The sequence below is a fragment of the Symphalangus syndactylus genome, chromosome 2 (genome assembly GCF_028878055.3).
Source record: "Symphalangus syndactylus isolate Jambi chromosome 2, NHGRI_mSymSyn1-v2.1_pri, whole genome shotgun sequence".
In the NCBI taxonomy this organism is placed as follows: domain Eukaryota; kingdom Metazoa; phylum Chordata; class Mammalia; order Primates; family Hylobatidae; genus Symphalangus; species Symphalangus syndactylus.
This window is the reverse complement of record NC_072424.2, coordinates 108,629,513-109,782,945: the sequence shown is the minus strand read 5'-3', so window position 1 is coordinate 109,782,945 and position 1,153,433 is coordinate 108,629,513. Positions and strand designations below refer to the sequence as shown.

The window sequence follows — 1,153,433 nt, the reverse complement described above, 5'->3', positions numbered from 1 at the left end:
TCCACCTGTATTAAGGTCCTGGGTTATTTAAATCATAATGAACCTTTCTCTGCAACTTGAACTTTATAATCCACATGACAAGCAGAAATAATGATATTTTGCATTCTTAAATCATATTCTAAAATAGAGCAAAAATTTGTGCACATTCTGCTAACCTTTAAAATGACTTTTATTTTTTTTTCTATCAGGATGATTCTCAAAGCAGAAAAAAGAGCAACTAAGCTATGAGCTTCTTGGGGGAAGAAGCTGTGCTAGTCAACTGGCACATAATAGTCACGTAATAGATTTGTCCAGTGAATAAATCAGCTTTAATTTTATTTTAAAATAGAAACACTAAAACATGATTGTTGCAAAATAAAATTATCTTAGATAATGATTGCTACTAGAATATATTTCCAAATTGCCTGATAAAAATAAATAAAACATCCGGGCTAAAGCAAGAGGATCCCTTAAACCCAGGAGTTCAAGTCCAGCCTGGGGAACAGAGCTAGACACACCCTACCTGTAAAATTAAAAAAAAAATCAGATGGTGGCACTAATTGTTGAAATTTTGCCCTGGTTTAGTCACTCTACATTTGTTACTTTATTTAATCCTTACAAAAAGCCCACCAAGTCAGATACTATTAGTATCCAAATTTTACAGTTGAGAGAGAATGGAGGCTGAGCTACATGACTTGCCTAAGTCACCCAGCTACTAAATGACAGAGTAAGAATTTGAACTCAATCTATCTTCAAGGTTTATTCTTTTAACCAACATGCTTTCCTATCTTCAGTGTTTTTTTGTTTTGTTTTGTTTTGGTTTGGTTTGGTTTTTAAGATGAAATCTCGCTCTGTCACCCAGGCTGGAGTGCAGTGGCTCACTGCAGCTCACTGCAACCTCTGCCTCCCAGGTTCAAGCGATTCTCCTGCCTCAGCCTCCTGAGTAGCTAGAATTACAGGCACACACCACCATAGCTGGTTAATTTTTGTATTTTTAGTAGAGACAGGTTTCACCATGTTGGTCAGGCTGGTCTCAAACTCCTGACCTTGTGATCCGCCCAACTAGGCCTCCCAAAGTGCTGGGATTACAGACGTGAGCCACCGTGCCCGGCTCCTATCTTGAGTTTTTTAAAACTACTTTTCATTTACTGTGTGTAGTCTTTGAAAATCAGTAAGAGAAAAAAGGCAGTAGACAGACTCCTGCTTCCTAAAAGGAGATACTAGACATAATGAAAGTGCTTGTAATGGCACATATTTGGAGCCAAGATGGTGGTTTTCAATAAAACTGAGAAAGGGTGGATTGCTTTCCCACAGAAATTGTGGAAACATACATGCTATCCAACCTTAGAAATGTAAAATTGCTCATGTTTTTGATCTTAGGACCAAAGGAAAAACTACAAATTCCACTATTTGGAACATTTAATGGAAGAGTTTTAAAGGAAATCATTATTATAATCATGGTACCCACCAGCACTGTGAGAATCCAAGCTCTGTCAACATTTTCTTTATAAATTCACTGTTAGGACTTCCTAACTCATCAAGTATTATTCAGCTAGAGCTAAAAAATCTGAAATGTAAGATCTTAAATTGTGAGTGATATTATTCCAAGAATTAAGGAGGAAAATGGATATCATTTGATTCAGACACAATAGAAAAATGTTTGGCTTGTGCAGCATTTTAACAGGTATTAGCTGTCTGTTACTTTGTTTTTCTTGCTTTGGAGAAAGTTTTTGGGGTGGGGGGTTGACTTGGAATGGAAAGTTGTACTGTCAACTAACTATAAGCAACATTTTAAAAGTTAACATGTTATATACAGTTTGATAAACTCTTAAAAAAGAAACCTAGGTGTTGTCTTCACTTTCAGAGTCTGCACAAGGGCTTGGAATCTCATAAAGAGAGATTACTTTTAAGAATTCTGGCACTTTGCTTTTAGTCTAAACCATAAAAAACTGAAAGAACAGCCATTTCTAATCCTGCCCAGTACATTCCAGCTAAATGGAAGCAAGAAGACATGGAATAAAAAGAACTATTCAGTCATTTCAGAACTTCAACAAATATTGAGTTAAATATCTTTTCCAATAAGGGTTAAAGCTTAAAGGCTCTGATTCCTCTTAATATACTTCCTTTATCTCTATATTTTATACTCCTTGATATTACTTTTTTTCATCTTCCTTCTTTCAGATAACTTGCTTTTAATACAAAAATCAAAGATTAAAAAAAGTGTAACAAGTCATAGCTTATGAAGGCAACTAAACTCAATTTATTTAACAACTGTATCTGGAATTATAGTTATTTCACCACTTAACATGTTTGAAAACCATAAATGGTGTGTAGGATCACATTAGATAGCTACCACAAGAGAACAAATGAAATAATGTAATCCATTCAGTTCACTACGGCCAATCTACATAGTCACAAAATACGGGAGAGAACAAAAAGATTAAGTTCTTCACTGATGTTGGAAAATAACACAACAAATTGTCCAAAGCTACTCTACTTGCCTGGAATACAATTAATGTTACCTTATCTGGCTTCTCTGGCTAATGCAGTCAATTAGATTTTTACCTTGACGAATCTAAAAAATACACATAGTCTACATCAAGTTCTAAGTTTAAATTCCCTCTGTCTTCCAGGATTATTAAAAGTCAGCTGAATAATTTTTAGGATGCAATGTAATTTAAATTCATTTTTTGGTAAGTCCTGATATTCCCTACCAAAAGAGTCATCAGGCTATTTTACCTAACCCAGAATTTCTGTTTCTGGATTTATTTTAGATAGTAAATCTCTTCATCAAACATTCATTTAATGAGTAAAGCCTTATGATAACAGACTTGAATGTTTGTCCCTTCTGAAACTCATGTTGAAACCTAATTCCCAATGTAGCAGTATCAAAGGTAGGCCCTTTAATAAGAGATTGGCAGAGCTCTCATGAAGGGAGTTATCCATTCATGGACTAACAGATTAATGGGTTAGTAGACTAATGAGTTATCATGGGAGTGGGACTGTGCCTTTATGAGAAGAAGAAGAGATATCTGAGCTAGCACACTCAGCCCCTTTGCCATGGTGCCCTGTCCATCTCAGGATTCTGCAGTACAAAGAACCTAACCAGATATAGTCCCTTGACCTTAGATTTGTCAGCCTTCACAACTGTAAGAAATAAATTCTTTTTCTTTTTAAATTACCCAGTTTCAGATACTCTGTAATAAGCAACAGAAAATGGACTAAGACAAGACCCATTTTAAATAAACTATACAATAAATAAGTAAAGTCCTGAAACTATGAAAATCATGGCTCTTTCCACTATTAGGCATTCTTTCTTATGATTCACACAATTTTATGCATCTTTTTTGGCTACAAGTTCATCCTAATATTAAGTAAAAATGGTTTAAAAGTAAACTGATTGATGTGTCAGCATAATCCAAATACGGCTGACATCGTCGTATAAGTAAGAATTGTGCTAAAATCCTGAAGTTAGAAGGTTTACTGTAAGTAAGAAGCCAAAAGTTCAGACATTCAACCAAAGTTGATCCAAACCTTTTGGGTTGGAAATATTTCAAAATCGGGCTTTCCCACAAAATGGCCTGTATTTCCTGTTTTGGCTAAGCTGGAAATGCAACAGAAACAATACTTCTTATGGCATGTCATTGCTTCTACTTTTGGTCTGAAAACACCAAGCAGAGACTATGAGTGTGATGAATCAAAAGAATAAAAGTTGAGTGGAGAGATGTCCTGGGCTAAGAAAGAGAGTTAATGGGAACAAAATTTCCTAACTTGACCACCAGTTAACCATAGCTTGGATGCCCAGTGTGCTATGAGTCACTAGCAACTGGCTCCAAAATAACACAAGAATATCTTAGGCTAGCTCGTTACTGGAGTATATTGTTTAAAATATTTCCAGAAAAAAATTAAACAGAAACAGTTACTTAATGTATAAAATGGTATTCATGTTAATTCCTTTTTACAGAGTAATCTGGAAATGAGATGCACAAACAACTTGCTAGGGAGTCTGACAATGCTATTCATCACCTTCATTTAGAGATTTTAGGCAAAAATCACAGCCACATTCAACAGCGTTGATAATAATAACACTTCATGGAGAGAGTGTGGAATTGTTAAAAACAAAACACACTGAATTCTCAAAAGTTAAGTCTCAAAAGTTTTATAGATGGTGAATATAGGGATATATTCTGCATCTTCCAAAAGGCCACTTAATGCTTCCTCTAACTTAATTTCTTAAAAAAAGAGTCTTTAAACTTCTTACTTTATTAACTTAAACCACTACTGCTCAACCATTTGGTTAATATATTTATAGGATCTGTACAATATTGATTGTGCATACGCAAATAAGAAACCAAATTTGGGAGCTATTGTTCTTTTTTACTTGATTGCTCCATAATAAATGAGGATGGACAAGGCCCTTAACGTTGCAATATGGAAATGCCCTCTTCTGTAACCTGGAAATATTACTTGTCCCCTAATAAATAAGTCCCAAAGATAAAGTACACCTCCCAAAATAAATAAATAAACAAACACATGAGAAAAAGAAAAATGTTTCGGATTTGAGGCCAGGACAAGAGCCTTAATAGTATAATATATTGATACTAACCTATAAAGGAAATTTGTGAGTCCCTGCAAAGAAGAGTGAAAACTTAGAAAATAATGAAATGAGACAGCAGGACAGAGACACAGATCTAGGTGTCACTGGCCTTCTCATCCATCCCTTCCTGGAGGTCTGTCCGTCCTAGCAAAAGGAGCAGGCCCAGCAGCCTGGTGGTCAGAGCAGGGTCTTGGGGGTCTGAGGCATGGTGGTGCAGAGGTCTAGACAAGGCAAAGCAGAGGAGTGGAGGATTTGCAGCTCAGAACTAGCCCAAGGCAAGTTCTCCACCAAGATCACAGCAAGAAGCCAAGCAGGCCAAAAGTCAGTAAGTTCTAGAATAAGTGAAGAATGCCAGAATCAGAAAGATAACGAAGAGGCCTAGACCAAAGGTGGGAGTAATAATGACCGTTCTAGAATGTGCTTTAGGTGGGTGCAAAGAATGGAGAGGTGCCCTGTAGGCTGGGGCAAAAATCTGGCTGTGGTGTGCATTGTTTGGTTTCTTTGTTTTTCTTTTGCTGTTTTGGCAACCACCATTTTGCCACACTTCCTGCCTCTCCCTTGGTTTACACCCTTTATACTTCATCTGTGTGTTACTTAAGTATCCCCACGAGTTTGTACCCCAGGTCTGTACAACACTTGACATGAAAAGCAGATTAATCAAATGCACATATGCTATGTTTGTAATTCGTTTATATGGCTGAGTTGATAATTTAGTAATTTCAGCTAATGGTTTAGAAAAAAGATAAAGTCATAATGCGTTTCTTGTTCGGCAGCAGTCAGGCTTCCTTCCTGGAGCCACGCTGTTGGCAGACTGAAACAGGCATGAGCTATGCTATGAGACCACATTCAGTTGATGGTAAAGCCTAGAATAGCGTTATTGGACTTTAATCTAGCAAGCTATGTGTGTTTGTTTGTGAAACTTTGACTCCATGACAAAGACTGTATTTGATTTAGGCCTTGCTTCAGTGAGGCAATCCTGAGAAAACAAAACTCAAACTACACAGAAGCAAAATAAATACATAAAGAGTGGCTCTCCTAATTTATAAATTAAATGACAAGGAAACCTTTGTATAGTGAGCTATTTACTGGGGGCAAAGACCATGTCTTATTCATATTTTTTTTCCCAGCATCTAAGCATCGTGTCTGGCACATGGTAGGCACTCTATAAATGTTCACTGAACTGAACTGAATTGCATTGCTTCATATCCCTACTGCTGGCCCCCTTTCATCAGGTTAACAGCTGCACTTAACCTTGGCTCAGCCTTCACTACCTCAGAAAGACCCTCCCTGACCTCATGTATTTGATCAATTCCCACTAATATTCATAAATATAATATCATGCATTCTCCTTCAAAGCACCCATCACAGCTATAATTTTACACTTACAACCATGTGTCACATGAGTATGTTTTGATCAATGATAGACCATATATGTGACAGTGGTCTCATAAGATTATAGTGAAGCTTTTATACTGTATTTTTACTGTACCTTTTTATGTTTAGATACACAGATACTTATCATTGTATTAAAATTGCCTGCAGTATTCAATACAGTAACATGCTGTACAGGTTTACAGCCTAGGAGCAAAGGTTATACCATGTAGCTTAGGTGTGTAGTTGGCTATAGCATCTAGGTAAAAACATTATGATGTTCTCACAATGACAAAATTGCCTAATGATTCATTTCTCAGAATGTATCTCCCTTGTTAAAGTGATGCATGGCAGTACTCACAAAGCTATCTGATATAAGCAATACAAACCATAACAAATACATTCCAAGGAGGCAAGGGCTGTGTCTTTTGGTTTTTGTTCATGAGGTAGATATTGTTTTTGTTGGCACTCAGTAAATTTTTGTTAAAGCAATGAAACAAGAACCCATGGTTTCCTCTCATTCTAATAACACTCACAAAGCCTCAAAGAATATGAGATAAATTATCTAGCACATATGCACATTATAGTTGGAGCTAGGAAAGCAAGGTTTTGTGATGCAGACCATCCAGATGGGAAGAAATTGATAGAGAAATGGAAAAACACAAATATCATTCATTATGGTCAGACATTATTCTCCATCCTGGAGTGTATCATGGAAATGTTTGTAGAGAAATGTTTATTCTGCCAGGCACAGTGGCCTGTGCTTGTAATCACAGCACTTTGGGAGGGTGAGGTTGGAGGTTCACTTGAGGCCAGGAATATGAGACCAGCCTGGGCAACATAGCAAGACCCCATCTCTACAAAAAATAAAAATAAAAAATAGGCCAGTGTGCATGCCTGTAGTCTTAGCTACTCAAGAGGCTGAGGCAAGAGGATCACTTGTGCTCAGGAGGTCAAGGCTGCAGTGATCTATGATTGCACCACCGCACTCTAGCTGGGCAACAGAGCAAGACCCTGTCTCCAAAAAGAGAGAAATGTGTATTCTTTTGTAGACATTGTAGATGTTTTATTAAAACACACACACATGGCCGAGTGTGGTGGCTCATGCTTGTAATCCCAGCACTTTGGGAGGCCGAGGCAGGTGGATCACAAGGTCAGGAGTTAAAGACTAGCCTGGCCAATATGGTGAAACCCCGTCTCTACTAAAAATACAAAAATTAGCCGGGCATGGGGGCGGGCACCTATAGTCCCAGCTACTCGGGAGGCTGAGGCAGAAGAATCGCTTGAACCCGAGAGGCAGAGGTTGCAGTGAGCCAAGATCGTACGACTGCACACCAGCCTGGGTGACAGAGCGAGACTCCGTCTCAAGAAAAAAAAACACAAACACACACACACACACAATAATCCATTAAGTTTAACCTAAAGAATCTTTTGACTAAAGGTTAAAAACTTTCAAATATGAATTTCATACGGTTTGATGTAATATTTACTCACATGTAAGCAGTTTTTCTATCGCATTGCTCTCTGTAACTTGGGAGTGAAATAGAGAAATACAGATCTGAGTCCAAAACACAACACTAAAAATTATGATATCTGGGGATTAATTAGGCTATTTTTGGTTAAAGAAAAATAAAGAGCAGAAACCAAAAGTTAATCATGTTTAATCTAATACAGAAAACTTTATAATAAGCCAATATATCCAATTATTCCAGTCAACAAGCTTAATAAGCAAAATTCCAGAATGGTTAAGGAAAACCAAGAACATCCAAGAGAGCTGATGCTTTCATTTAATTTGACCCTTTTTATGAAGCAACTACCGTGTGTCAGGTAGCATACTTAGCACAAAGGCAGCAGCAGAGAAAGACACAGACACAGACATAACTTACAACAGTGAAACGTTCCTCAGCCTGTACCTTGCACCCTTCTTGGCTCTTCTGTCTTTTCCCAATCCCTGAGGTAAACATCTGGCCTCGGGCAGGGCCACGAGGAATGCTCTCCTTGCCCTAAAAGGAAGGAATTTTTAGAAACAGTGCTATTCACCATCAGGTTTTGATAAATATTTGTAGAACAAATGAAAGAATTAATTCATTAATCATCCAATTGCTCTGAGAGGGAGATCTGTGAATGAGGAGTTGAACCGAAATATCGATGGCTTGCTTTCAATAAAAGTTTGGTTTGTCCAGGTTAGCTCTGATTCTAAGCTTTCAAGTGTATTAGTTGATGACCCATCTGTATTCTGAAATAAAGAAGACATTTTTATGGTTGATTTAATTCAGATTTACCCAAAATAAAAACCTCCCTGTTCTTTTTTAATCATGTAATATGTTCAGCAGATTCCCCTGGCTCTTAGAAGGTGGTGGGATCTCAGTTCTGTCACTGAGTGACTTTGAGAAAATTACATAACCTCTCTGTGTCCCTTTATTTATCCAATAATGTTGATAATCACACAGTAATTTTGCAAGGATTATATGAGGCAGTACATTCAAAGCACTTGGCACAGTACCTGGTGTATAGTAAGCACCCAGACAATGTTGGTATTATGATTATTAGCATCGTGTTACTTGTAGCACTATTATTCCTGTTCCCATGTATTCTTATTGAGCTTTCAAAATTCTAGTTAGATTGAAGAGCTCTGCTGAAAGGTCCCCCGAAATACCTGGTACCTTCACTCAATCTTTCTAAGAATACTTTTTGAGCTTCTGCAAGGTATCAAGGTTGACCAGCTCCCCAATTCAAATGGGTGACTTACTGAGGGATCAGAAGGAAGAGGCAGAAGAATAAGTGAAGCACACATGTACAGGACAAAACTAAGCTACAAAACTTGGGAAGAGTAAACCTAAATAAGAAGTCTGATGGGATCAGGTACAGAAATAACATCAGAATCACTGGGCTGTGTAAAGTCTTAGAAAATCACCTTAACCTTTAACAAGAAGACAGCCTAAGCTTGGAGAACTTTCTTATCCATAATTGGCCTTAGTTAATCTATAATGCAAAAGAAAAATGCCCACTCTTCAATGACCATAAATCTCATCAGAGATGATTTGTTGTGCTATTGGTTCATTATAATAAAAAATTAAGAGACAACATGGTTACATTGGCAAGAATCATCATCCAAACATGACTGGAAGTCTATCCAGCAATGGAAGTTTAGCACTGGGTTAGGAATAAAAATTCAGCCTAGGGAGGAACAGTGAGAATAATTTCCAAATGTGCTGAGTAATAAAATGGAAAAGTAAAAGCAGCTCCTCATACTAAATACTTATATCCCACGTTGCTCATGGCTGATAAAGGAACCAAAGTCAGCAGTGGAGGATCCGTAATGAATTATCTGAAGGCTCCCAAATTGTCTGCAGTATCATTACTTGCAGACTGTTTTTCACCAACTACCTATCTAGTTTCCACAGACAAGGGCTGATTGTAAAATGTCAGAATTATCCTGCTAGAAATGCAAAAGACTCAGAAAACTTCATATGCATGGACTCTAAATGTTTTATGGGTTTTGTTTTTGTTTTTGTTTACATTAAGCTACAGATGGGGTGGAGAGATGCCCTGTGATCTGTCAGGAACTGCCTGCAAAAACTACTTGCCAGCTAATAATTAGCATGCTTTCATGGATGCTGGAAAAAGAAGTGACATTCCTGGGAGAAAGACCATTGACTTTATTACTCTTAACAACAGCAGTAGCTAGCATTTCAGCAGTTTCTTGCACCAGTTCGACTACCTGCACACATAGTAAGCATTATAGGAGAGAGACTCCAAGCTTACAGAACCTGAACTTTTTATGGTGAACAGCAAGCATGCCTGCCCTTTGCTCTAGAGACAGGCACTATCTCCATCTTCCAAGGCTGTTCACTGTACAAGCATTTTTGAAATGATAGAATGAAATAATGTCAGTTAGTTCCTCTGCTCATAAGACATGTATAAATGTGAGAAGCCCGTGGAGAATTGTCTACCAGCATGACCTTGACACTGAGCACTCACAGCAAACATGCTTCTATTGTGCTTGGCATCATGCTGCTAGATGGTTTAAATGACTCTGGATCTCCAAGGTCCTTATCTGGACAAACCACTATTGCACAGTCCAAAAATATTTTTCCGAGTTTCTCAAGCCATCTATAGGTATTCATTTCCTCTTTTTTAAGCTCAGCAAAATTTCTGAAACTTTTGTCTTTTACCATTTTCCAGAATAATTTGGGGATTCCCATTACAAAATACTTCTGCAACGTAGAACATCTCTATTTCACTAGCATTAAGATAGTATTCCAAAATATGGTCCATAACTATTATGGGTATGAGGTAGACATAGGCTTAGTGTAGACTACAAAAGCATTTCAATAATGATGCTTCCTGCATCTCCCTACCAGGCCACTCAAGTAAACATGTTAGCACTGACATGTTAACATGGTATGAATCCTAGCTTTAATGCTTACTAGTTTTTACTTGGATTAACTTCTTCCTCTACCTTAGTCTCCTCATTGTGAAATGGGATAATAATATTCACTCTTCCTACCTTACACAATTTTTGAGAAAGTCAAATGACATAACATTTATGAAAGCATTTTATAATCAAGAAAAGATCTTAAAGGTGTTTTAATGCTCTAATGTATCTCCTGCAGCTTGCTTGTGCCTCAGCGATGCCAAACCTAATCTTTTCATGCCCTCAGAAGCTGGGTTATTATAGTTTATCAGGCAGAGTTGTAGGGTAATCAGTTATTTGCAATTAGATTCATGTGTTATTGATGTCCAGGGGACATATATCTACCATCAGGGATTTAGGGGGAGGTTGTAAGGTAAAAAGAATAGAGGGATGGAGGGAATATGATGTTATTTCTAGGTCAGAAGCCATTTCTGGATATGTAAAATAGGCAATGTTTTATGATACCAAACACTGGTTTTTGGTTAAGTTTTAGTTGAGATTCAGTGAATAGGAAAGAGATAAAACATCCTTTTGTTACAGTCATCATAAATATGCATTATGCCATATTCTCATAGATTTCTTAAGGAAGCAATAAGGCTATTATCAGAATATATTATTTTTCCCCAGCAGTGTCAAGATGGGTCTACAATACACAAAAGTCTCAAAAAATAATTTAAGGCCTATAAAAGATGCACTGCGGCTGGTGAAAGGGTTCTCATGCTGCAAATTACAAAGACTGGTATCAAAAATTCTCGTTTCTGCCCAACTTCCCATCATGAAAAACCCTACAGACTTTTAATATAGTAAAATGGCAAGAAGCACAAACATCAACAGATGGAAAGCAAAAAAGACAGGAGAAGGGGAAGGGGGCCGGGATCTGTCACTGATCCAAATAGTTTTAAAATGAAAATGAAAACCAGAATAAGAATTTAAAATGAACTAAAACGTGGGAATACTAATATATTATTTTGACACTGTACCGTTTCCTTTAGGAAGAAAGCTTGATCCAGATTATGTCTACTCCTCAGAATCTTGTACTCAATTCTCTTTTCAGAAGTTGTCCAATTTTGGCAAAGATAGCATTTAGAGGAAACATATTTTTCCACTAAAATTAAAGTTTAAAAATAATATCTTTCAGTTCTCTAAGTTCCCTTGAAAACTCAAAGGCTTTGAATCAGCACAGAGATTAGATTTATCTAAGTATGTTCCTAATAGCACCAAAGGGTCTAGAAAGAAGGTGATCTTTAGAGCTAAATATGAAGTCTCTTTCCAAAGAAGAGTGAGTCCAGAAGTCAGTTTGTATACCACGTCTTTTATGCTTTATTCTGTTTTTACATCCAAAATTCTTAACATTGAATAATATATTTTTCTTTTCTTTTTTTTTTTTTTTTTTGAGATGGAGTCGCACTCTGTCGCCCAGGCTGGAGTGCAATGGCACAATCTTGACTCACTGCAGCCTCTGCCTCCCGGGTTCAAGCCATTCTCCTGCCTCAGCCTAGCCTCCCTAGTAGCTGGGATTACAGGCGTGTGCACCACGCCCGGCTAATTTTTGTATTATTAGTAGAGATGAGGTTTCACCATGTTGGCCAGGCTGGTCTCAAACTCCTGACCTCAGGTGATTCACCTGCCTCAGCCTCCCAAAGTGCCGGTATTACAGGCATGAGCCACTGCGCCCGGCCTAAATAATGTATTTTTCAATTCTAGGGTATCCATTTGATTATTTTATATAGATTCCAATTCTCTGTAGAAGTTCTCCATCTTTTCATCCATTTTGTCTATTATTTTCTCTATTTTCTTGATTACATTAATCATAGTTTTTTAAAATCCCTATTTAATAATTGCAATATCTAAATCTGTGTGTTTACTGTCTTTTTTTTTTTGTCTTGGATTTCAGTCATTTCTTCCTGTTTTATAGCATGCGTTGCAATTTTTTATTGAATGCTGAATATTATGGATGGAAAAATTGTGAGGCTCTGAATAATATCTTCCTTCAAAGAGGATTAAATTTTCTTCTGGAAGTCAGAAAACAATTACTGGTGGATCACCTTGATCCTGTCTAAGCCTGATTTAAAACTCTGTTAGGGCTTGTCTACTTCAGTTTTCCTACTAGAGTATGGTTCCTCCTCCTAGGGCTTGGCAGACAGGGTCTCCACTGAAAGCCTGAGGTTGTTTACCAATGCCCCCACTACCTTGGAAGCACTTGAATTCCTATGTCTCTCCCAGCACCATGAGGCTGCAAAATATCTGAGATAAGCTATTTGGCTGTCCAAATGTTCTTTTACCCTGGGTTTTTGGGGGTCTTGCTCATTTATATGCAGATATTTGGGCTACTTTTCTGAAGTTTCCACATCTCTAGAATTTTGCTCTTCTAGTCCTAGCCACTTCTGTTGTCCAAAATTCTGATTTCTTTCTCCTTAGTCCATTGTAATGTAAAGGAAAACTTTCACAATGTCTGGAGCTCTTGATATCCTGCAAATGAAGGAGGGGGATGTCCTCAAGTTTCTTGCAGCAGAGACTCAATTAGGTAGCACCAACCTTAACTTCCAATAACAGAATACCATCTTTTTCCTATACTTCATTCACCTGTGCTGTGATTTAGAAAATGCCCTCACAGAAGCAGCCAGAGAAAACATAGACTCACCTTTTGTGCTTCTCTTCTCTCAAAGATCATAATTATGCCCTAATAATGTTGGTTGTTCTCCAATGCCTTCAATTTATTGTTTTACATGTTCCGTACTGCTTTTATAATTGTTTGCTGTAGAGGAGTTTGTCCAAGTGACTCCATCGTGGAAACTGAAGTCTTCAATATAAACTTCATTACATAGAATGCTTAGAGGCTGAGTTGAGCTTTCATGCAGAAGCAAGCATAAATATATGTATCATGATACAGGCATCAAAAGAGAATCAGGTACCCTTGATACAAATTATCAAGTTAAATACCTCTTCCTAGTAGAAGCGGGGAAGAGCAAAAAAATCTGGATTGTTAAGGGCTCTAAATGATAGATTCTTTACTAGGAAGGGTATAGGATGCAATCAATAGGGCAGATGCAGCAGAGTATATTTATTCAATAACTTGCCCTTCCACTCTGTCTGTGGGTCTTTGAGCAAGGTACCCATTGCCTATGGAGTCAGCTTCCTCACCTATAAAAGCAAAGATGGGTTCCTTTCACTCTGTAGAGACTTGAGTCCTGCAGAAGTGGTGAGCCCAGCTCTAGTCCCCTCCCTTGCAACAACTAGAGCTCATGCAACAACTAGAGCTCTCTGTGCAAGTGTAGAAACTTGGAAAGCATAAGACTACATGATTCCAAAGATTTTTTTACAACTCTACAAGTCTCTACTTCTATGTATATGTTTAACTAGATAAGAAAAAAAGAAACTGTCAACTTTTATAACCAGAACCCAAAATGAAACCATTTTAATGGTGCTTAGTTTTTGCAGATTTCCTACACAGTTTTCAGTTTTTGATAAGGTATAAGCATTAAGAATTAGTCCATAACTCAAACGAGTATAAAATTGAAAGAAAAAGGGCCACTAATTTCAGTGAATTTTCACTTTGGTTTACTTTCAGTTTAATGTCCTAGTTTTTGTTTGTTTTAATACATTCACAAAACATTGACTCTGTATTTAGTTTTCCCCACTCATCTTCCAATTCAATTGTTAGTTCTGCTGCTTGTCTGATACAGCAATCCTTCACCTTCATAACATTTGGAGAGTTGCAAAATTCTCTACTTTGTAATGCTCTCAATGAAAGTGACTCCACTGCCTCTTTCCATATGTAAACACACCACACGAAAGACATTTACCTAAATGATTCTGCAGAATTTAAGAGCAGTGAAGCTCAAAGTTTATATTTATGCATAACTCCTAATATTCTAATTAGGAATAAAGGGAAGATAAATCTGAAAAGGATGCCTTATTGAGTCTGCAAAGTTCTGCTTTAATGCCCCACCATTTGCCACCCTTTGTGACTGAATTTCCAAGAGTTACATGGAGTAGGACATAATTCTACAAGTTAGAAAAAGGAATGCTATATCTCCATGCCTTTGAGGTACCAGTTGACTCAAGAGCAGCCTGACCCAAACAAGTTAAATTCAAGTCAGTTCATAGTTATAAATATGCAAAACACTCTACTACGCATATGGAGAAAATAAAGACAAGCACAAGCTGGGCCTGAGGAGTTTCTAGAGAAAATAATACACTTCATAAAATCTTCTTGTGACACAAAAATCCATTTGTGGTAAAAGTAATTAGTCTTCCCTCTCATTTTGTGTTTTATAACTTCTCTTCCAAATAGGGTTCTGAGAATGGAATATTATTGCTATTAATCAATCCAAGACAAATGAATTATCTCTAGCCTCTGACTGTATAAAGGATTTGTCCCACAGTAACTACTTTTGCCTTATATGTAAATTCTACATATTATTAGAACATTCTGGTGGGAATTGAAAACTCATAATCAAATAAATAAGGATTTGGTAATGGATCCCGTTGTATTTGTTACAAACAACATTGGTAAGTTTTTGAAAAATACTTCAAAACTAATCAGTCCCTATTTCTAACCTCAAGGTCACAATAATCAATTACTTAGTTCTAGGAATGCTAAAAAGAAGTTTTTTGAGTGTTAAGATGGGCATTTAAATGGATAGTTATTAACTTAAACTTTGAATGAACATCATGCCTTCACTAACATAATTTTTTTAATTCTACTTTAAGTTCTGGGATACATGTGCAGAACATGCAGGATTGTTACATAGGTATACATGTGCCATGGAACATAATTATTTTTAATTTGGCTTTTTAAATTTAGAGCCGAGGGTGTGACATGAAAGTAATATGATAGTAAGCCTTTATGCTGGTTTAAAGGAAAGTGTCATCAACATTTCACGACTTTCATAATTCCTTCCAAGTAGACAAGAAAAAATTGTAAGTCTTTCTTATTATGCAACCAAACAAAAAAAAGTACACTCTATTGATACAATGGTTACTAAAAAAATTAACAAAAAATCCTGAATTGAGCCTTTCCACTTCATATTTTCATGAAATTCTAACTTACTATAATGATCTTAAATCTCTGTTGTAATGAAGTATTTTTTTTCTTTTTAAGAATCACATACTCATTCATGTATTCATTTATCTAACGATAGGTAGGTCTTTAAGCACTTTAGAAAGCATGGTGCTTTGTTCCTTTTGATATATCATATTACTTGACAAATATGGATAGTTCACCATATCCTCTTAACTTTACAAAAGGCTGTGTGGTATCTGGAAAACCTATGGAATCTGGGGAGTTAGAGCTACCTGGCTTCACCACTTATTGGCTCTGTGATGTGGACGTGATACCTAACTAATCTTTGCAACCCTCATCCCCATCTATAAAAAGGAAGTAACCCTGAAGGGTTGTGTGAAGATGTGACTTAACCTATGTAATCAGTCCAACACAGGTCATCAATCAATGGTGCCGCTATTGTTATTATTCACATATGTGAGAGCTGCTCATGTAAATTCATGTAAGCGGGTAGACCTGTATTGCAGCAACTCCCTTCTTCCTCCAGAGCACATGGACGGCCAAAGGGAAACGGTGTGTATAAAAACAGAAGCCATCCACCAACCCCCAACAGCTGCTTCCTAGACTGTACATGATGGGTTGCTGGGAAAGTAGTATGGTATGCTGGAAAGTCTGCAGTCAGTTGGGCTCCTCTGCCCACTATGGCACATACAAGACTGTGTCACTGAAATCTGCCTGCCTTTGTGCACTCTAAAAATGAGTGGTTGTATTTCTTCAATTGACCAGTATTTGGACCAAATGATCTCTAGATTCCCCGCTGTCCTGCTGCTCTCACAGTCAGTGCACACCGAAAACGCTGCCTATAAAGTTTCAGCGAAAATATGAGACACACAGTAAAAGTCTGCCACAATAAAAAAAAAAAAAACCTATACAATAGGAATAGTTGATTGATGATAACGTACATGCTATCTTATATTATAATTTACATTGCATTTTGTGACTTTCAGTTTGTATTTCTTTTTAACTCATCTTTTGTCTCTAAACTGACATAATTCCAGTATTTATTTTTCGATTAATTTTCTGAACACAGTACTTAAAAGCCAAATTGCCAGTTTAAAGCCAGATATCTGACAACACCATCATTAGAGATTACATTTGTGCTACAAACACTCAACAAACTCTCAAGGGATAAGGCACTGAGGTTGGCACTGCAGACATGGAGATGAATGATTCAGTTCTGCTCTTGTGAAACTCCCATCTGGTAAGGTATACAGACAAATCCCCACACAGTCAGAGAAAGGCTGTGGAAGGATAAGCACCTAGCTGAGTCTGGAGAGCCACAAAAAGAAAGTGACATGGGTGCTGAGAGTTGATGAATGCGTAAAAGTTGGCCAGACTCTACAAAGATATAAAGACACGAAACTCTTTCTAAAAATCACCATTAGTGGGTGGCTGGGAGTAGATAAAGGCATTGGTTAATGAGCACAATCGTACAGTTAGGTAGAAGAAATACATTCTAGTGTATGATAGCAGAGCAGAGTGATTATAGTTAACAACAATGTAATATACATTTCAAAATAGGTACAAGACAGGACTTGAAATGTTTCCAAAATATAAAATGATAAATACTCTAGGTGACAGACACCCCAAGTGTTGGACATCACCTCGAGTATTGATCATTTTATATGTTAAATATTTACACAGTCTACACATGTAACAAAATATCACATGTACACCATAAATATTTGTATCAATTTAAAAAAATCACCATTAGTCTTCACATTAGCAGTGTCCAGTGAATGCACCTATTACTAAGTGAATGAATGAATGAATAAACAAATGATAAATTTGTGAGCTAGCCTCTCAAGTAACAGCTTTAGCTATGTTTTTTTCTCATCAATATAAATATTTCCACTACTTCATAGTGATTGGATGTCCACTGTATACCAAGTATCATTGTAGGAATTATGGAGAACCATAAAAGAGGGTCCCTGAAATCAGTACATATTTATTGTGCTTTGTATTTTTTCCATATGCCTGGCATTTTGCAGGTTGTGGAAATAAAAAAATACATACATACTGTTTATTAAAGAAAGAGGAGAAACAGAAGCCTAACAAAAATTAAAGTATTACTAATTCTTAGTTTTGAGGCTCTCTTCATTTTATCCTGTAAGTCAGTAAATGTCTTCTTAACATTCTCTAATCCCTGAATTAGTATAGAGCAATATGTTTGTTAGAGGTGTGTGTGTGTGTGTGTGTGCGCGCGTGTGCATTTCAAAAAACTAGAAGACCGGAAATGAAAGCAACGTATTCAACATTAGAATAAAAGAAAGAAGAAAAAATTCGCATTCTGGCTCTTACAACGCAGTCCCTTCCTTAATCTTTCAATCCCCCTGTTGACCCAGGTCAAAACGGCCCATTTACTCTCTTCCATGTGCCACAGCATCCCCAAAGTCAGGACTGTGGTCCCCACTACTAAGGTCTGAAATGCCCATGCTGCGCCTCTCTTCTTCATCCTTTGGCCCAGCTGTATCCATAAAAAACATCAGGCTGGGTTTTTTCAGGTTGGTTATTTCTTCCTTTGTGCAACACTTAGTGCTAAATCCTTCTATTTCCACTTAATGACCTCCGCTGACTCACTGACACTTGAGCAAGAGCTCTCAAGCTTCATGGCGTGTGGCTCTGTCATCATCTGTGCCTCAAAGTGCCTCAGAAATTCTAATTTCAGGGTCATGACATATTGTGTTACACCAATCCTTCAGAGTTTTCTGTGTCCTGTGGTTCTCAAGTTACACAATTGCGAGGACCACTGGTTGAACTTTTAGTCCACATATGTCTTGCTTCTGCAAATAGATCACAACCTCCTTGTAAGCAAGAACCAGGTATCTTTTTACATCTTGCTGTGTTTAACACAATGTTAGAAATAGACCAAATGCTCAAAATATTTGTGACTTATTTACTTCATTGAGAGGTAAACAACAATAAATGACTCACTGATTTTTAATTTGGGAAAGTTGAATACATTTATTAGTCTGGAAGCATTTCACACTAAGATCCTCTTATGCCTAAGGTTAGGCAACTTTGACAGCCACACTGATTTTTAAAATTCTATCAGCCAGTCAATCAGCAACTTTTCCTAAACACCTACTAGTGTTACTAGCCAATTTTCTAGAGAATTATTTACTTTAGTAAATTACAGTTAGAATAAAATAAACATGGTATTTCCTGATATTCTGAAGAATATAAACTTACCAGGTACGAATACATAAGCCTCAGAAATTTTATTTATATAATCAATAAATACAAAATATTTACCTATGAATTGATATAAATAACTATTTTATAAATTATCATAGTTCCTAAGACCTTAGTAATTATGCAATTTTAGCCAAATTACATAATATTTTAAAGTTCAAGCTAGTCCCCAAACTTTACATAAAAAATTCATTCAATGGTAGATCTGTTTGTACTAGATGCTATGTGAGAGTTATTCACAAATACTCAGAAGTCAACTTCCAAGAAAAACCTTAAATTACCTAAAAACTTAAGAAAAAAAATGGTAGCAATTTGCCAGTAAGCTCTCCTATGATCTTTGACATCTTTAAATCAAAAGAGTTTCTATACCCTTTCCCTTTCAGAATTTTAGAGGTTTTAGAAAGTCTTTGCCCCAAAATGTCATTAAAATGTTATCATTTTCCATATATTCCATTATGTTAAAAAAAGGTTGAAAAGCATTGCTCTACCCTAATACTATAATAGAATTAGAAAATTATATAAATAGTTACATCAGAAAATATCAATATGAAAATAAAATTAAGTCTGTCTCACACTGGTGAAGTCTGTATCAGCTAGGACATTTTATGGTACAATATCGAGAACTTTTTAAAATAGGGTTAGGGGAACATATTGGCTCATGAAATTGATAAATTGAGAGATGGAGTAACTTTAGACAAGGCTTGATTTAGTACCAAAAATAAGGTTTTCTTCTGTGCTTATGCTCTGTATTTCACTGCAGTACTTTCATTCTTAAACTCCACACATTCGTCTCCCAGCAACCACAGGTGCTCCCAGAATGTCCACAGCATCCCCAGACCTCACATCTTCACACTACCTCCCTCAACTGCTTATTCAGATAGTTTATGCTGATTGGTGTTCCAAGGATACACACACACACACACGTACACGTATATATAATAAATATATATAAATTTACATATATAATTTATATATATAAAGACATATATATCTTATTTTCAAGATGTCAATTAGACAGTAGAATAAACTCGGAGATGAAGACTGGAATTTTCTTTAAAATGAAATGGAACAGATTTTAAAATACCAAGGGCATCACATCCAGTAACGATAAAATTACAAAATTTTTGTTTCACTGTGAATGTGTATGTGTGAGTATACATTTACTGGACCAAACAGAAAAAAAGCTTCCTACTAGAGTCAAAAGTTTATTAGGGTTGGGCATGATGGCTCACGCCTGTAATCTCCACTCTTTTTGAGTCTGAGGCAGGAGGATCACTTGAGGCCAGGAATTTGAGACTAGCCTGGGCAACATAGCGAGACACCGTCTCTACAAAACGAAATTAAAAATTAGCCAGATGTGACTGTGCATGCCTGCAGTCCTAGCTACTTGGGAGGCTGAGATGGAAGAATTGCTTGAGCCCAGGAGGTCAAGGCTGCATGAGCCATAACCACTGCCCTCCAGCCTAGGCAACAGAGTGAGACCCTGTTTCAAAAAAAAATAGTTTATGTGATATGAACATACTTAGCCACTGCTCCAAGTGCTGGAGAGCAATCGTGAGCAACTTATAAAGCCATGAAACAGCATGATAAAATTTGTAAGTTATTCAAATGCACTGGTAAAACCAAAGAATAGGGCAAGAGCTGTGGAACTGATAGATAAGAATGGAGAACACAGAAGCCAGACAAAGGCGCTTATCTTAGAGGTAATGGGAGCCACATAAAGGTTTGGTTTTAAGCAAGTGAATAAGCACTACAGATTGATAGATTTCTCAGGCAGCAGTGGAGAGAATGAATTGGAGGGCAATAACGTGAGTCAAAAGACCAGTTAATAGCAGAAAGACTAATTCAGTGGTCCAAGCAAAAGATGTTGAGGGCATGATGTGTTAGGAAGTTATCATGAGAGGTAGAGTCCACAGAGCTTTATGAATCATCAAATATAGGGACTGAAAGTGAAAAAAGAATACAAGACAACATACAAGCCTCAGTATGGAGTGACTGGGAAGACAGTGTTCTAATCACTAAGATGGGGGCATATCTAAAGGCAAAAGATTTTGAAGTAGAGATGAGTAACAAATGTAGTTTTTACTATGCTTATTTTAATATCTGAATAGGACATTCAGATTAATGTGTTATCAATAGCACAAATGAGCTCAGAACCGAGTTTCTGGTTGGGATCCAGACAGCAGGCAACCATCAACAATGTGACAGGAGAAGAACACGTAAGAAGAGGACCAGGGACAAAAAACTACAGGTCACTCACATCATAGGTGTAGGCAGAGGGAAATGAGTCTGCAAAGGAGAGCAAAGGAAATGGTCAAAGAGCTGGAGAGAATGGGATTCAACTAAATACCTACAGAGGGATCAAATTGTATGACAGCTGAAAAGAAGCCACTGGATTTGGCAACAAAGAGGTTATTTGGTGATAATTTGCAGTGCCATGGTCAGGAGCTTTATTACAATGGGTTGAATGGTAACGAAGGTGCGTATTTGGAGACAATAAACACAGGGGATTTGTGTGTCGCTATGTGAGTATGTGTGTGTTTTAGGAGCTTCAGTGCAAAAACAAGCAATGAAAAGAGGATGTTAAGACAATGGGAGGGTTGTCTTATTTCATTTGTTTTGGGGTTTTTCTTTTTTATGTGAGAAAAATGTAGCCATGTTTATAGGTTGGGAAGAAGAAGCTGCTAGAGAAAAACAAATTGAAAGACAAGAGAAAATGAAAAGAAAAGAGAGCACATAGTTCCATAAGAGATGTAGTGCCACAGGTTCCAAAGAGCACATGGTTCCATAGGTGACATGGTTCCATAGATTCAAAGGAGCACATGGTTCCATAGGTGACATGGTTCCATAGGTTCCAAGGAGCACATGGTTCCATAGGTGACATGGTTCCATAGATTCAAAAGAGCACATGGTTCCATAGGTGACATGGTTCCACGGATTCCAAGGAGCACATGGTTCCATAGGAGACTTGTGCTTTTGGATCTAAAGCCCAAGTAGAGGTCTGTCTGAACCAGCACTATCCTGTGAAACTTTCTGCAAAGATAGAAAGATTCTCCATGTCATCCAAACAATAATCGTTAGCTGTACATGGCTACTGAGTACTTGAAATGCAACTAGTACAACTGAAAAACTGAATTTTAATATTGATTAATTTAAATGTAAATAGCCCTATGTGGCTAGTTGCTGTAGAACTGAACACTGCAGCCCAAACTAAAGAAGCAAATAGGAAGCTGAGAGCCCATCAATCCTGGAGACAAAGGCTGGAGTTTTTCATGCCTGAGTATCATGTAGAAAGGAAGGCTGATCAGCAGGGAGGCAGAGGAGGAGTGACAGGGTAGGACCCTGGAGGGAAGCAGTTAGGCTTGGAAGGGACATAAAGGAAAGGATGGCAAAGAACTGTCCAGAGCAACTAAAAGCACAACATAGTAGACCTGAGGACACATCTAAGACTAGAGACCACAAATGTATGGCAGACACTATAGGAACAACTAAAGCAGGCACTGGCTTGAAGAAAAGTCACGAGGACAAAGGCCAGAAGTGTAACAAGGGGCTGTTGACATAAAACAGTATGCCATGGAGAGAAAGGAAGCAAAACCGTGTGTCCAGGAAAAAAGGAAGGGGCAAGAGACCAAAGTCACAATCATGTCAAAACATTGACGTGAAGAATAAATGAGCAAGAGAGGCCGGGCGCGGTGGCTCACGCCTGTAATCCCAGCACTTTGGGAGACCGAGGCGGGCAGATCATGAGGTCAGGAGATTGAGACCATCCTGGCTAACACGGTGAAACCCCGTCTCTACTAAAAATACAAAAAAATTAGCCAGGCATGGTGGCGGGCGCCTGTGGTCCCAGCTACTCGGGAGGCTGAGGCAGAAGAATGGCGTGAACCCAGGAGGCTGAGCTTGCAGTGAGCCGAGATCGCCCAACTGCACTGCAGCCTGGGCGACAGAGCGAGACTCTGTCTCAAAAATAATATAATAATAATGATAATAATAAATGAGCAAGAGACAGCAGGAGAGGACGGAAATTAGGACTGTATTAGTCTGTACTCACATTGCTATAAAGAACTACGTGAGACTGGGTAATCTATAAAGAAGAGAGGTTTAATTGGCTCGTGGTTCTGCAGGCTGTACAGGACGCATGACTGGGGAGGCCTAGGGAAACTTGCAATCACAGTGGAAGGCAAAGAGGAAAGAGGCACGTCCTACATGGCTGGAGCAGGAGGAAAAGAATAAAGGGGGACACTTTTAAACAACCAGATTTCATGAGAACTCTGTCACGAGACAGCACCGGGGGATGGTGCTAAACCATCAGAAACCACCCCTGTGATCCAATCACCTCCCACCAGCCTAAACTCCAACATTGGGGATTACAATCTTACATGAGATTTGGTAGGGACACCGAGCCAAACCATATCAAGGACCCAAGGGGATTGCAGAAGTTCTATGAAATGGCAGGGTATATGGCAAATCCTGACTAGCTTAGAAGAGACAAGCAAAAGGAACTTAGAAGTGAGTTTGGATAGTGGTTTTGGTGGATATTGGGGTAACTTACGATGGTGGCAGGACTTTGAGTGTGAAAACCGGGCTATATATGTATATATATTTTATATATATATATATATGAGATACCATACACACACATTATATATACACACACATACATATATACAGTATATATTATAGGAAAGCTGATCAATTACCTGCAAAGATGATCCACTCCCAAAGGGAAGGGTCAGGTTGGTACCATGATCAAATTCCCCAGCTTTTAAGAGTGTTCATTTGGTTTCTCTAGGAACTTTTGTTGTATTTATTTTTCTTCAAAGGGGCACAGAAAATAACCATATTTTTGACTGTCAGTGTTATAAAATTAGGTCGCAGCTTTTGTAGCTATTAAATGCAAGTGTATTATCCAAAGGGACATTTCATTTTCCAGTTGCACAGTTCTCTCTATTTTGGAATTGTCTCCTCTAGTTATTGAACTTAATAAGCTTAAATGCCCCCATATGTACAGAAAGGGTTCAGTATTATCCATATTGTGAGGCCGTATGACATCATTGTATCCAAGCCCTTTCATGCTCATTTTACACAGACTAGCACTTTCTCACTTTCTTTCTCCCTCTCCCTCTCTCTTTCACTTCATGACTTTAATGGCAAAAACTAGAAACTTACATTTTCTCCCTTCTCCTACAGCATCAATATTGCCCACATGCATGTGCACGCCCACACATTCACCCATGGGGACGTTTTCCAGATACAGCTTTTGCAACTATCACAAAATTAACAAATCCTATATTAAACAGTGCCCAATTTTTTACTATAAATATTTCTACTTTCACATAGGTATTAATCTAATCTGTTTAGATGCTTTAGATATGGACATTTTTAATAATAATGATAACTGGTACCAAATTACTTAAACTGTATTTTTTGCCGCTTTCAAGAACTTATACTCCCCCCTGTGGCAATTTGGTGACAAAAACAAAAACAAATAAAACCGAAAAAAACAGGATCCTGAGGACAGAATCACAATTCATAAATCATTCACAAGTTCAAAATAATGGTATGTTTCTTGCTAGAAAAAGGCTGTCAGTACAAACTGTCACATTTTTTTTTAAGTGTAATCTGCATAATACATGACCGTGAAAACTACTGAGCTAAGTGCTAATACGTAGTAAAGTGCTAAGGCAGAAATTTAGTATCTAAAAACATTCAGAGATGAACTAAAAAGGTTTTATTTTACTTTAATGAACATTTATTGTTTAGTCTCTGACAAGCATTGTTCTAGATGTTTTAGGATTTTTTGGTATTTAATCTTTGCAAAATGTCCCAACAATTCTATGAAATCTTATGAAGTGGGTGCCATTATTATCTCCAGGTTAACAGAAGCAGAGACTTAGAGAGATTAAGTAGTTTGCTTAATGTCATGCATTAAGCCATATTAACATTTAATCATATTATTAAATAGAGAAATAGAGAAAAAAATCTCTCCTGAAATGGTGAAAAAGAGAAATACAAAGTACAGCAAATTTTATATTTAGATCAATTTGATGATATATCTATCTCTAAAACATTCTAAATTAAGATAAAAATTAGGTCTCAATCCAAAATGGTGACTAATTTTATGAAATGCTTTAAACTATAAAATTAGCTTATTTTAAGTGACAAAATTTCACACTAGAATGTCAAGCTACAATTGTTAAAAATCTTGTTTAATCAATTAAATATGAGCCAAGTTTATTTTGGCACGTTTTATTCTTACAATCTTGAAAACAAAGCATAAACACCAAAGTTTTTTTTTTAAATGATGTACTTGTGTCTTCCCCACCTCACTGCACCTTTGCTTTTCTAGGCCTAGCTTGGTGGAATATTGGACTGCCAGAAACAGTACAACAGGAGTATTTCCCTACCACCAGCAATGCCAGGAAAAATAAGGAAGTGCAAGTAAAATGACCCCCTGCAACACTTCAGTAAAGGATGCCAGGTGATGTAGCTATGACATAAACACATTTGGTGAGCTGCTTCTGCCTTGTGGTCTCCTGCCCTCACATACAGAGTCTAAGAATTCACCTCGTCCTTGGCACTTACGGTACACAAAAGGGCTTCCAGATGGCCGTTTCTGCTCAACATAAGGTCATTTTCCCTTCTTGGAAAGTTGGATATGATGCATGAGAAATACAGGAGTTTGGACTTCTTGAGTTCACTTTAGATGAAGGCCAGGCTTCAGTGTGTAAAACGAGAACACATGAGAGAAAAGTGGTAACACCACACTGTGGGCCCCCCCTCTGGGGGAGGCTTCAGAAGCTGGCCGGGAAAAACCAGCTTGACCCATGAGGGATGGGCCTGCCTCGAAAGCGATCAAAGCCAATCAGGGAGAATACATTTGACTGTGGCAGTGCCCAGCCCTACTGCAAAGCAACATGGGTTCAAAGTCCATCTGAAGCTGGACTCGAAGTTTGCTTGCATACCTTCTGAGCTGAAAGCAAATAGTAGGAGCCTCAGGAATCAGTCAAATACGGAAACAGCAGGGAAAACCACGATCAAGAAGAACCAACATAGAGACGTTAGAAATGATGAAAATGCCACAAAAGATTCAATTGGACAAAATAAGTTTTTATCATCTGTATGTGACAAATAGCTTAATAGTGATATTATTTCCAGACATTAGCAAGTCAATGGTTATATGAAATGTAATCCTGTAGTTGTTAACTTTCACACACATGTGCAGGTCAATAAGAAAATTCTCTCGTTATAACCCCACCATTCCTAGACAACCCTCTCTCTCTGCCATGTGTAGTTATGACAAATCGCATTCCATTAACAACATGAAACTAGATATGATTCAAATCAAATCCTTCCATGGTTAAAGGACAGAGGGAGAAAGCTGTAAACCTGAAAGGCAAAGCATATTCAGTTTGAGTAAAGTGCATTTTCAGTTAAGGCAAGTTCATAAAATAAATATCAATAACATGGCAGGACATGTTTATTAGGGGATACTCGTGAAAAACCTATGTTGATAGTAGACATTGCTTCAGTGCTGACGGTTTGTCCCAGACTCTGTCATGATCTTTATCCCTAAGGGTAGCTTATCAGTGAATGATACAATTATTCAAGAAGACCTTCATGATGTCTGTGGTTGGTCCCAGTCTCAGCCGAAACAAGACTGCATAGCGTTAGACTGAACACTTTCAGTGTGGGCTGAGGCTGACATCAGAGCAGAGCACACCCTGATATTAAGCCTCCCAAAGCATACCCATCATCTTATTCATTTTTTCATTTTTTAGCTGCATCAGTTAGTTAGTGGATAAGAAGAACATATCTGTCTACATAGCAGCATCACGAAAATCTTAATTGTTAAAAAAAAAAAAAAAAAAGGAAATCTAAGCCCAAGTTTCTCTACTAATACAGGTCAGTAAACATTTTCTTTACTTCATGTTTATCTCAGACCACAGCACAATACAATACTGACTTCCAGTTAGTCCACAGGTGTTTATATGCCTTCTAGGGTGTGTCCTTTAAGAGTTTAAGATCTGAGATAACTATCTTAGGGACACACAGTGTTCAGAGATCACCATATATAGAATGTAAAGAAAAGAAGCCATGAAGTTTGGAAGAAAAGGCAAGGGGTGTTCTCTTTAGAAGAACTGAATTCAAATTCACTTATCCCTTCTCCACCTCTAACCAGGCTTGTGTATGTTAGCATTACTGGACCTCAATTTCCTCACCTGCAATATGGGTAGAATAATACCTAATGGGATTGTTATGATAACGAAGTAAGACGGTAACCGTGAAAGGGCTTTGTAAATTAAAAATTTCTACATAAACAAAGAGAATGCAGTCAAAATTTTGAGTATCTATTTTAGGCACCCAGACAGAGTTCTAAGAAGCGTTCCTGCTAAATTGTTCAGATAAAATTGGCATCGTGCATTCTAACGTCAAATTAAACAATGCATTAGTTGACTTTTACTTCAAATCTGATGATGTCAGGATTTTAAATAGAATGTGGTTTTTCTTCATACGTGATGAAAGTTCTGACTTAGAAGATAAGATACCTTCTCAAAAAGCCTTATCCAGGTGCTCAGATTTTAATATATGATTCCCATAGGCATGGTTATTTAAAGATTTACACACAGGAAAATAGTTTAGAAACTCTTTGGATGATTTGAACAACTTGATTTTTAGCATTCTAGAACATACTGGCTACCAAGTTTGCTTTTAATTTGAAAACTTACTTGTCACCATCATGGTAGCACAGTTCACATTACAAAATGAAATGAAAGAAAACTGTCAACCCAAATACATGTAAAGTGTTAAAGTCTGTAGCATCACATTAAGTAAAATATCACCTTGGTTTCCAAGAAATACAAATCTAAAGAAAATGTGATGGACACAAGCAATCATAATTTTTTAGTTGTTTCTTTATCATTTGCATACCATATTCTTATTAGTGATAAGTTACACATTTTTCACTTAAGAAAGGAAGACTGTTAGGAACTCCCTAACTCTCCCCATCCTCCAAAAATGAATGAAAACTATGAACATATAATGGAGATGAAGGGAGTAGATACTATCAGGTGACAAAAATAAGCTGAGCATAGAATTTTGTTTTAGGTATCCTGTAAACTATGATTAAAATGCATGCCCACATTATCATCGAAGTGACAATATAAGGTATATAAGAAGCACAAGACAAATTTAAAAGTTTCATTTGTGGCCCGGTGCAAGGGCTCACGCCTATAATCCCAGCACTTTGGGAGGCTGAGATGGGCTGATCTCTTGAGCTCAGGAGTTCGAGACCAGCCTGGACAACATGGCAAAACCCCATCTCTACAAAAAAAAAAATTTTTTTTAATTAGCTGGACATGGTGGTGCACACCTGTAGTCCCAGCTATCCCAGCTACTCGGGAGGCTGAGGCAGGAAGATCACTTGAGCCCAGGAGGCAGAGGTTGCAGTGAGCCAAGATCATGGCACTACATTCCACCCTGGGAGACAGAGCCAGACCCTATTTCAAAAAGAAAAAAAGTTTTCATTTGTTAAATATCTCTATCAATCTTGAACATCTAATCTAATAAAATAAATAAATAAATAAGAGGTAGGATTTTATTTTCTCTGAGCTCTCACCTAGTTTTAACACTCTAAAACCCATGCAGAGTTGGACACTGTTATAAAATCAAACTGTGACGGGCTTTTACCGTCAATCTGAGTTGGGCTTAGTTTTAAGAGCAAGGAGGAGCCATTGAAGAATGGAAGGGAAGGGCAATTTTAAAACTCTAATACCTTTATGAAAGTGCTTTCATAAATATTGTCTCCTCGAGCTGCACATTAACTGTGAACAGGTGGGAAATTTCAGGCTCAGAGAGAGTAGGTGTCTTCCCTGAGGTCACTGGCAAGCAAATGGCAGGTATGGAGCTCACACCTTCACCTCCTAGCCAGTCCTGTAGGCTCTACCTAATGGTATTCCAGGGAATTTGAAGGTGTGAGAAGGGACCTCAGGCCTCTTGGCTAGAGGTGGGAGCACATTTCCAGGGATGAATGATGGGGTCTGGCTTAATCTGCACCCCTTTCCCACCCCGCAGCAGAATCCCTAGGAATACATTCATACATATTTCACACTAGTCCTTTCAAAATATTTATCTTTTCACTTACTTCTATTATTTGAGATAAGACAGCTAGTCCCAATTCTCTCTTCCTCCTAAACCTATTGATTAGGTGTCCCCAAATCACACATCTTAAGGAATGCTTATTTCCTCTGTTTTTCATTCCCACTCACTTAAATATCACCTTAAGTATCACCAAGGGGATGCTTCACATTCAGCCCTGATGAAGCAAGAGGCTGTAAATACTCCTGGTTGCGAAACGGTGATGAATTTGAGATTCTAACCTGTCGAGGAGAGTGTAAGAGACCACCAGGCTCATTCCTACCTAGCAGCATCCTCATCTGGCACTATCTTAGATTAACAAAAGCTGACTAGAGGCAACACAAGATTCTAAGTAAACTACTTTTTTTTTTTTAAAAAAAAGGGTCTAATTAACAAAATAAGTGAAACAAACAGTAAGTTGAAGGGATATCATCTTACAAAACAAAACTTCTTTTCCCTTCTCACCCCTCTGGCCTCCAACTCTATGGACAAGCGAGGCACAGGCAAACATAAAACACAAACCACATGCAACGGCCTTGACTGCCTTCTGACAAATACCCAAATACCTTTGCATTAGAAAATATACCAAGAAAGTCAGAGAACTAATTATAAGGAGGAAAAGGCATGAAGGTAATGAATGTAATTTAGATAGTAAACATCCACATTTGTCATCCCCCCCCCCATGAACTCCCAGTGAGTACGCCCTCTCCTTAACCTTCATCTTAAGCAAACAGGAGGTCATGTAAGCCAAACCAGGGCCCCTGAAGATTTCAGAATAATATTTATTACTATTTTACAAAAAGCTTCTGGGATACCATTTTTTTTTTTGGTAGAATTAATTTACGTGATTGAATTTGAGGCACGCTAGAAACATCAGAAACCTCCCCCTGACCCACCATAAGGACAAATCGCTCACTGTCCAGATGCCCATATACAGCCAAACTTCCTATAAGTCTGACAGCTCCGTGTATGCATTGCGTATGGGTCTTGGCTCTGAGTCACATTCCTCCGGTATGTTTCCCTGGGAGCTTTGATTTCCGCTTTGAGGGCTGGCACTGACTCCTACTTGCTCTTATAAGAAAACGTCTACAACTAAAAGTTGAAAATGTGCAAGATTCCTTCTTTAAGTACACAAACACTCCAACTCTGGCCACTTTTCTGTAGTCCTGCCAGGTTTTCTCTGTGTCTGATACCTGATCAAGAAACCTTTTTTTTTTTAGGGAGGAAAAAACAACAAAAAACATAAGGGAAGGAATGTAATACATCCACAGCTGAACATCTTACAAGACTTAACCAAACGACCAGTACAAATGATGCCCTAGTAGACACTGACACATACCTTATATAGCTTGGTAAACAGGACTCAGTGGCCAGCTTAGTTAATTCCTCATTTTACCACGAGGAAAAAATGCTCTCTAAAAAGCATTTGCTAGATAAATACTTGCTTACAAGTCAAAATTAGTGCATCTTAACCATTTTGCACACAAATTCAAAGACCTTTTTCTCCCAACTCCGACCTGCTGTCAATCAAAAGGGCTGGGGTAAGTCAAAGTTGGATGAAGTTATAAGAAGCCACTATTTCCCACTTTACCGCCCAGGCACACACAAACATTTGCTGAGTCATTTATAATAGTGCAAGAATTCAGATCCCATGGCATGAATTAAGGATGGAGTATCAGCCTTTCCCTTTGAGTTTCCTGGCATTTGATGGTCCATATCACAATAAAAACATACTTCCGAGTCTGTGAATGTCTTGGGTGTCTTCTCTCATTCTCTCTCTCTCTGGGTGTGTGTGCGTGTGTGTGTCTGTCTGTCTCTGTGTCACTCTCTTAATAACAGTCTTTTATTTTAACTCCTTCAAAAAGAGTTTTGATTATAAAGCCTCAACCTAACCTGATAATGCATAGAACCTTTTCCTATCCTGAGATTTCATATGTTCTATATATTTCAATGTGCTTATTTTCTCTTAAGCAACATTAAAATCATCTATTTGGAACTGACTATAGATTTTTTTGAGACTTCGAGGGACTATGAGAATTTTATAGTAAAATCAAATTCTTTCTCTTGACATTTTTAACAACAGAGCAGAATGGTAATATACTTATTATACACAGAGAATGAAAAAAAAAACAAGAAAGACTGAAAAAATAAAGCACCAATTCCCTGAGAATTTTCATCTACTCAGCCCTCACTGAACCCTATTAAATTAAAAAAATTATGATTACTTTCATTTTTTAAACAGAAATGGGAATATGGTTCCTACGTGTGACTTCCCTGAGATCTGTGAAAGGCAGTTCCAAGAATACAACCTAGGTCATCCAACTATAACCCAGTACAACAATTTATCCCCTCCATGAATGAGTCTCCCTGCTGCATGCATGAAGATGTTGGTGGTAGCTTTCAGACTCTCCTGAGGATTCAGAAATTCCCCAACCTACCTCACTCTGCAAGCTAGGAGAGCTCACCACCAAGCCCACATCCCACCTTAGGTGAGACTCGCACTGCACATCCCTACCCTGCCCCAGCCACCACACCTTTCCAACCATTAGTGGTAGATGTAATTGGGGGTTTAGGTCTTGAAAGGTTTCACTGTGGCTTCCCACATATTTTGGACTTTTAAAATCATCCACAAGGGAAGAAAAAGTTGAGGGCCAAGTTGCCTTTAATACACATGTGGCTATTAAGTTAACTTGGAATGTTCCTTCTTTAAATAGGAACTCTTAGGCCTCTTCTTTTTGAGGAATGCTTGGAAAGGACATTAAATAACAATGACGAAAATTCTTCCTGAGCTTCAGAGGGTGCCCCCACCCCTTTGCTGGCCATTCACACTATTGACATGCAACTACACTCTGTAACATGTGGCTGGCTTAACGAGGTAATCGTGCACAGATGATATGCTCTATGCTGAGGTTGGAGTGGTTATATTTCTTCTTGGCTATTTTTCAATAGAATGTACTGAAACTTTAAAAAGTTGATCAGTTTAAACAGGCTGTTTTCAAATGATAAATCTATAATCCATTGTTTCTAAAGCCGATCTTTGCACCAGAAACAGATATGCTTATCTTGAACCCATGCTCTGAAGCATCAACAACTTAAAGGAATCTACTCATTGGTAACACCAATGTCAAATGATGCGGCATTACAGAATACGAAAATGGCATGGCCCTAGAATCACTCTCTTTATATAAAATGGGAACTGGAGTTATTAACAAAAAAGCCACTAAACAACATAGATTCCAAATGAAAGCACAGTGAATTAATTGGCTCTTTAGTGAAGCTAAGTAGCACTATATTAAGAAATGGAGATATGCTTAGGTTTATTGGCTATATTTAACATCTACACACACCCAGGGAGAATAAAACCTATTCTTTCCTTGTCTTGACCTCACTCCCTCAGGCTGCATGCTCCTTGGGTATTGAGAAGTCACAATCACTATTAATACATGTGTGGGGAGTCACTAAAAATATATTCTTCACTGCCAATCTTAGTTCATATCCAGATACAATGGGGTACACTGCTCTTGTTATGGAATCAGACTTCTTATTTTAACAAGACAAACCAAATCCAATCCACATTTGAAGATTATAGGTTTTAATATAAGAAAATGCACTCATTTCTCAAAGACCCTAGTGAAGCTGTGTTTAAATGCTCCTAGGTGAACCCCCTTTGCATCCCAGTGTTCCCACCTTGACACCCAGAGCCCCTACCTACCCAACACAGAATCATTTGCTCTGATAAAACAATGGATCCATTTTTCTGGAAACATTGATGGCCACTCGTCCCTTGTCCTTCCTTATATAAAACTCCCACATATATTAAGAGAAAACTAAGCAAGAGTTCTGGAAATCTGCCCCAGGAGACTGCATCCTGAGTCAGACCCCTGGCTTTGTTCTCTTTCTTGTCCCAAAACCGTTACCTCGAGTGACAAAAGATCAAATCTCAAATATAGAATTCAGGGTTTTACAGGTAGGCATCTGGAGGATTTCAAATGGTTAAAAGCAGCTCACTCCTTTTCTGCTCTTTGGAGAGTTTCAAGAGCCTATAGCCTCTAAAAGAGAAATCATTGCTAAGGGTTGCAGGGAGAAACCTTTTCGAATTTTTTATGAATTCCTGCTGTTTGCCTCTTCAGCTACCTACTTCCTAAAAAGGATGTATGTCAGTGGATAGAACAGGGCAAACTTATTCGAAAAAGAAATAAGAAATAATTGCCAGTGTGTTTTTAAATGATATGAATCAGTAGTGGGGCAAAGAGGATAGGGAAAAAAAATTCTATTTGGTGCTGGAAATACTGCGCTTTTTTTTTTCCTTTTTTTTTTTTTTTCTGTGAGCTGGAGTGTGCCAGCTTTTTCAGACGGAGGAATGCTGAGTGTCAAGGGGTCAGGATCAATCCGGTGTGAGTTGATGAGGCAGGAAGGTGGGGAGGAATGCGAGGAATGTCCCTGTTTGTGTAGGACTCCATTCAGCTCATTGGCGAGCCGCGGCCGCCTGGAGCGTATAAAAGCCTCGGGCCGCCCGCCCCAGCCTCACACAACAACTCTTCCCCGCTGAGAGGAGGCAGCCAGTGCGACTCCACCCTCCAGCTCGACGGCAGCCGCCCCGGCCGACAGCCCCGAGACGACAGCCCGGCGCGTCCCGGTCCCCACCTCCGACCACCGCCAGCGCTCCAGGCCCCGCCGCTTCCCGCTCGCCGCCACCGCGCCCTCCGCTCCGCCCGCAGTGCCAACCATGACCGCCGCCAACGTGGGCCCCGTCCGCGTCGCCTTCGTGCTCCTCCTCGCCCTCTACAGCCGGGTAAGCGCCGGGAGCCTCCGCTGCGGCTGCGGCCGGCGGCTGCCAGGGAGGGACTCGGGGCCCGCCGGGGAGGGCGTGCGCGCCGACCGAGCGCAGCTGACCGCCCCGTCCTCCCCGCAGCCGGCCGTCGGCCAGAACTGCAGCGGACCGTGCCGGTGCCCGACCGAGCCGGCGCCGCGCTGCCCGGCGGGCGTGAGCCTCGTGCTGGACGGCTGCGGCTGCTGCCGCGTCTGCGCCAAGCAGCTGGGCGAGCTGTGCACCGAGCGCGACCCCTGCGACCCGCACAAGGGCCTCTTCTGTGACTTCGGCTCCCCCGCCAACCGAAAGATCGGCGTGTGCACCGGTAAGACCCGCAGCCCCCGCCGCTAGGTATCCGGCCGCCTCCTCCCTCACGCCCACCCGCCCGCTGGAAAAAGAAACCGCTCAGACTGAGTTTCTTTCTCCAGCTGCTGCCAGCCCGCCCCCTGCAGCCCAGATTCCGACTCGCATCCCTGACGCTCTGGATGTGAGAGCGCCCCAATGCCTGACCTCTGCATCCCCCACCCCTCTCTTCCCTTCCTCTTCTCCAGCCAAAGATGGTGCTCCCTGCATCTTCGGTGGTACGGTGTACCGCAGCGGAGAGTCCTTCCAGAGCAGCTGCAAGTACCAGTGCACGTGCCTGGACGGGGCGGTGGGCTGCATGCCCCTGTGCAGCATGGACGTTCGTCTGCCCAGCCCTGACTGCCCCTTCCCGAGGAGGGTCAAGCTGCCCGGGAAATGCTGCGAGGAGTGGGTGTGTGACGAGCCCAAGGACCAAACCGTGGTTGGGCCTGCCCTCGCGGGTGAGTCGAGTCTTCCTCTAAGTCAGGGTCGTGATTCTCTCCCAGGGAGGGTGTCCTAACTGTGCCAAGCGAACGGGGGAAATATCTTATCCAGGCGTTTTACATGGTGTTTGTGTGCCCTGCTCTCGCAGCTTACCGACTGGAAGACACGTTTGGCCCAGACCCAACTATGATTAGAGCCAACTGCCTGGTCCAGACCACAGAGTGGAGCGCCTGTTCCAAGACCTGTGGGATGGGCATCTCCACCCGGGTTACCAATGACAACGCCTCCTGCAGGCTAGAGAAGCAGAGCCGCCTGTGCATGGTCAGGCCTTGCGAAGCTGACCTGGAAGAGAACATTAAGGTACCTGTTCCGCTCCTATTAACTATTTTTCACAGGAAAAACAGTGGATAGGACCCAACTTAGAGCTCTTGCCACGCTTGTTAGTATAAGCCCGTTATCTCCAAAACTATCTAACCATTGAGCTGTTTTGCTGGAATGAGAGCTTGTGTAATAGCAACCACCAGTTTTCCACTACGAAATCTTCCACAGGGTTATTTAATTCAAGACATTCCAAGAGAGGCCCTGGCTATTTTTGGACATAGCAAATGAGACTCAAACTTCCTCCCCTCAAAATATAAACTGAAGTCAGACAACAGAAGACTAAAACACAGAGGGTTGAAGAAAGCCACTCCCCTTGTAGAGTCGTTGATTTTTTTTTTCCTCTCTCTTTTCCCTTGTCTTCCTTAGAAGGGCAAAAAGTGCATCCGTACCCCCAAAATCTCCAAGCCTATCAAGTTTGAGCTTTCTGGCTGCACCAGCATGAAGACATACCGCGCTAAATTCTGTGGAGTATGTACCGATGGCCGATGCTGCACCCCCCACAGAACGACCACCCTGCCGGTGGAGTTCAAGTGCCCTGACGGCGAGATCATGAAGAAGAACATGATGTTCATCAAGACCTGTGCCTGCCATTACAACTGTCCCGGAGACAATGACATCTTTGAGTCTCTGTACTACAGGAAGATGTACGGAGACATGGCATGAAGCCAGAGAGTGAGAGACATTAACTCATTAGACTGGAACTTGAACTGATTCACATCTCATTTTTACTTAAAAATGATTTCAGTAGCACAAGTTATTTAAATCTGTTTTTCTAACTGGGGGAAAAGATTCCTACCCAATTCAAAACATTGTGCCATGTCAAACAAATAGCCTATCAACCCCAGACACTGGTTTGAAGAATGTTAAGACTTGACAGTGGAACTGCATTAGTACACAGCACCAGAATGTATATTAAGGTGTGGCTTTAGGGGCAGTGGGAGGGTACCAGCAGAAAGGTTAGTATCATCAGATAGCATCTTATAAGAGTAATATGCCTGCTATTTGAAGTGTAATTGAGAAGGAAAATTTTAGCGTGCTCACTGACCTGCCTGTAGCCCCAGTGACAGCTAGGATGTGCATTCTCCAGCCATCAAGAGACTGAGTCAAGTTGTTCCTTAAGTCAGAACAGCAGACTCAGCTCTGACATTCTGATTCAAATGACACTGTTCAGGAATCGGAATCCTGTCGATTAGACTGGACAGCTTGTGGCAAGTGAATTTGCCTGTAACAAGCCAGATTTTTAAAAATTTATATTGTAAATATTGTGTGTGTGTGTATATATATACATATGTACAGTTATCTAAGTTAATTTAAAGTTGTTTGTGCCTTTTTATTTTTGTTTTTAATGCTTTGATATTTCAATGTTAGCCTCAATTTCTGAACACCATAGGTAGAATGTAAAGCTTGTCTGATCATCCAAAGCGTGAAATGGATACTTATATGGAAATTCTGCTCAGATAGAATGACAGTCCATCAAAACAGATTGTTTGCAAAGGTGAGGTATCAGTGGTCCTTGCCAGGCTGATTTCTAGGTAGGAAATGTGGTAGCCTCACTTTTAATGAACAAATGGCCTTTATTAAAAACTGAGTGACTCTATATAGCTGATCAGTTTTTTCACCTGGAAGCATTTGTTTCTACTTTGATATGACTGTTTTTCTGACAGTTTATTTTTTGAGAGTGTGACCAAAAGTTACATGTTTGCACCTTTCTAGTTGAAAATAAAGTGTATATTTTTTCTATAAAGGGCTTGGTTATTCATTTATCCTTCTAAACATTTCTGAGTTTTCTTGAACATAAATAGGAAGTTCTTATTAATCGTAAGATAATTCACCAATCATTTTCTAAATATCTTTTATTATTCTATATATTAATTGATTATTCCATAGAATTTTTATGTAAACATATTTCACACTGAATCAAGTATCACAGACTTGCAGGCATGCACACCACATTGACTACACAGCCATTTTTTTTGTTATCTTCACTGAACTTTATAGACACTTTAAATTCAATTCTCTCTAGATTACTTCAGTCTCCATTAACTCTGTTGTGTTACACTTGGTCCTTTTGGCATTTGTACCTCTCTGGCCATTATAGGTTAATTTCCAACCCTTCACATCACAAACTAGTCTATGTGCCTTGCACATGGAAAATATTTAAATTTTTTTAAAAATTTATGCTTTAGGTCTATTTCTGAACTTCATTACCTTGCTGTTAAATCTGAAAATTATGAAATGAAATCCTCATTTAAATGGAGCTATTTCATACGTCTTGTTTTGTATAATTCTGTTTTTGGTTGCCATGATAACCAATGACAAATAGATGGCATAAATAGAAAAGGGAGGATGAGCAAATCTTCCTTTCATTAACATTAATAGAAATTTGTTTTGAAAGTAATTCCTCCCTTTGCCCAAGTCTTTGGCTTTATCAGACTTCCAGATTAATGGATCCTACCTTACCAAGTGGTTTATACATGAGAAAATGGAATTGTTCAAGAAGCCTCGTGTGGAAACAATATTGTACCTACCCAGGTAGATTTTTACTAAAGAGTGAACCAAAGTGAATGGTAAACAAAAGAAATACACCAAAGGCAACTAGAACCTTCTCCACATGAGGATAGCTGAGGATTCTAGGGGAAAAAAAAATTGCAGACAGACTAACCTTTCCCAAGGTAATTAGCAACGTTGTAGTGCCAGTGTCATTTGGACAGACAAAAATATGCCTGAAAATAAAGACTAGCTCTACAAACAACCGTCCACACCACAAACCAAAGGGAAAACTTCCCGTGTTCAGAATGTGAAAATTTATGGTCCAAACACTGGGCTTTAAGGATACACCCGCATCTGTATATAGCAGTGCTGCTAGGAGCAGCAGCCCACCTCCAAATAAATGTGCATGTACACATACACATAGGCACGCACACAGAGTACACTGTTAGTTCACACCTCCTTTCTGTCAATTAATTCCTAACTGCAAAGATGAAGGGCCATGCAAGATAAATGAGCCTGACTGTACTGAATTAGAGCATTCTCGAAATATAGAAGTAGCAGGAAAAGCATAGATTTCACATTTTCCAAATACCCACAGAAAAAGAAAAGTCACTAGATTGCAAAACAAAAATCCCACAGGTAATATTTATATGAAAATTAGATGGCAATGCACACTTTCACCCCCCAAATATAGGAGGTAGGTGGTGCCAAATCATCAACCACTGTAAGATCTGCACTGTGTCAGCTCGTGTGTGAGAAAAGCAGAGAAATAACAAGGTATCTGATGCTTCTGAGAACATGAGAGCTCTCAGTCAGCAGGTAGTCACTAGATATATAGAAGGCCAGGCTGAGAGCAGCTGTTGAACCTAATAGGGGTTTGGCCTAGCACTCCAACAAAGCTTACAAGCCAGGGTTCCATCCCAGGAGAAGACCCTCACACTCTTGAAAGTGGAATCTAAACTGAGCAGGTCACCAGACAGATGTTTCTCAAAAGAAGACACACAAATGGCCAACAAGTATATGAAAAAATGCTCAGCATTACTAACCATCAGGGAAATGCAAATCAAAACCACAATGAGCTATCACTTCACACCTGTTAAAATGGCTACTATCGAAAAAACAAAAGATAACAAAACTGTCAGCAAAGATGTGGAGGAAAAAAAACCCTTGTGCATTGTTGGTGGGAATGTAAATTAGTACAGCCATTATGAAAAACAGAAAGTTCCACATTGGACACTATCTCTTACCCTAAACCATAATGATATATGTCTAATCAATAACTAATGTTACTTCTTTAAATAAATAAAAATTTCTGACAAATCTATCAGCCCACTCTCTGTCCCTTTGTTTTTGTCTTTACAACTCCTCTTGCAAATGCTGCTAACCAAGGTGTAGATTCCAGGCAACTTGAGTCTTTGCTCCCAGGTTATAATCCTTAAACTTCACCCAAATAAACTGTCTACTTACAAAAAAAAAAAAAAAAAAAAAGAAAAAAGAAAAACAGAAAGTTCCATAAAAAAATTAAGAATACAATTACTATATGATCTAGCAATCCCACTACTGGGTATACACACAATGAAAAAGAAGTCAGTATGTTGAAAAGATATCTGCACCTCCATGTTCATTGCAGCACTATCCACAATAGCTAAGTTGCAGAATCAACCTAAGTGGCCATCAAGAGATGGATGGATAAAGAAGATGAGGTATATATACACAATGGAGTACTATTCATTAAAAAAGAAGGGAATCCTGTCATTTGTGTCAACATGGATGAACCTAGAGTACATTACGTTAAGTGAAATAAGCCAGGTAACAGAAAGAGAAATATAACACTATCTCACTCATATGTGGAATCTAAAAGGTTGACCTCATAGAAGTAGAGAGTAGAATGATGGTTACTAGGGGATTGGGGTTAGGGAGGAAAGTTGGGGAGATGTTAGTCAAAAAATATAAAATTTCAATTAGGCAATAAGAATAAGTTCAAGAGTTCTGTTTTACAATGCGATGACTCTAGTTAATGACACATTGTATTCTTGAAAAATGCTAAGAGAATGGTTGTAAAGTGTTCTTAGCACAAAAAACGCTAACTATATGAGGTAATGCATACGTTAATTAGCTAGATTTAGTCATGCCACAATGTATATATACTTCAGAACATCATGTTTTACATGTAAGTTATGACTTTATCTGTCAGTATAAAATAAAACAAAATAAAAATTGAGTGGGGTCAGGGACAACAGAGACATTAAAGGATTTGGATTAAAATGAGGAGGGAAACAGAGGTTCAAAATCTCAGAAGGTAAACTGCAATATTTTTAATGCTGCATGAAAACAATAAAAGAGGGAGGTCTGTGAATTCAGAAAATTAAAGCAAACCTCCTTCCTGAGCAAACTTTAGTAAAACTAATTTTATATAAATGAAGAAAACAAAATTATTGAAGCCAAATCCCTACAAAGTTACTATATTTAAAAAAAGAAAATATAGAATAACTTTTCTGCAGATAATAAAAAAGGTGAGAAATACATATCTACAAAATATAGCAAAATTATAACCTACTATTTCAAAAGTTTAAGAAAATGATGTTGGATATAAATGATATTAATAGTAAGGAAATGACTAATGACATAAAATAGCAACATAAATCAGAATTAGTAAAACTTAAAAACATAGTTTCAGAAATCAACAGAGATTTAGAAATAAAGGAACTATATCAAACTAGAAGGAGCATAAGAGTGAATAAACTCTAACAGATAAGAAAAAAATGTTTAAATATAAAAGAAGAAATAAAAATGTTTCAATAAAAAGTAATAAATATTGTGGATAGGCAAAGAAAATCCAATATGTGGAGGGTAGAAATTCTTAAAGAGGAAAAAAAAATCCTAAAAGCTATAAGTCAAAAAAAAACTTTACAAGAATAAAAAAGTATTTGAAAGCACATGTTGAAAGAGTGTGCCATGTGCCTAAACAAATCAACCAACACCAAAACACATTCTAGTAAAACTGCTGGAGTTTAAAGAAAAGGGAAAAGCTATTTGAACATGAAGACAAAAAGAACATGAGCCTTATAAATAAAAAGAAAATTGGCTCATCATTAGATTTTTTTTACAGTAATACTTTATGACAGAAAAAAATGGAATAACTTATTTAAGATACTTAAGGAAAGAAAATGAGAGTCAAGAAACTTTTATCCTCTAAAACTGACTTTCAAGAATGACTTGATTCTTGAAATCAAACCTTGAATGACTAGGTTCATCCATGTTGTCACAAATGACAGGATTCCCCTCTTTTTTAATGAATAGTACTCCATTGTGTATATATACCTCATCTTCTTTACCCATCCATCTGTTGATGGACACTTAGGTTGATTCCGTAACTTAGCTATTGTGGATAGTGCCGCAATGAACATGAAAGACACAGACAAACTGTTAAAAACATACAAGAACTCAGGGCATGTTGTTCCTGTGAGCCCTTCCTGAGGAACCTACTAGCAAACAAGCTCAAACAACACAAACGTCTGAGAGATATTAACCTAAGGACTGTAGTGAGAATTGAATATAGCTCACCTTTAGAACTAAGACTGAGTGAAGGTTAAAAAGGAGAAAGTACCGTATACAGTGCAAAAAGTAGAACATTTCTGCATGTTTATTAGCATATATGTATTGGCATATATATTTATTTGCATATATATTCGATAATAAGGAAGTTAACAAATGCCATCAAGAGCAAATCAAAAGGATTAGGGAAACAAAGTGAAGCCAGGCACAAAAGCATACAGAGCAGGGATATCTGCTCTGACAGCATAGAGTACAACCATACAAAGTGGAAGAGAGAATGGAGATAGCATATGCCTTCCCCACCAAAAACAATTTAACTGCTTTTAGTGATAGTGGTGGTATTAATATTGTTATTCTGGGAATGTTAGATGTGGAATGTGTAAGAAAGCAAATTAGCCATCGTGAATAGTCTAACTCTATCCCCAGCATTCATGAGTACTGAAATTTTCAGTTAGAAAGTCAGAAATTAGAGATATAATGGAAAACTGCTAAGTAAACTTCTGTAGTCCAGAATTTGAACTGGAAATATAAGCATAAATTCATGAGGTATTTCCTCTTTTAAAACACACACACACACACACACACACACACACACACACACTTTTTTTTCCCCTACATCTGCCTACAGAAGAGGCTTAGTTAGAGTGACAACTCAAGACCAGTGAATATCCCTAGGCCCAGATTTTACTCTTGAAATATCACTTTCCACTAAAGACACTGGGACTTCTTAGAGAATGAGTGATTCCAAGTCTGGGGCAAGAAATGTGTAAGATAAATTCATTTATGTTTAGAATATCTTTTCACATTAAATAATAAGGACGTTAACAGATGCCATTAAGATCATATGAAAAAAAACTCTGGAGACAAATTGAAGAGACTCCTACTAAAGATGACACAATTGAGTTTTAATAAGAACGAGAAAGGCAGTACCTTAGGCCTATTGACTATGCTTACATTCATTAATTTATAATGATCGTTAAGGAAGAACAACTGGCCAGGTGTGGTGGCTCACACCTGTAATCCCAGCACTTTGGGAGGCCGAGGTGGGTGGATCACCTGAGGTCAGGAGTTCGAGACCAGCCTGGCCAACATGGCAAAACCCCGTCTCTACTAAAAATACAAAAATTAGCCGGGCGAGGTGGTACACGCCTGTAGACCCAGCTACTCGGGACACTGAGGCACGAGAATCGCTTAAACCGGGGTGGCAGAGGTTGCAGTAAGCCAAGATCAGGCCACTGCACTCCAGCCTGGGGGACAGAGCAAGACTCCATCTCAAAAATAATAATAACAATGAATAAAAAATAAAAAAGAAGAACTAATTGGTAACTTTCTGGGAGTGATAAGGAACTAATTCAGTATACACAAAATATAATTTTTTCTGATGACTTCAGTGTCATTTCGTGTGTGTTTGTATTACACATCTCTCAGTGCCTCAGAAAAGACAGGCTGAATCTCTACCAACCCCCAACATCACCTAAAGATGGCTTTTTCTTAAAAAAATAAATCTTTTAGTCAATAGTGCTCATCTCATGATGGTTAGTTTAAAGTAATTTTCTATTTCTTTTAATAATTTTTAAACTTTTTCAAATTTTTTGAAATGAACATACATTATAAGAAACAGATTTTTTAAAAAAACAAATATTCCATCTCACTAAAAAAACAGCAAGGAATATGTGAAAAAGTGTTCAAGTATTTTATGATTTTCATTTAGATGAAACAATACACAATACATAAATAAGTAAATAACTTAGCTATTCAAACCACTATATCTTAATTAGCCACGTGCCTAGGAGTACGTGCAACACACATCGAATCTCTAGGGAATGCACATATTCATTGTATATTCAGTGTTGTCTTTTACTCTATTTCTCTATACCATAAATAAAATGGTGAATGATTTTCCTCTGTATAACTACTCCTTACTCATGAATCATACTAATTATATATAGACTGTTTCTAAGACTAAGAACAAAATAAACAAATTAAAATGTATTCTTAAAATACTGCCAGATTCTAAACCTAAATATAGGATTTGAAGCAATAGACATGTAGACGCGTCTTCTATATTACATGTTTAAAAGATAGTCAAAGAAGAGTTAGTAAGAAATGAGGAGCATCACTGATTAATTAGAATTTGCATCGCAAGAATATAAAACATTTACATTAGGTCAACAAATTCTAACACAATTTTTGTCAGCAAGTTAACATGTATAATTTAGATAACTACAATAACTTTTAGTCTTTGGTATATATTCAAGAGAAGTGAGCAAAAGACATACAAAATTCTCAAAGCAGTTTCATCCATCCAAAAACTGAAAGTAAAAATCTGAATTCTGTAAACAGAAAAATTGATAGAGTATAGAATATTTTTATAATGGAACAATATACATCAATTAAAAAGTGCATTTCCCCAAAACATGTTTTTTTGCATATTTTGAAATGGCCCTGCAAAGTTCTTCTTTGTGGGGGAAAATTTGCACCTCTAAAGAATCTCTATTAATATAGCTAGATCTTTTTTTTCTTCCAGACTCTCCCAATCCTAAAGAGATGAACTAAGATCTGAATAGGAAACATTTGTCACTTCTTGTCTCTACGGGCAGCCACTATAAGACTTCAAAAGAACTTGGGTTTCCACAGTGTTTATCTTAACCTGAACATTCCCTTTCTATCTACCCCAGGTCTTTTTATTTCTTTTTTTTTTTTTGATACAAAGTCTCTCTCTGCCGCCCAGGCTGGAGTGCAGTGGCGCGATCTAGACTCACTGCAACCTCCGCCTCCCAGGTTAAAGTGATTCTCCTGCCTCAGCCTCCCGAGTAGCTGGGATTACAGGCATGCACTACCACACCACGCTAATTTTTTGTATTTTTAGTAGAGACGGGGTTTCACCATGTTGCCCAGGCTGGGCTTGAACCTCTGAGCTCCGGTGATCCGCCCGCCTCAGCCTCCCAAAGTGCTAGGGTTATAGGCGTGAGCCACCGCGCCCAGCCTCTATCCCAAGTCTTGAGACAAATTCAACCAACTGTTAACCAGAAAATGTTTAAATTCACCTATAACCTGGAAGCCTTCCCTTCCCCCCACCACCCACCCCACATCTAGACCAAACCAATGTATTTCTTAAATGGATTTGATTGATGTCTCATGCTTCTCTAAAATGTATAAAACCAAGCTGCACCCAGACCACCTTGGGCATATGTTCTCAGGACCTCCTGAGGGCTGTGTCATGGGCCATGGTCACTCATATTTGGCTCAAAATAAATCTCTTATATATATATAAAAAAGCACTATTATGGTGAGTGAAAGAAGTCAGGCACAAAAGCATACACACTGCATAATGTCATCTATATGAGATTCAAGAGCAAGCCAAACTAAATAGTGATAAAGGCAGGGTAGTGGTTACTTTGGAGGTGGGGGACACGAGAGAACTTGGCACACGTTATTAAATCTATATTATATTTCAATTAAAAAGTTTAAAAATTAAATATATTCAAGCACTTTTTTTTTTTACTTTAAGTTCTGGGATACACGTGCAGAATGTGCAGATTTGTTACTTAGATATTTGTGCCATAGTGGTTTGCTGCACTTATCAACCCGTCATCTAGATTTTAAGCCCTGCATACATTAGGTATTTGTCCTAATGTTTTCCCTTTCCTTGGCCCCCACCCCCGCAACAGGCCCCCATGTGTGATGTTCCCCTCCCTGTGTCCATGTGTTCTCATTGTTCAACCCCCACTTATGAATGAGAACATGTGGTGTTTGGTTTTCTGTTCCTGGGTTAGTTTGCTGAGAATGATGGCTTTCAGCTTCATCCATGTCCCTCCAAAAGACATGAACTCATTCTTTTTTATGGATGCATAGTATTCCATGATGTATATGTGCCACATTTTCTTTAGCACTTTTTAAAAAGGATTTTGCCAAAACATTAAAAGTGATTATCTAGGAGTTATCTTTTTCATCTTTATTATATTCCATACTTTCCAAATCATTTACAAAGAGTAGTTATTCCTTGTAATTAGAAAAAAACACCTTATTTTTAAATATTTAAGATGAGTTCCTGAAAAATAACACATAATGTTCATTACAAGTTTCATTGCATAGTTCTACAGCACCATATAAATGTGAGATTGGAAGGACTATTTAACGAGGATAGAAACTCAAAAATAGAAGTACCTATAAGAAGAAATTGCCTCAAAATGTACGAATGTCTGGGAGTCACTGAATTTCCCTTTTAACATCCAATGTGTACTCATGTCAATTTTCATTTAAATCTGAGAGGATGGCTTGCTGTCTTGCAACATTCATATTTTTATTAACTTATCAGCAAGTTTATTCATTAAGTCATAGGTCCAAAATAAAACTAATGAATAGAAACTGTTGAAACTATATATATATATATATATATATATATATATATATATATATGTAATGGGACTCAATCAACATCATTTAACTATAGAGCATGACAAGATTTTAAGGTTTCTGGAGTCCCATGAGGAAAATAACATCTCACTATGTATGTTCCACTTCAGCAATAAGGGTTATCAACACATTACATCATGTGTGCATGCACTACAGCAGGATATTGACAGGCAAATAAATAGAAAATACCACCTTTATGAAAAGCAAAAATTGCTCTTATTTACTCTGCCTTTACCTAGTTAAAAGAAAAATACAAAAACTAACAAAACCGAAAACTAGAGACACTAGTTCATGAAATATACTGGAACAGGGCAGGAGAAGCCAAAAGAAGGGAAGAGATAACACTTTCAGTCATTTTTACTCACATGTGAATAAATATTTTAAAGTAAATTCAGCTTTTTTTTTTTAAGTTACTCTGCATAGACTCACTTTCATACAAGAAACTAGGTTTGATGAATGTCACTTAGGGCATGAGGTCCCTTCCCTGCAAAAGCTGGGCTATAAATACTACAGTAATTACATTTTTAGTCCAAGATGCAATAAAGATGAAGAGAATCATAATAATAAGGCCCATGAATCTAACTGATTGAGGACCATTTTGTATTCATTGTCTTGTATTTTCAAATAACCTGCAGTCTATCATAATCTTTATAAAAACAATACACAAAAACGTGTAAAGTGTTCCAATATAACTGCTCCTGTGCTCCATGAAAAAGTTGGAATTTAGAAAATACAGACATGTAACACAAACCACATGTAATCCAAGAGTCAAAAAAGCAATTTGAATCAGGAAATTTTCATCAACATTTTGAACTTAAAAATCTTCATTCACCAACAATGTTGACTGTTCTCCATTTTTCAATCGAAATGTATACTTGGGATGGAAGCCCTTTAAAATAGAAATACTTATCATTAAAAAGGAAAAGATAAACTGCCATTCTTTTAGTCTTTTTAAAAATGTTCTTTTATGTCATTCCAGAGGGATTTATTTTTAAATGAGAATAGGCCCAACTCCTTATTTTTCTCCCCAATCTGAATTCCTCCCTAGCTAAATTCTTTCTGATCTGTGTCATCCTTGTTCAGTATTTGTTATACCCTCTCTAGGGAGGTATCATCAAACTCTAAAAATGACATTAAATCCAAGGGCTTAGGAAATATTTTCTGCAACATAAGACTGGTTTGTGTGTGATTTTTTTTTGCATTTTATTTATTTGTTTGTTTTTAACCTTTAACCATAATTTGGGCTGATGACTCCCACTGTGAAGATTATTTTATATCACTCATAATTTTAAACTCAGGATTATTAGGCAAGCTTGCATATTTATGTTAAGGAGCCCTGGGAGGTCTGGGCTATTTTCCAGGACTCTGTTTACATAGATGCCTCAATCTGAATATCCGGATGTGGTTAGAGAAAGGAGGCATGTGGAGCATTAGCCAATGCCATGCTTCCCTTGCTTTTGCTATTTGGGGGAAGAAGTTATGTGCTTTCTAGTGTGACCTTTGGAAGACAACTTATAGGGAGGACAGGAGCTCTGCCTGAGCACTGGGAATGTACGTTCCTGTGTTTGGCCTTGGTGAACGGCAAAAGAAAGTGGGAAAGACAACAAGAAATGGGACCCTGGATGATATGACACATATTCGTAGTTCACTCATAACATTCCTTGTTGGCGTTCATCCTTTTTAGTTTGAGTCTGTCAATTTTCTATCTGTGGTATTAGTCTTTCTGTTGTACTGACCCTAACATGGTAGTTTAGTGACCACCAATATGCAGAAGTTGCTCAGCTAACCGGAGTACATAGAGGACCTCCTTGATGAGAAAACACTCACCAATATTTCAAGCCTGAAGCCCGGAATGCCTGTCAATGGGACTTTTCTACCAGAGGTATGAATAGTAACCGATGGAGATAATAAAGGACTTTGAAAAAACAGTGTGGCATTCTAACTGATCCCCAGGGCTTCGTAAGGAGCCTATTGAGACCTGGCTTGAGGGTGCTGCTAGAAATCAAATGCTCCCTCTAGCTATTGAAGAAATCCAGACGTTTTGTAGAGAAGGTGTTTGGGATTGAGGTCCTTTAAAGTTGAACATTTTAGGATTCACTGAATGACATTCTAGGGGAATGGAAGTCATTAATCACTTGGAGCAGCATTCACCAGCAGGAAGATCTGCAGGGAGGTGCTGCTGGTGGTAAGGACCCAGGCCAATAGGAGTGGCTGCTAGAAGCTGCTGCTATGGAAACCCATGCTAATTACTGTTGGAAGGAGCAACCAATGGAACCTGCCATGGCCAGGAGCAACAGCCAAGAGACTCTACTGGGAGATGTTTGAAAGCACCATTGGGTGTATCTAAAAGAGCTCGGTCAGGGGATCATCTGCTTGAAGAATCTTTAGGGTGGAGGGTGTTGTTTTGGTTCTGTTGAAACATGCTTAGGTGAATCATCTTTGATTTTGGAGAAAAAGAAAAAGACTATTGGTCTTATTACCCTCCACACTAAGACAGCATCATAATTTCCCTCAAAACCAGCTTCTCTGTGATTCTGCATTTCTATTACCTGCAGTACTAATCTACTTGTTACCCAAATAGAAACACCCCATTGCCAATGAATCTTCCATTTCCCTTTTTCAGTTTTAATAAAAGTTAGATTTTATTTCATTACAAATCTATCTTGAGGAAAATATAAATTATAAAAGATCATAGACATTCTTTCAATAAAGGCAATTAACCAATTAATTCAAACACCTGTGGTATTGGGTTGCCATTAGTAGTAACAGTAGTCAAATTTTTTAAAAGCCAGATTAAAATAGAGATTTTATTCAAAAAGGCCACAGTTGGCCCTTGAAGAACATGGGTTTCAACTGCACAAATCCACTTATTCACGAATTTTTTTCAATAATAATTACGCCAAGGGACAGCAAGACCAACCCCTACTCTTTTCTCTTCTCCTCAGCCTGCCCATCATGAAGACAATGAGGATGAAGACCTTTATGATGATCTACTCCCATTTAATAAGTAATAAATATATTTTCTCTTCCATATAATGTTCTTAATAGCATTTTTCACTTTATTTTCTCTTACTTTACTATAAGAATTCAGTGTCAAATATATATAACACACAAAATATGTGTTAATCTATTGTTTGTGTTATTGGTAAAGCTTCCAGTCAACAGTTGGCTAGTAGTAGTTAAGTTTATGGTGAGTCAAAAATTTTATGTGAATTTTTAACTGTGCAAGGGGTCAGCACCCCTAACCCCTGTGTTTTTCAAGGATCAACTGCATTGCAATATGGGGAAGGGGACTTTGAAATAGGGAGAATACTCTATTGCAGAAGTGGTAAAGTCTAAATGTCGAACAAAAAAAGACCTTTCTTTTATAAGGAGAAGTAAATAGGGCTAGCAGGAAGTTTGTGAGAGAGTGGGACAAGCAAATGCAGGTAGGCAGATGGCAGAGAGTGGCTTTGACAGTAAATTTTTATTCTCTTTGGTCACCGGATTCTTGGAGTGAGCCATTGAGAAGATATTCTGTAACTTAGCACTTGCTGAAAAGCTTGGGAATAAGATAAAGTTCTGGGGCCTGTAGGGAGAAGCCTGACTAACATTTGGTCAAGCCAAGTCAATGGGTAAGTAATGAGCAATTGTGAGGGCTTGGGCATAGCACAACTCATGGTTTTAATGCCTGTATAGATATACACAGACATAAATATAGAATGGGTTTATATATGCACCTAGCTGTATGTGTATTTTCTGTCAAGTGAGCTGTGATCAATCCTAGGTCATGTGACACCCCAGAGCAATTAACATATGTAGAACCCAAATTTTAATAATGTCCAGTAAAAGGAACTAGGGCTTTCTGGAAAAATTGCTGATTTCACAGCTCAGGCAGAGAAAATACAAGATAAACCTGCAAAAACTTGTGGCACCAGCAAGTAAGAAATTGCTGAAAAAATGTTAGTTTCATACTGAAAAGACAACTTGAAGGAGCGCCCAATAATTAAACCCGAGACAATTTAAGCAAAAAAATATAATAATAATGAGTCACAAATATCAGAATAACTCCATTTCTTTTTCACCAACACTCAAATATTTGAACTTCAATTTAGAGATTCATTTATATAAAAAGTGGTCTCAGATACAGTCATGGGCCCTCTGTCCCTCCACCCACACATGTTTTGGGGAGTTTTATCTCCCAAAATATTGGAGAAAAATTTACTTGCTCTTCCAGCAGTGGGAGGAGGAAAGTAACCATTTTGAAATACATCTGAGTACTCTTCTTAGCAGGGCCCACCCTCGGGAGAAAGTATTTTACTAGAGCTTAACTTCTGGGTGTTTTGTCAGAGTCTAACCTATTTAACGTGGGTTTCTTACAGACAATAATTAGTTGGGTCTTGATGTTTTGTTTGTTTGTTTTTCTTTGAGACAGGGTCTCCCTATGTTGCACAGGCTGGTCATGAACTCCTAGGCTTAATATCCTCTGTGCAAAGTATCCCAAGTAGCTGGGGTTACACAAGTGCACCACCACGACTGGTATGTTTTTAATCTACTCTGACAAGCTCTGTCTTTTAATTGGCGTATTTAGACCACTGACATCTACAGTGATTATCGATATAGTTGGCTTAATATCTACCATATTTGTTACTGTTTTCTATGTGTTGCCCTTGTTCTTTGTTTCTTCTTGTGTTCCACAGGGCTTTTGTCTTTTGTGGCATTAATTGAGCATTTTACATGATTCCATTTTTTCTCCTTTCTTAGCATATCAATTCTACTTTTTTAAAAACTTTTTTTTAACGGTTGCCCTAGAATTTGCAATACACATTTACAACAAACCCAAGTTCACTTTCTTTCTTTCTTTTTTTTTTTTCTTGAGACAGAATCTCGCTCTGTCACCCAGGCTGGAGTGTGGTGGTGCAATCCCGGCTCACTGCGACCTCCGCCTCCCACATTCAAGCAATTCTCCTGCCTCAGCCTCCTGAGTAGCTGGGACTACAGGTACCTGCCACCACACCGTGCTAATTTTTGTATTTTTAGTAGAGATGGGGTTTCACTATATTGGCTAGGCTGGTCTCGAACTCCTGACCTTGTGATCCGCCCACCTCGGCCTCCCAAAGTGCTGGGATTACAGGCTTGAGCCACTGCACCCGGCCCAGCCAGGTTCACTTTCATATAACACTATACAGCTTCATGGATAGTACAAGTACTTTGCAACAACAAGTAATCTGAATTCCTCCCTCTTGTCCTTTGTATCATTGTTGTCATTCATTTCACTTATACATAAGCATGCATATATATATATATATATATCTACACAGAAAGATATACATAAATGTACATAACTGCCCTAAAATATAGGGTTTACTAGTTAAAAAGTAGTCTCAGGCTGTAGTACTAACAAAGCAACTGGTGGGAGGAAATGCAAACCATCTCTGGAGGAACACACCCTCATCTCATATCCCACCTCCTTCCTCTTGTACATCTAGTTCCTAAGGGTTGAAGGGAGCTCCTGGAGGGATGCAGAAGCAGGTTTCTCTTACGTATCCGGTCACATGTAACTGGGAAGGAAGTCATCCCTGGTTTCACTTGGGCTGATGCGGCTGCTGCTAATGGCTCCTACCAATGGGACTGTGAAAATGTTGGGCCTAGTTTCCTTGGGTTGGTGATCAACTTTCTTCCTGCCTCTTCAATCACTGGGAAACCTTTCCCAGAGGGACAGTCATGCCTCTCTTTAGCCCCACAATCTATCCAGACAGCCAAGTGTGGCTTCCTAAGGGGGGCTGATCACTGGCTAGTCCTATCACTCCTGCCCTTCTAACCCCTCATATGCTTCAGTTAGCAGTAGATACCAAAGTCTTCTTTCCTTTTTTCTCAGAGAGCTTCCTGAAAGTGAGACTGAGTTGGACTTTCCCCATCTTATTCCCAGGCACGAGGTCCCTTCTTGCCCTGATGGTGGAAGTTACCACTGCAGGCCATCCTTTCTTCAGAAATGTCTAGACAAAAAGCAATCGCCAATCTTTATTCACATATTCACATAATTCCAAACTCAGAAAATCTAAATCATCTCCAACTTTCCATTTCCATAATTCTCATTACAGGCCTCACTATTTTTGACAGCAAAGTGTGTATAAGTCGGTTTCATTAGTTTTCCTGTTCCACCCTCATTCTCCTTCTTAATTACTGATGCCAGATTAATATCTCTGGTCACATAAGTTTGTTGCTCAAAAAAAAAACTTAAATGGCTTCTTAACTATTATCAAGATAAATACTAACTTTTCTGTGTGGTATCGAAGACTTTCTGCAAAATAGCCTCGAAGGAACTACAAGAATCTCAAATTACTCTTGGACATACCTTTTATGCAAAAACCAAACTGGACTTACTCATATTTCCTAAATAGTTTCCACATGTAACTTCCCTTAATCTAGTCTCTCTGCCTGAAAAATTCTTTCCTTGATCTTTTCACAATGTATGTGTGTATATGTATATATATAAGCACATATACATTTATATCTAAGTCAACTTCACTCATCATTTAAAGCCCTTCCCAGAAGTCACTTCCATGATTTTTGAATACTACCCTGAATCCCATAACCTCCTAGCAGCCCTCTTTCCTTTAAGATGCCCTAACAAATACTGTTCATACTTTATTTTATCATTTATATCAGTTTTATCCATATTCTAGTTTTTTGCTGTCCATAGTAGCCGATAGACAAATGTGGCTATTACATTTAAATGAATTAAAATTAAGTACAGTGTAAAAGTCAGCCTCTCTGTCACAGTAGCAATATTTCAAACACTCAGTAGTGACATGTGGCTAGTGGCTTCCATACTAGACAGCACGGATATAGAACATTTCCATCATCACCAAAAGTGACATTTGAAAGCACTGTTCTGGTTGTTTATTGAAGTTACTTTATTCCTCCTCCTTTCAGCTCCAGTTAACAAGGAGAGAGTGTTAAGAGATGAGGCTGGGAGGGTTGAGGAAGTCTAGGTCATAGGGACCTTGTAAACTCTGCTGAGGTTTAGTTTTAAACATAAGGAAGCTGTGCATGGTGGCTCACGCCTGTAATCCCAGCACTTTGGGAGGCCGAGGAAGGCAGATCACCTGAGCTCAGGAGTTCGAGACCAGCCTGGCTGACATGGTAAAACTCCCTCTCTACTAAAAATACAAAAATTAGCCATGTGTGGAGATGCATGCCTATAGTCCCAGCTACTAGGGAGGCTGAGGCAGGAGAACTGCTTGAACCTGGGAGGCAGAGGTTGCAGTGGGCCGAAATCATGCCACTGCACTCCAGTCTGGGTGACAGAGGAAGACTCCATCTCAATAAATAAATAAATAACATAATGAGAGGTCACGGGAGGATTTAGATGTTAGAAAGATCATTCTGGCTGCTGAATTGAGAAAGGACAGTAGAGGAGCAAGAGGGAGGAGGGAGACTGGGGAGGCTACTGGCGAAGTCCAGGAGAGGCGCATGGTGACACAGGTAGGAGCTGTGTTGGTGGAGGTAGACAGAGTGGTCAGATTCCGTGCATATTCTGCACACGGGACTTGCTGATAGGTTGGCTGGAGGATATTAACAGGAAAAAAAGTATATCACCCCAGCTTTTTGCCTAAATGAATGGATAAACTGTGGTTCTGTTATCTGGCATTGGAAAGACTAGGGAAGAAGTAGATTAATTTTTCTGAGGAGAGAGGTTTTATATTTCAGCATGTGAAAGTGTTATATCTAGAAACAAATTATTTGATTCTGGGGCTGCTACTCTCTATAGGCTTGCTACCATGAAGGCTGTCACCTTTCCTCCTGGATCCCAAGCATTTGCAAAAGCCACCACCTTGACACTCAGTAGACCATTTTAATTTGAGGTCAGGTGAACTTTGGAAGAAAAAGAGCCTCCTAAAGTCATCAGTTCTGACTCTTATTACAAAGAGAGAGAAAAGCTAAAGACCCAGAGAAGCAGGAATATCTATATTATTCTATGCATGTTGTGGACATCTGTTGCTTGTTTTTATAACCTGACTTCCAGTCTGATAACTGTACTTAGCAGGGATTGGCAAACTATGGCCTGTCATCTGAATCTGGCCTGCTCTCTGATTTTGTAAATAAAGTTTTCTTGGTACACAGTCATGCCCTTTTTTTAAAAAAAATGTAGTATCCATGGCTGCTTTTGAGCTACAATGGCAGAATTGAGTGACAGATTGTATAGCCCACAAAGGCTAAAAATATTTACTATGGGGCCCTTTTCAGGACAAAAATTGCTGATCTTTGCTCTGGTGGAGCCGTTATTCCCCAAGTTTCAGCCCATGTGCTTTGGGTAAAGCTGACCCCACTCATGGCCTCTAAGGCTTGCCTGGGCTAAATCAGTCTACACATTCATTCCCACTGTCATGAGTGATGGGTTCAGAGGTAAGTGTTAGCCTCTGCTTGTCTAAACCATGAAAGCTCAAGAGTTTTGTTGGGACTTCTGTGACAAAGATTGCAGCTTTTTGTGCTGGTTCTGAATCCAGAAAATTCTAGCTCTGGAAGTGCCAATAGTCACCTTGGAACAGCTTATCTGAGGCTGAAGGTAACACAAAGGAGAAAGAAGAGTTATGCAGAGATACAGAAAGTACTAAATCCTGGTGATATGTCTTCAGCTTCTTTATCCATCTCTGTCACAGTAGCAATATTTCAAGCACTCAGTAGTGACATGTGGCTAGTGGCTTCCATACTAGACAGCACAAATATAGAACATTTTCAACACCAAAAGTGAGATTTGAAAGCCCTGTTCTGGTTGTTTATTTTATTATTACTTTTTTTTTTGAGACAGAGTCTAGCTCTGCTGCCCAGGCTGGAGTACAGTGGCATGATCTCAGCTCACTGCAACTTCCGCCTCCCGGGTTCAAGCAATTCTCATGCCTCAGCCTCCCCAGCAGCTAGGATTACAGGCGCCCGCCACCATGCCTGTAGTTATTACAACTAATTTTTGTATTTTTAGTAGAGATGGGGTTTCACCATGTTGGCCAGGCTGATCTCGAACTCCTGAGGTCAAATGATCAGCCTACCTTGGCCTCCCAAAGTGCTGGGATCACAGGAGTGAGCCACTGTGCCTGGCCTGTTCTGGTTGTTTATTGAAATTACTTTATGCCTCCTCCACATGGGATAATATGGAAATGTTCAGAATAGTGCAATAATCCCAAGCTTCCAAAGAAAGACAATCTCTCTGTTTAAAGTTTCATTGCCTGGTCAGATGGTTGCACTAAGAACACTTAAAAGTAGCATTCAATCAATCAATCAATCAGTCAATCAAAATAAACCAGAAACAACAACAGCAACAACAAAATCTTAGCAATTTCTACTTTTCTACAATTAATAAAAGGTTATGTTCTTCTGAGTCAAGTTACTTCATTTAAGCTCAAAGAAGAAAGAACAGATTCACACCATATGGAAATAAGCAGTGTGTTAAATGAAGCCTTTGGGAACTGAATTGATTTATTTTATGCTGATTTTCCATGAAGCGCAGAAAGTACCTTGCAAAGAATTCCTAACACTAGCAAAATTGGCAACAAGAATATTTCACACTTGTAATTGAAAAATGCAAATTGCCTACCTCAGTAAATCCCAGGAGGTGTCATTAGGGACAAATAAGTAACATTATTGGACACTCAAATACCTCTATGACTTCACTCCCAGCATCCTGACACGGAACCTTGTGACATCGTGACAAGGATTAACTTTATGTTAACTCTCTAATTCTGTTAAAGTGCTAGTTACTGTAAGGTATGCACAACACTATTCTAGGAGAGTGGAACATACTGGTTTTTGTTTTGTTTTGTTTTTTGCTGATTAATGCAAAAAGCCCCATTTTCAAATTGAATCAATAGAAGAACTACCAGGGAGCTTTCCTCCTGAACAACGCTATTAATCAGCGTTCCTGTAGAAACAAACAGCCCCCAAATCACAGTGGCTTGTAACAACGAATGTTTATTTTCTTGCACAATTACATGTTGGCAGTTGTACCTCTGTTGCTGTGGCTTTACTCTTTGCACCTTCTCATTCCAGGAACCAAGCTCAAAGAGTAGCCCCTAGTGGGGACATACCATCATTCTTGAGGCAGAGGGAAGAAAGTAAGACGCAGAGCCAAATCACACAACTCCCCTTCAAGCTGCTGCTTGGCTGTGGCATTGTACACTTCCAATGGCTGAAGCAAGTTACACGGCCAACCTGACCTGGTGCAGAAAGTGTATGCTGCCAAAGGGGGGTGCTCTGCAAGGAACATGGCAACGGGTGGAAATGCATGATTATCTCACAGGGCCGAGAATGAATCCTTGGAAGAGCAATGCAATCTACCACAAGACCAAATTTGTAAAACCACCTTAAGTGTATCCTTCCCCCAATAGACTATACCAAATTTCATCTTTTTAAATTTTAAATTGACACAGCGTTTTGCTACGTTGCCCAGGCTGGTATCAAACACCTGGGCTCAAGTAATCTTCCTGCCTTGGCCTCCCAGATTGCTGGATTACAAGGGTGAGCCACTGCTCCTGGCCACACCAAATTTTATAAGGATAAGTATTCGATCCTATGTTCAATTCTACTCTTATGTAGAATTGAACAGCCTATTCTTCCACCATGTACAAAGACTTAAACCATGTTCTCTTTTTTCCAGACTATAGGACCAACCCACTAGGTAGCATCATCTGTAATCCTCCCAGGAATATCTGCATATTCAAATAAATGAAAGAATGGAAAGGCTAATGAAGCTGCCAAAATTCTTATTTTTTTTTTAGGTGGAATTTTGCTCTTGTCCCCAGGCTGGAGTGCAATGGCACCGTCTCGGCTCACTGCAACCTCTGCCTCCCGGGCTCTAGCGATTCTCCTGCCTCAGCATCCTGAGTACCTGGGATTACAGGCATGCACCATGCCCGGCTAGTTTTTGTATTTTTAGTAGAGACAGGGTTTCACCATGTAGGCCAGGCTGGTCTTGAACTCCAGACCTCAAGTGATTTGTCTGCCTCGGCCTCCCAAAGTGCTGAGATTACACGAGTGAGCCACTGCACCCGGCGATGCCAAAATTCTTACTGCTAGAAATTCATATGTTCCACTGACTCTTTTTGACACACCATGCTAGCTACAATGTGCAATTGTCCTGTCCGGGAAATGGAACGGCCAGGTATGGTACGGTGGAAAGGGGTTTTCAGTGTCATTTTAAGGCCTTAATAAGCTCTGAGAATTCTTACTATGGAAGTTCCTCTCTACAGCATATTAATAAATCAAAACAAACCCCCATCCCACATTAAATATAATTCGACTGCAATTTTTTGAAAGGATGTTTATAATTTTGCTTTTGAAATTATTTGCCTACAAGTGGCATTTGATTTATGATTAGCTATGATTTGTTAGCTATCATCACCATGTATACTTAGGAATTCTTTCAAAGTAAGAAATCCCAACTTCCAAAATTATTTTTGAATATAATGAAATCAGTATGCATCCTAAATTTTACAATTAATACAGTTGACATAGTGTTATAGTCATAAGATTTTAATTTAACATTTATTACTTTCAATTTTCCCATTTCTGATATTATTTTGAGCCTACGCATTATTTTTTCAGGACTCAGTCATTTCATGGCCCTCTGAAAAGCCTCTGTGCCTATACTGCCCAAGGAATAAAATAGCCCCAAAGATGCATTATCCCAAAACTATTCTGGATGAGAAAAAATGCATCCCAAAAACGGATCTCAGAAATAGAACCTTAAGAAGAAACTAAAATAAAAAGTCATTTTGCAAAGGTCAAAGAATAGAAGCTATGTATGAGACAGCAGGACCAAAGCTAGAAACTTGAAATTAAAACTGAGGAACAGGAGTGAATGGGGAGAAAGCAAGTGAAAGGATGCTTAAGTAGTAAGCAGCAAACATTGCACCCCTGTGGCCTCATGGAAGTGGGGCCTGTTGAAGAGCTTGCTTTTAAGTATTACACATTTTTAACGTGATCTGGAGCCAAAAATATGCCTTCATTTTCTCGCTCCAAATAACTGCTCCCCCGACTCCAGCACTCTTGCCCTGACACCATTCTTTCTCTAGTTTTCCGAGAGGCCTCTTAGCTCCCAGTCCGGACTCCTTGCATGCTGCCTTCCCTGAGTGGGTCTTAGAGGTTCCTCCTTAGACAATGGGCTGTCCTGAACTGATCTATCAATTAAGAGTCTCTGACTCTTATCCCAGAAAAGCCTATATTTTTTCAGATGTGTTTCTCTCCTCTTGATTTGATTTGTCTAAAGCAAATTGTCACCCCAGTTGTTAAGGCAGATTCCTTCCTTAAGACAAGTTGCACTTCTGCTCCCAAGATTCAAAATGAAGTCTTGCTATCACTCTTTTATACTTATACTTCTAACCCCATTACCCTTAGAGTCAGGTGACCTCAGTGATTAAAGGATTTCTCTGACTGTGATGGAGCATCTCAGTCCTTTGACTTTTCCCATTTCCCACTGAATTCATGTTTTCAGTCTGAAGGCTACTAAGTTTTAAGTTTTGAAGCATAGACAATTGTTATATCATCAGTAAAATTATTTCCATAGGTTCTAATGATAAAATCAGATCTCTCTTCACTCAATCTCAGAAAGAGAAATTCTGGAATCTAATTACTGCTTTTTTTTGTAAGTTTCATTGTTGCTGTTGTTGTTTTTTTATTTTTAGTAATAATGGCCTGATAGATGAGAAGCAAAAGTGTAAGTCTGACCTTCAAGCCTAACCTCGTCCCATCTTCTTCACGGAATGAGCAGGCAAGACACAAGCAGTCTCTGATCATGGAGCCATTGAGGAGCTGCTCGTTCATGGTAAAGAGCTCTTGGGGAAAGAAGTATCACCAGCGGAGCCCTGGCTGCCCGCCACAATCTCGGGAGGGTTAGGAGAGAAGTTGAGGTGATTGAGCAGAACACATCACAAAAGAGGCTGATGGAGAAAGAGGCCTGTGGTTGAGTGTGCTGGATGCCCCAGCACACCTGCTCACTTCTGACCTGATGGTATCTGCTGGTAACAGTGCACGACAGTGCGAGTGCCATCCCTGGAATTACAGCGTGTGCCATATGTGTCATTGCTCACACGGGGCCTGACACAGGGAACTGAGCCTGATGACAGAAATGATGTTGAAAGCAAGACAAGCTGGCAGGAACCGGAAAAGCCATCCTCTAGGTCTATACGTGAAAATGCAATTTGAGATGCTACGGAAATCCTTTACCACTGCAATATCCAGAGCCGTTGCCACTAGCCACACATTGTTACTGAGCATTTGAAATGTGTCTAGTGCAACTAAGGAACTAACTTTTAAACTTTATTTAATTTGAATTTATTTAACTTTAAAAAGCAATACTCTGTTCAGTTATTGAAAAAGTTTAATATATGACTAGAATAATTTAAGTATATGACTATGTTTTCAGTCATAAATTTCATAAAATCTGTACACAAATCAGATATTTTCAATGGAAATTTAGTATCCGAGTTGAGATGTGCTTTCAAAGACTAAGTACAAAAAAGTGTAAAATATATCAATTTTATAATGATTATACATTGAAATAACAACATTGTATTGGGCTTAAATAAAATATATCACTTTTACTATGCAGCATTAACATATTATTAATACAGTACTAAAACATATTATTAATAGATTAATATATATTTAAATATAAATATACTGAACATTTGTATATCTTATGTAAAATATATAACTATATAAATGTATAAAGTAATATATTTAAGAATATATTAATGTATCATTGAAACGAATTTTACCTGTTTCATTTTAGTTTTTTAATGGGACTCCTGAAAAATTTTCAATTATATATATGACTCATGTATTTCTTCTTTTTTTTTTTTTTTTAAGACAGAGTTTTGCTCTTGTTGCCCAGGCTGGAGTACAATGGCATGATCTCGGCTCACCGCAACCTCCGCCTCCTGAGTTCACGCCATTCTCCTGCCTCAGCTTCCTGAGTAGCTGGGATTACAGGCGCCCGCCACCACACCTAGCTAATTTATTTTGTATTTTTAGTAGAGACGGGGTTTCACCATGTTGGCCAAGCTGGTCTTGAACTCTTGACCTCAGGTGATCTGCCTGCCTCGGCCTCCCCAAGCACTGGGATTACCGGAGTGAGCCACCGTGCCCAGCCTGACTCATGTATTTCTATTGAACAGCAGCACTCTATTACATGTTGGTGTATATATATACATTTAAATTGTTTAATAAATATAATTTTAATAGTTAAATACTGTACAAACTATTTGATAACCATTTTTTCCACTTCTCAATATGTCAAGAACATCTTGCCATAGCAATAGATAATCATCTACAACCTTGCAAAGACTAAAATGAATGAGAGATCCTTATTTGCCAGCATGAACTTATTGCTGAGCAAATTATTTGTGTTGGACCTCCATTCCTTAATTAGAACACCTCCTAAAATACTGAGGGCAGAGCAGAGAGGTAGCAGGTAGGGGAGCCCTGGACCATGCAATGAGATGTGTTTCCAATAATCTAAGTACAGACTTGGATGAAAGGAGTATTTAAGAGCTAAACTTTTCATATTACATCTGCCCTAGTTGTAGTAACAATAAGAGACAATCATCTGTCAATAGCTTCTGTGGGCTATTCTCTCATTCAGGCTTATGCTCAAGCAATAAATACCATTTTTAGGAGGTGACTGCATAGTTGACAAACCATACAGCATGCACAGACTGCCTCTAAGCAAGCAATACAAAACAGATTGATGAGACTTGCTGTACTTCAAGTCTTGTAAGAGAACAGGGAGTAATAAACTCTCAAAATAGATTCTCTAACAAAAATTTTTCCTTAAATGCCAACTTTTGAATTTCAGTTCAACTATAGCAAATCTGTATTTCTCATACTTAAAGAATAATTATTCTTAGATGGAAATATACTGTATTTGATATATTGAACATACTGACGCAAAAAGACTAAATTATTTCACAAATTTTCAGATCCCAAAGGAATAGTTAATGGCACCAATACTCCTTGCACAGTAAAAATTGTCTAGAGACAATATTCATCATCAACGCTACTTCTCAGAGATGCAGCATGGTATTGGGAAAAAATTACGGGTTTCTAGTGTTTCAACAACCTGCATTTAAATCCTGGATTCGCATTTACCAGTTGTGTGATCTCAGAATGTAATTTAACCTTCCTAAACCTTTCCCCATCTTAAAAGGAAGCAGTAATAAACGCCCTGTATGTCAATGTAAATATCAATATTTAGTATTTCATTCAATGGATCCTTTGAAGCATTTATTTTGTGCTAGGTACATAGTAGCTCATATATAAGTGCTAAGTAAAAATTCTTTTTCTTTTCCCCTTGATGTTACTTAAACATCTAACCCAGCTACATTGGAGAACACATAGGTAAAAAAGCAGAGATAGGAAGAAAATAAAAATAAAACATGACACCCTGCCATAAAAGACTAATGGGATTATATACAGTTTGGTTTTTTTTTCCTCCTCATTTCACTTGCCCCTAGTGATTTTGTTTCAAAAGACATCGCAATGGAAGTCCATTGCATAGAATCATTTGCTCTTTCTTTTGTATTACACTGACATCGTGTGGCCATCTGAAGACGTCTCTAGAAATTGACAACTGTCATTCCCAGATTTTTAACCTTCAGCTGCAGAAATGCCATACGAGTAGTTGAATCTCTACACTTAAGAACCAAATTACAAAACAAGTCCCTTTTAGAGGCTTAAAACATATTATATACATAGATAATTCTAAGAATACAGATTAGTTGAATAATTTGACATATTATTCTATTGTGGTTTAGATAGTTAATAAAATATTTATTTTTTGTTTGTTTGTTTTAGGGAGACAAGGTCTCACCCTGCCACCCAGACTGGAGTGCAATAGCGTGATCATAGGTCACCACAGCCCCAAATTCCTGGGCTTAAGCTATCCTCCTGCCTCAGCCTCTGAACTAGCTAGGACTATAGTTACATACCATCATGACTGGCTAATTTTTTTTTTTTGAGACAGGGTCTGCTATGTTGTCCTGGACTGGTCTCAAACTCCTGGCCTCAAGCAATCCTTGAGCCTCAGCCTCCCAAAGTGCTGGGATTATAGATGTGAGCCACTGCTGTCAGTCCATTAGTCTTGATTTACACTTTAGTAATTTTCTTTTGTGATTTGGAGACAAAACTTTACAAACATTTTTGTAGGCCTTTAAAACTTTATACCCATAAGCACTGTATCTGGAGTTCCTAATAGATGAAATATTGTTTTATGACAGGGCTTCCCAAATCATCAGAATCCTTGGCATAGGGTTTGTTAAAACAAAGATTGGTGGTCTCCATCCTCAGCGTTTTTGACTCTGTAGGTCTGAGGTGGGATCTGAAAATTTGCATTTTTAACAAATTTCCTGGTGATGCTGATATTCCTGGTCGCAGCACTACATTTGAGAACCACTGGTGTTGTGTTTGCAACTGCTAGGATTCAGAGCAGACCGTGAGTGGGGTGAATTCCACTTGAGGAGCAAGGGTATGTGCAGCTGTATAGGAGATATTTGATTTTTACCTCAAACTGCTTATCATGTGGCAAGAGGTACTGTCCGAAAGACATGGTGGTGGTGCAGCAGGCAGTAGAGTTCGTTTTTCTATTAATTTGTAGAAATCCCCTGGGAAGGTCATTGCCCCTCTCTGGGGTTCGGTGCTGCCTGCACAGAGTGGGTTTTGAGGATCAAAAATTTATGAGATAGCAGGGCACTGTATCCATGAGAGTTAATACTTTATCAGTATTAAATGAGAAGTGAAAATAATGTGGAAGCATAATATTCTTGAAATAAATATATGCAGTCTAAATACTAATGCAATGCAAGAGAACAGGAAAACCTAAGTGAGAAAGAAGTGGTTTGGCACACCATTAGCTAAGGCTAAAAGGCCCTCAGGACCAGCTACTCTCCCATAGCTTCACATTACAATTGCTAAAAACCTGGAGTGAACTTTTTTTTTTTTTAAGACTGTAACCTTATTTTACAAATAAAAGTACCAGCACGGATGAAATTGCAGTTACAAACAACTGGCATCTGAACCCAGCAAGACCCATGTCCAAAAGCGACACCTTGTGGCAATGACTTAGCTGCACTGAGGGACAACAGACTCCAATGCTCTCTGTCTGGGGCTTGGAAGAGGACCAACTCCCTTTATATTGAATAATCCTGAGGAGTTCTTCAATAATTTGGGGGAGAAAGTAAGACCTTAAAAGAGAGACACTGGATTCTTGCATAAAAAATAAAATCCAGGCATCTGGATTTTTTAAAATTACACAGAAAAATTGTGACCATATTTGTATATTAAAAATCAGTAATATGGGTCATGCATGTAATATAATATTTGTTTCTGCTGTGGGAGAGTCAAGCAGGACTCAGTCTTCTGTATCTAGATCTGTAAAGGGCTCCAATAATCAGAGAAGGAGCAGCTGTTACTGGTCCTACTCTGTTGTTAAATAGATCTATGGGTGCTAAGGACTGCGTGAATGAATAACCTCAGGTGTTAAGAATTTGCTAGATGGATTTATGTTTCTGAGCTGTGGATAAACTGAACATTCTCCCACTACAAACATAGAAACTGTGGGTAAAATATAGCCAACATTATTTTAAATGCATTGTTGAGCTCTCAAGAAAAAAGAGGAATTCTACAGGGCCTTCAAACAATAATAAATTTAAAACTATGACTATGAGTGCCAAATAACACGGAGGCCACCTTGGGAGGGAGGAGGGTTTCCAGTCCCAGTAACCAAAAGCCTGAAGTTTTAGCACCCATATGAGCACACAATGCAAAACACTGAACCCAGCTGATGAAGCTGAAACTACAACCATCACCCCATGACCATCCCCCAGTAAAGCCAGAACAGTTACTGAAGCAAAACCTCATTGAAGGGGTGGGTTAGAAAAAATCCACTCACTAGCACAAGGAGAAACAGTTTGATCTGTTTGGATAGGAAAACAATTTTCCCCACCATTTATATCTGTGAATCTTCCCATAAAACTGCTTGAGGTTTGAAACAGCACTACCTATATAGTCTGAGAACCCCCAAGCCGGGAGATTAATATAAAAGTTAGTCCCAACATACAAATATCTCTAGGGTGTCTGACTAAATCAAACTGGAAACCTCTTCAGAGGGGCATAGTTCCAAGTCAGGTCATAGAGGATTTCTACAGATGAAGCCTAAGATGAGTTTGCGATTCAAAATTACAAAACATAATTTAAAATGATCATCCATGAGAGAATGTTGGGATACAAAAGCAGGAATAGTAGACCACACCCCAAGAGTTAATAGAAAGGAGGAGCAGAACATCAGTTAGGGATGGGGATGGGATAAGGAATAGGTCTCCACTCCATGCAAGTAGAAATGACTGCTAGTGGCTCTCCAGAGCTCTATGTTGAGAATATTCTGAGGCCGTGTCCAGGCTCCATGGGAAAGCTTCATTGTCATATTTAGTGTTCTCTTCCTATTAGAAAAGTGTGTTTTTTTCTCCCTTTATTTGTCAATCTTCTCAGACAAATGAAAACAATTTACTTTACCCAAAGCACTAAAAAAAAAAAAAAATCGACACACATATTTATCTATGTGTCTTCCCTCCCTGCCCTCACCAGCACCTGTGACTGTTCTTGAAACATAGAAGGCGCTCGCCTGATTTTTATTTTTAATTTTTGTGGGTACATAGTAGATGTATATATTGATGAGGTACATGAGATGTTTTGGTACAGGCATTCAATGGTAACTAAGCACAGAATGGAGAATGGGTTATCCATCCCCTCAAGCATTTATCTATTGAGTTACAAATCATCCAATTACACTCTTTAAGCTATTTTAAAACATACAGTTATTATTGACTATAGTCACCCTGTTATGCTATCATATAGTAGGTCTTATTCATTCTTTCTTTCTATTTTTTTGTACCCATTAACCATCTCCACCTCCCCGCCAGCCCCCCACTACCGTTCCCAGCCTGTGGTAGCCATTCTTCTACTATCTATGTCCATGAGTTCAATTGTTTTTATTTTTAGATCCCACAAATAAATGAAAACATGCAATGTTTGTCTTTCTGTGCCTGACTTATTTCATGTAATATAATGATCTCCACTTTCATTCATGTTGTTTCAAACGACTGGATCTCATTCTTTTTTATGGCTAAATAGTATTCCCTTGTGTATCTGTACCACATTTTCTTTATCCATTCATCTGTTGATGGACACTTAGGTTGCTCTCAAATGTTAGCTATCGTAAACAGTGCTGCAACAAACATAGGAGTGCAAATATCTCTTCAATATACTGATTTCCTTTCTTTTGCATATATATCCAGCAAAAGTGGGATTGCTGGATCATATGGTAACTCAATTTCTAGTTTTTTGAGGAAACTGAAAACTGTTCTCCACACTGTTTGCACTAATTTACATTCCCATCAACAGTATACAATGGTTCCCTTTTCTCTACATCACCACCAGCATTTTTTATTGTCTGTCTTTTAGATATAGGCCATTTTAACGGGGCTGACATGATATCTGATTATAGTTTTGACTTGTATTTATCTGATGATTAATGTTGAGCACCTTTTCATACGCATGTTTGCCATTTATATGTCTTTTTATAACTTTTATTTTAAGTCCAAGGGTACATGTGTAGGTTTGTTACATAGGTAAACTTGTGTTATGGGGATTTATTGTACAGATTGTTTAGTCACTCAAGTATTAAACCTAGTACCCATTAGCTATTATTCCTGATGCTCTCCCTCCTCCTATCCCCTACCCTTCAACAGGCCCCAGTAAATGTTGTTCCTTCACATGTGTCCATGTGTTTTTGTCAGGTTTGTTGAAGATCAGATAGTTGTAGGTGTGTGTCATCATTTCTGGGTTCTCTATTCTCTTTCATTGGTCTATATGTCTGTTTTTGTACCAGTACCATGCTGTTTTGGTTACTGTAGTCCTGTAGTATAGTTTGAAGTTGGGTAGCATGATGCTTCCAGCTTTGTTCTTTTTGCTTAGGATTTCCTTGGCTATTCAGGCTCTTTTTTGGTTCCATATGAACTTTAAAATAGTTTTCTCTAGTTTTGTGAAGAATATCAATTGTAGTTTAATAGGAATAGCATTGAATCTATAAATTGCTTTGGGCAATATGGCCATTTTTATGATATTGATTCTTCCTATCCATGAGCATTGCATGCTCTTCCATTTGCTTGTATCATCTTTGATTATTTTGAGCAGTGTTTCGTAGTTCTTCTCATAGAGATCTTTCACCTCTATGCTGAAGACTGGGTGCAGGGTCCTGCTGGATGTGGTGTTGGCTTGGGGGCAGGGCACTGGCGTGAGCAGGTCTGGACACCTTCTCTGTGCCCCGCAAGCAGGAGTGATCACTCAGGGTGGGAGGAAGGTCCACTGTTCTCTGCACAGTGTTAGCACAAGGGCCAGGTGTTGAGGTGGGGGTAGGGGTGGAGCTGGCTGGCTCTGTGCCCACCAAAGCTCTGTCTTCAATGGCAGCCAGAAGGGGCAGGGAGGCAGACTACACTCCCATGCACTGGCAGGGCAAGGAAGGCAAAACCTGCCTGTGCAGACTTGTGCCGGCAAAGAGATGTGAGGAGTTTCCTGGGCCTAGGGAAGCTGCAGTGTGGGGAGGGGGTGGATGGGCTGGTGTGTGGCTTAAGGGCAAGCTTGCTGGAGCTCTCCACCAGTCGGATACCATCTGCCAGCACAGAAGCTATGGTGTGGCCTCCAGGGCACCCAAGACTGCCCTGCAAGCAGGTCTGGCCAGGCTGGGACCCCAGAAAGGCCAGCAGACCAAGGGGTGCTTGGGTCAAATCAGCCCTGTCTGATGGACAAGACCACCCTGCAGAGTTCAGGATGGACAGTTCTCCTAGGGCTAAAGTCTCCTATGGGAGCAAGTCAGGCCTGGGGAGATGGCCGTCCCTGGCTGTGCTCCACTGCAGGTGCTCCCACATCAAACCCTCCTGGCTCCACATCAGCTTGCTTGCCGTCCCACGACTTCTCTAAGGAGCTCTTCTTGCCAACTTGAGTGTCCATGGTGATCAAGAGATCTTCTCCTGCCGGGGTTCCAGAGGCCCGTGGAGAGAGCAGGTTGTTCCTTGCCAGTTCAGTTCACTCATTCTCCTGGAGCTGTTGTGGTCCAAAAAGCAGTCCCAGTGAGCAATATCCCCAGGCAGCGTTCCCAGGTTTCTTCCCCTCCAGCCCAGTTTCTGTGTCTTCCCTCCATCCACTCTCAGTGCCTTCCCTCTGAGGATCTGTTAGAAGCATGCCAGTTATCTGGGTCCCTCTGTGGGAGCTGCTCCACCTGGCTGTGTCTATCTGGCTATGTCTAGCCAGCTATATTGCATTCCCCCACTTGCCCCCATATCCGTATGTCTTCTTTTGAGAAATGTCTATTTAGATCCTTTGCCCTGTATTTTAATCAAATTATTAGATTTTTTCCTATAGAGTTGTTTGAGCTCCTTATATATTCTGGTTATTAATCCTTTGCCAGATGTTGATTGGTAGATCAGCTTTCATGAAACAAACCTTCTCTTCCTCTTTGCTAAGCTACCTGTCTTCCTGAAATCCTCAGCCTGAGTAGTGACACCAGCTGGTTAGAGGCATCAAAGGCAGCAATCAGCCCTCAGAGGACAGTCCCAGTGGGACACAGGAAGTCAGCTAATGAAAGGGCTGGCCACCGAACCTCCTCATATGCCACTTAAAAGCCACTATTTTTACTCTTTGCAAGATATTTTCCACTTCAAAGCTGCTGCCTTTCCTCCCTTGATATACCCTTACTTTCCAATTAAATTTCAGGCATGCTTTCTTCCAGTTTCAAGCCAAAATTCCCTCTGAAAAGCTATCTCTCCAAACATGGTTTTATGAGGAAAGCTAACAGACCTGAACTGTGGGGTATTGAGGGCACCTTTGATATGGCCCAGAGCACAGACAGCCCTGTCTCCTCCAGGGTGCACTGCCAAACAGACAACTACTTTAAATAGACAGAACTCCACCTCTGCCAGCCTTGCCCTCCTCCCCTTCGCAACCCACATCCGAAATCTCTATCATCCACACTCCTCTGTTTGGTCTGGACAAGGGAGTGACTTTGACAAGGCTCTCAGAATATTCTTCATGAACGCCAGCATTCCTCTTTGTGGTCTGGTTAACCACAGTAGATGAGTTTAGTTTCTCCTTTTCACAGAATTTTAGAAGTTAGTGGACATATGCAAGACTGTAGAGATCTGATTACTTAGAGGGGCAGAATCAAAAGGAAAAGGAGAAAACAGCTTCACAGAGAAAATGGCATTTGAGCAAGACCCTAAGGGCAACATGAAAGGCTGCCCATGAGGAGGCCATCACAAAGGAGGAGAGAGAAGATGTGAGGTGGATATGGGGCAAACCAAGGGCCACAGCTTGAGAAAAATCTAGCAATTACCATGAAGATGCATAATAAAAAAGTAATGTTAATAGGTTGGTTGGGGTCAGATCATGGAATAAAAAAGAATGGGAAAGTTATTCTGTGGTAAAAACAGAAACCACAACCATTTAATAAGCATCTATCTACCATGTGCCAAAATCTACCATAGCCACTGAGGTTACCATGAAGTCTCAGACACGGGCCTCAAAGTCCCCTCTAGGAACACAGAGGCTAATGTCTAGCCACTAGGTTCTTGAGAAACACATGTTATAAAATAAGAGTATTTTACCCTGTGACAGAAACAAAGTGCTTTAGGAAACCAGAGGCAAGGGAAGAAAAGGTGATGGTGGGAGAGTGGCCAAGTTCAGTGTCACTGCAGGGGAAGAACAATTTGGACTGAGCTTTGTAGAGGGAGATAATGAAAGGTTTGGGAATTGATGGTGTATTAGTCTGTTTTCATGTTGCTATAAATAACTACCTGAGACTGGGTAATTTATGAAGAAAAGAGGTTTAATTGACTCACAGTTCTGCAGACTTAACAGGAAACATGACTGAGAGGCCTCAGGAAACTTACTGTATTAGTCTCTTTTTGCACCACTAATAAAGACATACCCAAGATTGGGTAATTTATAAAGAAAGGAGGTTTAATTGGCTTATAGTTCCACGTGGCTGGAGAGGCCTCACAATCATGGCAGAAGGCAAAAAACACATCTTACATGGTGGTAGATAAGAGAGAATGAGAGCCAATCAAAAGTGGAAATCTCTTATAGAATCATCAGATCTCATGAGGCTTATTCACTACCTCAAGAACAGTAAGGAGGTAACCGCCCCATGATTCAGTTATCTCCCACTGGGTTCCTCCCACAACTTGTGGGAATTTTGGGAGCTACAATTCAAGATGAGATTTGGGTGAGGACATTGCCAAACCTAATCACTTACAGTCATGGCGGAAGGTGAAGGGGAAGCAAGCACCTCTTCACATGGTGGCATGAGAGAGCGAGAGAGCTAAGGGGGAAGTGCCACACACTTTTAAACCATCAGATCTCATGAGAACTCACTCAGTATGATGAGAACAGCAAGAGGGAAATCCACCCCATGCTCCAATCACCTACCACCAGGCCCCTCCTCCAAGTCGACATGAGATTTGGGCAGGGACACAAATCCAAACAGTACCAGATGGGATATATGGGCAGGAAAAGGGATGTTGTTCAGGGAGAAAGCAAGTGTGCTTAGATCAGTGTAATATTAATAAATACTGAATAAACAGCTGGAGGTGAGGGGAGATCTTCATTAGTAGAATTACACGACTTCTATTGTAAATGCTACCATTGTGGATAATTTCAAACTACCAATGTGAAGTTAACCAGCTTGCAAAACCTCTGACAATTTATCAATGGACTCTTCTAAGTAGGTGAAGGCTGGCCCCTGCACACCATTGCTTGGTTTGAATATGCTGAATATGCTGAATTCAAGGTGACTAGTAAGAATTACAGGTCTGTTGATCCACTGAGAAGCTGGGCCAAAGCAGGATCTTCAAAGACTCAATGGTCTGCTGTATTTGGGGAAGATGGCACTGAGTAGGTAGCCTCCAGGTCTTATGGCCCTATTCAACTGAAGCAGCTCTGCGTAAAATCTGTTTATGCTCAAACAGTATGCACCACTTCACCAGTTTAGAGGCACCCAATAAAACAGTATTACAGTTGATATCCAAATTGAAAGCTAAATTCAGATTCGCGGAATGCTGAAGAGTTAATCCTTCCAAGTAGCCCTGAGTATACTCAAGTCTCTTAGGCTGATGCTTGTTACCATATTTCTCGTAACCGCTTACTGCCACCTGCTGGGCAAAGAGATGTAGCACTCAAGGACAAATTGCATCTCAAGAACAAATTTAACCCTAAGCAGCTGTAACATCCAGTTCTTGGTCCTGCGGTGTCACTACAGTTGTTAAGACAGAAGCTGTTAAAAAATGACAGTCTAGACAGTTCAGAGAAATGTCCCCAGTGGCAGCTGCAGCCATTGCCAGTCATTCTGAGAGCTTCCACGTGACTGGTGAAGGTCCCATTGATTGGCCCAGACTTCAGTGATCCCTGAGGTACAAGGGAAGGCATTTCTCCCCATATGATGCTCCTCTCAGTGTTCAAAGATCCCAATGGATACTCCAACACCCAAGCCAACGTCTTGGTTCCCCAAAAATTCCCACGGCATCTGCATATCTAGTTCATGGGCACTCCTTACATCAAATACCCCTAACATTTCCTAAACTAAAAATATCCAAGGATGATACTTCACTGAGATCTAATATTTAAAAGACTTTGCATTGTCTATTATACAAAAACATAATTACAAGAGCTAAATATAGTTGCTGACTTACTTTTCTTACTTTACAAGGAAGAGGACTTCATTATGAGAAGAAAGAAAAAACACTCAGGGCCGGGCGCGGTGGCTCAAGCCTGTAATCCCAGCGCTTTGGGAGGCCGAGGCGGGCGGATCACGAGGTCAGGAGATCGAGACCATCCTGGCTAACACGGTGAAACCCCGTCTCTCCTAAAAATACAAAAAATTAGCCGGGCGAGGTGGCGGGCGCCTGTAGTCCCAGCTACGCGGGAGGCTGAGGCAGGAGAATGGCGTGAACCCTGGGGGGCGGAGCCTGCAGTGAGCCGAGATCGTGCCACTGCACTCCAGCCTGGATGAAAGAGCGAGACTCCTTCTCAAAAAAAAAAAAAAAAACACTCAAAAGAAGGCACAAAAGATATTTCAAAGTTATTGATGGACTAATTATTAATGTAATCACCACTTTTCATATGATTACAACAAGGTGAAATTTATAGCTATTTATGAATATGCTAATATGGGTATTAAAAATTTTTACCAGGAGTGAAATTTTTCTTTGTATTATTTATTATTTTTTCTAGGGGTGTGTGTGTGTGTTTTAATAACTACTATTTAGTATGAATCTTTTGTGAATCACCTGCTCAACATCACGTGTGCTATGGTTTAAATGTGTATCCCAAAACGCATGTATTAGAAACTTAATCCCTAATGCAACAGTGTTAAGAGGTGAGACCGTTAAAGAGGTAGTTAGGCCAGGAGGGCTCCACCTTCACGAGTGGATCAAGGCCATTATCTAGGGAGCTGGTTTGTTATAAAAGGACAAGGTTAGTTCAATTCTTCTCTCACTTGCCCTCTCTTGCCCTTTGCCTTCCTCTGTGGGATGACATAGCACAAAAGCCCTCATTAGCGTTGGCACCATGATATTGGACTTTTCAGCCTCCAGAAATGTGAGCCAATAAAAATTTCTGTTTTTTATTAAAAATTAAAATAAAATAACTATTATTTAATACAAAAATGGAAACTTCGTAAACATAACAACTAACATTCTGATTTAACTTGATTGAGAAAAATTAAATAAAGTGGAGTTTCTTGCACCTTACAGTGGTGGACAAATTCAGTTGTTATATTTGTTTCTAAAAACAGAGAATACTAATATCAACCCCCCCAAAAGAAAACCCTACAGCTAACATCATTCTTCAGGATGAAAGACACTACATTCTTGCTAGAATCAGGAACAAGGCAAAAATGTCCACTCAGCACCGCTTTTCAGCATGGTATTAGAAGTTCTAGCCAGTGCAATAAAGCAAGGAAAGGAAATAAATGGTATGCATATTGGAAAGAGAAAAATAAAACTGTCCCTTTTTGTAGAGAGCATGATTGTCTATCTACAAAAGTCCCAAGGAATCCACCAAAACACCCTCCTAGAACAAAAATTAATTGTATTTCTACATACTAGCAATGGAAATGTGGAAGGTAAAATTTTAGATACAGTAGCATTTACAATTGCTAAAAATATTCTTGAGTGTGAATCTAATAAAAACATGCCAAAAACTACAAAACAGCAATGAAAGAAATCAAAAATCTAAATGAATGGAGAGACATACTGTGGTCATGGATCAGACAACTCAACATTGTTAAGATGTCAGTTCTCCCAAAATTGATATATAGGTTTATTGCAATTACCAGCATAATCCCAGCAAGAATTTTGTTGACAAGGACAAAGACAAGATTATTCTAAAATTTGTATGGTGCTGGGCACAGTGGCTCTTGCTTGTAATCCCAACACTTTGGGAGACCAATCTGGGAGGATGCTTGAGCCCAGGAGTTCAAGACTAGCCTTGGCAAAGTAGGAAGACCCTGTTTATTTATTTATTTATTTATTTATTTATTTAGAGACAGAGTCTCACTGTCTCCCAGGCTGGAGTGCAGTGGCGCCATCTCGGCTTGCTACAATCTCCCACCTCCCAGGTTCAAGCAATTCTCCTGCCTCAGCCTCCCGAGTAGCTGGGACTACAGGTGCATGCCGCCATGCCCTATTAATTTTTTGTATTTTAGTAGAGACGGTGTTTCACCATGTTGCCCAGGCTGGTCTTGAACTCCTGAGTTCAGAAAATCCACCCGCCTTGGCCTCCCAAATTGCTAGGATTACAGGGAACTGCGCCCAGAGCAAGACCCTGTTTCTAAGAATTAAAAAAAAAAAAAAAAAATTAGCCGGGTGTGGTGGTCCACACCTGTGGTCCCAGTCACTCAGGAGACTGAGGCAGGAGAATCTCCTGATCCTGGGAGGCTGAGGCTGCAGTGAACAGTGATCATGCCACCACACTCCAGCCTGGGTGATAGAGTGAGAACTTGTTTCAAAAATAAAATAAGATAAAATGTATATGGAAAGGCAAAGGAACTAGAATAGCTAAAAACAATTTTGAAAAAGATGAATCAAGTGGGAAGACTCACTCTACCCAATTTCAAGACTTACTTTGCTGACACAATAAACAGGTTACATGGTATTGATGGAGGGACAGTGACATAAATCAATAGAACAGGATAAAGAACCCAGAAGTACACCCAGGGAAATACACTGAACTGAGTCTTACCAAAGGTCAAAAAGCATTGTAATGGAGGAAGGATAGCCTTTTCAATATATTGTCCTGCAGCTATTGTATATTCATAGGTAAAAATGTGAACCTTGACCTAAATCTCACACATTATATAAAAATTAACTCAAATTTTTGAATCATAGATTTTAAAGTAAAATGTAAACTATAAAACTTTAGAAGAAATCATAGGCAAACATTTTCAGGACCTGGGGTTTGATGAAGAGTTCTTAGACATGACACCAAAAGCATACTTCATAAAAGAAAAAAAAATAATAAATTAAACTTCATCCAAATTAAAAGTGTTTGTCCTGCAGAAGACCCAGTAAAGATGTGAAAATACAAGCTGCAGACTAAGAGGAAATATTTGCAAACCACATATCTGATAAAGGAGTCATGTCTAGAATTTATAAGCACTCTCAATTTGCAACAGTAAAAAGTTAAACTATTCACTTAGAAGATAGGCAAAAGAGGAAGTATTTCACCAGAAAGCATATATAAATGTCAAATAAGCACATGAAAACATATGCAACATCTAATCCAATTGTGAAATGCAAATTAGGATCACTATGAGCTATCACTGCATGCCTATCAAATCAAATCAATGAAAAATAATGACAATAATGTAAAATAATGCTGGTGAGAATATGGAAACACTAGATGTTTCACACATCGCGGATGGTGATGTTAAGTGTTATGGCCACTCTGAAAAATTGTTTGGCAGTTTCTCAAAAAGAACTAAACATTCACTTACTAATCAACCTAGCAATCATCCTCCTGGACATTTAACTCAGAGAAATGCAGCTTTAAGTCCATAAAAGAACCTGCATATAGTTGTTCTTAGCAGTGTCATATGTAACAGATAAGAACTGGAAATAACTGAAAATGTCCTACAATAGGTGAGTGATTCAACAAACTGTGTACCTCCAAACTAGAAATATAACTCGGCAGTAAAAAAGCAATAAACTATTGATACACGCAGCAACTTGGCTTGATTACAGGAAAGTGTACTAATTGGGGGGAATAAAGTCAATCTCAAAGGGTCACATACTGCATGATTTCATTTATATAACATTGAAGCTACAAGCTATTACAGGTACAAGCTTAGTTTATTCTCTGCATTAGATTTGCATGATTTACTTGTCTGTGTCTCTTTATTAGATGTCATCTCCAGTGCCAATGTCATCCTTTAATAGATGAACATTTGCCAGGGTTTAATGATGCTAGAGGGAGGAGGTTAGTAGTATTGTAAAGCGGTAGCCTTGGAAGATCCCTGTGGTAATGAAATAGTTATATATCTTGATTGAAGTGGTGCTTATCAAATCTAAACATATGGTAAAAGGACATAGAATTATGCATACACTTTTTATCATTGTCAATCAACTCCCTGGTTTTGATGATGTAATCACTGGGGAAACCAGGTAATGGATATACAGAACGTCTGTACTATCCATCTCTGCAATTTCCTGTGAATTTGTAATTATTTCAAAATGAAAGTCTTTTTTTAAAAAAATCCAACTAACAAAAATAGAGAGAGGATGCGCTTTGACAATTAATATATTTATGTGCTATGCATGATTGAATTACCTCTTCTTGGTAAATTCAAAGGGCAAGAAGGCCAGGCGTGGTGGTTCACGCCTGTAATCCCAGCACTTTGAGGAGCTGAGGCGGGTGGATCACCTGAGGTCAGGAGATTGAGACCAGCCTTGCCAACGTAGTGAAACCCCATCTCTACTAAAACCACAAAAATTAGCCGGGTGTGGTGGCAGGTGCCTGTAATCCCAGCTACTCAGGAGACTGAGGCAGGAGAATCGCTTGAACCCAGGAGGGGGAAGTTTGCAGTGACCCGACGTGCCACTGCACTCCAGCCTGGGCAACAGAGCGAGACTCAGTCTCAAAAAATAAAATAATTAAATTTTAAAAAAGACAGGAATCCATCATCATATTAATTATACTCCTGCTGAATCCCTTTACTGCTTCCTTTATGCCCCAATTCTTATACTCTAGTACATAGATGGTTTCTGTTACACTTACAACTCTTTACTACATTTGATTTAATGATTTACATGTCTATATCCCTCTGTCAGTTATTAAACCTGGGTCCGCACAAATGTCATCTTTGAAATCCCAGTGTTTAGCACAACAGTGCATATTAAGAGTTAAAAACAGGTTGGTGAATTAATGAGCTATAGTCAAATAAGTCGTACATTCATTTTAAGAAGTGGAAGAACTGGATTTAATCATTCCACAATGTATACACACATCAAAACTTTACATTGTACACCATAAATATATACAATCTGTCATTTGTCAATTAAAATATTTAAAAGAAATAAATGGAAGAATGTATAAGTGAATAACTTCAGATAATAGCTATGGGAGTTTGGTGTCTTTCTAGGAAATATTTTGATGAATGAAAGCACCTACATTTTAATGACAAGAGCATCTTACTGAGAACGTTCTCTCTCTAGCTGTCCTGGTTCCTTCCCCAAACTGAACAATTCCAAGACTTGCCAGCAGGGGGAGAGCAACTCTTTAGAGATGGCCTCTAACTGTATACTACTCTGCAGCTGTAGGAGTTTGCTATGTTCAATTTTGTCTGATATATAGAGTTAACAATGTTTCTAAAGTAACAATTGTATTTATTGCTGTTGTTTTTAGTATTGCTGTGAAACATAGTCATAACAAACTTGTAAATTCTCCATCTACAATCAGGATGTACCATTTATGCTGTCAACACATCCTCTTCTTCCTCCTCATTAAAAAAAAAATTGTGGTTAACCACAATTTTAAAAAAACCCACATAATATAAAATTTACCATGTTAAACACTTGTAATTATGTGGTTTAGTGGTGTTAACACTGTTGTGCAACAGATCCATAGAACTGTTTCATCTTTTAAAAGTGAAAATCTACAGCCATTAAACAACTCCCCATTCTCCCAGCTCCTCCTAAGCACCATTCTACTTTCCATTCTAGAAATTTGAGTTCTTTGGATGCCTTATGTAAGTGGAATCATACATTGTCTTTTTTGTGAATGGCTTATTTTACTTAGCATAATGTCCTCAAGGTTTATCTATGTTGTAGCATGTGTGAGATGTTCCTTCTTTTTTAAGGCTGAATAATATTCCATAAATATCCCACATTTTATGTATTCATTTATCTGTCAATGGCCACTTGGGGTTGTCTCCACTCCCTGGTTTCTGTGAACAATGCTGTGAACATGGGTGTGCATCTACTACGTCCTTTGAAGTATGGAATCAATATGCACACCCAAATGACCTTTGCCCCAATTCCTTTTTTTTTTTTTTTTTGAGACAGAGTTTCATTCTTTTTGCCCAGGCTGGAGTGCAGTGGTATGATCTTGTCTCACCGCAACTTCCTCCTCCCGAGTTCAAGCGATTCTCCTGCCTCAGCCTCCCAAGTAGTTGGGATTACAGGCATGTGCCACCACACTCGGCTAATTTTGTATTTTTAGTACAGATAGGGTTTCTCCATGTTGGTCAGGCTGGTCTCGAACTCCCAACCTCAGATGATCCACCCACCTCGGCCTCCCAAAGTGCTGGGATTACAGGCGAGAGCCACCATGCCCGACCTCCAATTCTTTATTTTATTTTTTTAAAACAGGGTCTCACTCTGTTGCCCAAACTGGAGTGCAGTGGTATGATCATGGCTCACTGCAGCCTCAAACTCCTGGGCTCAGGGGATCCTCCCACCTCAGCCTCCTGAGTAACTGGGACTACAGGTGCACACCACTATGTATGGCTAATTTGTTTTTGTATCTTTTGTAGACATGGAGTCTTGCTTTGGGGCTTAGGCTGTGTCTCAATTACTAACTTTACAAACAACTGATGGAAAGAAGTAAAACTGGACCTATTATTCTCTGAAATGTTAGATTTATGTCAATTGTATTTCTCAAAGTGTAGACCACTAGCCTCAGAATTACCTAGTGTGTATTTATAAGGAAGAGTACAGACTGTCGTGAGAGTGATGGGCAGGATTCTACCTGTCAGTAGGGTTTACTGAGTTTTATAGACAGTAAGGCTAGAGAACCACAGCCTCAAGCCAAGTTTCCCCAAGCAAACCATAATTAGGTTCATCCAATCCAAGGGAGAGAGGCCAAAGTGGGTTTAAAATGACACATTGTATTATAAGAATGAGCATAGCAGAAGAGTGGCTTATACTCCCTCTTAATTGAAGAAACATCTAAACCTCCTGAAATAAACAGGAGATTCTGAATGCGACAAGCAGAGCCAGAATTGGCTCTGAACTCTGCCCCCCAGCTTTTCAGAACCCTGATTTTTCTCACTAATTCCCTCAAAGATGAAGATAAGCAAATTGACTATATAGGTTTACCTATTCCTTTTCCTGACTACTTTGGGATGGAAATCAGTTGTCTTATTTAGCTAATGCTGCATAACAAATCATATGTTGATTTATTGGCTTTGCACAATTTCCTATTTTTCATGATTCTGTGGCTTGTCTGGGCTCATATAGGTTGTTCTTCTTACGGGCTTTTCTGGGGTTTCTTGTGCCGCAGCAGTCATCTGGCAGCTCTGTTGGGACTGGAGGGCATAAAATGGCCTTACTCTCTCATATGGGGCCTTGGTGCTGGCTGTGAGCCTGGACCTCTCTACTGGATAGTCTCTCATCATTCAAGTAGTTCAACCTGAGCTTTTTTTCATAGTGGTAGGAGCTCCATTTTTGGAACCTAAAGCAGAAGCTGCAAACCTCCTAAGGATGCCTTATAAAATGCAAAATGTCACTTCTGCCACATTCTATTGGCCAAAGCAAGTCCCAAGGCTAGCCTACATTCAGAGGATGCGGAAACAGGCTCTGCTTGTTGATAGGGGGAGCAGCAAAGTCACTTTGCAAAGGAGCATGCAGGATGGAAAGATAAAACAATCGCTACGGAAAATGGTAACTTGATGGGAAAACCGGTGAAACAAGGAAAGGGAAAACAAGGACAGGTACAGTGGCATGCACCTCTAGTCCCAGCTACTTGGGAGGCTGAAGGAGGAGGATTACTTGAGCAGAGGAAAAAAGTAATAGAAAACAGAGTTCACAGAGATGTGATATCTCCTGGGTAGGCGATAAATAAACGGGCCAAAGTATAAGAGCACTCAACACAGGAATTATTTATACCTCAAATGTAGAGGAACTTCCTATGAGACACAATTCCAGAAGAGGAAAACAGCTCAGATATCACAGAAAGTCTGAGGACAACCTCAATCCATCCTTTCTTCTACCCCCAACCTTCCTTTTGGCTTCAGAAAAGTTGATAAGCTACAAAATGTTCCTCCCTGACACTGTAGCTTAAAGAAAGAAACAAATAACTCAGACACAATTTGGAAGATGGTCACCTATCCATCTCAGAGTAAAATAGAATGTCGATTGTGAATAACATAAAAAGAAATGGCATTAAACTCGGTAAATATGCTACAGGGTTAAAACAAGGAAACAAAGGAAGAGAGGAAACAAGGAAGAATGGAATAAAAGAAGGAAGGAGGGAAGAAAGAAATGGAGGGAGAGAGGAAGGGAGAAAGGAAAGGCTCATTCCACCTGCTCCACTTAGAAGAAAATATAGGGGATAAAAAATGAGAATAAACATTGAAAAAATGTTTCATGTTATATAACCGGTTGATAGGAAGGAATACAAATCCAATAAATAAAAAGAAGCTCAAAGAAGAGACAATAAAACAATAGAAGGAGATTTTAAAACAGGGAATAGCAGGTCCCAAAAAATAAAAATATAGAAATAATAAACTACAAATAGCAGGTAATAAAATAAGCATTGATAAAAAATGAAATCAATGGGACATATAGGAATGTTTGAGATAATCACAGTGATGAAAAATATTTTTAAAAGAGATTAATGCAATAATCAAGAAGTTAACAAAGAAGGCAGAATGTTAACTGTCATGGGTTGCATGGATGCTTGTTATTTTCTTCCTTATACTTCACAGTATTTTTTTTTAAATTTTCAAAATAAAAATAAAATCTGTCCATTAGAAAATCTCTATTGTTTTTAAAAGGGAGGTTATGGGAGGTGGGGAGGTGTTGGGAGGTGGTCAGAAACTGACATATAAAAAAGGGAGAGCTTAGTAAGGAAATAAAGACAGAAAATATAAACCAAGTACTATTAGTCCTGTCCCACAGTAAAAAGAGAAGCCTGAGAGAGCCAGAGGGAACAAAAGGAATGGGGTAAAGACAATAGAAAAATGGAAGGACTAGAGCATATTCAAGAAGAGAGATGGAAGCAGTACAGAGGTGGGAATTACAGGTGTGGGTGTGTGTGTGGTGTGTGTGTGTGATTTGAGAAACAAAGCCTTGTGGGAAGTGAGGCGTCAGGTCTGAAAGAAAAAGAGTTACACTTCCTCTATGAGGGACTAGAAAGAATGTCAACTGGTGTGAACGCAGAAATGCTTGAAAGTGGAAAGGAAGATGATAAAAAAGCAAATGTCTTGTGCAGTGCAGCAGAATTCAAGCCAGAATAACTGGTTTATGTTAGGCAACAGGGGTACCTTAATGGCGCCGGGTTCTTCTCCCCTCCTTGACCGGGCACTGTCTGAACCCGCCAAAGGAGGGCCAATCAGAAAGAAGCATCTCCCGCCTTCCCTTGGGCCCGCCCCACGTAGGCCCAAGGGATATAAAACCCAGCACACCAGCAGCTCTCTCTCTCTCTCTCTTCTCTTCCTTCTCTGCTCGATACCTCCAATAAAGATCTCTTGACCGCCACGGGTGTAGTCTGATCCTTGCCCGGCCTCTTTCATTGGTGCCATGACTCGGATCGGGACTCCCCACTTCCTCTCAGTGGGACCGGTCCAGACCCCGGCCGGTCTTTGCCCATTTTCCTGTTCACCGACCTCTCCACCCAACACCGACCTCATCTCGGTAAGTCTCCCCTCCTGGTGTCCAACACCAGCCGACCAACTCCCGTCTCAGCCGCCCGCTCTCGGCCGCCGTAAATCTTACTCTAGACTCGGCCTGCAGGGAATGGAGTTTTCTCCCTCCCCTCCTCGCGTCTCCGGCCTGGGCCCCCCTTCCCTTTCTCGTCTCAAAAATCCTGGTACCAGGTGGCCCACGGTCCTCGGCCACAGTCGGCCCCTCAGTCCTTCCACTTTGGTGACGACTGAACCGGAAGCTCTGAGTCACATCACAGTGTTCCGCTATTAGCAGACGCCCTACTTAGCCCTCACTGCATATCCTCTTGTAGCCCCGCAATGGGAGGCTCCGCATCCCTGCCGGCCGACTCTCCCCTACTGTGCCTCCTAAACAATTTGTCAGCCCCAGGCTTAGCGGCCGACCTCAAACCAAAACATCTAATTAAATACTGCACACAAGACTGGCCCACTTACCCCTTAGATAACCAAAACAAGTGGCCCCCTTATGGATCCGTCTATCCTAGTATCCTCCAGGATCTCTATAACTATTGTGAGCAAACAGGAAAATGGGCAGAGATCCCATACCTCCACGGGTTTTTCCTCCTAAAGGCCCTCAAACTGTCACCCTCCCCGAACCCCCTCATTCCTTCCACTCCTGACTTTGATCCTGCTGATGAGCCCCCGCCATATCACCATCCACAGCCCTTCCCCCTGGCTGCCGCCCAGCCCGCAAGGGCCCCACCCCCGGCGGCAGCCTCACCTCCTTCCGCCAACCCCGGCCTTCCTTGCCCGTCCTCTCCAACCTCTCCTACTTCCTTTCCTCCACCTTTCAGCCCTCCTACTACTCCCTCCAGATCTCACCTCCCTGTCCTCACTCCTCTGCGAGAAGTAGCAGGGGCAGAAGGCATCGTTCGCATCCATGTCCCCTTTTCTATGGCTGATCTTTCACAAATCGAAAAATGCTTAGGCTCCTATACCTCCAACCCCGCTTCATATATCAAAGAATTCCAGTACCTTCTCCAAGCTTACAGCCTCACCTTTCACGATATTTACCTGGTCCTCTCTAACACCCTTCTCTCTGAGGAGCGCCGGCGAGTCTGGGAGCAAGCCCGCACTTATGCAGACCAGGTCCACCAAACAACCCCAGCCCTGCCCATAGGGGTGCAAGCAGTCCCCGAGCAAGAGCCTAACTGGGATTACAACACCCAAATTGGCGTCGCTGCCCGGGACCACTTCGCCACCTGTTTAATAACCGGGCTGCGTAAAGCAGCCCAAAAGGCAGTCAACTTTGAAAAACTTCATGAAATCGTACCAGAGAAACATGAAAACCCATCCGCCTTTCTTGACCGCCTTACACAGGCACTCCAACAATATACCAACATAGACCCAGAAGCCCCTGATGGCAGGCAGCTTCTCATGTCCCATTTTTTCACGCAAAGCTTCCCAGACATTAGAGCCAAATTAAAGAAGCTAGACAGAGGTCCCTTCACCCCGCAGACCGAGATTCTGGCCACCGCGTTCAAGGTATACCATAACCGTGACAAGCAGGCGAGGAGGCAAAAGTGTCAAATGCTGGCTCAAGCTCTCCAAGCCCCTCCTCAGCCAGCTATAAACACTGGTGACTGTAAGCCACCATTTGCCCACCGTCAGCCCCCTGGGCCCTGCTTCAAGTGTGGCAAAGAAGGGCATTGGGTCCGTGAGTGTCCCAATCCCAGGCCTCCACACAAGCCGTGTCCAAAATGCCACCAGCCCAGTCACTGGGCCGTCGACTGCCCCAACTCCTGAAGGGGGGTTGGGCCAGACCCCGCCCCAACTCCTGAAGGGGGGTTGGGCCAGACCCCGCCCCCGCCCACGACCTCTTAGGACTGGCCATTGATGATTGACGGAGCCCTGGGACTCCCCTCCACCGACGCACACTATCACTGCACAGGAGCCCAGGGTGCCTCTCACAATAGATGGGCGCCTCGTCACCTTCCTCCTCGATATAGGAGCTACTTTCTCGGTTCTGTGGGAATTTTGGGGTGTCACTTCCACTTCCAGCCCTCCTATAGTCGGGGTAGGAGGCCAAACCATGCGCCCAAGAACTACCCCACTTTTATCCTGCTCCTTCTCAGGTCACCTCTTCTCTCATAGGTTTTTAGTTATGCCCCAGTGCCCCCTTCCCCTATTAGGAAGAGATATCCTTTCCAAGTTTAGAGCAGCCATCACTTTTAATCCCATAGCTCTCCCAGACTCAGCCTCCCTCCTCACCCTAGTTGCCAACTCAACTGACCAACCCCACACTCCGTCTTCCTTGTCCCTATCTGTCAATCCCACAGTCTGGGACACTGCCACCCCCTCACTGGCTCACTGCCCTATCACCCACAATCTTCCGGAAAAGTCGAGTGGACCAACCGCACACTCAAAGAGACCCTCACCAAGCTATCCTTAGAACTGCATCTAGACTGGGTGAAATTACTCCCCACAGCCTTATTCAGGCTTCGAGTTCTCCCAAAGAAACCCACCCTCATGTCTCCTTTTGAAGTCATGTATGGTCATCCAGCACTTCCTCCTGGCGTTAATCCCACCTCCCCACTGATCCCATCACACATTAATTATCCCCCCTTGTCCTTCATCCATTGCCAGCTTTGGAAAAGGCAGGAAAGCCTCCAACCAGACACTAATAACATACAGACTACCTTCCCCCTCACGCCCGGTGGCTGGGTATTTTATTCACCACCCGGGCACACCGATTCAATAACTCTGGCCCCAAAATGGAAAGGGCCCCTCCAAATCATACTATGCACCCCCACTGCCGCTAGACTCCAGGAATCTCCAGGACAACTAAACCCCTGGCTTCATATTTCCAGGTTAAAGCCGGCCACCAACCCGGATCAGACAAGAAGCCCACTGGCCCCACACCATCCTACAAAATATACTTGCACACCTGTGCCAAACAGCCCACTCAAAATCTGCATCTCTAAAACACCTTCTCTTCCCCCCATTCCAGAAACATAGACTCTCCCCACAACCCTACTACCTGTTCACCATGAAAGAAACCTACACTACCAACAGGAGAACACACAAACCCCCTTCATATACTACACCACCAAAAACAATGCCTCGTCCCGGGCCATTCACATCTCCGACCCATCCAGTTCCATCTGGGGCCAGTCAGCCACAGGAGGTTTATACCCAAGCAATGCCTGGTCCTACCCAGCACAAACCCTAACCATCACCCGCACACTCAACACCATCTCCATACACTACTTCTCCTCTCAAGTTTCACTTCTATGTGCAAACCTTAACAGACCTCCTCTTACAGCCTCCCATATCTTTTCACCTTCCTCCACCAGCGAACCCCCTTCACAGCCCTATTACCTTTTCACAGTCAAAGCCCCCTCTTGCTGCCATCCCCTTATCAGAGTCAATGCCTGCCAATAACTCCTCTGCCCCCACTACTAACTTCATCGTTTCCATCTCTAACCAAACCTTAACCAGCTTCTCCTCAGAAATTACCAACTTTTAGCAACCTGTCAAGACGCAGAGGACTCCAGAGACAGCCTCACACCCTTCTAATACGTCAACGACCAATACGCCAGTCAGCCAACACCAGTCAGATAAGATCTACCATAACAACCCCTCATCCAACATCCCTCATCCAGCCATTACCAGGGTTGAGTCTGCCAAACACCCTAAATAACTATCATTCTCTTTTCCTTCTGGGCTAAACCTAGGTCCAACGCCCAATGTCTCAGTTCCACCAGTTCCTAGACAACCTCCTCACGGACAGCTGGCTCATTGCAGACCCTTCCCTGCCCCTTGGCTGGCTCACGGCTTTGGACGACCTATACCTACAAGGAACATTCATAGACTTCACACCCGAGGAAGTGTTCATATATAGCGCCCTACCTACTTGGCCTTATACTCCTACTGTGCCCTGTCCACAACCCTCACAGTCCTCCCATACCCCTCCCCCACAACACCCCTGTTCAGCAGGAAGTAGCCAGATGAACTACAATGCCCATTTCCCCACTTCTTAAAAAACAAAAAAGGGAGGAATGTTAGGCAACAAGGGTGCCTTAATGGCGCCGCTTCCGTGTTCTTCTCCCCTCCTTGACCAGGCACTGTCTGAACCCGCCAAAGGAGGGCCAATCAGAAAGAAGCATCTCCCGCCTTCCCTTGGGCCCGCCCCACGTAGGCCCAAGGGATATAAAACCCAGCACACCAGCGGCTCTCTCTCTCTCTCTCTCTCTCCTCTTCTCTTCCTTCTCCGCTCGATACCTCTAATAAAGATCTCTTGACCGCGACCAGTGTAGTCTGATCCTTGCCCGGCCTCTTTCAGTTTAGAATGCAACTACTGATGGAATAGAACTTAATGAAAGAACAGGAACATTTTCAATGTGCTTTCAGAGGAGACAATAAAACGTATTGTTTAAATATATGAGTTTTACCAAGTCCTGGGTTCAAATTCTTCCTTGGATAATGTAAATTATTTAGCACAATGTCTGGAACAAAACCCAGTAAATGATAGCTATGATTATTCTTATATTTGTATTTGATCTATTTCAGAGATGTCTTGGTTATCACAATATTGCTGATTCATTGGGTCTATGAAACTTTACGTTCCATATTTCAGTTTCACTGTCAACTATCCGTCAGACACCTGATGGATGGGATAATTTTGTTTACCTCTAATTCACTTCACTACTACCTTAGCCAATGCTAAACTCCATTGCCCTGAATTTCAAAGATAGGAGGGAGGGTGAGAAAATGTCTCTTCTTTGGTAAAGTGTGTGAAAGTTGCCCAAAATCTATTTGTTCCAGATGTCCCAGGGTGTTTGCTACTGGGGTAGTAAAACCAGTAGCACTGATGTGCTTTTCCTCACAGCAGAAGGTGTTACCTGGAGTTGAGGGATGGAGAACCAAGAGGCACTACCCTGCGTCTCCACCTTTGCCAGTGAATGTTTATGACAGCTTGTCGCTGGAGAAACACTATGTGCTTTGTAGAGAGGTTTTCATTTGAGATGTCAAAACTGAAAAGCTCGTGCTTTCCCTTCAGCTCACCAGGCAGCAGACTTTCCACAGGACAGATTAACTGAAACAATTGTGAATGGCTCTTGAAAAGTATTCTTATTCTTTTATTATTATTTTTAAAAATTCTGCTTTGTGCACTGGGAGGATATCTATAAATAAACTCTTTCAAAAAATATCCTATTGAAAGTGTCTTCTAGCACTTGAAAACTAGGGAGGCAAAGAATAATTACTGTGAAATTGTCCTCTGGTTGTATTTCTGTAACTTGTTATTCCTTAGCTGTCTTAAGTGGATGTTTGGCATGATTGTACCTTTGGTATTCATTCATCTGGACATTTTTTACTGAGCAACTCCAATGTGCCAGACATTATGCTAGAAATAACAGATGGTTTTGGAGACATGACTGATAGGGTTTGGATGTTTTTTTCCGCTCCAAATCTCATGTTGAAATGTGATATTCGATGCCAGAGTTGGGCCTGGTGGGAGGTGTTTTGGTCATGGGAGTGGATCCCTCATGAATGGCTCTGTCCTTGTGCTAATGAATTCTCACCTTATGAGTTCACACAAGACCTAGTGTTTAAAAGAGCCTGACACCTCCTCCCTCTCTCTCTTGCTCCACTCTCTTGCCATGTGACATGCTGGCTCACCCTTTGCCTTCTGCCATGATTGGAAGCTTTCTGGGGCTTCACAAGAAGCCAAGCAGATGCTGGTGCCATGCTTACATAGCCTGCAGAACTGTGAAGCAAATAAATCTCTTTTCTTTTCAGATTACCCAGTTGTGGGTATTCCTGTATAGCAATGCAAACAGACAAACACAATGACGATAAACATATGAAAAGGAAACTATCTCTGTAAGAAATATATGCCAACTTGGTTTGGGTCTGTGTCCCCACCCAATGCTCATGTCAAATTGTAATTGTCACTGTTAGAGGAGGGGCTGGAGGGGAGGTGACTGGATCATAGGGGCAGACTTCCCCTTCTTGTTCTCATGATAATAAGTGAGTTCTTATGAGATCTGGTTTGAAAGTATGTATCCCATCCCCTTATGCTCTTGCTCTCTCCTGCTGGCCATGTGAATACATGCTTCCTTCCCCTTCACCTTCTGCCATGATTGTAAGTTTCCTGAGGCCTCTCAAGAAGCAGAAGCCTGTGCAGCCTGCAGAACTGCGAGCCAATTAAACAACCTCTTTTCTTTATAAATTACCCAGTCTCAGGTATATCTTTATAGCAGTGTGAGAATGGACTAATACAGATGCTAAAATGCCAAATGAGAGTTACAGAGTTACAGTCACTGAAGAAAACAATCCCACAGTATTGAGCTGTCACCCGGTGAAACTGCCTTTGCAAAGATTATGACAGTGAGAGAAATCTAACGTGGCTGACTCTATCTTGCTTCTGGCCTCACAGGCTCGCTGTCTTCAACTCAATCCAGTGAAGCAAATTTGTGACTTCCTCAATTGTCCCTATAGATAATGTCACTATTGTAGAACCTAAGATTGATCTTTTGATACATTTTTCTGATTTTTGCATTCTGGCAACTGACTTCACCTGGATCCATGACTCATGACTTAACCAGTCCTGTGGTCTCCCACTCAGAGGTGGACTCATTGCATGAGGACTGTTTTCACACTCCTATAATTGCCTCCCCAACCAATCAGCAGTACCCATTCCCCAGTCCCATGCCTACCAAGCTATCCTTGAAAAACCCTATCCTCTGAGCCATGTAGCTGATTAACACTAACTAAATGCTTTCTTTACTACAATGTCACACAATCTCAGTGAATTGGTTTTGTCTAGTCAATGGGCAGGAAGAACCCATCAGGTGATTACACTTGTGAAACAGTACACTTGGGACACATAAATCTCATCAGGGTTACAGTTTTCAGGAATATGCTCAAAGTATACAGTCTAAGCAACTGTAACTGATGTTAACCTAAAAGAAGAAACTGAGGCAAACTTAACAGAAGCAGAGTTTATTTGGGCCAGTTTTGAAAATTGCAACCCAGAGGCATGGATTCAAGTTTGCCCTGAATGTGTGCTCCAATTAGCAGCAGTTACAAGTGAGTTTTTAAAGGAAAAAAGAGGCAGTTCCTAAATTGTTTACCAAGAAGTTACATCAACATAACATAAGCTTGCTATACATTGTTACAACATAACTTGCTATACATTGTTCTTTGCATCACAAACTCCAGGCATGTGAGGATAATGAGTGAGGCAGCTAATAAGGAATGAAATGACTTTAAACAACTGCCCCTAGGCATGGGGGAAGGTGGGTGGTAAGAATAAAGTCTCACACTCACATCTCTCTGGGCCTAATAAATTCTACATGCCTCACACAGCTCAGGCTGCCCTGAGCTATTTTTCTTTTCTCACAGGATCACAGGCTGGGAAATGTTTAGGTGGCGCAGCTTCTCTGGGCTTCCCAGTTTCCTTAAGAGGTTGGTGTTCTCTGTAGGATAAGATCCCACCAGGTCCCTGGAAACCCCAAGTGGAAGCTAACAATCCTCTTATACCTTTAACCACACCACCTTGAAATTATTTTATTTCATGTTAAGCTTGCAAAGACTGCTTTTAGCAAGTTGTGTATTTGGATTTGGAGTCTGGGTCCTGGGTAAAATTTCTTAATAGGCCACAGTGCCATCTAACAACACTGTGTATGGGTTATGGAATAATCAACTGCATTACACATCTGTAGTTGTATTGCAACCATAATACATAACTAGACTGAGGGCATGTACTGTCTGTTACCACCAATGTTGGGAAAGTCTGACCACAGAAACAATGGATCCTAAGGATATGGCTTTGGGCTGGACCTTGAAATAAAGGTAAAACATTGACAAGAGAGCACCAAGGGGGCAGGCATCCCATCTGCCCTGTTCTCCAACTTACCCCTAATGCCTGACACAGAGTAAGCTCAGCTTTGAAATCTACTGTCAACCCTGCGCTGGGCAAATCTATTCCAGTGCCAATGTCTTAAAGTGTGCTGTTGAGTAAACCTGCAGAGATAGCTTATGAACAAGTACACAGACAAAAGACCCATAGATTTACCATCTTGTTTCTGTTTGGACCTTAATACAAGTGGTTAACTCTCCAGACAGTGACATTGTGTCAAGATATAAAATATAACAGAGAATCCAAAATTGTAGGTGTCATCAGAAATTTTTTTTTTTTTTTTTTTTTTTTTTTAAGATGGAGTCTTGCTCTGTCACCCAGGCTGGAGTGCAGTGGCGCCATCTCGGCTCAGTGCAAGCTCCGCCTCCCAGATTCATGCCATTCTCCTGCCTCAGCCTCCCGAGCAGCTGGGACTACAGGCGCCCGGCTAATTTTGTGTGTGTGTGTGTGTGTGTGTGTTTTTAGTAGAGATGGGGTTTCACCGTGTTAGCCAGGATGGTCTTGATCTCCTGATCTGGTGATCCACCTCCCTTGGCCTCCCAAAGTGCTGGGATTACAGATGTGAGCCACCGCGCCCAGCCAGTGATTTTTTAAACTACAAAAATTTGAACAAGATCCATTCATTGGACTGAGAAAATTTCAGTCTAATTTAAAATCCTTTAGAATTTTTAGTTAAGTTATAAACTTTCGGTTCGGAGATGCCTGTTTTATTTCCTTTATGTCACAGCCAGCACAATGCCATCTAAGTAAATGCATACATTTTTTAACAGTAAAAAATATCTAAACATTGTGGGGCAAAATTATGAGACACTGTATGAGACACTGCAAAAAATTTATTTCCTATATATTTCTTCAATTATTTTGTATCTCTACTATGTGAAAGCCAAAGTATATTCCATTCTGAGTTCTGAATTTCTGATATATCATTTAAAATATGTCATTTTAATTAAAATCCTAAAACTATCCCTTGAATCGAGAATTTACAGGCAAGTAAAAAGTTAAATTTAAAACAACAGCATTGAGTAGGATGAAAGAGGCTTCTTTTATGTTCCTTCCTTTTGACATCCCATGAGTATAATGCCTCTTCCAAGGATTCTTCCATTTCTAGTAGATTAAAATGTATTTCACGTATCTATGTTTTCTGGTATGAATATGATTTCTAGTAAACATTTTTTTTTGTTCAGTCACTATAATGGAGAGGATAAATACAAAAATTTCACATTAAAAGAATCTATAGAAGTTCCAAGCCTGGTTCCAGACCATTCTAAATACTAAAGAATATATATGCCTGTTATTTGTTTTTCCCTGGAAGTATGATTAAATATAATTAAAATACCAAGAACAAGGATATAGGTCACAGATCAGAAGTGTTTACTCTATGAACCTGAAATGAACTTTGGATTTTTTTGCCTTTCAGCATTACAGCTGTGGTTAACTGTCAACAACCCTTGGACTCAGTTTCATGTCTGCAGAGAAGCACCATCGCCCATGATCCTACCCATCCTCCACACAGAAAGCCACAAAGGAAAGCAGCCAGAGTTCTGTACGTATGTTTTATTTGAACATCCACATTTCTTAGCTTAGAGACAATTATATTCTGTACACTTTTCTTCTCTCTCTCTTACAATATTTAGACTGGCCAAAAACCAGGGAAAATGGTCTTGGACTGCAGTCATTATAAAATTTTACTTAATGCTTATGAAAGCACTCATGTGATAAGCTTCAGCATGAAGTGTAATCACCACATTCAGTTTCAAAGTTCAAATGCCCATTCCTATGATGGGTAAACACCTACCATAGTGCAAAGAAGGAGAGTGATTGTGGGTAATGACAGAGGAGGAAAAGTGAAGGGGGTAACAGCTTCTCCCAGAGGAGGGGGTGGTCCCTGTTCCATGCCCATCTTGTCTCCTTCAACAGGAACGGCCAACAGGCCTAACAGTCCTTGTACTCTACACAGCTACTTCCCCTGCTGGAACATGAGCATCTGCCTTCTTCTCCCTAAGGTTTGTCCTCTTTCATCTGATTTTTGGAAACGTTTTTAAGTTCTGCCAGGTTCTTTGTTCTTTCATTAATGAACTGATGGAAATTTTCTATGGAAGTTACTTACCTCACTTAAGAAGTACACAGTGGCTCTCGCCTATAATCCTAGCGCTTTGGGAGGCCAAGGCAGGGGGATTGTCTGAGCTCAGATCAAGATCAGCCTGAGTAACACAGTGAAACGCCGTCTCTACTAAAATACAAAAAGCTGGGTGTGGCATGCGCCTATAATTCCAGCTACTCAGGAGGCTGAGGCAGGAGAATTGCTAGAACCCGGGAGGTGGAGGTTGCAGTGAGCCAAGATCGTGCCACTGCAGTCCAGCCTGGGACACAGAGCGAGACTCCGTCTCAAAAAAAAAAAAAAAGTACTGACGTGAGGCATGACAGTAGACATCAGGATAGGCTGGACGCAGTGGCTCAAGCCTGTAATCCCAGCACTTTGGGAGGCTGAGGAGGGCGGATCACGAGGTCAGGAGATCGAGACCATCCTGGCTAACACGGTGAAACCCCGTTCTCTACTAAAAATACAAAAAATTAGCCAGGCGTGATGGTGGGTGCCTGTAGTCCCAGCTACTCGGGAGGCTGAGCCAGGAGAATGGTGTGAACTTGGGAGGCGGTGCTTGCAGTGAGCCGAGATCTCGCCACTGCACTCCAGCCTGGGCGACAGAGCATCTCAAAAAAAAAAAGAAAAGAAAAAAGAAATCAGGATAAATAAAGGTTTCACTTTGCATTTGAAAAGCTAAGAACAGCCTTTACTGGAGAAAGTAGGATAAAGATATTTCCATATATGTTCATGGGAATTTACCATTCAAATTTACCATTCAAACTGAGGGAGTAGAGATCAGTCACTTTTGCCATCTTATCTATTTAAAACTCTTTCAAGAAAAGACAAGAAATGAGGAGTCTCTTTCAAGAAAAGAAAAAAAGGAATACTGTGTAAGAACCACAGAAAAAAAAGCTAAGTAGGAGCAGATGTGAGTGCTCTTTCCTTAACAGTCAGCATAGAATGTAGAGACTGACAGTTTCCTTAAGAACAGATTATTATAACAAAGCAAGAAAAAGTATGTGTACATAAGTTGGTCACAGTGACACTTGTAGAAAATATAAGTAGCTGTAAATGGGAAAATGTCAAGAATGTTCCATCCAAGGAATGTTAGAAGGTCCCTTCTTTGCCTTGCTCATCTGAAAAGTTCCAATTCACCCTACAAGCCTTAGCCCCAAGGCTGGGAAGCCACTGCCTCTACTACCAAGAAGCATCCAGTGTTTCTTTTGTGCTGCCTGGCACCCCTCCTGTGGCTTCATGATAACATCTATCACTCTTTAGGGATCATTTACACTTCTGCTGCCTCTTCTCCCTAAGACAGAGAAAATTGTCACTTGTTCTTTTTTGTATTCTTGGTGTCCTGCAAAGGGAACAGACATCTATCCATTTAATTAAGCTCTGCTAAGATGCTTTGAGTTAAATTGTGTATGTTTGTGTGCTGGAAAAATATATAAAAATCAGTGAGACACTTCTACAAAGACAGAGTAGATATCCTTCTGCTAAATGCATATAAAAATCCTGGATATTAAAACACAGCAAGACTCTGAATAGTAGACAGAAAACAGGCTAGGAACATTGGGGCCCAAGGAACAACACTGTGATGAGTTCCCTACATTTTCTTTTCAGCTCATATATTTCCAACTTGGAGCTGAAAAAGTCAGCAACCTGGAAATGTCAACAAATGCAGTGGGAAAAAAAGCCCTAAAAGAGTCCTGCTCTCTCCTACAAAGGACCAGAAAAGGGTAGCCAAGCAAAGGTAAAAAAGGCTGTACTGCAACCAAACACCATGGAAAAAACCATGGCCCCACCCACACCAGCAAATGCTGAGTGGGGAGTCCAGACTTACACTCTCACCAAGCTGTAAAGAGGTGCCCCAACTCCCCAACTTTTGTATTCTTGGTATCCAGCAAAGGGAACACGCATCTATCCATTTAATTAAGCTCTGCTAAGATGCTTTGAGTTAAATTGTGTATGTTTGTGTGCTGGAAGAATACAACTCCAGAGTGGTGTTGGAGAAGGCTGTGTAGGCTACTGGGAATTTCATTCCCACCTGGTGTAATGAAGCTCTTCCTGTTCACTCCTATCCCATAGCATTAGTGGAGATTCCTAGGGTACTGCAAAAGGTGCCCTGCACATCCCAGCCAGGGAGGAATCAATAAAGACCTAATGGGAAACTGAATTCTCACCTTGCCCATAGTAACAAGGGGACCCTGTCACTCAGTCTCAAGGGAGGCTGACTGAGGAACCTGGACTCCTAGCCACACCTGGTAATAATGAGGCAGTGCTCCTAATTCCCCTGCTGTGGTGGTATCAGAGAAAAGTTGGCTAAAGCAGAAGGTTTAAATAAGACCCACAGTCTCATAACATAATACCTAAAAATATCCAGGTTTCAATAAAAAATCATTCCACACACCAAGAAACAGGAAAATGTTTCTGAATGGAAAAAAGACCATCAGTAGATGCAAACAATGAGGTGACAGATGTTGGAATTATCTGATCAGGATTTTACAGCAGCCATCATAAAAATGCTTCAACAAGCAAGTATAAACACACTTGAAACAAATGAAAATGTAGAAAGTCTCAGCAAAGAGACAGAAATTCTCAGCAAATAGAAGATATAAAGAAAAACCAAATGGAAAATTTTAGAAATAAAACATACAATAACTAAAATATAATAATCAGGAATAAATGGGCTCAACAGCAGAACAGATTAGACAGAAGAATCAGTGAGCTTCGAGACAGAAGAATAGAAATTACCTAATCTCAACAACAGAGAGAAGCAGGCTGAAAAAAATATATACAGAGCTTCAGGAAACTGCAGGACTAAAAAAAAAGAAAAAAAAAAGAAACTTCCTAAATTATTAAAGAATTTTGAATTGCAAATTGTATTTTCCAAAAGTCTTTGCAGCTGGCCCTTAGGCTGTTAAAGAATGGTCATACGAAGGACATATAAAAATCTTTGGTATACTGATATTATACCTAAATTGGACCTACATAGCCTAAAACTTAATGCAGTCTTTGAAGGTTCACAGGTAGGGACAAAAAGGTACAGTCAAGGTAGTAATCAAGTTCATTGTGTCATTTATCATGTCCACCAAGAAGATGTGAGATGATTGGTGACATGTTCTCTTCAAACTATGGAACTTCAAAATGAACCACTCAATGGAAAACAGCTCTGCTGCCGGTAGGGTAAGTCTTCTGCACAGAAAGAAACATTCCAAGCATCTCAATAAAAAATGGCACCTTGCATGCACTGACTGGTGCTCTGAAGTTTCGCCAAGATAAGGTACAATTTTAACAGTCTAAAGGGCCACATTTGAAGGCATTTTAAACCTATGTTAATTACCAGTGAGCAGGATGGGAATATTTTTCTTTTTTTTTAATACAAATACAAAGTAAGATTTTATAATAGGTAAATATATTCAAAGATTGTCTCTCAAAGTTGAACTCGTTTGAACCATTAAATCTAAAGAAATCCAATTAAAAAATTAAAAAAACACACACAAGATTAATAATTTGGATTTTGAGGGGATATATGGCAAAGACTGAAACAAGGTCTCAGCAGTATTTTGGCTTCTGCTAATTTTTGTTTTTTGATTAAAATGAAAAGAAATGAAACTCCAAGTTAAAAGATATCCAGAACCACTTTAAAATTCTCGTAAAGACAGTCACATAACATGGGCTACCCCAATCCTACTATAAGTCTACTGTTTGCCCAATGCCATCAGGGTTTATTACCAATAGTAAGATTCAAATATCTGGTATCCAGACAATGTTCACAGCTACTTCTCCTTTAAGAGATGCAGAAAGGCAGTTTTAGGTATGGTCTGTCTTTACTCCCTCGAACTTGATCAATGTATACAATGCTTACACATTCAAATACGTGCAAGATTCAACAGGAACACTCTCCACTGCTGTGCTGAGTACGCAAGTTTCCCTGAGATGTCCGCATCACCGAGGGCTCCGTTCTAACTCTGGTCGACAGTTTCTGAACAATGCAATAGTGTAGATAGAGGACTATATAAAATATAAGGTTCTCTCAGAAAGATTCATGGTGTTTGGGGATAAAAAATATATCAGTCTTCTTGGCTAAAGGTTGGCAAATGTGTTTTCAACTTTAAAATGTCTGAAACTGGCTCTTTTCTTTGCTGATAGAAGCTGAGTCCGGTGATGTGCTCAACATCTGTGATCCGTGCTCTGTGTAACATTAACAATTCTTCAACCCATGAGGATTCAGGCTTCCCATGCTAGGAGAATAGGAAATATAAAAGAAAAGTTACCAAGAGAACACTCAGTTCACTTCTATAAGTGCTCCATCTCCCCAGTTTAATCATTTATGAGATTTCAGCTCTGAAGTGGAACATGCCACATGATTTGTTAGGCATCATCTCTCCTCTTGAGTAGCTTTCCTTCTAATACATATCATGCGTGTTTGTTTAATTAGATGCATCAAGTTTGGGAAAAAGAAACTATACCTGGAACAGATGGTCCTGCATTACACAGGTTTAAGAAACTTCAATGGTGTGGGGTTAAAAAAAATGGGAAAACAGAAATTACATGGCATGGGAAAGAATATGAGAATAATGTAAAGAATCTCACTCAGAATGCCTATTATTAAAAAGTCAAAAAACAACAGATGCTAGCAAGGTTGGGGAGAAAAAAGAACGCTTTTACACTGTTGGTGGGAGTGTAAATTAGTTCAACCACTGTGGAAGGCAGTGTGGCAATTCCTCAAAGACCTAGAGGCAGAAATACCATTTGATCTAGCAATCCCATTACTGGGTATATACCCATAGGAATATAAATCATTCTATTAAACAGATACATGCACACATATGTTCAGTGCAGCACTATTCACAATAGGAAAGACATGGAATCAACTTAAATGCCCATCAATGATAGACTGAATCAAGAAAATGTGGTACGCACACACCATGGAATACTATGGTGTATATGGTCAATGATAGACTAAATAAAGAAAATGTGGTACATGTATACCATGGAATACTATGCAGCCATAAAAGATCATGTCCTTTGCAGGGACATGGATGGAGCTGGAAGCCATTATCCTTAGCAAACTAATGGAGGAACAGAAAACCAAACCCTCATGTTCTCAATTATAAGAGGGAGCTGAAGGATGAGAACACACAGACACATGTGGGGGAACAACATACACTGGGGCCTGTTGGAGGGCAGGGGGTGGGAGGAGGGAGAACATCAGAAAGAATAGCTAATGGATGGTGGGCTTCATACCTGGGTGATGGGATGATCTGTGCAGCAAACAACCATGGCACACATTTACCCATGCAACAAATATGCACATCCTGCACATGTACCCCTGAACTTAAAAGTTGGAAATTTTTTAAAAAGAGGCTGGTTCTGTGACTAGCTTATCAGGTAAACTAAGCAAAGTTATTTAACATAAATCTTGATTCCTTTATCTGTATCCTCCTCATCGGGTTATTTTGAGGATCAAATATAATGATGTATGCAAATGTACTACACAAATACTAGTTTTTATGAGAATGTGTTACCTACAAAGATGCATGAAGAAGCCCACGTGGGCCAAAGCCACATGCTAAGAATGGTGGAGCAGAAAGAGGGAAAAGTTCTGGGTCCCTAATGGTACAGTTGACCCAAAGCGCCATCCCAGGACTGTGTGCAGCTGGACTTGCTCTTCCATGAGGAATCCCTGACTTGCTTAAGCCACTGCAAAGGGGTTTCTGTTATTTGCTGCAGAACCCTACTCTACTTGATACATTCAATGACAATATAATTGCTCAAAAGAAATAAAGTAATGAAGCAGGGAACAGCTGCATGTATCCAAGGATGCCCACAAAATTGACAACTTTCAGCAGTCAGATAATCATCAGGCAACCAACTAGTTAAAGTCTTGCTATTCTGTATTTAATTCTGAAGAATAAGGCAAAAAATAACTTAATGAGAAATGTGTTCTATAGGAACAAGTAATTCTGAAACTTTATCATAGAAACAATTAAGGAGAGACATATCTTCATGAATTTTAACAATATATAGAAAGACTACTACCATCAGGGATGGCAAATGGATCATTGTATTCCACTCTTGGGCCCAGAGAAGAGCTCACTATTTTGTTCACTGCTGTGTCCTCAGTACCTGGAGCACCTGATTATAAATATCAAAGGAATGAACGGCTGAATCAAAATAATAGTGAATGAATGTGTGAATACAGCACTCTTTCTTGCTGAGCTCATACTGGGTCTCAAGATCCTAACTCCAGGTACCTACCACCCATTCGCTGGGACTGGTATGAAAGCTACATCTTTTTGCAGATTCAGGTCTAAACTTACCTGGTGTCACTTCAATGGGAAAAAAAAAAAAAGGAAATGTGGGAAGTACTCTGAAAGAAAAATATTTTGGCTCACCATAAGGGAAAACTTAAAAATTGCTAAAATAGGCCGGGCGCAGTGGCCCATGACTGTAACCCCCGCACTTTGGGAGGCTAAGGCCGGCAGATCACCTGAGGTCAGGAGGTAGAGAACAGCCTGGCCAACACGGCGAAACCCCATCTCCACTAAAAATACAAAAATTAGCTGGGCATGGGTGGCAGGTGCCTGTAATCCCAGCTACTTGGGAGGCTGAGGCAGGAGAATCACTTGAGCCCGGGAAGCGGAGGTTGCAGTGAGCCGAGATCACGCCACTGCCCTCCAGCCTGGGCGACAGAGCAAGACTCCAAAAAAAAAAAAGGCCGGGCGCAGTGGCTCACGCCTGTAATCCCAGCACTTTGGAAGGACAAGGCAGGCGGATCATGAGGTCAGGAGATCGAGACCACCCTGGCTAACACGGTGAAACCCCGTCTCTACTAAAAAAAAAAATACAAAAATATTAGCCGGGTGTGGTGGCGGGCGCCTGTAGTCCCAGCTACTTGGGAGGCTGAGGCAGGAGAATGGTGTGAACCCGGGAGGCGGAGCTTGCAGTGAGCCAAGATCGCGCCACTGCACTCCAGCCTGGGAGCCAAAGTGAGACTCTGTCTCAAAAAAAAAAATAATTGCTAAAATGTTATGCAGTCTTCACGTCCCAATCTAAAATGTAGATTTTTAAAATTCTGAGCAAATAAGATAATATAAAACAATTATTCCCAAACACATTGGGATGACAATAGGATAAGAAAGGGAAAGATTTTTTATAATTAAGTGATACATAGAAAATTTGAAATGTTGTCTAACAACTTTAATTTATAACAGTGCTGACACTTTGAAATTATAAATCCAGTTTTGAAATAAGAGAAAATCCATACTTCAGATAAACCTAGACTTTAGTGGTTAAGCCATACAAAGTTTGATTCTGATCTGATTTTTAGTATCTTTACCAGACAAAGGGGCCAGGCAGGGTGGCTCACACCTATAATCTCAGCACTTTGGGAGGCCAAGACAGGAGGATCATTTAAGGGCAGGAGTTCAAGACCAGCCTGGGCAACATAGAAAGACCCTATCTCTAAAAAAAAAAAAAGAAAATGAAAAATAAAAGCAGAAAAGGGTAGTCTTTCCCAAAGATATGTCATCTTAAAAGATCAAATTTAAAAGCATCCTGTAATTTCAAAGTCCATGTGTATTCAAGAGTTGTGCTTTCTCTCACTGTAATGTCAGATGTGTGACACAAATAAATATGCATATGTCCAGATTTTCGACATGCAAAGTAAATATACAAAAGCTACTTACCACACAGCTCTCACTGTTATCAGTCCTGTGAGGCAAAATGAAAGCTAAGGTGTCTATGTTTTCACAGTGCAAAGGAGTCTGAGATGTATCTTTACAGCTCGTTAGCACAATAAAGAAGTGAGTTGGAATCAAAATTTCTTGGTTACGGATGACTCTTCTTTTTCTGTAAAATATGCCAATATTCATTTCAAGAAAGAAATAACTATCTTCCTTTTGATAAATATTTCAGTAGAGCATGCTTTTAATACACATAAAAATCAAATTCAAACAAATAATTAAATATAAGAAGCTAGTAATCACAATACCTCAACATACTCTGCCAGATTGAGAGTAATAATTAGAAGACAGGCAGATAAACACACTCCAAATAATTTTTATTTTCTGTAGAAATTTATTGACTTTTAGAATTCTTTTAGTTCTACCTAAAGACACTGAAATTGAAACACTAAAGAACAGAAAATGTCATTTTTGAACACCTACGACCAAGAGTGTAAACCATTACTGATAGTCTTAACTTCTAGGCCATTATAGACAAATAGTGGGCAGAGAAAGAACTGGTTAGGAATTTTCTATTCCAGCCCCTTCAGAGAGGACATGTTGTCATGACCTGTTTGTTCTAACTGGATTTTCTTCCTTAATAACTTAATTTTTAAACTGCAGTATATTACCAAAGATGTCCCAAACATCTTCACCTCATAGTCATTCTCCTATTTTAAGGCTGTGTTTGTTTTTTCAACATCTTTCAAAATTTAAGGCAGTGGAATCATTGTTTTCAAATATGACCTTATGTAGAAACATAATCTATAAAACAGATTTAAACAAAGGGCTCTGGGTGAAGCCGTGGGTAGGAAGCATATGCAGTTCTCTTCTTTATCCTCTCCAGTGCTACAGCTTCTAAGGCAGCTTTATGCCTCAAGGGAAAGTAAAAAACTGTAACTTTACAAACTGATGTGCTCTCCGATGTATTTTGTAAGTCACATATATCTCAGTCAGCCTGGGAGAGTAGGAAAGTTCTGAGAGGGGCTGAATCTCAGTGGAATCTCAGTCTTTTTCCTACGGACTTAACAGCAAAATTGCTTCCCAAACTATTGTAATTATTGTTTTAATAAAGATCAACCAGTTTCCAAAATGTTCTCTCCCTCTCTTTTTTTAAAAAAGCGCCACTGATGGTTTCCTTCAGACAGTTGCTTTTTATCATGCCCCTCCAGCCACAGTTGGGTAAAAGCCATAACATTCACCCAAGGCCACCAGACTCCAAGCACTACAGCTTTATAACCCTATTCATTCCCAGACTCAGGGTATCTGTAGCCACACCATAGAGTTCTTCATCTTCTGACTGAAAATATATTAAGATCATACCTTAACAATTACCCACACAGAGATCTTAAATGAGTTCAGCATTTAAACTGAGCTCAAAATCTAGAACTAGAGATACCATTTGACCCAGCCATCCCATTACTGGGTATATACCCAAAGGATTATAAATCATGCTGCTATAAAGACACATGCACACGTATGTTTACTGCAGCACTATTCACAATAACAAAGACTTGGAACCAACCCAAATGTCCAACAATGATAGACTGGATTAAGAAAATGTGGCACATATACACCATGGAATACTATGCAGCCATAAAAAAGGATGAGTTCATGTCCTTTGTAGGGACATGGATGAAGCTGGAAACCATCATTCTCAGCAAACTATCACAAGGATGAAAAACTAAACACCACATGTTCTCACTCATAGGTGGGAATTGAACAATGAGAACACTTGGACACAGGAAGGGGAACATCACACACCAGGGACTGTTGTGGGGTGGGGGGAGGAGGGAGGGATAGCATTAGGAGATATACCTAATGCTAAATGAGGAGTTAATGGGTGCAGCACACCAACATGGCACATGTATACATATGCAACAAACCTGCACGTTGTGCACATGTACCCTAAAACTTAAAGTATAATAATAATAAAATAAAATAAATTATTCAACTGAACTGAATGGGTGAGAAACACTACTTGTTTACCTAAAAATATTTTACTGAACATTGAGCAAAACATCAAAATTAATCAGATATTTCAAGAGGCTTCCTGTGTAGTCAGAGGTGTCATACACATAAACATATGACACTGGATAAAAAAAGGTTCTGTTGACTCAACTGGATGGTAATCCCATTTTTACTGGATGGTAATTCCTATTTTTAAGAGTAATGAAATACGTTCTTACTGCCTCAGAATCTCTAAGGAATCATAACGTCCATCATAATCAAAGTCAAACACAGGACCACTGACGACATTGACACCATTTCTTTCTTCAGCATACTTTCGCAGTAGGGTGTCATGAAAGTAGCGCCATATAACTGAAACAAGACAGAAGCCAGTGTAGTTTCAAAAGAAAAAGGTACCATGTTGACATGTGAAATAAATTAACACCATGATTCAAAATTAGCGTTTATAGTAAATAAAGATAAAGTCAAGTTTGGCTTCAGTCTTTGTTTTGTTTTGTTTTGTTTTTTTGTTTAGAGACAGAGTCTTACTATATCACCCAGGCTAGAGTGCAGTGGCACAATCATGGCTCACTGCAGCCTCAAACTCTTGGGATCAAGAGATGCTCCTGCCTCAGTCTCCAGAATAGCTAGGACTACAGGTGCACATCACCATGCCTCGCTAATTAAAATTTTTTGTAGAGACTAGAGACAAGGTCTCACTGTTTCCCAGGCTGATCTTGAACTCCTGGCCTCAAGCAGTCCTTCTGAGTTGGCCTCCCCAAAGTGCTGGGACTGCAAGCATGAGCCACCACACCCAGCCTTGGCTCTAACCTTAGTGTGAGGCCAAAAATTCATTGTTCAGCTTTGGCCTTTGAAAGGACTCACAGACAAACGTTGAACCCAGCTCTCTTTGAGGCATCCCTGAACAAGTACATCATGCTGAAATTGTGATCATGTCTTCATTAAGCATGGCAACATCGCAAACATAAACAAGGCATATAATTCAGATTTCCTATTAATATCTGAATATTAACTTTGAAATATTCACAAGTATTCTAGATATAGAGTAAAAACTCCTTATATGCTTATATTTTGATATTCTATACATCAATTTAAGTAACTATATTTTTATTCCTGTAAAAGTCAAATGCTGCAATAGTTAATGATGATGTAAAATCTATTCATTTGAAAACACAGACAATTATCAAGAACTTCCAAAAAGTCAAATAAGGAAGTCGAATGAAAGTTAATACAAGTGTTAGCAGACTGTATTAGCTGGATAACTTTAGGAAGCGCATCATACACTTTCTCACCAAAAATGTTTGCAAACAATTAAATACAAAGCAGAATGGATACTGGAATATCTGATAATTCTAATATTTGTAGAATTTTTGTGTACTAGTATTCTCAAAGTTAAACCTTTAAGAATGTATTTGGTATTAATTCATTTAATTTAGACCATAAGTCCTATTACATATGAATTATGCCTATATGTGCAGAAATTCATTAAAATCATCAAATATAGAGTTAACATTTTTTACCTTGAAAACTCTGGTACATTGGCACTATATTTGTAGTAAGCAAAGCTTCAGAATATATTCCACTTGAATTTTTATTTAGTTCTACAAAGAGAAAACAGGACAACTTTTTCATTCTTCACAAATAACATAGGAAATTATAGTTTCTCATGGTGAGGGGAGCATTTTTAAAAATTAGCTGAGTACCATCTTAAACCTGTAAAACTTTCCCAAGTACAGGGTCAAGGGAAAATGTAACGTGTTTGGTCAAGCCCTTTACAAAAATAAAATACTTAAGTCTTTTCAAGATGAGCATGTCAAAGAAACATAAACTTTAACAACAAGAGCCCGAAATTAAACATATTCAAACTTTATTGCCCTTATTTCAACTAAAAGGAATTGTGTTGACAATCTTCTTTCCTTACACTTTTTCACAGTGAAAAGAAAAAAGAGAACATCTGGCTCCAGAACAACACCTGCTACCCAGAAAAAACATCACAGGATGTCTGTCTCGAAACACCGTACAAGGCTTCTCTGTATGAATTTGAGGCTTGGACCTGGTCTATTTTTATAATGCAATAGCCAAGTTCTGACTTCAAACACATACTCTGGGAACTGAACTGGATGCTGATGGTAGTTGAGCACCTGGAGCTTTCTGATTTTTGCCTTTTAAGGCCGGCCCCAAAATGGCTTCTCATCAACATACAAATTTGCCATTTCAAAAAATAGAATACTTAGCTTCAAAAAAGCCATTCCCTAGAGGTTCTGATCAGTGAAAAAGCAAGCATATGTAAGCCTCTACCTTTACCTACTTCTCTGACAAACGCATTTTCTTTTTAAACAACAAAGTTAGATCTCCTTCCTAAGAACCTTGATATACTCTTCCAACTTGATATATATATTCCAACTTCACAATATTCTCTAATTGTTTAAAACAAATGCAGAAAGGAACCATGAAGTGTTCTGCTTACCATATCTGCACTAAATCAACTACCCTCCCAACAAAAAGAAAATTTTATAAAATTTAAATTTTAGATGATTAAAATTTTTCCCTTGGTAGTTATAGACCAAATCCACAATTTTTCACCAATAAATAAACAAAGCTATATACATGTATAGCTTTATATATATAATATATATTATGTATTATATATTATATATAATACATAATATATATTATATATAATACATAATATATATTATGTATTATATATAAAATATATAATATACATTATGTATTATATATTATATATTTTATATATAATACATATTATGTATTAATATATAATATATAATACATATTATGTATTAATATACATTATATATAATACATATTATGTATTAATATACATTATATATAATACATATTATGTATTAATATATATTATGTATTATATATATTATATATAATGTATGGTAGGATTTATAAACAAGAAAGAAAACAAAAAGGAGGAGAAGAGGATAAGAAAAGGGAAGGTCAGGAAAGGAAGAAACTTACGTGGTGGGGAGAGGAACCCGTAACTCACTTTGGTGTTATTTTTATAGAATGAACATTTATGGACAGGACTAAGAGAAATTCTAAAGTCCTGGTAGAGACAGTTGGAGAAGTCTTCCGTAGAGAAACCGTCCTGAAGAACGAAATGAAAAGAACTCTCAGATATCAGGCACAGAGAAGAAAATTGCTTTATTAATATTTAAAAGTGAACTACATCATAAAATTATGAAGCTCTAGCTGTCAGCTCATGTCCTTCCCTATTTTTCCATTTTCCCACTAGTATATTCATCTTTTTTCTAACTAAAGTGTAAAAATGCTTTACAATATTAAAGATACTAATTGTCATATTTGTGCAAATATTTTCAGATTCTGCTATGCTAATATGAAATAATGTTTAGAACGTTTTTATCTACACAATTTTAAACTTTTATTTATTTATTTATTTATTTATTTTTAAGATGGAGTCTCGCTCTGTCACCTAGGCTAGAGTGCAGTGGCGCAATCTTGGCTCACTACAACTCTGCCCCCCAGGTTCAAGCGATTCTCCTGCCTCAGCTTCCCGAGTAGCTGGGACTACAGGCATCTGCTACCACGCCTGGCTAATTTTTGTGGTTTTAGTAGAGATGGGGTTTCACCATGTTTTAAGGCTGGTCTTGAGCTCCTGACCTCAGGTGCTCCACCCGCCAGAGCCCCCTCAAAGTGCTGGGATTACAGGTGTGACCCACCACGCCTGTCTAATTTTTTGTATTTTTAGTACAGACAAGGTTTCACCATGTTAGTCAGGATGGTCTCGATCTCCTGACCTCATGATCCACCTACCTCAGCCTCCCAAAGTGCTGGGATTACAGGCATGACCCACCATGCCTGTCTAATTTTTTGTATTTTTAGTAGAGACGAGGTTTCACCATGTTAGTCCGGATGGTCTCAATCTCCTGACCTCGTGATCCGCCCACCTCAGCCTCCCAAAGTGCTGGGATTACAGGTGTGAGCCACTGCGCCTGGTCAATTTTAAGCTTTTATATAGTAAAATGTTGATTTTTAGAGATCTGAGTCTATCTTCCATAGCCAACCACACTGCCAAAAGTTGCTGGAGCAAAGGAGGACAGTCACTGAACAGCAATGTAAAAACCTCAAGCATTGCGATGACTGTAAAGTCATAATTTTAATTATACAAGAAAACTGAAAATGGAATCAAGGAACACCATAATTAAGGTATAAATATTAATAAATAGGACGGGGTGCCTATAAAAAATGGTGTAGACTGATCAGTTACAAAGTCAAAATTTTTTTTAAGTGTTTGGTGTTTGAGGACAGTATTGAAAAATTTTAAAAATCAAAGTTCAAGGAAGTTTATATAAATATATGTATTATATATTTGTAACATAGAAATTATATATAAACAGACATATCCCTATCGTTTTATTTGGCTGTCTCACTGATTAGTAAAAATAATTTTATTTTTTAAATGAAACCGCTGCCCTCCACTATGCTCTCTCAAACCCCTTTGTTGTTCCCTTAGGGCATCCTGTACCTTGCCAGTCACTTTCAGTTTCAGCCCAGTTTAAAATTTCAATTCCACATAAGATCAAAATCTCATCTTCCCCCTTCTCTCTTTCCAGCACCATCTCCTTCACCATTCCTCCTTCTACCAGAGCACCCAGGGCGCCATGAGTGAGGGGGAAGGCTGCTCTTATTCTGGGATATTTGCCCTCACTCCTTTCAAGGCCTAACTCCTCTGGCGTTGGTGGTGGGCAGGATTCTGGCCTCTCCCTGGTTTGGGCTCATGTCTTCCTATAGATAGTACATGCAATGATGTTACTGAGCTTTAATGGCTTTGCCAGTGAGGGCCCCCTTAGATTTGGACAGTTGAGGGAAATACTTGTTCTCACACAGCCATGTATTTAGAAATGGGTAACTGTGACTGATCCTAAGGCTGATTTCATGCAATTATAAATGGGAATAATAAATATTAAAACTGGGGTCGGGGAGGCAAAAGAGAATTCTTTTCTTTTTTCTTTTTTTTTTTGAGATGGAGTCTCACTCTGTCACCCAGGCTGGAGCCATCTTGGCTCACTGCAAGCTCTGCCTCCCAGGTGCACACCATTCTCCTGCCTCAGCCTCCTGAGTAGCTGGGGCTACAGGCGCCCGCCACCATGCCTGGCTAATTTTTTTGTATTTTTAGTAGAGATGGGGTTTCACTGTGTTAGCCAGGATGGTCTCGATTTCCTGACCTCGTGATCTGCCCGCCTCGGCCTCCCAAAGTGCTGGGATTACAGGTGTGAGCCACTGCGCCCGGCCCAAAAGAGAATTCTTTACTGCACAACCCTCATTTCATAGAAGAAATCTGGTCTGAATTCTCAAAGTCATGCACCTGCTCAGTGGCAGAGCCTGAACTGGAACTGAACTTTTCTGACTCCCTGTTCAGTGTTCCTCTAATGTGGGAACTGAGTATAAAACCAAGGTGAACAGTGAGAAACTATGCATTTAATGTTCTGCTTAATCATTAATTTGAAATAGCCACACATAAAGAGGTGACAAATACTTGCATTTCTGTCCACGGTATACGATGTCCAAAGGGGCATTAAGATGTCTTGGCTGTATCCGCTCATAAACTGGTGCTGGGAAAGAAGACAGATGGTGTTTTTCTTCTGGAGAACTCTGGGTCTTCCATAGGGTAAAGTTTCATGCTTAATAATCTTCTCTTGGGTCATAGGATGAAAATAAATGTAGTTAGTGTGCATTACATGATAATATATAGTGTGATACACTCATCTAATCCTTTCCTCTACTTAATCATATTGAAGATTTACTTTTAACTATTAAAAAAACTGATTACAAAGGGTAGAAGCATAAACAAGAAGAAAAGTGAGGTTCACTGTTATTTTTGCCTATAAAGAGTCTGAAATCAATGTAATATCAAGAAACCATGAGGACACTATATGAAATTGCTAAATATTCCAGTTAATTCAAAGTTATATTATCGAAACCTCTTAAGCACTATTTTAATTACTTATTCTTTAGGACACACTCTAGAAAGCAAATTTTTTTAATGATATGTGTACTTGGAAAGCAGAAGTTCAGAATTGAAATTATGAGACTAAACTAAATAAAACAGTAACAATATAGATATTATTTATTGCCCTTTTTCCAAATGTCAAGTGCTTGGTACACGTCATATAACTAATTTTTACATTTCCCTATGAATTAAGGTTATACACCGATTTTACAGATGAGGAAACAGCAGCTGACAGGGAATACTTTTTCCATGAACATATAGTACCTAAGCTATATTCAAACTTGGATCTCCTCAATTCTGAAAGTGCCATCATTCACCACAATACTTTGCCACCTTGGAGATATCAAAGATTTTCCTAACTCCAGCATTTACCTAGGGATTTTATAGAGACAAGCTTATATCAGAATTAATGCAGAATTTACTTCTTCTAGTAGAAAAAAATGTGTGCCAAGTAACTTAAGGCTGAGAGAGTGTATTATAGTTACTCCAAACATTCAAGTCATAAGTGAAAAATTTCATCAGTTGTCTGTATATCCTTGATTTTTGGTCAAAAGTGATGCAGAAATAACTTTAGATCAATAAATCAATATATAACCTTGTATGATTAACTAAGAACCAGGTGAGATAGAAACTTAGGTACTTCAAATGGGAATCTGAGTCTCTATTATCAACTTATAGAAATCATCAAAAATTTTAGAACACCTCCATCATGTTCATAAAGTGTGATTTGGCTTCCACTAAATACATTACATACAATATCCACTGCAAAATATCTCCTTTCCTTATGCCTGTCTAAACTATCAAACAAAGAAACCTCTATGTTTCATCAAGTGGTCCTTCAGAACTCCCTTTATTTTATTGGTTATTCTCAAATAATACCCCCAAGCCAGTTCTCTGCATTTCAGACTGATGAGAAAATGCTCGCTTCACATTCCGAGCTTGAGGGTAGCATGCCTTACCTTCTGCCACGGTCAGATTGAACTGTGTCTGAAAATCCTCAATTGGCAAAATCTAAAGAAGGTTATAAAACTATTTTTAAGGACTGAGAGACATGTTTTAAATTTTGTAACATAGAACCGCTATAGATTGATTATTCCAACATAGAACAAAGATCATCTACAATAGTCTTGTATTAGTGGGTTTTTTTTTTCCCTTTAAAGGCAAGAGTCTTGCTCTTTCACCCAGGCTGGTGTGCAGTGGTGCAATCATGACTCACTGCAGCCTTGGCCTACTGGGCTCAAGCAATCCTCCCACCTCAGGCTCCCAAGTAAATGGGACTCCAGGCGTATGCCACCAAGCCCAGCTAATTTTTTTAGTTTTTTGTACAGACAGGGTCTCACTATGTTGCCCAGTCTGGTCTTGAGCTCCTGGTCTCAAGCAATCCTCTCATCTCGGCCTCCCAAAGTACTGGGATTACAGGTGTGGTACACCATGCCTGGACAGAAGTCACATTTTTGATGAAAAGGACAGAAAGAGAGGAATGACAGTTGCAAAAGACAAAATTGTTAGTATAAGCATCACACCAGTAATTAAACAATAAGAATATGATTGCTGCTTTATAATTCTCATCTATATACCCCAACAGTCTTTCTTCTACTCTAACTCAAGTCTAAAACAAAATGTAAAGCATAAAATAAACTACTCTCCAAATTGCTATATATATATATATATATATATATACTTTTTTTTTTTTTTTTTTTTGAGACAGGGTCTCGCCCTGTTGCCCAGGCTGGAATGCAATGGTGAGATCTTGGCTCACTGCAACCTCCGCCTCCCGGGTTCAAATGATTCTCTTGCCTCAGCCTCCCGAGTAGCTGGGGGATTACAGGTGCCCTTATGGATGTTATCAATTTTGTTCATAACTTATCTAGTATTTTATCTTTTTATAATAATGATATATTAACATGGAAGTAAAAAAGGGCAGTGTAATATATTCATTTCATACCAAGAAATCTTTTTTCTCCCTACATTTAAACAACCTGAATTGTATTTTTAAAAAGGTACATTGTGATTGGTTTACTATGTGCTCATGACCTCACTGCTAGAGTTAACAGCACAGATTCCCTAATTCAGGATGCTCAAGAACTGAACTAGACTTCTCCACACCTGCACCCAAGTCAACTAACTAGACTTCACCACACCTGCACCCAAGTCAAGTCACAGCTCCAAGGAGTTAAAAATAGAGCGGAAAATGCAAAAGCTAGAAAGAGAAAAGATATATTACAAAAGATCTGCATGTGCCCCTAGAATTAAAACATATGTTTACCTACCCCCACTCCTAAATTCTAATTTGAATATTAAGTATTTTTACAGCACATGCTATGCAGAGGGTGCTATCAAAACATACATACTGGACCAAACTTCTTGACGATACTTACCGAAGGGTTACATGAGCAGCCAAGGTTATCTCTGGGGTTTCTTGTGAAGGGGCACTGTACCAGGGGGTGCACTTCTTTGGGATGCTTTGGCGTATAAACAGGATTCTTTAGAAGGTGGTTAAGACTTCCATGAGTTCCGTTATTAGGAGCCGGTGTCAAATTCAGTAAATCTGTATAATTTCAAGATGGTAGAGTTACTCAGATGTTTCAAATCAAACAAATAGTAGACTTGTGCTATGATCTTTACTTTTTTAAAACCAAATACATGAGTCCTTTACTCTTTAACTAAAATAAAAGTATAAAACTCTCTTGGGTTTTAGAGTATTTAAGACTAGGTTATTTTTAATAGAAATACTGATATGTATGCTGTATTTCACTACAAAATTTCTGATATTTAAAGCATACAACAACTACAGTCACCACCTGTTGAATGCATATTTTATGCCAATCATAGTGCTAACATATTTTCTTATTTATTCCCCAAAACAATTTTATAAGTTATCATCAATATTTGGTAGATGAGTAATCAAAGTGTTTTACCCAAGTCTCAAAGTTACTAACTAAATCATCTAGAATTCAAAACCAGTTTTGTCTGAGTCTAAGACTCATGCTCTTAAATGTAATAACAGCAAAACGTATGTAGTAAGCACTTACTATATGCCAGGTGCTGTTTTAAGTATTTTAGGATATATTAACTCATTTAAACTATATAGACTCCCACTAAAAGAATTATACTTAAGACATATTTAAGGTTTTGCAAATGCCTAGGACCATTATCAGAATAAGAAACTAATATTTAAAACACAATGCTTCACCATAAAAGGACTACTTCAGAAGGTACAAAGTAAACCAAGAATCTCCCTAATGGGTCCTCCTTCATTTCTACAACCTTGACATTGACCTACATTCAACCATTATGGATACCAGAAGTTCCACAAGTTTCGTCCACCTTTCACTGCCCTCAATCTCTTTTTTCTGGCTTCTATCACTGCTCTGAGTCAAGAATCAAATCACTAAGCTGAGGGCCTAGCAAAGTGCTGGGCACTGGGGGTGTGCAGACCACCTTGCTGCGAGTGGTGTACTTTAACCAGCAAGCAGCCTAGTGGAACAAACAGATAAGTAATAAGATGACATGTTCCCCACATTTCTTCAGTGCGTCTGAGTCAGGAAGAAGGTAAAAATCTGTCTTGCCTCACCATCATCTCCACAAAGTTGCCTACAATGTGACCTGCTTTTGATAATCCTATTTCAGGTCTATTTTCAGAAGGGAAAAAAGCCACCTGTTCACACTTACCACACATTAAGTTATAGACTTCAATGTTTTCAAAGGTGTCAACCTCAATGCCATGCTTGAATCCAGGTCCATAGCCAACAAAGAGGGCCTAGATGGCCAGAAAAGGAGGTTTATCAGTGCATGTCAGCTGTCTACAAGTTGGTCCAAAAAATTCTGTTATCCATATTGTATATATACAAACTGGTTATGATAACAGGAAAACTACCATGCTCAGTGGACTTTGTGGGAAATATAGTTTTAACCCTATCACACACATAATCTAAGGACATCTAGGATAGGTCTCTTAGTTTTATTACAATTCTTGATTTTGACAATCAGAACAGAATGAATGATAACATTTTTTTCATCTATGACATGCAATATAAACCTCACCCTGCCCACCTTACACAGTGCTGCAGGGATCAAATTAAATAATTATTGTAAGTTTATTTTGAAAATGTTAAAGTGCTGGGTAAATGTAAGATATTATCCTTCTCAGAACATAAGTATGATACTTTCTTATCTATTATATCACTGGCTTTCTTCAACTGTAAAGCAATATTCTCAACAGAGCACAAAAATATGAAAAATAATTATTAGAAATATAACAGGAGATATGTCATATGTTTATGAAACATGAATATAAAATTTTATTAATTTTTTAACTTTTATGAATTTAGGGGTATGAGTACAGTTATGTTACATGCATATATTGCATAGTGGTGAAGTCTGAGCTTTTAGTGTTACCCCTCACCAGAATAGTGTACATTGTACCTAATAAGTGGTATTTCATCCCTCACACTCCTCCCACCCTCCCACCTTTGGGGAGTCTCCAGTGTCTATTATTCCACTCTGTATGTCTGTGTTTGCCTACTGTTTAGCAAAAGTGAGAACATGTGGTTTTTAGCTTTTTGTTTGAGTTATTTCACTAAGGATAACGGCCTCCAATTCCATCCATGTTGCTGCAAAGGACATGATTTCAGTCCTTTTTATGGCTGAGTTGTATTCCATGGTGTGTGTGTGTATATATATCTCACATTTTTAATCCAATCATCCACTTATAAATATTTAGGTTGATTCCATGACTACTTCTGTGAATAGTGCTGTGATAAACATACGAGTGCACGTGTCTGTTTGATAAAATGATTATTTTTTTTCCTTTGGGTAGATACCCAGTAGTGGGATTGCTAAATTAGGGGTAGTTTCATTTTTATTTCTTTGAGAAATCTCTATACAGTGATCCATAGAGGTTGTACTAATTTACATTCCCTTCGACAGTGTATAAATGTTCCCTTTTCTCCACATCCTTACTACATCCATTTTTTGACTTTTTAGTAATAGCCAATGAATATAAAACTTTAACAAAATTCTTTAATGTTCAATGAAAAATAGCTTTATGAAAGTATGTTTCATTAATTCTCATTCAAGACATATAATCACAGTCTGTTTTCAAGTCTAAAACTTTGTATATCATTTTTTCTTTAGATTTAATCCAATTAAGTATAATAGGTTTACTCACTTGCATATTTGAAAATATATTGTCAGAGCCATGAAATCCACTTCCACAATATTTCCTTTCTGAAGGATTCCTAATGTTGACATATATGAATTAAAAATGTAAAGTCCTTTCATAAAACATAATTGATAATCATAACATTATTTTCATTGATAAAAAGTATGTAACTATTTTGTTAAACCAACACAACGGTAAATAAAACCACCTGCCTTTGAAAAGCATTAAGAAGTCACCTCTATCTTTTATTTCATGGACAAATAAACTATAAGCAATATAGTAGACAGAAGAAAAACCACTAGCATAAAGACAGAAGTGGTTTTGAACATTGGCTGTGTGATTAACTACCTGTGAGTTCACATAGATTTAACTATCTTCTTTGATTTCAATTTCTCATGTCAGTTATTTGTAAAAATTCAATGATGTAGCCTAAAGAAATGCTTGCAACATGGTGTTTAGATATTTACTAAATATTAGTTCTCTCATGAAGATAGGACCATTTCTCCTTTCGTATATTTTTTTTTGAAAACTAAAAGCCCAGCTCTCCAATAAGAGTGAAGACAGTATAATCCTGTTTACTGAATTTTGGTTCACTGCTTAGGTTTTGCTTGACAGGGGTATGTATCACGACTGGCTTCTTGGCAACCACCAAAACAGTTAATGAACAAGTTGTGAGATATTAACACTATTAACCATCCGAATAATCTGCCAAATACACCAATAAACTAAAGTTTATTGATGGATAAGTATAAGAAGAATGAAAAAACAACTGTGTATAATGAAGATAGTTACTCATTATTATAAAGTAAAGTGCTTTTACCAACTGTTGGCTGGGCTTTGGAGGCACAATTAGACATACTGTAATGTGCAGAAGACATGCAACGGCAAGTGGTAACAAATGTAGATTATAAGAAGTAATCAATATGGATATGAAAAGCCAGAACAATGGTTCTTAGCCAAGGATGGTCTGGGTGATCCTTCCTCCCCAGGGGACTTTTGGCAATGCTGAGGGACATTTTTGGTTGTCACATTAGAGAAGAAGTGCTACTTTCATCTAGTGGGGAGAAGTAAAGGATCCTTGTCAAATATCCCACAATGTGCAGGACAGCTCTCCACAACAAAGAATTATCTAACTCAAACATCCATAGGCCGACATTAGAAATTCTGGGTTAGAGTGAAGAGAATCATACTTATACAGTTTTCACATAACAATATTGTTAGAAAGGGCCCAATGGTTACCCTGAATCACTAACCGATCAGGCTAAGTTTACCTGGGAGACTGTCAGAACTTACAATGCAAGTTGCCACTGAGGGTCCAAATAGAATGTCAAGGGCTCAATTCTATCACTCTTAGCAAAGTGCAAACGCTTAGGTAAGAAATGTTTCAGGTAAGGTTTGAAGTGCTGGTTTGGTTCCCGGCACTGAAATTGCAAACAGCAAAGAAAAACTATTATTTCCCTAATATCTAAAGTGTCAACTTTTCTTGAAATTGCTTTCTAACTTCATATGAAAATTTTTTTCACAAACATTTCATCAGCCGGCCCAATAAGTCAGATGAAAAAAACAGCTAAAAGTTCTTACCACTTATATAATGTACAAGGTAAATCTTCCAAACTACTTGAAATATTTAGAGGAAATCATAATTATTACTGCATAAAAGCCCCAGAACTCAGTGTCACTAGATTATATTCAAGTTACCACTAATGGTTCTATTTTCAAACATCCTTGTAAGTGCAATTCTAAGAGTTTTCTTGCAGACTTAAAATGTATGAGTATAAAATGTAGTATAGATAATTCAGCACTAGCATAGAAACTTATTTTTCTAAGGCATAAAAAAAGACTGGAAGGAAATATATCATAATGCTAATGGTGTTTATGGTGGTACAGCTACAAGGTTTTTCCTTCTACTTTAAAAATTACTTCTTGTAAATAGTTTTAAAATTATTTCTTCTTCTCATATAAATTTTATAATGCCAATAGATAAATTCTTAAAAATTTTTCAAACCTGGATTATTGGGATACAACCTTAAAGATCTTTAAACTACACAGCATTTCCATGTTGGCCCAGATTACTAAAATATTCTAATCCTTCAATCCCAATAATAGATCCTGAAACTTTTCTCTCAATATGTATTATACAAAACTAAAAATATCCAGATAATGGAAAATAAAGATACTCACAGAAAGATTTCGGGCAATGCCTTCATAGTTAACTGGAGGGGAAAAAACATAAGAATTAATAGTTGATTGTACAATATAATTAAAACATATTACAAAAATATAGAATGTCAGATGCAAACTCTATATTTAAATACCAAGGCAGGTTTTAAAGAGTTCATTTAAGTCATTACATTATTGCCACTGAAAGGAATTAGACAGATCTTTAGGGATCACCCTATAATGACACCCATGATATAGTGTCATATTGTTAAAGGGAAAGACAAGTTACAGAACATCTACCTATCCATCCGTTAACCCACATATCCATTCATCCATCTAACTAACCATCCACCTGTCCAACCATCTTTCCATCCAGTTAGTAACCAATATCCATCCATCCCTCAAAGTATCTATCCATCTAGATCTGGTATGGTTTCACTGGGTAAAAATAAAAACTGTATGTGTTTTGTAAGGCTGTTTTGTACCTCTAGTTCCCTAGGAAATGCTCAACAACAAAAATAATTATTCAAATATCTCAATTATCCGGGAAGACATAATCCAAGCTTAACAACGGTTGTTTCTAGAGAGGGGAAATGAGTTGTCAAGTAGGAGGACTTCAGGTGGGAAGCTGTTTCTTTTTACTTTGTATACTTCAATATTCAACGATAGTTCTAGAATTTTCAAATAAGAGGGGTATAAGGAAACTTCAAAGAGAAGGCAAGTAGACTAATTTAAAAACTGCATTTGTATAGTATGCCCATGGATTTACTTAGGGTACTTTCTACTACAAATCAATAACTGTCTAGCTTCCTAAATTTTATTTTAGCCAAACATTACATAGATTTGAGAAAATTATCCAGACAAGAGTATACATTTTATATACATATATTTTATATATTTATGTAAAGTGACATACATATATAGTTTTTGCTTTAATTTGGGAAACTTGAGGGCCTGAGATAAGGGTATGGTACAGCTTAGCTATCCCATCCCAAACATCTCTGGAGACTGCTATTGCCTGTAGAGCTTTTTTTTTTTTTTTTTAGATGGAGTCTCTCTCTGTCACCAGGCTGGAGTGCAGTGGCACAATCTCAGCTCACTGCAACCTCTGCCTCCCAGGTTCAAGCGATTCTTCTGCCTCAGCCTCCCCAGTAGCTGAGACTACAGGCATATGCCACCACGCTCGGATAATTTTTGTATTTTTCATAGAGACAGGTTTCACCATGTTGGCCAGGATGGTCTTGATCTCTCAACCTTGTGATCCACCCGCCTCGGCCTCCCAAAGTGCTGGAATTACACGCGTGAGCCACCATCGCACCCAGTCTATCTGTATAGTTTTTATAACAGGTTTTATAACAGTCATGTACTACTTTTCTAAATTTAAAAAATACGAATTAAAACTTGATATTAGGCATACGCAGCCTGTGCTTTGTGACACTGTGTAAATATATCTGCATAACCATTTTCCTGCAGTGAAATCTATTTTCTTCATTAATAGTCAATAGTATCTATCTATTGAAACATATCTTACCAAATAGCCCAACCTAACCCAATTCCGGTAATTGTCAGAAAAGCTTATTTTCTTTCTGTTTCAAAGTTCACTAACTATATCAAAAAGACAAACAAAATTTGCTCTACACATCTGAAAGTTATAATGGATGGTAATCAAAATGAGAGGGAGGTAACAGAGGTGGAAACAGTTAAGAAATACACTTGACTGGCAAAAGAATAAATATTTTAAAATATCTTTTGGCAGTTTGTGTTCCACATGTGGTCAAGAGAAATGTGAAATTGATTCTTCCCTATGTAAAAGATACATTCTTTATTGTTTCTGAAATGGTTTAAGGGAGGACAGGAATCAATTGCCTATACAATTAATCATTTCTGTCAGCATTCCTCCTCACAACAGAATATTAATCCCAAACTAAGTAATTTTAATGGAGTGTCATTAATTAATTAAACTTGAATAAATGTAGTTGGATTTCTCTCTTAAACATTTTTTCTAGTATAATCTTTATCCTGACACACAAGTAAAACACACACTTCAACATAAAATTGCACTAAGCTCATCAAATATTATGCTAAGTCCATGAATAACCAATAGGTAAGTTGTGTTCTCGCATCCAGTCCCATAAAATCCATTTGTGTACAAAAGCTCTGCATTGGAGATTTAATCATAAAAAAATTAACTCTGATTCCCTTTAGTTTAGAGATATAATGATTTAAAGGAAGGTGTTCTTTTTTTTTTTTTTTTTTGACACCAAGTCTCACTTGGTTGCCCAGGCTGTAGTACAGTGGCATGATCTTAGCTCACTGCAACCTCCGCCTCCTGGGTTCAAGCGGTTCTTGTGCCTCAGCCTCCGGAGTAGCTGGGATTACAGGCAGCCGCCACCAAGCCAGGCTAATTTTTGTATTTTTAGTATAGATATAGTATAGTATCGTATATGTATTTTTAGGGTTCCACCATGTTGGCCAGGCTGGTCTCGAACTCCTGACCTCAGGTGATCCACCCACTTTGGCCTCCCAAAGTGCTGCGATTACAGGCGTGAGCCACTGTGCTCGGCCTAAAGGAAGGTATTCTTAATATGACCATATTCAAAGTTATCATAGAGATATACTTACATGAATAGTATTTATCTGGGACGTCAGAGGGTCTCAATCGAGCTGCAGGTCCATAGATAACTTTAATATTTTTAACATCCCCCAAATATTTATTCAGATATATGTATTTCTTACAACTGCCTTGTTCCATGCCTAGGAGAAAAAAAAAATCCCAAAACATGCTGTAACTTTAACAAAGAATTTAATATGCAGAGCAGAACTTCTTTCACTTCCAAGGTTAAATTTGTTAAACATGGGTGTAGCACTCATATTAGTTGAACATCTGATAGGTAAGACAGAATTTCAGCTGTACCTATCACTTCAGTTTTTTCAAAATCTTTTCCATCACCCAAATTTTGTTTAATGTTTCTTTTTATTTATATATTACAATATCATTATGTGAGCAAAGAAGAATGTCTTATCACATTTTTAGACTGAATGTGAAAGCCCAGTTACTTGCCCCAAACCACCTAGGATATTAACTGGGAGTGTATGTGTATGATTCACTCTCATTCCAAGACTGGAGCTTCTTTAGCATGTAACTTCTTAGGACTGCTTCTAAACACAGATTTCTATAATTATTTCTGAAGCAAAAAAACAAGAACAAAAACAAAAAGAACCTATTTTCTATTTTCTGTAGGCATGCTGCTCCTATAGTCCCCAAACTGTATACAAGCATGTTACAAAGATCACAGTAAGTAAAAGTGAAATTACAATATTATCAAAATTAATATATAATGCTTCTAAAGTCAGATTTGTCATGCTAAAGAAAATTGAAGGCTGGGCACGATGGCTAATGCCTGTAATCTCACCACTTTGGGAGGCAGCAGTGGGAGCTTGAGACCAAGAGTTTGAGACCAGCCTGCTCAACATAGCAAGATCCCATCTCTACCAAAAAAAATTGTTTTTAATTAGCCAGGTATGGTGGCACAGGAGGCTGAGGTAGGAGAATCATTTGAGCCCAGGAAGTTGAGGCTGCAGTGAGCTGTGATCATGCTACTGCATTCCAGCCTGGCTAACAGAGTGAGACTGTCTCAAAAAAAAAAAAAAGAAAAGAAAATTGAAGATATAATAATCAGTTCCAACCAAATCTAAAATTGTAGAGTTACACAAATTTAATGTTGAAAATATATATTTTTTAGCTATTCAAATTATTGGTGTATTGTGCTTGATAGGCACTTAGGTTTCTGTGAATTCTGTGTTTCACTTATATTTTATATTTAATGTATTTTTTTCCTAAAGACTTTCCATAAGAAACTACATTTTTAAAAAAGAATTAACTATAACATTCAGAAAAAATTGGGAACAATCAAGTAAACTTTCTTCAGCCCTTTATCCTGAAGAGTAAATAACGCAAATTCAGATTACCATGATCCGAAATAAGGATGAGGTTCAGGCATCTGTGCAAGTTCAGCTCTTTCAGACCATCCATCAGCATACCAACCATACTGTCAACCCTCTGCAAGGCTTTGATGACCTAAGAATGGGAAGTAATAACCTCATGTGATACCTCTCACACTAATGGCTATTTATACATAAAGATATCTCTGAAGAAAGAAAGAAAGAAAGAAAGAAAGAAAGAAAGAAAGAAAGAAAGGAAGGAAGGAAGGAAGGAAGGAAGGAAGGAAGGAAGGAAGGAAGGAAGGAAGGAAGGAAGGAAAAGAAAAGAAAAGAAAGAAAGAAAAAGGGCCAGTGGATGCAACTATGATGAGCTGATTCACATTAGACTAAGACAGGTCAGGGTCAGAGATACAAAGAACAGTAAATAACTGCAGATCATTAACAATGCAAGAGTCCTGTTCTATACATGTTCAATTTTAAGTTTTGGGAATGAGATTAGCTGATCTATTCCTGAGGTCAGAATGCTACTACTTAGATTAGACCCAACTTAAGTCAAAATAATAATAGCTCAAATCTACAGTGGCCAGAAACCGGTATGTTCTTAATTACCACTTCATTTTCCACAATTAATTTCTTCTTATACTTTCTGATCATTCAAATGGTCACTGTATAAATACGTTTCCTAATTTTCAAAAATGTTCAAATTATTCATGAAATGCTTTGTATAATTCAATATATTTAATTTTCTAAATTAGAACTCATAGGAATACAACCCATTATTTCCTTATAAACTGCATGTATTTTACATATGAATATCGCAAGAACAAAGAACGGCAAATGATATTGGCAAATTGCTTTCTGGCACTCATTTTATCCTCTCTCCTTGCAAAACCATTTGAGAAAAATTCTTGTGCAGTTTTGTGTGTTTTCTGTAATGTGTGGAATCAGCTTAATCGTCATTCATTGTCAGCATATTTCACTGTAATATGAGATAAGCTCTTTCACTGTAATATGAAACAAGACAAGGTCTTTCATTCAAAGATATCCAAGCAACATGAACTGGAATTTTTAAGTATTAGGATAAAGTGGGTTTTGGTGTGCCAGTAATGTTGGAGTTTACAGAGTTTGCAAATTGATGGATATGATTTGAAAAGTAATGGGCTCAACTTTAAATGAAGATGAGTCAGAAAAGCACGTGCTCTGGCACATTGTTAGTGAATTAGAAAAGGCAGCAATGATTTTAAAATGTATGTAACCTTATAAACAAGTATAAAATGATCCTTGGATTTTTCTGTAGCCAAATTGACCCAGACACAAGTCTTGGGTATCAGTGACTTTAGTGAAAGAGTAAAAATCACACTAGCATGTAGCCAATTGTTCAAATCAAGACAACAGCTACAAGAAACTTTTCCCTTTGACCAACTATGACACATCCACATTGCTGGCATGCATTTTCCTTATCCTCCCTCTAAGCAGGAGTATTTCTGCTAAGTTGAAGGACAGAATGAAAGGAAGGCACAATGGAGTTACTAACTACAGTGGAGCTGCTGGAGATGGATTTTGATGGAAAGAATACAAAGGGTAAAAACAGACCTAGATGAGGGTCAGCTTCTCTCTTCACTCTCTTTATCCAAGGTGATAGTGATCCAAGCAGTACCTACTTTTTAAGAGGGGCAAATCTAGGGCAGACCCAGGGAAAGGGAAATGAAGGGAAGATGGTTTAGGCAGCTGTTGTAAATTCCTCTGCTGTTGCTGAATTAGGCAAGCAGCACCCTCAGAAACAGGGATCATGATAGATATGTCAGGCCAGGCTTAGTCTGAACTCTGTGCTGAAGAGTCCTTAAGGCTCACCGACTATCCAACCTAGGCTACCTGGGCGGAAGAACTGATAGGAATTTGGGAGTGAAGCCCTAGAAATTAAGAAAGAGTGTTTTTTTAATAGTCTATGATCCCTTGGAATCACAGGGATCATAACTAGATCACAAGATATCTATGCAAGGATTCTGACAGGAGGGATACTGGCAAGACCTCTTTTCACTTTAATCATGACCCAAAATAGTCAAGATCCTTACTTTTTACTTCCTTTCATATCTTAGGTCACAGACAAAATAGATATCAGAAGGAAAGTCAACTTAGAGGTACAAGAAAATATACTCAAATCATTTTCTTTCTCTCTCTCTCTCTTTTTTTTTTTTTTGAGACAGAGTCCTGCCCTGTCACCCAGGCTGGAGTGCAGTGGTGCCATCTCGGCTCACTGCAACCTCCCCCTCCTGGGTTCAAGCAATTCTCTTGCCTCAGCCTCCTGAGTAGCTGGGATTATAGGCACACACCACCAGGCCCAGCTAATTTTTTTGTATTTTTAGTAGAGACAGGTGTTTTGCCATGTGGGCCAGGCTGGCCTCGAATTCCTGACCTCAGGTGATCCACCCGCCTCAGCCTCCCCAAGTGCTGGGATTACAGGCGTGAGCCACAGTGCCCGGCCTTCAGATCATCTTCTGTTCTAATGCTTCCTGTGTTCCAAAACACTAGGTTGTTGCGAAAGTCATTGTGTTTTTTTGCCATTAAAATGGTAACAAAAATGATATGGCCACGTAAAAACCAAAAGCAGTGTTTGCTGTTTTAAAGTGCTACACAGATTAAAAACAGCTAGGCGCTGGCTAAGTTCCTGAAAGGGTGTCAGGTCAAATGAGATGTTACACTGAAAGTGTTAGTCCATGAGCTGTTTCGTACCTCTAGTTTCCTAGGAAATACTCAACAAAAAATAATTATTCAAATATCGCTATACTTTTGATAAAATCTCCCAACCTTCTATGGGACCTGTGTTGTAAGCATGGTCTCAGGTGGCCAAAGACATATCTCCTAAGGAAGAGAGTTCACAGGAGGCTTCCTCGCTATTTCACTTATTACCCTGTATTTTCATACTGGAGGTTTAGCTGTTTACAACATTCTCAAAAAGCACTTAGTATTTAGGCCAAGGTAGGGGGTGATGGAGTGCATAAAGACTTTCAAATTGAAAATACAGAAGCTAATTCATCATCAGTTCAATTTAGCACTGTGGAAAACACAGGCTAAACAATTCTCCCAACTCTTATTTTGTTTAAAGTGCATCCTTTTATTTAGTAATATTGTGTATAATACTTGCTTTTTCCAGAACCATAGAATCTTACAGAATGGTCTAGCAGCCTCCTTCAAAGCGAGGTTCAGTTTGGTGACTGGGTTTAATGAAATAATCACTGATAAAAATGTACTTACTTCACTGCTGACTGGTCCATATGAATGACCTGAAGAATCTGGTTCTTCTAAATACAGAGTGTAAAAGTGTGGTCTAAATCAAACAGTATCAAAATGTAATATTTTACGAACACATTGAAAAACAGAATGGAAAAAATAATTCATCAATTGATAAGGATTAAATTTTATAACACTGGGGTAACAGTTCTACTGAGAAATCATTTACAGCTTTGAAATTCTTCAAAATGTGATATGATCATTTACTAAAGAATTTATTTCGATATAAAACATCATAGCAAATAGCAAAGTTTTGTTGTAGTCTATTTTAAAATAATATATCATTTCTACAAAATGAAGTATTTATAATAGAAATTAATTGCCTACAGACCTTTCATCTTTAGGAAGCTGCAGCCACTGAAGAACAGCTAAAATCCTTTCTTCAAATGGTACTGAACTAAAATTAAGAACAAACAAAAATAAAAGATGTCTGACAATCGTTTGGGTTTAAAATACAGGTTTTTTTTCATTGAAAATGTCATTAAGAGCTACTAAATGCTATTTCGCATCTATTGTGTTTGAAATCAAGGGTTTTATTTGAAAACTTAAATTTACTTTCCCAATGAAGGAATGAAAGTTAGGTTTTACATAGATAAAAGTTGCAATTGGATTGAAAACTTGGCTTGCTATCCTCTGCTTGAGGATAATATTCATGGGCCTGAAAACAGTAACTGCATACCACATGAATAACTCATGTGTTAATATACTTTGCAAAGCATACATCATGAAGCACTCACTCACTGATGACTCAGCACAGCTGTGAAGCAGGCACCCGAGGAGCAGATAGCAGTTCCCTATGCAGTATTTCCTGAGCAGAATTGAATATGCCTTCCTCTGGACACAGGCTTTGTTTACACACCTCTAATCAGAGTTCTTGCCCCACCCCAAGTACAATTAGTTGTGTACTCTACTAAACCTTAAAAAGCCAAGAGACCATATACTATTAATCTTTGAATCCCCCATGCTTAGTACACAAACTCTTTTTTTTTTTTTTGAGACGGAGTCTCACTCTGTCACCACGCTGGAGCGCAGTGGCGTGATCTCGGTTCACTGCAATCTCCGCCTCCTGGGTTTAAGCAATTCCCCTGCCTCAGCCTCCCCAGTAGCTGGGACTACAGGTGTGCACCACCACGCCTGGTTATTTATTTATTTATTTTTTTTGTATTTTAGTAGAGACAGGGTTTCACGTGTTAGACAGGTGATCTCCTGACCTTGTGATCCACCTGCCTCAGCCTCCCAAAGTGCTGGGATTACAGGCGTGAGCCACCACGCCCAGCCCATAAACTCTTAATTACTGTCCATGGAATAAAAACAGCAGCAAATAAGAAGGTGGAGAAGAGGCATTGCACTGTGCTCATGGAAACCATAAAGAACAAAAACTAGCATAAGATCACAAGGAAAATTGCTATACATTTCGTGTCTGGGATTTAAGATATTTTCTGTTCACCCTTCTAAATGCATTGTTGTATTCATTTTGTGACAGAAATTTTATAACTTAAAAATAAATAAAATTATTTCGGTAATCTTGCTCAAATCGGCCAAAGAGGTTCTTCCATCAAAAAGTTTTTGTTTTTTCTCAATGCATCATGGATTTCAAATATCATAGAGAGGTTATTCTAATCAGTTTCTTACATTAGAAAGCATATTTACTAATTTAGAAATGGAAATCCAGAGGTACCATTAATATCTTCTTTTTAATAATATTTCCAAACACAATAGATACTAAATAGCAGAGAATCATTCCTATCTGTGTCCTCTTTAATATACTCATCTTTTCCTTCTCTTCGTTCTGAAACCATCTTTGCAAAAATTGTAACTGAGGAAATTATGACAGTGAAAGAGATCACACCTAACCAATTCCCTCTTGCTTCTAACCTTTAAGGTGTCCTTGTTCATTCCTGGGCATAGGCTGAACTAACCTTGGGAAGGAATTTACTTGATAGTTTAACTCCAAAACAAAGTTGGTAACAGCCCTTCCCCCGCCCCGCCCCAAAAAAAAAAAAAAAAAAAACCACAGGAAAAAAAAAAACAAACGCTTCTTGCCTGAGGACTGGTCTACCTTTGTAGGACTAACAAATTAGCTACAAGATCAGAAATTACAGTTTAGGGGCCATGCAGCCTCCAGCTGTAAGAGTCTGAACCTCCCCAAATTGCTCCTGGGAATAACATCACTAGTGTAAAATCTCAGATAAGTGCTTGAGATATTTAGCAGACCCTGCCCTGCACTGCATATACCAGCTGACACCACCCAGCCTGGTCATCTGGCTCAACCAGTTTTGCAATCCCAGGAACAGGAGATAGCAAGAAAAACTCACTTGACCCCCTATGATTCCATCCCCAACCCAATGCATCAGCATTCCCCACTTCCCAAACTCCTATCTGGCAAATTATCCTTAAAAACTTGGATCCCAAAATGCTCGGGGAGACTGATTTGAGTAATAATAAAACTCCGGTCTCCCACACAGCTGGCTCTGCATGAATTACAATTTCTCCATTGCAATTCTCCTGTCTTGATAAACCCAATCTGTCTAGGAAGTGTGCAAGGTGAACCTGTGGGGCAGTTAACAGTTCTTTTTCTTTCTAGAGTTAAGATGTGCAGTACCCACCCCCCCACTCCCAGATCTCTACCTTCACCATGACCTCATTTTTCATGCCTGCCCAAAGATCTGAACTAAATACATTATCAGTGTTTCTAGAAAAGCTCTAGAAAACACTTGTCTAGTCTTTTTTTGTTTGTTGTTTTTTTTTTTGTTTTTGTTTTTTTTGATAGGGAGTTTCACTCTTGTCACCCAGGCTGGAGTGCAATGACGTGATCTCGGCTCACTGCAACCTCCGCCTCACAGGTTTAAGCGATTCTCCTGCCTCAGCCTTGTGAGTAGCTGGGATTAGAGGTGCCCGCCACCGCGCCTGGCTAATTTTTGTATTTTTAGTAGAGACGGGGTTTTACCACTTTGGTCAGGCTGGTCTCAAACTCCTGACCTCAGGTGACTCACTCGCCTCAGCCTCCCAAAGTGCTGGGATTACAGGCGTGAGCCACCGCGGCCAGCCCACTTGTCTAGTTTTACTGTCCATTTACCGTCTATCTAAACTCTTTGAGAAAGAGTTCTTCAGTTCTCATTTTTCAGCCAACATATCACTCAAATGCTAAAGCTTAGGATTCGATAAAAAGGAGATTACATAAGAATAAGCTGTTCTATGTTACAGATCCTAGAAAAAATTCGTCTCACATACCCATTATACATTTTATAGATGTCTGGGAAAATTCCGTTAATTTCCACATCTGATCCTGGCCAGAAAAATGTGCCAGACTTGAGGCCTTGATACTTAGCTGTGACCCAAATCTGGAGCAGATAATGAAGGAAAATTAAGAAATCATGCAAACATTCATCTCTTAGGAAAGTATGTATTCATGCAACACCAATGCATTCCTCTCTAGTGCTAGAATGTTTTTAAAGTCAACAAGCTTCAGCACTTAGATCACAATAATCACGTAATATGACTCTTAAGCAGCAACAAGATATTGAATAGTCAGAGATTAACTCCTGCAGCTTTTGGAGCTATTCCCCTAATTAACAGTTTTCTCTTAAAAGAAAAAAAAAATTCACAAATATACATGTCTTTAACTTGCTGAGATATCTGTGTATGTAACTAACATTTATTAAGCACTTATTATTGCCAATCATGGTTCTCAATAGTATTCCTACAAGCATGCTACATTATTAATTCACATAATCCTCACAATAATCCTACAAAGTAGTAAACAATATTATCTACAGTAGAGATATGATAAAACGGAGGCAGAAACAGAATGATTTGTCCAAAGTCACACAGCTTTAAATGTCAGAGCTAAAATTTGAATTCATAACCGGCAAACTAACTATTATGCTCTTTGCCCTTCTAAGAGGAATATCATGATTATTTAAATAGACCTTATATAATTATTGTGGCAATTTAAAAAAATTTTTTTTAAATTGTGGCAATTTTAAAAAGTAAATTGAAGAATTTTAAAAAGTAAAAAGGAGAACACAGCTTGGAAAGTAAATTGGAGATTACAATTGGAAAGAACCTCCCAAATTAGCACATGTAAATAAAACCAAGACTTTCAAAAACAACGCAGTTTTGCGTAGATCAAAGCTATTACCCCCATACTACTGCTATATGCTACTGGTAGAAGAAGAATTGATCAGAAAAGAAAAATTGCCCGGCACAACCCAAATCCACCTCTGAAATAAACTACTCTCCTTTTATGCAATTATACAAGTTATGTTTAGGATTATCAGCATTCATCTCCATTTACAAAAGAATGGCCACAGACACACTAAATGAAATCAGTTATTAAAAGCTCTAGAGAATCTGGTTATTTTACTCTGATTGAAATAGATGAGAATCATAAACTATTTTAAGTAGAAAAACAAAGAACTCACTGGTTCTCCTTTATACCACTCAGGATTAAATTTCTCTTTACTTTTTAGTGAAAAGGAAGCATTCATTTTGGGATCATACATTTTATTGTCGATTATGCCATGAGATTCTGGATACAATCCCTAAAAAAGATAAAAAACAGATTATATGCAAGTTGTGTTTACTTAATGTTAAATAAATTCACAGAAAAAAATCATCAAAAAGAAACCGATAACTGAAGCTACATGGAATTATAATAAGTTTAAGGAAAGAAAAACAAAAAAATCAGGTAATGGCAAAACACAACCACTTAAGATTTTATGTAGTATTTGTGATTTAAATTATGTAATAGGAGAAAATAAGTCAGTAATACTAAGGATAAAGATCTATATAAAAAAGGCAGCCTCGGCCGGGCCCAGTGGCTCATACTTATAATCTCAGCACTTTGGGAGGCTGAGGCAGGTGGATCACGAGGTCAAGAGATGGAGACCATTTGCCAACATGGTGAAACCCTGCAGGGAGCTGAAGGCCCGTGGGACGTGACCAACTCAGCATTCCATAGAGGCTATATGATCAAACAGCAAACTGTTTATCATGAATGCAGGATGTGGGCAAACTCACACTGCCCTGCCACCAAAAGGTCTGCTGAGGGCCTCACTCTCTGGCGCCAGGCTCCTTGAAGTTATCTACTGAGAAATCTAGCCTATTGTTCAAAGAATGTAGTCTCGCAAGCCTGCTGTGAACCAAAAGGCCAACTGACAATTAGCCGACAATCACCGCCCCCTACTCGCTATCTCTTTTGCCTAATAAATATGGAGGGCTGTGTAAAGCTCAGGGCCCTTGTCCACTAGAGGCAAGGTACCCCCTGACCCCTTCTTCCAAATACACTCTTTTGTCTTTGTCTTTTATTCCCACATTACCCCCCTCCACCACTTTGTTCAGTCCCCCTAGGTCCGTGCAGGCTACAAAACCCTGACTCTACTAAAAATACAAAAATTAGCCGGGTGTGGTGGTGTGCACCTGTAGTCCCAGCTACTTGGGAGGCTGAGGCAGGAGAATTACTTGAACCCAGGAGGTGAAGGTTGCAGTGAGCCAAGATCGCACCACTGCAGTCCAGTCTGGCGACAGCGCAAGAGTCCATCTCAAAAAAAAAAAAAAGGTAGCCTCTCAAATTTTGAAAACAATGCTGTTGTCTTTTTAAATTGCTGAGTAAGCATTTCTGCAGAACAAATTCCTAAATTCCTTTTTTGGCGAGGTCCCAGAGTAGCTTGGATCAATATAAGCTAACATACTAATTTTCTGGCTTCAATTCTAAAGCTTAGTGAGTTCTACTGTTTTATTTGACTCAAATTAAATCTGGAAACATTGAAACAAAAACAGGATTGTAATCCTATTTGGAGTCAGGCAAGGTGGCTTGCTTAAATTCATCATCAAGATGATTAGAAAGACAAGTTGTGAACGCAGGAGTTTGGGAGAGTTTTTTTTGGCTCAAATAAAGTTAAGCCTCAAAACTAGGATACAAGAATCAGAGAATATTAACACTGAAAGGAAACCAGGAAATCATTTCTTGAGGTCTTGAGTCATCTCTTTTCACAGATGAGAAAATGCAGATTCAGCCAGTAAAGTGACCTTTCCAAAGCCACAGCTAGTTCGTGGCAGACCGAAGATCAGAACCTGGGTTCCCTTACTTAACTACATATTGGAAAATAAGCTGTTTTTCTTTTATCTTAAATCTATTCCCTCAAAAAATGTTACAATCCCATCTCACTTCTGCAAACAGATAGAAGTTGAAATGCAGAGCTTACGGTGACAATGCTGTAGTGATTGGGAAAAGTTTTTGTTGGATATACCGGTCTCATGTTTTTAGTATATGTTCCACATTTTTCTAGAAGGGAAGAAAATAAACATTGTTATTAAATACATCTGACAATTGGCTTACCTCATTTAGCAGTGGTACCACAGCAGTCTAAATCACGTAAAAAAAATTAGCCCAGGAGGGATTTTAATCAGATAAAAATTCAGGATGAATTATAAAGCAACACTGTGGATACAAATCCAGTGTTAAAGATGACTTCATTTTTCTCTTAGTCAGAAAAACATTAAAATAATTAAGCCAATTACCCATAACATTACTTCATTCAAGATGAACAAGTTATAATAAAATGATGCTTGTAAGTTCTTTGATACTACTTAGTGGTCAAATACCTAAATCATAAGAGGTAGAATAAGAAAACTGAACTAAGTCTATAAATTAAAACAAGGGTGAAGGAGTAACTGGGAAGCCAGGGTCCCAGGCCATAGATCTAGAACCAGCTAACCGTGGACAAACTCAGCTGCTTTATAAAGACAAAAGGCATCTTGTGGCTTCAAGTCCAAGAAAGCGCATAAGTCCGACTATTCCTGATGCCCTGCTGATCTAGTTCTGGTGCCTCATTCTTTTTCTCCTGCCTCTACTATTGAGGAGGGAACACATAACTAATGATTCCAGCGTTCAATACTCCATTTGCCTAAAAATGTCCCTCAAATTGGCATGTGTCTCTATATCTTACTGCCTTCCATTAGTTCAGAATTACAGGCTACATTCCCTAATTATTCAAAGCTAGGGCTTGGGCTCATTGTTTAATGATTTATTTTAAACTTCATATACAGGTACCTCCACCTCTGAACTCTAAACTCACGATGCCACATCTGGCACCATGGAGACAAGCTCTCCTGATAATGGTAACAAAGGGCCGTATTTGAACTTCAAAGGCCACAGGCCTGCTAGGAAGAACACAGCTTTGTCCATGCAAAGCTAAAGACTTTTTATGCAAAATATTAAAACAAAACAAAACTATCTTCTTCCATGTAGAAATTAAAAACTAAAAATTTTTCAAACTCTCCCAAAATTATCTTGGCACTTCATAAGATAAGCATAATGATATATATATGAATTTACAAAGAGTGATGTTAATGTTTAAAGCACCTCACATACTCCAATCTGGTAAGTAAGATTTTAGAATTCCAGAAAAAAGCTAAAGTAATTGTATTTACTTACTTCTATTTTAGTCCAGTATTACACTGTAGCTGCTTAAAGGTTGTTAATGTGATTTAAAACTTTGGCATCAATATTAAGAAAACACCATTCTACTATTTTATGGGGAATTTATAGAAAAATCACTTAATTAAGGCCTGATTGAGATATAAAAAAAAAAAAAATTGGAAGAGTCCAATTCAGTCCGAAGGATAATACAGAATAACTGACAAATAGTCTATGTCTGTACTCGTAATATCTCAGAAATACCTTTAGTTTTTGAAATTCTATTTCTGAAATAAAATATCTGTAAAATAAGGCCAGGCGTGGTGGCTCACGCCTGTAATCCCAGCACTTTGGGAGGCCAAGGTGGGTGGATTGCTTGAACCCAGGAGTTAGACACCAGCCTGAGCAACATGGCAAAACCCTGTCTCTACTAAAAACACAAAAATTAGCCAGGCGTGGTGTCATGTGCTTGAAATCCCAGCTACTTGGGAGGCTGTGGCACGAGAATCACTTGAACCTGGGAGGCAGAGGTTGCAGTGAGCCAAGATCGTGCCACTGCACTCCAGCCTGGGCGACACAGTGAGACTCAGTCTCAAAAATAATAATAATAATATTTGTAAAATAAATAAACAAGGGACTTTTTCACAAGGAATTCAAAATTCTGAGAAAGAATAAATACATATAAAAATGGCCAAAGGTTAAAATTCGAAGATGACTGTATTAACTTATTTTTTTGAAGGGCAGCTTCAGAGTAATCATACTATTAAAGATAAGTGCCTTACACCAGGTTCAACTACTTTGCCATAAAAAAGTTTAGTGAAACAGTTAGGTTCTGCCGGTACTTTTCCAAGAAAGACTGCCTGCCTAGTCGATCTCACTGAAATCGTGATATTCCAGCAGTAAACTCTGAAGTTACTCACTTAGTTTGCTAATAACAGGAAGAAGTCCACCCCAAGTGTGTAAATATTCTGCCCTGAATCCATCCAAAGAAAATAAGAGGGTAGGAGGCGTTTCAAACCTGGGTAATGAAAAAGAAAAAAAAATGTTTAAAGAAGCAAAGACAAGACATATCCAATGAAGATGTACTCCCTTCTTGGCACAGGTCCAGTGAAGATTTTCCACTAAGGTCTGTGTGATCTTAAGAAAACTAACTAACAAAGTCAGCAAGCATACTTATAAAGTATATTTTACATTCATTTATGTTTATATACAAGCTCTATCATTTCATAATGCATATATATCATCAAATAGTATATATTAAGCATTCATATCATTTTGAGCCACCATACAGAAACACCATTCATGGTTCCTGCTGTTCCAAAAGCTAAACCAGTTGCTACTAAAATATAATATTGTTTTCCCAATTTGCAGGAAAATAAACAATAAAAAACAACAGCATATAGTATTTCCATAAATATTTTTCCTGAACCATCACTTTCTGATATGGACTCTTACTACAGTAAATAGTACTTCATATAGTATATATATTACACACTATTTTATTATTTAATTTATTTTATTATTTTATTTTTATTTTATTTTTGAGACAGGATCTCACTCTGTTGCTCAGGCTGCAGTGCAGTGGTGCTATCGCAGCCTCAACCTCCTGGGCTCAAATGATCCTTCTGCCTCACTCTCCCAAGTAGCTGGGACTACAAACATATACCACCATGCCTGGCTAATTTATTTATTTATTTATTTTTTGTAGAGATGAGGTCTCACTATGTTGCCCAGGCTGGTCTCGAACTCCTAGGCTCAAGCAATCTTCCCACCTCGGCCTCCCAAAGTGTTAGGATTACAGGTGTGAGCCACCCACCAAGCCTATATACTGTATTTAGTTTTTAGGCTTAATATATTTAAAAGATATAAATACTTAATACAAAAGTTTGAGAGATACTATATTTAAACATATAAACAACAAAGAAATAATTCAAAGCTGGGAATGATCAATGAGGTTTCAACAACACATACACACATATACAAAGAGTTAACGTGTAGTGTGGAAATTTCAAAAAGGAGGCCAAAAACCACAGAGGATGCTAATATATTTGACAAACGAGAATAGCTATGGATGATGGCCATGTGGCTACCCCAAAACGGCCATAGCTCAGAAATTTTGCAGCATCTAGTGACACATGGTAGGTGGTAGGGAACTTGTATAACACTGGATAACTGTGAGAAGACTTCCCACTGAAAGTTTACTCAGTAAATTTAAAATTTGACAGGAAATACCTTACCTTGCCTTTTTAACTCTGCCTCCTCCCACCTTACCCTCATACACAAACACAAAAGCAACCCCACAAGGAGAACATTTTTATACAGTTTTCACTAGCTACTATCTGTAACACAGCTCCATTGAGAGACTCTGTAGAACCAGTGTATACAGTGTTAACGGTCCATATAAAACTAGTTTTATTCAATCAACAGAAATCATAAAAGCAGGTTAGTGGGCCATCACATAAACATACTGGTAAATTATCCAGTGTAATAATAAGTGTCCTAAGTTACGATCTTCTTGTAAAGAAAGGGTTATGTTTTCCACTAAAAGATTCAATATTACAACTGAAAAATTATAAGCAATATTTAGAAGAAAAAGAAAGATTTGCAATTCACTAAGTCTAACATTCCCAGTATTCCTTGGAGTTAAAAGACAGTTTAGGGTACATGAAAAGTTTTCCTTAAAAAAAGGCTCTTCTGTTGAAATTATTTGGTTGAGGTTTAGTTTTGGCTGCTGTTGCTACTGCTTACTTAAATCAAAGTACTCTTCCTTCCAAAAGAAAAAAAAGAAGACATACAACAAAAATTAAATACATGAACAAAATGACCTAAAATACAGCTTAAAAATTTTAATAGTCTGGGAAAACTATCATTTTAAAGAGGTAAAAATACATTTCTGAAGATGAATAATTCAAATGTATGAGATGGTAGACCTCAAATGGAACAAAGATAAATACACCTAACACCTTTATAAAATCTTCACCCTTTAAATTCCACACATACTCTTTTTGATGGTGTCATATATCGAAGACCTTGTACAAAATATTTGAAGGACATAAAAACCAAATATGAATTATTTTAAAAAATGTATCATCTCTCACAAACAGGTTGTTATCCCAAAAATGTATAAATGGACCAAAATACAAAAAAAAAAGAAGCCAAATTTTCTACAAGTTTAGCAGCTCTCAAAACTCCAAATAAAAGTAAAGATCCTTCCTTCCTGAAAAGGAAAATGCAAATATTTTATCTAGCATTCTTCAACAGCAAAGACTAAATATTCATGGCCTCTCTTTTTTCTATAAACTTCCAGAATAGGGATAACTCCATAATCATCTCTGTTCCACCATTGCCAAACATAAGATCTGGCTAAAAATGCAGGTTGGGCATCCCAAATCTGAAAACCTGACATCTCAAATGCTTCAAAATCCAAAAGTTTTGAGTACTGACGTGCTGCTCAAAGGAAATGCTCACTGGAGCACTTGGGATTTTCAGATTTGAGATGCTCAAACTGGTATAATGCAAATATTCCAAAAACCAAAAAAATCCAAAATCCAAAACAGTTCTCATACCAAACATTTTGGATAAAGGATACTCAACCTGTAATGTTTAATAAACCAGTGATTTCATTATTTTTATCATCTTAATTTGGAAAGAAAAAAATGATGCTGTACTTCTAAAAAAGAAAAACTTAATACCTCAGAATATAATCTTACCCTGCTGGGCACTGTGGCTCATTAATGCTCTCACATGGTTCTTCTACCCAACTTTTCTCACCTAAAATATTTTCAAGAAAATAAAATGAATTGAACACGCTTAACAGTAATAAAAATTGTGATGCTTGTGAGACACATTAAGACAGATTCCAAAAACAAAGTATGTGAACAGATTGATAGATAACACAGGACATGACTCTGGAGGTGTATAATCAATAAAGAGAATTATTGTGCTTCAAAATAAGAGTTAGTTGATATCAGGAATTAAAAATGGATGCATAATTGTAAGACTAAAACATACTACTGTTTTTATAAGAACTTGAAGGTATCTCTTCCATTTTCAAATTCTTAATATTTTCAGCCCAAATTTACAACCCTCTCCTTCTATCCACTCATCAAAATCCTTGGTATTTTGGTGTCTTAGTTCTCTCTCATATAGAGTCAGGTTCTGTCAAGAAATTTGAAAAAAAAATAATAATAATACCTGGACAAGACATCATAATAGTGTCACCTTACAAAATGCCCTCAAATCTTTCTAAACAATTTCAGATCGACTCTCTCAATGCACAGCAGACAGTGTCCCCATTTACTAGGAGGGAAGCCGGGACATAAAAGTCAGCCAGGACTGTAAGAGGGATCTTTCCACAAATACAGCATCAAGTGTGCTGCTATTATCAAAACAACATGAGAGGGTGGTGTCAGGGGAATGAGTGGTTATAGATAAAATATGATTGGCCGTATGTACATAGTCATAATTATGAAGCTGGGTGATGGGTATAAAGTTCATTACATACTCTCTCTCCCTATGTGTATGTTTAAAAGTTTCTTTAATAAAAAGTTTTAAAATTATTTTTTTCAGCTAACATAGTTGGCCAATAGCCATGACTCCTAATATAAAAGATAACACCTATGTAAAGCCCAGCTAAGATGCTGGAAGATGCCAGGCTGCTGCAGAGCCCAACGAGCACCTGACCTTGACACACAGAACTGTAGTTGATGCAGCAGTCGCCCTGGTCCTTGCAGTCATCTGAACAGGCACAGAGGCTTCTGGTCAACCTTTTCTCACCACACCTGAATTTGTTGCAAGTCCATATATGTTCTAGAAACAAACATCAGCAAAATGTGTTTTATGTCTCAAATTCAACATGTCCAAAGGGATCACAGAATTGCTGTCTTCCTGAGTAAGATCCATGAGCAACAATGAACGATTTGACAGCTCTTAATCACTCACAGAATATGCCACTACCATGGCCACTCTGAACTAATGGGGTAAAATATGTAGGAACCAATTATTATTATTTCACTAAAACTCTAGAATTTTGTCATTTTCAAATTTAGATGCACCTTACCACTATGCAATTCATATGCAGACTTGGCTTCTTCTACCTGCTAAAATTTAATCTAAGTCTGACTCTCAGGCCAAGGTAAGAGGATTGCTTGAGGCCAGGAGTTTGAGATCAACCTGGGCAATGTAGTGAGACCTCATCTCTACAAACATTTTAAAAATTAGCTGGGCACAATGGTGTGAGCCTGTAGTTCCAGCTACTTGGGAGGCTGCGGCAGGAGGATCTCTTGAGCCCAGGAGTTCAAGGTTGCAATGAGCCATGGTCGAGCAACGGCTCTCCAGCCTGGGTGACAGAACAAGTCCCTGTCTTTAAAAAATAAACACTAATGAAAAATAAATAAATCTCTCTCATTTAAAAATTATTCCATGTCATATGCAGAGAATTCCACATCTAAGAAAATTTTCATATTCTGATAGTTTTATTTTTAAAAATATAGGTGGACATATAAGATCTCTTGCTGTCAAAGAACCATAATGAAAATATTTCTATATTTCAAGCAGGCTTTTAGAATTTGAATGCAAATTAGATTACAAAGGCTTTCAGCATACATTAAAAATAGACAAAGTTCTGCTATCCATAAAATGTTTAACAAAGAAATTCTGTAAATTTTTTTCTCTTAAGGAACTGTTGAAACAAAATATAAAAGCTAATGTCAAAATATGTATGTATGCTAAATTAAAAAAAATTCAAATGAATTAGGTACATCACATAACTGAAAGACACAGAGCTTTCCTTGATCTTTTCCTAATGACCATAACTCCATTTTTCCCTGCACATCCTTACCTGGTTCTATACACGTCTCCTGGTAATCTAAACAGCAGTTTCCAAGCTCAACACACGCAGCATCACAGCGACAGTTCCCAAATGTTCTCTCAAAACAGCGACCTTTGCAACTTTTAACTGAAAATATTGAACAATAAGTCAGATGTTTCTAATCATTATATAATTCAAAGTAAACATCAACGAATACAACTAAGTTAGGTGTACACTAGGTTCAAATACCACTTTAGAAAATACAGATGGGGTAATAAAGTAACTCAAAAATCTTTTCACAAATACACACAAAAAGTGATACAAACAGAAAGTAACCTTATGTACCTGGTTTGTGATTTTTATCTCCTGATGTAGGAAATAAAGATAACTTTATTATTATTATTATTATTATTACAAACCTTACTGGGTCTGACAAGACTTAAATGATCATGGTATGATAAAATAAAAGTCAGAATAAAGGCTTGTTCTGAATATTTCATGCTATGAAAAAGTTGGCTTAAGCAGGCATGGAGTTCCCTAAAATTTCAAAATGTGGGACAAAAATTTTTTAGAAGTGATTAAGAAAGGAAAAATTACCTAGCCTGCCTCATTCTCAATCCTGGTGTAAAGAAGTAATGGGTTTGTTCAGAACATGCTTCCTGGCATAGCTCTTCCCTCCCTGACCTGAAACACCCATTTCACCTTTAGATCCAGCCTGGCTCCCTCCAAAAAGCTTTCCTAACTCCCCAGCTAGGCCTGATTTCCATTTTTTTTAAGCTCATATAAAACCTTGTCCTTCCCCTCAATTACTTAATTCCACTTGTAACTAGGTTATTTGGTTAATATCCCAGTTAGACGGCAAACCAGGACCACATCTGGCTTTGCCCAGCATACTGTATCCCTAAAACCCAGCCAGGTGCATGCCATATAGTTGAGATTAGCATATTTTTGCTAAATGAATAAATGGTAGACATGGGAGAAAAGTACTTTTCATGACACACAACAATTTTACTGTTGAAGTTCATTACTAGATACCTTGAATAAGCCAGGTTTCATTGGAGAGCTAGAAAATTAGGACAATGGGAAAAAAAAGAAAAAAAGGAATGCATGGAAAATAATGGACATCCAACAACAACAAAAAAGAAATAATCTTAGTTCTTGACTTTAATGGTGTTCTGACCCAAAAAGACACTGCCATGGAATTTACCTCTCATTTGATATTGGGAAATCAGGCAATTTTAAGAAGATGAAGTAACGATAATAATTTCTAGTGTCAGAAATACGAACTTTCCTGACCTGGAGTGGGGGTCGGGGAAGTCTATTAGAATAATAGCTATTACTTGGAGCTCATTAATATGTACCTAATAATTTTTAAAAATACGATGCATACTATGTTGGGCTTGGATTAAAATTGCTATTTTTCAATTTGTATGTGTCAACTCAGGAGTGAATCACTTCATGCTAAAAAATGACATAGGTAAACACTAAACTCTGTAACTGTTTACTTCAGTTAAACTTAGATACATGTGTTCTGAATAGTTTACTGAATACATAAAATTACTACCTTTCAACAGTACATGATAGCTTAATAATCACTAACAATTTTTTAAATAATTAATATTATAATCACAGAATAGCCAAACAGAAGGACCTGTTCAATTTTCAAAGCTGAATTCTCTAGAATGACCATCAATGATTTTATTGTGAGGGGATGGGGGGGAACTACCTCAAAGACAAGATAACCACTACGATTTACTGTGATCCAGTTTAATCATTTATTGTAATCTTGTCAATGCTGGATAGATTTCTGCAACTGATGGAAAGAAAAAGTATATCTAGAAGTTTGAAAAATATCACTATGGCTTTGAAACAACCCATGTCTGCAATTTCAGAACCTTAAGAGCACATACTGACAAGTTTCTGATTGCCCAGGGATGGTAACTGTCACCTAGTAACCTACATGGCTGCTTCAGCAACTAACTCCTTAGGGGAAAAGAGCAGTAAAGAATGCCCTCCGAGTCCCTGGAGATAGTCAGGGAGCATGGGCTCCAGGACAACAGCATCAGAGCCCCCGGCCATGTTTTGTAAGTAGAACTTTACATGACTAATATAACACAAGAGCTTCAAGAAGAAGGCTCAAACCAGCGTTGAATTGACAGTATCTATGGAGTACCCATATGAATAGGAGATAATGTTTACCTCGGTCACATTCTTAATAAGGCTGTGCACACACATACACACACACACACACACACACACACACGACTAATTACCTTCTTTGGCACAGCTTGGTTTCAACCCAAATATACAACCAAGTATTGTTGTTAACACACATACTGACAATACCTGTAGGGAGAAAAGAGAAAATTATATGGTTTCTTTTTTAAAAAATATTTTATTTTATTTTTTATTTTTAGAGATAGTGTCTTACTCTGTTAGCCAGGCTAGGGTACAGTGGCATGATCATAGTTCACTGTAACCTCGAAATCCTGGCATCAAGGGATCCTCCTGCCTCAGCCTCCCAAAGTGCTGGGATTATAGGCAAGAGCCACTAGGCCTGGCCTTATATAGTTCCAAAATCCTTTTATTTCTCCAAATGTTTTATTGCTTTAAATGTTTCTAAACTTGTTGGTGCTGTTCTTTTTTCCAGTCTGGGGCTAGTCACGTAGACATGTTCACTTTTTGAAAATTCCAACTATACACTTGTGATTTGTATACATTTCTGTATTTTATACTTCAATAAGTTGACTCAAATGTCAACCGACCTTTCTATACCATCCAATGTTAATGTAATTAGAAACTCTCCCAGTTAGTATAAATGAATTAGTCATAAAAATTATAATTATTAAGGGAAAGAGAGAGAAAACTCTATTTAGAGTCTGGATTTCCTATGTATTAACCCATTAAAGGAAATATATGGAATATTATATGCCTATTTTAACAGTTCTACACAAACCCAAACCTAATATCCTCACATGTACTGTGGCACCTTGTGGGAATGAGCCCTGAAGAGGGATAGCTGACAACCTCCCAGACCAAGTGTTACCACAAACTAGTAGTGTGATTTCAGTCAGGTCACTTAAGCTTTCTAGATACCAGTTTAATCATCTATAAAATTTAAGGGTTGGACTACGTGATCTCTAAACATCTTTCCAGTGCTAACGCTTTGCCACTTTCCCATTCTCCACTCTTCTGGTCTTTTGACATTTTTAAAATAAGTTGACACAGCCTACAACCCCTAAGAATCATGACAGAACTTCTGTGAGTTAGAAGACAAAGGAGTAGAATAACCCACAAAACAATCTTCAATTTTTTTTGGTGGGACAAAATTTCCTTGAAAGCTCCTTGGAATATCAGATTACAGGGCACTCCAATAAAATATTAATCAAGTACCAATGATGCGCAAAGACTGTCATACACTGAAGGAAAAAATAAGAGATAGCTCAAGGAGTTTCTATTTGGGGAGAAGTTAAAAACAGCACATCAGTGGCCCGTATTTGGTAGGCCCTACAAACCGCCTGCAAAGTTCCACAGTTGTTTAAAGAAGGAGAAAGGTTGGGGTGGTTAGGGAGAGGGAGATCAGAAAGAGTTTCCCAGAGCAAGCCTTTGGCATGGCTCTGAGTGGGGGGAAATGATGGCATGATGTTGCCAGGCGGAACTGGAGGAAGGGAAGAGAGGACAGAACACAACAAACTTCTAGGAGAAAGGGCAGCATAAAGAAGGGTTCCAGGAAGGCAGGCACATGGAAGGTGGCAGATGAATAATGAACAGCCTATCTTAGCTGAAACCAAGAAAACACAAAGGGGAATGGCCAATGGTGGAGGTATGGAAAGATGGTGTAGTATTTCTGGAAAGCTAAGGTGAAGAGATAATAGAGACAGGAGGTATGGGTGAATAGGACCAAGTGGATGGTTGGTAGAGGCTTTTATGAATTCATTCCTTCAAATGAGGAGTATCGAGTACTGACTACGTACTGGATATTCAGTAATAAAACAGACATGACCTCTGCTCTCAAGGTGCCTACTGTCAAGAGACTGCAAAGACTTAAGAGGAAGTGAATGGTAAGGAAAGTGAGGCAGCAGGTCTTACTTCAAAATAAAATGGATAAAGGAAAGGAAGATTTTTTGCAAAGAGAGCAAAAGGTTAGCCTTCTTTAAGGATGCGAAAACGTGTGTTTTTCTTTGTGTGTGTGTGTACATTCATTAAAATAAGGAGGTATCAGAGGAAGAGCTTGAACAAGTAAGTCAACAAGGGCAAATAAGCAGAACAAGGTATCAGAAAAGAATAGTAATGGATTCTCCTAAACTTCTGATGGTGGTGTAAACTGACACAACTGTATGGAAAGATAATCTCTAAAAATATCTATCAAAAACATCGCAAACGGCCAGGCGTGGTGGCTCATGCCTGTAATCCCAGCACTTTGAGAGGCTGAGTTGGGGGTTCACTTGAGGCCAGGAGTTCGAGACCAGCCTGGTCAACATGGTGAAACCCCATCTCTACTAAAAATACAAAAAAATAGCCCAGCATGGTGGTGCACGCCTATAATCCCCGCTGCTCGGGAGCGCTGAGACAGGAGAATCACTTGAACCCGGGAGGCGGAGGTTGCAGTGAGTACAGATTGCACCACTGCACTCCAGCCTGGGTGACAGAGCAAGATGCTCAAGAAAAAAAAACCAAAACAAAACAACAAAAACTGTTTTACTGTCAATTATAAATGTATAAGAAAATAAAACATAGTAAAACATCTATATTTAGTGTATTATAATTTAAAACATTAAAAACATGAAGAATTGGCCAGGTGCGGTGGCTCATGCCTGTAATCCCAGCACTCTGGGAGGCCAAGGCGGGTGGATCACGAGGTCAGGAGTTAAAGACCAGCCTGGCCAAGATGGTGAAACCCCGTCTCTACCAAAAATACAAAAATTAGCCAGGGCAGTAATAGGCTCCTATAATCCCAGCTACTTGGGAGGCTGAGGTGGAGGTTGCAGTGAGCCAAGACCGTGCCACTGCACTCCAGCCTGGGCGACAGAGTGAGACTCTGTCTCAAGAAAAAAAAAAAAACATGAAGAATTGAAATTGTATTTATCTGTAAACTTATCTAGAATAGTCCAAACAGTACTTACCTTCTTCTCATCTATCACATAACTCACAATACAGGGTGAGAATATTTTCTATGCCTTGGAGAATTGTCATATTCCATATTCCTTTCTAAGTTTAGATCAGTTTCCAATGTTTTCACATAACCTTTGCACCTTAACATTATGAAATGTCTCCAAGAGGAAGTTTTGTGCAGTGTCACTCCCTCTGGGATATCTTCATTCTTTTTCTCACAACCACTCTCCTCATTTGTGTCAAAAAATTCAGCTTCACTAGACTCCTCTGGCTTCATATCTGGAGTCTATTGCACCATGGCAGTGTTAGCATTCCCATGGCTAGCTGTTTCTTCCATGACTCCATTTATTTTGACTTCCATTTCACTTCCAGCATTATTACCTCTTTTCTTTTCTTTACTTTCATTTTTCATCAGTTCATTCTCTTTTTCAATTATCCACTTTTTGAAAATGTAATACAGGTTTACTTCTGAGAGGTAAAGCAACAACACAACTACATGCTTTGCTGTCCGTGCATGAACTGACTAAAAGATGCCCATGGGCTAATCACTGAAAGATTTTGAAAGAAATGATGCAATTGGTCACTGACCATAATTTGCACTTGCTATTCGCACAGTGATTTGTGGATTGATGAGCTAGCAGCAAAGTTTGTACTTTATGCAATTACTCACAGTTAATATATCTTGGTAAATGAAATTAGAACTATGTTGTTGGGAGCTGGTTTTATTTAATTAAACTGTGGTAACTGAAATTGCGCATGTCAGAAATCATGCAAAGCTAGTACTAACTGTACTCTCACAAGTGGCCAAAATAGCTGTCCAAGGGTGTTTATTTCAAAACTGTATTCATAAAACAAACAAACAAAAAAACTGGGAAGAACCTAAGCTCATTTTAAGGAAGCTGGTTGAACAAGTCATATTTTACTTATACAATAAAATACCCTCAGGGGGTTAGCCTCAGAGATAGGCATGTCAGAAGGCTGAGAGGAAGATACACACACACAAAAAAAAAACATACATACACACACAAAACAAACTAAGGTATAGCAAAAGGAAGCTAGAAACAGCTGATGATGAACCTCTTCAATCTTCTTGACCAAGTAAGAAGCATCTGGGTGGGAGTGTGGAAGGAAGAGAGAGGGCTTAGGGCATCCCATGTGAAAGATGGCAACAAACCAGTGGGGACAACAAGGACTGTCAACAAGGGAAGAGTAAAAAGACCCTCAAGCTCTGGGAGCCCAGCTTAATCTGAAATCATGGAATATAACAAACTTGAATGGCCTGAAATTCTAGGAGTGGAAGTGGGAAAATGGGAAAAAAAAAGACGACATGCCCTGGGAGAGGGAAAGGTGGGGAAAGCAGAACACAAAAGAGGATAAGAGAATTAAGGCATGGGTGGAATGGCTGAAAGGGGCAGGACCAATTGGATATGGGTATTTGAGTAGAAGAACTAGATGGACAGGAAAACTACTATGGAAAGACTAGGTGGTAAGCAAGCATTTAAATAGTAACCATTGGTTTAAAATACACATGGTTTATATACAGCTCTTTATCCTATTGTTAAGTAGCTGAAGACACATGCTGACTTTTAAAAATCACCTCTTCATTGTCAAAAAGAAGTTCTTGATTTACCTTTTATAAGATGAGGCATAGCATAGAACTGAAACAAAAGTATGACAATAGAAACGATCATTTCTCATTTATGGTCACATCCAAAAAAGACGAAATTTAGAATATCTACTACTCTGTTACAAAACACCTAATCAGAATGATTGTTAGTAGGAAATTCCCCTTCAACAATTTTCAGAGCTGTGAAACCTAATTTAGTTTGAATTTTCTTGTCAAAGCAGTTTAACTCATCAATGTCATAATCTACCACCCATTTTAATCTCCATAACAATTAAGGTATTTTTCAAATTTTCATATTTTCTAAGAAACCATAGAAAAACATCTTATCTTAGAAAACCAGAAACTGGGAGACAGAAAGTAAAAGCAAAGTTCTTGGAATATTTGGGGTTTCCTGCTTCTTTAGTTAACTAAATCATTAGTTCTTAGACATTTAGTGAGTCAAAAGAAATACTAAAAAAAAAATTTTTTTTCCCTCACCGATTCCCTCAAATACAATGGCATTAATATCATGTGTATTATTCTTTCTGTACCAGGCATTCATTGAAATATGAGTGTCCACAATGTGCAGTCCCTGCACTAAAGACCAGAGATACAAAGAAAACAACTCCTACCCTTACAGAGAAACAAAGGAAGTTGGCCGGGGGAAGCATTAGAACGAATGATTGCAATGGACTTCAGTAGAAACATGTAAAAAATGCTAACACACTAACAACACAGTGGAGAGCAGAAAAGAAGAAAAGGGTTTCAAAAGGCTTTACAAAGAGAGATTTGGAGAAAAAGGGACCTCTCCCTCGGTCAGTAAACAAAGGTTTGAGTATCTGCAAGATGCAATGTATTTAGATTCTGTGGGGAAATACAAAAAAAAAAATTAATTTGTGGTGAAGTCCTAATGTCAGAGTTTATAAATCTAATAAAGGCAACAACAACTCTGGAATGATGCCATAGGCTGATAATAAAGATATGACATAGTTAGAAGCAACCTAAGAAATGACATAGTGGTGACCATATATACGCCACGGTGCTTCATGCAAAGCCACAGAGGTAGGGAAGACACCACCAGCCTGGGAAGCAGAAAATAACAGTAACAATCATGGCTGTCTAGTAATTTCTATGTGCTGGGCACTTTTCTAAGAGTTTTATATTAAATCATTTAATCCACACTATAACATCACAAGACAGATTATGATTAACACAGTTTAAGGAAGGTGAGCTACGGAGGTTAGTAACTTGCCAAGGACCGGGAGTTGATAAGCATCCACAGCAAGATTTGAACATAGGCAGGCAGAGTGTAAAGGAGGCAGGTAGGAGTGGGAAGGGAAGGGGCTGGAGGGAAAACAGAGGGAACAAAAGGGTCCTGAGGCAGCCTGGGGGTGGTCAGTGGAGTGTGTTCAGGCACTGCAATATGAAAGTGACAGGACTGGATTTACAAATCCCAGAATGATCCCTTGGGATCATTGTGGAAGGCTATGTTATGAGGCCGGTGGGAAATGAGGCCTTGGACTTGCTGGACCCTCTTCACCGAGGAGATGCTAGCACCATGTTTCTCTAGGTCTTTCCTCACCCCTAGTTACTGCAGCTCTTACCATGCTCCATAAGATTTGTCTGTCTCTGACTAGACTGTGAGTTCCCGAGAGGCATGGATTTATTTACTCAATCTTGTGTTTTCCACGTCTAGCATGGTGCCTTGCACAAAGTAAACATTCAACAAATAATCATTAAGCTGAACATCAGCAAGCTGTGATTTAATTAAACATAAATGGGGAGAAACCATAAATCCCCTAATTTTCCTCATCTAAGCTGACAAAGTCAGTTTGTTAAGTGACATTGTGTCTGCTTTACATAAAGGATACCTACAAAAAATATACACACAAAATTTTGTTTAGGAAATGGGAGATTGCTGGATGTGGTATTCCAATGTGACGGATGGTATAAAAATGCCATTTGAAATGTATCAGCTGACTACATTGCCTATCCGCCCTCTGATCTTTGACCAAAGTTGCGTGCTTTCTGAAAAAGAACTGTAAGGATTCAGACCAGCGTGGTGCTGGGAGTCTTCACGGGATTTTGTTTGCTGGAGGATGGGGATTCGATCCTATTGAGTAAATCCAGTGCCAAGAAACTTCTACAAGAGATTCAAAGGAAGACTCAAAGACAACACATTCCTGAAGAACTCTGGAGCATTACAAATGCTCAAAGCAGAAGTTAGAATCTCTTCTAAAAAAAGTTCCTAAGTCCACTCAAGCAGTTGTTCATGCATGCTTGGTCTCTTATGCACTCAGTATCATTTTAGTTACACTAGATTTATCTGAAGAAGATCCTCTCAAACTGCAGTGAAACTTGGTGTGAAGCCGTTTACATAACTAGTCACATGAAAATCAGGAAAGGAGACATCCAGCACTGAACAAGCACATCACATAGGAACAAATCTCACAATCTCTCAGTGAAACACGAAAACTGAAGAAATTGACATCTGCCTGGTAAAAAAGAGCTTCAAGTTCAAAATGACTTTTGTTCAAATCCCACCTTTCAATTCATTTATTCAGCATTGAACAAATATTTCTTGAGACCCTACTACATCTCAAGCACTGACCTAGTGTGGGAGAGACACCTGTGCACAAAACAACTGCAGTGGTCTCAGGCGGTTTGCATTCTTCTGATTTCTAGACAACCAGCAGCTGTGAAAGTAGGGAATATTTCAAATCCTCACTAAGCCTCATTTTTAAATCTATGAAGTGGTGATAATACCCACCTCATAAAGTTGGCAGGAGCCTTTGGCAGAATGTACAAAACATGCCTAAATTGGTGACAACGGCACAGGTTACTGAATAAATGGTAGTTCCTACTAGAAGTATCCAATCACTGAAAGGACTGCGTCCACTACAGATTCTTCCAAAGGGATAGTACAACTTTACCAATGTTTGTCAGCTGTAGGACAGCCTAGTTCCTATTTTCTTAAATGCCAGAGCATTAACATATTTCCTTTTTTTGTTTTAGTTCTACAGTCATCTGTTTTCAACAGTAGCTGACGACCATGCAGGAGCAAGGAATCTGAGAAGAAATACAGCATATTATTTTGCAGGAAATGATGGTACTAGACATTTTAGTTATAGGTATACAGTGGCCTTCCAGCCCATGCTACTGAAAAGGGAATCCATATAAACATGAATTTGTATTAATATATTAGAGATTTCTACAGATTCATATCTATCTGCACCTTTAATATATTGCAGCCCTAGACTGATCCAAGCATTTTGGATACAAGTAGCTGTGAAAAATCCTAAAACAAATGCCATAAAACATCTATATTATTTGTACTTCTGGGAGTTTATACTAAGGTTAAGAAAGTATGTACAAATATGTAGATGTAAATATATACATTACAGTACTATGTATAAGAAAAAATAGACATACACATAATGTCCAAGAGTAGGAAAATAGCTAAACAAATATAGACCATTTATATAACTGTTATACAGCCATTAACAGTGATGATTTAGAAGAATATTTAATTGACATGGAAAAATGACACATTATTGGGTACAAAGAACAGATTATAAAACAGAATGGGTAATATGGTCCCAATTTTTGGTTATACATAAATCTACAGATGATGGATGGGCTTACAAGTTATTTTGTCATCTTCTTGTGTTTATATTTATTTTCCAAAGTTTCTCCAATGGACCCATGTACTTCTGGATTCAGTACACAGGACAACCACAGGACTAGTGTGGGTATTAGTGACCCAGAGTAAACTCTTCCTCATTCTGGCATTTTAGGGGTTCTCAGCATAATAGTAAGCTCCTTCTCTGCCTATTTACCTTAAGCAAACTCCAGTAAACAAATTCTGCCTGAATACTCAAAGCTCCATGAAATCTACCTAATCTCTCATCCTTAAATATAAATGAATCACCACGATTCACCAGTCACTTGAGGTAAGCCTAAAACAAAAGTCTAAGATCAACACAGAAGGGTAAAGGGGAGAGGGGAAGAGAAAAAAAAATTAGAAATAAAAACACATCTTGTTAAGTATATTCAATGGGATTCAAAAAGACATATACAAAACTTCACATCAAAGAGTCCTAATATCAAGTATCCAAAATAATAAATCATAGAAGAAGGCTCATACCGATTCACATCATTGTAAAATTCCAGGACAACAACAGTAAAAAGATCTTCAAGTGAAAGGCCATGCTAACTTCATAAACTAGGCTGTAAGGACGGTAAGATTAGAGTTTATTTCTCCTTGGAGGTTTTGAAGAACTCAGTGGTGAAGGTATCCGGGCCTAGAAAAATCTGTGTAAGAAGTTTATTAATTTGTGGTTCAATCTCTTCATGGGTTACAGAATTACTTAGATTTTCTAATTGTTCTTGGGTCATTTTGATAAGTTGTATTTTTCCTGTAATTTTTCATTTCACCTACATTTTCAAACATATTGTTATAAAGTTGTTTATAATAACCCTTTGTTATACTTTCAATGTCTGCAGCATCTCTATTTGTGTTCTTTTTCATTCCTGATATGATTTGCACTGCTGCCCTTTTTTTGTCTGTTTGTTTTTTGCTTAATGAGGCCAACCAGGAGTAATCTTATCTTCTCTTTTGTATGATTATTGTTATTTTATTAATGTCTGGTCTTACTCTTATTTTTCTTTCTTTTCATATCTAGGCTTAATGTTCTGGGTTTCGCTTTTTTTTTTCTTACTGTTAATATGGATGCTTAGATTATAGTTTTTCAGACTTTTCTTTTAATATTACTATTATTCTAACTTGTAAACCCCTTAAGCCATCATTGTTTTATAAGTTCATTTAAACTTACCAAATATTTACCACTTTCTTTATGCATTTTTTCCTCTCAGCTTTCATCTGGAATCATCAGCCTAAAGTACATCTTTTAGATTTTTCCTGATAGCAGACTCTCTCAGTATTTGTTAGTCTGTACATGCCTTTGGTTTATTCTTGTTTTTGAAAGATATTTCTACTGGATATGCAAATTCCAGTTTGGCAATTATTTTCTTTTGGCACAGTGATGATATCATTACACTACCTTATGCTTTAATCATCACCACTGAGAATCCAGTCATCAGACTATCATCCTTTTGAAGTGAATCTGTCTTATTTTCTCCAATACCTTTAAACTTTTTTATTTTCAACTTTGTGTTCTACAATGTTATTCTGTTGTCAACATATATCTATTTTATCTATTCTACTTAAGATTCAATAAGCTACATGAATCTAAAGATTGGTGTCTTTCACTAGTTCTTGAATTGTCATTTCTTCAAATAGTGTTCAAAATTAGAAATAAGGTAAGATAGATAATAGTAACAGAAAACAGTATATTATTTTAAAAAGATCTAGAAAGCTAAAAAAAATAAAATTTCTAGAAATGAAAAATAAAATGAATAAAATTAACTCAATGATTTAAGAGCAAAAGAGACATGGTAGAAGACACTAAAGATTAAATATTAATGCCTGCCTATGTGATGCCTGGGAACATCTAATATGATAATTGCCTTAGAGCAGAATGCCCTACATCCTCATAATTATGTCAGCCTTGGCAATTATGGGAATAGTAATATTTATTATCTGATTAACAGGTCTCAAGATTCACAGAAATCATTATAGGAATATCTATCAACTTACAGCTGGCATAGGTTGAAAATGACAATGATAGAAGGAAGGGGAAGTAGTAAAGAAGTAATGGAAGAGTTATTTTATAAACTTTTGTTTGTTTGGTTGGTTGGTTGGGTGTTTTTTTTTTTTTTTTTTTGAGACAGAGTCTCCCACTGTCACCCAGGCTGGAGTACAGTGATGACAGCTCACTGCAACCTCCACCTCCCAGGTGCAAACGATTCTCCTGCTTCAGCCTCCTGAGTGGCTGGGACTACAGGCATGGGCCACCACACCCAGCTAAGTTTTGTATTTTTAGTAGAGACGGGGTTTCACCATGTTGGCCAGGATGGTCTCAAACTCCTGACCTCAGGCGATCTGCCCGCCTTGGCCTCCCAAAGTGCTGGGATTACAGGCATGAGCCACCATGTCTGGCCTTTATAAACTTTAAAGTAATTTATTAAACTACACACACACACACACAGACACACACACACACACACACAATGACAACAGGAACCCCAAATAAGCTAGAAAACTCACTCTTGTTCTTGGTGGGCAAGGTCATTTATTACCAAACCACTGCTTGTAAAGACTGACAAGAAGCAATCAGTAGGCTAATGGCAACGTAACAGAGGGGAACCCTACTGGTTTCCTTTGCCTCTGCACAGATCCGCACATAAGGTAGTCCTTGTCACTACCTGCTCAAGCCCAGCTGCTAAAGCACGTCTAGGACCTCTCTGCATGAGCTCTAAGCAAGCTAAGATCACAAGCACTTTCCCTAAAAAGGGATTCCTGCTTCTATGGATAAAAAGAATCTCTGCCCTACGGATGCCAGTACTGCACTTTCCACAAACATAAAAGGAAGGATATTGGCTTTAAAATGAGTAATGTTAAGACAGAAGTCCACAAAAACATGCTTCAAAGACTTATCACAACAATTCTGTTTGACTTTCCAAGAATCCACCATCAACCCTTTTTTTTTTACAATAATGATTAATGAAATTGCTGGACGTATGCCATCATGTCAAACAGTACTTGCTTCTAATTTGTGTCAGTGTCATGAATCTCATGCATTTAAAAAAACACCAACTTCTTTTATTATTTGGTAAGTGGGGGGAATTAGTAGCAGGCTGAGTTTAATAGATTTTATCTAAGTGGATTCTAATTGTGAATAAAGAGAACAATAAGATTTTGTCTAAGTGGATGCTAATTGTGAATAAAGAGAACAGTATTCATTAAAACACACACACACACACACACACACACACGGCTGGGCGTGGTGGCTCACGCCTGTAATCCCAGCATTTTGGGAGGCTGAGGCGGGCAGATCACCTGAGGTCAGGAGTTCAAGACCAGCCTGATCAACATGGTGAAACCCTGTCTCTACTAAAAATACAAAAAATTAGCCAGGTATGGCGGCGGGTGCCTGTAATCCCAGCTACTGGGGAGGCTGAGGCAGGAGAATCGCTTGAACCCAGGAGGCGGAGGTTGCAGTAAGCTGAGATCATGCCATTGCACTCCAGCCTGGGCAGCAAGAACAAAACTCCATCTCAAAAAAAAAAAAAGAAAACCTCACACTCTTTTTGGGGATCTTTTGTGCTTTCTGTCACATCTTTCTTTTAAAAGAACAGAAGACAAGAGAAATAAAGTCAGAGAAGTTTGAGAAGTTTTACGATTACGACATGAAATGGAAATCCTTAAGTGGTCCCCATATGTCACTTAGGGGATCTGGGCCTTTAACCTTTCTCTAAATGAAAAATTAAGATAATCACAAGTATAGTTTTTAACTTTCAAGTATGATATGATGTACATGAAAGAGAACACAATCCCCTAAATCTAATATAATGTTAGCAGTCACTGGTAATAGAAAATGCAGCTCAAAACAATTATTTTAAATGATGAGAACACATGGACACATGAGGGGGGAACAACACACACTGGGCCTGTCGGGTGCAGGGAGGGAAAGCATCAGGAAGAACAGCTAATGGATGCTGGGCTTAATACCTGGGTGATGGGATGATCTGTACGGCAAACCACCACGGCACATGTTCACCTATGAAACAAACCTGCACATTCTGCACATGTACCCCTGAATTTAAAATAGAAGTTGAAGAAAAAAATAATAAAAATAAAAATAAACAATTATTTTAGATAAACATAGTATAGACTTGGTTGCACTAGTATCTTGGACAAATAAAACTATCAGATTCTTCTCTAAACTAAAATTAGTAATCCAGAAAAAAGGCATTTTAGTACCTCTGATATTTAAGCAAATAATCATTACATCATTTCTCTTTTTAATTAATTATCCTGGTAAATAAGCATTTGAAGAACAGACTCAAAGAAAACTTCTATCAGTAACTCATGGGAGCTGGTAATGACAATTGACAAAATAATTTTTTTAGAAGGAAAGGTTAAAATGAAGTATCAAATTAAAAGACTGGCTTAAGAAAGCAGGAATGATTCATATTTTACCAGTTAAACTGTAAGTAAATTACACATTAAAATTCCAGTCATATTCAATTAAAAATATAAGTTTGGTGTAATTGTGACCATAATCACAAAGAGACCAGTAACTCTCAATGGTTTCATATCTGAATTAAGACATGTATTACTTTTGGAGCTTTGTGATCTTGAGAAAGTTACATTATTTATGTCCCTTTATCAATAAAAATAAAGATTGGCCTAAATATTTTCTATGGTACCTAATAAATGTAAAATGTCTACAAATTTACTTCTCTCTGGAAACTAATCATACCTTTATTTGAATAACCACTGACCCTATATCCTGTACCCTCTTCTCTTAAAGACTATTACCTCGGCTGGGCGCGGTGGCTAACGCCTGTAATCCCAGCTGTTTGGGAGGCCAAGGCAGGCAGATCACGAAGTCAGGAGTTCGAGACCAGCCTGGCCAACATGATGAAACCCCGTCTCTGCTAAAATGGTGAAACCCCGTCTCTACTAAAAATACAAAAAAAAAATTAGCCGGGCGTAGTGGCACACGCCTGTAATCCTAGCAACTCAGGGGCCTAAGGCAGGAGAACTGTTTGAACCCAGGAGGCGGAGGTTGCAGTGGGCTGAGATCACGCCACTGCACTCCAGCGTGGGCGACAGAGCGAGACTCCATCTCAGAAAAAAAAAACAAAACGACTATTACCTCAAATATGTACATACATAAGATTCTTGGTTGAACACAGGTTATTAGAATGAGAAGCTTGTCTTCAGAAGCTCCTGAAACACCAACCCAGGAGCCTCACTTCCCCAGGCAAAGCAGAAAAGGGGTCAGAAACTCACCTGCAGCAGGTCCTTTATATTTGAAATCTTTCCTGGGTTTCTGCAAGCCCTCCAGACAGCTGATATTTCTAGGGCAATTATTCTCCTCTCCTATTATGCTCTTTCATTTTTGTTTCAATAAGTATCAAACATTTTCGAAGAAAAAGATAACCAGCACCTATAACTTCTGCCTCAGTGGGCAAATCACTTCTTTACTAAGATCTCACCAAGTGCTTTCACAGGTCATTTCTCTCTGAAGTTAAAGGTCAAAGAATAAAACATCCATCTCATAGTATAAAGTAATGGTTTCGTTGAGCTTTGAGGTTCATCTTCACTCCATGACTTGTAGACCGTCATTGAATCTTGAGACACAAGCATTTCATCAATAAGGAGAGTGACAGAAAACACCTCAACTGCACAGCAGAATCACTCTTTAAAAGGCTAAAGGGTCCCTCCTCAGATGCAGACTCCAGCCACTGGAACTTCTATTTAGATTCGCAAATAGTTAACCCCCAGAAGTAATCACAGAATTATTAAACATCCACTCCTCTGTTCTTGGTCTGATGGTTTTAACTGTCTCCTGTCTTCAGTAGGACTATCACAGTAGCAAAATGCTGTTTTCGTGGCCTTTCTTTATCTATTGTACTGATTTACTTCAGCATCTTAAGAAAGGCAATCTATTGAGAAAAAAGATCTTGAGGAAAGTGCTTAGTAAACAAACTTTCTATCTCTTGCTTGACAACAAAATAAAATGGCAAATGGAGCAAATGTTTAAAGGTATAAAATAAAATCACCAGAAGAAAAGATGAGCAAATATTTTTACAATTTTGCTTTACAAGTATGACACAAAAATCCAAAAATTATAATGGAAAAGTTGATACATTTGAGTTTATAAAAATTGAAAATTCCTGTAAAGCCAAAAAAAAAAAAAAATCCACCACATTGGGATGGGGAACTAGGATAAGACATTTTTGGTATATGACAATAGATAATAGGGTATAAAAATCAAGTAGAAAAAAAAACCCAATTTTTAAAAATACCAAAAGTAATAAACCAACTATTTAAAGAAAATAGCTAATAAAAATATAAAACATTCACTTTCATTAAAAAAATCAAAGAACTACAAATCAATGAGTCCCTTTTCTACCCAACAAAATGAACAAACATTAAAAAGATTGATAATCACAAGCACTGACAAGCACCTGAGGAGAAATACTCTTTTGACACTGTCTTCACAAAGTGTTAAGTTCCTTCCTAAAAGGTCATTTCGATGAATCTACCTAAATTCAAAGTGTGCATATTTACCACTCTTGCAATTCCATTTCTATTATCTGCTAGAAATATTCACAAAAGCATACAAAGATATGCACACAGAGATATTTATTGTAGCAGTGTTTGGAATTGCAAAAACTTGCAAATAACCTAAATTTCTGTTTATAAATAATGGAGCAAATACAATAAAATTTGGTAAATCCAAACAACATAAAATCCTATCCAATTATTTTAAACTTATGTAGATCCATCACTGGAATACTTGCTCTTAAAGCCTTCAGCCTCCATGTAAGCAGTTACCCTTACACAGAGGTCACCATGCTGCGAGGAATCCCAACCATTCCGTGCACAGAGACCACCTGGGGAGGCCCTAAGACTGAATGAAGAGAGAGAAAGATGCCTGGCCAGCCCCTAAATGCCCCAGCCCTTGCTGTTCCAACTGTAAGTCACCATCTAACTGCAGCTGCATGACAGACCCTGATTCACAGAGGTCCAGTAAAGCCTTTCGTGGACTGCTGACACACCAAAAACTATGAGAGATTTTTGAGTTTACAGAGGTGATGACCAGGTGCTGAACAGAGATGAATTTATCAAGTTGATCACACAAACCAAGATGGCTCCCTGCCCACATGAGGAAGCATGCTTGCCTTTCTCCTTCTCCCCGATCTTATGCCTAAATCATTCCCAAGGTAAAGTGCACATCTGGCCAGCTTCATTCTGAGGTAATAACCTGGTTATTCATCACTTCATTGGAGAAAGGGAGATGTCTGAAAACTAATCCACACATATAGTGCAATGGAGGCATGGGTGGTGTGATGCCTACCTTTGGGAAATGCAGAGTTCAGGCACAAAGGTTTATGTAAGCCCACTCCTAATTTGCAGGGTGGAGAAACTGACTTTTGATTATACACACTAGTTTTACATTATATAATATCAAGAAATCTGTAAGGAAAAAAAAAACAAGTCAAGAGAACCTAAAAGCCTGGAACATCCTGTAGGGCCAGAAAGTAAGGAAGTGCTAAACATTTACAAACATACACACGTCAAAGGGTCACAGAAATTAACTGCCAAGTGGCCATGGCTGGAACAAGTTAAGCAAAAACATGAAAAACAGAGTACTGGGTTATAATTCAAAGTATAAAGTAGACATTAATGACTCCATACTGAAAAAGACTGAATAAATAAATATAAGGGGGAGAACAAATTTCCAATTCAGAAGAATTCCAAATAATTTATGCAGATACTCCACCATCATGGAGGTGGAATGTAACTCTCTACCAAAGGTACAGTATGGAAAGGGACAAAAAAAGAGTATCTTCATGGCAAAGAAACCTGAAAGAGACTACTTCAGCCAGGTAGTCAAGGTTAACATCATCAATGACAAGACCTATTAATAGCATTAATAGCAGAAACTCTTGAAATGATGTGTTAAGAATGGCACTTTACCATCTGTCATGTGCCTCCCAAAAATACGTCAGTCAAGTATAATCATGAGAAAAACATCAGACATATCCCAGTTGAAGGACATTCCACAAAATACATGACTCATACTCTTTAAAACCGTCAAGGTCATCAAAAACAAGGAAAGTCTGAGACGCTTCGCCAAGAAAAGCCTGAGGAGGCCTGACAACTCAGTGTAATGTGGTATTCCTGGATGGGGTACTGGAACAAAAAAACAAAAAAAGACATTAGGGAAAAAACAAGTAATTCTGAATAAAGTATGGACTTCAGTTAATAATCATGTATCACTGTTGATTCATGAGCTGTAACAAATGGACCTTACTAATGTAAGATGTTAATGACAGAGGAATTGGGCATGGAGTATATGGAACTCTGCACAAGCTTCACAGCTTTTCTATAAATCTAAAACTATTCTCAAACAGTATGTTTATTGAAAGGAAAAAGAAAAAAGAGAAAAGAGAAACAGGCATGAATCCATATTATTCTACCAAAAAAAATTCCATTTCATTTTTTAAAATTTTTGATCTATTTTCTTTTCTTTTTCTTTTTTTTTTTTTTTTTTTGAGAGATGGGCTGTCACACTGTTGTCCAGGCCGGAGTGCAGTGGCATGATCTTGGCTCACTGCAACCTCCACCTCCCAGGCTCAAGTGATCCTCCCATCTCAGCCTCTCGAGTAGCTGGGACTACAGGTACATGCCACCATGCCCAGCTAATTTTCTGTATTTTTGGTAGAGACAGTGGTTTCATCATGTTGCCAAGGCTGGTCTTGAACTCCTGAGCTCAAGCAATCCACCCACCTCGGCCTTCCAGCATGCTGGGATTACAGGCGTGAGCCACCCAGCCTGGCCCTATTTTTTTTATTATTGTTTTAAATGCATTTACACACTCAAACCCATATACGTATATAACTGACAAATGATTCGATATACAATTTTTGTTTCATCTTTTTGCATGTAATACTATTTTGTAAACATTTTCTTATCAATAAATCTTTTAAAATATACATATTTTAATTTAGGTAGATCTACAGCCTGGGACATGGAAATATGTAAATCATAAACAGAATTAAGTTAAAAAGGCAAACTGAACTTTCACTTTTTACATTTCATCAATGTATTATTTTTTTAAATCAACAATGTGCAGACAGTGCTTTCACATCCTTTCCCTGCCTGTGATGGACACTGTGGTCAGGTGCCTGGACTCCCCTTCAGAGATAAAGGCACCACTACTCCTCCAGCTGCTGGGAGTGGTCACCTATAGGGAGTGTCTCAGCTAAAGATAGCCACTTTGCCCAAAGTCTCTCCTCCTTCCTGGGGCAGGTTGCTCCCTCCTGGACCACTCTAGAGGGTCTCACACTAGTTTAAGAAGGTCCGTAGAGTGGGCATAGCCTCCAATGAGCATCACATCCACCGAGCGTTGCAGCTCACCTTCACCCTCTGCACAGCCCTACTTTCTTGCCTTGCCTTCCACAGGTGCACAGCCTCCAATGAGCATCACACCCAATGAGCACTGCAGCTCACATTAATCCTCTGTATGACCCCAATTCCTTGTCTTGCCTTCCACAGGTGCTGATCTCAAGAACATACTCTAATGAAATCCCAGGCATGCTCATTTCCATCTAACTGTCTGTTTCCCAAGAAACCCAAGTTGTGTTACTGCCTTTTCTTTTGATCTGCCAACTCAGAGAAATAACTTTGACTACTACATTTCCCAGGCTCCCAGACTCCAAGCATCAGACCAAGAGAGGCCAACAGGGAAGAGAACACTGGAGGGTGGGAGGAAAGGAGAAATCAGAATGTATCTACCTTGTCCTCCCTGCTCCGGGTGGGACCCCTGCAGTGGCTGCATCTGCCCAGGGTCCCAGCTGCTACAGCGAAGCCCTAGCTCCCAAGCTCTGGTTTCATCACCTTTTTCTTTTGCCCTTCCTGCTCTCCAGGTGGTAGCGGCTTCCTTCTGTTACTCTTCTCAGGGTTGCCTAAGGGTCCTACCACTCCCTGTTTGACCGTTAGCTCTTCTAACACTTTTGGTATTTGTTTCCTATATTAAATTCTTTTGATTAAGTTACTGAGTATGAGCTCTGTTTTTCTAATTGGACTCTAAAAGTAAATAATCAGACCAAGATAGATAAATACACGGATGGATGGATAGATAGACAGACAGACATCCCAAGGCACAATCTAAACTATCTAAACTAAATTTAATATAGGCAAAGAACTCCCCATTCTGAGGGTTATCTTGTTTTCTAATTTTCAAATCTCTTTGATGCAAAAACATATTTTAATTAGATCTTTCTTCAGTTGGTTTAAAAAAAAGAAAAATTATCCCCCAATCTTGAAAATAGTTGGTCTCTTTTGCAGCAACTATCGAGAAAGACATGTCGTTAAATAAAAGTAGTATTAAATTACTTTAGAAAAGAATTGTAAAGTTTAGTTCAGCTCATAAGATAGGAAAGGGAGGAAAGCAGTTTTATTAATGGTGCAGAACAGCTCTTTCTGCCCTCAGGCAGAGGACCCAACAGATGGACTGCAAGGAAAAGCCTCATGAATCTTATCCAAAAAACATAGCTTTTCCTGCCTAGGTAAGTATCTTGCCTACGCAGATAGTGGGTCAGAGACGAAAAACAAAGGGTGGAAAGAACATAATGTGCAGTTAAGTTTCTGTAATTTATTTGCTGTTTTTTTCTGAAATAATTTTTGAAACATACTCATTCGGGCACCTTGTGTTTATCCTTGAAAGATGGGCTCAGTAGAAACAAACAAAAAGACAACTAAACAGAGGATTTCTAGTAATTCTTCCTGTGGACGGGAAATGGGAGATACAAACCACCACTTAATTTCTGTAAAGGCCTAGTATTTATTCAATCACAATTACAGTGACAACTTATTTAAAATTGGTAATGGAGGGGAATGTGCGGGCCTGGGGCCCGGGGCTGGAGTCACACAGGGCTCTGGCTTGTTTTCCAGCTGCCTACTGTACCTCACTACCTGGATGGCCCACAGGTACTGAAAACGCCGTGTTTTCAATACCACACTCATTAGCCTCATCCACCATTGACCCTGTGGCCAAAGACAGGAAATTTTTCAATTTGAGACTAATTGCAGGGTTCCAGTTGGCCTGCATTCATAGGAATGAAGACAAACACAGAGATGGTATGTCTAAGAGACTTCAAAAGGTATAGATCACCTGATTGAAGCATTTCTGATTTATTTAATATTTTTTCATTATATTTCTGTCCTCCTACAAGGGAAAGTCATGATTACACTAACCGAGCCAAAATGTTTACTAGCAGACACCTTATCACATCTTAAAATCGTGGTAGGATGTCTTCTGGTATTACATCATGCTGATCATGTGGACATGCTGGCTGGAGCTCTCCAGCTGACACAGAGCAGGGTTCTGTGCTGTCTTCATACAAAGTGGAATTTGACAATCACTGCACCATGCCTTGGAACATCTGAAAGCCAGCATAAAAACATCCTCTAATCCCAGGACACCACTTTCCGCTCCCACTCGGAATCCAGAACGACCTCCACTGACAGCAGTACTCCTACATCAATGCTGTCTGTTACGAGAAACAGCTCCATTGGTTTGCAAAGTTCTTCCACTACCTGGTGCTCTTGCACACACTCTTCTTTGCAGCCTGCAGCAACTTATGGCTTCACTACCCCAGGTACCAGCTCCAAGCTTGAGCATTTTGTGGCCATCCTTTGTAAGTGCTTCAATTCTCCATGGACCACCTGCACCCTGTCAGAAACAGTGGCCGAGCAGTCAGTGAGGCCTCTGAAACTCTCCGAGTCCAAGATTTTGCTTTCGTCCTCAGGGTGTTCAACTGACATAGATTCCAGAAAGCAGTCACTGCCCCACCCACAGCCCGGTTTGGAGTCAGCTGGTATAGAAAGCCCAACTTCCAGTGGCCTGGACAAGAAGGAGGGGCAACAGGCCACAGCCATGTTTGAAAAAGTGAGAAGATTCCGCATGCACGTGGAGCAGAAGGACATCATTTATAGTGTGTATCTGAAGCAGATAATAGTCAAAGTCATTTTGTGCTCATCATAACTTATGTTCCATATTTTTTAACCTGCATCACTCTTTAAATTGACTGTTCAGTTGACATGTAGGCTTTTACAGGATATAAGCCTACCAGTGTGTCTATTCCTTCGCAGAAATCTTGAAGCTTCTGGCTTCATTTTATGCCATTTTGGATATACTCTACAGTCTGACCTCCTCCTACAGGCTGTGGTAGATGCTGAGGAGATCCCCGAAGCAATATTCCTTTGAGGTGTTAAGAGAAAAAAGCAACTACAGTGACATCCCTGATGTCAAGAATGACTTTACCTTCATCCTTCATCTGGCTAATCAGTATGATCCTTTTTATTCCAGACACTTCTCCATATTCCTATCAGAGGTCAGTGAGAACAAACTGAAACAGATCAACCTCAGTAACAAATGGACAGTTGAGAAAATGAAACGTTAGCTTGTGGAAAATGTCCAAGACAAGATAGAACTGCATCTTTTTATGCTCAACGGTCTTCCAGACAAATGTCTTTGAGTTCACTGAAATGGAGTTGCTAAGCCTGGAGCAGATCCCAGAGGTGAAGCTGTCCTCTGCCGTCTCACAGCTGGTCAACCTCAAGGATCTTCATGTGGACCATTCATCTCTGGTAGTAGACCATCCTGCACTGGCCTTTTGGAGCAGAATTTTAAAATCCTCTGCCTGAAGCATCCTGAAATGGGAAAAATCCCATGCTGGGTATTTCACCTGAAGAATCTGAAGGAACCTTATCTTTCCCCTGTGTGGGAACCTTTTCTGTCCCACACAGGGAGGCTGTGTTCTCCTTCAACAGTTCAGTACTGTGCAGTTAGAAGGCTTTCAGGACTTAAAAAATCCAAGGACCCTCTACTTGAAGAGCACTCTCTCCCAGATCCCACAAGTCATTGCAGACCTCTTGCCTTCACTGCAGAATTGTCCCTTGATAATGAGGGAAGCAAACCGGCTGTGCTGAACAACTTGAAAACGATGGTCAATAAGAAAAGCCTAGAACTGATCAGCTGTGACCTGGAATGCATTCCATACTCCATTTTCAGCCTGAATAATTTGCATGAGTTAGACCTAAAAGAAAATAACCTTAAAACTGTGAAAGAGATCATTAGCTGTCAGCATCTTCAGAATCTTTCCTGCTTGAAGTTATGGCACAATAACATTACTTATATTCCTGGATAAACTGGGGCATTATCTAACCTAGAGCAGCTCTTTTGGGGACTTATTAATATTGAGAATCTGCCCTTGCAGCTTTTCCTATGCAGCAAACTACATTATTTGAATCTAAGCTATAACCACTTGACCTTCATTCCAGAAGAAATCCAGTATCTGAGTAATTTGCAGTACTGAGCTGTGACCAACAACAATAGTGAGATGCTACCAGATGGGCTGTTTCAGTGCAAAAAGCTGCAATGTTTACCTCTGGGGAAAAGTAGCTTGATGAATTTGTCCCCCCATGTGGGTGAACTGTCAAAGCTTACTCATCTGGAGCTCATTGGAAATTAGCTGGAAACACTTCCTCCCGAACTGGAAGGATATCAGTCCCTAAAACAGAGCTGTCTGATTGTTGAAGAGAATTTGCTCAATACCCTTCCTCTTCCTGTAACATAATATTTATAGATGTACTTAGACAAATGTTGACCTAATGAAGAGACCCATGCTTCAAAATCATTTTTAAAAGTATGCTCCAGGGCTTTAAATAAGAAGTAAAATTTTCTAAGTTAATAAAGATGAAAAATGGATGACTATTATGAAAAAAATTAGTAATTAATATATGAGCTTATAATTAGAAAGGGAACACAATTTTAGAAATGTGTCACCTCTTCATGTATATATTTAGGCTGAAACCAACTTAATCATATTCAATAATCATTTGGATAAGGAATCTTAATATTTATAAGAACATTGATATCTTAACCCTTCTAATTTGTCTTCTAGTAAATGTTTCTTGAACAAGTACTATGTACATTTTCATCATTGTTAATTGGAGAACTATCAAGGTATTTTTTAAAAACTATAATATCACAATTTTTACATGCTATCCACGAGAAGTTTTTAAGATGCTAAAAATGTTCCACAGATCTGTATTGTCAATATGAAAGTGACTAGCCATGTGTCATTGCACAGCACTACGGATGTGGCAAGTGTGATTGAGGAAATAAACTTTTTGCTTCATTAAAGTTTAATTAAATGAAATTTTAATTTAAATAGCCACATGTAGCTAGTGGTTATCATCTTGGAGTGAACACATCTACGAACTCAAAATCTAGCAGGAAAAAAAAAATTTACGAAGTGGTCAATTAAGAAAACAAAACAAAAAAAAGACAGTGTGCTCTTTTTTTTTCAGGCTCCCTTTGATTTGTTAGTGCCACTAAAGCTATTATAGTTTTCAGGCTCCCATTGATTTGTTTGTGCCACTAAAGCTATTATAAAATGACTTTTCCAAAAGTAAATCAGACCTTGTCATTAAGAACAAAAATAACAAAGAAACCAAACAGAAAAATATTTCAGTGATTTACAATTGCCTTCAATTGCTTTTTTTTTTTTTTTTTTGAGACACAGTCTTGCTCTGTCACCCAGGCTGGAGTGCAGTGGCGCCATCTCGGCTCACTGCAACCTCCACCTCCCGGGTTCAAGCAATTCTGGTGCCTCAGCCTCCCAAGTAGCTGGGATTGTGTGTGTGCCACCACAACAGGCTAATTTTTGTATTTTTGGTAGACATGGGGTTTCACCATGTTGCCCAGGCTGGTCTTGAACTCTTGGCTCAAGTAATCTGCCCGCCTCAGCCTCCCAAAGTGCTGGGATTACAGGCGTGAGCCACTGCGCCTGGCCTCCAATTGCTCTTAAAACACAAACCAGCTGGGCGCGGTGGCTCACACTTGTAATCCCAGCACTCTGGGAGGCCGAGGTGGGTGAATCATGAAGTCAGGAGTTCAAGACCAGCCTGGCCAACACAGTGAAACCCCATCTCTACTAAAACTACAAAAAATTAGCTGGGCGTGGTGGCGGGTGCCTGTAATCCCAGCTACTCGGGAGGCTGAGGCAGGAGAATCACTTGAACCTGGGAGGCAGAGGTTGCAGTGAGCCAAGATGGCGCCACTCACTACAGCCTGGGTGACAGAGCCAGACTCCGTCTCAAAAAAAAAAAAAAAAAAAAAAACCAACAATAACAAAAACAACAACAAAAATCCTGCCTGGAGATGGCTCTGGCAACATTTCCCACCTCATCCCCATTACACTCCACTCAGTGCTGCACACCAGCCATCCTGGCCTCCTCCAAGCTCTGGGATGTGCCATGTCGTCTCCTCTCCCAGGGCCTTTTCCCTGCTGCTGCCTTTTCTCATAATCCTCTTCTGCTTGCCTGTCACTTCCTAAGAAATGCCTTCTCAGACCTCCTGGAGAAGGCTAATTCCCCCTCACTATTCCCTCTCTAACCCGTACACAGCTTCTGGGCTGCACTTATTTCAGCACCAACTTGAGATATTCTTGTGTAATTCTTTGATAAATATCTGGTCCCCTCAGATAAAACCCAAAAAACAGACAGTAAGTAAACTTTCCCTTTGACCATTTAGCCCCCAGCCTCTTGCACCAGACTGCCCACACAGTAGAAACTCTACATATTTGTTAAATAGTTACAAACCATAGCAATAACAATATTGAACCCTGATTGAGCATCTACTATCAGGCACTCTTCTCATTAGTTTATAAATATGAATCCATCTAACCCTCAAAACAAACCTATGAGGTACTATTATTATCCCCATTTAATAGGCAAGGAAGCTACAACACAGAGAAGAGACCTGCCCAAACACCCAAAGCAATTATTGGCAGAGATGCGATTTACACTCCAGCAATCTGGCTCCAGGGTCTGGCCCTTACTCACTAAGCTCTATGGCCTCAACAGGATTCAGTAGCAATTGAGTGGTTCTGGGACAGGGAGATGGGGCCAAAGAGCATCTAAAGAATGTTTCATTTGAGAGGACACATTGAGTTGGCTCTTGGTGGGTGCCTGATGTTGGGTGAGAAAAGGAGAGGTTAAAAAAATCACTATGGGGTAGAAAACAGATATAATCTGTACAAAGTGTATTTGGAGAACAGTACAAGGCTGAGCTGAATGTCACAGAAAGCGTGCTTCAGAGGTGTGGAATGCTGAAGAGAGATATGCATCTTCAGTCTTTTTTGACTCTCTAAATGGGCCAAGTGCCATCACAACAGCAGTTGACTGAAACATATCTGAGCCCTACAAACTCCTAAATACAAAGTATGCACATAATATTGCATGTACTATACAACATATAGGATACTGAGTCCCCCTGAGGTATGGGAGCTAGGCCAGACACTCCCAAGCCAACAGATTTGCTCCCTCCTACCTCAAAGAACCGTACCCATTAAAGGAGATAAGTCTTCAGCATAGGGCCGGACAAATAGTAAACACAAATAGGTATGTATGTATTTAACAAACACACATAGCACTTACTACCAGCAAGGGTCTACTCTAAGTGGTTGACAAATATTAACTCATAAATGACTGAACACATATGTCACAGACTTTCAGCACTGCTACGAATGGATGAAACTATTCATGGTGAGCCCTACAGTGATTAACGTCTCCTGTTACCCCCAGTGTGGGAAATAAAAACTAGTCTCAGCTTAGAAGTATGTATTTTCTCATTGTGTGCTGTGGCAGTCCCAGAAAAATTCTGAGCAGAAACATAATACAGAGAAGTTATTATTTTAGAAAAACTAGTAATTTAACCATGAGAAAGAGACATATGCAATAGAGATGGAGCTGAGGAATGAATAAAACAGAAAACAAACACATACCAAAAAGCTGGAGATTCTTGGGGACTGAGAATGTCTAAAGTACGCATAGAAATAGTTACAAAGATTACCTATTGAATTGAGGATACTAAAATAAAAGTCTCAAAATCCTACTTATGAAAAGTACATTAGAAAGCTGTCTATTAATGGTAAACTTTCATAATGGAATATAAATGAAAAAAGGCAACAGAATAATATGCACAAAGTGATCTCATCTTTGTTTTGTTTAAAAAAGTGATATGTACACATAGAAAAGTCCTGGAGGGTAAAAAACCCAAAAGCAATTTTCATTTTCTTCTTTATACTTTTTTATATTTTCTGAATTTTTTGCAATAGAAAGTATCTTTATAACAAGGAGGAAAATATTATAAGCTCTCAAAACAAATATTTTGGAACTAGAAGGAACCCATCTAATCCAACTCCTCATATTACGGTTAAGGAAACCAAAAGTCAAAGAAACAAAGTAATTGTTCAAAGGTCACATAGCAAATGATTCTTGTGATTCAAGTTTAGACCCTTTACATGATCCTTCTCTCTGAAGACCTTTGCTTGAATCATTCCATAATACTCAATATTCTTTTCTTTGAAAGTTTCTAAGAGATAACAAATGTATAAATACTTATATATGTCAATATTCTTCACATTTACCTCCTTTGTGCTGATTAGTAAGGTATTCAAATAAATCGTGTCCAAGCAGAGTTGTTTCCTGCTTATTTCCCCGACTAATCCAAAAGTAGATAAGACCAACAGAGTCTATTCATAACGCTCCTAAACCACACTGTTCCCACATGAATATTTCATTCACCTGTTTCCTAGTATCCCAGAGATTCTAATCGAAATGGTGCTGGGTGGCAGTTTATAGGAAGCTAGTGTGTTTGGATGATGAAGTATTATGGAATAAACTCTGAGCCAAGGACATTTAACCTGATTTTACATCACCTGAAAAAGCGTTGGTATAAGATTCCTTCGTTTTGGTTTTGTGTCAAGTATACTGTTGATTGTTGAGAGGGGACTGCAGTGGAAACTTGGAATTGGAGAGTTCCATTGATCGTGCGATGGAAAGCACCATCTACATGATATTTTGATAGATGGATGGCTGAATTGGAAAAACATCTGAATGTTATCAGGTAACAGCAAAGACAGAGGATTGGCAAAGCTAAGGGCAATAAAGAGTAATTAAAGGACAAGCCAGTGCAGAGTAAAAGAAGGCAATTAAATTATAAGCAACACACGAGAGCACAGGCAGGTTCCTGAAAGACAGATACGGCATATGCAAAGGGAGGAGACTATGCTGTGTTCTATATGTGCAAGAGCAATGGGGCTACTTGTATCCATGTGCCGCTGAGGTTCATGGAAGGAAAGGGGCCAAATGCAACCAGCAGTAGCACCAATTCAACCTAATGCAACCACAGTTGAGGTCATGGAGGCCCACTGAGTTTTTTCATTTTGTTTTAGGTTTCTAATCACAACATCATGTATGAAGTCAGTGGCAGAGCGAGGGTTAATTAGAATTCCCAGCTACGGAAATTCCAGATGTGGTGCCTTCTGTGCTGTCTCATAGCCTTATGGAGTGCTGATACTCAAACTTAATTGTTCAGACAAACCTCTGAGGATCTATGAAAATGCAGATCTTGGTTTGGTAGGTCTGGGGTGGGGCCCAAGATTCTGCATTTCTTACAAATTCTAAGATGATAATGCTGATATGTCAGTCTGCAGACCACACTTTGGGTAGTAAGGATGTAAAGTGCCTTCTGAGTAAGGAAAAATAAAAAATTCTCAGTCACATTGAAGCTTATCAACAATAACAAGAAAAAACCACTTATTCAGGGCATATTATGCACCATTTTGTACACATTACGTAATTTACTTCTCCTAACACACTCTAATATGATTTTGTCTCTATGCTACAGTTGTGGTACTATTTAGGAAACTTTTTTGTCTATATTCAAACAGCTAGTAACAGTACCAGGATTTAAACCTGATTTTGTCTGACTCCAAAACTATTCACCAATAAACTACAGAGATGAGATTAACAGAATTATTAATTTTGTGATCTTGGAAAGTCTCCAAACTTTCTCTGAGCCATGATTTTTTCATCTCTAACATGGGGACGGATAACAGCAGAGCTGTGGTTTGGACTAATGAGGTAGGAGATGTAGAAGTATTTTGAAATTTATAAAAGAATGTAAGGATACAATCATTGTAACTAGGTTAATTTTCACTCTCCTCTCCCTAGTTCTTCAGAGTTTGTTTGGAGGTTCTAGCAGGGGAGTGGACCTACTCATACACCCTTGACCAACGACTGGTTCTCGTCTATGGGAAATGGTCATCTTCTTCAACCGAGCACACATCTTCGGGAGGGACACACGTGGAGTAGTGAGGGAGGAAGGGGACACCCGCCTAGCCAGCCAGATAGCCAAATCAGCCCTGGTGATCAATGGGGTGATAGATGTCGCAGCCAGATCGCCCTCACATCCCCTAGTTCTTAAAAATATTACTGAAAATATTACTGAATGTACACCTATTTTTAAATATTTGTAAATATATTCACAAAATTTTTCTTATCAGGATCCCATTATACTTCTAAAAGTTACTAACAACCCTAAGATGCCTTTTCAGATGATTACGGGCATTATTCTTTAAAACCACACCAAAATTCTAAAAGTAGTAATTTCTTAAACTATGGCCAGTCACTCCAAAGCAGGGAAGGGGGGCAAAATGGTTTACATCTGGAATGGACAAGGGTTGGACAGCTGGAGTCAGTCTCCATGGAGATTATCTTTGATAACAGATTTCTTCTAGGGAATAGCTGAGTTTGTGGTTTTGCTTTTCAAAACTCTGCTTCAGCAAGATGTGAAAAAAAAAAAAAGAAGCTATGGATACTCATCTGATTCCAGATATGATGATGGAAGAGGGCCACTGGGAAACTCTCCCCAAAGAATGGGTCGAATCAATCATTTGCGTGGCCCCAGTCCTCCTCCAATGGCTGGTGGATGAGGAAGGTAAATGTCTGCTCTACGAAGCAGACAACTGGACATGCATATTCACAGCAGAAAGAAACCATCAAGAAGTGGGGGGCTGGCCATGCTGGAGCAGTAGACACATGTGTGTGTCTAAATAGGGACTGCTCTGTGTCCTCACAGATGCATGAGGTAATGCTGGGAATTCCCTCGCAGGGAACTGGCTGACTGACATGCAGTTCCACAAATGCACATTTGTCTCATTATCTTTTTTGTATAGTTTATTAAAGTATTAATATAGTTTCAATAAGTATTTTTAGGTTGCAAAATGAACCCCTCATCTTTATATTAAATTCACAAAAAAACTGAATCTGAAGAATATAAATAAAAGGCTGTGTATTTAACATTTAGTGTCACCTTTTCAACTTCTGAAATACTGTTCATTGGTAATTTGTTCTCATTTATAAATCACATTGTATTCATTTCGATAGTATGCATATATCTGTGCTCTTGAATTAATTTTTATCTTATAATATATTTGTCTTTTGAAAAAAGTAAATTATGGCACAAAAATGGAAAAGATATTACTGAACTTTTCATACTGTTACACTAAAATCCATTAGTCTATCTTGCACTTTGAATGGAAATTATACCAATGCATAATTTTGTAACATCATCCACTCGTCCTTTGGAAAATATTGGTTCACTAAGTTCTATCATTCTTCCAAATGTTAACACGTCATTAAACAACATTAAGAAAAAACCACATTCCTCGCTATCTTCATCAATTTTGTGTAAGGATCAGGAAGCTGTTACACTCAAATGGCAAATACAAGTTTTTCAAAATTCCAATTTTTGCTTGGAAGCTCAGATTTTATCATAGACAGCTGATAGCTTCATAGGTTTTCCTTGAAGGGACAAGCTAACATCACTCATTTTTGAGAAAATATGTCAAATAAATAAGTCTAAATAAAAAGCTTGTCAGTTCTTTCAAATAAAAATGGTGTTCTTTGAAAAAAATTAGTCCAGCTTGCAACTTAAACAACTGCACAGCTGCTTTTCCTCTAGAAAACAGTACTTCAATATGCAGCAGATATGCTACATGCATACTTCCAATTGTGTCACATAGAATATCAAAAAGACAGGTAATCTAGGTTTCAGATTATTAAATCTGCTTCATCAAGGACTTTTTTTTTTTTTTTTTGAGACAGAGTCTCACTCTGTCACCCAGGCTGGAGTGCAGTGGCACGATCTCGGCTCACTGCAACCTCCGCCTCCTGCGTGCATGCCATTCTCCTGCCTCAGCCTCCCAAGTAGCTGGGACTACAGGTGCCCACCACCACGCCCGGCTAATTTTTTTTGTATTTTTAGTAGAAATGGCGTTTCACCATGTTAGCCAGGATTGTCTCGATCTCCTAACCTCGTGATCCGCCCGCCTCGGCCTCCCAAAGTGCAAGGATTACAGGCGTGAGCCACCGCGCCCAGCCTTATCAAGGACGTTTTTATTGCTTCATCTAAGGTGTTCTTTTTAGCGAAATGGCTTTTTTTTTTTATTGCAAGTGCATGACTACTTGTACAATTGGTGTCATTGCAATGACTTCTGCTAAGGTGCCATCCCTCCTTTAATACCACGGTGTAAAAGTCAACACAGTGAAAGGGCAAATAATGTCTTAATCTACTGAGTTTCTTTTCAATTCTCTCTCTCTAACCATAAGAGATCATCAAGACCCCCCAGATGCTTGCTAATGTCAAAAAAAGCTTTCTAAGCGGGAAGGGGATCGGGAAACACACCTTTAGGAACAAGCTAGTTTCTCAAAAATATTCACCTGAAAACCAAGATAGTGATTTTTTTTAAGACTCTCAAGTCAGACCTGTTATAGGATGTTTGCCAGCTAAGTCTGTGCAAAGTCCTGAAATACAGTGAGAAAATGGTCAATCCATAAATGAGAAACACTTGTGACAATTCACTGTGACAATTTACTTCCTCCAAAACGATTTTCTTATGTATATTATACATATATATATAAAATATGGAGATATGTACATACACACGTGTGTGTGTGTATATATATATGGAGAGAGAGAAAGAAAGAGAGACAGAGATTGAGAGAGCGAGAGAGAGAGAGAGAGAGAGAGAGATGGGGTTTAATTATATTGCCCAGGCTGATCTTAAATTATGGCCTCAAGTGATTCTCCTGCCTTGGCCTCCTTTAGAGGCATGAGCCACCTCACACAGCCCCAAATCACTTTCTATCAAAACTCTCTATTTTTCTATTCTACTACATTTAAAAATAAGCCAAGAAGGAAACTCAAACTAAGAAGAAAAGCACAATTTCCCAAAAGTATACCTACTTTGGAAGCTCCCAGAAACAGTTGATTGTTGACTTCACACTAATCAAGTGCACTAATTTTGACTTCCACCCAGGAAAATCTAGTCATTGAACTACCAAAGACACATATATATCTCAATACAGAGGCAATCTTTAGCATCACCACACCAGAAATTTCTTAGGTTCTAATTACATATTGTTATACTGAACCGGGCAAAGGAGAGTTGGAAACCCAACGGCAGGCCAAGCTTAATGAATAGAATACAACATTTAGCAAATGAATGGGATGGCATTAGCTGTTAGTCCATGATAAAAATCTGTAGATAAAAGTCCTTCCAGTTCCCATCATAGTCTATTACTTACTAACGGTGTGGCTTTTGCCTATAAATTTAGCCCATTGTTGCTAGAAGTAGAGTAAATGAACCACCTACATCTGAATAACTTGAGGTGCTTGTTAAAAATTGTGGATTCTTTGGGTCCATTCCAAATCTAATAAATCATAATCGCTGAGATTGGAGCCTAGGAATCTGTCTTTAACACTTCCCAGGTGGTTTTTATGCACAATAATGTCTGCATGGAAACCTGACTGAATCCCTGAGTGAGCCTCCGAATCAATATTTGAGGATCAATATTGATCCTCAAAAAAAACTACCAAGTGCTACAAAAATGATTGCAACCATCTAAACTTCTACCACCTACATTTCTACCAACTCTTCTTCTAAAAACTAAAAGTAAAAAAAGGTAAAAATAATTTTTCAAAGACACTACAGATATTATCTTAATTGTAACTAAATCTCAGGTAACTAGAATACTCAGAAATATTCTCATTAATATTTAACTGAACATTCTGGTCACTCTTTTGAAAAACCTTAAATGTGTTACCACATTGTCTTTCCTTGGTGAATGCATAACTTAGTTTTTATCTGATGACAAGGGATTTTCGAGTTGGGTCAGAATTCTGAGTATCAGGTTTTGTTGCACAAGATTTATGCTTAGAAGAGTAATCTATGTTCGGCCCTGAGCTCATTTGCTAAAAGGTTTCTTGTTTATTTTTTTCTTGTTTGGGGGATATTTTATGGTTGATGGAGGCATGCTTATTTTAACCAAAAGCAGATCTCTAATTACAAGTTGTATTCCAAATGCTTATTTGTTCCTAAGTTGTCTGGAACTTAAATGCCTCTCCCCATAGCAAGAAAAAAAAAGAAGTTATAAATCACGATAAAGTTCTCTGGCTTGTACAAAAAGGCCACAATATAGATGAAATACATTTGCTGTATCTTAAATGTCACACAAATATTTTACAATGGTATTCATCAAACTTGAGAGCAAAATTGAATATGAAACTATTTTCATTTACCTTTAATATTACTACTTAAGATAAAAAGAGTCTTTTTATCTTAAGTAGTGTGGTGGCTCACGTCTGTAATCCCAGCACTTTGGGAGGCCGAGGCGGGCAGATCACTTGAGGTCAGGAGTTGGAGACCAGCCTGGCCAAAATGGCGAAACCCTGTCTCTACTAAAAGTACAAAAAAAAAAAAAAAATTAGCCAGGTGTGGTGGTGCGTGCCTGTAATCCCAGCTACTCAGGAGGCTGAGGCAGGATAATCACTTGAACCTGGGAGGCGGACAGAGGTTGCAGTGAGCCAAGTTCATTCCACTGCACTTCAGCCTGTGCGACAAAGTAAAACTCCGTCTCAAAAAAAAAAAGGCTGATAGATAAAAATTTCTGTAAATGCTCTAGAAAGGTTAATGGCCCCCAGTTCTTTATTATACAGAACACATAAGGTCTCTCAATGTGACCACCAGGGATTTTCTTCAGAGTCATGATTAGGATATGATGGGGGCAGGAGATGACAAAACTGAGTGTCCAAAGTTAACTAAACAAGTGAAATAGAAATTAGCAAAGTGTTTTTGAAACAGTAGCTGCGTATCCCTGAGAAAGAGACAACATGGAGTGGAAACAGCTGAGCTATAAATGGTGAGAAAGAAATACCAGAACAAGATTCAAGGCAGAAGAAAAGAAGAGACAGAAAGCAATGCTGAAGAGCGAAGAATCACAAACACTGAATTCAGGGTGTGGCAGCAAAGTTACCAAAACCAAAGAGGCCTTGGTGTAAGTGAAGGAGGCTCTCCTTCATACATGCCGACTGCCACACTTGGAGTGTTTGTACCTGAGAGAATGTTCACTGACTAGATTTCTGATTCTGAATCCAAGTTATCACAGAGGCCCCGTCTGCCTTCTTCTTAGGCACCCTCACCTTAGTTGTGTACTTCTGTTCCTTCACCACCTCCTCCATCTCCCTATACCCAAATAAAATTATATCCCAGTTTTAATCTTACCCCTGAATTTATACCCAAGTGTCATCTCTATGTGGATTCCTGACCATCACAGACCCTAATGGGTCCCTGCTTGTGTATTCAGTCTTCCCATCTTCCCCTTTTCCAAATCAAAATGTGGCTCAGTCTAACTAAAAATGCAGTACATTCATTCAAGCAATTAAAAGCTGACACTGAGTGTCAGGTACTATCCTCTGCCTAATAGTAAACACAACAGTCTTGGGTTCCTAGGAATCCTTTATGTATTTTATTAGAACATGTGAAACAAATACCATAAGGGACACAGAGAACACTTCTCTGGCCTCTTAAGATGCTGTGGTTATTATGAATTAAAATGTTCAACTATGGCTGGACAGACAACAAATTTTATAAACCAAAGGAGCAATGTCAACTCCAAGTCTGATTAAGAGCAGAGACTTGGCTTGAGCATTCTTCCTTCCATATTCTACAGTTAAGATAATCGATTATAACGGAAGGAAAAGGAAGCTAATTGAATTATAATTTTTACACCCAAATCTCAAATACTGCCAGCTTCTGCCTCTTATAAAGAACTGTTTCACAGCATATACTCAGGGCAACTTGAATCTACGCTCCTGGGTTGCATTCCTCAAACTTGGCCCAAATACAGCTCTATAATTATATTAATTTTGCCTTGGGTTTTTTTTTCTTTAGGTCAGCAGGATTCACAGTGACTTCCCACCACCACCTGGTGTTTTTCTCTAAAATCAGTGCTTGGTACCAGCATGAACTCATTGCATTCTCCATTTTTGGAAGTCCTACCACATGTTGTGGAGATGAGGTCTCACTATGTTGCCCAGGTAGGTCGTGAACTCTTGAGCTCAAGCAATCCTCCCACATCAGCCTCCCAAAGTTCTGGGATTTCAGGCATTAGCCTCTATGCTCCGCCAGATATCTTATCTTGTGTGGTTGAAGCTGATTGAGATTGGATGGATCAGCATTTCCATTGTGCAAACCACACTCAGTCTTCCAGAGTGGAAGAATAAATAAACGGAATCATGAAAAGTTAATTGGCAAAGCTTACAGAAAGCTTTAACCTTCCCTGGCCTAAGGCTCTTCCATTTGCTTAACTTACATTCTACCCTGCTTGGAAAACATCAGCTTTCTCCTTTTGAAATAAGAATGGAAAGATCCATGCACCTGGATGAAGGAGCCTATGAACCAGCTCTCCTGAAAAGTTGTAAACTAAAAATAAAATCCAAAGCCCTCGACCAACTGAGTGGACCCACTCTCGGCCAAGGAGACCCCAGAGAAACCTCAAAAAACTGAGTTCTCAGTCAAAATAGGAAGAGAGGTCAAACACGCCTCATTATACTCCCTCCCTTTTGGAGTTCCGGCGTAACAATTGACCAGCATTAATGTTACAATAGAAATAAGACCGCAAAAACAGTCTCTGTGGCAATAAGACATCTAGTTATAAACAAGACCTTAACGGTATGCAAGGAGACGGTTAAGTCATGTGTGTAAACCATCAATCTTGCTACATAGCATGCTTAACTTAAAACATCTCCTTTTTTTTTTTTTTTTTTTTTTGAGACAGAGTCTTGCTCTGTCACCTGGGCTGGAGTGCAGTGGTGCAATCTCGGCTCACTGCAACCTCTGCCTCCCCGGTTCAAGCGATTCTCCTGCCTCAGCCTCCCAAGTGGTTCAGACTGCAGGCACGTACTACCATGCCCTGCTAATTTTTTTGTATTTTTAGTAGAGAACGGGTTTCACCATGTTGGTCATTCTGGTCTTGAACTCCTGACCTCAAATGATCCCGCCTGCCTCAGCCTCCCAAAATGCTGGGATTACAGGTGTGATCCACCACACACGGCCACAACATCCCTTCCTGTTGATTCCAGTATTAGACAGAGCCTTCCTCCTTTAATCAACTGCAAATTAAAGAATCTCCGCCTCCCTAGGCAAGGTGGCTCACACCTGTAATCCCAGCACTTTGGGAGGCTGAGGTGGGTGGAACTCCTGAGCTCAGGAGTGCAAGACCAGCCCGAGCAACAAAGTGAAACCCCGTCTCTACTACAATACAAAAAAATTAGCCAGGAGTGGCAGCGTGCACCTGTAATCCCAGCTACTTGGGAGGCTGAGACAGGAGAATCGCTTGAACCCAGGAGCGGGAGGTTGCAGTGGGCCGAGATCGCGCTACTGCACTCTAGCCTGGGCGACAGAGCAAGACTGTCTCAAAAAAAAAAAAAATCTCTGAATATGCTGAATAAATAACCTGTAAGCCCTTGCTTTAAGATATCCCACTTTTTCATATGGAATCAATGTATACCTTTCATGTACTGATTTACGTCTTTGCCAGTAACTCCTGCCTCCCTGAAATATATAAAAACAAACAGTAATCCAACTGCCTCAGGTGTATGTTCTCAGGACTCCTTGAGAAAGTGTTTCCCTGAGCCACAGTCACTCATCTTGGCTCAGGATAAAGCTCTTTAAAATATTCTACAGAGTTTGGTTTTTCCATTAACAAGGTGATACTCTTCATTATTGTCAAGGCCTTATAAGTTTCTCACTGAAAATTCTAAACTAATTAAGGATTCTTTTAACAGCAAGCTCTTAGGAGACAAAAACATCAAAGATCACGGTCTCCAACCTGGAAGATTTTAATAGAAAATACCATCAAATAAAGGACTCCTAGCCACGTTAGAAGAGCCAATATCAGGCTGCCCTGCCTGAGTGGACACCTTCCTCAGTGGAGATCTTCAACATTTTGTTCTTTAGACCAGGACATGAAGTGGATTAAAATATTCATTTGGTTACCTTCAGGAATAGGAACAATCTTCATATTTGTATTTCAAGTTGCTTTGTTGATAATTGTCCTTATTTGTGTCATCTTTTTGATTCTTAAATTGATTGTGCTTTGTATTTCTAGATGTCTAAAGTCTACCACAAAATTTTATAACAAAAAACTCATCGTAATAGCTAGATGCTTAGAAATAACCCAACACACCTCAACTCCAGTATAAATGAATGACCTGAGATCCCGCTGCTCTGTCCCCTTATTTTTCAATCCAATCCCTGAATTGTTGCCTACCAATTCAGCCTTGGAACCTCACTAAGTTCTTAAGTTATGGTACTTCTGCCCATCTCATTCCCTCTGACATGGGACAAGATTATCCGGAAAGGAGCCTTCCCAGCAATGTGGGACAAACTTACATCCAAATGTTGATCTTCAGTATTTTAAGAAGAGAAAGATTTTATTAAAAGGAGGAAATGAGAAAGAAAAATTGCTCAGAGCAGTCTGAGATATACGAACTATGCAAAATTTATCAGGCCCAGAGTGACATGAGAATGGGACTTCAGTCACATCACTGCACCCATTCCCAGGGGCAATTCTTTAAAAGCATTTTGTTCCTGACAGCTGCCTCACCCACTATCTTCATGTTCCTGGAATGTGTGATACAAAGAACAATGTATAGCCAACCAATAGCTTGTTATTGTAACATAAATGCTTAATAAACAACTTAGGAACTGCCTCTTCCTTTTTCCTTTAAAAACCCATTTGTAACTGCTGCTAATAGCATATACTCAGGGCAACTTTTTTTTTTTTTAAAAGAACTCTTTCACTGAAACATGAAAGTAGTCTTCAGTGACCACCACCCATACGCAAGCCCTTTACACATAAACAGATACACAGATACATGTATTCATAAGTATAGCAGAAGAAAAAAATGCTTTTGAGGAGCTAACTGGAGAAACGTATTGCAATGCAGTTGAGAATTACATGACTGTAAAATCACACCAAGAAACAAGAGGGATATTTAAATACATCTCCAAGTCAATACATCTAGGTGGAAGTCTACACTTCAGTTCAAAACTTCATTTACAACCAAGGAAAGGCATCTAATATTTAACATACCTACTGACGCATGTAGAGAATAATACTTGTTTTTCCCTCTTACTGTTTTCCTCAGTTTGGCTTAGTACCTAGGCACAAGCATTCCAGGGCCCCGGGCCAAAAGCCTCTAACGCACAGCTTGGTGGCCCTCTCCTAAGATCAAACACTACAATGGGGAGAAGCCAGGGTAGGACAGAATCCTCACTTCTTCATCCATTCTCACACATCTACATCATTTTAGTTTATCTGAGAAAACTGCAGAATAATGTAAAAATTATATTGCCACTGCAACGTGACTGCCTCTGCAAGGCAAGGCAACTCTTCTATTTATCCTGCTAAATTAAAACAGTGTAGCTGAGGATCATAGTGGTGGGCCTCTCCTAATCCTAACCCCAGGGTGCAATCAGTTCAATCTGTTTCTGCAGCTTTATGAAAAGTGTGCTGAGGTTTAATCTGAAAAAAAAGGAATTCTATAATTGCAGCTCCTCTCTAGAAGACATATCCCAGAGCTCTTTGATGACAATTGTCAGGTTGCTTTTGGGGCCTTTTCCCTTTGGAAGCCCATTATTTGGGGAAGTTCTCGGGGGAGAGGGGGTTGGGGGAAAAAGGTATTGAAGTAGTGAAGGGAAAGAAGAACACGAGTTTGCACTTTCAGTTCAGTAGCTAAATAGCAATTTCAACAATAAAGGGTCTCACTGTGTCACCCAAGCTGAAGTGCAGTGGCATAATCACGGTTCACTGCAGCCTTAACTTTCCCTGGCTCAGCTGAACCTCCCATGTCAGCCTCCCAAGTAGCTGGGACATAGACGCATGCTACCATACCCAGCTAATTTTTGTATCTTTTGTAGAGATGGGGTTTCATCATGTTGCCCAGGCTGGTCTCAAACTCCTGGGCTCAAGCAATGGAACCGCCTCAGCTTCCCAAAGTGCTGGGATAATAGGTCTGAGTCACCGCACCAGGTCCGTTTGGTAACATTTGTATGTTAATGTCTCACAGTGTTCCATCAAAAGATATGAAGTAAGAATTTTTTCCAATTCAACAGATGCAAAAGACCCCAATTAATGAATTAAAAAGGTCCATAATAGTCCTACTTGTGGAAGTAAGTCCTAGGACCCTTCCATGTCAAATGCCCAGAGTAGCATCATCACACAGAATGCTGTTTGACCAGTTGACTGCAGCTCTCAAAGACTGGACGGCTTGTTCCAAAAGTAGACCTTTACTGATATCTGTTGTGGATGTATAAGTAAACGAGCAGGAAAAATTTAAAAACTGAATTTTGCAATTGGAAAACCTGTAAAGATTTATAGGCATGTAGAAATGGTTTTACACTAGAGTTACACAGATTCCATGTACAATTATCGACTACCTCATCGTGTGTGAAACACCTCAAGGTATTAATACTAAACAATTTAAGTGATCAGGTTGTAAAAGCTAAGGTCTTCCATTAACAAAATTTTAAAAAGGTGACTCAAGAGACTAAGTTCTCATCAATATTTTGTTATTATAGACTCAAACAGTGTTACAAGATGCAAAATTTTATCTTGAGATGCAAACAACATGTGGCTTGGGGTACTTATTCTTTGAACCTTAGGGTTCTTTTTAAGTACTAAGTATACGGCACCATCTCTTAAGTCTAGGAAGATTGATTCCTCAAAGTATAGCATCTCCATGATATCCCAAATACAGTGAAAATGGAAATGCACACAAAATGAAAGGAGACTTCAAAAATTAGAAATTTTTCTACAAAGCATTGTTCAATCATATGTAAGGGGATATATTTTAGGGTACACTATACATAGAAATCTGTAATTTTCATATAATACAATAAAAATGATTCTATTTCCTTGCTGTTTTCAATTTACTTCCCTACATACATTCTTCAGTTTGATTTTCACAATAATCCCATGCAATGCACAAGGGAGTTGATGATGTCCCATTTTCACACATTAGAAATTGAGGTTTGGGGACAGTTACGCAAGGCCTCAGCAATTAATAACAGCCAGGAATCCAGGCTTCTCTCAATCAGCACTTCCCACCATGAATTCAGAATAAAAACCAACCCCCACATTTCATAAAGTTGACTGTGGGTCCTGCAGCTGTCATAGCAGAATAGCAGAGGAGTAATAGGTAGCTTTTGTTAGCAACACAAACCGTGTAGCCTATGGTTAGAAGAGTGGGCAAAGAATCATAAAGGTTTCTTCAGTCACATAATTTGAATATCCATGGAATTTCTGAGGAACTGCAAGGAAATTCCAAAACGGAGCGAAAGGGAAAGTGTTCCCTAGAGTTCCTAATAAAACTTAAAGAGCTCTGCTAACTCTTCAACTGCAATCAGTTAACCCAAGTGAAGTCACGTATACTGCGCCCAGAGCCCCCCAAAGGAAGCAACACATTGATGCACCTTCTTAAGACCAACAACTTTCGCGTTTGACATTTTTCTCCTCTAAAAACCCGTAATCTCCTGGGGCAGGGGGTCGAGTATTTCTAAGGATGACCGTTTTGAACAGCCTGCTTTCACAGGCATCCGTAATTCAAGTGAGAGTGAACCATCCTGCCCTGCCAAGGTACCTGGCAGGGGCGGCGGTGTAGGGCACTTGCAAAGGCTGCGGAGGAGAGCGCGCGGGCGAAGAAGCACTCCCGGACCATGCCTCTCTCCGGTGCCCGGTGCTGACTGCGCTGCGAGCGCAGGAGCTCAGCGCCGCCCTCCCGGTCCTCCCAGCCCTCCCGGGCGCCGGGGCCTGGCCGCAGACCTACCAGCGAGAGTACTTTATAGGTGTTGGGGTCCTTGGCGGTGCGGGCGCGCGCCGCCTTCTCCAGCGGTTCCTCCCCCACGTCCATGGGGGCCAGCAAGGACGCGGCCGCCTGCCGGTCCCCGGGCGTCTCGGCAGCGTGGCTGCTGCCCCTATCGCGGCCGTTCCCCGCCGGGCCCTCCCGGGGAGCGCGCCCGCCCTCGCCGCCGCGGCTCCCGCCCCCCGCGCAGCCATCGCGCTCCATCGTGGCCCCGGGCGCTCCGGCCCCGCCGCCCGGCCGCGCCTTTAATAGGCCCCGCGCCGCCCGCCCCGCCCCTCCCCTCCCCGCCGCGCCCGCCCCTCGCGGTCAGACCTTCGGCTCCCCGCCCTACACCCGGCTCTCGCAGTCAGGGCAAAGCGACTCAACGCCCCGGATTATTTGGCTTCCTGTCTGATTTCGGGCACTCTGTGTGTGGGTTATTTTGGGTCCCTTACGTGGGCGTGTCTTAAACTTCCCCCCAAGCCGTCCGCTCCCCGCGCCCCGGCCACCCTCCCGACACTTGCAGGAATCGCCCTGCGTGGCCTCGCGGCGCGGGCTGGACTGGAATTGCAGCGTGTGGTCTGCAGAGGGCATGAGATCATGAGGCCCCAGAATAGAGCGGGGAGGAGGAGAAGGATGCAGCCTCTGATGCCGGTCCGGCTTCTCAAAGGCGGGAGAGAGTGGAGTCTTGGGGTCGACCTGTGAGTTTCTGGATGGAAATGCAAATGAACCATGGAGGAAAGCGACTTTCTGTTTCTGCCCCTCTGGGCCCTGTCCCCCACTACCTACGGTACTCAGAGAGAAATCGTCCACTTAAAATACGTGGGTTTACATACACTGAACACACATGTAAGGGATGTTTCGTTTCCCTCGGTTTTATGTGGTTTCTGGAGTTTTCTCGCTATTGTTTTTATGTATATTTGCTTATTTTTCTAGACTTTCTGTGTTGAAGGTTTCAGGAGTTGGTGTTGCCCTCTCCTGAGGTTGACACTGATACCTAGCAATACCAAAAGTGTTAATGCAATCTGCAATACTTTGATAAGCCTTATTTTTCAACTAGGACGCTAACAGTGAGCTGATTCTTGGTGGGTTTTGTTTTACCTTTGATTCTGGAACTTGTACATTTTCTGGCTCATCAGTTAGCAAAATCACCAGTGTGTAGTGAAGTGAGACAGAGGGAAACCAATGACTTTGAACTACTTTGCAATACCCAGGACTGACTTCACGTACCAAGGAAAACAATTAATTTTCGATACATTTTGAATACATGAATATATACAGATGTTTACAGATGAGAATGAATGTTTAACAGATATAAAATGCATGTTATCCCCTTCAAAATAGTCGACTTGGGATGCTCTTCGTTTATACTGACTCATCCATCCACCCATCCATTCATTCATCAAGTAATGAATCCTTCAACTCCATCTTTTGGCCTCCAACTATGCATACCATATAAAAAATGAATTAAAATGTATCTTTCCTCAAGTGTGGTGGAAGCGGGGGTGGGGGGGTAGGACCAACTTGTAAACAAAATAATTAAAACCTAAGTCATATATGCACAATAGAGTCACACATAGGCTATTGATACAGGAGATAGAAAGAAATTATTTAGGCAGATAGTGTGAGCAAAAGAGTCCTCGGCAGAACTTACCTTCTAACAAAAAGCAGCCCAAGAAATCACTTCCTTTCTAACAAAGAGCAACCTGGAAGATTGGGCTGCAAACGTAAGTAAGGAAACTGGAAGCTTGCACGGGAGATGCCGGCAGCGGCACAGACAGAAGGGGCTACTGGGGCCAGGCATGTCCACCATGGAGGTTCCACCTCCCCTCTTTTTTAGCACATGCACAGTAAGAAGGAAATAAGCAACATGGAGTAGCTACCTGCCTATATAGTAGAAGATTGGGGCCGGGGCTGCCAAAGATTTAACCCCTATGCAGATGACACACCTGGTCCTAACCTATTTTTCATGCCATATGCACAAAACCGGGTTTTCGCTCCTTATATAGATCAGACACCGCCTCCTTACTAGTTCATCTATAAAAACCCCTGCATTTCACCACGTATTGCAACCCATTTTTCCGGGACCCCTCTCTGTAGCAGAGAGCTATTCTCTTTCTTTTGCCTATTAAAAATTCTGCTCTAAACCTCACCCTTTGTGTGTGTCCACATATTTGATCTTTGTGGCTGTGAGACCAAGAACCCCGGATGTCACCACAGACAACAAAGCTGCTTCAATATTGTGAGAGCTTAGTAGAAAGGGCAGTTGACATCTGGAAGAAGTAAAAGCCTTCCCTCAAAGCATTATTGAACTTTTTAAAAAAGTTACCTTTGAGTCAGCTCACAAACCACCCAAGAGAAACAGGTTTTCACTATTTCATAATCACACAAATTTTTCTGCCCCAAACTTGGCTCCAAATTTTCCTTTGACTCTTTCCAAAAATCAGATTCAAGGACAAAGATTTGCTCCAATGAGACTGGTCAAATGAGTGTCAAAACCTCTAAAAGCAACTCAACAGAGACATTATCCAAAGTGACTTTGAACCTGACAAAACAAATGAAAGAAGTGTATTGTCTGCATCTCAAGGCAACGAACCACTTTAAAGACTTAGCATTTGGAAAACACAGTGTGCAGTCTCCAGGGTCACAAACATCTTAAGGCCTAGGGAAAACATTTTTCTGTGGCATTAATTTATTTTTAAGATTTTGTATGACATCCTGGTTTTTCTTTCTTTTTTTTGAAAGCACAATATGCCATGAACCGTATTTGACTGAGGCAGCCCTATACACACTGCAAAAGGCAAACCATGTGCCATGTTAAAGGTTGCAGCATCTATTCAACAGGATTGTGTGCCCAGTGTGGACAGATGGTCAGACTTTTCAAGAGAAGCAGGAAATTTAAACGTTTGTGTGAATTTTCCGGTTGCAAAATGTTGTCTACAAAATTCAGAGAAACAGTTTCTTCAAACAAACAAAATGTAGCACACTTAAAAGCCAAACAAAATGTAGCACATCTGCAGGACAGACCTGGCACACATGTCACCAGGATGTGGCCTCTGCCTAATGCTCATGCCTCATCTGTGCCAGCTGGGACTTAATATGGGTAATTACAAAAACCCAATTGGAAGTCTAAAATCGGAAGAATAAAAATAAGCCAAAGGCCAGGCACGGTGGCTCACGCCTGTAATCCCAGCATTTTGGGAGGCTGACGCGGGTGGTTCACTTGAGGTCAAGTGTCTGAGACCAACCTGGCCAACATGATGAAACCCCGTCTCCACTAAAAATACAAAAATTAGCAGGGCATGGTGGCACATGCCTGTAGTCCCAGCTACTCTGGAGGCTGAGGCAGGAGAATTGCTTGAACCTGGGAGGTGGAGGTTGCAGTGAGCCAAGATCATGCCACTGCACTCCAGCATGGGCAACAGAGCAAGACTCTGTCTCAAAAAAAAAGGGTCAGATATGCCATTTTCAGGTTTAGCTATAGACATTGCAATGCCTATAGTGAAATATTGCCTCAGTCTTCTTTATTCTAAATGGTCTGAGGGACAGCTTCACCATCACATTCCAAAGTACAATAAGGTCATGAGACATAAAGCCACAACACAACTTTTTGGGTTAATGCAAAGGTGAACAATGAATCTTTCATCCTTAATCCTAAATCACTCTGTTTTAGTGACTGCATACTCTAATCTGGAATAGCAGTAAAGATGATAATTTAAGATTTTGTGTAAGTTTTCTATCAAGTTTTATTGTAACACATAAATATTTAAACATTTCTGTCTTGGTGCTTGAAGCTTTGGTTGTAGATAAGGTCAAAACACCAAACGAAAACAATTTATCAATGTTTAATTATTACTTTGAGGTTGAGAAACAACTTTCCTTAGCGATTAAAAAATGAAATATGCTGTAGGGTAATTATTTTAGCAGCTGTTCCAGAGCTTTTCCAGCTTTCTTCTAATTCACCAGTAAAACAAGAAAGACATCTAGCCAAATCTAAACAGAAAAAAACCCCACAAGCCTCTTTAATCTTTGTGGGGCCTAGGGAAAACATTTTTCTGTGGCATTAATTTATTTTTAAGAATGTGTATGACATCCTGATTTTTCTTTCTTTTTTTGAAAGCACAAAAATATGTCCCCTGGAGCAAGAAGCTTGGATAACCATGTGACCTTGAGCAGATTATCAGAAGCCTCTGAGCCTTGGTTTCCTTATCTGTAAAATGCTCTTTCAGATAATATCTCTAAATGCCAACAAAATGTTTGACATTTCAACTTTACACAAACATTTAAATCTATCCTTTACATTTGTAAATCAACCACTCACTACCCCTAAGGGAGAGAATAAAAAGATTTAATTTTCTCCGATATTATGCATGGTTTATATATAATCTCTGGGAAGGTTTGAGACCTGTTACTGGGCCTGCGTCTACAAAGAGGGTAAGGAAAGGATTCTTGCTGCTCTGGGATGAAGGAGAGATGCCTACATGGATCAGTTAGGTAACAAAATAAATAGAGAGAATTCAGAAGTGTAAGATCCAAAGGAGAGTAATAGAAACTGGGAAAATGGAAAACGCATATACCATCCAAAGAGAGTGTGGGGTTCTAATTAGGGAAAAAGAGTCAGGATGGCAGGACCGAGGGAAAGCAAAAATATAAAGCAGATAAGCTGTAAGTCTGCCTTTCTTTGTGGTCCAGAACATGTAGCCCTCTTGCACAAATAACTCACAATCTTCCTGCACTCAGCAATCATCAGACCTTTGGGTGATTAAAAAAAAATGCAAGCTAATTCACTGCAACCTCAGTGTTACCAGTACTGCACAAAGCCCTCTTCAGCACACAGCACAAGCACCATTCTAGAACATCCCCAACAAGCCTTCGTTTCCTTGCAGTCAGCTCCTCTCTTGCTGGCCTGCCTGTTGTTCCTTGCAACACATTTTCATATGTGCTGTAATAAATATGACTTTCTTTACCTACAGGTATCTTCATAAATTCTTTTTACCCCCACACCACTGGCCCCAGATTGTCGCTGATTACCTACTACAGGAAGTTGCTGTCTAGTCCTTCACTTGTTGGTTGACTACAGTATCTGCCACTCCTTCATTATCTCTTACACCTCTATTTCAAACAAAATGTAGGGTTGCCAGGTAACCTGAATTTTAAGTTTGATTAAAGTACAATTTACCTATTACCATATCTACCCATCATATGCAAAATATGGGTTCAGTGATTTTTAATAATTTATGCGGTTGTGCGACTATTAATACAATCCAGTTTGGGAACAATTTCATCACTTCAAAAAGTTTGTTTCTGCACATGCGTAATCAAAAACTCCCACTCCAGTCCCAACCAAAGACTTCTCTGCTTTCTGTCTGTAGCTTTGCCTTTTCTAGAAAATTCATTTAAATGGTATTATACTAAGTTGTCTTTTGTGTCTGTCTTCTTTCACTTAGCATAATGTTTTGAAGTTCATCCATGCTGATGCAAATATCAGTAGTCTCTTTTTATACATAGTAGTAATTTATTGTTTGGATATATCATATTTTATCTTTTCACCAGTTGCTGGACGTTCATATTATTTCCAGCTTGAGCTATTATAAATAGTGCTTCTATGAACATTCATGTGCATGTCTTTGTGTGAATCTGCATTTTCATTTCCCTTGGGTAGATAACTGGGAGTTTAATTGTTAAGTCATATGCAAAGCATATATTTAAATTTTTGAGAAACAGAGAAACTGTTTCTCAATGTGGCTGTACCATTGTACATTCCTGCCAGCAACATGTAAGGAGTCCATATGCCCCTCCTACACTTACTATTCTCAGTATATCAGTGGGTAAGGAGTCCACATACTTTGCAATACTTCCTATTCTCAGTCTTTTATAATAGCCATTTGAATAGGTGTTTGGTGGTACCTCAAAGTGGCTTTTATTTGCATTTTCCTAATGACGAATGATGTTGAACACCTTTTCATGTGCTTATCTGCCATCTATATGTCTTCTTTGATGAAATGCCTACTCAAATCTCTTGCCCATTTTTATCAGATTTGTTTCTCATCTGATTATTAAGTTATAAAGTTCTTTATATATTCTGGACACAAGTCTTTTATCATATTTATGATTTGCAAATATTTTATCCAATTTCTTTTTCTTAATGTTGTCTTTTAAAAAACAAGTTTTTTAAATTATTTTTATAAAATCCAATTTATCAATATTTTCTCTTATGGAACCTGATTTTGGTGTCATATATAAGAAATCTCTGACTCAACCAAAGCCACAAAAGTTTCTCCTATGTTTTCTTCTAAAGTGTTGTAATTTTAGCCCTTATATTTGGGTCTAGGACCATTCTGAGTTAATTTTTGTGTAATGTGTGAGATAAGGGTCTAAATTCATTGTTGTACACATGGATACCCAATGGTTCCAGCACCAATTGTTGAAGACTGTCATTTCTCCATTGAATTACCTTGGCAGCTATGTCAAAATTTAATTTACCATAAATGTTGAAGTTCATTCCTATGATGATTGGCCCTATGATGAGCATTTCCCCAACCACACCACACCCTACACTAGCCCCTGGTTACCACCATTCTACTTTCTATGTCTGTAAGTTCAAATTTGTCCACATATAGGTGCAATCATATGGTATTTGTCTTTAGGACCTGTCTTATTTCACTTAACATTATCTCTGAACTCTGTTGTGTTTCATTAATTTATGTGTATATGCTTATGCAAATACCACATTTTTATTGCTGTGGCTTTATAGTGATTTTTGAAATAAGTTAGCATACCTCCAACTTTCTTTTCAAAATTATTTTAACGATTATAGGCCCTTGCATTTCCATATAATGTTAGAATTACATTGTCAATTTCTATTTTTAAAAAGTCTACATCTTTTCATAGGATTATGTTTAACCTATAAATCAAACTGAGAAGAATTGCCAGCTTGATAATATTTATTCTTATAATCTATGAATATGGGATATCACTTTATTTATTTAGATTGCCTTTAATTTTTTCAGCAGTGTGTATTCTCACCGTACAGGTCTTGGTTTCTTTTGTCTTATTTACTCCTAAGTATTTTATGTTTTTGATGATATTATGAATGGAATAATTTTCTTAATTTCATATTATTTGTTCCTTATCAATATACTGTAATACAATTAGTTTTTTGTATATTTATCTTGTATCCTGTGACCTTGCTAAACTTGCTTATTAGTTCTAGTAGTTTGGTTTGATTTGGTTTGGTAGATTCCTAAGAATTTTCCAAATGCAAGATCATGTCATCTGCAAATAATGACAGGTTTACTTTTTCCCTTCCAATCTATATTTCCTTGGTCTTTAGTTTCCTTTTATTATCATGTTTATTTGCCTTTTGTGTCAGCTATAATACTGACTATATAAAGTTAGCTCAGAAAGTGTTTCTTTTCCCTTGTCTACTTTCCAAAAGAGTTTGTGTAGGACTGGTAGTCAGTCTTCCTTAAGAGTTTGTTAGAATTATTGAGATGAAACCATTCAGGCCTGAGCTTTCCTTGTGGAAAGATTTTTAATTATAAAGCCAATTGTGGCAAGGCATGATGGCTCATGCCTGTAATCCCAGCAATTTGGGAGGCCAAGGCCAGTGAATTGCTTTAGCCTCAGAGTTCAAGACTAGCCTGGGCAACATGATGAAACCCTATCTCTACAGTAAAAACAAATAATTAGCTGGGTGTGCTGGTACTGCCTGTAGTCCCAGCTATTCAGGAGGCTGAGGTGGGAAAAATCGCCTGAGCCCAGGTGGTCAAGGCTACAGTGAGCTGAGATGACACCACTGCACTCCAGCCTGGGTAACAGAGGGAGACCCTGTCTCAAAAAAAAAAAAAAAAAAAGTTAATTGCTTTACTTGATATAGTATTTTTTTCCTAGGTCAGTTTTTTTGTAATTTCTAGGAATTTTTCCATTCCATCATTTTGTCCATAAAGTTGTTCATAATATTCTCTTATGACATTTTTAACTTCTATGATATATATACTTATGCCCCTTCCATTGTTTCTGGTTTTGATGGAGATTTCTGTCTTCTCTCTGGTAAAATATAGCAATTTTCGTGTAATACATATCCATTTATTCATCCCTCTTTTCTGTTATTACTGTCATATGTTAATCTATGTGTCTTGTAAAGTCAGTGTTGCAGTGTTACAATTGTAGCTTTAAATAATCTTACGCTTTTTAAAGAAATTAAGAGTAGGTACATATATGTACATATATACACACATGTAGGTATATATATGTATATATACACACGTAGGTATATATATGTATATATACACACATGTATGTATATATATATATCTGCATACACACACTAATTTTTTCCCTGTGTATGAGTCATAATATCTTCTTTGCATGATCTTGTAGTTTTAGTTGAAAACTTGACTTTTAAATGTATAACAACTCTGAATTCTGATTATTTTTCTGTTTTTTGTTTGTTTGTTTTTACCAGTGTTGTCACTTTTACAAAGCAGTGTTTTCACACTGCACTATGATTCTATCAAATTAAGTCTATCCCTTCAGTGGCTAAAAGCTACAAACTCCCACTGTTGTTATCTAAAGCTCCAGCAGTTTTTCAGGAGTAAAAAAGGCCCAGCTTGACTGCCTATGATCAATTTACAGAACCCTGAAATGGGTGTTGTTGAGAGTACTGTTCATTTTAATACTTGCATTTTGTGGAATAAATTTGCCACTCTTTTCACTTTCATATCTGGATTTTTAAATAAGTACTGGAAATTAGATTTTTTTCAATTTTTAAATATTGGCAAATGAATCAGTATTTTTAAAAACACCATGGAAGCCAAAAAAAAAAAAAAAAATGTACCTGTGAGACTGACTTATCCTTAGGCTTCTAATTTGCAAACTCTGTCCTAAAGGTGTACCAGTTATGTCTGCAAAGGATTAAAATTTTTCCTCAGCCTTCATTTGAACTGTAGGCTAGGAATTCCCTATCTATGCCAATGTCTACTCTATAAATACTAAATCACATTATCTCAATCCCAATCCTTTAGGATAACTCGGTGATTGGCGTAGTATGGAAAGAGCCAAAATGTGTTGAGCTGAGTTAAGGTTTAAGATGGTTAAGAAGGGGCTGGATCCTCAATGTATAATTGATATGTTGTTCCAAAAGAAAGGGAGTTTCGTGCTGGATAGCAAAGATAACAAATGTTCATCAGAATTTCACTGGTTCCTATTTATTGTTGAAATTCTCTAAAATTATGAAGTCTTCATGGGCAGTTTCCTCTGAGACAAACTGCTATAAAGGACCACTCCTTCTACTTATTGTGGGCATCGTGTCTGTTCTTTGGATATTAATCTGAATTTTAGGAAATGTATGGAAAAGACAAAAATCTACACATTTCTAGTCAGATGTGTATATATACAATGGTCTAGTGTCTTCCTAAGCCTTCATCCCACTGGGTAAGAAGGGATTGAGATGGTAGGGGTAGGGGAGGGGAAATGAGATTTTATCGTCGCAATACTTTTCAGTATCTTTGGGATAACTCAGTGTTTGGAGATAGATGTGTTCATTAATCCTGTTTTCTCTCCTGCCTTTAATCTTTCCCAGGATTGTGTCTAGATGTTTATTGGCAGGAGTTGGACAGGGTTGTTGTGACAGTGTGAGATGGGCCTTGCATTGGCTTGCTTCTCCTTGAGTTCTTCATTACGTCATTGCTGATCTATGTGCTCAGTGTCTGGTCTGATATGGTCCCTGGGAACTTTCCATTTGTATCCTCTGAGATGCTGCTGGCAAACTTCTGACTTGTTTTCTTAGCTTCATCAAAGCTCAGAAGTTTGTTATAGCTAAACTCTACCTCAGTTCATGGCACAGTGGCAGACACCTCTGAATACAGCCACATTCTCCACAAAGCCATGGTTTACGCTCTTTAATTTTGGCTCTCTGGGTTAGGATAACTTTATCTTTAACTGTGAGGTCCACAGTATTACTCCAGTGACTCTCAGCTCAGGTACCTAACATAGACCCAAATGTCATGGGGTAGCTTCTGGATTGCTCTCTTCCTACAGGAGAGTCAGTGAAGCTTCAAAGTGCTACCTTGGATTCTGCTTAGACACACTGTGCAGCTGTTTATTCCTGGAAGTAGCACCTGCGTATTGATGAGGGGAACATTCGTCCAACAGTCTCCTCCTCCATAAGGTCCAATCAAAATGCAGGGTACAAACATCTGTACTTCAGGCTTTCTACCAACCTTACGTAACACTTAGCCCCAAATCTAGGATTTCAGCTTACCATAAAGTAAAGGCATCATAAAGGTGTGTAATTGGGAGCTCCCTTAACTCTTTTCACTCTTTTTCCACACTCCACAGAGTCAAAAGAGTCAACTTTCTCTCATTCCAGGGTAGCAGAGACTTCCTGTACATCATCTCCTGACTTTTTGTAACCAGAGTTTATAGTAAACTGAATATTCAAGTCTTTCAGACCATACTCTTAATAATGCTTGTGGGAGTTGAAGAAGTTTAGAAATCATTTTCTCTCTTAACAGCACCTTGCTTTGCTGGGTAATAAAAGTTCTATTTTTGCAGCAGAAAGCTAACAATAATAATTTCTTTTTTTGTATAATTGGCATAATGAAGCCAAGCCTCCCTACCTTATCTCCCTCCCCATTCTCTGAGGCAAATGGATAATTCTGGTTGATTAGAGATCAAATCACACACACAGGAAAACAAAACCAAAGAAACTCTCATCATTCTTGTCAAAAATTATTACTCATTTATGCCCCTGCTAGTATACGACCATAACATGTATATATAAAAAATCTTGACAATTTAAAAAAATTCACTAATATGGGATGTCAATGTTTTTCTACTGATGTAATCATCAAAGCTGGTTATGTATGATCATGGGAAGCAGAGAGCTAAGCCAGAGGCAAGAACATGGCCATCCTGTTCACCTACCTAGGAGAATATTTGCTACAAAGAAACTGCAAAATAAGCACACAGAGAAAAATAAGACCAAAAAGAAATTAGCTGAGCATTAGGTACCTAAGGGACATCTAATTAGCATATGTGTATTAGGATTCTACAAAAAGAATGGCTAGAAACAATATCTGAAAGAATAATAGAATAACACTTTTCCATTTTGAAGAAAACTATGAACCGACAGATTCCAGAATTTTAACAAATGCCAAGCAGAATACACACCGAAAGACCACACCAAAGCATCTCATGGTCAAATTGCTGAAAAAGAGTATTTTTAAAAATCTTAAAAGCAGCTAGACAAAAAGATACATTGTATACAAAGGGTAAAAAGATAAGAATTATGGAAGGCTTCTTGTCTGAATGCATTTGAGCCAGAAGAAAATGGAGTGACAGCTTTAAAGTACAGAGAGAGAGAAAACATTTATCAAACTAATTCTTTACCTAGTGATGTAGTTTGGCTCTGTGTCTCCACCCAAATCTCATGTTGAATTGTAATTCCTAGTGTTGGGGAAGGGACCTGGTGAGAGGTGACTGAATCATGGGGACAGGTTTTCCCCCTTCCTGGTCTCATGATAGTGAGTTTTCATGAGAACTGATGGCTTAAAAGTGTGTGGCCCCCTCCCCCTTCTCTCTCTCTCTCCTGTCGCCATGTGAAGAAGGTGCTTGCTTCCCTTTTGCCCTTCAGCAATGATTGTAAGTTTCCTGAGGCCTGCCTGCTATGCTTCATGTATAGCCTGTGGAACTGAGAGTCAATTAAACCTCCTTTCTTCATAAATTACCTAGTTTCAGGTAGTTCTTTTTAGCAGTGTGAGAATGGACTTACACACCCAGTGAAAATGTCTTTAAAAAACAAAGATATAATAAAGACATATTCAGACCAACAAAACGGAGACTATATCCCCGAAATTGCACTAGGAAAAATATTAAAGGAGATTCTTCAGGCAGAAGGAAAATGATACCAGGCTGAAATTTAGATCCATAAAAAAGAATAAAGAGTAAGGAAATTATAAATGTTTGGATAAATATAATTTTTCTCATTTTTATCTCTTTAAAGTATAATTCAATTGAGCCAAATTAATGTGAATTTATCATGGGATTTGTAACATACACAGAAGTAAGACACACAGCATGAGAGGGTGAAATGGAATTAGAACTACTCCAGTTAAGCCAGGTGTGGTGACTCATGCTTGTAATCCCAGCACCTTGGGAGGCTGAGGCGGATGGATGGCTTGAGCCCCAGAGTTGAAGACCAGCCTGAGCAACATGGTGAAACCCTGTTTCTACTAAAAATACAAAAAAATTAGCTGGGCATGGTGGCACGTGCCTGTAGTTCCAGCTACTTGGGAGGCTGAGGTACAAGAATCACTTGGGTCCAGGAGGCCGAGGTTGCAGTGAGCAGAGATCGTGCCACTGCACTCAAGCCTGGGTGACAGAGCAAGACTCTGTCTCAAAAAAAAAAAGAGAGAAATGAACAAATTAAATTCAGATAAGCAAAGGGAAGAAAATTATACAAGAAAAGTGCAGAAATTAATGAAATTGAAAGCAAAAAACACCTAGAGAAATCAATAATATCAAAAGATTTGTGTTTGTTTGAGATAGGATCTTACTCTGTCACCCAGGCTGAAGTGCAGTGGACAGATCACGGCTGCAGCCTTGACTTCCTGGGCTCAAGCAATTCTCCCACCTCAGCCTCCCAAGTAGCTGGGACCAAAGGTGCTCACCACTATGCCCTGCTAATTAAAAAAAAAAAAAAAATCTGTAGAGGTTGGGTCCCACTATGTTGCCCAGGCTAATCACAAACTCATGGGCTCAAGTCATTCACCCACCTTGGCCTCTAAAGTGGTGGGATTATAGGCCTGAGCCCCTATGCCCAGCAAAACATGTTTCTTTGAAAAGCTTAATAAAATTGATAAACTTCTAATCATACCTATCAGGAAAAAAAGAAGTCACAAATTCCCAACGTTGTAAATGAAACAGGTGACACAAACATTAAAGATCCTACAGATTTGGGACTTCAACATAACTTTTTGGGAAACACAATTCAAACCACAAGTACTGAATGAGGTTAAGACATGATGGATGTGATAAACTGGGAGAAAAGAAAAGAGGTAATGTCAAAGAACAAGAGTAGTAGAAAGGAGGGTGGTTGAAGGAATAAGTGGCTCTAGTGAGAAACTGGAATATTGAATGCCTATATATAGGTCAATATCTGTTGAATAGTACACCTAAAATCAAAACATTTGGTGTATATAACATATACCTCACTAATGGAAAATTTTTAAAATAAAAAATGAATTAATACAAACAGGAACTTCTGGGAAAAGAGGATGGATCTACCATACACATTTATATTCACTTTCTTGATTTTTTTTTTTTTTTTAGAGACAGTATCTTTCTCTTGTCACCCAGACTCTTGAGTGCAGTGGTACAATCGTATCCTCACTACAGCCTTCAAATCCTGGGCTCAAGTGATGCTCCCACCCTAGCCTCCCAAGTAGTTGGAACTACAGGTGGAAGCCAATGCACCTGGTTAATTTTTTAATTTTTGGTAGAAACAGGGTTTTGCATTGTTGCCCTAGCTTCAAGCAATCCTCCTGCCTTGGCCTCCCAATGTGCTGGGATAACAGGTATGAGCCACCATGCCAGACTTGGTTTTTTTTAAAAGACATAAATCCATAAAGACAAAGAGGGTGATTAATAGAATATTAGATGGACAAACAAATGGACACTTGGTAATTGCTTTAGGAGACCCAGGAAAGTTTAACCTCAAAACAGAAGTGGAGACAGCCAAGATGCAACTAGGGGCCAGGCCCGGTGGCTCACGCCTGTAATCCCAGCACTTTGGGAAGCTGAGGCGGGCAAATCACAAGGTCAGGAGTTTGAGACCAGCCTGGCCAACATGGTGAAACCCTGTCGCTACTAAAAATACAAAAATTAGCTGGGTGTAGTGGCAGGTGCCTGTAATCCCAGCTACTCAGGAGGCTGAGGCAGGGGAATTGCTTCAACCTGGGGGGCAGAGGTTGCAGTGAGCCGAGATCGCGCCACTGCTCTCCTGCCTGGGTGACAGAGTGAGACTCCATCTCAAAAAAAAAAAAAAAAAAAAAAAAGAGATGCAACCAGGTTGAGCCGCACCAGGTAGTTCTGTTAGAGGATGAAGGTAGGACTAGAAAACAAGAGAGTTGGTTGACAGTCTGTTTAAGAAGCTGTTAGAAGGCCAGATTATTTTTCTGCCTCCATGCAGCTGGTAACTGTCTCTTCCCTTTTATCAAGAGAAAACTGGAGGTGAGGTCTAGTCTATGAAGAAAATAAAACCAGAGCTCTTGGACTCTACGATTCCAGAACAGAGAAGCAAAACATTACCATATTAATATATTTAATTAATTAACATATCATTACCATAACAATATGGAAAATCGATTGCAAATGTTTATACCTGCCCTTTGAACACACTGTATAACAAGGACTGTATTAGAAACAATAGGGATAAAGAAAAGAAAAAAAGAATGGCCCATTCTTACAAAAAACTTCTAGCCCAGTGGGGAAGACAGAGAAATATATTAACAGTTAATTGCAATTCGGTGTGTTGACAGCTATGAAAGAAAAGTACAATGTATTGGAGCCCGTCAGAAAGGTACCAATTCCAAATTGAGAGCTATAGTCCTTTTGACCATCATTGTTTACACCTATCCTGTAGTCCACTTTGGAAAAACCTATTCTCCTGACAGCCACTAGAAGGGGCAGCCCTACAGATCCTGGGACATGGCACTGCCCCATGACTAATTTGGACAGTGAGGGAGGCCTCACAGAAATCCAGCAACCCATTGACTCAGCTGGGACTGAGGTTTCCTTGACTTGGTTTGAGGTTTTCTGTTGCTTGAGAATTTTGCAGCAGACATAGCTGGAAGATCATGATGTATTAGGCTGGTACAAAAGTAACCATGGTTTTTACAGTTTAAAGTAATGACAAAAACCGCGATTACTTTTGCGCCAACCTAATAGAAAAAGGGGCTGAGGGAGACCATGCCGTGTCTTGTGCATGGTGAGTCAGCAGACGAATCTGCTATACACAGAAAGGCAAGCACGGAGCGAGCTCTTGGAAAGAAACGGAGACACGAGGGAACATGAAGTGACCTGATCGTCGGGCCCCAGCCCGACCTGGGTGGCTCTACTCTCCCTCACCTACTGTCTTTGCGTTTTAAGTATTTCTTTATTCTTAAAACAATGTCCCTCCTTTTTGTCATGATCTAATTTTAGTTGGTTTCTTTTATTACCCACAAAAAGTACTGGGCCATAGAAGGCTTCCTAAAGAAAATGATGCCTGAGCAAATCTTGAAGGACCAGCAAGATTTAGGCAAAGAATAAGAGAGAAGATAATATTTCAGGATGAAGAAGCCACGTACACAGATTCATAGGCATGACAGTGTTGCTTCTTCCAAGACCTGCAGTGCAAGCACTCGAATGCACTGAAGCTCATCACAGCTGGACAGAGAGAGGCCAGAAACGTGCGGCTGACATCTAGGCACTGAATGAATGAGGTGATTAAGTTAGCTCTTCGCCCATCCGTATCTTGGAAAATTCTTTTCTACAACTCAGAAAAAGATAAATAAGATTACTGGAAAGTTTGGCAAGCCGATTAAAGACAGGATGAGTTATGATACTTGGTTCCAAGAGAAAGATTTACAGGAATAATACTATGTGTAAATATTCTATGTACAAAATTATTCCAATGGGAGAAAACGGCTTCCAAAAGTATCTTCATTGTCTATGAACTATAAGTAAAATCATTTTAAGAAATTAATGTAAGATGAATGGAATGGTAATTATGTACAAGTTGCAAATTTTCCATGTAGATCTAAAATCAAGTAATTCTGAGAACTTGCTATCAACAAACTGAGGATCAAATATTAAGATTGACTTTATTATAGCATAAAAACATTAAATATAAAGAAATCTCCCTTATTATTTGGATTATACTTTTTCTTTTGAAAGTGTTTAAATTGCAGCCAGGCGCAGTGGCTCACACCTGTAATCCCAGCACTTTGGGAGGCTGAGGCGGGCGGATCACGAGGTCAGGAGATCGAGACCTTCCTAGCTAACACGGTGAAACCCCCTCTCTACTAAAAATACAAAAAAATTAGCTGGGTGTGGTGGCGGGCGCCTGTAGTCCCAACTGCTGGGGGGGCTGAGGCAGGAGAATGGTGTGAAACCGAGAGGCGGAGCTTGCAGTGAGCCAAGATGGCGCCACTGCACTCCAGCCTGGGTGATAGAGCAAGACTCTATCTCAAAAAAAAAAAAAAAAAGAAAAAAGAAAGTGTTTAAACTGCAATAATTTTATTAAAATATATTCAAATTAAAATGAAATTTGAAGATTGAAAAATGTTTCAATAACTTTGTTTACTATTGGTAATTTATTTCCTGACTAGGAAAAAAGTGAACATTAAAAATTAACTCTTTTAGTAAGATGATTTAGAAAATCAAGGCAAAAAAATATATATACGTATTTATACATTATACATATATACGTATATGTACACATATACGTATATATGTATATATGTGTATATATGTACATATATGTGTACATATGTGTATATATATGTGTACATATACATATATATGTACTGGAGTGTAGTGGTATAATCTCCACTCACTGCAACCTCTGTCTCCTGGGTTCAAGCAATTCTCCTGCCTCAGCCTTCTGAGTAGCTGGGATTATAGGCACGTGCCACCATGCTCAGCTAATTTTTGTATTTTTAGTAGAGACAGGGTTTCACCAGGTTGGCCAGGCTGGTCTCGAACTCCTGACCTCAGGTGATCCACCTGCCTCGGCCTCCCAAAGTGCCAGGATTACAGGCATGAGCCACTGTGCCTGGCCAACTTCCAGTTTCTGAAAACATAATCACATCTTCCACAAACTGAAACACTCAGCAAATTGATCTGATCAGGAATGGGAACTAACAATAATGATAGCTAGCATTTTATTAAGTGCCACCATGTGCTAATCATGGTGCTGGGAACTTTAGCCATTCATTTATTTTTCACCTCTTTGTTCACTGATTTTTTAAGAAAATTCATCTATTCACCAAATACTTACAGAGTTCTTACAATGAGGCCAGCATTATTCTAGGCGCAGTACCCAAGAGTAAGAGAACATCAGGCTCCTCAAGTTTAGTCTAGTGAAGAGACATAGATATGAATCAAATGAAGTGCAGAGAATTATAAATGTAAAAATTGTAATAAATACTCTGGTGAATAAGGACCAGGGGCAAGGAGAAGAACATATAACTGGATGTATGTAGCTGAACCAATCTGTAGCAGGAGTAGGATGTGGTCAAAGAAGGTTTCCCTGAGGAAGTGATGCTTGAACCAAGATTTGAGTGACAAGTAGGGCTTAGAACTAAAGGAAGTGGAAATAAGACCACAGACCTAGATGATTTTGAAACATGAATTTTGTTGGTTGTGTAAAATGTGTATATAGGAAGAAATGAGACAGATTGGCCATGAGTCACCAACTAGAGACTATTCATACATCAGTTCTTAAGCCACCAATTTTATGGGTTCCCTTTTATAGATGAGAATAATTCAAGGTCCCTCAACATTGCCAGATATAGTTTTATAAATCAGAGAGGAGGAAGGCATTTGAACTCATAAGTAAACCAACTTCAAAGGGCTAATAAATGAAAATATACACTTGAAAAGTGATTTGGGTATTTGCATTTGAAAATTAGGGAGAGAAGCAGTAAATTAAGTCATATATATTTGAAAATAGATTCAAATATACATTTTGAAAACAGTGGAAGTTGCAGCAAATTTTAAAAGTTATACAGTTGAAAGGAGATTGGAAAAGAAAGCAAGACACAGAATGATTTTGAGGAAGGAAGTCAGTAAAGATATTTTTTGTTTTGATTTAACTTAAGTTCTGAGATACTGTAAGTAGCAAGTATTCTATTGAGGGCTGTAATAGGGAAATGAATGTCTTTTGTTTTTTCTCCTCAAACATAAAAAGTTGAACTTGTGTAGACATTTCATAGGAATAAGTTCTGTGCAAATGGAAAAAGTGAAATATAAAGATGCATTTTGGTTATTTTTACACTTTCTTCAGAATGGAGACATTTGAACCTTGTGAATCACAAACTGTAAAATGCAGCAAGTTTTTATTTTAGTAAATTATTATGTATCTTTGAAAACAGGGATGGAGACTCTGTAGGTCACAATGTGAGGCCGTTATCAGTCTGTCCACAAGGAAGCAGTAGGCTCCTCAGCTCAGAGTTAAGGCTGCCACAAGAGATGAATGGGCAGCTTAGCTCTCCAGCAGTTGCTGTATTATAAACACAGTGAAATAATCTCAGAGACAAAAAGGACTTTAAGGATTCACTCGAGTATGCTCTTCAGCAGTAAGCCGTGATTAGGGCCCGCTGGGAAACAGCTGCTGATGACAGCCCAGTCTGGCAGCCACTGTGAGAGGTGGAGTTGCTTTTGTGGAGCAAATTTGGGCTTCAAGCTAACCATGATTCCAGTGGGCATTGAAACAATCATAGGCGCCTCATAGAGAGCCTTGTTGCCATGCGACTCTATTATGTCACGAAAATAAATAATGATAAATAATAAGATCATACCAGCTGCCACTTATTGGACATTTAAAATATGCTAGGCACTGAGCTATGTGACTGCAGATTGTCTCCACTTGGGACTACTTCACTTGTGCTGACAAAGCAGAACCACCTAGAGAGCTGTGCCTCTATCAGTCCTCTGCGTGAGGCAGGGATCACCATCTCTTTTCATGAGAAACCTAAAAGTTTTCCAGTCCTTTCGATACAGTCCATTTTATCAATGAACTACATTTTAAACCAATTCCCTCTGTATAGAGTTGGATATGAGGTTGTTTCCAATCTTGTAACTCCCAAGAATGTTACAAAGAATATCTTTGCACATACTGCATTTCCCAGTGTGACTACATCTGTAGGGTTCACACTTACAAGTGAAAATGCTGGGTCACTTTTTTAAGTCTCTAAAGATCCTTGCAAATAGTCCTCTATGTAGGGTGAATGGATTTACTCTCCCACAAGCAATGCATGACAGATCCTGTCCCACCCCCACAACTTCTCAATATATAATAATAACAATAATAGCAGCCACATGTTGGTATCTACTACATTCTAGGCACTATTCTAAATGATTTATATACATTAAGTCATTTAATCCTCACAGAACTCTAAGAGATAAGTACTGTTATTTCATTACCACTTTATAGATGAGGAAACTGAGGCAAATAGAGATGAACACATTTGCCCAAGGTGACACAACTAGTAACACAGGCAGGCTTTTAATTTAGGGTTTGTGCTTTTAAATCCATGGTTATACTGCTCAAGTTTTATTTTTGCAATCTGATGGATGAAAAGAGGGTACCTCATTGAGGGGTCTATTTGTATTTCTCAGATAATAAGATTGACATTCTTTATGTAATAATTTGCTTTGCCCTCTCCTGGGAATTGGCCATTCCTTTTTGTTTGTTCATTTTTCTACCAGGCTCCTGGGCTTTTACTTATTGACTCATCATACAGTCAAGACCTTTTGACTTTACTTATGACTTTTGCTCCTAAGTGTTTTTTTTTCTATGCAATATTTTGTTTTTATGTAGTCACATTTATTGATCTTTTATGGTTTCAGGTTTTTATGTCATACTTAAAATTCTTTCTTCTAAGTTGTTTGTCATTTTTAATTCTAGATATGGGTTTTATTTTACAAACAGCTACATATTTTTTCTAAAACCATCTATTGAATATCTTTTTCCTACCTGTTCCAGTCATCACAGCTGCATAACAAACCACCCCAAAATTAGTGGCATAACTGAAAAACCATTAGATAGTCACATGCCACATAATGGTGTTTTGGTGGATGATGGGCCACATATCCAACAGTTGTCATAGAAGAGTATAATGACCTGTTTTCACTGTACATTTTCTAAGTTTAGATACTCAAATATTTGCCATTATGTTACAGTTGCCTATAGTATTCTGTACACTAACATGCTGTACAGGTTTGTAGCCTAGGGGTGTAGTAGGTTTTACCATCTAGATTTGTGTAAGTACACTCTATGATGTTCGTGCAACAATGAAATCACCTAAAGACCCATTTCTCTGAATATCCCCATCATTAAACAGCACATGATTGTATTATGCTCACAAGTTCTGTGGGTCAGGAATTTAGAAATGTCACAGCAGGTAAGGCTGTCTCTACTCCATGATATTTGGAGTCCTCAACTGGGAATACTTGAGGGCTGGGGTGATGGGGAATGGAATTATCTGAAGACTTTCTCACTCATTGGTTGATACAGGCTATTATCTAAGACCTGAGCTGGGGCTATCAGCCACAATGCTTATTTGTGGTCTCTCTATGTGTCTGCTTGGACTTCCTCAAAACATGGTGGCTGGGTTCACTTCCCACAAGAGTCAAGTGATAGGTACCACATTTAGACCTAGCCTCTAAAGTCACATAGTGTCACCTCCACATTGGTCACAAAGCCCATGCAAACTCAAGAAAAGGAAACACGAAGTTAATTTGTAGGAGTGAGAAGTGTCAAAATCAGATCATAAGAAGAAAATTGCAAGCATCTTTGGAAAATAGTATATATTTCTTTTATCATATACTGAATTGTATTTGTACCGAAGACTATTTTGAGGTTCTCTACTGACATATTTATATAACTGAACCACATTGTTTAATTATTACAGCTTTGTAACATATTTAATGTATGCTACATCTAGTCTTCCTTCATTATGATTCTTTTCCTGAAGTTTTTCTAGCAAGTTTTACCTTTTTGTTTTTCCTTACAAACTTGGAATAAACTGACGTAATTAAAATATCATGCTAGTATTTTGATTTGGATCACCTTAAATCCATAAATTAACAAAACAATTTTTATCTTTTTGATTTATCACCTTTGGAACATGGTAAGAAACAAACTCATTCTGAGAATTGATACATAAATGGAATAAATAAAGCATTTATCTTATTCTTCCTATTTGAATAGTACCTCAGGATAACCAAATTATTGATGACAGACTATTATTCTTTGTATCAAAATTCAGTTAATAAATAACAAAAGAGTGATAGAATTGGAATACCATCTGTTTACAATCCCTAATGCAATAACAGATCTGGGCAATGATCATCTGTGACTGTTGAAACCGTTAGGTGAAAGCCTGATGCGTGACATTAAAATGGATGTGGATCAAGCTGTTAAGAGCTTTGTTGACTATTCCTTTTTCATACTCCTGAAATCCTTGGGTTATATCGTCCTTTCCTTCTTTCCTGATTATTCTCTTGTGTTCTTCTGATCACCACTGATTATTCACAGATATCACTTATATCTTGCCCACAGAATTTCTTCATACTCTAACTCCTACCATGATCATGGGCAATGCTAATGTTCATGGGCATGATGTTCCTTTACCTGCTAAATCTGATGATCTTTCTGCTCACCCTTCTCAGCAGGTCAGGGCTCCATTCTGGATCTAATATCAACCTGGAACTGCCTAGAAAATATAAACTTCAATACTCTAGTTGCTGACCAGAGCCACTTATTCTTTCAGCCAACCTGGATTTCCACTACTCCTATTCTTTAACATGGTCTTGAACTCTTTTCTTTTATCCCGGTCTATCACATCCAACATCCATCATATCTCTTTTTTTTAAGAGACAAGGATCTCCCTATATTGCCCAGGCTGGCCTCAAACTCCTGGCTCAACCAATCCTCCTGCCTCAGCCTCCCATGTAGCTGGGACAGGCATTCACTGCCATGCCCAGCTCCATCATGTTTTAACCTCATGACCTATGCAGTAGTTATGGTTTAAATTGTGTCCCCCAAAAAGGTGTGTTGAAATCCTAACCCCGAGTACATTTGAATAGGACCTTATTTGGAAATTGAATCTTTACAGATGGGATTAGTTAAGTTAATGAAGTCATGCTGTATTAGGGTGGGCTCTAATCCAGTGACTGCTGTCCTTATGAAAGAAGGGAAATTTGGACACAGTCACAAGTAGGACATGCACAGAGGGAAAATGATATGAAGACACAGAGGAAGAACTCCAAGTGCAGATGGAGGTTGGGACTATGCAGCTGCAAGCCAAGCCACACCAAGGATTGCTGGGAGCCACCAGAAACTAGGAACTAGCAGGGAAGAATTCTCCCCTAGAGCCTCCAGAGAGAGCATGGCCCTTCTGACAGCTTCATTTTGAACTTCTAGCACCCAAAACAGTGACAGAATAAACATCTATCATTTTACGATACTCAGTTTTTGGTACTTTGCTATCACAGCCCTAGAAAACTAATATAGCAGCCCAGACCCTCTATCTAGGCTTCTGAGCATGAAAACTCACATATTCCGACAATGGATGTCATCAGAATCCCATGGCCTTCAACTTAGCTGGATCTTTAATACCATTCAACTGTATTTGAAGATATTTCTGGTCTCTTCCATTTCTCTTTTTTGACTATAGCTGTGCTGATCTTTCTCAACTCCCTTCAAGGCACATTGATATGGTTTGGCTGTGTCCCCACCCAAATCTCATCTTGAAGTATAGTTCCCATAACCCCCATGTGTTGTGGGAGGGACCCGGTGGGAGGTGATTGAATCATGGGGGCAGTTACTCCCATACTGCTGCTGTCATGATGGTGAGTTCTCACAAGATCTGATGGTTTTATAAGGGGCTTTTCCCCCTTTGCTCAGCACTTCTCCTTCCTGCTGCCATGTGAAGAAGGACGTGTTTGCTTCCCCTTCCACCATGATTGTAAGTTTCCTGAGGCCTCCCCAGCCATGCTGAACTCTGAGTCAATTAAACCTCTTTCCTGTATAAATTATCCCAGCCTCAAGTATGTCTTCATTGGCAGTGCAAGAATGGGCTAATACACACATGAAGCTACTACTATCCACTCCCACATAAAAATCCCTGCTGCAATTGGGGCTACTGTCTGCCAAGGTCTGTCTGGTTTATGTAGGGGCCATGCATTTCATTTGCCAGTAAATTAAAGAACATAAAAGGGACTACCACCCAGGCACCCTTTGGATCTTTAAGGGTGGCACTAACTTCTGCAATTCCCTTGGTGTGTGAAATTGTTTTAGGTGTACTATATTGCTGGTGGAGGCAGTTTCAGAGATTTCCACTTGGCCTTCCCACTGTATGATAGCTTTTACTGCACAGGTCAAAAACTCCAAATGAGTATTCTGACAACTACTAAGTATGTCCACTCCAATCTTGCATTCAGAGACTGGGGAACTGAACACTTTGTTAATCCATGGGCTCCAGGTGAGTTGGACATGAACCAGGATTCCACCATTGCTTGGCCTCCCATATACCCCTACTCTGCTAGAGTGGCCATGATGGGGCTTCAGGTCTCTGGCTGTCAATATCAAGGTAGACCTTAGGTTCAACAGTTCTCAAAATGTCAAGGTATAGCCATTTCTTCAGAATATAGTTGCCTGTGTAAATGGCTGTAGATGCCTTTGAGAAGGAATGAGGAAGAATCATTAATATATCCACTTGCTGTGGTGTTATAGTGATTCATCCTTATGGGGACCAAGCCACTCCATTAGTCAATGAATTTTGGGTCTGAAAATTGGCTTAGTCTGGAATCTAAACTGGAGACTGTGACATTTTAATTTCTGTATTCAACCTCCTGATTATCCATTCTTGATTTCTTTTGTAGTTTAGATGGAATGATACCCTTATTGTCTGCCCACTTATCTTGCCCTGGGAATACCATGCGCTGTTAACCATGTTCATAGCTCTTGCTGGCTCAGGCTCTTATGATTGCCACTTCTACAGTGCAGTTCATTATCATAATTGCACCCACCTGGCTTCTGAAGCGTCAGTGCCACCACCTGGCTTCCATTATTACCATGGCTTTCTGGGAGCCCAGTTCTGTAAAGCTTCTCCTATCCTCGGCCCTGAACTCCAGAGAAGAACATCACTGAACTCCACAACAACTCTGGCTGGCATCCTCTCACTAGTATATTCCTTATGGGTCTGGCAAACTGCTTCCTTGGCATTCCCACAAAATATAGCCAGTTGGTGAACATTTTGGCCTTACATTGTATATCCTGCCACTGCAGCCTGCCTGCTACCATGAGCCTCTTGATCCCCCTTACTCAACTTTGTACCATGGAGTTGTGGAATTTCAAATAAAGTGAGTGTGAGCCATCATTTTCCCAAAGTTTTCAAAGCCAGCCTAGCAATGCATTACCATCATCTTCAGTGGATCCTGCCAGTGTTAAATCCTGTGTTAAGGAAGAGGGCTGCCATATTGATAAACTCTTTATTGTATTGAATATTGTCTATGATATTCAATTCCCCTTAGTTCAGCACACCCAGAATCCAGTTCCGTAATTTCTCCCCAGAGACTCTGGTATATGGGAACTGTATCCTGTGTCCCATTTGGTCTAAGTCCTTTTTCTCCCCTCGCAGGCCCGATGCTCACACAACTCAGCTGTATTGTCACTTGACCCTACTTATTGGTCTGGCTGACAGGGGACAGGGGAGCTACATCTAGAGGTGGGCATGTGTTGTTTTTTTTTTTTTTTTTAAGGTCTCAGCTCATCTTCAAGGTGGTGGTTACTAGTCTTGAAAAAGGAAGAGTGGGCCCAGTTCTGCAGGTTTGAAGTCCTGTTTTCTAGCAGAGAATAGGTAGTTTTTGAAGGGTATTCAAAAGCTGAGATATCTTTGTGTGAGATATAGGGCCTGGATCCATGGCAGAACAAGACATTGTGTGATACTTCATATGATAAGTAATTCCTTAATTCTTTGGTCATTTCTGGGAAGAGCGTGAAGCTATATTTTTGACCTTTTGAAGCAACAGCAGGGAAAGTTGTTGCTTGTATTCTGTTACGTTTTCAGTGTTTCACATCCCCTTTCATTGTTCTCATGATATCATTTCCTATCACATGCCAAATATATCCTAAGTACTTCTGTGTCCATCTGTTTCTGTGGAACCCCAGAGCAGTCATAAAACATATTTTAAAATACTTGTTTATTAGGCTCCAGCGTGTTTGGAAATCTGCTTCCTAAATATATTTACTCACACAAGTTCCTCCTTTGGTTACAGATATTTTATTAGATTTGTGTTTGAGGAGTGGGTGAAAAGAAGGGCAGTGGTAGCAGGAAAGAAGGAAAGAGTATGGTTAGGTTGTGCCCAGGATCCATGAATCCTAAATGGACTGCATCCAAAATGAATTATTTCAGGGGCTTCTGCAGCTGTTTGTAAATACAGGTAGTTAAGGAAGTAGCACAATATGATGGAAAAAGGATTTGGAATCAGAATGCCTTTATTGAAGTCCTAGTTTCTCTATGGAAAGTGGGATGACCGTAGTCAAGTCATTTGACTTCTTTCTGTTGTGGTTTCCACGTTTGAAAAAACGAGAATAATAATAGTACCTGCCATGCCAATTTCAAAAAGAGCTATTTGAAATATTAATTAAGATTCTAGACATGCCTTTCCTTCTGGTGGCAGCCATCAGGTAAGCCAAGGTGGGTGCATACAAGTACATCCAGGAGCTATGGAGAAAGAAGCAGTCTGATGTCATGCACTTTCTTCTAAGGGTCTGCTGCTGGTAGTACCACCAGCTCTCTGCTTTCCACAGGGCTCCCCACCCTACCTGGCCTGATAAAGCACGCCAACTAGGCTACAAGGACAAGCAAGATTATAGGATTCATGTTCGCCGTGGTGGCTGAAAACGTCCAGTTCCTAAGGGTGTAACTTACGGCAAGCCTGTCCATCATGGTGTTAACCAGCTAAAGTTTGCTCGAAGCCTTCAGTGCTTTGTAGAGGAGCGAGCTGGCCGCCACTTTGGGGCTCTAAGAATACTCAATTCTTACTGGGCTGGTGAAGATTCCACATACAAATTTTTTGAGGTTATCCTCATCGTTCCATTCCATAAAGCTTTCAGAAGAAATCCTGACACCCAATGGATCACCAAAAACTGGTCCACAAGCACAGGGAGACGCGTGGGCTGACATCTGCAGGCTGAAAGAGCCGGGTCTTGGAAGGGCCATAAGCTCCACTACACTATTGGTGGTTCTCACTGGGCAGCTACTCTCTGGGTCCACCGTTACCGTGAATACAAGTAAAGTTTGTACAATTCATACCTAATAAACAATTTAGGACAGGAAAAAAAAAGATTCTGGACACGAAACACTTTGTAAATTTTAAGAGACCATTTAGGTTGGTGATGATCTTCCTGTTGCAATTAGCATTGAATAGTTATAAACGAAAGGCAAACTATTCCTAAAGGGTGAATTTGCCACTTGAAGTGATGGTTTCTTTCCTATAAAATTTCTTGCATTTTATTTTGTAATATTTCAAAGTAAAATATTGTCTAATGAAACCTGGAAATATTTTATGTTTTAAATAAATAATCATTTCTAGTTTCATACCATGAATATTGAAAAAAAGTTTTTATATCCTCAAAAAAAAAAAAAAAATCTACAGGTTGTAACCACAGAGAAGGCAAACTGGTTTTTCCTATGCTCCTAAGCACATTCTACCCAGAGGGATAGCTGCATAAGTTTGTAGACATATCTGAGGATCCAAAGTAAACTTCTAAATATACAGAACTCCATGCAAGAAAATGATACTTTATTTTAAAGTAAAATTTGAGTTTAAAAATAAAAGTGTGTTTTAATAAGTTCTGTGCTGGGATAAACAGGCCTGCCCTCTCTCCATCTCTCCCCACTATAATTATCTTCGTTCCCCCAAAAATCACATAAGGTTTCTTTCTTGCTTAACATTACTTCTTTCTGCCTCATCCCGGCTTATTCTCACTTCCTTTGGGTCTGTTTCTCCCAGGTGACATGTAGAGTTTTCAGGTAATAAGCAATATTTAACTATCCTTTCTTAAGGAAGATTCTGGATATTCCTTGATTCCCTTTCCTCACTTTCAATATCTTCTGTATCTGTTTCTTTCTTTCCAAAAATGTATTATTATTATAATATAATATACATAAGGTAATTAGACCCAATAATACAGTTATTATTATTAGGAATAACTAAATATTTTGCCGATTTAAAATTACTCTTTAACTAACAGTAGAAAGAAATCCTTGAAAGATATTACCTCCTAAAGAAACAGCACATTGAAATGATTCTCTTGGATATATAACAAGCTTGCAATGAAAAACAATTAAGCTTATAAAAATATAATCCCTTGGCTTGCCTGGCATCCTACCTGCCCTGCCAAAGGAAAGAAAATGTGCTTATCAAATCAAATTATTCCAGTTGGTTGTTCTTCTTAATCAAATCACTGGCATAACTGCCAAATCCATTCCCTTGGGCGGCCTGCCACACACTCCTGATAGAACCAAATAGAACCAAAACACTAGGCAAGACAAAAAACCAAACACCGCATGTTCTCACTCATAGGTGGGAATTGAACAATGAGAACTCATGGACACAGGAAGGGGAACATCACACTCCGGGGACTGTTGTGGGGTGGGGGAAGTGGGGAGGGACAGCATTAGGAGATATACCTAATGCTAAATGATGAGTTAATGCGTGCAGCAAAACAACATGGCACATGGATACATACGTAACAAACCTGCACATTGTGCACATGTACCCTAAAACTTAAAGTATAATAATAAAATAATAATAATAATAAAAACAAAGGTGAAACCAAGACAGAGCGGGGAACTGGACAAGTCCATTGTTCCCCTAAGCCCAGGGGGAAGAGGGACCCTGCTGAGATCACCCACATTTCAGCCCTATGATCCTCTGTGGGGGATGTTAGACTTTCAAAGAGGCATGTGTTTTCCTTTTGTTTGTTTGTTTGCTTGCTTTTTTGAAACACAGTTTCGCTCTTATGATCCAGGCTGGAGTGCAGTGGCTCAATCTCGGCTTACTGCAAACTCCACCTCCTGGGTTCAAGCGATTCTCCCGCTTCAGTCTCCTAAGTAGCTGGTATTACAGGCACCAGCCACCATGCCTGACTATTTTTTTGTATTTTTAGTAGAGACAGGGTTTGACCATATTGACCAGGCTGGTCTTGAACTCCCAACCTCAGGGGATCTGCCCGCCTCGGCCTCCAAAACTGCTGGGATTACAGGTGTGAGCCACTGCGTCTGGCTGCATGTGTGTTTTGGAAACAAAACATATTCAATATTGTGATAAAAGTATATAGTTGGAAAGCCAAATAAAAGTGCTTATTTTGAAATTTCAAATCTTTTATTTTATTTTATTTTTTCCCAAGGAGGGCATGGATTTTGAAACATTGAGAAATGCTATCCAGATTTTTTTTTTGTCTTTCTGCTTCTTATGAGAACTTGCCTGATGTTCTGGCAGAGCTAAGGTCTGTATTGACAGTGTCAAAACCCATCAGAAAGTTAAAATCATGTATGCTACCAGCTTCACAGCGTTCAAGGGGGAGAAACCCAGCCTCCATAGGATCCATGGCCCAAGGCACAGAAGCTCATGGCATTTGCCTCCAGGCTTCTCGTCCTCAGTCTGTCTGTTTATGGAAACCGTAATCTCAATGCCCGTGGTGGCACATGAAGCTCAAGTCATGTGCCTAGAAGGAGCAGAGGGAGCTCTGGATAAGTCTGGATACAAGGAGAGTTGCCATCCCAGGACAGAGTGATTTTCCACACCAATTTCCTGAGAAAGAAGAAGGAAGGAGAGGGATGAAGGGGAAGGGAAACTTGGCCACATTTATCACTGTGGGCTTATTTAAGCCTTTTGCTAAGTAAACATAAAAAATACAGTGAAACCAGACTTCATTACTATACCCAGAAAGTATTTTACATGATTAACTGCTTTTTAGTCTCCAAATCCTGGAAGGCAGCTCTGCAGAATGCACTAATAGTTCTCAGAAAACCCGTAAGAAAGTTAAAAGTATGTATGTTAGTGGTGTCAGGAAATATTAATGCATACGTGTTGTAATGGTTTTTGTTGTTTTTGAAAAATATTTATTTATTTATTTGAGACAGAGTCTTGCTCTGTTGCCCAGGCTGGAATGCAGTGGCACAATCTTGGCTCACCACAACCTCCACCTCCCGGGTTCAAGCGATTATCCTACTTCAGCTTCCCTAGTAGCTGGGACTACAGGCATGCACCACCACACCCGGCTAATTTTTTATTTTTAGTAGAGACGGAGTTTTGCCGTGTTGGCCAGGCTGGTCTGGAACTCCTGACCTCAGGTGTTCCACCAGCCTTGGCCTTTCAAAGTGCTGGGATTACAGGTGTGAGCCACTGCACCTGGACAAAAATTCTTTATTTTAAATATTTGTAGGTACATCATGTTGTAATGTTGGTCATTCTATACAGAGGAATAAAGATGGAAGTCTTTACCATCTTTATCAGAGTAATCGTTTGGTAATTGACAAAAAGGATAAAGAATTGGCCAGTTTCTATACCTGAGATTTACTGAATATTTGAAGTTATTATTGGAATCAGTGGTGATTTCTGAGAAGTGAAGGCTAAAGATTTTATGGTCTCTGCATTCTCTACTCAAAAATGGAGCACTTACTCTACGTAGACTTGTCTTTCAAAGACCCTGAGGATCCCCAGCTTGAGAAAGTACAGATTTGAGGGCAGAAGTCTCCCTAGCTGAGGCCACATTCATCTCATCTATGCACACAGTAGCCTAGACTCTGATTTCAGAAACAAAGTTACTAGGTTCCACAATCCCACTATTAACCAGCAGATGCTGAAATTACATAATTACTATATTGGGAATGCCTTTGCTTGGCCTAACACTTTACTATAAAATGCAAATATACTTAAGAGGGATAATAGAATATATTTCATCTAGCATTTGTATTTTAATGGAGAGAAGTTTATGACAACTCAGGAGCCAGTTCTGATAAGTGCATGGATAGAGGATGAAGGCACTGAGCATCTGAAATGACTGTGACGAAAGAGGGCACACACAGAGGGCCCAGTGGACTATGGAATCATTTTGCTCATTTATTCCCCAGCCTCACTTTATTGCACTTTAGCCCTGACAGCATTCTCCTCTTGGGATAGCATGAGTTATCTGGATAAAAGAAAAAGACAGAAACTTGTAAAACAAAACAAAACAAAACAAAAGGTAAACCAAGACTCCTCATGTGATGAGGCAAGTGGAACAAGCTGGAACATCGCTTGGCCAATAGAGGATAAAGAAAACCCACAATAGGAAGGGTGTGGTGGCTCATGCCTGTAATCCCGACACATTGGTAGGCCAAGACGGGAGGATCACTTGAGACCAGGAATTCAAGTCATTTCAGATGCTCAGTGCCCTCATCCTCTCTCCTTGTGCTTATCAGAACTAGCTCCTGAGTTGTCATAAACTTCTCTCCATTAAAACACAAATACTAGATGAAATACATTCTATTGTCCCTCTTAAGATTATTTGCATTTTAAAGTGTTAAGCCCAGCATTCTCTCTGCCCCTACCCTCCTAAGCCTGTCTTGTCCACACCCTTCCACCACACAATGTGCTCTGTCCCAGTGACCCTTGTGTTCCTGGGCCGTCCTCCTGGGGCACTGTTTTCAGGAAACTGTGCTCTTACTTAGTATCAGCGGGGGGGTTACCCAGAAGACCTAACCAGGACTAACAGGTCAGAAATAGGCTGAATCTCACCAGGTCCTTCAAATTCTCACGGTTCTTCAATCTTCCCACCCCATGTCTACCAGCACCATCAAGGCTCCTATGCCCATTTCTTATGGGTGTCCGTCCATGACTTGGACAGAGAAATTGGGAGCCTACTACATGGCCAGCCCTGGGAATGTAGGTGGGACCAAACAAAACACAAACCCTTGTCTTCATGGTATTATAGTTTAGTGGGGGATACAGGCAGTAAGTAAGATAAATAGAACATAGTAAGCAGTAAGCTGTATGGAGAAACATTAAGCAGGGATGGGTAGAAGACATGTTAGGGGGAGGTGATTGCAATTTTTAATTACGATGGTTAGGGGAAGTCTCACGGAGAAGGTGACATTCCAGTAAAGACCTGAAGGAGGTGAGGAAGCATATCTGGGGGAGAGTGTTACAGGAAAAGGGACCAGCAAGTGCATAGCTGAGGCCAGAACATGCCTGGCCTGTCTGAAAAATGCCCAGAAAGTATATATGGTTGGAGCACAGTTAGTGGGGAGGAGATGAGAGCAGATGAGGTGAAAGAGGTAAAGTGGCTAGGCCACAGAGGCCATTGTGAGTGAGATAGGCGACAATTCTCACCATCATCTCCCTACTATTGCAAAACCCACAGATGCTGAAACACCACCGTAGGATGCTCCCGTGGGGAGCCAGGAGGACGATATATCCTTTCTTCCAGAAAGAAGTCAAAGGATTTACTATAGACACCTAGATGTTCTACCCTGTTTGGAGCCTTTGTCAGTTTCAGGCATCATCCTTATATGTTTCTTGATCCCCTAAATGGCGGTTACATATGTTTGTGTCAGGAATTGGGTTTGCTCTCAGCTGCTACAGAGATATATGTTTGTAGGGTTTCATTTGCTCTTGACTTTTCAGCCAATTAATTCAAGAGCAGAGGAAGTATACGGAAAAAATTTCCATGAGAGATATAGGCACTTTTGGCTGGGCGTGGTTACTCACACCTGTAATCCCAGCCTTTTGGGAGGCCAAGGTGGGCGGATCACTTGACGTCAGGAGTTCAAGACCAGCCTGGCCAACATGGTGAAACGCCGTCTCTATGAAATATACAAAAATTAGCCGGGCATGATGATGCATGCCTGTAATCCCAGCTACTTGGGAGGCTGAGGCAGGATAATTGCTTGAACCCAGGAGGCAGAGGTTGCAGTGAGCCGAGATCATGCCACTGCACTCCAGCCTGGGTGACAGAGTGAGACTCCATCTAAAAAAAAAAAAAAAGAGAGAGAGAGATAGGCAATAGGCATTTTTGCCTATCAGAGATATACCACTAAGAATATCAAGATAAGATAATGACCTGTGGAAGATAGGAGAGGAGATTATGAATTCAAAGGGAATACAATTCACCTGCGTCTGTCACAGGGCAACCCTGTGACTAGATCAGCTATATTTGTCTCCATACAGAAAAAATGTGTGCCTCTCGATGCAATAGTTATACTTAGATAGTTAAGACTTGCTACCTTTCAAACTATTTTAATCTATTTTATATTTCATAGTATCCAAATGTCATTGTACTATTTTAATGAAGAGAAGATTTTTAAGAATAGGTCAAAATCACACAGATTGAATTCAAGAGCAGAAAACATTCAGCAGAGACTGAAAATCAATGATTCTAACCCCACTCTACACTTTTCATGATGACAATGATGTTTCATACAATTTCTCTGTATTAAAAGCTACTACTTGGAACACTTATTCTATGCTGGATACTGTAGTAGGTATGTATTAACTCTTCACATGTATTAACTCATTACAAAATTTCTAAAATATTCTATTTTTATACCATTTTATAGATAAAAAAAAAATTGATGCTTAGAATGTTTAAGAAATTTGCCCAGGGCTCCCAAGCACTGCCTGGTGTTGCTATGTGTAGCTGCCGAAGGCACACGGTGTCACCTACTTTGCAGAGGGAGGCATGGAAAACACCACCAAAATATACTCAAATCTTAAGAAGCAATAAGCAGATGGATATCATTAGATCTGTCTGTCCTTTTTAATCTGGTTTATTCCCTGATGGATTTCTCTGATGAATGAGCGATGTGCTCTCTTTAGAGAGCCAGATGTAGGTTAGGCAAGCTGTAGGGAATCTTGGCTTGTTCAGATTTTCCAGGCCTGTCCATTGACCTGAAAATCTTGTAAAAATAGATACAGACACATGATTTCACTTTTTCCATATCCAAGTCCAGTTTCAACCAAGCAGTTCAAATTTTTGTGCTTAGGAGAACATCATGGACATAAGCCAAATGAACGGTGATACTCCCAGCTTGCACTGTTGGTCCTACTCGAATTTATGCAGCACTGCTCCTCTGAGATTTTGTTTTCTCTCCCTTATCTCAGAATGATATATGCAGAAAAATCTCCATAGTAATGAAGTAAGTAGAATATACACTAAAGGTCTTGGTCACTTCTTTCCTCAACCATAGCAGAGAGAACAGAAATGACCCCAGGGCTCCAGAAAAGTTCCCCACTGGGGACACTAATCAGTCCAAAGGCACATCGTTTACTTTCCTTGTGTTCTGGTCACTCAGGAGTATGAGAAACCTGCTTTGTAAAATTGTGACTGAGACAGTGAAAGAGATCTAACCTAACTGAGTCCATCCTGGTTGTAACCTTTCAGCTGTCTTTGTTCCTTCCTGGGCATAGACTGAGCTGACTTTGGGAGGAACTTAGTTTATAGTTTAAAACAAAGACAATAACAGCCCTTTCCCAAAACAAACCTCCTTCTTTTCTGGGGACTAGACTGCCTTTGTAGGACAGTCTACAAGATTAGAAATTATGGTTTAGGAATCATGCAGCTGGAGCCTACCAAATTCTGAACCTCCCTAAACTCCTCCTAAAATCAGTGCTTGAGATATTTTGCAGACCCTGCACTTGATGGATCAGCTGGCACCGACAGGTTGACAAACTCACTTATGTGGTTTTATGGCACCAACCAAGAACTGACTTAGCCCAAGAGGACAGCTTCAACTTTCCATGATTTCATGCTACCTAACCAACCAGCACTCCTGGCTCACTGGTTTCCCTCAACCCACTATCTTACCCTTAACAACTCTGATCCCTGAATGCTTGGGGAAGTTGACTTGAGTAATAATGCAACTCCAGTCTCCTGCAGAGCCAGCTCCGTGTGAATTACTCTTTCTCTATTGCAATTCCCCTGTCTTGATAAATTGGCTTTGTCTAGGCAGCAAGCAAGATGAACGCACTGAGCAGTTATACACACACAGGTGCCAAGTATCTCAAAATCCAACCTCCCTATGGTTTTGGTCACAAGATCCTTCACCTACTTTCCCCCCACCATTTCCGTACACTCTTGTTTCATTGCTGTCTACTTAAATCCATAGCATTTACAAAAAAGTGGCTCTCTCTTTACAAGTGTGTGGCATTCAAGGGAAGTTCTCTGTTACTGTGATTTTTATAAATCAAATAAATGCTCTTCCATTGATGTACATTGCTATTCCAAAAATGCCTGCCATGTGAAGGGGCCAATTTATACATTTGTATAAGTAGATAGGTGTAATATACATTTATTATCTTTACAAGATATCTTAAAAGTCACAAGCTTCAATCTTTTTGAAATCTCATATTTATGAAGAATATAATTTCTGACAAAATCCTTTTTTAATACTGAATTCAAGTTAGTGAAAACCTCTAGTGAAACAACGTGGTGATGAAATTTGAAGACCTCAAAAACATTTTTTTATTTCTAAGTATTTTCAGAGCAGCATTCCTCTTATAATAAAGTATTCATTTTTAAAACAGATATCTATTCATTTAACAAATATTTATTGAGTGGTTGGTATGTGCCTTGGGCACCTACTGCCTGCCAGACAGGATGCTAGGTGATAGAAGTACAATGACAAAATGAGCAACAACAAAGGCAACCCCTGCCTTCATGGAGTTTAGAGTCTAAAGAATGCTGTCATGTGGTAGATCAGAATCAAATAACCATGCTGACAAATACAATTATAGGCTAATAAAGACTACGAAAAATGTCCAATGCTCACCAATAATTCAAACCATTTAAATGTAAATAATTTGCATCAATAAACTATACTAGGATGCATATAAATTGATGGTAGTGTCCAACTGGTTATTCAGCAATTCCATTTAGATGTCTAATCAGCATCTAAACTTCAGTCAGTATGTCAAGCCAAGCTCCTTTTCTCCTATCCTTTTTATTTTTATTTTTACTTTAGTTTTTTAGAGACAGAGTCTCACTCTGTCACCCAGGCTAGAGTACAGTGGTATGATCACAGCTCACTGCAGCCTCAGACTCCTGGGCTCAAGGAATATTCCCACTTCAGCCTCCTGAGTAGCTGGGACTATAGGCACAAGTCCCAGCTACTCAGCCAAACTAATTTTGTGCTTTTTGTAGAGATGGGGTCTTTCTATGTTGCCCAGGCTGACCTCAAACTCCTGGGCTCAAGAAATCTTCCCTCCTCGGCCTCCCAAAATCTTAGGATTACAGGTGCAAGCCACCACACCCGGCCTTGTCCTGTCCTTTTCTGTTTTAGTTGTCAATTTTATCCTTTCGGTTGATTAGGACAAATTTCAGTATCATCTTCACTTCTCCTCCTCCTTCAATCCTTATATCCAACCCTTCAGCAAATCTGTGGCTCTGTCTTCAAAATACATGCAGAATCTGATCACCTGTCACTCCCACCACTGATACCACTGAGGTGTGGATTGTCAGAACATTAAATGGTATTACATCTTGCCTGGATTTTTGCAATAACCTCCTAAATGGCTTGCTTTCTTCTACATTTTCCCTCTTAACAGTCTATTCTCAATGTAGCTGATGCAGTGAGCCTGCTAAAAGCTAAGTCAGAGTGTGTCACTCCTCTGTTCAAGATGTTCCCACCTCCCTCCCTTCTGCCTCCTATTAAATTCAGAGTACAGTGGCCTGCGTGTCCCAAACAAGGCCTTATTTCCATTCTGACTTTACCTTCTGCTCCTCTGTCTCTCACTCCCTCTACATTACCATCCTGGCCTCCTTGCTGGTCCTGGGACTTGCCAAGTACATTCCTGCTTCAGAGCCTTTGCTCCCACTGTTCTACTTGCCTGGCAGAGCCAGAGATATGCTTGGCTCACTCCCTCCTCTCCTAAATGACCCCTTTTCAATGACATTCACCCTACATTTAATAGGATGACCTCTTTCCACCCTCACTGCTCAGTTTCCTGATTCCTCTTAATTTGCTCTCCTTTTCCTTTTTCCCCTGGCACTTGGCACCTGTTATTATGTACGTAAATTTATATAAAACTATATTGTTTATCTGTCTCTCTCTCCCACTAGAATCTAAGCCTCAAAAGGGTGGGAAACTTTGTCGTCATTCACCAACGTATCTTAGGCACTTAGAACAGTTCTTGACATATATTATGTGCTCAAGAAATATTTTTCAAATAGATGAATGAAAGTTGGCAGGCAGGGTAGTGGAGTGGAGAGTGCAGGCTTTGAGTAGGCAAACCTGAGTTTGAGTGCTTGCTTGGTACTCTCGAGTTGGGTGAGCTTAGGTGAGTTACTACATACTCTGAAGCCTCAGTTTCCCCAATGTAAAAATGTGAACAGTAGTGTTGTGAGAATTACACGTGAAGCACTTTGTGTGGCACAGGCTCTACAGGTGTAGTTATTATCTGTATCACAATATTTTATGTGAAATAGTTTTTAAAATGCTACATTATTCAAACAATATTCCAGAAATCATAAATATAGTTTTAATATTTAAAAATTATTGCTCACTTCGCCACCCCAGGTACTACTCAAAATGTTAAAGATCACTGACAGAATCGGTTCTTCTGGATTCTTCTGCAGGAACTTCAGCAGTTCAGTTAGTTACTAGAGTAGAAAGCACCCAGAGTCGAAACACACAATTCTCTAATAGCAGGGGCTCTTACATCATGAACACCTAAGGACAACAAAATGGTATCATTAATAGTAGTCAAAATTAGAAGAATAAGAGAGACAGGCCCATTTCTTGGGGGCAAATAGTATAATACTGGCAGACGACAGAGTGAAAACAGCAAAACATTCCATTTTGCTTTTTAGTTTTCTTTCAAGAAGAATGGACTTCAGATGAAGAGTGGCAGAACAAACATTGGTGAGAGGATAGAGAAGCGTTTGATGTGTGAGACTGTAGAGAGAAAGGGATGCTTCTCTGAACCTCATGACTCCCACAAGTTAAAGTGGTGGACACCCAGGGAAACTTCTCTTGCATCTTGAAGCCACCTCTAATTGCTTTTGAGAAGTGAATTGAGGCCGGGTGGCTCATGCCTGTAATCCGAGTAATTTGGGAGGCCTAGGTGGGCGGATCACTTGTAGCCAGGAGTTCAAGACCAGCCTGGACAACATGGTGAAACCCTCATATCTACTAAAAATACAAAAATTAGCCGGGCATGGTGGCGTGCGCCTGTAATCCCAGCTACTCAAGAGGCTGGGTTCAAGTAGTTCTCCTGCCTCAGCCTCCTGAGTAGCTGCGACTGCAGGAGAATTGCTTGAACCCTGGAGGCGGAGGTTGCAATGAGCCAAGATCACGCCATTGCACTCCAGCCTGGATGACAGAGCAAGACTCTGTCTCAAAAAAAAAGGAAGTCAATTGACATATATTTGCTAAGAGGCAGATGATAGTGGGGCAGCTACCATTAAAAGTTTCTAAAATAAATTGCACATGCTATAGGTTGGCTTTAAAACATGTTAAAACCACTCAGAGGGAGTAACAGGAACCCATGTAATTCATGAAGTTCAAGTTTATTCATTCATTCAAAAATCACTTACTGACTGACTACCATGTACCCAGCACTTAGTGGATGCCTTTTGAATGAAAAAAAAAAAAAAAACAAAAAAACTCCGCCCTTATGAAAAATAACTGTATTCATTTCTAGTAGCCAATAAATAAAGGCAATGCCCTAGCCAGAGTACAGCCGAATCTCCGACAGCATTTGACAAAGGCTTTTGAAAGACACTAATAAAGTGGGTGTCTTCACAACTGACTGAATGATAGGTCCCTGACCAATGCACGGTGAAACTTGTAGAAGACTCTTCTGGCTTATATATAGATCAAGAGATTCTCTCACCTCAGCTTCCTGAGTAGCTGGGATTACAGGCATGTGCCACCGTGCCTGGCTAATTTTGTATTTTTAATTGAGACAGGGTTTCTCCATGTTGGTCAGGCTGGTCTCGAACTCCCGACCTCAGGTGATCCACCTGCCTTTGCCTCCCAAAGTGCTGCCTCCCAAAGGGATTACAGGTGTGAGCCACTACGCCCAGCGGTGCTACACAGTTTTAAACAAAGTGTGATAAGACATAAATGGGTTATCTCGTGATAACTCACTCACTCACTATCAAGAGAACAGCAACAGGAAGATGGTGCTAAACCATTCATGAAGGACCACCCCCATGATCCAATCACCCTCAACAGGCCCCACCTCCAACAATGGGGATTACAATGCCAGGGGAGATTTGGGCAGGGACACAGATCCAAGCCATATCAGATAGGTAAGAGAAGTCCTATTCAGAGAGGATATAGAGGCCATTCCATTTGGTGGAGGTCTCCTCAACTGGAGTATTGAATTCAGCTCCTGGAACCACAATTGAGATGAAAAGGAGTATAGTTAGGTTGAAGACAATGACAAAAATGCTGGGGTGGGGTACAGAGACCGTCCTGGGAAGAGCAACTGAAAAGAAAACCCCAGGTGCTTGCCTGAGAGAAAAGATTTGGGGAGTACATAATGGCTGCCTCGGTCTTAGAAAGGGTGCTGTGGGGTGGAGTGGAATGGAAGGAAACAGCTGGACATTTATTGAACATCTCTGAGTCAGGAACTCCTTGAATGTATTATCTCATTTAATCCTCATATTAGGTTTCATTTGTTTGCTTGTTTTGTTTTTTTGAGATGGGGTTTCACTCTTTCGCCCAGTCTGGAGTGCAGTGGCGCAATCTCCACTCACTGCAACCTCCGCCTCCTGGGTTCAAGTGGTTCTCCTGCCTCAGCCTCCCGAGTAGCTGGGACTACAGGCATGTGCCACCACACCTGGCTGATTTTTGTATTTTTAGTATAGACAGGGTTTTGCTATGTTGGCCAGGCTTGTCTTGAACTTCTGACCTCAGGTGATCCACCCGTTTTGGCCTCCCAAAGTGCTGGGATTACAGGCGTGAGCCACCACGTCCTGCCATATTTAGCTTTTAAATGCATGGTCTCATGCACACAAACACAGAACATCTCTCCCCAAAGCATGCCAGAAACACTGGCTCTGAATTATCACTCTTGTATTAATCAATTTTTCTTGTTTGTAAAAGTAATGAGCAGTTAAGGTCAGTCATGATTCAGAAGAGAAAAAACAAATAAGTACTCTATTCTTAAGAGCAAAAGTTTAACTAAGAGGCAGAGATAGAGAGAAACCGCTCCCTGACATCACAGAGGACTTTGTCATCTGAAAGGACACATAGAGTACAGCCTAAAATGTCACTCGTAGCTACCCAATCTCATATAAAAGTATACTGATCACATAGTACCAGTCTGTGCAAAGGACATAGGAGCTGATTTCATAAATGGGACCTTAGGACTTTAAAATGTCTGGTTCATTTTGGAAATGAGAAAAATTGGTATGCCTATGTGGGAAAGTCAGCTCAATTACTCCAGTTCAGTAAACATTTCTGAATCGGGCTTCTATTCCTTTAAAAGCCGTGCTTACCTACAAATTAATTTTGGTTTATACAGGCCGTCCTTAATAGCAATGTTCATGAAGAAAGGAATCCTTTCAGAGAGACCTCAGAAAATATATAAAAAGGTTCTTTGAAAGCTATCACATTTTGAAACTGACTTTTAATGAGTTGCTGCCAGCTGCAGTGAGCAGTTTAAGTAGATTCGATGACTTTTCTTTAATTTTAGTATTTAATAGTTCACTTTTTCTAATTATCCTTAAATAAATATTCTGAGCTTTCTGGTGTTCCCTTTACAAGGAAACTGACAGCATAAGAGGCAGAATTCTTTTTGCCTGGTAGCTTTTTCAGCAGATTCTGCACATCTGACATTTTATGACTAAAGAGAGCCATAGATAAAAAAGTAAGAAGACAGACCAAGAAAAAAGATGTCAAAAACATCACTTTATTAAACAATTGTTTTAAATATCATGTTTTGATTCCTTGAGGGTGAATATAGTGATAAATAATAGAAAAAGAGTAAAAACAAACAAAAAATACCATTATGGAATAGAAAGGCACTGTGTTTTACTGAAAAAGTCACTGTCCAGATTACCCTGCTTTGGAGGTGGCTGGAAATGGAGAAGCACATTCCCAAAGCGATGGATTCCTGTCATGGATGATCCAACTTGTCCTCCCTCCAGCTCTCAAACTGGAGTCAGGTCAGTCCTTAACTTCCTCAAGACTGCTCTTTGCTAATGCTGCCTTTTATTAAATATTTATTATATGCCAGGCCTGGTTAAAGCACTTTAAGTTCAAGATTGACTCAATCCTCACCGTAGTCTTGCGAAGTGGATATTATTTTTATTCCCATTTTACAAAGGCAAAGACTGAGGCTTAGAAATTCTGCCTAAGCCTGGTAAGTGGTGACTCAGTCTCAGAGCCCTAGTTCGTCACTGTTACACCAAAATGTTTCTCTTCACCAAGGTCCTTCCACCGATGCCAGGTCCATGGATGCCTGAACTCAGTTAGTGATATTCTAACGAAAAGGAAAATGCCAGATAAGAAATGAATCAGTGGGCTCTGCAATGTCTGGTCACTAAACCAGAGGAAACCCCTGCCAGGGGTAATAATAAGCCACAGGTGTAAGATCAGGTCTTCCAGCTCATTCCCCGACAGCCAGGGCCGCAGGCTCAGCCTGGAAGAAGAGCTTCAGGCTGGCCGAGGAAGCACTGAGAGAGAGGAATCTTGTAGTTTTCTGTTATTTCCATTTGTATTTTTTCCGATTTCTGGGCTTTGAAAATCTGCCAGAAAAGCCTGAGAACAGGCTTAGGAGCCCTTTTGGCAGCACCCCTAGCAGTTGTTAGCCAAAAGCTCCAAACTGCTATCCTGATCACTGAGACTTGTCTGTTGGGAGTAGCTCAAAGATATTCTTTCAGCCAAGATAATTAGTTTAGCAAAAGAGAGCCATTGTGGTTTAGAGAGCTCACCATTGATTACTAGGTCGCGATAAGGGTTGCTCTCTCCTTTTCTCCCTCATGAGACCTTAGATAGTAGAGTACTTTCGACCTTGTGCAATAGATATCCTCTTTTCCATTGAGGATAATGTGGGCAGGAAGGGGAGGGAGGCAGGAAGAAGTAAATACACATTGTACCACTTTTCAGCACTCAAGTTTACACCATCAGCCTTCACATAAGCCACAGGCATTTGCCCTTCTGTAGAGTCAGCAGGAAAGCGTGATGTTCCTAAGGCGAGCTATGGCCCTCTTGGAATGCACAGACACTTTTTTGTCCAAATAATTTGATGACAAAAACTAGCCAAACCGATGAAGTTCCTTTTTAAGATATTTTTCTCCTTTCTTACCCTTAGGCATTCCATTCATAGTCATTGCAGGAAATTTAGAAAATACAGGTAGGCAAAAAGAACACAAGTACATTAAAACCACTCAAAATACCACTATGCAGAGGTCATTATCATTAATATTTTTGTACAGATTCTTCCAAACCTGTTCTATTCGAATATAAACAACCAAAAGTTACCTCTTTTTTAAAAAAATAAAATTGGATCAAATTCTACCTATGGCTTTGTGACTTGCTTTTTACTTAACAACATATCAAAAACAATTTTTCATATAAAAATAGAAATTTATCTTATTTTACTGCTCTATCAATTGCAATATATGATGTCATCATGTATTAATCAGCCCACTATGTCCAACATTTAGATCATTCCTCACTTTTCACTATTACTTTAAGCAACATCACAACAAGTATCATTCATGCGTTTTTGAGCATTTGCCAATTATTACTTAAATTGCCAAAGCTCAAGCCAGCTCATTATTAAGGCTTTGAAACACTGCCCTTGTGAAAGATTGTATTCAGTAACAGTTTCACCAGAGATGTCAAAAGCACCACAAAGCCCTTCTAGAGGAGCAGAGCAAACCAGTGAGCCCAAAAAGAATCTCAGGAGAAGGAAGCGGCAGTTTCATTGCTTTTCCAGGAGACCCCCACACTGGGACTTTTACAGTTCGTGGATGATGATGTCAACAATTGTTACTCTGTTGCCCCCACCCCAAACTTGTAAAAAGAGGCAGTAACAGAGGGATTATTATCACTGAAGAATGGAGAGTCCAGGGGTTTTCTGAGAACTCGTTGCTAGTGCTAAGGAAGCAGAGTAAAAGCCAGCCTTGGGTATAAAAGCTTACCCACAGTTGTCGGTAAACGCTGACACTTCGGAGATGCAGAATTTATTAATCTAACACTTAAATTGCTCTTATGTGCAAGCCACTCTCCTAAGTGCTTTATAAATTTTGGATTATTTAATTCTCATAATAATGCTATAATGAAGCAGATATCATTTTTATCTTCATTTTCACAAGAAAAGGTTAAGTTACTTGTTAGAGTTAGCTCTAGAGTCCATGTGTCTAACCACAAAGCAGCATTGCCCATCAGAGGATGTCCCTAATCTGACTAAGAGCATCCTCAACTACCCCTACATACATTGGGTAATAAGTATTCAAATTTCCAACCAAGCAGGAAGCACCACTGACCGGTGTTGCCATAGTAAACACAATGAAAACCAAACTTTGCACACAAGAAGTCACTTAATACCTGAAATACCTAGAATAAGTTTAGATAACAACATGTTCCCTATACCTGGTTTAGCTCTGGTTTCATTTGCCACTTGTTAATTTTAACTATTTATTTTCCTGAGAAGATCCAATTTTTTTCTCAATAAATCATAATTGGACTATTTAAGATCTTATACTTTTCAAAGCCCTTGACATCTCATTTAATTCCCCAAACAACCAGTTTGGAAGTTACTGAGGCTCAGAAAGGCTGAGTGTCTTGTTTGTGGTCACTTGGTTAGATAAATCACAGAGGCCAGATGTGAACACATGTCTTCTAACTGCTACTTCCCACTCCATCATAATCCACTTATCTCTGTCAGTTTGCAACAGGCAATGAAACCAAGCAGAATGTGAGAGAGTGTGCTGATATGTCAAAAGATATAGGTAGGTAGGTAGACACACCACACACACACACGCACACACACACACACACACCATAATATTGCATGTATTTGGAATTCAACTATCTGGTGAGCTCACCTTCTAGAATTCAAGACCATCTGATCTTTTTTTTCTCACTTCATTAATATTCTAAACACTTGTAGTATTTGACCACAACTCATTTTTACATGACTGTCTCCCTCTCTGAGACTGTAAGCTCCCCCAAGTGCTACACCAAGACCTCATTGAGCCATGTCTGGTTCAATGTCTGGTATGCAGAAAGGATTCAGTAAATATTCATTGATTGAGTAAATAATGGGATGAATGAATATTTGCGTCTAAGAAGGCAGCATAAAATGATTTGACATAGCCAGTGTTCACAGCATGAAGCTCATAGGAGCTCGCTGTAGATTTGTTCTTAAACTTTACAACCACAAGTCTATTTATAGATAGTTTTTATTGTATTAAGTAACCTGTTAGATGATTTCCAAATCAACCTGTGTTGGTTTGCTAGGGTTATTATAACAAAATATCACAGACTATGTGGCTTAAGCAGTAGAATTTTATTATCTCACACTTCTGGAGGCTAGAAGTCCAAAATCAAGGTGTAGCAGGGCTGGTTTCTTCAGGAAGGATCTGTCCCAGGCCTCTCTCTTGGGTTGTAGATGACAGTCTTCGCCTTGAGTCTTCAGGTCATCTTCCCTCTGTAATTGTGTCTGAATTCTCTCTTCTTATAAGGACACCAGTCATACAGGATTACAGCTATCCTAATGACCTCCTGTTAACTTAACTACCTCTGTAAAGACCCTGCATTCAAATACAGTCACATTCTGGGGTATTGGGGTGAGGACTTCAACATATGAATTTTGAGTGGAACACAAGTCAGCCCATAACACCATCTCTGTGATGCAAGTGAGAAAAGTGACAGGCAGAGCTGGTATAGGCAGTCACACAACAGCAAAGAGAGAAGTGACATCCAACAACCCAAAACCAGGAGAGAGAATGGGGCCGGGGCGGCGGGGCAGGGGTGACAGTGAGAACACAATAAAGACCAAGAACAAAATATTAAAAAAAAAAGACCAGGCCGGATGTGGTGGCTGATGCTTGTAATCCCAGCACTTTGGGAGGCCGAGGTGAGCTCATCAATTGAGGCCAGGAGTTCGAGGCCAGCCTGGCCCACATGGTGAAACCCCGTCTCTACTAAAAAAACACAGAAAAAATTAGCCAGGCGTGGTGGCATGGGCCTGTAGTCCCAGCTACTCAGGAGGGTGAGGCATGAGGATTGCTTGAACCCAAGAGAGAGAGGTTGCAGTGAGCCAAGACTGCACCATTGTACTTCAGCCTGAGCGACAGAGTCAGACTCTGTCTCAAAAAGAAAAAAAAGAAAGAGGCCAGGCGCGGTGGCTCACGCTTGTAATCCCAGCACTTTGGGAGGCTGAGGCGGGCGGATCACGAGGTCAGGAGATCAAGACCACGGTGAAACCCCGTCCCTACTAAAAATACAAAAAATTAGCCGGGCGTGGTGGCGGGCGCCTGTAGTTCCAGCTACTGGGAGAGGCTGAGGCAGGAGAATGGCGTGAACCCGGGAGGCGGAGCTTGCAGTGAGCCGAGATTTCGCCACTGCACTCCAGCCTGGGTGACAGAGCGAGACTCCGTCTCAAGAAAAAAAAAGAAAAAAAGAAAGGAAGAAAGAATGAAAGAGAGAGAGAGGGAGGGAGGAAAGAAGGAAGGAAGGAAGGAAGGAAGGAAGGAAGGAAGGAAAGGAAGGAAGTAAGTTAGAAGGAGGGAAGGAAGGATCTACTTAAAAAGACTGAATTCCTAATGGCTCCAATGGTCCTTCATAACACATCTCAAAGTGAATTACCACAAATCATAGATTTGAAAATGAAAAACTAAAATATCAGTCCAAAAAATAGGTGCAAATAGCAGAAATAGACATATTCTATTCTTTACTTTTGCCTGTTAGTTTTTCTTTGCCACCCACCTTCTAGGACAACTGCTTAAACATCCTGGAAGAATGAATCACCACGTGTAAGGAAACCCAGGAGTACTGGTTTCTTGGAAGTCTTGCAGGTGAGTCATATATCACAGATTTGCCTTTAACAATTTCGTTTGGAAAAAAGTTTTCACATTTCCCAAATCTACAGTATGTCTGTTAAGCAGACTTAAATTTAAACACGATGAAATAGTACATAGCTTGTTAAAGCTGGAAAGTGTTATATTGTGTGCTTTTCATAGCAAAAGATGTTTTCACTTCATCATGTTGCCTTTTCGTATTCTTTTTTGAAACCGTCACTATCATCAATCATTGTAGTAATTGGTAGTAATAATGCTAACTGCTCTAACAAATCTACCGAAGACAGGTAAAGTTCAAACACAGCCACATAGAGTATTTTGGTTGCGACAGGTTTGTTCTTCCCTTGGCAACCTTAACACTTTCATGTTTGGAAATTGACCAAGTATGAGGATACATTCTATTACATGCAGATAACTCTTTTTATGTTGGATACTTCCAAATTATTTCCTGAGTATATTAGGAGATTTGAGTTTGGTCAAGATTTCTTGATAGCTCTGAAACCTCTTCATGGGATTCTTCAAAGTAGGCCAGGGTCTGGATAGCTAAAGTTGTTCCAAAGGTTCAATTCTACCTGCTTTGAATTGCCAAGAGTTTCTACATCTGTAAAATAACATTTACCTCATAGTATAAAGGAAAGGTTAAATGAAATAATGTACGCAGAGCACTTGGTACAGTGCTTGGAAATAGGGGCAGATAATAATCAATACACAGACTATGACCCTATACAAGCAGTGCTAGAAGGATACACATCCTGATATTGGCAGTGCTAGAAGGATACACATCCTGATATTAGCGGTGTTAGAAGGATACACATCCTGATATTAGCGGTGATTTGTTCTGCTTGATGATACCATGAATGCTTATTTCTTTTGCCTATCAATATTTCTCTGTTTACAGTAAATATTTATAGCTTTGTAATAAGTAGAATTAAGAGGTTATTTTTAGTCCTTAGGATAATATTTTAAATTCAGTACAAGTGTTTAATTCATCTCTCTTTACCCCTGAGATTTTCCTGTTAACTGGATAGTCCAAAATATCCACTTATAAAATGTCCTAGTTTTCCACTGGAAATTTAACAAGTGCTTAAATTTTTGTTAGTGACATAAAAATATAATAATAAAGTACACGGGGAAGAAAATACTCACCTAGGAAAGTAGTCTTTTTTTTTTTTTTTTTTGCTTCAGCATTCTGAACTTAGAGGGAAAGTATTAACAACAGATAACCATGTACTCCTAGCAGCATTTTCCATTAAGAGGAAATGGATCACTGCCTGGAAGTCCAAGTGACCCATATGAGCCTGAAATCCCCTGGGAGTTTCTCTTCTCACCTTGTGCCCGTTCCGAGGCCAAACTCAGCATTTTGCCACATGCCCCAAATAGATCCAACACCACAGTGACTTGGTTAATAATATCAACTTTACTGAAAAGGAATTCTAGGGGAATTGAGGAAGAGAAATCACATCATCCACCACCCTGCAAAATTTAAAAAAGTGAAGCTTCAAGATTTCCCTCCAAATACCTTTCTCTCAAAAATCCTGTATATTGTGCTGACATTCAAATCCAGCCTTTGACTTGATTCCTCAGTTACTGAAAAAGAAACCCAGGCATGTAGCCAGCAATGCCCCCCACAGACAACATCCATCACCCCCACAGCAAAAACAGACCAGAAAACAGATCAATCACTATCTAGTGTTAGTCAAGTCTGACCCCTGAATGTTTTACCCTCCATCTAAAGCAATTTATCACAATATTTACAATATTTACCCAGCACAACTGTGTGTGTGTGTGTGTGTGTGTGTGTGTGTGTGTGAGGGTGGAAGGTGTGGTGGTGGTGAAATTCTGCAGCAAAGAGAATATAATTTTTACCAGATGGGTGAATATACAAAAGGGTTATATATCCATAAACACATAGGGATAGATATACAATATGAAAGTGACAGGGACTCTCTCAGTTCTGCTCTCAGCCTGTCTTTTCCCTGAGTTTTGGTTTCTGATGACAATGGTCTGGACAGCCCTGAAGTCCTAAGTGATGGAACTGGGATTTTTGACTTAAGTTCCCTCTGTGTGAGAGCCTTTACCTGTATGGCCTCTTAAAATTGAGGATTTTTATTAAAAGAGTAGATTTTAGATGCTCTAGCTACCAAGAAGAAAAAGGGCAACTATGTGAGATGATGGGTATGTTAATGTGCTTGACTTTATTAACCATTTCACTATGTATATGCATATCAAAATATCATGTTGTACACCTTAAATATATACAATCAAATAAAATAATTGTAAATGCCCATGACAGTAGTTTCTGCAAACACATGGACCTCCAATGCAAGTATTTTTTAAAAAAACTTTTTGAAAACTCTAAAAAAGCCTTTCCTGTATATACGTTTGTATAACACATTTGATTAATTAAGTTGAATTTTAATTGAAAATACAGAGACAATTTCTACTTCTTCTTCAACAGCAGTATGTTCTAATAGCATATAAAACTCTCTAGAACATGAGAATAAGACTTATCTGATAGCTGTCATGAATCCAAATTCAAGCTTTTTTCCAACTATTTACACCATCACTCAGCAACCATTTAGTAATTGTCCAGTTACTGTTTCCAACTATGTGGGCCTTGGCTTGTAAAGTCAAATTGGGGAAAGAGGAAAACCTGCCCTATGAAGTTTCCGTCAAATAAGTCTAAACTCCAGACAAGTCTTGAGTCACTCTGACTCTACTTGGTTATTGAATTATATGGAAACTTTTCTCTACTCATTGGCACTGCTAAAACCTCCAGACAACTGGTTTCCAGTCTTACAGTGTGGTGTGCTGTTTTTCTTTAATTGCCTTTTGAAACACAAGATAGTTTTATTTTCCACTTTCACCTTGCTGTTTTGGGGTTTCAAAATTTATATTTGCATATTATCTAGGTTATCCTTATTTTTAAATAAAGACAATGAAATTTCAGATTTTAATATTTGATCTCTTTTTTAGCCATTGTTTCTTAAAATATCAGCCATCCTGTCTGAGGCAGGCACATTCCATGGTTGTCCCAGACATAGCTAATGAATACAGCTCCCCTGCAGCAAATATGTGAGGGAGGAGAGAGTATTTGCCCTGGAGAGCTCCAGTCTGCCATTTTGCTGATCATTCCCCCATTATCAGCATCTTATCCTCAAAGCTTTACCCACAGCAGTTGTGCAAATACTCTCTCTCCATATCCCAGAAAAACAAAATTAAGAATTGAACGCATTAATCTCTTAGGAATATATATAATTCAAAAGAGGCATAAAGAATTGGAAGAATTTATCACCTCTCCTATGGGAATAGTTCAGGTCCCAGAAAAAAAAGTTTTCAGAAAGAGCCTTAAATCCAGTTGGTTTCACGCCATTGGCCATCCCATACTCTGCACGGACGGGGATGATACACTAGGCTAAAAACAATACTCTAAATTTTCTGAACCTCACTTGCTGCATCTGTACCTACTTTCAGAGTTGCTTAAAAAAAATTTGTTGTGTAAACTTTAAAAAGTAATATCTTATGAGCGCATGTAAAAACGGGTGGAATCTGAAAAAGGTCTGTAGACTTGTTAACAGTATTGTACCAGTGACGTGTCCTGGTTTTGATATTTTACCATAGCCATGTAACATGTTACTAGTGGGGGAAGCTAGCTAAAGGGTATACTGGGCTCTTTGTGCTATTTTTTTCAATTTTCTGTGAGTCTATAATAATTTCAAAAATAATAAATGTGATATATACACTTTAATTTTAAGAGCAACAGTGTCATCAGAAGTTCTGAGGTTAAGGTACAAAACATATGCAATTGACAGTATTCAAGAGTTTTGGACTTACAAAAATGACAATTTCATATGGTATCTTAATACTATAAAATGTGTAAAATGCAGTTATACTTGGGGTTATTGCCAGTAGACTTGTTTTTGCTAACTAGAAAACAAACAAAAAACCCCCACAAAATCTGAACACTTTTTTTAGTTGATTGTAATTTTAGAAAATAAATTCCCCTCTATCTAGTTTCTTACTCTTCTTTTTTTTTTTTTTTGAGACACAGTCTTCCTCTGTTCCTCTATTGCCCCAAGTTGGAGTGCAGTGGCAACATCTTGGCTCACTGAAACCTCTGCCTCCCGGGTTCAAACGATTCTAGTGCCTCAGCCTCCTGAGTAGCTGGGATTACAGGAGTGCGCCACCATGCCCAACGAATTTGTGTGTGTGTGTGAGTGTGCATATTTTTAGTAGAGATTGGTTTTGCCATGTTGCCCAGGCTGGTCTCAACTCCTGGCCTCAAGCGCTGCTCCTGCCTCCGTCTCCCAAAGTGCTGGGATTACAGGCATCAGCCACTGAACACAGCCTACTTTCTTATTCTTGAGATGGATCTTAGGAAATGGTTATAAGAGGTCTGAGAGGAAAAGAAATGTGTTCTAACAGCAGTGCCGGCTTCTACTGCTCCTTGAACACAGCGCATGTCCCTGTGTTGACTGCTTCCCCATATTATCGGCCTGGCTAACACTTTGCCTTCTCTAAATCTTTGCTCAGATTTCAGCATCTCAAAGAGGTCTCCCCTGACTGTTCTGCTTAATATTTCTTGCAACCTACACTTCACAACATCCCTACATTCAATTTTTCTTTCTTTCTTTCTTTGGATACAAGGTCTCGCTGTGGTACCCAGGGTGGAGTGCAGTGGCACAATCACACCACACAGCTGCCTAGACCTCTTGGGCTCAAGTGATCCTCCTACCTCAGCCTCTGGAGCAGCTGGGACTACACAGCTTCTTTTTACTCTTATTTACTTCTCCTTTTCTTTTCTGTGGCATTTATCACTTTTTGTTTGTTTGTTTTTGTTTTTGTTTTTTGAGACGGAGTCTCCCTCTGTCACCCAGGCTGGAGTGCAATGGCACAATCGCGGCTCACTACAACCTCCACCTCCTGGGTTCAAGTGATTCTCCTGTCTCAGCCTCCCGAGTAGCTGGGATTACAGGTGTACGCCACCACTCCTGTCTAATTTTTTTGTATTTTAGTAGAGACAGGGTTTCACCATCTTGTCCAGGCAGGTCTCGAACTTCTGAGCTCTGGCAATCCACCCGCCTTGGCCTCCCAAAGTGCTAGGATTACAGGTGTGAGCTACCACGCCTGGCCACATTTATCACTTTCTAACACACATAATTTAATTTTCTTATTTGCTGTACCTGTTGTTTACTGTGTGTTCCCTGCTAGAATATGAGGCCGTAAAGGGCAAGGATCTTTGTCGAGTTTGTTCCTTGATTATCCAAAGGCCCCTAGAACAGTGTCTGTAACATAAAACGAGCTCAATAAACATTCACTGAATAAATGGATTTAAGGAGACCTTGAATAGGCAAGACATGTCTAGTCTTGAAAGACCAGACATCTGAATGACTACAGAAGACAGTTGGTTCCAGATTCAGATATAGCAAGAGAGGAAGACCGTGAGTCGTTTGATGAACTCTCTTATATCAAAGTAATCAATTGAAGATTTGATTCTGAATTTCCGTTCTCAATTTGTGGAAAACTTTGCTTAAATGCTGTGAAAGGCTGATGTCAGAATCTGAGGTGAGGGTTGATGATGAAATCTCTGCAAACTAAGCCCGTTTTCTGAGATGAGATTTAGACAGATTTGGAGGATGTATCCACTACCATGGCCTGTTGATCTGAGCCACTGTGGCCAATCTGTTGCAGTTTTTTGTCAATATCCAGAAGTAACAATATTGACCATGCCATGGTTCCTTTTTTTTTTAAAATTGTTAATGTGGCCACAGGATAAAAATATCCTGGGACCTAACCAATAAATGTGGATTGTAATAGAGGCCGACCAAATTTAAAGATCAGGGCAACCACAAACCATGATGAAGGATGCTATTAATGTGACTAACTCATCTGGCAGGAAATATGGAAGTCAAACCTCCAAATCATAGGGCAAAGATCAAGCTGACACAATCCACAAATTTGAATCACTTGTGCATAAACCCAAGTGAAGCGGAATTGCCTGGTTAATTCAAAAAGTGTGCTTTATATATGCCTGAGAGAGGTTAATGCTACCACATGGCAGCCTCTGATGGACACAGTTTATATCTAGTAAGTTATCGAATCCTTGCAACAACTCTCTAAGGTAGGTATTAAATGATCCCCCTTTTGCAGAAGAGAAAACCAAATTGTAGAGTTTAAGGAACCTGTTCCAGATCACACAGCTAGGAAGATAGGATTTAAACCTTGGTGTCTATAACTTAGGAACCCATGCTCTTATCAATACTCTACTGCCTTCTAACACTCAAATGAGAGCAGATGATTCCTTAGGAGACTATTATAAACAAACTTTGTGGTTATCACGCTAAGAAGACAAGACAGGAGGAAGTCGTTGTGTTAATCATTACACATATTTTCTTAATTTCAGGAATACGAAAACTGTTGTAAAGTCTCGAGACTGACATTATAAACGTATGAACAATGTTAACAGAATGTTATTTATTTAGTCCTTAAGAAACAGACTTGCTGGCCTCTCCAGCTTTCTCCTAGACCTACGAATCTCTACACCTTAATAAACACGGTATGTTAGGATAACAGAACCAGCCTAGCTCTAAGTCCAGTGTTGCCCTTTGCTATGAGTTGTTATCCAGCTAAGTTTATCCTGTGGGTTTGGGATAATTCTGAATTGCATGGATTCTCTGTCATTGGAAGGCTGAAGTTTGTTCCTGTCTGGAAGTTTGTTCAAGTGTGAGTCCACTGATTGAGGGAGAGATTGTGGTCTGCCAGGGATGCTGTGTAAAGAGGAAGTCCTTTCTTCAAACAGCCTTGTTTGTGTTTTTGAAAACTGTTAGAGTTTATGTCCTGTTTCCATTCCCATGCCCAGCCCTCCCAAAGTAAACAAATGACAAGTGGTGGTGGGAGAGTAGTGGTGATACAGGAGTGGGGACGGGGCGGAGGAAGGAAAGAGATTTCCCTAGAGGAAGAGGATTTTCAAAGAACTCAAATATAATTTGGAAATAAACTCAAGTGCCAAAACCAGATGGAGTTTACATCAAGATCAGCCCAATTTGTAAGCATAAACACAGACTCGTAAAATCTTCATTTACTGGTTCTAAAATGACCAAACACTGATGGACTCTCTTAGACTAAATTCCAACTAAATTAGTGGCTAGAGGTGAATCCTTGGCCCATCAATAGGTGCACCTCTTTATCCAATTTATCCCCCTCTAGCTACCTGAACCTACCTACCAGCAGGGGAAGCAGTTTCCACTGGCCCAGAAAATTCATTTGCTAGTGACATTTTCTAGAAGAACAGACCCAGAGCCTTCTTAATTCTGACTATGGCACTAAATACCCTGAAAGGTCAAAAAATGCATAAAAATAAAATTTCAGAATTTAAACTACATCTGGAATATAAGCCAATGTTGAGAATTTCCCTTCTTTCCAAGTCTGTTCCCAAGATCTCAGCTGACTTCACTTGCATTAGAAAGTCCCCTTTCTACCAACAAGAATTCATTGTAATCCTTGATTCAGTAACATTGGAATTCACAAAAATATCACTCCTATATGCCTGTCTCTCAAAATACATACAACTGAAAATTGCAGTAATATGTGGTTCCCTCTATTCAAAAGCAAGCAATTCTGTTGTATTAAATGCTCATCTATATGAAAAGCACTTGTCAAAAATTTGGCTTATTACATATTTCATTGTCATCAGAATAAAAAGGAAAGGGAATTACATTGCTTGGGATAGTTGTATCACCTGAAAGTCAAAAAACAACTTGAGTCAGGTGATGACTGGTGATGGAAGCTGACGTTATGGATTATTAACGACACCTGCATGATTCTACATTAATTCTCAGCTACACATGTCTTGGGTAATTTGTAAAAAATTAAGGCATTTATTGAAATGTCAAGTAGTAATTTCCTTTTGCTCCGATAAGTTACGCTTTCCACAAGAATAATTTTCTAAATATCCAAGACACAAGTATTTTCTGAAAAATTTGAAATTCCCCTGAGGAAAAAAACACTGAATCAAAGTAACATGAATCGACATTTCCCCAAATCCCATATTAAAACACTACATATACCCAAGAGCCATATATTAATAGGGTTTAGTCATTGTAATAATTGCTTGTGGGATTATGTGTGATTTAAATATTTACATATATAAATATAGATATATATATGCATTTAGGATAGTCTTACAATGAATATGTATTACTTTTATAATTAAGAAAAATAAATTATTTTCAGTGAATTAAAATTTTAAATACACCAATTTAAGAATTACTGTTGTGCCAATATAGGACTTTTATTTTTTCTTTTTTTTTTTTCTTTTTTTTTATTAATTTTTTTTTGCACACAAAAACAATAAACATTTTCTAAAAAATACATACAAACAAAAAGATGCATATCAAACATATTAGGAAGGTTGCACATGGGAAGTCGGGGAATAGAAATGGGGGGTGGGAGTTAAAATAAATGACAGAGGGACTTTATATGGATCAGTGATAATAACTCAATCCTCTATTTGACAAAGAAGAGGGAGAAGGAAGAGGAAGAAAAAGAAAGTGAGATAAAGGATCAGAAAGAGGACTTTTATTTTTTCTAAAATGAAACCACAATATATGTTTACCCACTTCTAGGAACTTGCCCAGAAGATACACTTTCAATAATGCAAAACTGCATATATATAATACTATTCATTGCTGGATATTTGTAGTTACAAAATGTTGGAAACAACCTAAAAGCTTTTACATAGGAGACTGATGTAATGAAATGATACATCTACACAATGGAGTACTATGCAGCAATAAACTAGGATGAGGAAGACCTATATGTATGGAGTGACTTCTGGGATATACCGTCAAGTTTTTTAAAAAGTGCAAAAGAAACCCAGGCATGGTGTAATCGCAACACTTTGGGAGGCCGAGGCAGGAGAATTGCTTGAGCTCAGGGGAGTTTGAGATCAGCCTGGGCAACATGGTGAGGCTTTGTCTCGACAAAAAATTAAAAAAAAAAAAAAATTAGCCAAGTGTAATGGCACATGCCTGTGGTTCCAGCTACTCGGGGGGCTGAGGCAGGAAGATTGCTTGAGCCTAGGAGGTCGAGGCTGCAGTGAGTCCTATTTGAGCCACTGAACTCCAGGCTGGACAACAGAGCAAGACCCTGTCTCAAAAAAAAATAAAAATAAAAAATATATTTAAAAAAATAAAAAAGTTCAAAAGGAATATATAATATGCCTCTTTTGCATAAAAAAAGGAAAATAAGAAAAATATATCTATCTGCCTATTTTTGCAAAAACAAATACAGAAATGATTAACCAGAAACAAATGATGTTGGTCGTAAACACAGGGTGGATGGAAAAAGAAAGAGTGGAGGGAGGACACTTCTTCTGAGTGTCCCTTTTCATCTAATTTTGGCTTTTAAAATCGTGTTAATATTTTATACACTAAAACAAATAAACTTGACTCAACAAGGATGGGGAAACTCCTTAACAGAATATAAATAGAAACAAATGAGCAGTACTATATCTCAAATGAATAATGTAACTACACTGAAGGGGGAAAAACAAGTCCAAATAATTCTGGAACAATATTCTGACCAAGTTCTTAGCCTAGAAACACTTCTTGAATTCTACTTGGTAGATTTCCTTCTTTAAGTGGTGATAATCTGCAATTCTTACTCTCCATGTATTGGAGCATATGGATAAATATATTGACGATTTTGGGAACCAAATTTCTCACTATTGGAGAAGGAAGATAAAATTATAAAATAGAAAGTTGTTAGGAAAACTATGCAGTATTCGATAGTAATTGAATTCATGGCTTTTATTCATGTGGTGTTAACTTTAAAAAAATCACAAATCTGTGAGTTTGGAAAAGGAGGAGACTTTATTTTTTGTAAATGGTTACAGCCTGCAAAATGGTCACCCCACAGGATGGGAAGTATTCCTCCAGCTAAGACCAGACAAGCACTTCAAAGCAGGAAAGATTGGAGTGGCAGTTTTATGCTGAAGAGGCTGGCTAAAAATACATATTTAACAGGTTATGGGAGGAGCTATAAATATTCATGAAGGTGGTCCTGACACGTGTATTGAGCAAATCTGCACGTAACATATGACTCATGTTCACCTGTGGGTGGAGACTTAACATTCAAAAGTATCACAGTTATGTCTACTGCCATACCACTTTGAATGCACCTGTTCTTGTCAAATGTATTACAGTTGGGCCCTATACATCAAAAGATCTTTTCAGGTTACAAAATCACACAAGTGAGCAACCTCTGTAAACCAGTCAGAACCAGTCCGTGGTCGGTGGTCTCCCTATCAGAAGAAAGTTACTGAAATCAGGCTCTTGTCCAATCAAAGCTGTAGTTATATCTGGTATAACTGTGGTTCAGTTAGTCAACGTCAGTGAGATGAGTTGTAATTGTTTTAATATTGCTTATCTCAAAGCCAGTGCTTGAGAGAAAAAACAAAACAAACAAACCAAAAAAACCCTCGTGGCAGTTAGAACAGTTTATTCTAGGCCAGGCGCGGTGGCTCACGACAGTAATCCCAGCACTTTGGGAGGCCAAGGCGGGTGGATCACGAGGTCAGGAGCTCGAGACCAGCCTGGCCCACCATGGTGGAACCCTGTCTCTGCTAAAAATACAAAAATTAGCCAGGTGTAATGCCATGTGCCTGTAATCCCAGCTATTCAGGAGGCTGAGGCAGGAGAATTGCTTGAACCCAGGAGGCAGAGGTTGCTGTGAGCTGAGATCGCGCCACTGCCCTCCAGCCTAGGCGACAGAGAGAGACTCCATCTCTAAATAAATAAATAAATAAATAGAGCAGTTTATTCTTTTTTTTTTTTTTTTTTTTTTTTTTTGAGACGGAGTCTCGCTCTCTCACCCAGGCTGGAGTGCAGTGGCGCGATCTCGGCTCACTGCAAGCTCCGCCTCCCGGGTTCACGCCATTCTCCTGCCTCAGCCTCTCCGAGTAGCTGGGACTACAGGCGCCCGCCACCACGCCCGGCTAATTTTTTGTATTTTTAGTAGAGACAGGGTTTCACCGTGGTCTCGATCTCCTGACCTCATGATCCGCCCGCCTCGGCCTCCCAAAGTGCTGGGATTACAAGCGTGAGCCACCGCGCCCGGCCCAGTTTATTCTTTTAAGTGTAGGGTGCATGACTTCATCCTTGCCTGGCATGGCCTTTGGTCTTGTATATAATTTGGTATCTTATTGCCACAGAGTCTATTCTGTCAGTCTTACCATATCTATTTCAACATTAATGCTGGTCAATTGTGTCTAAACCACGAAAGAGAGTGGGTAGAACGAGGCATGTCTGACCTCCCCTCTCTCCTGGCCGTGGCCAGAAACTCAGTTTTAAGGTTTTTCTGGGGTCCTCTTGGCCACAAGACGGTCTGTTCTATCAGTGGAAGACTTAGGATTTTACTTTAAGTTTACAGTATTTATGAACAAAAAGATAGATATAGGCAAAGAGACATAGATATAGATTCCACTTTTGTTGACTGAAGATGCCTAGATGTTATGATACCCCAGAAGCAATTAGGGCACCAGTGCCCACTAAATGGAACCAGGGTGTTTTGGAGAAATAACTGATTCCAGAGTTAGTGCAGGGAAAGTACAAAATAATCCTGAATTTTTTTTTTTTGTACTAGAAAATAAGAAAGTCCTCAAAAAATAATGGGGTATATCCAAAGGACCCAGAACCCTACTTAAAGAAGCTCCTGTTGGCCAAATCTGGGACAATTTGAGTACTGACATAAGTAATGATCTTAATGTATTCTAATCTGTTGGAATAAAAAAAAATGAGTCTGTACAAACAATAATAAATAAATAAATAGAGAACATTTTTGCTTATAGTAGAATGCTAATAAACGTAAAATAATGGAGTTTTTAAGAATCACTCCCTTCACAACTACCATCGTAAAAATTGAATCAGGGTAAGATTATTAACGGATACTGAAGCTGTTGGGTAAAAATTTAATGAGAAACAGGATATGTGTATGGTCTCGATATCCTTCTACAAATAACTTATAAATTACTAAGGGAAAAATGCTGTCTTTACAGAAGAGAAACTTATGAACACTAACATCACCAAGTGATCAAATCTGGCATGGATTAATGATGGCACAAATGAACATCATGTGCTTCCAGATATGAAGCACTGAGGACGAATGTCACTAATGTAATGTCCCTGCCACAAATGCACTATTAATCCAGTCATCTGGAAATGCCAGACAAACACAGTTGAGGGACGGTCTACAAAATAAATGACCTGGACTCCTCAAAAGTATCAACATTATTTGTTAAATGCTGAGGAATTGTTGTACATTATAAGAGACCAAAGAGAAAAAAGTAATACAATGAATGATTCTCTTTCAGATCCTAGACCAAAAAAGAAAATATCATTAAAGAATTGTTGAAAATATGAAAAAAATTGATAGGTTCATAAATTAGATTATTTATAGCACTGTACCAACATTAAACTTACCGTGAGTTAATGTCCTTGATCTTCGCACACTAAAGTATTCAGGGTTAATGGGTATAATGACTACAATGTACTCTCAGAAGTACAGGGGGAAAAATAAAACTATATATAAATGTACATGCTGAGAATGTTAATTGATGCAGCTGGGTAAGGATTATAAAGAGTTCTTTATACTATTCTTTTTTTAATAGAAACAGGGTCTCACTGTGTTGCCCAGGCTGGTCTTGAACTCCTGATCTCAAGTAATTTGCCCACTTCAGCCTCCCAAAAGTGCTAGGATTACAGGTGTGAGCCACAGTGCCCGGCCTATACTATTCTTGCAAACTTTGTGTACATATAAAATCCTTTCTAAATGATATTTTAAAGTGTAACCAACTTTATTGTTTACATTTTCAGATTTTTAAAAATAAAACAAGTTCATTGTAAATATAGGCTACATACTAAAAGTTATTAAGTAGATAAACCAAATCCTCTATAATTTCATGATCCATTAAATCACTGGTATTCATTCATTCAAGATGGCTTTACATATACGTATTTCTTTTTTAATGGAATAATGAATATGCAAAAGGAAGGTATAATATTGCACAATCTCTGTGGAAAAAATGTAATTTTATTAGCTGGGCGTGGTGGCGGGGAACTGTAGTCCCAGCTACTAGGGAGGCTGAGGCAGGAGAATTGCTTGAACACGGGAGGTGGAGGTTGCAGTGAGCTGAGATTGTGCCACTGCACTCCAGCCTGGTGACAGAATGAAACTCCATCTCAAAAAAACAATGTAGTTTTAATTTTTCTCTTTTTATTTTTATGTCAAAAATTTAGCCACTTTCAGACCAACTCAGAAGTAATGAGGAAATCCAGGGTTATTAAACGCAGTTCAGGGTTGTAAATACCCACCATTTATCTTCCTGTTGTGAGTTCTAAATTCCAGGTGATCTTATTTAGTTTCCAGGCCATGGTGGGGCAGGAGAACATTGATTGGAAAAATTGTCTCTGTATGAAGAGTATTAACATTGTTGCTATGTATCGGGAAATAATTTCCTATTTGTGTCTTAAGTTGCAGCCTCTCTGTATTGCACATTTTGCACTGCATAAATTTTTTACCTAAATTCTACATGTGAAGAAACTATGTTAAAAAAAATCCAGTGAGAATAAACATTTTAATTGGTTGTAATTAATAACCATAATTCAGTTGAAATTCTAATAGAACGCAATTGAATTTGTTTTCCTTGAAGTTCAGGTCACAAGATTTTTCATTAGCTACAAAGCCTGTGTCCCTAGATGAACTTATCTTTATATCAGAGAAATATATGGAAAATTGCCAGTCTAGCAACCCCAAAATCTGACCAATAGTATTGACCCTGAAATAATTGCTGGGATCTCTTTGGGTCATAACTGTATTTTGAAAATTAAAGAAATACATATAGGAGTTAAAAAAAAAACTTTAGGCAGTACAAAGAGCAAAAAATAAAAATGTTATCTTTTTTCTATTAATTTCTGCTTCCCCCAGCCCAGATTTTATTATATAAAGCAGGGGCTGACAAACTACAGCCCAGGGACCCAATCTAGCCCTCCACTTGTTTTCGTAAATAAAGTTTTATTGGAACATAGGTGATATGGTTTGGATCTGTGTCCCCACCCGAATCTCATCTCGAATTGTAATCCCCACATGCCGAGGGAGGGAAGTGTTTGGATCATGCGGGCAGTTTTCCCCATGCTGTTCTCATAATAGTGAATGAGTTCTCATGAGATCTGATTGTTTTATAAGTGTCTGGCATTTTATCTGCTCACACTCACTCCGTCCTGCCTCTGCTTACACTCACTCCGTCCTGTCGCCTTGTGAAGAAAGTGCTTGCTTCCCCTTCTCCTTCTGCCATGATTGTAAGTTTCCTGAGGCTTCTCCAGCCATGCGAAACTGTGAATCAATTAAACCTCTTTTCTTTATAAACTACCCAGTCTCAGGTATTTCTTTATAGCCATGTGAAAGCAGACTAATAGAACAACCACTCTTACTCCTTTTTTATATTGTCTATGGCTGTTTTCTTGATGCCACAGAAGAGTAAGTAGTTTTAAGAGAGACTGTATGGCCTAAAAAATTTACCATCTAGTCCCTTATGGAAAAGTTTGCCGACCCCTGAAAAATGACAGTAGACTACACACATTGTTCTACCACTTGCTTTCTCACTTAATAATAGTGATACATTCAAGATATATATAGATCTACTTCTGTCTTTATAGAGATGGAACAATATTTGTTTAAACAAATTCCATAATTTGTTTAACCAGTCTTTTAGGTTGTTTTCTGGTTTTTGCTATCATAAAAGATGTCATTTTCATGCATTTGTACCAAGCACATCTGTTGGGACAGTTTTTACAGGTGAAATTACGGCATAAAAGTTCTGTGCATTTTTAATTTTAATCAGCGTTGCCAGTCAAATACAAAAAGTTTTGTGACAAAACTGATTTAGAGTTGATTCAGTTCCCAAGTGAGACATACTTCTTTTGTTCTCCCTTTTGTTTAGATAATTCTGGGCAGAAAAATACAGTCAAAGATTCTGAGTGAGATAAAACAAGTAATAAGGAAGGTATAATCTGTCATGAGATTAGAGTTTAAAAAACCAACAAAAAAGGGAAGGTGTAATATAGCATCATCTCTGTGTGAATAATATAACTTTAAAATAATATATATTCATAGAAATGAAAAAGAGAAAAGGGAATAAAAATTATGGCTTTTAGGGGACTTAAGGAAAAATAGAAAATTTTATTTTACAATTCTCCAGAAAAAAATCATTTATATTTTGCCAAAATTACTTTATATGGTAAATTATACATTAAGTAGACATTATTAAGTTAAATCATTGTTTCAAATGTTGGTAAATATGTCTTTAGTTGCAAAATTTCAGAGACAGGCTGCACTTTATCCTGGTAGAAGTCAAGCCCAGTGAGAAGTTCCACATCACGGACCCGGGCAATGTGAGCTGTAAATCTTTCTTCAACCCAAAGAGCTTCCGATTTACCTTCCTGAAAAAGAAAAGCACAACACTTTTTTTTTCACAAGGCAGTATTTTTCATGAACAGAAATATTTTTATTGCTTAGAAGTTGTCTTTTTGCCCATGATTTTTACCTCTTTAAATCTTAATTTGATACAGCTAAATTTAGTTTTTAAAAATAAAAATAAAACAAAAGTACAAAGTATACTATAACTAACATAGAACACTGTAGTCAAAATTTATCCATTTTTATGTTTACCTCAGATATAAATTTTTTAATGAAATTAAATATTGCAGACGAAGTTAAGTCCCCAGTGCTCCTCTGTTCAGAACTAAACATCTTTATATCAGGGTGAATCCAGTCTGTTTTTTCAAACTTTTACTGTACATCACTATACAATATGTAGTACTGATGAGTTTTTAAACTTATGTTAATATTATAAGTGGTATTCTACAATTTTTTTTCGTTCGATATTAATGTTTGTAATCTATAGTGATATATCTAGGTCTTGTTAAGTGACTTGTTCTTAGCTGTGGTTTGTGATATTTCCTTATTTAAATGCAGAACAATTAAATTTTTCATTACATATTGATAAAATTTTTGCTACTATAAATAATGCTATAATAAATAACTTGGTATATGCCTCCTGTGTTCAAGAGCATGAGTTTCTAGGATATATTAATAAAGTTGCTGGGCCATACAGTACATTCAATTTTTTTTTTTTTTTTGACATTGTCACTCTGTCACCCAGGCTGGAGTGCAATGGCGTGATCTTGGCTCACTGCAACCTCCACGTCCCGGGTTCAAGCAATTCTCCAGCCTCAGCCTCCCAAGTAGCTGGGATTACAGGCACCTGCCACCACACCCCACTAATTTTTAAATATTTTTAGTAGAGATGGGGTTTCGCCATGTTGGCCAGGCTGGTCTTAAACTCCTGATCTCAGGTGATCCACCCGCCTTGGCCTCCCCCAAAGTGCTGGGATTATAGGCATGAGCCACCGCACCCAGCCGAGTACATTCAATTTTAACTTTATCAGATATTAAACCTAGCAGTCCTCAAAGTCTTCATACCAATTTACAGTTCTATAGGCAGTGGAAGATAATCCCCGTTTCCCCACGTTTGCCAAACCATGGGTGTAAAATAGTGTTTTATGCCTGTTTATATTTTATTATGCTGACTATTGTTATATTTGTGCATCTTTTCAGTTATTTGTTGACCATTTTATTTTGGATTTTTTTTACAATATGAAAGTTCAATAATTTAGAAACATGGGTTTTTATGACATTTTTTATTCTTTATTATAAAGAATAATTTTCTGGTATTCATATGATATTGCTAAAGTTCAGTTAACTTTTCACATAATAAGAAAGTTTCAAAGTTTGTTTAATCAGATTACTGTGTTTTCATGATTCTCATTTGACTTCAACGCAGTGGTTTACTTAAGTATGCAGGCTTAATACAGATAGCCACTATCTGAGCCAGAGGAAGTGTAAGAGGAAATACTTTTTGTTCCTAACCTCTAAAGCACTTGTGTCAGATTCACAATGAGAGCTAATATTAAAAAAAAAAAAAAAAAATGCACTATGTTAGTTTGAGTTCTTTCTTTCAATGGGAATCTAATTCAAAGTCTTTCTATTCTGCCTTTACTATTGCACATTTCAGTAGCACCTAATATCTTTGATCACTTTTTTTCCATAACGTTTTCTCCCATTTGGTTTATATGACTCTACTCTCTCCTGACTTACTTGGCATCCATCCAACTAAATGTTTACCCAGCACCTGACAGGTTTCCCTCTTTTAAATTTGCAGGGAAATGACCACAAAGCATAACACAAAACTATATTTACGCAGAGACAATACTTAAGCTATTTAACCTGAGTAAGTCGCTGGCACCAACTAATCTGAATAGAAGCTAGCTGTAGACAACTGCTCTCGCTGCACCAGTCCATGCCAACAGAATAGGCTATACAGTTTTATGAGCTATATTTAAATATCCTTTGATATTTATATATGTGTGTGTGGGGTGTGCGTGTGTGTGTGTGTGTGTGTGTGTGTGTGTGTGTATAAATGACCTGTTACAGAATTAAGAGTATTGTATATCCCCAAAATACAACTCATTTTTTGAGACAATATTGATTTCTGGCCGGGCGCGGTGGCTCACGCTTGTAATCCCAGCACTTTGGGAGGCCGAGGCGGGCGGATCACGAGGTCAGGAGATCGAGACCACGGTGAAACCCCGTCTCTACCAAAAATACAAAAAATTAGCCGGGCGTGGTGGCGGGCGCCTGTAGTCCCAGCTACTCGGAGAGGCTGAGGCAGGAGAATGGCGTGAACCCGGGAGGCGGAGCTTGCAGTGAGCCGAGATTGCACCACTGCACTCCATCCTGGGCGACAGAGCGAGACTCCGTCAAAAAAAAAAAAAAAAAAAAAAAAAAAAAAAAAAAAAAAAATATTGATTTCTGCATTTTTCTGCCCTATCCACGTTCTCATCCTCTCTCCTCAGCCACTTACAGTCCGGTGATTGTTGCTATCATGCTAATGCAACTACTTTATCAATGATGACCTCACCGAATGGGTTGTTCTCAGACTTTTCAATTAGTCAACTACCCCAGGCTTCTGAAGTTCCTCCTTTGTTATCCATAGCTCTACTGTTGATAATACTTTGTTTCCTCAGATGACTAGATATTTTCCTCAATTTGATTTGGGATCTTTTCTTTCCACTTTCTCCCCTTTGGCAATTGTATTTCACACCCATGATTTAATCCCAAATCTAGATCTGCAGTTCTGATATCTCTTCCAAGTTCCATACCTATATTTTCCATATCTGCTGAGTAACTTACAATGAGTCACTTGGGCTCATGGCTACATTCTCATTTATCTGACAGAATTTTACAGTACAAAGACGACAGGAGGAGGGAAAACGAAAAAGGAGGGAAGAAAAGATGAAAGGAACAAGGAAAGGACAAAATAAATAAGGAAATATGATCTAATTCCTTACACCAAATGTGGGATAAAATTGTGAATCCAGAAGATGGCCGAATAGGAACAGCTCCGGTCTCCAGCTCCCAGCCCCAGCGACACAGAAGACGGGTGATTTCTGCATTTCTGCTTGAGGTACCGGTTTCATCTCACTAGGGAGTGCCTAACAGTGGGTGCAGGACAGTCGGTGAAGCGCACTGTGCGCGAGCCGAAGCAGGGCGAGGCATTGCCTCACTCGGGAAGCGCAAGGGGTCAGGGAGTTCCCTTTCCTAGTCAAAGAAAGGGGAAACAGACGGCACCTGGAATATCGGGTCAGTCCCGTCCTAATACTGCGCTTTTCCAACGGGCCTGGAAAACGGCACACTAGGAGATTGTGTCCCGCACCTGGCTCGGAGGGTCCTATGCCCACAGAGTCTTGCTGATTGCTAGCACAGCAGTCTGAGGTCACGCTGCAAGGCGGCAACGAGGCTGGGGGAGGGACGCCCGCCATTGCCCAGGCTTGCTTAGGTAAACAAAGCAGCCAGGAAGCTCGAACTGGGTGGAGCCCACCACAGCTCAAGGAGGCCTGCCTGCCTCTGTAGGCTCCACCTCTGGGGGCAGGGCACAGACAACCAAAAACTCAGCGAGGACCTCCACAGCCTTAAATGTCCCTGTCTGACTGACAGCTTTGAAGAGAGTAGTGGTTCTCCCAGCACGCAGCTGGAGATCTGAGAACGGACAGACTGCCTCCTAAAGTGGGTCCCTCACCCCTGAGCAGCCTAACTGGGAGGCACCCCCCCAGTAGGGACAGACTGACACCTCATTCAACCGGGTACTCCTCTGAGACAAAACTTTCAGAGGAACTATCAGACAGCTGAATTTGTGGTCTCACGAAAATCTGCTGTTCTGCAGCCACCGCTGCTGACACCCAGCCAAACAGGGTCTGGAGTGGACCTCTAGTAAACTCCAACAGACCTGCAGCTGAGGGTCTTGTCTGGTAGAAGGAAAATTAACAAACAGAAAGGACATCCACACCAAAAACCCATCTGTACATCACCATCATCGAAGACAAAAAGTAGACAAAACCACAAAGATGGGGAAAAAACAGACCAAAAAAACTGGAAACTCTAAAAAACAGAACACCTCTCCTCCTCCAAAGGAACGCAGTTCCTCACCAGCAACGGAACAAAGCTGGATAGAGGATGACTTTGATGAGTTGAGAGAAGAAGGCTTCAGACGATCAAACTACTCTGAGCTATGAGAGGAAATTCAAAACAATAGCAAAGAAGTTAAAAACTTTGAAAAAAAATTAGAAGAATGGATAACTAGAATAACCAATGGAGAGAAGGGCTTAAAGGAGATGATGGAGCTGAAAGCCAAGTTTCGAGAACTACGCGAAGAATGCAGAAGCCTCAGTAGCAGATGCGATCAACTGGAAGAAAGGGTATCGCTGATAGAAGATGAAATGAATGAAATGAAGAGAGAAGGGAAGTTTAGAGAAAAAAGAATAAAAAGAAATGAACAAAGCCTCCAAGAAATTTGGGACTATGTGAAAAGACCAAACCTACGTCTGATTGGTGTACCTGAAAATGATGGGGAGAATGGAACCAAGTTGGAAAACACTCTGCAAGATATTATCCAGGAGAACTTCCCCAATCTAGCAAGGCAGGCCAGCATTCAGATTCAGGAAATACAGAGAACGCCACAAAGATACTCCTCGAGAAGGGCAACTCCAAGACACATAATTGTCAGATTCACCAAAGTTGAAATGAAGGAAAAAATGTTAAGGGCAGCCAGAGAGAAAGGTCGGGTTACCCACAATGGGAAGCCCATCAGACTAACAGCTGATCTCTCAGCAGAAACTCTACAAGCCAGAAGAGAGTGGGGGCCGATATTCAACATTCTTAAAGAAAAGAATTTTCAACCCAGAATTTCCTATCCCGCCAAACTAAGCTTCATAAGTGAAGGAGAAATAAAATACTTTACAGACAAGCAAACGCTGAGTGATTTTGTCACCACCAGGCCTGCCCTAAAAGAGCTCCTGAAGGAAGCACTAAACATGGAAAGGAACAACCGGTACCAGCCACTGCAAAAACATGCCAAATTGTAAAGACCATCGAGGCTAGGAAGAAACTATAGCAACTAACGAGCAAAATAACCAACTAACATCATAATGACAGGATCAGATTCACACATAACAATATTCACGTTAAATGTAAATGGGCTAAATGCTCCAATCAAAAGACACAGACTGGCAAACTGGATAAGGAGTCAGGACCCATCAGTGTGCTGTATTCAGGAAACCCATCTCACGTGCAGAGACACACATAGACTCAAAATAAAGGGATGGAGGAAGATCTATCAAGCAACTGGAAAACAAAAAAAGGCAGGGGTTGCAATCCTAGTCTCTGATAAAATAGACTTTAAACCAACAAAGATCAAAAGAGACAAAGAAGGCCATTACATAATGGTAAAGGGATCAATTCAGCAAGAAGAGCTAACTATCCTAAATATATATGCACCCAACACAGGAGCACCCAGATTCATAAAGCAAGTCCTCAGTGACCTACAAATGGACTTAAACTCCCACACAATAATAATGGGAGATTTTAACACCCCACTGTCAGCATTAGACAGATCAACGAGACAGAAAGTTAACAAGGATATCCAGGAATTGAACTCAGCTCTACATAAAGTGGACCTAATAGACATCTACAGAACTCTCCACCCCAAATCAACAGAATATACATTTTTTTCAGCACCACACCACACCTATTCCAAAATTGACCACATAGTTGGAAGTAAAGCTCTTCTCAGCAAATGTAAAAGAACAGAGATTATAACAAACTGTCTCTCAGACCACAGTGCAATCAAACTAGAACTCAGGATTAAGAAACTCACTCAAAACCGCTCAACTACATGGAAACTGAACAACCTGCTCCTGAATGACTATTGGGTACATAATGAAATGAAGGCAGAAATAAAGATGTTCTTTGAAACCAACGAGAACAAAGACACAACATACCAGAATCTCTGGGACACGTTCAAAGCAGTGTGTAGAGGGAAATTTATAGCACTAAATGCCCACAAGAGAAAGCAGGAAAGATCCAAAATTGACACCCTAACATCACAATTAAAAGAACTAGAAAAGCAAGAGCAAACACATTCAAAAGCTAGCAGAAGCCTAGAAATAACTAAAATCAGAGCAGAACTGAAGGAAATAGAGACACAAAAAACCCTTCAAAAAATTAATGAATCCAGGAGCTGGTTTTTTGAAAAGATCAACAAAATTGATGGACCGCTAGCAAGACTAATAAAGAAGAAAAGAGAGAAGAATCAAATAGATGCAATAAAAAACGAAAAAGGGGATATCACCACCGATCCCACAGAAATACAATCTACCATCAGAGAATACTACAAACACCTCTATGCAAATAAACTAGAAAATCTAGAAGAAATGGATAAATTCCTCGACAAATACACCCTCCCAAGACTAAACCAGGAAGAAGTTGAATCTCTGAATAGACCAATAACAGGTTCTGAAATTGTGGCAATAATCAATAGCTTACCAACCAAAAAGAGTCCAGGACCTGATGGATTCACAGCTGAATTCTACCAGAGGTACAAGGAGGAACTGGTACCATTCCTTCTGAAACTATTCCAATCGATAGAAAAAGAGGGAATCCTCCCTAACACATTTTACGAAGTCAGCATCGTCCTGATACCAAAACCTGGCAGAGACATAACCAAAAAAGAGAATTTCAGACCAATATCCTTGATGAACATTGATGCAAAAATCCTCAATAAAATACTGGCAAACCGAATCCAGCAGCACATCAAAAAGCTTATCCACCATGATCAAGTGGGCTTCATCCCTGGGATGCAAGGCTGGTTCAACATACGCAAATCAATAAATGTAATCCAGCATATAAACAGAACCAAAGACAAAAACCACATGATTATCTCAATAGATGCAGAAAAGGCCTTTGACAAAATTCAACAACCCTTCATGCTAAAAACTCTCAATAAATTAGGTATTGATGGGACGTATCTCAGAATAATAAGAGCTATCTACAACAAACCCACAGCCAATATCATACTGAATGGGCAAAAACTGGAAGCATTCCCTCTGAAAACTGGCACAAGACAGGGATGCCCTCTCTCACCGCTCCTATTCAACATAGTGCTGGAAGTTCTGGCCAGAGCAATCAGGCAGGAGAAGGAAATAAAGGGTATTCAATTAGGAAAAGAGGAAGTCAAATTGTCCCTGTTTGCAGATGACATGATTGTATATCTAGAAAACCCCATTGTCTCAGCCCAAAATCTCCTTAAGCTGATTAGCAACTTCAGCAAAGTCTCAGGATACAAAATTAATGTACAAAAATCACAAGCATTCTTGTACACCAATAACAGACAAACAGAGAGCCAAATCATGAGTGAACTCCCATTCACAATTGCTTCAAAGAGAATAAAATACCTAGGAATCCAACTTACAAGGGATGTGAAGGACCTCTTCAAGGAGAACTACAAACCACTGCTCAATGAAATAAAAGAGGATACAAACAAATGGAAGAACATTCCATGCTCATGGGTTGGAAGAATCAATATCGTGAAAATGGCCATACTGCCCAAGGTAATTTATAGATTCAATGCCATCCCCATCAAGCTACCAATGACTTTCTTCACAGAATTGGAAAAAACTACTTTAAAGTTCATATGGAACCAAAAAAGAGCCCGCATCGCCAAGTCAATCCTAAGCCAAAAGAACAAAGCTGGAGGCATCACGCTACCTGACTTTAAACTCTACTACAAGGCTACAGTAACCAAAACAGCATGGTACTGGTACCACAACAGAGACATAGATCAATGGAACAGAACAGAGCCCTCAGAAATGATGCCGCATAGCTACAACTATCTGATCTTTGACAAACCTGACAAAAACAAGAAATGGGGAAAGGATTCCCTATTTAATAAATGGTGCTGGGAAAACTGGCTAGCCATATGTAGAAAGCTGCAACTGGATCCCTTCCTTACACCTTATACAAAAATTAATTCAAGATGGATTAAAGACTTATATGTTAGACCTAAAACCATTAAAATCCTACAAGAAAACCTAGGCAATACCATTCAGGACATAGGCGTGGGCAAGGACTTCATGTCTAAAACACCAAAAGCAATGGCAACAAAAGCCAAAATCGACAAATGGGATCTCATTAAACTAAAGAGCTTCTGCACAGCAAAAGAAACTATCACCAGAGTGAACAGGCAACCTACACAATGGGAGAAAATTTTGGCAACCTACTCATCTGACAAAGGGCTAATATCCAGAATCTACAATGAACTCAAACAAATTTACAAGAAAAAAACAAACAACCCCATCAAAAAGTGGGCAGAGGACATGAACAGACACTTCTCAAAAGAAGACATTTATGCAGCCAAAAAACACATGAAGAAATGCTCCTCATCACTGGCCATCAGAGAAATGCAAATCAAAACCACAGTGAGATACCATCTCACACCAGTTAGAATGGCCATCATTAAAAAATCAGGAAACAACAGGTGCTGGAGAGGATGTGGAGAAATAGGAACACTTTTACACTGTTGGTGGGACTGTAAACTAGTTCAACCATTGTGGAAGTCAGTGTGGCGATTCCTCAGGGATCTAGAACTAGAAATACCATTTGACCCAGCCATCCCATTACTGGGTATATACCCAAAGGACTATAAATCATGCTGCTATAAAGACACATGCACACGTATGTTTATTGCGGCACTATTCACAATAGCAAAGAGTTGGAACCAACCCAAATGTCCAACAACGATAGACTGGATTAAGAAAATGTGGCACATATACACCATGGAATACTATGCAGCCATAAAAAATGATGAGTTCGTGTCCTTTGTAGGGACATGGATGAAACTGGAAAACATCATTCTCAGTAAACTATCGCAAGGACAAAAAACCAAACATCGCATGTTCTCACTCATAGGTGGGAATTGAACAATGAGAACTCATGGACACAGGAAGGGGAACATCACGCTCCGGGGACTGTTGTGGGGTGGGGGGAGGGGGGAGGGACAGCATTAGGAGATACACCTAATGCTAAATGACGAGTTAATGGGTGCAGGAAATCAACATGGCACATGGATACATATGTAACAAACCTGCACATTGTGCACATGTACCCTAAAACCCTAAAGTATAATAAAAAAAAAAAAAAAAAGAAAATGTTAGCCGGGCATGGTGGCGGGTGCCTGTAGTCCCACCTACTCGGGAGGCTGAGGCAGAAGAATGGCGTGAACCCGGGAGGTGGAGCTTGCAGTGAGCAGGATCGCGCCACTGCACTCCAGCCTGGGTGACAGAGTGAGACTCTGTCTCAAAAAAAAAAGAAAGAAAGAAAGAAAATGTTCAGGGTAGATTAAAAGATTACTCTACATAGCCTAGAAAGAGAACCAGGAATCGATAATATCTAAATATTAGTGAGAATAGTATCTACTTGCATCAAACTATCTTTTGTAAAATTTAACCTTGCTTTAACTTCTACATAAATATTTAAATGTTGCATAAAAACTAGCTAGGTTTTCTCCTTAGCTTTGGTAGTAAAGTAGCATTTTACTAAAGAAAGAATAATTTAGTGCAAACAAAAAAAAAAAAAAAAAAAAAAAAAAAAAAATTGTGAATCCATCGGCCGGGCGCGGTGGCTCACGCTTGTAATCCCAGCACTTTGGGAGGCCGAGGCGGGCGGATCACGAGGTCAGGAGATCGAGACCACGGTGAAACCCCGTCTCTACTAAAAATACAAAAAAATTAGCTGGGCGTGGTGGCGGGCGCCTGTAGTCCCAGCTACTAGGAGAGGCTGAGGCAGGAGAATGGCGTGAACCCGGGAGGCAGAGCTTGCAGTGAGCCGAGATTGCACCACTGCACTCCAGCCTGGGCGACAGAGCGAGACTCTGTCTCAAAAAAAAAAAAAAACAAACAAAAAATTGTGAATCTATCATTCCTATAGCTTGATCTCAGTTCCCTCGAACCTCTTAATAGTAGGAGTACTTCTGTACATAGTGTAATTCAAATATTTAAAGTACAGAGTTTTCATACAATGCAATGCTGAAAGCATGCCATCTATTTTATCAGGTGCATCAAAGCACAATTACCTATCCAAATGCTATTGGAAATATTGGCTGGTTTAGACTTACTAAGAAACAGTTTGTGAATGTACTACACTTTCTGGATGATTTGTGTATAGGAGATTCAGTTTCACTCTCTATTGACATTTTTATTTCATTTCATTTCATTTTGAGACAGAGTCTTGTTCTGTTGCCCAGGCTGGAGTGCAGTGGCACAATCTCCACTCACTGCAACCTCTACTTCCCAGTTTCAAGAAATTATCCTGCCTCAGCCTCCCGAGTAGCTGGGATGACAGGCATGCACCATCACAACTGGCTAATTTTTGTATTTTTAGTAGAGACGGGGTCTAACCATGTTGGCCAGGCTGGTCTTGACCTCCTGACCTCAGATGATGTGCCTGCCTCAGCCTCCCAAAGTGCTGTGATTACAGGTGAGCCACTGCGCCTGGCCTCTGTTGACCTTAGAATGTAACTTCATCATGATATGATTCCTTTATAGTAGCCACCATTTTTTTATATTGGGAAGTCTTAGGGTTTTATATAGATTATTTTGTTCAATCTTTACAAACTTCATAAAAGGAGGTGAATATTTTATACTTATTAGATATAATAGATGAGGAAACTAACATATTTGCCCAAATAAACCAAGTCTTTCATTGAACCCAGGATGTCCAACTCCAAAATCCATGCATTTAAGTTCTATTTTATACTATTTCTCATATATCCTCCTAAATATTCAACTAGTCTGTCAAACTGAAGACCACCAAGAGCAAATCCATCCTTCTCAAAACAAAAGATTATCTATCGTATACATTTCCTGGTCAGTCATGCCCTGGATTTTTAGTCATATCTGCCTTTTTCTCATCTTGCCTTTCGCTTCCCCATATCTAATTGACAGCTACTCTTAATAACTTTGCAATCTCTTTTATAATCATAGCTTGGCCTAAGTTTGCTTTATACTCATTGCATTTTGTCTTATAATTATCTATATAGATGTCACATTCTTATTACAATACTGCAAATTCCTCAAAATCTTGGATATGTCCAATTTATTACTGATGATGTCCTATTCAATAGAGATGATGCTCTATTAACTTTGGAGAGATCACTTCTACTTTGAATAATCAAGGAAAGCTTCATATTATTTGCACTTTACCTTGACGCCCAGGTGGACTTTTTAGCAGATGGAAAAGAAGGGAATTCTAGAGGAGAGAAGAACATAGGCAACAGTGATGAGGTAAGCAAACTCAAGATGTGTTCAAGTAATTTCAAGGACTCCAATTGGCCTGGAACAGAAGCCTGTGAGGTCAACTGAGGGTAAATTGTGAAGAGACTTAAGTACAGGCTGGAAGTTGTTTTTGTTTGTTTCTTTGTATTTGTTGCTGTTGTTGTTGTTGTTCAGGATAATCAAAAGTTTTGGGGTGAGAGGCTATGACAAAATATAAACTCAATTTTAAGATGAGTAAGTTGGCAGTAGTGCACACTGACAGATCAGAAGAGGAGAGGAGATCACAAATCTACTTAAGATTCATTTTCAAGAGTCCTGATAGAAGGTCAAAAGGGCCCAGACCAGGGATAGCAAATATTTTTTTCTTTGTGTACTCATTGTAATTACTCCATCATATCTACCTAGAACCTCTGTAATAACGAACTGTTTAATCCAGATTTCATGGTAAAGAGTACCACACCGTATCAGTCATTGATTCTGTCATTGGAAAAGGAAAGAATAATGGCTTACCCTGTCTCAACCAAGTAAAATGCTGACAGGAAAAGTAGGAAGGGATTCAGTTCAACAACATCTCCTGATAGTTTCCTGTTTAGAAACTCTTCTTCCTCATTTTAAGAACAGTGAGTGGCTCACTAGTCAGCCTCTAAACTTGGCCACCTTCTTTGGACAATTTAAACACTCAAGTAAAATTGTATCTGCATGACCCAACTGAAGTGTCACCCTCCCTGTCAGGAAGTAATTCTCCTTTGAAATCCTATTACAGCAACTTATCTGTCCCTCTCTTACATCACTTATGGCTTTCTTCTAATATTTTACTGGATTTCTAATTGTGAGTACTTCCTATAGTGTACAGCATGGTGAAGGCACTCATGTGTCGAACACCTCAAAGAATATAGATGAATCCCAATCTGCCCTAGATCCCAAGCTTTAATTCTGAGGCTCTAATTGCCTATGGGACTTTCCACATCAATGCCCATTTCCACAAACTTAAAATGCCTATCCTTAGCCTATCCTATCTACCTGCCAAAAAGTTCTCATTCCTAACTTTCCTCTTTCTGCCTTTTTCCTAATTACCAACATTCAAATCTGATTCATCACTGAGTTTCCTTTTGGGGTGGGGGTTCCTGTATCCAATCAGTTACTAAATACTCTTCATTCTTCATACCCACCCTCCATGGAAGACTCTTCGTAGTCTTCTCAATATACTCAAATTCTATCCATCCTTCGGGTCACAGCCCTACTTACACCTTATTTTATGAAATCTTTATTGATCATTCCAGCCAAATGTGATTTTAATTTCAAATATTAAATCCTTTTAACATTGTCAATTGATCCCAACTTTGCAACCTCTTTTACTTTTTGGTTTTTAGAATAATTCTTGTATTATTGACTGACTAACTTGTGTGCCTATATCTCATATATAAATTGAAGTTGTATATGAACTCTTTAAAAGCAGGGACAATGTGTTCCTCCTTTGTGCATTCTAAAGAGTTTCTATCATGATACTGTGTGCTTAATAGGTACTCAATATATTTGTTGAATGACTTCAGTAAAACCTAAGTTCCAGGACACATATTTTTTCTATAAGCAATTTATATGCAAGTCAAATTAGCTACTTACATATAATCTTCCTTGATCCAAAAAGGATTTTGAGGTAGCCTAATGTTTAAAAAAAGAATGTTACTTGAACTGTGTGTGTGTGTGTGTGTGTGTGTGTGTGTGTGTGTGTATAATCAATTTCACACCTCATGGTTCAAGTTGATGGAATTTTTACATGTACATACTCATTCAGAAACATTAATTTAGTGCTAACATGGGGAAGAACTTTAAGATTTGTGGCCAGAATAAAAATAAGTTCTGGTGGTTCTATTACACAGTAGAGTGGCTGTAGTTAATAACAATGTATTGTATATTTCAAGTAGCTAGAAGAGAGGACTTTGAGTGTTATTACCACAAATAAATGATAAATGTTTAAAGTGGTAGATATGTTAATTATCCTGATTTGATCATTATACAAAGTATGCATGCATTCAAACATCACACTATCCTCATAAATACATACAATTGTCATGTTATAAATAAAAAAAGAAAAAAGAGATTAACAAGATTTCACCTCTTTCATTATTAGTGAATGTGAATAAAACATATATAAATAAAATACATGAGGTATACATATGTTCAACTATGCAGATATATGTTTAAATTGATATTAATTACATAAAGATCAATAAAGCCTAAAAATGAAGTCATTTGTATTACAACTTTTCCCATGAAACACCTAAAAAAATATGTTTTAGTCAGAGCCACTTTTATGAGAGCCCAAATGAGCTCTGACTCATTTTCTCGGGTCCTGGACCCTCCCAAAGCATACTCACAGGACAGCTCTCCAAGTTGGTAGGTCGGTGAGGGACGATAAAAGGTAGGACGTCCAGCCACCCAGGGCAGTTTTCCGGTGTGTGGCTCTTGTTTTTACAACTGGTCAGCACCACAAAGTAGTGCGTTGGGATGGGAACATCAGTGTTGGCTAAATGTCTTACAAACATAATTGAAAACATGTTTTGATGTTATTATACTTTTGCTTCTAAAGGTGATAAGTGTGTTTACATAGTTTTTCTCATATATATGTAAAATAATAATTCTTATAATTCTAAGTTTGACAGCATTTTACTATATGCTAGGTACTGTTTAAATAACTTACATACAAAGTTTTAAGTGCAAAATCTGACTCCACCAAAGGAATACAAGCTGGTATAAATAGAAATGTATTACTGTGATTTAGAACATGGTCTCAGAGCCAGGCTGTCTGGGTTCATGTGCTGGCTTTACCACTTATTAGTTGCAGAATTTAGATAAGTTGTTTAACCTCAGTTTCCTTAAATCTAACTGGGGGCTAATGGAACCTAACTAGTGTATCTTTGCAGTTTGACTGATGTATATGTGAGTTCTTTAAAAAGTACCTAGTATATAGTAAAATGCTGTCAAAGTTAGAATTATTAGAATTAATAAATTGTGAAAGGTAGAGTCAATAGTGAAATATTGATTCAGTATTCATTCAATACTGAAATAAGGACGTGGTGAACAAAATAGGAAAAGGCCACACACTTAGTAGTCATAAATGTTACTTTATCAGAAGGTATAGGTAGAAATCATTGCTTTACATAATCTAGGCTTAGACAGTACAATTGTTTAGTTTGGTCCTTCAGATGTTTTGATAATAAAGAGAAATGGTAGATGAAACTTCTCTAAAACTCTATTACTGTGCTCTGCATTCAAAACTAATTCTTAGCAACCTGTTATGACCAGGCTTAGTACTAAAATGTACAGTTTAGTTAGGACTAGTTCTCTGCATGAAATTTACCTACACTGTCTCCTGGGAAATGCTTTTATGAATTGTTCACTATTCTTGTGAAATTTACCTTAGCCTTTACTCGACTTTTTTTTCATTTATTGTTGGATTGGTCTTATATTCATTGATAGTACATCAAGTTTTGTCTACCTCCTTAGCCTTTACAAAATTTCATGTTATCTTTGCCCATTAATTCAGCAATTTTCCAAATAAAATTTTGCTAAACTTTTCCAGGAAGTGTTTTCTTTGCCCATTAGTTTAAATTTTTTGCAATATAAGTTTTTTCCTAAATATTTAGATAGACTAGATTGAAAATAGTCAACAATAACATTTGTCCATGAATGTATTATGTAATATTTAAAATACTGAGCTTTACTTAAAATATTGGAATTTCCCCTCATGAGACCCTATTGATAAATCAAAAAGTCGAATCACTTACTCAGTAATTTCATCTGGAGCATCAAAATGGCCATCATAATTATAATCAAATATTGGTCCACTAACCACATTTACTCCATTTCTTTCTGTGGCATGTTTTATAAGAAGAACACTGTGGAAGTAGTCCCACATTTCTAAAAATAAAATCGTAAAGTGTTTAAAATGTCCACCTCAGTCAAATATGACAATATTTTCTGTTATAGACAAGTACATTTAAATAGCATGAAATTCTGCTTTAGTAATTGCCAGTGATGATTGGGTAATTCTCCAGAATAGGCTTCACAGGCAAAAATAAACAGCCACATTGATGATAGCTTTTTGTTGTTGTAGTTATCATCTTGAAATTACAGTTAAATATGCCTCCAAATTTCTCCCTAGGGCTAAGTTGCTTATGGGACAGCGAGTGTTAAAAATGATCACAACACACATGTTGCCTTTTAATTATTACTCTGGGGATGAACATTTACCTTTCATTTACTTTTAGTGAGTGGCAGTAATCAAATTAAGCATTAAAAACAAATTATCAGAATTCTAGCAAGAAGTCATTCAAAGTCAAAGTAAGTTGAAAAGAAACTATGTGAGGGATCCTTCCTGTACCTATATTTAAACCATTAGAACAAAATGACTCTTAATATCAGGAACAAATTGCAATAAAAAAATATGTGTTTAGTTTGGAAGTTCAAGGAGTCACTTAACTATTTTAAAATTAATACTCTAAATTCATACTTACTTCTGAATTCTTCATACATAGGTACCAAATTGCTCGTAATTAAAGCATCATATTGGCTATCTGATGTTCTATTGCTGGCTGCAAAACAAATGGATCTTATTAGATCTAGCTATAAGAGAAAATATGACATACCACACAATAGGCCTATTACTATTATATATTAATATAAATTTATTAACAGTCAAAGCACAGAAATAGTACTTTCTAACAGAAATCATTAATAACGCAGGCAGTTTTATGCCTGTAGTGGGTTGAAGTGTGATCCAAAAAAGATACATCCAAGTCCTAACCATTCCTTTCATCCCTGTGAATATAAACTTATTTGGAAATAGGTCTTTGCAGATGTAGCTAGGAGTCTCTAGATGAGATTATACTGGATTTAGGGTGGACTGTAAATCCAGTGACTGGTGTCTTAATAAGGAGAAGGAGATTTGGGAAGAGGAGAAACACAGGGGAGAAGGTCTTGTGAAGATGGAGGCAGAGGTTTGAGTGACACCGGTACACGCCAAGCAATGCCTGGAGCCGCCAGAAGCTGGGAGAGACAAGGAAGGATTTTCCTCTAGAGCCTTCAAAAAGAGCATGGCTGTCAACACCTTGACTTTAGCCTTCTGACCTCCAGAGCTGTCAGATAATACATTTTTGTTTTAAGTTAACCTTTTTTGGTAATTTGTTCCAGCAGCCCTAGGAAACAAATAGAATGCCAGATATAAATGTGTAGTTATTGGATGTGCGCAAAATAACGATGTTAGTATAGATAGCTGTCTTCCAAAATAAAATTTTCTGAAGAAAATGGGTTTTTACTTGATAGAGACTGATATGGTTTGGCTGTGTCCCCCCCCAATCTCATCTTGAATTGTAGCTCCTATAATTCTCACGTGTTGTGGGAGGGACCCTGTGGGAGGTAATTGAATCATGGGGGCAGGTCTTTCCCATGCGGTTCTCCTGAGAGTGAATAAGTCTCACGAGATCTGATGGTTTTATAAAGAAGAGTTCCCCTGCACACGCGTCTCTTGCCTGCAGCCATGTAAGACATCTCTTTGCTCTTCCATTGTCTTCCCTAATGATTGTGAGGCATCGCCAGCCATGTGGAACTGTCAGTCCATTAAACCCCTTTTCTTTATAAGTTATGCAGTCTCGGGTATGCCTTTATTAGCAGTATGAGAACTGACTAATAGAGATTGCTGAAGGGAACACCACAAATCACGGGCTCTGAGGATTTATGGCTGTGCTGTCTAGCACAGTGAGTGTTCAGCGAGTGTGCTCTGGAAGCAGACAGCCCAGGTGGGAACCCCAGCTCCGCTGCTCACAGCTGCACTCCTCAGGCAAAGTGCTGCATCCCTCTGTGCTTCATTTGTCTCATGGCATCTATCTCATAGAATTATTGTGAGGATTAAAAGCTGCAAACCTATAAATGTTTATTCAAATCCTTTTTCATTTGATTTTATTTTGGTAAGAACACAACATGAGATCTACTCTGTTAACAATTTTTTAAGTATATAGTACAGTACTGTTGACTCTAGGTACAATACTGTACAGAAGATCCCCAGAGCTTATTTGTCTTGCTTAACTGAAACTTTATGCCCATTAATTAGGAACTCCCCATTTCTCCCTCCCCCAGGCCCGGCAACCACCATTTCACTCTCCAATTCTATGAATTTGACTATTTTAGATTCTGTAATATATAAGAACATGAATGAAACTTGAGGACATTGAGTGAAATAAGACAGTCACAGAAACACAAATAGTGCACAATTCCACTTACATGAAGTTTCTATTATAATACTTTTTATACTTAAACTGTACTTGGATATCTTAACTAATTCTTTTTTTAAATTACTACTGAGGCAGAGTCTTGCCGTTTTGCCCAGGCTGATCTCAAACTCCTGGACTCAAGCGATCCTCCTGCCTCAGCCTCCCAAGTAGGTGGGATTACAGGCATGCACCATCCTGCCTGGGTAACTAATTATTCAATGAGAGGCCAATAAGTAGGCACCAAAAGACAAGAAGAAACAAGTAGCTCTTTTTTCTTAAGATTTCACATGGTGTTTGTAGTTCTCAGACTCCACAAAAATCCTCTTCTACCTTTTTAACTAAGCCCTGAAAGTTGGAAAGTCAATGAACATAACATTACCTCTGTTTCAGAGGAAAATAAGAACCTGCTAGTAATAGAACTTCTATTTTTAACAAATAATTGGAATTTATACTGGAGAGTTAGAAGAGAGTTTCATTTTACACTTAATTTTTTTTTTTTTAACTGACAAGGTCTCACTATGTTGCCCAGGCTGGTCTCAAACTCCTGAGCCTGTGATCCTCCTGCCTCGACCTTTCAAAGTGCTGGGATTACGACCATGAGCCACCGTGTCTGGCCGTATCCTTAATTTTTTGACAAGTTGTTTAATTATTAATTTTATTCCTTGTCAGGCAAACATTGATGTATTAACTAATATCTTATGGCCTAACAGATACAATTTTCTACACCAATTTCAAATATTTTATTAATAAAATGTTGCAACTTTTTTTTTTTTTTTTGAGACAGAGTCTCACTCTGTCACCCAGGCTGGAGTCAGTGGCTCAATCTTGGCCCACTGCACCTTCGCCTACTGGGTTCAAGCCATTCTTATTCCTCAGCCTCCTGAATAGCTGGTATTACAGGTGCGTACCAGCAAACCCAGCTAATTTTTCTATTTTTAGTAGAGACGGGACAGGGTTTCACCACGTTGGCCAGGCTGGTCTTGAACTCCTGATCTCAGGTGATCCACTCACTTTGGCCTCCCAAAGTGCTGGGATTACAGGCATGAGCCACCGCACCCAGCCTGTTGCAAATTTTTAACGTTTATCACAGGGCTTACATAAATTTGGTACCCCTGATTGTATCTAGATACATAAAATTTATCAGTTTATTTATCCTAACTCAGGAGTTTTAAATTGATAACACTGCTTGCTTTCATTAAGCCTTTTTGCCCATTATAAATTTCAGAATCTTTAAATGACAAATCTCTAAGAAGGTGAAATTGTTGAAAATCTCATAGGCAAGTTAATAAAAATGACATTTCCTGTTGCACAGGGAAGTGGCTTGAGTTTTAGGAAAATCACACTAGCTTTGGCAGGTTCCCAAGAGAGATCCTTTCGGAAAACAACAACGACAAAAACTTAAATTTCATTTGGCTGCTTCACCTGCAGTTTAAAACTGTTAGCCCTATAGCATGAGTGACAGGCCAAAATTCCAGTCTGATTTTTTTTTATTTTATTTTATTTTATTAGGTGATCTTCTCTGTATCATTCCAATTTTAGTATATGTTCTGCCAAAGCGAGCACCCAGCCTGATTTCTTTCCACGGGCACAGCTGTATTCTCCAGGCAGACCTTAGCTTGGGGAGGAGCCAGAAGAAATGGGTTTTTAGATGTTTAGGTCCTTCTGCAAAGAATCTCCAGTTTTAAAATTAATCTTAAACCTGCCGAACTCTCTAAACATCTGGGCCAGATGAGAGCTGCTGTGTGGGTCCCACTGCAAAATGTCTTAGTCTTTATTACAGCCGCTGTGCTGCTCTGGCCAGCCACAACCACTGGAAACCTCTCAGGCAGCTAGCTTAGCCCAAGCAGGTAGTTTTGGTGGGGAGTATATGTTTAAGGCACATGCCCACATCCAGCTGATGAGAGCTTTCTAAGCTACTGCTCTAAAAAAGAGTTCTACTAACCAGGAGGATAGAGGAAGCCGTGGGTGATATTCTCGTCTGCTAAATAGAAGGAACATTTTTGGCTCTCAGAAGGAGGAACCCTGACATCAGCCCGCAGACAGTCTGGGACAGTGGGAGGAAGAGGCGATGTGTCTCCCTGTTGAAAGAGAGAGAGAAAAAAATTACGCCCACAATTGCGGCTCACCCATTGCCTTATATGGTTTGTCACTTCCCTAGAATGTTTTTCATTTAAGCTTTTCCTATTTTCTTAGTGAATCAGGTCTACGCAAGCAATGGGAATGGATGTCTTCAGCAGTGTTTTCTTCTGTGGTTCCCTTCTGGTTAAGGACATCGGGAGGGCAAATCAAATACACCTTGGAAAAAAATATTTGCACAGTGAAACCTGAATTGAGAGCAGAGGAATAATGGGAACTATTCCTAAAAACTAAAATCCTTTTCAAGATCTAACTTTTATGTAGTGATATATATTGTACTTGTAAATAAAAATTGAAAGTAAAATGTATTTACTTTTAAAATACTGACATAAACTAAGTATTCATATATTATTCTTCAGCTGTTCAAGAACTTTTTATCAACCTAAGATTAATTCAGAGAAGGTGTAGTTGTCTAAAAAATTAGTTTTGCCGAGATCGTGCCACTGCACTCTAGCCTGGGCGACAGAGCGAGACTCCGTCTCAAAAAAAAAAAAAAAAAAAAAAATTAGTTTTGAATATAAATAAATTTACAGCCATGCTTCATTCATCATGAAATATAAAAATTTTTAAAATAATTTCTTAGGCCAGGCTGGGTGCAGTGGCTCATGCCTGTAATCCCAGCACTTTGAGAGGCCGAGGCAGGCAGATCACGAGGTCAGCAGTTCAAGACCAGCCTAGCCAACAAGGTGAAACCCCGTCTCTACTAAAAATACAACAATTAGCCAGGTATGGTGGTGGGCGCCTATAATCCCAGCTACTCTGGAGGCTGAGGCAGGAGAATTGCTTGAACCGGGAGGTGGAGGTGAGCTGAGACCACACCATTGCACTCCAGCCTGGGCGACAGAGTGAGACTCCGTCTGAAAATAATAATAATAATAATAATAATAATAATAATAATAATAATAATGATGTCTTAGGCCAGGCTTGGTGGCTCACGCCAGTAATCCCAGCACTTTAGGAGGTTGAGGTGGGCGGATCACTGGAGGTCAAGAGTTCCAGGTTCAACACAGTGAAATCCTGTCTCTACTAAAAATACAAAAATCAGCTGGGTGTGGTGGTGGGGTGCCTGTAATCCCAGCTACTCGGGAGGCTGAGGCATGAGAATTGCTTGAACCTGGGATGTGGAGGTTGCAGTCAGCTGAGATCATGCCACTGTACTCCAGCCTGTGCAACAGAGCAAGACTCCGCCTTAAAAAATAATAATAATTTCTTTGTAGCCCTATTTAAAGACTAGTACAATAATTTATTTACCAAGAGGACATCCTATAAATGTGCTGCCTAACTCGAGTATTCAAGGTAATACTATATTATGTGGTCATCATATTTTGATTAGCATATGATCATGGGTAAGTGAACATTCTGCTATTTGTTTATTTTTCTCAGACATTTTCATTTGTATGCTCTCTACTGCCCATAATGGATATCTTTCTTTTTTTTTTATTTTATTATTCTACTTTAGGTTTTAGGGTACATGTGCACAATGTGCAGGTTTGTTACATATGTATCCATGTGCCATGTTGGTGTGCTGCACCCATTAACTCATCATTTAGCATTAGGTATATCTCCTAATGCTGTCCCTCCCCCATCTCCCCACCCCACAACCGTCCCCAGAGTGTGATGTTCCCCTTCCTGTGTCCATGAGTTCTCATTGTTCAATTCCCACCTATGAGTGAGAACATGCGGTGTTTGGTTTTTTGTCCTTGCAATAGTTTGCTGAGAATGATGTTTTCCAGTTTTATCCATGTCCCTACAAAGGACATGAACTCATCATTTTCTATGGCTGCATAGTATTCCATGGTGTATATGTGCCACATTTTTTTTTTTTTTTTTTTTTTTTTTTTTTTTTTTTTTTTTTGAGACCGAGTCTCGCTGTCGCCCAGGCTGGAGTGCAGTGGCGCGATCTCGGCTCACTGCAGGCTCCGCCCCCCGGGGTTCACGCCATTCTCCTGCCTCAGCCTCCCGAGTAGCTGGGACTACAGGCGCCCGCCATCTCGCCCGGCTAATTTTTTTGTATTTTTAGTAGAGACGGGGTTTCTCCAGTCTATCGTTGTTGGACATTTGGGTTGCTTCCAACTCTTTGCTATTGTGAATAGTGCCGCAATAAACATATGTGTGCATGTGTCTTTATAGCAGCATGATTTATAGTCCTTTGGGTATATACCCAGTAATGGGATGGCTGGGTCAAATGGTATTTCTAGTTCGAGATCCCTGAGGAATCACCACACTGACTTCCACAATGGTTGAACTAGTTTACAGTCCCACCAACAGTGTAAAAGTGTTCCTATTTCTCCACATCCTCTCCAGCACCTGTTGTTTCCTGACTTTTTAATGATGGCCATTCTAACTGGTGTGAGATGGTATCTCATTGTGGTTTTGATTTGCATTTCTCTGATGGCCAGAGATGATGAGCATTTTTTCATGTGTTTTTTGGCTGCATAAATGTCTTCTTTTGAGAAGTGTCTGTTCATGTCCTTTGCCCACTTTTTTTTTTTTTTTTTTTTTTTTGAGACAGAGTCTCGCTCTGTCGCCCAGGCTGGAGTGCAGTGGCGCAATCTCGGCTCACTGCAAGCTCCGCCTCCCGGGTTCACGCCATTCTCCTGCCTCAGCCTCTCCGAGTAGCTGGGACTACAGGCGCCCGCCACCACGCCCGGCTAATTTTTTTTTGTATTTTTAGTAGAGACGGGGTTTCACCGTGGTCTCGATCTCCTGACCTCGTGATCCGCCCACCTCGGCCTCCCAAAGTGCTGGGATTACAAGCGTGAGCCACCGCGCCCGGCCTCTTCACCCACTTTTTGATGGGGTTGTTTTTTTCTTGTAAATTTGTTTGAGTTCATTGTAGATTCTGGATATTAGCCCTTTGTCAGATGAGTAGGTTGCAAAAATTTTCTCCCATTCTGTAGGTTGCCTGTTCACTCTGATGGTAGTTTCTTTTGCTGTGCAGAAGCTCTTTAGTTTAATTAGATCCCATTTGTCAATTTTGGCTTTTGTTGCCATTGCTTTGGGTGTTTTAGGTATGAAGTCTTTGCCCACGCCTATGTCCTGAATGGTATTGCCTAGGTTTTCTTCTAGGGTTTTTATGGTTTTAGGTCTAACATATAAGTCTTTAATCCATCTTGAATTAATTTTTGTATAAGGTGTAAGGAAGGGATCCAGTTTCAGCTTTCTACATATGGCTAGCCAGTTTTCCCAGCACCATTTATTAAATAGGGAATCCTTTCCCCATTTCTTGTTTTTGTCAGGTTTGTCAAAGATCAGATAGTTGTAGATATGCAGCATCATTTCTGAGGGCTCTGTTCTGTTCCATTGATCTATGTCTCTGTTGTGGTACCAGTACCATGCTGTTTTGGTTACTGTAGCCTTGTAGTATAGTTTGAAGTCAGGTAGCGTGATGCCTCCAGCTTTGTTCTTTTGGCTTAGGATTGACTTGGCGATGCGGGCTCTTTTTTGGTTCCATATGAACTTTAAAGTAGTTTTTTCCAATTCTGTGAAGAAAGTCATTGGTAGCTTGACGGGGATGGCATTGAATCTATAAATTACCTTGGGCAGTATGGCCATTTTCACGATATTGATTCTTCCAACCCGTGAGCATGGAATGTTCTTCCATTTGTTTGTATCCTCTTTTATTTCATTGAGCAGTGGTTTGTAGTTCTCCTTGAAGAGGTCCTTCACATCCCTTGTAAGTTGGATTCCTAGGTATTTTATTCTCTTTGAAGCAATTGTGAATGGGAGTTCACTCATGATTTGGCTCTCTGTTTGTCTGTTATTGGTGTACAAGAATGCTTGTGATTTTTGTACATTGATTTTGTATCCTGAGACTTTGCTGAAGTTGCTAATCAGCTTAAGGAGATTTTGGGCTGAGACAATGGGGTTTTCTAGATATACAATCATGTCATCTGCAAACAGGGAGAATTTGACTTCCTCTTTTCCTAATTGAATACACTTTATTTCCTGGATATCTTTCTTAATAAAACTTGAAATAATTTATAAAAAATGAAGGTTAAGTTAAATTAGGATGACCTTCCTTTATTCACTGCATTGTGCTGAAAGCAAAATTAGCTATGTTGTCTAAAACCTCTGAGTTCAATTCACAAAGGAAGAGGCAACATACATACACTGTATGCTATCTTTGTAGCCAGGAGAGCACCATGCTGAGGTATAGAACAAGTGGGAGCTGAAGATGAGAAAAGTCCATAAAAAGCAAAGCAGAGACTGTACTCCCTAACATAATACAAAGCTCCAGCTAGAAAACTTCTCAAATTGATTGAACACATACATTTATCTTACTCCTTTCTTAAATTCCATTAAGAGGACAGTAATAATGAAAACACATAAGAGATGACAGGGAATATTCAAAAGTTGGAAATCAGATAAATAATAACCTGATTTAGTAGACCAGTAAACACTGACTACCAAGAGCTTATGTTTGGGGAAAGCACCAAGAAAGTCCTACTGTAGAACCCCAGAAGGGTAGAACTTGGAGTCCTAAAGACAAGAGTTTGCATAAGGCTTGAAATAGAGGATAGATTGAAAAAGTCTGCAAAAAGGGCTAGACGGTATGTTTACTCTCTGGAGAGTTTAAACCAGAGGGATGATCAGACTAAAAGACACAAGGCACAGCCAAGAGCAGGTGCACCATACTGAAAGCAATGAGATTAAATAAAACTCTATTGCTGAATGATAAGATTCTCCAATCTCTTTGCCCATTTAGCCTGAAAATTGTATATGCTGAGTCAGATTAGAAGTATCCTCTCTTTGGAAAACAACCAGCCTGAAAGGAAACTAGATACTGTCAGTATGGAGTCCTCAACAAAATGGCTGCTTCTCTTCCTGATCAACCTATAGTGAAGCTTATAGACTGGAAAGACCAGGCCATATAGTTTAGTGCCTAACTCTTAAAATAGAAGCTGACAGCCAAGGACCACTAGACACTGGGGAATAGGGGAGAAGAAAAACAGACAATGCGGAAGCCAGAAGAAAACTCTTTTCTCAGAGAGTTGAGAGTGTATATGGCATCCATAAAGAAGGAACAGAGGCATTGTTTAAAAAGGGAAAAGGTAACAGAAAGAGCTCTTGGGATTTCAAAATATGACAGCCAAAAGAAAACACTCAATAAGATCTAGAGGATAAAGTTGCAGACATGACTCAAAAGGTGGAATTAAAGAAAAAGAGATGGGAAAAATAGGAAAAATTCAAACACATTACAGAATCAGCCCAGGATGTCTAATTTTTTTTTTTTTTTGAGATGGAGTCTCACTCTGTGGCCCAGGCTGGAGTGCAATGGCACAATCTTGGCTCACTGCTACCTCTGTCTCCTGGGTTCAACTGATTCTCCTGCTTCAGCTTCCACCGATTCTCCTGCCTCAGCTTCTCAAGTAGCTGGGATTACAGGCATGTGCCACCACGCCCAGCTAATTTTTGTATTTTTAGTAGAAACAGGGTTTTGCCATGTTGGCCAGGCTGGTCTCAAACGCCTGACCTCAGGTGATCCATCTGCTCAGCGTCCCAAAGTGCTGGGATTACAGGCGTGAGCCACTGCGCTTGGCCCGTCTTAATAATTTTGACGAAAAATTATTTCTAAAATTCTGAAACCAGCTAAAACACCAATTAAGTGTATAGGCAGAGTAAAAACATGTTGAGACACAAAAACTCTCAAGAATGTATCTTCCCCTTTTTCTTTCTCAGGAAGCTCCTGAGTGATATAGTCCACCAAAACAAGAAGTAACCCAAGAAATACGAAGACGTTTGTGCTAAATGTGTTGGATGAGTTCTCACCATTTATTTCACTCTTCCTCAGGTGGCAGAGTCTGGAAAGCTAAAAGCATTTGTTTATATTCTTTCAAAAACATATCATAGTATACAGTTCTGAGTGACCAGATTTCTCCACTTGGTATAAGGACCACATAAGTATGTTGTAAAATTAGAGAATAAGGAATAGTGACTGCTGACCAAGTTGGCCCCATAGACCCCTGGTATATTGTGAGTTTGGTATTTCCTAACACACATCTTTATCGTTGTACTCAAACATTTCACATCAGTAAGTTTTACTTGAAGAAATATACAGTATATAAATGTAGCCCTAAATGCATTTTCCATAATGTAAGGCAATTGAGATGCTTATATTTAACAGTTAACATTATAAAAATGTTAATGAAGAAAGTTTATTGTAATTTTTAATGAGGCTGTGGCTGTAAAAGTTGTGCTTAAACAACTTAGTTGGTCAAAATATTTACCATGTTCTCAAAGTAGCTTAAACTTTGGGCTGAGGGAAATGAACTGGGATAGCTTCTGCCAGAAAGTACTAAAAAAAAGTCACATTTTCTGCTAACCGAAAATCTTGAGATTTATTTCTTACATACCAAACTTGAACCCTCAAATAAAAGTGCATCAATACTAGGAATGAGGATGTGGCCTCCTTTATCCAGGCGAGATTATGCAATAGGCAGCCCTTTAGAAGGATGGAGGGGAGGTACAGGAAGGTCCTTTCTATAATAAAGAAGGCTTTAGTGAACCACCATCACCACCACCCCACACACATAAACATCTTCAATCCTGCCATCCTATCAGAGTTCCCTGGAATTTTTGAAGCAACGGAATAGAAAGTCAGGAAAGCAATAAATAGAATTCAGACACTCAGATAAAATATGAACTTTTTAGCTCTCAAAATCTTTCTGGAGAAGTAAATGATGAGTATAGACAGGAACGTGAGCTGCTTGTACTTTTAGTCTGGCATTGAAACAAAGTAGAACTTGAACAGAGGATAAAATTATTTCTATTGAAGTTACAGATGCTTCTTACCTGTAGGCTGAATGTACAAGTTAAAACCTACTTGTTTGAAGATTAGATAGTTACAATTTTGCCTTACGGTAAGGATAATAACTATGTATGTTTTTAATTATTTTGTTGTATGATTAATTTTCTACAGGGAAAAATAATTTTTTCATAGTTCAAAAATGTTTGCAACATACAATAATGCCCCTGTTTTAAAGACTCACAAAATAATCTTTAGAAACAAGAAAAAAGGCTTTTTAACATGGAATGATATGTGTGTAGATTCACAGATAGATAGATATATAGCTATAGATAGGTAAATAGAGAGAGAGAGCGAGAGATACATAGATACATAGGGAGAGACAGAGGCATTTTTCAAAGTACACTAGATTTCTACTCTGAAAAGTTATTTGATTTCATATTAAATTCTGAAATACCTATTTTAAACAATAATCACAATTCTTGCTCTTATTTTCAATTTTTCACCTAGCAACAGAAATACTAGTGCATATCTTCCTTCTGAACAGGCCCAGAAGCAAAATCTATGTACAGCCTGACTAACCTTAATGGTTTTGAATCAGCTGTTCTAGGACCATGATTTCAAATCACAACTACTTCCCCAGAACTCTTCTGAGATAACAACAAAAATTACAAAACCCACCAAAACCACAGAAAAACAAAAGCTCCATAAATCTTAAAGGTTCAGGCCAATTGGGTCCATGTTCCGAAAAGTGCTTATTTAAAGCCTGATTTTTTGAAACACAGAGCTGATTTACAACATTTTTATGTGAATCCCAAAACATCCTGGTATGTAATTTTCTTGAACCACAACACACTAACAGAGTAATTTCTGAATTAGAAAGCAGAAAATTGCTAGAATTCCATCCTGTCACATGGAGGGAGAAATACACAAGTACTTCTGTGGGATCAGTGAAAGGACAGGAACTTTTGGTAACAAAGAAGCTAGTTTTAAAACAATAACAAAGAAGAATTGTATTAAACTCTTAGTCTGAGCCCACTTAGAATCTCTCTGCCTTTGGTTTCCGCCAAAGCTCATAAAAATTCAAGAATGCAAGACAGCAGGGGAAAAGTACTAAAAACATAAACATTCCCTTTAATGCCACACAACCCCTCATACCTGGAATTTTCAAAATAGAAAATTAAATAATAGGACTGACCCTGAGTATGCCACTCCTCTTGAAAACAATAACAAAATAGAAGTTATTTTAAGGAATGTTGTGTGTTGAAGAAAATCACGAACTGAACATTGTGCATATTAAGAAAGTAATGTTGCCACCAACCGTCCATATGAACTCAGGTAACTGTTGGTAAAATATTTGCCCACATTGGCAAACAAACATTAGTACTGTTACCAGTGACCACAATTGAACCATTGACAGCAACAGAGCCAGCCTTCAGAATATACAAAGTTTTAATTAGTAGTAGGAAAATATGCTTATTTTTCTCCAAAAATTTTGAATTGGAACAGGAAGAGTAGGTAAACCTATGCAATCAATTATTTCCTTTCCATAAAAGAGATGGTACTCTTAGCAAAAACATTAATAGCTATAAGTTTGTCATCAGTCTCTGGATCTAAAATACTAGATTTTCTCTACAAAAACAGCTCCCTGATTATTTACCCGTGTGGTGGGTGGTATAGCTTTGTCTTTAAAAGTCTAAAAATAATGGTTGTGGTTAATTCATTCAATGCATTTCATTCAATAAGCACTTACTGGGCAATTCTATTGTGCTGAGGATACGTTAAATAAAATCATCCCTGCCCCAGAGGAGTGTTTGGACTGACTTTTGGCATACTTTAAAATTTTGTTGCTGTTTTTTTTTTTTTTGAGATGGAGTTTCACTGTTGTTGCCCAGGCTGGAGTGTAATGGCGCAATCTTGGCTCACTGCAACCTCCACCTCCTGGGTTCAAGCGATTCTCCTGCCTCAGCCTCCCAAGTAGTTGGGATTGCAGGCATATGCCACCCCGCCTGCCTAATTTTGTGTTTTTAGTAGAGATGAGGTTTCACCATGTTGGTCAAGCTAGTCTCAAACTCTTGACCTCAGGTAATCCACCTGCCTCGGCCTCCCAAAGTGCTGGGATTACAGGCGTAAGCCGCTGCGCCTGGCCCTAAGTTTTGTTTTGATTTATATTTTCCTGATTGCTATTGCGATTCAATTGCTTGGCTCCTATCCTTTGTTCATATAGTAACTAAGATGCTTGTCATTCTGTTGTTGATTGGTGGAAATTTATTAGCTATTCTGAATCTAATTACTGTTCTGGATACTCATAACTTGTTTCTTATGTGCAATGCAAATATATTGTTCCATCTACAACTTTGTTATTTTGTCATACATTCATGTTTATGTAGTCTAATCATTTCCTCTGCATTTTTAATGTTGTTCTTCTTGTCTCCTGAGAAAGCCTTCTCTATCCCAAGATCATAACGATATGCACAAAGGGAATATGGACTTGCTGTTCCTATTTAGGTCTACAAATCCACCAGCAATTTAATTTTGTGCGTGGTATGAGGTAGGGATCTACTGTTTTCTTCCTGAAGGGTAGTCAACTGTCCTGGTACTACTTAGTACAAGAGAGTTTGCCAGACAGTGAAGAGGGAAGGGGCTTTAAACAAGTGGACTCAACCTCAGCCTGGACATCTGTGACATAATGCATTTGTCCATGTAAGTCTAGTCTGACTTACTAGAGTGCCAGATCCTTCAGAGAAGAACTATGCCTTATTCACCTTGTATATTTGGTGCCTACTATAACACACAACAAATAGTAAAGTACTTGTTAAATAATCAAATAAATACAAAGACCTTTATAATCTAGTTATCATCACCTTCTATGTGCACCCACGATTTACATGGGGAATGATAAATGAATAGTATTCCTCCATACTTCCTGTTGCTTCTGTTTAAAATGTCCTTTTCTACCTGCCTTACCAATTGGCCAATTGGCCTGTAAACGTTTTCCATTTTCTCCAGGTAAAACACAATGTGTTCCTCTTTTGCACCCATGTAGCACCTATAACAACCTTTATCTAATACTCGCACATTGTCTTGCAAGCTATAGGCCAGTGAGTTCCCTCCCTTTGAATCTCTACTGCAAAACAAAATTCAACTCTTAGAATATGAAAGGATTATAAATATTTCTTGCCTGCATGGATCAATGGACTCAGGAACTTACCAACTGAGGGACTGTGTATGAACTCCACATGGGCATCCTCATAGCTTTTCCAAATCCACTGACATATTCCCTGTGGTAAAGGAGACAGTGGTCCACGTTCTTCTGCAGTACTCTAGGCCTCCCAAATGGCAAATTTACTTTCACTGTTGCTGTTACTAAAATAAAAATAGCATAAAATAAAAAGATTCATGAAATTAGCAAATGCTTCTTTGCATGTAATAACTACCCATATAATAACTACCACTCTCTTATGGCTTGTTATATGACAAGTACTCTAACAAATATTTTACGTATTTAACCTCTTTCAATTTTACAACAATCCTATGTATAATTATTAAAAATAATAATAATAATATTGGTGTTATTACTCCATTTTACAGATTATAAAACTAAGGTTTACATAAGTAAGTTGGCCAAGCAAGAGCCTAAGCAAGGATCTGAAGCCTGCCCTCTGTGATTCCTTATATTTTACAGCTCAGAGGATGTACATGAAGAGGTAAAACCTTCAAAGTCAAAAGTACATACTTTGTAACAAAGATGACCTACTTTAGTAATTGTCATAGGGAAGATGTTGGAATTTTATAAACCTATGTCTTATAATCAGAATGTTTATGTCTCTCTAAAATGTATACGTTGAAATCCTAATCCCAAAGGTGATGGTATTAGGAGGTGGGACCTTTAGGAGGTGATTAAGTCATGAGATAAGACCCCCATGAGCAGGATTAGAGCTTTCATCAAAAAGACCCTAGGGACACCTTCACTCCTTCCACTATATGAGCTCAGAGTGAGAATAAGGCCCTTTATGAGGAATCAGGCCATCATCAGAAACCAAATCTGCTGGCAACTTGATCTTAGGCTTCCCAGCCTCCAGAACTATGAGAAGTAAATTTTTGTTGTTTATAAGCTACCCAGTCTATGGCATCTTGTTATATTAGTTTGGAGCAAAAGAAATTGTGGTTTTTGCCATTACTTTTGAGAACAAGTCTTGCTGTGTCACCCAAGCTGGAGTGGAGTGGCATGATCTCGGCTCACTGCAACCTCCATCTCCTGGGTTCAAGTGATTCTCCTACCTCAGCCTCCTCCTGAGTAACTGGGATTGCAAGGGTGCACCATCATGCCCAACTGATTTTTTTTTTTTTTTTTGTATTTTTAGTAGAGACTGGGTTTCACCATGTTGGCCAGGCTGGTCTCAAACTCCTCACCTCAAGTGATCTGTCTGCCTCAGCCTCCCAAAGTGCTGGGATTACAGGCATGAGCCACCATGCCCTGCTGTTTGTTGCCATTACTTTTAATAGAAAAAAACACAATTAATTTTGCACCAACCTAATAGCAATGGGAATGGACTAAAACAACATTCTAATGTATTTATTTACTTTCACTTGTATGCTTCTTAAAAATCTATCAATTAGTGATGGATAAAAAACCTGCAGGCTATTTATGCCACGGGATAACACTTGGCAGATTATAAGATTATCAAAACAACTAGTACATTTACTAAGCTCTTAACTGTAAACCAGGCACATATATTAACTCATGTAATCTTCATAGCAACTCTATAAAGTAAGTATCCCCTTATAAGCGATGAAACTGAAACAGAGTGAGTTTAATACAAGAATACTTAAAAGACAACAGGTAATAATAATATTGCTACAGGCCAGGCACAATTGTAAATTCTTTCCATGTATTAACTTTTTAAATTTTACAACTACATGAGGTGAGTACAGTTATTACAGATGAGAAGACTGAGGCACAGGGAGGCTAAGTGATTTGCCCCAGATCACACAGCCAGGAAGCACAGAAGTAGGACTCAAATCCAGGCAGCTCAGTCTGCTTACATCTAAGGAAAGGAAATAGAGGACTGCAGATGAGTCACAACCGCTTCAAGGAATTCATTTTGTTCCTGGAACCACTGGAACTACCCCATGCTTGTACTGTTGTCATTATATCTGTTGTGTTTTTTTTTCTTTTTTTGCCTTTTGTATATTGGCAATAAAATCTTTATGTTCAGGAACCTCTGTCAGCTTATTTTGGAGAGTCCTAAAAGGGCCACATTGTGTTTTGTTAGGTCTAAATATCAAAGACTTAACATGTTTTCTATTGACTTACTTTCTTCTTGGGTGAGATTTAGCATTTGATTCACTTGTTCCAGCTGAATACTCTGCAAGATAACGAGGGATGGGAAAGGGGAGGAAATACGTCAAAGTAACAATACATATTTTAAAGGGTAATCAAGATAATTTCTATAGTAATCAATTAAATGTTATACTGCCAATGATGCTAGCCTAACTTAAGATTCTGATTCTGCCACTATTCAGAAATACAGAGATACTACTGCTCCCTGCATTGTGTGTGTGTGTGTGTCTGTGTGTTTGTGCGTGTGTGTGTGTGTGTGTGTGTGAGAGAGAGAGAGAGAATTTGCAAAAAGATAATTGATAATGGGGCAAAGCATTCTGATCACTGCTGGAATCAATGACTAAGTTGGGTGAGAACATCCCAGTGCTCCTTAAGCTTTTAATATGCATACAATCATTTGAGGGTTTTGTTAAAATACGGATTCCGGTTCAGTAAACCTAGGGTAGGGCTTGAGATTCTGCATCTCTAACCAATTTGCAAGTGATGCAGATGGTGGTCCTGGGAGTGCACTCTGAATAGCAAGAGGCATTCTTTACATAGAACTTGGGGTTTGCAGTCAGATAGAACAAGCTTCTCTGGCCTCGGACAATTTATCTAACTTCTCTGAGCATGGTTTATCTCTAAAATGAGAAATAATATACCCACTAAGTAATGTTATTATTATTTTTTAATGGCAGTTTGAGGTTATCAGGAGCAGTCGGTAGGAAACCCACACCCCTACTCTGATCTTTGTTGTGGATTTGATCTTCATTGAGAAGTTTGCTAGGCTTTTGTCCCGTTGAGCCCCTTTGGTTGGTTATTTATTTCTGTGGTATAATGCTATTTTGAAGAATAGAGATTGTGACATCTTCACCTACTTCTGACTATAAGGAAAAATTCTTACCTGAGGCAGCAGGTGTTTTTATTTAGTTCTACAAACACATTTGGAACTTGGCATCAAATGACCCTTGACGTTAATTTTTGCTTGATGGACTCCTGATAACTGGGCTCCAATTTCACTCTGAAATCCCAAGCCCATCCAGGTGCTCTGATTCTCACAAGTAGGCTTGGTCCTTATATTTTGAGCTGCTGTTATGACTCCTTGCCCTTGGGGCCTCTCCTAGCACTAAAACCTCACCTTATTGAAAGTCTCCTGGGATCTGAAGTCCTGCTCTTGAACTCATCCAAGGGCCTAATTTACTAAAATGACCTTCCCAGTGTCAACTGTCAGCCACATTCTTCCCTGCTATGCAAAGGAATACCCCACAGCACCTACCCTAGTGGGTATGTCAAACAGCAGGCTACAATCCCTACACCCTCCTAGTTCTTTCTGCTCTAAATAACCAGGCATGAACATCTGATTCATAAACCGCAGGAAGAATGGTTTATAGGGAAAACTGGAGAGAGTTCGAAGATTACTATATTGAATGGTGAAGGACAGTTAGTTTATAATGACATTAACAATTACCAAATAGTGTTTTCCAGTTTACAAAGCATATTTCCATACTTAATCTTATAATGTATGCATTCTCACTTCTTGTTTCCAGATAAGGTTCAGAGAAGCCACATATATTTACTAAGTAAATATCCAAGGCAGAACACAAACCTGGTTGTTGCTACCCCAGTTGTCGGCTACCCAGGTTAAGAATAGCTTGCCCCTTTATATGCTTATGGATGCATGAAGTTGTTACTTACATTTTGTAGGTGAGGGCATGAACAGTCAAGAGACTCTGTGGGCAATGGATTAGCAAAGCCACAAACAGAAAACTTTGACACCTCCTCTGCATGGGATGGTTCATAAAAAGGCACCTTCAGAAGATGGTTTAAACTACCATGGGTTCCATTGTTTGGTGCTGGTTGAATGTGTAGAAGATCTGTTTTTTGAAAAAATAAGTTCAAAGTTGCTTTATACTGGAAAGCAACAACTCCTCTGTGGGAGGTGGGAAGAAACAAACACCTACTCTTTCACTCCCTTTAATAAATTCTGCTGTAATGAAGCTATGTACTCTATATGCCATTCAGTTTACTGACTTTCTTCTCCATGGTTTCAATCACTAGTCTTGCTAAAGAATAGAACTAGCCAGGTGCGGCAGTGCACCTGTAGTCCCAGCGACTCAAGAAGCTGAGGCAAGAGGTTTGCTTGAGCCTGGGAGTTTGAGGCCAGCTTAGGCGACATACTGAAACCCCATCTCTTGAAATAAATGAGGAATAGGAACAGTTGCTGCAGATGAGCCAGAGGAACTTTCATGAATGGTTTCTGTTTCTCCAAAGAAAAGCTTCCTTAAATCACCACTTTGTTTTGTAAGCATATTATGATTTTCTAGCATAAAAAGCTATATTCTTAATAAAAACAAGTTTAAATAAATTAAATAATTTATAATCTTCCCTGTAGTACATTTACTTAATTATATAAAAGTTCTCTAAAGGTAGACACTTTTAAAAAATGGAACTAGTGAATTTTGCTTAATATTCAAAGAGCTTTTTTTCATATTTTTCTATGAAAATACATAACACAAAATACATTTGTATGTTTCATAGAAACATACAATTTGCATGTTTGTATGTTTCTATGAGACATACAAATATTTCACCAACATAGCCTTTTAAGTAATTCCTACCAACTGCCTGCTACCTAACAGATCTCTCCTGGAACTGCAGTCCTATCTAGTTCCTTTTAACCAGTTCTGCAAAGGCCCAACAGTCCAGACCATAAACCTAGCTGTGTGGAAAAAGAATGTAAGTTGTTAAGGCTACAACACACCGTTTTAAAAACTGAATACCTTTTGGTTTCTAAGTCACATTCAATTACCACAAACCAGTAACAACATTAAGAGACAGTTGTAAGCATGTTTATGTCCAAATTTCTAAAGCTAACAGTGAAATTGCAGCTTACTCATTGCCTTGCTAGGTAAATAAATGATTTGTTAATACAATGGCCTGCAGCAAGCACGCAGGTAGGAAGGTAGGTTAGGCTTCCTAAAATCCTAATGCTTTAAGGTTTTTTAACATTGAGTATAATAACAAATGTCCATCCAGCTAGGACTTTATTCCCATGTTTTTATGCCAGAGAGCTTCTCTCTATAATTATAAGAAAATGTTTGTGTTTTTAGGTATGTTTGTCTTGCTTTGAAAAGTTGGAAGTATTATTTACCTAAGTTTTATTAAATTATCATCTAGTAACTAATTAATAGAAAAAGTTGGTCTTCTGAGATCTAAAGTTTATCATTACTGGCTGGGCATGGTGGCTCATGCCTGTAATCTTAGCACTTTGGGAGGCCAAGGTGGGCAGATCACTTGAGGTCAGGAGTTCGAGACCAGCCTGGCCAACATGGTGAAACACCATCTCTACAAAAAATACAAAAAAAAGGTAGCCGGACCTGGTGGTTCACGCCTGTAATCCCAGCTACTTGGGAAGCTGAGACAGGAGAATAACTTGAACCTAGGAGGTGGAGGTTGCAGTGAGCCATGATAACACCACTGCTCTCCAGCCTGGGTGACAGAGCAAGACTCCATCTCAAAAATAAAAATAAAGTTTATCATTACTAGTAAAACAAAAAGAATTCACTCTTATAGCTGAATAATTCTAAATAATGAATAATTCTTCCTCATCTTTTTTACTTTTCTGCCTTCTCACTACAGAGCATCCAGCCTCTGGGATTCAGTTTGCTACCAATTTCAAATTACATATATTTAAAACTACCCATATTTTGTTGGCAAACTTATTTAAATATACTTACCACACATGAGGTTATAGACTTCAATATTTTCAAATGGTTCAACTTCAGTCTTCTCTTTAAAACTGGGTCCATGTGCCAGAAAGATAGCCTAGGTGGTAATAGTCATATTATTATTAGATGTCATCTAAATTCAAAAACAAATATAGGAAGAGACAAAATTTTCCACTCTCCTATTTGTATTAGGCCTCTGTAAGGATTTTCTTTTTAGTTTTGAAAATGATTTTCAGATTTTTCCACCTGTATGTTGTACAAATCCCAATCAAATATAATCAATGCGGTATTTACTTCTATCTCTACCTACCTCCATAGCACCTCATGTGACAATAAAGTAGGAGAATACAAACAGCACACAACCAATGTCAGCATAATTCTGCTATATGTGCACAATATTTAGTAGAAATTTAATCATATAACATCATATTATCTTTTCATATTGTTTCGTATCATTAATCAAATATGTTGATACATGATACAAAAATGCTAACTTTTTTTTTTTAGATGAAATCTAACCTCCTGTTCGACTTATACTTCTCTCTTATACTTTTGGGATAAAAAGACCTAAATATTTTGGTTTACATTGAATTAATTAATGTTAACTTGATTATATTATTTATAACAGATCAAATTATTTTAGACTGTAAACAATTAGAAGAAAAATATCAAACATAGATAAGCAATTATGTTTTGGTAACAAGTGTGTGTTAAGATAATCATCAAAGAATTGGAAGCATAGATTTTTCTTGCAATAATTAAACTATTATATAGTACCCCAATTAATAGTAAAGCTCTTTCTCCAGAGATCGTTTTCAAATATTTACAAAAAGATATAACTCACCATGACAATGTTATAATAAAAGGAAACATATTCACAAAAGGCCTAACACATTTTTTTCTATTTGGAAAGGAGTGTGTGTGTGTGTGTGTGTGTGTGTGTGTGTGTGTGTTACAAATGGAAGTAGATGAGATAACCCAGTTGCAAAGCTTTACCTATGGGGGATTATCAGCTGCATTCTACTCATAGAATCAGGCACACTCCCAATTTTGGCCCTTTTCAGTGGCTGTTTCTTCTGCCTGGGACACTTGTCTCCTGAATATTTGAAAGGTGAATTCTTTTACCTTTTTCAAGTCTCTGCTCAATGTCAACTTAATGACTCTTACTCTTTCCACTCTATTTAAAGTTGCTTACTGCCCCCAGGATACCCCAAAATACTCCCAATTTCTCCCTTACTCTCATCTACTTTTTCTTTATTTCCCACAGCATTTACCATCTGACATAACAAATGATATATTATTTTATTATTCCTACTGTCTGTATCCCCCTCTTAGAATAAAAGCTTCATGAGGGCAGGATCTTAATCTGTTTTGTTCACAGATGTATTCAAGAGTCTTGAACATTGCCTATAATAAAATAGGTGTGCAATAAATATCTGTTTTAAAAAAGCAGTAACTAGGCTTAACACCTGAGTAATGAAATAATCTGTATGACAAACCCCCATGACAGATGTTTACCTATGTAACAAATCTGCACATTCTGCACATGTACCCCTGAACTTAAAATAAAAGTTAAAAAAAAAGCAGTAAGTTACCTCCATGCTCCTAAACTCATTGTTATAACCATGGTTGCCTCCTCCACAATTTGTATTTGATTTACTCCTATAAAGAAAAAATGTTATTACACACTGATCAATATATTGATATGAGACCATATTGTAAGCTTTGATGAATTTTATATAGTTTCTGTCAATTTTATAAGTAAATTTTTTATCAACAACAGAATAATATATTTTCTATCAACAACAGAATAAGTAAATTTTTATATCAACAACGAATAAATATATTTATTTTCTTGCTCAAATTCATAACCATAATGGAGCAAACAGAAGGGTACGAGAGAAGAAAGGAAAATTCCAGGATCTATAAATAGAATTCAAAAGTCTCTGACTGATAGATACTGACTAAAGGCTAGTAATAAAGGCACAGATTTTTAAAAAAATAAATTAGTCTTCAAGCTCATGGGTGTACCTTTACACATCAATGACCAAATGCTGAAGAATAGTTTGGTTAATATGTTATTTTAGCATTTCAGTGCTTTAGGAATAAATCTGTGCAACTGGGGAAAAATATCAATTTCTGTTTTCCAGTGAAGATGTCTAGAAAAATAATATGAAAGCATGAATAAAGAATAGGCAGGGCAAGTTAATTATAATCCAGTGATGCATTGCTTAAGGGCAGGACTATGTTCTGAGAAATGCATTCTTACGCAAGTTCATTATTGTGGAAACATCACAGAGTACACTTACACAAGCCTGGCTGGTACAGCCTTCTACACACCTGGGCTATGTGGCCTAACCTTTTGCTCCTAGCTACAAACCTGTACAGCATGCTACTGTACTGAATACCGTAGGCAGTTGTAACACAGTGGTAAGGATTTGTGTATCTAAGCACATGTAAACATAGAAAAGTTATAGTAGGAATACAGTATTATAATCTTATGGGACCACCATCACATAAGCAGTTCACTGTTGACCAAAGTATTGTTATACAACACATAACTGTACTTGGTAAAAAGAAGCTAGTATATTCTGTAAATTCAGGGATTATTATTATAATTATGTTTACCTTTGTGATTTTCTTCCATAGGCTGTTGCTTTATTATTTGAATAAGCTTTCAAATTTAATTAATTAGTTTTTGCCTACATTTTAATACTGTTTTGAATTGAGCAGTATTAACAATTTTATAAGTAGCTGTTTTTCATATTTGGAAAATAGTGATAAATGAACCTAGATCTTTTAAAGCAACAATGTTATACTGGGTCAAATTTGATCTCTGAAGGGAACAAAGGACTCCTATTTCCAAAGGCTGGCCCTGAAAGATTTCTCTCATTTGCTTCCCCACCCCCACCTCTCACCCCAAGGGCAAATACACACACACACACACACACACACACACCACGGGGTTTCTGTTTGTTTTTACAAACTCGACTCTAACAACAGGACAGTAATTTAGTGTCTTTAAAAAAATCAACTTTAAAAAAATTCATGACGGACTCCAATTCAGTTTAAACAGAAAATAAAAATAAATCACAAATTAAAAAATTAATCACAACCCTGACCAGGCCATACTCACTCAACTCTACCCAGTAGAGGGAAGAAAAGAGAGGCCAGGTAAGTACCTGGAATGGGGAATGGGGAAAGCAAGACAAGTCCCGCTTCATAAGGAAATTAAGTTTGATATCCTAAGGATGTCACTTCATGTCCTTATCTTAGTTAATTCCAATAAAATTGTTGGCATAAAACTATGACAACAATAGGATTTATTTATTTATTTACTTACTTATTTATTTTTGAGACTGAGTCTCACTCTGTCACCCAGGCTGGAGTGAAGTGGCATTATCTTGGCTCACTGCAACCTCCACCTCCTGGGTTCAAGCGATTCTCCTGCCTCAGCCTCCCGAGTAGCTGGGACTACAGGCATGTGCCATCACACCCAGCTAATATTTTTGTGTTTTTAGTAGAGACAGGGTTTTGCCATGTTGGCCAGGCTAGTCTGGAACTCCTAACCTCAAGTGTTCCACCCACCTCAGCCTCCCAAAGTGCTGGGATTATAGGTGTGAGCCACCATGCCCAGCCCAAACAATAGGTTTTAAAAAGTGTTTTTATTCTCAGCTGGGAATGGTGGCTCACACCTGTAATCCCAGCACTTCGGGAATCCAAGGTGGGTGGATTGCTTGAGCCTAAGAGCTGGAGACCAGCCTGGACAACATAGCAGGACTCCATCTCTCTTTTGTTTCTGAGACAGAGTTTCGCTCTTGTTGCCCAGGCTGGAGTGCAATGGTGTGATCTCGGCTCACTGCAACCTCCGCCTCCTGGGTTCAAGCAATTCTCCCGCCTCAGCCTCCTGAGTAGCTGCGACTACAGGCATGCACCACCACACCAAGCTAATTTTGTATTTTTAGTAGAGATGGAGTTGCTCCATGTTGGTCAGGCCGGTCTGGAACTCCCGACCTCAGGCGATCCGCCCCCCTCAGCCTCCCAAAGTGCTGGGATTACAGGCATGAGCCACCACGCCTGGCCTCTACTTTTTAAATTATAAATAAATAAATGTTTTTATTCTTACTGCATAGATATTTGGTTTCCCAATATTACTGGAAGTATTTAGTAGGAGGTAATTAAGTTTTAAATTCCGTGTGGAAAGCTAGAATGTTCATTAATGAAAGAAAGAAAAAGGTTTTTTGAACTAAGTTTTTTGGTAAATTTTCTAATGCTCGTACTATGGTTATTTTTCTATTTTCAGAAAAATCTAGTTTTTAAAAAATATTTCCATCTCCTAATCCAGCTCAATTTAAAAACCATAGTAAATATTGCAAAATTTCATTCAGAAGCAAAAGGTTAAAATATTGTTTGAAAAGCTCTATTTTCTATTTATTTCCAAGTAAAAACTTTGGAAATTTGCTCTCTACCTCCTCATGTTCATGTCTAATCATTAATTTAGCTTTGGAAGTTACATATGGAACAATGATAGCTGGCACTTGGAAAATGGGTTGATTTTATCTGTCATAAATTAACTCAACTTCCAAGTCCTATATGAAATATTTTGGAACAAATTCTCCATTATCTTCCCCATGTCTAATTAACACAGTTGAAATCAAGGCTGGGGTTCTCTACCACAGCTGGGTAATGACACAGGTGGGAGATGAGCAAGACTTCTCTCCTGAGCTAGATCAGTTGCCAAGTCCTGTCTTCCTGTGCAGTATCTCTTCTGTTTGTTCTTTCCTTTCCTCTTTAACTTCCACCATTCTTTCTTTCTTTTTTTTTTTTTTTGAGATGGAGTCTCACTGTGTCACCCAGCCTGGAGTGCAATGGTGTGATCTTGGCTCACTGCAACATCTGCCTCCCAGGTTCAAGCGATTCTCCTGCCTCAGCCTCCTAAGAAGTGGGATTACAGGTGCCTGCCACCACACCCGGCTAATTTCTGTATTTTTAGTAGAGACGGGGTTTCACCATGGTGGCCAGGCTGGTCTCAAACCCCTGACCTGGGGTGATCCACCCACCTCAGCTTCCCAAAGTGCTGGGATTACAGGCGTGAGCTACCATGCCTGGCCTACTGCCACCATTCTAAGCCAGATCCTCTGACCTGAACAATTTCCCGAATTGATCATCCTGCCTTTAGAACTTCTGAATCTTCCCTCTCAGACACACACACATGCACACACACCTACCCATACACGTACTCCTAATCTTATTTAATACTGCTGGAAATAAAAACCTGTGTTCTAATGAGAACAAACGTCAGACAGAATATGATAAAAGCAAGACTATCCTAGAAACTGTGGCTTCTAAGTTAACAATAATACCTTCACGGTGATGCACTATATACAGTTTCACCATCTCCATGGCTTCATGGGCTCCCTTGGGGCTGAATGGGCCACTACATACCTTTCTAACAGGCTTCCCTGTTTCACACTAGACTAGGGGTCCCCAACCCCTGGGCCATGGACCCACATCTGTCTGTGGCCTGTTAGGAACCAGCCCACACAGCAGGAGGTGAGTGGTGGGTCAGTGAGCATTACCGCCTGAGCTCCGCCTCCTGTTAGATCAGCAGTGGCATTAGATTCTCATAGGAGGGTGAATCCTATTGTGAACTGCCCATGCAAGGAATATAAGTTGTATGCTCCTTATGAAAATCTAACGCCTGATGATCTATCACTGTCTCCCATCGCCCCCAGATAGGACCATCTAGTTGCAAGAAAACAAGCTCAGGGCTCCCACTGATTCTACAGTATAACGAGTTGTATAATTATTTCATTATATATTACAGTGTAATAATAACTGAAATCAAGTGCACAATAAATGTCATGCGCTTGAATCATTCTGAAACCACCCCCCCTTCCCGCCCCCATCCTGGAAAAACTGTCTTCTATGAAACCTGTCCCTGGTGCCAAAAGGGTTGGGGACCACTGCGCTAGACCATCCTCATCCATGTAGCATCTCGAAGGAACTCTCCAAAAGCAAATATCCCTATATTCACCTCAAGCCACCTGTATCTACCAATGGCCTACTTTCTTCAAGATCAAAGTCTCACTTCTTAGTCATTTGAGATAAGGTCCTTTGTACACATGATGGCTTCATGCACTCAGTGCTCCAGCAATGCAGAACTACTTGCAACTGCTGGAATCTAGTTCTTCCATCTGGAAACCTGCCTCCTTCTCTTTACCCTTCCTTGCCCTAGAGCTACTGCTGGCTTTAAAAAGGTGCTCAGGCCGGCGCGATGGCTCACGCCTATAATCCCAGCACTGGGAGACCGAGGAGGTCAGGAGATTGAGACCATCCTGGCTAACATAGTGAAACCTCATCTCTACTAAAAATACAAAAAATTAGCTGGGCTTGGTGGTGGGTGCCTGTAGTCCGAGCTACTCGGGAGGCTGAGGCAGGAGAATGCCATGAACCTGGGAGGCGGAGCTTGCAATGAGCCGAGATCACGCCATTGCACTCCAGCCTGGGCGACAGAGCGAGACTCCATCTCAAAAAAAAAAAAACAAAAAAAACAAAACAACAACAACAAAAAGGTGCTCTGGGCAGATCATTGAGAGAAAAAAAGGTGCCTTTTGAAGGATGCGGCCTGGCAGTGTTCAAGGCTTGGCAAGCAGATGGCACTTTTGGCAAAAACAACAACAACAACAACAACAACAAAAGAAACCCCTTCCTCCTGCCAATGCAGCCCCCATTAAGGCTTGGTGAGCTGAGCAAAGATTCCATTTCCACTCCCACTCACCTTGTTGGCAGGATGCCACTGTACAACCCACAGACTGCACAGGGCAGACCTGCTGTATGGCAACATGTATCCTATCCCATCATAAGTCTTCCAAACCCGGATCAGCAACCACCCCTACCAGGAAGCATTCTCTGATGCTCCTTGACATTCACACCTGGGTCTGTAATTTTTGCTTCCTTGAGCGTTATACTTGGTTCTAGTGCAATAGTTATCCCACCTGATTATAGCTGTTATCTTCCTGCCTGGGCAAAGATCCTTTGGTCGGGTACTTTGTTGGTTATCTCTAGTTCTTAAAAAGGTGCCTGAAATTTATTTGTCAGTTGCTATTCCAAAATAAAAAGCTAATACTCATGTTCTTTTAAAAAAGCACTTTATTAATTCTCCTACTATATCAAAACATCAGGTTTCCCCAAATTAGTAAAATCTAACACATTTTAGGTAAAATAAAGATGATGATGATGAAAATAGATTATACAAACTGTTGAAATTTGCTATAATTTTGCAAAGGGGACCTAACCTAGTTATCAAATGATGCCCATTATTACTAAAGATGATGTACTTTCACTAGAAAATAAGTAGCAGGAGGCTTGTGTTTTAAGAGTTGGAGAGAGTAAACCCAGGATTTAATCAGATTAGATTTTTTTTTTTTTTTTTGAGACAGAGTCTTGCTCTGTCGCCCAGGCTGGAGTGCAGTGGTGCAATCTTGGCTCACTGCAACCTCTGCCTCCCGGGTTCGAGCAATTATCTTGCCTCAGCCTCCCAAGTAGCTGGGATTACAGGCACACGCCACCATGCCTGGCTAATTTTTGTATTTTTTAGTAGAGATGGGGTTTCACCATGTTGGCCAGGCTGGTCTCGAACTCCTGACCTTGTGATCTGCCCGCTTCAGCCTCCCAAAGAGCTGGGATTACAGGCGTGAGCCACCATGCCCAGCCCAGATTAGATTCTTCACTTGCTCTCTTGTTAAGGCTGTATTCAAAATTTCCTTTGATGCAAGTTAGTTTACTTTGTATGTTAATGGCAAGAAAATAATAAAACTAGGCTTATCTTGTGTTACAGATGAGAAAAATTAGACTGTAAGATATTAATTTTTCCAAGTTCCCACAACCTAGCTAGGTGGGGAGCCTGGCTGGGAACTCTTAGGTTGCAGTTCTTTTAACATTTCAGTGCTGGTTTTTAAAAGAATAAACAGCTCACCATTTGAGATTGGGTAGTAATGCATGATACCCAGAGGTATTTGGGTGGGCGAGCTCTCACTTTATAGCCCTTTCTCCTTCTGCACCAGTGACCTAACTTCTTTGGTGTTAGACTCTTAACAGTAAATATTTGGAGAACGTACCCCAACTTGGACATATATTTATTTATATATTACATACCTAAATTACCAACAATTGTATGTATTTAATATTAGTAGAGCTTAATTTTGTTCACATATTTAAGGAAAATACTTTCCAGAGAAAGTCCTGAGCCACAGTACAGCCACCCATCTACACAAAGGGCTAATAAATTTAGATCCCAAAGAGAGGGGTCAGCGCCATCTAGTGAACCAGTGTGAAACTGCACTCTCAGGCTGAACAGGGGTTTCCCGCTTATTTTGTAGCATCGGCTTAGCCAAATCCCCAGTTCCTGATCCTGAATGTTGGAGCCTAATTCCCTTGTCCCTTGTCCCTTGTCTTCTTTCATCTCCTTTTCCTTTCTTTTCTTTTTTTTTTGATGGAATCAAATAGTGATTTGATCTGTCGCCTAGGCTGGAGTGCAGTGGTGTGATCTTGGCTCACTGCAACCTCTACCTCCCAGGTTCAAGCAGTTCTCCTGCCTCAGCCTCTCAAGTAGCTTGGATTACAGGTGCTACCATGCCTAGCTAATTTTTGTATTTTTGTTAATTTTTTGTATTTTTCTTCATGTTGGCCAGGCTGGTCTCGAACTCCTGGCCTCAAGTGACCTGCCGGCATCAGCCTCCCAAAGTGTCATCTCCTTTTACTTTGTCAAACATGTCTCTTAGCCACTGTATTGCCATTGTCATTCTATCCCCCTGGCATTACATTCATACATATTAAATAGGCTAGAAAAATGCCATAAAGTCCAGATACTTTTTATATCCACTTATGCATAAGGAAAAAAGTGCTGGTATGAAATATAAAAATAGGAATTATCAGCTATCACAAAGCTTATATTTATTTGTTTACTGGCTTATTTTCAGTTTTCTCTACTACAGTACATGAGAGCAGGACACAGATCTGTATCTCAAATGCCTAGAACAGGGCCTGGCGCATACATGGCAAGCATACAATAAAACGTTGAATCAATGGATTAATTGGTTATTTAAGATGGAGTGAGTCATAATGTCTAATAATCACTTGAAATGCAGAACTGCTAAATAGCATGCACAAAGCCAAAAGTGGTTTTTGTTTTCTCTAAGCACATTTAAATTTTGCAAATGTTTCAATAATCAACATAAATTACCATTATAAATAGTAATAAGAAATAAATGTTACAACTAATTCATTAGCTTGGTCTTACAGCCCTATATGTGCTCTTTTATAAAAACCACAAAGATGACAAAGGTGTTAAAGAGTTGTGTAATCAATTACTCACTATCAGGCTGAAAGACAGCTGATATCATCTGTCTGCTGCCTTAATGGACAGCATAGTGGGGGTAAGAAGGTGCTGGCACTTACAGTCCCTGGGCATAGTCTTAGCCTTATTCCTCATTCTCATCTATATTCTGAAGATAAGGATGCTAAAATCAGCAATCTAATAACGATCACTTCAAATGCAGAACTGCTAAATAGCATACAAAAAGGCAAGAAAATGTCAATGCTCAGGAAAATTCACAGTGATGATAATAGCAGGGTAAGGTTAAGTAGATTTATAATGACAGATGGTTGTTAAAAGCATTATGAGATAAGTAAACAGATACACGAACCTAACAGCCAGCCACTGTCGATCCACAAAGAGATGAACTTTGTCGATTCTGATGTTCTTGGCATAGTGTAGTCGCTTTGGCAAATCAGGAGTCAAATAGGGTTTGAAATGCTGATCAGGTTTCTGACACTGAAAAGCAGGCAAATATTTCTTTATGATACATAAGATATGCAAATTAAATTTAAAAGTTCATCTTCTACATCAATTTATGAAGCACTTTTTAAAAGTAAGGGGATTTCAGCTTGGCTAATACAATAGGAATATTAAACCTATTATCAATGTAATCAGATTCCCTAGTTATTACTTTTGTCGTTGCAGTGATAATCAGGTTGCAATTAAAAATGTGATTTAACCCAGGAGGTGGAGGTTGCAGTGAGCCAAGATCACCCCATGGCACTCCAGCCTGGGCCATAGAGTGAGACTCTCTCAAAAAAATAAAAAATCTGATTTAAATTATGAGTTAATGTTTTCATTTTTTATTCCTCTGTGTGTGTGTGTGTGTGTGTGTATATAACCATATATATTATATATAATATATAACCATATATATTATATATAATATATAACCATATATATTATATATAATATATAACCATATATTATATATAATATATAACCGTATATATTATATATTATATAACCATATATAATATATTATATATAACCATATATATTATATATTATATATAACCATATATATTATATATAATATATAACCATATATATTATATATTATATATAACCATATATATTATATATAATATATAACCATATATATTATATATAATATATAACCATATATATTATATATTATATATAACCATATATATTATATATTATATATAACCATATATATTATATATAACCATATATAATATATAATATATAACCATATATAATATATAACCATATATAATATATAACCATATATTATATATAATATATAACCATATAACCATATATTATATATAATATATAACCATATATTATATATAATATATAACCATGTATATTACATATAACTATATATCACATATAATGTATAATATATATACATTGTAAAGGTAAAATAAATATAAATAAAGAAATAACAAAACTATTACAGAAGACCATTCCAGGCCTCTCCAGGAGTAGTGAATTATAGTTTCAAAAATATTGCTTTAAGATATCTGGAAGTTTCTCTACTCATTTACCTATAACTTGGGATGTGGGAACCAATCAAAAGCAGTTGCAATTATACTTAGTGAGTAAAGAGATTATCTTTTTGACTTGTAAAAAAAAGATCTGTAAGAGGTATAATTCACTATCCTCTTATATTAGTCACACAAAAAATGAGAAAGACAATGCTACCTGAAGCTCCCTAATGCAACCCTTTTGAATGGGACATCAGCCCTTTCATTACAAGCCAGAATTTAGTGCTACTATTACTGCAAGCTAATTTCTGTGGATGTGTCAGCTCCGCAATGAAAACAACTAAGATAAAAGCAACTAATATGCATATAAAATAATGTTGATGGAAGGTTTAAAAATAAATTCCAAGTAGCTTAGACTTAGAAATATACAATATGAATTTCTCAAAAACCCAGATTAAGGTCATTGCATTAACTTAAATATATGTATTAGAATATTGTATACTTACACTGAGGTTTCTAACAATTTCTTCAGAATTGACTGTTTCAAAAGAAAAAGAAATAAATGACATTACAATTGATAATGAACAAATGCAAAGAATGTGAACCACTCAGGTGAATTTGATACATTCATTTATTAATAACTATGATCTGGTAAAATTATATTAAAAATTATTTCAAGCAAATAATTATTTTGGCATTTAGAACTGAGTAGGATATATTTCAACCTAACAATATTAGATATTACCGTAGACTTTATAGACTGTACTTAAGCATGGGAATTTCCCACTTGTTTCTCTGTGGTCTTCTCAAGAAGTCAGTAGGGGTGTCTGATAATCCCAACTTCCTCTCAGAATTAGTGGACTATGGTTATTCATTTTCAGTTTTACCCTTTTTTTCATATAGGTGTCTTCATACTTACAACTAAAAAAGTCATGAGGTATATTAAGAGCTCGGATGCGGGGGGCAGGCCCTTCGTACATGTAGAAGTTTATTCTGGGAAAATAATCAGTCATGTATTCCATCTTGTCACAATAAGTCTGGTCCATTCCTGAATCAAAAAATAATCATAATAATCCACTGAACATATATAAATGGCAACGGTTGATTTCTGTTTTGTCAAATAGAAGACATTTTATGATACAGATCTCAAACTAAGCTTCACTGAGAATTTACACAATTCACCCTATTACTTTACTCTGGCAGAAAATTGTGGCAGTGGAGAAGGGTCGTGTTTGTGGGAAAAACAGATGGGTATTATAAACAGACCATTTGTTCAATGTATAATAGATTAATGGAAGTAACTTTTACCTTTAAAAGTATATTATGTAGGCTGTGCTCCATGGCTTACACCTGTAATCCTAACACTTTGGGAGGCCGAGGTGGGCGGCTCACTTGAGGCCAGGAGTTCAAGACCAGCCTAGCCAACATGATAAACCCCATCTCTACCAAAAAATACAAAAGTCAGCCAGGCATGGTGGCGTACCCCTATAGTCCCATCTACTCGAGAGGCTAAGGCACGAGAATCATTTGAACCTCAAAGGTGGCGGTTGCAGTGAGCCGAGATCGTGCCACTGCACTCCAGCCTAAGTGACAGAACAAAATTCTGTCTCAAAAACAAGTATAAAGTAATTTAAATTTATATAAAGAGTATGTGCTATAAAAAGATTTGGTAGTTAACCTTTTTTATTTGAAGACTTTTCAGACTGCATATGAATTTTTTTTTTCTTTTGAGACAGAGTCTTGCTCTGTTGCCCAGGCTATAGTGCAGTGGTGTGATCTCGCCTTGCTGCAGCCTCCGCTTCCTGGGTTCAAGTGATTCTCCTGTCTCAGCCTGCCAAGTAGCTGGGACTACAGGCGTATGCCACCACACCCGGCTAATTTTGTATTTTTAGTAGAGATGGGGTTTCACCATATTGGCCAGGCTGGTCTCGAACTCCTGACCTCAGGTGATCCACCCACCTTGGCCTCCCAAAGTGCAAGGATTACAGGCCTGGGCCAGGTGCCTGGCTTGCATATAAATTATTATTTTAATTAATTTCTTTTAACAAAATGTACATCAAAAGTTTCCGTTTAATTTTAGAACAATAAGGCAAAGTATTAGGGAACTACCTCAGAAATTTTAAAAATACATTACTATGTTTCCCATTATCTGGATGCTCTAACATACGAACAAAAGTTCTGCAGACACACTCTTTTTCCTCCTCATGCCCCATGGCTGGTCCCTTCACAGATATTGGGGCTTGACTTTAAATGTCCTCCTCAAGAAGACAGTTTGACCATCCTAGCTAGGAAGGATCTACTCCATATCCAGGAAAGTACCTATCACTGAGTAGGCACTTAAAAATATATCTGTAGAGGCCAGGCCCGGTGGCTCATGCCTGTAATCCCAGCACTTTGGGAGGCCGAGGTGGGCAGATCACAAAGTCAGGAGATCGAGACTAACCTAGCTAACACGGTGAAACCCCATCGCTACTAAAAATACAAAAAAATTAGCCGGGCATGGGGGTGGGCGCCTGTAACCCCAGCCACTCAGGAGCCTGAGGCAGGAGAATGGCATGAACTTGGGAGGCGGAGCTCGCAGTGAGCCAAGATCGGGCCACTGCACTCCAGCCTGGGTGACAGAGCGAGACTCCATCTCAAAAAAAAAAAAAAAAAACCTGTAGAATGAGTGCATATATACTTCAAAACTGTTTGAATGCATTTTTCGTGAGGTGGGAGAGGGTGTCTCCACTGTTTCACTTCCTTTAACATTCAGGTTAATCAAAATCAAGAGTTAACCTCCAGTAGAGAAATGTGAGGTGACAGTAACTTTAAAGATGAAAAGCTATGAATAAACACACATCTATTTACATAACTAAAAAAAAAATATGCACAGTGTGGCAAAACTTGCCAATTACAGCAAACTGCAGCCAATCTACATGAATGAATCATGGCTGGAAAGAAGGCCCCAAAGCACTTTTTAGATTGAATAAAAACCCAACCACATCCCTGTTAAATATCATTAACTCCACTTTTACAAAACATATTGTCTGTGGGTAGGTTTTCAGGGGTATTAGAATAATGAAACTAGAAAATTTAATGTAGTCCTCTTTTTATCACATTCTACCACAAGTCATTCCTTGCTTCTTCAAGAGACTTTAGGTCTAGAAGTAGAGATTTTAAAATATCACTATTATTTGTGTATGATTCCTGAAGTGATAAATTATAATCAATGATAAAATAAGAATGTTTTTTAAAAGCATACCATGGTCAGCCAGAAGGATGATATTGACGCAGTTGTGCAAATTCCGCTGCTTCAGGCCTTCCATCAACATCCCAAAAGCATGATCTACTACCTGTAAGGCTTTAATTACCTAAAAAATAATTTGGGGTTAAGATCGTCATAATGAATTGTCTTAATTAGCCAAACCGTTATCTAATCAAGTAAAAATTAAACACATCTCCGTCTCTGAAATTGCTGGTTTTGAAACAGAACATCAGAGCCCAGCACTAGCACCCATGCTACCATGTTCATCAAATACCAATTCCCTAAATTTCTATAAAGAAAAATCTAAACCATACTTCCTACAAAGGGAGATAGACTGCTGGCCAATAAATATGTGAAACCATGTTGAATGTCAACAAACACTATTCAACTGCAAAGATTTTCATAGTGCTTTGGGGCCTTCTTTCCAGCCGTGATTCATTCATGCAGATTGGTTGCAGTTTGCTGTAATTGGCAAGTTTTGCCACACCGTGTGTATTTTTTTTTAGTTATGTAAATAGATGTGTGTTTATTCATAACTTTTCAGATACTTCTAAGAGAGCCGAAAAGTCACACACATTCCAGAGGATCATGTGACAATAGGCTTCCAGAGAGTTAAAAAGAGCATCTGTAACTCAATAATTCTACTTCTGGGCATTTGTCCTAAGTCAACACTTGGAGTACAAATGGAGACTTGCACACAAACACAGTCATCACATTATTGATTTATAATTTAAATGCAAGGAAAAATTATTTATTTATTTATTTATTTATTTATTTATTTATTTATTTATTTTTAGGGACAGGGTCTTACTCATTGCCCAGGCTAGGGTACAGTGGCACAATCACAGCTCACTGCAGCTTTGATCTTATGGACTAAAGCAATCCTCCTGTCTCAGCCTCATGAGTAGCTAGCACCACAGGTGGACACCGTCATGCCTGGCTAATTCTTTAATTTTTTGTAGAGATTTGATCTCATTAAGTTTCCCAGGCTGTTCTCAAACTGCTGGGCTCAAGTGATCCTCCTGCCTCAGCCTCTCAAAGTGTTGGAATTACAAGTGTGAGCTAACACGCTTGGCCACAAGGAAAAATACATGATGACACATTCTTAAGAAGACTTACTGTATATCCGTGAAAAGATACTTTTAAAGAACAGTGGGGCAGGGTGTGGTGGCTCACGCCTGTAATCCTAACAGTTTGGGAGGCTGAGGCAGGTGGATCACCTGAAGTCAGGAGTTCGAGACAAGCCTGGCCAAAATGGTGAAACCCATCTCTACTAAAAATGCAAAAATTAGTTGGGCGTGCTGGTAGGCACCTATAATCCCAGCTACTTGGGAAGCTGAGGCAGGAGAATCACTTGAACCCTGGGAGGGCAGTGAGCCAAGACTGCACCACTTCACTCCAGTCTGGGTGAAAGAGCGAAACTCCCTTTCCCCAGCCCCTGCAAAAAAACAATGGCATAGGAAAATAGTCACAAAACAACGTTAAGCAATAAAAATGAAAACCAAACTGTATACATATTGCATAATATTGATTTTGTTTTGAAATATATTTAGCATTTCTTAGTAAACATGCATACACAGAAAACTAGAAGGAAATATATCAAAGTACTATTGACAGTGGTTGTCTCTAAATAGTAGAACTGGAGTTCATTTTTATTTTATTGTTTATACTCACCCCTTTGTGTTTTTTAATTTTCTACACTTTATGAATGTAATCATGGAACTGACATAAAGTTTAAGTAAATTTCACTAATGTAAATTTTCTGTGTTTTTTTTTTCCAGTGAATAAGAAAGAATAATAGCAATGGATTGGGGAAACAAATGTTTTATCTCTCAGAGTACTATTATAATAACGATTACCTCTTCTTTTTCTTTTTTTGAGAAGGAACTTTACAAGCCTGATAGAGTTAAGGTCTTTAGTGCACTGTCTCTTGAAATCCTCACAGTATATATTCATGGATAGTGCTACTGGAACAGCCTGTTGCAAAGGTCAGGAAATTTGAGGTTTAAAGAAGTTAAGTGGCATGTTCACAGTCCTTCAGTTAATAAGGGACAGAGCAGGACTTGAACACACAAGCCACTCTCTATCTACAGCTCAATCCATCATCAACTCCAAGATGCTTTCCTGGCCTTCAGTCTTAGGGTGACCTGCACTTTGGTTTGCCAGCGAGAGTTACCATTTCCACCTGTTGTCATGACATAACATTCCTTTTACGTAGTCATCTGACTCACTCCCCCAGCCACACCAAGAATCCCTCCTCTTCTGCCCTCTGCCAGCACCCTGGCATATGGCTGCCACTGGACTCTTTACAGTTTTGAAATCATCTGTGTACCTGTCTGCCTCTCAAGGAGAGCATGAGTTCTCACAGGGAAGGGATCGTGCAACCCAAATCATTACATATTTCTTGAACCCAGATTCTGTCATGAAGTCCACACTCCATAGAATGTGAAATGCCAGTTCCCAACTCTCACCCAACCAAAGGAAAGAAACAAGAAATTCCTATAATGGGCAACGATTGAGTAGCTTTGATAAGTTTGAGTGATAAGTTTTCCACTTAGTGAATGCGCCAAAATAAACTAAAATAGCCTTTTTACTGTCAATTTATAAGTCATATTAACTCTGAATAAAGGCATGTGATTAAAACTAACAATAATAATTAAGAAGTCACAAAACCTTCAACTTCCATTCATTTGCCTCTTCTTCTCAAGTTTTAAGTGACATTTGGTCCCAACCCTTCTATTTTCTCTCTTCGCTTTCTCCTTAGGCCATCTCCACTTCTGTGCACCATCTATATGCTGCTGATATCCCAGATCTTCACCTCTTTTGAGCTTTAAATCCACATTTATTTGCCTTCTGGACATCCTCATTTGGACATCACAGGCACCTGAATTGCAAAACAAGCATCTCCCCAAACTTACCCTCCTTTAGCAGTCTTATTAATATAAATGGGACCACCTGCTGGCACATAATAGAAACTAGGAAATCAATCTTGATCCCCCAACCCCCTCACCCAACTCACATTAAGCCATGTCAAGTATATCTCCTAAATGAATCTCAGTTATATCTTCTTCCATCCACAATGGTTGCCTCTACCTTAGTCCAAATCACTGTTATCTCTTTTCTGGAATGTTGGGAAAGCTAACCTGTCTCTCCCGACTTTCCCCTGCTTCCTCCAACCCATTCCTCTTACATAATAAAAGTGATCCCCAAATACACACAGATCTGGTCCTGTCTCCTCCTTTATTACAATGCTTCAATGCTTCTTATTGTACTTTTTCTAGCCTGCAAGGCCCTGCAATGCCCTGCAGGATTTGGTGCCTGACTCCTTCTCTGGGCTTCCTCTTAGCCCTCTTCCCTATTCCACAATGCTGCAGACATTGGTGGGAGATAATTCTCATAGCTTGTCCAACAGCTCTGGCACAGCAGAACACAAATAAGGGTGAGCTGCTACTATTATTCTTACCATGATCACGCTGTCTACTTGCTGAGCCATCTAGCCATTTGTTTGTCAGACCATTTGTTCATTTTATGTGTTCCTCCAATGTGCACAGCTCCTTCCTCAATAAGACCACTTGCAAATTCTGTTTCCTTTTGTCACTCAGAGGAGAGTCTCCTAACCAGCCCAAATTTGCACCCTACTCTAGACTAGATTGAGACTGCCTAGATAGATCTCTTGGGGGACCCCAATCTTTTCCTTTGCAGCACTTTTCAAAATTATACTTAGAATGTACTTGGGTTTTGAACTAGACCACTGAATGGAAAAAAAAAAAAGGACATGGTGCCTAATCTCAAGTCAGCTCCTAAGGTACAACGAATGCAAATAGAGTGTCCCTTCTCAAATGACAAATCATATCAAACATGGCTAACAGTTAAAATAGAAAAGAATGGCTGGGTGCAGTGGTTCATGCCTGTAATCCCAGCACTTAGGGAGTCTGAGGCAGGTGGATCACCTGAGGTCAGGAGTTCAAGACCATCCTGGCCAAAATGGTGAAACCTTGTCTCTAGTAAAAATACAAAAATTAGCCTAGCGTGGTGGCGCATGCCTGTAGTCCCAGCTACTCAAGAGGCTGAGACAGGAGAACTGCTTGAACCCGGGACATGGAGGTTGCAGAGAGCCGAGATTGCGCCACTGCACTCCAGCCTGGGTGACAGAGCAAGACTCCATCTGAAAAAAAGAAAGAAAGAAGGAAAGAAAGAAGGAAAGAAAGAAAGAAAGAAAGAAAGAAAGAAAGAAAGAAAGAAAGAAAGAAAGAAAGAAGGAAAGAAAGAAAGCAAGAAAGAGAAAGAAAGAAAGAAAGAAAGAAAGAAAGAAAGAAAGAAGAAAGAAAGAAAGAAAGAAAGAAAGAAAGAAAGAAAAGAAAGAAAAAGAAAGAAAGAAAGAAAGAAAGAAAGAAAGAAAGAAAGAAAGGGAAAAGAAGGCATGGTGAATATATTTTAGATAGTTCACGCTTAGAGTAACCTGAAAAGGCGTACAATTCTGTGATATAGTCTAGAGCTGTGCAGGAATACAACAGAGGCCCAAGGCTTAAAAGTCATGAGGCTTGAGTAAGTCCCTATATTAGGAATCATTTTGGCCTCATAGGAAGGAAGAAAAAAAAAAGGGTTTTCTGAGAAACTGCAAAGGCATGCTGCCAGAACGAATATGCTTGCATTCCAATTGAGGACAATTGTTCAACGAGTTTCCATGGGGTGGGGAAATGCCATATTCATGGCAGCCTTTGCAACTTTCCACTGTGCCCAAGACAACAGAGGCTTTAGTGGAGTTTAGAAGACAGAATGGCTTGTTTTGTTAAAAGCAATATTTAAGGACTATGTTTGTGTAGTAAGATCATAACAGAATGGCCTAGATAATGAATAAACTTATATTAGAGAGTCCACTTCAATGATAATGGGAGCCTAGAAGGGAAATAACTCTGCCTGAGGCAATAACATGTTAAATCCAATTATAAGGAACTTATAAATGAACTGTGGGGGAGTAGGCAGCTGGATATACCACAGTGGACTTGCAGGTGACTTAGCCTGAAATGCACCACATTAGTATGAATGGGCTTGTATAGTATTTAGCCTTGATGTTTTCATTATATGCAACAACAGTGCCACATCTAATATTCAATGAGGGCTTTTCAAATGATTCAATATATAGTTAATAAGGCAGTTGTCCTTTCTAGAATTTCAACTAGTTTATGGTTAAGTAGGCAGTTGAACCATGGCATCCCTTTTATACCATTAACTATTTTGATCTTCTTGTGTATGTATTAAATATATTTGTGCTCAGTAGAAGTTAAAGAATATTATTTTGTTTTGTGGGTTAGGGTTAGATGATTTTACATTTTTAAAAAAAAAACAACAACAACAACTTACTCTGGCACTGACTGGTCCACCTGCATGTCCAGAGGAATCAGGTTCTTCAAAATACATGGTAGAAAACCTGGGTCTAGGGGTAAAATTGAAACAGAAATATATTATCAATTTGCGATAAACTTACAGGCTGGGTTGGGGGATTTTGTAGATCTCGGGCTTGCTAGCCATTGCCTTTTCTTTCTCTCTAACCTCCTCCTCTTTGTTCAGACCCAGTAGTTCTACTTGGCTCCAGCAAGGACAGGTTTCCTAACAGGAAGTAAATAAGACCTTCCCAGATATAAGCAGTGGTGTGCCCCTGTTGTGAAACTGTTTTGTTCTTGCAGTTAAGACCACTTTTGGTGTGTCCCAGTCCTTTCTGTTTCCTGGTTTCTGACTTTTTGCTGATTCTTGGTTCTGTTACACAAAGTTCTTTCTTCTGGTGTCTGGTTTCTGATGCACTGTTTACCTGGAGCTCCTGATTAGCCTTCCCTCACTCCAATCTGTGGGTATGGGCTTGACGGAGCACCTCTTGCTCTTAGAGTCGGTCCTTATAACTGAGTGTCAGGCCTGCTCCCAGCTCTGCTCCATTCCATATCTGGCTCTGGTTCTGTGGTATTTGCCTCTGCTCTCTGGTGCTGGCTCTATCTCTGTTGTTCAATAATGTCAACCACATTTTCGAAAACAAAAAGTTACCAGCTCTCAGGAATAATTTCCTTTTTTTATTTTTGAGACAGAGTCTCACTGTGTCACCCAGGCTGGAGGGCAGTGGCATGATCATAGCTCACTGCAGCCTCAAACTTCTGGGCTCAAGTGATCATCCCGCCTCAGCCTCCCAAGTAGTTAGGACTACAACTGCATACCACCATGCCCAGCTAATTTCCTTGCATTTTTTTTAGAGACAGGGTCTCACTGTGTTGTCCAGGCTGGTCCAGGACTCCTGGGCTCAAGTGATCCTCCTGCTTCAACCTCCCAAAGTGCTGGGGTTACACGAGTAAGACCCCAACCAGGAATAATTCATGAAAAGTACCCATTAAAAGGCAATGCCACGTTGTTTCAAAAATAGTCAAAAATTGTAATTTAAAGTAAAGAAATAACTTCATTTTCTACCCATATATATGCCACTATGCCAGCACTTTTCTGACACTAGACATTACCTTTCAGCTTTGGGCAGGTCCAGCCATTTTAACAGTGTAGAAATCCTCTCTTCAAATGGGACACTTCTGAAAAAATAGGGTAGAAATAATTCTTTAAAACGAATCAAATCAAGAATAACTCCATTACATTCCTATTCAGAAAGGTTAATATCTTCAGCTACCCATTTTGTGTTCCTATATAATCACAATACTGGGAAGGTATTCAGTATTATTCAAAGGAATTTCTGTTTATAGATACACTTGCAGCACTATAAATGAAAGTAGATTGTTTTATTTCACCCCACCCTTCTCTCCTTCAGTTTCTCCTAACTTAAATAAAAGACAACTGATTACGATCCGTTCATTCAATTTTTAAAAGGGTATGCATATGCATATGTCGAACATCTGTTGCTGGATACTATTTGTTCATTCAAAACAGAATTTATCAGTGAGCAAATCAAAGATTACATTCTAGTGCAGGAAGACAAGTAACAAACAATAGACCTAATATAAAAATAAATTATATAGTGTATTAAAAGGTGATAAATGCTGTGGACAAAAAAAAAAAAGCTAGAGCAGAGTAACTGAGATGAAGGTGGTTTGAAATTTTAACCCTTAAGTATAACTGGGGTAAGACAATATTGAGAAGATAATTTTTCAACAGAGCCGGAAGGCAGGGAAAGAGTAGTCATTCGGATCCATGGAGCAAATCATCTCAGGGAGGGCAAACAGCCAGTGCAATGTCCTGCAGCAGAAGCAAGTCTAATATGTTGAAGTCCACCAAGGAGTTAAGAGCGAGCACCCGAGGGAGTAGCAGAAGGGGAGGTCTGAGAGGTAAGGGGACACCAGAGGTCATGCCACACAGGGCCTTGTAAGCTTTTACTCTGAGTGACACAGGGAGCCATTGAAGTTTTTGGTGCAAAATAATGCCATAATTGGACTTGCATTTTATTTTATTTTAATTTTATTATGTTATTTTATTCATTTGACATGGAATCTCGCTCTGTCGCCCAGGCTGGACTACACTGCAGGAGCCCCTGATCTCAGCTCACTGCAACCTCTGCCTCCTAGGTTCAAGCTATTCTCCCACCTCAGCCTCCAGAGTAGCCAGGATTACAGGTAATGCGCCACCATGCATGCTAATTTTTGTATTTTTTCTTCTAGTAGAGACAGGGTTTCACCATGTTGGCCAGGCTGGTCTTGAACTCCTGACCTCAGGTGATCAGCCCACTTCTGCCTCCCAAACTGTTGGGATTACAGGCATGAGCCACCGCAGCTGGCTGGACTTGCATTTTAAAGGAATCCCTCTGGTGGGTGGGATGAGACTAGATTATAAAGGATAAGAAGCAGAGAGATGAGTAAAGAGGCAACTGCAGTTAATACAGGCAAGAGATGACAGCTCAAACCAGAGTGGTAATGCTAGAGGTAATAAAAAGTTCTCAGGCTACATAGATTTTTAATTAGAGCCAAAAGCATTTACTGAGAGACTGCTTGAGTGACATAAAGGAAAGGAATCAATGGTGATTCCCAAGATTTTTGGCTTAAACTACTGATTAATAGAATTACTGCCAAGATTAAGACAAAAAACATCCTGATCATTTCTGCCTAGCTGGGAGAATATCTGAAAGTGCTTCACTACCCATTGTAAGGCATGTATATGGAAGGAAAGGAGCCATTTATAGCCGCTTCTGATCCAGGCCAAAAGTAGGTAGCGGCTTTTAAACCTTGATACATTGCTGTCAGCCACATCTGTAAGAAGAGAAAATTTAGGATAAGCGAAAGTCAATAATTACTTTGGGTAGAAATGGTGTACCTTACTAGAAACTAAACAAGATTAATAGTTGCAACATGTATTAAAATTGAAATTTTAATCTTTGTAGCAATTAAAAGATATAATTATCTAAGAATCTGCCTCAAAAATCAAAAACATAGCAAGCTACTGAGAAGCAAGATCATTTTTTTCAAACTGGTAAAATTGGACGGTTCCTCTCTCCCTTTAAAAGAATTACAACCTGTAATCCCAGCATTTTGGGAAGCCGAGGCAGGTGGATCTCGAGGTCAGGAGATCTAGATCATCCTGGCCAACATGGTGAAACCCCATCTCTACTAAAAATACAAAAAAATTAGCTGGGTGTGGTGGTGTGTGCCTGTAGTTCCAGCTACTTGGGAGGCTGAACCTGAGAAGCGGAGGTTACAGTAAACCAAGATCACACCACTGAGAAGCGGAGGTTACAGTAAGCCAAGATCACACCACTGCACTCCAGCCTGGCAACAGAGCAAGACTCTGTCTCAAAAAAAAAAAAAAAAAAAGAAAGAAAAAAAAGAATTACAAAACAAAATGAGGAAAAACATTAACAGATAATCTTTCTGAGTAACTTCCAGATAGATACATTTATAACCCAACACCCAAGTTTAAACATAGCTATTTGAGTTAACAACCATAAATGTTTTAAAAATTCAAGTTACAAATAGTGGTAAAACACCTTCCCGCCCTCAGCCCTTAGAAACTAGATGGGTGACATAGAACTTGCTCCACTGAGTGAGAAAAGTGACCTCCTGTCACACTGAGAAATGGAGGTTACTTCAGTTGCCACGTGTAGAATGCTACATACTGGTTGCCCATGCCACCAGGCTGGATTATTTTGTTCCTTTGAAGAAAGTGAAAAATTCTTGTCGAGATTTACATCATACATATTATTGTCAATGATGCCATGTGATTCCGGATACAAGCCCTAAAATGATAATTTCAAAAAAGATGTAAGATAAAATATTAGTAAAATAGAAATTAAAATAGCACACGATTTATTACTCATATCTAAGAAAGGTACTATATACCTTTCAATGTAAAACACTTGGACCTGAACTTAAATATCGGGAGATATCATCATCGCTTGGCTTTCATAGGGCATTAGTTCCATGACCTCCCTCAGGTACCAAAATCAGAAGATGTTTAAGTCACTGCTTGGGGTTTGCATATAACCTATGCATACCCTCTTGTATATTTTAATCATCTCCAGATTACTTATAATAGTTAATGCAATATACATGCTGTGTCAATCGTTGTATTCGTTAGGGAATAGTGACAAAAAAAGTCTGTACATGTTCAGTACAGACGCAATTTTTTCCCAAATATTTTCTTTCTTTCTTTCTCTTTCTTTCTTTCTTTCTTTCTTTCTTTCTTTCTTTCTTTCTTTCTTTCGTCTGTCTGTCTCTGTCTGTCTTTCTTTTCTTTCTTCCACTGTTATTTTAGGTTTGGGGGTACATGTGAAGGTTTGTTACCTAGGTAAACATGTGTCATAGGGGTTTGTTGTGCATATTATTTCATCACCCAGGTATTAAGCCAGTACTCAATAGTTACATTTTCTGCTCCTCTCCCTCCTCCCACCCTCCTGCCTCAAGCAGACCCCAGTGTCTGTTGTTTCCTCTTTGCGTTAATAAGTTCTTATCATTTAGCTCCCACTAATAAGTGAGAATGTGTGGTATTTAGTTTGCTAAGGATGATCGTCTCCAGCTCCATTTATGTTCCCACAAAAAACATGAAGTTGCTTTTTTATGGCTGCATAATATTCCATGGTGTATATGTACCACTTTCTTTATCTAGTCTGTCATTGATGGGCATTTAGGTTGATTCCACCCAAATATTTTCAATCCACAGTTAGTTGAATCCACGGATTCAGAACCCACACATATGGAGGGCCAAGAGTGTATATATATATATATATATTTTTTTTTTCTAGTTCTACCACAGTTTATAGCAGCAAATAAGTGACATTAGGCTGATGGCTTGTGCTGATGGTGTTAATATAACTTTTGTGTGCTTAATAACTGTTTAATTAACTGTTTGTTAAAGTTCTCCGTATTATAATAATGGTTAGCCACTGGTTATATTATCAATAACAGCAAGGAATTTACTAGATAGAAGCTTTCTATATATCAAATATCTTGGCTAAATTGAATTAAAGGGTGTTACCAGCATTTTAAAGGCAGCCTGCCAAGTCTTTATCATCTTCCCTGCCATCCACCCACCTATCCATCCAATCATTTATTTAATCCAATCCCACATATTTATTTAATCATTCCACACATTTTCATTAAATGCCTATAGATTTTAGGGTCATTATTTTAGAACATTGCTATGTATATGAATATGTATGCATATATATGTATAAAAATACATAAATAGTAAATTAATTGCATTTATGCATAATCCCTTATTTTATGTATACATATATGTATATATGGTATATATTTATGTATATATAGTCAATTATTATTATTCACGGTAGTTATATTCTATAAAGTTGTCATGAACACTAAATTAATGATTACTGAACCATTGCTCCTAGGAAAAATATAGAATTAGGTTCCTGAGAGCCTCTGATTACGACATTTTTGTCTTCTGATCAATACATAACCTTCTTTTATGAGTGTTTTTGTTTAAAGTCACATTATTTATGTATATTGTTGGTTCACTATCACTCATGCCTGAGCAAAGTTTACCTAACACACATATTAGGCAATTCATAGCCTTCTTGCTCTTAGGAACACCAGAAACCACATCAGCACTATGCAAGGGGACCATTTTAACCAGTGAAACCACCCCCAAAAAAAGCACCAGCATATAAAAAGTATGACATTCAATAGACAGTAAGATTGTGAAAATGGTACTTGTTTATAGTATGATAGCTAAAACAAGAAAGCAGAATGTCTCCTGGTTAGACCTTAGCTAGGAACATAGCATTGGGCAACTCAACTTTTTGTGCTTCTTCGTGATGGCTGCAAATGACCACAAATGCACTATACTTATTGATATGGGGATTACAAATAAATTTTAGAGAGTAAGCAAACACCCACAAATACAGAATCTGAAAGTAATGAGAATATATACATACATTTGTGTGGGGGTTAAAATTTAAATGTCATAGTTACTGTTCCATAGTAATAAAAGATTAAAACCCAAAGTAATAAAGACACAAATATCCTTTGAGGCAGCAGATGCCTTAAAATGTGTTATAAATCTATCTTAAATAATTTAGTTTTTATTTGAGCTCATTTAAATCGTTCTACCTACATCTTTTTATATACTTTTTATACATTCTACCTACATCTTTTTATATCACTTGCTTTTATTGCTTTATCTAAAGAGAGGTAGACAGTGTGAATTCATTTATGAAAAAGAAGTTCTATCAAGTTAATTGTAATGAAAAGACTAGGAAAGAACAAAATTTCCCACATCGAAGTAGTTGTCCCTATATATAGCCTACTGTTCCCAGTAGACCTTCAGATAAACAAAGGGCAATCGAAAGACCAGAGGAAAATGGTATTTCTCACATCAAAGGGTCTGTTTTGGGCTCGACACAGGTGAATTAACCTAATGCTGGACACTTATTCATAGTTCATGCCTCACAGCCCTAGATTGGCCTCATATTGTGCCATTCCTTCCCAGCCTGAATTCAGCCATGAACTATCCCCACATGTGCTCGAGAAGGGTAAGTCACAGAACTCGGTCAGTTCCTGCCCAAACATGTCTGTCTATGTGGTCAGTTCTGGTCTTTGGCCTGTCTTACCACTGGGTCAAGCACTTACCGTGACAATGGTGTAATGATTTGGGAAGGTTTTGGTAGGATACATGGCTCTCATGTATTTTGAATGAATTCCACATGTTTCTGCAACAGAATATGGTGAGAAATTAGGAAGTTATTTTTTCTTCAGTTTTTTGGATAACTAAAAATCTGAACATGAAAGTCTCTCAGAAAAATAAAAAACAAACTAAAAAGTGGATTAAAGATGGAAAGAGGTTGAAATTCTGGTCTCTAGGCTTCCTCCATTCCAGGGAATGTCAGACTTTTAGGAGAGGAGTGAGCTAAATCAAGGTGTATAGATTTTTTTCTGGAAGAGCCAGTGATACACATGTTACGCTTTGCAAGGCCATGTGGTCTTTGTTGAAACACCTCCCCTCTGCCGTTGAGGCCCCAAAGCATCCATAGACAATAAATAAACAAATGAACATGGTCATGTTCCAATAAAACTTTCTTTATGGACATTGAAATTTGAATTTCAGGTAATTTTTATATGTCACAAAATATTCTTACTTTCTTCCAACCATTTAAAAATGTAAAACAGACTAGGCCCAGTGGCTCACACCTGTAATTTCAGCACTTTGGGAGGCTGAGACGGCAGACCACTTGAGCTCAAGAGTTCGAGGCCAACCTGAGCAACACAGTGAAACCCCGTTTCTGTATAAAAATTAAAAATTAGCTGGGCATGGTGGCATACACCTGTGTAGTCCTAGCTACTTGGGAGGCTGAGGTGGGAGGATTGTTTGAGCACAGGAGATGGAGTCGGCAGTGAGCTGTCATCACACCACTGCACTTCAGTGTGGGTGACAGAGTGAAATCCTGTTTCAAATAAATAAATAAATAAATAATTTTTAAAATAAGTAAAACAATTCTCAGTATATATGACAGGCCATACACAAACGAGTAGAGTGAACCAGATTTGGCCTACGGGCCATAGCGTGTTGTCCCCTGAGCTAAATGTACTCTATATTATACACTGCCAGTTTGTTTGCTTTATATAGCATTGGCGTCTAGCTGATAGTTCTTACATGTAAAGTATCTAATATAACAAAAGTCAACACTACTGTCTAGACAAACGAAAAAGGATTTCACTTGTATAACTGCATAAGCCCATGTCATGTAGTACTGTTTACAAATTAAGCTAACTTTACTGCTTCTTACTTTTAGTACAGTTTCCATTAGACCAGGGAAGTTTCCTGTGATCTGTGTTTCACAAAGTATGACAGTAATTTAGCTTCATTGTTCTGTTGTTTTCAATCTGTGCAATAACCCTGTTTAAAGAGGTCAGAACCACTGGGGCACATTGCTATTTCCCCTGCAGCAGTGAAGTACAAGAAATTTTCCACAGCAAAATTGTGTTGCCTCTACTTCTAAAATAAAGCTTCACCATTATCGATTCTCTTTAGGTCAAAACAAAACATGAAATTGATTGTCGTCCAAAAAGTCACAAGCTTTGCTGCTGAACACAATGAGTGTTTTCTCAAATAGACATGGGGTTGGTCTCCTTCCCAGACTCTGATTCAGGAATTTCCTCCTTCAGAACTTTCTAGGGCCCCATATCAAGTCCACTACATAGGATTCTCTGATGGGGATTGGAAGGTAGGAGATGAAGGAAAGGGAGTTCAAAAAAATCTACTTTCTTTTCTTTCTTTCTTTCCTTTTTTTTTTTTTTTTGAGATGTAGTCTGTCTCTGTCACCCAGGCTAGAGTGCAGTGGTGCGATCTCGGCTCACTGCAACTTCCGCCTCCTGAATTCAACTCCTGCCTCAGCCTCCCAAGTAGCTGGGACTACAGGTGCCTGCCACCACACCCAGGTAATTTTTGTATTTTTTAGTAGAGATGGAGTTTTGTTATGTTGGCCAGGCTTGTCTCGATCTCCTGGCCTCAAGTGATCCACCTGCCTCACCCTCCCAAAGTGCTGGGATTATAGGCTTTAGCCCCTGTGCCTGGCTAAAAATTTACATTTTTAACAAGCACCCCAGGTCATCCTAATGTATTTAAGTTTGAGAACTGCTCCAGGACTTAATTTATAAAACATAAGATTAAAATAACGTTTATTTTTCTTACTTAATCAATACCACCAATAAGTAAATCTTGATCTCAATTAGGGAAAGATATTTAATATTGTTAAGAAGTCATATAACAAGAAAATAAAATGAGATCTAGTCCACTTACACAATTAAAATAATTTAAGTGGGAAAAAATTCATACAATGAACAGATACATAAAGTCAGTTTCTGCTTTAATATGCTTGAAACATGGGTGGCAAACTCAAATTCTTAAATGGGTAAAGCTAGAGGATAAAATAAAATGTAAATTAAGCTACTGGTATTGTAAAAGCATGGCACCCGCCCTAGTTATATGATGTCATAAACAAGACACATCTGCTGACTATAGACCCAAGCTACTGCTTTGTATCACCTGCCCTTGAACCACAGCTACTGAAGAAAGTCTACAGAAAGCACAGTCTTCTACCATGGTTTCTTCCAAATATGAATAATTTAAGTTATACTTGAACAGACTACTTCTGGAAAGACATGCAATAAACCAATGAGCAGTTGCTTTTGCAAAGGAACTAATACTGTATGATTCCACTTATATGAGGTTATCTAAAATAGTCAAAATCATAGAAGCAAAGAACAGGATGGTGGATTCCAGGGGCTGGGTAAGGGGGAAATGTGGAATCGTTAATCAATGGATATGAAATTTCAGTTTTATAAAATAAGTAAATTCTAGGGATCTGCTGTACAACGTTATGACTATAGATAATAATACTGCATTGTACACTGAAAAAAATCTGTTAAGAGGATAGATCTCATGTTATGCATTCTTAACAAAATTTAAAAAGCAGACAGCAAATGACATCTGCTATGGCCAATATAATAGCTCTGCTGTTCATGAATGCCAACCTTGCAAACTCTAATCTCTAAAACTCTGCATATGTCACCTGCTGGATCTCTGCTGTCTACCTGCTACTTCTAGTCTTATTTTATCCACAGTTTCCCATCTAACTTTTCAGGAAGGCTGTCTTCCAAATAGGCCAAATCACCTCTATCCCACTTGACAGTTTTCTGATCTTGGCCCTGGCCCTTCTTTGTCTGCTGCCACCTGCACTAAGACAAGACAATGTTCTTGCCTTACTAGAGTGTGATTCAGAGAGCCACTTCCTCATCCACTTAATAGTCACTAATATGACTCGCTGCTCTGTGATATTGTTTAGGCTCAGTTTACACGACCATGGTGGCCCGACTCAGGCAGCTTGATGAAACCCTAGAGATGGGGCCCTGGACTCCCTTAACAGCAAGGCCTGCTGTCACATACCTCACCTCAAGACTAACATAATCCTAATCCTATTTAACCACATCTATCCTTTTTCAATTTTCCCTCAAAACAGCCTCAGGAGGTCCTAAGAATATGTACCCCTACCTACCACATCTATTCTTAATCGGGCCTCCGAGAAACTAACAGCCCCATTTTGCCTAGGTAGGCCTAGCTGATCATAGCTTCACACACATTTGGGGATTAAGATGTTGTCTACACGACTAAAAAATATTTTAAATGTTTTAAAATATTTTAAACATCAAAAGCAGAAAGCTCTTAGTGGCTGAATATTTCATTGATGTCATTTCTAATTCTCAATGGAATGAGCAAATCAAGGAATTTCACTTTAGAAAAGGTTCAGTTCACCCTGGCTAGTCAAATTCCCTTTTGACACCAGATTTGATATCCAGTTTATCACGACAAATTTAGATAAGATAGAAACTGAGAAGTGTTAGTTAACTTTCTAGGATGAAATAACTCAGCAGAAAAATGACAGTTCCTGGATTTGGAAAACAATCTCTTTGCTAAAGATCTGCCTCAGGGAATGAGGGAGAAGCTGAAGAAACAATGTACCTTGAGTTGCAGGAAGTAGTGGTCTATCTTCCTACAACCATGGCATTTTAGGGCTGGAATTAACAGCAGAAATCATCAGATCTGGTCATTTCATTTTACAAATGAGGAAACTGAGGCCCAGAAAAGTCAATCAACTTACCCAGAGTCAAACAGCTATTTTTAATAACTTGAAGAAAAAGAAAAACAATAAACTGGTAAAAATGACATAAAATTTGAGAACTTTGGGGATATAAAACGGCCTCGGAGGAGGGAGAAGAAAGAGAGGAATTGCAGGGCAGTGAAGAGTGTGTGCCCTGGAGTTAGCTCTCTGGTTATAACTAACTATGCCACTTCTTAGCACTGTGTCCTTGGGTACTCAACTTCTTTTTTAAAAAAAAATTATTAAATAGAGACGAGGTCTCACCATGTTGCCCAGTCTGGTCTCAAACTTCTGAGCTCAAGGGATGCTCTAGCCTCCTCCTCCCAAAGTGCTAGGTTTACAGGCATGAGCTACCACATCCAGCCTCAACTTCTCTTTATTACTACCTTTATTAAATTGTGTGAAGGCCAAGTGTCCTAACACAGAAGTACAACATTATAATAAAGTTGATAATAAAAGAATTATAACTATAACTTAAAACCACCCATTGTGTGCCACATATCAAACAGCTATTTTTTGAATGCTACCTGTACATTCTCAGAGTAATCCTGTCAGGTGGGAAGTCACCATTTCACAGATGAAGAGACTGGGGCACTAAAAGGTGAAGGAAAGTTGTCTGAGACCTCACAGCTAGCAAGCAGTAGAGTCAGGTTGCAGGCAGTTTGATTCTAGAACTGGAAATAGATCCTGGACTTGACATCTGCTGAAATGGTGGGAGGTGCTGGATCTGACTAAGCCCACCAGGCTCCTTCAGGATCCGGTTCTTGTTATATTCACCTTGCTAAGGCCCAGAACCTAGGTCTGACAAACATCACTTTCAAGGCAGTACACACAAATAGATTTCCATAGGACAGAAGTTACATTCAAATATAAAACAAATCAAAATAAACAACCAAAGGCTGAACATGCTACCAAAATAAAGGTAGGAGAAGCCAGCAAGTGTGAAAATACACTTCCGACTGAAAGTAGATACCATGTGGTAAAGTCAGAGAGGATCTAGGCTAAGACAAACCACTAACGTTAAAAGTCAGAAAGAAAGTTGCATCATCTAGAGATTGACTGACTAGGTGTCGTTATCATTTGCATGCCACTACTTACAGAAGACTTACTCAGTTTATTGATATTTGGCATTAAAGTATCCCATGTGTATAAGTATTCAGCTCTAAATCCATCCATAGAAAACAAGATAAGTGGTGGCAGGTCAAACCTGAAAATGGAAAACAAAATTTGTCAATTGTTTTGGATAGTTATATTTACCTCAAAAGCATTGCAATCCTTTTTTAGACCTGTGTTTAAGGTAAAATAATTGGGTAACTTTTGGGCCATAGCCAAACACTGTCATTTTTTATGTTTTTCTTTGTTTTTTTTTTTGAGACACAGTTTTACTCTGTCACCCAAGCTGGAGTGCAGTGGAGCGATCTCAGCTCACTGCCACCTCCGCCTCCTGGGTTCAAGCGATTCTCATGCCTCAGCCTCAGAGTAGCTGGGATTACAGCCGCACGCCACCACAACCGGCTATATTTTAGTAGAGACGGGGTTTTACCATGTTGGCCAGGCTGGTCTCCCACTCCTGACCTCAAGTGATCTGCCTGCCTTGGCCTCCAAAGAGCTGGGATTACAGGCGTGAGTCACCGCGCCTGGCCTAAAATTTTACTTCTGTTATACACACACACATTTCACAGATGCATAGTTTGATAAATTTTCACTAACTGAACTCCACTGTGTAGTCATCACCCAGATGAAGAAACAGAATATTATCAGGACGCTTGTGCTTCCTGTGGTCACTAAACTCTCCAAACCACACCCCACCAAGGATGATCAGTATCTTGATTTCCAAGAGCATAGATTAGCTTTGTCTATTTTTGTACTTACATTTATATGCAAATAAAATCATATAGTATGCATTTTGTGGAGTCTCAATTCTTTTACTCGACATTATGTTTGAGATTCCTCCATATTGTTGCAAGTAATTATGGATCATTCATTCCCATAGCTATCTAATATTCCAGTGAATGAATAAACCAGAACTTATTCTACTGTCCATAGGCACTTGAGTACTTTCCAATTTGGAAAGTTATTAGGTTTCCGACCTAAGACAGCCTGTGGTTTAACTCCATTTACATAAAATTCTAAAACAGGAATGTATGTTGATAGAAATCAGAACAGTGATTGTCTCTGGGAAGTAAGCAATGGGAAGGGACATGAGGTATCTTTCTGGGATGGTGGAAATATTCTATATGTTGAAAATATTCTATATTGGTAAGTTACATAGCTTAGTGAATTTCCAAATTGCATCATATTATACACTTAAGATAGGACCATTTCATGTGTATGAACTATAGGATACCTCAATTTAAAAATAAAAATGGAAAACTGGGACAATTTGAACTGCAGTGTGCAGAAAATTCATGAAGAAATTAAAGTGGCCTACTGCAATTTGCATGAGAAAATACTTCTTTTTTTCATAAAGTCATTAACGTAACTCTGATTAAAAACTTTATATTCATAAATATGCCATTAAAATAACTTGGAAGATTAAAGACAGGGTCAACTGTCTGTGGGATCAAGAGTGGAATCCAAAGATCCAATGCACCCCTTTTTTAATGGCCCGCTTGCCTGTCCATGCTAACTAGAGAGTGCATTTTACATTCTGCTGACACGAACATTCTTGTAGCTAAAACACCCTTAATTATTTCCTAAAGATAAATACATAAAGATCACATTTCCTGGTCTTATGACGAACTTTCAAAGGAGACTAAAATATTGCCACAATTCATTCCCAACAGTAGATATTAACTTATACAGTACTTTCATAAACACGACAGGTAGCTGGGACTTTATATACACAAATCATGATGTATTGATTATTTCATGGAGTAAAAGTTGTATCTTCTTTTCATTTTTATTTCTCCGATTGCTAAAAAACTTGAACATTGCATCCATATTGTTTTTACTGCCTGTGATGAAGCTTGAGTAAGAGCTCACTACATGCCAAGAACTGTCATCTCAGATCTATTATTTCACCAGGATCAGGTAGTTTACCCAAGGTGTCCCACCGCCAGTAGGGGCAGAGCTAGGCTGTTGGCTCACATCTGTCTGATTTAAGAGTCTAAGCTCCTTACTATACTATGATCACTAGCAAAATAGTAAGGCAAACAAGCAAAGAGAATACTAGCATAAATGTCTGGCAAGAGGGTTTTATGTAATGTCTTCAGCCACTAAAATTTTTAGCAGCACATATTATTCATAGTGAGCAGAATTATCATGGTCCATTTTCCATGCAGGGATGGAAGGTATAGGTAGGAATGACTTCAATGGAATAAAGAGAATGAGGGGATTGTAAGCAATGGTCAGTGTCCTACCGACCACCACCACCACCCCTTTCCTCACCAGGTTCCTTTCTAGTCTTGCCTTGCATCAAGGTTGCCAAATCAGTCCTGTAATTTCTCTGGGATGCTGCTCCAGCTCTCAAATCCTCAGGTGGACAGTGATTTGCCAGTTTGGAGAAGGCCATTCTAAGTAATCATTTGGGCTTAGTCGTCTAGGTTTGTTGAGACTCTTTACAAAGACTTTAGTGAAAACCTTCCTGCTCACCTAATGTCTCTCTCCTCCCGGTTATCAACAGGTGAGGGAGTCTTGGTGCCTCAAACAATTCTTCCCCTTATTCAGCCCCTTACCCCTTCTTCTGATGAATTGCACAGCATCACAGGCTCAGCCTATGACTTGAGGGAGCGTTATGCCACGGAAACTCTGGATCCTTACTTCCTGGGTTTGCTTCCTGCTTCCAGCAATCACTAGCAATGCAGCACTGGGCAAGTGATTTCACAGCTTTTGCCTCCATTTCATTCTTTGTAAAATGAGGATGGAGATAATAGAGCCAGAGGGTTTTTATAAGGACTAATATGTAAGATGACTATTGTGTAAAGTACAAATTGGTAAATAGTAAGAACTATATGAATGTTAGCTGGTATTAGTATGCTTTTCAGAGATTAATTGACAGTGTAATCTGAACCATAAGAAAAGGCCATGGGCACACCTTAATAGATTCAAGTATCAGGTTCATCTAATAAAACAAGTGACTACAGAAAAATTTCACTAGAAAAATATTAACAATTTCTTGAGTACCTACTATGTACCATGCACTAGAACTAAAATTAACCTACTGTTTGATAACTCACCAAGCATATTCCCTTGCTTTAGGTCATTTAATTCTCACATGAAATCATCTGACCCTGGCATTGTTATTATTTCAGTTTCATAGATGAAGCTCAGAGAAGTGACTAGTGCAAAAGACCTACAGGCAAAATCAGACTCAAACTCCTCTCATTTTATTCTAATCCTTCACTCTCCCACCCACAAGGTGCGAAGAGAGCAGCTGAATCTGAGCTACAAACCAAAGCAGCATGGGACAAAAACAGGCACATTATCCATACTAATTTTTAAAATGAAATAACACTATTTAAAAATGCGTCCACTGGGCCAGACACAGCAGCTCATGCCTATAATCCCAGCACTTTGGGAGGCCAAGATGGCAGGATCACTTGGGCCCAGAAGTTCGAGGCCAGCCTGGGCAACATGGAAAAACACTGTCTCTACAAAAAATACATGAATTAGCTGAGAATGGTGGCACACGCTTGTAGTCCCACCTACTTGGGAGGCTGAGGTGAGGGAATTGTTTGAGGCTGGGAGGTGGCAGCTGCTATGAGTCATGATCACACCACTGCACTCCAACCTGGGCAACAGAATGAGATCCTGTCTTGAAATGAAAAATGCCTCCACTGTCCAGCACAGTAGTTCATGCCTGTTATCCCAGCATTTTGGGAGGCCAAGGCAGGAGGATCACTTCAGGAGTTCGAGTCCAGTCTGGGCAACATAGTGAGACCCTGTCTGTACAAAAAAATACAAAAACATTTTTAGCTGGGTGTGGTGGCCCATGCCTGTAGTCTCAAATACTTAGGAGGCCGAGATGGGCTGATAGCTTGAGCCCAGGAATTTGAGGCTGCAGTGAGCTATGATCGTGCCACTACACTCCAGCCTGGTGACAGAGTGAGACCCTATCTCATCATCATCATCATCATCATCATAATTATAAAACTTAAATTTAAAAACTGCCTCTACCAATTCCTCCTAAAGCCAGGTATTCCTTTCTTTTTCATCCACCCTTCCACCATTCTCCCATTACTTGGCCCAGAAAAGTGTGAAGGGCAGAGGGATGGATGGAGAAATGGGGAATCCATGCTGGCTTGAAGTGATGCACGTTTCCAGGCCCCGGCAGTCAGTGGAGCAGCCCTGATAAACATGTGGAAAAGATGCATGGGAGGGGTGGGGTAGGAGTGTCACCTCATGTGTTCATCACCTGTGCCCCCTGACAAAGCTCTCCTCATTCACCCTTCAAGGACCTCCTTTCATTTCAAGGCCTGCACAAACCTCTTTCCTTGCTCTCAACAAGAAGAAATTTGAGGCGCCAAGATGTTAAAAGAAAAGAGTTCTGGCCAGACATGGTGGCTCACGGCTGTAATCCCAACACTTTGGGAGGCCCAGGAGGGAGGATTGCTTGAGGCCAGGAGACCAAGATCAACCTAGCCAACATAGCGAGATCCTATCTTTATTTAAAAAAAGAAGACAGGAATTACGTTATTTAAAAAAGGAAAAGGAGTTCTGGCAGAAGTAATTTCAAGCTAAGTTTCAATCCTGACCATAAGACCTTTGGAGTATTACCTATTTAATATTCCAACCAATTTTTTAAAGTCATTACTGTGGCTGGGTAGAGTGGCTCACGCCTGCAATCCCAGCATTTTGGGATGCCAAGGCAAGTAGGTCACTTGAACTCAAGAGTTTGAGAGCAGTCTGGGCAATCTAGTGAAACCTCATCTATACAAAAAAAAAGAGAAAAATAAAAAATTAGCCAAGCATGGTGGTGTGCCTATAGTCCCAGCTACTTAGGAGGCTGAGATGGGGAGGATCACCTGTGTCTGGGAGGTCAAGGCTGCAGTGAGCTGTGATTGCACCACCGCACTCCAGCTTGGAAAACAGAGCAAGACCTTGTCTCAAAGACAAAAACAAAATAAAGTCATCGTTGTAAGACATGAATATAATAAATTAATATAAAAGGGCTTTGTAAAAAAATAAAGCAAACAAAAGTCCATTCGAACTTGGAAGCCACAAGAAATCTAACCTTTTGTGAACTATTCTGTTTTGAAATGTACATGAAGTGGGGGAAATTCCACTCTGTGTCTCAACTAACTGCATTCTTACGTGCACCTTTGTTTAAGGAGGATAAAAATCCCTGTATCAGTCATGCTCACCCTTCTGGACACTGAGACTGCTGGGCTGTGTCACAGTTTTCTTCCAGCCATGAGGTTTCTCCTGAAAAGCATAAGATCGAAATCTTGATACTTGCTGCACCACAGACAAGAAATGAGAAGCAAGTGTTCAATGGACATGATCTTTCCAAACTACTTAATTTCTGTTACTCCCATGACTAATTTCTTCCAAAACATGTAAAGTGCATTTTCACTTGTTGGCAAAGGCAGTGCCTCTAGTGACTTGCAGAGACCAGTAATCTGCACTAACTGAATACCTGGAAGTCTATCTTTACTAAGAGAAACAGAGGGGATTTATTTATTTATTTATTTAATTTATTTATTTTTTGAGAAGGACTTTCACTCTTGTTCCCCAGGCTGGAGTACAATGGTGTGATCTCAGCTCACTGCAACCTCCACCTCCTGGGTTCAATCGATTCTCCTGCTTCAGCCTCCCAAGTAACTGGGATTATAGACGTATGCCATCACACCCAGGTAATTTTGTATTTTTTGTAGAGACAGGGTTTCACCATGTTGGTCAGCCTGGTCTTGAACTCCTGACCTCAAGTGATCCACCCGCCTTGGCCTCCCAAAGTGCTGGGATTACAGATGTGAGCCACCACACCCGGCCCCAAAGGGGATTCTTTTAGATGAAAAAAAGATATTTCTTCTTCTTCTTGATAACTTTTTTTCCTCCTCTAGAACAATATTTTCGCAACTGCTAGAATAAATGGATTTAATAACTATAGACATACAGGCTAAAGAAGAGAAAAAGGAAAGTATCAAAAAAAGAAATAGCCAATGAGAATAACTGATACCAAATGGCAGAAATTTAACAAATGTTTAAAATCTTAACAAAAATCAGCAAAAACAAAAAATTTTGCTTCATGGATATTTCTCATTGTAGAACATTCTATCTAATTAGTGAAGTAGAAATGACAGACTATGACCGTCACCATCTACATCCCCTAGTGGATCTCGGCAATGCTTGTCAATGGCTAACATAGACCAAAACAGACACCTGCAGGCATGATGTGCCTTTCGATGGAAATTATCTTTATCTTTTTAGACACATACTTAAAATATGTAAATACATATTTCAGATGAACAATAGTTACTCTAGGTTTTGCTTTGAAACAATGTAAAATTATGGAAAAGAGGTTTGGTGCAACGATGAGTATATTTTGTTAAAGAAACAAATCTAAAACTTGGAAATAGGCAAGAGGACTGATCATTAGACTTCATTTTAATGTCATGCTGGGAATTATCTAAAAAATCCAACAATGTATTATCCAATTACCAACGGGTATGTATCTTTATCCAGCTTACTCTTTATTATTCATTTTACAAGTTGTTTATTCAAGAGTAATAGATAACTAATAGAAAACAAATAGCAATATAACTGATTCATGCCTGATAGCAAATAAATTGTCCTACAGAAATGCAATTCATTTATGTCCCACCAAAAGATATGGTTTTAGTGATCTTATTCCAACATTCTTTTAGTCTTATATACATATTTAGTAGCTTAGTTTCTTATTCTCTTTGAACCAGCTTTAATTCTAGTTGGTTATCTTATAAATGAGTTAGTAAATCTTTGACGTGTTCGTTTTATATTCAAAATTATACTTTGTCAATGTGAGACAAGATTGACCATGAATTGATAACTGCTGAAAATAGTTGATGGACTTAGAGATAAAACATCATAATATTCTCTCTACCTCTGTATGTGGTAGAAGTTTATCACAATATTTTTAGAAATTCTAAACTTAACAAAATATAAAAGTAATTAGCTGGTTTCTCACACAAAAATGATTCAAATCTCTCAAACTGCTCTCAGAAGATACAATTTTGACAAAAATTCTCAAACTACTCTTGAGAGATACAATTTTGACAAATATCATTTAGCTTTTTTTAATTCTGAAAGCTGGCAAGTACATTTAACATTTTATATTTTAAAATGTTAAATTCATTAGAATTCATTAAAATGTAGAATGTTCTACATTTTAAATATTTAAATAAAAATTAAATATTTAAAATGTTTAACATTCTAAAATATAAAATGTTAAATCCTCAGAGTGAGAAAACATTTATATCTATTTTTAAAAATAAACTGAAATGATTACATTAACTCCATCAGAGTAACCAGTGAATTCAGTAAAAAAAATTACTGCGTGGCCTAAGGATCCATTTTGAGATTAAAAAGTTAAAAGTTACCAAATTGGAGCAGAATAAGGGAGACTAAAGAGGTAAGAAGGGAATATGGTCAGTGAATTTATTAGAGAAAGAAGCAGACTAGAACCTATACTTGCTTTGTGAAATTAAAGAAATTTTTTAATGATGCAGTATTGAGTATTAAATATTGAGCAATTATTATTTTTAAAAAGGAGTGACCATTTCAGGCTTTTCTGATAACTCTTTTTCAGGTGATTTTTAATTATATTTTGTATAAAAACTGATTCATCCATTGGTACACAACTTATTTTCTAATAGTAGATTATAGTTAAGGTTTCCACTATAACGTTTTCCTCCTATTTCAGAAATCAGAATTCAACCTAATCTTTTTTGTGTCAAAAGTATTAAAATTGTCAGCTTAGTTTGGTGTGAGGTTATAAAAAGGGATTGATAGCTTGAAGAAATTTGGTTGACGTGTGTATATATGCATTTTTCATAAATTTCATCAGATGTTCAGAGGAATTCGTGATTTTTTTTTAAGTCACATCACTTATAAAGTGGGGAGTGGGTAAAATAAGGAGTTGAATAACCTGAATTCTAATCTCGACTCTACATTGACTCCTTGAGGATCATTAGCAATTTAAACCATTGAGAACACATTTGTTGTGGCAATAACAACATTGGCTTAACAAGATGATATCTGAGCTAGATAACCTCACTCTCTATATTTTAACTAGGATCTGCTATTCAGTGTCTGAAACTACAGCTGCATCTAGCAAGGTCATTGGATTGGAAAAGACTTTGCCTTACAGAGAAATAAGGAATTTTAAGATCTCTCTTCTATATCTATGCTGTGAGTTCTCCTCCTCTGTGGTTACAAACCGCATTTCATCCCACAGTAAATGCATTTGATCTTTTCTTCTACATGGAGTAACTAAAGATTCTCCGACGTGTTTTGATTTTTGCAGCCTAGCATAGTTCTAGGAAACTCATGGAGTTCCTCTAAATTTGCAGGGGCAAATGAGTCAACATCCTCCTGCTTACCTTGGCAAACACTCTTATAGTCAGCACAGCAATCCTTCCTCTGCAAACAGTCATCTGAACAAGAGCAAAGGCTGGCCTCTAATCTGGTCTCACCACAACGAAATTTATTGCACATCCATATTCGAGCTGTAAAACAATACAATTCAGTTCTGAGCATTTAAGCCTGCAATATAAAATATACAAATTTCATTTATTTATTCCTATATTATAATAATACAATCAAATTCTTGGTTTATCTGTATTAATAAATGAAAACACATAATGCCAAATGAGGGGCAAACCACCACTTTTCTTCATTAGCTAGGTGGCAGAGAGAAATGCAGCTTTATAAACCGCAACCCAGGTTTACTTAGCAGGTACACTGTGAGCTTGGAGAAGATCTGAATACGGCTCCTATTCCTACCCAAGAGCAGGAGCTCCCCAAGGTGAAGAATCACCAGCCCTGACTGATTATTGCCACCCAAGAGCAGCTTTGCCCAGCCCTGTCTAAGGACTAGCAGCAAGGAGGAAAAGGTGACAACAGAAGTAACAGGAGCACAGTCATGTCTTTGAGAATGTAGTCAGGTCAAGCTACGTCTCAGTGGAAAGTGACAGCAGTGACAGAGCAGCTCCCACTCATGCCTCAGGGGTTCTCCCAGGCTATGGACTTAGGATGAGAACAGTTTCAATAAATCCCACTGCTAAAAGCAGCAAGAAGCTGGAGGAAGGTGGCTTGGCACTGCCACCTGCTAGGAAACAGTGACTGAAATCAACGTCAGCCTTGTGCTGAGACAAACACTCTCAATAGGTAACTTTTGTCCACTTCAGTTATATATAGATTTCTTCCTTCCCCAGCATTTCTCATTTACATAGAAAGAAAAGATTTTTGGAGATTAAGTAAAGGGAACACAGATCTCTATCTATACTGGGTTATCCTCTCCCTCTTGCCCTTTTCAGGAAACATAATGGAAAGAACTCTACTCTTCTAATCTTCACTCTCCTCCAACTACCAGACACCCCCCACCACCACCTTCCCAGATTATTTAGGGAATTAAACATTGCAAGCTGTCTTTTCCACCTAGAGAACAGCATTTCTCAAATTGTGCCCTGTGGAATACTGGCATGAGAATGATCAAGAATCACCAGCTTTCCAACTGAGTTTTATTGCACCTCGAAGTTTGAGAACCACTGCAAATGAAACAAACAAGATGTTGAACTTAAGCCATAGTAAAACTCCATTGAAACGTATGTAATGATACAGCATTTCATTTACCATAGCCTGTTATTCCTCAACCTCAGTTAAATAAAGTGTGAATTCTGTATTTAGCATTGTTAAGGTGGAAATGATAATAAGACTGTGTATAGGTCTTATAGGTTGAATTGTGTCCCCTAAAAATATGTTGAAGTCCCACCCCCCATTACTTGTGAATGTGACCTTATTTAGAAATGGTTCCAAATGACTTGCCAAGGCTGGGTGGAGTGGCCCACACCTGTAATCCCAGCACTTTGGGATGCCGAGGTAGTGGGATCACTTGAGGCCAGAAGCTCAAGACCAGCCTGGCCAACATGGTGAAATCCCGTCTCTACCAAAAATACAAAAATTAGCTGGGCTTGGTAGTGCACTCCTGTAGTCCCAGCTACTTGGGAGGCTGAGGCAGGAGAATCACTTGAACCCAGGAGGTGGAGGTTGCAGTGAGCCAAGACTGTGCCACTGCAATCCAGCCTGGGCAAGAGAGTGAGACTTTGTTTAAAAAAAAAGTTACTCGTAAATAATCAAGTAAAATGAGGTCATTAGGGTGGACCTTAATCCAGTATGACTGGTGTTCTTATTAAAAGGGAAAATTTAAACATAGACACGGACAGAGGAAAGACTATGTGAGGAGACACAGATTATGTGAAGATGAAGGCCTGGAGCTGTGCTGCCACAGGCCAAAGACTGCCAGCACCCACCAGAAGCTAGGAGAGAGACATGGAGCAGATTCTCTTTTGGAGTCTTCAGGAGGACCCAACCATGTCAACACCTAGAAGTTGGACTTCCAGTCTCCAAAACTGTGAGAAAACAGACTTCTGCTGGCTAAGCCACCCAGTCTGTGGTACTTTGTCATGGCAGCCCTAGGAAACTAATACACAAGGTGTGTAGGTGAAAATTTGGACACAGCCCTGGCGTAGTGTTTCATGCCTATAATCCCAGCACTTCAGGAGGCCAAGGTGGGAGAATTGCTTGAGCCCAGGAGTTCAAGACCAGCCTAGGCAACATGGTGAGACCCTGTCTCTAAAAAAACATTAAAAACAATTAGCCAGGTGTGATGGTGCATGCCTGTAGTCCTAGCAACTCAGGAGGCTGAGATGGAAAGATCAGTTGGACCCAGGAGGTCAAGTCTGGAGTTGGCCATGATCATGCCACCGCACTCCAGCCTAGGCAACAGAGTGACACTCTGTCTCAAAAAAAGGAAATAAAAGAAAAAAATTTGACATATATTAATAGTAGCACAACCAACATGCTAATAAACTTATCCTCAGAACTCATACTTGATTCCACGCAGGTGTCTTCAAAATCCCAGCAGCAATCGCCTCGGTCTTTACATGCCACATCACACCGGCAGTTCTCCAGTCCTCTAAATGATGCATCAAAGCACTTCTTCCTGCAGCTGCCTGCAAAGTAAAGGAAATAGGGCCCGAACATTTAGGAGCTATCCAATATCTCACACCTAAGCAGTGGAAGCACACAGGAAGTACATAGCACAGACTATGACAGACAACTAGATGATTCTCATGGTGCTACAGGATCTGCCAATACAATGTAATAAATAATGGCAATGATATGTCCAGGTGCCATGGGTCATGCCTGTAATACCAACACTTTGTGAGGCCAAGGCAGAAGAATCACTTGAGCTCAGGAGTTTGAGGCCAGTCTGGCTAACATGGCAAAACCCTATCTCTACTAAAAACACAAAACTTAACCAGTCATGGTGGTGCACACCTGTGGTCCTAGCTACTTGGGAGACTGAGGCAGGAGAATTGCTTGAACCCAGGAGGCAGAGGTTGTAGTGAGCTGAGATTGTGCCACTGAACTCTAGCCTGGGCAACAAAGCAAGATTCTGTCTCAATAATAATAATAATGACATTGATATGTACGAGGAGTACATAGGAGCACATAGGGGTGGGACAAAAACTAGCAAGGGGATTCAAGGACACCACTGAGTCTTGGGAAAGGATCAAGATTTTAAAAATCAGTGAAGCTAAGGAAGGCATATTTGGAGAACAGCAGATGGGTTATGATGGCTAAGGGGTAGAGTTCAAAGGTAGAGGTGGACTAGAGTGAGGAAAGGTGCACATGCCATACTAAGAAGCTTGAAGCCCAACCTTTGGTAACAGGACGCCATTAACGAGTAGGCAGAGAGTAATGAATCGGATCTGTGTTTTAGAAAGTTACTCTGGAAAATAGGTGAGTAGGGTAGGGATGGAAACTCTTGAACTAAGCAAGAAATTTTAACCCAAACCAAAAATGATTAGGGCCTGAAGGAAGATAGTAGCAGTAGACATAAGGAAGATGTAAATAGAGCTAAGAGAAATTAAAGCATAATTAGTTTGAGTTCAGCTTTATATAAAGAGTGAAGAAGAGGAATGAGCCAAGGATGACTTCCAAAATGTAAGGCAAAGGCACTGCAAAAAGGGAAGTTCAGTTTTCCAGATATCTAAGCAAATACATATTTAGGAGGGGTCTGAATATTTGAGTCTGAAGCTCAGGAAAGAGAGACATAAACTAAAGATACTGACTTGGAGTCATCAGCATATTAGCCATAAGAAGCAATGGGAATTCTGTAGTTCTTATTGTGCAAGGAGTGTGTGCCCAGCTAACTATCATTTCTCCTTGCTATGCATTCCCATTGAAAATTATCTATAATTCCCTATGATACTTGCTTTCTGCTTTGCATCCTGAAGGAGTCATTTGAAGGCAAGGAGGGTATAATAGTATGTCTAGGAAAGTTCAACTATGCACAACTTGTTTCTATCCCTTGAAATCTACTGCATAGTTTTAAATTAATTCATTTACTTATTTATTCTATGAATATTTATTTTAGCATCATTATGTTTCAGGCACTGTGCTGGGAATTGCAGATTAAGTGATAAATAATGCAGATATAATTGTAGAGACTTTATATAATAAAAATTTCTAAGTGGTAACTACAAAGTAACAGTGAATAACACATAGTAATGGGACAATTGGCTAGCTATATAGGGTAAGGAGTCTCTTGATATTCTTGCCTCACGACATATAAAAAAAAATTTTAGGAGCTTATCAAAATAGAAATGTCTCAGGAGTGAAGTGGTTAAGGACAGTATTTTAGAATACTCATTTTCAAAATATGCAAGAAAGGTTAAGGACAATGAGGACTGACATAACAGGCACTAAAAGTAATAATTCTCAGAGCATTAGATCTCCTGAATTCATCCTACTATAGTTTGACCCAAAAAATCATCAAACAGAAGACTCAGATGATTTTCAAAGCACACTGTAAAAAGTTAGGGAACATAAGAAAAATATAATCATTTTTTACTAACAAATCAATGAGATATACAGTTGTTGGTAGTATAAATTCACAAAATCTTTCAGGAAGGTTATTTGACAGTATGAAACAAAAGCTGTAAAATGTGAATTTTAAGAAAAGAAAGATAAAGAAAGACAGAAAGGCAAAAGGAGTACATGAAAACACAAATACAAAGTTGCTGTTATAAATTTCTACAAGAATATACAATAATGTGATGATAATCTTAGATATTTCTGAGGAGGGAAACATGACAGCTATTATATGGCAGTGGAAGAAAACCTTTTAAATAAATAATGAGATTATATTACTCATGCAAAACTAATAATACTTTGAAAAGTCTATCTACAAAGTGGAGAACATTTTCTTTAAAATATTTATCTCCAATATTATGAAACATTAAAAAAATTTACCTTTTAGAAATACACAATGAAATGTTTATAGAAATGAAATGATGTCAAGTATTTCCTTCAAAATAATATGTAGAGAAGGTTATGGAGAAAGGTATAAATAAAACAGTATTGGTCATGAACTGATAGAGTGGGATGATGAATACATAGACATTTATTAAATTAGTATTCTTACTTTTGTATGTTTAAAATTTTTAATTAATTAAAAAATCTTTATATCCTTTGATTTCAGCAATTTCACTTCCAGACTTTATACTAAAGAAACATACAAAGATCTATGTTGAGAAATGTTCTCCATAGTGTTATACATAATTACAAAAATATTTTAACAACTGAAACACTCTTAATGTACATTAAAGGGAGGATTTATTAAATTATTGTATCTACATAAAATAACATTATAAGCATTTCTGGATGCCAGTAGAAGTTATTTTAAAACATTATTGTTCATGGCTTTAATGATTTTGAGAAATGCTTATGTTATTATTTGAAAAAAGCAAACTACAAAATAGAATACTTTTTCTCTTTAAAAGTAGCTGGTTGAGGCCTGGTGCAGTGGCTTATGCCTGTAATCCCAGCACTTTGGGAGGCTGAGGCAGGCAGATCACCTGAGCTCAGGAGTTTGAGACAAGCCTTGGCAATATGGCAAAACCCCGTCTCTACAAAGCATACAAAAATTAGCTGGGTGCAGTGGCATGTGCCTTTAGTCCTAGCTACTCAAGAGGCAAAAAAAAAAAAAGTACCTGGTTGGTAAAACTCATTTACCTCTTTCATCTCTTCAAATTCCACAAAATTTCACAAAAAGAAGAGGAAAACAGTTCATAAAACTATATGAATACTCTAAATCAAATCGAAGATAGAAGCAGAAAAAGAATTTTTGAAAGACAGAAATAGCAGAATGAAGGAAGCAACAACTAGGTGCCTAAGAGGAAGGAGTCCTGGAAAAGTTAAAAAAAAAAAAAAAAAAAGCCAAGGGCTTTCCCCTAGGACCCTAGAAGGGAGGTCCCAGGGTGTCATTAGGTAAGAGAAAAGGTCATTAAGAGAAACAGGGCGCCATTAGGTAAGAGAAGAGGGGAACAGGCACAAACTAAATATAGGAGAATTGGTAAAAGCTTGGATGTGGAGCAGTCACTACTCACCCTGCCTCCCACTCCAGACTAGGAGGCTCATAATCTGGGGGAATAAGGAGTGGCTTTCATCACAGAGACAACAGACATAGAGGAGGGTAACTATGATAAGAAAAAACAAGCCTTACTCTGAAAAGGAACAGATGGTCCCCAGACATTTGAGGATAGCAGGATAGCAACCTACATGAAAGATAAACACTGAACAAACAACATCAAAGAAAAACTTGATTGAAAAGGAAATAATGCAAGGAGCAAAAGAGTTAAAGTAACAACACACAAACACACACACACACACACACACAGAGAATTGAGATCCTCAGAAAAAAGAGAAGATACTGCGTCAACAAAATAAGAAAGAGAACTATAATTTTTTTAAAAAGACCCCACATTCGGGGTGGTCTTGGAAGTAAAAATATGAAGGAAGTAAAGAAAAATTCAGTACAGATATGGTAAGCAGAATTGTGGTCCACAAGAAGATTCCAAGTCTTAATTGCTGAGACTTCAAGTCTGTTGTCTTACATGACCAAGGAACTGTGCAGATGTAACTAAGTCTACTAATTAACTGATCTTAGAACAGGGAGGTAAGGCCTCAAAGTGAAAGACAAAATGGAGTTGATGTTACTAAAGAAATCATATTATAAAATTTCCCAGAATTGAAGAGCGTAAATTATTACACCATAGTTGTCCACCAAGTTTCCCAGGGCAAAACTCACACTAAGAGATCAACAGGATTAAGAGATGTTGAAAGCCTCCACAGAGAGATCATGAGCAGCCTCCAAAGGATCACTAATCAGAAATTTATTAAAATACCAAATGTATTAAAAGCAACACTGGATGCTATAAGACAGTAAAGTCATATCTTTAGATTTCTAGAAAAACAAAGTATTTCCATCTTAGAATTCAATACTTGGCCAAACTGTCAAGTGTTAGGTTAGAATGATGTGCCTTTATATAGACAAAGATTCAAGTTATCTCTCTCATGCATCCTATTTTAGGAAGCTATCAAGTTGTTCTTTAACAAAATGAGAAAATGAAACAAGGAGAAAGAGATTTTAAAATCATGGGATCCAACACAATAGATGGGCTAATGGAAATACCAACCATCCACCAGACCAAGAGAGCAACCAACATGGATTAGAGCAACAGGACAGAGAAATAGAAACCAAAATGAAAGACTTTATTCTATACCAAACTGCACACTGCCAAAAATTAGAGAACTGAATAATGGCAATGGCTGGTGGAGAGGTGAAATGAAGGAAGGTAGGGTAGGCTGAGGCAGCCATTCTAGGAAGCAACCTGGGACTACATACCTGAGTTAAGAAGATGAAAACCCTAACTTCCTGAAACTTCATTCCTTGGTCTATGGCAAAGCAGTTATCATGCAGGTTTATAAGGGAACCTGCAGTATTTGTGTGGTGGTGAGGAACTAAAGCCAATTTGGGTATTCAGCACCAAGAGAGGGCATAGGTTGGTTGGCAAGTTGGGTACATGCCAAAGAGTAGCACACAGTAGAAGCATAAGAACAGACATACGCATGGCAATTCTGATGGGTCTCAAAAAGTGCTCAATGAAAAACTAGAAAAAAAATGTGTAGATTTAGATACATCACAACCATTTACATAAATGGTCTTTATGTTTTTTCATACACTCTCCTCTTATGAAACCTTTCTGCACTTGGTTTCTACAACACAATAGTCACCTGGCTTTCCTCTCACATTCCTGGTTACTCCTTCCTAGTTTTCTTTGCTTTTCCGCTTCACCTCCCCAATTCTTTAAGGTTGTTCTACCCCAGTCTCATGGTTTAAATCCCACATATGCTGACAAGCACCACAGTACATGCCCAGGCAGGACTTCACCTCTAAAGCCAGCCTCATATGTTCAACTACATTCTTGACTTCTGCACTTAGACATCCAATAGAACTAGCAAATTTAACAGGTCCAAAACTGAGCTCCTGATTTTTCTCCCCAAACCAGCTCCTTCTACAATCTGCCCCAACTCAGTTATGGAAATTCATGTTTCCAGATGTTCATGGAAAAATTCTGGGGTCATTCTTGACTCCTCTTTCTTACTCCAAATCCAGTCTTTCAATAAAATCTATCTACCCCATCAAAATAGATCCAGAATCCAAATACTTCTTACCAGCTACAATGCTACTGCCCTGGTTTAAGACATAAGGCTTGCCCAGATTATTGGAATAATCTCCTGATTGGTCTCTCTACTTCTGCTCTCACTCTACTATCTATTCATAACACAGCAGCCCTAGGGATTCTATTAAAAAGCAAACCAGAGCATATCATTCCTCTGCCCAAATCCTGCAATCAGTTCTTGTAACACTCAGAATGAAAGTTGAAGACCAGGCTTTGACATACTAACCTTTACTTGATCGGGCTCCTCTTTATTTAGTAAATCTCATTTTATGACCACCTCCCTCTAGTCCTTTTAGTTCTAGTTCTTGGCCTCTTTGTTATTCCTTAAACGGAACATGCCAGGCAAGCTCCTGCCTTTGGCCTTTGCACTTGATAGTCCTTCTGACCTGGAATGTTCCTCCCCAACCTATCCCTATGTTTCTGTCTCACTTCCTTCAGTCATTACTCAAAAGTTATTTCACACACACACACACACACACACACACATGACCCTGATTCCTTCTTTTGGGCTTTACTTATTTCTTAGCACTTTATCTTATTATATATATTTTTTGTTTATTTATATTTTTATTGTCTGTCTTGCATGCTAAAATATAAACTCCTGGAAGGATTTTGTCTCTTGTCTTCACCACTTTATCTCCAGTAATTGTAATAATACCAAGCACATAATGTCCAATCAAAAAATATGTGTAGTCATGACAGTAAATCTGTAAGAACATGCACAAATTTTAAAACTCACACTAGAAAAAATACATATTGCCTATGGAAGGTGAGTTAACTGGAGTGGAAAATGGTGAAAATGACCCAGGATTGGGGTTTAGGAGAATAGATGCAGTGGAAAAATGAGTAATAAGGAGGATGACTATGTTAAGGATGCTGGCAAGAAGGGGCTGGAGTTAATTACCAATGCCCTGCCAGGGAGAGGGAAGAGAGTGCTGCCACATAGGGCTGGTCAACTCAGATGAAAGGAAGAAGACAAGGAAAAATGACTCTGGGAAGCCAGCCAATGGGTGTACTAAAGTGAATGAAAGAGCTGGAACAAAAGGACGTTTTGTTCAGACATTAGATATGCCTTCTGCAATCAATTTATTTGATTTAGAGGGTAAAATAGCCAAGAAATGATGCCCATTTGTGTGTACTAACATCAAAACAATGCCACTGAAATGGCCTGTCAACATTTCTTTGATCAAGGACTGGCACCATGATCCAGAAACACAACAGCCAAGTGACCAAGAGAAGATAGTAATCTTCCAGCAATTATTCAACTGTTCAGTTCTACTGTGCTCCTAGGTCATACTAGGGAAGCTGAGTGTTTCTCAAGTAGACACATGACTAGAAAATTATCAGTTAACATTACTGAGGCTTCCTAATGCTGCAGCAATGAGACTTACTTCACTAGAGTCACATTAGAAGGTTTTAGTCAAATTTAAAAATGGGGACAGAGCTTTGTGCATTGGCAGTATAGTAGCCAATGAGGCTTATTCGAGGTATGATTATTGCTCATAAAAATTTTAAGAAGACAAAAATGGGGTGAGGGTGCTGGGCACAGTGTCTCACACCAGCAATCCCAGTGCTTCAAGAAGCCAAGGCAGGAGTATCACTTGCATCCAGGAGTTCAAGACCAGCCTGGACAACATAGTGAGACCCCATGTCTACGTAAAATTAAAAAATTAACCAGGTGTGGTAATGCATGCCTGTATACCAGGTACTTGGGGGGCTGAGGTGGGAGGATCACTTGAGCCCAGGAGATCGAGGCTGCGGTAAGCTGTAATCACACCATTGCACTCAGTCTGAGCAACAAAGTGAGACCTTGTCCCAAAAAACAAACAACAAAAAGCGGGGGGACTGAATGATCTAGCAACTGGCCTCATACTTCACCTTAGTAAAAGTAACAAAACAATATGTAAAAAGATTATAGGTAATTCTTTTTATATTGTCATTTGTAAGTGGTGCATTTACTACTCATAATAATGAAATATAGCAAAAGGAATGTGAGTTATTTTTATATTTTGGGACATATTTCTCCTATTTTTCTTTGCTTCTTATAAGAAAAAATTTTTGAAGATATTATTATGCACTACTTTTCAAGAATTTGGCACTGCCCAATCAAGAACCAAGAGATTTTAGGGGTAGAACAACTCTAGCGTGGTGTCAAGGTACAGGGTGGTGGCAGGAGGTCATGGGAATGAAGCAACAAAGACTTTCAAGACTAAGTGGCTAGATACTTTGTCATCAGATGTTGACAATGACAGTGGGAGCAGAATGAAAAGCCTGTGATCCACTTACCAAAGTCCATTATAAAGATGAAGAAGGGCCAGGCGTGGCAACTCACACCTGTAATCCCAGCACTTTGGGAAGCTGAGGTGGGTGGATCACTTGAGCCCAGGAGTTCGAGACCACCCTGGGCAACATAGTGAAACCCCATCTCTAGTAAAACTGCAAAAATTAGCCAGGTGTGGTGGCATACACCTGTGGTCCCAGCTACTTAGGAGGCTCAAGTATGGGAGGATCACCCGAGGGCAGGGAGGAACTGCAGTGAGCAGAGATTGTGCTCCAGCCTGAGAGACAGAGTGAGACCTCGCCAAAAAAAAAAAAAAAAAAAAAAAAAAAAAAAAAAAAAAGGGTGGAGAAAGGTAAGAGAAAAACACTGGAATGATAATGAGTCTCAAATGAGCAGGGTGAAAAAGTAAAGTCCAGAAAGTACAGTGAGCAATGCCAACCGCAGATGTGGACTCCTGATAAGTAGAGTGGGGAGAGGGAGATGTCTAGGAGTAGAATGCTGTATGGAGGACAGAGGAGGCTTGGGATGGGAGATACATTTTAATGAATTAAGGTCAGAAGAAAGAAGAAATAAGGGAATGTTCTGAGAAAAGGCTGAGGGGTATACCTTGCTTTTCTGGTTTTCTGAGTCCAAGCCCCAGGCCTAATGCAAGTGACACAACCACCAACAAAGCAAGAAGAACCTATTGCAAAAAAGAAAAAGTAACTTTTATAATTTTTTAAAAAATTACAAAGATACAAATAACCACCCTTTCTCAATATTCTCTCTAAGTACCTGCAGCGTACTAGTTATGCCAGATACCAGATCCAGCAATGATCTGGTATCTGGCATAAATAGAGGTATAGTATTTTATTTAATGCTTGAAATTAAGAAAGAACATTTTGGAAGAATTTAAAGATACCATTTATTACAGATCTTCAAATTCAAACACATTTACCATTCAAATGCAATGAACTTAACTGCAAATTGAGTTAAAGTTAAGAACTAAAACCATAAAACCATTTTTCTGGGCCACTTTTTTTTAAACCAGGCACCCATTTGCAGATCATTTATTGAAAAGAAATCCTTAACTGCCTCATTCTAAGGGAGCAGTGCTTTTTTTTTCCTACTCTATCACAGGATGATGATAATATTTAACATACATAAAAATATATTGTCCAAATAGTTAACTGGCAAATGATATGCTTTAGTCTTCCACTCATACAAACCACTTAGGATAATTTGGAAACTGCCTGACCAAAGATTGTTTGTGTCATTCATTATCACTCTGCTGACAAAGCCCTTTGGTGTAATGAACTTTATGCTATGATTAGATTAAACTATGATATAATTAAGGAGAATAATTCTAGCTGCCTTCTTTCCTCTTCCATGAAGTCCAGAGATAAGCATGCTGGATGACAGGGCTTGAATACTGTATGTTGTCATAAAGAATGGCAAAAAGACACATAGTCAAATTACTTAGGAAAGTATTTTACAATAACCTTTGTTATAGTTTCAGACGCAAAAAATAACTTTCACAAAAGAAAAAAATCAGATTTTGCTTAGATAATTAAGAACTACATAAATTTTTTTTTTGAGAGTTGTTTTCATTCTGAAAGTCAACTGGAAAATTAACACATCTAATGTTAACAATGGAAGTGAATTCAACGACTGGGAAGCTATGTTAAAATACTAAGAAAACAATTCTTATATGAAGTCTCAAAGTTAGCCCAAGGGTCAGTGACATTTCAGTACATGTTCATTCAGTGGAGAGGATGGAGAGGAAAAAATGAACATAAACATTTACTAAATAACACCATTAGCAGTTCCTCCCTTGTCATGGTGCTTAGAAGACACAGGCGACTGAAACTAGAGTGACTACAAAGCAGAAAAACAACGTTGGGGAACTCCTTCTGGTAAACCTCACGCATCATAGACTTACAAATTAACATATTTTGCTTTACACCTTATCTGTGGTACTGTTGCTGTTCAAACTTGCTAGAAAAATCAACAACATCTAGCTGTTCTTAAGAACTTCACAATATTTAATGTTAGAATCTGTTTCTTCATGATTTTGTATTTGTTCCATATATTTGTGGCTTGTTTTCTACATTATTCTGTGAGCTCCTTGAGAGTAAAAGACTTATTTATTTATTATTATTATTATTATTTAGAGTTGGAGGTCTCACTATGTTGACCAGGCTGGTATGGAACTCCTGGCCTCAAGCGATCCTCTTATGCCTCCTAAAGTGCTGGGATTATAGGCACTAGCCACCGTGCCCCACCTAAGAAGCTTATTTTTAAGCCTTTATAGTCATTTACTATAAATATGTAATTCCAAAAAAGCTTCTTGATATTGGGGTGCACAGGTATCTTAAACTATGTTACGCTGTGCACAAAGTGTGGAGAATACTCTGAACGTCAAAAACCGCTGAGAACACATCATTTGGCTTTAACTGGGCTAAACAAAGAGTGCTAGAAACACAGCAGATGTTTCAGTGAAACTTTAGTAAAACTCAAACTCAAAATGTTTCAGTGAAACTTTATTAAAGTTCGAAGACATCAGGGTACTTTTGAAACAATGATTTAAAAATATTGAACTTCATTATATATACTCAAAAACCACTAGAAAGATACAAAGAAGGGAAATTAATGATGCACAAATTTTGCTGCGGAAGATTTTATAATTTCCTGAATTGATAAGCTAGGATAAATATAATAAACATTCTTGAAGTCCCAGCTACTCGGGAGGCTGAGATGGGAAGATAATTTGAGCCCAAGTTGGAGCCTGAGTTGCTGCAGTGAGCCATGATCATGCCACTGTCTTCCAGCCTAGGCAACAGAGTGAGAACATGTCTCCAAAAAAAAAGAGAAAAAAAAAAAAAAAAAAAAAAAATATATATATATATATATATATATATATTAGCATAAGAGCTATAAAGAGCACTCTGAAATTCAAATTCTCAGAAGGATAAAGAATAAATGGAATATATTGAGGATTTACTTTGTTACTAGGCTTAATATTTACACACATTATTTCACATTGTTTTATTTACTTCTTGAAACAATTCTGGAGAGACAGAGAATAGCGGTGACCTTAAAGTACAGGACATAGGGAAAAGCTGCTGCAAGATTGGTGTGAAAAAATAATGCAATTAGTTTTGGTGTAAGGTACTGAGTCAGGAGTCAGGAAGCAGGCATTTGAAACAGGCTAGTGCACTGGGGCACACACACAGTCCCCAGCAACTCAAGAGGCTGAGTGAGAGGATCGCTTGAGCCCAGGGTTCAGGACCAGCCTGGGCAACATAGCGAGACCCAGTCTCTAAAAATATACATATTACCAAAATAATAAAATAAAATAAAAAAGAAATTGTGTGACAGAGACTGGGCAAAAAGTCAGAGCTGGTGGATTACTTGGAATTCTTGGCTGAGGATATGACTCTTAAAAACACTAGAGGCCACGTGCAGTGGTTCATGCCTGTAGTCCCAGCACTTTGGGAGGCCAAGGCAGGTGGATCACTTGATCCAGGAGTTTGAGACCAGCCTGGGCAACATGGTGAAACCCAGTCTCTACAAAAAAAAGAAAAAGAAAGAAAAAAACTCACAAAAACTTAGCTGAGCCTTGTGGCATGTGCCTGCGGTCCAAGCTACTCAGGAGGCTGAGGCAGGAGGATCACTTGAGCCTGGGAAACAGAGGTTGCAGTGAGGTGAGATCCCAACGGAGGGAGACCCTGTCTCAAAAATAAAATGAAATTAAAAAATCTATTAGAGAACATGAGATTTCTTAAGAGATCTTAGATATGGTTGAGTGAAGCTTGTGTTGTAATTTGCATGAGAATAAAGATAAATTGTTGGCTAAGAATGCAGATAAGGAAAAAAGTCATAAAAATGAAAATGTCAATGTCATGGTGACATGACAAGGGGAGAGAATAATTCAGAATGAGAAAGTACCAGGCAGTTATTGTTGTTATGAACACTCAAGTGGACGAAGGACGAGGAGGACTGACTTTTGAGTTGGGGACTTAGTACAGTAGAAACAAAGCCGGAGCACAAAGGAATGGTTGGGGGCTGAGAAAACCGAAGCAATGAAATGAGCCCTCTTTTCCCCAAAAGTTTGATGGCAAAAGGAAAAGAGAGAGTAACAAAATCAAGGAAATGGATAAGCGTATTTCTGTAGCAAAAAGAAAAATATTTAAAATTAAGAAAAATAAAGAAAAAAGAAAAGAAAATCAAGGAAAAATTTTTTGGGGGGTGATGGGTGGTGGCAGGAGATCTTACCATACAAAACAACAAGAAAGAGAAAATAGGCAAAAGAGACTATCTCTAGGAGTGAAGTAAAATAGGATAAAATTGTTGGTTCAGCAAATAATAGGGTACAATGATTTTAATTTCTCACTTTCTTGTCTTAAAATACTCATGCAATAAAAAAGTGATGGAGAGGTAGTTATAATCATGCAAAAAATCAGTGCCACAAAGCGTTCTGTCATGGATTCCAACTTTTGAGTTTAATGTAATGTTAACTTGTTGTTACTCAAATTTCTTACTTGTAAAATATGATTTAAGATATTAATTTGCATTAGAGTTTTCATAAGGGACAATACTGAATACAGTTACTTAAAAGTTTACATTTTAATAGCAACACAGAGAAATGTAAATGGGAAATCATATACTTTTAACATTTGTCACAAAACTAGAAAGACTAAAAATAAGAATTGTACTTACAATACAAGCTATTTTATATTTCTTAAGAGTGTTCTTCTTAACAGGTTGTTCCATTGCTAAAGTCAACATAGATTCCATTGTCCTGGTAGCTGCATAGACCTGTTTTATCAGGATACAGTCGTGCTCCTTCTTTCGTCTAGTCTGGCAAAGAGAAACTGTATGAGTTACATAGCTGTGCCTGACTTTTAACTGTTTAGGAAGATCACAGCTCTTCAGTGATTGGGCAATCTGGACAGAGGAAAAATGTAATAACAATCATGTGAAAAGATTGAAGTTCATTTCTAGTATATTGCAGACAACTGCTCCTTTTTTCCTTATAACTTTTACGAAGTGCTAGTCAAGACATATATAACAAGAATAATACAATCATTAAATTTTAATACAATCCTATCTTCTGTTTTCTTTAAAAATAACCCCAAACAAAAAGCCTTGTCACAGAAATTTCAGACTTTCTGCTTTTCTATAAACTTCATAGCAGCTGAAAATCAACATAGCAAAACACGTGCTTTGACTACAGTAGAAATTCTGAAACTCTACTGAACCAATATAAAGTACTTAGTTCTGTGATAATTATGTCTTGGTTTTTACAGTGTTCACAATTTGTCAAGTTTTTATACACATTAGCTCAAGTCAAACTTAACAATATCCCTTATAAACATTTTATTCTTGTTTTTAGGTGAGCAAATTAAGGCTATGATTATTTAAATTAAGTTATTATATATGACTTATTGCTCAAAGTTATTTACTAGGTGCCAGAACTAGAACTGATACCCAAGACTTCTAACTCCCCAAATCTAAGCAATTTTCACTAATCAATTTAAATTCACTATTTTCTTCTTTATCTAGACTGGTGCATCCTAGCATGTGTACTCCATGCTAAAAAGGAGTTACAGTTTTGTGATGAAAGAAGCTAAATTAATAATAGTGTTGGTCAAAGAGAATTTTAGCAAATAGTGGATGCTAAGCTCTTCTAGTTTCGGTGACCCTAAGGCAGTGATTCTCAAAGTGTGGTTCCATGGAACATGAGTTCTATGACAACCCCCTTGGTTAAATACAGCTTGAATACTCCTCTGATGAAAAGATTATCAAAATCCTGTAGACTGCAGTACACCCTTTGGAAAACACTGCTCTAACTAACTAAACTCTTCCAACCCTAAAAGCAGTGAGAAAAAAATTATGAAAAGAATATATTCTAATATAAATACAATGGCTGCATCACTACTCTAACTAAACATGTCTAAATCATAGGATTTAGACACTATTTCTGAAAATCATGGGGAAGAGGATTGCTTGAGTCCAGGAATTTGAGACCAGCCAGGGCAACATATGGAGATTCTGTCTCTACAACAACAACAACAAAAATTAGCCAGGCATGGTGGCACATGCCAATAGTCCCAGCTACTGGAGAGGTTGAGGTGTGAGGATCCCTTGAGGCCAGAGTTTGAGGCTGCAGTGAGCCATGACAGATACACAAACAAGCAGAGACAGATTTCAGACAAAGAAAAGAGCGGGGGTACACTCGGGCAGAACAGACTCAAAACCCACTCAAAACCTGATCTTAACCAAATGCAAAGCGGGTGTATAAGCGAGCCCTATTGCTTCCCTGGCAGTACCAGGCAAATGGCTTAACAAGCCCAGATAGGAAAATACTAGGCTCCCGGCATAAATCTGGTTTTACCCTTTGAGCGCGTCCACCCAGATCTCTGTTATCCCCGGGTAAGGAGAGGGACGTATGGTTTTGCGCATGGGATAGCCCTCGGGAAAGTCTCCAGGAAAACCTCACCGGGCAGCTGCTGGGAATCTCCCAAAGACTGTCTTGTCACAAGGAGTCTGAGTATTCCTTCATTATCTTGTCACGCTTCAAGGCCCAGGAAGGCCTGGGCAAGAGTCTTGGTGGGCCTTTGCTACTCGTTCTGGCCTTTGTGTAAGGGCACTGGCTCTCTCAGCCTTTAATATTTAACCTAACCATTCAGTCAGTGCTGAAACAGTTGTTATGGAGGCCTGCCTGTTTGTGAGACCTGGCCCGCCACATGATCACGCCACTGCACTCCAGCCTGAGAGACAGAGCAAGGCCCTGTAACAAAAAATAAAAAATAGCCAGTCGTGGGCCGGGCGCGGTGGCTCACGCTTGTAATCCCAGCACTTTGGGAGGCCGAGGGGGCGGATCACGAGGTCAGGAGATCGAGACCACGGTGAAACCCCGTGTCTACTAAAAATACAAAAAAATTAGCCGGGCGTGGTGGCGAGCGCCTGTAGTCCCAGCTACTCGGAGAGGCTGAGGCAGGAGAATGGCGTGAACCCGGGAGGCGGAGCTTGCAGTGAGCCGAGATCGCGCCACTGCACTCCAGCCTGGGCGACGGAGCGAGACTCCGTCTCAAAAAAAAAAAAAAAAAAAAAAAAAATAGCCAGTTGTGGTAGCTCACACCTGTAATACCAACATGTTGGGTGTCTGAGGCTGGAGGACTGCTTGAGTCCAGGAGTTGGAGACCAGCCTGAGCAACAAGGCAAAACCCCGTCTCTATTTAAATATAAAAAATTGGCCAGGCGTGGTGGCACATGCCTGTAGTCCCAGCTACTTGGGAGGCTGAGGTGGGACGATCACTTGAGGCCGGGAGGTCGAGATCACGCCACTGCACTCCAGCCTGGGCAACAAGACTGAGATCCTGTCTCGAAAATATAAAAAAGTGAAAAAATAAAAATAAATAAAACATAAATCTGCAGCATGAGAGCCACGTTTCCTTTTCTGGCGTTATGGGTTTGTGGTCGTCTTTTCCATCACTCCCTTGGTCCAGTATACCCCCCACTTCACCAATTCCACCTATATCCCTAACCAGCAAAAGCATCAGCATTAGTTGTTGATACAGAAGGAATTCATTTTAGAACTAGAATATGCCATAAAGACAACCAAATCCAGGTTCTTCCAGATTTCTTTCCAGGAACCACATGGAGTATTATGTGCTTAAAAATCAGAATAAAAAAACGTATTTGAATAATTTGGGCACCTGACTCTCCACACTGGATGAACTTAGAAGTACTCAGAGAAGTTTTTTTTTTTGAAGCCCAGGCTCCACTTCAGTTTAATGATCTTCTGTAGTTTTGGCTAAGGCAGCAGTATTTTTAAAATATCCTGGCCGGGCTCGGTGGCTCACACCTGTAATCCCAGCACTTTGGAAGGCTTGGAAGGCTGAGACGGGCAGATCACCGGGGTCAGGAGTTCGAGACCAGCCTAGTCAACATGGTGAAACCCCACGTCTACCAAAAATACAAAAATTAGCCAGGCATGGTGGCTCACAACTATAACCCCAGAATTTAGAAGGCTGAGACAGGTGGATCACCTGGGGTCAGGAGTTCGAGACCAGCCTGGCCAACATGGTGAAACCCCCATCTCTACTAAAAATACAAAAATTAGCTGGGCATGGTGGCAGCTGCCTCTAATCCCAGGTACTTGGGAGGCTGAAGCTTGAGAATCGCTTGCACCTGGGAGGCAGAGGTTGTGGTGATCCAAGATCATGCCCCTGCATTCCAGCCTGGGCAACAAAGTGAGACTTCGTCTCAAAATAAATAAATAAACAAACAAACAAATAAATATCCCTCTTAGTTATTTGATATGCAGCCCAGAGCAGTCTAAGCACTTTACATTCAAATTCTTTTCTGCAAACATCCTGTAATTATTCTAATCAGACTTTTGGATTTTACAGATAAGGTCAGAGGACCACCAAAGGGACTTGGTCACTTACACATGATTCTTTTAGTGATATCTCAGAAATGAAATACCACCAGGTTGCTTCTTCAGAGTATTTTGCTGTTGAATCATTCTGATTTTTAAAAAACAAAGACCAAACCTATGTAATAATTTGTCTCAAATTTAGGGGATTCCTAGGATCTATGGCTTTTATCTAATCATTTGTTATGTGCCTTCCATTTTTATGGGTTTCTGGGTTCTGATTGCCTACTTGCACTCATGGCACTGCACTGACTCTGCCTTACCTCCAGTTGCTGGGGATCCTACTTTTCCTTCCTGCTATGATGATTAGTTGTGTGTGTCAATTTGGCTAGGCCATATTATCCTGTTATTTAATCAAACGCTAATCTAGGGTAATGTTGTGATGATATTTTGTAGATATGGTAACAACTACAATTAATTGACTTTAAAAAAGGAAATTGTCTTCAATAATGTGAGAGCACGCCTCATCCAATCAGTTGAAGTCCTTACGAGCAAAAACAGGCTTACCAGAGAAAAATTCATTCCCAAAACAGCAGCATTAGCCTGAGTTGCCAGCCTGCCCCGTCCTACATATTTTGGACATTCCCCGCTGCCACAATCAGGTGAGCCTGGGCTTCAGAATTAGAAAAATTAAAAATTAGTGCGGTATACCCCCAACTTCACGAATTCCACCTGCGGTATATCCCCAACTTCACGAATTCCACCTATAGGCCTAACCAGCGAAAGCATCAGCATTAGTTGTTGAGCTTAACCTCGTTCTTTCAATGTAGGCTAAAGTCCAATGCACTATCCATTGCGCCACGGAGCCTGCTCTTAACCTGGTTCTGACACTCCAATTGCCCTTTCAGATGCTTCTTCCTGGTATGCTTCTTCCCTTTCAGATGCTATTCTCCAAAATGTAACTTGATTCTATACCAGTTTTGTATACCAAGTATATTAGTCCATTTTCGCAGTGCTATAAAGAACTACCTGAGACTAGATAATTTATAAAGAAAAGAGCTTTAATTGACTCACAGTTCCACATGGCTGGGGAGGCCTCAGGAAACTTACAATCATGGTGAAAAGCAAAGGAGAAGTGAGAACCTTCTTCACATGGTGGCAGGAGAAAGAAGAGAATGTGTGTATAGGAGGTACTGTCAAACACTTATAAAACCATCAGATCTCGTGAAAATTCACTATCACGAGAACAGTATGGGGGACACCACCCCCAGAATCCAATCACTTCCCTCCCTCAACATGTGGAGACTACAATTCAAGATGAGATTTGGGTGGGGACACAAAGCCTAACCATATCACCAACGTACTACTGACTCTTACTCTGTATCTTTACTAAGTGATTCCTTATGTTCTACACTGTCAGAATTTCACTTCTCTCTTCCTTCATCCTCATCCCTCATCCCTTTTCTTATTTTTTTAATTAAAAAAAATTGTGGGTACACAGTAAATATATCCCCATCCCCTTTCAACCCTGAAAAACACACAAAAAAATCCTAGGTGGGGAAGTCAGGGGGCCTCTGATAAAGGCTTAGCTTGTAAGTGACTGTCTCTGTTACAAATTAAGTGATTCTGGACATTGAATTCTTCATTTTTAAGAATTATCAGAGATTAATAGATTATCTCTAAGTCACTAAATTTTGGATATGATAATAGGGACACATCCTAGTCCTTCAGGTCCTGAGATGAATAAACCTCAAGGAATCTACCTATATATAATACAAGCAGGTATAGTGAAGATGGCTGGCATTGCCAAGTCGCTAGCTATATTTTCGGCTATAACAATTTCTCTAACTGAACTCTAAACCCCAACCTCTTTTGAGTCTTTCTAGTTCTAGAAACTTATTCCTGGCTGGATGCAGTGGCTCACACCTGTAATCCCAGCACTTTGGGAGGCTGAGGCAGGAGGATCACTTATGCCAGTTTGAGACCCACCAAGGCAACATAGTGAGACCCTGCCTCTACAAAAAATGAAAAATAAAAAATTATCCAGGAGTTATGGTGCATGCCTGTAGTCCTAGCTACTCAGGAGGCTGAGGTGGGAGAATGCGGGGAGGATTGCTTGAGCCCAGGAGTTTGGGGCTGTAGTGAGCTATGATGGCACCACTGCATTCCAGCATGAGCAGCAGAGTAAGACCACCATCTCAAAAAAGAAAGAAAGAAAGAAAGAAACTTATTCCTAACAGTTCACTGATCCATAGACACAAGCCAAAACCACACCTTCCATGCAACTTAGACTTTGGAATAAACTGCCTATGTCACTTAGATCTAAACTTACACTTTCTAAGTTAACTGGACCTTGAAAGCTTGCCTATTCTTTTCTTCTTTAACTTCATAACAATCTGTACCTTCTCTTCTTTTCTTCTTCAACTTCAGAACAACCTGTACCTTCTTCGTTCTGAAAACTTTACTCTGAACATTTTAATGTTCAGAGTAATCTGTAAGTAAGTTAATGGCCTAGAACACTTGCATTCTGAGAGGCAGCTACCATTACATCACCAATCAATGTAAACCATAAACATTCCTCATGTTACAGAAGGTCCCAGTGTCCACAGAATTCTGGCAACAAATGGGTTGTTGTTGTCTCAGAAAAGCCCTAGGGGCCTGCCAACATCAACTTCTTTGTCTCAGGAACCTGCCCTTCCTGGTTCCAGTGCTAGATCTTGGGTGATAGGTGTACGAGCTAGACTGGGAGAGCCCAGAGAAACTAATCACACAGAGGAGGGTGGTAGAGGTGAGGCAGATGCTAGGCTCAGGTCCAACAGCAAAAAGAAGAAGGAGTCCACAAAGGAAGGGAGACTTCACATAATAACATGATGCCAGAGATAGATGGGCAGGTGACTAACTTCAGGGAGAGCCAGTCATGAGGAAAAAGCAGAAAAACCAATAAGGAGATTGACAAACCTACAAGGAGATTGACAAGCACACAAAGCAATCAGAAAGCTAACCAGGTAGGCAGTTGGTGTAGGAAGGACAGAAGCTAGTCCTCAGCAAGTGGAGATCCAACATCAAAGCTGAATTGAGAACTGGCTGTCTTGGTGAGACTGATGTTAGCAGTGCCAAACCAGGTCTGAGAGGCAATGGCACACACCAGCAGACAAAGCAAACACCTCGGCATGGAACAGAGAGCCCAGCTCTAGTCCTCCAAACAATGACTATGGCAAAATGGAATCAATGGTCACAGTTCGATACCACTGTTTGCCAGTACCCATGTGTGTGAAAAGAGATTTTCTGACTAAATAAGAATCTCATTACTGATCAGCACAGTGAACATCTATAATCAATTTGGAGATGAGGAACCTGATGTGATGACTCCTGTGGTGTAGCAGTTTTCTACTGAACGATCAGCATTCCTAAGGTTGTCTCTGGTTCATGGAAGACTGTTTCTCTTACTTTGCCTCAAGTACAGACATCTTCCCTAATAGTGTTAGATTTCTAGGAGCCCTCTCTTGTTCATTTTGAAACTCAGAAATCATTTGATTTCCAAACATTTTCCAGGTTTTCATAGGCTCTTCTCATTTTTAGTGTACTCATGAGGGCCTCATTTATGACTCAGATTCTAGAGATGTCTCCAGAAGAGACATTATAAAACAACCATGCTGCCTGGGCTCTCTGAGGTAGAGCTCAGTGTCACAGTGCTCCCACAGTGCCCGTCCGTGAAGCAGAAAGTACAGGCCACGTACTGTTTACGTCTCTGAAACCTGGCATGGACCAAGTTATTTCCCCAAACCTTTAAACTCCTCTCTGCCGTGTCAGCTCTGTGGTGGCAGGAACTAGGTCAGTTTGGGCTTGCAGTCTTGTTCTAGTGCCTAGCACAGTGGCCAACACCTAGAAGACATTCAATGAACACTTGCTGAATAAATTTTGTAATGGTTTCAGAAATAACATTAGAAGTATAAGCTACCACATACATAAATGTCGAGTGAACCCAATTGTTACAAATTATAATAACTTTACTAGGTATAACTTTTTAGGTGTTCCAAATCTTTCTCTACATCCAGCATTCCAGAAATATCTATTACCTCAAAGGAAGTCTTGTCCATAAAATAAAGGCACTTCAGATGTTTTTATTCTACCCAAAGTAACGAATAATGACTGAGCACCACCAAGTACCAGACTTTACGCCAGGTGTTAGGAAATGCAGGCATGTTTAATTTCTGTATCTACTCTAAAAGCTTTAGTCTAGTTGAAGAAGTAGACATTTTAAACCATAATATAGTATAATCTGTGCAATATTAGTAGTGCTAATAAAGTGCCAGGGGGAAAGAGAAAGAAATACAAATTTTTCTACAGAAAGGGATTTAGAAAGATGTCTACGTGAGTTTGCTCAGACTGCTGTGAATAGCATACTATAAACTGGGGTGATGCGAGTCTGAGCAAACTGAAAGCTGAGAACTCGGGCTTCTTGTTCCTTTTGGCTGCAAGAAGCTTGGCAGCCAGTCAGAATTTTACCCACTTGTAAGAGATTAGATGTATCTTCCTTGGTGACTCAGACCAGCCTAAGGGGAAAGACCTGATGATACCAACTTTGGGGATTCTCCAAGAAACAATGTCCCCAGAACACACTATAATGATGCTCAAAGTTGATAAGCCCTGCCCAGCTGCTCAGAGTTTCCAGTTGGCTCTTTAGTCCCCCACTCTAAATCACGATAGGACAAGGATGGAACAAGAAGCCTGAATTCTCAGCTTTCAGTTTGCTCAGACTCAAATTACCCCCCAGTTTATAGTATGCTGTTCACAGCAGTCTAAGCAAACTCACCTAGGTATCTTTCTAAATCCCTTTCTGCAGAAAAATTTGTATTTTCTCCTTTTCTCCCTGGTATTTTATTAGCATCACTAGTATTGCACATATCATACTATATGATGGTTTAAAATGTCTACGCCTTCAACTAAGCTAAAGCTCTTTAGAGTAGATGCATGGGCCCTAACCTGACTGGTGTCCTTCTAGGAAGAGAAAATTAGGACACAGACATGTACAAAGGGAAGACCATGTGAAGACACAAGGAGAAGAAGGTCATCTACAAGCCAAGGGCAGAGGCCTCTATAGAAAGTAACCCTACCAACCTCAGCCTCAGACTTCTAGCCTCCAGAACTACAAGAAAAGAAATTTCTGTTGTTTAAGCCACCCAGTCTGTGGTATTTTGTTATGGCAACCCTAGCAAACAATATACTAAGCCTAACTTTTCCAGTTTTTCTCCAGCCGGAAATCTGAATTCTTTCTTTTCAGCTTTTAGTAGCTATTGTGTGGACAACATGGTTGCATGTGCATATTAAAGTTGTTAGAAAACTAAATTTATGCCAGGTCAGAGACTTGTATAACAAAACCATGAATGGGGAGTCATCAGCTCATCACTTAGCAGCTGCAAAGGAGTAGTTCATGCTTAGCAGTTTGTGGCATTTCACAGCCGTCAAAGAAGTGAAAGGCCTCTGGATGTCTATGACTCTCATCAATAATTTTCTTTATGAGGTAAAGAAAGCTGATCATTTAAAAGACATAACAGATGTTTTAGGGGTTGGTGATGATGGTGGCATGTGAAGAAAAACACATACTCTCAACAATATAATAGCAAATAGAATCCAGCAATATATTAAAAAGGATAATATATTATGACCAAGTAGCATTTATACCATAGAAGCAAAATTGGTTTGGCATTCAAAAGTCAATCAACTACATTTGCACTGAGGTTATCATAGCTGAGAAGACACCGTCTCTGTGGCTTCAGCTCCTGGCTGCAGGCCGCTGATGGAGGTCCAGAAGGTCAGCTGCTCACAGACATCAACTGCGGCTCCAGCATTTTCCGCAGGCTGCAGCTTCTGGGTTCCAAGCTTTCCATTTCCCAGTCTGTAAACGGGTTAGCCCCGAACAGGAAGCAACTCCTTCTCCAGCCGGGAGGTGGCGGCCTGCGGTCGACGTTGCCTCAGGGGTCCTTGGGTTCAAGGTTCCGTTTGGGGGCGCTCTCGTCCGGCTTGTGGGCCGCCCTTCTCCACAGACGGAACCATCTGGCGGCGCCGCTGGTTTCCGCGGGGTTTGCAAACAGCCCGTACCGGGCCCTTCCCGTCTTCCGTACAGGTTCCTGCTGTTGGCTGAGCTCCGGAGGAAACGCTCCCGGTAAAGCGCTGGGGGAGGGAAGCGACGCCGGGGAGCTACGGTTTCCTCCGGAGGTCTCTGCCCCTCTGCCCCTATATTCCCAGAGCTCGAGTCTGATCCGGGCCTTGCCAGGCACCCTGGAAAGGCGGGGGTGACAGTACAGATGGAGACGCAACTGCAGAGCATTTTCGAAGAGGTGGTGGTGAGTGCAGCTGCCGGCCATCCAGGACTGCGGCTCGGGGACAGGGAGACGCGGGGGCAGCCGACCAAGGAAACTGGCATGGGCAACCTCCTCTCACGCCTCCCTTTTTATTCCCTTATTTTGACACCGAGGTTGTATGCGGGGAGGTTTAGTGATTCTCAAACTGCTGTCAAGTTCATTGTATCCTTTGAAATCGATACAGTAACAGGCCAGACAGGTATTGATAGTTTCAGAGCTGATTAAGGTGACTTGCCCTGTGTTACATTGTAATACTTGGCTAAGGGAGGTGCCTTTTTAAAATTAACATTGTTTACATTTTTTTACAGAAAACGGAAGTTATAGAAGAGGCTTTTCCTGGGTGAGTGTAAGCGTGGCAGACTTTTGTGTTTTTATGTGATTGTGTCTGTCAGATTTTACTTAGTTTCGTGTTGGAAGGTTATAAAATCCACTATTCTGATTGTGTGTAGTTACCTTTTTAAAACGAGTGACAAATAATGTAATTTTAATTTTTTTTAGCATGTTTATGGATACTCCTGAAGATGAGAAAACAAAACTAATTAGCTGTTTGGGGGCCTTCAGACAGTTTTGGGGCGGTCTTTCTCAGGTGAGCACTTCATTTTTAATACATTCAGCTGATGCTTTTTGGCCCCCCCTTTTTTTTTCTTTTAACATTTACTTTGATGTTGCTCTTAAGATCTTCCTGAGAAGGGAGAAATAAAACTGTCATCATTTTTTATTCTGGCTTCCATTTGTTTTAATTTGTATATTTCAGTGGAAAACCTATGTAGAGAAGTCAAGTTGATACTGCACAGTGTGAGATGTTTTAAAAAAAAACCTCCCCTATGTTAGATTAATTAAGATCATTTTCATCCTATTCGGATTTATTTGACACACTTGAAAACAGATATGTTAAGCTTTACTTGTCAAGGATACAAATTCTATTTTTTTGCTAAATAAAGGAATTGGCACAGCATTGATACAAAGATGCTACAATAGGAATACCAAGATTCTATAATAAGGATAGGAAAATATTATAGTAAAAATGAGGAAACAAACTGTAAAAGTAACAAAGAACAGCTACCAGAAAATGTATCCGTGAAAAAGACAAAATGTGGCATCCTCGAAGAGCTCACATTCCAGTAGTGCCTTACCTTCTCATGGTGCACTATAGGTTGGGAGATGAGAACTGTTTGCGTGTCAGCCACTGGTGATAAGATTTGCCACTCAGACATGGATCATATAATGCCAATACAGTCATGTTTTAACCTTTCATTTAATTATTTTCTAATAGGTAATACATTCATATGGTTCAAAATGCACAGGTATAAAAGGGTGGATCCGATAACTAGTCTCTTTCTCTTCTCTTACCTGTTCTTTTTTCTGTCTGTAGCCAATATCCTCAGGTTATGTTTTCTTCTAGAAGTATTTTATGCATATAGAAACACTTCTTCTAGAAGCATTTTATGCATATAGAAACACTTCTAGAAGTATTTTATGCAAATAGAAACACTTTTATAGCATGATCATATACCATGTGCACTATTCATTAATTAGCACTTTTTTTCTCCTAATAATAATCTAAAGGTAATTCCCTATCAGTCCAAGCATTACTTGTTCCTTCCTTTCTTACTTTTTTTTTAAAATAGCAGCATAATATTCCATTGTATGGCTGTACCTTCCTCCTTTTAGCCAATCTTCTACTGACTTCTAAGTTTCTTCTTACTTTTTCTAATCTAACCAATGCTGTGATGAATAATATTATGCATGAAAAATAGGATAAATTCCTAGAAATAGTATTGCTGAGTCAAAAGCCTTATCGGTTTGTAATTTTTATAGAAATTATTAAATTTTCCATAAGGGTTATACTAGTTTATACTTCTACCAGCATTGTTTGAGAGTATCTTTTTCTTTTTCTTTTTTTTTTTTTTTTTTGAGACAGAGTCTCACTCTGTCACCCAGGCTAGAGTGCAGTGGCATGATCTCAGCCCACTGCAAGCTCCGCCTCCCGGGTTCAGCCATTCTCCTGCCTCAGCCTCCCGAGTAGCTGGGACTGCAGGCATCTGCTACCATGCCCGGCTCATTTTTTGTATTTTTAGTAGAGACGGGGTTTCACCGTGTTAGCCAGGATGGTCTCGATCTCCCGACCTCATGATCCGCCCACCTCAGCCTCCCAAAGTGCTGGGATTACAGGTGTGAGCCGCCACGCCCAGCCGAGAGTATCTTTTTCTTATAACCTCACAATAGAGTGTTAAGCTTTTTGATCTTTGCCAGTCAAAAACATGAGAAATTTTATCTCAGTATAATTTTATTTTGCATTTCTCTCAGTGATGTTGAACATCTTTCCAAAATTTTTTTTAAAAATTAATTAAACACTTTATTAATTATGATGTGGCCCTCTAATGGAGAGACCAGGAAGAAAATAGGTATTTCCAAATCATTGTTATATGTGCCACAATAGAAGTATGTATGAGAACAGTGGTCGTGGAGAGAAGCAGAACATTATAGGCTCTTTTTGGAGATATCCTAGAAGACAAACTTTGATATGGGCACAACATTTTGACATCATATTTAAAGTTTTGCAAGTCTAGAAATGTGACATGTCATTGGATTCATAATGGGTTCTTGTTTGGGATCTTAGGGATTAGATTCACACCTAATTCTCCTAAGGCTGATACAAACTGATCCATAATGAATTTTACCCCCAGTGACAGTAATATTAAATATGCCATAAAAGGCACTGTTTACAGTGCCTTACAATGATCTGTGTTAAGAGTTTTCTATTGACCGTTAATATGTTAACTAATTAATTACTACTTTTGAAGTTCTCATGTAATAAAAATGGTAGCATTTTATCTATATAATTGCAAAATGTTAAGCTTAATGTGACAAATACTAAATCTGAATTTTTTAATTTTGCTTTTTTAAAAAATTATTTTCATCCGCAGATGCTCATAGTGAAGTATTTCATTCATGGTATTGGTATACTTCCAGTTGTAGTATTAGCTATTTGTTATAAAAATGTAACTTAAAACCCCAAGTAAAATCATTCTCTAATTTTCCAGGAGTCTCATGAACAGTGTATCCAGTGGATTGTTAAGTTTATTCATGGTCAGCATAGTCCTAAAAGAATTTCTTTTCTTTATGACTGCTTAGCAATGGCAGTTGAGACTGGTCTGCTTCCACCCAGGTATGTTTAATGGGTATGAGCAATCTGAAGAATTTTCTTTTCTATACGTGATTGGAAATTGGTTGAGGTTGTTGTTGTAAAAAGATAAAAGAATGAAGAAGAAAGTGAGGTTCATCAAGTAATCCTTTATATAATACCTCAGGTTTTAGTTTCTGGGAGTAATAGTCTGAATTATATAATGTTCGTGGGCTCAAAACCAGATGTTTCTGCCCAGGGGCTGAGATTAATCACTTTAATTAGTTTGTAACACTTTACTTTTGCTGCACAACCTCAACAACTCATGGCTTAAAACAGTAATACTCAGGTTTTAAAATTATTCATGGTTTTAGTGGTTGACTGGGCTTAGGAGGCACTTTTTCCTCAAGGTCGTAATGATTATGATCGATGTAGCTAGGGCTGGAGTATGGCAAAAGCTTCCCCACTCAGATATCTGGTGGTTGGTTCCTGGCTGTCATCTGGAACCTCAGCTGGGATTATTAGCCAGAACCTCCACAGGCCCTCGCCTTGTGGCCTATACTTTCTCACCTCATGGTGGAGCCTAACAGCAAGTGTTCAAAAGAGGGCTAGGCAGAAATTGTATCACCTTGTCTTGGAGGTCATACTGCATCCTTTTGGCCATAGTCTTAGGTCTGCCCAGATCTAAGGAGTGAGAACATAGACTTTCCCCCTACCTCTCCTTGGGAGAAATGTCAGTGTCACATTTCAGAAGAAAATGTGGGATCAAAAATCTTGTTGCCACCCTCTTGGAAAAATCCAGTGTACCACAAGGTAGATAGATGGTAAACATCTAACCGAAAGCTTTAGATAGACTTCTTTCTAGTAAAATATACCATAATGAATATTATTTCATTCTTACTGTGTTTTTGATCTTTCATACAAGTAAAAAATGTAAAATACTACACAGGTTTATAAGTGTGCTTAGTAATCACTTTTATGAAAGATACTTGTGAGGATAAATATAATACAGTCTGCAGACTATGGCTGTATTAGTCTGTCTCATGCTGCTAACAAAGATATACCCGAGACTGGGTAACTTATAAAGGAAAGAGGTTTAATTGACTCACAGTTTGGCATGGCTAGGGAGGCCTCAGGAAACTTAGAATAATGGCAAAAGGCACATCATCACAGGGTGGCAGGAGAGAGAATGAGTGCCCAGCGAAGGGAGAATCCCCATATAAAACCATTAGATCTTGTGAGAACTAACTCACTATCATGAGAACAGTATGGGGGAAACTGTCCCCCATGATTTAAATGGTTTTTCTCATGACACGTGGAGATTATGGGAACTACAATTCAAGATGAGATTTGTGTGAGTACACAGCCAGATCATATCGGTGGCTATTAGAGAACTTGGAAAATTCTGTCTTGTAACTGGAATGGCTGTTTGTTTTTTTATAGGCTGGTTTGTGAATCCCTGATAAACTCTGACACTCTTGAGTGGGAAAGAACACAGCTTTGGGCCTTAACATTTAAACTGGTTCGGAAAATAATTGGGGGAGTGGATTACAAGGTATATTTTTCTTATTATAAAAAGTGATTGCTTTCAGATATGATTGATTTTTCGGGGTGCATGTTTTACTTTCAGGTGAGAGAAATGATGTGGAAGCATTTACAAAATCTGTCTATTTCTTGTGGTATATTTCCTGAAGAGATTTAAAATTACTCAGTTGTTTCCCTGGCTCCTCTACTCCCCTCCCAACATTCTTATAAATACAGGTAGCTGATACATTTTTATGAAGAGTAGGGAAGTCACAAAGCAGAATCCGTGTTCCTTCATGCTGCAAGTATTAAGATCCCTTCAAATGAAAGCACAGAGCAGGGGTGTGTGGAACTGAGAAGGGATATAGGCATCACTGATGAAGGGAGCAAGACCTGCTTCACCTCCCTTGAACGTGGGTCTTACCTCAATTACCATCTTCAGCACTTTGGGCTCTTGACCAAAAACAACATACACTCTAATTTTGTCTCATAAAACGGCTTAGGGACTCCATGGCTACAAAAGCCATTCTGCACCTTCAGGAAACTTTTGTTATTGTCCTTTTCCCAGGAATTACCAGTGTCTGACCCTGTGCTTTATTTCTGCATTTTCTCTAATCTGAAATGATTTAACAGGTAATGACCTAACAGATAATTATTAGTTTAAATCATGATTTATCACACAGTTAACTCTAAGAAGCTTTTGCTAATTATTTTCTCTTTACCCAGACGTATGCAATTTTTGCCTTCTTATTTGTATGGTACTTCATAATTGTTCTTTTGTGTGTATGTTCTGTCTTTTACAAGCTTGGTTACATAGTTCATAGTCAATAAATGCATGTTGAATGAAATTTCTTCTTTATATATCAGATAATGTAACTGGTATTAGATATGTGGAAATGATTAACAGAATAGCCTTGGATATCCTTGAGAGATTAAGGTATGTGATGGATGACAAGGGAGAATAGGCCGGTCACAGTGGCTTACACCTATAATCCCAGCACAAAAGGGAGTGAGCAGAAACAGTCCTCTACCAAAAAGTTTGATAGTGTTACTCAAGTTTTCAGAGTGCTTTCAAGTCTTGTTACAATATATTTCTGTCTATATGTATAATTAAGGTTTTTGACCCTTGTAACAATGTAAACCCTTCTAATGTTATGAGGGCCAAAAAAGCTCGACAAACTGTATAATGACTTTCTTTGCTCATTGTATTGTAAGACAGTCTTTAGAATTCTGTTTTGGAACATGACTCTTCTCTTGGGTTAATGTTAGGGACTTAGATAGTAACTCTGATTCAGAAAATTTAAAGGTGTGACCTTGAAAGAATATATAACCCTGAAACCTTTGGATGTTTTAGCTAACACAGTAGACACTACTTAATTTTAACCCATGTCTTTTTTCTTATATCAGGGTGTTCGAGATCTCTTAAAAGTGATTTTGGAGAAGATTTTGACAATTCCTAATACAGTGAGCTCTGCTGTTGTACAGCAGCTTCTGGCAGCAAGAGAGGTAATTTAGACATGTCTGAAATTCGTGATCGTAACCTCAAAAAAGTCTAGCTTTGTTTAGGTCTGTGCGTTTAATACTTACGGTATTTTGTGAGATGCTCTATTTCTTCTACCAAAAAAAAATCACTTCTATTTTAAAAGATGCTAGTTCCCTTATATTTCAAAAGGACATTTTAAATTTTAATTCATGGTTTTAAATTATGAAAACAATGAAATAGAAATTAAAATAGCTTAAACATTACGAGACCTCAGCATATGGACCACTTAAAAGATCTTTGTACTTTGTAACTAGTATCGCAAGAATTGTTACGTTGGTCTGTTGCTCTCCTGTTTAAGTGTGCCAATATTTAAAGCATGTGCAAGGTTATTTACTAACCATGAACAATCCATTCCATTGTTTATTAATCTTTATTTTTAGATTTTTTTACATATAAATGTATTCTTTTATGCTACAGTTGAAACCCAATAAATCCATTAAATAATATCTCTATATTTTAATTGACAAGTAGCAGTTGTCTGTGTGTGTATATATATATTATATATACTTTTTTATAATGATAACACTTAAAATCTACTCTCTTAGCAATTTTGAAGTATACACTATATCATTATTAACCACAGTCACCATAATGTCCAGTAGGCCTCTTGAACTTATTCCTTTTGTCAAAGTGAAATTTTGTCCTTTGACCAACATCTCTCCAGAAAGTAACATCTCTACTTTTTAATATCTTTTTTGTTGTCATTGTCATTGTAGTGTTTAAAACGCTCACATGGGCCAGATGCAGTGGCACATGTCTATAATCCCAGTGCTTTGGGAGGCCGAGGCGGGAGGCTCATTTAAGCCCATTGTTAGAGACCAGCCAGGACATCCTGGGGAGACCCTGTCTTTACAAAAAATTAAAAAGTTAGCCGGGCCTGCTGGCATACACCTGTAGTCCCCAGCTACTCTGGAGGCTGAGGTGGGAACACCACTGGAGCCCCAAGAGGTCAAAGATGTAGTGAGCCATGATTACGCCACTGCACTCCAAGCCTGGGCAACAGAGCAAGACCCTGTCTCAAAAAAAAAAATAATAATGATAATCAATAAAATAAAGGGCTTATATGTGTGACTAGTCAAGAATGATGTGGCCTTTTTATTTTTCTTAGGTTATAGCATATATCTTGGAAAGAAATGCCTGCTTATTACCAGCCTATTTTGCAGTCACTGAGATCAGGAAACTGTATCCTGAAGGCAAACTTCCACACTGGGTAAATTTTATATTTCCTGAATTTTTAATATAAATTTTTGTCTGGGCTTGGTGGCTCACAGCACTTTTGGGAAGCAAAGGTGGGAAGATGATTTGAGGACAAGAGTTCAAGACCCAACCTGGGTAACATAACAAGACTCTGTCTCTACAAAACATTAAAAAACACACGCACACATATTAGTCAGGCATAGTAGCACGTGCCTATAGCCCCAGCTACTCAGGAGCTGAGGTGGGAGGATTACTTGAAACCAGGAGTTTGAGGCTGCAGTGAGCTGTGATCGCGCCACCGTACTCTAGATTCGGCAAAAGGACGAGACCCTGTCTCACACACAACAAAGGGTATTTTATAAAAAGCAGTTATATTAATGTTTTTTTTGTGTGCTTATTTTTTTAATGATGACTTTTATCCTCAGATAATATGTATATTTTTAATCATGATGTATTTCTTTCATTTCTTTGCATTTCCATTAAGACAATTTATATGCCGTGTGATAAAATATGATCAGCTTCATCAAATAGCTAAGGATATGGTGGTGTGACTTGGTTTAATTCAGGGACAGATGAACTGGTGATTTTTTAGAAGGAAGCAAAAGGGAGCTAACCTTTAAACAGTTATCATGTGCCAGGGCATTGTACTAAATCTTTACATATATTATCTCATTTTATGTAAATGTTCAGATATTTCAGGGGCAGTCCCAATTTTCCTTTTGTACGTATTTATTTGACTTCCCTCTTTCTTTCTCTCTTTAGTTACTTGGAAACCTAGTATCAGACTTTGTGGATACCTTCAGGCCCACAGCGAGGATAAACTCCATTTGTGGTAGGATTATAATTTTAAATATGCCAAATAGTACCTGATTTTTAGTAATCTAACTATGGAACAAAGCTGAGGGATGGTCTCTGAATGTGTGCCTTGGTGGCTTGTCATTTTGGTGACTCTCTAAGAGCTTAATATAATGCCTTTCACTTGTTTTCACTTACTCTGTGTGCCAAGTACAGGGAGGAAAAAGAAACTCTCTGGAATGGGTTTAAGCTTCATTTAAAACCATTCTAGAAGTGGGTTTCTTGGTGATTAGAGAGACATTTTAATACAGCTAGTAAAGCACCATGGAATTTCTAGGCAGCTGGAAGTCTCAACAGACCTATCCCTCTGTGGCTACAGAATGTGAAAGTGTCAGGCTCACTCAGCCCATTCTAATTCCCACTTTTGCTCTTCCTTTCGCATTTTCTCACGTTTTGTTAGAGTTTCTGAACTTTCTTTTAAAAATAACCATGTGATTTGGCAATTTTTGCAGTGCCCACATATCCTCTTTAATTATTTCTAGAAATCGTGGTGACCTCAGAACTGTGGAAATATAGATCATTGTTTATTAAGTGATCAAATATTGAGTACTTCCTATAAGCCAGGTGCTATTCTAGATACTGAAAATACAAATATAATCTAAATAGACACTAGACAGATAATTATCAGGTTTCTAGCTTTTGTAACTGAGTGGACATTGATATCATGTAGTGAATTATGGAAGCAAAGTAGGTTGGAGAAGGATGATGAATTTGAGACATGTTAAGCTTGAGGTGCTTGTAGGACATCCAAGTGACGATATTTGTTAGGCAGTTAGATGTATGAGCTGATAGTCATATGTGACATCTAAGGCCCTAGGAATATCATGCATAAAGTTTAATCATGTTGACACTGGACTAGTGGTCTTAAACTTTTTCCTGTAAAGGGCCATGTAGTAAATATTTTAAGCTTCGTAGGCTACAGAATCTGTTGCAGCTACTCAGCTCTGCCATTGGACTGCAAAAGCAGTTGTGTTCCAATAAAACTTTACAAAAACACGTGCCACGCTGGATTTGGCCCATGGATTATAGTTGGCTGATCCCTGCCCTACACATTTAGACAAAATGCAATATTTTCAACTTTGGAAAGCCTGTGCAAATTGATCTTCAACTATCTGAACTAAAAATAAAATTCCCAAACTTCAGTCTCATTGAAACATTTTTATAAGCCATTTTTAAACCAAACCAATGCCTATTTCAGCATATATGTTCATTAAATATTTGTGAAGTGAATGAAGTACTGCTGTGTTCACATTTACTTAAAAGTATTCTTGTAATACATACAGGTCGCTGTAGTCTTCTGCCAGTTGTAAATAACTCCGGTGCCATTTGTAATTCATGGAAACTGGATCCTGCTACTCTTCGTTTTCCTTTGAAAGGCCTTTTGCCATATGATAAGGTATGTTGCTAAACATAATGCCACTTTTAGTCCATCTGACAGTCTTCAACCTAGATTATAAGATATGTGATGCTAAATTGTTGCTTCATAATCTGAAAAAGTAAATATTTAAGGAAAGATAGTTTATAGTTTATCATGTTATTCTATTATCTAAATATAGCCTGTGGTTTATGCTATTGTGGGTGTTTATGCTCCGGTGGTCCACCTCTGGCAAAGTATTTGGAGGTGGGAAACTGAAATTTTAAATGGAAAACTGAAATTTTAAATTGATTCCTTGATTAAGTCCCCACATTTTAAAAGTAGTAGAGCTTTTTAAATGTGAACTCAGTCTAATTCCAGAATCTACACTCTTAACACCTGTGCTATCAAGTTATTTGTCCTTCCAAATTTGGAAATAGTGTTTTTGTTTACAGTTGTAAAACAGTATTTAGAAACTGTCTCCATTCTTCCTAGATTACATTTCTGAGCAGAAAATTACTTCCTTACAATGATATTTAAGACTAATGTGACTATATCTGAAGTCGCATTTCTAAGTTTAACCCTAAAGGGAAGGGGGTATGCTTTTTCAAATCACTGAAATTTTGATATACCCTTTAAGGGGCACCAGTCCTTCTAAACTGTTGCATTAGTGAGCAGTCTTGCTGACTGGACTGATAATTTTTTGGGCCTAGTTGCTCTTTTTACAACTGTATCTACATTGTCAACTCTTGCTATAAGAACGTCTTCGTAAAACAGTCACTTTGGTTATTCTGTTTTTAAATGCCTCAGGAATTCTTTAAAATTAGCACATTGAAGTGAATGCTTATGTACTCAGACCCCTTTCCCAGACATTTTACTGTTAAAATGAAGAAAGGAACAGTAAACAAAGACATTCTGGTAGATAGGGTGAATAGAGAGGGATTACAGGCTGATAGGAATGAATTTAAAAGAAAAAAAAAGGAAATTTAATGCTGTAACTGTTTCTAAGGTTTTTACATCATAGTTACAATAGCATAGTCTTTTAAAGATTATCTTAAAAATCGGTATATAGTGTTTTTTTTTCCTATCTATCCGTCCATCCACCTAAGGGGACATTTCAAAAAATCCAGCTAACATTATGCAAATAGTACTTGAGGTTGATAAGAAGAAAAACTTTCATTGACTCTATCAAAATGCTATGTCCCCAGCGACATAGGTAGAAATGAAAACGATGTGCTCTAGAAAGTCGTTAGATGACTCAGAAGCCATCTAGCATCATGGAAGAGTTAGAATAAACTAGAATGAAATCCTTCTAAATTAATATATTTAATAAATATAAATTAATATTTTAAATTAATATATTTTAAGTATGGGCAGGCAAAATTAACGAATATAAATAGGCTTATCACTGTTCCATCTACTTCTCAAAAAGTTGATATGCTTTAAGCTAAAGAGCTGTTTTTTGAATCTTATTAGGAAAATAGGGAGTTGATTGGTCTATATTCAAGAGATTGAATAAACATTCAGCCTGTCATTTGGAAAACTCTGAAAAAGATTTTGTTTTTAATGTCACTTTCTAGCATTATTTTTTGTTTGATTGTTTATTTCTTAAGTCAGGCTTTCACTCTGTCACCCAGGCTGGAGTGTAGTGGCACAATCACAGCTCACCACACCCTCAACCTTTGGGGCTCAGGTGACCCTCCCCACCTCAGCCTCCTGAGTAGCTGAGACTACAGGCATATGCCACCATGCCCGGCTAGTTTTTTGTATTTTTTGTAGAGATGGGGTTTTGCCATATTACCCAGGCTGGCCTCAAACTCATGGGATCAAGAGATCTTCCCATCTCAGCCTCCCAAAGTGCTGGGAATACAGGCATGAGCCACTGTGTCTGGCCTAGTACTATTTATTATAAACTGAATTTGGCTATCAGAAATTATATACTTACATGCCTAGAAAGACTTCTAGAAAATTGACTTAAAGTTTTAACAGAAAGGCAGCAAAGATATTATTAATGATGCTTCTTTATGTCTAGAAAACATGATCACCTAGGACAAAATCTATATAAATTGACATTAGTGAGATGCTAAAATTTAAAAAGTTTAAACCTTCTGCGTTTTCAGGGAAAGGACAGTAGAAAGTGCACTGGGGAAGGGGGAATTGGAAGGTCTGGTTCTAGTGTTATCTTTATTGTTACCCTCTGTATGACCTTGGGGCAAGCCACTTCATCTCAGGTGTCAAATGAGGCAAATGAGGGGTGGGAACAGATGAACTGTAAGCACTAAAATCCTATGATTTTTTTCCCACTAGATACTGCCTACTCTGTGAAGGTAACAAGTGCCTTTAGAAGATTTTTAAATCTCATTTCTAATAATTTGGATTAATGTTGACATTGATCTTGAAGCAATGATTTTCTTATTTTCTTTAAAGGATCTGTTTGAACCACAGACTGCTTTGTTGAGATATGTATTGGAGCAGCCTTATTCCAGGGATATGGTCTGCAATATGCTAGGTTTAAATAAGCAGGTACTGTACTATGCTGGAAACCTAGTAAATTCTGCCTAGAATCTGCCCTATTCTTTTCTCTTTTCTTTGCTATAGCTAACTGAGCAAAACAGTTAAGAACTATTTAGTGACTTTTAAAAATATACATGGTTTTTTAAACAATGTATTATTCCTATCATTTATATACTGCTTTAAGAATATTTAAATTTAAAAAGAAAAATTTTTAAAGTTGGTTTATTTTGCATTGCTTTTTTTTCTATAAGGCCAGTTTCAAGTATACCTTTTGCCAGAGAAACCTACACATGACTCAACCATAATTTTTGACTTTTTTTTGTTGTTTGGGTGTCTATTTTTATATAACCCTTGGTATCTTCAGTGTGGCCTTCTTGCTGATTTTTTTTTTTTTTTTTTTTTTTTGGTGTGTGTTTGCTTGTTTTTGGTGGTTTAACATGTGGGAGGGTTTGTGCTGACTCTGGGTTCCTTGAGGCTGGCCTCATAGTCACTGTTTTGTCTTTTCTTTTTTTCTTCCTTTATTTTTGTTCTGTCCTGTCTTGTCCTGCCCATCCTCCAATGCTCTAGACCTTGAACATTGCTCAGGTATGTTCACAACCTTACTGTTGTATTGTGACTAACGATACGCTGGCCGCTTTGTAGCCACTGATTCCATTTAGAGAATACGTGTATGGTCGGGGCTTGAAATTGGCAGGACCATGCTGAGACCAAGGCCACTAAAAAACGATTTCTTCTTGGGATATGAGAGTTATTTTTGGTGGATTGTTTTTGTTTTTGTTTTTTTGGTGTTTGTTTTTTTAATATTCTTTTTTCTTTTTTTTTTCTTTTTTTTTTTCTTTTTTTTTTTTTTTTTGGTAACAAAGAGACAACACCTGGCACTCAATGAAGCCTGTCACTTTTTGATGGTTTATTTTTCCTTCCCACTCCATTTACTTTTTCCTACTTTAGGGCTAAAGCTAGCCTGGTGGAATTTTCAGAGATGGAAAGATTTTTGGTGGCCTTTATCTTTCCAGACTACTAAAACAAATAAAGAAAAATAACAACAACAAAAATACTTATGTTGCTTTGCCTTAAAACAAAAACAAATTAAAAACAACACAAAAAAGAGAAAAAAGGCACTTTAATAGAGATATGCTGCTTTTAAAAGTTGGAGTGGTAAACTTGATACAGGAAAGGCTTTTTTGGAAACATGGGGATTGACTAAGAAATGTCAGACTCTTAGGTGACCCCACACCTGCTTGACAAACACCCTTCTTTGTCAGTCTTTGCCAGAAGTGCCTTCCTCCTAGAGTGAGCTCCTCTCAACTGGAGCTCACCTGTGGTGGGAGAAAAACACTATGGCCAAACTTTATAAATCAAACTCTTAACAGTCCCAAGTCTGTTCCAGGACTTTTCACCTTTGATATTTTAAACAAAATAGTGGTTCCAATGATTTTTGTTAAAAATTTTTGAGCCCAACATATTAAAATAGACCAGCTTTTTGATTTTAAAAAGACGTTCTTGTCTAGGTTATATAAAATAGCGTTACTGTTTGCAATACTATAGTGAAGGTTGTGCCAGTGCTTCCATTTATAAAGCCCTATTTTTAAGGACATATAGCTTGGCCATAAAACTTGCTCAGTGTTGAAACTTTGCATGCCAAACCTCACCCTAGTAGCAGTATCTCTTTTTATTATTTTAAGTTTTTTCTTCTGAAAAATTTGCCAAGTTTCCTTGTTTGGACAAGCTTTTGTACATGTGAAACTGAAACTGCTTCACACTAGAGTATCTGACAGTTACCTCATATAATCTGTCAATTTAACATCTTAAATACCAAGTCATTAATTCTGATCAACTTTCATTGAATTAGAGGTAAGTATTCAGTTAACTTTGAAAGAATGCTTCATGCTATGTTTTAAAACTAATTTTTACAGTGAACCTTAAGTCATACTGGACTCAATTTTTTTACAGTTTGGTGGATAAATGTACCCATGGTCATGTGAGCTGCAAATACCTTCCCCCAGATATCCTTAGCTATCCTAAGCTTTTTTCTCTTGGGGGTGGGCAGCTCTTCTCAAACTAGAAATTGACAAAACTATTGAGAGTATTTCTGATCTGATCATTTCGATAACAAGTTTCAACCTAAAAAAAGTTTATGACTAAGACATAAATCCATAAAAAATAAAGTTTATAATGGAAATGCTGACAGAACATTATTAGTATTGGTACCACTGTAGTGTAAACATTGTCAAAAATTCACAATTTGTCAGTAATCGTTTTCATAGAAAACTCTTTAGTTAGGGGATGTGTAAATAGAAGATAATATGCTCAGTTGACTTGATATTTTTACCTACTGGAAAGTAGACTAGAAAACGAGAACACACAGTATAAGAAGCATATGATTAAAGATAACCAAGTCATCTTATCACATCTTTTATCATTACAGAACTACATCCTACACTATACTTTCTTGTCCTTTCTCTAGCAATGTGATAATTTACTCACAGCTTTTGAAACCTTAAGAGCTGTTCATATTACATTTTCCAGTAGGAATTGGGTTATATTTTATGCCAATATTGGTTACATTCAGCAAGTCATAAATAGCCCAGTTTCATGACCTGCAAGGTGGAGCGTTAGACTTCAACTTACAGTGGAAAAATCTTGTTTTTTATGTGCTTACACGAGAGTTTGTATTCTTTCTGCCGAGTAAAAGCACTACAAAACAGATACACTCCTCAAGCTCTTACATGGTGGTGTGTGAACCTGGCTACTATGAGACAGTGAAGTATTCATCATTCATTTGATCTTATGTTAATCAGTAAGTTTCTCTTTGAAATTATTCTGATTATGGGTAACTTTCTTGGTTAAAGCAGAGAATATGATTTTGAAAGAGAAAATGACATTGAAAAGAATTTTTCTTCCCAACTTCTCCTGAATAGATATTATTTTAAAATTGATTTACATCACTGAAATAATTTAAAATTAAGCTCACCTAAGTACAATATGTTAACATTCTGCTGCAAAAGCATTATGAGAACTGTACATGAAAAGCATCAAGTACCACTCAATATATGATATGAGATGCTAAGACTGAAAAGCGCTATCATTTGCCATTTGAAATAGTGCTGGGAAGGAATCGGGCATAGGTCGAGGGTTAATATTAATGTTTCTATTAATGTCTTTTGCCTGATTTTTAGCTTTTATCAAAGCTGAATATATTAAATGAAGTTTCAGTATAGTTTGGGCTACTAGGTAGAAATAGAATTGTTAAAATATTGAATGTAAATATTCTTAAAACAGGTTTTAACTAAATAGGCATATAGTTATGATGTACACTAACAAATTTAACTGTATATGTCAGTATTTTGAAGACTTAAATTCACCAAAGCTTTCACAAAACAAGATGTGAACAGTCATAGGGATAGCATCCATTGGCTTATGAAATAATCTTAGCCTAGTGATTGACAGTTAACTTTTATTCATAGATTCTGAAACTGCTTTACAAATGTTTGTTCCACTTTGTAAAACCATCTGCTATGTAGTAGAGTCTTAATTTTAATGTATCTGTCTTTAAGTAATTGAAAACTAAAGCAGTTTATTATTCTGAAGTAGCAACACAGATCATTTTGTATCTCAGACTTTTCTTTTTTTTTGATATTACCAAAATTTGCAGATAAAGCAACATATTTAAGCTGTCTTTAAACTTGATTTGAGAAATAGCCTTGGTTTTAACCAAAAACACCTGGGAAATTTGTAGTTAATCCTGATAGCTCTTCTGCTACCATCAGGTACTGGAGCATTAGGTACGGTAGATATTCCTGGCTGACTTAATTTTTGACAGGAAAGTTAAGGGTAATCTTGAGTCATGGCATATACTGAAAGACCATCAGCTTTAACTGTAAATTTCCTAGTTGTTCTTGCTTTGTCAAAATCGTAATATTTTTGCTTTCCTTTTAAAATCATTAACTGTATGACAAGCACTACATGCCTAAAAATATGTAGGTGAAAATACAGTTTTTTTCTTAAATAGCTAATGGTAAAAAAGGAAACTCCAAAGTGACTCAGGTGCTAAAAACCAGTTTTATTTAGTTTGCTCTTTTTTCCTAAAGCAGACTGATGGAAGACCATTATGGATGGAGAAATAGATGACAAATTGGTCAGTTTCCAAACTGGAAGCAAATTCCCATCACTAGTGAAAAATTCCTACTGGAAATCCTGGCTTTACTTCTTTTCACAATTTTTTCTGACTCTGTATACTTTGAATGATCTCACTCTAAATTTGTGTTGTCTGACACATTTCTTAGGTTGTTGGTGGTTGGCAGAACTAGTGAATTTCAAGCCCTGTACACAGTAGTTTTGCATGCTGATTTAAGAAATAGTCTGTAGTGTTGTCTGTGGCACTTTGCTCTGCTTCATAATGATAATTACATTTGGAGGAAAAGTACCGTAGTCTCAACTGGTGGTGTTAATATTGCTATTTGTAAACCTGTAATGTGATTGAACTGTGGTCATGGCATTGTGTTTTTGGAAAAAATATGAAACAACCATTGATGCTTATCATTTGGATAGATGTTTGTTTTATTTGCATGCTTTAAGAAACTGCAGCTATATTGGAGCTTTACAAGTTTGGAGCTGGCAAAGAGCATGCAAAAGAGGGGATGCTATTCATTATGTCTTGTTTATTTCCAAATTTGTCCCCATTTTGCATTTTTTTCCCTAAATTTGAAAAAATCATATCCCTTTTTCATGGCAAAAGACTGATAATCACGTCTAAAGTTTAGGGGGAAAGATCTGTATTAGTAATTGTATTCACTAGAAGGGCTTCCAACTGCCTGCTACTAAGTCATATAACATATTTATAAAGGGAATATGAAAATGGCTTAAACATGGCTTAACATATTTCTTTTGGTAAAAGTATGTTTTTTAAATCACTTTTAAAAGCACAGATCTTTTTGCCTCTAGAAAGGGAAGTTGCATTCTCATTTTTAGTGTTTAAACTCAATTCTTTTTCTTGTTTTAGATTTTAAAGTGGTCTAATTTAAAATTAAAGCTGCATTATGTTTGGCTTCCAAGAAGGAAGAGCAGAGAGATCAATTTTTTTTCCCCTTGTGGAAGAAGTTTCCATTTCAGTATCAGGACCAATACCACACATTGAAAACAGATGTTGAATAATCTGGTAGCTATTTAGATATACCTCTGTATATAAAGTTAGTGTAAACTTATAGGGGTTACTTTAAAATAAAGAGATTCACATAACTGCTTTATTTGTTCTGTCACAATGTTTGATCCCTGTAAATCCAGGGTTTTCATCTTTTGACTTAGATTGCAAAATTAATACTGCTATCCCTGTTTCATATGCCCTTTAAAATGTTATCTTATTCCAAAGGATAAATAACAAAATTTTCTACTCTGCATTGCCCTTTGTCAAATTGAAACGATGATGTCCATAGTGGAAGTCAAAAGTTAATGGGAGTCTGTTTTTTAGGAAACCTGAAAAAATTTTTTCATGAATCTTATCCTGTATAATAATATAACATGATGCAGCTTTAATAGACTAAATCTAACCTTGACTTGTTAAGTTCAACTTCATTCCATGCTTCTCAGCCTCTTGTTACAATTAATGCCCATTAACTGGTAACTTCTGAAACTAACCGAGAGGCTTTTGGAATACTGTATTTAATCTCTGCCCTACAGCACAAGCAGCGCTGCCCTGTGCTGGAGGACCAGTTGGTGGATCTGGTTGTTTATGCCATGGAGCGATCTGAGACCGAGGAGAAGTTTGACGATGGGGGAACAAGCCAACTCCTGTGGCAGCATCTCTCAAGTCAGCTCATTTTCTTTGTGCTTTTCCAGTTTGCAAGTTTTCCACATATGGTGCTTTCTCTTCATCAGAAGGTATGTACTAAATCTTTTGGTCGGAGTGACTTCACCTGTTGATTACTGTATTTTAGACTGCTATGGGCATTCCCTAGTGATTTTAGAACTGGCAGAAGTTCTGAGCCCTAATTTCTGTCCTGTTCAGTGCTTTTATAGTTTCTTAACTTTTTACTTTCTTGTCACTGTAAAAACAGGATTCAGTCATTCATTCTATGTATTCTCAGTGCAGGCACCAGCGGATACAAGATGAAAAGGCACTGTAATATCCTCAAGGAGCACCTCACTAGAGAAGGATATATTTTATATATGTATATATAATATGTACATATGTACATACACACACACACACACACACACACTCAACATGATTATATCTTAATAGTTGTTATAATGAAAGCACATTTCCCTGCAATACAAATAAAACGTAATAGTCCCTAAGGTGTCAGTGAGCCAAGATCACACCACTGCACTCCAGCCTCAGTGACAGAGCGAGACTCCGTGTCAAAAAAAATAAAAAAGGAATAGTCTCTATCAGAGATATCAGGGATGGCTCTATCAAAGAGATCTTTAAGCTAACACTTGAAGGACAAATAGCAACTTGCTGAGAGAAAAAGAAAAGTGTTGCCTAGCAATAAGACCATCATTTAGAAAGGGATAGAGATGTGTGAGAACTGGAAATAAAAATATAAAGGGGAAATCATTGATGAGATAAGGAAGGCAGGAAAGCAAGGGCAGACAGGGAGAACTTTAAATGGCCATGTGCCTGTTCTAAGGAGTTTAGATTTTGTTTTGGAGGCAATGCAGAGGAGAATGGCATCATCATATGCAAGTTGGAAAAATGCTAATGTCCACATAGAGAAAGAAGGTGGTATAGCGATGGACAGGTACAAAGCCAGAGGCAAGGAAATTAGTGAGAGATACTACAGTGGACTAGGTGAAAGATGCTGAAGGCCTAAACCAGGACAGAAAGGAGGAGCCAGAGATCAGGTACACTGAAGTGGAATAGGACTAGGTGACTGACAGCGAATACAGAGAGCAGCGGGAGTCTAGGCTTGCTGAGTGGTTCCTACTCTGGGAATGAATAGAAGGGAGGACGATGAATCCAAAAAAGGAAGACAAGTGGAAGACTTAAGTTTGTGGGAAAAGATGTTTTTTGTCAAAAATTTTAGACATATTGAATGGGAATAAGATAAATGTTGTTTTACATAACATCTCCACAGCATGAATTATCTTGGGGAAAATTTTTCATAAATATTGTTAAAATCCTTTCAACCACCTTTTCCCAGAAACCACCATTAGTTTCTGTTATAATGTACAGAAAACCAGCCGGGTGGGGTGGCTCACTCCTGTAATCCCAGCACTTTGGGAGGCCAAGGCCAGTGGATCGCTTGAGTTCAAGAGTTTGAGACAAGCCTGGGCAACATGGCAAGACCCCATCTTTATCCTTATTCTAAAAAGATATAAATAAATAAGTAAATAAGAAACAAAGTGTACAGAAAACCAGGAAGTTTTATGATAACCAGTCCATGATAATTTCAAATTGAAAAAAAAAATCCTTTTGGTATGATAGAGTATTCCCCAGGTTTTGATGAGATTTTTAAAATAAGAATTATCCCATATTAAACTTGATTCTCATGCAACATGATCAACTTGACTATGTTCTAAAACATTGCATTTTTTATATGCATAGTGGTTTTGGGCAGCAGGAAATAAGCATATATATATAATATTAAAATAATTTAGCAGGTTTTGCATGGTGTGTCTTGAATTGAGACTAAGTGATTACTAAGTGCCAAAGTTAGATGCTGACTTTCTGAGAGCAGGAACCAGGGTTTCTCCTTAAAAACAAAAACAAAAAAACAACAAAAAACTTCCTGTATTCATCTCTTTAAGTAGCAGTGTATACATGTGTATTTAAACATCTTTTATAGTTAGCAGGGCGAGGACTGATTAAAGGCAGAGATCATCTTATGTGGGTTCTCCTGCAATTCATTTCTGGAAGTATTCAGAAAAATGCACTAGCTGATTTTCTCCCTGTGATGAAGCTCTTCGACTTGCTATACCCAGAAAAAGAAGTAAGCTTTACTGAGTAACTATTCATAACAACACGATGAGTAAATTATGTCTAATTTATGTTTAAGGATTTTAGTGTGATTTTGTGTATTTCTAAAGTTTATGCTAAATCACAATTGAATATTAAGTGTAGCAAGCTCTTTCTCTACGTTCTAGGTTGGTCTACAGTTTTAGAAATCACTAAAGCTGTTTTAATCTATATACATCATTGAATGGCCAGATAACAGTCTCTATTAATAGCTATTTTTTCTTTGACAGTTGAGCCTCAGTATGTCCCCTGGGCATTTTATCATATAAGATATTTGAGTAAAATGTGATGTATTTTCATGATTGCCATTTTCTAGAAGAACTTTATCATGAATTGTTGTTGTTGAGACGGAGTTTCACTTGTCACCCAGGCTGGAGTGCAATGGCATGATCTCAGCTCACTGCAACCTCCACCTCCTGGGTTCAAGCAATTCTCCTGCCTCAGCCTCCCGAGTAGCTGAGATTACAGGCGCATGCCAACATGCCCGACTAATTTTTGTAATTTTGGTAGAGACAGGGTTTCGCCGTGTTGGCCAGGCTGGTCTTGAACTCCTGACCTTAGGTGATCCGCCCAGAAAATTTTAAGATGAAACGAGTATTTCTTGATGATGGGTATAACATGGTGGGGTTACTGTAACCCCACCATGCACTAGCTGTAACCCCACCATGTTATATCCATCATCAAGAAATACTCGTTTCATCTTTCCTCCTTATTTTTTTTGTTAATGTTCGACAATTTTCAAGCAAATCCCAGACACCCATATCATTTTATCCATTAATAGTCAATATGTTTAATGATAATTATTTAGGTTGCGTATTTCTTAGATTTTTGTATGTTCTTAAAAATTATTATGAGACTTTTAGAAAGTCTTATTTTTAGTTACATTTATCACTTTAGTAAGATTTCATGATGATGTGTTTTAATTTTTAAAAAATAAAAATTAAAAATTTATTTTTATTTGAGAATGCTCTGTGATAGTAGGAAAAGCTTGACAAAGCATCTGTGAATTTGTGTTACTAAAAGCAAGTAAAAACATGTACCAAATAAAGCATCTTGTAATAATTTCAAAATTTTATGGCTGTTAGACCTTCTGATTTGCATTATTGAGTTATCGGGGCTAAAGTAAGACATGATATGCTAAAAAGAGTTATATTAGAAATTGATTACTAAAATACACATAATTATTTAATTCTTCTCTTTCTTCTATTGAGTTATTTTTCAAATTGTTATTTTTCAGTATATCCCAGTTCCTGATATTAACAAACCCCAGTCAACCCATGCCTTTGCAATGACTTGTATTTGGATTCATCTCAATAGAAAAGCTCAAAATGACAACTCCAAGCTACAGATTCCAATACCTCATTCCCTGAGACTTCACCATGAGTAAGTTATTTGTTGCTTGATACTTAATTTTCTTGTTTAATTAATAGCGGATTGTAGACTAATATTGGTCTTGGTGTTTGTGTGAAATTTGGAAATCTCCCCATACCCACTATAGGTAAGGGCAAATACTTGATGTATATGTCATAGCAAGAGAATCTGACCAGTACCTATATCAGGAAACAGCTACAAGATTAGTCTCGCTTATATGTATAGATTTTTTGTTTTTTAATTTTCAAGGCTGATCTTCAGTTGTATATGTTATACTTTAAAGTTATTAATATAATGAAAGCATATCAATTTTTATAAATGTAAAAATGTTTCAGAATTTCTCAAGTGCTTGGAACTTGAGCATAAGCTGACTGAGATATCATTCATCTCTGGGCTGCCAGGATTGATTGAGCTGATCTGGCTGGCATGCCCCTTAATATCTCTTCCAAAGTTGTGATGACTCAAAGAAGATACCATTCTTAGATAGTATTGTATTGTAGTCAAGGAAGCCTAACTTCCCACCTAGAACTTGTGAAAAGGACTGTCACATCTCTTCATAGGAGATGGCGGGGTTGTCAGACTTGATATTTCATTTGGTTTTCATTTTATGAGACACCCCTTAACCACCTTTTCATAGTGGTATCTGTAATGAAGACATTGTTGTGTTTATACAGCCAGACAATAAATAGAAACCTGGTTCATAGACTTGTGAGTTATTTCTTCATTCTCTGAAACTTAGCCTAATATGGTGGTTATATATGTAGTACATACTTAACGGTACCCATTAATTGTTTATTTAATATTATTTTTCTTCTGAAATGCTACTCAAACTTCTATGTGTATTCCCACTGTACATTTCACACAGAAACTATAATACCTATAGGAACAAAGATAGCATTAATAAATAATTGCATAAAATTGAACTTTTAAAAAAATACAAATTAACATTATGGAAGTTATTTTCATTTTTTCTTTTTGATGGAACGTGAATTTTTAGGTTCCTGCAGCAGAGTCTGAGAAATAAAAGTTTACAGATGAATGACTATAAGATTGCTCTATTGTGTAATGCATACTCTACAAATTCAGAATGTTTTACATTACCCATGGGAGCTCTGGTAGAAACTATTTATGGAAATGGAATTATGAGGATACCTCTCCCTGGAACAAACTGTATGGCTTCAGGATCTATTACCCCCTTACCTATGAACCTCCTGGATTCACTGACAGTTCATGCCAAAATGAGGTATGTTCTTTTTATTAATTTGGTTCCATGTCAGGGAATTGATACGAGTATAGTATAAACCTTTATTTCATGATTTTATGTGTGTATTATTTCATAGTCAGGTACATTTAAGAAAAAAAATTAGCTTTATTTTATTACAAAAGTAAATATTTTTTATTATAGGAATTCTAGGATATACAAACCCAAAGAAAGTAGTTGTCATAATCTCTCCATGAGAGATAAGCATTATAAAAATTTTTTGCACATATTTTTTTCATTTTTTATAGATAGTTAAGAATGAGGACTAGTGTAGCTGTAGCTTCCAACATTTTTGGAAAGGGCTAGAAATCCAGATTTTTTATTACTAGTCTTTCAGCTTTTAAGTATTGGCTCAAATTTAAAACAACCACTGCATAGGCCAAAGAGAATTTGTCTGTGGGTCTCCAAGTGGAGCATCAGTCCTGGTAGAGCTATGCTCTTTTTCAAATGGTAACCATTGTGATAGAATTACACATGTGCTTCACTTGCGTATATAACAGATTTGAGCAAAGCCCCATTAGAACCTAACATTTGGGTCTTAACAGTGATTTATTAAAGTAAATCTGTGACAAAAGTTATTTAATTTCCCAAATGTATTTTGATGCATCATTTGAGTGACCAAAATCCCTCAAGCATGCTCTTATGAGTTGAACCCAAAGTTTGTTTTTCCATGAGCAGGGTGATCCGTATGCATATTGAAAGTACCATAGAAACGGAATGAGTCTCAGGTTGTGCAGTGCATCCTTACCAAGTGTCCTGCACAGCTTAAACACATTAAATGAATCAACTTCATTTGAATCATTTAAGTTCAAATTTATACTAAGTTACTTCTAAGTAGAGTAGCCCCTATGCTTATATCAAAAATATGGATTTTTATTTTCTTCCCTTTTTTTCTCCTCAGCCTTATTCACAGCATTGCAACCAGGGTGATAAAACTTGCTCATGCAAAGTCCAGTGTGGCCTTGGCTCCAGCCCTAGTGGAAACTTACAGTCGTTTATTGGTCTATATGGAAATAGAGTCTTTGGGCATCAAAGGATTTATCAGTAAGACAGGACTTTCTGGTGTTTATAACTATTAACCCATTCATTAACTCTAAAGTTACTTTTCTAGGTCCTGGGGACACAGCAGAGAACAAGTCACCACCAGGCTTATGGAGGGCGACATTAAATAAATGAAATATACAATATGTCAGATGATACATGTTATAGAGAAAAATAAAGCAAAAAGGAATAGGAAGTGTGAGAGTCGGGGGGTTTGTTGCATTTTTAAATAAAATGGTAAGAAAAGGTTAATGTGCTAGGTGCCTGGGATGCAGTGAGCAGGATAGACCTGGTCCCTGTCCTCATGCAAATGTATTCTGCCTGAGGCAGTAATGCTGTCCTGCAGTGCATACGAAGGCTGACTGGCAATAAAGAAGGAATTTTCCTACATTGCAGAAGATACATTATAATGTCTTATTTATTGTATAGTTCTGAAATAATAGATACTTTTTTTTTTTTTTTCTGAGACGGAGTCTCGCTCTGTCGCCCAGGCTGGAGTGCAGTGGTGTAATCTCGGCTCACTGCAAGCTCCTCCTCCCGGGTTCACGCCATTCTCCTGCCTCAGCCTCTCTGAGTAGCTAGGACTACAGGCACCCGCCACCACGCCCGGCTAATTTTTTGTATTTTTAGTAGAGACGGGGTTTCACCGTGGTCTCGATCTCCTGACCTCGTGATCCACCCGCCTCGGCCTCCCAAAGTGCTGGGATTACAAGCGTGAGCCACAGCGCCCGGCCAATAATAGATACTTTCTAATATAGAAGTGTTTTTCTGATTCATGGTAATTCCAGCTTTTCACGAATACAGCATAGTCTCAATTTTAACCACAATAACTCTTCTTAGATAACTGATTGTTGAATAAAACTTTCTTGGGTGTAGGAGGAAACAAGGGCAGGTGTAATACAATTTTTTGTATTAAAAAATGAACCTCATACTTCAAAAGGTATGGAACATTAACTGTCTAAAAATAATTTAAAAGATACCAGAATTGAGAAGATTAATGTTTTTTCATATCTTGTCTCATTTTATTTTTCCAGATAAACATGATTATCAATTGCCAAATCCCAGGAAAAAAGCAAACTTGATATTATAGTTAGGATCTGAATTTTTCCTTACTGTTAAAGTAGAAAATAAGAAAATATGGAGAATATATATGTGTGTGTGCGTGTGTATTTTCACAATCAAATCTTTATATTTTACTCAATGTGACTTTCTTCAAATATCTTTTCATGCATAGCCTTTAATAATTGGTACCTTAAATTGTGTTTTTCCTCCAGGTCAGCTTTTGCCAACTGTTTTCAAATCACATGCATGGGGGATCTTACACACACTCCTTGAGATGTTTAGCTACCGGATGCATCATATTCAGCCTCATTACAGAGTTCAGCTCCTGAGTCATCTTCATACTTTGGCTGCAGTTGCACAAACAAACCAGAACCAGCTCCATCTTTGGTGAGCTCATTGAAGACCATCTTTCCTTAAGATTTATTAGAAACTTTCTTGGAGATGAGGTTCTTAATCCTTTACCTTATAGTTGTTTTTTTTTTAATTCATCTGTCATAAAACTTCTCTGCTTCTAAAGTATTTTGTTTCCAGTACAGGAGCAGAGTCCAGCTTTTTAAATAGAAACTGTTTGAGATAGTTGAGTCCTTCCTTTAGGATCTTTGGACTGAGAATTAGTACTTCCAGGGTATTTATTATTACGTTGTAACTTAGTCCTTTAGAATGCTGGTTTTAAGTATACTTCAGATTATGGTTAAAGTATCATGTCACATTGATTTTGCTTTAAATTAAAATATATTTTAGATAGAAAAATGTAATTTTTGAAATGCAGTATCTCCAGGTGAAATTTTTTAGTCCTATAGGCAACAAGCCATCTTTTTCAAATGTGTAAAAAGTCACGATTTTCACTAAAAAATTGGACACATTAGGTTTTTTAAACAAATTAAGCAACATTTATTCTCACACAAAAGTGTTTTTTTTAATTAAAGAAGGGATAGTTATAGATTGCATGTTTTTCCATTGTAATTAACCTTAGAATTAGATTTAATTCCATAATTCTGAAATTTTTTTACATTTCTTTTTATTCTCCTACTTTTCAGTGTCGAGAGCACTGCTCTCAGGCTTATAACAGCGTTAGGTAGCTCAGAGGTACAACCGCAGTTTACACGCTTCCTTAGTGATCCCAAAACAGTGCTATCAGCAGAATCTGAAGAACTGAACCGAGCCTTGATATTGACCTTGGCTAGAGCAACTCATGTAACAGGTACGGTGAATATGTGACTACAAACAACAACAGATGAATTAAAGTGTGCCATGATTCTACTAATTACTATAGGTATAACATACTAAAAAGATACTTTTAATTTGTTTGAAAAAAGCCAGTTGTTTTGATATCTTCACTATTTCACTCATTTATGGAAGCTCTTTTGTGTACCGTCATTCTATTAATAACTGGGTTGAGCATCAGTTTTCAGCTATCTTCCATAATTTTAAAGTAGTAATACTTTAAGCTTTTTGGTCTCAGGACTGCTTTACACTCTTAAAAACAAAATTGAAATTCCCAAAGAGTTTCTGTTTGTATGGATTCTATCTATGGATATTTATTCTATTAGATATTAAAATTAAGTTTAAAAATATTTATTAATTTGTTTTTAAATAGCAATAATAAACATTACATGTTAATATATGATGTTATAAAAAAAGTATATTTTCTAAAGCAAAACTTTAGTGAGAAGAGGTGCCATTGTTTCACATTTTTGCTTCTCTAATAGCTGATGTAAAGGAAGACATAGTTTGGATTCTTATCTGCTTAGACATTTAATCCATTGAAGTTTTAGTTGAAGTAAGTGAAAAATGTGGCCTCACACAGATGAGGTTGGAAAGAGAGGAGTATTTTAATAGCCTTTTCAGATAATTGGGAATGTTCTTTGACATCACATGGAAAAATGATAGTTGCTTAAAGGTTAGCTGCAATATGGAATCCAAAACCCCCAGTGAACTTCATGTACTTTGTTACATTGTAATCTGTACATCTGTTTTGTACATTTAGTGGATTTTTAAATCCATGCATGTTTTGTAACTTCATGAATTATTCATTTTGAAAATACTGGTTCACTGAGTTATGTAGATCTAGCAAATGTTGACATTTTGTTTTTTACAGTATCAGAAAATTACATTTGTTAATATCACTGCAAAGTTTTTTAGAAAAATCTAAGTTTTAGAATGCTATCATGTCATGGTAGATACAGGTTTTCCAAAATTTCAATTTTTACTTAAAAGGTCAAATTTTATCATTGGTAAAAGTTGCTATCATTTGTTTTCCTTAAAGTGACAAGCTCATTTTGTTAATTTTCAAGAAAATGTCTGCTAAATACATAAGTCTAGCTAGCTATAGTTTTCTGTCAGACGTTCTTTCATGTAAAATTGGAATTCAAAAAAAAAAAAAAGCAGCTGATTTAACTCAGTGCTCAGTCAGTCACACAAGTGCACAAGTGTTTTTCCTCAAGACACCCATCAAACTTTGGAACACTAGGCATATGCTTCCCCTTTTGTTACATATGATATTAAAAATAGATGTCGAGATTGACACTGGCACTTTTCTTTCACTGAGTGCATGTGGTGGAGAATACAAAGCCTTTCATCTAGTCTGGCACCACTGTTTGATTTGTGCTTAGGACCAGCAGTTTTACCACCATTGCTTTTGCACCGTCAGTGCTCATATCAAGTGAAAAAGCCAATGATATCTTCTTATTATTATTTGACCTCATTGAATCTTTGAAGGGCTATTGGGGAATCACCCAGAGGTCTACAGACCACACTTTAGAACTGATGTTTTAAAGAGATAGTTATTGATTTTAGCAATCTCAAATACTTTTATGTAAATTATGTTGTTTTACGTAAAGAACCCTCTTCAATTCTGAGATTTATACATGTATTATGTAATTATTTCACTCCCCAAAAAAGACATCTTTCTTTCTTCTATTCCCTTGGCCGAATAACGTACTACTAAATCAATGTCAAAGTAAATGAACAGTAGTGGTGGGCTTGTATTACTGTTATCACTGGTACTCTGTAACCTCAAAAAAAGAAAGATTCCAAATGTCTTTTGTCATCTTTTCTTAAATTGTTCTCATATTTTCTAATGTGATCATCCAGATCACTCATAAACTAAGCAAATTTAGGTTCTAAGCTGAATATAACTAGTTAAGCAATGAATGCACTGCAATGAAATTCTCAGTGTACATAATTATTATTTTCGCTATAATCTTTTATGAATTGTGGATATAATCATTTATATCTGGATTACATCTATTTGTTTATGTTTAGATTTTTTTACAGGCTCTGATTCAATTCAGGGAACTTGGTGTAAAGACATACTTCAGACCATCATGAGTTTCACTCCACATAATTGGGCTTCACACACCCTGAGCTGTTTTCCAGGCCCACTACAGGTAATTTGGTCTTGAATTACTTACTGACACATGAAATCCTTCTTCCCATTCACAATGGTATTCTAGAGTGAGTCTTGGTGACTTCTGAATAAAATTAGCTTTTATTTAATTTAAAAAATATTTAGGGGCTGGGCATGGTGGCACAAGCCTCTAGTCCTAACTGCTTGAGCGGCTGAAGCAAGGGGGATGGCTTGAGCCCAGGAATTCAAGGTCACAAGGAACTATGGTCACATCACTGTACCACAGCCTGGGTGACAGAGCCAGACCCTGTCTCTAGGGAAAAAAAAAAAAAAGTCATTACTTACAAAATCTCTCAAGTTGTTCGGTGTCCTACTCTGGTACTGGACGTGCTTCTAAAAATTTAATTATTATGGCTTCATCTTAGTTAACAGTTTTAAGGGGAGGAAGAGTAGAAAGAGGAAAAAAATAAAAGTGAAAAAAATTGAAAAAGAGAAAAAAATAGTTAATGGTTTTAGAATCTCATGAAAATTAACATAGTACCTGAAAATTTTTTTCTCTCTCATAGAACTGAATTGGGGAGAATTATAATGTAATGGAGCTTCACAGAGTGCACATAATATGACACTTCACTGAATTTTTTTCTTAATCACAGAAAAACTGTAAACCTGGCTTTTCTAATAGGGAGAAAGGCAAACCTCATCTGTCTTCTCCTTTTCAGAAAAAATGTTAGGCATGATGAACATCCATTTTTCATAAGTCCTGGTAGGGCTAGAGCATTTGGTTTTTAAATTTACCAAATCACCTGGAGGGCTTGCTAAGCTACAGTTGGCTGGGCCCCCAGCCACAGAGCTTCTGATTCAGGAAATCTGGGATAAGGTCTGAGAATTCTGCATTTCCTGTAAGACCCAGATGATGCTGATACTGCTGGTGTTGGGACCACACTCTGAGAATCACTGGGCTAGTGCAATGGATTTTCCTTAAAGACACTAACATACGTAGCCAAAGGGTAGACACATTTCATTCTTTTTTTTCTTTTTAAGATTGGCGGAAGTATCAACAGATGATTGAAGAAGCTTTGAATTCAGGCTTGCTTAGAATTTCCATTTAGGAAATCTAGGAAAAGGAATCTTGGAGATAATCTAGTCAAGCTTATGTATTTTCCAGACACAGAAATTCAGGCCTTAATTGCTGAGTTGCTCAAGGTCACCTAGAGTTTATTAATGTCAGAACCAAGTCTAGAACTGGTTTATTAACTCCATATCCAGTGCTCTTTCTACTATAACCAATGAAATAAACTTCTGATCCTCTTTTTAGGCATTCTTCAAACAAAATAATGTGCCTCAGGAAAGCCGTTTTAATCTGAAAAAAAATGTGGAGGAGGAGTATAGGAAGTGGAAGTCAATGAGCAACGAAAACGACATTATTACCCACTTCTCTATGCAGGGCTCCCCTCCTCTCTTTCTTTGTCTTCTCTGGAAAATGCTGTTGGAAACAGATCATATTAATCAGATTGGCTATAGGTAAGTCAAAAACCTAATTTGCATTCCATTTGGCAAACTTGTATCCATATAACAATGGAGTTTCTGTTTTACTCTCTGCCTTCCAGAGTATTAGAGAGAATTGGAGCCAGGGCCTTGGTAGCCCATGTGAGGACATTTGCAGATTTCCTGGTATATGAGTTTTCTACATCAGCAGGGGGTCAGCAACTCAATAAATGCATTGAAATTCTTAATGACATGGTATGGAAGTATAACATTGTTACACTGGACAGATTAATTCTCTGCCTGGTAAGAATAAATATGTTTCTAAGCTTATTCTCTTTTAGATCAAGATGTGTGACTAATATATCTTATGCCGGTCTGCTCTATATTGCTTTGAAGGATTTAATGAATTTATACTATATCAAGCATTGCTTTCACTTCCCTAAAGAGCTAGAAATTCTCCAATTTCTTTTTTTGTTTGTTTTTGTTTTTTTGTTTGTTTTTTGAGACAGGGTCTCGCTCTGTCGCCCAGTGCAGTGGCGTGATCATGGCTTACTGCAGCCTCAACCTCCTGGGCTCAAGCAATCTCCTCCTGCCTCAGCCTCCTAAGTAGCTGGGAGTACAGGCATATGCCACTATACCCAGCTAATTTTTTTTCTTTTTAACTTTTTTATAGAGATGGGGTTTCTCCATATTGCCCAGGCTGGTCTCGAACTCCTGGGCTGAAGCAATCCACCCTCTTCAGCTTCTCAAAGTGCTGGGATTACAGGCGTGAGCTACTGCTTCCAGCCCCAATTTCCTTATTCATTCATTTAATAAGTCCATATTGAATATCAACTGTGTTCTATGTATAGAAGGTACAGAAGTAAATAAAATAGATGTGGTCCTAGCCTTGTGATACTTTGAAAATATGAGCAATTAGACCCTGAGTTGATTTTCCAAAACTCCCACCAGAGGGAGGAAGTAGCAGTAAGTCACTGTGTTTCTTTACAGAGTGCTAATATAACCATTTCTGTACACTTTGGTAACAACCATTCCCCCAATTTTTTTTTTTCTCCTGACTTTGATGTCTATTTCCAGCAGATTTTTTTTTTTTTTTTTTTTTTTTTTTTTTTTGATATGGAGTCTTACTCTGTCACCCAGGCTGGAGTGCAGTGGCGTGATGCTGGCTCACTGCAAGCTCTGCCTCCCGGGTTCATGCCATTATCCTGCCTCAGCCTCCCAAGTAGCTGGGACTACAGGTGCCCACCACCACACCCAGCTAATTTTTTGTATTTTTAGTAGAGATGGGGTTTCACCATGTTAGCCAGGATGGTCTCGATCTCCTGACCTTGTGTTCTGCCCGCCTCAGCCTCCGAAAGTGCTGGGATTACAAGTGTGAGCCACAGTGCCTGGCCTTCGGTAGATTTCTTTAAAAAGATACTGAAGTAGGCTGGAAAATGCTACATTGAAAAAAAATTCTATGGTGGTGATATTTGGACTGGCATAGTTTAACATTAACCCCTTAGCTGTGGAGCATAGATATAAAAGTAGTTATTATATTTTAGGGGAAATAATGTAAATCTATAAATCAATAAGATATCAGGATAAGATGGAGGTGTAGAAAAAATATTTCTAGGAAACAGTGAGAAATCTTATCTGCTTAGGTGATAGATGTGAAAGATAGATTAAATTTTTAAAAATAAAGATGGACATCCCAGGCAGAAGGAGTAGTAAGCCAAAAATAGGCAAGAAAGGTCATATATGTTTGGGGAATACTGAACAGTTGGTTTGGGATAGACTAGATGTCTAAGGAAATTATAATAGTGAGATTTTACTTTGTTAAAATTTAGGCTTTCAGATGGCCCTCATGATTTTACACAGGTTGAACATTTTCATATAACGTTTATGTTGTTTTTCAAAGGCCATGCGTAGTCATGAAGGAAATGAAGCCCAGGTTTGTTATTTCATAATTCAGTTGCTGTTACTCAAACCAAACGATTTTAGAAATCGAGTAAGTGACTTTGTGAAGGAAAATTCCCCAGAGCACTGGTTACAGAATGACTGGCACACCAAGCACATGAATTATCACAAGGTACTAGTTCTAATTAGTATTTCAAATAATCCTTTTAAAACCATACTTGAGTATTTGATGAATTGATTTGGCCGTTTTCTCTCTGGTTCTAATGTTTTTTCTCTTGTCTATATAGAAGTAAGTTAGCTCTCTGAACTTCTTCAAGGTTTGAGAGTTTCTATAATGTTGAGAATAAATTGAAACTACAGTTTTAGTGGACATAAGTACTTATATAAAAAGAAGTAAAGTATAATCAAGTATAATTTTAAATGTTTCCTTGCAAAAAAAATCTCAACAATGTTTTCATGTTTAGCTCTTTAAAGAGAATTTTTTTTTAAATGCTCTAACCATTTATCATCTTCTCAATTCCACAGAAATATCCAGAGAAGTTGTATTTTGAAGGCCTCGCAGAACAGGTGGATCCTCCTGTACAGATCCAGTCTCCCTATCTGCCCATCTATTTTGGGAATGTGTGTCTTCGATTCCTTCCAGTATTTGATATAGTAATCCACAGATTTTTAGAGTTGCTTCCAGTATCCAAATCACTGGAGACTCTACTGGATCACCTAGGAGGCTTATATAAATTTCATGGTGAGCTTTTTCAAATTTTAATTTCATCTAATATCTCCATTATCAAAAGTAGGATGGGCAGGATCACATGGTAATAGTGGCTCTAAAGGTTTTATTTTAATTATTTTAAAAATGAAGTGTTTTGAGGATAAGTACTATGGATGGTGCCATGAAGTATAAAATATACAACATAAAAATATAAACAAAAGTATGAGTTCAGAACAGGGTGATGTTACTGTAAACTAAACAGATCTTGGCAGCCTTCTTGGGTGGGTAGGATTTGAACTTGATGCATCCAATTTATAGCAGCAGCAGGGAAAAGACAGCATACGAGGCAGAAGGGATCATTTGGGGAAAGTCATGGAGGAGATAAAATAAGGTATATTTGAAGAAAAATGGCTACGTTGGGTTGAACTGAAAATTCTTACCAGAGAGTTCTAGAAATAAGGTTGGAAAGACAGATTGTACCTGACTGTGGATCACCTTGAATGCTAGGCTGATTTTATAATTGCAGATAATAATCAACTGGAAGTTATTGAGTATGATCATGGCATAGGAAACATTATTTCAGAAAGGTACATCCAGTTATAGTTGGCAGCAGTCTTAGGATGAAGCCATTACAAGGACATGTCAAAAAGCTCAGTTTTGTGATTAGTATCTAAGCAACAATGGTTGCATTGAAAATGAGAGAAAAGGGACAAATGGTCACAAAAGAAGGAACAGGACTTGATTGGCTGGTTATAAGGAGAATATTGAAAGAAAAAGACAACTAAAATTTTAAGCATAGTAACTGGAGAGTGGCAGGGTCAGTGACAGAAATGTGAAGGTCCTGGAGCAGCCACTATGGGAACAAAGTGTTTGTCTGGTGGGCAGTCCTGCTTCATCTTTCAGATACCTTCCCTCAAAGCAGAAGTATGAATTGTGTGTTAACATGATAGAATAGGCATAAAGTTCAAGTGAGCGTTCTTTTAAAAACATTTTTCTTTTGGATGAGGTAATATACGTACTTGATGGGGAAGAGTACACAGTGAAAGGTAATTAGTCCCATCCTGGCCTCCAGCTAGCCAGTTTCTTTTGTAGGCAGCCAATGTTACCAGTCTCTTGCCATCCCCTCTTAGATATCCTGGCTGGTTTTTTTGTTTGTTTTTAACACAAGTAAAATATAATACACATATTGTTCTGTGTCCTGTTTGTTTCAACTTTATCAGGTATTAGGGTTGGTCATTTGTATTAGTACGTAAACAGCTGCCTCATACATGCCATAATTTACTTTATCAGCCCCCCGTTTTTGACCTTTTAGGCTGTTTTTCATCTTTCGCTAGTGTAAACAGGGCTGCAATGACATCCCTTGTATGTCAAGGGATTAAAATTTATGCAGGATAAATTTTCAGAAATGGAATTGCTTACACTTAAATAAAAACAAATATAAATACAAACTGTATATTACTAGAAACATTCTGAGCCTTCTGCCTCTCCTCAGATTAAAATATTCATAGTATACAATTGCCTAGCATGTGAAGTTGTTTCATAAATCTTCTGAGCTGTTTTTCAGTTATCTGGAAAGCAGTTATCAGTTTTTCACAGTTATTCGTAACCAGTTAAACATTGTGGTGGTATGTTTTTTTCTTGGCAGATCGTCCAGTGACTTATCTGTATAACACTCTGCACTATTATGAAATGCACCTGAGAGACCGCGCATTTCTCAAACGAAAACTCGTCCATGCAATCATTGGCTCTCTCAAGGATAATCGACCGCAGGGCTGGTGTCTAAGTGACACTTACCTGAAATGCGCTATGAATGCACGAGAGGAAAATCCTTGGGTTCCAGATGACACCTACTATTGCAGATTGATTGGCAGACTAGTCGATAATATCCTTTTTATTGTGATTTTAGACTCCCAGAAATAACAGTATTTTGATTTGTGAGAACATATTTTTTCTTTTAAAGTAATTTTTAATATATTTCAAGGTTTTAATTTTTTTTAAGATCACTTCCATTTTCATCTCTGTAAAGGTTTGAAATCTTAAATTAGCAGCATCATGTCAGATAGGCTGAAATTCTATTAAAATTTATATGTTAGAACTTGAGGATAAGTGGTAAAAAAATTATATTTAAAAATAGACTTTATGGAGATTTGTTTCAAAGAAAAAATCTTATTCTTACTTACTAAGTTTTGTAGCACATGTATCTGTGTGCTACTGGAGAACGTAGGATATTGTTACTTTAATGTTTGTATTAAATAATAAATGATAAAATGTGTTTTTCTTTATTGAAAAGATATATTTTAGTGAAAATATACTTGGATGTTTATTTCTTCATTTTGATTTTATGTTTTCAGTTATTATCACTCTATACTTAATGTCTATAACCATACCACTATTTTACTAGGTAGAGAAATTCTACGTAAATGAGCATGACTTATTTTCCTACACAAATGAATTTATTTTCTGAAGCAAAAGAATGACTCGTTAGAAAATAATTTTCATATTAATGTCTTATAACTATTAAAAGAAATAGGCTCATGAAACATAGGTATACCTTGGTTGCATCTGTGGCTATTATATGTCATATTTATAAGAACCCACCTGTAAGACCAACCATTTATACCTGTCGTTAATCAAATGGTTGCTCTTAACACATTTCAATCATGTCAAACTCATTTGTATTTGGTTTGTATTTGCCTCTTCATCTCCCTAAGTGTAAATAAATCACTTCTTGGCAGCTCATAATCAGATAAATTGACAATCAGATGAGATAGTCCAATTGTTATTGCTTTAACTGTGTGCACCAATGGCTGGCAAATCTCCTGGTCCCTTTCCAAACTGTGACTGGAGATTCAATGAGTTTCCCAACCCAGCTGCCCATGCTCTCCATGTTACTTGTGTGGAGCTCATGGCCTTGGCAGTTTCAGGCAAAGAGGTTGGGAATGCCCTTCTAAATGTTGTCCTAAAAAGGTATGTATTCTGGTTCATGCAGTAAGATTTGTTGTTTATTTGTAAACAGAATGGTATTCTATTTGGAACTTTAAGACAAACCTGTTGCCGCAAGGGTTATGCACATTGGATGAGGACTGTTTTCTGGTTCCAGATCTTGTCTTTGTGATATAGGAGTTATGGAATGAGCCCTGGACAGGATCCTAAGATCCGGGTTTGTTCCTACTTCTACTCGTTAATAGCAGTTAGACATTTAATATAGGAATAATGTTAACTTGTCACTTAAAACAAGATTCTTTTCATCTTGTTTTCAAGATTTCAAGATTCTTTTAAAAATTAGCATGAAGTATGAGATAATGATTGGGGAGGAAGTATTTTTAAAAAAGCCTTCTTGAGCTTTCATGCATATTACATTTTTATTCAATAAAAAATTCTCCATTGTTTTATTGAAATGGATTTGTTGTCAATCCTCTGAATTAGATATATTCTTTAAAAATAAGATCCATTGTCAGCCATCTAAAATGTTTTTATAAATTCATACTTAATTCTTTTTTGCCGGTTGCAGTCAGCCTTTAGTGCCAAGAGAGAACATTACAGCATGGATGAATGCAATTGGTTTGATCATCACTGCCCTACCAGTGAGTTAATAATTGTGTTTGTACTTAGTGATGAAATACAGCCAGCTGTTTTATGTCAGCAAAAAAGAAAAAGATGCATATAGGATGCCCTTGTACGGGACGTCATGCAAATTAATGAAGTATTTTATGTTTTTAAAGTTTTTTCATATTATTACTGCTTTAAAAATCTACAGTGACTAGTTTTTACTTTTCTGTATTAGATCTAAATATATCTATGTGACTTACAGGTTTCTGCATTTTCTGGTACCACCTTACCTATCCAACTTTAGTTTTTACATCATAGCCTGATCTACTCTTGGCCACTTAACATGTTGTATATCTACAGCCTTTGTTCCTGCAGATAGTGCTTAAGATATGTTTTAGGTACTTCTGAATGTGAGGGAATAAGACATTTTTCTTATTCCAGAACCTTCTTTCCATCACCTTCTCTAAAGCCTATTCATTCTTTGCTAGCTTAGAGCCTCCTTTCTCAGTGAATGAAGCCTTCCCTGACTTTTCCGGCTCACGTGAAGACTCCTTTCTCTGACCTCCACACATATTTTTTTAAAGTTTATTATTTTTAAATAAATAATAAAGCTATAGATTTATTGTTTGATAAATTAATTGATTTACTGCATAGTATATATCAGGTACCTAAATGAGCTGGACAGATATATGTATGGAGCCCCCTAACTCACAGGTACTTCTCCCAGGTTGTTACTGACTTAATTTGACCAGTTACAAAGTCACCCAACTGTATTGTGCAGAAGCTGGAAAAATAGAAAACTTTAAAGAATGAGAAAACACTATTATTTTAGACTTTGGGGTGGAATGCTGGATAAGTGATGTTTTTCACTAGCTTTCCTCTGATTTTAAAGGAGCCATATTGGATTGTTCTTCATGATCGAATTGTGAGTATCATCAGCAGCCCCAGCTTGACGTCTGAAACAGAGTGGGTTGGCTATCCATTCCGCCTCTTTGATTTCACTGCCTGTCATCAGTCCTACTCTGAGATGAGTTGTAGCTATACATTAGCTCTCGCACATGCCGTGTGGCACCATTCTAGCATCGGACAACTTTCTCTCATTCCAAAGTAAGTATAATAATTTCTTAAAGAAATTTGACATAGGCTGGGTGCGGTGGTTCATGCCTGTAATCCCAGCACTTCGGGAGGCTGAGGTGGGCAGATCACAAGGTCAGGCGATTGAGACCATCCTGGCCAACATGGTGAAACCCCATCTCTACTAAAAATACAAAAATTAGCTGGGCATGGTGGTGTGTGCCTGTAACGCCAGCTACTCGGAAGGCTAAGGCAGGAGAATCACTTGAACCAGGGAGTCGGAAGTTGCAGTGAACCAAGATTCCACCACTGCACTCCAGCCTGGTGACAGAGTGAGACTCCATCTGAAAAAAAAAAAAAAAAAAAGAAATTTGATGTATTTCATTTTTTTCTAATCTTATTAACAGATGAGGTATATATTTCATTCATTAGAACAACTTGCGGCCGGGCACGGTGACTCATGCCTGTAATCCCAGCACTTTGGGAGGCCGAGATGGGTGGATCACAAGGTCAGGAGATCGAGACCATCCTGGCCAACATGGTGAAACCCCGTCTCTACTAAAAATAAAAAAATTAGCTGAGCGTGGTGGTGTGTTCCTGTAATCGCAGCTACTCAGGAGACTGAGACAAGAGAATCACTTGAACCCGGGAGGTGGAGGTTGCAGTGAGCCGAGATCACGCCAGTGCACTCTAGCCTGGGTGACAGAGCAAGACTCTGTCTCAAAAAAAAAAAAAAAAAAAAAAAAAAAAAAAAAAAAAAAAAAAAAAAAAAAAACAACTTGCAAAGTAGCAAAGTAAGTTAATCAGAAAGCTCCTTTTGCTTCAGAATTGTTTTTTAAAAATTGACTTGTATGTGCTAGTAATAATCTAGTAATCTAGTTTTCCACTATAGTTTGAAGAAGCTTAGTCAAATGCATGCTTTTCCCAGAATATATCCCAAAAGTTACCTTTTAAACTGAATAACTGATATTATCCTATTTTCCTGATTATTTTTCTTGACCATAATAATGGTATTAATTAGACTAAAGTTTCTTGAGAGTGGCATTTCTCTTAGTTATTCTCCTTTTATTTCAGATAATTCACCTATCAGTAGTTTTACAATTAAGAATGACTTAAATCTGATTAAAACCCCGTCTTTAGTAGAAATACAAAAAATTAGCTGAGTGTGGTAGCAGGCACCTGTAATCCCAGCACTCTGGGAGGCTGAGGTGGGTGGATCACAAGGTCAGGAGATCAAGACCATCCTGGCCAACATGGTGAAACCCCATCTCTACTAAAAATAAAAAAATTAGCCAGGTGTGGTGGCGTGCGCCTGTAATCCCAACTACTCAGCAGGAGATTCGCTTAAACCCAGGAGGCGGAGGTTGCAGTGAGCCGAGATCACGCCACTGCACTCCAGCCCGGGCAACAGTGTGAGACTCTGTCTCAAAAAAATAAATAAATAAAAATAATCCAGTGAAAGTAATAGCCAGTGAGAGATGTGAGATGAATTAGAAATATTATTGTTACTAAATTAAAAGGAACTTTAAAAAAAATTATATTTTATTGTAATACTTTGTAAATACTGTATGAACAAAATTCAAACAATTAAAATAATTTCAAGTCACAGGAGATTTTTATTTTTATCTTCAAATTTTAGGTTTCTTACTGAAGTACTTCTTCCTATAGTGAAGACTGAATTCCAGTTGCTTTATGTATACCATCTTGTTGGACCATTTTTACAAAGATTTCAGCAAGAGAGAACTCGTTGTATGATAGAGGTAAAATATAATCTGGGTTTCCTGTGACATGATTAAATTCTGAAGTATCTATTTAGGTTTCTTTACCAGTGTTATTGAAACTGCAGGTCACAGCCATTAGTAGTGAAACTAGTTTAACAGGATCCAAGAGCAATTTTAGAGGACTTAGTGCGCCAGTAATGAATTTAGGGTGGGATGTATTAAATTGGAGATGCAGGGGAAACGCCCATCATGAAGGTTGAGAAGAGGTTAAGGATGGAGAAGTACATTTGAGATCTTACAGTGCAGAGGAGCTAATTAAAATCATGAGAATGGATGAAGTCAGTCACTTCTAACAAGATGTCGAAAACAAGGAAAGGACCCAGGAGTAGAACCTTAAAGCAAGAGCTACCAAATGGAACTAAGAAAGTATAATCCAAAGGATCCCTAGGAGTGGAGTTATCCCAGACATCGAGAGATGGTGTCTAGAAAGGGGATTGTTTATCTCTTAATTTTAAAAGAAATTACTAAACTATGAAGAGAAATTTTATTTAAGCCTTGTCTGGGGCATTTTGTAGCACTATAGATTCTTTTATAAATGTAAGCCATATCATATCTCGTGTGCATAGAGGTGTATATGGTATATGACAGTTCTACAGCAAAGACAGTATCCCCCAGTGCTAGTGTTGTCATGGAGCCCAGCTGCATCATGCTGAATTATTGAGTCACTTTTGATCACTTAAATAATTTTACGTTATTTGTTAAATAGATTGGTGTGGCATTTTATGACATGCTGCTAAATGTCGACCAGTGTAGCACCCATTTAAATTACATGGATCCCATCTGTGACTTCCTCTATCACATGAAGTATATGTTTACTGGTGACAGCGTGAAAGAGCAAGTAAGTTGAATTTGTTTAATTATTTTTAATGATGTTTAATTTAGAAAACTTGAACATATAGTAATAGACTTTTTTGGTTTGGGTGATTATTTTTATATTGTCTAATTTTTTTTCTTTTAAGGAAAAAGGGTGGGTATGAGACCTTTTTAGGCAACAGAAGCATATTATTCTAGATGTAGTATTAAAGTAAATACATGTTATAATTTGTTGTACTTTTCCCCCTTGATATTTGCAACAGAACATCTGAAAAAGACCTAGAGGGTTAATTAAAGTAATCTTATTAGGGAAAAACAGTGGGATATGGCTGTTGAAATACGAGCAGAGAGGTTGTTGTGTTATGAGTAAAGGAGGTCCTACTTCTCCTGACATTCATGGTGACATTAGACAAACCACAGCATAACTAGAAGACTAAAGTCAGGATTCTAGACTAATCCTGACTAGAGACTAACTCATGAAGAGCATTTAAAGAATATGGGAATGCTTATCCTGAAGAAAGAAGTCCTAGGGAATTATTTATGACCTCAGCATTTTGGAGGGTTTTCGTTTGGAATAGTTATTAGATTTGTTCTGTGTCACTTTAGAGCATGTATGAATTCTGGTAAAGTTAAAGGGAGGCCATCCTGACTTAGCATATGAAGAGGAACTTCCTAATGGGGATGTCTGAAAGTAGAAAAAGACCTTGAGTCATAACTGAGTTTCCTGTGTGTAGGAAACAGAATCTGGGCCATTTTAAAGGAGTGGAGGAGGTAGGACAGATAGGGAAAGTTAAGTCCATCCTCCTACCCCTCCCAGTACTTTAGGTTGAGATACCAAGGAGGTTGACTCCTTTATGTCTCAGCAGCAGTGTCAAAGAGAGTTGACCTGTTCTCTCTCATGTAAGAAAGAGAGAAATCATATCTGCTTTTGTTACAACACAGAACATGCAGAGAAACTGTAAAAGAAATTGTTTATTTGTTTTTTTTTTTAAAAAGTATTCTTTACATTTAGGCCTGAGAAACTAACACAAGGGAGTACAGAAAGGAAAAGGTCAAAGAGCATTTGAGTAAAGCCAAGAAAGCTGTGAAACGACTTGATGTGTTTGTCTCCTTAGTGTTTTTCAAAAGAGCAGATCTAATATTATTTAGTTAATTCCAAGTGTAAATCAAAACCAAAATAATTAATTAGTTTTGTAGATAAATGTTGCAAACATAAGTTATTCAAAGAACTTTGTAATTATGCTTCATGCTTCTGTAAAGATGGCATTTTAAAAGAATGATCAACTTGGATGTATAAAATTTCCAGTGTGAACTCTGCTAGCTTTTGGTAGTGGGATGACTGGCTAGCTGGATGCGTGGATATGCTTTTGTAAGTATATGCATATATATGGATATACATATGGTATATGGACAGACATGCATATATAATATATAAGGGGTGTGTGTGAGGGAGAACGTATTGTTTCTCATGCCAGAAAGAAATAATTGTATCTGCTTTTCTTAAAACACAGAACATGTTAATAAACTTCTCATCTACCCCACGACACTCCTTAATTTATTGTCTCCGGATATGTGTAAATCCTGCTTTAAATGTGAGAAGTTGAAATTCTCTGATTAAAGTACGTTTTAATGTGTTTCTATTTCTTAGGTAGAGAAGATTATCTGTAACTTAAAACCAGCTTTAAAACTTCGTCTTCGATTCATCACACACATTAGCAAGATGGAGCCAGCTGCAGTGCCTCCACAAGCCATGAACAGTGGGTCTCCAGCACCTCAGTCTAATCAGGTGCCCGTGTCTTTACCAGTAACTCAGTGAAGCCAGACTGTACTGTGGAGAAAGTGGAAATACATCCGTCTTTGCGAGTGGACTCAAACCTTTTAAATCTGAATGCAATCATGCTATAGTGATATAGTAGAAACAGTGATGATGTTCAGATTGTTTTATTTTGATTCAAATGATGAATCTGTTGACACCTTATAACTCCCATCTCCCTATCTATATTTTTGTCTCTAAGAGATCAAGTAAGGTACATGTTGTTCATATTCATAACAACTTATTAGAGCTACGTAGGAACATAGAGGTATCTGTGATCAAATGACTTTTGTCATTGGCACTTTCAGTCTTTCCTATTCTAGCCGTTGTTTTTGTTTGTATTTTTTATTATTAATGACATATTTAGTCTTCAGATATATTATTTTAAAGGCATCACACATGTAAAACAGTTATTACAAATATTTTATACATAAATCTCTTTTGGTAGATTTTCAGAATAATAGAGATTTATATCAAGAAAAAGAATCTAGATTTTGTTGCATTGTAGGAGCAAACAAGTCTTCATATTCTTTTTAAAATGACTTGAAATTTTATTATAAATTTCCATAGTTTCTATCAAGGTCAACTGGCAGTTTTATTACCTTTGCTATGGACTCGAACTTACTTACTGTATAAAATTAGTTGGAAGCCATGTAAGAAAATAACATCTGAAAATTCTTGAACTTAAAATCCTGTTTAAATGGTTGATTCTCCAATTTCTTTTTTTAAAAATAAAAGTTAATTGCTTTTGCAGGTTGACGCTCTCACCTGACAGATGATGTAATTCTTCAATTTTTATAATCTTAAAATTTTTAAATTTTATATTTGTAAATACAGTACACATTTTATTTCTTGGATTTTGACTGACAGACATTGTTAATTTTGGGGGAATTGTCATTGTGAAAGACCTGAAAACTAATGAGTAAAGTCTGCTGAATGAATAAACCGCGTGATTCTTTCATGACTCCATTGGAATGGGTGTCGGCTGTGTGCCAGGCGGTGTGCTGGCTGGGGTCAGTAGGAAAAAACTACTTTAAAGTTCATATGGAACCAAAAAAGAGCCCACATCGCCAAGTCAATCCTAAGCCAAAAGAACAAAGCTGGAGGCATCATGCTACCTGACTTTAAACTATACTACAAGGCTACAGTAAGCAAAACAGCATGGTACTGGTACCACAACAGAGACACAGATCAATGGAACAGAACAGAGCCCTCAGAAATGATGCTGCATATCTACAACTATCTGATCTTTGACAAACCTGACAAAAACAAGAAATGGGGAAAGGATTCCCTATTTAATAAATGGTGCTGGGAAAACTGGCTAGCCATATGTAGAAAGCTGAAACTGGATCCCTTCCTTACACCTTATACAAAAATTAATTCAAGATGGATTAAAGACTTAAATGTTAGACCTAAAACCATTAAAATCCTACAAGAAAACCTAGGCAATACCATTCAGGACATAGGTGTGGGCAAGGACTTCATGTCTAAAACACCAAAAGCAATGGCAACAAAAGCCAAAATTGACAAATGGGATCTCATTAAACTAAAGAGCTTCTGCACAGCAAAAGAAACTACCATCAGAGTGAACAGGCAACCTACAGAATGGGAGAAAATTTTTGCAACCTACTCATCTGACAAAGGGCTAATATCCAGAATCTACAATGAACTCAAACAAATTTACAAGAAAAAAACAAACAACCCCATCAAAAAGTGGGCAAAGGACATGAACAGACACTTCTCAAAAGAAGACATTTATGCAGCCAAAAAACACATGAAGAAATGCTCATCATCACTGGCCATCAGAGAAATGCAAATCAAAACCACAATGAGATACCATCTCACACCAGTTAGAATGGCCATCATTAAAAAAGCAGGAAACAACAGGTGCTGGAGAGGATGTGGAGAAATAGGAACACTTTTACACTGTTGGTGGGACTGTAAACTAGTTCAACCATTGTGGAAGTCAGTGTGGCGATTCCTCAGGGATCTAGAACTAGAAATACCATTTGACCCAGCCATCCCATTACTGGGTATATACCCAAAGGACTATAAATCATGCTGCTATAAAGACACATGCACACGTATGTTTATTGCGGCACTATTCACAATAGCAAAGAGTTGGAACCAACCCAAATGTCCAACAACGATAGACTGGATTAAGAAAATGTGGCACATATACACCATGGAATACTATGCAGCCATAAAAAATGATGAGTTCATGTCCTTTGTAGGGACATGGATGAAACTGGAAAACATCATTCTCAGTAAACTATCGCAAGGACAAAAAACCAAACACCGCATGTTGTCACTCATAGGTGGGAACTGAACAATGAGAACTCATGGACACAGGAAGGGGAACAGCACACTCCGGGGACTGTTGTGGGGTGGGGGGAGGGGGGAGGGACAGCATTAGGAGATATACCTAATGCTAAATGACGAGTTAACGGGTGCAGGAAATCAACATGGCACATGGATACATATGTAACAAGCCTGCACATTGTGCACATGTACCCTAAAACCTAAAGTATAATTAAAAAAAAAAAAGAAAAAAAAAAAAAGGAAATGGGGTACTCTATGGGTCCTACACTACAGTTGGTGACTGACATTGGCCTAGGAATTAAGAGTTACGGTGGGTGGAGCCAAGATGGCCGAATAGGAACAGCTCCGGTCTCTAGCTCCCAGCCTGAGCGACACAGAAGACGGGTGATTTCTGCATTTCTGTTTGAGGTACCGGTTTCATCTCACTAGGGAGTGCCAAACAGTGGGTGCAGGACAGTCGGTGAAGCGCACTGTGCACGAGCCAAAGCAGGGTGAGGCATTGCCTCACTCGGGAAGCGCAAGGGGTCAGGGAGTTCCCTTTCCTAGTCAAAGAAAGGGGTAACAGACGGCACCTGGAATATCGGGTCAGTCCCACCCTAATACTGCACTTTTCCAACGGGCCTGGAAAACGGCACACCGGGAGATTGTGTCCCGCACCTGGCTCGGAGGGTCCTATGCCCACAGAGTCTTGCTGATTGCTAGCACAGCAGTCTGAGATAAAGCTGCAAGGCGGCAGCGAGGCTGGGGGAGGGGCGCCCGCCATTGCCCAGGCTTGCTTAGGTAAACAAAGCAGCCAGGAAGCTCCAACTGGGTGGAGCCCACCACAGCTCAAGGAGGCCTGCCTGCCTCTGTAGGCTCCACCTCTGGGGGCAGGGCACAGACAAACAAAAACTCAGCAGGAACCTCCACAGACTTAAATGTCCCTGTCTGACTGACAGCTTTGAAGAGAGTAGTGGTTCTCCCAGCACGCAGCTGGAGATCTGAGAACCGACAGACTGCCTCCTAAAGTGGGTCCCTCACCCCCAAGCAGCCTAACTGGGAGGCACCCCCCCAGTAGGGACAGACTGACACCTCGGCCGGGTACTCCTCTGAGACAAAATTTCCAGAGGAACTATCAGACAGCTGAATTTGTGGTCTCACGAAAATCCACTGTTCTGCAGCCACTGCTGCTGACACCCAGCCAAACAGGGTCTGGAGTGGACCTCTAGTAAACTCCAACAGACCTGAAGCTGAGGGTCCTGTCTGGTAGAAGGAAAACAAACAGAAAGGACATCCACACCAAAAAGCCATCTGTACATCACCATCATCAAAGACCAAAAGTAGACAAAACCACAAAGATGGGGAAAAAACAGAGCAGAAAAACTGGAAACTCTAAAAAGCAGAGCTCCTCTCCTCCTCCAAAGGAATGCAGTTCCTCACCAGCAACGGAACAAAGCTGGATGGAGGATGACTTTGACGAGTTGAGAGAAGAAGGCTTCAGATGATCAAACTACTCTGAGCTACGGGAGGAAATTCAAAACAATAGCAAAGAAGTTAAAAACTTTGAAAAAAAATTAGAAGAATGGATAACTAGAATAACCAATGGAGAGAAGGGCTTAAAGGAGCTGATGGAGCTGAAAGCCAAGTTTCGAGAACTACGCAAAAATTGCAGAAGCCTCAGTAGCAGATGCGATCAACTGGAAGAAAGGGTATCGCTGATGGAAGATGAAATGAACAAAATGAAGCGAGAAGGGAAGTTTAGAGAAAAAAGAATAAAAAGAAATGAACAAAGCCTCCAAGAAATTTGGGACTATGTGAAAAGACCAAACCTACGTCTGATTGGTGTACCTGAAAATGACAGGGAGAATGGAACCAAGTTGGAAAACACTCTGCAAGATATTATCCAGGAGAACTTCCCCAATCTAGCAAGGCAGGCCAACATTCAGATTCAGGAAATACAGAGAACGCCACAAAGATACTCCTCGAGAAGAGCAACTCCAAGACACATAATTGTCAGATTCACCAAAGTTGAAATGAAGGAAAAAATGTTACGGGCAGCCAGAGAGAAAGGTCGGGTTACCCACAAAGGGAAGCCCATCAGACTAACAGCTGATCTCTCGGCAGAAACTCTACAAGCCAGAATAGAGTGGGGGCCGATATTCAACATTCTTAAAGAGAAGAATTTTCAACCCAGGATTTCATATCCAGCCAAACTAAGCTTCATAAGTGAAGGAGAAATAAAATACTTTACAGACAAGCAAACGCTGAGTGATTTTGTCACCACCAGGCCTGCCCTAAAAGAGCTCCTGAAGGAAGCACTAAACATGGAAAGGAACAACCAGTACCAGCCACTGCAAAAACATGCCAAATTGTAAAGACCATCAAGGCTAGGAAGAAACTGCATCAACTAACGAGCAAAATAACCAACTAACATCATAATGACAGGATCAGATTCACACATGACAATATTAACTTTAAATGTAAATGGGCTAAATGCTCCAATTAAAAGACACAGACTGGCAAACTGGATAAGGAGTCAGGATCCATCAGTGTGCTGTATTCAGGAAACCCATCTCACGTGCAGAGAGACACATAGACTCAAAATAAAGGGATGGAGGAAGATCTATCAAGCAAATGGAGAACAAAAAACAGCAGGGGTTGCAATCCTAGTCTCTGATAAAATAGACTTTAAACCAACAAAGATCAAAAGAGACAAAAAAGGCCATTACATAATGGTAAAGGGATCAATTCAACAAGAAGAGCTAACTATCCTAAATATATATGCACCCAACACAGGAGCACCCAGATTCATAAAGCAAGTCCTGAGTGACCTACAAAGGGACTTAAACTCCCACACAATAATAATGGGAGATTTAACACCCCACGGTCAACATTAGACAGATCAACGAGACAGAAAATTAACAAGGATATCCAGGAATTGAACTCAGCTCTGCACAAAGTGGACCTAATAGACATCTACAGAACTCTCCACCCCAAATCAACAGAATATACATTTTTTTCAGCACGACACCACACCTATTCCAAAATTGACCACATAGTTGGAAGTAAAGCTCTCCTCAGCAAATGTAAAAGAACAGAAATTATAACAAACTCTCAGACCACAGTGCAATCAAACTAGAACTCAGGATTAAGAAACTCACTCAAAACCGCTCAACTACATGGAAACTGAACAACCTGCTCCTGAATGACAATTGGGTACATAATGAAATGAAGGCAGAAATAAAGATGTTCTTTGAAACCAACGAGAACAAAGACACAACATACCAGAATCTCTGGGACACGTTCAAAGCAGTATGTAGAGGGAAATTTATAGCACTAAATGCCCACAAGAGAAAGCAGGAAAGATCCAAAATTGACACCCTAACATCACAATTAAAAGAACTAGAAAAGCAAGAGCAAACACATTCAAAAGCTAGCAGAAGGCTAGAAATAACTAAAATCAGAGCAGAACTGAAGGAAATAGAGACACAAAAAACCCTTCAAAAAATTAATGAATCCAGGAGCTGGTTTTTTGAAAGAATCAACAAAATTGATAGACCACTAGCAAGATTAATAAAGAAGAAAAGAGAGAAGAATCAAATAGATGCAATAAAAAATGAAAAAGGGGATATCACCACCGATCCCACAGAAATACAATCTACCATCAGAGAATACTACAAACACCTCTATGCAAATAAACTAGAAAATCTAGAAGAAATGGATAAATTCCTCGACAAATACACCCTCCCAAGACTAAACCAGGAAGAAGTTGAATCTCTGAATAGACCAATAACAGGCTCTGAAATTGTGGCAATAATCAATAGCTTACCAACCAAAAAGAGTCCAGGACCTGATGGATTCACAGCCGAATTCTACCAGAGGTACAAGGAGGAACTGGTACCATTCCTTCTGAAACTATTCCAATCGATAGAAAAAGAGGGAATCCTCCCTAATACATTTTATGAAGCCAGCAGCGTCCTGATACCAAAGCCTGGCAGAGACATAACCAAAAAAGAGAATTTCAGACCAATATCCTTGATGAACATTGATGCAAATATCCTCAATAAAATGCTGGCAAACCGAATGCAGCAGATCATCAAAAAGCTTATCCACCATAATCAAGTGGGCTTCATCCCTGGGATGCAAGGCTGGTTCAACATATGCAAATCAATAAGTGAAATCCAGCATATAAACAGAACCAAAGACAAAAACCACATGATTATCTCAATAGATGCAGAAAAGGCCTTTGACAAAATTCAACAACCCTTCATGCTAAAAACTCTCAATAAATTAGGTATTGATGGGACGTATCTCAAAATAATAAGAGCTATCTATGACAAACCCACAGCCAATATCATACTGAATGGGCAAAAACTGGAAGCATTCCTTTTGAAAACTGGCACAAGACAGGGATGCCCTCTCTCACCACTCCTATTCAACATAGTGCTGGAAGTTCTGGCCAGAGCAATCAGGCAGGAGAAGGAAATAAAGGGTATTCAATTAGGAAAAGAGGAAGTCAAATTGTCCCCGTTTGCAGATGACATGATTGTATATCTAGAAAACCCCATCATCTCAGCCCAAAATCGCCTTAAGCTGATTAGCAACTTCAGCAAAGTCTCAGGATACAAAATCAATGTACAAAAATCACAAGCATTCTTGTACACCAATCACAGACAAACAGAGAGCCAAATCATGAGTGAACTTCCATTCACAATTGCTTCAAAGAGAATAAAATACCTAGGAATCCAACTTACAAGGGATGTGAAAGACCTCTTCAAGGAGAACTACAAACCACTGCTCAATGAAATAAAAGAGGATACAAACAAATGGAAGAACAGTCCATGCTCATGGGTTGGAAGAATCAATATCGTGAAAATGGCCATACTGCCCAAGGTAATTTATAGATTCAATGCCATCCCCATCAAGCTACCAATGACTTTCTTCACAGAATTGGAAAAAACTACTTTAAATTTCATATGGAACCAAAAAAGAGCCCGCATCGCCAAGTCAATCCTAAGCCAAAAGAACAAAGCTGGAGGCATCACACTACCTGACTTCAAACTATACTACAAGGCTACAGTAACCAAAACAGCATGGTACTGGTACCACAACAGAGACATAGATCAATAGAACAGAACAGAGCCCTCAGAAATGATGCTGCATATCTACAACTATCTGATCTTTGACAAACCTGACAAAAACAAGAAATGGGGAAAGGATTCCCTATTTAATAAATGGTGCTGGGAAAACTGGCTAGCCATATGTAGAAAGCTGAAACTGGATCCCTTCCTTACACCTTATACAAAAATTAATTCAAGATGGATTAAAGACTTAAATGTTAGACCTAAAACCATTAAAATCCTACAAGAAAACCTAGGCAATACCATTCAGGACATAGGTGTGGGCAAGGACTTCATGTCTAAAACACCAAAAGCAATGGCAACAAAAGCCAAAATTGACAAATGGGATCTCATTAAACTAAAGAGCTTCTGCACAGCAAAAGAAACTACCATCAGAGTGAACAGGCAACCTACAGAATGGGAGAAAATTTTTGCAACCTACTCATCTGACAAAGGGCTAATATCCAGAATCTACAATGAACTCAAACAAATTTACAAGAAAAAAACAAACAACCCCATCAAAAGTGGGCAAAGGACATGAACAGACACTTCTCAAAAGAAGACATTTATGCAGCCAAAAAACACATGAAGAAATGCTCATCATCACTGGCCATCAGAGAAATGCAAATCAAAACCACAGTGAGATACCATCTCACACCAGTTAGAATGGCCATCATTAAAAAATCAGGAAACAACAGGTGCTGGAGAGGATGTGGAGAAATAGGAACACTTTTACACTGTTGGTGGGACTGTAAACTAGTTCAACCATTGTGGAAGTCAGTGTGGTGATTCCCCAGGGATCTAGAACTAGAAATACCATTTGACCCAGCCATCCCATTACTGGGTATATACCCAAAGGACTATAAATCATGCTGCTATAAAGACACATGCACACGTATGTTTATTGCGGCACTATTCACAATAGCAAAGAGTTGGAACCAACCCAAATGTCCAACAACGATAGACTGGGTTAAGAAAATGTGGCACATCTACACCATGGAATACTATGCAGCCATAAAAAATGATGAGTTCATGTCCTTTGTAGGGACATGGACGAAACTGGAAAACATCATTCTCAGTAAACTATTGCAAGGACAAAAAATCAAACACCGCATGTTCTCACTCATAGGTGGGAATTGAACAATGAGAACTGATGGACACAGGAAGGGGAACATCACACTCCGGGGACTGTTGTGGGGTTGGGGAAGGGGGGAGGGACAGCATTAGGAGATATACCTAATGCTAAATGACGAGTTAATGGGTGCAGGAAATCAACATGGCACATTGATACATATGTAACAAACCTGCACATTGTACACATGTACCCTAAAACCTAAAGTATAATAATAATTAAAAAAAAAAAGGAATTAAGAGTTACAGATTCTTTTAAAAAGAACTAGTGAATTTAACCAACTGTATTTCAAATTCATATTTCTAAATACATTCCTCCTAGAACTTTATTTTCTTTGTAGCTCATGTTATTGCCATCACTAAATCATTACTGGCCATGCAAGTCCAGCTAAAAATTTATATAATGGTAAAAGTAATTTTTGCAGACTTACTTTTTTTTCCTTTTTGAGATGGAGTCTCGTACTGTCACCCAGGCCGGAGTGCCTTGGCACACTCTTGGCTCACTGCAAGCTCCACCTCCCGGGTTCACGCCATTCTCTTGCCTCAGCCTCCCTAGTAGCTGGGACTACAGGTGCCCGCCACCACGCCCAGCTAATTTTTTGTATTTTTAGTAGAGACGGGGTTTCACTGTGTTAGCCAGGATGGTCTTAATCTCCTGACCTTGTGATCTGCCACCTCGGCCTCCCAAAGTGCTGGGATTACAGGCGTGAGCCACCGTGCCCAGCCCCTGCAAGACTCATTCCTAAAATTACCCAGAAAAAATGCTAGAAATTATTTCAAGTGTTTATCTTAGCATAGCGTCAATATATTCTTGCTGCCTTGAGGAATTTATTGCTTTTTGATCCTAGAATGAGGATAAAATTGTGACACTAGTATTATACAAACAATAGAGGAAATGAAAATCAATATAATCACTTTCTCAAGGACATAAACATTCTAATTAATTTATTAAAAATTCAGTTTTCCCTCTCTAGCTTAAAAACATGGGAATATAATTTCCCTGGATAGGCTTTTAAATACGTTTTTAATCAGAGACTAATAGAAGACAAAAACTTTATTAGAATACAGCAGAGGGGAAAAAATGCCTTTATGTATGTTTATCACATCCTATAAGTTTTTCTTTTTGAAAATTAATAGTAAATTTAGAGTGGCTCTGTCCAGTATGACTTTCTGCAATGATGGAAATGTTCTTTAACTGTGCTATTCAATACACTAGTTAGCAGCTACATTTATCTAGGAAGCATTTGAAATGTGGAACTGAATTTTTTAATTTTATTAGTAAGCTTTAATTTAAATGACCACATGTGGCTACTGTATTAGACAATATATCTTAGAGTGAGATCCATTATAATTGCTCCCATCTAAAAGTAATTCAATAAAATGTTTGTCTTTCAAAGTCCTAGGAGTTAGAGGTAACAGTTTTTAAATTCTGTGTTAACATTTGAAAAATAAGATTGTAGGGGCTTTTTATCATATAGCTGTTAAAAACACAGGAGAAATCCATTCATGGAGCCTACCTTTTTTACAGAACTCCCTGGGGTTTTCACATGAATTGCTGGGAGGAGAAAAACTGCTTCCCTTGTTTTGATTAGTGTTTACTCTGGTTTGTTTTTTCCTATTTTCCTTACTACACTCCAGAGCCAAGATGAGTTTTTAGGATACAGCTAATGAGATATACTGTAATTGCAGTGAGTGAAGGGTGAAACGTTGGAAGCCATAGGTAATTTTAGATGACATCCTCAGCTGAATTAGTAATTATTAAAAACAAACTAGCAATTTGATTTATGTGGCTCCTGAGTAGATTTTGGGGAATATGTTGTTTTTTTTTTTTCAGGGTCTCAATTCTGTTGCCCAGGCTGGAGTGCAGTGGCACGATCTGAGCTCACTGCAACTTCTGTCTCCTGGGCTCAAGCAGTCCTCCCGCCTTACCCTTCTGAGTAGCTGGGACTACAGATGTTCACCACCATGCCCAGCTAGTGTGTGTGTGTGTGTGTGTTTGTGTGCGTGCGTGTGTATTTTTTGTAGAGATGGGGTTTCGCCATATTGCCAGGCTGGTCACAAACTCCTGGACTCAAGCTCCTTGTCCTCCCAAAGTGCTGGGATTACAGGTGTGAGCCACCACATCCAGCCAGGAATATCTTCCACCTCCCAAAAGGCTACTTGAATAGCAACCATGCTTTTAAAATATTAACCAAAATCATGTTTGAGGTTTAGAAAAAGTAAAACATGGACATCTAGCCCAATGAACTTGGAGATTGCCCAAACCTATTATTACCCATTTTACAGTTGAAGAAAACAGAGCCAGGGAGTTTAAATAGCTTCAAGGCCTCGTAGTGTTTTGGGGATGATGATTTCACTGTGACTTTTCAAATGTTTTGTTTTTTAAATTTTTTTTGTTTTTAAGAGACAGTGTCTCACCTGTTGCCAAAGCTGGAATACAGTGGTGCAATCATAGCTCATTGCAGCTTTGAACTCTTGAAATCAAGTGATCCTCCTGCCTCAGCCTCCAGAGTGACTGGGACTACAGGCATGCGCCACCACACCTAGCTAATTATTTTATCTGATTTTATTTTTTTAGAGACAGGGTCTTGCTGTGTTGCCCAGGCTGGTCTCAAGCTCCTGGCCTCAAGACATCCTCCCATCTTGGCCTCCCAAAGCAGTGGGATTATGGGCATGAGCCTGTAATTCATAAATACGTCCTGCTTAGTAGTTTTAAGCAGGACATATTTATGAATGTGGTGGGGGAGTGTGTGTGTGTGTGTTGCATGTATTTAGAAATATGTAGACACAATATAATCTTGTTATAGAGTTTATTATTAAAAATCACATCTTTTGAATGACATGGACACATAGTACCTTTCCAGATCGGGTAGCTTTGTCTCCTGATTCCAAGAGTCCCACTCTATGTATGGGGGCTTATGTAAGTGTGCTTATTTTTAATGCCAGCAAATTTTTAATTGGAAATCAATGTACGCTTCTCTTTCTAAGAATAAGTCTTTTGCCAAGTTAGAAAATATAAGCTTTTAAATTTCAAAAAAGTTAGAATTTCCACATCTTGAATTTTACACCAAGAGGGAATTTGTTGAGTTTATACTAATTGGAAAAACATTTTTCTGAAAGAACAAATCTTTAGGAGGATAACTCTATGCTTAAGAAAATGATTAGCTTTCTAATTATGCCATTAGCTATGAGATTGATATCGGATATTTCCACATTTACTTAGGTGGGTTAAGGTAGTCAATAGGCTTGTGATTACCCTCCCGAGCAACTCCGAAACAAGCCAAGGTTATTGCTACTGCTGTGTTCACTGTTCGAGTTACTTCTTCTGGTGTCTTCCCCAGGGATGGGTTCACTTCCATTATATCTAATCCTGAGAGTAGCCCTACAACAACAAATTGTAATAATGTAATTTATAAAATAGTTGACATTTTGAAATTAGTACAGACGGACTTGAAAGATTATCCACTAACAGAAAAAGGTAGTAACCGATGGAAAACACTTCAGTTATTGCATCATGTGACTGATGGACATTCTGAAAGTGTCAGCTGGGACTTGGTTTTCAGGTCAAGGAGCTATAAATATATATTAGTCAAGTGTACACTTGCTTCTCTATTCCCTTAGATTGTTAACTACCTGTTTTGTAGATTTCTTCTGTGATGTAGAGACCTTCTCTGTATGTCAGACCTCCCACGACTGGTGTGCCAGTAGCTGGTGTGAAAGATGGGTCCAGTCCATCAACATCAAAACTCAGATGAATTGGCCTTTTCTTTCTTTTAAAAAGTGGGAAAGGATTTCAGTTTAAGGTTGATGGCTTCACATTTCATAGATAAATAATCTGTTACCTTGTTTTGTAAAAAGTAGCAACCCATTATTTCACGTAAAGACTTTATTAATAACTTACATTGGTTAATGTCAGTAGCAACATTTTATGTTACACACACATGTGTGCACACACAAAAGAATCCTACCTTCCTAGTAGATAGCTGAGTGTTTCTTCCATCACCTTGCCAATTCCTAGTCTGTCCACTTCAGTCATTGAAAAGTATTTAATGCCTAGAGTTTTCAAAATGTAGCTATAAAAGAGAAATTAAGATAATTATAATTAATAAGGCTGACTGTGCCTGCCTGTCTCCTTTTAAGGGAAATATAAATATAGTGAAATGTATAAAACATTTAGGTTCTATGAACCTAACTCAATATAGTTTTATTTGTATTTATTTTTAACAGCAAGTCAATTGAGATTTAATTGCCTACATACATACATATGTATGTACATGATATAAATATATGTGTGTGGGTGTATGTGTGCGTGTGTGTCTTGATATTTAATTTTCTCTCATAGATTTGGTCAGTAAAGCATATCTAGCACACAAAGGGACAAAAATGAAGGCAAATCACATCAAGGAATAAGCTTACTGTTCCCCAGGGTCCACGTCTCTCAAGCCAATATACACAATATCCTTGGCAGATATGCAGGGAGTCACCCAGGAGAATCCTGGCACATCGGGAATCTAAAATTACAATGTTTTCACTTGGTTATGTATGATTCTCTTGAACAAATCTTACATTCAAAGGTAAAGACTTACTGGATTGCGTATATCTTATATTTAGAATATAAATATAGAAGAAATCATGTAAAAATAATACACAATTAAGAAGAGGATGTGTGCCTCCCCTTGATTGCTTTGACTTTGCCTTGAACCACTTGGCATTTACCTACTTTGGGTCCCCATTCCTGCTGGGCCCTTCTTTCCCAGGGCTCCTCTATAAAGAAATGATTGTGCTCCCATTACTTTGGTAGCTACCTTCTTTACTTCCCTTTCTCAGTAAGTCCTTAATCCAGAGGATGGCCTAGAGCAGCTGAGGGAAATTTGTGACCTGTCCTTTGGTTATTCACATGATAATATGATGATATCTGCTTTGTCCTCCAGGACGTTTAGTTTTTCCCACGTACTAGGTAGATACTTTGCAAGTTTATAAACCCATCCCTTGGTCATTAGTTCAAAAGACGTTATTTCTGAGCATTTAACATAGGGAGGTTTTAACCTCTTGTATCATCATAAGGACCAAATGTTATATCAATAAAAACTGTTTTTATTGATATACTATGGCATATCAAGTTATAAGCTGTAATATTAAATCTTAATCTGACATTTTATTTTCCATCTTTTAGAAAAGAACTTTCTAGGGAGCAGGGAGATAGTTCTTTCTCTTATGATTTAGATAGGTGCTTCTCCCGGTAAATATATTAGTTCATAAACCATTGTATCTGAAATTTTAAAATTTCTTTTTTGAAAAGGCTCTATGATATAGAAGGACTACTCAGTAAGAATGCAGAACTGTGTGGCATGTAGTGGAAACAGGAAGGAATGAGGAGACATGGTGCTAGCCCTTGCTTCACTATAGGCTTGGCATATATCTTGGGCAAGTTGGGTAACCTCTGAACCTCCACTGACCTGTTTATAAATGATTACTGTCTGCCCCACCTACTAAAAGGATAGTTTAAGAATTAGCAGAGAAAATATATATTAAGTCAGTTTGCAAGGCAGAGATAGAGAGCCTCACCGCCTTTTATCAACCAACGCTTTGCTTATTGGCTGCAGAGAAAATGATTTGAGATTACACCAAGAATAAGATAACATGGATTTTCTCATTTCCCTTCCACCTCCTGACTGTCTACTAAAAAGTATTCTATTGCACTAGAGTACCAACCAGTCTTTTACCTTTCCTTTTAGTTCCTTCAGGAGGAAAGATACCGGTTGTCCGTGTAAATTTCCAGTTGTGGTTGTCAGCGGAGTGTTGATATCAGTGTGAGCATCCACCCAGATGACTCCGAGATCAGGGTGGACCCTGGCATGGCCAGAGATGCTTCCAATTGCCAAACTTTTGGGGAAAAAATTTTGTGTGAACATCAGGTTTGCAGTGTCACTACATACATCATATTATTCACTCACTTAAATGCTCCCACTTGGTTTTCCTTTAAGTCACAGGGTCTGATATTTCTGATAGGTTCTAAACTGGAGATGCCCATTAGTTATAACAATAGAGAAAGCATAACTTACACTTAATGCTTACTAACTAGTTATATTTGCATCAATTGCATTACTAAAAAAAATTGCGATTTTTTTCCCAAAATCCACCTTGTAAGAAAACCACAGATTAGAGCTTAGCCAAAAAAATAAATGAGTATAAAAATGCTAGCCACACAAGAAATTCCTTAGCATGAGACACTGTTCAATTCTCAGAGTTAAGTTTGGATCATGTTCTGCACACTCATCTCTCTTGGTAAATACTTAATTCTCTCAAGTGAATTATGACAAAGTCCTTCAATTTTTCTTAAAATCCAGCTCTTTTATAATTTGAGAGCATCACTCAGAAGTTCTTACATGTTGTTACTCAGAAGTTCTTCAGCCAGCGTATGGCGTGTGTTCTCTCATTCTATTCAATGCATCTATTTACCCACTCAACCAGGAACAAAGTTCATCCCAAATACTTCAAGCTCCAGACATTTTGCTGGAATGGAAGACATAAATGATATCTTGCACAGAAGTTAAAAGTTAGGATTTATTAGGTTGGTGCAAAAGTATTGTGGTTTTGCCATTTAAAAACTGCAATTACTTTTGCACCAAGCTAATACTATACAATGCCTGTATTCTCCCATTTGTGAATGTTTAAGTATCATTCAGAGAAACATGAGCTTTTAGATTCTCGAAGTGGAAGCAATCATACCTTAATGTTCAGGTATGGATTATTCAGTGTGACTTTTGTTTTCCCTTCAGGTTTCTTGTCTTTTGCCATGTGCCATTCTTAAAATTTCCACTTAACAAATTTCTCCACTTAAAAAAGAAAGCGAGCCTCAGTTTCCCAATTGCAGTTTTGTTACAGAGGCCTTGGCAACAGTTTGGCTTTAGAAGACGAAGCCGAAGAGGCCTGAAGTCATTGACTGCTCAAGAGCCATAGAAGTGTTTCTGCTTTTAGATCTAATCAGGCCTCTCTGGTAAAATTATCCTAGGCCTTGGGAGTAAATATTTTAAAAGGCTCATGCACAAAAAAGGTCTTTGCCACATTATTTGTAATGCTGAAAATTATAATGCAACCTGAATATGCAACAATATGTACATATATAGCGATGTAACCCCTTGATGAAAATCATGCAGCAATTAAAAAACTGATGCTTATGATGCTATGCACATCCCATGAAGCAACAAGGAAATTTGCACTGTACAGTGAGAACACAACATAGACATCTGTCTCTCTCTCTCTCTCTCTTTCACACACACACACACACACATACACACACACACGTTAAACAAAGTCATCACGTACAAGAAAAAAAAAGATGTCATGAAAGAAATGTGCCAGATTTTCAATTCTGGTTGAAATGGTTGCTAGAGAAGTACAATTACCACATTTTTTTTCTTGTGTGTGTGTCTGATGCTTTCAAAAATGTTATGATCATTACTTTTATAATGAAAAACACATACTTTGAAATTGTTGACCTATATGAGTTGTATATATTATCGGCAATTAAGAACAAATAAGCTATGAATTGCCTCACGTACTTATTTAGAAATGTAAGCTTGTGATGAATATTTAGATGAAATCCATTCATTTTTCATACATTTTCTGCTGTACTAGGTCAAAATACAGATATTGGAAGACTTCAAATTGAGCTAAGTCTGTTTCTATAATAAAGTTAGTAACCTATAAAATTTTTTTAAAGGCAGAAAATTTGATATAAAATATAGGTCAATGCTTTTCTGTTTATATTTCTATATTTTCTCTCTTCTTATGGCCTTGGTTACACTTCCTTTGTGCCAGAGTCCCATAGACAGTTGTTCTACAAGACCTGTGGTCTCCGCCCAGCACAAGGCTGATTCTTCCGTTCTTCTTGACTTCTGCCACCTTGCCAGCCAGCTGCTCGCTTGCTTTTCCCACAGACCTTGGATTCTTCACAATTTGAAAGGGACTGTCATTAGGGATGTCAGCAAAGGGCAGGTCCCCATAATCCTTCACATCACACTCTAAAATTAAAAGTTTTGAGTTACTAAATTAAAAAGTAGGTTATAAATCAGTCTGTGTAGGATGATCTCAATTGTATAAAATAGGCATATATTCACAAGTATAAGCAAAGGAAAAACCTGAAAGGTCTGTAAATCTCGGGAAGGTAGACCCATGTCTGCTTTTGCTTGACATCATGTAACCAGTACCACACACTGGTGCGGCTGTATACCGGGCTCTCAGTGAACACTTCTTGAATCCATCCAGTTAAACTAGACACCAAAATATAGCAGTGATAATCTTCTGGTTTGGGCTTAATAGGGAATGTCATTGTCTCTGTCTCTGTCTCTCTCTGCTTATGTGCTTTTTTACCTTTCTATAGTAAGCATGCTTCATTTTGATAATAACTAAATACATATATATCGATATATATATGTATTCTCAGAAAATTTAGAAAGCACTGGTGTATTTTCATCTGGAGATACACACACATACAGACACACAAAATATCCATTGAACCTGCCTCATAGTGGTATTATCATAAATAAATAAGAATATGTGAATATGTGCTTAGCACTGAGCCTAACACTTTGGAAACTTAGGAAATAAAGCTTTTTAGTTATTCTTTTTAGTAAGGAAAAATTGCAGGTAATCCCAAATTCCTAAGGACTGGGTGTGCTCCCTAAAAGGCCTTGAATTAGGCTTGAAAAGTAGAGAGTTTCATGTAGAACTGTGATATGGCGTCAGTTTGGTGTTCTGAACTAATTGGCCATTAAATATGGTTTTGTTACATGTCTGTGTGAATCTGATTTAGTAATGCCTCCAAGAAATTTTACCTGATACAACACGTGACCAAATTATGCTTGTCAGTTAAGGGACAAGTACATTTACCCAAGCATTCTGTTCTCTACTGGGTGTCTGTATTTGTCTTTTTTTTTTTTAAAGATTTACGAAGTGTAATTCTTGTTCACTAAAACTCACTCGTTTTAAGTGTGCAGGTCAATGAGTGTGAAAAAATCTAGTCTTGAAACCACCACCACAATCAAGATTTAAAACACTTCCATTCTCCCTCGAATTCCATCCTGCCCCTTTAGAGGTAATTCTTGCCCCCAACCCCAGGAACTGCTGATCTGCTTTCTTTTGCTATGCTTTTGTCTTTCCAGAATGTTGTATCAGTGGAATCACGCAACGTGTAGTCTTTCGTGTCTTATCATGCTGCTTTTGAGATCTACCATGTTCTTGCCTGTGTCTGCAGTACATTCCCTTTTTTTTTTTTTTGGAGATGAAGTCTTGAAGTCTCGCTCTGTCGCCCAGGTTGGAGTGCAGTGGCGCAATCTCAGCTCACTGCAACCTCTGCCTCAGGGTTCAAGCCATTCTCCTGCCTCAGCCTCCCAAGTAGCTGGGACTACAGGCGCCCGCCACCATGCCCAGCTAATTTTTTGTATTGTTACTAGAGACAGGGTTTCACCGTGTTGCCCAGGCTGGTCTCGAGCTCCTGAGCTCAGACAGTTCGCCCACCTTGGCTTCCCAAAGTGCTAGGATTACAGGCCTCAGCCACCGTGCCCGGCCAGTCCATTCCTTTTTATTGTTGAGTAGTATCTCATTGCATGGATGTGACACTTTTATTTAACCATCTACCAGTTGATGGGCATTTTGCTGTTTCCATTTTTTGGTTATTATAAATATTGCTGCCCCCAAACATTCAAGTACAAATCTCTTACCCAAGAGAAGTGAAAACATATGCACACAAAGACTTTTACTTGAATGTTTGTAGTTGTACTTCTCTGCACCCAGGAGTAGAACTGCTGGGTCAAAATGTAAATATATGTTTACCTAAGAAACTGCCCACCTACTTTCAAAGTGGCTGTATCATTTGCATTCCCATCAGATATATGAGGGTTCTAGTTGCTCCACATCCTGACCAACACCTTATCAGAATCTTATATGTAAAGATAACAGAAAATTGAGCCCATACTTTAAAAACAGATGTAAATTTGTATTTGCATGCTTATGTATATGTATGTATATATACACACTGCACAAACACTAGGTGCTGTTGTTATTATCATTATTATGTTTTATTTTATTTCACAAATAGGTGTCCCCTTGCTAGTAGCATACTTCCTGCTGCACCTTGCCTTCCATTTGCTGTTCCCCCGGCTCCCCTACCATCCACCCCAACCCCTGTTCTTGCACATGCAATTTATCTTATACCATAGTTTGGCTGGAAAGACAAAATATCTACATCCAGCAATGCTTACTGAGCATTCTCCCCGTGCCCTGCTCCTTTTGTAGGATGTGTATCTCAGGTTATAGCCAGTACCGCAATTCTGGTGTAAATATTCCAGACACACTCCAGGTTCACAGGGGCCTGCGCCTTCCTTCAGAGTGGGGAGGAAATCAGGCTGATCATTTTTCAACTTAACAATTACCTTGTTCTTTAAGTTTCTCAAGCAGACCAGCCTTTCTCAATACTGTTGGGCCTTCTTCCACCCCTCCTCGTGGCTGAACAATTAAAAAATAAAGTACTTCAGACATTATCATGACCATCAGATGCTCACAGCAGGAACCCTTTTCATTATTTAATCAGTTGAACTGTAACTATCATTTTTTGAGCTCCTACAGAGCCAGGAATTTACATCATCTCTTTTAATCTTCACAACAAGGTAGACTGAATGACTCTTATGCCAAATAGAAAGAACTAGAATCACAAAGGTTATATGGTTTTCAGACTGGCACACAGCTAATGAGTGGCAGAGCCTATGTTCATATTCAGGTCTTTGGACTCCAAAACCTACATCCCCTCTTCCCGTCAAACCATGTTATCAATATAGTGAACACATAGTTTGTGCAAAAGCAGTCTGGTAGATAAGATCCAATAATGAAAAGGCTTTTGACTTTGAGTCCCTCATAAGCTGACAGGAGATATGGGCATTTAACCCCAATTACAATACATAGCTGCTTCAATGATGACATAAAATGTCTTAGTAACAAAAACAGGATGCCCTTAACACTGTCGGGAACGGGGCGTGTCAGTAAAGTCTGCAAGAAATAAATGCTGTTTAAGCTGAGTCTTGCAACATGAGTAGGTAGTTAGGAAAACAAGACAGCGTGATGGAGAAACTGCAAACCAAGGGAACAATTGGGCAAAAGCATCGAAAGAGTATGACATGAAAGAGACCTACGTGCATGTACTCACAGCAGTAAGCTAGAGCTCTTGGGGAGAAAGCAGGCAACAGAAAAATTCACCACCTGGGAGCTGAAAACTACAAACAAAGACCAACCCAGTGATTTCAAGTTTTGGCCTGCTTAACAGTAGATGGGAAGTTCTACCCTTGCCGTTTTGACATTAGGGAAACTAACACTCTTCCTCCAAGGGGCAAGTCTTCCTCAGCCCCCTGAACAATTAGAGGTCTAAAGTCACAGTTCCTTTCTGTATCTTTCTGATTTTAATTTCCAATAGAGTTTTTAGATGCAGAAGATTATTACATGTTTTCAGATGAGACAATGTGTTAAAAGACACGTGTGTCTATCTTTAGGATTGGGGCTGTGGCATCAAAGTTAGCAAATATTTCTTCCCCATTCAAAGGAACAGAAGACTTGCCCTGGATGCCAGGCAAATCCTTGATGTCAAATTCCTGTCCCTGGCAGCAAGGGACCCGCCCTATCCTCTGCCTGACACATGTTGCTTCTTTACTTCCTTTTTGCTTGACACATCTCCCTCTCCCCAATCAAGTAAACATAATTTCTCCTTCTTTCAACCCCAATAGGGTGCTGCTTGGTTCATGTTTTGCCTTTAGTTTTGTGTCTGTTTTTGTCTTTTTCTCATTGTTAGATTTCGGTCCAGCTTGCTTTACATTTGGGGCACTATATTTTGTAGTGTAGAGCTGACGTATAGTAGATACTCAATCCTCAGTTTGATAAAACTCCTTGGCTTTTTTACCCTTCTCCCTTTCAGACTTCAGAACAAAGCTCATAGACCCCTTAGTTGACACTATATTTGCTATAACACAGCCATTAAATTTTCTAGAATTCTTTTTTATTTGTTTTATTCAAATGGCTTCTCATGATTGGGCTTTCCTCTTGCTTGCTCTATCTGCCCACTTTGGAAATTGATTTGTCAGCTCCACCGAATTTCTAAGCTGGGCCCAATCCCTAAATGGCCACAAGTATAAGGTCGCCTTTGGAGTTGAATAGTCTGAAGAGACATCAATGCAAATCAAGGGCATAGGCATTGGAATCAGATTATCTTGTCTGGAATTATGCAGTCAAGGCTGTGTGACGTTGAGCACATTACCAAACCTCTCTGAGCCTTTTTTTAACCCAACTGTAAGGTAAAAATAATACCTACCTTATTGTTTGTTCGCTGCCTTGCAAGCCTTTCAAGGAGGTGAGACAGGGATGAAGCCCTTTCTCAGACTCAACATTTTAGTCATCTGCCCTCTAATCCTTTCCTTTTGCCTATTTGTCAAGCTTGTACCTCCTTTAGGTGAGGACAAATACTTATATGTTGGCCATTTTATCCTCTCTACTCCATGACTTAGTGTAAAAAATCTCTCTCTCTTAGTCCTTACAATCATGAGACAATGAACTCCATTCTCATGACCAGGTTTTAATGGGAGGAGGGTGGTAGAAGGAGGAGACTTGCTTCCCTTTTGTCAGTTTTTTAAATTATATATTTATTACAACCTGTTCAAGAGTGGGTGAAAACAGTGTGGATTTTAAAAGGAACACTTCTGTGTCAGCAAAATGTCCCTGTGTTTGGGAGAGACTTTTGGAGGATTTCCAGGGGAAGCAAAGTAGTATTTACTGACAGTCCAAATGCAGTTTGGGCCACTAACCTCTGGCCTCTCTCAATTTGTTTTGCAGTAAAAAGTCAGAGTACACAGCAAGGGTTCCAAATTAAGAGGAAGCAAAACGCTTCCCAGATCCTGAGAAACCTGGAGAAAATCAACCTTAGTAGTTTCAACTCACACGTTGTCTTGTTTGATTTTGTTTTTTATCCACTTTAAGCACAGATGCATGTTGAGGTCTATGGTGTTCTGTCATCACACTCTCTTTACTAGAATAAGTGTGCCCAATCAGAAAAAAAAGTGTATTCAAATGTTGCTGGCATGTGTGGATTCACAGCTGGTGGCTCTAAGGAAGTCTGGGAGTTTCATAAATCCATTAAAATCCTTTTAGAGTTGCCAACCTGCAGTAGGATTTTCTTTCTTTTTTTGTTCTTTTTTCCCCATCCAAGTGAGGCACATAAAGGATTCTACCTAGTCCGTGAATGAACAGTTTCATAGAATAATTAAACCTCTAACATAACATGAATTATTCACCAAGTTGCATGAAACAATAATATTTAGGTTATCCAAATTATAAGAAGTCTGAAGGTTACCACCAAACTATTAAATTTTTCTAGGCATTAATTACATAACTAAACAAATGTATTTCTTAAAATTCTCTCTTCCTCTACATACACACAGTAACATCAAAAACAACAAGAGCAACTAAACCTAAATGAGTAGCTACAATGCAGAAAGAGTCCATTTCAATTCAAAGAAAAATATTTTCTCCTTAAAAATATGAGAAAACATTCTGTAGGTTCAAATGAATTTAGCTTTGGCTGAGATCAGGAGCCACAAGAGTAAGTGGGTATGTGACTATAATTATACAATGTTGGAAAATGGTGAGAGGACTTTAAAATATGCATTTCCAGGCCAGATTGTATCAGAAAACTGAACTAACTAGACAATAACACCTTACAAATTTTGAAGTCCAAAATTTTCAACTAAATTCCAGGAATTCAAAGAAAGACTTTTTTCCTTACCTGTCCCTTTGAGAAAGGAGCTCCAATAATCCCTATGGTTCTGGACTTGGCGCTCATGCTCTGACACTTCTCTTTGCTGCACTTGAGCTCTCCAGTCAATCCTCAGTGACAGAGGGCACATCTTTTTTTTTCCATTTATACTTGGGTTGAATAAACAACCTTTATTCTAATGAGGACATCTGGCTCCACCCACTAAACCAAAGAATGACAGTCAACAGTCTTGCAATTTTTCATACATGGAGTAACTATAATTCCTCTGAGTCTAGGTCTCTAATTAAGTGACAATTATTCATGTTCTTACTTCACACCCTTTTAAAAAGCCAGCCAGAAGACATTAACCTGACTTACACAATTGACAAGTTTCACAACTATAGAAGTCCTATTGTTCCGGCTCAGCGAACTCAAGGCAAGGCACTTTCCTCCTCCAGATCTCTGAAGACCTTCTTGTAGAAGAAGGGCCAGGCTTGGCAAGATCGTCTGTCACATCCCTTCCAGCCCTAACATCCTGAGTTGAGATTTCACACATGAGGGTAAATGGTTAATCCATGAGACACGTTTCATAAACCTATAGGGTATAATATAATAAAGAGTATATAACTTCCTTTTTTGATTATTACTTTAAAAAATTAGTTACTTGATTGGTAACCCAGAGAGGTTAATCACTTTTGAAATATGGTGTACAGGAAAATAATTGTAGAATCATTTCATAATCAAAGTATAGAAATAAAAATGGCTAACATTGAGTTTTTACCACGTGTCAGATGCTGTTCTGTTTCAAAATACCATATTTAATATTTATACCAATTTTATGTGAAGTCTTATCATTGGTGCCATTAAACTGATGAAGAAACTGAAGCTCAGAGATGTTGCCAACATAGGTTGTAGAAGAAAAGCTGGGATTCAGTCTCTGGCATTCTGAATCCACTTAACCATTGAGCTTATAGTCTAAATGCTAGGGAGGTGTCAATCTCTATGCCCCTGAGCTGCCATTTGTCACCATACAAAAGTGTGAATTTAAAATAAAGGCACCTTAAAGATCCTTCCAACTTTAAAATTATGTAATTGTAATTTAAAGGGAAAATTCACTTAGTAGAAACTAATTTCTTTTTCCTATTGGTAGGAAAGAACATTTTGGAATTTCAATTCCACGAGGTCAGAGAATTTTGTCTGCTGTATCCCCAGGGCCTAGAAGAGTGCTGGTATACAATAGGCACTCAATAAATATTTATTGAATGGATAAATGAGGAAACCAAAGTCTCATGGGTCCATTTCAATAGGACTGTTTTCCAAATAGGTTTCCTACCTTTTTCTTGTGCGTTTGCTTGTATATCCTAAATATTTACTTGTGGTATTCCTCATATTGCCTAGATATTAACCTCTTATAGCATTGACATTACAAATAACTTTTCCCAACCTGTCAGAAATCTGATAACGTTTTATATGTTATCACTCAAAATCCTCAATTTTAAAATAGACACTTGTATAATTTCCCCCAATGCTTTGTGCTTTGGAAGTCTTATTAAAGTCCTGCCACCCCCCCAAATTGTAGGTATGTAGTTTTACATTTTCTTCCATTTGCCTTAGAGCTTATCTTTCTCACTTAGGTTCTTTAATCCATCTTTGTATGTTGTGTAAATTTTCAACTCGTTTTTCCTGTATCATTCATGCATCAGTTTCCTCGACAACACCCATTGAATAGTCATTCATTTTGCAATTGATTGGAATGCTGTCTGTCACTAAACTCTTTCTTCTGTTCCATTGACTTATTTACCTATGGCTGCCCCAGGTCCATCTGGTTTTATCAACACAGCTTTGCGGTACATCTTATCATTGTTTAGGCAAGAGTAACCGTTTTGCTCTTCTTTTTCAAAACTGATTTATCTTTTATGGGTGTCTATTCTCCTATAGTTGGAATAACTTAATTCCTTAAAAATATTCACTAGAATTTTTACTAGATTTATAAATCAATCCATAGAGATTTGCTAATTTTCAAATTTCATTGCTAGAATTTTTTCTTTGAAACATTCACATCCTGAAAGTTCTTCGTATGCCAAGCTGAGATTGCCTTCCTGTCATTTGAACCATTGGTCACCACCCTTTAATCCAAGTAAAGCACATTATCTCTTGGCTGTCATGTCTTTCTTGGATTTCTGTTGTTTAGGCTGAATATTCCCAAATACCTCACTAATTTCTTGTGTTACATAGTTGCCACTTTCTTTCAGGTCACCAACTTGGTCGCTGTCTTCAAAACATCTCGCTTCCCTCTGCCTTTCCTAAATAGGGCATCCAGAACAGAATGCACATATCCAAATACAGGTGGAGTTACCTGGTCCATCAGACACAAATTTGATAACACTTGACTTTTCCAAGTCACTGATAAAAATGTTGAATAAGGCAGCACTTGTACAAACACTCTGTGACATTCCACTGGAAACCTTAACCCAGATTGGCATAGCCCCATTAATTAATCATCAGTAGAGGTACAACTGATTACTAATTTCCAACTCAACCACTCCATCCTGTTCACAAGCACATCATAAGGAAATTTATCAGGTGTCTCAGTAAAATCTCACCACACTTTACTACCTTTTCTTCTGCCAATCTGACTTCCCTGTCAAAGTTGATGAGCTGACCTTGACAGGTCCAGTTCTTGGTGAACTCATGCTGACTGGTGAACTTGGTGAACTCAAGCAGTGATTGCTGCTTCCTTTTTATTATTAACACAAGCTATTTTTTCAATCTCCAAAGCTGTCATCTCAAGACTTCTAGAGGAAGAAGATAGGGAGTGTCTCACCTATATCACTCTATCAAAGATCCACTTTTTTCAGCTCAATTCTTTCATTTATCTTAGGGTTATGTATATTGAGGTTTTAAAAGCCCTTTTAACACTGCAGATCTCTTAACCAAATGTTGAAATAAAAATCCTATCTGGCATTTTCCTGGGAATGAGACCACATCTTATTTGACCCTTATCCAAAGCTACTGGAATGAGATCTGACACATAATAGGCCCTTGTATTAGCTTCCTATGGCTGCTGTTACAAAGTACTTGTACCACAAAGTGGGTGCTTTAAAAAAAAATTAAAATAAAATAAAATTTTTTTATCTATAGTTTAGAGGATAGAAGTCTGAAATCCAGGTGTCGGCAGAGACATGCTCCCTCTGAGACCTGCAGGGAATCCTTCGTGCCTCTTCCTAGCTTCTGGAGGTTTTCTGGCAATCTTTGGCATTTCTTGGCTCATTAGGTGCATCACTCCAATCCTCCATCTTCACTTGGCACGCTCCCTGTGTCTCCGTGTTTTCACATGGCTGTCTTTTTATAGGGACATCAGTCATATTGGGTTAAGCCCCCCCTACCCCCTGCCCAAGTATGGCATCATATTAACTAGTTACATCTGCTATGGTCCTGTTTCCAAATACAGCCATGTTCTGAGGTACTGAAGGTTAGGACATCAACATATCTTTTGGAGGGATGTAATTCAACCCCTAGCAGCCCAAATTAATATTATTGAAATGATAAAGAAAGCATGAATTAAAAAGTTACATAATGAGGCCGGGCACGGTGGCTCATGCCTGTAATCCCAGCACTTTGGGAGGCCAAGGCAGGTGGATCACAAGATCAGGAGTTCGAGACCATCCTGGCCAACACGGTGAAACTCTGTCTCTACCAAAAATACAAAAAATTAGGTGAGCGTGGTGACACATGCCTGTAATCCCAGCTACTCAGGAGGCTGAGGCAGGAGAATCGCTTGAACCCGGGAGATGGAGGTTGCAGTGAGCCAAGATTGTACCACTGCACTCCACTCCAGCCTGGGTGACAGAGCAAGACTCCATGTCAAAAAAAAAAAGTTACATAATGAGAGGGATGAAAAAAATGACACACTTTTGCCCTCTACTTGTTTTTCTTTCTGATGCTCCAAACTGCAACCCATTTCTGCATTGTCTTTTCAACAGCCAACTAACAGATAAGAATTCTTTCCAGATGAGGCTAAGGATTCTTAGCACTTTTACCAAAGACTGGAATATACACAAAATTTGAAAGACTAAATCTTGAATGGGGAGACTTCAGGGAATCATTTTGTTTGGTGCATTTCCTAGACCCCTTAAATCCAAAACAGTAAGGTTGGACCTGGTCCTGGAACACTACACACTATGATTTTATGGAAATGTTCAAACAGGATGATCTCTGGGTAAGTTACGTAGTCATTTCTTTGAGTAGGAACTCTCTTAACCCCTTAAGGCATATTAGTAGGCTAAGTAGCATGGGTCGCCATAAAAAGAAGGTTCATAAGAAGTGTCTGTCTCGGGTTGCTTCACAACTATTTGTTAAGAGAGGCCTTCTCTTTCCTTCCTTTCTTTTTTTTTTTACCCTCCCAGACTTGAAGCGGCACTCTTACGAATGTGGAGGCTATGGGAAACAAACTCTTAAAGAGCAGTGCAACTGTTCTCTCTCTGAGCATAGGGAGCTCAAGGCAGCACTGCTCTGGGACCAGGTGGCATAGAGGAACCCAAAGAGGGAGGTACACCTACTTTGGTGCCCTGAGGTCTCCAGAGATGTCACCTAATGTCCAAACCAGCCCCTGAACTATAGCATTGAAGTCAAGGGGAAGATATTTAAGTTTTGTTTTGGAGGCTTCAGCTACAGACCCCTAAAGAGAGTCTAAAAATAGGGAAGAAGGCAGAAGGTGTAAATAAAAGGGAATTAAAATCAGTACATTCATGAGCACATAGGGATTGCCTCTTGGTATTCCTAGGAATAATTCAAAGATTTAACATTCTGCACTAGTGGGTGAGGATTGGAGCCAGGGAACTGCTGTGCATGTCCATTATTGAGATCTAGATTTATTCCAAGGTCCGTGTGGCCTAGGGCATAGAATTCTAGGATATGAAATAACTGTGGCTCCTAAGGTAGAGTGGCTTCTACAAGTTTCATAGCTAGTTGAATCTAGAATTGAGAATGAAATCCACATTTCTTGGATCCTCCATGTTTCTTGGATAACATTGGATACTCCTAGTGTTATTCCCACAAGCTCATGTCACCTAAACCTGCAAGACTTCCTCATTCTTGTAAATGAGAGTCAACCTTTAGCTTTTAAAAGATTAAAGGAATTTTCAGAATCTTTCAGAAACTAAATCTGACGAGTAATTAACTACACACTCTGAAAAATGGAAAAAATAATCTGGAGAAAATCAATCATGTTTTCTACATAAAAGTGGAGTCAATCAAAGTTTACATTTTATTTTTCTGTGCCTTCTTTCTCGTGGTTTGGTCTATTAAGTAATGGATACCCTCAAAATCTAACTTCTCTGGAAAATAAAACTAAAACAAAATTTTATTGTTTGCTGAAGTGTTTTACTGCATCTATATATTAATTAACACTTGATATCAGTTTCTTGTAATTATTAAAGAAAACCAAAAGTGTATTAATTTGAGAGATGGTAGTATTTTTGCAAAATAAAATAGGTTGGCTCATGCTCTGGAAACTAACTTATCTAAGCTGCCATTGAAGCATTTCTGGAGAACAGTGGTTTTTATCTAGATGTTTTTCAGATTTCTCTCTTTTACTTTGACATTCTGTAGCCTTGGTGTGATGTATCTTGGTATAGATTTTTATATATCATTTTTGGATTTCATATATCCTTCTTGGATTTTCTAGGCCTCATGGATGTGTAAATTTGTACTATTTATCAATTTTTTTACGAAAATCCCGGCTATTTTTTTCTTTCTTTTTTTTTTTTATGTGAGCTTCCCATTCTCAGAAGCTGAAAGTCTACAGATGTATTTTTGAAAATAGACAAAATACAGTGGGAAGTTTAATTTATGATATTTTCAGTGACATTTCCTAAATGGAGAAGTAAACAGGAGACCCACTCTCTGTATAGACTCTCTGAAGATTTGACTGAAGACATGTCTGCAAGGAGGCCTTGCTCTTTAGTTCTTCAGGGTCAAGAACAAATAAATTGGAGTGATGGCTGAGATCATGAAACATCTTCACTTGGCAGAGTCTAGCACCTTCAAAGCTATTCAGTTTTTTTCGCCTGTGTGCTACAAATTGTCTGATGAAGGACAAAACTCCTCTGGCATACCTAACTGCACACCTATATTCTGTAGGTGGTTTGGAACAAATATTCCTACTAAGGAAGAGGTGAGCTGATGAAGTCAGGAGACTCTACACATCTAGATTCTTTAATAATTAATCAACCAATAAGTATTTACTAAATAATCATTTTACTTAGTGCTTGCTTCCATGCTGTTTGCTATTTGGGATCCAGGAAAATAATATATGATCAGTACCCTTAACTCAGGATCAGCTTCCCAAAAATTCCCATGTATCTTAGTCTCCTTTCTCCTGGTACGGTTCCTCAGTTTTTCTTTGTCTTACATCAACTTCAGACTTTTGAAGAGTCTCTCAACTTAAATTCATCCGAGGTCTTCTTTAATTAAATTCAAGTTTTGCATTTGTTCAAGAATACTACAAAAGTAATATGGTGTACTTCTCAGTGTATCACGTTAGGAGGGATTTGACGTTGGTCTGTCCCATTACTGCATTAACTTTAATCACTTGGTTAAAGTAGTACCTGTCAAGTTTCTCCTCTGTAAATTTGCTATTTTCCTTTGTAATAAATAAGTATCTTGTGGGGGCAATACTTTAATATTATGTAATTATCCTGTTTTTCATCACACTTTGACCCACTAAGCTTCGCATCCATTGATGATTCTTGACTAAAGTAAATTACTGCTGTGATGTTTGCCAGATGGTAATTGTCTATTTCCATCATTTTATGTTATTTTTTAAAAAATAAATTCTAGTTAATAAACTTGGTAGATTTAATTTCTTAATGAAATTAAGAAGAATGTAAGCTTCATTAATATTTATCAATTTATAGTTGATATACAAAAATATACATATCTAATGTATACTTTTTTTTTTGAGATGGAGTCTTGCTCTGTTGAACAGGCTGGAGTACAGTGGTGTGATCTCGGCTCACTGCAACCTCCACCTCCTGGGTTCAAGTGATTCTCCTGCCTCAGCCTCCTGACTAGCTGGGATTACAGGCGCGTACCACCACGCCCGGCTAATATTTTATATTTTTAGTAGAGATGCGGTTTCACCATGTTGGTCAGGCTGGTCTCGAACTTGTGACCTTGTGATCTACCCACATCGGCCTCCCAAAGTGCTGGGATTTACAGGCGTGAGCCACTGCACCTGGCTTAATGCATACATTTTAATGAGCTTGGACATATGCATACATCCGTGATACCATCACCACATATAAGACACTAACTCCAAAAAAGAGAAAAAAAATTGTAAATACTGTAAAGCAAAAATAAAAAAGTAAAAGAAAAAATATATGGTTGAAACACTTTGAGCAACAAAGGACCAACGGCCCTAATGAAAAGGAGCTCTTAAAAATCATTAAGGACACTTAAATCTAAGACCTCAAAACTATGAAACTACTACAAGAAAACACTGGGGAAAATCTCCAGGATGTTGGTCTGGGCAAAAATTTCCTGAGTAATATACCCCACAAGCACAGGCACCAAAGCAAAAATAGACAAATGGGATCAGATCAAGTTAAACAGCTTCTGCACAGCAAAGGAAACAATCAATAAAATGAAGAGACAACCCGCAGAATGGGAGAAAATATTTATAAACTACCCATCTGACAAGGGATTAATAATCAGAGTATTTAAGGAGCTCAAACAACTCTAGGAAAAAAACTAATCACCCCATTAAAAAATGGGCAACAGATTTGAATAGATAGTTCTTAAAAGAAGACATACAAATGACAAACAAGCCTATGAAAAGGTGCTCAGCATCACTGATCATTGGTGAAATGCAAATCAAAATTACAATGAGATATTATCCCACCCCAGTTAAAATGGCTTTCATCCAAAAGACAAGCAATAACAAATGCTGGTGAGGAAGTGGAGAAAAGGGAACCCTCGTACACTGTTGGTGGGAATGTGAATTAGTACAACTACTGTGGAGAACAGTTTACAGGTTCTTCAAAAAAGTAACAATAGAGCTACCACATGATCCAGCGATCTCACAGCCAAAACAAGGGAAATCAGTATACTGAAGAGATACCTGCCCTACCATGTTTATTGCAGCACTATTCATAAACCAAGATTTGGAAACAACCTAAGTGTCCATCAACAGATGAACGGATAAAGAAAATGTGTTATATACCCAATGGAGTACTATTGAGTTATAAAAAGAAGGAATCCTGTCATTTGCAATAACATGGTGGGAGTGGAGATCACTGTGTTAAGTGAAACAAGCCACGCACAGAAAGACAAACATTGCCTGTTCTCACTTATTTGTGGGATCTGAAAGTCAAAACAGTTAAACTCATGGACACAATTGAACTCATGGACATAGAGAGTAGAAAGATGGTTACCAGAGGCTGGGAAGGGTAGTAGGAGGATAGGGGGAGGTGGAGACAAAAAAAAATAGAAAGAATTAATTATACCTACTATTTGATAGAACAACAGGATGACTATAGTCAACTTAATTTTCCACTTTTAAATAACTAAAAGAATATATTTGGATTGTTTGTAGAATAAATGCTTGGGGAGCTGGATACCCTATTCTCCACGATGTCATTATTACACATTGCATGCCTGTATCAAAATATTTCATGTACCTCAAAATAAACATATATACCTACTATGTACCCACAAAAATTAAAAATAATTTTTTTTTAGAAAATCATGAAGGCAAAACAAAGGGGAACAAAATATGGACAAAGGACCTTACTTACATATGGCTAGTAAATAAATTGTGGAAAAGAAAGCCAGGATTCTCACAATCTGAAAAAGGAGTTAGATATAAGGAAAGGTAAAAGGCTAGCATCTGTTCAGTGGTGTTAGATCAGAGGATCCATATGAACTTATGGTTTTCAATACATTTTCAGGTGACTAGATATAGAAATAAGAAGTGTGTGTGTGTGTGTGTGTGTGTGTGTGTGTGTGTGTGTGTGTGTGTACATTTCTCAGCTCTCTGCTGAAAGATCCTGGAGACTGATTTCCCAGTACCAATGGATACCTCTGCACATGCATCTTGGTCTCCATCTACCATTCTCAAATAAAACGGACCAGGGCTCTTTAGAGAAATGGGTCATTCCAGGGCTAGAAGAGAGAAAGTATAAGCTGCAAGTACAGAATAAGTCTGAAATCTCTTGTGGTACCAGAAAGTAAGGAAGTGCTCGATACACGTGAGGATCAGCAGATGCAGTGGCCACACCTGTAATTCCAGCACTTTGGGAGGCCAAAATGGGTGGATCACTGGAGCCCAGGAGTTCGAGACCAGCCTGGGCAACATGGTAAAACCCCATGTTATACAAAAATTGGCAGGGCGTGGTGGTGCATGCCTGTAGTCCCAGCTACTTGAGAGGCTGAGATGGGAGGATCGCTTGACCCTGGGAGGTTGAGTCTGCACCTGAAAGGTTGAGTCTGTATCTCCTAGGGTCAAGTGATCCTCCTATCTCAGCCTCTCGAGTAGCTGGGACTACAGGCATGCACCACCATGGTGACAGAGCAAGACTCTATCCCAAATAAGAAAATAAGAGGATCATGTAAAAGATACAGCAGTCAAAAGACTGGCTAAATCTGGGGCAATCAAAGCCACAAAATAAATAATGATAGTAATGGATTATAACAAGTAGAATAAAATAAGGATTTCTGAGTCCATGGTGATGCAACTAATAAGTAAATAAAACGGGAAGAAATAAAAGCTCTTCCTTAAAGTAGTATATGTTACCTTCAAATAAAAAAGTAAATAAAAGAGCTGACATTTTTGAAGTTATAGATATATCAAACTAACACATAAACTGCAAGCAAATGATGCTACTAAAGCACTACTCATTTATTATTGTTATTATTATTATTTTTTTGAGACAGGGTCTCATTCTGTCACCCAGGTGGGAGTGCAGTGGTCCAGTTACAGCTTACTGAAGGCTCAACCTCCCTGGACTCAGGTATTTCTCCTGCCTCAGCCTCCCAAGTAGCTGGAACTACAGGCTTGTGCCACCGTGCCCAGCTAATTTTTGTATCTTTTGTAGAGATAGGGTCTCGCCAAGTTGCCCAGGCTGTTCTCAAACTCCTGGGCTCAAGTGATCCGCCCACCTCAGCCTCCCAAAATGTACAGGCATGAGCCACCACACCCGGCCTACTCATTTTAAATGATCTTAGTTAGGAAAAAAAAAAGAGGGAATCCTCCCTAACACATATTATGAAGCCAGCATCGTCCTGATACCAAAGCCTGGCAGAGACATAACCATAAAAGAGAATTTCAGACCAATATCCTTGATGAACATTGATGCGAAAATCCTCAATAAAATACTGGCAAACCAAATCCAGCAGCACATCAAAAAGCTTATCCACCATAATCAAGTGGGCTTCATCCCTGGGATGCAAGGCTGGTTCAACATATGCAAATCAATAAATGTAATCCAGCATATAAACAGAACCAAAGACAAAAGCCACATGATTATCTCAATAGATGCAGAAAAGGCCTTTGACAAAATTCAAAAACCCTTCATGCTAAAAACTCTCAATAAATTAGGTATTGATGGGACGTATCTCAAAATAATAAGAGCTATCTATGACAAACCCACAGCCAATATCATACTGAATGGGCAAAAACTGGAAGCATTCCCTCGGAAAACTGACACAAGACAGGGATGCCCTCTCTCACCACTCCTATTCAACATAGTGCTGGAAGTTCTGGCCACAGCAATCAGGCAGGAGAAGGAAATAAAGGGTATTCAATTAGGAAAAGAGGAAGTCAAATTGTCCCTGTTTGCAGATGACATGATTGTATATCTAGAAAACCCCATTGTCTCAGCCCAAAATCTCCTTAAGCTGATAAGCAACTTCAGCAAAGTCTCAGGATACAAAATCAATGTACAAAAATCACAAGCATTCTTGTACACCAATCACAGACAAACGGAGAGCCAAATCATGAGTGAACTCCCATTCACAATTGCTTCAAAGAGAATAAAATACCTAGGAATCCAACTTACAAGGGATGTGAAGGACTTCTTCAAGGAGAACTACAAACCACTGCTCAATGAAATAAAAGAGGACACAAACAAATGGAAGAACATTCCATGCTCATGGGTTGGAAGAATCAATATCGTGAAAATGGCCATACTGCCCAAGGTAATTCATAGATTCAATGCCATCCCCATCAAGCTACCAATGCCTTTCTTCACAGAATTGGAAAAAACTAAAGTTCACATGGAACCAAAAAAGAGCCCGCATCGCCAAGTCAATCCTAAGCCAAAAGAACAAAGCTGGAGGCATCACGCTACCTGACTTTAAACTATACTACAAGGCTACAGGAACCAAAACAGCATGGTACTGGTACCACAACAGAGACATAGATCAATGGAACAGAACAGAGCCCTCAGAAATGATGGCGCATATCTACAACTATCTGATCTTTGACAAACCTGACAAAAACAAGAAATGGGGAAAGGATTCCCTATTTAATAAATGGTGCTGGGAAAACTGGCTAGCCATATGTAGAAAGCTGAAACTGGATCCCTTCCTTACACCTTATACAAAAATTAATTCAAGATGGATTAAAGACTTAAACGTTAGACCTAAAACCATTAAAATCCTACAAGAAAACCTAGGCAATACCATTCAGGACATAGGCGTGGGCAAGGACTTCATACCTAAAACACCAAAAGCAATGGCAACAAAAGCCAAAATTGACAAATGGGATCTCATTAAACTAAAGAGCTTCTGCACAGCAAAAGAAACTACCATCAGAGTGAACAGGCAACCTATAGAATGGGAGAAAATTTTTGCAACCTACTCATCTGACAAAGGGCTAATATCCAGAATCTACAATGAACTCAAACAAATTTACAAGAAAAAAACAAACAACCCCATCAAAAACTGGGCAAAGGACATGAACAGACACTTCTCAAAAGAAGACATTTATGCAGCCAAAAAACACATGAAGAAATGCTCATCATCACTGGCCATCAGAGAAATGCAAATCAAAACCACAGTGAGATACTATCTCACACCAGTTAGAATGGCCATCATTAAAAAAGCAGGAAACAACAGGCGCTGGAGAGGATGTGGAGAAATAGGAACACTTTTACACTGTTGGTGGGACTGTAAACTAGTTCAACCATTGTGGAAGTCAGTGTGGCGATTCCTCAGGGATCTAGAACTAGAAATACCATTTGACCCAGCCATCCCATTACTGGGTATATACCCAAAGGACTATAAATCATGCTGCTATAAAGACACATGCACACGTATGTTTATCATGGCACTATTCACAATAGCAAAGAGTTGGAACCAACCCAAATGTCCAACAACGATAGACTGGATTAAGAAAATGTGGCACATCTACACCATGGAATACTATGCAGCCATAAAAAATGATGAGTTCATGTCCTTTGTAGGGACATGGATGAAACTGGAAAACATCATTCTCAGTAAACTATCGCAAGGACAAAAAACCAAACACCGCATGTTCTCACTCATAGGTGGGAATTGAACAATGAGAACTCATGGACACAGGAAGGGGAACATCACACTCCGGGGACTGTTGTGGGGTTGGGGGAGGGGGGAGGGACAGTATTAGGAGATATACCTAATGCTAAATGACGAGTTAATGGGTGCAGGAAATCAACATGGCACATGGATACATATGTAACAAACCTGCACATTGTGCACATGTACCCTAAAACCTAAAGTATAATTAAAAAAAAAACTATGAGAAAAAAAAAAACAACATTGTCGTAAATATTGCGTTATTTATGCTTCTCATATATTTAGCTAGCTTTCTTCTCTACCAATAATTCTATCATAAACAAGCCCAGAAAATAAACACAAATGGGAATAAATGTTTCTCTATATGTATTGATTATATGCACTGCTTCATGATCTATATATTTAGTTGTGCTTCTTGGAATTTTCAAACGAGCTTTTAACATCACATTTTGCTTTTAATTATTAATAGCCTATCATAAGTGTAGTGATGGGTTTTATATAAAATGTATTAGTGTCATTATTTGGCTTCTGCACAGGTTAGTTGAGAGTTTTGTTTCCTCAATGTTAACTGAAAGCGTACTGGAGAAAGAGGGGTGTAAAAAAAAGTCTTAAAATCAGGACATGATGCAACTTCTACTTACCTCATTTGATGTTAACAGTTAAAGGATGATTGTGAAATGCATAAATAAGCATTAAGCAATTTATACTGTAAATAACTGGTTTGAGTGGCCCTGTGCATTAGCAGGATTGCAGAGGCTGATGTTCTGTCAGGGAGAAGAGGGGAAGACTAAGTGATCCCTAAAATAATCTGTACTGTGCATGGTCATTTTGGGAAAACATTTGAAGAGATCATTCTCCAGTAGCGTGTAACATCAGAACTAGAGTTCACCATCTTTCCAGCTTTATTACTAGACGTAAACAAATAAAGCTTTACTACTATGACTGGAGAAACATAATTATTTACAGGTGAAGGGGGTAAATATTTTGAGACAGTAAATCTATTTTTTCCTTTTTCCTTGTATTTTTCTCTTTCCCTCTTTCCTCACCTAAGAGAGAACCAGATTTGTGCTTCCAGCTTCAGTAGAGGGAGGTGGCAAGGCAGAGAGCTGAACGAGATTGCAAAACTTCTTGGCTTTCATTTCCTAAAGTCTTGGAGTAAAGAGAGGATTTGGGTCTAAATAAAGTGTTTTGGCCAAACTTATAAAAGGAAAGGGATTTCTTCCGGGAAAAACCTACAGATAATCCTAGAAACATGGAGGCCATCAGAACAGAGGGGTTTGGTCTCTGGCAGAGAACTTGGCTTCTGGGCAGCCAGTTCTCCCCTTTGCTCCTCCCTTTTCCATCTTGCAACAACCCAGTTGTGCATGACAGGGAGGTGTGTTTCTTCAGATGAATGGAGAGCAATCAGAATGATTTCTGCCCCCATCACAGCTTGGCAGCAACTGAGGACCACTGGGTCCACAGGAATTTTTTTTCTGGTTTGTGGACACCTTCATGGCCACCTGCATGGACTGAAAACCAGATGGGACACCATTCACACTGAAACCTGGCCCTGGGCAAGACTGTGACCCAACTCAGAACAGGGGCCATGGAGGGAAATGGCAAATGATTGAGGGTGTTTCTTGCCAAGTGGGAGGGGGCTACGAGATAGAAATCAAGATGAATTTTAGGAAATAAAGGAAATTCTATTTTTGCAAACTTGATATAGGGAGCTGTAAGGCTGATGTTATTCTATTTTTAAATTAAAATATTTAAATAAATCACCTTTATTATTTAAAAAGTGGAATCAGAATAATATAAGAAAATCCAAAAATATGGTCACTATTACTATACTGGGGAATTCTGCTAAAATTTAAAGCAGCCAACCTCTGAAGCTCTTAGCACCAGTTTCTCCTGAAGCTAAAGGTGTAACTAAGGGTAAGGGAAAGGGAAACTGTACCAGGGGAAACTCCAAGGGGATATGAACAGAGTAGGCTTGATCTTTACAAAGATCTGAAAGATGCAAATAACATGTAGAAGGGGCATGTAAGATTCTCTGTTGGACCTACTTCGATAGCCTTGGGTTGGGCTGAGCATGGTGGCACATGCCTGTAATCCCAGCGCTTTGGAAGGCCAAGGTGGAAGGGCTGCTTGAGCCCAGGAGTTCAAGACCAGCCTGGACAACATGGCGAAACCCTGTCTCTACAAAAAATTTTAAAAATTAGCTGAACATGGTGGTGCACACCTGTAGTCCCAGCTACTTGGGAGGCTTGAGCTCAGGAAGTTGAGGCTGCAATAAGCCATGTTTGCACCACTGTCCTCCAGCATGGGTGACAAACTGAGACCCTGTCTGAAAAAAAATAACCTTAGGTTTGATTAAGGATCCTGTCATTTCTCTTATAAATGACCCATGAAATGGTATTTGAGTCTAAAACATAAAAATAAAAATAAACCTTACCATAATCCCTGACTATCATTTTGGAGTGAATGGATGAGATTTTCTGATTGGATGGGCTGATCTCAACTGGCTTGAGAAATTAGCAGGTTGATTTTTCTCCTGAGTAGACCTGCTTATTTTAGTATGTCTTAGGCCACCTCATCTGTATGCATAGAGGAATCAAATTTTGGTCACATTTCTTATCTATCCTAGTTTCTGAAGTAAATTGTACATATATAGATTCTGACATTTTAAAGAAGTAGAAGAGTCTTCCAATTCCTCACACATTGTCAGATTAGTACCTTGATCTATCTTGATGCCTAACCATCATACGTAGTGCTCCCAGTATACAGAAAGAAAATTGTTTCCCCTTCCTGTGTGATATTAAAATGACTCAAACTTTATTAAAGCTTTTAAGATCTGAACTCAGGCAATAAAATTTAATCTCACATAGAAACTAAAATGCAGATCTCAATCCTAGGGAAATTTTAAAAAATATTTCATTGGACAGTTTACCAGTTGTTAAGTACTTAATGAAAGCTATGTGACAAGATCACAGAGGACCTGATTAGAAGAGGAGAAGAAACACTCTATGGGGCCGGGTGTGGTGGCTCACGCCTGTAATCCCAGCACTTTGGGAAGCCGAGGCAGGCAGATCACGAGGTCAGGAGATCAAGACCATCCTGGCTAACACGGTGAAACCCTGTCTCTACTAAAAATACAAAAAATTAGCCGGGCGTGGTGGCGGGCACCTGTAGTCCCAGCTACTCGGGAGGCTGAGGCAGGAGAATGAGAATGGTGTGAACCTGGGAGGCAGAGTTTGCAGTGAGCCGAGATTGCGCCACTACCCTCCAGCCTGGGTGACAGAGCGAGACTCCATCTCAAAAAAAAAAAAAAAAAAAAAAAAAAAAAAAAAAGAATCACTCTGTGGCATCCTACTGCCTCAAGAAGCTTTCCCAATCAGCCCATGAAGGTCTCAACTCCTACAGCTCTCAACTTGCAGAACAATTATTATTGCCAGGAATGCTCACTGCATCATTTAATAACATCATCATTTACTAGAATATAGTTCTAGAGGTTGCCTCCTAATCCCTTCTGTGTTAAGGAGCCTGTTTTCATTTCTTTTGTCTCTCTGAAAGAATTTTGTGGGTGCTCAAACAACTACATGTTAAACCGAATGAGTACATTAGGCAGAGAAAGCCAGAGACACAGCATCAATAAAAGATATGCAGATACAGAGAAAGATCTTTATTATGAAGAATTCGGTCACTAGATTATGGAGGCTGTCCCATGATCTGCTGTCTGCCAGCTGGAAGCCTAGGAAAGCCAGTGGTGTTGGGTGTGGTTCCAGTGCAAATTTGAAGGCCTGAGAATCAGAGGAACCAATGGTGTAAGTCCCAGTCCAAGTCTGAAGGTCTGAGAACCAGGATTGCCTACGTCCTGCAGCGGGAGAAAATGGATGCCACAGCTCATGCAGGGAGAACAGTTGCAGTTTCTCTGCCTTTCTGTTCTCTTCATGCCTTCAGTGGATTAGACGATGCCCCGCTGCACAAGTGAGGGCTCTCTCCTTCACTCAGTCTACTGATTCAAATGCTAGGATCTCACTGAAACACCCTTACAGATACATCCAGAAATAGTATTGTGCCAGTTCTCTGGGCATCTCAGCCCGGATAGGTTGACACATAAAATTAACTATCACAATGGGGAAAAAACACTTCAGGCAGAAATTATGAGGGTCATTTTCAGAACCTTTAGTCTGAGCGAAGTTCTGGCGGTCATTTAAAAAACTTTAACAGGTGTAATAATAATTTCCAACATCTGCCTGGTGTTTCATAGTGTAAAACACACTTTTATGTTATTTATGTCATTTACTTTTTTTTTTTCTTTGAGACAGGGTCTCACTCTGTCACCCAGGCTGGAGTGGCAGTAGTACGATCTGGGCTCACTGCAACCTCCACTTTCCGAGTACGAGTGATTTTTCCGCCTCAGTCTCGCAAGTAGCTGGGATCACAGGTGCCCACCACTGTGCCAAGCTAATTTTTTTATATTTTTTTTTTTGTAGAGACAAGGGTTTGCCATGTTTCCCAGGCTGGTCTCAAACTCCTGGACTCACGTGATCCACTCACCTCGGCCTCCCAAATCTCTCAAAGAGATTACAGGCATGAGCCACTGCGCCGGCTGCCATTTGACTTTTGATTATACATTTCTGTTTTTCAAAGTGGAAATAAGTTCAAAGAGGCTGGTTAACTTGCCCAAAGCTGATTTTAACAGGAAGCTAAGTTTGAGCAGAGTAATTTTTTAGTCCAAATATTATCATTTTACTGGATAATTTTGAAATATTTTGTCCCATTTAGTTACAGGTTTACACCATACAAACATCAAATGTTACAAGCTGACACTTTAAAAAGTGGATTTGAAAAGCAATTTGGTCTACAAGTAGTACCAAGATTGATATTTAAACAAAACTTAATTTTCTGTGCAGGTCCTTTTGTCAGTCAAGGTAGAATTACTTCTCAGGATGAACTGGCGTATCCCTTGATTTTATTGAAAAATATGGGCTCACGCCTGTAATCTCAGCACTTTGGGAGGCCAAGGCAGACAGATGGCTTGAGCCCAGGAGTTCGAGACCAGTCTGGACAACATGGTGAAACCTCATCTCTACAAAAAATACAAAAAATCAGCTGAGTGTGGTGCACACCTGTAATCCCAGCAATTTGGGAGGTCAAGGCAAGCAGATCACTTAAAGTCAGGAGATCGAGACCAGCCTAGCCAACACGTTGAAACCCCGTCTCTACTAAAAATACAAAAATTAGCCAAGTATGGTGGCATGCCTGTAGTCCCAGCTACTTGGGTAGCTGAGGCAGGAGAATCGCTTGAACTCGGGAGGTGGACGTTGCAGTGAGCTGAGATCGTGCCACTGCATTCTAGCCTGGGTGACAGAGTGAGACTTTGTCTCAAATAAAATAAAATAAAATAAAATTTACAAAAAAGGAAAAACAAAGAATATGAACCCTACCATTTGCTTCATCTTCATGTATTTGACTGGAACCTCCTTCAATCAGTGATACTTCATATCTGCATCTATTAACAGGTGAATAATCAAAGGTGAAGCAATCCATGCATTCTGATTTTTAATGTAGGTTTTATTCAGAGTTCATTCTAAGAATGTGACATCCTTGAGCACTATTTTGATTCAATGCAGACTGATGTCTCTGGGCTGTTTTTTAGTATCATGAAATTGACCTGTTTGGAAGAACACAAGAAGCAGCTTTAAAAAATCAATATCTAAGGCCGGGCACGGTGGCTCAAGCCTGTAATCCTAGCACTTTGGGAGGCCGAGGTGGGCGGATCACGAGGTCAGGAGTTCGAGACCATCCTGGCCAACATAGTGAAACCCTGTCTCTACTAGAAATACAAAAAAATTAGCAGGGCGTGGTGGCGGGCGCCTGTAGTCCCAGCTACTCGGGAGGCTGAGGCAGGAGAATGGCGTGAACCTGGGAGGCGGAGCTTGCAGTGAGCCGAGATGGTGCCACTGCACTCCAGCCTGGGCCACAGAGCCAGGCTCTGTCTCAAAAAAAAAAAAAAATCAATATCTATGTATGCTGTGTGGATATTGAGGTCATTGTGTACCATGTCATTAAAAAATCCCTACACAAGTATACTGAGTAATTTCTTTCAGAACTTAGTGCTATGAAATTTTTTCTTGGCCTGAGAAACTCAAGTTTTTTTCTTTTGTACAATGAAGGCTATGTAACTGACTTTTCTTTTGAACTATGTTTTCCAGGAAACTCAAAGCAAAATTTATTTCCTACCTGTAGCCAATTATGTCAGACTGTATTACTTGAGTGTTTGTCAGATTGGTTTTGTGTGTGTGTGTGTACAGTTTAATTTTTCTGGTTCTGATTATTTTAACTGACAAATAATAATTGTACATATTTACAAGGCATATAGTGATATTTAGATACGTATAATGTATAGTGATCAGATGAGGGTAATTAGCATATCCATCATCTCAAACATCTATCATTTCTTCGTGTGGGCATGTTCAATATTCTCCTTCTAGCTATTTAAAACTATATATTTTGTTAATATATTTTGTTAATTTTGTTAATTTTTGTTAATCTACATCACTTCCTAAAGTGATGTAGAACCCTATAACTTATTCCTCCTATCTAGCTGTAATTTTATATTCTCTAACAAATTGACTATCACATTTTATGTGTAGCCTAAAATCACCCTCAAATTTTTTATAATTTCAAAGCACGGGAAAAATAAATAATTAAAGAGTAATGTGAAATGTTTTGAAATAGTTTACGTTGAATATCATAGGCTGATTTACTTATATCTGTTGAAAAAGAGACCCTAAATTGCTTGTAAAAGTCAGTGGAAAAAAGGATCTTAGGGAATAGCCACAAACCCCCAAAAGTACAAAAACAACTATTGTTAAGGATAAGTGATTTCTTAAGTGGGTGAATGCAGTCAGTCACTGTTCCTTTCTTGGATTTAGGAGTTTCCATTGCTTACCATTCCCCCTAGGTCTAGCTTCTGAGCATGGTCCTTCTAGAGTTTCAAAATTTTTGCCAACAAGGCAGTTGGAAGCAGGGCTATGAGCAGTATTTAATTTGTAACATCCAGGAACTTGGCTGCCAAACTCTGTTACAAGTAAACATCAGGGAAAGTTTGTGCTTTGGGGAGGGGCTTCTGTTTTTGCCGCTTTCAGACAATTGGATGCAAGTTCAAGGTCTGATACTCTCTTTTCTACTGACAGAAAAAAAGTATGTCACACCTGTATTAAAATACCTGTAGTTTTAGTATTAGTTGGATTCATATTGCTATGTTTATAACATATTAAAACTAATCTTCCTAGAGAAGGCTTAGAGAAAACTATGATTAAAATATTTATACAACAAGTACTCCTAGACATACTTGCTGGTTGGTAAACTCATTCATTCATTCAAGATATATTTGTTGAGAACACAATTTGTACAAGCATTTTGTACCCTATTTTCAGCACAAAAACAATGAATATAAACAAACTAATACGTCATAAGAAAAAACTTCCAAGGAAGGTATTAAGAACCTGTGTTTTTCTATAAACAAATATACTTTCACAATAGTTTTGTGTCCAAACATAAATATCTCTAATGAGATTGACAGGGGACATTTATTATTTCAATTAGTCAACTCTTAGCTATTTATTGGATGATTTGTCAGGTCCCTTATAATTTTTCTTTTTCTTCTTGCTGATAGACCAAACTAACATTTTCTTCTTATTAAAAAGTGGATAATGGCTGGGCGCGGTGGCTCACGCCTATAATCTCAGCACTTTGGGAGGCTAAGGTGGGCGGATCACCTGAGGTCAGGAGTTCGAGACCAGCCTGGCCAACATGGTGAAACCCTGTCTCTACTAAAAATACAAAAATTAGCCAGGCATGGTGGCATGCGCCTGTAATGCCAGCTCTTCTGGAGGCTGGCGTGGGAGAATCGCTTGAACCTGGGAGGTGGAGTTTGCGGTGAGCCAAGATCGCACCACTGCACTCCAGGCTGGGCAACAGAGTGAGACTCCAGCTCAAAAATAAATAAATAAATAAAATTTTAAAAAGTAGATATGTTTCCTTATAAAATATTTAAAATATTCAAAAGAATAAACAAGAAAATGTACATCATCCACAACCCTACATCCTATATATATAAATATGGCTAATATTCTGCAATATTGCTTTCTAATATTTTGTGTATTTACATATTTTGTTCATTGGAGATTATTTTATATCTTGCTTTTTTCTCTTAGAATTATTTTATGAACATTTCTGTTGTTAAAAATTCTTTTAAAATGTTTCTAAAGAGATACTAGTATTCTGTCAAGTGATTGTATCATAAATTCATCTGAATAATAAATATGTAGATTATTTCACTTTTGACTACTATTAAAAAATACTGTTAAACTTTAAAAATTATTTCAGCATTTGATTTCCCAGAACAGCACAAACAGTATGAAAATAAATGACACTGGAATTTGATATAATAATTGCTGAATTTAGGCATCTCTCTCTTTACCTGTACCAAGAACTTTGATCCCTGACAGGATTAATATTGTATGGGTTTAAAATTCTAATTTTCTGATAAGGTACCTTAATGTAACAAATCAACATTTATTTATGGATGGAGAAAACAATATTCTTAACATCAGCAACCTCATGTCTTTCTTAAAAATTTGGCATTTCCACATCAGCACAAGGTATAAGCATCCAGAGGACATGGATGTGGTGAGAAAACAAGGTATCTAGGTCAAAATTTATTATTCATCTGCAAAATGGAGTATAAGAAAATTTAAAAACAAAAACAAAATTACTTTATTCTTTTTGCTTAAGCTTTCCTTTTCCCCTAAACTTGTCACTTTATTTTCTATTTTCTATTTTTCTCTATAACATGCACCTCTATAATCCAACATGATAAAGTTGAAAGTTTATATTATCATTCATGAATCAAATTTGCAACATATGGAGGTGAAATTGGTGTATAGATATAATGCTAAACTGTATAATTGTGTCAACTACATGTGAACCTGAACAAGTCAACGAACTTGTGTTGCCAAAGAATTTCTAACATCTTCATAGGAACTTATAAAGTAGTCCTTCACATAGGCATTTGGTAAAGATTTCATGACAAAAACACCAAAAACAATTGCAACAAAAGCCAAAATTGACAAATGGGATCTAATCAAACTGAGCCTCTGCACAGCAAAAGAAACTATCATCAGGGTGAGCAGGCAACCTATAGAATGGAAGAAAATTTTTGCTAACTATGCATCTGACAAAGGTCTAATATCCAAAATCTATAAGGAACTTAAATAAATTTACAGGAAACAAACAACCCCATCAAAAATTGGGCAAAGATACGAACAGATGAACAGACACTTCTAAAAAGAAGACGTCTAGGTGGCCAACAAACATATGATAAAAAGCTCAACATCACTGAGTATTAGAGAAATGCAAATCAAAACCACAATAAGACACCATCTCACGCCATCAGAATGGCAATTATTAAAAAGTCAAGAAACAACAGATACCGGCGAGACTGTGGAGAGAGAGAAACATTTTTACACTGTAGGTGGAAATGTAATGTTCAACCATTGTGGAAGACAATGTGGCGATTCCTCAAGGATCTAGATCCAGAAATACCATTTGACCCAGCAATCCCATTATTTGGTGTATACCCAAAGGAATATAAATCATTCTACTATAAATACACATGCACGAGTATGTTTATTGCAGCACTATTTACAATAGCAAAGACATGGAACCAACCCAAATGCCCATCAATGATAGACTGAATAAAGAAAATGTGGTACATATACACCATGGAATACTATGCAGCCATAAAAAGGAATGAGATCATATCCTTTGCAGGGACATGGAAGAAGCTGGAAGCCATCATCCTTAGCAAACTACCACAGGAACAGAAAACCAAACACCCCCTGTTCTCACTCATAAGTGGGAGGTGAACAATGAGAACACATGGACACAGGGAGGGGAACAACAGATACTGGGGCCTGTTGGAGGTTGGGGGCAAGGTTGGGGGAGGTTGAGGTTAGGACAAATAACTAATGCATGCAGGGCTTAAATCCTAAATGATGGGTTGATAGGTGCAGCAAACCACCATGGCACACGTATACCTGTGTAACAAACCTGCATGTTCTGCACATGTATCTTGAAACTTAAAGTAAAATAAAAAAATAGTCTTTCAAGCTTTGAAGATGATGAATATATATAATATATAATATAAAGTTGATGAAAGTAATATGTATTTGATGAATATATGTAATATGTATTTGATGAATGTGTATAATGTGTATAATATAGATGTAATATATATATATATATATATATATATATATATATATATATATATATATTCATTTAATGAAGACTGCTCCATCGAATAAGGCAATGTCTATTTCAGCTGACTTTAGTGACTCCATACAAATATTCCAAAGGGCAATGACTTGCAAAAATTGTTTCTCGTGTGAATTGAAAGCCTAGATACTCTTCAAAGCCAAGATTTTTCTGTTAGTTGTGAAATAGATGTGTCTCACAGAAACTGTTAGCAGAGCAGCTGATCAGTAACAAAAATTGATCTATTTGCTACTAAGGACAGCAATTGTAAGTTAAAAGTCTCCACCCAAAGAATGGATTTATTATCTTCTAGTTTCATACAGAGCACTCAGAGATTGTACTTACCTTTCCCATTAAAAAAAAAAAAAACTCTAAAAGAAATGAATGTTCATTAATTAACTAGAAAGCAGGATTTGAGGCTACTGCTCTTGAAGAGTAAATTAACTAGGGGGTGAAGGGGATATTAGAACACAGCCTCCTAATTGCCATATGATTGAAGTCCTGCTGCCTCTCATACTAAACACATTGTGCTACGATGCGTGCTGGGAGCCATAGATATTGATACATAGGTGTGGGCAACAGACTTTTTTCTTTTGGGGGCTATAAATGTTCATCGGAAACCAGAAAGCACATCCCCAGTGTTTAAACTAAAGGGTCTCAACAATGCTTGCATGTAAGAAGTTCCTGGAGAGGTTTTTAAAACACCAAGGATTGGGCTCCACACCAGACCAAATAAATCGGAACATTAAATAAGAACTTCTGAGAGCAAGGCCTGAATATAGTGTATTTTGGCTTAAGCCAGTGAATCTCTAACAAGTGTGCATCAGAATTGCCGGGAGGGCTTGTTAAAACACAGATTGCTACTGTACGTCTAACAGAGCTTTTGCATAGGATGGGTGCTCTAAAAATATTCTCTAAATAAATATTGCTAGATTTGCATTTTAAAAGAACAAGCTTCTATAGCAGGGTTGATTAATTGGTGTCCATAGATGGGCTCAGTGGTCCTTGAGCTTCTGAAGTTGTAATATCTCATGGGAATGTGCGTTCAGAAGACAGTTCCTCACTTTCATCAGATTCTTAAGGGAGGGCCTATGACCTAGAAATGTTACAAACCACTCTTATGGGAATTAATTTTTTTTTTCATTTAGATTTTTGTCTTCATTAAAAAGTGAAGAATTTAAATAATTGTCTGTTCCCACCAGAAAAAATGTTCTGGGATATTGACAAGCACAAAATGCATTTAAGTTTTTAAAACATAAGTCAGCCACTAAAGACACTCGTCTCTTCATCTAACAGCCTTTTTGCAAATGAAGACCCATTATTTGAGAAATGCGTCCATGCTTGTTTTATTTTGAACCAAATTTATTGCAGTTTGAAAATAAAGAATAAGACTGTCAGCTTCTGCAAAGCAAGGACCTTGCCCTGTCATCTTTGTGTTCTAAGACCTGCCCAGGAGAGGCACACAACGAGTAGTTGAAAATTGAATTATATTGAAGCTATACATTATTCAATTCTGAAAAAGAATTCAAGAAATATTAATAAAATATCATATTTATGGTGTTCTGTAGTTATAAGCTTTAAAAATTTTTGTTGTTGTTGTTTTGTTTTGTTTTTGAGACAGGGTCTCGCCCTGTTGTCCAGGCTGGAGTGCAGTGGTATGATTTCAGCTCACTGCAGCTTCAACCTCCCAGGCTCAAGCCATGCTACCATCTCAGCCTCCCCAAGTAGCTGAGATTACAGGCTTACATCACCATGCCTGGCTAATTTTTTAAATTTTTTATATGTTGCCCAGGCTTGTCTTGAACTCCTGGGATCAAGCGATCCTCCCACCTGGGCCTCCCAAAATGCTGGGATTATAGGTGTAAGCCACCACACTCAGCCTACATTTTTAAAAATTATTTTCCAAAGAAATGTTTTTACTTTTTTATTTGTTTCAGCCAATTCTTGCTCTTCAAGACTCAAACATTCACCTTCTTCAAGACAAAATCTTTTTGTTAAATGCAATCCCCTTTGCAAGTGTATAAAAATTATTTTTAAAAAAATATGTTTTAAAAGTAAAACTTGGTTCATAAACTAATACCTTCATTATATTACCGTTGAATACATACATTAATGCTACAGAGTTACATCGTATAAAATGGAATGGTAAGTATTATAATTATAATTAAGAATGGAGTTGTGATACTCAGGAGAGAAGCCCCCAACCAATGGCCATCACCCCAATACAGTTATTTTTTTTTTTCTTTTTCTCTGCCAGATACTTTCCAAATTCACATACCACTTAATTTGGAGAAATTATCTCCTGAGTGCTCTATTCCATTTAGGGTCCAGGGAAGGTTGTATTGATCACTGTTGGCCCAACAGCACCTGTTCCCCAGGGCACCAGGCAAAATAGCAGTAAGCTGCATCTCTCTTTCTCTCTATCTCTGTCTCTGTCCCTCTTTCCCTCTAAATGTGCAGAAGGAAGTGAACTTTCAGAGTTTTAAATTCATGCACAAACTTTTTTTCTCATAAATGGACCATTGTCTACATAGATTTCAGTGACTTCTTCTTAGCTTTACAATGCATCATGAACATTTTCCTATGTTAATAAAGATCTGCCTTATCCTTTTGAACGACTGCAGAATATTGCCTTGTATGGATGAATGATAGTTTTTTGTTTTTTTTTAACCAGGCCACTGTTGATGAGCATTTAGAATGTTCCCACTTTTTCCCTGTGATAAACACAGCAGTGAACATTCATGTAAGTACAGCTTTGTGTCTGTGTCTTACAGGAGTATAATGTACCTCTCATTAAAGTTTGATAAGTTGACCTCCAGCCCCAGCAGTCACAAATCCTGGATATGATCCATCTCTGTCATCCAGTAGCCACAGAAACTTGGGGAAATTACTCAAGTTCTCTTTTTTTGTGAGTTGGAAATGCCAATCTCTTCCTTGCCCCTCTCACATAGTTGATGGAAAGAGGAAGCAATGGACTTGAATATGCTTTGAAAACTGGGAAGCCCCATGCAAATGCCAAATGGTGTTATGCCATCGGCATTCAATTATTCTGTAGTCTCTTTCTAATACACTGTATGCATTCGTTTTTGTTCGTAACGGCCAATTCAATCGTTTGCACTCAGTAGATTCTCATTAAATGAAAGTAAATTCTCATTAAATGAAAGGCTGTGAAGGAACCCTACCAGTGTGTCTTAGATTTTGTTCTGTGGACTACCTGCCAATGAGTCGGTGCAGTAGTTTTAAGGCATATTCTTGTTGGGGGAGGAGGAGAAAGGGAAAGGGCTCTGATTCTGTCATTTTTCAAACTTCCCAAGTGACTTTGACGCAGATGAAAATTTGAGAACTACTGAACCAGACTGACATTGTCATTGCTCATCCTCATTTAAAGCTCCCTGGTAGCAAAAGGTAACACTACCTTCTTGTCTTGAGAATAAGCAAGTTTAAGACAGGAAACTCTCCCTGACGCATTTTCCAGACATGAATCTCATCATTGTATCCTCAGAGATCTATCTCAGCATAGTCAGTCTGCCCAAATGAATGGTAATTTTCTTACAAATCCATTTCCCAAGAGGCACGTCAGCTTTCTCACCAAGTTTTAGGGTTGTGTGGATGTCTAGATTTGGCTGAAAAAAAAAAATCACATGCCACGGCTGCTAACAGTCAAGCTGAATGCGGGCTGTGCAAAATGTCCCTGTGGAAATAGGAAACTAGGCCAGCCCTTTCTGGGTAAAGAGGCCATGAAATGCACAGAGAATGCAGTTTCTTTTCGTGTAGTTCTTACTGTGTTAATATTCGAGACCATTTTAGACAGTAGAAAATGCAGGGAAAATAAGAGAGGGAGGATACCTTAAAAATGTTAAACATGGCACGCATGTTCAACAAGTTTGACGTTACTTTCTCATATAATGTGGTACATAATTACATCAGAGGATGTAAAATAAGAGAACTTCTCCAAAGATCAGGTAATAAGAAGAGCTCATACTGAGAGAGCTTGCCTGGTGTCAAAGCTGTGTAAAGTATGAGATATTTTACATATATTATCTCATTAAACCTCATTAGTTTGCCAGTCAATACAAAGTTTTAAATAAAATTAAATGTAGAATAAAGTCAAGAAAACATGAAAAAGTACTCCAGATACTTTGAGCCAACCAGTGAAGCCAGAAATCCTGGTTTGTTCTAAAGGTTATTAAGTTCAGCTTCTGTGACATCATTTTCCTGGCAAATTTATTGAATAAGGTTATGGTTTGGTGAGCCACCAGGTGAAACTTGTTAGGGAGGTGCAAGGCAGTCCTCTTGGGAAAGAAAAACAAACAAGTTTGGAACATCTAGTGCTGTTTGGTATTTTCACCTATGACGCTGAGGACAGACACTCAACCATTCCCCCTGTCAGAATTGAGAAGCATAGATGTCAGCTAACATTTTAAAATACTCCTGTTTGCATAGCTTAAAATATAACACCTCCTGCAGAAGGTGAATTCCCTGTCTCATAAGAGCTTCCAATCTGTTATTGGAAAGAGTATGAATCCCCACACATTTTAATTTATAAACGTGTATATGTTAATAATAAAAAACAGTTCAGTTCCTACAGATTAATAAGTAGGAATTAAAAGACAAAAGCCAAAAAAAATGAGACTCATTGAGCCAATCAAAGAATCCTGTACTTGGAGTCGTCCCAGCTCCAAGGGAGGATTAGTGGAAGAGGAAGGAGCCGTGGAAAGCATCCGAGATCACTTGTGGGCTAAAGAAGAGCAAAAGAGAAGGAACAATTAAGACCCTGGTTAGTAGCCTTGTCCGGGCCACATCAGACTTTACCCAGATCTGCATGTAGGGGTTCAGCGATGCCTGAATATCCAAGTTTTCCCTCTGCATCTCAAGCCTCCTAAGACCACCCTCTTCCTTTCCCCTTTTTCTGAATCTCTCCAGGCTAACTTCAGCTCCTTCAACATTGGACACTGGTGGAGTCACCAGCGGGATGTAGGGCTTCAGGCTTCTCAGAATCCTATATTCCACTTCATACTGAGCTCTGAGCCTCCCAGGTTTCAGTGTGTGGGGGGCCCAGGTGTGCATTGATGCTCTCTAAGGAGTCAGAGGTTGCTCCTTCCAGTAGCCTACAATTATTGTCAAGTGCTTGATTCCAGCAGTGGCCGAGGAGTCCTCCTGGCTATTCATAACAATGGTGATAATAACATGAAGCAACAACATTCTCACATATCTCCCATAATGCAGATAGTGGGCTAAGTGATTCATGATGAGGATCATGGTATCAAGGGCAGGCAAGGATCTGTAATTTGTCTTCTTTGCTGACACCTGTTGCTGATGTTAATTGTTCCTTTATTCCCTTGTTGACTGCTTCTGCTGTTCCCCTCTGCTCCTGGGTGGCCAGACGTACAAAGCTCTCTCCTATTCTCCTGCATCACCTTAGGGATTCTCCAGGTCCACCTGCCCACTCAGCTGCATCTCCTTTAGGAGTAAGAGAAAAACCCAAACCCTTTCTTATCACATCCTTCATATTTCTCAGCTCTATGGTTTTGGCATAAATTAATCTGTGAGATCTCCAAGTTTTGCTTATGGTAACTGAAGATAAGATTTTGGACTTCCAAAAACCAATTATGAAATTTGCCAACCAGGCCAGGCATGGTGTCTCATGCCTGTAATCCCAGCACTTTAGGAGGCTGAGGCAGGTGGATTGCTTGAATTCAGAAGTCCAAGACCAACCTGAGCAACGTGGTGAAATCCCATCTCTACAAAAAATACAAGAAACTATCTGAGTGTGATGGCATGCACCTGTAGTCTCAGCTACTCAGGAGGCTGAGGCAAGAGGATCACCTGAACGTGGGAGGTTAAGGCTGTAGTGCGCCATGATCGTACCACTGTACTCTAGCCTGGACAACAGAGTGAGAACCCGTCTCGAAAAGAAAAGAAGAGAAAAGAAATTAACCAAACAAATTTCTTGGCACCCTCAAACAGCTGGCTCTTGGAATAAAAAATCATGTTTTGGAGATTAACATATCCCGAATTTGACTGTCTTCTCTTTTATCTTGAGAGCAGTCCATTCACTAAGCCATGTTTTCTGCCAGAACAAAGCAAGAACAATGAGTACTGAGAAATGCTGACAGGTAGAGGGCTAAATTTCAGCTTAATATCTCCAGTTGCCATTCTGGTACACAAGAAAGAAGCAAAATAGGGAATTCAAAACTTAGGTATTTTTTAAAGCAGGATAATGAGGAGAAAAGAAATGTCAAGGACAGGCTGAGAGAGAGTAGATCAAAGTTACTACAAATGAAGAAAGGACAGAACATTCCTCTTCTCACTTTCTGTATTTAGTGTTGTCAATCATTTTTTTCATAAAAGAGTATTTAGGTCAGAGTTCTTAGATGTAAGCAAGAAAAGCATACTCTAGTCAATTAAGCAGAAAAGGAATTTATGAAAAGGATCCCAGGCAGCTAAGAGAAGTGTTGTGTGGGCTAGAACACCAGGCTCAAGGCTAAGTTTCTGGGAACAAGATCCCAGCATCACTGCATAGGGGATCTGACAAGGAGACCCTCAGCATGGCTTCAGCCCACACAGCACCAGATGCTGCTGTTTGTCCTGCTGCCAGGAAGTGGACTCTACCATATCTGCAACTGTCAAAATCTCCCATGCCACTTCTCCACCAGAAACCAAGCTGAGAACCACTCAAAAGCCTAACAACCCTGCTGCCACTCACACCATCAAAATTGGCATTATGCAAAGCCTCCTTCCCCAAGAGCTCATTTCCAGCAGTCTGATTGAAGGAATCCAGGAAATACTCGTATGCCTTTGTTGCAAGGGGCGGGTGGGGTAGAGGAGACATGAAAATAAGGGTTTTTTTTTTTGCTCCGTCTACACTCGTGAGGCTACATAATCCTCAACCAGAGTGAGAGTATTCAAAAAGTGCCCAATTAGGAAACTCAATGGAGTACTGCGTGCAATCATAAAAAGGTAGAGACACACTACTGTGGAGAGTTTGCCGGGCTATCTCGTCATGTACAAACGCAACGGAGTATATTAATAAATAATATGCTATCTTTTGTGTAGGAAAGGAGGGAAATAAGGCAAAAATGCACTTATAAAAATCAGTAGGAAGATAAACAAGATACAATTAAAAATAATTACCTATGATGAGAAGAAATGAGGCGGAGGAGTAAGGCGAGAAAGGAGGGCTTTCTATTCGGATTTGATTTCTGAGTCATTACCTAGTAAATAATACAATGTCATTAAAATTTCAACTGCTAAAATCGAAAGCCAAACAAAACAAATAAACCTCATTATATATAAAATTATTAGGGAAGCTCCACAGAGGAAAGATATATTTTAAGTAAGTTTAAAACTAAGGAACCTGACTGTACTTTCTTAATGGGATGCATTCCTTGTTTTTTTTTTTTTTTTATCTAGTCATAGGATTTATTGAGGGCTTAAGTACAGGGCAGTTCAGGAGTGGCAGCTGGACAGGAGAGTCACTACTGTTTGTAAAAAGCATGGAGTTTACGTAGCATTTTCACTTAGCAGCCTCCACCTAGCAACCTTCTTTCGAACCAAAATAAAGGCCTAGATTCCTTGTATCACCTGTGCTCAAAGCAGTGAACCAGGGGTTCAGATGCTCTTCATAGATAAAGAGTGAATCTCCGGGTTTGCCACTCCCGGATTCCTTAGCTCAGAATGGGAAACGCACACAGCATCATTCTCAGGGTGTGCTTGAGTTATTGCTGTCCGGCACATCTACCACACACCTTCCTACACTCCTTCATCCCTATGGAATTATGATATAATTTTGGTTAGATTCATAGTCACCCTATATCATTAAGCTATGGAAATACTTTAGATCAGTTAAAAAATATAGTAAATGTCATGACTGCTTTTCCTTCTCTACACAAATTTTTGTTATCCTTGAAGTTAATAATTGTCTCTTTTTTCATTATACTTTAAGTTCTGGGGTACATGTGCAGAACGTGCAGGTTCATTACATAGGTATACACATGCCATGTGTGGTTTGCTGCTTCCATCAACCCATCATCTACATTAGGTATTTCTCCTAATGCTATCCCTCCCCTAGCTCTCCACCCTCCAACAGGCCCTAGTGTGTGATATTCCCCTTCCTGGGTCCATGTGTTCTCATTGTTCAACTCCCACTTATGAGTGAGAACATGCAGTGTTTCTGTTTTCTGTTCTTGTGTTAGTTTGCTGAGAATTATGGTTTTCAACTTCATCCATGTCCCTGCAAAGGACATGAACTCATCCTCTTTTATGGCTGCATAGTATTCCATGGTGTATATGTACCACATTTTCTTTATCCAGTCTATCATTGATGGGCACTTGGGTTGGTTCCAAGTCTTTGCTATTGTGAATTGTGCTGCAGTAAACATACATGTGCATGTGTCTTTATAGTAGAATGATTTATAATCCTTTGGGTATATACCCAATAATGGGATTACTGGGTCAAATGGTATTTCTGGATCTAGATCCTTGAGGAATCACCACACTGTCTTCCACAATGGTTGAACTAATTTACACTCCCACCAACAGTGTAAAAGCATTCCTATTTCTCCACATCCTCTCCAGCATCTGTTGTTTCCTGACTTTTTAATGATCGCCATTCTAACTGGCATGAGATGGTATCTCACTGTGGTTTTGATTTTTCATTTCTCTAATGACCAGTGGTGATGAGCTTTTTTTTCATATGTTTGTTGGCTGCATAAGTGTCTTCTTTTGAGAAGTATCTGTTCATTCCTTTGCCCACTTTTTGATGGAGTTGTTTGTTTTTTTCTTGTAGATTTGTTTAAGTTCTTTGTAGATTCCGGATATTAGCCCTTAGTCATATGGATAGATTGCAAAATTTTCTCCCATTCTGTAGGTTGCCTGTTTACTCTGATGATAGTTTCTTTTGCTGTGCAGAAGCTCTTAAGTTTAATTAGGTCCCATTTGTCAATTTTAGCTTTTGTTGCCATTGCTTTTGGTATTTTAGTCATGAAGTCTTTGCCCATGTCTATGTCCTGAATGGTATTGCCTAGGTTTTCTTCTAGGGTTTTTATGGTTTTAGGTCTTACTTTAAGTCTCTAATCCACTTGGAGTTAATTTTTGTATAAGGTGTAAGAAAAGGGTCCAGTTTCAGTTTTCTGCATATAGTTAGCCAGTTTTCCCACCATTTATTAAATAGGGAATCCTTTTCCTATTTCTTGTTTTTGTCAGGTTTGTCAAAGATCAGATAGATATAGATGTGTGGTGTTATTTCTGAGGCCTCTGTTCTGTTGCATTGGTCTACATATCTGTTTTGGTAGAAGTACCATGCTGTTTTGGTTACTGTAGCCTTGTAGTACAGTTTGAAGTCAGGTAGCATGATGCCTCCAGCTTTGTTCTTTATGCTTAGGATTGTCTTGGATATACGGGCTCTTTTTTGGTTCCATATGAAATTTAATGTAGTTTTTTCCAATTCTGTGAAGAAAGTCAGAGGTAGCTTGATGGGGATAATATTGAATCTGTAAATTACTTTAGGCAGTATGGCCATTTTCATGATATCGATTCTTCCTATCCATGAACATGGAAGGTTTTTCCATTTATTTGTGTCCTCTCTTATTTTCTTGAGCAGTGGTTTGTAGTTCTCCTTGAAGAGGTCCTTCACATCTCGTTGGTTGTATTCCTAAGTATTTTATTCTCTTTATAGCAATTGTGAATGGGAGTTCACTCATGATTTGGCTCTCTGTTTGTCTGTTATTGGTGTATAGGAGTGCTTGTGATTTTTGCACATTGATTTCGTATCCTGAGACTTTGCTGAAGTTGCTTATCAGTTTAAGAAGATTTGGGGCTGAGACAATGGGGTTTTCTAAAAATACAATCATGTCATCTACAAACAGAGACAATTTGACTTCCTCTTTTCCTATTTGAGTATGCTTTGTTTCTTTCTCTTGCCTGATTGCCCTAGCCAGAACTTCCAATACTATGTCGAATAGGAGTGGTGAGAGAGGGCATATTTGTCTTGTGCCACTTTTCAAAGGGAATGCTTCCAGCTTTTGCCCTTTCAGTATGATATTGGCTGTGGGTTTGTCATAAATGGTTCTTATTATTTTGAGATACGTTCCATCAATACCTAGTTTATTGAGTTTTTAGCATGAAGGGTTGTTGAATTTTATTGAAGGCCTTGACTGCATCTATTGAGATAATCATGTGGTTTTTGTTATTGGTTCTGTTTATGTGATGCATTACCTTTACTGATTTGTGTATGTTGAACCAGCCTTGCATCCCAGGGGTGAAGCTGACTTGATGGTGCTGGATAAGCTTTTTGATGTATTGCTGGATTCAGTTTGCCAGTAATTTACTGAGGATTTTTGCATTGATGTTCATCAGGGATATTGGCCTGAAATTTTATTTTTTGTTGTGACTCTGCCAGGTTTTGGTATCAGGATGATGCTGGCCTCATAAAATGAGTTGGGGAGGATTCTCTCTTTTTCTATTGTTTGGAATAGTTTCAGAAGAAATGGTACCAGTTCCTCTTTGTATCTCTGGTAGAATCCGGCTGTTACTCTGTCTGGTCCTGGACTTTTTTTGGTTGGTAGGCTATTAATTATGGCCTCAGTTTTAGAACTTGTTATTGGTCTATTCAGGGATTTGACATCTTCCTGGTTTAGTCTTGGGAGGGTTTATGTGTCCAGGAATTTATCCACGTCTTCTAGACTTTCTAGTTTATTTGTGTAGAGGTGTTTATAGTATTCTCTGAAGGTTGTTTGTATCTGTGAGATCAGTGCTGATATCCCCTTTATCATTTTTTATTGCATCTATTTTCTCCTTCTCTCTTTTCTTCTTTATTAGTCTGGCTAGCGGTCTATTTTGTTGATATTTTCAAAAAACCAGCTCCTGGATTCATTGATTTTTTGAAGGTTTTTTTGTGTGTCTATCTCCTTCAGTTCTGCTCTGATCTTAGTTATTTGATCTTTTCTGCTATCTTTTGAATTTGTTTGCTCTTGCTTCTCTAGTTCTTTTAATTGTGATGTTAGGGTGTTGATTTTAGATCTTTCCTGCTTTCTCTTGTGGGCATTTAGTGTTATAAATTTCCCTGTAAACACTGCTTTAGCTGTGTCCCAGAGATTCTTGTACGTTGTGTCTTTGTTTACATTAGTTTCAAAGAACATCTTTATTTTTGCCTTCATTTTGTTATGTGCCCAGTAGTCATTCAGGAGCAGGTTGTTCAGTTTCCACGTAATTGTGCAGTTTTGATTGAGTTTCTTAATCCTGAGTTCTGATTTGATTGCACCATGGTCCGAGAGACTTTGTTGTGATTTCCACTCTTTTGCATTTGCTGAGGAGTGTTTTACTTCCAATTATGTGGTCAATTTTAGAATAAGTGTGATGAGGTGCTGAGAAGAATGTATATTCTATTGATTTGGGGTGGAGAGTTCTATAGATGTCTATTAGGTCTGCTTGGTCCAGAGCTGAGTTCAAGTCCTGGATATCCTTGTTAATTTTCTGTCTCATTGATCTGTCTAATATTGACAGTGTGGTGTCCCACTATTACTGTGTGGGAGTCTAAGTCTCTTTGTAGATCTCTAAGAACTTGCTTTATGAATCTGGGTGCTCCTGTATTGGGTGCATATATATTTAGGATAGTTATCTCTTGTTGCACTGATCCCTTTACCTTTACGGAATGCCGTTCTTTGTCTCTTTTGATCTTTGTTGGTTTAAAGTCTGTTTTATCAAAGACTAAGATTGCAACCCCTGCATTTTTTTATTTTTATGTTTTGCTTTCCATTTGCTTGGTAGATATTCCTCCACCCCTTTATTTTGAGCCTATGTGTGTCTCTGCATGTGAGATCGGTCTCCTGAATACAGCACACTAATGGGTCTTGACTCTATCCAACTTGCCTGTCTGTGTCTTTTAACTGGGGCATTTAGCCTTTACATTTAAGGTGAATATTGTTATGTGCAAGTTTGATCCTGTCATTATGATGCTAGCTGGTTATTTTGCCAACTAGTTGATCCAGTTTCCTCATAGTATCGATGGTCTTTACAATTTGGTATGTTTTTGCAGTGGCTGGTACCGGTTGTTCCTTTCCATGTTTAGTGCTTCCTTCAGGAGCTCTTGTAAGGCAGGCCTGGTGGTGACAAAATCTCTCAGCATTTGCTTGTCTGTAAAGGATTTTATTTCTCCTTCACTTATGAAACTTAGTTTGGCTGGATATGAAATTCTGGGTTGAAAATTCTTTTATTTAAGAATGTTGAATATTGGCCCCCACTCTCTTCTGGCTTGTAGAGTTTCTGCTGAGAGATCCGCTGTTAGTTGGATGGGCTTCCCTTTGTGGTTAACCCAACCTTTCTCTCTGACTGCCCTTAACATTTTTTCCTTCATTTCAACCTTGGTGAATCTGACGATTATGTTTCTTGGGGTTGCCCTTCTTGAGGAGTATCTTTGTGGCATTCTCTGTATTTCCTGAATTTGAACGTTGGCCTGTCTTGCTAGGTTGTGGACGTTCTCCTGGATAATATCCTGAAGTGTGTTTTCCAACTTGCTTCCATTCTCCCCATCACTTTCAGGTACACCAATCAAATGTAGATTTTGTCTTTTCACATAGTCCCATATTGGAGGCTTTGTTCATTCCTTTTCATCCTTTTTTTTCTAATCTTGTCTTCTTGCTTTATTTCATTAAGTTGATCTTCAATATCTGATATCCTTTCTTGCACTTGATTGACTCGGCTATTGATATTTGTGTATGCTTCACGACATTCTCGCGCTGTGTTTTTCAGCTCCATAAATGACCATCAGGTCATTTATATTCTCTAAACTAGTTATTCTAGTTAGCAATTCATCTAACCTTTTTTCAAGGTTTTTAGCTTCCTTGCATTGGGTTAAAACATCCTCTTTTTAGCTCGGAGGAGTTTATTATTACTCACCATCTGAAGCCTATGTCTGTCAGTTCTTCAAACTCATTCTCCATCCAGTTTTGTTCCCTTGCTGGAGAGAAGTTGTGATCCTTTGGAAGAGAAGAGGCGTTCTGGTTTTTGGAATTTTCAGCCTTTTTGTGGTGGTTTCTCCCCATATTCGTGAATTTATCTACCTTTGGTCTCTGAAGTCGGTGACCTTTGGAGGGGGTCTCTGAGTGGACGTCCTTTTTGTTGATGTTGTTACTATTGCTTTCTGTTTGTTAGTTTTCCATCTAACAGTCTGGTCCCTCTGCTGCAGGTCTGCAGGTGTTTGCTAGAGGTCCACTCCAGACCCTGTTGCCTGGGTATCACCAGCGGAGGCTGCAGAACAGCAAAGATTGCTGCCTGTTCCTTCCTCTAGAAGCTTTGTCCCAGAGGGGCACCTGCTAGATGCCAGCCAGAGCTCTCCTGTATGAGGTGTCTGTCAGCCCCTATTGGGAAGTGTCTCCCAGTCAGGATACATGGGGATCAGGGACCCACTTGAGGAGGCAATCTGACCCTTAGCAGAGCTTAAACACTGTGCTGGGAGATTCACTGCTCTCTTCAGAGCCGTCAGGCAGGGATGTTTAAGTCTGCTGAGGCTGCGCCCACAGCTGCCCCTTCCCCCAGGTGCTCTGTCCCAGTGAGATGGGAGTTTTATCTACAAGCCCCTGACTGGGGCTGCTGTCTTTTTTTCAGAGATACCCTGCCCAGAGAGGAGGAATCTGGAGAGGCAGTCTGGCCACAGTGGCCTTGCTGAGCTGCAGTGGGCTCCACTCAGTTTTTTACTTCCTGGTAGCTTTGTTTACACTGTGAGGGTAAAATCCCCTATTCAAGCCTCAGTAATGGTGGACGCCCCTCCCCCCACCAACCTCAAGCATCCCAGATCAACCTCAGACTGCTGTGCTGGCAGGGAGAATTTCAAGCCAGTAGATCTTAGTTTGCTGGGCTCCATGGGTATGGGGCCTGCCAAGCCAGACCTCTTCACTCCCTGGCTTCAGCCCCCTTTCCAGGGGAGTGAATGGTCCTGTGTTGCTGGTGTTCCAGGCGCCACTTGGGTATGGAAAAAAAAACCTCCTGCAGCTAGCTTGGTGTCTGCCCAAATGGCTGCCTAGTTTTGTGCTTGAAACCCAGGGCCCTGGTGGCGTAGGCACCGGAGGGAATCTCCTGGTCTGCGAGTTGTGAAGACTGTGGGAAAAGTGCAGCATCTCGGCCAGAGTGCACCATTCCTCATGGCATGGCACAGTCCCTCGTGGCTTCCCTTGGCTAGGGGAGAGAATTCCTTGACCCCTTGTGCTTCCCCGGGTGAGGCGATGTCCCACTCTGCTTTGGCTCGCCCTCCATGGGCTGCACCCACTGTCCAACCAGTCCCAGTGAGATGAACTGGGTACCTCAGTTGGAAATGCAGAAATCACCTGCCTTCCACATCAATCTCACTGGGAACTGCAGATGAGAGCTGTTCCTATTCAGCCGTCTTACCAGCAATGCTTGGGATGCATTCTAAGGACAAAACACTTAGAAAAATGTTTAAACGTTTTTCCAGTGGTAATATTGGTATTGTTTCTTAAAATTATTTTCTTTACGTTATAGGAAAAAATACAAAAGGAAAGAGATACAATTATAAAATTAAAGAAATCAAGTAAAAACACTGTAATGCTAAAGCTGAAAATATCAATATGAACTCATGTTCTTAAAAATGTATATCTTCCAGCTTCCAACTCTGTCCATGGTATATCAAGATGCAATGTCACTGTGTTAGCAATTAGCACTCTTAAAAAGGTGAGTTTGACTGTCTTAGTCTGTTTGTGCTTCTATAACAAAATATCTGAGACCGAGTGATTTATGAAGTACACAATTCCAGAACTCACAGTTCTGGAAGCTGGGAAATTCAAGATTAATGTGCCAGCCGGTTCAGTTGTCTGGTGAGGGCTGCTCTCTACTTCCAAGATGGCGCTTTGTTGCTATGACCTCCAGAGAGGAGGAACACTCTGTCTTTATGTGGTAGAAGGGATGGAAGGGCCACAGAGGAGGAATGCTTCATCCTCACATGGCAGAAGAGTGGAAGAGAGCAAACCCACTCCCTGGAGTCCATTTATAAGGTCTATTTTTAACCCCCTCCATGAAGGCTATGCCTTCATGACTTAACAACCTCTTAAAGACCCCATCTCTTAATACTACTACATTGGCAGTTCAGTTTCAACATATGAATTTTGGTAAGTGCACCATCATTCAAACCAAAGTACTCATATGATTCCCCACTGAAGGTATTCAGATCTTGTGCCCAAAAGCAAGCAAAGAAACTCATAAAGATTAATGGAGTCCTATCAAAAGGACTCAGAAGCCAGTTTAAAGTGTCTTCTACTGATTACATTTGTGACCATTTGAACAACCACCCCTGCCCTATGATTGTAGTTTTTTGAAATTCATTAAATTTATTAAAAATCAGAGTTTATAATGATATTAACAAAAGGGAAAGTCAGGAAAAAAAGGATATCACATATCACTAATTAAAATGCTTATTAAACTAATTCTTTATTCTCAAAATTTGTGAGTAATGGGAAAGAATAAACAATTTATCCTTCTTTTAAGCAGGGACTGTATCACAGGTTAACCAGAAAGCTCCAGTTAATAAGGAATGTCCCCAATCAACACACATGAAGTAATAGAATTAAGAAATAATCATTTGGCAACAATTAAATTAACCAGTCGGGCCAAGAACTGGTGTTAACACTATTAGATGAATGATGGGTAGGGAACTAGTCACCTGTATGAGGCCATGATAACCCCACAGAGATTAGTTTCTTCTTGCAATGGAGGGTTCAAGATGTTATTCCCCACTCTCAGTGGTCTCTCTCAGCATCCCACTGGTAGACAACCAGATATTGTGGGCCTATTAATGAGACGCAATATGAAGTAAAACACATCATCTGTGATGTAGTCTAGCCCAAATCTAATAGAGCCTTTATATCTAAATTCCAATGTACAGAAACAAGCTAAAAGATACCACAAAGAAACAATCAGAGACATCCAGAATTTGGTGTATTTTCTTCATTATGAGTTATTCTCTTCAGCAAGACAGTGCCATTAAAATGTGACTGGCCTGATTAAAAGAGGCAAGAAATGGCAGTTAGATGCAATGTGTGGTCTCAAATTGGATCCAGTTTTGGACAAGCCAAGTATATGTGATTTGGGGGACATTTGGGGAAATTTAGATGTAGGCTGGTTATTAGATGGCTATTTTAAAATAATGTTTTTAAAGTGAGAAAATGTTATTTTGGCTAAATATGAAAATGCTTTTCTCTTGAAGTGATGCAACTGATATAGTGAAATGCCTTGATGGCCAGCAGTTACTTTAAAATAATTAGGCATGAAACTGGCAATGTATATAGAAGCTCTAAAAATTATATAAAAATACACCAAATAGAAAACAAAGAATGGGCTAGGTGCAGTGGCTCATGCCTGTTATCCCTGCACTTAGGGAGGCCGAGGCAGGCAGATCGCTTGAGGTCAGGAGTTCAAGACCCAGCCTGGCCAACATGGTGAAAACCCAACTCTACAAAAAATACCAAAATTATCCATGTGTGGTAATGCACACCTATAATCTCAGCTACTCAGGAGGCTGAGTCAGGAGAATCCTTTGAGCCCAGGGAGGCAGAGTTTGCAGTGAGCTGAGATCATGCCACTGCCCTCCAGCCTGGGTGATAGAGTGAGACTCCGTCTCAAAAAATAAAAATAAATAAATAAAAATAATAATTCTGCATAAAAATAAACATTTAGAAGGCTGCTGGGCAATTAGAAAGCACATTTTTTTCACTGAGATGATTATTTTTTAAAATAGATTATTTATTACATTATACTACAAAGTTATCCTTTCTCCGGGGATTTTAAATTACGCAGCCTAAACCTACAATCTGTGCTGGCTGTGCTACTTCAGCCAGCAGGAACAACCCACCATGCCACTGAGCGCAAATGTGGATTCATTTTCTAGGGCTGCCATAGTAAAGTTCCACAAACTGGGTGGCTTAAAACAACAGAAATTTATTCTCTCACAGTTATGGAGGCTAGATGTTCAAGACCAAGATGTCAGCAGGGTGAGTTCCTTCTGAGGGCTGTGAGACAGAGTGTGTTGCATGCCTCTCTCCTAGCTTCTGGTGGTTTGCTGGCAATCTGTGGTGTTTCTTGGCTTGTAGAGACATCACCCAAACCTCTGCTTTATCTACACCAATTTCCTCCTTTTTTTTTTTTTTTTTGTGAGGACACTAGTTATATTACAGCCCATCCTACTGACTTCATTTTAACTTGATTTCCTTTGTTAAGGCCCTGTCTCCAAACAAGGTCACATTCTGAGGTACTAGAGGGGTTAGGACTTCAACATACAAGTTTTGTAAGATACAATTCAATTCATAACAGCGCAAAAGAGCAAAGTCTATAATTGTGCTGTCAAACAATTGCCCCAAGAAGCCTAAGGATTCACAAACTATACAACCCTCAGTTGCCTCCCAGGAAGGGACAGTAGACAGGTCTTCACCTTTCCTGCCTTGGATCAGAGCAGCACTACCTCTCCCTGCTTACACGTTGATTTTCAAGTGAGAGTTCCTGAAAAAAGAAAAATGACCAGAAAACTGTTCTCCGTGTAAAACACTAGCAATGCCCTTTAGCCTTGTGCCAGCCCAGGCAGTGACAGCGGCATGACACAGATGAAAAGCAAGTGCCAGTCACTTCCTAGCCCTCACTGGATCGCTGCATCTTCTTCTTGCTCTAAAATTCTAAGAATTGATCCAAATGAATTGTACTGTTTTACAATATTATTTTTCCTTTGCCTCCTGGGAGTAAATTTGATTTTCTTAAGAAATGTCCCAATTCAGAAAAGTGGTTTTTGTTTACTGACAGTCATGGGCATGGCATAAGACTTGAAAATTCAGTCTTGTTCATTTATATATTTTTTTATTATGTGCACTTTGGAAATACAAAAATACAAAGAAAATAAAATAAAAACACTATCCAATGAGTATATTCTTCTAGAAATTAGAAATCAAAACATGATACATACTCTCAAACTTTGTTATTAAAACCTATTACACAAGAGGGCGCTAGATTAACATATAAGAGGATGCCCCACAAAGGCCAGGCATGTAAATTAGCTATAGTATATAGTATATAATGTAACCTAAAATAAAGTTTAGCCATTGTTTTTTTTCAGAGCTGAGAACTGGCAATATTTACTAATTATTTTTTCACATTCCATATGGAATTTAATCTCTTCACATCCGCGAATCCAAAAATTTCTCTGAATTGTCCCAACAGACACACACACACACACACACAGGAAGAAAGAGAGAGAGAGAGCGACACGATCCACTCCACAAATGCCTGGAGAATATATGCACACATCTCTCACTCGACCTGAAACAGCAATGAGGTTTTACATTATTAACTGTTTTTATCCATATAATGTGTTATATTAAGTAATTAGAAGCAGTTGTCAAAATAAACTAAGTAAACTCCATTGATGATGTAGCTTGTCCTTAAAAAGGTTATTCATTTACACGTTTGCTTAGTTTAAATCCATAAGGAAATTATGTGTTGTTAATCTACAGTTCGTTCTGGCAGGCTTGTTATTCCTAGCTTTACAGTTCTCCATCCCACAGAGTTATTTATAGACATCATCAGGACAAATCAACAAAATTTTCAGGAATGGGAAGAAATGTCTGGAAACATGCATGTCCTCATATGAAATTTGCCCAGTTTAAACATCCAAAGTATAAAGATTTGAATTTATGTAGAGGGAAAAAGTCAATAAGCTCTGGTTAAAGTTCAAGGGAAAAGATGCTCACAATTCTAAATCTCATTCTACAGTAAAGTCTTTTGATAGGTATCCAACTAACAACTTTGCAAAGATAATTAGAATTTTTACTAAGTCTCTCACCACCCCCATCACACTAGACTACATTAAAAACAGTGTGGGGTCTAGGGATAGGTGGACTTGGGTTTAAATCCCAGACTGAGGCTTGATTTTCCCACCTCTAAGATGGAACAAATATTCCTGACCTATTTGGTATATCATGATGGCATTTCAAATAAGACAATGTTTGTGCATCATGCAGATCAAGTATTTATAAAGTGTTAGATACATTTCCTGTTTCTTTTTTTCCCTTTTCTTATTTCCCTTCCTGCTTTCCTCTGTTTCCTTCTTCTTTTTTCCTGATTTGTCTGATTTCAAAAGGTGGCAGGCTTCCAAGAGTGGTAAGCTTTATATGCTGTGCTTACAATCACGTTTAATATTTGGTTGTTTTTATCTGTGAGCCACTCCTAACCCCCAGGCCCATCCCACTGCCCACACCCACGTTTAGAAATTCACACAGGTAGTTCCTTGGGGGCTGTACTCCGAGCAGTGCACACAGTGTCTGATTCAGAGTAAATGTTCTAAGCATTCTTAAATGTGTATTTCAAAAGGGGGCATATTCTTTTCCTGTTATGGTTCATTTCAGCTCTATGACACGCTATAATTCACTAGTAGACAGGGTTTTTTTTGTGTGTGTCAGGCAACAGAATCATCCACTCCACTAGTGTAAGACAGGGACTGTTTAAGGGATATAGGCAGCTCATTTTTCAATTGTTGGGGTTATTGCAGAATCAGACTGAGTTTCCAAGAGCTGTTGAATCAGAAAGCCCCTGCCACGGCTGCCAGCACAAATGTGCCACCTCGGCCGTGACCTCCATTAGCAAAAGGGGACATCCCAAACCCTGCCTTTCTCTATACATGACTCAGCTATGAATCAAAATCTCATGTGAGAGCCTCTAAGGGTAGAACCTGAGTTACACTTGGAATGCTACTTTTTTTTTATACTTTAAGTTCTAGGGCACATGTGCACAACGTGCAGGTTTGTTACATATGTATACATGTGCCATGTTGGTTTGATGCACCCATTAACTTGTCATTTACATTAGGTATTTCTCTTAATGCTATCCCTCCCCCAGCCCCCCACCCCATGACAGGCCCGGGTGTGTGATGTTCCCTGCCCTGTGTGCAAGTGTTCTCATTGTTCAATTCCCACCTATGAGTGAGAACACGTGGTGTTTGGTTTTCTGTCCTTGTGATAGTCTGCTCAGAATGGTGGTTTCCAGCTTCATCCATGTCCCTAAATAGGAACAGCTCTGGTCTGCAGCTCCCAGGATGATCAACGCAGAAGACTGGTGATTTCTGCATTTCCAACTGAGGTACCTGGTTCCTCTCATTGAGACTGGTTGGACAGTGGGTACAGCCCATGGAGGGTGAGCCAAAGCAGGGCAGGGTGTCACCTCACCCAGGAAGTGCAAGGGGTTGGGGGATTTCCTTTTCCTAGCCAAGGGAAGCCGTGACATGCTGTACCTGGAAAAAACAGGAAACTTCTGCCCAAATACTGTGCTTTTCCAACAGTCTTAGCAAACGGCACACCAGGAGATTATATCCCATGCCTGACTCAGCGGGTCCCACGCCCACAGAGCCTTGCTCACTGCTAATGCAGCAGTCTGAGATTGACCTGCGAGGCAGCAGCCTGGTGGGGAGGGGGGGGTCCACCATTGCTGAGGCTTGAGTAGGTAAACAAAGAGGCCAGGGAAGCTTGAACTGGGTGGAGCCCACCGCAGCTCAGCCAGGCCTGCTGCCTCTGAACAAAAGGCAGCAGAAACTTCTGCAGACTTAAATGTCCCTGTCTGACAGCCCTGAAGACAGCAGTGGTTCTCCCAGCACGGTGTGTGAGCTCTGAGAACGGACAGACTGACCCCCGTGTAGCCTAACTGGGAGACACCTCCCAGTAGGGGCCGACTGACACCTCATACAGGGGAGTGCTGCTCTGGGATGAAGCTTCTGATGGAAGAATCAGGCAGCAATATTTGCTGTTCTGCAGCCTCCGCTGGTGATGCTCAGGCAAACAGGGTCTGGAGTGGACCACCAGCAAATGCCAGCAGACCTGCAGCAGAGGGGCCTGACTATTAGAAGGAAAACTAACAAACAGAAAGGAATAGTATCAACATCAACAAAAAGGACATCCACACCAAAACCCCATCTGTAGGTCACCAACATCAAAGACCAAAGGTAGATAAAACCACAAAAGGCCGGGCGCGGTGGCTTACGCTTGTAATCCCAGCACTTTGGGAGGCCGAGGCGGGCGGATCACGAGATCAAGAGATCGAGACCACGGTGAAACCCCGTCTCTACTAAAAATACAAAAAAAAAATTAGCCGGGCGCAGTGGCGGGCGCCTGTAGTCCCAGCTACTCGGAGAGGCTGAGGCAGGAGAATGGCGTGAACCTGGGAGGCGGAGCTTGCAGTGAGCCGAGATTGCACCACTGCACTCCAGCCTGGGCGACAGCAAGACTCCGTCTAAAAAAAAAAAAAAAAAAAAAACCACAAAGATGGGGAGAAACCAGAGTAGAAAAGCTGAAAATTCTAAAAACCAGAGTGCCTCTTCTTCTCCAAATGACTGCAGCTCCTCACCAGCAACAGAACAAAGCTGGACTGAGAATGACTTTGATGAGCTGACAGAAGTAGGCTTCAGAAGGTTGGTAATAACAAATTTCTCCGAGCTAAAGGAGGACGTTCGAACTTATCGCAAGGAAGTTAAACACCTTGAAAAAAGATGAGACAAATGGCTAACTAGAATAAAAAGTGTAGAGAAGACCTTAAATGACCTGATGGAGCTGAGAACATGGCATGAGACTATGTGACGCATGCAAAAGCTTCAACAGTCGATTCAATCAAGTGGAAGAAAGGGTATCAGTGATTGAAGATCAGATTAATGAAATAAAGTAAGAAGAGAAGTTTAGAGAAAAAAGAGTAAAAAGAAACAAACAAAGCCTCCAAGAAATTTGGGACTATGTGAAAGGAGCAAATCTATGTTTGATTGGTGCACCTGAAAGTGATGGGGAGAATGGAAACAAGTTAGAAAACAATATTCAGGATATTATCCAGAAGAACTTCCCCAGCCTAGTGAGAAAGGCCAACATGCAAATTCAGGAAATACAGAGAATGCCACAAAGATACTCCTTGACAAGAGCAACCCCAAGACACATAATTGTCAGATTCACCAATGTTGAAATGAAGGAAAAAATGTTAAGGGCAGCCAGAGAGAAAGATCAGGTTAACCACAAAGGGAAGCCCATCCAACTAACAGCGGATCTCTCAGCAGAAATTCTACAAGCCAGAAGAGAGGGGGGCCAATATGAAACATTCTTAAAGAAAAGAATTTTCAACCCAGAATTTCATATTCAGCCAAACTAAGCTTCACAAGTGAAGGAGAAATAAAATCCTTTACAGACAAGCAAATGCTGAGAGATTTTGTCACCACCAGGCCTGCCTTACAAGAACTCCTGAAGGAAGCACTAAACATGGAAAGGAACAACTGGTACCAACCACTGCAAAAACATGCCAAATTTTAAAGGCTGTTGATGCTAGGAAGAAACTGCATCAACTAACGAGCAAAATAACCAGCGAACATCATAATGACAGGATCAAATTCACACATAACAATATTAGCCTTAAATGTAAAGGGGCTAAATGCCCCAATTAAAAGACACAGACTGGCCAATTGGATAAAGCTTCAAGACCCGTCAGTGTGCTGTATTCAGGAGACCCATCTCAAGTGCAGAGACACACATAGGCTCAAAATAAAGGGATGGAGGAATATCTATCAAGCAAGTGGAAAGCAAAAAAAAAAAAAAAAAAAAAAAAAAAAAGCAGGGGTTGCAATCCTAGTCTCTGATAAAACAGACTTTAAATCAACAAAGATCAAAAGAGACAAAAAAGGCCATTCCATAATGGTAAAGGGAACAATTCAACAAGAAGAGCTAACTATTCTAAATGTACATGCACCCAGTACAAGAGCACCCAGATTCATAAAGCAAGTCCTTAGAGACCTACAAAGAGACTTAGACTCCTACACAATAATAATGGGAAACTTTAACACCCCACTGTCAATATTAGATCAACGAGATAGAAGATTAGCAAGGATATCCAGGACTTGAACTCAGCTCTGCACCAAGCAGACCTAATAGACATCTACAGAACTCTCCTCCCCAAATCAACAAAATATACATTATTCTCAGCACCACATTGCATTTATTCCAAATTGACCACATAGTTGGAAGTAAAGCATTCCTCAGCAAATGTAAAAGAACAGAAATCACAACAAACTGTCTCTCAGACCACAGTGCAATCAAATTAGAACTCAGGATTAAGAAACTCACTCAAAACCACACAACTACATGGAAAGTGAACAACCTGCTCCTGAATGACTACTGGGTAAATAACAAAATGAAGGCAGAAATTAAGATGTTCTTTGAAACCAATGAGAACAAAGACACGATGTACCAGAATTTCTGGGACACATTTAAAGCAGTGTGTAGAGGGAAATTTACAGCACTAAATGCCCACAAGAGAAAGCAGGAAAGATCTAAAATTGACACCTTAACATCACAATTAAAAGAACTAGAGAAGCAAGATCAAACACATTCAAAAGCTAGCAGAAGACAAGAAATAACTAAGATCAGAGCAGAACTGAAGGAGATAGACAAACAAAAAAGCCTTCAAAAATCAATGAATCCAGGAGCTGGGTTTTTTTAAAAATATCAACAAAAGTGATAGACCACTAGCAAGATGACTAAAGAAGAAAAGAGAGAAGAATCAAGTAGACACCATAAAAATGTTAAAGGGGATATCACCACCGATCCCACAGAAATACAAACTACCATCAGAGAACACTATAAACACCTCTACGCAAATAAACCAGAAAATCTAGAAGAAATGGATAAATTCCTCGACACATACACCCTCCAAAGACTAAACCAGGAAGAGTTGAATCTCTGAGTAGACCAATGACAAGTTCTGAAACTGAGGCAATAATTAATAGCCTACCAACCAAAAACAATCCAGAACCAGATGGATTCACAGACGAATTCTACCAGAGGTAAAAAGAGGAGCTGGTACCATTTCTTCTGAAACTATTCCAATCAATAGAAAAAGAGGGAATCCTCCCTAACTCATTTTATGAGGCCAATATCATCCTGATACCAAAGCCTGAAAGAGACACAACAAAAAAAGAGAATTTTAGACCAATATCCCTGATGAACACTAATGAAAAAATCCTCAATAAAATACCAGCAAACCAAATCCAGCAGCATATCAAAAACTTATCTACCACAATCAAACCGGCTTCATCCCCAGGATGCAAGGCTGGTTCAACATACACAAATCAATAAAGGTAATCCATCACATAAACAGAACCAATGACAAAAACCACATGATTATCTCAATAGATGCAGAAAAGGCCTTCGACAAAGTTAAACAGCCCTTCATGCTAAAAACTCTCAATAAACTAGCTATTGATGGAACGTATCTCAAAATAATAAGAGCTATTTATGACAAATCCACAGCCAATGTCATGCTGAATGGGCAAAAACTGGAAGCATTCCCTTTGAAAACTGGCACAAGATAAGGATGCCCTCTCTCACCCCTCCTATTTAACATAGTGTTGGAAGTTCTGGCCAAGGCAATCAGGCAAGACAAAGAAATAAAGCACGTTCAATTAGGAAAAGAGGAAGTCAAATTGTCCCTGTTTGCAGATGACATGATTGTATATTTAGAAAAGCCCATGGTCTCAACCCAAAATCTCCTTAAGCTGATAAGCAGCTTCAGCAGCCTCAGGATACAAAATCAATCTGCAAAAATCACAAGCATTCCTATACACCAATAACAGACAAACAGAAAGCCAAATCACGAGTGAACTCCCATTCACAATTGTTACAAAGAGAATAAAATACCTAGGAATCCAACTTACAAGGGACATGAGGAACATTTTCAAGGAGAACTACAAACCACTGCCCAATGAAATAAAAGAGGACACAAGCAAATGGAAGAATATTCCATGCTCATGGGTAGGAAGAATCAATATCATGAAAATGGCCATACTACCCAAGATAATTTATAGATTCAATGCCATCCCCATAAAGCTACCAATGACTTTCTTCACAGAATTGGAAAAAACTACTTTAAAGTTCATATGTAACCAAAAAAGAGCCCACATTGCCAAGACAATCCTAAGCAAAAAGAACAAAGCTGGAGGCATCATGCTACCTGACTTCAAACTATACTACAAGGCTATGGTAACCAAAACAGCATGATACTGGTACGAAAACAGAGATATAGAACAATGGAACAGAACAGAGGCCTCAGAAATAACACCACACATCTACAACCATCTGATCTTTGACAAACCTGACAAAAACAAGCAATAGGGAAAGGATTCCCTATTTAATAGATGGTGCTGGGAAAACTGGCTAGCCATATGTAGAAAGCTGAAACTGGATCCCATCCTTACACCTTATACAAAAATTAATTCAAGATGGATTAAAGACTTAAATGTTAGACCTAAAACCATGAAAACCCTAGAAGAAAACCTAGGCAATACCATTCAGGACATAGGCATTGGCAAGGACTTTATGACTAAAACACCAAAAGCATGGCAACAAAAGCCAAAATAGACAAATGGGATCTAATTAAACTAAAGAGCTTCTGCATGGCAAAAGAAACTACCATCAGAGTAAACAGGCAACCTACAGAATGGGAGAAAAGTTTTGCAATCTACTACTCATCTGACAAAGGGCTAAAATCCAGAATCTACAAAGAACTCAAACAAATTTACAAGAAAAAAAAACAGACAATCCCATCAAAAAGTGGGCAAAAGATACAAGCAGACACTTCTCAAAAGAAGACGTTTATGCAGCCAACAGACACATGAAAAAATGCTCATCATCACTGGTCATCAGAGAAATGCAAATCAAAATCACAATGAGATACCATCTCATACCAGTTAGAATGGCGATCATTAAAAAGTCAGGAAACACCAGATGCCGGAGAAGATGTGGAGAAATAAGAATGCTTTTACACTGTTGGTGGGAGTGTAAACTAGTTCAACCATTGTGGAAGACAGTGTGGTGATTCCTCAAGGATCTAGAACTAGAAATAGCATTTGACCCAGTGATCCCGTTACTGGGTATATACCCAAAGGATTATAAGTCATGCTACTGTAAAGACACATGCACACGTATGTTTATTGCAGCACTATTCACAATAGCAAAGACTTGGAACCAACCCAAATGCCCATCAATGATAGACTGGATAAAGAAAATGTGGCACATATACACCATGGTATACTATGCAGCTATAAAAAAAGAATGCTACTTTTAAGAAAGACTGGGAAACAAAATTGTTTTACATAAATGGAAGGCACAATAGAATGCTGTGGAGGGATTTTAAATGAGCCATTTCAGAGAATCTTTACATTCTTTGTTTTCTATTTGGTTTATTTTAATGTAATTTTTAAAGCTTCTATATACATTGTTAAACAAAAGTCACTGTTACTTCTAGTATTACTGGTGAGGAAGATGGAATGTGCAAAATCCAATAATGGGGCCCTATATTTAGGGTCTATTTTGAAACTATGTATTTTGACTATTCCTACAAATAACCAAATTCAGTAATATCATATTGTCTATTTCCCTAAATAGGACTGTTTCGTACCTTGTTAAAATACAGCATTTTAAACACCGAAGAAGAGATGGGCCTCTGGATTATTGTTTTTAATTATGCTTTTACCCAAAGATATTTGTTGAATGCCCCCCCCAAAAAAAAGAGCTTAAAAACTGTAGTTTCCAGTACCTTGGACTTTAAAATTCACCTTAACTTTTTTATCACCTTAATTATCTTAGGATAATTCAAAATATAGAAGCAGTAACATCATCAAATGAATAATTGCTACAGTTTTCTCACTAGGCTGATTCAATCATTCCCCAGCTCCTACTTAGCCTCTACCTGGACCATTACGTAGTCTATGACCTTTCACAAAGTTTACAGAAGACATTCCAAAATGAGAAAGATTGTTGGCATAACCAAGAGGAAAATTAGAATAGGTGTGGGTTCCTTTTGATATGTTAAATAATTTCCCATATCTTTGCTTTCCAGATCTGACTTCTGCTCTGTAATTTCCATAATAATATCACAGAATGGAGGTAATATTGTGTTTGCAAAGCACAGTGAACTTCAAAATTATTGCAATGGCTCAAATTTCTACTTCTGAACCCCTTTCCTAACCCTTTCATTCTTTCTTTTAAACAAAGGAAATATTATAGTCTTTATAATGCCTAAAGGATTGTGCTAGGCTTTTTATATACATTGCTTATTTAACTGATTTGAAAGCTGCAAGTAGTCCAAATGATTGATAACAGAAAAAACAATTTTGACACCATTAGAGATAATAACTATTGATCAAATCATTTAAATCACCCAGGACTTAAATAGATGTTCAACTGAGCAGAAATACTTGATTTTACAACCAACCACATCCATATCCAGGTTATAGTGGGATGAAATGAATAACCTACTGAGAGGTGAAGCCGGCTGGGCTTCTGGGTTGGGTGGGACTTGGAGAAATTTCTGTCTAGCTAAAGGATTGTAAACGCACCAATCAGCACTCTGTGTCTAGCTAAAGGTTTGTAAAGGCACCAATCAGTGCTCTGTGTCTAGCTAATCGGGTGGAGATTTGGAGAATTTTTGTGTCTAGCTAAAGGATTGTAAACGCACCAATCTGCACTCTGTGTCTAGCTAAAGGATTGTAAACGCACCAATCAGCACTCTATAAAACGGACCAATCAGCACTCTGTAAAATGGATGAGTCAGCACTCTGTAAAATGGACCAATCAGAGCTCTGTCAAATGGACCAATTAACAGGATGTGGGTGGGGCCAAACAAGGGAATAAAAGCAGGCCACGGGAGCCAGCAGCACAACCCATTCGGGTCCCCTTCCATGCTGTGGAAGCTTTGTTCTTTCACTCTTCGAGATAAATCTTGTTACTGCTCACTCTTTGGGTCTGCGCTGCCTTTATGAGCTGTAACACTCACCACGAAGGTCTGCAGCTTCACTCCTGAAGTCAGCGAGACCACGAACCCACCAGGAGGAACGAACAACTCCAGACATACCGCCTTTATGAACTGTAACACTCACCGCAAAGGTCTGCAGCTTCATTCCTGAAGTCAGTGAGACCACGAACCCACCAAAAGGAAGAAACTCCGGACATGTGCAAACATCAGAAGGAACAAACTCTGGACACACCATCTTTAAGAACTGTAACACCCACCGCGAGGGTCTGCAGCTTCATTCTTGAAGTCAGCGAGACCAAGAACCCACCAATTCCGGACACACTACTTATCTCTGTATTTGGTTGCTAGCACAAAACACAGGCACAAAATAAATGATTTAAGGACAGTGAAGTAAAGGGACAATTCACAAAGGTGTGGGTGGAGCTTAATTAAGGAAACCAATGTGAAATACGGTCTCATTCAGAGGCTAGTAACTGTGGGTAAGAGAGGAGAGCTGTCACCTGCCCAAAGAGGCAGATGCAAAATGTGGTTAGCAGAATCTGGATCAGATAGCTATATACAGAGGGCTGCATGATAGGAGCTAAAGTCATCTGTAGAATGATGAAGACAACATGCTGTAGCCTAGCGAGGAGATGGTTGGAGGAATAACTACTCCAACTTCACCTTCCTCCAATCTTTCAATAGTTTGCTGCCACCTTGCATTGGCTGAACTTGACCAGAAACAACAGCGAAAGAGCCCAGTGACCATTAACACAGTCACAGGGCAGACAGCCAGAGGGGAGAGTGGATCTGGAGGGGAACAAGAAACAGTAGGCCTTTATTTTTTGCCTGCCTGGCAATTGTTCACAGATGCTCTCTAATTTAAATATCACAAAAATCCTACAAAGTAAAGATTATTTTCTGTATTTGCATATGAGAAAACTGATGATCAAATCTATTACTGTAACACATCCATTAATGTAAGTCATCACAATAATAGATTGAAGAAAAAATCTAAGTACATGCAGGAAAAAAGCACTAGAGAAAATTTAATTTCCAATGATGATGAAATGTTTTAGCAATCTTTTTATAGATAGAAGGGAACTTTCTTAAATTAATAAAGAATATATGTTTTTGTGTTTTTTTTTTTTTTGAGACCATCTCACTCTGTCACCCAAGCTGGAGTGCAGTGGCACGATCTCAGCTCACTGCAACCTCCACCTCCCGGATTCAAAGGATTCACATGCCTCAGCCTCCTGAGTAGCTGGAACTACAGGCGCATGCCACCATGCCCAGCTAATTTTTTGTATTTTTTAGTAGAGACAGGATTTCACTGTGTTGGCCAAGCTGGTCTCAAACTCCTCGCCTCATGTGACCCACTGGCCTCAGCTTCCCAAAGTGCTGGGATTACAGGCATGAGCCACCACGCCCGCTGAGAATATATATTTTTAAGTCTACAGTTAATATCATACCTGTTGGTGGAAATGTAAAAATGTGGCTTTAAAGTTAAGAAAAAAATCAAGAATGTCCTCTATGCTGTTTACCTTTAATATTTTAATGTGAGTTTAAGCTACTACTATACTATATATATATAACATAAGGATTGCTGTGGCTAGAAATTGTTTTCTGAAATTAATGTATTAGAAACTTAATCCCCAATGCAACAGCATTAGCAGGTGGGGCCTAATGGGAATGGATGAATGCCACCATATAAAGGGTTTGTGGGAGTGGGTTCTCTTTCTTCCACTCTTCTGCCATGTGAGGAGACAACAGTCATCTTCTCTTGTTCTTCTGCTTACACCATGTGAGGACACAGTAAGAATAGCCACACCATATACTGAAACTTTGATTTTGGACTTCCCAGTCTCTAAAACTATGAGAAATAATTTTCTGTTCTTTGCTTGTGCATTGTCAGTGGGAATGTAAATCAGTACAGCAACTATGGAAAATAGTATAACAGTTCCTCAAAAAACTAAAAATAGAACTACTATATGATCCAGCAATCCTACTGCTGGATATATATCCAATAAAAAGGGAAATCAGTGTATCAAAGAGGTGTTTGCACTCCCATGATTATTGCAGCACTATTCCCAGTAGTGAAGATGTGGAATCAACATAAGTATCCATTAACAGATGAATGGATAATGAAAACGTGGTATATATACACAATGAAATATTATACAGCCACAAAAAAGAATGAACTCCTGTCATTGGAGGCAACATGGATGGAACTGAACTGTAGAACATTATGTTAAGTGGAATAAATAAGACACAGAACAAATGTCACATATTCTCACTCAAATGTGGGAGCTAAAAAAAATTGATCACGTGGAGGTAGAGAGCAGAATGATGGTTACCAGAGTCCAGGAAGGTAGGAGGGAGACGAAGATAAAGAGAGGTTGGTCAATGGCTACAAAAACATAGTTAGAAGAAGTGAGTTCTAGTGATTAATAGCATAATAGGGTGATTATAATTAACAAAAGTGTACAGTATGTTTCAAAATAGCTAGAAGAAAAGATATAGAATGTTCCCAACCTAAAGAAATAATAAATATTTGAGATGATGGATATCTCAATTACCTTGATTTGATAATTACATATTGTATGCATGTATCTATCACATGTACCCCATAAATATGTACAATTATGTATCAACAACAAAATAAAAAGCAAACAAATAAAATTTATCTTCTTTATAAATTATCCACTCTATGGCATTTCATTATTGCTGTATAAAACAGACTAAGATAAAGATTTTTTACAAAAAACAGAGACACTTTCATAGACGTTACATTTGTCTGCATGGAAAGCCCAAGAGAATCTACTGTCCACTTATGAGACCTAAGCAAAGAATTCAGCAAGATTGATGAATATGAGAACAATATGTAAAACTCACCTGCATGTTTACATGTCAGCAACAGAGAATTAAAAGATGAAGTTTTAAAATATAAGGGCTTTAGAAATAATCTGAATAAAATATGTGCATGACTTGTGGAGAAAATTATAAACTTTGCTGAAAAATATCAAAGTAGGCAAATAAATAGAGAGGGGTATATGTTCGTGTTTGGGTCATCAAAACATAATGGTTCTTTCAGATTAATCTCTAAATGTAATGTAATTCCAATAAGAATACCAACAGGATTTGGTAGAACTTTAAAATTCCCCTTAAAATCTACCTTAAAGAACTAAAGAGTAGAGAATACAAAAAAAAAAAAAAGAAAATACTGAATAAGATCAAGACATACCCTGCTAGGTAGTAAGATTTACAAATCTATAAAAATTAAGAAAATGTGACAAGAAAAGAAAGATAAGCAAATGAAAGAAAAGAGATAGCCCAGAGGCAGATTCATATGTATTTGGTTACTGATTATTTGGCAGAGATGGCACTAATAATCAGTGTGTTTGAGGGGTGCTATGGCAATGAGTTATCCGTGTGGAAAAATATGAAATTAGAGCCCACTTCACACCACCAACACAGATATCATCTCTAGGTGTATCATAGACCTACATTTAAACAATAAACTTTAAACATTTTAGAAGAAAACATCATTGTGGCTTTGAGGGCAAGAAAGTTTCTCGTAAATAAGATGTAAAATGCACATATCATAAAGGAAAAGATTATACATGTATCTTCATCAAAATTAATGACATTTGCTTGACAAAAAAACACAAAAAATTAAAAGATAAGCTATAAACAGGGAAAATATATTTGCAACATGTACAACTGACAAATCAATAGGAAAAAGGGTGTATTTTCCTTCCAAAATGAAGGACATTTCAGATCCTGGGGAAGAGAAGATTTACAAGCAGACTGCATGATGGCATTTGGCTAATGAAAGTGAGTGAAGTCCAAGTCCATGTGAGAGGGAGAGAGTCTTTTTCTCTGATGCACTTTTCTACTAGAGACCCATCCAACTAAGGCCATAGGAGAGCACCTTATTTTTCCCAAGCCCTGGATCTAACTTGGGAAGAGGCCAGAAGACAATGAGAGAGAAAGACACCACTTTAAGCTATAGGCATTTTCCCAGACCCAGGACTGACAAGAGGGTGCCATTTTTCAATCCCGTCTCTTACAGTCACTTATTATTTGGCACCTGGCAGCAGAGGCCATCACAGGCATTTTCTTCTTTGATCAGAGGTTGGAGCACTTGTTCTGGAGTGGAGTAAGGGTCCCCAAAGCCAGAATTGAGTGGCAAGTGTGGACTGTACCCCAAAAGTAAGTGCTTGAACTGGGCTGTCTCCTGTGGCCAGATTAGAGTGGGAGGGGAGCGCTGAAGCTGTGGTTTCTCCTGGGTGGTGTGATGTGAAGCCAGAAAAAGCTCTGTGGCCTGGCCTGATCTGCGTGTGTCATTGCTAGGTGCCCGACACTCCTCCCTTAGACAGTTGAAGGAATTTATCCCACCAGTTTCAAGGAACCAGTGGAGGCATGTGGACCCCAGCACTGCTTGACTGGATTCGGAGTGTGAACCACACCTCCCTTCCCTTGCAAAGAACTTGGTGCAGCAGCAAACCCTTCACTTCACAACTGGATATATTTCCAGTCACTCAGTGTACCTGCTTGCCTGAAATACAAGCTTGAGCTGCCCCTTCCCGCCCCCACCCTCACCCCCAAGTCCCTCACCAAGATCCTGTTGTAGCAGCAGTTACTCCACTCTGCAGCAGGTACTCCCTTCCTCTCTGGGGGACATATTTCCAGGCATTTGGCTCACCAGGCATTTGGAGCATCCACTTTTCTAGATTGGCAGTCTAGGCTGTCCCTCCTTTCCTGGGCAGAGAACTTGGGGAAGTGGAGGTTTTTTCACTCCATACCCAGGCACATCTATGGGCAGTTGGCAGCTGCCTCCCAGACTCCCTTTTAACCTAGCACTTATTGCCTGCCATTGGAGGATGTATAGGCAGGCTTGGCTGGTCTGGCCTTGCCCAGCTTGGTACCTCCATCTGGGGAGTGAGCACGGAGCTTAGACCACTGTACATTCCACAAAATTGCCCATTGCATGAGGCAACAGAAGGCATCTCAGGGTAAACAAAGATGAAGCCTATATCGGTGTCAGCCACAATTAGCTCTTATCCGTAAGTGCCACCCACTGGCCTAAAGGATGAACTGCACAACTCAATAGAAAATCTGTTGACTCAAGCATACAGCACTAGGGAATGAGATAAGCTTCCTGAGACCTCCACCATACCAGCCTCTCAAGAGGTAGTGAGCCTGCTTACATACCCAGTGCATTGCTACTACGACCAGCATCTGAGAAATCTCCTACACAAAGATTGCCTATAACCACGGAACCTAAACAGAGCCTTTGCCACTGAAAGCACCCAGAACCAAACCCAAAGGATGCTACAAAACACACATGACAGCTCAAAGGGGGAGAAGTCCCATTCAAGCAAAAGTAAATTCAGAAATAAGAAGGAGAAAATGCTTATTCAGATGAGAAGGAACCAGAGAAACAATTCTGAAAGTATGAAAAAAAAACAGAGTGTTACAATACTCTCAAAGGACCATAATAATTCTCCTGCAACAGATCCTAATCAGAATGAAATAGTTGAAAGACCAAATGAAGAATTCAAAATATTGAATTTAAAAAAGCTCAATGATATCCAAGAGAAAGGTAAAAACCAATACAAAGAAATTAGAAAAAAAAATTTAGGACATGAAATAATAGATATTATTAACAAAAACCAAACAGAACTTCTGGAAATAAAGTACTTGTTGGAGGAATTACAAAATGCAGTTGAAAGTTTCAACAATAGACTTTACCAAGCAGAAAAAAGACTTCTAGACCTGGAAGACAGGTCTTTTAAATTAACCCAGCCAGACAAAAATAAAGAAAAAATAACTTAATAATAGTGAACAAAGCATTTGAGATATATGGAACTATGTAAACGGACCAAGCCTACAAGTTATAGGTATTCCAGAAGGAGAAGAAAAAAAAGTAAAAAGTATAAAAAATATTGTTGAGGAAATAATTCAGGAAAACTTCCCTGGTCTTGCTGGAGATCTAGACATTTAGATACATGAAGTTTAGAGAACTCCTGGAAAATACATTGCAAGAAGAATCTCACTAAGACATATTGTCATCGGACTGTACAAAGTCAACCTGAAGGAAAAAATCCTGAAAGTATCAGACTATCCAAAGTCAATATGAAGGAAAAAATCCTGAAAGTGGCAAGAGAGAAGAGTACAATCACCTGTAAAGGAAATCTCAGCAGATTAACAGCAGACTTCTCAGCTGAAACCTTAGAAACCATTAGAGGCTGGGTCTTAATTTCATTCTTCTTAAATGAAAGTTATGCCAGCCAAGAATTTTACATCCTGCTAAACTAAGCTTCATAAGTGAAGGAGAAATAAAGTCTTTCCCAGACAAACAAACACAGGGAATTCATCAACTCTAAACTGGTCTTACAAAAAATGCTCAAAGGAGTTCTAAACATGGAAATTAAAGGGTGATACCCTCCTAAAAACACAAAAGTATACAACTCATATATATTACAAAGCAATTGCACAATTGAGAATTTAAAGCAACTAAGTAATAATTAACATTATGACAAGAACGAAACCTCACATGTCAAACGTAAATGGACTTAAATGTAAATGAAATAAATGCTCCAAATAAAAAAAAATAGGCTGATGGAACAGATTAAAAACAAAGTCCAACGATATGCTGCATACAAGAAACCTACCTAACTGGTAAAGATATTTACAAACTCAAAGTAAAGGAGTGGGAAAAGGTACTTCACACAAATGGAAACCAAAAGTGAGCAGGGATAGCCATACTTAAATCAGACAAAACAGACTTTAAATCAACAACAGTTAAAAAAAAAAAAAAAACAAAGAAGCTTATTATATAATGATAAAGGGATCGATTCAACAAGAAGAGATAATAATTCTAAATATATATGCACCCAATAGTAACACCAGAGCACCCAGATTCTTAAATACTACTAGACCTGAGAAAGAAAATAGACCCCAATACAGTAATAATGGAGAACTTCAGTACCCCACTGACAGCACTAGACAAATCATCAAGGTAGAAAATCAACAAAGAAATTCTGAACTTAAATCAGATGCTAGACCAAATAGACCTAACAGACATTTACAGGACTTTCTACCCTACAACCACAGAGTATGCATTCTTCTCTTCTGCGTATGAAACATTCTAAAAAATTGACCATATTCTAGGCCACATGGCAAGTCTCAATATATTTTTTAAAATAGAAGTCATACAGAAGTCATACTGTGGTCTTCTTGGACCACAGTGGAACAAAACTAGAAAACCAACACAAGAGGAAATCTCGAAAGTATACAAATACATGAAATTAAGTAATCTGCTCCTGAATGATTGTTGGGTCAACAATGAAATTAAGGTGGACACAAAGAAATGGAAAAACATCCTATCCTCATGGATTGGAAGAGTCACTAGTGTTAAAATGCCCATACTGCCCAAAGTAATCTATAGATTCAATGCAATTTCTATCGAACTACCAGTGTCATTCTTCACAGAATAAGAAAAAAAATCATCCTAAAATTCATATGGAACCACAAAAGAACCTGAATAGCCAAAGCAATACTAAACAAAAAGAACAGGGTGGGTACAGTGGCTCATGTCTGTAATCCCAGCACTTTGGGAGGCTGAGGTGGGCCGATCATGAGGTCAGGAGTCAGAGACCAGCCTGACCAACATGGTGAAACCCCATCTCTACTGAAAATACAAAAATTAGCCAGGCATGGTGGCACACGCCTGTAATCCCAGCACTCAGGAGGCTGAGGCAGAAGAATTGCTTGAACCTGGAAGGCGGAGGTTGCAGTGAGCTGAGATCATGCCACTGCACTCCAGCCTGGGTGACAGAGAGAGACTCCAACTCAAAAAAAAAAAAAAAAAAAAAAAAAGAACAAAGCTGGAGGTATCAACATTACCTGACTTTGAATTATACTACAAGGCTATAGTAACCAAAACAGCATGGTAATGGTATAAAAATAGACACATAGATCAATAGAATGGAAATCATAAAATAGAGAACCCAGAAATAAAACCACATACATACATACATACAACCAACTGATCTTTAACAAAGTTGACAAAAATATACACTGAGAAAAGGACACCCTATTCAGTAAATGGTGCTAAGATCATTGGAGAGCCATATGCAGACGAATGAAACTGAACCCCTATCTCTCACCATATAGAAAAAATAACTCAAGATGGATTAAAGACTTAAATGTAAGGCCTGAAACTTAAAAGACAAAAAACAAAAAACTTCTAGAAGAAAACCTAGGAAAAACTCTTATGAACATTGGTGAAGGCAATGAATTTGTGACTAATTCCTCAAAAGGAAATGCAACAAAATATAGTCAAATGGGACTTAATTAAACTAAAATACTTCTGCACAGCAGAAGAAATAATCAGCAAAGTAAACAACCTACAGAAAAGGTGAAAATATTTGCAAACAATGCATCTGGCAAAGGACTACTATTCAGAATCTACAAGGAACTTAAACAACTTAAGATGTAAAAAACAAGTAACTCCATTAAAAGGTGGGCAAAGGACACGAACAGATATTTTTCAAAAGAAGACATACAAACACCAAACAAACATATAAAAAATGCTCAATATCACTAATTATCAGAGAAATGCAAATTAAAACCACAATGAGACACCATCTTACTTGGATCATCAGTCAGAATGGCTGTGATTAAAAAGTCAAAAAAGACCATCAACAAAGCTGACAAAAACAAGCAATAGGGAAAAGACTCCCCATTCAAGAAATGGTGCTGAGATAACAGGCTAGCCATACACAGAAGACTGAAGCTGGACCCCTTCCTTACACCATACACAAAAATCTACTCGAGATGGATTAAAGACTTAAATGTAAAACCCAAAGCTATAAAAACTCTGGAAGACAACCTAGGCAATACCATCCTGAACATAGGAACGGGCAAAGACTTCAAGACAGAGACACCAAAAGCAATTGCAACAAAGGCAAAAATTGATAGGTGGGGTCTAATCAAACTTACGAGCTTCTGAATAAGGAAAGAAACTATCAACAGAGTGAACAGAAAATCAACCTACAGAATGGGAGAAAATATTTGCAAACCATGCATCTAACAAAGGTCTAATATCCAGCATCTATAAGGAAATTAAATAAATTTACAAGAGAAAAACAAACAGCCCCATTAAAAAGTGAGCAAAGGACATGAACAGACACTTCTCAAAAGAAGACATACATATGCCAACAAGCATATGAAAAAAAGCTCAATATCACTGATCATTAGAGAAATGCAAATCAGAACCATAATGAGATGCCCTCTCACACCAGTCAGAACAGCTACCATAAAAAGCCAAAAATAACAGATCCTGGTGAGGTTGCAGAGAAAAGGAAACACTTATGCACTGTTGGTGGGAGTGTAAATTAGTTCAGCCATTGTAGAAAGCAGTATGGTGATTCCTCAAAGAGGTAAAAGCAGAACTACCATTCAACCCAGCCATCTCATTACTAGCTATATACCCAGGGGAATATAAATCATTCTACCATAAAGGCACATGCACACAAATGTTCATTGCAGCACTATTCACAATAGCAAAGACACGGAATCCACCTAAATGCCCATCAGTGACAGACTGGATAAAGAAAACGTGGTACATATATGCTGTGGAATACTATGCAGCTATAAAAAAGAAAAATATCTTGTCTTTTGTGGGAACATGGGTCAAGCTGGAGGCTATTATCCTTGGCAAACTAATGCAGGAACAGAAAACCAAATACCACATGTTCTTATTTATAAGTGGGAGCTAAATGATAAGAACTTAAGAACATAAAGAAGGAAACAACAGGCACTGGGGTCTACTTGATGGGGGAGGGTGGGAGGAGGAAGAGGAGCAGAAAAGAGAACTATTGGGTACTGGACTTAATACCTGAGTGATGAAATAATATGTACAACAAACCCCTGTGACACGTTTACTTATGTGACACACCTTCACATGTACCCCCAAATACAAAGAAATAAGTATGAATTTTTTTTAAGTCAAAAACAAAAAGATGTTGGTGAGGATACAGAGAAAAGGGAATGCTTTATACATTGCTGTTGGGAGAATGTAAATTAGTGTGGCCACTATGGAAAACAGTATGGAGATTTGTCAAAGAACTAAAAATAGAACTACTCTTTGATCCAGCAATTCCACTACTGAGTATCTACCCAAAGGAAAATAAACTATTATATAAAAAATATGTCTGTACTCTTACATTTATTGTAGCACTATTCACAGTAGCAAAGTCATGAAATCAACCCAGTGTTCATCAGTGGATGATTGGATTAAAAATGTGGTATATTTATACCATGGAATACTACTGAGCTATAAAAAGAATTAAATTATATGCTTTACAGCAACATGTATTGAAATAGAAGCCATTATCCTTACTGAAATGGCTCAGAAACAGAAAATCAAAAACCACGTGTTCTTACTTATAAGTGGGAGCTAAAAATGGGCACACTTGGACATACAGAGTAGAATAATAGATACCAGGGACTCCAAATGGTGGGAAGGTGGCAGAGGGGTAAGAGATGAAATACTATCTATTGGGTACTGTGTACACTATTTGGATGATGGGTACATTAAAAGCCCAGATTTCATAATTATATAATATATCCATGTAACACCGCTGTACTTGTACCCCTAAATCTATAAAAATCAAAAATATAATTTCAAAATATAAGAAAAAGGACAAAATAACAAATAAAAGACATAAAGATAAAATTACAATGAAATCAATACGTATAGCAACAAGGCATGAAGTCCAAATATATAAAGAACTACAATAAATCATTTTCTATGGTTTCAGCAAACAAGACACAAAAATCACAAATCATGAATAAAAAGACTGATAGATTTAATTATGTTAGAATTAAGTTTTGTATAACAGGCATAATAAATAAAGTGAAATGACAGGCTACAGACTGTAACATACATAATAATATATGATTGACAAAGTACTAAGTTTGGAGAAGACATGCAACAAGGAGAGCTCTTACATACTTGCTTAGAGTTTCTAAGTTGACATCACTTTCAAGATCAAGTTGGCAATGTCCTGTAAAATTGACCATGCTTATACTCTTTAGCAATATCTAGGTATAGTCTTCAGAGAAACAGACATGTGTGTAAGAGGATATGTACAAGAATATTAGAATAGCATTATAAGAGTAAAAAACTTGAAAACAGTACAGTTCAGCAATAAGTGGATTATTAGATAAATTGACTTTTTCATACATTGAATCCTGTACAGCAATGATAATGAAAGAACTAGTGCTTCATGTATCAGCATGGATAACCTCCAAAGAAAGCATGTAAAGTAAATTACAGAAGAATACACATATTATGATATAATTTTTTAAAGTTTAAAACTTTACAATACACTGTATTTTTTTAGGTCAGTTACAAATATATGTAGCAAAGGTGTAAAGATATGAGAAAGGTAACACATCAGATTCAAGTTGCTAGTTACCTCTGGAGAATATGGTTTAGAGAGAGTATTGGGATAAGGAAGTAGTACACAAGAGGTTCTAATTATATTAGTAACAATTGATTTCTCAAGCAGAATGATGGATATATGGGTATTTATTCTATAATGCTCTACATCTTTGTGCATATCTAAAATGCATTATTATTAAAAATAAATCAAACAGTTGATGAAAAGAATCAAATTGTAAAATATTTGAAGAGATTTATTCTGAGCCAAATATTGACCAACAGCCCATAATGCAGCCCTCAGAAGATTCTGAGAACATATGCCCAAGGTGGTTGGGCCACAACTTTGGTTTTAACACTTTAGGGAGACACAAGGCATCAGTCAAAACATGTAAGATATACATTGGTTTGGTACAGAAAGGTGGGACGACTGGAAGTGGGGCTTCCAAGTCATAGATGGGATCAAAGATTTTCTGATTGGTAATTAGTTGAAAGAGTTACTATTAATAGACAGAAATATCTAGGCTATGATAAGGGGTTGTAGAGACCAAAGTCTCATCATGCAGATGAAGCCTCCAGATAGCAGGCTTCAGAAAAAATAGACTGTAAATATTTCTTGTTAGCCTTAGAGTCTGTTCTATCAGTAATTTCAAAAGCGAGGACGGTATAATGAGGCATGTCCAGTTCCCCCTTATCATCATGTCCTGAAGAAGTTTTTCAGGTTAATTTTGGAGGAGGAGGTCAAGAGGAGACAGTCATTCAGATGGTTGGGGGGGCCTTAGAATTTTATTTTTGGTTTACAAAACAAAAAAACTATAAGGTGGTATAATGAAGAGGTAATTACGTGAGCAATTAAAGAACACAGGCTCTGAAGTGCTGAATCTGGCTTTGAATTCCAGCTTTCCCACTCTTGAATCCTGTAACCTTGGCTAAGTGACAACTTCTCTGACCTGCATGTGTAAAATAAGTGTATTCACAGTTCCTCTGTCTTGCCACATGCACCTAATCTATGTCATCATATGGGAAGTATTTAGGAGAGTATTTGGTGTATGGTAAACATGCTCTCTGTGGTTAAACCATGCTAATCTTTAGAATTTTTTTTCTACAATCCTAGGACCTATGCACATGCTAATGCCATGACTTTACTTCATAGTGCTCATCTGACTGGGTAATTATGTACTTATGAGGGCAGTTGTTTGATTAATATCTATCTTATCACTAGGCTGTAAATTCCATGAATCAGAGTCAGTATTATTTTTGCTCAAAAACTGTATCTTCAGAATATAGCAGATTTCCTGACCCCATTGGAACATTTTGGTTGAATAAGAAAATGATTAAACACTAAATAAATAAGTGCTAATATTATTATTTTATAATTTGAATAAAGCTACATTGCTAGTAGGTAAAAAATTTGGGATTCAAAGCCATCTGAAGGAGTATAAAAGTCCTTCTCACTGGGCTGATACTGTGTAGAGAGGTCTCCTGAAGAAGAATCTGCGGAGGCACCAGATGAAGTAGGAGCTGGAAAGAGAAATGTCTTAGCTGTGGTTCTCAGTTGGAGGTGGTTTTGCCCCACAGGGTAAAACAGGAGAGTTCCCTGACCCCCCTTGCAAGAGGTGTGCTCGAACCCCTTATGGGCGGGAGAGCATGCAGATGGACAGGAGCAGGAACCTGGGCGAGTGATTTTGGGTGCTGGCAGTAGCAAACCCTGTGCATGCGGGCCTCGCAGCAATGTCTAGGGGTGTGTGCCTGCGACTCTTGAAGCCCTGGGGGGCCTGCTACAGTGCTCTTTTAGCTCTCCCATCCACAGACAGCTTGTTAACCAGCGCACTGCCCTCTTGGTACCCAGGTTCTTGTCCAGTGTCAGGAAGAATCAGGTCACACACAAGACTTGAAGGATGGGGAATGTGGGGATTTTATTGGGTGATGTAAGTGGCTCTCAGAGGGATGGATGCGGAGCTAGAAAGGGGTTGGAGTGAGATGATCTTCCTCTGGAATTTGGCCATCCCATGGCCAGTCTCCTCTCTGATCATCCCCAGCCAAACTCCTCTCGATGTTCAGATGTTCCCTTTCTTCTCTCCTTCTCTGCCTTGCCACTCTTCTGCTTTTCTGTTCATCTGCTCATCTACTTGTCTGCCCATGGAGCCTGGGGTTTGGGGTTTATATGGGTATTGGACAGGGGAATGTAGTGGGCCAAAAGGCAACATTTGGGCACAAAACCAGGAATGCCTGTTGCCATTTAGGGCTGTGGGTTTCCAGTCTTGAGAGTGGGGCCTTTGCCAGGGAATGGCCCTCTTCTACCCAGTAATTCCCTGCCTCCTGTCCATATCAAGAGGACTTTTGGCAACATTTAGGGACACGTTTGACTGTCAAAGCCCAGGGAGGGGATATGCTCCTGACATCTAGTGGGCAGAGGCCAGGGATGCTGCTAAACATGAGACATACAATAAATAATTATCCAGCCAAAAATAGCAATGGTGCCAAGGTTGAGAAACCCTGACCTAGGCCATCCAATTATGTGTTCTGGAGTTAGCCCATATATTAATCACCTTAGCAAGACAAAAATCTTGTACAGCAATGTGCATTTTCTCCTGGTAGTCACAAATTAGAATAATTTGGCTGCTCTCTAGCTAGTCTCAGGCTTCCGGCTGTTTATCCAAGTTTCTTTCAAGTGGCCAGAATTTTAGAGTTTACTCATTAAAACTCTGAAGCACTAAAGAGCTCTGTTTTTCTTTTAAACTCTAATTTTTCTTTCTTGCCCCATTTACAGGACTCTAAATAAAACTTAAGTTTTCCCATTAACTCAGGTTTTAGTTTCAGGATTGTTTTCTTCTGTTTTGAACATTATAAATATTTCTCAGCCATAGAAAGATGAGGATAAAATATTTTAATGAGATTTTTACAGTATGGGGTCCGTAAGGAAATAATGACTTCCAGAGTTATACCCGTAATTCTTTCCATTGCGTTCATGTACAGTATGCATTTTCATTTCACCCCAAACTGAGAGTTGTTTTCTCTTCCACCCACAGCCGTGCTGGTTGCTAATGGGCTAATTAAGCAAAGCCCATTGCATCATTGCCACCTGGAGTCATTAGCAGCCACTGTGAGGCAAGGATGCAAAACAGGGCTCCGGACATGAAAGGAGAAGGTCTGAATAGAAACATCAACACCACAATGACCTCAGGGGTAGTTTTCTGGTTCCAGAGCCTGGCTGGAGAACTATTAGTACTACAGAGCCACAGGAAATAGGTTTTACTCATAACAAGAGAAAAATTAATAACCCAAGATATCTGGCAAGGGACTAGAATGTCTTTTGCTTTAAAAAATAATTGCTCGTAGTACAAATTTTGCTCTTACTTTGAGAACAAACAAAAGTAGACCTTTTACTAACGAGTTTGAGTACCAATAAGATCCAGAATTTCCCCCATTTTGCCTCTACCATTTAGGAGCTAGACAAATTATTTAATCTTTTAAAGCCCCATGTTTCTTATCTTTAAAATGGGGCTAATGGTAGGAGTACATACCTCATTAGATTATTGTAAGAATTAAATTAGTTGATAAATATAAGTAGACAGAGCACCATGCCTAACACATACTAAGTGCTCAATAGTAATTATTGTTACAGGAAGGTGGTACCAATCCAGACCCCAAAAGAGGGTTCTCAGATCTCGTGCAAGAAAGAATTCAGGGCAAGTCCATACAGTAAAATGAAAGCAAGTCTATTAGGAAAGTAGAGGAATAAAAGAAGGGCTACTCCATAGACAGAGCAGCCCCGAGGGCTGCTGGTTGCCCATTTTTATGGTTATTTCTTGATGATATGCTAAACGAGGGGTGGATTATTTATGCCTTCTCTTTTTAGACTATCTAGGGTAACTTCCTGATGTTGCCATGGCATTTGTAAACTGTCATAGCACTGGTGGGAGTGTAGAAGTGAGGATGACCAAGGGTCACTCTCGCCATCTTGGTTTTGGTGGGTTTTAGCCAGCTTCTTTATCACAACCTGTTTCATCAGCAAGGTCTTTACGACCTGTATCTTGTGCCGACCTCCTATCTCATCCTTCGACTTACAATGCCTTAACCTCTGGGAAAGCAGCCCACTAGGTCTCAGCCTCATTTTACCCAGCCCCTATTCAAGATGGAGTTGCTCTGGTTCAAACTCCTCTGACACTGTTATTGTCATTATTATTATTACCAATCCCAGCCAGCTCTGCATACCCTCCTCATCCCTAGAAAAATCTGAAAGATGATAACTAACACTGAATATGTAATATAATTAAATAATGTAGACTTTTATTCTGAAAAAACTTTCCAGAAACATTTTATTTCATGAAAGAAAGGAAGAGGTTTCTTTATGAAATGTATTTTGAAATACAACAAAGACAACCCACTGATTGGAATTAACACACTGCATTTTCTTTCCCCCTAATTTGGCTGGCTTGTCACTTGATGAGTTATAAACTCTTCAGTGTTATTTATCATTTACTGTGAAATTCTCAGACTAAAATCTAAAACAAAATGCAAATGTAAGAAGACATTGCTAGTTGGTTGTGTTTGTGTTAGAGGAAATGAGTGTAAAGCTATGTGACCATACTATCTCTAATCTTAAGTTTATAGATTGATATATATATATATATAACTATATATATATAACTATATATAACTATATATATAACTATATATATAACTATATATATAACTATATATATAACTATATATATAACTATATATATAACTATATATATAACTATATATATATATAACTATATATATAACTATATATATATATAAAACTATATATATAACGATATCAGCTATTGTGTTGTTATTGTCCTGAGGGAAGTAAAGGTGATTTTGCTTATCTTTGTGTTTCTGACACTTAATTTTAACACCTACCAGATAGTAGATGCTCTGGTATTTGTTAGGGGAATAAAATCGTTCTTAAATACTAAAGAATCATAAGAGGTCTCACATGACTGTGTGAACAAATTAAATAAAAAACTCATAGTATGAGTTTTAAAACAAAACTTAATATTTTTTATCTCTGGTTTTATTACCAAAAAAAAAGTTAAGGCAACTTTGGATGGAATGAAGCTGAATATTCCATTTATAATGTATGCCTAATGGTCTGAATGGGACTAAGGACACTGTGTTGTCATGGTGACAGTATGTAGGGTTGTTAGGCACAAAGTCAGTGTCAGTATAAAAAGAAATTATTTGGAGAAATATTCAATTATTTTTATTCAAATGTCCTAACAATCATCATCTAGGGAAGATGATAATGTAGTAACTTGGCCAAGGACTGAAATTTTAGGCTGTGCACTGCGAAGTCTAATGTCACAATTAAAGAGGACTGTGTCATTCACTCAATAAGTCTCCAATGAGTTCCCCAATGTGCCAGGCCCATTTAGGTTTAGGACTAAACAATTAGGATTCACTGCTAAATATGGACTTACTGGTACTGGCAAAGAGGTAACATTGGAAAGTTACTTGGTTTCTTTGACCCTCAGTTTCCTCATTTGTTATATGATTATACCTGGAGCGGCGGGTATTAGAAAAATAAAACAAGATATATATTACAGCTACTTCTTGCAGCTCATGTTTTTCCATAATTATAATGCTGATTACTAAAATGCGCTGGGCCACAGGTAATCCCAGGTGTCCAGTGAATTGTATAGACTCCAAAGACATTAGGCGCCCAGGGACAATGGGGGACTGACAGGTCCCTGAACTGATTCTGACAACCATTTTCTTTGTCTTTTCTCTTTTTTTCCCCCTTCCTTTTCTTTTTCTCACTCTTTCTCCGTCTTTCTCACTCTTTTTCTGTCTCACTCTTCCACCAAGACTGGAGTGCGGTGGCGCGATCTCAGCTCACCACAGCCTTGATCTCCTGGGCTCAGGTGATCCTCCCACCTCAGCCTTCCGAGTAGCTGGGACTACAAGCATGCTCCACCACACCTGACTAACTTTATTGTGTTGTTTTTTTTTGAAGAGATGAGGTCTCACCATGTTGCCCAGGCTGGTCTCAAACTCCTGGGCTCAAGTGATCTGCCTACCTCAGCCTCCCAAAGTGCTGGGACTATAGGCATGAGGCACTATGCCTGCCCTCTTTAACTTTCTTTCTACTCTCAAGTCTTTATTATCTATTTCATTTGGAAGTACTGTCCTTCACTCCCTGTTCCTTGTCATTATTTGACGTTGTTAAACTATTAAAAAATTATGGAGATTTTTCCTTTGAAATTAACCTAATTTGATTATGTATGAAATATGCTCTGATGTCAAACAAAAGCTAATTATTTTAGGAAAACTATCACAGCCTTCTATGAATAATGCAATTACCCCAAATAAATTTAGCTCTAATATTCATTTTATAGCCTTAAAAAGGCTAGAGATGATTTATATTTTACTGTACATATGATGCATTCATTAGTTACTTTTGGCTGCAAGTAACAGGAAAAATAACGAAATTGGCTTAAGAAACAAGGAAATTTATCAGGTCACACAATAGTAGGATTGATTTCTGTGTTGGTTAATTTTGCAAGTCAGCTGGGGACTCAGGTCTCTCCTGGTTCATCTACAGGGTCAGTTTCATCCCAAGGTTGGTTACACTCATATTTGTAAGACATAGGAGAGCAGTATAAACTTGATTGTTTATACCCAGTGGGAAAGACAAAAAACTTAGCTTCCTGTATTAGTCCATTCTCTCGCTGCTATGAAAAAACACCGAGACTGGGTAATTTATGAAGGAAAGAAGTTTAATTGACTCACTGTTCCACATTGCTGGAGAGGCCTCAGGAATCTTACAATCATGGTGGAATGCAAAGGAGAGGCAGGCACCTTCTTCACAGGGCAGCAGTTTGGAGTGACAGCAGAGAAAATGACAGACGCTTATAAAACCATCAGATCTTGAGAGGACTCACTCACTATTACAAGAACAGCATGGGGTAAACTGCCCCTGTGATCCAGTCACTTCCCACCAGGCCCTTCCCATGACATGTAGGGATTATGGGAACTACAACTCAAGATGAGATTTGGGTAGGGACACAGCCAAACCATGTCCCTGTCCTTCCCATAGTTTTCTCTAAGATTCTAAAAGCTTTATTCTCCAATGACCTTGGCAAGCTTCTCCTTACTTTTCATTTACCAAAATTGTCCTGGGCCTGGCCACCATTAAGTCTTTACTGACAAGGGAATGGGATTATCATGGTTAGTTTAGATTAATAGTTGAGGTGGAATGGATATTGGTGAGTAAATAACAATGTCCCACTGGGGATTTTATTTTAACATTTAGGTTATTCTTCACTCATTTCTATTTTATTTCATTTTATGAATTGGATAATGTCTTTGGCTTAACCAACCACACCTGTGACATAGTCAAAAAGACTACAACAAGTTCTAATATAAGAACCTCAGCATTTCTTCACTACAGACACATCTGAAATAGTGGTGTTTCAACAATACAAGAGGTCATGAAACCTTTTTTTCTTTTCTACCTACGCCATTTTGGTGATCTCATGCAATCTCATGACTTCAAATATTAACTCTTTATTGATGACTTCTGAAATTTTACATCTGGCCTATATCTTTTCCGACACCAGATATTTATCCAAGAGCTTAATAACACTTCCACTTAGTATTTAATAGGTATCTCAAACTTCAGACATTCATAAGTGAACTCTTCTTACCCCCAAACCCATTCCTATCCAAAATCTTTCCCATCTCATTAAGTGGCAACCATATCCTTCCAGGCCAAATTAAGAGAATATGCTTGGATACAAATCAACTTACAAAAATTTGTAAAATTTCTCTACAGTAACAATAACCTTTCTGAAACAGAAATTACGAAAACAAACTTACTTACAATAGCATCAAAAAATTATTTAGGAGTAAATTTAACCAAGGATGTGAAAAATCTATGTAGTGAAAACTACAAAACATTGAAAAAAAATAGAAGATGATGAAAATAAATGGAAATACACCCCATTTTCACGGATTGGAACAATTAATATTGTTAAAATGTCCATATGACCCCCCAAAATTTACAGATTCAATGCAATCTCTATCAAAATAACATGTCATTCTTCTAGAAATATTTTTAAAACCCTTAAAATTCATGTAGAACCACAAAATACCCCAAATAGACAAAACAATCTTGACTAAAAAGAGCAAAGCTAGAGACAACATACTATAGAATTTCAAAATATATTACAAAGCTATAGTAATTAAGACAGCATGATTCTGACAAATTAACCAATAAAATAGTATAGAAAGCTTAGAAACAACTCACACATTTACAGGCAATTGGTTTTGGACAAAGGTGCCAAGAACATACACAGTACAGAAAGGATAGTCTCTCCAACAAATGATATTGGAAAAACTGGATATTCACACATAAAACAATAAAATGGACCATTATCTCCTTATACAATAATCAACTCAAAGTGGATTAAATATATAAGCATAAGATGTGTAACTATAGAACTAGTAGAAGAAAATTTGGAGGACAAGCTCCACATTATTGATCTGGGCAGAGATTTCTTGGATAAGACCCCAAATATTATTGCACAGGCAACAAAAACAAAAATAGACAGATGAGATTGCATTAAAGAGCTTTTGCACAGCAAAGGAAATAATTAATATAGGGAAGAGACAAACCATGGGTTTGGAGAAAATGTTTGTAAATCATACATCAAATAAGAGGCTAATACCCAAAATGTATAAGGAACTCAAACTACCAATAGAAAGAAAACAAATAACTCTATTTTTAAGTGGATAAAAGACTTGAATAGATATATTTCTCAAAAGAAGACATACTAATGATCAACACATATATGGAAAAATGTTCAACATCTTGAATCATTAGAAAAATGCAAATTAAAACCTGCTAGAGGGCTACTATGAAAAAGATGAGAGATAACAAGCGTTCATGAAGATGTGAAGAAAAGGGAACCCTTTTTATACAACGTTGGTGGTATTGTAACTTAGTACAACCATTTTTTTTTTTGAGATGGAGTCTGGCTCTGCCGCCCAGGCTGGAGTGCAGTGTCACAGTCTCGGCTCACTGCAAGCTCCGCCTCCCGGGTTCACGCCATTCTCCTGCCTCAGCCTCTCCGAGTAGCTGGGGCTAAAGGCGCCCGCCACCATGCCCGGCTAATTTTTTGTATTTTTAGTAGAGACGGGGTTTCACTGTGGTCTCGATCTCCTGACCTCGTGATCTGCCCGCCTCGGCCTCCCAAAGTGCTGGGATTACAAGCGTGAGCCACCATTTTTGAAAACAGTATGGAGACACCTCAAAAAACTAAAAATTTAATTACCATATGGATCCAGCAATCTCTCTACTGGGTATATGCTAAAAGGAATTGAAATCAGTGTGCCAAAGAGATGCCTGCACACCCATGTTCATTGCAGTATTATTCACAATAGCCAAGCTATGAAAAAAAACTTAAGTGTTCATCAAAGGATGAATGGAATTTAAAATGTTGTATAAATACATAGTGAAGCACTATTCAGCCTTAAAAAAGAAAAACAGGAAATTCTGTCATTTGTAACAATATGGCTGAACCCAGAGGATGTTACTTTAAGTGAAATAAGCCAGGCACAGAGAGACAAATATTGTACCATCTCACTTATATGTGGAATCTAAAAAAGTCTAACTCCTAGAAGTAGAAAGTAGAATGGTGGTTAGTAGAGGCTGGGGAATAAGGTGTACAGAGAAAGGGGAGACATTGGTCAATGGGTACAAAGTTATCATTAAATAGGAGGAATAAATTCTGGTCTTCTATTGCACGGCAAGGTGATTATAGTTAATAATAATGTATTGCACACTTCAAATTAGCCAAGAAAGAAGATTTTGCAATGTTTTCATCACAAAGAAATGATAAATGTTTGAGGCGACAGATATGCTGATTAGTCTGACTTGATCATTCCATAAAATATACATGTATCAAAACATCACATTGTACCCCATAAATACATACAATTATTTGTCAATTAAAAATTAAATATAACCATTAAAAAATTTAAATATTGCATTAAAATATTTAAGAAGAGGATCTGCTCATATTTCAAGCCAAGTTTGCATGCTTCAACCCCAGATGTCATCAGAGTTCTGCTTTGGGACATTAGGCACCTGTGCAAGTATTAAGAAGAAGATATTTCAACTTGCAAACTATTATTGATCTTTGAGTGTTTAATTCCATAGAAACTCTAGGGAAGTAAGAACTCTTAGAAGGACAGGATTCAGGTCTTGCAGGTGTCTTTACAAAACCACCAACATTTTAGCACAATTTTGACAATATTAACTGCTACAGAAGTAATTATCCAAGTCACTATTAGGAAGAACACAAAGAACACACATACCAAAAAATTATTTTAGTTAGACCAACAAAAAAAAGTATTGCCCTTGGAGTGGGATGCTGAATACAGCTCATGGTATAGCTTATCTCAATTTAATTTCACTATCTCTCCTCTTTGTTCACACTTTGAATTCTCCTCAACGCTCTGCCAACAAGAACTTGCAATCTGATAGAGAAGATGCAAATACAATTATCTGTAATATAAGACAGACATTTTGACAAGGAGTGAAATCAATTAATTCTGAAACTCTGGTTGAGGGAATACACAAAGGCTTTACAGGGAAGCCTGCCAAGAATGTGTAGGTCACCAATGTGGGAGAAGTGTGAACATGTCGCAGAAAAAATACTTTCAAAGCAAAAAGCAATTGAAGTGACAGAGGAAGTGAAATTGGATTTTAATGATTTGGGTTTCAGGATGGATCTCAAAGCTGAGAACAATAGGTGACAATACCCTCCCATTGAAACAAAGAGCTACATCATCCTGAGGACCTGATAAAGAGGTGAGCAAAATTGGTTCCACAACAAGAATCCTTGTGTTAATCTCTTGTTTCTTTAAGTGGAGATAACTCATGTTAGGTGTTGTTTCACCTAGCATTCACTAGAATGACCAAACAGCCTTAGCAGAATATCCAACAACATCAGCTAAATTAAAAGGCATTTGCATTTGAACCCTCATCTCTCTTACCTAGCTTGATCCTGAAGAAATCAGATAAAGCAGATTAGGGATAAAGAATAGAAGAGTGTTACTGGCTGAACTGCATTCCCCACCACCCTTCTTACTCCCCAAATTTGTATTTTGAAGTCATAACTCCCAATACCTTAGAATGTGACTATATTTGGAGATAGAGTCTTTTAAAGAGATGGTTAAGTTGAAATGAGGTCCATTAGGATGGGCCCCAATCCACTATATGACTGGTATCCTTTTAAGAAGAAGAGATTAGGACACAGATGCTTACAGAGGAAAGACTATCTGAGGACATAAAGTGAAGACAGCCATCTACAACAAAGGAGAGAGGCCTCAGAAGAAACCAATCCTGCCAACACTTTTATCTTGGACTTCCAGCCTCCAGAATGGAGAGAAAGTAATTTCCATTGTTTGAGCTACTTAGGCTATGATACCTTGCTATGGTGGCCCAAGCTGACCCATAAAAAGAGCAAGATGGGGATGGGGGGGCAGTTAACATCTGCCACCCTGTCAACACATTATAGAAGCTCAATGAATCTTTGTTCTCTCACCCCTGAAACAAAAGATAGTACAAGAGGTCCTAAAGGAGAATAGTTCAGTGGGAATTAAAAAGACATTGAAGGAAGAATTGATGATGATTGTTTGGTTGTAAATGAAAACTAAGGGGTGGCAGAGACTCAAACACGGTTGAGACTCAGAGCAGGCAAAAACAGGGCCACTGAAGTAGTTAAGAGTCCCATGAGAAGACACAAGAATAGTGTGGACGAGAATGCTTTTGAACAATTTCCGTCTAAGAGGCCTGTGGTGTATCCTGTCCTTAGGGCCAGGGAATTAAAGCTGGTGGTAATAATGAAATTAACACTGTTGGACCTGACTGAGAGCACAATATATATAAATGCATCATTATCTGACTTGCATGAAATACCAGGAAAAATTGTATTTGCTCTGCATTAAACTTTGGTGAGACATATATTATTATCTCAGAATAATCTGAAATCAAGGAATTCTCTATAATAATTTGAAGCTTTGGACAGAACCCTACATTTCTAATTCAGTCTCATTTTTTTCTCTTCAAATTATAAAAATGATGGCAGACTAGTCTGCTTTCCCAGTGTCATGGAATTATCTTTCTGCCCCTCAGGAATCTGTCTTTGTTCAAGAAGGGAAAGATTCCATTGCATGACGTGGGAAGCACACAGTACTGGTTGGGATAAAAGCATCCTTGAATAATAAGATATTTCATAAATCTGAATTTAGAAACATAACCTTCTAAGTAATTTTTTCCCTAGAATTCACAGAGCTCTAAATTGCTTTAAAACAATTTGACAGCAGCAGGGTATATCTGCCTAAGTACCACTGAAATGTTCTCATTTTATTTCTTTTTGTCCTTTATGCTTGACTTACTCTAACCATCTTTAAATTATTCATCATACTGCAGGGAATCATTTAAAAGGACTATCCTTGGATATCACTCCTAATAAGGTGAAAGAGATTCCCACCTCTCCCAAATTCATTTATGGACCCTTCCACACCTGACAGTCTTCTTCTCTACCATGTCCTGCCATCAGTTTAGATAACTATAATATCCATGGTGAAAATTTATTATTCAGGGTTCTCAGTTCCTGGACTTTATTAGTAAATTGAGAGTACTCACATAGCCAAAGCTAGTGAGTTAGAAAGCAGATAAGAGTAGAATCATTAAATAAAATCAGACCTATTTCTTCCAAAATATATATATATATACAAAGAATGGCTAAGATTAATCAGGGAAAAAAGAAAAAACAAAAATGTCCAACTTAGTCAATGAGAAAGGCAATAATGGGACAGATTTGGAAGACTGTAATAAAATATTTGTATAACTTTTTACCAACAAATGTGAAGATCTAGATGAAATTGCTGATTTTCTTGGAAATATAAATTTTTAAAAATTTCTCAAGAACAAGTAGAAAACCTGAATAGACCAATAACCAGTGGAAAACTTTAAGAAAATTATCAAAGATCTACTTTTAAAACATGTGCCCTACCCAGGTGATTTTATATGTAGGTCCCTTCTGATATTCAAAGAACAGCTCCTATGTTATTTAAATCATTGCTGAACATAAGAAGATAGAAACCTTTCCAATTCATTTTAGAATACTAGCATATTTATACCAAATCTGATATAGATAGCACATAAGAATAAAACATAGATCAATTCCATCTATGAATATGGTGTTTTCTTAAACAATTTTATTAGAATTTTCATGCCCAGTAATCCCAGGCTTCTTCCTCTTCCTTCCTAAATCCTGTATCCCTATGCTGGGAGGTGATGGAAGGTTAAAGGAGTGTAAAGTGAATTTAGAACTTTAAGAAAGGCCACTCCACAACAGTCCCCGAAGTGTGGGGTGGGGGGAGGGGGGAGGGACAGCATTAGGAGATATACCTAATGCTAAATGACGAGTTAATGGGTGCAGCAAAACAACATGGCAGATGGATACATATGTAACAAACCTGCACATTGTGCACATGTACCCTAAAACCTACAGTATAATAATAAAAAAAATGAACGCTATTAAGATTAATAAAGCAGAGTAAGGGAAAAAAAAAAGAACTTTAAGAAAGGCCAAAGCAGAAAGTAAAATGTGGTTGTAAATGAGTTCTAAGGTATTTACAAATGACTTGCAAATTATCACAGTCAAGCTTTAAAATATAAGGGGAATTCATGATTTATTTGCTCACAAAATAAATACTGATGATCAGCAGTTCATCTACATTCTAGAGGGTGTAGCCTAGAGACCCAGATCTTTGGGGGAAAAAAATCACTCTCCACTATAGATTATTTATTACACTCAATGGACTAATTCTCAGTTTCAGGTGAGCACAACACAGTAGACAAGTTAGTGACTACTCCTTAGTCTTATCCACAATTATGCTAAAAAATGTGATCCAAGGGAAAGTGGACGGCCACATGAATATAGCTGGTTCAAAAGTAAAAGAGGAAAATTGTCAAATTTGGGTGGATAAGCATATGAAATCGGACACACACACACACACACACACTCACATGCATACAACTCAAATTATGCCATGCTACGATTTCCTGAGCAGCTTTTGGAGGCCCACTGAATGAGTGCAACAGTCTCTCCCATCCTAAATGCTCTTTTGTGATATAACTTTGTCATTTCTTCAATTGAAAGGTAGAGCCTGTTTTCCCTCTTCTTAAATCTAGGCTGACCCTGTGACCTATTTTTTTTTTAACTTTTTACTTGAAAATAATTTTAATTTATAGAAGAATTAGAAACATAATATGGTAGGTTCCTGTGTACCTGTCGCCAACTTTCCCATAATGTTAACAGCTTCCAAAACCAGGATACATTGCTTTAATATATTTTGATCTATAGATTTTGATGCTGGTGTGTAACTTCTTAGACTGAGTTGGAATGCTTCTTCTTAAAGCCCAGCTTCCATACAGTAAGGAAGCTCAAGAAGCCATGTGGAGAGGCCTACTTGGAAGATAACTGAGGTCCCCAACCAACAATCCAATTGAGCTCCCACAGCTGGTACCAGCTGCCAACAATGCAAATAAGGCCTTTTGGGCCCTTTTAGCCATCCCAGCAGTCCAGCTGATACCTCGTAATGCCGGAGAAAGACCTGGTCAACCCATAGAATCCTGAGAAATAATACATTGTTATTGCTTTAAGCCACTAAGTTTTGGAGTAGTTTTTTATATACTTATAGATAATTGAAGTACTAACTCTAACTAGTTTGACATTTGTACTGTGTACTAAATAAAATTAATCCAGGGAAGCTGACTTACCAGAAAGAAGAGGAAAGGATACAAAAAGACAATTTAGATAAGCAATATTCTATCCCTCTAGTTCAAGCTTGCTAATCTCCTTTATTATCAGACTAAATATGAAGCAAAGGTGTTAAGTGATAAACCCTCAGTTTTAGAATGAAGCTTCTAGGATCAACCTGAGGAGTAGAGAAAGACTGATTAGGAGCCTTCTAAATTCTGATTTGAATTAAACCATGTACACATTAACCTATTCAAAACTTATATTTTTTAAAAAAATGAATCTATAGGCACTTGAACTAATTTGGTTACTCACACGTTTCCTCTAAGCTTAGCTGTAAAATTAGCTGGTCTAAGAACGGCAACTAAGCAGGACTCTGTGAACTTTCAATAACATAGATCAGGAGCCAACAAACTTTTTCTGTCAAGATCCAGATAGTGTAGATCCAGTTTGTAGGCCAAGAGGCAATCAAGGATATTATGTAGGTACTTACATAACAGAAGATATTTTTATTGATAAATTCAAAATATATTCATAATAACCGAGTGCAATATTTTGGTAATGCAGCTCTACTAATGAGAAGAACAGAATTCTCTTAGGAGGATAATAACTTTCTTAATTGGAGTTCAAATGTAAAAAATATTCTTAGCTCACGGGTCATTCAAAAACAGGTCACAGGCCATATTTCACAGTCTAGAGTTTGCCAATTCCTGCCTTTGCAGAGAGATAATTCTGCTACAAGCTCTGGGTATTCATGTACATTCTTACTGGGTATTCCAAGAATACAAGGCCCTGACTGCTCTTTGACCAGGCCATTCTCAAGATTGTTTGAAAGAGTACCCTTGAGGGACAAGGTAACATCTCTCCCAAAGAGCAGGCTTACTATAAAGTTGTAGATTCCCCAAGTTCAGTGTTTCTCTCCTGTAATGTATCTCACTGTGTCAGCAGGCTTCCTTCACGGTCTCTTTGCACTGTCCTGAGGGACTTAGAAGGCATGAGACACTGATGCAAATGAACACGAAGCTCTGGCTACCGCTTTTGCTGAGTGATAATATTTTTAAACCTCTGACCCAGGAGTCTCATCACTTCTGCTATTATCCGTGATAACTTGTTAGCTTGTAAGTAGAGTGCAGTCTCAGATCCTTCACAGTGCTTGTCATAAATCCAAGAAATAAAAGTTTAAGGTAATTAAGGGACAATCAATTCCACATTGAATGAATTGATTGTGAGAATGTGGAGAAGAGAGTACCCAAGGGCCTATGACTGATGGCAACATGCCATGTCTTGGTCATAAGGGAGAGCTGTGGAAGTGCCGCTAGCAGGGCGGAGAATAGATTGGATGGATCACCACTGAGCTAATGTTGCTTGGTCCAGAACCAAAATGTTCTGGTCTCAACTGAGAGTATGCCACTTTTAATTGTGTTTTAGCCAAAGATATAAAGCACCTTATTGGACATCCTTGAACAAGAGAATCCTAAAATAAAGAATTTCAAACGAAAATCCAGAAAGAAATGCTAGTTTAAGGATCAAGTGCCTAACACTTAGCACACTAAGGGAATAAAAGGACTCTATCACTATCCAGGTATCCAATACCTGGATATTTCTTTCTTGGTACCTTTTCCACAGCACATAATAGGAAATAAAAAATATCAGGATCGTATTAGTTTCCTAGGGCTGCTATAAGAAAGTACCACAAACTGGGTGACTTAAAACAACAGAAATTTATTATCTCACAGTTCTGGAGTCTAAAAGTCCAAAATTATGATATCAGCTGGGCCATGTTCCCTCTGAAACCCATAAGGGAGGATCCTCCCTTGCCTCTCTATAGCTTCTGGTGATTTGCTGGCGACCTTTAGCTAGCAGTTGCAGCACTTCAATCTCTGTCCCTATCATCACATGACTTTCTCCCCTCATGCCTGTATCTCTTCTCCTCTTTTTATAAGGATACCCGCCATATTGAATTAGGGGCTGTTCCTACTCCGGTGTGAGTTCATCCTAACTAATTACAACTGCGGTGTCACCATTCCTAAATAGGGCTACGTTCTGAGGAAATGGGTTTAGGATTTTAACATATCTTTTGGGGGGACACAATGCAACTGATAACAAGGGTCTAAGGATCACAACATGACTGTGTTTATTCAACATGACTGTGAGGAAAACATTGCTCCTCTCTGTATTCTAAAAGGTTAGCAAACTAAGGCTCATTTGGGAGTGGTGATATCTTTTGAAGACATGGGGGGTAGGTTATCATGGTGACAGAACAATTGTGCTTACCGGCACCTACTGACCTAAACTTCCTACATCACGAACACTGAGATGCGTGCTAATGTAGCCATCCCCTCAGCTGGAAAGAATTACTCTCTTGTCACTTTTAAGGAAAGGCCTATACTGCTAAGTATTGCTTCTCGTTAACATCTGTAAATTGATGGTCATGATGGCAAGTTTGTTGTTGTTTGTTAGTTTTTATTTTGGACTTTGAGAGTTTGAGGTCTTTTGCATGCATTTTGTTTGTTTTGTTTTGTGGCATTTTTTGTTTTTGTTTTTGTTTTGGTTTGTTTTGGTTTGGTTTTATTGCAGTGTGTTGGCTTTTTCCCCATTTCTCTGACACTAAATATGTGATGTCTTTCCTGTGAAAGGAAAATAAAATCTCAGGACCCCAAGCTCACTATGCTAAAGGGAAAAATTAAGCTGAGAAGCTGAGTCATACAAAAAAAAAAACTGCCTTTGCTTTTGTTTCTAAACAGAATAGCTACAGATAGATGGTGATATATCCCAATAGCTGGCCTCCCTCACCCTGACAATCAACAGCTTATCATCACGGTACAGGATAAGAGGGGACTAGTAATTGTCCCCCACCCCACCCACCCTGAAATGCATGCATATTTGATTTCTCTATGTTTACTTCATCTTATGTGAAGAGAAGATTTACTGAGTGTGACACAAATACACAACTGACTGTTCCCTGTACCCCCTCCTTTTCATGCAAAACATGGATTCAGTGAGCTCTAACCAAAGCCTCACTAGAACATGAACATACCCTCCCTTTTTCTCCCTCTTTCTCTTTCTGTCCAATTTTGCCCTTTTGAATATTAAAGCCTATGAAATCCTCTTTGGAAAAAAGTATGGGCCACATATCCTACTGTGGCTTGTGATTCTTTTTCCTGGGCACATCTGCAAAATAAACCCCTAAATTGATTGAGACTCGCCTCAGTCATTTCCTTTGATTTTACATTTCCAACATCAATTGTCCAATTCTAACACTGATATTATCTACTGGAGTTAGCATCAGATCCCTCAATTTAAACTCCTACAAGGCTGTCCCAACTTCAGATGGGACAGTAATCTACCCACACTCCTGCCTGGTTGACTATAAATTCAGGGCTCCTATAACCTCCCTTCGAGTTCTATAATTTGCTACAACAGCTCACAGAACACTTTCTACTCCTGAACTGCATTCTTTACCAGTTATTGTAAAGAATGCAGCTCAGGAATAGGCAAATGGAATACATGCATAGGACAAAGCTTAGAGGCAGAGAGGTGCAGCACCTCCATGCTCTCTCCATGTGTGCCACCCTGCTAGCAGCACCTCCATCTGTTCACCAACCTGGAAGGTCTCTGAACCTTGCTGTTGAAGAGTTTTTATAACCCAATCTCCAGCTCTTCTCCCTCCCTGGAGGTCGGGGGTAGGGCTGAGAGTTCCCACCCTCATTTGGTTCCTGCCCTCCTTTGGTCTTTCTAGGGACCAGCCCCATCCAGAGTCCCCTCATTAGCATATCTCAGGTATGTTCCTAATCACTCGGGACATGCCAGGCATTTTAGGAGCTCTGTACCAGGAACCAGAGACAAAGACCAAATACAGATAGTCCCAGACTTAACAATGGTTTGACTTACAATATTTTTTACTTAACAATGAATTTATTAGGGCACCACTCCATTATAAATCAAGGCATTTGTATGTATTTTAGCCCATGTAGTCCAGTGAGTTATGTGCTCCTTTGCAAATCTTCTGGGAATATGGACTAGACCCTGGAAAAATGTTTGTGGAATGAATGAAAAAGACACATGGCAAACCCATTACCTATAAATATCCCCGAAGCAAAACTGCAAAGATGGCCAAGGCATCTTCATCACCCACCCCTCCCTCTCCTGCCCCAATAATAATGACAACCTCCTGAGGTGGTGGTGAGAGGTCCTCTTGCCTGCCTTCAGTCAGCCACATTCATGCTGCTCCTCTCCCCTGTTGGACTCCTTCTCCTTGACCCACATTTTGGTTGGCGGACTCCCTTTACAACCTCTTTACCTAGATGTCTTCTGGTAGGATGGCCATCACCATACAGTTCTGACCAACAAGTGGAAGTCTGTGGAGTAGGACACCTGGAAAACTTTGTGATATAGTTTGGGTCTGTGTCCCCACCTAAATCTCATGCTGAATTGGAATCCCCAGTGTCAGAGGTGGGGCCTGGTGGGAGGTAATTGGATCATGGGGTGGAGTTCTCATGAATGGTTTAGCCCCATCCCCTTGGTGCTGCTCTTGTGACATGAGTGAGTTCATGCAAGATCTGGTTGTTTAAAAGTGTGTGGCCCCTGCTCCTATTTCTCCTTCCACCATGATTGTAAGCTTCCTTAGAAGCAGATGCTGGTGTTATGCTTCCTGTACAGCCTGCAGAACTGTGAACCAATGAAACCTCTTTTCATATAAATTACCCAGTCTCAGGTATTTCATTTTTTCTGTTTGTACTTTGTTTTTTTTGAGACAGGGTCTTGCTCTGTTGCCCAGGCTGGAGTGCAGCAGTATGATCTCAGCTGACCACAACCTCTGCCTCCTGGGCTCAAGGGATCTTCCCATCTCAACCTCCTAAATAACTGGGACTACAGGCATGCGCCACCACGCATGGCTAATTTTTGTATTTTTTTTTTTGTTTCACCATGTTGCCCTGGTTGGTCTCAAACTCTGGGGTCAAGTTATCTGCCCACCTCAGCCTCCAGAAGTGCTGGGACTACTAGCATGAACCACCTCATCTGGCTTTCAGGTATTTCTCTGAGACAGAGTCTTGCTCTGTCGCCCAGGCTGGAGTGCAGTGGCACAATCTCAGCTCACTGCAACCTCCACCTCCCAGGTTCAAGTGATTCTCCTGCCTCAGCCTCTCAAGTAGCTGGGATTACAGGCACCCGCCACCACACCCAGCTAATTTTTGTGTTTTTAGTAAAGACAAGGTTTCACCATGTTGGCCAGAATGGTCTCTAACACCTGACCTCCAATGATCCCACCTCCTCAGCCTCCCAAAGTGTTGTGATTACAGGCATGAGTCACCACATTCAGCCTCAGGTATTTCTTTATAGCAATGCGAGAATGGCCTAATACACTTTGCTTATATGACAAGAAAGGACAGGCTCAGCTGACACACCCAGCATGCTCCTTCCTATAGGTTCAGTGTGGGTAGTGCTGGAGTAGGATGCTGGAATAGGATGTAGGGGCAGGCAGATGATTAATTCCAGCTCAAATATTACCTCCTAGAAGATTGTAAATAGAAGCATCAGATCTCTTCCTGTTAAAATAATTATAGAATCTTCCACAAAGAATCAAGGAGGTGAGAAACAGTGAACAAGACTCTGAATTACAGATCCTAACAAGGAGTTCTGACAGTTCTCCATGATAATGGGTCAACTTTCAGAAGCTTGCATCCTCAGTTTCCCTCTGCCATGTTCCCTGGATGAGATATTCCGGCTACCATGATTTACCAGTTTCCGAGGTCACTTTTGCCCCCAGAATGAAAGCCCATCACCACTCAACTGACTCTGGAAAGCAGCATCGCAACCTGCCTCAGGAGAAGCTTCTCACTCACTGTAGAGACACAAAGGCAACCTCTTGAAGCCTCCTCTCACTCCCCTGCTCCAGGTTGTCAGCCTCAGAATTTTATGGAGAGCTTAAGTGAATTTTTGGTCCACCCCTCCTTTGTTTTCTCATTTGGAACTCTACCAACCAAGAGTTTTTACCTTTCCATCCATTTCTTTGCTTTGCTTTTTGAAGGGCTATCTGACTACAAAAAGGCCTGGTTTGGTTGTAAGCTTGTTTGTTCATCACTAGCTTCAGGTCCACAGGGTCTGCAGCTCTGGTCGGGGATTATGCATGATGCAGCTGGGCTGGCCCCTCTGTAATAATTGAGGGACTGAGGTAAATGTTGAAAGCTCGTAAACTATTAATACAAGAGTGCTTCTTTCTTTCCCCACCCCCCATCCAAAGCTGTGTGGATAGACCAAATCAGGAGACTTTGACAGAAGCATGTGACACAGATGTGAATTCTTGTAATGTTCCAAGCTTCCTCTCATAGCTACAGACTATTTTTTCCTTAACTAAGATATATATGTATATATATATATATATATATATAATTCTGAGGCTTTCTCAGACAAATATGCAAATGGCTTAAATTAAGGGAAAATTTGTTATAGTTAAAAGAGGAGGGAATTTGGAGCCAGGCAGAGGTTGAATCTTGACTCTCAGCTCACTCTCTGGGTAGGTATCTCAGAAAAACTGCCTGACCTTTGAAAAATGGGAAAGATAACACATACAGGGCAGGAGTGTTCTGCAGGTTAGAGATATGGAACATGAAGTACTTACTATAGGGCTTGCCATGCAAAGAGTTTTGCATAAATTATTTATTATGGATGTATTATTTTAAAAAATCACTTGTTTGATAATTTTGGTTAAATGGGCGCACCATATAATACATTGGATAGGTTTAAGCTTATTGATCCTGAAGAACTGGCACCATATTAGAATAAGCCAATGTTCTTCTTTATGAGGTTAATATGTACATATAACTCCTTTTTTAATATGTATACACCTGTTATCGGTATTGGAAGTCCTGTGCTTCTTTCAATATTGTAGTTATACATGAGGAGTTACTGGGTAAAGAGATCATGTGACAATTTAGTGTAAGGAGCAACTGTGCTGGCAACTTCAAGATTTCAAGAGGAAATTTAGGAAAATTGATCAGTGCCAGAGGACAGGGTAGAGAGGAGAAAATAACCTAGTAGTTCTCCTGGATAAGGGTATAGTATAGTTTGGGTATTTGATCCTCCAGATCTTATGTTGAAATTTGATCTTCAATGTTGAAGGTGAGGCCTAGTGGAAGGTGTTTGGTTCACAGAGGATGGATCTCTCATGAATGCCCTTTCGCTGTTAGTTCCCATAAGAGCTGGTGGTTAAGAAGAACACGTGGATTCTCCTTCATCTGCCACCGTGAGTGGAAGAAGCCTGAAACTCTCACTAGAAGACAACTAGCAGATGCTGTTGTCATACTTCTTGTGCAGTCTGCAGAACCATGAGCCAAATAAACCTGTTTTCTTTATAAGTTACCCAGCTTCAGGTATTTCTTTATAGCAACACAAACAGACTAGGACAGGGTATAAAAGTCAGGCCAAATCATCTCCTACATTAGGCTAAGGTGAAGCTGGTGGTGTTCAGGGTGCATATGCTATCTGCTTAAGGGATTTTAATTTTGGGGTGGATTAGTGCCTTTCTTTTATGAGTTCTTCTGTGTAATTTTGTTTTTTGGCAAGAAAAAATAACATGGACTCATTTCCTGTCTAAATTTGCATCCAGGAAAGCACTGGCACAAAAAAAATTGTAGAACTGTGAGACCTGGAAATATCTGGAACTTTAGAAAAATCCTGCTCTTGGTAGGCTGTCATGCTATTCAGAAAGAGAACCAGTGCCATTTACTTTAAAATCAGTGATTTGTATTCTAAGCTCAAGTGGCAATTTAGATGTAATTATTCTTATGTTATTATTCTTATGGCATAAATCTTTCCAGCTTATGAATATTTTGTATTCTTTTACAAAACTTTATTCTTTTGAGGAATAATTGTAAAATAAATTCAACTGTAGAAAAGTACAAAGAAAAAAACAAAAATTTTGTAAATTCTACCACCTAGGGAGAGATTATCACTGGTAATATTTGATACCTATAATACTTTCAGGCATCTCTCTAGAGGGACGTGTGTGTATCTGTGTACAACGTATACATCTCCCCTCTCTCTCCATCTATCTCTATTTCTATACACATCTATACATCTATGCATATATATGTGCAATTTTTTATGTTTTATGATGTGAACATCTTTCTATATCAAGAAATCTGGATGTACATCTTTGTTTAATTAAGAAACATGTCTAGGAGTGAGTTCAGCAAGATGGCTGACTAGAGATACTTGGTGCTCCTCCCCCTGACAAAAAAGGACCAATGCAACAAATAAACAGCTAAAAATTGACCGTAGTGTTGAAGGAGAGTGCTGGAGTGCAGCAGGGAATGGAGAGGCACCTGTGGTGATTAGAAGCCCAGGAGGGCCCTATGGAGGCACCTGGCCTCTGAAGCTCTACCTGTCCCACCCAGATTGGATTTGCTTGAAGACAGAAGGGACTTCCCTTTCAGGGAAAAGGTAAGCAGAAGAATTCCAACAGTCTCCATTGCCACCACAGATGCCTGCCATCTTTACTATAGAAGAATTCCACAGTCCTTGCCTGAGCCTGGTTTGCAGAGCTGCTAGGAATTCATGCAGCTGCACTGCTCCAGATTAGGAGCAGGAGGTGTGCCCTCCCCAGGCCCTGTGGTCCAAGCTGCTGCAGAACCTGGGTCCAGGATTTCCTGTGACGATGGTCTTGCACAGCAGGGAAACCAACCCTCCTCACCAGAGGAAGAGTATGGCAGTCCTGCCCAGGGCAAACCCATCCTTGAGCCAGCCAAACCATAGTATGTCCTCTCTCTTGTTTATTTTTTATTTTTATTTTTTTGTAGAGGTGAGGTCTTACTATGTGCCTTGGCTGACCTCAAACTCCTGGGCTCAAGTGATCCTCCCACCTCAACCTTCCAAATTGCTGGGGTTATAGGCATGAGACGCAGTACCAGTGTGCCCTCTCTTGAGCTGGAGAGATCCCTGAGCCACTGAGCAGCTGACATGCTCCCAGGCCAGTGGAGTAGCTACATGCTTGGGCCCAGGATCTAAGGAAGTGCCCAGTGGTGCCTGCCTTCCTCAAGGACATGCCCCTGGCCTGCCCAAGGGCCCTGTGCCTGCAATCAAGGCTTGAGAAACAACCTCATGGGCTGCCTGTGGCAGAATTATTTCCATGCCAGCTAAGCAGCCATGACTCCACATCTGGGACCTGAGGAACAGCCCCACAGGCTATAGTTGAAAGTCACAGCCCCAGGCTGGTCAAGCAACTGCACATCAGTGCCTGGCTAGAATAACAGGCCCATGGCCCCAACTCCAGAGTGCCAGGCCCCAAGTTGGCTGACCCACCTTTCATACGCACACACTCCAGACCTGAGAAACAGCCTTGTAATCCCACCCTCAGCAAAGACGTACTACTACCACCACCACAAATTCTCAGCCTAAGCCACTGAGACACAAACATCATTCCATGAAAAAACTGCACAGAGACTATGTTACTGCATCTACCTAGAACCAAAGCCAATGCATTCCACCAAACTGACACCCCAAGAGCCATATATACAAATAAGTATTTCCCTACAAAACCTACTCCATAAAATTGGAAGAGGCAACTGTTCTATCAGATGCGTAGAAATCACTATAGAAACACAACAACAAAAAAAGAAAACTACAGGTCAATATCCCTGATGAACACAGCTGCAAAAATCCTCAACAAAATACTAGCAAACAAAATCCAACAATACATCAAAAAGATAATACACCATGATCAAGTGAGATTTATACAAGGGATGCAAGGATGGCTCAACATAAACAAATCAATAAATGTGATACATCACATAAACAGAGTGAATGACAAAAACCATATGAGCATCTCAACAGATGCAGAAAAAGCATTCAATAAAATTCAGCATTGCCTCATGATAAAAACTCTCAATAAATTAGGTACAGACAGAAAGTACCTCAACACAAAAAGGCCATATATGGAAAACCCACAGACAACATCATACTGAGTGAGGGAAAGCTGAAATATTTTTCTCTAAGAACTGAAACAAGACAAGGATGCCCCTCACCACTCTTATTCATCATAGTACTAAAAGTTCTAGCAAGAGCAATTAGGCAAGATAAAGAAATAAAGGGCATCCAAATGGGAAAGGAGGAAGTCAGATTGTTCCTACTTGAAGGTGACGTGATCTTATATGTAGAAAAACTGAAGACTCTACCAAAAAATTCTTAGAACTAATAAAAGGATTAAGCAAAGTTGCAGTATACAAAACCGACACTCAAAAATCAGCAATATTTCTATACACAAACAACATACTAGATGAAAAAGAAGAAGCCAATTCCATTTACAATAGCTACAAAATAATGCCTATGAGTAAATTTAACCAAGAAGATGAAATAACTTGACAAGAAAAACTATAAAACATTGATGAAAGAAATTGAAGAAGAAACAAACAATGGAAAGACATTCCATGTTCATGAATGGGAAGAATCAGTATTGTTAAAATTACCATACTACCCAAAGCATCCTACAAATTCAATGCAATTCCTATCACAATGCCAATGATATTCTTCACAACAAATAGAAAAAAAATTCCTAAAGTTTTTCTGGAACCAAAAAAAAAACCCTGAATAGCCAAAGCAATTCTGAGCAAAAAGAACAAAGCTGGAGGCATGGCACTACCAGACTTCAAAATATGCTACAAAACTTTAGTACCAAAACAGCATGGTACTGACATAAAAACCGACACATAGAACAATGGAACAGAACAAAGAACCCATAAATTAATCCATGTATTTATATGAAACTGATTTTTGACAAAGGTGCCAAGAACACTCATTGGGGAAAGGACAGTATTTTCAATAAATGGTGCTGGGAAAACTTGATATCTACATGCAGAAGAATGAAACTAGACTGTCACCTCTTATCCTATTCAAAAATCAACTCTGGCTCATGCCTATGATCCCAGCAATTTGGGAGGCCAAGGTGTGTGGATCACTTGAGGTCAGGAGTTCAGCTGGCCAACATTGTGAAACCGCATCTTTACAAAAAATACAAAAGTTAGCTGGGCATGGTGGCACACACCTGTAACCCCAGCTACTCAGGTGGCTGAGGCATGAGAATCGCTTGCACCTGGGAGGTGGAGGTTGCAGTGAGCTGAGATCATGCCACTGCATTACAGCCTGTGCCACAGAGTGAGACTGTCAAAAAAAAAATTCAAAATAGATCAAAGAAAGAAAGAAAAAAGAAAGAAAGAAAGAAAGAAAGAAAGAAAGAAGAAAAGAAAGAAAGTAATGTAAACTAGTATAGCAACGAGGGAGAACAGTATGAATGTTTCTCAAAAAACTATAATTAACACTACCATATGATCCAAGACTCCGACTACTGGGATTTCTTAAGGAAAGAAAATCAATATATCAAGGAGACATCTGCACCCCTATGTTTATTGCAGCACTATTCATAATAGCCAAGATATGAAATTAACCTAAGTGTCCAACAACGAATGGATAAAGAAAACGTGGCATATATACACACAATGGCGTGCTATTCAGCCATTATAAAGAATGAAATCCTGTTATTCATGGTAATATAGATGGAACTGGAGAATCTTTTGTTAAGTGAAATAAGCTAGGAACAAAAAGTTAAGCACTGCATGTTCTCACTCACATGTGCAAGCTAAAAAATGTTGATCTAATAGAAATCAAAAGTAGAACAAAGGATGCTAGAGGCTAAGAAGGATAGGGGGAAGGGGAAATAAGGAGACATCTGTTAAAGGATACAAAATTACAGCTAGATAGGAAGAATAAATTCTAGTGCTCTATACCACTGTAGACGGCTATAGTTAACAAAAATACATTATATAGTTTCAAATAGCTAGAAGGAGGATATTGAATGTTCCCAACACAAAGAAATGATAAACGTTTGAGAAGATGGATATGCTAATTACCTTCAACTGATCCCTATCTATTATACATCATTAGGTGCCCTATAAATATGTAGTATTATATGTCAAATAAATAATTAAAATATTATTAATCAAAAAAAGGATGTATGCAACCAAAATTATGTATAGCAGACTGTAGCTGCAGCAAGCACAATTTTTGTTGAAAAATTACGGTGTGGTTAAAGGCGTTTCTCTTGACAGTCTGGCATTGATGGTGTGGTACCCACACCATGCCAGAAATTCTGCAGGCAAATTTTCTTAATAAATTCCTTTCTGCTTTGAAAGAAAGAAAGATTATTCATTTATAATGAATAATATGCAGCTTTAGAAAAAAACTCTTCAAATTCTTAAAGATAATTTAAACAAATTACTAACAGAAATTGTTCTAATGACTATATGTGTATAAAATGTGTATATATTTGTTTGACTATTTGGGGTTTTTAAATTTGTGCTTATTTTTCAAATAATTTTATGTTTAAATTCAAAAAGTACTAAGCTCCCTCTAACTCCTACCTTCAGCTACTTGGTTCTCCTTCCAATATGCAAAAAAATTATCATTTTTTTGTATATCCTTCTAGAGATAACTAGTTAACTATCCAACTAGTTAATGAATAGCTGGGCAAATGTATATATTTGCAAAACATACATTTATGTGAATATACATGCATATAAATGCACTTTTATATATTATTTTCTCTCATATATAAATGGTAGCACCGTATACACACTACTACTCTCCAGTTTTTTTTCAAACAATGTATCTTTGATATCACTTTAAGTATCTTCATAAAGAATTTTTTCATTTGTAATACTTCCATAGTATTTCATGGCATGGAAAAATCATAATTTATTTAACTAGATCCCATGGATAGACACGTATGTTGTTTCCAATTTTTGGCTATTGCAAATAATACTGAAAGCAATAAGCTTGTGAAAATATGTCACGTGACTGTAAATATATCTGTAGATTAAATTTCTGTAAGTGGGATTACTGGGTCAAATAAGACGTTGCCAAATTACCTTTCATAAAAGTTGTTCTAATTAAATGACCATCAGTAATACATAGGAATGCCTATTCCTCCACAGCCTCATCAACATAGTGAGTTATCAAAATTGTTTATCTTCATTAATCTGATTGTATAAAAATAGTATCTTTATGTTTGTTTGTTTGTTTTTTGAGATGGGGTCTCGCTCTATCACTCAGGCTGGAGTGCAGTGGTGCAATCTCGGCTCATTGCAATCTTCACCTCCCGGGTTCAAGTGATTCTGCTGCCTCAGCCTCCTGAGTAGCTGAGACTACAGGCATGTGTCACCATGCCCGGCTAATTTTTTGTATTTTTAGTAGAGATGGGGTTTCACCGTGTTAGCCAGGATGGTCTCGATCTCTTGACCTTGTTATTTGCCCGCCTTGGCCTCCCAAAGTGCTGGATTATAGGCGTGAGCCACTGCGCCCACCTCTTTATGCAATTTTAATTTTCACTTATCTTACTATGAGTGAGGATAAATACATTTTCATATGTTTAAGATGAATTTGGCTGAACATGATGGCTCACAACTGCAATCTCAGCACATTGGGAGGCTGATGCAGGAGAATCTAGGAGTTCAAGACCATCCTGGGCAATATAGCAAGATCTCGTCACTACAAATAATAAAAAAATTAGCAGGGCATGGTGTCACATGCCTGTGGTCCCAGCTACTGGGGAGGCTGAGGTGGGAGGGTCGCCTGAAGCTGGCTAATCAAGACTGCAGATGAAAGGGGCCAGCCCCTCCAGACCTGTGGGTATTTCTCGTCAGGTGGGACCAGAGACTGAGAAAAGAAATAAGACACAGAGACAAAGTATAAAGAAAGAACAGTGGGCCCAGGGGACTGGCACTCAGCATATGGAGGACCCACTCTGGCACTGGTCTCTGAGTTCCCTCAGTATTTATTGATCACTATCTCTACCATCTCGGTGAGGGCGATGTGGCAGGACTACAGGGTAATGGTGGGGAGAGGGTCAGCAGGAAAACATGTGAGCAAAGTTCTCTGTGTCATAAATAAGTTTAAGGAAAGGTGCTGTGCCTCGATGTGCACGTAGGCCAGATTTATGTTTGACTTTACACAAACATCTCAGTGCAGTGAAGAGCAGTATTGCCGCCAGCATGTCTCACCTCCAGCCATAAGGCGGTTTTCTCCTATCTCAGTAAATAGAATGTATGATCAGGTTTTATACTGAGACATTCCATTCCCAGGGACGAGCAGGAGACAGATGCCTTCCTCTTATCTCAACTGCAAAGAGGCCTTCCTCTTTGACTAATCCTCCTCAGCACAGACTCTTTACGGGTGTCAAGCTGGGGGATGGTCAGGTCTTTCCCCTCCCATGAGGCCATATCTCAGGCTGCCTCAGTGGGGAGAAACCTTGGACAATACCCAGGCTTTCTTGGGCTGAGGTCCCTGTGGTCTTCCGCAGTGCATTTTGTCCCTGGGTACTCAAGACTGGAGAATGGTGATGACTCTTACCAAGCATACTGCCTGCAAACACTTCTTAACGAAGCACATCCTGCACAGCCCTAAATCCATTAAACCTTCAGTCAACACAGCACATATTTCTGTGAGCACAGGGTTGGGGCTAGGGTTACAGATTAACAGCATCTCAAGGCAGAAAAATTTTTCTTAGTACAGAACAAAATGGAGTTTCTTATGTCTGCTTCTTTCTACAAAGACACAGTAACAGTCTGATTTCTCTTTCTTTCCCCCACAGCAGAGCGCTGAGGTCGTGCCACTGCACTCCAGTGACAGGGTGAAACCCCATCTCAAAAAAAAGTGGGGGATAAATTTGTATTTCATTTCCTGTGAATTACTTGTTCATAGTATTTGCTTTTTTTTTTTTATTATTTTCTTATTGATTTGCAGGAGCTTTTTACTCACTAGGAAAAGTAGCCTTTTGCAATATGAATTATGAACATATTTACTTTTAAATAATAAACAGTAGAAAACGTGTTTAACCAAACAAGACATGCAAAGATTGTGTGCAAGTGTTTATTTTTCTCGTGGTAAACAGTGAGAATAAAACAATTTATTGACTTTTAAGCAGTAAAGTTAAATGGGCATGACTTTAGTGAGATTCAACTCATGTGCACACTGGCTTAAGCAAAGGAGAAAAAAATTATCTTTTTTGTAAGAGGAAGCCCACGGATGGGCAGCTTCAGATGTCATCATTTGTCATCAAAAATCCAGGTTATTTTTGTCTGTCTTGATATTCTTCTCCCTACATCATAATAAGTCTAGCTCCTTTTGCATTTATGAGGTTACCACCAGAAGCAACCATGGCTATGTACCTCTTTGTGTAGGCCCAGTAGGAGAGTGAAGTTGGCTTTTAAATTAAATGAAGGCCTTTCCCCAGGGATTCCATCAAACCTCTTCTCACGTTTCATTGGCAAGAATTGGATCATTGGCCCAGCTTTTAATCACTGGCAGGAGGGATTGAATTATTTTCCACTCAAATAGATTCACCACTTGGTCCAAGATCAATACTCCAAAGATCATTACTGCCACTCACCATGGAGGTAAAGTAGATGCTGGGTAGATTTCCCCAGCACCAGTCAAGTGGCACAACTTCTCTGTGCTTTGTTTTCCTTCTCTATCTGTTGAGAATAATAATAGTACCTGTCTCAGAGAGACTTCGTTCAATGCCTTGCACTAAGCAAAAGCCCAATAAAAGTTTGCCCCTTTCTGTTGCCTTCTGTTCCTTCCTAGCATGACTATTGTTTTTGTTATTATTACTACTTACTGAATGTCTGTGTAAGCAGCAAAGTTTGGGGAAAAAGCAGTTGAAATCTCTTTTTAGAAGATATATATGGCTGTTGCTAGAACATCCTCATCCTGTTTCTGACTGATCAGTTGTGTTTACATGGATTGTCCATCACATTAGAATCTGAATGGCATCAGTAATAAATTTCATCATTCACAATTGGCTTTCATAGATTTATTAGTGAGATGAAATTTTTAATTTTAAACTTACCACAGAAATATTTTTGACAATTGAAAATTAATTTTTCCATGACGGTATCTTTCCTTTGGCTTTTTGACATACACAGTGCTATGCTTTCACCCAATGTTTTCACAAAAGAACTCGCTGGCAGGCACTGAAGCAGAATAGAGGAAGATGAGGAATAACAACAGGAAAAGGAGGCCTAGATCATCATCACTTGCAAAATGTTTCCCCTATTGATGCCTATTTTTTACAATTTTTTTCTTCTAGGCTATGTTTTGTTTGATATTCTAATGTATTTGTGCTACTATCTTCTCAACCATACACACTTATACCTATCAAAACCGACATAAATTATCCACACAATAAACAGAGAGAAAAAATTATTTAATAGCTCCATATGGCAGACATACGAGATAATATCAAATAGCCTAACATATAAGTAAAGTTCCAGATGTAGAAGAGAATATGGCAGAAGAAATAATTTAAAATATAATGCCTGACAATTGAAGAAAAACATAAACCTCAACATTCAATCACATTTAAGCACATTTATTACTCTAGTCTCACACTGCTAATAAAAACATACCTGAGATTGGGTATAAAGGAAAGAGGTTTAATTGACTCACAGTTCCACATGGCTGGGGAGGCCTTGCAATCATGGCAGAAGGTGAATGAGGAGCAAAGTCACATCTTACATGGCAGCAGGCAAGAGGACATGTGCAGGTGAACTCCCCTTTATAAAACCATCAGATCTTGTGAGACTTAATCACTATCATGAGAACAGCACAGGAAAAGCTCACACTCATGATCCAATTACCTCCTGCCAGGTCCCTCCCATGACTTGTGGAGATTATTACAACTCAAGGTGAGACTTGGGTGGAGACACACAGCCAAACCATATCAGCATATCATAGTCAAACTGCTAAAAACCAAAAATACATCTAAACAATAAAAGCTGAGCGAGTTTGAGGCCAGCAGAACTAGGCAACATGAGATACTAATGGCAGTTCTTTGGGCCAAAGAAAAATAATCACATATGGAAGCATAAATCTTTAGAAAGAAGTAAAAAGCACTGGAAAGAGAAATATCTGAGTAAATAGGAATACATAATTTTTCTTTAAAATTTTAAAGAGGCTATTTACCATTTAAAGTAAAAATAGGCCGGGTGCTGTGGCTCAAGCCTGTAATCCTAGCACTTTGGGAGGCTGAGGCGGGCGGATCACGAGGTTAGGAGATTGAGACCATCCTGGCTGACACGGTGAAACCCCATCTCTACTAAAAATACAAAAAATTAGCCAGGTGTGGTGGCAGGCACCTGTGGTCCCAGCTGCTCAGGAGACTGAGGCAGGAGAATGGCATGAACCCGGGAGGTGGAGCTTGCAGTGAGCCGAGACCACACCACTGCACTCCAGCCTGGGCAACAGAGCGAGACTCCATCTCAAAAAATATAAAATAAAATAAAAATAAAAATAAAGTAAAAATAAGCAATATATTGTGGGATTTAGTACATTTGTACAAGTAAAATATATGACAATAGTAGCACAAATGACTAGAGGATAGGTAAATGGAAATATACTGTTGTAAGTATTTTACATTATTTGTAAAGTGGTAGAATATGAAGTCAAGGTAGACAGTAATAAATTAAGGGTACATATTTTAATTTGTAGAGCAGTTCTGTTCAATAGAATTTTCTGAAATTAGAGAAATGTTCTGTCATCTTTACTGTCCAATATAGCAGTGACTAGCCACATGGACTATTGTGCACTTGAAATGTGACCAGTGCAACTAAGAAATTGGAATTTTAGTTTTAACTAATTTAAACTTAAATAGTAATATGTAGCTAATTGCTACCATACTGAACAGAACAACTTTAGAATAACTACTGAGAAGATACAAAAAGGTATATCTGAAAAGCCAATATAGAAGATTTTTTAAAAGTATAATAAAAACAACTGGTTAATCCAAAAGAAGAAAAGAAAAAGAGAAAAATAGAACAAAGAATAGATAAAATAAATAAAAAACAAGTAGCAAATGATGGTAGGCCTATACTCAGCATATTAGTAACTACATTAAATATAAATGCACCAAAATCTTGGTTGTCAAATGGGATTTAAAAAAAAAAAAAAAAACAGAACTGGCCAGGTGCAGTGGCTCATGCCTGTAATCCCTGTACTTTGGGAGGCCAAGGCAGGTAGATTGCCTGAGGTCAAGAGTGTGAGATAAGTCAGGGCAATGTGGCAAAATCCTGTTACTACAAAAAATACAAAAATTAGCTGGGTATTGTGGGGCACACCTGTAGCCCCAGCTACTTGTGGGTGTGGGCTGGGAGGCTCACCTGAGCTTGGGATGTCAAGGCTGCAGTGTGCTGTGTTCACACCACTGCACTCCAGCCTGAGTGACAAAGTGAGACTCTGTCTCAAAAAAATTAATTATTTAAATTAAATAAATTTTAAAACCCTAGAACCAACTCTATTCTCTTTACAAGAGACACCCTTTTTCTTTTTAGATCATTTTAAATTTACAGAAAAGTCACAAGAATATACAAAGAACTCCTTTACCCAGAATCACTAACGTTTTATACTTTGGCACATTTATTGTTTCTTTCTCTCTGATTCTTCTAAATCATTTGAGAGTAGGCTTCATATAGCATGTCCTGTTACGCTTGATATGTTAGTATATATTTTCCAAGAAGAATACTCCTACCTCTCCTCAGTACAATTAACAACACTGATACAATACTTGTATTTAACATATAGTTCAAATTCCAATATTATCAGTTGTCCTAATATTGTCCTTTATAGAAATTTCCTCCAATACAGGATATAGTACAGAATCACAGATTGTATTTAGTTGTAATGTCTCTTCAGATTTTCAAATTTCGAGCAGTTCCTTAAGTCAAAGATTAGAAAGGTATAAGTTGAACTCTCATTAATTGCAGATGATATGAAAAGTCAAAAGAATCTGCATACTACTATAACTAATAAGTTAATTTAGCAAAGCCATCAAATATAATAAGGTCAATACTTTTTTTTCATCAACTCTTAAGTTCTGGAGTACATGTGTAGGATGTGCAGGTTTGTTACATAGGTAAATGTGTGCCATGGTGGTTTGCTGCACAGATCAACCCCTCACCTGGGAATTAAGCCCAGCATCTATTAGCTATTTTTCCTGATGTTCTCCCTCCCAGTGCCCCCTGACAGGCCCCAGTGTCTGTTGTTCTCCATGTGTCCATGTGTTCTCATCATTCAGCTCACACTTATGAGAACATGTAGTGTTTGTTTTTTTGTTCTTGTGTTAGTTTGCTGAGGATAATGGCTTCCTGCTCCATCATGTCCCTGCAAAGGACATGATCTCATTCCTTTTTAAGGCTGCATAGTATTCCATGGTGTATATGTACCATATTTTTTAAATCCAGTCTATTATTGATGGGCATTTGGGTTGATTCCATGTTTTTGCTATTGTAAATAGTGCTGCAATGAACATACATGTGCATGTATCTTTATAATAGAATGACTTATATTAATTTGGGTATATACCCAGTAATGGGATTGCTGGGTCAAATGGAATTTCTGCCTCTAGACTGCTGAGGAATTGCCACACTGTCTTTCACAATGGTTGAACTAATTTATACTCCCACCAGAAGCATTCCTTTTTCTCCACAACCTTGCCAGCGTTTGTTTCCTGACTTTTTAATAACTGCCATTCTAGTGTGAGATGGTATCTCATTGTGGTTTTGATTTGCCTTTCTCTAATGATCAGTGATGTTGAGGTTTCTTTTTTCATATGTTTGTTGGCTGCACGAATGTCTTCTTTTGAGAAGTGTCTGTACATGTCCTTTGGCCACTCTTTAATGGAGTTGCTTGCTTTTTCTTGTAAATTTGTTTAAATTCCTTGTAGATTCTGGATATTAGACCTTTGTCAGATGGGTAGATTGCAAAAACTTTTTCCCTTTCTGTAGGTTGTTCACTCTGATGATAGTTTCTTTGCTGTGCAGAAGCTCTTTAGTTTAATTAGTTTCCATTTGTCAATGTTTGCTTTTGTTGCAGTTGCTTTATAAGGTCAATATTTTTAAATCAATGGCATTTCCATATACATGCAACAAACCATTGTGTAATTAAACTTAAAAATAATCCATCTACAACTTAAAAATAGCAAGTATTTAGGAGTAAATTTAATAAAATAAAATCAAGCCTTCTATGCCTAAAACTACAACAGAAAACTACAAGAAAACCACTGCTGTGAAAAAATTAAAGAAGATCTAAATAAATGGAAAGACATAGCACGCTCATGCATCAAAGATTCAATACTTTTAAATTGTTGATTCTAACCCTAAACAAAATATCAGCAGACATTTTTTGTAGATATTGATAAAATGATTTTAACATGTATATGGAAAAAAAGGAGCTGAAATAGTCAATCTTAGTAGATAATCTCAAGAAGAAAGACAAAGTTAGAGGAGAAACATTAAAAGATTCTAAAGCTTATCAAAAAGCTATGCTAATTAAAACAGCAGATATTCTATTTCACATAAGGATAAATTCATAGATTAATGGATCAGAATGGGGAGCCTAGCTACCTGATGTTTAACGAAGAGGCTAATAACATTCAATGTGAAAAAGAACGATCTTTTCAATAAGTGATGCTGAAGTAACTGCATATCCACAAAGGAAAAAAAAAGAATTTAAATCTTTCCTTAGACAAAAATTAATTTAAAAAATCATTGACCTAAATGTAAAAACCATCAAGTTTCTAGAAGAAAATAGAAGAATATTTTCTTTAACTCTGGGATAAGCAAAAAATTCTTAGATAAGAAGACACAGAAGAACCAACCATCAACAAATTCAATTATAAATTGGATTTTAGCAAAATTTACCTATGGGTAAAGATGTCCCATTACTACTTTAATTCTGGGGGTCTTAAAAGAGGATTCTACTGATCCCATCTTTAATTTGGTCTTTATGGCCATAGCTAAGATTCAGTCAGAAACAGTTTTATTATCCAGTCCTGTATTGTCTGGGCTCTTGGTGTTCCCCTTCAATTCTGCTGGCAAATTAGCCAGTCCTTACTGAGCTCATTTCTTTCTTGCAACAACCTGTTCATGATCTCAATGTTCTGTTTTCATGTCTTTCTAATTTTACAATTTGATTAGGTATATTTTCTGTCTCCCAAGGTATAGCAGATGATAGTTTATCCAAATGTTTCGACAGTACATACCACAGATTGTAAGTTTTCCAGCTGCCTATGCTGGATTGTATACCACCTGCCTCCTAGTTCCAAAGACATATTGTATATTTTAGGTTTTTATAAAGGTACCATCTTACTTCTAGTACCAATGTCTGAATTAGTTCATTTTTGCTACATAATAAACCCAAGATTTCAGTGGCTTATAGCAATAAACATTTATTTTTATCCTCACAGGCCTGCACATTGCAGGGATTTGGCCAATCTAGGCTGAGCTTTGCTATGCCAAGCTGAACTCCAGGCTCTAGTCCAGTTTATTTCTGCTACACATATTTTCATTCTCAGACCTTTAGAAACGAGTACCAGCTACCTGAGGTGTGCTCTTTTCATTACAGTTCAAAGGAACACACGGAAAGACTTTACTTGAGTCAAGTACATTGATCTTCCAGTGGCCAAATAAGGTCATGTGACCAAGCTCAATGTCCTTGGGGGCAGGGAAGTACACTCTACCCACCATGACACAGTGGGGAGGTATAATTCTATAACAGGGATTGGGGGAACAACTGAGGACAGTTATCTAATCCACTCTTCAAAAATAGGAAACAATTTAAATTAAAACATACTAAATCTATTTCTAATGAAGTCAGAGATAACACTACTAAACGCAGTGATAACTGCCAACAGCAACAATAGCTGATGCAGCATAATATAGTAGCAATATTAGTCAATGCAGAATATTAAAATCAATTTACCACATAGGTAAATGTGGTAAATTTAGGTATATATACCTAAAATGGTATATACATATTTTAGACCCACTAGATCAGTGATCTTCCTTTTCCAAACTTAATTTTTCAATGAAGGTTGTTTTCCTAAGGGCTACTTACTAAAATTCCATGGACCAGTTTGTAAACTGATGATCTATCTAGATCATTCAGCAAACAGGTAAAAAGGCAACAGAAAGAAAGACATCTCTGTGGACTCCATCTGACTGGAGTCACCGATTAGCTGTAAGTTCTGCAAATTCCAAAGCAAAATGTTCCCCCACTTTTACATATGATTCCTAAAATACATAAAGTGCCAATTACAAGAGGTTTTTCAATAGTTAAGTTATAAAAAGCCAGACCAACTGTCTTTTGAAGCTAATATTCATGACCAGGTGTTTAAAATGTACAATGATGAAATTCTAGGCAATAAAGAATGGGGACCTTGATGTTTCTCAAATGGCCATACCTAGTTTATTTTAATGCTGAAAATGATGCCACTTACTCATATGAATGAATCATCATCGTAGAGCTTCTGCTAGTCACTGCCCCTTTTCGTTTCTTCTCATTGTTGTTGTTAATTTCTAGTGTCTAAAGATTAGGTAATAAATCAAAAATAGCTAGAGGCCCTCCTACCAGCAACCTTTTGTTTTTAAACGCTGCGAAGCTTTGACACTCCAGTCACTTAGCTGCAATAGCAGGAGGAGACAACACATCCACCCGCCCATGCTGTTCCTCCTGAATTGTTTCCCACCCAGACATAGCTCAGCTTGCCAAGGTACAGGACTTGAGAACTCATTTCACATTTCATTCTCCCCCTCTGTTCAGCACTCCCTTCAGATTCTTGAAAGCAAAAATCTGCCACATTTTTTCAAGGAAGTAGGCTCTATATTTAGAGGGCTTTTGAGAATTAAAATCATCACCCTAAATCACAGGTATAGCTTTTTCCTCTTGGGCCCCCTTAACAAGAATAGGTTAGTTTTAAGAGCTGCACAAGGCATGTAAGACAAAGCAAAGAGAGCGCAGAACTTAAGAGGGGAAAGAGGAGATCACCGTGGAGATAGAAACAACCAATAAAGTGTAAAAGGTAGAGCAATCTTGCAACTGTATATAAATCAGTGGCAGATCTCACGAATCTATCTCCAGCCCCACATTATGAGACACAATTGAGTGAGATTGAAAGCTGAATTTTGGGGATGGCAATTTTGTCACATTATTTTGCCTTCGCCATGCATCAAAGGTTGTATTTTCCTCAGTGCGTTTCACTGGAACCTCACAAGACATTATTTCTGGGTGTTGTTTCTTATCTGACAACGGTAGATACTGAGAAAAGCTGGTGATGGTTTGAATGTCCATGAGATCACTCTGAGTTTTAGAGTTCTGGTTTTCTATCATCGTATTTAGCTTAAAGAAAAACCACCCAGTTGGAGAGAAATATGTATGTACTTCTTTAACTGGAATCAAAACACTCAAAAAAGCAAAATAAGTTGACTGAGAAAACAATGATCGCTGATTATGATAATGATCACTACTTCTAGAGGAATTGAATGTCTTCTGATTCAAGGCTGGAGAAATAAATTATGAGCAATGTAATTTTGGTGTTAAGAGCTGATTTATTATATTCAGATTCTTTGAATATTGGTCATTTATTCATTCAGTTAACAAATATGTATTCAGCATCTATCAATGCTTGTTTCAATTGTGGTGGGAGGGGATAGACAAAATCACCCAAAATGTGGAATCAAGGTTAAAATTCTTACAGGAGCTAAATAGATAGAATAAAACACAAAAGGAACTTGGATTCAGGCTGAGCCTGTCTGTAGCAGGTTATAGATCTGCTTGCATCTTTTCTTAGTACATTCATCCTCATTTCTTTTTTTTTTTTTTTTTTTAAAGTCCAGAGGTCTTTTGCTTCTTTTACACCTATTATGCCGTGAATGCACAGGGAATAGGCTCCAGCAGCTCAGGCTTCTTTCCATTGGTTCTCACAAAGTGTGCTTCTCTGGGTGGAGTGGGCTGGCCCTTTAGTTGAACCCAGGAACTTTTCTCTTTGCCTTCCTTCTTTTTTGGATTATTTTCCTTCACACATTTCAGGAAATGATCTCAGCTCCTGGAGCGCTTAATATGCTCAATATGCACATTAATTCTCTTGCCAAGATCTTGCCCATGTTTGTTTACAACAATGCCAATAGCATGCTGGGTGACACTGTAGACTCTTCCAGTTTTGCCATGGTAACACTTGTGGGGCATTCCTTTTGGAACAGTATCCACCCGGTGGATGCCTACAAAATTGCCTTTCTGGCAGATTCTCATGTTTGTGGCCAAAGGAACAATTCCATGTTTTCTAAAAGGCCTGGAGAACATTATCGGTGCCTCTCCTCTTTCCCTTTGTGTTCCTCATTTTGGTGAATTACTGGAAGATCGCAGTTCCTGCTGAAAGGTTCCCAAGCATGTTAATTACTTTACTTTGATTGCTCATCTTGTCCCTTTCATCCTGAATGACTTCCCAACAACCATCGACACGTGATAAAATCCAGACTTTTCTTTAATACTCACTTTACTTACGAAAGATTCTCACTGTATATATGTTGAATTCAGTACATGAGAACATAAAATATTTTTCATTGCACATTTATCAGTCAAGAAAATTGAAGAAACCATTAAAGTAAGACAAGGACTTTTCTCATTCTGAGTACATTTTAATAGGTAATATCTTTGGCTCATTTGGAAATGAAGTAAAGATTTTGTTATAAATTTCATCAAGTAGAATGACCTTTGAAGGTCATTTTATCAAGTAGAATGTTCTTTTAAAGTCATGACCAGATTGTTAGATAATGCCATGCAATATGCCTAGAATGTAATTAGATATTGTTCTAATAGCTATAGGAGTTATGTATTCCTTACTATGCAGCCATAAAAAAGAATGAGTTCATATCCTTTGCAGGGACATCGATGAAGCTGGAAGGCACCATTCTCAGCAAACTAACACAGGAACAGAAAACCAAACACCACATGTTCTCACTCATAAGTGGGAGTTGAACAATGAGAACATATGGACACAGGGAGGGGAACATCACACACTGGGGCCTGTCGGTGGGTGGGGGCAAGGGAAGGGATAGCATTAGGACAAATACCTAATGCACGTAGGGCTTAAAACCTAGATGATGGGTTGACGGGTGCAGCAAACTACCACAGCACATGCATACCTATGTAACAAACCTGCACGTTCTGCACATGTATCCCAGAATTTAAAGTAAAATGAAAAATTTTTTAAAAAAGAGTTATGTATTCCTAAAATACAAAAAGTATTTGAGAAGAATGCATATCAAACTCAAAGACATTTTGAGTTAAATGGAAAGATCTTTATATTTTTCAACTTTTATTTTAGATTCAGAGGGTACATGTGCAGGTCTGTTACATGGGTAAGATGCATGTTACTGGGGTTTGGTGTACAAATGATTTCAAGACCCAGTCATAGTACCCAATACACAGTTTTTCAGCCCTCATCCTCCTCCCATCCTCCACCCTCACATAGGCCCCAGTGTCTATTGTTCTCCTCTTTGTGTCCATGTGTACTAAATGTTTATCTCCCATTTATAAATGAGAACATACAGTATTTGGTTTTCTGTTCCTGCATTAGTTTGTTCAGAATAATGGCCTCCAGCTGCATCTATGTTACTGCAAAGGACATGAATTCATTCGTTTTATGGCTGCACAGTATTCTATAGTGTTTATGTGCCACATTTGCTTTATCCAATCCACCGTCGATGCTCATCTAGATTGATTCCATGTTTTTGCTATTGTGAATAGTGCTGTGATGAACATATATGTGCATGCGTCTTTTCAGTAAAATGATTTATACTCCTCTGGGTATATACCCAGTAATGAGATTGCTGGATGGAACAGCCGTTCTGTTTTAAATTGAGAAGGTTACAAACTGCTTTCCACAGTGGTTAAACTAATTTACATTCCCAAAAAAGGTGTGTAAGTGCTCCTTTTTCTCTACAACCTTGCAACATCTGTTATTTTCTGACTTTTTAATAATAGTCATTCTGACTGGTGTGAGATGGTATCCCAGTATGGTCTTGGTTTGCACTTCTCTAATTAGTGATGCTGAGCATTTTTTCATATGCTTGTTGGATGCATGTATGTCTTCTTTTGAGAAGTGTCTGTTCATGTCCTTTGCCCATTTTTTTAATGGAGTTATTTCTTTTTTGTTTGTTGATTTGCTTAAATTTCTTATAGATTCTTGATATTCAACCTTTGTCAGATTCACAGTTTGCAAATATTTTCTCCCATTCTGTAGGTTGTCTGTTTAGTCTGTTGGTAGTTTCTTTTGCTGTGCAGAGCTTTTTCATTTAAGTAGATCCCATTTATAAATTGTTACTTCTGTTGCAATTGCTGTTGGAGATTTTGTCATAAAATCTTTGCTGCCAAGGCCTATGTCCAGAATGGGATGTCCTGGGTTTTTTTCTAGGGTTTTTACATTTTAGGTCTTACATTTAAGTCTTTAATCCATCTCGAGTTGATTTTTGGGTACGGTGAAAGGAAAGAGTTCAGTATCAACCTTCGTATATGGAAAGATCTTTAAATGTCTTCAGGGCTTTGTCACAGTTTTAAAACATAATCATATATTCATTGACACTTCTGCCATAGAAAAGAGGGGTCTATGTTTTCTTTTGAATATGACTGGGGCTTGTGACTCTTTGACCAATCAATTCTAGTGGAAGAGACTTCTGAGGTTCCATCATTAAAGGCCAGACAGCCCACTCATTGAATGGAACACTTTCTCTTAGTGCCCTAGGTAGCCAGGTAAGAAGTTTGAATACCCTGAGGTCATACTGCTAGGAAGGTCACATGTAGCCATTTCAATTGACCATCCCTGCTAGGCTCAGCCTTCCAACCATCCCCCTAAAGTACAAAACAGTGAAGCCACATTGTGAAAGGGGCTGGGTGGAGACCAAACTACACCGGTCGCAGTCAAGAGATCTTTATTGGAGGTATCAAGCAGCACCATGCAAGGAGAAGGAAGAGAAGAGAGAGAGGGCTGCTGGTGTGCTGGGTTTTATATCCCTTGGGCCTACATGGATTGGGCTAGGGGCGGGCCCAAGGGAAGGTGGGAGATGCTTCTTTCTGATTGGCCCTCCTTTGTTGGGTTCAGACAGTGCCCAGTCAAGGAGGGGAGAAGAACCCGGAATCGGCCCCATCTTAAGGTACGGCACCATTTTAAGGTACCCCATGTTACCTAACACATTGGCCCCTTCAAAACATTTTATTGTATTTCACAGTTTTGTGGGCCAGGAATGGCACAGGGTTCAGTTGGGTGATTCTTCTATTCCATGTGGTATTAACAGAAGTCATCTGATAGAACAAAACAATGAATTAGCTAATGAACCAGCAACAGAGACAAGCTCAGCAGTTTCTGTCCAAATACCTGACCCACAATATTGTGAGATATAATAAAATGATTTTTTAAGCCACTGAGTTTTGTAATAGTCCATTATGTAGCTGGAGTAAGATCCTTCTGCCAACAATCCCTGAAATAATAAAAAGAACATAAGAGAGTGATTTATGATGCTGATGAGTGCAGGACCTCATACTCTGTGAGTAGAAAAAGAATTGGATAATATATAAACTGAATACCGGAATGTTGACTATGATTGCCATCAAACCACCCTTTTCGGAGAATCCTAATATAATAGAGCAAAACATATCCCATCAGTGCCCTATCAAAAAGAATCAAATCTGTCCCAATGAAATCCCCCATTCTTATGAAATTTCAAGTGGAATTCTGTAAGATGATATTCCATGAGACAATATCCTTCAAAATTTTTGTGATGGTGTAATTATTCCCTGGATGGTTAAACATCTTTCAACTCTATAAAGATTTAGAATTAAGTAGAGAAATGTGTAAGTAAATCAAAACCACAATATTAATGCTTGTGTTAATACTGTGCATCCTTTATTTTTATGTACTTGTTTATAAGAATTTGGCCAGGCTGACGCTGTTTTCGGACTCAGCCCGCCTGCACCCAGGTGAAATAAACAGCCATGTTGCTCGCACAAAGCCTGCTTGGTCTCTTTACACGGACGCGCATGAAATTTGGTGCCGTGACTCAGGTTGGGGGACCTCCCTTGAGAGATCAATCCCCCATCCTCCTGTTCTTTGCTCCGTGAGAAAGATCCACCTACGACCTCAGGTCCTCAGACTGACCAGCCCAAGAAACATCTCACCAATTTCAAACCCGGTAAGCGGCCTCTTTTTATTCTCTTCTCCAACCTCTCTCACTATCCCTCAACCACTTTCTCCTTTCCACTCTTCAGTCTCTCCCTTCTCTTAATTTCAATTCCTTTCATTTTCTGGTAGAGACAAAGGAGACACGTTTTATCCGTGGACCCAAAACTCCGGTGCCGGTCACGGACTGGGAAGGCAGCCTTCCCTTGGTGTTTAATCATTGCAGGGACGCCTCTCTGATTATTCACCCATGTTTCAGAGGTGTCAGACCACGCAGGGACGCCTGCCTTGGTCCTTCACCCTTAGCAGCAAGTCCCACTTTTCTGGGGAAGGAGCAAGTACCCCAATCCCTTCTGTCCATGTCTCTACCCCTTCTCCATCTTTTTGGGGGGCAAGAAACCCCCAACCTCTTCTCCTCCACCCTTAGTGGCAAGTACCGCTTTTCTGGGGGAGAGGCAAATACCCCAACCCCTTATATCTCTGTGCCCCGATCCCTTATTTCCGCACCCCAACCTCTTATATCTCTGCGCCCCGATCCCTTATTTCCATGCCCCAACCTTATATCTCTGCACCCCAATCCCTTATTTCCATGCCCCAACCTTGTATCTCTGTGCCCCGACCCCTTTCCCGCTTTTCTGGAGGGTAAGAACCCCCAAACCCCTTCCCCCCATGTCTCTCTCTTTTCTCTGGGCTTCACTGTGGGCAACCTTCCACCCACAATTCCTCCTTCTTCTCCTTTAGCCTGTGTTCTTAAGAACTTAAAACCTCTTCAACTCTCACCTGACCTAAAATCTAAGTGTCTTATTTTCTTCTGCAATGCTGCTTGACCCCAGTACAAACTCGACAGTAGTTCCAAATAGCCAGAAAACAGCACATTCAATTTTTCCATCCTGCAAGATCTAAATAATTCTTGTCGTAAAATAGGCAAATGATCTGAGGTTCCTGATGTCCAGGCATTCTTTTACACATCGGTCCCTCTCTACTCTCTGTTCCCAATGCAACTCATCCCAAATCTTCCTTCTTTCCCTCCCACCTGTCCCCTCAGTCCCAACCCCAAGCGTTGCTGAGTCTTTCTAATCTTCCTTTTCTACAGACCCATCTGACCTCTCCCCTCCTCCCCAGGCTGCTCCTCGCCAGGCCGAGCTAGGTCCCAATTCTTCCTCAGCCTCCGCTCCTCAACCCTATAATCCTTTTATCACTTCCCCTCCTCACACCTGGTCCAGCTTACAGTTTCATTCCGTGACTAGCCCTCCCCCACCTGCCCAGCAATTTACTCTTAAAAAGGTGGCTGGAGCTAAAGGCATAAGTGAAGGTTAATGCTCCATTTTCTTTATCCCAAATCAGATAGAGTTTAGGCTCTTTTTCATCAAATATAAAAAACCCAGCCCAGTTCATGGCTCGTTCGGCAGCAACCATGAGACACTTTACAGCCCTAGACCCTAAAAGGTCAAAAGGCCGTCTTATTCTCAATATACATTTTATTACCCAATCTGCTCCCGACATTAAATAAAACTCCAAAAATTAAATTCCGGCCCTCAAATCCCACAACAGGATTTAATTAACCTTGCCTTCAAGGTGTACAATAATAGAAAAAAGTTGCAATTCCTTGCCTCCACTGTGAGACAAACCCCAGCCACATCTCCAGCACACAAGAACTTCCAAACGCCTGAACTGCAGCGGCCAGGCGTTCCTCCAGAACCTCCTCCCCCAGGAGCTTGCTACAAGTGCCAAAAATCTGGCCACCAAGCCAAGGAATGCCCGCAGCCCGGGATTCCTCCTAAGCCATGTCCCATCTGTGCAGGACCCCACTGAAAATCGGACTGTTCAACTCACCTGGTAGCCACTTCCAGAGCCCCTGGAACTCTGGCCCAAGGCTCTCTGACTCCTTCCCAGATCTTCTTGGCTTAGCGGCTGAAGACTGATGCTGCTCGATCGCCTCGGAAGCCCCGTAGACCATCACGGACGCCGAGCTTCGGGTAACTCTCACAGTGGAAGGTAAGTCCGTCCCCTTCTTATCAATATAGAGGCTACCCACTCCACATTACCTTCTTTTCAAGGGCCTGTTTCCCTTGCCTCCGTAACTGTTGTGAGTATTGACGACCAGGCTTCTAAACCTCTTAAAACTCCCCAACTCTGGTGCCAATTTAGGTAATACTCTTTTAAGCACTCCTTTTTAGTTATCCCCACCTGCCCAGTTCCCTTATTAGGCTGAGACACTTTAACTAAATTATCTGCTTCCCTGACTATTCCTGGACTACAGCTACATCTCATTGCCGCCCTTCTTCCCAATCCAAAGCCTCCTTTGTGTCCTCCTCTTGTATCCCCCCACCTTAACCCACAAGTATAGGATACCTGTACTCCCTCTTTGGCGACAAATCATGCACCCCTTACCATCTCATTAAAACCTAATCACCCTTACCCCGCTCAATGCCAAGATCCCATCCCACAGCACGCTTTAAAAGGATTAAAGCCTGTTATCACTTGCCTGCTACAGCATGGCCTTTTAAAGCCTATAAACTCTTCTTACCATTCCCCCATTTTACCTGTCCTAAAACCAGACAAGGCTTACAAGTTAGTTCAGAATCTGTGCCTTAACCAAATTGTTTTGCCTATCCACCCCGTGGTGCCAAACCCATATACTCTCCTATCCTCAGTACCTCCCTCCACAATCCGTTATTCTGTTCTGGATCTCAAACATGCTTTCTTTACTATTCCTTTGCACCCTTCATCCCAGCCTCTCTTCACTTTCACTTGGACTGACCCTGACACCCATCAGGCTCAGCAAATTATCTGGGCTGTACTGCTGCAAGGCTTCACAGACAGACCCCATTACTTCAGTCAAGCCCAAATTTCTTCCTCATCTGTTACCTATCTTGGCATAATTCTCGTAAAAACACAGGTGCTCTCCCTGCTGATCGTGTCCGATTAATCTCCCAAACCTCATTCCCTTACAAAACAACTCCTTTCCTTCCTAGGCACGGTTAGTGCGGTCAGAATTCTTACACAAGAGCCAGGACCGCACACCCTGTAACCTTTCTGTCCAAACAACTTGACCTTACTGTTTTAGCCTAGCCATCATGTCTCCGTGCAGCGGCTGCTGCCGCCCTAATATTTTAGAGGCCCTCAAAATCACAAACTATGCTCAACTTACTCTCTACATTTCTCATAACTTCCAAAATCTATTTTCTTCCTCATACCTGATGCATATACTTTCTGCTCCCGGGCTCCTTCAGCTGTACTCACTCTTTGTTAAGTCCCACAATTGCCATTGTTCCTGGCCCGGACTTCAATCCGGCCTCCCACATGATTCCTGACACCACACCTGACCCCCATGACTGTATCTCTCTGATCCACCTGACATTCACCCCATTTCCCCATATGTCCTTCTTTCCTGTTTCTCACCCTGATCATGCTTGATTTATTGATGGCGGTTCCACCAGGCCTAATCGCCACACACCAGCAAAGGCAGGCTATGCTATAGTACAAGCCACTAGCTCGCCTCTTAGAACCTCTCATTTCCTTTCCATTGTGGAAATCTATCCTTAAGGAAATAACTTCTCAGTGTTCCATCTGCTATTCTACTACTCCTCAGGGATTATTCAGGCCCCCTCCCTTCCCTACACATCAAGCTCGAGGATTTGCCCCCACCTAGGACTGGCAAATTAGCTTTACTCAACATGCCCCGAGTCAGATAACTAAAATACCTCTTAGTCTAGGTAGACACTTTCACTGGATAGGTAGAGGCCTTTCCTACAGAGTCTGAGAAGGCCACCACAGTCATTTCTTCCCTTCTGTCAGACATAATTCCTCAGTTTAGCCTTCCCACCTCTATACAGTCTGATAACAGACCAGCCTTTATTAGTCAAATCAGCCAAGCAGTTTTTCAGGCTCTTAGTATTCAGTGAAACGTTTACATCCCTTACGGTCCTCCACCTTCAGGAAAAGTAGAACGGACTAAAAGTCTTTTAAAAACACACCTCACCAAGCTCAGCCACCAACTTAAAAAGGACTGGACAATACTTTTACTTTCATGCGCGTCCGTGTGAAGAGACCACCACACAGGCTTTGTGTGAGCAACAGGGCTGTTTATTTCACCTGGGTGCAGGCGGGCTGAGTCCGAAAAGAGAGTCAGCGAAGGGAGATAAGGGTAGAGCCGTTTTATAGGATTTGGGTAGGTAAAGGAAAATTATAGTCAAAGGGGGTTTGTTCTCTGGCGGGCAGAGTGGGGGGTCACAAGGTGCTCAGTAGGGACGCGCATGAAAGAGGCGGGCAGATCACCTGAGGTCGGGAGCTCAAGACCAGCCTGACCAACATGGAGAAACCCCGTCTCTACTAAAAAATACAAAAATTAGCCATGTGTGGTGGCGGGCATCTATAGCCCCAGCTACTCCAGAGGCTGAGGCAGGAGAATCGCTTGAACCCAGGAGGCGGAGGTTGCGGTGAACCAAGATCGCACCACTGCACTCCAGCCTGGTGACAAGAGCGAAACTGCGTCTCAAAAAAAAAAAAAAAACGTTTCACAGAGAATGACGCAGAAGCCAATGGAAAAGCTGCCGGTAGCTGAAGCTGGCCCGATGTGAGCTACGAAACAGGATGTGACACTAGGGTGTGAGCCAAAGTGTAAAATACCTGAGGTCCATAGGGATGTCAGTGAAGGGCTGTGCCCACCCATGGGAGAGCAGAGACAAGTGATCTCTGTGCAGCAAAGTTGCAAATGTGTGTGGATTCCCCTTCCGGGGGAGGTGAGGGCCGCACACAGGGACTTCATCCAGAGAGGACAGTTCAAAAAGGAAAAGACGGAGAGGCGCAGGGTTAGGGTGGAGGAACCTCAGCCAGGTGACCAAGGTCAACATGGCAGTGAAGTTCGTGCTGATGGTGTCCCCCGTGTGATGTGGTGGGAGGAAGCCCCGCCCCCATTCTCTTCCTCCCAACCATCACCAGATTCAGCGTGAGAAACTCAGCAGATGGAGCCCAACTGAGGGACGCCCCACAAACACCTGAGCAGCACCCCTCAAGGCTGCTGAGGTCATCGAGGACCGGGAAAGGCTGAGAAATGTCACTCAGGAGGAGCCCGTGGATGAGAGACAGAATGTCACGTGGTGGCCTGGAGAGAAAGGGACCTTCGGTAACTAAGGGAACCTGGAGAAAGCCTGGATGTCAGCTGACTCGACGTCCCAACACTGGCTCACTGATTGTGACAAAGGGACCACGCGAATTAGGACGCCAGCAAGCGGGAAACTGGGGGAGGGGCATGCAGGAACTCCCTGATCTGTCTTCACATTTTTTTTCTGTAAATATAAAACATTCTACACCGGGTGCGGTGGCTCATGCCTGTGATCCCAGCACTTTGGGGGGCCGAGGCGGGCGGATCGCCTGAGGTCAGGAGTTCGAGATCATCCTGGCCGGCATGGAGAAACCACATCTCTACTAAAAGTGCAAAAATTGGCCGGGCATGGTGGCGGGCGCCTGTGGTCCCAGCTACTTGGGAGGCTGAGGCAGGAGAATTGCTTGAGCCCGGGAGGGGAGGTTGCAGTGAGCTGAGATCGTGCCGCTGCGCTCCAGCCTGGGCAACAGAGCAAGACTCCGTCTCAAAAAATATATATTATATATATATATATAATCATTAGAATGATATATATATCATTCTAAAGTAACCTTTTTAAAAAATTTTTACTTAATTTTGAGTAAGTACTTATTTTTGAGTAAGTACTTATTTTGAGTAAGTACTTATTTTGAGTAAGTACTTATTTTTGACTAAGTACTTATTTTGAGACAGAGTTTTGCTCTTGTTGCCCAGGCTGGAGTGCAGTGGTGCGGTCTCGGCCCACTGCAGCCTCTGCCTCCTGGGTTCGGGGGATTCTCCTGCCTCAGCCTCCCGCGTGGCTGGGATTGCAGGCACCCGCCATCTATGCCCAGCTAATTTGTGTATTTTAGTGGAGACAGGGTTTCACCGTGTTGGCCAGGCTGATCTTGAGCTCCTGACCTCGGGTAGTCCACCTGCCTTGGCCTCCCAGGGTGCTGGGATTACAGGCGTGAACCACTGCGCCCGGCTCTATGTTAGTTTTTTATAGTTTTAAACTATATTAGTTTTTTCCAAGAGTCAGCTTTTGACTTGGATGTTCCTATTACATCTTTGTTTCTAAAAAAAAAAAAAAAAAAGAATTTGGCCAGTTAGAGCAACAGATTCTTACTGTAATTCTAATCTAAAATGTATAATTGAGTAATTAATTTAGACTTGTGATTTCAAAGTGAAATCTTACTAAGTTTACAGTTTTAGCACATTTAAGAGAACTTGTTTCTCCAATATTACATTTAATATTTTATACTTTTAAAGTGCTCTGAGTTTTTTAGTTGTCAGTTTCTGTATTAAAAATGAAATTATAGGCTGGTCACTGTGGCTCACGCCTGTAATCCTAGCACTTTGGGAGACTGAGATGGTGGATTGCCTGAGCTGAGGAGTTTGAGATCGGCCTGAGCAACATGGTGAGACTGTCTCTACTAAAAATACAAAAAATTAGCTGAGCATGGTTGTGGGCACCTGTAGTCCCAGCTACTCGGAAGACTGATGCACGGGGATTGTTTGAACCTGGGAGGCAGAGGTTGCAGGGAGCCGAGATTGCACCACTTCACTCCAGCCTCGGCGACAGAGCAAGACTCTGTCTCCAAAACTAAAATAAATAAATAAAAATAAAAAATGAAATTATATATATAGTTAATAAATACATTTAAAATGTTGGAAGATGTCTTACTAAGTTTCTCAAAATAGGACCAAACATTATTTAAAGCTAATATATTTCCTGATTTCAAGTCCTTCCAAAAGAATTTCCTCCTGCCATAGTTTGCCAGGAGCTATTCTTACTCTTTCTGTCCTGGTGATTTATCTGAGAGCTGTCGTTAAGAAGTATGACTGATCACTGCCAAGGGCAAGAAAAAAAGGAAATTCTCCCTGAACAAGGGTGAAGAAGAATCTGTTAATTTTCAGCAACAGAGACAAGCTCAGCAGTTTCTGAATAAAAGAATATTCTGCCTGGAAAACTACCCGGCACCTGTCAGTGCTGAGCCGCTCAGGAACTTCGAGCATTCACCAAGTAAGTGGAGGAGCAACTCTGCAAACCATGTTCAGGGAGGTCACATGAAGGGAGAAAGGGGCCTGCTAGTGTTACTAGGTCTTCCCCTTTAAGTGACAATGACAATATAAAACCTTCTTTTGAAGAAGAGGATATTGTTAAAACCACGAGAGAATGAGAAGGCAAAAATTGGGTGTAAGGAAAAAGTCAGTTTTTACTAATTCTCATTCCCTAAACCTATTGGGCTTACTTTTGATACATTTCATTTACACTTATTCTGTATGATCTGATGTGTGTCTATGGTTTGCAGAACATTGTAATAGATTCTGAGAGGTTGCACAAGAAATAGAGAGAACCCTCTCCCCAGGGAGCTTGCAATGTGAAAAAATATGATACGCACATGGAACAGAAGTACAATGCAAAGAATCATTAAGGGCCAGGCGTGGTGGCTCATGCCTGTAATCACAGCACTTTGGAAGACCGAGGTGGGTGGATCACTTGAAGTCAGGAGTTCGAGACCAGCCTGGCCAACATGGTAAAACCCTGTCTCTACTAAAAACACAAAAATTAGCTGGGCGTGGTGGTACACACCTGTAATCCCAGCTACTCAGGAGGCTGAGGCCAGAGAATCGCTTGAACCCAGGAGGCAGAGGTTGCAGTGAGTTGAGATTGTGCCACTGCACTCCAGCCTGGGTGACAGAGTGAGATTTAGTCTCAAATAATAATAATAATAATAAAAATTTAGAGAGGTGCAGATTGACATATGGATATTATATGGATAGGTTAACTGTAGCAGTGCTGAAATAGAAAAGGGTCAACGGATAGAAACATCTGATTCGCACTTTATTTTATTTTAATTTTTATTTATTTATTTATTTTGAGACAGAGTCTCACTCTGTCACCCAAGGTGGAGTGCAGTGGTTGATCTCGGCTCACTGCAACCTCCACCTCCCAGGTTTAAGCCATTCCCCTGCCCAGCCTCCCAAGTAGCTGGGATTATAGGCACACATCACCACACCTGGCTAATTTTTGTATTTTTAGTAGAGACGGGGTTTCACCATGTTGGCCAGGCTGGTCTCCAACTTCTGACCTCATGATCTGCCCACCTCAGCCTCCCGAAGTGCTGGGATTACAGGTGTGAGCCACCACACATGGCCTTATATGCATTTTAAAGGCGTGAGTTTTGAAGAGGTGAATTGAAATGTAGAGGAGGAAAGTAAGTTCTAGGTGTTAGAAATGAAATATTTTTATTTCATGTATATCCCACAATTAAATCAGATTGAAAAGATTACACAAAAAGTGTAAACGTGAAACTATAAATAAATTCTTAGGACATGTGTAATAGATGAAATAGAGGATGGAGATAGATGGATAGAGGACAGAGAGGGAATTTTATGTAAATGTATTCAAATGAGGCCTTCATCATAGTTTCTAAGATATAGAAACACTACAAACACCAACTCCTGTTAAGATTCTTAGTGTTCATCCTTGATTTTTGACGTGCATGAGGATTTCTTCAGGGTCACACTACCATGTTGCCTACTCAGTCTTCAACAAAATCTACAGTCTACTGGGGACTTTGCCTGAATGATCACTTACGCAACATTCCCAGAGCTACATTTGAAACCCTGAGGTCTGTTTACAGTAATGATGATGATAAAACAATAACAATAATAATGGCTTGTTTATATTTAATGGGTCTTCATTTTGCTCCAGGCACTATGTTAAACATTTTACAAATATGATTTCCTTTAGTCTTCACAACTATGTAAGCTTTGTCTTTATCTTCTTTTTAGAGATGAGAAAACTCGAAAAGGAAAGGCTAAGAAATAGGCCTGAAGTTGCACAGTTAGAAAGTGACAGGCCTGGGTTTGGAGCCCAGGCAGCCTGACTCCAGAGGCCAAGCACATGGCCGGACCTCTGTAATCCTCGACCAGTCCTCGACATGCAAGACCATCCAGTCACATTGCTTTTTCCACATTCATCCACATTCCGTCCTGAAACAAGCACTTACTGACTTGCTCTCCCAGTTTTCCTCATTCCTTGTCCCTGATTTATTATTCTTTCTCCTCCAAGTCCCAGTTAAGCTTCCCGAAAAAGCATTCTATCTTCACTTGTGCGCCTTCCATTTTCTCTTCAATTTCCTTCAGTCTAGTTCTGCACTCTCTGTTCCTCCTCTCTCTCTCCATTTACTGGAAAGTGCTAACACCAAACTCCAACTGGTTCAAATTCGAGTCTATATTTTGATCTTTCTCTTAATATGATACCATGTTCTTCTGAGACTCCTGACTCCCTAGACTTTCCAGGTACTACTCTTTCAAGCTTCCTCTCCACCATCCACTCCTGTTCTGGGTCTCTCTATTGGAAGTAGCCTCTCATTCCCATATGCATCTAGAAGTATGCACCTAGAAATATGGACATATACTTTCCCAGGCAACAGTCCCAACTCTGGTGTTTATCTAAGTTGTGCCTCTTTGCTTCTCATATTTTCCCTAGGTTCCTCCGCTCATTTTCCTCTGTACTTCAACTCTCAATGTTTAGCTCAGGCCATGTCATTCTAATGACACATTTGGATACACCCACTCTCAGGTTCACTGGCAGGTGCAAAGACACACTTCCCAGGCAGTCCAGCTGAAATCTTCCCCTAGCCCAGTAGAGCAACAGATGACACCTCCTCTTATCTCACCAGCCTCCCTTTTCTCCACACGTGTCTTAAATATTCACTTCCTCTGAATTCTTTTGACTTTATACAAACCACTATCAGTGTGTAGATCTAGGATATTGTCTGTGCAGGTCCCCTACTTGCTGTGGGAAATCATCCAGACTCCATGGTGTTGTTATAACTGGACTCCCCGCCTTCTTGCAGATCCACTACCTTGGCCACAGCTGACTGGCTCAAGGGCATCACCTGATCTACAACTGGGCCATAAGAGTCATTCTCCAGTTTGCTTTCTAACTGGAATTGAGGAAAAAAACACAACAATCCTTCTTGTTATGGGTTGAATTGTGCTAAGAGTATTTTATTTAATTTCCTCAAATTTGTGAATTTTCCAGTTTTCCTCTGTTATTGATTCCTCATGGTAATTGCAAACTTGTAAAATTTGTTGAGACTTGTTTTGTGTTCTAACATATGGTCTATCCTGGAGAATGTCCCATGTGCACTTGAGACAAATATGTTTTCTGCTGGTCTGGGGTGAAATATTTTGTATGTATCTTTTAGGTATAGTTTATAGTGTTGTTCAGGTCCTCAATTTCCATATTTCTGTTCTGTCTTGTTGTTGTGTCCATTACAGAAGGTAGGGTATAGAAGTATTCAACTATTATTGTAGAACTGTCTATTTCTTCCTTTAATTCCATAAATGTTTGCCTCATACATTTTTGGCTTTGTCAGATATGTACATGTTTATTATATCTGCTTAATAATGAAGCCTCTTTATATCTATTCAGAAACTTAAAAGGATCATAGCTTTTTTTTGAAGTTACCCAGGAATTCTAATAATAGATTGGTTAGCCACATGTTTTACAATTTAGTATTTAACATAATATTTAGGATATATATAGTAGTTGGCATAATGCAGGGTCTAGAAGCTTTCCTGTAGCCAATGAATTCACATAAAGGAATATAGAAATTTTTTCAAACATGGGAAAAGAATAATTAGGACAATTGACTGAATTTCTAATCAAGTTTGAAATGAAAATCAATTACAGAAATGCCTACAGAACTTCCTCCTCTGTGAAAATGTTATAATGTGAAATTTACATATAAACAAAGGATGCTTTGTAAGAAGCACCTCTCACAGTAGATAAATGTTATTTATGTAAACACCTGTCATACTTTTAGTAATTTTGTAACCCAAAAAGTGAATCTTGTATAAAGTATTTTAAAAGTGCATTTTCTAGTTCTCTGTCATTAAAAAGTAATTTCATCTAGTTCCAGGCAGCAAAGAAAAAACATCTGTGCTTTGTTCCTTGGCATTTTCTTTTATAGTGTTCTCCTGCGTAGTTGATCCCCGTGCCCAGTTGTGAGAGCTGCTGTTTCTTTAAAGGATATGGAAGATTAGTTCCCTGTGCTTTTGATGCCTGTCGGAAATTTCAGTACGGTGCATTAAGCAGCTTGAATGAGCCAGAGAATTTTTTAAAGACCCAAAGTTAGAAGGTATAAAACAGCTTTCCAAAAAAAAGCAAATAAAAGAATATAAGGTCGTATTTGATGTTTAAGTATGGACCTCATTCTGGCGCTGCAAATAGGTGGAAATAATCCCTGGGCTCACAGAGGGAATATATGATCTATAAATTATGCATCGATGTGACTTGTTTTTACTTACTGCATCTGCTCATTCCATAATTCCTCTATTGGAAAATGTGCTCTTTCTTCCCTGAGACAGTGAGGGAACCAGGGAGAGCCAGAAATAGTGTGTAACCTAATTTTTTCTTTGTCTATCACCACCTCTCTCAACACACACACACACACACACAGAGAGAGAGAGAGAGAGAGAGAGAGAGAAAGAGAAAGAGAAAATTATTTCCAGTTAGTCCTCATGAGAATGAGAAATTGCTCCAGAAATGAGGCTAGGGCTAGGGCCGGGACTCCCATCACCAGATTTGAGGCTGAGTAGGAAAATAGGAGGGGCTTGCTCTGAAAAAGGAACAAGTAGGTCAGGTGAAGGAGGGCATAGGAATCCTCTGGGGGCGCCACTGAGCTGGCTGCAGCTGTTCTGTACTGCCAATAAGCAGATAGCCGTGGAGAGAGAGAACAGAGAGAGCACCAGCTGAGACAGCATGAACAGGGACAAGGGAGAGGTGAGGACTGGCCAAGTCTACTTAGGCAAGAAGGACATTTATACAACACTTTACAGTTTATGAGTGTTTTTCTTCTACTATGCCACTTATGTTTAAGCAAATGAATTATGTAAGAGGCAGATAATATTATCTCCAGACAATGTAATTATTTACTTTCACAAATAAAGAAACTGAGGCTTGCCTAAGACCGCAGTTTTACTAAGGATAGAGCTATAATTCGACCTACCTCATTTTATGCCTCTTAAACCTGTACTTTTTTTTTTTTTTTAATTTTTTTGAGACAGAGTCTTACTCTGTCACCCAGGCTAGAGTGTGGTGGCATGATCTCGGCTCACTGCAACTTCCGCTCCCTGGGTTCAAGCGATTCTCCTCCCTCAGCGTCCTGAATAGCTGGGATTACAGGCATGCACCACCACTCTTGGCTAATTTTTAAATTTTTTTTAGTAGAGGTGGGGTTTCACCATGTTGGCCAGGCTGGTCTCAAACTCCTGACCTCAGATGATCCACCTGCCTTGGCCTTCCAAAGTGCTGGGATTACAAGTGTGAGCCACCACGCCTGGTCAAACTTGTATTACTTAGAATGTCAGTCTCAAACAGGCCTACTTAGCTGTGGGTCAAACTACAAGGCAGTAATGCAAATCTTCCAGCAGAGCTAGAGCTGAGTTTGTGATGGAGGTAGATGCTAAGAGGTCTGGCTGGGCTTATAAGCTGTTTTCAATAATAAGTCCTTTATCTTAAAGGCAATAAGAATATGACCAGATTTATCTTACAACAGAGATGTGCAGACTATGGCATCTGGAACCAAATCTGGTCTGCTGCTGCCTGTTTTGTAACCAGTTTTATTGAGTCCCATCTGTGCCCATTTATTTACATATTGTCTATGGCTGATTTAGTGCTACAACTTGTAGATTTGAATAGTTACAACAGAGATCACGGGGCCTGCAAAGTCTAAAATAATTATGACCTGGCCCTTTCAGAAATTGCTGACCTCTGTTTTAAAAATCAATCTGGCTGCAACAGGGATTAGAAGGAGCCAAGATGAGAGACAAGAAGCCCAGCCAGAGGTGACCTCAGATCTCAGTGAGAGATAATTGGAATCTGAAGTTTGTTGTTTGGGGCAATGGCAAGGTGGGAACATGATCAGGTTTAAAAGATGCTGACATGAAGACGTGAGAAGGCTTGAAGACAGGATACATGAGTTGAAAAAGTGGAAAGATGAGAATGATTTTGATTACACTATAACTTTTTAAGATGGAAACTGAAGGCACAGAATTAGATACCTTGCCCAGGAAGAGGTGAAAGTACAGACCTACTTAGTCTCTAATCAAGAATGAGAGAAGAGACTCAGGTGGAACTTTAAAGAACACAGGCTGGGAGTGGTGTCTCACGCCTGCAATCCCAGCACTTTGGGAGGCTGAGGTGGATGGATTATTTGAGGACAGGTGTTCAAGACCCTGTCGAGGATCATTTAAGCCCAGGAGTTTGAGACCAGCATGGGCAACATAATGAGACCCCCATCTCTATTTCTCAAAAACAAAATAAAATAAAACAAAATAAATTAAAAAATAAAACTATTGTGTGGGTGAATAAAATGGATCTTTTGTACCCGAAAAAGTTTTGGTTTATGTTCCAGGAGCCACACTGAGTGGGACAATGTGTATTTAGCCTGAACAGATTATTAAAGTCCAGGGACTCCCAGTGCCTGGATGTCATATAAGCTGCCAAACATCATTGCTAACTCAGTGTGGAATGAGAAGGATGGAAGCTGGACATCTTGGCAAAACCCCATCTCTATCAAAATACAAAAATTAGCAGGGTGTGGTGATGGGCACCTGTAATCCCAGGTACTCGGGAGGCTGAGGCAAGAGAATGGCTTGAACCCAGGAGGCGGAGGTTGCAGTGAGCCAAGACTGTGCCACTGTACTCCAGCCTGGGTGACAGAGTGAGATCCTGTCTCAAAGACACACACACACACACACACACAAACACACAGACACGCTTATGTGTGTTGTAAAGTTTTTGGTATAAGGAATATCTATTCTTCCACTTCTGTGGATATTCTAACTTTTGGACTTGAATCAAATTAGGATCTCAAAAGACTACACATGTAGACCACAGCCACTTAGCACCACATATACATGTCTTGATTTTCAGTGAAACTTTATTATTTCCTCTAGCCTATAGATTGAAGCCCAAGTTTATCAGAATTTGTAGTAAGAACCCCAGCTTAGTCCTAAGCTGTGTTAAACCTAAGATTCAAGGGAGTCTGAGATGTCTGGAGAGCCGATGGGGAGTCTCTAGGAGTGTTTTTACATAAGCCTGCAAGGAGCCAGATGGGAAACGATCTTAAGGGACAAGAGAATTAATGTATTGACATCTTGAATATTGATACAGGGAAAGTTCACAATTACTATTTCACCAAATTCTCTATAAGCACAAGGCATCAGCATTATTGGTACCAAGAGTTACAACTTGAGTGCCTGCTTATTAGGAGACAAGCATTGTTCTAGGTTCTTGACTTAAAATGTCCCAATTAATCCAGCAACATTTTAAGAGGGTGTTACTCTTGTTCCCCTTTCATAGATTAGGAAATTGAGGCTTGAGATGTAAAATATAATAACTTTTCTGAGATCACATGGCTGGTTATTAGTAGCACCAGGATTTACACTCTCAAAGCTAAAACTATCCTGGACATATCTCTGGCGACAGGAGTAACAGCCCACAACAGGTGTACCACAGCTTTTGAAATTTTTGATAACTCAGTGCAATCTCTGTTTTAAGCCTCATCCTGAAATGTCTATGGGTCATTGCAAAGCTTCCATCCTTCCCATTCCACATGGAGTTAGCAATGATGTTTGGCAGCTTATATGACATCCAGGCACTGCGGGCCCCTGGACTTTAATAATCTGTTCAGACTCAATACACATTGTCCCACTCAATGTGGCTCCTGGAACATAAACTAAAACTTTTTCGGGTACAAAAGATCCATTTTATTCACCCACACAGTAGTTTTATTTTTTAATTTATTTTGTTTTATTTTATTTTGTTTTTGAGAAATAGAGATGGGGGTCTCATTATGTTGCCCAAGCTGGTCTCAAACTCCTGGGCTCAAATGATCCTCCCACCATGGCCTCTCAGAGTACTGAGATTACAGGTGTGAGCTACAGCACCCAGCCAGCAGTCTTAAATGTGGAATTAGATTGCCTTCCAGAAGGAAACACACTCCAGAGTTTTGCACCAGCCCTACTGGTCTCTCAGTTGCATCACTCCAAACCCAATTCCTGTGTTTATGTCGCTTACCAGGAAACTGGGCACGTTGGATTTATGACCCTCGTTAGAGAGCCCACAAAGCCTTGGTCTCCATGGTCTTGCCATAAGAGGCCAAGCCTTAGTCCCTACTGCTCTTGGGACCCACGGACCCTCAGAGCTCTTTCTGTCTCTCTGGCAGCTCTTTCTTCACAGCCCTCAGCCCTGGAGAATATTTCTTATCTTGTTGAATCCTTTACCTGCCATGCGTATAAAGGTTTCTTTACCTGAGTCCACAAATTTGTTCCTCCCTCCAGAGTTTAGGATTTGGAAAATAAAAGCTAGAATTTCTGAATTTATCCTGCCTTTTCCTCTCCAGGGACAAGGAGGGCCAGATTTAAGATCAATTTCAACAGAGAGAATACAGGGAGGATAAAAGCAGGATAATATAGGATAAGATAATCCCCAAGTAGTATCTTGCTAATTTAAGTTCTTTGAAAAAAAATGTCACTTAACTGTCAGGAACAAAGTATAGAATAAAGGTCCTTAAATGATTTGGGTGAGAGCTCTCGTAACTTATCCTCCGGCACCAGCCCAACAAACTAGAAAGAAGAGAAAAAAATGCGAAATATATCAGAGTGAGTTTAATATCCAGAAAAGTTAGAAGCTGAAAAAAGCTGTGTTTTCACAGCATTCCCACATAAGAGCAATTGCTCAAACCTCTTTTCAACACATATTTGGTAGCATTCTGAGAGCCTGCCCATTTGCCTGGTGAAACATATTCTGATGGTGTGAGGTCACGAAGCCCTGACACCATTTCATTCATTGTCCCACTTATAATATATGCTGCGTTGACCCCATCAGGGTTCTCATAAGTGGAGTCATTTTCTTTTTAAATTGCAGGTCAATTTTAGGTCTCCTTTCTCCCAAGATGGCAGCTTGGTCAACAAGTACTTGCCAAGGTGAGTTCTAGAGATTTAATGTACAGCACGGTGACTACAGATAATAGCAATGAATTGTATGTAGTACTTGAAATTTGCTAAAAGAGGAGAACTTAAGGGTTCTCACCACACACCAAAAAACGTGAGATGTTGAGGTGATAGACACATTAATTAGCTTGATTGTAGTAATCATTTCAGAACGTAAACAAATATCGAAACATCACATGATACACCTTAAATATGTTTAATTTTTATTTGTCAATTATAGCTAAATAGAGTTGAAAAATGATGAAGGACCAAACATACAGAGAATTTAGCATGACATTTGCAGTCTTTTGTCTATTTTTATCTAAGTGTGGCTTTGGAAGTTGAGGTCTCATGAGTGTTTATTCTCACGTTCTTTATATGAGATGTTTTATCCTGAAAAAGAGTGACAATTGCTATTTCTCCTGCAATTGTGGACTCTCTAAATGCCCAGTTTGCCTTTCACCTTAGGACAATGCTATTGAGTTGTACATGAAAATATATTCCAGGCCTGTAACCCAGGTTCAGAAGTGCAAAGCATGAGATTAAAGAGTCACAAAGCAGGCTGGCTTTGGAGATATAGACAGGTAGATTGTGTGGCAGCAAAAAGGTGAGGCAGAGAGATTGTGAGGGTTTAGGTGGGCACGCACAGTGTAGCATTTTTGGAAATGCACCATTAGGGACCTGAAAGGGCACAAAAGGCTTGAACGCGGAAAACTGAGATCTTATGTAACAAGTAGTGGATGACACAGGAAGCAGGCTCCACACACTGTACACAGAAGACTGAAATGTTAGTCATAGGATTGAGGATCCTGAGAAATGGTAAGAGCTACGGGGCAACTGAACCTTACAAATGTTATCTTATTTACCCTTGCACAACCATTTCAGGTAAGTATTTTCCCTGTATGCTGAGATAAGAGAACTAAATGTCAGAGGAGATAACTGAGTTGCCTGGTTATACATCTAAGAACGTAATTCAGTCCAGATTTGACCACCCAAGTCTATTCAAGTCCATCCAAACATTTTCCAATTCACCAAGACTGTCAGGGTGCAAAGCTGAGTCTTCTTAGGCAACATTCTGTTCAAGCCAGGTCTGGAGCTTGTGGTGTTTCTCAAAACACAATCTGTGCACACCTTCAATAAGAATCACTTTAGCAGCTCTTAAAAATTCACTCTCCTGGACTCTTCCACATCTATTCTGACTCAGAAGTTCTGGTGTGGATCTTAAGAATTTCAATTGTCTTAGAATTCCTGATCCAAGATGACCAGTGAAAATGCTTCATTCTCCTGGCCACAGAAATTGAATTACAGTTGGCATAAGACAAACAGGGTTAATAGGTATCTTCTCCAGGATTAATATAAGTACATTTGGAGAGAGCAATATTCTTTCCACCAACATTGCTAAGCTTTGAGGAGGTGAGCTGGGTCAGCTGGGGTTCATCTTTCTACCATGTAGAAAGAGCCTTCATGTAGAATGTTGCAAATTGCAAATAAGCACATCAGTGTTTGAGTTTTTGGACACAGTAATGTTTGAAGTCTACCTGGAATCTTCTGGCTCCTGGTTCTTTGAGTCCATGCTTTTAAAAAAAAAATTGTAAATTAATTGGAATTATCTGCTGCTTGCTACCAGACGGCCTGGTAAGAAACATACCAGAAGGTTTCCATGAGCATGGTATACATCTCCAGTGTAATGGGAATTCTGAACCCACTGAGGTCATCCTTGGGGTTCAGAGCAGAGGGTCTAAAATTCGTGTTGTTTTTATTGTGCTTCTTGATCCTCACACAATCCTTGGCTGATGTTTCCCACTTACATGCCTTCAAATACCGCAATGATTCAAAAAATCAATCACTTTACCTATATCATTTTACTGTGGTTTTGATCAATAATTCAAACACCTGTAGGACATTCCCATTTGTATACCCTGCCAAGCATCTCAAATTCAACAGGCACAAAAGTGCATTAATGATATCCCTCAGTCCTCCTGGATGTGATTTACCTCTTGTTCTCCTGTGAAAGGCACTGCCATTCTCCCAGTTCCCAAGCCAGAAGCCTAGGCATTCTATTGAATACCTCTCTTTCCATCACTATACCTATACCTATCTTTCTATTATCACATTAAGTTGGTTCTGCCATCTAAACTCCAAACATACATCTAAGTTCCCAAATACAGTTTTCAAAGCTATTCATAATTTGATCATTGTTTACCCAAATTATTCCAATTTTGTTCTTTCACCACCTTGGATTTTATGTGCTAGGCATGTTAAACTTTTTCAGTGCTTCAAAGCAACATCCACACTCTCTTTTACTATTGGACCTTCCTATAAGTTGATCAAGTCATTTAGAACTTTCTTCCCTTACCTCTCTCTCTCTTTGCCCAGTGAACTCCTATTCACTCTCTATGACCCAATCAAGATGTCACTTTTGAAAAGCCTTGTCTATAATCCTGAGTCTGGCTTACGTTTTACTGTTACAAGTTCTCACAGTGCCCCAGTATTTCCCTATTGTACAAATATTTAGTATGTTCAGTTTACTATTCAACTTTTTTGAGAGATATAAAATTTATATAAGTGGAGAAAAATATGTTGAGGGTGGAAACATTAAATTATTTCTTCTCAAATTAATTTTTAAGTTTAAGCCAATACAATTATTCACACATTTTTTAATGGATAAAATTATTCTAAAATTTATCTAGATGAGTAACTGAACAAAAGAAATAGCTTCAAAATTTCAAAAAATAAAAATAAAGTAAAGGGAGGTTAGCCTTATCAGACATGTAAACCTCTTTTAAAGCTCTAAATGTTAGATCACTGCTTAAAATTCTTCAGTGGCTTTCCATTGCATTTAGAATAAAATTCCTTAACAAGGTCAAATTTCTTAACAAGGACCTACCTGAGTTGTATATATTTGGTAGCACCTAATTCCCATCCAGAATCCTACTTACATGGCAGTCTGGGAAGTGTAGTGTTAGCTTACCAGGCTATACAGGAAAGGAAAGCAAACCAGAAGGAGGTGGGGATGGACGCTGAATGCCAATCAGCCATATCTGCTATAACGCATCTCCAGACTTCGAGTTTTTTAATTGAATTTTTGTAGCTTTCTTTTGGAAGTAATTTCCCCCACTTCCCCACCATTCCCCAAACATAAGCTTTATAAGGATAAGAATTATGTCTATTTTGTTCATTATTATATCCATAGTGCCAAGCACACAGAAGACACTCAAAATAAATATCATAAATATCTGTTTGATTAAAATTGTTTATTTATTTACTTTAGAGATAGGGTCCCATCCTGTCACCCAGGCTGGAGTGCAGTAACACCAACCATAGCTCACTGCAACCTCAAACTCCTGGGACCAAGATATCCTCCTACTTCAGCCTCCCAAGTACCTGACACTACAGGCACACACCACCACACCTGGATAATTTTTTAACTTTTGTTTTTGTAGAGACTAGGGTCTTGCTATGTTGCGCAGGCTGGTCTCAAACTCCTGACCTCAATCAATACCCCACCTTGGTCTCCCAAAGTGCTGGGATTACAGGTGGGAGCCACCATGCCCTGCCTGGTTAAAATTTAAATGAAAGAGGCCTCATTACACTTTGAACATTATATCCACTCTTAAGATAATGACCATTTTGAAGACTACATTTTAAGAGAAACAATAACAAGCTACACCGAAGATGACATTGACAGTGACGGGCTTTGGGTTCCATGTCATGTAAGGAATGGAATGGAACATATTTTACCTGAAAACAGAAACTCAAGCAAAATGGGACCTCTGACTTCAATGATTTGAAAAGTCTGTCACATGGAAGAGGAAACAGACTGATTTTGTTGCTTCAGGAAGTAGAACTAGAGCCAATGGGTAAACAGTACAGAGAATCAGAATTCAGGAGGTGGCAAGTGTCTTCTATGGGAAATGGCCTACAACATTTGGGTTTCAGTAGGTAGAGGAAGAGGTGGGCTGAATGACTTCTGAGGCCTTTAGATCTTAGACTAAAGTAGAAGTAGACCTGTTTCTTCCAAAGGCTTGTTGAAATGCTTGATTATGCAAGTGTTAATGTCTCATTTCTTTAGGGCTAAAATGGGTTATTCATCCCCTTAGACCATTGCAAACAAAGCCTTCAGATAATTCCTGAGCTATACCATGTCTGAATCGTAGGGTCTAGTTACACAGCAGGCCATCTGTCATCTCTGTTCTTCCAGTCACCTTACACTGAGTAAGGTTATCCCTGGGCACTTCACACATTGTTGGCAATATGCACTTTCAATTATACTCATTTGCTATTCACCCAATACTTTCTTGGTAGGAGGCTGATAGCATTCTCCTCGCCTTAAAGCAAGCAGAGGCAAAGACACTTGAAGTAGTTTTCATGAGGTCACTGAGAATTAGATAAAGGCTCAGAAGCCAGCATGATGCTGAATTCCCTGAGTCACACAGTCCCCACTGCTGCTCTACAGGAGGCCTGGGCTGAGAATCTTGGGAAACCATGGTGGTGGCTTTAGTTCTACTTTTCCACTCATGCTTTTGAATGAGCAAAGCAATAGTTGTGTGTTTTTTAAAACTGTTTTTAAAGAAATAAAGAAACACAGAACCAAGAACATAACTCATTGACGGGACATTTATTTTGTAGTTCAATGCCTGGGTTCTAATTACTTCCTTGTTCCGTAAGAACCTGGAGTCAGATCACCTCAATAGGAAGGGTTTTACTAACTCCATGTGAATATGCTATTTTAGTGGAAAATTTGATCTTATTCATTCCTCCCATGTATTGCTTTAACCATAATGGAACTGAATCAAGAATGCTTAACAGACGGGTGCTTATACAAAGGGACACTTTCAGTTTGTAGCTATAAGTGCATTTCCATCTGCCCATTCGTGAATTATTCAACCAACACGAAACAGCACTGTTTGGGAGTAGGGTTTTTATAAATGGTGAAATTTAAATGAGTTCTCCCAAGCCCACTCCTGTATTCTCAATTCCCTAAAATATCGGGGGAAAAAAAAAAAGGAAACTATATCAGCAACTCCAACACAGGAAAATCTAGCCAATGGCTGTTTATCATCACCAGTTCTGTGGAATTTTTTAATTTTTCCAAGAAAACAGAAGGAGGTTGGTTTTCAAAAAAAGGGACATTAAAAAAAAAAACTTCCATTCAACTCTTAAATGTATTACCCAACATTCATATCTTTATTCTGAAATAATTTTCCCTAGAGGAAAAAAGATAACAGATTCATTCCTCATAGATGTTTAGCTTTTCCAGACCATAATAGTAACTGTAGAGAGATGCAATTGTCCACAGGGGAGCAAGGGGAAAGAAAAGTTAGGTACCGGATCTCTAACTTTCTGTATAAAGTATCACACTGAGAGCAACTGCAATTGAGCTAGTAAACTCCACCTCTCATCTGAAAAAGTATTTTAAAATGTTTTTGGTTTAAGTATGCATATTACACAATCAAAAGTGAAAACCTTTCTGGAAGAATCCCAATTAAAAAATATCAGAATGACATATATCTTTAGAGTCACCACAAAATCCAGTTTCTTTTTTTTTTTTTTTTTTTTTTAGATAATTTCTTTTTATTTTTTTTGAGATGGAGTCTTGCTCTGTTGCCCAGGCTGGAGTGCAGTGGCGCAATCTCGGCTTACTGCAACCTCCACCTCCTGGGTTCAAGCGATTCTCCTGCCTCAGCCTCCTGAGTAGCTGAGATTACAGGGGTGCACCACCATACCCAGATAATTTTTGTATTTTTAGTAGAGGTGGGGTTTCACCATGCTGGTCAGGCTGGTCTCAAACTCTTGACCTTGTGATTCACCCACCTCGGCCTCCCAAAGTGCTGGGATTACAGGCATGAGCCACCACGCCGGCCGAGACTAGATATTTCTTTTTTTTTTCTTTTTCTTTTTTTTTATTATTATACTTTATGTTTTAGGGTACATGTGCACAATGTGCAGGTTTGTTACATATGTATCCATGTGCTGTGTTGGTTTGCTCCACCCATTAACTCGTCATTTAGCATTAGGTATATCTCCTAATGCTGTCCCTCCCCTCTCCCCCCAACCCACAACAGTCCCCGGAGTATAATGTTCCCCTTCCTGTGTCCATGAGTTCTCATTGTTCAATTCCCACCTATGAGTGAGAACATGCAGTGTTTGGTTTTCTGTCCTTGCGATAGTTTACTGAGAATGATGGTTCCCATAAAAACCCTAGAAGAAAGCCTAGGCAATACCATTCAGGACATAGGCGTGGGCAAGGACTTCATGTCTAAAACACTAAAAGCAATGGCAACAAAAGCCAAAATTGACAAATGGGATCTAATTAAACTAAAGAGCTTCTGCACAGCAAAAGAAACTACCATCAGAGTGAACAGGCAACCTACAGAATGGGAGAAAATTTTTGCAAGCTACTCATCTGACAAAGGGCTAATATCCAGAATCTACAATGAACTCAAACAAATTTACAAGAAAAAAACAAACAACCCCATCAAAAAGTGGGTGAAGGACATGAACAGACACTTCGCAAAAGAAGACATTTATGCAGCCAAAAAACACATGCAAAAGTGCTCATCATCACTGGCCATCAGAGAAATGCAAATCAAAACCACAATGAGATACCATCTCACACCAGTTAGAATGGTCATCCTTAAAAAGTCAGGAAACAACAGGTGCTGGAGAGGATGTGGAGAAATAGGAACACTTTTACACTGTTGGTGGGACTGTAAACTAGTTCAACCATTGTGGAAGTCAGTGTGGCGATTCCTCAGGGATCTAGAACTAGAAACACCATTTGACCCAGCCATCCCATTACTGGGTATATACCCAAAGGACTATAAATCATGCTGCTATAAAGACACATGTACACGTATGTTTATTGTGGCACTATTCACAATAGCAAAGACTTGGAACCAACCCAAATGTCCAACAACGATAGACTGGATTAAGAAAATGTGGCACATATACACCATAGAATACTATGCAGCCATAAAAAATGATGAGTTCCTGTCCTTTGTAGGGACATGGACAAAATCCAGTTTCTTTCATCAGCCTTTTCAAAGACTCAAGGACAGAATTTCATAAATTGTGCCATTTAACTGCTCAGAGTGTGAAAACACCTCATAAGATTAAGAAAATCAGGGTTACATCGCAAGTTGTGTGGCTTTTTGTTGGCTTTCTTTGCTTCTTTTACTTGCTTTTTGTGTATTTGTTTGCTGCAGAAGAATCAGAAAGAATGAGAGGTATATGTCCTTCCCCCACAAACCCAACCTTGGTGGCAAGCAAGGTTGTAAAGCCTGAAGACCTGTGACTTCCTTTATTCCTAGTGGAGAATTAGAAGATTTTAAAAATATCTGTCTTATGTGGGGAGTTTGGGCATGAGAAATAGAGATCCGTGGGGGGTTGGGAGTGGTGGTGCTGCGTGGCTGAACTGAAAAAGCTTGCTCTGACCAGTAAAGCAGATGGGATCATAGAGGAGGAACAGGGGTCCTCTCTGGAAAGGCAGGGTGCAGGGGTGAGGGGGAATAGCTGCCTCAGCATTGTAGGGAGGTGGCAGTACCCCTGGGAGGGGAATACCTGTCTGGTGCATCTTGATAGGCCAGACTCCAGGAAGTGGAACTTGATATTTGGCAAAGACCAAATGCCCATTGTTGGTAAGACCAGCAGAACCATCTGCTGATCTTCTATGTGCTGGTCTTCTATATGCTGCTGCTATAATTAGCAGTGACCAAGGACACCATACAGGGGACAGCCTTTAATATAAAACCTTCCCTGAATAAGATTTCCTGGAATTTTGAGTAACCTGGTGGAACTAGGGGAACAGGAATCTAATAAAGAGTGAGACTGAATTTCCCACAATTACAGCAAGATGGATTGGAAAATATTCCATTTTATTTAAAGGGTAAAAGAAAATGACATATTTTCATCCTAAAGTAAAATATTTATCAGATGTATCACTGTGTGTGTGTGTGCATGTGTGTGTGTGTGTTTACTTCCACATTTTCAGAAGATTGCAAACCAAAAGTCCAATTCTAATAACAATTCAATAGTTTGGAACTATGGACACTATGAAGAACTATGTTTCTCGATAAAAACAGAAAAAAAAATGCCCATGGAAAGTAGATATACTGGTTTTCAAAGATTTAATTAACTTACAATGTTATTTATTTAAAAGGGAAAATATTATAATGATGCTGGTAATTAAATAAAAGAGGAGTAAGTTTGGGAAATTTTTTAATTTTTCTATGTCATGAATGCTGGCACTGAGGAAAAACAGATTGTTAGGAGTTGGGTTTTGTTATGTCTCATTTGCTCAAGAAGGTAATGAACAACTTTTGTGTTACCTGGTTTGCAGCACTAGTTGCCAGATGGCAACAGTGACCCAACACTGCTTGGTTGCTACCTAAGGAAGGTTGTAGAAAAATGGTCTGTGGGGAGTATGGTGGAGCACCATACTCAGGGTTAAGAGGCGACCATCATTTGTGTCCTGCATAAGGGAAGTTTGAGACAGACTCCTCTTAGGGACTTTGTATGACCTTTTTCACTTACATGGGTTGGGATGCCACATACTGTTTGACCATCTGAGTTTGCACTCTGTGGCAAACTTTCATTCTGCAAAGCTTTCAGAATGAGCTTTATGCAAAAACAGGGTAAGGAGCCACCCTCCTGTGTGCTTGAAGAACCATTCATTGCATGAGGCCCCTGCCAAAAAAGGATCCACCCCACCAACCCTAAAGAAGATAAGAAAGCAGGTATTAATGTCTTTGCATCAAGGCTCCTGGTAAATGTGTATATTTCCTGGGAAGGTCATGCTTTTTCCAAAACTCTGAATTAGGATCTTACTTTCATATAGAGTGGAAATAAGAACACATGCATATGTCAGATGACCAAATGTCAGCGGTGAATATGTTATAGGGAGAGCTTTCTTCCCAGAGTTAAAAGAAATAGTATAAAACAACCAATTACATTTCATATGGATATATTTCCCCATCTAAACAATGTTAAAACGGTGAGAAGGACCCATAATTGTACCACCAACTGGAACGCCTTCTCCAACTAAAGGTGCAGGTAGTCTTTAAACCTTTCAGGACAAGGCCCATCCTGCAGCAGTATCCTGAAGATTATCAACAGCTCCTTCTGCTCTGTGCCATTGGAAATGAGGGATATCACACATGCAAGAAAGAGACAGTGCCCCATTAGGAGGTGGAGTGTATGTCTACAGAGAAGAAGGAAGATGAGGAGGACAAGAGGAAAATTCATTACTCCAGAACAGATTTAGCTCAGTGCCTGCTTATTCTTACAACAAAATTCCTGTCTTCTTCAATCATCTTAAATCTTAAATCATGCTTAAAAAATTATTAAGTAGCTTCTGTTTATGAATTAACATATTCACCAGCCAATTTGAGATTATAGTCGTAAGTCCATATCTTGAACTATTACACATGCATTCACTTGCTTCAAATTTGGAGCAATTGTACTTATAACAGCTTCTTTGAAACTTCAAACAAATAATTAGCCTTTCATTGCATTCTCCTAAGTCTCACTATAGTACTGGGACTGAAATCCAGATAGTGACTAGGAGGGCAGTGGTAGAGTGAGACTGAATTCTGTGTGCTAAAGAAAGTGGGATAGCAGAGTTTAGGGCATCTGTTAGTTTGCTAGAGTTGCCTTAACAAACTGAATGGCTTAAAACAACTGAGATTTATTGTCTCATAGTTCTGACGGCTAGAAGTCTGAAATCAACGTGTTCTCAGGGCCATACTCAATCTGAAACCTGTAGGGGAAATATCCGTCTTTGCCTCTTCCTAGCGCCCAGTGGTTGCCAGCAATTGTTGGTTTGTAGATAGATCACTCTAATTTTCTATCTTCTCATGGCTGTCTTCCGCCTGTGCATGTCTGTATCTGAGCCTAAATTTCCCCTTTTTGTATGAATACTAGTCATATTGGATTAGGGTCTACCCAAATGACCTCATTTTAACTCAGTTACCTCTGTAAAAACCCCATTTCCAAGTAAGATCACATTCTGATACTGTGGGTTAGGACTTCAACATATCATTTAAGGAGGAGACAATTCAATCCTTAACAGGGGTGTCAATGAGTACCAGACGATCAACTGAATTGTTAAAAAAAAAAAAAAAAAAAGTATCAAAGGCGAGGCATACTACTTCTAAAAATCCTAAGAGAAGAAAATAAAAACAAAGTTGCTGAATGATTATGGCATGGAAAGATGAGAAAAGTAACCTCCTGTTCTGGAGAGCTGCCCATAAGTAAGGCTATGGTTTGAATGTTTATGTCTCCTCCACAGTTCATATTGGAATTCAATCTCTATTGTGGTGGAATTAAGAGGTGGGGCCTTTAGCAAGTGATTGGGCCAAGAGAGCTTTACTAAAGGGCTGAGGGAAACTAGTGAGGCCCTTTGCCTTTCCATCCCTTCCATCATGTAAGGATGCCACGCAAAAGCCTGTCTATGAGGAATGGGCCCTCCCCAGACGAATTTGCCAGTACCTTGATCTTTCCAGCCTCCAGAACGCTGAGAAATAGATTTCTATTGTTTGCAAATTACCCAGTCTGTGGTATGTTGCTATAGGAGCACAAACAAGGCAACACAGTATAAAACAGGGAAGGGGGTGCTGCAAAAACAAAAAAAAAAGGAGGAAAACACAAGAGAAAGCAGGACAATGGTGATGGCAAACTTTGTCCACTTCACATTTTTACATGGGGCTGGTTTGAGATGTTTTCGTATGCATAGGGAAAAGTCAGTTTAGGTTTATTCCCAGGTGGATAAATAGCAAATCGTATTTGTGCCCTGTGATTTAGCCAAGCCACTTTATATTTTCTTTTGAAAGTGGGTTTTAAAAAATATTGACACCTAAATGGAAGTTACAGACATAGTAAGGTTATCAATGGGTCAAAAATATGGAACTCAAAGTTTTACTTGTCTGTAGTGGACTGTATCAGGCTATAGTGGGTTCCTAAGAAGATAATCTAAGCCCCAGAACCTGAGAACGTTGCCTTCTTTGAAAAAGCATCTTTGCAGATGTAATTAAAGTTAGGATTGTGAGATGAGGTGGTCATCCTGTATTGTCCAGGTGGGCCCTAAATCCAATGACAGGTATCCTTATAGGAGAGAGACACAGACACAGAGGAAAGCATGATATGAAGATGTGGGTGGAAATTACAGTCAAGGAATGCCAAAGCCACCAGAAGCTGGAAGAAGCAAAGAGCAAGATCATCCCCTACAGCCCCAGAGTGAGCGTAGCACCTACAACTGTGAGAGAATACATTTCTGTTGTGTTGAGCCACCTAGTTGCTGTGGTTTTGTCATGGCAGGCCTAGGAAATTAATACATGGTTATTTCCATATGTAGTTTTGAAGAAAGTGGAGGCTCAATTTTTAAAAATATTTTTATTGTTTTCACAGTAAATAATTTCCCTTACTAAAAGAATACCACTAACAGATATTATTTACCATTGCTCCAGTGCCATTTTATGACTTTGTATAACTGACAAAGTAAATCTATTTTTTATTGTTATTATACCTTAAGTTCTGGGATATATGTGCAGAATGTGCAGGTTTTTTACATAGGTATACATGTGCCATGGTGTTTTGCTGCACTCATCAACTCATCATCTACATTAGGTATTTCTCCTAATGCTATCCCTCCCCTAGCCCCCCATCCCCCTACAGGCCCTGGTGTGTGATGTTCCCCTCCCTGTGTCCATGTGTTCTCATTGTTCAGCTGCCACTTACGAGTGAGAACATGCAGTGTTTGGTTTTCTGTTTCTGTATTAGTTTGCTGAGAATGATAGTTTCCAGCTTCATCCAATTCCCTGCAAAGGACATGAACTCATTGTTTTTTTATGGCTGCATACTATTCCATGGTGTATATGTGCCACATTTTCTTTATCCAGTCTATCACTGATGGGCATTTGGGTTAGTTCCAAGTCTTTGCTATTGTGAACAGTGTTGCAATCAACATACATGGACATATGTATTTATAGTAGTACGATTTATAATCCTTTGGGCATGTACCTAGTAATGGGATTGCTGGGTCAAATGGTATTTCTGGTTCTAGATCCTTGAAGAATTGCCACACTGTCTTCCACAATGGTTGAACTAATTTACACTCCCACCAACAGTGTAAAAGCGTTTCTATTTCTCCACATCCTCTCCAGCATCTGTTGTTTCCTGACTTTTTAATGATCGCCATTCTAACCGGAGTGAGATGTTATCTCATTGTGGTTTTGATTTGCATTTCTCTAATGACCAGTGATAATGAGGTTTTTTTTCCATATGTTTGTTGGCTGCACAAATGTCTTCTTTTGAGAAGTATTTGTTCATATCCTTCAACCACTTTTTGATGGGGTTGTTTGTTTTTTTTCTTGTAAATTTGTTTAAATTCTTTGTAGATTCTGGATATTAGCCCTTTGTCAGATGAATAGGTTGCAAAAGTTTTGTCCCATTCCGTAGGTTAACTGTTCACTCTGATGATAGTTTCTTTTGCTATGCAGAAGCTCTTTCATTTAATTAGATTCCATTTGTCAATTTTGGCTTTTTTTTTGCCATTGCTTTTGGTATTTTAGTCATGAAGTCTTTGCCCGTGCCTATGTCCTGAATGGTATTGCTTAGGTTTTCTTCTAGAGTTTTTATGGTTTTAAGTCTTACATTTAAGTCTTTAATCCATCTTGAGTAAATTTTTGTATAAGGTGTAAGGAAGGGGTCCAGTTTCAGTTTTCTGCATATGGCTAGCCAGTTTTCCCCAAACCATTTATTAAATAGGGGATCCTTTCCCCATTGCTTGTTTTTGTCAAGTTTGTCAAAGATCAGATGGTTGTAAATGTGTGGCATTCTTTCTGAGGCCTGTGTTCTGTTCCATTCGTCTATATATCTGTTTTGGTACCAGTACCATGCTATTTTGGTTACTGTAGCTTTGTAGTATAGGTTGAAGTCAGTTAGCATGATGCCTCCAGCTTTGTTCTTTTTGCTTAGGATTGTCTTGGCTATGCAGGCTCTTTTTTGGTTCCATGTGAAAGTTAAAGTGGTTTTTGCTAATTCTGTGAAGAAAGTCAATGGTAGCTTGGTGGGGACAGCAATGAATCTATAAATTACTTTAGGCAGTATGGCCATTTTCATCATATTGATTCTTCCTATCCAGAAGCTCAATTTTTGTAGTGTAGGTTCTGATGGTCCAAGTTTAGGTTATAAGACTTCCCCACATTCAGCTCTTAAGTCACATTATCAGATGTCTGTGCATGTGACATACATCACCTGATTCAAACAAATGAAGAGCAAACAGAATGATATTCATTAATTCAATAAATATTTAGAGAGCATCTTGAATATTTAAGTGTTCAAGACGCTGGGGAAGGCACTGGATAAACTTCCTGCCTTCTTGAAGTTTACTCTCAGGTGGAAGACCCAGAAAACAAGCAAATAGACAAACAAAAATTAACATATGAGGCAGAGATAGGTGCACTGAAATACAGCAGGGGGCGGTAGGGGAGCTGTGAGCTATGTAAGGAGGATGATCAGGGAAGGACTCTGAGGATGCAATCTTACAACAAAGACCTAAAGGAAGTAAGAGAGTGAGCCCTGCACAGACATGGTGAAGTCATTTCCAGGTAGAAAGAACAGCAAGTGACGAGGCTGACGCAGGCAGAGTGGCTGAGCCGGGGAGAGGGGCTGGAGACAGCAGTCATGTGGACGTTTCGGCACAGTAAGGGCTTTGCATCCATTCTAAGTGTGGGGGAGCGGGAATCAGTTTTCTGTCTCTCCAGGAGGAGAGTGGCTTGCAGGTAGTTAGTCCTCCGTGGTCAGTAGCCACCAAAACCTTCCTCCCTCCAGTGGAGGCAGAGATTACCCACTCCCAGGTCCCAAGACTATGTGTTTGCCTCCCTTGGACCAGAAGATGAATTCCCTGCATCCCAACACTTGGAGACCTTCAAAGGTCCTGATTTCTTCCAGCAGGGGTCTGAAGGAGCCTGATTATTGAAGCAAAACTTCCCATTTACCTACTGATTGGAGGGTTTTTGGGCATCTGGAAGCCAAAACAAAAATAGTGAGTCAGGTTTTGAATCCATTTTCCCAAGGCCTTAAATGCCCTCAGTGGATGGATGACGGCATTCAGGAGGGAATAAAGAAGGTCATTGCAGGGGAACACTGAGCAATCCCAGGGCTGGGGCATGCGGGCACCATACAGGCTGCCTAGGGAGGCCTCACTGCCTGGGCCCAAGAGGTTCTGCCTCACTCCTTAACGCTTCTTCTTTCTCTCTGCCTTACGCTCTCATCTAAGCCCTCACTTTCTGTTGCCCCTGTTTATAACCCTTCTTGAGGGTCTACTACTGCTGTGTTTTTTGTTTCTAAGTTGGTGCTGAGGTGTCTAGAGAGCACCTATAAACTGTAGCCCCAGCCGGGCATAGGGGCTCACACCTTTAATCCCAGCACTTTCAGGAGGCAGATGCCTTCTGGGGAAAGCAATAATCTCCATTAATTTAACATGCACCAGATTTCTCTTTAGGTATACAATTATAGGGGTGTACATTTGAGCAGAGAGCAAGGAAAACACCTGGGTACCCACTTGAGTTGTAGTTTTGTTGTTCGGATGGGGCCTTTTGATTTTTTATTCTTTTTTCCCTTGAAGGTATGACTTTGGTGTATGTTATGTATGATTGATTCTCTTCATTTCTGGGTGCTGTCAGAGGGCCAAAGCTCCGTACAGGCTCCTTGGTTGCAGATAGGTTCCTGAGGTGGCTTTCTGATGTAGCAATTTATTTTTGTTTGGTGGTGTAATTCAGGCTGTTTTCCAGTAGATGGGACTTAAGAGTATGATACAGCAGGTAGGTTCTTAGCCCAGGTACTCTTCCCCTACCACCTGCTGTATCGTACTCTTAAGTGCCGGCTTGCCTTCAGCAGGGGTGGAGCCACTGGAGAAACATGGAAAGCACCCTCTTTCAGCACAAGCTCACATGGAGAACAGTGTACTGGGGAGGGTTGCAAGGGGCAAGAGATGACCCCCTCGCCAAGTCTCCAAGTCTGTTCCTGGGCTTTGATTCTACCCCCTTCCATAGTTGGCACTATGGCCACCTTTCCTTTGTCCCAGTGGGACTTCGTGGGGGCTGCACGTTCCCCTCGTTTAGGGGCATTCTGCACTGACAGAGCTCCAAGGGACACACAACTCCCCATGGACAAAGTCAGAGCAGGATGTGGGGTATGTCTGCAGGTAGTCTGGGGATGCAGTGGCTCAAGGGTGGAGGATCCCTGGCCAGGGCAGTGGCAGCACATGTGCACAACTGGTGTGGCTCACATTACATTATCTCAGCCTGGGTCTGAGGGTGGGGTGCAGCATAGCTGCATGAGCTGGCCACCTGGTTCTCTGTTCTCAGGAAGATCTCTAATCACCAGCAATAGCGTTGCCCTGAGTCATGGGGGCAAACAGTTAAGCAGTCAGCATTGTCAGAGGTGGGAGGGGAGAAGAGAAGCACTCCTACTTATCCTTTCTGCTGGGCTCTGAATTCTTCGGGGGTCTCTGAGTTCCTTGGGGATTGATCTTAGCCAGACTTTTGCTACTTTTATTTCTGTATGCTCTAGCCTCTTCGTGGGTGGACTCCAACAGGTTCTGGCTCTCCTCCCTCCATTTTCCACTCAAAACTTGACCATTTACCCACAACTTAGATTTTTCTTCTCAGGAGAACCAGCATATGATGTCCCTGGTCAGCTATCTTGAAAAGCTACTATAGTGGTCCATTCTCACATTGCTATAAAGAAATACTTGAGACTGGGTAATTTATAAAGAAAAGTTAATTGGCACACAGTTCTGCAGGCTGTACAGGAAGCGTGGTAACATCTGCTTCTGGGAGGCCTCAGGAAACTTACAATCATGACAGAAGGCAAAGGGGGAGTGGGCACCTCACATGGCCAGAGCAGGAGCAAGAGAGAGAGTGAGGGGGGAAGTACCATACACTTTTAAACAACAAGATCTCATGAGAACTCATTCACTATCTTGAGAACAGCACCAAGGGGATGTGTGTTAAACCATTCATGAGAAATCCACTCCCATGATCCAATCACCTCCCACCAGGCCCCACCTCCAACATTGGGGATTACAATTTGACATTGAGATATGGGCGGGGACACATATCCAAACCATATCAGCTACCCATCTAGCTACCCATCTTATTTATTTTTTATGTAGAAAACATATGCAGTAGTCTCCCCCAACTGACGTTTCATTTTCTGCTGTTTCAGTTACATGCAGTCAATTGTGGGTCAAAAATATTAAATGGAAAATTCCAGAAATAAACAATTCCTAAGTTATAAATTTTGTGCGGTTTGAGTAGCGTAATGAAATCTCATGCCATTCTGCTTCGTCCAGCCTGGGATGTGAATCATCCCTTTGTCCAGGGTGTCCATTCTATAGATGGCACCCATCACTTACTTAATTAGCCATCTAGGTTATCAGATCAAAAAAACATGATACTGCATACATAGGTCGTATATATATTTGGTACTACCCACAGTTTCTGGGATCCGCTGGAGGTCTTGGAACATGTCCTCCCTGGATAAAAGGGGACTACTCTATCGTGTATGTGTTGCTAACAGCCACACATAAACACATAGATGAATAAGACATAGTTTTCACAATCAAAGATGCATCGTAACGTGCATTTGCTTTTGAGATTGGTTTTGTTAGATAAATAAGTTTGTAGTCTGTAAAACAGGCTACAATATTTAAGACTATTAAGTATAGATAAGTAACTAGTAAGCAAACATTTGCTAGACATTGGTAGGATACATAGAATTTATTAAGTATATGTAGTAAGCAAGTAGAATGTATGGATGTCTAACATAGATTGAGACAAATGGAAGAATCAAGAGATACCTAATATCAGTGAGTTACCTAGGAACTAAATCTTTGTGAGACTAAATATATGAGAAACACTAAATATTCAGGATACATCATACATGAGCACTTAATATTCATAAAGTCATAATTTAGCCACCCATTGGTGACATTCATTCTGGCTCCATGTGTCCTCTGCCCAAGGAGCATGAATAAAACTCATGGCTGTTCAGCAGGGTGGTTGGCTATAGCTGTGGCCAGGAGTGCCTGTCCCTGCATCTCTTCAATGGAGCAAGTGTGTGTGGTTGTCTCAGGGCAACTTCTGCCTATGGTTCGCCTTGTTAGAGCCTCAACTCTGATCCTTATAACCACCACCAGCTGGGAAGGATAATGCACTGCCCATATGCATGAGCACACAGAGAAAAAGAGAATGGTGACATATGAACACTGAGCACCTACGATTCAGATTGTGTGATTCTTTTACCCAACTTGCATTCAGTCCTACATGTGTTCATTCACCCCATCTCTTTTCCATTATTTTCCACTGTGAGCTTTAAATGGACTTCATAAGCCATGCGATTTGAGCATTTTAATTTGGTTCTTAAGGCTTTCTGTTCTGTGACCTCTGGGATAGCTTGCCTGGTAATAGACTTGGAGGCTGTCATTGTAACAAGGTGATTTCCCTGTGACACATGTGAAAAGGATGAAAGCCACGCCACAGAACAATTAGCTGAATAGCTCCCAGAACTTCCATTATCTCAAGGGCTATTTATCCTGCATTTCATTCCATTGCTTCTCTTTAGTTCACCCACCTCCTCACTTCCTCTTTGTTTCATCCAAAGCTATTTCTTTCCATCACTTCTCTTTAGTTCTACCACCTCCTCGCTTCTTCTTTGTTCTGTCCAAAGCTATTTCTTCCTCAGGCTGCAGAGAGAGCTGCAGGTAGGAATATCACTGGCTGGAGTCACTCAGTCTACTAGAACACTTCCAAGGGCCTGATGTCTTCCAGCATGGGTCTGAAGAAACCTGATTATTAAGTGAAGCTTTGCTTTTACCTACTGATTGAAGGGTTATTTAGCAGCTGGAAGCTGGAACAAGAAATGATGAGACAGGCTTTGAATCCATTTTCCCAATGCCCTAAATGAATGGATGATAGAATTCAGGAGAGAGCAAGACAAAAAGAGCTCCTTCTGAAATGTGACATTCTGGCGTTTTTCACAAGTTTAGTGCAGTTGGTTCTGGAGGCACAGCGTGGAAAAAAAAATCGTAATGGTTCATTAGTTCATTCATCTTATAGTTCATTAGTCTCAGGGAAGGTAGCCCAAACCCCTTCTGGCATGACAACCCAATCTGAAAGGTCTCAGAGGAAAAATTCTTCATCTTCCATCATAACCACCTTGTCAAATAATGTCTACAAATAGAAAGCTTGTATTAGCATATTTATTCAATATTCAATAAAAATTTAGTGAGTACTTGCACTGTCAGACACAAATTAATGAATTAAATAGGCATTTGTTGCCACTACAGTTGTGCAAAAGAAAATACTCAAGGGGTGAGTATTATTTATGTTTCATCTGGGTTGAAGATCCAAGACAATGGATGGCACACTTCAAACTTTGATGAGTGTCCCCTGCACACTGAGTGTCACCCAAGGGCTGGTGTTCAACTACTACCAGATGAGCCCAAAGGTCAGAGGTGCGTTAGCCAGCTGCTCTAATGCTGGAGCAAAGAGAGGTGACCACATTGGGAGGTTACCTGCTGTCACAGAGTTGGTCTGGAAAATTATTACATGAATGTGTCCTTAGATATGGGCCATGAGAGAAATCCTGCCCAAGGCAGGATAAAGCGACCCTAACCGGAGGATGAACCACTGTATGCCAAGAGGCTAAAGAAGCAGCCCCAGGCAATACAATGACCCACAACAGGAACTGCAGCTGAGACATCCCCAGGGATGGGTGATAGTCTGAAAAATCCACCGACGGTCCTAGGAGAGAGACAGCTTGCATGCTTCCCAAGCCCAGGGAAAACCCCTTTTTTTCCCCTTCTCCCTGTCCTCCACCCAGCTGTGATGCCGGGAGGCCAGAAATGAAGGTAGCAAAAAGGGGATGTGGAAGGAGGTCAGCTGTGAAAAGAGTGGAGCAGCCAACCTCGTCTCCTCCCACTGTTCACAGCCAGCTATGGCCAGCCTCAGCTGGAAAAAGACAGCAGCTGAACCTTGAATGAAATTCAAGGATTGCATATTTTAATTACTGACTTGAGATTGTTTTTATTACCAGAATGTGATCAGAAAAGCCCTGGGACTTACTCTAAATTGCTGTGAGACAGGGGAAGGTGCAAAGCCCTAGAATTTAAAAGGACAGTGGGAGTCAAATAATAAAGTTACTTTTGGTTAAACTCCTGGATTTCACTGGTTTAATTTATGGTTAGATCAGTGGTCTACTGTAACAATCTATTTTAATTTTCTGATTGTATCCCTGCTAGTAATTATAGGGTTATGTTTAATAACACACACATATTTGTGTGTTTGGGTGGATACATACATTCTTCTCAGTGAATACTATGTTAGTGATATGTGAACACACGAAAAGATTATTCCTCAATAATCTTCCTTATACATTCTTGGGAAGCTTGTTTATCTTTCTTTTTGACTGTCTCACCTTTATTGAGAAAGCATTCAATTTTTCATAGGAACAGTTCTCTTTTTACACTGAAATATCATTAGTTTATATATATATATATATATATATATATATATATATTTTTTTTTTTTTTTTAAAAACAGGAGCTCACTCTGTCACCCAGGCTGCAGTACAGTGGTGCAATCATGGCTCACTCCAGCCTTGACCTCCTGGGCTCAAGCAACCCTCCCAGCTCAGCCTCCTGAGGAGCTGGAACTACAAGTGTGCACCATCACATCTGACGAATTTTGTAAATTTTTTTTGTAGAGACAGGATCTCCCCATGTTGCAGAAACTCCTGATTTAGCTCCTTTTGCCTTGGCCTCCCAAAGTGCTAGGATTACAGGCATGAGCCAGCACACCCAGCCTTAGTTACATAATATTTAACTAGATTTTGTCATTAAAGGCACACATACAATAGGCTTAGTTTCAAGTCATTAGCAAACACAACCGACTCTTGTAATTACACACTCTAACAAATGGAAGGATGTGTGAGACAACTGCCTGAGTGTTTAACACTCCATGGGCATCCAATGAAAGGTTTAGCAGAGGAAATGGTGACTGTCAGTGAATTCAGCAAGTCAGTTCAGAGGAAGTAAATTAAAGATCTAACATTTTTCTCCTGAAAATGTTAATTATCTATTTTTTTTCTTGGTGTTTGTTTTACTTGTAGGAACTCAGCATCCTGAAACACCCCAGTTCTCCAAGAGTTTCATTTGGCGTATCTGTGGGGATATTTCATGTAACAAGTCTCATCAGTTTACACACACATATAACAGAACACAAATCACATAGGTACAGCTTGGATTATTATAAAGTGAACACACCCATGTACCCAAATGAAAAGAAGAGAATATGACAGGAATTTCAGAAGATCCCCACACTCACATCACATGTGTAGTTCACATCACTACAATTTCCCTGTTTCCCAGAGGTAGACACTATCTCATCAGCTTATCTAATATATATTATTAAACCTGTACTATGAGTTCCTGACTTTAGTTATTAAGATTTTCAGTTTTAGAATTGATTTTAAAATTTAGGCTTCTTGTTCTCTACTGAAGTTCTCCATCATAGCAGATAACTTAGAGAACTTATTAATCACAGTCGTTTTAAATTCTGAGTCTGAGGAGTCCGAATTCTAGCTCTTCTATGGGTCAGTTTGTGTTTTCTGTATTTTCTCTTGTTATTTAGTCATTTCACCTTCTTTCCTGTTATGCCTGATAATTTTTTAATTAAATGACAGATTTGGGGTATGAAAAATTACAAATAAAATTTAAGGTTCTCAGTAGTGCTTTTCCTTTCAGCAAACAATTAGGATAGAGATAGATCATCTTAATTTAATCATGGATTGAGCTATTTCAAAGCTGAGCTGCTGTTATTCTAAAGGCTTATCCATGTCCAGCTTCTTCTGTTCCAAGTATAGCATTTTTTAGGTCCCAGCTGAATGCTAGGGTCTATCCTTCTTGATTGAATCCACTTTTTCCTCCAATATCCTAAGACTGGTAGAAGTTCTCCTCAACTTTTCAGCTTCTCAGTGTTGCTCATGAATTGGCAAACACCTTAGGAGGAAGAGTAGACTGAATGTTGAACTCACATTATTGTGCCTTTCTTCTCTCTGGAATTTTGACCCCCTAAGCCATAGCTGCCTCAGTAGGTCTCTCATGCTTTCAAATAGATATTTTGCTACATTTTATCAAACGTTTCTAGTTCTTGGCTGGCAGGAGTATTGCCCAGCAATAAGCTATCTGAAGTATTTTTTAAAATCCCTGTTGCTGTTTGTGGTATCCCATGACTTTTTTCAAAATACAAGTTTTCTAGTGTTTAAAAAGTTTATCTACAATAAATTGTACTAATATTGAACTCTAAGCCATCATGTCATGGTTCTGTCCTCACTGGAGTTGGAAAAAAAAAAAAAAGCAAAAATACTGTTATCGATAGCAAAAATACTCCAGGAATTTGTTATGGTAGAGTTAGTTTCTAAATGGCTTGCTTCAGTGCACCAGATGCAGAATCCTTAGTTTTAAGAATCTGGTCGCTCTCCTAGTAAGCAAGGTAAAGCCTGGCCATTCCTTCTGCTGCCCCATTTTTGATTAGTAAGTTTGCTAACATAACTGTCCAGTATGAGCCTTTAGTAGCTAGGCTAAAACATTTAAACCAAGCATTAGAAATGGCCTTGAATTTGTCAAGTTCAAAGCAAGAAAGTACCTCATTTGAAACTAACAAAGTGCCTAGAAAGTGCCTTGCTGATGTTTTTCCTGGAGTTTGATTTTTTTCTTTCTCTGTGCCTTTTATCTCTGTCAACCAACTTTATTTTAATTATTTGTTCCCACCAACATGACAGAATTGGGTCATTCCAAATTCTGCGTGGCAGATAAAACTGCTCTTGTGCAAGCCAGGGAGGAAAAGCCTTTGAATCCCAGGTGCTTTCAATAGAACAAAATTAACATTCAAGGCTGCACTTGGCTAGATAGTGTGCTTCTTTCAGTGAGCAGAAAAATTAGAGTGTTTATTTATAGCTCTCTTTGAAAAGAGCAGTGTCCATTTTGACCAACAACAACAAAAAATGGTTCTCTTTCCAACTTGACATATTTTTTCTTTTAGACTAATACTCTTTCCTAAGTTAATATTGATTGCCAATTAAGGCAAATATGTAAATTCAAATGTCAAATGATATGACAAAATTATTTAATGTCTATAAGCTGTAAAGATAATCAATTTTATTTAATTCAGCATACTTTTATTGAATTTTTATAATAATCAAGTCACTTTTTTAGAACATTTTGAAGGATGCATGAATGAATTGAAGTAATTTTTCATCTCAAAGAATTTCCAGTATAGTAACATGAAACTGAAAGTAATTGAAATAAGAAATATAGAGGCAAAAGGTTACCATACAGAGTGGAAACAGATTATTTTTGTTTGGTAACATAAATGAAGGCTGTAAGAAGCAGAATTTAAGCTAGATCTTAAAGGGTAAATAAGTTTCATCAACCTTATCTTAAAAGTCACTTTTCCATGAAGCAGTTCCTGCTGTCTCCCCAACGTGCAACTGGCTACCCTCATCTCACACACGTCCTTCATGCCATTCTCTTCTGGACATACCTTCTACCCGTAATTTATTTATTTGCTGTTATGTTTCATCCAATCAAACCATAAACCCCTTAAGGAGCCTCCAGAGCCTGACACAGGCTAGCAGTATTCTAGCCAGGAGTGAACGTTTATAAGCATTTGTTTAATTAGTTAATTAGCTAATCAATTGTTTCACAGAGAGACTAAAAAGAGAGGAGAGACAGGATTCTAGTTTCATCATTATTACAGGTTGGGATCCCTAGGAAGCAAATTCTCATTACACGCTAGAGTCACCAGGTATGATTCTTTAAAAACACTTTAGTATGGAAAATGTCAAACATTTACAAAAGTAGGTTGAATCATACAATGAATCCACGTACTCATCGCCCAACTTCAATAATTATTAAGGCATGGCTAAGCTTGTTTCATCTATACTTCCACACACTCCAACCCACTCTTACATATTATGTTAGTATTTTGAAACAAATCAGGGGGCATTTTGAAAAATACTGATGCCCAGAGATTCTCATTTAAAAGGTTTGAGGCAGTGGTTTAGGCTCCTCAATGATTCTAATGTGGACCAGGAATTGGAACAACATGAATACATGTGGTTAAAGCACTACAGTTAAGCAATTTCAAGAAGAATTCAAGGATTGGTGAATTTCTCTGTCTAGCCAGAGCCTATTTTCTATCTGCGATAATAACAGAAGTGGCAGGAAAAAGGGCTAGGTTGGGGGACAGGGAGGCAAGATTAGTCTTCCCTGTTAGGCAGAGTTTGAATTTTATTCTGAAGTTTATTTTTATTATCATCATCATTATTGTTTTGGACTGAGCTCTGGCCTCTGTTATTAATTTCCAGATGGGAAAATTGGATACTGAGCAATTAAATGACTTAGCTAAGCACGCAAGTTAAATTAACATTGAAAGTCAAACAATTAAACCAAGATAATTCATTTCCAGGAAATCTCTGTGATTTTTCATGATTTTCACAATGATTTCTAGTAAAGGAATTATTTCTCCTAAAGTAAGTAAAAGGGTGTAAGTTAAGTGTATAGAAATGTATAAGTGCTATTGGCTAAAGCAGGGGTCCCCAAGGGGTTAGGTCCCGGTCCCGGACCTGTTAGGAACTGGACTGACAGCAGGAGATGAGGGGGGCAAGGGGCGTTGTGGCCTGAATGCTGCCTCTTAACAGATCATTGGGGGCATTTGATTCTCATAGGAACTGCGCGTGCGAGGAATCTAGACTGCACGCTCCTTAGGGGAATCTAACTAATGCCTGATGATCTGAGGCGGAACAATTCCATCTCGAAACCATGCCCCTCCTAACCCGTCCCGTGGAAAAATTGTCTTCCATGAAATCCATCCCTGGTGCCAAAAAGGTTGGGGGCCACTGGGCTAAAGAGCAACTATATGTCAGTGGAGGCTCAAGAAAGAGCCACTAATCAAAAGGAATCTAGTAACTACTAATATAAAGACAACCCCTCATTCTGAAAAAAATTACATTTTTTTTTCAGCTCTGAGTTCACCTCTTTTACTGACCAAGTTCTATTTAATGGTAACATTTTGTTTGCTTTCTCCAATTAGAATCCTTTGACAAATTCTTTTTTATGTTCTTTATACTTTCAAATTTATTTCATATTTTAATATGGGCTATCATATATTGATTCAGTATTTGTTTGAAATGCAATGACCACAAATTGTTGGATTAGTCAGTTATAGAATGATGATCTCAAAATTTCAGTTTTTCAAAAATGTTAGCCATAATAGATTTTGAGCTTATAATGGGACTAGAATAAATAAATTTGTATGTCACTATATATTGCTAATTTTTTTGAGATATTGTTCATTCTAAAATAGCCCAAAAAAGAGAATGTTTCCTTCACATTTGTTTCTGTATGCAACCTCACTTCAAACAATACTGAGAAAAAAAGAAACCGTAAGAGTGCATTCCTCAAATATAGTTTTGTTTTTAGAATATGTCAACAAATATTTGTTGAACATGTATTATATACAAATTTAAATTAAGTTTTCTGATTTCTTTTCAATGTTTTTGGAAGTCATTAAAATTTCGTATGAGTTTCGCATGTGACTGAGCAACATTATGGCTTTGGCATCATGTCAAATTCAAGAAAAAATAATTTGATTTTCATATTGTTATTTCATTCATGCTTTCAGGCAGCAAGAAAAAAAGGCAGAGCGACATGATGAGGAAAACAAAAAGATAGATTGCTTACACCCTGCAGCTGTGTCTTTAGCCTTGCATAAAGCTTTTCTTCTTTTACTTTAATCAGTAGAGTGTGCTCAGAAATGTAAAATGGCCTTTCAAATGGCATGTGTTTTCAGCCTAAACGTCATCTCATAATTCATGCTACAAGCATTTCAAAACCTTTAGATGAAAGTAGCATGATGACAGATATTTTATTAGAGTATGAAGCATTTTGGTAAAAATACTTCAGTCTTGAAGCGTTCCCAACGGTACTTTTACCTGCTTCCGACGAAGGTGGTTTTAGATACAAGAAAACCATTTGCTTGTGGAGAGATGTGGAGAATGCAGGGTGGCAGATGCACGCTCCCTTTATCTCGTTTTTTCAAAGCTTACAGCAAAAGAAAATATCAGTGAAAACTCATAATCCTTTAGCATCTAATAGTAGTTGGAAAGAAGAATGGCTTGAAATAAGAATCAGCAATCCTTTTATCACTATGAACTACAGAGTAGAATTCTGCATAAAAGAAGTCTGTCTTGAATCGCTTCTTGTAGGCTTAGTCAATGAAGTATATTTCATTTATAGAAATCATCCCATCATTCAACCTGCACTTATTGAGAGTCTCCTCATAATAATAAAGGTAAATATTTATTGGGTTGCACACTATAAGCCGCAAATTGTGCTTTAATGTTTTACAGGCTTTTACAAGTTGAATTAATTCTCCCAGCTATGTCATGAAGTTGGTATTATTATTTCTCCATTTCATAAATGGGTTCTGAAAGTTAGAAATTTCCCCCAAAGTCTACACAGAAAGTATCTTGCAGGACTAGGATTTGAGACTATGCAGTCTCACCCTAGATCGTACATTCCTTTATATTTTATATTTTTTATTTTTTGTAGAGATGAGATTTTGTCATTTTGCCCAGGCTGGTCTCAAACACCTGGGCTCAAGCAATGGGCCCACCTCAGTCTCCCAAAGTGCTGGGATTACAGGTGTGAGCCACGGTGCCCAGTCTCTAGGTCCTACATTCCTGACCACTGAATAGTGTGTGCGTCGATGTGCTAGGACCAGCTGGGGGTGTGCAACAATGGTGACCAAAAGAGTCAACATCCCTGTCCTCCTCTGGCTGAGACGTATATTAAAATAATAATTGCCCATGATCTCCAGCCACACTGAGGAGCTCACAATGTCATTCCCACCCTAAGATCTGCACATCTGTTCATTCTACCTCCAGTGCTATCCTCCTTGATCTTCTTAGGATTGGCTCTTTGAACTATTTACACTGCTGTCCAAATTTAACTTCCTTAGGCCATCCCAGATCATCCAATAACTTAAACTCCCAGTTAAATTATTCATGGGAGTGCTTAACACTAATGTGGCATTTTCTTGTTTCTTGTAAACAACAATTCATTGTTGTTTTTTTCCACATAGTTTATTGCTGTGTGTGTGTATGTGCGTGCATGTGCGTGTGTGTGTGTGTGTGTGTAAGGGAGCAGGAAGATGGCAGGAATGAGAATAAAAATAAAGGAATGCAAGAAGAAAAGAAAGGAGAGTTTCAGAAATGGTGGAGGAAGAAAAGTGTGAAAGAGAGTGATGAAGGTGAAGAAGGAAGGAAAGACAGGAGGAGGACATCATGGATAAGCCTAGCGGCATATTTTTTAGATGCCTTTGAGCTCATCTGTGTCAGTTTCCTATGGCTGCTGTTGCAAATTACCACAAACATGGTGGCGTAAAACGACAGATCTGTTCTCTCACTGTTTGGGAGGCCAGAAGTCTGAAATCTAGGTGTTGGCAGGGTCTTATTCATTCTAAAGGCTCTAGAGAAAATTCCATTCCCTACCTGCTTGAATGACCATCTGATCTTTCCTTTCCCCTCATACCCGAACATCTCGAAAGAGTAGTACAGGCTTCAGCTCCATTCACATCTCCCATTCACTGCAGTCTACGGTAATCTGGCTTCTTCCCTTGTCAGTTTGCTGGAATTACTTTAGTTAAGGTCATAAAAATCTCCAGTGAATATTTTTCTGTTATTTAGTACTGAATTAACACGCTATTTTGGTGATATTTATTACTCCCTCTTTTGAAACTCTCTACTTTGTTGACTTTCATTGCATTTGACTTCCCTGGTTCTTTTCTCTTTCTTCTATTTAGTTCCTTCACTGTTTCCTCTTTGGACTTATCTTCCTCTGCCTACCCTTTAAAGAGTGTATTTCCAAAGATTTCACCCTGGTCCATTGCTTTTATTCTACATAGTAATTATAATGGGGCGATCTCATCTACTTTCATGACTTTAAATAGCACCAGAGTACTAACGCCTTCCAAATATTTACCCTTAGTGAAGAGTCTTCTCTTGAACTTCTCTGGGATATACATCCAACCACTCACCTGTGTCACACTTTTACCACAAATTCATCAGGTCCCAAACTGAAACAATCAACCTGGCCCCTGACCTCCCAGTACTCTCTCTCTCTCTCTCTCTCGGTGGCGTTATCATTCAGTCATCCCAGCTAGAATTTGAAGACTCAGTCCACCTTTAGTTCTTCCATCACCATCTAATCACTCACAAGCCCCACCCATTCTGCAAATCTGCACTCCCTCCCTCCATCTTCACTGCCACCCTCCCAATTCAAATGCTCATCTTCTCACTAGTTATTCTGCTGTCTATGTCTGTCCACCATACAAGGTGCCAGATTAATACATCTATCTCAAAGAAATATGGCATCATCACTCTTAATGTAAAATCAAAGATTCTTTCTCTTCCACCTCTCCAACCAAATTTTCCATTTTTACTTTTGAAATTTGGAAATTACCATAGTATTATATACCGTGAGATGATGAATACCCCTGTGACTTCTTCATGCAATACCCTCTCACTGAGACCTGTATCACCTGACTTGTAACCTAGTTAACTTTTCATCCTCCTTTATATTTAACCACCAAATAACTTCTAGGAAGAATTCCCTGAACTTCTAAACTGCTTTGAATATCACCTTCCATTTTCATATTTCTCTGTATCAACCTCTATTATTGCTTTACCTGTTGCATTATCATTACCAGTTTACCTACCTGATTCTCTCAGTTGACAGCCTCCTAAGGATGGGAATTGCATCTACTTTATCTGTGCATCCCATTACCTGGCCCGCTGCTGGAGAATGATGGGAATCTCTTATTCTAGACCTTGCTGAGGAGGAAGCTGTCCTGGGGGAAGCAAGGCTTTTGGTGCCCTTCACATAACACCACATCACCTAATTTTCAGTCCTCCCTGCTAAGAACAGATAACGCAAAATCCCATTACACTTTAGAGTATCTCTATGGAGAGTGTGGAAATGAACACACTAGGATGACCTTCTGCTTTGTGATGAACATCCTTTTGCTTCAGCCAGCATTGAAAACAGAACATTTCTCCACCTCTCAATTGTGATGTCCTGCTCCTTTTAGAAATTCTGTTCTCTTTGAATAAAGCAGCTTCATTACCAGAACCATCACTTTCACAATGGACAGATTCAAAACATCTTTCACAGGAGGGTGGCCCATCTCATGTCTGCGGTTTGGGGCAGGTGTGGGGTTATACAGATACCAGAGTCTGCATTAATGCAGTTTTAACATTCAGAAGGAGTAAACATAAAATCAGATCAAGTCTTTATGTATTAGGTATTCCGAGTCACTATACTGAAATATTCTATACTGTAACTTTTTTGAGGAAGAAAAATAGTGCTGGGAAGATGAACTGGCCTTGTTCCAGTATATACCTTAGTTTTGATGCTGATAGAAATGAAAGTTATTCACCTATACAAGGAGTCCAAAACACGGACTCATAACTGGGGTTTTCTTGGCCAGCACAGTATGCTGATTTGTTTAACTTTCAAAATTTGTGGTGGATCCCTTGAACCCAAGAGGCGAAGGTTGCTGTGAGCCAAGACTGCGCCATTGCTCTCCCGCCTGGGCAACAAGAGCAAAACGCCGTCTCAAAAAAAAAAATTGTGAAATAAAGTATAAAAATCATAAAAGGGCATAAAACATGAGCATATAGTTTAATAAATAATTATAAATTAAATACCTCTGAAACTATCTCTGAGATCAAGAAATACAATATCAGCACCTGTTATGGGCGGAATTGTATCTTTCTCAAATTCTGATGTTGAAGCCCTAACCCCCAGTACCTCAGAATGTGACTGTGTTTGGAGACAGGGCCTTTCAAGAGGTAATTAGGTTAAATAAAGTCATCAGGGTGGGTGGTAATCCAAGATGACTGGTGTCCCTATAAGAAGAGGAAATTTGGACACACACAGAGAGAGATGTCAGACATACACACACAGACGTCAGAAGTGCACACATAACAAGCAGGCAGCCATTTGAAGCCAAAGAGAGAGGCCTCAGAAAAAACCATGCCTGCCAACGCCTTGATTGGACTTCTAGCCTCCAGTACTGTGAGCAAATAAACCCCCCAGTCTGTGGCATTTTGTTACAGTGGCCCAGAAATACCCTTGTGTGCCTGATGACAAAACCTTCCCTCTCCAGCTCGGACATAGCCACCCACTTGATTTACAATCATTGATAAACATGATGTTACTTTTCACTGCAGTTTTACCACTGTGCTTGCATCCAAAAAATTATAGATGAGTTTTGCTAATTTTGCAGCATCTTTATTGATTTGAAATTGAATAGCTTCAGGCAAAGCAACTATTCTCTCATTCACAATAGCCAATATCTGCCATGGTCTAGACCTTAGTAGTCCTTGGGCACGTGTTTGTTACTTCCTGGACTCTTGCCCAGCCTTCTAGAATGTGCCTCCTTTAATGGCCAATTATCATCTTAAGAATAACTGAGCCAATAATTCTAATAGTCACACTCCTTCACTCCCACCTGTTACAGGTTTTAAATGTCAAATTTTTGTTTTAGAATTACAGTGGAAATTGTTTGGAGAATTTCATGACACATACTGAAATAGTGTCACCTAGAACTGTCACAACCAAAGATAGAAAATTGCAAGTATAGGCTGAGTGAACTTTATTTAAAGATGCAGTAACACCAAAACCCCTTTCTTGCCCCTATTCCTCAGGGTCCCAATAGAAAACAGATGGACAGTTGAGCTAAACTCATTCAGGAAAAATTTATTTAAAAGGAACTTCTTACAAAAGTAGGAGAAGCACAAGGAATAGTGAAGGAATCTCATGCTAGTAGCAAAGAGAGGGCTACCAAAATGCCAGTGGAGAAAGAACAGTCTAGAAGAGAGTCCTTGAGCTTGACCTTTTATCAAGGTTCTCACCCAGCCTGAGGGAACTACCCAGGAAGGACGCCAAAGGAAAAAAATCTCCTCAGTCTTCTCCGTCTGATAACCTTCCTGGGCTCCCCCGTTGGCTGAACCTAACCAGAAACCAGATGGTATGAGAATCTGTAGACAAAATATAGACAGAGCTCAGAAGGAGGGTGAGGCTTGAGGAGGAAATGGAAAATTTCTGGCACATTGCTTTTGAATGGCCATGGGAGGTGATATGGTTTGGGTCTTTGTCCCCACCCAAATCTCAAACTGTAATCCCCAGTGTTGGAGGAGGGGCCTGGTGGGAGCTGAGTGGATCATGGAGGCGGATTTCCCCCTTGCTGTTCTCGTGATAGTGAGTGAGTTCTCAGGAAATCTGATTGTCTAAAAGTGTGTAGCACCCCCCCCCCTCTTTTCTTCCTCCTGCTCTGGCCATGTGAAGATGTACCTGCTTCCCCTTCACCTTCTGCCATGATTGTAGGTTTCCTGAGGTGTCCCAAGCCATGTTTCCAGAACAGCCTGTGGAACCATGAGCCAATTAAACCGTTTTCTTTAGCAATTGCCCAGTCTCGGCCAGGCGCAGTGGCTCATGCCTGTAATCCCAGCACTTTGGGAGGCTGAGGGGGGTGGATCCCAAGGTCAGGAGATCAAGACAAGCCTGGCCAAGATGGTGAAACCCCGTTGTTAGGGACAAGCCCCCCCACCTCAATGCAGCTGACCCTTACCCTGAATACCCTGCAGCTGCATTCCTGTACCCTTATCTGGGTGCCACAGCAAGGTCACCAGACTTGTTACGCTGAAGCCCTCCAGGCAGCACTAGGGATGTCATGTGAGACGTGGATAAACCTAAGTTACACCCTCTTGTAAATTCCTATTTTCACAAGATAATATATTGTAAGCCGGTCACGAGATGATATGTGGTAAAGTTAACCGACAAACAACCCCAGGGTCTCTATCCCCCATATAAACCCCTCATTTTGTAAGCTTAAGGCTGCTTCCTCTGACTGTGGTGGAGCAGCCCGGCATGTTAATAAACTTACTCACCTGACCTTGGGTCTCTCTCTTGTCTTTTCCCTCAGCTAACCTTACACCCGTCTCTGCTAAAAATACAAAAAAAAAAAAAAAAAATTAGCCAGGCTCAGCGGCAGGTGCTTGTAATCCCAGCTACTTGGGAGGCTGAGGCAGGAGAATCGCTTGAACCCAGGAGGCAGAGGTTGCAGTGAGCCAAGATCGCACCACTGCACTCCAGCCTGGGAGACAGAGTGAGACTCCGTCTCAAAAAAAAAAAAAGGAAGAAAAAAAAAAAGAAATCACCCAGTCTCAAGTATTTCTTTGTAGCAGTGCAAGAACAGACTAACACAGGAGGGAATGTAGATATTGGTTTCTCCAGGCAATCCCATGTTTGAAATATGATAATTCTCCAGGGAGGACAGTACGTGAAAAATATGCAGCTTCACCAGTAACCCTCCTGGAAGTTTACAAAACCAGGATGACTAGATAGTAATAAGCAAGAAAATAAAGAGTGAGTATCTTCAGGATTCAGATATGGATGCCACTCAGATATATTGCTACCAATTAGATTGCATGCCATTAGTGTTTACTAATTCTAACACTTGAGATACTCCACTGCAAACTGACAAGAAAAATTAGGAGCAAAATACAGAGATGCCATCTGGAAGGATTAGTATGCTTTTTACGAAAGTGGGTGTGGCTTCCATTCAGAATTGGAACCAAAGTTAGCTAACCTTAAAGCGTAAATCTCCCCTGGAAAAAAAAAATTGTGTATGGGATCAAAGTGGGAAAATTATTTTTCAGTTTCTTTTTCAAGAGCATAGCATAATAGCATCTATAGCATAACATAGTATGGTTATTTATATTACATCTATACATATAGATATAAGTATCTATAGTATAGCACAAAAATAGTCACAGTTATTTCTAGGTTATTTATATTATACTGAAATTCACTGTACTCCTATTGGTAAATTTGAAATTGGGAATCAGGAAGATCCATATTAAAATCCAGCCAACAGAACTTAGCCACTGAAATGCCAACATTATTATGCAAATGGTAATCTACAAACATAAGTAGCAAGGAAAGTGATTAATTAATGTTTCTCCAGAGACAGCTGTTATTAGTAATCCAATGGAAGAAAGAAACAAAAAATGATGCAAAAAGAATAAGATAGGCCATGCAGAACTATTGTTAAACAATAAACCAATTCTTAGAAGAGCTAGGATTAGAAATCAGGTGCCAGATTTACTTCCATTCCAAAATTGGAACCCTCGAGGGTGGAATGTAGAATAGCACAGTCACTGCGGAAAACAGTTTGACAGTTCCTCAAGAAGTTAAATATGAAATTACAATACGACCCACAGTTGTACTCCTAGGTATATAACCGCAAGAATTGAAAGCAGGACTCAAACAGATACTTGTATGCTAATGTTCATAAAAGCACTATTCACAATAGCAGAAAGGTAGAAACACCCCAAGTGCCCATCAACAGATGGATGGACAAACAAAATGTATACACATGTATGAAATATGATTCAGCCATAAGAAGGTGATATATACTACACATGGATAAACCCTGAAAACATTATGCTAAGTGGAATAAGCCAGATACAAAAAGATGACTGTTGCATGATTCCACTTATACGAAATATCTAGAATAGGCAAATTCACAGAGATAGCAAGTAAATTAGAAGTTACAAAGTTAGGAGAGAGAAGGGAACACGAGAAGTTATTGCTTAATGAGCACAGTTTCTTTTTGGAGTGATGAAAATATTTTGGAAATAGATAGTGTTGATAGTTGTAAAACATTGTGAATGTCATTAACGCCACTGAATTGTACACTTAAAGATGATTAAAATGGAAAATGTTATGTTGTATATATTACCACAATCTAAAAAATTCTTCCTCCCTTTTTTCTCCATTGCATTTTATTTTAACTGAGGATGTCAAAGGGGCCTCAGAAACACTGCGCAGTGCCATAAGATGAACTTAAATAAAGCCATACCAATACGTGACAGTGATAAAATAGCTGAAGTGTTCATTTCTGGTTTGAGTTCAAAGCACTAGGGTGACCTTCCTTACACTTTAGTTATCAAGCAGGAAATGTTATTAAATTATTAGAACATTAAAGAAAGATTGAAGAACAGACGTATTCCAATATTCCTAAATCAAAGGCTTCTAGACTTTTCTTGCTAAGACACTAAAATAAATTGTGCTTCCCAGAGACCTAAACAGGACCATGATGTCCACCGCTGTGGCTCATTAGAGTCCAAATGGGAAACGAGGACAAAATGCCAACGCTGCTTTTCAGAGGTGATGGAGAGTGATATCCCCATTTGACTACAAGAAGCAATACTTTTGGCTGGGCGTGTTGGCTCACACCCGTAATCCCAGCACTTTGGGAGGCCGAGGTGGGCGGATCACGAGGTCAGGAGTTCAAGACCAGCCTGGCCAACGTGGTGAAACCCTGTCTCTACTAAAATATAAAAAATAAGCCGGGCATGGTGGCGGGCACCTATAGTCCCAGCTACTCAGGAGGCTGAGGCAGGGGAGTCACTTGAACCAGGGAAGCGGAGGTTGCAGTAAGCCAAGATTGCACCACTGCTCTCCAGCCTGGCAACAGAGCAAGACTCCATTTCAAAAAAATAAAAAATAAAAATAAGAAGCACCGCTTCCTTCTCCTTCCTGTGGCCAGAACTTGGACTTATTTCTGGCCCCCCTGCTGCAGTATATTTGTCAAGAAGCAAAATATTTTAAAATAATAACCATTAACTTATTCCTAATTTTAAAAGTAATATGTTTTTATTGTCATAATTTTAGGGGAAAAATTCAAGGAAGAAAAAATAAATCACCTATAATTTCACTGCCCACATATAATTATGGCTAGTATTGTGATGTGTGCATGCAATGTAAGACACATGTGATTGATTTTAGTCAAAAGAGAGAATGCCTAACGTTTCCTCATTATGAAAGAAAGAATTTTTCATTGAAAAGTATGTCTTTGGAAAAGTACAAGCTACAGGGAAGAAGGACAATTCCATCATGTGAAAACCATTTTGATGTATCCTAGTCCAATGAGCCATAGGCCACTAGTCTGCTTATTGACTTTTGCAATGAAGGAGATCACAAATCAGAGGAATCATGGGGCCTCTCACCAAAGAAAGAAATGGGGTTATTATAGGATTTGAGAGAGCAAAGCAGAGCCATGGGCCAAAGAATCAACATGAAGTCTGGACTGCAAAATAAACCCAGGGGCCTTTTTCCTTGGAAACCACAAAGTTAAGATAGGTGTGAAATGCTGCATCTAGAAACTCCTTATCTGTAGCGTTCCACCTGGATTGGAAATCAAGGCTACATCTCTGTGTCAACGTGACTCAAATTCTCCCAGCAAGGAGAGTGGGCGCTTCATTCTTATTGATATGATTTCAAGAGCAAAGTTTCAGACAGTCTATAATTTCAGAAAACAAGCTTTTTTTAGTAAGACAGTAATAATCCCTCAAAGAAAGGTACCATTATGATTTTATAGCTGCAGCATGACCTTGGGAGAAATGTTGCTTCCTGTCAACAGAGCAGCTGGCTTGACCTGGATGTGGGTCTGTTATTCCAGACTCATGAATGGCAGGGAAGAGCTTTTACCTTCTCAGTCCCAGTTAATTTTGCAGAAGTTTTCTTCCATTTTTCTTAATGCCTAAATTTTTATTTCTTTTGATCTAACTTATTTCAATATTGTAAATCCAACTGTGCATTCTGTTTTTTAACTTAATTTCATTTGATGATGATTTTTATATAATGACCTAGTCCTAAATACTTATCATTTGAATGGCTAAATAATAGACCATCTTATAAGTATACCAAAGACCACCTAACAAATCCAAATTGGTTATTATCAAATTTTACTTATAAATTTCTCATTTTTACTATAATGAGTTATGTTTTAATAAACATTTTCATGAATGTAGCTTTACGAAAACTACTGGGGCAAAGGTTATGAGTGTGTTGGAGGCTCTGGATATTTATTTGCCAAATTGCTATCCACAAGGTTGTGTCTCTTTATACTGGTTCGGGTAATCTATGAAAATAGTTATTTGTGGCACTCACCTAAGCACAAGCAACAATTTTCTTTTAACTTTTTTAAATTGTTAATTCCAAGGCCGTAAAGTGGTAACTCCTTGTGATTTTAATTTGCCTTTTACAAGTATAGTAAGGTTAACATTTTCCCATTTTATTTACTAATTTTAGTTCATTTTTATAACTTATTCAAAATGTTTTTGTGACGATGCATTAGAAAGCTTCAAGTGTTTCTCATCAAACCACCTTAGCAATTTAGGTTGTAAAAATACTATGTATTATAAACTGTCGTGTTCTCAGCAATAGTGTCTTTCTAAGATGTAGTTTACAAGTCTTTGTGAAGTTATTCTTACTCTTTTGAAATTCTCTTTAATCTCACAACCTGAAGTTGGCAACCAGAAATCTAAGTCATCAGGTTTCACTAACCTCCTATTGATTGATGGCAACTGTTTTGTCATGATTGGTTGTCATGTCTGACACCAATAATGTGTTACTCATTATAAAATACCAACTTTGGAAAATAATTTTTTAAATAAATTCTTGAAAATTCAATGTTATTCTACAATACTGTTATACACAATTCCTGTATTCATTCTTCAGAGCAATGAGCACAGAGCTAACATGCTTTACAATATACATGCAGGCAACAAAACCCAAGCCATCGATACCAATGAGCGTGGCAACCGGTACATGCGCTTCTGTTTCTCCATGTGTGATTCATGTCTTGCATGTATCTTAGATGAATAAGAAAAAAAAAACTGCTGACTTGAATCACAGTGTATCTTAAGACTGAGTCAATGAGGACTCAAGGAAGGAATGCTTAATGCAGATACCATTACTGCAGTTTTAAATATTCATTCTGATTCTTTTCTTCATATCTGCTTTCTTTTAGGCCAGGTATTATTGTAATTTCTTACCCACATTGCCCTTTTGGCCTCGTTTAATTTGGATAGTTACCTTAGTGATGTCCCTGAAGTGTAGCAGCGTGCGTCATTGCAGTTATCACAGTAATTTATGATTTCAGTTTGCCCTCTCCCCAGCTCCCTGTAGTCCTTTATTCCTATCACTGCCAACTGAAAGGAGAAAGTTCAAGAACTTGGAATGTCTCAAAATATCTTATCTTCTTTTAATGCCTGCTCCTTGGTTCATTCAATAATCTTTGGTGTACAAGACAGCCTTGGTTATAAATTCACTTTGGAAAACCACATGGCCTAATGAGGATGACACTGACCTGTGAACGGGCAGTTTTTCTTCGGTGCATGGCCTCAATATTTCTCTTATTTAATGTCAAACTTCAGAGCTACACTGTTCAAACGCTGCTAACATTCTGTTTGTAAAATGGATGACAACCTTGTAAACCAGGGGTCACTGAAGGCATGATAAGAAGATAAGTAAGACTTTTGTCAAGCTGGGGTGGGCAGGTGGCAGATGGTGCTTCTCAATCCATATTCAAGGGTGTATGGGATGCCATGGGTAATCTTGGGCCATCCTTCTCCATTTCAATTTTTTAATACAAATGGGACCAGCTTAAAATGAACTTCAAGGAGATTTTGAAAAAGAAAGGAGCGGGGAAAGACATCACAAAGAAACAAAATAAGCAGTCTTAAGTCTGCAAGAGATGCACTGGGGAAGGTTTGTTCTGTTATTTTTTTTCCTCTGTGTTTATTGAATAAAACAAATTAATAAAAATGGTGTATATTCCAGGTGTACAACATGATGATTTGATGTTCATATACATTGTGGGATGTGAGATGATTACCACAATCAAATTAATACACCTATCACCACATATAGCTACCAGTGTGTGTGTGTGTGTTTGTGTGTGTGTGGTGAGAACACTTAAGACCTACTCTTAGCAAATTTCAAGTAAACAGTACAGTATTATCAACTATAGTCATCGTGCTGTACATTAGAATTCGATAATTTATTATTCATCTTATAAATGAAAGTCTGTACCCTTTGACCAACCTCTATTTCCCCCACCTCCTAGACTGTCTTTTTGTTTGTTTGTTTTGTTTTGTTTTGTTGTTGTTTTTGTTTTGTTTTGTTTTGAGATGGAGTCTCACTCTGTCGCTCAGGCTGGAGTGCAGTGGCACGATCTCAGCTAACTCCAACCTCCACCCATCCAGGTTTAAGCAATTCTCTGCTTCAGCTTCCGGAGTAGCTGGAATTACAGGCGCGTGCCACCATATCCGGCTAATTTTTGTATTTTTAGTGGAGACGGGGTTTCACCATCTTGGCCAGGCTGGTCTTAAACTCCTGACCTTGTGATCCATTCACCTCAGCCTCCCAAAGTACTGGGATTACAGGCGTGAGCTACCGCGCCTGGCGACTGTCTTCTTTGTTGACATCGTGGGATGTCAACCAGAAGGATACCACCTTTTCCTGTGCCTTCCATCTTGTATCTCCTTCCTGAAAATCTGACAGTAGGAAGCATTAGAAATTAAATTTAAGTGGCTTTTACAGGTTAATTAAGTAAATGCAGGGTTCTCTTGCATTTTAATTTCACAAATCTGTTTGAAGTAATAGTGATGGTGCTACAAGTATTGATCTAGAATAATGATAATCTTTAGTTTAAGTAAATTAAAAATATAGCCAAGTACCGAATTAAGAACTGTTAACATTTGCTCATAATTGCTTTTCTTTTTTATCAAAGGAAGAAAATGCTACAATATCGTTGAAATCTCCTTTATTCCCATTTCCAGTCTCATTTTTCTCCTTCTTCCCAAAGGCAACATTATTACTTCATTTGTTTGTATTAGTACTCTGTTTTTGGTGTAACATTAAGTTTTAAAAATTTATCCATGTCAAAATGCATTATCTTATACATATATACATAATATCGTTTATTCCTTTTATTTGCCATGCAGTATTCTGTTGTATGAATACCACATTTATCTATCCTTGTTTGACATATATTTTTAGTCTCAAGTTTTTGTCATTATGAGAAGTGTTCAATCATATACCCTTGTACATGTTTCCCTGTGCTCATATGCAAAAAATATTTCAAGAGAATATATGAAGAAGTGGAATCATTAGGTTGTAACATGAATACATACTCAAATTTACTCAATATAAATAAATTTCTCTCACTAGGAATTTTATCAATGACACTCTCTCCAGCAGTGATTATAAATTCCTATTTCCCTATATTTTGACCAATAGTCACTATTATTCTACCTTAACATCTTTCCCAATCTGAGGTAAATCCTGTTGCTTTAATGTGCACTTGCCACTTATTAATGCATTGATTATATTCTCACATGTTTATTCACCATTCAGATTTTTTCTTCTAAAAATTGTCTAATCACTACCAATGATCCTCCCAGGTAGAACAGGTTTATTGTTTACACTTAGCATGAAACTGATGCTCAGACAGGCCAAGTGACTTGCCCAAGCTCATAGAACTAGGGAGAACCCCAAGTGTATTAGTCTGTTCTCACACTGCTATTAGGACATACCCAAGACTGAGTAATTTATAAAGGAAAGAGGTTTAATTGACTCATAGTTCCACATGGCTGTGGAGACTTCAGTAAACTTACAATTATGGCAGAAGAGGAAGCACACGTCCTTCTTCACATGAGGGCAGGAAGGAGAAGAATGAGCGCCCAGTGAAGGGGGGGAAGCTCCTTATAAAAACATCAGATCTCATGAGAACTCACTATCACGAGAACAGGATTGAGGAGACTGCTTTATGATTCAATTATCTCCACCTGGTCCTTTCCACAACATGTGGGGATTATGGGAACTACAATTCAAAATGAGATTTGGGTGGGGACATAGCCAAACCATATCACCAAGTAAGATTTTGATGTCAGTGTTCCACTTAAACCATTTCTCTTTTCCCAACACTATGCTTCTCAAAACACTGATCAGTGCATTTTAACTCTTTCATTTCAATGTCCATGACCTCCTGATCTAGGAAGCTTGTCTAAGACACTTCATGAGGAGAGTGAAGTGGAGTGTTCCTGCAAGGTTCAGTTTGAGTTCTGGCAAGAAGCCCTGCCCCAGTAGCCCAGTGGTACCTGGAATCCCTTGGAGATTTGAAGGCTTTTCTACTTCACAATAATCACAATAACCCTCTGAAGTACATACTACTATTATCATCGTTTTACACATAAGGGGTTAAATAACTTGCCTAATGTGATAAGATCAGGAAGACAGAAAGCAAGAAAGGCATTTAAAGTTCCTCTGAGGCCAGCCACGGTGGCTCACACCTGTAATCCCAGAACTTTGGGAGGCCACGGCAGGAGGATTGTTTGAGCTTAGGAGTTCAAGATTAGCCTGGGCAACACAGCAAGACACTGTCTCTTCTTTTAATAAAGAATAAAAGTAAATAAAAATAAAGCTCCTCTGAGTTACAAAAAGATCAATCAGATTTGTTAAGAAAACACTTTGTGGGAGGAGATGAAAGCAAGTGACAAAAGACAGTTTCTTCCCCCACTTTCCCCCAGATTCAGCTTTGAAGAATCACAGGGCAGCATAGCAAGGGATCTTTCAGAGCATCTGTCTGAACCTATTATTATTATTATTCAGCAAAGAAACTGAGTCATTATCTAATTTACCAGAATCAAGTAATGGCAAGAATACATAGGTAGAAACTGCAGCCAGGGCTGATGTTTGGGGGTCTCAGGAGAATAAGCGCACACTTCAAAACATGGAGAAACTTTACCTTATGGTCTTTTTAGCTGAACTTTCTATAACAAGGACTCTCAGTTAACAGGGAGCATAACTACCCTTAAAATCTGATTAAAACAGATAGTAATCTAAAGAGTCTTTGTGTGTGTGTGTGTGTGTGTGTGTGTGTGTGTGTACAGATCTAGAATAGTCTTTTGCTTATGGATGCATATTCTGCTATCTTAGCCTTTATGGTTTTCCAGCAGTAAAAATCCACTTCATCCTGATCTATAGCTTCGGATCCTGATACCTTCCTTTTCAGGAGGCTGATTCTCCCCCACCTTACCTCATCAGCTGACAATAGCTCCAGGGAAGGGAACAGGTCAAATATGACCACAGCCAGGAGGAGCATTTAATGTAGGAGAGTGTTAAGCATGAAGGAGAGAAAGCCCATCCCATCTGATTTCTGGTGACTTGTAAGAAGACAAAGAAAGGAAAAGTAAAGCAAATCTAAGGTGAGATGTGAGGCTTTGCCCACCTCTCTGGCCAAAGTCATAGAAGGAAGAGGCAGGAAAGAGGGGACATGAAGGGCAGAGGCCATTGCCCAGTTCACATTTGGAAGTGTAGGAGAGGTAATCTCAAAAGTAGTTCCCACAACCTACTGAGATTTGTAGACAATGAACTTCAGTTTGGCTCTCCTAACCCATTCTCAGTTTCTAAAATGGAATGGATGAGATCCCAGAATCTGCCGAATATCCTCAGAGGGTATTCTGAAATAAGTGAACATTTGGCTAGACATTTGCTGGAGGAGATCCCTGTTCTCATGACAAAGACTCTGTAGCAGAGGAATGCACCTTTAGAATAGGAGACAAAGCCAAATTTTGGGGGCCCACAGCATAAGCAAGGGCTAAGGAAGGTCTGGGTCAGTAGGCAGGGCTTACCAGGCTAGTTTAAACCACAAGAGAATAATTCTCAAGCTACACTAGCTGCAGGTTTTAGCAATGAATGTCAGAAGGATGCTGAATTGATGTAAGCCCTCTAAATTCCCAGACATCATTTCGGAGAAGAGCAGTGATAGGGAGCTAATCTAAAATACTAAATCTTTCATAGTATATGAATTATGTGATCAGCAGAGATGCTTTAAACCATTGGAGGGTACTGCATGTACTGTGTATGTCTAAAATACAGTTTTCCTCTTACCCAGGAGTAGGTATTCCTTTTGTAGGAAAAAGCAGATCTATTTTAAAGATGAAAAGTGTCCATGTTTTCTGCACTTATCTGACTGTAATGTTATAATTTTTTAATGTAATGACATCAGCTTAAGTGGACAGGGAAAGTGGAAAGATACCTGAAAAAGCCTGGATATAGTATTTGAAGCCATCTATGCATCTACCCCTCCTCTCTCTCTAGAGATCTCTAGATCTAGGCATCTACCCCTCCTCTCTCTCTTTCTTGTCTCTCTCTCTCTCTCTCCCCAGGTCCATATGCATATGAGCATATGTGTGGCCAGCAGAGAAGAATATTATTCAATCTCAGTCCCACTCCTAAATTTATTGGGTCCCAGAAAACAAATATGGCAGCTGGGGAGAGCATCTCCTGGGGGTTGTGGCATGGTTATTACAGAATTGAGATCACTATCATGCCTGTCTGTAAGTCTTTTTCTTTTTAACTTAACATTAACATTTTCCCATATCATTAACTATTTGTGAAAATATTTAATATGTGTGCTTAACAGTCTACTCTCCTCTTGTTTATGATTTAGTTTTTACCCCAATGTTTTTCTAGTATTATATAAATAATACTATGTTGAACATCTTGGACTTATTTTTGTGCCCATATATATTTCCTTAGGACAAGTCCATAGACAGGAAATTACTAATTCCTAAGGATCTGCAATTTCTAGCTGTCTAATAGTGAAAATTCTTAAACTACTACTGTTTATAAAATATCACTTATAAATACAGTCATTCTTAAAACAAGAATATTCAATATATTTGTTCTCTTGCACACACACTGAAATTATTACATTAGTTAGGAATTGTAATTTAGTGCAAGTTGATATAGTTTTCTGTTTTGAATTGAATAATATTTCAGATTTGTGGTAGTGTTTTTATGACTGTAAGTATGACAAATATCAAAAGCTGAAGCCATTCGTTTACGTACTTTTTTAAATATTGGAGTAAATTCCTTTCTAGACTTTGATATAAATATCTGCAAATACAATGCCACATTAGTCAGTGACGATGCTCAGCTGAGCTTTCAGAAAGCATCTTCTGGAGTAAAGCAAATTTTGTTTAAGATGGAGTTTACCGTGCCTAAGAGAATAAATGATTCACACATTTGGAAATATAAATACTTCAAGCAAGATCTATCACAAGGCATATACAAGCCCCAAAGGCAAGCTCAGTATGTTCAGGAAGGAGAGAGCACTGCTACCAGTGGATTGTTATTCTAATGAACCACTTACTGAACAATACTGTAATCATTTGCTGACACCTCATATTTCCCCAACTAGAGAGGCATCCCGCCTTGTCTATCTTTCTTAATCTTGCAACTAGAGTGGGAATTCAATGTGTGTTTGTTGAACTGAATGGTAGGGCAATAAATAGATAGATCTATGAAGGGATGGTAATCATTCATGAGGACCTAGGTAGTGCTCCACAATGAGCTGGGTGGCTACTGAATTGCTCAGGTTCAGATATAGGGAGGCAACCTCGAAGAGAAAGAGGAAGTCAGTGCCACATCTTCCAAACCATTCCTTCCACCTTTGATCTCAGTGGTGGAAGCCCAATGGATTCTTCTTACCCACTGTACAGATAAAACCAATTCACTGCACAGATAAAAACTGAGACAGCAGTGTTACAGCAGAGAAAGAGTTTAATTACCACAAGGTAGCCCAGCAACAGGACAGGAGATTTTTTCTCAAATCTACCCCCTCAAGAGATCAGAGCCTAGAGTTCTTAAAGATACTTTGGTGGGCAGTAGGTTAGAGAACGCTGCTAAGTGGTTAGGGATGAAATAGGAGTGTCCAAGCTGTCTTCCCATGCTGAGTCAGTTTCTGGGTATGAGTCATAGGTCTGGGTGGTGTCAGTTGGTCTGCCAGAATGGAAAAATCTGAAAAACATCTCAAAGACCAATCTTAAGGTTTTGACAATAGAGATGTTATCTGTAGGAGCAACTGGGGAAGTTACAGATCATGTTACCTCTGGGTACATGACTGAGCAGTAAGCTATTATAGAAAAGCAATCTAGGGGACAATGGCTGGTTATCATTTAACTAGCCTACATTTTAGCAGAATTCAGCCCTTCCCATAATCCTAACCTTGTGGCCTTTCATTAGTCTTACAAAGGCAGTTTCGGTCTCCAGAGGGGGTCAGTTTGGGGAGGGACTATTATCATCCTTGCTTCAAAGTTAAACTATAAGCTAAATTTCTCCATAGTTAGCTTGGCCTACACCCAGGAATGAGCAAAGACAGCTTCTGAGGTTAGAAGCAGGATGGAGTCGGCTATGTCAGACTTCCTCTCTCAGTCATAATTTTTGCAAAGGTGGTTTCATTGGAAGGAATCAACTATGCTACTAATAGGACTGGTAGAAACTAAATTTCTCCACACCATCTGTATATCTGTTATATCACACAGACTTACATTGTGTATTTGTTTATTTATAGTGCTGGTGAAAAAAGTCAGGCTCTGGATCCAGCAGTGTAATCTTTAACCTCTAAGGCTCTAAGCTTCATTGCAAAATGGGGATAATGGTGGCACCAACCTCAAAGTGCTCTGAAGATTGAACAGGAGAAACATATAAAGGACTCAGCTTTGTGCCAGGCCCATAGAGAGCCATCAGCAACCATCAGCCTTCATGATGTTGAGAATGTTAAAGCAACCTAAATATGGCCTGAGAAGGACTCTGTACTTCTGTATTTGAGTCCTGGTGGATGAACTGTAATCTAGCTTGATAGGCAGACAAAATAGAAAACCTAACTTAGTGGTATGCTGTAACAATAGCTATGTCTTGGCCAATCCCAATGGCCATACTTCAATTCATATACTGCTGAGCATTCAAACTGTGTTCAAATAAGGCATATGCCGAGCTGTAACCAATCCAGCATTCTGTACCTCACTTCCAATTTCTGTACGTCATTTCCCTTTTTCTTGTCTGTAAATCTTCTTCCACCACGTGACTGTGCTGGAGCCTCTGAATCTGCTATGATTCTGGGGGCTGCCCAATTCACAAATCGTTCATTGCTCAAATTAAACTCCTTTAAATTTAATTTGGCTGAAATTCTTCTTTTATCAAGAATTAATGTGGTCCTTGCTCTACCAGTTACTACACATTCAAAGTTTGTAAAATACTTTCAGCCTTTGTCAGGTTAAAATCCCATACTGACTCAACTGAAGGACATAGATCAAAAATGGAAATGTCATTTGATAAATGTGCTTGTCTAAAATTCATGAACTGCTAAAAATTAACTTCTTAAAAATCCAACATTTCTTTGTGACTAGATTCAGAAATTCACCCAAGGTAGAATAAAAACCTCTAGAAAGGTGAAGTACCCAGGGAATATTTCCTGCCCCTAAATCTTTTTTTTTCTTTTTTCTTTTTTTTTTCAGACAAAGTCTCGCTCTTGTCCCCCAGGCTAGAGTGCAATGGCGCAATCTCGGCTCACTGCCACCTCCGCCTCCCGGGTTCAAGCAATTCTCCTGCCTCAGCCTCCTTTGCAGCTGGGATTACAGGCGCCTGCCACCACACCCAGCTAATTTTTGTATTTGAAGTAGAGACAGGGTTTCACCATGTTGGCCAGGCTTGTCTTGAACTCCTGACCCCAGGTGAGCCGCCCATCTTGGCCTCCCAAAGTGCTGGGATTACAGGCATGAGCCACCGTGCCCGGCCTCCTGCCCCTAAATCTTTTGAGGAACACTGCAGCTTTCCCATTTTGTTTACACCTGTACTCCCTAATACCATTATTTGCTTGTACACATAGCTATCCTATTTTTTTTTAATAAAAAGGTAAACCTCTACTGCTCCTATATTTTAACCAATAGCTTATTGGATATTCTATGTAAAGTCTATATCAATTTCCTTCTTAATAAAATATGAATCTGGGCTTCTAAGGCAAATAATGGTGGGCTACTCTCCTGTTAGTGGCACCTCATGGAAAAAATTTCTAAGGGCAAAGTAAATGAATCAAGGTCGTCAACAGTTTTACTGATCTTTACGCATCTGTTGATGCCATGGACTGGTACCAAGTATGAGCTAAGCTCTTTGAATTCAAAACATAACCCCAGCTATTGATTTTAATAGAGAACTAGCTCCTTATCATTAAACGTGTGAGGGTCTGTGGGAACCTTGTTTATATGGGTCTGATAACAGTGCTTACTGGAATTATAAGGGGCATGCCCTGACCCCTGCACACAAAGAGTTTCAGATTACTTTTGGGTAAATTGAATGCATAAAGAAGAAAACAATAAGCATTCCTCCATGCGCAGGCAACATGATTCATCACCACACAACAGTAATTATAACAGAGCCTGGCCTTGCTGTCTATTTATAGTACTATCAGAAATAAGAACTGGAGCTCAATGTTTTCAAAACAAAAGCTATAATTTTTGAAAATGACTTTTAACATTATATTTGAGAATACAACTTTCTTAGTTAACTAAGGGTACATTTTACAGTACCAAAAGTACTGTAAAAGAAGTTATATTAATTAGATTTTATCCTTCTGAGAGTACTTTAGTGGGAATTATTTTAATGGCATGAGAGAAATTTGCTAACACTGATTCTGAATTTTTTTTTAATGAAAATAGGTCTGGGACAGTGTTTCTCAATCGTGGGTTATGAGTAGACCATCTTTTAAAATGTGTAAACTATGTTATATTGAATACATACAAAAGAATATATATCATTTATAAGCAAGGTATGAAGTGTGTGCATGCGTGTGTGTGTGTATGTGTGTGTGTGTGTGTGTGTGTGTGTGTGTTTTCAAGAAAGGATCTCATTCTGTCACCCAGACTGGAATGCAGTGGTACAATCATGGAGGCTGTTCACTGCAGCCTCCAACTCCTGGGCTTAAGCAACCTTCCCCTCTCAGATTCCTGAGTAATTAGGACTACAGGCATTTGCCACCTTGCCTGGCTAATTTTTATTTTCGTAGAGATGGGGTCTCACTATGTTGCCTAGACTGGTCTCAAACTCCTGGCCTCAAGTGATCCTCCTTTCTTGGCCTCCCAAAGTGTTGGGATTACAGGAGTGAACCACCATGCCCAGCCAATGTTTTCTAAATGAAATTATCACCTAGCTTAAGAAGTAGGACATGGTCACACAATGATGAAACCCACTGTGGACTCCCTTTCTTCCATTCCAATCCCCTGAAGAATCCACTAGCCAGTTTTGAGCTTAGCTTTACTTTGTAGTTCCAAAAATACTTTTACCACATATGAACCCATCACTGAACAACATACTGTTCAAATTTACTTTATAAAAATTGCTTTATACGCTCTGTAATAGTCTACAGCTTGCTTTCTTAACTCAATTTTGTTGCTATAACTCATTCCTGTTGTTCCTTATAGTTCTCATTTGCCTGTTTCAACTGCTCTATAATATTTCATTGTGTGAATATACTTCAACAGATCGAGCTAGTCTTCTGCCTACAGACATTTTGATTATTTCCTGTTTTTTCACTGTGATGATGCTGCCAGGACCACTTTTTAACAATGAAAGTTATTTTTTTCTGAGATACTTCATCAGTGCTTTAGATTTTAGCTATTTCCATAGGTGTACAGTGGCATCTCATTTTTAAAAAACATGCAATTCCCAATTGACATATGAGATTGAGCTTATTTTCAGATATTTTTGCATATGCTTATTTGCTACCTGAATATCTTTTTTCTTGAGGTGTCTTCTGATCTTTTGCCCATTTTTGTTAAACTGAGTATTCATTTTCTTATTGTTGAGTTTTCAGAGTTCTCTATGTGTTTTGGATACAAGTCCTACGTCACACGTGTGTTTTGCAAAGATTTTCTCCCAGTCTGTAATTTGCCTTTTCATTCTCTTAGCTGTGTCTTTCACACGGCAGAAGTTTTACATTTTAATGAAGTCCAACTTATCAGTTTTTTTTCTTTCACGGATTATGCTTTTGGCAGTATATCTAAGAACCCATTGCTAAACCCAAGTTCACCTAAATTGACTCCTATGTTACCTTCCAGAGGTTTTATAGTTTTGCATTTTACATTGGGCTTATGATTCATTTTAAGCTAATGTTTGTGAAAAGTGTAAGGTCTGTATCTGGACTCATTTTGTTGCATGCAGATGTCCAGTTGTTCCGGCCCCATTTGTTGAAAAATACATTTTTTTTTCTCAACTGAACTGTCGCTCCTTTGACCAGGGTCAGTTGATTATATTTGTGTGTGTCTGTTCCTGAACTCTCTATTCTGTTTTTTGATCTGTTTGTTTATTCTTATGCCAATATCACACTATTTTGACTACTGTGCTTTATAGTAAGTCTTGAAATCAAGTAATGCCAGTCCTCTGAGTTTGTTCTATTTCTTTAATATTATGTTGGCTATTCTGAGTCTTTTGCCTTTCCAGATAAACTTTATAATTAGTTTATCAATAACCACAAAATAACTTGCTGGGATTTTGATTTGGATTGCATCAAACCTATAAATCAAGTTGGGAAGAACTGGTATCTTAGTACTGTCAAAACTTCCCATCCATGGGCATAGAATATCTCTCTATTAATTCAGATCTTCTTTATTTTTTTAAAAATCAGAGTTCTTGTGGTTAAAATTTTGCTATGAATTCACTTTCTTTAACAGATATGGAACTATCCAGTTTATCTACTTCTTGACTGACATTTGATAGTTTCTGACTTTCTAGGGATTTATTACTTTTATATAAATTGTCAAATTTATTGGTATAAAATTGTTAATAATATTCATTTATTATACTTTTAATATGTGCAGATTGTGTAGTGATGCCCCTTCTTTCATTCCTGATGTTGAATATTTGTGTTATCACACCCCCAACCCCTGTACTGATTAATCTATCTAGAGGTACATCAATTTTATTTATCTCCTCAATGTACCAGCTTTGTGTTGCATTTACTTTCTGTGTTGCTTATCTGTCTTCTATTTCATTGATTTCTGCTCTGATTGTTACTATTTTCTTTCTTCTGCTTACTTTGTGTTTCATTAATCTCCTTTTTCTAGTTTTTTAAGGTGAGAGCTGAGGTCATGGGTTTGAATCCTATCTTATTTTCTAACATAGGTGGTGAGTGCTGTAACGTTTCCCCTAATTATTGCTTTAGCAGAATCCCAAAACATTTGATAGGTTGTGCTTTGCTTTCCATTCAGCTTAAAATACTTACTAGGAGAAGCACTTGCAAAATGGTAAAGTTAGTACTTCTCAAAATCTGCCCCTTTGTAAAAACAATGAGATCACTGGCAAAAATTGTCAAAATTCAGAATTCTGGCAATTAACCAAAGGCTTGCAACCATCTAAGGAGTGTTTATTCAAGAACATCAGATGAACCTCAGTAAGAGCAGTGACCTTTGTGGAGTGAACCTGTCCCCATCCTTTGCTCTATAGCTCCATGGTAGCCTTGAAAACCTATAGCCTCTCACTATAGTAGCTATGAAAACCAGCAGCCTAGCAGCCATGGGAGTGGGCAGAATGGATTTGGAGCTCCCTGCAAAAGCCCTATCCCCAGAGAATTGTCATATTTGACATCTCTGGTAGCTCTCTGGAAAAGCTCCATTCTCAAAGCTTGTCTTTATTTTATCTCACTGAGAGCATGTTCCATGTAAACAATCTTTTCACCAGAGCATTTGTAAAAGTCAATGAATAGCAATGGTTTAACATCACCACTGCTGGAGGCAGTATGAGGCTGACCAAAAATCTTAAAAGGAAAAACTGGGGAGTGAGATATCCATAAAGGGCTTTGAAAAATTCCAACATATTTCTGAGATTCTAGGAGGCCACACGCATGCTTAGGGTTGTGTGCATGCCCAGGAAAGAGTTGAGAAGGCTCCAGTTTCTCACCTCAGGCTAATCTTGAGGCTCTGTGCAAAATTTGGTTTTAGAGATGCTAAAATTCATCTTTAGGAAGATTAAAGCAGAGTTGTAAATTGCCTGCCAGATCACTGAAGGCATGCCTCAACATACACCTTAGCCATTTGGCAAAGGTTGGAAGACTTACTGGTTCAAGTTCCTTAAGGAAATCTCTATCCAACCATTACCCAACCACTAAGCTAACTATAGAGACTTCAGTGGTTACATGCAAAAAATATAGACCTTATAGAATTATGAAGAAGAGACACTAAGCAAACAAACAGCAGCAGCAACAATAACAGTCACAAACAACCCCACACTGGGAGAAGGGGAATCTGATTACCAAAGTTGCTACATTTTATTATGTAAAATGTTCAGTTTTCAAGAATGACAAAAAATGAGCCATGAAAAGAAGCATGATGATATGGCCCCCAAAAAGGGGAAAAACAGCCAATAGAGACTGTCCCTGAGGAAACCCCGATGTTGGACTTACGAGACAAACAGTTTAAATATGTTCAAAGAATTAACGGAAACTATGTCTAAGGAATTAAAGGTAATTATGATGTCTCATCAAATATCAATACATAGAAACTATTTTAAAAACTAGCTATTTCAAAGTATAAAAAACCTGAAATTAAAATGTAGTAGAAGAGCTCAACAGCATATTGAATTAGCAGAAGAAAGAATAAGAAAAATTGAAGATATGTCAATTGAGATGATCTAGTCCAAGGTACAAGAGAAAAAAAAAAGAATAGAGAAAAAAAGACCCATGGGACACCATTAAGTTTACCAACATACACATAAAGGAAGTCACAGAGGAGAGGAGAGAGAAAGCGAAAGGAATAGAAAGATTATTTTAAAAAATAATGGCTGAAAACTATCCAAAGATAATTAAAAACAACTACACATCTAAGAAGCTCAATTAATGCCACATAAGATAAACACAAAGAGATCCCCACACAGATACATCATAGTCAAACCTTTAAAATACACAGAGAGAATGTAAATGCAACAAAAGAAAAATGAATCATCCATACAAGGGATTATAATACTAAAATTAACAGCTGACTTCTCATCAGGAACCATGGAGGCCACAAGGCCATGGGGTGACATATTTGAAGGGCTGAAAGAAAAAGAATTCACCAAGAATTCTATATTCAGAAAAACTAGCCTTCAAAAGCTAAGAGAAATTAAGCCATTTCCAGATTAACAAAAACCAAGAGAAATTACCATTAGCAGACCTGCCCTACAAAAGTACTAAAGGGAGCCATTCAGGCTGAATGAAAGAACACTAGAAAGTTACATGAAAGCACACAGGAAATAAAGAATATCAGTAAAGGCAACTGCATATGTATATATAAGAGACATCATAATGTATATTTTATGAAAATATGATTCATATGCCAAAAAATTCATTCTTTTAAAGTGTACAGTTCAGTGATTTTTAGTACATTCAGAGAGTGGTGCAACCATCACCACTGTCTCATTTTAGAACATTTTCATCACCTTTAAATAGAAAAAAAAATGGCAACCTCCCCATGCCTTCTACTTTCATCCCCTGGCAACCAATAATCTACTTTCTGTCTCTATGGATTTGTCAATTCCTGCCATTTAATATAAATGGAATAATAAAATATACACCTTTTGGACCGACTTCTCCCACTTAGGCTAACTTTTTTAAGATTCATTTATGTTATAGCATGCATCAGTATTTCATTCCTTTTGATAGCTGAATCATATTCCATTGTACAAATATACCACATTTTATCTGTTCATCAGTTGAAGGACACTTGGATTGTTTTAATTGTTTGGCTTTTATGAATAATGCTGCTATGAACATTCATGTACAAGTTTTTGTGGATGGACATATATTTGAAACTCTCTTGAGTATATACCTAGGATTAAAATTGCTAGGTCACATGGTAACTGTGGTTAACTTTTTGAGAAACTGACAAACTCTTTTCCAAATGGCTGCACCATTTCACAATCACATCAGCATGTATAAGCGTTCTAGTTTCTTCACATTCCTGTCAACACTTGTTATTGTCCATGATTTTAGCCATCCTAGTGGGTATGAAGTGTTATTTCATTGTGTTTTTTATTTGTATTTTTCTAGTGACTAATGATACTGAGTATCTTTTTCCTGTAATTACTGGTCATTTGTATATCTTCTTTGGAAAAATGTCTGTTCAAACCCTTTGTTCATTGGTAAATTGAGTTATTCTTTTTTTATTGTCAAGTTGGTAAGAGTCATTTGTATATTCTGGATACTAGACTTTTAACAGATATGTGATTTGGAAATACTTTCTCCATTCAGTGGGTTGTTTTTCACTTCTTGATAGTGTCCTTTGTTGTAAAAAGAGTTTTCAATTTTGATGATGTCCAATTTATTTATTTCCATTTTGAAAGTGTTTTAACTATTTTTTTCATATGCTGCATTAGTTTAGGTAGCAAGAAAGTACTTTATCTGTCAAACTTAAAAGATATAACAGATAAGACTTTTCAGTCCTCAAATTTTAAAAAAATTCTGATTTTATTATGCTGATTGATTTAAGATTTTTTAACTGCTTCAAGTTAATTTCAGTAATTTTTTTCCTAACATTTTTTATCTTAAAGGTTTTATATTTAATCATTTGTATGAATACCTAAAACTGGAGTGGCTTCTTTGTGGAATTAATCATTCTATAATTATTTATTTATTTTGCTGTTCAAATTTTCTAAGCAATGCTTGTTTATTTCATAAAATATTTTTATTGATGTCTTGAGTTTCTATCAACCATACTGTAAGTAACATATATTTGTATTTAGATTTTAAAAACAATCAAATATTTTCATTGCACTATACCCTTCATGACATAGCTGTTAAATTTGCCCTAACTTCAATCATTTCATTGCATGCTCTTTATTTTTTTTATGCTGACTAGTTGACTAGTTTTTTCATCCTAGCAGTTTTATTTGCTTTCTGCCTCTTGATGTACAGACTGTATTTTACCTCCTTTTATTTTCTGCACTTTTGCTTTACTTCTCAGCAAGTTTTCATACATTTGCTCACAGTCTCCTTGAAACTCTTGCTTCCTTCATCATCCATGAAGTGACTTTTGTCCAGGTGTTTCACCTTCCCTCTATCACTTCCTCTTCAATTCTCATAGTTGATTTCTTCCTCTTTCCCCTTTTTTTAAAATGTTGATGTTCTTAAGAGTTCCTTTTTTCTTCTTAAGCAACTTTTTTTGGGCCATTTCATCCCCTTCCTTGGATTTAAGGATCATCCATATGTCAACAATTCCCAGCCTTTTAGGTCTATCCTAGATCTCTTTCCTGAACCCAAGCCCATAGATACAACTGACTACTAGATATCTATATTTGGATGTCTCACAGGCACATTAAACATAGCATGCTCAATATGGCACTCATCTCTTCCCAAATAAACCTGTTCTCCTGCCAGAATCTTCCCTTCAGAAAATGACAGAATGTCAATCCGAAAGCCAGAAAATCTGGGAACATCTTTAACTTTTCCCTTTCCGTCAGCCTTTATATTTCTCATTTGCATCTTTCCATATTCTTGATTCTGTATTCTACATAGCTATGGAATTCAATTTCCTCTTCCTCTCTCCATAGTCCCTAACCCAGTGTAAGTGACCATGAGCTCTTCTCTGGAACCCGCAAAAACTGCCCAATTCATCTTCATTCTATCCTTCCTCCTGAAATTAAGGGAATCTTTCAAAATGCAAATCTGATTGTGGTACTCTTCCACTTAAAACTCTTCAGGGGCTTTCCATTACCTCTAAGTCAATGTTTTCAGGCCTCCTTAATCTTGGCCCCCTCCCTTACCTCTACTGCCTCTTTCTGAGCACTCTCCATGTCTCACTGTACTCTCCAGCCATACTACATTTACTTCAGTTTCTTGAACATTCTGTGTACCCTGTGGCAGACACTGTTAATTGTCCCATTATCCATTCTGCCTTTCTTCTTTTTATTAACAGAACCCATCCCATTCTCATCCAAATTTAGTGGTACCCATGCTGCTAGATGTGACCTTGTGACTGGGTTCTCACCAATGCAATGTGAGGAGCAGTGATATATCCAACTGCAATGTTACTCCATAAAAGGAAATTGATTGCCTTTTGTTTCCTCTTTGCCCCTTCCCTATGACTGGAATGCAGATGTGGAACTAGAGCGCAATCTTTATGTGGATGAGGAAATGCGCTAGGGCAATAGAAGCCTGTAAAATGTTGTTTTGGTTTATTTTTGAGACGGAGTTTCACTCTCGTCACCTAGACTGGAGTGCAATGGCACGATCACAGGTCACTGTAAACTTCATCTCCCAGTTCACTCAATTCTCCTTCCTCAACCTCCCAAGTAGCTGAGATTTCAGGCGTGCACCACCACACCCAGCTAGTTTTGTATTTTTATTAGAGACAGGGTTTTAACATGTTCTTCAGGCTGATCTCAGACTCTTGACCTCAGGTGATCCGCCCGTCTCAGCCTCCCAAAGGGCTGGGATCACAGGTGTGAGCCACTGTGCCCAGCCAAAGGCTATAACATGGAAGGAATCCAGGACCCTGAATGACCATGTAGTGAACAGTATATTCTGGTTGTTCACTGCAGCAGTTTAGCCTGTGTATTGGTCAGGGTAGTCTATGTTATATTGCAGTAATTAATAACCCCCAATGCTTAGTAGCTTAGCACAATAAGCTACTTACTTATTTTTCACTCATACTACATAGGTTCAGCACGGATCAGCAGAGTGGCTCTGCTCCTGTAGTCACTTGGGGATGTAGCCTAATGAAGAGCTTCATCTAAATATGTGTCTTATGTGTCTTAATGAGCACACAGGAGAGAAAGGGAATTGGCAAACTGTATACTGTCTTTTAAAGCTTACAGCTAGAAGTCAGCCACATCATTCCACGCACAGTCCATTAGACAAAGCCAGGTTAAGGGTTAAGGATATGTAGTCCTACATGTTCCCAGAAGGGAGAGAAAACCACCATATTTATGACTAGTCCCAATGACTATTTCTGCGGCTTCATTAATACGTCTTAGCTTGTGTTCCCCGTAGAAAAGCAACTTCTACTTGTTTTGCTCAACTCTTTGTAGGATATGTTTCAAAATTTATATTTCAAGAAATTCACAAGACCATACCTTCTCATTAATTCTTCCTGCAATCATTATCCTTGGGTTCCTAGACTAGTTCCTTTGCACTAATGACTCCCAAATATGTAACTAAATACCTGAATTCTCTCCAAAGTTGCAGTACTAGATTTCCCACTGGCCACTGCATGTCAAACTTCACAAGCTAAAAAAAATTGAATGTATTACTTCCACGTCCCCCTCTTAAATCTGATCCTTTTAACTGGTTTTATATTTAATTTTGTTTCCTTTTGTTTGTATCTTTGTCCCTAGCCCCTAGTATAGTACCTAGCATGAGAAGGGGCACTATATACAAATTGAATTAATGAATTAATGCTGTCAAAATTTGATAATGGTTCCCAAAAGTGAAAAACTCCATTCCCCTCCTTACCAGCCTGCTTTAACTGTTCAGAGCCTGCTGTGTCTGCCTCTGAACTCTCTCTTGCAGATGATCCTTCTCCTTTACCTGCCACACTTGGCTGTTCAGGAGCTTATTGCCTATGAAGCAGACTCTTCTGATAGCTTTCTGACAGTTAGTCTCATCGCCAGTTTTTCTATTCTCCTGTCCATTTCACACAGCACTTCCATGTTAATTTCCTTGAAGCGTATGACTCATTTTGTCACTGTTCCACAGTCCTATAAAGGGCACATATAGTATGCAAGTGATGTGCTACATTCTGAAGAGAAAACAGGAATCAGGTATGGTCACCACCCTTGAGCAGCTCGCCACCTCGTGGGGAGACAGATGTGTCTAACAGATTCAGAGCAGAGACAGCTGTGTCAAGATGGGAGGAGCACTGACCTGGGGTGACAGAGGTGACAGATGCTGAGTCAGCCACGGAGCCACACAAGAGCCGTATTTACCCCATGTCTCCACAGACAATTAGACATCTTCCAGGACTGCATTGGACAGAAATAGGAACAGATTCATCTTTGGAGTCAAGAGGAAGGAAGGAAAGGATAAGCACTCACTGAGGTTAGCTTAGAAGTGGGGACCAGGGAAGAAAATGGATGGTGATTAGATCCAAGGACTTCTGTTTTCTCTGATGGAGGAGGCGAGTTTATTCCTTGAGGAGGACAAGCACTATGCTGTGGAGTGATCCCTAAGACCTGGATGTGCTGTCAGCTGGTGGCTTTCAGTTCCCAGTCCCTGCTGGAAACCCCTACCTGTGTCCACGGCATGCAATCTAATACTACAAACATGTACTAATGTGTTGGGCATAGTGTTTAGCTATATTAGGAAGCTGCTGTTCCCCTTCTTCCTTGTAAATTTCTACCATGGAAGCCATAGTTTAGCTTTCATGACAATGCTTAGATACACACTGTTCTCCAGGGGAGGGAGCCTGAAGTCAAATGAATTGCTGCATGGATTTTGTATATTCATAGCAGACCCAATTGCTTGGAAGCCATAGTACTTTTTATTTATAAAAGCCAGGCTTTTTTGAGAGAAAAAAAATAAAAGAGCTTTTTTATTTTTTTAAGGGGAAGGGGATATTATTTTTGGAATTCTAAGAGCTTAACTTTGAATATAGAGCCAAAGCCTGGAAAATTGAAAGCATATATTTTGCAAATAAGCCACAGAAAAGGGAAAGATGACAAAATAGTTTTTGCCAGATGGCATCCTCCTCAGCACTTTCTCCACCCCCCTCATCCCCGCCCCACACACACACTCATACCATCAAAAAGAATATCAGGCAGGATGATGCGGAGTTTTGTAATTTACTTTAAGTGCCTCTTTTATGCAAGGCTCTTGGGGAATAAAAGACAATTCCCTTTCAGAAAAGAATCATCTGGATCTGGCGAGGGTGATAGACAGGCCCTCTCCACAGACACGTGAGGAGTGTCATTTGTCTTCTTCATACTGGCCATGACTTTGCTGATTCCTGGCTCTGTGCTTGGACTTCCAGAGACCATACAGCCTCTGATAGGATCTTCTAGAAATTTCCATGCACCATTGATGAATTTCCAGGATGACTAGAGAAGCAACTTTATAGTATAGGCAGGTTGTTAAGATCACCTAAATAAGCTTGCCAATGTTGGGGCTCAGAAACCAATACCCCAGAATCTGACACTTTCCCATGCTGAATTGAAGAAGCCACAAGGTCTTTCTGACCTTCCCTCCCTCACTCACTCTCTCTCCCAAAACACAGGATGCCTTTATCTGCCTAAAGCAACCCACCAAAAGAAACAATTGTTTTTGTTTTTTCTTCCTCTCCCTGTAAAACCAAAACTGTAACTGTTACAGTAGGTAGCTAGTCAAGCATGAGTGGGGTGGGAGAGGGCTCCCCCGACCCACCAGGAATGTCACACTGCCTCTCTAAAATGGTAATTGATCAGAACAAGTGCAGGGAGAGGCAATTTCCCAATTGAAATTGGTCATTGGCAGCTTCTAATAAAATCTCATGAATTGGGCAAGTGGGCTCAAGCATGCACAAGAAGAGACGAAATGGCAGCGTATGGCCTTCTGGGGGCATTTTACCAGAAAAGGGAAGAACACCACAGGTGAGCATGCATACAACTCCAGCACACACACTGCGCATATTCACCTCCCACGTGTTAGCAGGCCACCACACACAAGGGCGGCCCACTGCAAAGAAAGAATCAGGGAAAAGGGATTCAAGACTCCAGAAGTATGCCAGCATATAAAACTCAAAAGTCAAAAGGTCAAATGCCACACTCGTCCTTCCAGTCACCCATGTGGGTCTCTTCCAAGTGTACTTTCCTTCCTTTTGTTCCCAAGTTTTTTTATTTTTTCCTTCTTTTTTATTTATTATTATTATTTTTTGAGACAGTCTTACTCTGTTGCCCAGGCTGGAGTGCACTGGCGCCATCTCAGCTCACTGCAACCTCCACCTCCCAGGTTCAAGCAATTCTCATGCCTTAGCCTCCCAAGTAGCTGGGACTACAGGAGTGAGCCACCATGCCCAGCTAATTTTTGTATTTTTAGTAGAGACGGGGTTTCACCACGTTGGCCAGGCTGGTCTCAATCTGACCTCAAGTGATCCACCTGCCTCGGCCTCCTAAAGTGCTGGGATTACAGATGTGAACCACCGCACCTGGCCACTGCTCTAAACCTTTTTAATAACTTCCACTCCTACTCTGAAACTTGCCTCAGTCTCTTTTTCTGCTGTATGCCCATCAGTCGAATTCTTCCTTCTGAGGAGACAAGAATTGAGGTTGCTGCAGACAGGTACAGATTCGCTGCCAGTACCAGTAACTTGGATATTCACCGCCCCTAACATATTTTGGTGCCATGTGAATTGTACACTTTCTCCCCCTAACCTATTCACACCTGAACAGATCCATTCACAAGATAACATACAAGTTAATCTCTGCTCGCTGATCCATTCATTCTCCCCAGATTCCCTCAACCAAATCCTCCCTGCTCCCCACCTGTTCTGCTAGGATGATACACATGCATCTGAACGACCTTGCAGGGTGGGCAGTCACTCCGGGATTCTCCCATATGCATGTTGTGTACACATTAAGTAAATCTGTATGCCTTTTCTCCAATTCATCTGCCTTTTGGGAGTTGAGTTTTTTAGTGAACTTTGTAAAGCAAAAATAAAATTCTAAGCCCCCTCCCTCCACACAACTATCTGAATGAACCCCTCCTCTCAGCCAAGGGCATTCTGGAGTAAACCTGAAAATCCAGTTCAGGTCATAATGGAAGAGGGGTTTAGACATGCCTTATTGTACCCCTCCAGCATTAATAGCAACACAGACCTTAAGCCTGATAAAAAACATTTACAATCTATTTTCTCTGAAGCCAGCTACCTGGAGGCTTCATCTGCATGATAAAACCTTGGTCTCCACAATCTGTTATCTTATTTATTTATTTATTTATTTATTTATTTATTTATTTATTTATTTTTGAGACAGAGTCTCACTCTGTCACCCAGGCTGGAGTAGAGTGGCCCAATCTCGGCTCACTGCAAGCTCCGCCTCCCGGGTTCACGCCATTCTCCTTCCTCAGCCTCCCGAGTAGCTGGGACTACAGGCGCCCACCACCACGCCCCGCTAATTTTTTGTATTTTTAGTAGAGTCAGGGTTTCACCGTGTCAGCCAGGATGGTCTCGATCTCCTGACCTCGTGATCCGCTCGCCTCAGCCTCCCAAAAGTGCTGGGATTACAGGCGTGAGCCACCGCGCCCGGCCCACAACCCATTATCTTAATCCAGACATTTCTTTCTACTGATAATAAATCTTTCAACCAGTTGCCAATCACCTATGACCTGGAAAATCTACCTATGACCTGGAAGCCCTTCTGCCCACCCCCTTCAGGTTGTCTCTTCCTTCCAGATTGAACCAATATAAATCTTACATGTATTGAATGATGTATTATGTCTCCTTAAAATGTATAAAAGCAAGCTGTACCCCGACCACCTTGGTCACATGTCATCAGGACCTCCTGAGGCTGTGTTAAGGTCACGTCCTTCACCTTGGCAAAATAAACTTTCTAAATTGACTGAGACCTGTCTCAGATATTTTGAGTTCACAACTCTCAGAAGGGGAAGGGGAAGCTCCCCCTCAGCTCCCCTACACCAAACACCAGCAGAAATAGGGGAATGGATTAAGCTGAATTCTCCCCATCATTTGATAGATAAATAGAAAAGAGAACTGGAGGCTTTGAAAAGAGAAACCTAAGCCCTTCAAATCAAGCAGTTCTTTTGGAGGGTAAAAAATAAAAATAAATAAATAAAGTCCTTCACAGTTCTTCAGGACACGCTCCAGAAAAGACTTTATAGCTAAATAATGATTATTAGGCAAATTAATTTTAAAAACTTTTACATTGAGAGCCACGTTATTCTATTTTACACTGAGAACTAAAAAGGATTACCTTGAAATCTCCTTGAAATAGGTCTAGAATTGCTTTATTTTTTTAAAAAAAGAGTATCTGAAAGGCAGAAGATTTTCTTTCCTTTTTTTTTATTTTTGTGGGCAGATTTGTGAGAAAAATGAAAGCCATGAAACTAGCTTTTTCTTCTCAAAGGATAACTAGCCCCCCTACACCTTTTTTTAAATACTGAATTTTAGTATTGCTCAAAAGGATATGGGCATGTCAAGTGCCCTTTGAAAAATCCTTCTGATAGAAAGAAAAATAATCTAGACAGACCGGAGAACATCACAATTCATTTAATCCTCAATAATTACCGGAACTGAGAGAAGAGCTTAGAGTATTATTAAAATTCCCCCAAGGAAATGTCAAGCTCTCACTAGAAAAGGCTTTTTTTTAATCAACACTTAGGACTCCAAGAGAAGAAGAAACGCGAGGAATTTCATAAGCTATTTCAGTTACTTGAAATTTTGTGAGTCAAACAGAGCCAATTCTGAATACATGTGGAGTGGGTGCAGCCGGCGCCCCACCCAGATCCTCTCCATCTGGCTGCAGTTACTGTGAGTGTTGGCCCCTGACTACTCACACCGCCCCCTTCCCCAGAGCAGTGCCCTCAGCTGAATGGGAGCATCCTTGTCTGGAAGGTTGCACCCCACTCAGGGACACAGGATGGGGGCAGCTGGCAACTAATGACTGCCTGACACAGAGATACAAAAGGTTGGCCTCTGCCTCCAGATGAGACAAATTGTGGGGCGGCTATGGCCCAGAACTTCCCTGTGGGGCCTGGCTGTGGCAGAACTCATCCTTGCTTAGCTTTCTTCCCCTGTCAGATCTTGTTTTCGCAATTCCCTTCCTCCCAAGAACATGCCTTCAACAGACCTCTTCACCAGAATCCCTGTCTCAGGCTCTGTTACAGGGAACCTAATGTTAGTGCAACTCAGGAAAACCTGGGGCCCTCTTATGCCATTTTTACAACCTACCTTCCTTCCTTCCTTCCTTCCTTCCTTCCTTCCTTCCTTCCTTCCTTCCTTCTTCCCATCCTTCTTTCCTTCCTTCCTCAGAAAAGAGTCTAAGAGCTTCAGACAATATTTATAACATGTTAGGTCTCTCTCCTGGGGTATTTGCATTTTAACATGACACAAAGAATGTGACTGGAATTAAGAGATTCATTGTTAGTGGCTAAAGAATTTTGAGAGGGTTAACTTTTTAGCACCTAAACCAACACATCACAGGTCAGTATATACTGTGCCTAAATACAAGTTTCATCCTAATTAGAAAGTGCTAGTTTTGTTTTGTTTTGCTTTTTTTTTGTTTTTGTTTTTTTTTTTTTTTTTTTTGCAAAATTATAACCTCTGCCATTGCCATAAAGATTCCAAGGGGCCCCTTCCAGCTTCTTCCATTCTCAGGAAGGCACAGAGGGGGTTCTGGAAGCAGGAGCCAGGGGTCTCTCTCTTTCTCCACTCCTGCATCTCATGGCCTCATTCTCTCTCTGGAATCTTGGAATATTAGACCTGCTGGCTCAACATTTCCCAAATAATTCTTTCCCCAAAGCACCTTTGGGGAACATCATTTATCTTATCCCCATTTGGGGGGCGTCACAATATCGTTAAAATATTAAATCTAAGAAATATCAAAGTAAAGAATCCTATTTAACTTATTGAACCCAGACTTTTCTAAACTTACCCGTAGAGTCCTATTTTTGTGGATCATAGTTGAGGAAACACCAATCTGGTCCAATTCCTCATTTTAACACTGGAGGCCCACGGAGATGAGCTCCTCTGGGCTGCCAACTCCCTGAGTGACAAGCCACCCCAGCTTGACAGTAATTTGTAGTATCCTAGTGACAGTGCCGCTCTCTGACTACACTAACGACATGCTGCGCACCATCCCCAGGGTTCGCTGCTTTTGCCAATTGGCAGACCAGCTGCACATTCTCCCTTCGAACGGTGACTTTTCATGGTTAACGACTCCGTGTTTGAAATGCGAGCTTCAGACCTCCTGTTACATCTGTACAAATAGATAAAATTGACCCAGACCCAAGTTGACTAAACAAGAGACCTGTTTGTTCTTATTGTTTCTGTGGGGCTCAAAGCTGCCCTTTGAGGTCTTGGCATGTGGGATCTCACCTGTTTGAATTCACGTTTGAATTCACGGTAATTCTCTGCTCCATCAGATCTCAGTGACTTTGATGACTCCAGGGCTCTGTTTCTATCTGCAATTTTTTTTTAAGGCAATTCGTATTTTATAAACACTTAGTAATTCTAAATACTTTTCCCTCCTGGTTTAGACAATCAACAATCACTGTTTAATAACAGTTTGGCTTTTTGACCAATGAAGTCAAATGGAAAGGCTCCCATTCTATGAAAAAATGAAGTGTTTACACTCAAAATAATTTAGGCTTGTCTTTCAGTTCTAAGCATATGAAGAGGACTCACGGTTCCTCAGAGATGCGTCCTTACGTCTGTAGTCTGTATTTTTATAAATAAACTAGAGCCACGGGGTGTGTATGTATTTAGAAATAAGCCCTCAGGCTTCATGCGGCCTTTCCAGCCCAGCTGAGGGAACTAGCGAACACCCTGTAGCGCTGGAAGGAAATCAGCCATTTTATACCCGGTTTAGTGTTCAGCCTTTTATCCGGGTCTAAACATGTTTATAAAGAAACTATTAGGACGGCTTGCTTTTTCAACACTCAAATCACCCGATCAGCCAGAATGGCCCTACAATAGAGAATCCTAACAAGGTCAGTCTGCCCTACTGCTCCATTCCACTCAGAGAAGCCCTCACACACTTCACAAGTTCAAGGAGGGAAGCTAAATGTGCGTGTCTGTGTGGGCGCTAACCACGGTGCTGTAGACATCATTGCAGCTCAGCATCGGCAGCCTAAAAATCCATCTGGGAAATTAGGGCCCCTCTCCCTTCCGATATCACAAACGGGAAATCTCCCGACTTCTTGACATATCATCTTCCTGGGTTATTCTCCCTACACACTGCATGAGGAGAGAAACAAAGCAAACTGAATCTTTCCACAATTAGATGGAAAAACATAATAAACTGAAAGAGGACCTTGTGTGCTTTGCTTTTTTCTTCCAGGCAGGCATGCCATCATCTCATCTCTCTTCCTTTGCTCCTGGAGCAAGTGTGGTTTGTAGCCATTAGCAATGCAGCCTTTCCCTTAGTACAACTTCAGGAGTTATTTCAGCCTACACACACACACAGTCTCACACACACACACACACACACTGACTTAGGGAGTGAGAATGGAAGGCAGTATGACATGGAAGGGAGAATTAAGGACAGTGATGAATCCAGTCCAGAGTCAGTTGTGTGACACTTTGGGTCCAATAGGCTGCGCCAGAAGCACCATGTTTCTGTGCATGAGAGGCCACTGGCTAAGGCACAACAGGCCCAACAGGCCCCAGCTGGAGCGACAGCTGGAGTGGCTCCTCCCCTCTCCGCACTGCTGAATTTCCTTCCTGCTCCAACACAGACACGCCAACACCCTTCACTTTTAATTACAGAAATGTAAAGTAAGTGCACAAGCATTTCAAGAAAATCGCTCAACAACTAGAGGAACAGATGTTGTAGCCTGAAAAGGAAGTCGTCATTTTGGTAAAGTAAATTTGTGTGTGTGGCCGGAGCTAATGCTCAGCAGGTGTGGGTACTGACTTCTCCAGGAAAATGTTTGTCTTCCTTGTGTGGAATTATTGATGGTTCCTGAGGAGGGAGATTCAGTTATTGGCCTGAATTTGTTTGCTCGGGTGGCCATAACAAAGGGCCACAGACTCGGGGGGTAAAGCAACAGAAATTTATTTTCTCACAATTCTGGAGGCTGGAAGTCTGAGACCAAGGTGCTGGCAGGGTTGGTTTCTTCTGAGGCCTCTCCCCTTGGCTTGTAGATGGTCATCTTTTCCCAGTCTCTTCATAGGTCTTCCCTCTGTGACTATGTGCTAATTTCCTCTTCTTATGAGGACATCAGTCTTATTGAATTAGGGCCCACCTAGTAACCTAATTTTCAATTAATTACATCGTTAAAGACTTCATCTCCAAATACAGTCATATTTGAGGTACTAAGCATTACGTCTTCAAGACATTAATTTGCGTGGGTGTACAAATCAGCTCATCATATCACCTGATAGATATCGATTGATAGGTAGATTTTTTTTCAGATTTTTTCAAGAGGTAAGGAATAGGAAAGAATCCATCAAGAACTGAAGCAAAAACACAAAATAAGTTGGACCAGGCTCATGGCATCCCAACCTAACAATGAGGAAGAGAATTGATAGTCACTTCTAAATGATGGTGTTAGTCATGACCAAAATGTACTCTTGTCAGACTATTGTACCCTGTTGGGGTACATTGAGTGAGGATAACTTTAAGGGTAAAGGATGGGGATTCACCTGAAGGAATAGAACGTGCCCACTGCCAGTCATCTGAGGAAGTATTTTCTTCTAGAACATGAAATAAAATATCCAGGGAAGCAAACCACAGAGTAGGAGATTCTTATGAGAATTCAGTCTGAAATCAAGATGCAGACCAAGATTTACCACACTCCCAGGGATGAGTCAGCCCCTGCTACGTGGACACAGCCCTGTAGCATTTATGTTATTTAAGCCACTGGTTAAGAGAGCCTAGCAGCAGCTTCAATTTAGCCACTGGACATATTTGCCCAGTTGGTAGCATGGGGTGAGCAGAGAATGAGGGATAGAGGCGGGGCTCTGGACCATGGGAATGCCAGCTCCTCTTCTTCATTTCATCCACTTTCTGAGATAACATAGCTTTTACTTATTTTTCTTAATTTTTAAACATTTTAAATTGTGACAAAATACACATAACATAAATGTTGCCATCTTAACCATTTTTTGAAAGAGACAGGGTCTTGCTATGTTGCCCAGGCTGGAGTTCAGTGGCTATTCACAGGTGCCATCACAGCACACTACATCTTTGAATTCTTGGCCTCAAGTGATTCTCTCCTCTCTGAGTAGCTGGCATTACTGGCATATACCACTGCACTTGGCTTAACTGTCTTCAAGTATACAGTTCAGTAGTGTTAAGTATGTTCACTGTTGTACAGCCAATCTCCACAACCTTTTTATCTTGCAAAACTGAAGTTCCACCCATTAACAAACACTCTCCATTTCCCTGGCCACCACCATTCTACTTTCTGTTTCCAGAAATTTGACTACTCTAGAGTTCTCATATAAGTGGAATCATATAGTATTTGTCTTTCTGTGACTGGCTTGTTTCACTTAACATAATGTCCTCAAGTTTCCACCGTATGTCAGAAACATATGTCAGAATTTCCTTCCTTTTCAAGGCTAATACTCCATCATGTGTATACACCACATTTTGTTTATCCATGCATCTATCAATAGACATTAGGTTTGCTTCCAGCTCTTGGCTATTGTGAATAACTCTGCTATGAACATCAGTATAGAAAATATCTCTTCAAGACCGTGCTTTCCATTCTTTTGTAAATATACCCTAAAGTGGAATTGCTGGATCATATGTGTATTCATTCTCAACAGAAATAGAACCCATAGGAAGGAGGGAAAGAGATGATTGATAGATAATAGATAGATAATGGATAGGTAGATGATAGATAATGGATAGATGATTGATAGATGATAGATAGATAGATAGATAGATAGATAGATAGATAGATAGATAGATTAGATAGATAGATAGATAGATAGATAGATAGATAGATAGATAGATAGATAGGAGATAGGTAGGCCAGGTGTGGTGGCTCACTCCTGTAATCCCAGCACTTTGGGAGGTTGAGATGGGTGGATCACTTAAGGGAGTTCAAGACCAGCCTGGCCAACATAGTGAAACCCCATGTCTACCAAAATAAGTTAGCCAGGCATGGTGGTGCATGCCTGTAATCCCAGTTTCTTGGGAGGCTGAGGCACGAGAATCACTTGAACCTGGGAGGCAGAGGCTGCAGTGAGCCGAGATGGTGCCACTGCACTCCAGCCTGGGTGACAGAGTGAAACCCTGTCTCAAAAAAAAAGAAAAAAGAAAAGAAAAGACAAAAGACGAATAGATACTACAAAATCAGTTTGCATGATTATAAAGACTGAGAAGTCCCACCATCTGAGAGCTGGAGACCCAGCAAAGCCGGTGATGTGATTCTAGTCTGAATCGAAAGGCCTGAAAACCAGGGAAGCTGAGAGTACAAATCCCAGTTCAAGGGCAGGAGAAGACAAATGTTCCAGCTCAAGCAGGCAGGCATGGGGGACAAGAAAGGACACATTTCTCCTTTTCCATCTTTTTGTTCTATTCAGGCCCTCACTGGTTAGAATGATGGCCACCCACACTGAGAAGGACAATCTACTTTATGGAGTCCACCAACTCCAATGCCAGTCTTATCCGGAAACAGCCTCACAGGCTCAGCCAGAAATAATATTCAATCTAGGAACCCTGCTGCACAAATTGACACATAAAATTAACCATCACAATAAAGTAATTCTGTTTTTAATTTTTTGAGGGTATTTATTTTTTAAACCAGATAATACATTCACTTGATTCAAAAATCATAATGCTATAAAATGCTTTACTCTGAGAAGCCACAATTCATAACCTTTTCCTCATACTAATCACCAGCTACAGCTAACCATACACACACACACATACACACACACACACACACACATATCTATTTCATATCTCTCAAGTGTTCCTTTATACAAATGCATACCTATATACTCTCATTTTCTAAGGCCAGAGGCCACTGTGGTAACAGGACTGGGGCCCCCGTGATCTTCACTCCTGATACCATGCTGTGAACAGGTTATATTACCTGGCAAAATAGACGTGGCAGGGGGAATTAAGGTTATGTCTCCTAAAAGAAAGAGATTATCCTGGATTAGAGTGGTAAGGACACGCCAATCACTCAGCAGAAGGAGAGGCACGAGAGAGAAGGCAGAAGTGGAAGTTGGAGATTGAAAGCACGGCAAGGACTCAGCCCACCGTGGCTGGCTTTGAAGAAGGAGAAAGGGGAGGATGAGCCAAAGGATGCAGTCTGCCTGCAGATGCTGGAAACAAACAACACCCTTCACCCAGACAGCCAGCAAGGACACAGGAACCTCAGCTCCACTCATGCGTGGAACCAAATTCGGTCAACAACCTGAATGAGCCTGAAAGTGGGTTCTCCCTCAGAGCTCAGATAAGAGCCCAGTCTGTCTGACTCCTTAATTTAGGCCTTGTGAGACTCAAAGCTGAAAAAACCATCTGAGCCCACCAGACATCTAACTTCTAGAACTAGCTCTGGCTACTGCAGCCTGGAAATAATTTTTTACTGTGTTTCATCTGTTTTTAACTCTGTCCATAATCCCTTTACCCGACAAACACACACACTGTGTATAGCACTCACTACTACACTCTCACAGCTTCTGCTCCCTCCAGGGAGGTCCAGGCCAGGCGCCTCTCTCCTCTGTGAGAAGCGCATGCTGTATCGTCAGGCAGACGTGGCCGCCATCACTTGCCTGTATCCAGCCAGTTCCATGTCCGCAGCCCTCCCCGACACCTGGACTCACCTGCAGCCTTGTCCTTTCTAGATGCCATCACTTTTAGAATCAACATCAAACAGTTTAGCATTTCCTCTACTCTATACTTCTTTATGTCATTGATTTTCTTTGTCCAGTGAAATTAGGTCAATTTTGACTCTGTAATTTGATCACCCAGAGCAACAGGCACAGGAAACACAGTGACGCGTATTAGGAAGTTCACTAAACTACACCAGATTTGTCCTATCATCTTTGTCTTGGTCCTATGTTTTCCTTATTTATAAAGTAAAAACATTGGCTTAAGTAAGGGTGATCAATCATTTTTTCACCCTAATACATTTGAAGGATATGAAACAATCTCATTGACAACAATGGGAAAATATAGCATGATTGTTAATTGAAAAATTTTCAGAATCTCTGAGGAAAGGAATTACGCGACATTTGAAAAGGTCCCCCTAGACTGGGCATGGTGGCTCACACCTGTAATCCCAGCATTTTGGGAGGCCGAGGTGTGTGGATCATCTGAGGTCAGGAGTTCAAGACTAGCCTGGCCAACACGGTGAAACCTCGTCTGTACTAAAAATACAAAAATTAGCTGGGTGTGGTGGTGGGCACCTGTAATCTCAGCTACTCAGGAGGCTGAGGCAGGAGAATTGCCTGAGAGGTGGAGGTTGCAGTGAGCCGAGATCACGCTATTGCACTCCAGCCTGGGCAATAAGTGCAAAACTCTGTCTCAAAAAAAAAAAAAAAGAAAAAGAAAAAGAAAAAGAAAAGGTCCCCCTAATTAGGATTGCCAGATAAACTGCAAGGCATACAACTAAATTTGAATTTTAGATAAACAGAAAATGATTTTTAGTGTAAATATCCTAAATATTCAATGGAACATACTTATACTAAAAAATTATTCATTGTTTAGCTGATATTCCAATTTAATTGGGCATCTAGTTTTTTTATTTGCTATGTCTGGCAACTTACCCCTATGTAACTCTAATTCTCTTTTGTTGGGATATGAATGGCTGAGAATCACTGTATGAATTTCATTCAATAAAAATGTTCTGACTGCCAGGCACTGTTCTCAGGGCTAGGAAAAGAAATTAACGAGCAGTCCTTTCATTGTTGTTTTTAAATCTTACAGTGCTTGCATTCTCATAGGGAGCTCAGGGGCACAGAGACAATCAAAAATATATATATATAAAAATATATAACATGTTATTGAGGAAAACAAAGCAGGTTATGGAAGTGCCAGTGGGCAAGAGGAGGGATGTTATTTTACACAGGGTGGCATTTGCACAGACACCGAAGGCAGGCTTATTTGGGAACCAAGATGATACTTTTTATCTCAAAGTTCTGCTCCAATTCATTACTTAATGACTCATCAAATGTTTATTAGGTGCCCAGTATGTATCCAGCACAAACTAAGTAGTGATGATACAGAAAAAACAATGTGACATAGGCATGGTCTCAGATCTCCTCTGCCTTTTAGGATTTTATAGACTAGAAGGGAGAGATTGGCAAATAAACAAGTAATTATCTAAGGATTTCAATGTGCTTTGGGCAGAGGTCCATAGGGGAGAAGGGATATAGAAAAAATATGATCACTCCTCTGAAAAAAATTCCCAGAAAGCATCACTGGAGCTGAGTCTCACATGAGAGTAATTGTATGCCAGGAAACGGGAATGGACATTCCCAGCTCCAGGGAGCAAACTGCTAGAGGGCCAGAAGCTGGAGGCCATTCAGCAAGGATGGGCAGGAGCTCCAGAGGGGCTGAGCCAGGGGCAGAGGCTGGTCCCCAAGTGAGAAAACTGTGTGTCACACTGAGAGTTCCAAATAACTTTAAGTGGAACAATAGGACAGTAACAATTACTCAAGCAACAAGAACGGAGGCTGGGCTGGAGGAAGCCAGAGAGCAGAACCTAAGCAGAAACTTCCCTTAGCTTGAATTGCCTCCAGATTAATAATATGGATGGAACCAAAATGTGAGACATTTATTAGCAATATTGAGAAACGATTATGTAGGAAAAAACTGTTGAAATCCAGTGTTACAGTTTTTCTTCTTCACTTTGGCTACACAGATTTGACCAAGGATTCATTTAAATCTACAATTACCTAACATTTCCCATCACTGCCAATTATTATGTCATTACAGTTACCAAATGAGAATTCTCATGGCTTTAGTTCTCAGGTAATACTCAATGGATAGTTTCATCAACTTTGGCCTCTTCAACAAGAGATGAACGCTAAAGTGTATGACATCCATAGAAAGTAGTTAGTCATTATTTAAGGGCTTTTTCATATTGAAATGTGTCCTTTCTGGAACAATTTGCTTTGTGTCTATAAAAAGTATTAAGCATCAGTGCATTTCACACTTGATTATTGGTTTTCTGTTGGCATGACCTTCAATCTGCTACTCAGCAGAAGATACCTCCACTTTCAATTGTAAGATGATGTTAGGGACACATTTCTGCTGGAAGTGGCAGTTACAATTGTTTCCACACTACTCAACACACTGAAGCTTTGTGACAGAGAACACCATTTGCAACTTTGACTCTTACATTAAGTTATGTTTTATGTCATTTTGTTTTCTTTCTCGGAAAGAGACTCTTTCAAAACCCATAGCTGAGCAAAGCAGGTTGAGGAATCCATGATGTGGTATACATTCAGGTATTATTGACACTTCCTACCTCTACAGATGTGAATGTGCTGAAACTAGTGTAGCTCTTGCCTGGGCCTCTCCCAAGGCCCTGTACCTAATTTTATGTTCATAATTTTCTATCCTTGATGAGGGCCTCCCAAATTGTATAATATTCAGGCTCTATAAAAGCTAGATGCATGCTTGAGCCTAAGTAAATCAGACCACAACAACCTAGGAGCAAGGTCAGAGACAAAGAGTATTTTTCTGATTCCTTGTTGTTTGTTTGTTTTTTAGATGGAGTCTCGCTCTGTCACCCAGGCTGGAGTGCAGTGGTGCAGTCTCAACTCACTGCAACCTCCACCTCCCAGGTTCAAGCAATTCTCCTTCCTCAACCTCCTGAGTAGCTGGGATTACAGGTACACACCACCACGCCCAGCTAATTTTTGGTTTTTTAGTAGAGACGGGGTTTCGCCATGTTGGCCAGGCTGGTCTGGAACTCCTGACCTCAGGTGATCCACCTGCCTTGGCCTCCCAAAGTTCTGGAATTACAGGCATGAGCCACCGTACTCGGCTTTCTGATTCCACAGCAACTTGTCCTGCAGTCACTCAGTCTCCCTGAAATTCCTTCCAAGTATCTCCAGGAATTCCCACAAGTATTTCATATACGTTTCCCAAGCTAATTCCCTTAGCTACGGCGGTTGTCATTTGACTCTGCCTGTTCTGCTTCACAATAGAGCAGGTCTTGTTACTGATGATAGGAAACGTTGCAACTTTGCTGTTGGGATCAGCTTCGCTGCTGACACCCACCATGCCTGAGTCAAAGCAACTAGGGCTGGTACTGAGCAGACAGACTCCAACACTGGGTGTCGCATCTTCCTACCCTTCCATCACCATCTCCTGCAACTGATAGAGGTGCAAGTGCTTCCCCTGTCGCAGCCCTTTTCAGTTTTGCAGGCAATACATTGCAGCCTGATCACCAAATGTCTAAGGCACAATGCCCCAAGGGCCAATCTGGAAGGTAATCTGAGAGACAGACGTGAGGCATTCATTTAACCAAACTCGGCTCTTCCCTCTCCTCCTTTGCCTTCTTTCTCAAGAGGACCATTAGTCCCTCAGGTAAAACACACTCTTGGAGATTCCACTTGAAGGGCGACAGGCTAGTCAGAGATGACACAGGTGGCAGCCAAGAGATCTTTATTGGAGAGGTAGAGGTCAGGTCGCATGGGGGAGAGAGAGAAGAGAAGAGAGAGAGGAGAAGAGAAGAGAAGAGAGAGAGAAAGCTGCTGGTGTGCTGGGTTTTATATCCCTTGGGCCTACGTGGGGCGGGCCCAAGGGAAGGTAGGAGATGCTTCTTTCTGATTGGCCCTCCTTGGGCGGGTTCAGACAGTGCCCGGTCAAGGAGGGGAGAAGAACCCGGAACCGGCGCCATTAAGGTACCCCTGTTACCTAACACCACTCCAACGGACTTACCCAGACGTTCCTAGGCATGGAATCAAAGAACAAAGGAAAGCTATGCAACAACTGCAGAGCCATGCAGAGCAGTCACAGGCGAGGCAGTCTGGTGGCCAAGAGTGCAGGCTCTGGACTCAGACTGTCTGAGATCTCACCCTGATGCCGCTATTTAATAGCTCTGAAACCTTCAGCAAGTTATTTAATCTTTCTGTGCCTCGGTTTCATCACCTGTAGAATGAGGATAATAGCAGCATTTACTACATGTGGTTGCTATAAGAACTAAATGAGTAAATGTATATAAAAGGCTGGGAAATGGTACTTTATGAAAAAGTTATAGGAATGTGGGTCACCTGGTTGAAGCATGGAATAAATGCCTATCTTGAAATGGTATCTCTGCCATTTGCTCAGTATTTATTTACTTTTTAGAGTAAAAGCAATACATACACATAAAAGAATTTAAGGCATTCAAAACATATAGAGTGATCGAAGCATCTTTTCACCCTGGCCCCCAGCCAGTCAGATCTCCTCCCCAGATGCAATGTCACCATCAGTTTCTCGTGCCCCCTTCCACGGATACACTATGTGATTGCAGGCATCTATGTAGGTTTAACTTGTTAACTGACAAACTCCGGATCTACAAAGGTGACTGACAGGGCAGTGATCAGCTCTCCTACAACTTGCCTTTAGGGAATGGACCATCTGGAGGGGGAGCCGATGAGCAACAAAACAGGGCAGAAAGGACACACGGCCACAATGAAGGAAGCCAGAAAAAACAGAGTGGGAGGAAGCAGAAGGAATTCTGACTGGTGGAATCATTAGTGGAGAATGTCCCTGAGCCTAAACCAGTGATTACCTCCTTTTATGTGTATGTCTGTGCTAAGAAGTTTATTTAGAGTCTCATCCCAAAAGTGTAAACTTCACAAAAAGCTTTACATAGCCAATATGATGGGGCTCTATAACGTTGGGTATATGCAAGTCACTATTATTAAAATTCAAATTATTTTACTTTTCTAAACTAAATTAAATGGAGCACTGAGCCCAGAGAACGATGCCTTAAAGAAGACCCTTTGTGACTACGGTCAATAATAATTTACTGTTCATTTAAAAATAATAACTGAAAGAGTATAATCGTATTGCTCATAACACAAAAGGTAAATGATTGAGGTGATGGGTACCCCATTTACCCTGATGTGATTATTACAAATTCCATGCCTGAATGAAAATTTCCCATCTACCCCATAAATATATACACCTACTATGTACCCACAAAATTTAAAAATTAAAACAGAAAAAAAAGAAAAAAAGACCCTGGTTATCTAGGCTGCCACGGTCCCTCAGGAGATGCTCTTTGTCTTGGTCCACTTACCTGAAGCAGTCTCACTCTCTCCGGGCTCTGGGTCTTGTTCATGTCACAAACAGACCCCATACTCTATTCAGGACCCAGGCCACCCCCATCTGGCCTTCTCCCTGCACACAGAACCTGAATTCCCCCAACCTGCAAACACACTAAAACCCTTAACCCCTTCCAGTGCAGACTTGTCTCCAGCCTTGACTCCTTCCAATCTGTTTTCCTTGTTGCAGCCAGAGTGACCATTGTCGTTTTTATTTGTCTGCTCGCTTGATCTTTAGCGAGATTTACATTAATTTAACATGGTCTCAAAACGACATTCATATTAGTTAATGCAATACAATTTATTTTAAATTACCTGTGCAATTTGAAGCAAAAGTTGTCCATTACTTTAGGTTTAAAATAAAGAGGATTTGGTGTTTGTTTCTTTTTTAATCTATGACAAATGTGTAAAACTCCTCTGTCAAATACTAAGGCAGGCAACATGAACCATGAAAAACTTACTTTTGTTTTATTTAGAAAAGAAAACTATGTAAAAACTTAAAATTGTACCAACAAAGCTATTTTGTAATGTTTCCTTGCCGGTCTAAAAAATTTCAATAATTGTACTGTAGTCTTGGAGGTGAGAGCCCATTTGCACCCTGAATTTGTCTTTCATGGCTGCCATAACAAATTACCACAAATTTGGTGCCTTAAAACACAGAAATGTATTCTGTCTCAGTTCAGGAGCTCAGAAGTCCAAAATTGAGGTGTCAGCAGGGCCTCTCCAAAGGCTCTAGGGGAGAATCTTTCCTTGCCTTTCTCAGCTTCTGGTGCCTTCTAGCATTCCTTCGCTTGCAGCAGCATCATTCCAACCTCTGCCTCTGTCTTCACACGGCCTTCTTCTGTCTGTGTCTCTCTGTGTCCTGTCTCTCCTTTCTCTTATAAAGACATCAGTCTTTGGATTTAGGGCCCACCTTAAATCCAGGATTAATTTATCTCAATATCCTTAACTAATTACATCTGCAACGACCCTATTTTCAACAACGACCTAGGAAACAGTCTCATTAGCTGTCCGTCTTTAGTTAACATTGCATGTAGAGTATGTGCCCCCCTACACCAAGATCCAAGTAATTTCCTTAATGAGTTGACACATCAGTTCATTTCATCTGCTGAGGTCAATGAGAGAACTCAACACATTGGCTATCAATATTTCTGATTTTTATTTTTTAAAAGACATTCTTATCCTAGTTACTCCAAGTCTAGAATAGGTAATTAACTAAAGCACTAACAAGTGCAGGAGAAGTTAAAATTTACCTCTCCCAATCTTAGATCTTAGGTGGGAAAGAACCCTGTATCAAAAGACCCATTAACAAGAAAAAACCAAGTTTATTAACAAGTTTATTAGTTTAATAACATGTATTATAACACATTATTCAGGAGACACCTCAGTGAAAAGTAACTCAAAACGGTGGTTTCAAATTCCACTTATATATCATCTTCAATAAAGAAAATACATTTGTAGAAAAATAACAGGATGAAGGAAAGTGGATTTAGTCTTCCAAGGTGGGAAACTGTAGGACAGTAAACAGATGGAGAAAACTAATGCAATAAGGTTGGTTTACTGATTCCTCTGGTGCTGTCTCTGAGCTGCTAAGGGTCTACAGTTGTCTCCAGTAAAGGAGAATTTATATCCCATCTTTAGACAAAAAAGGGGGCGTATAGAGAGTGCTTTTTCTCCAGTTGCTGCTTCTTATCTTTAGCTTAAAAATTTTTTATCCCAAAGAAGCATATTTTTGGGTGACATATTCTGATTTACCTCACATGGATACCTTCTGCTTTCAAATGTGCATTGAATGGCATGCCAGGAAGTCATGGAGCCCAGGTTTCAGCTCATAAGCAGAGAATGATTGAAGGGTGGCAGAATATGCCACCTCAAGGTATGCCACTTTGGCATAAGGAATATTTTGAGCTAAAGGCACATAAAAATAAAAGCAGCAGGTACAAGAAGGATGCTCTGACCCTACTTTTTTCTTCCAAAAGCAAGAGCCAAAACCCCCATATGTGCAATTCTTATACCAGGAGAAAAATAACATTCTTATCAAGGACAGGAAGTTGAAAGTGAGGAAATTTTGTAAAACAGACCTTGTTAAACTCATTCATATCTGCCTTTAGCCTTTCCACATAGTTTAGTTATAGTTCCACAACTGCCACTTTATTCAAGCTAGTATAAAAGCATTTAGGTTTTGCACGTTGGGTTTTCATTTCCTTATGAAGCACTCCCATATCACATAAAACTTATATTAAATAAATGTGTATGCTTTTCTGTGTATCGGTCTTACGTCAGTTTAATTTGCAGGCTCAGTTGAAAAACTCTAAGAGGGTAGAGGTAAATTTGGCCTCTCCTCTAAGATCTAAAACAAGTTTGGTCCTACCACATTGCTGCAAAAACCTATTGATGATATATATGCTCACTGCTCATAGGACAAAGACCTAACGCTAAACCAGGACCTGCATGGTCTGGCCCTCGGGTCTGACTCTAGTCTCATTTCTGGTCACAGCCTCATTGGCTCTCTGTGTCCCAACCACCTACACCTTGTTCCTCAAAGGTAGCATGCCATCATGCAATCCCCACCACAGGCAAACAATCACTTTTCTCTGTCAAACAAATGCTACCCCACTACTCCTTTCTCCTTTTCCTACCCTGCAGCTTTCAGTCAGTCCTCATTTTCTCGGGAGGCCTTCCCTGACCTCCCGGCCAAGCCAAATCCCTAATGACGGTTCCCACAATCTCTTGCACTCCTTCTTCATGGCCCCTCTCACAGTCATGCTTGTGTGTCTATTTGAGCAATTATCTGATTAACATCAACGAGCCCAATGAGGGTGGAGATCCCGTCTCTTTTGTCTTCCATTGTGTCTCCAGCATCCAACACAGAGTCTGGCCCACAACCAATATCCAGTATACGTATTTGTTGAATAAGTTAACAAGCACAATGATCACCCTGCTCGTCTGCACTTTTTTATCTCACTTTGTTGGGTGGTATCCATAGATACAGTCACGGGCATACCTGCATTGGATTCAGGGCAAAAATCCTTTGGTAATCTAGGCAGCTTTGTTCCCACTGAGAAAATTATAAACCTGAACAAAAGCTGAGGTTTGAGAAATGAGGACAAACACTGCTTTTGCACAGTCAATAGAGATTTTCACAGCATGTTCTCACCTTTTTTTTTTTTCCCCTTTAAAAAATTAGTTCTCTGCTATTGCCCAAGTAAGAGGTATGCAATGGAGAGGAACAATGAGGAATTGGGCAGAGGGCCATGCTGAGTAGCAGGATATGATATCAGGTAACAACTTGTGAGCCATGTCCTCAGAGTCCCTCTGCCAGGCTATATCTGAATTGGTCACATCTTCTCCGAAAGCAGGCGTCCCCCTTCTGTGCACGCTGACAGAGCCCGGTGCTTTGCAGAGCGCCTGCCAACTCCCGAGGAAGGCTTTGTTGGCAGAAGCACCAGGAAGTCTTGGTTTCTTAAAGGCAAGCAACCCACTGTTGAAATTTATGTTGGCCTTCAACTGCCACAAAGACAATCTGCTGAAAAGTTTATTTCAGGTTGAAATGAAAAGGTAATGTCTTAAATGAATCCAGCTGTTTGTTTCAGTTCTCATTTTTTAACTAGTTGAGCCCAGCACATTGATTTTCAGAAAAAAATAAGATTAAAAGGCTGCAGATATATACAACCCAGGGTATTGATTTTGGGGGGAAATTCAGTCAAATAATCGAAATGTCATTTCTGTATAAGAGTCCCCATCTTTTTGGATTTTAACAGGAAAATAACGAAGCCCTCCAGCGGACTGGGGAGGAAATAGATGGTAATTCTGCTGCTGCTTGTGAGCAAGTAACCCATTAGAAACTGGACGTAGAGAAACCCCTAAGGGATTTCTTGTTTTCTTCTTTGCTTGTTACTCTCCTGTGTTTTCAGTTTTGAGCTCTAGACTGAGAAGGAAAAGTAGAAACACTTTTTTCATAATATTAAAAAACTGTAATGCAATAATTCTTAAAATTCAGATTTCCAGGTCTCCAAACTATGAGACTTTGATTCAATTGGTCTGGCATGAGAGCCAGGAGCCTGCGTTTTATTTTATTTTATTTTTTGAGATGGAGTTTTGCTCTCGTCTCCCAGGCTGGAGTACAATGGCGCCATCTTGGCCCATTGCAACCTCTGCCTCCCAGGTTCAAGCGATTCTTCTGCCTCAGCCTCCTAAGTAGCTGGGATTACAGGCACCCGCCACCATGCCCGGCTAATTTTTGTATTTTCTTTTAGTAAAGACCGGGTTTCCCCATGTTGGTCAGGCTAGTCTTGAACTCCTGACCTAAGGTGATCCACCGGCCTCGGACTCCCAAAGTGCTGGGATTACAGGCATGAGCCACCACACCCAGCCAGGAGCCTGCATTTTAAACTTGCACTGCACCTAGCTCTCTGAGAGCTAAGGAAGTCCTTCTGAATAGGTATCTCAATGATTCCCAAAACTTTTTCTTGCCATGGCACACATTAAAAATTATAGACTTTGCCTAGCATACTGGAGTAAACAGATGGGATAGTTTCTAAGGGTTAACTGAAGTTTTTGAAGGCCTTGATTATCATGGTAATTATACTGATAATTAACTGAATTCTACAGAGAATGAAGCAAATATGGACTTTGCCAGAGGCCAGGACTTTGCCCCCTTCTTTCTCCACCGACTCCCTCACAGGCTTCTACACCCACAACCACCCACTAGCCAAGCACCCCTGAACTGCCGACTGAACCTGGACTAGGGCTAAAGCTGGGCCAAGAAAGGGAAGGGACTAGGCCCCCCAAGAGGAAGACAGTGAACCACCTTTTTTTTTTTTTTTTTTTTTTTTAATGAAATGAGATCTGGTTCTGTCACCCAGGCTGGAGTGCAGTGGCACAATCATAGCTCACTACAGCCAAACTTCTGGGCTCAAGTGATCCTGCCACCTCAGCCTTCTGAGTATCTGGGATGACAGGCATGCACCACTACACCCAACTAATTTTTTCATTTTTATTTTTGTAGAGATGGGGTCTTGTTTTGTTGCCCAGGCTCACCTCAAACTCCTTGGCTCAAGCAATCCTCCCACCTCAACCTCCCAAAGTGTGTGGGCCACCATGCCCGGCCTCAACTTTTTTTGAAGGTAGACGTTTGATCACCAAGTTGTCATACAGTTACAAAGTTGTTAGCAATTTCTGAAAGGGTATTATTGCTTAAAATAAATCACTCTTACATAAATAATACCTAGTACTTAACTGGGACATATGGTATGCAGACCAGGAGCAGGCAGATGAGGGTGCACACCACTGATTCTCAACCAGGAGTGATTCTGCCTTCCCACTGCCCCACTCAAGGGGACATCTGGCACTGTCTGGAACCATTTCGATGGTTGTTACTGGCATCCAGTGAATAAAGCTCAAGTCTGCTACTAAACACCCTTCCATGCAGACCAGCTCCCCACCACAAAGAATTATCTAGCCCAAAATGGTCACGGCGCTGGGGCTGAGAAACTCCGCCTTACATGAACATGTGAGAGGAGAGAGTGTGTCTCAAAGGAGTTTTTCGTTTCTGTGAATGACAGTGTCTGGCTGAAGGGATCATATTTTGTTAAGGTGAAGTCTGGAAAGAAATGCAGGTTTAAATATTGTCTGTAAGTCAATGTTTACATCGGGTTTTAAGTTCAGTGCTGCTGGTAATTGTTTGGACCTCTGAATTGGTGACTGTGTCAGCCTAACTGCACACCATTCCCATGGGGACCTGAGTACAACGGCTCTTAGGGCAAAATGCAGAGCCACATGAGCAAGTGGCAGTACTGTGACAACTTTTTGTTTTGTTTTAAGAAACAGCAGCATTTCATAGGATATAAGCATTAAACTGGTTGGAAAGAAACTGTTTTCTTTGCACTGACTTACAACCTCATATTTATCCCACACTAGTTAGTGCTACCAAAAGACATTATGGAATTCTTTGCTTTTAGAGTGAATACATAATGACTGCAAAAGAAATTTGCCAAACAAAATCCTAGTTGCTAAATGAATTAACAAAATCAGCAATATAAATTCATGGAAGAAAGGCAAAAGCCCTCAATTAGACTTAAAATTTCCAAATCGAAACCTTGGACTCTGACCCTCGTGCATCTTCCAGGTCTTTCTGTCCACCTGGAGCACAGTTACTGAGACACTAGCATATTCCCAGACAGGCCTCGCCCTGCCATGGGCAACCAAGGGGTCTCAGGGAGATATACTGGGTCCTTCTCTCTCTGGTGGCTAATCGCACTGTGCACTAAGCTTTTTTTTTTTTTTTTGAGACGGAGTCTCGCTCTGTCACCCAGGCTGGAGTGCAGTGGCGCGATCTCGGCTCACTGCAAGCTCCGCCTCCCGGGTTCACGCCATTCTCCTGCCTCAGCCTCTCCGAGTAGCTGGGACTACAGGCGCCCGCCACCACGCCCGGCTAATTTTTTTGTATTTTTAGTAGAGACGGGGTTTCACCGTGGTCTCGATCTCCTGACCTCGTGATCCGCCCGCCTCGGCCTCCCAAAGTGCTGGGATTACAAGCGTGAGCCACCGCGCCCGGCCGCACCAAGCTTTTTTGACGTGGCTACTCAGCACAGGGCTGGAGCAGCCTGCAGGAGAGATTTCCTTTAGAGCCTGAGCATAAATAGAAGCAGAAGACCTTCTGTTGCTGGGCTCACCCACATCCCTTCCCCTTGAATAGATGCCAAAGCAGGTTGAAGGAGAAAACTTGAACTCCGCTCCTTTTCTTTGCTACCACTTCCGTTTTTCATTTTTACCCCTCAAGCCAGAAGGTGCAGGCTGTGCTTTCCTTTTCGTCTTTTTTTTTTTTTGCAGAGATGGAGTCTCACTTCTGTCCCCCAGGCTGGGGCAGGCAGTGGCACAATCTCGGCTCACTGCAAACTCCACCACCCAGGTTCAAGCGATTCTCCTGCCTCAGTTTCCTGAGTAGCTGGGATTACAGGCGCATGCCACCATGCCCAGCTAATTTTTGTATTTTTAGTAGAGATGGGGTTCCTTTCCCTTTTCTATCCAGATGAACTTCCTCCACTAGGCCCATGCCAGGAGGACAGGCACAGTGCCTTCTTTCTTCATCACTTCAGCCTCAAGGCTAAACTTAAGGACATACACACAGTACAGGAGACAGAACTCACAAGAAGACCTAAGGAGAAAGATAACTTTTAATACTCTACTCATATTAGGTATGATCATCACCTTTTTACAGCTAGGAAATCAAAGTGAAAAAGACTTAAATTACAGAGTAGGTGGTGGCAGGATTCTCTTTTTTTTTTTTTTTTTTTTTTTTTGAGATGGAGTCTTGCTCTGTCCCCAGACTGGAGTGCAGTGGCACCATCTCGGCTCACTGCAACCTCCGTCTCCTGGGTTCAAGCAGCTCTCCTGCCTCACCCACCCAAGTAGCTGGGACTACAGGCATGCACCACCACATTCAGCTAATTTTTGTATTTTTAGTAGAGACGAGGTTTCACCATGTTGGCCAGGCTGATCTCGAACTCCTGACCTCAGGTCACCTGCCCAACTCAGCCTCCCAGAGTGCTGGGATTACAGGCATGAGCCACTGTGCCCAGCTGAGCATGTGTTCTTCTATGGAAAAACACTAGTGGGAGAATTAGAGTCGTCCTTTCATTAACTGTGTGAACTGTCTTTGCCTCAGTGTTTTTATCTATGAAATATAGATGATTATAATGATGCCTGCTTTCTGGGAATGGTCTAAAGATCAACTGAGTTAGTACATGACAGCATAAAAGCATGATGCAAATGCCAGGAGTAATTATTTTTGTGATAAATTTGGTACCCACCACACTGATGAGAGAACTGACTCTCATATTCAGGAACTACTGGTTTTTGTGTTTCTTTTTCTCCTTTGTTTTCAGAAATTATGCTGCCTAATTAAAATCTCCATTAACTATGTATGAATGAGTAGCCTCTGTAGTTATTACCTAAAGAGATATTGCTATAACAACTTTGACTTTTAGACTCCAGACTGTTTGTTCAAAAAAGAATATTCATTCCTAATAGCTGCATGTTGGACTGGTCTAGTCACTGCAATTACCACTAAAAGTAAATGTCATAAAAAATTAGTCTCTGTAAGTAGAGTGCGAGTTTTCTTAAAAGGAGATTTACTTTACAATTAGGCTGTGTTTCATCTATTATTAACAGGATTTCATATTACCCTAGTATGTGTCATCACCCACCTTCTCTAGAAACTCTGATGGCAGTCCCATTATTATTCCTTTCTTTATTTTGCATTTATCATCTATATTGCAGAGTTAATACTTAGGTTACTGGCACTACCCCACATAGTGGACACCTAATAAGACCCCCTTCCTTCCTCAACACTTCTTCTATTAATAAGACACTTCTTTAACAAGGGGAACCATTTTCATGTGGTTAGAAAGGAGCTGAATCTCCAAAGAGCCAGATCCCCTTCCAACAGTGACTGGTTCAGGAACAGGCACACGGCACAACCTGGGGAATAAGGGTTTTTTCCAGAGACTTTTCTGCAAGAGCTTTCCAGGGAAACATCTCCAGTGGGTTCCTAAGTCGTAGAATGTGAGCCTTTGATTTGTGGCAGCCATCTGGCCAAGTACCTGAGGAACACCTGCCCAAAGAATGAAGCTAAGCAGAGACAAAGTGCTATGTTTTGAATGTGTCCCTTCAAAGTTTATGTAATGGAAACTTAATCCCCAGTGCAATCATCTTGAGAGATGAAACCTTTAAGAGGTGATTAGTCTGTAAGGGCAGAGAGCTCTCATGAATAGATGAATGTCATTATTGCAAGAGTGGGCTCATTATCATAAGAGTGGATTTGTTATAAAAGTTTGGCCCTCTCTCTCTCTCTCCTCTCTCTTTCACACATGTGTGTATGCATGCTCTCTTGCTCTTCTGCCTTCCACTATCAGATGACACAGCAAGAAGACCCTTGCCAGATGCAAGCCCCTTGACCTTGGACTTACCAGGCTCCAGAATTGTAACAAATAATTTTTTAAAAATAAATCCAGAAGTTTGTGATATTCTGTTATAGCAACACAAAACAGACTAAGACACGAGGTGAGATTTAAAAATGGAACCAGATCTCTGAAAGAACATCAAAGCTCTTTGAACTCACCATTGTTAAAGCTAGCTGGCCCTCTACTTCCCAGTTACCTATCAATATATTTTGCCCTTGCTTTTAATTTGTTTATTTTGTTATTATTTGGGTTGCGTTTCTGTCACTTGCAACTGAAAGTATCCTGACTAATTCACAGCCCAATTGAAAATTTGATTTTAATCTCTGTAAAAGTGATGTACATGTGTAAATCTTGTGCCTAATGTCACAGACATAACTACAGGAAGTGAGATACTGTCAATGAGGATGGTCTCAATGGTTAAGGGGCTCCACAGGCTCATTACCTGCTGAAGAAGAGGCATGGTCCCTGGGATTATTAACCAGCCCTCACAGTCCTTCTTCCTCTAACTCTTTCATGGAGGCTAACCTTGGTTTCCTCTTAGATTTTGTAAGCTATTCTGCATTTTTACAGCCCATTGGAACTAGGAGACCTGAGTCTTTACTCCTAATTCTTTGTGTGATATTGGAAAAGTCACTTATTCTCTCTTGGCTTCATTTTTTTTAATCTATCAAATAAAATGATGGACTAATCTCAGAAAATCACATGTAATCTTATGAAGTCACTATGATTATTTTGTTGTAATTGGTCCTTGCAATTGTCTCATCTTCTTCCCACATAAATCGTAGGCTCTTCATATGCAGAAATAACACTTCAGTCTTCTTTTTGTGTCCTCCACACATTTGCTTTTATGTCACTCAGAATACTTCAGTTGGCCAGATTTAAATGTTTTTGAAATAAATTTATATTTTGTTAATAAAACAATTGACAGTACAGGGATAAGAAAGTAGTGCAATTCTTCATTTCTCCCAGAGAAAAGGGAATTGAGAAATTCAGAAATCTGCAGTTAATAGAGTAAAATTTCTCAAACTGGCACTAGTAGTTGGAACAGAGATCCCATAAAAAACATAAAGGCATAAACCACAGAAGAATAATCAAGGATCATAATTTCTTAGCACAAGATTACTTAACATATTTGTTTTCAAAAACATATTCATCTTTCCTGATTATAGAATTAGCAACAATAATTTTTTTAAAGTTTGAGAAAGAAAAAAAGAAAAGAAAAATCTTTTGTAATAATTTCACACAGAAAAAATTAATAATTATATCTATTCTTTTTAGTCTTTTGAGGGATAACTACTATTTTTGGGGGGGGTCCCCAAATTGGGAGCAAATGGTATGTCTACAGTTTTTTTCATTTAATATTGTGAACACTTTTTCATATCATTAAATAGCCTCTGAAATCATGATTATTGATAGTTGCAAAATATTCCACCATGTGGGCAAACCATAATTTATTAATGAAGTTAACACTTAGGTCATTTTAAATTTTTTATTATTATAAATAATACTCCATTGAACTTCCTGGTATATAAAATCTTTGTGTGCATCCTCTCTTATTTCCTCAGTTGGCATTAATTGTAAATACATTACTCATGAAAAAAATTAAGATATTTAATGGCCAAATTTCTTGAAAAGAATTTCCTAGTGAATGCAGAAACTGTATCTATGCTGTTTGTTATAAGGACCCTAATTGAAAGCCAAGTGTAGAACGTTAATGTGCAGCTTAGTTAAGGCAATTTCAAGGGAGGCATCAATGATGTATTCTTTGTCATGTACCTGAAAAGTCTGGCAGAAATATGCTAAGGATTAAATGTCAGACTGCTATGGGTGTTCAGAGGTATGCTGTCTGTTCAATGTTCATTCCTACAAAAGTTTCATCATGTGATTTTATTATCAAAAGACAATAAGTATTTCACATCTATATCTTGCTGTATAATTTACCAGGCACTTTCATACATGCTTTATGATTCCTACAACAAATGTTGTAGGAGGCATATTTTAGCTCATTCCTAAGTAAAGTAACCGAGGATCACCATGACCTTTCAGAAAAATAAATCTGATTATGTCAAATATCATCCCCTCTTTTTGAAAGCTTCTGTGATGGAACGTTGTATTGCATGTATTTTTACCTTCATCGTAAAATCTTCCTTTGGAGAAGCACTCTCCAGCAAACAGCCTAGGAACCTTCCAGAGCTGGCTCCAAGCCCTATCTCTTCCCTCTCTTCCCACCTTACCAACTTTTTCCTGCCTTCTGACCCAGCCATACTCTGAATACCACCCCATGTGCACTTCCTCATGCCTCGAAGGTCTCTCCCCGACTTGCCTGATAAACTACTACTCAGGTTTGTAGATTGTTTCAAATGGTAATACTGCAAGGAATTCTTCTGAACTCGTGAAGTCACCGTTTTTTAATTTAGAGTCTAGAGCCCTCTGTTCATATCATTCCCCTATTATAGCACCAACTATACCACCATTGTAATGTATCTGATTACCTGTACTTTTCTCTAACCAAACTAAGCCCCTTTGGAGCAAAAATCATCTCTTAATTGTCTGTAATCCCAGTACCTTGCATGCTACCTGGCACACAGTAAGTGCTTAACAAATATTTGTTGAATGAATGAGTTCAGGGACAGGCTTCATCCTCAAGGTCAGCTGATGTACTCTAGGGATCCAATAGAAGCCTCAAACCATGGCAAGAATGAAAACATCTGGAAAAAAAGCACGGATACACAAATGCACACATCCGAGTTATTCTGTTTATATTCTCCTTCCCTACTTAAAAAGTTTTATAATTTGTTTTTGTTTTGTTTTGTTTTTTGAGATGGAGTCTTGTTCTGTCACCCAGGCTGGAGTGCAGTGGCATGATCTCGGCTCACTGCAACCTCCGCCTCCTGGGTCCAAGCAATTCCCCTGCCTCTCCCCAGTAGCTAGGAGTACAGGGCACGCCACCATGCCTGGCTAATTGATTTGCATTTTTAGTGGAGGTCGGGTTTCACCATGTTGGCCAGGCTGGTCTGGAACTCCTGGCCTCAAGTGATCCATCCACCCCTGCTTACCAAAGTGCTGGGATTGCAGGCATGAGCCATTGCGCCTGGCCCAAAAGTTTTATAATTTGAAGCAAATTTGCATTTTTATAAAGCTGAGTCTTAAAGGAATTCTCTAAAAGAATAAAACTAAAGAATAATTTCACATGACATATGGTAGAAAAAACCCCGGGCTGGAAGCTGTGACACCTGGTCTTTGTTTTGGTTCGGCCACTGTTAAGCAATCAATTAATTAATTGTCAAGCACAGCCCCTCTCTAGGCTCAGAACAAGGAGCCTGGATTAGGTGACTCTAAAACAGCTCCCAATTCTATTAACTGACTATGAAAACACCCTGATCTGTATAAAATATAAAATTGATTCATTTATATTCTTTCATGATTTGGGTTTTCTCATTACTTTTTGTCACCACAAACTTTCATTAAAATTACCTAATACATATTTGTTAAGGGTTTTTCTAGATCTAAATGACAAAAATAAAGTATTGCTTCTTGGAGTCTCCTTCTGAATGGCTTCCTCTCTCTAAATTTCTGTCTCCAAAGCATTTCCCTCTGCTCAGGCCAGGAGTGTAGGACTTCCAGCTTAGGTGGGTGTGAAGTGGATCAGGCATGGTTTGGAAGTCCCCTAATGGACAAAGAATTCCTTGGAAAATAGTCACTTTCTCTGTGTTTTAGCCAGATTTGCCAACCTCATATGTTGTAACAGAGCCAGTTCTAGGCCAAGTTGGCTCTAGAGCTGCCTAGGGCACTGATCTACAAACGCTATTAAATCATAAATAAATTAATAACTTAAATTTAGTAAATGTAAATATGCATTGCCAGGCATCTCAAGCTCCAGACATGCTTCCCTACATACCTGAAGACATCCAAATTGGCTCTACCGTAACTTAAGTGGTCAGTGCATTTATATGAGAAAAAATAAATTGCCCACCAAGTATTTTTACAAGGCATAAAACAGGCTGCTCTGCAGGCCTCCCCATCTGCAGGCCTCGCCATCATTGTAAGTCAGGCAGTAGACAGTTACCTGAGGTCAGCAGAGCCATACAGTTGAACTTCTGAAAGATAATAGTACATGATTCTGTACTAAGAATGAATCACTTATTTTAATATCTCAATTTTAGACAGTTTACTATGCCCCCAGGTAGTTGCGTAGTTTGGAAAGCTTGCATGTAATAAATTTATCTTGAACATTTAAAAAGTATACAACCTCAGTAAACGTAAAATTAATTTCTCTATATGTAATGGTTAATTATATCTATTGACTTGATGAGGCTATGTTCCCCAGTTGTTCTGTCAAACCCCGATCTAGACGTTGCTGTAAAGGCATCTTTCTGATGTGATTAATATTTAAATGGGTAGACCTGGAGTGAAACAGATTACACTCCATAATATGAATGGGTCTCATCCCTTAAGGTGAAGTCCAAGGAGCAAAAACTGAGGTTACCCGAAGAAAAAGGACTTTGGTCTCAAGACTACAGCATAGAAATCCTGCCTGAGTTTACATATGTTTCCTCACTTAATTCTCACCATAGTTCCATGGGGGCAGGGGAAGCATATTATTCCATTTTTTACAAATGAAAAATCAAAACTCAAAGAGAGTTAGTAATTTGCCCTGTGATGAATATGTTGGCAGCAGCAAATCCCAGGTTCAAAACCAGGTCCCCCTAACCTCAGAGTTCATGCATTTTCCAACCACTATGTGGCTACCCTCCTACAAACAAAATGTACAGAAGAGCACATTCACAACTTACTATTTGTATTTAGTGTTCAGAAGTTTGACTAGGCTGTGTCATGGTATGGATTTCTTTGGGTTTACCCTGCTTGGAGTTTTCTCAGCTTCTGGAATCTATAGATTTATGTCTTTTGCCAAATCTGGGAAGTTTTCAGCCATTTTTTTTTTTTTACTATTTTTTTCAGTTTTACCCTCTCTCTCCTCTCCTTTCATACCTCCAATGGAAAAAAAAAGTTACATCTTTTATTATAGTCTCCCAGGTTTCTGAGGCTCCTTTCAATTTTTTTTCCTATCTATTTCTGTTAATAAGACCAGGTAATTTCTATTGTCCTCTGTTTAGTTCACTGATTCTTTCCTCTGTCTTTAGCATTCTGCTGTTGAACCTATTCATTGAATTTTAAATTTCAGTTATGACATTTTTCAGTTCTAAAATTTCCATTTGATTCTTCATTATACTTGCATTGCTTTGTGGAGACTTTTATTTCTTTGCAGAGACCTGCAATTTTTTCATTTGTTTCAAGTTTGTTCATAATTGCACTTTGAATCATTTTTATGATGGCGGCAGTATAATATTTGTCAGATAACTCTAAAATTTTTGTCATCTTGTTGTAGACATCTGTTATGGGCTGAATTGTGTCCCCCGCTTGAAAATTTTTATATTGAATTCTCAACTTCCAATACCTCAAAATGTAACGGTACATGGAGATAGAGTCTTTAAAGAACTAATTAAGATTAAATGAAGTCATATGGGTGGGCCCTAATCCATGTGACTGTATTTGGAGATAGGACGTTCAAAGAGGTAATTACATTCAAATTACGCCAATAGGGCAGGACCCTAATCCAATATAACTGGTGTCCTTGTAAGAAAAAACACATGAGGGATGCACACTCACAGAGAAAGGCTATGTGAGGGCACAGCAAGTAAGAGTCACTTGCGAGCCAAGGAGAGAGACCTCTGTAGAAACAAAATCTGCCAGTACCTTGATCTTGGATTTCCCAGCATCTAGACAGTAAAAAATGTGTTTAAGCCACCCAGTCCATGATACTTTGTTATGGCATCTCTAGCAAACTAATACACTACCTATTTATGGTCTTTCTTCATTACATTTGAGATCTTCCTAGTTTTTGGTATAATGAGTGATTATCAATTGAAATCTGGACTTTTCTGGTTTTATGTTACAGGACTCCAGATCTTAGTTAAATTTTGTATTTTAGCTTGCTTTCATTGATGCACTTCTAGCAAGGCAATGGAAGGTTCTGCCCCATTACTGCCTGGTAAGGGAGGAAGTTTAAGTTTCCTCCTTGGTCTCTGTGATAGTTGATTCTGGATGTCCATTTGACTGGATTTAGGGATACGCATATAGGTGGTAAAGCATACATTATTCTCGATGCTTCAGTAGACATTGAGCTCATCCCTCTTCTGCTGAAAGGGAAACCCAGGTGGTATGTTATTTGATTAGAATGATTGGGCTCCCCCAGGTGTGTCTGTGAGGCTGTTTCTGGAGTAGATTGGCGGGTGAGTCTGTGGACTGAGTGGAGAAGATTTACCCTCAATGTGGGTGGCCACCATCCAATCAGCTGGGGGCTCAGGTGAAACAAGAAGGCAGAGGAAAGGTGAATTCTGGCTCTCTTTTCCAAAGCTGAGATGCCCTACTTCTCCTGCCCTTGGATGTCAGAACTCCAGGTTCTCTAGCTTTTGGACTCTGGGACTTGCATCAGTGCCCCTTCACCCCAGGATCTTGGCCTTCATCCTCCCAGTGAGGTTACACCATCAGCTTCTCTGGTTCTGAGGCATCCAGCCTTGGACCAAGCCACACTACCAGCTTCCCTGGTTCTCCAGCTTGCAGATGGCCTATTGTGGGACTTCTCAGCCCCCATAATCAACTTAGCCATTCCCCTAATAAATCCCTTCTAATCTTTTTCTCTAGGATATATGTCCTAGAAGACATATGATACATATAGAGAGACAGAACATATACATATATAATCCTATATTTATATATTATATATCCTATATATACTTATATAGTATAGTATTTATAAGTATATATGCAGTATATATACACTTATATATCCTATATATTATATATATACACATATATACTTAAATATATCATATGTTTATATAAAAATAGGATATATATATATATAGAGAGAGAGAGAGGATATATAGAGAGAGACTGAACCTATAGAGATCCTATTGGTTCTGTATCTCTTTCTATATAGAGAGAGAGACAAGTTCTACTGGTTCTGTCTCTCTGGAGAACCCTGACTAAAACAGCCTCCATTGACATCCAAGGGGTCTCTTCGTTACTGCTGGCTGAGGCAGGAGAACTAGCTCCCCACTAGGCCTCCACAGATACTTCTGTAACTGGCAGATTTGTGTGCCTCATTACTTCTTCCCATACAGCTTCCACTGACCCCACAAGGAAGTGAGTCACCTCGTTTCCGCTGGGCCGTGGTGGAAGTCCTGTCTCTTTACCAGGCCTCCTCTGATACCACCCCAGCAGAGGCGGGTGCAGCACCTCTTCACTGCTGGGTTGTGGTGGAAGTCTAAGCTTTCCACATGATCTTCAGGGATACTGCAGTGTGAGGGGGTCTCATTACCACACAGTGGGAATGAAAGCCTTGTTCCCTACCCAACATTCTCAGACACCACCTTGGTGAAGCGCTTGGGGTTTTGAAGATTGACAAGAGTAGAAGTCGGGATGCCCCCTTAGCCCTTTGCTGGTGTGGGTGGGGGTGTGGCCACAGATTTTTCTGTGGTGTTTGGCTGGAGTAGAGTGGACATTATGTAAATGTTTCCTGTTTTGCGAGGCTGCCCCTTTCCTGGTTCTTTGGCTAGAGAGTGTGGGCTTTTATCAGGGCTGTTTCATGTGTCCTTGCAGGCGTTTCTAAAGTGCCAGCTTCTTCCCCTTCTGGACTAGAATTTATGAAGCAAAAAGAAAACCTGAAGAACTCACCACAGTATCATTTCTTGTGTGCAGAGGTCCCTATGCAGTATACCGCCGTCTCCCCGCCTTTCACAGTCGTCTTATGCTTGTTTTATATATTAATAGAATATCCAGGGCTTTTAGTTGTACTTAGCAAGAGGAATAGGGAAAAATATGTCTACTCCATCTTCCTAGAAGCAAAATGGTTGATCCATTTTTCGAGCACCCGAAAAGCCAATTTATCAAACAATTTTGTAAATAACTTTAAATGGAAGAATAATTACTGCAGATCTTCAAAATATTTTTCAACCCATATCTGTGGGCACTTTGACTTAACCTAATCCCAGCCTACCACCATCTTTTTGGATTTCTCTCTCTTTTTTCCACTTCTTTTCACTGGTCTTTCTCCTTCCTGTTTAGAGAAAATCCAACAAATTATCTTCCCCACACTTCCTTGAAATCTTAGTGAAGTTTATCAAGTGTCTGCCATGTGCCTAGCTTGGCAGATTGTGTCCTGCTGAAATTTTCCTTCACAGAAGGAGGGAAAGCTGCTGAGAAAACATGGAAACACAGAAAGGGGAAAGTAAAAAGTACCCAGGGAGTCTCTGAGTTTGTGTGTGCATGTGGGTGAGGTTGCCAAACGGGAGTAAACCTCCCACTTTCTGCAGCCCAGATTACTTATCAATCAGAAGTAAGTGTTATTAGCAACTTTTTGTCCTAAAAAATATGGATGTGACTTTTTTTTTTCTTTTTTGGAGACGGAGTCTCGCTCTGTCACCCAACCTGGAGTGCAGTGGCGCGACCTTGGCTCACTGCAAGCTCCTCCTCCCGGGTTCACGCCATTCTCCTGCCTCAGACTCCCGAGTAGCTGGCAGACTACAGGCGCCCGCCACCACGCCCGGCTCATTTTTTGTATTTTTAGTAGAGATGGGGTTTCACCGTGTTAGCCAGGATGGTTTCAATCTCCTGACCTTGTGATCCGCCCGCCTCGGCCTCCCAAAGTGCTGGGATTACAGGCGTGAGCCACTGCGCCCGGCCGGATGTGACTTTTTTAACCAAAAAGAGGGTAATGCAACTCTTTAAGAATGGAAAGCCGGGCGCGGTGGCTCACGCTTGTAATCCCAGCACTTTGGGAGGCCGAGGCGGGCAGATCACGAGGTCAGGAGATCGAGACCACGGTGAAACCCCGTCTCTACTAAAAAATACAAAAAATTAGCCGGGCGTGGTGGCGGGCGCCTGTAGTCCCAGCTACTCGGAGAGGCTGAGGCAGGAGAATGGCGTGAACCCGGGAGGCGGAGCTTGCAGTGAGCCGAGATTGCGCCACTGCACTCCAGGTTGGGCGACAGAGCGAGACTCCGTCTCAAAAAAAAAAAAAAAGAATGGAAAAACATTATTTGCTGAGTGCAATGACCCTCCCATGTGACCCAACTCCTTTGTCATCCTTTCCTCAATATTAAAATCCTCATTACTAATGTGAATGTGATCAGCATTTTAATTATGTACTTACCTAAAAACTGTGTTTTTCAGGGTTGGGCACAGGGGCTCATGTCTGTAATCACAACGCTTTGGGAGGCTGAGGATTACTTGAGGCTAGGAGTTCAAGACCGGCCTGGACATCATAGTGAGGTCCCCTCTCTACGAACAATTTTTTAAAACTGCCAGGTGCAGTGACTCATGCCTGAATTCCAGCACTTTGAGAGGCCAAGGCAGGAGGATCACTTAGCCCAGAACCTTAAGGCCAGCCTGGGCAACATAGCAAGACTCCATCTCTACAAAACATTTTAATAAATTAGCCCAGCATAGTGGCGTGTGTCTGTAGCCTCAGCTGCGCAGGAGGCTGAGGCAGAAGGATCACTTGAGCCCAGGAGTTCAAGGTTACAGTGAGCCATGATCGCACCACTGCACCCTAGTCTGGGTGACAGAGGGATACCCTGTCTCTAAAAAAAATTTTAAAGACCCCATTTTTCAGTTTTTCCCCATCCAGTTTTCAGTATTTAGAAATCCTGGCGCTGAGTGTCAGGCCCTGAAAACTGCTCTGGGCCCCCCACCAGCTTTATTTACAACCCCACACAGTTCCCACACAGCCACAGATGGGTCCTGAGGCCTTAGTCTACCACAGATTTCTTTCTGGAATGCATGAGGAGTGACCCAGATTTTTCAAATGCCTACAATCTCCTTTGAAATAGCAGCTGCTTCAAAGGAAAGATCTATTATAGAAAATACAAACAAATATTTCAGCTGGGTGCTCCTTCGAGCTTTTATAATTTGCCACTTACTAGGATTTTTTGCATTGGCAAACAGAAGGCATTCCGCCACCGTGAAGCATTTCAATTGATTAGAGTTCAGCATCACATAGCTAAAAGGTAAAAATAATCTTACCATTCATCTAACTAAGTAGATCAGCCAGAACGCTTTACAGATACAACTCAAGAGAGCTAAGCAAGCTGTGATAGGCGATAAGACCTCTGTAACCAATTGCAAACACTGCTAATTTTTCTAAGCCTTTGGTCAAATCATTTTTTTCTAGGTATTGTATTAGAGAAAAAGCCCTATTTCTAAATTTCTTCTGGAAGTGTGATTTAAAAAAAAAAAAAATCCATCTTATTGAAAATTTCTTGCTGTTGTAGGCTGTTCCTGAGACACCCCCTGACTTCGAACAGAAGAATATACCCTTAAGACAGATTAATCTTATAAACTATGACTTTTTAATCTTTATATACACAACTGCACTGGGAATAGTACCTTGAATTCATTATGTTTTTCAAATTAAATTTAAATTGATGAATTTCTCATGCATGCTGCACAAAACCATCTACTCCATAATACTTATTTGTTAAATATTTGCACTGTGCTTTCTGGACATCACAAAAGGCAAGGTTGTTGGTTTTGACTGGCGCCAAAAATTTTTTAAATGAAAAATTAAGATTTAAAGAGACCAATAGGAAAAAATAATTATTCCCATCTGGAACTCAAGTCCACAGTTGGTATGTGAACTATATTAAAATCAAAATTCAATCCATCTTTAGTATACGCACCTTCAAATTCTATTTACTATTTTATATAAATGTTAATACTTCTAACAGCTTCATTGGGGTAGAAAAAAATCCTTCCCATTATCTGGCAGTGGCAGGTAAAAAAAGCATGTAAAATTCGCATTTGAAGCATAATCTACCTGGGCACTTGGTGACTTTGCCTGGGCACTCAGCTTCATGAACACAGAGCCAGCATTTTAACCTCTGTCTGGGAATGTCACAACTTGGTTCTCCTTCCTGGCTCCCTCCTTATCTTGGCATCACCCCATCTGCTCCACTGGCTTGGCTTAGTCTTAGCCCAGTGGGCTTTCTGGTCCTCTTCAGGACAGGATGTCTAGGACACCACTCCACCCCACCCCAACTTGACCTTGACCTCAGTCCCTGGATGTATCCCCTCTCTTTCCGTCAGAGTGGGCCTCACTCAGGGCTGCAACCTCCACTCCCCTCTCTCTGCAGCCACCACCCTCACGCAATGGATAGACCACTGAGAAGCAGGTAAAATTCTAGAAGATGAACAAACAAGCACTTTAGATCAGAGAAACTGACAGGATCAGAAATCGCTGGTGTATATTTTTTTCTCTGGGATGAGAGGTGCAGATTGTTGAATTCTTCACACTCAGTTCACGACACATTATCATCAAAGATCTCTACAGGGTTCCCCTTTTGTGTTGTTAAAAAAAAAAGTAAATCAATTAATTACTTTTTATCTTAGTATCATAACCAACTGCTTTTCCTCCACTCCTTTATGAAAAACCATTCTGACATGTGTACACGATTTTTTTTGTTAAGTGCATTGCTACAAAATTCTCATTGGGGGGTGTGTGTGTGTGTGACAGAGAGTGTGTGGGTGTGGGTGTGTGTGTGACAGGGAGAGAGAGTGTGTGTATGTGTGTGATAGATCTCATTCTGTTTCTTTTCTCACTTGGGATTATTTTTAAGCTTCATTATGTAGCTATGTATAACTCAATCTGTTACTTTTAACTACTGCACAATACCCCATGTGCACATTCCCCACATGGATTCTACTCACTCTCCTAGTGATGGTCACCCAGCCTGCCTAGAACTCCTGCCATCACAAATAACATTGCAAACATCCTCACGTCTCCCAAAAGAAATGTCGTGATCATTTCTTTAGGTTTATACTTGAGTGGATTTCCTGGGCCATCCTGGGGAGTAGACGCTATCAGTGCCATACCCACATCTCCTTGTCTTATTGCAGACCAGGCCTCCTTAACTGCCAACGGCGAGCACCTGCACTCTCGTTCTCAGCAGCCCTGAGCCTATGCGTGAGAAGCCTTGTATATAAATACCCCAGCTCTTTCACCTCTTGGATGGGAAAATCGGGAGGCTCTTGTTCTACACCGGCTCCTGGAAGTCCCCAGTTAAGCTCCAGTGACTCACAGTGGAACTTGCTTGAAAACATGCCCTTACTGAGTGCCTTCCCTTCCTACCAGCATATCCTGGCATCATCTCCTGAATAAGCCACTTCCGCTTAAATCCTACCTAAGGAGCTGTTTCTGAGAGAACCCAAACCAAGACATAGAGGGTATGCATCTTTACCTTGACTCAGTAGTATCTGTTTGTTCAACAGAATGACTGCCCGGATCACACTCCCAAATGCAGTGAGGCGGGTGCTGCCCAAGTCCCTCATCCTGTCCAACACCAACATCATCTAGCTTCCCCATTTGTGCGCATCTAACTGGCTTACAGTGATATCTCACTGTTATTTTCATTTCCATTTCTCCGATTGCAAACGCTTTGGAGCTTTTCTTTATTTGGTGTGCTTCTATCTTCACCTCTCTGTGAAACCCTTCTGCAATGGAGACAATAATAACAGCGAACACTTAGATCATCCTTGCAATACTCACACCACATTCTTTGACTCACTTAATCATAGCAACCCTAGGTACTGTTCTTATCGTCATCTGCATTTTGAAGATAAGCCAAGGCGCAGAGATGTTAAGTGACTTGCCCAAAGCCACATGGCTACTAGGCAATAGAACCGGAGTTTAAGCCCAGATTCAGGCTGAGAGTCTGTGCTTTGAGTCTTCTCTCTCTGCTGCCTTTTCCTAAGCAATATTTGAAAAGCCTGTCCCTCTTCCATCCTTCAGAGTATCCTATTCCCCTTCCTGGTAAATGAAGAATGCAAGGAGTGAGTCCCAGAATTGGGCACGGAACCTCTGCAACTGCACAATGCAAAGTATACCTGGTCAGCACAATCAGTACAGAAAGAAATATTCTGTTTAACTAAATACTCTGGCTAATGGAAGATGACGTGACTATCAAACTGGGATGTAAAAAATAATACCCTAAAGAGATATGGTCGATATTCATTTTCTGTTTCTGCTGTAAAAATTACCACAAATTTAGTGGCTTAAAACAACACAAATGGATTATCCCGCAATTCTTCAGGCCAGAAGTTCACATGAGCTCAATGGATTCCTCTGCCCTTGGTCCCAGAGGTTGACATCAAAGTGTCAGCTGGCCCAGGCTCTCATCTGAAGGCTCTAAGGGAGAATTTGCCACCAAACTGATGCAGGTTGCTGGCAGAATCATGTTCTGAATTCTTGTTTCCTCGCTGGCTGAGTTCTGATCTTCTCACTGGCTGGGAGATGTGGCCTCTGTCAGCAACGTAAGGCCACCTACGCTACACATCATGCTGCAACCTCCATCCTCAAACCAGCAACAGTGCATCCCATCCCCCTCACACCTCTAATCTCTCTGACTTGTGCTTCTGCTGCATCTCTGCTGACTTCAGTCACAGAACGTCCTCTGTGTTTAATAGCTGTTAAACACAGCTGTTTATTAGATTGGCCCACCTCAAAAATTGATTAGATTGGGTCCACCTCAAAAATCCATGATAAACTCCCAATTTTATGGTCGGTTACCTTAATCACAGCTGCAAAATCCCTTTGGTATGTCATATAATATATCCATAGGTCCCAAGGATTAGGACATGGACATCTTTGGAGGGCCACTGGGCCATCACAAGGTTCTAGTAGGAATCTGGGGTCACCATTCCAAATTTCAATGGGAGTAATAATAATACCTACTTAGAGGATGATTATGAGAATTAAGTAAGTTAATGTTTGTAAAGTGCTTAGAACAATGTCTAGAAAGTACTATATAAGTGCTTGTTGAATGGACACAAGGATGGATGAATGAATGAATGAAATGCTTGAATAAATGAAGTTCTGAATTTACTTTAAAGATTAGAAGTATAGGTGGCTAAGCTGAATCTTTTGTCATCTAACAGCAAAAATGGGACACATTAAGTAGCTCACAGAACTAATTTACTTTAAGGCCCAGTTAGTCAATACATCTCTGCTCTGGCATGGGCTTTGGGATAGATAATCCCACATGTCACATCATACACTGTGCGTTGTTTTAGAGCATTTACGGCCTTTGCCTTCGTATCCGTAGAAATACAGACTTCCTGGAAGTTGAGAAGTAGATACAGGCTTTTGTCTACACTTAATGGAAACTCTTAACTTCCATATTCCCATAACTTTCCACAGTCCCTTTGCTGTACTCAGGGCAGAGATAATGAACAAAGAGACCATAAACAGCAGGCTATTTTCTAGTTTCAGATTGCTTTCATCTCCTGAAGAAGCAGCATGATAAAGTGAATTTGAATCTTGCCTCTGCTATTTACTGGCTGTTTGTTTTTGGAAAACTTCCACATCCTAGATGCAAAATGGAGTCAGTAATAACTGCCATCAGCTGCTGTTAGAACTATAACCAATGTAATCTAGGTTCCTAGTGGTGCCTGGCACATGAAATAGGCACTTGGTAAATGGCTACTATTATCATAACATTATTTCTAGGCATGCCAGATAAATATATGATGTCAGTTAAATTTGAATTCTAAAGAAACAATAAATACTGTTTTGTACGTCCCAAATACTGGGTGGAATATAATTTACACTGTTTTTGTTTGCTAAATCTTGCAACTCTAATTATTTCATTTGACCCTTATGACACCACGGAAATACATATTGTTCCCACTATACAAGAGAGGAAACTGGAGCTCAGCAAAAGTGTTACAAAGTGATCACAAATACATTGAGTGATAGAACCTGTTTTGTTTTTGTTTTTAACCAAGATCTTGCCCTCCCCTCTAAAGGAGACTCTGTTGCTTTTCTCTCTTTATCTTCATCCCACCTCCAAGGTGCTTAACACAGCCACCTAAACATAGGTGCTCCATACATAGACTGTTGACATGAACAGACAAAGGAGTAGCATGGAACTGTTGTGCTACAACAGACCCTCCCTCACTCCAGACGGGAGTGCTGCAGCCTCTCCAAACAGGAGAACTGACCTGAAACAAATGGAATGAGATGAGGTGAATGCCAAAGAAAGATGAACATTCATTCTACTCTTAGTTCATACTGATAGAGTGTTATCTTTCAGGCAATATTTATTAAGAGTCTGCTGTGTGTACCCAGAAATGCGCTTGCTCCCTGTAGGTGTGAAGTGGGCGGACAGGGAGATATCTCAGGTAGATCATTAAGATCGTCAAGGTCAGGAGCCAGGAAATTTTCTTGTGTTTTGCATTGTGGCCACATATCCCCAGCTCCCACCTGCATTATTTTAACTGCATCTTGTTCCTTGTGTCTTATTAGTGTCCTCGCCAAAGAGTGCACAGAGGAGCTAAAGCTCAAACTAAGTATTGACTACTAACAAGTCATTCCGGTTGAGGTTTAGGTTGTCTGCGAGATTTCCCAAAGCCAGGGCAGAGTTATAATAGCCATCAAGGATTTGGCCTTATCAGTAATGATATCAAGAAGGAGGTGGAAGAACTTTAAACTCAGCTTTGAGTTACTCTCTTCTGGAGGCAAGCCAATTTAAAAGAAGTCACCATGAACCTAGAGTTCAGGGATAAATCTCTGAGCTCCTATTGTAGGCAAACTGCAGGAGAAGTGTGATTTCCACCAAGTATCCTGTCTCAGGTCCTTTTTCAGTCTCTTTGGAAGAACTCAGATTTCTTATTTCTGCAATCTCACACAAAAAAATTGTTTCCTATATATATATAGTTAAGTACATACTCAGAAAGAAGAACACACTAGGGCTGAGGGCTTCTGGAAGGTGTTAACTCACGTGGCTACACCAGGAACCCTTCCGTAAAGAGAAAGGAGGCCTTCAATTACCACTGCCCCCAGAAGGCTTTCCCTTCTCTTTCTACCGTGCATTTTGCAGACTTTTTCACAATTATTTCCACAGCCTTTTTTTTTTTTTTTTTAACCATTGCAATGGTGCCCTTTTCTGCCTATTTTAGCTTTACTTACATTGATTTACTTGGTTTTGTGGGAAGGCTGAATTTGGAGTATTATTTTTAATCCTTATGAAAGAAAGTCCCCATTCCCCCTTTCTATGTTTGTAACAGTCTGATCTGGCATCTCCTTGAGAAGGAAATCTCTGCACGGTGTGAAAGTGCTTACAGCAGCCCAAAGAGAGCCAGGCCAACTGGGCCAAAGAAACTGCTTATTGACAACACCTATATCTCAGCTCATTTCTACACACATAGGCTGGAAATGTCTGCTATGAAATTTCAATTGTTTACTTTTTTTTTTTTTTTTGAGGCAGGGTGTGGCTCTATCACCCAGGCTAGAGTGAAGTGGGCATAATCATAGCTCACCATAGCCTCAAACTGCTGAGCTCAAGCGATTCTCCTGCCTCAGTATCTCAAGTAACTGAGACTACACACATGCACCACCACACCCAGCCTCAATTGTTTACTGTCTAATAATCAGCAAATATTTAGCTCAGGAACTCAAAGTGGAGCCATGGACCACCTACATCAGATTTACCTTGGGGTTCTTACATAAAAGGCAGACTTTGGGGCTCCACTCCAGACCTACCACCAAGTCAGGCTTTTAAATTAAAAGCGAGTTTTTAAAACCTTGCCTTAGAGAAGGTATTCTAAATTGAACTATATGACTTATTTCCTCAAGTGTCTAGCTAGTATTGTCTAGGTAATAACCACCTCTGACTATATCACTTAATTACACTCTCTGGGCCCACGTACCTAGGTCAAGAATGGATCTAGGAGCCATATAGTGGCCACATCTGAGAGGAACCCTGGGTAATGCCAAGGATCCACCCAGGCTGGGTGGGGTCAGGCATCTGTTGCAGCACCAAGCTGCATGATCTTGTGATTTCTCTATAATGTGTTCAGTACCTACAGAACCCTCTAGACTGAGACAGCCTCCATTTAATCTACTTTGGAGGAGAGAAGATAAGAATGTGTAATGCCACACAAAGGAAATGAGAATTATAGAAAGCAACTGAAGCAATTTTAGCAAGAATATATATGCTAATATACTGAAACTACAAGTTGAATCTCCCGTGGTTTTTCTATTAACTTTCAATCCCCCCTCACTGGAGATTAGTAAAATCATTAGCCGGATAGAGTGAAAGGAATTATCTTTTTTCCTGGTCTGGTCTGGATGTTCTTTCTTTGTCTAGCATCTGCATTGTGTCCTGCTTCTCTTCTATTTAGACTGCTCTTTGCTGGAATGGTCATTCTTCATTATTTGACAATACCAGCGTTCAAACACTTCCAGACTCCCTCTAATGTTCAAAGTCTAGATCCTGCATGCTGAGATGGCATGAATTGGATTTCTGTGCTCTATCTCACTCTCTAATCAAAGTACTTCCCCTAGAGTCCCAATCCCTCTGAAAAACATGTCTTTTCCTGGAGAAAACTATGCAGTTCTCAGTCTGCCCTTCAGCTCCGCGCCTCCTAAAGGTTTCCTGTCACTGTCACAGGAAGACTGCAGGTCTCTTCACTTTACTAGGTGAGTAGACATTCTAGGTTGAGACCCTCTACTCTGAAAAAATTCCCAGTTGCACAAAAACCCTTGCATTTTATCATATTTCCTGTTACCAAACACTCTCAAAGTCACCTGAGGTCTTTCTACCTCTGTCAGGTAGGCTATATGCCCCTGACCTGCATAACCCTCCAACCTGTCTGCAGGTAAAAGAATGAAGTGAATTCTCCCTTCCTGAGGGGCATAGTACACAGGTAACCAGTCTATGACATTCTCCTTTTGGGAAAAGCAGAAGTTGGTGGGAAGCTTCTTTGTCTAGTGGGTGTTCTGCCATCACAGAGCAGCCCACGAGGTGAGGCACAGGTTCATCCATGTGGTTCGTGTTACATGCGGAGATGTTCATATGTTATATGCAGAGGTGATGCTGCTCCTGTTTACTGTGTGCGATAGAACAAACTCACAACCCAGGAATGTTTGTAACAGGAGCTTTGGATGCATGAGAAAGAGGCAGTAAAGTTGAAGGAGGCTCTTCTATTCTCCTCCCTTAGGGATAAGTTTAGTTAGTGCCCACCTAGTTCAAATAAAGATAATAATCATGTAAGTATTAACATTTTTATTAAAATTTGAGCTATTGTTGAAATCAGATGATAATAATAATGAGTAGAAAGAGAATTTTACTTGATGCTTTATAGGCATTGATGGACTTAAAATGAAGTCCTCTAAAGTAGAAGCTGAATTTTAAACTGTCCTTGGATTTTGTTCAAATTCAATTTTAAAAGAATGAGGTGCCACAATTTTTTAAATCGCTCCAGAAGATTAGTCTTCCTCAAAAATTGACGATTCCTTAAGGAAAACATTCTATAATGAAAGGCAATAAAGATCTATAATTGCGTGAAATGAGACTTTTCTCATCAATTTGGGCAGGGAACTGAATCAACTGAAAAACCTGGGCTGCAAATTTTTGATCCTCCAACTAAATAAAGCACCAATAGAGCCGCTTATATTTGCTGTTGTTTTTTAACCAGAATTATTTTGAAAATAGAAATTACATAGGACTAAATTATCAAAATAGCAACTTGATGTGCTAGAACCACCTTCCTTGGGAAAGAACAAAAAGCATTATTCTTGATTTTTAAAATGAATTTAGCTGTAGAAATATCATCTCCCACTATGCAGGAAACAGAGACATACATAAGTGTGACAATGGATCCAAGACACTCATTTATTCATTCAACAGATATTCATTTGTACCGAGAACTGGTCCTGCCAACACATGTAATGGCCATTTCTTTTCTTTAGTCTTTTGGATCAGATACCAATAATACATGCTAGCAGAAACATTTCCAAAGATAAAGATGTTTATAAAGTAAAATTGTTCGGCTGGGTGCGGTGGCTCATGCCTCTAATCCCAGAACTTTGGGAAGCTGAGGCAGGCAGATCACTTGAGGTCAGGAGTTCAAGACCAGCCTGGCCAACATGGCAAAACCTTATCTCTACTAAAAACACAAATTAGCCAGGCGTGGTGGTGGGCGCCAGTAATCCCAGCTACTCAGGAGGCTGAGGTATGAGAATCACTTCAACCCTGGAGGAGGAGGTTGCAGTGAGCTGAGATTGTGCCACTGCACCCCAGCCTGGGGGATAGAGCAAGACTCTGTCTCAAAAAAAAAAAATGTTTTGCTTCCAATCTCACCTCAAAAGGGTGTTAACAAAGCTTTGTTAATCCCACTGAAAATTTCAAATGAATTCATCTGTTCTTCTTCATTTACTTAAAAAATCACATGAACAAATATTTTTCATTTTCCTTATACTACATATGTTATAAACACGGGCATATATATATATACATATTACTCGATAACTTTTTCCACTTTATTATATGTTGATATATGACTAAGACAACATGTAGGGATATACCTTATTATTTTACTTAACTACATGATGTTCTATAGTCTAAATTTCTATAATTTAAAAAACGCAATTATTACCTTATTGAAAGATCTTCCATTTTTTCTTGCTTTATAAAAAAGAAAATTGCCACAATAAACATTCTTTAATATATAAATTTGTATGCCAATAATTTTTCTACAAATATATGCTCAAATATATACATAGTATATCCATTTTTAATTTTCATAAAAATGCCAGATTACTTCAGCATGAGCTATGGCAATTTATAAGCAACTCACAATGTGTGTGAGTTCTTCACATCCAAGCCAGCACTTGATATTATGAAGGAGGAAACATTTTAGGTTTTCCAGCTGGAGCACTGTCAAACTAACTGACAAAAGACAGATGAACTAGAGTAAAACAGAAGTTTATTAGCATGTGCATCACTCATACACATGACAGCACTCAGCAATGAGTAACTCAAAGGGGTGGTTAGAACTTGGGCTTAAGTAGCATCTCAACAAAAGAAAAAAAATTTTAGAGAAGTGACAAGGAAAAGGAAAAGGAGTTTGAGTCTCCAGGACCCCAAGTGGTGGGGAGGCAAATATATGGCAGAAACAAATGGAAGATACAGACTAGTTAGTGTCATTTGTTAAATAGATTCCCCTAATGCTCTGATAAAGGTTTAGAGTTGTCTCCAATGATTAAATTCTGTCCTTCCTGATAGAGAGGGGCAGGAAGACACTGTGACAAATTTATATCTTGCTTTTAGGCAAATAGGGAAGGGCAGAGAGCTTTGCTTTGCTTTTTCTCAGTTGTCTTCAGCTCAAAATAATCCTTTGCCAAAGTAGCATATATTGGAGTGGCTTAGTCCACTTCAATATTAGCAATTATTTTGCCCGGGTGCAGTGGTTCATGCCTGTAATCCCAGCACTTTGGGAGGCCAAGGCTGGTGGATCACTTGAGGGCAGGAGTTCAAGACCAGCCCAGCCAACATGGCGAAACCTTGCCTGTACTAAAAATACAAAAATTAGCCAGGTTTGGTGGTGCACGTCTGTAATCCCAGCTACTTGGCAGGCTGAGGCATGAGAATCACTTGAACCTGGAAGGTGGAGATTGCAGTGAGCCAAGATCACGCCACTGCACTTTAGCCTGGACAACAGAGCAAGACTCCATCTCAAATATATGTATATATGTGTATATATAATCAATGTTTTAATTTGGAATGCAATCGTTTAAAATGGTAGCTTGTTTTTATTTTAATTTGCATTTTCCTGGTGACTAATAGAGTTCATATATTTACTGAACCTGACGGGGCTCAGAACACCATACCCCAGAGTATGGTGCCTTGGCATGCCAAGTATTTTGACTGAAGGAGATTGGAGGCTGCAGAAGCATGCAGGTCTCTCACCTTCTCTTGCCCTCCTTTCTCCCACCACCCTTGCTCCCCTAAAGCAAGTCATAGAAACTAAAATTCCTATCCCACAAAGTAAGCTATAAAACTTACAAAGGTCACTCTCTGATTTCCTCCTTTCACCCCTGAAGATCCTCATGTGACAGGTGTCCTGCCCCATGGGGACAAGGGATATCATACAGAGCCACAGGAAAAAATCTGAATAAACAGACCTAGCTAAGTCCTCCACCCCACTCCACTCCCCTGTTATTACTATTAGATAATATCTCTTTTTGTCCAATTATCTTTCTCCACATCTCCACAACTATCTATTTCTTTCATCAGACTAAGCATAGAAATTCAGTCTTCTCTGAGTCTTTGGGTCTTCATTTCTAAGTCTCCAGTGTCACATAAAACTTTGGTTAAACAAATGTGTTATCCTTGTCTCTTGTTAATCTGTCTTGTGTTACAGGGATGTCAACTGTGAACCTTGCGATGGGTGAAAAAGATATTACTTTTTCTCCCCTACAGACATTTTCTCTTTTCTGTGGCCTGCCTGCTGATTTCCTCGGCTCATTTTTCTACTGAATTGTTTATAATTTGCTTGCACATTTGCTAGAAGCTCTTTGCAGTACAATCCTTTGTTATGTGTATTGCAAATGTTTTCTCTCAATCTATTTGATTGTCTTCTGTTTTTGTGTTTTCTTTTGCTGTGCTAAAGCTTTTAATTTCTGTGTAAAAAATTATGTCAATTTGTATTATTTATGGCTTTTCTTCTGTCTTGGTTAAGAAGGTTACCCCCACTACAATCTCTATCCGAAGGAAATATAAAAATTATCTGCATTTTGTAGTCTTTACAACTGTAGGTTCCAATATCTTTCAGAGCCAGCCTTTGCCTGTGTTTGTTTTTCTAGAACCATTTTTTTGTACACTTCTGTATAATCTCTTCCTATGCTGCATCCTCTAAATTGCCCTGGATTTAGTAACAGGGGTTTGTTTGTTTGTTTTCATTTGTTTTATGGTTTTGGTTTTGTGTCTTGTTTTTGCAGACTTGATCTGTCAAAGAAGAAATCAATATGGGAATCATTAGCAAGGGCAGCTTCATTTTCAAACGGCCTAGAGAGAAGAAAACACATGATACGACCTCCATTGCTCAACACTTCCTGCCACATATCTCTATGCCCACACATTGGCACATTACAGCAACCCCATACAACATGGCAGGGCTTCAAATTCTTCTCAGTAAAACACCTGTAACAGACTGTTTTTCTCAAAGACGTCTGCAACTGTACCTCCTACCCCAGGTGCTTTCTAGAACCTTGCTACTCTCTCTTTGAGAAGTAGAGTCTTATTTCCCTCCTCTTGAGTCTGAGCAGATTTGAGGCTCACTTGTAACCAGAATATAACCAGGTATAGCAGAAGCAACTCTGTTGGCCTCCCAAGATTAGGTTATGAAAAATAATGCAGCTTTTTCCTTATTACCTGAAATGCTCACTAATAAGGATAAAATACATGCCCTTGAAGTCTTTAGCTGCCGGGTAAACAGTTCAATTACCCTGAGGCCACTATGCTGTAAGGAAGGCTAGCCCTATAGAAATAATATATGTGTGTATATAGATATAAATTTGTATATATATACATATGTGTATATCTATAAATGCATATATAGAGAGATGCCAACCCCCAGCTGCTCCAGACCCCACTACACCAAACCACTGTCTGACAACTACATAAAAGACTTTGAACCAGAATTGCCCAATTGAGCTCTTTCTGAAATCGTGACCTACAGAAACCAAGAGTGATAATAAAGTATCTACTGTTGTTTTAAGCCATGAAGTTTTGAGATATTTTGTTAGCGAGCAATAAATAATTAGAAGGCCATACTAGATAGAAACAGCCGATAGAATGGAGTTGGCCATGAGTTCAAACCTATTTACGTCCTTTGCCTAACTAGAAATGAAACTTCAGGCATCTATAAGCAGGATACGTTTCAAAAGAGGGCTTTTATAGGTTCTGAAATAACTCCACGATTTTGTTTCCTACTCGGGTATAATTCTGGTTTTGCTACCTTTCAAGAAAATTATTCCCCGCACTTCTGCAAAAAAAATTAAATAAATAAGAAAATTGTAGAGAACTGAGGACTAGGGCCACATAGAATAGCTGTCTACCACCTTCTGGTTCATTTCTGCCCCTCACTTGACATACCGAGATAAAACTTCTTTCAGCAATTTCCAAGGGATTGTCTGTGTTAAGACGCTCAAAAGTCTGAAGGGGAGTTAATTTCTTAATATACCTTTTGATAATCTTACAAACATTCATAAATGTGATCAAACAGATGCTTCATGTTATTTTTTCCTGATTCCCACTTGCCCTCTGCCACCTCAATTCCCCACATACACACCATCTCCAAGGTAACCCATGTCAGCAATTATATCATCCTTCCATATAATCCTATACAGCCAGACATGCATGTATATGACTGTACAAAAAAGCTGAAGCTTTTAAACTTGTCAGTCCCACAGACTGTGTTCACTGCTATGTGGCTGATAGCAAACTATGCCTCCCATGCCTTCTTCTTTGCCTCCTACTTACACCTTTATAAAATTCCCACTCCCTGATCTTCTTTCTCACAGGGATTACTTTAATTTAGATCATTTGAAGCCCTAACATTGCTGCTTATGCTTTCATCTCTCCATCCCTCTTTCTCTCCTACCATTATGTTCTTTCTAGCAATGTTTATTGCTATTCTTCTGACCTCTTCTCATGGAATTCAGGCACTAAAACAGATGAAAGGCTGGAAATGAGCATTACTCTTGAGAAGGGTGGTTGACAAAAGCCTTAGTCCTTCTTGATTTGGAGAACAGACAATGCCTTGCCAGATGGGTTCACTGACCTCTCCCTTTACTGATCGCCTTGCTGTTGCTTCCACATGAGCTACATATTCCAGTAGGCAAGTTAGAAAAGCACTATTAGCTTTTCCAGTTATCGTTCTCCTATTGTCACCATAGCGACAGATGTTATATGAAATCAACTGCTTTATTGTGAAAACAATGTAGGTTGAAAACTGGCCTTGAGGAAGTTGTGAAGATGAAATTTAATTTTGATATACTCCCTATGGGTTTTCTTTTCTATATTACTTTTTTAAAAATATACTTTATTGCAGTGTAATAATATAAAATAAAGTGAAAAGTCAAAGGGTCATCTTTTGAATTTCTTCAATGGTCCCTTGATTTAATGGTATGAGAAAAGGTCTTGGAGGAAGACTTGAAAATAAAATCAAATATGTACAAATTCACAGAACATCAGTGCAGCAAAAGAAACCATAATGAAATGTGTTGTGTATTGAACACTGGCTGGAGTAATTTTATTCTTCTGAATGTAAACATGAAATTCTATGTCCGGATCAAAATCGGGATTAAAAACACATACATTTGGAATCTGATACCTTCCCATTAACTAATTAGAACCTGATTCATTGGAAATGAGACCATTTAGAATCCAGATGGTTCCAGACAAATCAAGTTAAATAATGGCACAACTAATGTTTTAATCATAAATAAAATATATAGAAATCCAGGATGGAATACTACAATAAAGTGAAAATAAAGGAGTAAGAAGTTCATATTATTATCACCAGTTTGTGCTGACAGTGAATTCAGGAGACATGTTACCTAAGGGGCATCTTTCTACAAATGGCTGGGGAGCATCATTCATTGACTAAGCCATCAAGGTTCAAAGGACTTTGAACTAGATTTGATTTCAAAGACATATTTAAAAAATGCCTGACCCTTGGCACAAAATTACCCAGGATTCTGTCAGGCATATGACAAGTAAAGTGATATACACCAACTGCAAGCACCAGGAATTAGAATAAAATAATTAGATGGTGGATAGACACAAGTGTAGTTTCAGTGTCTAATCATGTTTTCATAACCACAAATTAGAATTTAGGTATATTGCAAGACACATTTATGAGCTTCTTTAAAACACTATGAATATCAACTTGAGTAACTGCACCATGTATTAACCTATTTCTTTGAGGCTAAACATCATAATATATGGTAATTCATATAGACAGAATTTTCAATTAGGAAATCAGAAAATTTTGAAAACTAAAGAATGAGATTTAGTTCATGTCAAGGAAAGGTATGCCTATGTTTATGTGTTTATTACACTAAATCTGGCTAAGAGGACTTTCTGGGAATAGAGGGCATTGGTATCAGAAACCTAGATACAAACTTGGATCTGCCTCTTTCTAGCTATGTGATTTAAATGAATTCCTTAACCTCTAAACCTCAGTTTTCTCATTTGCAGTATCCACCTGGCAATGGGTTGTAAGGATTCAGTGAGTAAATGCAAAGAGCTTATTTCAACTCTCAGGATATGGAACTATTATTATTGTTAGTATTATTCAGCTGTGCAATCCACCAATTTTAACACCTATTTTTCAAACATTAGGAGTTTAAGCTAATAGTATACATTTTTAAAGCTAATTTTATTCGTGTCCTTATTAAACTGGTACAAAAAATATATCAGTTGCTCTTCACATTCACACTGATGCTAAACAAGCCTCAAATCTACATATTCCATCATCTGATATTTCTGACCAGGATTAGAAATTATGTTAGGAAATACATCTGCAAACAGTTTCCCTGGAGAGTATACAATAATCAGAGCTGTCAGAATAAAATAGCCCAAGAAGTAATGAGAAGAAAGGAAATTGGAAATAAACCGATGTGCTTAAAATACTTACTGCCATGATAAATATTAGCCTTACATTTGCAGTATCACATTAAAAGATTATAAATGTCAATTTATTTGTAAACTAAGTTGCCTAGGATTCAGATCAACAAGCTAATGTCATGAGTAAATGGGCTCCTTCAGCAATCTGAGGCATAAGAAGAAAAGTAATTGGGAAACAGTGAAGGATTATACAATTATATGACATTTGTTAAATCTAGTGAATTTGGCAGATAACCATTTACCTCTGAAACTGGCTTCTGGGAAATGAAAAGAACACAGGGAACATGTAGAAAAATCAAATTAGGTTTGGATAAGAGCTTCTGAAAAGGCAGTGTACTTCTGTTCAGAAAGCTACACCTATCTTGTGTCTTGTTATTTCAGAACAAGTTGCAATATCTGAAGTAACATGATTTGGAAGCAGTGGGTCTCAGATCTTTTTAATATTACAGTTTTTTAAAGAGCTCCCTAAATGTCCTCTGCATCAAATCTCCCAAGCAAAAGAAATCATCTTTGGGCCTGCAAGGTAGCTTGTACCTTTAATCCCAGCACTTCAGGAAGCTGAAGCAAGAGGATCACTTGAGGCCAGAAGTTCAAGACCAGCCTGGGCAACATAGCAAGACCCCATCTTTACAAAAATAAAACTTAGCCAGGTGTTGTGGCACATGCCTAAAGTCTCAACTACTCATGAGACTGAGGCAAGAGAATCACTTGAGCCCAAGAGATTGAGGCTGCAGTGATCTATGTTCTCACACCTGCACTCCAGCCAGGTGACAGAGTGAGACCCTGACTCAAAAAGCATATATATGTTTTTTTTTAGAAAAAGAAATCATCTTTGGTATTTTCTTCAGTTGTCACATCAGATCTTAAAAGCAAGAAGAGAAGACTTTTGGGGAAGAGCCTGGAGACCATGGTCCATCTCTAGCTCATGGTGATTACCCAAGATCCTTTACAGCCTCCACATGTGGTGGCCTAGGGCTGCATCTTCCCCTGGCTAGCACTGACCAGAGGCGCTCTTCTGGATTCTTGACCTCAACTTCCAACCACAGTCCTCTTCTCCACTACTTCAATCTGAAAGGTACCATTTAGTTTCCAGTTTCCTTCTGTCACGATTGTTTCTTATGACTGGGAAGGCAGTATAGTGTAAGGCAACCATGAAATTAAGTAATTGACCAACTGTGTAGAACTAAAGTTAAATCTGATGTCTGACCTAGAAACAAACAAACTGAGAAACACATTGTAAGTGAGACAAGTGATCTCAACTTCTATCACCTCTCTCCTGGCCTAACTAACCCTAGGACAAATAACTATATTGAAAAACCCGCAGGGTACAGACTTCTTGTATATACAGTCACCCTCCGTATCCATGAGTTCCGTATCTGTGGATTCAACCAACCACAGATCAAAATTACTTGGGCGGGGAGAGGTTGCCTCTGTATGAATAAGTGCAGATTTTTTTCTTGTCATTATTCCCTAAACAATACAGTGTAATAACTATTTATGTAGCATGTACATTGTATTAGGTATTCTAAGTAATCTGGAGATGCTTTAAAGTCTAAAGAAAGAAGAAGGATGTGTACAGGTCATAGGCAAATACTACAACATTTTTAAAATCAGGGACTTGAGCATCGGCAGGTTTGGTATCTATGGGGATTCCTCCCATTCAGAGAAAGCCTCCAGGAGCCTGAGTTGGCCCAGTGTCTCCTCAGAGTCTCTCTTCTTATGACCGTTGTACAGTTGTGCTTCAGGCAGGCACTTGAGTAGCAACACCCTGCAGACCCCAAACTGTCAGTGCCAGAATTCTTCTCTGGGTTTCCCAGGCCTGCCTGGCCCACCTGAGACTATATACCCAAGAGGTGGGCTGGAACACTGGGCTAGTCTGTGGGAGTGGAGAAATGAAGCACGAATAGCAGATTCCTGTGACAATGACCTTTAAGGAAAGGGAATTTCCTGAAGGAAATCACATGGAGAGGCTTGGGGCATTATGCTGGGCCCCCTTTCTTCAGTTAACATGTTTTTCTTGGGAATTCAGGTTTACAGGGTACTTGCAATTAGAGCTGCTGTGGAAGGTATGACTTCCTTTTTTTCAAGTGAAAGTAAGTATATCAGGAAAGTAAAGAAAGAATGGCTACTCCACAGGCAGAGCAGCAGCATGGGCTGCCCGACTGATCACACTTACAGTTATTTCTTGATTATATGCTGAACAAGGGGTGGATTATTCATGAGTTTTCTGGGAAAGGGGTGGGCAATTCCTGGAACAGAGGGTTCCTCCCGCCATTCTTAGACCATATTGGGTAACTTCCTGACATTGCCATGGCATCTGTAAACTGTCATGGTGGTGGTGGGAGTGTCTCTTAGCGTGCTAACACATTATAATTAGCGTATAATGAGCAGTGAGGACAACAAAAGGTCACTTTCATCACCATTGTAGTTTTGGTGGGTTTTGGCTGGTTTCTTTATCACAACCTGTTTTATCAGCAAGGTCTTTGTGACCTGTATCTTGTGCTGATCTCCTTTCTCATCCTGTGACTAAGAATGCCTAGCCTCCTGGTTTTACCCAGCCCCTAGTCAAGATAGAGGCACTCTGGTTCAACCAGCTCTGACTTATTTCCCTCATCCCTTTTACAAGGGAATCCTTAATCCTAAGGATTGTAGAGGGATGAAGATCTATCTTCTGTAACTTCTTCAGGCTGAATAGGGGCAATGATAGTCCTGCCTAACTATTAGGGTCTGTTGTATTCAGAGTAGAGAGAAGCTCAGTCAGAAAGCATAGGTATGTCAAGGACCATTCATAACTCATGAGTTCCAACAAAAGGTGATATCTGGAAGATTAATAAGTATTCAATTTAAGAAAACATTGAGTAAGCTTATCTTGCATTCCTACACGCAGAGTACAACAGCAATTACATTCCACAACAGTAAAGCAAAATAAGCAAAATTATCCCAAATAAACTAAATAAGAAGACGTTTCATGAACTGATCAACTGTTGGCACCAAACTGACATGGGGTTGCTAGCTGATTGCAATACATGCCCAGAATTAGAATATCGATCCATATTTTTATATTACCCATCCCTCTTGTTTCTTCTGGGCAGCAGCCAGAGATCACTGGTTGATTGACAAGAATAAGCAGACTCAGTCTAAATTGTAGAAAAAAACCCCTCAAAAACAACTGATAAGTTTAGAATTAATAACAGGAGTACCACAGTTCTTGAAACATAATTTTTCTCTCTTCAGTCTCCTATTTTTACTAAAGACAAATCATAATAGGACCGATTTGTTTGCAAAAATAAGCTTTGGTCTTTTACTTGGCCTGATTATTTGTATAAAGTGCAGCAAGAATAACTATTTTTCACAAAGGCTTTTTAAATTGGCTTTGATGGAACTTCGTTGCATAAAAGGAATCTCAGATAAGACTTTTTTAAAGCCAAGCCCAGCCATGGTTTGTTGCCATCAAATACTTATGAGTTGGGTAAATTACTCTCCTCTTGAGGTCCCAAGATAATCTAGGGCTCCTCAGCCTGTGAGAAAGTGACATTCTTTACTTAGCATAGGTCAGCAACCTGTACTGTGACTGTGTAGGTAAGGTGTGAAGCCACTGGAAGGTATTACTTCCAAAGTCCAATGCATGTTTGCTCACCGGCCTAATCTGTTCATTAATCACATTAAAGCTATGCTCATGTGTTCTAAAATTCTGTTTTCCCATAGGGATAATGCTGATTCCCTAAACTCTCTTTGCCATTTAAGCTTTGTTCTGAACTCAATTTTCATTTCTGACTAGACTTGTCTCTTTGTCTTAAAATACTCCGATTAGAAGTAAATCTTTAATATCTGAGACCTGAGGTCTGGCGCTTTTGCCAAAGAGGATATTTTTAAGCTAATTTCCAAGAAGACCTCTTTAAGGACACCCATAACCTATGCTGAAGCAGTTAGGTTTATTAAAGTAAATGTCTGGTAAATATCCCACATCAGGATGTTTGAGTACTGAGGTTAACAATGTTGGTAACCCTTTTGTTATTGCTCACCTTAATGGTTATGAAAACCTGGAACATGTTTAAGGAATAGAAAAAAACTAAGTGCTTTTAGCGGAAATTCAGTAAACACAAAAGAATAACTCATAGTTGCTGGAATAGCATAATGAGGGTGGTTTTTTTTCCAAACACAGGTCTGATATTAGGCTACAGATTTGTGGAGATGAGAGCAATGCTCCCTGGAATCTTCGGTGATCACCTGCTTACCCTGTTCCTCCTCTCTGCCTGCTTCTTACCTTCCTCGTGAATCCCAGACACTGGGGGCAATGCTGCCTAATTTACCATCCAAAATCTTCTTTTTCATTTCCCTGAATGGGTTTGCTCATATTCAAGCTTAAGTATATTAATGAATTTATACCAACTTATATATATATATTCCTCCCAACTTGAGACCACTCTGAAACTAAATGGAAAGCTGAGAGGTGTTCAAGACAAGTTTTCAATGTATTGGAAATTCTTCGGTAGCATTGGAAATTCTTCAGTAGCAAGAAAAAAGACCATATTTAACTTGTTTCTGGAAGCAGCTCCCTGCATCTGCCCCTCACCCTCCCTGACCCACCTCTCCTCTTAGTTCTTTGAGCCTTAAATAGATTTCTAGTAACCCACACTTTGTCTGGACTTACTGACATCCTTCATTAAATATTAAAACAAATATATATAAAGTACTTAAAGTTTGCAAAACTAGTAGATAGCAGGAATGTTACAGGTATTGTTTTCAGTTAACTTTAAGAAATCACAAGTTTAAGGAATTTACATCTTAATGCCTTGTAAATAGAATTAAGTTGTATATGGATAAAATAAAGGAAATTACCGTGTTATATGTTTTTCAAAACACGTATTTGCTAAAATCTTTTCCAATTCACTCAGCTTTTTTTCTTTTGTAATTTTAGAGAATAAGTTTTAACTTTTATTAGAAAAATGTATTTATATAAAGAAAGTTATATTAGTTAAAATTGGATAATCTCTGGGCTATTTGTGCAAGACAATAGGTGAATATTTTCCACACTGAAATTAATGTTGTCATGCTTTATGACATAAACATTTAATTACTCATTTATGTTTTGGGGAACCCCAGGTAAGTTTTCTGGAAAAGAAGGAAGTAAGAGAGGGAGAAAGGAAATAATCCATTGCCCCATCTTTACACAAAGCAGAATTAAACAGCCATCTGGGCACCTTAGTTAGATTTCCTAACAGTTTAAATATTGTCATCCCTATTCAGTTTACTTTCAAATCATATGATCTCCCCTTCATATGTAATGCAATAAATTATCTCCAAATATGTTATCTTTTCTCAAAATTTTAGTTATACTTTTTCATCAATTCCTCCTTTTTTATTACCTGTGTGAGTCACTCATAATGGGAATAATCAGAAAATAAAAGAAATCTGATGAATGAAAGTGGACATCCTTATATTCAGCTGAAGTATAAACTGATACAAACTTTCTGGAAGATACCTGAGCAAGGTTGACCTAAAGTTTTTAAAATGCGAATAGTTTTGACCCAGAAATTCCACTTGTAGTATTATAATTAAACAAATGCAAATGTTTAGCCACAAAATATTGAATATATATCATTTTTTTCTTAAAAGGAAAAAGTATTGGAACCAAACTCAATATCCTATAATGGAGGAATAACTTGAGTGAATTGTTTGTAGTTCATAAAATAGAATAATATTCAACCATTAAAAGGTTATCATGTGATATACCTAGTGTTAGGGTATGCTTTTTAAAAGGTTAAAAAAAAAAGAACATGTGTCAAAGGTTTTGTTTAACTCATTAATTAATGAAAAAACAGTAAAACAGGTTCAAATGGCATTGGGGAAGCTAGGCATTTATAGGTAATTTAATAAATAAATGTTAGGATAAGATTGCTGGGATAGGAGCAAAATTGGTTAATGTGAAGATGGCAATGAACTACAACCTTTAAGATTATCACCACACCATACACACACACACACACACACACACACACACACACATAAACCTACCTGGCCCACTGACCTAATAGAAATTATCTACATCTTGACACAAATCTATGTTAACCTCTGCATCTACAGAGTAGTAAAATAGTCCAGGCAACAGAAAATCAAAAGCTGCAAGCTCAGCAATGCCCTGGAAAAAAAAGCCCACTTTTTTGTTTGTTTGTTTTGTTACCTATTTCTACGTTTCAGATAATTTTTTCACATCTCCTAGCACTGGTATGAGAACGGTACGTGTCAGTACATGCAAAGCACATAGAAAAGTGCCTGGTGCAGAGTGATTATTATCTACCATCATCAACACATAGCTGCACTTTTGGATTTTTGTTTATTAATTAAAAATCATTTACTTATAGAAGGAAAAGAGACAAAGTGGGTGACAGAGTAGAAACTCAAGTTTTCTAGTGAAACCATGCATAATATATTGGAAGTTGAGGAAAAAAATCATCATAGACCTGGATCTTTTCTAAGACAGGGTATTGAAACATTCTTAAGAAATGCCATTTCACTCTATTTGTTTCTAGAACATTGTGGGCTTGGGAGGTTGAAATTGACAACTTCTAGTGTCAAAATTTAAAAGGTCTTGATCATTTGAGCCAAGAATGAGAAAAGCTAGGCAGTGGGAGGCAGGAAAGGGGGAGAGCTTTTTAGAATGCAGATTATCACCAGCAAAGCAAAATGAATTTGAAAGGAGCTCAATGGGAAAGGATGAATATGTTTCTCTGGAGCTAGAAATAATAAATGGAAATTAATTCTATAAGGTCTTTAATTTAAAAGATGGGTTTATAAGATGTCACTTTCACTTGCTTTATTTAATGTGCTGCCCCAATTATATTGTTTTTATAAGTTAACAACTTATTATAGTCACTTTCACAGTTTCACTTGCATCCTCAATCCTCCCAACTCTGTTTTCCCATAAGGTCTTAGGTTATCAGTCATTAGTTCTTTCACTGCAATGATTTCAAGAATGGTTTGGCATTTGTACTTCAGAGTCTTTGCAAGGGATCATAGCTTTAAAATCTCTATTCCCCAATTTCCATTATAAACATTTGTTGCAAGATATGGTCCTCATGGAATCTTGGCTAACAGGCAGCCTATTTACTCCAATTGTTCATTCTAGCAAAATAGACTGCTAAGAATCTGATACATGTTTTGGAACTCCTCCCTCAAAAATGTACATATGTTCATAGATATAATATTTTGCATATAATTTCAGGAGGGTTATTGGGCCACTGAAATCCCTCTATGGGTTGGTTGAGCCTGTATTAAGAACTACTGTTTTGGTCTTATTTGTTTGTTTAATCTTTTATTACAGAAAATTTCAGACACACTCAGGAGTAGACAAAATGATATAATGAACTCTCATGTGCACATCACCCAAACCCCACAGCCATTGATCCCATGCCAATTCTGTGCTCCTTCCATTTTAAATCTGTCCATAAATCAAGCTGGACCATCAGATAACCATACATCTGAGATAGATTATTAGTCCTAGAGTCAGCTCTCACCAAATTATCCTTAAGCGTGATCATAAGTTTGAAATGCTTTGATAAATTCTTGAAGTGATCGCTAGAAAAAAGTCGCTTTTGTACCTCTTACAAATTCATGTTGAGGGCCAGGCATGGTGGTTCATGCCTGCAATCCCAGCACTTTGGGAGGCCAAGGTGGGTGGATCACCTGAGGTCAGGAGTTTGAAAGCAGCCTGGCCAAGCTGGTGAAACCCAGTCTCTAGTAAAAAAATACAAAAATTAGCTGGGCGTGGTGGCACACACCTGTAATCACAGCTACTAGACAGGCTGAAGCAGGAGAATCACTTGAATCCAGGAGGCAGAGGTTGCAGTGAGCCGAGATAGCACCACTGCACTCCAGCCTGGGCAACAGAGTGAGACTCTCTCAAAGAAAAAAAAAAAAGTTCACGTTGAGGATGTTATCTACTCCATACCATTCCACCCCTCCTAGAGCTCATTGCTGGAATAATCTGCACTTCTCCTCAACTGCTTCTTTGGGGGTATCTTATGAATACTCTGAATCTCATGATTGATCATTTATTACTCAAGATTTTTGATGGATAGTTTAAATATTAATAATTATTGCAATTGTGAGTCCTACTTCTGTTTCTTTTATATTTAAACTCACTTCTGGCAAATCATTTGATTGTTTTGGTGTGATTATCATGTACCCTGCCATTTCATTGACCTTTAAAATTAATTCCTAGAATTTTTCTGTGGAGTCTCTTGAGTTGTCTGTTTATGATAATGTATGATAAGTGTGTGATAATGTCATCCAAAAATAATAAAGTTGAGACATCTTTTCTAACATGTATTTCTATTGATTCAATTTCATGTCCTATAGCATTGACCAGAAATTCTGGAGTGTGATTAAATAATAATATTGGTAAGGGATTGCCTAATATATTTCTGGTTTTAAGGGAAATATTTTTGAGTTTCAGCATTAAATAAGCTCTATGTTGTTGATTTCAAATAGATATACTTTGTCACATTAAGGGCTATTTCTTCCATTTTTACTTTAGAAAGAAATTTGTTTATTTTAAACAAAAAATGAGGAGATTCTCTCAAATACTCATGTGACCTACTTTGAAATAAACATAGCCCATTCCTAATTTATTTAGTAATGTTATTTTTGTGGTGAATTTCATAATATTAGACTTAACACCATTATATTGCCAGAATAAATCCCATTGCACAGGGCAGGACATTATTTTACACACTACTAAATTCTATTCAATCCTTTGTTTATAATTTTTCATATATACATATAAGTGAGACTGTTCTATGGTATCTTGTCTGTGTCTATTTGATATTAGGGTTATATTTATTTCATAAAATGAGGTGCACAATATATAATCTTTTTCTCTATCCCAGATTCCTTTCTATAAAATTGAATTAACTGATTCTTAAAAGAAGAATGTGGTATGAGTTTAATGTCTTTGGAGAAATATTGATAGCTTTCTCAATTCATTCCATATTTGTGTTTGTGCAATTAAAAAATACATTTTTTTAAACTTGAACTTCTATTTTATTTATTTATGTATTTATTCATTCATTAATTTATTTTGAGACAGGGTCTCACTCTGTCACCCAGGCTGGAGTACAGTGGTGCGATATCAGCTCACTGCAACTTCCACCTCCCAGGTTCAAGTGATTTTCCCACCTTCCAAGTAGCTGGAACTACAGGTGCATGCCACCACACCCAGCTAATTTTTGTATTTTTTTGGTAGAGACGGGGTTTCACCATGTTGGCCAAGCTGGTCTTGAACTCCTGACCTCAAGTGCTCCACCCATCTCGGCTTCCCAAAGTGCTGGGATTAGGGGCTGTGAGCCACCACGCCCAGCCAACTTTTATTTTAGATTCAGGAGTACATGTGCAGGTTTGTTACATGGGTATATTGCAGGATGCTGCGGGTTGGGGTATGAATGATCTCATCACCCAGGTAGTGACCATAGTACCTAATAGACAGCTTTCAATCTTTGCACCTCTTTCTCCTTCTCCCTTCTAGTAGTCCTCATTGTCTATTGTTGCCATCTATATGTCCACATGTATCCAGTGTTTAGCTCCCACTCATAAAGTGAGAACATATAGTATTTGGTTTTCTGTTCCTGCGTTAATTCAATTAGGATAATCATCTCCAGCTGCATCCATGTTGCTGCAAAGGACTGGTATCACTTTTTTTTCTTAATCCAGTCTACTGTTGACAGGAACCTAAGTTGATTCCATGCCTTTGCTGTTGTGACTAGTGCTACAATGAACATATGAGTGCATGTGTCTTTTTGGTAGAATGACTTATTTTCTCAAAAAAGTATTAATAAGTGGTTTTACCTTCTAACATTTTCATTTTTGTTAAAATATAAAGACAAATTATTTCCTTAAAATTGGTTAATTTTATAATATATAAATCATACTTCAATTTAAAAAGTGAATTTGGAGTTGGGGGGAAGGCATAGAAGGAAAAATCAGGATTCACTTGGATTTCCTAATTCTTAAAAATATTTTTAGCCCTTACATTTAAATGTAGTTTGATGGTGTTTACAGATAGTTCATTTATCTTCTATGATTATAAGAATTCTTTTCATTTATTCACATAATTTTGGTGTCCTATTGAGGAAGTTATTATCAAAACACTGAGAAGGTTGTCAGTGGAAATAGAAAACACACTGTGAATCACTCAAAGAGGAGGGACATCTGAATTTGTTCTTTCCATCATTAATGCCAAATCATGAAAAAGAGAATTGATAACCAGACTGTACAGAGAGCAGAATTCTAAATAAAATAAATTATATTAACTGTGTGCCTGGTGCAGAATTTCATATTGAGTCCCTGCTCACTCTAATAGAATCCAAGCCTCAATCATGATTTAAGGAGCCAGAGAGGAGCATTAAGAAAACATTTCAAAGATCTTTGAAGGCTTCTGAGGACTGGTCAGAGATGACCTTCAGCATCACCCAGACAGATGAACTCTTGCTGCCAGTGTAGTCTTGGTAACCGAATCATTATAGAAAACATACTCCGTAACAGATGGAGATGTTTCCTAATCTTTGTGACATCTTTTGAAAGGCTGTCTGCTAAAAAAACAACAAAAAACAACAAAAAAAAAACCTCTACTTCCTTAACATTTTATAACTATGGCAATGCCCAACAAGATTACTCAATTTACTGAAGGGTCGTTTACACCTTAGCACAAACTTGGCATCTGAGATTAAGATCAATTGACATCAAACTTACTTGCCCAAGGATCTGGGCAAACAGGGCCCACCAGAGACCTGTGTCCAAATGCAGCAGGAAAGAGCACCTCTGGGAAAAGGAAAATGAAGGTGGCTGGTTAAAAAGAGAGCATCAGGTAAAAATGGGGAAAACTATAGAGGAATGATCTTTGAAACTCAGACCTTCGATGCCTTCTTCAAATCATCACGGGACACTGACCTATAATCACCGGATTAGAGGCCCCCATTACAAGTTACCTGAGTTTTCGTAATCCTGTTGGCTTGAGCCTAATCAGTAACTGCATTTTTACCACAGAGCTACTGCAAGCTCTCTGCCCACAGTGTATTAGTCTCCAGACTAATGGAGACCAATAATGAATAAAACATTATATGTTCTGTAGAAGACAAACTATGTTAACAAATACTCAGGCTTCTCAGAGCATCACATGGATATCTGCAGTACTGCAGACTCACTGTCTCTGGCATAATCTCACAGTTCTTGGTTGGTTTGTGACACAAACAGGCTGTTCATGCAATCCATCCCTTTGACATCTAGGGAACCCATTTCTTTAGAGACACATTAGGAAAACCTCAGAATATAACTAACCTTCCTGTCCCCGCATAATACAGCCAGGGTTTACAGTAGAAGAGTGTCCCCTTCACCTAAGGCCAATTCATCTACTTGTGCTCCATATCCCATATGTCAACTATCAAGAATTCTATCCCTTCTCTCTTCTACATCTTTAACCTCTCCATTTTGTCTTTTCCCATTAGGAAAGGGAAAAGAAAATCAACCAATTTCATTTCTGTCCTAGCTCTGGCTGCTAGAACAAAATACAATAAATTGGTGGCTTAAACAGCAAGCATTGATTTCTCACAGTTTTGGAAATTGGAAGTCCGAGATAAGGATGCCAGCAGGGTCAGGTTCATGGTGAGGACCCTCTTCTTGGTTTGTAAACAGCTGTCTGATTGCTGTGTCTGCTTGTGAAAAGGAGAGTGAGAGAGCTCTCTGGGGTCCTTTTATGAGGGCACTAATCCCACTCATAAGGGCTCCACCCTCTGACCTAATCACCTCCCAAAGCCTCCACCTCTTAATACCATCACATTGGGGGGTAGGATATCAGCATATAAATTTTGGAGGGATTCACTCAGCCCTAAACATTCCCCATCTATTTTCCCCTCTCTTTTCTTCTTATCATAACCAAATTTCTCAAGATGGTGCTCATTCTCACCACATCTGTGGCCTCATCTCCTGGACAATTCTCCACCCACTCCGCTGTGGCTGTCACCACCACTGCTCCTTGAAAGGGACCTCACTTGAGCTCCACAATGTTGCTAAACCCAAAGGACACTTTGAGACTGCATCTTACTTGCCCTCTCAGCTGTGGTCAGCCCCTGAGCCAAATCCTACCCAACCCAGCCCCTCAGTCTCTGCACTCCAATAACATTGGCTTCTTTCAGTTTCACCAGTTTTACATTTTGTACTTGCTGTCCTTCCTTGAAATAAGCCCTCTACTAAGAGGGCTTATCATTAACTTATGATAATTTTCCAAACACAACTATTTTGTTCACTCTGTACGCCTAGGCCTAGCATACCCAAGGCATTCAATATATCTTGCTTGAACAAATATTTTAAGTTATAGCACTGTTAGCAACAGTCGTTATTCTAGCAGTAATTTCTTTGAGCACCCTCTTTGCTCATAACTCTTTGATCTCTGCAAACCCACCATCATAATTTTACATGAAATCTCAGAAAAATAGCCTTTGTGCAATTTAAAAGAGAATGGTGACTATGCAACATAGAATTACATCAAAAACTCTGAAGCTAAGAAATCCCAAGAAGCCATCTAATACAACTCACATCCCATATGAACATTATTGGTCACCTGTGGAGAATACTGAAGTCTGAAAATGTTAACTGGATTATGCACAGTCTAACAGACACTGTGTGGCTGAGCTGAAGCTAGAGACCAGCTACCCACCCAGGGCTGGTTCCAACATGCACATACTTAATGATGCTATGTGGGTGATGGACCACTGGGACTGGACACTGGCACAGACATTACATTGGCAGTCACTGCTTGTTTACCCTTGGCTGCTTTGATTCAAAACTTGATCCAACTTCAATTCTGTATGAAAATGAGATTTCAAATATGAAGTCAGCCAGGTGTCATCCACAAAACACGAGCCAGACAAGAAGTCTACATTTGGCTCTTCAGCACCATTTGTTGAAAATTTTTATCTCAAGATTTTGCTGGTAAGCTGAGGAGCATTGATTTGTCTCCAGGTCTGCAGCCAAGAGCCTTAATTCTAGTTTTGCTTCACTCTGCTCTCTATGTGATTTTAGACTTATTACCACAGTTTTCATTCACCCACTCATTCTTTCACTCATGTGTTCACTTAGTCCTCTTTTGAACACTTGTATTTGCAGGACATTGTGTTGTGTGCTATGGAGGACACAATGATGTGTGGGATGTTGTTTAGTTTTCAATAAACTTGTAAAACAATTGAGAGGAAAAAATAATTTGGATACTTCAGGATGTAAATGAACATGGCATCCAGATATCTGCAGGAAAACAGTAAGGCACAGAAGAGAGGAAATCCTAAGAAAGAAGGAAAAACTACTCACTGAAATGTATTCATTCTGGATGAGTAGTTATTCCAAAGGATTGGGTCATGTTGGTCATGTGACCTGAGAGTAGTCCTTCAACTGTGTTGAAAGACAAAAAGCATGAGAAAACTAATATTGAGCGTCAGGGTTTCTGCACACTGATATTGTACCCTTTCAGTCAATCACCTAACCTCTCGCAGCCTCAGTTTCTTCTGTAAAACAATGTTAATAATAAATTACTTTACAGGATTGCTGTAATATATGTGAAGCAATCTTAAAATTCAAACAAGCATGTACATGTATTATTTTGCACCATACTCTACTTTCCCATAGGATATTGTTAGGGCTAACTTCCAAAGAGTCTGTTAACTACCATTCATTGATTGCTCTTACAATATGATATCTATAGTTTGAGATTCAGGAAGAGTGTGCACTGGTGTTTTATTTATTACTTAGGTGGCCTTGAATAAGGCACTAGCCTATGAGCCCCAGTTTCTTCATCTGTAAGATAAGAGTAAGAATATTTATGGTCTCAATATTATTGGCTTGACATGAGAATCAAGAAATCATATTACATATTTAGAATGCTTTAAGAGTATATAACTGTTCTTTATTAAGGAATGGAAAGAGATTCATAGACCAGGCACGGTGGCTCACACCTGTAATCCCAGCACTTTGGGAGGCCAAGGCAGGTGGATCACTTGAGCCCAGGAGTTTAAGACCAGCCTGGCCAACATAGCGAAAACCCATCTCTACCAAAAATATAAAAACTAGCTGGGCATGGTGGTGCACGCCTGCAGTCCCAGCTCCTAAGGAGGCTGAAGCAGGAGGATCGTTTGAACCAGTGGGGGCGGAGGTTTCAGTGAGCTGAGATGGTGCCACTGCACTCCAGCCTGGGTGACAGACCAAGACTCCTTTTCAAAAATAAAAAAAATAAGAAAGAAGGAAGGAAGGAAGGAAGGAAGGAAGGAAGGAAGGAAGGAAGGAAGGAAGGAAGGAGTTTTATAAATCTGTCTGCATCTAAATGAGAAATAGTTTGCTTCCAGCTCCACTCATTTTCCCCCTAGAATCCCAACACCATGACATAGCGCCATTCACATTTTGATGGCCATACTTTCATGAATCTCATTATTCTATAAAGCCCCTCACACATCCCCTCCACACATACATTTATTATTCCATATGAACGGATGTTAACAATATGTGAGGTTTCTTAAAACACAGTCACATTCTCTTCATTTATGACCCTTCCCCAAGTAATCTTTCAATAGTCAACTTGGGCTGTATTGCCCTATTGAGCACCTCATAAACACTGCCCCACAAGGCAAAGTTTAGTCCCTACCTAAGAGGTACACAAAAAAATTTAAATGATTCCTTTCTAAATTGGAAGGCATATTATAAAATTATTTTCATTATCTATATCTAAATAATATGTGCAGACTTCACCAAAGCACATGTAATAGTATCTATGTATAACCTAAGAATACATCTATCCAAGGAGGTAACAGATCACTGCAGGGAGAAGTACAAAACACTGCTAAAATAAATCATAGATGCCATAAATAAATGAAAAAAAATACCATGCTCATGGATTGGAAGAACAAATGGTGTTAAAATGGCCCATACTGCCCAAAGCAATCTACAGTTTCAATGCTATTCCTATCAAACTACCAACATCATTTGTCACAGAACTAGAAAAAACTATTCTAAAGTTCATATGGAACCAGAAAAGAGCCCAAATAACCAAAGCAACCGTAAGCAAAATGAACAAGGCTGGAGGCATCACATTATCCAATTTCAAATTATACTATAAGGCTACAGTAACCAAAACAGTGTGGTACTGGTACAAAAACAGATATGTAGACCAATGGAACAGAATAGAGAACCCAGAAATAAAGCTGCACACTTAGAGCAATCTGATCTTCAACAAAGTCAGCAAAAATGCATGATGGGGAAATGATTTCTTAGTCAATAAATTGTGCTGAAATATCTGGCTAGCCGTATGCAGAAGAATGAAACTGGACTCTCAACATATACAAAATTTAACTCAAGATGGGTTAAAGATTTAAATGTAAGACCTCAAAATATTTGCATCTAAGAAGAAAACTGAAGAAACACTATTCTGGACATCAGCCTTGGGAAAGAATTTATGACTAAGTCCTCTAAAGCAATTGCAACATACGTAAATATTGTCAAGTGGAACCTAATTAAACCGTAGAGCTTCTGCACAGCAAAAGAAACTATCAACAAGTAGTTTATGAATTTTTTCTCCCATTCTGCAAGTTGTCTGTAAGCACTTTTTCCCATTCTGTAGGTTGTCTGTTTATAGAATAGGAGAAAAAATTCACAAACTACTCATTCAACAAAAGTTTAATATCCAGAATCTATAAGGAACCTAAACAATTGAATAAGCAAAAACCAAATGATCCTATCAAAAAATGGACAAAAGACATGAACAGACATTTCTCAAAAGAAGACATACAAGTGACCAACAAACATATGAAAAAACGCTCCACATCACTAATCACCAGAGAAATGCAAATCAAAACCACACTGAGATACCATTTCACACCAGTCAGAATGGTTATTATTAAAAAGTGAAAAATAACAGATACTGTTGAGGCTGTGAAGAAAAGGGAACGCTTATACACTGTTGGTGGGAAAGTAAATTAATTTGACCACCGTGGAAAGCAGTTTGGAGATTTCTCAAAGAACCTAGAACCATCATTTGACCCAGCATTCCCATTACCAGGTATATGTCTGAAAGAAAACAAATCATTCTACCAAAAAGACACATGCACTCACATGTTAATTGTAGCACTATTCACAGTAGCAAAGACATGGAATCAACCTAGGTGCCTATCAGTGGTGGACTGGATAAAGAAAATGTGGTACATATACACCATGGAATACTATGCAGCCATAAAAAGGAACAAAATCTGAGCAAATTGATGCAGTAATAGAAAACTAAATACTACATGTTCTCACATAAGTGGGAGCTAAACACTGGGTACTCATGGACATAAAGATGGCAACAATAGGAACTGGGGACTACTACAAAGGGGAGGGAGGAAAGGGGACAAGGGTTGAAAAACTAATTATTGGGTACTGTGCTCAGTGCTTGGGTGATGAAATGGATAATTCCTATCCTAAACCTTAGCATCATACAATATACCCATGTAACAAACCTGCACATGTACCCGCTGAATCTAAAATAAAAGTTGAAAAAAAAGGTATCTATACATAGTCAAATCAAAATGTAAGGCTTGTGAAACATCAATAATATGCTAATTGAGACTAAGTCTTTATGATTATCTTGTCAGAGGAAAACAGTGAATAAAACTTTTGGTGATTTTACATAATAAGTTTAAGAAGAAAAGTTGTTCCAGTGAGATTACAATACTATTGGTGACATCTCTGCAAATTCACTCTTACTCCAGAAAAAAATCTGCCAGCCCAGATTAGCTGGGAGTGGTTTTAAAGAAGAATAAATATGCTGCCCTTCTAAAATTTTAATGTACATAGGAATCCCCAGTGAATCAGGTTAAAATACAGATTCTGATTGAATTGATGAGGGGGATGGAGATTGAGGTTCTGTATTTCTAACAGGTGTCCTGGGTTTGTCTATTTTTCTGACCTATTTTCTACCCTTTGAGAAGTAAGGCAACAAAGAATAAGAAAAGATACTGTAATTGCTGTCAACTATATTTCCAATGACAATATCCCAAGTCCTAGATCAGCATGAACTCAACCACTGCCAATTGAGACTCCAGTTATTGGACCTGTTTTGTGAAAAAGAGTAACAAAGGTATATTTTGACAATTAGTTGTAACAGCAACCCCAGATGAACTTGAAATAGCTGTGCTCAAATACTTATTACTAGTTCACACGCCCTTTTCATTTCTGGAGTGGTTTCTATGGAAAACTAATTTGAAACCAGGAAATCTCACAAAATTTAATTTTGAAATATCATCACCTTTGCTACCAAAGAAAACATCCCATCCAGACAAACATGTTTCCAGGATATGAAATTTAATGGAAGAACATGTACAAAAAATATCATGTTCTACATGCTGCATAAACTCCAGGAAAACTGACATTCCAACTCAGCAGAACATAGGAATAAACCATCTCAAAGAGAACTCTCTCCTGGCCTAAAGTAAGAGCAAACTTTACCCAAAAAGATGCGTTGAACCCATAGATCAATTTGGAGAGAACTGACATCTGAACAATATTGAATCTTCTAATTCATTAACATAAATCTCTCTATTTATTTAGGACTTCTTTAATTTCTCTCAGTGATGTTTTAATAGCGTTCACTCTTCCAGTCTTACACATTTTTTCCTGTTTTTCATGTTTTTAGATACTATTGTAGATGATTTAAAATTTTAATATTCAATTGTCATTGCAAATACATTTAAGATATAATTGAACTTTGTATACTGACCTGATATCCTATGACCTTGCTAAGATTTTATTAGTTCTACTAATTTTTAACAGAGTCTATAGGAATTTCTTTGTATACAATAATGTCATCTGTGAATGAAACCTGTTTTAATTATTCCTTTCTTGTTTGTATTCTTTGAATTTCTTGTTCTTGCCTTATTGTACTGGCTATACCCATGAGTAAAACATTGGATAGAAATTATGAGAATGGGCATTCTTAGCTTATTGTTGATCCTATGGTTAAAGCCTTCAGTCTTTCACCATTAAGTATGACATTAATGATAGGTTTTAAATAACACTTTTTATCAGAAAGTTCCCTGCTTTTCCTAATTTATTGAGATATTTAAAAAATGAAATGTTCTTGAATTTTGTCAAGTGTTTATGCTACATCTCTTGAAATGATCATATGGTTTTATCCTTTATTTTGATAATGTGGTAAATTACATTGATTTCTCAAATATTAAATCAAACTTTCAATCTTATGTAAACCATACTTGCTCGTACTTGATACACACATAGAGACACACACACACAGAGCTAGTTTTTTATTTGCTAAGTTTTTCTTACTTATTTTTGTGACCGTTCATGAGTAATATCAGTCTGTAGTTCGGTGTTTTTTTCCTTGAATTGTCTTTTCTTTTGCTGTTAGAGTTATGCTGGCTTCGTAAAATGAAGTGAAAAAAAATGTTTCCTCTCTTCTATTATCTGGAAGAGTTTGCATAAGGTTGGTATGACTTCTTTAAATATTTGTTAGAATTCAATAGTGAAGCTATCGGAGCCAGGAGTTTTCCTTGTGGGAAGGTTTTTAAATTATGAATTTAATTCTATTAATAGGTAAAGCACTATTCAGTTTTCTATTTTTTTTTATTAAGTCTGTGCTGCTAATGTGTATCTTTCAAGGAATTTGCCCATTTCATCTAAGTTTTACTTTTTTTCAATTTTCCTTTATTAGGTTTTTAATATCTGTAAGATTGTAAAGATCTCTCCTTGTTCACTCCTGGTATTGGTAAGTTTTGTCTTCTTTCTATTATCTTGATTAGTATTTGTTGTTTTTAAAAATTTCTCAGTTTTGTGCCTATTTTTATTTCACTGACTTCTGCTCTTATCTTTATTGTTTCCTTCTACATACTTTGGGTTTAATTTCTTTCGCTTTTTTCAGCTTCTTAAAGTGGAAGCTTAGATCATTGATTTGAGATCTTTCTTTTTTCTACTATAACATTTAAAGCCATAAGTTTCCCTCCATTCACCACTTGAGCTGTGTCTCAAATTTCAATATACTCTATTTTTATTTTCACTCATTTCCAAATAATTTATAATTGCACTTGTTGATACATGAATTACTTGCAAATCTGTGTTTAATTTCCAAATATTTAGGCATTCTCCAGATAGCTTTCTCTTATTTCTTTCTAACTTATTTTCTTTATGGTTAGAGAACATACTCTGTAATATTTCAATCCTTTTAAATTTATTGACTTATTTTATGGTCTTATAACAAAAAATAAAATATGGTTTGTTTTGGTGAATACTTCATATGCATTTGAATACAATGTTTATTGCATTGTTCTTGGGCAAAATGGTCTATAAATAACAATTAGGTCAAGTTGGTTGACAGTGTTATTCAGTTCTGTCAATTTTTGTTTCATGTATTTTGAAGCTACGTTATTGGGTTTATGCATAGTGAATCAGGTTAAATACACTGGGTGTATTTAATGGGTGAATTTCCCCTTTTTCACTATGAAATAATCCATCCTATCCATGACAACCTTCCTTCTGAAGTCTACCTTGTGTCACAAAGTAGCCATGCTAGCTTTCTTAAATGTAATGTAGTGTCCACACGGTATATATTTTCCCAACCTTTTACTTTTAATGCACGTCTTTATAATTAAAGTAGGCTCCTCATAGACAATGTATAATTAAGCCTTACTTTTTAAATCCAATTTAATAATATTTACCTTTTAACTGGAAAAAAATAACTTTTACGTTTACCCAGGCATTTGCCATTTTACATGTTCTTTACTCCCTTGCATAGGTCTGAAATTATATCATTTTCCTTTCACCTGAAGAATTTTATTTAACAATTCTTGTAACGCAGGTCAACAGGCAACTAATTTTCTCAGTTTTGTTTCTGAAAAGGGTTTTTTGGTTTTGTCTTAATTTTGGAAGAACATTTTTGTTGGTTATAAAATTTTGTATTGACATGTTTTTTCAGCATTTTAAAGATGCTTGTGTAGCTTGACCAGAAGTCTGCTGTCACTCTTATTTTGTAACTGGTTTTCAGAAATTTGGGTATGACTTGGTGTGGGCCTGGTTGTGTGAAGGTACAGATATGTAGATGTTTAACGTTGTTGAAATTTGTTGAGCTTCTTAGATTTTTCAGATGTAACATGTTCATCAAATTAGGAAATTTTTCAGGAACTATTTCTCCAAAGATATTTTCTGTCCCTTACCCATCCACAGTATCTTTCTTGGACTCCAGTTTTAAGTCTGTCAGACTCTTTGACATAGTTCCATAAGTCATTAGGGCTCTTTTCATTTTGTCTCCAATTGTTTTTCTTTCTATTTCATTTTGGATAGATTTTACTGCTATGTCTTCAATTTCACTGATCTTTTCTTCTGTGGTGTCCAATCTGCTGTAAATCCTATACAGTGAAAATTTCATTTCAGATAATTGGATTTTTCATTTCTGGAAATTCCTTTTCATCTTCCTTGTCTCTTCTCATTATTTTTGTTTTCCTTTAAACACTTTACATAGCTATAATTCCTGTTCTAACCATTTTATCTACTAATATCATCATCTCTGACATTTTGGGGTTCATTTCTTTTTGCAATTTTTCTCCTGGTCATGGGTGACATTTCCTATTTTTGATAAGCTTAATATTATTAGGGTGTTGAGTATCTGGAGTTTGTTGCCTTTTTTAAAAAACAGCATCAGTCGGCCGGGCGCGGTGGCTCATGCTTGTAATCCCAGCACTTTGGGAGGCTGAGGCGGGCGGATCATGAGGTCAGGAGATCAAGACCACGATGAAACCCCATCTCTACTAAAAACACAAAAAATTAGCCGGGCGTGGTGGCGGGCGCCTGTAGTCCCAGCTACTCGGAGAGGCTGAGGCAGGAGAATGGCGTGAACCCGGGAGGCAGAGCTTGCAGTGAGCCGAGATTGCGCCACTGCACTCCAACCTGGGCGACAGAGCGAGACTCCGTCTCAAAAAAAAAAAACAAAAAACAGCATCAGTCTTTGTTTTGAAAGACAGCAGATCAGTTTGATGCCTTTGAGTTCTGTTTTTAAGCTTTGCTAGAATGATTCTAGTGTAGCCTTCATTCAAGAGATAGTTCAGGGGCTGGGCATAGTGGCTCACGCCTGTAATCCCAGCACTTTGGGGAGCTGAGGTGGGTGGATCACTTGAAGCCAGGAGTTCAAGAGCAGTCTAGTCAACATGGTGAAACCCCATTTCTACTAAAAATACAAAAAAAAAAAATTAGCCAGGCATTCGGGAGGCTGAGGCAGGAGAATCACCTGAACCCAGGACGCGGAGGAGGTTGCGGTGAGCCAAGATCACGGCACGGCACTTCTCCAGCCTAGGCAACAGAGCAAGACCCTCTTTCCAAAAAAAAAAAAAAGATAGTTCAGATCTATTATTAAGGCAACATCACTCTGAAATCTCTCCTGGATACCTCAGAGGTCTCAGGAATCTCCACGTTGCCTGGCCAGAGTTCAGACGTCACCCTGACCTGTGTGAGCTCTGGGAATTTTTCTGCTTATGACACCCCAGGCTTTCTTTGTGTTGTGGGGTTTCACTCTGCACATGGGTGGCCTAGCACTTAACAAAGACTCAACATAACCCTCGTACATATTTCTGGAATTCTTTTTATCTTGAGCATCCCCTTTTCCAGAACTCTGTCCCACAACTTCCAGTCATCTCAGCTTCCCTGAACTTTGATCTCCATCTTTAACTCAATGATGCCATGAGGGGTCTGGGGGCTCCCCTACCGGTCTGGAATTGGACTTTGGGCTGAAAGCTGAGATATTTAGGGCTTTTTCTCTTCTCTCAAGGACACAACCTTATGCTGCCTGCTGCCCAGTGTCTGAAAACGGTTGTGTCATTTATTTTATCCAGTTTTCTAGTTGTTTATGGAAGAGAGGGCAGTGATGCTTTTCTTTTCTTTCTTTCTTTTTTCTTTTTTTTTTTTTTTTTGAGGCAGAGTTTCGCTCTCATTGCACAGGCTGGAGTGCAATGGTGCGATCTCGGCTCACCACAACCTCTGCCTCCCAGGTTCAAGCAATTCTTCTGCCTCAGCCTCCCAAGCAGCTGGGATTACAGGCATGCGCCACCATGCCCGGCTAATTTTTTGTATTTTTAGTAGAGACAGAGTTTCGCCATGTTGGTCAGGCTGGTCTCAAACTCCCAACCTCAGGGGATCCGCCCACCTCAACCTCCCAAAGTGCTGGGATTACAGGCATGAGCCACCGCGCCCGACTTGTCATTGCTTTTCTTATCATGGCCAAAAGTGGAAGTTTGTAGTAGTTTTTCATGAATGGCATTTTGAGACTAAGCCATGTGTTTAAAGGTCTAGATGATAAAATATGCCACAATACTGAAGTGAGGGGAATGCTCTCCATTTCCATGAGGAACAATCACGGCCCTACCTAGTGAGGACTGAAGGGATGGTAGTACCATTTTGTCACCTCAATGGTTTTCTACTTTGGGGATGGAACAAGTAATACCACCCTGCTCAGGGCAGCATTCTTCCAAAAGGGGCATGCATGGCAGAGCAGAGAAGTGAGTATTTGACTCTTAGAAGGTGATGCCTGGGCAGCGAGGGCATGAGATGCTGGATGAGGCCTTTCAGAAATTCTTGCCTGTGGAATAGGAAGGGATGACCTGGAAATGACTGGCTTATTTTTAGAGAATACCAGGTCTCCAAACCTTCATTTCCAGTGCTATAATATATTATCTTTTAAGTCTAGAAAAGCTATGGCTCTCAATTCATAAACATTTTTTCAAAAACATTGATTGAGGCTGGGCCCGATGGCTCATGCCTGTAATCCCAACACTTTGGGAGGCCGAGGAGGGCAGATCACTTGAGGCCAGGTGTATGAGACCAGCCTGGCGAAACCCCATCTCTACTGAAAATAAAAAAATTAGCCAGGCACGATGGCGCTCGCCTATAATTCCAGCTACTTGGGAGGCTGAGGCACAAGAATTGCTTGAACCTGGGAGCTGGAGGTTGCAGTGAGCCGAAATGGTGCCGCTGTGCTCCGGCTTGGGCAGCAGAGTAAGACACCATCTTAAAAAAAGCCAAACAAATATTGGTTGAGCTCCTTTGCATACATTGAAAAAAAAAGTCCTTGTAATTGAAGTCTTCCAAGACACCTGAGGGAAAGGCAGCTGCATTAAATTAATGATTATGACTATGTTGAAGGTGTAATGAGAGCATACTCAAAGAAGAAGCATTCACTGATGTTTGGACAGCAGCTGAACATGTACAATTCAAAACAGATCTTTCATTGTACCATTCCTGACTGCAAAAGAGGGTCTCCCAGCCAACAGAAATATAGTCAATTTCATTTGCCCAATGAGGTATAGACAATGCTCTACTATTTTTTAGTCTTTAGTACAGTACTTTATTCTTTCTCCAGTGTGAAACACTAACCACTGGAGAGTTGTTTTTTTTTTTTTTTTTTTAGACGGAGTCTTTGCCGCCCAAGCTGGAGTGCAGTGGCATGGTCTCGGCTCACTATAGCCTCCCACCTCCCAGGTTCAAGAGAGTCTCCTGCCTCAGCCTCCCAAGTAGCTGGCATTACAGGCGCACACCCGGCTAATTTTTGTGTTTTTGTAGAGATGGGGTTTCACTATGTTATATTTTTAGTAGAGATGGGGTTTCACCATATTGGCCAGGCTGGTCTCGAACTCCTGACCTCAAATGATCCACCGGCCTCGGCCTCCCAAAATGCTGGGATTACAGGTGTGAACCACTGCACCCGGCACCAGTGACGAGTTTTCTAGTATGCTCAGCATAACAATGATGATAGAAATATGTTTCAATGCTTGGTTTAGTTATTGGACTAGTCTGCTTCTTAATCATAAACATTTCATAATTTCAAACATTAACTTTTTAATAAGCAAATAAAGAACATGGTCAACCTCAAAGGAAATGCGGTAGAAAATGAAAACTGAAAACAAATCCATTTGGAATTGTAACACATTTTTTTTTTTTTTTTTTTTTTTTGAGACGGAGTCTCTCGCTGTCGCCCAGGCTGGAGTGCAGTGGCGCAATCTCGGCTCACTGCAAGCTCCGCCTCCTGGGTTCACGCTATTCTCCTGCCTCAGCCTCTCCGAGTAGCTGGGACTACAGGCGCCCGCCACCACGCCCGGCTAATTTTTTTTTGTATTTTTAGTAGAGACGGGGTTTCACCGTGGTCTCGATCTTCTGACCTCGTGATCCGCCCGCCTCGGCCTCCCAAAGTGCTGGGATTACAAGCGTGAGCCACCGCGCCCGGCCAATTGTAACACATTTTAAAGAAAACCCTAGGAAGTACAGAACTGAGCCCACTGGCAAAGTGGATCGATTCAAATAGCTTGATATTAACCACTTGAACAAATCAAGCAAGTTCTCATTTAGGTATTATCTAGGTTCAGTGGTACATTTGATACATCCCACAACACATTTGCATACCATTAAAAACGCAACAGCAAACCAATTTGCAACTGGTTATTCTATCCAAAATTTCAAGCCACTTCTCCCCAACCCCCACACAACACATGAGTGTGAATGTATGTGTGCATGTGTGTGTGCGTGTGTGTGTGTGTGTGTGTAGGAGAGCTGGAAATGGGAGTCGCTGCTTTTATTTATCAACAAGTATTAAACCCTTCATCTGCTAAATATGTTCACTTCAGTGAGAATTCCAAAGCATAATATTAATTCTCTCCCTAAATAATGGTTTCCAGCATGTGAAACAGTAGAACTCTGTGCAAAGATAATATATTACTTATAATGGAAGTGGCCACACATTGCTGGAATCTGTAAATGTCCCTCAGGCAGTAAAATACAAGCCATGCCTCTTCTCACCTCCTCTAGATCCAACTCAACTCACAATACACAGCAACTCTGTATGCTGTGCAGGCAGAAAAACCCGTGCTGAATAAACCTGTGACTGTTTGGAAGGTCAGCAGTTTTCCAGCAAACGAGGCAATGTGCTGCCAAGGATTATCTCACTAGCAAGAGAAAAAGCTCAGTGCCCAACTAACAAAAAAATTTTAATTATATATGAATAATTGCGTTTCCATATGCAAAGACTCAGGAAAGTCTGTAGGGAGGTGAGTTTTCTTCCATCATGCCTCCGGAGGACATATATTTTGAACATGCTCAAAATAGAAAAGGCAAATCAGAATACATATGCTTTAAATAGAGTAAGCTCTTGTTACATGAAGGAAAACAGTGTTGCAGCCGTGCCTCATATATTTCTCCATTTCTTTTAGAATGTCAAGATGGTATCTGTGTAAGTTCTGCAGTCACTGAGTCTTTCCTGCCCTCTTCCCTTATCTTGTAGTCAGCAAAGATAAGTATTCTTTTAAAAATAAAAAAGTATATATTATGCAAGCAAAAGAACCCAGCCTCAAATATGCACATACTGTATGGATCTACTCATGTGACATTTTGGAAAAGGTGAAAATGTAGGAACAGAGGACACATAAGTGGTAGCCAGGGGTTGGGGTGGGGGAGAAAGGGTCTAAATGCACCAGGACAGGTTAAAAGTTCTCTTCAGGATGCTAAAATTGTTCTGTATCTTGTCTATGATGGTGGTTACAAGAATCTATTTATGTATAAAATCTCATAGGATTGTACACTCCCCAAAATTGCATTTTAATTGTGTAGAAAATGTAAAAATTGATTTGATTTAAAACTTAACTAGAGTGCCTATTTTGTACCAATACAACAGTAAGATCTTCCTTGCTATAATGATGCTGATATTCAGCATGTCACCCATAGTGCTAATCCGCATCATTAAAGCATTATTACTTCAGCATCGTTAGAGCATTGTTACTGCACTATTATTTCCAGCATTATTACAACATTATTACTTTAGTGTCACCTAAGCTTCCTAAGCTTCTTAACCAAGTAATATAACTCAAACTACAGGAATTAATGGTTGGTGTGAAGCATCCACCTTTCCAACTTTCTTGACTTTCATTTAATTTCTCTAGCTTTTGGGCCACTATTTTAAAATACATAATTAGCAAGGCATATAAAAAACAAGATATGTTTGTTCTGCTATGCCAAAAATCTGTGCTTCATACCACAAATTCTCTTAATTTTTCCTTCACTCTTTCTTCTTTAAAAGAATAACCAGAACTTGTACGAAAATTTTATTATTTGCTCACTTTTGAGAAGTGGTTTGTCTTGTTTTTTTTGTTGTTGTTTTTTTTGTTTTTTTCTTTTTTTCAGTAGAGATGGGGTTTCACCGTGTTAGCCAGGATGGTCTTGATATCTTGACCTCGTGATCCGCCTGCCTCGGCCTCCCAAAGTGCTGAGATTACAGGCGTGAGCCACCCCACTGGGCCGAGAAGTGGTTTGTCTTGTAACTGGGTATCGATGATAGAGTCTAAAGAAAACTTTCATAGACTGTTCCTTCCCCTATTCTCTTTGGTTTCCTTTCCTTTTGCTATTTTCAAGCAGTTAGTGGTATTTTATTTTTGAACACACACTATTGCCATATAGAGTGTTGTCTTCAAACTCAGAGGCAACATTAGAGAGTAAGGACTTCCCACTTTAGCTTATTATAGATCCAGATGTCCAGAACATTCTAATGCCTCCACCTGAAAACTGTTCCTGGAGTGAACATTCTCTATTTTGTTGCATTTCTGGAAATGGGAGTAATCCAACACCATGTCTTCCTTAATACCTGTAAATCCTATACTAACTGCAAATGCCTAACATAAACCTTAGGGGGATGTATTAGTCCATTCTTGCATAGTTCTTGCTATAAAGAACTACCTGAGGCTGGGTAACTTATAAAGAAAAGAGGTTTAATTGACTCACAGTTCTGCAGGCTGTGCAGTAAGCATGGCTGGCGAGGCCGCAGGAAACCTAAAATCACGACGGAAGGCAACAGGGAAGCAGGCACATCCTCCATGGCTGGAGCTGGGGGAAGAAAGTGAAGGGGGAGGTGCTCCATACTTTTAAATAAGCAGATCTCATGAGAACTCACTCAGTAGCATGAGAACAGCAAAGGGGATATCCGCCCTCAGGATGCAATCACCTCCCATCAGGCCCCTCCTCCAACACTGGGGATTACAATTCCGGATGAGATTTGGGTGGGGACACAAATCCAAATCCTATCTGGGGAGAAACAATCTTCTCATTTTGTGTCTTGGGATCTCTCATTAAGGATCTCTGGACATTTGTCACAACTGGCTCTTAGTGCTTAATGCTGCATCTCTATCCTTGAGAACAGTGTATTCCTACCTCTTTTCAGTTGTCCTTCATCCCCTGCTATCTTGTCTTTGTCCATCATGGTGACTCTGTTTGTCCTCTATATCAGAGACTGAACTTTTCTTGAAGGCTTCCCTGTTCTAACCTCTGTTTTCAGTTCCCTAGGCCCTGACATTGGCTGAGTCCCATGATCTGAGACTCCTCCCTGGAGACTTTGCTTACATTTCCCAGCATGCGCTAATGAAAAGTGAATCTGATTTTTCTTCCAGATCCTCAGTTATATTCTCTAGAGGAAGCATCTTCAATGATTTCTTGGGTATCCTTCCAGAACTTTCCCTGTATATACATACTCTATACACATACACCTTTCTGAAACACCCTTATGAATAGAAGCATATTATTCCTATGATCTTGTGCTTTGCATTTTGCTTTATATACTTATTGATCTTTGTATTTCAAAATAACTACATCCACATCATTCTTTTTAACAGCAGCATAATTGGTATGTACCATAATTTATTAATCAAATCTTTATTGTTTGAGTATAGGTTGTTTTCTTCTTTTGTTGTTGCCTTCATAAACTATGGTGCAATGAAAATCTTTATACTTACGTTTCTGCAAACACATGCAAATATAACCATTGAAAATTTTTTTGAAATGGAATTAATTGCTGGGTCAACACCTTCATTATAGATTTCACCAAATTCTTCTCCCAAAATATGGTATAAATTCCTATTTCTACCTGTATTAGTCAGGGTTATCTAGAGGGACAGAACTAATAGGATATATAAATGTGTAAAGGGAAGTTTAGGCCAGGTGTGGTGGCTCACGCCTGTAATCCTAGCACTCTGGGAGGCTGAGGCAGGCAGATCACTGAAGTCAGGAGTTCCAGACCAGCCTGGCCAACATGGTGAAACCCCATCTCTATTAAAAGTACAAAAAATTAGCCAGGCATGGTGGCGGGCGCCTGTAATCCCAGCTACCCGGGAGGCTGAGGTAGGAGAATCGCTTGAACCCGGGAGGTGGAGGTTGCAGTGAGTCGAGATCATGCTATTGCACTCCAGCCTGGGCAACAAGAGCGAGATTCCATCTCAAAAAAAGGGGGGAGTTTATTAAGTATTAATTTACACAATAAAAAGTTCCCACAATAGGCTGTCTGCAAACTTGAGGAGCAAAGAGAGCCAGTCTGAGTCCCAAAACTGAAGAACTTGGAGTCTGATGTTCGAAGCCACAAAGCATCCAGCACAGTAGAAAGATATAGGCTAGGAGGCTAGTCAGTCTCGCCTTTTCACATTTTTCTGCCTGCCTTGTATTCGCTGGCAGCTGATTAGACTGTGCCCACCAGATTAAGGGTAGGTCTGCCTTCCCCAGCCCACTGACTCAAATGTTACTCTCCTTTGGCAGCACCCTCAGAGACACACCCAGGAATAACACTTTGCACTCTTCAGTCCAATCAAGTTGACACTCAGTATTAACCATCACACTACCAAAATGATGTGACAGCTCCTGTTTCACACACCTGCACCAAGCTCATGTATTATCACACCTTTAAATCTTTACTGCTCTGATAGGTTTTTAAAAAGCTACCTCATTATTGCTTTAACTCGTTTTATTTAATTATTAGTGAAGTCTATATATCTTCTTTTATTTATTTATTTTTTTTGAGATGGAGTCTCCCTCTGTTGCCCAGGCTGGAGTGCAATGGCACCATCTCGGCTCAGTGCAACCTCCGCCTCCCGGGTTCAAGCGATTCTCCTGCCTTGGCCTCCCGAGTAGCTGGGATTACAGGCGCCCACCACTACACCCAGCTAATTTTTGTATTTTTAGTAGAGAAGGGGTTTCATCATGTTAATCAGGCTGGTCTAAAATTCCTGACTCCGCCCGCCTTGGCCTCCCAAAGTACTGAGATTACAGGCATGAGCCACCGTGCCCGGACTGAGGTCTACATCTTTATATGTGGTTTGGGTCCATTTTTTTTCTCTTTCTGGAAACTATGTTTTTTGCCTATTCTGTGATTGATGGAGATCATCTCTCATGGCACTTCGGGTCCTCAGAAATCTCAGCAGGCAGTGTGGCACAGGCTCTCTTCCGCCTTCTCAAGCCCCAACAAGCCCCCCCACCCTTTCCGCTCTTACAGCTGACCTCCAGGATAGCAGCAAGGGTCACTTCTATCCCAGGCTGGCCACCTCTCTGGCACTTCTGTTGTAGGACCCTTTCCTTAGTTCAACTAAAGATGGGGGTCCTCATCACACGACCATAAAAAATTAGGCTCGCAGAAAATTTGAAGGGTGAGAAGGGCAAGGTTTATTGGGTGAAAAGGAAAAGAGGGAATCAGGGACTCTCTGCAAGGCCAGAGTCCCTGCTAGTGCGCTTCCCACCTCGAAGATGGAATCCCAGGTACCACACCCTGGAACAGGACAGGCCAGGCTCCTCACCACTGCAAAGGGCGTGAACTTCCCAGGGCTCCACACCAGAGCGCATTCCCCATGGTGCGCAGGCCATCAGAGGTTCTGCCAGGGAGCCCTTCCCACCTGGCTGTCTCACTTCCACCAGCAACGAGGCAAAAGATCTCTCCATTTTCAGGTTTCCCAAACTTTAAGGAGGGTGGAGAGTCCTAGTTTCGCCTCCAGCCAACTCCCCAGAGCAAGTCAGAGGAAGCATGGGAGACACAGCCCTCCACCCATGCCTAACTCACCTCGCCAAGCTCCTCTCCTCCACTCTCTCCTAGGTTTGAGGTTCTTATCCAGCCTGGGCAGAGGCCATGGGAGGCTAATTCAGTCAGTCGTCTTGCTGTGACCAGTGTGTTGAACAAACAGGATTCGTGACGTTATCCAAATACAGCTTTGTTTATGTCTTCCTCACCTAACTTTATTCTGTGAGGATAATCTTCACCCGGATAAAAATTCTTGCAGTTCCTTGGATTTTTGGCTTTCTCTGTTGTATTATGTATATATAGTCACAAACGCCATCTGCTTTTTCGGTCATCAGAATGTCCAGTCCTGGTGACAGTCAAAACCCAACGCTGAATGAATCCCCTCCCTGTAAGGCAGGGAGGAGACGTGAGAGGCACCGTGGTTGAGTAGCTTCAGGCTCTCAGACCTGACACTTCTTGAGAAAACAAGCAATTCAAGCGTCCCTTCTTTGTGCACGCTCCCAGAGGTCCGCTAAAGCCTTGTGGGCTCGCCCTTGTAAACCAAAAAGTATCTGAGACAGGTCTCAATCCATTTAGAAGTTTCTTTTGCCAAGGTTAAGGCCATGACCTGAAGACAGGTCTGTGTCTTTCTCCAAAGACGATTTTGAGGGCTTCAGTATTTAAAGGAGAAAAGCCGGCTGCAGCGGAAAGAGGGAAGGTGTGGTCATGTGACTCAATCCACGTGTTGCAAGGGAAAGGGAGCAGGTAGGGGAAGAGTCAATTGCGTAATTGTCGGCCGGCCACAGTGGCTCACACCTGTAATCCCAGCACTTTGGGAGGCCGAGGCAGGCGGATCACCTAAGGTCTAGGAGTTCAAGGCTAGCCTGGCCAACATGGTGAAACCCCGTCTCTACTAAAAATACAAAAATTAGCCTGGCGTCGTGACGTGCTCCTGTAATCTCAGCTACTCGGGAGGCTAAGGCAGGAGAATCACTTGACCCCAGGAGGTGGAGGTTGCAGTGAGCCAAGATCCTGCCACTGCACTCCAGCCTGGGCGACACAGCGAGACTCCATCTCAAAAAAATAAATAAATAAATAAAGTTATGTATTTTTCTCATGCTCAGTAAATCGGCACTTTACATAAGATAAGGTGAACCTGTTACCTGTGGAGATATTTAACCTTTTATCTGCAGCTGTCCGTTTGGAAACAAAAGGAAAGACAGCTTTTTGCATGACTCAGCTTTCTGCTTAATTGTTTTTCCTTTTGACAGAGCGAATTGGGGACCCAAGTTTTGATTTTCCTTTCACACACTTGACCCCAGAGGATATGGCTCTGCTACTAGGGGCCTGTGCAGTACCTCCTCAGGCCTCCCGCTCTTCTGGGTGAGAACTTCTCAGGCCTCGGCCATGCCCCTGCAAGCCAGCCTCCCCTCCCCACCACGAGGGAGAGTTGTCCACTCTGCGCTGTGGGCAGGGCCCCATGCAGTAGCATCCACGCAGGCCCGAGGCCAGATTTTCACTCCCTCTAGATCCACAGGTGGGAGTGCAGCCACCACCATTCCCCTTGGCTGTCTCCCAGGCCTCAGGCATCAGTCCTCTGCATCCTTAACCACAGGAAATACAGTCCCAGGTTCTCCGTGTGGTCCTTAAAGCCTCCATCCATGAAGCTCGAGGTGAGGAGGAGGTGCTTATCAGAGATAAGCAAGGCTTGGCATTGATGAAAGTGGGAAAAGCAGGTGATGGGCTTCGGGGCATACTATCCCAAAAGGTAGTGCTTTGACATTTGAGAAAACTGCAGTAAAGGAGACTTTGTGACCTTCTCCCATGCTTCTCCCCCGAAGCGGGCATGAAAGAATTCTTCTGAACTTCCTCTGAAGTAGGTCATGAGATCCTCGCTGGAGACGTATCTTCCCCATCCTAGAAAGAACTGTCCTTGTCTCTGAAGAAATAGGGACACAGGAAGAATCTGAACACGCAGGCCTTGCTAAGTGTCCTCCAGCTAATCACTATTCCATCAGACCTTTTTTGTCCAATCATATTTTTCCTCAGTGTTCCAGGTCTCCATCAAATCTAACATAAAAATATACAGGTTTCCCTGTTTCTTTGGCTCTTCATTTCTGAAGGCTCCTATGTCATGTAAAACTTACACTGAATACATTTGTATGCTTTTCTCTTGTTAGGCTGTCTTTTGTTACAGATGCCTAAGCCTTGAGCCTAGTGATGGGAAGAAAAGACGTTTCCTTTCCCCTCCACAGGTTTTATTCAGGAAAGAGCTGAGCTCCGTTTCACTTTACACAGAAGTGCCTGGGCGTTTTAAATAGAGAGTGAAGAAGTAGGGAGGGGAACAGGCAGGGCCTTCAGTGGAGTTAGGGCAGTGAAAAATACAAAAAGCCAGAAAGAGAGTTAATTCAAAATAAATGTGCTAGGCCATCTGTGTCTGCTAACTGGCATTTATGGAATTGGGGCTTCTGCCCTCCCAAAGGGACAGGAAGACAAAAATCCTATCGTTTCTGATGATTACATTTCAAAGGAATGACTTTCAGGTCCTTGACAAAGGCGCTTTTCTGTTGTAGCAGATTTATAATACTTCTCAAAGGGACTGAGGAAGGCTTTACAGTTCTAAGCTTTTTAAAAGTAAGTGTGCTAAGAAAGGCAGGTCAAGGGCCCATGGTCAGGTGTTGGCTAGAACAAATAGTAAATTCTTTTGACAGCCTTGGCCTTTTCCCTATGGAAACTCAAGGTGGGGGAGGGAAGGAGTTGTCTTAGGGACGTAGCCTTAGGCTGCCAGAAGCTATGGCAGAGTTTGAGCAAGTCCCCTAGTGAAGATTTGGATGGATTCCTTCCTGCTGAGAATTTTGCAGTTCTTAGCAGACACTCCCCACCATGGAGAAGGCAAGGTATAAAGCACAGCTTGCTCCAAATACAGCCTCCTCACAAAATTCTCTTTTACCCCTTTCTTGTGTTCTTGACCTCACTGAGGCATCTGGGTGTCACTCCCTCTTTCGTGTAACTGTGGCAAAGGGTCTGTCTCACACACACATCCATGTTCTGTATCTAGCTTGCCGATGCTTCAGTGGAAGCAGAGCCCAATCCCAACATCTTGTTACATTGCAAACTGATGATCATACCAAAAGTTGGCCGTTGGGAGCTCGAGAGCCAAAATATATGAAACTCAGCCTCTTTGGTCTATTTCGGTTAGTCTCTCGCAAAAGCAAGGTCTTATTTGAAATTAGAGGAGTGATGGGGCAAGCAGAGATTACAGAGAAAATAATAAATACATCTATATCAATATGCCATGTATCATTCTGGCAGATGGGTCTTTTGCATACTAAGCACCTAGCCCAGTATCTGACCCATAGGAAAAATAAATGCAATGAGTGGACTCTGTTTCTGAGTGATGCAGTCTTCATGCAGTATTTATGGCTGAGATGCAATGAATTGTCTAATATCTGGCTATATTCATTTTATTTTGAAAATGTCATTTGCAATTTGATTTATAACAGTATTTGTTATGTGACATTTTGAAAATCCTAAAGTGCATAAATTAGGAAGCAAACTCACCTGTAATCCTACCACTCAGAAATCATCACTGTTAACATTTTATATGCATATAAGCATATGTTACTTAAAAACAAAAATATTAAGCTAAATTATGTAATACTAAATTTTTATGACCAAAAAATGATATGTACTCAATGGATGCTATGGCCTTCTTTTTTTTTTTTTTTTAAGTATAACTTTGCTCACATTTGCTGTCGTGTTTCAGTTTGACTTTTAGGTCCTGCCCTACTCAGTTTTGCCACAATAATGCTACATAACAACCAACCATCATTTCCCTCTCACTCACATGTCTTCAGGGGCAGGTCTGCTAGTGACAATGCACGTGGCAGGGCCTGGCTCCTGGCTGCAGGCCTGATTCAGATCTGTTTCACATGTCTCCGTATTTCAAGTCTTTACTTGCTTCATGTCCACTAATATCCCATTAGCCAAAGCCAGTCACGTGGTCAAGCCCAGCATTAACAGGGCAAAGAAATATATAGTTATCCCTTAGTATATATGGGGGATTAGTTTCAGGACCATCTGAGTATACCCAATTCTGTGCATATAAGTCCCACAGTTGACCCTGCTGAACCCAGATATAGGACAAGTCGGCCCTTGCATACTCAAGTTTCACATCCCAAGAAGACTGTATTTTTTATCTGCATTTGGTCGAAAAAAATTTGTGTATAAGTGGACCTGCACAGTTCAAGCCTGTGTTGTTCAAGGGTTAACTGTGCTCTGCCTTTGGTGAGATTAACTGTAAATTACATGGAAAAGGCAGTCACATGGAAAAGGATACACAGAGGGATAAAGAATTGGGAACAATAATCCAATCTACCTCAGGCATAAACATCCCTATTTACCATTGGTCCTCGGAATCCAGGAGTTCCACATGAATGATTCAACCAACCAACGATCAAAAATAGTTGGGGGGGGAAAGCAAAAAAAGTTAATACAAATAAAAGACCAATACAATATCCATTTATAGCCTTTACATTGTATTAGGTAGTATAAGTAATCTAGTGATTAAAAATATACTGGGAGGATGAACATAGGTTTTATGCTAATACTGCACCATTTTATGTCAGGGACTTGAACATCCACATATTTTGGTATCCTGGGGAGGTCCTGGAACTAACCCCCCCAAAATACCAAGCGGCAACTGTGCATTGTTTTTATTGCAGTTAGGTCTAGAGTATTCACTGATTTTCATTATGCTTAACAACTAACCATAAGATTTATTTAGGATGGGCATAAAAGACATTCTGAATGCACTAAAGTCTGGTGATTTCTGTGCTAAAATAAAGTTTGAATCCTCTACATCTGTACTCAATGTGATGTGCTCACTCTCTTTCGTCTGCTTACTTCATTCCTTTGATTTGAATGCTCCCTTGAACTTCTCTGTATATTTCCATGTATGTCAGTCAGGAGTCACCTTTCTCCACGTGTTAGTACAGCCAAAATGAATAGTTCTTTCCCATTTCTATCTAAAACATTTCTATCATGATTCTCAGGGAAAATTAACATTTTTTCTTATATTAAAATACTCCTATATTTCTAACATATAACTAATATTTCTTATATTGAAATACAGTAGTCCCTCCTTACCTTTGGTTTCAGTTACTCAGTGTCAACCTGTTATCCAGCAAATGGGGCTCCCTGCCTGATGTGCTAGAAGTCAAAACTGACACCAGATTTTTTGAGAAAAGAAAAGCTTTATATTGAAAATCGACTCTCAAAGAGACAGGAGTCAAGCTGAAATCTGTCTCCCTGTGCTGGCCTTAAGGCAGTAGTTTTATTAGAAAAGGTTTAAGGAGAGGATACTGGGATTAGCAGGTGGTTGGTGGAAGGAAAGGGGAAGTCTGGAAAGTCCGTGGGCATGCTCAGTTATCTCTTCATGCCACTTCATGGGTCCTGTGTGCAAATTCAGGGGGAGTTAGTATGAAACATGCAGTGGGAATTCAGGCTATGACTTCAGCAGGCTCATTCTGCACAAATGCCAGTCTGCTATCTTAGTTCAAACAGATTTCAGCCAGTTCTTTTATCTCATAAGCAGAGCAAATTTCAGTGTTTCAGCAGGTTGTTTCTTATCTGCCATCATGAAAACTCAAGAATTTCTGACAGACATTGGTTGTTAGTTTCTTTTTTTTTTTTTTTTTTTCTTCGAGATGGAGTCTTGCTCTTTTGCCCAGGCTGGAGTGCAGTGGTGTGATCTCAGCTTACTACACCCTCTGCCTCCTGGGTTCCAGTGATTGTCCTACCTCAGCCTCCCGAGTAGCTGGGATTACAGGTTAGCGCCACCATGTATTTTTAGTAGAGACGGGGTTTCACCATGTTGGCCAGGCTGGTCTCGAACTCCTGACCTCAGGTGATCCACCTGCCTCAGCCTCCCAAAGTGTTGGGATTACAGGCGTGAGCCACCACACCCGGCCTGTTAGTCATTGGTTTCTCTAACTCTTTGGGACACAGTTACAAACTAAGTTCTGAAAATAAGTGAGCACAGTACAATATATTCTGAGAGAGAGACCACATTCACATAACTTGTATTATAGTGTAGTATTACAATTTTCTATTTGATTATTATTGTTAATCTCTTACTGTACCTAATTTATAAATTAAACTTTATCATAGGTATATATTAGAAGTATAGAATAAACTTACCTGTGTATAGAAGAAAACATAGTATATATAGGGTTTGGTACTACCCACAGTTTCAGGCAGCCACTGGGGATCTTGGAACATAACCCCCATGAATAAGGGGGGACTACTGTACGTTTATTATAGACTTTTCCTCTTAAGCATATAATGTAAAATATTTTAACTTCATTTTTTAATGAAATGAATAAGAAATAGCCCTGTTATATTAAGTGACAGCATGTTAATCATGTCATATTGTTTTAAAATTTGGAGGCCATCTTCTCTATTTCACTATCTAAGTCTACCCAGAGAATCACATAAAAAAAGAAAATTCCTGCAACAATGGCATCATAACTGTCATCACAACTGATTCTTTCAGTCATTTTCCAAGTGCAGTAACTAGGTGTTTTGATCCATGTCACATAAACTATGCCGGTGGTTTCATTTTCCTGTTTTCTATCCCAGTTCCTGATAATGTGTGTACAGAACCCCAGTGAGCATGTGCTCTTCGAGACTAAATTACTTCTTGATAATAGTGGAGGTGGGAAGGAGCACTAACTCTTTAACACTGCTGGGAGAGCACTATTTAATAGTGTACTCCTCAACTGGGGGTTGTGCGACCCCTGTCTGAAGGGGATTGGGAAATGTGTGGGGCACATTTTGTTGTCACAATAACAAGAATCTGCTACTGGCATTTAGTGTCTGGATTGGTAGTTTACTATGCACAGAACCATCCCACACTACGAAGAAATCTCCAATCCAAATGCCAGTTGTGCCTTGTGTTGAAATACTGATTTAGTGAGTAGTGCCTTTATTAGTCAAGATTTTTAGCTGCAAATAACAGAACCAACTTCGGCTAGTTTAAATGGAAAGGGAACTAATTAAAGGATATTCAGTAGCTCACAGAATCCTTGGAAGGTCCAGAAAATTAGGCTGAGTGGCTAGAGCAGTAGGAATAATGCCTTCTTACACTGCCAGCTGCTCTGGGAGAATCCAGCTGGTGCTACTTTTTTTACCAGCTTGTAATTCTTACACAGAATAGGGATACCTCGGATGTGGGACACCCCAGCCAGGTAGGGCCTTTGCCGCTACTGCTTCTGAGAGCTAGCTATCTCTCCACCATCCCTGCCAGGATGAACTGATTCCATGCTGGGTTTCCCTGTTGCTTGGTGGAGCCCAGGTCACATATCTGAACCCCAGTGACATGGAAGGCTGAGGGTGAGTTCTTGGCCTCCACCTTGGGGCCTCTGTCCTGGGGAAGCAAGGTTCACAAGGTAAAAAGCTACATGAAAATAGGAGAGGAGTTCAAAAGATACTGGGCAGTCACCAAGTGTGACAAATGCCCACCAAATCATCAAAGGCCCTTGTTACCTCTCCCTAAAGACACTTCTTGAGCATGGACCTGGGAAAAACAGCTTCTAAATTTGTCTTCCAGAATCTTGAAAAGATATGCTTAGTATCTCCCCACTGTTGCATATTCATTCTATTTTCTCTACTTCAATTAGCATATCAGATATTCTTTGGATTCGTGCATAAGTATCATTTTCGTTTCTTTCCTCAGCACTGTAATTCCTGTCCAGCTGTAAGATTAATTTCTTTGTCCTCTCACCTCCTACAACTTCATATATCCCACATTAGTGGTTTCAAAATAAGATTTTTTTGAAATTATGGGTAAGATAACATATGTGGCTAAAAAAAAATCAGTGAAGACAATGTCTTTCGTTCAAAGACATTATCATGGCAATATTGTGCCCAAGTAGTTTTGGGCTGGAAGTATCAGGAATAATTTAAAGCACTGTACCAGGCCAGGTATGGTGACTCATGCCTGTAATCTCAACACTTCGGGAGGCCAAGGTGGGAGGATCACTTGAGGCCAGGAGTTCAAGGCCAGCTTGGGCAACAGTAAGACCCTGTCTCTACAAAAAATTTTAAGATTCACTGGGCTTGGTAGTGTGCCTCTAGTTCCAGCTACTCAGGAGGCTGACGCAGGAGGATGCCTTGAGGTCAGGAGTTGGAGGCTGCAATGAGTTATGATCTGATTGCAGTGCTGCACTCCAGCCTGGGTGACAGAGCAAGACCTTGTCTCTAAAAATAAATAAATAAAGCATTGTACCAATTTACTGTGTTTACCCAAGAACAAGAGCTGCTTCGGCATATACCAAAAGTTGGCAGGACTGCAAGCAGGACTGTGTCACTTTTCTCAAATCAGTCAAAGAATGTTACACGTAAATATATAGGGCAGTGTCACTGAATAGTAACTTTTCAGAAATAATGTGAACCATTACAGGGAAAACAACATAGATTTACTGAAAACAATGAATTTCTTAGTTTAATTGTTTCTTTGATGCTGTAATAGAATTTCATGGTCTTCCAATAAATGATTAAATGATGGAATATGCAGAGGAGTAAATATTGCAGTTTACATTTTAAAATCATCCCAAATCACCTAACTTTATCAGTTACACTTAATGGATTCAAATAAGTAGTTTTGAGCATATCACCTTGGAGATGATAATAGCACCTTCCTCTTTAGAAGCTCTCAAATTACCTTATAAATAAGCCTTTATCCTCGAAACCGTGATGCAGAAATGAAGTGCTGTAGTTAACATCACAATTTTAAATTCACTGACTCTAAGTGAACTGCTTTAATATTCATTTTCACTGTGAATGAAATAATCTAGGGACTTGTCTCATTAGCATCTGTGCTGCTATCAAATTCATATAGGGACCTAAAAACTATTTTTTAAAGTACACCAAGTTTATTTATTTTTATATGAAGTCTATCTACCTAGGAAAACTGGAATTTAGGGTTGTATCTACAATTTGTTTAAAGTTAAAATTATTATAGGTGAGATTTGAAGTGTTGAAAATAAGGGATGACGAAAGGTGATCTATTCATCAATTTATGTGTGGAGATACTAAAAGTTTTTATAGCATAAAATCTATAGCTTGTATAATGAAATAAATCACTATCTTGATTGTATAATGAAATAAATTCCTAATTTGTTACATGATATGATAGATGGTTTTTGCATCTGTGATCGAATGCAGAGAAGCAAACACATCTGTTTGGTCACATGCCTGAAATAATGTCCAGAACATGAAGTCAAACTGCTTTAATTACCTCCTTATGGGAGTGCCTGGCTGCTAGGATGACTGGAAGGTAACACATTTGGGGTTTTGGAATGAATAATTTGAATCTTAAAATTATTAATCTTAAAATTAAGATTTTTTGTCTCTAAAAATTATTAATCTTAAAAAAATTAAAATTTATTGAATATAAATCTAGTATATCTCGAAGGCCTATAAAAATAAATACTTCTATGCTGAGAAGTAGACTAATACAATAATAATCTAACATTTTATAAATGGGACCAAGTTCAAAGCTGACAGAATTTTGTCCTGCTGTTGAAAATATTACTTTTTCACATTCCTAATTCATGTAGGACATATTATTTTTCCAGTGACTGATCCTCAAAAATGTTGGCATTTGTTGATAAACACGAATATGTGCCACTGGGGCTTCCCTACCCGAAGCTGACAACCAACACAAGTCAAACAGAGTGTAAAGTCTTCTAGAACTCTAAGCTCTTCCTGCCAACAGATAGAACACCGTGGCCCCTTCAAGTCCTCACAGCAGTAGCTAACTGAGACAGAGGTGTCTGCATGAGTAGCATCATGGTGTGGTCACAAAGAGCACTGTCCTAGGATCCTTGAAAATCACTCGGCCAAACTCTTTCCAATTCCAGATTGGGCAGTGAGGCTTAGAAAAGTGAATTGGTTTGGTCAAGATCACGTGTCAGTGGTGGACCCAAGTCTAGAAGACAAAGTCTAGAAGGCCCAAGCCAGCACTCTGCTGCCAACCATGAAGCTTCCCTGTCACAAGACAAGGCTACATAACATACAGTACCGACTCAGGACAACTCACTCTGCCTATGTGACCCAAAGAGCACTTATTCTGTGACTGACTAATGGGAATAAAGTCACTTGGAACATTTTAGATCCCAAACATAGAGTTCTGCAAGTTAATGTCTTATTCGCTTTTAAAAATGGAAAATAAAATTTTTTATTTTATACCTTCCATTTTCTTCATAAACCTTCTTAAATGGAGATTTCATTGGTAAGGATTAGAATCCTTAATCCCTATATTAAGTATCTGGGTGATGTGTTTTTCAGTTCCATCACATCAGCTGATCACTCTCATGTAAGTTCAGAGAAATTCAGGGCTGCAAGGAAGCTGATTTAGTCAAAAGAAAGTGACTTTCCTTTTCTTACACTTTTTAATTTGCCAAATATATCATACTTGGTGGAGAGAAGAAGTGCTGCATTTTGGAAAAGTGTTGGCTTTGAATTAGAACAGATCGTAGTTTAAATTTGGCCTTACCTTTATTAGCTTTATAACCTTGGGCTATTTAACCACACAGGGCCCCTGATTCCTAATTTGTAAAGGTACTAATTACTTCCTAATAGGGTCACTGAAGGGAAGAAATTTAATCATGAGCCTAAATCACCTGGCACACAACCTGGGACTTAGTATTTAACAAAAATCATGATTTTAAACTAAAATAACGGTAAGACATGTAACCCCAGATTGCAAGAAGTATATACTATTTTAGCCTTTCAAATTATCTAGATGGATTGGGAATTGCTCCCAGAGGATATCTGTAGATACATGCTGAGAAGTGCCTTCTCTCCAGAAATACTGTTCACTTAGATTATGGGGTGGTCAGGATAACACCAGAGCATTGACATAGAGCCCTGCGTGACAGTTCAAGTCCAGTTCCCTGACAGCAGTGGGGCCCTGGATAAGGCATGCCACCATTTGGAGTCTGTTTCCTTGTTTGAAAAACAACACAAGGCCAAAACTATCTTTGCTTTCTACCTTAAGGATTTACTTAAAGAAGCCATTCACAGTCAAGCCCTCTACCACTGAAAGGAGTTTCATGGCAAACAGCTCCCAGGATTCTGCACCTGGATGGACCTCCACTTTTCATCTTTACTAGGATGTCACACCAGTGACCCATTCTTAGCTGTTTATAAGATGCTATTTAGATTTTCTTTGAATTTAAGGTTCTGTTGTTAATTCTCTGTGAAGCTGACTGATTTGATATGATTTTAAAGGGTAAAGTTGAAGGTGTTTTGACAACTGTGCTCTCTTAGCATGAAGGACGGGATCATAAATGTGAAGCAACACTGAAACTATCAGAGCTCCGATTTATGACTTCGTTACGCCAACATAGATCCAACTACTCTCAAGAGTGAAAAAAAGAAATGAGGAAAAGCAACAAGGGAAAACAATGTGTTTATTAAGAGCCATGAAAATGCATAAACTCATTTGTAAATAAATGTAGTATAATTTACCCAGTGAAAAAATAGCTAAAATCCATGAGTAAACTGGATTTTATATTTGAAATGATTTTACATATTTGATCTCCAGTGATATCCCCTCCATCATGATCTACTGGTAGCAGCAATTTTGCAATGACTATAGAAAAAGTTGTTACCAACAATCATCATACCAGGGGAAGTTTTTCAAGAATGCTCTTTCAAACGGACGCAGTGCAAACAAGTTCAGATGACAAGGGATACGATAAGACCTGGAGCTTATCTTCGGACATGTAAAAAATAAAAATCCCAAACATGTATTCCTTAAGAAATGAAAAAGCAGAACCACATTTTGATCAGTGAAAAATATTATAAGGATATATAAAACATTCTTAACCAGTGATCGCAATAATTACATTTATAAATGTTCATTCAAGTACTATTGTTCAATAAACATTCAAATTCTCATTAAAAGTAACACTAGATGTAGACACACCTGGACAATGCTTCTTTTTATTTAGCAACAATCATGTCAACAGGCGGCAAGTGACCCTTAAAATACTGTTGTTGGCTCTGTTTTATTCTATTTGTGAAAGATTTGTTCACAGTCTGTATGTTTTTTTCTGCAAGGACCGGAGGAATATCTCACAACAGCTAATTAAGAAATCATTTCTATAAAATAACTCTCAATATTACAGAAACAGACATTCTAAAACACAAGTGTAGCTCAAAAAATAATTGGGCAGAATCAGTTTTCTTTGGCAAGAAATTGCTAATTCCTCACCAAATGTTGGTTTGCTGTTGTGCAGACACTATCAGAAACTTCTTTGGTATTTACCAAAGAGCTACTTAACAAGCTGAAAAGATTTCATAAGCTATGTTGTCACAATCGCAATGCAGAGCTTATGTCAAAGTTGTGCTGAAATCAACGTCATTTGCTGAATTACTGTTGTTAATAAGTCTTTCTTCAAAAAGCTCCCTCCTAATTTTGGCCTGAGTCTCAGGCTTTAATAAAAGTTCCTTTATCTGTTTCACTTTGGACTTCAGACCCATTGTTTCTCGATGCAAAGCTTCATTAAGTAAGTCACGAATTCCAATAGGTTTCTTGCCTAAGAAAAAAAAATTATATAATACATTTCATTAAATATGGCATACTGACTTATCAAAATAGGATTTTAAAAAAACTTTAAAATGTTGCCCACATTTTATAGAAAAGGTTGCATTTCACCAAAAATATATCATTTACATGAAACATAATTTACTATAAATAAAGATCACTGCATAGCAACAGCACACTTAGGGCAAATGTGAAACATTATGGACTAATTGTACAGATGACAATTTCAACAGTGATTATTTTAAACTTAGCACTTGATAGCTGTGTGTGAGAGTTCTGGCCTCAGATAAAGTAGTCAAATGCCCTGCTAAGCAATATAAATGGCAGTATTCCACTGATGGCAAGGCCTCTTTCTCGGCCTTTAATTTGTGTCCAGGAGGCATAACCCAAAGTTCCCTTTCCCTTGTGCATGGCGGAGGGCGAATGAAACTTGGGCCATTCTTCTTTCATCAACTAATTTCCTCTGCCAGTCCCAGCACTCCGTTTTTCTTCTGTTGTGTTTCAGAAATGCGAACACATCGTTCATGAAAAAGTATTAGGCAATCTTCACAGATTGAACCAGAGAAACTTAAACAGCACGCTGCAAGTCAGTCCCTAGCCTCAGCAGAGGGGAGCAGGGAGGCTTTGCACAGAGACATGGGGGCCTGCGTTCCGGCCTCATTTCTTGTTGTTCTCATTGTCATTGCCATTCTGATCAGCTGCTTCGGTTTTCACGGAGCTCCCCTCCCCCGGCTTGTTTTTATTCTGTGTTTCCTCCAGATACTGCTGGACAGCCTTGAGCACCGCGTTCTCCACCAGCCTCTTACTGAGCCTTACTAGTTCAGCGTCATCGGACTCCCCTCCGTTCTTTTCACCTACATTCCACAATAGAGAAGAGAGGTCACTGAGATCACATTGCCATAGAAACTTGGCATGCAGGGGCCGGCTAGTTCCATTAGTTAAAAAGACCAACTGTAAATTGGATCTATAAATTCGAGAACAGTGGGTTGGCTTTTCATTTGGTATTTGCTGAAGCCTGAGCCTATCCCTGAAGCCTTCAGATTGAAAAGCAGTTCATTAGTCCCAATCTAGACAAGCTCTACCTACCAATGCCAGATGTTTCCCATTTATATGTGAATTTCTGTTCTTCTCTCATCCAAGGCTAATTACTACTACTAACGTCCATGTCCCCACCACGTGGAGTCTCAGACATGTGAATTCACTAAGTAGGCCTATGTCTGCTTCTCATTCTCGAACATCAAATATCAGGTCATCAAGATTTCCCTAGCATCTCATTACTTAAGATCACTAATTTAAAAATGCTTGGCCTATAGGTTGGTTGTTAATAAATGCTCAGCACTGCCATAAAGATAAAGGCAGTTACTACCACTAGGAATTGGTTTAAAGTAAGCTTCTAAGACTAATATTTTTTTAATCCCAGTGCCATCACTGCAATTTAAGAAATAGGAAATTCTTCAAAGAAAAATTAGGATTATGATGGTAAATTACTAGATGTAAATATTTTATGGTCATTTTACTTCCCTGAGAGTGATGATCCAGGTCTAATTATTCCATCTTTCATTTTACTCTAAAAGAGCTGGTTCCCAACTATTCTCATGCTACACATTTCCCAGTCACTCTCTTTCTTGTCTCCCTTAACTGGGAAAAGGAACTAAGAGGCTCCTTTCCCAGTTAAGGGAGACAAAGAAGAGAGTGACCATTCAGTGCTCAATCTACTCCCATCGAGCTGGGGACCCAGGAAAGAACAAGGTTGGAAGCAAAGAAGTCACAGGATGCTCGCACATTAAGATCAGCTCAGTTTTGGAAGATTACCCACGGGTTCTAGAAGGCAAAGCCAGTGAGTGTTGCACTTGCATCTCTGGGTCTGGGACAGGCAGATACAAAGGCTGTGAGCTGGAAGATGGACACTGTTTCCTGTACTCACATATAATAGGGATTGAAGAACAGAAGCAGGTATGCCAAGGGTGAGAACTGGCCCTCAACCTTGCTTCAGAGCCCCCTACTTGTATGTAACACCCATCAAGACCAATTGCGCTTATAACCATCCCCATCATTCCTAGCAACATCCTAAGCAGAAGAGAGGGTGGGATAAGACCCATCTAGAAACACTAATAGTGGGAACCCTTAGCAACTGCCTTCTCCTCAAATATGGGCAATATGGCACCCCAGACCCATGATGAGATGTCCAAGATAGAACATTTGCAGTGCAAAATATTTTTAGAATTGAGTAAATGTCAACTCAGTAATAACTAAACAGAACTTACTAAATAATACTATTAAAGAAATTCATTGGTAATGTATTTACTATTAAAGTAAAGAAATTCATTGGTAATGTCATCTTGGGTGGCAAGTTAAGACTTTTTGTTTATCAGTAAGAATGAATGAATATATTGCCTAATATTTAGGGATTTTATCTCAACCTTACAACACGGTATTTGTATTCTACAGACAACATCTCCAAATGCATTACCTGGAACTGTTTGTATAATGACTCTTCCCATTTAAAAGGAAAAAATCCAACTGCAAATGAAGGAATACTTTTTTAAGTACCCTCCAAAACACTGTAAATGACTGTCTACATCTGCCATCCTACTTGTGCTCTGTATCAAGGCCAGACATTGCACCCTGGGGGCTGTTCCTGAATCTAGTCAGCTTTCTCATCAGCAAGATGACAGGGTTGAATTTGAGTCTAATGAATGGCTAAACCTCCAAATCCCTTTTGGGTCTAATGTTCCATGCTTCTGTGATTTCTACTAGTCCACAGTGAAGTGTCCCTATTATCTTAAACACAAGAATCTTCCTACAAAAAGCTAATTTTGGCCAGGCGCGGTGGCTCACGCCTGTAATCCCAACACTTTGTGAGGCTGAGGCAGGTGGATCACGAGGTCAAGAGATTGAGACCATCCTGGCCAACATGGTGAAACTCTGTCTCTACTAAAAATATAAAAACTAGCTGGGTGTGGTGGCATGCACCTGTAGCCCCAGCTACTCAGGAGGCTGAGGCAGGAGAATCACTTGAACCTAGGAGGCAGAGGTTGCAGTGAGCCGAGATCATGCGACTGCACTCCAGCCTGGCGACAGAGTGAGACTCTGTCTCAAAAAAGAAGAAAAAAAAAAGTGAATTTTCCCTGCTGACGTCCTATTTTTGTTTATGCTGTTACTATTATTCAAGGCAGTCAAGCTCAAAACAAGATTGTAGCCATCTTTGATGCCTTCCTTTCCCTCATTAACCCCCTTAATTACCAAGCTTTGTCAATTGTGCTTCATGATTTCTCCCGTCTTCAATGCGCCTGGTATAAAACCTTTAGTTATTATTTCTAAAACATCTGTCACTCGTCATTCTACAGGGAAACATCTGTCTGCCAAGGTTTTCCAAAATTTGCCTTTCCAGGCTGACTGCCCACCACTGCACACCTCCACTGTCAGCTTCCAACATCTCCTCAGAGGCTTCCACACCATTCCCAATTTCTAGATGACCCTCCCTCTCTTTCAGCAATTAGAATCCCATCTACTCCATGAAACCTTTCCTGATTAGCTAATATAGTGTGGCTTTGTGTCCCCACCCACATCTCCTGTGGAACTGTAATCCCCAATGCTGGAGGAAGGACCTGGTGGGAGGTAACTGGATCATGGAGGTGTGTTTCCCACTTGCTGTTCTCATGATAGTGAGTGAGTTCTCATGAGATCTGGTTGTTTAAAAGTGTGTAGCACCTCCCCCCTTTTCTCCCCTCCTCCTGCTCTGGCCATGTAAGATATGCCTGCTTCCCCTTCACCTTCTTCCATGATTGTAAGTTTCCTGAGGCCTCCCCAGCCATGCTTCCTGTACAGCCTGTGGAACCATGAGCCAACTAAACCTCTTTTCTTTATAAATTATCCAGTTTCAGGTATTTCTTTACAGCAGTGCAAGAATGGACTAATACCCTATCCTAGCTGGAACTGATGAGCCTCCACTGGATTCTAATAACTCTCACTGCATGTATAGTACATGGCCATTTGGTCATTCATTCAACAATTGTGTACTGAGGATCTATAAGGATATAAAGCAGTGAGCAAAGCAACATCCCGCTGGGTTTTTTTCTTAATTTCTTTACAAATTATGAGAATTATTTATTAATGTACTTATTCAACATTACTGATTCAGTATCTGCTCTGCTAAAGACAGTCCTGAGTATAGAAATTATATCCTCGGCTTCTCAGTTCTCTCTCCCTCTGCTAACATAGGACACCAATTATTCATCACAATAAGAGCTCAATACATATTTGTTAGTCAAGTGAATTGATGACTGAAGTCCTTGAAACCAATAGCAACATTTTAAAAATGTTTCTATCTTCCTATAAGCACACCAATGACCAGAAATTTAAATTTAATACTAAATTTAAAACAAGAGCAGAGAATTCTGGAATCATTTAAATATCCATGTGAAAAATCTACCTCTACTTCGCTTGATGAACCTGGTCAGTAAGACAAAATATCTGACCTATGGGACAAATATTAGCTACTTATAATAACTAACTAACCAACCAATCAAAACAATAAATTTAGAAGCCAATCTTCTAGATCTGTCCTGGACTCTGGCCTCCCTTTATGATTTCCACAAAGTATCCTCAGACTATGACCATTAGCCCAGGGATAAGTCTACAGGAAGGCTTATCACCGAGCCCTGCAATAATGCAGCAATTCAAAAAATAGACATTTTCCTCCCTATGAGATCTCATTTGTGTTCCCACTCCTAGCAGACTTAATTCAACTTAACTAAAAAGAGGGATCTTAAGACTAGAATTATGCTGTATTTTTCTTCTGCCAACTACCTGACAAGCATCTGTCTCTCAATGAGCTCTCAGACAAATGGCTACCCTCATTTTAACTGTAGGTCCTTCAACAATGGCAGTTCAACATGCTGGTGCAACATACACAAACTATCTTTTGATATTCCAACAGAAGTACATATAAAAAACATTGCCAATGTAAGCAACACACTCTTGATAGGAATATTCTTTTCTGGACTACAGGGTTAATTAATATTCTACCTAATAAAATGACAGATAAGCCTTTGTCTTTGACATTGTTATTTTAGAAATCCCCCAGAATATCCTTGATCAATTTCTTAGAATAGTAAAAATATAAAAGAAAAGTCATGAAAAATCTTTTAAGCACATCAAACACAGCACTGGCCCTAAAAATACAGACTTAAGAAACTTTTCAATCAACTTCAGGTAAGCAATTCCACTCTCTGTAGGAGTTGTGGCATCATTCATCCAGGGTTTGTACCTATGATTCTGTTTTGTTTATATTAACCCAAGATCTCTGATACCAAATCAGTACAGGGATAAAATTTATATCTGTGGTTACTGAAAAGAAAATAAATGACTCCTTTGTGGTAGCAAAAATATTTTACATCTACTGGGAAAACTGAAGGTCAACATTAATGTGCTTCAGCTGGTCTTAAGTGTGAGTTGACCCAACAACACCTTAACTGATGTCACATGAAGGGCTCCAGAAACCATCACCACACTCTGCCCATTGCCAATATCTAGGTGCCTATTTGTCCTGAAAATAACAAATCAGGCTAATTTTTTGGAAAAAATTTTTGGAAAAGAAAAATCTTCATTACAATACAATTTAAGATAGAGTGCAACCATGTTAAAATAATCGCATTCAAACACTAAACATGAAAACATTAAAAGTTCTCACTTGCTTACCTTCTAAATATCAAAAACCTCATTTGGTATCTGAACAAAAGCTTCCTAAGCATCCTCCCCTTCACTGGAACTTCCTGTTCCCGATGCATAAGGGTGTCCTCCTTAGAAGTGGATTTTTTTTTTTAACTGAGCTTACCTTTTCTTTTGTCCATCTAACTAAAAAGAAGCACTAAATATAGATCTGTAGGCTATTCAAAAAGTTAGGATGGCATACTCGGCTGCCTTGCACACTACCTGCAACTGATCTGTGAGGAAGGACAGGTCAGGAATCATCCTCAAGTGCACATTTAAACTGACACTGTCCTGGGACCCTTATCTGCCAAAAGTATTAGCTGCAGTACCCCAGGAAACAGAGTTCCTGCAAATACAGCTCCCCTCCTCTTGCCAAAAACCAAAACTCACCCCCAACACATACACACCAGAAAATTTTATAATTAAAACACTAAAACTGTCTTTTAAAACATTTTCTATAATGTAAATTTCAAAAGGGAAGGAACCGTGCCTTTGTAAGGTTTATTCTAGATTCAGTAGCACAGAAGAAATAGAAAAATGATGTTGCTGTATGTACAAAAGGACATCCCCACAGGGGTTTTGGAGACCGCTACACTGTATGTCCCTCCACCCAACTCCACCCTCATCATTTTTACACTGGGGATGGTAGGGGTGGAATGCAGCTAAACTGAAAATCAAGAGGAGCCTTCAGAGAAGAAACGAGGTGGAGACAGAGTCTCAACAGGCATTTGGCCTACAGTCTGAGTGGGCAGGGGTGGTGATTCCAGCCTCAGCCAAAGTGTCATAATGACAAAGCGTTATGAACCCTTCAGGCCTTTTGTAAACACAGCAAGTGCTGGCACATTTGGAAGCTTCATTTCTTTCTGCTGTTCTGCAAGATGCTGTCTGAAGCCAGCCCCCTGATCCACACATCCTTGTAGGAATCCCCAAACCACATGGTTCAGGATGAGCCCTATGACTTGGCTCCTCATATGGTCACATCAAAGATGGCGGCAGACATGCAATGGATGTTTGTAGGCCACGCAGCCCACCTAAGAACCCTCCTGCTTCCCCTTTCCTGATATCCCAGAACAGCCCCTTAGAGACTTTTCTCTGTCGGTCTGTGACATCAGTTCTCTGACTCTATATTATGATTCTCATTGCTGTCTATACAATTTCTGCAGATAGCTGTCATTTCTTACTGGAAATCTTAGAAAATACTGATGGTGATATGACCGAACTCCTAATGTGTGTGCAAGGAGAGAAAAGCAAAATATACATTCAAGTTTGAAATCAAATTTTGGCATTTTCTATCTGCACAACCTTGTCTGCGACCTCTCTAAACCAAAGTTGGGGTATCATGGGGATGACAATATATACATTACATTGATGTTATAAGAATTAAAGATAATGTATGAGAAGTGCCTAAAATGGTGCCTGAAACATAGCATGCTAAAATGTAGGTTATGATTAAATCTGAGTTCAACTTATTTTAAAAATAATATGCCCAATACCTGCTAAATGCCAATTATTTGTTTATTCAATCAACACTTTAGTAAGCACCTATTATGCACCACTACTAAGTATGTAAAAATGAATAAGATACAGTCTCTGACCACACACAAGTCAGTCTAGGAGGATGACCTAGTTAATTGCAATGATGATTGCAAAACAATAGATTAAGTGCTATAACAGAATACATTCAAGGTCTAGTGAAGTTGGGATGGGATAAAAAGGTAAGTTTTAAAGGAGAGGTATTTCAGCTCAATGAATAAAAGTTTCCAGGCATGGAGACAGGGATGATGGAGGGGCAGGGAGGTTTCCAGACATAAGAAAGGCATGTGCATGTGCACAGAAGCATGAGAAAGCATGATGCATTGGTGTACTGGAAGTATTCCATATTGCCAGGATAAAGAGTTCAGAGAGTCATGGGTGAGGTGAGGATGGCTTAAGGGGAAAGAAAGCTAGAAAACAGGTGGGGATAAAGGGACCTATGTACCATGCTGTGGACTGAAGAGGGGCAAATATACAGGCAGAGAGCTGGGTGCAGTGGCATGCACCTGTAGTCCCAGCTACTCAGGAGGCTGAGGCAGGAGGATTGCTTCAGCCCATGAGTTCAAGTCCAGTCTGGGCAACATAGTGAGACCACATCTCTAAAAACAATACAGGGAGGTTTTGCAACAGACAAAAAGAGAAACAATGAGGATATGAACCATGGTAGACGCAGTAGGAAAGTGAGGTACATATTACAACAAGAGTTAAATAGGAATACTAAACCATGGCACCAATTTAATTAGGGAAGGAAGATAAGGAAAGAGAGGGGGAGTGCAGAAAACGAATGCAGAAATAATGGCCAAAAATGTTTTAAATTCCACAAAAACTACATACCCTCAAATTGAGAAGCTCAAAGAATCCCAAGAAATGTGATTCTTGAGAAGAAATGTGAAGTACAAGAAATGTGAAGAAAATCACACCAAGGAATATCATGATCAAATTTCTGAAAACCAGTATTAAAAGAAAATCTTAAAACAGCCAAAGAAAAAAGACGCATTATATACAGAGAAACAAAGACAAGAATGACAGCAGATTTACTCATCAGAAACAATGCAGAAGAAAAGACAACAGTGCAACATTTTAAAGTACTAAAAGAAAAAGAAAAGGTGAGCTGAGATTGCACCACTGCACTCCAGCCTGGGCGACAGTGCGAGACTCCGTCTCAAAAAAAAAAAAGAGAAGGCAACATAGAATTCTTTACCCAAAAATATTATCTTTCAAAAATGAGGGTGAAGGATGACTTTTTCAGACATGCAAATGCTAAATGAATTCATCGTCAGCTGACCAGCACTAGAAGAAATGTCAAAGAAAAAACGTGAGGCAGAAGGAAAATGATACTACAGATAAATTTAGATCTACTCAGAAACAAAAAGAGAACCAAAAACTGTACATATGTAAGTGAAAATAAAAGACTTTTCTCATTCTTAATTTCTTTAAAAGAGAAAGAACTGCTTTAAGTGGGTATTATAAAATATGTAGAAATAAAAGTTATGGCAACAATAGCACACAAAGATTGGGAGGGGGAAAATGCAAATAACTGTAAGGTTCTTCTGTTAAACATGAAGTGGCATAATATTATTTGAAGGTAGATGTATACTTTAAAACCCTACAGTAACCACTAACATAAAAATAAAAAGAGGCACAGCAAATAAGCCAATAATGGAGAGAAAATGAAGTAATAAAACTCCTTAATACAAAATAAGGCAGTAAAAGAGGAGAAAAAGAAGCAAAGAGCAGATGAGACAAGTAGAAAACAACTAGCAAGGTGGGAGATTTAAACTCACCATATTGATAATCGTATAAAACATAAGATGGTCTAGACACTTCAATGAACAGTCAGAGATGTTGATTTGGATTAAAAAATCAGAATCAACTATGATGTCTACCAAAAACAAATCCACTTCAAATATGAAGAGACAGGAAGGTTAAAGGTAATAATAAGGAAAAAGATACGCCACACTAATGCAATGGAAAGAAAGCTAAAGAATCAATATCAGGCAAAGCAGATTTCAGAAAAAGTATTACCTGGAAGAGATATTATATAATAATGAGGGAATCAATTCTTCAAGAGGGCATAAAAATCCTAAATGCATATACGCCTCTTAACAAGAGCATCAAAGCACCTGAAGCAAAAACTGATAGAACTAAAAGGTTAATAGATGATAGACAATTACAGTTTGAGATTTCAAGACCATTCTCAAGAGCTCATAAAATAGAAATTCTGTGAAAATACAGAAGACATGAACTACAGTACTAACCAAATCCACCTAACTGAAAATTACAGAACCCTCCAGCCAACAACAGAATACACTTTCTTTTTAGTGTATAGAAAACCTTTGCCAAGAGACCACATTCTGAGCCATAAAACAAGTCTCAATAGTTAAAAATACTGAACTCATCCAATGCATGTTTTTGATCCACAATGGATTCAAATAAGAAATCAGTAACAGAAAGATACCCTGAGAATCCTTTAGTTATTTATATTTAAACAATGTTTCTAAATAATCCGTGAATCAAAGATGAAATCAAAAGGGGAATTAGAAAATACCTTTAACTGAACGTAAATTAAAACAAAACATACCAAATTTGTGGAATGCAGCTAAAGCTGTATTTTATACCACTAAGTGCTTATATTAGAAAGTAAGAAAAGGTCTCAAGTCAGTTATCAAAGCTACCACATTGAGAACATAGAAGAGAGGATCAAATTAACCCCAAATTAAGCAGAAAGAAGGAAACAATAAAAATAGTAGGAGAATGAAATAGAAAACAGATAAACAGTAGAGAACATCAGCGAAACCAAAGGGTAATCCCTTGAAAAAAAATCTATAAAATTGATATAGCTGTATCCAGACTGATCAGAAACCAAAAATACAAGATGTATATTGCCAATATCAGGAGTGGGGGCAGAAACATCACTATCGATTATACAAACATTAAGAGGATAATCAGGAAATATAAACAATTTTATGTGAAGAGATGCAACAAACTAGATGAAATGGGCAAATTCCTTAAAAAAGACACAAATTATCCAATTGCATTCAAGAAGAAATAGGTAACTTGAATAGCTCTATACTTAATTTAAAAATTGAAAGTATAGTTAAAAATCTTTCAACAAAGTAGCCCGGATGGCTTCATTATTAGTAAATTCTACCAAACATTTAGGAAGAAATTTTACCAATTCATACTCTTCCAGAAAATAGAATAGGGAACACTTCCCAATTACCTAAACCAGACAGAGTGAAAAGATAAAATTATAGACCAATATTCTTCACAGAGACACAAAAATCCTTAAGAAAGTTTTACCAAATCAATATAGCAATATAGAAAAAGGATAAGACACAAACTAAGAGAGGTTTATTCTAGAAATGCAAGAATAAATTAACATTTGAAAACTGGTCTATATAATTTCTCCATCAAAAACTAAATGAGCAAATATGATCATTTAAATACATTCAGAAAAGGAATTTAACAAAATTCAAAGAAATTTAACAAAATTCATACTCATGATAAACACTCTTAGCAAACTAGAAACAGAAAGAAATATCCTTAGGCCAAAAGGGCACCTATGAAAACCTACAGCTAACTGCATACTTACTGGTCAGCTAACTTCAAACTTACTGGTAAAAGTCTGAATGATTCCCCCCTAAAATCAGGAACAAGATAAAAATGTCTGTTCTCACCACTACTACTCAGCATTGTACTGAAAGTCCTAGACAGTAGAATTAGGCAAGGAAAAGAATAAAAACCTCTTGATCAAAAAGGAAGTAGTAAAATTGTCTTTATTTGCAAATGACATCTTCATCTACCTGGAAATCTAAGGATTCTACAAAAATGTGTTTAGCAAGGCCACAGGATACAGCCTGTGTATTTTTAAAACCGTATTTCCTACACTAGCCACAAATAACTGAAAACTGAAATTTAAAAAGTGATTTTAATAGCATAAAAGATTAAATACTTAGAATAATTCAATAAAATGTATGCAACACCTGTATACTGACAACTATAAAACTTCCTGAGAGAAATTAAGACCTAAACAGAGAAATAAACTATAGTCATGGATCAAAACATTCAATATTGTTAAGATGTCAGTTCTCCCCCAGTTGCTCTATAGATCCAAATCAGTATCTATTAAACCCAACAAGGCTTTTAAAAATAAAAATTGATAAGTTGACTTTAAATTTACATGAGGCTGGGTGCAGTGGCTCACACCTGTAATCCCAGAATTTTGGAAGGCCAAGGTGGGAGGATCACTTGAGGCCAAGAGTTCCAGATCGGCCTGGGCAACATAGCAAGACCCCATCTCTACAAAAAATTTAAAAATCAGCCAGGCATGGTGGCATGCGCCTGTAGTCCCAGTTACTTGGAAGGCTGAGGCAGGAGGATCGCTTGAGCCAAAACATTTCTGAAGTTAGCCAAAATATTTCTGAGCTAAAAGATGGTGAAATGTTGAATAAATTCTTTGTGCGGAATCTGAACGCCAGTGATGAGCTATAGTGTCTGTTCTGAGGGAACCTGTGGCAGAAATGAATAGGATTTTTGATACCACATTCCAGAGTCACTGAACAAAGCCTTATGGAAGGCAGGGAAGTTCACCAGTCCTGGGGCTTTGCTCTTTCAGTGACAGGAATCAAGTCTCTCACAGATCCCTGCCTAAAAGCAATGGTTGCACTGTGGAACACTGGAACTAAATGTAATTTAATTTAGGACACATCAGACACACTACCAATGCTTTTCTACTTTTTGGTAGAGGTATATTTCAAAGTAACTGGCATTTTTTACACCGCAATGTACCTATTCATGGCCTTGTCTGACTTTAAAAGATAACTTTTTTATTCTAAACAGACTCCCTACGAATGGTTACCCTGTCATTTGACTCATGTGTCTCTACTTTTCCCTGTACTTTTCCCATTTGTAATTTGTAAAACGTTCTCTTATGATCACCATGTATTTTGTAAATAATGAATAGTATTCATTAAAAAAAAAATCAAGGCTGCAGTGAACTATGATGGCACCACTGCACTCCAGCCTGGGCAACAGAGCAAGACTCCATCTCTTTAAAAAAATAAAATTTTATGAAAATGTAAAGGAACTTGAAAAGCCAAAACAGTTAACAAGAAGAACATGATTAGAAGACTTATACTTCCTGATTTCAAGACTTACTTTGAAGCTACAGAAATAGAGACAATGTGGTATTGGCATAAGTATAGACATATAGATAATAAAACAAAACAAAAAATCCACAACTAGACTCACACACGTATGGCCAATTAATTTTCAACAAAGGAGCTAAGGCAATTAAAAAAGAATAATCTTTTCAAGGAATGGTACTAGAATAATTATATATCCACATGCAAAATAAAGAACCTCAACCCTTATCTCACACCAGTATAAAAATTAAAATGAATCACAGACCTAATACGAGAGCTTTGTAAGTATAAACTTTCTAGAAGAAAACACAGAAGAACTTCTTAGTGACCATAGATTTGGCAAAGATTTATTAAATAGGACAACAAAAGCACAAACTTTAAAAAAAGAGGTAAATTGAACTTCATCAAAATGTAAAACATTTGCTCTTTTCAGGACCCTGTTAGAACACAAAAGGCAACCCACAGACTGGGAGAACATATTTGCAAAACTTATCTATTAAAGAACTTGTAGCCAGAAAACAAAAAGAACTCTTACTACTTAATAGGAAGAAAAGCAACCAAATACAAAAATGGCCAGAATAACTGAAAAGTTTTTTTCACAAAATAAGATATACAGATGGTCAATAAACATGTAAAAAGACACTCAACATTTTTAGTCATCAGGGAAATACAAATTAAAGTCACAATGAGATACTACTACTCACCCAACAGAATGACTGTCAATTAAAAAGATAGACAATACTAAGTGTTGGTGAGGATGTGAAGCAACTGGAACTCCTATTGCTGGTGGGAATGCAAAAATGGTAATAGCCACTTGGTACAAACAGTTTAGAAATTTCTTATAAAAAGTTGACCATATTCTTACAGTGCAACCCATTAATCTACTTCTAGCTAGACTTGAAATCAAATAAAATGAAAGCATATACTCACATAAACACCTATACATGAATGTTTGTAGTAGCTTTATTCATAATTATCCCAGACAAGAAACAACTCAAATACTCTTCAACTGGGGAATGAATCAATAAGCTGTGGTAAATCCATGCAGTGGATTAGTACTCAGTACAAAGTAATGAAATACTGATACAGGCAACAATACAGATGAAACTAAAATATGTTGCGTGAAATAAACTAGATTCAAAGGGTTACATACTACATGATTTAATTTATATGACATTCTGGAAAAGGCAAAACTAGACTCCAAACAAACCAGTGGTTTCCAGGTGTAGCTGTAACAGGTCGGGTTGACTATAAAGGGGCATGAGAGAATTTCGGGGAGCGATGAAACTGTTCACAATCTTGATTGTGGTGCTATGACTCAGTGCTGATTACAACTGACAGACTTATATACAGTGAATATTACTGTATGTAAATTATACCTCAATGAAAAACCATTATTGGGAACAATTTCTTCCCCATGATGAGGGACAAGTTCAGCCTCTATTGGGGTCAACCTGTGAACCTGATGGACTAGTGCCCTGTCACTCTGCAATTAGCATGTGGCTGGTAATGATGATGGCTTTCTCAGCCCCTCTGTTTTAGACACATCTCAACTGTAATATCTGTAATCTCTCACAGCTGCAGGCCTCAGATTCTCAGTTGCTTTCCTTCTGAATCATATTTTTCTGTGTGCTTCATACCAAAATAGGAAAAATAATTTCCACTGAAATAGACTAGGGTGGTTTCTGAGCATAAATATGACTCAAATAAATTGTTTTAATTCTCCCCTTCAGTGTATCAGACAGGTATCATCTGCTCCAATCTGCTCAGAGTACAAACTAAGTTGGTACCCAATATTCTGATTGACATGTCATCACCCTCTCTGTTGTTTAAATCTCTTTCAGAGGAGCACTGTGCTCATGGCAGTTTGTTTTGCTGACTGGTTTTGCTATTCCATATCATAAATTGTTCTCTACTATATGGTAACCATGGTGGTTTCCTCCCTGAATTCTGGTTCTTATATTTGTTCAGGTTAGAACGTGGGGATGCCTCAAGATCCCTGACTGGTTGCTCAAGACCACTCCAAGTCATTTTGTGCAAAACTGATTGAGAGGTGCAATTCTGAGTAGTGACAAAAGTAGTATGCATTCCAGACTGGGCGCAGTGGCTCACACCTGTAATCCCAGCACTTGGCGGATCACCTGAAGTCAGGAGTTCAAGACCAGCCTGGCCAACATGGTGAAACCTTGTCTCCACTAAAAATACAAAAATCAGCCCGGCGCGGTGGCTCATGTCTGTAATCCCAGCTACTAGGGAGGCTGAAGCAGGAGAATCACTTGAACCCAGGAGGCGAAGGCTGCAGTGAGCTGAGATCAGGCCACTACACTCCAGCCTGGGCGAAAGAGTGAGTGAGACTCTGTTTCCAAAAAAAAGTAGTATGCATTCCAAACACAATTCCTGGTCCACAGGAGTGTCAACAGAAGTATGGCTATCACTGAAAAATTATTTTTATGAAAAAGAGGAAATAAATATAGTTTTGAACATGTCACAAGCATAAATTTTCAAATAATCATGCTTTAGTCTGGTAGGAAAACAAGGAAATCAGAAAATGAAGGACTCCTTAGAATCTAAATATTATTATATTCATGTAATTTCTTATCATGTATTTTAAGAGAGCATGACATAAAACTTAAAAGCATGACTAACTGGAATTAATTTTTACCTATTTGGCCAACACACCTGCTCATGAGAATAGACTTTTCTTTATAGGCTGATTATCCTAGGCTAGGAATTGATATGAGCAGAAATAAGGTCACTTTCCTGTTCTGAAGGCAATGTTCACCAATGTAAGTCGGCTGAATAAATGTTGCCATTAATGTAATCCAGTAAAATAAATTATAAGTTACAAATATCACTTTACTCCTTTTATAAGCAGTAAGGACACACCAAAATCAGAAGGCTTTGTAGGCTGAGAAAATTCCCACGATGCCAGCTCACTAACAGCAGTAACAGGAACGCTTTTTTCCACTTGTTCAGGTAACACTTCATGCTTTCCAAAGTGTTTTCAGAAACACTATTTCATCTGGTTATCACAGAAACCTTAAGAGGTAAATTAAGTGTCATTCTTCCCATTTACAGGTAGAACAATGAGACTTGTATAAATTGCCTATGATCACATAGCTGTAGTGATGGAAACTGATAATTCCCTCACTAGGAATTAGGAAGCTTAGTTCATCCAAGACACCCACCCCCAGGCAGATATACTTCACAGTGCTCTCATCCTGGGCAAATGAAGGTATACAAGAGAGAAATATTATGTGAGAAATAGCACATGGTTTAATGATTGGTTAATTAGAAAACAGAAAATTTAGAAGATTTCATTCTCAGCTTAAAATGTCCAATACTAAATAATGGTACTGATTAAGGCAATATAATTACTTCCTCCCTCCCTCCCTTCCTTCTAATGTAATACAAGTCCTCCCTCCCTTTCTCCCTTCTTCCCTTTCTTCCTTCCCATGATTTCATCTTTCCCCAAGTATTCATTGAGCATCCTCTTTTGTGATAAGCATCGTGCTATAAATACAGAAATGAATCTGACATGGGCCCTGCCTTAGGAAACCTGCAATTCAGTACAGGTAGAAACACATTAAATAAATAAGAGATCATGAACGCTCTGAAGGAAAGATGTGCGATATAGAAGGGTATACAAAGTAGACAGTGGTGAATTCCGTCTAGTGGAAAATAATTCAAAAAATATCATGCAGGAGGTGATGTTTGAGCTGGATCAGACAGAATGAGTAAGTATTTCTCAGGTGGGCCAGGGAAGAAATGCCACAAGAGAGAGAGTTAAGACCAGCTTGGCTTGTTTTATAGCAGCAGAACTTGCTCTGGTTAAGTAACTGATGAGGTGGGCGGGAAGAGAATGATGAGGCTGGAAACGTATGCAAGGGAGAGATCTCTGAAGGCTCCAGAGGGACACACTGAGGAGTCTGCATATCAACTATTTCTCAAGCACCTACTGTGATCAAATTGTACTTCCAGATTCTGAGACATACACAAATTATTAAGGCTTGTCTTCAAGGTTGCTTAGTTCAACCTGTGAAGTATAATGTTAAAGAAAATTTGACTTTCAGAAAACTGCTCATGTTATAAAATGTAAGCTTCGGTATCAGAACATTCCTATTATTTTATGGGAAAACATAAGATATGTCATTAACTAGTGATGCTGCTTCATTTTATCTTTGATGCCAATATTCAGTCATTATGCTTAGTGAGAGGACCTAAAATGTAAGCAAAACTACAAAGTGACCAAGAGCATCACAAATACTTTAAACACCACAGGGCGAAAATATTATATTAAAATATTTTTTCATAATATTTTTAAAAATTATTCAAAATTAGCTCTGCAATCTTTGACTCAGCTGACTAATCCTAAATCAAATGCTTTTTGGATGAGCGAGTAGAATATGGTTTACCCTGTGAATTTTTCTATCTAATTATTCAGCTAGCAAACATATAAAATAGGTTTAACTGCCACTGTTTTTCTTTGAAGTCTGAACATGAAACTCCAGGTACACAGAAATATTTGGTCAGTACATCTTGCTTGTGAATACTAATCAATCTGTCAACCAAGTTTATCAGGAATTATAAAAGTAATAATAATGGGTCAAATAGAGACAGTGTGATGCTAAAGAGAACTTGAAGATAAGTTGATTAATCATTAAAACAAAATCAAGAGAAAGGGTCATCTTTGGCCAACCTTTCTAGAAATACCATAAAAATGAACAGAGAGACAGAGCACACTGTTAAAAACAAAAACAAAAATAAAAACAAAAAAAACAAAAACTCTGAAGCTTGGTGATCTCATAAATGTATTGGTTTAGCTTCACAAGGAATGACTGAAGAAAGTAATTTAGGATATTTCTTTTCTCAGTGGCCTACGATTATCAATTTGCAAGAGGCTCCAAAAGGTATTCAGACAGAAACTAAGTTGTCTTAAAGCTCTCTTTGGTGATGTCGACTTTTCATTAAGGTTCTTTGAATATGTAAATTCTTACTGTAGGAAATGAAACTAGCATTTAAACTTGCTGAGTAATAGTATACTGATGACATGTAAATATAAATTAATTTGACCCATCAGTTGACATTTGCTTCTCAAGCTCTTGATCTCCACATGTGCACAAACTGCTCCCAGGCAAAGGAATTTCAGTTCTCTGTGGGGAACAAGTGCATGTGTACCGGGGTGGACTAAGAACAGTCACTAGCATGCTGGGCTTCCCCCACAGGCCACCCTAAAGGCAAGATTAATTTCTGTGGGGAAAGCAGGGAACCAACGCGATGATTAGAAGGAGGAGGTCAGAGACAATCCCAGTCTTGTCCTCTATTATGTCCCACTGTTCCTTCCTGAAGAGTAAGCCAGAGTTGGCCCCACTGCAGCTGCTGAGGGTCTCTTCCCGGGATCTCTGGAGGTGAGGGGCTGTGTTCCTTCACCACCAGCTGCTTCCAAGACCTAGTGTCCTGCTCATTAAGCCCCCAAACTCTGCACACTTGTATTTTCCAACACGTATTATTTATTTACTTAGTTGTGACAATTATATTTATGGATCCTTTTAGGAATAATGAACCTTCGTCATAGTATGCATCTATTATGTGCCTGGGTTTTCCCCGCACACATTGAAGTCAAAAAGCTGGTCTATTATCACTCCTTTACAAACGAGTCAGAGAAGCCACGAGACTTGCCCAAGTCCACAAAACTAAAAACTGACAAGGTGAAATGTAGACCTCTGTGGCTCCAAAACCTCACGCTTTTGCCATTATACCGTAACGCTGTTCCATATCTGACATATGGAACTTTATTTCTATGATAGCTTCTGTCATTTTTTTTGTTCTAAAATGAGACTGCTAACCAGAAACTATTTACAGTGCTTTCTCTTGAGTTACAGGGTCAGGATTACCTGGGCTGGAATCCTAGCTCCATAAGTCCCTGCTCGGTATCCCTGTGAAAGTTGCTCAGCCCCTCTATGGCCCACTTTATTTGTAAGCCAGGGAAAACCGTAGTTCTATATCACAGGGCTGCTATGAAAATTAAGTTAAGAAAATAATACAAAGCCACCTGCAATCCCAGCACTTTGGGGAAGCCGAGGCAGGCGGATCACTTGAGGTCAGGAGTTTGAGATCAGGCTGGCCAACATGGCGAAACCCCATCTCTACTAAAAATACAAAAATTAGCTGGGTGTGGTGGCACATGCCTGTAATCCCAGTTACTGGGGAGGCTGAGGCATGAGAATCGCTTCAGCTCGGGAGGCAGAGGTTGCAGTGAGCCGAAATTGTGCCACTGCACTCCATCCCGGGCAACAGAGCAAGACTGTCTCAAAAAGAAAAAAAAAAAAAAGGAAAGAAAATAATACAAAGCACTTAGCATCATGCTTGGCCTATAGTATAGCAATCAATAAAATGGGCTATTAATATGGTTTAGATGTTTGTCCCCTCAAAATCTCATATTGGAATATAATCCCCAGTGTTGAAGGTGGAGCCTGGTGGGAGGTGTTTGGGTTATGGGGCAGATTTCTCATAAATGGCCTGGTGCTGTCCTCATGATAATGAGTGAGTTCTCACCCTAAGTTCATGTGAGATCTGGTTAAGAATGTGGCACTTCTCCCCAGTCTCTCTCTTGCTCCTGCTCTTGCCATACGATGTGCCTGCTCCCACTTCACCTTCCGCCATGAGTACAAGCTTCCTGAGGCCCTCACCAGAAGCAGATGCTAGCACCATGCTTCCTGTTCAACATGAAGAACTGTGAGCCAATGAAACCTCTTATCTTTATAAATTACCCAGTCTCAGGTGTTCCTTAATGGCAACACAAAAATGGCCTAACATAGCTACTATTATCACTGTTTTGATTTAAATGAAAGAGACACTGTGACCCTCTTTCAAGTTAGAAGGTTACAAGGCTATTTATTTATGATCTTCCTGATAAACATCTCTGTAAGCAAACATAATATGGGAAACCTACTCACTTTATACAATATATTTCTTGAAACAATGTTGAAATGACTGTAAACAATAATTTTATGCACTGTTCTATATAGCTAACATTTACATTCTTTTGCTACTAAATGATATCCCATGATAGGTAGAGAGAAGAGCTACTCCTATTTATGCTTGCAAAAGGCTTCCAGCAGACATATAAACAGACCACAGCAGAAACAGTGTGATACATACAGTTTTAGGTTTCTAGATGCACCAAACTGAATCAAGTTCAGTTTATATGCAACTTTCCAAGTACTATCTACCTGAGAACATGTGTTAAGCACATGTGGTAAACGTCGCAATCATCCACAGTCTCAGCTTTGCTCTCACCTTCCTTGTACAAACAATACACACTTTCAGTCACAGGGCTGCTTTCCATCCAGTCATTCCTTTTTGGTTAAATCCCCAAAAGATTGGATATAATTAATGGCATAAAAAATAGAGCAAAAGATACACTCTCAGTAAAAATCAGGACCCAAAGGAAACATAAATTATAATAGCAAGTAAAGAATGGGGGGAAAAACAGATTATGGAGGTGCAAATCCCCATAGCCAAGTTTTGAGTTCCGAGCTTCCCAAAATTCAGAGTGAAAGGCAATGCACTGTGGTTCTCATTGGCAAGAGCCCAAAGCACACACTACAGTAGCTTAGGATTAGAGTGGCTACTCCATTGCCGCCCCACTCCAGGGCTCTAGGCCACATCCACTTTACAATGGTCTGCCCTAAATCCCTTCCTTACCTACCCTCCACCCTTCTCTTATGAAAGTATCCACTGCACCTGTCCCCTTGGTAACTGCTCCTCTCACATTCTCTCTGGCTCCAGTAGGGCTGTTGATCCAGAGCTACCACAGGTTCATATGATGCTCTGCATGGATCTTTTAAGAAGTGACCCTTCCTTAAGACATTTCATTTCCATCTTCTGGGAAATTTTCAAAACATGCTGCTTTCGTTTGTATAGAAAGGCACTTTACACCATAACACACAAATTACAACGTCTTCAATGCGTATACTGCCTCACAGGTTGTGCAGTTTACAACCTGTACCTTTCCTCAAATTTCATATATGGGAATGAGGAGAGGGAAACTCATTCTCCTTGAATGTCAAGCAGTAAGAGTGTTCTCCAGAAATGCTGGAAGTCATATCCCCGTCACTGAGTGAGGCCGGAGAGAGTGAGGACACAGAAGCTTCTGGAGGCCAGAGCCCTACTAGCAAGGGAACCTAACAGGCTGAGAACAGAAGCTGAAAGAAGAGATGGAGAGGTGGTGTCCGTAAGTTGGCCTCAAGGCTGATCTCTACGCCTTTCATGTTGTTTGCATAGGTGACCCATTACATTTTCCCTTCTAATAAAAACCAGAACAGATTTGCCTTGATGTATGCCACTTCCGGGTATCTATCCTCTCACTGCCTTGGCTCTACTGCCCTTTTCTGTTTCTGCTGACTAGTTCCCAGATCCTTCTAAGAATTCCTCAGATTTCAGAACATTCCAGCCACTGCTTTGGCCTCCTGACGTCTGAGCCTTTGGTCCCCTTTAAACCTGAAGCCGTGAGAACACAGCTTATTATTCTCAAATGCTAATCACTACCTGGCTGCAGGTTTAACTCCAATCTAATTTGCTGTCTCCCTATATCATATATTGACAGTGGACATCATTAATACGGATTGAGAGAACTGGCTTAGCAAAATATAAAAATACTATAACATTGCAGAACACGTGGTTAACAAACTTAGAAGAAATTATTTTTAAAGAATGTTCAAAACTATTGAAAGATTAGTTTTCAAATGATTTGTTCTTTTTAAGTTTGTTGAATTGATCTAGGTGAGAGTTTTCCTTGGAAACGTCTTATTAACAACTAACTTGAATTATTGCAATATATATATATTTTAAATTATTTCTTTTGAAGTGGTCATATCTTTGCATACTTTCTAAAAAATTATGGAATTTTATTGTGAAAAATACATCATTTTAAAATATGGTTATTGTTTTTTTTGTCCCAAAAGAAATAAGAACATTGGCATAAACAAAATGCTTACCTTGGAACAATGGGGAAAAAAGATATTGCTAAAATGTAGCCAACAACGATGTGCCAGTTATTAAACCACTGCCCCTCAGCTCCAAGCCCACCCTTCCTTACTCAGGTTTATGATAACAGAGCTGGGACTCAGCTCACTTATTTCTCCTTTGCCCGCTGGATCTGCTAAGTTCTGCCAAGAGGGGGAGGCAGAGAGAAAATGGACAGCTGCGCAAAGGGAACAGGATCTTCCCCTTGGCTGTTTGTTCATTATTCTCATCAGTGTTGCCCCAACAACTGGTTCCAAGAGCAGATGGCTCTAGTTTTCATCTTTTCCCGCACTCCTGGCATCAGCCTCACTGCATTCCCTTAGAGACAATAGCAAAGTTGGCCAATGTCCCCTCCTCAAAAGCGAGAAGCCCAGCTTTGACGGTCCCTATGCTGTGTTCCTGGGGCACCTCCTTGGAGACAGTAACCTCTCCTCAAAGGTCTGAGTCTCGGCTATGTGGGGGTCCTTCCCACAAGTAACCCAGCCTAAAAGTTACTATCTTTTCCCTCAGTATTGCCTTTCCACCCTTTATTCCTCCAAAACTTAACTAATTCCCTACGTTAAATTCTCTCTGTTAAAACAACTGGTGTAGTTTCTATTTTCTTGGTTAGATTCTAAATGATACAAACTACTTCTTTATTTCCCCCCACAATGTTTTATTTACAGCGCACTAAGACATGAACAACAGAGGCAAAGGGTACAAAGGAACAGCTATCAGCTTGAAGTTTTTTAGAAAAAATGCATATTTCATGAACTTGATTCTCCATAAAACAATTTATGTCTTTTAATATTCAAATTTAACAGTTTTACTACATATTTTTAGGCTCTGTAAAATCTGTAAATCTGATTTTACATTGGAGGTTGAGTAGGTTAAGTACAGACAGTACTGGGTATATAACAGCATCTCAATGAATTTTTATGTTAAATTTACCAAACTAATTTTAGAGAAAATTAATTTAAAATAAACCTAAATGTGGACAAAATAGTTTCATAAAAATTTTATTTATAAAGACAATAATACAATAGACATTATACCTTAGTTTATTATCTCTAGGATTCATTGGTACCAACCGCCAGCTGTTACCACCATTAGTTCAATAATTGGTATTTTATATGGTACATAAGTGTTACAACAATGTATTTGAGCCCAAATTTGTATGTTATACTTCTATCTTAAAGCATATTTATTGGTCTTAAAGCCATTAATTTAAAATATTCTTTTTTTTTTTTTTGAGACACAGTTTCGCTCTTGTTGCCCAGGCTGCATTCGCTCTTGTTGCGCAATGGCGCAATCTCAGCTCACTGCAACCTCCACCTGCTGGGTTCAAGCGATTCTCCTGCCTCAGCCTGCTGAGTAGCTGTGATTACAGGCATGTGCCACCACGCCCAGCTAACTTTGTATTTTTAGTAGAGAAGGGGTTTCTCCATGTTGGTCAGGCTGGTCTTGAACTCCCGGCCTCAGGTGATCCACCCGCCTCGGCCTCCCAAAGTGCTGGGATTACAGTCATGAGCCACTGCACTGGGCCATTAAAATATTCATTTAATAGTAACTATAAATTAAGGAAAATAAAAAGGTAAACATTTTTTCATGAAAATTTTGGTGCTCTAAGCAAAAATTAACAAGTGGGATCTAATTAAACTAAAAAGCTTCTGCACAGCAAAAGAAACTATTATCATAGTGAATAGACAACCTAAAGAATGGGAGGAAACTCTGCAATCTATCCATCTGACCAAGGGCTAATATCCAGAATCTACAAAGAACTTAAACAAATTTATAAGAAAAAACAAACAACCCCATTAAAAAGTGGGCAAAAGACATGAACAGACACTTCTCAAAAGAAGACATTTGTGCAGCCAACAAACATATGAAAAACAGCTCAGCATCACTGATCATTAGAGAAATGCAAATCAAAACCACAATAAGATACCATCTAATACCAGTTAGAATGGCGATTATTAAAATGTCAAGAAATAACAGATGCTGGTGAGGCTTGGAGAAACAGGAACACTTTTACACTGTTGGTGGGAATGTAAATTAGTTCAACCACTGTGGAAGACAGTGTGGAGATTCCTCAAAGACCCAGAACCAGAAATACCATTTGACCCAGCAATCCCATTACTGGGTATATGCCCAAAAAAATATAACTCATTCTATTATAAAGATACACACACACGTATGTTTACTGCAGCATTATTCACAATAGCAAAGACATGGAATCAACCCAAATGCCCATCAATGATAGACTAGATAAAGAAAATGTGGTACATATACACTATGGAATACTATGCAGCCTTAAAAAGGAACAAGATCATGTCCTTTGCAGGGACATGGATGGATATGGAAGCCACTATCCTCAGCAAACTAACACAGGAACAGAAAAAAAAAAAAAAACACCACATGTTCTCACTTACAAGTAGGGGCTGAACAATGAGAGCACATGGACACAGGGAGGGGAACAGCACACACTGGGTCCTGTTGGGGGGATGAGGGGTGAGAGAGTATCCGGATAAATAACTAATGCATGCAAGGCTTAATACCTGGGTGATGGGTTGATGGGTGGAGCAAACCACCATGGCACACATTTACCTAACAAACCTGCACACCCTGCACAGGTATCCCAGAACTTAAAATAAAATTTTAAAAAATTTTTGGTCTTCCATTTAAATTTTTCGGTGACTTAAAATAGTTTGAAAATTCTGCCTTAAAAAATCTTCTCTCAGGCAATTTATTATGAATTACTAATACAAAATTTGACTATGATAACTTCTCTATTTTATGACCCCATTTCAGTATTTTCATTGTTTAAAACAAGATTTACTGCAAACATAATTAGAATACTACTGGGTTTAATGCATCTTTACCACTGGCTTCTAAGACCACTAAAAGAAAATGTGTTAAACTAACACTCACTGTCTTAATTCTGTTCCCCCAGAGCCATACAAAACAACTCTTCTTTTGCTTCCACATTAAAGAGCCCTCTAAATGTTCTAAGACCACTAATCCTTCTGCCTTCTCTCCTCCCAGCTAAGCTGCCTGAGTCCCTCAGCTTTCCTCTTGTGATGTGGTTTCCAGGCTCGTCACCATCCTGGCCTCCCTCAGGACACACTCCAGCTGGCCAGTACTCTAAACAAGGTCTGACTACAACAGCCCTAGATAGAAAGTCTGAGATTAACAAGTCATGTGCTTGCCAGTTTATCAGCTATCAATCAAATCCTGAAAAGGCTGCATTTCACAGCTAACTTTAGCTGAACATTTAAAATGCTTAGAAAGTGTGAATTATATTTTTGCTTAAACAGTCAGATATGAGACATCAAACTGAAGCCTGATGTAATTCACATGGCAAATGCCAACAACTACTATCTGACCTCGAAGTCAGGAGAGAAGCCGGGGAGGGGCTCTGAGCCAGGTCGTTAAGAGTGAATCACCCTTTCCACCTGATTCCTTCTTCCCTCTCCCATCAGCACTATAAACTAGGTAACTAGGTGAGCTCTGACTCCCTTGGTAATATGAGATCCTCTGTCAATCCACACCAAGCATCTTGTTTGTATATCACTTCCTCCCTCGCACTACATAGATACATAATAGGTTTATTAATGTTCTTGACTAAATTCATAAGTTTTGGGGGAAAGTGTATAAATAAATGCAGAAAATTATAAGCCTCAAATATCTCTGATTTAACCTTTAATAAAATTAACAACATTTATGTTCTAGTTAGCATATAATTTAAGTTAAAGCTATACTTATTCTTTATATTTTCATCATACAGTTCCACTTTCATCTATGACTATTTGCTAAGGGCAAAGAACTCTACTATGCAACTGAAAGATTTAATAGTTTCAAGGTCTGTTAACTTGTAACTCACATTATGAATGTTAGTCACAGAAGATTTTATTTGCTAAGATGTTTGCTGTAGGAACTGTTTGTTCATGTCAAGTTGTAAATCCTGCCTGTGATAGGAGCTTAAGGTAATTTCCAATTTTGGTAGTAATTAACTCACTCTCAGTGACTTAGCTATGGAACTTCCTGGGCATGTAAGAGGCATGGCTTTGCTTGTTAGACTGAAAGCATCAATCGATATCCTTTATCTTGGCTTTTTATGTTCAAGGCGTAATAAACTTTGAGATTTCACAGATTTCTTTTTACAAGGCCATGTAACTTTTTAAAGAAAGAATCCATTAGTAGGAAGCATGTGTTACTCATCATCGTACCTTCCAGAACACCTGGCTCAGAGTTTTCTGAATGATGGGCTCAACAACATTAATTGAAGTGAACCTGCTATTCTTTAACAGCAGCTCTGACTTAAGGCTACATTTCATTGCAACTAAAATGGAACATGAAGAATAAGTCAGAGAACTCTCGCTTCTTCACTAGGTTTGGTAATATTTGTTTCGGAATATACACTGGGACATGGCATCTAATAAACTCAGAAAATATAATTTCCCTGCAACAAAAAAAGAGTATTAATTGTGTAACCACAGTCACCTTAGAAGTCAGCTTGGCATAACTATGGTTTTATTTCTACTTATATACACACTGAGTGTCCCCTAAATCAAGCAAGTGTAAACAAAGAAAAAAGGGAGGATTTACTGCTTCATGTAGTGCAGAAGGTCTTGGGCATGGCTGAACTCAGAGGCTCAAACACTCATCAGGACTCTGTCCTTCCCTAGGCTTACTTTCCTCTGTGCTGGCTCCATTCTGAGAACAACTCTTCCTGACTGTACTTGCTCTACAGTATCAAGTACTGTGATCTTAGGATGACAGCTTTTCTGCTCACAACCCAAAAGGAAGACAGGCTCTCTAACAAATCTCAAGGAAGATCATGGTTGACTTTGCTGGGACCACACGTCTCTCCTGGGGCAGGAAGTAAGGCCTCATGATGGACAAGACCCCAAGAAGTGGGGGAAAGGGTTCCCCATAGGAAATTAGGCTGTGCAGATCAATGCTGCAAGTCTACTCAACAATTCAAGGTCTGACATTCCAAGTGCCTTTTTATTTCTACTGCATAAGGTAGAAATAAAAGCATAGTTCTGCCAAGCTGACTTTTTTTTTTTTTTTTTTTGAGACAAGGTCTCACTTTGTCACCCAGGCTGGAGTGCAGTGGTGCAATCATGGCACTTCAGCCTCCCGAGTAGTTGGGACTACAGGTGCACATCATCACACCCAGTTAATTTTCGCCATGTTGCCCAAGCTCAAGCTGACTTCTTACTGCGGCTATGCAATTAACACACTATTTGCTGCAGAGAAATTTATATTTACCGAGTCTATTATATGCCAAGCACAGTGTTAGGAATTTTATAGGCATTAGCTTATTTAATTTTCACAATAGGTAGATACTGTTTAAGAAAATGTACAGAAAAAAGCTTAGAGAAGTTAAACGGTAAATGTCAGAACCAAAAGTGCAAACTGAGCCATTTTGTCTCTAGAACCTCTATTTTTCTACCATCTAGACATTGAGAATTTTGAAACTCTTTTGAGTTGGGCTGTCATCATCACTGCTTATCTTTTATTTTATTTTTTATTTCATTATTTTACTATAAATATTTCCCAAGAGCACTTGGGATAATTTGGTCTTATTAAAATGCAAATCCATGGCTGGGTGCAGTGGCTCACATCTATAATCCCAATACTCTGGGAGGCCGAGGTGGGAGGATCACTTGAGGCCAGGAGTTTGAGACCTGCCTGGGCCATCTCTTAATAATAATAATAATAATGCCCCAGGAAGGAGTAATTCAGATATGAAGCTTTCTTTTATTAGCCAAAAGCTTTCAGTATATCAGAGTCCTGCTTCTTCTTTCATGGTCCCCCAGGAAGACGACACAGGACAGACCACATCACACTGCTGAAGGACAGGGCTTCTGGATACAGCTTATGGCAGTCAATGGCTCTACTGGGGGCTAGGAATAATTCTACAACCTTGCTATTTCTCATGAAAATTATTCAACATTTGATGGTAGAATCCTGCAAACTCTAAAAATGTCAGAATAACAAGAAGGAATCCAGTTACCACATAGCCTATGAATTAATAGACGGAATCAGGAAGGTAAGATAAGAATAGTAACTACTAGCATTTGCTCTAATGTTCCTTTACTTGATTTTAGAAACATAAGCCTCCTGATTACAAATTATTTAATAAAGGGAAAATCTAACCTTTAGTGACTATGGTTAAATGTTTTTTTTTACCTTGCACACCATTCCTGCTGCTACCACAATATTACCCACAGAAATCTTATGCAAAACATAGTCTCAGGTTACACACAACACCTCTGGCTTCACTGCTTCAGAAAAAGGGCAGCAGATGCCGAGCTGCCTGGGATCCCAGCCTTCTACCAGCTCTCAGCCCCATGGCACCCCGGGGGACTGTAACTGAGAAATCCCCCACACTTCTGGCTTTCAGCAACTTGCCCTCTTAAATGAGATAGGGGAGCATCTATTTTCTAACAGTTGCATTTAATAAGCAGTCTTGAACATAATCCTAGCATAGTACTTGGCACACAGTAAGCATTAAATAAATTAAGAGGAGGAGAAAGAGAAAGAGGGGAAGTCAAAGAGGAAGATTTGGAGGAGGAGGAAGAAAAAGAATTGCATCACATCTATATCACTCATTCTTTTATTCCCTAGACTCTTAGCTCTAAGGGGCAAATGGGAAAAAATGAATTAAACAAGAGTAGTTCAACCCCCACTTCTTAAATCTGAGGAACTGAAGCCCTGAGATGTTAGCAGCTTGCTCAGACAGGATGTAGTAGCAGAGCTGGGTTTCTCATCCAGCTCTCTGTCCTCCCAGGCCTATGCTCTGTCTACAGTAAGAACTGCATGCCAAGCAATGGGCCATATGTTTTCAACAGGCAGTGGCAGAACTGGAGTTATGCTGTGTCCCCTGTGGGCAAACACATTTTTACTGGCAAGGAAGAAAAATAAAGTGTCACTGTCCTTTGATGGGAGGTTCCCTATCCTCATTCCCTGGGGCCCAGAATGTAAAGTCTAAGTGTGAGCCTGTTAAAATGTTTCTCTGTTACATTCAGTAACCAAAGCTCTTCATGGGTTCCAACATTAACCAGTTATTCCATATTCTATCCTCTGATAAGCTGATTGACACTGAAGATCTCTCACACTCACAAGAAATGTGTATCATTCCCTTCATCGACAAACATTTAGAACATGCCTCCTCTGGGTAACACACTATGTTAGGGTCTGGTGCTACTGAAAGATGTACGACACCTACCCTGAATATGAGGTGTTTGAAATACATGTGGTAAGATACAGCAGACATGTGAAAGGTAACCATGAAGTCAGCATATCCTAGGTGCAAATGAGAAGAGCAAAGTATAAGCCTATAGGATTTCTAGGACGACTTCTAGGTAATTGGAAAATCTAAATATAGATGTCGTTGTGTAAAATTTGATCACCTTTATGGTAATTACGGTTATATATATGTATTCACCAGACATTAAATCCACACTGCATACCTCAATTTATGGATTAATGTAATATCAGAAATTATCTCAACATTTGACTCATATTTATAAAATGAGTACTATAAATAGTCCCAGTAATTCATCCCACACAAAAAGACTACACTAACACATATTTCATGTATAAAATTAAAATGTGTCTTGTTAAAACACATACTTATTCTAATATTTTATTTTCAGCCATCACAGAATATCAGGACTAGAAAGAAACTGAGTTGTCAGTGCATTCATTCATTAGCAAGTCCATTCTCCCTTTACAACACCCCTAGAAGGTGATGTCCTTATGATGTCCCCATCCTGTCCTTGAATACTTTCAGTGACAAGAGACTAACTCATGAAGTAGGTCAGTTCATCTTTACCATTCATCTATTTAATTCTACATAAAAGCAGTGTACTTCAAAATGGGAAAATGTGCAACAGGAAAAGAGAAAACAATGTTTTCTAATTAGTTACAGAGGTATCTACATAGTTATTAAGTTTTCTTGTGAGGTTTGCTTAATGAGATAGATAACCCACAGTGGTCCATATGCCTCTGCAATATTGACCACTGTGGGTTATCTGCAATGACATTTCTGTTCATGATAGACATTCCTTTCAGGCAGCTCAATATGAGAAATTAGGTAATTCAAATAAATCAAGTTCTATATAAGTAGTCAGCAAAAATTACATTGGAAAATACCTATAGTATTTGTTAAACCTATAATATTTCCAGTAATTTTTAATGTTAACAATGTTCTTGTATAGCAAGAGAAAGAGCCTAATCTTCCAAGAAACATGAATTTATTGACAGTGTATTCTACTTCCTGTGGTGAAAAATACAGTTTGGAAAAATGTTTAACTTCCAAGATTTAAACAAAAAAGTGTTTTATGCTGTACTAATTAATAAATAAACCATGACAAGCTCTGCTGTATTTGACTATTCAGCCCATTAGCAAAATTTCTAGCAATCCCACTACTGGGTATCTATCCACAGAAAAGGAAATCAATGTATCAAAGGAATACCTGCACCCCAATGTTTATTGCAGCACTATTCACAAGAGCCAAATACGGAATCAACCTAACTTTCCATCAATAGATGAATGGATAATGAAAATGTGGTATATATATACTATGGAATACGATTCAGCCATAAAAAAGAATAAAATCCTGTCATTTTCAGCAACATGGATGGAAATGTAGGTCATTAGGGGAAGTGAAATAAGCCAGGCACATAAAGACAAATATTGTATGTTCTCACTCCTATGTTGGAGCTAAAAAAAAAAAAAATTAGATCTCATGGAGATAGAGTGGAATGATGGTTACCAGAGGCTGGGAAGTTGTCGGGGAGAAAGATGATGAGAGGTTAATAGATACAAACACAGTTAGATAGAAGGAATTGGTTCTAATGTTTGACAGCACAGTAAGGTCACTATAGTTAAAAACAATTTATTTTACATTCCAAAATAGCTGGAAGTTGAAATATTCCCTCCACAAGGAAATGATAAATGTTTGAGGTGATGGATATCCTAATTGCCCTGATTTAATCCTTACACATTGTATGCATGTACCAAAATATCACATGCTCCATAAATATGTACAACTATTACATATCAATTCAAATTGCATAAGAATATTTCTGGGTATGCATATAGTTAACTTTCTACAGCTTAGGCTCCCACATGACTAGCTGATTTAAAAAAAAAAGGCCGGGCGCGGTGGCTCAAGCCTGTAATCCCAGCACTTTGGGAGGTCGAGGCGGGCGGATCACAAGGTCAGGAGATCGAGACCATCCTGGCTAACACGGTGAAACCCCGTCTCTACTAAAAATACAAAAAATTAGCCGGGCGTGTTGGCGGGCGCCTGTAGTCCCAGCTACTTGGGAGGCTGAGGCAGGAGAATGGCGTGAACCCAGGAGGCGGAGCTGGCAGTGAGCCGAGATCGCGCCACTGCACTCCAGCCCGGGGGACAGAGAAAGACTCCGTCTCAAAAAAAAAAAAAAAAAAAAAAAATCATCATTTACTATCAATAGACTAAAATAGTAGCACTAATAAATCAATTAAATTAGAATTATTTCTATCTACCACCACCACCAAACAGCAAAAGCAGGATAAAATAGCAGCAGGAGAAGGGAGGGGTCACTTGACTCTTACCACTTGACCAACTGGGTATATCCTTGCTGTATCTCTGTAGGACTGCAGAGGACGAGCTTTCCAACTCACCTGTGTTTTGAGAATAACACCCACAAATTTAAACTTTCACCAAAAACTCATCAAATTCTCCATAATTTGGGCTACCTTCAAGGAGGAACATTCTAGGGCCACCGCCTGTTACAGAATTAGAAGAAGCGGGTATTCACATTTTTGTGCTCTGCTTTTAGTAGATGCTCAAGGAGTACATTGCTCAGAGTAGGCTAACAAGGCTATTAGGTGATGACACAAAGATAAATAAGACCCAGGAGGTTACTGTACAATCTAGCAGCAAGATCAGAAAAAAGCTGGACCCTCCCAAATGTCTATTATGGATTCTTTCACATTATCAGCACAACTTACAGAGTAGATACCCACAGTTTGTGCTAATTTATATGTTCCTTGAGGCACACTGAGCAATAAATTCTCTGCCACTTTTTAAATGTCCCCTTTATAAGTACTGTTAGGCACATATTACCAGAAGGACAGCAGTGCCTGGCACAGAAGCCTATCTTTAGACCATCCTGTAGCAGAGAAATTAAAACACTGCATCAGGAAACAGCTCTACAATGTGCATATGTGTTTGCATGGGGTGTGTAAATGGAGTATGAAGCAGATTAGGAAGAGAAAACCAGTGAAGTAACCACAAAATCAGACAGAGGAAAGAATGATGGGCAGAAAATGGAGAGGACCCAGGGGGCCATCAGGAGTGAATGGGGGCAGGGGTGCAAATGCATTTCTTCTAACCATAATTTGCACCTCCAGACTTGGGCTTTACTTCAGATATGGAGTTCTATCTTCATTTTTTCTTAAAGTTTGGAATTTGAGACAGCAAACCCCAAAAGCAGTACATATTACTTCCTGTCCATCAATATTAGGAAGAACCGTATGTAAAACAGAAGACTGTTCTTCAACAGTCCCTGATAAGGAAGACAGAAAAGAACAAATTCCTTCTGGAGTTGAAACTTGACGGCTTCAGATGGAGCCAAAAGATGCTTACAGACAGGGGAAGAAGAGAAACAGAGCAGGAGAGCAGGCACTCCAAGGGAAAACCCTGAGAAGTGGAATAGAAAGTGAAGAGGGTGGGGAAAGAATTCACTATCCCTGCATCGGCCCATGCCGCGGTTTTTCAGAGAGGAGCGTTCCCCAAGAAAAAGATCAACCAACCCAAATCTTCAGGAACTACAAATAAATCATTCTGACAAATAACCTGAAAAGTCTTGGGCTGCCAAATGAATGCCAATGGTCTTTGTTAGAAAGTGAATGACTTTGTTGTAAGGTCATCTCAAGTTGTAAGAGCAGGATTGTCACACACTTTACAGTATCCTTTCACAAGTAAAATTTAGAGCACAGCTTATTGGGTCCTTGTTAACAATCAAATGCTCCACAGTTTCCAATGTTTGGAGACTTCAGCATTTATTCCAAAGCATTCCCCAAAGAGTTACTGTAAAAACTGTCTTATTTCCCAAGTGAACAGGTATAGCATATGTATTTTTTTTTTAACAGTCCCTGGCTAGTTTCCTGAAGAACAAGCAGCAGGAAATATAAACCAGACGTACATCTTTCAGTATCTGAACCAGATATTATGAAATTCCATGGACCTATTTAAATTAGAATCAAGCACTGATATGACACAAATGTGGCTGCAAATTTAGCAAGTATGACTGGAAACATTATATCGAAAAGGAAGTAAAAATTCCCTATTTCGGGGCAACTAGGGTAAGTAAAACTCTATTCAGCATACTAATTAAAATGCCAGTATTCCATTTAACAAAGCTAAAATGTAAGTGAATATACATAAGCCAGTGAAGAACAAAATTCAGTGCAAATGTCACCACTTTAAGTTGTCTTTTCTAGGCATAAGCCGCTGTGGAATTCAACATTCATTTAGGCAGGTTCAATAGGGTTTCTGCTAGAAGCAAAGCGGCATCACTTGCTTAGAGTGGTCTCACAGGCACACTTGAATCCCTTCCAGGAAGAACAAAGCAGGGGAGATATGAAAATATCTGCAAGTGTCTAATATGTGTCATTTTAGAACAAGCTTTACCTGTTACTGTTGAGCATTGCTCTGAAAATATGCCAGTTTCAGATAAGAAAAATGAAGTCTGGCTTGTACAGTATATCAAATTGAATACAGTGATTTAAAGAAACTCAAAACTAAACTCTGACTCTAACGTAGTGTGATAAAAATGAGCTGGGAGAATACCAACAGAGGAGAATCAGAAATGAGTTTTCAGTATTTTGTATTTTTAACACAGCCCATCTACTGAGTTGCAGTACTTTTACAGTTAATTTGTAACTACACACCTACCAGTCCCTTTAAGAAACACACATTAAAAATCATAGCTGATTAGTCTGCTATCTTTCCCATTAAAAAAAGAGCAAAACTACCCCTAGAAGACAACCGCACAAAATAGTCAAGCACTTAGGATTCTGCACAGTACAAATCCCACTTACTGATTTTTCCTTCATCTCTTGAGAAAGGAAAGCAGCAAAGCTGGCCCATGGCACTGGTCCTGTATGTCTTTCCTGGTGTTCTTCTCCGTGAGGACCCCAAATAGAAATTGCAGTTTATAGCACAGTCGGCGAGCACACCCTGCCTTTTTCACTCCACAGAGCAGCACAGGCAGCTTGAAGAGCCAACGCACACGCCGCCGGGGGAGAGAAAGGAGAAGGGAACTTGCTGCCGTGAGCAAAAAAGGCTCCACCTCCAGTCCTCCAGCCTAATGCAACTGCTCTGGGACTGGCATTCAGTGAAGGAAGTGGCTGTACGCTCCCGTATTCTCACAAAACTGTGAGTCCCTGGCCATAGGTCAGTGCCATGTGTACTGTCTGGCTATTTGCATATGTCTTTAAGAAAGGTAGTCGAGAAAAACCACAATGAGCCCTTTCTCCTACAGACAACTGCAGTAATTACACATGAAAATTCAAACCCGAAAAAAAAACATATTTTCTGTCTGCTACTTAAAGAGGAAGAGCCTTCTTTTATCCCTAGGAGATTGTGGTTTATGAATAGAAAACCCAACAGAGCAGAACACTGGAACCACAACTTGTATGAAGTACCATTAACTACCTAGCAAACTGCATGAACAATAGAAATGATAGACTAAGTGTGGGGAAAGAGGCTATCGACTGTTATCTGTACGGTACGGCATATCTTTTAAATTCCTGCTTTCTGATATATTGCCTTATTCCCCTAGTAAAGCAGTAATCAACAATATTAATTTTGAAATTATACCGTCAAATATGTCAACAGCCTAGAAAATTACCCAAATATAGATGCATCACTGACAAAAAGATAAAAGATTAGGGCATCTGTCTGAATGAAGCCACAAGGTGATTGAGCAAATTCAGGGGCAGCAAAACAACTAATTTTAAGAAAGGCTATATTTTGAACTCTAATACATGAAATAACAGATTTCACGTAATTGTTCAAAATCTGTTATCTTATAGAGGGAATAGCCTTAGTTTATGACACTCTAGGAAAGAAAAATTGTTCATAGTGCCAGAAATTCCACCCTGATTCTTTCTTACTCCTCTATTTACTAGCTAGGCACACCTATTTCCCACGGATTAGAAGGAGAGCGAACAGGATGATATTGAACACCTCAAGTGGTTCTGAACATAGTCCACCTACTTTCATACTCATCCAAACAAAAAGAGCCTGCAGCATGGAAAAATGAAAATTGTCAATTTTACAAATTATATTTGTTGCATTTAAAAAAAAAACAGTGAAGATGTTGACAAACACTAGTATCTGTTTTCAATGCTTTTTTTCTGAAAGATAGAATTTTGATAATTTTGATGCAAATATCAAAGAGTATTTGAGAGTGTCATCAAGGAACACAGTTGTTTTTATATGTCACAGGTACATTAATATGCACTTTGACTTCCAAATTAGAAATACTGTGAAGATCTATGGAACAAAAAGCAAAGATCTGACTGATTAAACTGGCAGGTCTATCCACATAATTAAAATTAATGTTTAGAGAATTACATGTCTTTAAATTGCTTTCACTTTTTCAGACTATTTAAAATGTAAAGATGTTTATTTTACCTTGATTTAAAGAGGACACTCCATTCTATCATACAATGAACATTACAATTTTAAGTAAAATTCCACTTTTATAACCAGTTGGGTTTCTTCACAGCTTAGTGACTTATAAATAAACAGCAACTTTAAACTCTTCCATTATTCCCCCAAATTCACCAACACATGAGTGAATACAGGTGTATGTTTTAAAATATAAAATGATTTTGTATATAAATGTAAAATAGTCCTAAAAGCAATAATATAAACCTTATTAAGACTAGAAAGCAAATAAATGGCCTGTAACCCTAAAAATGGAAACATCAGAACCTACAGCAAATTTTGAACACTGGAGACGTGACACAGAATGCAGTTCTTCCCAGCCTTAACACTGCCATTACCCAGCTAGGAAACCCCAGACAAGCCCTTGGTCCTCTCGGACCTCAGTTTCTTCACCCAAAAATAAGGCAGTAGGAATATTAGGATCCTCTACAGTACTAGCATTATATGATTTTGCGATCAAAATAACAAAGAAAATAGCCTAACAACCAGTGAACAATTATCCTAAACATTACTTTTTGTGTTCAGTGAAGATGTATTTGCAGGGAACGTTCTTCACTGAGGAAAATTAGTAACTCCTGGCATTTCCCAATCACCAGCATCGGTATAGTGATAAAACCTTTAGAGTCAGGAAACCATGGGTTTGAATCCCAGATGTCAGGTATTAACAGTTATGAAACTCATGCCTCCTTGTCAGAGTTTTGATATCTTTATCTGTAATTCAGGTAAGTTCATTATAAAGCTTTTAATTTGTATTGCAAAATAGTATTTGAGGGGGAGGGGAAGAAGAGAACAGATTGTCTGATGGCTGTATTTATATGCACCTCAGTCTTTCTAGCACCAGGTAGTAATCTTGCCTCCTCCTCTTCCAATTTTGTGCCCTACTGGCTGCCATCTTGAGTTAATGCTTATATATCTGGCCTCCAAACAAAAAGGCCCTCTACTCAAACTCAGAGCCCAGGAGGATAATGTTCATGCAATAAATCCTACCAACTTAACTTTATTATTAACTATTCCCTGTTGGCACTGCTTCTGAAAATGTGCAATTAAGAATAGGGACAGGCACCATGGCTCATGTCTATAATGCCAGCACTTTGGGGGGCCAAGGTGAGAGAATCACTTGAGGCCAAGAGTACGAGATCAGCCTGGGTAACACAGTGAGACCCCATCTCTACAAAAAAATTTTAAAAATTAGCTAGGCATAGTGGCACATGCCTTAGTCCTAGCTACTCAGGAGGCTGAAGCAGGAGGATTGCTTGAGCCCAGGAGTTTAAGGTTATAGCGAGCTATGATCATACCACTGTACTCCAGCCTGAGTGCAGGAGTGACCGACTGAGACCCTGTCTCTATAAAAGAAATAAAATATGGCCAGGCGCAGTGGCTCATGCCTATAATCCAGCACTTCGGCCAAGGTGGGTGGATCACGAGATCAGGAGTTCAAGACCAGCCTAACATAGTGAAACCCCGCCTCTATTAAAAATACAAAAATTAACCAGGCATGGTGGTGCACGCCTGTAGTCCCAGCTACTCGGGAGGCTGAGGCAGAAGAATCACTTGAGCCTGGGAGGTGGAGGTTGCAGTGAGCTGAGATCGAGCCACTGCACTCCAGCCTGGGTGACAGAGCAAGACTCCATCTCGGAAAAAAAGGAAAAGAAAAAAATATATATATATATGAAATGTGTCGTTAACTATGTATCAAGATATTCTGCATGAATGAAGGGGAGCTAGATAATGTTAGAGGCTTTTTCATAAGCATTAAGTGAATTAACCATAATGAAAGATAGAAAACAGTGGAGAAATTCAAGATAAGAATCCTAAAACCTGAAATTTACTGGACACATAACACCAGGCACTTGAGTATACTCATTCATTTAATCTCTAAGACAGCTCTCTGAGGATGGTGGTATTACTATCCCCATTTTACAGGTGAAAAATGGAAGCTCAGCAAAGTAACTTGGGTGAAATCTTTCGGAGAGTATGTGACAATAAGGGGATCTGAACTCAATCTGTCTGGCTCTACAAACCCTAAGCATTTGATCCAGAGTTCTGTATTATTAAACACAATTTGTGTGTAGACTCAGCTATATACAATATGAAATAGCATACCACAATTTCAAAATATTATGCAGAAAAATGTTATTTAACCAAGCTCTATCAAAATCTTGCCTTGGTTCCTCATGTTTTGCCATCAAATCCCTTTACTAATGCTGCTAGAGTAATATAATCCTATTTCAAAACAAAGGACCTAAAGACAGACCCTTTTCGGGACTGGAGCCTAGCACTGTTGCCTGCCACATCTTGGAAAAATGACTCAAATGAGAGCACAGAAATAGCAGAATGGCCCCTGAACACATTCATCTTCCGGGAAAAATAGCAACTTGGACCATTCACAAACATAATCCCTGACAATATTCATGACCTTTTATTAGGGAATTAACACTCTTCTCCGTAGTATATGGAGGTCTACTATAAGACTTAAAAAAGGAGGTTAACCTTGATGAGGAAAAATATCTGATATGATACTATGTTCATAAACTTAAAACCATAACCTTTCCATGCTTTCTTTTCTCCCAGGCCTGGCTACAGACCAATCACGGTTAGGACAGTTGCCTATACTTGCTATCATATTCTGGGTTGTTTATTATAATTGTTTAAAATGGCAGCAATAAAACTAAAAAGTATGAGGTGGGTGGCAGCTGCCTCTTGTCCATGTACTTTAACTGTCAGCTCTGATTATTGTCTTTAATGGAAAAAGATAATTCTTAACTATGACCAAAAGCTCTATTCTCTGTTGGTTAGCATCTTTTTCTACCTATAACTGAACATATATATATATATATATATATATTTGGACTTCTGAGAAACCTCATGGAAAAGTCTGAGTCAAAATAAAAAGCAAACCTTGCTGTAAGATTCTGACTCTACAAAACTATACAAATTACCAATTCTTACCAAAACTGTACAAATTCCCAATCTTCTGAGGCTTCCAACTCTCTAATTAAAGGAAATTTGAGTCTGACAACTTGTAGAGACACATGAGAAGCAAAAAAATAGTAAATATCTTTTATTCAAAAGAGAGGAGAGAAAAGAGGACATTAAATGATGAAGTGTAAAGAAAGAGAAAAACCACTTCATCCTTCTAAATTTTGGAACCAAGCCTTAGGAGACGAGACATACCTTTAAGTACAAAAGAGACAATTTAGAAAGATTTCATTACACAGCAGGTAGCCCACTCATGGAAACTGTTATGCCAAGAAATGCCACAATTTCAGTGAAAATGTATGTAAGTTCAAGAAGTGCTTGACAATTCATGGAAACATAACTTGTGGAAATTGGGATGTTTTGGAATATATTCCAATTTTTATGTTGCCATTGGGTACCAAAAAGACAAACAATTATTCTTGGTCTGAAGAAAATCGGATGGACATACCCAATATTACATTTTGTTTCTCTGTGTTCTTGTAGTGAAACCCTGTCTCTACTAAAAATACAAAAAAAAACAAAAACAAAAGCAAAAAAAAAACGTAGCTGGGCATGGTGGTGGGTGCCTGTAATCCCAGCTACTTGGTATGCTGAGGCAGGAGAATTGCATGAACCTGGGAGGTGGAGGTTGCAGTGAGTCGAGATTGCACTACTGCACTCCAGCCCGAGCAACAGTGCGAGACTCCATCTCAAGAAAAAAAAAAAAAAAAGAATTCAACTCTCAATAATCAATCCACAATAGGCCAGACCCAAAAGATGCTCCTTTATTGTTTAGCCACTGCTGCATCTTTGTAGTCATTTTGTAACCAAAGAGAAAGATTCTGAAACAACATCATTAAACCACAACTGAATAAACTTTATCTATAAATCTCACTGGTTAAGTCCTGTTCTTAATTACCTGCGAAAAGAATCAGTCTTAACTGTGAAATTTGGAAGCCAAGAATCTTTTTTTTAAACCATTACTCCTAACTTTAGACATATTTTCAACAGACTTTTTACTTCTCTTTACAGTGCTTTTGTTTTTCTCTAAAACTAAAAGTTATAGGTATTTGTATTTGAAACTGCCATATGCTGTACAATTTTAATATGTATAGCAAATGGAAAGAGAATTTTTTTTTTATAAAACAGAAGAGAGAAAAGCATAAGGTGCCATATACAGCATATGTGCATTTAGGAAAGGGGGAAGAAACAAGCAGATACCAAGAGCTACTAAAGAAGTCCTTATTCTTCACCAATCCACAAGAGTCATTCCAAAATCTCTGCTGATGCATTTCTGCTTAGTGCCAATTTTCAAATGCCTACTCCATGGTTACTACTCAGTCAGTTATTTTCTATGTGTGTGGTCCAACATTTAGCGGCATGGATAGTCAAAGCCTTTTCCTTAATTGAGAAATAAGTTAGGGAGGAAAATTTATCTCCCTGCTTAGGGGACACACAGGAGTAGAGCACTGAATGTAGGAGGCTGAAAGAAGGGCTGACAAGTCCCAGCACATATCTGGACACCTCACATTTACAGCATACCCTGCTATCAGTTTAATTCCATCTCCTGTTTATTGAACACATACTATGAGCCAATATGATCATCACATAAGCTCTTGTGGTAAAGTTAACTCTTGTGTCAAGGGGTGCCACCAGAGTAGGTGAGAGCCAGGGCCCAAGGAGGGTACGAGCTCCCCATTTGAAGTCATGGCCTTAGGGGAGCTGGAAGGAGCCCAGCATTCCCGTTGTGCCAAATCATATTGGAGTTTTATTAACCCAAAACAGTAACAGGAGAACAAAGGCCAGTAACGGTCATTTATTCTAGACAGATACTGTTCAGCCCTGCTTTTTACAGTCTGACCTTTTTTTCAAGCATTAATGAAATCACAAAAACTGACATGAGTTACTTCCTCAAAAACAAGTTAAATGTTTGGATGTTAAAACCTTATTTGAAAAAAAAAAAAAGGAAAAGCAAAGAATATACTTAATCTACTGACCAGTACTTGCATTATCAGACATGGCTGCTTTCTTAGTCAAGTGCTTTTAATCTTTTAATGTCCTAGACCTTTCAGAGGAGAAACCAACATCCTTCACAAGAAGAAAATAAACGTATTTCAGAAACACCAACAGGGCCCAATGAGAAGATTTTACTTGTAGTTTAACAATGTAAACAACAGAAAACTTGGTCTACAATTTCTAAGTCATTGGAGATTTTTCACAGGTCCTAATTATTCTTTATGTGGAATGCTCTCAATCTATATTTAGCTCTGAAAGTGGCCCAGTGTTTGACCTTGGGCAAGACAACAGTCAGTCACATTTCCTGGTATGTCAAGCTTCAAATGAAAGGTACTTTAATAACTCGATATATTATTATTAAAGCTTTTTTTCCTCTAATAACACTTAAAGGGATAAGGAAGAATGCAAGTGAATCCTCAAAATAAAAGAAAATTTATTTATACCAGATAAAATGCTGTTAAATCAAGGTTGCTCTTGGCAGGTCTCAAAATCTGTCATGGTCCACCACAGCCCTGGCTGACATGCCTCCGATACGCCATGTCAGTATTCATTCTGATTAGTCTGTTTATGGATGCTTCTAACAACATGTGGTAACTGTCAGAACTATCGTTTAAATATCCCACTGAATCTATTTTCTGTTCATACATTTCTTAATCCACAACTGAAATGTGTATCTGTTAGGATGCACTCAGCTGCAAATACCAAAAGTTCTTGATTCATCTGGTTTAAAAATAAAGAAATGTCATTATCTCCTATAATCCTATAAGCTATGGTAGTGTCACTCTAGGGGTGGTTAATTCAGTGGCTTGACAAGATCATCACGGCTCATCCTCCTAGTGTCCCACGCTCAGCATGCATACTTACAGTCACCCAGTGTCCCCCTTGGCCAAGACGGCAGCAAAGTCTAGGCTTCACATGTACACCCAACACTTGGCAGCTAAAAAATGGTAGTCTCTTCCCTTTAAATCTCTCTTTATCAACTCGTTGGGTCCTACCAGCGTTTCTGAAATATGTTTCTTTCCTTCTTGTGAAGGACGTTGGTTTCTCCTTTGAAAGGTCTAGAGCATTAACAGATTAAAGGCACTTGACTTAGAAAGCAGCCATGTCCCATAATACAAATACTAGTCAGTAGATTAAGTATAAGAAACTGCTGAGGTCCCCAGCAGACTTCTCATATATATTGAAATTGGGTCACATGCCACTTCCTTCACTAGTCACTAGGAAGAAGAATGGAGCTAATCACCTTCGGGGCAAAAGTCAGGCCCATGTGGCCTGAGGCCCACTGTTAGCACAGTGAAAACAAAGAAAATGGGCTCAGAATAGGCAGGCTACTAGTGTCTGCTAGTGTTCTGTGTTTACCTTTTAATAAAAATGTGTATCTGCTTTTTGGTCAATTAATATTAAGAAATGATTAAAAGGGTCTATAAGTAATTTTATATATATATATATTTATATATATAGCAAAAAAGGGGGAAAAAGCCTAAAAAGTAAATCACTGAAAAAGAGTGTCATGCTTCCACACTAACAAACAAAATTGCAATTGCTAAAATACATGGCTGGAGAACAAGTAGCAAAACTGTGAACTGCCTTTCTCTAAACCTTATTATACTAAGACTGACTGCTTAAGTAAAAGCTTCTGCTTAACATGATCCAAGTTGTTGGCAATGAACACATATTTGGTAGCTATGGTTCTTTGGTACCAAATATAAAACTGTGATGGTCAACTGCAGCTTCCTTTACTCATGGCCAGAATCAAGACAAAATACTCACCTGAATCATTACTCTAGTCAATAGATCAAACAGACCCACAATTCATGAATTGACAAACTGTTGTTTTCTCAGTTGCTCACACTCAGTGCCTTAGGCATTTTATATAAAACATATTACGGTCAGATACATTATCAAGGATCTCTGTGGGTTAATTAAAAAAGACAGAATTTAAACTTCATAAAGGGAAATAAAATACACTCTGTGTTTCTTTAGCCCTCATTATCTTCATTTCTATCAGAACAAGTTTCTCTGTAGAAGATGCAATCTTGAATCATACAGAGACATTTTTAGGTTACTGATGTTCCACAGACCAACAAGAAACAATTAACAAATCTGTCATCCTTATGGAAATAATTTCCAAAACCTTTTATCTCTATCATAGCCTCTTGTTTAAGGTCTCCATCTTTTCTGTACAATACATATCTCAGGTAACTAGCTGCAAAGCAAATCTGAAGTTCTAGGTTTCCCAGGTAACCTTCAGCTATTTCATTCATACCCATAGCTTGAACTACTAACCTAATGCTACTGAATCCTATAACTGTCATATATATGTATATATATATATATATATGTATGTGTATATATAGTCTACATCCTGGACCTCTCTCCTCAACAAGCCCCTTGATTGGGCCACAGCTGCTTTCATATGCCCAAAATTGAACTCATCATCTTCTTGTCACCAAATCTGTTTTCTCTTTTATCCTGTGCCACCAATTTGTGTAGGGCACTATTGTCTACCTAGTTGTCTAAACCCCAAATCTTGGAGCCAACCTAGGGTTCTCTACTGTTTTTCAAAATCTATTCAAAATCTTAAAATATTGATTCTCCTGCCTACTGAGATCTGCAGTGCACCCCTCCTCCTTCTCCTTCTCCATCCACTGCAAATGCCAAGTGCAGGCAATTATCATGACCTGCCTAGACTACCACTCCTGCCTACTTATTGGTCTTGCTGATCAGTTTCCCGCTCACCCTCAACCACTGTGCTTATACCGTACCAGTAGAGTGTCTTTTCTTGAACACAAATCTAATCATGTCATTTCCAGCTCCAAAAATGTTGATGGCTCCCATTCCCTACAAAACAAGATCTGGGTGGAGCCAAGATGGCCAAATAGGAACAACTCCAGTCTACAGCTCCCAGCGTGAGCGACGCAGAAGACGGGTGATTTCTGCACTTCCAACTGAGGTACTGGGTTCATCTCACTGGGGAGTGTCGGACAGTGGGTGCAGGTCAGTGGGTGCAGTGCACCGAGTGTGAGCCGAAGCAGGGCGAGGCATCGCCTCTCCTGGGAAGCACAAGGGGTCAGGGAATTCCCTTTCCTAGTCAAAGAAAGGGGTGACAGACGGCACCTGGAAAATCAGGTCACTCCCACCCTAATACTGCGCTTTTCCAACAGTCTTAGCAAACCGCACACCAAGAGATTATATCCCGCGCCTGGCTTGGAGGGTCCTATGCCCACGGAGACTCGCTCATTGCTAGCACAGCAGTCTGAGATCAAACTGCAAGGTGGCAGCAAGGCTGGGGGAGGGGCACCTGCCATTGCCAAGGCTTGAGTAGGTAAACAAAGCAGCTGGGAAGCTCGAACTGGGTGGAGCCCACAGCAGCTCAAGGAGGCCTGCCTGCCTCTGTAGACTCCACCTCTGGGGGCAGGGAAAAGCCAAACAAAAGGCAGGAGAAACCTCTGCAGACTTAAATGTCCCTGTCTGACAGCTTTGAAGAGACTAGTGGTTCTCCCAGCACACAGCTGGAGATCTGAGAACGGACAGACTGCCTCCTCAAGTGGGTCCCTGACCCCCAAGTAGCCTAACTGGGAGGCAGCCCCCAGTAGGGGCAGACTGAAACCTCACATGGCCGGGTACTCCTCTGAGACAAAACTTCCAGAGGAACGATCAGGCAGCAACACTTGCTGTTCACCAATATCCACTGTTCTGCAGCCTCCGCTGCTGATATCCAGGCAAACAGCATCTGGAGTGGACCTCCAGCAAACTCCAACAGACCTGCAGCTGAGGGTCCTGACTGTTAGAAGGAAAATTAACAAACAGAAAGGACATCCACACCAAAACCCCATCTGTACATCACCATCATCAAACACCAAAGGTAGATAAAACCACAAAGATGGGGAAAAAACAGAGCAGAAAAACTGGAAACTCTAAAAATCAGAGTGCCTCTCCTCCTCCAAACGAACACAGCTCCTCACCAGCAACGGAACAAAGCTGGACAGAAAATGACTTTGACAAGTTGAGAGAAGAAGGCTTCAGACAATCAAACTACTCCGAGCTAAAGGAGGAAGTTTCAACTCATGGCAAAGAAGTTAAAAACCTTGAAAAAAAATTAGACGAATGGCTAACTAGAATAACCAATGCAGAGAAGTCTTTAAAGGACCTGATGGAGCTGAAAACCAAGGCACGAGAATTACATGACGAATGCACAAGCCTCAGTAGCCTATTCGATCAACTGGAAGAAAGGGTATCAGTGATGGAAGATCAAATGAATGAAATGAAGTAAGAAGAGAAGTTTAGAGAAAAAAGAACAAAAAGAAATGAACAAAGCCTCCAACAAATATGGGACTATGTGAAAAGACCAAATCTACTTCTGACTGGTGTACCTGAAAGTGACGGGGAGAATGGAACCAAGTTGGAAAACACTCTGCAGGATATTATCCAGGAGAACTTCCCCAATCTAGCAAGGCAGGCCAATATTCAAATTCAGGAAATACAGAGAACGCCACAAAGATACTCCTCGAGAAGAGAAACTCCAAGACACATAATTGTCAGATTCCCCAAAGTTGAAATGAAGGAAAAAATATTACGGGCAGCCAGAGAGAAAGGTCGGGTTACCCACAAAGGGAAGCCCATCAGACTAACAGCTGATCTCTCAGCAGAAACTCTACAAGCCAGAAGAGAGTGGGGGCCAATATTCAACATTCTTAAAGAAAAGAATTTTCAACCCAGAATTTCATATCCAGCCAAACTAAGATTTATAAGTGAAGGAGAAATAAAATACTTTACAGGCAAGCAAATGCTGAGAGATTCTGTCACGACCAGGCCTGCCCTAAAAGAGCTCCTGAAGGAAGCACTAAACATGGAAAGGAACAACTGGTACCAGCCACTGCAAAAACACGCCAAATTGTAAAGACCAGCAAGGCTAGGAAGAAACTGCATCAACTAACAAGCAAAATAACCAGCTAACATCATAATGACAGGATCAAATTCACACATAACAATATTAACCTTAAATGTAAATGGGCTAAATGCTCCAATTAAAAGACACAGACTGGCAAACTGGATAAAGAGTCAAGACCCATCAGTGTGCTATATTCAGAAAACCCATCTCACATGCAGAGACACACATAGGCTCAAAATAAAGGGATGGAGGAAGATCTACCAAGCAAATGGAAAACAAAAAAAGGCAGGGGTTGCAATCCTAGTCTCAGATAAAACAGACTTTAAACCAACAAAGATCAAAAGAGACAAAGAAGGCCATGACATAATGGTAAAGGGATCAATTCAACAGGAAGAGCTAACTACCCTAAATATATATGTAACCAATACAGGAGCACCCGAATTCATAAAGCAAGTCCTTAGAGACCTACAACGGGACTTAGACTCCCACACAATAATAATGGGAGACTTTAACACCCCACTGTCAACATTAGACAGATCAATGAGACAGAAAGTTAACAAGGATACCCAGGTACTGAACTCAGCTCTGCATCAAACAGACCTAATAGACATCTACAGAACTCTCCACCCCAAATCAACAGAATATACATTCTTTTCAGCACCACGCCACACTTATCCCAAAATTGAACACTTATTTGCAAGTAAAGCACTCCTCAGCAAATGTAAAAGAACAGAAATTATAACAAACTGTCTCTCAGACCACAGTGCAATCAAACTAGAACTCAGGATTAAGAAACTCACTTAAAACCGCTCAACTACATGGAAACTGAACAACCTGCTCCTGAGTGACTACTGGGTACATAATGAAATGAAGGCAGAAATAAAGATGTTCTTTGAAACTAACGAGAACAAAGACACAACATACCAGAATCTCTGCGACACATTCAAAGCAGTGTGTAGAGGGAAATTCATAGCACTAAATGCCCACAAGAGAAAGCAGGAAAGATCTAAAACTGACACCCGAACATCACGATTAAAAGAATTAGAGAAGCAAGAGCAAACACATTCAAAAGCTAGCAGAAGGCAAGAAATAACTAAGACCAGAGCAGAACTGAAGGAAATAGAGACACAAAAACCCTTCAAAAAAAATCAATGAATCCAGGAGCTGGTTTTTTGAAAAGATCACCAAAATTGATAGACCGCTAGCAAGACTAATAAAGAAGAAAAGAGAGAAGAATCAAATAGACGCAATAAAAAATGATAAAGGGGATATCACCACTGATCCCACAGAAATACAAACTACCACAGAACACTATAAACACCTCTATGCAAATAAACTAGAAAATCTAGAAGAAATGGATAAATTCCTCGACACATACACCCCACCAAGATTAAACCAGGAAGAAGCTGAATCTCTGAATAGACCAATAACAGGCTCTGAAATTGAGGCAATAATTAATAGCTTACCAACCAAAAAAAGTCCAGGACCAGATGGATTCACAACTGAATTCTACCAGAGGTACAAGGAGGAACTGGTACCATTCCTTCTGAAACTATTCCAATCAATAGAAAAAGAAGGAATCCTCCCTAACTCACTTTATGAGGCCAGCATTATCCTGATACCAAAGCCTGGCAGAGACACAACAAAAAAAGAGAATTTTAGACCAATATCCCTGATGAACATCGACGCAAAAATCCTCAATAAAATACTGGCAAACCGAATCCAGCAGCACATCAAAAAGCTTATACGCCATGATCAAGTGGGCTTCATCCCTGGGATGCAAGGCTGGTTCAACATATGAAAATCAATAAACGTAATCCAGCATATAAACAGAACCAATGACAAAAACCACATGATTATCTCAATAGATGCAAAAAAGGCCTTTGACAAAATTCAACAACCCTTCATGCTAAAAACTCTCAATAAATTACATATTGATGGGATGTATCTCAAAATAATAAGAGCTATTTATGACAACCCCACAGCCAATATCATACTGAATGGGCAAAAACCGGAAGCATTCCCTTTGAAAACTGGCAGAAGACAGGGATGCCCTCTCTCACCACTCCTATTCAGCATAGTGTTGGAAGTTCTGGCCAGGGCAATCAGGCAGAAGGAAACAAAGGGTATTCAATTAGGAAAAGAGGAAGTCAAATTGTCCCTGTTTGCAGATGACATGATTGTATACCTAGAAAACCCATCGTCTCAGCCCAAAATCTCCTTAAACTGATAAGCAACTTCAGCAAAGTCTCAGGATACAAAATCAATGTGCAAAAATCACAAGCATTCTTATACACCAATAACAGACAAACAGAGAGCCAAATCATGAGTGAACTCCCATTCACAATTGCTTCAAAGAGAATAAAATATCTAGGAATCCAACTTACAAGGGATGTGAAGGACCTCTTCAAGGAGAACTACAAACCACTGCTCAATGAAATAAAAGAGGATACAAAAAATGGAAGAACATTCCATGCTCATGGGTAGGAAGAATCAATATCGTGAAAATGGCCGTACTGCCAAAGGTAATTTATAGATTCAATGCCATCCCCATGAAGCTAACCAATGACTTTCTTCACAGAATTAGAAAAAACTACTTTAAAGTTCATATGGAACCAAAAAAGAGCCCACATTGCCAAGACAATCCTAAGCCAAAAGAACAAAGCTGGAGGCATCATGCTACCTGACTTCAAACTATACTACAAGGCTACAGTAACCAAAACAGCATGGTACTGGTACCAAAACAGAGATATAGAAGAATGGAACAGAACAGAGCCCTCAGAAATAATGCCGCATATCTACAACTATCTGATCTTTGACAAACCTGACAAAAACAAGAAATGGGGAAAGGATTCCCTATTTAATAAATGGTGCTGGGAAAACTGGCTAGCCATATGTAGAAAGCTGAAACTGGATCCCTTCCTTACACCTTATACAAAAATTAATTCAAGATGGATTAAAGACTTAAATGTTAGACCTAAAACCATAAAAACCCTAGAAGAAAACCTAGGCAATACCATTCAGGACATAGGCATGGGCAAGGACTTCATGTCTAAAACACCAAAAGCAATGGCAACAAAAGCCAAAATTGACAAATGGGATCTAATTAAACTAAAGAGCTTCTGCATAGCAAAAGAAACTACCATCAGAGTGAACAGGCAACCTACAGAATGGCAGAAAATTTTTGCAATCTACTCATCTGACAAAGGCCAGAATCTACAATGAACTCAAACAAATTTACAAGAAAAAAACGAACAACCCCATCAAAAAGTGGGCAAAGGATATGAACAGACACTTCACAAAAGAAGACATTTATGCAGCCAAAAGACACATGAAAAAATGCTCATTATCACTGGCCACCAGGGAAATGCAAATCAAAACCACAATGAGATACCATCTCACACCAGTTAGAATGGCCATCATTAAAAAGTCAGGAAACAACAGGTGCTGGAGAGGATGTGGAGAAACAGGAACACTTTTACACTGTTGTTGAGACTGTAAACTAGTTCAACCATTGTGGAAGTCAGTGTGGTGATTCCTCAGGGATCTAGAACTAGAAATACCATTTGATCCAGCCATCCCATTACTGGGTATATATCCAAAGGATTATAAAACATGCTGCTATAAAGACATATGCACACGTATGTTTACTGCGGCACTATTCACAATAGCAAAGACTTGGAACCAACCCAAATGTCCAACAATGATAGACTGGATTAAGAAAATGTGGCACATATACACCATGGAATACTATGCAGCCATAAAAAATGATGAGTTCATGTCCTTTGTAGGGACACGGATGAAGCTGGAAACCATCATTCTCAGCAAACTATCGCAAGGACAAAAAACCAAACACCGCATGTTCTCACTCATAGGTGGGAATTGAACAATGAGAACACATGGACACAGGAAGGGGAACACCACACACTGGGGCCTGTTGTGGGGTGGGGGGAGGGGGGAGGGATAGCATTAGGAGATATACCTAATGTTAAATGAAGAGTTAATGGGTGCAGCACACCAACATGGCACATGTGTACATATGCAACAAACCTGCACATTGTGCACATGTACCCTAAAACTTAGAGTATAATAAAAAAAGAAATAATAAAAATAAAATAAAATAAACCATCACTGATCATTAGACAAATGTAAATCAAAACCACATGACAAGTAGCCCAAAACTTTATAGAGTTGCCAACCAGGGTCACTGTAATGGAATTTAAGGTCTTAAGAAATTACTAGTTGTATCATTAAAAAAAAGACTGAATTGTAAAGTTAACTTCCAATAGCTTGAATATAAAATAAAAATTGACAGGAGAGAGAAGAAAATGGTGAACATATAGAAACAAAAGCGTACATATAAAAAGCACATAAAAATATTTAAAACTAAAAAAAAAAAAAGATCTGAACTACTTAAAGATAGGTAATTCATGTGCAGAGTGAAATACTTACACGTCCCCGCAGACTTCACTGGGTCGCTTATGCTGCTTTCTTGGCCTGGAAAATCTCTCTTTCATTTTCCTCCCTCCACACTGAACATTCTCATTTTCAGTTCAAAACTTTCCTCTTCCGTGCAGCCTGTCCTGACAATCTCTGGCAGCATTAAAAGCACCCTCACTTGGTTCCCATTAACTTCATTACAGTCATTATCACTTTAAATTTTAATTGTTTGTTTGCATGACTTCCCACTAGAAAGTAAACTCTGAGAGCACGGCTGTGTTTGCCTACCATCTTTGATCTTAAATATACATCATAATGCTTGGCACTTGGTACCCTCAATAGATATCTGTTCAATAAGTTGCACAAATAAATTATAATAACCAAAATTGAACTGAAGAAGTTTTAAAGTTTTAAAGGAGAAGCCTTTATGTGCACAGTAGTCAGCAATCCTTCAAATGCCAGCAGGGAGCTATGAATGAATTGGTAACTCAAGCAATATCGATGAATCCTAAATTCACTCTGCCAGTGTGACAACCAAGACCTATTTACTCGCTAATCATACTTCACTACCCCCATTCATATTTTAAGAGTAACTATATAACAATAAAGGATGCAACTGAATTGGATTTTAAAAACCTCTCTTCCAATTAATCAGAGATCCAATAGTAATCAGGGTCTAGCTGTGACAAAAACTAAAATACAATTTAATGCAAAATAGAGGTTTCGTAAATTCTAATGATAGAAGAAACTTCATGAGGTAATTCAGACTTCCAGATTATATAACCTCATAAATGATACGCTCTTTTCCATCTTAAAAGATAGTAAAGATATTTTACAAATCCCTTAACACCTTGTTCTAGTATCTTAATCCTTTAGAGTTCAAGGTTTTTCCTAATGCCTAGAATAGTGTACTCCTAGTAAGATTAAGGAGAAATGGACATTTTCTTTTTCTTAGACTAACCCTACCATAAGTCACTCTTGAGCCTTGTTTGTCCTGGGCTTAAGAATTCTATATACAATTTGTAGCAATTCTACCACAATAATAATAGGCACCAGTTAGTGAACACTGAGTATGTCCAGGCATGATGCCAAGAGATTTTCATGCGTTACCTCATTCAGTCCTCATGAAGTAACAACTATTATTATGCCCATTTTATAAATGTGGTAACTGGGCTTTGAGTCATTAAAAATGTGCAAAAAGTTGCACAGCTGGAAACTGGGAAGTGGCAGTGACCATTAGAATAAGGCCTGCCTGGTTGTAGGAACTTCTGGTCACTATGCTTTCCTCTGTAGTTTGAGCTCTTTTCCGTCCCTTTCTACTATTCTACATCCTCTCCAATTCCTCCATGTTTCACTGAAATAGAGAAGAATTTAGTGAGTTTTACAAGTCTGTCTATTGTGATTTCGCCACATTAGCAAGTTTTTTTTTAATAACACTATATTATACAGATTTGCCAACTTTGTTTTTCCAGTCAAAAAAATTAAACCAAGTTTTTATCTTCGCCTATGATATAAAATATTGTATACATAAGTTATATATATACACACACATATAAGCATCTTTACTTTTGAAATGCACCAGTGTTGATCACATGCCAATTTAAGGAAAGCATTAGGAATAATGCAAATCTTTAATAATAAATATTATTATTATAAATAATAATAAATAATAGAAAACTGATGTTCTGATGTTAGGAAAGAATATGATTGCAATAAGTATTCTATATGACTAGCAATGCTATCAATATGAATAAGTAACATTTTCTTTTTTCTTTTTTTGAGACAGTCTTGCTTTGTCCCTCAAACTGGAGTGCAGTGGGGTGATCTCAGCTCATGCAGCCTCTGCCTCCCAGGTTCAAGCGATTCTCATGCCTCAGCCTCCCAAGTAGCTGGGATTGCCTGGCTAATTCTTTTCGTATTTTTAGTAGAGACAGGGTTTCGCCATCTTGGCCAGGCTGGTTTTTAACTCCTGACCTCGGCCTCCCAAGGTGCTGGGATTACAGGTGTGAGCCACCACCCGGCCAGTAACGATTTCATAACACTATATGTCAAGCACTGTGGTAAGCACTTTTAAAACATTAATAAACATCAATTAATGTGGTGAAAAATGTGTTCAGAGGCAATGAGGCAATGTTATGGACTAGGCAGCCATAACTTTTGGCAACTATTAATTCATTATTAAGTTAATGGCTTTGTTTGACCAGACTCTGCACGCTAAGAATTTCATTCACATGGTTTTATTTTTCCTGTTTATTTGGAATTCAGTATTTACCTTCATATTTTTTAGAATAAACTTCCAACTGAAGGCTCCACAAATAACTCATGAAATACCTTACTACTGCATCATTTTAGTAGTGATGGTTAATTTTTCAGATAAACTTAGCACTGCCCCTTTAATATGCAGGGTTCCTAAGATGTCTAATATAAATTGTAAGGTTTGAAACCAACAGACAGTTGGATTTTCAAAATAGCCTGAGCCACAGCTGCCACTTTGTGTTAGCATCCAGATTAATAGCTGATATACCAGTTAAAATACAGTGAGCTATCACTAAGATTAATTTTCTCAGTTAATTATCCCAAAGCTTCGTCTAACTTTGGCAGATGTAAAGAAGTAAGCTGAGAGTTCCAATTATTAGTTGCTTTTCATTTTTATTAGGGGCATATAACAACAAATTTTAAACATTTTCTTTTTAGAAGGCATGTTTCATCAGAGAAACCTATAAAGGGCACACTTAGGATACAAAAAGAAACAAGACTGGAATTAAAATAGAGTATTTAGCATGTCAAAGGTTCCACTTTTTCAAGAACATTATACTTTTTTAGGTAGGGTGACCTAAGTCCCAGTTAAGCCAGAATAGTCTTGGTTTTCTTCTTTTATCCCAGCCTAGTAAGTAACAGATCCCCTTTTACACTTACAAGTATACCATTTGGATGATAAATCATATGGTCACCCAATTTGTATGTCATAAAATAAATAAGGAAATACCTTGTAGTCAGCTCTTATTAAATAAATTACTCCATAATTTTAACAGAGAAAATTTCTAACTGCTAAATTTTCAAGTGGAAAAAAAAGTATACAGTTCTCTCAGATAATAAACTGTTTTTTCACTGTTCCCTCTTCTAAAATGCTTGAAATAAATTCACCTTAATCCTTAGTCTAAGTAGAGATGAAATTTTCTTAATCATATCCCTGTTAGCCTGTGCAAAGAAAGAAAAAAAAAGGCAAATGTTTCGGTCCTGCCTATCATACAAGAGACATTCCTGTATTACATAATATCTATTTCACATAATAATGATTTTTAAATGAGTCATTTCACATAGATATGCTCCTGTCTGGGGCATTTTTATACTTGTTACATTTTTACCACATAATGCTCAAATGGAAATTAAAGGAGGGGAAAAAAATTAGAGAGTTATCAAACCAATTCATATTTGACATGGAGATAGCTTAATAGCCATCAAAATTAATTTATGAAAGAAAGTGTTGAAAATATTGATCAAAATTAAGTTAACTATCTACAGATTACATTTTTTCATGGTTTCCTTGGACCCATGAACTAAAGCAGAGGTTTCTTTTAACCTTTTTGGCCTCAGGACTCCTTTATACTCTTCAAAATGACTAGCAACACCCCTACCCACCCACCTAGAGCTTTAGTTTATGTGGGTTATATTCATAAACATTTACTAAATTAAGATAATTGTGGATATTCTTTGATACTATACCAAAACATGACAAGTTATAGTTTCTTCAAGTTTAGTTGCAATGTAGAATCTTAAAACATACCAAGGAACTTTTTATACTCTACATTCTTGATCTATCTTGAATTTTTAATGGATCTTTTCTCCATGCATGATTTTATAGTAACACGTATACTATAAAAATCCTAGAAGAAAACCTAGGAAATACCCTTCATGACATTGGTCTTGGCAAAGAATTTTTGGCTAAGTCCCCAAATGCAATTGCAACAAAAACAAAAATTGACAAGTGGGACCTAATTAAAGGACTTCTGCACAGCAAAAACTATCAACAGAGTAAACAGACAACCTACAGAATAGGAGAAAATATCTGCAAACTATGTATCCAACAAAGGTCTAATTTTCAGAAATTGTAAGGAACTTAAATCAACATGTAAAAGAAAAAAACTCATTAAAAAATGGGCAAAGGACATGAACAGATACTTCTCAAAAGAAGACATACAAGTGACCAACAAATATATGAAAAAATGCTTCACATTAGTAATCATCAGAGAAATGCAAATCAAAACTGCAATGAGATATCATCTCGCACCAGTCAGAATATCTATTAATAAAAAGTCAAAAAACAACAGATGCTGCTCAGGCTGTAGAGAAAAGGGAACACTTACATACTTCTGGTGAGAATGTGAATTAGTTTTGCCACTGTGGAAAGCAGTTTGGAGATTTCTCAAAGAATTTAAAACAGAGCTACCATTCAACCCAGAAATCCCATTACTGGGTATATACCCAAAGGAAAATAAATTGTTCTACCTAAAAGACACATGCACTCATATGTTCATCACTGTGCTTGCTATTCACAATAGCAAAGACATGGAATCAACCTAGGTACACATCAACGGTGAACTGGATTAAGAAAATGGGATATATATACATCATGGAATACTACACAGACATAAAAAAGAACAAAACCACGTCCATTGCAGCAACATTAAAAACACATTAATTAATATCACCCCCATCTCCCCAGAAAAGTCTTTAAGCATGGCTTGGCAAGGGACGTAAGGAAATTTTGGGGAGTAATGGAAAGTTCAGCATCTTGAAGGCAATAATGGTTTCACAGGCATATGTATATATGTAAAAAGTTATCTAGTTGTATACTTTTAAGTATGTGCAGGTTTTGCATATAAGTTATACCTCACAGAGAATGTGATAGATAAAAACAAACTGGGAAGACAGGCATGGTGGCTCACACCTGTAATCCCAGCACTTTGGGAGGCCAAGGCAGGTGGATGATTTGAGGTCAGGAATTCAAGAACAGCCTGGCCAATGTGGTGAAACCCTGTCTCTACCAAAAATACAAAAATTAGCCAGGTACTGTGGCTAACTACTACTTGTAATCCCAACTACCTGGGAGGCTGAGGCAGGAGAATCGCCTGAACCCAGGAGACGGAGGTTGCAGTAAGCCAAGATCGCGCCACTGCATTCCAGCCTGGGCAACACAACGAGACAGACTCCATCTCAAAACAAAACAAAACAAAACAAAACAAAGCAAAACAAAACAAACTGAGAAAATGAAGTTCATTATCCTACTGTGTGCTCTGTCAAGCACCTGATAATATATGTGAGTTTTCCAAAATTTCTATTTTTGCTTGAAAGCTTGAATTTTATGATTAGCAGTAAATAATGTCAGTTGTTGTACTTGCTGTGACAAGTTTACTTGTTTATTTGCAAGAAAATGCCTGTCAACACCCAAATATGAAAACAAGTTTGTCCTTCAATCATTCTTCAAGAAAAAATGGTGTTCCATGGAAGAAAGGGGCTACTTTAGCTCACAGCTTAAATAATCATGCAAACACGTTTCTTTGGGTCGACCTACTTCAATATGCAGCAAAAGTGCCTCACGCATACCTCCCATTTTTGTTACACAGAATATTAAAAATACATACACTCAGAAGTTGAGATTAAATGCAATTAATAATTTTTGCTACTCAGCAAGAAGATTCTTATGTGAAACTGCCTTTAAAAATTTTTTTTGGTTGCAACTGTCTAGATTCATACTGGCCATACACAGTTTTACTCGCCATTGCTTTTGCATGTAAATGTTAACCCAATGGAAAAGACAAATAATGTCTTATTATTTTTATAAAAATAGTTTTGTCCTCACTGACCCCCTAAAAGTATCTAAAGGACCACCAGGGATCCATGGGCCAAATTCTAAGAACTGGTGAACCTAAAGTGTATTTTAAAAGAATTTAAAACGCAGGCCGGGCGTGGTGGCTCACACCTGTAATCCCAGCACTTTGGGAGGCTGAGGCAAGAGCCCAGGAGTTTAAGACCAGCCTGGACATAGGGAGACCCCGTCTCTACAAAAAAATAAAAATAAAAAATAAAGTAAAACCCAACAAAAGTAGGCTGGGCGCGGTGGCTCATGCCTGTAATCCCAGCGCTTTGGAAGGCCGAGGCGGGCGGATCACGAGGTCAGGAGATCGAGACCATCTTGGCTAACACGGTGAAACCCTATCTTTACTAAAAATACAAAAAATTAGCCAGGCGTGGTGGCGGGCCCCTGTAGTCCCAGCTACTCGGAGAGGCTGAGGCAGGAGAATGGCGTGAACCCGGGAGGCGGAGCTTGCAGTGAGCCGAGATCGCGCCACTGCACTCCAGCCTGGGCAACAGAGCAAGACTCCATCTCAAAAAAAAAAAAAAAAAAAACCAACAAAAGTATAGCCTTGTAAATGATTGGAATACTAAATCACGTGTAAGATAAGCACAATGAGGCACATATTCCTACTGCAAAAAGCAAATTAAAAAAAAGGAAGGCATTCATGCACATATCTATCGCCAATGCCCCTCTCCACTGAGCATATTGCATTTAAGCAATACACACATTTTCAAATTCAGCATTTTCAAATTTTATTATTTATCAAAGGTCGAGGTTTAAGGATTCTAGAAAGCTCAAAACCTTTTTTTCCTAGCTATGCCTTTCACTCAATGAAAAAATTAATTTCCTTCTCCTCCTACACCTTACTGCAGCATCAAACAATGGTTACTATCTTCCATAAAGGAGATCCCCATGCCTACATACTAAAACTGGGCAACATCCAGTTGTGGGCAACTCATCTCTGTCCTGGCCCCTAAGGGTAAAGGAGCACTGAAGATAAGGACGTCAGAGTCAGAGAAGACGGTCTCCTCAGTCAAAAGGACTCTAACCTCAGAAGCAAGGCAAAAGGTCTTTTTTTTTTGGCTGAACTACTGCCCTCATATGACTACTAGAAATCCCTGGGTCAACCATGACAAGTCTTTTAAGACTAACAAGGCTTTTAAGACTGATCTAGGCTGTCTGAGTGTCTGAAGGGTGATTCTCAAAAAGCAAGGACATCTAAATGGAATAATTCATTGACTGTACTCACTCAGAATTATCCTTAGTGTTTCAGCCCATAAAGTCTGAGCATGATATCCCATTGTTCTGGCCTATTTAGCACTGGATACATTCTGACTAAACTACAGCTATATGGCACTAACTTATCTAGAACTCTTTCCTGGTCTATCACCATGTCAATGGAGATCTTTGCTTCTTCTACTGAGTTTATGCTTGGCCCAACCCCATCCTCCTCCTGGCCTCTTATGCTACAGTCTGAAATTAATTAACGGTCTTATCTTTAAGACTCAGTCTTGTGTTGTTGAGTATTAAATATCATCCTTGTTTTAGTGTATGTACCGCTGAAGCAAGCGCAACATCATTCTTTTTATCTCACATCTGTCTACTCAGTATTACACATTCACTGCCTTGGTGTATGTAACTATGTCCATCCCCTCACCAACTCCTCATACCTGCAAACCTAGCAACCTCCCACTCTGCAGCTTCCTCAGCTAACTCAACTGCGGGTTCAATCAAAGTGTTGTCTATCACTATTAATGCCTCCACCCTGCCTCCCAATCCATTGCTTCTCTTTCATTGTATCAGGTTGCTGCAAAAGTAACTGTGGTCTTTGCCATTAAAGCAATGAAGTCAATTGCTCCAGAAAGTCTTCTTTCTCTATTAACTATCGCTCTGCTGCTCAATCTCATCCCATTCAGCTGAATTCTGCTACTCCCCTATCCCCCTACTCTCCTACTAAATGGTAAAATTATAAGCTTCCACTGTGTCCTATCAAATCCCATTATTGTTATAGACAAGCCCTATTCATCTATTCCTCCTCCATTTCTCAGATGTAGTCTTTGCTGTCCAGTGATTCTGTATCACTCTTAAGGACTATGTCTTATACTTCTCTGTATCACATGATACCCAAGAAAGAAGTAGGCACATCGTACACGTTCAGTAACATTCATTAATGTTGAATAATAATTGTTAAGCAAAGAAACAGTGTTCCCAGAAAATAATTCTGTTTCTACCTCTGCTTGCAGAAGTTATAAATATACTGGACTGCAAACAAACAAACAAACAAAAAACTTCTAGACCTTTCCAAATTCCCCACTGCCTCCTATAAGATATGTCTGACAGCTCAAAGTAAACTAGTCTTTGCAAGCACTAAATTGCTCATCAATCTTACAAAAGGTGTCATTTAGTCAATTACATTCCCAAGGGAAATATAAATGGAACATAGCTGCCTGAGAAAAATTAATTCACCCAACTCGAGTAAGTAGCTCACAGAGAACAGCTTTCATAATCCTAAAATATCTGAACCATATTTCATTCCTGGTTTTCACCAAAAAGAAGTAGGGTTTTCACTTTTTTATTAATTATTTGAATTTTAGCTGATTAGTGCAGTGCGGTTTGCACAGTTATAGCCCAATGACAAGTAGGCACAATGTCACCCAAAGCTTTGAGCATGAAACAACTAAAATGTACCTTTTGTTATATCTGAAAATATGAATGTTGCCACCATATCCTACCAAATTCTCCTAATGCTCCACATAAAGGTGTACAATGGCAGAAGATTAAGAGGAAAATGTTCACCATAGAAATGTAAAGCAGGCAACAGCTGGCAGGAGGTACAAACTCAGATGCCCTCAGGAGCCAAGTAGGCAGTGTAAAGGTAAACAGATTTGTACAAGAACAACAGGGTAAGTGGGATGATAAAAGATAGCTACGCTCAAGGTCACAATGCCTATTACTCCATCCAGGAAACTGTAGTGCCATGCAAGAATGTGAGACCAATGTGGTAATGTGGGCACCTCATCTGATTGTTCAGAAGAAGGTGGAAATCCAGATTTAATATAAAATCACACTAGTATTGGCAAGTACTATTTTAATATAAAATCACACTAGTATTGGCAAGTACTATATTATAAAAAATTATAAAAAAACAAAAACCCCTGTTCAATCAAGTACATGTAAGGCTGCTAATCTGTGATTTCTGAGACACACAGTAAAAGATTTGATGGGGTGTGAAAGAAATCCTAGAAAATAATTTCTAAAACTAAATCCCTACTTCATGTGCACTAAAAATGAATAAATTAATGGATAAAATTTAAAATGCATAAAACAGAACTGGATTTATGAGTTTCTCCTGGGTGTATGAGAACCTATATTAATGATCATATCAGGTAAATTAAAAGCCTACACGGAAAAACAAAAACAAAAAAAACTAGAAGAAAATATGAATGAATATATATCAAATCTTTGGTTTGAAGATAATGCTAATCATAATGGTCATGAAATAAATCATAAGAGAAATTTTCACCTATAATTTGATAAAACTTAATACTTAATATAAAAAATTCCTTGTCCAAAATTAAAAGCAACATAATACCTGGAAAACATTTGAAGCCAATATGGCAAACAAAAGGCTAATATCTTTACTCTCAACTCACAAATTGGTAACAGAATCCAGAAGAAGGAATCCCAACTCCTTATGGATGAGGATGATTTGTGGTTGCCAGTTCCTAACTCAGTTCAAAGCAATGTACCCTGTGGGACCAGGGCTGTGACAACCACAAAACCCACATGGGCTTCTGAGGGGAAAACATGCACAATAAGACGAGCTCCAAAAAAAACTTAAAAAGCACTAGAGGAAATTGAGGGCCACAGAAGACTAACTACAAGAATTCATTCCCAAGGAATCACAGAATTTTTTTAAATATGAAAAGAACTTTAAAAAATGACTGTATTGAAATCCTCAAAGACATGACAGAAGAATTAATATCCATGAAGCAAAGAATAGAACAGGAAAACACGGAAGTGAATCAACTGGAGGCCAGGTGCGGTGGTTCACGCCTGTAATCCCTATACTTTGGGAGGCACAGCTGGGTGGATCACCTGAGGTCAGGAGTTCGATACCAGCCTGGCCAACATGGCAAAACCCTGTCTCTACTAAAAATATTTAAAAAAATTAGCCGGGCATGGTGGCGTGCACCTGCAGTCCTAGCTACTCGGGAGGCTGAGGCAGGAGAATCACCTAAACCCAGGAGGTGGAGGTTGTGGTAAGCCAAAATTAAGCCACTGCATTCCAGCCTGGGTGAAAGAGCAAGACTTTGTCTCAAAAAAAAAAAAAAAAAAAAGAGTGAATCAACTGGAAACCTTACAAATGTAGCATATATACTCACTAATTTTTTTTAAGATGTCTTAAATGGTATAACAGAGATGGCTGAAGAGAAAATCAGTGACTTGTAATCTAGCACTCTCCAAGAATGTACCATTAACAAAGATAGGAAATATGCAAATCTAATGAGGGCTAAATTATCTGCCCAAAAAAATTCACACATGTACCTACATACAAAGTTTTACGAACAATATCAGGAAATTCTCAGTGTCCCTGAGGCCCAACTTCTATCCTAGAACTCTGAATAATATCTTAAGATCAGAAATCTGTCCCACGGTATTAATGTATACCATAAAATGTTGACTCAAGCCTCAAGAAATGGACATTAAATTTGAGTTAGGATCAAATCAAAGAGAAGCCAAACCAAGGTAGGCCAATTAAATCTGATTAACAAATAAAGTATCCCAAATCTAATATTGTTATAAAATATAGGTAAGACTGATAAAATCAATAATATCTATAAACGAATGAACTCTAGTGTACATTAAACTTGGTTAATTATAACAATAAATTATCACTTTAGATGCATATATGATTTTAAAGTTTATATTGTCATCACCAAATGTGACCCACGAAAGCATTTGTAGTAAGCAAAACTCATTTTTTAAAACAATGTGAAATGATTGGCATGGGGATACAAGATTGGCAGCGTTTGGAAAAGGCAAAATTGTTTAGAATTAGAAAGTGTAACAGCAATAAAGAAGCTTGATGGAAAGATCTGGAGAAACTACCTCACATAAGGGGAAATTTAAAGACTATAAACTGAAAAAGAGCAATGAAAGTGAAATCTCAGTGGCTTGAACACAGTGATGGGGGGTGGCAGGCTGAACAGAACTGTCCAGTGGCAATTTAGGTAATCTATGATATAAGCTTCATAATGCCAGTCCTGCAATATTTTCAGCAATATCAACATATTCCTAATTTTTTTTAACAGGAGTGAGAGAGGTAATGAGGCACTGCAACTCTTATAAGGTTGGCCTTGTAAGAGACCTTATAAGGTTGGCAGAGAAGATAGGGGAAGCCGGCCAAAATCTGTCCTACACAAGAAGTATCTAAATTTTCCATTTACAATGAACCTAAACAGAAATGTTTGGTCCGCATCAAAACTTGGATGGAAGACAGCTCTCTTACAGAGATTCTGAAAAGATGAAAATTCTCCTTAAAATAGACTTGAGATGTTTCAGAATATAAAATTCAAACGACATACTGAATATCTTCTGTTTAAAATAGCTGAAGTCTTTGAAAGGTAAAATGAGGACCTCTGAAGATCTCTAATGAAAATTTGGAAGTAAAATTGTGTCTCTTGAACATTTTTTAAATGCTTTAATAAACGTCAGTATTAAGATTCTTTCAGGATGTATACATCCACAGGTGTTCTTCCAGCTGATTTGGAGATAAATTACCTTGGTTAAAGACCTTGCAATATTTAGCTACATATACAGGCATACCTCAGAGGTATTATGGGTTAGTTCCATACTATTGCAATAAAGCAAACATTGCAATAATGCAAGCCACGTGAATTTTTTGGTTTCCTAGTACATATAAAATTATGTTTCATTATACTGCAGTCTATTAAATATGCAATATTATATCTAAAAAATGTACACATTTTACTTTAAATACACTTTATTGCCAAAAATGCTAACAATCATCTGAGCATTAAGCAAGTCATAATCTTTTTACTGGTGGAGGGTCTTGTCTGTTGATGTTGATGGTTGCTGACTAATCAGGGTAGTACTTGCTGGAGGTTGGAGTGGTTGTGGCAATTTCTTAAAATAAGACAATAATGAAGTTTGCTGCATCAATCAACTCTTCCTTTCATGAAAGATTTCTCTGTAGCGTGGAATGCTGTTTGATGACATTTTACCCACAGTAAAACTTCTTCAAAATTGGAGTTGATTCTCTCAAACCCTTTAAAGCCACTGTTTTATCAATTAAGTTAATGTAGTATTCTAAATCCTTTGTTGTCATTTCAACAATGTTTAAGGATCTTTACCAAGAGTAGATTCCATCTCAAGAAACCACTTATTTTGTTCATTCATACGAAGCAACTCATCATCCACTAAAGCTTTATCATGAGGTTACAGGAATTCAATCCCATCTTCAGGCTTCGCTCCTAATTTTAGTTCTCTTGCTATTTCTTTTCTTTTTTCTTTTTTTTTTTTGAGATAGAGTCTCACGTTGTCACCCAGGCTGGAGTGCAGTGCTGTGATCTCGGCTCACTGCAAACTCCGCCTCCTGGGTTCACACCATTCTCCTGCCTCAGCCTCCCGAGTAGCTGGGACTACAGGCGCCCGCCACCATGCCCGGCTAATATTTTTTGCATTTTTAGTAGAGACGGGGTTTCACGGTGTTAGCCAGGGCGGTCTCGATCTCCTGACCTTATGATCCGCCCACCTCGGGCTCCCAAAGTACTGGGATTACAGGCGTGAGTCACCGCGCCCAGCCATTCTCTTGCTGTTTCTATCACATCTGCAGTTACTTCCTCCAATGCAGTCTTGAATCTCTTCTCAAAGTCATCCATGAGGGCTGGAATCAACTTCTTCCAAACTCCTATTAATGTTGCTATTTTGACTTCCTCCCAAGAATCATAAGTGTTCTTAATGACATCTAGAATGGTGAATCCTTTCCAGAAGGTTTTCAATTTGCTTTGCTCATATCTATCAGAATAATCACTATTTATGGCAGCTATAGCCTTACAAAAATATTTCTTAAATAATAAGCCTTGAAAGTCTAAATTACTCCTTGATCCATGAGCTGCGGAATGGACACTGTGTTAGCAGGCATGAAAATAACACTAAACTCCTTGTACATTTCCATCAGAGGTCTTGGGAGACAAGGTGCACTGTCAATGAGCAGTAATCATTTGAAAATAATTTTTTTTTCTGAGCAGTAGTTAAAATATTTAGTAAACTATGCTATTAGCAGATGTGCTGTCATCCATGCTTTGTTGTTCCATTTATAAAGTACAGACAGACTGAATTTAGAATAATTCTTAAGGTCCCTAGGATTTTTGGAATGGACAATGAGCACTGGCTTCAACTTAAAAGTCACCAGCTGCATCAGCCCCTCACAAGAGAGTCGGCCTGTTCTTTGAAACTCTGAAGTCAGACATTGACTTCTCTTCTGTAGCTATGAAAATCCTAGATGCCATCTTCTTCCAATAGAAGGCTGTTTTGTCTACAATGAAAATCTGTTGCTTTGAGCAGCCACCTTCATCAACAACCTTAGCTAGATCTTCTGGATAACTGGCTGCAGCTTCTGTATCAGCACTTGCTGCTTCACCATGCACTTTTATGTTACGGAGACAGCTTCTCTCCTTAAACCTCATGAACCAGCCTCTGCTGGTTTCCAACTTTTCTTCTGCACCTTGCTCACCTTTCTCACCTTTCACAGAATTGAAGAGAGTTGGGGCCTTGTACTGGATCAGGCTTTGGCTTAAGAGAATGTTGCGGTTGGTTTGATCTTCTATCTAAACCACTAAAACTTTTTCCACATCAGCAATAAGGCTAATTCACTTTCTTTTGATTTGGGTGTTCACTGGAATAGCACTTTTAATTTCTTTTAAGAACTTTTCCTTGGCATTCACAACTTGGCTAACGGGTACAAGAAGCCTAGCTTTCGGATTATTTCAGCTTTCGACATGCCTTCCTCACTAAGCTTAATCATTTCTAGCTTTTTTTTTCTTGCATGTCCTTCCAATGTATCATTTCTAGCTTTTGATTTAAGGTAAGAGATGTACGACTCTCCACAGGGGAATGTCTGTTCAGTGGAGCAGTCAGAACACACACATTTATCAATTTGGTTTGCTATCTTATATGAATACAATTCATATGGCGATGCCCCAAAACAGTAACGATAATAACATCAAAGATCATTGATCACCATAACAGACATAATAATAATGAAGTCTAAAATATTGTGAGAATTACCAAAACGTAATTGACACAAAAAGAGCACATGCTGTTAGAAAAAATGGCCCAGAAAGACAATTGACACAGGGTTGCTACAAACCTTCAATTTGTTAAAAATAAATAAATAAACTGTCTTTTTGAGGCAATATCTGTGAAGCACAATAAAGCAAAGCACAATAAAACAAGGTATGCATGTATTTGTCTTGAGTATTTTCATGTTACTTTAAAAGCATATAAATCAGGTTGTCTTGAAGTTCACAATTTTAAAAGAATAGTGTCTGGTTTGAAATAATAAATCTGAATCACAACAGAGCTGGCTGCTTTGAAATACGTTCACATTGCAAAAAGTGGAGTATAGCTCTATTTTGGATGAAAGATCTCCATAAGTGTACACACTTTCCACCTGGAAACACAGTTTTATATGAGTCTGTCTCATCTCATGCCATCTGACAGATGCATTTATGTATGAATCTTTGCTTCCCCTCAAAACATCTTTTTTAGAGAAGAAAGTGAAGTTTGCAATTTTTGCAGGCCACCTACATTTTCTCTTCTCAAGGTGAAACTTTCTGGCTGGAATCATTCTATTCGTAATTACAAGCAGCAAATACAAAATGCCAGGTGTGGAAGGTCATGGAGGCCTTCCCTGGAGAAAATGCTTTCTTCATGTTCATGAAATAAAATTAAATTGAAATGATTTCTAAATCAATCTTTCCAGACTTCATTATAATTATATTTAAAGCCAGAAGTATAAAAACTATGGGTAGTAAAGTCTTAACTGATCAATATAAATACTAAAAGTGCTCTAGAAAATTTTCAATGTATCATTGTCAAAACATAATATTTAGGAAAGTATATCTTTCAGAAAAACGTATACAACTAAGTTTAAATATTTGCCAAGATAAAAGTGATGCCACAAAAATTAAAGATAATAAATAATTTTTAAATGACACTCACCAAACACAATGGAAGATTCACAGTGATAATAACCATTACTTTGTTTTTTCTTCAGCATGGAGCAAAGATCTATGCGATGTAATATTTCTTCTCCAAATCTGTGACTGATAAACTTTTCATATAAATCAGGATCTATTTTTTTCACTCCCTTGAAATGAAAAAACAAATAAATCAATCAATCATTTCACCTAGGCAGCCAGTTCATAGTTACATCACTTTCTTAGAACCTGATTATTACATTACTACCTTGTTACACCACTGCCTACTGACGCTTGAAATGGATATACAACAATAAAATTGTTGTGAAGTTGTTTTTCAAGTCTCCCTACCTAGAAGGAGTTGTATTAAAAAACTATCAATAAAGAGTGTTAGGTTTAAATTTGGCAGTTTTCAGAACTTCATACATTTTAAGCTCCAGAAATAATAAAGTATACTGAGTTAAAATTTTGAGATACCAAGGAAAGATTAATCATCTCCAATAAAAATGGAGAAATGGATAAATTTTTTTTTTTTTTTGAAATGGAGTCTCACTCTGTCACCCAGGCCGGAGTGCAGTAGCGCGATCTTGGCTCACTGCAACCTCTGCCTCCTGGGTTCAAGTGATTCTCCTCCCTCAGGCTCCTGAGTATCTGGGACTACAGGTGCGTGTTACCACGCCTGTATTTTTTGTGTCACCACAAAAAATTTTGTATTTTTAGTAGAGACAGGGTTTCACTGTGTTAGTCAGGATGGTCTTGATCTCTGGACCTCAAGATCCACCCGCCTCGGCCTCTCAAAGTGCTGGGATTACAGACGTGGGCCACCGCGCCCAGCGAAATAGATACATTTTTTTAAAGTAAGGTAGGAAAAAATAAAATACTATAAATCTTTAAAAACTAAGGTGGATCTTAACATTTTATAGTGGAAAAATGCCCTAATAAGATGGATGTAATTTTTAAATTCCTTATGTGAGAATCATCTGAAAGACAATTAAAGATTACTGGAATTGGAGCAGGGAAGTCAGTGGATCTTCCAAAGTCTTCTCTATCTCCTCCTCCTTATTTTCAGTGTATTTTCTTAGCAGAAACAGCTTGTTGTTGAAAAATTACAGTGGGATACCCTTGGTACCTCTGTAGTTCCCCAAAACATGGGAAAGAATATATCTGCCTCTGCTATACTATACAATGGCCCTGCAACTCAGCCTCAGAGTCCCAAAATACAGTCCATAAGATTAAAGTAACTAGAATACATATTTTCTCTTTTCAATGACAAAAACTTATTTAGAAAACTAGTTAATGGAAAAAATTTATAAAAGCAAAAATATTAAATCACTACAAACTGCCACTGCTATAGTTTTATGTGTTTAGTTTTTCCTATGCCAATACAAAGTACATTTTTTCTCCTCTATAGAATGTGGTTGTTCCCTGAGTACTATTTGATAACCAGCTTTATATTTTCAGCAGATATGCCGTGTCAGTAAATAATATACAGATGTGCCAAATATTTTTCTCCATAGTACTTCATTGCATGAAAGTCTCATAATTTATTCATCCAATTATTTACTATTGGACATTTAGGTTGATCTTAGTTTTTAATATCATATTAAACATGTTTCTATTGATGTATGTTTTTGTTCAGTGTCTAAAACTGGACTCCTAATCTCTCCCCCTTACCTCAAAGGGTTATGTGGACTAAGTAAGTTCATTTATAAAAGTGCTTAAAACAATGAAATATAATAAATTATATAGAAACACACACATACACACAGTTATTATCATTAGTGAACTTTATATAATAACTTTATTCGAGATAACATTTCAAGAATAAAAAACATTCTAAGTAAATGGAAAATGACCAACCATTCTTGTCTTCTAAATGCTTGTATACGTGTGTGTAGGGGTGTGCAGGTTGGAGAAAGTCATTCCTTCAGACTGGAGAGAAGACTGGCAATAACACAGCAGACAAATAAGAACCTTCAATTTTCAAGAAACCAATGCAGCACCAACTAGCCACTATTGCTATAATCTTCACTTCCATTTTGTAAAATGTCATTTTTTAAAGAAATAAAACATGAGATTGACTCTAATCTTCTAGGCTTATTAATTTAATTTCAGCAAAAGGTAATGCTAACTGTTTTGCAAGAATTTTTCACAGATGACTTCCAACATGAGTCTTTACGAGTTAATTTTTACTAGCAAGTGAAACGGAATTAATTCCTTAACTCATAATTTACAGAGAGAGCTATGGTTCAAAAAGGCATGATACCTTTTGAAGGCACCGAAATTATATGCCCTGATCAGAAAAATCTTCAGTAATAAACAACCTAGAAATAGCTAAGCCTCTGCATTGTCTGATATATATTACAATTTCAACATGATCTTCATTCTCTGGAGAAATTTTTTGTGTGGCAATATATTTCTTTTTTTTTTTGAAGTTTTTTTTTTATTGTACTTTAAGTTTTAGGGTACATGTGCACAATGTGCAGGTTTTCTGATAAAATTTCTCTGAATTGATCTCACCATCCAGCTGCAGCATGTGGTGTTTTCTTTCATACTAAAAAAAAAGGAAGACTACGATTCTGAGAGAATAAATGGGACCTCAAAAGTGGACCATTTAGGGTAAGACTAAGAAGGGCCCTATTTTCTGAATGAATCCACTGGGATGGCAAAATAGTTTCAGAAGCATCATCCTCCAAGATTATATTTTAAAGCTAAAAAGGCTGGGTGATGGCATTATTTTCAGGTTGTGGACCCCCCACATTATTCCCTGCTTCCCTTCATCATAGGCCAGACCCTTCATCATAGGCCAGACCCAAGGCACTATTACTTAACTATCAATGGAGGTATACAATGTTAGGAGGGTTCAAAAGATACCATGAAAATTGTTAAATTTGATCTATAAAGGCTAAGAGTTAGGATTATTTCATATGTAGAAGAAAAATATGTGAGGGATCTTTAACAAATCATGCTATGGGTGTTGCAACCCTGGAGTTTTGAATATGATTGGTGATGGTCTAGTCCTTAGAAGGTTATTTTTGCCTTAAACCTAACAGGGACGAGACATATTTTTAAGAGCTTATTTATAATTGTATCCAGTATAAGTGACATTTCAATTATGCAACGTAACATTAGAAGAGAAAATAGGAGGTTAAGTATGGAATACCAGACTTTGAAACAATAAATTAGTGGAAAGAAACGTCAAACAGAAAAAAGTTTTCGAGACTATCTTAATTAATCATTAGAAATGACTGAAGTTTTAACTTATCTTTAGCCTAGTTTCAGTCACAGTTTAGGAAAAATTATCAGTGATTTTCAAATACACTTGATAACCTTTGATACAATGTACCGGGAAACAGAAATTTCGTTCTTGGTTGTAACTTGGCAGTCAAACAGTCCACTCCAGAGAAAATGCCATTGAAAGCATGACGAGTATTTTCAGAATCATCTGATGGCTCAATCTGATAAGTAATGGAAATTATTTACTCAGGAGGCACTCACCATATCATTTACATTTGGCTAAATGATGTGCATAATTTAATATGTACCAAAGAGGGCTCAGACTTACATTACTATGCCTCTGACTCTATTTTTAATACAGGAAGTAGACAGACAGTCACAAAACATGGAAATTCACATTTGCTAATCTCAAAGTGAAAATCATTTAAGATTCTAAAAAATAAGATACATTTATTCATCTTTAATTTCTATACAAACTTTTTGTCGTCAGAATGGAAATTAATATTAAGAAGGTTGAAACATTAATAGAAGATAACTTCTTATTGTTACTTGTTATAACAATCACAACTTCCATGATGAAAATATAAACAGGCTTCATATAAGACAAAGAAATTATCTGTCCTACTGTAGTAAGCTTGGAATTCCTGGATTTGATTTCTGCTTTGTTTTCCAATAGTTTATTGCTGTCATATAAGTAGCTATAAAAGAAATACACATTTCCTGTGATAATGACTTGACAACAAAATTAAGAATGTGATTTAAGAGCCAAACTCGCTTTCCATTTTGGGCATAGGCTGGTTAAAGAAGAATAGTAATCTCTTACACTTATTTTTGTAAGTGGTAAAAAGTTACATTTGTTTAACGTTATATTGGTTAAGAAATTGAAATCACTTTTAGTGATCACTGCCCCAATGAAAATGTACACATTGGCAATTCAAAGTTATGAAAACATTATATATTGGCATGGGGCTTATCCCTGGCAAATCTTAAAGTTCTTCATGACTCCTTCACCTCTTTGCATAACTCCATTTTTTGCTGTTATTTGCACTATTTCATTTTCACCATCCTCCTGATACAGAACACGTGGTTACCTCCTCGGCAGCCGCAGCCTTCCCTCAGCTGCAGCCTTCCCTCAGCTCCTCTGAGTCAGGAGGAGGCTCAGTTCCACCCTAGCCTATTCTTGACAGGGAGGGAAAGAGATGAGGAGTTTCACTGCACCAACCAATGAGCTCCAGAATAGCACGGTGATTTTAGATCATGTCCAGCACCCAGGGTGAGAACGGCCTTGCAGCCTTCCCACCTTCTCCTCTGGCCATTCTGGGCCAGTCTACGTGGCTGGGCTCTGCTTTGGTCCCCTGGTCAAATGTGCCTGTTTCCTGTTTTGCTGAGGCCCTGACACCCCACCAACTGCCTGTCAGTTAGTTTACAGAAGGAAATACAAGGAGTGATGAAAAATAGAAAAGTCAACAGTACTTTATGTGGCCCAATTATTGTGGCCCAATCTGAAAAAAAAATGATGCCATCTATCATCTGTATTACAGTAATGGAAAATATAAAGCATTTACTATGCACAGGCACTGTTCTAAGAACTTTTCTGAACTCATTTGATAACCACAATAACACTATTATCCACAGATAAGAAAACTAAATCACAGACAAATGAGGTCACTTACCAAAAGACACAACTAGTAACAGATAGAGCTTGGATATAGATTCAGAATAAGTAGAGAAAATAATATATTGAAAAGAAGAGCGGAATAATGATTTCAAGCCCTCCATTATTTACTTTAAAATATTAAAATTCTAAGAATATTAATCATTATTAATATACAATCATATACACTATCATATTTCCAAAACCAATGTCAAAATTACTTTGGGAATCTCTAGAAGTCTAAAATACATGCCCTTAATATAGTACATGAATATTAGTAAATCAAGTGATATGCACAGGTCATAGTAAATTAATTTCAGAGAGGGAGATAAGAAAGAATTCATAGATGCTACTTATACATAGAAAAAATCATCCAAATAATCCAGCCTGCAAAAAGAATGCTTCTTATACTGCTAATTTTCCAAATAATCAGGTAAAATACTGGCACAGATGGTCTACATTTTCTGGACCAGCTATTTATTTCCATATATAATATTTCTCAATTCTTAATTTTGTTTTATGCTAAAGCGTCTATTCAGTTCACCATGGGATTTCTTTAGGCACGCCATCTCCCTAACTCCTGTATTTATCAACTTACTTTTAGCATTCCAGCCTGGTTTGATGTTCAGGCTTTACAGAAAGAAAAAGCAGAAACTCTACCCTAGTATTTTAACAAACATTTACAATATTACACCTTTCAGCAAGTAGTAGGTAGAAACACAGCTGCTAGAGCTATACATTTTAAATCTACTACTGACACCTCCTTTTACCTATCCTAAAACTTTAAGAAGCGCTGGATGCTCCTTGGTGGCATCAAGTAGCTAGGAAAGCAGTCACAGAGGGAAGATAACATGATTCCTAATAACACAAGTAACGTCACAAAAGCCACCAAGAGAAAATGCTATGTTGCCTCCTGGTCCTACTGTGTCATTCCAGGAGGTGCTGGCATCAAACAGACCAGAGGAAGAAACATGGCTCTGGTTCACAAACATTTGGTTCATTTATATTGACTAAGGCCATGTTAACCAGAGAGAGAACAACAGGTCACTGGCACCCAAGAAGTTCTCAAGGTTTCAGGCTCAATACAACAAGCACAGTGCTGGAACACTGCAATGCCTTTATTTACAACACAGTCTGTTCCCACGTAAGCTCATTCTTTGTCTACTTAGCCAGCCTCAATTCTTTCTTCTCAAGTCCTCCTCCTCCTCATTTCCAGCAGGAGAGGCCATATGCTGTTTGGCCACATAATTGTTTGTTATACTTGCATGTGGCTTTTCTCAGTATAATGAAACAAAGAAGGGGCTCAAAAAATGAGGCATCCAAGAAAGATTCCTATATGCTCAGTCTCAGCTGAGCACTCAACTCCCTTTCATCAAACTCCAGCTGTGTTCTTGGCTTGGAACAGTCTTGTGGTCACTCGAATGTAAACAAGCTACAGCCTCCTCCTCCTTCCTATCATCTGTTTTCCTAACGTTTTGCTCTTTGGTACACGTTCTCCTGAATTTAGCAACTTAACCATTTATTTCCATACATCAAAAATAACACAAAATCTCCCACATATACTTACAACTTAATCTATTATGTTTCCTTCTTTCAATGCAATAGCTTTTTCCTTCTAATCAGTACTTTCTAACATTAAGTAATTAATGTCAGTAAGCCACTGGTATAAAAAATTCTCAGTATAAAAAATTCACTGGTATAAAAAACGTCAACAATGAAGCAGGAGAGTGGGGCTGTTTGGTAGAAAATCATTCAGAAATAAGTTCACAGAAAAATCCTAACTTTAACTTGCCCCATAACACTGGCCTATGTATTGCAACATATGTATATCATGGTAGAATGTGTTGTGCTTTTATAGCTTACAGGTCAAAAGTATGGAACCACTCACCTCAGCTGACTATGTTATCAAAAGACAGAACTTCAGACATAACTGTACCTCAGATACCATTCAAATGAGAGCTAAATACTGTCCCTAGACAGTGTACAAGAGACTGTACACTCTTAAAACATTTTAAATGCATCCACAGACATCACTAATTATAGCCTTGTAACTTTAAATAAGAAAGACCTAAAGCATTTTCCCAGATCCTCCTGCCCCATGTACCTGGTACTTTCTACTTTTCTCACTTTCTTATGAACTAATCAATTTCCTGGGCTCTTTTCCCATCAACATTCTTCCTTCTCGCTTTTCTCCCCCTCATTCTAACCCCCAACATCATTCTCAATAGGATACCTTACTTAACCTAACTCAGCCTCTTACTCTGCCTAACTACCCAGGAGTATTCCCTGCATACTACTTAGAAAAGATGCCCCTGTCTAACAGAGGAAGGGCTCCAACAACTGAATGTTAGAAGAACTGGGTGAAGAAATGGGAAAGAAATAGTGGCATTGCAATTTACATTGACACCCCTATAACTTAGGAAATGGAACAAGGAAGAAAGGTGTTCAATGATACAAGCCTTTCACCTTATTTGGCTTACAACTGTTCCCTGGACATCATAACAGATATAAGGGAGTCTGATAGGAAAAAAACAATAGCTAAATATGGAACAGTCATTAAACATATGACCCAAGAATCATGTGTAGCCCTTAAACCAATTTTAAAATGAATGTTTCTCTCCAGATAGAGCAAGAAATGTAAACAAAGACTTTCTAAGTATGACACACATGGCTATGTAAAATAATTTTTATATAACATTCAATTGGAACCTTGCCCACATTTCAAACTTAAACATTTAATTGTGAAATTTCCCCTTGTTTACTTTAAAATACAGATCGTCCCTGACTTAGGATGATTCAACATACAATATTTCAACTTTACAACGTGTGAAAGCAACATGCATTCAGTAGAACCTATACTTCGAGTACTAACACAACCATTGTTTTTTCACTTTCAGTGCAATATTCAATAACTTACATGAGATATGCAACACTGTACTATAAAATGGGTTTTGTGTTAGATGATTTTGCCCAATTGTAGGCTAATATAAGTGTTCTGAGCACATTTAGGTAGGCTAGGCTATCAGGTTGGATAAGGTAAATGTATTAAATGCATTTTTAACTTATAATGTGTTCAATTTATGATGGACTTATCAGAATGTAACCCTATCATAAATTGAGGAACATCTGTATAGAATTACAGGGATTACATAAATTTTCTTTTTCTTTTTTTTTTTTTTTTTGAGATGGAGTCTCACTCTGTCTCCCAGGCTGGAGTGCAGTGGCACAATCTCGGCTCACTGCAACCTCCGTCTCCCGGGTTCTCACCATTTCCCTGCCTCAGCCTCCCAAGCAGCTGGGACTACAGGCGCCCGCCACCATACCCAGCTAATTTTTTGTATTTTATTTATTTATTTATTTATTTTAGTAGAAACGGGGTTTCACCGTGTTAGCCAGGATGGTCTCAATCTCCTGACCTCATGATCCGCCCACCTTGGCCTCCCAAAGTGCTGGGATTACAGGCATGAACCACTGCGCCTGTCCGGATTACATAAATTTCCTAATGCACTCAGAGTCAGCCTGTATCTATAAACATTAGATTTGCTTTTTAAAAGTACAGTTAAAATAGGCATCAGACCAGTCAGTAATTTCCACACAGCCTTTTCTTTTAGAGATTTCAAAAATTAAGAAAGAATATTTTCCAAATTTTGAGAAGCACTTCAAGACTAATAAAAAAAGCAGTGAGTGTGGCAGGAAAAGAAAAAATCGACAAAAGACAAGGAATTGGTATCTATTTTAATAGAATGCAAAAAATTATATACACTGGCATATTCCCCTTTTGCTATACCCACTGGGTGCTACCATTGCTCACATAGACCCCAGAAAGCTAAACAAGCCAAACGACACCATCCTTTCCATGTCCATCACGTACCCACTTTGTACATCTTAGGTACCTGCCAATAGGGATATACGTGTGATGGAAAAGTTACCACCTGTTGAGAAGTATGTTTGATGTGATTTCCCTATCCATTCAGCTTATTCCCAAGTGACCACTCCCTGGTAAATTAAATTCTAGAGATATTTGGGCTGGAAGTCCAAGAGCACAAAGTTTACCATTTTCTGATTGTCAGGAGTAGGTCAGGGAGGGTGAAGAGTAAGGTGGGATCCAAGGGGACCAAGTCGTGAGACATGGAATGGGTAAGATTAGGGAGAGGCTGTTGCCAAAGGTGCAGGATCACTACAGGGAGTCACAAGGAACATTCTCCCAGGTAATGAATGGCCAATGAAAATCTCACAGTAGTGCTGGAGACCAAACTGGAAATTACTGTGAAAGAAATGTTCTGCTCTAAAAAAAGTTATACAACAAATTATTTTTTTTTTTTTTTTTTGAGACGGAGTCTTGCTCTGTCACCCAGGCTGGAGTGCAGTGGCGCAATCTCGGCTCACTGCAAGCTCCGCCTCCGGGGTTCACGCCATTCTCCTGCCTCAGCCTCTCCGAGTAGCTGGGACTACAGGCGCCCGCCACCACGCCCGGCTAATTTTTTGTATTTTTAGTAGAGACGGGGTTTCATCGTGGCCTCGATCTCCTGACCTCGTGATCCGCCCGCCTCGGCCTCCCAAAGTGCTGGGATTACAAGCGTGAGCCTATTATAATCAGATCCAGTTGTGGGGAAGGCAATAGCCAAGGAAGGAAGAGAGGTAGTTTCATACTCTGGTCTTCAGCTTAGAGACAGTATAAAGACACAGTTGCACTAAAAGGCCTTAAAGATGGATCTCCAAAATGGTGTCACAAACCTGGCCAACAGTTAAATATATTGCCATCAGTAGGGTTTAGAGACAGAACACCTCCTGTAGGAACCAAACTGGAATTCCTGTAGCCAAGGGTGGCTAGTCCCTAAGATGATACAAGTAAGTTTTGTTAGGTCCTCAACTACAGATAAAGTGAGGATTGGCCCTGGCAAAGAGGCCAACAACCTTTTTGTCTTTTAATTTACTAGAGTAACCAATTGAAAGAGAAGTGAACTGGTTTAGTAATTTGAAGAACCAGTATTATTCTATTTTTATGGTATCTTTTCTTGAGAGAGTAAGATTCTGATGGTCAAAATAAACCAGCTCATATGTAGAAATGGAAGTATAATTCCGATATAAACTAGTTATGGTTTTGGATTGCAACCATAATTCCTTCTCATATCTGAGTCCCTCAAGAAGAATATAGCTTTACCTTCTTTCACTATGCAGTTAATTATTTTAATAAAAGTTGGTTGGCCAATCTTTCCAGTGACAGAAAATCTTCTTGCCATCCAAATAATTCCAGCTGGTTTGCTTTTATGTGGCCATTTGAGTGGGTCAGTAATTAGCTGTCACTTAACTAAACAAGGTAAATTGTTCTGCATCAACACAATTTTGGAATAAAATCTTAGGTTTTCTTGACCATATATTCTGTTTTGTCTTTACCCATAATCAATCCACTGTGGGACTTGCCAGTTTCCTATATTTTCATGATGTTCCACTTTGTCCTTGACTAAGAAAATGAAATTAATTACCAGCCGACAGAAGTTTCAAAATGTCTAAAAATGACTTGCTGAGAAAAACATTTTTCCCATAACATGGTAATCTTTGAGATAGAATTTTTATATTGAATATAATTAAGGCAAACACATGCAATTTTAATTAACTTGAATACTCCGATACTGCACCTTTTAATATAAGTTCTAAAACTGTTTCTTCAATTACACTTAAATCGGAAGTTTATCGGGCTGGGCACTGTGGCTCACGCTTGTAATCCCAGCACTTTGGGAGGCCGAGGTGGGCGGATCACAAGGTCAGGAGATCCAGACCATCCTGGCTAACATGGTGAAATCCCGTCTCTACTAAAAATACAAAAAATTAGCCGGGCGTGGTGGCAGGCACCTGTAGTCCCAGCTACTCGGGAGGCTGAGGCAGGAGAATGGCATAAACCCGGGAGGCAGAACTTGCAATGAGCCGAGATCGCGCCACTGCACTCCAGCCTGGGAGTCAGAGCGAGACTCCGTCTCAAAAAAAAAAAAAAAAAATCAGAAGCTTATCTGTAGATGCAACTGCTAGAAAACAAATATGTCCACAGAATCTATATGTTTAACAAAAAAAAAATCACTTAAGCTGGAATTATCAAATTAGCATTTCCTAAGCCACGTTCTACCAAATACTAGGGCTACAAAACAGTCAGTGGAAAAAGGACTTGCTGATCTGGTTGGGAAACAATGCTGAGTAGACTACATGACTGTTCAAAATATTTACTGCCCCTCCTGTGGTGTCCCTTCCTGGAAGCAAATTATATATCCTGCTCTGTTACACTCAGAAGGAACCATGTGACTTGCTTTGGCCAATAAAATATGATCAGAAATGATGTGTGTCACTTCTTAGCAAAAGCTTTAAGAATCAGCATGTTCACCAACTCTCCTTCCTTTTGCCAGAAGAGCAGAAAAGTCCTAGATGGAGGCTGCCCAGCCACAGTCCTGAGTAAAGACAATGTGGAGCAGAGCCAGAGGATCCATGAACATGGGAGAAAAAAAAAAGAATCTCTGTTGTTGTAAGCTCTTGAGATTCACAATAAGCATTTGCATTTCAGAGAACCTAAGAAGTTCTGACATAAAGAATTAGATTAACTTTACTTAACCCATCATTGCTAACATTCATTGGATCACAGATCCCTGCCTCACATAAAACCCTGAGAGATATTCAGAAAGAAAAATCTCAGAAAATGCTATTGAAGATACTTGCTTCAAATCTTTCCACTTTGAAGATTTAATATTAGGTTCACCAGTCATTTCTTCCAGCGTTTTCAAAGCTGTCAAAATCTCTAACAGAAGCAAGATCAACCAGGAATCATTTGTAATTCTGACTTTAGTCAATTTCTAGAATTTCCCATAAAATAATTTAGCATTCTGTTTACTGTTTCTCAATTTTTAAAGACATATAAAGTACTGAAAGATTCCAAATGAATGTTAAGCAGGTTTACCTTTGTAAACATCATTTCCAATTGTCAAACAATTGTAAACTTGGTTTTTTTTCAATGTACGGAAATAGACAATACAACAGCATAAAGTTGAAAAATACATTAGAAACATAAGTGAAGGCACTTGTTATAAATAGTGCTCTTTAACACACCGTAGATGACAATGTTGACTAATATAATCTAGAGTATCTCAGAAGAAATTACAATTCTACCTCATGAGAATTCACTGAATTTTTAGTGTTAAAAAGCCATTAAAACAAAGAGATTTGCTGTTTAATGCACTTGGAAACATAAAAAGTGACCAAAAACAACTAAAAACTGTGAGTAATTAAGCCATCTGACACCAGGAGATTCAAAAATAGTTTACAGAAACAATCTGCTTTATCTTGCACCAAAGATATTTTTAAAGTTTTGTCTGGAATAATCAAGGTTCACTGAATACCCAGGGCATCTACAAATGCCCTCTTTGAGGGATGAAGGAAGGAAGTGGCAGGGTAGTCTCCGGGCTTCTCTGTGCCTCTCCTTTGTTAGAATGAAGGAATATTTTAAAATGTAGAGCCCTTGCCTATTCTGTCTCCCAGGTCAGGAGGGCCTCTACCACCAGCCCTTCCACATAATTTGGTATTGACAGGATTTCTCTACCTCTCAGTTTCACTAAAGATGTAGTATGTGGCTAGGTACAGTCACTCACATCTGTAATCCCAACACTATGGGAGGCCAAGGTGTGAGGATCGTTTAAGGCCAGGAGTTCAAGACCAGCCTGGGTAACATAGCAACACCCCGTTTCTAAAAAAAAAAAAAAAAAAAAATTGAATTAGCCAGGCATGGGGTGTGCACACCTGTAGTCCCAGCTACTCAGGAGGCTGAGGCAGGAGGATCATTTGAGCCCAGGATTTGGAGGCTGCGATGAGCTATGATCATGCCATGAACTCTAGGCCTGGGCAACCAAGTGAGATCCTAGTTGTTTCAAAAAAAAAAAAAAAGATATGTAGAGTATTTTTCCCATTGTCCGTGTTGCTCCATCTGGCTTCTAGGAGGACAAGTGGAAAGACTCAGATCTAAATTGCCAGCATCTTCCTATCAGTACTTGAAGACCTTTCTTCTTTCTGTCATTCTCCTTCCATGCAGACAAGAAAGCCAATATGAGGTTAAAAAATATGTATCTGTGTGAAGCCAAATTAACCAATTTGGTCAAAGTGTTTATCTTATAGACATTTCAGGATAGCACAGGAGTCAAGAGTCCTTCTTTTACGATAAGTCAACAGAGATTGAGAGAGGTTATGTGATTTTGTCCAGGACTAAACAACAGGGCTAAAACATGAAAGCTCATGCTCCTTTAAATTTACTACAGGGATTCCTTTAAGAAGGAATAGTCTTAATGCTCCTGAGTTTTAACATGGTTTATAAAAGCTCACTGTCATGCAGACCCCCAAAAGTGAGTGACAGTCAAATTATACCAGGCCCAGTTAACAAAATCCTGAAAAAATATGCAGAGATAGAGAGATAAGTAGATAGATAGATAGATAGATAGATAGATAGATAGATAGATAGATAGGCAGACAGACAGACAGCTAGGTAGGTAGGTAGATGATTGATAGACAGATAGACAGATAGATAGATAGATAGATGTAAATAATGGTAGTGAGTGAAGAAAGATGACATCAGGGCTCACAGTTAGGGAGGGATGCAGAGTAAGGCTGAATTCAACCAACCTAGTATAGAAACTTTCCATTACAATTTTGGTTCTGTATATTCAATCACCAAACAATTCAGGAACTGGAATTTCCTCTTAATGGTAGCATCAGAACAAAATTTTCATCCATATGCTCTCCTTTTCCATTCCTACCAGTGACTGTCCTATAACCTCTTCTCCACTCCTCTCAACATCATCATCATCATCAGGTTCAATGATCACCCTTCAGCCCTTACTTTTTGCATATTGAATTCTGCCCTCAAAACAAACCAGTCTAAGAGAAAGTTGCTAATAATTTTCAAAGATCATTTTTTTCATTCTAAAGTACTCTCATTTTCTGACTCTAAAACACTGCTGCGAAGAGGTGTCATGTTCATAGAACATATCTTTGTCAGTTTAAGAGCTACAGTAGTAATTTGAAAGAGTCGTAAATCAGGGAAGATATCTAAGAAGCCTAGAAAATTTGTGATTAAAAACAACTGATCTATACATTAGGCGATCACATTTATTTTTTGAGGATATCACATTTATTTTTTGAGATCTGCATTAAGATGTTTGTTTGATTTGAAACTTGTCTTCTTCTGCCATCAAGTGTTAGCACATATTTCTAACCAACCAAGATTTGCAACATTGAAATCACTGAAACCCAAGTTCATTCAATAAGAAAAATAAGTCCAAAAAGATACCCTATAAAAAGCATGAAGCTGAACAAGTTAGCAGACTAGCTATGTCAACTAAATTCTGAAAAAACTACAAATAACCTGAACTTTAGTTACTATTTCAGAGACAGTAATTTAATATGATTTTCTAAGGCTTCATTCGATGAAAAATATTACAAAATACAACGATAATGATTCCTTTTGATGTTTTATTATGCAATATACCCACTAAAATTTCATGAAACTAAGAATATGCAAAGCTGACACACTGACTAAATGTCTCCTTGTGTTAGAAAGATACATAATTGCCAAGAAAAGCCTTATGTTTCACAGAATCTGTCCTTAGCCTCAACTCAGCTCTCTAACTTGGGGACCTGAATACCATGCTGTCACAGAAGAAGTTTCACATCAGGACATTTGAGAGAGAGTTTCTGTATTTTCAAAATTTTGAACACAATATATTGAATGTTTAGTTCCCCACTGGGCTTTTGGTTACTCCTACTACATGCAATTACCTGCCAACAGGTGCCTACCAGAGGACAGGACCCCGGAAGACCAGGGACTTCTGCACCAAACACTGAATACCACTGGAAATCCTCACACTAGATCTGTATGACCTCCCAGGGGGTGAACACTCATCCCCTGCACCAGCCATCTGTCCACATCTTTAATGTCAATGAGATGTTTTACCTTCATAAACAGACTGATTATAGCTCTGACTTTGAATCTAATTTTTTAAGTTGACGTGGATAACAGCTTTTCAGGTCACTTTTTAAATGACAATGACTAGATGATTAAAAAAATCTCAATTGGGTTATCACTACAGAATATCGCATTACACCTCCTATAGACAATAATGAATGGACCAGCTATCTTACTATCTCAGAATTTTCCTATAATAATCCAGAGCATTCCTCTACACAGCACACCCCTTTTTACCAACAATCATCATGTCTACCCTGACAACAGTAGCACCAGTACTTTAGGAGCGCATCAGTATCATACACAAAATCATTTCCACACTACCCTCTAGCAGGTCAAATTGAAATATAAGGAGGACACCACCTGGCATCAGTCTTTAAAACAGAGCATCTTAACAGGAGATATCATTTAGCTCTTTTCCAGACAGTCTCACTATACACCACCCCTCCACACCAGAAACTGAAGGAACATTCCCATGACAATGGAAAATCTTCAAGTTTTCTGAATCCGGTGGCTGCCCCTCACTCCTGCATTGCCATGGGGCACCTAACTTTGCTCATCACCATTTCTTATTACCCTCCACTCACCAAGGTCCCACCATTCCTCAGAACCCAAGCAAACCAAAATGGGAATCCTCAGCACGTCAAGGGGGATACACTATATTCTGAGTGACATTAAGGTCAGTTCTATTCACTGATCTACCAGAAAAATCATGGGCTAACTGTGGAAAGCCACTTTTTACCTCTAAAATGCGATGAAACACATTAAGGTGCTGGCAAGGCAAACTCAAGGAAACCATTTTATACAATTTTAATTATAGTATACATTCTATAGTATAGATTGTATATACTACATAAAGAGTATAGTATTTTATTTACCTTTGTATGCTATAATAGAATCCTTATATCTACTTCAATAGCTGCTTATATCATTTATATGATTTACCATAATTGACTTAAACATTTCCCTATTGTTGTGGGAGTTATTTCTATTATTTCTCTATTATTGATAATACTTCAGTAAACATCTTTATGCATAAAGAACTTCTCTTTTTAAATTATTTCTTTAGAATAATATCAGCAGCTAGGACATCTTAAAGAAAATGGGATTTTTAACATTTTTTTTAATGTCAGTTGCATAATTCATAGCTCAAAGGGCCATATCAATTTTATATGACCTCTGATAGTCTTTCTACCACAAGTTTATCCTAACAAATGTTCTTCTCATACACCACGGTTGGGAGTATAAATTGCCACTTTTGCTTGACAAGGCAATCTGAGGTATTATAATGTCTAATAGCCTTTGCCCTTAGAATTCCACTTCAAAGAATTGTTTCTTCGAAATACTGGCACATCAACCCAAAGAAAAGTGAACAAGGAAGTTCATAACAGCATTGTTTGTGGTACCAAAGAAACAGAAATCAACCTAATTATTCATCAAGGGAAGAATGTTTAAATTATGATAAATCAAAATAATATTGAGAGTTTTATTTCTGTTTTAAAGAAACTATATGCGTGTATGTATGTCCATATATATTTGCAGTGCATAGGAAAAGGTCTGGAAGGATCTACTGGCAATGGTTACCTAGAGAGACATTCTGTTGGGAGGAAGTGGGTTGCAGGATGGTAATGAGGGAGAAACTGTACCTTTCACTCTATAGGTCTGTAAGTATTTGAATTGTTTACAGTAAGCATATATTCAGCTAATAATTTTATAATTAAAGTAACTTTTTAAATAAAAAATAACATGTGAAATGAGTCCAATCTCCTAACATGCAAGCGGATTAAAAAAAAACTACTATTTTGCCACTCCCTTCTTTTATTTCACTATCAATCTAAATAACATGGAAAGCCAGCAATACATTCCACAATCATCTTTATTTAATGGTCACTTGCTTGTGACCATTGGCTCAATGGATGGATTCAGAACAAAAATCTAGAAGAAAATTAGTGTCGAGAGAAGAAAATAGATAGCTGGAAATGTAAAAACGTTAAGAATGAGACTAAGGAACCATAGATTTTCAAATAATCTACATACCAAACCACGAATTATAATAAAGTAAATAAATGAAATCCTCTTGTATGTATGCCACCTTTTCATACTGGTTTTAACCTTTACAGTAGATTTGCTGCACAAGAAACTGTTGGATATTTATTTAAGCCTGCAGGTCTTAAGTATATTCCTCTGCAGATCATCTGTATCAGAACCATATATGGCATTTACTGAACATCAAAAGCTTAGGTCCTAGGTCCATCTCTAAATCTAAGGGTAGAGGGTGGAAATCTGAAGCTTCAACAAGTACCCCGGCTGACTTGTCAATCCCCATATCTAAGATCTACTTCCTTAAACTTCCAGGAATACTGACGACTATAATAGTGATGAGAATAGACTCATTCCATAAATTAAAATAAAAAATTCTTATTTGGCTTCCTGAAAATGATAAGATCATAATTTGTTTTCTAAATATTAAGCATTCTAATCTAAATAAAACGCAGTCTGATTTAGATTTTATGTACCATTCAAGCAGTGACTGTTTCTATTTTGATCACCACTCTGTGCCCAGCACCCAGTGTCTGGCACATAGTAGGTACACAATACATATTTACTTAATTAATATGATTTGGAACAGGGAGCTCCTTACACATAGAAAGGACTGCGTGAACTGGAGCTGGCCAGTGGGAGGGAAGAATGTGAGACAGAATGAGATGGGATGGGTTTCTCAGGTGCAGAGACAGTGCTCTGTAACTGATAAGACTGTGATCTCAGTTACATCACAACCATTCCAAGTCTCATATCACTTTTCTATAGGGTAAGATTGATTCTGTGAAATTAACTGCCAATAAATCATTTAAATGCAGTTTGAAATGTTGACATATATAGTTTAAGCATTTTTTTAAAATAAATGCCCTTGGGTGCTCTCATTTCAAAGTTAATATTATAAAGACAAAGAAACATTTTGAAATGGAGATATTACCTTCACCACTGATTGTCATTCTGTGATTAAGTTTGAAACCACTTGGAAGAGGACAATCCATTTGAAAGCAAAACAAGAAAGATAACCAGTAAAGAATCAAACTGTCAGTCTACAAGTTTTGTAAATTGTTGTCATCCCAGATTTCAAAATCTATCATTTACACCAATTATTTTTACCTAACATATTCTGGAATGATACCTAATATGGATACTACTAAATTTGTGGCAATGTAATCCAAAAAACCATGCAAGATATCTTTCTGAGATTTTCAGCAATAGTTTGTAGAAAACTCTTAACTATAGGATGGTGAGTCACCCAAACCCACGATTTAAAGGACCCAAAAGACTTTTTTGAGGACAGAGACATTAAATACAAAATGTGACAAATTTAGAAAAAAAATTCTACTTACTACTACACATGGCCTTCATTTCTAGAGCTGCAAATCAGTCTTAACTGCAGCAAAGGGTCATGGAGAGCAGGGTGCGGATAGTAATCTGCATGCCCATCTCCAAAACTCTGGTATATGAGAGCAGGCCATCAGATGTCTGAATTTGCATGAGGAACCCCCTAGGCTGAAATAGGAAACAAAATGAAGGGTGGCCTTAGGATTTTAGGAGAAATGCTCATGAACCTAGACGGAAGTCAAAAGTTGCTCCGACTTCTACGGGAAGAATGGGTGGCCTATAAAGGCAGTAAGTCATCCTGAGACAGGGGAAGTCAAAAGACTTGTCACTTGGATTGTGCCACTGGGTTGACCATCCTTAGGGAGAAGTACTTTTAAGTACCTCCAGGAAAGGGGGTCCCTCAGTTACCCTCATGCCCAGTCCCCGGTATACCTGGTTCCAAGGCCTTAATTGAGGCAACTGCTGAAAGATGGTCTTTTGGAAACCTTGAAGAGTGACAGGAAGAGGGGTAAAAAAAGCTTACCCAGTTGCGGTGAGCAGCACCAGTGTACACAGGCCAGCGGAGGAAGCTTTGAGAGCAACAGGATGCAAATAACCACAAGCAAGGATAGCAGCAAAAGTGAACTCTGGCACCACCTCAAGGCTCTTCAGGGGATGAAGCAGGTGAGGCAACAGTGGTAGAAATAAACGATGGCCAGACTATGCAAGAACAGCCATCGTGGCAAAGGAAGGCAAAGCTGAAATAGCCTCCATGGAAGGCCAGGAGCATCCTCAGCATCCCTGGGAATTGGAACCAACCTGACTTGGAATCCCAGAAGCAAGAGTAGTGTCAGAGGCCACAGCAATGTCACTCGTGCTCCAGACCATGCTTATGGCTGGTGTGGCCTGGTAAAACAGGCTTGCAATAAGAACATGCACTCACATTCTTACGGAGCCACGGTGATTTTGACAACTTCATGAAGGTCAAATGAGGCTTAAAACTTCTGCTGTCTCCTACCAGGATGCCTTTTTCTTGAAATGTCCTATTTGCAGTCTCTGAAGAAAATAAAGAGAAACAAAGAAATGCTACTACAGTACTTTCAGTTCTCTTTAATTGAAAAAAAAAACCAGTTCAAACAATCACTAATTATTTTACAGTGAAGATTACTTTATACAACCTGTTTCAGATATTTTCTTTAAAACAGAGAAAAAAATCTACAATGTGTATGATAACAAATGCTATATGACAGTTAAATGTCCAGTGATTTCACACCTGTGGTAAAGCACACAAAAGCAATAATTTGAAAGGGATATCTAATAAATAGAATAACTGCTGGGCTGACATGATGCTGATTTTCACTGAACATCCCAGTGGTTTTCCTGAGTATAAAAAAGGACTAGCTTATCTGAAACCCTTCATATCTCAAACTTCTGCTTCCAAGATGAAGTGGCAGAAACCTTCCCTGAGCAATGAGAAACAAACAAGGTAAGCCCTTCGATTATTCCAGCTTACATCCTTGAATGCCCAAGGTCTTGTGTAAGGAAGTGAAACAGATAGAGTCCAGCTCTTTCCTGGATTAAGGGAAAGGAGCTGAAAGGGACAGAATACTTGAGAAGTGAGACCTGTACCAAGAAAATTCCAGAGCTCTTCAAAGGGTTCCCCTAGAATATTCAGCTGAGTCCTGATCAGTGCATGTGTGCAAGGAAACTACCTGAGGCTGGGGAAACACATTCAAAAGGATTAGAGGGAAGAGTGTCCAGTACTCTAACAAGAAAAGGTGAGCCCTTTGATCATCCCAACTTATATTCTTGAGTGACCAAGTCCTTGTATAAGGAGGAGAAATCCAGATGGAGCCTAGGAATACTGTTCCATTAGCCAGACTGGAAAACCCCAAGATTCATGAGACATCAGGTAAAAAGAACAGTCTTGCCTCAGGAGTGGGGAATTATTAACTCTGGACTGGTACTCTTCTAGTACCACCTAGGAAATCTTAGAAGCAAGACCCAAAACAAACAAACAAACAAAAAACTATTTCCAAGTAACTTGATTGTGTACCAGAACAATGCCCAAGGATATTTATAGAAATACAAAACAATTCAGCACCCAACAAGGTAAACTTCAAAATGCCTGGCATCTAATCAAAAACTACCAGGCATGCAAACCAACTGGTCAATATGGCCCTCATTTTTGAAAAGATAAATCAATTAATCAAAAGTGACTCAGAACTGACATAGAGGTCAGAATTAGTAGATAGGACATCAAAATAGTTATTGTAACTGTATGTCCTATGTTCAAAAAGTCAAGTAGATGTTGGGAGAAAAGCTGAGTGTTGGGAGAGAAGCTGAGGCGGGGCTTGCATGTCTGACATAATGTATGACATGTTCCAAGAACATGTCCAGGGTCCAGGGTCTAAAACCCCTCGTGGCCTTTGGAATATGTCTAGACTTGCTGCCTCCTTGCTTCTAGCACTCCCATTATCTCAAGTAGTCATATGTTTCAAAGAAAACGTTAAACCATCACAGCTGTAGCTCATTCGCTTGATACACCGCTTCCTTTCAACCCCCACATCCTCACCACCTGTTTCTTTGTCTGATCACCAACAAATAGCGTGGGCTCCCACAGCTTGGGGCCTTCGCAGCCTCCATACTAGCATTGGCCCCCTGGTCCTACTCTCTCCCTTAACTTGTCTTTTCTCATTCCTTTGACTCCACCGGACTTCGTAGCCCCCACGAAGAATCAGACCCACGGCCTGGTGTTGGGTCTGATCAACCCAACAAGTAGAGACATGGAAACTATTAAATCCAAATCCAAATCAAATTTATATAGAGATGGAAACTGCAATGTCTGAGAAAAATTAACTGGATGGCAATAACAGGTGAGACAGAGCAGAGCAAAATATTGGTAATTTTGAAAACAATACAATAGAAGCCAAAATAAAACACACTAAGAAAAAGAAAACATAAAGAAAAAAGAGCAGAGAATAGAATATCGGTGAGCTGTGGGGCAACTTCAAGTTGTCTAATATGTCTGTAACTGAAGTTCCTGAACAAGGGGGAAAGAGATGGAGTTAGAGAAAATATATGAAGAAATAATGGTGTTGCAGAATAAGAACTGCCACAACTACAATGGAAAATAATCTGGGTAGCAACTATTAAAATTTAGGCTATACAAGCATTTTGAGCTAGCGATTCCAATTCTAGGAAAATACGAAGAAATAAAAGCATCAGTATACAAAATTCTATGAAAAGATATTTATTAAAGTATTATATGAATTTGCACAAACTGGAAACAACCTTCATCAATAAATAAATGGTTGATAAATAACCATATGGCCACCATGAAGATAATAAAAGGAATTAATTAGAATTACACACATAGACATGAGAAGATGGCCATGATCCATTAAGCAAAAAGAGAGAACTTTTATGGTTATTACATCTATAACATGATTCTCTGGAATATAAAAGAGAGAAATAAAGAAAATAGATGATCTATATGTTTTTATTAACATGGAAAAATAGCACAGAATACCTTGGGATGTGGGTTGAAATTAAATAGAGTTAGAGGAGACTAGAGTTATAAATATAATACATATATATGGATTGAATTGTTAAAATGAGCATATATTACTTTTGAATAAAAAAATTAAAACATAAAATAAGCACAATAACAAATGCACTCACTGTACATTAACAATACAACATTGCTATGATTTCACAAGCATCAAATTAGAATGCACAAAGAGGAGGACAGAATCATTTGGCATATATGTGAAAAATTCATACTTTTCAAAGATCAAGGGTAAATAAATTTTCATGTGGTCTTTTTATCCAAAAACAGGTAGGGCTAATACTATTAAGCCAATTCTAAAGACAAGAAAACTGGAACATAGGAAGAACTCAGAATTTTATCAGATAAATTTAACAAAGATATTGAAATAATTAAAAAGAATCATGCAGAAATTCTAGAGTTGAAAAATGCAGGCCAAGCATGGTGTCTCACGCCTGTAATCCCAACACTTTGGGAGGCTGAGGCGGGAGGATCACCTGAGGTCAGGAGTTCGAGACCAGCCTGGCCAACATGGTGAAACCTCGTCTCTATTAAAAATACAAAAATTAGCCAGGTGTGATGGCGTGCCTGTAATCCCAGCTACTCAGGAGGCAGAGGCAAGAAAATCGCTTAAACCCGGGAGGAGGAAGTTGCAATGAGCCTAGATCGCACCATTGCACTCCAGCCTGAGTGACAGAGTGAGACTCCGTCTCAAAAAAAAAACAAAAAAAAAAAGCAACTGACATGCTGAAGAATGCATTAGAATCTCTTAATAACAGGGCCAAACAGGCAGAAGAAAGAATTAGTGAGCTTGAGGACAGGCTATTTGAAAATACGCAGTCAGAGGAGATGAAAGAAAAAAGAATATAAAACAATGAAGCCCACCGATGAGACCTAGAAGATAGTCTCAAAGGGACAAATCTCAGAGTTATTGGCCTTAAAAAGAGGTAGAGAAAGAGGTAGGGGTAGAAAGTTTATTCAAAGGGATAATATCAGAGAATTTCCCAAACCTGGAGAAAGACGTCAATATTCAAGTACAAGAAGGCTATAGAACACCATGCAGATTTAATTCAAAGAAGACTACCTAAAGACATTTAATAATCAAACGCCCAAAGGTCAAGAATAAAGAAAGGATCCTAAAAGCAGCAAGTCAGCAAGTAAAAAGAAGCAAATAACATACACTGGAGCTCCAATATGTCTGGCAGCAGACTTTTCAGAGGAAACTTTATAGGCCAGGAGAGAATATCATGACATATTTAAGATGCTGAAGGAAAAAAATCTTTTACCCTAGCATAGTATATCTGATGAAAATAGCCTTCAAACATGAAAGAGAAATAAAGACTTGCCCTGAGAAATAAAAGCTGAGGGATTTTACCAACACCAGACCTTTTCTATAAGAAATGTTAAAGAGAGTTTTTCAATCTGAAAGAAAAGGACATTAATGAGCAATAAGAAATCATCTGAAGGTACAAAACTCACTAGAAATAATAGGCACAAAGAAAAACACGGAATATTGTAACACTGTAATGGTGGTGTATAGATTAGTCCTATCTTAGGAAGAAATATTAAACAATGAACCAATCAAAATAATAACTACCACAACTCTTCAAGACATAGTTCTATAAGACATAAAGAGAATAACAAAAAGTTAACAAGTGAGAAGACAAAGTGAAGGTGTAAAGTTTTTATTAGTTTTCCTTCTGCTTGTTTGTTTATTCAATCAGGGTTAAGTTGTCATCACTTTAAAATAATGAGTTATAAGATAATATTTGCAATCCTCAGGGTAACCTCAAAGCAAAAAATATACAATTGATACACAAAAAATAAAAACTGAGAAATTAAGTCATACCACCAAAGAAAATCACCCTTACTAAAAAAAGGCAAGAAGAAAGGAGGAAGAGAAGACCACAAAACAAACAGAAAACAAATAACAAATGGCAAGAATAAGTCCTTATCAATAATAACATTGAATGTAAATAGACTAAACTCTCCAATAAAAAGACATACAGTGGCTCAATGGATTTAAAAAGACAAGATTCAATAATCTGTTGCCTGCAAGAAACACGCTTCACCTATAAAGATGCACACAGACTGGGAAAACAAGGATAGAAAAAGAAATCCCATGCCAATGGGAACCAAAACAGAGCAGGAGTGCGTATGATTCTATCAGAGAAAATACATTTCAAGACAAAAACTGTAAGAAGAGACAAAGAAGGTCATTGTATAATGATTTAGGGGTCAACTCAGCAACAGAAATAACAATTGTAAACATATTTACACCCAACATTGGAGTACCCAGATATACAAAGGAAATATTTTTAGAGCTAAAGAGAGAGATTCCAATACAATAATAGCTGCATACTTCCTGGATACTTCAACACCCCACTTTCAGCACTGGACATACCTTCCAGACAGAAATTCAAAAAAGAAACCTCAGACTTAATCTGCACTATAGACCAAATGGATCTAATAGATATTTACAGAATGTTTCATCCAACGGCTGCAGAATACACATTCTTTTCCTCAGTACATGAATCCTTCTCAAGAATAGACCATATGTTAGGTCACAGAACAAGTCTTAAAACATTCAAAAAACTAGAATAATATCAAGCATCTTCTCTGGCCACAGTGGAAGAAAACTGCAAGTCAATAATAAGAGGAATTTGGGGAACTATGCAAATACACGGAAATTAAATAATATGCTCCTGAATAACCAATGGGTCAATTAAGAAATTAAGAAGAAAACTGAAAAAAATTATTGAAACAAATGATAATAGAACTACAACATACCAACAAAACCCATGGGATACAGCAAAAGCCGTGCTAAGAGGGAATTTTATTGTTTTAAGTGCCTACATCAAAAAATAGCAAAACTTTAAATAGACAACCTAATGATGCATTCTAAAGAACTAGAAAAGCAAGAGCAAATCCAACCCAAAATTAGTAGGAGATAATAAATATCAGAGCAGAAATAAATGAAACTGAAACAAAATACAAAAAAATCAAAAAAATGAAAAGCCGTTTTTTTGAAAAGATAAGCAAAATTGACAAACCTTTAGCCACACTAAGAACAAAGATAGAAGAACCAAATATATAAAATAAAAGCTGATAAATGAGACATTACAACTGATGCCACAGAAATTCAAAGGATCATTAGTGGCTGCTACAAGTAACTATATGACAATAAATTGGAAAATCTAGGGGACACAAATAAATTCCTAGACACATACAATCTATGAAGATTGAACCATGAAGAAATCCAAAACCTGAACAGACCAATAACAAATGAGATAAACGTCATAATAAAACATCTCCCAGCAATGAAAAGCTTGGGACCTGATGTCTTCACTGCTGAATTCTACCAAACATTTAAAGAACTAATACCAATCCTACGCAAACTACTCCAAAAAATAGAGAGGAGGGAATACTTCCAAACTTATTCTACAAGACCAGTATTACTCTGATACCAAAACCAGACAAAGACACGTCAAAGAAAGAAAACTACAGGGCAATATCTCTGATAAACACTGATGCAAAAATCACTGAATTCAACAATACACTAAAAAGATTATTTATCATGACCAAATGAGATTTATTTCAGGGATGCAAGGATGGTTCAATATATACAAACAAATCAATGTGATACATCATATCAACAGAATGAAGGACAAAAACCATATGATCATTTCAATTGATTCTGAAAAAGCATCTGATAAAATTCAACATCCCTTCATAAAAAACTCAAAGAACTGTGTATAGAAGGAACATACTTCAACATAATAAAAGCTATATACAATAGATCCACATCTAGTATCATACTGAATAAGGAAAAACTGAAAGCCTTTCTTCTAACATCTGGAACATAACAAGGATACCCACTTTCACCACTGTTATTCAACACAATAGAAGTCCTAGCTAGAGCAATCAGACAACAGAAGAAATAAAGGGCATCCAAACTGAAAAAGAAGTCAAATTATCCTTGTTTGCAGATGATACGATCTTACATTTTTTAAAAACCCAAAGACTCCACCAAAAACTATTAGAACTGGTGAAAAAAATTCAGTAAAGTTGCAGGATACAAAATCAACATACAAAAATCAGTAGCATTTCTATATGACAATAGTGAACAACCTGAAAAAGAAATCCAAAAAGTAATCCTATTTACAATAGTCACAAACAAAATTAAACACCTAGGATTTAACCAAAGAAGCGAAAACTTTCTATAATGAAATCTATAAAACGCTGATTAGATAAATTGAAGACAGCACCAAAAAAAATATAAAGATATTCCATGTTCATGGATTGGAAGAATCAATGTTGTTTAAAATGTCCATACTACCCAAAGCAATCTACAGATTCCATGCAATCCCTATCAAAATTCCAACGACATTCTTCACAGAAATAGAAAAAACAATCCTAAAATTCACATGGAACCACAAAAGACCCAGAACAGCCAAAATTATCCTGAGAGAACAAAGCTGGAGGAATCGTATTACTTAACTTCAAATTATACTACAGGGCTACAGTAACAAAAACAGCATGGCACTGGCATAAAAACAGACATATAGATCAATGGAGCAGAATAGAGAACCCAGAAACAAATCCATACATCTACAGTGAATTCATTTTCAACAAAGGTGCCAAGAGCATACAATGTGGAAAAGACAGCTTCTTCAATAAATGGTGCTGGGAAAACTGGGTATCCACATGCAGAAGAATGAAACTAGATACCTCTCACCACATACAAAAATCAAATCAAAATGGATTAAAGACTTAAATCTAGACATCAAACTATGAAACTACTACAAGAAAACAGTGGAGAAACTCTCCAGGGCATTGGTCTGGGCAAAGATTTCTTGAGTTATATCTCACAAGCACAGGGAACCAAAGCAAAAATAAATAAATGAGATTATATCAAGCTTAAAAGCTTCTGGCTGGGCATGGTGGCTCACATCTGTAATCCCAGCACTTTGGGAGGCCGAGGTGAGCAAATTGCTTGAGCTCAGGAGTTTGAGACCAGCCTGGGCAACATGGCTAGACCCCGTCTCTACAAAAAGATATGAAAATTAGCCAGGCATGGTGGTGCACACCTGTAGTCCCAGCTACTTGGGAGGATCACTTGAGCCTGGGAGGCAGAGGTTGCAGTGAGCTGGGATCGTGCCACTGCACTCCAGCCTGGGCAACAGAGACTGTTCCCAAAAAGCTTCTGCATAGCAAAGGAAACAAAACAAAGAGACAACCTATAGAAGGAGAGAAAATTTGCAAACTACCCATCTGACAAGGGATTAATAACCAGAATTATAAGGAGCTCAAACAACTATACAGTGGTTGCACTAATTTACATTCCCACCAACAGCATACAAGGGTTCCCTTTTCTCCACTTCCTCATCAGGAAAAAATATAATAATTCAATTTAAAGATCAGCAAAGACCTGAATAGACATTTCTCAAAAGAAGACACACAAATGGCACATAGGCATATGAAAAGGTGCTAAACATTACTGATCATAAGAGAAATGCAAATCAAAACTACAATGAAATATCATCTCACCTCAGTTAAAATGGCTTTATCCAAAAGACAGGCAATAACAAATGCTGATGAGGAAGTGGAGAAAAGGGAACCCTCGTATGCTGTTGGTGGGAATGTAAATTAGTGCAACCACTATGGAGAACAGTTTGAAGGTTTCCCCAAACACTAAAAATACAGGTACTATACAATCCAGCAATCCCACTGCTGGGTATATACTCAAAAGAAAGGAAATCAGTATATCAAAGAGGTATCTGCACGCCCATGTTCTTTGCAGCACTATTCACAACAGCCAAGATTTAGAAGCAACCCTAAGTGTCTGCCCATCAACAGATCAATGGATAAAGAAAATGTGGCACATATATATATTGGAGTGCTATTCAGCCATAAAAAAGAATGAGACCCTGTCATTTGCAACAATACAGGTGGTACTGGAGGTCATTATGTTCAGTGAAATAAGCCAGGCAAAGAAAGACAAGCTTCACATATTCTTACTTACTTGTGGAAGCTAAAAATTAAAACAATTTAACTCATGGAGATAGAGCATAGAATGATGTTTACCAGAATCTAGGAAGGGTAGTAGGGGGATATGAAAGAAGTAGGGATGGTTAATTGGCACAAAAAAAAAAAAAAAAAAAAAAAACAGAAAGAATAAGACCTACTATTTGATAGCACAATAGGGTGACTATAGTCAATAATTTAATTGTACATTTTAAAATAACTGGAAGGGTATAATGGGATTGGTTTTTTATTTTTATTTTTATTTCACTAGTTTTGGGGGAACAGGTGGTGTTTGGTTGCATGGAAAAGTTCTTTAGTGGTGATTTCTTAGATTCTGTTGCACTCATCACTTGAGCAATGTACAATGTTCTCAATAGACAGTCTTTTATCCCTCACCCTACTAGCACCCTTCCCCCCAAGTCCATTATATCATTCTTATGCCGTTGCATCCTCATAGCTTGGCTCCCACTTACAAGTGAGAACATAAAATGTTTGGTTTTCCATTCTTGAGTTACTTCACTTAGAATAACGGTCCAGCTCCATCCAGGTTGTTGCAAATACCATTATTTTGTTCCTTTTTATAGCTGAGTAGTATTCCATGGTGTCTATATACCACATTTTCTTTATCCACTCATTGGCTGATGGGCATTTAGGCTGGTTCCATATTTTTGCAATTGTGAATTGTGCCACTATAAACATGAGTGTGCAAGTGTCTTTTTCATATGACTTATTTTCCTTTGGGTCCATACCTAGTAGTGGGATTGCTGAATCAAATGGTAGCTCTACTTTTAGTTCTTTAAGGAACCTCCATACTGTTTTCCACAGTGATTATACTGGTTTACATTATGGGATTATTTTTAACACAAAGGATAAATACTTGAGGGGATGGATATTCCATTTACCATGATGTGATTATTATGCACTGCATACCTGTATCAAAGTATTTCATGTACCCCATAAATATATACACCTACTATGTATGCACAAAAATTTAAAAAAACAATCTAAAATCTTTCTCCCTTCTATGAAACATTTTCAAACAAATGCTAAACGTGGTGAGTCACTTTAAGAACCATACAGCGGACATGAATTCCAGTCAACAAACTCAAGTTTGATCGTTCATTCATTCAGCAAATATTTATTGAGGGCCTAACATATACCAGGTACTGTTCTAGGTGCTGAATACACAGCAGTGAGCAAGACAAATTTCCTGCCCTGTGCGCCTTCCGTATTTGTTGGTGCCACAAACTAATATATAAATGAAGGTCAGGTTCTGTTAAGTGAAATAAAGAGAATGAAAGCAGGTAAGAGTACAGAAGAAACAAGGTTGCTATTTTATATAAGGTGGTCTGGGAATCCAGCCCTGAATATGTGACATTTGAGCAGACACCTGAGTGAAATGGAGAAGAGAACCATGTGTGTATCTAGGGGAAGAGTACTTGCAGCAGAAGGAACAACTTTTAAGATGAAAGAATATTGAGTAGGTCTGAAACACAATATAAAAGACAGGGTAACTAGGGCAGAGTGGGGATATGGGGAAGTGACAGGAAATAGATTTAGAGAAGCAGGCAGGGGCCTGCTAAAATCTTTGGATTTTATTCTAAGTATGATTGGCAATTTTAAAGGTTTTAGGGTAATGAAACTTATCTGTGAAAGTAACTTTATTTAGTCATCTATAGTTACTTTTGTTTTGTTTTTTGAGACAGAGTCTCACTCTGTCGCCAGGCTGGAGTGCAGTGATGTGATCTTGGCTCACTGCAACCTCTGCCTCCCGGGTTCAAGCAATTCTTCTTCCTCAGCCTCCCAAGTAGCTGGGATTACAGGCACACACCACCATGCCCAGCTAGCTTTTGTATTTTTAGTAGAGACAGGGTTTCACCATGTTGGCCAGAATGGTCTCGATCTCTTGACCTCGTGATCTGCCTCAGCTTCCCAAAGTGTTGGGATTATAGGCGTGAGCCACCGTGCCCAGTCTACTTGTTTGTTTTTTAAGATGGGGTCTCACAGTGTTGCCAATGCTCGTCTCAAACTACTGGGCTCAAGTGATCCTCCTGCCTCAGCCTCCAAGTAGCTGGGACTACATGCATACATCACCACACCTGGCTACTCAGCTATATTTCAACTAGAATATCTGTTTCTTCCTGGTGGAAAAAATTAGACGTTTTGAAAATTCTTAGTGTTCCCTGGGACTGTACCTTTGTTGAAGAAGGTAGCTAACGGAGCGTCACAGTGTTTTAGATTGGGGGAGAGACGTGGGCAGCACTTGGGTCACTATTTGGCATCTCCTAAGACATGCGCCATGCTTGATTTCTGCAGCTGGATTCTCCCTCATTCCCATATATAAGGATTCTCTGCAACTTTGGTGTCCTCCCAGATACACAAGATTTCATCCTATAGCTTACCATACCACACCGGAGCAAGCGGGAACTCACTAGGGCTGCCTGAGGCCCTTTACTGCCTTCCTGCTCCTCTTGAGCACACAGAAACAGCCGAGTGTCCTAGATCAAGGTGGAAAGGGTCCAAACAGGTCTGAACACCATGGGACCACGTGACACATGAAACCATCCTCTCTTCTGTCATCTCCAGTACACTCTGGGAGCACAGGGAATTCTGGCTTTGCTGACTGTGTGCAGACTTCTCAGGGATGGAGCAGAGGTCACTCCTGCTTTCAGACTTAAGAGGATTTCTGTTGTTTCACTCATGGGATGACAGACTGGGCAAGAACACATACTCTTGCTTGGCCTCTAACTCTCCTTCACCCAACCCAGAGTATCTTTTCTAGTATCAGGACAGGAAAAAACACATCATTATGCTTAGTTGTTGAAACGCTAAAGCCTTTTCTCTACTTTTGCTGCTGTATTCCTACTCCTCTGAAACATGAGTGTCAGTCACTGCCCAGGACGGGGCAGGCAGAGAACAAGGGATACAAGAAACACAAGGAGAGAACTCAGTGAATAACTCAAAACAGTATCTCACCACATCTTTGAAATCTTACTGTTATTTTACTTTTACTGTGTTACTTTCTTTTTTTAATTATTATTTTACTTTTTACTAAATGCTAATTAATGTGCTAAATGTGACATTTCAATCATGGTATATAAATTTGGGGCATAGTCTAAAAACCCTGTGCTGGTAGTCACTGCCCCCAAATAGCTTTTTGTCTCTATTCTATGCTAATAAAGAAGGTTAAGCAATAGACCATTAAAATGCCTAGAAAACACTGGTTCTCAGTTGCAAACAACAGATGGCAACTTTGGCTGAGTTGAGCAGGAAAAGAATTCATATAAGAACACTGGGAGGGCCGAATGTGGTGGCTCAATCCTATAATCCCAGCACTTTGGGACGCCATGGTGGGTAGACTGCCTGAGCTCAGGAGTTCAGGACCAGCCTGGACAACATGGTGAAACCCCATCTCTACCAAAAATACAAAAAATTAGCCAGGCGTGGTGGAGTGCACCTGTAGTCCCAGCTACCTGGGAGGCTAAGCTGGGTGACAGAGTGAGACTAAGTCTCAAAAAAAAAACAACAACAACAACAACACCGCAAGGACCAGAGGACCAGGCTGAAAGGCCATGAAGCCAAGGAGATAGGCGCTGTCCAAAGTGCTGGTGGAGCCCAGGTCCAGTACCAATACCCCAGTGAGCATTAGGTGCCAAACCACAGACAGCACACAAAGGGCCAAAACTGTTCCCACTGGCCTTGGACTGGTAGTAGCTGTCACCGATGACACACCTATCCCAAGGATGAATTCTGCATGGTCCTTTTCTTCTTCAAGTTGCTAGCTTCTGATTCAAAGTCTGCATCAGACCAAGATCATATTTTCCTTCCCTAGCAGCAAGGAAGTCTGTGAAAGAGTGTAACTAACACAAGAGATTGGTATAAAAAATTTAAATGCTGGGTAGCCAAAAAAAAAAGAAAGACAAGTCCAGCATAAGCATGTTATGAAACAGTGAGAGTGTATTCCTAACAATTATCATTGTAATTAACTTATCAACTTAGAGTTCATATAAATTACCAAAATTTATCTTTTCTCAACTACCCTGTCATAACCCAACTTTGACCCTCTCTATTTTGGCATATTCACAACTGTTTTAAAAGAACCTCATGTTGAAATATTAGGCTGAATCATACAAAACTGTCACTTTTACGGGTCAAAAACAGTCAAGTATTAGCAATGTCTTACGGTTTTACATACGTCATGATGGACTAACTTACTATGTTCCTAAGATTTGACTGATTAGAGCATAATTTCCAAGTCTTCAAATATTTGAAGAATTATCCCATACAGGAGCTTCCAATAGCAATTTAGTAACATGTTTGTATCAACCCAGAAAACAAACAGCATAAAGGTGTGGAAGCACAAATTCATTTATTACCTGCTGAGCACCCCCTGTATGTGCCAGGCACAGTATCTGCTGAAGGCTGCACAAAAGAGACTCTAATAAGTTATTTTGGTCTCCTAGGAGGTTATAGTCTCATGGGACAGATTTCAGCACAATAAAAAGAAGGACTTTCCAATCAACATCAAAAAATCAAATTTGAATTTTTGAATTTATCAAAAAATTTGATGGATATAAGAAATGGACTTTTGTTAACAGAAAATTAAAACAGTGGGCATTTGTACTGTTCTTTACTACCTAATGTTTATTTATTATCTTATTTGCTATAACAATCTTAAATCAATTGAGTCTAAAGAAAACATTTTTCTCTTTTTTTCCTTTTTTTTTTTTTTTCCAAGACAGAATCTCGCTCCATCACCCAGGCTGTATTGCAATGGTACAATCTCAGCTCACTGCAACCTCTACCACCTCCCAGGTTAAAGCGATACTCGTGCCTCTGCCACCTGAGTAGCTGGGATTACAGGCATCCACCACCACGCCTGGCTAATTTTTGTATTTTTAGTAGTTATGGGGTTTTGTTATGTTGGCCAATCTGATCTTGAACTCCTGGCCTTGAGTGATCCGCCCGCCTTGGCTTCCCAACCAAAGTGCTGGGATTACAGTCACGAGCCACTGTGCCCAGCCAACACTTTTCAATTTACTGATTTCAGTTACCTCAGATTTTGACCCAACAGCTCTCATTATTCACTGGGTCTGAAGTATTTTATGATATTTATTCACAATACTGTTTTAAATAATATTTGTCACAAAGAACTTTTGATTTTTATTAATGTGCTTTTTCAATATAGTCTATAGGTACATAGAAGTGGGGAAAAAGAAAATGCCTTCTTTTTGAAAAGCACTTCTTAATACTGATTTTATATTCCTAACAGTAGTATAATCTATTGCTTAGGGTATTAGGTAATGGTTAGAGCAATATCATATATGGGATGAGAAAAGTTTTTACTAATATGAAACCTACATGTCATTTTTCATCTGTGTTAACAACTTACACAGAAGTTGGAAGTCCTGGAAGAGAAGCTTATGAACAATTGAGATTGCTTAATTCCTCCCAGTACCACATGCCTGTGGTACTGGGAGGAATTCCTTCAAGCACTAAACCGAATAATTCCTTCAAGCACTAAACCGAAAATCACAAAACACATACATCAGATATCCTTCAAAAAGTCAGGTAAGGGTGCCTCCTAAATAATATAACTTATAACTGAAGATGAAAATTGTCTGAAGAACAACTACTTAAAAATATATTTACATACAAGGACACTTTGCTATATAAAAGAATACTGAAATAAACAATTTAATAGAGAATACATTTGTAACCCTAACAAATACAGCTTTATCTGTTTTTTAGGCTTTACATATTTTTTTATATAGATTTTCTTTAGGTGGACTCTTTATGTAGCAGCAATAAATTTACATAATAATCTTAAAATGAAAAGAAGTTGCTAAAAGTTGTCTCAAAGTACACTGTAACATCAATTTTAACAAAATCATGTTTCTATTTATATACCCTTTTTGCAAGATAAATATTTACCCCCTTTCCAAGCTTTTGCTATTTTCTCTCTTTTTCTAATATTGTTAAGGATGTTTATATGATCACATGATCTCCAATTTGAGAATAATCAAAAAGAGGTTTATTAATAAGAATAGTCTAGAATGCTAAAAGGAATTAAGTTCATTATATTACTAAACTTATACAGATAATCCTCAAACTAAAAAGGTTCAATTTATGATTTTTTGATTTTACAATTACGCAAAAGCAACATGCATTCAGTAGAAACTGTACTTGTAAATTCTGAATTTTGGTCTTTTCCCAGATAGCAATATGCAGTATGATATTCTCTCTCAATGCTGGAAAGTAGCAGCGAGCTGCTTCCAGTCAGTCACAGGATCACAAGGGTAACAACCAACACTCTATAGTGTGTTGTGTTGCCAGATGATTTTGCCCAGCTATAGGTTAATGTTAAGTGTTATGGGCACATTCAAGGTAGGCTAGACTAAGCTATATTTTCAGGTAGGTTAAATGTATTCAATTCATTTTCAAGTTACAATAGGTTTATTAGGATGTAACTGCACCATAAGTCAAGTATCTCTATATATTATTTCAGTATGTGGATGTAACAAAAATGGCATGTTCAATTTTTGATTTGTGGCTAGGTGAGGTGGCTCATGCCTATAATCCCAGTACTCTGGGAGGCCAAGGAGGGAGAACTGCCTGAGCCCAGGAATTTGAGACCAGCCTGGGCAACATGATGAAACCCTGTCTCTACAAAAAAAAAAAAAAATCAGCCAAGTGTGATGGCCCATGCCTGTAGTCCCAGCTACTTAGGAGGATGAAATGGGAGGATCACCTAAGCCCAGGGAGGTCAAGGCTGCAGTGAGCTGTGATGGTACCACTGTACTCTAGCCTGGGTGACAGAGTGAGACACGGTCTTAAAAAACAAAACAACAACAAAACTAATGTGTAATTAAACAATAGCAAGCATGAGTATTTTCCATGTCTTCCAATTGTAAGATACTTTCTACTACTATTGTAAGTTATACTAAAATTGTGTCACATATAGTACGAAAAATCTCAATAAAATTTTAGAATCACTTTTCGTCACCAGAAACTTTAAAGAAATAAAAGCCATAAAGCTGCTTTTGTTGTTCCTATAATATTACTATTAACATGTAAAGCATTCCTGTATCCACATACTGCTTAAACAGTTTCATTTTAGACAGTCTTAGCAAGTCACTTGAACTATATGTTTCATTATAAAGGCTGACATAATGTTGAAACCAACTTCAATTTAAAAATTTTATAGTCCTCATCTTAAATAGATATTTCCAGTTGATTACTGTGTAAAACTGACAAGTAGAATTTTTAAGTGTCATTCTTAAAAGCACGTCTTTACAATACATCTTGATGCCAGAGGAATTCTACTCATTCTACCACAGCTGATAAAGAGAACCAGACTGAGCCTTCTAACTCCAACCTAGTTCTCCCATTATTTAGTTTGTGCTCCTGGACACATCACTTAACCCTGACAGTAAAAGTGATGAGACCATAATAAATTGTCTCCCAGGTCCCTTCTTATCCTAACAACCAACAAATCCAAGTGAACTGCCACAAAGAGTTCTGGTACATCATCCTTAGGGGATTCTAGAACACCAGGACTGGGTTTAATTCTCATGCAAAGATTTAGACACAAATGTAAATGAGGGAAGAGAGACTACCTAAAGTTAAATGTTCTTTCAATTAAACTTTTACGTGTGCATCAGACTTTTTTTCATTGCTTTATGTATTAAAATATATTTATTGAATCTCTATTACGCGGCAGGAATTGAGGACACAAAGATGGAAGATTCCCTCAAACAGCTTTCAATTCTGGTTGGGAAAGTTAGATTTCTAAACAATTACACTAACTTGTTATAGTTTCTACAGTAGAGATATAGGGGATAAGAGGATAAAAGGATCATTTCTACTTTGGAGAAAAAAGACCTTTATTTTAAAAGTGACACTTGAAATAAGTCTCTATGAAAGGTCAATGACACAATGTGAAAGAAAATTAAGAAAACAATTGCATCAACATTATAAATAAAATTATAAAATAATTAGGAATATAAAAATTATAAAATACTTAGGAATAAACTTAACCAAGGAGGTGAAAGATGCATATTCTGAAAACTACGAAACATTGCTAAAAGAAATTAAAGAAAATACAAATAAATGAAAAGACATCCTGCCTGTTTTAATGAACCGAAGCACCACATATTGTTAAAATGCCAATACTGCTCAAAGCCATCTAATGATTTAATGTAACCCTATCAAAATCCCAATGGTATTTTCTGCAGAAATTTTAAAAAATCCATCCTAAAATTCATATTGAACCTCAAGGATCTCTGAATAGCAAAACAATCTTGATAAAGAAGATCAAAGTTAAGGGATTTTACACTTCTGATTTCAAAAGTTACTACAAATCTACAGTAATCCCAGCACTTTGGGAGGCCGAGGCGGGCGGATCACGAGGTCAGGAGATCGAGACCATGGTGAAACTCCGTCTCTACTAAAAATACAAAAAATTAGCCGGGCGTGGTGGCGGGCGCCTGTAGTCCCAGCTACTCGGAGAGGCTGAGGCAGGAGAATGGCGTGAACCTGGGAGGCGGAGCTTGCAGTGAGCCGAGATCGCGCCACCGCACTCCAGCCTGGGTGACAGAGCGAGACTCCGTCTCAAAAAAAAAAAAAAAAAAAAAAAAAAAAAAAAAGACAGTGTCATATATGCATAAAGACAAATATATAGGCTAATGAAATAGAATAGAAAGCTCAAAAATAAACCCTCACATATATGGTTGCTATGGTCTGAATGTTTGTGTCCCTCCAAAATTCTTACGTTGAGACCTAAGCCCCAAGGTAAAGGTATTAAGAGGTGGGGCCTTTGGGAGCTGATTAGGTCACAAGAGGTCTGCCTTCATTAATGGGATTACTGTCCTTAAAAGAGATTTTGGGGTCCTAAAACACTTTTGTCTTTTGTCTTTGTCCCTTTTGCCCCTCCACCATATGAAAATACAGCATTCTCCCCTTCCACTAGGTGAGGATGCAGTAGCAAGGTGTCATCTGTGAAGCAGAGAGCCCTCTCCAGACACTAAATCTTCTGGTGACCTGATCTTGAACTTCTCGTTACCAGAACTGTGATGAATAAATTTCTGTTGTTTATAAATTACCCAGTCCAGGTATTTTGTTACAACAGCAGGAAAGGACTACGACAACGGTCAAATGGTTTCAACAACGGTGCCAAGATCATTCAATGAGAAACGACAGTTGTATTAAGCCATTTCTGCATTGCTATTAAAAAAAAAAATACCTGAGACTGGATAACTTATAAGAAAAGAGACTTTAATTGGCTCACAGTTCTGCAGGCTGTACAGGAAGCATAATGCCAGCATCTCCTTCTGGGGAGGCCTCAGGAAGCTTACAATCCATGGCAGAAGGCACGGGGGAGTGGGCATCTCACATGGTGGGAGCAGGAATAAGAGAGAGAGGGGAAAGTCCTACACACTTTTAAATGACCAGATCTCACAAGAACTCACTTACTAGCATGAGGACGGTATCAAGAGGATGATGATCCAATCACCTCCCACAAGGCCCCACCTCCAACATTGGGGATTACATTTCAACACACAATTTGGGAAGGGATAACATACAAACTACAACAGCAGTCTTTCAACAAATGCCGCTAGGAAAACTGGATATCCACGTGCAAAAGAATGACGTTAATCCCTTACACCTTACACCATATACAAAAATTAACTCGAAATGGATCAAAGATCTAAACATAAGAGTTAAAATTATAAGACTCTTAAGAAAAAACATAGAGGAAAAGGTTCAAGACATTAGATTTGGCAATGATTTCTTGAGTGTGACACCAAAGCACAGGCAACAAAAGTAAAAACAGATAAATTGGACTACATAAAAATTTAAAACTTTTGTGCATCATAGGATATAACAGAATGAAAAGGCCACCTATGGAATGGGAGATACATTTGCAAATCATATATCTGATAAGAGATTAATATTCAGAATATAAAGAACTCCTTCAAATCAACAACAAAAGACAAACAACGTGGTTTAAAAATGGGCAAAAGACTTGAACAGGATTTCTCCATAGAAGAAACACAAATGGCAAAAAGCACAGGAAAAGATGTTCAACATCACTAATCATTAAGGAATTGCAAATCAAAACCACAAATGAAATACCACCTCATACCCATTAGAATGGCCATTACTGGAGGGAGAGAAGCAAGGAAAATGGCACCTGTGGTGGTGAATGTAGTGATGCTCCTTGGGAGCAGTACCACAAAGACGCCGTGGAGCAGGGCCACAATTACAATGCCCACCTCTGTGCTGAGCACAGCGTGTGCCTGCCTTTCTTGGCCTCACAGACTGGAGTAGCCCAGAGCAATTGTTACAGCTGGATGGAGAAGTAACCGGGTTCTAGGATTGGCCTCTGGACAACTACTCCTACCCTGCCCGGCACTGGTGGAAAAAGCGGTGAGCCCATCCCCATGAAGATCCACAACTTTCCTTCCCACCTATTAAGCCAGACACAGACCACACCCTGAAGAAGGAGGGGCTGATCTCTCAGGACAGCAGCAGTTTAGAGGTTCTGTTGCACACTGACCCCCTGGAGAAGCAAGGTGCCCCAGATCCCCGAGTTGATGATGACAGCCTGGGAAAGTTTCCTGTGACCAACAGTCAAACACAAAAGCGGATCCTAGAACCAGATGACTTCCTGGATAACCTCGATGATGAGGACTGTGAAGAAGATGCTCCCAAGCGTCGGGGAAAGGGGTAATCCAAGGGTAAAGGTGTGGCAGTGCCCGTAAGGAGCTGAATGCTTCCAACCTGGAAGACCAGGATAAGCCCTATGCCTGTGACGTTTGTGGAAAACGTTACAAGAACCGACCAAGCCTCAGTTACCACTATGCCCACTCCCACTTGGCTAAGGAGGGCGAGGACAAAGAAGACTCCCAACCACCCACTCCTGTTTCCCAGAGGTCTGAGGAACAGAAATCCAAAAAGGGTCCTGATGGATTGGCCTTGCCCAACAACTACTGTAACTTCTGCCTGGGGAACTCAAAGATTAACAAGAAGATGGGACAACCTGAGGAGCTGGTGTCCTGTTTTGACTGTGGCTGCTCAGGGCATCCATCTTGCCTCCATTTCACCCCCATGATGATGGGACAGTGAAAACATACTGCTGGCAGTGCATCGAGTGCAAATGTTGTGACATCTGCGGCACCTCTGAGGATGATGACCAGCTGGGCTTCTGTGATGACTGCGATCATGGCTACCAAATGTACTGTCTCACTCCGTCCATATCTGAGCCCCCTGAAGGAAGTTGGAGGTGCCACCTGTGTCTGGACCTGTTGAAGGAGAAAGCTTCCATCTACCAGAACCAGAACTCCTCTTGATATGGCCACCCCCGTGTTCCCCGACATATCTAAGGCTGTATCTCTCCTCCACTTCATTTTTCATACCCACCTTTCCCTTCTTCCTCCTTTCCTTCACAAGTCCAGAGAATCTTGGGGTGGTTGTTCTAGCCTGCCTTTGGCAGCCACAAGCTGAGGTGGCAGCTCTGGCCACCTCTGGCCCTAGGCCCTCAAGGAGAAAGGAGCAACACACTGCCCCAAGGCATACCTGTGGGCCCAGTTTCTCTCTGCTTTCCATGAAATGCATTCATTCTGCTTGCCTTGGGCCCAGGCCCTGGTCATCACAGGGTTCAAACAGTGTCCTCCTAGAAAGAGTGGGAGAGTAGCTCACTTCTCTCTCTGTTCTGCCTCCACTCTGGTCTCCAGAGTTTTCCCTTCCCCCAGAGGCGAGTCAGGCCAGAGCCTCTTTGCCCGAGGCAGCTGGTAGCCAGCAGCTGAGGCCACAGCCACAAGGAGCTTTCCATATCCCTGTGTCACTTAGCCTCACCTCTTTCCTCCAGAGTGGCTCTCTGCGGCCCTCTGTTCCTGCTACGTAGGATTCTTTGCTGGAGTCAGGATGTTCTCGGTCACCCTCCTGGCTCTGCCCTGTCCCAGTCCACCCCACCCCAGGGGGAGCAGCAGCTTCACCTTGTGCTTCCCAGTGCTCTCCAGGCTCACTCTCATGGGTGGGCTCCAGTGACTAAAGCATTCTCCACCCTTGGAATGTCTCATCTTCTACCTCTCTTCTTATTCATTTTGGTTTTGTGGGGAGAGGGGAAGGATCAGGGGGCCAGGCCAGCAGCTCAAGGGCCACGGGGAGATGGGTAATGTGCCCGTTTTTTTAACACAACAAAAAAGCCTACCTGCAAAATCCCCTTTTTGTTCTTCCTGGACCTGGGCATTCAGCTTCCTGCCCTGAACTGAACTGGGAACCTCTGCCACCTGCCCTGTGTATCCTGGCTCTCAGCTCATGGGGAAGCCACGCAGACATCCCTTTCTTCCCCTGCATGCTCACTAGCAGCTCGTAAGGTCTTCACACCCTGATTCCTCAAGTTTTCTGCTTAGTGGCACTGACGTTAAATAGTGGGGGGACAGTGCATGCCAGCATACCCTGGAGTAGCCTTCCCCCTTGGCCGCAGGCAGGCCCTAACTCACTGTCACTTTGGAGTTGTCTTTTTTTTCCTTTCTTTAGTTCCTGTATTCTAAACATTAGTAAAAATAAATGTTTTTACACAGAGCCCTCTGCTGGATGGTTTATCTCCTGCCTCTCTCCATTAAGGCCATTTCATCCTAAGATTTCCATGACAGTGGTTTTTTTAAACATTTTGAAATACAGCTTTTTTCCCCCAAAATTAATTTTTTTTTGTTGAACTCCAATATTTAAAGCGAATATAAAATTGGTTATTTTGCTAGTTTTAATTAGTTACATAAATTCAAGTTTACAACAATTCTTTGTTATAAAGAACAATGAAGCTGTTTTGATCAATACAAAATATGGGTTAAAAAAAAGGGCCATTATCAAAAAAATAGAAAATAACAAGTATTGGAGCCCTTGTACACTGCTGGTGGGAATGTAAAATAGTCCAGCTGCTATAGAAAACATTAAGGCAGTTCCTCAAAAAATTAAAAATTAAACTACCATATGATTTAGCAATTCCACTTCTGGTTACATATCCAAAAGATCTGAACTCAAGGTCTTGAAGACCATGTTCATAGCTGCATTATTCACAATAGCCAAGAGTCCATCAACAAACCCATCAACAGATAACAAGACAAGCAAAATATACCATGGAATATTATAAAGCATTAAAAAGGAAGAAAGTTCTGACATGATACAACCTGGATGAACCTTAAGGACGTTATGTTAAGTGAAATCAGTCAGTCACAAAAAGATAAATACTACATGATTTCACTTCTATAAGGCAGCTACACAGTCAAATTCATAGAGACAGAAAGTAGAATGGTGGTCGCCAGAAGCCAGGGGAAGGAGGGAGTGAGGATTTGTTTTTCATGGGTATAGAGTTTCCATTTTGCAAGATTAAAAAGATTCTGCAGATTGGTTGCACAATAATGTGAATATACTTAACACTACTGAACTATATGTTTTAAAAAAAGTTAAGATGGTACATTTCATATTATGTATATTTTACTATAGTTAAAAATTATTTTTTTTTTAGACGGACTCTTGCTCTGTCACCCAGGCTGGAGTACATTGGTGCCATCTCAGCTCACTACAACCGCCGCCTCTTGGGTTCATGCGATTCCCCTGCCTCAGCCTCCTGAGTAGGTGAGATCCCAGGTACCCACCACCATGCCTGGCTAATGTTTTTGTATTTTTAGTAGGGATGGAGTTTCACTATGTTGGCCAGGCTGGTTTCAAACTCCTAACCTCAAGTGATCTACCTGCCTCGGTCTCCCAAAGTGCTAGGATTACAGGCATGAGCCACCACGTCCGGCCAAAACTAATTTTTTTTTAAAGAAAAAAGATCAGTGGTTGTTGTCTTGATCATGTGAAGAATGGGAAAGATTCCATGGGATGGCAGCAGCGTCAGCTAAGGCATGAAGACATGACATGGCCCAGTGCCTCAGGGGACCTGTAAGTAGTTCAGCATATCTTAAACAATGGGTGCAGCGTGGACAACACAAGAAATAAGGTTAAATACACAGGCAAGAATCAAGGAGCTGAGAATCTTAAATGACACAGCAAGAAGAATAGATTTTATCCTAGATCCAACAGTAAGTCAATAAATTCTTTTAAGCAGGGAGCATAAAAATGCTAGTTTCGTGCTTTAGAAAAAGAGTCTGGAAGCAAAGCGGTAGACTGTAGACCAGGAGACTATTGCAGTAGCATGGGTGAAAGATGAACAGAGCTGGAACTGAGGCACAGCAATAGGAACAGAAAGTAGGGAACGAATGGGAGTGATATTTAAGACAGGAAATTTACAGCATTTGATGACTATGAATATCTAAAATGACTGATGCTGGGGATTAGGATGACACCTACATTTCTTAATGTTCCTAGTGGAAGACTAGGGAGATTGACCGTGATGGTAAATACAAAAAGAGAAACATGGGGCCAGGGGCGGTGGCTCACACCTGTAATCCCAGCACTTTGGGAGGCCGAGGCGGGCAGATCACCTGAGGTCAGGAGTTTGATACCAGCCTGGCCAACATGATGAAATCTTGTCTCTACTAAAAGTACAAAAATTAGCCAGGCATGGTGGCAGGCGCCTGTAATCCCAGCTACTCAGGAGGCTGAGGCAGGAGAATCGCTTGAACCCGGGAGGCTCAGATAGTGCCACTGCACTCCAGCCTAGGCAACACAGTGAGACTCCATTTCAAAAAAAAAAAAGAGAAACATAGTTAAACAGAGTCGGGTTCAGAAACCTAAAAATATAAATGCTTAAAGAAAAAAGAGATAAGCTAATGAAGAAAGCTGAGAAGATACATTGAGAGAAGTATAAAAAAAATACACAAAAAAAAAAACAAAGAAAGAAAGTGGTGTCTCAGAAACCAAAAGCAGAATTTAAAGAAGGGAGTGCTCAGTTGTATGAATAAATCTAGAGCATTCATTAGATTCAGCGATTCCAAAGCTATCAGGGGCCCATGATGTGGCATGCAGTGAAGTAGGCCATAGCCTACTGACCACAGGAGGTTTAAGAAAAGGACAGTAAAACTAGAGACAGAGAATACAGGCAACTCTTTTAAAGATTCTGGATAGGAAAGGTACAATGAAGATTTTTAAATTTTAAAGATTCTAGGTAGGAAAGGTACAGAGAATACAGGCAACACTTTTAAAGATTCTGGGTAGGAAAGGTACAATGAAGAAGCTAGCAGCAGATTCAAGGTCAAGAGATTTTTCTGTAGCTAATTCTTAGGGTTTTTTAACTTTGTTTTTTGTTTGTTTAGGGATAGGAAAGGTGTTATTGAGCAAGTAAAGCTGGGGGAAAGGAGGTAATAAAGACAAAGGGCTGAAAACACAGAAGCACAGAGAGGGAAGAAGTAACTGGTACAGCAAGATCCTGGTTGAGTCCAGCAGACCAAGAACACAGCTGAAGGGGTTCGTCTTAACTAGATAAAGGACACCTCTTTTCCCAAAACTGTATGAGAATTTAAAAGCCAAATGCAGTAGCAGATAGGTTCACCAAGCACAGGGACTTGAAGTGAGCAGATCCCAGCCTCAGTGCCATCTGCTGAGAGAGAGGTAGAAGGTTATAGTTGCTCCAGACAGGGGGCTGGAGCAGCAACAGTAGACATGAGAAAAACTGAGCTGAAGCAGTGGACCTGCTGAGCCAAGGCTCTGAGTGTGGAAAACATACATTTGCAGGAGAGCCAACCTACATGACTGTGTGATTTCTTCATTTTCTCATTCTTTTGATAAATACTTATTAACACCTTAATTATTTATTTATTTATTTGAGACAGGGTCTTTCTCTGTCACCCAGGCCGGAGTATGGTGGCATATTCACAGCTCGCTGCAGCCTCGCCCTCCCAGACTCAAGCAATCCTTCCACCTCAGCCACCCAAGTAGCTAGAATCAAGGCATGCACCATCATGCCCAGGTAATTTTTTTCTATCTTTTGTAGAAACAAAGTCTCACTATGTTGCCTAGGCTGGTCTTAAACCACTGAGCTCCAGCAATCCTCCCTCCTCAGGCCCCCAGAGTGCTGGGATTATGTGAGCCTTAACGCGTTTTATGTGTCACACATTATAGACGGTACTGGGTATACACTAGTGACCAAAACAGTCATGGTCCTGGCCCTCATGGAGCCTAATCTAGCCACAAAGACAGTCAATCAAATAGACAATAACAGACCAGGCACGGTGGCTCACGCCTATAATCCCAGCACTTTGGGAGGCCCAGGCAGGCAGATCACTTGAGGTCAGGAGTTTGAGACCAGCCTGGCCAACATGGAGAAACTCCGTCTCTACTATAAACACAAAACTTAGCTGGGTGTGGTGGCAGGCACCTTGTAATCCCAGCTACTCGGGAGGCTGAGACAGGAGAATCACTTGAACCCAGGAGGCAGAGGTTGCAGTGAGCCAAGATTGTGCAACTGCACTCCAGCCTGGGCGACAGAGCGAGACTCCATCTCAAAACAAACAGACAAACAAACAAAAAAACCGAATAGATAATAACGTAATCACAACCTGTGATGAGACCTATGAGGGCATCCCACTGGGTACAGTGACAGAGAGCTTACTTATAAAAATACTCTACTTACAGTGGGCAGGGACTGTCTGAAGTGGTGACATTTGAGATCCTAAGAATGAAAAGATCTAAGCAGAAGGAACACTCAGGCATTTTCAGAAGATCTATGGCAGAAAAGACTTTGTTGAGTCCAGTACCTGTAAGAAGCAAGTTCAAGTGGAGCACAGTGGGCAGGGAGAGAGGACCATGATAAGGCAGGAGATATAGGCAGTGGACCAGAACATGGAGGATATTGTGGGCTACAGCAAGGAGGGTGGATTTTATTTTGCCCAGGTGTTGGGGCAAAAAAGCAAATGACTGGATTGGATCTGCCATCAGTGTTTCCCAGACAGGTCAAACAGAAGGAGATAGGACAATTGAAAGAGCCACCAAGAGAATGGCACACCTTGAGGCCTTGTCTAGTTTAAGAATGAATACATCCATGCTGTCCTGGAAGAGGCCAAGCCTCGGTGAGGTTCCGGAGCATTAGTAGTAGTGGAAAGGAAGTAAATGGCAACTAGAATGGGAAGTTGTGGCGATAGCTATAACTAAGTTTAAGGTCTCAGAAATCTGATTATGAATGGCAGAGTGGTGTATGGGTGTAGGATGCTAATGTCAAAGAAGTCAAGGGATTTTAAGAAAAGCAACAGCTGTGATGGCAGTAGTGGGAATGGAGTATTTACCATTAATAATAATAGTTACCATCTATTTAACATTGTCTATGTGCCCAATACTGTGCTAAGCACTTCGTATAGATTATCTCACTTTATTTTCAGAACAGTTACTATTATGCCCATTGTACAAATAAAGAAACTGAAGGATTGGGAGGTGAAGTAAATTGCTTAAAACCACTCAGCTGGTAACAGGCTGCACAGGAATGCAAATGCTTCTGACTGACTCCAAAGCTCACTTTGTGCCAGGATGGCTGGACAGATTGTGCTCGTGCTACTGAAGGACGCAAGCATTGCAATGTGAGCTATGAAACAAAATCTTCAAAATAGGAGAGGAAATATTCAGATGACAGCGAAAAGAGAGGCAGAAGTTAACAAAACCAGGTAACATGAACCACCAATAAGGAAAGGCCTTTGTGTGAGGATAGAACAGGGACAAAGCAACAGAGAACTAAGAGAATGTGGATGATACCTCTGGGTCCTGTGGAATGTGGGATTGGGTGAAATGAGCAGCCTTCACCTAGAGGAAGCTGTGATTTCAATCAGATAAGAGCCGTTTCAGCTAACGCAAGAAGAGGTGTTCCTGGAAAATGTTTAGGGAGTCCAGTTGCTAATTTACAATGTATCAGACTAGCACAGTAATTAAAAGCACAGAATCTGGAATCAGACTGCTTGGATTTGAGTCCTGGTGCCACTACTCACTAACAAATTACTTATTTGTGCCTCAGTTTCCCTGCCAAATAGGAGTGATGACAATGGTCTTCCTATGGTTTGGATGTGGTTTTTCCCCACCAAAACTCATGTTGAAATTTGATTCCTAACATGGTTGTGGTGGAGATGGTGCCTTGTGGGAGGTGTTTGGGTCACAGGGGTGGATCCCTCATAAATAGATGAATGCCTTACATCAGGAGCATGTTCTCACTTTCATGGGACTGGATTAGTTACTAAAGAGTACGCTCTTATAAAAGTGAATTAGGCTTCCTAGAGTCTGTCTCGCTTCCTCGATCGCCATGTGATCTCTTTGCATGCACCCACTCACTTTTCCACTTCTCTGCCATGTTTTGACCCAGCATGTGGCTCTCACCAGGAGCCAGCCAGTGCAGTGCTATGCTCTTGAACTTCCCAGCCTGCAAAATTGTGAGCTCAATGAACGTTTTTCCTTCATAAATTACCCAGCTTCAAGTATTCTGTTATAGCAACACAAAATGAACTAAGACAGCCTCTACCTCATAGGTTTGTCAGGATGAAATTAATATTTAATAAGATAATTAGAATAATGCCTGGTACAAAGTCAGTCCATTTGGAAAGTGTTTGATTGAAAATCAAGTAAATAAAAGAGGTGAGAATAAAAAGGATTAAGAGAGGTGAGAAAGGAGAGGAAGGATGGAGGAAGTGTGCTTGGAGGCATATGCAAATAGAGGCAGGGTATGAAACTAAGGCTCTAATGGTCTCAATGGTGCAGGTCTGTGAATGCAGCCATCCTAGTTGAGAAACAAGTTGGTCCTCTAAGTGAAGTGTAGCTAAGTTATTTTTATGTTTCTGAAGAGAGCCTAGCCCAAGCCATTAGGGGAAGGGTTAGCAGGCTGCTGGGACACCCACCAGCCTGTGGTGGTCAGAAATCCAAGACTTCATGTAGTAATAAAGCACCCTAGAAGGGCCTAAAGATGCCAGAAACTGAACAGATTCTTCACAAGGAGCAGAAAACACGGAATGTAGTCTCTCCATCTTTTGGGGGAAATGACAGTCAAAATAAAAGAAAGCATAATGTTCAAATGAACATTCTAAAAACTTTTCATTTTTTCTTGTATGAGATAAATGTACTTAGAATCTTTTTCTCATGCTAACTAAGGGCACTTTTATATTTAAAAAAAAGATTTGCAAGACTATTATAATTCTAGTGGGCTAAATTTTTAGCAATCTCTCAATCTCGCAAGCTTAACAAAATTACATATGGCTGAAAAAAATGAATGAAATCACATCCATTTCTATGCAAAAAGCTTTTCAATGCAATTTCATCATTCATTATAAAATGTGGGAACATGACATATAAATGCAAAATTTTCAATATCTTCTTAATTCTATCAGCTACTGGGTAATTCTAGGAAAGAAGGTGCTGCTTTATTCTGGAAAGAAAAAAAAAAAAACAACAGGCTCACTCAAGGTCAAGCTAGGAAGCTGAGACACAGCCTCTGATGACATACACCTTACCTGCTCCCTCAAGTGGCTACCACCATAAGCCCACATGTACATGTGATGCAAAGAAGGGCTTGGTCTCTTTAGCCCACCAGCAGGTACCAAAAATAACTGTTACTAACAGCATAATTTTAATGGTGTAGGAAAAAAGAAATATCTTTTTCTCACCCATCCTATATTCATTGTTATAGACAACTCTATAAAAAAGACAGATTAACAAGAGATAAGCATACCAATTTATTTAATAGAAGTTTTATGTGACAGGGGACCTTTTGTAAGAAAATAACGACCCAAATAAACATGTAAACCTGTGTATTTTTATGCTATGTTTGATGAAGAAGTGGATAGTTGTGGAGAAGTACAATTGAATTAAAAAGTATGATCTAATGGTAATAAACTGGGGGAAACTTAGCAAGGCCTATTGACTCAGCTTCTCCTCTGTGACCCGGTGTCTTCAGAAAGGAGGATGTTCCATTCCTCCAGGCATAGAGAGAGCATATCTCAAATGTGGGTCTTACAACCTGCTTCAGGGAAGGGCAGGAGGGCAGAGAATGACTTTCCTACTTCTGCTGTTTTCTCAAATTCCTTTAGCTTAAAATATTATGGAGTAGCATATCCTGACCCCCATTAATGGTAAAAGCTCATCAATTTAGACTCCACTAGTTCAAAATGTCCAATAATTTTCTTCAATTTTACAATTTCAATTCTAAATGACTCTTTATCCTGCCAATATTTAGAATGAGTACAAAGAGTAGTGTCTGAAATTGGTTCCTTTTTTCCTAAGAACTATGTAACCCTTTCAGAATTTATTTTTTTAACTTGTAAATCTAAAAACTCTCTCAATGAAAATTAGGTAAATCAGACTACAGCTCAACCTTTGAACAACACAGGTTTGAACTAAGCAGGTCCACTTATACATGGATATTTTTCAACAGAAGTTACACGTGTGTGCCTGCCTCTCCTGCCTCCCCGCTTCCACCTCCACCTCTCGTGCCTCTGCCACCCCTAAGACAGCAAGACTTACTCCTCCTCTTCCTCAGTCCACTCAATGTGAAAATGATGAGGTTGAAAACCTTTATGATCATCCACTTCCACTTAATCAACAGCAAACATGTATTCTCTTTCTTAGGATTCTCTTAATAGCATTTTCTTTTCTCTATTTCTCGTAAGAATATAGTATATATTAATAATACATGTAACATATGAAATATGTTAATCAATTGTTTATGTTATCAATAAGGCTTTCAGTCAACAGTAGACTATTAGTAGTAAACTTCTGGAGGAGTCAAAAGTTACATGGGGAATTTTGACTACGCAGGGTTCTGGGCACCAATCCCCACATTGTTCAAAGGTCAACTAGAATTACTTTCTTTACAAATTATCCTGCTTTACAGTAACTCAGTCTAGCTCTGTCTCCATTATTCTGAATGAACAAAATTTTAATATTCCTGTGTGGGCATATATATACAATTTATTACAAAGTTTTAAGAAACTTTAGTGAATGGAATATATTCTGAGAGTTGGAATATATCATTTGAACAAACAGCTTATAAAATATGATACAAAAACAAATACTAAATCATTTTACTGATACTGTTGGATTAAAGTGGTACTAATCCTAAGGCATTCTTTTTTTGAGATGGGGTCTCACTCCATTGCCCAGGCTAGAGTGTAGTGGCACAATCATGGCTCACTGTAACCTCCAGCCCCTGAGCTCACGTGATCCTCCTATCTCAGTCTGCTGAGTGGCTGGGATTACCGGCGCAAGCCACTGTGCCCAGCCTGAGGCATTCTTTTAAAAATATATCTAAAGAAGTAAAATATTGACAAAAATTCCATATGCTGAACATTCTGAATATCTGAACACTATGTAAATAGAGGCTATATCTAAACTTCAATGCCTGACACAGTAAGTCCCCAATAATTAATAAATACATGTTGCTTCAGTAAGTGAATAAAGTTTTCCATGTATATTCAAATATTTAGGTTTCTTATAAAAGTGCATAAAAATTATAATAAAAATAGTACAATACACACATAAAAGATTAAAAGCAAGTATAACAGTGATTGTATGAGGGGAAAAGAATGTTGTTCTCCCTCCAGCTTCTATTTTTTGTAATGTTTCGTTGAAACTTTTGAAAAAACATAAATATTTTTAATCAACAGTACCTAATACCTCTGGAATCAAGAAAAGAATTACAGGAGCAGTAAAAACAAACCAACATCTTTGGGCTTATATTCATATTAAAGCTGGTGAGACTTCACATTCCTCAGCACACAATGGATCTTTCATCAATATTGGAAAATGCCTTTGTGAGAATATTTGCAAAGAATGGATGGAATTCTCAGTGTTGCAAGCACCCAGTGAATTATTCAAAAGAACAATGAATGAATGAGTAATTAGAAATGTTTCTTGAGTGCAGAGATATTTATATTACCAAAGAAAAGTTCTAAGTCTAGCATGTTTTCCAGAGCAGCCAGGAAGAAAAGATTAAGTTTAATTGTGGGCTATCACTCCCAAACGATTTGCCCAGGAAGAAAAGATTAACTGTGGGCATTGGTCCCAAATGATTTGCCCTCAGAACAATTAGAGTTGCCTTCTCGTTGGCCTACTAATGATTTTAAGTACTCCTTGACTTGTAAATATTGCTTATTTGTTTGCATGCTTGTTTACATGTTTTGCTTCACCCTATCCCTAAAAATAGGATTTAAGATAACTCCAAAGAAGTGTACACTATAATAAGTAAATTTAAAATAAAGAAAATGAGACAGAGGGAAACTAAAACTGGAAAGATAACATGAAGCCAGGTATGAGGTAAGTGCACAAAAAGAATAACATTATGTCCTATATTCTAAATTGAAGTATGCAATAAACTAGATTCTAAGTTTTCAAGTAACCAATTCTAGCCCAAAGACACAAGCTAAATGTTCAACATTCATTAGGTAAAAAACAACATGTTCAAGAGAAACAGTCCTGATATTAAAAATTAAAAAGAATTTTTTTCTTTATTCTTTTTTTTTTTTTTTTGAGATGGAGTCTCGCTCTGTCGCCTAGGCTGGAGTGCAGTGGCACGATCTCGGCTCACTGCAACCTCCGCCTCCCAGGTTCAAGTGATTCTCCAGCCTCGGCCTCTTGAGTAGCTGGGACTACAGGGGTGTGCCATCACACCCTGCTAATTTTTTGTATTTTTAGTAGAGACGGGGTTTCACCATATTGGCCAGGCTGATCTCCACTACTGGCCACTCCTGACCTCGTGATCTGCCCACCTCGGCCTCCCAAAGTGCTGGCATTACTGGCATGAGCCGCCGCACCCAGTCAAAAAGAATTTTTTTCTAATCAACTCGTGTTATTTAACAAGATATAATCAACATTTGTAATACTTAAAATAAACACAGAGAATTTCCATAAACCTGTTTCTTAGAAAATCATCAAATAATGTCAAAAGAATTATAGTAAAAGCAATTCTGTAATATCAATTCTACAAAGTTTTACACAATTTTGTCTAAGTACCTATACAATTTTTTTGATGGTCTGGCTTAGTCTAGAAATGTGTTTCTCAGTGAGAGGAACAGATGCTCTTGCAACAAATAGAAAAAGAAGGGAGGGGCTGGGCACAGTGGCTCATGCCTGTAATCCCAACACTTTATGAGGCTAAGGTGGGACAACTGCTTGAGGCCAAGATTTCAAGACCAGTCTGGGCAACATAGTGAGACCCCAACTCTTAAAAAAAAAAGTTAGCTGGCCATGGTGGCACACACCTGTAGCTGAGGCAGGAGGATCGCTTGAGCCTAGGAGGCTCAAGGCTGCAGTGAGTCACGATTGCACCACTGCACTCCAGCCTGGGTGACAGAGCAAGACTCTGTCTTTAAAAAAGGAAAGGGGAAAAGTGTTATGATAAACATACCTAGTAAAGATATAATAGCCAAAATATTTCCTCCATAGAAGTCTTGCATATCCTTTAGTTGATTTATTCCTACATGTCTCTACTGCTCTTGTTATTAAAAATTGTGCCTCTTAAAAAAATACGTTAATTATTTATAGTTTTTTGTATACTGATCATGTACCTAGGGACTTCACTGAAGCTATAAGTTTCTCCTATGAAACCTAATAATTTGTCTTTCTCTTGATTTTAAAACTTCTAGCTATCATTTGTTTTTCTTTGTCTTTCTGACGTCAACAAACGAAGTTTCTTCATACTCTCTGTTAACCAGAAATCTCCTCAATTCATGAAATCCAATATACTGCTCTCTGATCACACCTCCTAATTTTCCTTTCTCACTCTTGAACTTCTATTAACTCTAATCTTCAGTCCTATTACTCTATTCTCCTTCCAAATATTAGTCCCATCCAGATTTTACTGCCTTTTCTAATGTACGTCCAATAATGATCACATCAAACATTCTACCACTCTCTTGACAGTCTTGCTCCTTTGTCTTTTTACCACACCTACCACACAAGTGCTCCAGTATGGATTAATTCAGTTTCCCCTCTCCATTCTCACAGCTAAATCCTAAATAGTATTTGAAAAGATCACAAATTAGTACCATTACAAATTTCTGCACTCATCCCAAATGCACATTCTGCATTGCTCTGCAACCCCATTACATGCTGCTTATTAAACATTCCCCTTCCATTTCCCTTGGTCACCATTCTAAACTTTCACCACTCTCCTCATGCCCTTATTTTACCTTCACTGCTCCCTTTAGCATATGAATCTCATTTGATGGTATCTCTAGATTTGCAATTTATACCTCAGTAACACTAAACTACTTGTAGGTCCCTAAATAGGACTTGATTTATTTGCATATGCTGTTCCCTCTACCCAGAATACACTCCTCCAATTTGTCCAACCAGAAAACCTGTATTTACCCTTCAAATGTCAACTCAAACACTATTTCTCCTATGAAATCTTCCTCAATCCGCCCCCTTCTCCTATGTGCCCACCATACTCTGTGCCTCTGCCACTAGTTACAAAAATTATTGTTATTATTATATCGCACTGTAATTGCTTGCTTGTTTGTTTCTGCACAAGGCTATACGCTCCTTAAAGGAAAAGGATCTTTTTTTTTTTATTCCAGTTTTCTATCCCAAGTACCTAGTTGGCACCGGCTAATTGCATGCTAAAGGAATGAATTCTTCCTACTAAAGTATAATTCCTTGGGCCCAACATTATGTAGAAGAAATGAAATTTAGAGGTAATAAATTTATAAAAACCTTTGCTAAAATGAATGCGGCTGTGTCACTAATAACAGCAATAGTGAATTTCACATTTGCAACCCAATTGAAATGCTGTTATGTAAAACGTATTTCAAGTACATAATAGAAATCTTCTACTATAAAGATAACTAAACAGCTCGACTTCTGATACATCTGAATGGATAATGAACTCAGCGAACTTAAACCATATACTAGACAGCACAACTGACACTATGCTAAATGTCATTCTAACAATTAATCTGTATGATAATCCAGCCCTATATAAACACTGACATTCACAAAAGTATTTATCACAAATATCTTAAGAACACAAAAGAAAAACCAACAATGAAACCTGATCCTCACTCCCTGCCAAGCGTACACTTCTAAGTGGACAATTATTAAACTGTAAAGAGGCAATGTAATATTAAGCGAAAAGGATGTCCCAATAGATCACATACAACAAGATGCCCTTTTTATTAAGTTAAAACCAACTAAAATGAAAATGCATATACTTTGGGAAAATAAAAGGAAGTAAACACTGACTTCAGGATGATAGTGAACTTAATTGGAGGAAGGCCAAATGATGCATTACTGAAAGGACAATATGGTTTGATTACTACCGAAGCACTAGCTTGTTTGGGGTGGTAGATTCCCAGGTTATTATTACATTGCTTTTTAAGAGATAGAGAGAGAGAGAGAGAAAGGTAGATACACAAAGAGAAGGAGGGATGGAAGCAAGAAGAGAGGGAAAAGGGAGCAGAGAAAGAAAAGCGAAGAAGGAATAATAGATAGAAAGAAAAAAAACAGGTAAAAGTGGACCAAGCATAGACCAATGATGCAAGTGTGTTATGAACCAAGGATTATTGAATCTGCAATGAGATGACATGAAATGACATGACATGACATGAAATGAAGTGAAAATCAAAATTTCTCACAGCATGTAGGCTAATACTCAACCTATTATCTCTGGATCAAACTGAAGTCACTCATCCAGGTTATGATTTTTTTCTGCTTCCAATTCCCTGACACTTTCAATTGTGCTGCACAAGGCAACATGTTCTCCAACACATATGAGGTCTTCTGCTAACACCAATGGTCCTTCTGCTCAGAGAGTAGTCCCTCCAGGGGAGTGGGTGGAGGGGAGCAGCATAAACGGAAACCTTGCTGATTCACCAACTGGCTCTCTGCAATGGGGATGACAACTCCCACAAGCCTTTGAATACGCAATCAATGACTCCTATTCATTGATTCAGTACCTACCAAGTGCCAACTGTATGTCAAATGTTAGGATAAGCACTGAAATCCTTCAGACTTACAATTGGGACAGTCCTAAAAAATAGTTGAGTCTAGTCCACCACCTTTTAAAATTTAAAAATGTCAAGTCTCTGTTACAAAATTGAAAAAAACTGCTTCTCCCACAGACAAGATTTCATATGAGTGTGTTGCTGTTTTACCTGCTATCTCCAAAAGTGAGTTTACATGATCTCCTTCTGCCAGCTTCACAAATCCAACCTGATTTCCAAAAGTGCCAATCCCTTGAAAGGGCAAAGTTAAATGTTTTCCTTGGAGGAGTTCTTCTATGAATGGTTTCAATTCCAAAAGAGCATCAATACCACTAGTAAGAAATAATACATTTTTCAGTAACACATTAAGTAATAAAATATACAAAACCAAATAAGATACAAAGTACCAGTTTTAGAAAGATGAATTAATTTTGATATTTGTACTAATTATTTTAAGGTTCAAAATACCTTCTAAATCTAAACTTTATGATTAAAACTGATAGACAGTTTTTTTTTTTTTTTTTTTTGAGGCAGAGTCTCACTCTTTCGCCCAGGCTGGAGTGCAGTGGCGCGATCTCGGCTCACTGCAGGCTCCGCCCCCCCAGGGTTCACGCCATTCTCCTGCCTCAGCCTCCCGCGTAGCTGTGGAAGAAGAAATCTTTACCTAATTATAATTACTGTTAAAGGCATGAAAGTGGACACTATTTTACAGTTTACCAAAAGATTTTTAACCAAGTGAAATATTATATGAACAACTCAAAAAATTACTGAAAATATATCCCCAAAAACCGAGTACCTACAAGAGCTTACATTAGATTATGTGTCAAGTTCTAGATTCTTGATGAAAGTACTAATACTTTTACAGTACATATATTTGTGAGGCACTCTAATAAAAGTTAAAACACACTATCTCTTAAAATATAAGTCTCTATAATTAGATAATTTGCTATACTTAGACTCAAATAAAATACAAGTTTAATTATATTCCCCAATTGTAACTATGTAAGTTTGCCATATATACTTTAGCTATTTAGCCTATGCAATTATACGGCTGCACTGTGTTAGAAGTACGATATCTTTCCTTCTTCCTTCTTCTTTTCTTCTTCTTCTTTTCTCTCTCTGTCTCTTTCTGTCTCTTTCTTGCTTCTTTTTTTTCAGACAGGTTCTCTGTCACCCAAGCTGGAGTGCAGTGGTGTGACCTCCTGGGCTCAGGTGATCCTCCTGCCTCAGCCTCCTGAGTAGCTGGAATACACAGGTGTATGCCACCATGCCTGGCTATTTTTTTAAAATTATTTATAGAGAGGTCCCCTATGCTGCGAAAGCTGGTCTCAAACTCCTGGGCTCAAGTGATGCTCCCGCCTTGGCCTCTCAAATTGCTGGGATTACAGGTGTGAGCCACTGCATCCAGCCACACTTTCCTTAATAAAAACAAATGTTTACAATATTATTGAATTGGACATTATGAGATTTTTGATATTTGGAAAATTAGAATTACTTCTATCCTGAAGAGAATTTTGATATAGGTACTTTGAGAAAAAAATGAAATATCACTAGAGGGCAGCAATTACTTAAAAAAGAACGAAGCACATTCATACAGGGCTTTAAAACACCCTTCCAGTGGATTGCCATTCGTTTAAATTATTTTGATCAGTGATTTGTTCAGCCAAGTGTTTGAAAAAATCAGCATTTTCCTTGATCTTTCATATTTCCAAATTAGTCTTCAGGTAAAGTTTTTACCTGATTTTCATCTATGACTTCTATACTCAGTCTCATTTCTCTGAAAAATTACATAGCTATAAGTATGGTACATTTCTCATTTCCAAAATTGTAAAGTATTGTGCATTGGTCATTTCACTTTGGAAATGACCAATGCACAATACTTTAGTATATCTATGTAAATGTCAACATTTCTCATTGTACCTCCAAATCCAGTTTAAATTCACTATTACCTAACTGTAGTTATGTTCATCCAAACAGTGTACACACTTTTAAGTCAGTATTTTCCTTCACTGTGTGCTATGAATTAAAGCATGTGACAACAGAACAGCTACTCCTGGCTCATTTATAAGTTGGGGTAATTCAAGATATTTAAATGAAACTATATGTTAAAGCAGACCATGAGAAAGCTTAAGACTTTTCAGAGACAGTGAATTCTATGTCGTTATTCTTTAAAGAAATGTAGATGATCTAAATTCAGTCCATTTTTCCAGTTCTCTAGTAGTATAAATCAGTAAATTTGTGCTAATAAGATCCCACCGATTCACAGAGTAAGAAGGAATCAGTGACTACTGGGAGTATCACTAACTTTCTAATTATTTTAAATAGAATATGTTTTCAAGAGGGGCTTATGAAAAGGCTTCTTTAAGGTAAAGTAAGTAAAAAGTATATGCATATAAGAAACGAAATTCTCAAACTGGAGTTCAGACCCAAAGGTTGTATTTCAAACTAAGACAGGACATTTATAAGTCTTTTCAAATCAGCAGCCGGGCTTGGCCTAATATATTTCTATTCCTTTCTTCTACACTGTAAGGATACAAAGGAGTTTAGGTGACATCTGCCTCAAGAAATTAATGATTTTTTTTAAGTATCTGCACATTCCATATCCAGTCCACTGATCAGTATACAACAACTAAAACTTGATATCAGACTTTGAAAATTAGGAATCAATATAGGACAAGAAATGGACAATCTAGATGTCTAACATATTATACAGTATAGGATAAAAAGTTAAAAATCAGAGACTTTTAATAAATTGTTCACATAAACAATGTCTTCCCAGAAACCTCATCAATTCCATTCTAGCTGCCCCAAAGTGAGGTCACACCTTGAACCTCACCATCAATTAAAAGTTGACACCTCTGCCCCTCCAGAATAGGGGTGGACCCAAACCAATCAGCTAAAGGCCTTAATAGAAAAGACTGGAGTCCCCTAAGAAGGAATTCTGTCCCCAGACTGACTGAGGTCTTGAGACTACAACATCAACTCTTTCCTTCCAGACTGCCCTGCAGATTTCAGACTTCTCCCTCAATCATGGGAGACAATTCTTTAAAATAAATCTCTCGACATAAAGATATACATGTCTACACAGACAGATATAGATAGATATCTACATAGATACACTCCTGTTGGTGCTGTTTCTCTGGAGAATCCTGACCATTCAAACACGCACAGAGCACTGCTCCCTTCTCTCAACCTTTCATTTTGCGTAACATCTTCTTTGGATTCTCTTCTTTCAACAGCATCAGAGAACTGCTTTTTTCTTCTGACTGGCAAAGTGATCAGACAAAGTCATCAGACAAAGTCAGGCAAGTAAAATCTCTCCTCCTCTCTGTCCTTGCAGGATGCTCAAGGCTGCTTTGGGTACATCGGCTTGGGACAGATCCTAAGACTAACCTCTAAAGACATGAGGTTCTACTGTTCAAAAGACATAACTACAATAATCATAATGGGGTTAGATATTTTGAGTTATTAATTTCTTTCATCTTATCCCTTTTATTTTACCTTTTCCTCAACCCCTTCCTAATTCAAGCCTTGCTCCTCATTCCCTCAGGAGATAAAGCTGTCAAAGCAGAAAACAAAAGCAACCGCAATTCATCCTGGCTTTGGTTTTCCATAGATCTTAGGCTTGAACTTAATACAGTGAACTATATAGGAGGTAACAGAGGAAGGGAAAATCTAAGTACAGATAAGAGAGTCCCAGAAAACTGGGGGAAGAACAAGGTTTCTTCCAGACTGGAAAGCAGTAATCAATGACTTGTCTTCAACCTTTATGGCAGAACCCTGGCATGGGGGCGGTGGAGGGGGGTAGAGTACAGTGACTCTAAAAATGACTAAGATGAAACTGAAATTGTCCAATGGCCTAGTAAAATGGCAGCTCTTATAGCTAATAATAGAGTGCCTACTATGTGCCAGGCCCTAGGCAAAGAGCTCTTGCATGTATTGGTACTATTATTTTCTCCATTTACTTAGAAAGTACATTATTTGCCCAAAGTGAGGCAGATAATAAGAGGTGGTTGTGCCATGATTCCAGAATATGTATCTAGAATTTTAAGCTAAATGGTCAAGTCCAGAGTGCTTATATTTATGAGCATGGACAAAACAATTACATAACCAAGGGCTACCACTTGATAACCATAACCGAGTTTAAAAGTTTAGATTAAAAAGAATATTTATACAGTTTATTCTGTATATTAACTATTAATTGGAATAAATTGTATAGAGACTACTTCTTTAAAATTTAGAATGTCTCCTTGGGTTCTGCTGTGCTTACTCATATTAAAGTAATAATTTGGAAAATTATATTTAAGAAAGATATATTACTCACGTGTTTATTTCATCTTCATTTAATAATTGCATCACCAGCAGGGTAATATGAAAGGAACCATCACTGACCATTGCTTTGGCCAGTCGCTCATCTTGTTGTATTATTGCATTTTGCAGGATCTTAATTCCTTTTATAATCTAATAACACATACACACATACAAAAAAAATTCCAGTGATTAGGTAAGCAAAATGTAAAATCAAGAAGAAAAATAAGCAACAACCAAAATTAGAACAACGTTAAGATTCTTCAACCAAATGAATGCTTAATTGTCTACTTGTTCTCAAACAGATAGTTGACTTGGACAGCTTAAAAGGATGTGTAAGTTTTAAAGCATGATGATTGTCTATCTTAACAGTACTGAACCCAACACCCTTATTTTGCAGATCAGATTGCTACCTGACTGGAAAAACCTCTCAATGGCCCTGCATCTTTTCAGAAATGTGTCCTTGGAATACCCAATATGACTCAATAACTATGATCTTTCCTAAGAATAAGGCTTTATTCTTGCCACAGAAAGGTCAAGCCAGCAGACAACATTCCATTTCTGTTAGAAGCAATAATTATTTGTCTCCAAGTGAATGTGTCTGTGAACCCATTCCTCACGGCCTTTAAGATTTTTTACAACAGCAATAATTTCAGTAGAAATGACTACTGTCATTTTTCCAGACCTGTGGGGAGGGGCATTACCATGAAGAGTTGCAAAGAAGTTCAAATGCACACATTAGGAAAACAGAATCTGCATCCAGGAGAAATCCCCACAGACCTGGTCCACCACCTCCCTTCCTCTCTCAGCACCTGCTCCTCTGAAACAGGGAGAGGAATGATGCATCTTCCCTCCTCCACTTCCAGTTAGATGCAATTCTAGTCAACTTCTAAATGTGAGTACATTTGAAAGTAGTTTGAATACAAAATAGCAAACCCAGAAAAAAAAAACAACAGAGAAAAGAGAGCACAGAGAAGCCCTAAGGGAACAGAAGACAGAAGCCCTGAGGCAGCACAATAGAAAAAAAGGGAAAGAGTGGGGGCTGACAGTCAACGCAGAATCCATAAAAAAGCAGAGATAAGAAAAAACTGACTCATGAGCCTAGCAAACTGTTCTGATACCAAAGTAGCTGTTTTATCCTGAACAATGTTCCCATTATCTGCAGAATGTGATTGTGCAAATCATGAGATGCTGTCCTTGGATCTCACTTCCCATTGACAGACACTCTCTCCTTTGACCAAAACTTTAGTCAGGCCCCTCCGAGTCTTCTGCTTGACTAGGCCTAACCATGGGCTTCTCTCTCTGTCCTTGTCTGAATCTAGTTTGAACAAGAATGCTGCTATGTCAGTTTTAAGAAATCCCCCACCCTTGGTGTCTAACCACCCTCCATATCTGAGCTATCTTATCACCACAGCCTCCCTTCAGCAATAATCCTATCTGGTCTGTTTAGTCAGAAACCCCTCATCCTTCCTCTCAGTAATTTTCCATTCACTGACCTCCACTCTGCTCCGTGGTTATAAATCCCCATTTGTCCTTGTTGGAGTTGAGTCCAATTTCTCTCCCCAACTGAGAGACCCCATTGTAGTGATCCCTGTACCAGTCACCATGGCCCCTCTGGAATACGGTCTGTCATACCACCTTTAACAAGTGTCATGAATAACTTTTTCTTTAGCATCATGTACCTTTACAATAAATCCACATCACCCAAAATAACCTCAGCATTTCCCTGTTCCTTATAATCTGCAAGAGACCAACAGAGGAAATGGTGTTTTCTTAGTAGGAAGTTACACAATAACACCTAACATTTTCCAACACAAGATGTCATTTTTGTGACACCCAATAAAAGAATATTCATAGCCTAATAAATAAAATGTTCCAAACATAATGGTATACAAAAATCTTAGAGAGTCACAGTTTACTCTATACAGACAAAATGAAATTAAAAACTTCTTGAGGTCAATGTCTATCTCTTCTACACCACTGTCTCACCACAGTGCAGTGATGATAATAAAAAACAATATTTAAACAGCGGCAGCAGCAACTAACCTTTACTGTGTGCTCACTAGGTTCTAGGTATCATGGTGAATATTTTACATATATATTAGCTCAGTGTAGCCTCCCAACAGTCCTATGAGGTAGATACTGGTATTATCTCTGTTAAAATAAACTGAAACACAGACTTTAAAAATCCCAAGGCCATATATCCACCAAAGCTAAAAATAACCTGGGAAAAGAATAAACTACATACAAAAAAGATGAGAGAGGCACCTGGAGGAAAAGATCCAGGAAGGGTGAGGAGGAGAAGTAGCTAGAAAGCAATGGAATACGGAAAAAGACTAAGAGATGTACAAGGAGTTTGTTCATTTATGAGAAGGGGAAAGGGGAGAAGCAGAAATGTGGTCATGGACTTAAGAACTGAAACATCAAGGGAAGATATTTAAGGGGATTTTCAGAAAGTCTAACCAGTGCTATGGTTTGAATGTGTCCTCCGAAGTTCATGTGCTGGAAACTAGACCCCCAGTTCACAGTGTTGTGGGGTGAGGCCTAACCAGAGGTGTTTGGGTCATGGGGGCACTGCTCTCATGAATGGGTTAATGCTGTTACTGTGGAAGTGGGCTTCTTATAGAAGGATGAGTTCAGTCCGCTCTTGAGCCTGCTCACTTGCCACTCACTCTCTCCCTGACCCTCTCGTCTTCCACCATGGGACAAGAGCAGCAAGAAGGCTCTTGCCAGATGTTGGCTGGCTCCTCAATCTTGGATTTCCCAGCTGCCAGAATTGTGAGAAATAAACTGCTCTTTATGAATTATCCAGTCTCAGGTAGCACAAAATGGACTAAGACACTATGTAACAGAACACACTTGCTCTCAAAAAAAAGCCTTTAGTATAAGTCCACATTACTCCACAACTATTTTAAAGTTGAATTTTTGCATTGCCAAACTTACAGAGTTGCATTAAAGATCATTTAGAAAAGCTATATGAAAGTACTTTGTAAGCTCTTCACCATTTGCCAAATATATAAAGTACACAACAGCGCCAATATTATTCAAATCAGTGGTTTTCTACCAGGGCAATTTTGCCTCCCAGAGGACATTTGGCAATACCTATTTTTGGTTGTCATAATTGGATAGGGGATTGCTACTTGCACCTAGTAGTAGAATATTTGCATTTGCATTTTCATACTAACTTAGTCTTCATTCTAACTTCAAATATTAATTATATGTAAATTCAGGGCAATGTTCAAAATTCCATCCATTTGTATATTCCACATTCTGGTGAAATGTCTCACACAGTAAAATAGTTTTAGACCATTAATATCTTTGAATTATACAGTAGCATATAAAACTATAAGTAAAAACTGTAAAATAGTTTAAAGACTATTATTTCTCTCAAGTCACATAGTATTTATGCAAGATTAGCCTCAAACTTATAAAAATTTTAAGGTTAATCTTCAAGCAATGTATTTATAACAATGCTTTGATTCTCCAGATTAATTTATGTATTTCTTGATCTAACTGTAATATTTTTCATGCTTTTTATTCTTAATTACATTCTTAAAAAGTAAAAGAAAAGAAAGACACTTTAGAGTCTTCTTTATATGTCATATTTTAAAAATACCAATGACATCAAAGGCCAAAGGAAACTAATTTTTACAACCATTATTTAAAATTCTACAAGGTCATTAAAGCTTATCTGTCACCATAATCCCCAGCCATTGGCAGTGCTGCACAAAGCACATTTTTAAAACCTAATACTATAAAGTCAAATTCAAATAAGACAGTGAAAGAAACTTGTAAAAATAAAAACTTTACTTAAATCTTAAATATTTCATTCACTAAGTAATTTGAGTTAAGAGAATAAAAGCTGATATTCATCTGCTAAATATCACCACTGTCATATTCCATATGCCTAAAAATAATGCAATTAGAAAATTTGTTTTCATATCTTTTAAGCTTTCTAATTGAATCAAATCATATATGAGTTCAAAGGAAATGCCTTAAAGTTAGCATGCCTCTACATGAGAGAAAAGAGTTACAGTCTAGGGAAAATGTCTTTGACCTCATCTTTTGATACTGTTCTTGGAATTTTCCTAAACTGTCATTTTTTTTTTAATTTTTTTTTATTATTATACTTTAGGTTTTAGGGTACATGTGCACAATGTGCAGGTTTGTTACATATGTATCCATGTGCCATGTTGTTTTGCTGCACCCATTAACTCGTCATTTAGCGTTAGGTATATCTCCTAATGCTGTCCCTCCCCCCTCCCCCCACCCCACAACAGTCTCCGGAGTGTGATGTTCCCCTTCCTGTGTCCTTGAGTTCTCATTGTTCAATTCCCACCGATGAGTGTTATTAACACAAATATTGTTCCCAAATTTGTTGCCTCATTAAGATTTATTAGAATTATCACACTAATTTGCTACCTAATTTTTCTTTATTTTTTTTGCTTGCCCACAACTATAAAAAGAACTTGAAAAACTGATGATATAGCAATAACTGGAGTAAAAGTAAAAAAAATCCTCAAATAATGTTCTATATCTACCAGATGCCTAACATAACCATGATGACATCAAATACTTTTACTATTATTTTCCAGAAAAGAACTGAATGCACTAATCTATGTCCATATTGTCCTAAGACCAGTAATTTTCACATTGCAAAATTATGCAATACATAAGTAAATGTAACAAATGCCTTTTAAAATCCCTGAAGAGGCTGGGCATGGTGGCTCACACCTCTAATCCCAACATTTTGGGAAGCTGAGAAGGAAGGATCACTTGAGCCCAGGAGATTAAGACCAGCCTGGGCAACATAGTGAGACTTCATCTCTATTTTAAAAAAAGGAAAAGAAAAGAAAAGAAGGAGATAAAATAAAACCGCTGAAGAAAATCTTTTTCTTCCATTAGTATATTTTTAAAACATAGGAAAGAAAGAAAGAGAAAATAAAATCGCTGAAGAAAACCTTTTTCTTCCATTAGTATATTTTTAAAACATACCAAAAAATACCAAAAAAATTAATACACTCCTAATTTCAATCAGCTTCTGACTGTTCTTTGATTTTTTCAATGTTGATTCTTACTACCTCTCAAAAGAAGGCATATAAAACAATATATGGGTAAATCCAGCTAGAATTAATTAAACAATTCTAGCCATTTAAGAAACATTTAGGATTTACTGTACCCCCATCAAAATGTTTTCTTCTTTTCTTTTTAAACTAACACGCAATTGAAAGTTAATGGAAACACATACTTTCACATACTTCCAATTAGGATATTTGTATGCAGCCATCCTAATCCATTTTCCAATTCTATTGCTTAAAATATGAAATCAAGATTTTCCACTAGTAAAGAATTCCAAACTTCTAAGAATGTGTTTAAAATCAAAGACCAGTGGAATTCTGGATACTTTTTTCTTTAAAACTAGATGCCAACATGTAGAGGCCAAAAGTAGAGCAACTCATTGTGAATGTGCTAGCTTCCAAAAGCTTGTTTGCAGGTCACTTAATTGGAACTTGGAATATAGTCTTCCATTGAAACAATGTTATAAATGCTAATTCTTTTCCCAAGCCTTCCCACAAAAGCTCATAAGTAGTTTAAAAAGAAAATTAACATTAGACACTTTAAAACAAACAAAAATGTGCTTATGCAGAATATACAAAATATAACTCCTAATCTTGCCTGATTCCTACATCTCTTCCCCATATTTGTATGTAAGCTTTCTAAGTGGTTAACTACAAATAAATCTCTTGAAAGGGAAACATTAAATTATTTGGTTTCAAGGTCATTTGAAACCTGCATTTCTCTCTATTATAAGTTACCCTACCTCCTCCAAAATCAGTAACTGCTGTTGAACCTGTATTTTGAAACCACCATTACATTGTATTTATTATTTTTACGTGTTCTGGTTATAACTTGGAATGACAGAAACACGCTTTTGCCATGAAACAACAGCAGAGAGAGGAAGAGCGAGAGCGAGAAAGCGTGTGTGTATGCACACCTACTCTTGAACAAACACCAGTCTAGGTATGGGCATGCACTAAAAATCTTGTGAGGAAGACAAGTGTCAAGTTGCAGGGATGACAAATGACATACAGAAAGCTGTGAAAGCCTTTAGCTGACAGGAATGGGGCAAGGAAAGGGATAGTTGATCTAGACGAGGTGGTCATGGGTAGAGAGGTTTGCGCTGAGATTCCGGCATTAACAAAACCAAGAGGAGCAAAGAGAAAACTCCAGCCAGAGAAGGCTTTTCCTGGGGCCGAGGGAACCTGGCAAGCCCAAGGAAGGGTAGAAGAGCTCGGGCAGAAAAAGCAAGGGCTGAAGGAGAGACGAACAACAGACAAAACCTCAGAGAACATGGAAAAGAGGTTGTCTTTATCCTATCGATGGGAAAATCCTGAAGTATATAAGCAGGTTGGTGACATGGCTAGATTTGGGTTTAGGAAATAGTCATGTGAAGGAGGTATTATCACCCACCTCATTTTACACCTGAACAAACTGAAACTTGAAAAATTTAGGTAACCTGACCTACATATGCAGCAGAGTCTGTGACTCAGCTGGTATTAACAAGTCTGTCAGACCCAAAGCCTGTACTCTTTCCAGCATTTACACAACTTTACAGGGGTAGAGAGGCAGAAACAAAGGCTACAGCAGGTTAAAGAATGAAAACTAAAAGCTGCGGACAGGACTCTCATCCCCTTTCTCCCTTCACCTTTGTGATGCAAAGCCTAGAAGTTAGTGGTGGAAGGAAAGAATTTTTCTCTCCTCCTTCCTCTCAATCCCCTTCCCCACCTTCCCTATCCCATCAGCACATCATCCCACCAGTCTTCTCCAGAAGGGGTAAGAAGCCATAACGCAGCTAGGAGGGGAGAGAGGGCAGACATGGGGGTGATGCAGAAATGCTGTTCAGTCTCCCCTAGGAGCAAGGAATACAGGTGAAGGGAGAAGCTGAAAATGAGCAGCCTATGGAAAGCAACAACCAGAGGTGTTCATCAAACACCTAGATTGAGAGACTCTGTCAAATCAAAATACAGAACCTGGATTCTCTTCCAATCACAAATCATGTGTCTGTAGGGAAGTCACTTCAACTGTCTGACATTCAGTGTCCTTAGGACCTGGCTTCTATCTGGCTGCTCATGAAAGCAGCAGCAACTTTCACTCCCTGAGCTCTTCTAATCCCCATAGGTATACGTGATCCTAAATTTCAAACCAAACAACTTGCAAGTATTTTAATAAAATGTATAATTGCTGATTACACTAACTTTGTATTGCCTAAACACTTTTAAGGAGTATTGCACTACGACTTTTAATTTTTTTTTTTTTTTTTTTTTTAAATACAGTCTGGCTCTGTCACCCAGGCTGGAGTGCAGTGGCACAATCTTGGCTCACTGCAACCTGTGCCTCCTGGACTCAAGCAATCCTCCCACCTCAGCCTCCCAAGTAGCTAGGACCACAGGTGTGAGCCACCATACCCGGCTAGTTTTTGTATATTTAGTAAAGACGGGGTTTTGCCATGTTGCACAGGCTGGTCTCAAACTCCTGGGCTCGAGGGATCCATCCACCTCAGCTTCCCAAAGTGCTGGGATTACAGGCATGAGCCACCACACCTGGCCCTTATTAGGGCTTTTAGGAAGTATTCCTCAACCAAAGGAATCAAATATGTATCAGTAAAATCAGAATATGATTCTTCAGTACATCAAATCTAAAATCTTATATGGCTAGGTAACTCTTCTCTTGTTACGTATATTTTCTCCCCAGCTAAACTGTGTCTCACAGACTAGATATTTCCTAGAATGACCCAACATAATTTATTTTTTCTTTTGATATTTATTTCTTTCATTTTAATTTTCATTTGATTTTTAACAATTTGTTAGCATTCCCTAGAGACATTCTAGTTAAACAAGGGGAAAGGCAATGTGGAAATGTGACTGGTCAAAGAGATTATCACCTACAATCAAACAGAAATTCAAATCTGGCTCTTAAATTGGGCCAAGGGGTAAAAACAGTCAGTCTTCCAAGTGAGGTGTTCTTTCCTGAGGGATTTTAATTCCTACCTCACCGCTTCAGTAGTTGTAATGAGATGCAGTAGTTTTCTCTCTCATGGGTTTCTCAGTATGGAGCTAACTGGCTGGTTCCATTTCCTATTATTTATTACATTAATTTTTCAGATTTTAATAGATTTTTACCAAGTTTAATGGTGCAATATTAAGTTGTTACAATACTGAGTAATTTTTTAAAGAAACTATATTGAAATAATCACTATAATAAACAAGATTAAGCAGCAAGAAACCCCAGTTTACCTTCCCAACAGAGATCTCAGAATCCTCTTTTCTCAACTGGTCACTGCTCTCTACTTCCAAAAGGTCCCTCAGATAAAATGAACAAACACTTGCAAATGACCTTGACACGCCATCTGGCAACACTTTTTCAAGTGGATTTTGCAAAATTACTGTTTAAATATGATTGTCTAAATATTTTTGGAGGCTGAGGTGGAAAGACTGCTTGAGTCCAGGAGTTCAAAGCTGCAGTGAGCTATGACTGTGCCACTGCACTCCAGCCTGGGTGCCAGAGCAAGATCCTGTCTCAGAAAAATAAAAGCTATTTTCCAAACTTGTTGTTTAAATACATTTCTATTACTTACATGGAAATATTCCCTGGACAGTCCTGCTAAAATGCCACCAAAGACTCTTAAAAGCTGAGAGCAAATGGGCTCATAAGCATTTAGTGTACTTTAAATTTAGAATAAAATTTCACAGTAAAAATAGTTTTCTAAAAATAGCACCTCTTTGTTGGTGATTGGAATGGATAGGAAATAGTTGGGTTGATAATCTTTTCGTTTTTTTTTCCTCTTCTTTACTTGATCACTCTTGATCCACTCATTTTCTTGACTTCTCTTCAAATTTATTTGAGGTTCATCAGTGACTAGAGGAAAAAAGTCAAACAATACGTCTAATACATTTAAACAAAGATAATACAGTCAGAAAAAAAACAAGCAATATATAAGTAGCAATCATTCATCAGTGTCATTTTCAAATCTAAAGCAGAAGTTTGCAAACATTTCTGTAAAGGACCTCATAGTAAATAGTTTAGGCACTGCAGATGACATAGTCTCTGCCGTTAACTACTCATCTCTGCTGTAGACAAAACATAAATGAGTGGGTATAGTTGTGTTCCTGCTTTATTTTCAAAGCAGGGTAGTTAACCAGATTTGGCCTGAGGGCCATAGTGAGCTGACTCATGATCTGAAGCACAGCTCCCGGCACCACAATGTTCATAACACTAAGAAAGATCATTTCTTCAACCATCCTGTATAGGTATGTTTGTAACTTCTAATGTATAACCCCACTGCCACACAAAGTTTTGGTCTGGGGCCACTGTCACACTATATACTATTTGTTGCAAAAATTAAGAGAATGCTTTGGAAACTTCCATAGCAATGGGGCAGAATAATTTGGTCTGCTGAATTTTGATTCCTACTTTGTAGTCTTTTCTTTTATTTCATTTTCTAATAATTTCACTTTTATTGTATTTTACAAAAGTATCCATTGGCAACAAACAGGAAATTTTTTTAAAAAACTGATCCTTGGCCAGGCTCAGTGGCTCACGCCTGTAATCCCAGCACTTTGGGAGGCCAAGGTGGGCGGATCACGAGGTCAGGAGATCAAGACCGTCCTGGCTAATATGGTGAAACCTCGTCTCTACTAAAAATATAAAAAATTAGCCGGGCGTGGTGGCGGGCACCTGTAGTCCCAGCTACTTGGGAGGCTGAGGCAGGAGAATGGCGTGAACCGAGGAGGCGGAGCTTGCAGTGAGCCGAGATGGCGCCACTGCACTACAGCCTGGGCGACACAGGGAGACTCTGTCTCAAAAATAAAAAATAAAAATAAATAAATAAAATAAAATAAACTGATCCTTAACGAAAGGTAATTTGAGAAGCATTTACAATACCACTTTTTAAAGTAATCCTTGTAAGACTCATTTACAACATCTAACAATTCTAATTATGAAGCATGCTCCCAGAAATAATTACTAAATCTGTGTGAAATGCCGTCATCTTTTTTTTTTTTAACAGATTCTATCAGGGCTTCCATATGCACGCAAAACTACAATCCATTAATTAAGCTTCCAAGCCATGTCTTCTTGAATAGTAGTTTACTGTTCAAAATAGAGTTCCTCTGCAGGAACAATCTGCAGGTCAATCTGCAGGGCATGGTGGCTCACGCCTGTAATCCCAGCACTTTGGGAGGCTGAAGCAGGAAGACCACTTGAGGTCAAGAGTGTGAGACCAGCCTGGGCAATAAGGTGAAACCCCATCTCCTCTAAAAATACAAAAATTAGCCAGTCATGGTAGCACATGCCTGTAGTCTCAGCTACTTGGGAGGGTGAGGCACAAAATCACTTGAACCCAGGAGGCAGAGGTTGCAGTTACCCAAGACAACGCCACTGCACTCCAGCCTGGACAATGGAGTGAGACTCTGTCTCCAAAAAAACAAAACAAAACAAAACAGAGTACCTCACAGAGACTTTGTGAAAATTCAGATATATTTTCTGAGGTGTTATTTTGAAAAAGGAAGGAAAGAACCACTTTACCTTACATTCAATCCTATTCGGTTGGTTTCATCTTTGGGATCAACTCTAATAGACCGCAGTAACTGCCCGCACACAATGCCTTAAGAAGGATTGTGAAAAGAAGTCTGGGCTCAACCCACAGCCCAGTGCCCAACCCACAGCCCAGTGCCTGTGTGCATATGCAACCCTGCTTTAACTGAATCCCTTATTTTACACGATAAAACAGAAAAGCAGAAAAATTTTGCTACTGTATCAAATTGCTTCTCTACTGAAGTTCTGCACAGCTAGTTAATATTACACATAAAACCACAGAGCAAAAATAATTCTTATTCTGTTGCTCTTTGACATAATAGTAAACAATTTTAAGTTAATGCCTCAAATAGTATTTTAATGGTAATTTCTAAGAAAAATAGTACAGGGTGTTTAAAATTAAAAAGCTAAGACTGTGTAGAAATAGATGTGTTTTCTTTCCATAACATATATTTGTAAGACCTACAAAATGGGATAAACTAAGAGCAAGGTGGCCTGGGCAATATATCTGACCATATCATTATGAATTAAGGCAAAATTATCTGGTGTGTTCGTGCATCTATTTCATCACTATATCTCTCAACAATATGTCTAATGATTAATGTGGCTAATGATAGCTCTTCATGGTTAGGGGATACACATTTAAAATATAAATTATTATTAGTTTCTTTTACACATGTAAGCTTATCAGAACTTTACATATTTTATTACTAAGAAATAGTTTGTAGCATTTTTATCTGTGTTATAAGAATTATGTGAATTGTCTCATTCATGATGCCATTGGGTTTTATTTCTTACGTAAGAGTTTTAATATGGCAAATCAAATCAATATACTGTTGGGCTGCCTGCAACTTTACACATCTAAGAAAAGGTCCTATATCTAACTGCAGTAATATGAATATACTAATTTTAAACAGAAACTACAAAATATGCTAATGAAGAACACATATATTTTAAATACACTTCTAAATACATTTCTAGCCCACCACCACCTAGTGTTAATAAATTAGTACTCTGAAAATTAAAGCCAATTTTAATATAGTTGGAACCCGAGCACCTGGGTTAGAATCCTGGCTCTCCCACATACTAGCTGTGTGACTGTGTGATTTTAGACGAGCACATAAACTCTCTTTATTCAGTTTCCCTGTGTGATTTTAGAATAATAATAATAGTTACTTCACAGGATCTTTTTGAGGATTGAGTCATTTAATACATAAAAACATTTAGACCACTTCCTGGTACAAAGTAAACACTATTATTAGCTATTCTAATTATTAGATAATACTCAGAACTAAACATAATTAGGAAGATAAATCTGTATCTGTTAAAGAACATTTAGTAAACTCAAGGCTGGGCGCGGTGGCTCATGCCTATAATCCCAGCACTTTGGGAGGCCAAGGTGGGCGGACCACGAGGTCAGGAGATCCAGACCATCCTGGCTAACACGGTGAAACCTCGTCTCTATTAAAAATACAAAAAAATTAGCCGGACATGGTGGCGGCCGCCTGTAGTCCCAGCTACTCGGGAGGCTGAGGCAGGAGAATGGCATGAACCCGGGAGGCAGAGCTTGCAGTGATCTGAGATGGTGCCACTGCACACTCCAGCCTGGGTGACAGAGCGAGACTCCATCTCAAAAAAAAAAAAAAAAAAGGAAACTCCAAAAAGAAACAGATGATTTATAAACTCTCCATGGTTTTTACTCATCCAGACCACTTGCACCTTCTATGAGTACGGAAAATGAAGAGCTGCCCTGAACAGTTCTTTTTTTGTTATTGTTTTGTTTTGTTTTGAAACAGGATCTCACTCTGTCACCCAGGCTGGAGTGCAGTGATGCAATCATAGCTCACTGTAACCTTGAACTCCTTGGGCTCAAATGATCCTCCCACCTCAGCCTCTCCAAGTAGCTGGGACTACAGGTATGCACCACCACAGCTCATTAATTTTTCATTTTTTGTAGAGGTGGGGGACTCACTATGTTGCCCAGGCTGGTCTTGAACTCCTGGGCTCAAGCAATCCTCCCACCTTGGCCTCCTAACATGATGGGACAGGCATGAGCTACCACACCCATCCCTGAACAGTTTTTTAAATTAAATATAATGTTGAAAAATAAATTTCAAAAGCAAGATCCCTTTTTTAAGGTAAAATTACAAATCAATTCTAAATAAGTTCCTAGCGTCCGGCCCCTTATATTTCATTGTCCAAATCACCACACAGGGCTAACCCCAAGCAACACAGGATGCTGGGATGGTCAATCTGGCAGCTATCAACTTGTACTGGGAAAAAAATACTCTACAAAAGATACAAGGGGCAACAGCAGTTGAGAAAATGACTAGTACTGTGTTTCAATTTATAGAGGCAGCACTGGATAGTGAAAAGGCCAATGACCTGAAGACTAGATTTCCAACAAGCATCTTTTAATTAAGTAACTTAATAGGTTTATCTGAGAACTTAAAAATCTTACCAATCCTTGGAGAAAAAGCTGATTCCAGGTCTGGAGCATACAATGTATGAGAGTTCTGGAAATTCAAAGACTCCTAGGATCATATGAGAAGATCTCTAAATTCAATTTAAATGTCTTCTCATTGGCCAAAGATGGGACAATTTGGGCACCAAATAGAATAAACTTCAGTGGTGTTAAATACATCAGATATGCTTAAATCCATCCATTCTTAATGATACTAAAAAAAATTAAAGCCAAAAACTCACAGGTCACCTTTGGAGGAATCTAGAGAAACATGATTCTAAATATCTGATGATAACAGAAAAAAGTCAAGCATTTATTCCATCTTTCCTTATAACCAAATAGTCATATAGGAAATTAAATAGCTAGCTAAGGTAAAGTTCCTTATAGAAATTTCAAGCTAATTAATGCAAAAAGATAGTTAGAATATCACCATTTCAAAATGCTTAACAAAGTAATAGATCAACCCAACAACCATCAATGGATGATCCATTAGATGGAAGGCTAATGGGGAACTTTAATAATAGGTACTTTAGAGTAATAAGACCTGAAGCCACTAATCAATCTTAATGTTGCAAAAAGGCAAGACAAGCAAACATTATTTGCCTACTGATATCACACTACAGGAAATTCAAAATACTATCTTTGGCCAGGCACAGTGGCTCATGCCTGTAATCTTAGCACTTTGTGAGGCCTAGGTGGGAGGACCACTAAAGGCAAGGAATTTAAAACCAGCCTGGGCAACACAGTAAGACCCCATCTCTACAAAAAATTTAGAAATTAACCAGGCATTGTGGTATGCACCTGTAGTCCCAGCTACTTGAGTTGGGAGAATCACTTGAGCCCAGGAGTTCGAGGTTACGGTGAGCTATGATTGTGCCACTGTACTCCAGTGTGGATGACAGGGTGAGGCCCTGTCTCTCAGAAAGAAAAAAAAATACTATCTTTGGAACATTCTTGCAAATATCAGAAACTTAATTAAGCCTCTTGATCTAACTACCAGTTTACTAGAAGAGACAGAAAAAAATGTTAAATGACCAGAATATCAAAACTTCTACACAACCTGATTTCTTCAACAATAAACAACACATACACATACCCAAAAGGAAAAAAGGAGATGTATACATGAAAAGAGACTCAAGAGATGTGTCAATTAAATATAGTGCATAGATTTTGGTAACTAATTCAAATAATCCAGATTTTTTAAAATTATGACATAATCAGGGATTGTCTTGCTATTTGATGACACTAAGAATTACCAGTATTTTTTGGTATAGTAAGGATATTTTGAATTTTTTTTAAAGATTCTTTACCTTTTAAAGAAACATACTGAAGTATTTACAGATAAAGTAATATGTCTGGGATATACCTCAAAATAATCCAGTAAAGAAGAGGTAATGAATACATGAGGCTTGTTTTCCTATTCTCTCTAATATATGCTTGAAAGTTTCTACAATGCAACATTAAAAAACAACAACAAAAAAAAAAAAACAGGGACAGGGAGGAACGTTTAGACAATCTCTCTCTAGGGGGTCTCTTCCAGTTCTAGCTTTCTGTGATTTGTGGTAAAGGTACTAACTGTTAACACTTGTACTAATTAGGACAATTCACAGTGATATTAAATAATGGATTCAAGATTGAGACTCATAAACCTACCGTCTAGGTTATTTTTTTCCCAAATTGCAAGCATCAACCCACTAGTGGGTTATGAAATCAACTTAGAAAATAGTAAAGAACACTTTTTTTTTTTCTGAGGCAGGGTTTTACTCTTGTTGCCCAGGCTGGAGTGCAATGGAGCAATCTCTGCTCATTGCAACCTCTGCCTCCCAAGTTCAAGTGATTCTCCTGCCTCAGCCTCCTGAGTAACTGGGATTACAGGCGCCCATCACCATTTTTTGTATTTTTAGTAGAGACAGGTTTTCACCATATTGGCCAGGATGGTCTCGAACTCCTTACCTCAGGTGATCCATGTTCCTCGGCCTCCCAAAGTGCTGGGATTACAGGTGTGAGCCACCACATCCGGCCAATAAAGAGCACTTTTTAAAGAATGGAATGGAATGGGACAGAAGTCATGTAGATAGTATACTGCTCACAGTAAGTATAAATATTGTTTTATGAAATTTTTATTTCCATTTTTTGCATGCACTGTTTATTGGGTGGCCATCTATAGTACATTCCTTACTGTGAAGATAAGACATATAATCATTTTTTCTGTATTTTACTCACACTCCAATATGAACAATACTAAAGAGGGGGACAGAATTAACATAATATTTCAAAGACCACTGACACTACATTGTTTTCTACCTTATCTAACACTAAACTGTCTTCCCATCTGTAGCAACTTATTTTTGCCATTCCAAACATCCTGTAAATCCATTTTGCAGAAAAAAAAATCATAATCTCTCAAGGTAATGGTTATAACATATAACAACTCTAACCATTCTGGTATCAGGAGAATGACATACTGTAAAACCCCAATCCAGAATACTTTCACGCAAAAATAAAGTAGAACATGGTTTGTCTAAATTTATTTAGTTTTCTATAATTTTACCAATAACTATTTAACTTACCTTTGAACTGGATAATCTAAAATCTTCTTTTGTTAGGCATCACAGACAGTGTGTAGTTTTTAAATACCTAATGACAGATGGGGAAAAAAGGAATCCTGTATTTATTGCTACAGTACAGTTTTACTAACCCTTGTAATACACTTTTCTTAATTCCATGAGCCCTGCTGATTTATCATACACTTGATACACACTGAGCCCAATCTCTCTCTCTTTTTTATTTTTTATTTTTTTGAGATGGAGTCTTGCTCTGTCGTCCAGGCTGGAGTGCAGTGGCGCCATCTCAGCTCACTGCAAGCTCCACCTCCTGGGTTCACGCCATTCTCCTGCCTCAGCCTCCCGAGTAGCTGGGACTACAGGCACCCGCCACCACGCCCAGCTAATTTTTTTTGTATTTTTAGTAGAGACGGGATTTCACCATGTTAGCCAGGATGGTCTCGATCTTCTGACCTCATGATCCGCCCACCTTGGCCACCCAAAGTGCTGGGATTACAGGCGTGAGCCATCGCGCCCGGCCTTTTTTTTTTTTCTTTTGAGATGGAGTCTTGCTTTGTTGCCCAGGCTGCAGTGCAGTGGTGCAATCTCAGCTCATTGCAACCTCTGCCTCCCAGGTTCAAGCGATCCTCATGCTTCAGCCTCCCAAACAGCTAGGACTACGAGCATGTACCACCATGCCCAGCTAATCTTTGTATTTTTAGTAGACATGGGGTTTCACATGTTGGCCTCGAACTCCTGACGTCAACTGGCTGGTCTCGAACTCCTGACGTCAACTGATCCGCCCTCCTCAGCCTCCCAAAGTGCTGAGATTACAGGTGTGAGCCACCACACCCGGCCCCAATATTTCTTCTCTCTTGTTTGCATACCATCTCTGATTTTATCTGTAAAGTTTATTTATATATGGTCAAAGTATAAAATATGTGTGCTTTTCGTTACTGAAGTCCATTTTATTTCTCACTTTGAAATTATAACGTAGGTTCTAAAATACAACTGGATATTATTCTTTATTTTTAGTTTCATATGAAAATATAAAAAAAAAGAAAATATAAGGAACAAAATACTTATGTAATCATCTAGTTTACCAATTAGAATTTCAAAAATCAATGATCATAGAACAAAATGTAGAAAAATCTGGCCACACGCCCAGGACCTTTCAACTGATTATTTACAGTACCTTCATTGGTTAGCAAAAAAGTCATCAGTTGGAGTACAGCTCATAAACCCATCTTACAAATTTAATTTATTCCACTTGTTAATTTTCATAATGATTTCAGTAGCCATTTTAATGTGTTGTAATGAATCTGGTCTTGCTGACAAAGGCTGTAACACTCTGATTCATGTTATTTGTTTTTTTAACTGAAGCACCACGTGTCATTTTATGTAAATTATCTAATTTTTTCTCAAGTTCTATTTATTCCCTCAAAAACTACAAAGAAATGAACGATGAGAAAAACTAAGTCATCCATCCGTTATTGTGGGTTCATTGTTTTCACACTTACTCTTAGCTAAAAGGCTGAGAATGAATTAGATTTGTTTTGATATTTTATTTTTTCTTGTTATTTAGGCAGCTAAAATCTTCGAAGTAACCATTCCTAAAATTCCTTAGCTATATGACTTAGAATACTATCTTCTATATTTCATAGAATATTTTTTTTGAGACGGAGTTTCACTCTTGTTGTCCAGGCTGGAGTGCAATGGCACAATCTCAACTCACTGCAACTTCCACTTCCTGGGTTCAAGTGATTCTCCTGCCTCAGCCTCCCGAGTAGCTGGGATTACAGGTGCCCACTACCATACCCAGATAATTTTTTGTATCTTTAGTAGAGATAGGGTTTCACCATGTTGGCCAGGCTGGTCTCAAACTCCTGACCGCAGGTGATCCACCCACCTCAGCCTCCCAAAGTGCTGGGATTACAGGCGTGAGCCACCACACCTGGCCATATATTTCATAGAATTATTCCCCTTTAGTATCTCAATAATCTTTGGCAAATTACTAAAACTTTCTAAAAAAAAAAATCTCACCTTCTCCCTCTTTAAGTTTCTATGAGGATTATGTGCTGGGTGCAGTGGCTCATGCTTGTAATCCCAGCACTTTGGGAGGCTGAGGCAGGTGGGTCACTTGAGCCCAGGAGTTTGAGACCAGCCTGACCAACATGATGAAACCCCGTCTCTACTAAAAATACAAAAATTAGCTGGGTGTGGTAGTGGACACCTGTAATCCCAGCTACTCGGGAGGCTGAGGCATGAGAATCGCTTGAACCCAGGAGGCGGAGGTTGCAGTGGGCTGAGATCGCACCACTGCACTCCAGCCTGGGTGACAGAGCCAGACTACATCTCAAAAAACGAAAAAAAAAAGTTTCTAAGAGGATTATGTAAGAAAATGTAAAGCATTTAGCAATGTGCTGGAGGAGCTCAATATTATTATTATAAAATATTTCTCTTAAAGGGAAATGTTTTATAAATATTTAATTTAGCAAATATATGTAAGAAAAAACCTGGTGAAACTAAATTAATGAAAATGTACTGAGGCTAGTTACGTTTTAAGGACGTAACCTGTATTGAGGAATTGAATCTTTCCAACAATCCTGTGAGACAGCTACCATTATTATGCCAATGTCATCGATAATGAATGAACTTGAGCCTGGAAAAAGTACACACTAGCTGAACTAACTATATCCTCAGCTCAGCACCAATAACAGTACCTGGTACATAACACACTCAATAAATATGTGTTGAATTAATTTAGTGATTGGGCTTGTTCCAATTTTTATTCATTTTCTTATTTTTTTAACAAAAGAAAAGATATCAATCATTTATGTTATTTGGGGCAGATATTTGCCTTAAGCTCTCTCATAATAACATTTGGAATATGCAGTATATGCTTCCCCAATTAATTATAGAGGACGCAGAAAACAATTTATCTTTTATTTTCTTAACTGACTCAGGGTAACCACCTATTATATCAAGTACAAAGATTCAATCTTTATTTGATACAGCATTTTTGCATAAAAAAGTTTTAGGTGAAGGTAAGTTTCAATTTATATTTTAAGATGTTTAAAATCTAAGTATTTTTTATTTATTTTTTTTTCCAGGGTAGCTTAAGCATTTGGCAAATCTAATGTATATTCAACAATAATTCCTTATTGAAATGAAATCTAACTAGAAAACTCCTAATTCAAGTAATTTTCTTTTTTTTATTATTATACTTTAGGTTTTAGGGTACACGTGCACAATGTGCAGGTTTGTTACATATGTATCCATGTGCCATGTTGTTTTGCTGCACCCATTAACTCGTCATTTAGCATTAGGTATATCTCCTAACGCTGTCTCTCCCCCCTCCCCCCCACCAACAACAGTCTCCGGAGTGTGATGTTCCCCTTCCTGTGTCCATGAGTTTTCATTGTTCAATTCCCACCTATGAGTGAGAACATGCGGTGTTTGGTTTTTTGTCCTTGCGATAGTTTACTGAGAATGATGGTTTCCAGCTAACAACTTGTTAGGATTAATAAGTAGCAAAATTACGATTTCCCACATCCCAAAATCTTCAGTTATTACAGAGTAGAATTCTGTGTGAGGTAAAATAAGAATTATAAGCATTTTAATCTAAGGAGAACTGAATACCACATTTAGGGAAGACATGACACACAAAAAAAAGAAAATCAAAAGATTTGATTTAAATGTGGCTTAAGACCAGGCATAGTGGTGCATACCTGTTTTCCCAGCTACTCAAGAGACTGAGGTGGGCGGATCACTGGAGCCCAGGAGTTTGAGACTAGCCTAGGCAACATAGTGAGACCCCATCCCTAAATAAATTCAATAAATGTGGCTTGATAGTTAAGAACTGTGATTCCCTTAAGAGACTAGAATCAATTAAACTAAAACTCTCCACAAAGTCACACCGTGGGAAGCATACTAAGCTATTCCCAACAGCAGAATGACTCTCCATTCTACTTTCAGATGCAGAACAGCAGCAACCCAAATGCTTTCCTGGATGGTTTATAAAATCAACTGACCCACAACATTTCCCTTGTAAACAGCAAAGACCCCATCCAAGTCAACCAGGCACTAAGCTGGATTTTCTCCTAAAACCTAAAACGTGTCCACCCTATGGAGCCAAAGGTGTGGCACAGGTTGTACTGTCTCCTCATCATTTCTTGTTTTGTTTTGTTTCTTGAGACAGTCTGGCTGTGTTGCCCAGGCTGGAATGCAGTGGCACAATCTCAGCTCACTGCAACCTCTGCCTACCGGATTCAAGCAATTCTCCTGCCTCAGCCTCCCTAGTAGCTGGGATTACAGGTACGTGCCACCACGCCCCACTAATTTTTGTATTTTTAGTAAAGACAGGATTTCACCATGTTGGCCAGACTGGTTTCAAACTCCTGACCTCAAGAGATCCGCCGAACTCAGCCTCCCAAAGTGCTGGGATTACAGGTGTGAGCCATGGCACCCAGCCTCCCCATCATTTCTAAAAGATTGCCATTGTACACGCATTTGGATATTTTACTTCTAATATACTTTTATATTCTCATATTTAGTTCTAATGCATGTTATCTTCTAATTTTTAGTTATAATATTCTAAACTATAACCCTAATAAAAGTCTCTTCTTCAAAACTAACCAAAACATGTAAAGACCCATCTCACCCAACCAGACCACATGCTGCCTAATCAAGATACCACATTCGCACTGAAGGCAGCACAGCTGACAATCGAGAGACACTAACCGTTTCAAGGGGAGTTTTCCTACTGCCAAGGATTCCCCTTCCCATGATGTTTTTGTTAGCACTACCTTCCTCATTGCTCTGCCAGGGTGTCTATTAGCAAGAATTTCTTGGCAGTTAACTCGCAATTTCCACATGCCAAAGAAAACTGAAGGAATCACAGGCAACAAACAACCTGAGAATTTTGAGGTTGCCATCTACCATGGAGCAAATGAGTAGACTGATTACTAAACGTACAAGAAAGCCAAATTCAGTCCATTCAAGCCACAAACTAATTATATTGTGTTTCAGGCACAAACACTATTATTATATCTTTCTTAAGGTTTAAGGGTTGGCAATAAAACTCCCAGTTTTTGTACATTTCTATAAAAATCTCACTTCAGAAAAACTAGTTAGTAGTTTTTGGTTTGCAAAGAATTGTACTATTTGTTCCTTAGTGTTTTAGTAAATGCTATTATAAAAATGAGAGAGTAAGTTTGTCCCCAAATAACAAAGGGGTACGTTTCAAAGGTTTTATAAATAACATTTATTCATTATTTTACATTTTTAGCTTCTTTCTTGCATACATTATCTCTTTTTAGCCAGAAAGCAACACTATGAGATAAACAGGAGGGAATTTTTATCCACACTTTAAGTGTCGAAGGTCCAAGTAGATAATGAAGTAACCAAAACGTAAGACACAAGTTTTCTGTTTTTCCCTTTGTACCACACTGCCCATGTATAAGTTGGAGCCTGGAATTTTAAATCCATCTTCCCACAAAAGTAATATAATACATGGTGGTTTGGAGTCTAGACTAACCCACAAAGACTTTTAACTCATAAAGCCTGAATTATCAAAAAGTGTATATATTAGTTAAAAGTAGACTTTTGTGGACTGGCCTGAGCCCCTAGTATACATAGATAACATCATTTCTTTGGTAAAAAAGATATCATATCCTAGAGAGAAAAGATCCTGTTCATATGAAGAATTGGCCATCCTTCCAATGCACATCCTCTGAGGAAACAGCTGTTGCTTTCAGAGCAGGAATGAAATGCATGCCACAAATGCATCCAGCCCCTTCCTTCTTTCTGGTCCCAGTGGCTATTAATCTCCCTACCAGTAGAGATATAAGAATATGATGACTACAGAAACACTATTTGCTCTCTGGGATTCTGGAAGTATCTTGCTTTCCATCGCTAGTAGAAGCTATGTGTTCATATACATTAGATATATGTAAGATAGGTATAAATCAGAAGTGCCTGCAGCTGGAAGAATGAACAGACTCATCCCTTGTTCCAATCTAACTTATGCACTCCAATGGGAGTGATTCAGAGACTGGAACAAGGCTCAGAGGGAGAAACGCGGGTGAGTGAGGCCCATGGTGGGCACACAGGGCATGGCTATTCATGAGAAGCCTTCTTTATTTATATCCAAATTAGAGAAAGTAATGAAATCAGAAAGAAGTGATTGAATTTTTTAAATATATTCATTTTATTTGCTCAACAAGTAGGAAATTAAGAGGAAAACATTAAATCCTTGCTATTCTCACTTTTTTCTAAGAGTATCTTCTACTTAACAGGTATGAAAATTCTTCAGTGAAGGTTTCCCCAACAGCTGTGAAACTCACAAACATGGTTCTTCTCTACAGGGCAGTTGTAAAGGAAAATATAGGAAACACCTCTTCCTGATTCCTTCTCCCCTTGGATTATGGAATGGGAAAGACTGCTTAATAAAATACCGAGACTTAATCGTTTTAAGTATCACATCTTCCCAAAATACAAGTCAGGTTCACTGCCTCCAGAAGACAGTGTGATAAAGAGTAGTGTGGTTTCTAAGACTGGCTGAGCATCAGAATTACTTGAGATGTTTTAAAAAATTTTTAAACAAAAAGATTCCCTGGCAGGATGCAAAGGTTGAAAAAGAAGAATCTGTGCTTTTACATCGCTCTGCAGAAAATTCTGATGGTCAGATAATTTCAAGAGCACTGAATAGTTCATACTCATCCTCCAAGCCTCTACTCTTGCCAAACACCTAGGAAGGCTTCATGGACACCCTCTCCTCCCACACCCAGGTTAGATGCCTCCCTGCACACATCCTCACGTCATGCACTTCCAGAGCAGCCTGTATGGCATTCATCTTATGAGATGACAGCTGTCAACAGACTGGCTCCCCAGTGAAGCTGGGAGCTTCTTGACGTTCAAGACTGTCGTGTGTTTTAATATTCCCAATGTCCAGCACAATGCCTGGCTATAAATGTTCATCAAAGAAACGACTAACAAATCAGAAACCAAATTCCATAACTAGTTCTTTCCCACTGTGTGAATTTAATTTACTTAACTTCTCTAAGTCAGTTTTCTTTTCTCAAAATGAAGAGACTAAAGCAGATGATTTGTTATGCCACAGAGCCCTAGTCATGAAAAAAGCGTATCAAACCACAGCAAGGCTTTATGTAAGGTTGCAAACAGTTGAATGGCACAGAGTATGTAGTCAATAAACATTTGAATATATTGATGCTTTTCCTTATTTTCCTCCTCACAAGTAACCTGGACAATAGTCAAATCTTTAACATTTTCAGTGAAGGTAAACCCAAATATCATGGACAGTATTGTTTTTACAATGACATAAAACAGATTTTTTTTTAATTTATTTATTTTACTAAAATAGAGATAGGGTCTCCCAATGTTGACCAGGCTGGTCTCAAACTCCTGGCCTCAAGTGATCCTCCCGTCTCAGCCTCCCAAAGTGTTAAGAATACAGGCATGAGCCACCGCATCTGGCCATAACACAGATTTGGATATTTATGTAATTCCAGCAGTACTTCAATCAAGTAAGCATTGTTGCTTTAAAGTTTGTGAATGAAGCTCTAAAGGACTGAATCGATCCAATACATGAATATTTAATTAAAAGTTGACCTGTTCTCACTATTAGCCTGTTGAGCTCCTTTGGGGCAGTGATAACGCCCATCTTGTTCACTGATGGACCCTCCCAATGCCTAGCAAAGTGCTTAGAGGATACCAAACAGCTAGTAAACATATGTTAAATAAATGGGTACTGCTGAAATTAGCAGTGGCTCCACAATAATCAAGGGCATTATCTAGCCCATTATTTTCAGAAGTAGCTTATAAACTAAAGAATGACCTGGCTCAACATTTTGTGAGACACGTCAATATTATCTGTGATTATTTTATCACAGATTATCATTATATATGAATATAATAATATATTATATTATTATTATTATACCAATAGATATAGACAATTATTAAATAAAAAACAAGACTTGGCCAGGCACGATCATTCACATCTGTAATCCCAGCACTTTTGGAGGCCAAGGCAGGAGGATGGCTGGAGCCTAGGAGTTTGAGACCAGCCTGGGCAATATGGCAAGACCCCATCTCTACAAAAAAAATAAAAACGTAGCCAGATATGGTGGCACACATGCCTGTGGTCCCTGCTACCTCCCACCAGGAAGCTGAGGTGGAAGGATACTAGAGACTGGGAGGTCAAGGCTGCAGTGAACTGTGATCACACCACTCCAGCCTAGATGACAGAGCAAGACCGTGTCTCAAAAAACTAGAATAAATGAAATGAAATCAAAATTAAAACTCAAAAACGTAAGTATTAAAAGTGAAACAACTTATAAAGAAAAAATATATATATAACTAAATTTACTACTCATTGCTTCTAAATACATGTTTACTTAATAAAGTACTTACTTCCACAGTCATCCTGAATATCTACAGTAGCAAATGGCATGTCTACCAGAGAATCCATAGTATTGGCTTCAAATTCCTCTGACATTTTCTTTTTTCTTGATACATTTTCACACTCATTGGAATTAATTCCTCCTTTAACATATCACAAACAGAAAAAAAGGATTATTTAGCTTGTTATTATTTAAACATATCCTAAATGAAAATAACTCAGCTCACTGAATTCAATATAAATTAACATCTGTTAAGAAATGTACTACTTGTGTTCAAATATATCATAAAGCTATTTATATAAACATGTATACCACATTCTATATTTTTGTACACACTTATAAAGCTTTAATCATTTTCTAAAACACAGTATTCAATGTATGATTAGATGAAAACTGAGTCAATCAATAATCTTCAAGATCTTTTATACCTATATTTTAATTCTAAAACTATGTTTTTTTTCACATATCTTTTAAAACAACCAGCAAGGTTTTGTCAGTCATTCTCATTCTTATTTTTAGCAATATCACTTATGTGTTCTTATTTGTACAAGTTCTGGCCTATAATTTTTTCTTCAATAAAGACTTTTAAGTTGTTTCTCTCCATCATTACATTTAACACTGGATATTTAGTTAAAAATACATGGTTCTAAATATGCTTTTCTGAAAATTCAATTATTAAAAAGCAAATGATCTTACAGTTTCCCTAACTCCTCTCCCATGGTCATATACTAACTTTAAAGCCATATTTCCTATTTGGTCTTTTTTTGTTTTCTTGCTATGAGTAGAACAATCATATACCTTGGGTGGAGGTAAGAGAAAGAAGGTGTATGTTTAAATTGATAAAGTTAATTGCTAAATTTATCAGATGGTGGTCTCCCCAGTGCCATTATAACCCATGCCTTTATTGACAGACACAAATGCTGTCTGAACTAATAAGATTGAACAGAATCCTGGAATACTAATATAATTTTTACTCTACATATTTACTAAAGACTAATTTACCACTCAAGATGTTAAAGAAGTCCTTAAATTCATTCTCCTGTAATACTCTATTTTCAGATACAATACCTGTAAAACATACTCCATTAAGAATATGGCTTACAACATAGCTATGATGATAGGCCACAGTTAACATACAAGCCAAAAAACACACATTTTTATTGCAATTTGATTAATCTCTACTATTGTTCACACACACACACCCCTGTTGTATTAGTCCATTCGCATTGCTATAAAGGAATACCTGAGGCTGGGTAATTTCCAAACAAAAGAGGTTTATTTGGCTCCCAGTTCTGCGGGCTGTACACAAAGCATAGTGCCAGCATCTGCTTTGGTGAGAGCCTCGAGAAGCTCAAAATCATGGTGCAAGGCAAAGGGAAGCCAACGTGTCACATGTCAAGAAAAACAGCAAGACAGAGAGGCAGCAATGCCAGCCTCTTTTAAGCAACCAGATCTCACATGAACTCATTACCGCAGGGAGGGCACCAAGGCATTCATGAGAGATCTGCCCCCATGACCCAAACACCTCCCACCAAGCCCCATCTCCAACATTGGGGATTACATCTCAACATGGGATTTGGAGGAGACAAACATAAAAACTATTATCATTCTGCCCCTGGCCACCTAAATCTCACTGCAAAATATAATCATCTCTTCCCAATAGTCCCCCAAGGTCAACTCGTTCCAGCATTAACTCAAAAGTCCAAAGTCTCATTTGAGACTCAAGGTAAGTTTCTTCCACATATGAGCCTGAAAAATCAAAAAGAAGTTATTCGCCTCCAAGATACAAAGGTGGTACAGGTATTATATAAACACTCCCATTCCAAAAGAGAGAAATCCAAAAGGGGCAACAGGCTCCACACAAGTCCAAAACCTAGCAGGGGAGACAACAAACCTTAAAGCTCCAAAGCTCTCCTTCAACTCCATGTCCCACATCCAGGGCACAATGGAGCAAGACATGGGCTCCCAAAGCCTTAGGCAGTTCTGTCCCTACGGATTTGCAAGGTGAAGCCCCTGTGGCTGCTCTCACAGGATAGAATTGAATGCCTGCAGCTTTTCCAAGCTCAGGGTGTAAGCTGCCAGTGGCAGCCCCCTTCCCACAGCTCTACTAGGCAGTGCCCTGGTGGAGACTCTGGGTGGGGGCTCCAATCCCACATTTCCCCCCAGCATTGCCCTAGGAGAGTTTCTCTGTGAGGGCTCCACCGCTGCAGCAGGCTTCTGCCTGAGCACCCGGGCTTTCTGGTACATCATCTGAAATCTAGGTGGAAGCTGCCATGCCTCCTTCACTCTTGCATTCATTCTGTGCACCTGCAGGCTTAACATCACATGGAAGCCTCCAAGGCTTACAGTGGCTTGTGCTCTCCAAAGTGACCAGAGCTGTAGTTGGGGCCTTTTGAGCCACAGCTGGAGGTGGAGAAACTGAGATGTGGGGAGCAGTGTCCCAAGGCTGCACATGGCAGCATGCCCCTGGGCTTGGCCCCTAAAACCATTCTAGGCCTCCAAGTCTGTGATAGGAGGAGCTGCCCTGGAGATTTCTGAAATCCCTTCAAGGCCTTTTTCCCCGTTGTCTTGGCTGTTAGGAACTGCCTCCATTTTAGTCATGCTAATCTCTCTAGCAAGCGGTTCCTTCACAGCCCACTTCAATTCCTCTCCTGAAAATGCTTTTTCCTTCTTTACCACAAGCCTAGGCTGCAAATTTTCCAAATTTTTATGCTCTGCTTCCCTTTTAATTATAAGGAAAGCAACTTTAAGTCATTCCTTTGCTTCCATATCTGATTGTAGGTCATCAGAAGCTGCCATGCCACTTCTTGAATGCTTTGCTGCTCAAAAATTTCTTCCCACTGCACTCCACCCTGGGCGACAGAGTGAGACCTTGTTGCAAAAAAAAAAGAAGAAAGAAAGAAAGAAATTTCTTCTATCAGATACTCTAAGTCATCACTTTTAAGTTCAAACTTCCACAGATCCCTAGGGCACGGACACAAGGCAGCCAAACATAGAGACGTTAACTGCAGTTCCCAATAACTTCCTCATATCCATCTCAAACCTTGTCAGACGGGCCTTCACTGTCCATATTTCTATCAGCATTTTGGTCACAACCACTTAACCAGTCTTTAAGAAGTTCCAAACCTTCCCTCATCTTCCTATCTTCTGAGCCCTCCAAACTCTTCTAACCCCTGCCCATTACTCAGTTCCAAAGCCACTTCCACATTTTCAGGTATCTTTACAGCAACACCCTACTCTTTAGTACCAATTTTCTGTCTCAGTCCATTTGCATTGCTGTAAAGGAATACCTGAGGCTGGGTAATTACTAAAGAAAGGTTTATTTGGCCCAGAGTTCTGCAGGCTTTACACAAAGCATAGTACCAGCATCTGCTTCTGGTGAGGGCCTCAGGAAGCTTATAATCATAGTGGAAGGCAAAGGCAAGCCAATGTGTTACATGGTGAGAAAAGGACCAAGACAGAGAGGTGGAGGTGGCAGCCTCTCTTAATCAACTAGATCTCTTCTGAACTCATTATCACAGGGAGGGCACCAAGCCATTCATGAGGGATCCACCCCATGACCCAAACACCTCCCACCAAGCCCCACCTCCAACACTGGGGATAACATCTCAACATGAGATTCGGAGAGACAAATATCCAAACTATATTACTATATTCTGGATAAAAGCAAAAAACAACTTAGCCTTTTTTTAATTAATTAAGTTCAATGCCAAAAAACCCTAATAGTACATTCTTAATAATGTCACTATTTACATTACAGTTCAAATTTTAGGAATTATGAATGCCTCCTACACAGGTGTTCAACAAACGTCAGTTCACTATGAGTCTATTCATAAACTCACAAATACGTGAAAAATGCGAGAACAAGTTAAATGTCTCTTTTCTATTTCTATGCTTGTGTTTTAAAAACACAAATGCAGCTTAGGCTTAAATAAAAGTTTTCATAGATGAATACACATCCTGTACCTTTGAGCACTTGCAGCTACACATAAAGGATCACCACTGACCATGTATGTTACACTTGAAAAGCTAGCAATAAAACATGCAACTAAATAGAAACAAGGGGGAATGAAAACCAGAACAAAATGAAATAAACCCAACTATTGTTTTTCTTCTATTTTATTCTCAATCTAAACATTTAGTGATATAAAATTGACCTATTTAACACCATCATCTCACTACTAGCTTCCAAGTTCTTGTGCTACTTGGAAATATAGATTCTTAGCAATAAGTGAGGGAGAGGAAACTTAATTTTGGGCTTCAACACATTTTGAAGGCAAAAGAAGGACTACAATGATGAATTAAATTAAGTCAATTTTTAAATAAGAAAAGTTCGTGAAATCGCTTAACTTTTAGTTTCTCCTGAGCTCAATTAATCACCAACAATTAGACAGCAAGTGCTATGGATGTCATTCTGGCTATACCAAAGAGAGAATCACACGGTAACAATGGCAATAATAGTAACCGCACATTAGAATCACCTGCAGAGCTTTAAAAAATCACTAGAACGCATGCGTGTCACTGCAGCCAATTAAATCAGAATCTCTGGAGATTAGGCCAGCCTCTGGTATTTTTTTAAACCTCTGCAGAGTAATTCTGATGTGCAAGAGTGGTTTTCCAATTGAAAATCACTGCTCCAGAAGATCCCCTTTCACTTCTTCTATACCTTGACCTCACACCAGACTAAGAGATTGTGTGAACAGTTGAGAACAATCAACTTCAAAGTAAAACCTTAGATCAGATCTCTACCGTCAGGGAAAACCTCGCAGATCCCCAACTCAGGGCTGAGTTAGGTAATCCAATCTTCTAGGCACCTAGTGCTTCCTCCAATCACTGCATGTATACATTATGTTATACATGTCCGTTTATCTGTCTCATCCATTAGATTCTAAGGTAAAGTGACCATACAATTCACCAAACCAGGACACTTTTGAAAGTGAAAGGGACAACTTTCTATAACTGCACTCCATCATGTGTGGTCACCATAGTCGAAGTTCCTTAAAAGCTTGTCTTATTCTCCTTTGATTCCTCCGTGCCTAGCACTGAGTTCAGCTCACAATAGGTGCTCAATAAATTTTTACTGAATGAATAAATGTGATAAAGGTAAGTCCACATTTGAGAGTGGTTAATAAGTCACTAGTAGCTAGTGTAGATAGCTACAATGCAATACAGCTATCTCACTGCCCATGAAAAATAATTCCTGGTATTTAGTGGCAGCCTCAGCACATCAAAGATTCTCTCATTTTCACCAGATGAATAAAGGAAAAGTACTAGTATCCCATTTGACATGAAAATAAAAATTAAAGCATAATATGACTTGTTCAACATCATTCTTAACCTTGCTAAACAAAGCATATTAAACGCAAATGCAATGTTACATCAAAATCCACAGGAGTCTAGAACTAGAAATACAAACAACTATCTTCTCTTAAGCTATGGAATAATAGGAATTATTAACTCAACAATTTTTGAGATAGGAATTATTAACTCAAAAAAAAGGAGTGCCACTTTCAAATAAGTCTTGAAAGAACTGCTGGTCATTCTATAGAACAATGTTTCTCAAACCAATATTTAGAACACTTCTTCCAGTTCTCTAAGCTCTAGTGTTTGGGCAAAGGTTGGTAGATGTGAATTAAATACATCAGTCATAACTACACTTTCTCTTATAGAAGGTATAAATATTTTGCTTTTGGAAAACTGCCTTAAAATAACCAACTCTTAAAGCATTTAAACCCTTTGAAGTTCACTGGGTTGAGTACTTAAAAGTCTCCTACAATTTGTTCTAACCATAGTTAAAATTCTATCTTTTGTATAAATCCAAATAAAAGTTATGCTTCCAAATGCATTAATAACATAAAGATGAGGTGAAGCTGGTAAACTATTAATATGTCTGTTACTACTACTAACAACAGCTAACATTTAAGTGCATGCTTGAGGCCAGGCACAGCTGGAAGCACTGGGAGGAATTCATTTAATCCACATGACCACACTATGGAGAGGTATTATTATGATGTTCATTTTACAAACTAGCTGATTAAGTACTTGCTCAAGGGTAAAACTAGTGGGTCTTGGGGCTGGAACTGGAATCCAGTCACTCTATGACCATTATGCCCTTTCTGGCACCGCACACTGCCACCTTATTATACACTGACTATAGCAATGTAAACGGAGGCAATCCTTTCAGAAAGCAATCTGGCAATAGATCAGAAGCCACAAAAATATTCTTCTGATGTTATTCTTACTGCTATCTGGTTATCTATCATCCATGTTCAAAGATTCACCACAGCTTTCTTTAAACAAAAAAGGAAAAGTGGAACAAAACTTAAATGCCTAATAACAGGGAAATGGTACAATAGCCAAGATTTGGAAGCAACTTAAGTGTTGGATAACTTAGGTTATCCAATGGAAAAAGGAAATATGGTACATATATACAATGGAGTACTATTCAGCCATACAAAAGAATAAGATCCTGTCATTTGCAACGTGGATGGAACTGGAGATCCTTATGTTAAGTGAAATAAGCCAGGCATAGAAAAACAAACTTTCTATGTTCTCACTTATTTGTGGGAACTAAAATTAAAACATTTGAACTCATGGAGATAGAGAATAGAAGAATGGTTACCAGAGGCTGGGGAGGGTGGTGGAATGGGTGGGGGGAACATGGATGGTGACTGGGTACAATAAAATAGAAACAATGAAAAAAATAGGGAAATGTTTAAACGAAGCATGCTCATGACAATGACAACTACGAACAATGACTATGAAGAATGCAATGACAGAAAAAAGCTAACAACAAATGCCAAGCTTTTAGAAAGGAAATATAAAACTGCATATGCTCTATGATTTACAATTACGTGGCCAAAGGCTAAACAGTATAAACTGCTTGTAAATGCTACCACTATGCTGAATATATTCATATGTTTCTCATTTCTGCTATTCAAACGTTTCAAAGTTGAATATTACCTTTCTAAGAAAGACAACACATACATTTTAAGTATATTATAAAACCATACCTTTAAATATATGCAAATATTCAAATACAGGTGAAGCAAATGCCTTTACCAAAAATAGGCCAACAGGGCCGGGCAAGGTGGCTCACACCTGTAATCCCAGCACTTTGGGAGGCCGAGGCAGGGAGATCACGAGGTCAGGAGATAGAGACCATCCTCGCTAACACGGTGAAACCCCATCTCTACTAAAAATACAAAAAATTAGCCGGGCGTGGTGGCACACACCTATAGTCCCAGCTACTCGGGAGGCTGAGGCAGGGGAATCGCTTGAAGCTGGGAGGCGGAGGTTGCAGTGAGCCGAGATCGTGCCACTGCACTCCAGCCTGGGCGACAGAGCGAGACTCTGTCTCTAAAAAAAAAAAAGAGAGAGAGAGAGAGAGAGAAAGGTATGGAGAGTTCGCCCACTGTCACACAAAATGCAAGTTTCCTATCTGGATAATAAATGACTACTCAATTTTGTCAAATAAGTCTCTCATCACTCCACTAGGTAAATAGTAAATTTATCCCAGCTGAGCAAGTTGGCTCACACCTGTAATCCCAGCACTCTGAGAGAAGGACTGCTTGAGCCCAGGAGTTCAAGCCTTGGTGACATGGCAAGACCCCGTCTCTACAAAAAAAAATACAAAAATTAGTCAGGCATGTTGGCACGGACCTGTAGTCCCCGCCACTTGGGGAGGCTGAAACAGGAGGTCGGCATGATCCCAGCAGATCTAGGCTGCAGTGAGCCATGATCGCGCCAGTGCACTTCAACCTGAGCAACAGAGGAAGACCCTGTCTCTACATACATACATATATACATACATACATACGTACATACATAAATAAGTTTATTCCTAAGAACAACTGGAAAGGGCCTAGGGCATCCATTCTAGTCCTGGCTTAGCTACTAAAAATAGTATTAGCATCTTACACGTTAGTAAATGTTAACAGCTGCGTAGAAATCAACAAGTTACTTGACCTCCAGTCTTTCCTTTCCTCCTCATAAAAAGGGAACAAAAGTAAAATCCAAATTATTAGGGAGAAATGGACAAAACAAGTTAATAGTGTCCGAAAATGGATGAAAGGAGGAAGTAACCTCCACAAACATCTTAAACTTTATGAGTAAGGAAAATACACAGATATGCTAACAGGATCCTGAATTGCAAAGCTACGGCACTTAAACAAGGAACTGGAGTATGGCCCTTTTCTCCTTAACAATTTCCATTCCCATGCATTTCCTAAATGCAAAAACTCACTGTCATCATTCACTTAACAATTGTAAACATATTTACACGAGTTAACTGCTATTTATACAGCACACTTTAACGTTTTTATGCTTTTTATACTCTTGTATGAGTTTATCCTGTGAAACTCTTGCAGAGGCGCACCTTTTCCCTAATTGGTTTGCGGACCCTTTTACTGACATCCCTAACTCGCTCTACTCACAAAGTTCAGTTCACAACAAACGCTGACCCAAACTGGAAATTCAGTCCGGGCGCTAGTGTAGACTTGGCGCCAGTTTTAAAAGCAGTCGTGTCCGAACCCGGCAGAAAATCCTAAATGAGACAGTATGGTGGTTCGGGTGCTTAGTATTTGTGATATAAGATAAAATCGAGATTTTACTAGGTTTTGTTTACATTTACCCACATCAACACCGTCGGAAGGAATGTGTATTGGCATGAACTTTGTGCAAAGGGTCACAGGATGAGAAAGGGAGAAAGAAAAGTGAAACTCGGGGATGGGCTCATACCCCCGCCTCCTGTCGAACCCACAATGCGTGCATTCAAACGCTTCGCTATAGGCAGAACTGATGTACACCCCGGTTGCACCGGGCTCCTCGGTGCTACCCTGAGTCCTTTTGGGATGGAGGGAGACTCAGAGAAGGGCCGGCGCGGGTCAGGCCCTCCCAGAGGTCGAGCGCAGAGCAGGCCCAAGCCCCCGCGGCTCCTGTCGCCCCCGCCCCGGCCCCGGCCCGCTGGGCAGCCCGGTCTCACCCGCTTCGGGGCGCTCCATGGTCGCGGCGCATGCTGGCGGCGCGTCTGGGCTGGCGGCAGCGACGGTGGCGGGCCGCGGCCCGGGGCTGGAGGCGAGGCCGAGGCGGAGGCCAGGGCGGGGCTCGGGGCCTGAGGGCGGTGCGCTGGGCCGAGGCGGGGTCCAGCGACAGGGTGCGGGGGCCCGGGCCGCGGAGGCCAGGCCTGCGGAAACGCGGAGCTTCCCAAGCCGCAGCCCCCGCGGCAGCAGCAGCAGCCGCAGAACCGGCATGCCAGGCCAGACGCAGGAACCAGCCGGAAGGGGCCGACCCGAGTCGCCGGTGGTACCCGGATTCGGGCGAGAGGCGCGGCCGCGCTCGGGCAGGGCGGGGGAAACTAGGGCCGGCGACTGCGGCGTCACTGCAGCCCAGGTCGTCTCGACTCTGCAATGCGACGCTGGGTCTTCGCCTGCCTCCCGAGCCCCGCGGCCTCCGACGGCCTTTGGCAGCCCTCGTTTATTTCCCGTGGCGCAGCCTTTCCCGTCCCACGCTTTCAAGGGCGAGATTGGGACTAGGATGAAAGAATTCTCTGGCCTGGTGTCTTTTTAGAACCCATGTGCTTAGTTTTGCAATCAGGGTTCTGATTGCAGAATATTTGGGAAGAGCGAAATGTACAAGAACGAGACCTTGTACTTCTGTATAATGAGATACTTTATTGACCTTACTTTTAAAAAATGCAAATTGTGACAAAGTCTTTAATTTTTAACAATGATATTATGTTTAGACATTAAGAGGAAACCAGTTGCTGGTTTTTGTAGTATAAGGTACTGCTGTGAGTAAATTGGGAGAAAAAGAAATTTACTTAGTTTAAAAGAATAAAAACCTTTCACTTGAAACAGAATGCAATTGGGATTGGTTTTAGTGCGAAGAAACCAGAGGATAAGAACATTAGGTGCATCCGTCCACAAATTAGCGCCTTCCCTGAATAATAACACTTCGCTTATGTTGAATGCATCCTAGAATAGGGATGGAAGAAAAGAAGACCCCTACACAGCCACAACAGCTGGCGTAAAGGCTGCACACTAGAAGTCAGCAAACTAGTTACTCTGATTTTCAAATAATTCTAACACGTTGAGTTTCTGATGCCCATTTATGGGCTGGTAGGAAAGTACAACCCGTTCCCCTAATATTTATTTAATGCCTGAGCTCTGTGCTGAGGATGTGCAGGTAAGACAGGTCTTTTACTTATGGAGCTGATCATATAATAGCAGAGAAGAAACATAAGTAACTGCAGAAATAAAAGCTGCAAAAATGTGGTCCACATTCGTAGTGAAGAGGATAAGGATATGCCACCCCAAATATGCCAATTCAGCATAAGGATTATTCTTGAGCTGAAAACAAGAAACTAAAGACTCAGGAACAACTCTGACCTCCCCCTTTCTGCCTAAAAGCAGGACATAAATTTCCCTTCGTAAAGGTGACATAAATTTTTATTTTTAAAGCTTTACCAGGCTGGGCCTGGTGGCTCACGCCTGTAATCCCAACACTTTGGAAGGTCAAGGCGAGGGGATCACTTGAGTCCAGGAGTTTGAAACCAGCCTGGGCAACATAGCAAAACCCCGTCTCTACCAAAAATACAAAAATTAACCAGACATGGTGAGCCACCCCTGTAATCCCAGCTACTCCAGAGGCTGAGGTGGGAAGATCGCCTGAGCCCAGGAGGTGGAGGTTGCAGTGAACTGAGATGGTTCCACTGCACTCCAGCGTGGACAATAGAGCCAGATCCTGTCTCAAACAGACAACAAAGCTTTACCATTCACCCATACCAGAAAGAGGAGAATGAGTCTTACCTGCATAACAAACCCATACATTTTCTAGTAACCTTTCCATACCGCAAAAAGGCTAAGCCCCCTTTTCCTTTGTCTAGCCTCTCCACACTTTATCATCGTTAAAATGGTATAGAAGCCTCCAGTTCTAACTGCCTCTTTAGGCTTTTAGTTCTTTCCTGTGAAGCATCTATGTGCATGTGTAATAATCGTTTTCTCCTCTTAATCTGTCTTTTGTCAATTTAATTTATGCAGTCCAACCTACTGAACTAAATGGGCAGGAGAAAGATTTTTCTTCCCCTGTGGTGTGTACCAAGAGATATATGGAAGTTTCATTCTCTTACCTAAGCAGAGGTTATCAGCCCAAATGCCACATATTTTTCACCACCAGTATTATGAATATAGAGTCTTATCAACACCTCCCATGTGGAGGAACATTTGAATTACCCAAGTCTGAAAAAGGAATTTTTCACAGAGCTTCTTTTAGAAAAAGGGAAGTACAAGGTGAACCTTGGACATCTTCTTGTGCCAAAAAGCAAAGACAAATGGGGACTATCAAAAACACAAGAACTAGCTAGAAACAGCTTTCTTTGAGCAAATGGGAGATAATCTGACATCATAAAAGGTAACACCTGTAATTATTATAACATACTGAATACAAAATCTATACACCCATAATGATACTCAAAAAATTAGGAAGAAAAACTTGTAGGCCACCATTAGAGGTGACAAGTACACAATTCCTTAGTCTCCTTACTCTAAAAATTAAAGGGAAAGAAACATTTACCATGACTTTTTAGAAGTAGTAGTATAGGAAAGCTGCTTTGTACAGAAGAATTTTCAATAATAAATATAGGAGACATAAAATAATTGGAAAAGTACCATTTTGCCACCACAACTGATAACTGATGCAAAGATCATCAATATATTCTAAAACCGTTACATGAAAGGTTAATGTGGACCAAGATATTTATGAGTTGCCAAAATACTACCCCCCACAAAATACTTGGTAATTGCTCAGGAAAGAGCGTATTTTTACTCCATGTAAATAAACTTGGTTGCCACCACCTTTATCATGATTAAACTCAGCATCATTAATGGTGGACAATCTGTGAAAGCTATAGCATCACTGCAAGGTAGTCTTGCCATAAATATTTCACCTGAAGCTGCTAAGGCTTTAAATATAATTTTCAGATTTCCAGAAATACAGGAGCTAGAGTTACAAGTAAATAACATGATGAGGAAAGAATCAGACCAATCCAGAATGTGTGACATTCTAGAAAATAATTGGCTCAGGCTTTTCAAAATCTCGGTGGGGAGTCGTGGTCCAGGAACAGTGTAGTAGCTTAAAACTAAACCTTCCAATCCAGTTGTTTTGGCAGTGTGCCAGTGTATATTGTCCTCTGGGGAGAAAAGGGCTCTATAGTAATAGTCAGGGAGGAATGGGCAGAACATACAGAGGGAGAGGGAAGTGTGGACCAGAGGATCGATGCCCTCATGAGTCATGCTGCAGGTGAACCTTTGTTAAAGCATTGGGCAACCTGGTTCTTTTTTGCTTTCATAAAACAAATTAATACCTATGAATTCATCTTTTTTTTTCTTCTGAGACGGAGTCTCGCTCTGTCGCCCAGGCTGGAGTGCAGTGGCGCAATCTCGGCTCACTGCAAGTTCCGCCTCCCGGGTTCCCGCCATTCTCCCGCCTCTACTTCCCGAGTAGCTGGGACTGCAGGTGCCCGCCACCACACCGGGCTAATTTTTTGTATTTTTTAGTAGAGACGGGGTTTCACTATGTTAGCCAAGATGGTGTCGATCTCCTGACCTCGTGATCCGCCCGCCTCGGCCTCCCAAAGTGCTGGGATTACAGGCGTGAGCCACCACGCCCAGCCGAATTTATCTATTTAATTGATTTTCAATTATCTACTGGTTCTGTCAAGAACCAAACATCCTATATGGATTTTTAAGATTTTTAAGCCTCTATGTCAGTTTGTCAATGATCTCTAACCTTAACTCATTCTCAGCACCATTTAGCAATTATTAAATAGAGTTTGTTTCCCACATCAGTAAACTGAACTGTTCTACTGCTGTCACAGGGGACCGCAGCTATGGTCAAGATCAGTGGGAACTGTCAGTGACCTCGTTTGGGGAACAGTCCCTGACCTCACCCTTCTACTTGGGTTAGGTACTCCACCTGAGGGCTTTAATACTCCTTGTGCCCGCTCTGACCATCCCTTCTACCACATTTTTCTGTTTCCTGCATTAGACTTTATGCCACTAGAAAGTAAAGACTATGTTTTAAAGTCTTTGTATTCCCAAATTCATAGAGATTGCTCAATGAATAGCCATTCAATGAATGAATAAAACTTTTATAAGCATCCAGATCTGTCTATTAAGTACTCAGATTTGTCAAAAAATAAAGCAGCACTCCCAGATAAATTTCAAAAAAAAAAAAGAAAGGAAGAGAGAAACAATATCACGGGTAATCTTAATGTCCTAAAGTTTTGTCGGCAAACAGCCTGTTGCATGGCAAGAGTGGCGCCATCTTGAAGCAAAACCTCCATGAAGATCAATGTCTGGCTCCTGCATGCTAAGGTGTTCTGCAGCAAGGTTTTTAAACCATGCATCTAGCATAGACAACCCCTCATAAAGATGCTTATCTAATCTCCCCAATGGTCATAAGTTTGAGATGGGACCAACAGCCCAAGTCTTAGAATACTTTCTGGAGGGTGGATGTGAGGATATGTCATCTCATGGCCTCTGGAGAGCCACTTTGGTTCATGAGACCCTGTTAAATATTTCTTTCTGAAAAACTGGATTTGTCAGTCACTTTCTTCAGCCTCTCAGCTCCCACAGCCTTTCAGGATAGGTTTGCGTATACCTGCTCACGCCTGAACAAGCTTCTCCAGCCTGAGGCTAAAAATTAGCCAACATTAACTTTAACATCTAAATGTTTTTTCTTTTCAAAAAATTTTTTAATTTCTATTTTTTTCTTTTTTTCCCTGCAAAGCCAACTGCAAGTATAACATTAACATCTAAATCTTAATAGCTAAATGAACCTACCAACTCATGCCAAGATGCCAGTCCTTTGTGAAATTCCTCCAAAATACTTTTGGGTTTCCAAGTGGTGTCTGGCAAAACTAATCTAATGAATCATTATAAGCTACCACCTGTTCCCAGCCCTTGCTTCACTGAGTTCCATTGGTCCAATCTTGACTCCAGAAAGTCCTCTGCCCTCGCACACATCAGCTGCCTGCTAATTCACCTGGCCACAGTGGATTCTCTCAGTCTTCATGGTGACATCTCTTGCAAATGAAAGAACAACGTCAGCTGGACACAGTGGCTCACACTTGTAATCCCAGCACTTTGGCAGGCCGAGGTGGGTGGACCACCTGAGGTCAGGAGTTTGATACCAGCCTGACCAACATGGCAAAACCCCATCTCTACTAAAAATACAAAATTAGCCAGGTGTGGTGGCACATGCCTGTAATTCCAGCTACTCAGGAGGCTGGAGCAGAGAATCGCTTGAACTCAGGAGGCAGAGGTTGCAGAGGTGCAGCGAGCCAAGATTGTGCCATTGCACTCCAGCCTGGGCAACAAGAGTGCAACTCCGTCTCAAAAAAAGAGAAAAGAACAACTTCTCCCTACACATTACACTCTGCTAAGAGTAGAGCAGGTTGAGCTGCATCACAGAAGATTTTTGGGACCTATGAGAATTATAGAATTCCTTGAGATATAGCAAGTTTCTTTACAGACACTGCCCCATTTCCCCCAGAGGGCAAGGTACAATGATTAATGAAATAATTGGATGGGAAGTGTTCAGGTTCAGATTGCCACACTGTTCCTGAACCATGACCCATTTCTGACTTTCAGGGACTACTACTAAATCAACTCATTCACCCTGCCCGACTCCTTTCTTTATGGTGAGTTCTCTCTTCAGGTCCCTCATTTCTCTTTTGTGATATGGTCCTGACCTAGTGAATTTCTACCAAAACAATTGACGCTGTTTTAATTCTTGCCCTAGGATGTTCCTTGGTCCCCATAGAAACTACAGTTGCAAATGGTTACAGAAAAGGATGATATCATGCAGTTCTACAAGACATGGCCAAATATCAGTACAAAGCTAATTGGGACCCTTGGTGACCCAAGGTAACTCCGGATGACATTTCATTTTGCTGGAAGAAGAATATGTGTTTACATGTAAGCTTTTCAATTAATGTTTGAGTATAATATTTTTAAGAAAGCACTACACCTATTTAATAATAGACTTATTTCAGTAGCCAGACACAGTTGAAGGGCCTGATAATATTTAATATCGGAATGCAACATTTTAAATTATTTTAAATGTTTCTAACTACAAATCTAAAATTTTATGTAAGTAACATGTTGTTTTATGAAATTTTTAAATTCAGAAAAACTTATGGAATAAAATGTAAAATTATCTATAATTGTATCTTTTTAGACATAGATATACATACACATATAAACACATACTCCTGCAGCATATATTTTATAAAAATGAAATTATGTCACATTATGGCATCGTAAGCTACTTTTGTCCTTTACAAGATATTGTGACTAATTTCTCATGTCATTAAGCATTCTTCTATATTTTATATTATTATTTCAATCATGCATTTTTTTTTTTTTTGACAGATTCTTGCTCTGTCACCCAGGCTAGAGTGCAGTGGCATGATCTTGGCTCACTGCAACTTCTGCCTCCTGGGTTCAAGCAATTCTCCTGCGTAAGCCTCCCTGGTAGCTGGGACTACAGTCGCCTGACACCACACTTGGCTAATTTTTGTATTTTTAGTAGAGACTGGGTTTCACCATGTTGGCTAGGCTGGTCCCGAACTCCTGACATCAAGTGATCCACCCACCTTGGCCTCCCAAAGTGCTGGGATTACAGGCGTGAGTCACCGCACCCAGCTCAATCATGTATATTATATCTTTATATAAATATATCATAATGTATTTGACCAATTTCCGATATCATTGTTCAACCTCATTTAAATTCATCTCAGTTTTTCTGTATTAAAAATAATTCTATGATAAGTACATTTTTCTGTAATTCATTTAAATTTTTAATTATTTCCTTTTTTTTTTTTTTGAGATGGAGTTTCACTCTTTTTGCCCAGGTTGGAGTGCAATGGCATGATCTCAGCTCACTGCAACCTCCATCCCCTGGGTTCAAATGAGTCTCCTGCCTCAGCCTCCTGAGTAGCTGGGATTACAGGCACATGCCACCATGCCTGGCTAATTTTGTATTTTTAGTAGAGATGGGGTTTCTCCATGTTAGCCAGGCTGATCTCAAACTTCTGACCTCAGGTGATCCACCTGCCTTGGCCTCCCAAAGTTCTGGGATTTATAGGTGTGAGCCACCACACCCAGCCTTAAATTATTTATTGAAAATAAATTCCCAGAAGGAGGTGTGAGAGGTAATAGATTCTAAATTATTACAAGCCTTTTGAAATGTGTTGCCAAATTATCCACCAAAAACCTCATGCAAATCCACATGCTTATAAGCAGTTCATGAAAGTTTATTTATTATCCATCCCACTAACCCTCATTTTCTATTTACGATGTTCAAATGGCTGTTATTTGACCCCTTATTTCTTTTATTATTAATGAATCTGCATATTATTTCATGTGTTTCATAACCACTTGCACACCTCTCTTTATAAAGAACTTCTGCTTATTTTTCTTCTAAATCATGTATCTTTTTCTACTACTTTATAAAATCCATAATTTTATTATATTTTTAACTTTTATTTTAGGTTCGGGGGTACATGTGCAGGTTTTTATGTAGGTAAACTCATGTCACAGGAGTTTGGTGTACATATAATTTTGCCACCTTGGCACAGGGCTAGTTACTTTTTCTGATCCTCTCCCTCCATCCACCCTCCACCCTCAAAGTCCCCAGTGTCTGTTGTTTCCTTCTTTGTGTCCACTTGTTCTCATTATTTAGCTCCCACTTATAAGTGAGAACATGCAGTATTTGGTTTTCTGTTCCTGTGTTAGTTTGCTAAGGGTAATGACCTCCAGCTCCATCCATATTCCTGCAAAGGACATGATTTCATTCTTTATTATGGTTGCATAGTATTCCATGGTGTATAGGTACTATATTTTCTTTATGTAGTCTACTGTTGATGGGCATTTAGGGTGATTCTATGTCTTTGCTATTGTGAATAGTGCTGCAATTAATATATACGTGTGTATGTCTTTCTAGTAGAATGAAAATCTATTACTTTAAATACTTTGTCATATATACTGAAAACATTTCCCCTAGTTATTTGTATTTTAATTCATATATAGAAGTTTATAATGTGCAGAATTTGAAACTTTGTATGTAGTCTTATGTATTAGTTTTCCTTAGTGGTTTTATTTCTTTGCTCTAATGGTTTAAACGTTTTCCTTTCATTCCCTTTCATTTATTATGTTTCCTTTCCTCTATGGATTGTTTATAGTGGCTTCTACTTCATTATTTCTGAACTTATTTGGTTGTTTCTTATGAGATAGGGACTTTTTCTCTAAAGAAATCAAATGTCCAAGTGCCATCATGACATACAATCTATGGTCAAGAACTTCAGGGTCTGGGACCAGATGCAGTGGCTTACGCATGTAATCCCAGCACTTTGGGAGGCCAAGGTGGGCAGATGACTTGACATCAGGAGTTAGAGACCAGCCTGGCCAACATCTCTACTAAAAATACAAAAAAATTAACCGGTCATGGTAGCACATGCCTGTAATCCCAGCTACTCAGGAGGCTAAGGGAGGAAAATCGCTTGAATCCAGGAGGCAGAGGTTACAGTGAGCCGAGATCGCGCCACTGCACTCCAGCCTGGGAGACAGAGCCAGACTCTGTCTCAAAAAACAAAAAAACAAAACAAAACAAAAGAACTTCCAGGTCTATTCTCCCCACAAATCTACCTGCCCTGTCTCTTTTTCTCAGGTCATACTTTTCATCAGTCAATCTCACAAACTAAACTATGTTCATGTACTAAGTCCCAGTGAATTATTTTGGCAAAAATAATGGCAAGAAAACACTCTGTACACCTGATATACATATGCAGGTAGCCACTTAGCCATTAAATTGCTCTGATTTCTCTTTGTTCAAACCTCAGTTCTGGTCCTTGTAACCACACCATGAGCAGGGAAGGCTAATGGAGCAGCAGAGGGAGACAAGATGCATGAATATGGAGTTCCCTAGGATTCAGGTAGTGTGGCCCATTCATGCCACGAGCATTTAATTCTAAGTATATTAATGTATGCTGCTTCTTTCCCCTGCTTCTCCATGAGGGCAGGGATTTTATAGTCTTCATCCAGAGTCTGGTATACAGGAGTTTCTAAATAAATGTTTATTGAGTTAGTTAGTTAATGCACTTTCTAGAGATTGAACCTAATCTTAAAGAGTCGACTTTAATGGAAGCCAAGGATGGAGATTTTGGAGGTTTGAAGGCCTTTTGGCTGTTGTTTTTGCCTGCTCATAAATCTAATAGTACCTGTGGACTTTTACTTCTAGCATCATGAATTTGTTACATTTGTGGATATCGACTCAACATTTGCATCGCTAATTCATTCCACAAGCATTACCCATGAAATGCAGGAATATTGTAACTAGTAATTCTTGGTACCCTGCCTATTTTCAATAAAAAGAAAAAGAAAAAAAGTAAACAAGAAAGAAAAGACAGCCAGCATATTCAATTACAGTATTGTCACATGTAAATAATCTGAGCAACCAAATAAGCCATAAATGTGTTGACCAAGATAAATTATTATAAACCATCTCAAGCTTCAAATTTGTCCAGAAATATAACTTATTTATTAAAGTGACTACTTATTTAATAACACAATGCCAATTAGAGAGAGGACACCTTCATGGCACACAGAACATTTTTCTGAAATCATGTCATGTAGAAAATTATCCTTATGCCACATAGCCTCCAAGTCCACTGGCAGACAAGCTATCACAGAGATCATGGAAATGAAAGACTTCAAGACCAAATTAAACTGTTCACATCAACAGTTTATTAAATCAACTTAAAACACATAGTGAGAAATGGGGGAAAGAAGCAGCATACATTAATATACTTAGGATTGGATGCTCGTGGCATGAATGGGCCACACTGCCTGAATCCTGAGGAACTCCATATTCATGCATCTTGTCTCCCTCTGCTGCTTCATTAGCCTTCCCTGCTCGTGGTGTGGTTACAAGAACCAGAATTCAGGTTTGAACAAAGGGCTCCATATATTTAAGGCTGCCTAAGCCACTTTCTCTATTGGAAGGATGCAAGGACAAGTACATCTGGCCACAGGGGCCTCATATATATGCAATGACTCATGATTATTAGGCATTTCTTTGTCATTCCGTCCCTTTTAACATGCATCTACATTTAACACATACATACATACTTTACTTACTAACCACTTATCTGTGTGTAACACATCTTAGTTCATTCATTTCAGTTTTCTTCTATAACAGACCTTAATGTTCTCAAACAATATAACATGTGCATGTTACAAATCTCTAACACAATTCCCTGGCTGCTTAATCTGCTGTTGTTGTACCAAACCTTTATAATTCATCTTGAATTTCAACTTGACGTGAAAATCCTCCAGAAAGTTTGGCTTCAACTTTTGGTGTTCATTTATTTTTCCTAATAGTGACCAGCTCTGATTCTGATTATTTCCAAAGTAACAGTAAAAGGAAAATGCTGTTTACCTGTCCAGATTTTCCTCTCACCCTAAGATCTGTACATTTCCCACCCACTTAGATTCTTATTAAAAACTTCTTTACTTGAAATGCACCTTTTTATTCATCCTTGCTCTTCTTAATTCAAAAGAAAGAAGGAAAGAAGAAAGAAGGAAAGAAGGAAAGAAAGAAAGAAAGAAAGAAAGAAGAAAGAAAGGAAGGAAGGAAGGAAGGAAGGAAGGAAGAAAGAAAGAAAGAAAGAAAGAAAGAAAGAAAGAAAGAAAGAAAGAAAGAAAGAAAGAAAGAGAAAGAGAGAGAGGGAAAGAGAGGGAGGGAAAGAGAGAGGGAGGGAAGGAGGGAGGGAAAGAAGGAAGGAAGGAAGGAAGGAAGGAAGGAAGGAAGGAAGGAAGGAAGGAAGAAAGAAAGAAGAAAGAAAGAAAGAAAGAAAGAAAGAAAGAAAGAAAGAAAGAAAGAAAGAAAGAAAGAAAGAGAAAGAAAGAAAGAAAGTTAGTTTATTAAGTTCTCAGACTGGGCCTATTATTAGGTGGAACGAGTGTTCTCATTCACCTTCCTTTTCCCTCATTGGAGTTTTCTGTAGCCAATTCTGCCACAAAAATTCTGAATTTCCACAGTAGGCAACCACGAGAAAGCACTGCCTCCCTTTTCTCCCCCAGGACTTTTGCTGAATATATCACAGGCAGAGTGACCAACTGTCCTGGTTTGCCCAGAACTGTTCAGTTTTAGCACTGAACGTCCCATATCCCAGGAAACCCCTCAGAGAGCCAGGAAGGGCTTGGAAGGGGTGGTAATATTTAAGACCAGATTTGAAAATGAGTGGATTAAGGGCACAACACATTCCAGGGTTGTGAAGACAGGACTGTGCAGGTAGATGCTAAAGAGAGTGGGTCTACCAGTTTGGCTGGTTCGAGTTACAGAAGACTGGGAGACAAGGCTGGAAAATTTGGTTGGGACCAGATTATGGAAAGTCTTAAATGCCAGGCTAGGCAAACGGGACTTTATTACATCAGAATTGGAATTTGTTAAAGAACTCTGACCTTGGAACTGACATGATGAAGGATAACTCTGGAAAGACACATCTTTCAGGTCTGTGCAGGATTTATTAGAGGGGACAGAAAATCAAAGTCCCAAGCCCAGTTAGTTCACTGCCATACTACAATAATCCAAGTATAAGGGACAGAAATCTAAACAACAGTGTTGGCCTAGAAATGAAATAAAAGTGATAGAGTTAAGAGTTTGCAAGACAATAGTAAGTGAAACTCAGCAACTGATAATGTGGAGAAAGCGAAAGAGTTGGCTGACACCAGAACATTAGAAGCAGAGTGAATTGGGTATTCCCAGAGAAGCCCAGAACAAAGAGGATGAGGAGTGGAAGAATGGAGACAGGGGTGAGAGCTGAGTGAGCAAGATGGTGGACAGTGTGTGCTGGGGAGTGGGATCCTTCCCTGGATCTCGGATACCTTCAATAAAGTCAATAATTAAGTTCACCACTCTTAGTTGTGAATGATTTTGTTCTGGAAACCAAGGAGATGGCTGAGGAACACAGAGCACACAAGGACCCCCTGTGCCTAGAGGCTGAAAGAGTCCTGTGATTATAAACCCCTAAGAACTGGCAGAAATCTTAGGGAGGGGCTAGACTTTCACATGCCATCAGAATTTGAGTCCCTTTAACTAGATCTTCAGAGGTGGGAGTGACATTGAGCTAAATTCTATTTAAATGCTCAAAAGGAACCAGTAAAGAGAGAGACAGTAAAGGAAAAAAACTGGCTGGGCGTGGTGGCTCACGCCTATAATCCCAGCACTTTGGGAGGCTGAGGTGGGTGGATCATTCGAAGTCGAGAGTTCGAGACCAGCCTGACCAACATGGTGAAACCCCATCTCTACTAAAAACCCCACCAGACATGGTGGCACACACCTGTAGTCCTGGCTGCTTGAGAGGCTGAGGCAGGAGAAGTGCTTGAACCCAGGAAGTAGACGTTGCAGTGAGCTGAGATCGCACCACTATACACCAGCCTGGGTGATGAAGTAAGATTCTGTCTAAAAAAAGAAGAAAAACTGAATAATGGGGGTGAGAGGTATAGAGTCTGTTCAAATGAAGGCATTGATCTCACACAGGATGGAAGCAAGTTAAGGAAAGATGGGTCCTGGTAAGTATTGGGATGGGTCGTGATTAAGGGAACTACTTTCTAAAGATGTCAATTTGCTTGATGGAAATAAGTGAAGTCATTTGCTGGGAGGAGAGGAAGACACTGAGGAGGACTCTTGGCAACTTGGAAGTTATAGGTGTACAAGTGATCATTGAAACTATGGATGTGGATGAGGTCACCGGGAGAGGGTATATAAAGTTAGAAAATTAGAGGGCTGCAGATGGAAGACCTTCACTATCTTTGTGATTAGAATCTAAATTTTTTTTTATACATTTCGTCAGCTGCCTGAATTATTACATACTTTATACATTTCTTCTTTTCTGACCAAGAATAAGAAATAAACACTGTTGAGGACATTTATATCCAAAACATTGATTCTTTTTCTTCAGTTAAAATAAAGGGATCATTTACTTATTTTGAGGTATACACTAGCTTGTATTATTTACTCAGAAGATAATGATGTCTTATATTGTGGATTTTGAGATAATCTCTATTTTTATACACTGAAGTAGTTAGTGTTCCTGACCACATTTTGAGCAAATGCCAGATTGGCAGATTAGGCTTAACAGCTCTAATTAGGCTTCCTGAATTTGATTAGTGCTAGGGATTAGTTTCTTCTTTGATAGTTTATTTCACAAGATTTCTTAGTTTGAAACTGTGTTTTGCTGACTATTTTTGGTATCATACACATCATATAAACCATCATTATACATTCCAATAGACCATTCTCCATTGATGATTTGTTGTTTGTTATTCCCTGGTAAGATTTTCTGAATACTAAAAGGAAAATATTAAGAGCGATATCAAATTTCACTTTCTGGGTCATCAGGGCTGTATATTACTATTTGTTGGTTTCATTATCCTCCTAACATGCCAGAAATTATTGATGCAGTTTATGTTCAAACTTCTCATTGTTCATTCTAAATGTGTGTTACAATTGTTTTTTTCAGGAAGATATTAACATAGATTACAGCAATAGGATATTAATATCTGGGCTAGCAGATTTTACATCTTATTCAAGTTAGTCATCTCATTGTTTGTTTGGCATAAGTATTCCTCGTTTTTTAGTTGTGCAATTGATATTTAAAACAGGCATCACACAAGCCTTAACTGGCGATGCTAATCTTATTTGCATTCCAATTAGAGTATAATTGACAATTACACTATGAGGTTTTCTTTGAATATTGTAAGAATTAGAAGATACAAGAAGTGGAAAAAGTAGAAAAAGTTTAAGAGTACTAGAGAGAAAAAGAATCAGAGTGGGAGGAAATTTGAGTCTATTCTCCCTTACACAGTAAAATATTTCCTTACAGATGGTCATCTATTTTAATACATAGTCCACCTAAAAGCTCTTAGTCTAAATATTGTGTGGTTTCAAATGACAAGTATCTTCATTGTCTATTGATCTAGTAATCGAATGAAAGACAAAATAACTATAGTCGACCAAACTGTAAAAATCCTTTTACTATAAAGTATTAGCTACCAGGCAGGCATGCTGGCTCATGCCTCTAATCCTAGCACTTTGGGGGCCAAGGCAAGTGGATCCCTTGAGCCCAGGAGTTTGAGACCAGCCTGGGCAACATGACAAATCTCATCTCTACAAAAAGTGCAAAAATTAGCCAGGCGTGGTGGTGTGCACCTGTAGTCCCAGCTACTTAGGAGGCTGAGGTGGGAGAAGCACCTGAGCCAGGGAGGTGGAGGCTACAGTGAGCTATGGTTGAGCCACGGCACTCCAGCCCAGGTGACAGAGTGAGACTCCATTTCAAAAAAAAAAAAAAAGAAAGAAAGTATTAATTATCCAAGGTCCTCTGATTTTTTTCATTCTTTATCACTTTAGAGTAACAGTAAATTTTATAGACATAATTTATATATAAACAATATATAATACTGCTATGTCACTTTTAATTAATATCTTTCAAATACCTATCTCAAATAGATATTTTATATATAGAATAATTTGTATTATATTATAATGCTTTATTGTATTAATATGCAATCATTTGTTTAAACAGTCCCCAAATCTTGATCATTTCCAGTAAAATCCACTTACAAATATCCTTGGATTTTTTTCCCTTTCATTTGTATCATTTTCTTGATACATATACCGAAAGTAAATTTATCAAATTAAGAGGAATGTTCCATTTTATGGGGTTTTGGGGCTTTTTTGGTTTGTTTTTGTTGGGTTTTTTTTTACGTAAGTAAGATATGGTAGTCATATGATGACAATCTATACAGCAATTACAGAGGATGGATTGATCTACATTAACTAACATGCACAGATCTCAAAAACATCATTAAGCAAAGAAAACAAATTGCTAAACAATTCAATCCATCATTTGCATTAAACACAGAATATTTCGAGTGAGTTTATATTATGTATGTAAAAGTATTACAACAAAAGTCTAAACGGAAGTACAACAAACATAACAGCCATTAAGAGGGGAAGGGTTGGGACGGGGAGTGGTTGGTAGCAGAAAGAGAGTATCTTTGTAACAATCTAATTTCTCAAAAGGAGAATGAATTCATGCATTGCTTGGGTAATAAGAATGGATTTAACTTTTAAAAGCAAAAAAGCTGGCCGGGCGCAGTGGCTCATGCCTGTAATCCCAGCACTTTGGGAGGCCAAGGTGGGCAGATCACGAGGTCAAGAGACGGAGACCATGCTGGCCAACATGGTGAAACCCTGTCTCTACTAAAAACACAAAAATTCTCCTGGCATGGTGGCGCGTGCGTGTAATCCCAGCTACTCAGGAGGCTGAGGCAGGAGAATCCTTGAACCTGGGAGGTGGAGGTTGCAGTGAGCCAACATCATGCCACTGCACTCCAGCCTGGTAACAGCATGAGACTCTGTCTCAAAACAAAAAAAAGCAAAAAAGCCATATACAGATTTGAATAAAAGTGTGATGGTGTATGTGAACAAGTGAAGGCTGAGCTCATTGCACTGGGCTTTGCTGCCTCTGCATGACCCTTCTAGCTAAAGAGGTGAGTTCCTAAAAGGAATCTTACACGTGTTAGGCTGGGATGTGGCCCAGCATACCTCTCCCCTATTTCCTTACAACCCAGATTGGTGCTCAGCCACCTGGTTACCATACATGATTGAAGCTACAGGCTTCTTCAGGCCCTCCACTTACCAAGTAGACCCCATCAGTGCCCTGAAATTTTATGGTTTTTTTTTTTTTTTTTTAAGAATAGTAGGTAGCATAAAAAGCATCTGCTTCCACAAAGCCCTTACTACACTGGGTTTATTACTTACTTCATGTTTCCTAAATCATCAGCAATGTTGACATTTTTCTATTGGTCAAATATTTATCAAATGCCTAATAAATTGCCAAAAACTCACTGTCTTGTAAATAGGCATCATTTGTTCAAGAGGCAGCATGGTGAAGTGGTTAAGGGTATGACTGAAAGCCAGATTGCTAGCTGTGAAAAGCTTTAGAGGCAGGCCTCCTATACTGTTACAGTTTCCTATAAAATTAAGTATGAGCTCTTCAGCTGTGGATCTGAGGCCTGCCACAATTCATTTCTACACACCTTTTTTTTCTCATTGCTAATTATTCGCTAACATCTTTTCAATGGATCAAACAAATTAATAATTTGTTGTTCCCTAACTATCTTTGAAAACGATGTCCAACAACTGTATTCTAGCGTATGATACTTCACCTAAAACGCCTTCTCTATCACCTGAAGGAAAAGTTTCAGTCCTTCCTTTTTTGACAATCTCATATGTCCCCTTCATCTGATCTTTCCAACCAAATAAGGATACTTTCTACTCTGAAAACTTCCTCTGCTTTATTTTTACCTCTTTTGGGGTAGTTAAAATATTTTAGCCTTCATTATAAGTAATTCTCTTACTAGATAGTTAGCCCTTTAAGGGAGTCTAAACTTTGCTTAGCACATAGGACAGATTTGATTTTTTTTTCCAAAATAAAAGATGAATTGACTGATCCATGCTCACACAGCGAGGTGTCATTTCATCTATGCTAAAAAAGTGAAGTGGCAAATTCAGGAAATTCCCAGATAATTAAAATTAATTGATTTTCTAGCAATTTCCTGACCAAAGCCTTTAAGAAACTACACTTTTTTTTTTTTTGAGACAGAGTCTCGCTCTGTTGCCCAGGCTGGAGTGCAGTGGCACAATTTCAGCTCACTGCAAACTTTGCATCCTGGGTTCAAGGGATTCTCATGTATCGGCCTCTAGAGTAGCTGGGACTACAAGTGTGTGCACCACACCTAGCTAATTTTTTATATTTTTAGTAGAGACAGGGTTTTGCCATGTTGGCCAGGCTGGTCTCGAACTCCTGATCTCAGGTGATCCGCCCATCTCGGCCTCCCAAAGTGCTGGGATTGCAGGTGTGAGCCACCATGCCCAGCCTACTCTTTTTTCCTAATCAATATTTGCCTCATTTTCTCTGTGGAAATGTGACTTTCATAGATCCCAGGGTTGAATCTCAAAGTATTTGTCCCCAAGACCTCGATGTAATCTGACAAAAGGAAGAAATGCATCATCAGCTTCATCCCACTGTCTGGAGGGCTTAGCACTTTATATCCCTCAACCCTGGCCTCTGGTGTACTCTCCACAATGACTGGGCTCTTGTTTGTTGACCCCTCTCCAACTTATTTGACTTATTTTGGATTGATTGAGTCCCCCCTACAACCCCTCCATTCCATTTTTTCTCCTCTTCTAATTTGGAAGTGATATTCTCTATGTTGATTGTTTTAAAGGAGTTATCCTAAATAATTAACAGGCATACTTAAGAAAATCTAAAGTTAACGTCTTTACCCTCTCCCCAAATAACACAAGGACCTTTGAAAATTTTAACTTTGATTATTGCCCTGAACTGTATGCTATTATAATCTCTCTTCTCTCTGACAATTCTTAAAAATCATTTCTTTATCTTTGGAGCTTTATAGTTTTAGCGATCTAAGCATGAATTTATTTTGCTTATCCTGCTTGAAAACATTGGGCTTCCTGATTCTGAAAATTGGTATCTCTCAAAAATTGAGAAAAAGCACTCATTTTCTATTTATTATTGTCTATTTCCCCATAATCTTTTTCTTTCCTTCTTCTAGAACTCGAATTATGTTAGGAAGTCTGACTTTGTCAATTCCCTTTACTCTCTATACGGTAGTTCCCCCTTATCCGTCGTTTCACTTTCCATGTTCAGTTACTCACAGAACAGTACAAAATATCTTAATATTTTGAAAGAGGCCAGGTGTGATGGCTCACACCTGTAATCCCAGCACTTTGGGAGGTTGAGGCAGGCACATCACTTGAGGTCAGGAGTTCAAGACCAGCCTGGCCAACACAGTGAAATATTTTCTCTACTAAAAACACAAAAATTAGCTGGGTGTGGTGGCACATGCCTATAATCCCAGCTACTTGGGAGGCTGAGGCATGAGAATCACTTGAACCCTAGAGACAGAAGTTGCAGTGAGCCCAGATGGTGCCACTGCACTCCAGCCTGGGCAACAGAGTGAGATTCTGTCTCAAAAAACAAGAAAAAGATATTTTGAAAGAGAGGGAAAGACCACATTCACATAATTTTTATTATAGTATATTGTTATAATTGTTCTGTTTTATTTTTAGTTATTGGTGTTAACTCTTACTGTGCCCAATTTATAAATTAAACTTTATCATAGGTATATATGTATAGGAAAAACAGAGTCCTATATATGTAAGGTTTAGTACTATTTGCAGTTTCAGGCTTCCACTGGGGGGTCTTAGAACATATTCCCTTCAGATAAAAGGGGCCTACTGTATTTTCCATCTCTTTGTTTCTCTGAGCATAATTTTAAACAAGTCCATTAAATGTTTCCTCCAGTTCACTAATCCTTTCTTCAGCTTTGTCTAATATGCTGTTTCTCCAACTTTTGAGTTTTGAACTTCAGGTATTATATTTTTCATTCCTAGGCCATCCATTTGGTTCTTTTTTGAATCTACTTGAATTTTTTTCTAGTCTATTGTTCCTGTTTGCAGGTTTTTACTTCTTTAAACATACTAACCACATTATTTTCTAGTCTATATTTGATCATTCTAATATCTGAAATTTTTGCATATTTTATTATAATAATCTTTCTGGCTTTATTGCTGGTTCATACTTACATTACCCTTATTTCTTATATGTTTTGTGATTTTTTTTCATTATGAGCTTGTATTGGACCTTTATCTGAGGAAATTCTGTGAAGCCTGGTTTGAAGTTGCGTTCCTCCAAAAAGAATATCGTTTTATTTGTGTCACCAGGGGGCACTATTAACCTGGAACAACTTAAATTCCTTACTTAGTGTTTCATACTACATTGATAGGGTTGCCAAATAGAATACAGGGCATCCAGTTATGTTTACATTTCAAATAAACAAGAAATTATTTTTTGTGCAATATTTGGGACATACTTATACTAAAAAGTATTCATTGTTTATCTGAAATTCAAGTTTAGCTATGGATGCTCTATTTTTATTTGCTAAATTTTGCAACGCTGTGCATCACTAGCTTGAATCTGGCTTTAGTCCCACATAAGCGCTTGGTTGAGTTTATGAATTCTCAGAGAATTTTTTTTCCTGTTCTCCCAGGGCAAAAGTTGAGAGGGGCAAGTTTTCAATGTCTTCTTCTTTAGATAGACGTATTTCTTGCTCACTTGTATACTGAGAGTGTTGCCATTAGAAACTTAGCTCTATGCAGGGATCACCTATTAGATTCCTCACCATAGGCCGATCTGTTACCCTCTGCATACCATTTTTCAAAATGTAAATTCAAGGTTCCTTAGGTTGACCCTTAGGGTGAAAACGTGCCTCAGAAATCATTTACCTTTCAGGAGTCTTTTCTTTTCTTTTTTTCTTTGTTGTTGTTTCCATAGATTCCTTACAGTTTTGTCTGCTATATAAAAGCATCTAATGTATTATTTATATAGTATATTCAGTACTTTGAGGTTTTTTCAGGGGGGCAGTAGGAGAGAAGGTATTGGGAGTGGGGTCATTCAGAGTATCTCAAATGCTATTCCATCAGAACTGGATATCCTTCAATCCATTCCTGCTGAATCTGCCTTCTGGTATTCTTGGTGTCTCCTTGAAGTTTCAGTGTTCCTCATCAGTACATGGGTCTATTCCAGAGTAGTTAGTATCATGTGGCTTTGCTTTCATACTCTACAAAAACTGGTGATCTCTCCAGTGACAGAGTACAAGACCTTGCTCTAAGTTCAATCTAATGACTTGGGCGTGGTACCACATTAATTTCCTACCAGTGCTCTTTCTCTGAGGCTAGAATCTAGTTCCCTGTGACCTAAATTCTTGGGGAGTTCTACAGCGTATTAATCTAATGCTGCCACCACCACTACCTCAATACCTCAGCGTGTCTTCTGAGTTAGTCCTCAGGAATCCCATTCAAATTGGTGTGTCTTAACTACAGTTTCTGGAAACACACCTAAGATTCCACATGGGATTAGCCTTAGATTAGTTTTTTAGTTTCTTATAGGAAGATCAGTTTTCAGATCAGTATTAGATTCCACTGGGCAACTCTACCTTCATGGGTGAGTGACTAGCAGCTTGTTCCTCATCCCTATCAGTCCCAGTGTCAGAGGTTTAGTCTGTCTTTCTTCCAGGCCTACCCAGCACCATACACCTTCAGTGGTGTGCTAGGGCTGGCTTACGCCAGATTGCAAGAGTCAACTTTTAAACTTTCAGGAATCTTGAGTGTTGGTATTAAGTCCAGCTATTATTAAAAATTAAATTAGGAAGACATAATTAAATAAATTTTATTTAAAACAATGGTAACTATAAAGCTCTTAGAAGAAAACATAGGAGTCAATCTCTCTGCTTTGGATTAGGCAATGATTTTTTAAATATGACATGACATCAAAAGTGCAAACCACAAAAGAAAAATTAAATAGGCTGGGCGCAATGGCTCATACCTGTAATCCCAGCACTTTGGGAGGCTGAGGTGGGCAGATTACTTGAGGTCGGGAGTTCGAGACCAACCTGACCAACATGGAGAAACCCCACCTCTACTAAAAATACAAAAATTAGCTGGGTATGGTGGCGCATGCCTGTAATCCCAGCTATTCAAGAGGCTGAAACAGGAGAATCGCTTGAACCCAGGAGGTGGAGATTGCAGTGAGCCGAGATTGTGCCATTGCACTCCAGCCTAGGCAACAAAAGCAAAACTCCATCTCAAAAAAATATAACTAAAACTAAAATAAATACATAAATCAAAATTTAAAAGTTTCATGCTTCAAAGGACACTATCAAGAAAGTGAAAGTACAGCAGGCATAATGGGAGAAAATATTTGCAAATCATATAAGGACCTTCAAAAAGTTCATGGAAAATGCATATTATGAAAAAATTATGCATGGATTTCAAGTTGTTTTTGCACCAAAATAAACTCATACTAACTTGTTATAAAACAGCTGAAGAGGATCTACATTGGGACACTAAGAAGGCTAAGACATCAGTTTGAAAAGAGCTTCTATCAGAGCAATATGACTTCTGCTAAAATTGAAGCAAGAATAAACATCAAATTTATGGTGAAATTTTGGTGAAAGAATGGTGAAATCATTAATGATTTACAAAAAGTTGACGAGAACAATTACCCAAAGAAATCAGCAGTTTACAAATGGGTAACTTGGTTTAAGAAGGGATGAGACAATTTTAAAGAAAAAGCCTACAGTGGGAGACCATCACATCAATTTTCAAGGAAAAAAATTAATCTTGCTTTTGCCCTATCTGAAGAGGATTGACAAATAACAGCAGAAACAATATCAATACCATAGGCATCTCAATTGGTTCAGCTTACACGCTCCTGATTGAAAAATTAAAGTTGAGGGCTCGGTGGCTCATGCCTATAATCAAAGTGCTTTGGAAGCCCAAGTGGAAGCATTATTTGAGGCCAGGAGCTTGAGACCAACTTGGGCAACATGGTGAGAACCCATGCTACAAAAACAACTTTTTATTTTATTTATTTTTTTTTTTGAGACGGAGCCTCCCTCTGTCACCCAGGCTGGAGTGCAGTGGCGCAATCTTGGCTCACTGCAATCTCTGCCTCCCGGGTTCAAGCGATTCTCCTGCCTCAGCCCCGAGTAGCTGGGATTACGGGCGCCTGCCACAACACCTGGCTATTTTTTTTGTTTTTTGTATTTTTAGGAGAGATGGGGTTTCACCATATTGTTCAGGCTGGTCTCAAACCCCTGACCTCAAGTGATCCGCCCGTCTCAGCCTCTCAAAGTGCTGGGATTACAGGTGTGAGCCACCACACCCGGACAATCTCCTACTGGCTTTTATTAGTTGTATGTCTTTATGTTGTTGTTACCCAGTCTAAATTTTACAAATAAAACTTGACTGAGTGCAGTGGCTTACACCTATAATCCCAGCACTTTAGGAGGCCGAGACGGGCGGATCACTTGAGGTCAGGAGTTCAAGACCAGCCTGGTCAACATGGTGAAACCCCGTCTCTACTAAAAATACAAAAAAACTTTAGCTGGGCGTGGTGTCAGGCACCTGTAATCCCAGCTACTCAGGAGGCTGAGGCAGGAGAATTCCTTGAACCCGGGAGGCGGAGGTTGCAATGAGCCCAGATCGCACCACTGCACTCTAGCCTGAGCAACAGTGTGAGGCTCCGTCTCAAAAAAAAAACACTTTAAAATTAGCTAGGTGTTGTGGCACACACCTATAGTCCCAGCTACTCTGGAGGCTGAGGTAAGAGGATTGCTGGAGCCCAGGAAGTTGAGATTACAGAGAGCTAAGATTGTACCACTGTACTCCAGCCTGGGTAACAGAGTGAGACCCTGTCTCTATAACTAAACAAAGCAAAACAAAAAAACCTTTAAAAGGCATCCATTTTTCTTCAGTTAATAATGTAAGAAAAACTACGTTGACATAGTTAAATTCTCAGGAATCTCAATTATTTAGAGATGGACTAAATAAGTGGCTGGTGTTTGGCTTCCAAAAGTTTCTTGACTTTGATGGAGCTGATGTTGAGAAATAAAGTTTATATTTATCATTTTTATCTTTTAATTCCATTTTTCCACAAACTTTTTTTTTTTTTTTGAGACGGAGTCTTGCTCTGTCGCCCAGGCTGGAGTGCAGTGGTGCGATTTCGGCTCACTGCAAGCTCCGCCTCCCGAGTTCACGCCATTCTCCTGCGTCAGCCTCCCGAGCAGCTGGGACTACAGGCACTCACCACCATGCCCGGCTAATTTTTGTATTTTTTGGTAAAGACGGAGTTTCACTGCGTTAGCCAGGATGGTCTCGATCTCCTGACCTTGTGATCCGCCCGCCTCGGCCTCCCAAAGTGCTGAGATTACAGGCGTGAGCCACTGTGCCTGGCTCCACGAACTTTTTGAAGTCCCCTCTTATATCTGATAGAAACGTGTATCCAGGATGTATATTAAAAACTCCTATAATTAAATAATAATACAAAATCCGATTAAAAAACAGATAAAGGATTTTGGGTACAGTGGCTCATGCTTGTAGTCCCAACATTTTGGGAGGCTGAGGCAGGCAGATAACCTGACTTCAGAAGTTCGAGACCAGCCTGTGTGGTGAAACCCCGTCTCTACTAAAAATACAAAAATTAGCTCAGCATGATGGCATGCACTTGTAGTCCCAGGTACTCAGGGGCCTGAGGCAGGAGAATCACTCGAACCTGAGTGGCAGAGGTTGCAGTGAGTCAAGATCATACCTCTGCACTCTAGCATGGGTGACAGAGTGAGACTCGGTCTCAAAACAAACAGGCAAACAAATCCAAAAGAAAAAAACAGATAAAGGATTTGAATAGGCATTTCACCAAAGAAGATATACAAATGGCCAAGAAGCACGAAAAAAGATGCTCAGCATCGTTAGTTTTTGGGGAACTGCAAATCAAATCCACAATGAGATACCACTTCACAGGCACTAGGTCGGCTATAATTTTAAAAGACAGACAATAAAAAATGCTGGCAAGGGTGTGGGGAAATTAGAAATGTCCAGTATAGCAAATCCATAGGGACAGAAAGTAGATAGGTGTTTGCCTAGGGCTGGGAGAGGGGTGTGACTGCTAAGGGTTATGGGATTTTATCTTTGGAATGATGAAAATGTTCTAAAATTAGACTGTGGTGATGGCTGCAAAACTCTATAAATATTCTAAAAACTGTTGAATTGTATACTTTAAATGGATGATTTGTGTGGTATGTGAATTGTATCTCAATAAGCTGTTAATTTTAAAAATGTAATAAATATTCAAACATATCACTTTCTAATTATGTTACAACATTTTACTATTGTCTGAACTCCTGAGGTTATTTACCGAAAGATGATGCTCAAGTGGCCCCAGGGCATAGAATCGAATTGTGTATGATATTAAAACAACAAGAATTGTTTATCTCAACTAATATCTTGTTTATATCTTTGTAACAGACAGCCAGATGGTAGTGAGTGCTAATACTGTGTACTAATCCTTTAGGAGGACTAGTTTGCTTGAGGTTTAGACACAAACAGAAATGATCTGTGTCATTGTAAGAAATATAATGATGTCATGAAGGGCTTTATGATAAATAAAATGATTAAAGTATGGTATTAAAAAGATCTAGTCATTTATCCTGTTGCATTTCATCAAGAAATATTAAATATTATAGGAAATGCAAAAATGAATTTTCTCATTCTTGTAAGCAGTCAAGTCTCAGCCGGAAAAATGGAAGTCAATTTAAATATTTAAAGATAAAGGCCTTTAATTCACAGAGAATTAGGTATAGGTACTGTACTTACAAATTTTTGCAAGGGCATAAACAATGAAAGTCAGGGGAGCTGCCACCAGCTTTCACATTCACTGAAGTCCAAAGAATCCAAAACTTCTTGCTTTCATGCAGAAGTCAGGAAGATGTAAGAGACTGAAATCAATAGTTATCATTGCCCTGAAGTCCTGGGGTGAATGATACAGGGGAATATAGAAGTTGCTGCAAAAAGTCACAACTTCGGGCAGGATGCAGTGGCTCACATCTATAATCCCAGCAATTTGGGAGGCTTGAGGTGGTAGGATCGCTTGAGGTTGGGAGGTCGAGTCCACAGTGAGCTATGGTCGTCCCACTGCACTCCAGTCTGGGTGATGGAGTGAGATCCTGTCTCAAAAAAAAAAAAAAAAAAATAGTTACATCTTCTTAAGTCCACATGTCCACCAACACGACTGAAGAAAGAGGAATGGATTCTGTCTTCTGCCTTGTAATTTAAGCACAAGTACACCTCATGGGCAGAATCTAAACTGTATTTGGTTTACAGGGACTATGAAAAGGCAGTTCTCATTCATCAGCCCCTGACACGAAGGGGTGAGTATCAAAGGAAATAGAAATAGTGCTGAATACCAACAAACCATATATGACTTATTACCCTCAAGGGTAGTCAGGTAATTTTTTGAGACTGTATATAGCATGAGTTTGGGGTTGTTCTTAACGATAGGGGATGCAAGTTGTAGAAATTTAGTTTTTCCCTGAGATGACATCTTGACATGTCTCGAACCATTAGATTCCTAGACACTTTACCAAGTTGGCAGGCCCTGAAGTTTGTTGGGAGATTATTTTCCGCCTTATATCACACATCTTAAGAAACATAAAGAATGTGAATTCCTCTCACTTGGTCCAGTCATCATTATGTCACTAATGTAGTGGGCCGGTGTGAAGCCCTACAGGATGACAAGACTGTCAAAGTTACTAAGGGCTAGATTAAGACTGAGAGCTAGAGACTTGGCATAGCTCTGAGACAAGACTATTGTGTACTGCTTACACTTCTGTGTAAACGTAAGGGGCTCCTGTGATCTTTACTTACTGCTATAGAATGGGAGTCAGAAGACTAGAGTCTGCAGACTGGACATTTGTTTTGTAAGTAAAGTTTTTTTGGAACACAGCCATGCCCATTCATTTACATATTGTTCGTGGCTGCTTTCACCCTACCGTAGCGTATTGAGTAGTTGGGACAAAAACCTTTACAGACCAGCCAAAATATTGCCCTCAAACTCAAGATAAACAGAAATAAAACAAAGTCTTAAATTTAAATCTAAAACAAAACCATGGCCCCTTTATGAAAAACGTGCTAAAATGTATTAATAATGGTTAAAACCAAGTGCTTTTTTTTTTCTTTCAGAGATTTGCAATAATTAATACCTATTTAAGGGGGCTTTCCCCCTAGGTCTTTATATTCTAGTATAAAACAGCCAGAGCTGGGCTGTTCTCTTAACCTCTGATCAAATAAGCCTGTTTAGAAAAATCTGTGTGTTTTGCTTATATCATTGGGCAAAGTAATTTGTAATATATGATTGACATAATAAATCATTACTTCTAATGAAGCACATTTTTTGAAAAATAAAATTTTTGTGCACCTGTTTTAAAAAGCTCCAGTGCACTTTCCAGCTCGGTCAGAATTCTCATTTGGAATTAACTGGGGGTTCCTGTTTCCTGCTAAAGTGACATACTGACCTGAATGAAAGAGGCTGGCCTCCAGCATAGACCCCAAGCTCTGTGTTTATCGAGTCAAGAGTAAGGACCCTCTCTCTCTTAAATCTAGTGGTGGGCAGGGAGAGGACAGGGGCCAAAGTTAGTTGACTGACCTTTTAATTTGTATTGCCATTTGCAGACACTTTTCTTGTATTTTTGAATTCTTATTTTGTCACAATAATTTGAAATTATATAATGCTTCCTAGGTTAGCATTTTCAGAAACATCATTTGATATCCATATCAACTCAGAAAGTATTTTCTTCTCACATGTCATAGATGAAGCTCAGAAATAGTCAGTAAATCATCCAGGTTCACAGAGAACAAGACCAAAAGTTACTAATACTCACCAAGCATCCATTAGATGGCAGGCACCATCTCAAGCCAGAACTCGTATCTTGACTTTTAGACTCTGTATTAGTCCGTTCTCACACTGCTATAAAAATAATATCTGAGACTGGGTAATTTATGAAGGAAGGAAGTTTCATTGACTCACAGTTCCCCATGGCTGGGGAAGCCTCAGGAAACTTACGATCATGGCAGAAGCGGAAGCAGGCACCTTCTTCAGAAGGCAGCAGGAGAGTGAGTGGAGGAAAAACTGTCACCTTTAAAACCATCAGATCTCATGATAACTCCTTCACTATCTTGAGAACAGCATGGGGGAAACTGCCCCCATGAGCCAAACACCTCCCACCAGGTACACCTCCCTCCACATGTAGGGATTACAATTCGAGATGAGATTTGAGTGGGGACACAGAGCCAAACCATATCAGACCCCAAGTCTAATACGGTCTGAATGTTTGTGTCTCCCAAAAATTCATGTGTTGAAACCTGATGTCCAATGTGATAGTATTAAGAGTTGGTGTCTTTGAGAGGTGATTAGGTGCCATCTATGAGAAAGCAGGCTCTCACCAGACACCCACTGAACGTGCCAGCACCTTGACCTTGGACTTCCCTACCTCTAGACTGTGAGGAAAAAAAAACTGTTATTTATAGTACCCAGTTATGTACTCAGTTATAAATAGGTCAGTTTATTGTATTTAGTTATAGCAGCCTAAATGGATTAAACAAAGTCCTATATTCTTACTATCACAATTTATTAATTCCCATTATAGTGAGTACTGGGGATAGTAGTGATGGTGGTAACTTTTAAACATACAAAAACATGTCAAACACTACCCCTCAAACTAAGAATAAGATGACTAGGAGAGGCCGGGCGCGGTGGCTCACGCTTGTAATCCCAGCACTTTGGGAGGCCGAGGCGGGCGGATCGCGAGGTCAGGAGATCGAGACCACGGTGAAACCCCGTCTCTACTAAAAATACAAAAAATTAGCCGGGCGTGGTGGCGGGCGCCTGTAGTCCCAGCTACTCGGAGAGGCTGAGGCAGGAGAATGGCGTGAACCCGGGAGGCAGAGCTTGCAGTGAGCCGAGATTGCGCCACTGTACTCCAGCCTGGGTGACAGAGCAAGACTCCATCTCAAAAAAAAAAAAAAAAAAAAAAAAAAGATGACTAGGAGAAAGGAGACATAACTATCAAACTTTAAGACAAATGCTGTGTATAAAGTTATTGAATGAATGGTTTTAAAAATATGCTTATACTACTGCATGAAGAATTAAGCTGAAGAGCAAGAACTTTTTTCTTTCTTTCTTTCTTTCTTTCTTTCTTTCTTTCTTTCTTTCTTTCTTTCTTTTCTTTCTTTTTTTCTTTCTTTCTTTCTTTCGAGATGGGGTCTCGCTCTGACATGGTTTGGCTGTGTCCCCACCGAAATCTCAATTTGAGTTGTATCTCCCAGAATTCCCACATGTTGTGGGAGGGACTTAGGGGGAGGTAATTGAGTCGTGGGGGCTGATTTTTTCCTGTGCTATTCTCGTGATAGTGAATAAGTCTCGTGAGATCTGATGGGCTTATCAGGGGTTTCTGCTTTTGCTTCTTCCTCATTTTTCTCTTGTTGCCAATGTAAGAAGTGCCTTTCATCTCTCACCATGATTCCGAGGCCTCCCCAGTCATGTGGAACTGTAAGTCCAATTAAACCTCTTTCTGTTCCCAGTTTCAGGTATGTCTTTATCAGCAGCATGAAAACAAACTAATACACACTGTCACCCAGGCTGGATTGCAGTGGTGCAAACATGACTCACTGCATCCTACACCTCATGGGTTCTAGCGATTCTCCTGCCTCAGCCTCCCAAGTAGCTGGGACTGCAGGCACGCATCACCAAGTCCAGCAAATGTTTGCATTTTTTTGTAGAGATGAGGTTATGCCATGTTGCCCAGGCTGGTTTTGAACTCCTGAGCTCAGGCACTCTGCCTGCCTCAGCCTCCTAAAGTGCTGGGATTATAGGTGTGAGCCACGGCGTCCAGCCTTCAGAAATTTTTGAGAGTTTAGTTGTGATATTCTGAAATATCTAAGCCCAGGAAGTTGTGTCTCTGGATAATTATTAAGTTTTTGTTTGTTTTGTTTTGTTTTGTTTTGTTTTGTTTTGTTTTGTTTTTTTAAGATGGAGTCTCACTCTGTCACCCAGGCTGGAGTGCAGTGTCACGATCTCGGCTCACTGCAATCTCCACCTCCTGGGGTTCAAGCTATTCTCCTGCCTCGGCCTCCCAAGTAGCTGGGACTACAGGTGCACACCACCACGCCCAGCTAATTTTTGTATTTTTAGTAGAGAGGTGGCTTTACCATGTTGGCCAGGCTGGTCTTGAATTGAACCCCTGACCTCAGATGATCCACCCACCTTAGCCTCCCAAAGTGCTGGGATTACAGGCATGAGCCACTGCACCTGGCCTAATTATTAGTATTAAAGAACAAACTTATCTTTTGGGAATGATTCCAGTGTAGTCCTGCTTAAAGTCAGCAGCTGCATGAAATGTTTCCCTTCCAGTTCTGTTATTCTATGATACTCCCTCTAGGAAGAGGGTGTTTTTCCCTCCACTTTAACTCCTATAGAGTCATTATGAAAGACTTTGTAATCTCAGATAAGAATATGCTTTTTGAAGTATGTGTCATCAAGCTCTGTGCAAATGTGAGGCAGAAACAAGTATGCTTTTCCTTGGCTTCTTGCTGAGGTCACACACTACCAGATTTGCCAGAGTTATTCACTCATTAATTTATCTGATAAACATTTATTTTACATACACTATGTACTTGATTTGTAGATTATAAAACAACTTTAGTAAAACCATTTCCTATCTAATAGATTTTGAGTGGCCTTGTCAAAACCAATTCTAGTGACACATATGAATTATTATCTTCATTAGAAAGCAGTTTCAAGTGCCTGGAAGCCTAAGGCTAGATAATACACGAAGGAAACTAAACAAGCATCCTTTTGTCATCTAGGGCAGGGGTCAGCAAACTTTTCTGTGAACGGCCAGATTGTGAACATTTTAGGATTTTAGGGCCATATGGTCTTTGTTGCAATGACTTAAATCTCCCTTGCAGTGAAAAAGCAACCATACAAAGTATGTGGATGAATGAACATGGCCATGTTCCCATGAAACTTTATTGATGGGCTTAAATTTGAATTTCACATAGCTTTCATGTAACACAAAATATTATTTTTTTGACATTCCAGAAACCACTCAAAATGTAAAAAGCATTCTCATCTTGCAAATAATACAAAAACAAGGCAGTGGATCATCATTTGCTAATCCCTGATCTAAGGAAAAAAGAAAATATAGTTGTAGATGAACAGAAAGGACATTCAGGCAATATAATAAAATGTCAAAATAAATATAAAACTAAAAGGTAAATATTTAAAATATGTTAATGTCAAGAGTCTAAAAGATGATAAAGTGTTATGTGGGTTTCATTTCTGGATGTAGCAGATTTGGCTCTCCTTAGATGAGTAATTTCAGCCATCGGTAGAGAAGGACTCCAAATGACTGCATTCTAAAAGATGAAAAATAAGGACTTATCTTCAAATGTGTCACAGCGCTTAGCCTTATGTTGTCTGGAAGTTGAAGTGCTTCCCACACAACCCTCTGTACTTAGCTACTATTTTTGTTTTTTAAATAACTGACCTGAATTTCCAAAACTATGTGTTACTTGGAGAAAGTATGGTAGACAAGGGATAAATGGTATATTACAAGAAACCTCTTGATAAGCTCTCTTAATAAAATCAAACTCTAGCCATCAAGGTTTAGAATGGAGGTAGGGTGTTCAAGTGAAGACTGTGACTAGAGCTAGGAGTGGGGACTGGAACTCACAGACCTGACTGGAGTCTCTAGAAGCTCCCTACATTGACCATCTCCTGTGCCTGGCCTCACATGCTTTTGCCTGTCTTTAGTCCAGTCACTCCTGTTGGAAACAGCTTCATGTCTTATCATGCAAGAACAACTTTCCTCAGTGTTTTTTTTTTTTTTTTGCTTTTTATTTTTGAAACAGGGTCTCACTCTGTTGCCCAGGCTGGAGGGCAATGGTGCCACCATGGCTGTCTGCAACCTCAGCCTCCTGGGCTCAAGCAATCCTCCAACCTCAGCCTCCAGAGTAGCTAAGACTACGAGTGTGCACCACCACCACATCCAGTTAGTTTTTGGTTTTTTGTTTGTTTGTTTGTTTGTTTGTTTTGTTTTGTTTTGTAGAGACAGGGTCTATTTTGCCCAGGTTGGTCTTGAACTCCTGGCCTCAAGTGATCCTCCCACCTCAACCTCCCAAAGTGTTGGGATTACAGGCATGAGCCATCGAGCTCGGTCCAGTTGTACTGTTTAACTCTCACATTTTATCCTGGGACTATCCTATCCTGGGATAGCATAGGGTGGGATGTCTGCAGAGACCTACCTGGCATTCAAGCGAGTGCACACTGGAAGTGTGAGGGAATCAATGCCCCATGGACAGTCCCCTTGCCTGGTTGGGACAGGAGATAGTGAGTCGATCAAATATTCCCCTTTTCCTTCCCTTAACAGACAATTCTGAGGCTCCTTGGAAGGCCCTGGCAAGATAGCATCCTTTTATTGGCTTTTTTTTTTTTCCTTTGGGGGTCAGTTTAATATTCCAAGCTGTTTTTACTCATAACACTTTTGGCACCAAATGTGTGGGTTGTTTCCATGCCAACCGGTTCTCCAACCTTCCAGATACCAACTGGATATCCTACAATTGAATTCAATTCCTACAGTAACTAACTGGAGTCGTGTCAGATTCCTCAGACTCAGTCCCACAAAACTGCCCTCATTTCAGATGCCAGTTGCAAGTATCTTGCTTCCATCAGTACTTCTGACCAACTGACTATTAATCACAGGTTCCTATGACCCCTTCCTCAGGTTTTATAATTTGCTAGGATGGTTCATAAAACTTGGGAAAAGACTTTATTTATTATCACTGCTAATTACTAAAGGAGAGAAAAGAACAGCCAGATGAGGAAATACACAGGGAGAGACCTTGAAGAGTCCTGAGCACAGGAACTTCTGTCCCCGTAGAATTGGGGTGTGCCTCCCTTTCAGCATGTAGATGTGTTCCACAACCCTGAAACTGTCTGAATCGTATTGTTTAGGGGTTTTATGGAGGTTTTATGAAGGCACGATTGATTAAATTTTGGCCATTGGTAATTGAACTCAATCTCCAGCCCCTCTCCCCTCCTCAGAGATCTAGGAATGGGGCCGAAATTTCCAACCCTCTAATCACATGGTTAGTTCCTCTGGCAACCAGCTCCCATCCTAAAGCTATCTAGGGGCCCAAGAAGGACTGGGTGCAGTAGCTCATGTCTGTAATCCTAGCACTTTTGTAGGCCAAGGTGGGAGGATTGCTTGAGCCCAGGGATTCAAGCCAGTCTGGACAGCAAAGCAAGAACCGTTCTTCACAAAAAATTTAAAAATTAGCTGGGCATGGCGGCTCACACCTGTGGTCCCAGCTATTCAGGAGGCTGAGGTGGAAAGGTCACGTGAGACCAGGAGGTGGAGGCTGCAGTGAGCCGTGATCGCGTCACTGCACTCCAGCCTGGGCTACAGAGTGAGATCCTGTCTCTCTCACACACACACACACACACAATTCTGTGTCAGTAACTGGGGTCTAAACTAAGTCTGTACTTCTTATTATATCACAGGTATCCAGAGTGTCTTAGTCTGCTCAGACTGCCATAACAAAGGATCATAGGTGGCTTAAACCACAGAAATTTAAATTCTTGTCATTATGGAGGCACGAGTTGTAGATCAAGGTCCAATAGGGCTGGTTCCTAGTAAAGGTCTTCTTTCTGGCTTGTAGACAGCTGCAATGTTGCTGTGCCCTCACATGGCCTTTCCTCAGAGACACTGAGAAGAGAGGAAGTCCTCTGGTGTCTCTTCTAGTAAGGGCATTCATCTTATTGGACCAGGGACCAACTCCCATTAACTCATCTAACTCTAATTACCTCTCTAAGGCCCTGTCTCCAAGTACTATGACATTGGGGATTCAAGCTTCACCATACTGGAGGATGCAAACATTCAGCCCATAACATAGTGTACGACATTCACCTTTACCGTGGGGAATCACTCTCTTGTTTTTACTTGCTCAAATATCCAGCCTCAGGAGCCACTATGCATCCTTTAATGCTCTGATCCAATCTTGGTGTTGGTAGTCATAAACAGTGAAATGAATCCCTTTAGTTATATCCTTGGACAATCTCAGTGATATTACCAAATATCAATTATATGTTAGCCAATTATATGGCCAATTATAGGTTAGCTAATATTATATGTACAATACAGGCTGTAAAATAAGATTCCCTCTTAGTTCTCTGAGGGCCTCAGTGGTTTTACTTGCAGCTCTGATGATTCATACCATATTTCTCCACATCAGAGGTTCTAGATCCTGGCTGCATAGCAGAATCAGCAGGGGAGGTTTGGAAAAGTAGCAAGGTCTGATCCCACATCCAAAGTCTGATATAGTTGTTCTGGTGCAGGGATTAAAGACTCAGCAGGTTTTAATTCTAACATGCAGGCTCAGAATATAGGTCACTGCCCTATGTGGGCCTACACAAACTGCTCACCGCTCACTGTGAGTTTTCCTACTTGACAAACAGTGACCTTTGAAAATGACTTACTAAATACTCTTAAGTAATTTGGGGCTGGATTTATCAAGAGACCAGGCAACAATTAATTGTAAAAGTTCTTCCAATCACTCAGGAGAAAGTAAATATGATAACATTTAAAAACAAAATATTGTACACCAATGTTCAGTGAAGCATTTTGTACAGTAACCAGAAGGTGGGAGCAATCCAAATGTCCATCGATGGATGAAAGGATAACCAAAATGTAGTACACACATACAATAGAATATTGCTCAGCCTTAAAACAGAAGGAAATTCTGATACATCTACAGCATTCATCAACCTGGAAACATTGTGCTGAGTGAAATAAGCCAGACACAAAAGGACAAATATTGTATGATTCCGCTCCACTTATATGAGGTACCCAGAATAGGCAAATTCACAGAAACAGAAAGTAGATTAGAGGTTACCAGGAGCTGGTGGGTAATAGAGAGTGGATGGGATAATGGACAGTTGGTGTTACTGAGTACAGAGTTTCTGTTAGGGATGATAGAAAAATAGCAGAAAGTATTACATTACTTTCAATGGCAAAATCTGCAATTACCTTGGCACCAATATAATACTTAATGCCACTGAATTGTACAGTTAGAACGGTAAATTTTATTTTCTGTATATTTTACCACAATAAAACAAAACCTCCTCTTTTCAGGTATGATAGTTCTGAATGAATATTGAAGCTGTTCCGTAGTTCTGAGGGTTATCATACCACTGAGAGTAAAAGGTAAGTTGGTAACAGGGAAAGAGAAACCTCATTTAATGAATGTTTTTGGAATGTATCATCAGTCTGAAGTCACTATAAAATTATGTACTTGCAGGACATTTTTTCAGTGTGATAAATATTTAAATATCAGTAAGTAGGTTTAAGCCCTTTAAGAGAAAAAAAATAGTGCTTTCTGTTTGGAATTTACTTTTCTAAATTTTTTGACATTGAAATTAATGTTTGAAAATAAGAAAAGTAATGCTGATCTGATCAACTTAATCTGGTATCATAACTCCAGAGTTGTAGATACAATAGTAGAGGGTGTGTAGCCCTCAGCTTTAAAGATTATCAACTAATGATTAACATAATGTTGGGACAGGTGCTGTAAAGGATGGAGATTATCATGCTTTCGGAATTTCTGACTCACACTATAGTCTGCCATAAAGAGCAGTATAAAAAAGGATTTGTTCAGATTGAAGAAAATCACATAATTAGTTCTTTTAGTGGCAGTAAGGACTGCATGTTTTAGGATAATTCTAGGTGAAAAGGCCTTCCTGTAGATTAACTGTTACCAGCTCCCTTTTTCCTGCCTGACTGTCAACTTACACAAAATTTTACTCCTTTCAAATTTGGATAATGCCTCTCTTTCTTTGCTTGCTATTAACCTGATTAATCTGTGTTTTTTTTTTTTTTTTTTTTTGAGATGAAGTATCACTCTGTCTCCCAGACTGGAGTGCAGTGGCACAATCTCTGCTCAGCACAAGCTCCACCTCCTGGGTTCATACCATTCTCCTGCCTCAGCCTCCCAAGTACCTGAGACTACAGGCACCCGCCACCATGCCTGGCTAAATTTTTGTATTTTTAGTAGAGTCGGGGTTTCATCGTGTTAGCCAGGATGGTCTTGATCTCTTGATCTCGTGATCCGCCCCCCTCAGACTCCCAAAGTGCTGGGATTACAGGCTTGAGCCACCGCACCTGGCCTAATCTGTTTCTTGTACCTTCATTTCTCTCTCTCTGCCTCTCTCTCACATGAAGTCTTTTTCCATGGTAACATATTCTCAGAAATTATAATGAATGTAATAAGACAAAGAGTAACTCATCATTTCAATGTTTTCTTTGCAAACAGCTTTTCAGTTACAACTCAATGGTATTACACAATAGCATTTATGTAAACAATTCTTATCCTTCTTACTCTCAGGGACATGGGGATGCTCTTCTCCACATGTTTACCAAACTCTCCTGCAGATGAGATTTTATGTTATAAAAAAATTTCAGAGTTGAATGAATGAATAAAGAGAAGAGACAGAAGTTGTCTAAAACATTCAAGTTTATAAAGACATTTACAGAATGTCCTGGAATCCTTCAGCTCTCCTGTGATGAAATTCCCTTCCACATCTCTCACATAAAGACAACTTGCCTCAAAGCGAAGAGACTTTTGTGATTAATACTCTGTCTTCATTCAGAAAGGAATTTCCTTATCCCTAAGTGCTAAGTGGTTGAGGATTTCATCTTACCCAATTTTTGTTCCTTGCCTACCAATAGTGGCCTCAACTGTGTGTGTGTGTGTGTGTGTGTGTGTGGTCAGAGACTGGCACCTTGCTTTTCCTCCCTGCCTTCTAATTTGACTGAGGACTTCTAGGAGCTTCCCTTTCCATCCCTGCTTCCTTAGGGAATCTCCAATAGCTAGAGGGCTACATTTTGAGAAGGTGTTTTCCTATGGGCTATAGTTGAACATCAGAATCAATTTTCACGAAGAAGCAATGTTGCCCAAGAAAATATGTCCTATAGCATAAGCAAATGGAAAAACATTCTATCCTCATGGATAGGAAGAATCAATATTGTGAAAATGGCCATACTGCCCAAAGTAATTTATAGATTCAATGCTATTCCCATCAAGATATTTGATATTCTTCACAGAATTAGAAAAGACTACTTTAAATTTCATATATCAAAGAAGTCCCCATATAGTCAAGACAATCCTAAGCAAAAAGAACAAAGCCAGAGGCATCACACTACCTGACTTCAAACTATACTACACGGCTACAGTAACCAAAACAGCATGGTACTGGTACGAAAACAGACATATAGACAAATGGAACAGAACAGAGACCTCAGAAATAATACCACACATCTACAGCTATCTGATCTTCGACAAACCTGACAAAAACAAGCAATGGGAAAAGGATTTCCTATTCAATAAACAGTGCTGGGAAAACTGGCTAGCCATATGCACAAAACTAAAACTGGACCCCTTCCTTACACCTTATACAAAAATTAACTCAGGATGGATTAAAGACTTAAATGTAAAACCCAAAACCATAAAACCCCTAGAAGAAAACCTAGGCAATACCATTCAGGACATAGGCATGGGCAAAGACTTCATGACATGAATGCCAAAAGCAATTGCAACAAAAGTAAAAACTGACAAATGGAGTCTAGTTAAACTACAGAGCTTCTGCATAGCAAAAGAAACTATCATCAGAGAGAACAGGCAACCTACAGAATGGGAGAAAATTTTGGCAATCTACCCATCTGACAAAGGTCTAATATCCAGAATTTATAAGGAACTTAAACAAATTTACAAGAGAAAAGCAAACAACCGCATCAAAAAGTGGGTAAAGGATATGAGCAAACAATTCTCAAAAGAAGACATTTATGCGGCCAACAAACATATGAAAAAACACTTAACATCACTAATCATTAGAGAAATGTTACTCAAAACCACAATGAGATACCATCTCATGCCAGTCAGAATGGCAATTATTAAAAAGTCAAGAAACAATAGATGCTGGGGAGGCTGAAATAGGAATGCTTTACACTGTTGGGAATGTAAATTAGTTCAACCATTATGGAAGACAGTATGGTGATTCCTCAAGGATCTTTTTTTTTTTTTTTTTTTTTTTTTTTATTATACTTTAGGGTTTTAGGGTACATGTGCACAATGTGCAGGTTTGTTACATATGTATCCATGTGCCATGTTGATTTCCTGCACCCATTAACTCGTCATTTAGCATTAGGTGTATCTCCTAATGCTGTCCCTCCCCACTCCCCCAACCCCGAAACAGTCCCCAGAGTATGATGTTCCCCTTCCTGTGTCCATGAGTTCTCATTGTTCAATTCCCACCTATGAATGAGAACATGCGGTGTTTGGTTTTTTGTCCTTGTGATAGTTTACTGAGAATGATGTTTTCCAGTTTCATCCATGTCCCTACAAAGGACACGAACTCATCATTTTTTATGGCTGCATAGTATTCCATGGTGTATATGTGCCACATTTTCTTAATCCAGTCTATCGTTGTTGGACATTTGGGTTGGTTCCAACTCTTTGCTATTGTGAATAGTGCCGCGATAAACATACGTGTGCATGTGTCTTTATAGCAGCATGATTTATAGTCCTTTGGGTATATACCCAGTAATGGGATGGCTGGGTCAAATGGTATTTCTAGTTCGAGATCCCTGAGGAATCGCCACACTGCCTTCCACAATGGCTGAACTAGTTTACAGTCCCACCAACAGTGTAAAAGTGTTCCTAATTCTCCACATCCTCTCCAGCACCTGTTGTTTCCTGATTTTTTAATGATGGCCATTCTAACTGGTGTGAGATGGTATCTCACTGTGGTTTTGATTTGCATTTCTCTGATGGCCAGTGATGATGAGCATTTCTTCATGTGTTTTTTGGCTGCATAAATGTCTTCTTTTGAGAAGTGTCTGTTCATGTCCTCTGCCCACTTTTTGATGGGGTTGTTTGTTTTTTTCTTGTAAATTTGTTTGAGTTCATTGTAGATTCTGGATATTAGCCCTTTGTCAGATGAGTAGGTTGCAAAAATTTTCTCCCATTCTGTAGGTTGCCTCTTCACTCTGATGATAGTTTCTTTTGCTGTGCAGAAGCTCTTTAGTTTAATGAGATCCCATTTGTCGATTTTGGCTTTTGTTGCCATTGCTTTTGGTGTTTTAGACATGAAGTCCTTGCCCACGCCTATGTCCTGAATGGTATTGCCTAGGTTTTCTTGTAGGATTTTAATGGTTTTAGGTCTAACATATAAGTCTTTAATCCATCTTGAATTAATTTTTGTATAAGGTGTAAGGAAGGGATCCAGTTGCAGCTTTCTCCATATGGCTAGCCAGTTTTCCCAGCACCATTTATTAAATAGGGAATCCTTTCCCCATTTCTTGTTTTTGTCAGGTTTGTCAAAGATCAGATAGTTGTAGCTATGCGGCATCATTTCTGAGGGCTCTGTTCTGTTCCATTGATCTATGTCTCTGTTGTGGTACCAGTACCATGCTGTTTTGGTTACTGTAGCCTTGTAGTAGAGTTTAAAGTCAGGTAGCGTGATGCCTCCAGCTTTGTTCTTTTGGCTTAGGATTGACTTGGCGATGCGGGCTCTTTTTTGGTTCCATATGAACTTTAAAGTAGTTTTTTCCAATTCTGTGAAGAAAGTCATTGGTAGCTTGATGGGGATGGCATTGAATCTATAAATTACCTTGGGCAGTATGGCCATTTTCATGATATTGATTCTTCCAACCCATGAGCATGGAACGTTCTTCCATTTGTTTGTATCCTCTTTTATTTCATTGAGCAGTGGTTTGTAGTTCTCCTTGAAGAGGTCTTTCACATCCCTTGTAAGTTGGATTCCTAGGTATTTTATTCTCTTTGAAGCAATTGTGAATGGGAGTTCACTCATGATTTGGCTCTCTGTTTGTCTGTTATTGGTGTACAAGAATGCTTGTGATTTTTGTACATTAATTTTGTATCCTGAGACTTTGCTGAAGTTGCTAATCAGCTTAAGGAGATTTTGGGCTGAGACAATGGGGTTTTCTAGATATACAATCATGTCATCTGCAAACAGGGACAATTTGACTTCCTCTTTTCCTAATTGAATACCCTTTATTTCCTTCTCCTGCCTGATTGCTCTGGCCAGAACTTCCAGCACTATGTTGAATAGGAGCGGTGAGAGAGGGCTTCCCTGTCTTGTGCCAGTTTTCAGAGGGAATGCTTCCAGTTTTTGCCCATTCAGTATGATATTGGCTGTGGGTTTGTCATAGATAGCTGTTATTATTTTGAGATACGTCCCATCAATACCTAATTTATTGAGAGTTTTTAGCATGAAGGGTTGTTGAATTTTGTCAAAGGCCTTTTCTGCATCTATTGAGATAATCATGTGGTTTTTGTCTTTGGTTCTGTTTATATGCTGGATTACATTTATTGATTTGCGTATGTTGAACCAGCCTTGCATCCCAGGGATGAAGCCCACTTGATCATGGTGGATAAGCTTTTTGATGTGCTGCTGGATTCGGTTTGCCAGTATTTTATTCCTCAAGGATCTTGAACCAGAAATATGATGTGACCCAGCAATCCCATTACTGGTTATATACCAAAAGGAATATAAATCATTCTACTATAAAGACACATGCACACATATGTTTATTGTAGCACTATTTACAATAGCAAAGTCATGGAACCAACCCAAATGCCCATCAATGATAGACTGGATAAAGAAAATGTGGCACAGATACCCCATGGAATACTATGCAGCCATAAAAAAGGATGAGTTCATGTCCTTTGCAGGGACACAGATGAAGCTAGAAGCCATCATCCTCAGCAAACTAACACAGGAACAGAAAACCAAACACCGCATGTTCTCAATCATAAGTGGGAATTGAACAGTGAGAATACATGGACACAGGGAGGTGAATAACACACACCAGAGCCTGTTAGGGGTTGGGGGGTGAGGGAAGGAAACTAAGAGGACAGGTCAAAAGGTGCAGCAAACCACCATGGCACAGGTATACCTATGTAACAAACCCGTACTTTCTGCACATGTATCCCAGAGCTTAAAATTAAAAAAAAAAAAAAAGGAAATATTAAGAAAAAAGAATATGTGTCCCATAGGCATATGGATAAATACACAGTTGAGCTACATGTGGCTCTCCAATCATTCATTTGTTGGTTTAACATGTATGTATTTATTTATCAAATGACTGCTATATCCTATGCACTATTTTACAAACTAGGTATTAAAAAAATAAGAATCACTACTCTTGTAGGACTCTTATTCTAGTGGGGACAGTTAAAATGGTAAACAACTAAACTATATAGAGTGATATATCCAAGAAACATCCGACAAAAAAATAATAAAGCAGAGAAGGCAGAGTAAGGAAGAAGGGTTATGCAATGTTAGATAGGGTGGTGAGAGAAGGCTTCTCTGAGGAGATACCATTTTAATAAAGACCTGAAGGAGGCCAGGCACGGTGGCTCATGCCTGTAATCCCAGCACTTTGGGAGGCTGAAGCAGGAGGATCACTTGTGGTCAGGAGTTTGACACCAGCCTGGCCAACATGGTGAAACTCTGTCTCTACTAAAAATACAAAAATTAGCCGGACATGGTGGTGAGCACCTGTAATCCCAGCTACTCAGGAGGCTTGCTGGAGAATCACTGGAACCCAGGAGGTGGAGGTTGCAATGAACTGAGATCGTGCCACTGCACTCCAGCCTGGGTGACAGAGTAAGATTCCATGTCAAAAAAAAAAAGAAAGAAAGAAAAACCCGAAGGAGAAGAAAGTCTTGTATAAAACTGAGGGAAGAGGCCGGGCGCGGTGGCTCACGCTTGTAATCCCAGCACTTTGGGAGGCCGAGGCGGGCAGATCACAAGGTCAGGAGATCGAGACTACAGTGAAACCCCGTCTCTACTAAAAATACAAAAAATAAGCCGGGCGTGATGGCGGGCGCCTGTAGTCCCAGCTACTCAGAGAGGCTGAGGCAGGAGAATGGCGTGAACCCAGGAGGCGCAGCTTGCAGTGAGCCGAGATTGCGCTACTGCACTCCAGCCTGGGCGAGAGAGCGAGACTCCGTCTCAAAAAAAAAAAAAAAAAACTGAGGGAAGAACATTCCAGGCAGAGGATTTGGCAAGTGCAAAGGATCTACCTGAGGTAGTTGTGAATGTGTGTTCCAGGAAGAGCAAGAAGACCAGTGAGGATAGAGTACAGTAAAAGAATGGAAGTACACTAGGGAGTGAGGACAGAGAAGTGCAGGTGGACAAACCCTGTGAAAAAATTGCAAGGACTTCAGTTCTGCTCTAAGTAACATGGAAAGCTACAAGGGATTTGAGCAGATAACTGCCATGATCTGACTTTTATTTTGAAGTTCATGCTGGATACAGTGTTGAGAAAAGTCTGAAGGGGATGTGGGTGAGAGTAGAAACATCGAAACCAGTTAGGAGGTTATTGCAATAATAGGTGAGAAATAAGGGTTGTTTAGAACATGATGATGAAAGGAAATATATCTGGAAATATTGTGAAGGTCAAGTTAATAAGCCAATGTCTATGGATACAATAAGAGATGAGCAAAAAAATAGTGTTGAGATGACTGGGTCTTACTGAAGTGTTGCAGTGTCAATCTCCAATTGAAATCTATACTATCAATAATGCTTATGATTACAGATGAGAAAACAGAAGTTCAGAGAGGTTAGGTAATTCACCTACAGTCACACAAGATGCAGGAGGAGGAAGCAAGTCTTAAACCCAGATCTATCTGATCGGAATCCATACTTTTAAACAGTACTACTTAATAACACACTTTTTAAAGAAAACTTCTATTTTAAGTTAAGGGTTACATGTGCAAATTTGTTATACAGGAAAGTTGTGTCATGGGATTTGTTGTATAGATTATGTTGTCACCCAGGTATTAGCCTAATACCTATTAGTTATTTTTCCTGATCCTCTCCCTTCTCCCACACTCCACCCTCCAATAGGCCTCATTGTGTGTTGTTTCCATCTATGTGTCCACGTATTCTCATCATTTAACTCCCACTTATAAGTGAGAACATGCAGTATTCGGTTTTCTCTTCCTGTGTTAGTTTGCTAAGGATGATGGCCTCTAGCTCCATGCGTATTTCTGCAAAGAACATATCATTCTTTTTATGGCTGCATAGTATTCCATGGTGTATATGTACCAAATTTTCTTTATCCAGTCTACTATTGATGGGCATTTAGGTTGATTCTATGTCTTTGCTATTGTGAATAGTGCTGCAATGAACATATGCATGCATGTATGTTTATAACAGAATTATTTATATTTCTTTGGGTATATACTCAGTAATGGGATTGCTGATTGAATGATATTTCTCTTTTTAGGCCTTTGAGAAATCACTACACCGTCTTCCACAGTGGTTGAACTAATTTACACTCCTACCAACAGTGTATAAGCGTTCCTTTATCTCCACAACCTCACAAGTATCTGTTATGTTTTGGTGTTTTATAATAGCCATTCTGACTAGTGTAAGATGGTATCTCATTATGTTTTTGATTTGCATTTCTCTAATGATCAGTGATGTTGAGCTTTTTTTCATATGACTGTTGGCCTCGTGTATGTCTTCTTTTCAAAAGTGTTCATGCCCTTTGCCCAGTTTTTAATGGTGTTTTTTTTCTTGTAAATTTAAGTTCTTTATGGATGCTAGACATTAGACCTATGTCAGATGTGTAGTTTGCAAGTTTTTTCTCCCATTCTGTAGGTTGTCTGTTCACTCTGTTGATAGTTTGTTTTTGCTATGCATAAGTTCTTTAGTTTAATTAGTTCCCATTTGTCAATTTTTGCTTTTGCTGCAATTTATTTTGGCATCTTCATCATCAAATCTTTGCCTGTTCCTGTGTTCACAATGGTATGGCCCAGATTGTCTTTCAGGGTTTTTAGTTTGGGGTTTTACATTTAAGTCTTTAATCCATCTTGTGTTAATTTTTGTATATGGTGTAAGGAAGGGATCCAGTTTCACTCTTCTGCGTATGTCTGGCCAGTTATCACAGTACCGTTTATTGAATAGGGAATCCTTTCCTCATTGTGTGTTTTTGTCAGGTTTGTCAAAGATCAGCTAGTTGTAGGTGTGCAGCCTTAGTTCTGGGTTCTCTATCCTGTTCCATTGGTCTATGTTTTTGTACCAGTACCATGCATGCTGTTTTGATTACTGTAGACCTGTAGTATAGTTTGAAGCTGGGTAGTGTGATGCCACCAGCTTTGTTCTTTTTACTTAGGATTGCCTTGGCTATTTGGGCTCTTCTTTGGTTCCATATGAATTTTAAAATAGTTTTTTCTAGTTCTGTGAAAAAATGTCATTGATAGTTTAATAGGAATAGCACTGAATCTATGAATTGCTTTGGGCAGAACGGCCATTTTAACGATATTGATCCTTCCTATCCATGAGCATGGAATGTTTTTCTATTTGTTTGTGCCATCTCTGATTTCTTTGAGCAGTGTTTTGTAGTTCTTGTTGTAGAGCTCTTTCACCTCTCTGGTTAGCTGTATTCCTGGGTATTTTATTTTGAGTGTGTGGCAGTTGTGAATGGGATTTCATTCTGATTTGGCTCTCAGCTTGACTGTTGTTGGTGTATAGGAGGGCTAGTAATTTTTGCACATTGATTTAGTATCCTGAAATTTTGCTGAAGTTGTTTGGCAGTTTAAGGAGCTTTTGGACCAAGACTATGGGGTTTTCTGAATATAGGATCATGTCTGAAAACAGGAATAGTTTGACTTCCTCTCTTCCTATTTGGATACTTTTTATTTCTTTCTCTTGCCTGATTGTTTTGTGCTGGTTTTCAAGGAAAGCGCTTCTAGCTTTTGCCCATTCAGTATGATGTTGGCTGTGGGCACTTATTATTTTGAGGTACGTCCTTTCAATACCTAGTTTATTGAGAGTTTTTAACATAAAGTATTGTTAAATTTTATCAAAAGCATTTTCTGCATCTATTGAGACAATTATGTGGGTTTTGTCTTTAGCTCTGTTTATGTGATGAATCATATTTATCAATTTGTTTATGTTGACCCAACCTTGCATCTCATGGATAAAGACTACTTTGTCATGGTGGAAAAACTCTCTGATGTGCTGTTGGATTCGGTTTGCCAGTATTCTGTTGAGAATTTTTGCATCAATGTTCATCAAGGATATTGGCCTGAAGTTTCTTTTTTTGTTGTTTCCCCCAGGTTGGTATCAGGATAATACTGGCCTCACAGAATGAGTCTGGAAAGAATCCCTCCTTCTCAATTTTTTGGACTAGTTTAAGCAGGAATGGCATCAGCTCTTCTTTGTATATCTGATAAAATTCAGCTGTGAATCTGTCTGGTTCTGGGCATTTTTTTGGTTGGTAGCTTATTTATTACTGACTCAATTTCAGAGCTCATTATTGGTGTGTTTGCAGATTCAATTTCTTCCTTGTTCAGTCTTGGGAGGGTTTATATGTCCAGAAATCTATCCATTTCTGCTAGATTTTCTGGTTTATGTGCTTAGAGGTGTTCATAGTATTCTCTGATGGTCATTTGTATGTCTGTGGGATCAGTGGTAATATCCCCCTTGACATTTCTGGTTGTGTTTCTGTGAATCTTTTCTCTTTTCTTCTTTCTTAGTTTATCTAGTGGTCTATATTATTAATTTTTTCAAAAAAACCAGTTCCTGGATTCATTGATCTTTTGAATAGTTTTGTGTGTCTCAATCTCCTTCAATTCAGCTCTCATTTTGATTCTTTCTTCTCCTTTGCTAGCTTGGGATTGGTTTGCTCTTGGTTCTCTATTTCTTTTAGTTGTGATGTTATAAGAGGTTGCTAAATTGAGATCATTCTAACCTTTTTTTTTTTTTTTTTTTTTTTGGAGACAGGGTCTCACTCTGTCACCCAGGCTGGAGTGCAGTGGTGCAATCTTGGCTCACTGTAACCTCTACCTCCCGAGTTCAAGCAATCCTCGTGCCTCAGCCTCCCAAGTGGCTGGGACTGCAGGTGTACCCCACCATGCTCAGCTAATTTTTGTGTTTTTAGTAGAGGTGGGTTTTGCCTTACTGGCCAGGCTGGTCTCAAACTCCTGACTTCAGGTGATTCACTCACCTTGGCCTCCCAAAATGCTGGGATAACGGGTGTGAGGCACCATGCCCAGCCCTTTATAACTTTTTGATTGGTCATTTAGTGCCATAAATTTCCCTCTTAACACTGCCTTAGCTGTGTCCCAGAGGTTCTGGTTTGTTGTTTCTTTGTCCTCTTTAGTTTCAAAGAACTTCTTGATGTCTGCCGTAATTTTATTATTTACCCAAAAGTCATTCAGAAGCAGATTATTCAATTTCCAAGTAATTGTATGGTTCTGAGGGAATTTCTTGGTCTTGCTTTCTAATTTGTTTGTGCTGTGGTCCATGAGATTGTTTGTTATGACTTCAGTTTTTTTGCATTTGCTGAGGAGGGTTCTGATTATGTGATCGATTTTAGAGTAAGTGCCAAGTGGCAGTGAGAAGAATGTATCTTCTGTTGTTTTGGGATGGAGAGTTCTGTAGACATCTATCAGGTCTATTTGATCCAGTGCTGAGTTAAGGTCCTGAATATCTTTGTTAATTTTCTATCTTCATGATCTCTTTAATATTGACAGTGGGGTGTTAAAGTCTCCCATTATTGTGGGAGTCTACATCTCTTTGAAGGTCTCTAAGAACTTGCTTTATGAATCTGGGTGCTCTTGTGTTGGGTATATATATACATATTTAGGATAGTTAGACTTTCTTGTTGAATTGAACTCTTCACCGTTATGTAATGACCTTCTTTGTCTTTTTGATCTTTGTTGGTTTAAAGTCTGTTTTGTCTGAAAGTAGGATTGCAACCTCTGCTTTTTTCTGTGTTTCAATTTGCTTGGTAGATGTTTATCCATCCCTTTATTTTGAGTGTATGTGTGCCACTGCATGTGAGATAGGCAAGCTGGATAAAGTACCAAGACCTGCTGGTATGCTGTCTTCAAGAGACTGGATAAAGAAGACAGCATACCAACAGGTCTCCATTCTTTATCCAGTGTGCCACTCCATGTCTTTTAATTGGGGCATTCAGCCAATTTACATTCAAAGTTAGTATTGATATATGTGGATTTGTTCTGTTCATCATGATGTTAGCTGGTTATTTTGCAGACTTGTTTACATGGTTGCTTTGTAGTGTCACTGATCTGTGTACTTCAGTGTGTTTTTGTAGAGGCTGATAACAGTCTTTCCTTTCCATGTTGAGTGCTTTCTTCAGGAGCTCTTGTAAGGCAGGTTTAATGGCAATGAATTCCTTGAGCACTTGCTTTTTTGAAAAGGATCTTATTTCTTCCTCACTTAAGAAATTCTAGGTTGGAATTTTTCTTTTTTTTTTTTTTTTTTTTTTGAGACAGAGTCTTGCTCTGTCACCTGGGCTGGAGTGCAGTGGTGCAATCTTGGCTTACTGCAACCTCTGCCTCCTGAGTTGAAGCAATTCTCCTGCCGCAGCCTCCCTAGTACCTGGGATTACAGGTGCATACCACCATGCCCAGCTAATTTTGTATTTGTAGTAGAGACGGGGTTTCACCATGTTGGTCAGGCTGATCTCGAACTTCTGACGTCAGGTGATTTGCCTGCCTCAGCCTCCCAAAGTGCTGGGATTGCAGGCATGAGCCACCATGCCCAGCCTCTTTTCTTTAAGAACGTTGAATATTGGCCCCAATCTTTTCTGGCTTGTAGGGTTTCAGCTGAGAGGCCTGCTGTTTGTCTGATGGACTTCCCTTTGTAGCTGCCTTTAAGATTTTTTTTCTTCTATTTGCTTTTTTATTTGGAATTTAAAAACTATAATCAGAGGCACTTAATGGTCACATTCTTCCCTTTTAAAATTTATGTTATGTAGCTGTTAAATGCTTGTGTTAAAAAAGTTATAAAATTTCAAGCACACCCCAAAGCAGACAGAGCAGCATAATGACACCCATATATTCGTCATGCACTTGAACAATTAATGTCTTGTCAGTCTTGTTTCTTCTATCCCCTATCTATCCTTCTATCTTTTTTTTATATATACTTTAAGTTCTAGGGTACAGGTTTGTTACATATGTATACATGTGCCATGTTGTTGTGCTGCACCCATTAACTCATCATTACATTAGCTATATCTCCTAATGCTATCCCTCCCACCTCCCCCCACCCCATGACTGGCCTCAGTGTGTGATGTTCCCCATCCTGTGTCCAAGTGTTCTCATTATTCAATTCCCACCAATAAGTGAGAACATGCAGTGTTTCGTTCTGTCCTTGCAATAGTTTGCTCAGAATGATGGTTTCCAGCTTCATCCATGTCCCTACAAAGGACATGAACTCATCCTTTTTGATGGCTGAATAGTATTCCATGGTGTATATGTGCCACATTTTCTTAATCCAGTCTATCATTGATGGACATTTGGGTTGGTTCCAAGTCTTTGCTATTGTGAACAGTGCCGCAATAAACATACGTGTGCATGTGTCTTTATAGCAGCATGATTTATAATCCTTTGGGTATATACCCAGTAATGGGATGGCTGGGTCAAATGGTATTTCTAGTTCGAGATCCCTGAGGAATCGCCACACTGACTTCCACAATGGTTGAACTAGTTTACAGTCCCACCAACAGTGTAAAAGTGTTCCTATTTCTCCACATCCTCTCCAGCATCTGTTGTTTCCTGACTTTTTAATGATCACCATTCTAACTGGTGTGAGATGGTATCTCATTGTGGTTTTGATTTGCATTCTCTGATGTCCAGTGATGACGAGCATTTTTTCATATATCTGTTGGCTGCATAACTGCCTTCTTTGGAGAAGTGTCTGTTCATATCCTTCACCCATTTTTTTGATGGGGTTCTTTGATTTTTTCTTGTAAACTTGTTTAAGTTCTTTGTAGATTCTGGATATTAGTCCTTTGTCAGATTGGTAGATTGCAAAAATTTTCTCCCATTCTGTAGGTTGCCTGTTCACTCTGATGGTAGTTTCTTTTGCTGTGTAGAAGCTCTTTAGTTTAATTAGATCCCATTTGTCAATTTTGGCTTTTGTTGCCATTGCTTTTGGTGTTTTAGACATGAAGTCCTTGCCCATGCCTATGTCCTGAATGGTATTGCCTAGGTTTTCTTCTAGGGTTTTTATGGTTTTAGGTCTAACATTTAAGTCTTTCATCCATCTTGAATTAATTTTTGTATAAGGTGTACAGAAGGGATCCAGTTTCAGCTTTCTACATATGGCTAGCCAGTTTTCCCAGCACCACTTATTAAACAGGGAATCCTTTCCCCATTGCTTGTTTTTGTCAGGTTTCTCAAAGATAACACAGTTCTAGATGTGTGGTATTATTTCTGAGGGCTCTGTTCTGTTCCATTGTTCTATATCTCTGTTTTGGTACCAGTACCACGCTGTTTTGGTTACTGTAGCCTTATAGTATAGTTTGAAGTCAGGTAGCATGATGCCTCCAGCTTTGTTCTTTTGGCTTAGGATTGTCTTGGCAATGTGGGCTCTTTTTTGGTTCCATATGAACTTTAAAGTAGTTTTTTCCAATTCTGTGAAGAAAATCATTGGTAGCTGGATGGGGATGGCATTGAATCTATAAATTACCTCGGGCAGTATGGCCATTTTCACGATATTGGTTCTTCCTACCCATGAGCATGGAATGTGCTTCCACTTCTTTGTGTCCTCTTTTATTTTGTTGAGCAGTGGTTTGTAGTTCTCCTTGAAGAGTTCCTTCACATCCCTTGTAAGTTGGATTCCTAGGTATTTTATTCTCTTTGAAGCAATTGTGAATGGGAGTTCTCTCATCATTTGGCTCTCTGTTTGTCTGTTATTGGTGTATAGGAATGCTTTTGATTTTTGCACATCGATTTTGTATCCTGTGACTTTGCTGAAGTTGCTTATCAGCTTAAGGAGCTTTTGGGCTGAGACAATGGGGTTTTCTAAATATACAATCATGTCCTCTTCAAACAGGGACAATTTGACTTCCTTTTTTCCTAATTGAATACTTTTATTTCTTTCTCCTGCCTGATTGCCCTGGCCAGAACTTCCAACACTATGTTGAATAGGAGTGGTGACAGGGCATCCCTGTCTTGTGCCAGTTTTTAAAGGGAATGCTTCCAGTTTTTGCCCATTCAGTATGATATTGGCTGCGGGTTTGTCATAGATGGCTCTTATTATTTTGAGATACGTCCCATCAATACCTAATTTATTGAGAGTTTTTAGCATGAAGGGTTGTTGAATTTTGTCAAAGGCCTTTTCTGCATCTATTGAGATAATCAGGTGGGTTTTTTTCTTTGGTTCTGTTTATATGATGGATTACGTTTATTGATTTGTGTATGTTGAACTAGACTTGCATCCCAGGGACGAAGCCAATTTGATCATGGTGGATAAGTTTTTGATGTGCTGGATTCAGTTTGTCAGTATTTTATTGAGGATTTTTGCATCAATGTTTATCAGGGATATTGGTCTAAAATTCTCTTTTTTGTTGTGTCTCTGCCAGGCTTTGGTATCAGAATGATGCTGGCCTCATAAAATTAGTTAGGGAGTATTCCCTCTTTTTCTATTGATTGGAATAGTTTCAGAAGGAATGGTACCAGCTCCTCCTTGTACCCCTGGTAGAATTTGGCTGTGAATCTATCTGGTCCTGGACTTTTTTTGGTTGGTAGGCTGTTAATTATTGCCTCAATTTCAGAGCCTGTTATTGGTCTATTCAGGGATTCAACGTCTTCCTGGTTTAGTCTTGGGAGGGTATATGTGTCCAGGAATTTATCCATTTCTTCTAGGTTTTCTAGTTTATTTGCATAGAGGTGTTTATAGTATTCTCTGATGGTAGTTTGTATTTCTGTGGGATCGGTGACGATATCCCCTTTATCGTTTTTTATTGCATCTATTTGATTCTTCTCTCTTTTCTTCTTTATTAGTCTTGCTAGCAATCTTCAATTTTGTTGATCTTTTTAAAAAACCAGCTCCTGGATTCATTAATTTTTGAAGGGTTTTTTTGTGTCCCTATCTCCTTCAGTTCTGCTCTGATCTTAGTTATTTCTAGCCTTCTGCTAGCTTTTGAATGTGTTTGCTCTTGCTTTTCTAGTTCTTTTAATTGTGATGTTAGGGTGTCAATTTTGGATCTTTCCTGCTTTCTCTTGTGGGCATTTAGTGCTATAAATTTCCCGCTTCAGAATGCTTTACATGTGTCCCAGAGATTCTGGTATGTTATGTCTTTGTTCTCATTGGTTTCAAAGAACATCTTTGTTTCTGCCTTCATTTCGTTATGTACTCAGTAGTCATTCAGGAGCAGGTTGTTCAGTTTCCCTGTAGTTGAGCGGTTTTGAGTGAATTTCTTAATCCTGAGTTCTAGTTTGATTGCACTATGGTCTGAGAGACAGTTTGTTATAATTTCTGTACTTTTACATTTGCTGAGGAGTGCTTTACTTCCAACTATGTGGTCATTTTTGGGATAAGTGTGATGTGGTGCTGAGAAGAATGTATATGCTGTTGATTTGGGGTGGAGAGTTCTGTAGATGTCTATTAGGTCTGCTTGGTACAGAGCTGAGTTCAATTCCTGGATATCCTTGTTAACATTCTGTCCCGTTTCTCTGTCTAATGTTGACAGTGGGGTGTTAAAGTCTCCTATTATTATTGTGTGGGAGTCTAAGTCTCTTTGTAGTTCTCTAAGGACTTGCTTTATGAATCTGGGTGCTCCTGTATTGGGTGCATATATATTTAGGATAGTTAGCTCTTCCTGTTGAATTGATCCCTTTACCATTATGTAATGGCCTTCTTTGTCTCTTCTGATCTTTGTTGGTTTAAAGTCTATTTTTATCAGAGACTAGCATTCCAATCCCTGCTTTTTTTTGTTTTCCATTTGCTTGGTAGATCTTCCTCCATCCCTTTATTTTGAGCCTATGTGTGTCACTGCACATGAGATGGGTCTCCTGAATACAGCACACTGATGGGTCTTGACTCTATCCAATTTGCCAGTCTGTGTCTTTTAATGGGAGGATTTAGCCCATTTACATTTAAGGTTAATATTGTTATGTGTGAATTTGATCCTGTCATTATGATGTTAGCTGGTTATTTTGCTTGTTAGTTGATGTAGTTTCTTCCTAGCATCAGTGGTCTTTACAATTTGGCATGCTTTTGCAGTGGCTGGTACCGGTTGTTCCTTTCCATGTTTAGTGCTTCCTTCAGGAGCTCTTGTAAGGCAGGCCTGGTGGTGACAAATCTCTCAGCATTTACTTGTCTGTAAAGGATTTTAGTTCTCATTCACTTATGAAGCTTAGTTTGGCTGGATATGAAACTCTGGGTTGAAAATTCTTTTCTTGAAGAATGTTGAATATTGGCCTCGACTTTCTTCTGGCTTGTAGAGTCTCTGCCAAGAGATCTGCTGTTAGTCTGATGGGCTTCCCTTTGTGGGTAACCCGACCTTTCTCTCTGACTGCCCTTTACATTTTTTCCTTCATTTCAACTTTGGTGAATCTGACAATTATGTGTCTTGGAGTTGCTCTTCTCAAGGAGTATCTTTGTGGCATTCTCTGTATTTCCTGAATTTGAATGTTGGCCTGCCTTGCTAGTTGGGGAAGTTCTCCTGGATAATATCCTGAAGAGACTTTTCCAACTTGGTTCCAGTCTCTTCATCACTTTCAGGTACACCAATCAAACGTAGATTGGGTCTTTTCACATAGTCCCATATTTCTTGGAGGCTTTGTTCACCTCTTTTTACTCTTTTTTCTCTAAACTTCTCTTCTTGCTTTATTTCATTCATTTGATCTTCAATCACTGATACCCTTTCTTCCAGTTGATTGAATGGGCTACTGAAGCTTTTGCATGCGTCACGTAGTTCTCGTGCCATGGTTTTCAGCTCCATCAGGTCATTTAAGCTCTTCTCTACACTGTTTATTCTACTTACGCATTTGTCTAATCTTTTTTAGCTTCTTTGTAATGGGTTTGAACATCCTCCTTTAGCTCAGAGAAGTTTGTTATTACCGGTCATCTGAAGCCTTCTTCTCTCAACTTGTCAAAGTCATTCTCTGTCCAGCTTTGTTCCATTGCTGGCGAGGAGCTGCATTCTTTCGGAGGAGAAGAGGCACTCTGATTTTTAGAATTTTCAGCTTTTCTGCTCTGGTTTCTCCCCATCTTTGTGGTTTTATCTACCTTTGGTCTTTGATGATGGTGACGTACAGATGGGGTTTTGGTGTGGGTGTCCTTTCTGTTTGTTAGTTTTCCTTCTAACAGTCAGGACCCTCAGCTGCAGGTCTGTTGGAGTTTGCTGGAGGTCCACTCCAGTTGCTGTTTGCCTGGGTATCAGCCGTGGAGGCTGCAGAACAGCAAATATTGCAGAACGATAAATATTGCTGCCTGATCGTTCATCTGGAAGCTTCGTCTCAGAGGGGCACCTGGCTGTATGAAGTGTCAGTCAGCCCCTACCAGGAAGTGCCTCCCAGTTAGGCTACTTGGGGGTCAGGGACCCACTTGAGGAGGCAGTCTGTCCGTTCTTAGATCTCAAACTCCATGCTGGGAGAACCACTACTCTCTTCAAAGCTGTCAGACAGGGACAGTTAAGTCTGCAGAAGTTTCTGCTGCCTTTTGTTCAGCTATGCCCTGCCCTCAGAAGTGGAGTCTACAGAGGCAGGCAGGCCTCCTTGAGCTGTGGTGGGCTCCACCCATTTCGAGCTTCCCAGCCGCTTTGTTTACCTACTCAAGCCTTGGCAATGGTGGGCGCACCTCCCCTGAGCCTTGCTGCCGCCTTGCAGTTCGATCTCAGACTGCTGTGCTAGCAGTGAGTGAGGCTCTGTGGGCATGGGACCCTCCGAGCCAGATGCGGGATATAATCTCCTGGTGTGCCATTTGCTAAGAGTGTTGGAAAAGTGCAGTATTAGGGTGGGAGTGACCCAATTTTCCAGGTGCTGTCTGTCACGGCTTCCCTTTGCTGGGAAATGGAATTCCCTGACCCCTTACACTTTCCAGGTGAGGCGATGCCTCGCCCTGCTTCAGCTCACGCTCCATGGGCTGCACCCACTCTCCTGCACCCACTCTCCGGCAAGCCCCAGTGAGATGAACCTGGTACCTCAGTTGGAAATGCAGAAATCACCCATCTTCTGCGTCACTGACGCTGGGAGCTGTAGACTGAAGCTGTTCCTATTCAGCCATCTTGGAACCTCTCTCTGCCTTTAACATTTTTTCTTTCATTTTGACCTTGGAGAATCTGATGATTACATGTCTTGGGCATAATCTTCTTGTGAAGAATTTTACTGGGGTTTTCTGCATTTCCTGAATTTGAATGTTGGCCTTTCTAGCTAAGTTGGAGAAGTTCTCATGGATTACATCCTGAAATATGTTTTCCAAGTTGGTTCCATTTTTCCCCATCTCTTTCAGGGACATCAATGAGTCATAGATTTGGTCTCTTTACATAATCCCCTATTTCTCAGAGGTTTTGTTCATTCCTTCTCATTCTTTTTTCTCTATTCTTGTCTGACTGTTTTATTTCAGAAAGGCAGTCTTCAACCTCTGAGATTCTTTCCTCTGCTTGGTCTATTCTGCTATTAATACTTGTGATTGCGTTAATTCTTGTAGTGTGTTTTTCAGCTCTATCGGGTTGGTTACATTCTTTTCTATACTGGCTATTTTGTCTGTCAGTTTCTGCATTGTTTTATTATGATTCTTAGCTTCCTTGGATTGGGTTTCAACATACTCCTGTAGTTCAGTGATCTTCATTCCTATCCATATTCTGAATTCTATTTCTGTCATTTCAGCCATCTCAGCTCAGTTCAGAATCCTTGCCGGAGAGGTGATGTGGTCATTTGGAGGAAAGAAGTCACTCTGGCTTTTTGAGTTGTAAGGGTTCTTGTGCTGGTTTTTCTCATCTTTGTGGGCTTATGTTACTTTAATCTTTCAAGTTGCTGACCTTTGGATTTTTTAAAATTATATTTGATGTCCTTGAGGGTTTGGTTGTGGCATAAGGTGTATTCAACCTCCTGGCTTTGTTTCTGGAAGATTTTAGGGGGCCAGTGCTCAGCTTCCAGCTCCTGGATTGCATGCTTTAATTCTGGGGGTGGTGTGCTGGGTCCCACATTGTTCTCTGACTCCTTGAGGTTAGGAATCCATTGTACTTGAGGGCTGAAGTGCTTCTGAACCACTGGTCACTACACTTCAATGGGTGGTGTCAGCCAAAGTGTTTCAGTGTGGTGATGGCGGGATCCATCCCTGTTTGCATGTGCCAGCAGCAGTGGTAGCAGCAGCTGCAGCAGGATGCTAGCAGGTACTGGATGCTTGCCTCCCTGTGGGCATTCACCACAGTTGCAGAAGCAATGCAGCTGCGGGAGTGCAGGAGGCCCCTGCTGGTGACTGTGTGCCTGGTCACACTGATGGTGGTGAAATAACACACTTCTTAGATAAATATAAGAATAATGTTTTAGTTTAACTTTGTTACCTACATTAGAGATATTTTTTTAAATTAGCAGGAGTCCACTGGGCATGGTGTCATGTGCCTATAATCCCAGCTACTCAGGAGGCTGAGGCAGGAGGATTGCTTGAGACCAGGAGTTTGAGGCCAACCTGCACAACATAGCAAGACCCCATCTCAACAACAACAACAACAACAACGAAAGTATCAGGAGTCATTGTTAAGGTATACCTGAGGAAAAAAGAAAGCTACATATACTGAATTATAGAATCTGTTCTGTTTCCTATCATCACTCCTAAAACTCATGTATACTAAAGTGTGAACAATGATAGGCATGGGTTATAAGAGTAGAAACAGCTCCTTAACCAGAATGAACTGACTGTAGGTGGAAGGGTATCTTTCTTCTAGCCCAATTTGTCCAGCCTGATTGATGAGCTTTAAAAAGCTGTCCCCAATCTGGGGACAATATGCTCAATAAATAGTTCTTTCTTTTTTTTCTTTCTTGTCTATTTTGCTTCCTTCTGCCTTTCACCATTGGTGTCAATATGGTTCCACTGTATCTGAGGGTTTAAATTATGAGTCACCTGGCTTCATTCATCCCACACCCTGTTCTTTGATATATTTTCAACCCCCTTTCAATGCACTCTCCAGTTACAGCTCAGCCTAAACTGATCCAGTTTGCTCTTTATTTTTGTACGTCCTGGCCTCAGGCCTTGCTCTGATTCTCAGCTATTGTTTTCATCTCTTTTCCACAGTTCAGGGAATCAGTGAACAGTTTCTCAGGCAACACCACTTTTGATCTATTTATATGCCTTAGGTCCTCCCCTTTCAGCTTTTGTTTTTAAATAGCCCCCCACCCAGATCCATCCTGGCCTTCTGCATTTATTTATAAGTCAGTGGATTAAAACTCAGTGTGCACTTTCTCACTAACACTGCACAAAACTGTTTGTACCTCAGGCACATCTATAAAAACAAATGAGAGCATTTTTTTAGCAAAAGAAACATGGGCTTCTGAATAGTATGGCAGACCTGAGTAGTATGAAGATAAAAATGAGCAAATATTGTAAATCTAATGTATTGTATGACTCAGACTAGGGCTCAGTAGATAAGAGGTTTTTCCTTCATCGTGACCTACTGCCAACTAAAATATACTCTCATAGCTTTTCCCCTATACTTCAGTCCCTAAAATAAGCACATAATCCTCTTGAGGATGTCTAGAGTTTTAAACTGTTAGTAGCAATGGGAAAATATGAAGTATATGAGTGTTTGTAAACTTTTATGGACATCCCCTTAGATCGTGAAGTGAAAAGCCAGTGTAACATATTGATATCAATGTTGAAAGGGAGAAGCAAAATGGAAGAGATGAGAAAGAAGGAAGGAAACATTTATTGAGTACATACTCAGTGGTAGGCACTTTCAGGTATGACCTCACTTAATCATCTTGTGTTATCTCTGTTCTATACAGAGGAGAACATCGTACTTCCAAGTTGATGAATCTCACCTAAGTTCCGGTAACTGGTAAGTGGTGGAGCTGAAATTTAAAGCTGATTTTGTCTGTCTTCTAAGACTGTAATATTTAATACGTTTAATAGGCATAAAAATGTGTCTAAATAATATCTGACATTTTTATTAAAATAAACATTTTTCTGTCTCTCATAATCTTAATTATCTACCTTCTTTACCCAGGTAAACACTATGCCATTGTTCTCCCAGAGTAATTTTATATTGCAATCATAATATGGCAGCCAGGCATGGTGGCTCACCCCTGTAATCCCAGCACTTTGGGAGGCCAAGGCAGGCAGATCACTTGAGGTCAGGAGTTCAAGACCAGCCTGGCCAAGATGGCAAAATGCCGTCTATACTAAAAATACAAAAATTAGCTGGGTGTGGTGGTGGGCACCTGTAGTCCCAGCTACTCTAGAGGCTGAGGCATAAGAATCGCTTGAACCTTGGAGGAGGAGGTTGCAGTGAGCTGAAATCACACCACTGTACTCCAGCCTGGGCAACAGAATGAGACTCTGTCTCAAAAAAAAAAATTATAATATGCCTAATTAATATGAGAAATTTGAGTAAAATGGTAATTTAGCTTTGTTTTTCACACTTACTTTATAAGGAATTTATCATAAAATGCCTTTCTAAATGTAACTGTGGTATAATTTCCTCAGTTCTTTAATAGCTTCCAGATGTTTGGATAATTTTGTTTAAAAATCTTTAAAATTATCGAAGTTATTTGCTGTTTAAATAGTGCTTATAATAAACTAAGTCTTCTCTCCCCTGTTAGGCTTTGTGATGTTGAAAACTTTTTGAAGTCATAAATTCAAAGTAGTTTACATGGTTATAGTCTCATAATAAACACAGGATTATAGACTTTTCTGTGAGATTATAAAGGAAATTAAAAATAAATAATGACAAAGTGACTTCCCATGTTCATATTCTTCCTTTAAATGTTTACCAATTGGCTGATAAACTTGATAGACTGAAAAGTCTTATTGACATCAAAGGATATTTTCTCTAGGACAAAGGGCCAAGTGCAGTACCTTAATTGTCAACTCACAGATCACTGGCAATATAGTTAAACAATTTACTTGGACTTCAGATAAAGTGAATGATAATTTGTGCAGTAGGAAGTAAAAAAATCTAGGTTTGTAGGTTGGAGGCATGGACAGCAATGTTCCCTTTTATTAACAGTCAAAAGAGTTATTATTTTTTATTTTTTAATTTTCAATTTTTAGTTTTTTGAGATGGAGTTTTGCTCTTGTTGCCCAGGCTGGAGTGCAATGGTGCGATCTCAGCTCACTGCAACCTCTGCCTCCTGGGTTCAAGTGATTCTCCTGCCTCTGCCTCCCAAGGAGCTGGGATTACAGGTGCCTGCCACCATGCCTGGCTAAATTTTTTTTTTTAGTAGAGACAGGGTTTCACCATGTTGGCCAGTCTGGTCTCAAACTCCTGACCTCAGGTCATCCACCCACCTAGGCCTCCCAAATTGCTGGGATTACAGGCGTAAGCCACTGCACCTGGCCCAAAACAGTTACTAAAAGGTGAGGAGAAATATGGAACCAATTGAAAAAAGGGTGGAGAAACAGGAATGAAACATTTAAAGACAATGTTTATGCTTTAAATCGCTACAGTCTGAAGATTAGAGAAGGGATCTGATTTAAACAACAAAAAACAAAAATGGCTTGTGACTGAGGGTGAGAGAAAAACTTTTTAAATTTTGCTTTCTCTGTTTTAAAAAGAGATAATAGCTTAAGGCTGCAGAAAATAACAACAACAACAAAAGGGATAGCTTGAACTTCAGTTAAGTAACAGTATGGCAGTGACGCACGGCTGTTGCCATTGTGTGTGTGTGGTAAACTCCCGTGATTACCACACTTTTGGATGGAGCTCTGTTATACAGGTGTGTTCTTTTTATTAGTCATCACCTACCTTCCATCTGAATCGGTGCGAGTACAAAAACACACACTTCTTTTATATGACTTACATGTTAGCGCTAAGCCAATAAGAACTGTTGAGAACTAAGACTTAAACCCTCTCATAGTAAACTTGCTTTTCAAGGGTAGCTTTAAAAAAATTAAAAGGAGGCACATATTGTAAATATTATTGCAGTATAAGATTCCACCTGCTTAGAGTTAATACCATTATATTCCAAACAATTGGTTAGATACTTATTTAGAAGTGGTTTTCAGTGGTTTCATTATATTGTTTCCTGGATCTTTTTCATCCTTTCCTCTAGTAATTCTCTTTACTAAAATTGTTTCATGATCCGATAAAAGGACCATGTCATCAGGCTGGAAAAAATAACTTGTTTACTTTTCTCAGCCTATTATTTTTTGCCTTGATTTGTCTTCTATCCCTTTTTCCCTTTCTTTTTCTATTTATTTTCTTTCTTTCTTTTTTTTTTTTTGATAGGATTTAACTCATTTCACTCTGTCACCCAGTCTGGTGTTCAGTAGTATGATCCTAGCTTACTGCAGCCTTGAACTCCTGGGCTCAAGGATCCTCCTGGCTCAGCCTTCGGAGGAGCTAGGACTACAGGTGCGTGCCATCACAGCAAGCTAATTTTTATTATTATTTTGTGCATGTAGGAATGGTGTCTTGCTTTTTTGCCCAGGCTAGTCTTGAACTCTGGGTCTCAAGTGATCCTCCTACCTTGGCCTCTCAAAGTGCTGGGATTACAGACATGAGCCATCATGTCCAGCCCCTTTTTTTCTTGATGGATAAAAAGGAGGATATAATAAGGCAGGCCTTCCTTTGCCTACATATGTTCTCCCACAGGCTATGCAACCCATATTCTGTGAGTGAGTTTTTAAAAAATACTTTTTACTTTAGAACCTATATTTATTGAGAAATATATTTCTTCACACCTGCATATGTACAAAAACATAATTATGTTATTGCTGTAATTCCTCAACTACTCACAAGAACAATCATATCCCATTCACATTGTTATGTTGAAAATTAAAAAATACATACATTAGAGATGGACATTTCTACCACATATTTATTTTAAAGTCCATCATTGATCTCCCTGAATACAAAGTGAAACTGCTGTTGAAAAACATTAAATAGGCTGGTCGTGGTGGCTCATGCCTGTAATCCCAGCAATTTCAGACGCCGAGGCAGGCAGATCGCTTGAGTTCAGGAATTTGAGACCAGCCTAGGCAACACGGTGAAGCCCCGTCTCTTGAAAAATAAAAAACAAAAAAATGATAAGCTGGGCATGTGGGACATGCCTGTGGTCCCAGCTACTCAGGAGGCTGAGGTGGGAGGATCACTTGAGCCTGGGAGGCGGAGGTTGCAGTGAGCTATGATCTCACCACTACACTCCAGCCTGGGTGACGGTGAGATACCGTTGCAAAAACAAAAGAAAAGTAAAGTAAAAAGAAGCAAATTTGGTTTTCAAAATTAAATGCTGGATAAAAATATTCAACATTTAATTTTGAAAACCAAGCTTGCTTCTTTTAAAAAATTTTTTCATAAATGAAAATAAAAGTTGGTAATTACTTAGGTAACAGTAATTAACAGGTTGGAGTTAAGGAGATAGGCCAACCCTATCAACCCTAATGTCAAGGTTAGGATCTGCATTATTTTTAAATGGATTTAATATTTTAATACAATTTGAAATACACACACAGAGTGAGCAGTTTAATTCTTTCTGCTACGAAGGCCTACGATAAAAGCAGAGAAATGCTGCTACTTAGAGTTGGTATAGATGTATATTTTTTCTTTAGCATTTTTTTTTTTTTTTTGAGATGGAGTTTCACTCTTGTTGCCCAGGCTGGAGTGCAATGGCGTGATCTCAGCTCACAGCAACCTCTGCCTCCTGGTTTCAAGCAATTCTCCTGTCTCAGCCTCCCGAGTAGCTGGGATTACAGGCATGCACCACCATGCCCAGCTAATTTTGTATTTTTAGTAGAGATGGGGTTTCTCCATGTTTGTCAGGCTGGTCTTGAATTCCCGACCTCAGGTGATCTGCCCGCCTCGGCCTCCCAAAGTGTGGGATTATAGGCATGAGCCACTGCGCCCAGCCAGCATTTGTTTCATTCAACTTTTTTTTTTTTTTTTTTTTTGAGACAGAGTCTCACTCTGTTGCCCAGGCTGGAGTGCAGTGGCGCTATCTTGGCTAACTGCAACCTCCACCTTCCAGGTTCAAGCGATTCTCCTGCCTCAGCCTCCCAAGTAGCTGGGATTACAGGTGCCCGCCACCATGCCTGGCTAATTTTTGAAGTATAACATTCATACAGAAAAGTGCACAAATTATAAACCCTACCACTCAATGAATTTTTACAAAATTAACACACTTGTGTAACCACCACCCATATCAGAAAATACATCACTGACATCACCCCAAAACCCCCTTTCAGTCATTCCTTCACCAGCATGTGAAGGAATATGTTTTTGTACATATGCACATATGAAAAGATACAATGTTTGGTTAACCATCATCCTTGATTGATATCACCATAGATTATTATTGCTTGCTTTTGTGCTTTATATATATAGACTCATATAGTGTATATTCTTCTATTGGGGTTTTTTCACTCATCATTAGATTTTTGAGGTACATCCATGTTTGATTGTAGCAACAATTTATTCATTTTCATTGCTGTATTACAACTGATTATATGAGCATACCGTAATTCTATTATTTGGGCATATTCTGTTATTTGAGTTATTTCGAAACTGCTGTTGTGCACATTTGCATATGTGTCTTTTGGTGTGTGTATGTACACATTTCTTTAGAACATATTCCTTGGAGTAGAATTTTTGGGCCATAAGATATGCATATGCCCAGCTTTAGTATATTCAGCCAGACAGTTTTCCAGATTAGTTTTACCAGTTTGGACTCTCATCATCCTTAACATTTAGTATTCATTCTTTTTACTTTTAGCCATTTTGCTGGCTACATAGTGGTAATACACCATGATTTTAATTTGCATTCCTCTGGTGACTAATGATGTTGAGTAACTTTTCTTTTTTATTTTATTTTATTTCCATAGGATTTGGGGGAACAGGTAGTGATTGGTTACACGAGTAAGTTCTTTAGTGGTGATTTGTAAGATTCAGTGCACCTATCACTCGAGCAGTATGCCCTGTACCTAACTTGCGGTATTTTATCCTTTACCCCACTCCCACTCTTTCCCCCAAGTCCCCAAAGTCCATTGTATCATTCTTATGCCTTTGCATCCTCATAGCTTAGCTCCCACTTATGAGTGAAAACATACGATGTTTGGTTTTCCATTCCTGAGTTAGATGTTGAGAAACTTTTTATATGTTTGTTAATCCTTTGAGTATCCTGTTTTTATGAAGTTGCCATGTCTTTGGCCCATTTTCCAGTGGGTGTTTTGGCTTATTTTTATTGATCTGTAGATGTTCCTTATATATTCTATATAAGGATACTTTGTCAGATATGTGAATTCCAAATATTTACTTCCTCCCTGCAACTTGCCTTTTCACTCTCTTAATGATATCTTCTCCTGAACAATTGTTCTTAATTATTAATGAATGCGACAGATCAGTCTGTTTCTTTATGGGGTGTGTGTGTGTGTACATGCTAAGAAATTGCTGCCTATCCCAAGATTATGAAGACATTCTTTCATGTTACCTTTTGTAGATAAGAGCTTTACATATTTCCATTTTCATTAGGTCTATTATACAATCTAGCCACAACTGGTTTTTATATGGACAGGGAAGAATGGATCAGGATTCATTTATTTTTCCATATGGATATCCAATAGACCCAATACCATTTATTTGATAAGAACATTCTTTCTCCGTTTCCCTGCAGCAGCACCTTTCTCATAAATTGAGTGACTATACATGTGTGGGTCTGGTTTCCAACACTCCGTTGTGCTCCAGTGGCCTATTTGTCTATCCTTCTGGCAATATCATGTATCTTATAGCTTTACAGTAAGTCTTGATATCAAATACTGCCAAATACATCCAGATTTTGAACTAAAAGAATATTTTTAACTGAATGAAAGCAAAAATATAATATCAAAATGCATGAAAGGTTAAGAATTTTATAGCCATAAATGCATACATAAGGAAAAAAGAAATACTGAAAAATCGATAATCTAAGTAGCTTTTTGAAGATTTTAGAAGAACAACAAATGACAGAAATAATAAGAATAAGGGTAGATACTAACTAGATAAAAAAAAAAAAAAAAAAAAAAAACAACACTGGCCAGGAGCATTTTGGGAGGCCTAGGTGGGTGGATCACCTGAGGTCTGGAGTTTGAGACCAGCCTGACTAACATGGAGAAACCCCATCTCTACTAAAATTACAAAAAAAAATTAGCCAGGCATGGTGGTGCATACCTGCAATCCCAGCTACTCGGGAGGCTGAGGTAGGAGAATCACTTGAACCCAGGAGGCGGAGGTTGTGGTGAGCCGAAACTGCGCCATTGCCCTCCAGCCTGGGCAACAAGAGCGAAGCTCCATCTCAAACAAACAAACAAACAAAAAACACTTAGGGGGCTGAGCGTGGTGGCTCATGCCTATAATCCCAGAGCTTTGGGAGGCTGAGGTGAGAGGATTGCTTGAAGCCAGGAGTTTGACACCACCCTGGGCAACATAGCAAGACCCTGTCACTGTAGAACAATAATAATGTAGACAGGCATGGTGGCAAGCACCTGTAGTCCTAGCTACTCAGAAGGCTCTGGTGGGAGGATCAATTGAACCCAGGAGTTTGAGGTTTCAGTGAACTATAACTGCACTATTGCACCCAAACCTGGGCAACAGAGTAACACCCTGTCTCTTAAAAAAAAAAAAAGGCACTGGGAAAAAAATTAAAGCCAAAAGGTCTTCTTTAAAATGACTAATAAAATCGATTAACCCCCAGCAAGACTGATCAAGAAACAAAGAGAAAGCACCCAGCCTGGGCCACATAGGGAGACCTCATCTCTACAAAAAATACAAAAAATTAGTTGGGTGTGGTGGCACACACTGTGGCCCCAGCTACTTGAGAGGCTGAGGTGAGAGGATCACTTGAGCACAGGAGGCAGAGGTTGCAATGAGCCAAGATTGTACCACTGCATTCCATCCTGGGCAATAGAGTAAGACTGTCTCAAAAAACAAAACAAACAGCAACAAGAAGAGAAAGCACAATGACCTAGGTCAGAAATAAAGAGACAGCACTACAGATCCTTTTGACATTGAAAGGCTAATAAAAACATGAACAATCTATGCCAATAAATTTGAAAATTCAGAAGAAATTTTGATTCCTTTAAAAACGCAACTTACCAAAACCTTTTTTGATTTAAAAAGCCTGGTAATTAAAAACCTTTCCACAGGCCGGGCGCGGTGGTTCATGCTTGTAATCCCAGCACTTTGGGAGGCCGAGGTGGGCGGATCACGAGGTCAGGAGATCGAGACCACGATGAAACCCCGTCTCTACTAAGAATACAAAAAATTAGCCGGTCATGAGGTCAGGAGATCGAGACTATCCTGGCTAACACAGTGAAACCCCGTCTCTACTAAAAATACAAAAAATTAGCCGGGCGTGGTGGCGGGCGCCTGTAGTCCCAGCTACTCGGGAGGCTGAGGCAGGAGAATGGCATGAACCCGGGAGGTGGAGCTTGCAGTGAGCTGAGATTGCGCCACTGCACTCCAGCCTGGGTGACAGAGTGAGACTCTGTCTCAAAAAAATAAAAATAAAAAATAAAAAATAAAAACCTTTCCACAAAAAATTTCTAAGACTATATATCTTTATTGGTGAATTATTATACACTTAAGAAAAAGTAACACTAATCTTGTAAGAACACTTTCAGAAAATAGAAAATGAGGGTAAACTTTGTAACTTAATAAGGCTAACATCACCTTGATACCAAAATTTGATTAAGGGCATTACTAAAAAGGAAATATTACAGTTCAATGTCTCTCATGAATGAAAATGCAAAAATTCTAAATACAGTATTAACAAATTGAATATAGCAGTGTGTACAAAGGTAATACATTATGATCAAATTGAATTTATTTTTTATTTATTTATTTTTTGAGATGGAGTCTTGCTCTGTCACCCAGGCTGTAGTGCAGTGGCTCCATCTCAGATCATTGCAACCTCTGCCTCCCGGGCTTAGGCAATTCTCCCACCTCAGCCTCTTGAGTAGCTGGGACTACAGGCGTGTGCTACCACATCTGGCTAATTTTTTGTATTTTTTGGTAGAGACAGGGTTTCATCATGTTGCCTAGGCTGGTCTCCAACTCCTGAGCTCAAATGATCCTCACACCCCCCAAAGTGCTGGAATTATAGGCGTGAGGCACCATGCTTGGCCTAAACTGAATTTATTATAGGAGCACAAAGTTGACTTAACATTCAAAAATCAATTAATGTAATTCACTTCATAAAGGAAAGAAATCATATAAGATCATCTTAATAGATTCAGAGAAAAAAACTCATTTGATTAAATTTAACAGCTGCTTATTATTTAAAAAAAAGAAAAAGAAGATAACTCTTCACAGTTTAGGACTAGAAAGAAACAGTCTTAGTTTGATAAAAGGTATTTACCCAAAAAGCTAAACATAGGCATTGTACTTAATAATGAATGAAATATTCTCCTTGAAACTAGGAATGAGATATAGAGCCACACTGTCATTAGTTCTATTCAACATTGGCCCAGCTAGTACAGTAAGTGAAGAATAAGGAATAAAGAAGAAAATGAGAAGAATGAAATAAAACTATTATTTGAAAATAAAACATGGGTAGTACACATTTTAATTACCTATTGCTGTATAACAAATTACCCCAAAATTTAACAGCTTAAAGCAACAAATATTTATTTTTTTATTTTTTTGAGATGGAGTTTTACTCTTGTTGCCCAGGCTGGAGTGCAATGGTGTGATCTTGGCTCACCACAACCTCCGCCTCTGAGGTTCAAGCGATTTTCCTGTCTCAGCCTCCTGAGTAACTGGGATTACAGGCATGTACCACCATGCCCGGCTAATTGTTTTTTTGTATTTTTAGTAGAGACGGGGTTTCTCCATGTAGGTCAGGCTGGTCTCGAACTCCTGACCTCAGGTGATCCACCCACCTAGGCCTCCCAAAGTGTTGGGATTACAGGCGTGAGCCACAGGGCCTGGCCCAAAAAATATTTATTATCTTACAGGTTCTGTGGGTCAGGAATTCGGGAGTGGCTTTGCTGATTGATTTTGGTTTAAGGTCTTTCATGACATCAATTAGGGTTGCAGTTATCCAAAGCTTGCCTGAGGCTGCAGAATCCACTTCTAAGATTGCTCACTCACTTGGTTGTTGGCACATGGGCCTCTGCGTTGGGCTGTTTGAGGGTCTTCAGCATATGGCAGCTGACTTCCCAGAACCAATGGTCTAAGAGAGAGCAAGATAGAAACCACAACATCTTTTACAATCTTGCCTTGGAAATCATACTCTGCAATTTTCTGCCATATCCCTTTAGTTAAAAGCAAGTTACCAAGTATGGCTCACACTCAGTGGAAGGAAATTAGTCTCTGCCAGACAAAGGTATGTTAAAAAGTTTGTGGGCAGATTTTTTTTTTTTTTTTTTTGTAGAAAAGGGGTACAACATAGGGAGGGGAACATCACACACTGCGGCCTGTTGAGGGGTGGGGGGAATGGGGAGAAAGAGCATTAGTACAAATATCTAATGCATGCAGGGCTTAAAACCTAGATGACAGGTTGGTAGGTGCAGCAAACCACCATGGCACATGCGTACCTATGTAACAAACCTGCACATTCAGCACACGTATCCCAGAACTTGAAGTAAAAAAAAAAAAAAAAGAAATGGGGTCCAGCTATCTTGCCCAGGCTGGTCTCAATTCCCGGGCTCAAGTGATCCCCTCATCGCAGCTTCCCAAAGTGCTGTGATTATAGTTGTGAGCCACTGTGCTAGGCCTGTGGGCAGATTTTTAAAACCATCATACTGTACACTGAAAATTCAAAAGAGTTGTATTAGTCTGTTCTCACACTGCTATAAAGAGATATCTGACACTGGGTAATTTATAAAGGAAAGTTTTAATTGACTCACAGTTCCACTTGGCTGGGGAGGCCTGAGGAAAATTACAATCATGGCAGAAGGGGAAGCAAGCATGTTTTACATGGTGGCAGGAGAGAGAGAGCATGAGCGTGTGTAAGAGGAAATGTCAAACACCTATAAAACCATCAGATCTCGTGAGAACTCACTCACTATCACAAGAACAGCAGGGGGAAACCACCCCCATGATCCAGTCACTTCCCACCAGATCCCTCCCTCAACACATGGGGATTATAGGGATTATAATTTGAGATGAGATTTGGGTGGGGACACAAAGCCAAAACCATATCAAGAGTCTACAGAATAACTGTTAGAATTAAAAGTACATTTATTAAGATCACAGGGTACAAAGCACACATACTAAAATCAATTGCATTTCCATTTAATAGTATCAATTACTTAAAAAATAAAATGTACAAAATGATACTATTTATAATAGCATGAAAAAATCAAATACCTAGCAACAAGTACAATTAAAGCTAAGAAAGATGTCTACATGGAAAACTACGAAACATTTAGAGAAATTATAGACACTGAATTGAATTTATGAAATTAAATAACTAGCTATATTTTCTTCTAAATACCATCCAATTAAAGATCCTCAGCTACAAAATGAATTGCATCTTTTGCTAAAGGTTAAAGAAACTTGTGTGTGAAAGCAAAAGAGAAATCTCTATCATCTTCAATTTTCTTTCTTTGGCCTACAAGGTTTATTTCATAACTGTGCCAAGTAGTCAGCCTCCTATGGTTTTCTGGATCTCCTGATGTTCTACTAATGTTGTCTCTGTTATATCTGGAAGCAACTGGCTTTCCATTTCCTTGGCCTGTTACTTAGGTTTTATCAAAATCTTTCCTTATCTTTTTTCCTTCACTGTAGTTCTGGCAGATGTTTAAAATAGATAGCAATAAAAATAAATCTAAACTAAAATCAAAACCCAATTTAAAAAATTCAAAAGCATAAAGACAAGCAAGTTTAGAAAATTCAAATGTCCAAATATAATAAAGTCAAAATTGACTAAACACACAGATGTCTACTCTTCTTCTGACCCTACCTAAGAGATCTCCATCTTGAAGTAGCTTTGCGTTGGCACAGTAATTATGCCTGGAGTAAATGTAATCATTCAAAGAACCTGTTTCCTTGTTCTCTCTTTGTGTGTTCTAGGGTATTCAAGACCCAGATCTTCCCCTGGGTCTAATAATATTGAACTATTCAAACACAGTACCTGTAGTATTTACAGTTTCTACAGAGGGAATGGGCCCCAGGATATTCCTTGAACAGGAATATTCTTGTTAAATTTGCCACCCTCACCTCTCACTCCCAATATATGCACAGCCATATTGTATCCCCAAACATCTGAACCACAGCCTTCCAGCCAATCCACAGTCCAGCCAGTGACCTATGAGGTAATTTGCCATGAAAATTTGTCATCAAATATGGCAACACATATGAAGAATCTCTTCAAATATTCTTCCACCCAATAGTTATACTTCTGGAAATTTATCCTATATATATACTTGTACATTTTATTTATAGGCATTTAGACAAGAATATTAATTTTATTATAAGCATTATTTATAGGAGCAAAAAATTTTAACTACATATAATTCAATAAGGGACAAGTTAAATGCATTGTAACTTTACAATACAGCTGTTGAAAAAAAGACACAGATTAATATGTTGCTTTCACTCTGTCACGTTTGCATGCATGGTATAAATGCCTCCTTCTCATGAGGAAGTTTGAGTTCCTCACTGCAGGTTTTGTCTTCCCCAACCCTAACCTCAGCTAACTTCTGGATTAATTAATTAATCCATTTATGTCTAGTGTTCCATTATTGGGATGCTAAGGTTGTGGGGGTTATTTATGTCCTACTGCTCAAGGTCATTGCCAAGGTTTGATTTTTCAAAAAAGAAATTTGCAACCTTTGGTATAAGTGGGTTAATTTTCTTCGTGGTATAAGACGTTAGATACGACTTCTATCTTTGGGAGCCTACTCTTGCCTGTTAGCCTTTTCCAAAACAGACAAAAAATTATTTTTAAATATTAGAACTAGAAATGAAACCAACTGGGAAAGCTGTTTGTTGAGGTCAGAGCTTTTGGAGAACTGAACAAATACTGGTGAGGAAGCAAGGCAAAGTGTTTGACCAGGCAGATCAGATCAGTTCAGACTGGTGGTGAATTTGCTTGATAGATCTCATAACCAGCCTATTCTCACAACTTAAACTTTTCTTCTTGGAAAAACCTCATGCATCTGAAATTGTCCCACTGTGTTCCTACTCCAGGTGGTAGAATATCTAGTGTTACTAACTTGGCAAGAAAGCTATGATTGACACCACTGAGCTCACATGAAGAGTCAGACCCTACTTATCCCAAAGGCTCACCTCCACCCACTTTTGGAGGATTCTACTTGGTTCACTCTTTTTTTTTTGGGGGGGGGGCAGATATTTTGGAATATTAAATACTTGACATAACCAACATATCAGGATGAGTATTGTTCTTTCACAAGGGATATATGAAGCTCTTAGAGAAAACCCGAATTTTTTTAATGTAAAAATTTCAGCAAACCTCTTTTTATTTAGGCATAATTGAGCAATGGGTTAAGAAGTTATAAGCCAAGCACTCATTTTTTTTGAGGGGTGGAGGGAGGGACCGGCTTGCAAGTCTACTTAGCTTATGGCACATTGCAATAAAAATATTTGCTCAAGTTACTGAATTGAGTTATTATACTTTGAAGTTTTGCTTAAGTAAGATTTTATAGGAAAGCTATATTTACAGTAATAAATGAATAAAACATTTAATAAAAAACAATTCTTCCGGAAATCTGTAGTGATTCCTTATTGCATATAGGCAATCAGGAACTAACTCAAGCTCCTCTTTGAAGTCTCAACACCTTTGCTCATGAAGTTCCTCTCAAAAGCCACCAACTCTGTCAAATTTCCATGATACTCTTCATCACAATTTATCATTTCTTTCTTTATCATGCTAATATCTTTAATTCAGATTTTAGCTATTTTCCCTGTTGTGCATATTTCCCTGTTGTTGAGATTGATCTGAAGATTTTCCTCATTGTAGTGTTCCTGTGTTTTGGAATTATAAAATGACTTGGAGTGTGTTTCCTCTTTTCCTGTTTTCTGGGTGAGTTGGTTTAGCATTGCTATATTTTCAGGGTAGGCTAACTGCTGTTAACAACAACAACAACAACAACAACAACAACAAAACAAAACCCCTCAAATCTTAGTGGCTCGACAATATGAGGGTTTATTTCTCCCTCATTTCTTACTCACACTTCAGTATTGGTTATGGGTGGGGATGGGGGAGGACTCTGCTCCATATAGTCATTGGGGGATCCAGGCTTCTTACATTTTAGAGGATCTATTATCCCCTAGGGCTTCAGAGTCCTCCTCTGGGTCCTCTGCATTTAACAAACAAAGGAAGAGACAGAGAGTGATAGATCATACAAGAGACTTTTTTAATAGTGACTAGGCCTACAGACAGTGTACATCATCTCTAACCCACATCCCATTGGCGAGAACCCACTCACATGACCACACTTAAATGCAAAGGATGCTGGGAGATATAGATAGTTTTGTGCTCCAGTGGAAAAGAAAATATGATTTGGTGATTACATAGCCTTGTCTCCAGTGATCTCTTCTTCTGGTAGGGAAACATCTGCTTCCCCTTCTTTCCACACAAAGAACATACTCACCTTTTCCACAAGGAAAACAACCCTAAGTCCCACAATGTCACATAATCTAGCTCAAAATACATGATCTCTAGGTGATGTGCAGCCTCTCCTTCAGTTTCAGATACGGCTTCTCATGATCTAGCAAGCTATCACCTAAAAAGCCAAGTGGTCTGTAGGCCGAACACACAGTACTGTAGCGGCAGAGCAAGGATAATTTGTTATTTCTTGTTTCTTGACTCTGTTTGGTAGATCTATAAACTACCTAACTCTGGTGCTTTCTTTTTGGGAAGTTTTAAACTTCTGATTCAATTTCGATAATGTTCACAGAAAAGATTAGCTTTTCTATTTCTTCTTTAGTTGGATTTAGCAATTTATAATTCTTCTAAGAATTTTTCCCTTTCCCTAAGCTTTTACATTTGTCTTAAAGTTAATAGTATTTTTGGGTTATCTTTTAAATCGCTGCTTCTTCTTTTTCCCTTTTGGTATTCCTACTATTGCCCATTTGTGCCATCTCACTTTTCTAGTTTTTCTACTTTTTTTCTAGATTGGTCTTGCCAGAGATTATTAATTTTATAAGTGTTTTCATAGAACCAAATTTTGACTGTGATGATCCTCTCTTCCCAATGTTTTCTAGATCACTAATTTCCTCTTATATTTATTACTTTCTTAGGGAATATTCTTTTCAAACTAATTTTGTAAGTTGGATGATTATCTTATTAATTTTCAGCCTTCCTTCTTTTTACTACATACATCTAAGGCTATGATTTTTTTCGAAGCACTGTTTTAGCTGAATTCCACAATCCTTCTAATCATGTCATTACGTTGTTCTCAGCATTTTAATAATTTTTATTATGTTTTTTTCTCTGCCCATGAAATATTAGGAAGTTCCCTCCTCCTGAAAATAAATGGAGTTTTAAAAGTTATTTGGTTACTATTCATTCACTACCTAATTGCAATGAAGTCAGTGTGCGGTATGCTATACTATATCAGTTGTACGAAATTTGAGACTTTGGTTTAAACCTGAAATTTGAAAGTTGTAAACTGGCTGAGCACGGTTGCTTATGCTTGTAATCCAGCACTTTGGGAGGCCAGGTGGTATAGGATTACTTGAGGCCAGGAGTTTAAGAACAGCCTGGGCAACCGAGTAAGACTCAGTCACTATAAAAAATTTAAAAAAGAAAAAATTAGCTTTGTGTGGTGGCACATACCTGTAGTCCCAGCTACTTGGGAGGCTGAAGTGGGAGAATCACCTGAGCCTGGAAGAATTGTGGGGACTGTTGGGTGATCACACAACTGCACTCTAGCCTGGGCAATAGAGTGAGACTCTGTTTCAAATTTTAAAAAAAGAAAGGAAGGAAGGTAGTTAGTTGAAACTTATTTTATAGCCTACTATGTAATTTTCATAAAGAGTCCTATATGCCTGAGAAGAATGCATATTCTGCAGTTGCTGAGTGAAATTTTCTACATATGTTCATTATTTCAATATTGTTAATTATATTTTTAAAATCTTATGTATTCTTACTGACTTCTGTCTCCTGCCTCAGCCTCCCCGAGGAGCTGAGACTGTAGGCTGACGCCACTGCACCCAGCTAATTTTTGTATTTTTAGTAGAGACAGGGTTTCACTATGTTGGCCAGGCTGATCTCGAACTCCTGATCTCAAGTGATCCGCCTGCCAAAGTGTTGGGTTTATAGGCATGAGCCACCGTGCCCTGCCAGATGAATATCAAAAACACATTTCTTCTTCCTGGCTGAGTCAAGCCTTGAGAAGCTAAGTGTGGATTAAACATCGCTTCACTGTTCACCTTGACTGGGTGCTCTTGCGCAAGGCACAGCCTTATCAATGTGTGCAGAGCCTGTGCCTGCTTTAGCATTTGCTTATCTTTTGGGATTTGCTCTTCCTCACGGATTCTAGCCTCTCACAATTACTTTACCTTTTCTACCAGGCTCAGCCATGTATTTTTTAAATGCTTTAAAAAATTACATTCATCATTTTTAAGTGTTATGCCCTGGGAATTTTCCTCTGAATACCAGATCTATCAAATTGTAGGAAACTGCAGTTACCTCACTCATTTTCAATTAGGTTCACTCGTTCAACAAATATTTACTGAAGAAGCCCTTTATGAGTTGCTGTGCTTGGAACTAAAATACAATGGTACAGAAAGTGAAGTCCGTGTCTTTGCAAAACCTATCGTTGAGTCGTCCTTTTTCATTTTCTGGGTTTGTTTTTCTTCTCAGCGATTGCACCCTCCTGGAAGGTTTTCCTCTGGAGAGAGTAGGATCATAAGCAGTAAGAGCATACACTAACCTTAAAACCCCTCTCCTCCTAAGTGTTTTCTAATGAGTAGAACACATTTGTGTGCCTTGGGAAACCACAAAAAACTAAATTGAGGAATGGTACTTTGCTAATACCAACCTTCCGCCACACATCTGTTTTGAATAAACGAAGGACCACTCTCTAAGATGGTCCATTTTCCAAAGGGAGGAATTTGTTTGCTTAGAAACGGCAACATTCCAGCTCCAATCCCACTGTCGCCACTATTTCCGGGGGCTATTTTACAAAATAGCCAATCAAGTCTGGGCTACGTAAATATTCCAAGGATATAATCCAGCGGATTACTCTTCTAACTTTCCCCCTGGTACTTTAATTCAACAGCCTTTTCTGCTACTCCGATTGTCGCTGTTGATGGGTTTTTACCACCATTTGCTGAGACCACTTACAAATTATGCTCCTCAGGCAAGGCTCCCCAGCGCGGGCCCAAGGAATTTGGCTCGCCTTGTCAAACCACATCAGAAGTTGTCTATGGTATTGTGGCGGTAATTCTGTCTGTCCAGCAAAGTCCAATGACACTGCTTAAAGGTCATTTTGCCTTCCTCATCCCCACATCTAATTAAGTGGGCAGTCTGCTGACTGCAGGCATGTAGTGGAGTGGGGTGGTCACATGCCAGTCCACTTTTATTAAAGTTTGGTGTTCCGTCTCAATCATTTCCATAGCAGGACTTCTGCGTATTCCCTGCAAAATAGGAATCTAAAGAGCCCTTTAGGCTCTTTTCAGAGTCTCCTCTTTGCTTTGACTATGTCTATGAATGAGCCTGGAGCCTTCTCTTTTGATGTCTCTTTGTGTTTTTTTTGTTGTTTTTTGTTTGTTTGTTTGTTTGTTTTTTGAGCGGGAGTCTGGCTCTGACGCCCAGGCTGGGGTGCAGTGGCGCCATCTTGTCTCACTGCAACCTCTGCCTCCTGGGTTGAAGCCATTCTCCTGCCTCAGCCTCCCAAGTAGCTGGAATTACAGGAGTGTGCCACTGTGTGCTAAAATAATATACATATATGCTTTCCAAATGTAGCTTTTCTGGGACTTTTATTGGATCTGTACCATTTCTGTTTTCAGTTCTAGGGAGCAATTGATTATGAGATGTCATGAGGAGCAACTCTGAAGACTCTGTTCCAGCTTAAGGGAATCAGCCAGTCCATCCCTGTTTCTCTGTCATTGAGCCTAATTAAGTAGGGGTGTGTGTGTGTGTGTGTGTGTGTGTGTGTGTGTTTGTGTGTGTGTGTGTGGCAAAACTCCAACTACAATTGAGCCTCAGTTTGGCAGGCTTGAGATGCATATACATGTTATTAGCCATAGTTGGGAGTGGCTTTTCCAAAGATGATATCACTTAGTGTGTCTTAGATAGAAAGGAGGCCCTGTGATGCTTTTGATAAAAAATCTGTGTAAAGAGTTGCTTGAGGGCCAACTTGAATACCAGACTAGAAAAACATGGTGTCTGTAGTGAATTGCTTACAAGATGTGTCAACAATTTTCCCCCTCACTATACAGACATTCCACTCCTCCTACCAAGAAGCAAAGTCTATGACCCCTCTCCTTGAATTGGGGCTGGCCCTCTGATTTGCTTTGACCAACAGAATGGAGCATAAGTGATGCTGTGTGACTTCTGGGCCAAGCCCTTGCAGGCCTTGCAGCATTTGTTTTTGTGCTCTTGGAAGCTGGGTGTCATGTAAAGAAGTCTGGGTTATCCTACTAGATAGGCCACATAGAGGATGGAGGGAGGGAGCACGTGCAGAAAACAAAGGGAGACAGAGAGGGAGAGAGAGGGAGAGAGAGAGAAAGAGAGAGAGAGAGGAGGAGTCTGGATGATGAGAGTCCATGTGGAGGAGAAATTAGGTGCCCCAGTTGACAGGCAGCACCAACTGCCAGACATGTGAGTGAAGCCATCTTAGATCCTTTATCCACAGTTGAGCCTCCCAGCTGAGCATTGCTTGAATTCCTGCCCCAAAGAACCACAAGCAATAAAACGGTTGTTTTAAGTCACTAAAGCAGGGTCTTGTAGCCCAGTTGAAACTGAGCCAAAGTTGGCCAGGTGACAGAGTGACTCCTGCAGTCATTTGTGTGATATGTTTGTTGCTGTGGCAGTGGAACTGGGATTGCATGAATTCACTATGAAGCTTGAGAATGCCTTAGAAATAGTAGGAGAGGGCATTTTCAGGTCTTGCTGCCTATGGACCACATAAAGGAAGGGCAGGTCCTCAACCCAGAGCCACTCCAACCTGGTTTGGGCTTGGCACACAGAAGGCACAAAGATAAAATGGTGACTCATGGGTATAGTGAGATCAAGCTCTTCCAGGGGCCATGCCTATGGGGGTGAGTTGGTAAGTAAAGGCACTAAGGAAGTCCTGGGTACATTTCTAGTCCATACTTCCAGACTAACTTTGCTTGCACATAGTGCCCAGGATTGAGGCTATTATGGTAAATTTGGATGTGGTAGCTCTCAGGACTAGCACCTATACTCTTCTCTTGTTCTCTGTGTCAGTCCTTTGCCTGTTACTACAGTGTGTCTAGCAGGAAGACCCAATCTTGTTCTACCTAGTGTGTTTTCCTGGGGATTAACATTCTGCCCTTGAACTGCAACCTGGTAGTCCTGACAGTGCTTCCGCCTGCCTGAGTCTTTGGATATCACCTATTCCAGGACTTTGTCCTTCTTTCTGTTCAAACCCCTCTTGTCTTCTTGTTAGACTTCCCTGGTTGTCTGGACTACCACCTGTTGTTTGCTAAAATCTCTATGATGCCACCTTCCATCAGTTTTTTACTTCCTTATAGCTCCTGGGACTTGATTTTTCTGCCCTCAGTTCCTGCTAGGTCCTCACTGAATCTGTTCCATTCCATTAAAATGCTAGGGCTATGTAAAGGCTGTGTCCAAAAACAGAGTTCAATTCTTCTTCCACAAAATAGCCTTTAGACATTTGACAACGTTTTTTATCACCTTTAATCATCTCTTTAGGCTAAATCTTGCTGGTTCCCACATTTTCAAGGTCACCCATTTATGGTTATAATTTAGCTTATCAATATTTTCTTTTGGAGGGAAAAATTTCCTCTTAAGAGATGGCATATAGGAGTGATTCATGTACTTCAACAGAGAGTATAGTAAGCATATCCTTTCTTATGAGAAGGGCATTTTATTTTATTGACTATGCCTATATTTATGTTATTTTGCACTAGCATTTTAAAGGGGGCTCCATCAGGGGTGGATCAATGTTTTATGGGCCCAAAAGCTTATATGACTTTAGGAACTCTTTCGAAAACACAAAATGAAATACAAAATTATAAAGTTAGTTTCAAGGCTTGCGAAAATGAGAGATCCCGAAGTTTGTTTCATTAGTTTCGTTGTAAATCTGCTGCATATTTCTTATTATGAGAAAATAATAGTATTTTCTCATTAAATTCCCAGGTCTCCTTTACCAGAATTGCTGTCTAATCAGATTTCTGCTCTGTTTTAGCACACTTTATAAAATTTAACTTGTATACTTAGCATATGGGATTGTGTTTAAGTAAATTAATACATGTAAGGGACTTAGAACAATGCCTAGCACATAAAGCACACAATGAACCTTAACCATTATTCTTTGTAGTATTTACTAGAAGGACCTTGGCAAATAATTTATCTTCCCAAATCTTTTTGATGTAATGGAGCTCATACATGCCTGCCTTTTTCATAGGGTGATTGTGAGGATCAAATGATGATAAAATATGTGAATGTATTTTGTTAACTGGAAGGTACTGTAACTGAGGTTTCATTTGACATTGTTAATTTTGGAAAAGGTTCTGTTTAGGAAAGAAAGGGAAACTTGACTTTGGCTGTGGCGGAATCACTAAAGACCTCAATAAAAGTGGGAGAAGTAAAAAGGATAAGAGGTGCCTGTGAGGCAGATGCTGGAGGCAGTGAGCTGGACACGTTGTTTGACACCAGCTTGACGTGCAAACCTTCAAAAAGATGAAATATATTGAATCTGAAACATATTGACCTCATTGTACAAAAGAAAAGAACCAGAAGGGTAGCGTGTGTGTGTGTGTGCGCTTGTGGCTTTCCACAATTTAGCCCCAAACTAGGTTTTTTCCAGACTCTTCTTCACCCGTGGTCATGCTCTGCAATCCAGATTCCCAGGCCTCTGCCCAGAGAAATCGTACTTACTCTGGGGAGGCCTTTCCTCCACGGGGTTTCCCCAACCCCTCCTGTCCCTCCCACAGGAAGAATAAATGGTTCCTTTTCAATGCCCTTTCTGTGAAAGCACTTTTTCCACTCTAGACTGAGGGAGACCCAGTTTTCCTTATTCTGCATCTCCAGGCTCTGCTCCAGCGTCTACCTCTAGGAAGGCGCTCAATGAAGCTTTAGTCAGCAAATGCACTTTGAATAGATAACTTTTAAAAGTTGAGAGGACATTTAAGGCCGGGAATCGCAGTTGAGAACGCCTTGCCCAGGCGCATTAGCTATCATCCGGGCTGCCCTGAGGGCGAAAGACGTCCTCCAGCCCCGGGTGTCCGCGGCCGCGCTCGGCGAATCCCGCGGGAAAGGTCCCCCGCCCGCGCAGGGGCGGGGCCTGGGCGTCGGGGGCGGGACCGCCCGCGGGGGTTTCCGCCCCGGGGGCTCGTCCGGCGGGGGCGCGGGAGGGGCTTCCGCCGCGAGGGGGCGGGGCCGGCGCTCAGAGTCCTCTGACGGCCCCAGCCGGGGAATTTCAATTTGAAACCTAGCGGAGGGAGGAGGCAGGCGCGGCTGCTGGCGGCTGGGACTGAAGAGGGACGGGTCCCCGCGGCGAGCAAGCTCCTGAGGTGCGGCGTCGGGGTAAGGAGGAGTGCGGGGCTGCACGGGCCGGGCTACTGGTCAGTGTGGGGCTGCAGGGGCCGCTCAGATTTTTCCTCTGGCTGCAGCTGGGAAGCTGATCCCGGGCAGGAAGCGGTGGCGGGACGGTCCCACCGGGATGGGGGGCGGGGAGAGGGGGGCCCGGCTTTGGCATTTTCTGCGGCTCCCTCTCTCCTTTCCTTCCCGGTCTCTGCCCGACCCGATTCCTGCCCCGGGGTCCGGGTCCTGTTGCTCCGGGCCGGATCCCGGCTTCGCTGCTCCCCGCGGTCCCCCTCTCCCCTCTTCCCTCTTCCGGGGGACCGGGGCCGCGTCCCGGCGGAACCGGGAGAGGCGGGGGCACGGGGAGGACGCCGTCCCCTCCCGGGGTGCCGTGGGCTCAGGTCACGCGTCCGGGCCCCGTGGAGCAACAGCGGGAGAAATCCGGCTCCATCCCCCCCACCGCGGGGAGGGGCTCGGCCGCGGCGTCGCCCTTCAGGAGGAAGGTTTTAGGAGGGGAAGCGCGGGCCGGCCGCGCGCGTGGGGACTGCGGGAAGCCGGGCGAGGGCGGCGCGCCAGCCCCACTCGCGGTGCGGGTCGGGCCGGGTGTCCGCTCGCGCCCGCGCCCCCAGCTGCCGCCTGCGCCGTCTGGGAGCTGCGGAGAGGGACGCGTGTTTCGTGCCCGGATCCTTACAATTCCCACACCCAGGCCATCTCAACACAGATGGCTTTTTTTTTTTCTCCTCCTGCGCTGGGGGCCGAGGGTTGGGAGCATTTTTAGGTGAGCAGGGGAAGGACGAGGAGAGCCTAAAGGAGCGCGACAGGGTTGAAGTCGGCGTCTGGGGACCCCATCCCCAGGCACAGACGCTGCCCCCAGCAGCCTGAGGTCTGTGGTGGGACATCAGTTATGCTTCTCTAGATCGCTCACTTCCCCTGAGGTCAAGTTTTTTTTTTTTTTTTTTTTTTTTTTTTTTTTTTTTTTTTTTTTTTATAAATAAAACGAGGTTTGGTGAGAAGAACTCCTGCCTAGAGTCTATTATTTTGAGGAGGGGTCTGCGTATGGAGCCCTCCCTACGGACCCGGGTAGTCTTTCATTGAATTGCCCTATCAACACCACAGCTGCCCCTAATTTTAAGATCCCTGGGTGGGTGGGAGGGAAGGTGGAATCTAGAGGAGCTGTGGCTATATTTTCACTTTTCTGAATCATATCTTTCCCCAGTTTCTTGAACTTCTTGCCTCTGAAACGGCATGTGTGTGCCAGGCGTCTTGTTCCTCTTGTTACTGTTATTTAAGCTGTTTTAAAAAAACGACTTTCGCGGTTTTCCCCTCATTTTTTCAGGCTTTATTTCCTCCCCCACCCTACGTTTTTATTGTTTTTTTCAAGGGAATACAGTATTTCTCTGGTCTTTTTATAACGCTGTTGAGAATTAGCATTTCAGTTGGTGTTCTGTCACATTTCACCTTGGACTTAGCACTTGAGGGAAACTGAGTCAGTTTCTATGCTGCAGGGGCTAGGATTTAGAATTCTCAAGCTTTGAACAGGTTTCAGTGGGGAACGAATAGTGCTTAATCCTATTCAGTTTCCCTTTGCAGGCTCATTGCTGTGAGAAATCACTGGGTGGCTGTTGCAGCCACTGATGGGGGCTGCATTGCAATGCAATCTTGAATTGTGATAAGGGCCAACTGGCTACATCCATCAGGCTGTGAGTTTGACACAACTTTTAAAGAGCTATGCTGTGTCACCTGTCAGAGCTCGAGTGGTCATTCTTTTAATTCAATTTAAGAACCACCATCAAACTTCAGATATCTATTCTTTGGAGGTTATTGGAGAACTGTACAAGTGGTAATGGCTTGGAACAATGGTGTGGATTTAGCGCTAATTTAATCCTATCCTGTCTTCCTCACTTCTTGGGCAGAATTCCCACTGAAGTCAGTAGTGGTCTTGTGTGCAGACAGACTGCTGAGAACAAGAGGCTGCTCATTTAGAGTAACGGGAAGGGACGGTTTCTTTCCTTTTAAAACATCCCTCTGTAAGAAAGACTTAGTCATAACAGTTCTTTAATCTTTCACCACTAGTCCAAGTAGTTGAGAGCACTTTTTGCAAAAACCTTCGAAAGAAAATTTGGATGAATTGAGCTACGTCCCTCGAACTCTTGATATCTACGTTGCGTGGTGATCGTTTAAAAAGATTAAAGGTGATTAAAAAAAAATCAGTTAACAAAGCTATAATTTCAGTAAAATTTTTCCTAACTTTTGTAAAAAACGTAAACTGCCAGGGAGCATTTTGTAGCAACTGGGTATGTATATTTCAAATCTGAAATTTAAGTCCAAGTAGAAAGAAGCAAATTTAATTTAGGGGATGAATCTGAAGAGAGGCCACCAAAAAAATAACTATCTAAATATAAAAGAAGGAAGTTCAGATATTTCTTGCTGTTTTTCAGGAGATAGCTTTAGGGCAGTTTGCTCACTTTCATACCTGTTCTTAACGATTTACTGACTGCCTGTGTCCATCATTAGATAATGTGAGCACTTGGAGGTTTCCAAATGAGCTTTGTGCTGATCTGAGTTGCTGAGCTAGTTAGATCCTTGGCTTCTTAACGTAACATTCTTGTGGCTTACCCTTTCCAAATTACTAGTTCTAAGGAATTGAGTTTAGAAAACCTAACCAGTGACCAGAATGTAAAAATAGGTATTTAAAAATCAGAACCATGTCCACGTGTACTACCCAACCACTTGCTTTCAACTAAAAATACTTGCAAAGATGACAAAGCAGTCTACAACCAAAATATTTATTGGTACAATTTCTCTGTAATTAGTAATATCGTACAGTTATGTTTAACATCAGGTTCTGCCCTGAATCACCCCTCTCATATTACTGTGGCTGGTGAACTACAAAGGTTGTATCTTTGCTATTTCATTTAGGAATATAGAGTTTATATTTTATATAGCAGAATGCTAAATATTTTTGAAGGTTCCGTTTTGTTTCTGTTTTTACTCTGTCTCTACTAAAAATACAAAAATTAGCTGGGCATTGTGGCGCACGCCTGTAATCCCAGCTGAAGACATGGGCCTTTTTCTTTCTTTTTTGAACTGAAGTAGCCTGTTTAAAAGCTGTGTGTGGGCTTTTTATTGAAAAGTGTGAATTGCTACTAGTTTTATAAGGCAAATAAACAGTTTATAGGGATCAATACCACTGAGTCACATTTTGCATTTCTAAAATCTGTGTTGTTTACTTGGAGAAAACAAAAGAAATGTGCCTACCTCCTCCATCCCACCTTTATTTAGAAACATTTCTAGTGGGCTTGTTTTTTTCAGATTCAGAATTACTGTACCTAACCACTGGGTACCCTTAAAGATTTCAAAGCCTCAAGTAAATATTTATGCTGGCTTTCATTCAGCAAATAGTAGCCAAACCCTAATTCACTACTCTTGTATAGAACCTTGGAATCTCAGGGCTGAACCGTTAGGAGTCAGCAGATCCACTCTTAGCCCTAGTCTCTTCCTCTCAACATGCAAACAGTTCTAATGTCTTTGGAATGTCTGAGCAAATAGAAGATTGGTATGCGATTCTGTCACCAATTCTAGACAGAACATCCTTTGGGATGCCATGTTTTGGTGTAAACCAGCAACTTGATATTATGAGATTTGTATCATTTCTCTGCGTGGGCAGTGCCCTAGACTAAAATCTAAAATGGAGTCAGTGTCTGGTGTCATAGGGAAATGGCCTCCAAGTTAGCTATTAGAGTTATTTAGAAATTATAGCCGGGTGCGATGGCTCACGCCTGTAATCCCAGCACTTTGGGAGGCCGAGGTGGGTGGATCATGAGGTCAGGAGATCGAGACTATCCTGGCTAACACAGTGAAACCCCGTCTCTACTAAAAATACAAAAAATTAGCCGGGTGTGGTGTTGGGCGCCTGTAGTCCCAGCTACTTGGGAGACTAAGGCAGGAGAATGGCGTGAACCCGGGAGGCAGGGCTTGCAGTGAGCTGAGATCGCACCACTGCACTCCAGCCTGGGCGAAAGAGCGAGACTCCGTCTCAAAAAAAAAAAAAGTTAAAGGTAAGCCAAGAAGGAAATAAATAATCTCAGTTATCATCTAGAAATGATTTATAGTTTTTGTTGTTGTTGTTGTTTTGTTTTTGAGACACAGTTTCACTCTGTCGCCCAGGCTGGAGTGCAGTGAGGTGATCTCGGCTCACTGCAACCTCCGTCTTCCCAGTTCAAGTGATTCTCGTGCTTCAGCCTTCCAAGTAGCTGGGATTACAGGCGTGTGCCACCATGCTTGGCTAATTTTTGTATTTTTAATAGAGACAGGGTTTCACCATGTTGACCAGGCTGGTCTTGAACTCCTGACCTCAAGTGATCCACCCGACTTGGCCTCCCAAAGTGTTGGGATTACAGGTGTGAGCCACTGTGCCCAGCCGGTTTATAGTTATAGCTAATAGATTTTGGTAGCTTTTTCTATAAAGTATATGTATGTATGTGTATTTCATATGAGAGAGGGAATATTATATGTATTCGTGATGTGAAGCATCTACTCATTGTACTTAATAAATATTTGATGAATTAATTCATTGAACCTTTAATGTATTAGAGGTGAAGAATCTTTAGTGAAGATTCTTTGATAGAGTTGACGTAGAAATGGATAATGTTTCATGTAGAAATATCATGTCGGTAATACTTATTTGCTTTTCTAACCACTGGTATTGTTTCTCCTGGTTTTGTGGTTGGCTTGGGATCGGTGTTGTAAGTTTCTTAGATGCATGTTTTTCATGTCTAGGAGAGTAGATAATCTATATATTTCCATGGTGTTGGGATAGTATTAATTTTAATTAGAATTTTAGAGGCTTTCTGAATTTTCTTATTTTAAAGTGATATCTCTTACTTCTTGGCATTGGAATAGATTTCATGTGATCTATGAGTGCATTCATACTGCTTCTGGATATTTTTTCTTCAAAGATTGCAGTTGAGCTAATTTCATATTCTCAGTTATCTTTAAAATGGAAACATGTTTTCACTTCACAGATACCTCTCTGAATTTGGCATATTTTCACTCTAGCATATTAGAGCCATAAAGTCAAAAAGCACATAGATTGTCTCCCAAATAATCTGGAATAAATTGAAGGATAAGAACAATCTTTCCTGAGATCTGACCTGTATCTTAAGTAAGATTTTGCTTTAGATAGCCAAGTTGAAATTTTGCATAGATAACTAAATCCGGCATCATGGGGATCATTTTAGTTCTTTCCAGGTTAGGAACTGGAGGCATGGAAAGGCTCCCAAGGTGTTTTGTCACTGTTCATCTATCGGACCTTATTGCCTAGGTCAGGTAGGGTAGTTCATGCATTTAAACCAAATCTTTCTGAAGAGACCAGTTTCCTCTTGCTTTGCTCTTAGGGCCTCACCATCAACCTTCATGAAATAATTTTCAAATACTTAAAAACTTATGTTACCCTTCAGTTGCCTTTTTCCAGGATAATTGTGGTTTTAAAAAGCTTGTCATATAGTTCTGATTACCAACTCTGAAGTCACCTTTTCCAAGCCCTTGTAGTTAAGTTTCCAGACCTGCTGATGAGCTTCAGGGCTGGGCCATTATAACAACAGTGCTGAATTCACTCATATTTTTCAGAGTTTCCTACATTCTACTGATATATGTACATATCCCAGTAGCTTGAAGACATAAAATTAAAATGTGATTTACTATGCAGCCATAAAAAATGATGAGCTCGTGTCCTTTGTAGGGACATGGATGAAACTGGAAAACATCATTCTCAGTAAACTATCGCAAGGACAAAAAACCAAACACCGCATGTTCTCACTCATAGGTGGGAATTGAACAATGAGAACTCATGGACACAGGAAGGGGAACATCACGCTCCGGGGACTGTTGTGGGGTGGCGGGAGGGGGGAGGGACAGCATTAGGAGATACACCTAATGCTAAATGACGAGTTAATGGGTGCAGGAAATCAACATGGCACATGGATACATATGTAACAAACCTGCACATTGTGCACATGTACCCTAAAACCCTAAAGTATAATAAAAAAAAAAAAATAAAAAAAAAAAAAAAAGAAAAACAATACAAAAAAAAAAATAAAAAATAAAATGTGATTTACTCTCTGCCATAATTCTTTGTTTCTTTCTCTTTTTGTCCAGAAGCTACTTGTTTTTCACCCTAGATTCATTTACCTTGAGGGAGATTATTTGGTTGAGACTCCTGACCTGGGGTGGAGAGTGGGGTTCTTGGGTCTCATGGGTGCATCAACTGCCTGAGACTATAAGTGAGGTATTGTGTTCCCATGTGCATGCACTTCTGTGTGTGTGCAGCATCTCTGTGTGTGTGCACAAGTGGATGAGAGAGACAGGTTGAGGGAGAAAGAGAACTTTAGGAGCGGTTTTTGAAAGGGTTTTGGGAAACAGAAAAGGTTGAGAACTGATGTTTCAGTTCTTATTTTCGAGATTAGAAGATGGAAGTTTTAAGAGTATTCTTTTGTTTTTCTCTCTTTTTTTCATTTTTTCACCCTATTGCACTTTTCATCATTTATTCTCCCTTACCCTCCATTGTACTTCTTTCCATTCAATTGAATTCATTTAGTTGACCCCCATTTACCTAATTATCAAGGTTAAATTGAATTCTGATATAATCCTGGCCACTCATATTCTTACCTTGAACTTAATGAATGTGCATTTATTTCCTCACAAATTTCTTTGATGGAATATTGATTAGAAGGAATCAGTAACACGTCCACACTATTTGATGCTGGTTAGACTGCCACATACACCATTGTGACCTTGGGCAAATTATTTCTCAAAGCCTCATTTCCTGTAGTAAGGGGTTAAAAATCATACCTACCTCAGAGTTACATGAGGATTAAATGAGCTAATGCTTATAAAATGCTTCACAGAGTGCCTGGCATCTGTAAAAATTGTTAGGTTAAGAAGAGACCTAGTGAGTTGGTTACTGGTGAATATGTGGTAAGCAGATTTTTTGCAGTGGTCAGGAATAATTATCTGTGTGGAAGTACAGTCTTTGAAATGAAACAGTAATTTCCTATGGTGATCACAAGTTAAAACCACTTTTTAACAATTTCAGTCCAGTATCTATAACGTTTGAGCTTTTAGAAACTCTTGTCTTAACTTCATTCTTTTTGCTAATTTACAAAAGAGCATATATATGGCAAAACAGTTGGAATCTAGTTTCAATAACACGGGGATAATGTAGTCTTTTTTGTTATGTTGCCAGAGGTAACTGATTATAAATGTAAAATTGTGTGCATATGTTCTAACTTCTTCTCTCTATAACCACAGTAAACTTGCTGAAAAAAGCCTATTAGTGAGTAGAATTTTTATTGATAATGTTTAAACCGCTGCACATGGCATTAAAATGTAACCTTTATAAATTTTTGTGTGAAATATACCTGCACACATATTTTCCAGCAACATCGTGTTTTAACTTGTTAGTTGCCAACATTAAGAAATCAGGTTTCATATAAATATCTTTATTTTAGGCTAGAAAAATTAGATGATGGTGTAGCCCTGGGCCCACTGGGTCCACTGGGTCTATTGTGTCTATTGCTTCTGGTGCTCTCACGCATCAGCTGCTTTGCTTAACCTGTCCCTGACGCATGCATTTTATGCTTAGTTCTAGCTTTGTTCTAGGTTCCATTGTAAGTAATCCTGTAAGGCCTGAAGCATTGATAATCAATAAACATGTAAAAAAAAAAAAAAAAAAAGGAAGCTGATGGTTTTGTAGCACAGACTATACACCAGGTGCTGTAATTGGTACTTTACATATGTTAATAACCCTGCTTCTTTTTTGCAGCACCATCTTGGAGTAGCTGGTGTGCTCGTTTTACGGATGAGAAACTGAGGCTTAAAAATTGAATAAATGGCTCAAGGGCACCCACCTTGTGTATGGCTAAAACCCTTGTTTTTTCTGTGAGTTCCAGTTATTGCTTTTAATTGTTCGATGTTATTACTCAGTGGAAGTTGAAGTTTTTTGCAATTTGTTGGCATCTGCAGTATCTAACTTTTATAAAAGACAGGATTGCTTTCCTGACGGGGTTCGCCCATCTGGTTTTTTGTGTAAAGGTATGATTATGAAGCAGACCTGAGTACTACTTTTAGTTGTGTGATTCTTGAATCACGCTGGAACAGGGAGTACCCTTCATCTTGTTTTTCAGACCAGAAACATTTAAAGTAATGTTTCTAGCCTGATTTTTCAATATTAGAAAAATATACCAGAGGATAAAACACATCAGAATAAGATGTGGCTCTCCCCTAACCTTTAGTTTCTGCCTTTCCTGTGGTTTTGCACTTTTTGCTTTCATTTAAAGTGCAAATGGCATTCCCCAGGTTGCTTTATATGATTTAGAAAGTCAGGTAGTACTGCAGGGCTTATGAAGAAAAGCAGCAGACCAGTGCCCTAGCTCCCTTCTTGACAGATTTCTGCTCCCCTGAGGCAACTACTTGTTGGAGGCCGAAAGAATGAGGGTCATGATCAACTCAGTATACCACTGGAGGCTGTATGAGTAAGCAGCAAACTGTTTTTCATAAATGCAGAATGTTGGCAAACTGACAAACTGTGTGTGCCACCCAGAAGGAATGCTGAAGGCAGTCATGCCCCAAGCACAATGTTTCTTGTGATTAGGTACATCTGAAGCCTGTTAGTAACAATATGAACCTGTGATCAATTAAGCAGCTGACCAATCCTTACCTCCTCCTCCCTGTTCTTGTTACCCAATAAATGCGAAGGGCTGTGGAAGCTCACGGGGGCTGCCTTTGCTCACTAGAAGCAGGGAGCTCTTCTTCCCCTGGCCCTTCCTTTAAAACAGTTTCTTTTGTTTTTTTGTTATTTCCACGTTTGTCCCTTCCTTCAGTCTCATAATGATGGTCTCAAGTAGTAACTGCTGTATTGAAGGTCTCAAGTAGTAACTGTGGCAGTCTGCCACAAGTGGCGCCTGAACAGGGACTATCAGTGACAAACAGAGACCTGAAGAGACCTGAGGGGACCTGAAGGGACCTGAGGAGGCCTACAGGGACAAATAGAGATAAGTAGGGACAAATGGAGATAGAGACAGATAGGGAAAGATAGAGACTTGCACCAACTTAAAGGAACTAACAGGGACCATAGAGACAGACAGGGACAGATAGGGATAGATAGAGACTAGCAAAGACTAGCAGAGACTAGCAGAAGCTAGCAGAAACTTGCAGGGACAGACAGGGACAGATAGAGACAGGGTCCTATAGGGACTTGAACGAGGAAGGTCTGCTGGAACAGAAAAAATAAAACCAACCAGACAAATGAGAAACCCCGTTACAAGTCTGCTGGCAGCAACATAAGGAGATGAACAAACTGTGTGGGTGCCCTCAAGATGTGTGCGACCATGGAATGGAAGACGGGAGAGATCCGTGGATTCTAGCTACAGGCCTGGTTCCCCTAATATGAGCTGTGAGCCAGTTGAATCTGAATGCGAAGATGGAACGAGGACTGACCGGAGTCACACTGACATCAACCCCCATGACATGGGGACAGATCAAGAAAACCATGCAGGAAGCTGAGACACTGTTAGTGTCAGGGTGAGGCAAAGACCCCTGACTCCATGTTTGTGGCCATGCTGGCCATGGTTTCCCTTGCGTCTGTAAGATCAGCTGGACCACCAACTGGCAATTAAGGGCTGCACGGCCTGTAGTTGCCTTTCTTAATTCAAAAACAAAAAGGGAGAAACGTTGGAGGTTGAAAGAATGAGGGTTGTGATCAACTCAGTATACCACTGGAGGCTATATGAGTAAGCAACAAACTTTCTCATAAATGTAGAATGTTGGCAAACTGACAAACTGCGTATGCCACCCAGAAGGAATGCTGAAGGCAGTCATGCCCCAAGTGCAGTGTTTCTTGTGATTAGGTACATCTGAAGCCTGTTAGTAACAATATGAACCTGTGATCAATTAAGCAGCTGACCAAGTGTTACCTCCTCCTCTCTGTTCTTGTTACCCAATAAATACGAAGGGCTGTGGAAGCTCAGGGGGGCTGCCTTTGCTCACTAGAAGCAGGGAGCTCTTCTTCCCCTGGCCCTTCCTTTAAAACAGTTTCTTTTTTTTTTTTTTTTTTTGTTATCATTTCCACGTTCGTCCCTTTGTCCCGTCTCCTAATGAGGGTCTCAAGTAGTAACAGTAGTAACTGTTATAGTGACAGTCTGCCACAACTACTTTCACTAGTTTTGGTTTTATTTTCTGGTGTTTTGTCTCTAAATAACATGATTTTCTTGTTTCTTGATTTTTTTAAAGTGACAGAATATTTTTGTTTTATTGTTTGTTAAAAGTTTAGTGGCTGGGCACGGTGACTTGTGCCTGTAATCCCAGCACTTTGGGAGGCTGCGGTGGGCAGATCACCTGAGGTCAGGAGTTTGAGACCAGCCTGGCCAACATGGTGAAACCCCGTCTCTACTAAAAATACAAAATTAGCCAGGCGTGGTGGTGCATGCCTGTAATCCCAGTTGCTCAGGAGGCGGAGACAGGAGAATCGCTTGAACCCGGGAGGTGGAAGTTTCAGTGAGCCAAGATCACACCATAGTACTCCAGCCTGGGCAACAAGGGCGAAACTCCTCAAAAAAAAAAAAAAATTTATATTTTTGTGTGTAGATAGTTGTTCAAATTGGTGTTTCTGTAGGGGTGAGGTTAGCAGGGCGAGCGGGGCAGAGAAGCACTAGAAAAGCCTATTCTGCCACCTTGCTGAGGTCTGCTTACTCCTGTTTCTTGGTTTTTACATTTTAAATGTATTACCTGTTTGACTTTCTACCTCTAGTTAGCTTCCTTACTAATTCCCTCTTCCCATTTTCTCCCCTCTTCCGTTTTCCAACTTATATATACAAAAGCTGAGTCAAGTGGTTTGATTACATGTACTTTCTTTTACAACTTTGTTTTATCCTGAAGTTATCCTGATCCTTATCCTTTTCCTTATTTTCTTCATTTTCTTTGTACCCATCCTTGGTTCAGCTTTAAACTATGTTCGAAACTGTGAAATTCTTGCCAGTAGGATCAAACATGATATAATCTTTTGGTTCCATTTTCTTTTTTTGTTAAAGCTGTCCTTCCTGGCTGGGCCCTCCATCATCCTGGACTGGTTTTATTTCTAGAATTGCTGTGTATCTGTGTGCAGGGAATTCCTTTGCCTCTTTTTCTGGGTTCCATATTTCTTTCTTGGTTCATTGACAAAAAGTCAGGAGTTTATCCATGAGCTTGTAACCAGAACTGTTTTTGGATCTTGGCCATTAAAATCAATATCAGTGGCTGGGTGTGGTGGCTCATGCCTGTAATCTTAGCACTTTGGGAGGCTGAGGCAGTTGGATCGCCTGAGGTCAGGAGTTTGAGACCAGCCTGGCCAGCATGGCAAAACCCCATCTGTACTAAAAATATAAAAATCGGCTGGGTGTGGTGGTGAGCGCCTGTAGTCCCAGCTACTTGGGAGGCTGAGGCAGGAGAATCGCTTGAACCCAGGAGTTGGAGGTTGCAGTGAGCTGAGATCGCGCCACTGCACTCCAGCCTGGGCAACAGAGTAAGACTCCATCTCAAAAAAAAAAAAAAAAAAAAAGAAAAAAAAATCAACAGAGCACAGGCTACATCCTAATTTCCTTAATGAAGACTTCTAGTAGTTGCCCAAAAAAGTGTAAATGGGAGGTGAGTTTCTTGAGGCTTGCGTGTCTTAAAATGTCTTTCTCTACTCTCAGTTTGGTTGCTCTTATAGTTTGGTTGTATATAGAATTCTGTTAGTGATTACCTTCCCTTCAAATTTTGAAGGCATCTTTTGAAGCCATTTGAAGGATGCTCTTTCTCTCACCTCAGTCCTCAAAGATACCTGGAACCTCCAATTCTTCAGGCTCTCAGGGCTTTTCCAACAATCAACTTGTTTCTCACAGGCCCCCCACCAAAACAGTAACAGTTTTCTGCTTCCTCTGCTCTGCTAAGTCAGTTACTTTGTACATCTGCTTTCCATCTTCTAAAATTCTGTTGACATATCTGCTGGCCTGACCCCTCCCATTGTTGCTGTTGTGTTTTGTGTGTGTGTGTGTGTGTGTGTGTTTTTGCTTTGCTTTTGTGAATTTGTTCCTTGCAAGAAAACTTTTCTCATTGTCATTTTAGTGTGGTTCTGGGAGGAAGCAGAAATTAGCTCATGTTAAATATATTGGATTTTTTGGAATTTAAATTGATTAAAAACAAAATTCCACAAGATTGCCATGGTACTCACATTTGGTAAGGGCTGCAGCCATAATAAAATTATACTTGTTTCCTCATGCCATCTGCTGGGTTGAACTTCATTTATATAGAGGGAGGTGGAAAAGTCAGGTGATTGAGTGAACATTTAGGGTGCCTGGGAGTGCATGACTGATATGTTGTTGGTCAAGAAGCTACTTCCTAGGAAAAGTTCAGTAAATGTATTATATTTTTTTCTTGTGGTCTTTCAAGGAGTTCATTATAAACTCTTAGAAATATTATATACTTGAACTAGACTTAACAATACATACTCACCAAATTTGTTTTTGTTATGTATCAGAGGTGACAGCGTTAGTTTAGATTTATTGAGTATCTTGGTTTGTCTGTCTTTAGACAGACATATTGTTGTCACACATATACCTGAATATTCTTTGGACCAGGCACGATGGCTCATGCCTGTAATCCCAGTACTTTGGGAGGCCAAGGCAGGCAGATCACTTAAGCTCAGGAATTCAAGACCAGCCTGGGCAACATGGGGAAACCCCATCTCTATTAAATAAATAAAAGAATATTGTTTGATTATGATTTGGGGTTTAGAGTAAGCTTTGAACATATGCAGGTTCTGTTAAATATTGTAAGGGTGAAAATTTCATTACTAGGTGGGACATAATTAGGGATTTACATTAATGTGAAGGTACGGATGTTAGGGATTTTTGAGTATGGGTTTTGGGGATGGTAAAACAAAAAGGAAGGTTCTGAATATCGTAGTGAGTCAGTAGTGACTGTGAGGTCTGAGGAAATGACAGGATGATCTAATGCCTGTTACGTGATCAGTGTTAGTTGCCCAGTGGGTTTTAGAGATTTAGAAATTCAAATCTATTATGCATTAATGTAGAAGATGTTGCAGGGAATAAATAAGGAAAGTATTTCCCCAGAGTATGTTGGTATGCTAAATGATTTGAGTCTTTCATTTTTTTTTGGAGACGGAGTCTCGCTCTGTTGCCCAGGCTGGAGTGCAATGGTGCAATCTCGGCTCACTGCAACCTTCGCCTCCCAGGTTCAAGCGATTCTCCTGCCTTAGCCTCCTGAGTAGCTGAGATTACAGGTGCCCGCCACCACGCCCAGCTAATTTTTGTGTTTTTAGTAGAGATGGGGTTTTGCCATGTTGGCCAGGCTGGTCTCAAACTCTTGACCTGAGGTCATCTGCCCTCGACCTCCCAAAGTGCTGGGGTTACAGGTGTGAGCCACCGCACCCGGCCCCCATTTGATTTTTAAAACAATTTTGTACCACGGGTCTGACAAGAGGAGCGAAGAGTTTAAACTTAACCAAAGTCCTGGAGCAGTTACTAATGGAGCTTCAGGCACAGCCAAGGTCTCTTGTGTCCAGAGTTGTTCCCTCTATACTGTGCACTTTGCCAGTTGAAGTTTTCTTGGAAAACTCAGGAAGTCTGCCAAGTTTTATAGCTAGAGGGATGTCCTGTAGCTTTTATATATTTGTGTCTTGAGCCCTGAAGGTAGACAGAGCTGGTTTTCCAAAAATAGTTCAATAAATGTGTCAACATTTTGAAATACTACTGAAAAAGCAGGGAAGTAAAAGTCCTATGGGATTATTGGAAAATGATGCCAAATGCCTCCACAAGTATTTGAAAAGCAAATGTGGCAGTGGTTATACGCTAGACAGTGGTTCATATTCAGCCTTCGTTTTTGGGGACCATTTTTATTATGATAATCTTTTACTGTTTCCCAGTACTCTGTTTAATTGCTTCTAGACTGGTAGAAAAGCTACTAAATGTCTACACTCTGGTAGAAAAGCTACTAAATGAACATCTTCTTTGGAAAATTTTCTTTAATCTACTTCTCTTAAAGAGAAAAAGGAAAACTTTTTTTCCTTAATAAAGTGGGTAAAAGTTGTGTGTGGGAAAGGTCAGAATGTCAAGTACTGAGTTGGGTCTGTCCACTGCAAAGAAATCAAATTTATCCATGAACTTGTAACCAGAACTGTTTCTGGATCTTGGCCATTAAAATCAACATCAGTAAAGCCTACGTCTTAATTTCCTTAATGCCAAGATTGTCTGTTTTAAATTATACACATATGGGAATGTGAATACATTCGTCTTCCCCCACCTCCCTCTGCCCGAAAACAGGAAGAAAATAAAGGTATATTGAAGATATTCTAAACTTTTGCAGCTCTGCAGTGAAGAGCCGTAGATGTGGGCTGCATATGTGGTGCAGATGTGGCTCCTACCAATTGAGGCCATTTTACCTTCATCCTCAGTGCTGCAAGCTTAAATCGAAAGAGGGTAGATTCTAGAATAGTCTATAGATCTATGATTTATGTGTTACTTGCTCTGTGTAGAACACATAATAGCAGGGAAGGATAATGTGGCATTTTTTAAGGACCTTTTTTTTCCGGTTAGGTTTTTTAAAGCCATGTTTGGTTAGGTTTTTTTAAAGCCATGGGGTATCTGATTATCGAAGTGTTTTTGGAAGAAAGAATGTACCATTATCAGTTACAGAAAAGTGTTCTTCTTTTTTAAACTTCTTGCTATGGAAAATTTTCAATATATTCAGAAGTAGAGAATAGTAGTATAATGAACCTCGCGTATCCTCGCCTGGCTTCAACAGTTACCAGTCACATGACCAGTCTTGTTTCATCTGTATTTCCCTTTGACTCTCTGACCCACTCTCATCTTTATTTTGAAACAAATTCCAGACATCATATAATTTTATTTGTGAATAAGTTGAGAGTCCCCCTGCTCCCCTTTTCTTGGCATGTACTTCCTGGTCTCCCAAATAAAGCTCCTATTTATTACTGATTTTGTGGAATAACAGAAAATAGATCATTTGTGACATACTGTTGTGATGTTTTTGGAGTAAATATCTGAATATTGTTTTAGTCAGTAAAAGCAGTTTCACCTAAACGTAGCATTGTGGACATAGAGAATGCTTTAACCAGTGCTAAAAACAAGGAACATAAAACAAAAAATACAACAAAAACCCCAACAATTTCTAAACCAAATCTGAACTGATCTTCAAATTCTAGTATGTTCTCAAGGTAATGTTAAAGTCGATGTTGTATAATTTTTTTTCCTATGAATCCTGCTTATGTTTATATTAGATTTTATTGTTTTTAGATTTTTCTTTTTTCTTTTCCTTTTTTTTTTTGCTTTTGAGACAGAGTCTTGCTCTGTTGCCCAGGCCTGAGGTACAGTGGCTCGATCTCGGCTCACTGCAACCTCTGCCTCCCAGATTCAAGCAGTTCTCTGCCTCAGCCTCCTGAGTAGCTGGGATTACAGGCGCCCGCCAGTACGCCTGGTTTATTTTTGTATTTTTAGTAGAGACAGGGTTTCACCATCTTGGCCAGGCTGGTTTTGAACTCCTGACCTCGTGATCCACCTGCCTTGGCCTCCCAAGTGCTGGGATTACAGGTATGAGCCACCGCGTCCTGCCGATTTTTCTTTTCTTCCTCCCACGCTGCCTTCTTTCTTCCCTTCTTTTGCCTAACATAGTTTAGTGGCAATATGTTGGAACTAGACCAAGCAAAATATTCTTTTTTAGCTTACTGAATTTTAATGGGACTACAGTTATAAAATCAAAGCAACCTGTTTGTATATGGTTCTGTCTGGCAGTATCGAGGGGAAAGTACATGCCTTAAACATTGATGATACACTAATTTAGACATCATTATGTAAATCGTTGGCATTATGGCTGTAGCTGACAATCACTTAATGGTCGAAGTGCTTTTCCTAAATAACAGGCAGGATTTTTATGTTGGAGATAGTTTATTTTATATATTAATTTGTACTTTCAATTAAGATATAATTATTTAATATAATTTCCTTGCAAAGACATTGAATTATAAAATATTGATAATAAGCACCATGTTTTGAATACTTAATATATGTCAGACACTGTTCTATAGGCACTTTTAAATTTTTTTTTAGAGATGGGGTCTTGCTGTGTTGTCTGGGTCGGAGTGCACTGGGTACTCACAGATGTGATCATTGCAACCACAGCCTTGAACTCCTGGGCTCAAGTGATCCTTCTGTCTCAGCTTCCTGAGTACCTGGGACTAGAGGTGTGTGCCACCATGCTGGTTATCTATAAGCACTTTTATGTATATTTATTTATTTAATTCTTGTAGTAGCTCTTTGTGGTAGGTACTATTATCCTAAGTATCCTATAAGAAAACTGAGGCGCTGAAGTTTGAAGTAACTTGCTCAGGGTCACTCAGCCAATTAATGGTGGAGCAGGGGTTTGAACCCAGGCTGTCTGGTTCCAGAGCCTATAGCCATAACTACTGTCTTATATTATCCCTAAGAATATGTAAACGACATCAAACCCCGATCCTATCTGCATTCCCCTCCCCACGGGTAACTATATTGAATCAGAGCCAATACTACACTATTGCATTAGGGTATAATTTAATCATTAGGAGATAGTTTTCATTCAGAAACTAGAAAGCACTGATGAGATTCTACTCATGTTGCTTTACCAGCTTTAGTTATAAAGGGGAAGCGGGAAAATGGAAGCATGTAGAGGATAAGGTGATAACCTCCACCTTACCATCTTCCTTCTTCCCACGTAAAAAAGAAGTGGAATGTTGAGTCTATCTGGAATGTTGACAGGTTACAAAGGAGCTGTTGAAGCCTGTGGTTCACAGTACCATTGAAAGGTGAAAATTTGTCTCCACTTGAGTACCTTGAAATGGCAGGTGTGTTATTGGAATATTGGGCCATTGTTGGTAAGTACTGCTGAGTATAGACTTTTGTAGGCGTTTATCCTGAATCTGTAGTGACCAGAATTTCAACAAACCAGGTATTTGATACTGTTTTTTCCCTTTTGTTTCTGAAAGGAGCAGAGGATAGAAAGACAATTGTTCTAGCCTCAAGTCCCAGTACACTCATTAGTTAAGTGTGATGGTGGTCAAGTGATGTTGCTTTTTGTGTCTGTTTTCTCTTAGGTGGTTCAGGTACCCTGAAATAAATCCTAATTTATATGTCTGTTGCTCATTCATCTCTGTGTGTGGAGAAAGTGATTTTAGAGTGTCCTTTCTTTAAGAAGGAAAGAGCCAGGGCATAGTGGCTCATATCTGTAATCCTAGCACTTTGGGAGGCCAAGGCGGGAGGATTGCTTCAGTCAGGAGTTTGAGACTGGCCTGGGCAACATAGTGAAACCATGTCTCTACCAAAAAAAAAAAAATTAGCTTCGGAGACTGAGGCGGGAGAATTCCTTGAACTCCAGAGATGGAGGCTACAGTGAGCTATGATCTTGCCACTGCACCCCAGCCTTGGTGACAGAGTCACACACTGTCTCAAAAAAAAAAAAAAAAAAGAGGGAAAGAAAAATATAGGTGTAGATCTTGGCAAAACATTTGATAAAGTTTTCATGGTATCTTTATATCTTTATGAACAACTTTGGAAAAAAATCTCTTGTGGTTTTTGTTACTGAAATTTTAACCTTGGTCATCTCCTATCCAGGATATTTTTGCCAGTGATTTTTAATGCTAACAAACAAGGATTGCTTATCAGATATACAGATTTCACAGAAGTTTACAGGGAAACCGAGTAAGCTGTTCCTAGATTGTCTTATTAGCTACAAAATAGGCTGAAATAAATAACGTGAAATTTGTTGGGATGTCTTTGAAAGTCTTTGAGTCTCTCCTGACATGTTTTGGCTCTTTGTTCTCCTTTTCCTTCTGTTCTTTGCAGACTTCTTTTCCTCTTACTGTCCTTTCAATTTTCCTGTTTTCCAGGGTTCTGTCCTTAGCCTTTGATTCGTAGCCCTAATTTTTATCACCCAAGACTTTACCTATTTTAATCTGTTAACTCATATCTCTCTCCAGGCTAAGTCTTTCTCTTGAGTTCTGGATTTCAGTGACTTAGAAGAATCTCTGCCAGCATCTCATCATTTTTAAATGAATGTATGAAATATTTTGTGTAAAATGTGGGCTGTAATGGATTATTTTGCATTGACTTAGAATATTTAGATACCTCATTTTTAGGGGTACATAGTATGCACTAATAGATACTTGTTCAATAAAGATGAGTGGAAACCATGTAAGGGTTACTGGGATGTCGAAATGAGGAGAAACTACAGCACTTGAAGAACTAGCCGTTGAAATAACTGAAGGGATAAGACTTACTGGGGGGCAACTTGCTGAGAGCTGGTGTTTGAGCACTGTCTTTCTAATTTTGTTTTTGACAAAATCTGCTGGAAGAAATATATTTTACATCTTGACCCTTTATTCAGTATGGATGTGTGTATGTGTATATATATGTATGAATAACAGAAACAGGTTTCACAAATTAGTTCTTAACCTTACTGTGTGTACTGTGCTCTGAGATTTTCTTTTTTACTTAATAATAATAAAATTCCAGTCAATAGTCCACTAAGTTAATTTCACAACTCACCAGTGGACTGTCACTGCAATTTGAAAAATTCTTTTTCCATGGATAAAACTAAGAAATTTGGAGAAGGTAAGTTTTCTACCTGGTAGCAGAAGAACTTTTTAACAGTTGGAAAAGGCTGATGATGGAACGGGGCTGCCTTGGAATGGAGTGCTTTCCCAAGGTTTGAAGGACCCAGGCAACAGGCCGTTGGAAGGTGGGAGGAAGATTCACTGGCTGGGAGATGGAGCTTTGTGACCACCAAGGTGTCTTCCAAGCTTAAGATTTTATGATTCCCATTTTGTGACTTGCTGAAATTTTAAGATGATTAAAGTTATTTGAACATGAAAAAGATTCTGAATTTTGTTTACCATGAGTCTACTTTTTTGTCAAAAATGTCTCAATTGTTTTAGAAATTAATTTTTAAATTAAAAAGTTTTAAGAATTTCGTGTGCTAACTGTATTTCCATTATTAACTTACTTCCATTTCCATTATTTCAATTTTTATTTTAAACAGAAAAGCATTATTGGCTGGGTGCTGTGGCTCATGCCTGTGATCCCAGCGCTTTGGGAGGCTGATGCCGGAGGATCACTTGAGCCCGGGAGTTTGAGACCATCCAGGGCAACATGGTGAAACTCCATCTCTACAAAAAATACAAAATAAACTTAGTTAGGCATGGTGACCACTGCTTGTGGTCCCAGCTACTTGGGAGGCTAAGGTGGGAGAATCTCCTGAGCCCAGGAGGTCAAGGCTGCAGTGAGTGGTGATTGCACCACTGCACTCCAACCTGGGCAACAGAGTGAGACCCTGTCTCAAAAAAAAAAAAAAAAAAAAAAAAAGCATTATTTAGAAAGTTTTAAATATATACAAAACTAAACTGAATAGCATATTGACTCCCTGTTCCTTTCCCGCCATTCGGCTTTAACAGCTGTCAGCTCATGGCTGGCTTTCTTCTATCTATCTCTCTATTCACTTCACTTCTTACTATATTATTTGGAAGCAATTCCCAGGCATGTCATCGTTCCATCTACGTATACTTCGGTACGTATCTATAAAAGATGAGACTCTTGAGAATACCATTATAATAACTAAATAAATTAACAGTAAATCCTTAATGTCATCACATATTCACTATGTTCAAATTTCCATTTGTCTTTGTTTCTTTCATAGTCTCTTATTTGAATCAGGGTCCAAGTTAGGTACATACATTGCGATTGTGATAGGTCTCTTCAATTCTCTTTAATCTATCGGTTCTATCCCCTTCTTTCTTTTCTATTTCCTTGCAGTTTTTGTTGTTGTTGAAGAAATTGGGTTGTCCTATATCCTTCCTGCAAGTTCTGTTTTTCTGATTCCATCCCTGTGTAGTTTAACCTGTGTCTTCATCCTATGAATTGGTAGTACATGCAGAGGCTTTTCATCAGCTTCTGGTTCATTTTTTTTGTTGTTGTTAATACTTCATTGGTTTTGTTACTTCTTAAAACCACTCAAAGAGTATACCTAAATGCTAAATGTAAGGATGTTTGTATTTATTTATTTATTTATTTATTTATTTATTTTTTAAGACAGAGTCTTACTCTGTCACCCAGGCTGGAGCGCAGTGGCGTGATTTCGGCTCACTGCAACCACTGCATCCCGGATTCAAGTGATTCTGCTGCCTCAGCCTCCTGAGTAGCTGGAATTACAGGAGCGTGCCACTACACCCAGCTAATTTTTTTGTATTCTTAGTAGAGACGGTTTCGCCATGTTTGCCAGGCTGGTCTCGAACTCCTGACCTCAAGTAATCTGCCCGCCTCGCCTCTCAAACTGTTGGGATTGCAGGCGTGAGCCACCTTGCCCAGCCTCGGATTTCTTACTTGGTTCTTCATTTTAAAAATCAGCCTAAGCCAAATTCCCCATAAAAACAGATGGAACCACTTAGAAATTTGGGAAGATAATAATCCTCTGCACACACCACATCCAAATACAGATTACACAAGAATTTCTACTCCAGCTTCATTTCCAAAAAAGAAAGGGAGAAAGCAGCTGTCTTAGTAATTTCCGTGGACCACAAACCAGCTTTTCAGTTCAAGTGAGATATTTTACAGTAAAATCAGTCTGAATTTTTCTAGCACAATGATGGAAACTTTTGGTTTTGCTAGTTAGATTTCTCACCCAGTAAGCAAGTATCCTTAGTGACTGTTTTTTCCCCCTCTTCTTCCTTGACAGTTAGAAGTAGAAGGATAAAAGTGAGAAGATGTGAAATCAGAAAGCAACCAATTTATGTGGGAAATTAAATAAATGTGTTCTATAGTGATCCTTTGAAGGAATTTGTAATCATTTGTTTTTACTTCTTATTGTGGAAACTTTCCTCTGTATAAATAAAGAGGGCAGAATAATAATACCATCCATTTCCTCACCACCTTGTTTTTCCCCTAATGTTTAGTGCATTAAGAGATGTGGATGAAGTCACACTGCTATTCACTGGAATCTTCTCTATTTTTTCATTTGTTGTATCAGGCTTGTAGTATAGGTTTTACATCTTTTTCTTTCTTTTGTTAATGCTGGTAAATCTTTTGCTAGTTTTTATTTTAAGGTCTTTTGGCTGGTACTCATTTTGCTAGGTAGTAGAAGATTCTGTGATGAGGTGAAGATGCTGGGATTAGGGTTCATTCCCCGCATTCTTACTGAGTTTCTTTTAAAAAAAATACTTCTTGTAATGGAGGTGTATGCAAACATGGAGTAGAATAATGAATCCCCACGTACCCGCCTTCCAACTAATTACTCCCATATGGCCAGTTTTCATCTGTGGACCTTCCAAACCCATGTTCCCTGTTCCATGCTGGATTGTCTTAAAGCACAGTTTATCACTTCATTCACCCTTTTAAAAATAGGTCTGTGATGAGTAAGCATTAAACAAAATGAAAACCACAATACTGTTGTTACATCTAAAAAACTTACTTTCTTAAATTATCAAATATTCTATGTGTGTTTATATTTATCCAGTTGTTTCATAAATGCTTTTATAGTTTAAGTTAGAATCCAAATAAGATCTATATTATGTTTGGTTTATATGTCTCTTGAACACAGTATCTTAATATGTACTTTGTTTCTCTTTTTTTTCTTTCAGTTTATTTGTTGAAACTGTGTTGTTTGTTCTATATTCAATTAATTTGTTGAAACTATTGCTTGCTCTGTAGAGTTTCCCACATTCTGGAGTTTGTTGATTGCATCCCTGCCTGTGGTGCTGTTTAATGTGTTTCTCTCTTCTGAATTTCATATAAATTGGTAGTAGATCTGAGGCTTAATCAGATTCAAGATTAATTGGGAGTTAGGAGTATAGAATCCTTCCTAGTTATTAGTGTATATTTCTTACTGCTTCCTATCAAGTGATACAATGTAGGATTAGTTTTCTTTTTGGAATGAAGAGTGATCAGTGAGCTCAGGTGTTTCTAGCTGGACTGATCCATCCATCAGTCTGATGGGAAAAGCTTGATTTCCCATTAAGCTTTTTTGCCTAATGGTTTTTAACAGCCATCGGTGATTATTGCCTAGATACACTATTTCCTTACATTAACTTTTTCCCATATGTTTTTTCCTGAAGTAATTTAAATTATGAAACATCACATTTCAGCCCTAACTTTTTTGTTATGTATTTGTACAAAACATGGACAGTTTCCCGTTTAACCAGCACGCTATTATATTAATCAGTTGACAGTAGTTCTCTAATATTTTCTAATATCTGTGCTATATTAAAGTCTCTCCAATCATTCCCATGATGTCTTGTATAGTGTGTTTGGCAAACTGGGATCCTGCTAAGGAGCACGTATTGCATTTAATTAACGGTTATGTCACTTAAGTCACTTACAATCTAAAATAGTTCTTCCCCTTCCTTTTTCATTCCCTTTTCATGACGGTGACCTGTTGGAGAGATGCAAGATGTTACAGGTCTTAGAGAATCTTTGTTTTTCTTGGTTGGCTTGTTTCTATGTGAGGGTATTTAATTCATTCGTCTAAACTCTGTATTTTCTGTAAAGTAGAATTTAGATCTAAATTCTTGATTAGATTCAGAACAAACATTTTTGGTAAGAGTATTTTCATAGCCAATTTGTATGGTTTACATTGCTTCGTATCAGGCACCACATAATGCAGTTATCTCACTATTAGCGAAGCTAAGATTGAGTAAGGTGATGACAGATATCCCCGTTGTAAAATTACAGTTTTCCCTTTGATACTGGCATATAATCTGGGAGGAGTGAGATGTTGGTACCATACAAATAGTTCTTTGACGTCTTTGACATAATAGTGTTAGTATCCATCGGGGATTTTACCTGAATTAGTTATCTCTTTGGGAATAGCAAAATGGTGATAAAATGGGATTTTTAAAGAATTGTGGCAAAATACACATACCTAAAATTAACCATTTTAGCCTTTTTTATTTGGAGACAGAGTCTCGTTCTGTTGCCCAGGCTGGAGTGCAGTGGCACAATCCCGGCTCACTGCAACCTCTGCCTCCTGGTTTCAAGCGATTCTCATGCCTCAGCCTCCCAAGCAGCTGGGATTACAGGTGCGCACCTCCATGCCTGACTAATTTGTTGTATTTTTAGTAGAGATGGGGTTTCGCCACGTTGGCCAGGCTGGTCTCGAATCCCTGGCTTCAGGTGATCTGCCTGCCTTGGCCACCCAAAGTGCTGGAATTACAGGTGTGAGCCACTGCACCCGGCCACCATCTCAGCCATTTTGAAGTATATAGTTTAGTAGGGGTAAACACATTCACGTTGTTGTGCAGCCAGTCTCTAGAACTCTTGCAACATTAACACTCTATACCCTAAAATGGAATTTTTAAGTTTTATTATTTCTTCAATTTCATTAAGTTGCAATTTTCTGAGCAAAATATCTTTCCCTCATTAATGTGGGCTATTTGATTACTGTGAAATACAGCCTTTTATTTGAAATGCAGGATAAATACTTAATTTTCCTCTTATCAAATTTCAGAATAAGCTGTTGGTATAATAGTTACCTCAAGTTTTTTTTTTTTTTTTTTTGGTTGTGTTTCTCATTTTGAGTATCATTTTTGACTTAAGGATTTTTATATATTCAGTATTTCAGTCAATTACAGGCATTCTTTTTGATGTTCAGATTGTCCCAACTTTGGCCATCCTCTTCAAACTGGCTCCTGTATCCTTTTGACACAACCTTGTCAGGCTTTGGAAGCAAGGAGTATGTTTATTTAAAGGCAGTAGTATTTCTTTTGGGGAATAACATCGAATCTCCATTGACCCCGTGGCACAGAAAGCATTTACATTATAGGAAAGTGCTACAGAGCACGGTGAAACCTTGATACTGAGGCCCTAATTCAGCAAATGGGAAAACAGCGTAAAGTTAGATGATCTCTAAGGCCTCTGGTCTGTGATCTTTTACTACCTATAAAACTGTTTCGCTATTTAGTTATTTTTGGAACAAAATATTTTAAGGGTTTGCGTGTTGTTAAATTTTGTGTTAAACGGTATCTTCATTACTTTCTTCCTATTCTGATAGTTTCCTGGGCCATGGATTAAAGGATTGGAAATTTGGAAATTTAGGAGTTCCCATGTATTTTACAGTTACAAAGTCCATACCCAGAGGAAGTGAGAAGGGGTTTGCGTCCTAACCTTTGCCTTTTATTCCAACATAACATAGCTAAACATTTTGTTGAGAGAAGGTCAACCTTGTAATGCTGGATCAATAAGCTGCTGTCTTGTTTCCTGCAGACAGCTTTATTTCCTCCGATTTGGGTAAACAGATGAGGTTTCATCGAGAGTTTAAATGTATAACTGAATTTGTGAAGAACTGTTTTCTAATGGAATAACATAATACTTATATCATGTTTCTAAGCCTCTGGGAAGTCACTGTCTGACACTTAAAAAAAAATGTTGGTTTTGTAAATTGACTTTTCTTTTCCTAATGCAGAGTTTAATGTGGAAAATGGTCACTCTTCAGTTTTGTAAGTTTTTTCCCCAGAATAAATGTGGCTCAGTTTTATCCTTATGCTCCCAATAGTCACTATCATGACTCTTTTGTTAGGCATTAAATACGAATTGCCAGTTTGAAATACTTTGAACACTTACTGAATGTTGGGCAGCAGTACAAATAATACAGCTGCATACATACTAATAAGAACAAAATGCTGTGCCTTGAGAAACCATTTCTTCTCTAAGAATGAAAGAAGTATTATGGAATTCTGTATTTATTTACCAGTGACTTACATTTTGGAGTAAATAAAAGGTTATACTGTATTTTAGTTAAAAGTATTCCTTTTCAGTGTTAGGAGGCATGGTTGATTTGTGAAATAACTTTACAAGATTATGTTTATAACTATAAGTAGACCATTACTTATTTTTAAAGAACCAGCATTTAAAAAATGTGTGAAATTGCTTTAACTGTGAATACTGTTATATCTAGTAAATAAAGTTATTCTATGAATTTTCCAGATGGTGATAGCAACTAGAATAATTTGATTCATCATTTCTGTCTCATTCATGATATTAATGAATTGTGAATTAGTACAATTAAAATCTGCGCTAGATTGTCCCATATAAGACTCTACAGGCTTGGTGTTTCTTAAATGAGAAATACCAGCATATATTTTTAGAGAGGTAGTTATTTTCTGCATCACTGTATGAAGGATTTAAGGCATTGAATAGGGAATAACTATGATAAAATTTAAAATTTTATTATATTGCTTAAATTGCTTATATTTCTTTTTTATTTTGAAGGTACTTGGCCTTCAAAACAAATCAAGCTGAAATACATTAAAAATAAAAAGAAATATAAAAATGAAGATCCACATACGTGTTTATTGATACTCTGTTTATGTATATTTTTGTATGTATATACACAAGAAATATTTTTAAAGGACATAATGCTTGATAAATCTCTCTTCTCTGAAATGTCTATGGTAAATTTTTGCAGATTTTTTCCCCCTTGAATATAATCCTTAAATATTTTAGGTTTTTAGGGCTGGGTGCGATGGCTCACGCCTGTAATCCTAGCACTTTTGTAGGCCGAGCTGTGCAAATCACTTGAGGTCAAGAGTTCGAGACCAGCTTGGCCAAGATGGTGAAACCCTGTCACTACAAAAATTAGAAAAACTAGTGAGGCGTGGTGATGCATGCCTGTTGTCCTAGCTACTCTGGAGGCTGAGGCAGGAGAATTGCATGAGCCCAGGAGGTGGAGGTTGCAGTGAGCCAAGGTTGCACCACTGCACTCCAGCCTGTGCAACAGAGTGAGACTCCATCTAAAAAAAAAAAAAAAAAAAAAAAGTTTTAGGTTTTTAAAGTATAAAGATGAATAACATTTTTGAAAAAAAAATTACCATAATTAATAGCTGAGACTAATTTTTTTCTTAAAGCATTTTATAAGCATTTATATTTAGAGCCACTTTTTTTCAAACCCTAGGCCCTGTGTAAGTGAGTCATATCATCTAAGGCACAGCTCATATGTCAGCTTTTCTAAGTCTTTTCTAACTCCCACAAGTAGCGTTAATAATTAACTCTGTCTTTTGTGGCACTTACCAGGTTGGATTTTGAAATCCTAAAAATATCAGTTTTCTCCACTTATATAAATTTTTTCAGGGCAGCAGCCCTAATTTATTCATGTATTCCCAATGATCAGCATATAGTAAGGCGTTCTGTAGATGCTTGTGGAATGAATGAAAACCAGTAAATGAAACGAAAGTTGTAATAAAGTTCAGATTGTTTAATAGTTCGCTTGTTTTGGAATAAGCAAATACATTAGCTGCTTTTGGCAATATTTTTATTGTACAGAAATTTCTGAAGTGCTAATCGTAATGTGAATTGGCTTATAGTTGAATTTGAGACAGATTCTTCAATGGAGAAGGTAGAGGTGATCAGCTCACAACTTCTGCTTTGCAACCTAACAGCGACTTACCCAACCATACCTCTTTCCTGCCCGTCTCAGTGGAAAAGATGGCCTTGTTTCAGTCTGTGCATAAGTACGCTTATCCTGGCTGTGCCCTAGAATTCTGTCTCATCAATTCTGGCCTATTCTCAGATGTCCTATTAATTAACTCATAACTGTTTTTTTTCCCCTTTGTTTAGACAATGGTATTCAACCCTGGCTTGTACAACAGAAACATTTGGGGATCTTAAAAGAAACCTGGGCCTCAATCCAGATAAACTGTATCAGAATCTTAGAATCATAGTTGGAGGAGATAAAAGTTATTTTATGAAGGAATTGAGACCTAGAGACTTTAGGGGACTTTTCTAAGCTAATGCTTCTAATTAGTCTAAAAACTTGGGGCAAGAACTGTGGTTGCCATTCCCATCCCATTGTCCCAGAATCGTTGAATCCCATTCGTTTGGTTTCTCATTGGCTTTCATCCTCTTACTCTCCTTTTCCCAGTTTATTCTACTCTTTATGCTTTTTTTTTTTTATTACATCCGTCTTCTGCTCTTTAAGATGCTGTTATTGTTTTATTATGCCACTCTCTTGCTCAGTAACCTCTAGTAGCTCCTTTCTACCTATGGTGGAGGTAAAAATGAGCAGTTCATGTTCTCTCCTCCCTTCTCCCCCATTGGATTTTATGCTGTAGCTAGGGGATCCTTTCCTGTCTTCTATACAGCTATATATTTTTGAGAATTTTACAACATTCCATAAACTGTACCTGGAATTCCTTCCTCCTTTCACTTTGCCTACCTGGTTCCTACACCAAATTACAGAATGTTAGCTCTAGAAGATTATAATCATCCTTTAAGTCAGTTTTTGAAATTACAAGTAGGAAAGTTGAGACCCTGAAATTTTAAATGATCCCCCACTGCCCATCACCCAGGTCACAAAGCAAATTAGCCTCAGATCCAGGTTATAACTAATGTCTCTCTGTTCACTTTTCACTTTGAAGATGTAACTGAGATTTGACCGTTTCTCTCAAACCTTCTCTAATCAACTTAGAGGGTCTATTCTGGCCTCCAAACTTTGGTGCCATTTTTTTAATCATGGCAGCATTTGTGCTTTCTCTTGTAGTAATAATTAGCAGTGACATTGCTAACCTCTCACTTCTGAACTCTGGACTGTTAAGCATATTGCTTATCTCATTTAACCTCACAAGCACACATAGATATTGTTATCCACATTATAGAAGTAAGGAAGCTGAAATTTAGAGAGGTAAAGTCTTAAAGGGTCAAAGTTTAGATTTGAATCCAGGTCTATCTGGTCACAGAACTGGACTCAATACCCTGTATTGTAATCTTTTACACAGAAAGTTTGAAACGTAAGGCTCTGGATAACCATAAATAGGTCACTAAATGTCTTTGAGTTTTCTACTACATCTATCCCAGAAGATCTCAGTAAATATTTATTGACTTCAGTTGGAAAGATAACTTTTGACCACATCTTGAAGATGAAGGTGTTGGTGTATGTCAGGGAAGGAAGCAGAAGGAGGGATGGGAAGTACAAGAGTAGGACTACATTTAGGCTCTAGATCTAGGAAGGAGACAAAGGTGTGGAGGTGATTGAAGTTTCTTTGGAATGATACGGACAGCAGAGGTTCATAACTTTCCTCATTTGCTGGTGATAACCCAATATTACACATTGATTCACCTGTAAGAGTTTGCGATAGTGTCTCAGTTGCCATTGCCATTGCTGGCTTTGCTCACTGTTGTATTTGGCATTTCCTTCCTTAAGTAGTCCTGAAACTGTCTCACAACAAGATTATTAACAAATACCTTTCCGTGTAAGATTGGTTGTTTTAGCCAGCAGAGGTCTCGGATGCTTTTCTTAGGTGGGATCTTGAACTTTTTCTTCTTAACTAAGAGCTCCCAAACTGGTAGCATGCTTAAGCTGTGCAAGTCATTTTCTTGTGGATGTGGGATGTGTGAATGATTGTCCTTTTGTAGTCAGGCAGTTAGGTGTGAAGAATCTTTTCTCCCTTCTTCTGCGTGTTAGGAAAGTGAAACCCTTAAGCTGTTTAAGCATATTGATTTTCCATTTTTCTAGGATTTAAGTTTAGTCTTGTTTGTTCTTTTGAACTAACCCCTGTAGGATATTGTGCCAGCTTAATTCTTTAGTGATCACAGGAATACGGGAATGAACACAACCTTCAGATAGATTCAAGAGTTGTAGGGTGATCTTTGAAGTATGGTTTTCAGGACATTTGAATAATCTTTTTAAAATGAATGCCATTACTTGAAAGCGAGGATAAGTGACATGTTCAAGCCAAACTAAGTGTAGGAAGAGCACCAGTCTGGGGACAAGAGATCTGAGTTGTTCTAGTCCTTATTTTGTTATAACCAGTTGTATGAGCTTGGAAAAGTAATTTTGAGTTTAATTTTCTTCATTTCTTTTTTTGACACAGGGTCTCAATTTGTTGCCCAGGCTGGAGTGGAGTGGCACCATCTTGGCTCACTGCAGCCCCGGCTAATTTTTGTGCCTTTTGTAGAGACGAGGTTTCACCGTGCTGCCCAGACTGGTCTCGAATTCCTGGGCTCAGGCAATCTGCTTGCCTTGGCTTCCCAAAGTTCTGGGATTACAGGCGTGTGACACTACACCTGACCAATTTTCGTCATTTCTAAACTTTTAATGAGTTGGATTGTATTATACTGTCCCCCGCCCCAACCCCCAATATGTTTACTGGTCTCAGACCCCAAATTCAATTTGTTTCTCATAGATGGGAAACCATAGTTAACATGCCCTTTGTGTGGTTAAGAAAATAGTTCTCTAGTGTCAACTTGCAGTAGTATTACACCATGTAGTATGTTCAGAAACTGGCATGCTGACTTTATGGTTCTCCATATTCATTAGATGTTTTAACAGTCATAAGCTCTTTCTATGCTTATGTCTTCAAGTAATTGTTGGTGATGATAGATTTAGCCCTTGAGTTTCATTTTTTATTGTGGTAAAATACATATAAAGATATATTAAAAACTATACAAAAATATGTAAAAAATTTGCCATTTTAGCCATTTGTAAATGTGCAGCTCAGAAGCATGAAGTATGTTCACAATGCTGTGCAACCATCACCACTATTTCCAGAACTTTTTCATCAACACAAACACAGACTCTGTACCCATTAAACAGTAACTCCTCTTCCTTTTTCCTCGCAGCCCCAGGTAACTTTTATTTTACTTTTTGTTTCTATGAATTTGCCTATTCTCAGTACTTCATAAAAGTGGAATCATACAATATTTGTCTTTCTTTATCTGGCTTATTTCACTTAGCATAGTGTTTTCAAAGTTCATTCATGTTGTAGCATGTGTCAGAATTTTATTCCTTTTTAAGGCTGAATGATATTCATTGTATGTGTATGTCTTATTTATCCATTCATCTATTGTTGGACATTTTTGTTTCTACCTTTTGTCTATTGTGAATAATGCTGTTATGAACATTGGTGCACAAATATCCTTTTGGGTCCCTGCTTTCACTTCTTTTGAGTGTATACTTACGTGTGGAATTGCTAGATCATATGGTAATTCTTAAATTTGTGGGGAACAGACAGACAGTTCTACAATGCATGTGCCATTCATTCTGTATTCCTGCCAGCAACTCATAAGGCTTTTATTTCCTCTACCTCCTTGCCTGTACTTGTTTTGCTCTTTCCTTCCTTCCTTCCTTCTTTCCCTCTCCCTCCCTCCCTTCTTTCTCTCTCTCCTTTCTTTGTCTTTTTCTCTCTCTCTCTCTTTTTTTTTTTTTTAAATCATAGCCATCCTGGCCAGGCACAGTGGCTCACGCATGTAATCCTAGCACTTTGGGAGGCTGAGGCAGGTGGATCACGAGGTCAGGAGTTCAAGACCAGCCTTGCCAAGATGGTGAAACTGTGTCTCTACTAAAACTACAAAAATTAGCCAGGTGTGGTGGCAAGCGCCTGTAATCCCAGCTACTTGGGAGGCTGAGGCAGAATTGCTTGAATCCGGGTGGCAGAGGTTGCAGTGAGCTGAGATCCCGCCACTGCACTCCCAAAGTGCTGGGATTTCCCAGAGTGCTGGGATTTCAAGCGTGAGCCACCGCGCCCAGCCTTACATTTTTTTTTTTTTTTGTTATTGTTAGTCTTTGATTTTTAAATGTAACATTGAATAAAGAGGTACCATTATGAGGTTAGTACACTTCAGCATTGGTATATATAAAATTGTTACCTTCTGGTTATTATTTTGGCAGGACTGGTAGATAAGAATACATCCTCTTTCATACAGTTTTTCACAAATAATAATTCTTTTGTGACTTGAGAGATTAAGTGATGTAGTAAACAGAATTTTTTTCTGTTACTTTTCTGTAAAGTTCCAGGCTCGAGTCCATGCCTTGGGCAAGTTAACCTAGCAAGTGAGCATACCTTGTAATATCCTGGGATGATGGTCACTCTGCCTCACTACTGGTTCTTGAGATTAAAGTATAAATCTGAAAATGCATTGTGAACTGAATAATGCCAATTGTTATTTTTTACTTTGGCCCACTGAGATACTGTGACCTTCCGTGCAAGCGAGTTTTTAATCATGAGGGAAAAAAGTGAAGGTTTATGTAGCACTTGTCTTTAAAGACCCAAAATTATTTCATTTATTCCCTTTACATTCTTGGGAGCTGAAAGAAGATAAATGCTACTTCATCTTAGGGATGAAAAAACTGAAGGAATGATGAATGAAACCCTTGTATTTTTCCATAGCTTTGTAAACCACTATACCAGTCCCTCTTCAAGCAAGACTTTATTGTGCTGGCTAGGGCCGTCTCTGTGGTTCTTGACATGGTAATATATAGGAATATTATATATGATATATGAGACTATATGGGACTATAACTGATGTAAACTTGGTTTATGGGCTGATCTGATAAGCATTTCTTTGAGTAGTTTTCTCTTCAAATGTGTTTTTAGGGATATTTTCTCAGGGTTGAAGCCATTTTGAAATTTGCTGTATATTTTAAACAAATGCCTTGCTTCCTCTCCCTTTTATACCCTCTTCACTTTGGAGTAAGTATAGCTATGCCCTCTTCAAGAAAGAATTTCATGGCATTTAAAGAGGAAAATGTTATCTTCTGCCAATGTTAATATTAACATAGCATTTCTTTTTCTGATTTTTTTCTAGTTCTCATTTGTATACATCGATAAATGCCGCCTTCAGAATTGGAGAAAGGTTGAGATAGAAAACATATATTATCAGAGCTTCATGGTCAAAAGATTCATTTTATAGTGACAATTACTGTCTCACAGGTTGGATTATTTATTTCTTTTGGTTGTAAATGTTTACAATTCTACTGAATTTTCAGCTAGTGTGCTTATAAGTTATTTTCTTTTTTTGTGTGGCAATTCATATGACAGAAGAACAGAATGAGGAAATTAGGAAGGTTTGAACTGTAACATTTGCCAGGAGTTGGATTTAATTTATTATTAATAAAATTTCCAGTTAAATAAGATAATTCTAATATTTATAGGTTACTGTGTATTCTTTCAGCATGCTCCTTGGTACAAAACTATTCAATTGAATTTACTAACTATATATGATTATCTTGGAGCCTTTTTTCGTACCCTATCAGCTGTTTCTATGGCAATTTTTTGTTCATTGTTATCACAGCTTACTCTATTATGGCTTTTTTAAAAAAAAATCTCTGTATATTTTCTCATTCTTACTTGTTTGCTTACTTTTCTATCCATTAGTCTAAATTGGCATTTAGGTAAATTTGCTTTTAAGTTGAATACTTAAGCCAATGATTCAGTCATTTTGTCTTTTCTGGGGTGGGTAGTGCCTACTAGATATTTAATTGTGCTGCATTTTAATATTTCTTACCATTCACTATAAGCTTTTTTTTTTTAGACACGATCTCCCTCTGTTGCCCAGACTGGAGTACAGTGGCGCCATCTTGGCTCATTGCATCCTTAATCTCTTGGGCTCAGGAGATCCCCCCACCTCAGCCTCCTGAGTAGCTGGGACTACCGGTGCATGCCACTGCCATGCCTTGCTAATTTTTGTACTTTTTTTTTTTTTTTTTTTTCCGTAGAGATGGGATTTTGCCATGTTGCCCAGGCTGGTCCTCGAGCTCCTGAGCTCAAGCAGTCTGCCTGCCTTGGCCTCCCAAAGTGCTGGGATTACAGGCATGAGACACACCATGCCCTGCCTCTCAATACACTATTTAATACATCAGACCCTTTGGCACCTCTAGGCAGAGGACCTCAATTAATTTATGAGCAGCTGTTGCTGTGTACATGTAATTATGTTTGACTACAAATGCATCTTTACAAAATGGGCATAGTGGAATCATAATATAAATGGTTCAGATTAACTTAATTCAGATTAAGAAAATTGTTTCATACTGAGGTAAGCGCTTGAAAAATTGTCTATTTAAAAATGCAGTACATTTTAAAGAGTTACTATTCGAGGATCTAAAATATACAGAGAAGGCTGCATATTTTACTTTGATCTTACTACCATCCAAAAGAAAGCTTACATAAAAATGATTTGTCACTTTCTGCTTTCTGAAGAAGATATATGAGTCTTTTAGCTAGGTCCTGGCTATTTAGTCAGTTGAGAAATACTTTCATTAAAAACCTATTGGTAGAAATTTGCCAGTTTATGGAGCACTTGCTCAAGTAGTTGCTTTTCTGAGAGGCAGTAGTGAGACCAGGATGTTCCATCCCCAAGGAGGGCCCTGCAGCCCATCTCAGCCCGGCCATGTCGTGCTATGAGAGGTTCCTCTGTCCCTTGGTCAAGGAAGAGATCAGGCCCTGCAGTCACACTGCCTTTGCCTCTTGCTGACTTTATTCTTGAGCGAGTCACTTGGCAGAGCCTCTGGTTTCTCTTAGGGTTGCTGTAAGCCTAGAGCACGGGGTCCTGGTAGGCAGCAGATAACAGTAGGGCCCTGAACCATTTGTTAAAGTCATTGAGGAACTGCAAACAGTGGCCCTGAATAGTGTTAGTGTGTGTGAAACTGTGATTGAAACTGTACATGTGTGGAAAGCCACAATCCAATTGTGCAGGCTGGGGTGCTGCATTAAAAAAAAAAAAAAAAAAAAAAAGAAAAGAAAAATCCTCCCCTGAGGATTTCATTGTTGGATAAAGGGCTCAGAACAATCAGATCTTGCTTTGGGCTTTTAGGTATTGTGGCACCAACAGCTGTATTCTGTTAAAGATCAACTTTCGGCTGTTCGATAGCAGTTAAATGTCACTGGAATGTTTAGGCAATTGCTTTGTAATTTGACAGGCATCTCTAAGTTTTTCCAAAGTAAATGTATTAAATCTAAGTCAGCCTTTGACATGTAAATCACATTCAGGATTCCATGGGGGTTGAGGTGGGAGAATGAACTTTTAATTTCTGGAATTAATTTGGCAGTTTAAAAATAGAGCTCTGATAGCTCTGATGTTGAATCCTTTCTGCGTGTTTAAAAAATTTTTTCTATAGAATGAAATTGTAGAATGTAAATATAGCTTTTGAAAGGACAGTTATTAATGTGCTGTTTAGCCAGGTGGTTTTCAGAATTTGACTAGTGGAATTAAGCATGCTTTTTTTTTTTTTAAACAAATGCTCAAGTAGGGTGGGTGTGATATTTTCAAGTTTTTGCAAAACCCTAAACTGTTATGCTTTTCAGTCCTAAGCAAAACAGAAAAAAAACATCAGTATTCCCTTGATGCTTTTTCCCAAGTATAGCCCACTAAAGGAGGAAGTTATAAGGAGACAAAGTCTTCTATTTCTTTACCAGAATTTTGGGAAGTAGAGAGATGTTAGGGAGGAAAATACCCATGCAAATATGAAATATTCAAGATTTTTTTCCCTTTAGTATTCTCTGTCCATTGTTACCACTGATGAGTTATACTGGGTGGAAGATGGGAAGGTTGAAACGTTTGCTATTTGATAAAAGCAGCTGATCTCCCAGAGAGAATTGTGGTAGCTTTGCAGAATTCTTTGTAACCCTCTAAAGCCAAGTTGATCAGTCATTTTGGTGTACCCTTAGTAATCTGGCTATTCAAAAATGCAACAAGGGTTTTATAGCATTTGTATGTATACATGGGGATAAAAGGAATGAAGACATGGCAAGTGTAGATTATTTTAGAGTGAGAAACGTTGCTTTAAATAATTGTTACTTAGAGCATTTGAGTCACCTAGTTACCCAAGTATGATTGGAGGTCAATAATGAAGAGAAAAACATGTATATGTAAATACATACTTATCTGTGGTAGGTAATGTACCCTGAAGAATTTTCCATGAAACTGGTGTTATGTAATATTAATACATATTTAGATAATTTGGTACATGATTTAGAGACTGTATGATCTTTTTTTCTTGTGATTATGGGAACAAAAAACTTGTGTTGTTTGAGGGCTACTTCAGTGAGGTATGTGTACTTAGACAATGTAGTATTATAGTGTTCAAAGTATGGAGTCAGATTTAATGATTTGATCATATATGTAATTAACATTTTCTCTTTTAAAATAATAAAACAGCTAGAGTCAACTTTTTATATAGTCTAGTACGTCCCGAGCATCAGACATTGGGATATTTTTAGTTAATTGCTTTATTCCTTGGAGAGCAAAATTGTTGCACTAAGGGATGACCCAATCCATTCATGACAAATACATACAACATGGCCAGGTAGGCTCAGAAGGGGAAATGAGTTCTGTACCAGCCTAGAAAACTGCTTTGTGTGCCCATCATGAAAGGCTTGTTTGGAATATACTCTTCTAAGTGGCCTGATAATCATTTTGTTCACTCCAGAAATAGTATTTTAAAACACGTTAATTCTTAGAAGGTGTCGGTAATCCTGATGTTGCTCTAGATTGGTAGTGTTAGTTGGTGAATTGACATCATCTTTTTACTGATAGTGGTAATGAGGGGTAGATTGACTTCATGTATTATAACTGCTAACTTTTAAACTCAGATATCTAATTTTAAAACATGTTGAAACCTTGCTTTCCGTTTACTGGTATTTGTTTTTTGTCAGGTCTTTTGAAATGATCTCGGCAGACGCCAAATAAGTATATTGTATGTTGGATATTTGAATTTTGCTTAGGCACTTATGAGAGAAGTTATAATGTAAAATTTTCATTTTGCCTTCCTTGGGAATATTTCAAGTCCTTGCGGTTTGGTTTTAATTTTTAAAATTTTTAAAAATTTTAAGTTTTTGTGGGTATGAAGTTGGTATATATGTTTATGGGGTACATGAGATGTTTTATAGGCATGCAATGTGAAATGATCACATCATGGAGAATGGGGTATCCATTCCTTCAAGCATTTATTCTCTGTGTTATAAAAGTTTCATATAAACTTTTCAGAATGATGCCAGCCCTATTGCTATGACGGTTGGCTCCTGGTGCCACTATTAATCATTGGCTGCATTAAGCATTGGCCTTGTATCTTTTTGGCAAACGTTTGAGTCTCTGCAGGTTTGTGAGGTAATGGGTAATTGTTGGACTTGCTCGGCAACAGCCCGCTGAGACCCAATCTGTTGTGTTCCAGGGGGAGCTATAATAGTTATGTTGGGGCCTGTCCTGTGGAAAGGAAGCTTATTTGCCTTATTGTCAGCTTTTATTGTATTAAAATACACACTTGGATGTGGGTGATGCACATTTAGATGTGAGTCTAACTTGTAAGGCTTGCTGTTATAGACTGAGTATATTTCAGATTTAATAGAATCAGTTATACCTGATGGTTCTGGCTTGCAGAAAGAAAAGACAAAAAAACAAACAAGCAAAAAAAAACAATAACTCCAAATCCAGCCCTGATATAGATAGAAAATTTAACTTTTTAAATATTTAGTTATCAAATAATTTCCATTTATTAGGAAAAATGTGTTTTTTCCAATGTATTTTGCCTGCTCAATCTCTTACGTAGTATATGTATTTGGAATGAGGGCTGTAAAAGTCATAAGCATTCTTGTACTTCAGCTTATTTAGTAAGTCAGACAAATGAGTTATATAGATAAAACAATGACAGAGTAAGTTTTAGACCAGTAACATGTATTACATGCATTGAGGTACCTAAAGGAATATGTAGTAAGGGAAGAAGTCTGGGAAACATTGATGAATGGGGCTAGAAAAGGCGAGGGAAGAGAGGAATGGAGGTGAGATGAATGCAGAGGGGCCATCTTGCACATACCGTAGAGGGCTGTATGGCTTTCCATATAGACTAGAGGAGTTAAAATTTCATCTGCAGGCCATAGGGATTCCGTTGTAGCTGTTAAGGTGTGGCATGGTGAAAGTAGCATTGAAACAAATGAATAGCATTTGCAGAGATGTCCAGTATGGTTTGTGTGAAAGGCCTAAATTGGTGGTGTATACCAGGAAAGATGGGTTTATTGGTACAAAGTGACTACCCTCATAAAGTGACATTTACTTTGTTCAGTTCTCTTTAGCCCAGAGTTTGAGCCTCTGCTTTAGATACACAAATTCAGTCTTGTCAGCGTCTTGTTAATAGGGCTTAGGAAAGCTGAACCATTCCCTTCCTGCTCTCCCCCAAGCAAGAAAAACAAAAACCAAAAACCCAACTCCCACAAACAAATAATGAGCCTTTAGAGGAGATGGGAGTGTATGAATTAGAATGCCAATAAATATACACATCATTTTGTCTACTGTGTGTGTTCTGCTTGTTGGCCACATGGCACATTGTCAGTTGGTGTATTATGGGTGTTGAATCAGAACTGGAAGGTTGGTTATAATGATAAAGCTTATGAGCAGTTCCTTGTTATTTCTTGTATCTGTTATCTGTTTGTTCCTGGGCTAGGTGCTTCCTCTTGTTCATGCAGCTTCAACAAAATGAATCTAGTCCCTGCCCTTGCCTATCCACTCAATAAAGCTATTCTTGCTAGAAGGGACTAAGTTCCTAAATTCCTTCTCTATTTCCTCATTGCTGGCCACTCTTCAGATTTACAAATGTATAAAAAGTCTTTTAAATAATTTCAATCATAGTGTCTTTAGTCTCAATGACCTGGGGGCTGTTTGGTATTCTTTTAGGTGACTTTGCACAGCTTTGCTTTGATCCACTTTGTGATGACTTTTGTATACTCTTAAAGGTTAATCTTACATTTAGATTTCATTTTGCCCCTATGTACTGCATACAGTTTGAAATGGACCAAGATTGCTGGCAGGAAAGTAAACTAGGAAGTCAGCTCATGGGTTCAGCTTCTGACTGTGAGCTTGCTTTGCTGCTTGTACAGTATTTCCATACTTGAGGGGGTTTGGAGTAGAGAGTTTGCTATAGGAACAAAGACAGGGATCAATCTACCAACCTTTGCAAGGAATAGATGACAGACACTAATGAGGACAAATGTGTTTTAAAGAAAGGATGGAGTAAGAGGCAACTCTGAAGCCCTAGGGGGAGTCAGTTTTGTGGGAAGATGATTAATTTTTGACAGAGCCACAGTAGATCATCCAAGTGGAGATCATTATAGGCCAGTGGTTTGGTTTGGTTTGATACTGTGACTTCGCCGATTGATCAAGGCCAGAAATGTACATTTGGGCAATGTAATATGAAATAATCGCTGTCTGATCTCGATCAAATCTGTTATTTTTTCTGAGCATCTTTAAAACAAGTCTATAAAAAAGGCAACAATTCATGCCATAAGTTCCTTAGGATGTTGGTTTCATGATTAATAATAAAATAGCTAGCACTATTGTGGTATTATGCTAAGTACTTTTGGATGTAGTATCTCATTTAGTCTTCAAAACAAGACTAAAGGAATTGGATTCATTTGTCCCAGTCATACCAGAGGGGAAACAGGCTTAGAAAGGCACCTACGGTCACCGTTACCAGGAGTGGTCTTGGAACTTGTGGGTATCTGGCTGCTACTCTTAACTACTACACTGCATTTCCCCTCAGATAATTTATATAAAAGCAATCTAAAAAGCATATGGCTTAAAAAAAAAAACCCTGAAATAAGCAGAGTAGAGTGAGGCCTCCAATGAGAAGATGGTGGGCTGAACTGAGTTTTGGAATGATACCCATAGAATGAAGAATAGAAAGGAAGAAGACTGTTCTTAGGAGAATAAAGAGAATTAAGGGAAGAATGGCTTTGAATCCAAATAAAAGTATATTAAAGAGGAGATTTAATGTTAAACATCAGCTGAGGATATAAGGAGAGGGTAGGAACCAAAAATTCTAGAAGCTAACCTTTTTTTTATTCTCAGGTATCAGTTCCTCAGAGAAGGCTCTAAGATTAGTTGGGACAGGGTAGTCTAAGATCTGTGACTACCCAGTGTTTAGGATAACACCTAGTGCGTCGTATGTGCTTGGCATTTTTTAAGTAAGGGAATTATGTTAGTAGACATTTGGGAGATAAATTGAGTAAGACAACGGTCGGTCCTTGCGCTCAAAGAGCTCTTGGTGCAGTCAGGGAATTTGATTGTTAAAGCATAAATAAATTACTGTGTGCTGGTGAATAGCTCTCGTGGTTGATATGGTGCTTTGGCTTGTGCTCCTCCTTATTTCTGTCATAGAATGTCTTATGACATGCCATTCTACGACAGAGTTGCTTAGTTTTGGGAACCTCTTGCAGCTGGAAGGCTTAGCCGTGCCACACCTCTTCCTTGGCCGGGATACAAGACCCCTTATAATGAACACCCCTCTTTCCCCGCAGCTCTGCCACAATCTCAACCATAAACCCAACACACGAGTGACATCAAATGACTCATTTACTTCTTCAGCATGCCATATTGTTTCATGGCACATGGGCTTTTGTATATTTGTTCCTCCCTCTGCCTGTTTTCTCTTCTCCTCACCTGTCAACCTTCTGCTGATCTTCAGAGTTTAGTTAAAAAAAAAAAAAAAAGTGTTCATTCTGCTGAGTTTTTGGCCTGCCCTCGCCCTTACAGCATTTGGCTTCTCCTTCCTCTGTGATTCTGCCTCTGTTGTAGACCTAGAGCTCTGTAAAATTATGTGTTTCCATGTCCATCTTTCATAGTGACTGCAGGGCTTTGTCCACTTTCCTCCTTTTTTTTTTTTTCCAGTGTTCAGCCTAATGCCTGAGTCATAGGGGCAGTATCCAATACACAGATCCTGAATGAGTGAAATAATAATGGCTGACTGTCTCTCAGAAAATGACAGTTTTCTCCAATATTTGTTTTTTTTTTTTTTTTTTTTTTTCCTGAATTTCTTTTTTTTTTTTTTTTTTTTATTATACTTTAGGGTTTTAGGGTACATGTGCACAATGTGCAGGTTTTTTACATATGTATCCATGTGCCATGTTGATTTCCTGCACCCATTAACTTGTCATTTAGCATTAGGTGTATCTCCTAATGCTGTCCCTCCCCCCTCCCCGCACCCCACAACAGTCCCCGGAGTGTGATGTTCCCCTTCCTGTGTCCATGACTTCTCATTGTTCAATTCCCACCTATGAGTGAGAACATGCGGTGTTTGGTTTTTTGTCCTTGCGATAGTTTACTGAGAATGATGTTTTCCAGTTTCATCCATGTCCCTACAAAGGACACGAACTCATCATTTTTTATGGCTGCATAGTATTCCATGGTGTATATGTGCCACATTTTCTTAATCCAGTCTATCGTTGTTGGACATTTGGGTTGGTTCCAACTCTTTGCTATTGTGAATAGTGCCGCAATAAACATACGTGTGCATGTGTCTTTATAGCAGCATGATTTATAGTCCTTTGGGTATATACCCAGTAATGGGATGGCTGGGTCAAATGGTATTTCTAGTTCTAGATCCCTGAGGAATCGCCACACTGACTTCCACAATGGTTGAACTAGTTTACAGTCCCACCAACAGTGTAAAAGTGTTCCTATTTCTCCACATCCTCTCCAGCACCTGTTGTTTCCTGATTTTTTAATGATGGCCATTCTAACTGGTGTGAGATGGTATCTCACTGTGGTTTTGATTTGCATTTCTCTGATGGCCAGTGATGAGGAGCATTTCTTCATGTGTTTTTTGGCTGCATAAATGTCTTCTTTTGAGAAGTGTCTGTTCATGTCCTCTGCCCACTTTTTGATGGGGTTGTTTGTTTTTTTCTTGTAAATTTGTTTGAGTTCATTGTAGATTCTGGATATTAGCCCTTTGTCAGATGAGTAGGTTGCAAAAATTTTCTCCCATTGTGTAGGTTGCCTGTTCACTCTGATGATAGTTTCTTTTGCTGTGCAGAAGCTCTTTAGTTTAATGAGATCCCATTTGTCGATTTTGGATTTTGTTGCCATTGCTTTTGGTGTTTTAGACATGAAGTCCTTGCCCACGCCTATGACCTGAATGGTATTGCCTAGGTTTTCTTGTAGGATTTTAATGGTTTTAGGTCTAACATATAAGTCTTTAATCCATCTTGAATTAATTTTTGTATCAGGTGTAAGGAAGGGATCCAGTTTCAGCTTTCTCCATATGGCTAGCCAGTTTTCCCAGCACCATTTATTAAATAGGGAATCCTTTCCCCATTTCTTGTTTTTGTCAGGTTTGTCAAAGATCAGATAGTTGTAGCTATGCGGCATCATTTCTGAGGGCTCTGTTCTGTTCCATTGATCTATGTCTCTGTTGTGGTACCAGTACCATGCTGTTTTGGTTACTGTAGCCTTGTAGTATAGTTTAAAGTCAGGTAGCGTGATGCCTCCAGCTTTGTTCTTTTGGCTTAGGATTGACTTGGCGATGCGGGCTCTTTTTTGGTTCCATATGAACTTTAAAGTAGTTTTTTCCAATTCTGTGAAGAAAGTCATTGGTAGCTTGATGGGGATGGCATTGAATCTATAAATTACCTTGGGCAGTATGGCCATTTTCACGATATTGATTCTTCCAACCCATGAGCATGGAATGTTCTTCCATTTGTTTGTATCCTCTTTGATTTCATTGAGCAGTGGTTTGTAGTTCTCCTTGAAGAGGTCCTTCACATCCCTTGTAAGTTGGATTCCTAGGTATTTTATTCTCTTTGAAGCAATTGTGAATGGGAGTTCACTCATGATTTGGCTCTCTGTTTGTCTGTTATTGGTGTACAAGAATGCTTGTGATTTTTGTACATTAATTTTGTATCCTGAGACTTTGCTGAAGTTGCTAATCAGCTTAAGGAGATTTTGGGCTGAGACAATGGGGTTTTCTAGATATACAATCATGTCATCTGCAAACAGGGACAATTTGACTTCCTCTTTTCCTAACTGAATACCCTTTATTTCCTTCTCCTGCCTGATTGCTCTGGCCAGAACTTCCAGCACTATGTTGAATAGGAGCGGTGAGAGAGGGCATCCCTGTCTTGTGCCAGTTTTCAGAGGGAATGCTTCCAGTTTTTGCCCATTCAGTATGATATTGGCTGTGGGTTTGTCGTAGATAGCTCTTATTATTTTGAGATACGTCCCATCAATGCCTAATTTATTGAGAGTTTTTAGCATGAAGGGTTGTTGAATTTTGTCAAAGGCCTTTTCTGCATCTATTGAGATAATCATGTGGTTTTTGTCTTTGGTTCTGTTTATATGCTGGATTACATTTATTGATTTGCGTATGTTGAACCAGCCTTGCATCCCAGGGATGAAGCCCACTTGATCATGGTGGATAAGCTTTTTGATGTGCTGCTGGATTCGGTTTGCCAGTATTTTATTGAGGATTTTTGCATCAATGTTCATCAAGGATATTGGTCTGAAATTCTCTTTTTTGGTTAAGTCTCTGCCAGGTTTTGGTATCAGGACGATGCTGGCTTCGTAAAATGTGTTAGGGAGGATTCCCTCTTTTTCTATCGATTGGAATAGTTTCAGAAGGAATGGTACCAGTTCCTCCTTGTACCTCTGGTAGAATTCAGCTGTGAATCCATCAGGTCCTGGACTCTTTTTGGTTGGTAAGCTATTGATTATTGCCACAATTTCAGAACCTGTTATTGGTCTATTCAGAGATTCAACTTCTTCCTGGTTTAGTCTTGGGAGGGTGTATTTGTCGAGGAATTTATCCATTTCTTCTAGATTTTCTAGTTTATTTGCATAGAGGTGTTTGTAGTATTCTCTGATGGTAGATTGTATTTCTGTGGGATCGGTGGTGATATCCCCTTTTTCGTTTTTTATTGCATCTATTTGATTCTTCTCTCTTTTCTTCTTTATTAGTCTTGCTAGCGGTCCATCAATTTTGTTGATCTTTTCAAAAAACCAGCTCCTGGATTCATTAATTTTTTGAAGGGTTTTTTGTGTCTCTATTTCCTTCAGTTCTGCTCTGATTTTAGTTATTTCTAGCCTTCTGCTAGCTTTTGAATGTGTTTGCTCTTGCTTTTCTAGTTCTTTTAATTGCGATGTTAGGGTGTCAATTTTGGATCTTTCCTGCTTTCTCTTGTGGGCATTTAGTGCTATAAATTTCCCTCTACACACTGCTTTGAACGTGTCCCAGAGATTCTGGTATGTTGTGTCTTTGTTCTCGTTGGTTTCAAAGAACATCTTTATTTCTGCCTTCATTTCATTATTTACCCAGTAGTCATTCAGGAGCAGGTTGTTCAGTTTCCATGTAGTTGAGCGGTTTTGAGTGAGTTTCTTAATCCTGAGTTCTAGTTTGATTGCACTGTGGTCTGAGAGACAGTTTGTTATAATCTCTGTTCTTTTACATTTGCTGAGAAGAGCTTTACTTCCAACTATGTGGTCAATTTTGGAATAGGTGTGGTGTGGTGCTGAAAAAAATGTATATTCTGTTGATTTGGGGTGGAGAGTTCTGTAGATGTCTATTAGGTCCACTTTATGTAGAGCTGAGTTCAATTCCTGGATATCCTTGTTAACTTTCTGTCTCGTTGATCTGTCTAATGCTGACAGTGGGGTGTTAAAATCTCCCATTATTATTGTGTGGGAGTTTAAGTCCCTTTGTAGGTCACTGAGGACTTGCTTTATGAATCTGGGTGCTCCTGTGTTGGGTGCATATATATTTAGGATAGTTAGCTCTTCTTGTTGAATTGATCCCTTTACCATTATGTAATGGCCTTCTTTGTCTCTTTTGGTCTTTGTTGGTTTAAAGTCTATTTTATCAGAGACTAGGATTGCAACCCCTGCCTTTTTTTGTTTTCCAGTTGCTTGATAGATCTTCCTCCATCCCTTTATTTTGAGTCTATGTGTGTCTCTGCACGTGAGATGGGTTTCCTGAATACAGCACACTGATGGGTCCTGACTCCTTATCCAGTTTGCCAGTCTGTGTCTTTTGATTGGAGCATTTAGCCCATTTACATTTAACGTGAATATTGTTATGTGTGAATCTGATCCTGTCATTATGATGTTAGTTGGTTATTTTGCTTGTTAGTTGCTATAGTTTCTTCCTAGCCTCGATGGTCTTTACAATTTGGCATGTTTTTGCAGGGGCTGGTACCGGTTGTTCCTTTCCATGTTTAGTGCTTCCTTCAGGAGCTCTTTTAGGGCAGGCCTGGTGGTGACAAAATCACTCAGCGTTTGCTTGTCTGTAAAGTATTTTATTTCTCCTTCACTTATGAAGCTTAGTTTGGCGGGATAGGAAATTCTGGGCTGAAAATTCTTTTCTTTAAGAATGTTGAATATTGGCCCCCACTCTCTTCTGGCTTGTAGAGTTTCTGCTGAGAGATCAGCTGTTAGTCTGATGGGCTTCCCTTTGTGGGTAACCCGACCTTTCTCTCTGGCTGCCCTTAACATTTTTTCCTTCATTTCAACTTTGGTGAATCTGACAATTATGTGTCTTGGAGTTGCCCTTCTCGAGGAGTATCTTTGTGGCGTTCTCTGTATTTCCTGAATCTGAATGCTGGCCTGCCTTGCTAGATTGGGGAAGTTCTCCTGGATAATATCTTGCAGAGTGTTTTCCAACTTGGTTCCATTCTCCCCATCATCTTCAGGTACACCAATCAGACGTAGGTTTGGTCTTTTCACATAGTCCCAAATTTCTTGGAGGCTTTGTTCATTTCTTTTTATTCTTTTTTCTCTAAACTTCCCTTCTCTCTTCATTTCATTCATTTCATCTTCTATCAGCGATACCCTTTCTTCCAGTTGATCACATCTGCTACTGAGGCTTCTGCATTCTTCGCGTAGTTCTCGAAACTTGGCTTTCAGCTCCATCATCTCCTTGAAGCCCTTCTCTGCATTGGTTATTCTAGTTATCCATTCTTCTAATTTTTTTTCAAAGTTTTTAACTTCTTTGCTATTGTTTTGAATTTCCTCTCGTAGCTCAGAGTAGTTTGATCGTCTGAAGCCTTCTTCTCTCAACTCATCAAAGTCATCCTCCATCCAGCTTTGTTCCATTGCTGGTGAGGAACTGCGTTCCTTTGGAGGAGGAGAGGTGCTCTGTTTTTTAGAGTTTCCAGTTTTTTTGGTCTGTTTTTTCCCCATCTTTGTGGTTTTGTCTACTTTTTGTCTTCGATGATGGTGATGTACAGATGGGTTTTTGGTGTGGATGTCCTTTCTGTTTGTTAATTTTCCTTCTACCAAACAAGACCCTCAGCTGCAGGTCTGTTGGAGTTTACTAGAGGTCCACTCCAGACCCTGTTTGGCTGGGTGTCAGCACCGGTGGCTGCAGAACAGTGGATTTTTGTGAGACCACAAATTCAGCTGTCTGATAGTTCCTCTGAAAGTTTTGTCTCAGAGGAGTACCCGGTTGAATGAGGTGTCAGACTGTCCCTACTGGGGGGGTGCCTCCCAGTTAGGCTGCTCAGGGGTGAGGGACCCACTTTAGGAGGCAGTCTGTCCGTTCTCAGATCTCCCGCTGCGTGCTGGGAGAACCACTACTCTCTTCAAAGCTGTCAGTCAGACAGGGACATTTAAGGCTGTGGAGGTTCTCGCTGAGTTTTTGGTTGTCTGTGCCCTGCCCCCAGAGGTGGAGCCTACAGAGGCAGGCAGGCCTCCTTGATCTGTGGTGGTCTCCACCCAGTTCGAGCTTCCTGGCTGCTTTGTTTACCTAAGCAAGCCTGGGCAATGGCGGGCGCCCCTCCCCCAGCCTCGTTGCCGCCTTGCAGCGTGATGTCAGACTGCTGTGCTAGCAATCAGCAAGACTCTGTGGGCATAGGACCCTCCGAGCCAGGTGCGGGACACAATCTCCTAGTGTGCCGTTTTCCAGGCCCGTTGGAAAAGCGCAGTATTAGGACGGGACTGACCCGATATTCCAGGTGCCGTCTGTTTTCCCTTTCTTTGACTAGGAAAGGGAACTCCCTGACCCCTTGCGCTTCCCGAGTGAGGCAATGCCTCGCCCTGCTTCGGCTCGCGCACAGTGCGCTTCACCGACTGTCCTGAACCCACTGTTAGGCACTCCCTAGTGAGATGAAACCGGTACCTCAAGCAGAAATGCAGAAATCACCCGTCTTCTGTGTCGCTGGGGCTGGGAGCTGGAGACCGGAGCTGTTCCTATTCGGCCATCTTTTTCCTGAATCCAATATTTGTTTTAAAAAAGGTTTATTTATTTGATATGGGGAAAAAAGAGTTAAATACTCCTATAGACATAGAGTTCTTTTCAGGAAAGGGACATATATATATATATATATATATATATATACTTTTTTTTTTCTTCTTCTGTTTTTGAGACGAAGTCTTACTCTGTTGCCCAGGCTGGAGTGCAGTGGCACGGTCTTGGCTCACTGCAACCTCTGCCTCCCGAGTTCAAGTGATTCTCTTGCCTCGGCCTCCTGAATAGCTGGGATTACAGGCATGTGCACCACCACGCCCGGCTAATTTTTGTATTTTTAGTAGAGACAGGGTTTCCCCATGTTGGTCAGGCTGGTCTCGAACTTCTGACCTTGTGATCCACCCACCTCGGCCTCCCACAGTGCTGGGATTACAGGCGTGAGCCACCGTGCCCAGCCTATATTTTTATCTACTGAAATCTTTGGCTTACTAAATAGTAGATGGAATTAATTTTGGAGGGAAGATGAAGGACAACACAGGAAAATAAATAAGAAATAATAGGCCGGGCGCAGTGGCTCATGCCTGTAATCCCAGCACTTTGGGAGGCTGAGGCGGGTGGATCACGAGGTCAGGAGATCGAGACCATCCTGGCTAACACAGTGAAACGCCGTCTCTACTAAAAATACAAAAAAAAAAATTAGCTGGGCGTGTTGGCGAGCAGCTGTAGTCCCAGCTACTTGGGAGGCTGAGGCAGGAGAATGGCGTTAACCTAGGAGGCGGAGGTTGCAGTGAGCTGAGATCACGCCACTGCACTCCAGCCTGGGTGACAGAGTGAGACTCTGTCTCAAAAAAAAAAAAAAAAAAAAAAAAGAAAGAAATAATAGGAAATAAATTAGGCCGTTAACATCCTAAGAAGTCTTTATAAATTTTTAGGGTAGCAGATGAAATAATAAAATATTTAAATATTGGATTTATTACATAGTAGTCACATACACATGTGAAAATAGCAATATATCATTATTATATGGAAGGAATACTTTGCATTATTTTATGAAACTTTATGTAAAATTGTGTAAAACGTATCTAACCTAGTTTTTTAGGACATACTATATTCATTTTCTTTTATATTGTTTGAGATTCAATACTTTTTACTAATTTATTCAACAAACATATATTGATGCCAAGCAATATTGTAGGTAATGGAAATAAGGTGGTTTAGAAAACAGACAAAAATTCCTGCCCTTGTGGAAATCGTCTTCTAGAGTTGAGTCTGGTATGATGATGTCACAAGAATTTTATCCAGAAACGTGTTTGATTACTTAATATCGACGATATCTCCAAGAGGTTAGTGTTACAGAATTCCACTTAAAAAATATTTTTAAAAGGCTTATGTACAGTGGTATTATTTACAGTTTGAAAGGAAATAATAACCTAGGAGCACTAGCACTGGATGATGATGATGATGACACTGTTTTTATAATAGCAGCGAACACAATTTACTTACCTGGCACAGTAATATAACTAGATTGCTTTGATTCATTTGAACCCCAAACTTAATTTTGACATAGGTGCTATCAGTTATTTTCCTTTTACAGTTGAGGAAACCAAGGCAAGGAGATTAAATCACTTGCACAGCAGATAAATATGGAGCCAGGATTTGAACTCAAGCCTGTTAGTAATTTATTATTCAAAATAAAGCAATTGAGAGATTTTTCCTTTTAATAAGAGACTTTGTGAAGATTTGAATATAAAGCTGGTGGAGGGTTATCTATATATAGGAGATAGATAGTTCCTATAGATAACTAGGAGTAGAAAGAATGTAGTAGAAAGAATGCAGTGTCACGTTACCATGTGACAGGAGTAGCAGGGGTTCCCAATCTCCAGGCCATGGACTGCACAGCAGGAGGTAAGCGGTAGGTGGCCATTACCTCCTGAACTCTGCCTCTTGTCAGTGGCATTAGAGTCTCCTAGGAGCATGAACCCTATTGTGAACTGCACATGTGAGGGATCTAGGTTGCATACTCTTTATGAAAATCTAATGCCTGATGATCAGTAACTGTCTCCCATCACCCCCGTGATGGGACTGCCTAGTTGTAGGAAAACAAGTCCAAGGGTCCCACTGATTCTACATTATGGTGAGTTGTGTAATTATTTCATTATATATTACAATGTAATAATATCAGAAATAAAGTGCACAATAAATCTAATGCACTTGAATCATCCCAAAACCATCCCCCGACCCTGGTCTGTGGAAAAATTTTCTTCCACGAAACCAGTCCCTGATACCAAAAAGGTTGGGACTGCCGGCTTATAGTGTGGTAATTAGGAGCACTACTGGAGCTTGACTGTCTGAGTTCGTCCTTACCAACTAGGTGCTTTAGTTTCATCTATAAAATGGGAGTAAGAATAGTTTTTACTTCATAGGGTTTTTGTAAGGATTAAATTAGTATATACAACAGAATGGTGCATGGGAAGTGTTAGCTAATGCTCTTGCTATTATTGTTTTTATTACTTTTTTTTTTTTTTTTTTTTTTTTTAAGACGGAATCTCACTCTTGTTGCCCAGGCTGGAGTGCAATGGTGCGATCTTGGCTCACTGCAACCTCTGCCTCCCGGGTTCAAGGGATTCTCCTGCCTCAGGCTCCTGAGTAGCTGGGATTACAGGCACCTGCCACCACGCCTGCCTAATTTTTTGTTTATTGCCATTTTTAAATAGGATTCCCTTTTTCCTGAGGGTTTTTATTTTGAAAAAGTTGCCATATTTTGGGGTGTATACCTTGCTTGCTTCCCTGATTCATTTTTTTTGTTTTGTATCAATTGGGAGGTTTTGGCCAGCATTTTGTTCAGAGGGTAGTGGTGTGCAGTTCTTTAAGTTTATGTGGGTTTTTTAATGTTTTCCATTAATTCTCATTTGCTATACCTGCTAATAGTTAGAGCCATCAGTAGATGTTGTAACCTAGGAAGTCCTGCAGTCTTGAAATGATGTTTGTTGAAATGATATTCTTCTGCATGAGCTCCTTCTGTGGAAAGATCACAGCACTCACTAAACTCCCATGAAGTGATAAGAAAGGGAGAGGTCAGAGTAAACTTAAGAATTGTTCCAAGCCTAGTGCAGTGGTTCACGCCTGTAATCCCAGTGCTGTGGGAGGCCAAGGCAGAAGGATCACTTGAGACTAGGAGTTTGAGACCAGCTTGGGAAATAAAACAAGACCCTGTCTCTACAAAAAAACTTAAAAAAAAATTAGCCTGGTGGGGTGGTGGCACATGCCTGTAGTTCCAGCTCCTTGGGAGGCTGAGGTGGGAGGATCGCTTGAGCCCAGGAATTCAAGGCTTTAGTAAGCTATAATCATGCTACTGCATTCCAGCCTGGGTGACAGAACAAGACTCTGTCTCTTAACAACAAAAAAATTGTTCCAAGAGCATTACTGGCGCAATGAGAGCTGAAGAGCTGAAGACTCATGGGAAACCCCCCTCAGTGAACTGAGCAACTTTGATGGAAATCATCAGTAATGGCTTGGTCGACCCCATCTAAAGAATGAGCCAAAATTATTGATTGGCATCTCTCACCAAATACACTTTAGATATCTAGCATGAAAAATCAATCCATCAGTCATTTCACTGTCATTTCATTCAACTGTGAATAACTCCAGTGATGGGAATATCTTGAAATGTGTGGAAGCAGTAGATAGAGGGAATCACTTTGGGTCAAGGAGAATGTAAAAGGTAGAATTGCAGATGATTTAGAACATAGTAACAGTGAGAACGCTGCATAGCAAAACTTGAGAGAGGCTGCAGAAACTGATATCACATGCTCAGCTTTAAATTACAGACATATTAAATGAAAAAATTGTAAAGGAGCTCGGCTTTATGTTTAAGACAGTAGAAAAAACACGAATAATTTATGTACATAAATGCGAGGGAGTTAATGATATGAACAAAAATTGTATGAAAAAAAGCAAAAATGCAAAGTGCTAATTCTTGGGCAGGGTGGGAGAAGGCAAATCACCCAATAAAGGGTAACCCTTTAACATTTTATCTAAGAAAAAAGAAGAGAAAAATATTTACCATCTCAGATTAGAAGACAATATAAATATATATATCTATGTTAATACTTTTGAAAATACCAACAAAATAGAAACATATGTTTTCCTCCAGAAAAATAGAAAACCTTGGAAATTAGTAACCGTGTTTCCATGGTTATTAGACTAAAAAATAGTGGTTGTTGGACCTAGACTATGGGAAAGTGTTTTCATACTGCCATGGAGGAGAAACTCCCACACTGTTCCAGAAAATAGAAATATGTTAAAGCATTCTTGAATTTTTAAGCTAACATAACCCTGGTAACAATACTGACCAGAACAGTGAAAACAGGAAAATTACAGGTAAATGTCACCCATAAATATATGTAATGCCCCAGTAAAACAGAAAAAAAATCTATTATACGTAGTATATTAACTGTAATTCATTTTAGGAATGAAGAAATAATATACAATTTCACACTCCTTTAAAGAATTGATTGTTAACTAAAAGGAAAACGTAAAATTGTTTTGCTAGATAAAGCATTTTATGAAATTCCAATATTCATTCAGGAAAATGCTAACTAAATTAGGAATGCAGTATAATTCTCTACCATGCTAAATAATGTCTTTGAAAATAAAATCCAACATTATACTTAGCAATATGATAATAGCACAGATTTCTTTTTTTTTGCATATATACACATTTATTATATATAGTTTAATTCCTTGGTAATGAAATACAAACAATTGAAACGTGTTACAGTTAAAAATAGCTATAACATTGTAGCCTTTATGGAATTATATAATTGGGATTTTTTTTTCTCTGCTTCTTTTGAAATCGCTTACTATAGTTGTACTTAGTCAAAGGACAGTTTCCTGTAAAGGGATTTTCTGTTAAAGTCTGTATCTGAGTATTTGTCACTAAGAAATAATTATGTTTGTTTTACAGTATATGTAAATACATGATGAAGACGTGTTACAAAAGCTAGCAATTAATAGCACAGATTTAAGGTCAAGATACAAAATTACTACTTTCAGTCATTTATGTAGTTGCTGAAATTTGGCAGTACAATATGACAAGAATAGAAATGATCATAAATATTGGAAAGGAGTAATCAAAATTCTTTGCAGTTTCTATAATAGACTGTGTGCAAAACTTAAGTGAGTCTAGGGATAACCAACTAGAAAATGTATGTAAAGAAGATCAAGATCATATTTCTAGTTTCTAAAAATGCAAAACTCTGTTTCCTAGGAAGAAATCTAACAAGATACGTAAAATCTTTATGGATAAATCTTGAAATGTTGAAGGATGTGAAAGAAGGGCTGGATAAATGGAGAAATGTTCATTTCCACAAATGGGAATGCTTGATATTGTAAAGATAATAGTTTCCCCCCAAATAAATGGTTAATTTCAGTGAAAATTCACGCATAATCCAAGTAGGGTTTTTATGGGTCAGCCAATCCTAAAGTTAATATGCAAATGAGCATGTGTTGAAGAATAGTCAAAATAATTTTGAAGAACAAGTTGGGAAGATTTTGTCCCTACCACATATCAAGGCTGTTGAAACTATTGTGGCAAGGATAGAGAATTATACCAGGAAACCTGATTTAAACGGATACAAGCCTAGAAACTTAATATAAACGAATATAACGAAGCTTGTTACACTATAGGAGCAGTGTTATAAATCAGTAGGGAAAGGTAAACTATTAAATAAATGGGGTAAACATCCACTGATTGGTCTATATAAAAAAAAATCATTCCCTACTTCATACCATATACAAAATGCATTATAGTTGTATTTATGGATGCATTACATTTAGACTTAAAGGCAAGAAGCCAATCTTTAAAATATTTAGCAGTAAATATAAGCATTGTTGATGAGTGGGCCGGGGGGCGGGGGACACAGAGAACATGATAAAGAAAAGGATTCAGAAATTTGATTCTATTAAAGTAAACTTCCATACAAGAAAATTACCACAGTGAAACGAAAAGGTTCACATTGGTGTCATACATTTGTAAGGCATGTTTGAAAGACATTGCTAGCTGCCTACCTCACCTATTCCCCTTTCTTTACCAACACAACCCTGATTTTGTGCTCATTTAGAAATAGCTGTCTCATCTGATGTCCTTTAGAGGTCTCAGTGGTGGCCAGTGAGATGTGAGCTTAGGATTTCTGAGAAAGTTTTACTCCTTGAATATGGGGTCTGGTCTTTCTTCCCCCACCCTTGAAGTGGACATAATGTTTAGAGCTGCAGCAGCTGTCTTGCAGAGGTGAAAATGAGGCTAGTGTTGAAGACGGCAGAGCAGGAGGGCAAACGGAGGCTAGTTTCTTGATGACATCCTTGACTGTGTACAACAGCCATGGCTTGCCTCCTCCTGTACTTGTAGTCAGAATGTACGTGGGTCTATTCTAGCTAGGCCTTTAGGTAGCCTTGGCCAAGTGGCAGTCCTGTTGAAAATAGCCTATATGCTACAAAGATTAAAAATCTGGATTATATGAACAACTGTTACAAATTAATAAGAAAAAGGCAGATAACCTAGTAGCAAAACAGAGCATAATTGTACACAATCCAGAGAACTGGAAACTCAAATGGCCAATAACCCTGAGTCTTACTAGTAGTTAGGCAAATGTAAGTTAAAATAGAGACGTTTTAATAACCATCATAATATGAGTATAAAAATACCAGTGTTGGGGAAGATTCGTTATTGGTGAGAGCCTAAGTTAGCATAACCATCTTGGAGAACAGTTTGGCAGTGTAAAACTGACCATACCATACTAGCTAGCAATTGCACTAGGTATGAACTCTCGAGATTCCCGTACCTGTAGGTGAAGGGAAACTCAGAAGGCATGCTTATTGACACATTGCTAATAGCAAAACGTTGGAACCAACCTATCCTTCAATTAGGAAAAATAAAGTATATTTTATAATGAAGTACTGTATAGGAGTTAAAATGAGTGAGCTGCATATGAACTACATAGAGCTACATATATTAACATAATGTACTAAAATACAAAAAACTATGAATATGGTGAGAATTTATATAAAATATGAAAACAATAATGAAACTACGTGAAGTACTGTTACCATCCATTGAGAGATGTGCAAACTCTGATAAATGATTTCTACTCATCAGTGAATTTTCTGGAAGCCTAAAAATTGATTTTTAAAATCCAGCCAATGTTAGTTTGTTTCATTCCCAACAAGGTTTTACCTGCTGGGATACTGAAACCACTGAGCTGCTCCTAGTCCAGTGGTATAATGTTAAAATTTAAAGCACTTTGCAAAACATATTCATGTATGTTTTTATTTAAGTATTTTAATAACTTTATGAGATAATATGACAGGTAGGATTTTTATTGTAACTCAAATTAAGTGATGGTAGTTGGACTTGAACTTATCTTTTCCGACGCCTAGTTTAGTTCTTTTTATAATAGTTTCATAGTGTTTTTCCAACACACAATTTAATGTCTAGGTATACTTCATTTATGCAGCAGATTTATGGCTGAAAAAGTCATGTGCAAATAAGTGTTTAGAACAAGTGTTATTTTAAATATAACTATAGTGGCTTTCTAATTTAAGAGACCCAATGGTGAGTCTCTTAAAGTAAATAATGGCTTACTAATTTATTGCCAGGTTTTTTTTTTGTGTGTGAATATAGTAGCGCTTTTTTTTTTTCTTTTGGAGACAGAGAGTCTCCCTATGTTACCCAGACTGGAGTTCAGTGGCATGATCTCAGCTCACTGCAACCTCTGCCTCCTGGGCTCTAGTGATTCTCGTGCCTCAGCCTCCCGAGTAGCTGAGATTACAGGCACATGCCATCACCTTAGTATGTACAGGAATCATCCTGGGAATTTATGAAAAACACAGATTCTCTGACCCCCTTGTTTCTCTCTGTTATTATGTTGGTTTGTTAAGGGCTGTGAGTTTTTCTCATTCATTTTGGTATTCTCCACAGTGACCAGCCTGGTGGAGTGTGTGTGTGTGTTTGTGTTTGTGTGTGTGTGTGTGTGTGTGTGTTTCCTTATTAAACGCTTAATAAATATTTGCAGGATGATTTCAGGAAGAGCTTTCCAGAAGCGAATACCTGAACAAAATGAATACTGTGTTAATTGTTGATGGAGAATACTAGAAATAATTCAATGCTCTTTCTAGTGTGTGCTGAAATTGGTTTTCAGTTAAGCTGTTAAGCATTATTTTTGAAACATTCTTTTTACTGGAAAGATCATTTAAAAACATGATTATTTTAAAATTCCACAGAAGAATTGTGCTGGAAAAGGTATAACAGAAAATAACTGAATGGAAAAAAATCACATTGTTTCAAACAATTATCCCAAGCCAGCTTGGAAGTTACAGTTCTCTTCTCAGAGAAGATTTCTTTAGCCACAAGCTACTGGGAATTGTTCAGCCCGTTGGCAGCTACACGGAACATTGCCCTTTTCACCCTGTCCAGCACACAAACCTAGACAATTCATAGCTGGAACCTATCTGCAAGAAAGTGATGGCTTTATTGAAGCCAAATGTCCAGACTTTTTCATTTAGACACATGAAGGACCTTCAGTGCTTTTGCCATATAAAAAGTGAACCACAGAGACATTCTTAAAAACAACACCAGGAAACAAATAAAACACCTGAACTTACTGTGTGCAAATTACAGATGCAGACATAGCCTATTTGGCAGTAAGTACATCCCTCTGTCTTGCTCATTCTGTCCCTCTTCAGTACTAGCTGTGTGCTTTTTAATATAGTAACTGTACAATAAATATTAGTTGAATGTAGGTGGAAGTAGGATGAGAATGAACAGAAATCAGTGACAATTCTATATTTTTCATCTCTTTTGTTTTTTAGAAGAGTCCAGTTTTGTTTTAAGATGAGTGTTCTAATAGGGTGAATTTAAAAATGTAACAGTAGTAAAGAGATTCCTTAATTGCCCGTTTAGTTTGATTTGAAGTAAATCTTCCCCAGGCTGAAGTTTTCTACTGTGGGCCAGGAAACCCATGTTTAAACTGTGAACTTGAGTGCTTTATCTTCTTATGCCAGACCTCTGGATAATGTTGGCCCAGTTGTTCTGTTGTTGTTTACTTATTCGAAAGTTATTCTTGTGAAGATGTGGACCATTAACTCAAGAAATCTGTGTTTTTACTTTTTGGTGATTGTCTTACAGGCTATTTTATGATAGTGATGAACAGCACACAAAACTCCTTCAGACCCTCCCGAGTGAGTTTCCAACACAGACTCTTTCTTCTTGCTCTTTCCACAGATGCTTTCTCATAAGTAGTATCAATTACAGATGTACTTTGATGATGCTGATAAGCTGATAAACAATAATGTGAAATCTCTTTGATATTCTGTTTTGTTTATGGAGATGAAAGATAGCCTGGTTTGCTAACATTTTGTTAAGGCAAGCAGGGAATGAAAGCATGTTTACAGTTGGTTCCTGCTCCACTATGCAGTTTATTTAAGTTGGAAAAATTATCTAAAATAACAAGATGTGCCTTTTGTACCTAGATATAGGCAAGCAGGTCTCTTTACCTGCCAGACATCCAAACATTTTCCTTTGAATTTCTATTTTGAATTCCTTGGTTTGCTTTCCGGATTTCTTCCCTGTGTAATCTATAGGCTTTATTATGCTGGAATAATTTAAAGTATGCCTTGGAAAAGAAGTTCTGAATTTGAGCATATTTTACATTAGTGTTTATGTTGGACTCTGACTGAAAAATACTCTTTTATCTTCTCTTGAATCAAAGTGTAATGAGTCTTGTGCAATTGAATCGAGGTTCCTTTGCTTATCATTTTTGTGTATGGGGTTTTTGGACAGCTTCTGAAATTGTACCCTTTTGGAGAGGTTGCCTTTGCGTCATTATTGGAACTTTTTTGCACTTGCAAGTCATTTTTGGAGACAGAAAACGTCCCTTGGAAAATATTGTGCTGATTTTTCTTTTTCCCCAATCTATGAATTGTGGAGCTTGGGTCACAGATTGAATTTTGGCATTCAACTCTCCCAGGACAGGGTAGTATCCAGCTTCATTTTGTGAGTGATTACAGATGCCTTTTTACCATTTGGACTTCCTTGTGTTCTAAATAAATGACCAGTCTGTGAAATTTTAAGCCAAATGGGATACAAAGGGATTCCTGGTTTTTAAAGGGTCGTCTTTAATTTTGCATTTAAAAGGCAGCGTTGGCTTCATTTTTAGAAATTAAATACATTATAGCTGTTGCATAATTTACCACCTCCTACCCTCACTTCCCCTTAAATAACTGAAGGAGAAAAATGTGGGTTGATTTTGTATACTTGAATAAGGAATCTGAGAAGAACTTCAGCTTCATCCTGTGACTTGCTCAGATGTCTTTATGTGATCCGTAGTATTGTAGAAAAACCTCAGATTCAAATGAAAGATATGGTGAGTGAGTGGGCTGCCTGAGGTTTTTTTTTTTTTTTTTTAAAACACCTATTTTAACTATTTATTTGGAACATGGCAAGTCGAGAATAGTGGGACACCAAGGCACAATTAAGCATCAGGAAATAGCTTCACGTGTTGCCCATTGCATCCTGGACGATTTGGATAAAACAGAAACAGCTGTGATTCCAAATGCCCTATGAATTTCAAATGGTGGTGTGGCACACTTTATGGGCTGATTTAATAAATAACTTTGCCTGTGTGTCTTTGGTGACTTGCTTTCAATTTTCTTTACAAAAAATGCAAAATATTTGGGGCCCTTTCTTAATGCTAAATGAAAAGTTGTGTGCATTTGGCTCTATAAAGCAAAGTAGCCTTGAGATATGGGCTTGCCTAGAAATTGACTACATTTTTGTGGGAGAACGGGTGAAAAGGGCAGTTTCCTGTGTTGCTGCCAAAAGGTCTGAACAATCTGTAGTAGCTTGTGGCTGGAAAACAACTTCTGTGAGGCAAAAACAGCAACTCTAAACTGGCTCTGGATATGTGTGAGAAAATACTCTTTTTTCTACTTGATTATTAGGCTTCATAGAAAATTTCTTTTATAAAGTGAATTTTTAATCTCAGCCCCTTGAAAATGGTATTTTAGCTGATTTGGATAAAAGTCTAGGGAAATATATTTGGAGTGAGTGCAAGTGGGAAATAATGTGATACTTAAAAAAAAAGTAGCATTTATATTTTGCTTTTATTATAGCCATGTGCTTGGTTGGTAATCCATGTTTTTCTCCTGCCTTTAGAGTGAAGTAAATTTTGGCCTCTTAGGCATGTATTTTACAGGATTGGGTCTTATATATATTTTTTTTCTTTAGTTAACTGATTAGAAGTGTGTTTTCTTCATAGTTCCACTTGGGCAATGTCTTCCATTTTGTAGTAAAAACATGTTTACAAAATCATAAGTGTAACTACTGGTAATTGCCATTTATTAGTACTTACAATGTGCCAGACACTGTGCTCATGTTCTTACATTGGTTACACCTTTTACTTCTCTGGATAGGGGAAATAGCTTAGAGAGGGTGTCATGTAGTTAGAAGATAGTTGGAACCGGGATTTGGAGTCCTGTCTTTGTGTTGCTAATTATTATTAATACAAAATAGTTACTATTACAAATGTTCATTTTGTAGAATCAAATCAGTTAAAGAAGATTCTTGTAGAATGGGCTTGGATATGTGGAATGAAGATAGAGTTGGTTTGAGTTGGTTTTAATGTTTTCACTAAACTCTTTCTTTGTTGCACTTCCGCCATACCTGAGCACCTGTGTACTTAATCATTTAGTGTAATTTTGCGGTCTCAGTTAGCAATTAGCATCACATACACTCAATCATGTTTTTATTTAAATGCTGCAGACTTTGCTTTGCTTTGTTGGACTTAATTTTGATTTTTTTTTCCTCTTCTATTGGGGATATCTATTGGCTTTTCATTAAAATGTAGGCAGTAGCCCAATATGGCATAATCTTTTTCTCATCTCAATATTTTGTCCTATTCATCAACATCAGTTTCTTCATTGTATAGTTAATAAGTAGCCTGATGTTCATCATCTAGTATGGTGGTTCCCAGCCCAGGTGATGCTCTTATTTTTTATTTTTTATTTCCACAACTTGAAGGTGTGCTAGTGGTATCTAGTATGTGGTAGCCAGCCGTGCTGCTGAACATCCTACAGTTCACAGGGCCAGCTCCTCACAATAAAATGTTGGTAGTGCGGAGGTTGAGAAACCCTGACTTAGCTAACACAGGGCCCAGGCTAAATCTAATCCGTTAGAAGCTCTGACTTCATGAGATTTTTTTTCATAACAAAACAACTCAGTAGTAACTAGGGAGGCTCCCCCTGCCCCCATCCAGAGTCTCCCTCAGTTGCCCAGTCTGGAGTGCAGTGGTTCAGTCTCGGCTCACTGCAGACTCTGCCTCCTGGATTAAAGTGATTCTCATGCCTCAGCCTCCCGAGTGGCTGGGACTACAGGCGCGTGCCACCACGCCCAGCTAATTTTTGTATTTTTAGTAGAGATGGGGTATTGCCATGTTGGCCAGGCTGGTCTCGAACTCCTGACCTCAAGTGAGCCACCTGCCTCGGTCTCCCAAAGTGCTGGATTATAGGCGTGAGCCACTGTGCTTGGCCTAGAAAGTTTTTCTCTTCTAGAGGTGGAGGAAGAGGATATCCATCTGTTTTCTCACCCAGTCCTAACTTAACACCCATTTACTGTACACTGGATTCTCTTTCACTTGCTTCCTGCCTTCACCCCTACTTAGGGGAGTCACCCTTTAAACTGTTATCTGCCATTCTATTAGCCACAATAGTTGACTGCCTGTTAAGAGTGGTACCTGAACTACCTTGGCTTGGGGCGGGAGAGAAGCCAAAGAATGAAAGGAATAGCCACCAAAGATAAATTTCACTTAAGACAGTTTTGGCTTGGATGAAGGTCCTAGTCTGCCTCTCAGAATTATATTGAGTACCAGAGAATGCAGTTGTGATTAAGACATAAGTTTGAAGTACATGTCTATAGAGTCAAGTGTTGATTTGTAAATTGAAAGCTGAAATACGATGGTGACATGGAATTTTCAGAAGATCTTGAAGAAACTTCTCAGTTAATATCTAAAAAATATCCACCTTGTTAGTGGAAAAATGGACTGATTTATTACCTCAGAAGTTCTTGGGCCTACCCTTTGTGATTTTGACTAAATTTGAAAAATTGAAAAGAGCAAGTAGTGGTCAGTGGTCTTTTATGCTTGATGCCTTTGCAGGTACTTGGGAATCTGTACCTCCTTTCTTCCCTCCATCCTTTATGAATGGCTCCAGTTTTATCCTACTTCATCCTCTATTCTTATGCTGCTTTGCATATGGCTTTCTGTAGATATTTCTCAGAATGGATTGTAATTATGCACTTACTCCCTGTGTCCCTTACTAGGCTATGAGGTCCTGGCATAGTGCTGATTACATAATAGCCAGTCCCTAAATTTTGAGTGAATGAATGGTAGAGGAGAAGAAGAAGCAAACATCTTAGCAGTCTTAACACTGAATAAGGGAAAATGGTTGGTAGGATGATGAAAAGTCAGGGTGCTGAGGAGGGCTCCTGAGTAAGTGAAGGTAGGAATTGTTGCCTTAGCTTGATCATCTTGGTGCTGTGCACGTTCCTTTTTGATGCTGGAGGTCTGGATGAGTGAGGCTAGGAGGCTGGCAGGCTAGCGTGTGGTCTTGGCTATATCTGCAGGTCCAGGAGGTGTTAATGTTTTTCACCTGAGGTTCCTCCAAGCTGAAGAATGATCTGCCTATTTGCTGGTATATGGATTTACACACTCAAATCTGAGTGTTTTTTAAAAATTGATGATTTAATTCTGGCCAGGTGCAATGGCTCACACCTGTAATTCTAGCACATTGGGAGGCTGTGGGAGGATCACTTGAGGTCAGGAGTTCGAGACCAGCCTGGCCAACATGGTGAAACCCCGTCTCTACTAAAAATAAAAAAATTAGCTGGTCATGGTGGCGTGTACTTATACTCCCTGCTACTTGGGAGGCTGAGACACGAGAATTACCTGAACCCAGGAGGCGGAGGTTGCAGTGGGCCGAGATTGCACCACTGTACTCCAGCCTGGGTGACAGAGTGAAACTGCGTTTCAAAAAAAAAAAAAAAAAAAAAAAAAAAATTAATCCTTTATTTCTATCAGGAAGAAAGGAGTTTGAAAGCAATAGAAATGGCCCTTGATGTCCAGCAGTGATTGTACAATGACGGCACTCTTGTAGCACCTGGAATTCTTGGCTGTGCTTCTTACTATCTCTTTGGGCAGACATCCTTCCATAGCCTTCACTTCTACTGCCCTTTGAATTTGAAGAAACACAGCTTCATTTTACTCTGGCGTTTATATGCTTATATGCATTAGTGTTACCGTTAGTGACTTGGGTTAGAATATATAGTAACTCTATAATGTACATGTTTTGTTTTTGTTGAATTACATGAAAGCATTTATTAGACACTTGAATTCAATCTAGAGATAATTGCGGGAAAAGCTGTTTCTTTCAGCGAAAGGCCCACTAACAGAGCATTGGTGCTTATCACTTGTGGCCATGTCATTGGGCTTGTCCCTGGCAAATTGAACATGCCTGATTGCACAGATGTTTGCATGGCTGAACAAATTATATTTGGACAATAAACTGTTATGCCCATCAGTGATTACGGAGGCAGAACATAGTTGCATGTGGACTGATTTGGTAAGAGAATTAAGAGAGAATATTACCAAACATTTTCATAAAAGGGGAGAAAACAAAAGCACTTTTTGAAAGTAAATTTTCTTGTATTCTTTAATGGTTATGTGGCCTTAAACTTATTAATATTACTGGGGCAGATTTACCTTTTTTTCTAAATGACTAGTTTTTTTTTTTTTTTGGTGGGGGTGGGTAACAGTTTCTTAAACAGAGTTAGATTTTTCCTATTGGAGGATAGCTGTAGTTGGATTATGGCTGAGAACATGGGAACATCCAGTTACCAGTGTTACATCTTTTTAAGCCTATAATTGTTTTTTGCTTTATGTACAGGTGTGAAATATGTACAGGTACGAAATAAGTTTCTAAGAGCCTGGGAGTGTGGATTGAGTAGGGAATTCTCATAGGATTTCTGAGAATCGCTAAGGGTCTGTGTATTAGTCTGTTCTCACGCTGCTATGAACAAATACCTGAGACTGGGTAATTTATAAGGAAAAGAGGTTTAATTGACTCACAATTCCACATGGCTGGGGAGGCCTCAGGAAGCTTACAATCATGGTGGAAGGCAGCTCTTCACAGGGCAGCAGGAGAGTGAATGAGTGCCGACTGAAGGAGGAAGCCCCTTATAAAACCATCAGATCTCGTGAGAACTCACTATCACAAGAACAGCATGGGGGAACTGCCCCTGTGATTCACTTAACTCCACCTGGCCCCACCCTTGACACATAGGGATTATTACAATTCAAGGTGAGATTGGAGTGGGGACCCAGAGGCAAACCATATAATTCCAACCTGGTCCCTCCCAAATCTCATATCCTCACATTTCAAAACACAATCATGTCCTTCCAACAATCCCCCAAAGTCTTAACTCATTCCAGCATTAATTTAAAAGTCCAAGTCCAAAGTCTTATCTGAGACAAGGCAAATCCCTTCGGCCTATGAGCCTGTAAAATCACAAGCAAGTTAGTTACTCCTAGATAAAATGGGGGTACAGGCATTAGGTATTTACCATTCCAAATGGGAGAAATGACCAAAACAAAGGGGCTACAGGCCCCACGCAAGTTTGAAATCCAATAGGGCAGTAATTAAACTTTAAAGTTCCAAAACGATCTCCTTTGACTCCATGTCTCACATCCAGATCATGATGATGCAAGAGGTGGGCTCCCATGGCCTTGGGAAGTTCCACCCCTGTGGCTTTGCAGGGTACAGCCCCACTCCTGGCTGCTTTCATGGGCTTGCATTGAGTGTCTGTGGCTTTTCCAGGCACACGGTGCAAGCTGTTGTTGAATCTACCATTCTGGGGTCTGGAGGACAGTGGCTGTCTTCTCACAGCTCCACCAGGCAGTGCCCCAGAGGGGACTCTGTGTGGGGCTCCAACCGTATATTTCCCTTCCACACTGCCCTAGCAGAGGTTCTTTCTGAGGGCACCACTCCTGCAGCAAACTTCTGCCTAGACATCCAGGTGTTTCCATACGTCCTCTGAAATCTAGGTGGAAGTTCCCAAACCTCAATTTGTAACTTCTGTGTGCCCACAGGGTCAACACCATGTGAATGCCACCAAGGCTTGGGGCTTGCACCTCTGAAGCAATGGCCTGAGCTGTACCTTGGCCCCTTTTAGCCACCACAGCTGGAGCTGAAGCAGCTGGGACACAGGGCACATGTCCAGAGGCTGCACAGAGCAGGGGGGCCCTGGGCCCAGCCCACAAAACCATTTTTCCCTCCTAGGCCTCTGGGCCTGTGATGGGAAGCACCTGCTGTGAAGGTCTCTCACATATCCTGGAGACATTTTTCCCATTGTCTTGGGATTAACATTTGGCTCCTTGTTGCTCATGCAAATTTCTGCAGCCAGCTTGAATTTCTCCCCAGAAAACTGGTTTTTCTTTTTTATTGCATTGTTAGGCTGCAAATTTTCCAAACTTTAATGCTCTGCTTCCCTTTTAAACATAAATTCAAATTTTAAACCATCTCTTTGTGAACACATACAACTGAATGCTTTCAGAATAATCCAGGTCACATCTTGAATGCTTTGCTCCCTGGAAATTTCTTCCACCAGATACCCTAAATAATCTCTCTTAAGTTCAAAGTTCCACAGATCTCTAGGGCAGGGCCAAAATGTCACCAGTCTCTTTGCTAAAGCATAGCAACAGTGACCTTTACTTCAGTTCCCAACACATTCCTCATCTCCATCTGAGACCACCTCAGCTTGGACTTCATTGTCCCATATTACTATCAGCATTTTGGTCTAAGCCATTCAACAAGTCTCTAGGAGGTTCCAAACTTTCTCACATTTTCCGATCATCTTCTGAGTCCTCCTAACTGTTCCAGCCTCTGCCTGTTACCCATTTCCAAAGTTGCTTCCACATTTTCGGTTATCTTTACAGCAGCACCCCACTCCCGGGACCAATTTACTGTATTAGTCCATTTGCATGCTGCTATAAAGAAATACCTAAGACTTGGTAATTTTTAAAGGAAAGAAGTTTAATTGACTCACAGTTCCACTTGGCTGGGGAAGCCTCAGGAAACAAAATTATGGTGGAAGACACCTCCTCACAGGGCGGCAGGAGAGAGAATGAGTACTGAGCGAAGAAGGGGGAAGCCCCTTATAAAACTACCATATCTTGTGAGAACTCACTATCACGAGAACAGAATTGGGGAAATTGCCCACCTGGTCCTGCCCTTGACACACGGGGATTATTACTATTCAAGGTGAGATCTGAGTGGGGACACAGAGCCAAACCATATCCGTCTGCTTAAAGTTTGTGGCTGTGAATTTAAATTGAGAAAAGTTATTGTGGCTATTTTCATTTGGCTGCTTGGGTGCACATCTGAAGTAAGGCCAAGGTAAATGTAACCATAAATAGGGCGAGTGTGCTGGAGGTAGGGAGGGGCAAAGGAGTTAAGATGTGATCGGGGCCCATGGGATCCAAGCTGCTTAAGGAAGAGAGTGAAGACTGGGGCACTAGGAAGGTGGTATGGGCACAGGATCCTCACGGTTACAGAATTGTTGGAGAAGAGGGATTGAGCTGGAAAGAGATATTTAGAGGTTGAGGTGCATGAAATTGAGATAATTGTAGAGTAATAGGTCTAGGGCGGGATTTTTCAAAACCTAGTATTAGAGAGTCATGACCAGCATTTTAAAAAAATGCTAAAAAATCTAACTTGTGGAACTTTTAATGAATCTTTTTTTTTTTTTTGAGACAGTCTCAGTCTGTCACCCAGTCAGGAGTTCAGTGGTGCGATCTCGGCTCACTGCAACCTCTGCCTCCTGGGTTCAAGCGATTCTCCTGTGTTAGCCTCCCGAGTAGCTGGAAATACAGGCGTGCGCCACCACATTCAGCTAAATTTTTTGTTTGTTTGTTTTTAGTAGAGACGGTGTTTTGTCGTGTTGACTAGGCTCGTCTCGAACTCCTGACTTCAAATGATCTGCCTGCCTCGGCTTCCCAAAGTGTTGGGATTACAGGCGTGAGCCACTGTGCCCAGCCTTAAGTGAACTTAAAGAGAAGTTGGTCAGGTGCAGTGGCTCATGCCTGTAATCCCAGCACTTTGGGAGGCGGAGGCAGGCAGATCATTTGAGGTCAGGAGTTCGAGACCAGCCTGGCCAGCCTGGTGAAACCTCGTCTCTACTAAAAAATACAAAATTAGCCGGGTATGGTGGTGGGTGCCTGCAATCCCAGCTACTCAGGAGGCTGAGGCATGAGAATCGCTTGAACCTGGGAGGCAAGGTTGCAGTGAGCCGATATCAAGCCAGTGCACTTCAGTGTGGTTGACAGAGCAAAACTCCATCTCAAAAAAAAACAAACAAAAGAAAACCTAACACACAACAAGAAGGACTTCTCTTTGGGAAAGGAAAGAAATAAGGAAGGGGAGGAAAGAGATGCCCCTTTTTTTATGGCTGAGGCAATCTGCTGTCAGGGAGAAGGCTTTTTGAGTGGAAGGGTTGGGGCTGGATTTAGCATGAACTCCTCCCCAAGCTTAGCCTTGAGTCTTGATCAGAGTGATCACACAGTCATTTAAAAATGTTGTTTTCATTAAAACTGGGTGTGTTTACTGTGTATTTGTGAACTGCGTTGGGATGTAAATATTTCCTTCTGGGTCACAGTTGGAAAAAAATGAAAGCCAGTTCTTGGGGCATGACCGTGGGAATGGGTAACTGAGATAGTGAGAAAAAACAGGATTACTGAGATTTGCCTTTTAAGTAGGAATGCATACACACCCGCATAGTCCTCTGCCCTGTGCCCTGTAGAAAGGAGCAGGAATATGGGTAATAACTAAGAAATGTTTACATTTGGAATACATTATATATGTGAAGGCTTCGCTTGAGATTCCGGCTCCCTGCAACACTCCCCTTTCCACTGACTTTAAACATAGAGTGGTGGGGAAAAGCATGGCCCAGAGGTATTGGTTGAACTTCTGGCTCCACACAGCTTCATTGTCAGACTGGGAGAAATAGATCAGACAAATGTCAGGTTCTGGGGCATCTCTAAGAACTTGTGAGTCTGTAAAAGCTGTGCAATGAGGAGAGGGGACTTTGGATGTGCTTTGGGTCATAGGGAGAGAGCTTTCTGGAACATAGCTATGTCATTGCCTATAAAACACATCACCAGCAGTAGGTAATTGAAAACTGACTACTTTTTAGAGGTTTGTGAAGGTAAAAAAAAAAAAAAACAAAAAACTCTGTAAAAGATCAAGTAAGCACCGTTTTGGGAATTGCAAGACAGAAGTTGCAGCTTCTTCCTTTTTCTGTTGTCTCGACTACTTTAAATATATCTATATTAGCATTGACGTCTGAGTGTGATTTTTGCCTTTGCCTTTGGAATGTAAGTAAAAACAGACAAACATATTTAGGCTTTTCTTATCCATTTCTTGATTGTTATGAATAGTAAAATCTTGATAGAAAGTTGCAAAGCTTTATGTTGCTTTCTAGACTGAATTTGGAAGGTGAAGAGTCTAGTTCCTGTTTGTACATGACCGTCCTGGACAGATGTTAGCAGTGGGAAGCAGGAGGGCTACATTCGGTGGCTACTAAAAAGGAAGAGAAAGGTGACCAGGGAGTTGTGTAGTGGGGAGTTGGGTGATTTGGGCAGAGGCTTAAATTTCTGTAGCCCTTCACCCCTAGTCTGTTGGATTTCAGAGTTCACACCCCAACTCCTTTACAGGCACCTCATTTCTGGGTAGGCTTCTTGCTGGAGGAGTGGTGGGGGTAAGGATTCTGCATTGCACTATCTGGCATGAATGGAGGGTGCACTTCTCCTCTGGAGAGCACATGTGTGCTAGTTGGAACTCCTTATTGCATGCTTTCCTTTTAAGTGTTGTTAGGATTTGTGGTTTTCAAGTACTTTCAGGTATGTTAATAGGTTAATTGAACTTCCTTTGGTAGGCCTAGGGAATTAATACTCCCTTTAATGACTGTTTCTGTAAACAGAGAAAATAATAACAGTAGCTAACATTTGTTGGTGTTTACTTTATGTCAAGAAACTGTTATTCTACCTGCTTTGTTTTAGATTTCCTTAACCTCATTTTACAGATTGAGGATTGGAGCTTACACCCCCAGGTTCACTTTTGTCATTCCCTGTCGGTCTTACTCCCCCACTGTGCCCACCCCTTCTTCAATCAAGCCTTCACTCCATCTGTTGTTGGGAGTATGTATAGTTCTTTTTTCAAGTTGATGACTCAAAATCAGGCTTTTGGAATACAACCTATCATGAAGCAGGGACTGTCTATAGATAGGCATGCAGAACAAGTCGTTCACAGGCCTGCCAGATATTAAATAAAGATTTAGAGCTGTAAAGTTTGGCCTTCCAAGGATGATCCTTGACAATATTTGATGCTGTGTTCTATAAAAAGTTTAAAGCTGATAAGTTGTAAGTACAGGGCTTCCTAAGCAGAGCCAGTCAAATATGAGTGTGTTTTATGTTCAACAGCGTTGGATGGGCTCAGAGATTCAAGCTGCAAGCTGCATTCCAGGGACAGTTCAGACCCATGGCTGGTAATGACATCACCTCCACAGGTGCCAAATTATTCTCCTCTTTTTTTCCGATATAACCTGCCCATGCTTTTGAAAAAAGGAAAAAAGAAAATGTTTAAGTACTGCTGGGAGATTTTGTTGTGAAAATAAGTATGAAATCCAATTCTGGGCGTGTGTGTAGAAGTAGGGAGATGACAATATGATGGTTTTTGAAAACCATACAGTTCCAGAAATTCCAGGTTTAGGTTACTTGCGTTCAGTCACTCCCAAGAGGTTTTTGTGAGGAGGGGTGGGGATGGAGAAAGGGATTTTAGACTAGATGAGAAAAGTAGTAGTGAAAAAACAAAACTGTGGTTTTGCCCTTTCTCTTTTCCCCCTAATTGAAGACTGGGCTTACAGTGTTTCTAAGACAACTCTGATTGGCATTGTATTTCGAAGAGGCTGAAGAGCTCTGACTCAAAATGTCAAGCTTGGATTCAAAGGATTGGATCTTTTTATATGTTTATTGACTAGAATTGGAAATAGAGAGCATAAATAATAAAATGAGACCTGGCCTCATTTCCACCTTCACTGTTAATATTATATCGTTTTTATCTTTGTATACTACATTCATGGCTTATGGAATAAATCTTTAAGTAAACACATATTTTTGTGCATTTCACAAAGTGAGGCTCATATTCTGGTTTTGTTGTCATTTTTCACTCAGTGTTATTTTGTGTACTCTTTGCAATGCCAAGTGATTTTTTTTAAATGTAGAATTTTATAACTAAGTGACACTTAAAAAGAGATAACTAATCCCTCCTCCTTTAATTTTACTGATTAGGAAATTTAGTAAACTGAAATAAAATAACTTGCTTAAAACTACTATTATTTTCATAGCTGGAATTAGCATTGGTTCCACCTATTCCAGAACATTTTTCACTATACCATTCTGCCTGTTTTACTTTATCTACTGGGGAAAATTTATAAAGTATTGTTTTCCTCTAGGATGACTTACAAGATCATTGACCCTGAGGGTTAAATCCATCTGACTATAACGTTGAATGAAAAATTGAGACCACCCAAACACAGCTGTTTAGTTAATTTGGCCCAAGCGATTGGAAGAAGTTTGAAAACCATTATGATGTGGCTGGATTGTTGCCATTTTAGGGTTATTTGGTGTGAACCTGAAAGGAATAGAGTTAAAAACACACAGTCATATCTGAAGTATTTCTCTTCCATCATATTAAAACTGATAAATCCATTAAAGCTTTTAAAATGATTTTGCCAAAGTAACTATCATCTCACATGCCAGATTCCTTTTACTCTGGAATGTATTCACTTCATTTTGCTGAATTCCTATAGGAATTTGTAGCTGTGTAATTCCTTTAGCAATTGCTCATACACAGACTTACGGCATTTATTCTAATGTCACCTTGAAATTTGACCTGTTTATTAATGTTAACTTTCCATGAGGTTGTCTGTGTTAGCAGTCTAGGTTATCAGCTCCTCAGGGACAAAGCTGTTGTATTGCCATTCCCCTTCTTTCTTCTCTCTCCCCTCCACTTTCCCTCGACTCCATAGTGCTAGCAGAGGGCCTTGTATGTTCTCAGTATTATTGCTAGGACTGGTGAAAAACGTTCTGAATGCATTTGGGGCTAATTTGACGGCAAGGTCTCTTCTCTGTGTGAGTTTATAGTTGTGCTGGCACTGATGATCGAAGGAATGCCTCTGAAGAATAAGCAAGTCTGGCATGATTGGCACACTTTCAATCAACAGGTAGTTAAAGTTCTTTTTGAGGCAGTAATCATGGCTTCAGATTCACCTTTATTTGCATTTGACTTTAGTCTAAATCTAGAAAAATCTATATATGACGGCTCAGGTGAATTTGGTGAGATGAGAAGGAATGTGAAAAATAGATGATTGAGAATCATTAGTTTTTGTTTTGCTTGGAAATATTCTTCCACGGAAATCTTTAGAATATTAAATTTGGCATCCTAAAGACTTACTGACAATTTTGTGCATTTCTCGGCTTTCTTTTTCTTGAGGGAAGAATTGAAGCTGGCGTGGGGGCAATGGAGAAATTTAGTTTTGAAAGTCTAAGGAGAGCAGGGAAAAAAGGAAGTAACTTTCGTTTCTAGGATCTACTTGTAGGTAGGGAAAGAAGGACAGGAAGAAAGAATGGAAAGAGATCAAGAAATAAAGGGGATAAACAGCCAAATATTAGGGTGGGATTAATTCTGAATGTCATTTTGCAAAGTTGGTTATACTTTTGGTTCTTTTCCAGAAGGTTTTCAAAGGCATGGGGTGGGTGGGGAAACTCCAGTAGAGATGACAGCTTAAGTGTTGGAGAAAGATGATGGAAACTGGCCTGAGTGACTAGAAAGAGTAGGAAGAAACAGAACTAAAAAAAATCTTTTTTTTCTGGCAGCACTCTGCGCTTCTTATAATGCTGTACTTAACTTGTTCTCTAGTGTTGTACCAAAAAGTTTGTTCCATGTTATATAAAGAATCTCTGTTTTGACTGACTGCTTGCCTGCACATGCTTGTTCACGCTTACGCGCTCTCTTTCTCTTTCCCTTGCCCTCTCTCTCTTTCTCTTTCCCTTGCCCTCTCTCTCTTACTCTCTCTCAGCTGCTTGTCTCAGAGTAGGCATTGGAGCTCTCCCTGTCCCTCAACTTGTTCACCATGGAAGTGTCAGGATGTAGACGTGACTGATTCTATGAGCTTCATGGAGAAGCAGCCACAACACTTTATAGTCTAAGCACACTTGAGTGATAGCGTGTATGCACTCATGTACGTTCTCTTCTCTTAAAAAAGAGGATCGTCTAATTGTATAGTTGGAATATACTTGGCAGAAAGTTTCTTGTGTTGCTAGAGCAGGATCTCATTTCTCTTTAGTCTTTGTTTATTATTCATTATATTTAAGTAATAATGGAGCTGCACTCTCTCCGGATCATTTGGAATTATTTTTTATCTGTTTTTGTTTGGCTCTGGAAAAAAAGAAGAAAAATAATTTGGGAATTCATTTCATGATTGGAAAAGCAATGCTGCTTCCTAAGGATATTTAGGTTTACCTTTGGGCTCTATTATCAGTCTCATTATCTCCTGACCCAGGGCTGGGCCCCTCTGACTTAAGCACTAGGACTGGATTGTGTCAGCACTGTATTTAAGGCGTTTATCCTAATCCAGGTGTCCTTAGATTGCACGGTGCCAGCAAGCAAGGTGGTAACAGTGATCATAGCCCGGGCTGCAGGTGTGAGTTCTGAGGAGATCTATGGTTTACCCAGCAAATTTATTACTGATAAATGTGAGTCGATTTTTCCTTGGGATGCTCCGTTGTGGGGCAAGTGGTGTTTCTGTTATTTACTGTGTTATTCTCCTCAAACGGAAGGAATACCTGTGAATTTTGTTTCATAGGGTGCCATTAACCTGTTAGTGTATGGTACAGATTTGGATTTTTGGTAGTTGCATTGGCCAGATTTCCTGGAAGACAGCTTGTATTTTTCTTCCTAAAAGTTATGTGTAACCATTACAAATTATATTTGAGGGGTTACAGAAGAAAACAGTAAGAGCGGATTTCTTGTTTTATGCCTCAGTTGTGAGCTTTCCTGGATAGGCACCCTTTGCTTTTCCAGGCATTCTATGTTCCTATTTTCTGCTGTGATTTTAGCACCCACTTGAGCAGTGAAGGAAGAAGATCCTGCCCCAGTCTGGTAAAGGTTATACACAGATGAGAGATTATAGTGATGCCTGTATTTTTGTTTTAAAAAAGCCACTATTCCACATCTTTATACGGTATTTACATCTATAGGAAATTGGAAGGTCAGCAGTGAGAGGTGCATTGGGAAAACAAAGATAACAAGAGGAAAGTATATTTGGCAAAAGTGAGCTCCATTTGAGAAAACACTGAGGGGTAAATTCATTCAGAAACGTGAGCTTATCACCTAATTGATTTCAGCTCATTGCCTGGTTGATTTAACATGTTTATGCAAATGAGAAATACCTGGCAACTATTTTTTGCCAGGAGGTTAGGTTTCCGCCTTTGCTCAGGATATTCTAAAAAGCTGATCTTTCAGTCAGTTAGCTCAGTCTATAATTTCTTTGATTCTCTAATATCTGCATAATAAAGGGTTGGCTAAGTTATTTTCTTGGGTCCCTTCCAGATCTAAAATTAATATGATTCAGGAGGATTGTATAACCCTCCCAAATTAATTTTAGCATGTTTTCTAGAGACATTTCTAGTTTCTTCTTGCTTTTCTTAGAATTTGATATCTTTTTGAAGCTAGTGACCCAGTAGGCCAATCTTAATCCATGAGAAGCAATCATGCAGGGCGAAGATAGTAAATACCATGCTTCCCCGCAATCATGCAGGGCGAAGATAGTAAATACCATGCTTCCCCGCAATCATGCAGGGCGAAGATAGTAAATACCATGCTTCCCCCATTTTCTTGATAGGAATCTTAAAAGACGACATGGGATTTCTTACTACAAATGTGCCAAAATAATATTTGTTCCAATAGAGTGCTGTTTGACTTAATATTACAATAACTTTATTGAATCATTAAGATGGTTATCTTGGATAATAGAAAAGTAAGATTATAATGCCTAGAATGGTTTGAAAACTTAGGCATACTGGATTTTTCTTATTGTTTCTTTCTGCTCAACATATATTAAGTAGAACTTTGTGCAAAAGGGTATGTTTGGTTGCTGTGGTGCATACAGAGATAAGTAAGACAGACTTGCTTGGTAAGGTGGATAAGATGGGTGCATTGGGCCTAGAGTGTAGAAAAGTGCTGAGCTCTGAAAGAGGGGTAGGGGACGCTATGGGATCTGGGAGAGAGAAGAACAGCATTGAGCTGGGGTAGGCAGGGAAGTCTGGCAAAGTCATAGCCTGGTAACTGGACTCTGTGGTGGTGCTCGTGATTATGGGCATTCTACTTGGTTGGCTGTCTTTTGAGAAGAGGCTTGAGGATTGAGCCTGGAGACAGTGGCTTTTACCTCCAGAATGATAGCTTTCATCCTGGGCAGAACTGAGTAGAAAGGCTGGAAAAGGAGAGTCAGGCCAGAGTGTGGAGGACTCTATTCGAGGTAGAAGAATTGCTTTCTGGGTTTGCTTTCCTCACTCAGTGGAGTCACTGAGGTTTCCTGCACAGATGAATGATATGATCAGAACTGGAGTTAGGAAAATGAGTTGGGTAGCAGTGTCCTGGGATTCAAAGTAGGATTGACAATTTATGAAACAAATAGTCACAGGGAGAAAAATTTACCTGTTGCTAACTTATTTACTGGTTTTATTTACTGTAATCAGAGTCTACTGTTTGTAACTACGGCTGAAGTTGTTTTTTCACAATATAGAAGTCATCAAATAGTTTTTTAGAGTACTGTCCACTGAAGATAACTAAGCACGTACACCTCAGATAAAGTGAGGAATGATCAGTTTAGTATCCTGATTATCATCTTTCCCCATCCAGTCTATTCAGATATGATATTTATTTTTTAACTAATCCTAACTCTCATCATTCCTTCTCTTCGTTTTTTTCCTAAGGCATTCTTAAGCTACTCTTTTAACAGTGTTTTGCAAGTGTTACTTGGTTGATCTTGGGTGGGTATATCTCAATTTCCCCTACACCCCCAATTCATTAAGCAACTAGCTTCATTTTTGTATAGTGTTACAGGAAAGTTCTTGTCCCATTTTTGAAAAGAATTTGTCCTTAATCCATGTGAAAATTACTTGATTTTCATAGTCTTGGAATTCAAAATATCTTGGAAAGAAAGTCAAAGTCTCATAGCTAGTAAGTGAAGGAGTTGGAATTGAAACTCAGATCTGGCTGATGCTGAGCTATGTTATATCTCTAAGCCTCAATTTCCTTACTTGTAAAATGGAGTCATTGGTAGTACATTTCTCATGGAGTGGTCATGAGAAATTAAATGAAATGATGCACATAGATTGCTTATCATAATACTGTTATTGCTTGTTTATAAACTACCTTTTAACAGGAATTATAGAAATACAGTGCTTATGAATCCAAAATTAATTCAATTGATAAGTAATGTTATTTTGTGATTTTTTAGTTATAATTTTATTTGCAAACTTAACATTTGCAATAACCCGATTTTTAAAACATTAGGTGCCCTTATATACAATAATGAGTGAAACTTGTGTCCTCAATAGTTTCTTTTAATTCTTCACTACAGACTGTCATTCTCCATGTTTAGCTCTGTTTTGTGTTAATTTTCACTGCCTTTTCCCCCCTGAAATGCAATAGTCCTGTAGTGTCCCACTGGAAACATTGTTCTCTTTGTTAGGGCTAAAGAAGTGCCTTTGTCACTCCTTTGAGACATTCTGCAGATGCCATTTTGCAGTCCTGAAAAATATGTCCCTGTCTGCCTTGTGCTGTGTTAAATTGTGCGTGTATTGTGCTTGATATTTTAATGAAGTCGTAGAGAAAATTTGACAGTAACAGTTGTCATATAACAAAGAAAGGCTCTTTCTTGATCTAATGTAGATATGTGTTCCCTGATCCCTTCGTAGCTCTGTGTGGTCTGAAAGTAGATCCCCCCCTGCACTTAGATGTGACCTCAGATGGTTGATGCTTTTTGACTACCTTCATAGGAAACTGTTAAAACAACTTCTGAGCAGGAACTCTTAAGTCTTTTGTTGATGTGTATTGCTTTTTAAAGACCTCTTAATTTACATGATCTTAATAGCGTTTTAAGTGGCAAGTACACTCTCTAATTTGCTAAGTGGCTTTAATCCTTGTATTAAGAACTGAGGGAAAAATCTCCTGGGAAATTGCTGTGCTAAAATCCAGGAAATTCCTTTCATTCTTTTAAATCCAGTTAAAATCTAACTTAAAGAAAAGTCCTCTGATGTAACAGTGTCTGAAAGCTTCTCAGAGTCCAGTGATTTCTTGTGTATAGTGCCAAGCTCAAAGAGGAATAGTATGAATGTACCTCTGTGTTTTTGGTAAATCTATACCACATGGCACAATACCAGTTTATTATAACTTTGCTGGGACTTAGTTATCCTGTTTTGTACTGCCCTTAAAACTGTTAAGGAGTACAGAGTTAAAGGGAGAAAACCCTACATTTTTTAATTTTAATGGACTTTATTTAAATTTTTGAAAATTATAACACATGTTCAGTGCAGAAAACTTGGTAACAGAAAAATGCAAATAAAGCAAAATTTCCAGGTACCCACATTTCAGGAATAATTACCGTTACCATTTTGGTTGAACATTTCCAGTCTCTTGTCTGTGAATATGTTCACATAGGTTAAAACAACAGCATTATCCTTTTAAATTCATTTGTTTTCCCTTTGCAAAATAGGGCGATGCATTGCCACAAATTCTTAAGGTAGTAGAACTTAATTTTGGAAGTGTTAATCTATAGGGCATTCATTCATTCATTAGATGGACTCATTTGAAAGTTCACAGTTTGTAGAAAGTGTGTACATTTATTGCCTACAGAAGATGTGCATCAGAAAGACATAGGCTAGTCATTTTGGATGTTTTCCAGGATCATATAAGTGTAACAAGTCTATATTATAACTCTTAAGAAGGCTTTGAAACAAGTAAAGATCTGATCACATAAGCCCTGACCCGTCCTGGAGAGCCAGCTCACTGATTTCCAACAAGAGCTGATCTGTGCTGGCCTGACTCCTGTCATCTGGGGCAGAGGTACACAGGGGTTCCAGTGTTTATTTATGTCTGGGCATCAGTTGTGCTTGTTTTATAGAATGATTCCAAGCTCTTGGTCATGCCATTCCATCTGTGTCTTTTAAAGATAAATACACAATCGGTACAGGACAGATCCTGTTACAGTAAACTTTATGGCAGAAACCAACTCTTTATATGGATGTTCTTTTGTAACTAAGGGGTATAAGTGAGAGGAAACCCTCCGAGGAGACTCAGATACTGGGGCCAGTCCCTCTCCAAAGAAGAGACAAAGTATCTCTGGCTCCCTTAATACTCTGAGGTCCAATGGGAAGAATATTTATTTACGATATACAGATAGTAGAACAGGAAAAACAAGTTTCCTTATCTATTCATAACTGTGCTATTGAATTTATGTGTTCCAATATGGTTAACCTGGAATTTTAGGGGACAGTGGGAGGAGATAGAAAAGAATTGGGAAGGAGGATATGACAGCGTTCCAAAATATGGCTGAACTCAAACTGCTTGAACAGAGCTAGTCTAAATCATGGGAGTGAGGTTGACCATTAGGAGGAGGAAAGGATCAGGCAGATCATGACAAAGGGAAAGTTAGGTATGGCAGCTAAGTTAATTTTTATGAGTGCTACCTTTCACCTTTTTGTTCAGATATATAGTATGTACTGTGAACCCCGAATATCTGAGACAGGTCTCAGTCAATTTAAAAAGCTTGTTTTGCCAAGGTTGAAGACCTGCACCTATGACACAGCCCCAGGAGGTCCTGATGACATGTGCCCATGGTGGTCAGAGCACGGTTTGGTTTTATACATTTTATTTTATTATTATTTTTGAGACAGGGTCTCACTCTGTCACCCAGGCTGGAGTGGTTTCACTATATTGGCCAGGCTGGACTCGAATTCCTGACCTCAGGTGATCTGCCTACCTAGGCCTCCCAAAGTGCTGGGATTACAGGCATGAGCTACTGTGCCTGGCCTGATTTATTTATTTATTTATTTATTTATTTATTTATTTATTTATTGAGATGGAGTCTTGCTCAGTCACCCAGGCTAGAGTGCTGTGGCATGATCTCGGCTCAATGCAAGCTCCGCCTCCTAGGTTCATGCCATTCTCCTGCCTCAGCCTCCTGAGTAGCTGGGACTACAGTCGCCCATCACTACACCCGGCTAATTTTTTGTATTTTTGGTAGAGACGGGGTTTCACTGTGTTAGCCAGGATGGTTTGGATCTCCTGACCTCGTGATCCACCCGCCTTGGCCTCCCAAAGTGCTGGGATTACAGGTGTGAGCCACCACGCACGGCTGGCCTGTTTTATGTATTTTAGAGAGACATAAGACATCAGTCAACATATGTAAGATGAATATAGGTTCTGTCTGGAAAGGTGGGGCGGGACAACTTGAAGCAAAGGTGGGACAACTCAGTGGGGAGGGGGCTTCCTGGTCATAGGTAGATAAGAGACAAATGGTTGCTTTCTTTTGAGTTTCTGATTAGCCTCTCCAAAGGAGGCAATCAGATATGCATTTATCTCAGTGAGCAGAGGAGTGACTTTAAAAAGAATGGGAGTCAGGTTTGCCCTAAGCAATTCCCAGCTTGACTTTTCCTTTTAGCTTACTGATTTAGGGGCCCCAAGATTTATATTTTTCACAGTACATATACTTTTCTATATGTTTAAGTATAATATATAAACATGTATATCCTTTCATTGAGTGTGGTCATAGATACGTCCTTGTCTGTCATACTTCAGCTTTTATAGGTACAACTGCAGACACAGTCCTTTTGTCGCCTGGGGCAGACCATGCAAAGTCCAGTTGACCTGTTGCATCTGAAGGCCCTGTCTTTTCTCATAGAATGCAGTCTGCAGGGGCTGTTCATTCCTCTGGTTCCATTTCTATCCAGCCTGTGTGTCAGTGGTGAGTCTCCCAGCGTTAGGTTTTCCCCAGGACACACTCTGCCCTGCCCTCTCCTGTTGCACAGCCATATCCCAATTCTGTAGGTCATTAGTTGTGTGGCTCATGGATAGATGATCAGGTAAGTGAGAACAGTGGTTTTTCTGGGTCTCAGCTTGTCCTTGAAGTGTGATTTCTGATCAGATCTAACTGCCCCTGGTTCCTTCACGCACTATGTTACAGCTCAGGGTCATCTTGGAAAAGCAGCTACATTACTCTTAGCCCATTTTAGTCTTTCACATTCTTGGCATCCTGCTTACTCTGCCAGTGGATTTTGCTGGAGTGGTAGAGACTCCCTGCTGGGTTGGTTTGCCATTTACTAGATGTCTCTCATAGCCTTGTGATTTGTGAATGTGTGTACCATAAACTCACAAATAACTTCATGACGTTTCTCCCAACCCCAAGTTTTATTCCCGGTATACTATGGCTTAAAATCGGTAACAGAGCTATTGTTAGATTTGGTCATATACTGCCTATTTTTAACCTTATACCTAGAAGCTTGGGTTGGTTTTCAAACATTTTTCATCCGAGCCAAGGGTAACCCTGATGGTGGAAGGTAGGCCAGTATATTTTTTAAAATTAATATTGGGGCAAACTACTCTGCTTTACCTTTTCTATAACCAAATAGATAGGAATGAAAGATTCTCCCTGGGGCCTGAAAGCTTAAGGGAATGAATAACTCCTCCCTCCTCACGCCCAGTCCGTCCCAAGAAGCAAGGTCACTTGCACCAGCAGCCGGTGTCAGCAAGATAGCAGAAGCAGGAAGAGAGCTGGCTGGAAGACGCATACCCCCTGAAGATCGAGAGGGAGGCCATCTGGGTACTACGTAGCAGTTACATCAGACTGAGACACTTCCTGTTTACAGGAGACTATAAAACCCCTGTCCCATCCTCTTTGGTGCTGACGCCATTTTAAGCCTCAGCTCGCCTGCACCCAGGCGCCCTTTAAAACAGCGTGTTGCTACACACCGCCTTGTGTTGTTTGTTGGCGCGCTCTCCGGGTTGGAACCGATACAAGAGCCTTGCAGAGACAATTATAAGTACCTGTGTTTTAGAAATATATGTTGGGTTTCCTAGAAAATTACCTAATTTCCCTGGGCCAAGGAAGCCTCATTTCATATTTCTTTTATCTATAGCTGCTAGATGTCATTTCTGGGTCCAATAATGAGCTTGTATTTCTCTCTGTGCGGTAACACCTGGTGGTATATATACCTTTTTGGGGTATTTATTGTAAAGGTGACTAGGATCAAATATTTAATTGTAATAGCGAATTTTGTTGTTGCCAATTAAATTCATTATGCTTACCACTGTAAAATAACACAAAGATTGAGAAAACTGATTTAAGGAGCTATCTTTGGTATTTGTTTTTCCTTATTATGAAATAAATTTGTGCCCAGTCTTAGTGTGTGCCAGGCTAGGGATTCAAAGGTGAGTAAGAAGACTGAGCTGCTGAGTTCACAGTAAGACAGACTGATACTAAGAATTCGAATTGGGGCTGGGTGCGGTGGCTCATGCCTGTAATCCCAGCACTTTGGGAGGCTGGAAGCTGAGGCAGGTGTATCACAAGGTCAAGAGGTCAAGACCATCCGGGCCAACATGGTGAAACCCCATCTCTACTAAAAATACAAAAATTAGCTGGGCGTGGTGGCCCTGTAGTGTCCCAGCTACTTGGGAGGCTGAGGCAGGAGAATCGCTTGAACCTGGGAGGCATAGGTTGCAGTGAGCCGAGATGGCGCCACTGCATTCCAGCCTGGCTACTGAGCGAGACTCTGTCTCAAAAAATAAAAATAAAAAAAGAATTTGAACTGGTAATTTCAGTAGTAGAAATACATACAGAGAAAGGACAACAAAGTGAGTCCCCATAGAGAGGAAAGGATGAGGAATGATGGCTGTATTGAGTTCATTTTTTGTTTGTTTTACTGGGATTTGGTTTGTAGCTGTACACCACTTAATGAATTAGGTGCAATTATTGATTAACTCATAAAATGTTCCATTGATTACCTACTACAAGCCTAAGTTATTAGGGTGTGGGGAGTATGGATGTAAGATTGCTGGCTTTCCCCTAGGGATCTGATTGCTTGAGTGGCAGCCAGTCAACAGCAATTTAGTGGTAAAGAGAAGGATGCTGGTGATAGGAATTTGACCAGCAAAACTGTGGATACATAAATTTTTCATACTGAACCATTTTGCTTAATATTTAACAGAATCTTTTCATAATCTTATCACACTCACACATATCAAATGTGCGAGTGTGAATCTTTTCGTAAATCACCCTCTTAATAATTACTGAAGAAGCGTGTTGAGTCAATGAATGTATCTTTTGTGTAAGAATAGATTTTTACAAATTGGTATTAACTCAACATTTGTATAATTTGATACTGGCTGTCCCTCCATAGAAAAATTTTCTTTCTTTTCTTTTTTTTTCCCCCAATTGAAACTTCCAGGAAGTATCACTCTCCTAGGATTTCTGTCCAAGTACTTTTCTGAAGCCAATGGGTGGGTGTATGTTTAGATCCAAGAAAAACAAATTATAACCATGGATGTGAACTTTTCACAGTCTTCTCAAAATAAAAGCTTGAAAAAATATTTTTTTATATTTTTCTTCTACAAAGACCAAATCTCCTTCTGAAGAGGAATAAAGCAAAGACAACATGTTAAGCATTTATGCATCTTCATGTTGTTGACACCTTCCCTAATAATTAGCAGAACACCTCAAAATGTTTATTATTTTTGGCCATGATTTTAAACTTTAAAAACCAGTACAAAGATGTAGCTATATCAAGTCCAACAGAGCTGAACGGTAAAAAAATAAAAAAAGAAGTAGATACGTAGTGGAGTTCAAATAATATTGGACATTGCTGTTTTAACGAATGTGTTTTGAGTGTGAAGGAACAAAATACTGCAGGATTAGATTTATGAGGGTAAGCCAAGTAAAATGTGGATGCCCAGTAGTAAGATCTTTCTACTGTATCAAACATGAATTAGACGTGTTGAAAGCCTCTTAAATTTATTAAATAAGAATATGACTGGGAAAGGGTGAAGGCTCTGTAAACTGTAAAGCCCCGGTAAATGTCTCCTTGGTATACCACACTGATTGGTTTCTTAAGCAACTTAGCCCCCATATGACTACCATTGTGTTTTGTGTGTGTGAAAGAGGACATAGCTGTGGGGGTACACATTACTAACGTGGCAGATGGGGGCAGTGGAAATCAGGGTAGAAAAGGAGTATGACAGCCGCAAAATTGACATTTTAAGTTCAGAACTACTGGTGTTTCCAAGTCATGGCCTTGAACCAAGGTTGTACTGTTTGGTAAGTGGCTCATGCCTGTAATCTTAGCACTTTGGGAGGCTGAAGCTGGCGGATCACGAGGTCACGAGATTGAGACCATCCTGGATAACATGGTGAAACTCCGTCTCTACTAAAAATACAAAAAAACATTAGCCGGGCGTGGTGGCATGCGCCTGTAGTCCCAGCTACTCGGGAGGCTGAGGCGGGAGAATTGCTTGAACCCTGAAGGTGGAGGTTGCAGTGAGCCAAGATCACGCCACTGCTCTCCAGCCTGGGCGACAGAGCGAGACTCCATCTCAAAAAAAAAAAAAAAAAAAATTTACCTGTATAATTAATAAGGTTATAAGCACCTTTAGAACATTTAATTATATGTCCTCAGCATAGTATACCAACCATACTCATTTGTGTTATTATGAGATCTTTGTCTAGACTTTTACAGACTATCCTTCACTCTTGCACTAAACAAAGCACTTTATTTTTGCTGTTTCAGGCTCTTTATTTTACAATCAAAGTTAATTCTCTATATCACAGTTTGCTGCTTCATGCCATCTCTCTTTTCCCATATTTTTATCTTTAAAATAGGTTTCTTGTACATAGACTAGAATTGATTCTTCCTTTTTAAACCAGCCTAACAATCTCTGCCTTTTAATTTGTGTCTTGAGACCATTTACATTTAATTATTGATATATTTGAGTACCATCTTGCTATGTGTTATGTATTTCTCCCATCTAGTCGTTTCTTTTCCTCTTTTACAGGCTTCCTCTAGATATGTTTTTCTCTGACTTCATTTTGTCTTTCCACTATTGGCTTTTTTTTTTGAGACAGAGTCTTGCTTTGTTACCCAGGCTGGAGTGCAATGGTGTGATCTCGGCTCACTGCAACCTCTGCCTCCCGGGTTCTAGCGATTCTCTTGCCTCAGCCTCCTGAGTAGCTGGAGCTGCAGTCATGCACCATCACACTCGGCCAATTTTTGCATTTTCAGTAGAGGCAGGGTTTCGCCATTTTAGCCAGGCTGGTCTTAAACTCCTGACCTCAGGTGATCCACCTGCCTTGGCCTCCCAAAATGCAGGGATTACAGGTGTGAGCCGCTGTGCCCTGCTGATCCACTATTGTGTTTTATTAGTTATATGTCTTGTTGTTACCCAGTCTAAATTGAACTCATTAACTTGCCTCCAAAAGAGCCTAGTCCTTCCTTGTTAACTATTTCAGTGAATGGCTTTACTGTCCCATTTCTAATTGTTCTTTCTTTAGCTTTCCCTTGCTCTCTTAATTCCCAAATGTCTTTGGCCATGTGTCTTACCATTCTACTAATTGAATATTTCTTGAATTTATCCACTTTGTTCCACTGGCACTTTCCCTATTCAGATACTGTAACTTGCATAAGGATGAGCTCACTCAGGGCCTAGTTTTAATTTTGATAACCAAAGAAACACAGATCCCAACATTGACAAATAATTGACAAACCGTTTAAGTTTTTAGTCTCTAGAGAAGCAAAAGGTTTTGTTATAACAGCAAAACTTAAGAAAAATTATCTTCATCAACTTACCTTTTTTGATTCTTCATCACAGTATAGAGCAGACCTCAAACCCTCTCCCTTAAACCAGTTTGTCTCCCACCAAATATCAACTCTCTCGCAGTTCTTTTAGCAGCTATTCTTTTCTTTTTTCTACTCAGCCCATTCCATAATATATCAGTCAAGCTGTGTTCAAAATTGAGATTATAAAGGCATACTTCTCTTTGAGGGAGAGAGAGCAGAGGCTGTGACTACCTATTTGTCAACCTTATATTTTATTTTAAACATTATACAGCCTTGTGGAGCTTGTAACCTGATAGGGGAGAAAGGCAAGTAGTCAACTGGGGAGAATAGAGGTTGTTCAGAAGAGCATGTATTAGGTGTGTGTACTTAAGGCAGTTATCACGTGTGTCCACAATTGTCTGGCACTTAATGGGCTATCAATAGTTATTTGCTGAATGAGTGAATGTTCAATGAATGATCTGGTATTGGGCTTCCTGTCCTTCATTCTTTTTTTGTTTGTTTGTTTTTGAGACAGAGTCTCACTTTATCTCCCAGGCTGGAGCGCAGTGGCGTGATCTTGGCTCACTGCAACCTCTGCCTCCTGGGTTCAAGCAATTCTCCCACCTCAGCCTCCTGAGTAGCTGGGACTACAGGCATGCACCACCATGCCCAGCTTATTTTTGGATTTTTAGTAGAGATGGGGTTTCACCATGTTGGCTAGGCTGGTCTTGAACTCCTGACCTCAGGTGATCCGCCTGCCTCGGCCTCCCAAAGTGCTGGGATTACAGGCATGAGTCACCGTGCCCAGCCTCCTTTCCTTCATTCTTAGCATTTATCTTGCTTGTTGAGCTGATTTGTAGCTAGTGTTATAGCAGGTAGGTTAGTTTGCCACTGAGATTTCCCTCCAAATATTTTTTCATTAGACACATGGAGATGACTGTACCTTCTTAAGAAGGTAGACTTGATCTACCATGTTTAGTTCTTAGAGCACCTTGATGCTATTCTTGTTATGCAGACTTTTACATATTTCTAGCCCCTTCGGATGCCCTGCTGTAGTCTCCCCCGCCACCCGGCAGAAAAGCCTGGCTTTAAGGTGTGTTTTCTCTATTTTTATATTACTAAAACTTTTCAGGAATAGTCACTTGTTTGGAAAAAAGTTTTAAGATTAATACTAGTAGCAAATGATAGGATCAGGGTTAATCTCTCATACCTCTGGGGTGACCCCTAAGTTATCATCTTTACTCTTGATTTCTGTAATCTTCTCTAAGAACTTAGGTGTTACATCACTTCAAACTCAGTATGTCTGAAAGTTCCAGAATCTTGCAGTCTTCTTGTCTTCTGGCCTTGAATCTTGGCATTATTTTTTAGTTATTCTTCTTTATCTGCTATTTAGACTTCAACTCCTATGGATCATTTTCTCTAAAATGTGTTTAATACCTGTTCTTTATTTGTTATTTTGACTGGTACTTCCACCTGAGCGTATTTTTATTTATTTATTTTTGAGACAGGGTCTTGCTCTGTCACTCCAGCTGGAGTGCAGTAGCCCAGTCAGGGCTCACTGCAGCTTCCACCTCCTGGGTGCAAGCCACTTTTCCACCTCAGCCTCCTAAGTAGCTGGGACCACAGGCATGTACCACCAACACTCAGCTAATTTTTAATTTTTTTTGTAGAGATAGGGATCTCACCATGTTGCCCAGACTGGTCTTGAACCCCTGGGCTCAAGCAGTCCTCCTGCTTAGGGCTCCCAAAGTATTGGAATTACAGGTGTGAGCCACTGCACCTAGCCCACCTGAGCCTATTTACCTTTCTGTCTGCATTCTCCCTGTTTCTACTGACTACCCTTCCCAATTTTAGCCTCCCAAATTTATCTTCTCAGAACAACATTCATTCATCCATTCATTCATTCATTCATTCATTCATTTATGAGACGGAGTCTTGCTCTGTTGCCCAGGCTGGAGTTCCGTGGCACGATCTCGGCTTACTGCAGCCTCTGCCTCCTAGGTTCAAGTGATTCTCCTGCCTCAGCCTCTGGAGTAGCTGGGACTACAGGTGCATGCCACCACACCTGGCTAATTTTTGTATTTTTAGTAGAGACAGGATTTCACCATGTTGGGCAGACTGGTCTTGAACTCCAGCAATCAAGTGATCCACTTGTCTTGGCCTCCCAAAGGGCTGGGATTACAGGTATGAGCCACCACCCTTGACCCTCAGAACAACATTTAGTGTTCATCCTGCTTGGCCACAGTAGGCCTAGGAGATTGGAACCCATGTATACTGCTGGTGGGAATGTAAGTGCAGTCATGGTGGAAAGTAGTCTGGTGTGTCCACAAAAACTTAACATAGAGTAATCATTTCATCCAGCAGTTCTGCTCATAAGTATATGCCCAGCAGACATGAAAACATATGACCACACAATAAATTATACACGGATGTTCATAGTGGCTATTCATACTAACCAAAAGGCAGACACAACCCAAATATCCATCAATTGATGAATGGATAAACACCCTCTGATATAGCCATAGAATTTAATATTATTGGGGCATACAAATGAAGGAAGTACTGATATGTTACAACATGTATGAACCTTGAAAACATAAGTGAAAGAAACCAGACACAGAAGGCCACATACAAGAATCCATTTATGTAAAATGTCCAGGATCGGGAAATTTATAGAAACAGAAAGTAGATTAGTGATTGCTGGGGGTATTGTGATGTGACAGCTGGAGTATGAGGTTTCTTTTTTCTTTAATGAGATCAAAATCATATAACATAAAATTTATTATTTTACCCATTTTAAAGTATACAGTTCAGTGGTTTTTATTACATTTGAAATGTTCAACCATTACTACTATCTCAGAACATCAGCCAGGTGTGGTGGCACTTGCCTGTAATCTCAGCTACTTGGGAGGCTGAGGCAGGAGAATTGCTTGAACCTGGGAGGCGGAGGTTGCAGTGAGCCAAGTTCATGCCACTGCACTCCAGCCTCCTGGGCAACAGAGCAAGACTCCATCTCAAAAAAAAAAAAAAAAAAAAAAAAAAAAGAAAAAATCCTATACCGCTTAAGTAGTCACTTCCCACTCTTCACTTTCCCTAGAACCTTGTGAATCTGCTACACCATTTTACATTCCTGCCAGCAATGGATAAGGATTCGAATTCTCCAAATCCTTGCCAACACTTCTTTTTTTTTCTTTTTTAAACATTGCTATCCTAATGGGTTTGAAGTGGTATCTGAATGTGATTTTGATTTCCATTTTCTAATGACTAATGATGTTTAATATCTTTTCAGGTTATGATTGGCCATTTGTATATCTTCCTTGGAGAAGTATTACTCCTAGTTTATTGAGTATTTTTATTGTGAAAAGGATGCTGGCTTTTGCTGAATGCTTTTTCTGTGTCTATTGAGGTGATCATGTGGGTTCCCCTGCTTGGTTTCTATTAATATGGTTTATTGGTTAATTTTCTTTTGTTACACTACTCTTGTATTTCTGGAATAAATCCCACTTGGCCGCAATATACGATCCTTTAATATCCTGCTGGATTTGGTTTGCCAGTACTTTGCCAAGGATTTTTGCCCGTATGTTTATAGGGATGTTGGTCTGTAGTTTACTTTTCTTGTGGTGGTTTTGTCTGGCTTTTGTATCAGGCCCCATAGAATGGGTTAGGAAGGGTTTCTTTTCAGGGTGATAAATATGGTCTAAAATTGTTTGTGGTGCTGGTTGTACAACTCTGTGACTATACTCAAAACCATTTAATTGTACACCTAAAATGGGTGACTTGTATATCTCCAAGCTGCTACCAAAAAAGCAAAACAAAAGAAAAACATCTTCAAGGTGCTTCTCACCTATATTCTTTAGCCCAAAGTTCTTTTTCTGTTCTTCAAAGCCCTCAGCAGTCTTTCCAGCTGTCATATTTCAGCATTACCTCTGATTTATCTTTGTATATAATTCTGATCCAGTGACAGTGGTCATTTCACTGCCCAGCTCATCAACTCCTACTCCCAATGACACAGGATTCTTTTCCTGGTCACTTTGCAAGCCAGGGACCTTCAGCTGGCGATGTCCCATCTGGACCTCACTTGGCCATGCTACCTGCTGCAGGAGACGTCACATTCACTTGGCTCTTCCAGGTCGAATCTAGCTTATGCACTGGTTCCCGAGTTCTTGTCCCACACACTGGTTCCTGAGTTCTTGTCGTGCACCCAAGAAGAATGAGGTACACCGACAGTCGAAGAGTGAGCAAGGCAGGGAGTTTTACTGAGTGAGGAAAACAGCTTTCAGCAGAGAGGAGATGTGGGGTGGTCCTACTACTTGAAGGTGGGAAAGTCCCCCCAAATGTGGCTGAGTCTGGGGCTTTAATGGGCTCAGAGTGGGGGAGGGGCAGGTCAAAGGTAGTATTGGAAAAGACAACATTCAATTGGTTAAAAAGCATTATTCAGAAAGAATCATTTGGGAAAGGGTGGGCAGACAGGAACAGAAGATCTCACTCTGGGTTGTGTGTTTCATTCAAGACCAGCAGTCCTGGTCTTTCAGCTTTCAGGCTAGTTTTTTTGGCTTGAAGGTGAGGGTTCACTGGGGACCTGCCTAGGCATTTGGCTGCCTCCTGTCACTATCGCCAAGATCTTTGAGAGCATGTTGTCCATTCTGCATCTTCACCCTGCCTTAGGACTGTTCCCATCTCTCTTGAATGTTCTTGTCCCTTTTTCCTACCAATGGCAATTCATTCTCCCTTTCAGAGTTTTATTAAAGTTTCTTCTATTTACCATTCTAGCTAATAGTAATCTCTTGGTCCCAAGCCCGTAAATCTGTTGATTATGTTGTTTCAGTTAAAAAATAGAAAGGAGAAGTGTGATCTAGAATGTATGTATTAAGGAGACAGTGGGACAGAATATTTGAAACCAGAACTGTTCTGGGAAACCTGGTATATGTGTTGGTAGTCCTTTAGGCATCTTTTTGAAAATGTATTTACAGTTACCTCAAGTTTATAGAGATAGCTTTTCATTTGGACTTCTCTGATCTCCTCAAATACATAACAACATTTTTGTCAACAACAGACCACATATAGGATGGAGGTCCCATAAGATTATAGTGGAGGTGAAGAATTCCTATTATCTGGTGACATTGTTCCCATGGTAATGTCATAGCACAATGCATTACTCACATGTTTGTGGTGATGTTGGTGTTAACAAACCTACTGTACAGCCAATCATATAAAGATCTAGCACATACAATTAGGTACAGTACATAATACTTGATAATGATAGATGATTATGTTACTGGTTTATGTATTTACTATACTTTTTATCGTTATTTTAGAGTATACTTCTTCTACTTACAAAAAACAAACTTTAACGATGAAATAGCCTCAGACATGTCCTTCAGGAGGTATTTGAGAAGCAGGCATTGTTATCATGGGAGATGATAGCTCCATGTTATTGCCCCTGCGGACCTTCTAATAGCACAAGATATGGAAGTGGAAGACAGTGATATTGATGATTCTGACCCTGTATGGGCCTATGCTAGTATGTGTATTCTTATCTTAGTTTTTAACAAAAAAGTTTAAAAATAGAAAAAAGCTTATAGAATAGGGATATAAAGAATATTTTTGTACAGCTGTACAATATGTTTGCATTTTAAGCTAAGTGTTACAAGAGTAAAAAAGCTTTAAAAAATGCAAGTTTATAAAGTAAAAAGACAGTAAGCTAAGGTTAATTCATTGAATAAAAATATTTTAAAAAATTTAATGTGGCCTAAATGTACAGTGTTTATTATAAAGTCTGTAGTCAGACTGGGCATAGTATCCCATGCCGGTAATCTCAGCACTTTGAGAGGCCTAGGCAGGAGGACTGCTTGAGCCCAGGAGCTTGAGACCAGCCTGCACAACATGGTACAATCCCATCTCTACAAAATATAAAAAAAATCAGCAGGGCAGGTGGTGTGTACCTGTAGTCCCAGCTACTTGGGAGGCTGAGGTGGGAGGATCACTGGAGCCGGGGAGGTTGAGGCTACAGTGAGCCATGATCACACCACTGCACTGCAGCCTGGGTGAACTTTCAGGTGAACTCAAGACTCTGTCACAAAAAAAAAAAAAAAAAAGTTTATAGTAGTGTACAAGTGTATAGTAACATGCTGTACAAGTTTGTAGCCTAGAAGTAATAGTCTATGCCATCTAGCCTAGATGTGTAGTAGGCTATACCATTACGTTGTAAGTACACTCTGTGACGCTGGCACAAGGATGAAATCACCATCACCTTAAGGATACATTTCTCAAAAACATGATCCTCATTGACACATTACTGTAGTTCTCGGTGTTCTGAAGAAAGGCATATACTCATATATCTAGCCAGTAACATTAAATGCCAGGCAAGCCTCTGTTGATACGTATATATGTGTTTGGAAGATAGAAACATCTGCAATTTTCACTTGCGGTTCCTGGTTTCTCTTATGAAATCTTTTTGAGAACTTTATGGTACTAGAGTGGAAACGGTTGAATAAAGTCCTGATGATTATAGTAAAGTCCGTGGGCAAATGTGAGATACCTGAAGGTGAGGCTGTTTACCTAAAGGCTGCTTTTTGTAGTTCAGGCTATATAAGCATCATGGTGTGATGTCAAGAATGTATCTCACATAAACTAGAATTGGATTTACACATGGCTATTAGGTGGTTGTGCCAGAATCCAAATTCAGGTTTGTCTAACTACAGGACTGTTGATTAACCACTGTATGATTTTTGCATTTTATGCTTGCTAAGGGAAGTTATTTAATTTCTCTGAGCCTCATTTTCTTTGACTACAAAATGAACTTGATAATACGTGCCTTACAGAGATGTTTTGAAGCATAAATTTGTTTGTGAAGCATTTAGCAGAAAGCTTTCTCACCAGGTAAATAGGTCTTTTATTATTAGTAAAATATTTTCTTCAAAACAATGACTCCAACAAAAAATGGTTTTTGAAAGAAAGTCTGAAACTTTTGCAGAGAACGTTGCATAATTCTTGGAATATTGAGTTCTTTACGTTTTGACACAAAGTTTTCATGTTTGGTTTCTCTAGAATTTAGATAATGTTCCAAGTAAGTCATTGGTTGGTCATTACTTTATTTCCCCCTATTGTTTTTTTGTTTGTTATTCTGAATGAATTGTTGTCAAAAAGGTAACAGAATTATACCCTGTCTGTCATTAACTTCCCTTCCAAAGAATTGGAGAACATCTGACACTTGTGGTTAACTGCAGCTGTTATATATTTAAGCCTTAGGTTTTGAAGTTTATAGAATGAGGTTTAGAAAGGCTGATTTTTTGTTGTTGTTGGAAGCCATAATAGAAATAAACTAGAGAAGTGGTTATTGGTTTTCATCTTGGCTGCAGAAGTATTTGTTGGTGTTGCTACAGAAACATAGTCAAAACTACAGTATTGAAAGCATTGCAAAATAAAGCATTGATTTGGTTACCTAAATTGTGTTTCTTGTGTCGGAGTTATTCCTGATTGACTTAAAAATGCCTTTTTTTTTTTTATTCTTAGCTGTCATAAATATCCAGATATAAGTTTAAATGAAATAAAGCTCAAAATAAATCAGTGTTGTGAATATGAATGCCAATCATCTAAACTTTTAAAATCACTATTATTCCTTAGTAGTTTGAAAAAATAATTCTGTTATAATAAATTCAAATTTCCTGCTGGCGATGGTGGTAAATTGTAATTTTAAAAATGTATATCTTTATATATTTGAGCATAATTTTGGTTCAGTTGGGGATTTTGCATAATGAAAACCACATATACTTTTTTCTCCAAATTTTATTTATATTTTATTTTACAAATTTAAATGGACATGCTATTTTAGCTTTTTAATAAAGCTACAATTTGGATCAGTAGAAGACAGTTCCACTAAACAGTTTATAGGGGAAAATAGCTCTGCTTTTGGCTTTTATAGACTCTTGCTCAAAGGAAGAACTGCTATTGAGTCAGTTACAACTTCAGTGGAAGATGTCTTGCAGCTGTGCCTTTTTGGTTTTGTTCCAGAGATAGTATTTGTGTGCACTGTCAGAATGTCTTAAAGGCCCACCCTGGAAAGGATTCAACCTTATAAAAGGAGTTTTGTTTTATAACCTTTCACATATTCTTACGGAGTTCTGGTGGTGATGGTGGTCTTCATTATCTTGTCTTTTAAACTGGCATTTTATTGAGAGCCTTCACAGTTTGAGAATAGGAGCTACAGTTGTAGGTATTGTATCTAATAAAATAAATTTAGTCAAGCCCTTGGCACACACTATGATGAAAACAAAACACCCCTCCCCAAACTTTGCAATTTCAGTGAATTATTTTTAACAACTTTTCTGCCTCTGTACTGATAAGGAGATTGGCACTCATTTGATTATTCTCCGGGGTAACTTATTTAATAGATATTTATTTACAAATCAAGTTACTATATAAGAAGAGTTTAAAACACCGATGACTTCTCATATTGAAAAATTTTCGGCCTAACTGTTATAAGCCATATATTTATATAAATGCCAAGAGAATTATCATTGAATATATTCTGAGTGGTTGACCATATTTTCTCCAAAATTTCCCCCTTTCTCCTTAGTTTTTTTCCTTTACATTGTTAAAATTACAGCAAAATGGTTTTTATTTGCCATTCAAGACTGGAGCAACACCTCATTCTATAAAATAGAACGAATGTCCGATAAGCGGAACAGAGGAAGTTGCTTTTATAGACAGAAAAGAGCTGAGGGAAGCAGAAACAGAGAACAAAAGCATGTTGGTTGCTTCAAAGTGACTTTTCTTATAGTGTTAAAACAGAGGGGACTTCCTTATTATGCCTACCCCTTTGGATTGGTTGTTGTGAATTTCTTTCAAAACAACTGCCCCGTTTCAAAATTTAGTTTGATTACCTGGCTCCATTCTGGTGTGGCATGGTCTGCTGGAGCCTAGTGCAGGAGGCTAGTCCAAAACAATGGCCTCCTATAAATTTTATTTAACAAAATGCTCCAAAGTTGTTAGATCCACCCCCCCCCCGCCCCTCCCCCATTCTTTCTAGCTTCCTTAATCCCCTTGCTCTCCCAGCCCATGTCTATTTCCCATTACTGTTCTCTTTGGCCTGTAGGGTCAGGATGTTCCTCCTGCTATTGAAGGTTAAACTCTTCTCTGTGGTTTTGATCCTTTTTCTCCATCTTTTTTGAACTACATGGCATTCATTTTCCTTTCTTTCTACTTTGTGTGTTGAACCTCTCCTCTCTATCTCTTCCACCGAAGACTGCACCAAGCACAAACAGCCTAAACATACATCTCCCCTCAATCCTAGACTTTTTAGTTATTACTTGCCCTTTCTTCATTGCTAAACTTCAGATATTAATTTACACTTATCTCTTGCCCTCCCCTCTTCTGATATTTTATCTGTAGCCATTAGCTTTTTCTTCTCCTAGCCACTGAACTTGCTCTTAGAGGTTAGCAGCAATCTTATGACCCTTTTAACCCTTATTGTTCCCTGAAGCAATCTGCTCTTGCCCCTGTTGGCCAAGCCTCCCTGTTAGACTCTTCTTTCTTGTCAGTGCTTTCTTGGTTTTCTTTCTCTTAATGCTGATCCTTCTTAGCCTCCTTGATAGGTTCTTTGGTCTCTCTGCCTGGGGATTTTTGATGAGCATTTATCCTACTGTTTGTTTTCTCTACAGTTTCATCTACTTCTGATACCACTGATTGGCTGAGCAATTCCACATCTCAGTCTGGAAACCCAGGCTCTGTCATTCAGACTCATACCTTCAACCATCTTCGAATTTCCACCTGGATGTCACACATTTTCAGCCCAAATGTATTCAAAGTGGAAGCTTTTGCTTCCTTCCTTTCTGTTTCTTACTTTGTTTGGAAGTCTCTTTCTAACTTCATGGTACCACTATCTAACCTTTGACTCTTAGGAACTTGGGAGCTTTATTTTTCGTTACTCCCACAATCCAATTAATTATCAAGTCCCATTCATTTTATCCATTAAATATTTATTGACGCCATCTCTTCATTTACATTCTTATTGCTTCTGTCTTAGTCTCCTGGATCCCTAGAGCATCATCTTAACCAGTTTCCTTTTTTTTTTTTTTTTTGACGGTCTCACTCCGTCACCCAGGCTGGAGTGCAGTGGCATGATCTTGGCTCACTGTAGCCTCCGCCTCCTGGGTTCAAGCAATTCTCATGTCTCAGCCTCCCAAGTAGCTGGGATTACAGGTGTGTGCCATCATGTCTGGCTAATTTTTGTATTTTTAGGAGAGACGGGGTTTCGCTATGTTGGCCAGGCTGATCTCAAACTTCTGACCTCAAGTGGTCCACCTGCCTCAGCCTCCCAAAGTGCTAGGGTTACAGGCGTGAGTCACCACACCCGGCCAGTCAGTTTCCTTTCATTGTGTCAGTTGATCTCACGTGGCTGCCAAAGTCATCTTCCAGAAATACAAAGTTAATAGCATTTTCTTACTGCCTGCAGAATAGAGTAAAAACATCTGAGCTTAGCTTATTGATCATGCATTATTTGGGTGTTGCTTCCCTTGTCCTATCTCCTCCACTCCCCACCCTGTGTTCCAGGCACTTGAAGTTCTCACTGTTCTCTACAATGCATTTATCTTTCATGATTCTGTGTCCTTCACTTACTGTTCCCACGGTGAGGAGTGTGCTTCTACCCACTTATAATAAACCCAGTAAGCTCCTTCTTATCCTTCAAGGTCAGGTCAAGTGTCACCTCGGGAAGCATTCTTCCTTCATCAAGTCTGTTAACCGCTAAATTGTTTATGCTTCCATTTTAGCTCTTATTCTTTTTGTAGTTAGCTATTTAAATGCCCTGCTCTCACACCGCTGGAGCCACATTTTACACAGGTCTGTATCCTCAGCAGCTATCAGCAAGCACAAAGCAATTCCTCATGGAATGAATGGATCTTTACAAAACCCAAAAGTAGAGTATTAAAATCAAGATTTCATGGGCAGAGGTAATGGTGAGTATAATGGCTTGATAATAGATATTTTTTATTTATTGTTTTGAGTAGGTGTGGTTGTGGATTGAGAGCATCTTGGCACTTGTGGTTAGGATTTTCTAATTCAAGTTTAGAGAGTTAGGTTTTGAAAGTGAAGCTGCAGAGCTGTAGTCTCAAATTATGGAGAGCTAATAAAGTTATGAAGGATTGGAAGTACACTGGGTTCTCAACCAGTGGCCACACCATTGCAGATCATATATCAGGCAGAAGGAGGATAGTGAGACCGGTGAAGTGAGGAGAGGGCCCCAGTTTGGGGCTGTACCTCCCCAGCACACTCTGGGTTTGTAGCTGTGCATTGCTTATTACATACACCTTAACGTTTCCCCAGCTTGCCCTAGTAGAAGCAGCATTCAACTTTATACAACATGTTTTTTGATAAAAGCTTTGTGTATACACGTTTGATGTTTATATGGTTCTAGCAGAGCCTCTTGGAATGGTGGTGGCTGTCTTAAAGTAAAGGAGAGAAAAGAAAGAAGGGAAATTATAGGGGGTGGGTTAGGTAGGGATGTAATTTTCCTTCTACAAGTTGAGAAAGAAATAGATACATTGGATTGGTAGGAAATTATTATACATTAATGTTTGCTTTTTAAAAATAAAGTTAAACCATAATGATACCTTCCACCACTTTTAGGGGAAAAGGCGTAGATGAATCTTTTGACCATGGAAATTCTGTGTTTAACAGTAAATTGCATTCATTTAGTGTTTTGCACTTTACCAGTAGCTGTTATGATTCTTTTTTGATCTTTAAAACAATCCCATTATATAGGTAGGTTAGCAGCTGCTACTTTTATTTTATACATGTAGCTAACTGGCAACATGGGAATATATCTAAAGCTGTTTGAATATGTTTGATGTTCCTTAAGGTTAAGAAGAATAGACAATTTCTTGACAATTGCCCTTTTATTGTTGGAGACTTACAATTTTGGGGGAGGAGGGAGGTTATGGCATTTTTCATGGGTACAGAAGTTGGAGCACAGTTAGGGAGCATTGTAGGTCTCTTGGATTCCTAGTCTTAGGGCTGTTTTGTTTCTTCTGGCCCTTGGACAACAATGAAGGGTCTCTATTCTTTTTTTCTTTTTTCTCTCCTTAACAGTGTGTCTCCCCTTCTCATCCAGGCAGGACAGTTTGCTACAGGAAAAGGCATTGGGATTATTAGTAAGAATCTGACATCTAGCCTGGCGAGATCTTGCTACTGATTTGCTATGTAAATAATCTAACTGCTGGGCCTTAGATTTCCCATCTAATTAAAGGCAAGAGGTAGAGGTACATGAACATTGAGATCCTTTTTAGCTCTGAACTACTTTGATTCTTTACAAATTCCATTTTGCTCAGTCATATGTAGAGTATTATACAGCTGCTAGCAAGACTGTTGTTTCTGCTTTGTATGTAGTGGACTTTGTGATAGGTGCTTTTGTTTTATTTCTTTCATCCCTAAGGCAAGGTGGGTGTCATTATGACCTAGTGGTAGCATCTGCTCATTCAAAGTGTGAGAGAAGAATGATCCTGTAATTGTAAGCTTTATAAAGCTTTCTTTGACCACCCAACGGAGGTGACCATTTCCTTTGTGCCCTTCTTGTACCTCTCTTACAGCCCTTATCACATATGGTGTAATGATTTGTTTATGTGTCTGACTTCTCTGCTAGTCTGTAAATGTCCAGTAGACTCTTGTGGGCAAGAACTTTCCCTAGGTCCTTAGGGCCTAGACCAGTGTCTGGTGTAAAGCAGGAATTCAGCACATATTTCTTAGACATAAAGTAGAATGAAAATAATACAGTTTAATGTACCTGCTGGATTACTATACTGGTCTGATTGTGTAATTTAAAAAGTAGTGCTTTTGATTTTTGTAGTTAGTTAAAAGCAAACAAGAAGGATTTGTTAAGAGTTTTATCCTAATACTTTTTAGATGCTTCTTTGATTCAAAATAGTAACTTTTTTATTAGAGATTCTTAGCCACCACTCTTTTATTCTTTTGTCCATTTTCCTCCTTCTGCACCTGCTCCCACTTTCTCTCTATACCCCTTGTAAAAATCTGGGGTCATGCAGTGTCTTTCTTTCCTAGAGTCCCATAAATCTACAGTACTTTTCAACATTACATCTTAAAAATGTAATTGTTTTTAATGTAATCGAACATATGAGTCAAACGTGGCTAAGATGTCTGGTAGGGAAGAAACTTTGCAGGTGACGCATGTGCAGTTGTATACATTATTCTGGTTTAGAGCCTGAGAGAAGTTAAACTGTGGTATGTGGTCAAAGAAGAACTTGCACATTAGAGCCAAGGTGCTAGTGAAAAAAATTAGTTTTTCTTCCGACATCAGATATGTCAGTATCAATGATCCTATGAAATGTGGACCATTTTAAAAAATGTTAAAAAAATTTTATAGACCGACTGGGAAGTTCATCCATATTGAAGAGTCATGAAACTCCTGCCCATGTTTGTTCAGAAAGTAATCTTGCATGACGATTGGTAGATGGGAAGATTGGATTCCCTGTTCAATCAGAATAAAAAAGGAGTTTGTTTGTTTGTTTGTTTGTTTGTTTTGTTTTTTTTGAGATGGAGTCTTGCTCTGTTGCCCAGGCTGGAGTGCAGTGGCGCAGTCTTGGCTCTCACTGCAACCTCCGCCTCCCAGGCTCAAGTGATTCTCCTGCCTCAGCCTCCTGAGTAGCTGGGATTACAGGCACATGCCACCGTGCCCAGCTAATTTTTTTTTGTATTTTTAGTAGAGACGGGGTTTTAACCATGTTGGCCAGGATGGTCTTGAACTCCTGACCTCAGCTGATCCACCCACCTTGGCCTCCCAAAGTGCTGGGATTACAGGCATGAGCCACCATGCCCGGTCAGAGGTTTTTTAAAAAATTTCTTCGAGTACTTTTTAGGTTATTTTAGTTTTTTTCCAGAAAATTGTGTTGTCTGGTTCTTTTCTTAGTAGGATAGATGATAATCACTTTACAGATGGGGGCTAGATGAGCAGAAGTGAGATGACCAAAAGGAATTCTTCCTCATTGTCTTTTCTGTGATATTGATAACTGTACTTTCTGCCTAGAGTTTGTGTCTCGTAAGGTTTTCGAGCCATGAGTGACTGACTCATCAGATTATTGGGTTCTCTATATCTTACTCATTCTTTGTCCTCATAAAGTAGGAGGTAGGATGATTTTTAAAAGTCAAATTATGATACTGGGTTTAATATAAAATTCTGTGTCTACATAAACTCACATACACAAATGTAGGGAAAGTGTTCCCCTCCTAACCTTAACCAACTTCCTTGAATATTTTAAAATTAACTTTTGGAAGATAAACCTAATTTCCCGTTTTAATGAAATAATGAGACATTGTCGAAACATGACCTTTTTTGGTCTTCTTAAAATACATGTTACAGATATAAATTCATATAATAATAATTTTTGAATATTAAGACATTTGTAGATGTTTCCTATATATTTTATGTACTCAAATGTATTTAAATCATATTGGAAATAAGTAAATGACACTGGACCTGGTTTGTATACTTCTCTGCTAATAACCCATCAAGTAACCTCATATGTTATTTCACCTCTCTGGGTTCACTTGACTTATCTGGAAAACAAGAGTGTTAAAACGGCTGCCTTGCCAGCCTGGCCAACATGGTGAAACCCCGTCTCTACTAAAAATAACAAAAATTAGCCAGGTGTGGTGGCGGGCACCTGTAGTCCCAGCTACTCGGGAGCCTGAGGCAGAAGAATCACTTGAACCCAGGAGGCAGAGGTTGCAGTGAACTGAGATTGCGTTGCCACTGTACTCCAGCCTGGGAGTCAGAGCAAGACTCAGTCTCAAAAAAAAAAAAGAGGCTGCCTTGGTGGAAAAGTCCATTGGCTTTGAAGGCAGACCAAATTGATGTGAATTCTGGCTCTACCACTCATAAGTGGGTATATGAGTTTGAGATTGAATTTCTCTAGGTTCTAATAGTCTAATTTTTAAATTCACTCTATTAATAGTTCTCCTTCAAAATCATAGTGCCACAAAACTCATCCTCTCTGAATTCTCCCAACCTTTTTTTGAACAATGAGATTCACAGGTCTCCTGAGTAGGATCTCTTGAGGCCAGGGAGGAGCTGAGCAGTAGCACTGGGTTCCATAGCTAAGAAGTAGGCATCTTAGCTCGTGCTGCCATAACAAAACAGGTACTTATTTCTCACAGTTAAAAGTTGGGGGATTTCTGGTAAGGAGTCTTCTTTGCTTACTGACAACTGCCTTCTACTGTGCCTTTCATGGTAGAGAGAGAATGAGAGACTACACAAGTTCTCTGGTGCTTCTTTTTGTGAGTACACTAATTTCATCATGAGGGCCCCACCTTCATGACCTTATCTAAACCTATCTCCCAAAGCTCCTACCTCCATCACATTGTGGGTTAGATTCAACACAGGAGTTTTAGGGTGATGCAATTCAGTTCATAGCAGTAGGAGAGTAAGAGAGTAAGAGAAGAGAGCAGGAGACACATGGGTGTTAAGAAATGCCTAGGATGGACCAGAAGATCTACCACTGTTGAATTCATAGGGCCCAGTGCTGCTATAGGTTAGAAGTTTTCACATTTCTGGATTACATAGAGTTATGAATTTCAGAAAAAAGGTTGAAAGTGTGAACCCTGAATACCTGACAACATGTGCCTATGGTGGTCAGAGCACAGTTTGGTTTTATACATTTTAGGGAGACAGGAGACATCAATCAACATATGTAAGATGAACACTGGTTTGCTCTAGAAAGGCGGGACAACTCGAAGTGGGGAGGGGGCTTCCTGGTCACAGGTAGATAAGAGACAAATGGTTGCATTCTTTTGAGTTTCTGATTAGCCTCTCCAAAGGAGGCAATCGGATATGCATTTATCTCAGGGAGCAGAGGGGTGACTTTGAATAGAAAGGAGGGAGGCAGGTTTGCCCTAAGCAGTTCCTACCTTGACTTTTCCCTTTAGCTTAGTGATTTGGAGGCCTCAAGATTTATTTTCCTTTCACAAAGGCAGTATTTTTCCAAGTTAAGTATGTTGTAACAAATTTACAGTTACACCAGCAGTATTTATTAAAAAACGCATTTAACATAAAAAGGTGGGAAGAACTTAATCTGCATAAGGGATGATGCTCTGAATTGAATAAAATTGGCTCTACTAAAAAACTCACCAAATTGTCCCTTTGTGAACCAATGAAAACTTTATAATGGATAGTAAAATTTACTTCCACTATGTAGAATGACTTAAAAAAAAAAAAGTTTTATGTCTGCCCATTTTGACAAAGATGAATCTCTTCAGAGGTGCCAGGGAAACTTTTACCAAAATAAAATTAAAAAAAAAATGAAAAAGTGAAGAAGAAAAGTGAAGACTTTCATCAAGTCTTCCCATTAAGCAAACCTTACTTTTTAATTTTTTTTTTTTTTTTTTTTGAGATGGAGCCGCCCAGGCTGGAGTGCAATGGCGCTATCTCGGCTCACTGCAACCTCCGCCTCCCGGGGTCAAGTGATTCTTCTGACTCAGACTCTCAAGTAGCTGGGATTACAGGCGTGCGCCACCACACTCGACTGTTTTTTTTTTTTTTTGTATCTTTAGTAGAGATGGAGTTTCACCATGGTGGCCAGGCTGGTTTCGAATCCCTGACCTCGTGATCCACCCACCTTGGCTTCACAAAGTACTGGGATTACATTACAGGCATGAGCCACCACGCCTGGCTGCTAATTGGTACTGGTGACATCTTGTTTACCTATTAATAAATATCTAAAGCATTTTCTTTGTAATTTACAAGAGGCCCATTAAAGACTTTGCTGTAGGTGAATGTGAACAGATAATTACTAATGCTTTGTAGGAGAGTGACACAGTAGCTGGGTAAAGTTGTAAAAATGCACAGGTGCACTTATAGTCTATCTCAGTCCTGAATTGTCAATGCAAATATGTGTGTTGGGGAAAAAAAAACCCAGAATTTAAATTGTGGAAATGTAAAAGGGGGTTGGTACTGTAGAGTTAAGGAACATTAGTTATTTCTCAGAATGCGCTGACCTGAATCTTAGAATTGACACATTTTCTTTTAATGACTTTACATTTATGTTGCTTCCATATTTCTTTAGAGTCATATGATAGGTGGATGTAGTATTATCTTATTTTTAGTCATTTCTCTTTTTTTTTTTTTTTTTTTTTTTGAGACAGAGTCTCATTCTGCTGCCCAGGCTGGAGTGCAATGGTGCAATCTTGGCTCACTGCAACCTCCACCTCCTGAGTTCAAGCAATTCTCCTGCCTCAGCCTCCTGAGTAGCTGGGACCACAGGCATGCGCTACGACACCCGGCCAATTTTTGTAGTTTTAGTAGAGATGGGGTTTTGCCATGTTGGCCAGGCTGGTCTAGAACTCCTGATCTCAAGTGATTCGTCCACCTCGGCCTCGCAAAATTCTGGTGTTACGGGTGTGAGCCACTGCACCTGGCCATTTTTAGTCATTTCCCAATTTAGGATTGAAATATGAAACAAGGATTTAACAGCTTTATAACTATATCATGGTACCTATACTATCTAGGTTAAAATGCACCTCCATTTTTATGTACAGGGTGAATGAATAGACATTCTTGTATAAATGAGTCGAAATGAATATTTTATTTTTTAATGTTGAAATATGGATGATGTATTTGCAGTTTTTCTATATCTGAAACTTTGTCTATAGTAATTTATAGATAAAAATGAGTAGACTGTACAGTAGGCCTCCCCTTATTCATAGTTTTGCTTTCTGCAGTTCAGTTACCTGCAGTCATCTGTGGTCTGAAAATATTACATGGAAAATTCCAGAAACAAGCGATTCATAAGTTTTCAGTTGCAAACCATTTTTAGTAGCATGATGAAATATCACACTCTCTGCTCCATCCTGTGCAGGACGTGAATTATCCATTTGCCCAGTGGCTCCGTGTTGTAGAAGCAGCCACTTGTCAGTTACTTAGTAGCTGGCTTGGTGATCAGATTGACTATCGTGATATCACAGTGCTTGTGTTCAAATCACCCTTATTCTACTTAATAAAATCACAAGAATAGTAATGGTGGCCATTTGAATCTGTCAAAGAGAAGCCATCAGGTGCTTCCATTAAGCGAAAAGGGGAAAGTTCTTAAGGAAAAGGAAAAAAATCGCATGCTGAGGTTGCTAAGATCTGTGATAAGAACCTAATCTTCAACCTGTGAAATTGTGAAAAAAGAAAAATAAATTTGTGCTAGTTTGGCTGTCGCACCTCAAACTGCAAAAGTTATGGCCACAGTGCATAAGTGCTTAGTTAGGATGTAAGAGGGTGGCCGGAAGCGGTGGCTCACGCCTGTAACCCCAACATTTTGGGAGGCTAAGGCAGAATGATCACTTGAGTCCTGGAGTTCGAGATCAGCCTGGTCTGTAACATAGTGAGACTCTATCTCTACAGAAGCGTAAAAAAATTAGCTGGGCGTGGCAGTGCATGCCTGTGGTCCCAGCTACTTGAGAGGCTGGAGTGGGATGATTGTTTGAGCCCAGGAGGTTGGGACTGCAGTGAGCCATGAGTGTGCCACTGCACTCCAGCCTGGGTGACAGGGTGAGACCCTGTCTCTAAAAATAAGTAAGAACGTTTAAAAAGTACAAGGCATTAAATTTGTGGGTGGAAGACATGAACAGAAGAAACACATCCAATTGATGAGCTGGGTTTGGTACTCTCAATGGTTTCAGGCGTCTACTGGGCTTCTTTCCCCAAGGATAAGGGGGACTACTTTATGTTGTGTACATATACTTTTGGTGTCTATTCTGGGATGAATTAAAATGACAAAAATAAAAACAAAGTTGCAGGATGGAGACCCAAAGCAAAGCAAAGATCATAACCAGAAAAACTAAATGAGAAAAAAATCTTAGGATAGATGAATTTTATAAAAATTATAGAATTACAGTTGTGTCATTAAAACTAGTTTCTATGCCGAAGGGGTCTTCATTTATTGGGTAAAACAGGCAGCAGGAAGCTGACTTTTTTCTTTGACCCATGTGCATTTTCTAGCTGAGGAATGAAGTGGCTTGGAACCAAACTGGGCTTTTCTACTGAGCATGTCCCTCTCCAGCAGGGTCTGGCTTGGGTGGAGCCAGTCTTGCTCGTTAAGCTTTTGGACGCTGGATTTCCATCAGCTTTCCACAGTTTTCCAATGACAGGAAATAGCAGACAGCGGGCTTGATGTGCTTAAAAGCTGCGTATGTATTTCAAGGGGGGAGATTATTTGGACATTTTTGTTGCAGTGGTTGGGTTTTGTGATACATGCTTGTTTGTTTCTGCTTGTGGAGGAAGTTTGCTATTGAAAGTGTGACTAGTCAGGGGACTGAAAATTAGAAAAATACTAATGTACAGAGTAGATGGAATCTGGGTACGTACACTGTTTCGCAAGGGAATATGTTGTGATATTTGAACTAAGTCCTATGAAAAATACATTTTTCCAGTGGGCCGAGTTTAGTTTTAGATGACTTGTTTGCATCTTTCTAGGCAAATGTTGACTTTTGTCAGGCTGTCTTTAACATGATAGCTTTTTCAGCTTTGACCTATGAGAATAATGAAGCTAGTTGGTTTCTTTTATATGCTTGTCTGGTTGTTTCACAATTTTTTCAGTGGTATGACATAATACTGTACAAAATCAGTATGACATTATTTCTGGAAGCACAGTGAGGACTATGTAAGGTTAATAGTGTGCAGTTATTTTCTTTTTAGCATCTTAAAGAGTTATAACTTTCAATTTACTTATAACGTGCTTCATTTTCACCCTGACTTGTTTGATTAAAAGAAGTTGTACTGTAGCTATCAGAGATTTGAGTTCACAGTTTTTAGCATCAGCAGATTATTAGCCATTAACAGTTACCAAGGTCTGGTTATTGGTTTGATATTGTCACACCCTAAGTAAATGCTGATAGAATAAGAATAGGTATCAACGTCTTCTTTTATTACTGAATATTTAATTGGTTGTCACATTGAATAAATGTGAAAATGCATATTGCCCAGATTCTGACATCCAGACTTGGGAAAAAATCTTCTTGCGTTTTCTTTATATAATCTTCAAAAGGATCAGTCTTCAAAAAGATCCTTGCTTCATTGTGACTTCCTGACAAAATGAAAAACAGGGCCAATGTAATTAGCAGATGACCTCTGCAATTCCTTTTTTATTGTTGACACTGTTAGGGATGCTATCACTGAAGTATTTATGGTATTTTGAGGGGGGTGCATGTGTACTTGAGAAGTTTAAGTTTTCCGTTTTTTTTTTTTTTTTTGTCATAAGGAAGAATTGTCTCTTCAAATTATTTGCAACGTGGGTGTGGGTGCTGAATGAATGATAACTGTTGAGGTGATGCTGATGACCTGGACAGCCAATCATCCCCTGCATCTGCTTTGTAGTGTTCCTGTATGGATGATATAATATATTGATGATCTATAGTTAGTATCATAGCAGGATCACAAGGAAAGTTACATTGGAAAGGTAAATTTTAAACTTTGACGTTGGTTTTGCTTGCATTTTTTGGTGGACTCCAGACATTGAATGCCTGACATATTCTCCAGCATGATTCTCTACTAAATCACTTTTGCAAATGTTGAACTTCAAGAATTTTACCTCTAAGAAAACAAATACATTTCACTGAAGTAAAAACTTATCCTAGCCACCACCACCAAAAAATAGTTATTTGAAGTTCTTGCTAAGTAGTTCTGAACTAAATGAATCCTCAGAGTAGAAATACTTAACTTAAAAAAAAAAAAAAAAAGGTTTTATAGCACTCCAAATGGCATGTCTGTAATTCCATTGTAATTACAGCTTTTCCCGCCGAGGGAAAATTGCTCTTATCAAGCCAGGCTTGGAGGGTCCATAATTTGGATTCTCTCTGGCACCTTCTGCTGATCAGCCAGTGGACTGGGGCCAACATTTGGATATGCTTGCTTAAGCCAGAAGTGTCATTCAGTTTATAGTCTTAGTTTTTAGAATATATGCTATGTATTGGTAGAACTCTTTAGTAGTGCTATAATTACTTAAAATGGCGGAAGAACTAACGGCCAAAATTTAAAAAGTGAATTATGTTTTTTGTGAGGTTTAGGTATTTATGCCTGTTGACTACAGCATTCCAAAGCTTATAGAGAAGAGGATTTGAAAGTATGAGGTCAGTGTAGGCTCCAGCTTGGTGTACTTGTCACAGTGTGGGGGAGTTGATTGACTTCGACAAGCTTTTGTCTTATGACCTATTAAAATGCAGCGTCTGCAGCCTGTGCGTTTATCCTGTGCAGTTAACCTTGGTGGATTTGTCGTTTGCTTATTTGGGAAATGCCTCCTGAACCACTACTGTTATTTTTTAGAGTTTGATTCACACAGAAATAGTATTAGACTGGTTGTTGATTACTGTTGGATACCAAGTGGGCACGAGTTTGATGATGGGGCTGGGGAGCCATTTTATGCATAAGATAGTTGTGGGGTTAGCTTAGGAAAAATAGACTCGCTGGCATCTGTCATGATCATGGGAGTTTGTTGGTATTGGCCCTGCTCTGGTTTGAGCTTGGTTATGATGTCACTGGAATAAACTGCACGGTAGCATTTTTTTTTCTATAGAGCATTATAGGGGGGTGGCCCAAATAAATGTTCCCTAAATACTAGGAACATCACAAAAGATATTTATCAGGAAGCCACCGGATGCAAACACTGTGCTAGGAACATGTAGTTGTTTTATCTGCACAAAAGTTTTACCCTCTTCATATGAATATAGTTGCAGATGGGCAGGGAAGAGGTGTGGACAGGAAACTGATGACAAGCTTGTGCTGTCAGGCCAATTTTATTCCTGCTTTTCCCTGTGAGGAGGAAGCTGCTGAAAGAGATTGGGGAATGTTTATGTATGACCAGCTTAGACATTTAATAGGACTCTTCCCATTCTGTTTACTCTGCCTTAAAAAAAAAAATGTCCTCAACTTTCAGAGAACTCTATTTCCAAGTGCCCCGTTCCCAGCCCTCCAGCAGAGAATACGAATAATCTTTTTACGCTGCCTGCATATGCACCAGTATTATTGTTAGCAAGAGACACTTGTTTGTCTCAAGTCCACACTGAGGAAAAAAGGATAAAAAACAAGCAACGTTTTCTCAGGAACTGTAATTGACTCTTGAACAACGCAAGCCTGCACTGCATAGGTCCACTTATATGTGAGTTTTTTCAGTAAATCTAATCAGCCCTCCATATAGGCAACTTCTGTATCTGCAACCAAATTCAGGTTGAAAATAACTGTGTTTGTAGGGTGCTAAACTCGGATACAGATGGCTGACTTTTCCTGTCCACCGGTTCAGTAAGGCTGACAGCGGGACTTGAGTATGTGTGGATTTGGGTATCTGTGGACCAATCCCTCACAGATACTGAGGGACGACTGTATTTTTTTAAATGAAGAACTGATACACTTCTTAAAAAAAATGTTGCTGCACTAAAAGCTTGGGTGTTGAGCTTAAACTACTTAGGGGAACAATCTAGGTGGGGGGTCAGTGGTGGGTTTGTGAAATATACTGAAGTGGAGGCTGGCAGAAATCTGTTTCTTTGAGGATATAGAAACAGTCTTAACCTTCATACACTAGGAAATCCAAAGCTTAGGCCATCTTAATGCTACTGCTGAGCTGGAGTCGATGTTCATTTGTGTGGCTAGAGCTGTGTGACAAGGCAAATTGGCATTGTGGCTTGTGGGAGTCATATTGGCACATGTGTTGTCTCCAAGGAAGCTGGCTAACCAAGCTGGGTTCACTTAATGCATAAATATGGTTCTGCTAGTAAAGTACTTAAGTGCTTAAGTTTATGAAAACTTCTGTTCAGTAAAAACATTGTCTCCCATATCTGTACCACGGCAGTCGTCTACCCAGCACCACCCTCCATTCCCCGTAATCACTGTTGTTACTCTCTTGCATTCTTCCCTAGTTTCTTTACTCATTTAAAGGAAAATGTGTGTGTGTGCATATTCACATATGCATATTGACATCCTTTATTTGTGTATCTCCCACATGCTTTGCTTTCATCCTATAAGATGTGATGTCTGTATAAGGTATCCTATCCCTCTAAAGTGACCTATCACTTATACCATCTGAATCTTGCTTTTTGTACTTAACAATGTACTTAATAATTGGAGTTATTATCCCAAGTGGGATGGTAGCCTTTCTCATCTTTTCTCTTTACAGTTGCTTAGTATTCTGTTGTATGAATGTGGTATAAGGCCCCCTGTTGATGGACATGGATCCTTAGCTTTTACAGTGTTGTAGTGAGTCACCTTTACATAATTATTTTACATATGCACAAATATATCTGTAGGATACCTTACCACAAGCTTGTCCAACCTGTGGCCTGCAGGCCGCATGAGGCCCAGGACAGCTTTGATTTCTGCCCAACACAAATTTGTAAACTTTCTTAGATCATTATTAGATTTTTTTTTGCAATTTTTTTTTAAAGCTCATCAGCTGTTAGTGTATTTTATGTGTGGCCCAAGACATTCTTCTTCTTCCATTGTGGCCCAGGGAAGCCACAAGATTGGACACCCCTGCATTACCACAAGCAGGATTACTACTTTAAAGTGTGGACACATTTGGAATTTTGAAAGCTATTGGCAAATTGACTTCCACTGGGCCCATACCAGTTTATTCTTCTGCTAGCAATTGTTTGAGAATGCCTTCGTTCCCATAGTCTTGCTCAATGAGTGCATGATTAAACTTTTGGATGTCTCCATTCTGAATTTTTAGTTTCATTTCTTTTACTAAGAGTGTGACAAGTACCTCTTCATATGTTTATGTGCCACTTGTGTTTCTTGCTTTTTTCTTTTTTTTGATAACTCTGTTTATCTATTGGCCACTTTCCCCACCATTGGACCGATTATTTAAATCGGCCTAGCCAAAAATTTAAAAATAAAATTTGTTTTTTATTTTTTTGATGTTGAGGCAACTTACACCCAGACTTGTTTTATTGGGCTTTTTTATTCAAGTTACTTGAATTCAAATAGAGACCAAATAAAATTGAGAAGGAGAATTAGTCCTCTCCAAAAATCATATAATGATTATTTTGTATGTTATGAGTGTTTAACCAGTATTTCATATGAAGGACCATTCATTGTGTGATTTCCTGAAGAGATAACAAGAAAATCGTGGCTGCTTTTCAAACTAGTAGTAATTTTTAAATCTAAATTACCAAGATTTATGAATTGGTTACAAGTTGTTTGACTATGAATGCTTATCTTATTACCTACGTCTCCCACTATACTGAGAGCAGGATTCTTTCATCTGTATTACTGGTGCCTGGTGCATATGCTTTGAGAGTACTCAATAAACACTTGTCTTGAAAGAAGGGGATAAGATACTGACCCCACTCACATCCTGATGGTCACTGAAATTCATGAGGAGTGCTCCGTTAGAACATGCTGCTAATGATTATAAAGCCCCCAAAGGTAGTGGTAATTATCAATTTCACTTTTCAACAAATCATTAACTGTCGGGCATCATGCTAGGTGCAAGTTATACAGTAGTGAAGTTGTTTTGGGATTGAAGGCAGTGTTGTACAAGGTCTTTAGAGCTGGACGGCCTGGGTTTGAATTCTGGCACTTCACTTTATTGGTTATATGGCTTTGACCAACCCATCTATCCTCTTTTTACCTTCTTCATCTGTAACATGAGAATAATTTCAGTTCCTTCCTAAAAGGGTTGAGAAGGTTCGAGTTGTTGCATGCAATGTTTCTAGAGCAGTGTTTAACAAATAGCTGATATTATCATGATTATTTCTGTTGTGATTACTGTTATTACTACCATTACTTTTTTTTTTAGTAAACAAATATAGTTATTTTCTTGGCAGAATCTCTATGGATGACAGTGGCTGATCATTTATTATGAATTTATTATGTGCCAGGCACTTTATGTATTATAGCATCTAAAGCTTAGAATCAACCAATGAGTACATTTTATATCCTTTTTGTTTTTGCTTATGAGGAAGCTGAAACTCAGCAAGGCTAAAATAACTTGTCTGCGGTTACATGGCTAATAAGCAGAGCTGAAATTCTAATCCTGTTTTATTTCACAGTCTTCATCTCCAAACCACCAGGCTATTTTATTCAGACATAGGTAACTTCTCACAGAAAGAATATAGCTTCAGGCTGGGCGCAGTAGTTCGTGCCTGTAATCCCAGCATTTTGGGAGGCTGAGGCGGGTGGATCACTTGAGGTCAGGAGTTTGAGACCAGCCAGGCCAACATGGTGAAACCCCATCTCTACTAAAAATACAAAAATTAGCCAGGCATGGTGGCATGCACCTGTGATCCCAGCTACTTGGGAGGCTGAGGCAGGAGAATCGCTTGAACCCGGCAGGCAGAGATTGCAGTGAGCTGATATCATGCCATGGCACTTCAGCCCTAGGCGACAGAGGGAGACTCCGTCTGAAAAAAAAAAAAAAGGAAAAGAAAAGAAAGAATATAGCTTCATCTTTGATTATTACACAGAATCGGGTCTCTACCTGAGAGAAGGAATTAGAGCAGATGCAGTTCACCAAGATTTCTGACCATACAACTCAGTGTGCATAATTGATTGATGAGAACTCAGCAGGGTTCTGGATGTCTCTAGATAATCTCTGCTAGTGTGTGTTGTTGGATTGCCAGTATTACAAGGTTTATATGCATTATGGTTATGTGAATAAAGATATCCAATATTAGAGTCTTTCATGATTTATGTATGGCTTCTGGTTGTTTAGCTTTAACTTCAGGAAATTGTATCTATTTCCAAGATTGCCTTAGTTGCTGGTGGAGGATGCTTTAACAGGTCTTTTTCTTGACTCCATCCTTAATGACAGCGGTAGGGACTTGCTTTCAACAAAGATTATTATCTTGATTGTTATTGCACCTGGATGTTATTGAAAAGTATGCCTTAGTTTTCATATACCCCTGTCTCCAACATATGAAGAAAGGGACTCATATGTTGAATAAAGTAAGATTTTTTTTGGTTTCATTCTTATTTAGAGTTGTTAGAATAAATAATTAGTGACTTATCTCACTAATATTAACTCAAGTATTAGGTTTTTAAAAATTGAACATCATTTGGAAAAAATGGAGTACTTTGACAACCATAGCTCTTAGTTATGAGGGTCATAAAATGCAGTGGGAATAATAATGACCCAAGATCTATATGTACTCTCAGTTTCTTTTTTTTTTTTTTTTTTTTTTTTTTTTTGAGACGGAGTCTCGCTCTGTCGCCCAGGCTGGAGTGCAGTGGCGCAATCTCGGCTCACTGCAAGCTCCTCCTCTCGGGTTCACGCCATTCTCCTGCCTCAGCCTCTCCGAGTAGCTGGGACTACAGGCGCCCGCCACCATGCCCGGCTAATTTTTTGTATTTTTAGTAGAGACAGGGTTTCACCGTGGTCTCGATCTCCTGACCTCGTGATCCGCCCGCCTCGGCCTCCCAAAGTGCTGAGATTACAAGCGTGAGCCACCGCGCCCGGCCTGTACTCTCAGTTTCTTAATGCTTATTTTCTAATGCTCTCCTCAGAATATGCAGAAGTCAACATCAAGATGTTTCTGACTACAGTAACTGAAATCCCTGGCTCATTGAGCCAGAGAGGAGTATGTGATTTCACAAACAGGAAGCTCCAGCACAGGACCGGGCCATGTGTGGCACCATCAGGGAGCTGGTCCTCTTCTCTGTGATTCTCTTGCCAGTGTCCTTTGTTGTGTGTCAGTATGTCATCAGGCTTTTTCTTCTCTGTGGATTCAAGATGACAATAGCATTTAACAGAGTTATGTATACAATGTTCAGAGACAGCAGAAGGGGCCTCCTCTTCCTGTGGCTCTTGTTAGAGGGAGAGATCCTTTTCCAGAAGCCCACCAGTGGACTTCGTGTGTATTTTCTTGGCAAGGGGTGGGAGACTACCATGATTGCCCTAGACCAGTAGGAGCTACCCTTGAGACCAATCTGAAGCTAGCCTCTGTTGAAACACATGTGGAAGGGGGGCAAGTGGAACAAAATTTAGGTTCTATTAAAAAGGAGAAAGAGTGGGAGAAATATATGCTCTGAATGTCACCTGATCCCATCTAGACTTGAACTAGCGAAGATTGTAGTTCATATGTTTTGTATGTGTGGGTTTAATTTAAACTGGATATTAGTTTACATCTTTATAGTAATAGCTCTGTCTAATAGGTCCCTTATCCCTCTAAAAATAAATAAACAAGTGATATAGTGGGTTATAAAGGTAACTAGGGTGAGCAGCATTGGATTACTTGTTCATCCTCCCCATACAGATAATATGAACTAACAAATAGTCCCTTTGGAATGTATTTATACTTACTTGAATGTGAAGTATAGTATTTTCTAGACCATCTGACACTTAAGAAACATAAACCTGTGAGGGTAAGGACTTACTTGCACTTTGCTCTAAGTCTGCCTGTTTTTGTTACTCCTTCTTCCTCTCCAGATATTTCTTCTTCCTTGTTCCCCTTACCCCCCCCTTGCTCCTTCCCCTCTGCCCCTGCCTCTCCTGCCTCTTCCCCTTCTCCTTTTAAATGATGAATATATTTGAGAAGCATCACCTCTTTATTTCCCAAGTAGAGTTAGGTGGCTGCTGAATCATTTCTATAATTGTTTTTTTTTTTTTCCTCAGGTTTGATGGCATCAAATAGTGCATTATTGAAAGACCTTCTCTTTCAATAGCTATAGGCCCTTCGGGGAGGTGAACATACAAGCACGTGATTGTGGGTATCAGCAAGATGCTCTACGTATCCTCTACCCACAAGCAGATGAAAACTAGTTTTGTCAGATGTAGAAAATGGCCAGAACTGTCTACACATTGCCAATATGTTTTAAGTTCAATGGTTATTTGTTGCAAAGTTTTGTTGTTTTCTCAAAGCTGAAATGAAAGCCTCCCGCCATCCTCTCGCTACCATTTTTAAAGCTTAGAAATACATACCTTCCCATTTTGTGAATCTTGGATCCTTAAAAAATGGGTTGAGTTCTCTTGGTAGAAATCAAAGACTCTCATATTGCTTGTGATCTCAGCAGAGAATGGGAGCTACTCAGCTGGCAGCAGCACCTACCCTGTTCCCTGCTCGGGGGTTTTATTAATAGTAAGGTCCCTTACTATTAAGGTCCCAGTTTCCTCAAGGTTTTAAGGAAACATCTGAACCCAAGAATTAGCATGAACCCCTTACTTGAAGTTGTTTGTGTGTTTGTGAGGTTGTGTATCTGCTTTGCTTTGCTTGCTGTAGTATTCTGATTAAGGGCCAATGTTTTAAGTAGCATGATGTTATATGGTTGGCAGTTCAGCCTAGTGATAGAGATAGCACATTAGAATTTACCTCCCTTTTTAAACGTTGGAAAAAAAGAATGGGTTTACGTAACACAGCTCCTTACCTAACCAGTACTGATCCTCTATTGATGATGGTTTTCTGCTTCATTGCATGTTAAATGATGCATGCTTTTTCTCATGAAGCTGTCACAATAATGAACACTTTTATCAACCCAGATGGAGCATGCCAACATGGTAATTGTGTCAAAACCACATGCTTGTCTAATGGGCGGGCTGTTCACAGCAGTGTTCTTTTTGGTTGATGATAAGTAGAAAGATCATTACTTAATGTATTATATAACTATACTAATGATGGATTTGGGGTAATTATAATTAAATATTAGTCAATGAGCATTGCCAGAGTTTGGGAAACCTTAGTTCCAATTTTGGCTTGCCCATCTGACTTTACCATCTCAGGCAAATCTCCGGGTCTTTCTGATCCTCAGTTTGGTTGTTAATAAAATAAAGTGAGGATATTAGACTAGATGACTGAACAATACTCATTTAGTAATTACTTATTAGGTACCTATTATGTGCCAGTCTAGATGCTGGGAACATAGCAGTATATAAAAGAAAGACCCCAACCCTCATGGAGCTTTCATTTTAGTGGGAATGTCAGCATTCCACTGCAAGAGTTCTCATTTTCATGGGTGATAGAGTTTAAAGGCTTATCCACAGCTGAAAGAAACTCAGGGTTATAGGCATGATAATTAGGGTGAGTGGCTATACTGTAATCATGTTTTCTTGATGGTGGTAATTTGTTCAAGAAGCCATTTTATCAACAAAGAAGGTAGTGTTTTGTTTTGAGCTCTGTTGAACTCTTGAAACTGTTTCAAGAATATGTTGAGTAATGATCCAATTAGTCTTTTCCATTGTTTTCTGTCTTGTAACTTCCATTTGGATGGGTGACACTGATCATCACTTTTGAGGCTCTTAACCCTTATAGGTGTTGTGAATACAGTGGTGATTGAGGATGACTTCGTGAGGCTTAACCATGTGGTTTTGTCGGTGCTCTTCGTGTCTGTATTTGTACTTTGTCTTCAGTTTCTGTCAGCCAGCTCAGTTATGATTACATGGTCAAGCAATAACGTTCAAATGGGATTTTCTTTGTTATTTAAATTTGTCTATAAATTTCTTACTTTTAAGAGAGAATATTCTGAATAAATCTGAGAATACATTTATGTTATTTCATAGTCATTTTCACTAACTGGCAAGAACCTTCTTTGAGTACTAGGCCAAGGACTCTGTGGTTGAGTAGGTCATTCATGCATAATGGAGCTGTGATTGCATTATGAAGTGTGTGTGAGGGAAGGTGTACACAGCTGTGTGGTTCTCCATTAGTGGCCTTGGATAAGTGACTTCTGTTTATTATTTGTAAAATAGGGATAATACATACTTTGTAGAATATTTTGAGAAATAGATTATGGGCACTGTGTCAGACAGTAAACAGTGAGTGGAAACCCTTATGATTAAAATATAAACAACTATTAATGCGTTTAACATAATAGTGGAAACTCAAGTTTTATATTTCACTGCTTCTAAAATATTTTGGCCAGAAATCAGCCTTAGTTGATTGGTTCCCAGACTATTTCTCACAGCCAAAGTAATTAGAGAGCTGCCAATTTATCTTGGTTAGCTTAGACAAGTATGGGGGCATTTTGGTTTTAATTTTACCAGGACATTTATTCAGCTCTCAGAATGTAATTAGAGAGCATATACTAGAAATACACTTTGGTTATTTCATGATTAAAGTAAATAATATTGTCCACTTAAATGGTACATGGGAAATGGTATGTTAAAGAAGGAAAAAAGGTTTTCTGTGCAATATGGAGCCAGTTTACCTGTCCTCGGGTCTTGGAAGACATACTTTTGAATTTCAAATGCCTGAGAATGAGAAGCAGCATAGAATATGTGGGTATGATAGTTAACTATTCCCTCTTACATAGTATTGCTGTCAAGGATATTACTGTCTCCTGATCTCCCTGCCTCACTATGTATTTCTGCTGGCCCTCATGCCTTTTCTTCTGCCTGATCTTATATGTTGATGGTGATAAGAGCTCCTTTAAGGATCCTCTCAGTTTAAGCTACCCTTTTTCTCTAGGTGATGTATCCCCTGCTATCCCCATGTGATGACAACTTCCAAACCCTATCTCTAGTGTGTATCTAGTCTCCAATCAAAACCTGTGTGTCTTGGGGTCATCTAGACATCTCCACAACTTCTCAATCACAATGAATTCAAAATTGAATTATATGTGTCAGCCAGACCCACTTTTACAGGTGTTCCCCATTTCCACGAATGGTTCTGCCATCACCCTAGTCTTCCTTGACCTGGGATTTGTCGTTATCTCTTCCCTCTCTTTGACTTTCTATATTTAGCCTGGACATCAAGTCGTATCCACTCTACCTTATCATTAGATTAATTTCTTGTCCTTTACCCTAATGTTTCTGCTGTAGTATAGACCATTGTCTTCTCAGGTCTGGATCAACCAGAGATCAGATCAACCCAATCTCCTAGATGTCGTTCTGCTTCAGTCTTTTCTTTCATCCTGTGCTTTACAGCCAGGTTGGGCTAAGTGAAATGAGAATCTTATTACATTTCTCCTCTACTTCAAGTACTTATGTAACTTCTCATTGCTTTTCAAATAACCCCCACATTGCCTTTAAAATAACACAGAATCTTTTATGTTTTCGCTTCTGCCTTCCTTTCTTACTTCATTATTACCAGTTCAGCTTCTGCCTGTCCTATCTTCACTCATAAGCCCCCACTTCACTTGTACAGTGGATTATTGTTCTGTACCTGTGGTTTCCTTTTTTATGAGGAATGTTCTCATGTTTCCACACAACTCCCTATGCCTGACACATACCTTCCATTCTGGCTATTTTGTCTGAATAATGAATACCCATTTAAAAAAATAAACTCAAATGTCAACTTCTGCAGAAACGCCTGCCTGGTGACCCTCTTCTTCTCCTAACCTGGCTTAAGTCCTTTGCTTTTTTGTTGTTGTTGTTTTGAGACAGGGTCTTGTTCTGTTGCCTAGGCTGGAGTGCAGTGACGCAGTGTCAGCTCACTGCAACCTCTGCCTCCTAGGTTCAAGCTATTCTCTGGCCTCAGCCTCCTGAGTAGCTGGGATTACAGAGACGTGCCACCACACTCGGCTAATTTTTGTATTTTTAGTAGAGATGGGGTTTTGCCATGTTGGCCAGGGTGGTCTTGAACTCTTGACCTCAAGTGGTCCACCCTCCTCGACCTCCCAAAGCGCTGGGATTACAGACATGAGCCACTGCACCTGGCCTAGTCCTGTGTTTTTTTGTGCAACATGCTATTGACTTAATGTATGCTTATTTGTAGCCCTCACTCCCTTAGCTCCTCAAAGGTTGTCTTTATTCACGTGCCCATGACTTACCACATCGTAGAAGCCATTATATAGGCGAATTGACTTGACTGTTTTTGTGGTTGCATATTAGATGTGAAAAACATTTTAAAGTTATTTTTATTGAGAAAATTTACATATCACAAAATTCACCCTTTTAAAGTATACAGTCCATTGCTCTTGGATATATTCATAAGGTTGCCAGGGGGTGGTGGGGAATGCAGAGTGACTACTAATGGGCACAGGATTTCTTTTTGGAGTGATGAAAATGCTCTAGAATTAGTGGTGATGGTTGCAGCACCTTGTGAGTATACTCAAAATCACTAACTGTATACTTTAAGAGGGTGAAATTTATGGTACGTGAATTATATCTTAATAAAGCTTTAAAATAAGTGTACTTTTTTTTTTTTTTTTTTTTTTTTTTTTTTTTTTTTTTTTTTTTTTTTTTTTTTTTTTACTTATTCAAGTTTGTACCACTTAAAAAGTTAACACAATTTTCTTTTTAAGAGATGGAGTCTCTCACTCTGTTTCTCAGGCTGGCCTCAGACTCCTGGGCTCAAGCATGTTTCTTGTCTCAGACTCCCAAGTAGCTGTGACTACAGGAATACACCATGTGTCTGTCTCTAAGTTTTTACCACCTTTGAAGATAGCTGGGACACTACTCATTGTCCAGGGTGCCAGGACTCTGGCACTTATTATTGGCAAGGGAGGGGAGAGTGAATGTGATCAGCTATCTCTGCAGGCCCTGCCTGTTGTTCTTTATGTCAGCGTGTTGTAACACTTTAAAAGTCCCTCTTTGCTTATGTAAAATTTAGTTATTTTCAGAATTTATTTAAATTTTGTTCTAATTAGTTATGATAAGAGCAATCGTCGGATGCATTTTTTCCACCTCATAATGTCTTCATTTGGTTTGGATTATGGCCCTTAAATATTTTTCTTATATATACAAAGAAAAGTGTGATTATGGTTGGGTGGGATGGAGGTTCGGAGTTTTGATTAGAATTTGAGTACCTTTTCCAGAAGATTAACTTTTGCATTGGAACAGTGATGGTGAATTACGGGATTTAATATTGGAACACAGAATAATACATTTTTATTATTTTACCTTCTTGCTGTTACACAACATACACTTAAAACTGTTTTTTCTAATACCTAGCATTTTGATAGATTTTGGGTTTAATGTATGAAATTGTAGTGAAATGTGTCTCATTGCTTTCTAGCACTGTTGATAACATCTTCATGTTACAGAATAAAGAATACCAAGTACAGATAAAAGTAATTTTTCTTAAAAAACTTGGATTTTAGAAATCAATTATTGTTTATAACAAGTTGAAACCAAATAAAAATAATCCCTGTTTCTTGAGTTCTTGATGATTTTAAGTTCTAGCTATATAGAATTCAGAACACACAGAGTTCTATTGTGATGCTAGTTTTGAGTCTGTGATGCCGACAGAGAATTCTAAAAGAGCAACAGTCTCCATTTTGTCTTGTGCTTTTGAATCTTCTTTCTTGATGTGCTTTCTCCCTGTCATCTGTTACTCTCCCTCCCATCTTTCGTTATCATGCCCCTTGCAACCAAACTAAATTTGAGAGAACTTATAAAATGACATTTTGTGATTTTTGTTTTGATTACAGCATAAGCTGTGGCCATGACTACTGAAGTAGGCTCTGCATCTGAAGTGAAGAAGGACTCTAGCCAGTTAGGAACAGATGCAACCAAGGAAAAACCTAAAGAAGTAGCAGAAAATCAGCAGAATCAGTCTTCCGATCCAGAGGAGGAAAAAGGTTCCCAGCCATCTCCTGCAGCTGAAAGCCAAAGTAGTCTACGCCGCCGGAAGAGAGAGAAGGAAACATCTGAGAGCAGGGGTATTTCTCGGTTCATACCGCCATGGCTTAAGAAGCAAAAGTCATATACCTTAGTAGTGGCCAAAGATGGAGGAGATAAAAAAGAGCCCACCCAAGCTGTTGTTGAAGAACAGGTCTTAGATAAAGAGGAACCCGTTCCGGAAGAACAGAGACAGGCTAAGGGTGATGCTGAAGAAATGGCTCAGAAGAAACAAGAGATTAAAGTTGAAGTCAAGGAAGAAAAACCCTCAGTGAGCAAAGTGGAGACGCAGGTATGTTTGGGAATAATTGCCTGGAAATGAAAACCTGATAGCGTAACCACATAATAAAAAGGGTTTGTTTGTTTTGGATCATTTCCAGATTTCTTGTACTGAGATACTGCTTTGGCTTAATGTATACGGAATGGGTCTTAGATTGGTCTACCATAGCCTTTCCCTGTTACTCCTTGAAAAAAAGTCCACTATATATGCAAATTACTAAAAAATTCATGTCTGTAACCTGTTTAGGTGGGGTAGGTACTCTGAGCCCTGCCATCTCTTTTTTAAACAGAATGCTCTTTTATGCCTCTTTAAGTTTTCACTGGACAGGAAGTAGTAGATTTGTGTGTGTGCATTTTAGTTGCCTAACAAAGCCTAGGTTTTGCCATGGTATAAGATTTTAATTGGAAATGTTATTATTTGAGATGATACTTAAATTGTAGTTGCTGGGATGTAGTTTCTTTGATTCATTTAATGCCAAATAACCAACCTGGCAAAATGAGAATTTTGGCCATGAAAAGAGGATGAGGGGAAATATCCTTTCTATTGGAATTTTCAAGTCTTTAAAAATCTGAAAGTTACAGTGTTTAAAGTAACGATCCTAATTCTTATGAAAGATTTTCCTTTTAGTATGTTGTCATCTGCAAGTTGGTTGACTATGGTATGAATTTAATTTTTCTTCCTCAACAGCCTACTGAATTAGTAAGTAAGGAGAGAGAAGAGAAGGTAAAAGAAACACAGGAAGACAAATTAGAAGGAGGAGCAGCAAAAAGGGAGACCAAGGAAGTGCAGACCAATGAGCTGAAAGCAGAGAAGGCATCTCAAAAAGTCGCCAAGAAGACCAAAACTGTCCAGTGTAAAGTGACCCTCTTAGATGGCACCGAATACAGCTGTGACCTGGAGGTGAGATAGGGAGCTGAGTCAGAGCTAGCTTGATATGTGGATTGTGGCATGGCATGATGAATAGATTTTTGTGTTTTACTAAGTTCCTATAAGCCAGTTTATTACAGTTTTGCACTAAAAAAAAATACATTGAAGTGGGTCATCATTTCTGTCACAAATAATATTTCATGACCTTAGGATAAGCAGGGATGCTATTCTGCCAGTCTGCACTAGTCATGTTTACTGGTTGGTGTGTATTCTGAATGGGTGTTAAATATTTGGAATATTGCTTTTGGCTAGAAGATGTTTTTCTTGAGGAAAAATGATAGCGCTAGGCTGACATTTCAGAATGAAGAAGTTTCAGCAGTAAACTTAGCCCCAAGTGTTTTATCCTAAGACAGATACTGGCTTAACATCTAATTTATTTAGTTTCATTTAATTAAAAAACATCTATGATTTGCAAAACATACAGTTCATTAGCGCTGGTGCTGACAGAAGTCAGTTTAATCTTTTAACGCATCTAGTACCTTATAATTTTATGTCAATCAGAAGAGTTTGTTGCTTTCCACAAATTATTTGCGTAACATATACTAATAGCTAATGTTTACTGAAGAACTGTGTGAAGTGCTTTGAATGGATTATCTTGTTTAATGGATTATCTTGTTTTATTGATTAAGAATCAATAAAGGTAGATATTATCATTGCTATTTTCAGTGTTACATGTTAAATGGGGAACTTAAGGCTTAGAGAAGTTCAATTCCTTGCCCAAAGTTTTAGGGCCGAGTGTGGTGGCTCAAGCCTGTAATCCCAGCACTTTGGGAGGCCGAGGCGGGTGAATCACGAGGTCAGGAGATCCAGACCATCCTGGCTAACACGGTGAAACCCCGTCTCTACTAAAAATACAAAAATATTAGCCAGGCGTGGTGGCACATGCCTGTATTCCCAGGAGGCTGAGGCAGGAGAATGGCGTGAACCCGGGAGGCGGAGCTTGTGGTGAGTTGAGATTGCACCACTGCACTGCAGCCTGGGCGACACAGCGAGACTCCGTCTCAAAAAAAAACAAAAAATAAAGAAAAATAAAAGGAGTAGCAAAAGAGGATTAAAAATCCTTGTCTTACGAGTTAATGGGTGCAGGAAATCAACATGGCACATGGATACATATGTAACAAACCTGCACATTGTGCACATGTACCCTAAAACCCTAAAGTATAATAATAAAAAAAAAAAAAGTAAAACAAAATAAAATAAAGTTCCATTTTCAAATGGGATTAATCTCTGGAATAAACTAATTAAAAAATATTTCTTTACTGAAAAAAAAAAAAAAAAAAAAAAAAAAAAAAATCCTTGTCTTAGTTTTTGTTGTTGTGACAAAACACCTTCAACTGGGTAATTTAAAAACAACATGAAGTTATTGCCCACAGCTCTGGAGGCTAGGAAGTCCCAGATCAAGGCACCAGAAAATGTGGTGTCTGGTAAGGGGCTTGATCTCTGCTTCCAGGATGGCCCCTCCTTTCTGGATCTTCACATGGTGGAAAGGGCAAGTGCTGTGTCCTCACCTGATGGAAGGACAAGGCAGCTCCCTTCATCCTCAGTTACAAGGGCACTAATCCCGTTCATGAAGGCAGAGTGGTTAAGTCATTTCCTAAAGACACCACCTCTTTTTTTTTTTTTTAATACTTTAAGTTCTAGGGTACATGCGCACAACGTGCAGGTTTGTAACATATGTATACATGCGCCATGTTGGTGTGCTGCACCCATTAACATGTCATTTAAGTATATCTCCTAATGCTATCCCTCCCCACTCCGCCCACCCCATGACAGGCCCCAGTGTGTGATGTTCCCCTTCCTGTGTCCAAGCGTTCTCATTGTTCAATTCCCACCTGTGAGTGAGAACACGTAAGACACCACCTCTTAATGCCACCACCATAGGGATTAGGTTTCAGCATTAATTTTGGAGGGATGCATTGAGACCATGGCAGTCCTTAAAGCTTTCTTTTCTTCTTCTGCTCTTTTTAACACTTTCCTTTGCCCTTTCCTGAGACTCCCTTTCTATCCCAGGGAGAGAGGAGAGGTCTTAGGGATAGGAGTGAGAGACCATAAAGAAAGGGACAGAATGGTTTTCTGAACTTGACTCAATTACATTATATTTGATTGCATGTCCCTTGTCTTTCCTACCTATCCTAGAAATTAGGGGATGTAGATTTTTGAGAACCAACTTGATGTTATGTGACCTTGAGTCATTTACTCAACCTCTGTAGACCTCAGTTTCTTCATCTATAGAATATAGAGTTACTTAGATCATCCAGAATGCCCTTTTATTTCTGAAGTTCTTTATATCACTAAACCACAAGACTGACCAACGTACTTTATGGTTTAAATCTTTGTTCTCTAGCTCTTTAAAAAAAATCATTAAATATTTTAAAAGTATAAAAATAATAGAGGAGACGGTTTTGTATCCAGCACAAAAATTTCTATCAGTTGTTACCATTTTGCCATGTGTTTTAGATTTTTTTTTTTTTTTTTTTTTGAGATGGAGTCTCGCTCTGTCGCCCAGGCTGGAGTGCAGTGGTGTGATCTCGGCTCGCTGCAACCTCTGACTTTCTGGTTCAAGCGATTCTTCTGCCTCAGCCTCCTGTGTAGCTGGGATTACAGGCATGAGCCACCACACCCAGCCAATTTTTGTATTTTTAGTAGAGATGGGGTTCTACCATGTTGGCCAGGATGGTCTCAATCTCCTGACCTCGTGATCTGCCCACCTTGGCCTCCCAAGTGCTGGGATTACAGTGTTGTAGATCTTTAACAAAATAGAACATTTAAGACATTGCCAAAGTCTCATTCTCATCTTTTCCTTCTTGTCCTGCATGTATCTTTTTGTGATATATAAATCTATTCATTTAGACTGTTGTATAGTATTTCTTTGACTAAACTAGTTTATTCCCCTCCTGAGTCACAATTTCTTTGTATACTATAAGAAATAGTTCTTTAGTGAACATTGTAAGACGTGTTTCCTTGTGTAAGAGTTTCTTCAGGGTAGATACCTAGTGGTGGAATTGCTAGATTGATGGAATCCAGTTTTACTTCTTCAATTTCCCCAGATATTGCCAAAGTAATAAATGAAATTGATAGAATTTACCATTTACATTTCAACCAGCAACCATTAAGTTTGATTTTGCCACATTGTCATCAGTGATTCTTGTTACCAGACTTATTAATTTGGACCAATCAAATGTATGTGAAATAGCTTCTCAGTATTTTAACTTGCGTTTGATCACTGTCAGCTTTCACTAGGTTATGTTGCAGTAGCCAAAAAATCTCCAAATCTTCATGACTTTTAATAAAAATGGTTTATTTCTTGCTCATGTTACATGTGCTTGCTGGGTTTGTTATGGCTCTTTTCCACATCATCGGTTATTTCTGATCAAGATGGAAAGAATAGCCTTTACCTGGGATATGCTGGTTTCATGATAAAGGGAAAAGAACACATGGTAGAACCATACTACAGTTCTTGAATCTTCTACTTGGAAGTGGTATATATTACTTTAACTCACATTTCGTTGGCCGATTAAGTCTTATGGCCAAGGCTGATAACAATATAGTGGGCAAGTATGATCCTCTCATGGGAAGAATACTCAAAACCATGAAAACAGTACTACAGCTTATATTAGGCTGGTGCAAAAGTAACTGCAGTTTTTGCCATTAAAATTAATGAGGCTGGCCAGTCACAGTGGGTCATGCCTGTAATCCTAGCACTTTGGGAGGCTGAGGCAGGCGGACCTGAGGTCAGGGGTTCGAGACCAACCTGACCAACATGGTGAAACTCCATCTTTACCAAAAATACAAAAATTAGCCGGGCATGGTGGTGGATGCCTATAATCCCAGCTACTGGGGAGGCTGAGGCAGGAGAATCACTTGAATCCATGGGGCAGAGGTGGCAGTGAGCCAAGGTCGCGCCACTACACTTCAGCCTGGGCGATAGAGTGAGACTGTTGTCTCAAAAAAAAAAAAAAGTAATGAGGCTGAGCATCTCCTTCCTCCTCTTCTTCTTCTTCTTCTTCTTCTTCTTCTTCTTCTTCTTCTTCTTCTTCTTCTTCTTCTTCTTCTTCTTCTTCTTCTTCTTCTTCTTCTTCTTCTTCTTCTTCTTCTTCTTCTTCTTCTTCTTCTTCTTCTTCTTCTTCTTCTTCTTCTTCTTCCTCTTCTTCTTCCTCTTCTTCTTCCTCTTCTTCTTCCTCTTCTTCTTCCTCTTCTTCTTCCTCTTCTTCTTCCTCTTCTTCTTCCTCTTCTTCTTCCTCTCCTTCTCCTTCTCCTCCTCCTCCTCCTCCTCCCCCTCCCCCTTCTTCCTTTTCTTCTTTCTTCTTTCTTCTTTCTTCTTTCTTCTTTGAGATGGTTGCTCTGTCACCTAGCCTGGAGTGCAGCGGCGTGATCTCAGCTCACTGCAACCTCCACCTCCTGGGTTCAAGCAATTTTCCTGCCTCAGCCTCCCAAGTAGCTGGGATTACAGATGCATGCCACCATGCCTGTCTAATTTTTGTATTTTTGGTAGAGACGGGGTTTCATCATGTTGGCCAGGCTGGTCTCGAACTCCTCACCATCTTTTTATGTTATATTTAGGTTTATATGATCACTCTGAAATTTTTAAAAATAAATATTATTTCTGAGATTAAGGACTTTCTCCCCTAGTTTCTAGACTTACTCATGAGTAGGTGGTGAATTTTATCAAATATATTTTTTGCATCAACTAAGAGGATCATGTATTTTTCTAACCTGCTAATGTTGTAATCTAAATTATGTTCTACTGTTAAACCATCTGGATTTCTAATGTAAACTTGGTAGTGATGATTCTGCATTCATTTTGTATTATTTTTATTTAGGACTTTTGCTTATATTGCCTTTAATTTTCTTTTATCAAATTGTCTTCATCAGATTTTGTTATCTGGGTTGTATTCTATCCTCATAAAGTTGCTTCCCTTTTATCATTACCTAGAAAAGCCTTGGATAAATTTACTGATGGTCTATTTTTGGTGATCTGGTAGAACTTGACTTTAAAACTCTTGGATGGTAGCCTTTTTGGGACAAGAGTGGAAGTGGCAGGTAGTTTTTGTTGTTTTTTTAAATCATTGATTCAAATTTTTTTTTCCTGAGTTAGTTACAGCAATTAATATTTTTGGTAGAGATTGTCCATTTCATCTAATTTGAAAAATTTATTGGCATGAAGGTTTTCATAATATTCTTGTTTTGTGCATTTGATTTTTATTTCTTATTTCTAGTGTTGTTTGCCTTTTTAAAATGATTCTTACTATAGATTTACCATTATATATTTTTTCCCAAAGGAAACAACTTGGTTTTATCATTTCTATTGTATCTACTCTATTTTATAACACTTCATCTTGTTTTGCTCTCTTTCTTTGGAATAACTGTTCTTTTTCTAATTTCTTAACACTTAAAACATTGCTTTCATGGCTCTAATTTTCCCTTGAAGTACCTCTGATTGACTGTACAAATTTGAAATACAGTTGACCCTTGAAAAAGAAGGAGTTGGGGTACCAGCCTTCTGCACAGTTGAAATTTTGCATATAACTCTTGACTGCCCCCACATGTAACTACTAATAATCAATCTCCTGTTGCCTGGAGCCTTTCCAATAACGTAAACAGTCAACACAATTTTGTGTGTTGTATTATATACTGTATTCTTACAATAAGGTAGAGAAAAGATGTTCTTAAAAAATAAGGAGAGAAAATTTATTTACTGTTCATTAAGTGGAAGTGGATTATCATTAAGGTCTCCATTCTAATTGTCTTCATATTGCCTGAGGAAGAGGAGGAGGAAGAGGAGGGATTGGTCTTGCTGTCTGTTGGTGGAAGAAAATCTAGGTGTAAGTGGATCCATGCAGTTCAGAGCTGTGTTGTTCAAGAGTCAACTATATAGTGCTTTCATTACCATTCGGTTTTAATTTTCTCATCCTATCCCATTTGGGCCTTCCTCTCCCCTCCCTTCCCCTCCCCTCCCTTCCCCTCCCCTCCCCTCCCCTTCCCTTCCCTGTCCCTTTTCTTCTTTTTTCTTTCTTCTTTTTTCTTTTCTTTTTTCGACAGGGTCTCTCTCTGTTGCCCAGACTGGAGTGCAGTGGCAGTCCTTCTTCTTGCCTCAGCCTCCAGAATATATGGGGTTACAGATATATGCCACCATGCCCAGCTTATCTTTAAATTCCTTTTGTGGAGATGAAGTCTTGCTTTGTTGCCCAGGTAGGTCTCAATTACTGGGATCAAGTGATTCTCCCTCCTTGGCCTCCCAAGGTGCTGGGATTACAGGCATGAGCCACTGTGTCTGGCCCCATTATGTATCATTTTTGACCACTGGATTTTTTATAGGTGTGATTTAAAATTTCCAAAATGTGTGTGCATTTGTGTTTATGCATGTTTTGTGGGAAGAGAGAATTTTTTTGTTTGTTCATATTTCCAGTTTTATGTTACATAGTGGTCAGAATGTGGTCTAAATAATAGAGATTCTTAAATTTATTAAGACTGAAATACATAGTCAATTTTTATAAGGGTTCTTTCTGAATTTGGAAAGCATGATCTTATTGTTGATACCGGTTTCTAGGTCTGTCCTCTTGGTCAGACAATTATGTGGGTCATGTTATCTATCTCTATAAATTGTTTAACTGCTTAGTTTATCAGTTAATGAGAGGTGTGTTCAAACCTTTCCTTGTAATTGTTGATTTGATAATTTCTCTTGGTATTCCTGTAAGTTTATGCTTTATAAAATTTGAGGCTAGATTGTTAGATGCACACATGTGCAGAATTATATATTCATGGATAGCCTTTTCTTTTTTTACCATCATATAATACCTTGAAATTTATTTTATTTGATACTTATATTATTGTACTAGTTTTATTTTAGTTAGAATTTCTCAGGACTCTCTTCTGCCTTTTATCTTCTGACTTTTTTGTGTGTGTTTAAACATTGTATCCTTATGTCTTTGAGATGACTTTTTAATCACATTTGAGAATTCTGTCTTTTAACGGTAAATTTAGACCATTTATTTTTAGTACTACTGAGATTAGTGACTCTGTTTTGCCATCTAATTTTGGATTGTCTATTTTTCTTTGTTTACTTGAATTTTCTTTTTTCCCTTTTACTGCTGCTGTTTTAGAAATTAGGTATATTACAGACACACTTGAGTTAATAAAGTCTAATGCTAATCACTATGCCTACTCCCCTCTTTCCCCATCTTATTTAGTATGCATTTCGTAGATCTCGGATCTCGTTTTGGAATGACACAAAAACAACAATTTCTTATCTATGTAACTAGTCCTTCTATGATCTACTACCTGTAGGGAATCAACTTACTGTGTTGCCTGAAGCAGAGTTGAGATAGTATCCAAAGCGAAAAGCAGCAGTTTAGTCTTCTAATTCACCAAGATTTAAATTGATTGGGAAAGCATAGGAGTCTTCATTTTTATGACTGTATTAATTTATAGTTAGAGTATCTTTTCATTTAATAGATGATTACTTAATATTGCCATTATAAGAATGAACTTCGGAGGACATGATGAAATAAGCTTAAAAACAGCATTTGTGTTGAGTAATTAATCCTTTCTTTTTCTTTTGAGTTCATAGCAAAATGGAGTTTGAATAGATTTTAGTGATGGTATCCCACAGCAGATCTTATGTACCAGCAATTCACTTGAATTCTAAGCTGTGACTTTACATCTCAACATAGGCCATAATTCATCAATATCCTAATAGCTATTATAACAATGCAGAAGTTATAAATTATATTCCCCATTTAATGAATTTTCCTTTTATACAAGTTTTCCTCTTATTTTGGTTTTCCCGTTGCTTGCTTAGTATCATTAGTTTGGGTCTGTTACTCATCAGACCTGCTCTTGTTTCCTCCTCAGGAGTGGAGCCCAGAGTACAGCCATCACAGGGTTGAGCAGGCTCATGTTTCCCAGTTCCAGTGTTGACCTTAGGCAGACTGGATGATATGCTGATGCTGCTTATCGGTGGTTCTGTGTCTCTACACCGGAAATCACCGTCTGAGGACTATTTGGGGAAGTAGTTGTGGGAAACTGTAGCTATTAATGAACTTTTGAGCACTCAAGGAAGGAGAATAGAATATGGGAAAGAAATACTTGTATTTAGTTTGAGAGAATAGATTTGTTTCCATCTGTTTACTCTTAGCAAATATTGTATTTCTTTATGGCTCTTCAGAGGACTGTAGTTATTGTTTGTTCTTTTTCTTTCTATATGTACATGTGTCTAATTTTCAATTAAACCTTGATATAACATGCCCACTGAAGAACACCTAATTGTCTTCAGTTAGGGTGCTTACAACAATGGAGAGAAGCCACTCAAAGCATGGGCTGTGCAGGAAGCCATGAAGTGATAGCTTGGCTGACAGGGATCTTATAGAGAGTATGGTGAAGTTCTAAAAGGCCTCAAATGCCAGGATGAGAAGATTAAAACTGATCCATAGCAAAAAGGAGCTGCTTAGTAATGGACCAGAGGTTGTAAAGTCATTGGTATATAGGACCTAGCAAAGTCAAGGGCACTGTTTAGATTTTGGAACATTGTAGCTAGCTACATGGCTGCAGTAATTTAAGGGGCTGGGGGGGGGGTCTTCTTTATTCACTGCATTGCTTATGATGCACATCAGTGGTCTCTGTAGATAATTTTTTTTTGTGATGCGATTAGAACATTGGGTATGTTAGGCACTTTCCTTTTCTGGTTACTTATCAGTACCCTTGGTCAACAAAAGTACCCCCTTTAAACCATTTAATGTGAATATTGCTATATCAATGGAATAATTTTTTTAAAATCAAAAAACATAATTCATGGGGACATTTTTGTTTGACATCTGAACATCATCTCTGCTTCCTAGATTACTCACTCTATATAGATATCATTAGTATATTCTGTATACTCTATATTAACACGTTGTTATATATTTATATGTATTTTATGTGTGTATATCCCCATATATCTGTTCATATCCCTTCTTTCTCCCCTCATCCTCTACTCTTTATGGCTTCCTGTTTCCACATTCTTTTTCCTGTGGGCTATCAGCCTATTCTTTATCTCCTAAACTTCAGGAATTGGATAAAAACAACTGCCCAAGGAACCAATACAGCACTGTTTTTAAAAACAAATCGCCATCTTTGAAATTTGTGTTCTTTTAAGGAAAGAGGGCATTTGCTAATATTAAGTGGATAAAAAATTTTTATGCCACACAGAATTTTCTGGATTCCCGAAGGCTGGAAATAATAAATGAACATAAACATTGGGTAACAGTGCATTTTTAAAGGATGATTATATTTAAGTAAAAAAAATACTATGGAAATGTCCCAACTTTAATGTTATTTTTGGCTTATGTAACAATAGGTTTATTGCTAAGCCATGCGTTAATTTTGACCTGAGGCCTAGGCTCTCTTTGTGCATTTGTTCCAAATCTTTGTGGTAGGTACTGTTTCATTGTTGTCACTGATAATTACAATTTACATTCTATATTAATTTATCATCTATTGATAGTAAACTGAGATCTCAAGTATTTTTTGAAAAAACTTTGAAGATTTTTTAATGAAGAAACTTTATAATTTGATTTTTTTGAAATGTTTTTATCTCACTGAGATATTTAAATGGTATGTGCCAACCTTCTTTGGTTCCAGAGTTAAATTGTAAAGAATTGGCTGAGCGCGGTGGCTCACGGTTGTAATCCCAGCACTTTGGGAGGCCGAGGGGAGCGGATCACGAGGTCAGGAGATCGAGACCACGGTGAAACCCCGTCTCTACTAAAAATACAAAAAATTAGCCGGGCGTGGTGGCGGGCGCCTGTAGTCCCAGCTACTCAGAGAGGCTGAGGCAGGAGAATGGCGTGAACCCGGGAGGCGGAGCTTGCAGTGAGCCGAGATCGCGCCACTGCACTCCAGCCTGGGTGACAGAAAGAGACTCCGTCTCAAAAAAAAAAAAAAAAAAATTGTAAAGAATTTTTGGGTGTCTCTTGGATCCTGCATATTTGCTTCAGGGACTTGACACTAGCACTCTTTATGATATTGCTGCTAAGGTCATTTACATACTCAGTGTGTTAAAACAGCAGAGCTCTTTCCTCTAAGGCGGGGGTGGGGGGGGTGGGGGTGGAACAATAAGGTTTAGTTGAAGCCATGGATATAAAGTCAGGCGATCTATGTTTACTTTTCTTTTTACTCTTTGGGTATCTTGGGGGAGTCACTTCCTCTCTTCTATTCTCGGATTGCAAAGAGAATGAAAATATTTGCTTCCTCTATTTCTAGAATTGAGCTGGTTTTACTACAACTGATAAGTACCCAGTATATGTGTTTTAAAATTTGCAAATAAGTGTGAAAGTTCCTGCAAGACTTTGGAAGCTTGAGTGAATGTGCATTCTGAGTTAGAGTGCTCACATTTTCCTCTGGCATCTCAAAGTTGTTCCCACATGTTGATTTTGTCTGAGAATCGAGGGCATTGTTTCTGCCCACACAGGAATGTCAGTACCATTTTTTCTTAGTTATGAATAAGGCTAACAGAATGTAGGCTCTCTTCATCAGTGTTCTGTTGATAAAAGTATTTCTCAGAAAGCAGAATGTGTCAAGGTCTTTTTGCCTTTCTTGTGTTGAGTTCGGGTCTTGGAAATCCAATTTGCTATCATTACTTTGAGTGTGTTTTATTTGCTTGTTTGTTTGTTGTTGTTTCTTTTCACCCTCCAAGGTGGTATTTCAGACCTATAGTACTGACACTTACTAAGTTTACTAGTTAAACAGTTTCAACTATCCACATATTTGTAGAGGATCTGGAAGTTACGGCACTCTATAAGATTCCATAAAAATAGTGGCAGATTTATATGTCATTTTGGGAACAAGGAATAATTTAATGGGCATGTATTACGTGCAATTTAAAATTCCAGTGACATTGGTCAAGGTGGAATGTCTTTATCCTTTTAGCTTAAAACAGGATTTAGGGTGGTAATTCTATTCAAAACTTAGTTTGTATTTACTAAATGGGAAAAGACTGCCGTGCCATGTAAGTGATAGAATATTTTGGTCCAGCTTGAAGAACACAAGGAGCTCACAGCAGCAGAGCCTGGCCTCATAATCAAGTCACTCCTTAGCTGGACCTCGGCCCTCCTCCCCACTCCACACTTGGTCACGTATAACCTCAGGCTATCTTTTGACCTCTGTTAGCACTTGATTTTCTGAGTCTTCTCTTGCGTCAAGTTGGTCCTCTAATCAGACACATGCTGAGTTGCCTGGCCTTCCTTCCAGTTTCTGACCCTACCAACTCCACATTTTGCTTTCCCCATCACATGATTCCTGCCTATTTTAATTTCCAACTCAAATCCAGCTCTCAGAATGTTATTTTCTTCCTTGGAACTTGTTTGCACCATTAGTTTGGCAATTAATCATGCACTGCCTTGTGAAAGACTCTCTTGTATTGCTGTGTTGAACAACTGCTAAACTCTTGTATTGTTCGATTTTTCTCATGCTGATGTTGTTTCTTCACCTGGTTTATTATTAGTTTCTCTAGAAAAATAACTTTCTTCTCTCTCCCCATAGAGTCTTAACGGAGGACTTTGCCTAAAATACTTCTCATAGAAAGTAATTTTTGATTTATTTCCCTGTACTTTCTTGTACATTTATAAAGTTATTATCTTTCTATCCAAGATAAATGATAGCATTTGCTTATTTATGTTCCTAAGTCTTCTCTCCATCCCCTCTAATTAGAAAACAAAGATTTGGACGTGTGTGTGTGTGTGTATGTATGTATATATATAATCCACCCACCGTCATCATTGCGACTGCTGTCCACTGTTGCCCTGCTTTTCAGATGCTTGGAAACAGCAAACCGACTTGTTATATAAATACTTCAAGGGCTTATTGTAAATGAAAACTATTACGTTTCTACAAAAGGTTGTGAAACTCTAGGCATGAGAGCCATGTAGAAGTTACTATGGTGTGACCCTGGCCCTTTCCAAGCTAACATTCACAGCCCAGGGGGAATTGCAGGCTCCCGGAAGCTCTGTTCTTTCACTTCTGTTGGAGCTGCTGTCAGACCAGGTTGCTTGCTTGCTGGCTGGGCGTAGGCTGGGCTTGAAGAGACTGTAATTCTTATTCTTTGCCCCTTGTTTTCTAATAATGCCTCCTCTTCTCTTGAGGAAACTAAAGAATGATAGGCCATTTTATTTCTCAGCATTCGGGGAATTCTCTCACATGCTTTTTTCTTCTCTGTCTTCTCCATGTTTGGTTTCACAACCAGGGGATTACTTTGTCCCTGCTCACTGGTATTTTAAAAGCATTAAACTTGAAAGTAATTTCTAACTATAAGCAGCCATCCTGACATACTTTTGAAGAAACTATCCACCTCTTGCTGGATAGGCATGCTACACACTGGCAGCCATGCCAACTCCTTGGTGATTTACCACTTAGTAAGTTTTTACTCTCATCAGAGGGTGGTAGTAGAACAGGAACTAGATCTTTGAATTATTTTTCTATTTTGGAATGAAAATTACTTCAGGGTCGAGTAGGGTTAGAAATGGTGGGAAAAGTTGTTTTCAGAATAAAATTTGTACTTTAAAATCAGTTTGGACACATTTTTGTTACTTTAAAATATGTACTCAGGCCAGTTAGAATGGCGATCGTTAAAAAGTCAGGAGACAACAGATTCTGGAGAGGATGTGGAGAAATAGGAAAGCTTTTACACTGTTGGTGGGAGTGTAAATTAGTTCAACCATTGTGGAAGACAGTGCGAAAGATCCTTAAGGATCTAGAACCAGAAATACCATTTGACCCAGCAATCTCGTTACTGGGTATATACCCAAAGGATTATAAATCATTCTACCATAAAGACACATGCACATGTATGTTTATTGCAACACTATTCACAGTAGCAAAGACTTGGAACCAACCCAAATGCCCATCAGTGACAGACTGGATAAAGAAAATGTGGCACATATACACCGTGGAATACTATGAAGCCATAAAAAAGGATCAGTTCGTGTCCTTTGCAGGGACTTGGATGAAGCTGGAAACATCATTCTCAGCAAAACAGAAACAGAAAACCAAACACTGCATGTTCTCACTCGTAAGTGGGAGTTTCACAATGAGAACACATGGACACAGGGAGGGGGACATCACACACCAGGGCCTGTCAGGGGGTGGAGGCTAGGGGAGGGATAGCATTAGGAGAAATACCTAATGTAGATGACGGGTTAATGGGTGCAGCAAACCACCATGGCACATGTATACCTATGTAACAAACCTGCACGTTCTGCACATGTGTCCCAGAACTTAAAGTATAATTTAAAAAAATATATATAGGCAGTAAAATTTAAAAAATCTTTGCCAGAGTTCATCAAATGAAAGGATGTAATCTAATTACTCTCTCATGCAACAACAATTATCAGTATCTTTTGTTAAACCCACTGTGTTTAGAATCATTCTGTCATTATTACTGTTTTATTTCTAGTCTTTGATTTCTCTTCTATTGCTTTCTGTTCTTCTGAACAAATTAAAGATGGTGTTACTGACATAGTTTTTGTTTTTCAGCTGTCAGGAAATTCTACCAATTATTTACTTTCCTCATCCTACCTCCACCTTCCCAGCTGCCAGGCATGATATGGGGGACAGGGATTTGAGAATCTTGTCTCCACCTGTGAATGTTGTTTAATTTATCGCACAAAAGCTGGAGTTAGGTGTATTCTTTTGATCCATTCCCTTAGCAGGAGCGCATACTGTGGCCAAGTGGAAACATGGACAGAATTTATCATTAGTATTTATAGCTCTATAACATAATATGCCAGCATTTCATGCTTAAAGGGATAGAATGCGGTATAACATAATAAAATATAGTCTATCAAAATCCCTGGACTATTCAGAAAAATAGTTTTGTGATGCAAGGTAGCTAAATGATTAAAGCACTGATAAATGATCTGTCAGTTTGCTATTTAAATATTTATTTAATTTTGCTCTACAATGGAGTTATACATCAACTCTGAACTATGTTAGAAAAATTATTATTAGGAGTATTAATTTATCTTTTATTTTGTTTTGACTCTTGTATTCTGGAGAGGCACCTGAAGACAAAAGCTCCATTCTATCTAAAATATGCCATTTTAGCCTGTTTTGACATTAAACCTGATTTTGTGCATCAGTCTAGTTGTTCGCACAGAGAGGAAGCTTAATCTGAGTGTTACCACCATCTACTTGTTGTATTCATTGATATCTCCTTCCAGATTTCTGTCAGCAACAATTTCAAGTGAATCAAATAGGACTGCTCTGATAAGCTATTCTTCTGTAGCACAGAAAGCCTGTATGAATCAAATGTCAAAATTCATTCTAGGCAAATAGTTTACAGAGAATGTGCTAGCCTACAGAAGTTTGCTGCTCATGGTTTTTGAAATAAGTTTTCATGGAAATATGGTGCTTAGCAACTTTTATGAAAGATACTGAAGAAAATTGGTGTGCACCTCTGGCTAGAAGTTCGATACTAGCCTGTTTATTATCTAACAGTTCTAGTCACTTCTCCGTCTTTTGAAAGAGATTATAATTCGTTACAGACTTAAGCCAAGTCTTGCTGTTTAAAGTGAGTAATAGAAAAAGTTGGACAAAAATATCCTGGGTTTTCATTTTTAAAAAATTAATGACAGGGTTGCTAGTCTCCCTTAGTGATGGTATATAATTTTTAAGAAAAATGAGAAGTTAAGGAAGTCATATTTTCACACTATTTTACAAATTTCCTCTCAAAATAGTGTTTATTTAAATATATCCTCTATGTTCAGAAATAACTTTTATCCCCCAGATACTGATTTGGTTCCTACTTGGGCTGAGAAGATAAAAAGAAAAGTATGAGGTATCATTTTTCCTTTTATTTATGAATTTTACTTTCAGAGATAGGATAAGACAGTAATAGCAGGTGTTTATACACACACACACTTACATCCACACACATAAGCATATGAGTCAAATTGATAAAGTATTGTTTATAGTTCTGAAAAGTAATATAAAAGCACAGAAGTGCCAAGTTACTATAGGCTGGAGTTGGTATGCATGTCTTCATTGAAGAGAAACTTTTGGATTTCAAAGAATGATATATTTAGGGCTGAGCACGCTGGCTCATGCCTGTAATCCCAGCACTTTGGGAGGCTGAGGCGGGCGGATCACACTTGAGGTCAGGAATTTGAGACTAACCTGGCCAATGTGATGAAACCCCATTTCTACTAAAAATACAAAAATTAACTGAGCATGGTGAGGGGGCACCAGTAGTCTCAGCTGCTCGGGAGGCTGAGGCTCGAGAATTGCTTGAACCCAGGAGGTAGAGTCTGCAGTGAGCCGGGATCATGCCACTGCACTGCAGCCTGGGCGACAGAGTGAGACTCCATCTCCAAAAAAAAAAAAAAAAAAAAAAAAAGATATATTTAGGAAAAACTCAGCTATACCTAACCTATTACATTTTTCATTTGAAAACTGCTTAAATAGTAGAATCCAAGCAAAAATTGGGGGTTACAAGAAAGAAAAGGTTTTAATATATCCTTGTATACCAAGGATGACATAAAAAAAAATGTACCATAAACATTTGTTCAGGGCAAACCACTTTCCTGGATTTACAGGGCTAGTGTTGCCATTTTTGATCCAGGCTTTCTTTGGCTTGGCATTAACTAGGAATCTTCCATCTTGCAAAACAAGTGTATTTATTGGGGTTTAAATAAATTAAGCTCTTTGCTTCTGCTAAATCATATGGAGAAGTGGGTTCCCACCCATGAGAAAGAAAGCATAAAATACAAATGCACTGATCCTGCCTCCTATCCTTTTTCAGTCTGCTTATCCTAATTTTGCTGGTCGCAGGTTCCTTGCATTGGGGGAAGAATCCATGTGTGCATATGTACACAGTAACATGTACACTCTGCATTGTCTTAGAACAGATTTTGTAGGGAGCAGAGCTAAATGTGCATGTTCATTCTACCATCTTTAATTGGAAGTCTATTTTCTACTTAATAAAAGTTGAACAATGAGCATGTTTTATCATATACTAAAATGAAGTGGACTCTTCCCCTGAATATAGCACATGTCAAAGTTACCGTTAGGCTCTCTGGATATCTTCTAAAAAGACTTTTGATTGTGGTAGCTTTAGTAGCATCTGTTTTGACATAGTTCATTGTTTTCTTGCAGATGCTTTTCATTAGTTTTCCTTTTCTTGCTTTATTATTCCCTGCTGGTGTCTAGATAATCCGTTTTATTTTGCGTGTGTGTTTATTGGGGGGTGGGTCAGAGGAGATGAAAGAGGATAGAAATGCTTTTCTCCTTAAAATATGTTGGGGCCGGGTGCGGTGGCTTACATCTGTAATCCCAGCACTTTGGGAGGCCGAGGTGGGCGGATAACGAGGTCAGGAGTTCGAGACCAGCCTGGCCAACATGGAGAAACCACATCTCTACTAAAGATACAAAAAATTAGCCGGGCTTGGTGGCACACACCTGTAATCCCAGCTACTTGGGAGGCTGAGGCAGGAGAATCACTTGAACCCGAGAGGCAGAGGTTGCAGTGAGTGGCGATCATGCCACTGCACTCCAGCCTGGGCGACAGAGTGAGACTCAGCCTCAAAAAAAAAAAAAAAAAAAAAAAAAAGTTATTTGGGTTTTTGGCAAATAATAGGTGCAATTCATTTGTTATTCACTTGGTTTGGGTCACTATTTATTATATATAGTTTTGTGGCTTTATTCATTAAACATTTCTGGACCAAGCATTGGTGATACCATGAGGAATTTTTAGTCTCCTCTGACCCCTGGTTGGAGCCTGTGCAGTAAAGGAGAAAGGTTTCATTCTTGTGTTCATGGTTGGGTTTCACACTGATTTACTTTTCTATTTCTTGGTGCTTTTCGCCCTTAGACTTTCTTGTTACTAGGTCCATGATGATATCCAGGTGTTCCTTTATAGTATTATAATACAAAAAATGTTCTAAGCTTCCTGCCTACTTTTTCTTCCTCTGGAAACAAAATCCTTACTTTTTCAAATCTAGCAGATAAGCAGCTAAGTAACAGAGGATTAGCAGTTTGAGTGAATGACTTTAGTGTGTGAATTACCTGTACTGCCTTCTAAGAGATATCTGCATTTTAAAAGAAGATACCTGTTTACTCTAAAGAATCTAGTGGTCAAATTCTAGTGGTAGAATTTCACTACTGAAGCCAAGAGAAATAAAAAAATAAAGGCATTTTGGGGTGGGAGGAGGTTAGAGGGCTGGATTTTTGGCATCTTTGGATCAGGTGGGCACACTACCAGTAGTACAGCCTTTTTGAAAGGCACGGTTCAGGGCCATGTTCACCCAAAGCTGCTTAACTTTCCTGCTTCAGGATTCTAGGTTCTTTCTGATGCCTCACAGTTTCCTCCTTACATAGTTGTAGCATTTTTTGTGTATGTGTGTTTTAAATCAAGCAAGACCTTAAAGATTCACCCAGCCAGGTCCCCCTCCCTCCACACTCCAGTGGTGAACAAAGACCTTGTTGTCACTTTGTCTTTTATTTTACTTTGTTAGTCATCCACCAGGAATGAAAAACTTTTACTTGGAAAAAATGTCAAATTGAATAGAAACACTGTTGCCCCAAGTAGATCAATGTTTAAAAACTGAGATATCTCAAAATGAAATGGATTTTTCCCTAGATTGCCTAGAAGTTGCTTGTCATCAAATTCAAGAATCAGAAATTCAGGTGGTGAAGTGTAAGGCGACTACTACTGTTAGGAAACTCATCGAGACCTCTCCTTTTGTGTCACATCCTATCTCCCTCTGCATTACAACCATCATAAAGTAAGCATTTAAGTGATTAAGATTATTCTGCATCTATTCTGCATCGTAACTTGTCTTCTACTTTGGTTAGTTGTTAAAAGAATAAGCACTTCTGGCTAATAGAGGTAAGAACAGTTTCAATGGATCTGGCTTGTGGTAAGATGTAGGATCTCTAGTCATCTTGTGTTTTTCCACCTGATGATTTCTTTCACAAAGGTAGACTCAAATATAGTTGTCACTGAAGATGGTCAGATAAATCTTATTTTAGCAGGCTGTGTTAATCTTTTTTTTTTTTTTTTTTTTTTGAGATGGAGTCTCACTGTGTCACCCAGGCTGGAGGGCAGTAGCACGATCTTGGCTCACTGCAACCTCTGCTGTCCCGGTTCAAGCAATTCTGCCTCAGCCTCCCGAGTAGCTGGGATTACAGCTGCCTGCCACTGCAACTGGCAATTTTTTGTAGTTTTTGTAGAGATATGGTTTCACCATCTTGGCCAGGCTGGTCTTGAACTCCTGACCTCATGATCCACCTGCTTCGGCCTCCCAAAGTGCTGGGATTACAGGCATGACCACCACGCCCAGCCAATCATTTTTTTTTTTTTTTTAAAGGATTTTAAGTGAATAATTGAGCATTTGATTCATTATCCTGGCTTTTCTATCTGGGTCTTTGAAAGGGACAAAAGGAGCACATATATTCCATGGGATGTAGCCTGGCCAGATTGAAAACTGAAAATTGATGGATTTGGAGTATGCAGGCAGATAGTTGTATGCTGGGACAGGGATTCTCTTTGCTGACTGCCTCATGGTTAAGCTTTTAAAAATTTGTTGGTTAAGCTTTTAAAAAACATTTAGGGTTTTTAGGGCAATGAAGTTACTCTGTATGATGCTATAATATATCATGGATACATGTCGTTGTACATTTGTCCAAACCCATAGAATGCAGGACACCAAGAGTGAACCCTGACATAAACTGTGGACTCTGGATGATAACGACATGTCAGTGGAGGTTCACCAGTTGTAACAAATGTACCCACTGTGTGGGGGATGTTGGTAATTATCCCAATGGGGGAGGTTATGCATGTGTGAAAACGGGATATATGAAAAACTTCTGTACCTTATGCTAAATTTTGCTGCGAACCTAAAACTGGTCTAAATAAAAAGTTACAGATGCCCAGGTTCCTCTTTTGTAGATTCTAATTCAGTGGGTCTGATGCCGGCTGGAGCATTTGTGCAGCCAGGGTTAAGAACTGCTTTGAGAGGAGGTCTTATTAAGCGCAAGTTTGGTTTCATTTACTTCACAGCTGTTTGCTAACTAATCGGTAGCTGAATTTGGTTATGATTTGTTTTGAGCAATGCCTAGGACATAGTAAGGGCTTGATAAATATTAACTCTAATTGTTATTATATTTTAAAATCCTGATTATATGTTTTTCTCAGGATTTTACCAGCTTTCTTAAATTTCTGATGAAAATACTTAAGTCCTATGCCTTGGATAAATTCCTAGTATTCTTATATTTTATCACTAACTGTGGCTTAGAAGGGCCTTAATGTAAACATATGCCACTTATATATTTGCAATGTCTTTGTAATTTAAATAACTTGGTTAGACTGAAAAATTAAACCCTATTTAGTACTTTTACAAGTAAGAAAAACCCCACAAGATTTAAAAATAATATATTTTATCTTGTAATTTTGAATAAACCAATCGCTAGTGTCCAAGGACTTATCCTTTTGTTGGAGGGTCAGAAGAGAGACATTGGCTATAACCAGTTGTGTTACAAAAATGTAGAATGTCAAAGGTGAACTTAGTTCCCACTGAAATAAACTCTAAGAGTAGAAATATTTGTTTTCTGCAGATAAGAAATTGCAAATTTAGCAGGCTATTTAGCAGCTGTTCACTTAGAGCAAATGAAGATTTAGATAATTCTTCCTCATAAGCTAGAATACTATTCCATTAAACTTTTATTACCAAAGGAAGGCATTTATGGAATGCCTGCAGGGCTGTATTTTATGAATGGCTGAGCAACTGACACATACTAGAACTGACAGAGGTGTTTATTGTTTTGTTTAAGCAAAAAAACTTTTTTTGTATAAAATGTGTGGGTATTTACATGTCATCAAATATGGTTTTCTTAGCAAGCTTTAAGATCCATTGCTCTGGGGCTTTTTTGAGGTTTTCTGCATGTTCATTCCAGAGGTTGGCTTTGGGTTTGTTGTGGAGCTAGAATGTAGATGTGAAGAGTGGGAATTGGTTCCTGGAATAGCCTTCTGCATACCTGTTTGGAGACAGAAGTCTTCCAAGTGGGCACACTCTAGTCTACTAGCTGATTCTTGTGTCTTGAAAACTATTGAAAATTTCTGGGCTGCAGGAGATAAAAACTACAACTGCCTAAGAAATAAATTTGTGTGTAGTTATGAATGAGATATTAAAAGGTTAATATTGTTTAAAACTAAAAATTAGCATTTATTTTCTTTGTTAAAGGGGCCATATCACAGACTTCAACTTGTTATTGACAGTGTGTTTTTTTTGTGTGTGTTAATAATGTTGGTAGCAGGATTTCAGATTTTTTGGTGCCATTTCCACATAGCATAAAAATGAAATACATTTTTCCATCTTGTTTAAGCTTACCGAATTGCTTATGAGATTAATTATATGCTCAGTTAAGAATTCTGAAATATTTCAAAACCCAGCAGACTGGGGTGGAAGAACATTCCATTGAATACTGCTCTTAGACTTGGTGGGCTTGGAAGCATCGTGCTCATGAAATAAGGGCCTTACTTATATAACATGTAAGAAGGGCAAGTACTTTTCTACTTGAGGTGTCAAAGTATCTATGTGATTTTATTAAAGGTGAACCTGTGTGCTTCTAGCTTTACTAGGATTTCCTTTTAAATTATTGCAGGTTACAGTTACTGGAGTGTATCTTTGCAGTCTGTTCTAGTCTAGTGTGTGTTTTTCTAAGTAGCAGCTTTTTAATTTTAATTTTTAGCAACTGAAACTACACTGAATGGTATTTTGTGTCATTCTTGTCAACAACACTGCAAAATTCCCCCAATATTCTGTCATAATCCTCTGAATCCTGTGGAATGGAAAAGATGTGGCAATCCTTCATGAACTGTGAGAAGTTTTCCTTTCTCCCTCCCTTCCTTTTTTTGGTTTATTCTCTAAGGAATAATATACAAGAAAAATATGTTGTAAGAATCCAACATGTTTACATAAATCTCTTATCTATCTTAACTGTTTACTTGTATACATATATACAAAGTTTCCTGATTAATGAAAATTAAGTTTGAAAAAAAATTTTCAGTTACCAAAAAAGAAAGAAAAGAAAGGGATGGGTGCTGTGGCTCACGCCTGTAATGCCAGCACTTTGGAAGGCCAAGGTGGGAGAATTGCTTGAGCCCAGAGGTTTTTTAGAGACCAGCCTGGGTAAGATGATGAAACCCCATCTGCCTCTACCAAAACATTTTAAACATTAGCCAGGCATGGTGGCATGCACCTGTAGTCTCAGATACTCAGGAGGCTGAGGCAGGAAGATCATTTGGGCCTAGAAGTTTGAGGCTGCAGTGAGCCAGGATTGTGCCACTTCACTCCAGCCTCAGCAACAGAGCAAGACCCCATCTCTTAGAAAAGAAAAATATGTATATATGTATATGTCTTCTATATTTATGTATCTACATGCATATGTTTGTATATTATATATAATATGTATCTTTTTTGAGTATTTGGAAAAAGCGTTTTCAAACTTAATTCTTATTAATGATAGGGAAGCTTTTCTTAAGAATCTTTCTTTACTATATAAATGTCTCATTTACTACTGGAATTACATTTTTAACACACACACAAAATTGACCAGAGTTTCTTTTTCCTGGGGTTTGAATGAACTTTGGGAAAGAGATGTGTTGACAGCTCCCTTAGATTGGTAAGAAAATAATTATCTGATAAATCACAGCCTTGGATTATTTGAGACACTCTCTCTTCTTCCGTATGGTTTTATTGGATTCCCATCCTCCTCCGCCAACAATGTATCAGTTGTTGTGTTTGCTCTGTGCATACCTTTCTTTCCTTGGCCTTTTATATTTGCATAGTGTTGTTTGGAGCTAGTGCAAAATACATAGCTTCAGGGCTGTAATGTATAGATTGCATTGTGCGCTTCCCGTCATCGTCTCCTCAGCACACAATAACTGCAGTGTGGAGGGCCCTACACGGAGACAGTGATGGTGTTTATAAAACGCCAGTGGTGTGTGGCGTTCACTACAATCTGCCGGGTAAGCAGTTGCACAAATTCCTCCAAGTTGAGAGGCCTCCAGAAATGTCATGTTTTGGCCTCAGTGTTGAATGCCACAAATAACAGCACAGGCATGGGGGACTTTGCTCAGCCTGTCAGATTCCAGCCTGCCTTGCTTGGGCTGCATCTGCAGTAGATTTCATTGCCTCTTTTTCTTTTTAATGAAAGTTCCCAAAAGCTAGCATTCTAATTTTTGAATAATGTATTTTGAGCCCATCTAAATTGTCTTGTTTTGTCTCTCTTCTTTGGGTATCTATAATATAGTATGTAGGTTTTTAAAAAAACTAAAACTCTGATACCTGGAAAGTAGACCAAAGGGCTTTTTTTGTTTATTGTTTTAAAGTTTTCAACCCATTAACTTTATATTGCTAGTGAGTGGTATAAGTAGGATTAAGGAGAGGCAGACAGAGGAAAAACAGATAGCTAAGCTTGTTGGTATTTAATATAGAAAGTTATATTAAAAATATTTCTTTTTGAAGTGTATTTGGCAAGTTTTATTAACAGTCGCATGGTTTTTATTGTTTAATAAACTTGATGTCATATTATTAGAATAGAGATTGACACAGGTTGTACTTTATGAAGATTCTACTGTAAGAACAGGAGCAAAGCAAAGGCATGCTTCAGATAGCAAGAAGAAATGACAGCGAAAGTGATGTCTTAGTGGAGGAATGTGCAAGACTAGGAAACCCCCTGTCCTTTCTGCATAAAGATGAGGTATGGCCTACTCTTAAGAGGAAGGGGCAGATTGGCTTTTTCCCTCTAGTTCCCAAAACGTATTTGGAAATGCCCTAGTTTACTAAGGAAGACTATAAGCATAATGTAGAATTGTGAAAATGAAGTGTTGGTCTGTGCTGGTCTTCTCCCAGAAACTAGTTGGCAGTGTGTTTGGTTTAGGTCCTTGAACATTGCGGGTTGGTAGTCCATGAGCTAGGTAAGGAAGATTGTGGAAGAAACCAGCAGGCCTGAATTCTAGACTCAACTCTGCCAACTTTTTGACTGGCCTTATGGCATTGAGCCATTCCATCAGCAGATATTTTTTGGCCTACTAGTCAGCTAATTACTCAGTAGGAGGCATTGAAGTAAGATGCCCTCTTTCTTAACTCAGTATCTGAAAGTTATAAGTATCAAAAGGAGTAGAATAGAAGAATAAGTGCCATAGATGTGAAATAATGCTCTTGAAGGAGAATGATGCAATATTGAGAGATTGGAACAGGCTTCATAGGGAAGGATAATTTGGAGATTTGTATACAAGTAGAGGTAGTTTTGACACTTGTAAATAAATCAGAGGGAAAAAATTAGAATATGTCTTGATAAGTCAGTAAGTGGTTCTCTTTATCTGGGGCAATACCCCAAAATTGCTGTGACAACTAATGAAGCAACTATGTGTACTGGTATCTTAGGTGCAAGTTATGAGGCAAAATTATGTGTATATTTTGCTTGGTTAACAAATGTATATTTGTAGTTCTTTTATACAGTAGAATTCAAGTTGTTGATTATTTTTTAAAAAAAAGCAATGTTAATGAGAGAAAATTACTTTCCTGGATAGGAGTGTGGAATATTAGTATATATTAAGAGCATACATAATAATTTAATTATTTTAAAAGAAATTCAGAAATCAGACTGAAAAATTAGATAAACTTCCTATAACGTTATTTTTCTTATTTCTGAAATAAGGAAGTTTGATTAAATAATGGAAAACTTTAAAATCATATTTAAAATCAAGTATTATTTTAGAGCAGCTCAAAAAGGTCTTGTAATTTCAGCTGGCTTTAATGAATCCATGTAATAAGCCAAACATTTTATTGATCACTTTAAACATACTTCATTTAATTATCTCATCACCATTATAAGGTGGGTACTTTTAAAGAGAGGAACTGAGGCATAGAGAAGTTACATAACTTACTGTGGTTACAGAGCTGTTAAGAGTAGGGCTGGGGGTCAAGCCCAGGACACTGTGATTATACTGCAGTACTTTTCTTCCATATTGTTAAGAATCGGTGATTCTCAAGAAAGAAAGGAACATACCAGAATCTCGGGGGGAAAGGAAGAACTATTTTGAGGAACAATTTCAACTTACATGCCCCTGTACATTTTTATGTGCTACCATTATGCATTGTGCCTTGGTTCTTCATCCCCACCCCAAAGAGAATTATTATTTATGGAGTGTATTGTGAACAGTGTGAAGACAAAGTTGTGAGCCACTAGATGGTGTTGCTGTCTGAGCCGACCCAATCGAGTTTGATTGAACATTAGTGCTATAAATGTTATAACTTGGAACATTCATATGTAGCATTTAATATGTGTCACCTGATAATCTGATGCTTTTTAGAATATAAGAAGAAATGTACTACTTATTTGGTTTGCCTTTTTGAATAAGCCTCCAAAGCACATCTGTTTTAGGTTTCTTAGGAGTGACTTTTCTGTGTTTTTTGTTACAATTTTCCTTCTCAGTCCTTCTTTTTATTCCCTAGCTTATGTTTCGTTCCCTCTTGTTTTGATGACTTTATTATAGCTATTTAAAAAAAAATGCGTGTTAGAACCTTTTATATGTTGAGTATAAATAATAAATTAGTAGAATAAAATCATTGTAGATTAATAAATTTTATTAATTTTGCTAGGGATTCATTGAGCTTTCTTAATTTGAAGTTTTATGGCATTGTTTCTTTTAATATTGCCTTTCCCTTATTCTCTCTCGTCTCCATCTAGGACTCTGATGAGATGTTTGTAGACCCCTCATTCTGTTCTCCATGTCTGTGAAGTTCTTTCATATTGTCCTTCTCTTTGTCATTCTCAGCCACATTCTGGATAATTATTTTTCAGATCTATCTTCCAGTTCACTGGTTTTCTCATCAGCTTTGTCATATCCTGTCCATTTGGATTATAATTTAGTTACTATAGTTTTCATTTCCAGGTGTTTTATTTGATTATTTTCAAAATCTGCTTTTTCATAGTCACTTTTTCCTTAGTCATATTTTAAAATATTTCTTATAAACACATAAAACATATATATTTTGTGTTTTGTTCTTGATAATTCTATTATGTGCAGTCTCTGAAGAGCTGATTCTAATACTGTGTCTCTCAATAATGGTGTCTGGTTTCCTTGTTGTTTTGTGATTTTTAATGTATGTTTTTTGAGATTTTTGTCTGTGAGAATTTCTTGCTTCTCCCAGGCAGCTGGGCATATCTAATCTTGGACCAGTTTAAACTGGATTATCTTTTTTGGCATTTTTGAATCAAACAGATGTGAATACCAGTGTCTACATCTGCGTTAGAGTCAGATGGTGGTACAGGTTGAGTATCTTTTATCTGAAATGCTTGGGACCAGAAATATTTTGTATTTCAACTTTTTTCAGATTTTGTAATACTCGAGCACTTCAAGAAATTGGAAATCCGAAATGCTCCAATGAGCATTTTCTTTGAGCATAATGTTAGTATTGAAAAACTTTTGGATTTTGGAGCTTTTCATATTTTGGGTTTTTGGATTTGGAATGCTCAACCTGTAATTCTTTCCTACCTCATTTCTTGAGGTTAGGTCTTTAATACAGTAATTCTATTGTAGAATACATTAGTAAATGTTGTATTAAAAGACAACGGGCTCTTTTGCTAAATAGTTTTGGGAAACATCAGGTTTCCCAAGTGAGAGGAATAATCATGGGAAACAGGGTTTTTGCATTGCAGAACTCCTCAGGGTGTCTGTTATACAAATAGGTGTTTTGATGCTCAGTAATCACATGCAACAAGCAGAATTTTTCTTGTCCCACTCTGCTGCTCTTTTTGGAAATGAGGGGTGTATATAACTCATGGGATGAGTGGGACCAGTGGAAAATAACTTTGGCAAATATAGGTTGGCCTCCTGATACCTTTGACTTCTGCTAATTACCTTCTTGCTGTCTTTCCTACTGTGTTTACACCACTTCATGACCGTGTGTGTGTGTGTGTGTGTGTGTGTGTGTGTGTATGTGTGTCTGTCTTGTATTTAATCTCCCTGAGGGAAGTCATGATTGTATCTGCTATTCCTTATCCCCAGAGTAAAACATTGTCATCGTGCAGAGCTCTTGTATCAGGCTATCTCGTAGGCCACTGGTCACTTTTCTTTGAGCCAGTTGGGCCAGGTACCTAATTATGTCCAAATTTGTAGATACATAATACTTTATTTTTGGCTTCCCATTCATTCTCTTTCTCTGCCAGTTGCGTATAAATTTCCTGAGACCATGTTTGTCATGCTCATCGTTGATTCCCTGGTATCTTAACATAGGAACTGACACATGTGGGTCAATAAAGATGGAGTGCTGGCTTGGCAAGTCCTCACAGTCATCTGAGAGTCAGACAGGGTAACCAGCAGTCATATTGCATGGCTTGTTTATTTTGGATAGCTTCCTTTTTTCATTTTACTGTATCCTCCAGTATCTTTTGAACAGAAATTCACTCAGTCTCTGTAAACATCCAAAGTAAAAAGTAAGTTATTTTGAATATCTGTTTTCTCTACCTCAAAAAATCATTTCCTCCTCTAAGATTCACTTCAGATATCATATTCTTGGTGCAGCTGTGATTTCTGTTAGTCACATTTACTCATTCCATTCCTGGTGTTCTGATAGCACTTTGTACATCACTCTCTCAACATGTGCTTCATGTGTTGTTGCATTTTTGCTTTTGCTTCCAGATTTTGAGTTCATTGAGGGTGGAGAGGCAGATGGAAGCTTAAGTAATGTGTATGTGCAATCAGGATCTCATCAAGCATTGAGAATATCTGTTTCCTGGAGAGAGAAGGAAAGAATAGTAGAGAAGCAGCTTTAGCATCTAGAAACATTTTAGTGTTTGTTAGATGTGGACTAGTGAAGGAATAGTTGACAGTAGAGTACTGCTATGGTTGGTTGAGGCATATTCCATCTCACTGGGTTAATTTTATTCTCACGTGAGCTCTGAGGTAGTTATTACTCTCATTTTACAGACAGGGAGACTTAAGTGGTTTTACTTTGTCACACTGGTGTGGTGCAGTAATAGTAAATGCTACAAAATTTACTATTTTGGAAACTAGGTCCGATAGAGGAACTGGTCCAGCCATCATGCTGATACCTCATGTACTGCCAAATTGTAGTGGTGAGCTGTGTGGATGTTTTTTCCTCTTAATCTTGTAGGGAAATTCTGCCCATGAGGGCGTGTTCCTATTTTTGAAATGGAAACCAATGAGAACGTGTGAATTATTAATAAGAGTTGACTTGAAGCTAGTGTTGGAATTGGAATGTGTTTTCTCCTTGAGCTGAGGTGTATTTTTGTAGACATCAGTTGTTTTAAATATCCTTTTTACCCTAATTTCAAATAGCATCATAACCAATTGTTATGTACTGCAACTCTTTTAGTACTCACCACACCTCCTGTGGTATCTGCTATCTGTTATCCCCATTTCACAGATGAGCAGATTAAGGCAAGCAGGTGTTAAGTGTCTTGCCATGGGTCACAAAGCTTATAAGTAGTGGAAGTGTATTTAGAACTTTGGTGTTTGACATACAGAGCCCAGTACTCTTATTCTCTACACTGTATTTGTATATACTTTTAATATATAGACAAACAAGCACATATCTATCTTAAACATACCCAGTAATTTAATTGACTATTAAATCCTGATTGCGAACCTATAATATGTATGTGACACATTGCTTTATTTTTAATTTTTTTATTATTTATGTATTTATTTATTGAGACAGGGTCTCACTGTCACCCAGCCTGGATTGCAGTGTCGTGAACACAGCTCACTGCCGCCTCAGCCTCCCAGGCTTAAGCAATCCTTCCACCCCAGCCTCCAGAGTAGCTGAGACTACTGGTACATGCCACCACACCTGGCTAATGTTTGTACTTTTTGTAGAGATGAGGTTTCACCATGTTGCCCAGGCTGATCTTGAATTCCTGAACTCAAGTGATATGCCTGCCTCAGCCTCCCAAAGTGCTGGGATTACAGGCGTGAGCTACCATGCCTGGCCTTACACTGCTTATTATGTTGAAATAATGTAATCTGTGTGGCATTTTCCTTCGTCCCTTTACAATTTGATGCAATTCTGTTCTTTTCAGAAATGTTACCATAAGAGGCTTAATAATAAAAGTACCAGATTCTCCTCTTCAAGATACATGTGTGGGGAACATTAATTTTCACACACTGGATGAACTAGTACACATTTTGATAGTGAGAGGGCATTCGTTTTGAGGATGGAAAAGTCTGATGGCTTTTTCTTTTTCACTAGCAGTCCATTGGTGGCTTTTATCAGTGCATCTGGGGAAGAGGTGTGTGTCTGACCTGACCTCACAGTTGGGTTGTTCCAGGGGTGTGCATCTTAATTGGAAATGAGTCACCACTCTGCTTATGTTTTGCCATTGATGAGACAATGAGCTTTTCTTCTATGGCTGTCAAAGGCTCTTACATCTCTGTTCACAGCAGCTTCTTAAATTAAAAAAATATATATACATATATTCAAGGTAAAAATATGTTAAGTCCTTAGGGGCAGTTGATTTCTTGTCCCACTTCCATTGTCTTGTATTTTTAGAATTTATCCCAAGGAGCGAACACCATATCATTTTCTAGGAAATTGTAAATAGGAGCATAGCTCATATAGAAAATACAATTCTATCCTACAGATATCATGGGACAAAAAAATCAAACATGAAACCGGTGCTGATAGGATAAATTGTGTTAGGATCTACTGAATAATAGGGCTAAATGATTTTCCTGGGGAGTAGTGTACTTTATAGATATGAGCCACCTTGAGGAATTGATGGAAATAGTTTGAACATTTTTAAAATAAGAAAATGAACAGCTAACATTTTTCCTTTTTAGTCCTTTTTATATCTATATGGAGTAGCAGTAAAGCAGACGGTGCTTGCTTATGCTTTTGTTTCAGATTTTATGCTTTGTATATGTGTGCAGGGTGGGAGGGCTAAAGTTAAAGAATTAATCACTTTTATATTGTTAGAAAATGAGAAAACAAATATTTAATGTTAATTTATAATAAATCATGTATCTGATATGATGTCTTATATTTATAGCAGTCTTGGAATCTTTAGTACTTGAAAAGTAAAGTTATTATTTTTTCTCCAGAAACATGCCAAGGGACAAGTGTTATTTGACAAAGTGTGTGAACACCTCAATCTCTTGGAGAAAGACTACTTTGGACTTTTGTTTCAGGAAAGCCCTGAGCAGAAAGTAAGTGATTTCAAGTTTATTTGTATCTTTTTAGAACATACTGTATTTTTTTTATTAACCAGTTTATCTCAGTTTAAAATTTAGCTTTAAAATAACTTAAGTGTTTATTATGACTTAACTGTGAAATTTGGTAAATACTGAAAAACTATCTTGTGTAGAGAGAAACCACCTGTAGCTTTTTGGCGTGTGTGTATTTGTGTGTGTGCATGCATATGTGTGCATGCTTTGCACTTACATCATGAGCAGACAGAATAGAATGTCATCAGTGGAAAAGTGATGTTCTGGCATAAAGAGAACACAGACTAAATGGTATTATTTTAATCACTTTTGTCTCTCAATCACTCAATCTGGCCTTTTGGTACTAAATAAGTAAAGAAGCTGGTCACATCTGTTCATATTTTGCAGTCACCTGTATGCTAGGTATTAAAGCATACCCGAAAGGCAGGGAAGGCGGCACATTGGAACGATTCTGTCTGAGGATACCAAAAACACTTGGTCACAGTGAAAGGGATTACTCTCCATGATCTAACATTCAAATCACAGTCAGTAGAACAGAGCAATCAATAGAAGAACAGAAGTGTGAATTTTATTGGCCTACATTGCTATCATTGTTAGTATTTACATGTCCTACTAATGAAATATAGGATAGTAAGAGTGGTAATTATGTATACTTTAAGTTTTCTCAACTTGCTAGCTTTAAATACTTGATATCTAATTTGTGGTTTAATTCCTTGTTTAGACTAAAGACAATTAAATTGCATGCCTGCCTGCTGAATACTACATGAGTATTCTTAATTGAACTCTGTTTAGAGTACTGTTTTCAGATGTAATAGCACATTTGACTAAATAAACTAGGTTTTTTAGACTGTAAATTATAAGGTGGTCTTGATAATGTTTCCAATTATGTGCTCTTCTGTTTGTCCTAAAAGCTGCAAAAGAGAAAGTGGTGGGAATTTGGCTAGGACTACCTACTTTTTTTGAGATCACATACTGGTAGATTCATAGGAGCATACAATATAATCTTTGTAAAGTAGAGGGACAATTCAGTATGTTGTACAATATGTAGAATAACATGTTCTCTTAGTAGGCGTAGGATACACTACATTAAGAAATCTGGGCTAAGCGCGGTGGCTCATGCCCGTAATCCCAGCACTTTGGGAGGCCGAGGCGGGTGGATCACTTGAGGTCAGGAGTTCAAGACCAGCCTGGTCAACATGGTGAAACCCCGTCTTTACTAAAAATACAAAAATTAGCCAGGTGTGGTGGTGGGCGCCTGTAATCTCAGCTACTCGGGAGGCTGAGGCAGGAGAATTGCTTGAACCCAGGGGGCAAAGGTTGCAGTGAGCCGAGATCACGCCACTGCACTCCAGCCTGGACGACCGAGTGAGACTGTCTCAAAAAGAAAAAGAAAAAGAAAAAAGAAATCTGATATTTTTGAAATAACTAGTTTTGCATAAGAAAATGTAGTATTTAGTAGTATTTATTTAGATACTAGGATATACTATTTTTTTATTTTGACAACTCTCAATTTATGTGTCTACTTCATAGCTTTCACTGAATCTCAGACTCATATTCTTAACTGCCTACTGGATGTGGGAGTTGGCAATTCCCTCTGTCTGTCATGTACACATTTAGTACACACCTTGTTTGTTACTCTTTCTCCCCATTATTCTATGAATTCCTGGAGGGTAGAGGCCATGCCTTACTTATCTGTATAGCCTCCGTATATGTAGACATTAACTGCTATTTATTACCCGTGTGTTATATCACACCTTTAAGGATGTGCACTCTCATGAAAATAGAAAATAGCAAGTGTTGGCAAAGATGTGGAGAGACTGGAGATGCTGTGTACTAAACTGATACAACCACTCTGGAAAACAGTGTGGAAGTTCCACAGAAAATTAAAAATAGAACTAGTGGCTGGGCATGGTGGCTCACACCTGTAATCCCAGCACTTTGGGAGGCTGAGGCAGGCAGATCATGAGGTCAGGAGCTCCAGGTCAGCCTGGCCAACATGGTGAAACCCCATCTCTACTATTAAAAATACAAAAATTAGTCGGGCATGGTGGCATGCGCCTGTAGTCCCAGCTACTTGGGATGCTGAGGCAGGAGAATCGTTTGAACCCGGGAGGTAGAGGTTGCAGTGAGCCAAGATTGCGGCATTGCACTCCAGGCTGGGCAACAAGAGTGAAACTCCATCTCAAAAAAAAAAAAAAAAAAAAAAAAAAAGAACTAAAAGAACTACATGATCTAGCAGTCCCACTTCTGAGTATATATACAAAATAATTGAAAGCAAGATCTTGAAGAGATATTTGTTTATCGCAGCGTTATTCATAATAGCCAAGAGATGAAAGCAACATAAATGTCCATTAATGGGTGAATAAAGAAAATGTGGTTTATACATACAATGGAATATGTATGTACATATCAATACATACTCAGCCTTGAGAAAGAAGGAAATCCTGTCACATGTTATATCGTGGATTAACCTAGAAGACACCATGTTAAGTGAATTAAGGCAGTCACTAAAAGACAAGCACTATAGGATTCCACTTATATGAGGTATCTAAAGTAGTCAGACTCATAGAAACAAAGAGCAGAATGGTGGTTGCTGGGGGCTGGGGGAGGGGGAGTTGAGGAATTGTTTAATGGGTAGAGTTTCAGTTTTGCAAGATGTAAAAGTTCTAGAGATCTGTTGGACAATGAGAATGTAGTTTACATTACTCAACTGTACATTAATAAATGGTTAAAATGGCAAGTTTTATGTTATGTGTTTTTTACTACAATTAAAAATAATCCCACTACCTGTGTATAAACCAGCGTGCTCACTGCTGAGGCTCTAACCGTAAACAGTGAGGACCTGACTCTGCCCTCAGAAATGTCCCTGCTTATGTTTTAGTTGAGGAGGCAGAGCGGAAAAGCTAATTCTGCAGTTAGTGAATTTTGATTACTACTCTGCAGGAAAAAGTTAGGATGCTAACAGGAAGACTCTGCTTAGGAGGAAGTGATGCTTAAGCAGAAACCTCATGTGTGAGTGGACTTTGGCTGGGCGATGGGACGTGGGAAGCACATACACGAGGCCCTGAGACTGGAGCAGCTGTCTGCTTAAAAACTGGAAAGAAGCCTGGTGTGGGTTTGTAAGGGGAGAATGAGATTAGGCTAGGGGAAAGGCTGGGTGTTAACGAGGCTCAGATCATGCAGGGCCACTTAAGGCTATATGTTAAGGCTTGGGACATTTCCTTTTTGCTAAGAAAAATGGCAAACCATTGATAGGCTGAAGCAGGGATATGAGATGACCAGTTTTGTCTTTAAAAAGGTCACTTTGGTTGATGGGTGGCATGGGATGAGAGGGGACTTGAGTAGGGCTGTACACCCAAAGCACAAAAGTAGCCTTGAGTAAGGTTTTGGCAGTGGAAGTAGAAAAGCGAATGATTGAAGAGAGAATGAGGAAGGAGGCTGACTCAATCTGATGAATGATTGGACATGAAGGATGACCGATACCAAGAATTAAGGCCTGGGTTTCTGGACGGTTGGAGCTGTTCAGTAAGAAGGGTAGGAGGACTCGATTCGGGGGTTGGTAGGGGATATCGTGAGTGTAGTTTCTGACATATTGAGTTTTAGGTTCAATAACTTACAGAAAGAACAAGTAAATAAATGAATTTAGTTTTGGAGGTGTCTTAAAGAATGGCAGCTTGCATGGAACAAATACTCCACTCTAGGTATAATCTGTCTTAGCAGTGCAGGGTGCATGGGGTAGTTTTATTTCCTGATGTGAGTATCATATTTATATGGAGGCTTGTAACGAGGCGTACTTCTTTGTAACTTACTTGTTTTTTTAAAAAAATCAAAGGTGGCTTTTACCATACAAATATTCCAAATAAAATAGAAATGGCTGTTAACAGCTAATCATTCTGGTATGATTAGGCAGCAGGCACCTTCCCTGTGTTACCTCATATAGTTCTCAGAATAACCCTAAGAGGTAGGTACTATTAACTACACTTTATAGATGCAGAAATTTGAGGCATAGAGGAAGTTAAAGAAGTCACTCAAGGTCACCTAGCCAATAAATGTTGGTGATAAGATTCGAATTCAGGCAAAAAACTCAGAAGAAAAAATACATTTTAGATTTTAAGGAAAGTGCCAACAGTTATAAACCTTCTGTCAGTCAAGGTAAAAATGGGCACAGTTTTTCATAGCTATCATAACTGGAAAGTAGAAGAATACCATCTTGCCTCAGAGGAATTTTTCATGTTCTTAAATTCTGAAAGTCACCTTGCAAGACTTTAAACATAGGGTGTCGTAGGACATTGTGAGCTGAGTTCCTAGGATGAGTTTCACAGTTGATGTTTCTATTGTCAACAAATTTAAGGGCATGAGCTAACTTACTGATGGTGATTCTGTGATGAGTGCTGCTCAAAAGAGACTTCTTCCTTTGTGTTAGAATCACCTGGGAGACAGATTTTCAATTAGGAATCTTATTTATCTCTTCTTCCTCCATTGTTCGTAAACACACATGCGTGCATGCGCGCATATGCACATACATATAGAAATGCACGTTCATTGGGCCGGGCGCGGTGGCTCACGCTTGTAATCCCAGCACTTTGGGAGGCCGAGGCGGGCGGATCACGAGGTCAGGAGATCGAGACCACGGTGAAACCCCGTCTCTACTAAAAATACGAAAATTTAGCTGGGCGTGGTGGCGGGCGCCTGTAGTCCCAGCTACTCGGAGAGGCTGAGGCAGGAGAATGGCGTGAACCCGCGAGGCGGAGCTTGCAGTGAGCCAAGATCGCGCCACTGCACTCCAGCCTGGGTGACAGAGCGAGACTCCATCTCAAAAAAAAAAAAAAAAAAAAATGCACGTTCATTGGGTATGCCATGATTCCTCCCTTTCCAGTTAAAAAATAGTGCCATTACTATTTAATTTACATATAGGATGTTGAAGGATGTTATAGGCTGTGCTACCAGCAGGGATATGTCTTATTCCTCAGATATGTTGGGCCAGAAAACAGATTAACCTTTGATCAGGTTGATATTTTCAAGTATATAGCTTTCCAGTAATCTAATTTAATTCAATGATAGAGCTTAATATACCCTGTCCTAAATACCAGCTGGCCATTTATTAGGGACTAGATAGGAGAGACACTTTGAAGTTTTACTACCTGACAAGGGCCTGTGGTATGAATATTTTATATTGTTATATTAAAGCAGATCTATAAATTTTGGAAATCATACGAGCAGTTTAGTGTTGGCATTCTATTATAGCTATTGAGAATTACGGCCAGTATTCTGGATGTGGGCAGGGAAGGGACATTTTGCACAGAAGAAAAGTAATTGTTCCAGCATGAATGATTACGACGTGGGTGCGGAGTTTAAAGTTGTCCAGAGGGCTGGAGGATGTGGCAGTTCCAGCCTCTCTGAATAGGAAAGACCTGTGAGGGGTAGGCAAGCTGGCAGGGGGAGGTAGGGACTCGTGTTGCAGCTGTGTTTTCTCGTGAGCACAGTTTTAACTTAGATCATGGGTTAATTTGGGGTGACTTTGTGAGGACTGCTAATGGAGTTTATGGGAAAGCAGCTGGAAAAATAAGCAAAGATCATTCTTTGGATCTTGTATCTCATGCTGAGGAATCTAGATTTTAAGTAGGAAGTAACATGGTCAAATTTGCGTATCAGAAAGAACCTGTTCATGGTGTGGAGCGAGATGATAGGGGACTGATACCAGAGGCAGGAAGGTCAGGAAACAGTTGCAGTAGTCTCGTCTAGAGGTGATGAAAACCAGGGCAGTGGTACTAGGAATGAAGAGGAAAGGACAGAGATTCTGTGTAGGTAATGTCTGCTGGACTTTGTGACTGCCACCTCTTAGCTATGGCAGCGAGGGGAGAGTTGAGGAAAAGTCCTAGGTTTCAGGGTTGGGTATCTGGGGAGCTTGATGGAGACTTTTACACAGGTACCTTGGAGGAGGAGCAGCAGTTTGAGGTATGCTAGGGAGTGGAGATGGAATTTAATTTTTATTTTGCCAAGTTGGACACGTTTGTAAGCTGTTGGCTAGATGATTGGGGATCAGGGAGTAGGTGAAGGATGAAGAAATTTAAAAGTAAAGAATTTGAGAGGCCAGGTATGGTGGCTCATACCTGTAATCTCAGCACTTTAAGAGGCCCAGGCGGGAGGATCACTTGAGCCCAGGAATTTGAGACCAGCCTGGGCAACATAGTGAGACTCTGTCTCTACAAAAAAATTAAAAAATTAGCCAGGCATAGTGGCATATACCTTTAGTTCCAGCTATTCAGAGGAGGGGAGAGGGGTGCTGAGGTGGGAGGATCACTTGAGCCCAGTAGGTCAAGGCAGCAATGAGCTGTGATTGCACCACTGCACTTTCACCTAGGTGACAGAGCAAGACCGTGCCTAAAAAGAAGAAAGAGAAAAAGAAATTGACAGTGAGTGTAAACTGTTGTTTAAAGAAATGTTTGGCTGTGGAGAAAAGAACAGATGGGAGAATGATACTAGAGGATGTAGACCTGCAGTGTCCAGTACAAGTTTTCATGATGATGAGATGTTTGATACCTACACTGTCCAGCATGGCAGCCATTAGCTGCATATGGCTATTGATCACTTGAAAGAGGGCTAGTGTGTCTGAGGAAATAGACTTAAATTTTATTTACTCTAACTAATTTAAATTGAAATAGCCTCGTGTGACCAGTGGCTATCATATTGCACAGTGGAGAGAGTTTACTGAGAGTTTTGGGGTTGGCAGATCTGCTTTGATGGAAATAACTTTGACTTTAGCTATGAGAAAACCCAAGAGAAGTGTATGTTTGAAGAAAGAGGAGAGTGACTATGATGATGAAAGTCATGAAGAGGATTAGTCTTGAATAAAGATGTTATGTCATCCTGAGTCTGCAAGAAACAGAATAAAAAGTGGTGCAGTTGTTAAAAAAATCTTAGTTGAGCAAAGTGCATTCTCCAATCTCTGTGAAATAGAGGGTAAAAGCATTTGCTTAAGAGTGACTAGGGTAGCAGTGGGACAAGAGAAGGAGCCAACCAAGAATTAGTATGTGGATTGCTGTTAATAGTTCTGCTGAGACTGGGGGGTCATACATTTGGGATGGCAGCAGAATATATTTGTGTGTCTTTTTCTCTAATTGCCATTAGCAACCTGAGCATCATAGTTGAGAAATGGAGTATTAGCAGGGTTCTCAGTTGACTATGTTCGTGGAGGCAATAGTAAGAGGATGCAGGATTGTGAAATCTGGAGTTGCTGTGAGATGTAATTAAGCTAATTATTCACAGGGTCACAGGAAAGAAAATTACTGAAGCAGTAATAGGCTGATACATTGGGAGAACATGGCTGGGGCAAAGGATGAATGTTCAAAGATGTTGAAGAGTAGGTACAGTGGGGATACATGAGTGGAAAATTAGAGGGAGAGGAAATGATTGCATCTGAGAATGGGCTGATGAAGTCTAATGAGGTAAAGAGCTATGTGATGATGACAAGACCCAGGGAGTGTGGCTGTGAAAGGGGATGGCTGAAGTCGAGGAGAGAGATTAAGGTCATTAAGGAAGAAAATACTAAGATAAAGGTACATTTGTTTGTGTCTACTGTAGCATTCTTATTGACAGATACTAATGCTAAATAAGGAATTCATAATTCCTTATTATATGTGGTAGTTTCTCTTATGAAAGGTAAGATGAACATATAAAATTAGATACATGCTTTGTATATAGGCTGTAACTCAAAAAATTTGGGAACTTAAGAATGAGGTGTCCTTTCTGAGACATTCACTTTTCAGGAGTGAATATTTAAATATAATTAGCAATATCTTTAGTTATTCATATATAATCTGATTTGCTATAACTTTTATGTTGTGTAATTTTTAAAAATTTCTGTCTGCTTATGTAGACAAAATCCAGTCCTCAAGACATCTAGGCAAAACAACTGTTATTCTTCCACTATAGATTTGTATGGTATCCTATTTTTTCCCCACAGAAATTTATTACTATTATACTAACTCAGCTCAATCAGTCCTGCTTTGTTTAAAACCCATGCAGTTTTAACAACAGAATATAATGATGTAAGGATCTTTCCTTTCCATGCCGAATATTATCTGTACTTATGGGAATTTTTGATACTTAATTCAACCCATTATAAAGTAAAGGTGAGTGAAAACCACAATTATTTGTATACAAATTTTTCATGGAGAGAAAATCTACACATTTGTTTGGTTTTAATACAGTACTATATCTCTCATGGTTGAGACACTGAGGTGAAAGCCTTTTTAGTTCATTCTGGGTATGAAAATCTGTCATTGTTAGTGTTAAAGCTTTTTTAATGTCTATTGAGAGTGCTTATATAAACTTTACTATGGAAAATGTTGTTAAAAATATGTGGAATCAAGCAACATGTTATTCAATAGGAATTCGAAGTCCATATAGTTCTTGTATTCATGTCTAAATGAAACCATCGTTAAGGGTTTTGGACTCTCTTTAAAGGGAAAAATATTGTCTTGAATTTTTGATGTTAATAGTTTGGCATTTGGCCCAAAATGACATTATAATGTCATTTTGCTGCAAGCTATATTGAAAAAGGAGCTTGTTAGAAATGTAGTTGATATCCACGGCTAACTTTATGAAAATTAGTTGAAACAGTCATCTAATAGACCATTTTGTTCCAGAAACTAGAACTAAAAGCTCAAATATTAAACTGTTTGCATATATAAACTATTCTTTAATAAAGTTCTACATTCAATCTAGTTAAACTTTATAATCCCACATTCTCCTAGCTGTGTAGTGAATGTCTCACTGTGATGCAGTGCCTGTAACTTTTCTCCTAACACCAGCATTACTAATGGTAGAGTTCTTTTAAACCCAATTTAGTCAAAGGTATATTAAAGGGGATCTGTTTCAGCACTGTAAATTCCTGTGAGAAAATGCAGATTCTAGACAAAACTACTTTTAACTTTTAACATTTAGTAATACACTGTGAATTGAGTTGAATTTGTTAATTTCTCTTACCTAGCCAAATTAGAGATCACCTAAAGCAAGTGAGGAAGGCATGGCGAGGCATTTGAGAAACTTCGAACTCTGGGGTCTTAGGGTCTAACTTAAAGGGGAATTAAATGAATGAGATAGTTTTTTTGGGAGGAAAGAAACTGTTAAAGAAAAACTTATTCTAACACTTGTTAAAATGGTAAGGCCGACTTTATTCAGGACTGTTGTAATAGGTATAAGGACCTTTGCGGTGGGGTTTTGCAGTAGGCAAGAGAGATTGGGCTCAACTCCAAATACGACAAGGAAAAGTGGAAATTTATAGTCAAGGAGCAGGGTGGGGGTCAGTAGATGGGAAACTACTAAGAGGAAACATCGGGGGGCACTTAGGGGAATTCTGGCTAAACCAAGTTAACAGGATTCTTGCTGAAGGCAGGTGAGGGTGATCTGATATCACTTGGGGGATGGTGGAGGATGAGGAACCCCATCAAATATCAAGGGTAATTAGTTATCAAGGGTGGGGGATTCCCACTAAACCAACTTATTAACAGGATTCTTGCTAAAGTTGGATGGTGTGTAGATGGACCCAGAAGTCTAAAAGTTGAAGCCTAATTGGGAAGAGGATTCAGAGGAGCCTGACTAAAGTTTGGTCAAGAAAAGACTCTTTGTCTTAACTAGAAGATGGATTTTGTGACTGTATTTTGGGTTGTTATCCAGGTCAAGCATGGTTAGGACCCTGCTGTGGACAACTGCACACCCAGACTACTAATGCCAGTTGATGACTGTGGTTGCATAGCTCTTGTCAGGTGAAAGTGGTTAGCAAGTAGAATAAAAAGACCTGGCATTCTTTGGTACAGCTGCTTATTGTGATGGGGAGGAGTTCAAAGGAACACTTAGATATGGGAATGTGGAAACTGTGCCCTGCCAGGGCTTTCTGCAGGAAGTTGTCAACAATTAGAAGGTTTACTCAGTGAAGGCTGACAAGCCAGTAGGACTTGAAAAATGTCTCTCTATATTGAGCTTTCAGGAAAAGAAAAGAATTTCTACATAAAAAGAACTCTAGGGCTATCCTACTCAAAAGAGTGGTCCAAGGACCAGCAGTGTTGGCGCCACGCAGAAGCTTCTTTAGAAATGAAGAACTCTAGTGCTCACCCTAGACCTGCTGAAATAGACTTTATTTTGGCTAGATGTTCAGGTGCTTCATATGCACCTTTAAAGTTTGAGAAGCACTGATGTAGGGATAAACTGTTCTTTTGATGTAGCAGAGAGCATTACAGGAGTTTGAGATGTCATGAAAGCCATGGGAGGAGGGGAGTCCTAGTGGGCCCATGTGGTTTATGGTCCCAGAAGTGTTCAAATATTCATAGCCGCTGAGGCAAGAGTTAGGCCGTTCCCCAAATATGGACATTTGGACCATATATTCTGAGGTTCTTTCTAACACTGGTATTCTATGAATATAAATACAGTATTAGGATTCATAATTAAGCTTTTTTTTTTCCCTAGATGTTTCTGTCACTAGAGCATAATTGAGAATCATCTTTAACACTTTTTCTGGGAACCCGTAATGAAAATGTTGTAGGAGAAATGTCATAAGACAAGACTTTCATCCTCAGATTGTGGCAGATAAAGAGTAAGATTAAGGAGATTCTCTAATTAACTAATAGAAATATTTTAGTGTAAAATACATATAAGTACAGCTATTCACTGTGCTGCTTGGTTAAAAAAAATTTTATAACCTTTTAAGGCAGGAAAAAAAAATCCCACCTCTTTTTGTGCCTTGGATTCCTTTGGCAGTCTGCTGAATTCTATAGGCTGCTTCTCAGAACAGTGTTTTCAGTGTATAACTATAACAAATGTACGTAGGGCTACAAAGAAAGCCAATAACTAAATAACATTCCCAAAATAGTAATCTAAAATTTGAGACAAAGTAATAGGTATGTATATTAGTCTGTTTTCATACTGCTGATAAAGACATACCTGAGTCTGGGCAATTTGCAGAAGAAAGAGGTTTATTGGACTTACAATTCCACATGGCTGGGGAGGCTTCACAATCATGGCAGAAGGAAAGGAGGAGCAAGTCACATCTTACATGGATGGTGGCAGGCAGAGAGAGAGCTTGTGCAGAGAAACTCCCGTTTTTAAAACCGTTAGATCTCGTGAGACCCATTCACTATCATGAGACAGCATGAAGATCTGCCCCCATGATTCACTCATCTCCCACCAGGCCCCTCCCACAACAAGTTGGAATCATGGGAGCTACAAGATGAGATTTGGGTAGGGACACAGAGCCAAACCATATCAGTATGTGTTTTTATTTATTAATCATCAGTATCAAATCTAGTAGCTACGGTGATTTCAAAATATTGGCTAGCATAAATGGTATTTTAAGATTTGCAGCTATTACAATGTGATGTGGAAATGTTTTTGATTTCTGCAGGTGACAAAGAGGTTCTGCTGATGTTAACCAGGTTTTTTTCTGCTATGTTCCTAATTGACAGTGATGCTAAGTTTCAGTTAGAAGTTAGTAAAAATAAAGATGGAACATATTTCCCCAAACTTGAGTTCATTACCTCCCGATTTCATGTTTGAAGATGATTTAACAATACTTGATATTCTAAGGCCACATTTTAATTTTATTTTACTTCTGATGGAAGCCTGTTTTAGGATTCCTTGTAACTTTTATTATTAGTCTCTTATTTTACCTGATGTTCATTCAAGAGATAAATATTTACTGTGTTCATGTTTTGGGTTTGGTTTGGGGAGTGGAGAGGAGAAAGTGAGGAGGATACTGAATTGAGTAAGTGACTGTTCCTGCCCTTAAGTAGTTGGCAAAATCCTTGTTTTATTTTTTTTAATAAACCAAGATAAATTTTATTGAAATCTGATATAGGTCAGCTCTCAAGTTTTGCATGGTTGCTTATACCTTAATGTTTGGGAAACACTGAGAAAATCCCTGTCTTGCCTGATCTTTAATTGCCTGAAGCTGTCACTTTCCCTGGTTCCTTCCCTGGAGAATGTTTTAGGATGTTCCGGGCAGTTGTCCATGGACAAAGCTGTCTTCTAAAAAATTTGCCAGGTGGATTTTTACCATCGGCCAAAAAGTAGAAAAGCTTAGCTGGATAATACTTTAACATGTACATAGAAGCTCTTAGACTAGTCATATAGAAAGGGCTTGCTTGGTTTTCATTTCATCTTGCCTGTGAATACAGTGACCCTATTTTGTGAACCGAAAGTCTGATTTATTAACTTCTTGTGGGTAGAAATATTCGTGTAGAGATTAAATTCTTTAATGTATATAACACATCACCTATGGAAATATAAAATTATGTGAAGAAGAGATATATACCAAAAGATGATAATTTAGTTTTATTATTGCAAATAGTGATCTACTAATGATGATCTGCTGGGGAAAGTACTTGTATGCATATTTATTCTTCAGGCTTGAATATTGTTTGAAAAGAACTACCCTATGAGGTAGATGTTGTGATCCCCATTTTGTATTTGAGGAAATTGAGGCTTAAAGAAGCCAAGGAATGTGCCCAAGTTAGAGTTGATAGAAAACCAGAATTTGACTGCGTGTATTTCTGATTCCACAGTTTATATATGTGGCCATAGCAGACGAATCTTTAAGTCTAAAACCTGGCAATGAATACTGTAATGTATCCTGGGGTGAGGGCGGTTGTTGTATGTTGTGCACACACACCCTCATGCATTTTTCTCATTCTCTGATGGCATTTTCCATCTTTTTGTGTCTGCTTCTTGGTCCGCTCAGCCCTCCTTAAGTGTCAAACCAAGAAATTAATTTTTATTATTTACTGTATTGATTTAAAAGTTTTGTTTATTATTTCTTTGTAACTGGTAATGCAGATCATTAACTTGTATTTCTTTTAAGTCATTTAAGTCATTTTTTTTTTTACTTAGGAATTTATGATGCTATACTCCACTTACAATCTAAGTACTCATTAGAGATATTCAAGTAAAAATAAATGTAATAAAAATAATATAACTTGTGATCATTTAAGATGATCACAGCGTGGAGAGGAAGGAGGAAAGCAATGGGCATATATCAGTCAGCAGGTATTAATTTAGTTCTTACTGATTGCCTAAAACTGTGTTCAGTACCTTGGAAGATATAAATAATATGGTCTGTTCCAGCCCTTGCAAAGTTGTAGTACTGGGGAGTGAGAAGACAGCCTAATGCTTGGCAGGAATGGAACTTACAGTGCGAAAGTGAATGTGGTTAGGAAAGGGAAAACCAGGTGAAGAAATTGTGCTGCTGTTTGATCACATCAGGTAAACCCCGCCCACTTAGTCTTTGGATGGTTGAAAGTAAGCCATTTCAGCCTTCAGTAATCTCTCTGGCAGTGTTGTGGAAAGTGGCCTGAGAACGACACCAAGTCTGAATTTGGCTGTCTGACTTTTCACTCATATTGCTGGGTTTATAGAGCTGACTCTCACCATGCCCTATGGAAACTGTTAGGTAATTTGTACAAGGGCTGGGTGCTTTAGGTGAGAATAGAAGGTGCCAGGTGGCTGGGACACAGGGTTGGTCCTTGGGGTCACAAGCTTCCACCATCTTCTGGAACAGAGAAGGGTCCTTTGTTGCTCTTCTGTACCGGGGATCTGTATCACTGCTCACACTTAATGAAATTGGGGATTTGGAACAGTCTGTCTTTAAGACCAGCACTTTCTCCTCTACAGTCTTATTTCTGTGTGTTAATATTCTGGGGACTTTTTTTTTCTTCTCAATTTGGCGCCATCCAATTCCGTTTTTCTTGCTATGGTTGTTCCTTGGGTGAAAATTCCACCCATTTGCCCCTTTCTCACCTCTCTCCCAGCCTCCAACCAGCCTGGGCTAGAGGCTGAATGATGTGTTTTTCATTCTTGTGCACTTATCGAGGCTGGCCATTTGTGAGCCAGCTGTTGGGTGGGACAGCAGCTGCAGTGCATGCAAACTGAATGGCAGGCTGTCTTCTGAAGGGAGAATTAGAGCTGCTCCCTCACATGGCACTGGAGGCACCCTTAGAGAGGCCTGCTGCCCCTCACATCAGTAGTGCATGCAGCTGGGACACCAGTAATATGAAACTAGACCATGCTCTGGTAGTTCTTTATTGAGAGGTTTGAATATAACCAGTGTTAGAACAGAGCCATGCACACCTTGGATCCTTGCTACCCCGAGTGCGGGCCATGAACAAGTAGTGAAACCCGAGGGGCCATGCAGCTCTGCTTTCACAGCATCTTACTGTTTTACTTTTTAATAGTGTCAGTTAATGTTCCGTTATACCATTTTAATATGGTATTAAGACAGCAGGTTATTTTCTGTGTACTAATAAGCATTTTAATTGTTTGCTTTATATATCTGAATAAAATTCTGTTTAAGCACAGATGTTATAATACAGTGGTCCCCAACCTGTTTGGCAACAGGGACTGGTTTTGTGGAAGACAATTTTTCCACAGCCCGGGGCGGGGGTGAGGGAATGGTTTTGGTATGAAACTGCTCCACCTCAGATCATCAGGCGTTAGCCAGAGTCTCATAAGGAGTGTGCAGCCTAGATCCCTCTCTTGTGCAGTTCACAATAGGGTTTGTGCTCCTTTGAGAATCTAATGCAGGTGGTGATCTGACAGGAGGCGGTGCTCAGGTGGTAATGCTCACTTACCTGCTGTTCACGTCCTGCTGTGCAGCCCAGTTCCTAAAAGGCCACGATCGGTACCAGTCCGTGGGATGGGGGTTGAGGACCCCTGTTATATTATTCTGGACACTGCTTAGAATGAATAAAACTTATTAGACTCATTTATTTGAATTAGTTTATTGTACCTCAAAAACTGCACTTCTCCTATGTTAGTGATAACTTGAGGATAGAAAAATGTAAATATAAAAATATAAACAAAAATCTAAATTTTTTTATTGGACTTTTGCTTGTAGCTTCGAAAAACAAAAATTTAATGTCCTTGGGTGGTTCGAATCTAGTGGTTTAAATTTGGTCTTTTTTTGCTTTAAGATGCTATAACAGTTTCCTAGCATTTTTTTAAAGCTTCCTTTTTTGTTGTTTAATTGGAGAGTTTATTTAATTCCATCGGATGTAACTATTGACTTGTTTTCTTTTTTTTATTATTATTATACTTTAAGTTCTGGGATACATGTGCAGAACGTGCAGGTTTGTTACATAGGTATACACGTGCCATGGTGGTTTGCTGCACCCATCAACCCGTCACCTACATTAGGTATTTCTCCTAATGCTATCCCTCCCCTAGCCCCCCACACCCCAATAGGCCCTGGTGTGTGATGTTCCCCTCTCTGTGTCCATGTGTTCTCATTGTTCAGCTCCCACTTATGAGTGCGAATATGCAGGTTTTCTGTTCCTGTGTTAGTTTGCCGAGAATGATGGTTTCCAGCTTCATCCATGTCCCTGCAAAGGATGTGAACTCATCCTTTTTTATGGCTGCATAGTATTTCATGGTGTATATGCGCCACATTTTCTTTATCCAGTTTATCATTGATGGGCATTTGAGTTGGTTCCAAGTCATTGCTATTGTGAAGAGTGCTGCAATAAACATACGTGTGCATGTGTCCTTATAAAAGAACGATTTATAATCCTTTGGGTATATACCCCGTAATGGGATTGCTGGGTCAAATGGTGTTTCTAGTTCTAGATCCTTGAGGAATCACCACACCGTCTTCCACAATGGTTGAACTAATTTACACTCCCACCAACAGTGTAAAAGTGTTCCTGTTTCTCCACATCCTCTCCAGCATCTGTTGTTCCCTGACTTTTTAATGATCACCATTCTAACTGGCATGAGATGGTGTCTCATTGTGGATTTGATTTGCATTTCTCTAATGACCAGTGATGATGAGCTTTTTTTCATATGTTTGTTGGCCGCATAAATGTCTTCTTTTGAGAAGTGTCTGTTCATATCCTTCACTCACTTTTTGATGGAGTTATTTTTTTCTTGTAAATTTGTTTAAGTTCCTTGTAGATTCTGGATATTAGCCCTTTGTCAGATGGATAGATTGCAAACATTTTCTCCCATTCTGTAGGTTACCTGTTCGCTCTGATGGTAGTTTCTTTTGCTGTGCAGAAGCTCTTTAGTTTAATTAGATCCCATTTGTCAATTTTGGCTTTTGTTGCCATTGCTTTTGGTGTTTTAGAAATGAAGTCTTTGCTCATGCCTATGTCCTGAATGGTATTGCCTAGGTTTTCTTCTAGGATTGTTATGGTTTTAGTCTTATGTTTAAGTGTTTAATCCACCTTAAGTTAATTTTCTATAAGGTGTATACGGTGTAAGGAAGGAGTCCAGTTTCAGTTTTCTGCATATGGCTAGCCAGTTTTCCTAACATCATTTATTAAATAGGAAATCCTTTCCTCATTGCTTGTTTTTGTCAGGTTTGTCAAAAATCAGATGGTTGTAGATGTGTGGTGTTATTTCTGAGGCATGTATTCTGTTCCATTTGTCTATATATCTTTTTTGGTACCAGTACCATGCTGTTTTGGTTACTGTAGCCTTGTAGTGTAGTTTGAAGTCAGGTAGTGTGATGCCTCCAGCTTTGTTCTTTTTGTTTAGGATTGTCTTGGCTATACGGGTTCTTTTTTGGTTCCATATGAAATTTAAGGTAGTTTTTTCTAATTCTGTGAAGAAAGTCAATAGTAGCTTGATGGAGATAGCATTGAATCTATAAATTATTTTGGGCAGTATGGTCATTTTCACAATATTGATTCTTCCTATCCATGAGCATGGGATGTTTTTCCATTTGTTTGTGTCCTCTCTTATTTCCTTGTGCAGTGCTTTGTAGTTCTCTTCGAAGAGGTCCTTCACATTCCTTGTAAGTTGTATTCCTAGGCATTTTATTCTCTTAGTAGCAATTGTGAATGGGAGTTCACTCATCATTTGGCTCTCTATTATTGGTGTATAGGAATGCTTGTGATTTTCGCACATTGATTTTGTATCCTGAGACTTTGCTGAAGTTGCTTATCAGCTTAAGGAGATCTTGGGTTGAGACGATGGGGTTTTCTAAATATACAATCATGTCATCTGCAAACAGAGACAATTTGATTTCCTTTCTTCCTATTTGAATACCCTGTATTTCTTTCTCTTGCCTCATTGCCCTGGCCAGGGCTGCCAGCACAGCAGTCTGAGTAAAGTTTTCTTAAGGAGTTCCTTGCGATTGTTACTTCCAACTTAGAATGAGGTTAAGAAGAAAGAAGGATGTTATATTAAGACCAGGAAGGGAAATATTGTCTCCAATCTGACCTTACCTCTCCTTACAATTACAGAGTTGGAGGGAAAGGGAGGATTAAGGAGGAGGAGGAGTTGGTTTTAGGAGTTGAGATAATTGTGTTTGATTGGTGTATATATACTTTTAGTCAACAGTTTCAATTTTCACACTTTGTCCTTCATGATTAAGAACCCATTATTGTCCTTGAAGAGCTCTCATTTCAGTGTCTGCAGGGGCTATTTGTTGGCAGTTCTACAGAATAAACACCGTGTGAAGATATGTCTCATCATTTGGACCATTTTAGATGCAAGAGAATGAGGCCCATGAGACCCACCTTAAAAGCATGTGAATATTTTACTTATAATACACACTTAACACATTTACACACATATGTCCTCAAGAACAAAGCGATACTTAGCCCAGTGGAATGCTGATAGGTGCAAGTTGCTTTGAATAGGACTTTATTAAAATGTGTTTACACTTAAATAATTATGTGAACTGTAAACCGTTCTGTTTTAGACTCTAGAATATTTCTTATGAATTAATTTTTTTTCCCTCATGCAGAACTGGCTAGATCCTGCTAAAGAAATAAAGAGACAACTGAGAAGTAAGTATATAAATAATCATTCTTTGAAGTTAAGATATCTTGATATCTATTTGTGATATAAATGATCAGTAATAGAATGGTCAGTTCTATTTTGCATTTATGCCATCTTAGAAGTTAATAATACTAATAATATTTTTGTGGAATTGTGACTGTTTCGTACATGGCTCAGGTGCTCTTACTTTTGAGAAGGTTCTAGACTCACATTCCTAAATATTCACTCAGAATGTCCTACCAAGTAACATCTGATATTTTTTTTCTGGGAAAGAAAGAGAAGCTATTTTTCTTTTTTTCTTTTCTTTTTTTTTGAGACGGAGTCTTGCTCTGTCCCCCAGGCTGGAGTGCTGTGGCGTGATCTCGGCTCACTGCAAGCTCCGCCTCCCGGGTTCACGCCATTCTTCTGCCTCAGCCTCCCGAGTAGCTGGGACTACAGGCGCCCGCCACCACGCCCGGCTAATTTTTTGTATTTTTAGTAGAGACGGAGTTTCACCGTGTTAGCCAGGATGGTCTCGATCTCCTGACCTCGTGATCCGCCCGCATCGGCCTTCCAAAATGCTGGGATTACAGGCTTGAGCCACTGCGCCCGGCCGAGAAGCTATTTTTCTGTAAATTTTACTTTCTGTGTAAATTTTACTCCAGTGAGACCTGATACTATTGCTTTGTCTGCTTCATTTTGAAAGTGTATAATTAGTTCAATATGCACATCTTTGGCCACAGAGACATATAGAGACACCGTTCCTGGATGTACTGGAGTGAGGACTCTTTGCGGAGAAGCAAGGGGAACAATCTTTTCAGTTCTCTGAGGTCACTGCCATCTTTGCTCATTGGTTCTACAATCCAAGGCCACTTTGCATACTCTTTGAGCCTGGGCTTGTAGTTAGGCCTTATTGTTCCTTTCTTCCCCTTTTCCCATTTGTTCTTGTACAATCTGAAAATGACTCCAAGGGTCCCACTCTAACCAGCTTCAGTTCTCTCTATACGTTCTGCCTCTGCAGGTTGTGTTGCCTGTGGCTGTTTTTTTGGTATCTGTGCCAAGAAACATGATCAATAGACAGAAATCTCTGTTAGGGAATCTGGATACCTACTTCAGGGTCTGTGAATGACTGAAGCAGAGAAGGTAGGCAGCTACAGGTAGTTGGAATTTTTTGGTCTGGAGAATAAAATCTGAAGGCTGGTAAATTCCTAACAGCCCTCCTCAACCGTGGGGCCCAGAGTTGTCCCAGGAGAAACCTCTTCTCCAGGTGCCAGCCTGCAAGATGCCCTTTGTACTGTTGATTTCATTTCCTTCCTTATTTATTATTCCTAAGGTCAAAATACTGAAACTAATTTGTCCTTTCCCTTCTTGCCCTTTTTGTCTACCATCTAGCTCCCATTTTAGGTTCTTCACATTTGTTTTCTTTATTTCTTTCTCTCTTGAATTATTTATCTTTTTGGTAGTCTTCCTGTCATTTCTTTGCTTCCCTACTCTCTTTTTTTATTCTGAGCATATACCTTATTTTTCCCATTTCCTCTCCCTGTAGACTCATCTTTCTTTTCCTTTTTTAAAACGTCTTTGATTAGAGTGACCAACCTCCTGATTTGCCCAGGACTGAGGGGCTTCTCAGGATATGAGACTTTAAATGCTAAAGCTGGAACCAGTCCCAGGCAGGCTGGCGTGGTTGGTCACTATCCTTTGATTATTATTCCTGGCTTTCCCGCATTCTCTCTCTTGCATTTATTTTCTTGGTGTTTCATCCATTTATGCTTGCTTCATGACGGAAAAGGGAGAAAAAGAAGAGGAATAAGTAGACACAAGATACATTATGCTTGCCTTATGGAAGAAACAGTACCAGAGCTTTGAAACTTTTTCCTTTGTCCCTTCTGCAGTTGTTACTTTGCAAATTGCATGCATTCAAAAAGGTTACAGATGCTTAGTTCTTATACTTTCTCTGAAACCAGACCTGCCAAGTGACCCAAACAGAGAGAGAACAGGGCAACCTCTGAAACATGATTGATGTCCCATTGAGTTGTTTCCTATGGTTTTGTTTGGGTTCTTGTTTGATTGTTATTTTTTTTTTTTTGTGCCACTCTCTTCAGAGCCATGGAGATTTCCTAACTTTTGGAAGCCAAACCTCTTGCCGATTATGAATCATGTTCTTATGTTTTGATTATCTGTGAAGTTTCAAAAAGTTATTTCAGAACTTTTACCCTTGTGGTTTGGCAATATGAGTAACAGTAAGATTAGACTTTTTAAAACTGTTGGAACAATTTCTTTAAGTGGCATCCTGTACTGTACCCATCATGAAAGCAGGCTGAGGAAATGAAGCTTTAGCAGTTGTATCTACCTCTTCCTTTCTGTATTAAAATGGACAAAAAAACCTGCCTATTCTATCCTTGGTCTCTGCTATAATTTTATTTTTATTTTTCAGCTCATAGGCAGTTAGTGAAGACAAATATTAATCTTTTTTGAGTTACCTATGACAACCAACAACTTAATGATTCTCGTTTAAAATTTGCCTTAAAACCTTTATTTTCTCAAACATAAATAAGACTATATGTCTAAGGCTTGCATATGACTAGTATGTAAACATTTCTGTAGCTAGAAGGACTATTTATAAACAGCTAGGTAAAAATTATGATGATGATAATAATATGTAATCAAATTAAAAGTTTAACTTGAAAACTGCTAAGGGAGTAGATTTTAAGTGCTCTCACCACAAAAATAGTATGTGAAGAGTAATGCATATGTTAATTAGGTTAATTTAGCCATTCCACAATGTATACGTATTTTAAAACATCATATTGTATACCATAAATGTATACCATTTTTATTTGTCAGTTTTAAAAAAGCTTAGCATTATTGGTACATTTCAACAGCTTTTAGATTTGGAAGTATATTAGAAAGTATGTGGTCTAGTAGAAATGTCTCTGAGTCCTGTCCAGGCAAGCATGTTCTAGTCTTATTACCTAGAAAACAAACAAGGAGCCATTAAGAAATGACAATCCTGTGATAACTTTACTTAATTCGAGATTAGCAGTCACCTTGAAGAAATGCTTACACAAACACGATGCATGGATATTTGACAGTCATCATGGTGCTATAGGCCAAGAAACCTCATATATCTTGATATTCAGGAAAATCTTATATCCCATTATTATGTTTTAAATGTGTAAAGCAGAATTGAAATCTGCTTCTTAAGTTCAGCAGGATTGACTTCATTGGTTGAATCAGTGATGCATTGAGCCAAAATCCAGCAAAAATGCATTTGTATACAACAGTAGCCATTTAATAAATATTTGACTGAGTGAAAAGATAGTGTGCTGATGGTAAAACAAAGGACAAAATGCCACACTGAACAAGAGAATGGGATTCAAGGAATTTTTCTTCAAGTTCATAAATTAAACATCTCATAAGGTCTTTAAATATGTATAGAATGGAATAACTTGGCTGGGCGTGGTGGTTCATGCCTGTAATCCCAACACTTTGAGAGGCTGAGGTGGGAAGATTGCTTAAGCCCAGGGATTCGAGACAAGCCTGGCAACATAGGGAGACCCCGTCTCTGAAAGAGTAAAAAATAAGTTAGTCGGACATCATAGCGCATGCCTGTGGTCCCAGCTACTTGGGAGGCTAAGATGGGAGGATCACTTAGGCCTGGGAGGTCGAGGTTGCAGTGAGCCGTGATTGTGCCACGGCACTGCAGCCTGGGCAACAGAGTGAGACTCTGTCTCGGGGGAAAAAAAAAAGAATAACTTATATATATATACACACACACACACACACACACACACACACACACACGGTTTTTTTTTAATTTAAAAATATTATGAACTTGAAGTCAAATTCTAAATTCAGTCTAGTGGAATTATTTGGATTCCATTAGGAAAATAATACCTGCCCTTTCCCCCATAGTTTTTTTAAAGCTATCCTACACATGATCTATCAAAATAGCAGTTAAATTTTACATATAAATAGCAGTGTTTTCACTTTTAACAAGCCATTTATGATATGGTTGCTTGACTTATTCATTCTTTATGGCACGGTACAGCCAAATGTATGTTATATACGAATATACTTACACCTACTCTATAAAACCTGGGAAATAATTGTATTGTCCTAAAGTATCATGAAATTATACCATGCTTTTGCTTCTTGGGATCTCTTTTAACACCTTCTTCAAATAGCCCATTAATAATTTTTCAAATAGCTATTATCTCTTGATCATTACTCTCCTTCCTCACAACAATGTAGAAATCCTGAATTTAAAAAAAAAAAAAAAAAGGATAGAGAATATTTGGCAACAGGAGATCCTGTGGTTAAATCGAGTCTTATCTCAGAACTATTACATGGAGGTTATATTAAAATTTTTGTATAATAGATCACCATATAAAACACATGTTGAGGTACCAGTAAATGTTTATAAGAAAGAGAACCTATTACTCTTTAATGGTGGCTTATTTATGTAATTGATTTCTATTTTATTTTTTATTTCATTTTTATTTTATAAACAATTTTAATTTTATTTAAATAAAAAAATCTGCACGCTGATTTATAGTTGGATTAGTCTGTACTGTTTGATCCTTGACCTTTAAATTCTATCACAGTAGTCATTCTTCTGTTAATTGGGTGCGTAACTGTGATATTTAATAATTACAGACCTTCCCTGGCTATTCGCTTTTAATGTGAAGTTTTATCCTCCTGATCCTTCTCAATTGACTGAAGATATCACCAGGTACTTTATATTTGCATTTTTAAATGAACCTTTCCTTACAGCTCTCATTTATTTTTGTGCCCTGGGAGCATAGTGGTAATTTCAGGATTGAAAACCAAAACAGTTTTTCTTAAATTAAATTTTAGAAGTTTCCTTGAAAATGGGTACATCCAAAAATAGTTTGAAATGTTGCCAATTTCAAAAATTTTATTCACTTTCTTTAATATCTTCGTTTATATTCTAGTAATGAAAATTTTAAAAATGATACTGCTGACAACTTTGTTTTCTATGTTATACTTTTAAAAGTCACTAATATTTAATATTTGAGATTTTAATACCAAGGTCATTTTTATTGTATATAACTCAGGTGTGCTTATATACTGGTCTCATATTACAAAGATGATATGACGTTAGCAAAATGAAATTATTTTAAAAGGCCAATTGAACTGGTAATTTCTTTCTCTCTTCTCCCTCCAGAACCAAACAAGGTAGGATTTCTTACGTAGAGTCAATAGCTAGTTCATTTCTATCTCCTTGGAGATTGTGTGAGCTATAAGAACATACACTTGAATTGCAAAGAAAGGATTCTGATTAGGAGCAAGAGAATATTTATTGATTCTGAGTACTTGAATGGCAACCAAGAAACATTGTGAATCAACAAGTACCTTGAAATCTTAGCCCAATTAGACTGGGTACCAGAAACATTGTGAATCAATCAACAAGTACCTTGAAATCTTAGCCTGATTACACTGGGTATCAGGGATAGCATTTCTTAGCTTTGGTAAGAGGAAGTATAAAGGGTTGATTTTTTTTTTTTAAAGGATGATTTTTATATACCATATTTTTAAAAGGTTATTTACATGGTCAAGTACAACTGTGTGCACTGCATGACTTTTAGAAAACTAGAGGGGCTTAGCAAAAGAGTCTGCTTGTCTTTAGTTCCTGTATCTTTGATGCTTTCTGCTAGGCCAGTTTTGTTGTCAGACATCAAGTTGGTGGAGGTGGTTAAGAGTGCATAATATCCATGTGAAATAGGAAGGATGGAAATTTCTTTCCAATATTGGGTACATAGCAGGCCGGCCCCTTTTTTTTTTTTTTTAAACTACTTGTTGCTGAATAGGAATGTACTAATTAAGCTCTGAATGAATTAGCTTCACCTAGTAAATAATAAATAGTAGCTTTTGTAACTGCACAGTGAGCTACTTAGAGCATAAAACCTGACCGAATGGTGTGTGTAGGATGCAGAGCTTCACTGCAGGAGTGCCTCTGAACAATGCATGTAATTGGGGCTTTGTGACCCAACACTCTGTACATACACTCCTCCTGGCAGTAATTTGGGGAATGATAATCCTTTGGTGATTGCAAGTTTGTAGCATCAGTAAGTACTTTGGTTTTCCGCATAAATGGAACTTGAACAGTCTCCCTATCTAGTGGAGGAACAATATAGTCTGCTTAGCTAACTAAAGGTCTCAGTGGTGCAGCCTGAGACCAGCCACCTGCCTGTACTTGTGGCCTGGAAGCTTAAATGTCATGATTGAAATCTTCACCATGACTTGAGTGAACATTTAGAAGGTGGGGTAGGCTTCTGAGAAGGGCAAGAACACTATTTCGAATAATGTTTGAAGAATGCTTCATAGTGCTGTGTGAAAGTACAGTTGGGTAATTCAGGAAGCTCATGCCATTTTTTGTTTGAAGTTTTTAGGGTTTAGACAGGCTTTGAAAACAGAGGAAAGGACTAATGTGAAAAGCAGAGACAATAATATAAAAGGAAGCAACAAGATGGAATCTTTGTGTTTAGGTTCTAAAACTTCCATAAAATGTGGAGAACTATCACTGTTGTTGATTAGAGAATTTGAGGATAACCTGGACCCATGGTTGAAAATTCAGTTTTCTAAAGTATGTACAGTTATGCTTATGTTTTTCTACAGGTCAAGGAAATATAATCCTCCTTAAAAGGAGAACTTCTGCAAGGCATAAAATACTCAAAATACTGTAGTGATAGCGAGAAGACTTTCAGTCTCTCAATTACCGAGCACTTGTCATGTGGCAAGTCCTCTAGTAACTGTGGGACTACAGTGATGATAAACAGAGTCCCTGCCCTGCCTGATGATGTATTTGGGTGGTAATCCAGGTTCTGAACTGACCTGGCCCCATGTGCTGGGTTGTGCTGTCTGACCCAGTAACAACAAGGCCTGGACCAGAGGCCAGCACTCCCCATTTGATTGTGTAGGGTAGAGAGCAGGAAGAGGATTGGGCCCTAAAACCCAGGCCAGGCAAGTGTCCACAGGACTAATATGGCCAGCTGCCAGTATGAATGCCAGTCTCTAAAAGGTCTTAAAGAATGAGGACTCTGCTGTTGATTTGGGAGGATCCGTGGTGACCATAGCAAGTGGTGAAATTAGAGAGTAGAAATCACATTTTAAAATGTTACCAAGAGAAATTGATAGTGGGGCTTAAAAGGGGGTGGAAAAAACCCACAGAGTATATATCACGTGTTTCTGCATTTTATTTCATGGAAAACGGAAATTCTTTTATAACTGTAGTGAGCCACATGGAACATTGAATGAAAAACATTATTATAGCCACTAATTATTATAGCTACTAGTTATTGATTCTTAAGCATGCGCCAGATATTTTATTTATATTATCTAATGTTCATGCTCATCTTCAAAGGGAGGTAGAGTTCTTAGCGTCTTACAGGTGGGAAATTACCCTTAGGCAAGTAAATTAACTTGCTCAAGGTCATACAGAGTCAGGTCTTCCTGGCTTCAAAGCCCAGGCCTTTTCTACTAAACTGAGCTAGCTACTGCTTTAGATGGGGTAAGTGGACAAGTAAGGGCTTCAAAGTAGAGATTTACCAATAACTGTTGTTAAAGGTGTTTCTGGAAAAGAAGAAATGTCAAGATGATAAAGGGTGGGTGACCTTAGCTTTTCTTACAACTGATTTAAGACTAGTTTTTTTTAATCTATTAATCTTTACGTGTTTTGAGGGGCATGCTAATTTTTATTACAGTTTGAAATCCAAGGACACAGTTTAAGTGATTGAAATTTTTACTTCAGTTACAAAAGTCTTCATAGTAATCATATATATATATACACACACATATATAAATTAGCCTTCTGGACTCAGTTTCTATAAATAAGCCACAAGTTTAGAAGCCCAAGGAACAAGTTGAGGCTTTTTATTAGAGAAGATGATTTTTGCTGTGGATATGAAGAGTTCCTATATTGTATATTTGTTTTCAAAGGGGTATTAGCTTTTAAGGACTGTGAGTGTTCCAATTTCACCTAATGGTTCTCCTCTGACCCCTTTCTCCCTCTGTCCCTCACAGATACTTCTTGTGCCTTCAGCTCCGGCAGGACATTGCCTCTGGCCGCCTGCCCTGCTCTTTTGTGACTCATGCTCTCCTGGGATCCTACACCCTGCAGGCTGAACTTGGTGACTATGACCCAGAAGAACATGGCAGCATCGACCTCAGTGAATTCCAGTTTGCCCCTACTCAGACTAAGGAGCTGGAAGAGAAGGTGGCAGAGCTGCACAAAACCCACAGGTCTGTTGCCTTGCTTACTGGAGAGAATGGCCATGGTAGATTTAAATAACTTCTCTTGTAGCACTTAGTAGACATTTGAGCACAATTTACAGGAATATCCAATTTTTCCTTTTGGAGTTTCACCTAGCACTAATCAAGGCAACGTGGAGCCCTTGAGGTATCCTTTCATTATTTTTATAACTATCATGTGAGAAACTATGCTCGTGAGACTGTATGTTTTCATGTATTGGAAAAATGTACTTTTCCCCATGACACCTTCTTCTCTGTATTCCCCTAACACATACACATTGGAGACAAACATGCCCACATACTTATTTGACATTTACTTTATATTTCTTCTGCCTTATAATTGTCCTTATTACTATATGTGGTAAGAAAGCTAGGGAGTTAAGGAGGCATTAGGATTTGAATGACCAGTGTAGGTGGTGATGGACGTAGGAATAGTAACTGAAATGTACAGGTGGTTCCACTGGAAGATGACCTGTTGGTTTAGCTAAGATTACTAACATTACATTAATACCATATTATGCTTTGAGAACATTTATACGTGTGTGAAAAGAAAATGGACTTTTTACACAAATTTTTATAACGCTAGCTACAAAATGATAATTTGTTCTATATTGCAAAATTAATAGTTTTATTAAATATTTACTAAAGTGATCTGAAAGGAACTTTCAAAAATTAGGTTTTTAAACAGGCCACATTCATTGATTTTTCTTTAAAAAAAATACGGTATTTGACTCTAAATGTTTTCTTATTAATTTACTTAAATTCTACTCAATAGACATTTGTTGTATAATTCTAATATGAAATATCAGGTACTGACATGCCATGGGGAATGTGAAATTAATGGGACATGATCTTGCTCTTTAGGAGCTTAAAGTTTATTTAGCTGGGCATATAGATAGGAATGGAAATAATTTCAGTATGGACAGAATGTGATTTGTGTTACCTATCATAGGTATAAAATCAAATACAAGTAATTTCAATCTTTATTATGATCAACTCTAGTGAAATAAAATGAAGGAGTAAGAATGTGTTTATCACAGAAAGATGAGATCACTATTTTTTATTCTCCAGTACTTATGTTGTACTCTGTTGCTGGGGCTTTTTTCCTTAGTAGAAATAATCAAAAGCAACTTTTTAAGATAAAATGGGTAAGAGTGGAGGTATACCTCCATACAGTTTAGCAGGTTTAGATTATAGGATCTTAAGGGAAAAATATTAGAGGTTGAGAGTTGTTTTCTTACCATTTCCTACTTTTCCGCCAACTTGGCTGGGTTACTTCCTCTCCTCCAAACCCTCTGAGCGCAGACACTCCTCCCATTCTGACTACATTTGCTCTGCATCCATTAATAAGATAATACTGTTTCTTTTGATTCTCAGGGGCTTATCTCCAGCACAAGCTGATTCCCAGTTCTTAGAAAACGCAAAGAGGCTTTCCATGTACGGTGTTGACCTACATCATGCCAAGGTACTGTAAATGTAATGGGGAGTAGCATCACAGCAGTCTGTTGACTGAGGTTTTGAGAGGGCTCCAGTTTCAGGATAGCACATCTTATTTTTGGGAAAAGGATATTTGCCTTCGATTGAGGGTCTCTGGAATATTTCCTTGGTGACTAATTATGGGGTGTATGGTTGTGGGAGGGACCACGTATTCTCTCCCTACCACTTGTTTTCCCAGTCTTTTTAATTAATTCCCTTTCATAGGTACTTACTGTGACACACCTTGTCAGCCTTTTTTTTTTTCACCACTTATCCTGGTTTATTCTGCATCGCAGCTTCTGCTAGGCCAAGTGCTGTGTCTGTCTCAGTTCCCTCTCCCACCTCTGTCTTGGGAGAGGAGAGCAGACCTTAGCAACCATAAAAGGGCAAAAGCAGCATGGGACCACTTTCCAAAAAGCTTCTGTGTGATGAAGGAGCCCTAGAGTTGTCTTTTCCCTGTAGGTGTGTTTTGTACTTTGTGAAAGATAATGTAGGCGGGCCCAGGCTCTGTCTGGGTGATAAAGCACCTTCAGTCTAATTTGAAAGATGGTAAAAGAGTGGGACAATGGGGACATGGGAAGCCAATCATAATTCTGAACACCATAATCCCAAAAGATCAAAATCTCAAAAATATAATGCTTGAAAAAATAATTTTAAAAGTTATTTAAAAGATATTTATTTACATTTTTAAGGGGCGATTTGAGAAACATAAATCACAACAGAACTTAATAGGCCACTTTACACGATAAACTAGGCATGTAATAACATACATATTTTTGCAAGCATACACATTCTGGTGTGCTAACGACAGTCACAGGGTATGAGTTATGAATAGACAAATCCTGTTCATAAAGAAATAAGTCAAAAAGTGTAATATGTAAGTGCACATCGCTATAGTTGGTTGCCAGTAACAATATCACTTACTTCATGGTTCTAGTTTAGATGATTATGTAGTGTGGAGAGTCGAGGAGGAGAATGACAGGCAAGGTGAAATATGGATTTGGTTTTAAGAAATATGTCCAAAGTCAACATGTCCTTATGGTTGCCTGCTTTTAAAAGACCTTGCCAATCTGTAGATGTTGTTTAGAAGCCCAGATTATATGATTTGAGAAATCTCTAGGAAAGCTCCCCACACAAAGATGTCTTTCCTCCCTAGGCCTCTGATTAATAATTCTTGCAATTGTGTTATTAATCATACTCTGTTCTAAGTATAATATTCTTTCTTGCTGTGTAGTTAGGAGCAGAACACTAAAAAAATTCAAGATAACCTTCATTCTGTTTATCATCCAATACACTCCTTAGATAATATTTGATAAGCAGGATATTTGTGGCTTATTGAAAAGAATATATGTGGCAGTTTAAAAGAACTTTTCATATTTCATGTTTAAAATTTTGTCTTTTTCATTGCCTTAAAATCAGATTTTTAATTAGAAGAGTTTGTAATGTCATATTCATATTAGGATGAGTTGGAGAGTGTTAAATAATCTCAACAAAGGTGCAGAGAAACGGTAAGAGAAGCAAGACACCCGTGGTAGCCCCAGGCTAATATCTGCAGCTATCCTAATCTGTTTAGGTCTTTCTGAAGGAGGGGAGGGCAGAGTGGTTTCCAAAGCACTCTTTTACAAAGCACTCTTTTTCTCCTCAGTGGTTTCCTTTATTTAAATATTTTTCTTTATTACAAAACTAATACATGTTCATCACAGAAAATAGAGACAAACAGAAGAAAATAAAGATCACTTAAATCTTTTTATGCAGAAATAAGCACTCTTAATACATTTTTTCTTTTCTTTTCTTTTTTTTTTTTTAGATCCCTGGGCAGTTGAATTCACATGCCTTCTAAAAATGGGGTCATACTATGAGCATCATTTTTGTTAGTTTTTTTAACTTGCTATTGCAAGATTTTTCTGTCAGTAAGTAGTCTCTGGCAGCATCACTTTTAACCACTAGATGCCGTATGCCCTTAATTTTAAAAAGTACTTTCATACCATCTCATTTTTTACAAGTATACCATCTCATTTAAAGTTTGAACGTTTTTAAATTTTACAGCTACATAAAACAGTTCAGAGAATGACTTGTTTAAAGCCGTGTATTGTTAAACGGTCTATCTGCCTGATACCGTCTGGTAAATCCTAGTAGGAGGTGAAACAGATTGTCTTAACACTCCAGTGTTTTTCAGATCATTTTCTGTATAATGGGGACAGGCTAGGTTAGCCAAGAAACAGAAATAGGGAGGAAGGAAAAAATAAGTTTGGGACCAAAAAGACCTCCCAAACCTCTCCTCCTCTAGACCCTGCCATTCTTGCCACATGTAAATCTTGCAGCTCTACTTTGCTGATCGTTAGTTAGAAACCAACTCTTAAATGGCAAAAGCTGCCCTATGTAAGGTTTCAGGATTCTTGTTTTTAATGTTGTGTCTTAGAAGAGTAAGAAATTGTGGACTCTGTTCTAAGTATAATGTTCTTTCTTGCTGTGTAGTTAGGAGCAGAACACTAAAAAAATTCAAGATAACCTTCATTCTGTTTATCATCTGATAGACTCCTTAGATAATATTTGATAAGCAGGATATTTGTGGCTTACTGAAAAGAATAGATGTGGCAGTTTAAAAGAACTTTTCATATTTCATGTCGTTTAAAGTTTTGTGTCTTTATTTTTCATTGCCTTAAAATCAGATTTTTTTTTAATTAGAAGAGTTTGTAATGTCATATTCATGTTAGGATGAGTTGGAGAGTGTTAAATAAAAGGAATCTCAACAAAGGTGCAGAGAAATGGTAAGAGAAGCAGGACACCCGTGGTAGCCCCAGGCTAATACCTGCAGCTATCCTAATCTGTCTAGGTCTGTCTGAAGGAGGGAGGGCAGAGCAGAGTGGTTTCCAAAACTCCCAAGGAGAGGTATGTGTGGAGAGGGCCATTTTGCGGGGAGCCATTGTCAGAGGGACATAGCCTTAGGTGGCCACGTAGGGAGGGAATCTAGGTATTAAACACCCTGACCTCCCTTCCTCTCTTGATCCTTTGCGAGAACTCCCTTTATACTGAACTCATCTGAAAGCCAGCCATCTCCATATGGGGCAGTGAGCAATGCAGAAAAGGTGCTCCTTTTCATTAGTTTATTTTTCTGATTTTGATACCATGTGGCATAACTTACATATGAAGGTTCGAGGCTTGCCTTTTCCTCTTTCACTTCCTACCCTTCATCTGTCATTTCTATTCACACAAATACTGGTAATTCTAAAATAATTACATAGAACAACAAAAATCAACCGATTTACTTGAGTCTGAGTTGTGTCTATTTTTAAGTCAGATAAAATAGCTTCCTTGTCCTGTCCAAAGATTGCTTCAGACTAGAGATGGCTCATTCAATGTTTCAAATGCGGGTTGCCTCCCCACTTGTGGTAAGAACATGCCGTCTCGGGCAATCTTCTGCCTTGCTCCCCGTGGCCATGGGCAGTGATGGTTTTGGCAAACACACCATGGGGTCTGGTGCCAAGTTGCTTGGGCACCTGTGCCTGATTCACCCCAGCTTTTTAGTCTATTCCTAGAGAGAGTTGTGGCTGCCAAGATAAGGGTGAGTAAAGCAATTGATTGGATTTTTTAAAATGGCTCAAGTTGGTCTAATGTAATTTTATTTGTGTATATGAATTACTCAAGTGTTACAGCAGAGAAAGCAACTGGCATCAATTAGCTAATACTATACTTTTATTTATAAAAAACTGATGTAAATGGTATCAAAATGTTCTGAGTAATAAGACAGACAAAATGTTGTCCTTTTATTAAATTGGGAGTTAGACTAAATAATGGGGTTTGTTGCAGCATTTTTTGTAAGAATTTGCTTCGTATTGTTTGTGATTTCTGAAAATGTGAATATCTTTGAGCGGTAGTCTTCAGTTTCACATATGTTGAATGAGAGCCAGTTCTCTTAGAGATAAATAACAATTTGTATATTTTGAATACGTGCATCTTAGATCTTCACTACTTGAAATGTGAGGAGACAGGTTTTCACTTTTGTCTGTAAGTTTGTTTGGTTTTTAAAACATAATTTAGGCCTGTGATTATTCTAGATCGTCATCGATTCCAAATTAAAGCTCTAGGGAAAGAAAACTATTAATAACTTCAAGAATAGTCTGCAGTCCTTTGAAACATGCCAGCCAAAGGAGTGCCTAATGAGAACTGGTTGTCAGCATTCTAAGTTAATGAAGAACTGCTTGAAAGAATTCAGAGATTTCAGCACTGTCAGCCTGGAAGAGAAATTATGGTGTTTTGCAAAATATTGGCATAATTTTAAGAGCTATTAGCTAGGGTAATCCATCTGAGGTAAATGCACCCAAAGGAAAATGGTTGAACACATCTTAGGGTAGGCCAACAGACTGTCCCTGAGGCTGGACTAGCCTACAGGAAAAGCTCATTTGATTTCCCATATCTTCAAGATCTCTAGTTCTGCTTCCTTTCTTCTCTGTTAGCTCCTACAGTGGAGCTTGAGAGCATATGCATTACGCTTTTTGAAGGACACTGTGTCCTATAGTCACATTGCCATAACTCTTTGGCAAATCACACCTGATCCCTGAAGATGAATAAGTTTAACATGTACGTGTGTGCACCGTAGTTTTCATTAACGTGCGTACTGTCACTAAAATTTAAATACAAACCCTGTTAAACTGGCATTCCTGATCATGATTTGAGGGAGCTAATTAGCTTCTTGATTTGTATAACTTTCACAGCTCTAACCATGGTTAATTGGGTTATGCTTGGCAGGACTCAGAAGGTGTGGACATCAAGCTGGGCGTATGTGCTAATGGACTTCTCATTTACAAAGACAGACTGCGAATCAATCGTTTTGCTTGGCCGAAAATCTTAAAAATTTCCTATAAACGCAGTAACTTCTACATTAAAGTCAGACCAGCAGAGGTAAGCAAAGACATTTCTAATCAGTTGCTGTTAGTCAGCCTCTTTACGACCATGAATTTAAAAATTCTTTTCCATTAATTCTAAAATTTTAAGAAAATAAACTATTTATTCTTCCATTGTAAAAGGTCAGGGTTCTTAATGGTAAAATTGCAGCGTATATATGTCTGGTCTGTTTTTTAAAAAAGCAACCATCACACTTTTTACAACAAAGAAAACGTGATAAGGTGTGGACTCGTTTTTTCTTGTTGAATCAATTAAGTTGTTATCATTAGGAAAGCATAAGATGAGTTTTAGTGAACATTGAAGGAGAGTTGGTTTATGTGAGTAGTTGTTACTTGCTTTTTGTAGAAAATAGTATTGCAGTCTATGAAATTCATCTTTATATGATTATATTAGATATACAATATTTACCTTTTTTGAGAAGAATAATTGCTTTTAACAGAAACATCTGAATCCATGCTTTTCAGTAGCTTCTAGTCAGTTCTTAAGGAAATATGCTGATTTGTTTTATGGATTTATTCCAGCTGGAACAGTTTGAGAGTACCATTGGATTCAAACTGCCAAACCACCGGGCAGCGAAAAGACTATGGAAAGTGTGCGTGGAACATCATACTTTCTACAGGTAATTTTAGGAAAGCAGCTTGGAAGCCGGGCATGATCGCACACACCTGTAATTCCACTGACTCAGGAGGCTGAGGTGGGAGGATCGCTTGACCCCAGGAGTTTGAGACCAGCCTGGGGAACATAGACTCCATCTCTCTTTTTTTCTGAGAAAGAAAGAAAACAGCTTGGTATTGCTTTTAGTAACCTCTGTGAATTAGGAGGTGGTAGTGGTGGGGAATGTGGCAGATGCATTAACCCCCTGCCTTTGGACTCTTTTCTCCCCTCCTTGCCTCGTCTCCTTTGTCTGCAGTCCCTCCCAGGTCTGTTTCTGTCCATGCATTGTCATGATTGAGAACTGAGCTGCCCCCGCAGCTGTCCAGAGCTCCACTTTTTGACTCTAACCATCTTTCCTTCCACCACAGCCAGACTGCCTCATGCCTGCTACCATTCTTCTTTCCACTATCCCTCCTCTTAGGTTTCACTTTGATATTACCATCAGCTGCCTCCTGACTTAACTTCTTTCCCAAACCAACTTGAACCCTGTGGTCTGACTGCTTTGTCAGAAGTGTTCTGACCCCCTCAGACTACTCTCCTCTTTGCACATTTACCTTCTCTGTCTGCTAGTCCTGGATTAGTCCTGTGTCCTGACCTCACCACTTTTGGACCTGTGTTGTCCAAGTGCTACCTTAAATAGTACAACTGTTGTGACACATGCAGTTACTGTATATAACAAAAAATAGCACAACTCTATGGATTAGTGCTATTACAGATAAATAGTTTCCAGTGTGAGCTGGATCCTCAGTGCTGCTAGGCAAGCAATTTGTCCTTTGACTTCCTTTGCCACTCCAAATGCTCATTGTCCTCGTGAGTCCCTAGGCACCCCTGCTTCCTCTTCTGATTGCCTCCGCTGTGCTGATGACTGAAAGAAGAAGCTGTGCATGAGTGTTCTTGGTTTCATGCACCTTCCCTTCTTCCCTTTTGCCTTTAATGAAGCATCGCTCCTCTTTCCTCCCATTCATTCTTTCCGTCTTCTCCTGTCTCAAGGAGGAGATAATCATTCCTCTGCTTTGATCCTCAATTTTGTGCCTCACAAAGTATCCTGCTTTGTAAATTATTTATTCTCTAATGGGTACCTTTAGCTTCTTTGGCCAATAAATATGTCCACATCTTGCTCTTTAAAAAATATGTCCACATCTTGCTCTTTAAAAATCAACAACAAATACATATATATATGGTTCTATAAGATTTTATATATAAAATCTTTGATCATCTAACCATCATTAGCTTATATCTTGTCTCTTTATACTTTTCTTCAAGGACATATTTTTTACATGTAGTTTGCTTATCTTTGTTTTCTCCGTTTCCTCAGTTTTCTATCACTGCAGTTTAGCTATCTGTGTATCTAGATCCTTCATCTTTAAGGTTTTTGCTCTGGACTTACGGTCTAATACTGTTCTACCAAATACGAGCTGTGTGAGCGTGGTAAGTTACCCAACCTCTCTGCTTCACTTCCATCATCCATATATGATAGTAATACTAGTAATCTACCTCATAGGATTGTTTTGAAAATTAAATGACATAACACACATGAAACAACTTAGAACCATTTCTGGCATATCATAAGATGTATCTTCACCATTATCATTATTCTTAGTTTGGTATCACAGTTTGCTATTTTTAATGTGAATTATCAGCTGGCAAAAATGATTCTTTCTTGAAGTTAAATTGACCAATATCTATTTTTCAATACTAATATGTTAATTTTCGAGGAGAAATATAAAATATACTTGAATCCCTCAAGTTACACTGATCATATAAATCTTTGAAAACTTTATAATTTTTCTTGGTAGCCATAACAAATTTCTCCTCTAGACAACATGAGCCAGCTCATATAAAGCTAGTAGATGACATTTATGACACAGGTCCAAGCTGGGCAGACAACAGCTTTCCCTGTCACATAATGATAAAAAAAAAAAAAAAAAAAAAAAGCAATAATCTGTTTAGAAATGACAAGTGCTAGCATTCATTGAACATTTATTAGAGTCAGACACAGAATTGATTGCTTTATATTGTGGTAGTCTATTTCTCGCCCTAGGCAAGACAGCTGATGCTTAGAGATCGGTGCCTATGGAGGAGCACAGCAGCCAGGCATCTGAGCAGAGATGGGGACCGGGCCCCCTGATTCTGAGACCTGTATTCCTCACCTCTGTGCTGTCCTCTTCTTGTATTCTTGTAGCAGGAGTTTCCGAGATGCATTAGCTGTGCGAAGTCTCAGGCCTCCTCATTTTTGCTAATGTACCATGGACTCCAATTTAAAAGTAGACCAATTTGCTCCTGCAAACTTTTGATATAATGGTTAACAAAAGCAGTTTTAGATTTTTAAACCTTGCATAATGTTGCTTACAAAGCTATGTAAAAGAATATATCTAACACAAAGGGCCAGTCATACTTTGTCTATAGATTGCTTTGAATCAGATCAGTGGAATTTATTCCGTTTCAGTTTATCATGAAAGGTACAAATGATTTCTTTAGAAAATTATAGTGGCTTGCAGATTGAAGCCATTAATCTATAAACAGATCTATTAATTGATAGCCAATCAGCTAGATTGATATTAGTGGAACAATAATGTAATAATAAAACTGATACGGCCGGGCACAGTGGCTCATGCCTGTAATCCCAGCACGTTGGGAGGCTGATGCGGGTGGATCACAAGGTCAGGAGTTTGAGACCAGCCTGACCTGGTGAAACCGTGTCTCTACTTAAAAAAATACAAAAATTAGCTGGGCGTGGTGGCGTGTACCTTTGTAATCCCAGCTACTCAGGAGGCTGAGGCAGGAGAATCACTTGAACCTGGGAGGTGGAGGTTGCAGTGAGCCGAGATTGCAACACTGCACTCTAGCCTGGGTGACAGAGCGAGACTCCTTCTCAAAAAATTAAATAAATAAATAAATAAATAAAGCTGACACCCTTGCTTGGAGCATTTAATAGAGCCTGTCACCATTCTGAGTGTTGTACAGGGATTCTTTTTTTTTTTCTTTATTGCAGAAGGTGATTTCTAAAAAAATTGTACAGAAGGTCTAGAAATACTTGAAATGATAGAGTTCTTTAAGAAATCACTCTTCCATAGTAAATGATAGGAAAAGTTTTGGTGGAATTCTTCATGTTTTTGAGTTGTCAACAAAAGTCTTCCTATTTAATAAATTAAGAGCTCTGAGATTATGTTTCTGTTAAGATATTTGTCAACTTTTGATCAAAGAGAGCAAAATAATTTCAGTTGAACTCCCAAAAAGATTGGCCCATTTGCTAAAAACATGCTTTTATATAATCCTGGAAATATTTGACATCAAGAAAGTTTGATTTCATTCTTTATGAACCCAGGGATTAAGCAGTAGAATTGCGCTGGCAAGAAGGGGTGTTAGCCATCTCTACAGATCCACTGTGTGGCGTGTATCTTCATGGGAAAGAATCACTTAATGGAACAGATTCCTGAGTTAGATGTTTTCTCCCCAGGAGAAATAGGCATAAATATTAAGAATTACTAATGGTAATGGATTGTTACTTGGTGCTTATAGCTAGAAGCAAAAATTCAGACATGTGTTTATATAAATGATTTAAGCTAATACAAATAAATAACCTTTGATATACTGAGAACAGCTGTTTCTTTGCTTAGGTGGAGAAGAACATTATTCATGAATACATGAATGTGGATTTACTCATCACCATCATAAAGCTGTGTGTGTAGGAGGGTTTATAAATAATGTTCTTTAGAAAGTTTAGTTTTTGAGTAATCATACTTAAAATGAGATATGAAAGTACATAGCTTTAAAGTTTTTTTAAAAAAATCCATAAAGTCTAATTTTGCTTCCCCTTTCTCTCTCTCTTTCTCTTTTTTTTTTTCCTCCTGTAGGCTTGTTTCTCCAGAGCAGCCACCAAAAGCCAAGTTCCTGACCCTGGGGTCCAAATTTCGCTATAGTGGCCGCACCCAAGCACAGACCCGCCAGGCCAGCACCCTCATAGATAGGCCAGCACCACAGTTTGAGCGCACTTCTAGTAAACGGGTCTCCAGGAGTCTAGATGGAGGTAAACACATTTATGATAATTTTGATTTTCGTTCACCTTTCTCTAATCCCATGAGGTCAGAAAATGTTAATCCAGTTAATAAAGCCACCAGAAATACCCTACAGGGATAGCCATTTTTTTCCTGAGTAAATAAAATGCTATTACTTACACTTACAAGAAAATAATCTTGTGTTTTAGAGTTTTTACTCTTTTTTGAAGTTGTCATACTTTTTTCTTTTCTTTTTTTTTTTAAAACAGGTTGAACATTCCATATCTCAAAATCTGAAACGCTCCAAAATCAGGAAGTCTTTGAGCACTGACATATGCTCTAAGGAAATGCTTACTGGAGCATTTCAGATTTCATATGTTCAGATTTGGGGTGTTCAGCTGCTAAGTATATATAATGCATATTTCAAAATACAAAAAATATTAGAAATCCGCAACACTTCTGGTCCCAAACATTTCAGATAAGGGATACTCAACCTGTATTGTCAGCGCACACAAATATTTGTTAAGAGTTCTCATTTATGAGATGTTGGACACATACATTTTACTGATTTCTCTTGATCGTGATGTGTTTTATGTGGTTCAATTTCCTGAACCTGTTAATTAATGGCAAAATGTAATTCTAAGGGTTTTTTCGTATGGTAGCATATGAACCTTAATTCAGACGAACATAAAACATTCCCTGCATCAGCAAATTTTCATGAGTGAAACAACTTACCAACTTTCCATCTTATGAGAAAGCTTTAGTAGCTTCAAAGGATTCATTTTACATACAGCATTTTAACAGAAAGTAAATATGTGTTTATTTGTTCTTTAGCCCAAGGGAAAATATGTATAAATGTGAATTTTTTTTCTATTAGAATTCTAATTAGCTACATTTTGTAGTTTTATATAAACTACACATGAAATAAGTTTTATATAAACTATACATGGAATATATATATATATATATATATATATATATATATATATATATATTACCTGGTCCAAAATGGGTTAATAATAGGTTTTAAAGAGCTAAGGTTAAATTTCTATTAGAATGCCTTATGAAGGAATATTCTTTCTTTGTAATAGGAAATGATTAGTATGGATAATTTTCTACCCAAAGAAATAGTTTTCCAACATTTTTGGTTGATTGAACTAAAATATATATATAATAATAATACTAAATTTGAAAATTGTGTTTTACTACTAGTTATTAGCAGAAACTTTTTTCTTGTTTATTGCTTACATTGTTCTGAAATATAAGCTCGAACAACTTATATTTTAAATAATTGGAGTAAAACAGATCAGATAATGCTAACAGATAAAAAAGCCTTCTTAATAGTGAAGGATTCATATGGATTGCCTTCATCTGCTTTTCCTAGAAGAAAAACTTGGAAAACAAATGCAGGTGGACACATAGAGATATTTGCCAGGATTTGTTGGTTGGGATTTTGGTATATAGTTATTAAATCCTGAAATGTGCAAGGGGATGGTGAACTGTGCTTTAAACAAATTTCCAGAATTGTGGAAATGATTTAAATTCAGTTGATTGTTAATGTACTATTGCCGCTAAAGTATCTTTTAGCTCTTCAACAACTGAGCACTTTTCCAAGTAAATCTGAAAAATGTGCCAACCCATGTAAATATTTCCCAAGCCTTGCCCCTTGCCACAGAGAATTTATACAAATGCAGTTACTGTTGTTTAGTGCCCTGAGAGAAATCACTGCTCTTTCTGGAACACAGTTTTCAGCATTTGTTTGAAACTATGAGGCTGTATAACTCTTATATTGCAAAGTTTAGCATTTAAAAAGATCAGTAAAACAGCATTTTCTTCGAGGTATACAAACTGTGCTCAAGGAAATCCACCATCTTGTATGGGCAGTTAGTGCAGAGGGTTATAGGAGGTCTGTATCTGAAAACAATGATTTTTACAAGTAAAAACAACAAACATGGCACAGTAATCCATTATTTTTCTCTTTGTGTTTTGGACGCCGTAATTCATCAGATGGGTAAGTCATCAAAAGGATTATTGTGTTATTGTGAAAAATAGGAGGCTTTTAATCCCAATACATGACCAGACGGCCAGTGAACTCTTTGATTAGGGCTTATATTCTCTGTTTTTTCCCCCAAAGCAAAGCTAGGCTGTAACCTGGCACTGAGCTATTTTCTTTACCACTCCTTATCAACATACCATTTGTTGTTGTAGTCTTCATGTATTGTATTTTCTTTTTCCTGTTTACTTTTTAAGTAAGGCTTGAATAATTTAGGTATATTAGCCTCACTTTAAAGTTTGGCAAATTAAAATAAATCCTCTTATGATTACATAGCAAGTGAAAACCGGGATTCAATCTAAAGATCAAGTATCAAAATAAAAATCAATCTAGAACAGCTGTTTTAGGACAGGGAGTCTCCTCCGAGATTAGAAAATCAAACCCCAAAGAAGACAAATCAGTCATTTGAGAGAACCAACAACCAAGATGCATTTGGGGGTTGAGGAACCAAGTGATTTCCTGAAGGTGGAAAGTATAATGAACAGGGACATTACTTAGATAGGATCATCAGGGAAGGAAGGCCTATCTGAGGAAGAACCAGGTCAGTTGAGACTTGAAGGATGAGAAGGAGGCAGCCAAGGAAAAGGACAAGAGATATTTAATAATAAAGCATTCCAGGTAGCAGAGGCAGCAACGATGAAGCTATAAGGCGAGGGAGAGCTGGATACATTCCTGGAACAGAAAGAAGGCAAGTGTAGTCAGAGCTTAGGAAGTGGCGGGAGAGGTAAGCCTGGGTCAGGTCATGCAGGCCCTTGGAGGCCATGGTGAAGAATGTGGTTTTTATTTATTCCATGTGCTCTAGGAAACCATTGAAGGGTTTATGTGGGTTTATGTGCACGCAAGAGCACAGTGTTATCTTTTTTTAAAAAAAAAAATCATTTGATGCAAGAGAACAATTAGATTGACCGAGGAAGCAGGCAGGCTGGTTAGGAGTGGTCCAGGTGAAAGCGATGGTGGTCTTCCCTTTAGTGGGAGTAGGCCAATTAGCCATTTGGTATCTTGGGCTCTGTGCTGGGGCCTACAAGCTTCTCAGATGTTTAAGACCTGAATAAATGTATTGGCTTCAAAATACAAGAAACTGCATGCTGAAATTAATAAGTGTTTAAAAGTATGCAAAGTCAGCATTTTGTCAACTTTAATAACTTTTAGTTTGATATTCAAATTTTAATAACATTACATTTGAAGCCATTTCTAGGTCAGATTTTTTCATTTTGCAAAATTTCTGAGTATGTATAATAGGTGTGTAGAAATCATAATTGTAAGCAAAAGAATTCATCATAGCCATATTCTTTCCAAGGGAAAATTATTTAAATCTTGTTAGAAGTTTTTTTATTAAAAAAAAACTGCTGGAGGCCAGACGCAGTGGCTCACACCTGTAACCACAGCACTTTAGGAGGCCAAGGAGGGCAGATCACAAGGTCAGGAGTTTGAGACCAGCCTGACCAACATGGTGAAACCCCATCTCTACTAAAAATACAAAGAATTGGCCAGGCATGGTGGCACGTGCATGTAATCCCAGCTACTCAGGAGGCCGAGGCAGGAGAATCGCGAATTGCTTGAACCTAGGAAACGGAGATTGCAGTGAGCCGAGATTGCACCACTGCACGCCAGCCTGGGTGACAGAGCGAGACTGTGTCTCAAAAGCAAACAACAACAACAAAAACCGCTGGAAAATAACTATACTTAATGTAAAATGGAAATTTATTCTAATATTGACTATGATTTGATATGGGCATTCAAAGTATGAGTATTTAAGGGCTGGGAAAATCTCCGCAAGGCGAGGTGGTAGAATTAGAAATGGAAAGAACTGGCCACGTTTAGAAATATATACAAGGACCTTGTTGGACTTGCTGGTGTTGAGGGGTGAAGGGTAGAGTCGTAGAAGATGTTCACATTCCCAGCTCAAGCAAATGGGAGCAAATATGAGAATAGTATTTTGTGAAAAAGGTCTGGGAAAGAATTAAATTTTGGACAGGGCAGGTGAAGGCTGTGGATTGAGGGGTATCTTGGGATACATGTATTCAAAGTGCTTGAGGCCTCTCAAGTTCAGTATGGTGTCACACACAATCCTGCCCTCCAAGAGCTTGCGGTCTAAAGGTGTTTGTGTTGACCAGGCTTCCCTTGGGACATGGAACCAGAGTAAACTTCATGGTGTCCGTAGAGCACTTTTTATGTAAAGTGAGATGACCTTGTGGTAGTTCTGTTGTTTGGGGAGGAGCTACAGATGGACAGAGGTCCTGCCACCTACTACTCACTTTGCCTTGCTGATGTTTGAGGTAGTCTTGGTTTGATCTGCAGTATGACAGAATTTTCAATACAATATACGTTTCTGCCTATCTGTAGGAGAGAAGAAGAGAGCACATGAGGGCCAGGTTTTCTGGGATGAGGGAGGTGTCTGTGTATAGATTTACCATAGTTCATGTTGAGACATTGAGGAAGGGGCTTAAAAAATAAAAAATATTAAATATAGAAGTTAAAATCCCTAAAATTTACCTTTACTGTTTTTTATTTACTATTTTATCTTTTGAATGGTATTCAAGTTAAAGGTTCCTTTATGGAGCAATTCTTAAAATTTATTGGAGCAAATCATCTTAATTGCATAATCATTTGTTGCAATAGATAGATTCAGAAATAAATCGTAGGAGACCAAAGTGTGAAAATACTGCTTACCTTGTAATTCTGTTTGCCTTAACTCTGGTGTTTCAGCTGGTCTTAGAGCTCCTCCTACTGGTCAGTTCCATGATCTGAGTTTATCCTTCCAATACCTGGTGGTTTGAGACCCTGGTGTAGTTCAGTGCATTAAAATTCAGAATACTTTCAGAATTTGGTAAACATTTAAAAATTAGTTTATTTTATGTGGTGGGTATTTTCAGAGCTCAAGCAGTGTCTCTGTTCCTGTTCACTATTTATATGCTGCCTGTTTATCTCCTTAAGGGGGAAATTTTCCATAAAGTTTACAATTCACATGTCCTAAAATAATCCAAAATTGTCACTCTTTGCTAGCTCCGATTGGTGACGTGGACCAAAGTCTTATGAAAGATTTTCCTGGCACTGCTGGGGAGATTTCAGCCTATGGCCCTGGAGTTGTCAGCATTGCCGTGGTACAAGGTGGGGACGGCAGGAGGGAAGTGACAAGCCCAACTAAAGCCCCACATTTGCAACTCATTGAAGGAAAGGTATGGTAAATTAGCACAGTATGTGGTTTTAAACATTTACTTAACCTAGAGGGTATCTGTTGTATTTTCTGTTTCAGAAATCAAGTATTTAAAATTAGTTGTTCTCTGTTCTCTGTTGGTCATTTCTGTTTTCAAATATGCATAGTGGTCTCTAACCTTTCTTTGATTGTTGTTCAAAGCAGAATATTTCAATGTAAATTATTTTAATGCAAGTAAGCAATTTACTGGCCTTTTTGACTGTCCTCATAATCACCTTATCTAATTGAATCCCCAAAGTAGAAAAGCTATGATGATTTGAAATTTATTTTTGGTTTGGTCCAAGTAAATTTTAAAATGTAGCTTCTTGATTATTTCAATTATTGACTTGAATTTTTTGACATCACCAAAGATAATCTTTATTAACAAATGTATTCATTAATAATCTATAATTAATGAAATTCTCAAGAAAAGGTAATTGTTTTGTGAATAGAGAGTGAGAACATGGTGTGTTGCTTTTGGCTTTATCTTGTGCGTACACCATGGTGAAATGGAGAAGTAACCCATATTGTGTTCTCAAATGTGTCACTGTTATCTTTTGTTACCTTGGGCAGTGACATCACTTGAATATTGATTTGAGAAGCCTTTGAATTCTTCAGATCTCTTTTCTGTGTCTGCACAAAGCGACTTTTTTTTGCATGCAACATTAGAAGTAAGCACAGATAAAAACAAATGAATCCATCATATTGATTCATGGTGTTTTCTATTTTTTTAATTTTTTTATTTTTTTGAGACGGAGTTTCGCTCTTGTTGCCCAGGCTGGAGTGCAATGGCTTGATCTCAGCTCACTGCAACCTCTACCCCCCAGGTTCAAGTGATTCTCCTGCCTCAGCCTCCCAAGTAGCTGGTATTAGAGGCGCCTGCCGCCACGCCGGCTAATTTTGTATTTTTAGTAGAGACGGGGTTTTGCCATGTTGGTCAGGCTCGTCTTGAACTCCTGACCTCAAGTGATCCACCTGCCTCGGCCTCCCAAAGTGCTGGGATTACAGGCATGAGCCACTGCTCCCGGCCGTATAGTGTTTTCTAAATTTTAACTTTGAAAATTTTTTAAAGACATAAATGTATAAAGACTTGCTAGATGAGGTAGCTGCCAGTGCCTCAGGAATTTCTGCACTGATAGCCTCTGAGGCCCAGCATGGAGAAGGTCTCAGGGACCACCACATGGGCCCAGTCTTGTGCCACAATGTCAAGTGCTACCTGTATAGCAAGTGACATAAAATCATCGACATTCCATCGTTAAAGAATTTGTGCCTGTCATATGGAAAAATTATTTGGTGGGGAATTCAGTTAAAAATAACAGAAATTGTGTCCAACAAGGTTTCTTTCAATTGCTGACAAGTTGTCAGGATAGTTTTTTAAAAATTTTGCTAACAAGGCACCCAGGAGAGTGACTGCTTATATCTGAAACAGAAGAGCTCAACATTTCAGAATATCTCTGTTCCATTTTGCGTAGTTAACTTGATATATCTAGTATTTTCCATAAAAAATGAAAAAGTTCTTTTAAATTTCAAAGGAAATCCTGCTTGTCTTCAGCAAACAACTGGGTACACTGGCATTTTTGCTAATGCTTTGAATGTCTGTCAGCAACCAGGTTTAAAAGTAAATAATGCTGTTTGAGTTTCGTGGGTTCTATTTGCAACCAGTTTGAAAATAATTAAATGAGTCAATATGTATAAATTTTATGTGACACAAGTAGTCTAGTCTTTTCTGTTTAAAAATGGGTCATTTAATTCATTTCTAACTACACTGTGTTAATATGATCCCTTCTTTAAACGTTTTCACTAACTACTCATTTTTTCTTTTGTCCTCTTTCTCTCTTGCATCTGTTTTTCCTTTGATTGTATCTGTTGTGTAATTTCATATTCAATCATGGGTTTGCATTTGAGAATAGACTGTTTCCATGTGCCCACCTTCACCTCTCATCCACCGTGCTTCATCTTTTTCCCCAGACCTATTGCCTGTCCCTGAAATGGACTTGCTTTCAGACATTTCAGAGGAAGACCCCTTTGGGGAGGCTGACCAGATCACACTAGACAGCTTAGAGCACCTTTCCACAGGTGAAACATCTGAGCAGGGGGATTCTGAAGTTGCTATGCCTGATTTGGTCTTGGATTCTGCCATAGCCCCTTCTCAGCCTGACTGTCCTTCTCCCGTCCATGGGAAGACTCTTAAAGCAGCTGACAACAGTGATTCTGAGTTTGGTTACTTCTCCTTCAGTTTCTCCAAATGTTTTCCCTCCGGCTTCCCCTCCCTTCTTGATGAAGATGGGTATCTTGCTTTCCCCAGCCTCCCCAAGGTCTGGGTCTCCTTCCTCCCCGCTGGTGTGCAGCACTATATCCCAATCACCTCCCCTTCATTCATTCCTTCCCTTATCCTCATCTTTGGGCTACTTCTGTCTGCTTCTCAGTCAGTTCCTTTTTCTCTTGCCTTTTCTCTTCCTCTAGCTCTATCCCTCTGCTATCTGGAGGCTAAAGCCGCCTCCTTTAATGTTTCTTATGACTGTGACTTGAATGACAAACTAGAGGAAGAGGAAGTAGTTGCTGGCATGCCTACATAAGCTCAGTTTGTGGAGTCAACACAATACACTTTATCTTAAACCCTTCCTAATATATATAGAGTGTAAATGTGTGCATACATTTCACCACTGATTACCCTCAACATAGTAGTACCTGCACATTTTCACACACACAATATTTTAGTGCATGAGAAATAAGTGTAGACACTTCTCCTTCATTCATACCATTGACCAGGTCCACACATTCTAAGTTAGGAGCGAAATTGTAGGATTATTTTACAAATATCTAGATTAAACTAGATTTGTAACAGAAGGTGTGGGGGAGGAGGGAACCTGTATTGTCCATAACAATCCATACAGGGTCTCTCCATTTTGCAAACAGTTATTAATGCTGTTCCTTTAGGATGAAAGCTTTTTGTTTTGATATAGAACTTAGGATGCAGTGGACATAACTGTTCTTGATGTATATTAGTAGAATTCCTTAGTACTGTTATTTCTCTTGTTGGAAACCCAAGTGTGTTCTAGCATCTATGAAGATGTGTCTGTAACCTTTACTCCTGACATTTGTAAGTCTAATCTCAAAAGCTCCTTATCTCCCTATTATTGTAGTATTTGGAGACCAGATGAATTTTAGCTAGTTTTTTTTTTTTCTAACCTTAAATTATGTATTATATATAAGAGTCACTGTAGGGTATTTTATAAGGAAGGTACTATTCTGTTGTCTTTAACAAATGTATGTGAAAAGTGAAACATGGCTTTTTGAAAATTTAGACTATATAACACTAAGATTGGGCCTCTTAGTGCTCTTTGTTTAAAATTAGGTGTTTGGTTTGAGGATTATTACCCCTATATAAGGCAAATTTTTTTCAAATATCCTACCTCTGTGCTACTAAGTCAGCATTAACATGTACAATATATTTTTGATTATTTTGTTAAATGTGGCCTGGTGATTTAGTGCCTCATATTCTGTGGATACTACCAATACATAGAGTAAATCACAAAATTTAGAGCAAACCTAAAGAAAAATGTAAAGATAATGCAGTGAGTATGCATTGTAGGAGAAACCACAATTGTTAAAAAGTTTCCCTGCGGAATATCAAAGATAAACATTTTAGGGAATTAAGTGTTGACCAAGGAGTTGGAAGATGTTTCTTAACAGATTATTGAATGTCCGTGTCTCATTTTTCACATCTGATAAAGACTGAGCTCCTTGCTTACCTCTGAAAAATACTATGAATGGTTAAAAAGGTAAGCCGTTTGAACTCTCAGATTTGACACTATCATCCTAATTAAGAAGGAAAAGGATATATATTAAGAATTAACCTGTAAAGGTTAAATGATTTGCCTTTGGTAAGGGAGTCAATATTTTTATTCTCACCATTTTTTCCCTTGAGTCAAAATTCAGTCAGTATTTGTTAGTTTTAAACTTCTACATTCATTCTTTTGAATCATCAGATATTGAGAAATGTCCAACTATGAAAAGCTGTTCTTGTTTAAAGAATTTTATGTAAGTGGTTATATTTCAAAGATTATTTTTAAATACCCACCATTTTAATATGAAACTAGTTAAATAAGCCAATCCCCCTCCCCCAGCCAGAAAAGAAATCCATATTTAACAAACTGAATCATAGGTTGAACATTTGTTCCCCAATATAAGGCTAAAAACAAATTTTACATCATTATACTTTACCCCATCACTAGTTGCTTTAGAGATTTCAAATTAGAACAGATTGAATTATGCCATTTTTGCACTCTCATATTTTTGTTCCTGAGTACAAAATATTCAAAAGCAGAGCATAATCTAGGGACTGAGAAAGAGTGAAGCTTCCATCTTCCATTCCACCTTTGCAAAGGATCATTTCCATCATTCGTACAACACTGTAGGTGAAGAAAGACCAAAGAGGCTTAATATTCTGCATCTTCTGAGGGCCTCACAATAAAGGTTGGTAACACTGGTTCACCATTTAAGTTCAAATACAGCTTCTTTGCACTGATGGTAGAGTTTCCACTAATACTCCCCTTCTTTCTGGCCATTTGCTGTGTGACTTTTCAGGCGAAGATGGAAGAAGAGGAAACACAGCTGGAAGAGGTGGCTGAGTTTTCCCTAAAGTTAAACATCTCATGGCTGCTGCCTGCCATTAGTATTGTGGGGGGAGGGTCCACTCTCAGGGTTTATTTATGAGTTGTGTTTGTTGTGGCTTTAAGTTCATAAGATTTGTATTCCTCTTTTAATGTCTTAGACTGTCGAACTCTGGTCATTTTGGTGCTTGCTCATTGATACACTTATGTTTATTTGCCTTTTCCCCCCTGTGTGTGATTTAATTTCACAGAAAAATTCCTTGAGAGTAGAAGGGGATAATATTTATGTCAGACATAGCAATTTAATGTTGGAGGTTTGTATAATCTAAGAAAACAACTCTGTCCTAATGGCTGCCCGGCTGCTGTGGACGGGAGGTCACGCCTAGGCTGGCTGGCAATGTTCTTCAAGCACGGTGCATGCAGCGCATGGGGTAATTCAACTCGGGAGTGCATGTTACCAGCCTGATGGTGTTCCTTTCAAGTGGCTTAGGCAGGACTGTATCTACTAGAAGTTCTCAAAGTGACAAGTGGGAAAAAAAAGTTTAGTCATATGAATCAAGTTTTTATCCAGTACTCTTGAAGTTGTTCTACAAGTAAACCTATTCTCTCCTAAAGGGTTAACTCTAGGGCATCAACCTGAAGTAACACAATCTCATCCTTAATATATATTAACTAGAACAGAGATTTGTTTATTGATCTGGCATTAAATCATTTGACTCTTGATCTTGATCTATGCCCACTTTTTTTGTTTTTGTTTTTTTTTTTTTGGTTAAAATCCGTGATTGGGAATGTGGTCCACTCTCAGTATTCTGTTGGAGAATATGCTAATTAAAGGAATTATTTTAATTAGAAAGAACAAGCAAAAGTGAGAGAGAAGTAAAGGAGAAAAAGAAAGCCCAATCACCCAATTAGGAATGTAAAATGTAAAATATGTTCCCCGTGTCACGTGAGAACATTTTTTTTTTCCCTTTTTATTTTACAGTAGTATGTGGCAGTGTATTCAATAGAGAACTGCAGCTCTCAGTAATCTGACTAATCTGTTTGGTTGCTTTTGGCAGCTTGGTAACTGATGGAAATGTATTTTTGCTTAACTTACTAAAATGCTGTCCAGTGTAATAAGTAACATTGCTTTGAACCAATGCAAGAAATGTGCCTGATCTCAAGCCACAGTCATTTTTCCATGCCATGCAAAGATTTTTAGATTTTCATGAGTTTTTGCAAATGGCTATAGAAGCTCATAGATGAGCTACTATGCTTGTGCATGAATATGGAATATCTAATTTTATTGGTTGCATGACCTGTTCCTTAAAGTGTGATGAAAGCTATAATCCACAGGTGGCCCTATGATTTTTGAAATATAAATAAATATTTAAAATTTGGTTAAAACAAATACTATTTATCAGAGCCAGTCAAAAAAAAATTCCACAAATACCATTTATCAGGGCCTGCTCCCATGAAAATGGACCTGGTAGTTTTTCTTGTATATTTGTCTGTATAAGGATGATCTGGCGATTGCGGAGGCTAGACCCCACTTTTGTGCTTGGCAAGTACGTGAGACCAGTCTGTGGTTCATTTATTTTATAAAGAGGCTAAACAGAAGCAGCCTCTGGAAGCAGTAATTTTTATTCCTTAAGAATTAAAAGCCACCACTGGAATTTCCTGAAAACAAACAAAAAACCTTGGCTTTTCCAGCTGGGGGATGATCCTGGTCTGGCTTTTTCTTCCAGCCAGTGTGCTTCTGGGTCTCTACCTTTCTCTATTTTGTACTTGATTTACTGTGTTCACAGAATGCAATTTTAGGAGTAGTCTTAATCAGAAAGGTAAATTTGCTGGAACAAAGTCATAGTCTGAGTTTCAAATCCAGGTACTGGAAGGTAGTGTTAATTAGCAATTTTGATGATCAGTTCCATGTCATCTTTCTAATAATGTAAATAATTATTCCTTTAAAAATCCTAAACAGAGAAGAAATCATAACCCTTTAAAATGTAAATCATTGAAGAAGAACGCATTGACTTTATTTTCAAATTTTGATGAATTTATGAACTTATTCATAGGTTATAATATGGCTTTAGAGACTTGGCATTTTTCTTGCTTTACTATGTTTTTTTTTTTTTAATCATAAGTTTGCTTTGTCTTATTTTTTGGTTTTATTTTTGTCCTACTGGGTTTTTTCCTTTTGGATTTTTTTCCCCCTTTGTTACGTTACATATTGCTAGGAACTGGATAAAGCCCAGGAGGACATACTGAAACATCAGGCTAGCATTAGTGAACTCAAGCGCAATTTTATGGAATCCACACCTGAGCCGCGCCCTAATGAATGGGAAAAACGACGTATCACACCTCTGTCCCTACAGACACAAGGGGTATGTCATTAGCTATTTGTTGGCTCTGTCTCACTCCAGTTGCTCAATAAAACTTAAATTGTTAATCTCCTATGTTGAGTCTAGGGAAGTTACAAAATGTTCCCATTTAATTATTTTTATGTAATTACTAACAATTTTTAAAATACTAAATATTTATTAACAATGTAATAGTTATTGGCCTAGTTCTTAGGTAAATTGCATGAGTTTCAAAATACTTTTGAAATAGTTTTAGGATAATTTCACTATTTTACTCAGGTAAATTGGTAGTAGTAATGAATTGTTATATAGGACAATTTAGAAACATACTGTATTTAATAAGCTTTTTAGTTACTGATATCTGAAATAGGGAAATTTACTTAGCATAAATAATTAATAAAGGAATATAGACTATCTTTAGAGTGGTTTAAGGTTATTATTGTGAGGAAAATGAGTTTAACTTAGCTTTAAAGACTGATGAGCCCTGTTGAAAGCTTGAAAAATATTATATATAATACGACTTAGTATTGAAACTTCCTAGTAAAGAAATGTTAGAATTGTGTTTTAAAAACGTTTTTTCAACCATAGCATTTCTCCTCACTTATTCTATTTCTTTTCATGTTTTACTTCTCCCCACCACTGATATGAGTACATATTGCCTTCAGGATATATTCTCAATATATTTCTCCACTCATTGTCATCCACATCTGTGCCTCTAGAATTCTTCCAAATCCCTCCTGTTATTGACCAAGAACTTCCATGGGCTCGTTTATCATACTTGAGCGGACAGTTATCATACTATATTTAATCCGTAGTTTAAAAAATGGTATAAAGATGTTACCCTACAATTTCATCTTTTTCCTTTCAGCATCTAGTCTGGCGTGAATGTCGCCAAATTGTAGACATTGATTTAGATATTCTAGTGCTATTTTTATTCACCTTTCCTTAAAAAGAAAAGCTGTTAGTTACTTTAAATTTCTAAGTTTGTGCCATTGAAAAAGAAAGCTCTTTAAGAACAAATGAGCAAAAAGAATTGCTGAACTGAAGCACAGAACTTTTGAAAATATTAAGACTTGCATGGTAGAGTCTTAAGAAGTTGGATACAACTTCAGTTCTTAGTTTCAGATTTTTCTGAAGACGATAAAAAATGTCAATTTCAGCAGTCTATTCCAGAATGTTGTGTTTTCTGGAGAAAGGGTCTGATGCCATGCCAAGGTTTTCACCTTCCATTATGTGCCGCTTCTCCTGGTGTCATTGACCCACACCGGGTCAGTGTTTTATGTTTGTGTTGCTGTAGGTGTAATGTATGTGTCTTATTTGTTGATTATGTCTATTGTTTAAAACAATAGAGAAAAGGAGACCATCTTTTCAAGGATATTTTATCCGTGAAGGAGAAGTACCTGATGCCGACAACACGGACGGTTGAAGAAAAAGCTCAGGAGACGGACAAGGTGTTCACCTTGCACCCTTGGATCTACTCTTGCTTTTTCTCCTTTTCCTTTTGTTTCTGTCCACAGCCATAAGATTTCTTTTTTCCTGTGTGTCATACTAAAATTTTTTTGAAATGATTTTTGAGCATTTAAAAAGTTAAATGCCCTGTGTATAGAAGCATAGAATTGTTGGATGAGAAATACCATATTGCAGAAGCACTTGAAAAGTCAAAATTTGAAATACAGAAACATCAACCAATTTAGGTGATAAGTGATTCCTAATTTGATGTATGTGGCTGACAGTTGGGAAACTGATTTCATGTGAAAATGCACTGTTTGTACAATACTTATGCATGCCATGTTGTTAAAATAACCACTTATATGCCTTAGATTATGAGTTAACTAATTACATATGGAAACCTTTTGAGTTTTCATTTGTAAGATTTTTAATGGGAACAAAGATTTTGATGCACCGTAGCAGCTCCTCAGCTCTCTCTCCGCTCCTGCATGTGTGACATTTCTGACATTGGTGAGGAAGTTCACTTTCCATTGCTTTTACATCCTCATTCTTCTCTTTCTACTGATTTTACTTAGCCCGGTGGTCAGTCTGTTATTTGCTGGGACTGGAGAGCTTGGAGTCTAGTAGAGGAGACATGGAAATAGTTAATTAGAAAAGTTTCTTTTTTTTCTTTTTTTTTTTTTGAGATGCACTCTTGCACATTCACCCGGGCTGGAGTGCAGTGGCGTGATCTTGGCTCACTGCAACCTCCACCTCCTGGGTTCAAGCAACTTTCCTGTCTAGCTGGGATTACAGATGCCCGCCACCAAGTCTGGCTAAATTTTTTGTGTTTTTAGTTGAGACGGGGTTTCACTATGTTGACCAGGCTGGTCTTGGACTCCTGACCACGTGATTTGCCCTTCTTGGTCTCCCAAAGTGCTAGGATTACAGGTGCGAGCCACCACACCCGGCTGGTGATTAGAAAATTTTCTAATTGGTACTTGGAAAGTTTCAGACACTAAGAAGTAAATGTTAAGAAGGTGAAATACAATGTTGTGTTAGGAGGGGATTAGGAACACGGTTTTGTCATTGTGGTCAGGAGGAGATGACATTTGAGTTGAAACCTTAATGATGACCAGGTGGACATGTGAAAATGTATCCATGTGTAAGGAAGAGCCACAACACAGGAACTGAAAGACCAAATGACAAGGCTTGGTGAGCAAGGGGGAGCGCGAAGGAAGGAAAATTCAAAGAAGTTAGACCCTAGGTCATGTCACGGTCTTAAAGGCCATGCTAACAGTTCGGAATTGTACAATAGGAGTGATGGGAAAGCCTTGGAGAGTTTGAAGGTGAGTAGTGGCAGAATCCCACCTGTGTCTGACAGAAGTCCCCCCTGGCACTGGATGAGGAATAGATTATAGGGGCTGTGAATGAGAGCAGAGATTATTAATAAGGAAACAGTGATTCCCTTCCACAAAGTAGATTCTGTTAATTGGTAGAGAGTATTCATCAGAACACATAGCGGGGTCGGGAAAGGAGGCAAAATAAGTAGAAATAAGGAGTTTGTGGTCTAGTTGAAATGAAATATTTTCAGAACATTGCAAATGAGAAAGATAATGTCATGAAGCCAAACCAAGTGACATATTTATATACTTTAAAGGTTAGCCTGAAACCAAAGCCAATTAGTCTCCATGTGTATAATGAGGACTTTAATATCACATGCTTTGAAATACTATGTATTTTTGATAACCTGTCCTCCAGAAGCAATCACATGATATCATTTGATCAAATTTAAAGTGATGTCCTTGGATTTTTGCAGTAGGAAACTTTGACATTTTAGTGGAGATGTTTACAATTATTATCATTTTTCTGGATCTCATGTTTTAGGAATGTACAGTATAAAATATCTTGTCATAGAAGTCACATTAAAGTGATGTTAATATGAAATTTAAATCTGGGAAAGTCCCCAAATGGTCTATCTGTACTTGAAGCTACTTGTTTTTCTGTTCTTTTCCTCTCCAATACATGCAGGAAAATACATACTTTTTTGACATACATGTAGATTGTTCTTATTACAATCATCCATTCATCCGTTTGCCCGACAAACATTTATTGACCACCTACATTGTATCTTTTTTGTTTTTCTTCAAATAACATACTAGTATTAGTTGAAAGTATGTGAGCATTTGTCTGCGGGAGTGTTTTTACTTTACCAGAGTACATTTTCAATTTCTGTCTTTGTTGTATCTTCATTTTACTGTTAATTCTGCAGGGGTTCTCGTTTATCTTTGAATTATAATTCTTATTGAAAGTAAAATAAAAAAATTATGCATAAGTATATAATTTGACCACTTTCCCAAATTTCTATAATATGGGTTTTTATAGCTTTTTTTAAAAAGCAGTAATAGTTTCTTTTAAAAAAAAATACATTGAATTTTCAAAGTGGCTGTAGTTTGAATTTGAACAATTTTGAGTGTAGAGCAGAAAATTGGAAACCAAGTCATTTAATCTTTAATGGGTAAATAACTCTATTGTAATCCTCTTAATGTGTTGTACGAATTTTGATGACTTAAATTTGCATAGACTATTCTCTCCTGAGTCTAAGGGATTCTATACATTGAGTTGTAAGGTACTTTTGAAGGTATGTCATTGGATAATGAAATGTGTGGCACTTCTTTAAATTCCCCAGTGATCTCTCACTGGGAAGGGCACCCCACCCACCCCCACTTCCCCTCGGGATGATGTAATCATAGAGATGGTAATGAAGTTAAATCAGTCCAAAAGCTTTTTTCTCTGCTGAATATTGCAAGTGCCTATTCACCTCACCCTCCTCACCTCACTTTCTGTGCTCCTCAACCTTCTTAGCTCACAGTATGAAGGGGCCCCTTGGGAGTGTTAATTGATTTTTCTTTTAAGATTTCTGAATATTGGCCAGGTGCGGTGGCTCACACCTGTGTTCCCAGCACTTTGGGAGGCCGAGGAGCGTAGATCACCTGAAGTCAGGAGTTTGAGACCAGCTTGGCCAACATGGCAAAACCCCGTCTCTACTAAAAATACAAAAATTAGCTGGGCGTGGTGCTGCACGCTTATAATCCCAGCTACTGGGGAGGCTGAGGCAGGAAAATCACTTAAACCTGGGAGGTAGAGGTTGCAGTGAGCCGAGATCACAGCACTGCACTCCAGCCTGAGCGACAGAGTGAGACTGCGTCTCAAAAAAAAAAAAAATTCTGGATAGTGGTGTTTATTAGGAATTATTCTCACACTTCTGACATGAGGGGGTGCTTCATGGTGACTCTCGAGTATTGACATTTCAAGTTTCTAAGGATAGTTCTGTTGTCCCTCAGGCAGGTTAGGAGCCATTGTTTAAGAGCCAGACACAGCAAAGTTAAATTTGCTTTAATGGTTTAATTTAGGGAGAAATAATTTTCACATTGCTCATTGAGCTTTCAACTCTGAGTTTGTCTTCCTATTTTGAATTGTTTTTCTTTACCTGTTTTTTGCAAAAAAAGGGGCAGGGTAATTTATTCTGTGGCATATTTAGCACGCCTGAGGGAATGAATGTGGGCTGCTGTCAGAATGTTTGTTGTACAGAGAGTTAGGGTGGTATCGAGGAGGGAGATTGTAGGAGTTGGAGTGGTGAGGGAAGGCCTTACAGAAAATACAGACTATGAAGTGGGCCTCAGGGAGGTTAGAAAACTGGAAAGGCCCAGAGTGTGCAGAGAAGGACAAAGAGGGGCCTTGGAGGCAGGAGAGGGAGGACTGCCCAAGCTGTAACACAGGAATAAGCATTTCAAGTGTAGGGGCCACTGAAGAGGCCATTCTGTGCAGAGAAAGGCCGAGGAACTAGCTCAAGAATATATGAAATGGCATTTGGGTGGGTCGGTTGTGCTCAGTTGGTAATCAGCCAAGCAGTTTTCACTGGTTTCTGGAGGTCGCAACTATCAAAGATTCTCAAGCAGGGTGGAAAAGCTGGCGCTCACAAACCTCTGCATAAGCCTGCTGCAGAATCTTTCAGAATTCTCATCTTTTCTTTCATTTTATGCTGTTCTGTTGTTCTTTCTTGTGTAACCTTCCCTTTCTTTCAATAGGTCACTGCTGTCTGTTCTGACTTATTGCTAATTCTTTGCTCTTTTCTGACCTCTCCAGAGCCTAGAAGAGGAGATAACATCAATTTTGTTTAGTGAAAAGGGCTTTTCTGATAGCATGAAAGCCACCTTCACTTCAGCCACCACTTGGACAGCAGAGGGCGCTGTTGTGAGCTCTAATGCACCTTCTGAAAAGCTTTCTTCCTCGCCCTTCTCACACTTGCTTGAGGTGCATTTTACTTTGTTTCCCCTGTTACTAAAAGCCACATATGAGAGAGATTTTCGTTTTTTTAAATATTCAGGCACCATTCCCTCCAGTGCTTTCATTGGTGAAATTAATTCTTCCTGGGAGAAACATTCAAGAAACAATGACTGAATTGGAACATGAAGAAAAGATATAGATTGGATGTTTCTCCTGCTTCTTTGGTCAAAGAAAAAAAAATCTGCCTAAATTCAGAGAATAATTTAAATCATTAAGTTCCAGAGTCTGGGCTGTTAAGCAGAGGGAAATCCTCAACCAGATATGCTTTGCAGAGTTGACATTTTCAAAATCCCAAATTTCAGGAAGGCATGTTATTTTTTAAATTCTGTTTATATGGAAAAAATCTGAAGTGCCTTCCATGCTCCATGAAATAATTGCTTTTGAATGACCCTAAGGAATTCCCTGAACTTGGGCAGAACCTATCCAGCCAATTGAGGTTAAGATATAACAATAATAGTAACTCACTGATCTATAATAATAATGAAATGTGTGTTTCAGAAATGTTCTGGTCACTGGATATGTTTATTATATGTAGTCATGGTTAAATGTTACCTGTTTATCAAAATAGATTGAGAGTTTTTTTCAGTTTAATATCCAAAAACCTCTGAGTTTTCAATAAAACTGGAAAGATAGCCGTCTTCTGTTAGTAATGTGATTTACATGGTATTAATTTGGGTCAGTGAAAGCATGCCCTTACCATGTGTTTAAGAATAATAGGGCAGGTCCAAGAGAGTTTGTGAGTAGACATTGACAGTGCTGCAGAGACATGGGTGTGTGATGTTAGGATCTTCAGCTCATGGTTGTCCACGAGTCTGGGACAGATGAACTCAGCCCTGCTGTCTGTTATAGGCTCCAGTCCAGTTAGTACCTTGGCAACTTCACAACAATATCCAGAGGGCTCAGTGGTGTGGTGCCCTTCTCCATCCAGAATGGAGTCACTTTCGTGAATAAATAGGGCTCCTGGCTCTAGCTGAATTATTTTTAAGTTAGATCATAGGCAGTAGTACCACCTAGAAGTAAAAAAGTTGGCCATGCTTGAGTTATATCATTGTAAAGCAGACTTTTTGTAAGTGTGAGAAAAATGTGAAGCTTTAAAAACCCCTCTGTACAAAAAGGTTTCCACCCTAGTTAATAATATCATAACATAGTAATTTGTTACTAATGTATTCAGTCAACAGATATTTATTGAACATTTAGGTGCTATGTTACTCAACTGGAGTAAATTACTTTACTCCCAAGAAGTAGATGTCTGAAGGGGATAGGAGTGAACATGTCAAATAATAAACTTGACTCAGTTTAGATTTCAAAGATGCTAGTGGAGGAGCTAGATGTTGAGAGAAAACACTTGGAGCCACCATTGACACCCACCCTGTTGTATAACATAGTCTTTGCCGACCTATGATACGAACTGGAATGTTAATAAGCATTTCTGGAGTGAACATTTTCATGTTAATAGCCTTCTGAGGCTAACTATAATTTTGCCAATTAGAACTTTTTTTTTTTTCTAAAGAAAACCAGCAAAAAATAAAAGTGCCATCTCTTTGGTGCTATGTTCATTTAAGAATCAGGGTTCCAGGCTAGACTTTATAGTCTGATTAAAATCAAAACTGTTGACTAGGTTTTAAAAGTTAAATTTTTTTCTTTAAAATGATGAGTCAGTTTTGGTATAATTCAATTTTTGTAAACTGTTTTAACTACATAGGTAGAGCTTATAGGTATATCTATAATAAAAGCATTTTACTTCTTTGGGAGGATGCTGGCTGTTTTTGTGTTTTTGTGTCTTTTTGTAAGCTTTTTTGGCATTTGTCTTGACTGTCCTCTATGTGACCTTGAGCAGAGGTTTCTGTAGATGTTGATTCTTGCTGTTTTGTCTTTGCAGTGTCAGATGTTTGTTTCAGTGGTTGTTGAGGTAAAACTGTATTGATTTTGTGTCCTCGGTTGCTTTTTGTTCCGCAGACACGTGCTCCTGAGTCAGAAGGGCCTTGCACTGGAGCCAGGGATGCTGTTAAGGTTCTCCCCTTTTTCCATGTTAACACCATTGCCTCACGTTTCTCATTGCCCTCACGTTTGCCCCGCTTCCCTTTCAGTCAGCCATCATAATCATCTTTGTTTTTCTCCATGACATGAATCTGCCATCGGTTAATTTGGGTTTCCGTTGTTTTTATTTATTCATATATTTTTGTTTTCCCTCGTCCATCTTTTTTTGTACAGAGTTCACATGAGACTCTGAATATAGTGGAGGAGAAGAAGCGGGCAGAGGTTGGGAAAGACGAAAGAGTAATCACAGAAGAAATGAATGGTAAAGAGATATCACCTGGGAGTGGTCCTGGGGCGATTCGTAAGGTGGAGCCTGTGACACAAAAAGACTCCACCTCCCTGTCTTCTGAGAGCAGCAGCAGCAGCAGTGAGAGTGAGGAGGAAGACGTGGGAGAGTACCGTCCCCACCACCGAGTGACCGAGGGCACCATCAGGGAGGAACAGGAGTATGAAGAAGAGGTGGAGGAAGAACCCCGCCTGGCAGCCAAGGTAGTAGAGAGGGAGGAAGCAGTGCCCGAAGCCAGCCCAGTCACACAAGCAGGTGCCAGTGTAATCACAGTAGAAACAGTGATCCAGGAAAATGTAGGTGCCCAAAAGATACCTGGAGAGAAGAGTGTACACGAAGGCGCTCTTAAGCAAGACATGGGAGAAGAAGCAGAGGAAGAGCCACAGAAAGTTAACGGAGAGGTGTCCCATGTTGACATTGATGTTTTGCCACAAATTATTTGTTGTTCAGAGGTAAATGGGAGTCCCAGGTGGGAGCCAAACTCTAGAGCTGCTTCTCAGATGGGGAACTCCTGCCTTTCTTCTCCTGTCCTCCCAGTTCTTCAGCTTTTTTCAACAAGAATCTCGTTTTTCTGTCTCATGGGAGGAAGGGGGAAGCACTGCTTTGTGGATTTTCTGCCCGCTCAGTTCATGGGTTCCAGCTTCTCTGCTGCCACTGGACACCTGTAGGGTAAACTTTCTTACAAGCACCACATCAGTTTTGCCTTCCCTTTTCACATTTAAATTTTTCTTTGCATGTTTTGGGTGTTTTCGACTGTTTTGTCTTCAGTTGCACTGCTTCCTCACACTATATGCCTTTTTTTCCCCTTTTGGTTTAATTAGAAAAATGTATATGTAATGTTGAAAAAAAAAATAGTCAGTGCTGAGTGCGTGTGCCCCTGATGTCATGATTGGGTTTGACTTCTTGGCTCATTCTTCAACTTCAGAGTTTTAGAAATGACAGCAGGCTCTGATTACCGTGGTTCTCTGAATGCAGTATCCAGCAGTGATGAGAATGTTATTTCTTGAATGCCGCTGTGATTTCTGTTTTGGGATTCCAGGGGTTATATGGTTTTGTTAAGAGCCTTTCTTTCCTTCCAGGCAGCCAGAGGCTAGGCTATTTGATAGGAGGATATCCTCGCTTCTCGTTCTATCCTGATGTCAATTCTGGAGTATTTGCCAGATGATTATATGTTTTGTGGATTATCTATACATTGGACATGAATCTTTTTCTTTTCTCTTCAAAGAAGAGAACTTTTTGTTCACTAGGTGCAGTATCTCTCATTTGGGAGTTAGGCTGAGGGAGGGTTTATTTCCTTGGGAATATTTCTTGATTTTAATATTAAATGCCCACAATACAGAGATTTATTTTGTTCTCTTCGATGGGATGGAAAATGTTGAAGTGACTTTGTCTTAAAGTAATTAAGTGAATTTTAACCATGTTACTTTTAAACTTCTGTTTCACTTTAGAGAAGATTTTTCAAGAGTCTTTGAACACTTCGAACTACTCTGTATTTAACATATCGTGACTCCTCTTTAAATAATTATGCCTGTTGAGAATGTTCTGTCAAAGAAAGTACTGCAGTATTTTGGTAGTAGTATAGTCTGGTGTTGCATTAATATTAAACATGCATACTTGGCAGACTACAATGTTAATAAGCCGTCGAATATTTCCTTTAATGTTTCAAATTGTTCAAAGCATTGGTGTAACATTGATGGAGTAATTTTAGATAGAGCATTTTAACTTAGGTAATACAGAAGAAACACTGCAAATTTTAGACAAGTATAACTGAAAACAGTAATACTTGAAGACATCCTTTCTGAAAATGGTGTGTCTGTTAACAACAAGGCAGAAAAGGCATTGTGGGCAGAAGAACAAATCTTAGCCTACCCAGCTGGCGTGCCAGTTAAAGGCAGTGAGCCTTCACACAAACTATGCGGTCCTTTAAATTATGATAAAAATAGAGACAGGTCACTTCACATAGTTCATTCTATTTTCTTTTCAATTTATTATTACTTACCTGAAGTTAGAGAGAGTGAGAGTGTGTGTGTGTGTGTGTGTGTGTGTCACTATATACTAGGCTTGACATATAAGTAGCTTGGGACCATCTTAATTTAAAGAGTAACATAATTTAGGAAGCCTTCATGTCAACTTATTTTTCATATATGTGTATATACACATACACACATTCATATATATGTACGTATCTATGTACACATGTATGTATGTGTATATATGATATATTTGAAGGAAAATTTTTCTTTTATTTCTTTTGTTTGTTTTAGGTTGTTTGCTTTTACTCTTTTGTGCATGATTGTGTGTTTGGTTATGTTTCTTACTATTATTTGTGAAGGTTCCATTAAACGCTTTTACTTTATTACCTCTAGAATTTATTTTTCCCTTCCTTTTCCACCTCAGCCACCAGTGGTAAAAACAGAGATGGTAACAATTTCTGATGCCTCACAAAGGACAGAAATCTCCACCAAGGAAGTCCCCATTGTCCAAACTGAGACCAAAACCATCACATATGAGTCTCCACAGGTACAAAAGCTCTAGACTTGGACTGTTCGAGCTCTTTTTTCCCTTAGTGTATCTATGTTTTCATTCTTCTCTTAGTTTACATGTTTCTGGCTTTGGTGTAGCTTTTTGTATCTCCACTTTATAACTGTACTTCAACAACATAATTTGCTATGTTCTTCTCTTAGATTGAGACAGAGAGCTGCAATTACATTGGTAACCCAGTAATTATAGGGGAACTGTACATATGATTATTTAGGACAGACAGTATCAATCTTGTTCATATGATTGAAAGCCATTTCTGGATTGACATATCTAAGAATGTTTGTGTACACTTAGGAAACAAATTGTCTTGTAAAGTTTGTCTGATATAATTCATCGATTAATAATTATTGGATCTAATTGTGGATGTGATTTAGGCTTCTTTCCCTCTCTAACTCCATGAAGACTGACCCAATCAACTCATTCTTGCTTTTAATAACACACATGCACACACACACACACACACACAGGCACACACACCTGTGCTTCTCCTTCATGTGGAATTATTTTCTAAAGACCTATGTAGTCATTCATATGTGAATGGAGATACCATGTGTCTAAATAATTATCAGATTTGTGTGTTTGATTTTAGGTTTTCATACATTGGTTCTGTAAAGATTTGGAATAAGCATTAAGATGTTTAACCTTAAGAATAACAAAAAAAAGAGAAAGCATTCATCATTTCAAAATAGAATATAAAATATTTTCTCCACTGAGGAGATGAACCTTCTGTGGTAGAATTGTATTATGGTGGAGGATGTCAGGTTGTTGACCTCTCAGAATATTTTTTAAAGGATTTAATGCATGCACGTGTGAAACATGTCTGAAAATTATTTTGGATACGGCATCCCTGTGTGTGCATTGATCCCACATAAGCACAAATAGGTTTCTTATGAACGGCTTGGTGGGGGAGCATTAGTCATGTGTCTATATTGTGGTAAGTTGCCAGAATGAAGAAATACAGGTGCATGACCCGAGTTTGAAAGAGGCTGCCTCTTACAGTCAGAAAGGCTCTGGACCGTCCAGTTATTTCCTCGTGTCAGTGTCAGGAAACAGAAGGCAAATATGTTTCGTGATCTTAACATAAACTATTAGGCTATTAATTTGCTTCATTGTTTCCCCTTGGAAACTCTAGAATCTTCTGCATCTTTCAATATCGAAGCAAACAAGTTAAAATCTATTTAAACATATGTATGGGATTTATATATATGTAGAGAGCACATGCGTATGTGCAGTATTGAAATATATGTGCCCATATATATGCTCACAACATATAAACTATTACAGGGACAATGTAGTTGATTAAAAACAATCTGCTAGAGGTAAGCAGATAACCAAATCATGCAGATTCAGTTTGTCCTAGTCAGGTTCTGTTGCTTGGTAATTTGATAAAATGTTTATCTATTTTTACCCACCTGTGCTTAAAAAAAACAAACTCAGCGCTTCTGGTCACTGTGGAAACTTCTCTGCCTGGCTCTCTAGTTTCATTTTCTAGCTTCTGCAAATGTCCTTCAGACACATTCTGTCATAATTCCCTTGTAGCTTTCAGTCCCACCTCCTATGTCCATTCTCCTCTCTTTTCTCCACTCACACAGTTGAGTTTGCTTCTCCATGTGCACCTAGCCTTTTGCCTCTACTCGGTTTCAAATACCAGCCACTCTCCTGGATGGTAATTACTACTGCAAACACGCAAACCACATAGATTTTAAAAGGTGCATATTCGATGGGGCGGGGATCTTCTCTGACAACATAACTGAAGTTAAGCATTACTTTGTATTTTTCCCCCAACTATCCAAAGATTGATGGCGGGGCTGGTGGTGATTCGGGCACGTTACTGACTGCACAAACCATCACATCTGAGTCTGTGTCAACAACGACAACCACACACATCACCAAGGTAAAGCAATGCAGGGGATCATATGGAGAGAATGGTACATTACAGACAGAATCTTTTCTGAATTGTTTCTCTCTTCCTGTACGCACTTCCAAGTAAGATACAGACAGTGCCAGTGGAATCAAAATGCCTTGGTTTAAAGTATCCAAGAAATTAGGCTCCATTGACAAATGCATTTAAACCAAATTGCAATTTTGTGAAGTACAAGGGGGTAAAAATATGTTACGAATAGCTATATGTAAGATAGCTACAAAAGCATAAATAATTTAATACAATTTATAATTTATAAAAACAAACTTGTGCTTCTACTTTTATTAAACCAGCCCTCCTGACTAAAGCGAATGAATGAAGGCCATCATTCAGAATTTTCAGCAAGTTGTTGAAATAATGTAGAATTTCCCTCATTTAAGATCGCTAGTATGCTGATTTGGGGCATTCCCCTGTCCCTCCCCGCATAATTCTCTAAATGTTTAGCACTGGGTAACCAGTCATCCCTGGATCAGCAGCATCAGCTTCATCCGGGGCATTGTTAGAAGTATGAATAGCATGGCCCCACTCTAGACCTCCTGAAACCTTGGAATTGGCTTAAGAAGCTTCCAGGTGATTCTGATGCATGCTGAAGTCATCAGCTTTCTAACTCCAGCCTTATTTTCCACTATTTCCTTCTGCTTCTATTTTTTACTTTGGATAAGAGTCTAAAGGTCTTAAAGGTATCCCTTTTGCCCTTCCCAACCCATGTTTCAACAACAATTTAAAAAACAGCAAAAGTAATTTGTAAATTTAAAAATGCCGCATAAATGCAAGGTACTGTTGGTGCTCATTTTAAAGCATATCTAGTTGTTAAGCATAGTGATAAGCCTGGTTTCTTACAGTAAAATGCTGTCACTTGTGACTGAGAGTGTACATTTATCAGAGTTGTAAAGGTTGGATGTGTGTTTTCCCAGGACCGTGTGGTATTTGCTTATTGACTGTTTAGAAGGTCACAGCCAGATGATCTCCTCAGTCTCATCCAGTGTGCCCCAGGCACTCTCAGCTTGTACAGAGCCCATAACGCTGTGAGGCACTTCCCCCAGGAGCTCCCTCCTCCAGCCCCGCTCGCAGCCTTTGTCCAGCCATGCGCCATGTCTACGTGTATGACTACTTACGCAGGGTGTCATCAAATCAAACATTCAACAAAAACCTCACCTATCTTCCATATCTTAAACCAAAGCAAATCCTTTTTAAAATTATTGCACTAAATGCAATAAACAAAATCAGCAAATAAATTTGTATGCTCAGAATCCGTCAGTCAAAACCATCATATCATACGGAAGTCCTCTGTGATGGGAATAAAATATATATCACATCAAACAGTTTCTCAAACCGAAAACAGATACCTAAATTCTTAGAATTTCTTGTAATTCTGCAAATAACTGATTTCTCCCTACTCTCCTTTTTAAAAATTGGCCAGCTAGGAGTAAAGAAACTCGGGAAATTATGACGGAATTCCCTAAAGGAGCTACTTGGATTAAATAATATCTGTCCTATCTTAATCAAGTGAGATTAAGATGGGACAGATGCCATCTTGAATATTGGTAGATTAGTTTTAAGTTTGCTCTTAGTTGAGGGATACTTGTGGATGCTATAACTTTAGTAGTAGGATTCTCTATTGAGCTTAAAAATAAAGCACAAAGTGTTTCTAGAATACCAGTCTTCGGCTGCTTGTTGTGTGTGGCCTTACGATGATCAACAGGTCTAGGTGGACTCCCATCTCTGTTTGCTCTATGTAAACGTGCTTTAGTGATTGCTGTTTTTTCTTCTCCTTTATGACCTTTAGACTGTAAAAGGTGGAATTTCTGAAACAAGAATTGAGAAACGCATTGTGATCACAGGAGATGGAGATATTGATCATGACCAGGTAAATAAGTTAAGTTCTAGTTCTGGAAATGATCATGTTTGTTTTCTAAGTTTCACATTTGTCATCATGTCGCATACCTGTGTAAACCTCATCTCCCCAAACTTCCTGGATGAAGTCCGCCTCCTAAGCAGGATATAAAGACACAGCCTGGATACAAGCTTTCCTACCTCTGAATCAGCATAAAACACGGATTTCTCTTTATTTCCCACTGGCTTTACATGCACTTTTGGATCAACGTAATCTGGAGGATTTCTGGAAAACATTAGATTCATGTGGGCCTGGTTTAAAGGCAAGTGATCAAATATTTAAAAATGAATAGCAGTTCAATGCACCAGTTTCCAAAAAATGAAGAAAGCCACTAAGCTTGACCTATGCCTACTTTTAGGAACTTTTCAAGTATATTTATGGCATTAGAAAAGTTGAGCTATTTACTTCCAGGTGTTTTCTCCTATTGTGATTATTGGGGGAGGGGAGGTAATACAAGGTTTCTTACAAAGTGAAAATTTACATTGATTCTGAAAATTTTTTAAGAGAATCATGCCTCCATTCTAATGTTAAATTTGGCAGCATTCATGGCTTTGAGCAGGTGATGAATGGAACTGCTGGAGACTTTGAGAGCAGTTTTAATTTTAGACTGCAGTCCCAAGTGATGCTGACAATTTTTTTAAAAGTGATTTTAACTCAGCTTTAAAGGAGACCAAGCTGTTTTCCTTTTATAACAACTTGAAGAAAAGGAAAATAAATATTCAATTGACTATCTCAGCTGGGGAGTAGGAGCTAACGATAGTTACACAGCTTTGGACACAATACTGAGCTCAGGAAAGGAAATTTTAGAGAACACAATTCCTCATTTGAGAAAGGCTGCCCATATGTGATCAGAGATAAATGGATTTTTTCATGCCTAAGAAGAAAATTACTCCAAATTTTTTTTGACCTTTGTAAGCACGATTTGACTTACATATTCGTAATGTACTTTTAAAATTTTCTTAAGAGTTATTAGAGGTTAAAAGGTTGCCTTGACTGGATTTTGACACAGGACTGGAGATTCCTAGAGAACATTAGTACACTTGTCTGCTTACCACGGGAAAATGAGTGACTTATGTGGAAACAAGCCTCCAGATTTCCAGAGGGGATTTATTCTACTATCCACTGGAACAGTCTTGAGTTTCGCGTGAGAAATTGGAGCAAACCTGCTTCTTTCTCTCTGGGACTCTTCTCAATAAGCACTCGTTGAATTCCTAGAATATGTGAGGCACAAGCTCACATTTTTTGGCATGGTGGAAAGTGAAAACTAGGGTCTTCTCCCAGCCATTGTTTCTACTACCTGCCTCTCCCCATTGAACCTAGTTCCTTTATACACTAAAATGCCACCTTTCCAGTACTCGGGTTTTACTTATGTGTATTGTTTTGCCTTTTATAACAAAAGGCAAAAATTTTGTTATAAAAGGCAAAAGAATATTTTGGCCTGTTTTACCCCAAAATTCAAATCTAGATAGTACTGCTTCTGAAAGGCAAATATTAAAAACACAATCTGAAATACAAGTGCCAAAATAACATATACACCTGACTCAAAAAATCACGATGACCCTGCAGCCTTAACTGCTGCTGTTGCAAGGACAGGAATCTCCTTTTTTGTATATGATGTCATGTTTCAGCCCTTTCTAAAACTGAGGTCAGATAGCCAAATGAAGAGAACAGAGATTTTGCCTTTTTATGTTTGTGAGGTAGCATAAACTTTTTTTTTTTTTTTGGAGATGGAGTGTCTCCCTCTGATGCCCAGACTGGAGTGCAGTGGCACGATCTGGGCTCACTGCAACCTCTGCCTCCTGGGTTCAAGCGATTCTCCTGCCTCAGCCTCCTAAGTAGCTGGGACTATAGGCTTCCGCCACCACACCCGGCTAGTTTTTCTATTTTTAATAGACATGGGGTTTCACCATGTTAGCCAGGCTGGTCTCGAACTCCTGACCTCAGGTGATCCACCCGCCTCAGCCTCCCAAAGTGCTGGGATTACAGGCGTGAGCTACCACACCTGGCCAACATTTTTGAGTAAATGTGATTGTGGCTTTCGGTCTGCTTGTCACCAGAAGCTGTTGGGGGTTCACGTTCTCCTTTGAGCCTGTAATGAGATGACAGAGCTACTTAAAATTAAATGATGCAATCGCTTTCCTATCAAAATCCGATGTTGATCATATAGTGACCTTCATAACGTTGACATTTTTTTCAGTTCCTTGCCTACATTAAAAGGAATCTTAAGGCTGGGCGCGGTGGCTCACGCCTGTAATCTCAGCACTTTGGGAGGCTGAGGTGGGCGGATCACGAGGTCAGGAGATGGAGACCATCCTGGCTAACACAGTGAAACCCTGTCTCTACTGTACAAAAAATTAGCCTGGCATGGTGGCGGGCACCTGTAGTCGCAGCTACTTGGGAGGCTGAGGCAGGAGAATGGCGTGAACCTGGGAGGCAGAGCTTACAGTGAGCGGAGATGGCACCACTGCACTCCAGCCTTGGCGACAGAGCAAGATTCCATCTCAAAATTAAAAAATAAAATAAAAAAGGCATCTTAAAATGGAAGGACACTTTCACTGGGCCAGACAGAAAATAAGAAGTCTTTTTTGTGTTGGCAAATCAAAGAGGCATGCTTTTACAGAAACTTGCTTTGCAGATTCTTCACCCTGTGCTGGTCACGATACTTTCAGCTCCATACCAAGGAGGGGTAAAATACACTGCAGTTTCTCTTCAGAGTGTATTTCTTTCTAAGAAATAATTGCTCAGTTTGGCAGTAAGATGTGATGTTTTCTCATAATGCTTATTATTGCCATAATAAATTAACATTTTACAGTATTTAATTTTGCATGCTGATATTATGGAATGAAAGGAGTTTTAACAAACTGATTTTGAATGTGTTTCAAGATGACTGTAGCAGTTTTTGCTTTTCCCAACCTTTCTGTGAATTAGAGTGTATTTCATATGTGTTGCCTTCCCTTGGGCATCATCTACATTTTCTCTTTAACAATTGCCCTGGTTTATCGTAGGCAGATCTTTGTAGATCAAATACTCAAAGTATTTGATCATTTGTCTGTAGCTACATTTGGCTCCCATCAGAGCTTGTCCTTGTCTTTGACTTTTCCCAGTGTGGACTGCACAAACCAGCATGTGGTAAATGGCTTGGATCATTCCAATCTCCTTCCCTCTGAAGACACGCACACACACAATGTAAAACTGCACCCCTGTGCTTCCTCTCCCTTCCCTATTCCCGTTCCAGTCAACACGCTGAAAAGCTTCTCTGCCCTTCCCTGGAACCAGATACCTGCTCCCACTCCTGCTCCACGCTAGCCCTCCAGCCATTCACTCTCCCCCCTTGACAAACACTTCTGCTACTGCCCAGATTGGAGTCTAGTTCCATGTCTTATTTCTCTATTGTCCCAACACAGGTCACTCAAAAGAGTTTGTTCCCTGGTGGAAATTTAAGCACCCTCAAATGTCTTCCAAGTTTCTGTGCAAAAAATTTTTGGTATAAAAATGATGTCTTTTTTTTTTTTTTGGTAGCTTTACCTTTTTTTAAATGAAACGAGGCTTAGGGTTTCTGCTTAGTATCCTTACAGCTGACAGAAACTATCATGCAAACAAGAAATGCAGTTGTCCCCTTAGGCAGCTGACAGCAAAAGAAAAAATTGCATGGCTTTATTTCAAATGCAGTTTCCTTATGAGATATGGTATTCTCTGTCCTAGTAAAATTTTCTCTTTGTTTCAGCATTCTTTCCTAGACTTTTTTTTTTTTTGGGACAAAGTCTCACTCTGTTGCCCAGGCTGGAGTGCAGTGGTGCAGTCTTGGCTCACTGCAGCCTCCACTTCCTGGTTCAGGCAATTCTCCTGCCTCAGCCACCTAAGTAGCTGGGATTACAGGCATGTGACAGCCAAGCCTGGTGTTTTTAGTAGAGACTGGGTTTCACCATGTTGGCCAGGCTGGTTTCGAACTCCTGTCCTCAAGTGATCGCCCGCCTCGGCGTCCCAAAGTGCTGGGATTACAGGCCTGAGCCACCACGCCTGGGCTTTAGAATTCTCTCCTAGACTTCGAGGGTTGTTCTCTGGTGTTTTGTTTTCTCACCCATACTTTAAAAACAAAATGAGGAATAATTAAGCCATTTTCCTCCTCTGAAAAATAGGATCTTTCCATTGTGCCGCAGCACTCTTACAGTTTACTTTCTGATAAAACACAGAGAAACTTTGCTTTTGTACCACGTGGTCCAAAGAAGGACCATGAACCACTGGAGTCAGCCCTCTGGGTCCTCCCTGCTCCTATCCGGCTGCTCACAGGCTGGATGGCCTTGAGAAAGACTCATTAATCTTTGTGCCTGCAGTTTTGTCAACTGTCAAATAGGGACCTGTATTTTATAACCTGAAGATTAGTCAGTCTCTGTTCTTTAGCTTTACTAATTGTATGTTGTTGCTACTTCTCTTTAGTTCTGTGTCTTAGAGGTTTGTAGACATCTTTCCTGCCGTCTTTTAGTTCAGCAAACATTTTAGTTCCAACAATTACTGAGAGCCTAAGAGGATAAAGATGAGCAAGGCCTGGTCCTATGCCTTGCAGTTTCAGGCAATTGGGTGATAGCTAGTATCACCTGAATGTCTAGATCAGGCACTATGCTGGCTGCTTTACAGCATTACTTAAGTTCATACAGAAAACCTTAAAATGATCGTTACAACTCAGCATTGGTCTCGGGTTACAGGTAAGAATGCTAAGCTCCAAAGAACTGTTTTCTCCAAATCTCACAGTGAGTATAATAAGCCTGGGATTCAAAGCCAACATGTTTCCTCCACGTGTCATTATTCGAAAGTGGACTGAAGGATTGGGAGATTTAGGAAATGAGAAGCAGTCTGTAAAATGACAGTGAACCCATTTCAAATCTTCCTGCTTTCTCAAATAAAGAAGTGAGTGCCTCTTGGCTTGAGGTTGGGTCCGAGATGATCAGTGTGCGTGTGTTTTTTTGCCATTGTGACGTGGAGGCTGTTCCCCAGCTCACAGCCGTTCTCTGTCCTGACCCTGGCAGGCACTAGCTCAGGCCATCAGGGAAGCCAGAGAGCAGCACCCTGACATGTCGGTCACAAGAGTGGTGGTACACAAAGAAACAGAGTTGGCGGAGGAAGGGGAAGATTAAGTAAGGTAAGAGAGCCCTCATTGTCTGTGGCCTTTCTAGTGACTGCTCTGTATTCTTGAACTTGTGAAAGGATGTGAAATGAAAGTTCATATCAATGTCTTCTTCCTAGAGTACATTTGACTTTCTAGACTGTTAGCACCCCCAGGTGCATCTGCTCAGGTGTATATAATCTCTGTGAACTGATGGTCATGTGGTATCAATAACTCCGATTTATTGAGGGGCTGCTAATGATTGACATTCATATATTGCTGTACTGTTTATCAAGCACATTACTGTAAGTTACATTAATTAATATTCACAGTGACCCTTTCTGGAAGATGCTATTAACCTTCTTTGGATGAGAGATTTTTATTGTAGGAGAGATAAGAGGGAGATGAGTTAATTCCACCCATCTCTACTAAAAATACAAAAATGAGATGGGCATGTTGGTGCACGCCTGTAATCCCATACTTGGAAGCCTGAGGCAGGAGAATCATTTCAACCTCTGGGAGGCGGAGGTTGCAGTGAGCCATCATTGCACCACTGAACTCTAGCCTGGGCAACAGAAGTGAGACTCCATCTCAAAAAAAAAAAAAAAAAAAAAAAGATACATCTGAGCATGAACCAGAAAGGAAAAGATTTCTTTGACTGTGTAAAAATGGAAATAAATACTTCAGTTAAGCCAATAGAAACAAAAGCAAAAGATTAATAAATGATTAAGTTTAATGTGCTTGGCAGAGAAAGGAATAGTATCCTGAATATATTAAGAACTCTACTGTGTCATTAAGAAAATTTAAACACTTTTGTAGAAAAATGGGCAGAGAATTAAATGAGTAAACTGTGTGCAAACTAAAAGATCAATAAACAAAAAATGTCCAGCCTCACCATTACTTAAATCAATGCAAACTAAAAATTCAGTGGACAAGTTTTCACCTATAAATTTGGCACAACTTATGTTTTTAATAGTGTTGGGAAGGCTGCAGGAAATATATACTGCTGTATAAATTAGTAATATTTTATGGAGGACAATTTGACACAAATATATCTAAAAAAATCCACATTAAACATGTCTACCATTAAACTACTTATAAGAATTTATCTTAATCGAAAATATATACAAATATTCACCTACAAGGGTATTTATCACATTTTAATATTCTTATTTGTATAAATTTATATTTGCTAGTATTAGTAAAAGGCGAAAGATTTACACACCCTGAAGAGAAACCGGAGTATTATATTTGCTAGTATTAGCAAAAAAAAAAAAAAAAAAAAAATTGAAATAATCCAAATGGTCAAGAGTAGGGAATTAGTTAACACATTATGCTGTTTCCATGTGATAACTAAATCTTGATGAAATGGGTAAATGTTTATAATTATCTATTAGGGCTTTAAGAAGCAGGTCTTATCACACAATAACACATAGTAAAATTACTTTCTGTTGTTAAAATAATCTGTATGTTGAACAGTCAATAGATAGGTAACCCACAGGGATGGCTGGGTCACAGGATACACATTTTCTACCTTGTGTGGCACAGCCACCTGCTGTTGCATCCACTAGGAGGCAAGGATTCCTACCATTTTACAGCTGCCTCTCTGACTCTTTAATTTTTGCTAGTTTGGTGAATATGTGTAACTGTGATTATAATTCTCATTTTCTTCATTAATATATTTTCATATGGTTCTTAGCCATTCATGTTTTCTCTTCTATGAAAATAGAGATGGCCAAAAACTTCAAAACCTTGAATGCTTGTTCACCGCTCTTGCCTGCTTTTGCTTTCATTCTTTCTTTCATTGTTAATTTATTCTTGATAGATTCTACATACTGATCTTTTGTCAATTTTATATGTTGCAAATATCTTCAGGCTTGTGGTTTGTCTTTCATTATTAAAATAGTTGAATATGGTTAATATTGTTGAATTTATCAAGCTTTTCCTTTATGACTTATGTTCTTTCCATACCCCTAGGTGATAAAGATATTTTTTTATGTAGAAATTTTAACATTGTTTTTCATATATTCTTAATCCATCTGAAATCGTTTTTTCTAAATGATGAGAAACAGTGGTCTGTTTCCTACATAAGTAGCCAGCATTCCAGCACTGTGTTGAAGAGCCCATCTTTCCCCCCTGTCATCTGCAGCATCCTGTATCAAGTTTCTTATGTGTGGGGGTGTTTCTGACACTGTTTCTATTGGTCCATGCGTCTGTTCCTGCTCCAGTGCCAGAATTACTATAACTTTATAATGGGTCTTGATATATGGTATGCGTGTCTCTATCCCCCTGCACCCCCTCCCCCCACCACCGATAGTGTTCTTTTTCTTCATTCTTGGCTCTTCCTGTTACATACAAATTTTAGAATCAGATTGCTGGGTTCTAAGATTAAATCCTGCAGTACTTCAATTGGCATTGTATCTACTCTGTAGTTCAATATGGGAAGAATTACATCTTTTTAATATTGCCTTCTTTTCCTTGAACATAAGATGTCTCTATTTGTGTATATCTTCTTTAATGTCTTTCATTAAAATTATATAGTTTTTTAATCAAATGAGGTCTTACAAATCTTTTCTAGCTGTTGCTAGCATAGAGAGATACAGTTGACTTTTCTATATTAATCTTATATCTAGATAGATATAAGACTCTTCATATCTTAGGACATTCATATCTAAGACCTGACTCTTCATATCTTAGATTCTATTTTAAACACAGGGTATATAATGGGCCCATAAGCAGAAATCATTAACAATTTTAGTAAAAATAAAACATCCAGTGGCCTGAGTAAATGTACTGTGCTATATGTGGATATTGATCTTTTTATCTTTGAGATGTATTTCCCTAATGGTTTTATTTATTTTTTATCTTTTTGGAACAGAGCCTTGCTCTGTCACCCAGGCTGGAGTGCAGTGGCGTGATCTCAGCTCACTTCAACCTCCGCCTCCCAGGTTCAAGCAATTCTGCCTGCCTCAGCCTCCCAAGTAGCTTGGATTACAGGTGCCCACCATCACACCCAGCTAATTTTTGTATTTTTTAGTAGAGACAGGGTTTCGCCATGTTGGCCAGGCTGGTCTTAAACTCCTGACCTCAAGTGATCTGCCTGCCTCGGCTACCCAAAGTGCTGAATTTACAGGCGTGAGCCACTGTGCCCGGCCCCCTAATGGTTTTATTTATATATTTATTTATTTGTTTGTTTGTTTGTTTGAGACAAAGTATCCCTCTGTCTCCCAGGCTGGAGTGCAGTGGTGTGATCTCAACCCACTGCAACCTCTGCCTCCTCGGTTCAAGCAATTCTTCTCCTTCATCCTCCCGAGTAGCTGGGACTACAGGTGCTCGCCACCCCGCCTGGCTCCTAATGGTTTTAAATAGGGAAGGCTAAAAGCATTCTTACTTAGGAGTCAGAAGACTGAAGGCTATGCTCTCATCTTGTCAGATATCTGACTATATTGACATTAGGCAAGTCAGTGAATGGTATGATCTACCTTTCCTAACTCATAGGACTTATTCTAAGGATAGAATAAGATAATGAATGAGAAAAGTGAGTGTTATACAAACATAAGGTAATAGCACTGGATATTTTTTTCTCTAAATTTTATGAATCAGTCGCTTCTTAATCAGGAATACTAGCAAAAAATTGGTGACACTCTAAGCATTACCAGTAGCTTACCTTCACTTGTGGCATTTTAATAAGTTTTTAAATGAATTCATTATATCACTTATTCTTAACACCTTATGTTCATTTTTACAATGGGCACACACAGCCACACACACAACTTTTGAAGTTTGCTCATCTCAGAGGCTAACTTTTATGAGAAGCCCTGTTAAACAGATTTAGGAAGTTAAAGTATAAACTTACATATAACGTGAACAAACTAGATAAATTTGGAAAGATTCATTCATGCATTCAAGAAGTATTTAATGAGTGCCTAAATGTGCTAGGGTAGGGCTGGGTTTTGAGGATTCTGTGATAGACAAAGCAAACATGGTCCCCCTCCTTGGCAGAGAGGATGTGCTCCAGGAAGGTAGGTGTGAATATTAACAAATGAACAAAATGTAAATGTAATCAGCCTTCTGAAAGAAATAAAATGCTATGAGAGAACAAAATAGGAGACTTGAACTGTCATAAATTTAACCAATTTACTTTAGAAACCAGTTTACTTAAGAAACAAAGTTTGAGTTTGAAATCTGAAGGACGACTAGGAATGACCTCAGTGTCTCAAAGTCATTTTGGCATCTGCACCCCCCACTGGCTGCAGCTCGCTCTTAAAAAGTTTCCTTTGCTGGTGACTGTCAGATCTGGGAAGAGTGTGTTTTCACCGCTTCAGCTACTGTCTGGCTGCCCTGCCAGGATCCCACAGAGGCAGCAGGTGGGCCGAGGCAAAGAGCAGGATCAGGACAATATCTGAATGTCAAAAAAAGAAGGGGAACTGTCTGCAGTGTATCTGCTCCATCTCCCTTTTTCAGGCACATAAAGCTCTCCTCCTGACCTGATCTTGCCCTTCGGAGTAGCTCTGAGCTTTTGATCAAGTGTTGAAAGTAGGGGGAGGGGAGACCAAACAGAAAGATGGTAAAAGAACAGCCTGCAGAGGATGAACCTCCCAAGTCCACCTTTCTCAGTGGGTGGCGGCCAGCTGTGAGGCAGAGAAGAGCTAAATGCAAACTCTGTTAAAAAGAAAACACACTTCAGATGAGGACTTCACTAAATCTTTGTAACTTTTTAATGTCCTTTCAAGGACTACTCCCTCCTGCCAGCTTAGCCCAAATGCATATTTATGAGCTCTCACACGGATGAAAAATATTGCTGACCTTATCACCACTGCAGTGGTATTCCCAAACGGTCCCGATCAGGAGGAAGAAGGGTTCCAGGCTTGGTGGTGTGATCTGTGTGGTCGCAGAAAGAATGAGTCACAGGAGAGGGAGCTCTCCCAACCCAGACTTCACAGGAGCCTCTCTGACTCTAAGAGTAATAATTGATATAAGGTAAAAAAGTGAAGGAAGCCTCTTGTTCATCCAAAAGCAGTGAGCACCTGAAGGATGAAATGACACAGTGGCTGCTCATCCTTTCACTCATCCATTCATTTATTTGTTCATTGCATAAATATGTATGGAATGCCCACTGGGTATCGTCTGCTGTTTTCCCATGGAAATATCAAATAAGTTCTGCACTTCAGACAATAAATCAGTGGTAGCAGAAGAATTTCAAGTTTTGCGATATATTCTGAACCTCGTGTAATGGGAACAAGAAGGAGAGACCTCTGAATCAGAATAGACCATCAGAAATGTTTCACTTAAGCTTCGTGCTGGCTAGGAGTTAGCTCTATGAAAAAGGAGTAAAAGGGGCCATTCCAGGCAGGATTGGAAGCATTGAACCTGACGCTCCAAGAACAGTGCAAAATCAGATGTAGCTGGATTGTGGGATACTTGCAGGAGAGTGATGGAGATGCAGGAGGAAGGAGGCAGAGGCCCGATGTTAAGGAGTCTTCTAAGCCAAGCTGAGGAGGCTAAACTGTCCTGAAAGTGATGTGGTTGCTCCTCCTGTGTTTGAAAGATGGTTAGAATGTAACTTACCTTCTTTGTGACTTGTTGACAGTCAGCATGAGGCTATGGAGGTTAGTGCATTGGGAAGAGGGGAGCAGAGGAGAATCACATATCATATTTATGTTTTTGGCTTGGGCAGGGAGTTGATGTTGGCACCTATAATTTGAATCTTGGAATATGTGAGTTTTGTCTTTTGCATGTCATGGCCATATTACTATGGCTGGTCTTCTCTGCTTGGCTACCTTAAAGCAAAGGTGTATTTTTTGTTCTGCGGTACGGCCAGAGAGACCAACTTTCATGGGAATTCTGGAGGAAACTTAGAAGTGAATCTGTAAGGCCCCATCTTATAACATGACATGATTAATTGGAAGTTTCCTGGATCGTCTGCATGTTAAGAGGGAGCATAGGATAGCAGATTTGCTGGGTTCATATCTACTTCTTAGTTGTTTGACCTTGGCTGGTCTCATCCCTTTGTCCCAGAGCTGTCATCTGTAAAGTGGGGATGATAATAGAAGCAGAAGGGCTTGTTTCCAAGGCAGGTTGTTAAGAACTTTTTATAACTTACAAGGTCGGCCATGAACCCTTTTTGCTCTTAAGAGTCCAATAAAAATGAGAATTTTCTACCCCAGAGATAGTGAGTTTGAGATGCATGTGAAACGCAGAAATGGCACATTCGGGAGCACAAAAGCTTTGAGAGTACAACAGGCTTCTGAGCAGGAGAGAGATTTGTGAGTCCCCTGAATGAGTTGTGTACTGACGAAGCCTGTGTTTTGAGCTGTGTTATCCAGGGCTAGCTCAGAGTTGAGGTCTGGGGAACAGAGGCCATAAAGAAGAAGGAGCCAGGAGGCAGAAAGAAAACAGGGAAAAGGGGGAGGTGACACAAGCTGCAAGGCAAGATAACTTCAAGAAGGAGAGAGTAACCAAGTATTAAATATGGCAGAAAAATCAAATGAGCATGTTTTTGGGAAATTGATGAACAGAAGTCAGCCTGGAGGCTTTGTCAGAGCTGTTTCAGTGTGGTAGTAGGGAGAGAGCCCTGTAACAGGTTGAAAACACATGAAAACTTATTAAGTTGAAAACCCAGTAACAGGATCTTTTGCTCTTCCACGAGCTCTGTCTGCCTTCATCTGAGAAGACGGAGAACATTAGGTGTCATGGAGCCATTGGAGCTAGTGCTGTGATTATTAAAAGCAGAGTGAATTCACCATTCCCTGGAACCTCTTAGACATCCCACCCGTTAACCTGCAATGAATACCCCTAAATTAGTCGTGTTGCTTTTTCCACTGTTGTGGGTACACGAATGCCAATTAAACAAAACAATCTTGTGTTTGTTTCAAAGTCAGGGTGATGTGCAGGGTTTCAAAACATGAACTCATAAGCCGAACAGGAAATTAACATTAGCTGCCTACCTGACTTGATGAGAGAAAAAGAACCCTGTTGGCTGAACTGAGCTCTAGCTAATCATGAGCCACTCATTTACATGTGGGCCCTGATGAGTGTCACCCCTGACCTTCAAAGAGAACAAACCTGTTGACTTCCAGATGACTATTTCAGTTCTGCAGGCATATCAAGTGTGTTGCATTTTTATTTTATTCTGTTTGCCTAGCTGTGCTAGTCTCATACCTAAAATTAGCATCTTATTACTGCTTCATTTTCAATATAGATTAATCACACCTCAGATGAGGACTGACTTCTTTTGCATAGAAATAAAATGCCAGTTTTGGTTTAGTGAGTTTTAGGCATAGCCAGTTTTCACTCTGAAATGCTGTGGAATGTTCTCATTTAACATTGCTAAATCTACCAGGTGTTATCAATGAGTCAGTTACAATCTATTTGAACTCCCCCCACACAAGAGGTGCTAGGTGCCACTGCTCTAATGCGTACATTAAGACCAGGCAGTAGTCACTGATTCCCCAAGGCTTGCTCTTGGACATAACCATTACTGACTATTATTTTTTCAAATGAAACTATCTTTATTGTTTTTTTGTGGTAATAGAAGAGAGGTTATAACTTTGTAAAAGGGAGAGATAGTAGAAAATATCAGTGACCCATAAGTCCCATGCTCCCAGAGATAGAGAATTTCTTTCCAGTGTGTATGTGTGTACTTATAAATATACACACATATAGACACTCACATACACACACACCCCTCTTTCTATATAGGCTGATATTGTGATTCTTGCTTTTTCCTCCACTTAATAGTACATTGTAGTTATTGGTCCTTGTCGTTACCTCATCATTTTTCAGCAGCTGTTGAATGGATGAGTGATGGTTTACTTAAATAACCCCTATTAATGGGCATTTAAATTACCCCTCAGTTTTCACAATTATTACACAGCTTCAAAGATTATACTTGTTTGTACATTTTTATATGTTGATCTCATTGTTTCTCCAGGGCAAATATGTTTAAAAGTGGAGTTGGTATGCCACGAAGGTTGTTTTTTGTTTTTGTTTTTTTGAGACAGAGTTTCACTCTTGTCACACAGACTGGAGTGCAGTGGCACGATCTTGGTTCACTGTAACTTCCGCCTCCCGGGTTCAAGCGATTCTCCTACCTCAGCCTCCCGAGTAGCTGGAATTACAGGCGTGTGCTACCACGCCCAGCTAATTTTTGTATTTTTAGTAGAGACAGGGTTTCCCTATGTTGACCAGGCTGGTCTCGAACTCCTGACTGACCTCAGGTGATCTGCCCGCCTTGGCCTCCCAAAGTGCTGGGATTACAGGCATAAGCCACCACTGCTTGCCTACCAAGGGTTTTTGACATATTACCAAATTGTCCTCCTTAATGGTTCTGCAAACATAGACCGCCACTAGCAGTTTGTGAGCATATGTTTCCCCACAGCCTTGGCAACAACTAAACATTATTAAACATTTAAAAAAAAGCTTTGCTAGTCTGATCAGGAAAGAGCATTTGTTTCTCCCTTGTTTAAACTGAGGAAAGAACCTTCTTTGATTGTATTTTTTCAATGCTAGTGAAGTTGGAATACACGCATACATATGCTACACACAGGCACAGACAGACACATATAATTTGCATTTCTTTTGGTTGCCAGTTTGTGTCTTTTGTCCATTTTCCTATTCAGGTGTCTATTTTTTTCTCTTACAGAGATGAGTTGAATGGATGCATGATGGTTTACTTAAATAATCCCGACTAATGGGCATTTAAATTATCCCTCAGTTTTCACAGTTATCACACAGCCTAGTAACTTGAAAAGATGAGTAACTAATCTTTTCAGATTAAAGTTATTAACCTCTTAGTCACAAATGCTACATTTTCCCCCAGTTTAAAAAATTATTAACGATTAAAAATGGCACCAAAAGTGGGGAGAGGGGCAAGACAGAACTGACCGCTTAGAGACAAGCAGGCCATATCCACAGTTTTGTTTTCTGTTTTGGCCTAAAGGGTATATCTTAGAATTTGAATCAATTATTAATGCTTAAACATTAGAAGATACTCAGCAATTTTAGAAAAATCAGAAGCTCTGATGACATTGAGCCTGCTCTCCCCGTGGTTACGATGCTGGAGCTTAGTAGGTGTGGCCAGCATCAGGCTGGGAGGAGCTCTCTAAGTCACCACAGTGCTACTGCCTGTCATATCCTGTCTTTATGTTGAGGCCCTTGGGGCCCAGTCTCCTTATATGCATATATGTTACCCATCTGGCCTCTGACCCTGGGCAAGCAGTGGTGGCTTATGCCTGTAATCCCAGCACTTTGGGAGGCCAAGGCGGGCAGATCACCTGAGGTCAGTCAGGAGTTCGAGACCAGCCTGGCCAACATAGGGAAACCCCGTCTCTACTAAAAATACAAAAATTAGCTGGGCGTGGTAGCACACGCCTGTAATTCCAGCTACTCGGGAGGCTGAGGTAGGAGAATCGCTTGAACCCGGGAGGTGGAAGTTACAGTGAACCAAGATCGTGCCACTGCACTCCAGTCTGTGTGACAAGAGTGAAACTCTGTCTCAAAAAAACAAAAACAAAAAACAACCTTCGTGGCATACCAACTCCACTTTTAAACATATTTGCCCTGGAGAAACAATGAGATCAACATACAAAAATGTACAAACAAGTATAATCTTTGAAGCTGTGTAATAATTGTGAAAACTGAGGGGTAATTTAAATGCCCATTAATAGCTGCAGGCTACACATCTGTGTTGTAAGTATAAGATATTTACTGGATTTCAGACATGAGAAAAAAGTAAATTATTTCTCATTTTTAAATTAATTACTTATTGAAATAATAATTTGGATATATTGGGTTTAATAACTACATTAAAATTACATATACATGTTCCTTTTTATTTTTTGAAATGTGGCTTCTAGAAAATTTACATATGTGGCTCACATTCATTGCTTGCAGTATATTTCTCTTGGACAATGTTGATCTGTGGAGGGTAGGAGGGATGAAGTGAGAGAAAAACTGTAAACTAATATGGCACGATGCGGTTTAGATTGTGTGTGTGTGTGTGTGTGTGTGAGAGAGAGAGAGAGAGAGAGAGAGATACAGAGAGAGAGACTGTTAGGGGGCAGGGAATAGTGTTTTAAGCTATCTTTATTTAACTTTGAGGAAAAGTGATTTTTTTCCCATGCTCCCTCAGATAAAAAGTGAGACAGTTGGGTCTAGAAATTTCTTTTGATTCCTACTAACCTTCCTTTTTTCTAAAAGATGAAAGCTTTGTTAGTGAGTATTTTTAAGCTCTTATTTGATGCTACAGAGAAATGTTTTCTCATTACTACCCATCTTAGGAACCTAAGTGACGAAAGCTCAGCTCCAATAGAGTATACTGAGTGGAGCCTGACCATATTTCATTTGTTATTTAAAAGCTTTAAGATTTTGTAGAATGCTTTTATGTCAAATTCCCAGAAGATTTGACCTAGCAGAGTGAACCAGAGACCTTAACAGCTTTAGGGCCAGCACTACTACTCTTAGAAACTTGTGTTACGGCTTCAGTGATTTGAGGAAACCCGTTTTTTAAAGAAGAGTCCTCATGGGATATCATAGATATAGTTAATCAACAAAAGAGAACAGAAAAACGAACCTGATGTTTTTCTACTTAAACAAGAAAACTGGCAGTTGAGAGTAATGGTAAACATGGGAATTAGTGCTTCTTCCTAAAGACATGATGGCAATTCTGTTGTTCTTTTCTCCCCCCCGTTTCCTCAAGCTCTTATTCTTCAGTCTTACGTTACAAATTAGTCCCTGGTACTTTCACTTCTGGATTCATTAATCTATATTATGAGCCTGTTACGTTCAAGGGACTATTATAGTTGTGTGTGAGAGGGGAAGGCATAGGAACATGCATAAAAATAACGTTCAGGGCACAAAAATAGCATGTTTGAAGAGAAGCCTAGATAAAGGGCTGTGAAAGTTGACAGGAGAAATGTTTCTGATTGGCCAACCAAGACAAAGCTCTCCAGAAAGGTTGCAGGAAAGCTCCTCTGTGCAAAGCACCAGGGGCAAGCTGGATAGTTGCAGACTGGGGAGGGAAGAAAGAGCACATGGGAAAACAATGGGAAGGATGTCGGGAAAAGCAAACCTCCATCGTGGTTATGTATAGAGTTCTCAGCACAGCTGGAAACATTTGTTGAAGGCAAATTGCAGATGGTCTTACATGCCATGTCCTTTAGTAATATGAATTCATCAGTAGTGTGTATGATTGACTGAAAAGCTTCTAGATTAGATGAAGTACCCTGTAAAAGACACCAAGATACTGGTTCAGACAGTTAGTATTGGGGAGACTGATCTGGACATCTCTAAGAGTAAGATTGAATTTAACTTGGAAGCAAAGCCAGGAGTAAAATATCATATGGGAACATCTATAAAAGTTAAATCCGGTATTTTTTTGCTTTTCAGTCAGATGAAGCTCAGTATCTTTATTACTCTTTGAAGTAAAGTTATATTAGCACGTAGGCCTTTGAGAGTAATACAGTTCATTCAGAGGACACAGGGCTCAGGAAGGTCAACCCGGTCCCAAAAGGCCTGAAGATGGGACTTGGGCCTTAAAGGACCCACAGAGGAGCCTCCTAAGAAGGTGAGGGCTCCAAACAGCATGAACATGTTCCAGCAAACCAGGAGAAGCAAAAGCATTTTGCTGAATTAATTGTAGAACAGATACTGTGCTTCATATGACTGCAGAGAAAAACACTGGATTCAATTTCTCCCTCTACTCAGCAGATACACAAATATCTGTGACAGAAGAAAACGGCAGTAGTTTAGTGATAGCAGATTGGATATAAGCAGTTCTCAAACTGAATGGTCTTAGGACCACTTTATACACCTAAAAATTATTGAAGAGCCCAAAGAGATTTTGTTCATGTATTGAAATTTATCATAAGTCAAAACTGAGAAGTTTTATAAATATTTATTAAGTTAAAAATCATCACATAGTGAAAGAAGTCTGTCTAGAAAGACTATATATGTTGTATGATCAAGCTGTATGACATCCTGGAAAAGGTAAAATGATGGAGACAGTAAAACGGTCATTCGCTGCCACTGATCTCCTCAAGAGTCTTAATATCGGGAAGCTATCAAGCTCATGGTGGCCAAAACAACATTTTCCAAATTCTAATGTTCACCTAAAAGCTTGAATTTTATCATTGGCAACAAGTACTGTCAATTGTTTGTCTTGAGGCGACAGGCTCAATTTCATTTTCAATAAAAGGTTTACGTAGTATCCAAATTGAATAACATCCCTTGTCTGTCAGTGATTCTCTCAAGTAAGAAAGGTGGTTTATGAAAAAGCAGCTGCTTCGACTCACAGTTCAGACATTCGCATAGATGCTTTCCCTCTAGACATTGTTGTACTTCTGTATGCAGCGGGAGTGGCGTGTGCATACTTCCCATTTCATCACACAGAATATTAAAAAGATGCACTCAGGCTTGAGATGTAGGAAAATTAATATTTCTTCTGTGTCCTCAAGGACATCCTTAAGTGAAACTGTCTTCTCTATTTTACTGCGAGTGCACACTGGTAAAGAATAAGGTGCCAGGCTGGGCCTGGTGGCTCACACCTGTAATCCAAACACGTTGGGAGGTTGAGGTGAGAGGATTGCTTGAGGCCAGGAGTTCGAGACCAGACTGGGCAGTATAGCAAGAGCTTGTGTCCACAAAAACACTTTTAAAAATTAGCTGGGTGTGATGGTATGTGCCTGTAGTCCTAGCTACTTGGGAGGCTGAGGCAGGAGGATCCCTTGAGTCCAGGAGTTCAAGGCTGCAGTGAGCTATGATTGCACCACTGCACCCCAGCCTGGGTGACAGAGCGAGACACTGCCTCTAAAAAAAAAAAGAATAAGGTTACCTCAAATATAGTTTGATTCCTCTGCTTCGACTTAATGTAGGCTGAGCTGTCAATAGGTTTACTCACCATTATTTGTTTACACCATTGGTGCAAATGCCAACACACTGAAAAGGACATAATATCTTAGTATGATAATGAAAACAGTTTTGACTCTATGATTCCCTTAAAGATACTCAGCAGTCCTCAGGGGCTGCAGGCTACACTTCATGTATATTTTAATGGTAATACAGACATTTTAAGAATTGACTTTTTTCTGGGTTTAACCAATTGGAAATTTAGCATGCTTGCATTTTTGGCTCTGGGATTTTTATTTTATTTATTTATTTATTTATTTATTTATTTATTTATTTGAGACAGTCTCACTCTGGCAGCCAGGCTGGAGTGCAGTGGCGTGATCTCAGCTCATTTGCAACCTCTGCCTCCTGGGTTCAAGCGATTCTCCTGCCTCAGCCTCCCTAGTAGCTGGGATTACAGGCGTGTGCCACCACGCCCAGCTAATTTTTATGTCTTTAATAGAGATTGGGTTTCACCATGTTGGCCAGGCTGGTCCCAAACTCCTGATCTCAGGTGATCTGCCCTTCTCGACCTCCCAAAGTGCTGGGATTACAGGCATGAACCACCAAGCCCAGCTGATTTTTATAATTTAAACAATGGAAATTCTGTTTAGAAATTAAAATCAAATATGCAAATTGAGGATAAAAGAAGAATAAAATGAAAAGTTCAGCATTTGAAATAACTGTCAAATCCATAAAGTATCATATTTAAAATTTAATTTTACACCTGAGTGCACAGAGTTCATTTTTGCTTAGGAAATGCAGTGTCTTAAGACAGAGTCTTGCTCTGTGGCCAGGCTGGAGTGCAGTGGCACGATCTCAGCTTGCTGCAACCTTCGACTCCCAGGTTCAAGTGATTCTCCTGCCTCAGTCTCCCGAGTAGCTGGGACTACAGGCGCCCACCACCATGCCCAGCTAATTTTTTTTGTATTTTTAGTAGAGACGGGGTTTCACGGTGTTGGCCAGGATGGTCTCGATCTCCTGACCTCGTGATCTGCCTGCCTCAGCCTCCCAAAATGCTGGGATTACAGGCGTCAGCCACCATACCCGGCCTTAAGTAAATATTTCATTCCTGTTTTCAGAATATTTGATTATATTATTGCTCTGTGGTAATTGAATGTTCATTAATCTGAAGAAATGTTGTTTTCTTGTATTACTTGCATTGTTGTATTATCTGGGGGAAAACCACATTTTTGCATTTTTACTGAGACTTCTCTCTAGATGAGTGCTGTACCACTTAAAGGCAGCATTGCTAGTATTTTCTGTCAAATGCTTTTTAAAATCAGTTTACTGAGTCAATTTCTGGAGTAGAGCACTCAAGATTGAGATCAATACATGAGCCCTTTGTCTCTAGAAACTCAAAGATTGTGCTTTTCAGGCAAGATCATAGAACTTCTGTGTATGGACCTTTTTCACCACTGCTCATTGGGTGCACTGAGAGTGATAAATAACTCTCTGATCCCTCTGTGAGTGCTTAAGACAAGGCACACAACCAACATATATCCTTGAAGAACTTGAACATAGAATTACACCTGTGATTAGATGAAATTAAGCCACGTTGATCTATTCTCACATTGGCCAAAAGAGGGGGACATAGACTAAGGAATGTGACTATAGCAGTTAGAAATGTTTACTGACATTGTATAGGCCAGGGTGGAACAGTGACACTTGGAAACAGAACAGTGGTATGAATGCTTTTATTTTTGTTGACTTGACCGCAATTCTAATACATAAAGTATAATCCATATGCTTAACAGCTATGATCTTACCCAAACTCAGGATGAACCTTGTGATATTGTAAAAGTGAAAGCAGGTTGAATTAATGTCTATAATTAATGCCTGCCAGTTTGTATTGACAAAGATGCCCAGACTTTATGAATATGAGTAGAATTCAAGCTTAGAGAAAGAAAAGAATGTTCTTGAAACTTTTACAGCTTTTACATGAAGAGCCATTGCCTAGTTTTCAGTTTGGTTGGAATATGTAATAAATCATTTAGTCCCAAATTCCATCCTGTAAAAAATTGTCATATATTAAGTTTATTTCTCACAGACACCTGCCAGAGGACAGAAAAGTACAATATTTCTGATGCTTATGTAGCAGTGACATTGGTGATTCTATCTTTATCTTTTCTCTTTCCTAGCTCAAAAGCTAACTGTTTAGTACTTAGGAACATACTTCTACATGTGTTTAAGTGCAAGAAACAGTCAAAAAAGATAAGTGGATATGTAAATAAAGTCTTCGTGCAATAAGTTTCTTCTTGTTCATCCACGCCAATAAGGAACTGGGATGTTTTGACACAATATCTAATTAACTCAGAGTTAAACTTGATTTACTGATTTTTAAAGAATGAGAAAATAAATAAGTTTTAACATTAAAATGACAATAAAATGATTCTGGAAGCTGTTTGGAATCCTAAGAGCACATCAAGGTTATCATTTATAATATTCATTACCAGAAAAAAAGTTTATTAATGGAAATAAATTAGATTTTGAGTTTATTTGGGTAACTATGTCTTTTTCTCTATATTTAGCTCAGTAAATGTTGAAGTTTTTTGAGATCAAGATCCCTTCAATTCCAACATATGCTTAGTTTCCTGTAATAACTTTGAAACAAGTTTAATTTTAGCTTTTCTTTACAAATTTATGACTCATTACAAAGTGAAATTTTTATTTTTGATGAAAACAGATGCAAAGAAATAAAGTGACATAGGGCCTAGAGAAAATGGGGACTAGAATGCTAAACATTGTTGTCTCTGTAGGTTTTCAGGCCCTGATAGCATCAGGGGTTTGTTTTTTTAATAACATAAACTAGGCAAAATGGCAGCAGTGTTCAACAAATGATGCATATTTACTAAACAAAGCAAATGGAAATATCAGCTCTGAAGGAACAAGAACAGGTTCCATGACTGAAGGTTTCATATAACCGCCAAATCCAATTTGACTGGTAGTTGTATCCATTTCCTTTCATCATCCCCCACATTTCTTTTCATAATTACTAACCTAAAAAAAAGACTTTCTGTTTTCTCCATTGATTTTTTTTTTTCCCCCAGCCTAGAATCAAGCAGAAGTACTAATGAGTAATGAAATAGCCTAAGGCAGACAACAGGGTAGAAAACAATGAAGTTGATTAATCAATCTGTCCTGAATAATCAGGAGGCTCTGATATTATCTGTGATAAATCTAAATGGTAGGAACTTTTTTCATTAAAGCAATACTTAATTTTACCTAATCAAAAGAGTGTACATTCTAATTGACTTTGGGAGCAGTGTCTCTTGGAAAAGACGTTCATTACCACTCTCCACTGTCCTTTGTGATTACCTATCATTTGCCAAAACTTCCAACCAAGTTGAAATATAAAATGAAACAATTGCCACCTTAAAACCCTTTTCTCTTTCAGGGCCATTGCACGCACCGTCATGGGTTTTTTTAGTCTTCTCCACTTACCTTTGATTGTGGACTTCTGCAAGACTCTGTGGCTTTCATTTATTCCTATGCTCACATGAGACTTAGTTCTATCTGTTGGTTTCAGTTATCCCTTGTTCTGATGCCCAAATCCATATCCCTAGGTCTAATGCTTCACCCAGGCTGTAAGCCTTTGTTCTCTCCTTTTTTTGAGGTCCCAGACTCCAAACCTTATCATCCTGTCTTATACTTCCTTCTTAACCACCACACTCTGATTATTCTTCTTAGTGGTGCCTCTCAAATTTCTCTCCCACCTGATTTCTGTGGTGACCACTCAAGTCCAGGAATGCCTGACATTTGTTGTCTTCCTCATCCAGCTGGACTCCTGCAGTGGTCTCCTGACTGTTGTTCCTGCCTCTCTACTCCTTGCCAGCTTCAGCTTATTCATCACACTGAAGCCACAGCAGTGTTTTCAAAACATAAATCACACCGTGACAAACTGTTCCTCAAAACCAAAGAAGAAACGATCCCAACCTCCTTTCCAGGGCTTATCATGCCCTGCATGACTGGCCAACCCCAGGTTCTTTGACCTGTCTTTTATCTCTCTGTGGCTCTTGTACTCTGCCCTGGACCATTGCAGTAGATTGCCAACTGGTCTTTTAGTCTGAATGTTTTTTCTTAATTCATTTTTTTTTTTTGGTCTATTAGATCAAGCTAGTACTTCTCAGTCTATTAAAGAATAGACCTAATATTTTGTGCCTTTATTTACTACTCACTATACCAATGCTCAACTTTAGTAATGTCCATTTCCTCACCGTCCTATTCCTTCCATTGATTTCTGCCTCCTCCCCCAACATACATCTTACTGTCATAATACTGTGTACTTCTTCACCTCCATGCCTCTTTCCTCACTGTGTTTTTCCACCTGAAGCACCATTTCCATTCACTTTAGCACAAAGAAAATAGACTTTGACTTTCCCCTTCTCTGAGTATAGCTTTAAAACCTACCTTGGTTTCTGTCTTTAAATTCTTACATATGAATCATCTCTGTTTTATGCTAATAAATTCTTTTGCAGTGAACTCTTATTTGCCGGTTGCTTCTAGTGTACTTGTCAATTCTCCAGGTATTTTAAGGCCCTCGAGAGTGGAATAGTGTCTCATGCTTGTCTTCTGGTAAACGTACTATTTACTGTAAGACTAGTCAGACAGTAACTGTTGATTACTTGATTGAAAACTTGATGAATGTTACTTAACATTTTTTTCAAGCCTGTGTTTTTGGAATATTTAAGCCTTCTGTTTTTTTTTTATTTTTTCTCTTCTAGAAAGTCGTTTTTTAAACAACACTCAACTTTGTGAACCCCTGAAGATTTTTTGACCGTTCCGAGTCTTAATGCCACACCACTATTCCAGCGAATTTATGCTACAACTGGTAACAATGACCAGAAGCCTGAAGAATTAAAATGCCAACACCAAACCTTTCCTTACCAGCTCTGGTCTATATTGCTCCCATGCATTTAATATATTATTTTGTTTTATAACCACTTCGAAATATTCTCGGTTCTTTCTTTTTGTTGTTGTTAATTAAGGGGTTTTGGTTTTGTTTTCTGTTTACTTTGTGTGCAACTACCTGCTTTTAATGACTCACTTTGATCAAATGACAGTGGACAAAGCCAGCCCAAGCTGGTAAGGTGCTGTTCACTTGAACAGGTGCTGTTGTGCAGAAAGGAAACTCTGTGACTAATTTAGATAGTGGCTTTCTTTCTTCTGGATTCTTTTCATTGAATTCTCATGGTAAATATTTACAGAGTTTTCAAATTGCAGCAAATATACTGTATGAGAAAATATTAATACAGATTAAAAGCATTTCTTACATCTTGAAAATTTTCTAATATTTGAGAATTTCACAGGGATGTTTTTTATATTGGACCCTTTTGACTTTCCAGTCCTGTGACTTTCTGCTTTTAGTAGAGAGTCAGAATCTCTGGACTGGAGAATTATGAAGAAGTTCGCTGACTGTGCACTGTGCTTAGAGACCCTGCCGCACCACAGTGCCAATGCTTGTCAGACACATGCCCTTCAGCAGCATTCCAGAACAGGAGGGAAGAAAAAGAGAAAACTTTCTTCCCTTCTACTAAAAGATTCAGGCAGCTTAAAACCTTAGTGCTTTCTTTCTTAACGTACGCAAATTTCAGTTCTTTCCATTATTTGAACACTTGGGTAGAACTGTTGCCTTGTATTAAACCTCCTTGTCTACACATGTAAAACTGACATTTTGTTATTGAGCAGGCCTATCTCTTTCAGATAGTTTTACGATTCACACAGGTTTGAGGATGCTGGGGAGAGGGGGAGGGGGCTGTGGTGGTGTTCTGTTGGTTACAAGAAAGTTATACCATTTAAAGCTGGCACCAGAGACCTGATAGGGACTTATTAACTATATTGAACATTTTTTCCTTTGCCTTTGACCCTATGTATAGTTACGATGCCAGATTAGATTTATAGCAGCTTCAAGTTGTATTAAATGATATTTTGCTTCCTGTAATACTGTTATAAAATAAAGTTTGTTTATTCTCTAAACTTGTCACTTCTCTTTTTCTAAAGGTTTAAAAAAACAAACTTAGGCTGGGCGCGGTGGCTCACGCCTGTAATCCCAGCACTTTGGGAGGCCGAGGCGGGTGGATCACAAGGTCAGGAGTTCAAGACCAGCCTGGCCCAAATGGTGAAACTCCGTCTCTACTGAATATACAAAAATTAGCTGGGTGTCGTGGCAGGCGCCTGTAATCCCAGCTACTCAGGAGGCTGAGGCAGGAGAATTGCTTGAACCCGGGAGGTGGAGGTTGTGGTGAGCCGATATCGTGCCACTGCACTCCAGCCTGGGTGACAGAGTAAGACTCCGTCTCGGAAAAAAAAAAACAAAACTTGACTGATATTTTTCATCAGAAGTCTTAGTATTTTGTGAAAAGTAGCATTTCAAAATCCGTTTTCAGCTCTTCTGTAATTTGATGATGCTGCCAACATCACTACTTGAAACGGTGAAAGCGACGTTGAAAGTTTGTAAATCTAATGTTGAGCGTGCCAGATTCCTTCTGCCTGGTTACATAATCCATTCCAGCTTTTACGAATTCTCCGAGGGAAATTTTTGCTTGTTTTCTTTGTGCATTTTTCATTTTGTTTTCAGGAAATATTTTAGCTGTACCATCTGAATCTTGCTCCTCTGCTTCATGTCCTTCTTTACTTTGTGTCCACTGGCCCTCTGTGTATCAGGCAAACTAGGCCACTGAGGGGCTGCATCCCAGTCTGATTGGGATGCTTTCTTGTAAAACTTTTGTCGGGGCACACCAGGTTGTGGTGTTATTATAGAGCAAATAACCAACAGGGTACATTTCTTGTAAAGTGTTATATAGAATTTTTTTCTCTAGTCATTTAAAGTAAGTACATTAAATACAATTTGCATAACTGTCGTCTTTGAGATCTGTTTCCACTAAATTATCTCTCGCCTTGTGAAAGGCCTTTCTCACTTTCTCTATAATTATTACAAAAACAACAACTCCCTGGAGAATCCGATTCAGCAAGCCAAGCCTTAGAAATATTGTGGAACCAAATGTGATTTTGCAAGTGTATGTCTCATCAGAAAGTTTGTATAACACTCACATTGAAATCATAGGTTGAGCTTCCCTGGGTCTTGTGAAGACCATATTTGCAGTGACAGGAAGAAAGTTTGTCTTCACAGGTCCCGTGGACTAAGAAATGTGGTGTGCAGGCATTAGGGCTCAGTTTTATTCAGCTGAGACAGCAAGAACAGGGTTTAGGGTCCTGGGGGCATTGAGAGAATCTGTGGGAAGTAATGCTCACAGAGTCACGTGAAACAATGTTGATCATTATTCCCACCTGTAGCTACAGGAGCAAGGCTGTCTTTTAAAAAAATATTTTGTATTATAAAATATTTCTCTAGCTGTTATAATCTCATCTGGTAAATTGGGCTAAATGATAGAATAAACAGGAAAGTAGATCAAATAAGGTTTTAGAACTTGGATATGAAAAATTTGAAAAGTGGAAAGAATATTTTTAAATCCCCAATCTGTTTGACGGTAATTATACATTGGATGGTATTTTTGAATACATGTTTTCTGCTGTCTTCTGCTTGTCACTCACATGTTAGACTGTATGTCATTGCCTACATTGTGATAAATTCAGAGGCCTCTTCTGATTGGCACACCAAATATAAAATCAGAAAGCAAGAATCTTGTGAACATGCTTTGAAAATTCTAATAACTTTTCGATAAATAGAAATCAGAAAATTTATTTTCAAAATCTGCTTAATGTCATGAATTCTGAGAGTTATCAGAGTTCTGAATTTTGATGGTTATCAGAGTTGTGAACTCTGATTTCTGATATTCAGTCTTGCCAAAGAACTTGAGATTTCAACAAAAAGCTGTCTTACTGTCTAGGAGTGTTTACCTCTTCTGAATTTTCCAGTCGCTAAATTATGTCTGGAAAATTCTGGAGGCTGTTACCTGGCCAGATAATTTTTTAAAAACGTTTGCAAATAATATTTCGGAAAACATAATATGGGCACTTTCTTGCCCAAATTTCTGTTTTATCAGCTAGGTTTAGGATGTGGAGCAGTCATCAACCTGTAGTTTCCCGACACCAAATTGCCAAATTACCAACATGATTATCAAGAGAGATGAAAAGATAATATTTACAGCTTTGACTTCATTCTGTTAAATGTTTAGCTGGTCACAGTGGGTCACGCCTGTAATCCCAGCATTTTGGGAGGTAGAGGCAGGAGCATAGCTTGAGGCCAGGAATTCAAGAATAGCATGGTCAACCTACTGAGACCCTGTATCTACCAAAAAAAAAAAAAAAACACAAACCAAGTGAGGCTGTGCACTCCTGTCCTGTAGCCAGAGGCTGAGGTAATAGGATTGCTTGAGCCCCAAGGGTTTGAGGTTTCAGTGAGCTATGATTGCACCACTTCACCCCAGCCTGAGTGACAGGCAAGACCCTGTCTCCGATAGATATATATATATATATATAGATATAGATATAGATATATATATATCTATATCTATATATATATATATATATATATGTTTTTTGGTAAATTTATTGAATAATAAATAACAATGTGACAGAAATTAAAGCACCTATTAAAGTGCTTTATTGAAGATCTCCAGTTGGAGAAACATTATCCCTATTGGTGAACCGTTTCAGATACTATAGCATTTGGAATAAGATTAGGAACTGTTGTAGTGAGACCATTTAGGGTTGTGGGAGCATTTCTGGCCCCTGGTGAAAGGCCTTGGAGCATAGGATGCAGCTGAATGTAGGATAATGTAGGGAGACTGCCGACTTGGTCTAGGTGGAGGCCAAGACAGCTTGTTTTGGCAGCAGGAATGCAAAGGACCGAAGCAGTTCAGGCCTGAATGAGATCTTAAACTGGACCTATGAGAATGAGAAGTGCAAAGGCCTGACTATGCAGCTGCTTGGTAAAGCTGTGCCGGATAAAGGATTTGACAAATTCGTTAGCAGTGCCTTCAGGCAGATGATAAACCTTGGGACTTGTTCCTTCATGGGAAAATGAACATGTTTCTGCCCCTCTCTACAAATAAAAAACATCCATACATCTAGTCAGTTTCATTGGAGATCCTCTACTCTCATTGGATGGCAGAAAAGAAATGGGCCTTGTTCTAAAGTACGTGGTAGTGCTTGGTGCTGAAAACATGTCTATATAGAGCTCATCTGTTATCACAATAGCTGAGATGGTGGACCAGCACCCACCAGAGCCGGAACTGGCCTTCTGAAGTGCCCATTATTGGAGGAAGATGGAGCAAACCTTGATAGCTGAGCCACAAATGTGGCTGGCAGCTGCCTGAGATAGGAATACGATCTGTCCTTTCACACTTTCTGTTAAAGAAAGCATTTTTACATAAGCTGATTTCCACCAGGGGCTAAAAAGAGATCTCTCCCAAAACTGAAAGAATATTGTTATTCCTTCCATATGGCAAGAGCACTGTTACTCTGAATTAGTTCGGTCTGAAAACCCCAGCAGACATTTTCATTGTAATCAAGTGCAGTAAAATGCAGAAATGAGTGTCTTTATTCTAACAATAAGTTTTATATGATGCAAGAAGTGCAAGTAGAAACTACTCACGGAATGGGTATCAAGAATTTTAGAGTGGGGCTGAGGGGAAGAAGCAGTAAAAATCCAGCACTGGTGGTATATTTTTGCTTTGGGTCATCCACACAACCTTTTGTATGACTGTGAGTCACTACTGAAACAGGTGCATTTCTTACAGGTGGCCACATTCATTATGTTTTATAAAGTGGATCACTCAGCCTGTTAGTGTCCTGCACAAAGATTGGAATGTAACCAAGTCTTACACTTAGAATGCATTGAACATCTTTGACTTATGTTAACTGGAAGAATGTGGGGAGCACAACAGTAACCATAATCTAGTTTAACTACCCCTAGAATTAAGTTTCTTTTCAATTACCTATGTTGTCTCTTTGGGGCTCCCACTGAAAGAGAAGAATTGTAGTGAAATGTTGACTTATCCGCATAGTTAGATATAGCTCCCTGTATTTTGGTATTACAGGCAAAGACTTGTATTCTCCTCAGGAATTACGTGAACATTCTGTCCTTTCCTCTTCCCATTACCAAATTGCCAACATTCCCAGGTCGCATCATGCTGAAAGCTACATTTGTGGGTGATCCATACCTAGTGTGGGGATACTCCACTTGCTTTGTGCATGTTTGTGACAATAATGATTTGTGAAAGCAATCAGGAAAAGGAGAGAAGCAAAGTCAGGTCCAAAAATGATACCTGAACAGTGTCACTTAAGAGTTGCTGAACTGCAAGAAGAGCAAGTGGAAATATTCTTGCATATGGAATCTACTGAGCTTTCTCCAAGGCATTCATCTTCTGCTATTCGTTGGATCTCTACCAAGGTTTCTTCACCTCTAAAATCAAAATAATATAGGTTCCCATGGGATTATGTAGTAAGATGCTGCAGAATTTTATTTTTTAAATATGCCCTTTAGAGAAGACACAGTCACAATAAAAGTTAAAAAGTTACAATGTGTCCAGTGTATATACCCAGGAAATCCATTCTTGGTACTTTTCAAGAGCTGCTGTTTTACTGAGTCTCTGAGAAGTCCCCTTGGATAATAGCTGCCACTTTTCAATATGGTTCAGAATGAGTATCTTAGTATTCTTTCTATTTTGCTATGGTTCTAGTTTATCAACCTACTTTATTAGCTGAACTGTTGACCATTGCTTGCTGACCAGTAGAAACTCATTGTGCTTTAGTTATTGGAAAGTCCCCAACGTCACGTCCATTTCATTCTCTGGTACAGGGAAGAACCATCCTTGGGATTATGTTGGCGATCACAAGTCTGGGACAGTTCTTCGTTAACTGAAAGGAAAAATATTAGTTAATAATTTGGAGACATCTGAGTGCCATTGGTCGTTTAGAGTTCATAAGGGCTATTGGCGAGCATCTCTGACACTGGTGGCCTTGGTAAGTCACAGAAGTCCAGGTCTTCCAAGCAGGTCCTATTAACAGGATTGATCCTTCTCTCCTCAACCACATCCAGTGGAAATGTAAAAGCTTCTTTCTAAAGAATGGCCCTGGTTAGAGCAAACAGACTACCACTGTAATGAGAATTGCTACATGCTAGGTATATTTAGATTTTGTTGATTAAGTTGAAACTCCCACAGCAAGTCACAGTGTCTGCCCCTGCTCATCTCTCCCAAAAATGTGTTTGGGCACTTACAGTCTTTAGACAAGTCAAATTAGTTTTCTCCCTTTTACCTTTTGGTATATTTTACTGATGATTCTATTTCAACTTTTTGCAACCTGCTCATTCCTTAACCCCTTAATATATAATTTCAGCTAAAGCTACTCTACTAAAATATTAAAACTCACCATGACAACGAATTACTGAATCTAGTGGCATTTTCCAATCCCCAGTTTTCTTCCTCAGTAGCATTTGACAACAACCCCTCTCTCTGCCTGCCCCCATCATTCTCTTCCCTTTGGCTTTTATTGTGTGCCATCTGTGTACTTGTATCTGCTCCTTAGCTTCAACTGTTATGTTTCTGGCCATAACTAGATTTGATTTTTAGCCCTGAGATCCCTCTTGAGATCCTGACACATATTCGTTGGGATCTTCCTTGTACATCAGAAGACACAGCTCTCTTCCTGAAACCAGGATACACAACTGATCCTGCTTTCACCCTCAAAAGTTTTGTTTTCAGAAGTATAATTAATCAAGCCAGAGACCAGGAGCTTCTAATCTCATGGGAGATAATAAACATGTTTATAGGCTTGAACCTGAAAATGGTCTCTTAGGCTCCCACATAAAGCCCATGCAATTTATCCCTTGCTTGATACATTGTATGCCATGTACCCCAGGACACACACACTTTCCCTGACCAGGCCTCCACAAATGCTTATCATGTTAGGGAGGGTGCATATGCCTCGGAGAGTGACAAGTGCCTGACTACATGGGCCTCGATTTAATAGCCAATACTTATTGAGCACTTGCTCTGTGCCAGGCGCTGTGTGAAGCCCTTTGCAATCTTTCTCATTCAATTCTTGTGATTGACATGATGAGCTAGTCATCATTATTATTAAATTACTGATGAGCAAACTGGGGCAGAAAGAAATCATGATGAAGTAATTTGCCCAAGATCAGAGAAACTGATGAATTCAGGATTTGATTCCAAGCAGTCTGACTTCAGAGACCACACTTTCAGCTACTGAGTCACACTGACTTTCCATAGATTATCGCTATTTCAAAGGTATTCCTTGGAGATGGCCCATGGCTTAGACTTTTAACTCACTGAAATATGAGTAATTTATTCCCTTTTATTCTTAATTACCAATGGCTAACTGCACAATAGGGTGCTTTGAATGAGGGACCAGGATACAGATTGTAGAGCTGAAAATGGGTGTCCTGCATAATGAGACAGAAAAAAAGTGAACTCTTAAGAGTAGAGAGAGAACTAGAATGGAGAGGCCAAGAGGAAGCTCATCAATCTACAGTGAATCATCTACCCAGTGAATAAAGTGTCTTTGCTAGGCACCATGTAGAGAGTGAGAGAAGTAAAATAATTCCTCCCTCACCTAAAAGAGCTTGCAATTTGGCTGTCATTTCATTTCATTGGGTCTATTGAGGGTGTGCAGAGAGATTCGATAGGCAGGTGGCCTTGAAAACACCCAAGGTCGTGGTTGTGGAAAATCCTGCAAGCAATGCAGTGTGCCCTGTTAGATCACAGGTAAAGAAATGTGATCTGACTCAGGCAGATCTTTATGTGGAGGAATCAACATCATCAATAATTATTATGACCCCTGTTACATTAAGAGATTGATCAAATTCTTCAAAGATTTTGTAAAATTTTTGCCTTGTTTAAAACTGTCCCACAATTGTTGGTAAGTTTATCTGCCTGGACCAAAAGGACTCAACAGATAGAACCCCTACTGAGGACTCGATACTCCAGAGGTGGTGCATCGGTGAAGAGGGGCTATCTCTGGAGCCAGCCAGGGTTCGAATCCTCTTTCTACCACTTTCTGGGTAGGCAACCTTGGGCAATGTACTTAATTATCCCAAGACTATTTTAATAATAGCTACTGTAATGCTATAATGACACAAACAATGCCTTCTTAGAATTCTCAAGCCAGCAGGTACAATAATGACTAACAGTTGTTCAGAACAGGCACTGTTAAGAACCTTATATGTACTACCTCGCTTAATCACCATACCAGTCCTATAGTATGTCCTGCTGTTGTTTCTATTTTACAGACCAGGAGGCCGAAGCTTCAAGAGGTTGAGTAGAGTGAGTATGAAGTTCGGTGAAAGATGCCTAGCCAACCTGTATATTATCAGTACTTTAGTTATTTGTTTTAGGATGTACGTTGCTGAAGGCCAAGACCTGGTCAACTACCTGACTTTCTTTTTGGGTCCAACTCTGTGCAAAAACATTTAGGCATTTCAGTAGACACGTTTTAAAATTTAATTAAATAATGACTATTTTTGGCCATGTTTGTCATTTTAGACAACAATTTGTTCCTGATCAGGGTGATGGTGTTTTGGGGGTGGGGTGGCCTGGAAGTAGAGGTTTGGGAATCTCAGGACTTGGGGAAATAAGATAATGAAAACTTCCAACCTAGAAGATGCAAAATGTCCATGACAGTGGCTGATGCAGGGTTTGGCTATGGGAAGTTCGAGACACACACTTCCACCCCAAGAGCTACTCCTCAAGGAAATTGACACAAATTGAAGAGTGCAGGATGTTAGAGAATTTTCTTTCTTCCTTTGCGAGAAAATTGATGTTCTCTACATACTAATTAAATTTACATGCACCATTACCTCCTAAGGCTTGAAGTGTGGGGATTAATGTTGAGTGATTACAATACCTCCACATGCTTTCCATCGCATCTTAAAATGGCTCTCTTGTCTGACAGACCCAGCTGTATGAGACAGGCAAGCTGGTTTTCTGTTTTAGAATGCAGGACTCTGGGGTTCTGCAAACATGCCAGTTAATCTATCAATGTCTCTCTCTTTACAGGAATAAAATAGAAATGATTACATTTGCCATAATCCTGGTTGGAAGATTAACGACATGACATTTGACCATCTGTTGACAGTTTTTTAAGTGGATGCTGCGAAATGGAGATACAAACTGGTGATATTTTATTTCGAGTCCAGTGATCTCATTTGCCCTCAAACTGGAGAGAAGATGGTACTACTTACCCTTAGGAAAATGATGCCAGAAAGAGCTATAATTTTTTCAAAGCTACATGTTCTTAGAGTTTGGGTGGTTTTTCTTCTTAGGAGAAAGACATATTTGCAATTAAAGGGACCAGATCAACATAAAAACGAAAATATCCATAGTCTATAGTTGACTGCTAACACTTGAAAATATAATCAAGAATTACTCCAAAAAAAAATAGATGCACTGATTCCATGTGGGAGAGGAGGGACATACAACCAAAAGATGGTTTGAATATAAACTTCTGGAGGGAATGTATAGTGCAGCTTGCCCATCAGCTGCTACCCTGACCAGGAATCTGTCAAGGACACCATCCAGGGCCCCCACTTTTCTCACCCAGTTTGCTTTGGGCTCAGTCTCAGCAGAACAAAAACTGCCATCAGGGAGGACTACTTTGATCCACTCAGCTATGCTGTCCTTCTTAGAAGAAAGGGATCCGGATCCAGACCCCAAGAGAGAGTTCTTGGATCTTGCACAAGAAAGAATTGAGGGCGAGTTCGTAAAGTGAAAGCAAGTTGATTAAGAAAGTAAAGGAATAAAAGAATGGCTACTCCATAGGCAGAGCAGCCCCGAGGGCTGCTGGTTGCCCATTTTTATGGTTAGTTCTTGATTATATGCTAAACACGGGGGGGGATTATTTATGCCACCCCTTTTTAGGCCATGTAGGGTAACTTCCTGACGTTGCCAGGGCATTTATAAACTGTCGTGCTGGTGGGAGTGTAGCAGTAAGGACGACCAGAGGTCACTCTCATCACCATCTTGGTTTTGGTGGGTGGGTTTTGGGTGCCTTCTTTCTGCAAACTATTTTATCAGCAAGGTCTTTATGACCTGTATCTTGTGCTGACCTCCTGTCTCATCCTGTGACTTAGAATGCCTCAACTGTCTGGGAATGCAGCCCAGTAGGTCTCAGCCTCATTTTACCTAGCCCCTATTCAAGATGGAGTTGCTCTGGTTTAAATGCCTTTGACATCCTCACTAAGCATCTTCCAGATGGCTGGCAGTAGTAGTGTTTCTAGTCATTAGTATTCTTTCCAACGATAAATTTCAGATAGGACCCCCATTGCGTTAAGTAACTGATGCACACATTTTTGTTCTGCCATGATAAATAGCTCCTTCTGCCTCCTCACTCACTCTTCCTGTAATTCCTACCTGCAGCCTGGAAGCTCCAGGCACACTTCAATTAGAGCAAGCCCAAGTAGGAGACAATGGGGAAAAACCACAGAAAATGGAGGCTTATAACCTGGCTGGGGGTGCCCCTTCACTGTAGAGGATCCTGCCTCTGGTGAAGTGCTCAGCCCTGACACTGAGGGAAAAGTCCAGGTTATTATTTTAGCTCTTTGATCAGACATTTAATGAGGCCAGAGTCAGAAACATACAGATTTGCAACACCTCCTCTAACTTCCGCTGATTTTGCCAGATGCCTTCTGTGGTTTTCTAGAACTGGGATTATTTTCTCTTAGTCTTCAAAACCCATAGTAAAAATCTGTCCCAGTATCTGGGACAGTCCCTGGTATATGATAGACTGACAAATATTTGTTGAATAAATGAATGAGAATTATCGCTATCCAGAATATGACATACATTTGGAGTAAGCTTTAAAGTTGGTGTAATGACTCTACCCAGTGAGCATGCACCCTCATCGTGTGAGGCTGACATGCCGCTTTCCCTTGGGTTAGATTCTATGCTACAAAAATAAAGGCTCTGAGATGGAAGGGAGAGACTTACAGTTGTGGGCAAGTCTAGAAGTCAAGAAAAGCTCAGTAGCATGTCAGAATTTGGAATAAAGAAAGGGGGAAGAAATGTGAAGAAACAAGAGGTTATTGGGAGCGTCTATTCCCTTCACTCAAATCCTTCAGAAGCAGTTTCAATTGTATTGAGTTACAAACTTAAGGTAGTAACTTTTGTCTGAGACTTGATCTCTAGATAACTTGCACGGGCAGGGAAGTGCTGAAGATAGGAGGGCATCACCGTGCAATCATCACAGAGATGTACACACATGGAGCACTTCCTCTGGGGCTGGCACTTGGACTGCATTCCCCCTGCATCAGCCCCTGTGATGCCAGGCCATACCCTGCACGTTGACTTTTCCAGGGCATTCTAAAGGAATGTGATTGATACATTTATACCTCAGAATTATCTAAATAAAATACCATAAACCCATTTACATGTTACATATTACAGAAGTTTTTCCAGGAATGAGTAAAACTATAAAACAGATTCACCCTCTTTTTGCAGAGTCTATCCCAAATACCAGATGTCCCACTGAATTAACCGGCCTATAATAACTGGGAAGTAGAGGCCAATAAGGGATCTCGATATCCATGAGGCTATCTAGACCTGTACTTGCTGCAGTTCTTGAAATATTGAAAATTTCATCCAGCCAGAGATGAAACTTGGAAGCTACAGGAAGTCTCCAAGTCCCCGATGGTGACATCAGCATCCTTTTATTGTCCCTGGGACGTTCAATGTCAATGGGAGGCTGAGATGCAGTGAGTGTTACTGATGGGAATCTTTGCAACAACTGTGAAAAATGTTTCGACTTGGAAGACACTGAAGGGAAGCCATGGTTAGGATCTTGGGGATTTCTTGTTTTCTCTTCCTTTTTGGAGGCTACTTCTGGGGTTCAGTGGTAATGAATGGCTGGGTGACAAGAGCATCCAACAGACTGGTCTTAGGGCAGTGGAGGATAAACTGATTTAACAAAGAAAAGGATTTAGCACATGAATATTATAGAGTGAGGCAGAATATGGCTTGACCACTCAACAAAAGGGCTGTTCATAAAAATGAGACACACGAAAAATGAAAGGCTAGGGGGATATTTGAGTAAGTTATGATGAAAAACTTGATTCCATGACGTACTCTCTATGTATCCTAGGATTTATTTATGTTCTAAATCTCATCTTAGGAACAAATATCCCTCATTGTACTTCTGTTAGGTTATATATTATAGCATTAGTGATTTAAGATTTCCACAAAAGCTTGGCAAGTCCAAGAAATGCCTTCATATATGTTATTATATAAACAGATGTTCAAAGAGGAGGGGTTTTCAAATTTGTTTTAATATGACACTATCCAAATTAAGAAATATGACTGGTCTTTGTTGATTTTGCTAAAATAGTTATTAACCTTGATGATATTAATGTCATGTGTACTTGGCACAGTATTAACACATAGTCTATCTAGTTAAAGCCCAGTTTCATTAATTTTAATTAGAGCAGAATAAACAGTGTCAATCCAAGACCCAAATGTCCATTCCAAATCACCTTAAGCTTCCTGAGTTATTTGGTTTGGTTTTGTTTTTTCCACCTTAAGACTATAATCCCATGGAACATTTACACCAAGGTCCAGCATTTATCTATCAGGGCTTTACATTTACAAAGACTGTGACAGCAGAATGTTTGGAACATTCCTTGACCAGAAGTACAGTGGATGAGAAAGTTGTGTGTGTGCACACACATAGGTGCATACACACACACGGACATGCACGCACATGGCCACATAAACACATCTGTCATGTAAAGGAGGCAGACCATGAACAATGTTTTCACGTATGTGACTCTATTGCCTTGAGAGAGAGAGACAAGCAACCATACGTCAAAATTGCTGATTCACAGTATGTCTGTGAGGTGCTACAGGTGAGGGCCCCCTACAGCAGGCCTTCACATCTCAGCACAAGATCCACACAGTGGAAAGGATCAAACTTGGCCAAATTGATCAAGGAACTTGAGAGAACACTGATTGAGAAGTACCTACAAAAAAAAAAAAAAAAAAAAAAAATATATATATATATATATATATATATATACACATAATGTTTCTCCTGGCCAGAAAACACTGATGGTGCATCGGTATATTTCAAGATGCGCTGTGGGAAAGGATGCCCAAGTTCTTCCTTGTGTGGCCTCACACTTACCCTCAATCAGTTTGATCCTGAAGTAGGCGATGAGGAGGAGCAGCAGCAAAGTCACGGGGAGGAAGACCCCAGAGAACAGGAACCAGCCAGGGAGCTCCCTCATGAAAGCTGACAGCACAGAGCTCATTGCCAACCACAGACCCCAGGGGGACCATGGGAGTCACACTCAGGACCAGGGCAGCTTTCCTCTGAGCCTGTACTTGTTTTCTTCTGGGGCTCCGGCCTTTGCTCAGCATGTCTCAGTGGAACTTTTTGTGGACTTTGCTCTATTTAAATAGTCTGATGAATGCCGATAGGATTGCTGGCAGGTTACTCTGTAACTCAGCTACTAATTGTAGAGGAATTGAAAGGTCCATCATCCAAGCTCTTTCAGAGATAAGTATGTATCTGGCAGGGGTGGGGATGACCCTGGGAAGCTGAGTTTTTTTGTGATAAGTTTATTTGGAATGAAAATTACCTGACCAAGCAAACTCGTTGTTATATATATTCTTTCTATGTATTCTCAGACATAGAAGAGTTTTCCCTGTATTTCCTAAATTTTAGAGTTAAAAATTTCTTAATAGTTATGCCACTGTACCTAAGTACTTATGTCTAGAAAAAAGTGAATTTTCCTTTATACATAGTTGATACAATTAATACCAAGGAAAGAGAAACAAGGGTTTTCCCACATGTAGAAATTCTTCCTCGTATATCCCACTCAGAATACTTCTCTGAGAAGTCCATTGGTTTATTCATTTATTTGACAAACATTTAATTCTACTAGAGCCCAACCTCTGAACTAGATGCTGAGTATGCAAAGAAGAGTAAATCGTGGCCCCTGGCCTTTAAGAGTGGGGATAGACAAGCAGAGAATGGCCACAGTGTCCATGGCGGAGTGGCCCATGACGTGGCCCCATCTCCTTCCCGAGGTGCATTCGTCCTTGCTGGCTGCATGAGGTCATACTCTGCTCTACTGAGCCTTTCCTGTGGCCCACCATTCGCAGTTAGAAGGTGGCCTCTAATTGATAGTGGTATGGGTTGTGTGGTAACTCCAAAGTTTCTGGGAAAAGAAAGGACAATCAATGGACCAGTGTCAAAGTTGACATTGACTTGTTGACTATGTTGAGTTGTCATTGACTGCTTTAGTGGAAATTTCCCAAAAATATTGGTCTAAAAATGAAAACTGACTAAAAGAGTCATATTCAAAAGATGCCCTGGAGAATTTGGAAGAATGTGGGGAGGAGAAATTGGCAGCCACCTTCTTGGGCTCATTCCTTCTGTCACGTTCTAACCCTGTCCCTGGCACCCTTTAGTGGTGGCCGGAGGAGTCTATCAAGGACAAGCCGCTGTCAGTGCCCCCCACATTCTTGCATCAGGGACTTTGCATGGTCATGCAGTCTTAGTCCCAGCTGTAAAGTTTGCACCCTAATTTACAAAATAATAAGACTGGAGAGGGTCTCCAGGGTACATGCCTGCATTCCTGATCAGTGAAGAGTTAGCAACTTCTCTTTCAGAAGAGAGACATCTTAATTTCAGAAGGAACCCTTCGGAATACCTGAGTTTAAGTCAGCATTCATTTACTCACTTACATGTTTCTCTTCTCCCACTCTGCAAACCCATGAATGGTGTTATTGCTATTATACTTGCATGCCTTCCATTGAGATGTGTCTCTGGTGCTCTTTCAGTTTGAACAGGATGCTAATTTGTAAAGTGTCAATCTTCAAAGAACCTCTGTGAGCAAGTGACATTACCAGGGAGATGTCAGGCAGCTGTTAGGCAGACTGTTTGTCATATTCTTTCTTCCTGTTTCATTTCCATTCAGCAAGCCTTCATTGAATGCCTAAACAAAGGTAAGTTAGGGGAACAGGAAAATAAATGACAATAATGTTAGCTTCCAGAACAACATATAAACAAAGTATAGTGGAAGCACTGAAGAGAGACTGATTAATTCCAGCCATGGAATTGGGCTGGGCACAGTGGCTCATGCCTGTAAGCTCAGCACTTTGGGAGGCTGAGGCGGGTGGATCGCTTGAGCTCAGGAGTTTGAGACCAGCCTTGGAAACATGGTGAAATCCTGTCTCTACAAAAGACACAAAAATTAGCCAAGTGCCATGGCATACGCCTGTAGTCCCAGCTACTCAGGAGGCTGAGGTGGGAGGATTGCTTGAGCCTGGGAAGGTCAAGGCTGCAGTGAGCCATGATCGTGCCACTGCACTTCAACCTGGGTGACAGAATGAGACCTGGCTAAGAAAAAAAGAAAGAGGGATATTTGAGCTGAGCCTGGAAGGTGGATAGCTGAAGAATGCCCTCCTCAAACACATGACAGGAGCGCTGGTTAGGGTTTAAGGAGGATAGGGCAGAATAATTGAGAGTAGCTGGATGATGTGGGGTTCAGGCCAGAGAGTGTCTTATGAATTGAGGCTGGAAGAGTAGGGTGGTGTCAGAGCTTATAGACTCTTGAATGTCCTGTTTTGTCCCATGCTATTTGAACAAAGGCGACCAATTAAAGGTCTTTGATCATGGAAGTGCTTGATCTGACCTGAGCTCAATGGGCACTTAGGTAGGACTTTAAAGAAGGGACTGACGAGAAGAGATCAGAATAGGCTGTCTCACGGTAGCAAGATATAATGAGTTTGGGATTAGAGATGGCAGAGGGAGAGAGAAGGGGACAAGAAAGCTGCAGAAATGAAACAAACAGCCCTGACACACGCAATTCAAAGATTACCACAAAGTAATCTTTGAACACTTACTATTTGTCAGGCAGGATATACAACAGTTTATGTTTATAATCTTATTTAATACTCACAGTAATCTTATGTAGAACAGACTCATAAAGATGAAGAAGCAAAGCAAAGAGAAGGTAAATGACTTGCCCAAGAAACAAATCTGATAAGCGATAGTTAGGACTCAAATCCAGTGCCCATGCTGTCATCCTCTGTGTAATGGTTAGCTGCAGAGATGGTGGTGCTGCAAACCAAGACCTCAACACATGCTGGGCAGCAGGTGTGGATGGGGGAAGATATGTCATTTTGCAGTCTTAAGTTGGAAGTGGTGTAGAAGTGTTCGATCGGAGCCTGGTAGAAATATGGAGAGGCCAAGTCTTGCCATGTAGATTTGGGATTTATTATTGTATAGATAGTAGCTGAGGTGGAAGGATGGAGAGATGCCTCAGAAAGGAGTATATATCAGAATAAAAGAGAAACCACCTACAGACCCTAAAGAATGCTCTCGTTTAAGACATAGAAGGAAGGATAAGAATCAAGAAAAAAACAGAGAAGACAGAAGGCTCTGAGAGGTGAGAAAGGAGCCTAGACGAATAATGTTAGGAAAATGGTGGCAAAAGAAAGTTTCGAGAAAGAGAAGAGATAAGTAGTATCATCTACAGGATCTGAGGTAATCCCGATCCACACAGAAAGTTTTGAGAGCATAATTGTAAAGATTTTCCTTTTTTCTCTCTTTAAGTAGCTCATTTGGGGTATAATTGCATACAATGAACTGCACATACCTGAAGTGTACAATTTGATATGTTTTGACATATGGATACGCCCACAAATCCATCAACACAATCAAATGTTGAACATACCCACCACCCCCAAAGTTTTCTTGTGTCCTTTCCTATCCCTGTCCCCCACCCCTCCCACTCCCTCAATCCTCAGGCAATCACTCATTTATTATCTGTTACTGTACATTCGTTTGCACTTTCTAGAATTTTATATGAATGGAGTCATGCAATATGTCTCTTTCTGCCTAGCTTCCTTCACTCATCATAATTATTTGAAATTCATTCATATTGTCGTATATGTCCATTTCATTGTTTTGTATTGCTGAATACCATTTCATTGTATAGATATCCATTTGTTTATTCATTCACCTGTTCATGGACATTTGGGCTGCTTCCCATTTTAGGCTACTACAAATGAAGCTGCTATGAACATTCCTGTACTAGTCTTTATACATACATGTGCTTCCATTTCTCTAGGAGAAATACCTAGTAGAAATGCTGGATCATATGGTAAATATACGTTGACATTTTAAGAAATTGTCAGACTGTTTTCCAAAGTGGTTATACCATTTCATAACCCCACCAGCAGTGTATGGGAGTTCCAGTTCCTTCACATACTCAGCTTTTCTTCGTACGGTGACTCCTTTTAATTTTAGCCATTCCGATGGTGGGAAGTGATATCTCATTGTGGTTTTAGTATGTATTTCCCTAATGATGTTGAGCATCTTTTCACGTGCTTATTTAATAATTGTGTATCATATTTGGTGAAATGCCTGTTGAACTATTTTACTGATTTTTTAAACATTGTGTTGTTGTTTTTAATTTTAAGAGTTCTTTATATATTCTACATACAAGTCATTTATCTGACATATGACATGATTTGCAAATATTTTCTCCCAGTCTGTGTCTTGTCTTTTCATTTACCTAACAATGTCTTTCAAATAATGTGAGTTTTAAATTCTGATGAAGTTTAAATTATGATGAACAACTTGTCAATTTGTTATTTTACAGATCGTATTTTTCATGTCTGAGAAATCTTTGCCCAACCTAAGATCACAGGGATCTATATTTTCTTCCAGAAGTTTTATAGTTTTAGGTTTTATGTTTAGGTCTATGGTCTATTGTGAGTTAATTTTTGTGAATGATGTGAAGTAGGGGTTAAAGTTCTTTTCTTCTTTTGCAGATGGATTTTCAATTGTTTCAGGACTATTTGTTGAAAAGATTACTCTTGCTTCACTGAATTGCCTTTGCACCTTTGTCAAAAATCAGAAGTCAATAATGTGTGGGTCTATTTCTGCACTCCCTATCCTGCTCTACTGATCTAATTGTTAATCATTGCACAAATACCAGTCTGTCTTGATTACTGTAACTTAATTATTTTTTAGTTTTTTTATTAAATTTTTTTATTTCCATAGGTGATTGGGGAACAGGTGGTGTTTGGTTACATAAGTTCTTTAGTGGTGATTTGTGAGATTTTGTTGCACCCATCACCCGAGCAGTATACACTGCACTCAATTTATAGTCTTTTATCCCTCACCCCCTTCCCACCCTTTCCCCTTGAGTCCCCAAAGTCCATTGTGTCACTCTTACGTGACACATAAGAGTCACGTAAGAGTGACACATAGCTGAGCTCTCACTTATGAGTGAGAACCTATGATGTTTGGTTTTACATTCCTGAGTTACTTCACTTAGAATAATAGTCTCCGGGTCACTGTGAATGCCATTAATTCATTCCTTTTTATGGCTGAGTAGTATTCCATTGTGTGTGTGTGTGTGTGTGTGTGTGTGCATGTATATATCACAGTTTCTTTATCCACTTGTTGATTGATGGGCATGTAGGTTGGTTCCCCATTTTTCAGTTGTGAATTGTGCTGCTATAAACATGCGTGTGCATGTATCTTTTTCATATAATGACTTCTTTTCCTCCAGGTAGATACCCAACCCAGTAGTGGGATTGCTGGATCAAATGGTAGTTCTACTTTTAGTTCTTTAAGGAGTCTCCACACTGTTTTCCATAATGGCTGTACTAGTTTACATTCCCACCAGCAGTGTAGAAGTGTTCCCTAATCACTGCATCCACACCAACATCTCCTGTTTTTTTATTTTTTTGATTATGGCCATTCTTGCAAGAGTAAGGTGGTATTGCATTGTGGTTTTGATTTGCATCTCCCTGATCATTAGTGATGCTGAGCATTTTTTCATGTTTGTTGACCATTTGTCTTTTGAGAACTGTTTCATATATTTGTTGGCCATATCTTCTTTTGAGAACTGTTGATTCATGTTCTTAGCCCACTTTTTGATGGGAATTTTTTTTTTTCGAGATGGAGTGTCACTCTTGTTGCCCAGGCTGGAGTGCAATGGCGTGATCTTGGCTCACTGCAACCTCCACCTCCTGGGTTCAAGCAAGTCTCCTGCCTTGGCCTCCTGAGTAGCTGGGATTACAGATGCCCCCCCTTGTATTTTTAGTAGATTGATGGAAGTTTCACCATGTTGGCCAGACTGGTCTTGAACTCCTGACCTCAACTGATCTGTGTGACTTGGCCTCCCAAGGATTGTTTTTTTTCTTGCTAGTTTGTTTGAGTTCATTGTAGATTCTGGATATTAGTTCTTCGTCAGATGTATAGATTGTGATGATTTTCTCCCACTTTGTGGGTTGTCTGTTTACTGTGCTGACTGTTCCTTTTGCTGTGCAAAAGCTCTTTAGTTTAACTAAGTCTCAGCTATTTATCTTTGTTTTTATTACATTTGCTTTTGGGTTCTTGGTCATGAAATCCTTGCCTAAGTCAATGTCTAGAAGGGTTTTTCCAATGTTATCTTCTAGAGTTTTTATAGTTTCACGTATTAGATTTAAGTTTTTAATCCATCTTGAGTTGATTTTTGTATAAGGTGAGAGATGAGGATCCAGTTTCATTCTCCTACATGTGTCCAGCCAATTGTCCCAGCACTAAATGTTGAAAAGGGTGTCCTTTCCCCACTTTATGTTTTTGTTTGCTTTGTCGAAGATCAGTTGTCGAAGATCAGAACTATTTGGGTTTATTTCTGGGTTCTCTATTCTGTTCTATTGGTCTATGTGCCTATTTTTATACCAGTACCACACTGTTTTGGTGACTATGACCTTATGGTATAGTTTGAAATCAGGTAATGTGATGCCTCCAGATTTGTTCTTTTTGCTTAGTCTTCCTTTGGCTATGTGACCTCTTTTTTGGTTCCGTATGAATTTTATGATTTTTTTTCTAATTCTATGAAGAATGATGGTGGTATTTTGATGGGAATTCTGTTGAATTTATTGACTGCTTTTGGCAGTATGGTCATTTTCACAATATTGATTCTACTCATCCATGAGCATGAGATGCGTTTCCATTTGTTTGTGTTGTCTATGATTTCTTTCAGCAGTGTTTTGTAGTTTTCCTTGTAGAGGTCTTTCACCTCCTTGGTTAGGTATATTCCTAAGTATTTTATTTTATTTTTTTGCAGCTATTGTAAAAGGGGTTGAGTTCTTGATTTGATTCTCTGTTTGGTTGCTGTTGTTGTATAGGAGAGCTATTGATTTGTGGACATTAATTTTGTATCTGGAAACTTTGCTGAATTCTTTTATCAGTTCTAGGAGCTTCCTGGAGAAATATTTAGGGTTTTCTAGGCAAACATGTAATCAGCAAACAATGACAGTATGACTTCCTCTTTACCGATTTGGATGCTTTTTATTTCTTTCTCTTGTCTGATTGCTCTGGCTAGGACTTCCAGTACTATGTTGAAGAGGAGTAGTGAGAGTGGGCATCCTTGTCTTGTTCCAGTTCTCAAAGGGAACACTTTCAACTTTCCCCCATTCAGTATTATGTTGGCTGTGGGTTTGTCATAGATGGCTTTCATTATGCTGATTTTGCTGAGAGTTTTAATCATAAAGCGATGCTGGATTTTGTCGAATGCTTTTTCTGTATCTATTGAGATGATCATGTGATTTTTGTTTTTAATTCTGTTTCTGTGGTGTAACACATTGATTGACTTGCATGTGTTAAACCAGCCCTGCATCCCTGGTATGAAACCCATTTGATCATGGTGGATTATCTTTTTGATATTTTGCTGGATTTGGTTAGCTAGTATTTTGTTGAGGATTTTAGCCTCTATGTTCATCAGGAATATTGGTCTGTAGTTTTCGTTTTTGGTTATGTCCCTGGTTTTGGTATTAGTGTGATACTGGCTTCATAGAATGATTGAGGAATGGTTCTCTCTTTCTCTGTCTTGCGGAAAAGTGTCAATAGGATTGGTACCAATTCTTCTTTGAATGTCTGGTAGAATTCTGCTGTGAATCCATGTGGTCCTGGACTTTTTTAAAATTGTTGTTGGTAATTGTTAAATTACCATTTCAGTCTTCTTATTGGTCTGTTCAGGGTAGCTATTCTTCCTGATTTAAGTTAGGAGGGTTGTTTCTTTCCAGGAATTTATCCATCTCCTCTAGCTTTTCTAGTTTATGTGTGTAAAGGTGTTCATAGCAGCCTCGAGGAATCTTTTGTATTTCTGTGGTGCAAGTTGTAATATCTCCCGCTTTGCTTCTAATTGAGCTTATTTGGATTTTCTTTCTTCTTTTCCTGGTTAATCTTGCTAATGGTCTATCAATTTTATTTATCTTTTCAAAGAACCAGCTTTTTGTTTCATTTATCTTTTGTATTTTTTTTGTTTCAATTTCATTTGGTTCTGCTCTGATCTTGGTTATTTTCTTTCTTCTGCTGGGTTTGGGTTTTGTGTGTTCTTGTTTCTCTGTTTCCTTGAGGTACAACCTTAGATTGTCTGTTTGTGCTCTTTCAGACTTTTTGATGTAGGTATTTAAGACTATGAACTTTCCTATTAGCACCGCCTTTGCTGTATTCCAGAGGCTTTGATAAGTTGTGTCACTATTGTTGTTCAGTTTGAAGAATTTTATATTTCCATCTTGATTTCATTTTTGACCCAATGATCATTTGGGAGCAGGTTAATTTCCATGTATTTGCATGGTTTTGAAGGTTCCTTTTGGAATTGATTTCCAGTTGTTTTCCACTGTGGTCTGAGAGGGTGCTTGATATAATATCAATTTTCTTAAGTATGTTGAGGCTCCTTTTGTGGCCTATCATATGATCTATCATGGAGAAAGTTCCATACTGTCGAATAGAATTTATATTCTGTGGTTGTTGGGTGGAATGTTCTGTATATATCTGTTAAGTCCATTTGTTCCAGAGTTTAGTTTAAATCCGTTGTTTCTTTGTTGACTTTCTGTATA

At 39.0% G+C, this 1,153,433-nt stretch overlaps 11 protein-coding genes, 1 long non-coding RNA gene, 1 other non-coding gene and 3 pseudogenes across 68 annotated transcripts; 11 read left to right on the top strand and 5 right to left on the bottom strand.

The window, feature by feature from the left end:
* Window positions 1–32,854: 32,854 nt before the first annotated feature.
* Window positions 32,855–36,482, top strand: CCN2 (cellular communication network factor 2). Of its 2 annotated transcripts, none has more exons than XM_063621476.1 (5): window positions 32,855–33,553; window positions 33,674–33,896; window positions 34,123–34,374; window positions 34,506–34,717; window positions 35,108–36,482. In XM_063621476.1, the coding sequence occupies exons 1-5, from the start codon at window positions 33,488–33,490 to the stop codon at window positions 35,399–35,401; spliced, it is 1,047 nt and encodes a 348-aa protein (XP_063477546.1). In that variant the 5' UTR covers window positions 32,855–33,487; the 3' UTR covers window positions 35,402–36,482. The 2 variants fall into 2 exon arrangements, with proteins under 2 accessions (XP_063477546.1, XP_055120290.1); XM_055264315.2 differs by having other exon boundaries at window positions 32,857–33,553; window positions 35,105–36,482.
* Window positions 36,483–79,739: 43,257 nt separating this feature from the next.
* LOC134733844 (uncharacterized) lies at window positions 79,740–88,798 on the top strand. Its single transcript, XM_063624680.1, has 2 exons — window positions 79,740–80,924; window positions 88,724–88,798. Exons 1-2 carry the CDS (start codon window positions 79,740–79,742, stop codon window positions 88,739–88,741), a joined length of 1,203 nt encoding a protein of 400 aa, XP_063480750.1. The 3' UTR covers window positions 88,742–88,798.
* On the bottom strand, window positions 88,779–174,587 carry ENPP1 (ectonucleotide pyrophosphatase/phosphodiesterase 1). The gene is made up of 25 exons (XM_055264255.2): window positions 174,332–174,587; window positions 135,154–135,226; window positions 132,911–133,027; window positions 131,755–131,880; window positions 130,782–130,842; window positions 127,992–128,089; window positions 125,858–125,937; window positions 124,076–124,195; window positions 122,883–122,992; window positions 119,983–120,048; window positions 119,616–119,688; window positions 116,391–116,499; window positions 115,044–115,175; window positions 112,443–112,474; window positions 111,555–111,682; window positions 110,268–110,337; window positions 108,770–108,857; window positions 107,476–107,645; window positions 106,057–106,108; window positions 104,628–104,782; window positions 102,085–102,214; window positions 100,611–100,691; window positions 99,309–99,441; window positions 97,084–97,246; window positions 88,779–93,633 (listed from the first exon to the last, which is right to left on the bottom strand). The coding sequence occupies exons 1-25, from the start codon at window positions 174,569–174,571 to the stop codon at window positions 93,463–93,465; spliced, it is 2,778 nt and encodes a 925-aa protein (XP_055120230.1). The 5' UTR covers window positions 174,572–174,587; the 3' UTR covers window positions 88,779–93,462.
* LOC129473611 (volume-regulated anion channel subunit LRRC8B) lies at window positions 154,454–156,884 on the top strand. Its single transcript, XM_055264281.2, is given in 11 exon segments — window positions 154,454–154,518; window positions 154,520–154,584; window positions 154,587–154,640; window positions 154,643–154,899; window positions 154,901–155,270; window positions 155,273–155,368; window positions 155,371–155,771; window positions 155,773–155,920; window positions 155,923–156,022; window positions 156,057–156,193; window positions 156,196–156,884. Coding segments are annotated over 11 exon segments (2,349 nt in total). The 5' UTR covers window positions 154,454–154,486.
* On the top strand, window positions 162,813–163,141 carry LOC129473617 (selenoprotein K-like; annotated as a pseudogene).
* Window positions 174,588–199,506: 24,919 nt separating the features above from the next.
* Window positions 199,507–202,925, top strand: LOC129462327 (large ribosomal subunit protein eL15-like; annotated as a pseudogene).
* A 31,444-nt stretch (window positions 202,926–234,369) lies between these two features.
* ENPP3 (ectonucleotide pyrophosphatase/phosphodiesterase 3) lies at window positions 234,370–325,178 on the bottom strand. The gene is made up of 25 exons (XM_055264267.2): window positions 325,018–325,178; window positions 320,923–320,998; window positions 312,333–312,455; window positions 309,825–309,950; window positions 306,609–306,669; window positions 301,413–301,510; window positions 296,279–296,358; window positions 293,305–293,424; window positions 292,332–292,441; window positions 290,714–290,779; window positions 289,581–289,653; window positions 284,217–284,325; window positions 281,892–282,020; window positions 281,479–281,510; window positions 279,841–279,968; window positions 271,729–271,795; window positions 270,143–270,230; window positions 268,101–268,279; window positions 266,400–266,451; window positions 264,294–264,448; window positions 254,141–254,276; window positions 250,447–250,524; window positions 249,718–249,850; window positions 248,308–248,464; window positions 234,370–234,649 (listed from the first exon to the last, which is right to left on the bottom strand). The coding sequence occupies exons 1-25, from the start codon at window positions 325,093–325,095 to the stop codon at window positions 234,479–234,481; spliced, it is 2,625 nt and encodes an 874-aa protein (XP_055120242.2). The 5' UTR covers window positions 325,096–325,178; the 3' UTR covers window positions 234,370–234,478.
* On the top strand, window positions 319,478–319,619 carry LOC129477461 (U4 spliceosomal RNA). The gene has a single exon (XR_008655671.1). It is a non-coding gene; the product is annotated as a U4 spliceosomal RNA (small nuclear RNA).
* A 9,547-nt stretch (window positions 325,179–334,725) lies between the features above and the next one.
* Window positions 334,726–377,263, top strand: MED23 (mediator complex subunit 23). 8 transcript variants are annotated; one of them, XM_055264212.2, is made up of 30 exons: window positions 334,752–335,025; window positions 335,352–335,383; window positions 335,542–335,629; window positions 338,088–338,212; window positions 339,611–339,722; window positions 341,099–341,197; window positions 342,343–342,444; window positions 343,194–343,263; window positions 344,570–344,682; window positions 347,068–347,163; window positions 347,722–347,739; window positions 352,828–353,028; window positions 354,942–355,085; window positions 356,349–356,494; window positions 357,480–357,725; window positions 358,645–358,787; window positions 360,059–360,233; window positions 360,884–361,047; window positions 363,111–363,235; window positions 364,511–364,716; window positions 364,803–364,983; window positions 366,581–366,751; window positions 367,105–367,321; window positions 368,934–369,170; window positions 370,090–370,255; window positions 370,800–370,872; window positions 371,730–371,944; window positions 373,551–373,671; window positions 374,399–374,530; window positions 376,154–377,263. In XM_055264212.2, the coding sequence occupies exons 1-30, from the start codon at window positions 334,987–334,989 to the stop codon at window positions 376,319–376,321; spliced, it is 4,125 nt and encodes a 1,374-aa protein (XP_055120187.1). In that variant the 5' UTR covers window positions 334,752–334,986; the 3' UTR covers window positions 376,322–377,263. The 8 variants fall into 8 exon arrangements, with proteins under 8 accessions (XP_055120188.1, XP_055120187.1, XP_055120202.1 ...); XM_055264227.2 differs by having other exon boundaries at window positions 334,782–335,025; window positions 352,987–353,028; XM_055264213.2 differs by lacking the exon at window positions 347,722–347,739 and having other exon boundaries at window positions 334,726–335,025.
* A 10,403-nt stretch (window positions 377,264–387,666) lies between these two features.
* ARG1 (arginase 1) lies at window positions 387,667–665,761 on the bottom strand. 3 transcript variants are annotated; one of them, XM_055264193.2, is made up of 10 exons: window positions 665,508–665,761; window positions 652,775–652,876; window positions 399,038–399,194; window positions 398,690–398,881; window positions 392,720–392,894; window positions 390,594–390,753; window positions 389,287–389,381; window positions 388,839–388,943; window positions 388,504–388,640; window positions 387,667–388,252 (listed from the first exon to the last, which is right to left on the bottom strand). In XM_055264193.2, exons 4-10 carry the CDS (start codon window positions 398,808–398,810, stop codon window positions 388,086–388,088), a joined length of 960 nt encoding a protein of 319 aa, XP_055120168.1. In that variant the 5' UTR covers window positions 398,811–398,881; window positions 399,038–399,194; window positions 652,775–652,876; window positions 665,508–665,761; the 3' UTR covers window positions 387,667–388,085. The 3 variants fall into 3 exon arrangements, with proteins under 3 accessions (XP_055120168.1, XP_055120160.1, XP_055120178.1); XM_055264185.1 differs by lacking the exons at window positions 399,038–399,194; window positions 652,775–652,876; window positions 665,508–665,761 and adding an exon at window positions 395,304–395,376 and having other exon boundaries at window positions 398,690–398,812; XM_055264203.1 differs by lacking the exons at window positions 389,287–389,381; window positions 390,594–390,753; window positions 399,038–399,194; window positions 652,775–652,876; window positions 665,508–665,761 and adding an exon at window positions 395,304–395,376 and having other exon boundaries at window positions 398,690–398,812.
* A 1,501-nt stretch (window positions 665,762–667,262) lies between these two features.
* Window positions 667,263–824,406, bottom strand: AKAP7 (A-kinase anchoring protein 7). Of its 7 annotated transcripts, XR_008654285.2 has the most exons (9): window positions 823,973–824,281; window positions 815,000–815,131; window positions 799,740–799,879; window positions 790,980–791,116; window positions 786,827–786,987; window positions 752,133–752,245; window positions 751,216–751,378; window positions 750,807–750,847; window positions 733,060–733,123 (listed from the first exon to the last, which is right to left on the bottom strand). XR_008654285.2 is itself a non-coding variant. In XM_055264097.2 (8 exons), exons 1-8 carry the CDS (start codon window positions 824,238–824,240, stop codon window positions 669,076–669,078), a joined length of 1,296 nt encoding a protein of 431 aa, XP_055120072.2. In that variant the 5' UTR covers window positions 824,241–824,406; the 3' UTR covers window positions 667,263–669,075. The 7 variants fall into 7 exon arrangements, 6 of the variants coding, with proteins under 6 accessions (XP_055120072.2, XP_055120062.2, XP_055120092.2 ...); XM_055264097.2 differs by lacking the exons at window positions 750,807–750,847; window positions 751,216–751,378 and adding an exon at window positions 667,263–669,272 and having other exon boundaries at window positions 732,976–733,123; window positions 823,973–824,406; XM_055264087.2 differs by lacking the exons at window positions 750,807–750,847; window positions 751,216–751,378 and adding an exon at window positions 667,263–668,410 and having other exon boundaries at window positions 732,976–733,123; window positions 823,973–824,401.
* LOC129473539 (zinc finger protein ubi-d4-like) lies at window positions 770,955–772,274 on the top strand (annotated as a pseudogene).
* Window positions 824,407–852,030: 27,624 nt separating the features above from the next.
* Window positions 852,031–858,603, top strand: LOC134735861 (uncharacterized). The gene is made up of 3 exons (XR_010119412.1): window positions 852,031–852,082; window positions 857,727–857,798; window positions 858,481–858,603. It is a non-coding gene; the product is annotated as an uncharacterized lncRNA (long non-coding RNA).
* Window positions 858,604–900,040: 41,437 nt separating this feature from the next.
* On the top strand, window positions 900,041–1,132,584 carry EPB41L2 (erythrocyte membrane protein band 4.1 like 2). Of its 39 annotated transcripts, none has more exons than XM_055263874.2 (23): window positions 900,041–900,225; window positions 1,014,298–1,014,779; window positions 1,015,455–1,015,667; window positions 1,044,796–1,044,900; window positions 1,062,659–1,062,701; window positions 1,067,332–1,067,407; window positions 1,070,719–1,070,937; window positions 1,072,324–1,072,411; window positions 1,077,169–1,077,321; window positions 1,077,846–1,077,943; window positions 1,081,833–1,082,005; window positions 1,087,030–1,087,202; window positions 1,092,084–1,092,146; window positions 1,094,049–1,094,195; window positions 1,095,521–1,095,622; window positions 1,099,746–1,099,913; window positions 1,101,903–1,101,956; window positions 1,102,158–1,102,721; window positions 1,104,667–1,104,789; window positions 1,106,606–1,106,704; window positions 1,108,518–1,108,598; window positions 1,113,647–1,113,759; window positions 1,131,333–1,132,584. In XM_055263874.2, exons 2-22 carry the CDS (start codon window positions 1,014,312–1,014,314, stop codon window positions 1,113,752–1,113,754), a joined length of 3,318 nt encoding a protein of 1,105 aa, XP_055119849.2. In that variant the 5' UTR covers window positions 900,041–900,225; window positions 1,014,298–1,014,311; the 3' UTR covers window positions 1,113,755–1,113,759; window positions 1,131,333–1,132,584. The 39 variants fall into 39 exon arrangements, with proteins under 39 accessions (XP_055119849.2, XP_055119995.2, XP_055119966.2 ...); XM_055263882.2 differs by having other exon boundaries at window positions 900,060–900,212; XM_055263936.2 differs by having other exon boundaries at window positions 900,093–900,225; window positions 1,102,158–1,102,472.
* On the top strand, window positions 900,289–939,812 carry LOC134733197 (uncharacterized). Of its 2 annotated transcripts, XM_063622124.1 has the most exons (3): window positions 900,289–901,105; window positions 908,045–908,160; window positions 931,863–939,812. In XM_063622124.1, exon 1 carries the CDS (start codon window positions 900,362–900,364, stop codon window positions 900,998–901,000), a length of 639 nt encoding a protein of 212 aa, XP_063478194.1. In that variant the 5' UTR covers window positions 900,289–900,361; the 3' UTR covers window positions 901,001–901,105; window positions 908,045–908,160; window positions 931,863–939,812. The 2 variants fall into 2 exon arrangements, with proteins under 2 accessions (XP_063478194.1, XP_063478183.1); XM_063622113.1 differs by lacking the exon at window positions 931,863–939,812 and having other exon boundaries at window positions 908,045–909,000.
* Window positions 1,132,585–1,137,290: 4,706 nt separating the features above from the next.
* On the bottom strand, window positions 1,137,291–1,145,083 carry SMLR1 (small leucine rich protein 1). The gene is given in 3 exon segments (XM_055263861.2): window positions 1,137,291–1,137,429; window positions 1,144,705–1,144,841; window positions 1,144,843–1,145,083. Coding segments are annotated over 3 exon segments (321 nt in total). The 5' UTR covers window positions 1,144,941–1,145,083; the 3' UTR covers window positions 1,137,291–1,137,343.
* Between the last annotated feature and the right edge of the window lie 8,350 nt (window positions 1,145,084–1,153,433).

What these genes read in the sequence shown, in the direction of transcription:
- CCN2 (XM_055264315.2), top strand. Translation starts at nt 33,488, where the DNA reads ATGACCGCCGCCAACGTGGGCCCCGTCCGCGTCGCCTTCGTGCTCCTC. An exon ending in AAAGATCGGCGTGTGCACCG is followed by an intron (nt 33,897 to 34,122) that starts GTAAGACCCGCA and finishes CCTCTTCTCCAG; the next exon opens with CCAAAGATGGTGCTCCCTGC. An exon ending in GGTTGGGCCTGCCCTCGCGG is followed by an intron (nt 34,375 to 34,505) that starts GTGAGTCGAGTC and finishes CTGCTCTCGCAG; the next exon opens with CTTACCGACTGGAAGACACG.
- LOC134733844 (XM_063624680.1), top strand. Translation starts at nt 79,740, where the DNA reads ATGGGAGGCTCCGCATCCCTGCCGGCCGACTCTCCCCTACTGTGCCTC.
- ENPP1 (XM_055264255.2), bottom strand. Translation starts at nt 174,571, where the DNA reads ATGGAGCGCGATGGCTGCGCGGGGGGCGGGAGCCGCGGCGGCGAGGGC. An exon ending in GGAGACGTGTATAGAACCAG is followed by an intron (nt 131,881 to 132,910) that starts GTAAGGATGTGC and finishes GTTTGTTTCTAG; the next exon opens with AACATATATGGACTTGCAAC. An exon ending in AGTGGTATAAAGGAGAACCA is followed by an intron (nt 122,993 to 124,075) that starts GTGAGTTCTTTG and finishes TATCTGCTCCAG; the next exon opens with ATTTGGGTCACAGCTAAGTA.
- ENPP3 (XM_055264267.2), bottom strand. Translation starts at nt 325,095, where the DNA reads ATGGAATCTATGTTGACTTTAGCAATGGAACAACCTGTTAAGAAGAAC. An exon ending in AGACACCTGCGTGGAATCAA is followed by an intron (nt 309,951 to 312,332) that starts GTATGAGTTCTG and finishes ATTGTTTTACAG; the next exon opens with CTCGAATATGGATGTGCAAT. An exon ending in CAGTCTCAGTGTCCAGAAGG is followed by an intron (nt 301,511 to 306,608) that starts GTGAGCATGACT and finishes TTCCATTTTCAG; the next exon opens with GTTTGACCTGCCACCACTTA.
- MED23 (XM_055264212.2), top strand. Translation starts at nt 334,987, where the DNA reads ATGGAGACGCAACTGCAGAGCATTTTCGAAGAGGTGGTG. An exon ending in AAGGCAAACTTCCACACTGG is followed by an intron (nt 342,445 to 343,193) that starts GTAAATTTTATA and finishes TTCTCTCTTTAG; the next exon opens with TTACTTGGAAACCTAGTATC. An exon ending in CTAAATGTTGTCCTAAAAAG is followed by an intron (nt 370,256 to 370,799) that starts GTATGTATTCTG and finishes TGCCGGTTGCAG; the next exon opens with TCAGCCTTTAGTGCCAAGAG.
- ARG1 (XM_055264185.1), bottom strand. Translation starts at nt 398,746, where the DNA reads ATGAGCGCCAAGTCCAGAACCATAGGGATTATTGGAGCTCCTTTCTCA. An exon ending in CTCCTTTCTCAAAGGGACAG is followed by an intron (nt 395,377 to 398,689) that starts GTAAGGAAAAAA and finishes TTAATTGTTCAG; the next exon opens with CCACGAGGAGGGGTGGAAGA. An exon ending in AGAAGAAATCTACAAAACAG is followed by an intron (nt 388,253 to 388,503) that starts GTAGTTAACAAT and finishes TTGTTGTTGTAG; the next exon opens with GGCTACTCTCAGGATTAGAT.
- AKAP7 (XM_055264087.2), bottom strand. Translation starts at nt 824,240, where the DNA reads ATGCCGGTTCTGCGGCTGCTGCTGCTGCCGCGGGGGCTGCGGCTTGGG. An exon ending in TATTCAGGATGACTGTGGAA is followed by an intron (nt 799,880 to 814,999) that starts GTAAGTACTTTA and finishes TTTTTCCTCTAG; the next exon opens with TCACTGATGAACCTCAAATA. An exon ending in CTCACTTTTGGAGATAGCAG is followed by an intron (nt 752,246 to 786,826) that starts GTAAAACAGCAA and finishes TATTTTCTTCAG; the next exon opens with AGACTGCAAATAGGACATTT.
- LOC134733197 (XM_063622124.1), top strand. Translation starts at nt 900,362, where the DNA reads ATGGGGGGCGGGGAGAGGGGGGCCCGGCTTTGGCATTTTCTGCGGCTC.
- EPB41L2 (XM_055263874.2), top strand. Translation starts at nt 1,014,312, where the DNA reads ATGACTACTGAAGTAGGCTCTGCATCTGAAGTGAAGAAGGACTCTAGC. An exon ending in GAGCTGCACAAAACCCACAG is followed by an intron (nt 1,070,938 to 1,072,323) that starts GTCTGTTGCCTT and finishes TTTGATTCTCAG; the next exon opens with GGGCTTATCTCCAGCACAAG. An exon ending in TTAAAGTCAGACCAGCAGAG is followed by an intron (nt 1,077,322 to 1,077,845) that starts GTAAGCAAAGAC and finishes GATTTATTCCAG; the next exon opens with CTGGAACAGTTTGAGAGTAC.